The sequence below is a fragment of the Wyeomyia smithii genome, chromosome 2 (assembly GCF_029784165.1).
Source record: "Wyeomyia smithii strain HCP4-BCI-WySm-NY-G18 chromosome 2, ASM2978416v1, whole genome shotgun sequence".
In the NCBI taxonomy this organism is placed as follows: domain Eukaryota; kingdom Metazoa; phylum Arthropoda; class Insecta; order Diptera; family Culicidae; genus Wyeomyia; species Wyeomyia smithii.
This window is the reverse complement of record NC_073695.1, coordinates 81,731,075-82,672,689: the sequence shown is the minus strand read 5'-3', so window position 1 is coordinate 82,672,689 and position 941,615 is coordinate 81,731,075. Positions and strand designations below refer to the sequence as shown.

General features: G+C 38.1%; 7 protein-coding genes and 1 long non-coding RNA gene across 63 annotated transcripts in view; 5 read left to right on the top strand and 3 right to left on the bottom strand.

Annotated features, from left to right (window-relative positions):
- The first annotated feature begins 4,767 nt into the window (after positions 1-4,767).
- LOC129722010 (transmembrane protein 161B) lies at positions 4,768-7,126 on the top strand. Its single transcript, XM_055675181.1, has 6 exons — positions 4,768-4,992; positions 5,156-5,613; positions 5,671-5,886; positions 5,949-6,065; positions 6,124-6,264; positions 6,325-7,126. Exons 1-6 carry the CDS (start codon positions 4,990-4,992, stop codon positions 6,917-6,919), a joined length of 1,530 nt encoding a protein of 509 aa, XP_055531156.1. The 5' UTR covers positions 4,768-4,989; the 3' UTR covers positions 6,920-7,126.
- Positions 7,127-13,150: 6,024 nt separating this feature from the next.
- On the bottom strand, positions 13,151-15,062 carry LOC129724814 (uncharacterized). The gene is made up of 2 exons (XM_055680008.1): positions 14,186-15,062; positions 13,151-14,131 (listed from the first exon to the last, which is right to left on the bottom strand). Exons 1-2 carry the CDS (start codon positions 14,710-14,712, stop codon positions 13,375-13,377), a joined length of 1,284 nt encoding a protein of 427 aa, XP_055535983.1. The 5' UTR covers positions 14,713-15,062; the 3' UTR covers positions 13,151-13,374.
- A 1,833-nt stretch (positions 15,063-16,895) lies between these two features.
- LOC129721958 (NSFL1 cofactor p47) lies at positions 16,896-18,742 on the top strand. The gene is made up of 5 exons (XM_055675097.1): positions 16,896-17,177; positions 17,250-17,416; positions 17,469-18,107; positions 18,165-18,299; positions 18,358-18,742. Exons 1-5 carry the CDS (start codon positions 17,076-17,078, stop codon positions 18,488-18,490), a joined length of 1,176 nt encoding a protein of 391 aa, XP_055531072.1. The 5' UTR covers positions 16,896-17,075; the 3' UTR covers positions 18,491-18,742.
- Positions 18,743-24,275: 5,533 nt separating this feature from the next.
- LOC129724847 (heat shock 70 kDa protein cognate 4-like) lies at positions 24,276-26,766 on the top strand. Its single transcript, XM_055680077.1, has 3 exons — positions 24,276-24,435; positions 24,675-24,891; positions 24,967-26,766. The coding sequence occupies exons 2-3, from the start codon at positions 24,687-24,689 to the stop codon at positions 26,709-26,711; spliced, it is 1,950 nt and encodes a 649-aa protein (XP_055536052.1). The 5' UTR covers positions 24,276-24,435; positions 24,675-24,686; the 3' UTR covers positions 26,712-26,766.
- Positions 26,759-100,931, bottom strand: LOC129724848 (uncharacterized). 11 transcript variants are annotated; one of them, XM_055680087.1, is made up of 8 exons: positions 100,501-100,931; positions 85,146-85,655; positions 61,703-61,846; positions 51,837-51,998; positions 51,378-51,554; positions 50,595-50,741; positions 33,787-34,073; positions 26,759-33,413 (listed from the first exon to the last, which is right to left on the bottom strand). In XM_055680087.1, exons 2-8 carry the CDS (start codon positions 85,495-85,497, stop codon positions 33,324-33,326), a joined length of 1,359 nt encoding a protein of 452 aa, XP_055536062.1. In that variant the 5' UTR covers positions 85,498-85,655; positions 100,501-100,931; the 3' UTR covers positions 26,759-33,323. The 11 variants fall into 11 exon arrangements, with proteins under 11 accessions (XP_055536062.1, XP_055536063.1, XP_055536056.1 ...); XM_055680088.1 differs by lacking the exon at positions 50,595-50,741; XM_055680081.1 differs by lacking the exon at positions 26,759-33,413 and having other exon boundaries at positions 33,789-34,073; positions 50,230-50,741; positions 85,146-85,679.
- Positions 100,932-210,971: 110,040 nt separating this feature from the next.
- LOC129722887 (poly(rC)-binding protein 3) lies at positions 210,972-788,544 on the top strand. 21 transcript variants are annotated; one of them, XR_008727673.1, is made up of 14 exons: positions 210,972-212,403; positions 263,435-263,463; positions 350,797-350,815; positions 500,334-500,791; positions 651,080-651,136; positions 680,736-680,852; positions 680,933-681,029; positions 681,113-681,276; positions 706,050-706,169; positions 706,690-706,824; positions 722,875-722,977; positions 723,222-723,528; positions 761,882-762,629; positions 770,682-770,814. XR_008727673.1 is itself a non-coding variant. In XM_055676707.1 (14 exons), exons 5-14 carry the CDS (start codon positions 500,702-500,704, stop codon positions 735,597-735,599), a joined length of 1,620 nt encoding a protein of 539 aa, XP_055532682.1. In that variant the 5' UTR covers positions 210,972-212,403; positions 263,435-263,463; positions 350,797-350,815; positions 499,810-500,218; positions 500,334-500,701; the 3' UTR covers positions 735,600-745,916. The 21 variants fall into 21 exon arrangements, 20 of the variants coding, with proteins under 20 accessions (XP_055532682.1, XP_055532681.1, XP_055532691.1 ...); XM_055676707.1 differs by lacking the exons at positions 761,882-762,629; positions 770,682-770,814 and adding exons at positions 499,810-500,218; positions 735,170-745,916; XM_055676706.1 differs by lacking the exons at positions 761,882-762,629; positions 770,682-770,814 and adding exons at positions 222,043-222,090; positions 735,170-745,916.
- On the bottom strand, positions 626,102-627,130 carry LOC129722891 (uncharacterized). Its single transcript, XR_008727674.1, has 3 exons — positions 626,998-627,130; positions 626,833-626,940; positions 626,102-626,732 (listed from the first exon to the last, which is right to left on the bottom strand). It is a non-coding gene; the product is annotated as an uncharacterized LOC129722891 (long non-coding RNA).
- A 48,094-nt stretch (positions 788,545-836,638) lies between the features above and the next one.
- Positions 836,639-941,615, top strand: part of LOC129725401 (glutamate-gated chloride channel) — a 289,723-nt gene continuing 184,746 nt past the window's right edge. For 24 of the 26 annotated variants that reach the window (XR_008728084.1, XM_055681201.1, XM_055681192.1 and 21 more), the window contains exons 1-3: positions 836,639-837,730; positions 852,106-852,491; positions 921,127-921,150. The gene's annotated coding sequence lies outside the window, so the exon portion shown is untranslated. Of the gene's footprint in view, positions 837,731-852,105; positions 852,492-921,126; positions 921,151-921,282; positions 921,521-941,615 lie in introns of all 26 variants that reach the window. The other 2 variants (XM_055681189.1, XM_055681190.1) reach the window with 2 other exon arrangements.

Sequence of the window (941,615 nt, the reverse complement as noted above, 5' to 3'; positions counted from 1 at the left end):
TTTTTTTTTTGTATTATGGAATTAAGATTTTCATTACCTTAGTAACGTTTAACAAAAGAGACGCCCCTTCAAACGAAGGCAAAAATATCAAAAGTTCGAAAACAAAAAAAAGCCTGTCATTCGCACACATTTTACTCTAGTACAGGACGTGACAAGTGGCGTCTAGTTTTTTTTCTTCTTTTCGTTCAAAATTGCCCTCATAAAACATATTCTTTCATTTTTCGGCACGACGCTCCAGTGTTTCCAAAAATTTTTGATAAAGAAAATATCAATATCATGGATTTTCCAAGTTCTGGATTTCAATTTTACTTAATTTATTTGATAAAGCTTGCTCATTAAATTTTCAGTTGATTTAAAGATATATGTTAGATTTATTTGCACTAGTCATAATTTCAATTTTGGATTAGTCTTGCTTTTCGAGAAATGAATCCGCTATTGTTCATCATACGTAGTTTCAAAAACATGAATAATATTTCGAATGTTGATTTTTATAGACATTACACAGTCTAGTGTATGAAAAAGTTTCGAAAAATTGTTGAACCAAACGCTGTTCATTCACTAGGTAAGCAAAAACAGTGTAAAAAAATATCGATAGTTTTCGCAGCACGGCCAACCGTACCGACTAATAATAAAATTGAACAGTGCGCTAAATAAAATCGACCAATCATAGAGGGCTTTCACTTTGACAGAACTTTGGTTGATTTTAAGATTCTCTTGTCACGTCCTGTCCTAGATATTACTTGAAACCATTTTGTCTGGCTCTCCACCAATTACAGGCTGAAAGGTATCACGGATCGTGATGATGTTCATGTTGCATTACGTGCGTTATGTCAGTGGTTCCAAGCTTTCTGTCAAAATTCCATTCATGAATTGGTTTCAGAAGTTCAGAAACGTCTTGTAAAATGATCTATATACATTAAAAGGCTGTCAGTACTTTCGAAACAGCTGAATAAGATCCGTTCACGAGATTTCAGGTTTTGCTGCAAGTGGTGTGCAGAAATACAACAAGCGAGGAACTTTTGTTTGGATTTGTGCTTGTGGCAAGACACTTTCGATTTATTGCGAAATATTTCAAATATTCAATATTACGAAATGTTTTTCATTGCATTTTTAGCACCCCTCCATACATATCACAGCTTCTTGACGTCAAATTATTGTTGGAGTGCTATCAATATGACAGATAAAAAATAAATGTTAAAATATATATAGCCGTGTAATGTTATCGAATTATTTTTCATGAAAATAAAGGTGTCTAGTTCCTCGGTTTTATGTTTTTTGGAAAACCAAATAGCGAATTTCTTTATTAAAATGCGTCAGGGCAAATCTACCGAGGCATTGAGGAACGACATCGCGATTTACGACGCAAGTAAGAAAGAGTTGTCAGATAGTAATTGTTTACGAACCAAGCACGTGCGGTGGTTTGGTTGAAACTGACAAATTTTACGGTGCGCTTCGGGCAGCACGTCAAGTCAATACTGGGTCAAAATCGAGCGAATAAGAGGGTTTTGAAGGGTTTTGACCTAGGGGCTAGACAACTTTATTTGTAAGAGAAATATTTTGGTAATATTATACGATATTGGTGGATATATTTTGATATTTTTCATTTATCTGTCGCACTTATATCACTCCCACAGACTCCGACAATAATGTGCTGTCAAGGAGTTGTGATATAGGTAGACTAGTGCCTGAAAATGCAACAATGAATATTTCGTAATATCGGAAATTGGAAATATTTCAGGCAAATACGAGATAACAAGATACCCCAAGAAACATTTTTTGGCTAAATAAGCGCTTTTATAACTAATCTTATTCAGCTGACGGCTGAACATAGGTCGAATAATGTATTTCTAAGTATTTAATCAGCTTTTAATCAGTCGGTTTTGGAGAACTAAATCAGCTACCTGTTACATTCGGCTTCCTAAATAGCCGAACACGGGCTTAATAAGAAATAACTCAGCCATTTGAACAACTTTTATACATGCTGATCGGTTCTGTAGAAGCGATTATTCATACTTTGTAAAGTTTGTAGAAAAACTCTTTAACAGCCAACAGTAGCTGGCTTATAGTCTATATAAGTGCTTTTTCAATTTTATTACAGCTATGATTCAAAATATATAATAGTCTTAATTATAAATAAATTCGAACACATCTAAATCTTTCGATGTTTTGCACTTTTGTGTGTATTTTTCATCGTTTATTTTTATATTATTGTTAGTGAAAATTACCTTTTTAGTATCCAATTAATTTACTGCCAGTCTCGAATCTCGAACTCATGCTCATGAGGTTCCTGTTAGAACGCGGTACCGATTCGTCTATCTTGACATACATGCATACGTATCGATTTAACCCGTATATATATTTCTAGTTTATTTCGTAAACAATTTTACATTGGCTGTACATATACTGAATTGTAGCTGAACAAGCGCTTCAGCATTTGTATCATATCCCTTGAACACGATAGAACACGTTTTGTCAAAGTGACTGTCCTCTGTAGTTGGTCGATTTAATACAAGGCACTGTAGAATTTTAATATTAGTGGGTACGGCTAGCCGTGCTGCATAAACTATCATTATTTTTCGTTTGCACTGTTTGTTTCTGTTTACGAAGTGGATACACGAGCAATGATTTCTACAATTTCTACAATTAGGGATACAAATGCTAAAGCGCTTGTTCAGCTACAATTCAGTATATGTACAGCCAATGTAAAATTGTTCATGAAATAAACTGGAAATATATATACGGGTTAAATCGATACGTATGCATGTATGTCAAGATAGACGAATCGGTACCGCGTTCTAACAGGAACCTCATGAGCATGAGTTCGAGATTCGAATACTTTTTTTTTGGAATTGGAATTGGAGAATTGGATACTAAAAAGGTAATTTTCACTAACAATAATAGACAAATAAGCGATGAAAAATACAAACAGAAGTGCAAAAAATCGAAAGATTTAGATGTGTTCGATTCGCCTATACAATAAAAGAATTGTCTAATTTAAACGAATAAATGTTTTGAATTATATTAATCGTAGCTTTAATAAAGCTGAAAAAGCACTTTTTCAGAAAAACAGAATGTACAATTTTAGCCATGGAATTGTCATATAGGCGCTTATTCATACTATAAGACAGCTGCTGTTGGCTGTAAAAGAGTTTTTCTACAAGCTGTACAAAGAATGAATAATCGCTTCTACCGAATCGATCAGCATGTATAAAAGTTGTTCAAATGGCTGAATTATTTCTTATTAAGCCCGTGTTCGGCTATTTAGGAAGCCGAATGTAACAGGTAGCTGATTTAGTTCTCTAAAACCGACTGATTAAAAGCTGATTAAACACTTAGAAATACATTATTCGACCTATGTTCAGCCGTCTGCTGAATGAGATTAATTATAAAAGCACTTATTTAGTCAAAAAATGTTTCTTCGGAAGTATCAAGAAGCGTTTATTCAACCAGTTCGTTTAGTGTTTGATAAATGTTGTCTAATAGCTATTTTTTAAATCGAAATAGCGCTTAACCAACCAACAATTAAATAATTACGTGGAGTATTTCACAAGTTTTTTTAAACCTGAATTTATTGCTTGTTCAGCTGATAAATCAACCTGAGCGTTGTGGCAATCCGTTTCACCTGTATGCAGACTTTATTCAGCTATTTTAAAATTATTGGCTGTTTTATTCAGCCCAAATTTTTGTTGGGACACAAGTGTCAGACCTTCTCTTATACCTTGCGAACTTCAACTGATGTGGCGCCCCCGAACGACTCCCAGAAACATTATGATGAATGTGTGTGTGTAATGTGCATAAACTATCAAATACGAGCTTGAAAATAACAACTACAGAAATGTCTTGTCAAACGTGCCTAACCGATGACACGCATGCAGACACAGTTGATGTTTCTTGGACGCGTTGAAAGCGTTTAGACTTTGTTTACAGTCACATGCAACGTTGCCAGTATGCCAGATAAATCTGGATTTAGCCAGATTTCTGTTTGCACGCCAGACAAACATACAACCAACATTCAGAATCTGCCGGATATTTGAAAATAAGCCAGATATTTGCCAGATTTCATCCGCGTCGTCTCGCAAAAAGGTCATTACTGCGAGATGGGCCGTGGCTGGCCTTAACCTACCTATACCTGGCGAGAACAAAAAAAAATTCGTCACTTTCTATTCTACCAGGAATTTAATCCAAAAATGAGTGCCAGATTTTTGCCAGACTTTTTATTTTCGTTTTGCCAGATATTATTTAAAACTTAGTGGCAACGCTGGTCACATGCAGGGAACTGTGCGTCTTGTTTTTGCTCGTCTTAGATCCGGGTCAAAACGAGGTGAGCTGGTGGAATGAAGAAACTCGATAATAAATTTAGTATAGAAATAATGATGCAAAAATCCGTGCAGCAACCCATGCTGCACGATGTACAGAGGTTAAGACCATATTTCCAACAATAGCGCTATAATCACCGGCAGTGAATTCAAAAAACAGTTGCTTCAACATGGGTTTGGACAGAACACAGATTTTGCGTCAATTTATTTTCCAACTCAAAGGATTCGTTATGTGCTAAATTAATTATCATTGTTCAGTTTTTCGGCCTTCTGCTCTACACTTAAATATTCCGATGTGTGAGTCAAGTGAAATTTATAAAGGCTTAATACGATACCTTTTTTTATTCACTTTGGAATCGTTCGGTTTGGTTGGTTTTGTAATGCTCTGTTTTACTCCTTTTTCCCCATAGCAATGTGAACGCGACCCATTGTTTTGATTTTTGACAGCAACATCTGTCATCAGTAAAATTAAATATCTCAGCTTATGAAATATATTAATTAGAGCCGAAGTGCTAAGTGCTAAGTTCTCTATGCGTAACTAATCCTGGATCAATAGTGTGTTCTCAATAACTACTTCATAACATTAATTATAGTAGACCTAGAATTCCTATGTAGTTAGCTATTGGTAATGCTGAAATTAGTATTCAAAAAGTTCGGCTGTAATTGAAACAGAATGGTAAGTTACAACCAGGTGCATTTGCCGATTGAGGAAGACCTATTTTTAGTAATTAGTTCTATATTTAGTATCCTTATTAGAGCTTTCTCGATTAGTAATACCGCATGTTGCCCTTAGTGCGCACTTCATACGATAAAATGTAACATGATTTCTCTTGTTGCAGGCGCTTCTGGGGGCGCAAATTGTCATTACACTGGTCATGGTCAGTGTAATCCAGAAAGTGAGTCCACATTTTTCTCTCGCCAAGTGGATTCTTTGCTCGACCGGTTTGCTGCGCTACCTCCACCCAACGGACGATGAACTGCGAAAGTTGTCAGGTGTTCCACGTGAGAAAAGCAAATCAAAGAAAGACAAACGAGGCAACGGACATGTTGAACACAGCGAGAAACCTTCAACCTTTCATGTCCCGCGAAGTTTGGATGTGCAGCTAGAAAGCGTTGGCATATCGCCATATGACATCGTTCATCTTAGATACTACACCGAGTATCAGTGGATGGTGGATTTCAGCCTATATGCCTCTATTGTTTATATTCTCTCGGAGGCTTATCACTTTTTCTTTCCAATGAAAGAAGAGTTCAACCTGAGTATGCTCTGGTGTCTACTAGTAATTTTCTTCGCCTTGTAGGTTTAATGGTGAATTTTGTATGTGCTGTTAATTTTAATTAGCGTTAATTGCAGTAAACTGTTGGCATCTCTTACCATTCAGTATTTCCAAAGCGAAGAATCGATTGGCGAGCGATCAACGTGTATTGTTACTGGATTTGTTTATTTCTTGATTTCGATGATAATCTTGATTGTACCAGAGACCACCCTGGAGGTGGGACTGGATCGGGCCTACAAGAGCTTCAATGAAAGTGCTTCGATTTTCCTTGAATCACAAGGACTACAATCTTCGTGAGTACTGATATGAAAAATGTAGATCTTAGATAACTTTAATTTTAATTCTGTTATTTCAGCGGCCCTGCCTCAAAAATTGTAGTTAAATTCTTCATAGCCGTGAGCTGTGGAATTCTTGGGGCTTTGTTCACATTTCCAGGTCTTCGTATGGCCAGAATGCATTGGGATTCGTTGAAGTAAGTGAATTGTTTTTATTTAACAAAAAGAAGTTTATCTCCTTGTGAAATATTTTAGACTCTGCCAAGATAGGGTATGGCTCAAGTTCGGGCTTAATCTAAGTTTCGCTATGCCTTTTCTGTTGGTTGTTCTGTGGATCAAACCATTGAGCCGAGACTATCTTACTGTACGTGTGTTTTCCGGAATGCCCGCACCACTGTAAGTTTTTTTTATCCTTGGTATTGTTTTTTTCAATATAACATTATTTTTTCTCTTTAGTTTATCATCAGAAGCATTCGAAACAATCCGATTGGCCGCGGTAGTATTCGCAGTTTTACTCCGGTTCATCTTGATGCCAGTATATCTACAAGCATATCTGAATCTAGCATACCATCGAATCGAGGACCAGAAAAAGGAAGCTGGTCGAATCACTAATGTGGATCTTCAGAAGAAAATTACTTCTATTTTCTACTACCTTTGCGTTGTAACACTGCAGTACGTAGCACCTATTCTAATGTGTTTGTACTTTGCGCTAATGTACAAAACATTAGGTGAGTACACTTGGACTGGCTTCCTGAAGGAGGCAATTCCTCTGGACGAATGTTCAGCGGATTTAGAAACCCAGCTTGCCATGGAAGCAGCAACGACGACGACAACCGCGACCACAGAGAGCAATTTTGCAGAAACCGTGGATGAAGCCAGTGTTATGTCCGCTGCGCATTCTTTTCAGTTGTCTCTGAACAGTCTGAAAGGAGTGTTTACCAAAGACGTTTATCGGGGAGTGCTGGGTTTCGCAACCTGGTGGTGCTGCTTTATCTGGTTTGCTGCCACTTCGCTAGGAATGGTTTATCAGTCATACTTTACCAAAACATAAGTATGAAATAAAAACGATTTGTGTGTTTCGTTTGTTCGCCTCTCAGTAACAAGCATTTAGTGTGAAAATGTGCATTTTTACAGTCTACCTAATGAAAACATAAATCCGTTGAGATTTATTCTTGGACGCACACGAGTTTTTTTACTATTACATACAATGTAAGTTAAACATAAATAAATCGAAGCGAAAAGTCCGGATTGTTTTAAATATTATGTACATTCTCATTAATTCGAATTCCTTTATCATTACACACTTATAACCAAGCCCGGATTTGAGGGGGGGGGGCAAATGCCCCGGGCCTCCCGATGCAAGGGCCCCCCCTAGTCTTAGGGCGACCTTTTTTTTGCTCGTCACCTTCCACAACGTTACCTCTAAATGTTTTTAGAAAAGAGGGCCTCACAAACAAATTTGCTCCGGGCCACCCATCATCTAAATCCGGCCCTGCTTATAACTGCATCATGTTTCCTCGGTAAAGTAAAATACCGAACTACTTGAAAACATTTTAGTTTACCGTTGTTCGGTAAAAAAATTACTGAGAAATCGGAAACCGAATGTGTTTACTGGAATACCGTCAATTCGTTGACCGAAAAAGAACCCGTCAAACCGAAAATTTCCGAGTTCAGTAAACTAAAATACCGAATCTTGGAACCTTTAACCGAGATTTCGTCGAATAATAACACCAGTGGTGGGCCCCGCTAACCGAAAATTTAGCGACGCTAATCGCTAAGCCGCTAACCGGAAATTTTTGCTCGATAATCGCTAAACGCTAAACCCTCATTAGCGGAACTTTCGCTAATCGATAATCGCTAACTTTTCAATATGTAAATAGTCATATCGCTATATTTATTGCTCGTGTTTTGTAAGATTTGGACCACTTTGATCTTTTTTGGTAAAACAAACGAAAACAATTACTTTTTGAAGCTATTTACAATAAGAGGTTAACGAAACGGTATTCATACTTGATTTTGTAAAAACAAGAATATCAAAAGTTATTTAGCTTGCATTAAAAAAAGATACTCTTTGGAATGTTTTCATAAAAATTCAATTATTATCTGAATCGAAAAAGTAGAACCAAAGTTGTCTAAATTTCAAGCACATTGCAATTTACAAAAGTTCTTGGTGTGCCGAAAATTCAATCTAGACCTTGAGCTTGTTCTTCAAAATGCTCATGGGGCTTATACGATAACTGGAACTCCATTCTAGGGTAAAAAGACTGACAAAAGTAACTTTTCGCAGTAAAGTATGTTCATCTTTTAATATCACAACTAGGTAAAATAAGGTCAGTGAACTCCAAGGATTTCGGATCAGAGATCAACGAACTGTATCAAGAATCTTCTGCCGCTCGAGCCCAGCTCAGCGGTATTTATTTGCATCGCTTTCGCGCGTGTTGGTAAACACGCTGTACGCTTTACATAATCAAAATTCTGATCGGCCTTAGCCTTTGACTTGGTCTTTTTCCGTACACCACACATCTTTCGAAGCAATTTACGATTAGGGGAGCTCCGTAGCCGCAAGGTTGCAGAGTCCGCTTTGGTAAGCGGGTGGTCGTGGGTTCGAATCTTAGTAGAATCAGGCCATATGGTTGTCAAAGGACTTTAAGCATAGGTTTATTCTCAGGCTCCCCACCACGTACCCTTCCTTCAATCTGGATTCTACAGTACCCCTGTGGACTCTCCTCCTAATAAAAATAAGTCCTTATTATAATAAAACTGGTGTGAGTAACATATGAAAGTTCTCTCCAGGGAATTGTAACTAGGCGATATTGTTAGGATGGACAGAGGCTCGGTATAGTAGAGCAGTTAGCTTGAAACGGAAAGGTAATAGTTACACAAAAACACTGATATGAATGATAAGCGTATCACTTGCTTCAATAGTGTTACTGCTAATAAGGCAATCCACGAGACAGTTGCGAACAGCTGATTTCAGTCTGTTTTCAACTTATGACAGCTTTATGTATGTTAGATCGGTTGCAACTTGGATACAATTTGGATCCAGAAGCGTGAAAAACAAATGTTATCCGATTGGTAGCTCTAGTATCGCGAGTGCCAATCCTAAATACAACAATAAAAAATCACTTTTGATATTATTGTCGATATTAAAAGATTTCGGTTTTGGTCGTGTTTTGGTTTTGCAGCTTGAAAAACAGCAACAATAACAAACGTACAAGCAAAGAAACGTCACCCGTGGATTGCCTTATATGAAGTGCGGAGTACAGAAAACACCTGGGCAATATTACAATAGATCTAAGCTCTGGTCCCAGTGATAAGTCCACACAGGAAAAAAAAAGCAATTTACGTACGCCATCAGCAATTCACAGTTTTTCTAAATATTTCTTTTGTCGCTTCTCTACAAAATTTAGCGAATTAGCGATTAGCGTTTCGAAGGCAAAAATTTTAGCGACGCTAACAGTTTCGCTAACCAGCTCAAAAATTAGCGAAATCGCTAACTGATTTTTAGCGTCGCTAATTAGCGATTAGCGAATTAGCGGAATGGTGCCCACCACTGAATAATACTCTTACCAAGATTCCGGAAAACTGAACCGTCAAAATAACGAGTGCTTCACTAACGGTTTTTACGTGTTTCGGTGTAGAAAGAAAAGTAGCAGGTTTTGTGGCTGATTATTATTATGGAGAAATCTGCATTATTCAGATTAACTAAAATATTGAGTGAGTATACACTATTTTTTCTCAGATCTCGATTAATTCTTTATTCACTCTTTTTCGCTCCCTAAAATTTCCGAGTTCAGTAAGCTGAAATACCGAATCTTGGAACCTTTAACCGAGATTTCGTCGAACAAAAAATCTCTTACCGAGATTCCGAAAAACTGAACTGTTAAAATAACGAGTGCTTCACTAACAGTTTTTTCGTATTTCGGTGTACACTCAAAATATTTTTCACGTTATTGTTACGTGAAATTTCCTGTACTTATTCATTTTCTGTCAGTTTCATGATTTATGTGACATCTACGTGAAAATCACATGCATTCTATGTTTTATCACGTAGTATCTACGTGAACTTGGCAACGTCAAACAGAATGAACTCTCCGTGCGAAAATATACAAGAATCAAAATGGCGAAGCTGTTGTGTAATTCGGTCTCTGAACATAAAATTGATTTCATCGATGGCTTGCCAATGAGTGAGATTTAGGAAAAACCATAATTCGACATGGAATCTTTAGCTTACAGATTTTGTACAGATTCAGTTCAAAGATCCAGGAGTTACCTGAACATAAACAGTAGCAGCTAACAGTAATTATAGACGGTGAATGTCCTAATATTTGTCAGTTTTTATGTCGTTCAATCCATTTTCGAATTGGAAATTTTGCATGCCCGTGCGATTTATCTAGCAACATATTTCAAAAAATTCTGAAATCTAATTTCTCTCTTAAGAATTTGGGAAACCACAATCGAAATTAATACGTTTTATAAAACGTAGTAGCTATCCGTTAATCAATGCTTTTCACTTTGCCGGTAGTTAAATTCTACGTGAAAATCACATGAAACGCATATGTCTACTGAATAATATTCACAGGATAAATCATCTCACCAGATCATGATGAATTCAAATGACAATCACGTAAAATCTACGTGAAGATGACAGTGGAAAATATTCACATAACTTTTCCGGTAATCATAACGTGAAAAATATTTTGAGTGTAGAAAGAAAAGGAGCAGGTTTTGCGGCTGATTGTTATCATGGAAAAATCATACAATGTTCAGCTTCAAATCAACTAAAAAAATATTAAGTGAGTATACACTGTTTTATTCAGATCATGTTTTTTTTTAATGCATATAATGCATAAAATAAAAGCATATTTGAAAAAAGAAAACGAATAATTCTCGACTACCTTGTGATAAGATCGTTTGTCTAAACGTAAACAAAACGAGTGAGAGATGATTTACGCTTGTGAAGTACAAGGGATATAACTCTCACTCGTTTTATTTACGTTTAGACATACGACCTTATCACAAAGTAGTCAAGAATTCTTCATTCTTTATTCACCCAATTGTGTAGGTTATCAACTCACTTCGTAGGATGGAAGTCGCAGAGTGATAAATATTAAATACCGCAATATTACTTTATTTCATGTATGCAATACAATACCGCAGTTTGTACCAATACTGTGTTTAGTTGAATCAGTTGCATAGTAATTAAAAAATAATTTGTAAAATTAATCGTTTTTATCATATTTTGGGTTATCTAAAAAAAATCGCAAAATATGTACCTCAGTAAATTGGGTTGTTTAGATGTATCAGTTTTTTATATCGTTTAAAAAGATCTGCATTTTTCAAATAAAACGTGATTTAAAATTTTTTTCTATCGTTGTCCTTCGCTTTTTAAATCACAATTTAAAACTGCTCGAAATCGCTACAATGACAGTTCGCCCATATACTAACTGTCATTGTAGCGATTTAGAGCGAATTTTTATTCTTCATTTAAAAATCGAAGGATAATGATATAAAGTTTAAAAAAATCACGTTTTACTTAGAAAATTACACTCTTTCAGATGATATATAAAAATCGGAAATCCGTGGATAGCTAAGCAACCCAATTTCACCGAAATTCTCGTAATAAGTTGGCAGTTGAAATTTGCGAGTATTTCGGCAAAACATTACCGAGAACCTCGGTAAAGTTTGGCAGGCTTTTGATTTTTTGCTTTCACAGAATCTCGGTGTTTTGATGTATTGCCGAGATTTTTACCGAGATCACAGCTGTTGAAATCTCGGTAATGTATTCTACCGTGCTCGGTGATAATATCTAAGTGTGTAGACTGACGACAAACTTGGCAATAATAGATTTATTGAGATTTTTTAGGGGACTTTTACCCCAAACACCTTGTATGAGAAAGGGTTACCAAAATAAAATGAGAAACAACAATAAAACCACAGACAAATAGACGTGCCACTCGATGACGATTCCATCGACCAGAAAAATAACGAAGACTTTGAAATTTTGCTTAGTGAGCAATAATGGCGCTGGTGTCGCTAGAAGCAAACGTCCACATTCATTATCAAAGACAAAAACCGTCAGTATTTGCGCTGGTGTTGATTTAAGCATGCATGCACACCCATTAGCAAAGACAAAAACCGTTTTACGAAGATTAGTTAGTAGGCAATAAGCTCACATGATGGCGCATGAGTGTTACACTTTCGAATAAGGACGAAGATTTTTCAGGATTTTTCTTCGAAGAGGCACGTCTGTCTGTCTGTGATAAAACTATGTGATTTGTTATCAGTAATATCGTTTATTTTCTTCACTCAAAATATTTTTCACGTTATTGTTACGTGAAATTTCCTGTACTTATTCATTTTCTGTCAGTTTTCATGATTTATGTGACATCTACGTGAAAATCACATGCATTCTATGTTTTATCACGTAGTATCTACGTGAACTTGGCATCGTCAAACAGAATGAACTCTCCGTGCGAAAATATACAAGAATCAAAATGGCGAAGCTGTTGTGTAATTCGGTCTCTGAACATAAAATTGATTTCATCGATGGCTTGCCAATGAGTGAGATTTAGGAAAAACCATAATTCGACATGGAATCTTTAGCTTACAGATTTTGTACAGATTCAGTTCAAAGATCCAGGAGTTACCTGAACATAAACAGTAGCAACTAACAGTAATTATAGACGGTGAATGTCTTAATATTTGTCAGTTTTTATGTCGTTCAATCCATTTTCGAATTGGAAATTTTGCATGCCCGTGCGATTTAACTAGCAACATATTTCAAAAAATTCTGAAATCTAATTTCTCTCTTAAGAATTTGGGAGACCACAATCGAAATTAATACGTTTTATAAAACGTAGTAGCTATCCGTTAATCAATGCTTTTCACTTTGCCGGTAGTTAAATTCTACGTGAAAATCACATGAAACGCATATGTCTACTGAATAATATTCACAGGATAAATCATCTCACCAGATCATGATGAATTCAAATGACAATCACGTAAAATCTACGTGAAGATGACAGTGGAAAATATTCACATAACTTTTCCGGTAATCATAACGTGAAAAATATTTTGAGTGTTGAATTCTAGTTACTTTTGAAATGTATTGAAGAAATATTTTAGCGAAATTTCAAGAACAATCTGACGAAAGTAATGAGAGTATGGCTTACGTTTGTATCAAAAGTGTATAAAACTAAGACCTACGATCGTTGCTAATTATAATAAGATTTATACCGTTGAAAAAGCTTGAGTTTATCAAGTTATTCGTTCGTGAAGATTTCAAAATTACAATTTGGTTTTTATTGTACGGACTGTTATAGGCCTATCTTACAGAAACTTGTGCGCAAATGGCATTGCGACGTGCGCTGTTTGTGCGAGAAAATTTGCGTACACTAAGGATGGAAACGGGCTAGGCTCTTGAATTTTCACCCTAATATTAGAGAGTAAAACGTTTAATCTCCTGAAAACAAAATTAACGACTTAGAAGTATTAGGGAGATAATTATCTATAGATTAATTTGTTCAGCTCTTTTCCGATCTCGTTGACGTATTGGAGGAATTCACTATCCAGTACAGTGCTCCAGTCGTGCGAATCCGATTTGCTGGCGCATTTTTCCACGTATCGATGGACGAACATTATATTTCGGTCAACATTGAGTGACTTGGTTAATTCCTGAGATCCAGTGCGATTATAGTTCTGTGGTCGATAGATGTAGAAAGGGCGTTCATGACGTGCCTCCACATCATACAGTAAGTTGTCGGAGAAGATCTTTTTCCTGTCGTCGACACAAACGGTACGAGTGGCAACCGTGAACTGAGTAACGTCGCTCGACACTTTGCTGACATACTTAAGGAACTTGTTGTTACTGCGAAGCCGAGAGTTGGGGTAGAGATACTCGTTGATCGAACCGATGAAGGTGTACTTAGCAGCATTGTAGTTTCGCATCAAGCAATCAAGCTCGATGAGGCGTCGATTTTGTACAGTACTGGCCAAGTCGAAGGGGAAATTGTAAGGCAGTAGATTGATTTTGATTCCGTGATTGTACAGAATTGCGGTCGTCATCGAATCTAGTGCATTGCTGTTGTAGACAATAAAGTCGTCTACACCGACGATTTGATGATGCAGGAAGTATTGAAGAATAACGGATGGTTGACGAAAGTTGTTTTCCAATTCCAGATAATTGTTCAAATCCACACAGGCAGTGATTGTCATCTTTTGTGAAACTGATTTGCTCTCTAGTACTCGAAGCGGAATAAACCTGACAACAGTAAATGATTAGATATCTTGAAGCTTACGTTGCTAAACTTTTTACCTCTTGACAGAGTGCGTAGAATCGGTGAAAACAACTTCAGTTGGGTGGCCAAAATCTCGTTTTACTTTACAAAGAAATTTATAGATAGTAAAAACTTCCCCATTCGGAGCCGCCACAGATCCTGTGGGTGTATCAATTCGATCGAAAAAGAACTTCCCTGTAACCACATCTTTTCCACTATGCTGCACCTGACATTTGAAATTCACAATGGCTTGATCTAAACCGACAGCCAAGCTGACCACCGTTCCACCAGCTTCCAGATCATTCTTTTGCCAGTAGGCCGAGTACACGTATACATCATTACCTATTCGTTGCCAAACGGGAAGCGGGCTATCGAAATCGTACGGTGCCGGCCTAGAGCGACTACTGTTGTCGATTCGAATCAACGAAGCGGCATCGTTGCGACCAAAAATGTTGACTACTTCTAGCACATATTTGAGACGATTGTTTTCACTTTTATACACCAGTAAAATTGCCACACAGCTGACAGAGATTAGAACCAGCGCGAGCTGCTGGTACTTTCGCATTACGGAGTTCCTCCAAGGTGCCGCAGATATTAGATAATTTTTGCTTTACCTGAAAACACTGTCACACTGTCTGGCAGACGACTGTATAAAAATACTTCACAAGCGCACTGTTGGATGGCCCAGTCGGCAATCAAGGATGGCACCGGGAAATTTTCACGGCGGGAGCGGAAACACGATCAGGACAACAGAGCGATAATTTGCAGCCGATGTTTATTTCTCGCCAAACATGTGAAAAGGGCCCATGTGCCATATGTAAACAAGCCAAATTTTCTCGTTTTTTGATTAATACAAGCGAAATCTGCCCTTACCAATAAGCTTTATTGATAAAAGAATTTACTCTTGATCAAACAATCTTATTTGTACGGGTAGATTAAGCTTGTATTTATTGAAAAACGTGAAATAGTGGCTTGTTTACATATGGCACATGGGCCCTTTTCACATGTTTGGCGAGATTTTTGTTTTTGCCTGCGCCTGCACGCTGATATAAAACTGAGTTTATTTAGCTAAAGAACTATGTGGAATGAGAACGCGACCCATTTGACTTCTACACGTCAAAAACGTTTAAGGTTGTTTTTAATTATCGTCCTAATTTTACTATATCATATCAATATGTAATTAAATTTCACTTAAATCAGGGTCATGTTTCATGATATACTTCAAAAATTAATAAGCAATGCAGAAAATTAAATTTAAAAAAAAATTATCACCCTTTCACCATAAACTGCACACACAGTTCGAAAAAGCACCGATTCCGGTAAAACATTACCAAATTTGAAACAGCTGAACAATTGGTAAACATTTAAGTGTTGGCCAGATAACTTTCTTGCATGAAGGTCATCTATCTTTGTACCATTTTTCAGAAAACAACTTTATAAGCCATCATAATTTGTTTCACTTTATCTTGGGACAAAATAAATTCGAAAAAATATTACAAAAGAGATCCAATAACATGCAAAACATTCAGAACACTATCTATTTGTTTATCATGTTGATCGTGGTGCAATGACCATATCAACTGTTGAATAAAGTTTTAATTGCTTTTATACTCGCAAACAATCTTCTTCTCTTGCTCCTTAAAGTTTTCATAAACTTTTTATTTAACAACAACTGCAATGTAAAATATTAAAATATAAATTAAATTAATATTAAAATATAAATATCAATTATAGTGTTGTGCAATCAAATAATTCAATTAAATGGTGAATAAAATAAATTCAAAGCCACTGTTGATATATTACAAAATATTTCCAATATTCGATATTACAAAGTATTAATCGTTGCATTTTGAGGCGCCCTTCTACCTATATCACAACTTCTTAACAGCACATTATTGTCGGAGTCTGGTGGAGTGATATGAATGTGACAGATAAACGATAACTATCAAAATATATCCACCAATATTGTATAATATTTCCGAAATGTTTCTCTTAAAAATAAAGTTGTCTAGCCCCTAGTTCAAAACATACCCGAAAAAAAATTTACGATGTATTTTGTGGTGAGAACAGTGAATTGACAATATTTTTTATAGTAACTATAAAAAACATGGTATTTTAACTGTAAGCTTGCGAACATTTTTTGTTACTACCGTGTTTTAACAATGTTTTTTAATGTTGAATCTACCACCGACAATAATTTTACGATGAAAAATATTGTCAGTGACTTTCAAATGTATGGGAAAAGTGCCTGGAAAAATGATGTTAAGATACATAACAACCCCCCTTTTTCATGGTAGAAATGGCAAAAACAATGTTTTTTATTGTTCTGGACAATGATTTTTATTGTAAAAATGATGTATTTACAATGAAAAACATAGTTAAATTATGGTAAAACTAAGTGCAATTACAGCATCTTTTAAGGTTTTTTGATTTTATTTTTTTTCGTGTACCGTTGTTCAACCAAACCAAATAACAGTGAATGACAATGAACTCATGTCCTGGGCTCAAATTAATATGTGCCCACTGTCAGCAGTAAGATAAAGATGGATGAAAAGTGGCGGTGATATGCTATCTCGTTTACACATATGTTGAGATGTTAGCCCTTGAAACATGGCGTGATGCCGAAGGGGTGATTTTGGCCGATAACTTTAGAACCAAATTATTTCTGCCAGTGTTTGTTGTTTTGGAGCCCGTTCTCATGCGTCCATGTTGAACAAGTCTGCGTTCACAGCTGTGATGACAATTCATTTCAGTTTTGCTATCATTTCGCCGTTACCTCAAACTCGACATCAGTTTGTTCCATACACTCCTTTTATCTTTTTAAGAAACAGTTGCAATCTGATTACTAATTGTTTTCAAAGGTTGGTTGTATATTTTGAACGTAATTTAGTAAGAATATCAACCTAGAAATTCTAACTGTGCGATATAATGTCTAACAACGAAGAGTTGGTGAAAAAGTTTGCCGATGTGACAGGAGTTTCGGAAGCCAGAGCCAAGTTTTATTTGGAAGCTGCTAACCAAGAGTTGCAGGTTGGTAATACACTAAAATAATAATGGAAAATCTGAAGTTTGTCAAAAATTTACACATCATTGAATTCACAGGTCGCATTATCTAGCTTCTATGAAGGTGATAATGACAATAACCCGGGTGACGATGCCGCAGTTCCTGTGGATGATGACTCGGACGATAACAATATGCCCAATGATGCAATTCAGTTTTCTCGTTCGGATGCCAAATCTAAAACTAAAAAGCCTCCGCAATCATCTAAGTACGCCCCGTGTTATTTTTTCGACGCATAGCAAAAACATTGTCTGTTTCAGTATTACAACACTGTTCAATATGAACGAATCCTCGTCGGATGATGACGATGAGCAAGGCCAGGCATTCTACGCTGGAGGATCTGAACGTTCCGGACAGCAGGTTCTCGGGCCCCCGAAAAAGAATCCCATCAAGGACTACGTGTCTGAGATATTTCGTTCGGCACAGCAGGGCAATTTGGAAACATTCGATGCGGACACTAGTCCTAGCTCCAGCTCGTCGTTGTATGTTGGCACGGGATACAGACTTGGGCAAACAGACAATGATCATCAGGCGATTCCAGACAGAAATCGGGCCTCAGGAAGTGGAACTGATCATAGCCACGAAGTTGTAACATTGACTCTGTGGCGACAGGGCTTTTCTATCAACGATGGAGAGCTGCGCCGTTACGAGGATCCTGGCAACAAAGAGTTTTTTGAGTCCATAATGCGCGGAGAGATACCCGCCGAGTTACGGTCCAGAGGACCTGCGATGATTAACCTGGATTTGAAGGACAACCGTCACGAGGATTACGAGAAACGTTCCACGCCGTTTAAGGCATTTGCAGGAAGCGGTCAAACACTGGGCAGTCCGGCACCCAATGTGGTACAGACTACTTCAGTCGTTGCTAATTCAGGCAGCAATGAAGAAAACGAGAAGAAGTATGTAGTTTGGCTTTTCTTATTGCAGTTTTGCATTAATTTTCTTTACGATTGTAGCGCTGCATCGGAGCTGGCTACAGATGAAAGTCAACCCATGACTACTTTGCAGATTCGACTGGCAGATGGGTCACGCTTATCGGCACGTTTTAATCAAAGTCACACCGTTGAAAACGTTCGTCGTTATGTTACGAGGTAGTAAACTTTTTATGCTTGTATAGTGTGTATATTAAAGATCATTTTCTTACAACAGGGCACGACCACAATATGCGGCGCAGAATTTTGCTCTGTTGACCACATTTCCCAGCAAGGAACTTTCTGATGGATCCCAAACATTGAAGGACGCGGGATTGTTAAACGCGGCTATAATGCAGCGATTGAAGTAGTGCCCCCAAAGTTAAATAATTGAAAATTGGCCAATGCTGTAGTATATTACTGAAAAGCCAACATTCAGAGGTTCCTCCTCTCTGTGAAACAATATGCGTTTCTTTTTCGTGCAGGCACCTTTGAAATTTTACGTACGATTTGCGTCATTAGCTCGATATGTATAAATTTATTCTTTGGATATTGGAATTCATTGTTTCGGATTTTTTTCTTGAATTCGTGAAGTAGAGAGAAATAAACTTACTTATAATAAATCATTGTTTTGATTATGCTTCGATCCAATTCCATATGTACTTACTTACTTTACTTTGTTCCATATGTATGTACTTACTTTACTTTGTTTCTTTTTTTCTGTCTTGGGCAGCCGTTCTCCAATCACCTCGTACACCAGCAGATCGTGCATCTTCTTCCACCATGCAGATCCACCGAGTGCGAGGCCTATCACAGAGCCAATTTCAAATACCGATGATATCAATGTCGTCCGCAAAACCAAGGAGCATGTGAGATTTCGTAATGATCGTACTCGTTTGCTCTTCGTATTGCACTTTCAAGGGCGATGTTAAACAACAAGTTGAAGAACGTATCCACGTCTAACATTACGAACGCGACTGATGTCTCGCCAACTATCCGCACGCATGATTTCGATCCCTCCAACGACTCAGCTTTCGTCGGGTAACCGTGTCCCGGCATAATATGCCTCAGCTCGTTTCTTTTGACTGAATCGTATGCCGCCCTCAAATCTACAAGCAGAAGGTAAGTCTGCAAGCTATACACCCAGAACTTATCGAGAATCCGTCGTTGAACGCCCCTGTTGAAAGCTAGCCAGGTATTCGACGACGAAGGATTCCGTTAACGATTTCAATCTGAAGAACAAGATACGGGAGAGCACTTCGCATGCGGAATTGAGCAACCTAATGCCTCTATAGTTGCAACAATACAGTCGATTGCTCTTCTTGTAGTTTGGGCATATGAGGTCTTCCAACCAGTCGTTCGACATTTTTTCATCCACCCAAACCCACAGTATGATTTAGTGGGTCGAAATTCTCAAAACCAATGACGAAAACTCTTAAAATACTTCGCTGAATTTCTGAGTTAAAAAAAAATTATCCAAATTTATGACTTATGCCGTTTCCAGAGCGAGTTGAAATATTCTGGAATTCTTCGTGTAGATTTTAAAACATGTTGGAAGTCGATTTTTTGCTAATTATTTATTAACCTTTCACCATGTCACAAAGATAAAATTGATCCTCGAGTAGCGTGTCGCCCAAGTCCGATCAGTTCATCCGATGTCCTTTCGCCATCTTCTTTCACTGAACTAAAGAAAAACAAGATTAATTAATTCTTCAACTCACCAACGTCAAACACTTCCTTCAAGTCTCAACGGTCGACGTTCAAGTCTTACAAGCCTTTTTTACGCGCGCGGACTAAAAATATTGATAACAAGCACCATTTTTTTCATTTTGACAGTATATTGCCGTATATTCAGTAATCGAAGGAAAGATTGCTGAATGTTGGTAAACCAAAACGAATTGCTGAAATTTCAGTACATGGTTTTTATTGTTGAATTTCAGTAAAGATTGCTTAATCTGACTTCGGGAATTTGGTGTGTATTGCATATTGAAGATCGATCTGTTTCCTTAGGTACAGCCGCCCCGAATCGAAAAAAACGACTATATTGATGGCGATTGCAAACTGTTAGGACGATCCATTAATGTTGTCACGCAAAATTTGGAAAAAACTAACTCCCCCCCTCCCCCTTGTCACAAGCTGTTACAACTTCTTTGACCCCCCCCCCCTTAATTACGTCACGTTTTTATAAACCCCCCTCCTCCCCCTTCTGCAAAAAAGGCGTCACTCAGTAGAATGCAGTTCGTGGTGCAATATCAGGCGGGATTCATGGGAGCCCGCACCATCACGGGCCAGATCTATGCGCTGCGGCAAGTACTCCAGAAATGCCACCTGTTCAATGACTTCAGAACAGCGAATGACACAATAGAACGAGATTAGCTATTGCAAATTATGTAGGAACACGGGCTCCCGGACAAAATTACTCGATTGGTCAAAGTAACGTTGGATAGACACCTTCCTGAAGACGATCTTCATGAAGTCTGGCCAGTTACTTGGCTTCGCTGACGACATTGACATTATGGCACGCAACTTTGAGACGTTGACGGAAATGTACAGCAGACTTAAGGCAAAGGTCATTCGGATCGGACACGTCGAAGACAATATACATGAGAAGCAAAAATTCGCGGGAAGCCTCTGTTAGCCTCCCATTACGGATTCTAATTGACTGTGACGAAATCGAGGTGGTAGACGAGTTTGTGTATTTGGGCTCACTAGTGACCGTCGACAATTACACTAGTAGATAAATAAAAAGAAGCATGACTGCGGAAAGGTTCTGGATAACTACCTAATTGGAACGCGGTATCGTGGTGCGTAACGTGCACGGTTTTTCGACCAAGTGGAAGAAGATTTCCGCACCCTACGCAGTTTGCAAGAGTGGCAGACATGGATCAAATACAATGGCATCGGCTCTTAGATACGACTTACTAGAAAAGAAAAGGTTGGATAAATTTTCAAATACACATCGAGTACTAAATGCTGACATGATTATTTGTTAGTATATTTAATTTTTTTTTTGTGACAAAGTCTAGAACTCATGTTGCTATGGGGATAGTTTTTTTTTTATTGCTAACTAACTCAACAATCATAAGTAGTTTAACTATCGAGAGGTGTAAATTGAAGTTAATAATCCTTTGTAGAATAAAGCGTATCCTCCCCAGCTGGTCTCGAGTAAAGATAACCTGAACAAGATACCTAACTTCCATATTTTTCATACATTTTGAACACGACCGATTTCCGACGGTTAGTGCTGCCATCTGATGACCTAAATTCTCATAAAATTGTCACTGTGAGCAAAACCGATTTATCGTGCATAGTCCGTCATCGATCGTTGAGCTGGTAGCTTGCTTTCTAAAGTATCTTAATAACTCATAGCAAATTTTTTATCCTCGCTGCCGACTACGAGCTGAAACTTAATGTAACTTAAAGCTATAATATTTTGCATTAAAAGCACTGGTTTACTGTATGATGGTTTTCATTGCCATAGGTAAGCACATGTTCCGCTGCTGGGCCAAGATATTACGGACTGGCATATTGGGTTGTCTCCCTCGGGCCTTGAGAGTATCGTGCGGGTCTGATTGCTGTTTCCGGATCCGGGGTCTTAACGTGTTCTTGTCGTTAGGCTGGATGCAGGCGGAAGGGGGTAGGACTAAACTGGGGCGTGGATGGATTTCAGGAAAACGTATATGAGGGACATGTAGGATAGGTCACGGCTCGCCAAGACATCACGAACAGGAACAGCCGACTGCCTACCTTCGGCCTGCAGGGAAGCTATTAATTTAGACCTGGCGTCACGGTGTACAGGGCATGACCAAACGTGCTCTATGTCGTGATAACCTTCACCACAGGCACAGATACCACTTTCCCCGAGCCCAACACGACGGGAATGCGCGTCAAATCTATAGTGATTGGACATAAGCCGGGACATCACGCAAATGAAATCCCGACCTACATCCAACCTACATGCAGATTAATGATATTGTCATTTTTTGCGCTTAATGCTATTGCCATATTTTTTGCACTTCAAAGTACGAAAAGAAAAGTGTGAAATTGACTGTCAGAGTGGAGGTTTATATTGAGGAGTTATATTTATTGTCAGGTCCCATTCTACCAAAACTTAAGGTGAAACTTCCTTGAATCCAAAAATGGCCGACTTCGAGTCACCACTTCGAATTTTCAAAAGCACAAGATTCGGAAATACTCATTGCGTTCCCTGTGAAAATTCTTTTTCATGTTTGCTTCACCACAGCAACCATTGGGCATATAGTCAGGTTCACCGGGGCACCCGATTTTTGCTTTATTAACCTCGGTAAGACTGAAAAGCTTGACTGTAGAGCGTGCTCATAGCGGTTATCAGGAATTTCTGATGGTACGCTTGATTTTAAATGATGCGCCGATAATTCTTGATTCTTCCGGAAAGCTTCATGTTTGAGAACTAAACATTCGTACACATTATTATCATTTTTCGGATGGCAGCACCGAACAGTCGTCCACAAAAAATTGTTTCACCTTTCAGCAGTCATGTCTTGGCCTTGTCGTCAGTTGATTTTGACGTTAAGTATACATCATATTAACAGTGTATAAATTAGTTCGACTCTTGCTCACGCGCAGCGACAATCATGTCCGATGAATTCTGTAAAAGTCAGGTATCTTGCTCTAGTCATCTTTGTCTCGAGGTACGATTCTGGCCTAACAAGCCAGTCGTTATAGGTTCGAGTCTTGACTCGGGAGAGACTGTTAGTGTCAGCAGGATCGTAGCGCTAGCCCCGCAATTGTCCTGTACACTTAATGGTTGGCTGCGAAGTCTGTTGTGTATAGTAAACAGAAGGTCAAGTTCCTAATCGGAATGTAGCACCGAGGTTTTGCTTTTTTGAAATAAAGCGTAAGGAAAAACCTGAGAAAAGCTTATGCGTAACTCGCTGGACATTGGAAGGCCTTGTTCTTCAAGGATTCGAACCTACGACTAAGGGCTTGTCAAAGCGGAACCTTGAACCTACAAAGCCTCTTATCACGTTAATTAGTACTACACTGGGGTCTTTTTTTAGGCGGTTTGTTGCTATGAATTTTATTAAACGCGATTTTTTTACAATAATTTTTCACGGATTATTTTCACGCGATTTGGGAGATTGTCTGTACGCGGTTTCAAACAAGATTAGTGTAAGTAAATCTAATCTATTCTTTTAAACGCGGTACAATCAACCGCGTAAAAAAAGACCCCAGTGTACGTCATTATGTAATACTACCTCCAGACCTGTATCCCTTGTAGTATTTAAAGCAGAGCCTCGGTGCTACACTCCTCTAGTGCCCTTTTTATTTTTTACCAAAGCACGCGATATTTACAAGCTGGCCACAATGAGAATAAATGTGTACGCGATTGAACGAACCCACTCACCTGTTGATGAGCATATTAACGTACCAAAAATATCCAATCAATCATAATTTCGCATTACACTAACGTAAAAGACTTTAGTATAATAATTCTCTATAAGTAACAACATTTGTCCAAAATTATGGAAATCATAAAATGGAAGTTCAAAGTTAAACTTTTTGATGAAGTTTTAGTTACTAAACATTGCAGTTAAAAATACAGTGAAATATTGGAGAAAACATAAATCACAGCTTAGTCGAGATTCAGTTCTTTTTCATGGCTACGTACTTTAAGGTGAAACCTCATTGAATCCAAAAATGGCCGAGTTCGAGTCACCACTTCGAATTTTCAAAAGCACAAGACTCGGAAATACTCATTGCGTTCCCTATGAAAATTCTATTTTATGTTTGCTTCACCACAGCAAACATAAAATAGCCTTAACGAACGCATGTGGACGCATGGTCATTGGTATTAATACAAATCACATCAATGACTTGGCATCTAATGACATCAAATTATTGTGAGTGGAATTTTTTAAACATTTTTGGTGTTGTTATGGATTTTCAAATAATAGCAAATAAAAAATAAAATAATATCGAAAAAGCTGCTACTTGAAGAGTCTAGAACATCTTGAGAAACATGTCCGGCTCACAGGGACCATTTGATATGGTTCCGTATTATCTCTTTACTCACTCCTAGCATGATTATCTCAATCCAACGGAGAAAAACATGCGCGTGCTACCGTTGGATGAACATTCTAGACGCGCCGCGAAGATCAAAACAACGCAGTCGCAGTGGGTGTTCGTTTGCAAATTATAAGATCACCCGTTGTCCGCCACTGTCGCTAGTCGGTGAAAAAACTTTGAACAGATCGGAACGCATTTTGTTAAGCGTTTTTCTGCGCTACTTCCGTAAGCCTTTAATTTCTTGCAACAACATAATTTTTATATTGAGGTAAGTTTTATCACCTGTTATTTTAAATTTCGTGAAAACTAGAGTGCCAATTAGAAAAAGACTATCGAATTTTCCATCAACCATTTTTTTTTTGCCTGAGCACGTGATTCGAAAATATGCGACCGGCTCGGTTGCCAAAAATTCCCAACGCCTGGTGCTAAAAATATCCGATTGCTGTGAAGCGTGTGACAGACGTATTTGGTAACCTTTAAAATTTTTCTTTTTTTTTCCTCTTGCAGAAATACACAGCCATGGCAAAGGTTCCAGCCATCGGTATTGATCTCGGAACTACCTACTCCTGTGTGGGTGTGTTTCAACACGGCAAGGTAGATATTATCGCAAACGATCAAGGCAACCGGACAACGCCGTCCTACGTGGCGTTTACCGACTCCGAGCGGTTGATCGGTGATGCAGCAAAAAATCAGGTGGCGATGAATCCAAATAATACTATTTTCGGTGAGTTGTTTGTAAGGAAGCGGAAGTGGGTGACTAACAATTTGACACTAACGCATACTACTTTGCGAATTACAGATGCGAAGCGTTTAATCGGCCGTAAGTTCGATGACCCGACAGTACAATCGGACATGAAGCACTGGCCGTTTGAGGTGATTAGTGATGGTGGTAAACCTAAGCTTAAGGTTGAGTACAAGGGTGAGAAGAAGAGTTTCTTCCCGGAGGAAGTTTCATCGATGGTACTGACTAAGATGAAGGAAACGGCCGAAGCCTACCTGGGTATTAAGATTGCCAATGCCGTGATTACGGTGCCGGCCTACTTCAACGACTCACAACGTCAGGCTACGAAGGACGCCGGAGCGATTGCTGGGTTGAACGTGCTTCGAATCATTAACGAACCAACGGCTGCTGCTATTGCCTATGGATTGGACAAAAAAGGCGCTGGAGAGCGAAATGTTCTTATCTTCGATTTAGGGGGTGGCACCTTCGATGTGTCTGTTTTGACCATCGAAGAAGGTATTTTCGAGGTGAAGTCTACGGCCGGTGACACTCACTTGGGTGGAGAAGATTTTGATAACCGCATGGTTAGTCATTTTGTTGAGGAGTTCAAGAGGAAACACAAGAAAGATATCTCATCCAATAAACGTGCCTTGCGACGTCTGCGCACGGCTTGCGAGCGTGCGAAACGCACCTTGTCAGCTTCCACCCAGGCTAGCATTGAAATTGATTCGTTATTTGAGGGTATAGATTTCTATACTTCGATCACCCGCGCTCGATTTGAAGAGTTGAACTCGGATCTGTTCCGGGATACGATGGAACCGGTAGCGAAGGCCCTTCGCGATGCTAAAATGGATAAAGGAAACATCAACGATATTGTCTTGGTTGGCGGTTCCACGCGTATCCCGAAAGTACAAAAGTTGCTGCAAGACTTTTTCAATGGTAAGGAGTTGAACAAATCAATTAATCCTGATGAAGCTGTTGCCTATGGTGCAGCGGTACAGGCAGCCATTCTACAGGGTGACACCTCTGACGCTGTCCAGGATCTTCTTCTGTTGGATGTTACGCCCCTGTCGTTGGGAATTGAAACGGCCGGAGGTGTTATGACGGTCCTGATAAAGCGCAACACAACCATCCCGACCAAACAGACTCAAACTTTCACCACCTATTCGGATAATCAGCCAGGAGTGTTGATTCAAGTGTTTGAAGGTGAACGTGCCATGACAAGGGATAACAACTTGCTTGGCAAGTTCGAGCTCAGTGGAATTCCCCCCGCTCCGAGGGGAGTTCCACAGATTGAAGTTACTTTTGACATCGATGCAAACGGTATTATGAATGTATCGGCCATCGAAAAATCGACCAACAAGGAAAATCGCATCACCATCACCAACGACAAGGGCCGCTTGAGCAAGGAGGACATCGACAGAATGGTGAATGAAGCGGAAAAGTTCCGCAGCGAGGATGAAAAGCAGCGTGAGAAAATTACCGCCAAGAATGCTCTTGAATCCTACTGCTTTAACATGAAGTCCACTATGGAGGATGCCAACCTCAAGGATAAGATACCGGAGTCGGACAAAACGTTGATCCTGGACAAGTGTAACGCTGCGATTGCGTGGTTGGATGGTAATCAAACTGCAGAAAAGGAAGAGTTCGAACACAAACAAAAAGAGCTGGAGGCCGTCTGCAATCCGATAATTCAGAAGCTGTACCAAGGTGCCGGCGGTATGCCAGGTGGAATGCCTGGCGGAATGCCCGGCGGAGCACCGGGAGCAGGTGGTCCTCCTCCATCGGGGACTGCCGGACCGACCATCGAAGAAGTGGATTAAGCCTTTCTTTTCGCTTTCGAACATGTGAATAAAAGACTAATCCGAAGTAATTTCATTCGGCGTTTTCTTTATTTCTAAAACGATCGCAACTTTTGCCTCGGGTACATTGTTTTTTTTTTTTTGTTTTATTTTGTCTCTGGTTTTGGTTTACATTTCCGTTGTTCACATGACAAGACAAGTTCATTCGTTAGAAACAGAACAATAATTGCAATCAATGAGAACGTAATTCACATATTTTAACACAGTTGCTAGTTAATTTACAGCGTCCAATTTTTGTGTACATTCCGCCTTTTCGAATATACATCTTTTTTGAGATTGATTGTATGCCTAAATACAAATGCACGATTTCGCTTCTGTTTTTTTTTGCTGTTTGTATATAAATTCCTTACGTCTAAACTTATTTTCTTGTAACGCATATACGCTATACCACTCTGCAATATTTTTTGACAGCCACTTTTGTTGTTATTATATACATCAGCCAAATTTTTGTGTTGAAGGACACAATCGTAGTCGAAAGTAATGGATGATTTTTGTAGTGTTGAGAGAAGCTTGTTTTAGAGGGAAGCATAAATATATCATGAATAGTAGCAATCTTTTGTATTATCTATTTAAAAAAAAAAGAACGATTTTTTTTCGTTTCGCATCTCGTTTCTGTGTTTATTGTGCATTTTTGTTTTGAGTTCGAATTAGCCTGCAGGATGATTTTGATGGTCTTACCTTTAATTTCCACGCGCGGACTGTCACCTGTTGCATGTTGATCTAATTTTACTCCATATAATATATCAGTCTATGATTAAAATTACATTTTCTGGTTCTCAGTTAATCATTTTTTTTAATTTGTTCCATATTTGTTAGAAAATTTTCAACAAAAGCAAAAAAGCTGAATCATGGATTATATTTTAGATTGGGTTGTTATATTTGTTATTCGATTAGCCATGATGTCAGCTGAGTGACATCGAAAATATTTCATAATTCTTACAAGGATTTTTTCATACTAAAAGGATATTTGTCTACCTTAATCAAATTGTTATTATTTCATCAATTACAGATCAGTTTAGAAATCAATTTGGTTGAAAAAAAAGTCAATAAACCATATAGGTACTTCATGAGGTTTAAATAAAGTGATTAGTTTGTGCTAACGAGACAACTTCAAAGTTTAAGGTAGGATAAATTATATAAAGTTTCAAAATGAGATAAACCCCGTAGAACGAATGAAACTGCATGGATTGGTCAATAATACAAGATTCTGAACAGGCTTCTGAAACATTAGCATCAGTATCAGAAACATCAGCTGAAGCATCAACAATAGTTCTTAAATATCTTTCGAGAGATGATGCAAATGAAGCACATACAACTCTCGTAAGTTCCGTCATTCTAGCTTCTACGTTTACGCAGCTGGTCGTTTTTTTCGCTAAGACAATGAAAACGACCAGCTTCGTAAACGTAGAAGCGAGAATGACGGAGCTTGCAAAAGTTGTATAGTTGTATGTGCTCCTGATCTACTACACTTGTGAAAGTTCCCTCATTTTCGTTTCTACGTTTACGAAGGGGGACGTTTTTTTTTTCTCTAGGGAAATAAAAACGACCAGCTTGGCTGCATTCTGCCAAGTGTATTCTTGTCATTCATCAAACGGTACGAAAGAAGTAATATCAACCAGCAGCAGCAACCGACCAAGAGTTAAATCGAATTTTCTCTTAAGTCCGGTAGGTATCGGACAGCGCTGATCGGATCGTCTATATGAGCTCTCCGTTAAGTGTATTTTTATGCCTTCGACGGACATCCATTCAAGATGGAGCAACTGCCGTCGGTCGCGACATGGCAGAAGGAAGTTTCCGACTGTAGAATAGACAAAGTGGATGGTGGCTGCTGTGAAGGCAGCAGAAAAAGGGATTATGACGACTAGTCGAAATGACATTTGGGTTTTGTCAAAAAAGTCAAGTTGGAAACTCTTTACAGTTCAAACTCAGATTGAGGTGAAACTGTGTAGAAACAGCCAATAGCCGACTTCGAGTCACCACTTCGAATTTTCAAAGGCACAAGACTCGAAAACAGTTAATGCGTCACCTGCAAAAACGCTTTTTTATGTTTGCTTAGTGCATCAAACATGAAATAACGTTTTCACAGAGAACGAATGGACTATTTCCGAGTCTTGTGCTTCTAGAAATTAGAAATGGTGGCTCGAAGTCGTCCGTTTGTGGTTTCAACACAGTTTCACCCTAAGAAAAGAGTACTCTGGAAGGACAGAAGGGACCAGAATTGAAAAGAAAGTGATTACAAACTTAGCTTAGAATTTCCATAAGCTTTAAAAAAAGTGAATATTAAAATCCAAACTGAACTTAAAATGGTGAAACGCTTGTACAAGCCAAACACAGCCAAATATTGAGTGTGCGACTAAGTTCTCATTATTTGTCAATAGATGGCGCCAGCAGTGAGTGCATGCCGATTTTAACATATCTAAAACGTGTTGAACCGACCTGAGACATATGGTAATCAAGCAGCTTTGATACGTTAGTGATTTCATTGTGGCGTGAAAATACCAGGTTTTGTGCCAGATAATTGTCATTTGCAGGAAGTGTTACTTTCCTCATTTCATTTAAGAAAAACCCTGATTGAAACGCATCGAGAGTTGAAAAAAAGTTTACGGAAATGCTGCTCTAACTGATACAACGTCCGTTCTGTCGCTTTGAAAACGTTAAAACAAGAAACTTGGGTTTCTTATGATTTGAAGCCAAGAAACGTTGAGCTTCGTTTTTTCATCGGCAATCGGCTGCTCAAGCAGCAAAAAAGGAGGAGTTTTCTTCATCGCATTGTGACGGGCGACAAAAAAATGGATTTATTATTATATCCATTAATCCTAAAAAAAAAATACATGGGGATTACCCGGCCATGCTTCTGAGTTTTGGCTCGGCCGAATATCACGCACTTAAAGTTTGGTGGGACCAAGTCGATGTTATTTATTATAAGCTCTTGAAACCTAATGAAACTATCACTAGGGAACTAAAGAGGCCATATTCCTCAGATTTTGACATACTCCTGAGGGTTCGATGGCAAACGGCCTGGCTGATCAACAGTTATTCTCATATGAAGACATCGAAAATTGATAAACACTTTTATCGTAACGGTTTTCAACCTGTAGCGATGGGTAATGATGAATAGGTTAGTGTTTTTTTTTTAATAAAGTTGCATTTTTATTTTAAAAAAACAGGCAAGATCTTAGTTGCGCACCTAATAGCAAAACCAAAAAATTGTTGACAAAAGGCCAAAAAAGAAAACTTATTAAAAATTAACTCAGAATGGCGGAAAAATGCTTTTGAAGGCCGTAAGAGATACAAGGAAATCATCCTAAACTGAGCTCTAAGCCTCACTTTAAATGGCCAGAAAAGATAACAAATTCGAAATGTAGCGCAATAAGTCCAAATACGTACTAATGACTGAGAAGGCAAAAAAAGGAATTTGATCCCTAGTTTAACCGTTATGTGCTCGGGACCCGGGACCCAGGTTTATTTCTTCAAAAAAAAAAAAAAAAACAAGGTTAACCTCAACTCAGCCAGCTAAAACCCATAACTTTTCCAATTTTGCATCTTGGCCCATCCAAAGTTTGGACATTTTTTTTTTGTTTTTAGCATCCGAGACTGCCAGGAACCTGGGATCACATCTGGTTCCTGTGAATCCGGATCTTCGGGACCATGTTCTGATCAGACGAACTATTATCAACATTGGCATCAAAATTCATGAAATTACTCCAGGCAGTGATGTAGCAAAAGGAGTGGGGAGTGGGGGGTGGTCTGTAGGCTTTTAGTTTCAGCTTAGGCCAACAACTTTTTCGCGATTTTTTCCTATCACCTATAGTTATCAGAAAAGAAAACTTTAGCACTATAGAAAATATACTATTTCAGACTATGCAACAGAAAGTAGCCACGAATGTCTGCCTGTGGGAATACAATTTTGTGACTAAACGAGAAGAAGGCTGCTGCACGATGGAGCTGGAATGTTCATGGAGACTTTTTTCTAGAAGACGAAACTTTTGGTACCTGACACTAAACATAATTCGGAAAGTCGATTTCCATTGGTTCCTTACTGTTTATGTCATGCGATAAACAACAATTCTAATGTTGTTCTCGGATTTACCATAAAGTAAACTAAGGATTCTTACATTTGGATTCCTGACGAATCAATAAAGGTTTTCTATATGCGATTCGCACAGATTCTGTCCGATCGTAAAAACGATTCTTTTGGATTCTTGAGGAATCTTTAAGAGATTTCCTATATGCGATTCGCATAGATTCTGTCCGTATCGCAGAATCGATTCCTCTTGCGATTCCGTCACCTAGTTATAGGTATCCTGGGAATTCTCACTCAGGATTCTTCAGCGTGTTAGTTAAAGTACGCTACTATTTCTTCAAACAGCACGTGCGTTGCCCGGTAAGCGGTATCGCTGAAGAAAGCAAGAAAACACTTCATCTTTAACGTTGTTCTTACCTATGCGCTCTTTTCAATACTCTCCCGCACTCATATCTCTACTACAACGCAACCCGCGGCGAGAGTGAGTGATGTGAGCGTGCCGAACCACTGTATTTCTTTTATGTTTTTTTATGTTTTTATGTTTTTATGTTATGATAGTCATTGATTTAGTTTACTCTCTCATCAATGTTTTAGAAATTAACATTTTATATCAAGTGTTATCAAGGTGTAAAAATTGCCGAATACATAACAGCTAACTCGCAATGGCGAAAAAAGGCTTTTGGAAGGTAGAGACGGCATAACAAAAAAAGATTTTTGCTAGAGTGGAGATTGTCTAAATAAAAACTCTTGCAGGATAGAAAATGCTGGCTCCCGAGTTGGGTTGATAGTAGCGAAAACAAAGTTCCTAAGGTAAAGCAGATAGTTTTTATAATTAATCTAAACATAAATTCAATATCAAATATCTGCGCATTATCTGCGCATATTTTGTTGTATTATTCCTAAAATAACGGGTGAGAACTAATATTTTGGATTTTTTTTGTGGCGAAAATCTTCCGGTTTCTACAGTGTATAATTTCCTGCAAAGCTCGACAACGTCTCGTTTTTCTTGTCTATATCATGGTTCAAGTCCAGTGGTTTGGCTGTTAATCAAGATGTGTACCAGAACAAATGTTTGAAGAAAACCTTGATTCTGTTTCTTCAAAAACACCATGCTGATGGAAGGTATATGTTTTGGCCAGATAAAGCATCATCACATTACGACAAAAAAAAATATTCGAAGATTTCTTCAGGATTTTAGGTTCTTCGGGGAGGAACCCAACTGCAAACCCTGATTGATATAATCAAGAGATGCATTCGAAAAGTCGACATGAAAGCCGTACAACGCTTGTGTTCTGGCACCATGAAAAAACTTTGTCGGAAAGGTGGTTACGAATCTTTCTCAAATGTTCATTAATTTTTTTCTTTAGTTACAAAGCAGTAGACAAAAATTCTAATTTTTAGAATAAAAAGAAAAGAAATTGAGCTCCAGTGTGAAAGTGGATTGTAATCGAAATTTGATTGCCTTCTGGTGTGTTTTTTTAAATGATGACCTTTGACTAATTGAATAACAAATATAACATATTCCTGTTAGACTCGATGCGTCAAATCTCAAGCTGTACTTAAGTGCAAAGAATTATTACAAGAAACAATAAAAATAGAGAATGGAGTAATCTTTCGTTCTCATCAAATTTTATCAGTAGAACAAATAAGCTATATGGCTTCCGGTATGTCGTTTTGTTTGAGGTTCGAACACCAGAACGTTTACAGGTAGAAATGCTACGTTTCAACAACGATTTAAACAGAGCTCTAATCATTGCGAATAACTTGTTACAGTGATCAGCATAAATTCTGGTAGCAAATTGTGTTACTGATTCAACGACTCTAGGGACTTGCAATGTGCAGAAATCAATTTTACGCTCCTGCTAAACAACTTGAACACGAATATTAGGTGATGAAAGTTGGATTACACATTTTTCTGCACCTGTAGTGATGTTCTTTTGAACCAATTCCTGTTACCAATTCGATCTGACTAAACTAAGTCGAAGTAGCACGACTGCTGACTATCAACCGATTGAGCTTTTGTGTTGGAATGCTAATGAATATTGCTTATTAAGTGGTTTGATACAATACTGCAGCTTTCGAGCTTCTATTAGGCGCGTCTTGTGTTGTGAATCTGTTTGCGGTTTTTTTTTGTTAGATATACTCTGCTGGAACTTTTTGAAATTAGACTTTACTAGAGTTGCTCTATCAGTCAACAGACTCTACTGTTTGAATTAATTACAGGGAACGAGTGCTAAATCGATTCGATTCACATGCTGTTTTCCTGGTTGCGGTTTTCTTTTTATAGTTTTGATTGGTCTATCGTTAGATTTATTATTCTAACCAGCAGTATCGCTGCAGCTCTTCGTCATTTGCTCCATACTCTATCTTCGTTTTTGTTTTTGTTTTGTTTTCGACTATTCAGTAATTACACTATATAAATGTCGTATTTGTAGGCTTGTAACTTATCTAAAAATTCCATAAAACTTCTATTTAACAATGATGCTAACCCTTCTTGTAGTATCCATCACGGTAATCTAGATTTGTATCGCTTACATCGGGGGTTTTCATTATTTCAATAATTCAGTTGAGCTACACGGGCCATCGTAACCATCGCATGTACTCTCACTAACAGATCTCTGGCTTATGATAGGAGAAAACTATGAAAAAGAGAAAAGTTCATGTTACCTTTTTTTGGCATGATTGAGACAAAGTTCGTTTTCCTTGACCGTAAAAATTTCAAGATTTGCATTAAAATCCAATTTGTAGAGTAAGAGTCCAATGTTGAAGCAGTTGGATAACTTTTGAAGTTATTAATAAACCACGCCTCCCCACGAAATTCCATTATATGGAGGTTCATGTTAGCTGGTAAGTCGTGTCTACTTAAATTACTTAATGCATCAATAATCAAGCCTTACAGACAGAGTTATGTATTCTAAATTTTGTACCAAAGCTTTACCCTGCTAATGTAAGCAAACTCTACTCTAGTGACGCCAATTCAACTGAACTATTCTCACCCTCGAACAGGCTTACCTCCTGTGTTTCGTCGACCGACGGCAGCAGATCATCGATCGAGTTCGGCGTCATAGGGCTGGGGGTTGTCAGAATGGGCTTATTCATTGGGCAGGATATCACATCACCAATGATAATATTGGGTTTAATTTTCTGTAGCTGCTGCTGCTCCTGCAATCGTACCAGGTGCTTCTTCATCTCCTGTCGCAGTTCTTTCTGCTGGATTTCCTGCTCGAACCGTCGCATGCTGTAACTCCGAACCGACGACGTAGTGCTGTGAATCGAAGCTAGACTTGGTCTTCGGGAACCTGCACGTGTTTAGCGTATTTTTCAGAGATACGACAAAAAAGAGAAACACAAAACATGGGAAAAGTCCGTTACTGGTATGTTGTGAGATAACCTACAACCATCAATGAAAGGGAAGGTTAGTAGCATGTGAAAACGAACGTACGAAAAAAATAAACCATCATTCGTGATGCTGTGCGGCAGATTCGTGATACGAACTTTTTCTCAAGTAGCGTAAAAGCCACTAAGCATCTATAAACAGCTTTATATGTAGGATCAGGAATATGTGCGTTTCTATGCAAGCAAATTTTCAGCATAGGTAATCAATGTTGAAAATAAGTTTATAAAATTCCTTATTATTCGTACATGCTTTCAACCAATTATGGTAAAATTTTTGTTACGCTTTTGAGCTGTTTTACAAATTATACCGTTCCACTTGAACAAAGCAGAACCCCATTTCAAAACATTCACATAAGCTACAGCAACGGAGCAAAAATATCAATAAGCGGCTGGCTGCAAATGCAATTAGGCAATAGGTTGCGAAATCCTTTCGGGTTATGTAAATTTTAATAATCGAATCGGATGTGATTGAGTTCAACATTCGAAAAAAGTTAAAAGTGCAAAACTGTTCGACTTTGCAGCGAAGAGTGTTAGTTCATGGGATGTGCAGACCAAAGTCTGGAAACCACACACCGCCGGTTGATGTACAAGATGGACTGTGAAGGACCGTGGATGAGTCGGGGAAAAAATCTTCAATAGCAAGATGTAGTGTTACTTGTGCTGAGAAAGTACGGATACACTCAACGAAAAAGCAAATATGATAGTGTATCTTACAATAAAAAAATTGAAGTACGCCTTACGGAGATAGTTCAATAACAAAGTGTTATTGTTTAACAAAGCAGCGGATAAAAATTTTTCTCTTCATATTTGCAGCCGATTTTTCTGAGTGTCGATTATCATACAACTCTTATGCAGTCTAGAAAGCTTTTATTCTTCAGTTTGGATAGCGAAACGTGTCATTCTGAAAAGGAAACATTAGAGCATATTTGCAGCAGCATGTTCGTTGCTTTGCAGTGGCAAAAACATCGGAAAGTACGGGTGAAATCCTGCACTATATGTGCCATTTGCGCAACGTTTAAAATTGGCAGGTAATAATAACAATAACACTTTTGTTTGAAACAGTGGCGATTTATGACTATTCAGGAGAAGTTGAGAGTGTTAGAACGGGAGGTGCTGTTGGTATGTCATGCTTACGTTAAGCTTACAGTAAATTGAATGTAAACAGAACTGAAAGTAAAGAAGAAAGATTATTCGAAGCGTAGAAAAATAAATGTGAAATAGGAAAACAAGCAGAACAACATAACAGTGGAAATGTTACCAAATTCTTCGTATTCATATTTAACGATTCCTAGTGTTCGCCATATTGCTTATATGCATGAAACATCTCTGGAAAATTAATGATTACAACAAGTACCAGCCCTGCTTTTGGTACACCAATCTACTGTTGCACATATAAATGAAAGAATGCAAGAGTTATGACACATGAGATAATATAAATCACAGCTTTGCACATCAGTTTTTCTTATGCATACACATATTTTAAGTACCGGTGCACGTTTGCTCTTGTTTTGAAGGCAAAGTCTTTTCTGAATATTGCCGAAAAATTTTAGGTGTCCACGTTCATTGAAAAACTAGCTGTTGCGTGTTTTTTCACCAATTAAGTTGATTTTTCATTAATCGGAATCGCCATTACAGATATCAAGTTGGCCCCAAAGATGGGATGTTGGCCTCTAAGCATTATCTCGATTCCAGAAATATTTGAATTGTGTGGTTTTAAGCCATTTCAGGATGTTTATCAGAAATTAGAATTTAAATTGAAGTCGAGTAATGGCCTTTGAGCATCATCCCGGTTCCAGAAATCCCTGTATTAGATGGTATTCGATAATTTTTGGCTGTTTCACAGCTGTTATTCAATCTATTTCGTAGAGAGGTTATGATGGTAATTCATTTTATACGGAGTCCGTCTGCTGGTGCATTCCATGGAAAATGGGTAAAAAATTTTTTTTTCAGCATGTCATTTCCGATTTAGCTGAAACTTTTCACAGTTGTTCCTTTCTGATAAAGAGGTCATTTTATGATATCAGTTCTTCATGTAGACTCGCGACTGCTGTCTCAAAAAAGACTATCCAAAATGGTGACTGATGGATAAAATTTTCGATATTAGAAAAACGGCTTGTTTTATTGAAATGGTGTTTTCAGCAAAGTTGTAGGTAATATAGTTGCGGTTATACACTGTAAATTTTTTTTCTGTGTAAAATTTTTCAAATTGTCACAAAATATTAAATATCTCAAAAAGCACCTTTTTCAAAAATCTATTTGTTTACACATTGAAGATGACAATATGTACTACTATCTGTCAAAATGCCTCAATGCAAACTGCCTCAGGCCCAAGTTTAATAGCAAAATCTGCCTCTGTCAGGTCTCTAAAACTGGATTACCTTGATATAAACACCTACTGTCTAAATTGGTTACCTTGTGTGTTCGTCTTATTTTTACAACCTTCTGATAACAGGGTTCGGCGGTGAGTTACGCATATTCAATTCCAACAGGGCCAGTGTAAAAATTATCGATTGTGGTACTGAAACAGCGCGTTGGATTGGAATAATGCTCTCAGTGATAATTTTTAAATTTTAATGTGTAGCTAGAAAAAACCAATCAAAAAAAAGTTCAGAGTGAAAATGTCAAAAGACTCAAACGTTCATAACTTTTTTGTTTCTCATTTTACCATCACCAAATTTTGAAAGATAGTAGTACATATTGTCATCTTCAATGTGTAAAAAAATAGATTTTTGAAAAAGGTATTTTTTGAGATGTTTGATATTTTGTGACAATTTGGAAAACGTGGCACAGAAAAAGAATTTTTTTTTACAGTGTATAAATTTTTTCTAGGCGGCAATTTTGTTACCTATAACTTTGCTAAAGACACCATTTCAATCAAACAAGCCGTTTTTCTAATATCGAAATTTTTATCCATCAGTCACTATTTTGGATAGGCCTTTTTAAGACAGCAGTCACGAGTCTACATGAAAAACTGATATCATAAAATGACCTCTTTATCAGAAAGGAACAACTGTGAAAGGTTTCAGCGAAATCGGAAATGGTCATCAGGAACGATTGTCGAAGTAGCATGGAATGACTCTTAGTTTTTGCTTGAATATGATCTGGGGTTGTACAAAAATAAATATTATTGACGGATTTCGCGCCAAATAAACCCGCGGTTGGCAGCACCCTCTCCGAATTGGTTGAAACTTTTAAAGTGTGAAGACATCACCTAATTAAGCATCTCTGCATACTTACTTTTTTCAAAATTAGTCTAGACTGTCTTCTGAGAATGTCAACGATCATACCATGTTGAAAACACCGGTTCTCGTCCGATCACCGAAGTTAAGCAACATCGGACGCGATTAGTACTTAGATGGGTGTCTTCTGAGAAGGGTGAAACTTTTTTTGCCGATTTTTTGTAAATCAATATAATTCAAAAACGGTAAATTCTACAAAAAAGTGTTCTATAAGTAACTTTTAGGAAATTGTCTGAATTTTCATAAAAAATATGGAAAAAATTATATATCAAGTCCTACACTGAAAAAAATGCAATTTAAACACAAAACATCGATTAAAAAAAATGGTCATCTCCGATTTGGCTAAAAAATTTTTTGGTGAAAGACAACATTGTTGGCTACATTTCGTTCATACATCGCAACTTGAGCATATTTAAGAAAAAAAAATTATTCTCTAAAATAATAAAAAATCTAAAATGCAAACTAAAACCAAGGTATATTATTTTTTTAGTGTAAAACACCTTGATGAATGAAATACTTGTTATGTTGTGTAAATGTGTGATGTCAATAAATTAGGTAAGGTAGTGTTTGAGTGTTGTTTTTGACTCTGGAAGCAAAATCCTGCGTGAAGCACGTGGCCGCTGTAGAACATAGATAACCCAAACGCGGTAGGTAATTTTCTCCCGAGAGGAGTTCTGCTGCTGGTGTTTTGACTGCTGCAATACATGTTTATTCTACCTACAAAATATATGTTTATTCTACGTACGTATCTTTTACTTATTATATCTGTTGTGATATGTATGCACGTAACGAACCTGTTTAAAAGCTTAATAAAATAACAACGCTACTCAATCAACTTATAGCAATTGTGAATAGAAGTTCGACTAAGTTTTGTTATCATGGATCGAAAGGATATATCACGGCTGAAATATTCGAAATGCTGTTCAGCTGTTGTAAGAAGTGCAGCCGTAAGAGGGATGATAAATTAGAAAATGTAAGTTTCATTGTAATATCAGAAGTTTTGACGCATGCTACTGTGGCTGCCCAGCTATTTAAATCAAAATTATTTGATTTCATGAAACAGAAAATTATTTTCTCAAAATTTATTTTTATGTCAGATGGAGCAGCTGCTCATTATAAAAACAAAAAAAAAAATTGCGAGCCTGTGTAATTTCAAATTAGGGCATAAATTAGAAGTAGAGTGGTACTTTTTCGCAACATCACATGGGAAAGGTCCCTGTGACGTAATCGGAGGTACTCTCAAACGAATGGCAAAGAGAACAAGTTTTGCCAGAGATTATGGAAATACTATTAAAACTCAAAGAGAACTTTACGACTGGGCAGTTCAACAAACAGACAAATGTATAACTAAATTAAATTTCTGCTACATATGCAAAGAACAGTACACAAAAATATCAGAGGAACTAGAAGAACTATTCAGTCAAGTAAAACCTATACCCGGAACACAGAAATTTCATAGTTTTGTACCTTTGAGTAATAATCAAATAGCAGTTAAAAGATATTCTAGTTCAGAAGATGACCCAAAAATATTCACTGTATTTAGTAGTGTTAAGAAATAGATGCAATGTGATTATGTTTAAAAATAAAACATTTGAATTATAAAGTTAAAAAATCGATTTTTTCTTCCACATTAACACCATTTTCATAGGTAAATTTATCAGGTACTAGGAACTATCTTTTTTATATCTTCTATAAAGTTGTGTGTTTCGATGATGTGCAAATATATGCACAAAACAAATTGAATTTTAGAGACTACATAGTCTGATACGAAACGATGTATTTCCAAAACAAAAGAAAAATGTCTTCAACAAACGTCGTCAACAAACGAAACTACGTCTACGTTTTGGTCTATTTTTGTCATGTTTTGGAACAAGAAATAGATCGTTCTAAAACCCTCTGTACGCTACCAATAGGTGGGTAAATGTTATATTTTAATTAAATACCTCATTTTTAGCTATTTCCATACAAGCGTTTTGCGAGTGCTGGGGAATAAACAAAACAAAGATTTTTCATGACAATTTACATTTCGTTTTTGTGGCTTTTCTGAAGAAGAAAATGAACAGGTTTGTCGTTTTTGGCTTCAAGGAAACCGACCAGCAAAAGGGGGGATTCTGGAAGACCATAACCGTCAACTACTTGGTTTGCAACCATCAGCCACCAGGATGAAATATATGTTGGCTATTCGTTAATCGCCCTAATTATAGTGGGACTAGAGGAGACCTCAAGAGGCCAAAAAAATGTTCCTCGAAGACACTGAACTGGAAACGTTCAAAATGCAGGCTTGTTTCAATACCCTCAAAACCGAACCCAAGTTTGAAGAACTGCAAGTTTCTGAAAGATTGATGAGACGAAAACGGAAGATAAACGTCTACGCGATCAAATATTTTTCGCTATCCTCCGAAGCCCTACTTGTAGCAGAAATTTTTCGATCATACCAATCCATCCTGAGAAATGTCACTGACGCTCGGGTCAAACCGTCAAATATAAAAAGTCTTGTGGATATAAAGTATCTTCCCAAAGTAATCGTTTAATGTGCGTAAAAATTATCGAATTTCCTTTTGTTAAATATTGAGTTTCATTATAACAAGTCTCATAAACTGATAGTATGGGGTATTGAATTGTTGACAGTGTGACAGATGTCAGCGCTTTAAAACAACAAGATATACAACACCGGTGCGGATAACGAAAAGTTGGTCTATATTAGCTCATCCCAACATGTTGGACATGAGATCTCGTCCTGTCGATGGGCAATATGTAGCCCGAAACCGGTAGACGAAAGGTAATTATTATATTATCCTTTTATATCTGTAAGAGCAATAAGTGTCTTGTCTGATCACTCGTCGTGTTCCGTCTGTGTTCGCGATTATTAAATTGGGTTGTGACCGAGATTTCAAATGAGTAATCATTTTTGCAGGTTGATTACGTAGACATTCAAATGCTCTTAAAAAGACTTATTTGGAGTCGTATTGAACTGATTATTTAGTATTCTACCATTTCCTTATGGTTAGTTTTGGTCTTTAAAAAACCGTTGAGTGGCCAAATAACGTTTTAATTAAACAACCAAAATTCTTACACGATATCCTACTCTCTTATCAAGGGTGATAATAATTCCAAAAAGGTTTTGAATATTGTTATACTAATGTAAACTAGATTTGCTACGCAGTTTATTTTTTTAAAATAAGGCTGATACAAATTTCGAATTCTTTTTATGTCCAAGGTTATCAAACTTAACAAAGGAGGTGGCAAAAAATAAATAACACCGAGACGAAAAAAAAGGAATATGTTTGATAAAAGTTTGTGTGCAAGTTATGACGTTTGTAACTTGCACTCAAATAAATGTTGAAAAATAACACTTTATTATTATTATTATCTGTTTCGCTTGCCTTTTGACGACACTCTCTCTGTCACTGGACTTGTTCATTGCTAAATTAAGCATTAATGCTGTCGGAAAACAAATAAAATGAATAAAACGGTATGAGCTTTTTTTTCTTCCCCTTCCAGTATTCAAGATTTTTGAAGGGGGGGGGGGGGGTGACACAAAATGAAAATAGAATTTGTAACGGCCTAATTCGCATAGCAAATATACTTGACAAAAATGAGCAAAAGGCTTTGCTTTAACGGTAGAAAGCAAACAGTGTTTTAAGCAAATACTTGCTATAGTTTAATAATATAGCATATATATTAGCCGGAAGAGATATTTGCTCAAAAAATTAAGTATTAAATATAGCAAATATTTGCCTCGTTTAGTGCCTGTCTAACACTCAGCTTACTTTTCAACAAACTGAAAGTATTGGATACTCCAATTTCTAATGAAATGTAGCAAGAGCTGGAATCGGTGATTTAGAAGTATTCTAGAAATCAAACACCAGCGGTGATTCAGCTGACTTAACCAAAGTTTTACAGAAGCAAATTACATTATTTTGGCTTAACGGAAAATTATCAGCGGGTCTGAAGCGATTGTTTGACGACATAAATACCCTGAAACCTACTCTTCTGCAAATATTTGCAACGAAAATGGATCGTGAATTTCTGATGTGAACTTGAATAAGGATTTTTTATTCGTTTTTCATGCGAATTGATAATGAAATTGTAAACGATTTTTTTGTACCTGTTACTAATAAATTTTATGTAAAATCTCATTTTTGTTGAGATATTTTCTTTCCATTGCCGGTTCCTGCGAATATTGTGAACCTTGAATAGAACATAATGTAAGGGAAGGGGTGATAAAATGGACACCCTGAGCCATTTCCCAATTTCCTCCACAGTTTAACACTACAACTATGAGTCGATAGTTGGTTAATACAAAAAGGTTAATACAAAAAATGACTAGAAGTACTCAAATATAGTATTTTTCGTAGTTTTCATGAGCACTTTCGAAAGCAGTTTTTTGGGGGTAGTATGGACACGTGTGGGTAAATTGAACATATGGAGGTGGTAATAAGAACACCTTGGGCATGAACATTAATTATCCCTAAACAGATAGTAACATGTTGTTCCATAGTACGTGGTACAGATATGCATTCACCAACAGTTCAATTTTCACCGTTTGTCGTAGAATTAATAACAATATATGACCTTATCCGTAAGAAACTGAGAAACGGCGGAAGCTTTTTTTACGGACACTCCGCATTCAACGGTACGTTTAGCCGCGGTCATCTGTTCATTGGTCCGAGTTTACCTTTGCGTTTTTCTGATATAAACACGAAGCATCTAGATTTTTCAATAAAAATTAGCACAATTTTTTCCCCATCAGCATGGGTCGTTATTCGTTATAATATAATAAAAAAAAAAACGTTATAATATACTGTTTTACACTAGTAAAAAAAACCTTATTTTTGTAGGCCAAAATTAACATCACCACCAGGAATGTACACGTGTTTTTTGTTTTTGTTCATTATTTTGACTGTATCATGTCGCATACTTTATCTCAAATAACTTCTAGTGCCTCTAAGATAAGGTGCCAAAGAAGTTTGTACTATTTTTCAACGTAATAGTCGAGATTCAAACGGGTGTCCATTTTACCACCCCTGTTCATTTAACCCACAATTCCCCTATGTAATAAAATTGCAAAATATTTACTGCGATGTTGGAAAATCTAGAAAACAGTCATAGAAAATATCCCTAGGATGACGAAAATTTCGATAAAAAATTGGTGCAGGGGTGAACTCGGTCTCTGACGAAATGATTGTAACACTTCCTTTTTTTCTTCCCTAACCTACCCTAAGGACGTAGCCGGTACCGTTATCGATCTATACAAAGCAAAAGCTACTGGATTGTTGTAACTAGAAGCTCAACCCTAAATTTAGTAAACTGAGTAGCGTTTGTTTGTTTGTTTGTAGGCTCAAAAAAAAAAATCGATAATACTCGTCGACAAAAGCGAAAAAAATTTCTCCTAAACTGAAAAAAATGGAAGATTAGCTACCTTGGGAGTACGTAAGTTTTCAGAGACTTCAATGAAATTTTCCCGTACGCAAACGTAGGAGCGATAAATGCAGTGAGCAATTACTCGGGCTTTTCGACGCACCTCTATCTATATTAGGGGCACCAAAATTCACAGCAATGGTTGAAAAGTTATAAGCTATAATCTTACTTTTTTCTAGTTTGAGGTCTTGGACAAACCAGTGTAACTTATCGACAGAGCCGAAGGGGATACATTTTTTCTCAAATATCACTGTATTTGTTTCCAAATACGCTGTGATTATTATTTTTCTGCTAGAAAAGCCATCATTTGCCATGTAAATATATTTCGGATTGAATGTATAGATTTCCTGTGAGATCGATTTCCCTCTGATTTTTCTCTTAGGATCTTGAAAATTTATTGTTTTTGTTTCATAAAGGAAAGTCGTGCAAGTGTCCTTTGATACACACCAGTACACTGAGGTCGCTTTTTACGTGTTTTTTTTAACGGATTCCGGAATTTACGCGGATTTTTTTAACGCGGATGCCGGAATTCACGCGTTTTTTCATGCGTTTTTTTTACGCGGCCGTATCCCCCGCGTAAAAAGCGACTTTGTTGTGTATTAGGCACCTTTTAACCACTCGGTCGAAAGTGACTTTAGTGTACTTATTAATAAATGTTTTTTCGAGAGGAATCAACATGGGAACAGTTTTTTAGAAAACACAGTTGAGTAGTGATCAATTTCATCTCATTCACTAGTATTTTTATTTGAGTGAAACTTTGTATTTGTTTTGTGTGTTCTAACACATGATTTTTCACAAGTTTCAAGACCATTTTGACTCAAGCCATTAGGAGAGTATCAGTTTTAGAAGGTGAAATCATTGGCAAATTGGAGCGCCAAAAATGTAATCTCTACAAAAATGTTATTTGTGAACCGGTCTTGTTATGCTCCTCAAGTAAAAAGAGTAGAGTGAATGTTCACCGTTGATTTTTTACCTAGCATGAGCGTTGCGTATAACAAATTTTTTGCACTAAACTTCCTCATTTTGTTTTGTGCTGTGTTTCCGCCGTTCGCAGAAAAATAATACACTTGCTGTTACATCACAGCTAAGCGAAACAAGAGTGGTGAATCACTCTTGTGAGAATACACAGAAGTACACAGCGGTGATCATTGCTGAGATAAATTCGAAAGCATTCGAAGGGCAACCATGTGTGACAGGTAGCTGGTTGGATTTTCCCCTCATTTGACACAGTAAAAGCACTAAAGTGAGCTCAGTTGTGTAGTTATTGAGCGAATTGTCCTTTCGTATGGAAAAGATTACATCAGTTTATTATCTCTCTGGAGAGATATTTCAGTGGTGTTTTTTTGCAAGCTACTCAAATACACACGATTTGCTAGAGCAGTTGTTTTTGCAGTGAAAGATATTCTACTACACACTAGTGATTCTTTAAGGGGAAATGACAAGCCTGCTGTGAACGATATATAATTTTTCTCTTTTTTGTCAAATTTCGATTTTAATTTTCTTATATGTTTTTAAGTTTTCAAAACTTGCAAATAAAATAGAAATTATTTTTCGATTTTTTGGAGAAGTTTTATAGGGGAACTGCTCCATTATTCATCTTATTATGCCGATATTCACGAAAAATGCACATGTTAAACACCAGATTTTCACGAAATCATTGAACAAATAAACTAAACATGCTTACGTGCTTACGTGCTCTTATGGAATCGTTAAGCATTGTATATTTAGTAAAATTAGCTAGATTTATCCTGAATTTTGTGAAACAATCCATTTTTCACAACGCTTCCATATCCATCTCAAAACTTGAATAAATGCTCAATTATTCATCTCACGACGCCCCCATATTCATCTGTCAATCATGAACTGAATCACACTTTCATGAATGAACGTAGCCGCAGCCCGTCGTAGTAGGTTACCTAGATATCCGCTGCAGTTGTTTACGTGCAAAATTGGTAACCTAGGCAACCACTACAGTGCTGAAGATTTATGTCAATTACGTCGGAATAATTCAACATTTTCAGTATGATTTTTTCGTATTATAAGAAACTGATTTGGCAACTTTTGGTTTACTTCAACGTAGTGAAAACAGATGAAAATAGATACAATTGAAATTTAGGAGCTGTAGAAATCCATCACATATATTTCTGCTAATTCAAGCTTGTTTTTGGAAATTTGAGGTGAACATTTTAGAAATCAAAGTATTCTAGTGTAGTGAGTGATTTCTTTTAGTGATTAAATTAATTTTGTGATTAAAATTAAAATAAAAAGTGGTCCGCTAGTGATGAAAAAAACTTTGGTTGGCTGCTGAACGAGTCTCGTTGTAGCCGTATAGAACAATGCGCGGATTTTATTTTCTGAGGTAGGTGATTGAACAAAATGAGTTTTCGAGTGCAGATGCCCGACTATACTATCAAATTCAGTGCTTTTAAGTGAGTTTTTGAGGATTATACTTTATGGGGAATCTAAAGTGAACTAATAAGAATCCATTCCATGGATTAGCAGATTGGTTTAAGAAGAAAATATGCGTTTTTTCCTGTTTTCAATTGTGTTTTCATGTTGTATGAGATGAATATATGGGCTTAGATGAATAATGGAGCAGTTCCACTACATTCTTGTAGTTTATAAATTTTTATGTTAATTTTACATTTCGACTGCACATAAAAACATAAAGGAAATGAAAAGTTTTCTTGAAAAATCGCGAAAACTACTACGCCTAGAGTGTGTCTATTGATTTAAGTTACATAAAAAATGTTGTCTGTTGTTACAACATATAATTACAAATTTAATTATGTACAAAAATTTGTTCTTCAAAAAAAAACTGAAAACAACTTTTGCTCTTGGAACAAGTTTAAAAAGCTTCTAAAAGACATTAATTTCACGTGGTTAAAAATCTTAAGCAGTCAAAAAAAGGTTTGTTTGCAGATTATGTTTTAATTTATTTTTACTAATTTTAATAATTTTCAAAGAATTCACCTACTCAAACACATACATCGTTATTGAAAGCCCTTAGTCAAAATGGTTTGAATATCTATAGAAAAAAAATGTGTACGCTAAACTAACAGTTCCTGTAAATGCTTCGAAATCACAAATTTACGACCTGAGAATTAGCGTCGCTTAATACCGAAATAACAAATTAATGGGGTGATGCCCACCACTGAAACGTTGTCACCAGAAATTACCAAAATTTGGATATATTTCGCCAAATTTCAATCGAAGGAGTTTTTTTCTTCACTGAATAACAGTTTGACCAGATCTTTACAGTATGAAGCATTTTTAGTCTAAAAATTGGTTTGTAAACTGTTTGGTTGGAGAAAAGAAGCTCTAGGCTTATGAGGAAAAATGATCAATTGAATTTTCGAAGCATTAAGAGAAATTTTCACTTTTGCGTGTGAGAAAGAAAAATGCCTTCGCTTTTCTGCAATTGACTGGATACGAAGACTTTCTTTTACGGAAATGCTCGTGTCATCACAGAACAATGCCGTTGAGCATCCTGTAGGTTACTTAAGAAGATGTGAATATGTTGTACAGAATTGGACCCAGGATTGATCCTTGAGGCACACCTGCTTTGACAGGATTAATTTAAATGAGAATTGTCTCTGGTAGACAACCTGTAGATTTCGCGCGCGGTATTTTGACTGCGCTCAGTGTGACTATCTTAATACAGCGCTCTATCGGTTATTTGAGCTGGTACCAGTAGTTTGCGTAGTTTGCGTTCGGCGTGCGGTTGTTGCGTTTTACGAAATCCATTCGTTTCTAGGTAAATTTGAACTAAGTTCACGGCATTAAACGCGAAGTTTGGTGTGATACAGACTGTTAACGATTGGTAGGTTGCCGAAGATAACTAGATCGTGGCGCGGATCTATTAATATCGTCTCCTGGTGACCGGTTGCCCAGATATCGTGCGCGAATTTGTGTAGAAAAGATCGCACCATCAACCTCGATGGATCCAGATCAATTCCTTTCCACTAACACTAATTTCTTCCTTTGATACTTGTGGATGATGCAGAGGATTCCTCGGTCTCTAGTTGCAACAAGTATTAAACTAACACTCCCGATATCCCTTCCTCTATTGATCTGCATTGGGCGTGGCCAGCTTCGTTATTGACCAGTGAAAAGAAAGATCACCAGGAATTGTACACTGAAAATGGCTTACTACTGTTGCAGGCAACACACGGGCGATCAAATATGCTATGCTATGCTATGTCTCTGGTAGACAACCTATAGATTTCGATCAGATAAATGTTTTTCCAAAATTTTAATTAAATAACAATTAGGAAATGACAAACAACTATTTCGCAATCAAATGTTAAACTTTCGAACGCTTTTTATATCTAGAAGACTAATTCCAGTAGAATAACCTTCACATTTGTTGATACGAGCTATTTTATAAGTAACTCTGAACAATTGATAAATTATTTTATTACAATTCTGAAGCAATTCATGAAAATTTAAACAACAAAAAAATATAGTGTTTTCAGTGAATTGTTTAGTTAAAATATCAAAAATCCTATCATTACCAGGTGCTTTCATGTTTCTGAATCTTCAAATAATCGATCTTATCTCAATTGAGTTCGTTTTAATTACTTCTGTGGGCAAAAAATCATGAGTATAAATCAGGGCCGGCGTCACACTATTATCCCGAGTGGGTAGTGAGAAATAAAAAAGGTTCGGGGTGACAGAGGCGTAGCCATGGAGGAGGGCGACCTACTGATACCTGCAAAAAAATTTTCAAAAAATCGACAACGCATCAACAATAGAGTGCCAATGGAATGTATGATAAAAATTTAATTTTCGAGTTCCGTTCTGTAGTGAGATTTACATTAAAAAAATGGCTTTTTTCAGCAGGGGGACATTGGACGAGTTCGCCAACGTGGGTACCACATCAGCCACAGCCGCATCTTCTTGGGGAAGTTGATGTGTGAAATGAACTTCACCTCGGAGCTGACCTCCTTCGTGGGTATACGAAGTGCCCTGCCAGTCGTTGTCATCCGGGGTGAGATAGGTCTCGACGAATATCACCACCACCATATTGTGATTCGCTGGAAAAATCGACTTAACCATTTTATTCAGCCGCTGCCGTTGCGACATTAACGGCCGTCCGGAATCGGACTTTTTTTCGATGCTTTGATTATTGTCCAGTAGTACCAAGATGTTGTAGATGCCGGAACGGGCATATCCGGTGTCCTTTTGTCGCACCGTTCTTCAAACGCGCTCACTTCTGAACGGAGTAACTTCACTGTTTTCGCCATCACAGTTATAGTTCGAGTCAATTTTTTTCTACTGACTCATGACTCACTATGATTGATGCTAATAAGTGGTTCCTTGTGAAAAAGACGGTCGAAAAACTGAAACATAGACCGCGTTGAGGCTCTACTTGCCGAGCTCAAATTTTGACCGGAAATTATTTCAAGGAGACAGAACTTTAGGAAGTAAAAAAAATTAAAAGTCGATTTTTGTTGGAACCCTAATCAGCAATCAAAATATGTTGAAAATAAAAGTTATTCAGGTTGGTGCAAAATACAAAATAAATTGTGTTAATTTCTTGCGTGGTTGTATGTTATTAAGTTTCGAACATAGAAAATATTAAATTTTTTGGTATTGTTCGTTAATTCCGTGTGGGTAAGTACCCACAGGCATATTTTCCGAGTGGGTACTACTACCCATACTACCCACATCAACCGCCGGTCCTGGTATAAATTCAATTGTATTGGCGAGTGATTTAATCTTCAATTAGACTCATAAAATTTAACTTTCAATCATGAACATTCTCAAACTGCTGACCAAATCTTTGAGGTTTTGTGACAAGGGTTAATTATCCCTTGAATATGTGGCTGTTATTATAATCCTTCTAATAGCGCGAGATGATCAGAATTCAATTGGTATGTAAATAATGATTATAGATTGAAAAAAAGTTTCATTAAGGCAGTCCTGCTGCGTAGTTTATCGATGGAGAAGGGTCAATTTTCTGTGATTCATCGATTCGAGACAGTTCCTGTATTACCTTTATGTTGTTCACTGCTAACTTACTTGATGAAAATACCTTTTACTGATAGCTAAATTATTTCTGTGCATATTAGAGCTCTTCAGCATCACCTTGCTCAGAAGTAACAATCTCAATAATACCAACTGTAAAAAAATTACCCATTGGTTTCTTAGCAACACTAAGTTCTTTAATCAACGCGAGGAAGACAATTTATCAGACTCACGATTGATCCTGTGATGTTCCGGGTGGAAGAACCGGTGTCACTGTTTTCGAGAAAAAGGAAAAAAGCGTACTCCGATAATTTGTACTGGTTCAAAGTAGTTTGAATATCGAACAATGGATTGAGTGTTGAGCAACGTGCACCGGATTTTGTTTTTGCTTTATGACGCTTCTGATACGCTGTCTTGCTTCGGTCGGAATAGGCCAATACGGCCAATGTTGGAGCTGGAGCAGCACAGTATATCAGCGGCGTAGCTGCATAAAAACCAATTTCCCGGCAGTACAGACAATCCGTTCTGAATGTTTACAATGTGAACAAGTGGATACATAATAACAAAAATATAACGTCAATAATACAGAACGAAATCAATTCAACGCAGCACTCCAAAATGGATGATAAAAGAAAGGATGATCTGTATGCTTCGAGAAGAGTCGACAACGAACCACTGTACAGTTACATAAAATGAAAACGACAAGCAAATACAACACACAGTCATAGATGAGTTTAGTAGCAAATATCGAACACATCGAACAACATCATAGTAAACAACTCGCTACACAGTTTACTGTGGGGCAGGAAGGGAACATTCGGTTGGGAGAGGGGTACTAGGAGTAGTAACGGCAGCTGAGCATCCGCCGGCCGGTCGTATACTTTGAGGTGCTCCGTCGATTGGGGTCGAGTCTAAATTCGGTTAGTTAGTTAGGGACTAGTTGTGTATTCCAGAATAGTTCAACAGACTAAAAGATATGTTATCGTTGATTGTACCTGACTTTCGCAATTGGGGTGAGATTTGGCACGAAAAGTGTTTTTTAAGGAATTTTTGTTTGTTTTAGTCTGCTCGTGAATTGATTGCAGAGATTATCACTGCAAAGGATTAAACATATTTTTTTTTGCATTCAAAAGTAAATTAAGTTTGCTGTTCGAAGGTTGTTGGGTGAAGTTTTTTTTTAAGAAAAGAAAGATTAAATTTATCAACTTTAAGATAGAATTGAAAACTAATCAAAATAGAAAAGTGGGCATAACACAGTAGGTAACAACGATTTTTTATCTTTTTGGCACATAACCCCCAAAGACAACCACCCAGAACAATATCATCAGGTAAGTGACGGGGCAGCGGGGTACGAAAGTGTTGGTTTGTGTTTTTTTTTCTCCAGGATAATGGGATAAATGGGTGAGAAGTGAAGGTGTATGTTTACCGCGACATTTGCCACCTCACTAGCGGGCGTTGGCAGCGCTCCCAACTCAATGCTATCGTTTTCATAGCTGTAATGATTAAATCCAGTGTCGTTCTCTTCGTCGTAACTGGAATCGTCATTACTGGACGCGGTTTTGGAGGTTTTGCAAAATTTCGACAACAATTTGTTGTGATTTCTGAGCGCCGGAATGTCCAGATAGAGCAACTGTTTCTGATGCTCCAGCTGGCGCTCGAGATATTTGGTCATATTGTCATCGCTCAGATGGTCGCTCGGATGCTGCGAATGGTTTGGTGTGGTGGATCTACTACTTCTAATCGCAGATATGTGACATGATACAAGCAATATGGCGGCAGATCTAGCCGCACCTGTACGCGAGGTTGACACCAAGACCCCTTTGGAGCCGTGCAAGGGAGCACTCGACGGCCGTCGATTGCCATAGGAACCGATGGAGCCGCTAGATCGTTGGCTGGAACGCGATGATGGTCTTGCCGACTGTATTGTCAATGGAATCCCTGTGGTTAAGTGTTAGTTCGTGGTGGTTTTACGGTTTTTTATGACGTGTTTTGTTATTTGGTATGTTATTTATCGTTAGTATGACGTAGATCCAAGAGGAGAAGATAGAATAGAAAAAAAGATAAGCGTATGTACCGGGTTAGAATAAAAGATTTATTCTGCGTCACTAGTTATTATTGTTAAATAATTGCAGTTATCATATTCAAGAGGAAAGAGATCATGCAAATGATGGAAAGTATGTAGATCTATTTTGTTTGGTCTATGATAGAATAAAACTACTAAAATAAATGACAGAACAACTAAACAAAGGGCTTTCCGCAGTCGTACATTTCAAAACATTTTACGAAATTACGAAGAAATTTATCTGAGTTTGATTTAGATGCCAAATTAATAAATTTTTTTCTACAGAAAATGGTACCATTAAACTACCAAAGCTTTGTATGCATCACCCAAATTGGCTCAGCTGACCCGACGCAAGAAAAAAAATGTACAACTGCTACGTGAGCCCCCGGAAACGAATGTACATGGCAGCTTCCTCTTCTATACAAATCATACAAAAAATGGTTTTTGAAAAGAAGAGATATACAAAGAAAACGAGAACAGTCGGAAGTCGGGTTTGGCCCCATCCCACCTACCTGTATCACTATTGTACAAAATTGGAGGCGCAAGGTTGGCATCGCCGAAATGTCGAGGTCGAGGGTATTTCGTTTTGCTAAATAAATGCAGCACCATGCAAATGAGACCGGCTAGCACGGCAATGCCACTGGTGACACCAAATAGTGTTGGAAGATCCGCAGTTATTACAGCCAAATCTAAAACGAAACCGAACGTCGGAAGAAAAACCGAAAACGGATTAATTCTAGAACCTGGCGATATACAGGGTAGATTGGATAAAGCATGCAATGATTTTACGAACGGAAGGATTAGTAAGGATTTGGCTCGTTGAACCACCGTAAAGTAAATGCAACGGCTTCAACCGTTTTGGTAGTGTTGGGATTTGTTTATTGCATGTTTTTCCTGCATCATCGATTGGATTGAAATCGGTCATGGTTGAACCCGAATCGATACACACCTCTCAGGAGACTATTACTCACCTTGGGTGCAGAAGACACGCTTGGTTGGCTTGGAATAGCTGACGGAGTGGAAACCGGGAGCACACTGGCAGATGGCGTTGTGACTGATTTGCACGCAGAGAGCGTGCTCGTCGTTGTAGATGCAGGTCTGATCGTAGAAACATTGTTCCCCTAACTTTTTGGCTGCAGGCACGATGCCAAACCAAATGGTGATGATTCGGTGCAGATAAAATAGAAGAATAAAAAGCTCGATTAGAGTTACTGTTGCCTTCGATTCCTTTTCTATGTCTAGTAGGATTGATTGATATTCTAAAACTTTGGCGGATATAAGACAACGTACGATAACACTAGCAGCAATAGCATAGCGTAGCATATGGGTTATTTGATAACCGTAAACTGGGGTGACTTTGATCAGCGGGGTGACTTCGATTACTCTACCTGTTTTTTTGAATTTGTGATAAAAAAAACGTTCGTAGAGCTTGAGATTTGTCGTTTAGATATGTCTACTTTGCTACTATTCATGCATTTCCTGCTATTTTTCTTAACGACAACCCAAGACGTCACATAACATGCAACTTTGGACCATTAAATAAGTTATATTCCACGTGGACTAGTTTTTGGTGATTTAGGACACCCTTCCCTCTCAATGGACAATCGTTCATACATATTCATAACATTTTGTATAAATCTTGGACATTCGCCTACATAAACTGTTTACGTAGATTGTGAAAAGCTTCCAAATTGCTTTTCTGAAGTGATTAAAGTCACCTCGGAATGATGATTGATGTAAAAATTTTAAAGTATATGGGTCATTCCATACGAAGTGACCACGGAAAAGAATAAACTTGGACACGACCATCACGGATTTGGCTCAAAGCTGGGGGAATTATTCATTTAGGTTCACTATGAAAAAATCCCAATTTTGGTGTCGATTGGAATACCCCCCGCTCTGTGGGACCCCCCTCTTTGTGTCAGGCAATTTTTGTTCAAAATTCCGTTTTTCTTTTTCTTACAATTCATAGATGTAGGACGTTCGCAAAATACTGATAGATGATTGTTAAAAAAAATAAACCAAGGAATCCAAAATAAATATAATTTTTGACTGGCAACACTTCGCCAGATAGATTATTTTTGTATTTGAAAACTAAATTTACATTTTTCGGTAAATGCAGCCATTTTTATTTTAAATTTGATAATTTCATCGTGTTCCTTGAAAAATTTTACGTAAGAAACAACTATCATCTCGAGGTAATATGAGCCAATCTCGAGATATAACATTTTTACGAAAATAGTTGTAAATTTCGTAATTAATTTATTTTATAGTTTATAGCCGTAAGACACCCAAAAAATAGTGATGAGTGAATTTTGAAGAAAATAAACCAGGGAATCCAGAAAAAATTCAGGTTTCATCGTGTTTCTCGGAAAATTTTACATAAGAAACACTTAACACTCCGTGGTAATATGAGCCAATCTCGAGATATAGCATTTTTACAAAAAAGGTTTGAAATTTCCTAACTAGTTTTTCGTAAAAATGCTATATCTCGAGATTGGCTCATATTACCACGGGGTGATAAGTGTTTTTTACGTAAAATTTTCCGAGAAACACGATGAAACCTTCAAATTTGAAATAAACTCAGCTACATTTGCTGAAAAATGCAAATTTAGTTTTAAAATACAAAAATAATATATCTGGCAACACTCCCGGTCAGAAATAATATTTTTTCTGGATTTCTTGGTTTATTTTCTTCAAAATTCACTCATCACTATTTTTCGGGTGTCTTACGGCTATGAACTATAAAATAAATTAATTACGAAATTTACAACTTTTTTCGTAAAAATGGTATATCTCGAGATTGGCTCATATTACCTCGGGATGATAGTTGTTTCTTACGTGAAATTTTTCAAGGAACACGATGAAATTATCAAATTTTTTAATAAAAATGGCTGCATTTGCCGAAAAATGTAAATCTAGTTTTCAAATACAAAAATAATGTCTCTGGCAACACTTCCAGTCAAAAAATATATTTCTTTGGATTCCTTAGTTTATTTTCATTAAAAATCATCTATCAGTATTTTTGCGGACGTCCTACATCAATGAATTGTAAGAAAAAGAAAAACGGAATTTTGAACAAAAATTGCCTGACTTTGTTACAAAGAGGAGGTTTCCACAGAGCGGGGGGTATTCCAATCGACACCAAAATTGGGATTTTTTCATAGTGAACCTAGATGAATAATTCCCCCAGCTTTGAGCCAAATCCGTGATGGTCGTGTCCAAGTGGCATGTACACTTCGTATGGAATTATCCATATTTAGAAACAGCAGAATTGTTGCTTAACTTCTAAAGTAATGACTGGATCTTGCTCAATGCATGCCAGTACTCATTTTAAAAATATCATACAATTTTGTATTCAGTATATCCTTAAAATATTTAAGATATATTAAAAAAAGTGATCAAAGTCATCCCAGTTTACGGTACCTGTTTGCTTATGCGATCGATCAAAGGCTGCTGAAATTGCTCAAATAAGCGCTAGGTAGCAAATCATTCTTAGTGTGCAACTCTAGAGTCCGGAAACTCCGACCCGAAGTCGGCTTGGAATAGAATTTTGAGATTGCGATGTTTCCGGTACCTCCAGAAAATTTAGTTCAAAATTTCATTCATTTATCAAACAGCAGGTCGTCAACTCGCATGTTTGGAATTCACGCTTAATTTGTGAGATGATAGACTGTCACTGTGAAAAATACTGAATACCCGAATGCTTGTATAAGGTACAATTTTATTTACCTATACATATAAAAATGGAGTTCTGTCTGTTTGAGATACCTCTGTCCTCTTGAAGGGATTATGTTGGATTATGGCGGATTGGAAAAAAAGTTACAATTTTCAAAAAAACTGTTTTTTTAGTTGATGCTGGTTAGAACTTGTAGAAAAACAAAAACTAAAGAAGTTATAATTTTTTGAAAAAAAAAAAAAAACTTTTAATAGCGTGTACTGTGATGTCCTGCACTTTGTACTGATATAAATCAAACTTGGGAGTATCTCCCTAATGGTAAAACATTTCTAGCTTCTTAATGGGTTGATCGATTGGTATAGTGTCTTCGGCAGAGTTGTAAATAATCTTCCAAATAAAAAAAGTTTATTTCCAGAATATTATAACTTTTTTAGTGTTTTTTCTCCAAGTTCGAAAAAGCACCAATGTTTAGCTGTGTAGTTTGTAAAAAAAGTAGATCTTTAAGAAGCGAGTTTTTGAGACATTCAATTTATAATTCCTTCTAGACTTTTTTTCAAGAAGAAATTTTTTTTTCCTTATGGTGTACCTATTTTCTGGAACGACAAAAACACTATCTTCAACTTTGCTGGATACAACACATAAACCAAACAAACCATTTCGGCGCATATAGAAAAATTAGTTTTTTGATTGTGTCTTTTTCTCATTTTACCATGATCAAACAACCATCAATGTTTAGCTAACCTCTTGTATGGTTTTCGATTAATGAAATTTTTGAGATAAGAAGATCTTAAAATTTTTATTTTTTCTTAAAATTTGTTTTTGAAAGACAAAATTATTACCTATAAACTTTGCTAAAAACGTCACCCCGATTCAACAAACCGTTCTGACTCTAAAAATATTTGTAATCTTCGATACGTTTTGCCTTTCTACAAGAAAGGTATAACAATCACTGGCGAAATCAAAGGTATAAAAGTGTTACAAAGTGCCGATTGTCTTACGTCATTCGACTCAGTTTAACAAGTTGAGCCTTTTCTGAATGTGTGTGTGTATGTAACGTGCTCCAGTATTATATCCAAGGGTTTCAAAATAATTGATATCTTGTGCAAAGTTATTAGTCATTCAAAAATACTTTTTTGATGTAGGGCTACGTCTTTGTTTTCTATACTAGATTACATTTTGAGAAATTGAAAATGAAACTGGCAAATGTTACGTCAAATTTCAAACGATGATAGCAAGCGAACGACTTAATGCATCTTAGTCATTTATATGTCGGTGGATAGATAAAATGTGTAACAATTGTTTGATATAATGTACAACATTGTTGCTTCACTGCTTAATGGTAAAAAAAGGTGAAAAGTTCCAAGGTCAAGCTTTCCCATATATTTCCCTCGCTATTGGCTTGCTTCTCGAGCACGGATAACAATAACATGGATGGAATAAGTTCCACTGCCTACATATTTTGACTCAACAAAGTGTTTTGGTTTGTTTGTCTTTCTCAAGCTGCGTGGCCACGCCCTAATGGCAAAAATCTGCACTGAACTCGATACAAAAGACTGCGTATAGAAAATTCAGCTTCAGTCTAGTTTGCCACACAATACAGAGTGGAGTGTAGCTGTTAGAGGTACGCGACCTTGAGAAACGAGGCACTTCGGAGCATGTTACCTTTATTTTGCATACGGCAGCAACAGTTACCATCGTACACTGCAGGATATTTTAATGGCTACTGGAGGGCACAGCGGAGAGCAAATTTTATTATGTGCGGCCAAGCGAAATATTCAAAGCTACCGTTGGTGCGATCATCGGTGTTCTGTAGCACACGTGAAGATTATGGAATCGGTTCGGTTTTATTTTGCATACGGCAGCAACAGGCACCATCGTACGCTGCATGATATTTTGAGGGGAACAGTGGAGAGCAAGTTTTATGCGCGGCCAACAAAATATTCAATTCTACCGGTGGTGGTGCGATCATCAGCGTTCTGTAGCACACATTTCGAGCTGAAGATTATGGAATCATCTCTTTTCAGAACTATAAATGTTTGAAGATAAGAGTTATGAAAATTTTCACAACTGCCACTAGTGTGAAATTTTCATCTATTTCTCAATAATCATTTTTATAATAACGACCAGGGCGTACCAAAGATAAACGGTAGTGTTGCCTATGAATAGTTCATCACAGCAAGATATAAGCCTCATTTCAAGAATTTTCACTGCTAAATTGAGTGATTTTCCGGTTTAATTGTTTGTTTGTGCCAACTCGAACTCCGTTATCAGTCAAATATTAGTAACGAAAATTAGTTAATCTAAATATCAGAGTGATTTTCACATCAGGAAAGCAGAAACTTTGTTTTGATGCTTATAAAAATCACTCAGTAGTATCGAAGGTGTTTTGGTTTGTTTGTCTTTCTCTAAGCTGCGTGGCCACGCCCTAATGGCAAAAATCTACGTTGAACTCGATACAAAAGACTGCGTGTAGAAAATTCAGCTTCAGTCTAGTTTGTCACACAATAGCGAGTGGAGTATAGCTGTTAGTTTCATTTTGTTTAAACAAATCGTAGCTCGGCTTTCAATATGTTTTACGTTGCTTTTCGAATATTTTTTCTGGATATTCTGTATTGGAAATTTTGAGGTGAAACATAGTTTTTTGAAAATTAAATGGTAGCTTTGAAAAGTAAAAGTGAACTGCGTATATTATTTGGTATACAAAAATAGACAGAACCAAAATGTTTGACATCGGTGCTGTTCAGTATGCTTTTATTTCACGAATTTCCTAGCTTTTGACAAATAAAACTATGCATGAACGTTATTGAATTACGCGCTGCAATGTCGGTACGTCATAAGTTCACGACTTAGCTATTTTTATGGTGATTTTGTTGGCAGTTGTTGGCAATTTGCTTACAAATCTAGAACTCCCTTGTGTTTCATATGCATATTTGCATTTTCATTTTTTGGGCTTTGAATGCATGTTACTTTGCCATTTTCATACTAAATAGGGGACATAACATGTTCATTATATGAGCGGGCTCGTTTCAGTTTACTTTCGTAATAATGTATTTCGCGCACGCCTACCTGATTTCGTAAGAGAGAATCGGTACGAAACACAGTACCCGTACGCGTTTGCGTCGGTAGAAAAAACGGTCGTGCATAATTTCCCGGTGTAAACGCGAATGGGACCGAGTAAGCTTTACATATATATGGATTTTCAAAGTGTAGTGACTTCGCGAGGTGTATTTTTCCGTATTTCACAGTCTTATGCAGGTATTAGACGGAGCAAATATTTGCGATTTTTCAATACAGATTTAATTTTGTGCAAATAAAAATCGTACCAAAAATAGCAAATATTTGCTTCGTCTAATACCTGCTTTACATTTACAGACATGTTTATTTGAACTGCTGGTGGCTTTCACCGACATGAATCAAACATTTATTTTTCAGTATTCGCGTGTGTGTTTTATCCCACGATTTCTTGGGCTGATTGTGTGCTGTGCTGAGGCTAGCCGGCGCAAAGCGCAGCGTTTTTATATATTTTCTCATTGTTGATACATATTTATATTTTTTACCTGAGAAAGGACACGTACCGCACAACTTGTTTGTCTGTTTCGCGATATTTTTGAATCGTTAAAATGTTTTGAAATCAAAATTTGTCCGATTACTTTGTTTCGATATTCATTGTTTTTTTCTTTGTTGTTTATGGCTTCTCTGGCTTTTGAATGACTATTTTTAGGTACAAGCTAAATTTTTTCCACAGACTAACAGACATAACACTTCGAACAAATTTTCAATAAAATCATCGTTCGGATGATTTCAGTACTTCATGTTAGTAACACTAACACCATCTGCTGCAATGTTCGCGCTGCGTCATAAATTTCAATATCAGCGCTAGCGTTACTGCGTGTGTCAAATGTGGAACCACAAAATATGTATGAGATTGCATGACAGCGCCCCGGACGGGGTTTTCGCGCGATGAATGTTTTTCGATTTGAAATTCGAAATGATCGTTTTTTGTAGCGATTCCAGTGTTACGTCTGTTAGTCTGTGTTTTTACTATATATTCATAGACGCAACACAATTAATTTAGGACGTTTTGGTTTAGGTGTGTGTGTCTCTTTTTTTCTAAATTTATCTTTTTATCTTTTACCAGGTATTTTTTGCGTTGACGATTGATATCATGGATGCGACCATACCCGCGTTTGAAAATAATTTACATTTCACAGCTCGCATTCGAATATAAGTCACGTGTCAAATGTGATGAAGATAGCTGGCCGCTTCAAACAACGTTATCGCGATATATATTAAATGTTCGCAGTATTGTTTTTTATTATTAAATATATCTACTTTATTGATTCTAAAATAATAAAAAAAGGAAAGATAGGGTTTGTTTTAAGTACAATGATCAATCGTTTAAGTTCGGTTTGCTGTGACTGGTGATCTGGAGATTCGTATCGCGTAGCTTACTCTCACAGGACATAAAATCGGTGCCTACGAATTCGCTCGTTGATTCGCGCTTAGCTTTTGTATCTGACGATTATTATTTGGTTTGAAAAATTATTCTTCGCACGCGTGATTTGAAAATATCTGATCGTATTGCCTACCACGGCGAATTCTGATCATTCCTACCCCATCATACTAACACAAATACCCTTCCTGTGACATCCGTAGAGATGCAGAGGTGAACTCGGTCTCATAATAACGTTTGTCGAACAAACAATTCTCTTCCTATTTTTTTCCCAACGACTGTAAGGACGTGGCCGGCGCCGTTATTGATCTTTTAAAGTGAGAGTTACTGAATTGTTGTACATTGAAGATGGTATAACATCCCAAAAATTATCTATGTGTTTCTCTGTGCAACTTCACTAGCTCAGGTCAATCACGGAGGTGCAACTACGTTATGTACGGTCGTCAATGTCCATGCTCATGCTCATAGCGAGTGGAGTATAGCTGTTAGAGGTACGCGACATTGAGAAACGAGAGCTGCATACGAGTCATCTTCCAGGCACTGCGGAACATGTTACCTTTATTTTGCATATTTGTAGCAACAGTTACCATCGTACGCTGCAGAATATTTAGTTGGCATAGCTTCTGGAGGGCACAGCGGAGAGCAAACTTTATTATACGCGGTCAAGCAAAATGTTCAATGCTACCGATGGTGCGATCATCAGCGTTCTGTAGCACGAATTTCTAACTGAAGGTTATGGACTCGGTTCTTTTCAAAACTATAGATGCTTGAAGATAAGAGTTATGAGAATTTTCGCAACTACTACTAGTGTAAAATGTTCATGTATTCATGCATCGTTATTTTTACAATAACGACCATCAAATATAAACGGTAGTGTTGCCTATGAACAGTTTATCGCAGCATATAATATATACATTTAGTCCTACGTCACCATTTCATACAACCTCTAGGGCCATATACCTTGTAGTATTTAGATGAACATTTTACCTCGTTTTATAGTTCAAAATAAAAAATGTTATTCAACCAGCAAAGCCTTGGTGCTACATCCCGATTCGGAACTTGACCTTCTGTTTACTATACACAGACTTCGCAGCCAACTGTTGAGTGAACAGGACAATTGCGGGGCTAGCGCTACGATCCTACTGACACTAACAGTCTCTCCCGAGCCGAGACTCGAGCCTACGACAACTGGCTTGTTAGGCCACCATCGTACCTCGAGACCAGCTGGGGAGGCTGTTCTTCAACCATTATCGGTTTTTAAGGATAACTTTTGAAGTACCCTTATTTTGAACTCATTCCCGGTGGATGATGTCATATGGTATCATCTGACAATCAAACTTTTATTTGAGTACAATTATTATTTATAAAGTATCGTTAGAAATAGATTGATCTTTTATATGCAATACAGTGTGTGTCAATTGCCCATCCTTTCACGCCTAATATTCCGAGCCTCGCTGCCTCCGACCAATATTATCGCCAATTACAATTCCCTGGAGAGGTTTCAACTGAATGGCTTTGTTGACCAGTGAACCGAAATATGACCACGTAATTTGAGAACGGCCCCAAGCATAAGCAGGAATAATAAAAAAATCGAAACAGTAATATAATGGAAGTGATTGATTTGTGGAGGCCAATGAATTGTGATTTGCTCCAGTATTGATCGTGCACAAAAAACTGTTGATTTTTTTTTTGTTAAAATCATGAATATCCTTGTTACTGTTACAATACTCTTCACTCATTGCACAACTTACTGAACTTCGCTTCGCTGATAATTTCGCTTTCCATATATATATGCGCGAATGTAGAGTTCGCATAAAATTACGTGCATCCCGGTTACCCGTTACAAATTTATGCGAATAATATTGCCATGCTGGGCTGGAAACCTCAATTGTACAATGATGGTATTGCTTTAACCACACGGTTTAATTTCACATGTGTCTAGCAGATAAATTTGCTAGCGGCGACACGTGGTCAAACGCAATTTTCCTGCAGCCTGATACGTTTATTGCCGAGCAGCTTGCGTGAACTTTTGCAGCCCATGCTGCTGGCCGGACTTCCTCTTGCTGTTTCATTTGAACCGCAGTACTTTTCTGGTCCTACAGTTGGACCGATAGCGGTAAAGGTCTGGCACTAAAAATGAATTTTGTCTAGAAACCTTGTGAGTTGGTAAATTTAAATCAATCAAAAGATCACAACCACTAAATTGTGTCCGTTTTGGCAAGCGAGTACCTATTTCACTTATCGACATTTTTCGTATGTAAATTACGAGTTACAGCGTTTTTAAAATCACCACTCAATTCTAGGGACAGCGCCTATCATCAAGAGAAATGGCAGCAGGATATTTCATTTGGCGAACATGCAATTTGAACTGATGCCAAACAAGAAAAAAGAAACCCCGGGAGATGTTGTATGGTTGGTTACACCTGAAACCGAAATGGAATTCACGAAGGCTGAGTTGCACATGTTTCCGATAGCGCTGCTATATTGCTGCTGTTGATTAGTCGCGAGAATGACCGAACTTCGAAAGCCCCACCGGTCTATCAAAGTTTACTAGAACGCTGTTTCGGACAGCTCCTGTCTGTCGCCATGGCTGGAAATGGATTCCGTCGTATCCATTTCAGTGCGTTTATATGGTCGGCGCCTAGTACACGGACGTATATAGAAAGCAAATACGTCGAAATTGGGAGCAAGGTTGGATTACTTACGCTTGGCACATCCTCTTAATATTCCGATCAGTACTAGGTAATCTTTTTCGCAGCTGCACATGTTGGTAGAGGGATCACAGTACACGTGGTGCAGTTTGGCGTGGCACGTGAACTCGCACTGGGCTCCGACGTACATTCCTTTTGCTATGCGGCGGGAAAAATCGAAAAAATAGAGAAAGGAAACATATAGTTACGTTCAGCAAATGATTGTTGGAAAAATGAATCCACCGATTTGAAAGTGTCATTTGGATGTCATCGGTGGCTAGGAAACGCAATGGACCACAAGGCAATAAAACGTAATTGGAGTGTGGATCATTTTTATGAGCCATTTTTATCGTTTTTTTCGGAATAAATCTATAGCAGTTTATTTGCGGGAAGATATTTAGGATAACTATCATCTCTCCGCCCCCATCAGATGCAGATTAAAATGAAGTGACTACTCAAATGATTTATTTGTTTTGATTTACCAACTAAACCGAATATTCGAAATTATTTCATTAAACTATGAAACGAAAATTAAGTAATATTAGTTGATAATCAATTTTCAAAAATATTAGCATTAGTAATTTCGTGCCAAACTTTGAAACTTTTTGAGTTACTTGACGTCGATAATCGGTAACTTTGCCTACTTTTTTTTCTTCATCTATAGTTTATTTGACACGGCACATTTACAATTTAATGTTTAACGGCGCCAATTATATCTGGTAGCTTACTTTCTAAAGTATCTTAATAACTAAAAGCAAATTTTTTATCCTCGCTGCCGACTATGAGCTGAAACTAAATCTAACTTAAAGCTAGAATATTTTGCATTAAAAGCACAGGTTTGCTGTTTGATGGTTTTCATTGCCATAGGTAAGCAGCATATTAAATTTGTTCCGCTGCTGGGCCAAGATATTACGGACTGGCATATTGGGTTGTTTCCATCGGGCCTTGAGGGTATCGTGCGGGTCTGATTGCTGTTTCCGGATCCGGGGTCTTAACGTGTTCTTGTCGTTTGGTTGGATGTAGGCGGAAGGGGATAGGACTAAACTGGGGCGTGGATGGATTTCAGGAAAACGTATATAGGGGCCATGTAGGATAGGTCACGGCTCGCCAAGACATCACGAACAGGAACAGCCGGCTGCCTACCTTCGGCCTGCAGGGAAGCTATTAATCTAGACCTGGCGTCACGGTGTACAGGGTATGACCAAACAACGTGCTCTATGTCGTGATATCCTTCACCACAGGCACAAATACCACTCTCCCCGAGCCCAACACGACGGAGATGCGCGTCAAATCTATAGTGATTGGACATAAGCCGGGACATCACGCAAATGAAATCCCGACCTACATCCAACCCCTTGAACCACGGGTTCGTCGATACCTTGGGGATTATGGAATGTAACCACCTTCCCAGTTCCCCCTTGGTCCAAGAATTTTGCCAACTGATGATCGTATTCTGACGTACAAATGCGAAAAATTCATTAAAGGCAATTGGTCTTTCATAAATATCACCGTTTGTTGCGCCCACCCTAGCCAAAGAGTCCGCTTTCTCACTACCCGGTATCGAGCAGTGAGAAGGGACCCACGCTAAGGTAATCTGAGTAGATTTCTCGGATAAAGCACTCAGATGTTCCCGTATTTTCCCCAGGAAATACGGAGAGTGCTTAACATCTTTCATCGATCGGAGAGCCTCAATGGAACTGAGACTGTCCGTAAAGATGAAATAATGGTCCGTGGGCATTTTTTCGATAATCCCTAGTGTGTACTGAATTGCTGCTAATTCTGCGACGTTAACAGAAGCAGGATTATCGAGGTTATGGGAGACGGTTAAATTGTTATTGAAGATACCGAAGCCAGTGGACCCATCAAGAAGTGATCCGTCAGTGTAGTACATATTGTCGCAGTTGATGTTCCGATATTTATTGGAGAACATTTTAGGGATCTGCTGCACGCGTAAATGATCCGGGATTCCACGAGTTTCTTCTATCATGGATGTATCGAAAAACACAGTAGAATCAGAAGTATTTGATAAGTCGACACGATTTGGAATATTCGAAGAAGGGTTAATATTTTGGGACATGTGATTGAAATACAATGTCATAAAACGGGTTTGAGAATTAAGTTCGATTAACCTTTCAAAATTTTCAATCACGGGACGGTTCAAGACCTCACATTTGATAAGAATACGAGAAGACAGGCTCCAGAAGCGGTTTTTCAATGGTAGTACTCCAGCTAAGATCTCCAAACTCATCGTATGGGTCGATTGCATGCAACCCAAGGCGATACGCAAACAACGATATTGTATTCGCTCCAGTTTGTTTAAATGTGTGTTTGCTGCGGAGCGGAAGCAGAAACACCCGTACTCAATAACAGACTGTATCGTTAATTGGTAAAGCCTTATAAGGTCTCCTGGGTGGGCTCCCCACCATTGTCCGGTTATTGTACGAAGAAAATTCACTCTTTGTTAACATTTTTTCATCAGATACCTCACGTGACAACCCCAGGTGCCTTTAGAGTCGAACCAGACACCAAGATATTTGTGAACCAAAACCTGAGAAATCATTTTACCCATTAATTGTGTTTGAAGCTGAGCAGGTTCATGCTTCCTAGAAAAAACTACTATCTCAGTCTTCTTCGGAGAGAATTCGATACCTAGCTGTAAAGCCCAAGCAGACAAATTGTCCAAGGTATCTTGCAATGGTCCTTGCAAATCGGCAGCTTTGGCTCCTGTAACAGAGATTACACTGTCGTCTGCAAGTTGTCTTATCGTGCATGAATTTGCCAGACATTCGTCGATGTCATTTAAATAAAAGTTGTAAAGAAGGGGTCTTAAACATGAGCCCTGGGGAAGACCCATGTAGCTAATGCGAAAAGTTGCCAAATCGCCGTGCGTAAAATGCATGTGCTTTTCGGACAACAAATTGTGCAAAAAATTGTTCAAAATTGGAGAAAATCCTTGTCGGTGAAGTTTACCCGAAAGAATGTCAATAGAAACGGAATCAAAAGCCCCCTTAATGTCCAAGAACGCAGACGCCATTTGTTCTTTACGAGCATACGCCAGCTGAATATCTGTTGAAAGCAACGCAAGACAATCATTCGTCCCTTTGGCACGGCGGAAGCCAAATTGAGTTTCTGATAGTAGACCATTTGATTCGACCCAGTGGTCTAAACGACGGAGTATCATTTTTTCCATCAATTTCCGGATACAGGATAGCATTGCAATCGGCCTATAAGAGTTGTGATCAGAAGCTGGTTTCCCTGGTTTTTGGATGACGATCACCTTCACTTGCCTCCAATCCTGCGGTACAATGTTTTGCTCCAGGAACTTATTGAACAAGTTCAACAAGCACCTCTTGGCATTGCCGGGTAGATTCTTCAACAAGTTGAATTTGATTCTATCTAACCCAGGCGCGTTATTGTTACAGGACAGGAGGGCAACTGAAAATTCTGCCATCGTAAAAGGTGATTCTATCGCGTCGTGGCCCGGAGACGCATCGCGAACAATGTTTTGCTCAGGAACAGAGTCCGGACATACTTTCCTGGCAAAATCAAATATCCACCGACTTGAAGACTCCTCGCTTTCGTTGACCGTTACGCGATTCCGCATTCTTCGGGCTGTGTTCCAAAGAGTGCTCATCGATGTCTCCCTCGACGTCTCGTTCACGAACCGACGCCAATATCCGCGTTTCTTTGCTTTAGCCAAACTTTTAAGCTTGGTATCAAGCTCCGAATACCGTAAATAGTCGCCAGGTATACCTCCCTTCTGGAAGGCCAAAAACGCGTCGGATCTTTGCGTGTAGACATCGGAGCACTCTTGGTCCCACCACGGTGTGGGAGGCCGTTCTTTGATCGTTACGCCGGGATATTTCTTCGTTTGGGCTTGCAACGCGGCGTCGAGAATCAAGCCCGCGAGGAGGTTGTATTCTTCAAGTGGTGGATGATGTTGAATCGACTCGACCGCTTTTGAAATCATTTCCTCGTATAACTTCCAATCGACATTCCGTGTGAGGTCATACGGAATGTCAATTGGTCGCATGCGAGTTGACCCGTTTGTAATTGAAATAAGAATAGGCAGATGGTCGCTACCGTGAGGATCGAGGATGACCTTCCATGTGCAATCCAACCGTAGCGACGTCGAACATAAGGATAGATCCAAAGCGCTTGGGCGCGCTGGAGGTTTCGGGATACGTGTAATTTCACCATTGTTTAAAAAAGTCATGTCGAAGTCATCGCAAAGGTTATAGATTAAAGAGGAGCGGTTATCATTGTAAGGAGAACCCCAAGCCACACCATGAGAGTTGAAGTCTCCCAAAATCAAACGTGGCGAGGGAAGAAGTTCTATTAAATCAAAGAGCAGCCGTTGCCTTACCTGTGCTCTGGGAGGAATATATATTGAGGCAATACAAAGCTCTTTACCTTGTATTGTCATTTGACATGCGACAACTTCGATGCCTGGAATCGAGGGGAGGTTAATACGATAGAAAGAATAGCACTTTTTAATCCCTAAAAGTACTCCTCCATATGGGGTGTCTCGATCAAGGCGAATAATATTAAAATCATGGAAGTTGAGATCAATATTTGAAGTAAGCCAAGTTTCACAAAGGGAAAATGCATCGCATTTGTTTTTATTTATCAAAACTTTAAACGAATCAATTTTTGGTAAAATACTTCTACAATTCCACTGTAAGACAGAGATAGAATCCTTCATATACGCAGTTGAATTAGGCATCGAAGGATACAATCGCTGCAAGGAGGGGCCATTGGGCAGTCAACTGCTTCAAAAATGATCTAACTGTTGGGAGGAATGCTGTAAAAAAATTTTTAATTGGATCGGGTACATTGAAATTTCCAAAAATCCAGTCCACAATGTCAGAAAATTTCACTAATCCAGAGTTTGTTTCATCAACTGGATGTGCAAAAGGAACAACTGGGGTTTTAGATGTTCCTGGCAGTGCTGGGAACTCCTTCTGGGACTTTAAATTTGCAAGCCCAGGAGGAGTTTGTTTCGGTTTTCCGCTGCACTGTTTGTTTTTTCGTACTTTTCATTACACTTTGGGAAATCTTAGGACCTTTACGGGGAAGTTCAGGAGAAGAAACATTTTTCCTCTTCCTAGACTCCCCAGGATTGGCATAAGATGTTCCCGCTGATGAATCGTCAGAATCGGTTTCTTCAGAGGACAACAGATCAAAGGGGTTCGATGTTATGGTAGAAGTGGTCACGGTCTTCTTCAGCATCTCAGCATATGAACGCTTTGAACGCTCCTTAAGTGACCGCTTTATTTCATCTCTGCGCTGCATGTACACCGGGCATGTGGAGAGCTCATGCTGGTTTTTTCCCACAGTGAATACATTTTTCAGCATTAACACTGCAAGAAACTTCCGCATGAGTCTCCCCACACTTGCTACATCGTGCCTTATTGCAGCAGTAGGCGGCTGTGTGGCCTAAATGCTTGCAATTGGTGCAATTCATAACACGGGGTACATACAATCGCACAGGCAGACGAACCTGGTCGATCGAGACGTGGCTAGGGAGTGCAGATCTGGCAAACGTAACGCGAAACGAGTCTGACGGAGTGTAAACTTTTTTACCGCCGACGAGAGACATGGACCGCAATTGCTTACAATCCAAAATCTTCGCCTGTGTTTCAGTATTTTTGAAGCAACCGGTTGCGCTTTTTAGGATACACTCGACAGACAGACTCGAATCGGTTATGACACCGTCGATCTCCACGTCTCGTGCGGGTATGTAAACGCGATACTCGCGTGTGAAGAGCTCAAGGCAAGCGATAGCATTGGCCTGTGCCAGATCACTGACCACGACACGGAGCTTGTTAGGTCGGACCTTGGAAATTTCGGTCACGGCCTTGTACCCCTTCGTCAGGTCTTTAGAAATTTGCAGTATGTTTAATCGCTTTGAATTCACTCCTGCCTTTGGACGAAAATAAACAGTATAGCTGCCCTGTTGAGATCCGTCCGGGTAAAGCCTGGGGCGAGGGGGGACTGGAGAATGAACAGGGGAGGGGGTAACAGAAGGGTCAGGGTCAGGGGGGTTCGGGGATGGTGGCACGGGAGGCGAGGGATCTATATCCATCGCGCTAAATGTAGCGCACTAGCGCACTAGCGCCGACAAGAACACGTACCTATTTACTTCTTCCTTCCAGCAGTGGTTGGCCGATCGTTCGAAGCTGCACCCAAAGCAGCCAGCAGCACCAGTACAGCAGCACCAATACAGCCACCAGCAGTGAGCCGGGTGTGAGATCACTCAGCACAGCGACACAACTCGACTGTCAACTGATGGCCTTGAACTCGAAAGATCTATTCACTGTGCACAGATCAAAACTGCAGCTGGTATTTTGCACCAATACAGCCAAAGTTGCGAGCCGGAACTTTGCCTACTTGAAACCTCAAAAATGACTATAAATATCTTTTTAAAATGAGTCAAAGATTTTTTCAACATTTTGTTCTTTTGTTCTTCAATTTTTGGCATTCTACAGCTGTTCAAGTGTTACTCTGACAAGCCATACTCCAACGATGTCTGTTAAATCTATACGGTGAGATAGAACTTTTGCAACGTGAAATGTAGCATTGTCGTGGAGCAAAATCATTTTATCGTGTCGATCACAAATTGCAGGCGATTTTCCTTCAATACTCGGCTCAAAAGTACCAATTGATGTCTGTGAAGGCCCAGAGCGATGGTTTCGCCCGATTGGAGCAGTTCATGATAAAATACCCCTAGCTGATCAGTATGCACAAATACCTTCCTTGCTTGGCGTATCTCAAACAGATTGCTAAACGTCATTTACCATCCCTTAGCTTCAACTTATGTGGGACCCACGTATCAAGTTTTGTGACTTTCCAATGACTTTGAGAGGTTTCCTAAGCGTCGATAATTCCACTTTAAGTGGTTTAGACTGCTCTAGAAATGCTAAGGGGAATTTTTCGAACATTCCCCCCAGTGAGGGGGCGCTGCCACCGTTAAGTTATCTAAGAAACTGTTCTCTATGACCGATTTTCACGGAAATATTGAACCCTAAGTAGTCAAAAAGAATTTCAAAATACCGCCGAGCTTTGATTTCCGGTTTTAGGACGTCATTCTGGTTGCGGAAATATCAATATTAAAGGGATTTTGAACAGTTATCCAGCTTCTTTGAAACCGGATGACACAATCTTGCATTTATGTATGGCATTGACATCAATATGTGGTATTTGGACGTCATTACGGTTTGTTTAATTCGAGACCCCTCCCTCTTTTGGAAGGAAGGGGTCCCATACAAATGAAACACAAATTTCTGCACATCTCGAGAACTAACCAGGTAAATGGAAACAAATTTGACAAATGAGTGTTTTTAGGGGTAACAAATCTGTCCATAATGGTTTAACACCCCTCCCTCTTCTATATGGGAGGAGTCCCATACAAATGAAACACAAATTTCAGACAGCGAAAATGCCTTCGTGTTATATGCAGTCGGCTACAAAAAAGTTTAGATATATTTTCTTCATACTTGCAGAAATGGAAGATTTCCCCTAATGCTTCTAAAACACAGTTAATTATTTTTCCTCATAGGCCATGAGTTTCATTTCTCAAACCCACCCAAAACCACGTTATTAAGATGAACGGTGTGGTCTTAAATTGGTCTGATCAAGTTAAATACTTAGGGCTAATTTATGATAAGAATCTTACTTTCAAGGAGCACATTGAATATATCCAGTCAAAGTGCAATGAGTATATCAAATGTTTATATCCTCTTATCAACAGGAATTCTAGACTTTGTCTCAAGAATAAACTGTTAATTTACAAATAAATTTTTAGGCCAGCAATGTTATGTGCAGTTCCCATCTGGACAAGTTGTTGTGTAACCAGGAAAAAGACACTTCAAAGGATTCGTAATAAACTTTTGAAAATAATTTTAAAGCGTCCTCTCTGGTTTAGCACGAGCGAGCTACATAGGCTCACTAATGTAGAAACATTAGAAAATATGTCAAGCCAAATTATCAACAAATTCCGTTGCAATTGAGGATTGCAACGATAAGCTCACTTTATAGGCCGTAAGATAGTTTTAAGTTTATTTTAAGTTTTGTTTTATTCATTTTTTTTCCTTGACAAGTAGGTTTAATTATTTTCATACAATTACATTAACTTAACTCGAACACTAAAAACATTCAATAATATAAAAAAGCGTACAATTATATATAATAGTGTTGATATGTCACCATTTGTGGCAGAACACACAATATTAATTCTGAATAGATATTAGTACATAAATAAATCATTACAAACATTCCCCCTCTATTAAAAAAAATTCAGACAGCGCGAGAACCAATCAATGAATACAACTAAATTTGGCATGTGTTTTAGGGGTAACAAATATGTCCATAACGGTTTGACACCCCTCCCTCTTCTGAAAGGAAGGGGTTCCATACAAATGAAACACAAATTTCTGCACATCTCGAGAACTAACCAAGTGAATGGAACAAAATTCGGCAGGTGAATGTTTTTAGGGGTAACAAATATGTCCATAATGGTTTAATACCCTCCCTCTTCTGGAATGGAGGAGCTTCCTACAAATGAAACATAAAATTTCTCCAGATCTTGAGAAATATTGAAGTAAATGGAACCAAATTTGATATGTTGAGGTTTTTGAGAGCAAGAAAAATTTACATTGTGGTTCGCCACCCCTCCCTCTTCTGGAAGAGAGGGCTCATACAAATGAAACTCGAATCTCTTCACAACTCAAGAACTAATCAATGTGGGGGTTTATGAGAGCAAAAAAATTTTCATGGTGGTTCGATACCCCTCCCACATCTGGATGGGAGAGCTCTTATACAAATCAAACACTAATTTCTATGGTGGTTTTAAACTCCTCCTTACTTTGGGAGGGAAAGAAGTCTCCCATACAAATTTGACAAATATTTCAACCAGGTTTTCCAGAAAACAGCCTAAAATGATCGGATCTATGTACAAGAGCAAAATCTCGACTCCAGGCACCATTTTTAATTTTAAGATGGAAACTTCCGGTTTCTAAAAGTGGGTGTCTCCGGAACCAGAATGACGCGCAGAGGCCAGAAATTGTCTCCAAATGCCAAATACCACCAAATATGAGTATCTCCGAACCGGAATGACGCAAGGAGCTAAAATTAACCTCAGACACCATTTTGAATTGTAAGATGGCAGCCTCTGGGAAACAGCCGAAAATGACCGATTACTACTCAATATAGATAATTTCCAAAATAATACAATATTTAAAGGAACTCTGTAACCTTAGCAATGCACCTCTTGCAGAGCGAATCATAATTGGAGACTGCAGGTAATATCCTCGTGTCCCAAATGGAATATAATGCCATTTGTTGCGCGGGCCAGCAGACGATAAACGAGGTCGCTCGGTGATAAATCGTAAAAGTGCAAGTAAACTACTTTCCGGCAATGAAAAATGCCGCAATGACTTGATGATTGCGACTCTTGATGAACAGAGAACCTCCAAGCTCTACCGGCGGTTTAGCGCAAAACGGAAACTTTTTCTGAGATTACGGCGGTCACCAGGCGGCACAGCTCATTGTGCGCGTTTATTTTTAGTCTGAGTAAATAGGACTGCTCGGTGTGAAGCTGCCGGAAAGGAAAGTTTTTCTTCCCCTCGCAGTCATTTGTCCCTTTGGCTGCAATTGTTGATGCCGAAGCCGGCAGAAATGGCGTGACTGAAAGTTTCATTCCGTAATTTCCCTACTTACAGTGCAGCACTCGCTATATGTGTATGTGTTTCCCCAGCAAAGGGAGCGTGAATTTGTTTTGTTTTTATTTGGTTTGAAAGGCTTTGGATAATCTGCAGATTGCTTGAGTGCAAGTAATAAACCAGATCGGGACTAATTGCAAACTAAATAGAATTTTAAATGAGAAACTGAAAACGCAACCGTGACGATCCGCGGTGCGGATCTGGTCGTTAATATGAATAGCTCATTAAGCAGCAAAATGCCATTTTGAAATATCACTGTCTCGGCAAAGCTGAAATAACTGTGTGATTCTATATCTGTTCTTTTAATGAAGGCTAAAAGATTGCACGCACGGAAATGGATTAAGTATCGACACCATCTTACGAACTCTACGTTGAATTGTAATCAATTGCTACCTCTATCATTTTAGTTATCTTTTGTTTCATTACCGGAGGTTGTCTTTTAGATTTCCATCACGCTAGTCAATACAGGTTTTGCCCTAGAGCTCAAACTAAAAAAAAAGTCAGAAAATTATAGTTTCTCAACCGTTTTTGTGAATTTTGTAGCCCTTAGCGAGCTCAGAAGTGCATCAAAAGGCCGCAAAATAATTGCTCGCCTGGTTCGTCGCTTCTACGTGTACTTACGGGGAGAGTTAATTTAAGTCACTTTACGCACTTCTGAGTTAGTTAAGACCACCGGAATTTATTTAATTTATTTTAATTAAAAAGCTATTACAAATCTTCAGAGAATTGAATGGAGTTTTCACAAAAGCAAACAAAGAAGTGACGAACCAGGCGAGCAATTACTTTGCGGTCCTTTGACGCCGTTCCGAGTTCGCTAGGGGCACAAAATTCACGAGAATTGCATAAAAGTTATTATCTTTTATATTTTCCCAATTTGAGTTCTAGGGCCCATTTTTTTCGCTTTTGTCAGTTATTGTTTTAAATTAATCGAAACGCTGAGCAAATACAACAAAAACAAGATTTGTCAAATTAAATTCTATCATTTCTACAGCAATTAGTTTTCCAACCAAGGTGTCGCTCCTATATTCATCTCATCACTCTTATTCGTCTAATTCACCGGCACATTGAAATGGCAAAATTTAGTGTGAAATTTATAACGCCAGATTTGTACAATGAATACAGTGATATTGATCGAAACCTGAATGTATATCATACACAAAAAGCATGAAAAACTGTTGTTAAACTTTATCGAAAAATCTCAATCTTTAACTTCTGATAAACACTACCAATACTTTATAAGTGTAGCGATTCAGAGCTTAATCGAACTTAATCGAAAGTTGCGCTGATTTCGCACAATATTGATGTGGTTTCACACCATCCAACTTTTGCGTGTATGGTCTAATAGTTTCTAGATAAAGTTACAACCACTGATATCGCTTATGGAATATAACCGAAATTGGTATCTCATAGTGGAAAAAGATAATAAAATATGTGCCTTTAGTTTAAACGATACTTTATCAAGTAAGACACTATACATAACAGGCACCGTTGAATGTTATTTTGTATTGTCCCGTGTCAGCTACATCGTTTGGATGAAGTCTTAAACACAATGCTATCAAAACATAATACGATAAAACGCAACTGACATCGATTGCTTGTACGCAATGCAGTTCCGCACTCCCTTACTACGACTTACGGCAATGCAGCTGTTAAACATATTACTCCCCTGTTACACTCGTTAGAAACAATGTGAATTGTTTTACTATCAATGGCGTTGTACAATTGATATACGAATGTTGATTTGGTTACATTAAAAAAACTATTTTAATAAAAGTTATTTCATTGCCAATATTCAACAAACAAAGACCAAACATTTCTCGCAATGCATTCTATCGAATGTTAGTCGTCACATTCTTTCGTCCCTACTCGTGTGGATACACAAACCTCCATGTGTTAATAGTGTTCAGTTCGAGATCTACCATTTTCGAAATAACATGACATTTCACTCCGAACAGCGCATTTCGTTCAATAAGTGCAGTAAAATAAACAGTAATTATATAATTCCAGGAAATTATCATAGCAGAAACGATATCAAGTTTTTTCGATTTTCAATTTGGCATACCAGCTTATTGAAACCAGTTACTTTCGGTTATGCAAGCGGGTTTCATGAATTTCATGTGGAATTTTCTCCTGCAATTATTTAACATGTTAAACATTTATCGAAGCTTTTCAAAACACACAGTTATCACTTATGATTTAAAAATGTTACCGTGTTCCGGCTTTTAGCAGACTTGCCATATCAAAAACCGATATTTCAAATATATTTCTGCTGTCGGCTTTCTTATACGCGTTCCAGATCTCTGGAAATCCAATCATCTCAAAACAAGTTTAAGTAGGTAATTATTATACGGAAAATCCCCATCACGCGTAGTTTTTTTTACGCGACGTGCAACAACTAAAGGATTACACTGTTGACCAGGTGCACTCCAAAAATGAAAAATTATACTATTCAACCATTCCTGTGAATTTAGTGTCCCAAGCCATTATCGTTTTTTTCAGAGACTTAAATGAGTTTCCTCGTAAACATAACGTTAAAGTGACGAACCCGGCGACTAATTTCTATATGACACTCTCACATAAGTTGCGTGTTTTGGTAACGGCTAGGAGCACTAAAATTCATAGGAATGGTTGAATAGCTATAATATTTCCTTTTTTTTCTGTTTAAGCTTTTGAAATGCACTTTTCTTTCAATTTGTCGACCAGTGACTATTATCTCAGTCTTTGCGAAGCCGGCAATTCTGATTAGTGATTGGTGATTGACATCGGTGCAGATAGAGTTTGGATTGAGAGCCTTCCAGAACGGCAGACGGACCAGGAGATATGATTTCACGAAGCGTTTGATTCAATTTCGCTAGCAACATTGATTAAATAAAAAAAACCCTAGACAGAACATAGATAGAGAAAATCGTCTTATACTTATACTTTTTCAGACTGCTCACAATACCAAAGAATTATTAAATATTTAACCATCACTGTGAATTTTGGTGCCCCTAGCCATTTAAGTTACGCGACAAAAGCTCTCACCCACTCCAACGCGAACGTTAATCGTGCGTCTCCTTTCACTGTTGAATCGGTGGAGATGTTAAGTTAATTATTCGACAGCCTTCTAGGAAACGAGCTTAGCGGGAAATTTGAATCTAGAGCTCGATAGTAATATTGTACAGAGAAACTTCCTTTTATAAAGCTGTTTATATGATGGAGCGCACATTTTTCTGTAATCACAAACTAGGGTGACTCAAATTTTCGATGAAATCTAACATCTAACTTTCTTATACTTGCAGATAGAGTTAAAGAATGTTCTACAATGTTGTAGCCCCGTCAATTTTGCGTAACTTTAGTTCCGGTGCCCCTAGTCATTTTAGTTCAACGATAAAAGCTCGCACCCACTCCAACGCGAACGGTAATCGTGCGCCTCCTTTTATTATTGAATCGGTGGAGACGCCAAGTACATTGTTAAGGCGAACGAGTTTGGGTTTTTTTTTTCCTGTATGGACTTCCTCACTGCGACCAGAATCGTAGATCTATTGTGAGATATGCCCGGGTGTCTGCTGTATCCCGCACTTCTGTTAATAGCAATACCACTATTGAGAAGTGGCATGCTTATTATTATTGTTCATCAGTGCTTGTGTGTAATGTGCTACTTTTTCTTTACACGCTTACTGTTCTACTATACCGATACTCGTTCCTCTTGCCAAATATCACCAATTATAATTCCCTGGAGAAGTTTCGTCGTGCGTCCTTCTGGCCAGTTTTATTGATAAGAGGGTCTTTTTTTTTTTGTTAAGAGGAAGTCACGCAAAGGTATTGTAGATTTCAGCGTAAAGGAAGGGTAACTGGTGGGGAGCCTGAGAATGAACCCATGCTTAAGTCCTTATTTGACATCGGATGGCCTGGTTCTACTAAGATTCGAACCCACGACCATCCGCTTGACCAGGCCGACTCTGTAACCTTGCGGCTACGCAGCTCCCCGAGTTTGGGGGTTAATTTGGATCTAGAGCGCGATAGTAATATTCTACAGAAAAACTTTCTTCTATAAAGTTGTTACATATGATTAGGCGGTTATTTTTAAGTTATCACAAATTAGAAATACCAACATTCTCTGCTAAATCAGATATCTAACTTTCGTATAAGAAGAATATGCTGATATGCCCACCATGTTCATATATTGGACAAAAATTGGATTAGATAGATAATAGTCTCAATTTCTCTTTTTAACATAATTGCACAAAAAGCAGAAAACATTTATTTCAACTAAGCTTAAATATTTTTCTGCTGGATGCACGATTATATTCAACGTTCGGGTTTGCTGCTGTTGAAGAATCGACATAGTCTCCCATAATTGCCTCGTTGCGCTTTTATTTTCCTGGCGAAAACGTTCGTGTTTTTCTGAATATTTTAGAACTTACTAAGATGAGAACAGAATATGAAGTTTCAAAGACATTCTACAATTCATCTTTTGAGAATTGTGTACCAGCGTCTCTACCACATTTGTAATAAACCAATGCCTTATGATTGCAAAGAAAATTTTCGCTTACCGACTTAAAACTTTTCCAAACATGATTTTACGTTTCGTTTAGTATTTAAAAAAAAACTGTATCATTTAGCATTGCACGAATTTGAGGTTCTGTAGAATATACCATCTGTTACCTGTCCTGATGTTGATCTTGGAAACATTTGCTGTAAGTATTGCAAAGCGGGAGATTTAGCTCCTAAAGCTTTCACAAATTGCTTCATTAAACTTAGTTTAGGGTGTAATATATTTTATAAAGCAACTATGACGTGTTTTTGACGTCATGCTGCCCTGAAGACTATTTTTTTAAAAATGATTATTCTCGTATATGCTTTTCCAGCAACAAAAGAAACATGGAAAGTTTGTATTACCGCTTTGCTTTAAAAATGTAATCATCTTAATATCTCCAATGACTTTCCATTTATATTTATTGTATTTTAGTGAACCCACAAATGTTGGTCACCCTAATTTGTGATAACATAAAAATAACCACCGCATGATATGTAACAACTTTGTAGAAAAAAGTTTTTCTCTAGAATATTTCTATCGAGTTCTAAATCCAAATTTGCCCCTAAACTCGTTCCCTTGCACGATGTATTTGGCGTCTCCACCGATTCAATAGTGAAACGAGGCGCACGATTAACGTTCGCGTTCGAGTGGGTGGGAGCTTTTGTCGCGTGACTGAAATAGCTAGAGTCACTAAAAATTACAGGAATGAGTAAACAAGTATGATCTTTCTTTTTTTTTCAGTTTAAGCATCCGTAGTTTTCTTGTTGTGATTTAGAAAAATAGCTCTATATCGTTTATTTTGGAAGATAGAAAAACACTTTTTTCAGTAAAGTTATGCGAAATTGACGGGGCTACAACTTTATAGAACATCGTTTAACTCTATCTGCAGAGATAAGAAATTTACATGCTGGATTTCATCGAAAATTTTCGTCAATCTAAGTTGTGATAACAGAAAAATGTGCGCTCCGTCATATGCAACAACTTTGTAGAAGAAAGTTCTTCTCTACAATATTACTATCGAGTTCTAGATCAAATTCTCTCCCTAAGTTCGTTCCCTAGCAGGCTGTCGAATAATTACCTTGCGTCTCCACCGGTTCAACAGTGAAAGGATGCGCACGATTAATGTTCGCGTTGCACAATATGGAAGGTCTCTGAAATAAAGTCGGATAAAACCTAAAAGTCTTTTTTAAATGATTGAAAATTGCATATTATTACAATTTTGGTGTGATAACTCATTTCTGATGTGATGTAAGAAAATGTTGAAAATAGAAATTTACGCACCTAAAGTGCCGTTAGGCCTATTTCATGATCAGATAAATTTTTCTCTAATCATGCTTAAAATTTTTGTCGCGTAACTGAAATGGCTAAGGGCACTAAATTTCACAGGGATGATTATATAGCTATAATCTTTCATTTTTTCTAGTTTGAGCTTATATTCACATTTTTTTCTCTTCAATTAACCAGTAAAATCATATCCCAATAGCATTTGATATCTCTTATGGTTATATCACATGATATCCATTTTCTAAAATCTTTGGTTGCGAGATATTCCAAATTAAGATTTAGAAAATCTGTAAGTTATTCGTAAATCTCTAGTTAAAACCAAAAGTTTTTAGAAGAAGAAATTTAATCAGTATCATAAAATTAACTCTTTAACTGCGAGAATATTGGAATCTCTGCTAAATGACTCGTCTAGTACCGACCACTTTTATTGGAATGAAATATTACAAACGATTTTTTCTAATAATACGAAAAGTTGAAATTTACTGTAAAAAAAACTACATCCAGAACGTTTTTCATTTTACTAAAACAATTTCTACGAAAAACAAGCGTATACAAACCGCCATTCATTATGACGGTTAGTTTACGGCAGACGATAGATAGGAGAAAGTTTCAAATTATTCATCCAGAGCTAATCCATACCAAAGAATCTGAAAACCATCTGATCATTTTTAATTTGAATCAAACTCTGCATGCAGAAAGTTAATCATCACAAGCTTCCTGATTGTGCATAGGAATACAATTATTCTTCAAAAACGTTAGAATCAAAATAAAACTTGTAAACTTAATCTCGAAAAAAAAAATGTCACATTATTCTATTTTGATTTTTTTACCAAAACTTTTGTTATCGTTTTAAGTTTCTTTGAAAATAAAAATAGAAAAAATAAAATTACAGAGCATCATCATTTCCCTACAATACGACAACAATATCGCATGCTAGCCTGGGGGGCTAATGCGGTCTTGATCAACTAGATTAGTTGAGAGAGTTCATTATCGATATTGTTTTCGACACAATTCGCATGTTGTAGGATAAGTACAACGATAATATGTAAAAAAAATTACAACGATACACCGTGCTCCAGTGCTGAGTCGAGAAAGATTCCAGCTCGAAGATATCCTCGACCTGATCGGGAATAGAACACGATATCACAACCGTGTGGGAGAGCTAGTCGACCGACATCGCTAACCACTGAACCACGGGGACCACATCTCAGCTACGATATTTTGAATGAAGCCTATGACAAAATACATACACTATTTTGGATAATTACTCTTAAGTCTAAATGTACATTTTGACACACACTCCTAAAATTTGGAACATTTCCAGTGTCCGTTGGCCAGTTCTCAAGTAAAACTATCAAACTAGGTTTTCTAGTTAAATGAAACCGGTTTTGTAAAATTTGATTCAATTTGCTTGAAGTTCTAGACTAAAATGAAATTAGACTAAGGATGAGAAAAAAAATATCAGATTACTATATTATATTAGATAAAAAAGATCTCTTTAGGTATATATAAAAATGGAGTTTTGTCTGTCTGTCTGATCCATACAGACTCCAACTATAGACTACTAAACCTATCGACACGAACATTTGTATGTAGGGGTTTCTGGGGCCGAAAAAGGTTTCTTTGATAGTTTGAGACTCCTCCCTCCTCTGGAAGGGAGGGCCCACATATGAATGAAACACAATCTTTTGCATAACTCGACAATTAATCAAGCAAATAAAGTCAAACTTGGCACGTTAATGTATAAGGAAGCAAGAAATATTTCTGTGGTAAATCGACACCCCTCAACAATCATAAACTAATAAAGTGAATGGATCCAAATTCGGCCAAAAGGCACATTTCAGTGTCCTCTCTGCAAGTGGCCTCGGCGTGATTCCCTCCGCCTTTGCTGCAGCGTGCCTTGTTGCAACAGTAGGTGGCTGTATGACTCAACTGCTTGCAGTTTTGGCAGTGCATGACCCGCGGCACAAACAGGCGTACAGGTAGATGAACCCTATCCAAATGGATGTAGTTCGGCAGCGCGGATCTGGCAAATGTCACTCGAAAGGACTCCGAAGGAAAGAATTTATTCTTCTCCTCTTCGATGGATACTGAATGCAATTGCTTGCAATCCAGTACCTTTACACTTTGCATCAGGGGGTTCTTGAAACAGTCAACCCCGCAACGCAAAATGTCTTCGACAGCAAGTTTCCCTTCGATAACCACACCGTCGATTTCTACATCCTTGGCAGGGATGTACACGCGATACTCTCTCGTGAAGAGCTCGTGGCAAGCAATTGCATTTGCTTGCTTCAAGCTATTCACGACAACTCGCAGTTTGTTCGGTCTCACCTTCGTAATTTCAGTGACGTCCGAAAAATCTTTTGCCAGGTCCTTGCCGATTTGCAAAATGTTCAATGGCTTTTGAATGGGGAATAAAAAAGCTGATCTGTTGGCGAGAAATGGATCAATGCAGTTGTTCATAGGGCCAGAACCGTTTGGTGGGATCTCAGAATGTGCCCTCAGAATGGAACTTAAGAAGTGGGAAAAATCAATGATAGAAAACATTTGGAAAAACAATAATTCAGCTCGACAATCGAAAAAATTTATTGCACCCCAAAAAACAGTAACCCAGCGATTGCTCAGTATCTCAAAAACAGACTTATGTACCTTCAGTGGCCTTGTAACGGGACACTGTCCAAGTAAATATTACTTTAAACAGATAGGTAAATTGCAAAATGATGCCCGTCGCTTTTGTAGAAAAAAGATAAAAAAACCTCGGAACATTTATTATGTGACTGTAAAGCACTCTTTCAAAAGAGAAAGCAATTTTTTGATAAACACTTAATACAACCATCAGATATCTGGATGACTTCTCCCAATAAGGCAGTGAACTTTATTCGTTCAATAATACCTTATTGGGACGATGCCTATATTCAACAAGTGGAAACCATTCAACCTAATAGTGGTACGTCACCCCGATGAGACCTCATATCAAATAGGGGCCCGCCACAAAAGATCAAATCTCTGGTCGCAGTGGAAAATGTACCCAACAGGAAAAAAATTGCTTTTTGATGGGCCTGAAAAAAACAACGTAAGGACCGCCAGCGGCATCTGTGTAAGCTTCTACCCGTACCGGGACCTTCGGTACTGGACTAGGTACAGGGGAAGGTAGAGGAGAACTGATGGAGGAGATATCAATCTCTTCCCCATTTGTTCCAACATCCAGAAATAATCCCACCTGCATGTTGTCCATTATTCGCGGGAGCGTTTCGTTGGAACCAAACTCGGCGTGTAGAGGTTTTCGGGGGAAAGAAATGTTTCTATGGTGGTTTGACACCCTTTGCTTCTCTGGAAAGGGTGGCTTCAATATAAATGAACCACAACTTTTTGCATGACTCCAGGATTAATCAAGCAAATGGAACCAAATTTGGCATGTGAAAATTTTTGGTGGCAAAAATATTTTCATGGTTGTTTGACACCCCTTCATCTTCTGGGAGGGCGAGGTCCCATACAAATAAAACACAAATTTCTGCACAACTCAAGTACCAATCAAGCAAATTGAAACAAATTTTGCATGAAAAGATTTTCAAGAGCGAAAAATACTTTCATAATAATTCGACACCCCTCTCTTTTCAGAAAGGGAGTACCATACATATGAAGAACAAATTTCTGCACAACTCTAGAAATAATCGAGCGAATGGCATCAAATTTGACATGTGAAAGTTTATGGGGGTGGAAAGTGTCTCTATTATGGTTTGACACCCCTTCCTACTTTGGAAGAAGGGGGGTAGGAGCTAGAAAACAGCCGAAAGTGACCAAGTGACCAAGTGACCAACCTCAGACACAATTTTGAATTCCAAAATGGTGACTTCCGGTTTCTGAAAACAGCTAAAAGCGACCAAATACTACCTACACAGTATGGCTATTCTCGTAATTGTGACGGTGCAGAGAATTCAAATATCGACCTCAGGCACCATTTTGAATTCTAAGACGGCGACTTCCGGTTTCTGGAAAACAACCAAAATTTATCAATTACCACGCAATACGGAAATTTTCGGAACCAGAATGTTGCACAGAAGCAAGGAATTGTCTCCGGACATCATTTTGAATTCTAAGATGGCGACTTCCACTTTTTAGAAAACAGCCGAAAGTGACCGAGCACCACCCAATAAGCGTATTTCCGTAGCCATGACGATGCATCAACACAAAAAATAAACCTCATATACCATTTTGAATTCTAAGATGGCGGCTCCGGTTTCCGGTGTTTGGAAAATAGCCAACAGTGGTCAACTACTATCAAAAATGGGTGTTTCCGTAATCGTAATGCACAAAGGCCACAAAAATCGACCTCAGACACCATTTTGTATTCTATAATAGTGGCTGGAAAACAGCCCAAGCAGACCGATTACAACCCAAAATGGTTATTTTCGGAACCAGAATGACGCTCAGAGGCCAGAAATAAACTCCACATGCTTTTTTGAAATCCAGGATAGTGACTTCCGGTTTCTGGAAAACAGCCAAAAATGGCTGAATACCACCCAATGTGGGTATATCCGGATGATGCCCAGAGGTCAGATATTAACTTCACATGTCATTTTGAAATTCAAAATGACGGCTTCCTGTGTCCGTAAAACAACCGAAAGTTACCAAATATGGTAAACCCATCTCGGACACCGTTATGAATTGTAGGATGGTGAACTCCGATTACTGGAAAACAGCCAAAAATGACTGAATACCATCCGATATAGTTATTTCCGGTATCAGGTTGATGGCCAGAGGCCAGAAATCCAAGCTCACAACTTTTTTTTTCTGGAAATCAGCTGCGAATGACCGAATGTAAGTATTTTTTTAATCGAGGTGATGTACAAAAGCTGAAAGGCAAGGATGTTTATATTCCAATAAAACCAATCATTTCAAACGATTTCTCTTTTGAGTTCGAACGTATCCAATGGCCGATTCTATGCACTTGCGAACTATAAACCAATCGGAAGGTAATTCTTTGGATGTAGGAGAAATCAATTTAGATTGTTTGAAATCTTTAAAATAAAGAAAAAAATAGGTGGAACGAAGTTCGACAGCTAGTATACCTATGAAAACTAATTAAAGGTCACTATTTTTACGTGGTTTAGTTATCTCAACTTGCTAACTGAATTATAAGTAACCTTAGTGAAGACCGGGTCCCAAGCTCAGTGAGAATCTTGGTCCTATACTAGTTGTGAAGGGCTTCGGTAATCGTCTATTTTCTCATATTGGGAGGCGTATAACTGCTTCTTATTCAGAGCGGACGACTGACCCATGCAATGCGGCGATCGCCAACTACATGTATCCTTGGTGGCGGCCCTAGTATGGCAATATGCTGAAAGTAAACTGCTTCGAATAATTCAAAAGTGAATACGGATCGAAACAATCGGCACCGATCCAAGCGAATCTATATCAGGTCTCTGGAGATAATCCCGATTTTGGAAGTACTCATATGAGGTGGATTTTGGTCAACTTACAATGTTTTTCCGGGAGCCGGAAGTTACTATAATGAATTTACAAAATGGCGTCTGGTGTTGATTTTCGATTTCTTTCCGGAAGGACCATTTTGAGGGCATATCACCAGAGCACCCAAAACCTAGCAAATGGCCTATGAAATTAATTTTATGAACTTAAAAATCGTTAATTGTTAGATTCAGTTCAAATATTCATATAATTGTTCAGTGTCGGAAAGAATCTCCGATAAACTGGATATCTGGACATGAGAGAATTCTTCTAGGGCACCGCTGACACTGATTAGAAAGTAGATAAGATCTGAATCTGAATCTTTCAGTGCTAAAAATATCGAAATAGAATAAAAACTTCAAATTTTACAAGAATTTTAATTTGTAGGCACCTAAGTCAAGCACGAAACGGTTTAACCGTTTTTTATCCGAAAAGTTCACATAACACGAATTCTCATTCAAAAATCCTAGCACAATGAACAGGGCAATCTTGAGGATTTCGTTTTCAGCATTTTCTATAGAGGACGTCCACAATTCTACTGTAAGGAGTTCTAGTAATTCCGATGGGTGCTCACTACGCGATTCTCATTCAAGAATCTTGAGGATTTTTTTTCAAGGTTTTTCAGGGTGTGAATCTATGTGAATCGCAACTGTTTGTCAGTTCTACTCCATCAATGAGTACGAGCAATCCGTACCCTGTGCACAGCAATCGGGACCAGCCACAAAAGACAATCAGTAAGACTGTCGCAGTGGCATTTCAGTACCCAGTGCCCTTCAGGCATACATTGGAAAAAAATGTGTTTGTCCGGGAACTCTGAGCTTCGAACGGAAGTAGAAATGCGATCAGAATGGATGTTCTGTCAGTGAACAGGATCACAAGCGTGTCATGAAAGCGTTCAAGCTGAATCCCAATGCATTGGTCAGCGATGTTACCAAAAAGTTCATTCTATCCAAATCTTTCGTTCAGACGGCCAGAGAGAGACAGTATACGTACAAAGTACAGAGGCTCAAATCGTGACGAACAGCAAAATACAGTGCGAAAGTCACGGGCCCAAAATCTGTACTCCCAGATGCTGACAAAGCCTCATTGTCTCACCGTGCATGATGAGTCTTACGTCAAGGCGGACTCCCGGCGGCATCCGAGGCTACTGTTTTCTACGTCTAGCAGAAGTTTGATGTTCCGGAAAAACTGAGGAAGCAGCAATTTTCGAAGGTTACCAAGAAATACATGATTAAGCAAGTCATCATACGGCTAAGGTAGTGCGCCGGTCGTGACTACCGGGACTGTAAGCGGGAAGATCTGTCTCAATGAGAGTCTACAGAAATGTCTGCTTCCTCTGTTGACGATTTTCTGGCCGGATCTAGTTCCGTGCCACTATTCAAGTTATATACTTGAGTGGTACGAAGCCAACGGGGTCAAATCTGAGGAAGACATGAAAAAAGTGGTCAGCCGTACAGAGGAAGCTGTAGCGAGATGCTGTACAGAAGCTAGTGAGTGGATTTAAGTGTAAGGTGCGAGCGTACGGTTATGGTATTCAAGTTGAATGAAATAAATTTTACCAATTCCCGCAGAGACCAGTTCACTATTCACATGATGGTATTTAAAACGATTAAAGTCATATTTTTTGGAAGCCCGTGTAGAATTAGTAAAGAAAATATTACTTGAACCGTTTTCAATACCATCATGTAAATAGTGGGCCGGTTTCAGCGGGAATTGCTAATATAGCAAAAGCTTACTGATAGGTTATATTTAATTGTCTGAAAGTTTGAAAAGGATCGGTCAACTAGATAATTTTCTACAGCGTTTTCCGTGATGCAATTCGATGTGGGACACCATTTATACTGGTATAATGAATTGATGATCACGAGACAACACAGGTGCACTCCAAAAACTCAAATCGAAAAACAGGAAAGATTTTAGCTATTAAACCATTCCTGTGAATTCTAGTGTCCCTAGCCATTACCGTTTATTCACAGTCTCAAACGATTTATTTTTATTTGTTTATTTGATCGGCCACTAGCACATCTCAGGCTATCGGGCAGTCTCAAATGAGTTTCCTCGTAAACATAATGTTAAAGCGACGAACCCGGCAAGCGATTCCTATACGACACTCTCACGTGAGTTAACGCGTTTTGGTAATAGCTAAAGCCACAAACATTCATACGAACGGTTGAATAGCTATAATCTATCATTTTTTCCGGTTTGCTCATTTGAAATGCATTTTTTCCATTTAATTTATTTTATCGCAAGAATCTCAGTTCGTACTCGCAGATATATAAAGCAACATTTTTGTTCCATATGCCTACTTTTAGTAGCAACATAAGACTACTAATACGGCGAATTTTTGTTAGGTTCTTATCTGAACGAGAATGACAATCCTTGACCAAATAGAGTCCGATCATTATCGTGTGTAATAGCGAAACAATTTTTATACAACAGTTATTGAGTCCCATATTGACACACTCACCTGACTTGTTGTTGACGATGTCGTATTCGTCGATGTCCTCGTCGATGTAGTCGTCGTCGTCTTCCTCCAGATGCGGCGCTACCATTTCCGGCAGCGTGCGTGATCGAACGCTTAGGGCCGTCGCCGATTTGAGGCCGGTGTTGGTTTCGATGGCCAGTGTCATTGGAAGCATTTTGATAAACACGTATGACAGATACAGCAGCGCAAAGGATGACTTCCGCAGCCTTCGGTTCTTGATGTACCTGTCGCTAATGAGGGCGTAGATGATCCGATGGTACAGTTGATTCTTCTGCTGGTGACTTTTTGCTGTACAACCTCCCCATATGTGGTCGGGGAAAAAACTCACTATCATCTTTGATGACTTACAGCTGTACAAACATTGCCGGAACGCAACAGGCTCATTTAATAACCATTAACGTTCGGAGGAAGAGGCTTGTTAGTGGACAGGGAGCCGTGTCAGATTCACTCCTGCAATCGGTCTTTCATCACACTGTAATGGTAACTTTCGATCTACCGTGAAAAAAACAAGTAAAACTTGAGGATGAAAAGCTTTCGGAGTCGATTGTTTAAACATATAAACGTTGTCACTTATTATTTTGCAGAATTTTTGAGAACCTAGTGTACCGAATTTACCGTGCATAAATTCAGAACCTCTGTTAAAATAATAAAAATAGTAAAAAACTATCTCAACTGCCAGGTAAAGCAACCAAACACGAGAAAACTGTACTGCTATGCTTTTAAAACCGCGTTTTTTAAGTAGCACGACAAGAATGCCTGGCTGCATAAGTATTTATTTTACGGATGGCAATCCTGTTAGTGCATTAATTTCACTGGCTGGCTTCCTGACGATGAGAAGCAAAAAAAAAGAAAAAAAAACTTTCTGACGGTACATTATTGACACGAACGCAGGAGATGTTTTAAATGCATGTCACGGAATTTCTGGTGAGAGCACTCTACTGGCGAAGCTTCCGGTTATTTGCGATTGTCAGATAAATACCGGGCAACAATTTTGTAGCGTGTTCTCCATTTTCCTCACTAAGCAATGGTTGCAGTTCCGGGCCAAGAATAATTCTGCTATTTTTAGATCCATTGAACAATCGAACATTTTTCTTTGATAGTTCCGTTAAGGATGGCAGCTTTTATTGGGACACATATATCATGTGTAGTATGTTTTCGGTGAACTGAAAATTCAATCAACTAACGATATGGGCGAATACGGTGAAATGTACGAAAGTTCAAATACCAACGAGCAGAAAAGAGTATTTTAAAAGGCCACCCGATAGCAACAAGATGTTGGAACTGCTCCAAACGGGTTCTGTTTCGGTTCGAGTGTGCTTGGACCCAAAACAGTAGAGGAGGCATACTTTTTTGCTGTTCATTTAGTATAGTTCGAGTTGTTCACCAAAAAGAGGTCACTCGTTGCTCCTGCTGCTAAACCGGCACAGCTCTTTACAACCTATAAATGTCTATTATTATTTTCTTCGATACGGTGCCATCGCGCTTGTCGTGTGCCTAATCGCAATCCAGATAGGATCCAATCGCTACCGTCTGCAAGCACGATGTCATTATTATGGGGTCCGCAAAGACTATTAATTTTAGGGGATGACGCTTTAGCAGCGTGTCCTTCACTAAACTGGTGTATAGCGTTGTGATGATAAGCGTGAACAATTTACAACAATGTGCCTGGTCAAGCGTACAAGGAACTGAATTTGCATGCATAATCTTATCGGGCGCTCGCTACTTCATTAGGCATGATTTATCAATGTGGGCAGCTATTTTTGTTTGCTTATTCGCGACATTACGAAACAACGCACAACAACGTCAGCAGATGTGCTTCCGCAGCTAGTTAGTCTGAAATTATTTAAGTTAAGTATCCTTTACGTTCCACTTGATTTGCTTCGAAATAGTTTTCCAGCAGCACATAGTACTAAAGCGACACACTGCCGCTACAGTTTAAAAAGTAGGAATAACGTGTTCCAATTCCAAAACAAGCCGTCAGTTTGACGTTGAGCAGGAAGAACGTTACACTTTTGTTGAGTTTTTCAGTTCTGTTGGGTTTTGTAAACGTGGACCTTTATTTACCATCAGGAGAAGTAGTAGTAACAACACGATTTAATACAATAGGTACTCAGAAGTAGGTACTTGAGAGTGAAAACTATGGAAATAATTTCTAGCTGCGAGGCAAGTCTTCGTGAAAGATGTTATTGAAAAAGGGCACTTGATGTAGAAAGTGGATATTTGCGACTGCAATTGATAATGAATAATTAGCGAAGGTTAAACCACAATTACCATATTCTCATGCCGCCTTTATCGCTCTTCTCGAGTTTAATTAAGCTAAACAGGATAAACCGCAAAATGATGGCAGTTACGCCAACGATTTAAACTTGATTAACATATATTTTAATACTAATCAATTCAATGGTATGATCAATTGCAAGCACGACATTGTACAGTTGAAAACTGGTGTAAGCTATAACATTTTTCAAGAGTTCATGCGGACATAAGTTTGTGAGCACCTTTTTTTTTGTTAATATTCTCGAAAAGTTTCGTTACACTAGAAACGAAATTATATAAATTTACAGCACGAAGAAAATATGATTTCCAAAAACTGCCGTTGCAAAAAACATGATAACTCATTAGTTACTTTATTGATTATTCAGAAATTTTGAAGTATCGTGTCCAAAATATCACAATTCATTTGTTATCGTCGGATTGCGACTCTAGTTTAATGAGAATTTCCAAAAAAATCGCAATTACTACTCAGCGCATTCTTATCGTTAAAGGGAAGCTCGTAGCCTCAATGGTCATAGACTCGCATATTAGTTCATCAGAACCGCTTAGCGTCAAAGCGACTTTAACGCAACGGTTTATTCTCAGGCTCCCATCGATTTTGCCATTTTGATTCTTCCCTAACGCTATTTTAAATTTATTTTTTATTTGGAAGAAAAAAAACAAGAAAAAAAAGTAAGACTCGACAAACAGTTTCCCACATCTCTCCAGGTAAAGTATAATTGCATAATAGAGGTTTTCCGTCAAAAATTTTCATTCGCTCAAACGATGTTTTTTTAATTTTTAAAACCCATCCTCATCTTAATTTTTTTTTCTTTGGGGCTTAACACTATTAGAAAAAATAAAAAAACCGAGAAATGCATGCCCCATCCATCTCAAGTTAATCAAATGTAGATGTTGTGATTTCAGCTAACCAAGTAATGGAACATCTCTGGCGAGTGCAATTTTCACTGTCGGAACCCCTAAAACGGCAAGCTTCAGCAGTACCTAACAATTGCAGTGGAACCAATGCATTTGGTTAGTCTTTTACTACGGGAACTGGAACTTTAGAGGCAATTAGTGTTTTCCCAATGAAAATATTTCCGCTGGTCGCTTTTGGAAGCGATTCCAACCGTAACAACGGTGGTGGACTCAAAGAATCGCTCCTTGCGTTTTGGCACTTTCGGAAATAGTGGAAATAGTTATAGTGTTCTGCTGCAATAAATCAGCCAGCTTCGGTGATTACGAAGACTTAAATAAAATTTTTAACGAAGATTTTATTTCACTAAACAAAAGTATTTACCTCTGTCTTTTCGAGTAGTGGTTCACATAGTTTTTCTCTATAAAATCAAACGTTCGATTCGTTCTTGGCTGCGGAAAAATAACTTAGCATATCGTAGCGGCCAAAATAACTGGCAAACGAATGTTAGTGATGATTTTGAGCCTTTTATACTTGTTCGTATCCAGTACCGATATACTTACTCTGCAAGTACTCGAATTAGATATTGTATCGGTCATCCATAATTACTCGATTATTCATAAAGACAAAATGCTGTTAATTTTACATAATAGCTAAACAGGCTTGAAATCCAAAAATCCGGCTCGTTTCAGAGATACGAAGCAAGAACTGTGAATGCTTCCCAAGTAACATTTGTAACATCTATTTAAAAACGAAATCAAATGAAAAGTCACACAGTGATCTTATTATAGTTACTATGAAATAAATTAGATCAAATAAAAGCAGAAACGTAACATATCAGTCGCGAGTTGACTATTTATCTCACCAAGATACATAAATGTTACACAGTGGGTAGTGTAACTCCGATGCCGTACAGTAACTTTGATCAATCATTGTTTGTTACAATTTTGTTTACATACAACTGATATGTGGAGATTGCAGAAATCTGATCACATTGTCACTAGTTGACAACTGGTGTGCAATATACGTATTTTGAAAGGTTACATTGCGGATTTGATTTGCTTAGCTGAGCAAAAACATGGACAGCTCTTATTTTCCGGAGCAGCTCGTCATTTTTTACCAAACTGATCGTGTTGTTGTATGGTCGTTAACAATTTTTTCTTCACCCAGTTTGCCTGCACCACCGCATGCTCATAGTTGGTATGGTTTATTAGTTATCCGTATCTGCAATTGTGTTGTGCAGACAAAACGGCATCGCTGCTTTGTTTTCAAACTCTTCACGATAAAAATATTACATCGGTAAACTAGAGCAAGACAGACTATTGCTCATATCTATGTGCAATTATTGATATTTTAATGCAATGTTATATTATGATAATTTCGAACGTTTACATATTCAAGAAATGATTGGAATCAATCCCGCTCATCAGCGCAGCAAACTGATGAAGTTTTCGCTGTGTCAAAAGTTATAATTTTTATGCTATCAGAATGATTTAATTGGTATTATTTTATGGAAAGTATTAGTACATGTCGAATATTATTAATAAATGGATAAAAAATATGACCGTCTTGTCCGTGGTTTCCCTATGCGATCGCTTCGTTACATTATAACAAGATTCATGGGTAGAGTAAGTTACTTCTTAACAAGATTTGTCAAGCTATTGTTACATGATAATACACTGGCAACATTTGAGATGCCGTTGTTTCAGTGAAACAAATTTGGACGATAAACAAGTGGCAAATAAACATGCCGAAGTTAAATAGTAGTTACGGCAGAGAATTGTGACCGAATTGTGATTTCCGAATACAACGTCAAACTCATTCTACTACCGACTGAGAGTTTTTGTACATCTTATCTCAAAATGTCATGTTTATTTTCTATTCGGGAGACCATTGCAAATGTTTGGTGAAAATTTGATCCTATTGCAACAAAAATCAAAACAGGAAAGATCTAAAAGTAACATTGAAATTTTGTTAAAACAAAAAGATTTCCACACAATGTTTTATAGAATATTTCCGTAACAATTTACATTGTAACCGCTTTAAAACGAAAATCCGAGTAAAAACGGTAAAAGTAATTTAAAAAAGGCGCGCTGATTCAAAATTCCGCGCAAAAAAACACGTTAATCCGAAAATCCACGAAAAAAGCATTATTTCGAAAATTCGAGTATAAACCCGCTATAGTTGACAATGCGCGAAAGAAAAACTCATATAAAAACTCGCGTAAAAAAACGTCTGAAAAAACCTGAGAGTAAACTCATTATGCTCGTTGCATTATGACTCGTTTCAACTAGCGCTACTCTCAGATCATTTAATTTTTCTTTAATAAATATGTATGTATGGTTCCAACAAAGATATAGCCACTCTATTGACCGGCAAATTCGAGTGAGATGATAGAAATGGCGATTGTTTTGAGTAAATAAACAAATCATTTCTGCTTCATATAGAAATATCCTGCAACAATGTTTTCCAACAATAAGAGAGGGATAATCGATTATTTTTTGCTGTTAATAAACTACTTTTAGGTATATGATTTGTTCCGGCATTGAAAAATCTTTTTAACGAGTATCCAAAATTATAAATTATTGTAATAAAGTTTTTAAATGCTCCAACATTTTCGAGGCGCGTGCTTTTTACGTGAGCAATATCATCAGTTTCACCATGAATTTTAATTCGCATGTCGAATTTATGTATAAGCACAGAAAACCACTCACATTTATATGACATGAACATGCTGGTTATATTTTAAAATATGTCGCTTTTCATTTTGAGGCATCTGTACTGAGTAAAAGCTAGACAAATTTGTCTGAGAAATTTGTTAAATCAAAACTTAAATTTGACCAAAGAAAAGTTTCATGATATGCACAATGTAACATGAAACAAGTTTTTTATCTGTTTCACTGCGATCGATATGTTACAAATCATGTTACAAATCATGGTCAAACAGCAACATCATTAGTAATAACTGGATAGTTGCATATAAAATTCCAATTTGCGCTTTTCAGGTTACATAGTAGTAATAATGTTTGTTGCAGAGATCGCACATGATTTTTTTTGATTTGTCACATAATGCTTACTGACACTCAGATGTAATAAAATATGTTGCTTGGGATTATGCAACCGGAGAAAACAGTGAGGATGCTTCTGCCGATGAACATTATTTCAGAAGTTCGTTTTTCCACTGAATGGTTTTCTACCGCCCTTACGTTCGTTCAATTTGGCTATTATAGACGTAAAGAGGCACATTAGTGAGTAAAATGTTACTTAACAGAAAGGCAGTGTCCCAGCGAATAAAGGTGATAACCGTTGGTTAATATTTTGTTGAAACCGTGTGACATTTCAAAGGCGTGCGAGAATCTTTCGATAAACGTGGGACATTTCGCGCGTTTTTCTAAGTAGGACATTTTGTTGAGAAGCGGGACTGTCTCGCAAAATGCGGGATGTCTGGTCGTTTAACTTAACAACTCATGCCTCGATTTTGATGATTTAGAGGAATTGGTACAGAAGGATTAACTGGCCCGGGAACAACGAATGAGTACGGGTGATAAAAAGATATGGATGAATGTTAGATAGGATTCTCTGGTTGGTCATCAAAAATCAGCGAGTGATGGACACGGTCATAATTTACTGTTTGTCCGAAAAGGGTTACAATTCAGATTATAGTGCGTTTTCGCAAAAGTTTTGCGAATATGATCGACTAACGGTTGAAGAGCATACATGCATTGAAGCAAGCATTGGGAAGGAATCTTGCCAAACTACTTGCACATTTGATATGCCGAAGGTGGGTTTAGTGTTACCAGTTAAGAAGGTGATAGATATAATGATAGTTGATGAAACGACAAAGTTACGCTTTAATTGGCGAGGCAAATTATATTGGGAATTCTACTGATGGATGACTAGATTAAGTGTCTCGAGGTTTTCATTCAATTTGTCCTAGTTTTAAGCTAGAAGAATTCAAGGATAGTTTGCCACTATACATTTTCTGAAGAGAGGAAAAACAGTCGCACAGCAACGAATAAGTCTTGCTGAACGGATGCTGAATACCCCCGAATCGACTGTTAAGTTTTAATTTCGTTATCGTACGAGTTGCGGAAAGACTTTTTCGGTGCAGTTCGAAAAGAATTTTGTCAGGTAATGTGTTATTTCCGTGCAGAAGTTTTTTCATAGTATATAGAACGATGCTTGGTTTTGTCAATGTTGTCCGAAAGTTAGGGTGAATAATATTTTGCAGTTCTGCAAGAACATAAATTTTCAAACTCAACATTCATGCGAGGTGAAAAAAATATTCAACATTCATGCATTTTCAACTTTTAAGAAAATAATAGTTAATTTAATACTCATGGAAAAATACTACAAGGTATACAGCCCTAGGGGTTGTATGAAATGGTGACGTAGGACTAAATGTATATATTATATGCTGCGATAAACTGTTCATAGGCAACACTACCGTTTATATTTGATGGTTGTTATTGTAAAACTAACGATGCATGAATACATGAAAATTTTACCCTAGTAGTAGTTGTGAAAATTCTCATAACTCTTATCTTCAACATCTATAGTTCTTAAAAGAACCGATTCCATAATCTTCAGTATGGAATTCGTGCTACAGAACGCTGATGATCGCACCACCACCGGTAGTATTAAATATTTTGTTGGCCGCGCATAAAATTTGCTCTCCGCTGTGCCCTCCAGTAGCTGTGCTAGCAAAATATCCTGCAGTGTACGATGGTAACTGTTGCTGCCGTATGAAAAATAAAGGTGAGATGCTCCGCACTGCCTGGAAGTTGACTCGTATGCAGCTCTCGTTTCTCAATGTCGCGTACCTCTAACAGCTATACTCCACTCGCTGTTGTGTGACAAACTAGACTGAAGCTGAATTTTCTACACGCAGTCTTTTGTATCGAGTTCAGCGTAGATTTTTGCCATTAGGGCGTGGCCACACAGCTTAGAGAAAAACAAACAAACCAAAACACTTTGTTGAGTCAAAATATGTAGGCAGTGGAATTTATTTCGTCCATGTTATTGTTATCTGTGCTTGTGAAGCAAGCCATTAACGAGGGAAATGTATGGGAAAGCTTGACCCTGGAACTTTTCACCTTTTTCCACCATTAAGCAGTAAAGCAACAAAATTCTTACGAATGCCCACGAAGGGGGAGAGGGGGACTCAAGAGAATCTTACGTAAGATTGAAAACTTTTAAAAACTGAAAAAAATTGCCAAAACAAAAAAAAAAAATCAAATTAGTTAAATTATTTTTCGCTGTGATTCTGACAGCTGAACCTTGACAAAGCAGTGAATTCACCGTCGCTGAATAATTTTGTACTTTACTTCATTTCTACTTGATTTTAAATTTTATTTACTTTAACATGATATTAACTGAATTAACTTGTTTGGTTTTTATCCTCTACAAATACGCTCTATATAAAACAAATGTTTCATCTTCGAAAAAATTTTTTTCCTTGAAGAAAAAATCTTACGTAAGATTCATGGGGGGAGGGGGGTAATGCAAAATCTTAATAACCCTTATTATGAGGGGAGGAGGGGTCGAAAATTTCAAAAAAAGTGCTTACATAATCAATGAATGACGCCTAACCGACCGTAAGGACGTAGCCGGTGCCTTTATTGATCTACGTTGAAGATGGTAAATTCATCCCAAATAACCATCGTGCAATCTCACTTGCTCACAGATCAATACAACACAAACATTCAATTTTTTGGTTATCGCATGAGGGTGCCAATGGAAATCGGCTTTTTAAATTCGTTCAGCGGTAGGTCTTAAAAGTTCCGTCTTCTTGAAAATGTCAGCTCAGTCGTGCAGTAGCTTCTTCCCAGAGCCAGGTATAGTCTCCGAATTCCGTTTTTACAGCCAGGTAGACATTAGACACAACCTTCCGTTGCATAGTCTGAGAGAGTATTTTTTTCCGAACAATCCTTCGCCTGGTTAAAGTGCTGATACTAGACACCTTGTTTTCCGTGAGAGAAACAACGACGGTGGCATGGCAGTGAAATAAGTAGGCAACAAAACAAAAGAGTGAAATTAAAATTGAATCATATTAAAGAGCTGCAAGAAGAGTGAAATTGAAAAGTTGCACATACACACACACACATACAGAGAATGCTCAGCTCGTCGAACTGAGTCGAGTGACATATGTCATTCGGTCCTTTGGAGCACTTTGATATCTTTGGTTTTGCCAGTAATTGCTATACCTTTCTAGGAGAAAGGCAAAACCCAAATTAATCCACCTAGCGGTGAGACCCAGCCTTTCTCTTTTCTTTTTCCTGGTATAACCGGAACGTCACTGTTCTCATATATAGGTTGGATTCGTATATATACCATTTTAGAAGGAAATTAGTAGGAAAATTTTCCCTGACGCAGTTGGTCTTATTCATATTATTTCCTTTGTTTCTGAGATGTATGACTAAAACCGGGGAGTTAAATCCAGATGACTCCTTCTGGTTGCTTGAATACATTCTTGAATGGTCAATTATTACCTGATCCGGGTATTTCCATGGCGACATTCTGTTTCTGAACAACAGCCCAAAATGGCCAAATATTATCCAATTTGAGAATTTGAGAAATATGATACCCAGAGGCCAAAAATCAACTTCAGACGCCATTTCAAATTTTTGGATAGTAGCTTCCAGTTTCTGGAAACAGCATAAAAAGGACTAACATTACCCAATGTTGGTTTTTTAGGAGCCGGGATAATGCTCAAAGGCCGGGAATCAACTCCATACTTCATTTTGAAATCAGATTTAACGACTAATGATTTCTGGAAAACAATCTTAAATTGCCAAATACAATCCAATAAAGGTTCATTCATTCTCTGGATTGTAGAATATTGATGTTGTATTTAAAATATAAAATGTGAAATATGACGTTATATTTTCGCTATAGAAATAGCGAAATAACAAAAAAAAAATTTCAAACACTCTAATCACGAACAATACCGGGAACGTTCAAATAGTACAGTACATTTAGATCAACCAAATTCGTTTCTTTCCATAACTTTGTTATAAAATTGTTATAAAATTTGTTATTTGTACGTTTGAGAGACAGCCCGTAGTTATGTTCAAAAAGGTCGTGTAATCTTTGAGTTAATGGACTTTCGTTGTTTTTACAATTTATAGCACAACGGTTGAAATAACAGTCCGATTATAATCAAATGAAATGGCAACCAAACCTTTCATTTGACACTAAGATTGTTGAAATTAGTCCAGCCATTTTTGGGAAAACTAGTGAATTTGAAAAGTCATCGGAACATGTTTCTGTTCACAACTTTTGAACCATATGTCTAATCATGAGTGAGTGAAAGTAGTCTTCGGAATATGCTCCTTTTCATAGCTGGATAAGGAATAGTCCAATTCTAAACCAATCAATAGGGTCTCATGGGGCAACTAGACCTTCTATTTGACATTGATTTTATCAAAAACGGTCCAGCCATCTCTGAGAAACATGAGTGAGATTAAACAGTCTCCAGAACACGTTTCTTTCTATGGCTTTTGAACCACATGCTCAATGTTCAATCTATATAAGATTCAAAAGTTAAGGGTTTTTCAAGTAGGCCGTTAATTTAAAACCAAGTATGTCCAAATCGGTTGTGTAGTTTCTGAGATAATGATGTTTTGTGACTTTCTCATTTTGATACATAACTTCTGAACTAACAATCCGATTAAAATGAAATTTAATAGGATCCTATGGGCAATTCGACCATTCAATAAATTTTATGAAAATCGGTCCAACCATCTCTCAGAAAAGTTTGCACATACACACACACATACATACAGAAAATGCTCAGCTTGTCGAATTGAGTTGAGTGATGTATGACATTCGGCCCTTTGGAGCACTTTTATATCTTCGGTTTTGCAAGTGATTGTTATACCTTTTTAGGAGAAAGGCAATGAGTGTCAAAAATAGCCATTTTTAAAATAATATCGCATGCTAGCCTGAAGCTAACAGCGGTCTCGATTAATTAGATTAGTTGAGAGAATTTGTTATCGACTTTGTTTTTGGTACATTTTGCCTGTTGTAGGATAAGTACAACGGTACACCGTGCGCCAATGCTGAGTGGAGAGAATTTCCAGCTCGAAAAGATCATCGACCTGATCAGGAGTCGAACCCGATATCACAACAGTGTGGGAGTGCTAGCCAATCGACATCGCTAACCACATGCCACTGGGACCACACTCGTGGCACCCAGAAGCCGTAAATCGATCCAAGGTAGCATTTTTAAAACCAAGATGACCGAATAGTTAAAAGGTGCTTTATGGGACACTTGAAAAATGATGGCGCTTTTCTAGTGATAGTAAAATTGAAATTTTTCCGACTGTTTTGCTCATTGACCAAGAAAACTGCTCTAAAATGTATTCTATACATCTTATTCTTAATTTCACTGAACGAAGTCTAGTTTTATTAAAACATGTTTTTCCTTCATAACTCCTTGAACCTGTGCTGTAGATTTTGGTAACAGCTCAAAATTATGGCGAGAGACGTGTGGTCGAAAGCGGATGCTAACAATACTCGTTAGGGTGGATCAAGGTAACAAAAGGTAGGATTTCTCATTCAAATCTTTATTAAAATGTGTCTGAAACGGAATCAATATAATTTTACTCTAGCTCTTTGCTATCGAGTTTCAACATTTCCATGTGACGATGAACCACTTTAGTACTCATAGCCAAGCAACGACAGCCAGTGCAGATGTGAATGGAAAATCGATTGTTCCTACAAATCGGGCTCAGACTCTTCTGGGAAAAATGGGAAACTTGATTATTTTATTGTAAAAATACAAAACTCAGCAGATATATGAATGAGGCTCGCAAACAGACTTAACAGAGCATTATCAGCAGAATATGAATTCGACAAAAATTCACCACCCTTAGGTTAAAAGTTCGAATAGAAATTTAAAGTCGCAATAATAAAGAACTTGAATTTTCTTTTTCAAGCTTTAAAATTCATCAGAGTGGCAGTAACCCGAAATTGTAAATAATTTTAAGGCTTTGGCAATGAACTAAAAGTTCAAAAATAAATATCCAAGTGTAAATTTCGTGTGTTGCTGCCGCTGATATATCAATTAAATCGTTGAAGCTAAAGTACGTTTTTGGAAAAATATTTCTGTAAATATTATTGTATTTTGCATTTCCTACTAATATAATCTGAAAACTTCAAAATTCACTCTTGTTCACCATAGTTCATTTACCTAACATGATTTGATACATGGAATAATACCTATGAAAACTTTCATCATTTGCTCAACCTGTTTGAAAAAGTAGCAAAAAAACACAGACATATTTGCACCTCACGGAAACGGGGAGGGGTCCAGAGGGGTGGCACCTTTACCAAAACTTAGAGCTACTATTCCCCTTGAATAATATTCCAAGTTTTCACAAATCGACCGCGCCAGTGCTGAGAACGATCATTTTCAAAAAAAAGTTTTGTCTCGGGTCTTCACGGGTTATAATCACATACCCCGAAATTGCACACTGAAATTGCGAAAATTTAAAAATAGTTAGATATAACGCAAAACGGACAAAGTTTACGCCCCTAGGGATCACAAAATCTCATGATTACCTATATAGGTACACGTTTTGTTGAAAAATTACTTTGGTTTAAATCTGACCTTTAGGCCCTCTGCGCCACCTCTAGGCCATAATAAAATTTAACCAATTTTTTATATGTTGCTTATTGAACCCCAAGGAGGCTTTCCCGCAAACATGTTTGAAAATAAGCCCCACCCTAATTCTCAGTTATGAAGATCTGACAGCTGATAGCGTTGATATTTACTATTTCATACGTTATTCAGCTCTGTTTACAAAACATCTTTTCGTTGCAAATAAAAAAAATTCAATACTAAACTGTTCAAAAAAACTTGTTCAATCTAACCATAGAATAAGTTGAACACTTTTTCTATGTTGGATTGTGGTAGTCATACATTACAAAGTTCATTTGGATATGAAAAGTGCAAAGAGAAAGAATACTTTCGCATGTATTGCGGGGGGTTTAAGTAGGATAAAGTGCCAGAGATCTGCATGCACAGCAAGGACACATTTCCACATAATTCATTGGTAAGCAATCTGCTTTAGTTCCTTCAACCAATCAACTCTCGGCACGGGGAAGCTCTTTACAGTTAATGATTCTTGATTTGCTCAATTCAAACCTGACACCACTATTTTTCCCTGTGTCAAGTTGTGTACTCGAAAACGGAACGCTTTCCTGTTTTATAGAGAATTGATTCTATTATTAGCTTCACTTATAGTGTACCTACTAGTGTAGTGCCGCTACTGCTGTGCGCTTGCCGCTCGAATTTCACCGCATGAGCTTTGTTTTCACCAAGCAATGATAAATTGAGGACGATCAATTTAACTGGCATCAGATTTGGGTTTGACGGCTGGGACCGAGATTTGGACGGCTCTGCTGGGAACCAATAAATTTGAATGATATTGTATCGAATGTAATTGAGATCTATGGCTATTATTGTACACACATGGGTTATGCTATCGATTTTCCTCGTAGACTTTAGAAGAAAGTTTCTGCATCAATCTTTATTGTGGTCATCTGTTCTATGACACTTTACCAGAACAGTAAAATTGAAATTACTTTTATAGTCACTTGGATCGAACATTTAAAGCAAAGGATGGAAACAAATTATAATACTTGATGCTATTATAGACATGTGATAAAGAGATAACAACGATAGATGTCGAAATTTCGATAAATGGTTCGATGTCATTCTCTCCTACAACTCTACGTTTACATAACCAAAACACTGTGCAGTTAAAGGCTATCAAATTACACGCAATCACTGTATGAAACATCTATCCGTTTCTGTAACGTAAAATCAATTCGAAATCCATCAATCCCAGTGACACCTACATGATCCGGACTGGGTATGTGTGTGTATTCAGGCCGGCTTGTTGTTGTTCAACACTATTCGATTTTATTTCGAGGGAAATATGAGAATGCAAAGTTAGCACGTTTTTTCCATTCTGACAATGTGAGCATGGTACCCCGTTGTTGGGAGAAAACTGAGGTAAATTTGCACATGCTCACTGAGGCACGATTGGCTTCTGGGTCGGCATACACTCTGATTGTGTTCTAGCTATACGGTTGCTTTATTCGATTCGTCGCTTTTGCGCCTCGAATGGTAATATAATCTGACATGGACTCAGTTATGTAGTAATACCAACATTTTTTTTCCTAATTTGGTAACAAAGTTTAGTTGTTTAATCTTCATGTTAGATTTTTTTTCGAACGTTAAAAAGTTTTAGCGGGTAGTGGACACTCTTCTCGCTTCTTCTTGTGCTCTCACGTTCGATCCGAAGTCCTTTGTGCAAGTGGTTGACAAGGCACACAAGTTCTCCATTGTAACCATACGCTCTGGAAATGGAGCTATGATCGGCCAATCCCGTTTGCACAAAGAAGGTGGTAAGTGAAACATGCATGTAAATACTTAAAGTGGTTGTTCCAACTCCTCGGAGAACTATACCAGCTCCATTAGTTATGCAATTGTATGGTACCACTAGGGCAGGCGGCCGTGTTTTAAGCGTTTTAAGCACCCGAGATGGGCTGCAGGCATGTGAAGGTTGATAACCTCTTTTCTTTGATTGCTCAGCGGAGGTGACGGCGAAGGCGGTTAAAAGTGACTGTCTTGAGGCCGTCTTTTACCAAATTTGATAGGCTTGTTGTAGTATGTGCACTCTTCGTGCTTCTCATCTAGAATATGTCTTCGCATTCCTTTCTTACACTCCTTGCTTGCTTGGTATCAATATTTTCTATTTAGGAAAAATCGATGGGGATTTCGGTCGGCTGATAAGAGAACAAGATTACGGCTCTTGTAAACGGTGCCTGAATTAATATGCATTTCAACGAATTTTCCTAACAAAATTTGATCCAATTTATCGATTTTGATACTTTTTAGGCGTGTATCCTCGATTGATTGGCATATAAAAGTAGAGATAGCTTACGAAAAAAATTTAGCCAGATATACTGGTAGCGTGCTTCTTAATATTATTCTGAAAGTTTTTCATCCAACAAGCTTTGCTTCCATCAAACGGCATGTTACGGAAAATAAAATTCGCACAATATTCCACTCCAAAAATTCCACATTCCTTCTGATAATTTTCAGCTCAACCGGATCTACTGTTAGTAACATTCAACACTCTGTCGAACTACCTTTTCACTCTTTTTTATTTGATTCAACAGTAATCATGTCACAGTTTTTTCCATTACTTTAAACATTATGCTGCTGACTGGACTACACTTTGGAATGCATCCTTTTCACCATAATCCTTATTCATTTTTTGTCAGACACTATTGAACCGTACTTTGGAACGTTTTCACTGAACTCAATTTTTCTCACGTCAAATCCAATTGAAGAGGATATCTTCACAAACGCACGGGAAAATATTTTATTATACTGTGTCCTGCGATGGGGAGCTGTTTTTCGAGACCAACGCGCTTGTGAGCGTGCGTATGCTCCTGTTAGAATATGTACAATGGTTGAATGTATGCGTAGGTGTGTGTGTGTGTAATGGTAGTGGTGTAACGAGTTTCGAGAGTGCCGTGAAAAACGGTACTTTCGCGGATGGTTGTACGATGTGAACTGCGAGCGCTGAAGCTCCACTGGAATGGCTTGGCCTGCGAATAGAAGCATTCTTTGAGCAAAACACTGGACGCACCAGAGGGAGAGTAAACGTTTTGAACGCTGTGTTGGCTCTGGAGAATCGAAGAGAATGGTGAGAGAGACTGGAAAAGCACGTGAAAAACGAGTTTTTCCTAAGGTCTTGTTATGGTCCCATCACCATTAATGTGTCGAATCGGAAATGAGTAGTTGATTGAGGACATCATTCAGTATGCCTGCTGGCCAATAAAATCGTCTTCTAGAGTACCTGAAAGGCGCTGCAAAGAAAAAATTGCAACTGTTTGTATAATAAATTTAGATTGAAAACCATGACAAAATTGGGGCAAAACATTCCTGGTTTATTCATGTGAAACAAAACTTTTCGTGTCATAGGGGATGATAAAGAGTAGTATCGAAGAAAGAACTAGCAAATATTTGGAGGTGGAAACATCCGGGTCATCCGTCTGCAAGGCGCCATCAAATTGGTTTCACGTTGCATAGCGCGAAAAGTTTATTGTATCGTTTTTGCTTCAATACGCTTGAGAGGAGCTTATTTAAACAGGGTAAAGACTTTATACAAATACAAAACTGTCATGTTGATAATTTTTACTATACCTATATTGTATTTTCCAACAACGAAATAAATAGGACTTCTATGTAGGAGATCAATACTTTAGTAGATTATATTGCGCTCAGACTAAATGAATTGAATGAAGAGACTTAACACAAGAGTTTTGTGACTGGATTAGTTGATCGATATCGGACCGGATGGAGTTCGGAAAGTCCAGTCCGAAGTTCGATCGAAACAGAAATTTGATAGATCGCTTTTTTTCAAACGGAAAACGAAACGAGCCGTTCCGGAACGGGTAATGCTTCCTGTGTTCGGCAAACTTCCAACCAATTTCTACAGTGAAATTGAGCGTTATGAAAATCACAAACTGGAAATCGTCTTAAAACATAATTTATGAGCAGCGCTCGCTAACAATCGTTTAAAACTTTTTCTATTAGATTTTATCAAATTCCTTATGCGTGATGATGATAACTGCCCTCCTAAATACTTTTAGAGCATTTTTAATTTCTTCAGTTACTTCTGTTTGACAGCTGGTTCGAAAAACAAAACTCTGTGATATCTGGAATCATGTGACTGTTGTCTACTCACAGGTTTGGGCACAATATCTGAATTTTTCAACAACAAAAAATGTTGACAGGTCAAGTTTGTTATAAGATTTGTGCAAACTTTTTAATAACTACCTTAATGGAAACAGTTTACCCCCAAAAGAATTCACAGATGGAATCGTAATTCTCATCAAGAAAAAAGGCGACGATCAAATATTGAGTAATTACAGGCCAATCAGCATGTTGAATACAGACTATAAGCTCTTCACTAAGATTTTAGCCAACAGAATTCAAGAACATCTCATGAGTTTAATTGGTCCAGGACAGAGTGCTTGTATCCCAGGAAGATCATGTACTAGTAACCTAGAGGATATCCGTCGTCTGATGACAAAGTCAGTAGAGATCAAACGATGTAAAGGTTTTTTGATGAGTTTTGACTTAGAAAAAGCGTTTGATTCTGTTGACCAAAATTTTTTATGGAAAGTTCTTAGAAAACTAAATTTTCCCGAGCAGTTTATCACTTGTATCCAGCGACTTTATGGTAAGGCAAGCTCCAAGGTGCTTTACAATGGGTTTTTAACACCTGAAATTATGATAGGCCGCTCTGTGCGTCAGGGTTGCCCCCTGAGTATGGTACTATTTGTACTATACATTGAGCCGCTAATTCGGAAAATTGATGGGAATATATTCTAGGGGTACTTGTGTTCGACAAATTTCTTCGAGTAGTTCCTTACGCAGATGACATTAATGTTTTTATTCGCAACTCGGAAGAATTGGATGTTATAATGAACATCATGTTTAACTTAACAATGTTCGCGGGGATACAACTGAATCTGAGGAAATCCTTGCTACTGCAACTATGAGAAACTGATTAATGAAATAAAATACCGGATAAGTTTAAATAGTTTTCGGTCTCTGAGCATTTTAGAAAAAGTGTGGTTTTTAAACACCTTTGTGATGTCCAAGTTTTGGTACATGGCAAAGATATATCCTCCCACAAACAAGCATTTAGCTAAAATAAAGTCAATAGTTGGTATGTTTCTATGGAAACGAATTATATTCCGGGTAGATAGGAGACAATTGTATTTAGATACTGACCGTGGTGGTTTGGGATTAATTGATCCAGAATCTGAATGCAAGGCGCTTTTTATTCAAAATATATTACGGAATAACGATGAACAGTATCTTCTGGATTTTAAACATCTTGAAAGGCTCACCAGAAATGGAAAGGCGTGGATTGAACATGCCAAAACTATGCAAACAACAAATGCAACGGATTCTTCAAAGCAAATTTATCGATTGTTCATTGGACAGCAAATATTCACTCCCCGAGTTGAGGAAACTTCTTGTCAGCTTCTGACAGATCTAACGTATATTTGTTGATGAATGATTTAATATCAAACAAGCAAAAATTGCTTAAGTACGGGATTGGAAACTTACAGAATGATAAATGTGAAGCATGTGAAGAAACAGACAGTAGTTTCATCGACTACGCACATGTCGTTCAGGACAAGAGGTGAGACAGTGGGTAGTACAAGTACTAACAAAGAGATTTTCGATAACTTTCAATAACATAGATGACACACGGTGCGTCCGAAATGGCGGATTATCATACTTTAATGTACCTTGGATTTTCTTTCACCAAAAGTTAGTTTGGGTTCAAACCTTTCAAAATCAACCGGTTTTAAAAAATCCATCGGGGGAAAATTGAATAAAATTGATTAAATTTTTTTATGTATTTTTTTTTTTTAATTATACTAATTTTTATTGTTAAATACACTGATAACGGTCAAAATAAATAACTTCATCACAATCTTAAGCTTAAAATAGCTTTCCTAGTAGATTTTTAGTTTGCATGTTGAGGAAAAAATTAGATATATACACAGGTATTGAAAAAACATTACGAAAAAAACCCGAACACATTTATATTCTAGTGGTTGATATGCATTTGTTATTCACTCACTGCAAAGCAACCTTGGTTGCTATGGTGCATGTGAAAAAATCAGTGATTGCTTTGATTTACAACACATGTGAAACAGTGATATTAACAAACCATTTTGACAATGTTAAAACAAACGACGGCTCGTCTAGTTGTTTTCGATGGATTGTACAAAATGAAGAAAACACATGAACAGAATTGGCCTTTTGTGTTTCAAAAAAGTGAAACAACCAAAATTGATACATAATATGCTGAAAAAAACCATAAACATTGTTTCATTCTCGAATGCGACAAAGATAGTGGAATGTATCCCGAAGTTCTTTGCGGAAGCTGCTATATTGTATACTATAGTATGTTTTAACCACTTAGAAAAAATAAACCACAAATAAAACATATGAGTTTTTATTAACTTTTGTAACAAAAATATGTAATCAGACAGATTATAAACAATTAACAACTTTTGACGTATTTTATCATGTATACACTCTCCCAACAATTATAGATCTCCCACAATTACGGATCACTTTTGTATTTTATGTTATTTGACTCAGTTAAAAAAACTGTTTGAAGGCATGTAGCATTTTTGCAGTAAAACATACCATATTTGCTAGCTTTGAACCCAGAAAACATCGTTTTTATTCCAAGATAGATGCGTCTTTTATAAGCGTATAATATTGTAATCTACAATCTATCAAAGAATTTATCGTTATTCTCAATCAGCGTAAGTAGCACGCTTCTCATTCATAAGGTTTCTATGTGATATAATAGCTAATTCTCGGCCAAAAAATAGCTAATACACAAAAATCAAGGTGAGTTCTTCACGATTTACCAAAATAATGATGGTTGATAGCGATTTTTCTATAAAAATAAGCTATTTTCGAAATGTTTCATGATAAGGACCAAGACAAGGTTTCTCAAAGTTATGAATCACTTCGATTCAAATATGATTTTAGCCAGTTAAAACACCCTATTAACTTCTATTTGGCTCTAAACGGAAGCTTAACATTGTGAGTCTTTGAAAAATACTATTCTCAAAGCACGTGGGACGGGGAAGTTACGTGAAGCGACAAAAAGTTGTGATGTACCATATGGAACGGTTCATCGCCACCTTCGGGAGCGACATACCTCGACTCTCATTCTTACTGCAACCTCGAAAATGACATAAAATGTAACCAGGCCATGTAAGATCTTTAAAACATGGCAATTCTTCATATTACATAATTTGAATGATGCAAATTGTTTCATAATTGGGACCGCTCTGAAAACTGATCCATAATTTTGTATTTGATGAGTTGTAATAAAATAAATATATTTTCTGAGATATATTTATAAAACATGGAAACAAATACTCAATCAAGTGAAAGATTACATATTTCTGTAACTGAAAATATTTAAACATTACTAATATACAATAGAATAGGCCAGAAATGATTTTTTTGAATTCATACATCTTTTAAAGTGATCCATAATTGTGGGGGGACTGTAATAATTATAAATTATTGCAAGCGATTCGGTTAAAAGTAAAAGTTTTTCATTAAAAAAACACATGTAGTTGAAATGGAAATCAATTTCTACATGTTGATGTTACACGATTTGTATAGATCACCAATCAAACCGAAAAATTTAGGTTGAAAAACACTAAAAATTCAAATCAATTTTTTCAAATTTCCCCCAATGGATTTTTTTAAAACCAGCCAATTTTGAAAGGTTAGGACCAAAACTGACTCTTGGTGAAAGAAAATCCGAGGTACATTAAAGTACGATAATCCGGGGTTATCCCCAATCGAATATTTTGTGTTTCAAAGAACAATAAGAGAATTCAGGTGGAACAATAATATAACAGTAAAAAAGTATTTTGATGCTCATCTAAATATTGTCGCATACTAACTCTTTCGTACGGCACCGTAAACTATAAACAAATAAAATTAAATTAAATCATTGACCTGCGCAGGTAAGTTCCGTTACACACTCAGCTGTGTTTAACTAAACGCCTGTTGCTTAAGCGTTACATTACACTCCGCAAGGTAGAGTGAACTGCAACGCTTGGTGCCCGATTCAAACAGCACGCAAAATGCAGCGTTGCAATTCTGATGCTCGTCACTCCAGCTGTTTCCAGTAGGAGCCCAAGCTGGCCATACATGTACACTCATAGAGTTAAGCATTTCGGCAATTGCATTTGCCTATAAAAGCAATAAACTTTCAATAAACAAGCAATTATTATTTAGCATTCCGAAGCGACTGGTCTACTCCAGTTCGGCTCACCGGATTAGCTTAAAGGACGAAAGGGTCTAGTCAATGCGCACGGGTTGGCTTTCGTCAACTCCGTCACCGCTAAATGAGAAACCTCTCGTCCTAGTTCTCTCAAAACCCGCCGGTTGTTTTAATAGTCCAGTGCATCGTTTTTAAATAGTACAATGTATGTTGAAGTATATAGGATGATTTAATTAGTTTATTTGTAATAGTTGTAATTTTTTTTATTTGTAAAAAAGGAGAGAAACCACTAAAATGTAAACAGAAATATGTAAAAATATTGTTATTTAGAATAAAGAAATATATTATTGTTAAAAAAAATCCGTGGTGAAGACAAAAAAAGTTTTCCTGCTCAAAAAAAAAATATTATTGATATATAGTACATCATGGTAATCAAGTTAGTAGATGAGTTTACTGTTTAATTCTCTAACCAATATCCGGATAAAAAGTCCACAGAGATTTCAGGATTATAGGTAAATTTGAAACAGCTTGAAAAATTTCTAGACCATAATACATTGAAAAACTCATGTATAACATTATTTAAGAGGCGAAATTTCCCTGATAAATACTCCACAATTCGAAATAATGTAAAATGTCATTTCCTAAAGCCACAAAATAAGGGTAACGGACATAATTGGTTTCTGGTGTTTTTTTTTATTTTTTGGTTAGTTTGTCAGACGTTATTTGAGAGAAAACAGAAAGTTTATTCTGAAAATTTTACCGCTGGAAGACTGAGAAATTTCTCTAAGATATTGTGTTTTCTGAATCACGAATCCAAAACGATAGCTATTTTACTACTTTAAAAATTGTGTACGGAAAACATACTACCTTCGTGGTTTTGATAAAAGCGCGATAAGCGGTTTATTTCCCGAAAATTAGTCGAGAACAAAATTACAAGTCATCAACAATCATAAACCAGTAGACCCTGATTATTAAAAAAACAAAAAAAAATCGGAGGAATATTCTAAATTAAACAATTTTTCGGAACTGGTTGGTGTTGCCTGGGAAATGTTGTCATCCAACAATAACTAAGTGAGAAGGTGCAACGCGATCATTGGCGCGTAAACCATACTTCGGCGGTAAAGGAAATGCTCCGCCAAGCCGAGTGTCTTTTCATCAAGATGGTGCGGCTCAAAACAGTGTCTGATCTTCATGATAGAAGCGGCTGATCAGCGTCCTGGTGACAGCATGGGTCTCTAAACAGAGCTGACACGATGGTCCTCTGGCGAGACAGGTGGTTGGGGAAAGCCCAACCGGAAACAATATATTACAAACAACGTAAAAGATAATACTAATTGGAACAATCGGCACGGACCTAGGCATTAAAATAAGGACTACGATTGGAAACTTGGGACATGAAACTGCAAATCGTTGTGCTTTCCTGGATGCGATAGGATAATCTACGATAAGCTACATCCACACAACTTCGATGTCTTAGTAGTGCAGGAACTTTGTTGGACAAGGCAGAAGGTATGGAAAAGTGGGCACCGGGCGGTTACTTTCTACCAGAGTTGCGGCACCACCAGCGAACTGGGAACCGGCTTCATAGTTCTGGGCAAGATGCGCCAACGTCTGATAGGGTGACAGCCGATCAACGCAAAGATGAGCAAGTTGAGTACAAAGGGCCAGTTCTGCAACTACAGCATCATCAACGTGCACTGCCCACATGGAGAAAAGACCCGACGACAAGAATGAAGCGTTCTAGGCGCAGCTAGAGCAGGTCTACGATAGCGGCCCGCGACGGCACGTGAAAGTCGTCATGGGGACATGAATGCTCTGATAAGTCGGGATGCAATGTACAGATCGGGCCAAATAGCCTACACACCGTGTCGAATGATAATGGCCATCGGTGCGTGAATTTTGCAGCCTCTCGTGATGAGGTAGTCCGAAGTACATTCTTCCCCCGCAATCCACTTGTAGATCACCCGACCAACAGACAGAGAATCAAATCAACAACGTTCTAATCGACGGCAGGTTTTGTCATGAACGACCGCACCTGCCACAGTGCGAATATAGATTCGGACAAAACATTCGACGGTGTATAGCACCCGTCGAAGTCGAAGACTGCGACTAAATATTGAGCAACTGTGAGACTCCGAAGTTTCACAGGAATACTCGTAGCACCCACGAAAGAGCAGCTTGGCGCAGCTACTCTTGAAGATGGCTGGAGGAGTATCCGATCCGCCATAAGTAGCACTGCTGTAGCGCTACTAGGTACAAAGGCTCCCAATCATAGAAATGACTGGTTTGAAGGCGAATACAAACAACTAGTCCAGGAGAAGAACGAAGCACGGGCGAGATTGCCGCAAAACCGTACAGAAGCGAACGTGGAACAATACCGATGAGTAGAGCGCGAGGACGATATGGCAAGTGATCTTGGTGCAAAGGAAGACGATAACAGAGCTCCAGCCTCCGATTTCCTGGAGGTGGAGAAGGAGATTGGCCGGCTGTAAAACAATGAAGCTTCTGGAGTGGATCAACTTCCCGGCGAGCTGTTGAAATACTGGCAGTCGTGCACTGGGTCATTGTCAAGATTTGGGAGGAAGAACGAGTTTCAGAGTTATCACCGTTTGCGAAGCAGTTCGTGGAGCATTAACAGTTGGGATTCACGAGTGCCCGCGTCACCATGGATCAGATATTCGTGGTTCGACAGATTATAAAGAAATGCCGCGAATGCAACGTTCTTACACACCAACCAACATGGCAAATCATGCACGACCACGGATTTCCGGGTGGCACGATATTCCAGAAGTCGGTTCAACTGTTTGGATTCGCCGACGATATCGACATTGTGGCTCGGACATTTGTGAAGACGAAGTACATGAAAGAGGTTCACGAGATGACAGTGCTAACCTTCCACCTCGAGTTCATGTTGGTGGTGGTGATCGATTACTTCGGGTTCTGGACTGTTTTGTGTAGAGAAAATTGTACCCCGAAAAGTATTTTCCAAGAAAAACATATTTTCGTCATGTGAATCTATTTGTCACTTTTGTCATCATGCCCTTAAGTTCTTATTTAACTAGAGTAATAATCTAAATTTTCAGTAAATCTATCAAGTCTAACCCGCGTTCTTGCAGTTTTGGTGATTTCGACGGCATTTTTCGGAAAAAATTCTTCAAGGAACGCTTCACCCCTAATGGCGTATTTTCTGGTAAAGTAAAGAGTTTTGGCAAGGTAGAGTGACTATCCAAATTTTCAGCAAAATCTATTAAGTCTAGCAGCAAATATAGTGATTTTAGTGATTTTGACAGTTTTTTGAAAATAAAAACATTCTAAGGCCGTTTTACCTCATTTGGCACACTTGGGTTTTACCTGACATTAAAGCCCTTGAGTTGCTCTACAAAACGCTATATTCAGATATTTTTTCAAGCGATGTTGAGAAAACTAGAATGACCCTGAAATTTGACAATTTGCAAAAATGCATTTTTTTCGTCATGTTACCTCTTTGCTATATATTGTGACCATGCGTTTTGAAGTAATCTTAGTATAGAATAATACCACCAGGTGTTATTGCACTTTTTGATATTTCGACGTTTTTGAACATATCATTCCCAAGGGCCGTTTTACCCCATTTAACCTCAATGAATAAAATTGAAATTTTGCAAAACTTCTTACCTTGAATAGACAAACAAACGCTGAAAATTTCAGTCCAATCGGAGAACATCAAAACAACATGCGCTTGCACCTCTCGCGAACTGGCTCTTAAATTCGGTTCATATGGGTTCTAAGTTCTTCGGTAGTTGATGAACTCCAATAATTTCATTCCGCGTCGAACACTCGGCAGAAATGGATGTGCCAAATGGTCGTTCCGTTGTATTGCGATTTGTGTGTACAAATAACCAATTAAAAGGCATTGGTTGTTCCGTACCAGTCTTTCCGAGTGGTGTCTTGTGTAAAGATTATATCCACGTTGAAGGCCAACTGGCTATTGTGTGGCTGTGTCGCAGCGAACTGTTAATTCGCACTCAAGGTCGGCGTGCTACTGTGTGCCTGTGTTGTTGTGATCGGGTGAACGTGCTGTTGAAGGCAACTAGAGTATGGCTCCAAAATGAAAAGAAAATAAATTCTTTTTTTTTATCAGTGCTAGTGCGCAAGCTTAAGTGCAATGGATGTAGATCCCTTAACCCCCGATCCTCGGTCTCCGAACCCTCCTTACCAGGCCCTCTCTTCTGTCTCTGTTCCAGTTATCTCTCGTTGAATATTTCGCAAATTTCTGAAGATCTGACATCACGCGTCAAGGCCGTGACCGAAATTTCGAAGGCCAGTCCAAACAAGCTCCGTGTCGTGGTCATGGACCTGAAACAGACCAACGATGTAGCCTGTCCCGAGCTCGTTCTCGAGAGTACCACGAATATGTACCGTCACGAGACAAGGTGATCGACGGCGTCGTCTGTTATTTAAATGTATTTTGAAAAGGCGGTATCGGTAGCTTAAATAAACAGCGCATGCACCGATGTAAAAATATTAGACTGCAAGTAATTGCGCTCTGTGCCGCTCGTCGGAGGTAAAAAAGTGTACGCTCCGCCAGACTTGTTTCGTGTTACGTTCACCGGATCTGTTGGGCCAAGCAACGTCGTGCTCTACCGGGTTACTTCAGAAACATTCGGAAAACGATATATGTTTTGATATACATTTCAACACCTACATCCATCTCACCACTCTCATTTGTCAAATTGAACATCAAATTTCACCATATTTTCAAATAATATCTCTCTACTGTTGCCTTACAATAGGCAAATTAAAGTGATGAGATGAGTTTAAAATATAAGATATAACAAAAATTCTCATTTTTACATTTTCTTTTTTTTTCTTGACCAACAAAAACGTGTTTACAGTCAAATAAATCCTTGTATAGTTTTCAAGGACTGTAGAACTGTACTGCCCATAAACGCATAAGAGTCACACAGCCAAAATCGTACAACTGAGTAAAACGCAGTAGACGCAAGTAGACCACCACTGCATTTTTTTCCTTTCTATTGATTCAATCAAAAAACAGACATTTAAAACATACATTTATCCGAGGTATTTATATATATATATATATATATATATATATATATATATATATATATATATATATATATATATATATATATATATATATATATATATATATATATATATATATATATATATATATAAGTTAAAGACGTAACATCCTCAACACCAGTTGTCGCTGAGTCTAAGCGACCAGAAACCAAGCCACGCGCAAACAACCAGACAGCACAGTCAGCAGGATTGGAGCCCGGAGCCACCAAAGTATTCAACGTGGAACTCGGATTGACGTCGCCAAGTGCTGCATCGTCGTTAGGTCTTAGGTCAGCAGATTTTAGGACAGTAGGTAGGGCAGTCAGGCCTCTGTAAAATAGTCTTTAATCAGTCTCAAGTAAAGTGTGACCGAGTACGGTCAAATAAATTAAACTAAATGATCTTTTAAGTGGCGCAGTCGGCGTGGATTGTGATTCGATTTAGAAACCGCAGTTAGTGCATGCACGAGGGAATATCGTGCGATTCGCGTTTTTAATCACAATCAAAATCCGCGAACCTAAATAAGTTCCCCGCGAACGAATATCGTGGACCAAACATAGAAAACCGTAAGTACTTTAGTCTATATTAACACTAATAGGACGAATAATAGCTTTCTGGAAAAAAATAAAAGCATTATTTCTATCCGACACAAAACAAACTATACTAATTCAGAGGGATAGCCCGGACCATCCGTAAGCGATTCCCTAATTTAACACAAAAAGCAAGCAAACTAACATGAAAAAATACAAGCAAATAAATAAAAATATAGTGAACCAATAATTTTAAATAACCTAGTGAAGTTTAGTGAAGTTTAGTTTATTAAGAAGTTAATATCAATAATACATTCCCTGCTTCACAGGTGATGTTGTGAAACTAAATAGTTTTATTATAGCAATCGACAATATTATACCGGCGTTCAGACAAGTGGAGAATACACCCACTTATGATGTCTGGATGCAAGCAGTTCGTGGAAAAATAACTGGAGATGCCGATGCAGTTTTCGAACTGTATGGCACCGAAATAAACTGGGAGGAGATTAAAAGCACTCACATCACACATTTTGGCGATAAGAGAGATGAATCGTCTCTCACAAAAGATCTTCCAAAAATAAAACAAGTTGGCACTGCTGAAAAATTATACGGAAAAATATCTTACTATTTATCCTTATTAATTAACCTTCTCAATTTGAACGAGCAAAACCCGGATGTTAGAAAAGCTAAGAAAACGTTCTATCAAGAATAAGGGTTGAAAGAGTTTCTGGGAGAACTGATGGATCCTCCAGGCCACATAATTCGGGCACAATCGCCGAAAAATCTAAAAGACGCATTAAGAATCTGTCTGGATGAAAATAATATTACGTACGGGAGGAATACACACCGTCCATCACCCATACCAATAAAACCCCCTCAAAACAAGTACCCACTTTTACCACCAAAACCATTTGTGCAACCAATGCCATTCCCAAAATTTCCACAACAACCCTATCAACAAAAACCCCCTCACCAATTATATCAGCCGAGATACCAACAACCACCATACCAACAAAAATTCCTACAACAACCAAAATTCCCACAACAAAGGTTTCGAATTTTCAATAAAATTTTCCGCAACAACAAAATCCTTACCAACCGAAACCCTACTTTCAAAACTACCAGTTTAGGCAGCAACCCACAAACACTCAAAATGTTTTCGCCCCAAGGCCGGCTTTCCAGCTAAAACCCGTGCCAATGGAAGTCGATCAATCTATAAGATCGAGAGGAATCAACTACATGAATAGACCCAATTTCCACATAGAACACGAACCATTCGATTATAATAATTATCCACAGTACCCTTCTGATAACAATTACTATTACTACCCCGAACAATATTTCGAAAATGATCTCGCAGTACAGCCAACAGAATACGTTCAAATGGATCAGACAAACGAGACACATGAGTCAACAGCAGAAAACGAGGAACGCGAGACGCAACAAAACGACCAACAAAACGTCGACGACTTAAATTTTCAACTGGCGGACGGATCAGCGGGAACGACATAAATAATTTCATCCCATATATTACATTGAAAACGAACAAAGGCGATTTAAATCTCTTAATCGACTCAGGAAGCAATCGAAATTACCTATCTGAAAAACATGTTAATTTAGAAAATTGTAGACACACCACTCCCACTACGGTGAGAAATGTCAGAGGTCCACACATAATCAATAGGTTTGTAGAATTTAACCCTTTCCCAAAAATACCTAACACCACTAAACAAACATTTCTGATCTTTGACTTCCATCCGTTCTTCGACGGGCTTATAGGGTACGAATCACTTAAGAACCTAAAAGCAGACATAATCACCTCGAGCAACAAATTGAAATTTCCCTACGGTACAATAGAAATGAAGCGCAAGTACGCCGACGTCAAGTCAGTGTACCTAAATGCACATGAGACAAAATTTATAAATCTCCCAACTAATGTAACCGGAGATTTTTACGTCGAGAATAATGTTAGTATCACTTCAGATGTTTTTATTCTCTCCGGACTATACACAGCCGAGAATGGATACGTTAAAGCACTAATTTCAAATTATTCGAACGAATCGTGCAAAATAAATTTAAATTCTGGTATGCTTGAACCAGAAATAAATAATTTCGGAATTGGAACACCTGACATGTCCATGCATGGTTTACCCTTGAATAATAAATTGAGAGAGCAACTCAGAATTGACCATCTGAATGCTGAAGAAAAATCAAAACTTCTAAAAATCATATCACAGCACGAAGAAATATTTTTCATGGAAGGCAATAAACTTTCATTTACCAATGCTATAAAGCATTCAATAAAAACAAAAGATGACTTGCCAATACATACGAAATCATATCGCTACCCTTTCTGCCATAGAGAGGAGGTTAAACGTCAAATTGCCAAACTTTTAGAACAAGGGATTATTCGCCATTCGAGTAGCCCTTGGACATCACCCGTATGGATAGTACCCAAGAAATTGGATGCTTCCGGCAAACGGAAATGGCGGTTAGTAATCGACTACCGCAAACTGAATCAGAAAACGATTGACGATCGTTATCCCATTCCGAATATTACAGACTAGATAAGTTAGGACGCTGTATGTACTTCACCACTCTAGATCTTGCATCTGGATTTCACCAGGTGGAAGTAGACGAAAGAGACATTCAGGAAACAGCCTTTAGTGTGGAAAACAGACACTATGAATTTCTAAGAATGCCTTTCGGTTTAAAAAATGCTCCTTCAACGTTTCATCGTGTGATGGACAACGTTCTTCGGGAGCATATTGGTGTCAGCTGCCTAGTATACATGGATGACATCATTGTTTTTTCAACAAGTTTGACAGAGCACATGGATAATTTGTCAAAAATATTTGCTACATTACAAAAGCACAACCTCAAAGTGCAACTAGATAAAAGCGAATTTTTACAAAGAGAAGTTGCTTTCTTAGGTCATATCGTGACTCAAGCTGGAGTAAAACCCAACCCAGATAAAATCCAAATTATAAAACAATGGCCTCTTCCTTCAAATGAAAAGGAGCTACGCGGTTTTTTAAGAATTCTGGGATACTACCACAAATTTATCAGAGATTTTGCTAAAATTGCAAAACCTCTTACCAATGCGTTGAGAAAAGGCGAAGAGATTTCCCACTCGAAAGAATTCATCGACGCTTTTGAAAGCTGCAAACATATTCTTACTAGTAGCAATATTCTCCAATACCCCGATTTTGATAAAACATTTATTTTAAATACGGACGCTTCCAATTTTGCTATTGGCGCCGTACTCTCTCAAGGGCAGATAGGTAACGATAAACCCTTAGCCTTTGCTTCAAGGACTCTTAACAAATCAGAAGAAAAGTATTCTGCAATAGAGAAAGAGTTACTTGCAGTAGTATGGGCGTGCAAATACTTCCGACCTTACCTTTACAGAAGGAAGTTTATCCTTTATACAGACCATAAACCTCTAACGTATGGTCTTAATTTAAAAGACACTAATAACAGGTTAGTTCATTGGCGTCTTTCATTAAGTGAATTCGATTATGAGATTCGTTACCGACCAGGCAAGCAAAATGTTGTTACTGACAGCCTTTCACGAGTCAGAAACGAACTCAATGTTCATGAAAATTCATCATCCGATGATGCAACTGTGCATTCAGCGGATACAGATGATTCAGAATTTATTAGTTGCACCGAACACCCTTTAAATGTATTCAGCAACCAAATTGTTCTAAAAATTGGACCGGACGAACCGGATAGTTACGAACAGATTTTTCCGAGAGTATACCGAAGAACAATCAACAGACTTGTTTTCGGTGTACCTATAATTATTCGCATTTTCAAAGAATACATGGACCTAAAACGGACCAATCGTATTTTTTGTCCTGAACAGTTAATGGGTATAATTCAAACTACCTATAAAAATCATTTCAATAAAGCGAAAACTTTCAAAATATTTATCACACAAAAAATGTTGATCGATCTCCGAACGCCCGAGGAGCAAAATCTGATTATTGAACAAATGCACGACCGTTCACACAGAGGTGTCTGGGAGAACCACCAGCAAATCTCAAGAAGCTTCTACTTTCCAAAGCTAAAAACAGCGATCCAAAGGTACATAAAATTATGCGCAACATGTCAGCAGAACAAGTACGATAGACACCCGTACAAAATAGCATTAGGTTCAACACCAAACCCAAATAGACCCCTAGACATAGTTCACATAGATATCTTCATTGCCGAAAAGGTAACATTTTTATCAGCCCTAGATAAATTCTCAAGATTCGGTACATTAATACACATCAAATCACGAAACATTTCAGATATAAGAAAAGGTTTCACCAAATTTTTCAAAATCTTTGGAACACCCCGTCATATAGTGTGCGATAATGAACCAGCCCTACGGTCGATAGAAATAAGAGGACTTCTCCGTGACCTAAATGTCGAAATTTTCTTTACGCCTCCAAACCATAGCCAAAGTAACGAAACAGTCGAGAGATTTCACTCTACTGTAGCAGAAATCTTCCGCTGTATCCAAGCAAACTATGAAGGAATGAGCATCAAGGAAATCTTCAACATAGCATGCACACAGTACAATAATAGCATACACTCTATGATAAAAATGAAACCCAGAGAAGTCTTTTTTGGCCTTAAAGACGAAGAAGAGAGACCGCTCGACATTGACCTTATCCTTCAAAATCGAAAGAAAGTTTACGATGAAGTCATTTTGGCTCATGACAAATCGAAAAAACAAAATCTAGAGTACCATAACAAAACCAGAGAACAAGCACCAGATCTCGCAGCAAACCAAATTGTATACAAACAGGTGCAAGGTATCAAGAAGAAACCCAAAGCTAAATACGTACCAGTTACAGTTACAAAAAATAACGGTCGAACATTTATAGATGACTCTGGCAAAGAAACACACAAGGATAATGTCAAGCGTGTCTAACCTCTGTCTGATACTCTATAACTATAATTAAAACAATACTAACACTATTTCTTTTTTAGGAACAAATACAACGTGAAAAAAATGGAACCACCCAAGGACACTTCTTGATTTCTATCATAACATTTTACCATCTCATTCTAGGAACAAATATTAAGCGGAGAAAAATGGAACCATCCTTTCGGACGCTTTTGATTCCCATCATAGCACTCACCATCTCCATCCTACCATCCATTCATACACATCCCACCATCCAAATACACGACATTACTAACAACGCAGGAGCGTTGATTCTTCAAAGGGGGGAAGCAAGAATAATTGACGGACATGATAGACTATTGCATGTGATAGATTTTGCCCAATTCGAAATATCCTTGACAATAATTGAAAACATTGTAAACAAAATTAAAAACACACCAACAGATTTTTCAGAAATTATTCAACTCAAGCTTAAAGAAATCAAATTTATTTTCGATACTCTGATCAGCAAACCAAGTAGAGATAGACGAGCAATAGATTTTTTAGGAAGTCCAATCAAATTTATAACAGGCAACTTAGACTCAAAAGACTTGAAGATAATCAATTCAGACTTAGACGAACTTAGAAAAAACGGCAATGTTTTAGTGAAACAAAATAATAAGCAAATCAAAATCAATTCAAAATTTGAGAATAGATCAAACCTTATAAATAACCAGATCAAAGAGCACCAAAATATTTTGAATAAAATCGCCGAACAGGAAAATGTACTTATATCTGAAAATCAAAAATTCTTACTTGTATTGCAATTAGTCTCATTTTCAGAAAATTTAAAATCAATAGAATATGCCGTTATGCTAGCGAAAGTGAACATTATAAACAATTTGATCTTAACGCCTAGAGAGTTAGGAACTATCATTCAGGAAATCTCAAAGCAGAGCTTAGAAATCAAACACGTGGACGAAGCAAGCAGCTATCTAACGACAACAGTACTCCGCCGAAGATCATCACTCATCATATGCGTCAACATCCCCAGGCTCACCCAAACAGTTTACAGAAGAACTACGATCGAACCCCTGCCACGGTTGAACCACACCGTTCAGATACATAACAAGGAAGTATTCATCAACTCAGAGCGAATCTTTGCCATCACATCACCATGCCGAGAAAACAACAAAGTTACAATTTGCGAAAGAAAACAGTTGATAGAGATCAGCAATAATCCTTGCGAAGCACCACTCTTAAGAGGACAACAAGGACAATGCAAGATGATAGAAAAACCTCCAGCAACCGAAACGAGAATGATAGGACCAGGAACATTGTTGGTGATAGCCGTTCACCAAGACGTAGTCATCAACGGTACCTGCGTCAACACTCGAACTCTTACAGGAATCCACCTAGTAACATTTCAAAATTGCTCACTATACGTAAAACACGAGCTATTTGAAAACTATAAGCTTTGGTTTGATCACCCAACAATATTTCCAATACAACCACCAGAAATCAGAACATTACACACAGAACGACACGTTAACATTTCGGAGTTGCATGAACTCCATTTGAAAAACAGACAGCAGTTGGAAACAATGAAATTCCACTACAAAGCTGGATCAATAATTATCAGCACCATCAGCATGTCAGCACTTTTAGCTTTCGTAACCATAAAATATCGGCTTATAGCGAGGATAAGGAATTGCTCGAGACGACCAATACTTAAGGGGGGACGAGTTAAAGACGGAACATCCTCAACACCAGTTGTCGCTGAATCTAAGCGACCAGAACCGCAAACAACCAGACAGCACAGTCAGCAGGATTGGAGCCCGGAGCCACCAAAGTATTCAACGTGGAACTCGGATTGACGTCGTCAAGTGCTGCATCGTCGTTAGGTCTTAGGTCAGCAGATTTTAGGACAGTAGGTAGGGCAGTCAGGCCTCTGTAAAATAGTCTTTAATCAGTCTCAAGTGAAGTGTGACCGAGTACGGTCAAATAAAAGTTTTTTTGAAAACTAAATTAAACTAAATGATCTTTTAAGTTATATATATATATATATATATATATATATATATATATATATATATATATATATATATATATATATATATATATATATATATATATATATATATATATATATATATATATATATATATATATATATATATATATATATATATATATATATATATATATATATATATATATATATATATATATATATATATATATATATAATTAATGGCAAAATACTTTTATATGCAAATAGGTTATTGTTGCTTAGATTGGTACACTTCAATTGGTCTTTAATAAAAGTTACTGTAATTTTCTACTAATTATTTACAGCTATTTTGCGTTTATTTGTAACATGGGACTGACCGAAATTCATAATTTTTTCATCAGTTTAGCAATAAATAAAACTTTTTCTTGTGATTTATCGAGAGCACACGTAGCGTGGAGAAGTTACTGAGTTTTATCCCAAAAGTGATGAAAATTCACATAGGACTGTAATGAATTCATGGGTAGTGTATTTTTGACAAAATACCATGATTTTTTTTTTCTAAGCACAAAGCATTGTAAACGTGAGTGGTTCTGGTTTTGCTTCAATAATGGAGGTTTTCTTCTAGGTGATTAAACAAATGTGATGTTATTTCAGTAAAAACAAATTTCTAGAGATGACAAAGAGTTAGCAGTCAAGAATGTATGGAAATATTGTGCAAATGATGGGATGATAAAATTTATAACTTGTTTTGACAGAGCGTCTGCCAAACTACTATATATTGCAGTTATAGAATCAATCATGATACATGAATTGATTATGCTATAAATAATTATTTATATTATAGGTGCATTTTTAGAAACATTCATACCTCCTACTGCTTTTGTAATGTCGTATATATGATTAAAATTTTAGGAAGAAATTATATTTGTTATTTTGGGTACAAACCTATTGACCCAGATATTACAATCAATGTCAAAGAACGAAAATCGATGCATAATATTGTATGTATAATATAAATATATTGATGATGTCTAGTTATAAGACAACACTAAGTGTACAGGACATTTGCGGGGCAAGCGCTACGATCCTACTGGCACTAACAGTCTCTCTCGAATCAGGACTCGAATCTACGACGACTGGCTTGTTAAGCCAGCATCGTACCTCGAGACCAGCTGGGGAGGCTATGGGTTCTTCACGAAGTCCTATATTTGACTGGTGCTTTTTTCCAGAGCATTTTTTTTTTTGTAGGATTTGGACCACTGCGACCATTGCCAGAGCATTATATTAATTCTGGGTGAATTAGTTCTCTTGAGCTGTTTTGTATTTCATTCGATCCGGTCGGTGAAGATTTTAGTTGCCTGGTTTAGTTGCCTGGCAGCACTGAAAGTGACAAAAAAAACCATGCGTCTCCATTAGTTTAGCGATGTAATATTGTACAGTCAAATATACTTATACTTATGAATTTGATGAGGTGAAATTATTATCCTTGTCATTATAAAAAATATTGATAATATAATTTAATACTTTTTGTTAGCAAACGTAGAGCTTTAGGTCTAAAAAGCACCATTATGAAAGCTCTTGTTTCGAAATAGGGTTCATTGCGCATGAATATATTTTGGTACCGCTGTATAATTCAATTCAAGCGGCGACGGTGTCCTATAAGTTTACTAATCTGGATAAAAGCTTACAAAAGCTGTTTATATTCAGGATTACTACATTAAAGGAATTTTGAAAGCTTGCTAGCTAGCTTGCTTTTCTATCATGTTAGTCGTAGTTGCTGAACGGATGTTGTTTATTTCAACTGAATAATGGAATTAATTTTACTTTCCTGCGATTTCTGTCAACATCGAAACAGCTAGGTAGGTCAGTGAGATGTCGCAACAAGTATATCGAGGTTAAGTGTGTTACAATTCAAAAAAGTAAAGCCTTGAATTATAATACAGAATACATGACGTTGATGATTCAGATAGTCCACTAATGATTCATTACCCTTTGGTAGCAACACTTTAGCAGCCAAATTTTGTTAATTGAAAACGCAGTATCGATTCTAATTGGTCAGCTAGAAATTATGAATTTCTACAAAAGTCTAACAACCTATAACAGCTATTTGCCATAACACACGCAAAGTCTGTGAACATAGACAGTATAGTTGCATAGTGCGATTCTTGGTTGTTTACGACCGGTGATGGACTGGAATGTTTATTCTGGAGTAGGGCATTTTAATTAGAGTATCAATTATAAATTACATCATAACGCTTTCAAGTACGGTATTTTCGCTTAAACTTTATCTCCATTGCTGGCATATTCATAGTACAAAATATTGTTCCCCTTAACAGAAAAAAAAAATTTAAATTGTTCTGGCATTCCTACTATGTCTCTTAGGAGAAATGCTGCAAATATTGCCATTGATTGTTATCTAATTTTCACACTAAATGCAACTTAAATGACTCGCACCTTGCAGTGGAAACAACCGTCGCTTTGAACAATAAAATGAATAGCTACTATTAGCACTTAAGCATTGAAACGCTTCCACAACTCAGATGGTAACACATCGACTCGAGCTATGTATATGCGGTATGGATGGTTTATTTATAAATAAAATTTATCCAACCGTAAGTAACCGGTAACCATTCATTCGTTTCAAATATACAGCAAACATAGGCTGAGCGAGGTGGCCACGTACCCTGTATCTGGAGCGTTGGATTCGGTTCACAGGTACGACGTTGTCAACGGTGTGGCATGATTATGTGCTGCTTTTCCCTTTTTCCATGCACAGATGAACCGGATTAACGGGCGCTCGACATAGTGCTGATGATGCAGTGAAGCTCTCCAATCTTGCCGCTCCGGCTCGGGATATACCCTGGGAAACCCACTTTGATATCATTATCTGGAGCAGAAAAATGGCGCACTTTGAAATTAAACCTACATGCCTGGAAACATTTCGAGAACGGTTCAGCTGGCCGCAGTGAGGTGGACGGCAGGCAGGTGGGTAACATAATGGCGTGAAGGGTAATTTAGGAGTGGCTTGTGATGGATTTGTTCGTGTTAGAATGGGGATTAGGCCATTGTGTGCTCGAGGAAATTTGAAAAGACTCTGCCTTGTTATTTAGTTTTTCTTCTGCGTTGTGAACTCGGCTGTAATAAATTCGGGTGATTCACCACCATTTGTCAAAACGAAATAACTATGACAATATATATTTTACTTCATTATTATAATGCTGAAGTAAAAAGCAAAAATCTGGTGGTTGAAGATTTAAAGTTGAGTTTCTTTAATATTATGTCAACATGTTACGACTTAATTGCTAATTGCTATTTTTCATTCTTCTTTAAGAAAGCTTCTAAAAACTTGGTTCGTCTGTCAGACAGACAGACAGACAGACAGACAGACAGACAGACAGACAGACAGACAGACAGACAGACAGACAGACAGACAGACAGACAGACAGACAGACAGACAGACAGACAGACAGACAGACAGACAGACAGACAGACAGACAGACAGACAGACAGACAGACAGACAGACAGACAGACAGACAGACAGACAGACAGACAGACAGACAGACAGACAGACAGACAGACAGACAGACAGACAGACAGACAGACAGACAGACAGACAGACAGACAGACAGACAGACAGACAGACAGACAGACAGACAGACAGACAGACAGACAGACAGACAGACAGACAGACAGACAGACAGACAGACAGACAGACAGACAGACAGACAGACAGACAGACAGACAGACAGACAGACAGACAGACAGACAGACAGACAGACAGACAGACAGACAGACAGACAGACAGACAGACAGACAGACAGACAGACAGACAGACAGACAGACAGACAGACAGACAGACAGACAGACAGACAGACAGACAGACAGACAGACAGACAGACAGACAGACAGACAGACAGACAGACAGACAGACAGACAGACAGACAGACAGACAGACAGACAGACAGACAGACAGACAGACAGACAGACAGACAGACAGACAGACAGACAGACAGAGAAATGTTGGTGTTGGGTCTCACAAATACGCAGGTTATTTTTTACACTTGATATTTCCTTTCTTTCTACTACCTTTATTTTCATCTAACATCTTGCATCTTAAGGTAGGGTAGGGAACATATTCTAAGCAGCTTTAGGACCCGCCTGTGTATTCAGACGAAATACTCGAAATATATTGGGTGAAACTCAAACAGTAGTATATCAATCTGTTCGCTATCGTTTTCTCTGTCAGAACTTGTTTTCAGATTGTAAAACTAAGTTAGCAAACTTTAATAATCATCAATCAAAGTTACCAATCGAGGGACACTATTTCAATCACCCCGAACCTATTTTGAGCAGTTGCCATATGTTTTGCAGGCGTTTTTTTCTCAGCACCCGAAGTTGCTCCTGAATGGCTGCAATATAGGTCGATTTGTTTCAATTGCAATTGTTATCAGATTTCTTTGTGATTAACGGTATTTCTTATATTCGTATGTCAGCTAGACAATCAAAGTTTTCGTTTCCATCATTGAAATTGTCGATATTGATCAAAATGCAGGAGTTTGAGGCCTGTTTTCTTCGACTGATTAACCCGTAAAGACCCGGGACGGAACTTGTTTTTTGAAAATGCTCGTTCTCAGCACTGGAACGGCCGATTTGGGAAAAGTTGGATTTTTATTCAAGGGGAATAGTTGCTCTAAGTTTTGGTGAAGGTGCCACCCCTCTGTACCCCTCCCCGTTTTCGTGAGACGCAAATATGTCTGTGGTTTTTTCTAATTTTTCAAACAAATTGTGCAAACACTGGGAATTTTTATACGTATCAATTGCTCCAGGTATCTAATCATGTCAGGTGGATGAAATATGGTATGTAAGAGTGAATTTTAAAGTTTCTAAATTATTTCAGTACAAAATCCCAAATCTACGTGTTTTCATGAAAATTCAAATAAGAAAATCGTTCTTCAAATTTTAAGCTCTACATTTTTGAAATAAGGTCTACTGAATTAATATGCGATGAAATATTTATTTTAGCATGCAAATATTTTGAGAAAAACGAGTTTAAATTTACTAAAGTACGTATTTTCATGGGAACCTGATTTTCTCAGTCTCCCACAGTAGGTTTCAACTTAGCTCTTCAATTTTCAAGTTCTATATTTCTAGAGTAACGTCTTCTGAATCCAAAGATGCTGACAGATTTATTCTAGCATGCACAGATTTAGAAAAAAAACGAGTTTGAATTCACTAAAGTACAAGTTCTTATGAAAATTTGATTTTTTACAAATCTGTGCATGCTAGAAAAAAATTTTCAACATCTTTGGATTTAGAAGACGTCACTCTAAAAATATAGAGCTTGAAAATTGAAGAGCTAAGTTGAAACCTACCGTGAGAGACTGGGAAAATCAGGTTTCCATGAAAATACGTACTTTGGTGAATTCAAACTGGTTTTTCTCAAAATGTTTGCATGCTAAAATAAATTTTCCATTGCGTATGGATTTAGGAGACCGCAAAAATATAGAGCCTGAAATTTGAAGAACGGTTTTGTTGTTTGATTTTTCATCAAAATACGTAGTTTTGTGAATTTGTACTGAAATAATTTGGATACTTCAAAATTTACTCTTACATAACATATTTCAGGTCGCGTGTAGGATACGGCCACTGTGTCACAACACGAAGCTGGATCATCATTGTTTGTTCTGCGGAGACGCTCGATTAATCCTACTATCAGCCGTGAGGTCGTGACTTAGACGTTCGGTGAAGTATTCACTTTAGAATTTTTATCATTATTATTAATAGTATTATTATTATTGTTATTATTATAATTATTATTACTATTATTATTATTATTATCATTATTATTATTATTATTATTATTATTATTATTATTATTATTATTATTATTATTATTATTATTATTATTATTATTATTATTATTATTATTATTATTATTATTATTATTATTATTATTATTATTACTATTGTTATTAGTATTAGTATTACTGCCTTTTTTTTATTTTGATCCATTGTAGTTTGAAAAATTGTTTTTAAAATTTAATAGCAACTACTTGACCCCCCCTCACATTCGAATATTTATCGTTTGTGTGCGGTAGAGCGTAACGCTCCCGCAAAATGGACGACATGCAGGTGCAACTATTCCTGGATGTGGAAACAACTGGGGAAGAGATTGAGATCTCCCCCATCAATTCCCCTCTACCTTCCCCGCTACCTAGCCCCGTACCAAGGGTACCGGCAACACGGGTGAAAGCTTACCCAGATGCTTCGAAAGGTCCGTTCGTAGTTTACTTCAGGCCCATAAAGAAGCCTCTAAATATAATTCAAATCGGCAAGGACCTGGCAAAACAGTTTTCGGACGTAACCGAAATTACAAAGGTTAGACCGAACAAACTGCGAGTTGTTGTGAGTAGCTTGAAGCAAGCAAACGCAATTGCTAGCTACGAGCTCTTCACGAGAGAGTACCGCGTGTACATCTCTGCCAAGGACGTGGAGATCGACGGTGTGGTTACCGAAGGAAGCCTCACGGTCGATGACATTTTGCGTCACGGGGTTGGCTGCTTCAAGAACCCCCTGATTCAAGATGTAAAGATACTGGATGTCAAGCAATTGCATTCAGTATCCATCGAAGAAGGGAAGAAGAAATTCTTCCCTTCGGATTCCTTCCGTGTAACATTCGCCGGATCCGCACTGCCGAACTACATCTCTTTGGACAGGGTTCGTCTGCCTGTACGCCTGTTCGTACCGCGGGTCATGCATTGCCAAAACTGCAAGCAGTTAGGTCATACAGCCACCTACTGCTGCAACAAGGCACGCTGCAGCAAGTGCGGAGGCAATCATGCTGAGACCGCTTGCAGTGAGGATACTGAAAAGTGTCTTTACTGCGAGGGAACTCGGCATGACCTTTCGGCGTGTCCCGCGTACAAACAGCGCGAGGAAAAAATAAAGCGTTCCCTCAAGGAACGATCAAAGCGCTCTTTCGCAGAAATGCTGAAGAGTGCTGAGCCACCCTCGACAGGAAACATCTTTTCCTTTTTGCCAACCGATGAGGGTACATCTGACGATCCCCTCGAAGGGTGTTCTTATGCCATGCCAGAAGGATCTAGGAAGAGGAGAATGATCAACTCTCCTAATCTTTCTCGCAAAGGTCGCAAGATAACCCCTAGCGGAATGACCAATAAGCCAACACAAAAAGGAAGCGGTGAAGAAAAACCGAAGCAAGTACCTCCCGGTTTTAATTTTAAATCAAACCAGGAGTACCCACCGCTTCCTGGGGCACCAAAAACCCCTCGTGCACCCATTTCTCGATCAGAAGATAAAAAAGAAACAGGGTTCATAAAATTTTCTGATATTGTGGACTGGATATTTAAAACATTCAACATACCAGATCTCCTACAAAATATTCTTCTTGCCCTTCTTCCTACAGTGAAAACCTTTTTGATGCAACTAGCAGCAACTTGGCCCCTCATTTCAGCTATCATATCTTTCGATGACTAATACGGCGAAAGAGGTTAGGAATTTTATCACTGTATTACAGTGGAATTGCAGAAGTATCATCCCCAAATTCGATATTGAACAGAAGCATCTCACTGATATAGCAGAGTTGCTTCCCGCGCCTTTTTTGATATTGGGAGATTTTAATTCTCACTGTTCGCTATGGGGGTCGCTGTACGACGACAACCGATCTTCTTTAATCTTTAACTTGATCGACGACTTCAATATGACAGTTTTGAATACTGGGGAAGCGACACGTGTACCTAATCCTCCAGCACGTGAAAGCGTGCTTGACCTATCCCTTTGCTCGACATCACTAGCGTTAGATTGCCGGTGGAAAGTAATCAACGATCCCCACGGTAGTGATCATCTTCCAATCGTTATATCAATTGCTAATGGTTCAACTCCCCCGAACCCAATCAATATTTCCTACGACCTTACACGTAATATTGATTGGAAGTGTTATGAGTCTATTATAGCGCAATCTATCGAGACTCACGAGGAACTTCCTCCGGAGGAAGAATACGCGTTCTTAGCTGGCTTGATAATCGACGCCGCGACTCAAGCTCAGACGAAACCGATACCCGGGGTAACGATTAGACAGCGCCCTCCCAACAAATGGTGGGACAAAGAGTGCTCTGAGCTGTACGCGCGAAGGTCCGCGGCGTATAAGGACTACCGGGAGTACGGCACTGTCAACCTGCTTCGAAAGTACGAGGCACTGGGCAGGCAGATGAAGAGCTTAGTAAAGGCGAAAAAACGCGGGTACTGGCGGCGGTTCGTAAACGCGTTGTCCAGGGAAACAGCGATGAGCACTCTTTGGGATACCGCCAGGCGCATGCGGAACCGTGACGTTTCGAATGAAAGCGAGGAGTATTCAGATCGCTGGATACTCGATTTTGCCAAAAAGGTCTGTCCGGACTCTGTACCGGAACAGAAAACCTTTCGCGACGCGTTATTAGTAACTACGGAAGAGCCTCCATTTTCGATGTTGGAATTTTCAATGGCTCTCCTGTCGTGCAACAATAAGGCTCCAGGGTTAGATAGAATAAAATTCAACCTGTTGAAGAATCTACCCGACTCTGCAAAAAGACGCTTGTTGAATTTGTTCAACAAGTTTCTTGAGCTAAATATTGTTCCGCATGACTGGAGGGAGGTAAAAGTCATTGCTATTCGGAAACCCGGGAAACCTGCCTCTGATCACAATTCATATAGGCCGATTGCGATGCTCTCTTGCCTCCGGAAATTAATGGAGAAAATGATCCTCTTACGGTTAGACAAATGGGTCGAAACAAACGGGTTACTTTCAGATACTCAATTTGGCTTTCGCCGGGGCAAAGGGACGAACGATTGCCTAGCGTTGCTTTCTACTGAAATTCAACTTGCCTTTGCTCGAAAAGAGCAAATGGCTTCTGCGTTCATGGATATTAAGGGGGCTTTTGACTCTGTCTCTGTAGAAGTTTTAAGCGCGAAACTTCATTCGCAGGGACTTTCACCAAATTTGAATAACTTTTTGCTCAATTTGTTGTCAGAAAAGCATATGTATTTCTCACATGGCGATTCGACAACTTCCCGAATTAGTTACATGGGCCTCCCCCAGGGCTCATGTTTAAGTCCTCTCTTATATAATTTTTACGTCAATGACATCGATGAATGTCTTGCAAATTCATGCACGCTAAGGCAACTTGCAGACGATAGCGTTGTATCCATTACTGGTGGCAAGGCTAGCGATCTGCAAGGACCATTGCAAGATACCTTAGACAATTTGTCTGAATGGGCTCTTAAGCTGGGTATCGAATTCTCTCCGGAGAAAACTGAGCTGGTCGTTTTTTCTAGGAAGCATAACCCAGCTCAGCTGCAGCTCCTACTAACGGGTAAAACGATCTCTCAGGTTTTAGTCGCTAAATATCTCGGGGTCTGGTTCGACTCTAAATGCACCTGGGCTTGTCATACTAGGTATCTGACACAAAAATGCCAACAGAGGATTAATTTTCTTCGTACGATTACCGGAACTTGGTGGGGTGCTCACCCAGGAGACCTTCTAAGGTTATACCAAACAACGATATTGTCAGTTCTTAAGTACGGCTGTTTCTGCTTTCGCTCCGCCGCGAACACGCACATTATAAAATTAGAGAGAATACAATATCGTTGTTTGCGTATTGCCTTGGGTTGCATGCAGTCGACCCATACGATGAGTCTTGAAGTGTTAGCGGGTATTCTTCCGTTGAAACATCGTTTTTGGAATCTCTCTTACCGGTTGCTAATTCGATGCACAGTTATGAACCCATTAGTAATTGAAAATTTCGAGAGGTTGGTCGACCTTCAATCTCAATCCAGATTTATGACTTTATATTTTGACTATATGGCTCAAGATATTAATCCTTCTTCATACGATTCCTCCAATGTCGCACTTTTAGCTACTTCTAATAATGCTATATTCTTCGACACCACCATGAAACAAGACATTTCTGGTATCCCGGATCAATTGCGACCCCAAGAGATCCCTAAGATTTTTTCCAATAAGTTTAAACATGTTAGTTATGATAAAAGGTTTTACACTGACGGATCTAATCTAGATGAGTCCACTGGCTTCGGTGTTTTCCACGAAAATTTTACCGCCTCCTACAAACTCGATGCTCCTGCTTCCGTGTACGTCGCAGAACTTGCTGCCATTCAGTACTCTCTTGGAATCATCGAAACCCTACCCATAGACCACTACTTCATCTTCACAGATAGTCTCAGTGCCATTGAGGCTCTGCGATCAATGAAGCCTGTGAAGCACACCCCGTATTTCCTGGGGAAAATACGGCGGTTTTAAGTGCTTTAACAGATAAAAATTACCGGGTTACCTTAGCGTGGGTCCCTTCTCATTGCTCGATTCCGGGTAACGAAAAGGCTGACTCTTTAGCTAAGGTGGGTGCTATTGACGGCGATATTTATGAAAGACCATTTGCTTATGATGAATTTTATAGCATTTTGCGTCAGAGAACACTCAACAGTTGGCAATCATCATGGAACTCAGATGAACTGGGACGGTGGCTACATTCCATTTTTCCTAAGGTATCGACGAAAGCATGGTTCAAGGGGTTGGATGTAGGTCGGGACTTCATTCGCGTGATGTCCAGACTTATGTCCAATCACTATACGTTAAACACGCATCTCTTTCGTATAGGGCTTGTAGACAGTAATCACTGCGTTTGTGGCGATGGCTACCATGACATCGAGCATGTTGTTTGGTCGTGTACCGAATACTGTGGTGTTAGGTCTGAGCTTATAGATTCCCTTCGGGCCCGAGGAAAACAACCGAACGTACCCGTTAGAGACATTCTGGGAAGCGGTGATCTCCAGTACATGACACAACTATACGGGTTTATAAAAAATGCTGGCATTAAAATTTGATTTCTTTTATCTATTTGCTAGAATACAATTTCTGTCACAAACTGAAAGAGAATGATACACCCGGCTGGAGACACTAAAATGAAGACTCGGCATCTCTATGTTTACGCAGACACCTCAGACCAAAACTGCTCAAACAGAACATCACTGGTTAGCCACGTACAAATGAATACATTCTGTAATATAAAATAATTAAAAACAAAATTGTAACACCCCTCCTCTCACCTTAAATCCCCACTAGCTCGTAGTCGGCCGCGAGAATAAAGAAAAGGCCTCCCTCTTTTCCCTGCTAATTTAGAATTTAAAAAAAAATGTACTTGGCTCAGTTAAACATAAATTGTATCGTGCCGTGTCAAATAAACTATTTAAAACACTTAAAAAAAAAATAACATATTTCATCTACCTACCATGATTTGATACATGGAGCAATTGATGCGTATGAAAATTCCCAGTGTTTGCTCAATCTGTTTGAAAAATTAGAAAAAAAACACAGACATATTTGAGTCTCACAAAAACGGGGAGTGGTCCAGAGGGGTGGCACCTTTATCAAAACTTAGAGCAACTATTCCCCTTGAATAAAATTCCAAGTTTTTCCAAATCGGCCGCTCCAGTGCTGAGCACGCGCATTTTCAAAAAACACGTTTCGTCCCGGGTCTTTACGGGTTAAAATAGGCGCTGCTGCTTGAGCCGTTCCCTACCCTAATTAATAACAAGCGGTTTCCAAATGTCAATAACTATAACAACAGTTCACTGTCATTACTATGCTCTTCGAATTCAACTACTTCTATTGTTGGCTTACATTTATTTGCTTTGCCAGAAACCAGCGGCAGTTGTTCTAGGGAAGTTTATTTCCCCTTTTACGTGCACCTCCCCGGGACGTATTTGTTATAGTGCGAAATGCTTGTCTGCTCTTATCAGTGATATGGCTAAATCTGTTTATAGGAGGATATTTATTCCTCTTAGGATGACTCAAAAATTGTTTTTGCCTGCAAAACCATATCTTAATTTTGATATACTAAACTCGTACGACGTTCTTGAACCTTTGTCGCAGTTTTTGAAACTATTTCGATATTCTTTAAAAAGGATTTCCTTGAGCGAGTCAACTTAACTTGATTACCGTAACGCTTTTATTCTTGTTTTCGTGGAAGCGCTGTGAGGTGTCAAATTTAATATCATCATCAAGCAACCATGCATGATCATTAAAAGTTTATATCGATTCACGTTCTCTTCCGTCGTCTTCCGTCGTGGAAAAGTTAATGGGTGATTTTGAACGGCTAAAGGTGTGGCGGTGAGTTTTCATTATTGTGAACTTTCATCAATGGAAGAAAGAATAAAGTGGATGGAAGTCTGGGTCGTTTCCATCATTCCATATCGACTGGTAATGAATAAGGGAGAAATTTTTTTTTCCACAAAAAATCCAGTTGCTAGAAATCATGTTTCTATACTTTATTATTAAACGTTACTAGTTACTTCTATACCCTAATAAAAACATGCCCGGCTACGCCGTAGCCTGTATGGTTTTGTGAAATTTCATCATTTAAAAGTTTGCTCTCGTGCGAAGCAATTATTTTTCAGCGCTCGGGAAAGTGAAAGCGGGTTTGTCAAATGGAACTGCAAAAAAAAAGATCGCAAAGTTGTGTAGAGTTTGAAACTTTTACAAACGTGATTCGATCAGGGTTCAGTAGGATAGTATTCCTGCGTTACCTTTTCACAAAGAAGTGGTACCAATAAATATAGCCGTATTGTTGCAACACTGTCGTTTCTATCTGTCATCTCTGCAATTGCCTCCTAAAATTTTCCTCAATCGTGTTTATTTCGTTCTGCTTACAGATCTTCCAACAACTCGCTGCCAGAAAGAACATTACAAGTAAACTTCTGTTTCGTAGAAAATTCATTGCGGCGTCATTTTAAATTTGCCGCTAGTTGACGGTTTGGACAAGTTGTCATATTTTGTTATGGCTGAAATTCCTCTACTCCAAAGTAAATTTTCCAAATGTTGCCGCCGCACTCCTCGTTTTTTCTTTCAGCAGGATGTTATCTATGTACAAGAACAGAGCAAAATTTCTCGGTAGCGACTAAAAGCGACGAACATTGTACATCTCTCTGCATAGAGTAAAGTGACAAGATGCTTTTACGGCCACATCTTCAATCTTCTTTTTTTTTACTTCCTCGACATCCGGGAATCTTGGAACAAAGAAAACCTCGGCAACCTGAAGTTACTATAATCGAGTGAAGAACGTTATCCATCTTAAAGTGCGACGTGCGGCAAACGGGAGGTTAATGGCGATGAGAAGGTTAATGCGATTTTAGGTTATTGTTTGAGGCGTCTTCAACTAATAAAAATCATTATCATTATTGTTATCCTATTTTGGAAAGAAATATGCGAAATTTAAAATAGTGGATCCCAGTCAACATTTTCATACGTATAATAATGTTTCGATTCTAATATCCGCACTCATATATATCATACATACTCGCATTTGTTGCACAAAAACAGCATATGCGTACTATTTTGGAGGCGATATACGTACTGAGGAATAATAGTATGCAATTCATTAGAATACGTATTAAAATACGATAATTTCCGATTGAAAATGATTTGTTTCACACTGTCTTACAATTCTAAGCCTACAATCGTAAATCAGTTAGACTCCATTATGATATACAATTAAAACTGAGTTTCTGCGCATGATAATAAGCGTGGTATACGATTTCGACTTCGTCAAGATATATTTGCGATAATTTTGGTACATTGATATACGATTTGTGGTTGACTGGGATGCTAAAGTTTGTTCAGTGAACATCAAATGCAGAAAAATATCAAGATGTGGTCAATTTTCTGCCTCGAATGTGTGTGACGCGCAGTAAAGGCCCAAAACACACACGGCGTAATGACGCCTTCTCCATACAAAATAGTAGGCTTGATCGCCTTCACGCCTTCTATTTTGTATGGAGAAGGCGTTATTACGCCGTATGTGTATCTAGGCCTTAAGTAGAATCCTAACGCCATCTGTTTCGTGCTTCAAAGCGAATTAATACTAGTGATGCCATTTTTGTAGATGTGTTAAATGAGCCTTTGTCGAGAATTTGAAACACATTGTTATTAACCGTGTGAGAACAAAAGAGATTGAAACATTTGAGCGATGCGTACAGTGGTTCCATAAAACATGTTTGAAAGGTGAATCTGATTACCACCTCTATTTGATTCATAACGTGATTACTCTGTGTAAAAATATACAAATAGCAATATGCATTAGTTTTTGAAACTCAATAGACATTGAAAAATGGTTTCACATGTTACGGCGCGTTTTGAAATAGAAAAAGTTTCCTTTTGGTTGTTTATTTGTTTTTGGCAACAGAAACACCATGACCATCAATATGCTGTTACAAAGCAAACCGTTATTTTGTTTGGATTTCATTTCATTCTGAGAATCGTAAGTTTTTATAGTTTATGCAGTATTTGCTTCTGCTAATGCATCCGAAATGGGGTTATTCAATGGCATCAATCTATCTTGATTGGAAACTTCAAAATTTACTCTTGATAAATCTTGATGGTTACTCGAAGGTGCGCAAAAACTTATTTTCCTTCACCTATCACAGTATATATAAACCAGTCTTATGCCCCTTTAAGACAATTTTCGTAGACTAACAAAACAAGTGACAAAACATTGAAAAAAAAACAAATGTCAATTTTACCGCATTTTACGGTACTTATTAGTTTCAAAACTCACTAAAAAGATTTATTCGAAACATTATACACCCAAAACAATAATTGTTGCACTTTAATTAGTTACGTTATATCGAGGTAAAAGTTACGTTAAATCGAGGTTGCCTTATATCGGGGTTGCTTTATTTTTTTTTTATCAAACGTATATTTGGTTGCTTTATTTGGGTATGACTGAAGCTGCATTGACTTTAAATAATTTTGTAAATAATGTTTTTTTTTTAAATAATCGATTTTGATTGAAAATACACATTTTTAACTCTTTTTAATTTAATTCAATGCTCAGCTTAAAACAGTAATTAAACGACTTTTAGGGAATTTTGACAGAGACACAGTTTGCAATGCTGACATCGTAAATATCTCAGTTCTACTCAAAGTTATTATTGTTTTCATAAAAAACATGCATTTTTCATTTGTTTCTGATTTTTAATAGGTCAAACATAAAAAAAAATCTCTTGGTCTCAATTTGAAGGGTGCATTTGACTATATATATGGGGAAATTTCTGAAAACATTTTTTTTATATTTGAGCAAATACAATTTGAAAGAATGATCAACAAATGAGAAATGCGTATTTTTTATGAAAAACATTGTGAAAATGAGATATTCACAATGTCAGTATTGCAAATTGTTCCTCTTTTCTTTATACCCCTGAAGGGCATTTAGCAGAAGTGCCACTGCGACAGGAATGATTGTCTGGCTGGCCCCGATTGCTTTACACAGATTACAGGATGCTCGAACTTATTGATGGAGTTGAGCTAGTTGGTTGTAAGCCTGCGCCCCAATTCGGAACTACTTACTTACTTACTTACTTTGTTGGCTAACGTTCACCAGTCTAGGGCCGAACGAATTAGAGATGTCCAGCTTCTTCTGTCTTGGGCAGCCGTTCTCCAGTTTCTTCGTACACCAGCAGATTATGCATCTTCTTCCACCGCGCACATCCACCGTGTGCGAAGCTTACCACGAAGTCGACGGCCTCTTCCTGGTTCTCTATTGAAGATAGTTTTGGCAACTCTCTCGTCAGACATTCTGGCTACATGTCCAGCCCACTGAAGCCTGCCACGCTGTATTACCTTCACTATATCCGCATGTTTGTTTACCTGGTACAACTCGTGATTCATGCGTCTGCGCCACACTCCATATTCCAGTTTACCGCCAAGTATCGATCGCAGAACTTTACGCTCAAACACTTCGAGTATACGTCGATCAGTTTCCTTCAACGTCCATGCTTCATGTTCGTAAAGGGACACCGGAACTATCAGCGTCCTATACAGCGCTAGTATTGTGCGAGTTTGCAAACTCCCGACCTTAGTTGGTTACGTATTCCGTAGAAGGCTCTGTTCGCAGCTGCAACTCTTCGGCTCATATCGTTGTCACATGTCACAAGCGTTAATTAGTTTCGTCGGGAAACCGGGTTCCAGCATGATCTACCACAGCTCGTTTCTTTTCACTGAAACGTATTCCGCCTTCAAATCTACAAACAGATGGTAAGTCTACAGGTTGTACTCCCGCAGGGTGAAAATTTGATCGGTCGGGGAACGCCCCTGTCGAAAACCAGCCTCAACAAAGGATTCCGTTAACGGTCTCAATCTGAAGAACAGGATACTTATTTGCGGAGTTGAGCAACGTAATGCCTCGATAGTTGCAACAATCCACCCAGTCAACCACAAATCGTATATCAATGTGTGAGAATTATCGCAAATATATCCTAACGAAGTCGAAATCGTATACCACGCTTATTATCATGCGCAGAAATTCAGTTTTAATTGTATATCATGGTGGAGTCTAACTGATTTACGATTGTGGGCTTTGAATTGTAAGATAGTGTAAAACAAATCACTTTCAATCGGAAATTGTCGTATATAAATACGTATATCAATAAATTGCATACCATTATTCCTCAGTACATATATCGCCTCCAAAATAGTACGCATATGCTGTTTTTGTGCATCAAATGCGAGTTTGTATGATATATATGAGTGCGGATATTGGAATCGAAACATTTTTATACGTATGAAAATGCTGACTGAGCAATTGCTGAGCATTTTTATAGATAGGGCATATGAGGTCTTTCAACCAGTCGTTCGGCCATTATTCACCCGCCCAGATCCTGCGTATTATCTGGTGGATCGCATAGTACAGCCGCTTGCTTCCTGCTTCTAGAAGTTCAGCCGGGATACCGTCCTTCCCAGCGGCTTTGCCGTATTTCAACTCACTAATCGCCTTTTACACCTCCTCGTGTCTAGGTGGCTGCACAGTTTGTTCGTTTCATAATCGTCATCCTGTTCCTGCTTTGCTCATCCGGCTCCTCACGGTTCAATAGTGCCTAAAAATCCTCCTTCCACCTGGCTGCAACCGTCGGTTTATCAGTAAGCAGCTTGCCGTCCTTGTCATTACACATGACCGACACAGGGAAATTCCTGCTTCCTTTCCTTGACTCTGTTGACAGTTCTATAGAATCCCCGCATGTCGTTTTGAGCATAGCTGTCCTCTGCGCTGACGAGCATCTGCTCCTCGTACACGCGCTTCTTCCCCTGTCGAAAACCAGCCTCAACAAAGGATTCCGTTAACGGTCTCAATCTGAAGAACAGGATACTTATTTGCGGAGTTGAGCAACGTAATGCCTCGATAGTTGCAACAATCCACCCAGTCAACCACAAATCGTATATCAATGTGTGAGAATTATCGCAAATATATCCTAACGAAGTCGAAATCGTATACCACGCTTATTATCATGCGCAGAAATTCAGTTTTAATTGTATATCATGGTGGAGTCTAACTGATTTACGATTGTGGGCTTTGAATTGTAAGATAGTGTAAAACAAATCACTTTCAATCGGAAATTGTCGTATATAAATACGTATATCAATAAATTGCATACCATTATTCCTCAGTACATATATCGCCTCCAAAATAGTACGCATATGCTGTTTTTGTGCATCAAATGCGAGTTTGTATGATATATATGAGTGCGGATATTGGAATCGAAACATTTTTATACGTATGAAAATGCTGACTGAGCAATTGCTGAGCATTTTTATAGATAGGGCATATGAGGTCTTTCAACCAGTCGTTCGGCCATTATTCACCCGCCCAGATCCTGCGTATTATCTGGTGGATCGCATAGTACAGCCGCTTGCTTCCTGCTTCTAGAAGTTCAGCCGGGATACCGTCCTTCCCAGCGGCTTTGCCGTATTTCAACTCACTAATCGCCTTTTACACCTCCTCGTGTCTAGGTGGCTGCACAGTTTGTTCGTTTCATAATCGTCATCCTGTTCCTGCTTTGCTCATCCGGCTCCTCACGGTTCAATAGTGCCTAAAAATCCTCCTTCCACCTGGCTGCAACCGTCGGTTTATCAGTAAGCAGCTTGCCGTCCTTGTCATTACACATGACCGACACAGGGAAATTCCTGCTTCCTTTCCTTGACTCTGTTGACAGTTCTATAGAATCCCCGCATGTCGTTTTGAGCATAGCTGTCCTCTGCGCTGACGAGCATCTGCTCCTCGTACACGCGCTTCTTCCGACGGTGGGTTCTATTTTCGGCAGCTCGTGCCACCCTGTACCTCTCTCTGTTCTGACGCGTAGCCGCAGTGAGCATGCGGCTCCTGGCACCGTTCTTCTCATCTGTCGCTCTCTGGCACTCGGCATCGAACCAGCCATTACGCTGTCTTCCGCGCGTCGTACCTACCACTTCTCTTGCAGGCGTTTCGATGGCGCCGTGGATACTGCTCCACAGCCCATTTATGTCTTCCACTCCTTCCTCCTGCTGTTCTGCGATCCGTTGATCCAGCTCTCTGGCGTATTCTGCTGCCACGCCATCAGCTTTCAATCGCTGAATTTTGAAACGCGTCGTCCTCTCTGTGCGAGATTTCAGCACGTTCGACAACCGTGTGCGGATCTTACAAACGACGAGATAATGGTCAGAGTCAATGTTTGGTCCCCGTCCCTGAAGAAGTTCAACCTCTATAAAGCAAGAGCTCCGCAAAAGCAAAGCAAATGCGCTGAGCTCTCAGGTTCAGCGTTGCAGAAGCGGAAATTGTCGGTTGGGACTTTGTCGATTTTCTTTAAATGATAGAGTGTGGGCCAGTGTCCGATGAGGAGTCCCGTGATGCTGCGTAGTTCACTAGGAGTTAAACTAAGTAGCTTTTTGGTAACCGCAAGCTGGGGGTAGATAAACTGTAGCTTGTCTACAACCCTAAGCTCGTTGCCAAGCTGGGGGTAGATAAACTGTAGCTTGTCTACAACCCTAAGCTCGTTGCCAATGAAATGCTTTTCCTAGCTTTCCCATGTACTTAGTTCGCTTTTAATGGCGAATATGGATGTCGGCATGTTCATTACCCTCGATTTCACAAAGTCCGGATACCCGAAGTAGCATAGTTTTGTAGAGGCGGGAGAGCTCCCAGAGTGTTGCAATGCACTCCCAGACTAGTCTGAAAACACATGTGGCAGACTTTAATTCTAGCAGCGGCCGTTAGGGATTAATGTTCAGCCCTTCTACTAAGCACTACTAGACTAGAAAGAGTCCCAATGCAGCTGTGATCTTCTTGCTCGAAAGCATTGCCGAATCCGGCTTATTGTAGTATTATCGACCCCTTTATTTTGTAGAGCTGAATTGATGCAAATGACGTATTATCGAATGCTAATATCCTAATATCTAATATACCTTAATATCAAGGAAAGCGCAGACTTTTCTTTTTATTTCAGTGTCTTCTCGATCTGTGTCACTAGGCAATGCAAAGCGGTTTCTATGGATTTGCTTTCTTGATAGGCTTATTGATGATTATGCAAGTGCAAATCCTTCAGAAACTCGCTGCGGATGTAGTTATCCGTAATTTTCTCCATCAACTTGAGACTTCAGACTTTTAGGTCTGATAGCCTTTGACAATGTTTTGTTTTTTTTGCCCGGCTCTGGTATATACACCATCTTAACGTTCCGCCACTAGACCGGGATGTGCCCCAAAGTAAAGCTGGCTCGAAAAAGGTCGATGAGTTCGGACATGATGACTACGTCAGGTTTTTGCAGGAAAATTGGTAGAATGCCATCCGATCCCGGTAACTTTATAGGCTCAAAAGAGCTTAGTGACCAGTTGATAGAAGTCTCCGTGAACAGTCGACGGACAAGAACTGTGAAGTCACGTGACGTCATGCGTCTTGTTCCGAGGCTTTGTTGCTTCACAACGTTCGGCCCGGTGATCACTGTTGAGCCAGGAAGGTGAATGTTCACAAGAACATCCAGCGTTTTTTTGGTAGTGACAGTCATACTTCCGTCTCCCCTTTTTAATTACCCAAGACCATTCATGTGATCTTTGGACATCGATTTTTGCAGTCAAATCTGATTTTTTTTTTTTATTTTCGCTTATTTTCCGTCGGCCTAGTTCCGCCACTGTTGTTGTGCCAATCACTGACGCCCGGGAGGCGACTCCTCCCAGGACCCTAATTTACGATCCGTTGATTAACGGACCGGCGTCAACGGCTCTACTTCCTCATACGATGGAAGCCGTGATCCCAGAGATTTTTCGCCTCAGAAAATCTCCCGGTATCGGCTGGGATTGAATCTAGAGCAGTTGGGTTGGTTGTGTGTGGATCAGGTCACCCCACAACCATCGACACCTATTTCGGCGTTGGGATTCGAACCCAGGCGTCGAGCGTGGTTGGCGGAGACGTTACCAACCACGCTAGGCCCCCGCCAAAGGTTAGATACTTGATTCCATCGAAAATATGGGTGCAATTGTAAACAAATGTATGTTTCTCGAGAAAATGGTAGCCAAACATCGCTAACGATGTAGATGTGTTCAGTTGATGATTTTCGGCTGTTCTCCAGAAACCGGATGTCACCATCTTCGAATTCAAAATGGTGTCTGTGGTCGATTCTAGCTCCTGTGTATCATTCTGGTTCCGAAGATACTCATTTTGTATGGAAATCGGCCATTTTTGGTTGTTTTTTAGAAACCAGAAGTTGCCGTCTTACAATTCATAATGGTGTCTGAGGTCAATTTTCAGCTTAATTCTCGTTCCAGAGATACTCATATTGGGTGGCATTTGGTCACTTTAGGCTGTTTTCCGGACACCGGAAATCGCCATCTTGGATTTCAAAACAATTTCGGCCCTCCGTGCGGTCAATCTGGTTAAAGAAACGCTCATATTGAGTGGTATTTGATCATTTTAGGCTGTTTTACAGACACCGGAAGTCACCAACTTACAATTCAAAATGTTGCCTGAGGTCGATTTGTGGCTTCAGTGCATCATAACAATCCCGGAAATACCCATATGGCGTCATACACAAATTACGTAACGCTAAAAACCTAGATTTCAGACCCCCTCCCCCCCTATGTAACGATAAGTAACGTTAGATATGACTCTCCTAAGGTTACGTAACGCTGGACAACCTGTCCCCCCCTCCAAATTTGCAATTTTGAGCAAACAAACGTTACGGGCTCAACTACCCCCTCTCCCCTATGTAACAATAAGTAACGCAGACTTCTCTCCCCTCCCTCCCCCTTCATGCGTTACGTAATTTGTGTACGACGCCTATTGGGTGGTATTTGGTCATTTGCCGCTGTTTTTCAGAAACCGGAAGTCGCCATCTTGGATATCAGAATGGCATTAGGAGACAATTTCTGGCCTCTGAGCGTCATTCTGGTTGAAATGGTCTGGTTCTGGTCTGAGGTCGAATTGTGGCTTCAGTGTATCATAACAATCCCGGAAATATCCATATTGGGTGGTATTTGGTCATTTTCGGCTGTTTTTCCATACACCGGAAATCGCCATCTTACAATTCAAAATGTTGTCTGAGGTCGATTTGTGGCTTCAGTGCGTCATGACAATTCCGGAAATACCCATATTAGGTGGTATTTGGTCATTTGCCGCTGTTTTTCGGAAACCGGAAGGCGCCATCTTGGATTTCAAAATGGCATTTGGGAACAATTTTCACGAGGTCTTTTTTAAAAATAGATGAAAAAATCGTTCTTGCTCTAAAATCATATGTAATCTTCAATACCATTTTTATATTTTTCAAAAAATTTGTCATGATAAAAAAAAGGGTTAGCACACATTTCCACTATGTAAAATTGTTGTCAGTTAGAAAGTTTTAAAACTTATATTAAAAAAAACTCCTAAGCTAAAATATATGGTGTGTTACAGGTGAAAAGGAAGCTCAAAGTTTTGTGCGCCCTTCAAGTTCTTAGTGACGAACCGTAAGCGCAAGATTGTTAGTAAGTCAACAAACAAAAATGTCGATCAACAATTTTTTGATCGACATTTTTTTTCATGATCAAACTTACCTATGAGAAAATGCAACAAGTCATTTCTCTGCAACCCTCTGTCACCTCGAGAAAAATTAGAAAAACCGCCTCTTTTTGAAGCAACTACACGTTACACTTACTACATTCATGATTATTTTCCTTTTTTCTCGATCCACAGCTAGTGAATGGTATCACTCTCAATCGCATCCCGTTTGCATACGCGACTTAAAACCGAGTACCAACGGCAGTAACTGAGCTGCATGCTATCTATTGCACACCCGGTTTGTCGTCACTTCCCACATGCAGGAGGCAGGAAATTGCGACCGAGCATCACAGTCACTTTGAGTAAGACCCAAAGCCCCTTTGAAAACTGCGAACTTTAAATGGATGTGACGGGAAATTCAATTTACTCTCTCGCTCATAATTTAATAAGTAAAATAATTGCATTAGATTCCTTCTCCTGCACGACCGTGTGACGGAGACTGATTTAAGGTGGTTGATCCAATGTTGAGTTGGAGTTTTGTGTTCGAAAAAACAACTAAAGTTGCCCTGAAGAAACTGAATGAGTGTACTATTTAGATCAAGCTGAAATTCAGAAGTGTTTACCTTTAGCAAAATATTGTGTCAACATTTGTGTGGATCACATACGTTAAATATGCATATTTTTGACTTCCTAGTTCTACCGACGATATTTCTCGACTATCCACTACTTCTAAAGAAACAGACAATCTGGGGCAGTACCAGCATTTTAACTCAACTAACGGGATTACAACATATGATAAACATCAAAGATGCAGTTCCAGAGTAAAATATCTAACGTCCCCGTGAGTCTGATTGATTGTTGGTAGCTAAAATGCATTAAGCGGACAATTGTTTTGCTCCTTAGACGGGTATAATGTATTGCTATAATTATACACTATACTAGTGCAGTGACACAGACTGCAGACTTTCACAAAATCAATTAAATAATAGTTAATCCAATTTCGTCTCACCGGCAACCGGAAGGAAGTTTACAGAAGTAAAAGTTTAATCGACACTAGAATAATTGATCGCATAGCACTATCCTTCACCCTCGCGATTCGCGTCGAAAAGTGCAGGATGGCAACTTCACGCTTTCTGGTTGAATCTAATAATAGCTTTTCCTGTGTTTGACACTTTTCTAATATTTACGGCACTTGACACCGGTGAATGCAGCAGTCTGTATATAACAGGAAACCAAGAAGTAGGTACTATTGCTAAAACCTATGTTCATAATAAACAATCGATTACTCGATTTGGTTACAGTGTAACTCTCAGCACAACAAACCCGCCACTGTTTTGTCCCTTCCACTCATGTACAATTACCTGATTCGTGAGTAGAAAACAGTTGGAGATTGAATTTGACGTGCTATCACGAATCTGCACGAAGTTGCCGACCGCACGAAAGCAGTTTGTTATCTCCTGAATGAATTTTCTTTTGTCGGTTACAATCAAATTATGGCCAAGTGAACAAGTTCTCAGTTGAGCGTGCAAGAAAACAGTGTGAGGAAAAATCTGCGACAGTAGGAGGATCATTGAATCCGATGTTTCCAGTCTGTTGGGTTGCTGTACCTACTCATTCGTTGTTCAAAGTGTAAAATTCAAATAAAATTTTTGAATTGCAAACAAGTTAAGAATCGTTAATGTTTGTTACAAAAAACAATGCATTTAGGGTCGATTTATTTTTAAAGAAGTGTATTGTTCAAAATTAAAAGGCACTTGAAGCTTATTTTTCAATCAATAAATTTATTTGACACGGCTTAGCAATTTATAATTTTCACGGAAAGTTTGCGACTTGCGCTGACGATTAGCAAATATGAATCAATAAATTCAGCAAAATTGTTTCATAGAATAAGGCCTTAATTTGCTTTTTTCCCAATTCTCGCGTTTCTTCTAATTTTCGATATACCAGATTGCTTCCTTCAGAAAAGTTGTGGAAAAATCTTGATGAAAAAAAATAGCTGAATACTGCGACCTTCTTTCTGTACGTTGGACACGACGAAATAGAGTTTTATATGGTACACCCCTTCTAAAAATCGGTTTTGTGTCTATAACATTTTCTGTGATTGTCAAAACAATAAATTTCACAAAGTCTTGAGGGAAGCTTTGCTGAATGAATTAAACTATAGACAAAAACTAATTTTACGTGGGGTGATCCACATAAAACTCTATTGTGTAGTGTCCAACGTACACATAGGAGGTCGCAGTATTTAGTATTCCTATTTTTTTTTTGAATTTTTCCAGAACTCTGCTGAAGAAAGCAATCTGGTATATTCAAAATTAGGCAAAATATATTTTTTATTTAACTGTTAGGTGGATTGGTCGACGAACCGAAAACGCCAAAAGTAAGGGTTTGTTCTATGAAACAATTTTGCTGAATATATTGAGTACATGAAATCAATTATTTAAAGTCAAATCTAACCCGATTACGATTTTTAAGCTTAGACCACGGTGCACTGCAGGGTTATCAAATAAATCTTTGGTGTCGTACACAAATAACGTAAAGCATGAAGGGGGGGAGGGGGGTTGAGTCTGCATTACCTATTTTTACATAGGGGGAGGGGGCTAGTAGGGACAGTTACGTAACTACGATTTTGGCTCAAAATTGAAAATTTTGAAGGGGGTCACGTTGTTCAGCGTTACGTAATTACAGGGGGGGGGAGCCATATCGAACGTTACTTATCGTTATATAGGGGGGGGGGTCTGAAATCTAGACTTTTAGCGTTACGTAATTTGTGTACGACGCCTTTCCACTGATTGTTAATGTAATGGAATATAATACAGTGACGTGTCGATTTTATGACGGTTCGTTCTCTTCACGTTTCCTATTTATCGCATTTCGATTTTATCACGTTTCTGAGATATATGAATATGAAAAATATTATAAAAACCTAAATTAATCCACCTAGCGGTCAGACTCAGCCTTACTCATTCAAACTTATTACAGTAATGATTCGCTCGTTGGATGTTCGTTAGTTGGAGGTTCATTAGTTGGGTGTTCGCTAGTTGGGCTGTCACCCAACTAAAAAGCACTCTAATGTCAGAATTCAACGTCATTCAAATGCATTTCAGGGGTCCGAAAAGTGAAAAAAAATATTACTTAAATAAAAGTATATTATTTATTGTTGTAAAAAAATTGTAAACATGTTTAGTTATTACACTTAATCCATTCAGCACTAATAAGTATGTTTCTCAACGCTATTACCTGAACACTTCATGCAGATCATCTCTTGCATAATCAATCGCGTAATTTGAAAAGTACATGTTATAAATTTACAACATTTTGTGTGTATTTTAGAGGTTTACTGTTCGGTTGTTTGTTCTTTTATTTCTTCAACGCCTTCACCGGAAATATCCAGTGTAGCGATCCTCCATTTTTTAGGCAAGTAGCAGAGTGATGTGCTTGCGCTATATCCTTTTGCTTCTCATTGGAATTTTTGTATGAAAAGTATTGAGCAAATACATAAAATATTTACTACAGCAGCAAGACAGATGTGCAAAGTTCATTTTCTTTGACATAGTTTTACCGCAATGAAATAAGGAAATTTTCCAAAGCAGGAAGAAAACAAACAATCGCCGCTCCCCTTTGCAAAATTTGCCCAGTTGTCAGGTCATCCAACTAACGAAAACGATTCGCTAATTGGGTGGCAGTTGTGTTCCAACCAACGAATTTCGGCTGTATATGTAAAAATAGATTAACATTAATGCATAAATCCAATAAAGGTATACTCACTCTTTGGGTTCTAAAATATGTTGTAATTAAAGTGTAAAATATGAAATTTGACGTAATGTTAGTGCTTAAGAAAAAGCGAAATAAAAGAAATGACTCTTAACTTCGAACAATTTGATCACGAGCGATACCGGGAACGTTCAGATAGTACGATACCACATTTAAATCATGTTGAGGCCATATATATTGATCAAAGCAGATATAGTGTTGAATATATATAGTGCATATCAAATTGTTATGGAGTTTGTTATTTGTAAGTTTGAGAGATGACTCGTTTGTATGACACTAGTTATGTTCAAATAAGTCGTGTAACACTTGAGATAATAGACTTTCGTTGTTTTACAAATTAAAACATAACTAGGGATGCAACGGATATAGCCCGTTCATCTGATATCAATATTGATCAAATCGGTTGTGTGGTTTCTAAGAAAATGAAGTTTTGTGATTTTCACATTTCGATACATTACAGACGGAGTTACACTCCGATTACAGCAAAATTCAGTAGAGTCTTATGTGGCAACTAGACCTTTCATTTGACACTAATTCTGTGAAAATCGGTTCAGCCATTACTGAGAAAAATGAGTAAGTTCAAACATTCTCAGGATAACTTTTCTTTACATAACTTTTGAACCATATGTTTATTCATAACGAAATTCAAAAGTTAAAGGTTCTCGGGACAGCCCAATCATTTGAAACCAGTTTTATTGAAATCGGTTGTGTGGTTTCTGAGATATTGATGTTTCGTGATTTTTACATTTTGATACATAACCTCTAAACTAAAAATCCGATAACAATGAAATTCAATAGCAACCTATGAAAATCGGTCCAGCCATCTCTGAGAAAAGTGAGTGAGAAAAAAAGTTGCACATACACACACACACATACACACATACACACATACATACATACAGAAAATGCTCAGTTCGTCGAAAGAAGTCGAGTGGTATATGACATTCGGCCATTGGGACCACTTTTATACCTTCGGTTTTTCCAGTGATTGCTATACCTTTCTAGGAGAAAGGCAAAAACGAATTAATTCACCTAGCTGTGCCATCTAGCAACGAAAAATTGTTAGCAAGTTTTCAGGCAATCGCTACTTTTATGGAAGAGTTCTTCTGCCTGATGAACAATGACTTGATTGCCGATCAAATTTACAACTGGAAAGTCATGGTCTTCAGTAAATTTGTTCAGAGGGTTGAGGGCTTCTGATTGATGAACAGTTTAGTGCAGAATTCTGTCGCTACGTGGCATTAGTATGAACGCAATTCTTCATATTTCGTCCTTAACCTATCCCGTGATTCTTACTCTCTATAAAACTATGATATTGTTAAGAAGGTCAAGGGCTTCTGGATGATCGAAAATTGAGTACAGAATTCCCTCACTATGTGGTGCTAGTGTGTACGCAATTCTTCGATTTACCTTTACTATGATTTTATCCTCCTAGAAAACTGGGGTTTTCGACAAAGTTTTTCACATAACCTTCTAAACAAGTTTACAAAATACCGAAGCAGATAAGTGCTGTTCAAAATTTTCAAAGCTACATACACATAAGCACCGCATTGCGGTCGAATTTAAAAACAAACTGTGTGTCAAATAAAATCTCTTGACCCTCTGAACAACTTTGCTGAAGACGACAACTTTCTAAATGGTCGGATTCACGAGGTAAATAAGGGACGATCCATTAATGATGTCACGCAAAATTTGGAAAAAATTAACTCCCCCTCCCTCCCCCTTGTCTCAAGTTGTTATAACTTAATAACTTAATTACTTAATTACGTCACGTTTTTATATCCCCCTCCCCCTTCTTTGGTGATAATTGATTGAAATCGAGAAATTTGTTAGGAATGTATTTTTTCTTAATAAGAACGATTTTACTGAAAGAAAAACTGAAACTAAAAGGAAAAGAAGATTATGGAAGATAACTAGAAAAGGCGTTTAGTTCTTAGTTCAAGGATGCTGCTGATGGAGTCGCATATCGACGACATAGAAAGCCGAAACATTAACTGCAGCATCATTGCTGATTTTTGAAAAAACCATCAATATTTAGTTCCTCTTCTTCAATCAATTCGCAATCCAAATATTCTCCACATGTTACAATAACCAAGCATTTTTATTTACATTTTGTCACAATTTTTGTATTGATTGAATTGAGAGACACTAAAAATTAATGAAATTGCGCTGTCATTCATAAATGAACATGCACGGTGAAACGGAATTGAAGAACATTATGCTTTTTTAGGGAGAAAAAAATTGTCATTTATTTTATCTAAAGCAAATCTTAAGCAAAAACCTAAATTAATCCACCTGGTGGTGCAGAAACCTTTGTTATACTAACTATAATTGTATACTAATTAGGCTGCCTATAATTGCATATCAGTCCCATCTTCATTTTCATCAAGTTGAGAAAACAGCACGTAACAGTATTTTTCGTGCTAAAGTAATTTCAACTGTTGAGCGTGGTTTATTCTCATATTTTCGACATGATATAATGAGATAGACATTTACCATAACTTCTCTATAAGAACGACAAGAATGCACGTGGGACTGGTATGCGGTTATAGGCAGTAGGCCAGTAAATCACTAATCGTATAGCAACGTAAATCCAATTTCAATTATGAATAAAATGAATTCGAATGATAATCTTTGAATTATAGCTTGACGTGGTTTTCGCAAATATTATGGATGTTATCACTGGAGTATATGAGACTTATTTTTTCAATCGAGAACCAATTTTTAAATTCTGGATAGAAGCAACATATTTTTTTTAAATAAACAGAAACAGTAAACAGTAAATAGTACTAGATAACAAAGATGCTGATTTCATACTAGAACAGGAAATATGTATGTTAGTTCGAGGCAGTTCTAATTTTTTAATTCCCCATAATCCAGGTTTGAATACCACATTCGCATTATTTTTAGAAATCGCAGGACCTAGAGTTATGAATCAGCATCAAGTCTTTTTTACGAATTGAAGCAAACTTCTACTAACCTCAGATCAGCATTACAAAGAAAAAAATATAACCATTGACAAAAATTGTCAATTCGATTCTATTTCAAATGCATAATCTGAAAATGAAGGTTTTCGCGACATTTGAGAGATTTGGATTTTCGGAGTGTAGACGAGAACATTATTCTTTTCGAAGGCCTAGGCTGTACGATAAAATCCGAAATAAAGACTTTATAAAACTTCCTGCGATAACGAGAAATGGAATAACATATTTGCACTTTGTCTTAAATTAGAAACCAATATTTATATCTTATATGAGCGTAGTGTATCATATCATAGGAATTAGTGACTTTCCACCTGCGCACACTAGTAAACGTGTATAGCCATGTAAAGTTGCTTCAGTTTCATCCAAACTACGAATGATCGCATCTCGATGTTCACAATTTTTTAAATTTTAATTTTAAAACGTGGTTTTGCAAACAAAACAGCGATTTTTTTATGTTTTCTGCATCTGCAATATCTGCATCGCTAATTAAGTTACATTTGCACACTGTGGGATCAGGTTTTGCTTCAATGCTCCCCGAAAGCTGTAAAAGCTTCTTATTTTTCGCAAATCTGGCTGCAACGTACAATTGATTATATATTTCAAAGAAAGTGTGGACGGCAGCTTCGCAAGCAAGAAAAGAAGCTAAGTAAGCATTGCAATTTGCTCTAAAATTGATTTATTTACACCAGTTAAGACGCACTACGAAAAGTGTAAAAATTATGCAAAGTTGTCGATGATAGTTGCTTTCTTTTGAGAAATAAATAGCGATACGAAAAAGGAGGGGTAGAGAAGAAAGAAAAGCATGGAGAGAGAGATAAATTATCCAGAAAGTAAAATATCACATGTCTAAAATATACTTTGGTCAAAACTCTACAGTTCAAGCAACCGATAAAAAATCGCATTCAGTATGATTTTCAAAGAGCTCCGGGGCTTTCATTTGAGCATGCGAACATCAAAATCGGAATATGCGTACTTTAAAAAGGGTGTTTTTTGTTATTTTTTTTGTTCGATTTTGATATACTACACATATAAACAACATATTTACACATCTATACATACAGGCACACATTCACATACATACAGAAATTGTTCGTCAGTTCGTCGATTTGAGTTAATTGGTATACAACACGTGGCTCTCCGTGCCATTAATTTTGCCTTAAAAGTGAAATGTCTCATATAAAAAATACTCTTTGATCAATAATTTAAAATCTAAGCACTAATCGAAAATCCACTCGGTAGCATTCTGGGGGAAAACAGGAGCTTTCGTTTGCGTATGAGATCGTCAAAATCGGATATTGCGTTCTGTAAGAAAGGTGCGTTAGTATTTTGCGGCACATACATACAGACAACATACATACACACACACACACACACACACACACACACACACACACACACACATACACACGAACAGACATTGCTCAGTTCGTCAAGCTGAGTCGAATGGTATATACGATTCGGCCCTCCGGATCTGGGATCTATTTTGCGTTTTTGGACCGATTTTATAACCTTTGTTTAGTATAACAAGGGTAATAGTATAACAAAGGTAAAAAGGGAATCGTAGAACTATAAATGAATGATGCAAATATTATAAATAGTTCTGAGTTGATCCCTGTGGTTGGGTATGTGATTTTTTTATTTATTTTTTTTGGTTGAAATGTGATGTCACACTCAAGCTAACCCCCCCTCCCCCATATATCACAAAATGTCACAAAATGTCACAATAATTGAAACCCCCCCCCCTAAACGCGTGACATCATTAATGAATGGTCCCTAAGTTTCAAAATATTGAAAACTACATGCACACTAGCGCCACGTTGCAGTCAAATTTCGAACAAAGTGTACACCAAATAGAAGCCTTCACAAGTTCCCGAGCAACTTTTCTGAAGACCACAACTCTCTAGGTTGTCGGTGTCCGAGATAGAGTTATATAAAGTTGCCCGTATTAGGTGATGATAATCGAAAAGTTTACTGTAATATTCAAACTGGGTATTGCAACACTCAGTGGAACGATTCCAAACTTATGGCAGGTAGTCTATTTATTATTATCGAAATAGCCATGAAAAAGTCACTAAACCAATCTTTAAATATATTCTTGAGTTGTTATATGTTACATTAAACTTCGATTGGTTGTGTTAATAAACAGTTGAGAATATGCATGTTGGATTTAAAATATCGCTTTAATTGTTAATACAGAATAAATCTGCATAAAAAATATGTTTCAAATATATTACGTTTCGGATCACGAGAAAATATTGTTTGAACGTGATATCATCGAAACGTTACTATACTTGGGATGTAAAAAAAACCTTTTGGAAGTTATATCATGAAATGGTAGCTGAAAAACTTGCTTTGCAAAGTGTATTTTGTTGTTTTTAAATCACTTTTTGTACTTTATGACCTTCACAAGGGCATTACTCAAAAATGTAGCGTACGAAAATTTTGAAATTTTGACCAGAGATTCACGACGTCTTAACGAATCGAATGGTATACTTAGATCATTTGGTCCTTTTTTATAATAATGGTCTGTGGGAGCACCGGAGTCACTTACCACGATGACACAACCCTTTCTATTCGTCACAGTCGGGGAGATGCAGAGGGAAACTCGGTCTCCGACAACAAAGACTGTTACATCTCCTTCTTTATAATCACCTTCCTCACCCTAACGACCGTAAGGACGTGGCCGGCGCCGTCATCGATCTATACAAAGCGGAAGCTATCAAATCGTTGTACATTGAAAGTGATAAACTAATCCCAAGTTGCCATAAACGTGGTTCTCTGTGCAACTTCACTAGCTCAGATCCATCACGAAGAAGCAACTACGAAACTTACGGAAGTCAAACTCAAGCTCAAGCTCTTCGGAGATAATCACTATCTGTTCCAGTATGACGGAGCACCAGTGCATACTGCGAACTTGGTTCGAGATTGGGGTAGGACCAATTTGACGAATTTTCTGGATAAAAATTAATGGCCGCCAAGATCCCCAGAACTGAACCCAATGAATTGTTTGTTAGATCCTAAATGAGGTAGAAGCTAGCTGATTACAAGATCTACAACTTTAAACAGTTTGAAGCGCTTATCCAGGAAATCTCGGATTAAATACCCATGGGATCCGTTCGTATTGTATAAAAGTCAAATTAAATACATTTAACAGAATAGCCCATTTTTAAAAACATCTTATCTGCTTAAAACTTATCGAAAACTTTATTCAAGATTCACGTAGACCAGTTTCCTTAAGCCTCTTGTTTTTGTCTATGGTTTAATTGTAAGCATTGATCTTAGTGCATATTTTATTAAAATAACAATAAATGACGCAGAGCTTACATGCTTTAAAACTTATATTAATTATGTCAAAACTCATACTGAGCCTAACCTTAATTCATACTACACTAGAAATTATGCCTTATAAATCTAAAGCTTCACTCATATTAGGAGAGTCTCCTGATCAGTTGGCTTTTAAAAAGGTGTTTCAACCAGGGAAAAACATGTACCGAGCGATGACACTTTTTTGATAACATCCGAGAGCGTCCCTCTATGACATTGTTGGTATTGGCAAAATAAAGACAGCCGACAGATACAATATATTGCGACTATAACGTTCCCGTCTAGTTCCCCATACACAAATGTGTTTCTCTTTGCTGTTCACCTTATTTCCATGTCGACGATAGCATGTATGGCTGCATATAACATTCAGTATGCGATATACACATCCTTCAGTGCACAGCCGCTCTATTGCCGAGTTTGCTTTTCTATGCATAAAGGCTGTCGGCAAGGTGCCGAGCAATCCTTAGACTTCTTCTTTCCACAGTCTTTTTTAACAACCGTCACCTGACATCCATCATACGAAAATAAAAAAAGAGAGGGAAAATGTCTCCGGTGGATTCGGGCTGTTACCGACACGCACTGTTTGTGTAGTGCGGACACGGCCGTCTGTATATAAAACAATTGTTTTCTACATTTGCAATCCCGATGACATCCTTCAAATAATGCCGAATCGAAACACGCAGTACATTTTTTGTTTCCTTTTGTGATGCTCTGTTGCCAATACGTTCTTAATGTAACTGTCGGACTGCCAGCACGATAGATATCACGAACAAACAGCAACAGAGAAGAAAACCTTTAGCAGGCAGTAAAAAAAAGACTGTTCCATTGACATGCCTGGTTTTAACTTAACAGAGAGGAATAATCTTTTGCATTCATCTAAATATATGTATAGACATGAAAAAGTGTTTTTGATAGAAAAGGGAAAATGGCGGTTATTAACAATCTCACACAGCGGTTCATGCTGGATTAGCGGGCATGATTACAAAAAAAAAACTTACTGACGCTATTACATTCTACGATACAAAAATATTTCAGCAAAGTTATTTAACAATTGTTTTCAATTGTTTTTCACGCATTCGTTGCGAAACAAGTACCAATAATAATAGAGCGGAGGCTTAGTGTGGTTGGTAACGTCTCCGCCAACCACGCTCGACGCCTGGGTTCGAATCCCACCGCCGACATAGGTGTCGATGGTTGTGAGGTGGCGTGATCCACTCACAACCAACCCAACTGGTCTAGATTCAATCCTAGCCGACATCGGGAGATTTTCTGAGGCGAAAAATCTCTGGGATCACGCCTTCCATCGCATAAGGAAGTAAAGCCGTTGGCGCCGGTCCGTTAATAAACGGGTCGTGAGTTAGGGTCCTGGGTGTGGAGTCGCCTCCCTGGGCGTCGGTGATTGGCCACAACAGTGGCGGAACTAGACCGACGGAAAATAAGCGAGAATAAAAAAAAGTACCAATAATAGAGCACCGTATTCGACAACTTATTTTATATTCATTTTATATGCGAAAGACCTTTTCGAGTGTGAAAATATTTTTCTTGTGCGTTACAGTAAAAAAGAAAGGCTGAATAATTGAATATTCACGAGGTGAACCTATTGAAGAAATTAAACAAGCGTAGTTTCTACACACCGAAAAATCGTTCGCACACAGCCTTAACTCTGTGTAGCAATAGAACATTGACACACACAGCGCTTTTAAATTTACTACTTCCTTGCTACTCAACGTATCAAGCTTCATCACATCGCTTCCTGACGCGTCGATTCGATAACAAATCGTTCGGTTTTGAAGCGTTCTCTTAAAAATTGTTGTTGAGAGATTTCGATTTCGAAGTGCGAGGAAAACATAACTCTCAGCCGTTTATTCCGTTTTTTGTGCTATTTTCTCCTCTAGTGAAAAGGGCTTGCCTAACAGAAGGGGCAATTTAGGGCAAGTGTCTCCTATAGCGAATGAAGACGTTTTTGGGGTTTCAATGTAGGAATCATGAGTCTTGACTAAAATTAAACTTATAGCAAGGTAAAACAAAACTTAACAAAGCCTAAGTTCAACTTATACCAAACAAAAGCTTAAGTTATCCCAAACTAAAGAAGAATTCATACAAAACTAAAACTGAACTCATGCGAAACTACACTCAAATTTATACCAAGCTATTGCTTAACACAAACTAAGTTGGCGTTGAATATGAACAAAGCTAAAGCAGAACTCATACTAAGCTTTAGATAAATTCCTACCAAGCTTAAGCTAAACTCAAGTAGAGCTCGTGCTGAACTTTGGTTAAACTCATACTAAGCAAGAGCTTGATTCATATTAAGCTAAAACTAAACTCATAGTAAGCTAAAATTAGAATCATGCAAAGCATAAGTTTAATTCATATCAAACTGAAGCCAAACTAAGCTAGCACTAAATTTTGAGTATGCTGCAGCTTAACTCATACTGAGTTTAAAGTAACCTCGTTCAAAACTGAAACTTAACACGTACTAAGCCAAACTAAACTTAACTAAAATCATACTAAACTAAAGCCAAACTGTTACTAAGCTATAGCTCAACTCATACTGAGATGAAGATAAACTCATATGAACCCATTCCCGGTGGGAGAAGCCGTATGGCATCACCTGACATATTAGCAATGATTACAGCTCAACAATTGTGCTAAAATTTCCCAATTCTAAACCTCAATCTTAAACTAAGTCTCTAGCTGAGAATAAATCTCAATTTTAAAACTAAATGCTGAGGCTAAATCATAAGCTGATTGTGATAGACTATATTAAAAATTAAAGCGAAAACTAAGCCCGATCTTGAAATCGAATCATAATTACTTTTTTAAGATTTGGACCACTGGGACCATTATTTTGATCTTTTGTAGCCATAACCTGAAACCAAACCGAAAGCAAATGAGCCTGTTGTTGTGTGAAGTTGGAATCTGAATTGTACTTGACTAAAAGGAGTTTCTGATAAATTTAGTCTTAAGGCATTATTGTATTGTTTTATTTGAAATATATATCTTCTAATTATGGCAAATAAAATGCTTCAATTGTTCATAAAATGCAGTTTTCACACTTAACTCATGATTACCCATCTCTCAAAAAAAAAAAAAATAATAATAATAATAATCATCATCATACTGCAAATTGTATTGTTAAAATCATTTAAAATATGATATTGAAAGCCACCGCGCCAGGCTATCGACGAAAAGTATGCAAAGTTGTTTAGTTTAGTGAGTAACACACCTACAAAGTTTCATGGAATGGAATTGCTGCCAGTGGCACGAAATCCGTCATAGGCCTGTTATAATATATTGGAAAAAAATCCTACAAATAACGCATTGTTAGCACGAGTTGCAAAATGGTGAAATTTCAAGAGTCATAATCGCCAGGTTCACATGTGCGAATTTCATGATAAAGTCCTAGTTTAGTAAGGTAGCTTGCTGTGGACTGGGTAACAAATATTATCTCTGTTTCATGTAATTTTACTATCACTGTATGGATTTCGTGCAGTCATGTCCTTCAACAGAGTTGCCTTGAAAATTGAACAAAATTTATGATTAATTACTACCGGACCTTCAAATTAATCTAGATGTAAGATGCTGGCTTGAATTTTGATTGAGCGAGAGTATTAGGCGTAGAAGTATCGTAGTCTTACATAATTCGGCAAATTCTCCTAACGGTGCGCTCTTTCTATGGAAAGGATTTGAATCCCTAGAACCCCTTTCGTGCGCATTGTACGTTATTTAATAAAAGTTATCTCGTACAGTGATATCATAATCATACAAGTTTTGCTCTCGAAAACTATATCTGGCCACTCAATTCAACATGAATAAATAGGTATCACACGAACTGTGCCAGCACACAATTGTTGGGGTTGGGGGGCAAGTTTCATGAGTCAACACTTCTGGATTTCCATATTCATTAACTTACCTCTGGAGTCAGATGCGAATGAACCGGTGATGACAAAAGCTGTCAACTGCACCATGGAAGCTCTTGTGAGAGAATTTTCTTTGCGAGCAAGAACCATGCCCAGCAGGTGAAAAAGCGTTCTGCATAATATTTGCATAGCATAACAAGCCTCAATCTGTTAACAGCATTTGTCATCGTTTCCGAACCGTAGGATCATTGCTGAAAAACTTTTCCTGTAATTGTGCACCAGAGCTGCGCATAATGTGCAATAAAATGTTTTACAGTGACCCGCACTTGAACCATTAGGCTGATCAGAAGATTCAACCGATTAAGCTTGAAGAAATCCTTCGTTTTTTGGCATTTGTTTATCTGTCATGATTTTTCGGAGTTCCAATAGGTGTTTCCATATAAAAATACTCAGAAAACATTATTGAATCGAAGCTTTTGAAAAGTGTTTCTTGCGATACAATTGAGTACAATACTGAAAAAAAATAACGAGCAGATTGTTATTGAAACAAAATGATTGAGCTCATACAACTTTAATTCTAATTGCTCTATCTTCTACTGAAGGATAAAAGCGCAAAGCGTTACCATTAGATGAAATGTTCATAGCAAAATATAAAACTTTTTATTTAGAATCCAAAACAAACATTTACATTCGAAAAGTTTTTGAAGAGGCGTTTCATTTATGTTTTTCGATGATAACAATTGTACTCTGCACTATATTTAACTTCAATTCCATATTTCTTGCGCTGGATCCCTCTATGGTTCTCTGAATGCTGCTATGTACCATCAGCTACGGAAACCACAAGCCACAGGTTAACATCAATATCCTACATATTTCCATATAGAAATGCTACACCAAGTGCAACACGAAAGCTAATTCGTAGGCTGATTTTCTACAAATAGCACATACAGTACTGTACGAAGGAAGCTAACGGAAGGCTAAACATTGATGTTTTAATCGTTCAATGATTTCAAAACTTGCCGGTTTGTCTAATTTGGTAAAATTGTATGTTCTTCCAATGTTGAGACTTACTACTTTCGAGAAGATGTCATCGCATTGTAAAATAACACAGGGCATCGAATGCTTTACATAAAAAGAGCAGACAATGCTTTCAAACTGTCCGCTGTGTCACTGTCGATTAAATAAATTGAATCTAATCGTGCGTAAAGCTGAGAACTGTAGTTACATTCAAAATTGTGTTGATCGGGGCGAGATTGCATTCGCCGGCTGAACGTCAGCGATAAGGCAATGCTAATTCAAGCGATAGGGCGGCGATGCTCTCGTCCTGAAGAGACACAATAGTTTCACCGCAGTAAAAGCTTAAGCCCAGCCCCTGGCCGAGATTGTTTACAGGTAATAATTGAATTTTGCAAATGGAATGTAATGGAATGTAATCAGATAAAATGTGCTGAAGTAGTTCATGTGAATCATAAGCTAGGAGTCAACAATGTGCATTCTTCAATCAATATGCTTAGTTAATTCCACCAGCTTTGGAAAACTATGCGATTAACTGGTTCCTCAGACAGGTGATTCAATTATCGAAAACTAAAAAAATATTCATTTTGGGGGGAACTGAGCAAAACAAAAGATCCGAGTGTTTCTTGATTGAATATTTTCTATTCGGTTCAGATATCCAACATAATCAATAACCATAAAACGGGCTCAGCACCTAGTTTGGGATATTGTCCCAACTGTATGGGTTATCGTTTAACCATATTGATTACCATCCGTTTATGGTTTATGCAAGATGGCCAATGTTTTTGAAAAACCGGAAAAATCTGTGGAGCTCATGAGACACGACCGCAAGTTAATGTAGAATTATGACAGCCTGTCTTAATAAATTCGATGATCTAAGCAGCAGATTTCTATGAACTGCCCGATAAATTTCAAATATAGTTCTCTTTCAACCCTCTATAACGTTAAGATTGCGGTATCTAAACTGTGGTAACTCCGAAAAGATTTAAAATGGTAACTTGGACGATCTACGGCCTCTTAATATAATTCCGATTACGGAAATACCCATGTTTGGTGGTATTTGGTCGTTCACTCCTGTTTTCGACGAAGGATGCAGCGTGCGCGATCAGACGAACAGAAGGTTAAGATTAAGAGTTAAGAGGGTGCAAGATCGGCGCTAAAGCAAAAGGGCTAGCGTCGATAGGCTATACGCTAGTGCCAGTACGAATCCGTGGGGTGACGCCTGCAGGATCGTAAAGGTCAAAACCGAAGGCGCGCTGGCGCCAGCGATGCTGGAGCATGTCATCGAGGAATTCTTTTAACGCCACGAGCCTAGCTCTTGGCCTCCGGCAGTCGAGTCTTACGTCCGACGACAGCCGTGTCGAGGTCGAGGGTGAGGTAAAACTTACGAATGAATAACTCATCGCAAACTCCCTAAGGGTGAGCAAGGCACCGGGACCGGATGGAGTCCCTAACCTGGCAAACAGGCTGGCGATAAAAATGGCCACCGGGCTGTTCCGGGTGGGTCTCTTCCCGGAGAGGTAGAAGCGGTAGAGATTAGTCTTACTGCCGATGGTTGGGAAACCGTCAGGGGACCTATCTGCAAATAGATCTCTCTGTCTGCTGGACACTGCGGGCAAGGTGCTTGAGTGAATAATCTTCAACAGACTGGTGAAGTACACAGAGGCTGTAAACGGTCTGGCAAGTAACCAGTTCGGTTTTCCGAAGGGTAGGTCTACGCTGGATGCAATCCTCTCCATCACCAAGACGGCGGAGGTAACAATCTAGCGCAGGAAAAGGTCACAATTGACGTGAAGAATGCGTTGGGACTTCATAGCGCTTGCGCTCAGTAGCGTCCATGTTCTGGTGTCGCTGTACAAGCTTCTGGAAAATTACTTCTAGAATCGAGTACTTGTTTATATTAAGGAGCAGGGTAAAAAGTGCGTTCCAATCACCGTACGATTCCCGCAAGATTCTATCAAGGGCCCAATGCACAGTGGTTCGCCCATAGGCCAAAAACAGAAAAAAAAATCTTTTTTTTTTCTGGTTATTATTGATTTAACGGATCGGTCATGAACCTGAGAATGCATAAAAACTTAAACAGACGTGTTTTTTTACATTGTGTACATATCCGCTGTAGAACGAATTCAATTGCTTTATCTGTTTATTTTCATCATGAGCCTTCAGAAAACAGGTTTGTTCTGCTATTGCGGTGTTGTTTGATTAGGTATGGCTAAACTGTAATCATAATTAGTCGTGAGAGGGAATCTACTATATAATCTACTATATAAAAAGACCATTCATTAATGATGTCACGCGTTTGGGGGGGGGGGGGGGGGTTCAATTATTGTGACATTTTGTTTTGAGTGTGACATCACATTTCAACCAAAAAAAAAATAAATAAAAAAGTCACATTACTAACCACAAAGATCAACTCAGAACTATTTATAATATTTGCATCATTCATTCATAGTTCTACGATCACCTTTTTTGCTTAAGATTTGCTTCAGATAAAATAAATGACAATTTTTTTCTCCCTAAAAGAGCATAATGTTCTTTAATTCCGTTTCACCGTGCATGTTCATTTATGAATGACAGCGCAGTTTCATTAATTTTTAGTGTCTCTCAATCCGATCAATACAAAAATTGTGACAAAACGTAAATAAAAATGCTTGGTTATTGTAACATGTTGAGAATATTTGGATTGCGCTTTGATTGAAGAAGAGGAACTAAATATTGATGGTTTTTTCAAAAATCAGCAATGATGCTGCAGTTAATGTTTCGGCTTGCTATGTCGTCGATATGCGACTCTATCAGCAGCATCCTTGAACTAAGAACTAAACGCCTTTTCTAGTTATCTTCTATAATCTTCTTTTCCTTTTAGTTTCAGTTTTTCTTTCAGTAAAATCGTTCTTATTAAGAAAAAATACATTCCTAACAAATTTCTCGATTTCAATCAATTACAGTAATCACCCGATTATATCAGTACCCGATTTTATCTGCCCCCTTTTATCACATTTTTCACCCGATTTTATCATCATAAAACATTTCATTAAAAAAATGTCAGGGTGAACTGATTTTCTATTACGCTTCAATAATTAAGATATTTTCCATAATTCTGTGTATCATTCTGGATGCAGTTTGCATTAAAAATTCAACCGATGCACAATGTTAGATTTTGCTGTTACCGTGCGAATAATTGAATAATGATACAAATGTTTATTATAACCGTATAATATGTTCGGAGAAGTTTCAAAATATTTGAAAACGCATCTTTTGTAGTGGAATGCTGAGTGATCAATCCTCCTAAAAGTGAGATAGAATATTTACTTTTTCATTAGATAAAGATAGACGTTTGGTGTCTTAGGCAAAGTATTAGGTGATCTCAAAACAAGAAACTTTACAGAAGACGTCATGTTTCTATCTCTTACATATTGCAAGCAACATAAAGTTTTCTATGAGAAGGCATTATAAATCGTTATTTACATTTTAAGATTTTACTGGTTGCAATATGTGAGAGATATCAGCATGTTGTCTACGGCAAAGTTTAGTGTTGTGAGAACATCTAATATTTTGCTTATGGTACTGCGCTACAAAAAAGCAAGTAATTCATTTTATCAATTAAAACAAAAACATGAACGAATAAAAAACTTAATTGTAATTTATTTGAATTTTACATCGATTTTTTTAGGTTTTTTAATTCTTTTGGTTTGTTCAGAAAAGTTTTAGGCAACTGAATTATCTATCCAAAACCTAAATTAATTCACCTAGCGGTCAGACCTAGCCTTTCTCATTTAAACTTATTATTTGTAAAAATAGATTTACATGAACGCTTCAATTCAGTAAATGTATATTCACTCTTTAGGTTCTAAAAAATTGATGCTGTAATATATACATATAAAAATATCCATATAGGCTTGAAAACTACCGAACCGATCGACGTGAAAATTTGTATGTAGGGGTTTTTGGTGCCGATAAAGGTTCTTATGATAGTTTGAGACCCCTCCCTCTTCTGGAAGGGAGGAGTCCCATACAAATGAAACATAAATTTCTGCACAACTCAAGAACAAACCAAGCAAGTGAAACCGAATTTGGCATGTGGATGTTTTAAGGGGTAAAAAATATGTCCATAATAGTTGGACGCCCCTCCCTTTTCTGCAAGGGAGGGGTTCCATACAAATGAAACACAAATTTCTGCACATCTCGAGAACTCATCAACTAAATGGAACCAAATTTGGCAGGTAAATTTTTTAAGTGGTTAAAAATATGTCCATAATGTTTTGACACCCCTCCTTCTTTTTGAAGGGCGGGTGCCATACAAGTAAAACACAAATTTCTGCATATCTCGAAAACTAACCGAGAAAATGGAACCAAATTTGGCAGGTAAATGTTTTTAGAAGTAACAAATATGTGCATAATGGTTTGACACCCCTCCCTCTTCTATAAGTGAGGGGTCCCATACAAATGAAACACACATTTCGCACAGCTCAATAACCAATCAAAAAATACTAATCTGTCCATAGTGGTGCACAAATTTCTGCACATCTCGCGAACTAATCAACTAAATGGAACCATATTTGGCTAGTGAATGTTTTAGTGGTACCGTAAACTGGGGTGACTTTGATCACTTGTTTGATTGTATCTCAAATATTTTCAGAATATACTGAAAACAATATTCTTTGATATTTTTAAAATAAGTACTGGCATGCATTGAAAAAGATTTAGTCACGACTTCAAAAGTTCAGTAACAATTTTGCTGTTTTTAAATATGCTCTAAAAATTTTACACCAATCATCATTCCGGGTGACTTTGATCACTTCATTGTTTTGATGAATTTGGAGTAACACTTTGCTACTTTCACTAAATTGAACAGCCTAAAACGACTCAAACGAGTTTATAAATATGGAAAGCAATTTGGGGGCCATTCACATTCTACGTGAACAGTTTATAATGGCGAATGTCCAAGATTCATACAAAATTTTTAGAATATATATGAATGATTATCCACTGAGAGAGAAGGTGGTCTAAAATCGTCAAAAGTCCACGAGGAATATGACTTATGAAATTGACTAAATTTGCATGTTACTTCACGTCTTAGGTTTTTTTTTTTTTTTTTTTTTCTTCACATAACATTTATTTGACACGGCACAAATACAATTTAATGTTTAACGGCGCCAATTATATCTGATGACTTAAAAACTAAAGCAAATTTTTTATCCTCGCTGCCGACTACGAGCTGAAATTAAGTCTAACTTAAAACTAGCATGGGATTTCCAATCAGTGTTTTGTTGTTCAATGGTCGTCTGATAATCGTCGAATGGCATGTATGGATTCGTTCTGCTGAGCCACGATGTCGTGAGTTGGGACAGAGGCTCGTAGTCCTTGGGTCCTGGTTCTGTTGTGCGGGGTCTGGTTGCTGGTTTTGTGCTTAAGGTTCAAACGTGTTCTTGTCGTTTTGTTGGGTGTAGACGGAGGGGAACGGGACTAGACTGGGGCGTGGATGGATTTCAGGAAAACGTATATAAGGGACATGTAGGATAGGTCACGGCTCGCCAAGACATCACGAACAGGAACAGCCGGCTGTCTACCCTCGGCCTGCAGGGAAGCTATTAATTTAGACCTGGCGTCACGGTGTACAGGGCATGACCAAACCACATGCTCTATGTCGTGATAACCTTCACCACAGGCACAGATACCACTTTCCCCGAGCCCAACACGACGGAGGAGCGCGTCAAATCTATAGTGATTGGACATAAGCCGGGACATCACGCAAATGAAATCCCGACCTACATCCAACCCCTTGAACCACGGGTTCGTCGATACTTTGGGGATTATGGAATGTAACCACCTTCCCAATTCCCCTCTGGTCCAAGCATTTTGCCAACTGATGATCGTATTCTGACGTACAAGTGCGAAAAATTCATTAAAGGCAATTGGTCTTTCATAAATATCACCGTTTGTTGCGCCCACCTTAGCCAAAGAGTCCGCTTTCTCATTACCCGGTATCGAGCAGTGAGAAGGGACCCACGCTAAGGTAATCTGAGTAGATTTTTCGGATAAAGCACTCAGATGTTCCCGTATTTTCCCCAGGAAATACGGAGAGTGCTTAACATCTTTCATCGATCGGAGAGCCTCAATGGAACTGAGACTGTCCGTAAAGATGAAATAATGGTCCGTGGGCATTTTTTCGATAATCCCTAGGGTGTACTGAATTGCAGCTAATTCTGCGACGTAAACAGAAGCAGGATTATCGAGCTTATGGGAGACGGTTAAATTGTTATTGAAGATACCGAAGCCAGTGGACCCATCAAGAAGTGATCCGTCAGTGTAGTACATATTGTCGCAGTTGATGTTTCGATATTTATTGGAAAAAATTTTAGGGATCTGCTGCACGCGTAAATGATCCGGGATTCCACGAGTTTCTTCTATCATGGATGTATCGAAAAACACAGTAGAATCAGAAGTATTTGATAAGTCGACACGATTTGGAATATTCGAAGAAGGGTTAATATTTTGGGACATGTGATTGAAATACAATGTCATAAAACGGGTTTGAGAATTAAGTTCGATTAACCTTTCAAAATTTTCAATCACGGGACGGTTCAAGACCTCACATTTGATTAGAATACGAGAAGACAGGCTCCAGAAGCGGTTTTTCAATGGTAGTACTCCAGCTAAAACCTCCAAACTCATTGTATGGGTCGACTGCATGCAACCTAAGGCGATACGCAAACAACGATATTGTATTCGCTCCAGTTTGATCAAATGTGTGTTTGCTGCGGAGCGGAAGCAGAAACACCCGTATTCAATAACAGACAATATCGTTGTTTGGTAAAGCCTTATAAGGTCTCCTGGATGGGCTCCCCACCATTGTCCGGTTATTGTACGAAGAAAATTCACTCTTTGTTGACATTTTTTCATCAGATACCTCACGTGACAACCCCAGGTGCCTTTAGAGTCGAACCAGACACCAAGATATTTGTGTACCAAAACCTGAGAAATCGTTTTACCCATTAATTGTGTTTGAAGCTGAGCAGGTTCATGCTTCCTAGAAAAAACTACTATCTCAGTCTTCTCCGGAGAGAATTCGATACCTAGCTGTAAAGCCCAAGCAGACAAATTGTCCAAGGTATCTTGCAATGGTCCTTGCAAATCGGCAGCTTTGGCTCCTGTAACAGAGATTACACTGTCGTCTGCAAGTTGTCTTATCGTGCATGAATTTGCCAGACATTCGTCGATGTCATTTACATAAAAGTTGTAAAGAAGGGGGCTTAAACATGAGCCCTGGGGAAGACCCATGTAGCTAATGCGAAAAGTTGCCAAATCGCCATGCGTAAAATGCATGTGCTTTTCGGACAACAAGTTGTGCAAAAAATTGTTCAAAATTGGAGAAAATCCTTGTCGGTGAAGTTTACCCGAAAGAATGTCAATAGAAACGGAATCAAAAGCCCCCTTAATGTCCAAGAACGCAGACGCCATTTGTTCTTTACGAGCATACGCCAGCTGAATATCTGTTGAAAGCAACGCAAGACAATCATTCGTCCCTTTGGCACGGCGGAAGCCAAATTGAGTTTCTGATAGTAGACCATTTGATTCGACCCTGTGGTCTAAACGACGGAGTATCATTTTTTCCATCAATTTCCGGATACAGGATAGCATTGCAATCGGCCTATAAGAGTTGTGATTAGAAGCTGGTTTCCCTGGTTTTTGGATGGCGATCACCTTCACTTGCCTCCAATCCTGCGGTACAATGTTTTGCTCCAGGAACTTATTGAACAAGTTCAACAAGCGCCTCTTGGCATTGCCGGGTAGATTCTTCAACAAGTTGAATTTGATTCTATCTAATCCAGGCGCGTTATTGTTACAGGACAGGAGGGCAACTGAAAGTTCTGCCATCGTAAAAGGTGATTCTATCGCGTCGTGGCCCGGAGACGCATCGCGAACAATATTTTGCTCAGGAACAGAGTCCGGACATACTTTCCTGGCAAAATCAAATATCCACCTACTTGAAGACTCCTCGCTTTCGTTGACCGTTACGCGATTCCGCATTCTTCGGGCTGTGTTCCAAAGAGTGCTCATCGATGTCTCCCTCGACGTCTCGTTCACGAACCGACGCCAATATCCACGTTTCTTTGCTTTAGCCAAGCTTTTAAGCTTGGTATCAAGCTCCGAATACCGTAAATAGTCGCCAGGTATACCTCCCGTCTGGTAGGCCTTAAACGCGTCGGATCTTTGCGTGTAGACATCGGAGCACTCTTGGTCCCACCACGGAGTGGGAGGCCGTTCTTTGATCGTTACGCCGGGATATTTCTTCGTTTGGGCTTGCAACGCGGCGTCGAGAATCAAGCCCGCGAGGAGGTTGTATTCTTCAAGTGGTGAATGATGTTGAATCGACTCGACCGCTTTTGAAATCATTTCCTCGTATAACTTCCAATCGACATTTCGTGTGAGGTCATACGGAATGTCAATTGGTCGCATGCGAGTTGACCCGTTAGTAATTGAAATAAGAATAGGCAGATGGTCGCTACCGTGAGGATCGAGGATTACCTTCCATGTGCAATCCAACCGTAGCGACGTCGAACATAAGGATAGATCCAAAGCGCTTGGGCGCGCTGGAGGTTTCGGGATACGTGTCATTTCACCGTTGTTTAAAATAGTCATGTCGAAGTCATCGCAAAGGTTATAGATTAAAGAGGAGCGGTTATCATTGTATGGGGAACCCCAAGCCACGCCATGAGAGTTGAAGTCTCCCAAAATCAAACGTGGCGAGGGAAGAAGTTCTATTAAATCAAAGAGCAGCCGTTGCCCAACCTGTGCTCTGGGGGGAATATATATTGAGGCAATACAAAGCTCTTTACCTTGTATTGTCATTTGACATGCGACAACTTCGATGCCTGGAATCGAGGGGAGGTTAATACGATAGAAAGAATAGCACTTTTTAATCCCTAAAAGTACTCCTCCATATGGGGTGTCTCGATCAAGGCGAATAATATTAAAATCATGGAAGTTGAGATCAATATTTGAAGTAAGCCAAGTTTCACAAAGGGAAAATGCATCGCATTTGTTTTTATTTATCAAAACTTTAAACGAATCAATTTTTGGTAAAATACTTCTACAATTCCACTGTAAGACAGAGATAGAATCCTTCATATACGCAGTTGAATTAGGCATCGAAGGATACAATCGCTGCAAGGAGAGGCCATTGGGCAGTCAACTGCTTCAAAAATGATCTAACTGTTGGGAGGAATGCTGTAAGAAAAATTTTAATTGGATCGGGTACATTGAAAGTTTCAAAAATCCAGTCCACAATGTCAGAAAATTTCACTAATCCAGAGTTTGTTTCATCAACTTGGAGTGTAAAAGGAGCAACTGGGGTTTTAGATGTTCCTGGCAGTGCTGGGAACTCCTTCTGGGACTTTAAATTTGCCAGCCCAGGAGGAGTTTGCTTCGGTTTTTCCGCAGCACTGTTTGGTTTGTTTGTAACCTTCATTTCACTTTGAGAAATCTTAGGACCTTTTCTGGGAAGTTTAGGAGAGGAAACACTTTTCCTCTTTCTAGACTCCCCAGGATTGGCGTAAGATGCTCCCGCTGGTGAATCGTCAGAATCGGTTTCCTCAGAGGGCAACAGATCGAAGGGGTTCGAAGTAACGGGAGAAGTGGTAACGGTCTTCTTCAGCATGTCAGCGTAGGAACGCTTTGAACGCTCTTTGAGAGACCGTTTTATTTTATCCCTGCGCTGCATGTACACCGCACATGTCGAGAGCTCATGCAGATTTTCTCCGCAGTGAATACACTTTTCAGCGTTAACACTGCAAGAATCTTCCGCATGAGACTCCCCACACTTGCCACAACGTGCCTTATTGCAGCAGTAGGCGGCTGTATGGCCTAACTGCTTGCAATTCAGGCAGTTCATGACGCGGGGCACGTAGAGCCTCACAGGGAGACGAACCCGGTGGATCGAGACGTGGCTAGGTAGTGCAGACCCGGCGAACGTAACTCGAAACGAGTCTGACGGAGTGTATACTGTTTTGCCACCGATGATCGATGCTGACCGCAATTGCTTGCAGTCGAGCACCTTTACTTCGGGACACGTTTTGTTCTTAAAGCACCCTTTGGCACTTTGCAGTATACACTCGACGGACAGACTCGAATCGGTTATGACACCGTCGATCTCCACGTCTCGTGCGGGTATGTAAACGCGATACTCGCGTGTGAAGAGCTCAGAGCAAGCTATATCGTTGGCCTCTTTCAGGTTACCGACCACGACACGGAGCTTGTTAGGCCGGACCTTGGAAATTTCGGTCACGCCCTTGTACTCCTTCGTCAGGTCTTTAGAAATCTGCAAGAGGTTCAACTTTTTCGATTTCGGTCCTGCCTTTGGCCGAAAATAAACAGTATAGCTGCCCTGGGCTCCGTCTGGGTAAAGCCTGGGGCGAGGGGGGACTGAAGAATGAACAGGGGAGGGGGTAACAGAAGGGTCAGGGTCTGAGGGGTTCGGGGATGGTGGCGCGGGAGGCGAGGGATCTACATCCATCGCGCTATGTTTAGCGCACTAGCGCTGACAAGAACACGTACCTTTTTATTTCTCCCTTCCAGTAAGGTTGGTTGTCCGATCGTTCGAAGTAGCAGCCGTTACAGCCAGCAGCACCAATACAGCAGCACCAAACAGCCACCAGCAGCGAGCCAGGTGTGAGATCACTCCGCACAGCGATACGACTCGCTGACACTGATGGCTTCTTCTTTTTCCTCGTTTGTGTCTCGTCCACTGCTGTAGCACAATCCAGCCAGCAGCCAAATCGGCTTACGCACCAGCTGGCAGTCACGATGCGAAACAGTTGCACAAAGGAACGACCTTGAACCCGGATTTATTTCACTCGACCAGGCAAACAATGCCAACACTTGTTCACACGTCTTTTGTTTTATACTCTATCGGACCGATCACCAAACACGTCCAGTACTGATGCGTGTTCGGCACAGAATGTCTTAGGTTTTTGTTTAGAAAAAATATGTAATACGCTGTGGAGCATATTGGGACTCAACATTGCTTTCGAGGGAAAACTTGCAAAAATAACTGTAAAATGTATTGTTATAATATTTGTTTATCTTAAGAACTAATCTGGGAACAAAATAAAAAAAACTTTACGTATTGCAACTTGTTGTTTTGAATCTGCTTGAACCGATTGTTTGTCTGCAACAAAAATCGCCAAGAATACACATTATTTTCAATTCATATTTTAGCATGAAAAACACTCTTTAAATAGCAGGAAATGCATGAATAATAGCAATGCGGACATATATCCACACAATAAGTGAATATTGCGACAAATCCCAAGCACTACGAGCGCATTTTCACCACATTTTCAAAAAAGAGGTACAGTGATCAAAGTCACCCCGGTGATCAAAGTCACCCCAGTTTACGGTAACAAATATGTTCCATAATCGACCTCAGGCAACATTTTTTTCTGAAAAACAGCTGAAAATGACCAAATACCACCCAATATGGGTATTTCCGAAATCGGAATGATGCACTGGAACCACAAATCGACTTCAGACAACATTTTGAATTGTAAGATGGCAACTTCCAGTTTCTGAAAAACAGCCTGAAATGGACGATTCCCATTGAATATGAGTATCTGCGGTACCAGAAAGATGCACAGAAGCTGAAAATTGATCACAGACACAATCGTGAATTTTAAGATGGTGGCTTCCGATGTCTGGCAAACATTTGGAAATGACCAAATAGCATTCAATATGAATGTTTTCGGAACCAAAATAACTCCCAGATGATAAAAATTGATTTCACAGGCAATTTTAAAGTCCAAAATCACGACTTTCGGTTTCTGAAAATCAGCTCAAAGTGACCAAATACCACCCAACATGAGTATCTCCGGAGCCAGAATGTTGCAAGAAGCAAAAAATTGACCTCAGACACCATCATGAGTTGCAGGATGGCAACTTCTGGTTTCTGGTTGAAGAAACATTTTCGATCATTTTCCCAGGAACCGGAGGTCGCCAACCTAGAATCCAAAATTGGGTCTGTGGTCGGTTTCAGCTGCTGTGTATCATTCTTGATCCGGAGATACTCATGTTAGACGGAAATCGGCCATTTTTGGCAGAAAAAACAGCCAAAAAGGGCCGAGTTTAAGTAGTCTTCGGAATATGTTCCTTTTCATAGCTGAATTTCACATTTTTAAACATAACAGGCAAAGTAATAGTCCGATTGCAAAACAAATCAATAGGGTCTCATGGGGCTACAAGACCTTCCATTTGATACTGATTTTATGAAGATCGGTCCAGCCATATCTGAGAAACATGAGTGAGATTGAACAGTCTTCAGAACACGTTTCTTTTCATAGCTTTTGAACCATATGTCCAATCTTTATGAAATTCATAAGTTAAGGGTTTATCAGCTAGCCCGTTTATTTAAAACCAATTTTGTTCAAATCGATTGTGTAGATTTTGAGATAACGATGTTTCATGATTTTAACATTTTGATACATAACCTCTAAACTAAAAATCCGATTATAATAAAATTTAATAGGGTCTTATGGCGCTACTAGACCTTTCATTTGCAATTAATTTCATGAAAATTGGTCCAGTCATCTCTGAGAAAAGTGAGTGAGAATAAAAATCTGCACATACACACACACATACATACAGAAAATGCTTAGCTCGTCGAACTGAGTCGAGTGATACATGCCATTCGGCCCTTTGGAGCACTTCTATACCTTCAGTTTTGCAAGTGATTGCTATACCTTTCTAGGAGAAAGGCAAAAAAATTTAAAAAAAAATAGTGATGATCGATTTTTTATAGTAATTTTTTTTTTCAGTACAGGATCTCAAATTGAATTTTTTAAATATTTTTTATAAAAGCTCAGACAGTTTTCTCAAATTCATCCCTTGACAATTTTTCTCTATCTTTTGTCATTATTCAGATATATCGATTCATGAAAAATCAACTGCAGCTTTTTTCATATGTTTGTACAGATAAATTTTCCAAAAAAAAAATTAAATTGCTGATTTTACGTATTTAGTTTTTGATTTTACATCTTCAATAAAAAAAAAAAATTTTAAAAATTTCCCGATTTTATCACTTTCCCTATTTTATCACGCCAAAAATCATCAGGGTGAGATATAATCGGGTGATCACTGTATCACCAAAGAAGGGGGAGAGGGATATAAAAACGTGACGTAATTAAGGGGGGGGGGGTCAAGGAAGTTATAACAACTTGTGACAAGGTGGAGGGGGGAGTTAATTTTTTCCAAATTTTGCGTGACATTATTAATGGATTGCCCTTATTGATGTTATTGCCTCCGTCTCAGTGGTGTACAGTCACCACCATGCTCGTCATTCTCCTCAGTATGTGAAAAGGGAGGAGAAAAAATTCACCGCGCACTTCCCTTCCAGTATGTGCCTGCGTGTAGCAAATGCTTTCACCATACTGCTTCTTTCTCACTCCAAAGTGTCTGCTTACAGAGAGACAAACACACTTCCAGCTCACCCCACATCTGATAGAAACAAGAGGGGTGAATCACTCTACAGAGAAAACGCAGAAGTGCACAACAGTGTCCACTGGCGAGTGGTCCGGAAGGTGAAAAAAAACCTACCAGTAAAAATGTAGTACTCGTGTAGCTACGAACGAATTCCACCAGAGTAAATTCGACCGGCACGAGCGGCACGAGCAACGCAGTCTATTTTTTTTCTCCCAATCTCTTTTCCTCTTCTGCCATGCTCAAGAAACCAACTGTGAAACGCACCGCAGATAGCTCTGCAGTGTAATTATTAAGCGTGAAGTCCACACGTGTGAGAAAGTACACCATAGTTCATTGTCTCGCAAGAGAGAGATTTCAGATTTCACCGCAGTGCGTTCAGGTAGCTCAACAGAAAAAATCGTTTGTCGCTCTCTTCTAGCATGAGCGTATTGATTTGCTCTTTAGTGTGACGGCAGTTGTCTCCGCAGTGCAAGATGTTCTCCTGCACTCTAGAGGTTTACTGAGGAGAAAAGACAAGCATGGTCACCACCACATGTGGGTGTTTTACATGAAAATGTTTGTTAACGTTCAGGAAAGACATTTGGGGAAAAATAAAAAGTATCTGATTACTAAAACATGAGATTTTATTCACGAAACTACGTAAAATATGCAAAATTATGACTTTTTATGCTGAATTTGCCTCTAAATAAAAATTTGAAGCGATGACATGTGATTTTTTTTACATTAAAATGTTTTTTAACGTTCAGGAAAGACATTTGAGGAAAAATAATCAGTATCTGATTACTAAAACTTGAGATATTATTCACAAAACTACGTGAAACAAGCAAATTCATGATTTTTTTTGCTGAATTTGCCTCTAAATCAAAATTTAAAGCAATGACATGTGATTCTTTTTTCATTAAAATGATTTTTATCGTTCAGGAAGAATATTTGAGGAAAAATACAAAGTATCTGATTACTAAAACTTGAGATATTATTCACAAAACTACGAAAAACATGCAAAATTATGACTTTTTATGCTGAACTAGCTGACCCGGCAAACTTCGTCCCGCTTATTCTTGTGTTTAATTTAATAATTTTGAACATTCCAAATCCATTGATTTCTTGAGATTTGTTTATATCGTTTGAAATGATTGGTTTTATCGGAAAGACAACAACCTCGACTTTTGCCTTTAGTACATCACCTCTATTCAGGAAATACTCATATTGGGTGGTATTCAGTTATTTTCGTTGTTTTCCAGAAACTGAAAGTGGTCATCTTCGAATTCAAAATGATGTCCATGGTCAATGCTTGGCTTCTACACATTATTTCGATTACGGAAACATCCATATGTAGTAGTATTCGGTTGTTTCCCAGAAGTTCCCACCTTACAATTCAAAATGGTGTATGAGGTCAATTTTTAGCTCCTTGCATCATTCTGGTTAAAGAAACACTCATATTGGGTGGTATCTGGTCACTTTAGGCTATTTTTCAGAAACCGGAAGTCGCCATCCTGGATTTTAAAATGGCATTTGGAGACAATTTCTGGCCCCTGAGCGTCATTCTGGTTTGATAAACACCCATAATAGGTGTTATCTGGTTTTTTCGGCTGTTTTCCAGAAACTGGAAGTCACCATCTTAGAATTCAAAATGGTGTATGTGGTCGATTCTAGCTCCTGTGTATCATTCTGGTTTCAAAGAATCTCATATTGGATGGAAATTGGTCATTTTTGGCTGTTTTTAAGAAACCGTAACTTGCCATCTTGGATTTCAAAATGGTATTTGGAGACAAATTCTGGTCTCTGAGCGTCATTCCACTCATATTTTTTTTTCCTGTGTGGGCTCATCGACCAGAAACTAGATCAATTGTGATATTGCCCAAGTGTTTTCTGTACTCCGCACTTAATATTATTGGCAGTATCACTATTGATAGTAAGTGATACGCTTATCATTCATATCCGTGCTTGTGTGTAAGTTTTACCTTTCCGTTTCAAGCTTACTACTCTACTATACCGAGCTTCTGTCCCTCCTAACAATATCGCCTAATTACAATTCCCTGGAGAGAACTTTCATACTTTACTCACACCAGTTTTATTATAACAGGGACTTATTTTTGTTAGAAGAAGAGTCAACAGAGGTACTGTAGAATTTAGATTGAAGGAAAGGTACTTGGTGGGAAACCTGAGAATAACCCATGCTAAAGTCTTTTGGCAACCAACTGGCCTGATTCTACTAAGATTCGAACCCACGACCATTCGCTTACCAAAGCAGACTCTGTAACCTTGCGACTACGGAGCTCCCCGTCATTCCACTCATATTGGGTGGTATTTGGTAATTTTCGGCTGTTTTCCATTCACCGGAAATCACCATCTTACAATTCAAAATATTTTCTGAGGTCGATTTGTGGTTTCAGTGCATCATAAAAATTCCGGAAATACCCATATTGGGTGCTATTTGGTCATTTGCCGCTGTTTTTCAGAAACCGGAAGTCGCCATCTTGGATAACAAAATGGCATTTGAAGACAATTTCTGGCCTCTGAGCGTCATTCTGGTTCGATAAACACCCATATTGGGTGGTATTTGATAATTTTCGGCTGTTTTCCAGAAACCGGAACTCACCATCTTGCAATTCGAAATGTTGTCTGAGATCGATTTGCGGTTTCAGTACATCATAACACTTTCGCTAATACCCATATTGGGTGGTATTTGGTCATTTGCCGCTGTTTTTCAGAAACCGGAAGTTGCCACATTAGATTTCCAAATGGCATTTGGAGACAACTTTTGCATCTGAGCGCCATTCTGGTTAAAGAAACACCTTTTTTTATTTTTTTTTGAAATGGGGAATTGTTAGAAGTTTAAGTATTTATGATAAATATTAGTAAATAATGAGTATGTGGGTCCAATCACAAATGGTAACTTCTCAACACTGTTAGAAATTTGTAATTTTAATTGTTAGGATTTGTTTGCTTTCGCAGTTAGGACTTATCATTCGTAGGGATTTAAACCTACTTGTCAGAAAAGGGGAAGTAAACTTACAACTAACTTAATTGCTAACTTATTGGCTATAAAGAGAGCTTATCGTAGCAATTGAGGATTGCAACGATTTTTGTCGAAAATTGTTAATGTTAATAATTTTATTTGACATAGCTTCTAATGGTTCAACACCAGTAAGTCTATGTAATTCGAGTGTACTAAACCAAGGAGGACGCTCCAAAATCATTTTCAGAATTTTATCCTGAATCCTTTGGAGCGTTTTCTTCCTTGTTGAACAGCAACTTGACCAGATCGGTACAGCATAAAGCATTGCTGGTCTAAAAATTTGTTTGTAAATCAAAAGTTTGTTCTTTAAACAAAGTTTAGAATTCCTGTTAATGAGAGGATATAAACATCTCGTATATTTGATGCACATAGCTTGTATACTCTCAATGTGCTCTTTGAAAATAAGTTTTTTATCATAAATTAGTCCCAAGTCCTAAACCTTGTCGGACCAACTTAAAATAACCCCATTCATCTTGACAACGTGATTATTGTTTGGCTTGAGGAAAGAAGCCCTAGGCTTATGCGGAAAAATTATCATCTGAGTTTTAGAAGCATTGGGAGAGATTTTCCACTTTTGCAAGTAGGAAGAAAAAATATCTAAACTTTTCTGCAATCGACTGCATATGACACGAAGACTTTTTCCTTTTACGGAAATGCTTGTGTCATCGCAGAACAATGACTTTGTGCATCCTGGAGGCAAATCAGGAAGATCTGAAGTGAATATGTTGTACAGGACTGAACCTTGAGGTACACCTGCTCTGACAGGAAATCTATCAGATTTTGAATTCTGATAGACAACCTGCAGAGTTCGATCAGTAAGATAATTTTATAAAACTTTGATTAGGAAAATTGGAAAATTAAAAGTTTGCAATTTCGCAATCAAACCTTTATGCCAAATACTGTCGAATGCTTTTTCTATGTCTAAAAGAGCAGCTCCAGTGGAATAACCTTCAGATTTGTCAGCTCGTATCATATTAGTAACTCTGAGCAATTGATGAGTTGTGGAATGCCCATGGCGAAATCCAAACTGTTCATTTGCAAAAATTGAATTTTCGTTGATGTGTGACATCATTCTGTTAAGAATAATTCTCTAAAACAGTTTACTTATTGAGGAAAGCAAACTGATTGGTCGATAACTTGAAACTTCAGCTGGGTTCTTATCCGGTTTTAAAATTGGAGTAATTTTTGCATTTTTCCATAATTTGGGAAAATGTGCAATTTTGAAGCAGCAATTGAAAATTTTCACTAAAAGCTCCATTGTACTCTCAGGTAGATGTTTGATTAGTATATTCGGCGATGAATAACAATTGCAACTCCACCGCCGGAACCCTGAATCCTATCATATCTACGAACCACGTAATTGGGATCATATTTTAATTTTATGTTAGGTTTCAAAAATGTTTCAGTAATAATTGCAATATGCACATTATTTACTGTTAAAAAATTAAAAAGCTCATTCTCATTGGCCTTCAATGAGCGAGCATTCCAATTTAATATTTTAATTGTTTTATTTAAAATCATTGCTAAATTTTAAATTAGAAACAATTTTAATAGTTAAATTTGTTCCTATTTGAATGGCTTCAAACAATGATTTTGCCTGCAACATGGCGTTCTAAGATCGAACATTGCCTGTTGCAAAAAAGAAAGTTTACCTGCCGTAATAGGCCCCAGGCAGTTGACATTAGAAAAAATATTTCCGGCAGCAATATTAGCTGGAGTAATAGGTGTACAATTATTTTCTAGCGTGTTTTGCTTACCCATATTAACGGTCATTTTCGAACTACCAACACTAGGCGGTATAATGTTCGAACTACCTGTAACCTGTGCATAAGTTAAACGGATATGCAAAGGAGTAGGTGAACTATGCGTCACTGGTACGCTTGGAGAATTTTGTTTTGAAGTTTGTTTTGAATTTTGTTTACCTTACCTTGCCTTAACAATTGCTAAACGGGCTGGGCATTGATAAAAATTCGACATATGGTTGCCGTTACAATTCGCACAGCGAAAATTTTTACTCTCTTTCACAGGACATGTGTCCTTTTTGTGAGAAGAGTCTCCACAAATTAGGCATTTTTGGTCCATGTTACAGAACTTTGAACCATGGCCATAACGTGTGCAAACACGGCATTGGGTGATATGCTTTTCACCTCCGCCAAACTTCCTATAAGCTTCCCATTTTACACGCACGTTATATAAAGCATGTGCTTTTTCAAAAAAATTTAAGTTATTAACCTCACTGCGGTTAAAATGAATTAAATAGTTTACAAGGGAAATTCCAGTTCGCTGACTGTTTTCGCCTCGTGATTTTTGTTTCATCTGAATTACTTGGGTAGGGGCTATACCAAGTAATTCTGTCAAAGTAATTTTGATCTAATCAACGGTTTGATCGTTGGTGAGGCCTTTCAATACGACCTTGAACGGCTTGGCGCTCTTCGTATCATATGTAAATAATTTATACATCTTTTCAGTTAAATACTGAATAAGACCAATCAAAGAAATAGTTATCGGTTTCCGTTATACTCTACTAAATTTCCACATCCACTAACTTCGGATAACATTCACCTCCTCCGCCCCGTTAATAATTTATGGAAATTAGACGTAGCTGAAAGTTTAGAAATTTATAAACAACACTCATGCACGCTTCTCAATAAAGATGCAGGTAATCACCCCTCATGGCTATTCAATCTGCTTCCCAAAAACCCCAGACATGGTACGGTAAACAATCGACCGCATAATTCCCTACCTAACTCCAATTAAGGGTGCTAAATTTTCATTTTTACCTACTACAAATAAAAAAAACAGGATTTACGCTTTGCTCTTTACCAGTCCACATAAGCACTGAGGAAGACTGTACGTCACAGTCGAAATAAATATTTGCGGACTGAATTTCAATATTTATTTCCAAAAAATTTAGTAGAGTATAACGGAAACCGATAACTATTGCTTTTATTGATCTCAATCACTCTGCTAAGACGCTCGTTATAGATTTTCTAGAACTGAATAAGACGATTCCAATCTTTTAATGTTTGGGCCAGTAAACGGCATTCACCTCTTCGGCCAATTTGATAAGTAACTTTGACGTTGGAGAGAAACGTAGAAAGTTCTCTTTTAAAAATATTTAATTCTGATGCAATAGTTACCACAATAGGTGAAACTTTCTCCTTTTTTATAGAAATTTCCCTTTGAATAGTTTTACTTTCGAACATTTGAATTTCGCCGACTACTTGCTCAGGCAGAATATCATATAAATATCACTGCATAAGCTAGTTTCAGAAAGAGATGCCTCTCTTTTCCTCCCCGTAGCGATGCGTGGTTTTTTTTTCGTCCTGCCATTTCAGGTGATACGAAAAAAGTTCAAAAATAATATCAAATTGCAAGTATTGAGAAAGAAAGAAATAGGTAGTCTTGAGAAAGACTGATGTAAGTTAGCTTCCAGGTAATCTTTAATAGACACACTGACAAAACACAAACTTTGAAGCTATAGGCAGTCAAAGACCAGTCCACAAGCAACCGAAAATACGTCTGTTAAAGAAACACTCATATTGGGTAGTATTTGGTCATTTTCGGCTGTTCTCCAGACACCGGAAGTTGCCTAGTGTGGTTGGTAACGTCTCAGCCAGCCACGCTCGACGCCTGGGTTCGAATCCCACCGCCGACATAGGTGTCGATGGTTGTGAGGTGGCGTGATCCACTGACAACCAACCCAACTGGTCTAGATTCAATCCTAGCCGACATCGGGAGATTTTCTGAGGCGAAAAATCTCTGGGATCACGCCTTCCATCGCATGAGGAAGTAAAGCCGTTGGCGCCGGTCCGTTAATAAACGGGTCGTGAGTAAGGGTCCTGGGTGTGGAGTCGCCTCCCTGGGCGTCGGTGATTGGCCACAACAGTGGCGGAGCTAAACCGACGGAAAATAAGCGAGAATAAAAAAAAAATCAATATGTTGTCTGAGGTCGATTTATGGCTTCAGTGCATCATAACAATTCCGGAAATACTCATGTTGGGTGGTATTTGGTCATTTTCCGCTGTTTTTCAGAAACCGGAAGTCGCCATCTTGGATTTCAAAACGGTATGTATTTGGTGACATGCCAAAAGAAGGAAGGATGTCGAACCATTATGGACATGTTTGTTACACCTAAAAACATTCACCTACCAAATTTGTTTGTATTTGCTTGGTTGGTTCTCGAGCTGTGCGAAATTTGTGTTTAATTTATATGGGACCCCTCCCTTATAGAAGAGGGAGGGGTATCAAACCATTATGGAAATATTTGTTACCCCTAAAAACATTCACCTGCTAATTTTGGTTCCATTTAGTTGGTTAGTTCTCGAGATGTGCAGAAATTTGTGTTCCATTTGTTTGGAACTCCTCCCTCACATAAGAGCGATGACCCTCCCTTCCAGATGAGGGAGGGGTCTCAAACTATCTTAGTCACCTTTCTCGGCCCCTAAAACCCTTAGATACAAAATTTCACGCCAATCGGTTAAGTAGTTTCAAAGCCTATATGAATCAGACAGACAGACAGACAGATAGACAGACAGAGCTGCATTTTTATATGTTTAGATAGATAGATTTGCCTCTAATTCAAAATTTAAAGCGATGACATGTGATTCTTTTTTCATTGAAATGTTTGTTTATGTTCAAAAAGACATTTGAGGAAAAATAATTAGTATCTGATTACTAAAACTTAAAATATTATTAACAAAACCACGTGAAACATGCAAATTCATGACTTTTTTGCTGAATTTGCCTCTAAATCAAAATTTCAAGCGATGACATGTGATTCTTTTTTCATTAAAATGTTTGTTAACATTCAGGAAAGCCATTTGAGGAAAATTAAAAAGTGTATGATAACTAAAACTTGAGATATTATTCACAAAACTACGTGAAGCATCAAATTTATGACTGTTTATGCTGAATATGCCTCTAAATCAAAATTGAAAGCGATGACATGTGATTTTTCATCAAAATGTTTTTTTTATGTTCAGAAAAGACATTTGAGGAAAAATAAAAAGTATCTGATTACTAAAACTTGAGATATTATTCACAAAACTATGTAAAACATGCGAAATTATGACTTTTTATGCTGAATTTGCCTCTGAATCTAATTTCAAAGCGATGACATGTGATTTTTTTTTTTTCATTAAAATGCTTGTTAACGTTCAGGAAAGACATTTGAGGAAAAATAAAATGTATGTTTTATGATGATTTTCTGTATACAACACAACAATATTGCGCGCTAGCCTTCTCGATCAACCAGATTAGTTGAGAAAATTCGTTATCGATATTGTTTTTAGCACATTTTGCATGTTAAGCGTGGTACGCAGTTGAAAAGAAAAGAGGTTCACGAAATTTTGCCCTTTTTACCAAACGGAATTTTGACAGCTGAGAATGCTTCACAGTAACGATATCTGACGTCAGTGAGCGCATGATGTTTGCTTTTTTTTCTAGAACACGAACACACTAGTTTACCGCGATCTGGTGTGAGAGCAGGGATGCCAGGTTTTTTTTTCAAAAGTCTTCATGATCCACGAAAAAAAATTTTCCTACCCGAAGCCCAAAGGCTGATAAAACTTTCCGGCAAATCGAAAACTGTAGAGCAAAAAAAAAGGTCACCACTAATGCACTAATCCAAAATTTGGGTCGTTCACATATTTTTCAATGTCTTCACATGTTTTCTCCAATGTCTTCACGCTGTCGTCACAAAAATGGATGTCTTCATCAAACACTCAAAATATTTTTCACGTTGACAAACATAACATCTACCTGAAAATCCCATGCATACTATGGTTAATCACGTACCATCTACGTGAACTTGACAACGTCAAACAGGATGTATCGCGTGAATTCTTTGTGCGAAAATAACTAGAAATCCAAATGGCGAAGCTGTTATCTGATTCTGAACACAAAACAGAATTTCTGGATGGCATAAGCGAATGTTCGAAAAATCCTAATAAACTCGAGACTTGAGCTTACAGGTTTCACACAGCTTCTGTTTAAAGGTGGAAGAGTTACCTGAACGAAAACAGTATTAATATTTTGAATGTAGGCTAATGTCTTCCAATCTGGCATCGCTAGGTGTGAAACGAGCAACCAACTGCCTGGCACTTTCAGTACCTGAATAATGTCAATGCGAATTATTCCGTGCAAGACCAAGTGACAGATTGCTTCACAGCAGTGTTCACAGCGAGTGAACTTTGTTTTCCCTTTCGGTTGATGATTTTTTTTAGCTGCGTACTAGCTACCAGAAGAAATTTCATTGCCTGATTCAGTGCCTGAATTTTACATGGGATTGAGATAGGAAAATGAATTCCTTTTTGAACTGCATACTGCGCTTTATAGGATAAGCACAACGATACACCGCATTTGCATCCCTACACGACGATGAATCTCGATTGTTGCACGGTGGTTTACGATCAATACCAAATTTGTATGCCTACAAGGTTACAGAGTTCGCTTTGATAAGCGGGTGGTCGTGGGTTCGAATCTTAGTAGAATCAGGCCATTTGGTTGTCAAAGGACTTTAACATGGGTTTATTCTCAGGCTCTCCACTACATACCCTTCCTTCAAGCTGAATTTTGTAGTATTCTGCTGACTTTCATCCTAACAAAAATAAGTCCCTCTTATAATAAAACTGGTCTGAGTAACTGGTCTTCAGGGAATTGTGATTTGGCACGATCTTGGCTGGAGAAACGAGGTTCGATAAGACTCCTACCTCTTGACAAAAAGTTCTACTTTTAATAAAACTGACCAGAGGTAAAGCACTAAGTGCCTCTTCAGGGAATTGTAATTGTGACGCGGTGTTGGTAGGAGGAACGAGGTTTCGATAAGACTCCTTCTCTTGACAAAATAAGTCCTTCTTATAATAAAACTGATTATAGGAATATCCCAAGTAACAATTTAAGTCGTATTGCATTCTTTTAGCGGTTTTCATGACCAATTTCGCAAAACTGCTGTTAAAACTAGAAATACTATCAGAACCTCCTGATAACCGCTATAAGTTTGCTTTACAGCCAGGTGGCCCATCCTTGCCAAGCTTATTGAAGCAATTATAAGAATCGCAATAAAACTGCTTTAAAACCACATGGAAAGGGTACCGCATACTATAAGCAGCTGGCATTACCTCTTTAAGAGCGCAATAAGTTTGGTTGCATTATTACGCTCTGCTTCTTGCCACAATAAGTCCAATTCAACTTTTCATTGCTTGACAGCAACCGTAATAAGTTGATTTGTTGTGCCGTTCCTGCACACACACCAGAACATCACGCCACTGTTTTGAATAAGGAAATCTCTCGTCGCGGGAGAAATGTTTCACCTGTGTTGGTTATCATCGTGCAATCGATTTTATTTGATGGTGATATTGTAGAAAGATATTCCTTATCTTTCTACAGTATCACCATCAAATAAAATCGATCGCGAAGAGAAGTTTTTGGTAGGTTTTGTAGCTCTCAAGCATATGCGCATGAAATTTTTCGTGCATTTTGAGAACATAGGCGCTTAAAATTTATGCGCCATCAAAATTGTAAGGGCTTACAAAAATGATTTCATTGTTCGCAAAAATGGATTGGATTGTTTCAGCTCAGTTTTTCAGAAAAAAAAATCTTCGGCTACGTGTTCTTTAATACAGAGATAGATCAAAATCAACTTTGGATGTTCAATTTATTTGTTAGTCAGATGACGATTCGATTTTCGTTTTAAGATCATAAAAACTTTCAAAAATATCAATATGGCGCGGTTGGTAATTAGTTGGTATCGATCGTAGCCGCAATAAGCCTAGTTCAATGATATATATATATATATATATATATATATATATATATATATTTTTTTTTTTTTTTTTTTGTTTCAGGTGGAGGGGAAATTTGCATCCAAACCCCTGAGGTGACCAACCTCAGGGAGTGTGGGGTTGGTTTGAATCAGTGACCGGACCCACTAAAACCCCTCCAGTCTCCAGCCCATAATACTCCCCGGGACCACCGCTAGGTATTGCTTCGGGGAGCGGCTTTTGTGCTCTGTGCACCCTCTTGGTTCTATAGATCTCTTTGCTAACTTAGCTAACTAACCTGGAGACTGGCCGTTAGCTAACACTGGCGTGTCGGTGGTCAACCTGTCGCCTGTTTTGCAATTCTAAAACTATTTGAGAGGCGGCTGTACAAACCGCCGCCCAAATGTTTGGGTCTTTACACATCCTCCGAACTAGGTTGTCCGGAGTGGTGTCTGGCCCGCTCACTACCATCATGTCGCTCCGCGCATGCACAAAACGAGGGCACACGAAGAAGACGTGCTCAGCAGTTTCTTCCGCATCCGCACACTCGGGACACATGGGGGACCCCGCATGCCCGAATCTGTGTAGATACTGCCTGAAGCAACCATGACCTGACAGAATCTGTGTCAAGTGGAAGTTAACTTCTCCATGGTGCCTCCCGACCCATCCGGATACGTCCGGAATAAGTCGATGCGTCCATCTACCCTTTGCGGAATTGGACCATTCCTGCTGCCATCTGATCATCGAGAATGACCTTCTGGTGCCTCGTATACCCCTTGTGTCACGTTGATCGAAGCATTCTACGTCCTCCTTAATGGCTATGCTGATAGGCATCATGCCGGACAGGACGCAGATTGCGTCGTATGACACTGTACGGTACGCGCTCACAACCCTCAGGCACATGAGCCTGTAGGTACTTTCCAGTTTTCGACGATGACTGTTGGTACCTAACGCTTTGGACCACGCTGGCCCACCATACCTAAGTATGGACGAAACCACGCTGGCAAGAAGTTTACGCTTGCTGCCATATACCGCTGAGCTATTGGACATCATTCGAGATAGTCCTGCAGCGGCCGTTGAAGCCCTCTTACAGGCATAGTCGACGTGACTCTTAAATGTGAGCTTATCGTCAACCATAACCCCCAAGAGCTTCAAGGAACGCCTTGAGGTAATGGTGCAGTCACCGACTCTGACCACCGCCTGTTGCTCTAATTTGCGGTTGTTCACAACCGTAACCTCCGTTTTATGGTGCGCTAACTCCAGTTTCCTAGAGTGCATCCAGTCTTCGACCTTGCGTATGCAGTGCGCGGCCGTCAACTCGACCTCTTCGATCGACTCGCCGTAGACCTCTAGCGTGATGTCGTCTGCGAAACCGACGATCACAACCCCTACAGGGAACTTTAGTTTCAACACCCCGTCATACATGACATTCCACAACACCGGGCCCAGGATGGAACCTTGCGGTACCCCTGCGGTGATTGGGACGCACTTCTGACCCTCCTCCGTGTTGTAAACTAGTACCCGATTCTGGAAATAATTTTCCAAAATCTTGTACAGCGACACCGGTACGTGGATGCTCCTAAGCGCGAGCGCTATGGAGTCCCAACTGGCGCTATTGAATGCATTCTTCACGTCAAGCGTGATGTATATATATATATATATATATATATATATATATATATATATATATATATATATATATATATATATATATATATATATATATATATCATTATATATATATATATATATATATATATATATATATATATATATATATATATATATATATATATATATATATATATATATATATATATATATATATATATATATATATATATATATATATATATATATATATATATATATTGTAAGGTGCGGCAAAGGTTGGATGCCTGTATTATTGAAAAAAATATGGCATGGCAAATCCCTGGGGACTAGACAACTTTATTTTTATGAAAAATCTGACACCACACCGACGATAATGAGGAATCAACGAGCTTTGATATAAATAGAGAGGTACACGAAAAATGCAATGATACATACTTACTTTAATAGAATATTGAATATATTTCGGAATATATCAATAGTGTTTGGCCCTACCTTATTTTTAAGGACGCATCATTTAACGACACAGGAAATTATTTTCAACCGAAACAAGACAAAACTAATGATAAAATTGAAAAAAACTACCGAACAGTACTAAGTACTAATACTAAGTTTGCCGTGTTACTTTATTAGATTTTTGGAGTTCTACGTTATCAATGTTCACAAATGCGCTGCAAGATGCTCTAAAGCATTTTACACACATCTTACGGAGATAGCGACAGAATTCTGCATCACATTAAACCAACTAAGCCGTTTTGTCTCATCTGTATGTATATCATTGCCTGCATATATTTGTTTACAAGTTTGACAGGTTAAAACTGGGCACTTATTACAATTTTCTTAGATATTTTTCATAGCCAACTAGTAGTTTTTTAGATTTTGAATGACCGCAATAAAACTGATTCCTATATTATATGACAGCTGGAGTGGTTCTACGGGGGAAAAGGATGTAATAATAAAACCAATAATAAAGCAAAATCGCATTGACTCTTGCCGGTTTTAATGTAAGTTTTATTAGAGTTTTATTGACAGCTATCAGTGTTCATTACGACTTGCTGTTTTTGGCAACGGGTTTAACCGCCATAAAACCGTTGGTAATGTTCATTGCTGTGATAAAACCGTTAGAAAGTCAAGTAGCTATAGGATTGATACTTGGGTATTTATCCTCTCCTGAGAATTGTAATTGGCGATATTGGCACGGGGAACGAGGTTTCGATAAGACTCCTTCCTCTTAACTTAATAGGTCCCTCTCAGAATAAACATGGCTCGAGGAACGTTAGGTGAAGTCTCACTCCAGGGAATTATAATTTGGCGATATTGGTAGGGTAGAAAGAGGCTCGGTATTGTAGAGCAGTAAACTTGAAATGTAAGGGTAGAATTTCACACACAAGAACGGATATAAATGAAAAAAGCGTATCATTTACTTCAATAGTGATACTGGCCAATAATATGAAGTGCGGAATACAGAAAACACCTGGGCAATATCACAATAGATCAAATATCTCTGGTCGCAGTGATGAGTCCACCCAGGAAGAAAAAAACACTATAAAATAAATTCAAATTGGCCCAATCATGCAGGGTAAAACGGTTGACATTCAAAACACGCTCCGTACTCTGTTCCATGCCGATTGGAGTCCAACAAAGCTACTAACAATATTAACTCAAATTATAACTATTTCTAATTGCAACTATGGTCTACTTATGGCAGTTATCATTTTATTAGTTTTACCCACTTAGAAATTTCATGTTGATTTTCTGATTTCATCTCGACTTTAATTTTAGTGCAATTTAATCTTAAAAACATTTATTGCTAGTAAACACAGTCATTGTTAAGTGAAGAAGGTACCATTTCCTCGTCTAGATTCACTACAACTCTGTGAATGTACCCTTCGTAACGCAGTTTCTAAAAATGCTTGTTTATGAATTTAAAAACATCGAATTTACTTCAAGTTTGATATCTGTATACTACGCAATTACTATGTGGTATCGGTTATGTCGAATCTGCTGTCGAAGAGTTAGAAATCGTAAAACTATCTGATCTCGAGAGCATTCGAAAAGTTTCCCCCACCGCAGCTTCCCTAGATGCCTACCGCATAAAGTTTTAGGGTTTCTGGGTGTGCAGTTCCACCTATCGTTCCGAGAATTACAAGCCTACCAACAAGCGGAACCAATTAAAACTAGAAAAACTTATTATTCCCTCAACTGCATGCATAACGCAAGTCAGCCACTGCTTGAAAGGGAAACCCCCTCCGACTGCTGGGGCAGTGCATCGAAGAACTGGTTCCGGAAGTGAATTACAATAACAAAGAAGCTGAAATTAGTGAAAGCAATAACTTATTTTCTGACTTTCCCTGCTGACATTGGAGCTGCTGCTGCAGGTACGGTGTGTCAAACGGACGGAAGTTTCAAACGCAACCACCAAAGTTCATGGTTGGATTGACCTAGAGATGGGATGGTCGGCTAAGGGAGGGAGAAGAATGTTAATGAATGGCCCTACACCGACATTGATAAGGGCTAGATTCTGAAGATATTCTATTAGGTTTGAGCATGAAACCAAGTGCGGCGGCTTTTATGCAGTATTCGTATGCGATTCCTTCAGTATCATTCCGAACTGCTTTCCATGAGAAAGGATGCATGTTTGTGCGAGGGAAAAGCTGCTTATGCAGTAATTTTGTGTTTTATTTATGTTATTTAACCGAGTGAATTATTTTTGTGAAAGTTTTGATAAACAGAACCATTAAGTACCGTCAGTATGCAGAGTCTCTTGTGAAAATTATTTTAGGATAGATTTCTAGGTTATCTGAATACATTGAACGACGTTCGATAAGTGCGAACCATCAAAACAGAACGTCCGGCAAAGCGTCGCGTCTGCTTCGTTTTGGGATAAAATCGCTCATCCCTGACATTTTACCCATTTCACGGATTGAAAATAATTTCCGCTTCAATAAATGTCAAACCATGGCGCTATCCCTCCGGTGGTGTTTTAGGTAGAGTTGGTGAATCCCGTTGTTCTCGGCTATCTGTCCAGAACCGTGCCTCGCCCCACCCTCTCTCGCTTTTGTCGATTTATCTAACTTTTTCGTTCCGTTCTTTTGATAAACGTCGCATGCCGAAATTAATTTGATAATGGCCCACATGGCAATACGGTAGAGTGAAAATCGAACCGCACGAGACCAGAGAAAACACCTACATCATCCACGTGGGAGTTTCAGCGGAACGGACGAAACAAAATGAACAATGTGCTGCCGGAATAGAAGTGGGAAACAGATGTAGGAGACTATCTGGATCGGAACCGCCAACTAGCAGCCGATAGTAATGATGTAAAGGCACGTCACGTGCTGTGTCTGAAAATTATCCATCTTACTGATATCAGTGTCAAGTTGGGAAATTCCAGGAAACGGAATCTCGTTATGGCGTGTCTATGAATGTCACGGTTTGCACAAAACGGACCGTCGAGCGGTATTCTCTGAAGTGGGGTCTTATACTGTTACAATTTTCAAATAGCTTCACGCTTAGAAAACTCGCCTCATTTAGCAGGCGTAAATTATTTTAGCAGCTGAGATGGCATTTCAGGGTAGTAATCTGCTATCTCTGCTCTGATCTCTGTCTAGCTCAATTTCTGCTTCAGTATCTATTAACTGATTAAAATTGATTCAATTGACGTATGCCGACTAGATTTTCCACCATGTTACCTATTTCATGATCTTCAGAGACGACAATATTACTAGTTAAGTACGATGCTTCCAGCATTTCCTAAGATTACCCGATGTCAGGCTGGTGGAGTGTTTTGACTTAGAAATACGTCTTACTTTAAGGGTGCAAATTTAAATTTCTCTCAATTAATTAAAACGTTAATAGGGGTTTGGACTTTGATTTATGTCCACAATCTAACGAATTTCCATGCTGTTTGCAACAAACGAGTATTTTTCAGCGTATTTTATGATTTTTATATAGTACTGGTAACAAAACGTTTCCTGTCATAGATCGAAAATTAATGAAAAAATTTTAGTTCCAATTTCCGCAGAACGTTTTTTTGGAAATATTTGTCAGAGATAGTGATGGTGGTCAAAAATTTAACCCATCAGACATCAGGAGCTAGTTCGGTTGTTTAAATTTAAACGATGAAAATCATGTTTTCTGTCAACACTACCAGTGTACTGACGTCAGTCAGATTACTGTCAGAAGTAACTTCTGTAAGATGTTGTAGATTCTACCTGCGCCTAGAATAGTGACCCACATTTGCTCGATCCAGCTGAGCGTATAAACTCCATACGATAGGTTACATTTAATTGATAGTCTACTGACGCCGGTGCACTGGTAGTGCTGACAGAAAAAATAATTTTCAGCATATAATTCGACATATTCAGCTTTGAACAGCTTTAGCTTTTTTGGGGACATCCTGGGTTTTCAGTGTCATTAGTCATTAATGTTGTTTAGCTACTGAAATACTGTATCCTAACGTAATGTAGTGCATTAATAAAACATAAGTGAGCTCTCTAAATAGGGAAATTCAAAAAAGTAGGTTTCATATATTTTAATACACTTTTGAAATGCAAAGCGCCAAGCGGAAACAAAATCAATAGATGACGTCCGGTAAGTTTAGGATTGTTAGGGGCCTCAAAAGGAACCAAACAAACTTGGTCAATCATCTTCCATAGCTCTTTTCGGTTAATAATGGCAAACGCGGCCTTGAAGTCGATGGTGGTGCGTGGGGGTTCTGTATTCACGGCATTCCTGGAGGATCTACCGTATGGTAAAGATTTGGTCCGTCGAAGACCGTCCTTGCACGAAGCCGACCTGATATCATTCTACAAATTTGTTGGTTAGCTGTGAGCATCGGCGGAAAATGATTTGGGAAAGCACTTTGTAGGTGGCACTCAGGACGGTGATAGCACGATAGTTTCCACAGTTCGATTTGTCGCATTTCTTGTAGATAGGGCCGATAGCCCCATCCTTCCACTCCTCCGGTTGCAATCAGGCGGTACAAACAGGTGGCCAGTTTTTCCGGGCCCATCTTTATAAGCTCCGCTCCGAGGCCATCCTTCCCAGCCGATTTATTGTGTTTCAGCTGCTTGATGGCACCCTTAACTTCGTTGAAGCCGGCATATCTTCTACGTTTATCGCATCGACGGAATAGCTTTCTCCGCCGCCATGGTCTTCTGCCTGGGTGCCATTCAGGTGTTCGTCGGAGTGCTACTTCCACCTTTCGTTCACCTCACGATCGTACGTCTAAATACTACCACATTTATCCCTGCACATTTCGGCTAGTGGCACAAAGTCTCTGCGGGATGCGTTGAGGTTCTAGTGGAACTTGCGTGTTTCTTAAGAATGATGCAGCTGTTCCAGCCCTGCATACTCCGCGCTATTTCTCCCGGAAGCTTTGGGTTCGCTGCGTCTTCTTCTGTCCGTGTCGATCTACATTCGCGTTCTCTTCATTCATCACCCTTTTACATCCGTCGTCAAACCACTTCTTTCGTTGGGTTCGTCTGACATGCCCGATAACGTTATACGCTACGCTGTTGATGGTGTTCTAAAGTCCTCCAGAGGAGTTTCTCCCAGCTGGTCCTCTTTCTGCAGAGTAGCTTCGACTGAACGCGCGTAGTTTTCAGTGAGGCGTTGCACGAGATCTAACCGGGTAGGGCGTCGGTACCGAATGTTGTAACAACAGACAGTTTGGGGCGCATCTTAACCATCGGATCGAACCGAACCGAACCGAAGAGTGCAAGGACGCGTAGGTCACCCACAACATGGCCGAAAAGGACTTTTGGTCTGATAAACGTCTTGTAGATGGTAAACTTGGTGTGCAGGTGAATTTTGCTCGATCGGAGCGTCCTCCGGAAACCAAAGTATGCACGATTTCCTGCCATAATTCGCCGATGAATTTTTCCGTTGGTATCGTTGTCGACAATTACCAGTGAGCCCAGGTGGTATGGTAGTGGTCCGAAACTATATTCGCACTGCGGTAGGTGCGAACGTTGATGATGTCGTAGAAGAACCTGCCGTCGATTTGGACGTGGTCGATTTGATTCTCTGTCTGTTGGTCGGGTGATCTCCAGGCGGATTTGTGAATATCTTTGGGAAGAAAGAAGATACTTTGGACTACCATACCACGGGAGGCCGTAAAGTTTGCACACCGATGGTCATTCTCATTAGACACGCTGTGCAGGCTATCTGGCCCGATTACCGGTCTGTGCATTGTCTTCCGCCTACCTTAGCGTTCATGTTCCCAATGACGACTTTAGCGTCCCGTCACGGGCAGCTATCGTAGACCTGTTCAGTTGATTCACTGTGCAATTTTACTGATCAATCACGGGTCAATCAAGGAGTAGCAACCATTGATATGTACAACCAGTCCAGTTAAGCTAAGCAAGCTAAGCTTATACATTGATCAGGCTGTAGTTAAAGAATCTGCCCTTGATTCCCAACACTTGACGAAACCGACGCCTTTGTCGCTGCCATTGTACTAGATGTGGTGTTTGAAAGTCTTTTCCGCTTGAAACTAACGTTCACCCTAAGCGCCGACACTTTCGCGATGACTGCTACTTCATCCACTTTTCGAAGCTGCATGACTAAGATGTTCAAGCGTGCCGATTCGATTAGAGTTCTGATGTTTCAAGAACCGAGTTTCCAATCATTGTCGCTTCTCGTTCTCCTGGGTCGATTAAATTGTTTTGTATCTATTTCTGGATATATTTCATAGTAAGATACTTTTGGTAGGGCAGCGATAGCTAGTGTCGTGACGGGGCCGCCATCTTGGATATAGCTATTATAGCTCAGCCGTCTGCTACTGATCAAATACTGTTAGGTATACACCGCTCAATGCGGGAAAGCTGATGCGTACACTCAAAATAATTTTCACGGCCATGCAAAATCGCCTATTCGTAAATGAATCAAACGACATAAAAACGGACAAATATTACGACATTTGCCGGCGATAGCTATTGTAAGCTGCAACTGTTTGTGTATGGGAAACTCCTCGATCTTTGAGCTAAATTTGTGTGAAACCTGTAAGCTCAAGGCTTGATGTCAAATTCGTACGGTTTTTCGAAAACTCACTTATTGGCAAACCATCGAGAAATTTTATTTTATTGTCAGAGACTGAGTTAGACAACAGCTTCGCCATTTTGATTTCTGTGTGTTTTCACATAGAGAGTTCACGCGATACTTCTTCTATGACATTCTGTTTGACGTTGCCAAGTTCACGTAGATACTACGTGATAAAACATAGTATGTGATAAAACATAGTTTGTGACACATTGCGTGAGAACAAAGAGCTTCAGTTTGAGCAGAGTGAATAGATAAAGTGACGCAGAGTCTGAAACCAGAAAAACCAAACGAACCGTCAAACGCTGTACCTAACGAGCGAAGTAAACAAACATTGCTGTTCGCTAGATTTGTTGGAAAAAGTATTGTAATCATTAAAAAAAAGTTTTTCATAAATTGATTTTTTTTTTCATTTTGTTAATTGATTGAATCGTTTCCTGGTAACAATTAGACAAAAGTACACATAAAGTAAATCAAACCTCTTCCATGCAATCGTCCTGGTTTGTTTCACTGAAATCCGGCATGATTTGGAAAACCGGGAGCACACCCGGCATAGCTCTTAGCCTCCCGCCGGCTGTGGTCACGTACAGGTCTTGCTCGTAATTGAAGTGAAGCTGTTCAGAATGACAAAAAAAAACTATTTATTCATCACTTGTAATTATTTTCTAATTTACTTTCACTGCAAATCGGGAGACAACAAAAATCCATCCACTGTTTCCTCACAATCGGATTCTTCGGGAACCGAAAAAAAAAACTCACGTTCCTTACTGTTTTCTGTTTTTTGATATTACACAAAACGCACTTCATTTTATCTATCTCTATCAAACTTTATCAAACGAACTTGTTTTAAATTTAAATACAATAACTATCTATTCACTCTGACAATAACAACACACCGTTGAAGTCAACTGAAACCAGCGTTGCTAAACGAGCGAGAAGCAAAACATATCCACTCCTTTCTGCTCGAGACTGAGATGTGTGCTACGCTTCTCCAGTCGTTCGCACACACACTTTCGAGAAACTCTTTATTATCCATGCATTTGCCAGAGCAGCAGCCAGCATACAGCCGCTCGCGAATTCTCTTTTGCTTTTTTACTCACGCCAAATACGCGAGTACTCGAATAAGAGTACTTGACTAGGAGTGCTTGAAAAAATGTGCCCGAAAACGAAAATGCTTCGTTCACCGACTCACGCATGCGGCTTGTCCATCGCTGAACTGATGCCAAGCAGTTTTGCATCGTGCACCGACGAGCGAAAGTGGGGTGATAAATCTATATAGAATCGCATGCTTGAACGTGTATGATATTCGACCACCTACTCGCAGTGATGACACAATTTCAACTGTATTTCGAATCTCAGAAAATCACCTTGGTGGTATTTCAATCTGTATAAATATCTGCATATGTACTGGACATATCCCTTAAAATAAAAAACACAATTATGCACACGTTTATGCGTAACATATAAATATAATGAAACCTCCAATACGCTCAATAGCATTTGAGTTCTTTTTCGATTTTCAACTATATCGAAAAGTTTGTTTCGCGATCCACGAAAATCAAAAAAAAAAATTTGTATAGTTCTGTACTATTTCCAGAAAATCTGTAATCTGTACATACAGATATCTGTATAAAAAATACGCAAAAATCTGTATAAGTACTGAAAAATCTGTATATGTGGCATCCCTGCCTACCCATCGAAATATTTTTTCGCCACTCCGCTTTGTCGTACCTTGTCACTCCGTATCGTCATAATGCGTCTTGACGGTTGTGCTCGCGAGAAAGGGAGGTACACGCGAGTGGGAAAGTACGCGAGCGAGAGTGCGTGTCGGTCTATGAGAAAACTCGCAAGCATCAACGCTCGGTAGTGTGAAATGAAAAAAGGAAAAGAGAATGAGAAACAGTACGACAGGAGTATCTCTAGTGTGAGATTTCGGTAGCGGCGAGAACGCCACTTGGAGTATCGCATGCTTTTTGCGAGCGAGTTTAACAACGCTTGAAACTTGCGCAAAAAGGGGCTGCCAGAAAAATATTTTGGTGGATACATAAAAAAACCGTGTTGCTGTTTTGACTGAATTTCTCTCTGCGCCACTCTATCTATTCACTCTGAATTTGAGCAGTTTGCGTTGCGTTGCGGGTAGAAAAAATAGCAGAGAAAAGGAACCAAGAAAGGACCATATACATTTTTGAGAATTCATTTAAACACGATTCTCAACGGCGTGGACGTATTTCTTAGAACATATTACACACGTCCAGACATGTTTCTGTCCCGATATTCATATACAATCACTACATGCATTCACTACTGATGCCGTTTATAAGAGTGGAAATGACTTGTATGAAAAAAAAAATCCTTCGTCGCATTTAGAAGTTCATTCAGTCGAAAAGTGAAACTTTAACCGATCGATATTTTTATTTTTTGTTTTTGCATAACACCAGATCTCGATGTTTCATGCATTTTTAAGACATGCTCCCGAAGTCAGATTAAGCTGAAGTTTAGTATGGGAACTTTTTTCGAAGACGAAACTATTGAGCCCTACTTCTAAACGAAATTCGAAAAGTCGATTTCTATTGCCACCCTACTGTTCATGTACGAGACATATTGCGACTATCTCCGGGAAGAAACCATTATTAGTTTTGAAACAAAACCCATTGAGCTGCACTGAAAAGTAGCTTCTAAATTATATCAGTAGAAGTCAAATGAAGTGCAAAAACCAAAAAAAAAAAATTTAATACTATAATCGTTCGTTTATCAAATCCGATGATCATTGCCCCAAGCAACACACAAAGTAAGACACAATGTGTGGTGTCGTACATTTTGGCAAATGCACAAAGAGTACTCAGTCGCTTTTTTTCGGTGCGAAAAAAATACAAAAGAGCGAATGGGAAAAAGAGAACACAAACGAAATATCGGGAGTGGCACGCACGGTTTGATGGCAAATGTGTTGTGTGCAAACTTGTGTGGTTCTGTCTGCACTGAGGTGAATTCCAGCCCTGAGTACAGGAAATTTCACGTAACAATAATGTGAAAAATATTTTGAGTATACCACAACTCTTGCCAGCAGTGTTGCCACATTTTCATCTGTACTGGAAGGGTAAAAATCTTTTTCATCTGTACTTTTTCTTCCGAAAATCTGTACCAAAATACGTACCTGTATAATTTGTGTTGCATAGAAGGTTTACTTTTGATAACCTTACAAAAGTTTCAAAAGTTGCAAGTTATCTATTTAGTTGATGATGTTAATACATATTTTTATTGGATTTAGAATTTGTTTTCAACTGTTCCGAGAAGGGAAACAAGACAACGGTAACGTTTGCATCAGAACACGGGTTGGTTCGCATCGAGATTTACAGAAATGTTTGGGGTTGTTTTCCGAATGATGCATCTCAAGTAATTTCAAGTGCACCGAAAAAAAATATCAGTTCAATTAACGGACTCTTTGAAAAATCTGTACTCATCTGTACCTTTTGACAAAAATCTAATCTGTATGATACAAAATCTGTACCAGAAAAAACGAAAAAATCTGTAACTTTCCCGAGAGATCTGTACCTGTGGCAACACTGCTTGTCAGTTAGCATACGAGCAAAGCTAGTGTTAGTGTTAGAACAGGGGCTAGAAGTGGCTGTCAGATTACATATAAAGCAAGCGTAACAAGAACCGCCGTCTCACTGAACCAACCAATAGTTCCTTGACGTTTCTTTTCACGCGCAATCACGAGTAGGGGGACTGGTAACCGTGGTTACATTTTCATTCGCTAATTTTGTTGCAATTTTCTATCGAATATACCGTTATTGTACCGCTTATCGTGTGATGTTGTGAAAGATGAAGTGCATTATTCCGTCCTGAGATAGTAACATGCATTTTGGAGTTTCGCCACACAGGTGAATAGTACAGCTTGTGTCACATGTAAGCCTTAAGGCCATTTAAGGTTTCCAACTGATCACACGAGAAATCGTCGAATTCTCTCCATTTCCGGACTGTCAAATCTGCCTGCTGCTGGGAGCAAAACGAGCGCTAGGATTTGTTCTCGCACCTCTGCGAACAAATTTTTTTTTAGTAAACGGCAAGCGTAAATTATTACCGAGTGCAGCTCCGAGTTTGATGGTTGCAGGCCTCACCGAGTTGGATGTGCTCGACGACGAAGACATCACCGGTTCGAATACTGGTAATATTTTTTTTATTATCGTATCCAAATCATAATTTGAAGTTAATTCAATTTAATAATATTCTAGAATTTCCAACATCACAATAGAGGTTCAATCTCCCCTAGTTAATGTAAAAAAACGACGCCATATTGTGTTATGGTAAAAACACTTGTCTTCAGGCCTCTGTGTTAGACAGACGGCATGAAGGGCGACTATTGAAACACCGGAGCCAGTGTCAGTGCTATATTTTCAGCTTGGTGTTACATATTTCGACAAACACCGGAATCGAGAGCTTCAGCTTCGTGTCTTGTTTTAACATATATTTATATATCACTTAGTGCAGAGCGTGATTTGGATATGGCTGCTCGTATCCCAGTCAACACAACGAGGAAGAGTGATCTACAGTAGGTTTTCTGTTTTTTCCTCTGAGTACTTCGTATTGAAAGATTGATAGCGGCAAATTCGGAATTTTTTATATAAGTTATTATTATTTTTCGAAAAAAGAAAAAACTGCAGGAAAGTTCAATTTTTTTAGACGTTTCACAAATATTGAATTTCAAACCAGCGTTATAGCAGCATTTCACACAACATTGTCCTGTATGAAATGTATGCCAGGCATGTCCAAACCCACCACACCACTTGCGGGTGTGTTTTAGGCGATGCCACGGAGGGTATTTTCATTGCCCTTCAGTGCTTATACAAAACGGAAACCCACAGTGTTCTAAATAAAACAGCCCTTCAGAAGCTTCGGCAAACACATGCCCGAGTGTTCCCGAATTCGTGAGCCCTCGGAAGCCCGCTTGCTAACACGTGTTTTCTCAAACGCATCATGTTTACAAAAGTACATATGAAAAAAATATTGCAGGTGGTTGTAGGCGTTGACTACCGTCAAGCTTTCCAATATTATACCATTGTCGATCTCGTCGTGGCGACCAATGCTTGTGTGTTCCCCGAAACTGCGAGTCCTCGGTTGCCTCATGTGCCGAAGTTAAAAAACCCTCGGCTCGCGTGTTCACGAATGGCTCTCCAGTGTTTTGTCTTTAGCTAGCGACGGAGGGTAATACGAAAAGCCCTGCGTGGTGTGTTTGTTAGCATATGGGCCCCACGCGCTTTGGTGTGCTGTGTTTTCCCCATGCCTGATGTATGCTGTCAAAGTGGAAGGAATTGGTGACAATGAAACTCAGTGAGAACCATGAATATGCGGAAGAAGGAAAAGTTCTGACTGAGTTGAAAGAACATCACAGTTTACAGTGACATATATTGATAGCTCTCTTGAAAAAAATTCACCACTGAAAGTTTCTAAATGGGGATGACTCGAGGTAAAAGCCCCAAAGAAAGAAACTGAAATGACGATCAGTTTTAGATAGTAAAATACTTCATTTGGGCGGAGGTTTTTCTTTTTACGGAAAAATTTTTATTGCTCTGTGAATGGGAGTGAATAGGTACAATGTAATTGGAGGTAAAATGAATAATACATTTTAATATTTATATCTCTGCCGAAATAACCTGTTTTGACATTGTTTTTTTCTGTTTGTTTCTGTTTTGACATTTGGCAACACTGTAGTTTTTTTGTTAAATTCAAATTACACACCAAGTGCACTTCAGGCAGATTTTCTCCAATGGAAATTTTAATTCAAATCAAAAACATGATGTAGAAGCAAATTTAACTTGGAGTCAGTAGACATAGTGAACGTCAGTTAGACGTACACTCAAAATATTTTTCTAGTTATAATTATCGGAAAAGTTATGTGAATCATTCCACTGTCGTTTTCAAGTAAATTTTACGTGATTGTCGTTTGAATTCATCATGATCTGGTGAGATGTTTTAACCTTTGAATCCTATACAGTAGACATATGCATTTCATGTGAATTTCACGTAAAATTCGACTACCGGTAAAGTGGAAGGCATTTGATTTTCTGATAGCTACTACGTTTTATACAACGTAAAATTTCCATTTTTTTCCTCAACGGAAGAGAGACGGAAGATAGTTTTTAGAAATTATCGAGATTTGTTGCTTGATGCTCGTACGACATAAAAACTAACAAATATTACGACATTTGCCGGCGATAACTGTTTATGTTCAGGAAACTGCTCGACCTTTGAACTGAATCTGTGTTATACCAGTAAGCTCAAAACTCGATATCAAATTTGTACGGTTTTTCAAAACGTTACTTATTGGCAATCCGTCGAGATATTCTATTTTATTTCCAGAGACTGAATCGGACAACAGCTTCGCCATTTCGATTTCTGTATATTCACATAGAGAGTTCACGCGATACTTCTTCTATAACATTCTGTTTGACGTTGCCAAGTTCACGTAGATGGTACGTGATAAAACATAGTATGCATGTGATTTTCACGTAGATGCTATGTTTGTCACATAAATCATGCAAAATGAAAGAAAATGAATAAGTACAGACAATTTCACGCAAGATTAATGTGAAAAATATTTATAGTGTACAGCGTCCGCCATCAGTGAAATGAAAGTGGATGAAAGAGTTAAAGAAAGAGAGAGAGCCTCTTCTAACAGTAAACGAAACAAGAAGTAAGGATTACATTTTACAAGGAAGTACGTAGGCGCAGCTTCATGGACGAACGAGACTAAGTTTGCACTTTTTGGACAAAAACCGACTTTCAAAAGTATAGAACAATGAAGGTGGAAATGTTCAGGTGTGAATATCATTCGCATAATCGGAAGCTGGCAGTTTGGCACATATCAATGAAATAATGACAGCTGACATGAGGATGGATTGGATCGGTAAAAATGTAGAATTTTTTTTATTTTTCACCTGTTTTAGGGACTAGATAGATATTCTAACAAGACAACATTCCGAAATACACCGCAAAGATGGCAACTGAATTCTTCAAGCTGAACGCGGCAATAGCCTTAGCAATCTCTTGACCAGAATACCCTCAGAAGTCGAAAGTATGCCCCGTTGACTGAAAGGTATAACTGAAGGTGGGAAAGTGGTAACACCAGGTATTGATTATAGACAAAAATTTTGATTGCTTCGAAAAAAATAAGGCGTATAATTTTTGGATCGCTTTATGGGCGGTGTAATACTCAAGTATCATTGAAAGCATAAGGTTTTATTGCTTATTATTGATTGTAAAAATATCAGAGGCGATTGGTTGTAAGGGATATGGCTGTAATGAACGGTTTTATTCAATAATTTTCATTCCACTCAATGAATGAAATATTTTGCGAATAACACCTTTGATCACCGACTACTGAGATATTGTCATGCAAATTTCTGTGCGCGAACGATTCTAAATTCAACATCCGCAAACAGTGTCCGTTGCACTTGATAGCTTTTTTTTCGGGAACGGGTTTCAATCTCAACCATACATACTCTGAAGACATACTTTGATAGTACAGTCATACCTCGATATAAAGTAACTCGATATAACGCAACGAAAAAAATTGCCTTATATCGAGGTATGACTGTATATTATCGCCACGGATGCAAGTACAGGTTGACCTAGAACAATCACCCCGTGCCACACTCGTTGTGTAAACTATCTGAATGACAGCCGTCGTACGAACTGCGAGATGGCTGTCACATCGAAACATGCAACTCAACTTAATTCTTTTGCTCCAACGTCCGTCCGAACGAGCGTGTTGTCGGTTTCAGTTTGCGAATTTACTGACAGTGCTCTTAGTGTAGTGAAGTTGACACGTTCGAGGAAAACCGTACCAGGGAAGAAAACTCAGTAAATCGTCAAAATAATGCATATTTGATGAAGTTTCTATTCGTAGCCACATCCGTAGGCTGTCAGCAGTAAATATCATGATCGACGGCGATGGTTTTAATTTGGGCTACGAAGTGACGTGAGACAGAACTGGATTAACTGAAGGCTAAAAAAATCTTTGGAATGTTATGTCACAATTTTACCTAATGTACATCTCACTACAGTAACGATCCCACCAAAGGTCCCGCAAACCTCTTACCTATAAACATAGGCTCCGTCAGACAACCGACTGCCAGGTTTAATGGAAGGAAAATTCATCCCCAGCGGTTTTCCATCCCTACGATTCAGGAATCATTTGCAACAAAACTCTCTTTTTGCACCACCTATTCGTCTGTAAGTTGGCAGTTTAATTTTTTTTTTTCGCATGTTTTCACACCCATGACAGCTTATGCTACCGTTAAAAGGACCGAGACCAGAGCGCGAAGCATTTTCAATGCATTAAATATCAGTGAAATTGTTTTGCAAATAGCATCGGTACAGCCGTGTCGTTGCCTTGGTGAGGCCCGAACCAGGAGAAGTACTTTTTACTGCGAAATATGTTATTTTCAGCCTGATTGATATTGAATTTTCACTCGTTGAGAATTTATTGGGTAAAAGGATTTGACTTGAAATGTAAAAATGAATAAACCAATTTTAGATTCGGGACGCTTCGTTGACAATTATAGTAAATGTCGTATATTAAATATAATATCGAGGTGATATACAAAAGCGAATGTTTTTTTAATCTTTCTTCCACCAATTTAAAAATAATCTCAATTTTCGTATTCGCCCTTTTTTGGGAAAAGTTTCTACTGGGAATATAGCATATGCAAATTGCTGCACCTAGTGGAGTGTGTTGTTTCTTTTGTCGTCCCTTTTCAATAAAGCTACGATGTTGTAAGCAAGCTTTCCAAGCTGCAAAATTGTAACAAGGAACGAATCACCTGATGAAGCATGCTTTAGTCAGACGAAATTCGTTTTGGGATTTTGGTTCCTTGACTCATGACAAACCAGCAAAGAAGAGTTTTATGTTTTCTAGTTGTGCTCTGACAATGACCGTTGTTTCATTAAACATAGAAGGCACTTTATTGAAGCGTTCTAAAAAAAACTCTTAACGCATTGATTTTTTAAAGATGAAATCAAATAATGCTTTGGTTGACGTGAGTTGCCAATTTATTATCTCAATGTGCCGAAATTTCCTTTTTTTTGGCTTTTTCATTCGTATACAATAATTCTACTCATAATGCTATGAATGAATCCATCAATTTTTTCAACCACCGAAATTTGATTTTTAATTTCCTTTTCGTTTGATTCAATCAGCAATCAAGTACCACCGAGTCAAACAATATATTTAATTCGATCAGTAAACAGTTCGACTGAAAATTCCCGGATCTCTGATCACAGGAAAAAAACTTTATTGACCAAATCAGCAGAACAAGATGGATTGAGAAGCAATTTGAATCACAATTTATATGAGGCCGTTTTTTAAATTTCATTCGATCATTTTGTTCGAGTTGAATAGTTTTCCTTTCCCTATTATCCGTGCTCATCCAAAAATATAGATGTGGTAACATTTCCAACTAATTGTCACATTTTACACGACTCGTTGATAGTTTGTGGTTTTTTCCCACACAACCGACTACTAATTAGACTTCGTACACAGTTTCCAAAAGCGTTTTATCCTAAAAGAACTGATTTTAAAACGGTAGTGTCTTCAGCAAAGTTGTCCCATTAAAGTTAAAGAAGTTGCAATTTTGTGATTAATACACCCAAAACTGAGAACAAACACTTTATTTGGCAAAGTTGTGGCACCTTTTTTAGAAAACTGTGCCGAAGACAGTAGATTTCTTTCTGTCTATTAAATGGATTTATGTGGAGTTTTCTACAGAATGCCCCCTACAATCAGTTTTCTCAATTTAACTTTTCATTGTGATTTTCTACAACTTTTTAACGTTCTACAATACTGTTTGCTATAGTAAACACACAATTTTACCGAAATTTGTATTAAGAAATACCTGTTATGTAAAATTCTTTGAAATTAAACACAGCATTTTTTACGCAGATATAATCAAGTGGGTTTTCAATAAATTATTGAATGACTGTAGTTTCGGGCGCGTCTCTGTGGATTCCTGCCAATATAAAATCAAAAAAAAAATGTACAGACCGTGGACATTTTACAGAACCACACAAGCCGACACAAAAGTATGCAAACGATTTGACCTTCTAACGATTTTTTGTCGTTGTTGTTGTTTTGCTTACTCGAGTACACAACGGCACGCTTATCGGTAAAACTCTGAGTAAGCAAAGCAAAGCAAAGCCTTGGTGCTACATTCCGTATCGGAACTCGACCTTCAGTTTATTTTACACAGACTTCGCAGCCAACTATTTTAGTGTACAGGACATTTGCGGAGCTAGCGCTACGATCCTACTGACACTAACAGTCTCTCCCGAGTCGAGACTCTAACCTACGACGACTGGCTTGTTAGGCCAGCATCTTACCTCAAGACCAGCTGGAAGGGATAACTCTAAGTAGTCACGTATAAACTATATTTTATAACTGATAACTGCAAAAAGAGAAAAAACAGAGAAAACCGGCGGACCGCAGTGCACAGCATTGCTGAACATGTTCCAACATGTTAGGCCAATACGCCCAATATCTTTAACTCCCACCGCTTCGAGCAGTCCGATCTAAATATAAGGTTTATGGGTAAAAGCACCGGTTTTGGGCATTGTATGTTATGTATAAGAGATGCTTCCTTCGAAAAATATGTAATTGATTCTGTTCAACGGGGAAATCGGGTGAATTCGCCTATACTCTGCACTAACACTGAGTTTAAATGATTAAATTAGGTTAAGTTGTTCACATATTTTCCAACCAAAAAACTCCTGTAGACTCTTATTTTGGCCACAGTATTTTTAAATTGGCCACTTGGAGCTCCTAGTTTAGTCAATTCGCGAAAAAGCTGAGGTCACATGAATTTATTTTATAATTTGACTTTACCATCTAGATATATTCTATCCGCAGAAAATCCTCATTAGTGAACTAAATAGAAAGCCAGTATATCTATTATTCAAACTGAATAATAATATGTTATTCACACATTAGAGTTAGAATTTTATTCAAAATGAGTAGGATGATTAATAACACTGACATCACATCATTGATCTATATTAATCTTTCGTCTGTTATTGATCTATATTAATAGGCTTCCGCTTATTGCTTTTTTCACGTAGAAACTTATTCGTATTATTTACTAACATCTACCTCCGCAACTCGAGTGCCACTTTCATTAAATACAACTGAAGTTACAGTTTTGTAGTTAATCTGAACCAATGGAGAACGGATTGTTTTGGAAAAGAGTAAGATAGAATACCGTTCTTATTGCCTTTTACCAAATAGCGGTGCTGTAGTAATACAGTCTTTCTCATGCAAAACCAGTTTTGTGATTTCACCTTTCTCCCGAAAAACTCCGCACAATTCATGTTTTGCATAAACGTCAATACGCTGCCATGGTTTTGTTTACGTATGGCCAATATCAGGATTATGAAACCGCGTAAATTCCGGAATCCGCGTAAAAAACACGCGTAAATTCCGGAATCCGCGTAAAAAAAAAACCAGCGTTGATTCTGCATTTCGAGTGAAGGGAAACCGAAATCCTCGCAAAATAAAAACCGCGTTAATTCCGGAATCCGCGTAAAAAAAACCGCGTAAATTCCGGAATCCGCGTAAAAAAAAAACTACGTAAATTCCGGAATCCGCGTAAAAAACCGCGTAAATTCCGGAATCCGCGTAAAAAAAACCGCGTAAATTCCGGAATCCGCGTGAAAAAAAAACAAGCGTTAATTCTGCATTTCGAGTGAAGGGAAACCGAAATCCTTACAAAAAAACCGCGTAAATTCCGGAATCCGCGTAAAAAAACCGCGTAAGTTTCGGAGTCCGCGTAAAAAAACCGCGTAAATTCCGGAATCCGCGTGAGAAAAAACAAGCGTTAATTCTGCATTTCGAGTTAAGAGAAACCGAAATCCTCGCAAAAAAAAACCACGTAATTTCCGGAATCCGCGTAAAAAACCGCGTAAATTCCGGAATCCTCGTAAAAAAGCCGCGTAAAAAACCCGCGTTAAAAAACCGCGTAAAGAGTGACCTTAGTGTATATCAAAACTAGTACCGGAAAGGGGGGGGGGGGGGGTTACGGGGTATAAATTGAAGTTTGGGAGTGGCCGGCGCAATGCCGTGCGCTGACCTCAATTCAATAGATTTTTGATCTATTTTGAAAATAAAGGTTCAAGAACAAAATTCAACAAGCATTTAACAATGCCGAATCATCTTTCGATACTTTGACTCAACTCTGTATGTACAAAAGAAAATTGTATATATACAAGATAAAAATGCAGTCCTGTCTGTCTGATCCATATAGGTTATATCCATATAAATAACAGCACCGATCGGCGTGAAATTTTGTATGTAGGGGTTTGAGGGACCGGGAAAGGTTACTAAGATAGTTCGAGACCCCTCCCTATTCTGGAAGTGAGGGTCCCATACAAATGAAACACAAATTTAGCACAACTCGAGAATCAATCAAGCAAAATATTTAATGCAACCAATTTTTGTATGTGAATGTTCCTAAGGGTAACAAATATGTCCAAAGGGGTTCGACACCCCTCTCTCTTTTATAAGGGGGGGGGGGGTCCAGTATAACTGAAACACAAATTCCAGCACGAGAACCAATCAAGTACCTAAATGTAAGCAAATTTGGCATGTGGAGGTTTTTGGGAGCAAAAAAATATTTTCGTGGTGGATGGAGAAGCAGGCCATGGCCGGATTCGGATGTCAAAATTTTCGCTCGTGCGATTTTTCCGAAGAAAATTTGTTTAATATCGCGAAGTGAGTTTTTTTAGTAATGTTTGTTATGTTGTGTGTGCTGCGAAACTTTTACTTGATGTGTATCGTAGTGCCGTGATGATTATTCGATGAAATAGCTGATTTAGCATATGGGATTGGCGCCACAGTCGTTTGCAGCAGGTTTTGTCTTCGTTTATTGCGTCCGAAGTTGTCGCGTTTTGTCGTGATTTGTAATACGTCGAGGGTGTAATTTGTGTTGTAGTCATAGTTGAGAAGCTCTCATTCAGAGTCCAGTGTGTTTAAAGGGTATTACGAATGGAAGGATTGATGAATACTGCTTTGAGAAGTGTAGAGTCAATCCTGTGTCGGCTCGTAAAAAAAACTAATTTTAGTGGTGCAGTTGGGACTACCGAATCCCGTGTGATAGAGGAAGTTGACATTAAAACGATGGAGGTAAAGATAAGTATAGTGAACATGCGGGAGGTAGTTAAAAAGTGTTATTTTTGTTACTTTCAAAATTGTTCATGCATAGAAAGTGACAATTGGAACGAGCGTCGCTTACTTCCACATTAAGGCTTGCATGAAAGCTTGTGTGCAGGTCCGAGTGGACAGACAGTGCTGCTGTTTCCACCGTAAATGGAGCAAATGCATTGCAAATAAATGTCTTTTTTGCTTATTTTTTTTTTTAATTTATCATTATTATTTTAAGTTCAATTTTCTTATTGTAGCAATTGCGTAGGCGACCGATTGACACATTATTTATTACAAGTTTAGCAATTTGTCATCAGTTACTTACTTACTTAGATGGCCGTACGTCCTAAGACATGGCCTGCATAACGTGGTTCCGCCAATTCACTCGGTCCATGGCTGCCTGCCTCCAGTTCCGCGGGCACCCGGTACTTGTCATCAGATTTTAGGTAATAATTTGGTACATACATAGGTTATATTTTGGTACGTATATATGGTAAGATTTATTCATTTTACTTTTTGGCAGTCCTCTTGTCAATAAATATAACATGCTATTAAATACGGGTCAATTTTTTTGATATGAATGTATCAAACGAATTGAAAGTCTGAAAATAATAATAAAATCTTGAAGATTCTAGTATTATTTCGAGGCGGGGCTTACCGATTGGAAAATTTCTTCGGAATGTACTGCAAGTACTCAGTCATTCTGTAAAGGGTCTTTGGAAGGTCGGTAGAGCTAACACATTCTAGAACCCGAAACTAAGATAGTTGCAGATATGAAATATAATTGCAACTGTCTTTTTTTCACTATATCACTGACAGACATTGGGATCTAGAAATGTGCCACACACACACACACACAAATATTTTCGTGGTGGTTCGACACCCCTTCCTCTGCTCAAAGGAAGGACTTTCATAAAAATCGAACATGAATTTCTATGGTAGTTAAGCATTTCTCCGTATTCTGAAAGGGGGAGAGGTCTCCCAAATAATTTAAACAAATATTTCAACCAGTTTTTGCTAAATACAACCTGAGGGCATCCTTTGCGGTGGTCTAGTTTTGGAACAACTATATACTAGATTTACACCAGCGAAATCTAAATAGAACCAGCAAATATAGACAAACTTTTCGTTCTCCGCACTGGTGTTGTATATCTTGTTGTTTAAAACCGCTGACATCTGTCGCCCTGTCAACAATTCAATATCCCGTACTATCAGTTTCCCATGAGACTTGTTATAATAAAAAGCACTAAATATTCAACTAATGAAAATTTGATCATTTTTAAGCATGTTAAACGATTACTTTGGCAAGACACTTCATATCCACAAGACTTTATTGAGTTGATGGTTTGACCCGAGCGTCAGTGAAATTTTTCAAGATGGATTGGTATGATCGAAAAATTTCTGCTGCAAGTAGCAAAAAACATTGATCGCGTAGATATTCAGCTTCCGGTTTCTTGTCATTAATCTTTCAGAATCTTGCAGTTTTTTAAACTTGGGTTCAGTTTTGAGGACATTGCAAAGGTGATCAACGAAAAGCCAACGTATTTGGCTTCCTGGTGGCTGCTGGTTGTTATCCAAATAGTTGAACCTGGGCATGAAATGAGGTAATTAATTAAAAAACGAGATTTTACCCACCTATTGGTAGCGTACAAAGGGTTTTAGAACGATCTATTTCTTGTTCCAAATAGTGACAAAAATAGATCAAAACGTATACCAGTTTCAAATTTTTTTCAATTTAGATCTGGTATAAAACAAAATTTACACCACCAGTGCAGCATTGAATTCGAGTTTGATCCAAAAAAAAGGTTGGCAAATGGCTGGACACGTGTTACTTGAGACTCTAATGTGGCCATTCACCTCTGTCCAGCAACTCCTATCCCAACCTCCACGTGGTGCCGTCCGGAATACGAGTAACCTTAGCGGAGATCGGGTAACCAACCCCGGTGGAAACTATGGTCGTATGCTGACTGGGAAGGGGGTCGTACGCGGCTGTATCCCCATAGGGGCGGCGTACAACAACGTCTGACCCGAAGCGGGCGGCTGAATTATGGAATGCTGTATCCCACCAGCTACACCTAAGATGGCAGCCCCATTAGTAGGATGTAGGTATCGCGACCCTGGTAAGGTAGCATACCGAAACCTTTCATCAACCACGAACAACGAATTTAGAAATACGCAACGGATCAATCGGCAAAGACCTAGGCTACGAACACGGAAAAAGATTAAGGTGAACGATTGGAAATTGGGTACTTGGAACGTCCGATCTCTCAATGAACTGGCGCGGGCTGGCTTGCTTGCTCGAGAACTACAGCGGCAGGGAGTCGAAATCGCAGCGATTCAGGAGGCTCGGTGGCCAAATTTCGGAGAAAGAGAATTCCGTGCAGTAGACCCTGTTGCACGCACTTCTTTCAAGTACCACATCTACTACAGTGGCGGCAAAGCAGCGGAACGGGGCGTCGGTTTCGTAGTGCTGGGAAATCAGAAAACAAGAGTCATCCGGTGGAGGCCCGTAGATGACCGTATATGCGTGTTGAGGATTAAGGGCAAATTCTTCAACTACAGTTTAATCAACACCCACGCACCGACAAACGACAAATCCGATGAAGTCAAAGATGTGTTCTATGACAAGCTTGAGCGAATCTATGACGAGTGCCCAAAACACGACGTAAAAGTCGTCATCGGAGACGCAAACGCACAGGTTGGGAGGGAGGAATTCTTCCGTCCGGTCGTTGGAAGGCATAGCCTCCACTCGTCAACCAATGAAAACGGCCTGAGGCTGATAAACTTTGCCGCGGCCAAAGGAATGGCCATAAGTAGCTCCTATTTCCCACGTTTGAATATTCGGAAACACACCTGGAGGCATCCAAATGGAGAAGCCTGCTCCCAGATCGATCACGTACTGATTCGGCACTTTTCAGATGTTACTGATGTTAGGTCTTTTCGGGGACCAAACATTGACTCTGATCATTATCTCGTCGTTTGTAAGATCCGCGCACGGTTGTCGAACGTGCTGAAATCTCGCACAGAGAGGACAACGCGTTTCAACATTCAGCGGTTGAAAACTGATGGCGTGGCAGCAGAATACGCCAGAGAGCTGGATCAACGGATCGCAGAACAGCAGGAGGAAGGAGTGGAAGACATAAATGGGCTGTGGAGCAGTATTCACGGCGCCATCGAAACGACTGCGAGAGAGGTGGTAGGTACGACGCGTGGAAGGCAGCCTAACGGCTGGTTCGATGCCGAGTGCCAGAGAGCGACAGATGAGAAGAACCGTGCCAGGAGCCGTATGCTCACTGCGGCTACGCGTCAGAACAGAGAGAGGTACAGGATGGCAAGAGCTGCTGAAAATAGAACCCACCGTCGGAAGAAGCGCGAGTACGAGGAGCAGGTGCTCGTCAGCGCAGAGGACAGCTATGCTCAAAACGACGTGCGGAGATTCTATAGAACTGTCAACAGAGTCAGAAGCAGGAATTTCCCGGTGCCGGTCATGTGTAATGACAAGGACGGCAACCTGCTTACTGATAAACCGACGGTTGCAGCCAAGTGGAAGGAGCATTTTCAGGCGCTATTGAACGGTGAGGAGCCGGAAAAGCAGAGCAGGAACAGGATGACGATTATGAGTGACGAACAAGCTGTGGAGCCACCAACACAGGAGGAGGTGGAAAGGGCGATTAGTGAGCTGAAAAACGGCAAGGCCGCTGGGAAGGACGGTATCCCGGCCGAACTTCTAAAAGCGGGAAGCGAGCGGCTGTACTATGCGGTCCACCAGATAATATTAAGAATCTGGGCGGACGAACAAATGCCGAACGACTGGTTGGAAGGCCTCATATGCCCTATCTATAAGAAGGGCCATCGATTGGATTGTGGCAACTATCGAGGGATAACGTTGCTCAACTCCGCATATGAAGTGCTCTCCCGTATCCTGTTCTTCAGATTTAGACCGCTAGCGGAATCCTTTGTTGGCGAATACCAGGCTGGTTTTCGACAAGGGCGTTCCACGACGGATCAAATTTTCACCCTGCGACAGATCCTCGATAAGTTCCGGGAGTACAACTTACCGACTCACCATCTGTTTGTGGACATCAGGGCGGCGTACGACTCAGTGAAAAGAAACGAGCTGTGGCAGATCATGCTGGAACACGGTTTCCCTACGAAACTAATAAAGCTGAGTCGTATGACACTGGAGGGATCATCGTGCGTGCGGATGGCTGGCGAGACATCAGCCGCGTTCGTAATGTTGGATGGACTGAAGCAGGGGGATGCGCTCTCCAACCTACTGTTTAACATCGCTCTTGAGGGTGCAGTGCGAAGAGCAAACGTCGAAAGAAACGGTACGATCATCACAAAATCTCACATGCTTCTTGGCTTTGCGGACGACGTCGATATCATCGGTATCAACCGTAATGCCGTGGAGGAGGCCTTCGTACCTTTTAAGAGAGAAGCAGCGAGATTGGGACTTGTCATTAACTCTGCCAAAACGAAGTACATGGTAGCTGGCAGAGAGCGTGGGAGTCCCCGTGGTGTTGGTGCTGAGGTGGAGATAGATGGGGAACGATTTGAAGTGGTTGACGAATTCGTTTATCTTGGTACACTTGTGACATGTGACAACGATATGAGCCGTGAAGTGAAACGACGAGTTGCAGCTGCGAACAGGGCTTTCTACGGACTGCGTAACTAGCTAAGGTCCCGGAGTTTGCAAACTCGCACAAAACTAGCGCTGTATAGGACGCTGATACTCCCGGTGGCCCTTTACGGACATGAAGCATGGACGTTAAAGGAAGTTGATCGACGAGTGCTCGGAGTTTTTGAGCGTAAAGTTCTGCGATCGATACTTGGCGGTAAACTGGAAGATGGAGTGTGGCGCAGACGCATGAATCACGAGTTGTACCAGGTATACAGACATGCTGATATAGTGAAGGTAATACAGCGCGGCAGGCTTCAGTGGGCTGGACATGTAGCCAGTATGCCTAACGAGAGAGCCGCCAAAACTATCTTCAGTAGAGAACCAGGAAGAGGCCGTCGACTCCGTGGTAGGCCTCGCACGCGGTGGATGTGCGCGGTGGAAGAAGATGCACGATCTGCTGGTGTACGGGGAGACTGGAGAACGGCTGCCCAAGACAGAAGAAGATGGACATCTCTAATTCGTTCGGCCCTGGACCGTTGAACCAAAAAACCAAAAACAAACAAACCAAAAAAATAAAAAATAGAACAAAACAACGATTTGGACCACCGCTGAAGATGCCCTAAAATGATTGGAATAATGCACAGGAGCCAAAAATCGACTTCACCATTTGTTAATTTAGGATGAAACTTCTGGTTTCTGGAAAACAGCTGAACATGACCAAATACCATCCAACATAAATATTTCCGGAACCAAAATGCACCCAGAAATTAACTTCACATGCCATTTTGAAATCCAAGATGGCGACTCCCGATTTATGGGAATCAGTTTAAAGTGACCAAATACCACCCAATCTGATGCACAAAACCCTAAAATCGACTCCAATCACCATTTTTAATGCTAAAATAGCGACATCCGGTCTCTGAAAAACAGCCGAAAATGACCGAATACTGCTCAATATGGGTATTTCCAGAAGCGAGGTGGTGTACAGAACCCGATAGAACCAATAATTTCAAAAGATTCAATTTTTGACTTCAACATATCTAATATTCGATTCGCCATGCATTTGCAGACTATAAACTAATCGCAAGGAATCAATCAATTTGAAATGTTCAAAATTTTTAATAAAGAAAAAAATGGGCGGGACGAAGTTTGCCGGGTCAGCTAGTTGTTTAAAAAGCTACCGTGGAATGGGGTGAAATTGATCAGTGGGGTGAATTTGATCACCTGGAAATTCATGATAAAAAATACTAATCAAAAGATACTATGGGTATTCATGTCGAGCTCGTAAACGAATACCCAGCCGTAAAAATACTCACCTCCATTGACGAGTAATAAAGATACACAGTTTACGGCTGGGTATTCGTATACGAGCTTGATGTGAAGACCCCTACTGATTTTACAAAACTAGGCAATGTTTACGAGTCCCAAAATGCAACTTTTGAAAGATTCACATACTTGTCAAAGTTAACCCTTGCATGCCCGGTGCAATTTAACATATTTCGAAAATTCTTCTAACTCAGTCAAAACTCAATCAAATTTGATCGAACAAGTTTCTAAATAACAAAAAACAGTATTGAATTTACTTGAAGTAATCCTAATTAGGGGTTAATTACGTTAAATTTGGAGAAGTGAGTAAAGTTTTATAAAAGCTCAAAAAATATAATTTTCAACAATGATTTTTCCATACCATCAAAGTAGTACTGATAAATTCACAGGTAACCTCAAATATTTCAATTTCAGAGCCAGTTTTTAAGCTTTTGCAACAAACCGAATTAAAATCGATCTATCAATGATCAAATGAGAGCAAATTTAGCAAACTGCAACTCGTGAACTAAAATGAATAAACTTTAACTTGAAATATCGTTATTTTCATTTCCAAACTACCGGTGATTGGTATTTTTCAGTCCGGAAATCATCATTCATCATTAACCCGTAAAAAGACCCGGGACGGAACATGTTTTTTGAAAATGCTCGTTCTCAGCACTGAAACGGCCGATTTGGGAAAACTTGGACTTTCATTCAAGGGGAATAGTTGCTCTAAGTTTTGGTAAAGATGCCACCCCTCTGGACCCCTCCACGTTTTCGTGACAGACAAATATGTCTGTGTTTTTTTCTAATTTTTCAAACAGATTGAGCAAACACTGGGAATTTTCATACGTATCAATTGCTCCATGTATCAAATCATGTCAGGTGGATGAAACATGGTATGCAAGAGTGAATTTTGGAGTTTCTAAATTATTTCAGTACAAAATCACAAAACTACGTATTTTCATAAAATTCATATAAGAAAATCGTTCGCCAAATTTTAAGCTGTACATTTTTGAAGTTAGGCCTCCTGAATCAATATGCGATGAAATATTTATTTTAGCATGCAAATATTTTGAGAAAAACGAGTTTAAATTCACTATAGTACGTATTTTCACGGAAACCTGATTTTCTCAGTCTCTCACAGTAGGTTTCAACTTGGCTCTTCAAGTTCTATACTGCCGGTACCCGGATACCTGTACCATAATGAAAAACAACATGTTGAGAAAACGGCGATTTAATGTTGTCCGTGAATTTTCGGATTTCCAGCTATTTTGAGCAATTACATCCAGAACCAATGACCATACGAATGAAACCATAACAGTTTCATGGCACCACAAGTTTAACGTTCATTAAAAATACCATGGGAAGAATTGGTTTTACGTTATAAAACTTGAAAAAAGGAAAAAATGGGACAAAATTTGCGGGTACATTTCAAAAGTACTCGCATATTTTGTCCCATCACATATAAATTCAACCAGAAACCGGCAGTAAAAGTATCAATTTTAATTTTTTTTCCGGAAATTATGATAACAATTAAGTCGATTCCCGATGATAACTCAAAAGTGACCAAAATCAGTATGGGAAAGTTATGCGGGTACCGGCAGTATATTTCTAGAGTAACGTCTTCTGAATCCAAAGATGCTGAAAAATTTACTCTAGCATGCACAGATTTAGAAAAAAAACAGTTTGAATTCACTAAAGTACGAGTTCTTATGAAAACTTGATTTTCTCCAAATCTGTGAATGCTAGAAAAAATCTTTCACCATCTTTGAATTCAGGAAACGTCACTCTGAAAATATAGAGCTTGAAAATTGAAGAGCTAACTTGAAACCTACCGTGGGAGACTGGGAAAATCAGGTTTCCATGAAAATACGTTCTTTGGTGAATTTGAATTGGTTTTTCTCAAATTGTTTGCATGCTAAAATAGAAATTTCATCGCGTATGGATTCAGGAGACCTTACCGCAAAAATGTAGAGCTCAAAATTTGAAGAACGGTTTTGTTGTTTGAATTTTTATAAAAATACGTAGTTTTGTGATTTTGTACTAAAATAATTTGTAAACTCCAAAATTCATTCTTATGTAGCATATTTTATCCACCTGACATGATTTGATACATGGAGCAATTGATACGTATGAAAATTCCCAGTGTTTGCTCAATCTGTTTGAAAAATTGGAAAAAACACAGACATATTTGCGTTTCACTATAACGAAGAGCGGTCCAGAGGGGTGGCATCTTTACCAAAACTTAGAGCAACTATTCCCCTTGAATAAAATTCCAAGTTTTCCCAAATCGGCCCTTCCAGTGCTGAGAACGAGCATTTTCAAAAAACATGTTCCGCCCCGGGTCTTTGCGGGTTAACATAAAAAAAGCACATTTCTAATAGAACATATGGATTTCAGGGGTGACCAATTTCACCCCGATTTATCTCCTGTTGCCTCATAGAATTCTCGAATTTATTTCATGAAGTAGACGACTGAAAATTTACCAATACCCATAGAGGTTTTCTAGAGCACACGCCAGTACTTGTTTTGAATATATATACTATTTTGGGAAAAATGTACATGAAGCTAGTTAATTGGAAAATTTTATAAAAATGATCAATTTCACCCCGTGAAGTGATTCTAACCCAGATTAACCACCGGATAGCGACCAGATTATTTTAATTTACAATCGCAGCGTCATGCAATCGGAGGTGCAGGGAATAGCAGAAAAATTATTGTATCCTTGTAACTCTTGCAGTGCATGATGAATATCACTGCGCAGCAGTGCAATCTCAGTGCGTGTGGGCCCAGCATGTGGAACAAACTCACTAAGGTTGTAAATTACAACGCTTCTCACAGTCCCGTTTGGTACACCTGTTCGTTGTCACCCCAACATGCTGCGTGTCGGAAAGTTTGCATCCGATTTGATGTAAATCGTGAATCGAATGCAGTGAGAGAAATCTAAACCCATATTCTCTGTTACATTGAAACTTTTACAGGATGCGCGTCTCTTGATGCCGGTTTCAGGTCAGCAGTGGTCTCTTTCATTCGTTCGTCGAATGCAATTTTCCCCCTCTGTGCGTCGGAGCTTTCCTTGAACGATGCTCTCAACTTCGGGTGCGCTCGGGTACGGTATGAGCTTTCCGGATGGAAGCTTCACTCGACATGTGGGTGGTTGGTGATGATTTTTCGCCAATCATTCGGCTCGGTGTCGAGGAGTGTTTGTGCGCCAAACGAAGTTAACAGGCAGAAAAACCGGCATCCTGCGAGACGAACGGCAGCCAACATACAGGTGAGCACAGTGCTGACCTGAGGATGCTGTCGGTGCAACCGGTCGTCTGCCTGTATGGGAGGGTGAGAACGGCACGGAAGAAATGTTCCATTACACGGCTCCTGCTAGCTGAGTTTATGTTGTTCCCACGGCTCGCATCCGATTTGAAGCAGATTTCCTGCCTCAGTCAGTCTTCTGTGCAATTTTGACCTGTACGGCAGCGTGCTCAAACGCTTTTCGACACAAATTTTCTTGTTCCGCCATTCAACTTTCCAAAACACACAAATCGCCCCTCGTTATAGTCCTCGGAACCCCACGGGAAATCCCCACAAAGGAAACGTAAGACGGCTTTCACGTGTGTTTCGAGTGCGGTTTCTTCTATCCGTGTTCGTACCAAGAAAGATTTCATCGGAGAAAACGAAATCTAATTACCTGAACCACCAGCCAACGGCACTCAACTTAGAGTCCTGCTCAACCATAGTCGGAGATTATTGGCGGTAGTAGTAGCTGTGTCATCAGAGGTCCAATTATTATTGGCACATCAAGTAAACCGAATTGGTAATTGATTTTCGTTTGCTATCTCCTCAATCGTCAAACGCTCGCACGTTATCACATCATCGCCGTTGCCGTTCTCTCCAGTCAATGTACCTTGAAGAACCGGCTGGATCGTGCTCGACAATTTGGGGGTTGTGAATTTTTCATCAACCTGCGTTGCCACGGGGTAAAGAAGCTGTTACGTTGTGTGTGTTGAACGCAAAGCAGCGACAGCATCTAAATTGCAGAACTAGCTCTGCGTGTTGTTTTTACGAGATATCTCACATGAATATAATCATTATTTACACAAATAAGTCGGATAGCAGCATCTAGTAGTGAAGTGAACTCGTCTTTAGTGATTCAGAAGCACCTATCTGTGTGTCTTAGTAGTTAAGTGCAATAGTTGACATATTTTCTAGTGAAATTAGATTCTTTCTCGTACGTAGCCGCAGTCAGTGGGTATAAACAGTCGAATTAGTGTTACTTGCGGTTTAACCGAAAGCTAAACAGTTTGAAGCAAAACTCTGAAATTAAATCATTCAAGATTGATAGCAATCGATAAAGACCACCCAGGATTTTATCATCGCAAAGGGAATACTTCGGAAGCAACCATTTCTCTGTGAACCACCCAGCGAACCATTCCTTGACAATCTAGGTTTCATTTCGTCACAGAGTTAAAAGCAAAGAGACAAAAAGAAAGTTTTATAAATAGGCAATAACGGGGAAAGATAATAGAAGTCCCATCGGCCGCATTTGGACAATTTCCAGCTAAGAGAGCATTTATTTTTAACGGGAAAATATAAACTCCTAAAAGGTCCATCGCTGTTTCCGTGTCTTCTGTCCGCCCAGGCAGGTAAAGTAAAAAGCGACAGCAAGCGCTGTGAATTGTGACAACGTGAAGTGTTGTAAGTGGAACGACAGAAGTCGTCTTAGCGGGAGTCTGTCAAGCCGAAGATTCTTTGGGAACGACACAAAAAAGCGGTGCCAAAATTACATCCTGCCGCACACGTGTTGCCTGTACCGCTGGAATCGCTGATCGAGCATAAGGCTTCTCAATAGCAAGACAACGAGGACACGAGTGAGTATGAGCGACGTTGTTTGTAGCGTTGGAAACACGCCATTTGTCAACGTGATTACTCTGATCTAGTAGAAAAGACAAATTTCTCTTATAGTGTGTTTTGTTTGTGTCTCTGGAGGAGAGGTTGGATGATGGGAGATGGGAGCAGTACAAATAACCTAAACAAGTGATGAATTGTGAAAAAGTTTTGATTTATTTTCAAAGGCAGTTCAAGATAAACTTTAACTTTACAGTATAAAAGTTTTCATATTCGAGGTAATCATTTTTTTGATACGCTAGAGCAGTGCAAGCATCAGTTTTATAGTTAACTTTGTCCCATCGGATACATTAGTTTTTATAGTAAACAGAATTCTTGCTTTTAGAATGACAGTTGACGCTCCTGTGGTGCAGAAATTGCCCTTTAATACCGGCGGTTCAGGAGCAATAAAGATAAGAAATTACCAAAATGATCGAAACAAAATCTCCTAGCTCCTACCTAACATAATGAACAGAGCTAGACAGCGTTCAAAAACAATCCATTAGGAGAGGAGTCAACACTGCCTTTTCCATGCAATATGCATGAGATGAGTAAAACAAATACTTGTACTCATACAGCCTAACATCTAATGATTTTCATCAACAATTCGCTCATTTGATTTTCTGTGTTTTTTTTTTCTAGAATAAAATTTAAATTCAAAAATACTTGTAACGCTTAAGTAAAAATATAAGATTTATTGAAAATTTTATTTTTCTGTATTCTGTTTTCTGACTGCTGTTTTCTTCTCTTTGTTTTCTTTTTGTTCTTCCGTATTTGTTTCTATTTTATTTTTGTTTTCATCTTAGAAAAACAGTCTATAATTCCAACAACAAATCACTGGATAACCATGCCAGTTTCGAATAAGATTTAATTTCACCTCATAGCCGGCAGTGAGGATAAAAAAATTGCTTTCAGTCTATAAGATACTTTATAAACACTAGATATAATTGGCTCCGTAGAGCAATAATATGTATTGTGCCGTATCTAATGAACTTAGTTTGAGTAAAAAAAAAACACTATTGTAAATGCACAAAAAAACATAATTAGGATTGTTACGGATTATAAGAATGCACACTTAATGCATGATTATCAAATTTGTCAAAATCAGTTACATCATTATCTGATAAATAGTGGATTTATTTCAGTTTTAAAGTTTTGAGCTTGAGCTTGACAACCGCACATTTCGTAGTTGCTCGTTGCTTCAAGAAGCCCAATAAGATGGTTAATTTGGGATCAATTTACCATCTGCAATGTAGTTTCCGTTTCATATAGATCGATAACGGCGCCGGCTGCGTACTTATGGTCGGTTAGGGAAGAAAAGAAGGAAGTGTTTACCTCTGCATCTCTAACGATTGTTGCGGAAAAGAAGAAAGTCACTTTGCCACAGTGGTAAGTGACGGATATTCATACTCTAGCCGTCCCTCTACTCTGCGAGCGTCGTTTTTAGTCCTGAGCAATTCCACAAAAAATCATCTATCATTTTTTATTTGGTTGAAACTTTGCATATACCGTATAGGCAAAAGATACCATTTTGTGCCATTGGTTTAATTTTTTGGAACACGACTCTTTCTCGAGGAGCTATTGAAAAATACTATTTGGGATATAACCTACAAAAGATTCCCTAAACATTGTAACCCCGGTTAGATCAATGAGAAATCAAGAAAAAATTTTTGAAAATTTTTATTTTTTTTTATTTTGAGGGGCATTTTTTTGGAAGAACAAAACTGTTATCTGCCGAAGACACTACTTTGAGGTCTCTTTGGCAAAGTTGAAATGAAAATTTTGTCCTTCCATAAAAAATATTATTAATTTTTTTTTCAAAAAATCACCTTTTTTTTCTATTTCTTCATGATCGGACCAGTTACATTGTTAAGTTGTTCTTTTGTAGTTTTATATAAAAAATAATTTTTGAAAAAATGACCTTTTTAGATAATAAATTTTAAGGCTTACTTTTAATTTTTTTTCAAAAAATTAATATTTTTTTTAGAGTGTTTTTTTTTTCTTTTTTTGAAAAACAAAACTTATCTACAACTTTGTCGAAGACGTCATACCGATTAAAGAAATCGTTATGGCCCTAAAAATGTTTATAATCATCAATACCTTCCCAAAATAGCATTTTTCAATAGCTTCTCGAAAATGAGTCGTGCTTCAAAAAAATTAACCAATAGCACAAAATGGCATTTTTTGCGCATTGAAACGTCTGTGCAAAGTTTCAGCCAAATTAAAAATGACAATTAAAAAAAATATTAAACTGGGACATTTGTTGTGGAAGAGCTCTCGTGGCAAGTATCGACGATTATAACTGCCTGGAGAGGTATAATTCAACTATACACCAAATGGTATGATTGTCCTAGGATTTGATTTCATGACAAATTGCATGTCAAAGTGGACTTTGTAACCTTGAGGCTATGAGCTCCCATACTAGAACACTTGTACGACCGCTCATTCTGTTTTTGCGCATAAAACCATCTGGAAATGGCTAACTTGCGATCAATTTACCATCTTCAATGTATAACAATTCAGTTGCGGCATTTATAACTGCCTGGTGTGGTATTCATACAACTCTGTGTGACTTTTTTTTTTCTAAGTTTGGCGAGAAGGAAGGGTTAAGTAGGGGATGGGAGGGAGCCCGAGAGTAAATCCATGCGTAAAAACCCCTCTGACACCGAATGGTCTAATTCTTCTCAGATTTAAACTCAAGTCGCTTGTCAACCTTGAGGCTACCCTCCATTTATTTTAGTTTGATAGTGTATTTACTAAAGTCGAAGTTTCCTTAAAATCTGATCATAGTCTAGTAATAATTTTCGATACATTAGTGAAATTTCATAGCATACATCTTTGGTTGCAGAATCTAAACACTTCTCATCGAGCAGGATCTGTTGCAGGACAATCGTTGTTCGTAGGTTTTCCCATTCTATCTTTTGTAGCGACTTGATTGGGGCTTAGCCTCTATAGATTCGGATGGACAGTACCGGACGCGCAGGACTTCAGATTTGGTCAAATCTCGAACAAGGTTATATCTGGTGCGATGTGCTACGCAGCATACTGTTGCAATTTTTATGGTTCTCGTGAGCAAGATCCGGAGATCGTTCTGCCTCGCCAAGACTTTGTATACTTTGACTTTCGCTGGAAGACGCAAGCAGTTCTGCTTTCTAGATGTCGTAACGATCGGTCCATCATTGAGTTTGTATAAAATTCCGGAATCCGATTTCCAGTCCAAGCAATCTCCCACTTCGAAATGTCCTTCTCCTTTTAGCGTCAATGACGAACTGGTGGTACCCTTCAAATATCGCAGCGTACCCAGACGAACACATACGAATCGCATAGATTCTCTAGGATTCCTCACATTGTATTCGTGAGCGTCCTTGAAAAAGATTCCTGAAAAAAGAATCCTCAAGAATGCCCTGTATATGGCTCTAGGATTCTTGAATAAGAATCGTGAGTAGGAATCCTCCGGATCGTGTTTGCGGTTCCTTTCACGATTCCGGCACCGTGTTAATCGGTATCCTGGGGATTCTTACTCAGGATTCTCTGCGTGTTAGTAAGGGTACCCTTCACTTCCGTCCTCTTGGTGTTCGTCGGCTAACTCAGCGCCCGAGAATTGATGCTGTTATCGCAAGTCTGGTCTGGTAAAGACTGTAACGTAGAGCAAAGCACAGACGAGACTTCGGTACTCCTCTTTCGATGGCATTTCCTCCTCTTTTTGCTAGATCTTGATGAAGCCAGGGTCAATTGATATTGGTGAAGATTCCGCCTGCTTCATGCCCAGTCTAGTCAAAAAATCTTCCCCACTCCGGTCCACCTGGACCCCGAGATAGTTGCCCACATCTTTGAAGCCGAAAATCCCCAGGTAGGAGCAAACTCGCTGGTACTCGTCGTTGCCATGGTTTACAATTAATTTTTTTTTCACACAACATTTATTTGACACGGCACAATGCAAATTAATGTTTTAATTGACAATTAATATGTCGTCAACGTAAAAGGTGTTTAATAAATCCGAATACATTTTGAAAATGTGTTAATAAATGAAAATACAAAATACTCTTTTCTGTGGCAATTTCTTTTGGGCCGATGTTATTTGAAAACCTTTACTACATATAAGTTAAGAGCCTTTTGTGCTGTATAACGAACTTGAGTTGTTTCTCAAGAGCATCGCACGAGGAACGCACCTGATCCATCGACATCTCGTCCTAGATCTTGGAAATTAACTTTTAAATTGATCTATGGTGCTCACTTGATGTTCGCTCTGATTGATCAGCATGTACGATCATACATGAAAGTCCAGTGGGTAGCTTGGCGGGCTTAAAGTCTTATCGAGAAAAACAGTCAAATTTCACCGACACCACGCTTGGATGATATTTGCCATGTGGGCCGTTGCGCCGTCCTGTTGAATGACGTAATGCTCTTTCTCCGTAGAGTGCCGGAGCCAGAACCTTCTCCAGAATTTCGGTCTTATAGTACGCGGCTGATTACACGTTCTTCTCGATACACACAAGCGGGAGTTTCCCCCGCCTGGATACGGTCCCCTAAACCGTCACCGACGTAGCCCTCTGGAAGCGCGGGACGGGGAGATGCTGGACAACTTCGGCGTTCCCAGCCGATTATTTTGAATATTGTGCGGCTGTAGCAAGAACTCCTGAGCTGCGTGTCGCGAAGGTATCTGTTTGACTCTGTCCAGCCTTTTCTCCGTTGTAGCCTCCGTTACCCCGTTAACCTTGCGTTTCCTGTACGACTTGTATCCCAGGTCTTTCGTCATGATTGTGTGGGCAGTCTCAATCAACATAGCCATGTCAGCAGCTGTCTTACGGATCGAGCGGTTCATTATTCGACGAACCCGCTCTCATATCACCCGGTTTGCCTATATATGAGACTCAAGTTGACACCAATATCAATATACACAACGATGCAATGTTGTATTCCAATTTATTGAACACCGTGTAGAGCAGAGTAAACGAAAGCTCTCCGCCTGCGTTCCCTACGAAACAGCAGCTGTCAGCTTCGGTCAGTTTGTATCTTCCAAATCCCCATACAAGCTCTTTAAGTTGCAAACTTCGTTACGATTCCTAGTTTCATTTACGGGAGTTGATCTTCTCGCTGATTTCTCAGCGTGTTGATTTTGTCGTAGCAAGAGTTAAACTGCCTCTGCTCTGTACAACGAGGTGCACCTTCTAACTTGCTACATTGCGATGCTCGTCCAGCAGCCCACTGGTTTTTTGGTTACGAGGCTACTGTATTATCCCCAGGTGTTTCTAGTCCATGGCTTCCTTCGACTACTTTCACTCTGGACCATCTAGTGCCATTGTGAAGTTCCGTGGTTCAGCGGCATGTTGAATAACAATAATGGGTTTCCCATGTCCAAATTAAAACGCATCACAGAAAAACGCTATAGAAAATTACCTAGTTGACCGATCATTTTCAAACTTTCAGACAATAAAATATAAACCATTAGTTAGCTTTTGGCATATTTATTCCATTCAACTTCAATGCCATGAACGAACGCTCGTAGCGTATGCCTTAGGTGCTCAACTCATTAAGTTTTGTAAAACATCTGGCTGTAGCTTTTTCTGTACGGAAACCCCCTTTTTCTACATGACATCCTTGAGATGCTTTCGAAGTGTCTGCTTCATAAAAGCCCAATATTTTTCGATAAGCCTTTGTTCCGGTGCGTTATGGGAGTTCATGTCCTTGGGTACTAGAATGACTCCGTTGGCTTCGTTCCACCCCAGGACATGATTTGAATAGTGGCATGAAGCTAATTCCTGCCAGACGATCGTAGGTCCCTCGTGTTGTTTCAGAAGAGAAAACAGACGCCTCTGTAGATAATCCATGAGGTAGATTTTCGTGTTTACAGTCCTACCAGGAACACGAACAGTGCCTTGGTTACGAACAGTGCCTTGGCTACATGAGCAGATCTCTTGCCAAATCAAACATTTCTTTGCAAACTTTGACAGTTTTCTGCTTTCTTACTTTCTTCGAAACATCAAACTTGTGCTTGGCAGTGAAAAACAGTAGCCCCGAAAGCTGCCGGAAGTCCGCTTTGACGTACGTAAGTCTAATCATCCATGATTAGATAATAAGGGCTTCGTCAGCATCTGGGTGTATAGTTTCCAGGCCCGTTACTTTTCCTGAACTTTGTACGTATGCAGTCCCTCCCAGTCATTGGTGTAGTGACACGGCCTAATAGAGCCGATCAAGAGCATAAGATACGGCCTCAGATAAATGAGTGCTGATCGAACAGATTGTAGTTACCTCAAGAATAAATGTTCTCTTCTAGTTGAGACTCGAAACGAGTAACACGCATTTTATTAATTGGCTCTTTGTACGAAAGGCTTGGACAGATTGTTTCACAACACGCTTGTGATCCTGATTACTAATAGAACATCCAGTCCGACCGCATGTTTCCTTCCAATTGATGCTCAGAGTTCTTCAGTAACGTTCAATCACACGACTCACCGTTGACTGCACAATTCCGAGTTGTTTTCCGATGTCCCGAGCGTTGACGATTTTTCAGGTGCGTGCGCAAAGTCAATTCGTAACGTTGCTTTTCGGGTTGCGGGATTATTTCAAATTTTCCAAAAACCGACAGTGAAAAAAATACAGTGTAAACAATACACTCAAAACTACTTCTACCCAAATTTTTAAAAGCCAATGGATCATTTTCACAGCGTTTTCCCGTGATGTAATTTGATTTGGGACACCCTTTATAACCGCATTCACCGTATCTTAAAGAAGATACTCTTTCAGTTGTCCGGCTGGACGGCCTCGTGGCATTGTTTCTTAATCATCGTTGGCTGAGGGGAGACAACTGGGGTATAGATTTGCATCCACTTTGGGAATCACTCGCTGATTGGTTGAAATTGAAAACCCCGAGTGCGTTAAAATTTATCATCAGGCTTGCTGACAGTGTTGCTGAACAACATGTTTCGTTGTTTTGATTGATGTTTTTTTATGATGTCACCTGTTATATTCTAAAATATTTTCAAGTGAACATTTAAAATAAAGTACAAAGCGTACAAATACGGTCGTAGTAAGAGATTCGACTTGGATCATCAGATCAGGTCTAAAAGTGCGCAAGGAGATAATACGGTTTTGCAGCATACCGCTGCTCAATGTCGGAGGTAAATAGTGTAGTGTAAGCTTATATCTATTTTTGAATCCGTTCTGGATTAAGTTTGGAACATACCAGTTGAGGCATATTGCTTGTGCGGAGAGTACAATTCAGATATGTCAATGAATGAATCATAATCATTGATGGATGACATGTTTGATTTTAAGGATATTAAAGATGCAGATTCTCCGGTAACCCTCAGACGGTAAAACTATCGCCTGCAGTTGAAATTGTACATAATGCTGATAAAAAGCATTAAAAACATTCAAGTATTTCCCGAGTAAATGGCTTCATTTACGAAAAATACTACATGGATCATCGAGGTGAGTGAGAAAGAAGAGTAAGAAGCCAGATGTCACCCCTTAGGTCGTTGGTATCGGTGAGCGTAGCATTATAATCGACAAACGAATCAGCCGTCTTATGCTGATCGTCGTCTGTCTTTGTTTCGGAATGGGTACGCCTCCACTGCAGCTCACAGCAACGATAGAATTATTAGTTTCAGTAATAGTATTTGCACCGAATGGGTAATCGAAGATACTTTTATTGTCTGGCTGCTTTTCGTTAGGAATCTTGCATTTTTGCTGCTCACTATGCGACCAGTCTTCAAACAAACTGTCAGTTTGTTATTCCAGAGCGCCATTTTGCCGTCAGCGAGTGCTACGTGTTCGGTGATGGTTTCGTCCAACTGCTTCTCTGGCCACGAAAGTAGTTTCGTTACTCCGATCTTCACAAATCGCCTTTGCCTTGGAAGAAGTTTTCGGATTTTTCTGGTTGTTCCGCTTCTAGTCTTCTCGATCATTGGAGCTCTCGCTGTTTTTCTGGTCCGGCTTTTGGCAGCAATGCCAAGAACCTACCTACCAGATATTATTTTTCGCATCTCATCCATGAGCTTCGTTTCCTCTAGCTCCAACGTGAGTTCGTCATCCGACCTGCTCTCGATGTCCGCCCTAAGAGTGTTGAAAATTTTCGTGAGGCTGCTCAAAACGATTGCTACATGCAGTGTCTCATCCGGTTTGAGGTCCGCCAGGAAAAAACGCTCGACAATATCCTCTACCTCGAACACGTGCTTCTCCATGTTTACGCCTTCACTGTACCGCTTGGAGATAGTGGAAGTTATTCTCAAGTTTCTTCCAGGCGCACAAACCGTTTTCGTCTGCATGATGAGGCCGTCTCCGATATTTAAGCTTTGTAGCGTTGCCTGGTATAATATCCATCGCTGCTCGTTCTGTTGTTCTTGTCCCTATGATAACTCCCACAAGCTCTCCTGGATCAGCAGCAGCTCGGTTCCGAACTTCCAGCTGATGTAGGTAATTATTCTCGTTCATCTTTAAGTTTTGGTTTTCTCCATTTCAGCTTCGCTTCAGAAAATTTTTCGTTAACCGGTTGCTAATGACTACTTGAGGGAGGAGTGAAATAATTACAACCGGTCTAGTCAACGGTCAAACAAGGAGTGATGTTTAGGGTGTTCTATCATGATCGGACCAGTCCGGAAATGTATCATGACCGGAGCAATTTTTTTGCGAGATGGTTCTACTAGTTAACAAAGAGTTATTTTTAATAATGTGAATGCTATCGACTGTGACGTGTATCTATTATTGCCTGGATTTTCGGCTCATCAGTCTTTAAGCTGAACTAAACGAAGAACTGCTTCTTTTCCTTCAACGTTTCGACAATATATTTTGTCTTTATCAAGAAGTCTACAAAAAACAAAGCAGAGATGTGTTTTCCCTATTTTAAAACCTTTCTCGTATGTCTGGTACTTACTAAAGCTTTTTGTTTTGTTTTCATTTGTAACTTATATAATACATAATTAACTGTGGTCTGTTTGCGTTTATCACATAAAATGGTATTATTTTAAATAATTTTTGTCATTGAATAATTAAACAAAACTTGTACTCGGAAAAACCTTATTTATGGTCACAATTGTTAATCTTCTACTAGTGTGTTGTCGAAATTTTATCTAGATCAGATTGTCTGAGTGCGCATGATTGTCAGTTTCATGACGTCTATGAATTTTATGTTGTTTATTATTGTTTTTTACTGTGTTAAACACACCTGCATAAATAGAACTTAACCCGTCTGTATCACTTTTCTTGTTAACTGTATTGTTGTTCGTTGCTATGTGGCATATTTCCAGAATCGGTAGTGCTGTTGTGTTTCTGTGTTGGTCGAGTATTTCAACATTGTTTAGATCAAATGTGTGTTGGGTTCTAATACAGTGGTGCACGAGTGCTGTCTTTTCACTTAGTGTTGCAAATTGTGGATCTTCTATGTCGGTGCCTGTGTTAACAAGTTTCTGCAGTGCATTCAAGTTCGATCTGTGTCCGCTAATTCGTGTTTTTAACTTATTTGTAGTCATGCCAATATATTGTGAACTGCAGTCGTTGCATGAAATACTATAAATAACATTGGTGTGGTCGTCTTTTGCTATTTTATCTTTTGTTTGTGTATAATATTGTTTAGCAATGTTTGTCTTTCGTGTGGCTAACTTAACTGTTTTGTAATCGTTTTTCAGGAACTTACTGATCTTATCGGTGAGACACGGAATGTATGCTATTAACCGGTAAGTGTATTCCAGGTGTTCAGTCGGCGATTGGTTGGAACTATGTTGCTACAGTTTCTCTGGTTAATCAGGCGATGTCGCAGTGTCTTAGGGTAGTCGTTAAGCTTCAAATGTTGGTCCATTATGTTGACTTTTGCAAACTCAGATAAGCCGGTGGACAACCTGTTCACTCTTCTAATAAAATTGATGGCCATATTTATTTTTTGATGAGGTGGATGCGCCGAAAAATAGTTTAGAAAACGGCCACTTGCAATCGGTTTTTGGTACCATTCCGTCGATATATGTTGATCATCGTGTCTGACAAGTAGCATGTCAAGGAAAGGTAACCGGTTGTTTTCCTCTGTTTCACAGGTGAACTGGATGTTAGGGTTGTAGCTATTAAAAGTCTTGGGCACGTAGTCAAGCTGATCGAGTGGAATGGCAGTGACTAAATCGTCGACAAATTTTTAATGAACGGCAATTTGATTTTAAGCTGTTTGAGTACGCAATCTAGCAATACCTCTGTGATAAGCTCCGCTACAATTGGCGATAAAGGGTTGCCCATAGCTGTTCCGTAGACCTGTTGGTGGTACCGTCCATCAAATTTGAAGAAACTAGCGTCGATGCAAAATTCAACTAGCTCCAGAAACAGGTCCAAGCAAATGTTCTTAGCGTTTGTATTTTCCCGTGGATTGAAGAGAACAGTCCATTCATTGATAAGTTATACCGATGCGTGTCGAGGTTTAAGAAAACACTTCTAAATATAGAAATTAAACACACATACTTCAAATCCGCACACTTGAAAACACCATGAAAACTACGTTTGAACAACTTACAGAAGTGGTCCCAGTAGATTTCAGTGAATCTTTTTTCGAAAACCAGAGTTTGTATTACGAGAGAAATTTTCAAAAACAAACAATGGCTACAAAACGAAAGTTTGATCGTCTGCATCAAAGGCTTGTGGACGGCATAGACAAACACCTTCCAAAAGGTAATACAAAAGCTGTCTATAATGGAACGGCGGTCCAAATACCACCTTCATTGAATCCCAAAAAAAACTTACGTTGTTTACCCTGGTGTGTGGTTTTCCACACATATAACTTTTCAATTTATTTTGGACAAGAAACAACTTAATTTTACCCCAAAGATATTTTTTTCAATTAGTGCTTGCATATCTGAAGCTATAGGTACCAAACAATCCTATTTCGAAAATCGGATAGGGTGTGTATTTGTGCGGAAATATGTGTATGTGTGTTTATTTTCATTCTTACGACCAATATATCTCGATTTTCTCAGCATCGGCTAAACCGATTCGATTGTTCTTAGTCGCGTTTGAAAGAGCTTAAAGTCTAGTTATTTAATGGTAAATATCGTTTTGATCCGAAGGTTCATTTAGAAATGACGTAACAAAATGTGGTAAGCTTATATAGGAACTGATAAACCAACCGGTTTTTTTCAGAGGTTTGACTGATTTGAGTCCTTTTGGTGCTCGATGCGTTTGTTGGGATTTGGAAGGTAGATTTTTATTCAAAAAAATACTTAAAATTAAATGATAATTTCGAAAGATATGTTGAAATAAAAAAAAAATTGTGAAAACGCCTAGTACATTGCAGTATCTTGGAGGTAACTAATTGAATGATATTATGCGTAGTGTACAAAAACAATCTTGAAAAATACATTATCTCATCTGTTTAATACATGATTTGATTACATGATATGACCAATGATATCAACTGAACAAAAAAATCCTAACATCGGTTTGACCAAATGAAGCAATTCGGTGCTAGGAATGTTCGTAAGAATATTCTGAAATCCATGCTAAGCAAAGTAAGCAAAGCCTTGGTGCTACATTCCGATTCGGAACACGACGTTTTGTTTATTATACACAGACTTCGCAGTCGACTGTTTAGTGTAAAGGACAATTGCGGAGCTAGCGCTACGATCCTACTAACACTTACAGTTTATCCCGAGCCGAGAGCCATTCTAAATTTATTTCAATATACCTAAAAGTGCGAGTACACTTGTCTTGCAGTAGACATAAAACTGTGTAAATGTTGAACACTGCTCAACCAAGCAGTGCAAACACTAAATAGGTACTTTTTGCATTAGCGTATTCGTAATCCATATGTGTGAAAATTCTCACACTGGGATGAAACAAATAAACACATACTTTTACACATGTCTCACGTAGTCATTTGATTTATATATTCATGTTGCGAATTACAAGAATGCACCTATATACATTCCTAGATTAAGTCAAATCGTTGAAAAAAAATCAATTAGATTATCAGTTCCCTGATCACATTTTGTTACGTCATTTTTGAATGAACCTTCGGATCAAAACGATATTCACCATCATCTAACTAGACTTTAAGCTCTTTCAAACGCGACAAAGAACAATCGAATCGGTTCAGCCGGTGCTGAGAAAATCGAGATATATTGGTCGTAAGAATGAAAATAAACACACACACATACTTCCGCACACATACACAACTTTTTCGATTTTAGAAACAGGATTAATTGGTACCTATAGCTTCAGGTATAAAAGCACTTAATGAAAAAAATATGTTTGAAGCAAAATTAAGTTATTTCTTGTCAAAAATAAATTCGAATGTTGTATGTGTGGAAATCCACACACCAGGGTTAACAACGTAACTTTTTAAATATCTCATCAACCAAAAACATTTTTCCCTTGGAAAATATATATTTTTTGTAAGATGGATGGTTTAGGAATTGTCAAAAAATTTCGTCAAAATCGATCGAGAAGTTTTCGAAAAAAAATCGAAACAAAATTCATTTGTGTGGTTTTCCACACAAGGGTACAATGAAGGTTAAGAGTGTAAATTTCAAAATTTTAAGAATAGTTTTTGGCAATTAAATTGTCTACCCAAAATATTTAAATTTGAAAGGATCTGAAACAAAATGGCTGATACATGTTTTTTTTTCGATCATGATACAAATTGTATGATCAGATAAAACGAATTTTTGAATCAATTCACGTCAGGTTTACTATTAGTTATTTATTCTATAAACCAGACAGTTAAATCGTTTCCATAATCGTAATTGATTGATGATTAAATGCGATATTAATAGTAAAAATGTGACATGAAAATGTCTGTACCATGAAAATAGACAAAATTATTTCGATCATACATGACCTTATTATTTCAAACTGCAGAATGGTGAACTTTTATTGGCATGCCTCTGGGTTTGCTAAATGTTTGAGTTTGTCTTTTCGATAACCAAAAAAATTAAAGCTCGTATCGGAAGCATGTTTTGTTTCGTAACTATATCGGACAGCCCACCCTTGCAGACAGTTTTTATTTTCTTTTGCTGTGTTCTGACCATTTTGATAAAGCCATAAAATTAAAAATTCATTAAATTTCATTTTGCTCGTCCCAGTTTGCCCATACCCAGCGATTTTAGTTTCGTAAATGCTAACAAGGTGACGCTGAAAGTGCTAATGGAAGAACATTATCTGACAGATTATTAAGCTGGGCAGACCGAAAGACACTTTACTTACTGATGGAACAACGACATCTTGTAACGTTGAAATGTGTCACTGTGTTCTTGCGAATGGTTTGTGATCCACGACAGCGGAGGAAAATTTTTGCCAACCAACTGTCAGCGTTCTTTCGGGAGAGGTCTGATGAAGGTGAAGCGTCAAAAGAGTAGACTTTTTCGCAGAAGCAGAAAAGTATACTGCAATAAATTATCATCTCCAGTATGTTTTGTTTTCCCAACTAGGATACATAAATAGATTTTGACATATAGCACAGACTCACTGATGTTTCCTGCGTCAATGTCATGAAGAGTCGGTTTTCGTTTTAGAAAAGTGTGCCAAGTTTGAATTTTTCAATTAATCGGGTGTTGCACAATACATCCTTTCATTCAGACTGTCGATAGCGATATAGCAGATTGAATCAAGTAACAGAAAGTTTACAGCCTCCCGTCAGTCTATTCAGCTCAACTGCACGCTCTTGGAAATTCAATCTCGTAGCACTGAAAATCATTAGAGATTCTGTCCCATTAGACTTTATGAAAGTTTTATGCATCTACGCCAACTTTTCGAAAAGCAACAATCCTTAATAGTTGGCCCGATTTCATTCCCGGGTTTTTGCGATCAAAGAAAAACATTTCATTAGAATCGGAATTCATAAGGAAAGTAACTTTCTCTTCACGTTCCAACTAAAGCTCATTTCGGGAGCAGAATAAACAACGTTCCCGCCAAGCAATTTTCATTCACCAGTTGCTGCTCGATAAACCCTTGCTGGTGAACTTCAGCTTTCCCGGTGCTGTCACAGAGGCGACCCTAAACGCATGATACTGGTTGCAATCGGCACAACCACACTGCTTCCACCATTCACCATCCACTGGGAAAACTAATTTTGTCGAAGACAAAGTTCAATTTGAATTTCATCTTGCACCATTGGGTTATGGTTGGTGTGCAATAGGAGGTGTTTGGTGTCCCTTGAGTAAGCGAAAAGTTTGACTTCCGGTACCGATTGCCCTAGCCAAATGAGCGAACTTAAATACGAAACTAAAATTCGGAAATATGTTACAAGTTGAAACTGAACGGTTTGTTTCGCGAATGGAAGAAATACTTTCCAGTTTTGAAATACGACTGCGGGTATACATGTTAGGCTGGTTCACTTTTTATTCGCCAAACGTAACAATTTATTTCGTTCGATAAACAGGACTTTAAACATCATCTTAAATCAATCGAAAAATGTAAACTAAGTCCAGAACAAAGTGAATATTTGCTTGAAACGATTTAAGAGTGAATACGCTGTCTTACGCTACCTTTATTACGATGATGTTTGATGTTATCAAAGAGACGATTTTCTCCTTTTTACGTGTGCGAAGTTCCCTTATTCGCGGTTTTATTTTGCGTCGCAAGCAATTGGTTTGTACAGCCCTTCAAACCGTCCCTCGCGGCTAGAGTTTGTTGGGGATGGCTAGCCGCGCGACGCGATGCGACGAAACGGACGAAACGTAATAATGTTCATTTGAAGTAAAAATGAAAGTCCCGTAAAAAACTCCAATGGAAAAGAGCAAGCAAATCGAACACTGATTGCTTTACCTTTACCTTTGAATGTGAAGCTGTAGTCAAAAACCGGATGCTGCCGGAAGATTCGGTGCCGGCGGGGCTAGACCTTGCAGCGTAAGCTCAGCCACTGAGAAAACGGTAATTGCGGAGCCGGTTCGATTGAGCTGCACTGCAAGCAAAGCGTCAAGGTACCGAACGAAGTACACCCGCACGGGAAAACAAATCAGAACAGGAGGATGGAAAAACGAAAATCATAAATCTGAGAGAATACCGTAGATTAAAGGAATTTACTGACTGCCTTTCAGCTGGGGATGTTGGGGAAGCTTTCGTCCAATGGTTGACTGCAGAGAGTTGCGGTCATAAATTTCGAATCATTAGAATGATGCTGGACGAATGATTATTGGATTATTTTAGGTTGATGTGAAGTCACGACTGAGATTATTGTTTGATGTTGGTATAGATATTCGAAATTTGATCTGTTTTGGATGCCGTGAATAAAAATCAATGGATAGATATTAGTGCATGTATCTCTGGCATCTCTATAAAAAGTGTACCTGGAACAGGTACAAAAAACTTTTATTTACTCATACATCTGCTACAATTCTACTTTAGAGTGGCTGGGGTTAAAAAATTGTTCTTGAACTAAATTTAATTCAGGGCAAAGTCTTTCTCTGGGCTCTGGAATAATATAATTCATTCTCATTCTTCCCTCATCCATATGAGACTCCTAGTATTAAGTAAAGGTTATCTCAAGAGCTCAACCCTAAAGAAAATGTTCATTTTATGAGTTTTTTGCTCGTAAACAGTTGCAAATTAAAAGAGAGCTGAAAAACTTCTCAAACTTCAAACATCGAACAGTCTCAAATTTCGAACACATCAACAAAAAAAATCGAATTATTATTGCTACTATAATGAAAAGTATGATTATTACCATTTCGTTACCTGGAGTGTTCTTTACTCAGTAATGTATAGCTCTTTACTGTAGGACCACATCCAGGAAATTAAAAGGCGTTGAAAGAAATGACAGTCAGTATTTAGAATGTTTGCCAATCTATCTCTAAGCGGTTAGTGTTGAAATATTAGAAACTTGAATGAAAGCCGAATTCTGAATTTAATGCAGTACAGTACTCACGAAATTGTTCAACAAGAATATTGTAGAATGTATAACCGCATAGCTGAGCAAATGAAAAAAATGCAATTGCAAGTTTTTTTGTATAAAAATCATTGCATATGATGGTACAAGTATATTATTTTGTTATTAATAATTGCTCTAAAAATGCACACACCTTAGTAGAAACAAATGTTTTTTTCTCCTTTCTGTGTTGCACTGAGTGAAATTATTTCGCGCTCAAGGTCAGCACGGTTTTGTGTGACCGTTCGTAGCTAGCCATTGCTACTTACGATTTGGTGTTTGAGCACTGAGACAACTATTCTGCTGGATTGGCATCGCTCGTGTGCTGATTGAGGAGGAGAACGGAGTTTTCTGGTTCTTCTATATTGGTGAATACATTTAGGTTCTGCGCACCTTGCTCGCGCGTTCAGCATGGGGGTAGCCCAACCGGAAAACCCCACATGTCCCCCATCTAATCCTCCAGGATACAAGAGGCTCCGAATCCGCAAAAAACACGCGGGAGACTCCCCTTTAAATGATAATCGCTCCGCTTTAATCTATAATCTTTGCGACTTCTTATAAAAAATGTTTTTACGAGCTGTCGAGTCGATTTAAGATCATCCACCACTTGAAGAACATAACCACTTCGAGAGCTAGATTCTCGACGCCGCAATTCAAGCCAGACGAAACGATATCTAGGCGTGAAGGTTAACAGAAGGGCTCCCACTTCGTGCTGGGACAAAGAGTGCTTCAAAATCAAAAAAAAAATCTGAATCGAGAAGAGATCAGTTGAAATTTTCAAAAATCCAGTCCGCAATATCTGAAAATTTTAGCAATAGCTGTATCTTACAATTTAGAATTTTGACCGGTTGAAGGCTGGAATCCTGTTTCAGTCCGGCAGTTTTTGGATTATCAGATTCGAGTTAGTAGTCATGCCATCTATCTCCACTACGCGAACTGTAAGGTGCATGTGGCAAACTTGTTTGCATGTTTGAGGCTCGGTAAAACACAACCCTTCTGAGAAAACGGCCGCAACGGTCCTGGGTCAGCTCTTGCGGTTTTCCGGCTTTGACGTTTGAAGCTCTGCATCCTGGAGGATTATATGGGGGAAGTGCGGAGTTTCACTCCTGGTTTCGGATGGGCTGTTCTTCCGGCAGCTACATACCCAGCCCACTGAAGCCTACCGTGTTTTATCCGCTCGACTATATCCGCTGATGCATATGTAAACCATGCGTCTGCGCCAAACATCATTTCTCAGTTTGCCACCAAGGATTGAATGGAAGATTCTATAAAATCAAAACCACTAGGTCACCGATCAGCATCTTCCAGTTCCACGCCTCATGGCCATAGAGGGCCACCGGGAGAATCTGCGTGTTATGGAGTGCTAGCTTTGTACGGATTTGTAGGCCGAAATACCTCAGCTGGCTGCGCAATGCGTTGAAGGCCCTGTTTGCGGCCGCTATCCCCTTTATCTTACGGCTACCCTCATTATCGAACGTCACCAAATGTACTCAAGTGAATAAATGCGACGAATACTTCAAAAATTCTATCACTACCGCAGCAGCAATATTCGACGGGCTACCACGCTCTCTATCAGCCACAAAGTACTTCGTTTTGGAGTTATTAATATTAAACAATAAGTTCTTTAGCCTGTCACCCTGCTTCAAACCATTTAACGTCACGAAAGCGTTTGATATCTCATCGGTTGCCCTGGCGCATAATGTGGAATCGTCTAGGGTGGCACGTATTAGACTAATTAGTTTTGTTGCGAAGCCGTCCTTCCCAGCTGCCTTGCAATTCCTCAACTCTTCAACTGCTTTCGTTACCTGGTCCATGGATGGTGGATCCACGGTTTATCCATCATTCTCAATATCCATCCCGCTCCTTTTAACGACTCTGTCTTCCTCGTACACTAAAGTGTTGTTTTCAAAGCCTGGTTACCTCAGATTTACCGGTAATCAGGTTCCCCTCCCTGTCGTTGCCCATGATAGAGGCAGACACCTTTCGGTACTATATTCCGGACGCCTTTTTGTTGACGTTTCGATGGAGTCTCTTTTCAGTGGCTCAGCTGTTCGTTATCTCCCTCCTCTGTGAGGCATTACAGATGTTCCCAACAGGTGAACCTTGACCCGGTTCTCCTCATCCGTTGCTCGCTGGTACTTACCTGCAAATCACTCATTGGACATGGCTGTCGCAGTTGTACCCAACATTTCTCGCGCTGTAGTGCCGTTCGTACTGTGGCAATGTCTACACTGCTCGTTCAGGTCTCGTCCAACTCGCGCATCGATCCGCTTATCAGCTTTCTGCGGGTATTCTTCAGCCACTCCTCCAGTTGATAACCCATAGATGTTCAACCCTATCTTTCTTTCTTTGTTTTGGATGTCAATACGTTGAACAGCCGGGCGTGGATCATGCATACCAAGAAATAAGACCTGTATTCGAAAAAAAAACGCACCATACAAAAGTGTTTGCCAAAAATTTATTTTAAGTCGCCTTTTCTAGAAACTTTCAGGGAATGATCTAGAACATATGAATTATGTTTCGACATAATATTTTTATTCAATTTCCTTTCCATCGCTAGAAGACTTTCCCTTAAGACCCCTCATTACGTTTTATGCAATGGTGGAGCCGACTTTTTTGGTCAATTTCATCCATTTTTCTTCAGCTCCAATTCGTCCTTAAACACCTTGGACGATTTTCGAACTTTGACTTTCATTATGACCCAAAATCTTTCCACCGGATGAATTTATGTTGAATTTGGGAGGTTGGCGATTTTTGGTACAAAAACAACGTTATTGTCGCTGTACAAAACCATTGTCGATTGCGCGTAACGGTATGATGCCAGGTCCGGCCAAAATAATGTCTCGCCTCCATGGGACCACAGGAAGAGTAACAGATGCTTCTGAAGGCCCTCGGTGCGATGGATTTCACTGTTGATGGTACCCGTTGTGATGTACGGTTTACTCAGTTTACCGCAGAGCAAGTTTTTTTTTTGGCGAAATTGTCGGTTTCGTTAATCACTCTCGATACAGCTTCCTTGCGCGAGATTTGGCCGCCGTGTTTTGTTGATCACGTCGGTTTGGTGCCTTCCGGACCCTGAATACACAAAGCCAAGCTCGTTTCACGGTTTGCTAAACAAACCAGGCGGAACACTTTGCCTTCAGAGCCGCGTCGCGAATTGAAAGGTTCGGATTACGCGTGAAATAATCCAACACCTTGCGGGCCTTCACAGGGTCCGCTGTCTTCGATTTTCTTCCACTTTCAGCCCGCCGGTCGTCTGGGTCTCCTTAAACGATTTTTCCACTCAAGACACAGTTGTATGGGTGATTCCCAGTTGTCTTCCGATCCATCTCATGGACGCAGTCGAATTTTCCATGAAGGCGCGCAAAATTCTCTAACGATTTTCTTCTTGTTTCGATGACATCTCTATAACCACTGAACCGAAATTTTACAAATGGACATTACATTTCAAACTAGTTATACCCAGTTTTGATCGAACTCCAAACTAGTTACACCCAGGCTGTAATTGAAGAATTTCCCCTTAATGCTCAACACGTGTAAACGCTTCATCCTGTTTTTATGCCACCACTGTAGTAGTATCTATTGCCTGCAATTCATGTTCTCCCGTTTACGGCTACTGCACCTCCAAATTCCGCATACGATCCCCATTACTAGTCAGCATACGACTGAAAAATTTTCATCGGAAGTTGGTTATCCGATCTCCAATATAGTTACTCGTATTCCGGTCGTGATGGTTGGAATAAGAGTTACTGAATACAGGTAGATGACCACAGAAGGGTGTCAAGTGACGCGTGTCCAGCTATTTACTTATCAACGCAGTTGACGATCGTTTCTCACTGTGTGTAGACGTGTTTTTCGATCTTGTAATTTTGCTTAACCTCAATCGTGCTTTATTTTCGCAGCCACGTGGCTGACGAGTTATTAGTTTCTTTATCTATTCCGGTATCAGGAAGTTATTACCATGGAAAGTAGCCCAGTGACAAACACCCTAGTGTTCATGGTCCCCACAGGAGCACCAGTACCGTCGCTGGTGAAAAGGCCAGGTTCGCCAAAAGCCTTGACGTTGGAAGAAAGATCTGTGTACCTAAAGTTCAAGTCAGAGGGTGCGATGAAAGAAGCTCGAGAACAAAACCCCGGTATTCTACCGTTTCGTTACTCGAATGGTAAAAATGTTGAGGCTAAAATGGACATAGCTGGGAACTACACGAAGTATGTGCGCATCTTCGATCTTCGTCCGGAGGTACCGGACTCAGAGATTACTGCTGTGGTAGCCAAGTACGGTATTGTAAAGCGTCTGGTAAAGGAAAAATTTCCAACCGAGCTTGAATTAAACATGTTCACGGGAGTAAGACCCCGTAATATATACCCCATTGAAGTAAAGAATTAGATTCCCGCATCGCTATTCTTCCTCGGCCAACGTGGAAGAATCTTCTATGATGGTTTGAAGCAGAGATGCTTCATATGCAAACTGGAAGGTCATTTGAAGGCTGACTGTCCCCAGAACAAGAAAAAGAACGTCGAATCAACCGTGTCGCAGCGGCCAAGTCCAAGTGGTAGCAAATTGTCTACCATAAGCCAGCTGAGTTATTCGGATGCAGTGAGTCGAGGAATCTCAAAACGGCTTGAGATCAAAATGGTTCCGCTGGTGTCCGCTAATAAGCAGAACAAGTCTCTGGGAGTTCAGGAGAATGAAGAGAGAAAGGACATTCGAGTGTGCTTCGATGGATATAGACAAAAGTGTCGAAAAAATGGCTGTTAAACGTCAACACTCTGATCCTGGTGATTCGGGTGAGGCAGACGAAGATGCGACCTCGGAATTTGTTCAGGTCGAGAATAAAAGATCATCGCAGCGGTTGAAAGTATCGCCGAGTCCCCTAGATGCTATTGATTTTGTACCAAAGCCAAAAAAAGATGCGGGGAAGAAGAAAGGAAAGCGTAGCAAGAGCAAGTGAAATGGGTGATTTTGAAGGTTATGTGCTGTATCGTTGCGATCCGCGTGTTGCTCATGACAGTTGGTAAAGATGAACCTTTTTTGTTTCGCTACGTTGTCATTTTGCCGGTCGTCATGCTCATGTATCGGGTTCGATCAATGTAGTGTGAAATGAATTATGTTCGAAAGTTTGCTACAATTAACATCAATGTTATAAGTATTGCGGCGAAAAAGAGTTTACTAAAACAATTCCTAATGTCGAATGATATTGATATCGCCTTCCTTCAGGAGGTTCATTTCGATGACTTCTCTTTCATATCAAGCCACAAGGCTTTTGAAAATATTAGTGAAACTAATAAGGGAACTGCGATTCTGATTAGAAAATCGGTGGATTGTGATGGTTTATTAATGGATCCCGGAGGACGTTTAATATCTCTAGCAGCTGATGGAATCAATTTCGTTAACGTATATGGTCACTCAGGAACTCAGTACCGGACCGACAGGGAAGAATTGTTCACAGATGCTGTTGTTGTTCATTTTGATAAAGCTGGAACTGAAAATATTTTAATGGCGGGTGATTTCAATTGTGTAGTGGATGCGCGAGTGGTGGCGACTCTGCCTCGAGGTTGGACAGAGCATATGTTTCAAAGGACTTTGCCTCGAGAATAACGAAGTGTGTAGTTGTTCCAGTATCATTTTCTGACCATCATGCAGTAGTGATTGATTATGAAATAATAGAAAGTCAGTGTTCCCCAGTGTCAGGTCGCGGGTACTGGAAAATGGGAATCTGTTGAACGATCCTCAAGTGCAAGAAGAATTTTGTAAAGAATACAGTGATTTGAAAATAGTTATAGCGAATGGTCTTATGATCTGAAAAATAAGATAAAAAAATTCTATAAAAGGAAAGATTACGAATTCAACGATGGAGTCAGAAGGAAAAAGAACGTGTGGAACAAGAAGTTAAGTGATTTGTGCGAAAAGCAAAAAAATGGAGATAACCTTTCAAATGAAATAAGCATTGCAAAATCAAAGTTGTTAGAAATTAAAATGTCAAGACTAGAAAGTTATGCTAATCGTTTTCAACCCTCGACACTATTAGAAGGAGAGAATTTTGGGCTGTATCATGTCTCGAAGATGATTAAAAGAAAATCGCAACCAGCGTTAACCTCACTTAGAGGACAAAACGGTTTAGTTTCAAATCCAGTGGAACTAAAATCAATGGTCTTTGATTACTATGCAAACCTTTTTACAAAAGATTCTGCAGTTGTTTCTTCCTGTTCAGCTCTAGATTACGTTATCAACTCGTTTGATCGCGAAACTGGCATTCAGCTTACAGAAAAATTCAGTAAAGCTGAATTGCAAAAGGCAAAAAGTGCATCATCCAAGAAAAAGGCTCCCGGGCCGGACGGAATAACGTACGAGTTCTATCTTACACATTTGGACTTGGTGAAAGTTGACCTTCTGAAACTGTTTAACGGATTTATGGACAATTCTTTGTTACCTATGGAGCGTTTCTCCAGCGGTATAATAACACTAATTCCAAAAAGCGGCTCCTCAAAAGACCTTAGTAATTTCAGACCAATTAGTCTGTTGAACTTTGACTACAAGTTATTCATGAAACTTGTAAAGAGTAGAATCTCGGAACACATCGAAAAAGTGGTTGGCGAGGGTCAATCAGCAGTAATTCCTGGTAAGTCGTGCCTCGATAATTTAAACATTTTGAGAATTTTGATGATTAAAGCACAACAGTCAAAACACATGAAATTTGCTCTCTTGAGTTTGGACCTTGAGAAGGCATTCGATGTTGGCGACCATAAACGTTTGTGGGAGATTCTGGAAAGATTCGGAATACCCATACAGCTAATTTCAACTCTTAAAAGTTTGTACTCGGTAGCGACTTCACAAGTGCTGGTGAACGGAAGCCTAACAAATTCTTCCAGAATCAGTAGATCAGTGCGGCAAGGATGCCCAATGTCCATGACTCTATTTATTATGTACATAGAACCTCTGATCAGACAAATATATGCAAATTTGAGAGGAATACTGATAAAAGATAAGTTTATCAAAATTAGAGCTTTCGCTGATGATATAACAATATTAATGAGACATGACGAAGAGTTTGATTTTATTCTAGAATGTGTTAATCAATATCAGAATTCTGGATTTCTAAGGTTCAATAATTGCCCGATTGGCCCACAAGTATTAACAGAAAAACAAGAGTTAAAGATATTAGAATTAACAGTACAGTCAGGTTTTCTTACGCGGTTTTTTACGAGTTTTTTACGCGGATTTTTGAATTAACGCGGTTTTTTACGCGGATTTTTTAATTAACGCGGTTTTTTACGCGGATTTTTTAATTAACGCGGTTTTTTACGCGGATTTTTTAATTAACGCGGTTTTTTTTACGCGATACCGCGCTAATTCAAAAAAAATTTCACGAATTTCCGAATTAACGTGGGTTGGAATCAGAAACGTTTAAGTGTTTATCTAGTAAAAGACTTAGTCCAAAAAATACTCTCCGCCCACCGAAAGATCCGGAATAACCGTCAAAGTGGACAATTTTAAATACTGGTTCTAGAGCGTCTAGGGTTTTTTTTTTTGAAGCCCTTCTTGCTGGACTACTTTACGTGGATTTTAAAAAAACGTGTTTTTTACGCGGATTTTTGAATTAACGCGGTTTTTTTTACGCGGATTTTTGAATTAGCGCGTTTTTTTACGCGGTTTTTTTTACAAGGTACGTATCCCCCGCGTAAAAAAAAACCTGATACAAAATGGAGAGACATTGTGAATATTAATTATAAAACAATTATAGCGAAATTTACATCATCGGTTTTTCTATTTCATTCACGACGGATTGATCTTATCGAAAAAGTGAGAACTCTAAATTCGTTTTTACTCTCGAAATTGTGGTATATAGGTCAGGTTGTTCCACCAAACAATAGTTATATGTCATAGCTGAAATAAAAATGATAGCAGGACAGTTTTTGTGGAAACACCACAAGATGTTCAGGGTCCACAGAGAGCAACTTTACTTAGATGCTGAAAAAGGAGGTCTTAGATTATTGGACCCAGAGACACAATGTCAGGCACTCTTCATTAGAAATTTGTTATTTGAAAATGGGGAAAGAGTAGACCATCCCCTGGTAGGGAATGTTAATCTTGCTAACGTTACGCCAAATACGAAAAAAATGTTAGAATTAGCCAGAGAAATAAGATCGAATGATAAAATAATAACAAATAGAATGATTTACCAAAATCTTTTGTCGAGAAAAAATATTGAAGTTAAGATTGAGCAAAAGTTTCCGACACTTTGTTGTCATAATATATGGGAAAATATGAGCAAGAATTTTATTACAACAAAAGCCAAATCGATATTGATTGAGGTATTTAATGATGCATTTCCAAATAGAATAAAAATGAGTAATCATAATATAGCGGGTATCATCAGTCATTTGTGTGAGGTGTGCGGAAAACCAGATACGAACAGTCATAGAAATGAAAACTGTAATAAAACAAAAATTGTTTGGAACTGGGTATCAGAAGTAATTAAGGATAGATTAAAGTTGAAACTTTCGTCTCCAGATGAAATTTTATATACAGGTATTAATGTGAAAAGCTTTAAAGCCAAGAGTGCTTAATATGGTCAATTATAAAAACGCTTATCTTTTTAGGTTCAAATAGATTATAAGAGATTGTCGTTGGAACAATAGAAACTTAATTTATAAACATTTCAAAAACATTTCTTAACATATAAGAAATATGTGTTAAGTACGAGTAAATGAACTAAACCGTTCCATCTTCTTGTATTATATAATACAACGTTATGTATGCATCCTTAGGTTAAGTTTGTATGAATGTATGAGATAATGAAAAGTTTGTAAATAAACGGTAAATAAAGGAATAAAAACGCACCTCAGTTTGATGGGATTAAGTGTAACTTAATGAAGAATTTACCAGACATTGCCAAGAATTTGTTCAATGAATTCCTGGAGCAAAATATTGTACCGCAGGATTGAAGGCACGTGATCGCCATCAAAAAACCAGGAAAACAGCTTCTCAGCTCCTATAGGCTATAGGGATTGCAATGATAATCCTTCATCCGGAAGTCGATGGAAAAAATATTCTCCGTCGTTTGGACCACTCACAGTGGACCAATAAGACAAAAAGTGGAACTTAATTCCATAGCGCCTTTCACTTTCATCCTAGCTGAATAGTTTCTTCAGAACAACTGTTTGTATGAATGACCCGCATGATTGCAATTTATCAAAATATTTGAAAAGTTTACTATACTAAAAATGAAAAAAACTAACTTTTTGTGTTAAGAGATAGAGGAACGGTTTATTCAGGAAAGTTGTAGAAAATTCAAAAAATATAAAACTTTGTTGAACAAATAAAAATCCTATCTTCCGGTACAAAGTTATAAAGTATAATATATGGAACTAACTTAAAATTTAGTTTTTTGTGCTTACCTTTTGTTAGTTGCATTTTACACGAAAGTGTTGTTCGAAAGAATTATTAGGGCATACACAACACACATTTTTGCCTAAGACCATACATCAGCCATGGTCGAAACACCGAACTGTGCTGCCCGGTTGCCACTTTTGCATCGAAACACGGCACGGCGTGTATTGCAACTGCCACTGAATGTTAGTGTTGAATCGACAACACGCAGAGCGATAGCCGAACCACCGGTGGCAGTGGCTGTTTTTCATTTTCGCCACGGATGTTTCAAACTTCGGCAAACACCGGAATCGAGGGATTTGGCTTCGTAAAAACACCGGCCGCAGCCGAGAGTTTCAACTTCGATAAAGCATCTCGACAACACGCTCGCCTGCTTGTCGGGGTTGATTTGATTAGTGTTGGATAATATGGAGCAAAATCCGTTTGCGAGTTTTGATGTTTTCAATCAAATCTATCTCGCTTTGGCAAGATAGTGCGAGGTCCCAAAAGCACTTGTTTACTTGTTAATTTAATGGTCATTTAGGATGAATCCTATATGGTATTTTGCAAGTGCAAGAAATAATTCGTATTCTTTGTGCCGTCAGCGATAAATCAACAACTATTGTTAGCGCCGAAATTAAACGATATTATCGATAAGAAGCGATCATCCAAATTAACAATAAATATTGATAACTTTTCCATCTGTAGATTTGGCCGTGGAACTTTAATAAATTAGACTTGTTATTGAAAACGCTGAGTGGACTATTTGGAATCAATCCAGGAACAGAATACTTTTTGTTTTGTATGGCGTCTGATGATAGAGAAATGCGGTTGAATTAGTTTACTATAGCGTTTGTCGGCATTTGCGGGTGGTGACACTAAATGATCTTTAGTTTAACTTGCATGCATGCTCTGGTAAGGGTAAAAACAAAGATGAATATGTTAGAAATAAATTTGAATTTTTAAAATATATTTTTTCAGTAATGTAAGCGTGGATGAAAATAGTAGCTTTTTCCATATTCCATTTATTCTTCTTACCCGATTTCAAAAGGGACGTGCAGAGAAAAAGTTTTAATTTCCACTTTTGGTCACTCACGTGCTTCTGTGATAACAGGATCTGACGAAACGAGCAACCAATGCAGCGGGATATCTTACTAGTATGATATTCCCTTTATCTGAAGATTAATATAAGAAAAAACTCATATTTTGGTTAATCTATTTTTAACACTAACGTCACCAAAGTGTGCATGCATAATTAGCTCAAGATCGTTCAGTGCTACCTTCGAAACTCAAAACTGTTTTATTTTTTAATTTTTTAATGTAAAAATCGGCATCAAATAGCTTTGAAAATCAGGCGGAAAGGCTGCTTACATACTCTTACATACCAAAGTTTGTACCTATTATTGTGAGTCTTAAGATAGTTATTTCATCGTATGGATTTGCCACTTGCGTAAAATTGCGTAATTTGGAGATGGTTGAGGTGAAAATATCTCCAAAAATATCGAAATATGTCAAAAAACTTTTTTATTTTGGGAGATAAAAAAACAATGTTCTGCATAAACATGCATTTTTGGATGACTGATAACTTTGTAGAAGGTTTGAAAACTCGAAAAAATCTGAGAAAAAATTTATAATGAAAATTGTAATTTTCAGTACCTCTTAATGAAAAACTTTATGTTGCTCATAATATGTAAACGTCTTCGGCCAAGTTCCTTGTTTTAAGATCACCTAAAATTTTGCCGGAGACATCAAGCATCTATCTCAATCTGATAAAAAAGTAAATTTTCTATCTCACTTTTAGGTGGATTGATCACTCATCTTCCTACATCGAAAGATGCAATTTCGAATATCTTGAAACATCTCCGAACATACATTATGGTTATAATCAACATTTGATTCTCTATTTATCCAATCGCACGAAAACGGCAAAATAAAACACTGTGGAACGGTTTATTCGATCGGTATGGTTTCTTCGACAATATTTTGAACAATAATTTTGTCCATTTGAAAAATTAACCAAGTGAAAAAAAAATTTAAAAAATGTATTCAGAAAAATTTCTACTCTTGTGTATTTTTATGTTCCACAAATTATCAATATTAAACATTACTCTCTTCGGGGCTTCCCGCAAATGCCGACAAACGCTATAGTAAACTAATTCAACCGCATTTCTCTATCATCAGACGCCATACAAAACAAAAAGTATTCTGTTCTAGGATTAATGCCAAATAGTCCAGTCAGCGTCTAATTTGTTAAAATTCCACGGCCAAATCTACAGATGGGAAAGTTATCAATATTTATCGTTAATTTGGATGATCGCTTCTTTTTTTTTCTTCATCTATAGGTTATTTGACACGGCACAAATACAATCCAATGTTAAACGGCGCCAATTATATCTGGTAGCTTACTTTCTAAAGTATCTTAATAACTAAAAGCAAATTTTTTATCCTCGCTGCCGACTACGAGCTGAAACTAAATCTAACTTAAAGCTAGAATATTTTGCATTAAAAGCACAGGTTTGCTGTTTGATGGTTTTCATTGCCATAGGTAAGCAGCATATTAAATTTGTTCCGTTGCTGGGCCAAGATATTACGGACTGGCATATTGGGTTGTTTCCATCGGGCCTTGAGGGTATCGTGCGGGTCTGATTGCTGTTTCCGGATCCGGGGTCTTAACGTGTTCTTGTCGTTTGGTTGGATGTAGGCGGAAGGGGATAGGACTAAACTGGGGCGTGGATGGATTTCAGGAAAACGTATATAAGGGACATGTAGGATAGGTCACGGCTCGCCAAGACATCACGAACAGGAACAGCCGGCTGCCTACCTTCGGCCTGCAGGGAAGCTATTAATCTAGACCTGGCGTCACGGTGTACAGGGCATGACCAAACAACGTGCTCTATGTCGTGATAACCTTCACCACAGGCACAGATACCACTCTCCCCGAGCCCAATACGACGGAGATGCGCGTCAAATCTATAGTGATTGGACATAAGCCGGGACATCACGCAAATGAAATCCCGACCTACATCCAACCCCATGAACCACGGGTTCGTCGATACCTTGGGGATTATGGAATGTAACCACTTTCCCAGTTCCCCTTGGTCCAAGAATTTTGCCAACTGATGATCGTATTCTGACGTACAAATGCGAAAAATTCATTAAAGGCAATTGGTCTTTCATAAATATCACCGTTTGTTGCGCCCACCTTAGCCAAAGAGTCCGCTTTCTCATTACCCGGTATCGAGCAGTGAGAAGGGACCCACGCTAAGGTAATCTGAGTAGATTTTTCGGATAAAGCACTCAGATGTTCCCGTATTTTCCCCAGGAAATACGGAGAGTGCTTAACATCTTTCATCGATCGAAGAGCCTCAATGGAACTGAGACTGTCCGTAAAGATGAAATAATGGTCCGTGGGCATTTTTTCGATAATCCCTAGGGTGTACTGAATTGCAGCTAATTCTGCGACGTAAACAGAAGCAGGATTATCGAGCTTATGGGAGACGGTTAAATTGTTATTGAAGATACCGAAGCCAGTGGACCCATCAAGAAGTTATCCGTCAGTGTAGTACATATTGTCGCAGTTGATGTTTCGATATTTATTGGAGAAAATTTTGGGGATCTGCTGCACGCGTAAATGATCCGGGATTCCACCAGTTTCTTCTATCATGGATGTATCGAAAAACACAGTAGAATCAGAAGTATTTGATAAGTCGACACGATTTGGAATATTCGAAGAAGGGTTAATATTTTGGGACATGTGATGGGAATACAATGTCATAAAACGGGTTTGAGAATTAAGTTCGATTAACCTTTCAAAATTTTCAATCACGGGACGGTTCAAGACCTCACATTTGATTAGAATACAACAAGACAGGCTCCAGAAGCGGTTTTTCAATGGTAGTACTCCAGCTAAGATCTCCAAACTCATCGTATGGGTCGATTGCATGCAACCCAAGGCGATACGCAAACAACGTATGATATTCGCTCCAGTTTGTTTAAATGTGTGTTTGCTGCGGAGCGGAAGCAGAAACACCCGTACTCAATAACAGACTGTATCGTTGTTTGGTAAAGCCTTATAAGGTCTCCTGGGTGGGCTCCCCACCATTGTCCGGTTATTGTACGAAGAAAATTCACTCTTTGTTGACATTTTTTCATCAGATACCTCACGTGACAACCCCAGGTGCCTTTAGAGTCGAACCAGACACCAAGATATTTGTGTACCAAAACCTGAGAAACCGTTTTACCCATTAATTGTGTTTGAAGCTGAGCAGGTTCATGCTTCCTAGAAAAAACTACTATCTCAGTCTTCTCCGGAGAGAATTCGATACCTAGCTGTAAAGCCCAAGCAGACAAATTGTCCAAGGTATCTTGCAATGGTCCTTGCAAATCGGCAGCTTTGGCTCCTGTAACAGAGATTACACTGTCGTCTGCAAGTTGTCTTATCGTGCATGAATTTGCCAGACATTCGTCGATGTCATTTACATAAAAGTTGTAAAGAAGGGGGCTTAAACATGAGCCCTGGGGAAGACCCATGTAGCTAATGCGAAAAGTTGCCGAATCGCCGTGCGTAAAATGCATGTGCTTTTCGGACAACAAATTGTGCAAAAAATTGTTTAAAATTGGAGAAAATCCTTGTCGGTGAAGTTTGCCCGAAAGAATGTCAATAGAAACGGAATCAAAAGCCCCCTTAATGTCCAAGAACGCAGACGCCATTTGTTCTTTGCGAGCATACGCCAGCTGAATATCTGTTGAAAGCAACGCAAGACAATCATTCGTTCCTTTGGCACGGCGGAAGCCAAATTGAGTATCTGATAGCAGACCATTTGATTCGACCCAATGGTCTAAACGACGGAGTATCATTTTTTTCCATCAATTTCCGGATAGAGGATAGCATTGCAATCGGCCTATAAGGGTTGTGATCAGAAGCTGGTTTCCCTGGTTTTTGAATGGCGATCACCTTCACTTGCCTCCAATCCTGCGGTACAATGTTTTGCTCCAGGAACTTATTGAACAAGTTCAACAAGCGCCTCTTGGCATTGCCGGGTAGATTCTTCAACAAGTTGAATTTGATTCTATCTAACCCAGGCGCGTTATTGTTACAGGACAGGAGGGCAACTGAAAATTCTGCCATCGTAAAAGGTGATTCTATCGCGTCGTGGCCCGGAGACGCATCGCGAACAATGTTTTGCTCAGGAACAGAGTCCGGACATACTTTCCTGGCAAAATCAAATATCCACCGACTTGAAGACTCCTCGCTTTCGTTGACCGTTACGCGATTCCGCATTCTTCGGGCTGTGTTCCAAAGAGTGCTCATCGATGTCTCCCTCGACGTCTCGTTCACGAACCGACGCCAATATCCGCGTTTCTTTGCTTTAGCCAAGCTTTTAAGCTTGGTATCAAGCTCCGAATACCGTAAATAGTCGCCAGGTAAACCTCCCTTCTGGAAGGCCAAAAACGCGTCGGATCTTTGCGTGTAGACATCGGAGCACTCTTGGTCCCACCACGGTGTGGGAGGCCGTTCTTTGATCGTTACGCCGGGATATTTCTTCGTTTGGGCTTGCAACGCGGCGTCGAGAATCAAGCCCGCGAGGAGGTTGTATTCTTCAAGTGGTGGATGATGTTGTATCGACTCGACCGCTTTTGAAATCATTTCCTCGTATAACTTCCAATCGACATTCCGTGTGAGGTCATACGGAATGTCAATTGGTCGCATGCGAGTTGACCCGTTAGTAATTGAAATAAGCATAGGCAAATGGTCGCTACCGTGAGGATCGAGGATTACCTTCCATGTGCAATCCAACCGTAGAGACGTCGAACATAAGGATAGATCCAAAGCGCTTGGGCGCGCTGGAGGTTTCGGGATACGTGTCATTTCACCGTTGTTTAAAATAGTCATGTCGAAGTCATCGCAAAGGTTATAGATTAAAGAGGAGCGGTTATCATTGTAAGGAGAACCCCAAGCCACACCATGAGAGTTGAAGTCTCCCAAAATCAAACGTGGCGAGGGAAGAAGTTCTATTAAATCAAAGAGCAGCCGTTGCCCAACCTGTGCTCTGGGAGGAATATATATTGAGGCAATACAAAGCTCTTTACCTGGTATGGTCATTTGACATGCGACAACTTCGATGCCTGGAATCGAGAGGAGGTTAATACGATAGAAAGAATAGCACTTTTTAATCCCTAAAAGTACTCCTCCATATGGGGTGTCTCGATCAAGGCGAATAATATTAAAATCATGGAAGTTGAGATCAATATTTGAAGTAAGCCAAGTTTCACAAAGGGAAAATGCATCGCATTTGTTTTTATTTATCAAAACTTTAAACGAATCAATTTTTGGTAAAATACTTCTACAATTCCACTGTAAGACAGAGATAGAATCCTTCATATACGCAGTTGAATTAGGCATCGAAGGATACAATCGCTGCAAGGAGGGGCCATTGGGCAGTCAACTGCTTCAAAAATGATCTAACTGTTGGGAGGAATGCTGTAAAAAAAAATTTAATTGGATCGGGTACATTGAAATTTTCAAAAATCCAGTCCACAATGTCAGAAAATTTCACTAATCCAGAGTTTGTTTCATCAACTGGATGTGCAAAAGGAACAACTGGGGTTTTAGATGTTCCTGGCAGTGCTGGGAACTCCTTCTGGGACGTTACATTTGCAAGCCCAGGAGGAGTTTGCTTCGGTTTTTCCGCAGCACTGTTTGGTTCGTTCGTACTTTCATTACACTTTGGGAAATCTTAGGACCTTTACAGGGAAGTTTAGGAGAAGAAACATTTTTCCTCTTCCTAGACTCCCCAGAATTGGCATAAGATGTTCCCGCTGATGAATCGTCAGAATCGGTTTCATCAGAGGACAACAGATCAAAGGGGTTCGATGTTATGGTAGAAGTGGTCACGGTCTTCTTCAGCATCTCAGCATAAGAACGCTTTGAGCGCTCCTTAAGTGACCGCTTGATTTTATCTCTGCGCTGCATGTACACCGGGCATGTGGAGAGCTCATGCTGGTTTTCCCCACAGTGAATACATTTTTCAGCATTAACACTGCAAGAATCTTCCGCATGAGTCTCCCCACACTTGCTACATCGTGCCTTATTGCAGCAGTAGGCGGCTGTGTGGCCTAACTGCTTGCAATTGATGCAATTCATAACACGGGGTACATACAATCGCACAGGCAGACGAACCCGGTCGATCGAGACGTGGCTAGGGAGTGCAGATCCGGTAAACGTAACGCGAAACGAGTCTGACGGAGTGTAAACTTTGTTAACGCCGACGAGAGACATGGACCGCAATTGCTTACAATCCAAAATCTTCGCCTGTGTTTCGATATTTTTGAAGCAACCGGTTGCGCTTTTTAGGTTACACTCGACAGACAGACTCGAATCGGTTATGACACCGTCGATCTCCACGTCTCGTGCGGGTATGTAAACGTGATACTCGCGTGTTAAGAGCTCAGAGCAAGCGATAGCATTGGCCTGTGCCAGATCACTGACCACGACACGGAGCTTGTTAGGTCGGACCTTGGAAATTTCGGTCACGGCCTTGTACCCCTTCGTCAGGTCTTTAGAAATTTGCAGTATGTTTAATCGCTTTGAATTTCACTCCTGCCTTTGGACGAAAATAAACAGTATAGCTGCCCTGTTGAGATCCGTCCGGGTAAAGCCTGGGGCGAGGGGGGACTGGAGAATGAACAGGGGAGGGGGTAACAGAAGGGTCAGGGTCAGGGGGGTTCGGGGATGGTGGCATGGGAGGCGAGGGATCTATATCCATCGCGCTAAATGTAGCGCACTAGCGCACTAGCGCCGACAAGAACACGTACCTATTTACTTCTTCCTTCCAGCAGTGGTTGTCTGATCGTTCGAAGCTACACCCAAAGCAGCCAGCAGCACAAGTACAGCAGCACCAATACAGCCAGCAGCAGTGAGCCGGGTGTGAGATCACTTAGCACAACGCACGACTCGACTGTCAACTGATGGCCTTGAATCAGAAAGATCTATTCACTGTGCACAGATCAAAACTGCAGCTGGTATTTTGCACCAATACAGCCAAAGTTGCGAGCCGGGTACAGAACGTAGCGACACAACTCACAATCTAGTTGGCCTTTAGCGCGAATAATACACTCTTTTGTTTGGCTATTCGTACACACGGACCGGATTGTAATAGAACGACCACTTTGCACGTCCGTTTCTGTCGAGTGTTCGACGCGGAATGATGATCGCTTCTTATCGATAATATCGTTTAATTTCGGCGCTAACAATAGTTGTTGATTTATCGCTGACGGCACAAAGCATACGAATTATTTCTTGCACTTGCAAAATACCATATAGGATTCATCCTACATGACCATTAAATTAACAAGTAAATCGCGACCTCGCACTCTCTTGCCAAAGCGAGATAGGTTTGATTGAAAACATCAAAACTCGCACACGGATTTTGCTCGATATTTTCCAACACTAATCAAATCAACCCGCGCTAGGACAAGCAGGCGAGCGTGTTGTCGAGATGCTTTCTCGAAGTTGAAACTCTCGGCTGTGGCCGGTGTTTTTACGAAGCCAAATCCCTCGATTCCGGTGTTTGCCGAAGTTTGAAACACCCGTGGCGAAAATGAAAAACAGCCACTGCCACCGGTGGTTCGGCTATCGCTCTGCGTGTTGTCGATTCAACACTAACACTCAGTTGCAGTTGCAATACACGTCGTGCCGTGTTTCAGATATGCCACTCAGTGTAGAGCGTGGTTTGGACATGGCTGCCATACATCTTCAGGACTTTTCCTTACTAAGTTATATAATATTTTAGCTTATTTTTTTGATAACTTCAAGAACGTATAGGTTAAAAATGGGCAAGTGGAATCATGATGTCAATACTTTTCTTTGAACCTAAGCTAAAGTACTGTAAACTCTCGTAGGTTCCATTTGTCCCAATCCACCCATATTGGACTACGGCGAGCATATGTTAATTAGGATTTCATATATTAAAATTACTAAGTTTTTCGTGTGAGAAGATGTTTATGTGGAAAAGTATTCGTTTATGTGGAAAAGTTTTAGAACGTGCAAGAACACGAAACTTTGCTGAACAAACAAATATCCTATCTTCATTGGGTACAGAGTTAGAGAGTATTTTAAATAAAAAGGTAATCAAAAGTTAGTTATTTGTACTTAACTTTTATTAGTTAAATTTTACAAGAAAACATTGTTCTATAAAAGCTTTTTGGCATACGAAAACTTATAAAGTCTTGGCAGTTTTAGCTTATTTTGATATATTGACGAAATTCATGCGAAATGAGATAACTTGCAGATGACAGTGTTCTTTTATGACAGGAGCCAGAGCTGCCGATTTACAAGGACCGTTGCAGAGTACTTTACACAATTTGTCTGCTTGAACTTGACTACTAGATATCAAAAAGAAAAAGAAAACTGAGCGAGAAGTTTTTTCTAGAAAGCGTGAGTTAGTGTTATAGTTAATAAGTTAAAAACAGTTTCTAAGAGTTTTGTAAATAAATATCTTGGTGTCTGGTTCGACTGGAAAGGCACATGGTGAAGTCACTAGATATGATAATAAAACGCCTCAAATTGAAGTTTGTGATGATGTTAATACTTTTCTATTAAAAATTGGGAAAATTGATATCGCAATGGATTTTTTTTCCATTCCAACAAATCAAAGATAGGTTAACTTCTCCCGTCGCACACTAAATGGTGCAATGTTAGCACATAAACTTTAACCCAGACTTATCGAGATCAAACATAGTTCAATCACTCTGTACTCTCGTTCTCCGTTTATGTAACATGCACATATGCAGTCACCATCGTGCTGATGGCTGGTGATAAACGTACCTCAATGCAAACTTTCATCGTCCAATGCAATCGACACAAGGTTGAGAGCATGTTATGTACTGACTGGCTATTCACTATTATGACTGGATAAAAAAATTAAATTTTGTTTTTACTAAATTGTGTAGAAGTTTTTACAATAATTACTGTTTTAATTTCTAACCCTAAATGCTTACTGCTATTGTTTTGCTCAAAACCCCCTATGCACGATCTGTACTAGTTTGATTATGGTGACCTTTTATAATAATAACCCCTCCGCACGCGCATGAACCCTTCCATACTGACTCGGTAGGATGCCATGCCGAGCACCTCTGTCAGACCGGCTGCTCCGACGAGATACACTTGAAAATATTCTTCCGCTTCACTGCGCTTAATCCTAATGCTGTGTGAATAGGGATGCGTTGCAGCATCTGATGTAGAATGCAGCAAACCCCCTATCCATACCACAGCTGCTGTAACCGCTGCCGCCATCGCTTCCATCCGGATACCATTATGGATTGAGCGAATCCTGTCGAAGGGTAGTTCTCTTCTATGCATCCGTCGGCAGCATGGGGAGGAAAAACATGCGACCCATAGATTTTAGTAGCTGGTGCTAGTGCAATGCTCGTCATCATCAGCGCTATCATTAGCCAGTAGACTACAGTCAGCACAGCCGTCATTGTTATTTCGAGCTCAAGTGAGCATCGCCTATTTATATGATCGTTATTATCCTATAAAATAATGTTATTTTCCTCTTCCTTGTTTCCTTTGGCTATTGCATAACTTGCAATATGACGAGAACGATAGAAGATTTTTTATTGAGATGATCAGTGTTCGAATAACCAGACCGCTTCTTACGGTTGGGACTCGAAGGCTCGGTACATGTGTGCAATAAACATTCGCCTATTAATTGGGTTCGATGTAGCATGCAATTCTTGGAGCATCAAAAGAGGTGCACAGAAATGGTTATAAATAATGTTTCTGCTTGTTGAGCCACCGCAGCTAATCGAGTGTGGAAAATACAAACTGCTATGTTATAGCTGAAGCCATTGTAGATTGCTTGGCAGAAAGCAAACATTGCCTGTGAATTTCGAATCCCGATGAGGATATTTTACAAAAAAAAAACATTCTCATTTGATATCTACGGGTTGAACTTTTGCTCTGAAACTGAAAGTAAAATTAAACATTTCACGGTGAGTTTGATATTGTGATGAAAAAGAAGCTTTTCATCATCAGAGCGGAAAACAGGCTGCACTTGGAGCTTTTCTTCGCAAGACACGAGTCTGGTTTGTGTACGAAATGGATCATCGCGCTATTGTGCGTTGCCATAATACGGAAAAGTTACACCAAACCGCGCGTAAAGTAGGCGCCCATCAACCTGTCAACAAAGCCGACTGAGCGAAGGCCAGTATATTGAAAGCCCGTCACTTTTGTGATGCTGATGAGAGCAGATGATGGGTATAATGGCATAGTTCGTTTTGAGAACCTCCTCCCACGTGCCGGTTTGCGCAAACAGGTATGGATCGGAAAGATTGGGCGGATGGATGGGCATAAACGTGACGCGCTTCATGTTTCCACTCCTTTTAGCGGAAGCACTACCTATGGCAGGATAACGACCAGTGGCACAGAGCTTCTGCAGGAAGTTACTCACTTGATTACATTGGACTACATAATAAAACAGATATTTAGAGGGAGAAAAAGATTACTAGAAGCCTGTAAACATCATTCGTATTGGGAGTTGATGCGGACACATGGTTGTTGTTGAGTTGTTGAGGCTTAGGAGGAAAGAACATTGAAAAAAATTCAAATTGGCAAACACTTTAAAGGACAAGTTAATTTGCAAAGAAAAATGGTATAATTTACATTACGTGCAAGCATTCTGTTAACACGTTATTATGATGAAAACCGCCAATCCCAGCCCAGGTCGGAATTGCTAATTTTAATAGGTTTGCAATTTATATGTACATTCCCAGCCGAACACTCCAACCAAATGCCGTAAATATTAGACGCATTATCAGTAGCTGCAATTTAAATAAAGCGATTATTCACTCGCACCCGCATCCGTTGCCGTGTGTGGCAAGTGAAAAAGGACTTAATCATTCGTTCGGCTTCGGCAGTGAATTCGGTCGGCAGCATCCGCCAGTTCCGACACCCAAATTTATTATCGCAAATTATAGTGTAAATTGTATCCGAAGTTGCGTATAATTTACAATCCCTTTAGGGTTTTCTCGTTCCATTCCGTTGCTCGGCCTCGCCTTGCCGAAAGCTATATTATTCCACATTTGCCCATGCCAGCGTCCTTCGGAAGCCCATACGATGCTCCAGAAGCTCCAGGAGCAGCGGACGATAGAACGGTGAAAAAGGGGTTCTTTTACTTTTCTATCTAAGCTTTCCTGCGACGTTCAATCTGTACAGAATAGTTCAAGCCACCGTTGGAAGGCGTAAATCTGGTCCCTTGAAAAGTTTACATTATAAACCTTTAAGCTCGGAAAAAATATGTCTATTAAATGCGTGAAATAAAGTATGAAATGCGAGATCACAATGATCGCGATTGTGTTCATTAATTAAATTAAATTATAATTAAATTTCGTTTCAATTATGTTTGGATCCATCTTCTTGTGAATGAAGCAGCGTTCCCAAGTCTATACGAATGTTCGGACGTATCCATCTCATTTAATCAACTTTGGAATCATTGTACCAAAATTTATCCGACTTATCAATTGTAGCATGAGAATATATGAGTAAGCGTAACATTCCGAGCATACTCTGGGCATCTAATCAAAGTTGTAAAACTGAATAACACGAAGCAACAACAGAACGAAGACTATTCAGACTACGTTTCCAGCGGTTACGTGTCTGCTTCGTGCAGTTTCAACGAATTGCCACACTTTCTTCTCGTTCTCGGTTGTAACCAGCGTTGCCAGGTCATTCTTTTAAAAATCTGGAAAAGGCAAAAAAAAATCTGGAAAAAATCTGGAAGTCATTTCGTGGGGTGAAAGGTAAATTCTTCGGATAAAAGTCTTTGGGTACGTAAAATTTGAGGTGACAAAATTGCAAAATTTCGCGTCAAATTTGAAGTGATGACCTTTTTGCGGAACAGAGAAAATAAAATCTGGATAAAATCTGGATCATTCATGAAAAATCTGGATAATTGGACATCAAATCTGTCTACTAGGTCATTCTTTTAAAAATCTGGAAAAGGCAAAAAAACAAATCTGGAAAAAATCTGGAAGTCATTTCGTGGGGTGAAAGGTGTATTCTTCGGATCAAAGTCTTGGGGTACGTAAAATTTGAGGTGAAAAAATTGCAAAATTTCGCGCCAAATTTGAAGTGATGACCTTTTTGCGGAACAGAGAAAATAAAATCATCATTCATAAAAAATCTGGATAATTGGACATCAAATCTGTCTACCTGGGTACATGTTCAAAAATCTGGATAATCCAGCTAAATCTGGATACCTGGCAACGCTGGTTGTAACGAATGTTACTTCAAGCTTCATGCTTTTTTACTATTTCATTTTCACCTTCTTCGTTAATATTAACGCGAGGTTGAAAAACGTCATCGATTGAGGCAAAACCGACGGTTGCTTTTTTCGAGCAGTATGCCGTCAAACGAATGCCTCACGAAAGGTAATCAAAACAAAGTCAATGAAAGGCCATCGCCTCAGTCAATCAGCTCGGCTCCAAGTTGCAGGACTATTCAGCGTCCAATCCATGGATCTGATACCGAGTTCAACAAATAACTGAAATTCAGTCGGTAGTAAAGCTGTACATGATGATGTCAAGCTCAAAAACTTTCAGACAAAATAAACACGAATAAAGTAATTGACTGTAGTATTGCGTTCTAGAGATTAAATATCTGATGATAACCTCAATTTCAACGCTCATATTGACAACGTCACCAATGAAATTGCCAAACAAGTATGAAAACTCTACCCTTTAAAAAAACAAATCAACCTGTATAAAATAGTTATACAATCAAATCATTTTTCCACATTCGGATCTTCGGTATTGGGCCAGTAGTTGAGGCGACAATATTCGCAGTATATAATAATTAAATAATTGGAAATTGTGTTAAATCAACATCCTGAGTTTCTACGATGGACCCTTTAGGATAGAAAAAATAATTTTTCATTTGTCCATGATGTTGATTCTTAAAATAGTTAACGATATACTCGATATTTCTAAGATCGAATTGATGAAGGAGAAGATTTTGACTGATGAAAAATTACAATTGCACGTTGAGCTGGGTTGTGTTCAGAGACATAATAATTATAAGGCGAAATTTCGATCTTCTCTGTGACAAATTCCACTACACTGTTCGTTCGCTAACTGGGCTGAGGGCCTAGCCCAGTTAACGAATGTCGCTCGCTAACTGGGCTGACATTTCAAATGTCGTGTAATAGGCAAAACTACACGCAAAACTTTTCCTTATTACTTTAGAATCAATAGCGCAAAATTACTTTTTAGGTAACAAATCCATTACTTAAAAAGCAACAAAATTCTTCCCCAGTCAAGTAACAACACATACTGTCATATATTTAGCACGTGTTATGAGAGTACGACTATCTAATAATGGTCGTTTCAACCACATGCAACGTTTTTTCTGTCGAAAAATGCTCCCTTTCCACCTCAAGTCAAAAAAAATCACACACCGTCGCATAAGTTGCACATGTTACAAGTTTTTCCAATCTCCAATTCATCCGGTGGGCGTGTATTAGTTCGCTTGTTGTATGCATACGGAGTAGCGAAAAAATATGACAAGAGCTGCCAAGCAACATTTTCCCCGTCATAGAGTATGCAAACGTTGATGATTTCAAAGACTTGAAATGCGCCTTAAAATGACATCACGATCTGTGAACTGCGTTAGAGAAAAATAAAAACATTCGCTTTCTTGCAAGCTATTTACAGCACATAATCATTGGTTCATGGAAACTCATTTGGACCTGTTTGAATATACAAAACTCGTGCCCATCCAGAACAATATTCGCAACTTCGGCAACTCTGGTCAGACAGTATTACATACTTCCATTTCAAGTAAACACTGGGGGACGAAACGAAAGTGTTTCTAATTGGACATTTGAGGTTGACGGTTGAGATTCTGATTATGTGTGGATGAAGGGAGACAAAAATGAACCAGATCGTTGCATCAATACAAATGCAGCGAGTGAAGACTTGCCAACACATGCATTGCGGTGCTTGGCTGTATGTTCTCCTGCAGAAACACATAGAAGCGTGTGGCCGTCATAATTTTTATTACTTTTTGTTTGTTACTTTTTGTGTATAATGCGCAGTCATAAGACACAAAAAGTAATAAAAAATTGCCCAAAAGTAATAAAATATTCCCCGTTTGCGTTGGGTGTATATCAGCGAAAATTTGAAAATGTTTTAAACAAATACACTAAAAATTCTGATTGATGAACAGAAAATGGGAAAAAATAAATTGTTGGCCTTGCGTGTGCTTTATTCGCACTAAACGTTGCCTGGAAACAGTTCTTTTCATTAAATATTTATTCGACCTGGAAACCAGTAGATGGATATCTAGTGGATCGCATATGTGATGACAACCAAAATCCATTGAACTGAAAAAATCAATCTCAATTTACTATTCATGTGCCCCTAGCTCGTTTTGACAGCAATATGAAAAACGCTGATTTTTGACGTTCATCTGCTTTTTAACTGGGCTATAGATTATTGCACACGAAAAATAACCTCACTTTTCTGACATTTCCCACAGGTTTGTTTACAAGGCATTCCATCCACTTTTTAAGTGATAGGAGTGAAAATGAATGATACGAACGCCCAGTTAAAAAGCAGCCCAGTTAAACAGCACCCAGTTAGCGAACAGTTACTGTACTATATTCCTTTCTGACCGTGCCCACATAATTGCGTAGGGTTCATTGCCACACAAAACAAAAACTTCTCTTTCACTGTTTGGACGTCCTATTCATTGTTTTATTGCTCACAACACTAGTGTCAATACCGCTGCTGCTGAAAACCGTAGCAAGCAAGTTTTTTAAGGAAGATCTTTGATTTAGGTTTTGTAATCCGTCATTTTTTCCTACACAATTGTGTGGGCTCGGTCGGAAAGGAATATAGACTGTTCCGGAAAGCATAAATACACTTTCATTCTCAAATGAAATAATATATATAGGCATTTTTATCACTGTATTTCTCAAGTATGCTTGACAATGATGTTTTCTTTGTAATTTGAATTTAATTTGCATTTTTTGTGGTATTTTATGGTATGGTAAGCGAGTTCTCTAACTTGTTTCTTAACATCACTCAGCTTCTGCAGTGTATTTTTCTGACGATTGGACAATTTTCTTGAATTTTTATCAACAAAGTCCACTGATTTCATTTAGTTTCCTCAGCTTCGCCTTTGTCAAAGACCAGAAAGTTTCGATAGGGTTAACTTCAGGGCAGTTTGGTGGATTCATCTCCTTCAGTACACATGTGACAGCCCATCCTCAGACTAATGACTGGAAGTAAAATCGGGCTCAATGATTGTAGGATTGTTATGCTTTGAAATCACGGGTAACCACCTTTTGTGCAAACACTCTTTCATGAATTTTTTGATATTCATTGTGTCAGTCGTAATGAATGGACGAGACTTTTTCCCACATTTGCAAAAAGTCTCTTAAACCATAATCTATATGCCGAATTTTTCGGTGTCATTGGCTTCCACTGATTAAAGGGCCTCCATTTCCTTCGGTGCAATTTTAAATTTCGGTCCTTGTCCTTGGTCCTTATAGTCTAAATTTATATAAGTTTTTGCATCCATTATCATACATCCCGATTTCTTGGTCAAAGTTTTGCCATTAAGCTTCCTAGCCTTCACAGATTAAGTCTGTTTGGTGCTTAGTTTTGGCTGCTTCTACTTCCGACGAGTCTGCATACCCTGCATACTTTTCTTGGCACCAGGACTGGAATTCACCTCAGTGCAGACAGAGCCACTCAAATTTGTACACAACACATTTGCCATCAAACCGTGTGTGCCACTCCCGATATTTCTTTTGTGTTCTCTTCTCCCCACTCACTCTTTTGCATTTCTTTCGCACCAAAAAATACGACTGAGTACTCTTTGTGCATTTGCCAAAATGTGCGACACCACACGTTGTGCCTTTCTTTGTGTGTTGCTTGGGGCAATGATTAACGGATTTGACTAACGTGTGCAATTATCTGTGACATTTATATGTATGCTAATGTTGGTTTATGTTGTTCATTCACTCGGCTCTCTTAATGTTGGATGTATTGATGTGGTGTAATTATTCACTTTTCTACTCGGTATGTTAATTTTGGTATAACGATTATTGTATTAAATTTGTTTTTGGGTTTGGCACTTCTTTTGACTCCTGTCCTGAAATAATTTTGGAACTAATTTTTAGTGCCGCTCGATGGGTTTTATTTCAAATTTAAAAATGGTTTCTTCTCGGAGATAGCCGCAATATGTCTCGTACATGAACAGTAGGGTGGCAATAGAAATCGACTTTCCGAATTTCGTTCAGAAGTAGGGCTCAAAAGTTTTGTCTTCGAAAAAAGTCCCCATACTAAACTTCAGCTAAACTAAACTTCGGGAACACGTAAGCATTATTTTTTGACCGATGAAAAAAATGCACAGGTAGTTCATAAATTTGTCAATAGCAAAAAGTGTTTGATGCCAAATGTCTTAAAAATGAATGAAACGTCGAGATTTGGTTTTATCCAAAAACAAAAATTCAAGAAATCGACTTTCTTGGAATTTAAAATTCTTGAACTGCGGCCAGTGGAATATATGGGAAAATTAGACCTTCAAGTTTCGTTTGGCAATAAGGCTCAACAGTGTCGTCTACTCAAAAAATGTTTTCAATTTTAGCTCAATCGGACTCCGGGAAGAGATGCCTTAAAGCGGTCAAAGTTTCACTTTCACCGTTACTTCATTCTAAATGCGACGAAGGACATTTTTTTGCCATACAAGTCATTACCACCCTAATGAACAGTATCAGAAGGGAATGCATGTAGCGCTTTTATATGAATACCGGGACAGTAACATGTCTGGACGTGCATAATATGTCCTAACAAACACGTCCACGCCATTAAGAATCATGTTTAAATGAATTCTCAAAAATGTATATGGCCTTTGTACACTAGTCTACTTCCCTCTCCTTCTCAACTTCTTCTTCTGTTTTCTGAAATCCATTTTTTTCGACTGAAAAATTTCGACAAATCAATTTCTTGGTTCCTGTTCTCTGCTATTTTTTCTACCCGCAACGCAACGCAAACTGCTCAAATTGAACCTCTTTATTCTCACACAATGTGTCACAAAAAGCTGCACAAAGTGTTGTTTACGTTCTTTCTCTCTTGAAATATTTCTCACTTGGTGATATCTTTCATAGTCATTTCGTTTTCGCTCTTTCAACATAGTGCCTGTTGGTTGCCAAAATGTGTAGGTACCGTTCTTATTGTGCCTCGACGTAAAATTAACACACTGAGCGCAATAAGCGTGCGAATGACAGCTCGCTTGGCACACATAGTGTTGGTCGATGAGGTACCATGGAACGGGATGAAATTGATCAATTTTTATAACAATTAACTAGCTTCATGTACATTTTTCCTGAAAAAGTATAATTTTAAAACAAGTACTGGTATGTGCTCGAGTAAACCTCTATGGCTATTGGTGAAATTTCTATCGTCTACTTCATGAAATAAATTCGATAATTCTATGAGGTACTATGAGGTAAATTGGGGTGAAATTGATCACCATTGAAATCCATCCATTATTTTGGCAATGTGCTTTTTTCGATATGGTAAAGATAAATGATGATTTCTGTACTGAAAAATATCATTTACAGCTAGTTTGGAAACGAAAATAACGATATTTCAGGTTAAAATTTGTTTATTTTGGTTCACGATCTGCTTGTTGCCAAATTCGCGCTTATTTGATCGTCGTTAGACAGATTTCAATTCGGTTTGTTGCAAAAGCTCAAAAACTAGCTCTGAAATTAAAATCTTTGTGGTTTCCTGCGAATTTGTCAGTATTCCTTTAATGGTATGGAATGATCATTGTTGAAAATTAAAATTTTTGAGCTTTTATCAAACTTTACTCACTTCTCCAAATTTAACGTAATTAACCCTCAACTAAGATTACTTCAAGAAAATTCAATACTTTTTTCGTTATTTGGAAACTTGATTTATCAAATTCGATTGCAAGGGTTAACTTTGACAGGTATGTGAATCATGCAAAAGTTGCGTTTATGGACACGTCAACATTACCTAGTGTTGTAAGAGCAATATCTTTTGATTAGTATTTTTTATCACGAATTTTCAGGTGATCAAATTCACCCCACTGATCAATTTCACCCCATTCCACGGTACCTAGATTTCTCGTAAAGTCTCGTACTGACGCTGAAGGATGCCGCTTGTAGTGATCTCTTATCCTCTTGCCCACTGTGAGGTCAGCAGGCCCGGGTTTTCTACCACATTATGGGGCGTCTGTTAACGTATACTCTTCACTATACTTCCATCCGTTTGAACTGCTCCGGTATTCACATCTTCTTCTTTGGCTAATGTTCTGATCAAAATACCACTCACGGTCATTTTTGCACGATTCGTTTTCTTTGGTCGTAAGACAAGCCACGTTTTTTTTTTCAAACTTCTGCGCAAAATGTTAAAAATATGACAACATCAGTTTAATTTGGATGTAAACAACAGTACGCAGCCAAATTTCAGCTGAATACTGCACGTTATTTGGAATGGTGGTTAATCGTTAGTGTATTTATAATTATTGGATCAATCTCCATTTTATTTGATCATCATCTAAGTATCTCCTATACAGAATGAAGCAGGTTCATCAAATCAATCATTGCTTTAATTAATAAAAGTTTTCAGAATTCTTTCTTCCCAATGGGTCCCCCCATGGGTTTTTAAACCCATTTGTCCCAATCTCCTTCCGTGAAAATCTGGTCAACCTTATACATAAACCATTGAGTGAATGTTTCGAGGAACACAATAATTGCAACACTCGAAAAGTAAACTGTTTTTAATATTTTTTTAACAAAACTACACTAAATCAATGCGAGGAAAGTTTAAAAACACATGCCCAAACGTTTATAGAAAAACATGTACCACTTCTATTCTATGCGAAAAATCTAAACTTAAATTTGCTTGTTCTGAGGCTTTCCAGTTTTTTTCCAAGTCACGTCTCGACGGTCAATTGAAAATAAGATAACTTCCTGGGAATTTCGAAATTACCGTTAATCATCCCGGTTTTTTTCTAACCCAGCGTTACATAACGTCAAAGCATTAAGTAAAGGCATTGCGTTATGGAACGTCACAGCGTTACAGAATGTCACAGCGTTTTGTAGCGTCACAGGAGTCTTTTACGGTAGTCCCGGATCTTTTGGAGGAGCTGAACATGGGCCCAGTGTGTAGTCATATACCAATAACTTTCCCAAACACACCAGATCCGGCCAGAACACTGCGTCTTTGCCCTTACAGTATTTCTTGATGAACGACGCAACTTCCGGCTGGCCATTCGTATTATAAATTTTCCCGTTTTCGGCCAGTACGGATCGAAAGAAGAGCTGATTGTCAGCCACCAGTGCACCTTGAATCTCACCTCGGAGCTTACTTTCTTCGTGGGGGAAGTATAATACGAAATGCCCTGCCAGTCGTTGCCGTCCAGGGTGAGATATGTTTCGTTGTACAACACCACCGCCACGTCGCGGTTCGCCGGGCAAATCGACTTGATCATCTTATTCAGCCGCTGCCTCTGCGTCATTGCTCGCAGATTCGAGACCAGTGGACGGGACTGCCGCTTCCTGAGATGTTTGTCCATGTTCGCCAAATGCTTTTTCATTATTTGGGCGGTTACATTGACTTTCCGGCCAAGCGCACGCAGCGATTTAGTCACTTTTCCCTCGGTCTTCCTCCTCAGCATCCTTTGGAGCTTCTTGTCGCTCAGGGTCGTCGACCGACGGAACCGGGCTTTTCTTCGATGCTCTGATTGTTGTCCAATAGTTCCAATAATCTGTAGATGCCGGAACGGGCGTATCGGGCGTCCAAAAAGTGCCGCACGATGATCGTTTTCGAAGCGGCGGGTACAGTATTTTTGTCCAATTTTTTATTGCAAACATTAGTTGTTTGCCAAGGAAATTAAGTTTGATTCTGGAGCAGATATAGGTTTTTCCTGGGTGATTCCTTCGATTTCATATACTAACTGATATTTTCGTTTTCATAAACGAGAAAACCGATAAAAAAAACTTTATTTGTATTTATTTTTTTAAACAAATGATGTTTATTGGATAAAACAGTCGTGAAAAATTACTGTTTCTTATTAGTCACCCAAAAGCAGAGGATTGTATAAGCAATATTTCCAACAGAGAATATTATCTCAGGATCAAGTGAAATTGGACGAACTGTTTCTAGAACAACAATAGAGATCAGAATAGAGAAAGAGAAAATTCATTTCTGCTTGTATTCTACTTTATTCTTTTACTGTTCTAAATACTTTCGTATAATGTTCCTTTGAGCATTTGTTATTCTCTAATTTGAATTTAAGTTTCGCGATGTGAATGAAAATTGGGGTAAAAATTGTGCATGGTTTTTTTAATTTGATATATTCTAAATGTTTATCACTCGATTAGTTTTTTTACGGATCTCCTCAGTTCTTGGAACAATCGATTGGAAAATTAACTACGCTTTCGCCCGAATGCAGACAATTATAATTTGACTATGTGAACTATTGTACTATTGAAAAATGTCAAACATTTTGAAATACAGGCTTCGACCAACCAGAGCTGAGCTGCAATTCATTAAAGTTTTCTCTGGCACGGCCGACAGAATTTTATACCTAATACACCGGAGGTACACAATTTGGGCTATATAAAAGTATACTTAAATTGCAAGCAAACTCATATCCGATATAAATATGCAAAACGCAACACCGTTGCGCAGCTAAGAGTGTGGCTCTTCCTGCTATCTGTATCTTTTGCCATCTGCTCCCATCCGACACGAGAAGAATTTGTTTGGCTTCTTCCCGAGCCGTAATAAAATACAACGTATTTTTTCTTGTTTTCTTAGCGTCTTACAAAACTGGGGAATTGACTTAACATGAAAAAGCGGAGCCAATTACAACATTAATCTTACATAAACATCGCGAACAGAAAGTGAGCTTGTGAATGGTTAGTCGCTGCTTGTTTAGTTGATTTTAGATTATTTGTCACTGATATACAATAAAAAAAAATCTTCATCATGCCGAAAGTTCGAGGAAAACTTTACATATTTATTAGGACATTTGTGCTCAAGATCAGTTTAGTGAAAGTTACAACGCGTGCATTCAAAACTAGGGCTCAACATTTTCGAAACATAACAGTGAAACTGAAATATTTTCCTCAGTCATTTCGATTCAAAAAGTTTCATTTTCAGTTAATTTCTTTTGGCTACTGCTCGAAAATGATACAAATACCTTTCAATTGACTGTGACGGGTTCGAGCGTCACTGTTACCTGATAGTTGTCAATTAAAAATGACTTTGCAGGCTTTGCTGGTGATTGGCTGAATGCTGTGAAACTAAACCAAAAATGATGGATTTTAAACGCAACTTTTCATTCATTTACTATAGAAAAGGTGTGTCGATTATTAAACCACATGTTTTGGGGCAACCTGTACCTTTTTATTAATTTACATAAAAGGCATTTGAAGAGTGCATATTTTCGTCACACTTTGCCACCCTACTAAAGTAAGACGGAGTTCTACTTCAAAAATAAATTTGCTTCGAAATTATCACTTGCGATTGTTCTCGAATGCAACAATGCAAGTAATCTAACAAACAGTTCTACGTTGTTCTGCATCCACCTTGAGGTTGTGGCTTTGCACACAACCCTTTGTAATACTGGTATTTTGTGATTTTATTCATTAATTATAGATAAATTGTCAAGCACAATCATTGTAGGTGTATGTGCGGAACCATCATTATCTTCATCATCACCATACATTTTTGGAGATACAATGTTGCAAAGATTTCACATACCTTCTTAAACTGATACGCCCTTTTGAAAAATGACGCTTCAGTTAAAATGATCTAAATGTCTGGGTAAAAGTCATATATATTCTAATCGAGAGCAAATACAAAGCTTCATTCAAATTCATAATACCTTCTCATGTTATGCTATTTCATGAGAAATAAAAGCAAACTTTTATTTGAGAAACTTCCTCTTGATAATTTTAATCATTAATTTCTAATATTTCTAAAATAATTTTACATCGGTTACTTGATTTTCTTAGCAAAATTGGAAAAAAAAGTTTTTTTTCTCGTTTGTTTTAACTTGTCTACAGTTATTAAAATCACCCCCTCTGACGGTACTCCATAGTAGCTACGACGTTCCGCCATTCTCCCAAGATCACCAAAAACGGACCCAGATTGGCAACCAACTGTGGAACTGACTGCGTATCTCGTTCGGTTCACATGATGCTTGACAGCAGGGCTGCAAGAAGGTACATCTGCCTGCCAACTTTGGGATATTAAATATTCAATATGCGTAAATAACCTTTTTCACTGGAAAATATGATTCTGGAAACAGTAGTGCGTGGTAGAGCGGCACCAGCTTCTCCTCACAATCTTACAACCCACACGACAACGCAAAGTGGAATCGGAACTTCTTGTAGTTTTCCCCCTTTTTTTCACTTAACTGGGGGTGCTTGCAGCAAGAACTGGAAAACAAATAAAGTCAGTCGAGTTGGGTAATAGGAAAAAATATGCAACCAAACTGTGGAGCGAATAAGCAAACTTATGTGTGCAGGTAAGCGGCTCGTAATTTGCAGTTGGGGAAACGTGTCAACAGGTTTATTTAATGGGGTTGTTGCAGATCTTTCTGCGGTACGGGTTTCTTCTACGCTTTTTATTCGTGCAATGTGATATTAAACTAGTAATACCTATGAGAGCCAGCTTCAGGTATGGTTTTTGCATGCTAATGTCGGTTTACGTACATTGAAGCGGCCATGGAACTGAAAAATACAGTTTGATAGTTTTTCGTGTTCGTTTTTCCCCTTGGTATGTTTCATGTTGAATTATTACGGTAATATCATCGCCATTGATTTTAAAGACACGCTGGTAAAGTTTCAAATTTGACAAATTACAATGCACTAAACCCCAAGAAAACTCCAAAGTACCTTTAAACTTTAATTTGAGCAAACCCGTTCCACTCAATTAACACTATCAATTCGTTAGCCTTTGTGCCTCTTTCGACTCGAACCGCCACAAAAAAGGACTTCCCTTATCTTTGATATTTAAATAAAAATTATCACACAATTAAGCGCACCGCATAAGCCGCTGCCACGAAGAAAATCAGCAAGGAATCAGAAGGAAAACTTTTCCGCTCCGTCGACGTCGGTCGCGCCACGGCACGGAATGCAGTTTATGCAGCAGGCAAAGTCAAATGTTTCACCGGTATTATAAGCCTGGGACCGCCCAGCAGGTTTGCCTTGCGTGCAGTTCGCGCCAGCTCTACGGAGGGCAGAACTTCTCCGCTTCGCCTTCATTTATTTTATTTTATTTTATAGCTTCTATAATGGTTCGAATTTACAGTCGGGTTACATTTTATTGCCGTTAATGGGGAAGATTTAGTAAGCTCTATAATCACCGAACATGCCTTTTGCAAGATTAAATCTGGTTTAAAAATCATAAGGCCATTCAGTGGCTCCAGAAGTGCAAAGTTATGTAGTTTGTGAGTGTTTTTATTTTTACTTTTACTTAATTAGTAAGCTTTTCTAGACGGCATTGATTCGCAATTGGAAAGTTACAGGAAATAGTCGACTCCGCTAGGATGTTTAACAAGTGAAGCTAACAAAAATGTTAAAATATAATTAGTTTTTCAGAAGCTGGCACTTTACGATCGAATTCGAACATTTTGGATTTTAATGAAACTGCACACGAGTTTGGTTTAGCGAAGTAAATATTTTCCGCGAGTGATAAAGTTTTTTCGAACTTCAGAGCAGAGCTGCGAAATTTCAACAAAAACAAACAACAAAAACAAAATGAATATCACACAACATTGCTGTTGCTCATTCTCTCAGATTGAGTCTTATATTGAGTGCCACCCGTGTCAATTCTCATTGAAAATCATGTCAATGAAAAAAATGGTATTGTCTAGAAACATGTTGAATATATTTGATCTGAGCCAATCCAATGCATTAAGCCGATAAAGTAAATAAGCATCTACATTCTCAAGCACATACACATCGCTAGAACAACACAGCGTAGGCGAAAACGCAGGAAATTTCATTTCCAGCTCGCTCGTGCTGAAACCGATATTCACAGCCTTCAATTTCAACTGATATTCTGTTGCTGACAATGAAATTTCGCAGCTCTGCTTCAGAGTAATTTTGAAAAAGACGTAGGTATCTGAGTAACACTTTATTTAAAGCATTGTACCTTCAGAAATCTGTAGTTCTAATACTGTCTTGTATATGGAAGTTCAAGTAATGCTTTTTAATTGAATCAGTTGTTACCGATTGAAAGGTAGATAAATTCTGAATTAGTTCGTAAAAGATTGTTAATTTAAGTTAATTTAATTGTTAATTCAATTTAATCATTGGTGCTGAGAATAAGCTGGTGTTAATAGTAAAAAAATGCTTACAACAGTCTGCTGAGGAAAAATCCTGAGTTCCAGTAAAATAGTAATGACATTAGATAACATTTTTCTTTGAAGTTACTTCTTGCTGCAACTAACACACCCCATTCTAGTATAGGTACCGATATACTCTAATAGACCAGCCCTTTATAAATACCTGTTTCTTCGCGCAATCACAGATCCTTTCATCGTGTGGTTTAAAACCAAAGATTTAAAACCAAAGTTATATCCGATTGAGCGTTGTAGGGAAGAGACAATTCAAAGGTATTTTATGTTCAGCATACACAGACGTGCACAGTTGTGGTGAGGATTTGTTGATCACTTGTTCGTTCGTCATTTGCATATACATACATATAAGCTTCTTGCAGCAGAACTTTTCAATCCGCCTTTTTCTATCTCTTGCAGAGGCAGAATTTTCGAGTACTGAAAAACAGGTAAGTATTCAGCTAGATATTATTTTGTGATGATAAATGGCTTCAACCGAAATGCAATGCAGAATGCAGCCCACTAGAATGATACACGTATGAAAAACAAAAATATTTTTATATCGCAAGCCTGAAACAGCCCACAGCCGCATCAAGTGTTTTCAAATTGCTGTTTTGGAGTACTTCTGATTTATTGCTAGATGGGAGTCAAAGTTTTGACCCTTTTGATAATGATTTTGTGAATTTTCGATGACTAGCAAAAAGAGATTAAACAAACAATAGTTTGGCGTGCTCACGTCACTCGCTTTCGATACGGACTGCGTTGTAATAGGGATGTGAGTGCGGGAGATTACTGAAGAGAGAGAATAGGAGAGATAACAACAACGTAAAAAATGAAGTGTTTTCCCTTTACTATTAGCGATACCGCTTACCGTGCAACGTTTAAAAAAATTCGTTGCGAAGTTCAGTCAATGGACAAATCAAGAACAATACTCGAATTATTATTCATCACCATAAACATAATCAGAAGAGTTCCAATGGAAATCGACTTGTCGAAGTTTGCTCAGTGGCTAGTCTCAAAATTTTCCTCTTCTCGATAAAAGTTCGCATGTCCCCAGTTCCAGCTCAATCATGCCGTAGCTTCTTTTCAAGAACCAGGTTGAGTCAAAAAATGATGTGTAGAACATCATGATTTGTAGTACCTACTATGTTTTATTACGACGTTCTCAAGCGAGCCGCGGTATTTGGGTAGTCAAAAGTTTTAATATTGCTTTTTCATTTGTTTCTGATACAAGGCTGCATGCAAAACAAGGCGTGATAGGTTAACCAATGAAACAATATTTGTACAAGAAAATATATTTAAATGCTATATATGAACTGTATAACTGCAGTTCATCTGTTCTCTATAGTTGAGGCCGTTGGATTGGCTCAAATTTTTTTCTTCTGTCATACTGTCATTATGAACTGGTAAAATGATTTCAAATTATAATTTAAATTCAGCTTTCAGCCAATTTAGCCAATTTGCAGAACAAAAGGAAACTCCATGCTCAATATTTAGAAATTGAAAAGAGTTCATTCTTAGATTCCAATATATCTGACATTAAAATAGTCAATCAGACTTTACATTATGCTTTTAAAATAATGACAAATTGTCTTCTTATACTAATGATATGAGGCAATAACATAAAATCGTTCGCGACAAATATCGCGACGATAATCCATCGTCTCCTATGGAAGACAGCGAGATATTTTAAATCACCACCTGCAACAGGTCTGCTAGCTGCTTGTCGATCTAGTTCCCAGTAAGTCATTTTCTTGCAACGATGATCGGATACACCGCTTCCGCTACTGTTCCCGATATTGGTATCCACTGCTATTCAATTGGGACCGTTTTTCCCACCATCCATCAGTAAAATGAATGGTTTGAGCGAAATCGGGCATTTTTATGGCCCAATGCATTACTGGTTAACTAGGTATGAAAATCTGTCGACTTTTTTAGGAAAAGTAAGCATAAAGCAATCAATTAGAACAATCCAAATTGGCGTTTCAACAAGGTTTGACAATTTTTAATAGTACAATAATTCGAATAAGCAAATCACAATTTTCTGCATTTGGGCGGGTGATAGATGATTTTTCGATCGATTGCTGTAAAAATAAAGGAAATCGGTTGAATAGTGACTAAGTTTTATACATTGCAGTAATGCAAAACCTTAATATCAAAAAAATCAAGATCAGCAGCTCGGGGGTAAGGAGGTTCTAAGTGAATTAAAAGCAGTAAAGCTCGAAAAACTTTGGTAATTTTTCGAAGTTTTTTTTTCATGGGAACTCAACCTATTACTTTCTGAAACCATAGTGTTCAGTCCTAAAACCCTAGATTGTTAACTGTTAATTGTAATATCTGTAATGTACTTCGAAAAAATCTGGCGGTAGGGAATTTTTCAATTTTTGTATGTTCCTTTTTGACGTAGGACTACGTCTAACCGCACTATATTGAGATACATTCTGTGGAAACTAAAACCAAGGTGTAACGTTGGAATGACACAGGATGGATCACAATAATCAATATGTCGTTGGATTGATAAAATGATGGACAATTTTGTGATTCTGCAGTTATCGTTATCACCTAATTGTTAAACAGTGAAAATTTCATAAAAGTTTCAAGGTCGAATTTTCACGAACAATGTACCAAGCATATGCAAGCACACCTGGCACGGATTTCATGACTAGACACCAACTGCCTGCTGTGATATCCTGTATAGCAGTGGCAAAAAAAATTGACAGAATCTCCCCGTCCCAATAGGTCAACTAATGTTTGCTTCTATGAGCCTAGACTATTTTGATGTCTTGAAGGTGAAGCTTTTTCGGGAAGTTCGTAACCACCTCCATTACACTGTGCAACAATTTTTTTGCCTTGGCTCCTATGTATGATTTTTTGATGAAGTTTGATGCAAAATAAATTTCCCTGAGTTTGAACATATTTCAACTTAAGGGGCAACAATGGCGCCATTTTGAATTTTTGAGAAACTGGAAATTTTTGAGGTTTTTTCGACGCCATTTTGTTTTAAAACCAAATACCAAAATTCTTAGAGTTTGTCCACGTATTAGCATCCTTTTACCCATCTTTTGAAAAAAAAAACAGATCTGAAATCGGACAAAAACTGAGCTCAAAACGGTGATTCTACGAAACCGGTTTTGGCATAGTTTTAGTATATTTCACAAAGCAAAATAATATCGATTATTTCTGAGTATTAATGGTAATTCGCAAATATCTTAAAGTGGTAGTCAAATTATATCTTATTTTGAGTAAAAATAGTCTCAAAAATCGAATGGTAGGTGTCTGATCAACGTAAAATGTCAGCAAAATGTCGATTTTGCCCCAATTACCCTACAATACTAAAATAGGTTTATCTGCTGACATTTTACGTAGATCAGACACCTACCATTCGATTTCTGAGACTTTTTTACTTAAAATAAGATATAATTTGACTACCACTTCAAGATATTAGCGTATTACCATTAATGCTAAAAAATAATCGCTTTATGAAAAATATACTAAAACTATGCCAAACCCGGTTTCGTAGAATCACCGTTTTGAGCTCAGTTTTTGTCCGATTTAAGATCTGTTCTTTTCAAAAGATGGGTAAAAAGATGCTAATATGTGGACAAACTCTTAGAATTTTGATATTTGGCCTCAAAACAAAATGGCGTCGAAAAAACCACAAAAATTACCGGTTTCTCGAAAATTCAAAATGGCGCCATTGTTGCCCCTTTAGTTGAAATATGTTCAAACTCGGGGAAATTCAGTTTTGCATAAAAATACACAAAAAAGTTATACATAAAAGCCAAGGCAAAAAAAAGTCAATTTTTGTTACATTGTGTTATCAACGTTTCCTTACTGTATGACGGAGAAAAAAAAATGACTTCTGGCAGCTCTCGTTATATTTTTTCTCTACTCCGTGAACTTATGACGAATATACTAATATACACGCTCCGGATGAATTCAAGATGTAAGAAACTAGTAACATGTGCAAAATATGCAATAGTATGTGTTTTTTGCTGACTGGCGGTGAATGTTATCACCTTTTAAGTAATAAATTAAATAGAAAGAGAAACATTTTTCGTTATTGCTTACGAAGAAACAAGTGACAATTTTGCATGTGGTTGTAACGGCCATAGTCAAGATCCCGTACCATGTGCAGCACACATGACAATGTGTGGTTTTACTTGATGGGAGAAGTATGTTATTACTTTTCAAGTAACAAATCTATTACAAAACGGAGAATTTTTGGTTATTGCTTTTAAAGTAACAAGTAAAAATTCTGGGTGTATAAACACTACCTCTACGTTTCGTCAGTAGTCCGGAATATGTAAACCTAGCTCGAAAAAGGCTGATGAGTTCAGTAATGAAGACCTCGTTCAATTTTTGCAGGGAGATTGGTAGAATGCCTTCTGGTTCTGCTGACCTGATGGGCTCAAAACAGCTCAGTTTATATAAGTTTCCGAGAACAGTCGACGATCCGAGCTCTTCAACGTTAAATCCGGAGGTCTCTGTCGAACCCGTTTTACAATTGACTCAGAACATTCTTATGATCTTTCGACATTGCTTTTTGCAGCTGCGTTGCTTCGGAGTCCAAAAGTTCTCACAGCATCAAAGTCTGGATATCCTTTTAGATTTTCGTAACCCAGCGTTGTATTTAGAGAGGGGTGCTCTACAGGCATTTCAATTGGGCGTGATTTTAGCTATGTTAAACAAACGTCTAACTTTCCGACAAAGTTTGCTGAGTGTTTCGTTCCAAGGCACATCACGGCAGCCTGTCCGTTTCGTTCAGTAGTGGAGTTTCGATTGGCGGACGGTTTCCAACAGTCTTTCGTCTGCGTCTACGGATCGAGAAGTTAGTCTCCCCTTTCTCCCGCAAGGTGTACCAAGGATTAGTGATGTAACCGAAGGTCCTCAGTTCCTCGGTGGATCAAAATTCATTTTTGATTCCACGATTTGCCACGAAAGAAGGGTCCGCTGTGTGACACAAATAGCTTAACGCAATAAGGCTGAAGTACTGCGGAAGGTGCCAGGTGTTCTACAGGTTTCGTTAACGGCTGGAAATTTGTTGAGCCCCTTCCACCATTCATCTCTATATACGGCTTGCATCTTAGCTTAACGGTTTAACCATAAGGGTTTTACGTCATAGTCATGGTTAGGAACTATTACAAACATCCTGCATTCCAGGGGCTTTGGACCCTATGCTCCAATTCTCAATATATTTTAATTTCAAACAGACTCAACTAAAACTGAAGAGCACCGTCACAGGCGGAGTTAATAGATGATAAATCCATGAATGAAAGGAAGAAATTCGAAACCAGGATCCTTAGTTAAAACAAATTTTGTCGATACACCCTCTAACTTATCTAAAAATTGTAGTACACATAAGAATCGTAGTTTTTCGAGCATTACTCGACAACAAAACGAACATTGATACTGGAAATTTTATGCCCGAAACGCCAAAAATGTATGAATAGTATTGGGAGCTTAAAAGTTCTACATAATTTTTGGTTTTTTCTTCTTGTGGCATTCTTTTCCGGATTACTTTTTTTCAAATTGTTGAAAATATTTCACAGAGACAGAGTATACAACTAGGTATACCTATACATGCTTAATATATCACAATGACTGCACCTAGTACTTAATGGGCCTCCGTGGTCAGTGTGAATATAAGACAAGACTAATGCAAAAAAAAAAAAATCGGGTATACATAAATTTGTCTAAAATAATCGAGACGTGCAATTAGATAAAATGAGATCCAATTGGGACGAGCCATTTCTATGGAAGAACGTTGGCTCACAGCCCATACTGAATAGGTTATAAAGATTATGAAACCCTCTCTTCAAGGAGAGAAATGAAAATAAAAACCGGTTTCTTGTTCAACCGCTCCTAAGAGTTATGTAGCCAATATTTTTGTACGATTACTAAAATGGAATCTTAGTTGAGCTGTCCCGGGAAATGGATAAACAGCATAAATAGGCGATAAACTCCAAAAAATAGCATGTCAGAAATATAATAATCGTTCCCAGATAGTTCCAAGTGCAGCACTCTGTTTTTCTGAACTTGACCAACACAGGTGCTAGCCAAAAAGCGAACGACGTTAATTATTTAATGTTTGACGGGTTGACTGGTGTCGGTCGCTTCATAATTAGGGTTTCGTGCAATTACCAAATACAGTGCAGCCATTAACTATACAGATACGCGGTGTACCTTTTGAGTGCTCGAAACCAAAAATTCTGGAGCGCGGTTTAACCTATTGGATTATAGTCATAAATACGCGCGGTGGCTGTGAGCTCTTTCGGTAACCCCGTCGCATTCGAAATTGACTAAAAAAACAAAAACCTCGTTAGTTTCGTTACTCAGCTGGGGGAGACTGCTAGAAATAACCTCAGTGGAATTGTAACAGTTGGTTGCGAAAACTACACAAGAGCTTTCGTCGGCAGAAGTTTCATTTTCAGGAAATAATGAACACGAAAGAAATAGGTTGCTAATATACAGAACACAAAAAAGACCCAATGTGCAAAATAAACTTTCTCGAATGAGAAAAAAAAACCGCTTCGATGTACTTCACTTATCTATCAAGCGTTTTCGGTGAAATAAACAAAAGTGAGTAAATAGGAACAGCGGCTCCAGTACGCAGTGTAATTTGATATTTTTTACTCGAACCGACGACCTATTACGATATCTACGATTATGGTCCTTTTTTGTAATATGAATACTTGTTGTTTCTCCATGTCAAATATGGCCATTTATTAATTTCTGTGGAGTAAGCTTTCGCTCGGCTTGGCGGCTTTAAACTTTTCCAAACAAATAAACCTAAAGTCTAGACTCGTATTTGAGCAGAGATCGCACGCAGCATCCTCAGCATAATGTTCGTCTGCTCACGAGGCTGCTGACAGACGAACTTCAACTTATGATGGCTTGTTTATCTGCAACTTTGTGCCATTGAGCTTCTCTCTCTCTCTCTCTCGTTCCTGCTCTATTTGGTCGTTTGTATGAACGGTGACCCATCCTCCTATACATGCGATTGTACAACACTGCTGAACATGTACCAGTCCCAGGTATATTGGATTGGGATGCAGCCTGTTTGACACTGCAAATATGTACCCATTGCTCCCGGTCCTCAGCTCAGCACATAAATATGTACTCTAGGCCGGTGCCTATACATGGTGCTTCCATTGACTGAAGTGTACCACTTGGTCGATGCAACCTATGGACAATATTCTATGCACTGTGAACCGTTGTGCGAAGAGACGCTAGTTCAGGGTGGGGTACTTGGGAAAGGCACCCGAAGGCATAAACAACCAGCATATTCAGGATGACGACAACGACAACAGCTCAATGTAGTGCTGCTTTCGGAGCTACTACCAGCACCCCTGATCTTCCCACCGATACCCCACCCATACATACCCCAGTTGATGATGACGATGTTGACGGTGATGGATTCTTGCCATAGGAGCTGTACTGAACTGCATATACACCCTGGAACCCTTACCCCTGGCAAAGGATACTCCAACCGGCCGGCCGGTTGGTTTGATGACGGGAAGAATATTGCACGGATGAATGGGTGGTCGTGTGTGCTTAGTAGATTTCAATCTTTTTCATATCACTTCGGGCCCCGGCTCCGTTTACCTCACTGGTGTGGGGAAGTAGCGAGAGTGTGTGCACCCTCCACACTCGGTTCTTTTCTAGAGATGATAAAGTGAGCAAATTAAAAATGCATTTCTATTAGCACAGTCTCAATAACGGGGTGTTTTGGTTTTATGTTCAGTCTCGAGTATAACCGTACGATACTTTCAACCTACAAGCACACCCACGATAGAACCATTCAGAAGATGTATATACTGACGACGTGGCAATTGGTGGAAAAACACGCTTTCATGTGGTTGTGGGTCAGGCAGGTTTTCAAAATTTTACAGTTTTCTCATAGTCGTGCGCAGAATTTTAGTTTGGGGAGCGAGAATGTTTAGCCATCTAAAGTTCACCATGAGAAAAAAAATGAAATTTTTTTTGACGTGGGACACGTCTTTGTTTACTATACTGGGATGCATTCTGTAAAATTGGAAATGAAACGGGCAAATGTTGCGTCAGATTTCAAACGCTAATAACAGCATAACCACATGATGGATAACAATAACCAATATGTTGTTGGATAGATAAAATGTATAACAATTTTGTAATGTGTTAATTATCACTCTAATTTCATTGCTAAGCAGTAAAATTGATAATAATTTCAATAACAAATTTACGCGAATAATGAACCAATTACATGCGAGCATTCCTAGCACAGACGACGTGAATGGACACCATCCGTTCCCTGTGATATTCCCTGTATCAATTTCGAAATAAAAATTGACAGAGTCTCCCCGTCCCAATAGGTCAATTTATTTTTGCTTCCCTGAGCTTAGACTAATATGATGTCTCGAAGGTAAAAGTTTTCCTAAAAGTTTGAAACAATACCCATCCTTGAACAATCTCTAAACCTGCGTGTTAGGTACTGTAGAACCTAATAAAAACTGATTTTTTTTACAATTCAATGTTTAACGGCGCCAATTATATCTGGTAGCTTACTTTCTAAAGTATCTTAATAACTAAAAGTAAATTTTTTATCCTCGCTGCCGACTACGAGCTGAAAATAAATCTAACTTAAAGCTAGAATATTTTGCATTAAAAGCACAGGTTTGCTGTTTGATGGTTTTCATTGCCATAGGTAAGCAGCATATTAAATTTGTTCCGCTGCTGGGCCAAGATATTACGGACTGGCATATTGGGTTGTTTCCATCGGGCCTTGAGAGTATCGTGCGGGTCTGATTGCTGTTTCCGGATCCGGGGTCTTAACGTGTTCTTGTCGTTTGGTTGGATGTAGGCGGAAGGGGATAGGACTAAACTGGGGCGTGGATGGATTTCAGGAAAACGTATATAAGGGACATGTAGGATAGGTCACGGCTCGCCAAGACATCACGAACAGGAACAGCCGGCTGCCTACCTTCGGCCTGCAGGGAAGCTATTAATCTAGACCTGGCGTCACGGTGTACAGGGCATGACCAAACAACGTGCTCTATGTCGTGATAACCTTCACCACAGGCACAGATACCACTCTCCCCGAGCCCAACACGACGGAGATGCGCGTCAAATCTATAGTGATTGGACATAAGCCGGGACATCACGCAAATGAAATCCCGACCTACATCCAACCCCTTGAACCACGGGTTCGTCGACACCTTGGGGATTATGGAATGTAACCACCTTCCCAGTTCCCCCTTGGTCCAAGAATTTTGCCAACTGATGATCGTATTCTGACGTACAAATGCGAAAAATTCATTAAAGGCAATTGGTCTTTCATAAATATCACCGTTTGTTGCGCCCACCTTAGCCAAAGAGTCCGCTTTCTCATTACCCGGTATCGAGCAGTGAGAAGGGACCCACGCTAAGGTAATCTGAGTAGATTTTTCGGATAAAGCACTCAGATGTTCCAGTATTTTCCCCAGGAAATACGGAGAGTGCTTAACATCTTTCATCGATCGGAGAGCCTCAATGGAACTGAGACTGTCCGTAAAGATGAAATAATGGTCCGTGGGCATTTTTTCGATAATCCCTAGGGTGTACTGAATTGCAGCCAATTCTGCGACGTAAACAGAAGCAGGATTATCGAGCTTATGGGAGACGGTTAAATTGTTATTGAAGATACCGAAGCCAGTGGACCCATCAAGAAGTGATCCGTCAGTGTAGTACATATTGTCGCAGTTGATGTTTCGATATTTATTGGAAAAAATTTTAGGGATCTGCTGCACGCGTAAATGATCCGGGATTCCACGAGTTTCTTCTATCATGGATGTATCGAAAAACACAGTAGAATCAGAAGTATTTGATAAGTCGACACGATTTGGAATATTCGAAGAAGGGTTAATATTTTGGGACATGTGATTGAAATACAATGTCATAAAACGGGTTTGAGAATTAAGTTCGATTAACCTTTCAAAATTTTCAATCACAGGACGGTTCAAGACCTCACATTTGATTAGAATACGAGAAGACAGGCTCCAGAAGCGGTTTTCAATGGTAGTACTCCAGCTAAGATCTCCAAACTCATCGTATGGGTCGATTGCATGCAACCCAAGGCGATACGCAAACAACGTATGATATTCGCTCCAGTTTGTTTAAATGTGTGTTTGCTGCGGAGCGGAAGCAGAAACACCCGTACTCAATAACAGACTGTATCGTTGTTTGGTAAAGCCTTATAAGGTCTCCTGGGTGGGCTCCCCACCATTGTCCGGTTATTGTACGAAGAAAATTCACTCTTTGTTGACATTTTTTCATCAGATACCTCACGTGACAACCCCAGGTGCCTTTAGAGTCGAACCAGACACCAAGATATTTGTGTACCAAAACCTGAGAAATCGTTTTACCCATTAATTGTGTTTGAAGCTGAGCAGGTTCATGCTTCCTAGAAAAAACTACTATCTCAGTCTTCTCCGGAGAGAATTCGATACCTAGCTGTAAAGCCCAAGCAGACAAATTGTCCAAGGTATCTTGCAATGGTCCTTGCAAATCGGCAGCTTTGGCTCCTGTAACAGAGATTACACTGTCGTCTGCAAGTTGTCTTATCGTGCATGAATTTGCCAGACATTCGTCGATGTCATTTACATAAAAGTTGTAAAGAAGGGGGCTTAAACATGAGCCCTGGGGAAGACCCATGTAGCTAATGCGAAAAGTTGCCAAATCGCCGTGCGTAAAATGCATGTGCTTTTCGGACAACAAATTGTGCAAAAAATTGTTCAAAATTGGAGAAAACCCTTGTCGGTGAAGTTTACCCGAAAGAATGTCAATAGAAACGGAATCAAAAGCCCCCTTAATGTCCAAGAACGCAGACGCCATTTGTTCTTTGCGAGCATACGCCAGCTGAATATCTGTTGAAAGCAACGCAAGACAATCATTCGTCCCTTTGGCACGGCGGAAGCCAAATTGAGTATCTGATAGTAGACCATTTGATTCGACCCAATGGTCTAAACGACGGAGTATCATTTTTTCCATCAATTTCCGGATACAGGATAGCATTGCAATCGGCCTATAAGAGTTGTGATCAGAAGCTGGTTTCCCTGGTTTTTGGATGGCGATCACCTTCACTTGCCTCCAATCCTGCGGTACAATGTTTTGCTCCAGGAACTTATTGAACAAGTTCAACAAGCGCCTCTTGGCATTGCCGGGTAGATTCTTCAACAAGTTGAATTTGATTCTATCTAACCCAGGCGCGTTATTGTTACAGGACAGGAGGGCAACTGAAAATTCTGCCATCGTAAAAGGTGATTCTATCGCGTCGTGGCCCGGAGACGCATCGCGAACAATGTTTTGCTCAGGAACAGAGTCCGGACATACTTTCCTGGCAAAATCAAATATCCACCGACTTGAAGACTCCTCGCTTTCGTTGACCGTTACGCGATTCCGCATTCTTCGGGCTGTGTTCCAAAGAGTGCTCATCGATGTCTCCCTCGACGTCTCGTTCACGAACCGACGCCAATATCCGCGTTTCTTTGCTTTAGCCAAACTTTTAAGCTTGGTATTAAGCTCCAAATACCGTAAATAGTCGCCAGGTATACCTCCCTTCCTTATGTTCGACGTCGCTACGGTTGGATTGCACATGGAAGGTAATCCTTGATCCTCCCGGTAGCGACCATTTGCCTATTCTTATTTCAATTAATAACGGGTCAACTCGCATGCGACCAATTGACATTCCGTATGACCTCACACGGAATGTCGATTGGAAGTTATACGAGGAAATGATTTCAAAAGCGGTCGAGTCGATTCAACATCATCCACCACTTGAAGAATACAACTTCCTCGCGGGCTTGATTCTCGACGCCGCGTTGCAAGCCCAAACGAAGAAATATCCCGGCGTAACGATCAAAGAACGGCCTCCCACTCCGTGGTGGGACCAAGAGTGCTCCGATGTCTACACCCAAAGATCCGACGCGTTTAAGGCCTATCAGAAGGGAGGTATACCTGGCGACTATTTACGAAATAAGAATAGGCAAATGGTCGCTACCGGGAGGATCGAGGATTACCTTCCATGTGCAATCCAACCGTAGCGACGTCGAACATAAGGATAGATCCAAAGCGCTCGGGCGCGCTGGAGGTTTCGGGATACGTGTCATTTCACCGTTGTTCAAAATAGTCATGTCGAAGTCATCGCAAAGGTTATAGATTAAAGAGGAGCGGTTATCATTGTATGGGGAACCCCAAGCCACGCCATGAGAGTTGAAGTCTCCCAAAATCAAACGTGGCGAGGGAAGAAGTTCTATTAAATCAAAGAGCAGCCGTTGCCCAACCTGTGCTCTGGGAGGAATATATATTGAGGCAATACAAAGCTCTTTACCTTGTATTGTCATTTGAGATGCGACAACTTCGATGCCTGGAATCGAGGGGAGGTTAATACGATAGAAAGAATAGCACTTTTTAATCCCTAAAAGTACTCCTCCATATGGGGTGTCTCGATCAAGGCGAATAATATTAAAATCATGGAAGTTGAGATCAATATTTGAAGTAAGCCAAGTTTCACAAAGGGAAAATGCATCGCATTTGTTTTTATTTATCAAAACTTTAAACGAATCAATTTTTGGTAAAATACTTCTACAATTCCACTGTAAGACAGAGATAGAATCCTTCATATACGCAGTTGAATTAGGCATCGAAGGATACAATCGCTGCAAGGAGGGGCCATTGGGCAGTCAACTGCTTCAAAAATGATCTAATTGTTGGGAGGAATGCTGTAGGAAAAATTTTAATTGGATCGGGTACATTGAAATTTTCAAAAATCCAGTCCACAATGTCAGAAAATTTCACTAATCCAGAGTTTGTTTCATCAACTGGATGTGCAAAAGGAACAACTGGGGTTTTAGATGTTCCTGGCAGTGCTGGGAACTCCTTCTGGGACTTTAAATTTGCAAGCCCAGGAGGAGTTTGCTTCGGTTTTTCCGCAGCACTGTTTGGTTTGTTCGTACTTTTCATTACACTTTGGGAAATCTTAGGACCTTTTCGGGGAAGTTTAGGAGAAGAAACATTTTTCCTCTTCCTAGACTCCCCAGGATTGGCATAAGATGTTCCCGCTGATGAATCGTCAGAATCGGTTTCATCAGAGGGCAACAGATCAAAGGGGTTCGATGTTATGGTAGAAGTGGTCACGGTCTTCTTAAGCATCTCAGCGTAAGAACGCTTTGAACGCTCCTTAAGTGACCGCTTGATTTTATCTCTGCGCTGCATGTACACCGGGCATGTGGAGAGCTCATGCTGGTTTTCCCCACAGTGAATACATTTTTCAGCATTAACACTGCAAGAATCTTCTGCATGAGTCTCCCCACACTTGCTACATCGTGCCTTATTGCAGCAGTAGGCGGCTGTGTGGCCTAACTGCTTGCAATTGGTGCAATTCATAACACGGGGTACATACAATCGCACAGGCAGACGAACCCGGTCGATCGAGACGTGGCTAGGGAGTGCAGATCCGGCAAACGTAACGCGAAACGAGTTTGACGGAGTGTAAACTTTTTTACCGCCGACGAGAGACATGGACCGCAATTGCTTACAATCCAAAATCTTCGCCTGTGTTTCGGTATTTTTAAAGCAACCGGTTGCGCTTTTTAGGATACACTCGACAGACAGACTCGAATCGGTTATGACACCGTCGATCTCCACGTCTCGTGCGGGTATGTAAACGCGATACTCGCGTGTGAAGAGCTCAGAGCAAGCGATAGCATTGGCCTGTGTCAGATCACTGACCACGACACGGAGCTTGTTAGGTCGGACCTTGGAAATTTCGGTCACGGCCTTGTACCCCTTCGTCAGGTCTTTTGAAATTTGCAGTATGTTTAATCGCTTTGAATTCACTCCTGCCTTTGGACGAAAATAAACAGTATAGTTGCCCTGTTGAGATCCGTCCGGGTAAAGCCTGGGGCGAGGGGGGACTGGAGAATGAACAGGGGAGGGTGTAACAGAAGGGTCAGGGGGGTTCGGGGATGGTGGCACGGGAGGCGAGGGATCTATATCCATCGCGCTAAATGTAGCGCACGAGCGCACTAGCGCCGGCAAGAACACGTACCTCTTTACTTCTTCCTTCCAGCAGTGGTTGTCCGATCGTTCGAAGCTGCACCCAAAGCAGCCAGCGGCACCAGTACAGCAGCACCAATACAGCCACCAGCAGTGAGCCGGGTGTGAGATCACTCAGCACAGCGACACGGACTCGACTGTCAACTGATGGCCTTGAATAAAACACTCTTTTGTTTGGCTATTCGTACACACGGACCGGATTGTAATTAAACGACCACTTTGCACGTCCGTTTCTGTCGAGTGTTCGACGCGGAATGTAATAAAAACTGATGTCTTGAAAGAAAACATGCCAGTAAAAGCAACAGTACCAGTGGAGTATAGAACCGCAGGTCTCTCGTCGTCTATGATTGCATTGGTACTCTTCTATTCGTACTGCAGCAGTACTATTCGTATTGCAGTGGTACACTTTTGTTCGTACATTTCTATTCGTATGCAATTGAGGAAAAACTACAATGCTGCTGTTGATGGTGATTGAAAGTTTATTTCATAAATATGATTGCCATGAATTACTCAACAAGAATTGTAAATTTTTGCAACGGATATTTTTTTTAATTTTATCTTCGATATTCACTAAATAATCGTGACCGGATAGTATCGAAAGAGTAAATTCCTAAATATATACATTTATAGAAGAGTAAGAACCTGCGAATGCTTGTGATTTTTTAGTTTATTTAGTAAGATTCGTACAGAATCTCTTTTTATATTTCAAAATTGTTAGATGATATATTATTATTCTAAGCTTTACCATAATAAACGTATATTTCCTGTCTTCGTAATACAGCGAATGTAGTTGCAGGCAAATGAAAAAATTGTCAAGCAAAAAATAAAAATGTAATTGTGGATTTCTACGATTTTTTGCTGGAACTTGTTAGGAATTTTGTTCAAAATATTTTCTTACGTTTTCCAATTGATGAACCTTTGTAAGGGCTTCCATATTATTTTGAAAGTAATATCCATACTATAGATTTGATTTAGTTAGAGTTAAATAAGACAAAACCATTCATTATGATTACGTAAGCATTATTGGATCTGGTTTTTGAGGATATAGAGATAATTCTGACTTTGACGCATTATGAGAAATTTTTGGTGCTTCTTCAACAAGCACGATATGCTTGTGCCTTGTTAAATACATATTTTTTTGCACAAAAAAAAAATACTAAAGGCATAATATCGCCAAATATAAATGATATTTCTTCGAGTGTTGTTGAATATATTCCAAAAATTGATTTCCAGGGGAGGCTGAAAATAAACACATTGATTCTGTCTGCAGACTCTGTATATTTTGTAACAAAAAATCCCCTAATTACAGTGTTTAGTCCCACGTCACCATTTCATACAACCCTAGGGCTGTATACCTTGTAGTATTTTCATAGAAATAGCCGATTCAGCGAGCATCGTACTCCAAATTTCGGCTGAAAACTGCTAACGAGGAATGTACTGAAGATATGTTTCAGCTTTGATTTTTTCCTATGTTTTCTAGGGTATCAAACTATTTCAGCTATTTAACTATTTCACTAGTTAAGACCAAAGGCATCTCAAAGGAATGCGTTGGTCATATCATTCATGAATGTTTACACATGAAGAAACTGTGCGCGCAATTGTGGGTGCCGTGTTTCTTAACAATTAATCAAAAAGACCGGATTCGTGGCGATTCGTAGCAAAAACTGAAACATGAATTCATCACTACACTCCAGAGTCCAATCTACAGGCGGCATAGTGTCTTTTTTTTTTTTTTATTCTCGCTTATTTTCCGTCGGTCTATTTCCGCCACTGTTGTGGCCAATTACCGACGCCCAGGGAGGCGACTCCACACCCAGGTCCCTAACTCACGACCCGTTTATTAACGGACCGGCGCCAACGGCTTTACTTCCTCATGCGATGGAAGGCGTGATCCCAGAGATTTTTCGGCTCAGAAAATCTCCCGGTGTCGGCTAGGATTGAATCTAGACCAGTTGGGTTGGTTGTGAGTGGATCACGCCACCTCACAACCATCGACACCTATGTCGGCGATGGGATTCGAACCCAGGCGTCGAGCGTGGTTGGCGGAGACGTTACCAACCACACTAGGCCCCCGCTCTATGGCATAGTGTCTTTTAATTTATTAACTTCTGATCGAGCGTCTTGATAGGATATTTACACTACACATTACACTTTTTCCACTTTTACTATTTAATTCTGGAAAGTGATGAAATTTAATAGTGAAAGTGGATAGAAAGTGTAATGTATAGTTGTATAGTTGTATGTAATATTTGTCTTTTGCCTGGCGGGAGTCGTCTGAAGCGTCCGAAAATGCGGCAATCAGCCGGTGTAGGTGTAGGTACGTGCTTTTCATTAGACATAATATTCAAGTTAGAGTACATTATCAGGTCGACTGGACGGTAAAATGATTTTCCACCAAGACCAAGTCCCGCTCATTCTGCTTGCAATACGATCGGTAAATTACTGGATATCTGATTCTAAAATATCAAAGGGGCCAAATACTAATACTAATTTGATTTTTGAAAAATAAAAGGGGCCACACAACTTTTCGTTGTCCTTTGGGTTTATTTAAATCGGTCCAGTGTCCTGAAGACGTACTTGAAACAAACTTGAATGAAATACGAACTATTATCAACAACTTTAGAAACATGAAAGCACCAGGAGATTATGGGATTTTTTATATCCTCCTTGAAAGACTTCCCGAAAGCTCTTCAAATTTCTTGGTGGGAATTTTTAACAGATGCTTTGAATTAGCATATTTTTCCTCAAAATGGAAAAATGCCAAAGTCACTCCAATTTTAAAACCTGAAAAAAATCCAGCTGAAGCATCAAGTTGTCGTCCAATTAGTTTACACTAAAGTCGCCTTTTACGCGGGGGATACGTGCCGCGTAAATTCCGGAATCCGCGTAAAAAAGCCGCGTGAGAAAAACCCGCGTAAAAACGCGTAAAAAGCGACCTTAGTGTACTCTCTTCTATAAGCAAACTTTTTGAAAAAATGATTCTTAATAGAATGATGACTCATGTCAATTAAAATTCAATTTTTGCAAATTAGCAGTTTGGATTTCGCCATGGGCATTCGACTACTTATCAGTTACTTAGAGTAACTAATATGATTCGTACAAATAAATCTGAAAGTTATTCCACTGGAGCTGCTCTTCTAGATAGAGAAAAAGCATTAGACAGTGTTTGGCATAAAGGTTTGATAGCTAAAATGTCCAATTTTCGTTTTCCTCTTTACATCACAAAAATGATACAAAGTTACTTGGCAGGCCGCACTCTTCAGGTTAACTATTTGAATAGTAAATCTGAAACATTGCCTGTTAGAGCTGGTGTACCTCAAGGAAGTATCTTTGGCCCAGTCTTATATAATATTTTAACTTCTGATCCTCCTGATTTACCACCAGGATGTGAGAAATCTCTGTTTTGTGACGATACAAGCATTTCCGTAAAAGGAAAAAGCCTTCGTGTCATATGCAGTAGGCTGCAGAAAAGTCTAGACATATTTTCATCATATTTGCAGAAATGGAAGATTTCTCCTAATGCATCAAAAACACAATAAATTATTTTTCCACATAAACCAAGAGTTTTTTTTCTCAAACCCACCAATAATTATGTTAAGATGAACGGTGCAATCTTAAATTGGTCTGACCAAGTTAAATATTTAGGGCTAATTTTTGATAAAAATCTTACCTTCAAGGAGCACATTGAGAATATCCAAACAAAGTGCAATAAATATATAAAATGTTTGTATCCTCTTATCAACAGAAATTCTAGACTTTGTCTCAAGAATAAACTGTCAATTTACAAACAAATATTTAGACCAGCAATGTTATATGCAGTCCCCATCTAGACAAGCTGTTGTACAACCAAAGAAGATGCTTCAAAGGATTCAGAACAAACTTCTGAAAATGATATTGAAGCGTCCTCGCTGGTTTAGCACGAATGAACTACACAGGCTTACTAATGTGGAAACATAAGAAAATATGTCAAACCAAATTATCAATAAGTTTCGACAAAAATCGTTGCAATCCTCAATTACAACGAATAGCTCACTTTATAGTCAGTAAGATAGGTGTAAGATTAGATTACGGTTTAATTTTATTTAATGATCTTAGTGTTTGCAATAACTTCTTCTGAAAGAAGTACGAAAATCAGCTGTGCAAAAATCAGCTGTGCAATTCAGTGCAATTCATTCAGATGAAATGCGTGTAGACTCATTCGTTAGAAAGCATTTCCACAGACAGCAGAAATTCGTTGAAACTTGACAGCTGAAATTCGTTGAACTTGAAAATATCCCAACCAAAGCAGAAAATAAGCTAAACAAGCTAAATCTAACGTAGACAGTCACAGACACTGATTAAAAGCAGCATGGAAATCACTGAGAAATAGTGTAAACAACATTTATACTTAATCGAAGCTTCCTTTATAAACACTTCTTTGCTCACTTGACAACCGTTTGACAACGACGCTGCTTCAGCTTAAATATGTTTTCTATCACATGTGTTCAAATATCTTGGTAAGCTGATGGGGTTATAGGGTAATCGCTCCATTATTCATCTCAACAACTTGGTGCACCTATATTTATCTTATTTCTCTCATTTGTCCAATTTACCGTCAAATTTCTACAAATTTTTGAAAGTAAATCTATTTGCTTCTCGATTTTTATAGGTGCCTGGAAGTTTTACGCTGGAAATATGGTAAAATTTGACGATAAATTGATCAAAAAAGCGTGATGAGATAAATATAGGAGCGGTTACTTTATTTTGAGATTTTTTTACTTGTCCAGTTGATTTTCGTAACTTAACTAGCTTATAAACTTGACGCAGAACAAAACAAAACAAACAAGTAACGTATTTAACGGATTCATTAGATCGTACTGCTATTATCTACTGCTTTTTATTCACTATGAAAATCAATAATTGTCTTCAAGGTGCTCCCACAGATCGTTATTATGGAAAAATGCACCAAGGGATCTAAATAGGGGAACTGCTCCATTATTCATCTCATCAAACCGATATTCACGAAGAATGCACGGATTGAACACCAAATTTTCACGAAATCATTGAACAAATAAATTAAATATGCTTACATGCTCTTAAGGAATCGTTCAGCATTGCATGTTTAGTAAAATTAGCTAGATTTATACAAACCATTTTTCACAACGCTTCCATATTCATCTCAAAAGTTGAATCACTGCTCAATTATTCATCTCACGACGCCCCCATATTCATCACACTGTTAATCATGAATGAATCACATCATCATGAATGAACGTAGCCGCAGCCCGTCGTAGTAGGTTACCTAGATATCCGCTGCAGTTGTTTACGTGCAAAATTGATAACCTAGGTAACCACTGCAGTGCTGTCGATTTATGTGAATTAGGTCGGAATAATTCTACATTTTCAGTATGATTTTTTCGTATTAACAGAAATTGATTTGGCAACTTTTGACTGCGTTGAAGCAGTGAAAACAGATGAAAAAACAAACAGTTGAAATTTAGGAATTGTAGATATTCATCTCAAATTTTTCTGCTAATTCAAGCTTGTTTTGGAAAATTCGAGGACATTTTAAAGATTAAAGTATTCGTAGTGTAGTGAGTGATTTTGTTTAGTGATTAAAATAAAAAGTGGTCCGCTAGTGATGAAAAAACTTTGGTTGGCTGCTGAACGAGTCTTGTTGTAGCCATTCCCGAATAAAGTAAGATAACAGCTCTCAGAGCATCTGAATAACAAATCATGGCATTTTTGGATTCATTTTGTTTTTCTCTGTTATCTAAATATAGAATATCATGTGATAGGATTTGGCTTATTTGATAACAAGGCATCACATCGTTTTGCTGTTCAACTTTACTCGGGTATAGACCAATGCGCGGATTATGTTTTCTGAGGTAGGCGATTGAATTAAATGAGTTTTCGTTTGCAGATGCCCGACTTTAATATCAAATTTAGAGCTTTTAAGTTAGTTTTTGAGGATTAAAATTCAGGCCGTTACAAATTTATTTTTCATTTTATGTCACCCCCCTTCAAAAATCTTGGAAATTGGAAGGGGGAGAAAAAAAAAGCTCAAACCGTTTTGTTAATTTCATTGGTTTTCCGACAGCATGAATACTTAATTTAGCAACAAACAAGTCAGGTGACAGCGAGAGTGTCGTCGGAAGGCAAGCGAAATAAATAATAAAAATAATAAAGTGTTATTTTTCAATATTTATTTGAGTGCAAGTTACAAACGTCATAACTTGCACACAAACTTTGATCAAAGCTATTTCTTTTTTTTCGTCTCGGTGTTATTTATTTTTTGCCACCCTCTTTGCTAACTTTGATAACCCTGGACATAAAAAGAATTCGAAATTTGTATCAGCCCTTATGAGGAATCTAAAGTGAACTAAGAAGAATCCATTCCATGGATTGGCAGATTGGTTTAAGAAGTAAATATACGTTTTTTCCTGTTTTCAATTGTGTTTTCATGTTTTATGAGATGAATATATGGGCTGAGATGAATAATGGAGTAGTTCCCCTGAGATAAACTTTCAATCACTAGCAGTAGCAGCATTGCTGTTTTGATTGCATGCGAATAGAAGTCGTGCCCGCTGCTATGATAGACGACGAAAAAATACCGGCACTTTGCTCCACATATACTCTACGGTACTGTTGCTTTTACCAGCATGTTTTTTTTAAGACGTCAGTTTCTATTAAGCTCTAACAGCAGGTTTAGAAATTGTTCAAGGAAAGGGGTTGTTTTAAACTTTCCGAAAAACCTTTACCTTCGAGACATCAAATTAGTCTAGGTTCTTTAAAGCAAACATGAATTGACCAACTGGGACGGGAGACTGTTATTTTTATTTTTATTTTTTTTTGAATATTGATAAAGAGAATATCACAGGGAATTGTTGGTATTTATTCATGTCGTCTGTGCTAGGAATGCTCGCATATGATTGGTTCATTGTTCGCATTAATTTGTCCTTGATACTTTTTATCGATTTTTACCACTCCGCAATGAAAAAATAATTATAACTAGTGTATTACAAAATTGTTCAACATTTTATCTATCCGCCAACATATTGGATATTGTTATCCATCATGGGGTTATGCTGTTATTATCGTTTGAAATCTGACGCAACATTTGCAAGTTTAATTGCCAATTCTACAGAACACATACCAGTATAGAAAACAAAGACGTAGTCCCACGTAAAAAATCTTGCTTCAGCTATGAGACAAAATCATCGCGTCTTCTATAAAGTGAAATACGACCCCCTCCCCGCAAAAGAGGGAGAATCATGGGAAGACAAACTATTATTGTATCTTTGAGTATCGCTTACACTCTTGATATTATACTGAGCAGATCTCAAGTTAGTTAATTTAACGATAAATCTATTTTAGTATTGAAGGGGAATTTGGGCAAAATAGCAACTATTTTACTTAGACTTTTTCACTCAATATAAGACAGATTTCTACTACCAGTTTTAGATAATAGCGCGTTACCATTAAGGCTCATATATAGGTACTCGATATTATTTCGCTTTGTGAAATACACTAAAATCATGGCAAAACCCTTTTTCGTAGAATCACCGTTTTGAGCTCAGTTTTCATCCGATTAAGGATCTGTTTCTTTAAGAAGATGGGTAAGAAAATGCTAATATGTGGACAAACCCTTAGAAATTTAAAATTTGGCTTCAAAAGAAAATGGCGTCGAAAAAAAATAGAAAATTTCCTATTTCTCAAAAAATTCAAAATGGCGCCCTCAATGTGAAATGTGTTCAAACTCAGGGAAATTTTTTTTTGCGTCAAAATACATCAAAAAATCATACATAGATGCCAAGGCAGAAGGAAAAGTCAAATTTTGTCGCACTGTGTAATAATAAATAATAAATGTGCTACTCAGCTTTAAGTACCGTGACCAGGATTCGCACCAATTTGCGATCACGCACTTGGCTATCGTGAGTCAGATTTTGCTCCCAGTGATTTTGTCTTTCGTGCCCTTCGAAATTCTGCTTTTGAGCAGAATCGCGCCAAATGATCTGGAAATACGCGAAAATTTAATCGACCATTTTGGATTTGAATAAAAATTTGCACAAGTATTTGGTTTAGCAAACTTTCACAGCATTTTTCACAGATGGAGAGTTAAAGTTGCGTATACACTTCAAGTTTCTTTAAAAACACGGTTTCTGGGTTTCGAATAAAACCTATGCCAAGAGGCATACGCCCTTTTAAAATATAACTCATGGATGTAAAAAATCTCTCCATCTGTGGAAAATGCTCAGTTTGCTAAGCCAAATACGTGTGCAAAGTTTCATTCAAATCAAAAATGGTCGATATTCGACCATAAATCATTTGGCGCGATTGGTCTCTTTTCATATTTCCGTCTTTTAATATATTCTGCCTTGTGTGTACGGTCATAGAATTCTGTCTTCCGTGCTTCTGCCTTTTGTGATTCTGCCTTTTGTGGCGAACCCTCTTTATGCGTGAAGGATTACGATTGTATCATGCCAGCAAACATACCAACAGGACGCTGAAACAGAACCTGGTTGCCAAAACCCGAACAAGAAAGCTATAGGGGAAGGGGTGATAAAATGGACACCCTAAGCCATTCATCAATTTCCTCTACAGTTTAACACTACAACTATGAGTCGATAGCGCACATTAACTGAGCCCCTAATGGTTGATACAAAAAATAAGAAGAAGCACTCAAATATAGTATTTTTCGTAGTTTTCATGAGCATTTTCGAAAGCAGTTTTTTGGGGGTAAAATGAACACGTGTTGGTAAAATGAACATAGGGAGGTGGTAATATGAACACCTTGGGCGTGAACATCAATTATCCCTTTTACAGATAATAAAATGTTGTTCCATAGCACGTGACATACTTATGCATTCACCAACAGATCAATTTGCACCGTTTGTCGTAGAATTAATAACAATATATCCTTATACCTTATCCGCAAGAAGCTGAGAAATGGCTAAAGCTTTTTTTACGGACATTCCACATTCAACGGTACGTTTAGCCGCGGTCATCTGTTCATCGGTCCAAGTTTACCTTAGCGTTTTTCTGATATGAAAACGAAGCATCTAGATTTTTCAATGGAAATTAACACAATTTTGACGTAGAATACGTCTTACGGCAACAATTACAGGGACCCAATTTCAATACAGGGATCCAATTTCAAAACCGAAAACATCGAGAGCGTCACAAAAATTGTCCAATTTCAAACGTTTTAAACCCAGTCAGTTTCCAACCGATTTCTGTCATTTTTGCAGCAATTGATTGGAAAATCATTTAAACACCCGTCCAAATGCAGAAAATTGTAATCTGATTGTTCAAACTATTGTAATATTGAAAATTGTTAAACATTGTCGAAATGCAAATGTCGACTTTTGATTGGTCGCTTGCTGCCTTTCCCTAAAACGAACGACAGAATGGAGTACCTAGTTAGCCGGGAATGCACTGTTTGGGCTATATAAGAAACTGTTTCTCCTCAAGCAAATCGGTTTACTAGCAGCAGGCAGCAGCAGCGGACATCAACACCGATGGCAGCAGGCGAAGGCAGTGTGGATCAGCATCGGGCAACAGCGGCGGTGGTAGCGGTTAGCTGCAGTTCTTACCTCTTTCAGTTCGGCTTCCCTTTGATCCGAGTTGGACCCCACCAGCGGTAATCCGATTCAGATATCGTTGGGTGAATACAACCCGAAACTGAAAGAGACTCGCACCGCCAGGTGGTTTGAAAAGCCACCATCATCCAGCGTATGTATATATATATAGGGTATGTGCACATAACGTGTGTGAACATTTGTAGCGTGTATTCCTAATATATAGCGTGTGCACGTCTAGCGTGTCTGTGCATGTCTATAGCTTATGTGCCTTGCTATTTAGCGTGCGTGGCTTGCTATAATTCATGTGTGGCTTTCTATAGAGCGTGTGGCTAGAATGCGTGGCTTGCTATATAGCGTGCGTGGCTTGCTATATAACGTGCGGCTAGCATGCGTGGCTTGCTATATATGCTATATAGTTTATTGCATGTGTGGCTTGCTATATAGCGTGTGTGGCTAGCAGTGTAGCGATTGAAATTTTCATATATACATAATTGCTAATAAATCACCTCATGTAGAATTTAATTATCACTGTAAATCATCCAAAACTGAATAAAAAAATTGCCATGTTGAAAAAAATCACAGGAGGGTTGTGTGCAAAGCCACGACCGCAAGGTTGAAGTAGAATACTTTTACAAGAAAGATAACCCGGCTGCTTGCGTGTCAGTCATTTTGAAATCGGATTTGTTTCGTATATACCGCTAGTTTTGCACAGTATCAACAAATCGTAATAAACATCACACTGCTGTGCATTTACAGCAGCATCAAACCTCAGTTGCAGTTTATTGGTAACCATTCATTATGCTCTTCCAAATATATTTAGTAGCCTTAAAAAAGGCCGATTGCTGCAATTGCAATTTTCATTCAATTATTGCATAATTGCTTCATGGTCAGATAGCGTGCGATATCCGCTGACATAATAAATTTTTCGAACGTTGTGGAATGATATAACTGGAAAAATAGGTGTGGCTAAATTATTTCCAGTTATACCATTCTACAACGTTCGAAAAATTTTATTTCGTATGTCGTAATACTCATGTACGAAAAATACATCTCATTCATTCTGGACCCGCCTTTATTTTCAGTTCCTACAGATTCTCTCAGTTTCGTAACATGGATGTACAAAAACGACTTCTTGTGGATATTCGGTCGAGCCGGACCGATAAAGCTCTCATCAAGGCAACAAAATAATATGTATTGTGTCGTGTTGTGCAGCTTGGAAGAAAAAAATGTTCCCGTCCCCGTGTCGCATGGAAGCAAGTTGTTGCGTGTTTGATATTACCGATGGTAGACATGAGTATAAAGGTCGAAATCCCGCAGTGATGTCTAACCATAACCGTCTTCTTCAAGGCGTTACATCCTTCTTAATGAAGTGTTGTGAATTTTCTAAAACAGACTCAGCATCGTGAGCAGAACGTGCCGAACTTTTCTGTTTGAAATCGGATTTGTTTCGTATATACCGCTTGTTATGCACAGTATCGACAAATCGTAATAAACATCACACTGCTATGCATTTGCAGCAGCACCAAACCTCAGTTGCAGTTTATTAATGACCATTCATTATGCTCTTCCAAAAATATTTAGTAACCTTGAAAGAGGCCGATGGCTGCAATTGCATTTTTCATTCAATTATTGCATAAATGCTTCATGGTCAGATATACCCGCTGCAATTGCTACGCTATTCGTAGCCATGCCACAGACCACTATACGCTACCATTGGTATCCACTGCCCTGGCATCAGCTGGCCCAGCTGCTATCGATGCTAAGAACCGTTGCAACTAGTGCGCTATCCATTGCTACGCCACAACTGTGGTCGCTATCCGCCATCGCTGGTATCCACTGCACTGCTACTGCTGCTGCTAAGGGATGACTGCTGTTGTCGCTGTCTCGAACTATTATGAGCGGCTCCGGCTAAAACAGGCTTTTATATAGGCAAAATAGCATATATTCAATTGCAAGGTATATGATTCTGTCGACCGTGCTTGGGAAGCAATTATATAACGACCAATCAGAGGTCGAATTTTTCGTTTTGATATGGCTTGACTATTTTCAATAGTACAATAGTTTGAATAATAAAATTGCAATTATCGACATTTGGGAAGAATCTTAGAAGATTTTCCAATCTATTGCTGCCAGAACGCAGGAAATCCATCGAATGCTAACCGATATATTAGCATTTGAAATTGGACATATATTTCACTTTTTTCGGTTTTAGATTTTCATTTCACATCCCTATGTAGCCGAATTTCCTGAGAGAAGTATTCTACTTCAAAATATTCACTTGTCAATAAATGGCATTGACAAACACAATTAACCTCAAAGTTTCTCTGAAGAGTTTTTGAGCTAGTGAGCCTGGATCACATAATTTTCGCGCAAGTCTCATTAATTGCAGCAATCAGTTGTAAAATTATCTACGCTATCGTAAAATGCAGAAAATTGTTATTTGAACTGTTATATCATAGATGGAGATTGCACTATTTGCCCTTGTCTATAGCCTCTTCGTAGCCACTGCCTAAATTTAAATATCTTAGTGCAACTTGATACAAACGACAGCCACAAAACAATTAAATTTCATTCTTGTTTTGGATACGGCAGCAAGTGAAATCGCGGAGCCGGCTACAGAGGTAAACGTCATCTGGAGCAAAGAGACTATTAAATTAACTAACCCCAATTGAGTGTATTCCCAAACCTATTCCAAGAAAGACATTGACATAAGACAGGCTGTCGTATTCTACGCTACCTCTGCGGTCGTGTCTTATAAACAACCTCTTCCACTTTTTTGATCATCACCATGGGCTGTCCATTTTACCCGCACATACAAATAATTGAAAATACCTAAATATATCAAGAAAATTATTTAAACAATTACTAACCTTTGATGATTTCTGCTGGTTAGTAGTCTGAGTACAGATATATGCAGAAAAATCGCTATAAAATACTGTTTTACACAAGAAAAAACCATATTTTTCGTAGGTCGAAAATAACATCACCACCACGAATCTACACGTGTTTTTTGTTTTTGTTTATTATTTTGACTGTTTGACTGTTTCATGTCGCATACTTTGTCTCAAATAGCTTCTACACGCAAAAGTTCAAGCTTTAATCATCCAATGTGTCTCTTCAATTCGCACAGAATTTGCTCTGATTTCGCACAACCAATGCGTGATACGCATAACGCAAAAGTTGTACAAGTAATACATTGATGGAGATCTAAATCAGAATATGTATCATATACACAAAAATCGTAATGTCCCGGTAAACTTCGGCTTCGGGCGAACGATCAGTTTCGAGGCCGGTGCGTATCAACGGCTTGTGCATCACTAAAAATCGTCAGCAACCGAAACAGCCAATGGCGAGCCTTGTTGCCGCGGAAGTTAGTGACGCTGGTGTCAGTAACGCAGAACCGAATTTCTGCGCTGATTCATGAAAGTGAATCGATCAGAAAATAATTTCTTCAATGGAGTCAGTACCCAACTTATCAGTATTGATTGCTGGTTGCACTGTTTTAACGATGCCAACCTTCTGAACACCGGCTGATGCTTTATAAGTGTAGTGGTTTGGAGCTGCGCAATACATTCAAAATACGCTAGAGCATCAAATGCGTTATGCCCAACGCACATGCGTTGTACTGGTTCCTATTTTAATCAGTAAATGCGCTAATTTCGCTCATTAATGATCTGGTTACGCACACTCCAACTAGTGCCTCTAAGATAAGGTGCCAAAGAAGTTTGTACTACTATGTTTCAACGTAATAGTCGAGATTTAAACGGGTGTCCATTTTACCACCCCTGTTCATTTAACCCACAATTCCCCTACGAGCAAGTCCTGACAGAGTACAACGGCTGCATTTTGATGGACGATTAAACATACGTCAAAATGGACTTTGGACAAATCCCGGGTTGGAAATATTACCTTGCTTACCGTAAGGGGAATGCTCCAGATGATTTCGCAAGCCATCTGTAGCTGTGGAAAGAATGGAATGAATGGACATGTTTATAAGTAGAAGTGTCTTCAGGAGATAATTTTGCCGTTCATCCAGTCACATGAAGGCTCCGTGAAGTGCTGACCCGATCTAGCTAGCTGCCACTACGCCTAGGATGTATTGGAATGGTACCAGCGTAAATTGAAAATACACGCGTAATGGTACAAGAATGGTTTACAAGCGTAAATTGAAGAAGTATGGCAAATCAACCAAAACATCATCTGATATGGCGAAGTGTTCGAACAACTTGTAGAGTAGACTTCAATGTTTCATTCAGTTAACCACAAAACCCATATTTATCACACATTTCAGAGAGAAAATTGCATTTTAGTTCTCAAAAAACATTTGATTTCACATTTGTTTCTTTCTAAGTGCTTCTTATTCTCTCTAATTTGTCGTTTTAAAGACACTATTGATTACGAAATTTTCTCAGCTTTCCAACGGAATCAACAAAATTGAGATAGCTATCATACTTCTTGTGCTAGATCTCGCTAAAGGCAAACATAACCGACAACTTAAAAAAAGTAAATAACTCTGCAGTAGTTAAATTTTGGCCATTTGCGTATAGGATTTTTCTCGTTAATTAGGATACTCTATCACCCCTTAAAGGATTTTAAGACAGCTTCCTAACATTCTGTATTATATACTGATAATAATAAGCTTCATCTTTAATACATTTATCTGGCCAATCGCTGATGCTCTGAGAACATTTAAAAGAACTGTGAGTTTCACTTTCACATATACCTTTAGCCTTTAGCACTTTTTACGTGCAAATGATACGGCTTCACTACGCGATCCGTAGCTTCAGTGCACAATTGTTAGTTTGAGAGAATTATCCTTAAAAGGTTGCTGTCACACATCAACGTAAATTTAGTTTTGCAAATGAATAGCTTAGATTTCGCAATGGGCATTTCACTACTCCTCAATTACTCAGAGTTACTGACATGGTACGAGCTAACAAATGTGAAGGTTATTCTACTAGAGCTGCTCTTCTAGACAGAGATTAACCGTCACTTGATGATTGACAGTTAACAATAACTTTATCAGGCTCTGCAAGCTTGTGTGTTTTTTATCTTCCTTCGTAATTTTCGAAATCATTAATCACCACAGCCAACAAAATCTGATACAAACAATAATCCGAACGCATAAACGATTGATTTACCGTTGAACATTATCGAAATTACTACATGTAAAATAATACATTTGCCAATTATAACAGCGGGAAAAGATTGTTTAAATTCTATCTGCAGAAAATGTTGTGCAATTAAAAAACCGTATTGATATTCAAAAACCAATTAAAAACCGTATTGATGGTTCATCATTGTCATGAGTAGCGAACAGATTACAATGATAAATCATCCAGTTTCACGGAAGCTTCGCTTCATCTATAATTAATAATAATCCTATGAGCGACATTGTTTCAATTATACGCCATTAAACAGCTTGTGTTGGTATCTGCCAGCGAAATCACACCAATATGTATTATTAATAATTTCTTCATGCAAACCAACCGCCTCGTGACGTGTCTAATCATCAGCGAATCATGAACTCGAATATGGAATGTTCATCGCGCGAAGCTTCGCATCCCGCAGGGTAGCACACATTGAGGACGTGCAACGCGGTAGAATCAATATCCCTTCTCACACCCCTTATCATGCTCATCTCGGTCATCCAGTGAGTGAAAGTTCTCCAATTACTCTTCGCCACTCATCTTATTAGAAATTCCAATTATTGGTACTATTAACATAATGAATCCCCTCACCCTCGACGTTCTACCGCGTTGCAGACGCGTCCCTGCCATTGAACAATTATTCCTTCGTGCTGACGGTGCTAGAAATAGTAAGTGAAGCGGCAAGAGGTAACAAGCAAAAAGCATTGCCGAAGAACCAGAGGAAACATCTCAAGTTGTTCTACCCCGCATGGATAACCTCACTGATTCCCGAGCTGTCTAGTTCCACCGCGGAATTTTCCGGTTCTGTTGTACGTCAGCACAAAACGTACATTAATTTCCAATGTTCGTCAAACTGGTCACGAATGGCAAGCGGTACAAGCAGGGTCCCCCTTCACCCATGTGCTCTACCAGCTGAAAGCTACCATCGAAGCTGGAGGAATGTTCCACGTGAAGCATCCTTCTTCCACCGATGTCCTATTTTTACAGCCCCCAGCGAAGTGTAGGCTCAAAATGTTCCGCGAGGCAGAATAAGAGCAAGTGTAAACCACGCGATTAAGTAGCTGTACGGGGAATCTCAATTAGTCGTGCACCAAGTCAAGAGCTTCTACATCGCTCTCGAGCATTCCGCTGTGCTTGCGAAACTGGATCGAACATCTTTCCTTCAGCATAAGCTGATTATTGCTGGCGAACGTTTCCTGCGAGAGGCTGGCTTCCGTGACGACTGGCGGCTGTTGTCAATGGAACCGGTGCAAAATGGATAATGGTTCCGTCAATGTGAGGTCTGCACATCATTATTGGCAGTTTGCTGCTAAACGTAAATGATCTTGCCGCGTGCGTTCATGTATCAAATGGTATCCAGTATTCAGATAACATCAGCAGTACGTCAACTGTAATTTAGATTCCATGTTTACCCAAAATCACTTCATATTATATTATGATGAAAAGGTACAGCAGCTTCGGAACGTGATTTTATGTTTGTTGGACACTAATTTTATGATAATGTTCAGAATAAGTGCAAGGTTGAAATTTCGATACGACTGCCTACTCTTTCTCACCTGCGATTCGAACATACGAGCGTAATGAAACAAGTATGTTAAAATTATCTAACCAAGGCGCGTTATTGCTGAAGGACAGAAAATCAACCAAAAATTCTACCGTTACAAAATAGCGACGTGTCCCGAAGAGTCGTCGCGGACAGTTTTTTTTTTCATAGAACCAGCGTCCGGACCTGGATACTTCCCTGACAAAATTATATTCAGTAGCACAATCTTGGACGAAAAAGAAAAAAACAGTTAGGCTTTTTAATATTTTAGAAACTGCCCGGAAATCCTTCTGAGAAATTAATTTATCCAATTCCGAAGAAGTTCGCTTCGAGCATTCGAAAGTACTTTTTTGTCATTGATCGTGTCTGCTAAAAACTTAAAAAAATAAAAATAAAAGAAAAATATTAGATAATGCTAATTGCACCTGACGATGAAGATGAAAGTCAGAAAAAACGGGCAGGTAAAATCAGTTATTTTTACTCATTTCATTGAAAGAAAACGGCGACTAAAGCGTATCTAAGCGGATCGCATTTGGTGCGAACAGGTCGATGTTTTTTAACTATGAGCTGTTGAAACCGAACAAACCATCATTGAGGAACGGTATGGACTTCAAATGATGCGATTAAGCCGAGCACTGCGCGGAAAACGGCCATATTGCGAGCAGAGGCACGAAAAAATGATTCCACTGCATGACAACGCTCGATCTCATACTACCAAATTCTGAAACTCCGACGAACTTCAATTTTATCAAATCCTTGTCACTTTGTCAACTTTGATTTTAATCATTTCGTTGCAGCTCCGATAAATATTTTGTATTTCCACTTAACCTCAATTTTTTTGGTGTTCTGTTCACTTTGCATGTTTTTTTTTTAACTGTCCGATAATTCGGTCGGTTGGTAAACGGCTGGGCAGTGCGTACCATAGGTACTTCGGGTACTTGCAGGTATAAAATAGACCCAGTTGCAGGCAGTAGCATCCTGCTCAGCATCTCCTATTCCCGCGGTGAGACCTCGGTCGTAAGCTGACAGGTATGGGGAAAGGCGATCTGACCTCTTCGAAGGAAAACCTAACCTTTCTGAGCCTCTGTTTCCCAGGTTAGGGAAGGCTCACGACAGCATCAGACCCGGAGCGTGCGGCTGAATTAGGAAACGTGTTTTTTCGAACGCTATTGCCAAAATAGCAGCCCCATCACGCAACTCGGTAAGGAAACCTACCTGAAGGAATACACTACGAACAATTAGGAAAATTTACTCGGAGCAATCGGCACGGGCCTAAGAAACGACAAACGAACCACTTTTGTGTGAATGAAGGATCGTGTGATCAACCGGAAGGCGATCAATGAGAATGTTGATGATTATAGGTCATTTCTTCAACTACAGCATTATCAACGTGCAGAGCCCGCACGATGGCAGGCCTGATGACGAGAAGGAATCGTTCTACGTGCAGTTGGAGGCAACATACGAAAGGTGCTCGTCACGGGACATCAACATCATTATCGACGATATGAACGCCCAGACCGGTAGGGAAGTGATTATAGACCGGTAATAGGGCCTCACAGCCCATACACCGATGCGAGCAACAACGATGCATCAACTTTGCAGCTTTCTGAGGCCTGGTGAGAATAGACGCACCTTTTTTCCACGTAAAAGATATCCACATCAAGTTGATCGCGTTCTCATTGATGGCCGGTTTATCTCGAACATCACAAACACACTCCCCCTTTGGAGTGCGAATATAGACTCAGACCACCACCTAGTACCAATACATGTCAGCTAAAAGCTGTCTATGGTATTTCACATACGACAAAACCGTCTTCCTCGGTCAAGCATCCTAATACTATGAGCTTCGGGATAAGCAACTCTCGTCCATCGGAGAAGCCGCAACCGCTGCACTAGGTGAGGTAACGTACAACCGAAAAATGACTGAGAACAACATGACTGGGTCAAGCCGACGGTTTGACGGGGAATGCTAATGAGTGATGGAGAGGAAAAAACTTGCTTGGAAAAGCTATCGAAGCATCGCCACATGAGAGAAGGCGACAAGATATCGACAAGCTCAACTTGAGTTGACCACGATTCTGAAAAGGAAGAAGCGCCCGCAGAAGGACGGAGATCGTGAAAAGTAGGAGCAGCTGTTTTGGGCCAATGACACGTGCAAGTTTTATGAGAAGGTTGATCGATCCCGTGAAAGCTACACAGGGAAGGAAAACTTGATCACAAGCGAGCGCGAGGTGGTCGACAGGAAGCAATTTTTCGATGAGGAAGCGAAGGGGAAGTTAATCTTGGAGTGCCTACGAATGATAACAGTGTCCTTGTTCCCGATATCCTGAAGATTGAACGGTAAATTGGGTCACTAAGGAACAATCGTAAGGACAGACTACCGGCAGAGCTCTATTAATACGGTAAAGAGCTACTCGCAATGGCATTCCACTGTGTAATTTCCAAGATTCGCGAGGAAGATAGTTTAACGGAAAAATAGATGGAAAGAGTTGTATCTATAGAAAGGGCGATCGGACACAATGCAGCAACTACCGTGGCAAAACGTTGATCAACACCGCCAACAAAAACTTCTCTCAGATTCTGCTCCGCCGTCTTTCTTCTCTAGCAAAAGAATTCGTACTACGGATCAAATCATTAACTCAAATTCACTCTCCGGCAGATCCTTCAGATATGCTGGGAGTACAAAGTGCCCACAAATTACGTCTTCAAGTACTTCAAGGCAGCGTATGATTTTTTTTTTTGTATGCCAGGAGGGCATTGGGCAGAAGTGCCAATCCGGCAGGAATGGTTGTCTTTTGTGACTGGCCCCGATTGCTTTACACAGATTTCAGGATCGTCGAACTGATTGATGAAATTGAGCTAGTTGGAAGTAAGCCTGTGCCCAATTAGAAACAACATGGTTGATGAAACCAATGACCGTTTTGGGGTTGGTGCTCCATACCTGGTAAAGAGTTGAGAGCTACTTCCGAAGAAGTTGAACCTCCATGAAGCAAGAGCTCCGCAAAAGCAGAGCAAATGCACTGAGCTCTCAGGTTCGCAAGGTTTGGGTAGAAAAACTGTTTGGCTTATCTACAACCCTGCGCATGTTGCCAATGAGATGCTATTACTGCCTTTTCCCATGTACTTAGTTCGCTTTTAATGGCGGATATGGAGGTTCCCAGACACGGTTTCGGTCCAATGAATTGCTGATCCTTGTCCCGCTAGCCTATCGACATGTTCATAACCCTCGATTCCGGGTACCCAAAGTGGCGTAACTTTGTTGAGGCAGGAAAGTTCCCTGAGTGCTGCAATGCATTCCCAGACTAGTATAGAAACACATGTGGCAGACTTTAATGCCAGCAGTGCGGCCTGACTGTCTGAAAAGTTTCAAATTTTCGCAAGTACATAGTTGCGCTTCAGATATATCGTAGCACAGATATATATTGCGTACATCTCTGCTTGAAACGGTTGGCCACTTTCCCAAAGATATAGTAGACGTAGACTTTATACCTGGTCCATAGATCCCTGATCCAGTCTAGAGCCATCCGTATTGAATCGGGTGATGCCCGATGGAAGACTCGGACCTCCATTGTTCGACACTGAACGATCTATGCCAATCACTCTATACGGAACATCCATGTTAGGTACTGCTTAATTCCAATCTGAGACTGTTGTTACTTAAGGTGGTAGTTTGGACTTCTTCAGGATGTTTAGGTTACCCGTTAGGTCACCTTCGGGCATCGTTGTGTTTTTTCGTAGGCTCAGAGCACCTCGCTCTGCCTCCTTCTTCACATGCAGATATAGAGGCAGTAAGCAGAGCATGGCTTCCATGGCTGTAGTCGGCGTTGTGCGCAGGGCACTGGTAACTGAAAGACAGGCCAGTTGATGAACTTCGTTAGGTTTGGCCTGAGCATTCATTTCATTCACCTTAGGCCATCATACTAGGGCTGCGTAGGTTATACGTGGCCAAGCAATGGTGATGTAAGACCTGAGTGCTAATTGTGGTTTTAACCCCCAGGTCTTGCCGAACAGTGTACTGCAAGCCAAGATCACTGAAGTTGCCTTCTTGATATCATAACCTAGTTGTGCAGTGCAATTCAGCTTTTTATCCAGAATGATTCCAAGATATTTGGTCTCATTGCTAAAACTCAGTCATACCCCATTCAGTAGTGGAGGAGTGATTGAATGCACCCTTCGCTTGGTAAAGGGTATAATGACTGTTTTAGTAGGGTTAATGTTCAGCCCTTCTTCTAAACACCACTGGAAGGTGGTGTTAAGAGCCGTTTGTATTCGACTAGAAAGAGCTGCATTACATTTTCCCCTAACAATAAGGACTACGTCAACGGCATAACCAATGACTTCGTAGCCTAGCTGCGATATCTTAGTGAGAAGAGCGTCTACCACCAGTGACCAAAGCAGTGGAGAGACTGCGGTGCTGAGAATATTCACTTGATTTTCAAAAGCACCGATTTTCAGCCTTCTTCATAATGATAATCATACTACCCATGCGAACGTCAATATCCATGATACCAAACAACCGATGAACACCGACAGGATAAACCGTAACACTCGTGTTAATAGTTTGATCATCAAAAATAAAAGTCATTTCAAAATAGTGACCGCTATTTATTTATATTTCAATGTTCTCTCGATCTTAGGTAATGCAAAGCGTTTTCTGTAGATTTGCCCTGTTGATAGGCATATTGCGTGTGATACCAACGAGACCAGCTGTGGCAAATAATGCACGACTACGGTTTTCGGGATAAACTGACACGACTTATTGAAGCTACCTTGGATCGAGCGATGTGTTACGTGCGCGTATCGGGAACACTCTAGAATCCCTTCGAAGCGCGCAGATGGTTGAGACAAAGGGATGGACTATCCCGCACGTTGTTCAACATTGTTCTTAAGGTATTATCCGACGACCGGGCATCGAAACGGGAGGCACAATTTTCAGTAAAGATAGGCAACTTATAGGTATCGTAGACGAATTCCACGTTATTACGAAAAGCTTTGCGACGGTGGAAGCAATTGACTTCAGACTAAAAGTGAAGGCTAGCAGAGTTGGACTAGAGATAAATGCGTCGAAAATCGAGTATATGAAAGGGAGAGGGTCCAGAGAAACCAACCTTCGCCTCCAGCGGACCGTGATCATGGACGGCGATGAACTCCAAATGAAAGATGAGCTCGGATACTTGAGATCTCTGGTAACCGCCGACAATAACACAACGAAGAAGATCTAACAACGTACTCAAACTGAAAATCGGGCCTACTTTGGCACGAAATTGACGATGTACAAAGCTCTAAATAGACCAATACTGCCGGTAACCGCAAGTCAGTCCCATCTGTAAAAATATGAAAACGAGAAAACAGCTTCGAAAGATATTTTATTCACGCTCAGTTATTACTTATTTAACATGAAATATTTGACAATAGTCATGCTAAAATATAGTTTGCATACTAGCCTGCACTTATTACGTTGTAAAAACCACTGAAATCATGAATTAATGATAAAAACCTTGAGTGTGACTGACTTGCCGTTACATTCTACATCGTAGAGCAAAGTAACCACAAGTCAGTCACATTGCCATGTTGATGCTATAGTGCTTGTCGACGTGTTGTTATTCGTTGTCGTGGAAATCCGTCAATCCTTCGCAGTTCGAAAGTGTATATTCATGTGAACAGTTTCGAAAATGTCGATGTTGGAAAATCTCATGATGTACCTACGTTACCGATGAAAGCTCATCCGGTGAGGATTCGGATGAAGAAACTGCAGTCGGGACTGCAGTTGGTTTATTCGACAACAAATGTCAAGATGATCGAAATCCGTTTGAAGTTCGAGTATCACCTTTGGCGATATTTTGGAACGATTTCCTGGATTCTGATTAAAGCTTTTTCGATACTGAAGATTTTCCGGGTAGATCTATGAAGAAGCGAACCAAGAAAAAAAGTTGGACTTGAACTCATATTAGCAGGAAATTGCTGCACGTAAATTCATCACCATTTCAAACTTTAAAATAATCCCGATAATTGATTATTGTTACTAGATAACTTATTTTCATATAAACGGTCATATGGAACTTCTCTTCTCCACTCCCCCATCCTTTTTTTTTTAATTGGGACTGACTTTCGGTTATTTTGCCTCTGGGACTGACTTGCGGTTACTTTTCATAATGGGACAATTCGACTTGGTATTGTTTTCCACTTTTGTTGAACAAACCACTATTTTTTATCGGTACATCTGAAAATACACTCAATGATTAGGCCAAAATCCAATGCTAACTCAAAATTGACAAAATTACAGATGGGACTGACTTGCGGTTGCCGGCAGAATAGTTCTCTATGGACTTGGCACCGTGACGCTGTCTACGGAGGAAATACGCGCCGTATTTGAAAGGAAAGTGTTGAGGACAGTATTTGGTGGAGTGCAAAACTAAAGCGGAGAGTGTTGCATGCTTATAAACCACGAGCTGCTGGCACTACTTGCAGAGATTCTCATTGTGCAGCTGACGAAGGTCAGGGGACTGCGATGGGCCGGACATATCGCGAGAATGCCGGACGGCATTGCAGTAAAATCGGTTTTTTTTTTCAAGGGACCCTTCGGCACCGGAAATAAAGGGGTCCAACTTGCTAGGTGGCTTGACCAAGTCGAAGCGGATCTGCGAACGTCGATACGCCCAGGAAGTTGCAGGACCGAAGAGAGTTGAAATATTTCCCATTTCTCTGTAACACTCTTTATTTATTCTGTTACTACCTATGAGTCATGAAAAATAAAACAATACTTTAGATACCCTGTTGATTCGAGCTAAGACCCGATCAGAAAGACAAAACAAAAATGTAACAAAAGCTGTTAGTTTGTTATAAGAAAAACCTTTCAAGTTGTGTTCATAATTTGATTCCGTTAGATGTTAAAATAACAGATATTATAACAAAAATGATTCCACTAGTATTAAATCCATATCAAACTTTCTTACGAACGGATCAGCTTTCTAACAGAATAAGATAGCATATAGAACAGTATAATAACAACCATTGTCAGAATCAACAGCCTTTGATAGAGAAAAAAAAATGTTGGGATGAGTCAAAAAAAATATTTGTATTGAAAAAAAAAATAAAAATATACTAAATTTTTAATTAAAAAAATAACTGTATTTATCTTTTTTTCTGAAACTTGAAGTTGTTATAAAACTTTTGGTAAAATGTCCTGAACAAACTGAGAGAAATATTTGATTGAAAGGTAAGTTTGAGACCTTTTTTTAAACCAACGTTTTAAGAATAATTATATTTCAGTGATGTTAAATAATTTTTGCGATTTTTTACAATTAAATAGTTTATAATAAATATGTTTCTCGAAGCATGCGTTAGTAAGTTATTTCGAATTTAAATTTAGAGAATTTTACTTTCGAAGTAAATGGATATAATTCTAAGCTTTCTACATGCATACGTTTTGGAAACATTTCAAAGTTAAATAGAGAAAATTTCAATAATTGGTAAAAATACACATTTACCGTAATTTCCCCAGTCACAATCAGATTGATTGAAATGTATGATCAATATCACAAACCGTAAAAAGATTGGTTGAATTAAAATAGTGTTTTTTTTCAGATTATTCTTGTTGTCGTTCACAGTAGGTATATGTTTTACACACAATGCGACGAAAAACCCAGTATTTGTGGTTTTGAATATATCTATCTTCAGGGTGTTTATGGGAGTACAAACAAATGAGCCGTTGAGAGCAAAAGTGGTACATGTGCCATTTTTACACTTTTTGGGTTTTTTGCATAAATTTATGCAGAACGCAATAACGTACTAGGAAATCCAAGAAAAACCGAGATCTGATAACCTAAACCAAAGTTTCAGCCTAAACAATTTTTGGTAACTAGCATAATCACCATTCGTTGAGAGAAAAGGTGGTACATGTCCAGTCTGTGCATGTTAGCTTAATTGTAAGTCGAGGATCTTAGGATATAAAACAACCATGTCTCCAGCAAAGTCGGTCGAGTGATTGAGCACTTTCAGATGAAGATCTGTCTGCTGGGGAATTTTCTCACTACGTGGCGCTAGTGTACCCGTGACTATTTCGTAACAGAAAGCGGTTTACCTATTTCAGTATCAACTCGTATGCTGTTACCAGATACATATACACTAGCGCCACGAAGAAACAGAATTCCTTAACAAACAGATCATCATTCTATAGTACTCGATCCCTTGGACAACTCTACTGAAGACATGAATGTTCTATGTCCCAAGATTAGCGAGCTATAATGCATCCTTCATGCTCAGACTGGACATGTACCACTTTTGCTCTCAACGTTTTCTGGTTGTCATTTTTTTTTCCCATATAACAAAAGTGATACATGTTTTTCCATTGAAGTTTGTGTAAGATTCTCAACCAGAACTCGTTATGCTTTCATGTGCCGTCTTTTGGAACCTTTCTAGCAATGATTCAGTTTTTGTGATTCTGCTCTCAACGGCTCAAACGTTGGTGAAAGTGAACAAGCAAAGTTTCCATGAAATTTGTTTTTGATGGAATAAGAGAAATTAATTTTGGTTTGTGAACAATAGCAGTTTATTTATAAAAAAATAATAATGTAGTTACATATATTTAAATTCTGGACCGAAAAAAACGATATAATGTTCGCATCGAAAGCCATTCTAATCCACAATTCATGCAACTAGGATAAATGTGAACAAAGAGATTTGAAGCTGTTTTTTTTTTAGGTAAACACCTCATGACCAGCGTTTACTGAGTGGTACTTGTGCCAGTATACGCTGGGAATACATAATACAAAAAAAACTTAATGCTCCCGGCAGCCGACAGGACAGGTCGATAGGCTGTAAACGGGCGGATGTATGGTATGGACTTTTCAATTGCTCTTAACTAACTTTATTCCCCGCTTTCCATAACCAGCGCTCCGAGCAGCCTCCGGAGCCAACCAGGCTTGATCTCGTTCGACTGACTGATCAACCGGTTGACTAACGGACTGACCTGTTCTCGACATTGGTGATCCACAATGGCAGTCGGGTGGCCGGATAATGGGTTTCTATGGTCAGAGTGTGGAACCAACCATCGATGATAGAGATTGTTTTGCATTTCCGATGCGAAGAAATGAGTTGTATTTCGTTATCTTACCACGTGGTTACAGGAATCCAAAAAATAAATTCATCACCATCTGATAATCGAATGAAATTTGATTGATTTTCAAAAAATATTTTGTTCACTGAAAGTGGATCAAAATTATTTACTACACAGAATGTTAGAAAATAACTACCGTTCCACTGGATGGATGGCCCCGGCAGGTGAGTACCAACAATGCATCGGGGTTCATCCGGCAGTTGAATGGTTTTCCCATCGTTGCTGCTGTACTCAATTTTTTCCGTTCCGAAGAGGGTCGAATTCAATTTGCCGATAATTTGATGGAGTGGTTTTTCGCGATGATGAAACACAATGACCGTCAATCCATGACGGACCGGAAGTCAATGTTTTTTTTTTTTTGCAGAAAGAAAAACAATTTTTATGTGTGTGTGTGTTACAAACATTTTGTGTTTCAAATAATGCCAGAACCACGGATTAATAAAACTTTCGTTTGGGACTGACAAGCGTTGTTGCAGTAGAAAAAAACTGCCAATTTTCTATAGCGCTCATTCAGCAATGGGATAACCTTTTAGTGCTTAACACAAACTCTATGTTTTTAGTTGGACTGTATTCATGGTACAGCTATGAAACTAATAATATCACTGCTCCACTCATTACGTTTGTGTTGCTCTTGTGTATGAAACGATTAATTTATTTAAGGGCAATAATGAAGAGTTTGAATGGGGCAATAAGTGCAGGACTTGTCCTGACCATTAATAATCTGCGCATGTACTTGTAATCTATACTTCCGAAACATTCGTTCGTATTCGATTGCAACATATTTTATGATATTGTTACCTAAAAATAGGTCACACCGGTTGAACAGAGTAAGGATTACGTATCGATTTGAGGCAAAGTTTCCAGCCATTCATTCAATCCTGTTTTGCTGTCTTTCAACCAACTAAGGCAACCGACAAAATAATAACCACGGATACCTAAGAGCATCCGGATGTCATCTGCTTTTTTATTAATTTCTAGCTTTTATATTTTTTCCGATTTTGACCCGCTTGACAGACCGTGCCAGCCCAATGTTTTACGAGCCCGTGTAATGATGGTGTTTTATGGTTTTTATGGTTCCTCATTTGCGGTGCCCATTCTCGGTCGGTTGCGATCTTTCCACGGGTCAAATACGTTGACGTAACATCTAATGGACTCCATTCCTGCTGTGCCCCCTGGAAGCGGGAGGTGAGACGAAGTACCCTTATTAAGCTACGCTGCAGTGAAATTGAATTTCTACGTTGCGAGCTTCCAGAATTGTTTGTCACACCGTGATAAAAATGGCCTCGCCTGTGGGATAAAGTTACTTGCAATCGACATCTTCCGGGTAAATATTTGATTGACAGGGTAGGATAGGATTCGATTCAGTGGAAAACCTTCCCACGTTTAACTGAATATCCCTGGAGGCATCTTGTGTCGAATAGAAAAACACGTATCATGTTACCAATGTGTTATTCTTCTGAACAAAATTTGAACAGTTCTATCTGAACTACGTGCGTACATTGTGGTCTTTTTTATGCGGGTTATTTTTATGCGGTTTTTATACGCGATTTTTTACAATAACGTGGATTATTTTTACGCGTTTTTTTAAATAACGCGGATTATTTTTATGCGATTTGAAAGATCATTTTACGCGGTATCAAATAAGTTTAGTATAAGTAAATCTAATAAAGTAAAAAATCAATCGTATGGTTCATGACAATAAGATTTTCTGTTTAATCAATCTAAATAATGCATATTATCAATATGTATACTGTTCTTTCCAAATAATAGGTCCAAATTCCAGTTTATTCGGAAAAAAGAAACAAAAATACAATTATAATTGTACAACGATACGAGTCAGGGTCGTTGTGATTAACTTCCGATTAAGGAACGAAAGCTTAAAAATATGGCAAAATCATTTAAAAAAAGCTATTATTTTGTCTTTCAATGAATTTTCATTTTGAAGCACTATAAACTCATTTTGAGTGTTTCGTTACCATTTGTATATCATTTTTCAAATTTTTATTTACTCACGTGTTATTATTTTTAGTTGGATCTTTTTATTAAATGGACTTTTTACGCGATTTTTTTTCAAATTACTTCAAAAATTAATTCAAATTTCAAATATAGACAATAATTTTGTCCTTCCAGAAATAACCCACTTTTCAGAAATCTGCATTTTTTTACGGAGAAGAAAACCAAGTTTAACACTCACATTAGTGTTTTTCGTTGAATCAATAAAGAGACATGCAAAGGTAGCATCGAAACAATTGCATCGCATGAAGAAACACACAACTTTACGTTCGAATTGTTTGATGTGTGGTAACATGTATAAATATATTAAATATCCTTCAGATCCTGGTTAAACCAGTTTAAGCATGAATTTGTTCTGCCCGGTAGAATCCTTACCCTCCGATAGCATCCGCCTCGTATAAGCTATGCATATGTCCGTCCCAGTGGCGGTCAGTTGTTACCACTGACAGCACCTTTGTGCTTCTATCGGAATGCAACCGGAAAAGGAACACCCGGCCCGTTTCCGCAAGCTCCCGTTTGCCGGTTGCCACCAACCGAACGGCAGCTAGCACATGCTCTCGCAGCAGCATCTCCGAGCCAATTCCCCAGCACTGAAAAGACCATCGGACGAACATTGGCACGTTCACTTCGGTGTGTGGTGATCCATTAACTCTCCCAATGGGATACACAACATTGTTTCCAACCATTGGGCCGGTTACAGTGCGCACAAGAATCGACCGTAATCGTATACATGCCGCCATCGTGTGAGCTGCATGCCCAATAACAACATCGGATACCGTGGCCACGGAAATTCAACGTCATCACTTATTTAAAGGACTCTACATTAAGCGGTTCCGCTAAACTAGCACTTTGCTGTGCGGTGGACTGAAAGTCAGTGTTGCCCGCTAGTGGAACCATTCTCATGGAATGAACAGCGAGAACAATTATCGAATGTTGATTATCACAGTATTTTTTATTGGAATTCAAATGAGATTTTATAGAACATCACGCCATGAAACAAGAATATCATGAGCTCAGCTCAGTTCGAAAGCACCCTTTGCCATGTTTGTCCAATAAAATTACTGGAATTTACAGAAAATTACAGTTGTTCTGTAACAAGTTGACTGGAAATTGAATATGGCAACCGTTCTGAACAGCAACGAGATCGATTCAACTTCACAGACCAACCAGTTCGAACTGCAAGAAGCAATTGTTCCGGCTGTCCAGTGTGGGCTATTTTGCCTAGGACGATAGAGCAAAGCTGAGCCCTTGATGTGGCCGAATAGGAACTGACAGCCTAAAGTAGTTAGTAGCGGTGGAATAAATGGCAAAAGCCCACAGGACACCCGGCAACTGGACGGTGCAAGGCAACCGTCAGCCTCATTTGACTGTTACACAAGGCTGCGAGTATGAGTTTGCAAATATTGCCGTTCGATTTCAGACCTCTAGTCATCAGGAAAGTAGCAATTCGAACTTGTCATTTCCATTCACGCATTTCACTACACATAGTTCTGCATATTCATGCTTACTTCACATATTTAATAGATTGAAATAATTTAGTTCACAGACCTATTTGCTCCGCTAATGTGCTTCATTATGGAAACCCTAATATCAAGCTGAGGTTTAACGGCAGAAATCCTGAAGATAGATCTTTGCATGATCTTGAAAAATTTCCACTTTATTCACAGTGATGTTTACCACTTCGGAAGTACTCACTCGAAAGACACCGCAGCAAAGCTTAACACACAGGTACTGTGGTGTGGCTGTGGCTGAGTCTCCGAACAATGGCATTCGACTCGACAGTGCTATTATCGAAATTGAATTTATGCTTCTCCTCTGTGCTACGGCACACATTCGGATTTGTTTTGCTTGTGTGGAAGAATTGCTCAGCTTCGGAGAACCAACCTATAAATTTGTGCAGATAATATCTTCCTACATCAGTGTTTTTAGCCTAGGGTAAATTGATATCTTGGGAAACGATTATCTTGTTTATGGAAAATGCTAAAAGTATTTCCCCTACAATTATGGACCACTTAAAAAGATGTATGAATTCAAAAATATCATTTTTAGCACATCCTATTGTTTAAGAGTAAACTTATAATGTGTTCAGTTACATAGATATTTAATCTTACAGATGATTCAGTTATTGTTTTTCAGCTAGTATTTCTTAGAATTTATGACTCATACAATACACGTTCATGGATCACTTTTGAGAGCGCTTCACCAGTTAGGAAACATTTCTAGAAGTTCCAGGATTATGGAAAACTACCTAGTAGATTTATTACATGTTATATTTATTACAACTGTACGAAATGTATTATTCAGTGTGTCGTTAGGTAACCGAAATAAATCACATTGTGCCAATTTTTGTCAGTTAACGTCTTACAGTAAACCCATATGCTGTTCAAAACACAAAATACAAAATGGCGGCTGTGCAGCGATTGCCGTGAACCGCTTTTTTTAAGTTCTTCCGCGGCGAGCAGTAGAAGTCGTGCCCAACTCCACCTACAACTAAAACAAAAATTTGTTTATTATCTACATAAGTGTCGGTAGTGAAGTACACATGATTATATTCTTAGTAGTTTTTTTTTTCGCAAAATAGCAACGGCTTGGAAAAAAAACCTTTTTCGATAAAAAAAAATCAACTTTATTTGTTTATAACTTTTGTCGTTGTAAATCAATCACTAAAATCGTGTGTACTTCACTGGATAATCTAATGAAGAAGCTACAATTAAAATTTCAAGTCAATCGGATGTAAACTTTTACAGTTCTCCTGCTCGCCGATTTGGGAAACATGGTTTTGAGAAAAACGCGTTTGAAGTTTCAAAATGCAATAAATCTTAAGAATCGCAATGATAAAGGCCCTAATAATTTTTCTACCTTCAGACAGCTATCCCTGCGCCGTAAAGTTGTCCTTCTTGGGTTTCATTCTCCTTTTCTTCCTTTTTTTATCTTATGTAAGACTGCGCCTAGCCTCTTTCGCGATATCAAACATGCGATGCTCAGCGACTTTGGCGTCCGATCCCACGCAAAACTCAAACTTGTCACTCATATTTATATTACTTTTGAAAATTATTCATAGTTAAAAAGTATAGAAAAACTCAAACAAAGAACGTACACAACGAAAACGGCTGATAGACTAAACAAAGGGAAATTGTGAGTAAACACATGCTGTAGAGACGCTGTAACGATCGAAATTTGATACAGCAACCTCTATACTTCAAATATGAATTATGATAACGGTCATAGGTAACTTCTGTTAGTTTACAAAGCCTCGAAATAAAGAGAAAAACGAGTATCGCCAAAATAAACGAAAAATGTTATTTTGGAGCATAGAAGTTGTTCGGTAACATTTTTTGGTGGATATTACCCCTTAACCTACCTTACATATTAGAACTTTACAACTAACATTAAATTTTACAAAAACCCACACCAAAACGTCTCATATTCGGTACCGTTCCATTTAACCCTTAAATGCGCAATGTTGTTTTAAAACATAACTATAGTTTAAAACGTTTTAAAATATACGTATTTCAGTATTTTTTAGAAATATAATTCATTAGAACAGCTCTCTAGACTCTAACGAAGAAAACTCAACAGCCTGAAGTACTGTATTTGAATGGTTTGTTCTGATTTTTGCTGTCAAAATCTCGGAAATGAAAAAAAAAATGGCGAGATTTCCGACTGGGGCTGACTGTCTTTGAAAATAAATTTTAAAATAAGGTTGGTAGTTAATGAAAATATCTGAATTATAAGTAATTGTACTAACAAAAGGTCAATTTTAAAGATACTGTTAACAATAATAATTGTTTAGGAGCAAGATCGCGCGAAATGACCTATGGTCGAATAACGACCATTCATTATTTGAATGAAACTTTGCACACGTATTTGGCTTAGCAAACTGAGCATTTTTCATAGATGGAGAGATTTTTTACACCCATGAGTTACATTCTAAAAGGGCGTATGCGTTTTGGCATAGGGTTTATTCGAAGCATTGTAGCCCAGAAACCGTTGGTTGTATATAAAAACTGTCTGAGAATGAGTTGTAGGGAATTGAAAATGCATCATGCTAGAAAAAAATATACACTGTACAAAAAAAATTTTTTTTTGACCAAAAAAACTTAAAATAAACATTAAATTTCAATTTAAAAAAAAAGTTGATTTTTTTTTATTTTTTTTTCAAAGAAACTTGACGTTAATACGCAACTTTTAAAAAAAAGTCCAGGATGGAGAAATGGAAAATAATTTTTTTATGGTAGATTAATTTTTTTATGAAAATTCTAATTTAAACATTTTTCAAAATATTTGTATTCTGATGATTTTAAAAGATGCAGAGAGTCATTTTGAATCAAAATGTTCTTGGTAGTGAACATTCTAATGGCATCGGTTTTCGAGTTATTTTGAATTTAAGCTCGAAAAAATATTAATATTTCGGAAAATACACGTTTTTCTTAATTTGTCCATGGTTCTCCAGCAAAAACCATACGTTCATTGGAATGCTTGATCGAAAATATACAATTCATTCTAAATGTTTTCTAAAAAAATATGTTTGTCGTGCAACACTACCTACTTGTTTACTAATGATAACTGTTTGTAAAGTACGCCACCAATAACTACTGGGTTACCTATAATATCTGTTTTCGTATATAAATACGATTGCACTAATCCAGTGCTAGTAACAGTTTGCATTTCGTGAAGATGAATAAAGTGAAAATAGAATACACCAAGCCCAAACGCTGTAAACCCTTTCCTGATCATCGGTGCTCATTAGGCTTACGCAAATTTAACGAAAACTTTATTGCAAAATTAGAAATATTGAACAGTCAAGCTCATTTTAATACGTCTCTATCGATTTGTGATTCGTGTAGTTATTGGAATAATAGTCAAGCCACCATTCATCCCTTCGTTGTTTACTATTCGGAATCTGGAACACTTAAGAATATCAGCTTCATTATAATATCGGAAGTACTCCATCATGATACTGTTGCGGTTCAGGTGTTCATTGCCAAATTAATGAGTTTTTTGAAAACAACAATACAGTTGAAAAAAGCGATATTTATGTCCGATGGAGCTGCCTCACAATATTAAAATAGAAAAAACTTTGCAAGTTCAAAACAAAATATAACGTCGATGCAGAGTGGCATTTTTTGCGACTTCTCATGGTAAAGGCCCATGCGATGCAATTGGTGGCATATTAAAACGAATGGCAAGAAATGCGATTTTAGCTAAGGAACATGAACATCCCATTACAAGCGCAAAAGAATTGTATGATTGGTCTAATCAGAAAAGTAATAAAAATTCATCAAAAATGTCATTTAGTTGGGTATCATATGAAGAATATGAACAAGGAGTAACAGAATGGAGCAATATTTTCAAAAAATCTATAATAATAGCTGCCACACAAAAGTATTACTCTTTTGTTCCGATTTCAGAAAATAAGATACAAACGAAGCTATTTTCAAAAGATGACGAATCATTTACTTATGATGTGTATAAAATATAAGGTGAAACTAGTTCTGTAAAGTATCTATGTCATAAAAAAATATGTTCCTAAGATAATAAAACTCGAAAATAAATATTTGATTCTTATATATATTTATATCACTTAGAACATTTTACTCTTTTCTTGAGAATCGTTCGCCCAATCGTTTTGTTGTCAAATAATGAATTGTATATTTTTGATCAAGCATTCCAATGAACGTATGGTTTTTGCTGGAGAACCATGGACAAATTAAGAAAAACGTGTATTTTCCTAAATAATTATAATTTTTCGAGCTTAAATTAGAAATAACTCGAAAACCAATGCCTTTAGAATGTTTACTACCAAGAGCTTTTTGATTCAAAATGACTCTCTGCATCTTTGAAAATCATCAGAATACAAATATTTTGAAACATGTTTGAATTAGAATTTTCATAAAAAAATTAATCTACCATAAAAAAATTATTTTCCATTTCTCCATCCTGGACTTTTTTCAAGGGTGCGTATTAACGTCAAGTTTCTTTAAAAAAATAACCTAAATTAATCCACTTAGCGGTCAGACTCAGCCTTTCTCATTCAAACTTATTATTTATAAAAATAGATTTACATGAATGCTTAAATCCAATGAAGGTATATTCACTCTTTGGGTTCTAAAATATTGATGTTGTAATTGAAGTATAAAATATGAAATTTGACGTAATGTTAGTGCTTAAGAAATAGCGAAATAAAAGAAATGACTGTCAATTTTGAACAATTTAATTACGAGCGATACCGGGAACGTTCAGATAGTACGATACCACATTTAAATTATGTTGAAGCCACATATATCGATCGAAGCAGGTATAGTTTTGAATAGTCTTTGAATTTCTTTTCTTTCCAAAACTTTTGAACAGCATATCAAATTGTTATGAAGCTGTTATTTGTAAGTTTGAGAGATGACTCGTTTGTATGACACTAGTTATGTTCAAATAAGTCGTGTAATACTTGAGATAATAGACTTTCGTTGTTTTACAAATTAAAACATAACGGTTGCTTAAGTTTGATTACAATCAAATGAGAAGGTAACGTATAGGGCAGCCAAACTTTGAAACCACGTGTTCAATCATAATTCATCAGTTAACCCTTAACTAGCCCGCTCATTCGATATCAATATTGTTCAAATCGGTTGTGTAGTTTCTAAGATAATGAAGTTTCGTGATTTTCACATTTCGATACATTACAGACGAAGTTACAGCCCGATTACAGCAAAAATCAATAGGGTGTTATGAGGCAGTTAAACCTTTCATTTGATACTAATTCTGTGGAAATCGGGTCAGCCATCTCTGAGAAAAGTGAGTAAGTCCAAGTAGTCTTCGAAATATGTTTCGTTTCATAGCTGGATTTCACATTTTTAAACATAACAGGCAAAGTAATAATCCGATTGCAAAATACATAAATAGGGTCCTCTGGGGCAACAAGACCTTCCATTTTACCATTGATTTTGTGGAAATCGGTCCAGCCATCTCTGAGAAACATGAGTGAGATTAAATAGTCTCCAGAACACGTTTCTCTCCATAACTTCTGAACCACATGTTCAATCTCCATTAAATGCAAAAGTTAAGGGTTGTTTAGGTAGCCCGCTCATTTGAAACTAATTTTGTACAAATCGGTTGTGTAGTTTCTGAGATATTGATGTTTCGTGATTTTTACATTTTGATACATAACCTCATAACTAGGAATCAAATCACAATGAAATTCAATAGGGTCTTATAGGGCAACTAGACCTTTCATTTGCAATTAATTTCATTGAAATCGATTCAGCCATCTCTGAGAAAATCGAATGGGATTGGGAGAGCGTTACACACACACTAATGCAGAAAATGCTCAGTCCGTCGAACTGAGTCGAGTGATTAACGACATTCGGCCCTTTAAGCACTTTTATACCTTTAGTTTTTGCAGTGATTGCTATACCTTTCTAGGAGAAAGGCAAAAAGTGAAATGATAGCAATGACTTTTAATTTCAACTTCAATCCCGAGCAAGGCCGCAAACGTTTAAATAGTACAATATCGAATTTAAATGATGTTGAGGCCACATATTTTGATCGTAGCTATAGTCTTACACAGTCTGCGGGTTACAATTCTTTCTATTTATAACTTTCAAACCACATGTTTAAAGTTTATGAAATTCATTGTTTAAGGGTTTAAAAGCCCATTAATTTGAATACAACTATGTTCATAGCTTCTGAGATATAAGAGCGTTTTTCACACTCTGACGCAACGCCAAAACTAAAAGTTTGATTACAATGAAATTCAATAGCAACCTTAGCGGCAAATAGACCCTTCATTTGACACCAAGATAGAAAGAATCGGTCAGACCATCTCCGAGAAAAGTGAATGCGAAAGAAAGGTGCACATATAAACGCACACACCCACACACAAACATATACACCTATACATGCATATATGCAGAAAATGCTCGATTCGTCGAACGGATTCGAGTAGTTTATGACATTCGGCCATTTGGATCACTTTTCTACCTTTTAATTAGCCAGTGATCGTTAGGAGAAAGTCAATATGTTTACTTTCATTAAATGATTTCACATTTTTATGAACAACAGACAAAGTTACAATCCGATTGCAATGAAATTCAATTGCAACCTATGAGACAACTAGACCTTTCATTTGACACTAATTTTGTGAAAATCGGTTCAGCCATCTTTGAGAAAAATGAGTGAGTTTAAACAACCTCAGGATAACTTTTCTTCCCATAACTTTTGAACCATAAGTTCAATCATAACAAAATTTAAAAATTAAGGGTTCTGGGGACAGCCCGATCATTTGAAACCAGTTTTATTGAAATCGGTTGTGTGGTTTCTGAGGTTTCTGGTTTCTGATTGATGTTTCGTGATTTTTACATTTTGATACATAACCTCTAAACAAAAATCCGATTACAATGAAATTCAATAGCAACCTATGGCGCAACTAGACCTTTCACTTGAAATTATTTTTTTAAAATCGGTGCAGCCATCTTTGAGAAAAGTGAGTGAGAAAAAAAAGTTGCACATACACACACACACACACACACACACACACACACACACACATACACACATACATACATACATACAGAAAATGCTCAGTTCGTCGAAAGGGGTCGAGGTATATGACATTCGGCCATTGGGACCACTTTTATACCTTTGGTTTTTCCAGTGATTGCTATAGGTTGCTATTGAATTTCATTGTAATCGGATTTTTAGTTTAGAGGTTATGTATCAAAATGTAAAAATCACGAAACATCAATATCTCAGAAACCACACAACCGATTTCAATAAAACTGGTTTCAAAATATTGGGCTGTCCCCAGAACCCTCAACTTTTGAATTTCGTTATGATTGAACATATGGTTCAAAAGTTATGTAAAAAAAAGTTATCCTGAGGTTGTTTAAACTCACTCATTATTCTCAGTGATGGCTGAACCGATTTTCCCAAAATTAGTGTCAAATGAAAGGTCTAGTTGCCCCATAGGTTGCTATTGAATTTCATTGCAATCGGATTGTAACTTTAGTTGAATTTAAATAAATGGGCTTTCAAACCCTTAAACAATGAATTTCATAATGTTTAAACATGTGGTTTGAAAGTTATAGAGAGAAACAAAACCCGCAGACTGTTTAAAACTATAGCTACGATCAAAATATGTGGCCTCAACATCATTTGAATTTAATATTGTACTATTTCAATGTTTGCGCCCTTGCTCGGGATTGAAGTTGAAATTAAAAGTCATTTCCATCATTTCACTTTTTGCCTTTCTCCTAGAAAGGTATAGCAATCACTGCAAAAACTAAAAGTATAAAAGTGCTCAAAAGGTCCGAATGTCGTATACCACTCGACTCAGTTCGACGAGCTGAGCATTTTCTGCATGAGTTTGTGTGTAACGCTCTCCCAATCTCACTCGATTTTCTCAGAGATGGCTGACCCGATTTCAATGAAATCAATTGCAAATGAAAGGTCTAGATGCCTCATAAGACCCTATTCAATTTTATTGTAATCTGATTTCTAGTTTAGAGGTTATGTATCAAAATGCAAAAATCACGAAACATCAATATCTCAGAAACTACACAACCGATTTGAACAAAATTGGTTTCAAATGAACGGGCTACCTAAAAACCCTCAACTTTTAAATTTTATGAAGATTGAATATATGATTCAGAAGTTACAGAAAGAAACGTCTTCTGAAGACTGTTTAATCTCACTCATGTTTCTCAGAGATGACTGGACCGACTTCATAAAATCAGTGTCATATGGAAAGCCTTGATGCCCCATAAGACCCTAATGATTTTTTTTGCGAACGGATTATTACTTTTCCTGTTATGTTTAAAAATGTGAAATCCAGCTATGGAACGAAACATATTCTGATGACTACTTGGGCTCACTCACTTTTCTCAGAGATGGTTGTCCCGATTTCCACAGAATTAGTATCAAATGATAGGTCTAGCTACCTCATAACACCCTGTTGAATTTTGCTGTAATCGGAATGTAACTTCGTCTGTAATGTATCTAAATGTGAAAATCACTTAACTTCATTATCTTAGAAACTACACAACCGATTTGAACAATATTGATATCGAATGAGCGGGCTAGTTAAGGGTTAACTGATGAATTATGATTGAATACTTGGTTTCAAAGTTTGGCTCCCCCATACGTTCCCTTTTCGTTTGATTGTAATCAAACTTAAGCAACCGTTATGTTTTAATTTGTAAAACAACGAAAGTCTATTATCTCAAGTATTACACGACTTATTTGACATAACTAGTGTCATACAAACGAGTCATCTCTCAAACTTACAAATAACAAACTTCATAACAATTTGATATGCTGTTCAAAAGTTTTGGAAAGAAAAGAAATTCAAAGACTATTCAACATTATACCTGCTTTGATCAAAATATATGGCCTCAACATGATTTAAATGTGGTATCGTACTATCTGAACGTTCCCGGTATCGCTCGTGATTAAATTGTTCGAAATTAAGAGTCATTTTTTATATTTCGCTATTTCTGAAGCACTAACATTACGTCAAATTTCATATTTTATACTTTAATTACAACTTCAATATTTTAGAACCCAAAGAGTGAATATACCTTTTTGGATTTAAGCATTCATGTAAATCTATTTTTACAAATAATAAGTTTGAATGAGAAAGGCTGAGTCTGACCGCTAGGTGGATTAATTTAGGTTTTATCTATTTCTTTTATCTTTTTTATCAACCTTATTCTAACCCGTCTTACAAGTTACCTGGAAGTACTATGTGCTCTGGTCGAAGGAATTTTCGATGGTTAAGAACAGAGTATTTCAAATTTGAGCGAAGCCATGCGGCACTAAGCTTCTTATACCTTGAATCGATTTAAGATATTTGACCGATATGTCTGTAACAAGTGTAAAAAGTTTGGTATCGTTTTGACTGTTCCAATGAATGTAAGTCAATAATGTTTTCCAGTTATTCAGGTCGAAAATCGAATCACTCTAAGCTTTTACTTGATGTATTTAAGCGTAGGTCTTTTCATTCTTCAAGAATTGCTGCATGTATTGTATACCAAGTATAAGTGTTTTTCTCGCTTTTTTGGCATTGTATCCTAAACAAACAGTTGCAGGACTTTCAACATCATTATTACCAGCTAGCGTAACTCTCCACTGTCTATAGCTTCGACCTGTACCAGTGATACATACACTTTCTGCGGAGGCATCTTTTTTCCTCCCGAATCAGAACGATAAACACTCAAACGTTGTGAAAAATCTCGGCAACTTGTCTTCACCCCGGTGAACGTGATACCAGCGATGCTTAAATATTTGCCAAACCAGAGCACGCCATTCTCGAAAGACCAATCCGCCAGACTTGTACCGCAAAGCCCCTGACAAAAATTACTACACCATTATATTAAATCCCTTTTCCGTACTTTTATTTTTTCTTCCTTTCTCAGCGACGATCGAAGCGGCAAAAGCTTTATGGGCGGAACAAGCCGAACCTCAACAAACCGTTCCTAGACTGAAGCGTCCATTTCACCCCGCACGCGGAACAGAGTCAGGGACACGCGCGCGAATACATAGATTTTCCACTCTGTTTCCTTCCTAGCGAACCGAAAAATCCACTCGACGGTTTTAATTGACAGACTGAAATTTAGCTGAGGGTATTTTTGAATTATTCATTGCCACAGCGTGAAACCGGTTGACTGGATGTATTCGCTCATTCTCCATTGCTTGTATTGGAATATATAATGTAGAGGCTGTGATAAGGGCAAAAAGCTTCCACCACCAATAACAATACAGCCCTCTAGTTCCCGTTCCACTAATAACCATCGCTCCGGGATGGTTTCATTTTCCTATCATTACCTTTCGCTACGTAACAACTGTGAAGGGTTTTATGTTGGGGGAAAGGCAGTGGCGCTGATTCTTAGAGCATCTGAGAACCTTCATTCTCGGAACTCCTGTAACCTCCCATCATCCGTCTTCGTTTTTAAGCTCACAGAACCCAACGCAAACGATACATCCTGTTCACTGTATGCGAATGATGTATCTAAAAGCTGTAAAGCGTAACCGAAAAATCTACTCCAAGTCACTCTTTCTCCATCCTGTGGAAAGGCAGTGACGGTGACACTCGACGGAAATATCCCTTCGCTACAGAACAGAATTTAGTTGGCACTCCGGTTGGGTGACGTGTCTGTGCAGTCGCTTACCTTTCCGCCAAACTCCTAAAGTTAATTTAAAATTTATGCTGCATTAAAAGATGAAAATGACAGTTATAGTGGAAATTTGTGCAACAAAATTCATACCGCGCGAGGTGCTTCTACCGGTGCTTTCAGCAGAGCATTTCATCTTTCCCACAGTTACAACTCGGAGCAATATATATGTATTTTCTCGTATGCCATGCCGTGAAGTCGGCAAGCAGAGTTGCACTAAGGAGCGAAAACATCTTCATTTGTTTAGAATCGTCACCCAGTTGGCATATATTCAACGATTAGGATACTGCTGAGCCAGAATTGAAAAAAAAAACAATAACAAATAAACAATCGTGAAAGAGCGGGGGCCTAGTGTGGTTGGTAACGTCTCCGCCAACCACGCTCGACGCCTGGGTTCGAATCCCACCGCCGACATCGATGGTTGTGAGGTGGCGTGATCCACTCACAACCAACCCAACTGGTCTAGATTCAATCCTAGCCGACACCGGGAGATTTTCTGAGGCGAAAAATCTCTGGGATCACGCCTTCCATCGCATGAGGAAGTAAAGCCGTTGGCGCCGGTCCGTTAATAAACGGGTCGTGAGTTAGGGTCCTGGGTGTGGAATCGCCTCCCTGGGCGTCGGTGATTGGCCACAACAGTGGCGCAACTAGACCGACGGAAAATAAGCGAGAGTAAAAAAAAAAAAACAATCGTGAAAATGAAAAACATTAACAAATTACTAAATAAAACTACCTGGAGTAATATTTTGGAGAATGTGTTACTTCTCTTTTTTATTGGCTATCCGTAGCCGCAAGGACACAGAGTTTGCTTTAAAAAGCGGGTAGTCGTGGGCTAGAATCTTAGTAGAATTGAGAGTCAAAGGTTTTCAGCAATGGTTGTCAAAGGAATTTAATAATTATCAGGCACCTCACCACAAAGTCTTTCTCCACACTAAATTGTCCATTCGCGGCCGTTTCGTCTTGATTTCAACGATCTAATATGGACACCAGCACAAAAATACAAACAGTTTTCTTGGGGTTAAAGATTTCCAAATTGAAATAAAAACTAACTGGTATCTTGTTATGGTCAATATGAAACAGAATAACAAATTAAACTATGTATTGCGTTTACTGTCAAGCAATGAAAAGTTTAACTGGATATTGGTAGATCAGAGCGTAATAAGCCATTGAAAATTAAAGCTAACTACTTTAAGGGTAATGAGAAGTGCTTACGAGTATGAGTATACTTCCAACGGTTTCGTTATTATTCTTCAAATTGCTATAATAATTTTACTAAGAATTTCCCAGTGATGTTAACTGGCTTAGATATCGTGTTCATAGCGTCAAGCTGGTCGAAATTACTTCTCACGAAAGGTCATCTCTCCATTGTTGGTAAATCTATTGCCATTGAGTCATTTTTTCAGGTTTAAGAACAGTAAACTATATCGAATAGGGCTGTACGCGATAAAATAGGATGGTGAAGAAACTACATCATTTGGTAAAAATCCACAGTTACAAAAAATCTCATAATTATTTTTTGACAGTCGGGTATAGTCAACGTTTTGAACTGTGCACTATGAGAGATACTTATATTTACCTATTATATCATTGTAATTAAGGTCAATCATTATATTAAAGTTGTTTGTAACTATATAATTTCAAATATTTTTAATTTGTTTTTTTTCCGCTATGTGAAATAGTTTAGCATACACTCAGAGTTTCTTATGTTGCGAGTTTTGTAAACAAATTTCCTAATTTCATCTAGTTACAGTTTGTGTTAAATTTGGTGTGTTGAAAAACCATTCACAAAAATATTTGAACAAACAAACAACTTTTGACAAAAAACAATTTGTTAAAACTTGTGATTCAGCACTTTTGAGCAATCTTTTGCAAAATTTTCCAGAAATATAAGTGATTAACAGAAACAAGCGGCTTCACAATAACAGATTTTTTTTCATTGCTAAGCATTATTAAATATTTCATAAATAGCATCTGAATTATCTACACGTAATTTAGTTTGGACAAAACGTAGTGATTTGTTCAACAACTAGCAGCTTCGACAATGTTTTAGCGAGTATCTTCCTCAGTGATTTGTAAGCCGAATCAAATGAGGTGATGCAGAAATTTATTCAACCATCTTTGATTTGAATACTTTGCACACGGATCTTACTCAGCAAACTAAAAATTTTCACGGGTTGAACATTTTTTCAGACTTAAGAGTAGTTTTCTAAGAGGGCGTATGCATTTAGGCATAAAACTTACTTAAAACATTGTAGATTACATTTGATTACATAGAAGAACTGCCTGAAAAACTTCAAATGAGCACTAAAGCTGCATCCATAAATTACGTAACGCTCTAAGGGGGGGGGGGGGGGGTATTATTTAGCACTACTTTTTGTTACATAGGGTAGGGGGGGGTAAGATCAGTATTACGTAACAATAAAACTCTTAAGAGACTTTCCAAAAGCGAGCATTTTCATTAAGCAAATTCTTCTACAGCGTTAAGTATTTTTATGAGGGGTTGGCGTTGGCGTTACGTTTCGTTACATATGAGAGGGTGGGGGTCCAAAAATTGTTTTTTTGCGTTACGTAATTTATGGATGTCGCCCAAGCTTTAGGGCTAAGTTTTGAATATTTTTTGCATTTCCAACATTTTTGAAAATAATCCTATTTCAATGATGTTAAATGATTTGAACAATTATTTTAAATCAAAAAGCGCATGATGATTAACTTCGAAAATGTATCCATTTTCAAGTTATTATCAATTTAATTAATGAAAACTGGAAAATAAACACTAAACTATACATGAAATCAAAAAAAGGGCTGATTTTTTTTTCAAATTTTTTTTTCATGAAACTTTATTATGTTCTAAAACGTTTGCTAAACAGTTCTAGATGGAGAAATGTTAGAAAAATTTAAACTTAACAGTTAAATTCACCCCATTTTTCAAATTTCATGAGTGACTAATCTAAAACATGTCATTCGTTTTACAATAGTGGTATTGGTTCTCGAGACCTTCATTAGCATCATCCACTATCAACTTGTGTTCGCTTGTCCCAATCAAATAGTGCAGTGCTTGGTTTCCGTCCAATCTGCTACCTTTGGGATACTTACCTGACGATCCAAGATTATCAACAAGACTTTGGTATTGTTTCTTGCTTGGCATCGGTTCTCTCTCTCTTTTCGATTCTTGATGTGACCTGGATCCAATGGAATGCAGGCTTTCGAATACACCGACTCTGCTATCATTTTCCCCTGATAAATTAATATGCCAGAGCGATCAAGTTACCTGATGAAAATATCGCGATCCTTCGTTGGGGAATCCTGTTTTGTACTCAATGTCCTTCTGTGCTGTTTCGCACCATTATTCCTAGGTTTGCTATTATATATATGCTCTTTTTGACCGGAGGAAGAAAGAACCGATCAGAGTAACATCTGATTAACAATTCGTGCCGATCGGGTGGATTTACTCTGCTCACAAATGTGTAGTGTCATTCCTTGCTCTGCAAGCTACTGTGCTAGCCATGAGGCAATGTAATGTAACTGTTTTTTTTAATATTCGCGTTGACGGCGTTGCTGTCATTTGCTTAGTTTTTGTAGGCGAACAAGAAAGAAGGAAATACTTTTGCTTTTATCATTTCGCACAATTTGATAATTACATATGAAAGTGGTCCCCGTGGCTCTGTGGTTAGCGATGTCGGTCGGCTACCTCTCCCACACGGTTGTGATATCTTGTTCGATTCTCGATCGAGTCAAGGAACTTTTCGAGCTGGAAATTTTCTCGACTCAGCACTGGGGCACGGTGTATCGTTGTACTTATCCTACACATGCAAAATGTGCCAAAAACAATATCGATAACGAATTCTCTCAACTAACCTAGTTGATCGAGACCACTATTAGCCCCAAGGCTAAGCGTGCGATATTGTTGTTATATGAAAGTTGGCGTAGATGCGAACAGCCATTGAATTTTTTTTTAACAACGTCAACGCAGAATGCTTTAATATCAATTTTTAGTAACCTAACTATGTAAGCTGCATTATTTGATAAGAGCAAAGGAAATCCTACAACACCCGAGAGCAAATTGATCCTATGAAGAATTCGTTTGGAACCACAATTAGATTTTAAATTTTTACTCCGTCGAGAACTGTGCTGCTGAATTCAGTGCTCACTCAATCGGAGATGTGTAATTGATTGTTTTTTCTTTGCACCGTGAATCACAGTGCTCTTCATTGAATTGCGTTTATAAAAGTTCGTGGTTCTGAAAATGGGTACCTTTGATGTTTTTTTCGTAAGAGCTTAATCAAATCAAGTAAAACTATGAGTTGACTGAAACACGTGCTGCATGCTGCCTACTGGTATAAAAGGCAATATTTTACATCCACACAATTCAACGAAGAGGAGTATTCAGAAGCCTGATGGAATGTTTAGTTTGTGGCGTTATTCAATCCGAAATGATTTCTATTCCAGCTTCTGGTTCCATACTCTGCTAGCCTGTTTAGGCCGTACAGAACATTCTGCAGCCTGCACACCTTCGTTGATGCTACATCGTCACGGAATCCTTCTGGCTGTTCCATAAAGATTTCTTCTTCCTCCAGATCGCCCTGCAGAAACGCAGTAACAGCGTCCATCTGGTGCACAACAAGGTTCAGCTTCGCCGCCAACGCCAGAAGATAACGCACGGTTGCGTATCTCACAACAGGAGAATAGGTTTCTTGAAAATCCACACCTTTTATTTGCGAATAGCCCTTGATTACGAGCCGTGCCTTATACCGATCGGTAGAACCGTCCGTGTTTGTCTTTACCTTGAAGACCCATTTATTTTTCAATGCCTTTCGTCCAGGAGGTAGGTCGACCAAATGCCACGTCTTATTGTCGGTTAGCGCACGAAACTCGTCCTTCATTGCTTCGATCCACTCATTGCGATCAGGTCTCTCCAATGCTTCTTGGACAGTCTCCGGTGGCTCGTTTTGACCCTGTGAAGAATACGCCTGCGGCAGGTTGCTATCTATTACAGATGCTGTTTCAAACTTGCCTGTGACTGAGCGCCCCCAGTCACTGTGCTCAGAGTTCAACGTCTTCTTGTTTAATTTGTGACGGGAGCGCAATATTTGCTGTGACACGCTGGCCTTGTCCCGTCAGGTTGCCTGGATTATGCGAAGAGACAAGTTTCTGAGGAAGGATACTGTATGTGACCAAATAATCAGAATACTTGCCTGGGGAATGGCGCTCTCTCTCGCTGCGCCTCGTTGTAGGATGTACATTCGTTCGAGCTGAGTGCGGAGAGAGCGCAGACGGTTGTGGTGTCCCCAAATCGTCCTCAGAATGTTCAACAAAATGCGGTTCCGCCTCTTTTTCTCGAGTCTCATTTCCTTGAACCGGTTGAACTTCATCGTCCAGATCCTGACCGTCGTTGTAGTATGTTTCATTTTCTTCGCATAAAAGCACAGTCATTGGTTTTCGAACGATCTTCGTTGTCTTCGGCTAGTACGATGACGTCTATAGTGACGAAAACTTTTTGTTTTGCTGCATTAAATACTCTATATCCTTTGGAGCATTCCGCGTACTCAACCAAAACAAATGGAACGGATTTTGCGTCCCACTTCTTCCTTTTAGCCTTGGGAACATACGCCATCACCTTGGATCCAAACACTCGAAGATGGGATAGGTTCGGCCTCTTTCCGTAAAACATCTCCAAGGGTGTTGCAGGTTTTCCCTTGGTTGGTGTTCGATTAATTAGATACACCGCTGTGGATGCCGCTTACGCCCAGAAACGTTTATCGAGTCCTGCATCACATAACAAACTTCGCGCCTTCTCTTCAATTGTACGATTCATTCTTTCCGAGGTCCCATTTTGCTGTGGATTGTACGGTACTGTCCTTTCGTGCCGTATTCCACTCTTCTTCAGGAAAGATTGAAACTTCTCGGAAACGTACTCCGTTCCGTTGTCAGTTCTCAGTTACTTGATTCTTTTTCCTGTTTGATTTTCCACGTAGACCTTGAATTCTTCGAACACACTGAATGCATTCGACTTAGACTTTAAGAAATACGCAAACGTCATATTTGTCGCATCATCGATGAAGGTGATCCAGTATCTGCTGCCACCCAACGACGTCTTTTCCATTGGCCCGCACAGATCCGAATGAATCAATTCTAGAACTTCTTCAGGTCGTACTCCGCTCGGCCTGGACGGAAGTTTTCGATGTTCGCCTTTTGCACATGGAACACAATTTGGTATAGAAGATCCACGAACTTCAATACCGGTCGCCATCGTAGTCAATCGCTTGATGCTGTCGATGTTGAGATGCCCCAATCGCCGATGCCATAATTGGATGTCACTACATGACTTCGCAACACATGCCACGTTCCGTGAGCTGAGGTCCAATTTGTACAGTCCATCCTTCACTCGTCCTGTGACAATTATGTCCCCCGTGAAACTGTTCACCACCTGACACGATTTGTCAGTGAATGTGACTTGGTATCCTCTTCTGCATATTTCGCTCACAGACAAGAGATTGATCGCGAGGTCTGGAACACATAGTACGTTGGCAATATTAAGATCAGTGAACGTACCTTTCACATCAGCGACAAGTTTCATGCTGCCAACAGCTTCCACTGGAATTTCCATAGCATTGGCCACATATATCGATTCGAATGTCGTCTTAGACTCTTCTAGAGCTTTTCTTGATCGACACATATGCCGTCCTGCTCCCGAATCCAGAATTCATTCTTCTGATTGATGTACAGGTTTGTGCCATGCCAGCAATGCCGCCTGTTTATGCCGACCAGAAACTCCAACCGCCTTTGTCTTTTGTTGACAATCCGATGCGTAATGTCCAGGTTTATCACACTTGAAACACCGGATGTTTTATTTGTCCTTTTTGGTTGATTGCTTCTTCTTGCTGCGCGTTAGCAGCGCTCCAGCGGAACTGCCGGATCCTGCCCCTCGTTCAAACGTCACGTCCTGTAGTATTTTTGATTTGACTATACTGCCGCGCATAGCATGTCAGTCCCACCTGCATTTTCAGCAAGCCGAGAAAAACGCGTTTTTATATGATTTTATAACATTGCTTCTTACGAGATAGGACAATATGTTTGGATGTTTTCCAGCAGTTTTCCAGAACAAAGTTGTTGAGCTTTTTCATTGTCACGAAACTATGCATTGTTAGCTACCATTTACGCGTAACAACTCAATTTTACTGAAAATGCAAATGGGACTGACTTGCTATGCGCGGCAGTATATAGGCCGTTAAATTAACTCCGGACGCATCTAGACCCATAATCATGGGTTCATAACGACGTGGCAAGCCCATCATCAAAATCAGCGAAAGCCACTCATCGTCCAACTCAAATCCGATTTCATCAAGCTTGTGGCTGGTGGACATTATCTAGTCCACATACTCCTCCACTGATGAGCAATCTTCAAGCTCTAAACGAGTCAACTTTCGTAAAAGTCCAATTTTATGATACCTGCCGCATTCCTGGAACGCCGTCTTCAAGCTCTTCCAGGCTTCAGTCGCCGTTTTTGCCTTCTGTACCAAACTGTAATTGTACGGCTCGATACTGAGGCAAATCGTTGCCAGGGCTCGCTCTGAAAGATCCGCATTTACTTCGGTGTCTTCCGGAGGATTTACAGCACGCCATGTGCCTTCACGAATCATCACCATTCGCATGGCAAATGCCCATGATTCATAGTTTTCACGGCCTTTTAACTTATCCATCGGTAACATGGACAAACTACCGCCTGGAAGCCTCGAAACGGTACTTGTATGCCCGCTTCCGGGTTGATGTCCACCACCTGATTGAGTTCCGCCGCCGTTTCCACTGTCGCTTACAGCTCGATTTCCACTTCCGTCTATTGTTCCAATCTCAGCGTTTCCGTTTCCTGCTGAACTCCTTTCTCCGTTAAATACTTGGGAATATCTGGTCTGGTTATCGTTTCCACCTTCGGAACGCCTACCGTTTCCGTCTTCGGAACGCCTGAATTGATTCCGGAACATTACTTCTTCCAAGTTCGAAAATATCTTGAAGTGAAAAAAAAAATTTTCTTCTATCTTGTTGATCAGCCGTTACTATGGATGTCTTTTACTTCTGGGCCTATAACCTGATAGCAGAGTAAAAGTCGACTGATCAGATTGAAGGACAAACGTAGAGGGAAGTTTTTATTTAATCTAACATTGTTCATGGCATACTTTCATAGAGCAACGCTTACTTCTATCAGGTACGCTATATTTGATTTTTTCTCTTCTATTCTGTCGTCTACGATGCTCCTCCTTCTCTAATAGCGAATTTCTTTATTCCACTGTGTGCGGGCAAAACTGCCGAGGAATAATAAAACGTCATCGCCATTTAAGACGCAAGTAAAAAAGAAATGCCAGATAATTGTTTACGAACTTAGCACGTGCGGTGGTGGGTTGAAGCTGACAAATTTTACAGTGCGCTTCGGGCAGCACGGCAGGTCAAAACTGGGTCAAAATCGAGCGAATAAAAAAGGATTTTGACAGCAGTTAGTGCACTTCCAGGTCAAAACGAGGTGACCTGGTGGAATAAAGAAATTCGCTATAAGAGTTTCTCTCTAAAGCCTAAAATTTCTGTTTGCTGACATTTATACCAGAAAGATAGCAAACAGAACTTTAACTTCATTTCTATTTCTAAGACAGTACGCACGGTAAAGTCTGGTCGTGACAGAAAATAGAAAGGCAAAATTCCGTTCACCTCTTACCAGTACCCGGTAGGCCGAATTCATCGTCTGCAGTACGAATAACATTGCTTTAATGCTGGAGTGCCCGTTCATTTACTAGATGTTATAGAATATTTAGTAAGTGATAAAGTTGTGAAAAAGAAAAGGCTGTCGAGATTACAATAGAACAAGAATCATCCCACGTCATATGCAATAGACAATCTGAAAGGACGAGAAATTAAACCAAATTGCAGGGTATCACTATTGCGACACACAGAGCCGGCGGTTCATGTGGGTAGTATGGGTAGTAGTACCTACTCGTAGTAGTACCTACATCCATGTGGGTCCCAAGTAACACACGTTGGTATAGAATAGTTGACGTTACCTATTCCATGACATCAATATCATCAGAAAAGCGCAAAACAAGAAGGCTAGTTTAACAAGTACCGATAACTGCATGGAAGCAAGCCAACTTGATATAATTAAGTGGCAAAATACATCTCGAGTACTAATACGGCAATGCGCAAATCTGTTGCTACAACAACTGTTAACAAGCGCATGCGAAAATGTGTTGTGTCTGCGCAGTGCAACTAGATCGACAATTGCTTCTATCAGTGGCAGTTTTAATTGATTATAAAATGATGACAAAAATAATATTCAACTTTTCAAAAAGAGTTGTTTCTTTCCCTTAAATATTGAAATTGTTTTCGCTTAGTTTCTAAGTATTCTGGATATAAAATCTAACAAAACTAGAAAACGTTGTTAGATATACAATAACAAAAAAAACTGAAGTGATATTGGTTACACTGCAAGCGTTGTGTTTATCTTTGGATGGCGCGTTTCGACCAGCTTCGAATAAATATAGAAATCGTTCATATAATTTAAATTTTAATTTGATCAAGTAATTTTGAGTTGGGTGTTGAATGCTACGACTATTGTACTAAGGAAAAGCATTTAACAGGTACGTAGTGTTGTTATTAGATGGTGTAACGTCTTACGAAAAGACCAAGTGATAGTGATTGTCATTCTTGCACTCATGTTATTAAAAACATCTCCAAAACCAGAAAAAACGAGCTTGTTTTCGAAATGCGGTTGTATTACTGATGAAAAGCAACTTCAAACACAATATAATATCACAAGTTTTCAATTGCGCTTGTAGTACATTTACATGACTACTTTCGTTGTTACTTATTTTCTAACATGTTTTGTGTGTTACTTGGGTACTTACCCACACGGAACTATCTGGCAATACCGAAAAAAATGTAATTTTGCGAGCGACAGATTTTTTTGATGAGTATCGTTGAGCGAGAGGTTATGAATCTACAGATATATGAACAGTTGTAAAGTTTCTCAGGGAAAAGGATTTTTTTTAATTGTATCATTCACGATAGAGAATTTTATTTACGATAGAGTTCTAAAGTTTTGTTTTCTCGTATAAATTTCCCGTGCCAAATTTGAGTTCAATCGGACTTTGGGAATTAGAGCCTCAAAGCGGTCAATCTTACAGTTCTATGGTCGATGAAGGAAATGTTCAAGCTGGGAGTGTCTCTTGTGTGTTCTGGTGTAGCTCGAATCTCCCAGCCATAAAGTTTCCATGTTCCTGAAAGTATTTTTTTTAACATTTTTCCATGAAATAACATCAGAACTTGACATTTCATGCATTTCTAAGATATTTGCTATTAAAAAAATCTATTTCGGAAACTTCAAAAACTACTATTGTGCATTTTTAGGCTGGTTAAAAATGTAAGACTTGCACGACTGTAAGTGAAACCTTATCAGAAGTCCGATTAAGCTCGAATTTTGGATGGAGACTTTTTTCGAGAAGACAAAATTGCTTAGCTCTAACGTTAATTAGAAAAATGCTCAAAAAATGCCGATTTTTCATGGGTTTACCTTTACACGCACCGACGAATCTTCCCATGCAGCATCAATCATAGTAACATCACAACATCACTGTTGGACTACAATCACAGCATCGAAAGAAAGACCGGTTCCGGACGGCCGACGACCCTGAGCCTCAAGAAGCTCTAAAGAATGCTGAAGAGGAAGACCGATGGAAAAGTGGCTACATCGCTGCGCACGCTTGATCGGAAGGTCGGCGCAACCGGCCAAACAGTGGAAAAGTACCTGGCAAATATGGACATCAGAAAGCAACAGTCCCGTCCATTGGTCTCGGAGCTGCAGGCAATGACGCAGTGGCAGCGGCTGAATAATATGGTCGAGTTGATTTTTTTGGCGAATTGCGACGTGATGGTGGTGGTCGACGTCGAGACCCATCTGGCAACGACTGGCAGGGCACTCCGTATTTTACTTCCCCCACGAAGGATGTAAGCTCTGAGGTGAAATTCATTTCACACACCAAGTTCCCAAAGAAGGTGCTGCTGTGGCTGACAATCAGCGAGAAGCTCCGTACTGGCCGTGGAAGGCGAAATTTATAGTCCGGAGTGCCTGCCGGAAGTTGAGTCGTTCATCAAGAAATACCATAGGGGCGAAGAAGCTATGCTCTGGCCGGATCTGGTGCCGGCCCACTAAGTAGTGAAGCAATCGTTGGAGGAGTTGAAGCGGCTGAAAATCAATGCAGTACCTAGGGTGCGTCCCATCCAAATTTCTGAGCTAGAACTAAAACCTACTTCAACTATTTTGTCGCAAATAATGAGGAGGAATTGATAAATAAAACGAAGAAAGAACTCAAAAACATGCCCTCACGCATGTTTTCGTCCACCATGGCGAATGTTCCGGTAAACTCCCGGAAGGCCACTCGCAAGGGCGTGGAATTTCTTTCGCCAAACGTCCAAAGACAATCAAAAGTGTCATAAATTTTCCTAGTAATCCGACGTATGTCCAGAACTACTTAAAAATTTGTGTCACAAAAACTCAATTTTCATAACATACATCAGCATAATACATCTGTATATATGTATTTGTTTATATGACGACTGAAACGGTTAGTTTGATGGGTTTATCGGCTTAATCAGTCCGTGTATACTAGCAAAAACGATTTGTTTTTTTTCCTTATTCCGACAGTTTCGGTGACTTTATTTCACCTTTTTCAAGGAGTCTGAAAATATACATTGTGTGTTGTTTTCCTCTTTCGTTACTGGTTTATGTTTTATGTCTGTGTTAGCTTACTTACAGAAAGGATAATCGTTCTATTGTTAAGTGTGTTGGTGTCCAACATCGGTTGTCTGGTGTGTATTACAAATGGCGTCCCACTTTGGCTATATGTAAAAGGTATTGTTCGCTTAAAACAGATTTGTAACTTTCCTCTATAAACTGTACTTACTGCATGTGTGCCTATTTTTGTGTGCTACACTGTATAAGCTTCTAAAGATTTTTCTAGCACTTACTTTTTTCAAGCACTTTTATGGCTATTTCACTTTAATCGGGTAATAAATATTCTAAGCTGTTGGTTTTGCGTCTTCCTCTGTAGTCTACTAATTCTTGACGGCTTGCTAAGGGTGTGTTTGAGAGATTGTACAGCTTTGAGTTGTGGTGGTAGTGGATTGGCTGTCATGGTTGTCTGTTTTGTTTTGGTTGATGTTCTTTATCGAGTGTATAATACCAGCGTATATGATGTTCAGTCCCTCAGTGTCTGTGCGTTTGTTTATGCTATTTTCTGTGTTTGCAATATGGCAAATTTCTAAAAACGGGAGTGCTTGTGGTTTGTTGTGTCTGTCTATAATTTTTGTTTGTTGAAAATCAAACCGGTGATTCTGTGTGATACTGTGATGCATTAGTGCTGTTTTTTCCTTAAGTGCACTAATTTGGGTATCTGTTTCGTTGTAACCTTGTTGCAGTAGTTTGTCCCAGGTGTTATAGTGCGTCCGGTGTCCACTAATTCTAGTTTTAAGCATGTTTGTTGTCATTCCCACGTAGCAGGCGCTGCAGTCTTTGCACGGTATGTTGTAGATGACGTTGCTCTGGTGTTCATGTGGAATGGGGTCTTTAACATTTGTGAACAACTGTTTAACTGTTTTTATGTTGCGGTGTGCAAGTCGTATGTGTTTGTAATCGTTTTTTAGGTGCTTGTCGATTCGGTTCGACAGGTGTGGTATGTATGGTATCGAACGGTAAGTTTATTCCAGGTTTTCACTAGGTGTTTCTTGCGGTGCCGTGATGTTTTCCTGCATTCGGCTTATTAATCTGTTTATTAGTGCTTTCGGGTAGTTGTTTAGTCTCAATTGTTTGTGAATGATGCGAGCCTTATCATCGTTCTGTAGATTAGTGGATAGCTTGTCAACTCGTCTGATGAAATTTTTAGCCATGTTAATTTTGTGATGGAGCGGGTGGAACGAAAAGTAGTCTAAAAATCTGCCACTGGCGATTGGTTTCATATACCATTCTGTTTTAATGCTTTGATTTTCTTGTCTTATCAGTGTCATGTCTAGAAACGGTAGTCGTCTATTGTTTTCCATTTCGTAGGTGAATTGAATATGTTCGTTGTAACTGTTGAAAGTCTCTAATACATGGTTTAGTTGATTCGCGGGCAGTGCTAGTAGAAGATCATCTACATATTTTTTCAGGATTGGGGGCTTGAATGTTAGTAATGGTATAACTGTGTCCAAAAGTGTTTCCATTACTAAATCTGCTAGTGTGGGCGAGATGGGATTCCCCATTGCAGTGCCAGAGATCTGTTGGAAATGTTGTCCGTTGTATTTACAGTAGCTTGATTCTATGCAGAATTCAACTATTTCGATAAACAAATCTAGGTTTATGTTCGTATAAACTTTGATTTTCTCCCATTGTTTTATTATGTTGTGTGTAACTAATGTTTTGGGAATCGATGTGAATAGCGATGTAACGTCGAGGGAAATTAGGATGTAATCAGGTGGCAATGTAACTGTGTTAATAAAATCGCAAAATGTAAATGAATCCTTTATGTTGTATCGGCTCTCGATGGAGTTTTGTATGATTTTTCCTATATATTTCGAAAGGTTGTAAGCGGGAGCAGTCATGTTTGGCATATATGTAAATAAAAAAAAAACCTTTATTTTTCGAAATAACATATATCAATTTAAGAAAGGTGGTCAATTATATTTGTGTTACGCGCGCGATTCTCAAACCTTTGTAGACTTCTCATTTTTATTACTACTACATTAAATACAAAATCCATCATTATCATCGGGACGAACATAACAGTTTTTACAGTGCTTAAATAAATACTAAAAAGCTATTACAGCAAAAGTCCACATGAAATCATCCATTAGGAAAACTTCGCCAATTTAGTGCGTGAATTGTAAAACATTTCTGTTTAGCTGCCTAAAAACAGCTTTGACGTGTGAAATACATTGTCTCTTGAGCTCAAGTAGCGTTGCTGCACGTTTGACCTGTGTAGGCATCGAATTGAACACTTTAATTCCTTTAAAAAATAATGAATTCTGCGAAGCGTCAAAAAGAAAATTTTGTGTTCGAATTTCTGTCGCGTTTCTAGTATTGTATCTATGAATATCACTTCCTCTCACAGTTCGATCACACAAATATCGAGGCAGCAGTCCGTTAACTATTTCAAAAATGGACACCATCGTCGTGAACACAATTTGCTGCTTCACAGATAGCCATTTCAAGGCATCCAACATCAATGCCGAGGCGGTGAATCTACTACATCTCAAAATTAACCGCATAACTTTATTCTGCAAACACTGTAACCTCGATATTTGAGTTTCATTTGCCAAAAATAAAATGGAAGAGCAAAAGCCCATGTGGGGAGAGATGATTGATTTATAGAGATGAATCTTGCTAAAAGTACTCAACTCTTTATTCAAACGACAGAGAATTCCATATTTTTTGGCAATTTTCTTGATGACATTGTCAATATGAATATTGAACTTAAGTTTGTCATCAATAGTCACGCCACGATATTTCATCTCACGTACGCGTTCAAGTGTCTCGCTGTCAATTTCAACAGAGACATTATCAGTAACACGGTTGCGCGAAATAACCATAAATTTAGTTTTACTTATATACAGTTTTAGTTGTTTGAACTTCAACCATCTACTCAGCGAACACAAGTCCTCGTTCAAGCGAATAATAGCAAAATCGAGATTTTTAGCTGCAATGAACAGTACAGTATCATCAGCAAAAAGGTTAATATCACAGAATCGTAAAACTTGTCTCATATCATTAATGTACATTATGAATAAAATGGGCCCTAATACATTTCCTTGAGGTACTCCAAGAATGTTCCCAATGGGAAAAGATGTAAATTCATTGAAAATAGTCCGTTGAGTTCTGTCACACAAGTAGCTCTCAAACCACTTGTAAGCAGTACCTGTAATACCAAAGCGCTTTATTGTTCGTAACAATAAGGGCCTAGAAATTGTTTCGAAAGCGCGTTTTTAAATCGGAAAGCAGTGGCCTTGTTGTTGATACAAGTTGATCACGTTTAATCGCAGCTGGAAGTGCTCTGTACGACGCATTTTGTTTTAACGGTTTGACGCAAAAAAATCCAGTCAAAAACGCTCGTGCTAGAACTCTCGACCTAGTGCTGGTGAACGAGCCAGCGCTTCAAAACCTTTCTGTGATGGAGGCCGACGATCCTATGGTGAGAATTGATCCGGATCATCCCGCTCTGGTTGTGACTGTGACGAAAGTAGTGCCTATTGCACTTGAATTGGCTCCACAACATCGGGCATTAAATTTTAAGCATGTTGATTACGATGTGTTGAACGAAGCGTTATCAGCAATTGACTGGCAATTCATCGATTCGCAAAAGGATCTGACGGACATTGTCGACATGTTTACCGCAACGATTCGAACAGTAATTGAGGCTCATGTTCCACTGCAACGACCGCCGATGAAACCTGCTTGGGCCAATCGACATCTCCGTGAGCTGAAGCGCCGTAGACGAGCTGCTCAACGAAACTATCAAACAAATCGCACGTTTCTAGCAAAGCAACGGTTTAAACTCGCAAGCAACACATACAAATTTTACAATCAATTCCTGTACTCTCGTTACATTGAGCGAACTCAAAGAAGCTTACGTCGACATCCAAAAAAGTTCTGGTCTTTTGTTCGTTCTAAACGAAAGGAAAATGGATTACCAGCTTCCATGTTCCTCGGTGATTTGTCTGCTAGCACAGCTTCTTCTAAATGCGAATTATTTGCTGAGCATTTTAAAGCCGCTTTTTCGTCTTCAGTTGCTACGCCAGAATAGATTGAAACTGCAATACGCGATACTACGCAGGAGAGTTTCGATTGTGGAGTTTTCCAAGTGACAGAAGCGCATGTTTTGAGTGCAATTCGAAAGCTGAAACATTCCACTTGTCCCGCCATCATTGTTGAAAAACTGCTCGAACAAACTGGTGGCGCCTCTTGTAAAGATGTATAATCTTTCTCTGCAGCAAGGATTGTTTACTACTAGTTGGAAAAATTCATTGCTCACACCGATACACAAAAAAGGGGACAAGTGCAACATAGCTAATTACCGAAGAATTACATCATTGTGTGCGTGTTCCAAAGTTTTCGAAATAGTCGTCAGATCAGTGCTGTTTTCATCGTGCAAAAACTATATTTCTAGTGACAAACATGGTTTTTATCCTAAGAGATCCGTCACAGCCAATCTGTCACAGTTCTCTTCGTTGTGTTCTCGCTCAATGGACGCGGGAATGCAAGTGGATGCTGTGTACACGGACTTCAAGGCTGCGTTCGATCGTGTTAATCATGACATCCTTCTACGAAAGCTGGATAAACTGAGGCTCTCCGCTATGCTCGTGAAATGGTTTCGTTCGTACCTGACCGGCAGAGTTGTATGTGTCAGTCTTGGGTCGTCACATTCCGAGCCATTTACAACGTCTTCTGGAGTGCCGCAAGGGAGCAACCTGGGTTCACTTTTGTTCTCACTGTTTATAAACGACGTTGCTACAATTTCACCGCAAGGTACACGACTCCTTTTCGCAGACGATGTAAAAATCTTTCGGATTATAGCCTGTCTTGGAGACTGTTTGGAACTACAAAAGTTGCTTGATGCCTTCAGTGATTGGAGCAACCGTAATCTTCTTACCCTGTGTGTAGAAAAATGTCATGTGATTACCTTCAGCAGAAAGCTTCAATCAATTGGGTTTCCATACAGCTTGTCTGAGCATGCTCTTCAGCGGGTAAGCCAAGTTAAAGATCTTGGCGTAATTTTGGATAGTCAGCTTACATTCCGGGCACACTACGAAGATGTCATTTCAAGAGCCAACAAGCAACTAGGATTTATTTTTAGAATTGCCGATGGATTCCGCGACCCACTGTGCATGAAAGCTTTGTACTGCGCCCTGGTAAGATCGATGCTCGAATCAGCGGTTATCGCTTGGTGTCCGTTCAACAATTGATCGCATGGAAACTGTTCAGAAAAAATTCGTGCGTATGGCGCTAAGGCATCTTCCTTGGCATGACGCTACGAGGCTGCCCCCCTATGAGCACCGCTGCATGTTATTGGGGATTGAGACGTTGGAGAGAAGGAGATCTAAATTATTTTTATTGCGAAGGTCCTGAAAAATGAAATCGATTCACCCGCTATTCTCGCAGAATTGAATCTCTACGCTCCAGAAAGGAATCTGCGGAGACGTCAGCTTTTGAACTTGTAGGCAAGGTATAGTCGGTACGGCCAGCATGATGCAATTAGGTTTATGTCTACGAGGTTCAACGAGGTTGCAGAACTGTTCGACTTCAACAACCCCTTAACACGTTTTTACGTCGCCTGCGGATTCGCTAATTATTTATTGTTAATCGTCTCTAGTTGTTAATTTTAATCATTAAGACAAAAATTGTCAGATGTAATTTTTAATTATAACATAACAACATAATAAGAACACTGCAACAATAGTTTCTTTACGCTCAATATTTTCTTTCCATTTTGCTAACACCAAATTCAACGCAGTTTCACAAGAATGACCTTCTCGATAGCCTGATTGTTCTGGTATTAACAAACTGTTCATATTAAGATAATTTAAAAGTTGGCCTTTGATAACAAGTTCTAAAATTTTTTCTAATGTGTGCAACATGTTGATGGGCGAAACTCTTCGGCTTTACTCGTACTAGCAACCTTTTGAATAGTAACCACCAAAGATTCCTTCCAAACAACGTGGCACGTGCCCAGTTTGTAACAATTAATGATTAGGCCAAGGAGGTCGTGTCCGATGACATGAAAGCAATCTTGAATCACTTTTGCATTAACGTTATCGATTCCAGCCGTTTTTTGCATTGAAAAACAAATGTTTTTCAGTTCTATGTATGAAATAGGGTGAAAACCGGTCAAAGTACAGTTAACATTGATTGGCTGTTTTATTTCATCAGGTTCATCCACCAAGATTATATCTCGATTGATATCTGAAACACTATCGATAAAATAAGTATTGAACTTAGAAGCGATTGCTTGTTCTGATCGTTCTTCTGTGCCATTAAATGTTATGGACCGCGATTTGCAAACGCCAGGTTTCAACAATGACTTTAATATTTTCCATAACTTTTCGCTGTTATTTTTATGATGTTCAATATTCGCTCCGTGTTTTGATCAGAGTTTGAGAATATATATATTAATTATGTTCAGGCATCATTAGGTCGCCCCCCCCCCCCTCCCCCGCGTTCACCGGTCTAGGGCCGAACGAATTAGAGATGTACAGCTTCTTCTGTCTTGGGCAGCCGTTCTCCAGTCTCCTCGTACATTGGCAGATCGTGCATCTTCTTCCACCGCGCATGCCTCGCTGTATTACCTTCACTATATCAGCATGTTTGTATACCTGGTACAACTCGTGATTCATGCGTCTGTGCCACACTCCATCTTCCAGTTTACCACCAAGTATCGATCGCAGAACTTTACGCTCAAAAACTCCGAGCACTCGTCGATCAACTTCCTTCAAAGGGCCACCGGGAGTATCAGCGTCTTATACAGCGCTAGTTTTGTGTGAGTTTGCAAACTACGGGACCTTTGCTGGTTACGTAGTCCGTAGAAGGCCCTGTTCGCAGCTGCAACTCGTCGTTTCACTTCACGGCTCATATCGTTGTCACATGTCACAAGCGTACCAAGATAAACGACTTCGTCAACCACTTCAAATCGTTCCCCATCTATCTCCACCTCAGCACCAACACCACGGGGACTCCCACGCTCTCTGCCAGCTACCATGTACTTCGTTTTGGCAGAGTTAATGACAAGTCCCAATCTGGCTGCTTCCCTCTTAAAAGGCACGAAGGCCTCCTCCACGGCCTTACGGTTGATACCGATGATCCGATGATAACGATGTCGTCCGCAAAACGGAGAAGCATGTGAGATTTCGTGATGATCGTACCGTTTCTTTCCACGTTTGCTCTTCGTACTGCACCTTCAAGAGCGATGTTGGATTGTAAGTTAGAGAGCGCATCCCCCTGCTTTAGTCCATCCAACGTTACGAACGCAGCTGATGTCTCGCCAGCTATCTGCACGCATGATTTCGATCCCTCCAGCGTCATACGACTCAGCTTAATTAGTTTCGTTGGGAAACCGTGTTCCAGCATGATCTGCCACAGCTCGTTTCTTTTCACTGAGTCTTATGCCGCCCTGAAATCCACAAACAGACGGTGAGTCGGTAAGGTCACTATGAATCATTATAAACACTTTTTAAGTATTTATTGAAGCTTTTTAGAGAGTTGACTGAAGCCCGCCAAATGGCGGCATTGGGCGCTAGGGGGTTAAATTAAGAATTGTGCTAGTGTTGAATGAAAACGACGGAATGCCAATTTTCATGATTCGTATTGTAATGAAACCAAGAACTGTTCACGAGCACTATATTTTCCCACTATGACACTAACAGTTTCTGATACTAAATAGCACCCCGTTTCTTGCTAGTAAACTCACAAGTACTGTAGTACTGAGATGTGGAAAATTGATTTTCACTACTTCAATTGGAAACATGTAGGTGATCGTCGTCCTTAAAAGGATGGTTGGTTTAAGTTTTCACAAAGCCTGAAACATGCCTGTAATACAGTTAGGGTGGCAGCGAAAATGGTCTTGTCAAATTTCTAAAGCCGACCATGTTCATTTTATTTATTAACCTAAAAATATGATCTGTGCAAAATTTAAGCTTAATCGGACATGATTAAGAGGAGCCTCAAAGAGTTCAAACTTCTGATGTTTTGACCCTCAAAAATGGACTTTCTTAATGAAAAATCTGGTTCAAGACGCCTAGTAAACATTGAAATGATTCACCAAATCACATGTAAATCAATTTGAACATATCTTAGGCTCTTTAAACATATTCTCTTATTAGGGATGGTAATTTTCGAGGATTCAAACACCAACATTTTAAGCGCTTCGAGGCACCCCCAAATCATGTCTGATTAAGCTGAAAACTCACACAGGTTATTATATTGAGCAAATAAACAAAATGTACATGTTCGGTTCTCCAAATGCGATGATGATGTTTTTTCTATATACTCCATTGCCAAGCTAACGACAATGCTTCCCACACAGACAGGAGAACCAAAATCTCGAAATCACCGTTGGCCCGTTCGCTATGAAAGGCTGCGTGATATATGAAAACGCCACCTGCCGCATTGCGAGTTATCACAGCTCTGCTTGCTACTTATTGATCCAGTCCCCAGTAAATCATTTTCTTGCAACAGTGATCGGATAGACAATAAAAACTGAATTTCTTGCTAGTTTTTATACTTGACTACTGAGAGCTACAATTCTGCTGGGTGTGCCGTTGTGCACTTGAGCGAGCAAAAAAACAACACGAGAAAGTTCAATCGTTTGTGTACTATTGTGTCGGCTGTGTTAGGGGAGAAAGGGTGACACTGGGCGTTTCGCCTTACAGTTAAATTTCCAATCAATTGCTGCTTCTCGATGATTTCGGTTTTTTTAATTGGCACCCATTGGCACGTAATTCTACGTTAGAAATCAGTTTTGGCTGCAAAAGAGCGGACACCTCTAACGAGTTGGAAGTACTCCTTATATTTATTCGTCATGAACTTTGAACGTTTTGCTGATTTTCATCGATTCCCCCGCTCTCAGAGGCTGTGGCGCTTTCATATTTACGACTTTCAGACTTCTCCAAAATGTTATCATTGATAATCTCGTTCTCTAGTTCTGGTGCTTTTGTTGCAGTTTCTTGACTCAACGGATGCTCTGCCAAGTTGTTTTTTTTTGTAGCTCACGAGCGTCTCGAGCTATAACCATCTTGTTGGTTTCCAGATTCACGTAAAGATATCCTTTGTACTGCGACGAATATACTATGGACGTCATCTTTACTGCCTTCTTCTCAAACTTGTCACGTTTCTCTTTGAAAATGAACACTTCAGTTTGTCATCCGAACACATGCAGAATGGTGACACTAGGCTTGGTTCCCTTCCTGATTTCAAGCAGGGCCTTCACGATTGGCCCACTTCGTGGAATATTTTGGATATAGTTGACCATGTTGTTTGCTTCTGAACAATATCGTTTGTACATACCAGCATCCAGTAACAACGTTTTTTTGGGAACCTGAACCGTCTCGATGCAAAACCGCTTCAGTTGCTCGCCGCTATTGCTCCATCCTGAATGGATCGTATGATCTTCGTCTCCATGAAACGAAATTCTTGATAAACTCCAAGGTCTGTAATTTCTTCTGCGGCATGTCTTCCCATGTGTAGTGATTATGGTCATCAATGAGGGTTATAAAGCGTCTAGCACCGTCGGGAGTAACGGTCTACATTGGACCACGTACATCTGTATTGATGAGATCCAATGCGCCCGATCGTTGATTCGGGCCATTTTATTGCATCCATAATCCAGAGAGATGATAATTTCAGCTTGAACGGACTACAGCAGTTGGAGGTAGTCACGATTGACACTCATATGGAAACTGTTACCAGAGCCAATGGTTGAATGATTTCTCGTCACTCGACGAAGCTGTAAACAGGTATGCATCCGAAATTTCAACCTCCGCTCTTTCAGTTTGCTTCAGCCCAAATCTTCCGCTTACATCCGCTTTTAGTTTCTGGACTAGTTTACAGAACTTATTACCCGGTTTCTGACAGACAAACAATAATTCGCTTTGGCTTTGCATTGGTCTTCTAAACATCCTTGCTTGGAAACCCCGCCGATTATTTTTCCTTCCACTAGTTCTAGTTCTACATCCTCCTAGCACTCCAGAGCTGTTGTAACTTTATGATATAATGATGGAAGACTCCGCAATACAAGAATCACCTGCAGTAGTCCATCCAGGTTCACGCCGTACAGTGTCAGCTTGTCCACCATATCCTCCATTTTGAAGAGATGTTTCTCGATATCGTCACCTACTTTAAAACTTATATCGATCGCTCCTGTGAGCAAGATTACTTGAGACTCCAACGTAGATTTAGAATTATTCCTGGTGGTTTCCCAGCAACTTTCAGGTTTATTTGGTGATGGTCACTTGACAACTCATCTGTGGCCACTCTTTCAGACAATCCTGAGAATCCTGAGATTCTCAGTCCAGGTCTATCTTAACGAATTTATCCATTTTAAGGTTGAATGATTGATATTAGTGTTTTATTGAACAAACTGTTTCTTGTGCTTATTCGATGGCTACTAAACTAACATAAAATGTTATTACACTCCTTCACAAACTTCCAAGACATCATTTATCTAACATGTAGAATGTGCCACTTGAAACGAAGATCTGATACCAACCTCAAGTCATTGGTTTCTGAACCTTACGAACAAGTTATTTTACCTAAATAAATCACTACGTGTCAAAGCTATCCAACTCGGACAGCCGACCCTGTCTTGCGGCCGATCCTACCCGACACGTTTCCATCCTTTCTCGGTTAGTGTTCTCCGCAAAGTCATTCGCAAATTTCCACAGAAGTGAAACATAAATTGATTTTACTTGTTTCGAGCGACAGTCTCGTTATTATTCAATTACTTAGACTCGGAAATATTCGAGCTTTTAGCTTTCGCGCCACTATTGCTGCTACATATTTAGCCTGCAATGTTGGTTGCCTGGAGGCTCGAGTGATGCACATGCTGGATGCTAGCTACTTGGACTAGCATTTCAAGTTAGCATCAGGCCGAAGCGAGTGGTATAGTAGAACCAGTAGAACCGACAGCAAGTATTGTGCGCTTCAGGCATCAACACCGGGCGGACGGATGCGAAGCGGGTCCATACTGGAAGGATGTAATGTATACCCGCCGTCAGCCTTTTGAATAAGTCAGTGGGACGAATAACGTAGCTTCAACTTTGACATCGTGCAATGAAATTTTGAATAGTGCTTTCGGTTGCTGCCACCATTTTTTTCCTCCACTGCGATAATAACGAAAGTTGTTAGCTGGATATGAGTTTGAATGCTGATTCCCGACTGTATTGTGTTACAATGCTCATATTCAAGCACAAATGGAATTTTCCTGTCAGTGTTGCTGTGAAAATTTAATTGGACAAACCGGAATTCCCCACTGAATTCTACGTTCGCTGATTTAGAGGATGCTACCTGGGCTCTCGTGTTTGGGCCCTCGTCCAAGAATAATAAAAAGCAACTGCGATTATAATGATGCACAGTGATACACATGGTATGCAGAGTTATGATTTGTGGCGTGCTAACATCTGGCCGGCAGCAGGATTTTTGCTAGTAGAGCGCTGTGAATTATATTTCCAAAAAGTGCGGTTAGAAACTCAGACCAAACTTCTCGTTAGTAAAATACCTACTCAAATTAACGAAAAGAATAAACTTTATTTTATGTTGCGCTATTTTGCTTCTCAAGGAGCTTAGCAACATTTTTTCATGATTCCTCATAAATCCATTCCACATTCGTGAAGGAATTTGTTTACACAGAATTCAATTGCTCCACTAAAGCTGCGGTTTTTCCTATGAATGATATTTTCCGTGCGTTGGTTAGCATTCGGAATTTAAATTATTAATAACATATTTCTACCACGTCTTTGCTTTTCTGTACGAAGAAGTTTCTTGCGTAATGAAAGCGCGGGGTACATATTTTGTAGTGAACAACATTGCTTTTTTTTTCAAGCGATGTTTTTAATGTTTTTTCCTCAATCTAATAATGCCATCAAATGTCTTAAGAGCTATTATCCTAAAAGGGTCGCAATTCTACTTGCAGTAACGCATATGATTTCAATTATCTGATATAAAGCTACCTGCTGTTAGCTAAACTGTGAGGAACAAAAGGAACTCCATCTGAACGTACCGTATAAACACCGGTAGTATCTTACTTCCGCATTCATTACGCTTCTAAGAAAATTTCAAGTAGCAAAGGATCCTGTGCCGGATCGTCTTTGTATTCTCGCACATCATAACAAAATGTTCCAGCAGAACAGACGATGATGGACTATTTCGTACGTAAGCGAAACGACCATGAAATGGGACACTCAAGTGACACTCCTCTACCAGATCGTGACTATGACTAAGAATATGCACTAATAAATGTTTCATGTTTCGTTATTCTATGATATTTCGAGCATCGGTGGGTCCACCACAGAGGGACTGGAAATTCTTCGTGCTAAGATATGCAGGTGCGATTTAATAAAAATCAGAGCAAATTTTTTTCTAGCAACACTAAACAACTTTTTGCAAGTGTAAAAATAGTTTTGCAAACAGAACTCAAAGCTCCAAAAGTTTTCCGATTGCATCGTTTTTCCATAAATCTGACGCGAAAAACGATACTAAATCACAGGCTAAAGGATTTCTCAAATAATTTCAAGCAAGCATAACCCAATCGATCTTCTCCAGACCGATAAATGACATTGGATGAGGTAACGGAAAAAAAGGCTCAAAGACAGACATCTGCTACTGCTGCTGAAGCAGCCATCGGGACGACGCAAGTTGTCATTATTCATGGTTCGTAATTAAGATTGAATGATAAATTTCTCCGGGCATAACACACTCAATCCTATTGCGCCATAACTCTTCCCGGTTATAGCCGAGCAACAGTGCAGCTTCTTCACTCGCTTTCGCCGCAAACCCGCACGAGGGGATGGATGCGTAACTGAGCCGTGTATCCTTTCTTGCCGGGGGAATTGCGAGTGGGTGGAAGCTTCCCCCACCTACCACGCGCCAACAACTGTAACGAATAATTGTCCAAAACGAAGGCAGAATGAAACGGGAACCCCTCTGTATGACTGGCGGAAAGCACGAAACGTCCCTTCGAGCGAGCGCCCGTTCTGTCTCACCAGGTGCCTGAATTTAACGGGATCCTACAACGAATCGGAGCGAGGCTGGCTCGTGCTTCTTGCCGTGTGCCATACGATATAGTAATGTGGGAAAATGTAGACATTAAACGATCGTGATAAGAAATAATTATTATTCTTTTAATACTCCGTTCAGCTTCGAAGAGCATGACAGAGGTACAGCCTCTTGTTTCACGGGCTCTTGCTTTACGACTCGTGAGATGCGTGCAGTAAAACCTAAGTGATATTTTTCCCCAAAGTGCAGAAATATGACGTAAATTTTAGGTTTGTTTTATGGTTCACAAAGCGTTATTTGTTTGATTATGCATTGCAGGAGGATTTACTACTTTATTTACATAACTAGTTTTTCAGGTTTTTGTGAAAATTCCCGGAATAGTTGAGAGAGGAGCCTACGGGTCATGTTTTAAGCTAAAATTACCTTCCAGCACCATTAAAAAATGCGAAATAAAAAATGGTATTTGCTCGTTGAGCGAGATCTACGTCACAACCCAAAAGCAGTTTTTTTTTTGCCTATTTTTGCTCTTCAAATAGACAAATGTCTTTTTCTTCCTCACCTGTCTATACCTCATTGATTCTAAGCGTGATTCATTACAATGTTCATTTTGATGTCACACGAGTCGCCCACATCGAAATGACACATTAGGTGTTTAGTGAGCAAGCAAAATAATTGCTTGAAACGCCATCTGCTAGCGAATGGACAAGCAAGGAAATAAAGCTACCTAAAAAAAGACGATTTTATTATTTTTGAAATTGAATGTTTTGTTGAATCGATTGATTGGTTTAAGCGTTGATTATCCAATGTCATCTACCGTAAATTTTGCGCTCCCTATTTTGATTGTCCCCAGTACGACTATTTAAAGACAATATCATCAATATTATATGATCTCGCTGTTACGTAATTTTTTTCCCTTGTAGAATACTGAACCACTGCGACCATTTTTTGATCCATTGTGGCTGTTACGTAATAACTGATTTCCTAATTCCTAGTTCCAAGAATCGAAATAAATATTTTGTACTGAAAATACCCTTCGGAAGGAACAGATTTCGCATGAATTTTTCTATAGTCCATCGCACGGTCACGCATTCTAATTTGACAGCTACTGGTAACATTTTTGTACCTTTGGGCGATGCAAAACTGTCAATTTAACAAATTATTTCAATTGTTACCAAAACGCCCTTTAAATATTTGTGTGAGGTGCCAGTTCATTAAGAACAATTTTAAATTGAGCAGCATTTTCACTGAGCACACGATTGCTCCATCAGAAAAACAAGTGGAAGAGGCTGTTTATAAGACACGATCGCAGCGTTAACGTAGAACACGACAGCCTGTTTTGTGTCAATGTATTTCTTGGAATAGGTTTGGGAATACACTCAATTGGGGTTAATTAATTTAATGGTCTCTCTGCTCCAGATGACGTTTACCTCTATAGCCGGCCCCGGTAACGACAATGATCAACAACAGAAGCTATGTGCAGCTATGCGGTTTCACTTGTTGCCGTATCCAAAACAAGAAAAAAATTGAATTGTTTTGAGGCTGTCTTTTGTATCAAGTTGCACAAAGATATGTTAACTTAGGCAGTGGCTACGTAGAGGCTATAGACGAGAGCAAATAATGCATTCCCCATCTATAGTATAACAGTTCAAATAACAATTTTCTGCATTTTACGATAGCATAGATAATTTTACAACTGATTGCTGAATTTTCATCGCTATTCTACTAGCCACACACGCTATATAGCAAGCCACGCACGCTAGCCACACACCTTATTTAGCTAGCGACACACGCTATAGATATTCACACACGTTATGTGCACACACCCTATATATACATACTCTGGATGATGGTGACTTCTCAAACCACCTGGTGGTGCGAGTCTCTTTCAGTTTCAGTTTCGGGTTGTATTTACCCAACGATATCTGAATTGAATTACCGCTGGTGGGGTCCAACTCAGATAGAAGGAAAGCCGAACTGAAAGAGGTAGGAACTGCAGCTAACTACTACCACCGTCGCTGTTGCCCACTGCTGATCCACGCTGCCTTCGCCTACAGCCATCGGTGTTGATGTCCGCTGCTGCTGCCTGCTGCTAGTAAACTGATTTACTTGAGGAGAAAGATTCTCTTATAGAGCCTAAAGAGTGCACGGTTAACTAGGTACTCCAAAGTTACTACTAACTGTCAGAAAAGTGAGGTTAAAGATATTCAGTGAGATGGTGTATTGTATGAATATAAGCTTTAATGTTTTCTTTTCTTTTCCCCTGGAGACGAGACGAAATAGTTTTTTTTTTCTCTTTGGGCGCAGATTCAAACTCATGCTACACATGTTATGTAAGACTTCAAGTATTCATAACTGAACCTAATTTGATAAGTATTACAGATTACTGTAACAATCAGTTTACGTTTTCAATACCAGTTGTTATTGGCATCAATATCATAAATTAACACGAAATGAAAATGGGAGAGACAAACTTCATGTGAGGCAGTATTTAAACGGGTATTTTCAGAAGTGATATTAATTTTGAGTATATGTTAATTTGAGTGAAATTAGCAACACCAACTGCATCTCTAAGAGGCTCTCAACCTGAAGACAACACTAAAAAACCGGACATTATGAATCTAAATAATTATAAATCCTAGTTACTATCTATAATTGTACCCATTATAAGTTATGGATCGCTTCACTGAGTGTTTCAATATCCAGTTTGAATAGGCAATATCTCATGTTTCTAGCGACCAAGAAAATGGCGGTCTTCAGCAAAGTTGTTCAGGACGGCTACGGCTCCTGGATGGTAGAGAGTTCAGTGCAAAAGTCCACCGCTACGAGGTGGTAGTGAGCATGAAAATCGTCGTATTTCGAACTTAATGTATCTCACAATTTTGACCTCCTGAAACGATACAGTCTTCAGCAAAGTTGTTCAGAAGACCGAGGGCTTCTGATTGGTAAATAGTTTAGAGCAGAATTTCTCCGCTATGTAGCACTTATCTATAGATTTAGATTGCCCAGAAAATTGCATTCTTCAAAACTTTATTGTGGATACTTAGACGATCTCGGAGAGAAAAGCTAAATGATAAACAGCTGAGTCTCCAGACTTGAATCCAGTCAAGTTGCTTTGGGATGAGCTGAACAGGTGAAGAAATACGACTCCAAAAACTTTACCATGTGGGGCAGTTCTTGCAACAGACTTGGGGAAACATCGTAGAGGAACCGATTGAAAAACTTTTTCAGCGTGTGTCCACGGTTCGCAGAGTAAGAACTTTGCAAATTTACAGTATTCTGATGGATCAGATATTAATTTGATCATACAACCAAAATCAACACTTGTTTTAAACAATTTTTAAAGAATTTTTAAACAAAACATATGCCTATAGAAGTAAAAACGTGATTTAGTGAGATCCTTCTGCGCCACCTCTAGAACATAATAAAATTTAACCAAATAACACGGTTATTTTTGAATAAGTGTAAATAACTGATTTATGACTTATTAATAACTCAAAAAGCGCACGGGACGGAGCCAATATAAAACATATAAAGCAAAGCCTTGGTGCTACATTCCGATTCGGAATTTGACCTTCTGTTTATTTATACACAGACTTCGCAGCCGACTGTTACAGGACAATTGCGGGGCTAGCGCTACGATCCTACTAACACTAACAGTCTCTCCCGAGCCGAGACTCGAACCAACGACGACTGGCTTGTTAGGCCAGCATCGTATCTCGAGACCATCTGGGAGATCATATATTTTACTTCAAATAAATTGTTCACACAACTAATATAAAAGAACTATATATCGATAATAGTATTTTTGATCTGCACTGTACTTGATGAAAAATAAATAGTTCACACCACCAAACACATTTACAACTAATTTCATCATATTTGCTTCCGTTGTCCGTCTAAAGTAATATTTACTCAAGGAAAAAATTGGTTATAGTCTTGTTATAAATCAGTTTTAACAACAATTTGTAACGTAAGTACAACTTCAAGCTATAATTCTGATATGTAACATTAATAATGTTTTTCTTGCAATTTGTTTATAACTTGTTTTTAACTTGATTTTGTAGGGGTTACTAGGGTTATTGAACCCCAAGGAGGTTTTTCTGCCTAGAAAAAAATAATTGGAAATAAGCCCCACCCTATTATTTCATGTTAACTTGTTATCATGTCATCAGCCATTGTTAAAATAACTAAAACAAAAAAATATAAATCAATCTTTAAAAAGAAATAGAGAACAAAATTATTGAAATTGTGAAAAAAGGCTGTTGAGAATTGCGATAAACTTAGTTCGTAACATTCAAAACTAGTGGCCTTATACCCAACCAATCTCTCTATAAACCAAAAGCCCTGGTCATACTTAACAACTTTATTGAAGACCGCATCAATTTAACCGTTTTCACGAGATTGAGGAAGTAAAAAAAATGCACCCTACCATGACGTGGTGGCAGAATTCCAAACTGAACTATTAATCAACCAGACGTCCCGACCTCCAGAACAACTTTCCTGAAGACCGCAACTTTCCAAGTGGTTGTATTCACGAGATAAAATATAATCAAATGACTCAAAGCAACATGCTCATTAGCGCCGAGTGTCGAGATCGAGGGAGAGGTGTTACCCTTACCTAAAAGTCATCGTGATCGCCAACTCCCTAAAGGATAGCAAGGCACCAGCACCGGATGGAATCCCTAACCTGGCAATCAGGCTGGCGATGAAACGCAGGCTGTTCCGGGCAGTCATGCAGAGGTGCCTAAATAACTGCCTCTGACCGGAAAGGTGGAAGATTAGTCTTACTATTGAAGGCTGGGGAACCGACATACGGCTGGGGAATCGACATACAGGCCTATCTGCCTGCTGGACACTGCGGGCAAGGGGCTTGGGAGGATTATCCTCAACAGACTGGTAAGGTACATGGAGGGTGTAAACGGTCTGGCAAGTAACCAGTTCGGTTTCCGGAAGGACAGGTCCACGCTGAATGCTGTCCTTTCCGTCACCAAGACGGTGGAGGTTGCACTCCAGCGCAAGAGAAGAGGCATATGCTATTGCGCAATCGTCACGCTTGACGTGAAGAATGTGTTCAATAACGCCAGTTGGGACTCCATAGCGCCTGCACGCAGGAGCATCCATGTACCGGTGTCGCTGAACAAGATTCTGGGAAATTGCCACCAGAATTGAATACTTGTTCACAACACGGAGGAGAACAGAAGTGAGTCCAATTACTGCAAGGTTCTATCCTGGGCCCGGTGTTGTGGAAGGTCATGTATGACGGGGTGTTGAAATTCAACACCCCGTCATACATGTAGGAGTTGTGATCGTCGGCTTTACAGACGACATAACGCTAGAGGTCTACGGCATCGATGTGGCCGAGTTGACGGCCGCGACTGTATACGCAAGGTCGAAGACAGGATGCACTCCAAGAAACTGGAGTTAGCGCACCATAAGACGGAGGTCACGATTGTAAATAACCGCAAATCAGAGCAACAGGCGATGGTCAGCGTCGGAGACTGCACCATTACCTCAAAGCTCTTGGGGGTACTGGTTGACGATAAGCTCACATTTAAGAGTCATGTCAACTATGCATGCAAGTTGGTTCCAACGGCTATTGCAGCGCTATCTCGAATGATCTCGAATAGCTCAGCGGTGTAGGACAGCACGCGTAAACGTCTTGCCAGCGTAGCTTCGTCCATACTTAGGTATGGGGACCCAGTGTGGTCAAAAGCGCTAGGTACTAGCAGTTATCGTGGTCAACAGGAAAGTACCTACAGACTCATGTGCTTGAGGGTTGCGAGTGCGTTTCGTACAGTGTCATACGATGCAACCTGCGTTCTGTCCGGCATGATGTCTATCAGCAAAGCCATTATGAAGGACGAGAAATGCTTCGACGAACGTGACACAAGGGGCATACGAGGTACCAAAAGATCATTCTCGATGATCAGATGGCAGCAGGAATGGTCCACTCCCGCAAAGGGTAGATGAATGCGTCGACTTATTCTGGTACGGAAACGGTTTCGTCGGATTGTCTACGGGTATTTGGATGGGTCGGAAGGCGCTATGGAGAAGTTAACTTCCATCTGACACAGATCCTGTTAGGTCATGGTTGCTTCTGGCAATACCTACACAGGTTCTGGCATACGGGGTCAATGTGCCCCGATGTCCTGAATGCGGAAGAGACTGCTTAGCATGTCTTCTTCGTGTGTCCTCGTTTTGCGCTTGCGCTGAGCAACATGATGGTAGCGAGCGGGCCAGACACTACTCAGGACAACCTAGTTCAGAGGATGTGTGAAGACCCTTACGGTTTGTGCAGCCGCCTCTTAAATAGTCCTACAGTTGCAAAGCAGGCGACAGGTCGACACGCCAGTATTAGCTAACTGCCAGTCTCCATGCTTAGTAACTTATTAGCCAGGAGACTTGATAGAGCCAGGAGGTTGCACAAAGCATAAAAGCCGCTCCCCGAAGTAATACCTAGTTTTATGGGCTGGAGACTGAAGTGTTTTTAGTGGGTCAAACCCCACACTACCTGAGGTTGGTCTCGACATTTGGCATCAAAATGACATCAAAATGACCGCCCCGAATCGATTCTAAAAAATTCTACCTATACCTAACCTACTAGAGCCCCGGTACTTCCTGCTCTTCTCTAGCTTTTCAATTCTTGGCTCTGTCAATATCACCTATGATTAGCAACAAAGGAAAATTTTATCGTTACTCTTTTATTGTTGCCTACTTACTTCGCCATTATGCTAGAGTATGCAACAGAAAGTTGCATCGAATGTTTGTTTTTCTGTGGGAATGAAAATTCGTAAATATACCTAATTCCAGAAAAAAGGCAAGGGCACGATCGAGTTAAAATTTCCCATGGACCCTTTTTTCGAGTCGACTGTTTATGTCATGCGGTAAATAGATATTAGAATATTGCTCTCGGATTGCTCATTCGATGAACTACAAAACGGCTTATTTAAAGAGCACGTGCGTTGCACGGTAAGCAGTATCGCTAATAATAGCAGAAAAACACTTAATCTCGTACTGTTGCTCTTTCCTATTCTCTTTCTCCTCAATATTCTTCCCACTCATATCCCTACTACAACACTTCCCTTATTAGAAAAAAGTAACGTGAGCGCCCCGAATCACTGGTTTTCTAATCCCGTTTTGCTGCATGATAATCATCAATTTAGGTTACACTCTCTTAACTCGCTTCTCTCTTCAATATTCTCCAAATCACATGTGGCCACTCCTGCACTGCCCATAATCGCATAATTGTAACATTTGCAAAATTGGTTGTTCGAGAAAATGACACTATTAAAATTGGTTGTATTGGTGTATTGAATTGATGAGTTGCAGAACAGGGTTGTAATGATAAAAATAACTCCTTTCACTTTCAAAATAGCGAAACTCCCAATGCTACAATCATCTCAACCCAAGCTCAATTTTTCCCACAAGAAAGCAAACCGCTGTGAAGACGCATAATTGAGTAGTTCAATAATATTATAAAATGTAATGTGTACGTGAATAATTGAGCTTCCAAGTGCTTCATAGCGTGGTTTCGCGTTGCAATATACTGTAGGGGTGAATGATTTTTTCCCCATTATGGTAGAAGTGTTGGGGGAGCATTATTGTTTTCCCCCTGCTGGTACCACCCATCTCCCATGGTAACACTCAATCGAAAATCAGTATAGCGAATCGCGGGCATCAGTATTGATGAAGGATCACAGCAACCCGCAGTGCATTGCATGTGATCCGGTGGGAACAATGAGCAACGATGATATTTCCAGTGGAAACTGCTGGTTCGAACGGTATTTCCCACTGCCTATGCACGCTCAGCCATTCCGCAGCAGGGTTGCAAAAATCCAAGTGGGGAGGAGCTGTGAAATTAGATTGAATTCTACGCTGATTGTCATTCCAGCCACGAAATTCAATTCGTTTAATTTCGTGTCGCTTTCTACGCCGGCAGTTGAAATAATGTTATCTTGTCAGATATTATCATTCATATTTATCAACATCAATTTAAATTTTAAAACCCCCTGTCAGCTTTCATTACATAATTTAATTCGACTCGCTGCTTCCTACTATTCTCGAGAGTAAGCTTATGCGCATTTCAAAAATTTGCCTAGAGAATTGAAAGAATTTGAACAGAACATGCTGAAAATCACTGGGCCCTTAGCGTGATACAATATGGTTGTCCTACGTCATGCTATCATCAACAAGCAGTCCTCCATCAACATCCGGTAAACATCTGTGATCTTTTCACATCAATGGAACAGTTTTTTTTTTGATTCCTTTAGACATCATTTCAAAACCGTGTCACAATGAACGTACGAAAAGTTCGAGCATCAAATCGGGAAAAAGGTGACGAACCATCGGAAAACTGGACGAACCGTCTCGCGGCGTGATTTACCGGGAGCGTTGTGTCACTGAACCATTCGGCATGCGCTGAATATAAATTAGTAGCAAGCGGGCTTGAAGATTTGGCTTTCTGTCTACGATGATGTATCGTTTCATTCACGAAAAAAAGCATCCAGAGTAAACGGTGGCTGCTTTAGACCCAACAGTCCAGTGCCAGTTCGTGACCGGAACCGACAATGAACCACCAACCAACGAATGATACTCCGCTGTGAGAGTACAGGCAGAACAACGACGATACTCGCTGCCATGACATGTATAAACATGCCTTGTTTACGTTTGTTGGGGAGAGAGACATCGGTTAGTTGAGATCTCAAAAGTCAAACTCTCGTAGTAAAATACAGCGACGAAGGAATAAAATATCCCAAGTCGCCAAACAAGAGTCAGGTCGGAACAACGCTTGCATTGATCGAAGCGAATATTTGTTCAAAGCTCTACAAGTGTGTGTCTTTCGTGCAAAAACAAACGACGATTGTTCGTGGATTTCCGGAAGAAATTGATCTAGGATGACAAATGTATGATACGCAACGTTAACTAACCAGGGACAGTTGAACGTGGTTTGTTGATATAGCAAATTTCGTAAATGGTTAATTTTTGTTCTGTAATAGCAAACTTTGACCTGTGTTTTTCATTTCAAAATTAACATTTTTCCCCATTAGGAAATCAGACTACTATCAACTTTTTTGAACGAACCTTTTTACCTCTCTTCTAAGAAGGTGCTGCAACTACTGTGTAACTCGCAGTTCTAACTTCTAAATATAGTCTAAGAGATAAAATATCAAATGCAATTAGACTATGTCCGATAAGTGTGTATGCATGTATTTGAGTGGGTATATTGCTCACATATCTCAACTATTCTCATAGATAAAATAGTGGAGATATGGTATTGAGGTAAAATTTTGCTCTATTTTATTCATTCGTTTCCATTTCAAATATAAACAACCTTAACATCAGAGTAAAACAAATTTTCGCGTGTATCATAACGATTTTTTTTCTCTCTGTTTCAGCATCCCATCGTTAAGAAAGGTAAGTGGGAGCACACTCTTCGCCAGTTGTGTAACCATGGGTCGGATGGGAATTTATTGTCTCTTTGAACAGCGTACTTACCTTAAAATGATTACCGGTTACTTATCGGTCCGTGAAAAGAAATTAACTGTCTATCAAGCAACCTAATAAAAGTGTTTTCAGTTGTCACTCTACTAATTGCACACTACCAAACCAACCATTCTCTCTTCGATTATCGTTGGACGCAAAACTGGGCCACTCTCAGTGTCACTCTTCATTGCCAGTTAATGGTGTTCGCGACAAAAGTGCTTGTCAGAAATAAAATAAATTCTAACGATGGGAAGTGAAAATAATTCCACAACGGTGTGTTTTATTTGCGTTCTTTTTATTATTTGGCGAACAAAATATTCAAAAAATTGCATTCAACTTCCGAAGGAAATACTTTCAATTGATTTTATTTTAATACAAATGGAACTTACAATATTCGTGATTATTATATATGAATTTTTAACAATCGGCATAAATATTCGTACAATCGCAGCAGAAAACAAAAAGTTTCAGTTAGCCACATTTTACCGTGCAAGCTTTTCCGGTCCAATAATGCTTATCATCGTGACATAAAAGTAAATCGTTTTACGGTGAATTATAACAGCAAATTCAATTAGGCATGCTTTTATCGCCGCTATTGCGCACGAGAAGCAGCTCCGAGCACTCGATTGGTCTTCCGCTTCCTTTGCCAGCCACACTGTCTCTCTTGCTATTCAACCTAACCTGGCGAAGAACAACCGGACGGGAGAATCTATAAAATTCCACATTAAATCTCCCTGTGGTTTTAGTTGACTTTTCAACCGAGCAAGTTTATGTTTTTCAATTTTGAATGGTTAACACCAAAAAAACGAAAAACTGTTGCATCGTAAAGCTTGTGAAAGTTTATTTTAAATGAATCTTTCTACTACCAGGTAAATTTGTATAACTTGGAAAAAGATTTCTTAAAATCCGGTGTATTTTCTCTATTTCTAAGTTGAATTGGTGGCTGTTTATAGGAAACCAGCAAAATACGTTTCTTTTATTCACACCTTACATCTTTTCAGAGCTTTATATCTCTTATCTTTAATGCTTCCACTCATCCTAGGATGAAACGCTCACCATAAACTGCATCAGCGTGGTGTTTTTTTAGTTTTGAAAATTGTTTCACGACCCGTCTTGTTCCGAATGGACATCCCTAGTAGTTGAGACGCTTGATGATCGATTTATTCTGCAGTAGTCTATTCATTGCACCGAGCATCTCGGATTTTATAGCAGTCTTGTGTTGAGTACATCTCTTTCATTCAGACACCAACTTGATATAAATTGAAATAAATAAATAGATTTGTGCACTTTGGAAATCTACTTGAATGGTTTTACAACAAATGCTATAAAAAGAAACAAAAAATGCTACTTGCTTTTGTAAAAAATAGACATCGCGATTTTTAGTGATACTTTACCTTACCAAACAGTCCTAAGCCGTGGTGTGGCCTTTGCTGTACGTAAGAGTCGTCTCCATTCCACTCGGTCCATGGCTGCAGTTCGCCAGCTCTTCAGTCTGCGTAGGGCCCGCAGGTCGTCTTCCACCTGATCGATCCACCTTGCCCGCTGTGCACCTCTCCGTCTCGTCCCTGACGGATTGGTTTCAAGAACCATCTTTACCGGGCTGTCGTCTGACATCCTTACAACATGCCCAGCCCACCGCAGCCTGCCTATCTTAGCGGAGTGGACGATAGATGGCTCCCCAAGCAGCTCCTGCAGTTCGTGGTTCATTCGCCTTCTCCACACTCCGTTTTCCATCTGCAGTCCACCGAAAATGGTACGCAGTACCTTCCGCTCGAACACCGCAAGGGCGCGTTGGTCCTCCACAAGCATAGTCCATGTCTCATGCCCGTAGAGGACTACCGGTCTGATCAGCGTCTTGTAGATGGTTAACTTGGTGCGGCGGCAAATTCTACTCGATCGAAGCGTCCTCCGGAGACCAAAGTATGCACGATTTCCTGCCATAATGCGCCGTTGAATTTCTCTGCTGGTATCGTTGTCGGCAGTTACCAGTGAGCCCAGGTACACGAACTCATCGACCACCTCGATTTCATCACCACCAATTTGAACTCGAGGTGGGAGGTTACTGATACTGTTACTGTCTTCACGTGAACCCCTTCCTTTCATGTACTTCGTTTTCGATGCATTGATGACCAGTCCAATCCGTTTGGCTTCAGCCTTTAGTCCGATGTACGTATCCGCCATCTTTACAAAGGTCCGAGCCACAATGTCAATATCGTCGGCGAAACCAAACAGTTGAACCGACTTTTGGAAAATCGTGCCACTCGTGTTAATCCCCGCTCTTCTAATGACACCTTCCAGGGCAATGTTGAACAGTAGGCACGAGAGACCATCACCTTGTTTCAGCCCTTTTCAGGTTTCGAAGGGGCTCGAGAGTGCCCCCGAAACACGAACTACACACATCACTCGATCCATCGTCGCTTTGACCAACCGCGTCAGTTTGTCCGGAAAACCGTAGTCGTGCATAATTTGCCATAGCTTGTCCCGATCGATTGTGTCGATTTTGACGCCGATTTGAAATCGATGAACAAATGATGTGTGGGCACGTTATATTCGCGGCATTTCTGCATAACCTGCCGAACCGCGAATATCTGATCCGTGGTGGCGCGGGCACCCATAAATCCCGCATGGTAATGCCCCACGAACTGCTTCGCAAATGGCGATAGTCGAGAGCAAAGTATTTGGGAGAGTACCTTGTAGGCGGCGTTTAACAGAGTGATTGCCCGGTAATTGCAGCACTCCAGTTTATCGCCCTTTTTGTAGATGGGACACACAATACCCTCCATTCACTCCTACGTACGTTCCTCGGTACGTTCTTCCTCCCAAACCTTGACAATGACCCAGTGCACGGCTCTAGCCAGTGTTTCTCCACCGTATTTCAATAGCTCGCTGGGAAGTTGGTCCACTCCAGCAGCTTTGTTGTTTTTCAGCCGACCAATCTCCTCCTCCACCTCCAGAAGATCGGGGGCTGGAATTCTGATGTCTTCTGCTCGTGCACCAAGATCAGTTGCCATACCGTCCTCGCGCTCTACTGAATCGCCGTTTAGATGCTCGTTGAAGTGCTGCCTCCACCTTTCGATCACCTCACACTCGTCAGTAAGGAGGTTGCCGTCCAAGCTCCTGCACATATCGGCTTGCGGCACGAAGCCTTTACGGGAGCTGTTCAGCTTCTCGTAGAACTTCCGAGTGTCGTTAGCTTGGTACAGCTCTTCCATCGCTACGCGATCTCGGTCCTCTTGCTGGCGCATCTTCCTTCGGAGGACTGAGTTTTGGCTGTTCCGTGCCTGTCGGTATCGTTCCACGTTCGCTCTCGTGCGGTGTTGCAGCATTCTCGCCCGTGCTGCATTCTTCTCCTCGACTAACCGTTTGCATTCGCCGTCAAACCAGTCATTTCTATGATTCGGGGCCCTTGTACCTAGTAGCGCTACAGCAGTGCTACCTATGGCGGATCGGATGCTCCTCCAGCCATCTTCAAGGGTGGCTGCGCCAAGCTGCTCTTCCGTGGGTAGCACTGCCTCCAGCTGCTGCGCGTATTCCTGTGCAGCCTCGGCGTCCCGCAGTTGCTCAATATTTGGTCGCGGCGTTCGACTTCAGCGGGTGTTATACACCGTCGATAGTTTTGAACGCATGCACACAGCTACTAGGTAGTGGTCCGAATCTATATTCGCACTGCGGTAGGTGCGAACGTTGATGATGTCGGAGAAGAACCTGCCGTCGATTAGAACGTGGTCGATTTGGTTCTCTGTCTGTTGGTCGGGTGATCTCCAGGTGGATTTGTGGATATCTTTGCGGGGGAAGAAGGTACTTCGGACTACCATACCACGGGAGGCCGCAAAGTTTACGCACCGATGGCCGTTATCATTAGACACGGCATGCAGGCTCTCTGGTTCGATTACCGGTCTGTACATTGCCTCCCGGCCCACCTTAGCATTTATGTCCCCAATAACGATATTCACGTCCCGTCGCGGGCAGCTATCGTAGACCTGCTCCAGCTGCGCGTAGAACGCTTCCTTCTCGTCGTCGGGTCTTTCTTCATGTGGGCAGTGCACGTTGATGATGCTGTAATTGAAGAACCGGCCCTCTATCCTCAACTTGCACATCCTTGCGTTGATCGGCTGCCACCCCATCACGCGTTGGCGCATCTTACCCAGTACTATGAAGCCGGTTCCCAGCTCGCTGGTTGTGCCACAGCTCTGGTAGAAAGTAGCCGCCCGGTGCCCGCTTCTCCATACCTTCTGTCCTGTCCAACAAAGTTCCTGCAGCGCAACGACTTCGAAGTTGCGTGGATGTAGCTCGTCATAGATTATCCTGTCGCATCCTGGAAAACAGAGCGATTTGCAGTTTCATGTCCCAAGTTTCCAATCGTAGTCCTTATTTCGTTGCCTAGGTCTATGCCGATTGTTCCGATCCGTATTATCTCTTACGTTGTCTGTAACATGTTGTTTTCCGGGGCGGCTTGTTGGGGCTTCCCCAACCCCCTGTCTCGCCGGGGGACCATCGTGTCAGCTCTGTTTAGAGTCTCACGCTGCCACCAGGACGTTGATCAGCCGCTCCTAACATGAAGATCAGACGCTGTTTTGAGCCGCACCATCTTGGTGAACAGACGCTCAGGTTGGCGAAGCATTTCCTCTACCGCCGGAATATGGTTTACGCGCCAATGATCGCGTCGCACCTTCTCACTTAGCTAGTGTCGGATGACAACATTGCCCAGGCAACACCAACCAGTTGTATCCATGTTCCAACCGGCAGTCTAGTGTAATCATATGACTCGCGGAGGTGTGAGATAGGAACTTGTGAGGGCCGAAGCTATGTTTGACGCTCCTTCCAGGTTGTCAACTCACCATTTGTTGCCCAATTTTTAGTGATCCGTTTCACGAATTCTGACCCAGCTTCAAATTATGAAGCAATTTTTAAAAATTTTGGCTGAAAATTCCGCTATGCTCTCAGGAAAATGTTTAATTGAAATAATAAAAATGACATTGCCATCTGATGTTTTGATATGTTCGCAAATTTAAAAAATTGTTTTAATTTTATTCAAATTTGTTTCAATTAAAAACCCTACTGGGGATCCTAAAAATCTTCGACAGCTTCCAAAAGGGTTTTGAATATTTATTTCAACTTTGATTTCTCTGAAGAGTGAATCTATGTTTAATCTCTTTCAGTAAATCTTGATAAATAGGTTTAATACCAGTTCCACGAGAACGTCACGGTCATGTATTGACGTCTGCGAACATTTTTCCAATGTTCTTCAAAGTTGAAGAGATATGTCTATTATTGGTGAATCGAGTTTCATTTGAGACCTTGGAATAGTATAATTTCCAGAATAAATAAAAATTGCATATTTCAATGCTTCCACAGTGAAATCAATATTTCAATCAAAAATTTTGCAAATCTAACTCATTACTAAAATTGTTCTCAATATAAGTTTTATATCTTTCCCAATTAGCCTTGTGATAATTGAACACAGTGCTCAGAAAGTTGAAACCTGACTTATGTGGTATGGAAAAAGTGATTAGAAGGCGATCAGAATCAAAATTAGCAAGTATGGTCGATTCACTACATAAATAGTGTCAGACATCAAATTGCATCACCGATCCTTTTTAAACCTTCAGACAATAAAATATAACCCATTAAGCTTTTGGCATATTTATTTCATTCAACTTCAAGTAACCCAGGAACTGCCGGAAGTCCGCCTTGACGTAAGTCTCATCATTCACGATAAGACAATGAAGATTCGTCAGCATCTGAGTGTACAGTTTCCGGGCCAGTGACTTTCCCACCGTATTTTGCCGTTCGTCACTATTTGAAGCTCTCTGCACTTTGTACGTATGCAGTTTTCCGGTCCGTGGCTCTCTAAACGAAAAACTCGGACAGATTCAACTTTTTGGCCACATCTCTAACCGAAACATTGGGATTCTGCGTAAATACTTTCACAACACGCTTGTGATCCTGATCACTAAGGGACCATCCATTAATGATGTCACGCAAAATTTGTAAAAAATAACTCGCCCCTCTCCCCTTGTCACAAACTGTCACAACTTCCTTGACATTGACATTGACACAAAATGAATATAGAAGATTCCATGCATTTAAACCAAAAAACTTAAAAAAATGATATGGCTCATCTTTAACACGACTTAAAAATTAATTTAAAAAATAAATGGATTGATCTGCTGACTTCTTTTTTTTTCTGTATGGACTGATCACTTCGACCAGAAACATAGATCTTTTGTGATATCGCCCGGGTGTTCGTTGTATTCCGCACTTATATTATTAATAATATCACTATAAAAAAGTAAGTGTTATGTCTCTTATAATTCGTGTTTGTGTGTATGCACTCTTCACGCTTACCACACCGAGCCTAGCTGCCCTCGGTCAACATTATCGCCAATTACAATTCCCTAGAGAGGTTTCAACTGAAATGACCAGTTTAAAGTATTGTGAGGGACTTTTTTTTTTGTCAAGAGGTATTTGTCGAGGTTTTGTAGAATTCAACTTCACGGAAGGGTTAGTGGGGAGCCTGAGAATAAACCCATGCCTAAAGTCAGCTGACATCGAATGGATCTGATTTTACTAAGATTCGAACCCACGACCACCCGCTTGGAAAAGTGGATTTTGTAACCTTGCGGCTGCGAAGCTCCCTATTTTTATTGCTCTTTTGCTTTTTAAACAAATGATGTTATGGATAAACAATATTTAAATAATTATGTTGAGGTCTTGCAAGCCAACGTAACACGGATTCGTGAGGGCCACATTATAATTATGATTGGCATTGAGAATCGTCAAAAACTAATCTTGGGACCAATTACCGGGATCATGATACCACCTATCACATTTGCACGATATTGAATGAACAACCTTGAATCCATCCTGATCAAACATTTGTCATGAGATAATATGCAGCATGACGCATTTTCGTACGTTAGCCCATAGTTCTTTAAATGAAGATTAAATCAAAATATTTCTAACCAAACATCCAATAAATAAATTGCAGTTACATAACAAAAATTTGCTCAAAATAAACTTTTAAAAACCGTTTACGAAAAGGTTAAACGAGTTAATGCATTTTGTGCGGTTTGAGCTGTCTGACAGTTCGGTCGTGTTTTTCCCAAGTAACACACATTGTTACTATAATCTAAATACAACCTTCAGTTATAGTTACAGTTACAGTTACTATACCACAGAGCTCTACTCGGAATTATTTATGATACTTGCATCATTCATTCATAGTTCTACGATCCCCTTCTTGTTTATGATTTGCTAAAGATCAAATAAATGACAAAAAAAAATTTTCGTTCAAAAAGCATAATGTTCTTGAGTTCTGTTTTACCGTGATGTTTGTTTATGAATGACAATAGCTTATTTATCATATCAACAGACTCGTTCTAGTTTATTTTCATACAAGGTAATTCAGACGGTACTTTTATATAAATAGATTGTGATTGTTATGACTATTTCAATTCAATAACTATAACCAGAGCCGGATTTACGATTGTGAAAGCCCGGGGCCCAGTTTTAGGTGGGGGCCCCAAAATAAAAAAAAACGGTTTTTATCGTACGAGTACGAGATTTGGACCAGAATTTGAAAAAATTGCGATCCACAGGTAAAAATGTGCACACAATCTGAGAAAGACTGCGCAAATATGAGGCGAACCTGACGATAATCTTTAGAAACTAGGAAAAAACTGCAGACATCTGCTACTGCCGATAACCGCAAGTCAGTCCCATCTGTAAAAATATGAAATCGAGAAAACAGCTTCAAAAGTTATTTCATTCACGCTCAGTTATCACTTATTTAACATGAAATATTTTGACAATATTCATGCTAAAATATAGTTTGCATATTAGCCTACACTTATTACGTTGTAAAAACCACTGAAATCATTGATATAATGATAAAAACCTCAAGTGTGATTGACTTGCCGTTACATTCTACATCGAAGAGAAAAGTTACCGCAAGTCAGTCACATTGCCATGTTGATGCTATACTGCTTGTCGACGTGTTGTTATTCGTTGCCGTGGAAATCCGTCAATCCTTCGCAGTTCGGAAGTGTATGTTCATGTGAACAGTTCCAAAACTGTCGATGTTAGATAATCTTATGATGTACGGAACCGATAAAAGCTCATCCGGTGAGGATTTGGATGAAGAAACTGCAGCCGGGACTGCAGTTGGTTAATCCGACAACAAATGTCAAGATGATCAAAATCCGTTTAAGGTTCGAGCATCACCTTTGGCGATATCTTGGAACAATTTCCTGGATTCTGATGGAAGCTTTTTTGATACTGAAAATTTTCGGATAGATCCATGAAGAAGCGAACCAAGAAAAAAAATGTACTTGAACTCATATCAGCAGGAAATTGCTGTACATAAATTCATCACCATTTCAAAAATAATCCCAATAATTGATAATTGTTACTAGATAACTTATTTTCATATAAACGGGCATAACGAACTTCTCTTCTTCACTCCCCATCCACTTAATTTTTTTAAATTGGGACTGACTTTCGGTTCTTTTTCCTCTGGGACTGACTTGCGGTTACTTTCCATAATGGGACAATTCGACTTGGTATTGATTTCCACTTTTGTTGAACAAACCACTATTTTTTATCGGTACATCTGAAAATACATTCAATGATAGGCCAAAATCCAATACTAACTCAAAATTGACAAAATTACAGATGCGACTGACTTGCGGTTACCAGCAGGTTGCAGGTCAATAAAATCTGCACACGGACTCTGAAAATCTGATTGGGACAAGTAAGCAACAGCAATTCGCGTTGACGGTGTTGTTGATATTTGTTTGGTTTATGCATGCGAAAAAGAAGGAAGGAAATATTTTTGCTTTTGTCATCACGCACATTTTAACAATTACATATGAGAGTTCACGTAGGTGCGAACAGCCTTCAAAATATCTTTCAACGCGAATAACCCGAATGCGTTAAAAAAAACGTGTGGGCTATTTTCATTTTCTGCTTTACCTCCCATGCGCGCTGGTTCGATTCAAATGTAGTTGTGATGTTGGCGCTCGCGAAAAAATAACACCGAAGGATAAATTCAGATTGAAATGGTCTGTTCAAATTTTCTTGCTGTAAATCAAACTTTCGATTAAATTTCATTTTTGATAGAGAAAATAAAATTCTCGATTTGTGGGGGCCCTAAAAATGTGGGGGCCCGGGCCCCCTGGGTCCCCCCTTAAACCCGGTTCTGACTATAACATTCAATAACCACGTGATGTAATCGTGAGTTGTTCAAATGTGTCTATTGGTGGCCTCAGGCTTAAAGACTTCATCCGCTTTATTTTCGCTTCACAAGCTCAAAGACTGAAGAACACTCCTACCAAGTGCGGATTTGTAAAATAAAGATCGCACCGTCAACCTCGGTGAATCCTGATCAGTATATTCTAAGTAATGTTTACTCCTCCTTATGATACTGGTGGAGGAAACTGGCAACAAGGCCGATTGTTTGTGCGCGTTTTATCTCCACGTAATTTCTTTATTACAAGTGTGTTTTGCGCGAAAATAAATGGTGAAATCAACTAAAATTACTAGTGTTGGTGTTCCAAAAAACAAAACTATCGGAATATGCAGTCTTAGGAGGATTTCGTGCGAGATAAGTGATATTATTTATTTAGATTTTTTTTCTGTTCGAGTTGTTTGCGTTGGTATACTATATGCACAACTGCAATTGTTTTTTGACATGTGGGTGGCGTTGTAGAGATAGATTCATACAGATCTGTTTCATATGTATTTTTGGTTCAAGGTAGAGGAAAAATAAACTAAATATTTACCAAAATGTTTGTAAATAAACAGAGGATGTCTTGTTCATACGAATGCGTCACTTAGCACATATGTTTAGAGTTTCGGGTTTATGTTTAGGAGAACATTGGACTTTCTTCGCGTAGGTCTTATTTGACAAAGTTCAACTAAGTGGTGAAGCCTACGTATTCACTCACCCATAACCACAAAACATAAAACAGTAAAATTGCTATATAAATTATCTAAAAATTCAACTGATAAAATACAAATTAAACTAAAAAGTCGGTAAATCACAATAGCCTCAGCTCCTTGTAGCTCTAAAAATTCATACCTATAATATAATCAATTATCGACCCGCTACATCTAACAGTTGTATCCCAGGGTCTCTCTTTCCTACTAAAATTTCCTATCTCACGTAACATTTTTGAGGGCACGTAGAGTTCTCTGCGGTTCTTTTAAGTAAATGTCGGACTAACATTCCTTTTCCGTTCCCCAACAGTTGCAAGGACGTGGCCAGCGGGGCAACAATTCTCTGGAGACATCTGACCTTTGTTTAGCATTATTTGATTAGATCCCAAATTTCATGTTGCTGCTCACAAACGAGGGTAATTTGTTCTCGTAAACGGTGTATTGTTGCTGACACCACCTACGAATTTATGCAGCTGTTTATGCTATGCTCGCTGTATCAAGTAATTCTAAGCGCACAATGTTAGAATATTCTTAACATAATTATTTCTAAAAAATGTAAAAAGTCTGGATATTCTAGGGATATCGTCATGCGTGCTTTTACCTTTACCAACAAAAAAATGTAGAGCTAGCATAAATGTCAAAAAATAATCACAATGCAAAATCTTTTTAAAGCAGCCAGGAGCGCACCTATGTTCCTGTAATTAGGGTAGATCTGCTTAATATAGACCACTTCCTTTAGTGGACCACCTGAACACCTTTTATCAAATGACACATGACAAATATACTTATTTTGATAGGTTCTTTGACAATGTCAATAATGTTCTTCACCAGAAATGTTGCAACAGACGTTTACTGTTATTTTTTTAATTAAAGCTGTAAAAAATATCTTTTAACCTGATGCTACCTGATTTGCTATGGTTCGTTAACGTTTTCATAAGAAACGGCTTTACCAAAAACTGAACTGACATCACATTTTTCGAGCGAAAATTACCAGATTTTTGATGAACGGGTTGAATAATAGTGTCTTTGAAAGATAAGCAATCCATTTCACTAGAAAAATACTAAAAATTTGAAAAACAAAATTAGTGGTCCAATTTATGCTAAAAAAGGGACTGTTTTCCTTATTTTGACATGCTTCATTTCGAACGAGAGCGATCAGCACGCTGTCTCGCTGAGTACCTGACCTTTTATTTACATCGAAGTAACACGCAACGAATCATAGTTACTATAGATGTGTTATGATTGTGTTATTGTAACAAGTTGCAGCTAAAATGCGAAAAACACCAAAAATTGGTGAAAAATATACTGAACCAGCTGTTACTGAGTGTATCCAAGCAATAAAAAGTGGTGTTTCGATTAGAGAAGCTTCCACGTCCACCGTAATGTTCCGTGCAAGCAGGAAGTCGTCATGAAAACCACGAAAAGGAAAACCAGCTGCATTGTAAGGGATTCTATTTCGGAAGTGCGGCAGCGGCAGTCTACAGTTGCAAGACTCATCTCAGAAAATCCTCGTCTTTCAAGGTTCGTACGAAATATTCAGAATTATTTGGAGGATTGACTAAGAAGCGAGTAAAAAACGGCCACATGGTCTATGGATGTCCTTTATAATTCAAAGCAATCTGCGGCATGGTGCAATTGTTCACAACTACCTGTTATACAGTGGATTAGAAAATTTTTCAAGTAGACCTGGCCCAAATTAGGAAATTGTTGTAGTCCAAATTAGGAAACGGTGGCCTATAAAAGGAAACTGCAATGATGATTTTTTTCTTTTATTATAAAGAATTATAGGTATTACCTTGTTGTTTTTCGTGCAGAAAAGATAGAAAACATATTACTTCATGTTTATACATAATGAAATACTTAATTCAGTTGAGATATTTACACTTATTCTTTGCAAAATATGCAGCTACACTACTAAGTGGTCCACTAAAGGCCGTTACACCCTAATTAGAGAACTTGGCATGCATTAACGGTCTAAGGGGACCAGGAAGTTATATTTTTATATCCGTAATTCATGATTTGATAAGCAGAAATCAGTATCGCTCTCGGCCCTTTCCGGCTTCACAACATGGACATTGATCGAAATTCAATTTCGATTGCACAAATAACCATGGCAATAACTCCGGTTTGGCTATCCTTTGTTTGTAAGAACAAAAAAAAACTTCCATCCTTCTATTATTTTACCCACTGATTCAGCCAAGAAATCCATAATACCACTCCAGCACCCTTGAGTGCGTTGACGAAGCAGCTTTCTTATGCTCTCGATCCGAGAGTGATTTCTTTTTCTCGATTCATGCTCAATCAGATTTCACCCATTTTTCGATGTTTCCCGCCTTTCAAGCAGTGACCGGCGAAGCGGCTGCACTCCGAATCAAATCTACAAAGAATACACTCAAAACTTACCCAACTGATTTTGTGAGTTAAGGGCGCTTTAGTCACAAAACCGGTTAAGCGTCATCCACTCTAAGAAACCGGGGATGATGCTCGTTTACTTCACGCAAAATTATGTGAATACGAGTACCGTTTATTCTGGACGAACTCGACGGAGTGTGTAATCGGGAGCAACGACGTCACTTGGTTGGAAAACAATTCACTGCATCATGTACTTCACCTTTGCACACTCCACATTCCATTTCCGTCGTCGTCCGATTTCGATCGCTCTTCTTGGTTCCCCTTGGATGCTGAGCGGAACTGACAGCCATGCGAGATAAGACGGAATGCTGGAAATGGATTATTATAGGATTTTTTTTACTGGCAAAAACTGCAAAGAATCACATAATAAGATGAGAGTGATGTTATTTCAAGTGCTCTATTCGAGTGTTACGAATGCAAGCATCAAATATCGAAATTGGGCAGGCGGGACCATGTGGATTATTCCTGGTGGGATGTGGGTGTAGAGGATGGAAGGATTTTGGCAGACAGACCTCACTATGACAAGTGCAAGATACGAGTTTCGCTATGTCGACAGTTTCATACCGGTGAAAGGATTTCTATCTATAGAAAATATTTTGTCAACGGCATCTACTCTGCAATTTTGATTGCAATGGTTCGGTACAGTAACACTTACATTGTATTTTTTTTCTACGTTCCATCACCGTTTCGCTGGAATCTCTGACCTTCCTCAATGAATTCAATATATTGTATAGCTTTAAAACATAGCCACATATTTATTTATTGCTAACATAACTTTTATCGCATCATGGAAGGTGATAGTGACGGCTTGATGGACGTGTCAATCCTGAAAAACTGAAACAAAAACTTGTATCACGTGCACAGTTGTTTTAGTTTGATGAGACTGAATCTCGTTATCGATTCGCATGTCTGACCTCGTTGCCTCATAACACCATAGACTAGAATAAAAAGGTTAATCTATTGAAAAGAGTTATTTCCAGAAAAAACTTTTATTGACTGCCAACAATAAAAAATAATGAAACCAATGAATTTATATGAAACAGTGGTAAGTTGGCCGCCTTTAAAAAACTGTAAAAGGAAGCCATTAAATACCTTCCCTCGAATTAAACACGTTCGGGTAAATTTTATCCTTCGCACAGCACAGACTTTGTGAACAGTGAGAGGAAAAAAATTTTAGCTATGAGATTTGAATAATTGCTAATCTTTTCTACCCATGTGATCAATCAAAACGTTTTAATCAGCAGTGGAATTCAGTTTTGTTCACAGCTCATTTGGCGCTACTAATTAGTTTAATTCCTGTCGAAAAATTGCGTGTGGAATTCTGGGAGTTATTCAAAAATGTTTAACATAGTTTGAATCTATAACTCATGTTGCCATAGGAATTGCTAGTTTCACAGAGCGTCAGTCTAAAATCAATCTGAATTATGTGAGTTATACGCTCATGAATTATTAATTATAATGACATCGGTTGACATCGTGTACATACTAATTTGATACACCTAATTCAGCAAAGACATTGAATATATAGAATAACAAATTAAAAATCTTATAGAGCGATAATCAGCAGCCAGCAGGGAGAACTACAAACCACTATGCGCTTGCATCTTTATTTATAACAAATAATATTAATGAAAGACATGGTGTTTAGTTAGTTTGATTATTTACTGGGGAATTCTGGACGCCAAAAATCGAACACGTGTTAACGACCCCGACAGGGTTTTATTTAATTAAAACTTAGTACATTCGTCTGTCGGTTACCAATAACATCGCATGCCGCTCTACAAGCTATCTTCCTCTGAATAAAATGAACATACGAACGCAGCAACAAAATGATTTTTCTTTTCGGGTTTCAATTGATTTTTTTCGGTGAGATTTATTAAAACAAAACAACTAAATAGTTTACGTTTCAGCTTACTAATTTTTCAGCCATTTGTATTTTTTTTTTTCGTATAATTAAAGTTCTGAGGATGGCTGAAAAATTAGTAAGCTGAAACGTAAACTATTTAGTTGTTTTGTTTTAATAAATCTCACCGAAAAAAATCAATTGAAACCCGAAAAGATTAAAGTTACGGTGATTCGAACCCGGAGAACAAAATGATTTTTGAATCATGATCTTCGCTTTGGAATCTATCTAATTTAACGCACAGTCTCGACAACAAGCCGCTATCTGATGTCGATTTTTCATGTTAGATGCGAACAACAGCTATGGAAACGGTAAAGTTCTTAATCGTCACCCTGACAGCTCCCGCTTTAAATGAGGTCGCTGAAAAATAGTTGATTGTTATTGACACAAACCACAGTGGGGCGACTCCATACAAAGGCTGGCCAAGCAAAAAAAGTGTCGATAAATGCGACAAAAACTTGGTATTTACATAATTTTGGGGCGCTGAACACAATTTGGTATTAATTTTTTGTTTAAGGCCGTCCATAAAGCACGAAATTCAATTTTTAATATTTTTCGGCACTTTTATCTTTTTTATAGAATTATATGATCTTTGACCACTAGTAGTGCCATCGGGCGTCCTCCCCATTGAAAAAATATGTAATTTATGGACGACCCCTTGAACTAAACAAATTTTGCCTAAATATATATATATATATATATATATATATATATATATATATATATATATATATATATATATATATATATATATATATATATATATATATATATATATATATATATATATATATATATATATATATATATATATATATATATATATATATATATATATATATATATATATATATATATATAAATATATATATATATATATATATATATATATATATATATATATATATATATATATATATATATATATATATATATATATATATATAGATATATATATATATATATATTTTCTTTTTTTTTTAACTAAAACATAGTAATACAAGCTAATTACAAATTGAAAAAATCATCATCATAATCTTTCGCTGTAATCGCTAAAATCTCGTGTTGAATGGTTTCCAGAAAATTTGAAGTTCATTATACTTATCAGCAGGCGAAATGTCTTTCGCTGCAATTTTCATTTCTTCTAGTAATGTTCAAAGTTTCATTGTTTCATACATATGTTATCTTCCTAATCCGGTTTCTATGGTTGCAAGAGGACATTTAAATACATGTATAACACCATGAATTGACAACTTACTAGACATTGAATTAGGTGGTGCCGCTGAAGTTGAAGGCTCCATAATAAAATTCAACGAATTTTTGAATTTGAAAACCAAGACACTGGAATGACACAACGTTCTAAATAAATACGAAAGATGCGGAGGGCGACGACTGTTTTTTGTTTTTTTCTCATAAAGCAAAATGTGTGCTAATGCAAACAAGTGTGAAGCAAAAGCAATCTTCAAACGGGCTATTGTTAGCCGGAGTTTGATGGTATGAATTTGCTGATAGTATTTGACACTTCAATCAGTTTAGCGAGTTTCATGATCATATATTGAAAAGGTCTGAATGTTTTTAATATTGTTTCAAATTTGCAGAAAGTGATAAAGTTTGACATGATTAAAATTTCATAAAGATTTGTTTTCTATTTTCTTATTTAACACTTATTTTAAAACTTTTTATTGATAAATTTTGTAATTTTTACCCAAATATTTATTTTATTCTTACGAATTGAGTTCTATATCATAAATTTCCATTAATGGGGTATCATGGTTATGATTAAAATTAATCCTGGATGAAATGCTGCTATCGCTTTTTTCACTAAAGTGACAATTTACGAAGTTCTGCGCAGTAGCGGACAGTATGCATTTGAAAGCTTACGTTTTTACCTAAATTTTGAATGTAGTCACAACCGTGGCAAACTGCGGCAACTAAACTTTTAAGCTACTTTTCTACAAAAAATTACGTTTTTTTTTTTAATTTTTTCTAGTGTCAGGCCTATTATGACCAAATTTTACAATATCTAATGAAGAGGGTTTGTTTTGCACAATATTTACAACTTTTTCTTTGACGTCAAAAAAATCCAAGCTATCATAAAAACTACAGAGCGTTTCAAAGTAATGTACTTTTTTTCAAAAAAATGACAAAAAACGTCAGTTCGCCAAGCTTTGAAAAGTCATGAAAAATTAAGATTTCATGATATTGCGCCCAAATTTTGGATTTAGACACTTGAATGTTATAGCAATAAAGGAAAAATATTATGAAACAGCTAACGAAAAAAAAAAATTTTGGCTGATGGCCAGCGATTCCCCACTGTGCAAACTGGCGCTAGTGGAAGTGAACCAGTGTTGCATAATAATGAGCTAACGATCGTTACTTAGATGTATAATTACGCGGAAGCTGGAACAAGCCACATTTATGTCAATTAACACCTGATGATTGCCACTAACTGCCTCAGATTAAATTAAATGTTTTTGTTTTTCTTCTAATTATAGCATTTCCAGGGATTTCTTTTATTACGAAACTGAGAGAATAGGAGAAATAGTATATGTGGCAGCCATAACATTGCTCAGTTAGTCTTTTTATAGCCTGGATCTTTTTGTTTGCGTTCATGAAAGCAAGAATAGAAACAAACTCGGACCTCTGATTTTAATAATTTCATTGCAAAACCTTTCTGAAGTATGTAAAGGTTGCATCGATATCGTGATCGATCATTGACTCCTGATTCTCTTGAAAGAAAAAACAAAATAAAAACAAAAACAAACATCCATCGAGCACAGTCCTTCCAGTTGCTCGTAAAGACTGAATTCCGTCATCGATCCGAATGCCTGACCTCGTTGCGTCGTAACATCAAAGGCTAGAATTTAAAAGCGAATCTCTCAGAACAGAAACATTCCATCTTCTCTACAGCCATAGCTAAAGAAAAACGAAACGAATCAATATGGAACAGAAAAAAGTCGGCTGCTATCAAACAACTGTAAACGAAGGCCATAAAATACCGGTCCCTGAATTAGGCACGTTCGTGCAACTTTTTTTTTACCGTGCGGCAGTCTATATGATTAGTGAGTGGGAAAAGATTCCACCTATGACGCTTGAAATACTCGCAATTATTTTCCACCCATATATAGTGTGATCATACAGGCAGTTTTAATCAGCAATGGAATGCAGATTCGTTAACAGCTCAGTTGGTGTTACGAATTTATTTATGCTGTGTCGAGAAATGCTTTTGAAATTCATGGTTTTAGTTGAATATTTTCGAAATAACTTGATTCTGCGAATTTTTAATTTCATAACGCATCAGTAGTGATAATCGAATAGTCGGATATACGGATATACTATCCGGATATCAGGATTTTTTTTTCTAGCCTTTAGGCCCGTTCGAATGCAATGTAACGCGAAAAATGGCTTTTCCACAATTCCCCAACCCCTCGTAAGTATTTATTTCCATATTCCTCATTAAACTATGTTCGGATACAATATCCGGATATCCGGATATCCGACTATCCGAGAATCCGGATATCCTGTCGGATAATATCCGGATATCGGATTGATCCGGATTTTTGATATTTGTCCGATATCCGAGGTCGGATATCCGGATATTTTAATCCGGATAGTCCCAGCACTACGCATCAGGTTGATTTGCAAGTTGAAAATCAAACTTAATTATATGAATTATTTATTGCAAACCGGTTTGATCAGCATACCAGTTTGATACGCATATTATTTTACCTGTAAACACGTAGAGGATTATTATTTTGAATATGGGTCAAGAGCCACACACTGTATGGTAGCATCCACATTCGTAGCAAATAATATTATGAAGACGCATGGTGTTTAATAAATTTAATCATATTCCAGGGAAAGCAAGACGGCAAATATCGATTCGGTGTAAACAACCCCGACAGAATTTTATTTAATTAAAAGCTGGTGAACCGCCACACGCGCTATCTGACTATATGGAAATGAACGAAGAAAGGAGACGCATCATGACGATTTTTGTTCCCGAATCGAAATTAACACGACACAATTCCGACAACGATGTGCTAGCTGACCCGTAATTGAGGTCCGTAATTATCTGCGTTTTTAATCGGCTGATTGTTAGACCTGGGTAAATTGCAAACTTGCTTGCGAAACAGGAGTAACGATGCCCAAATAGACGCAGTATACACTAATTTGAAAGCGGCGTTCAATTGAGTAGATAACAGAATACATCTAGCGAAGCTCGAGCAACTTGAAGTTTTACCTGCTCTTGTGCAATCATTTGGATGCTATTTGATGAATTGAATTCTGTGTAAAGATATAAATTCAATTTTTTTCACAGTTTAAAAATGTCTCTGAAGTCCCGCAAGACAGCAATCTTGGATCGTTACTCTTCTTGTTTTTTTTATCAATAAAAAAATCAGAATAATAATCGTCACATACATTATGTTCTTATTTAAATTTCAGTCACGAAAAACAACGATCTTGTTTGAAATCTTATATGCAATATTATTTCAATTTGCGTGGAAATCGTGAGCGATTTTTTATATGCGATTCGACAGACATGTTGGCACTTTATTCTAACTGTATATATCTCTACTACTCCCGGATGGTTGCCATAAATTGTACACCGATGACGGTAAACCTTTCAAAATTGTGAGAAGAACTGCGGGTTGAATTGATGCAGTTGGTGTTTCGGAAACATTCTTTCTGTAAGCATTCAGAAACGTAGTATCAACTCGTTCTATCGGACAAATAAGCCAATCTTATTTGAATATTCTATGATAGATCAGCTTCTATCTAGAGTGATACAAATTCGAGGTCTGGGAGATATTTTGGATACTCTCTTTCAAACTGCATTACAACGAAATTATCATCTAGCTAATCGACAACTCAAATTTATCTTCAAGAAAGCCAACAAGTTCCACGATCCATTTTATCTTAGATCGCTGTGTTTTTCTCTAGCGCGGTCCATACTAGAATTCTGCTCCGTTTATGGTGTCCATTTCACAATTTCTGCATCGCTAGAATTTTATTCGTACAATCTGCTTATAATATATACTTAGTTTATACAAATAAGTTGAATAAGTATGTTATGTCCTATAAAAACCTAAATTAATCCACCTAGCGGTGAGACCCAGCCTTTCTCATTCGAACTTATTATTTGTTAAAATAGACTTACTCCAACACTTAGAAAACACACCTTGATAATTTCTGTTGGATTTGTTATTCATTCTAAACAACAAATTTTTGGTAGCCAACAGCACAATTATACCGAACATTTAAAATATAACATTCTTACACATATGAACATATATTAACTGCAAATAACATTCAATTCTTTCAAATATATGATGCGATTTTGCTTTGATTGTGGTATAATCGATTTGTACTCATATACTGCGTATAAATATTTAGATTGTTTATGTCAACTTTAGTCAGTAGATTTCAAATAATGTATAATTAAATGTTGTTCCTTATACATTAATTTGAATGATCTTATCAGTGAAAGTAATATTCTTTAACGCAGTTGATATTACTGATCGTTTCTGAGGGGCATCCAATGAATGGGCGGGAGCCTATCGTGGTTGGTAACGTCTCCGCTAACTACGCTCGTCGCCTGGGTTCGAATCCCACCGCCGACATAGGTGTCGATGGTTGTGAGGTGGCGTGATCCACTCACAACCAACCCCAACTGGTCTAGATTCAATCCTCACCGGGAGATTTTCTGGGGCGAAAAATCTCTGGGATCACGCCTTCCATCGCATGAGGAAGCAAAGCCGTTGACGCCGGTCCGTTAATCAACGGGTCGTGAGTTAGGGTCCTGGGTGGACTCGCCTCCCAGGGCGTCGGTGATTGGCACAACAACAGTGGTGGAACTAGACCGACGGTAAATAAGCGAGAATAAAAAAAAATAAATGGGCAAATACCAATCAATATGGGTTCTTGAAACCTGGATTGTACCCAATGGCCAGAATCTGACCTCAAACCCCATTTTTGTTCCAGATGACCAATAATAAAGTCATAAAATTCATCATAAAATTGCTGGGTATTTCTATGGCGAAGATGGCGACAGTTTCCGATCAACAGCCTAGAGTGACAAATGTTATCCAATACGATTTGGAGTAGCGGTATAATACCCGGAGGCCAGAAATCATCTTCAGGCAAATCTTTGAGAGAACAGACTTTCAATATTTTTACAACTTAACACATAATTGTTAAAATAAAAGTCCGATTACACTGATAAACACAAGTGTGGCTCCTCAAACTAAGAAAAAATGAAAAAGTCAAGTTTTCTGAACACGTTTCTTTTCATACCCTTCAAACTAAAATCATAAAATTGGTTATTTGGAGGTTTTAATGACAGTCCCATTTTGTTCAAATTGTGTAGTTCCTGAGATAATGGAGTTTCATATCTTTTGCATTTTGATACATAACAGACAAAGTTACAGTCCGATTATAACAAAATTCAATAGGATCTTATCAAGCAACTACACCTTTCTATTGCAACTTATTTCGTGAAAATCGATCCATACATCTCTGAGAAAAGTGGGTGAGTTCAAGCAGCCTTAGAAACATGTTTTTTGTCATAGCCTGATTTCCCATTATTATACATAACGGACAGAGCTAAAGTCCAATAACAATAAAGTTCAATAGGGTCTTATGGGGCAACAAGACCTTCCATATGACACTAATTTTGTCAAAATTGATCCGGCCGATCTTCTCGATCTCTGAGAAAAGTGAGTGAGTTTAAACAGTCTTTAAAACACGTTTTTTTTACATAACTTTTGAACTACATATCCAATCATTATAAAATTATTTTACAAATGGTTCAAAAAACAAGCCTGTTCTTTTGATACCAATTTTGTTCAAATCGGTTGTGAAGTTTCTGAGATAATGAAGTTTTGTCATTTTCACATTTTGATACATAACCTCGAAACTAAAAATCCGATTACAATAAAATTCAATAGGGTCTTATAGGGCAACTAGACCTTTCATTTGCAATTAGTTTCATGAAAATCGGTCCAGCCATCTCTGAGAAAATCGAGTGAGATTGGGAGACCGTTACATACATACACACACACATACAGAAAATGCTTAGCTCGTCGAACTAAGTCGATTGATATACGAGATCCGACCCTTTGGAGCACTTTTATACCTTTGGGTTTTTCAGTGATTGCTATACCTTTCTAGGAGAAAGGCAAAAAAATTATGTCAAATTGCATATGATGAATTGCCTCCATCGCTTAAGATAGAAAATTCTATAATATTCCACCCAAATTCAAATGATATTGCACATAATTTTCAAACAAAATCATTGTTTATGTCAGAAGCAACTGAAATTTAAATTAGAAAATATTGTACGTTATAATTTTCTACTGAGTAAAATTGTTGAGGAAAGCAGGCTGTTAACAGCGCAGACCAAACTAAAAGGACATCCTCAAAACGAACAAATTAACTAGGCTGTCATGTCCGAACGAACAAAATACATGCGCAAGAACGAGCTTTAGGATACCGTTACAATGAAAAAAGAACCCAGTCATCAATATAGTGTGGCACCGCAGTACTTTCCTGAAGCCTGCTCATGACACTAAGAATTTCGAGCCACACCAGAGTTGTTCCAAAAAAAATGTCCCAGTTTCAATATTTTTTTTAAATTGTCATTTCTGATCTAGCCCAAACTTTGCATGGACGTTTTTATAGGCAAAAGATGCCATTTTTGCTATTGGTTGAATTGTTTGGAACACGACTCGTTTTTGAGAAGCTATTGAAAAATGCTATTTTGGAAAGGTGTTGATGATTACAAATATTTTTAGGGCCAAAACGGTTTGTTAAACGGGGTGACATCTTCGGCAAAGTTTTGAATAAAAAAATTTATCTTTCCAAAAACAAGGACAATTTAAAAAAAATATTTTTTTTTGAAAAAAGTTCATAAAAAAATTAATAATTAATTTTCTAAAAAGCTCATTTTTAAAATTTTTTTTTTTATAAAAACTACAAAAGATTACCTAAACAATGCAACCGGTCTGATCATGAAGAAATCAGGAAAAAAAAGTTATAATATTTTGAACAAATTTTTTTTTCCCTGGGTACATTTATTTATGGAAGGACAAAATTATTATCTACAACTTTGCCAAAGAGACTATGCCAATCGAAGAAGCCATTTTGACTATAAAAATATTCTTGTTTCCCCATAGAGTGCTCTATTGGAAATAAAAAATATTTTTACAGTCAAAACGATTTGAATGATTGGCACAATGTCTTTGGCTAAGTTGTAGATATCAATTTTGTCTTTCAAAAAAAAATATGTCCTCAAAACAAAAATTCGAAATATTACAGCTTTTTTTTCTTGATTTCTCAATGATCGGACCGATTGCATTGTTTAGGTAATCTTTTGTAGTTTTAATAAAAAAAAATTAGATTTTTAAAAAATAAGCTTTTTTAGATAATTAATTTTTAATTTTTCTTTCAACTTTTTTTCAAAAATTAAATAATTTTTTTTGAGTGTACATTTTTTCGAAGAGATTAAATTATTATTATTATATTAGATTATTATTAATTATTATAAATTATTATTACATAGTTGTACTATGCCGAAGTTGTCAGCCCGATCAAACAAACCGTTTTGGCCATAAAAATATTTGTAATCTTCAATACATTCCCAAAATAGCATTTTTCAATAGCTTCTCAAAAATAAGTCGTGTTCCAAAAAACAAACCAATAGCACAAAATGGCATCTTTTGCCTATGGAAACGTCTATGCAAAGTTTCAGCCAAATCAAAAATGGTCGGTTGCCCAGTAGTCATGTATAAAAGCTAGCATGCAGCTAGCTTTCAGCTAGTCTCTGGTACAATGCTGGCCTAATAAGCCAGTCGTCGTGGGTTCGAGTCTCGACTCGCGAGAGACTGTCAGTGTTAGTAGGATCGTAGCGCTAGCCACGCAATTGTCCTTTACCTTTAACAGTTGGCTGCGGAGTCTGAGCATAATAAACAGAAGATCGAGTTCCGAACCGAAATGTAGCACCAAGGCCTTGCTTTTTTTCCGTGTTTTAGAAACATTCTTTTGTAAGTTATGTAAAAATGTTAGATTGCAGCCTTTGCTTTTTAAAGACCGAATATACCTCTTCAAAGGCCACGGAAGGGAGTTTTTGATAGTAGGGTGGGTTTTTGGCCAGGATTCACTTTTATAGGTAATCGGAAAAAAAAAAATTTAAAAAAACGAACGATGTAAAGAAAATCTTGGTTGACTACCTTCTAAAGCTGAAATTTACATTTTCAACGTAGAACATACAGAAAATAATACGGTCATTACAATATGATTTTTTTTTCCCCCTTTATGCCCTTCCTCCCTTTGCCAAAGAAATGTTGAAAATTGGAAGCGGAAGAAAAAAAAAACAAGTCGTTTTGTTATTACTATTGGTTTTTCGAGTGCTTAATTTAACAACCAAAAATTGCAATGACAGTGTCGTGAAAAGGCAGGTCAAATGATTAAACATAATAATAATGTGTTGTTTTTCAACATTCATTCGAAAAAGTTACAAACGTCGTAAGCTGCATACACCCCAAGTAACCGTAAGCATTAGAAAATAGCATTTTATTGACACTAACTCAGTTTTTCTATTACCAAATTGCTCTGTATCAGCTAGCCTGATGCGTATTAACTTTATATGAACATTACTAATGTTTAACAATATCATGGAAAACTAGTATTACGAAGATAGTTCGCATATAGAGCAGCCGTGAACGCTAAAATGTAGTGCTTGAATGCATTCGGAAAAAGCTTTTAAATAGATGATTTTCTTGTTTTTTCAACGCAAAAATAAAAAAATCAGAAGTGACATCTCGAGAGTGCTCCAAATAAGCAATTATGATGCATACCGAGGGATGACACCTGCAGTAATCAGATATATGCAAGCATTTAGGTCATAATATGGACTCACTCAAATCAAATATAGTATTGTTATAGGGCAATGATTTAGTGCTTGCTGGTTACTTGGGACATTTTAATTGAAAATATTCCTTTTTTTCTTCTTAGCGTTATATTTTTTTCTGACCTGCATCACCCACCCTTGGTTAACTTTGATAACCTTGGACATAAAAATAGTTGAAAATTTTTATTTATTTATGTTGCTCGCATCAGCCGAAAACATAAGCTGAAAAAAACAACGCACTACTACGAAGCCTACTTGTCGTTTACTGACGCGCTGCGCTTGAGACACCAAAGCTACTCGATGCTAATGCGAAACAACATTACAGCGCTTGTTCAGACGTAGTCATTTCCTTCGACAACCATCCACTGCGTAGTCATCCAAACAGATAATCCACAATTCTACTCGTTTACTAAATCCAAAAACTCGCGGACGACAACAAACGTTATGAGCAAACGCATAAAAAATATATAAAGATATGTGAAACAATACTGAATCCCGACATTGCAATTCACACTGCGACCTTTACTCCAACACTATCCATGCAGCAGTAAGGTAGGGCGTCAAATATTTTCAAAATGTAATATTTCAACTTTTCAGTATTTATACCAAAAATTGTGATTTATTTTTGAAAACGGATATATGATTACTTTTAGCCGTTACATATTTCGAGCGCGTTCACAGGCAGCACTAAGTATTCACACGAAACACACTAGTTTTATGGAAAAAAACTAGCGCAAAAGCCCTGAGAAGCTTGCAATAAAACACCGTGGAATATCAATCCTGAGAAATAGCAAAATGAGTTGAGCTTTCTCATACGAAACGACACTAGACACAATAACTATACAACACAGCTCACTTTCCTTGCTTTCACTGTGAGTCTCTTGAGCATATATAAAATGAGGGAAGCATCTAAGCAGGAAAGTAGATTGCCTGTTTGTCTCAAAGTTTGATACAATCTTTCAGGGTGAAACGAAAATGCTACGATTAACTGATGAAAATAGGTACAATTTATCATATTAAGTAAACCTTGCAACTATATTATCAAGTTCCATGAAAAAATTTAATACTTAATAATAATTAGGTGTAGAAAAACTTGCAAATTGGGTTTTAATATTATTCATTGATTCAAGAATCATTTACTTAAATGAAATCATATCACTTTCACGTGTACTGAAAACTATAAGAACTGCTCCCATCATTTAAAATCAAAACATTTGAGGTGAAAAGACAAATTCAACTTCATTTGCTGCAGTTTGCTCATACCCAATTTCTGTGAACAAAGAAAAAATTCAGGCAAATATTCAGTCAGTTGTGATCTCGCTAGCAAAGAACGACGAATCAAATATTTGCCTATTTTTTTGCTCAGCAAATACGGCGGGTAATATATTTTTCTACCATTTATTTAGGAAAATGTTTTGATCATACGGGCAAACCAGTTTTGACCATCATTTTAGGCAAATATTTGCTTCGTGTAATACCCGCTTTACCCACAATGACCCGGGACGGAACTTTTATTTTTTTAAATGGTCCTTCTAAATACTGCCACGGCCGATTTGTAAAAACTTGGAATATCATTGTAGGGAAATAGATGCTCTATGCTTTGGTGAAGGTACCACACCGCTGAACCCCTCCCCGTTTTCGTGCTCTGTTCTGCATTTTTAGGATAAGGTCACCTGATCCCATACGCGTTGGAATGCACTGGGGTCACCTTTTACGCGGTTGGTTGTACCGCATTTAAAAGATTAGATTAGATATATTTATACTTGACTTATTTGATGCCGCCTACAAATAATCTTCTGGATCGAGTAAAAACATCCCGTTTAAAAAAAAATCATAAAATCAACCCGCGTAAAAAGCGACCCCATTGTTTTATTATTTAAGCATGCACATATTTTGAGAAAACCGAGTTTAAATTTATTAAAGTTCGTATTTTCAGGAAAATCAAATTTTCTTAGTCTCTCTAGATTTCACCTAGCTCTTCGATTTTCAGGCTCTACAGAGTAAAGTCTTCTGAATCCAAAGATGGCGAATGATTTATTCTAGTATGCAGAGATGTTGAGTATTTAGCAGAAATGATTGAAAACCTTTAGAAAATGAAGTTTTTTTAAGTGGATTTAAGAGTTCAGGCGGATTTCGATTTTCAAGCATTTTCACGCGGACTTTACGCGCTACGTATCCCTAGCGTAAAAGACTTTAGTGTAATTTCGTCAACGTAGTTTCCTGCGAGACACATTTGCTGTGTTTACTGAGTAAGCGACCAACTTGACTGTCCTTACGATAATATTTTTTAAATATTACCGTTTGGATATTGATTTGTAAATTTGACAAATTATTGCTATTTTTAGGGCACAATTGCTTCGTCAGTCTCTATGATATCATGTAACCATAGAATTCAATACACTTTTGATAATTACTACAGAAGCCACACATTTGTGCGTGGCCCCAAAAACCATTTCAAGATACGTTGCTGTTAGTCGGATCCACATCGTGTAGTTTATTATCGTGCATTTCACTAAGATGCAATGTTGTGCTCTATTTGTGCTCTAATGAAATAAGTCACACACACACACACTTGTGCGCCGTTTTAACAGTATCCTTAAGAGAGCTTCGTAGCCGCAAGGTTACAGAGTCCGCTTTGATAAGCGAGTGATCGTGGGTTCGAATCTTAGTAGAATCAGGCCATTTGGTTGTCAAAGGACTTTAACATGGGTTCATTCTCAGGCTCTCTACTACATACCCTTCCTTCAAGCTGAATTCTATAGTACCCTTGCCGACTTTCATCCTAACAAATAAGTCCCTCTTATAATAAAACTGTTCTGAGTAACGTATAATAGTTCTCTTCAGGGAATTGTAATTATGACGCGGTCTTGGCTGGAGGAACGAGGTTTCGATACGACTCCTTCCTCTTGACAAAAATATAAGTCCTACTTATAATAAACCTGACCAGAGGTGAAGCATTGAGTGCCTCTTCAGGGAATTGTGATTGTGACGCGGTGTTGGTAGGAGGAACGAGGTTCGATAAGACTCCTCCCCTTGACAAAATATGTCCTTCTTATAATAAAACTGATTTCAGAAATATTTACCCTCTACAGGGAATTGTAATTGGCGATATTGGCACGAGGAACGAGGTTTCGATAAGACTCCTTCCTCTTGACATAATAAGTCCCTCTTAGAATAAACCTGGCCAGAGAGAAACGTTAGGTGTAGCCTCAGTTCAGGCAATTGTAACTTGGCGATATTGGTAGGATAGAAAAGAGGCTCGGTATAGTAGAGCAGTAAGCTTGAAATGTAAGGGTAAACTCTCAAACAAGCACGGATATAAATAAAAAAGCGTATCATTCACTTCAATAGTGATACTGCCAATAATATGAAGTGCAGAGTACAGAAAACACCTGGGCAATATCACAATAGATCAAAATGTCTCTGGTCGCAGTGATGAGTCCACACAGAGAAAAAAAAAAACAGTATCCTTATTATTTGTTGGTGTAAACCGGTACAAAACGTAAATACAGTTTGACCCGCTAGTGCCCAATGCCGCCTTTAGACGGTCTTCAGTTGAAGCTCTGTAATACTTCAATCAATACTTAAAAAATATTTGTATAAATTCATAGTGGTTTTTTCGAAGTCTGTCTGAAAATTAATTTGAACATTAGAGGGTTAATGTGCTTCTCTAATCAACCGGCTGAACAGAAAATAAACCGGAAAAAAAAACAAATAGAGACTGTCTGCCGGTTGTAGGCGCAAGTTTTCATGCTCTCAATAAAAACTATCGTCAACACATTTTTCGTTGACTAAAAATGTTACCAAAACAAATTAACAACATTTAATAATTCAAACCCCAGAGATTTCAATAGTTCCGGGTGTTTTTGCCTTCTTTTTGCTTTAAAACCAAAGTGTCACAGAAAAAATTACTATTTTACATCTCCAACTAGATTTCTCTCCAAGCTACAAATAGCTATTGACGCGAAATACAGAAACCTACACTTGTGCAAACCTCTGTCAATACAGTAAAGAGCAAAGAAAAAAAACGCCTTTGGGAAAATGCTGCACCGTGCGAAATCCCATTCTTTATTAGTTTTTCTGCTCAGCATGCGATTTTCACTTGCATTCATCGAAAAATTCTTATGAACCCGACAGCCTCGATACATAGTCTCTCTGCATACAGCTCACCGTACTCCTACAGCCGAGTGCCTTCGCGCTGAGCCTGTTAGACGGGAGGCGTGTATGTGTTGATATCCTTATTCAAACGCGCGACTGGAGGCGAAAAGCGGGCGACAGTTTTATGCATTCCTGCTGCTTTTTCATCATAATGACGTCCTTTCCTTTCAATCCCACCAACCACTTGGGCGTTCGTCCATCTCGGAGAAAATGTGGGCAGCTGGCTGCGCCTAACAGTGCACTGATGGAATGCACTTTGTGATGCACTTATTTGCAGAGTTGCTGCCCCGCGCGCCTTGCCGTGCCTAGTTTTAATTCATAAGTCCGGATTTGTATAGGAGAAACTGCTGAGTAAAGTGTGACTACAAATGCATGCGTTGACTGCTGGAAAAAGCGAATTGAATCCTCTTTGGTCCTATTGAGTGTGACTCGTTCCGTGGGCGTCGAATGCAGCACAGGAAAGTGAATCAGTCCGCGCTTTTTTAAGTTTTTTTAGAATGAAAATGTGAAATAGCTTCAGTTAAGGAGGAAGTCAATTCTCCGAAAGTGGTGAGCAAAGTCTGAGGGGATAATGTATGATTTTGTGTGTCTGTATGTAGATTGACATGTCTAAGGGAGTAAAATCTCCCTTTTAATGTTACTGCGAGTAGCAACATTAGACTATTAGCGGAGCTAATCCCATGTGAATTGCAACGCTTAATTAAATGTTAAAGGTTTAATTACCGTTGTGCTTGACAATAACAATTTTCTCATTCATAGTATCTCTCGTATATTTTTATATTAGTATTCGCTTTCAGTTTGAAACTACCATGCGTCACCTCCCATTCATGCGGAAACGAGTGCTGTAGTGTGTGCTGAAATTCTACTAACTTTGGTTGGTGCTCTTTGGGTTTTCCAGCATGGGAATGCAGTCAATGAGTTCGAATTTATATATTCAATTGACTACGTATTTAGGCACGATTTATGTGATAAATATCAATAGATTTGAAAGGACAAAAAAATGACTTCTACACGTTAAGTCGCCCGAATTTATGCAGTCATATCAAACATGATAACTCTGCATTCTGCAGTATGAATATAAAATTTAACATATCAACAGCTAATGAAAACAAGCAAACAGCCAACCAGACTTGTTAAAATAAAACCAGTGCCTATCGTTGGGTGACATTTTGCAAAGCGTCTTCACTGGAGGATGCTCACCCTATTCATCTCCAGTTGTAAAGGTTAGATAAACCTGAAGAAAGGTTCCGTCTGTCGTATATGAAAGGTATGATTTATTCAGTCCCCTGCTAAAGAAAAGCAAAGCAAAGCCTTGGTGCTACATTCCGATTCGGAACTTGACCTTCTGTTTATTTATACACAGACTTCGCAGCCGACTATTTAGTGTTACGCTACGATCCTACTGACACTAACAGTCTCTCCTGAGCCAAGACTCGAACCTACGACGACTGGCTTGTTAGGCCAGCATCGTACCTTGAGACCATCTGGGAGTCTCTGTACCCTGCTACAGTAGCTTATATTTTGTTGAGCTCGTGTTATTATACCATACAGTGCGACATCGTGTAACGAAATACTGGTTTGCCTCCGCATTTTTTGTATCGTTTATTTTTCGTGCTCATTGCGATGTTGTTTTTCCAGTTGCTTTGCAACGGAGAGGAATGCAAGAAATTTTTGGCATTTTCAGAATTTTTGACAATGTTGACATCATTGACATTTTTGATTTTTTTGACATTTTTGGCTTGTTGGTCACTTTTGGTACTTTCGCGTCGTACACAAACTACGTAACGTATGTGGGGACCGGTTGAGTCTGCGTTATTTATTGGCGGGGGGTATAGTTGAGACAGTTACAGACTGTGTTGTTTGCTCAAAATTGAACGCCTTCGACATTATTATGGAACCATTCAAATGTTACATAACGCGGAATTTGGCAAATTTCAATACCCACCCACCCCTACGTAACGCAATCTCACATGTTTGCCACACGCAGTGTAACGCTTTGCTGAATATCCCTCCACCCCTGAGTGCGTTATGTATTTTATGAATGATCCCCATGCACACCTATGCCAATTTTAGCATTTTAAGCGATAGGTAAGCTCTCCCTATTTGTTAATAAATGGCGCCAGCAGTAAGTGCTGGTCGATTTTGACATATCTAAAATGTGATGAACCCAGCTAAGATATATGCAAACTGCATCGATACGTTAGTGAAATAGCGTACCATGATTGATTGCATCGCTTCAAAGACAGTATTTCGATGTCAACGACTGTTCGCGTGAAGTGTGGCCAGAAACCTTTAAAGTGACTGAATTGGAGAAATTCATTACAGCAACTCGAAGAAAAGAAAATCATGGGGTCATGCACGTGCGTCATCGGCTCAGCCAAAAATACGAGCTGCGAAAGTTATGCCGTGTATTCGGTGATGTTTCTAATGAGCTCTTGAAACCGAAGCTGTACACCGTGACGAAAGACCAACTATGCGTTAGTTTTGCAGCTTCCTGAGGACTTGTAGTCTGAAGTAACATCTTTCTCTGTAAAGACATCCAAAAAACCACTTGGAGATCACCTGACCAACGTACAGCAAACCAAATTGACCATCGACGACCGGTTCTTCTCAGGCATCACCAACGTACGTACCGATGCGGATGATAACTCGGACCACTACCTAACTGCGATATGCTTGCGCTTGAAACTGTAGACCGTGTATCACACACAACATAGCCGAACTCCTCTGCGGAGAAATACGGGCAACAGCTCGAAGCGGTACTCTCCACAGTGGAGGGGCTTGGCGCACCGCCTCTCGAAGACGACGACGGAGAATGCGAGGCAGTTGGTCCTCTACGAGCATGGTTCAGGTTTCGCGGCCGTAGAGGACTACCGGTCTGATCAGTGTTTCACAAATGGTTCTTGGTGCGGCGGAGGATTTTATTCGAGCGGAGCGTCCTCCGGAGTCCAAAGTAGGCACGATTTCCTTCCATCAGGCGTCGACGAAAATCTCTGCTGGTGTCGTTGTCAGCAGTCACCAATGAGCCCAGGTACACGAACTCGTCTACCACCTCGATTTCATCACCGCTAATATAAATTCATGCAGGGAGGTTGATTGCTATTTTCTCTGGAACCTCTTTCTCTCATGTACCTGTTCTTCGATGCGTTAATGGTTAGTCCAATTCGTCCGGCTTCAGCCTTCAGTCTGATGTACGTTTCCGTCATCTTCTCAAGGGTTCGTGTTACAATATGAATGAGCCCTCCTAAATATCGTGCCACTTGTGTCGATATCAGTCCTACGAATCACACCTTGCAAAGCGATGTTGAATAGCAAACACGATAATCCATCACCTTGTCGTAACCTTCTTCGAAATTCGAAGTGACTCGAACTACACACATCACCCGATCCATCGTCGACTTGACCAACCGTGTCAGTTTATCCGGGAAACCGTAATCGTGCATAATCTGGCTTAGCTGATCTCGATCGATTGTGTCGTACGCCTATTTTAAATCGATAAACAAATGATGTGTGGACACATTATATTCACGGAATTTCTGTAAGACCTGCCGTACCGTGAAGTACTTCGAGACTTTCAATTCAACTTTCCGTGGGCCACCTTGGACAAATAGACAGGACGAGCTCAAATCCATCACAATCATCCTTTCATGAAAGCTGATGGAGTGTCCCGATACAGAACAAGTGATTCGTCATAAACCACGACTGGTGCTCAAGGGATTTTTTCAACGCCCTAGACGCCCTGACAATACGTTAGCTCATTGAGGATCCCGTATACATCAGATGGATGTCAAGATGTCGTTTCTCCATGGAGTGCCGAAGTTGCAGACGCTGCTGATACTTAGATTCCGCAGATCCAACTATGGCATCGGTGTCTATGCGTACACCTTCGAAGGCGTTGAAATTTAACTGTTGCTCTACGTGGACGACCTTTTGCTAGTCAACCGGAACATAAGAAGCTGAAGCATCGTCTTTCGACCTGCTTAGAAACTAGACCATGACACCCTGAAGCTCTCCACAGATGCTGTCATCACCAAAATCCTGAAGTATGTACGTTTCAAATATCTTAAATACCAATATAGTTCACTTACGTGAAATTATGAAGACAAATTGAAAAAGACAGAAGCGTTAGTCACCTTTTCGACCGCTAGGTGCGCCACTTCTGATTTTGTTCTACACGACATGTGAAAAAGAGTAACTTTTGACAATAATATTACCCTAATGGGTACACTGAAAAAAATGAACATATTATTGTGAAGTGGACTCGGCCGATTATTTTATAATAAAACCTTAATTAATCCACCTAGTGGTGCAGAAACCTTTGTTATACTAACTATTACTTTATACATATTTGGCCAGTCACTTACAAATCGTATACCATCATAAGTCCAATTTCAATAATGAATGAAATGAATTTGAAAGATCCAAACCAAAAACGATCATTGAATTAAAGCTTGACGTGGTTTTTGCAAATAATATGAATGTTATCACTGGAGTACATGAGTCTTATTTTTTCGATCACATACCAATTTTTAAATGCTAGCTAGAAGTAATTGATTTTTTTTTTTTTTTTTTTTGAAATAATCGAACGTAGGGAAACAGTAATAGGTAACAATGATGCTGATTTCACACTAGAATAGTAAACATGTATGTTAGTTTAATACGGTTCTACTTATTCGCTTTATTTTCAGAAATTGCAGAACCTAGATTTATAAATCAGCATCAAGTTTTTTTAACGAATTGAAGCAAACTTCTACAAACCTGCTCTCGAAATATAGTTTAGGATTATACAGGAAAAATATATAGCTATTGATGAAAGTTGTCGATTTAATTCTATCTCCAATGCGTTATCTGAAAATGGAGGTTCTCCATGATCTTTGAGAATTTTGGATTTTTGGAGTGTAGGCGAGAACATTATTGTTTTTGAAGGCCTAGGCTGTATGAAAAAATCCGAAATAAAGATTTATATCTTACATGAGCATAATATATCATTCATAGAGAATAGTGACTTTTCACCTGCCTAGTGTACGTGTATAGCCATGTAGAGTTGCTTCAACACTTTTTCCGAATTTTGCCGATAACGTTCACCAGCTACTTTAGATTTCTGGTCACAAATTTAATACATAAAATAAGTATTCAACTGAAAAATTTTCCAGCTGTTCAAAACGTAGCATTGCAATCAAATTCAATTTCTCAACGGGTGGCACTAACACATTCGTACGTACATCTTTGGTAAAGCTTTTCAACATATCTGTATCGCTAATTGTGTTACATGTGCAAACTGTGGGATCAGATTCTGCTACAACGCTCCCGAAAGCTGTAAATGTTTGTTACTCTTCGCAAATCTAGGTTCAACGTACAATTTAGTATATATTTTATAAGAAGTGAGGACGGGAGCTTCGGAAGACAAGGAGCTAAGTAAGCATTGCAGTTTCTTCTAAAATCTGGTTCAAATTTCCAAGAAAAAGCTAAAGGGTAATTTATTTACACCAGTTAAGACGCACTACGAAAAGTCTAAAGATTATGAAAAGTTGTCCATGATTGTTGATTTCCTTTGAGAAATAAATAGCGATACGAAAAAAAGGGATAGAGAAGAGGAAAGAGCAGTGAGAGAGAAAAATTATCCAGAAAGTAAAATACCCCATGTCTAAAATATACTTTGGTCAAAACTCTACAGTTCAAGCAACCAATAAAAGATCGCACTCAGTATGATTTTCAAAGATCTCTGGGGCTTTCATTTGAGCATGCGAACTTCAAAATCGGAATAAGCGTTCTGTAAAGAGGGTTTTTTTTTTGTTATTTTTCTTTTTTTGGTCGATTTTGATATACTACACATATAAACAACATATTTACACATACATACGTACAGGCACACATACACAAACATACATAAATTGTTCAATTCGTCGATCTGAGTAAATTAGTATACAACACATGGCTCTCCGTGCCATTAATTTTGCCTTAAAAGTTAAATGTCTCATATAAAAAATACTCTTTGATCAATATTTCAAAATCTAAGCCACTAATCAAAAATCCACTCGGTAGCATTCTGGGGGAGCACAGTAGCTTTCGTTTGCGTATAAGATCATTAAAATCGGATATTGCGTTCTGTAAGAAAGGTGCGTTAGTATTTTGCGGCACATACATACAGACAACATACATACATACATACACACACACACACACACACACACACACACACACACACATACACACGAACAGACATTGCTCAGTTCGTCGAGCTGAGTCGAATGGTATATACGATTTGGCCATCCGGATCATGGATCTATTTTGCGTTTTTCGACCGATTTTATAACCTTTGTTTAGTATAACAAAGGTAATAGTATAACAAAGGTAATAAAGTTCGCCTATGTATGAGGCAATCTATGGGTGGCAGAGTAGGCAGTGTGACTTTGCAGTCGTATCCAAGTGAGTTTTAAAACTTGCTTGCACATTTATTTTCGGTTTGCACGTAAGCCCTACTAACAGTGCACTACACTTGAGTTGGATTTGAGTTTGAATCCTGCATAACAACAATTGCATAAAAATCGAATTGCGATGAAATTCGCGCCGCGTCTGCTGCAACAGTTTGTTGCATTGTCCTTTGAAAGCATAAATTCGATCTAAAAACAAAACTCATCGCGTTACATTATCGCCTGCATCGCTGGATACATCGTGCACTGCATGCATTGCACGCATTTAAACTTAATCGATCAGAGTGTGCGGTGCAAAAAAACTCAAACTATCGAGAGGAAGCAGATTCAAGTTGGATTCAAATCTGGAAAAGTGTTACTCAGTTCAACTTTGCACGAGTTCATGCCATCACTGATGGGTGGTGTTCCACGGTTTGTACGTTTGTCGATCTCCGACAACATTTTGAGTTGTAAAATGGCGACTTCCGGTGACTGGAAAACTGCTGAAAATGACCAAATACCATCTAATATGGGTATTTCCGTAATCGTGATGATGCACTGAAACCACAAATCGACCTCAGACAATATTTTGAGTTGTAAAAAGGCGACTTTTGGTGACTGGCAACTGCTCAAAATGACCCGAAAACAACCAAATATGGGTGTTTCTTTAACCAAAATGATGCTCAGAGGCCAGAAATTGTCTCCAAATGCCATTTTGAAATCCAATATGGCGACTTCCGGTTCCTAAACAACAGTGGCTAAAAAAAAAGACCAAATAACACTCATTATGGGTATTTCCGGGATTGTTATGATGCACTTAGCTACAAATCGACCTCAGACAACATTATGAATTGTAAGATGACGACTTCCGGTGAATGGGAAACTGCCAAAAATGACCAAATACCCAATATAGGTTTTTTTCAAACCGGCCGATTTCCATCCAATATGAGATGTTTCAAAACCAGAATGATGCACAGGAGCTACAATCGGCCACAGACACCATTTTGAATTGTAAGATGGTGACTTCCGGTTTCTGGAAAACAGCCGAAAATGACTAAATAACACCTATTATGGGTGTTTCTTAAACCATAATGACGCTCAGGGGCCAGAAATTGTCTCCAAATGCCATTTTAAAATCTAGGGTGGTGACTTCCGGTTTCTGGAATAGCCTAAAGTGACCAAATTCCACCCAATATGAGTGTTTTTTTAACCAGAATGATGCATGGAGCTAAAAATTGACCTCAGACACCATTTTTAATTGTAAGATGACAACTTCTGGGAAACAGCCGAATACTACTGCATATTCCGGTAATCGAAATAATGTATAGAAGCTAAGCATCGACCCTGGACATGATCTTGAATTTGAAGATGACCACTTTCAGTTTCTGGAAAACAACGAAAATAACTGAATACCTCCCAATATGAGTGTTTCCGGAATGAAGGTGATGTACTAAAGGCAAAAGTCGACGATGTTGTCATTCCGATAAAACCAATAATTTCAAACGATATAAACAAATCGCAAGAAATCAAGGAATTTGGAATCTTGAAAATTATTTAATTAAACACAAAAATAGGCGGGACGAAGTTTGCCGGGTCAGCTAGTAAATACATAAATATGCTGGTTAAAGCAAAGCTGCATGTGATGAATTAGAAGATTAGAACTCGAGAGCAAAAAATTCGGATGGATACAAAAAAAACTAAAAAATACTTTCAGAACGAAGAAAACTAAACATTAAATAATAGTTTTTGCATAACAGTTGTTATCCATCACTAATTATGTTTGTTTTGTTGAATATCTTTTATATATATAATATAATAAAGCTTTTAAACCAATTACAACATTATATGTATCCATACTTAAATTGTTAAATTGATAGAACATTCTAAGCTAAAAGAGTTATCTAAGCTAAAAGCTGCACAACAACCACATACGACTATTGACCACCATTGTGCGGTTTCTTTTATCTTTTCCACGAGGTAATTGAAACAGTCATTTAATTGTACACTTCGTGGCCTGATTATTGAGCTTGAGCTTGACGGCCGCTCGTTCCGTAGTTGCTTCCCGTGATGGATCTGAGCTAGTGACGTTACACAGGGAACCACGTTTATAGCAACTTGGGATTAGTTTACCATTTACACGTCGTGGCCTGGTTATTTGAATATTTCTTCTTCGTGCCTCGATAAGCTACATCTATTATATTATCAATATTTAACTCCCGGAATGGCGTTAGTTTTACATACAAACAATATACGCACGAAATCTGCAACATATTTTTTACATACAAACAATATTCGTACGAAATCTGCAACAAGTAATTTTTTTCACGTGATTTGAGTTATTTTCTGTTAAAGTATGAAATTGAGTCAACTAAATCTAAAATTGAGTAAATTCAGTTTCGTGTGTGAGACTGTCGGTCACCCGCCCACAAAAGTTCAACAACAATGCACAGTGGTACAGTAAGGCAATGTAGGCGGACCTGAGTTTTTCGATGCGATTTTGGTGTTTTAAAGTAAAAGTTTCAAAATTGAAATAGTGAAAACTTTTTAAAATAGAAATAGTGAAAACTCTTTATCTGTACAATATATCGACAATGTTTTTTCGTCAAAATTGGCGTATTTTTGATTAAAGTTACCGAAGAAAACTTTGTTTTTGAATTTGAATTGAAAAAATAGATCGAAAGACTGTTTTTGGAAACCAAATTTGATGTCTACAAAAAAGTTTTTTTACAAAGTTACTTAGAATCAGTTGATCTACAAGTTTGCCAAAGAATGTTTACAATTATTTATGCAATTAAAAACAAGTCAGTTTGTTTTTATTTCGTTGATTTTAGGACCACCCTAATTTTCATTTGCACATAAGTAGAGGGCTATGTATAAGAAACAACTTTTTACAAAAACTATGGCTCTAAACCGCAAACCAAAATCGCAACGAAAAGCTCATGTCCGCCTAAATTGCCTTACTGTACTACTGTGCAATGAGTTTAGTTACTTTTTTCACCACAAGAAGGGGTGTTCCCTGTCTGCCTTCACGGAAAAATATGTGAAATTCGAGAGTGATATTATATATTGTTATTTTAAGATATTTGTACGTTTGCAACTCTTTCAAGAGCCCGGTGGAGAAAGTACTTCGATTGAGCCCCGAAAGAACCACCATATCAAGTGCTGCTGGGCAGCGTTTCGTATCTGATGTTATCCGTCAGCTCTGATTGTTTACTATCCTGCATGTTACATGGAAAGGTTCCAGTAAAATCGTCATTAAATCAGCATTATTTGCCACAGCTCGTTGCGTTTCACTGTGTCGTACGCCGCTTTTAAGTCAATAAACAGATGATGCGTCTGCAAGTTGTGTTCTCGAAACTTGTCAAGAATCTTCCTCGAGGTAAACATCAGGTCCGTTGTAGATCGCCCCACTCGAAAACCGCATTGATATTCTCAAACAAAGGCTTCCTGCAACGGCCTCAGTTGCTAGAACAGAATACGGGAAAGAATTTTGAAGGCGATAATTACTACAGCCGAGTCTATGTCCCTTCTTGTAGATAGGGCATATGAGTCCTTTCAACCAGTCCGTAGGTAGTTGTTCCTCAGATCATACCCTTAGGATAATCTGGTGAATTGCACTATACAGCCGCTCGTTCCCGATTTTGAAAGGTTCGGCTGGTAAGCCGTCATTCCCAGCGGCTTTGTGATTCTTTAACTCTTTGCAAGCATTCTTCATCTCGTCCAATTTTGATGGGTCTACAGCTTGTCTGTTCTCCCCAATTCCTATCCTGTTCCCCAAGATGACTCTCCTACCTTCCTCACGGTTCAACACCACTTCAAAATGTTGCTTCCAACGCCTGGCCACCTGCGATTTTTCGGTAATTAGGTTCCCCTCCCTGTCATTGCACATGTCAGGTACTTGCACGGTCCGGTTCCAGATTCGTTCAATAGAAGCTCCTCGTGTCGTGCCTGGCGGAGCAATTCTCCGCCTCCGCGAGGATGCGATCGTAGTGCTCACGTTTCTTACGGCGGTGAAGCCTCTTTTCGGCAGCTCTTGCCTCCCGGTATTTCTCCCGCATGTGATGCGTCCCACGATTAGCTGCTACTAACGTGTTGGCGTAGGCTCGGTTCTTCTCTACCGTCACCTCTAGACACTCAGAATCGAACCACCAACTACGCGTGGTTCCCGTTGTCATGCCTATCACTTCTCGCGCTGTTTCGCTGACCGTATCATGGATGCGCTTCCACTGCTAGTTCAGGTCCACTCCAGCTGGTTCAACGATCCGTCTATTAACTTCTCGAGTATACTCTGCAGCAACTCCTTCTGCTGACCTCTGGATGTCCGACGTATCTTCCTCGCCTATCTCGATTAAAATACGTTGGACAACCGGGCGCGAATCTTGCCTACGACGAGATAGTGATCCGAGGCGATGTTCGGCCCTCGGAAGGACCGCACATCTATGACGTCTGAAAGGTGCCGGCCGTCGATCAGCATGTGGTCGATCTGGGAGCAAGTCTCTTTATTGTGGTGTCTCCAGGTGTGCTTCTGAATGTTCAGACGTGCAAAATGGGTACTGCAGATGGCCATTCTCCTGGCCGCGGCGAAGTTCACTAACCTCAAGCCGTTGTCGTTGGTGGAACTCCTCTCGTCCGATTTGAACGTTTGTATCTCCGATGACGATCTTTATATCGTCTTGTCAGCATTCTCCATACGCTTTCTCAAGGAGCTCATACAACTCCTCCTTTACGTCGTCGGTTTTATCGTTTGTCGGCGCATACACGTTGATAAGGCTGTACTTGAAGAATCTGTCCTTGATCCCCTATACGCATAGACGGTCATCTATCGGCCTCCACCAAATGACACGCTTCATTTGGTTTCCGCTCTGTTGCCGCCACTGTAGTGGATGTGGTACTTGAAAGAAGTGCCCGCGGTCGAATCAACCGCCCGGAATTCACGTTCTCCGGTTTTAGGCCAACGCACCTCTTGTATGGCTGCTACCTCCACTTTTGCTCTGGCCAAGTTGCTCGTGCGTACCGGTTTGAAAAGAGTCCTAACATTCCAAATGCCAAGTTTCCAATCGATGCCTTTTTTCGTTTGCCTAGGTCTATTCCGATTGTTCCGATTCGTATCATTCTCTGGATTGTTCGTAGTATGTTTATTTCAGCATGCTGCCCTACTAGGGCTCGGACGCCTAGTCTCGCGACGGGGCTGCCGTCTTGGGTGTAGCTGGAGAGACACCGCATTTTATAGTTTAGCTGTCCGCTCCGGATCAGTCGCTGTTTGAGCCGCCCCTAACCTGGGGAACAGACGCTCAGGTAAGCTGCTCTCCAAGGAGAACAGCTTCCCCTTCCCTGTCAACATACGACCAAGTTCCCACCGGTTCGCCGATCTTCCCTTGGTAGCTCGTATCCCAGTTGGTACCTCGTGGAGGTGGGGATAGGAGTTGCTGGGCATTATGCTATGGACCACACTGGGGTCTTTTTTATGCCAACTAATACTGCTGGTACGCATTGCCCAGCCGTTTTGCGTAGCCGGCTTAGGTCCCGTAGCCTACAGATCCGTACGAAATTAGCGCTCTATGGTACTCTGATCCTCCCGGTGGCACTCTACGGACATGAATCGTGGACGTGGAAGTAGACCGATCAACGAGCGCTTGGGATCTTCGAGTGTAGAATCCTGCGATCAATACTCGAAGGCAAACTAGAGAACGGGGTGTGGCACAGGCGCATGAATCACGAACTGTACGAAGTATACAAACACGCTGATATTGTCAAGCTGATGAAACACGGCAGGTTACAGTGGACTGGCCACGTAGCACGGATTGGTGATGAGCGATCGGCAAAGATAATATTTAACAGAGAACCGGATAGAGGCCGACGACTTCGAGGCAGATGTGTGCTGCCGACGAGGATGCCAGAGCAGCGGGTGTAAGGGGAGACTAGAGAGTAATAGCCCAAGACCGAGTTTTGTGGAGACGTATCTGGATTCGGCATAGGATCTCAACGATCTATCTCTATCAAAGTAGAGCAACTAAAGTATTATGTTGTACGCATGCTGATACATCACAATTCACGCGATACTGATGAATGATACTACAGAAGAAACAGAATCGTTGAAAAAAGTCTTAGTCATCTTAGTGAGAGAATAAATTAACATACCTAAATATAAATTAAAATAAAAAATCAGAAAAAAGGTTAAACATTCTAAAGGTGTGCAGTAGTGAACGCGTGGTTGTACCTTTACCAAACTGTGTTCCCTCTTACGGCTCCTAACTATGCTGTACAAAGTCTTAGTAGTGCTCTCGAGCCATAATCAGAACGATGTTTTCATTTCACTTTGGTACCAGTGAAAATTAGTTTACTCTCCGCAACAGTCGTCTCAATTTCACCGAACATTGTACGCCAGAGAAAACAAACGTGGACGCTGTTAAAGCGGACCACCGACAACGTGCAGTTCATACGGTATTAGTAATCAGCTTTACTTCCGTTCTCAGTGCGGTAGCGATATGGTAGCTCCAATGGGGCGGCAGTAGAATTAAAAGCACAAGCTCATAGTTTCCTCATTATCTTTGCATTTCGGAAAACCCATTTCTGGCAGTCCATTAACAGGCAAAATGCTGACTCCCTTTTGCAATTACATTGCGTGATGTATGCACGTGAGTGTTTGTGCCTTTCGGAAAAAGTTTCTTTCCGCACCAGCAGTAGACGAGCGAGCGACGAAAACTTATGTTCTGAAGCAGCAAAAAAACTCTTTCTCTTGACGCGAGGGAAGCTGCTTTAGTGCGGACTCTCATCCGGCGTCTACATGGATTCCCTTGTGTCAGTGATGAGGGCTGCGTTGCGCTTGAGTCGCTATTTGAAAAAAAAAACTCGGAGCAACAGCCAAAACGAGTGACAGACGGAAGTTAACATGTAAAGACGACAAACAGTTTACAGCAATAATCAAAACACGGTCGCCGAAAGGCCACAAATGGAACTAGCAATCAACCAGACACTGTAGTGCAGCACGTGGAAGATTTTGGCCAAAATTTGATGGTTTGCAAAAAGCCGTTGCAGGTTTTTCGTGCTTCGAGGTCTCATATAGCACCCAAACTTTGCCAGGACTTTTTAGCTTAGCACGCATCAGGATAGTGCACTCACGCACTGTTTCTTAGCAACACCAAGCACAGAGCAGAACTTACTCTCGGTAACATGGTTTTCCATGCTGCTTATAATTGAAAACCGCTGTTTTCTGGTGGCATGACTAAACACGGAATATGGGAAATGTCGCAAGCGGAGCTTCGCGTGGAAGAGTTTGACCTTTTAGCAAAAGTTATTTGCTATTGTTTTCGGGTAAGTTGTTTCTCCCATGACTAAAACTAAATTAAACTTTCATGTGGGGGGTTGAGTTTTTTGGTTTTGTCTTTTTTAACTTAAATTCTAGTGATTCTCATTTCATTAGTAGAGTGGAAAATATGGTTGTTTTGGTGATAATCAGAGTTCATTACGATGATTTGATTATAAGTGCTTCAGGCTTGTCACTTCTAAAATTTCTATAACGATAAGCAAGATACTGACCTCGTCAACTCCAAAAATGATGGAGCAGATAATGAAAAGTATGTGCTGATTTCGGCCAGACTTTCTATTTTTAAATGAGCCAAACAATGTCCTACCAGGCAACAGTTTAGTGAATAAAGATAACAGAATCTACATTGATATACAACTTCCATGAATTGAAGAAGTGAAAAATTTGCTGAACTGTAGCAAAACAGTAATTCGCTGTAATTTACAATGGCACAAACGGCGTTCACGGGAGCGGTAACCAGATTACACGAATCACATTTGTAAAGGTGGGTTTAAGACAAAAACTTCGTATCGTCACGGAGAAAGAATTACAACACCGTCTGTATAAACGAAACGCTCATTTCCGTCCCCACTCTTGGCGAACGAAACTAATAAAGATTTATTGCCTTCCGGTGCCGAATAATGGCCTGAGCGGTGCGAATCCTGTACCCAAATATATACATCCCTACGGTCGGCAGGAACGATTCTACTGCTCTAGATTTTGCTCCAAACCCGCCGTCTTCCTGTTGCTTTGTGTTTGTTTGGTCTGTTAACGTGGATGTTTGTGCTTTGTGGTTGTACGTGAAACCTGTCCACGGGGGAGAAAATTTATTGAGTTTTGTTTCTATTTTCGTTACGATAAGTCAATGATGTTGGTCAAATTAGTTTCGTAGGTCAATAAGTCGTGTTTCCTCGTTGAATTGCATTTTGCCATATAAATTATCCATTAATTGATTTGCTTAAAGTGCTCAATTACTAACAATAGCACTATAGTGTCAAATTATTTACTCAAATGAGAGTGTAAATTCAAATTACCTAATCATTTTAGCTTCGGACGGCCCCAGTCTAATGTAACGGACGTGAACGGTATCACAGCCTGCATGCAACTCATCATTGCGTTGTGGTGTGAAAAATTAAGACAAATGTGGCCTCTGGGTCAGAGGCTCTTTTGATCCCGTTTATAATCCATATGGCACCACAGATGGAGCAGAGAAAAAAAATTTTCTTCCCTCAATCTAAAACATAGGCTGAGTCCTTTTATAAAAAATATGCTGCAAAAATTATTTTGTTTGGTAATATCTGGAAGTTCATTTTAAATTCATACTTTTATAATTTGTTTTGTTACGCATTTCACTAAGGTCGGCGAAAGTTGACATCCTTACGGACTGCGTATCTTTTACTAAGAATAAGCTATTTCATTTTCTATGAATGAATCTGCACATCATCTGTGACATGTATTGCATGTGTATTGTACATTGTGTATCTATCCTTAATCTAATATAAAAATTTTTAAAAAAGATAGACAGAAAATTGAAAAAAATATAATATGACAATAAAATACAAATACAAAACCAATTTGAAAACATGATAACATAGAAGATGCAAATGCCATTAGACTCGAAAACAAAATTTTATATTGTTTAAAAAAACTCAAGACAGAATGTAAAATTGAGGAAAAGGGCAATACTAATAAGCAGACAAAATGGCAATAGTTTAAATATGACAATGAATGGGCAAAGGCCTTTAAAGACACACAAAAAATAAAACAAAAGATGACAAGTTGAAAAGGAGGAGCGGCTGTTCCCAAGGTTGGGGCGTCTGACTCGGAGCGGTCCCATCACGAGACTTGGTAGCGTGGCTCTAGTAAGGCAACTTATTCAAATAATTGCACTGCGAAAAATCAAGAAAATATTACTCGGAGCATTCGGCATCGACCTATACAACGAGGAAAGAACCACGAATGCAAACTCGTTATCTGTAACTTCAGATCGCTCAATTTTACAGGCGGAGACAGGGTGCTATTGAAGCAACTAGAACCCCACAAGTCAGCACCGTGGCATTTGGAGGAGGTAAGAATGTGTGTAAAGTTAGTGTCGACAAGACCCAGTTTACCATAGCGGTGGAACAACTAACGAGCCCCGGATGCTTGTGCGATGGAAGAATGTCGCTTCTCAAGCCACAGCATTATCAACGTGCACTGGCCGCACGACAATACTCGCGTAATTTTTCAAAAGGACCTAAGTAACAATGAGAGATTCCCTCCTCTATCACTTTGTTTCGTTAATTACGTCGTCATTATAAATATTCTCCAAGCTTTCTTCCCCTTAATCGAGAGATTGTAATACTGTCTTGCTTACTATGCATTGAGTGTTATGAAATATGGAAAATATAACATAGTTATTGATCAAAGAGAAAGTAAACAAAGAGAGTCTCTCAATGTTAGATAGGTCCTTTTGAAGAATTACGCGAGAATAGACTGGACGACGAGGACGAATCACTCTTTGCGCAGCTGGAGGCGACATCCGACAGTTGCTCTCCACGAGACATCAAGATCGGGAGGATATGAAGGCCCAGGTCGATAGGGATAAGATATGTGGTCGACAGATGGGAGCAGATCTTCGAGAGCGTCTCAAAAGCGAAACAACGGAGCAAACCGGAAAGAAAGTTAGCGTAGGAGTGCCTACAAACGATAGCAGTGGATGGAAATACTGCCGGAAGAACTCTATAAACATGTTAAAGGGGCAATTTACTGGGTAAACTCTGAGCATTGAGAGAAAGAGAGATGATCGTCAATCTTTCTTAGTAAACGTTTCAGCCGCATTCAGAGGTAGCGTATGATACAGTCGATCGAGACTAGATATGGCATAATGGGATAAACTGAAACAACTTAATGAAGGATGTTGTACGTGTGCGTGTCTGAGACACTCTAGAATCCCGCTTTTGTGCTTCGCGGAGGACTTCAAGGTTATTGTAAGAAACCTTGAGATGGCGGAAGTAATCTACAAAAGGAGGACTATAGACTTGAAACCGTGACGCTACTCACGGCCTTATTCTAACGAAAAGTGTTGGGACAATATTTGGTGAAGTACGGACCGAAAGCGGGAAGTGGCGCAAGCGTAAAAAATAGGAGCTGCGGTCACTACTTGGAGAGTTTCCAATTGTTGAAATTGGACGCCACGGGCCCCACCGGTTCCACGACCAGAGGACTTTCTACGAACAAGTTGTAAGAGTAAAGAGAAGAGAGAAGAGAGAAGAGAGAAGAGAGAAGAGAGAAGAGAGAAGAGAGAAGAGAGAAGAGAGAAGAGAGAAGAGAGAAAAGAGAGAAGAGAGAAGAGAGAAGAGAGAAGAGAGAAGAGATAAGAGAGAAGAGAGAAGAGAGAAGAGATAAGAGATAAGAAAGAAGAGAGAAGAGAGAAGAAAAAAGAGAGAAGAAAAAAGAAAAAGAAAAGAGAGGAAAGAAGAGAAAGGATAGAAGAGAGAAGAGAAAATGTACCCATTCACCTTCTTGCGCCATTCGAAAGTTACTTTTTTACATGATTTATGTTGAAGTCAGAGATGTAGGTCGTCTAAACAAGAATTATATTGCAATTGAAAAAAAAAACATGTTCGATTGGATTGTTTGTTTTTGTTAAATCATAAAAATTCTCTAATACTCCATCAGCTGGGCTGAGATTGCGCCAGTAGAGGTGAGATTGAGCCGTCCAACCCGTGACTTGTCAGCCATCTCTTCCGGGGCAAAAGACTAGTCTTTCTTGGTTAAGTATTCGAGGAAACTTATTTAAGAAAGATTGGTCTTGTGATCGCCATGGGATGACTGACAAACAATGAGTTTATATGATACAATCTCACCCCGGCTTACAGTACGCTGAAAAAGTATATTTTCAGAAAAAAAATAAAAGTAAATACAAATTTTGAATAAAAAACAAGATATAAATTTTTCTATTATTTTTCGTAAAACCTTGAAGTTATTAGCAACCATACACTAAAACAAAAAGGGGTTGAGTTTTCCTATGATTTTTATATGTTTCGTTCAAACTTGAAGTTAAGCTTTGTATTTACTTCAAGTTATAACTTAAAGAACAACAAGGAGAAAATCAGTTTTTTTTTTTGTTTTTATTTGACATTTTTTATTTATTTTCCAATTTTTGATATTTATATTTAAACTAACTTCTAAATTGTTGCATTTTAAAACTTAATCACTACAAGCTTAATAAATGTACATAAAACTTTTAAAATCATTTAACATCATTTGACATTTGATCATTGACGTATTTAAAATATTTTTAAACTTAACCCCAAAAATATATGCCTAATATTTCCAACCTAAGTTTGTTACCAATAGTTCAGTAGTAACTTCAGATAATTACTAAACTTCACCAAAATACAAAATATTCAAATGAGTTTCCAACCGCCTAAGCATATGCGACAATCAGCGGCGAGCACTTGCACTAGTATGACAACGTATCCAATGAGCATAAAAGAGAGGTGAGGAGGAGAGTGCAGTTTTCTAGTATTAGTAAATGCTTCAAATGTAAACAACTAGAGGAACTCAATGATTAATCCAAATAGCTACGTCTCTATTTGGCATCAACTCTGGGCAGAGGGGGGCGAGCAGAGGGGCGCGTGCAAGTGCTAGTAAGTTTCCTCCTCACCTCTCTTTTATACTCATTTAACGTATCGCACGTAAAATGGTAAAACAAAACAAAAGACCATGGAATTTCTGGGGCGATCGAAAAACAATTTCATGATCAAAAAAAAAGGAAACGATAGACGAAGATGATACTCGAATCAAAAGTGTTTCTAAAAATGATCCGTTCAAGCCTGCAGCTTCACTTGTCTGCAAAATCCCGAACAATGTAGAGTAGACCCGTGGAGCGTAGTCTCGGTGTCGAGAGCCCCAAGAAGGTTCCTATAGTTACACAAAAGCATCTTCTAGCGAGGTTAAAGTTTGCCAAAGGATAATTTTGCTTGGGTAGGCCCAGAAAACAGTACGAAATGGTGAATTGAGCTGTGGTCTAATGAAACGGAGGTCAGCTTGATCGGTTCTGGTGAAAAAACTGGGTACATCATCCGATTGGCTGCGCCTTCAAGCCATGGAATATACGACGAAAACGTTCAAACACGGAGAAAGCACATTGAGCACCGACGATCAGGAAAGGGTTTACAGCACTTGGGCTTGGTGTATTCCATTTTCACTTCATTCATCTTCACAAAATGCAAACTGTTACCAACACTTCTGGAGAAGTGCAATCGTATTTATATACTAAAACAGATATAAAAGGTAACCCAGTAGTTATTGGTAGCGTACTTTACAAACAGTTATTATTAGTAAACAAGTAGGTAGTGTTGCACGACAAACATATTTTTTTATAAAACATTCGGCAAGGGGGAACGTGTAGGCAGGCTGAGGTACAGCGCCTGAATTATTTATCCAATCGTTTTGTTGTCAAAAAATGAATTGTATATTTTTGATCAAGCATTCCAATGAACCATGGTTTTTGCTGGAGAACCACGGACAAATTAAGAAAAACGTGTATTTTCCTAAATATTAATAATTTTTCGAGCTTAAATTCAAAATAACTCGAAAACCGATGCCCTTAGAATGTCAACTACCAAGAGCTTTTTGATTCAAAATGACACTCTGCATCTTTTAAAATCATCAGAATACAAATATTTTGAAATATGTTTAAATTAGAATTTTTATAAAAAATTAATCTTCCATAAAAAAAAACTATTTTTCATTTCTCCGTCCTGCGTATTAACGTCAAGTTTCTTTAAAAAAAATTAAAAAAAAATTCAACTCGTTTTTTTTCTAATTTTTTTTTCTTCATCTATAGTTTATTTGACACAGCACAAATACAATTCAATGTTTAACGGCGCCAATTATATCTGGTAGCTTACTTTCTAAAGTATCTTAATAACTAAATGCAAATTTTTTATCCTCGCTGCCGACTACGAGCTGAAACTAAATCTAACTTAAAGCTAGAATATTTTGCATTAAAAGCACAGGGGTGTTTTTTTTTTCAAATTGAAATTTAATGTTTATTTTTATTTTTTTTGGCCAAATATTTTTTTTTTGTACATTGTATAGTTTTTTAATGCCTTCTTGATTCCCTACAACTCATTCTCAGACAGTTTTTCTATACAACCAAAGGTTTCTAGGCTACAATATTTCAAATAAAACCTATGCCAAAAGACAATCGCCCTTCTAGAATATAACTAAAAAATCTCTCCATCTATGAAAAATGCTCAGTTTGCTTAGCCAAATACGTGTGCAAAGTTTGATTTAAATCAAAAATGGTCGATCAAATTTTCGCGTATTTCCAGATCATTTGGCGCGATTCTGCTCATCAAGGACTGAGGGTGCTACCCCTGGTACGGATAATTTTGTCATTTCGAAAAAAACGAACTTGAAGTTTGTTACTCCGTGAATTTTAATATTTCTATATTGGACAGAAAAATTTAAAACTTCAAACTTCCTAGAGTAGTAGGTGAAAGTCAAATTCGTGGTCTTTCGTGGTCTTTTGGCTAACTACCTCCCCACCCCCCTTGCGATTTTAACCACGTGGTCTTTTCATTTCTTAAGTGCCAAAAATTCACTTAAATTTTTACATTTTTATTATTAAACTTTAAGTACATTCTATATTTCTAAAATGCAAAAGCTTCATTCTTGAATAAATTATAAGCCAAAAAAAAAAGACCACGTGGTCATTTCGTTAATCCCCCCACTCCCGTGCGTGGTCTTTCGTGGTCTTTTGACAACCCCCCCCCCTTCCCCCTACTTGTGACCACGTGGTTTAGGAACGGCCCCTTTTGTGGTACGATTGCAAACGAGTTAAACAAATTTAATTAACTTCTCGTGCAGTCTATCGCAAAAATTCTGTTTTGGAATGAATCTTACGCATGCATACCATAGCACATGCGAACAAACTGCCATTCCGGTTCCGGCAGTAACTCGTCAAACAATTTCCACCCCGAATCTGTATCGAAGACTTCCCCATATACTGAACAGACGAAGTTCACCACCGATGGAACGGAAATTATTATATGTTGCGCTTTCCGACGCTTCCCTCTCGAAGTATATCTTTTGGGCTTATCGGCTCTAGAGCAGACGGCCGTGGTATGCCAGCGCAGCGGGTGGTCTGGCCCATAGCAGTGTGTGCGTGAACAGGTTTGTTCCCACGGACCGGTAAACGCCATCCTTTTTGGCAATAGTGTTTTGTTTAGAAAGCAATTTGATTAATAATTGAAATGTGATGGAAGCGGAAGAACATTTGTTATCCTTTATAAAATATCCACAAAAAGGTACAATGTGTGGCAAAGTGGAAAAAGAGACTGCCGGTTGGAGCGGGTGTATCTGGGGGCATTGCATGCGGTTGCCAAGAACGTTTTCGTTTGTAACAGGAGAATAAATTTCGGAAAGATGTCCAGCTGGAGGGCAGGGAAACCAGAAAGTTGGTAGACGCTCATTTCTATAAGAGGAATGAAATTGAAACAGCTCTTTGGGATATCGGATTAATGTTTCAAAGCGGATAAACTTATGATGCATAATGGATACTTCAAGTTTCGTGGCTGCGGAATCGGGGGGAGAAACCGGATCTGAGAGTTGTATGAAAGAAGAAGCTTATAACAAACAATGGATCACAAAAATGGTCAGCGGCTCCATTCTTATGAAGCTGAGCTTTGCGGTATTATTGAACGACAAGCCATTAGCTAATGAACTTTTGGTGATATATTCACATCATTTTGGGGGACTGTTCATGCTTTTTCAGAAGCCAGAGTACAGATGCTTTACTTTTTAATGTTTTTTTGCACTGAGCGACTCCAAAATTCAATCTCTAGACGACTGCATTTGAGTTTTTCGGCTTGAGCGGTTTAGACAGAATCACGTGTTCAACATACCAGATTCTTATTCTGTGCTTTCACCGAGAAAACAGAGGAAAAAGATACCACTGCAATCACTAACTGTTTTTCTGAAACAAATTTGGCCTAAGGCAGTTGGTGAAATATTAATTTCAGTTAGACACTATCCAGACATTTATCCTTGCCGGCAAAGTTGTTTTCATCGCACATGCTAAACACCTGCCCTGATCACGGTAAGGATATTCTACTCCTTTTATGCTACGCGATCTTCCGCTGTCTCACGGTAAAAAACAAGTCAGGCTTCTGGCTTCTGGCTGTCGCTGCGGTCGCTATATAGTTTCTCACTAATCCGAAAAGCTTTTTAGCAGAGATTCTCTTTCTACCTAGCTACCTTTTGCATCAGCACTGCCAATGGAGGAGAACACACAATCTTGCTTTACGGGATAGGCACTCGGGGAAAAAGCAGATATACCACGTACCCACTCTGTGTGTGTGCTAGGGGGCAAGATTTTGCAACCAAATTAATCCTATTAGTAACTATTAGTGAATTTCCATGTCGATGGTAACAATATATGTGCCTGAGGGGCAATAATATTTGTTGAGTGAACGATAAAAGTGTACTTGAAGTTATATGGAGTTGGCATAAATTGAGGAAATATCGATAGCAAGAATATTAACATTAGAGGTTTTATAAATTCCAATTGGCAATTCATTGGCTGGTACATCAATTTAAACAAACATTAATATATATTTTTTGTCTTAGGCAACATCAAAATAAATACATTTGAACATCGAAGGTCTGTGATCTGAAGAATCATTTGGTCGACATCACCAATCAGTGCCTTTGAGCAATCAGAAATTTAAATCTGGAAATCAAACATCACTTTTTATTTATTTTATGGCTGAAATAGAAGTGGAAACATCTCTAGCGACTGTAGAAGAGATCTATTCCAATTTTTTAAAAACTGATGGCGTAGCTGTATCTATAGACATTTTAACTACTGATGTTGTTTTAAATTTATCTCACGGAAATTATCAATTTTATACAATACGAATACTCAAAACTGTGAGTGATTTTAGCAAGAATCGTTTATTCAAAAGAACAAATTAAAAATAGAACAAAAACAAATATAAATCTAGCGCTGATCCAAAACAAATACTTTGGAATCAGTCTCGTAATATACGCCTTCGTTCATACAGTGGCGAAACATAACGTTGAACAACGATTCCTTTAAGCGAGGAATTCATAAATCAACCATCCTGTAGCTGCTCGTAATACGTCTTAGCAGTGCCAGGCGGAAGTAAATGCATACCCGCACTGCAATCCACATCCAGAGGAAATCTCTTAATCGCTTCAAACATCTTACTCGTAAAAGTACCAAACGAAACGGGAAGCTTGATGAAACTCTCTCCTTATTGCCTGGTGGGTGTGTTTGCTCCACGACCACCCCCCTCCACATCCAGCAACCGAATGATGACGATAAGCACACAGTTGTAGGTTTCCACAAGTTAAACATTTTCCCCTGGATTCCTGCCGAGAGGGTTCACTGCTGTTTTGCACATATAATAATTAGATTCAAGCAGCAGGAGGTTCATAAAACTTGCCGGATTTTCAGCTGTGACTGTGCAACAGTATACGCAATGCCATCCAGTTTCAAAGTTTAATCGCTCACCTACGAGGCAGAGCTATTCGGAGTGCGTCTTGCACGGGTGAAAGCGAAGCGGTGTAGAAACCAGCAATTATCCTAGCTCAAGTGGAGCTCGTCGTCGGCGTCGTATCCTGTATTGTCCTCAGTGCTCATATGTGTGCACATGCATACGTTGATGGTTCCTCTTGAACTCCTGTGGCACATGTCCGCCCACACGAAAACGTTACTTGTCGGGAGGACCGCGCACGGTTAGCGATAGTGTCGTCGCCTGTCATAATTTATCTCTTCATACCGGCGGCAATGACAGCGCCGGTGACACAGGACTGTGAGTTCGCACTCGAAAAACTATGTGTGCCGGCTGAGAGCATGTCTAACAAGAAGTGATGCACGTAATATCCAACTCAGCGATTCAAGTGGGGACCAGATTTAATATGTCATGAGATTATTTTCGTATTTATGCACATTCGAAACATAAAATTGAATAGTTTTGCTGCAAAATATTACCGCTGTCACTCAAATGTGGAAGTTTAAATGTGGACGCTGTAGCTGTGATTATTGCTGAAAAAGTGTTACCATCCTAAATATTGATTAAATTGGCATATATAGTTTCCGTGTAACTTCTGACGGAAATACTCGTGACGCAGTGAAAAACTAAGATGCGTTTTTAGTTAAACAACAAACCACCATTGGTTCCGATTACAGCAGCCAGATTTATCGTCAGAATAATTTGTCTTACCTTCCGTAGTCCTTCATCGCGTTTGCGCTCTTAGGCACATAATTTTGTATTTTTTACTCTACGTAAAATTATGTTTTACGGCAAAATAGGGCAGTAAGTTGACAACCCGAAAACATCGGGAGCGTCTCGAAATCGTCCACCTTCAAATGCCTAAAAGCCAGTCAGTTTCCAACGAGTTTCCTTAATTCCTATAGAAATGGTATAGGTTGGTCCAGCCATTACAAAATTATACAAATACAGAAATCGCGAGTATTGAGAAAAAAAATCGCTAGTAGAATTAAATGAAAACCAGAACTATTCTCAAAATTTATTTCCATTCTACTGGAAAACGCTCAACAAGAAATCTATTTGACAGAAATTGTAATTTTGCAACGCTAACAAACGATTTGTTATTCTTGTTGTTATTTTGCTCGCTCGAGCGCATAACAACACGCCCTCTGGAAGTATAACTCTCAGTAGTCACGTAAAAAGCTAGCTTGCTAAAATTTAATCTTCATTGACTGTATGATCACTGTTGCAAGAGGATGATCTACTGGAAAAAGGATCGACCAGCAGCAAGCAGAGCTGCGGCAAGTCGCAGCGCAACGACGGCAGTATCAAATGTAATAGATTTGTACAGTTTATGCTGCAACACTCGCTCCTTCAATTGAAGCGCTCTAAAGTGACGGACCAGCAATGGAAACCGGTGAACCGCACTGATGAGTGAAGTTCACCTTCTACGGCGCTAGACTTTAGATCTCCCATCTGTGTGTAAAGCACCGTTATACAGGCTTCCTGTAACACTGCTAAACATGTCAGGACATGTTGGTGATTCTGCCAGAATCTGGCGCGTACGCTTTCAGCCGTTAGGGCACTGCTAATAGTTGTGCATGTGTTCACTTGTAATATGTGTTGTTTGTTTGCTTGCAGTATGTGAAGAAATAATAAGAGAACTAGAATCATCCCGTGTTAGGGATCATTCAAATAATACATAACGCTCTAGGGGGTGGGGGGGTATTCAGCGGAGCGTTATATTGCATGTGGCAAACATGTAAAATTGCGTTACATGGGGGTGGGTGGGTATTGAAAATTGCCAAATTCCGCGTTATGTAATATTTGAATGGTTCCTTATCGGCAGATGACAATCCACAATGATGATAGAACAAACTTACCGGTGTCACTATTGTGACACACCAATGGCACTTTTTAGCGTCTCGAAATTGCCTCAAATGAAGCTGTTTTTATTTTCTGCCACTCGCTAAAACGTTGGTAACAGTGACAAGAGTTATTTTTTTAACAATTTCCTCTTCGAAAGCAGAATTCAGTTCAATTCACGCTGTTTTACAACTTTAAATGAATGATTTCGGGGCGCTTAGAACTGCCATTGGTGTCATAGTAATAGTGGCACCCGGCAAACCTGGTCATAACGAATTACCATCTTCATATGACGCGGAGTGATTCTCGTTTTCCTATTTATTCTGACAGGATTTCGTTTAAGCAAATTTTCAAAAGATTTTCCCAAGTTGTGTCGTTGCATGGTTCAATCTGTATTACATATTATTGAATGGCTCAAGCACCGGTTTCTTATGTTAGTTAGTTAAAATATGATCGCATTAATTGATACTACGAGGTATACAGCTCTTGGGTTGTATGAAATGGTGACGTGGGACTAAACAGCGACTATACGTATTTTTATTGTCAGCCTCCCCTGGAAATTAATTTTTGAAATATATTCAACAACACTCAGAGAATATCGTTTATATTTGGCGATATTATGCCTGTAATATTTTTTTGTGTAAACAACATGTATTTCATAAGGCACAAGCATATCGTGCTTGTCGAAGAAACACCAAGAATTTCTCGTAATGCGTCAAAGTCAGAATTAACTCTATATCCTCAAAAACCAAATCCAATAATAATCAAAGTGAATGGTTTTGTCTTATTTAACTCTGATAGAATCAAATTTATAATATGGATCTTAGTTTCAAAATAATATGGAAACCCTTACATAGTTTCATTAATTGGCAAACATAAAATGATATGTTAAACAAAATTATTAACAAATTCCTGCAAAAAATCGTAGCAATCAACAATTCCACTTTTGTTTTTTGCTTGACAATTTTTTTCATTTGCCTACAACTACATTCTTTGCATTACAAAGACAGCTAATATACGTTTATGATAAATGATAAAGCATAGAATCTCATATATGAAATAAAGTTACATATGTGCGACCGCCCATAACTTTACAACGGAGCGTCTGATTTGAGCGGTTTTATGGGCCGAAAAAGGTGACTAAGATATGTCGAGACCCCTCCCTTTTCTTGAATGGAAGGGTCCCATACAAATGAAACACAAATTTCTGCACATCTCGAGAACTGACCAAGTAAATGGAACCAAATTCGAAAGGTGAATATTTTTAGCGATAACAAATATGCCCATAATGGTTTAACACCCCTCCCTATTCTATAAGGAAGAAGTCCCATACAAATTAAACACAAATTTCGCACAGCTCGAGAACCAATCAAGCAAATACTTTTAGAGGTAACAATTATACAAATAATAGTTGGACACCCCTCCTTCTTCTGGGAGGGTGGGGTTTCCTACAAATTAAACTAAAAATTTTTCACAACTTCAGAACTAATCGAGTAAATGTAACCAAATTTAGCATGTGGAGGTTTTCGGAGGCAAAAATTATACAAATAAAACATAAATTTCTATGGTTCGATACTCCTCCTTACTCTGAAAGGGGAGGCAGGTCTCTCATGCAAATTAAACAGATATTTCAACCAGGTTTTCCGGAAAACAGCCTACAATGATCGGGTCGATGCACAGGAGCCAAAACTCAACTCCAGGCGTCATTTTTAAATTTGAGATGGAAACGTCCGGTTTTTAATATGGGTATTTCCGGAATCACAATGATGCACTGAAGCCACAAGTCGACCTCAGACAACATTTTAAATTTTAAAAAGAAAATTTCCGGTTCTGGAAAATGACCGATTTCCATCCAATATGAGTACCTCCGGAACCAGAATGATGCACAGAAGCTAAAAATCGATCAGACACCATTTTGAATTCTAAGATGACGACATCCGGTGTCTGGAAAACAGCCGAAAATGAACAAATACCACCCACTATGAGTATCTCCAGAATCAGAAGCTAAAAATTTACCACAGACAACATTGTGAATTGTAAGATGGCGACTTTTGGTTTCTGGAAAACAGCCGAGAATGACCAAATAACACCCGTTAAACCGACGCTCAGGGGCCAGAAATCGTCTGCAAATGTCATTTTGATATCCAATAATATCCGGTTTTTGATATCCAAGAATATCCGCCGAAAAAGACCGAATATTACTTAATGTGGATATTTACGTAATCGAAATGATGAATAGAAGCCAAGCATTGACCCTGGACACTATTCTGAATTCAAAGATGACAACTTTCAGTTTCTGGAAAACAACAAAATCACTGAATACCACCCAATATGGGTATTTCTGGAATCAGATTGATGCCAGAAAAACAATTGAAAATGATCGAATGCCACTTAATATGGATATTTTTAGAATAGAGGTGATGTACAGAAGCCAAAAGTCGACTGTTGTTATTCCGATAAAACCAATCATTTCAAACCACTTGCCTTTTGAAATCGCAAGGAATCAATGAATTTGGAATGCTTAAAATTATTAAATTAAACATAAAAATGGGCGAGACGAAGTTTGCCGGGTCAGCTAGTAATAATATATAATCTAACAACTTTGAAACGTAAAATGAGTTTCTGAATGAATCTTAGTAAATAAACTAAAAATTCACAAGCATTCACAAAATTCACAAGCATTCACAAAATTCAAAGCATTCACAAAATTCACAAGCATACTCAGAGCCGGATTTTAGGGGGGGGGCCGGGCGAGCGCTAATATCACAACTACATCCGTAAGAGCTCACCTTCGATTCTTTTGGAATGACACACATTAACACACCGTTTGAATCGAAACAGCGCGCATGGGAGATCAAGCAGGAAAGAAAATAATCCACATGTTTTTTAATGCATTGCTGTTGATTCCAAAAATAAGTTTACTTGTCCGAATCAGGGATCCCAGATTTGCGTTGCAAAATGCAGATTTTCAGAGTCCGTGTGCAGATTGTATTGACCTGCAGATGTGTGTAGATTTTTCCTAGTTTCTGTCGATTTGCTTACTCGAATTGTGTGCAAATTTTTGCCTGTGGATCGCATTTTTTTTCAGAATGCGGTAGGTTTTTTTCAGATATCAAGAAAAAATTTCCGGATTTCGAGCATTTACAGACATCTTTCGAAAACATCTGGCACCTCTGGTCCAAATCATTCGACTGTTAGATCTGGCTGTAAACAGTGAGCAAGAACCGACTTTATTATTACATTTATTCAAAATGAGCGATCGCCACAAAACCCCGCATATATCAAAGTGGAGCTCAAAAAAGAAGATTACATGAAGAAAAAAATCAAAAACTCGTTAGTGCCAATGATCTCGAACGCAACTGGAGAAAGGTCTTTTTCGAAGATGAAACTGATTGAAAATAGGTTGCGTACGACTATGAAGAATGAAAGGCTGTCAAACTTAGCATTGTTAAGTTGAGAGTACAATATTCTGAAATAGTTGAATGTTGATTATTCAATCAATAAATTCTCTGCAAAAAAAAACTCGTAAGGAAAAATTCTAGCAAATTTCTGATAACTTTCCAATAACAAATAAATGTTTTTAACTCGTACGATAAAAAAAGGTTTGTTATATTTTGGGGCCCCCACTGTAAACTGGGCCCCGGGCCCCCACAATCGTAAATCCGGCTCTGCTCTTACTCTTCTATGAATGTGTATATTTGGGAATTTACTCTTTCGATACTATCCGGTCACAATTATTTAGTGAATATCGAAGATAAAATTAAATAAATATCCGTTGCAAAAATTTACAATTCTTGTTAAGTAATTTATGGTACCATATATTTATAACTTATGGTAATCATATTTATGAGATAGATAAACTATCAATCACCATCAGCAGCAGCATTGCAGTTTTTCCTCGATTGCACACGAATAGAAATGTACGAACAAAAGTGTACCACTGCAATACGAATAGTTCCGCTGCAGTACGTATAGTACCGCTGCAGTACGAATAGAAGTGTACTGCTGCAATCATAGACGACGAGAGACCTGCGGCTCTTTACTCCACTGGTACTGTACTGCTTTTACCGGCATATTTTCTTTGAAGACATCAGTTTTTATTAGGTTCTGAAAGCAGGTTTAGAAATTGTTCAAGAATAGGGATTGTTTCAAACTTTTTGGAAAACTTTTACCTTCGAGACATCATATTAGTCTAAGCTCATGGAAGTAAAAACAAATTGACCTATTGGGACGGGGAGACTCTGTCAATTTTTATTTCGATATTGATACAGAGAATATCACAGGGAACGGATGGTGTCCATTCACGTCGTCTGTGTTAGGAAAGCTCGCATGTAATTGGTTCATTATTCGCGTAAATGTGTCATTGAAACTTTTTATCAATTTTACCGCTTGGCAATGAAATTAGAGTGATAACTAGCATATTAAAAAATTGTTATACGTTTTATCTATCCAAAAACATATTGGTTATTGTTATCCATCATGTGGTTATGCTGTTATTAACGTTTGAAATCTGACGCAACATTTGCCAGTTTCATTTCCAATTTTACAGAATGCATCCCAGTATAGTAAACAAAGACGTAGTCCCACGTCAAACAACAATTCTAGTTTTCAAGGACTTTATGCGCCACTTTTTATCACTTGGAACAAATGTAGATTTTCGGTCACAAATTTCATAATTTGCAAGGTAAGAGAATTCAATATAACTTCAAAACCGTGTTTGAGGTCCTAGGAAGAGCTAGCTATAATTTGTACTTCACAGCAGGAATGAAACAGTTAACTTCGGGCTAGAGTATTTCGTAACAGCTTCACAGCGTACTTGACTAGCACTCCTGGTAACAACAAACGTACGAAGTTCTGAGCTTGGCTGCTTTGTCGCTTGCTGTCGGTGTCGGTCTTACAGTTAACGAAAAACTAACTAAACTTCACGCACAACGTTCGTCTGTATACCTACAATCACTGTGCAGCGTATTCCGTCCTCTTTTTCGAATTCTCTCATTCTATCATCTACGCCGCGTCGCCACACTTTGGTTTTAATCGTGAAATTTTACGACAAAAATCTGTAAGTCGGAAACCATAGATGCTAGCAATTCCTTGTCTTCTGAAAGGTTTCTCTACTAAGAGGAAGCTATCTTTTGGTATGACTGGTTACTAGGGTGGTCCAATTGTACTCAAAATAAAAATTGTAACTTTTTTATCTTACGACTTAGAGCAATATTGTCTTCCACAAAATTATAGATAATTTAATTACATGAAACTTTGTTAAGAAAAATATTGCTCTATCTTGCTTTTTTTCAGTGTTCTAGGGTAATTTTTCTAAATTCAATCGGGGTGGGTAAAAAAAACACTTTTATTGCTCTAGTTTTTTCAGCTTTATTCGGATTTGAAAGCGGTGTTCGAGTGACTATTAGGGCGTGAAAAACTGCATGTTTTGACACTGATAGATAATTGCTAACTTTTCAGAGAAAGTTACAGTATTTTTTTCATTAAGCAGACAGTAAATGCAGTAGGGAAAGCGAAAAATAAGCGAACTGGAAATATGATACAGATTTGGAAAAATATACCGCATCACGACGGGACTTGAACCCGCAATCTCCCTGTCTCCGGCATGGTGTTTTGACCAGTTCGCTTATTTTTCGCTTTCCCTACTGCACATACTGTCTGCTTAAAGAACTTGTGGAATAACCTCCCCAAAGATAAAGTGAGGAGTGTACGCAGCCCAGCATAAACTTTACCGCACTGGTGGGAAACTGTTTTGTCCCAGTGAAGATAACTTTGGAAAAAAATGTCCAAATTATTCGGATGATCGGTAAACTGGATTTGATTGCCTTCTAAATAGATCTGCAATTCCGCTGTAACTAAACGACGCGTCATAGGGGTATTTGAGGGCAAAAGTTGGAATAAATTACAAAAATCAAAATTATTATTAAACCCCCATAGTCAACACTACTAGACTCATAGATAGTGGGGGTATCACATGGCAACTGTTTTGCTTTAATTTGTTTTGTTTTTGGTCCACGATAGCTGTGAAACTGCAAGCCAAAATAGAGAGACATTTTCGATGCGTATTTTTTGATTTTTCCGATGTAATTTTCAAATATTGGTGGTTATAGTCTATCTGGTACGAATATGTATAGAAAAATGAAAGGTTTTCAATAAGTTTTGAACATTTTATATGCATGGTTTGGTGTCTTATTACTAGATATATAGCGTTAACCATTTTTGATATTTTGCCTCCTGACTTGTTTTTTTTTTCAATGTTCTGGACGTTTCTGTGCACAAACAACGTCATTTGCAAGTAGATATGAGTTTCCTGAAACACGTCCAGAAAAAAAAGTTGCGCATGTTTGCGCATTTCTGATATATCATGACTTTATTCTTGTCAGTATATGAATCATTCCATACGAAGTGACAAAAAACAGCACAAAATTGGTCTATGCCGTTACAGATTTTGCTTAAAGTTGTGGGTATTTTTCATCTGGAATAATTTTGAAAAAATCCCTATTTTGGTGTCGATTGGAATACTTCCCGCTCTGTGGAACCCCTTCTTTGTTTATAAAATAACGCATTTTGCGTTCAAAACCATTTTTTTCTTTTTCTTACAATTTGTAAACGTAAGAAATCCGAAAAAAAACTGATAGGTAATTTTCAATTGAAATAAAAAAGGAATCCACCAAAAATAAATTTTTGACCAGAAGTGTTGCTAGATAGATCATTTTTCTATTTTAAAACTAAATTTGCATATTTCGGAAATAGCAGCCAATGTACCTCGGAAAATTAAAAAAATCTCATATCATGAATATAGTATTTTTACGAAAACAGTTTTGAAGTTCTCAATTTTCATCAAACAGTCATATTTATTTGAAATTGTCTGCTGTCATTTCACCCTAATTTCTCTACTAAACAAGCTTTATCAATACGGCAAATTCTCAAAAATTAAAGCAGACAGAGAGTTGGTATTGAACAACAAACTGCAGAGCAGTCTTTAAGGTTCAATTTGATTAAACCTAATGATTTGATTTAAAACAATTGTGTTGATCATATTTTATTGTGTGAAAAAAAGAACATCCTAATACGATTGAAACAGCACACCCTTCGACATGTTTGCTTCCAAAATGTTTTTTTAAACAAATACTTGGATATGTGAAAATTGTGTCTAGTAGAAAATTGCTCTATATGGTATACATTTAGAGTAAGAGCTAATCTATTGAAAAGTATTCGAGAAATTTAACAGTGGAATAATTTTGAGTAGATTACGCTAGGTCATATGCCTAGAGAGCAGTTTTTTCATCAAATGTTGCTCCATCAGTCGCTGAAATATTCCCAACAAGGAATCTACCACTTCCTGCATGTATAAGAGAAGTCATATATCACTGCTACGTAGATATAGTTTATGCTTTAATTATTTTATTCATTTAAGACACAAAATAACTGCTGTATATAAATATTTCATATTTTTTTCCTGTATGGACTTCCTCACTGCGACCAGAATCGTAGATCTATTGTGAGATATGCCCGGGTGTCTGCTGTATCCCGTACTTCTGTTAATAGCAATACCGCTATTGAGCAGTGGCATGCTAATTATTATTGTTCATCAGTGCTTGTGTGTAATGTGATACTCTTTCTTACACGCTTACTGTTCTAATATACCGATACTCGTTCCTCTTGCCAAATATCACCAATTATAATCCCCTGGAGAAGTTTCGTCGTGCGTCCTTCTGGCCAGTTTTATTGATAAGAGGGACTTATTTTTTGTTAAGAGGACGTTACGCAAAGGTATTGTAGATTTCAGCGTAAAGGAAGGGTAACTGGTGGGGAGCCTGAGAATAAACCCATGCTTAAGTCCTTTTTGACATCGGATGGCCTGGTTCTACTATGATATGAACCCAGGACCATCCGCTTGACAAAGCGGACTCTGTAACCTTGCGGCTACGCAGCTCCCTTAAATATTTCATTTAATTTTGGATCAAAATAATTCTTTCCAACTTTTCACCTCAAATACCCCTATGTGCGACGGTTGGTTCCAAACAACATTGCTTTCGTCTTCGTGTGATTCAAACTAAGTGAATTTCTTGAAGCCCACCATGCAACACGTTGTAGATCTTCATTGAGCAATGCCGCAGCTGCAGTGGAATCAGGATGGATAGAATACAGTTGAACATCATCGGCAAACATCTGGATAAGACAATATCTAAACACACCTGGAAGATCATCAATGTAGAGTGAGAAGAACAGGGGGCCGAGTACAGATCCTTGTGGGACTCCAGGAGTAATAGCTATAGCGTCTGACAAAATATCATTGCAAAAACAAGTCTGCTCTCTACCAGTAAGGTATGACTGAACCAGGGAAACAGCTGGTGAATCGAAGAAAAATCGCGTTCTAAGTTTCTGACATAAACGTTGATGAGATATTGTAATGAAAGCTTTGCTAAAATCTAACAGCAACATTACAGCTACACTTATTCTGTCCACTGCAGCAGAAATGTCATCGAACACTCTCAATAATGCTGACTTAACTCCTTGTCCTTGTCAAAAACCTGCTTGATGATCGGAAATAAGGTGCCCAGAAGATATAAATGCGTTGATATGCCTTTTTAATATTTTTTCAAATACTTTTGATAGGACACAAAGTAAGCTTATTGGACGAAGATTTTCAATCGATTTAATATGTTTCTTCTTACGTACCGGCAGAGTTGCCAATAAAATTTTCGATTTAACTGGAAAAAGGCAGAGGAAAAAACTGGAAAAATTGAATTCCAAAAAAGTTTAAAAAAAGCAAAAAAATTATTGTGAGAGTGCTTTTCTGTTATGGGGACTGAATCCAGTGACAGTTTTTTATACAGCAACTAAAGAGATAACTCTTCGCAAAAAATAACTCATTTTAATCAGAACTGTTTTGTGTCGGGCTTACATTTCGTTACAATTATGGACTGAAGAATTTCCTCTAACAGCAGCAAAATTTAAAATTACGCAATCAATCTATCTCAAAATTAAGAAAATAGAGCAACATTTTCTTCCGTTACATCAGTGAAGTTTACATTTCAATTATTTCTGACTTCGCAATATGTTGGTATCTAATTCTTTTAACAATTTTTTAACTGCTACGCAACAGAAAATAAATAAAAAAATTTTTCATGGTCTGGTAAAATCAATTTGTTTTGGTTTTATCTCAATCATGTCATGCAATCTTCAATTTGACCGTGTTTCGTGCGAGAAGATGAAATACTGAAAATGCTGTCAAGAGTTGTCAAAATAATTTATCAATCTACAAAATTTACGATTTAAAAATATATCCGAAAATCAATCGGAGCTTCAGTGAATAAAATACTGGATAAAACTGGCAATTATCTGAAAAAACGGGAAGATTTTGGGAATAAACTGTTTGACTGGATCACTTGAAAAAAACTGGAGGTATCCAGTTTAAACTGGAACATTGGCAACTCTGCGTACCGGAATGATTTTCTCGCATTTCCAACATGCCTGGCGAACATCGCATAAATATTTGAAATAACTCACTAATTTTGATTTATGAAGTCGCATTGAGTAATAAAAGAATCCGTAGTGTGTATTCCTATTCATATATCGCTTAAAGTTTCGTTTCAAATCGCAAATATAAAGTTGTGGAGTCGCATTAAATAATGAATCAACTCGTATAAGCAAACAAGCTTTAACAGACTTTATTGCATATATTTACTTTTTTCATCGTAAAAGTTTTTTGGTATTTTGGAAATGCACGCATATCGCCTCCATTTTTGTGCATATAAGCAACATTCGCAGCATCTTGTGCGAAGTAACTGTCACGTATAAATACACGTACGATGCCACGACTGTTTGCATTATACGCGTAAATTGGTTGTCTGGGAGGACAATTGCAGAGCTAGCGCTACGATCTTATAGACACTAACATTCTTTCCCGAGTCAAGACTCGAACCTCAAGACCAACTGAAAGGTTTATTGTTGAAATATATTAACTTACAAAAAGGTTTGAAGACTACAAAAAAAAAAGATTTTAAAAACTTCAAATGTTAGTGTAGATTATTTAGAAAAAAAAGTACGCAAAGTTGCTCACTCATAAAGTTCCATCGAATTTTGAAAATGTATTTCCAACCCCAGAGTTGGAGCGAAAATATTACCTGAAAGGAAACTTAAGGATGTCAAGTTAAGCTGTTTACAATAAATCGTCTCCAACGAAATTTAGACTTTTTATGCATGTGTTGAAATTGATTCCACACCATGTATTAAAGTTACAGTCACCCTTGGACAAATGATCCGTCGCTCTGTGTTTTTTTTTTTTTTTTAAACGAACACAATTCAGTTATCTAATTTGGTTGATTTAAATTGATTTCAGTTCACAATGAATCATTTCCAACGAAATTTGGATTTATGAACACATATTTTGGTTTGCTGAAAATTGAATCCAATGTTAATAACACAGAACAGCCCCATGTAGCCGATATTGTCGTCACCTGAAGCGTCAATTAGTAATATTAATGACCGATCATTAGTGCACTTGACTACTCACTCAGCTGGTCTGGAAAAATCCTTCTGTCATTCGCTGCATATGGCTGCATCATACGCTCTTCACAATGCGTTTATTAGATGGCAGTAAAAATCACTGGAAACGCTTTGGTTTGATTTTAATATAGCGCCTAGTATTAGTTTCAGCTTTTTGCATACCAAATGTTGAACCAAAATCTTTGAAAATTTGTATTTAATACATTACATTCAAACTATACGTTTTAAAGAACAAAGAAGAAATAATAACCTTTAAAAATTGCCGAACTGACTCAATTGATGGCTTCGGTGAACGGTAAACGGTGCCGAAATTGCCGATAATCCTTTTAAACAGGGGATTTCGGCGTTCAGTTATTTACGAAGATTAACCTACATTTTCTCCACACTCACACCCCTACAGCTTCACATCATGTCTCATTAAACAACAAGAACAAAAATAAACTCAGATACCTTTCAATTAACAGCTCCGTTCATACTCACTTTAGCAGCAGCAGCAACAGTATCGTGGTAAGCACACACGCAGCCTACGAAGTCTGAAAACAGTGCGAAAATATTCTGCACGATTCACACCGAGGGTAGACCGGGTCGCATTTTTGGACCCCTTGTTGAAATTTGCCCTACAATCTGGGCGTCGATCCATTATGTCACCACCTCGTAAAGGGAGAATGTATGCATGAATACATGTACGTGGGTAAGCTGTTGACGACGGCGGCAGATTTTCCACTTCATCCACTTTTCCCATTGTTGGGTTTAGGGATCTAATATTATTGTTCAGAGGTTCTTCAGATATACCTAATCAAATTAAATGTGTGTTTGTGTGTGTGGGAATATTTCGTTTCCATTTCTCACAGCCTAATTTAGAATGTAGATTGTAGTTAAATAGACATATTTAGGTTGATTGACGTTACTGTCATGAAAATGAAAATGACATGTGCCACTAACTTCGTATTAAACCCGTTGTGACTAGAGATACTCAGAGAGAGAGATAAGCGAAGAAAAAAACCGCTAATTTGGCAACTAGGTTTCACATGTCAGAGGTACCAGATCTTTTTTCAAAGCGCAATATGGACTAACTTTTTCATTTGACTCGTATAACGAATGGTGACGGTGGAAGTCCTGAGAAATAATAAAATGTATCACAAAAACCGTGGAGGTGATAAATTTTATGTTTACCATAATTGATCATTATTTTGTTGACCACACAGTAGGTTTGTGAGCCACCAGTTGAAAATCACTATGATACAGCAATTCTTACAGCATTCTCAATTCATTGTTTAGCAATAGAACATGAAAAACCTGTAAAGAAAAGTATAAACTTTATTGTACCTATTTGCAATACCTTTCAATGTATTACCTTTCTTGTTCGTTTGGCTCAGCTTTTGACATGTTCGTTTGGCTCACAACATCCTCTTCGCATATCTCTCCCTCTGACAGGGCTGGCGTCACACTATTTTTCCGAGTGGGTAGTAAGGAATGGGGAAGGTTAATGGGTGGCTTTCCAGTAGGTAACCGGAACAATCGCCATGGCGGACGAGAACATGCGTTTAGGCATGTTTTAAGTTCTTTCTTCGTTTTGTTTTTCAATTTTCGCGACAAAATTGTTGGAGTAATTCTTATTCTTCAGTTTTACCAAGAAACTCTCGATGCGGCCAGCTAGGGGGCACTCCATCTCGTCCAACGATTGCTTTGAGTAGTGGGTCGACGGCAGATCCAACCAGTACACCGCGTTTTCGCCCTAATGGTATTTCTTGATGAACGACGCAACTTCCGGCAGGCACTTCTTACTATTAATTTCCCCGTTCACGGCCAGTCCGGAGCGAAAAGAGAGCAACTTTGACATCCCCTTCTCGCTAATTGTCAGCCACAGCAGCACCTTCTTGGGAAACTTAGTGTGTAAAAAGGAATTCCCCTCTGAGCTCACTCCTTCGTGAGGGAAATAAAATACGAAGCGCCCTGCCAGTTGTTGCCATCCATGTTCGCCAGGCAATTTTCACAGTTTGGCCGGTGGCACCTACCGTGCGACCAAGCGCACGCAGCGAAGTAGCCACTTTTCCCTCGGTCTTCCTCTTCAGCTTCCTTTGGAGCTTCTTATCGCTCAGGGTCGTCGTCCGTTCGGAACTGGGTTTTCGTTCGATGCTTTGATTTCAATAGTGCCAAGATGATAAAGATGTCGAAACGGGTGTATCCGGTGTCCGCGATGTGTCGGACTTCTGGTAAGGCTTTACTTACAGCAGTGAAAGTCTCACTTTTCTGACCAATGAAAAAATGCACAAGAGTAGCTCTTAAAGATTTTCTGAATCGAAATTTTGTTTGTTTGATAGCAAATCGCTTATAAATGCATGAAATCTGTAGATATCCATTGAAAAGTGGTCGCTCACACATGTGCACGGCAATTTTAAGTTTCGAACAAGAAAACATTACATTTTTTTGGTTTTGTCTGATAATTCCGTGTGGATAAGTATTCACAGGGATATTTTCCGAGTGGGTACTACTACCCGTACTACGCATCAAACGCCGGCCCTGCCCCTGAGTATTGCTAGTTGTGACTAATTACGTACCAAACCAGCATTTTAGCAAGCTTATTTCTAAATAAAAATTTCAAGACTTCTTCATTTGTGCTAACGCACATTGTAACCCCAATTGAATGTTTTACACGAATAAAAGTTTTGCATCTAACTTTTTTCTCATTTTCTCTCAAAAGTACCATTTTTTAGTAATCACTGTTTTAAAACATAAGTTTTTTAATATCAAATGAATTACTTATTAGACGTCCATGAATGTTGAATTCAATTCTATGGCAATATGGATGTTAAGTTAGCAAATTTACCTTTCGGCAACACTGTTATGTTCTGTTTGCGCTGGCAGCATGATTCTGCATTACATTTCTCGGCTGCTCTCGCTTGAGTGAAATGATAGCTAACATTGTAGAAGCAACCCATTGCGTTTTTTCTGGGGTTGAATAGAAAGCTCTCGTTGTAACAAACAGTAAAAAAATATCGGTAAGGTAAATGAAAAAGAGAGGAAAGGTTGTGGGACCACAAAAATTTGCTTGTAGAGCGGTGAGGTGAAATATTGTTTTTTATTTATTTCTATAGTTAACAGATTTTTGCTCCAAAATCGTATCCTGAGACCAAAAAGAAGATTAATTTTCGATTCAAAATCTGCACTCAACAAAAAATATAACGCCAATATTCATAATCTTTGTCACAATCGAAGTTTTACAGACAGACTTCATTAAAATTCACAGCGCTTTCTCCAGGCTGAACTTTTCTGCTGACCGCTTCCAGTATTTTTGCTCATATTATATATTGATGGGATAAGCTTATTTTTACGCAAAATTGGAAATTACGTTACTCGGAAAAATATCTGGCGAGGCACCTTGGCATATATCAAACGCAGCATATGCTTCTGAATATACCGGCGCTAATAATTCTACCAATTTTCCATTTCATAAAACCCGACATACATTACCCTAAATAACCCATTTCTATCGCTGCTGTGAGCCAACCCTCCATTCCACACCCATCAACCACCCCCCGTAGGCTACGGCTACCCGGGCTGCGGCGGGTCGTGAACCGTCAGTTTACTATTTGCCTTGTCAGTTGGTAGCCAGCTTAGCAGCAGTAGTTCCGTAGCCACTCTTGCCAGGCCACCATCGCGACGGGCTGCCACCACAACCCGCCGTGTTGAGCTGTTATTCCCTTGAGCAGAAACCTCAATCATCGACCGGTTTGTGTGTTGGAATGTTGAACCGCACGCTCCGGTAGATAAGCATCGTCGTCCGACCTTCCGGAGGTAGGATATCTACTACACGGCAGACGACGACGATAGTTGTTTAAAATTTAAAATATGCCAATTTTCATCTGTCTCCGTTTTTATATAATTTATTGCTCTGTTCTCACTGGTCCGTATCCAGTGGCAGAAGACGATACGAGCGAAGGACTCACCGCAGACTAGCGAACCTATACATTAGAGAAATGACAAGACACTCACCGTTAAGGCAACTGTTAACATCAAAACGGGCGAGTTGTATCATTTTGCATTGCCGTTATCCGTTTTGATGTTGACAGTTGCCTTAACGGTGAGTGTCTTGTCATTTCTCTAATGTATAGGTTCGCTACCGCAGACAGAACACTGATGACGACGCTTCCTAGGGGGGGAAATGTATCAGATCCGGAGATGTGTTAATTTAGGTAAATGAAAGCAAATAACACTTCAGCTTTCGAGATTTCGTTCCATGTTCAAGTGAGACAACCGGAAGATGTAGATCAGAAGAAAGGAATACCTGGACGAGAGAGGACGGGGAATGCTAGGGAATTGGCTGACAACAAACAACTCAGCACAGGATTATGTCATTACGGGTTTCTTTCACTACTTTCACCATAGTGTTGTGTTCGTATTCACTAGAACATTTCTCTGTCGATGTGAAAGGAGTTTATTAACAACTGAATTCTTGCATGTTTACTTGCAGGTGAGTGCTGGTTTTCAATTTCAATTGTAAGTGACAGATGGCAGGCAAAGATTTGTGGTAAGTGTCAAATGCGTGCTAGACAGCTAAAATGATGCTCGTAAGGTAAGCTGTAACTGTATTTAGTGTATTCTGCATCCTCGTAAGTAGTAAGATAAAGTAATGATTGATAAAACTGCAGTTAGCATCACGGTTTAAAGCTTCGAACTTTGACAGCTATCTTGACAGTAAACCAACAAATAGCTCGATGTGTTTTGTTTTGCTTTGTAACAATCCAGACGTTCTTCGGAACCAGAAAAAAAATTACATCCGGCGAATGTTTTTATCCGCTTGCAGCATACTACAGCGCAGGCCATTTTTCGATTTTCAAAACTTTTCTACCAACAAAGTTGGCTGGGCTAACGTAAACACAAACAATTTTGCCAACATAAATATAAACAAAAGCGGACAAAAACAACGATGGTTCTTTCCATTATCAGCGTTGTCTTGGTTTGCCTTCGAACAATTCTATAGTTTCACTGTGCAATTTTTCCAGAAAAGATAGAAATTGGGCGATTTTATCTTGCTCAGGACAGCCTGTTTTCTTCATTTTCGAGACCCTAGGGTAAAACTCCAGCCAAAACCTCATTAACCGATTGACTAACGGACTGCTGCCAGATGCTCTGCTTTCCCGTGCGATGAAAGATTTTTCACATCAGAGAATATCTTAATGACGGAAAGCTACGATCACAAAGGTGTTACGCTAGTCCGACGCCTTCCTTTTTTCAATATAACAATATATCAAAACACTTAAAACAAGATAAAATTTCTAAAGCTGGATTAGGAGTTCACTAAGGGAACTGTGCCATTATTTATCTCAGCCCATATATTCATCTTATACAACATTAAAACACAATTGAAAACGAGAAAAACGCATATTTTCTAACTTAACCAATCTACTAATCCTTGGTATGGATTCTTCTTAGTTCACTTTAGATTTCTCATAAAGTAGAATCCTTAAAAACTCACTGAAAAGCTCTAAAATTGATATTATAGTCGGGCATCTGCACTCGAAAACTCATTTATTTTAATCACCTACCTCAGAAAACAAAATCCGCGTTTTGCTTTATACGGCTACGGCTTTACGGCTTTATTTTCTCATCGTCAACGGCTTTATTTTCTCATCGTCATTTTTATCGCTGAACAAAATCACTCACTACACTACGAATACTTTAATCTTCAAAATGTTCACCTCAAATATCCTAAAAACAAACTTTAATTAGGAGAAATACATGAGATGAATTTTGTCAAATCCTGAATGTCAACTGTATGTATTTTCATCTGTTTTCACTGCGTTGAAGATAGTCAAAAGTTACCAAATCAGTTTCTGTTAATACGAAAAAATCATACTGACAATGTTAAATTATTCCGACAGAATTGACACAAATCGACAGCACTGCAGTGGTTACTTAGGTTACCGATTTTGCACGTAAATAATTACAGCGAAAACCTAGGTAATCTACTACGACAGTTTGCGGCTATGTTCATTCATGCACGTGTGATTCATTCATAATTTATAGTGTGATGAATATGGGGGCGTCGTGAGATGAATGATTAAGAAGTGATATAAGTTTTGAGTTGAATATGGAAGCGTTGTGCAAAATGTTTTTTTTTTACAAAATTCAGGATAAATCTAGCTAAGTTTATTAAACTTCCAATGGTGGTCGATTCCATAAAAGCAAGTAAGCGTATTTTGGTCATTTTTTCAATGATTTCGTGAAAATTTGGTGTTTAAATCGTGCATTTTTCCTGAATATCGGCTGAATGAGATGAACAGTGGAGCAAATATCCTACCAGTTTGAAGCAAAAATAATTTCAAGTTTGGGTTGACTAACAAAGGAAAAAGGGAAGACTTAATCCACTTAGCGAGAAACGGGCCTTTGTTTTACCATCACATCATTCTAATTTTCAGTTAGCATGAGCATGAGCATGAGCATGATTGAAAAAATTACATTATCATTTTTCCATTACGGGGTTCGAACCTCTTTGTTTTCTTAGCTTCTAACTCATTTCAGTGCTTTTCATCATTCTAATTTTCAGTTAGTGCCAAAAACTTATTCGTTGCTAAAACCTAACTCATTATTAATAAGAACTTCTCAACTCATCTATCATTCCTAAAATCATCATACACTGGAAACTACACACTGCCTTAATTTCTTTTAAGTTTATGTAACTGTGTATAGCTGGAAAGCGATTTTTCCTTGTTTTTTTTTTTGTATGCCCAAGAAATAGTCGTTTATATTACGTGCATCGAGGTTGCCTCCTGCTTTTACAGTTTATTCGTTACTTTCAAAGAAAATTTATTTACATCCACCAGTGCCGATTTCCGAATATACCATTATGCTACTCGGTCTTTTCTGGCGTTCCTACTAAATAGAGCCTCCCCTGGGTTTTCTTCCAGTATTCTAGCTGAAGGGTGTCCCACATTTAATTGTGTCACGAAAGAAACTCTGTAGAAAATTACCCATTGGGTATTTTCTCTTGTTAATGTGGATGAAGGTTGTTTAGAGTGTATTGTTCACACTGTATTTTTATTGCCGTCATCCGAAAAACAACGTCGCGAATTGATTTTACGCAAGCACCCGGAAAATCCTCAACTTTCTCATCGGGACATGCGAAAACAACTCGGAATCGTGCAGTCAACGTTTTCGGATGGTGATAAAACCAACTAAGACAGATAATTGAGTTTGATAAATTACCAAATGGAAGGTAATAATATTAATAATATTAGCTTTAGCAGTCAACCGGAACATGCATGTGGGCATGTTTTTCAGTTCTTCGTTCATTTATCAACTAGTTGAACGTTCCCGGCGATGCTCGGGATCAAAGGTTTTAAATTTAAGAATCATTTTTTTATAATTCATTACTGCTTTAGCACAACTTACTTGAAAAATATTTTACATCTTATACGTTCATCATCACTTTAAATACTTCAATATTTTGAGAACAGAACACACATAAACTGGAAGTCGCCATATCGGATTTCTAAACGACGTATGGAGTTCCACTTTCAGAGTTATTGAAATGGTTGGCCAAATACCACTTTAGGTTATTTTTCTGAAGCCGGAAGCCGCCGTTTTGGAAAATGTTGTGTGGAGTCATCCCAGTTTCGATTATACCTATACTGGGTGATATTCGGGCTATTAGCAAACGTTAACAGTAAAACCTCTTTTTAGGAAATTAAAGTAAGTAAGAAGAATTGAGCATGACCATTCATGCTTATTTCTCCTCTATAATGAAATCTATAGAGATGCTTGTGATTTTTTTCAAAACGAAAATGTTTGTTGGTGTCAAAGGAACACGTCTGAGAAGAAGTGAAGGTTTTCTGATAACTAACAATTGTGCTTTAATCCACAAAACTATGTAGAAAATAAAAACGGACTTTCAATGCTTAAGTCGCCTCTTAATCTATGCTCAAACCAATGAAATGGGACCTTTCCTCCAGCTAAATGTTCCAAGTCTAGTTTGTGTTACTAATCTCAAATCTACGAATACATCAGAAATGTAGTTTTTTTATGCTCGGCTCGCACTGATTCAAAACATGGATTTTTCTACAAAAAAATATTTGAAAATGTTAAAGAAACAACGACCATTTTATTGAAATCACATGTCATCGTTTTGAATTTTGATTTAGATACGATTTGAGCTTTTGCTTAAAAAGTCAAAGTTTTGCATGTATTATATGTTTTTCAAAAAAAATCAAAGAGAGTATTTTAAGGTGTTTATTTGCATGCAGAAAGTCATCTTCAAAAATGCTTCGAACATATGTAGTTTTTTGAGTAATATGTCAACTTTAGCAATGAGATACGTGTTATTTTTTCTCAAATGTCTTTCCTGAACATTTTAACATTTTAATGAAAAAAGGATCTCATGTCATCGCTTTGAATTTTGGCTTAGAAATAAATTTAGCACAAAAAGTCACAATTTTGCATGTTTTACGTAGTTCTGTGAATAATATCTCAAATTTTAGTAATCAGCAATTAATTATTCTTCCTCAAATGTCTTTTCTGAACATTAACAAACATTTTAATGAAAAAAGAATCTCATGTCATCGCTTCGATTTCGAATTTTGATTTAGAGGTAAATTCAGTATAAAAATTCACAATTTTGCATGTTTTACGTAGTTTTGTGAATAATATCTCAAGTTTTAGTAATCAGATACTAATTATTTTTTCTCGAATGTCTTTCCTGAACGTAACAAACATTTCAATGAAAAAAAAAAATAACATGTCATCGCTTTGAATTTCGATTTAGAGGCAAATTCAGCTTGAAAAGTCATAATTTTGCATGTTTCACGAAGTTTTGTGAATAATATCAATCAGCCATAATATCAATCAGATAGTAATCAGATACTAATTATTTTTCTCCAAATGTCTTTCCTGAACATCAGCGAACATTTTCCGGTTAAAAAACCTTTATTTTTTTTTTTTTTTTTCTTCACATAACATTTATTTGACACGGCACAAATACAATTTAATGTTTAACGGCGCCAATTATATCTGATGACTTAAAAACTAAAGCAAATTTTTTATCCTCGCTGCCGACTACGAGCTGAAATTAAGTCTAACTTAAAACTAGCATGGGATTTCCAATCAGTGTTTTGTTGTTCAATGGTCGTCTGATAATCGTCGAATGGCATGTATGGATTCGTTCTGCTGAGCCACGATGTCGTGAGTTGGGACAGAGGCTCGTAGTCCTTGGGTCCTGGTTCTATTGTGCGGGGTCTGGTTGCTGGTTTTGTGCTTAAGGTTCAAACGTGTTCTTGTCGTTTTGTTGGGTGTAGACGGAGGGGAACGGGACTAGACTGGGGCGTGGATGGATTTCAGGAAAACGTATATAAGGGACATGTAGGATAGGTCACGGCTCGCCAAGACATCACGAACAGGAACAGCCGGCTGTCTACCCTCGGCCTGCAGGGAAGCTATTAATTTAGACCTGGCGTCACGGTGTACAGGGCATGACCAAACCACATGCTCTATGTCGTGATAACCTTCACCACAGGCACAGATACCACTTTCCCCGAGCCCAACACGACGGAGGAGCGCGTCAAATCTATAGTGATTGGACATAAGCCGGGACATCACGCAAATGAAATCCCGACCTACATCCAACCCCTTGAACCACGGGTTCGTCGATACTTTGGGGATTATGGAATGTAACCACCTTCCCAATTCCCCTCTGGTCCAAGCATTTTGCCAACTGATGATCGTATTCTGACGTACAAGTGCGAAAAATTCATTAAAGGCAATTGGTCTTTCATAAATATCACCGTTTGTTGCGCCCACCTTAGCCAAAGAGTCCGCTTTCTCATTACCCGGTATCGAGCAGTGAGAAGGGACCCACGCTAAGGTAATCTGAGTAGATTTTTCGGATAAAGCACTCAGATGTTCCCGTATTTTCCCCAGGAAATACGGAGAGTGCTTAACATCTTTCATCGATCGGAGAGCCTCAATGGAACTGAGACTGTCCGTAAAGATGAAATAATGGTCCGTGGGCATTTTTTCGATAATCCCTAGGGTGTACTGAATTGCAGCTAATTCTGCGACGTAAACAGAAGCAGGATTATCGAGCTTATGGGAGACGGTTAAATTGTTATTGAAGATACCGAAGCCAGTGGACCCATCAAGAAGTGATCCGTCAGTGTAGTACATATTGTCGCAGTTGATGTTTCGATATTTATTGGAAAAAATTTTAGGGATCTGCTGCACGCGTAAATGATCCGGGATTCCACGAGTTTCTTCTATCATGGATGTATCGAAAAACACAGTAGAATCAGAAGTATTTGATAAGTCGACACGATTTGGAATATTCGAAGAAGGGTTAATATTTTGGGACATGTGATTGAAATACAATGTCATAAAACGGGTTTGAGAATGAAGTTCGATTAACCTTTCAAAATTTTCAATCACGGGACGGTTCAAGACCTCACATTTGATTAGAATACGAGAAGACAGGCTCCAGAAGCGGTTTTTCAATGGTAGTACTCCAGCTAAAACCTCCAAACTCATCGTATGGGTCGACTGCATGCAACCTAAGGCGATACGCAAACAACGATATTGTATTCGCTCCAGTTTGATCAAATGTGTGTTTGCTGCGGAGCGGAAGCAGAAACACCCGTATTCAATAACAGACAATATCGTTGTTTGGTAAAGCCTTATAAGGTCTCCTGGATGGGCTCCCCACCATTGTCCGGTTATTGTACGAAGAAAATTCACTCTTTGTTGACATTTTTTCATCAGATACCTCACGTGACAACCCCAGGTGCCTTTAGAGTCGAACCAGACACCAAGATATTTGTGTACCAAAACCTGAGAAATCGTTTTACCCATTAATTGTGTTTGAAGCTGAGCAGGTTCATGCTTCCTAGAAAAAACTACTATCTCAGTCTTCTCCGGAGAGAATTCGATACCTAGCTGTAAAGCCCAAGCAGACAAATTGTCCAAGGTATCTTGCAATGGTCCTTGCAAATCGGCAGCTTTGGCTCCTGTAACAGAGATTACACTGTCGTCTGCAAGTTGTCTTATCGTGCATGAATTTGCCAGACATTCGTCGATGTCATTTACATAAAAGTTGTAAAGAAGGGGGCTTAAACATGAGCCCTGGGGAAGACCCATGTAGCTAATGCGAAAAGTTGCCAAATCGCCATGCGTAAAATGCATGTGCTTTTCGGACAACAAATTGTGCAAAAAATTGTTCAAAATTGGAGAAAATCCTTGTCGGTGAAGTTTACCCGAAAGAATGTCAATAGAAACGGAATCAAAAGCCCCCTTAATGTCCAAGAACGCAGACGCCATTTGTTCTTTACGAGCATACGCCAGCTGAATATCTGTTGAAAGCAACGCAAGACAATCATTCGTCCCTTTGGCACGGCGGAAGCCAAATTGAGTTTCTGATAGTAGACCATTTGATTCGACCCAGTGTTCTAAACGACGGAGTATCATTTTTTCCATCAATTTCCGGATACAGGATAGCATTGCAATCGGCCTATAAGAGTTGTGATTAGAAGCTGGTTTCCCTGGTTTTTGGATGGCGATCACCTTCACTTGCCTCCAATCCTGCGGTACAATGTTTTGCTCCAGGAACTTATTGAACAAGTTCAACAAGCGCCTCTTGGCATTGCCGGGTAGATTCTTCAACAAGTTGAATTTGATTCTATCTAATCCAGGCGCGTTATTGTTACAGGACAGGAGGGCAACTGAAAATTCTGCCATCGTAAAAGGTGATTCTATCGCGTCGTGGCCCGGAGACGCATCGCGAACAATATTTTGCTCAGGAACAGAGTCCGGACATACTTTCCTGGCAAAATCAAATATCCACCTACTTGAAGACTCCTCGCTTTCGTTGACCGTTACGCGATTCCGCATTCTTCGGGCTGTGTTCCAAAGAGTGCTCATCGATGTCTCCCTCGACGTCTCGTTCACGAACCGACGCCAATATCCACGTTTCTTTGCTTTAGCCAAGCTTTTAAGCTTGGTATCAAGCTCCGAATACCGTAAATAGTCGCCAGGTATACCTCCCGTCTGGTAGGCCTTAAACGCGTCGGATCTTTGCGTGCAGACATCGGAGCACTCTTGGTCCCACCACGGAGTGGGAGGCCGTTCTTTGATCGTTACGCCGGGATATTTCTTCGTTTGGGCTTGCAACGCGGCGTCGAGAATCAAGCCCGCGAGGAGGTTGTATTCTTCAAGTGGTGAATGATGTTGAATCGACTCGACCGCTTTTGAAATCATTTCCTCGTATAACTTCCAATCGACATTTCGTGTGAGGTCATACGGAATGTCAATTGGTCGCATGCGAGTTGACCCGTTAGTAATTGAAATAAGAATAGGCAGATGGTCGCTACCGTGAGGATCGAGGATTACCTTCCATGTGCAATCCAACCGTAGCGACGTCGAACATAAGGATAGATCCAAAGCGCTTGGGCGCGCTGGAGGTTTCGGGATACGTGTCATTTCACCGTTGTTTAAAATAGTCATGTCGAAGTCATCGCAAAGGTTATAGATTAAAGAGGAGCGGTTATCATTGTATGGGGAACCCCAAGCCACGCCATGAGAGTTGAAGTCTCCCAAAATCAAACGTGGCGAGGGAAGAAGTTCTATTAAATCAAAGAGCAGCCGTTGCCCAACCTGTGCTCTGGGGGGAATATATATTGAGGCAATACAAAGCTCTTTACCTTGTATTGTCATTTGACATGCGACAACTTCGATGCCTGGAATCGAGGGGAGGTTAATACGATAGAAAGAATAGCACTTTTTAATCCCTAAAAGTACTCCTCCATATGGGGTGTCTCGATCAAGGCGAATAATATTAAAATCATGGAAGTTGAGATCAATATTTGAAGTAAGCCAAGTTTCACAAAGGGAAAATGCATCGCATTTGTTTTTATTTATCAAAACTTTAAACGAATCAATTTTTGGTAAAATACTTCTACAATTCCACTGTAAGACAGAGATAGAATCCTTCATATACGCAGTTGAATTAGGCATCGAAGGATACAATCGCTGCAAGGAGAGGCCATTGGGCAGTCAACTGCTTCAAAAATGATCTAACTGTTGGGAGGAATGCTGTAAGAAAAATTTTAATTGGATCGGGTACATTGAAAGTTTCAAAAATCCAGTCCACAATGTCGGAAAATTTCACTAATCCAGAGTTTGTTTCATCAACTGGGAGTGTAAAAGGAGCAACTGGGGTTTTAGATGTTCCTGGCAGTGCTGGGAACTCCTTCTGGGACTTTAAATTTGCCAGCCCAGGAGGAGTTTGCTTCGGTTTTTCCGCAGCACTGTTTGGTTTGTTTGTAACTTTCATTTCACTTTGAGAAATCTTAGGACCTTTTCTGGGAAGTTTAGGAGAGGAAATATTTTTCCTCTTTCTAGACTCCCCAGGATTGGCGTAAGATGCTCCCGCTGGTGAATCGTCAGAATCGGTTTCATCAGAGGACAACAGATCGAAGGGGTTCGAAGTAACGGGAGAAGTGGTAACGGTCTTCTTCAGCATGTCAGCGTAGGAACGCTTTGAACGCTCTTTGAGAGACCGTTTTATTTTATCCCTGCGCTGCATGTACACCGCACATGTCGAGAGCTCATGCAGATTTTCTCCGCAGTGAATACACTTTTCAGCGTTAACACTGCAAGAATCTTCCGCATGAGACTCCCCACACTTGCCACAACGTGCCTTATTGCAGCAGTAGGCGGCTGTATGGCCTAACTGCTTGCAATTCAGGCAGTTCATGACGCGGGGCACGTAGAGCCTCACAGGGAGACGAACCCGGTGGATCGAGACGTGGCTTGGTAGTGCAGACCCGGCGAACGTAACTCGAAACGAGTCTGACGGAGTGTATACTGTTTTGCCACCGATGATCGATGCTGACCGCAATTGCTTGCAGTCGAGCACCTTTACTTCGGGACACGTTTTGTTCTTAAAGCACCCTTTGGCACTTTGCAGTATACACTCGACGGACAGACTCGAATCGGTTATGACACCGTCGATCTCCACGTCTCGTGCGGGTATGTAAACGCGATACTCGCGTGTGAAGAGCTCAGAGCAAGCTATATCGTTGGCCTCTTTCAGGTTACCGACCACGACACGGAGCTTGTTAGGCCGGACCTTGGAAATTTCGGTCACGCCCTTGTACTCCTTCGTCAGGTCTTTAGAAATCTGCAAGAGGTTCAACTTTTTCGATTTCGGTCCTGCCTTTGGCCGAAAATAAACAGTATAGCTGCCCTGGGCTCCGTCTGGGTAAAGCCTGGGGCGAGGGGGGACTGAAGAATGAACAGGGGAGGGGGTAACAGAAGGGTCAGGGTCAGAGGGGTTCGGGGATGGTGGCGCGGGAGGCGAGGGATCTACATCCATCGCGCTAAGTCTAGCGCACTAGCGCTGACAAGAACACGTACCTTTTTATTTCTCCCTTCCAGTAAGGTTGGTTGTCCGATCGTTCGAAGTAGCAGCCGTTACAGCCAGCAGCACCAATACAGCAGCACCAAACAGCCACCAGCAGCGAGCCAGGTGTGAGATCACTCCACACAGCGATACAACTCGCTGACACTGATGGCTTCTTCTTTTTCCTCGTTTGTGTCTCGTCCACTGCTGTAGCACAATCCAGCCAGCAGCCAAATCGGCTTACGCACCAGCTGGCAGTCACGATGCGAAACAGTTGCACAAAGGCACGACCTTGAACCCGGATTTATTTCACTTGACCAGGCAAACAATGCCAACACTTGTTCACACGTCTTTTGTTTTATACTCTATCGGACCGATCACCAAACACGTCCAGTACTGATGCGTGTTCGGCACAGAATGGAAAAAAAAAAAAAACAAAAAACCTTTATGTCACCGCTTATTTTTCTAATTTAGAACGATTTTAAATGATGATGATTACTGTACACCACAGAGACGGAGGGAATAATATCAATAAGATCAAGCGTTACGGAATTCCATTTTTATATACAGTCATACCTCGATATAAGGCAACCTCGATATTAGGCAACCTCGATATAACGTAACTCGATATAACGTAACTTTTACCTCGATATAACGTAACTTTTCAAAATGTATTGAAAATGAAAATAAATTATACAGAAACTGTTTTTGAGCTATAAAATGCTTCAAAAAAAATGTTTGTAGTGAGTTTTGAAACCAATGAAATCAATGCAAAAATGGTCCAAAATGGGCATAAGGAAAGTTTCAAAATACTAATAAGTGATGGGAAATAAGTTTTCACGCATCCTTCAGTAACAAATCACAGTCTTGCATCTATTTAAAAAAACTTTTTTTTGCGTGTTGAAATTTTCTCTAAATAGGCATATGAAAGGTTTAAAAATACTGATAGGTGATGGGAAATAGGTTTTCACGCATCTGTGAGTAACCACCAACAGTCTTGCATCAATTAAAAAAAATTTTTTTGCTTGTTGAAAATTGTCCTAAATGGGCATAAGAATGGTTTATAAATACTGATAGGTTATGGAAAATAGGTTTTCGCGCATCTTAGAGTGACCATTAACATTCTTGCATAAATTAAAAATTTTTTTTGCTTCGATATAACGTAGCTCGATATAACGTAACGAAAATAAAAATAAAGTTGCCTTATATCGTGGTATGACTGTAGTAGATTTGGTAGACCTCTACTTCAATTTTGTCCAGAAATTCTTGATGGGATGCATTTTTAAGAGGCCTTCAGAATCAACATTGAAACAGTTTGGTCCATTGTTGGCTTAAGTGAGGTCATTGATAAAATTGCCAATTTCTTTACAATTGCGCGCTGCAATCATGGCTAATGAGTGGAAAAAGATTAAAAATAGTGGTAACTTCGAACGGAAAACCAAGAGAAATTCTCTTCCTCAAATTCTAAATTCTCCTTCTGCCATTTGTCATGACATGACAACATCATAAGTGCCATTGAAGATGCTTCTGAGATGAGCCCGCTTTCGACAGTCTACACAATCTTGTACCTTATCTAAAAAGTATTCTAATGAAACATTGAAAATACCGAATAAATTCACACTCTTCACTAATCACCTTTGATTATCTCACTTAGAAAGTACAACCAGCACTTTAAGTTGCATACCGAACGATTTTGTTTACGTTTTTGACAATAGCATCAGGTAAAAGAGCTGTAGAGTGCGTTTGACCGAGTACCGTGCTACCAGAAAACTTCTTGGTTTTTCAAAACACATAAAGCGCAGATCAAGAGTAGTATTTCTGGTTTCAGTTTTGTTAAGGTATCGTGATGAAGAAAGTATTCTAGAGAGGCCGTACATTTTTGAGCTCAAATAGATTAAGAGAGACCTAGAGAACTTACCACAGCAGTATCCATTATCATCAGAAAATGTGTAAGTCGCTGAGATACTGCTCGGTACGCCATGTTATATTCTAGAATCGAAATTTCACGTAAAATTCCCCTAAAATCCAGAAATTCGTAATGTAAGAGACGTAGTGCTAATTGTGATAGATGATGTTCAAAAGTATCACTATCATTTTATTTTTGTAAAAATTTTAATATAATTCCACCATATTATCAAGGCGCTTGTTTTATTTAGTACTTTTATAGTAAAATTCACTCAAGAATTATCTTTGCATGCTCATTTGAGCTCAATATTATTATAAAAATGATATTCATTCATGGTAGTGAGAGAATATTATATGTACATTAGGGTGGGGAATCGTTATATGGAAAAAACGAAATTTGATAGCAGGAAACCAGAACCAAGTTTTTTTTGTTCTGTTTGGGGCCCCAAACAATCCTGAATTCATTGCAAGTCGATTGGTTTTGTCTCCGCTTGGCGCATTGCATTTTAAATTTATATGGAGATTTGTATAGAAAAACCAACTTTTTTGCATTTTCCATTCTAAAGAGCTCAAAATGGCTCAAACCATAGGTTTCATGACTTTAAACGGTAGGATTTTTGATGCCTAACAACTTGGTCGAAGACACTAAAGAGCTAGGGTGAGCCAAAAAAATACTAGAGCTGTTCAAAGTTGAGTATGTCGAAATTTATGTTGCAAACCATTTTGTCTGCCAACACTGCCAGTGTACCGGCGTCAGTCAGGTTTTCATCAGAAGTTACCTCTGAAACACGTTGTAGGTTCTATCTACGCCTAGAATATTGATCTGAATTTGTTTACTTGATCCAGCTGAGTGTATAAACTCGTTACGACAGGTTACTTTTGATGGGAATCCTACTGACGCCGGTACATTGGCAATGTTGGCAGAAAAGAAGATTTTCTGCATTTAAATCGACATACTCAACTTTGAACAGCTATAGCTCTTCTTAGGGACATTCTAGCTCTGTTGTGTCTTCTACAAAGTTGTTAGGCATCTAAAATACTATATTTTAACATAATGTGCATTATTAGAGCGTTATTGAGCTCTCTAGAAAGGTAAATGCAAAAAAGTAGGTTTGCCCATACAAAATTTCATACAAATTTGAAATGCAATGCGCCAAGCGGAGACAAGACCAATCGACTTCAGGTTAGTTTAGGGTTATTTGGGATCCCAAAAGGAACCAAAAAAACTTGGTTCTGGAAAATCGATCATTTTCCCCACCCTAATGTACATGAATTGTACTCAAATGGTTTGATGATGGTTTTAAGTTGTACCAAAGATTGAATTCATACAATTTATATTCACATTTTTTATGTAGGGACTACCTACGAACGCAGGTTTTTTCTAACCTCAAGCGATCCTTTGAATGACGTCTTAAGTTTTCTTGCATGTCATTAAAATTCTCATTTAAACTGTAGGTACATGCACTCATAAAGCCAAACGTATATTCGACCAAAACGTATATTCATATATTTGGTTTTAAAATATATATACTCTTGTAGTGTGGGCCCTTGTAGATGTGATAAAGTTATTTCATAGTTTTATTATAGGCATTAATCATCTCCTACTTAAAAGTAGATTTAAGAACATAGCCATTACAACGATGTCGAGAGTATAAAAAAACTTTTAATGTTACTTGGAAATGTACTCAGCAGCAGCAGTAACTCCATCAGCTGACAAACTCCGATTGTCCAGCCGTAATTTTCTCCAAGAGATCAATCGGTACTTCCAAGGTTATCTGAGTCGAGGTTTGTGCCTTGAAAGAACTGCACATCGATAAGGTCTGAGAAATGCCGTCCGTTCACCAGAATATGGTCCGTCTGAGAGCAGGTTTTGCTATTGGGGTGTGTTGCCATACGTGTTTTCGGAAATCTCTTCGTGCGACATATGTGCTACAGATTGCCATAACTTTGGCTGCGGTGAAGTTCACCAACCTCTTGCTTATTGTTGATAGCATGAAGGCTGAGGCTATCAATAATTGGACGGAAAAACTATTTTTGTACTCGCCATTGACTGTCGTAAATGTGCTATTTGAAAGTTATTCCCGTGATAGAATCTACCGCTCGGAACTCTCGTTCGCCCGTTTTCGACAACCGCACTTTCTGAATTGCTGCGACTTCCACCTTCACATTTTGCATTTCTTCGGCTCAGATGCCAACGCATGGCGGTTCGAGTATAGTTCTGATGTTCCGAGTACCGAGTTTTCAATCATTGACCTTTTTCGTGCGATATCGATTGATTCGATTCATATTTACTTCTGAATTGTTCGTTACAGGGTACTTTCGGTATACTGCCTTACTAGAGCCGCAATGCCTGATCTCATGACGGACCCGCCGTCTTGGATATACCTGGTGCGACACTGCATTTCATAGCTCAGCCGTCCGTTCCGCAGCATACGGTCTTCAGTAGGGTTACTCGTATCTCATTTGAAACCCTGAGAAGGTTAAACATTATCGAAATTTATCAAAAATATTAGTTCATAATTCTTAAGTTTTATCAGGACACAGGAAACAGTTACCAATTCCTTACAACTTGCTCTTAGAAAGGATTTCCATATAACTGCAGGTTTCTAAACTACAATGTTAAAGCACATTTCTCGACATGACATCAAAAATCATAACCGCTTTTCATTGTTAATTTGCCAATACTAGAAGAAAATCTAGTTTGCACCAAATTTATATTTTTTAGTTGAAAAAAATCATTGCCACTTAGTCTCAGGAATGTCATCGTAAATTTTTAGTAGCTCACTATAGAACCGCTGCGCTGCTCCGATCAACGGAAAACAGGACTTATTTGATTTTTTCTGTGACTACATCGTCTATCCTGTACAATAGTCATACGAATATCATTATCTTTATTTTCGTCTTCCTGAGCGAAATGCCGCTCCTCGCTGATAAAAGTTCCGTGAAATTTCACTCAACATCCCGCGGCCTGCCGAACCGTCTGTGGCGAACGGTAAAGACCGGCGAAGCTTGAACCTCACTCGGATTTCCCTTGGTCTCCGTAGCACCTCATCACATTTAGCCAACAATACAAATAGTAACATGGTCGTAAAACATAATCTGGATAAAAATTTCCCTTCCCGCTGTTTCGCTGACGTTGAGCACGTTTTTGAGCTCATAATTTTCCGCGAACGGTGAGCCCCCAGTGGGATGATGGAAAATTTTCCCACTGAAAGTGAGCGGGAAACTGCGCAGCAAACCGCACACTTCCATTATCCTACGGTTAGCTGATTTGCTTTTTTTCCTTTTCTCAGAAAAAAAAACGTGAAGAAACAAAACACAATATTATGATGTTATAGCAAAATTATTCTGATTACCGCACCTGTCTGTTCTTGTTCAGCAACCGGTTTTCGATGGAGAAAAAATTTAACAAGAGCAATTCTTGAATGATTCCGATTCCGATAACGCTAAAAAGAAATTCCGGCTCAGCAGCTTCTTTTCAATTTGCCAATTGATGTTATCGTTTACCAAGCGGATGTGATTTCAATTGTTTGCAGAATACTCTTCAATGCTTTTGAAACAAAATTTTCTTCAATCACCGGCCGAGAAGAGGTTAAAGTGAATGCGAACGACTTCTTCGCCGTAGGAAAAACACTATGTCAATATTAAGACATTCATTGGGCCCCTAACCATAAATGCTCTGTAGACGAAAGAATAAAGTGAAAACCCGTTGGGTGAGTGAATGATGTTATGAGCGAATACCCATCTAGGAATTTTATTACAGCAAATAAATCATTGCCTATCCGGGTATGGGTGTGTCACAAGCAACTTTTCTCCCGCACCGTGTGGCTCAGGTTTTCCGTGGGAGCCATTTTCCGCCCTTCGCACAGCACAGCACAGGAAACGCGTGAGCCGTAGCCGTGGTCGATTTTTCTGCCTTGCGAAAATTGTTTGAATAATAAATTTGCAAAATTTTCCTGTTTTGTCACAAGTTTCTCATCTGACCCACGCTACTAGGAAGGAAAATAACACAGTCGACAGGACCCAAAGAATAAATAAATAACTGAGAAAGAGAAACAGCAGTTCAATGTAGGTTGTGGTGTTAGGAAGTAGCAAAGCTGGCTGCTGTTTGGTTAAATGTTAACTGCTGTAATAAATGTCAGCTGACGTCATAGCATGTTGAACTTGAGATTGAGCTATGAGGAAAGCGTGCGAAACGGAAAGTTTTTTGTTGTGTCATACTTTGCTTCATTAATCACACCAGTTTACCAATTATGCTCTTCATTGTGTGAACTGGCGAAACACGTGTAAATGGTTGTGTCTGAGATGAGACCGTATTTACTGAAGGTGGAAAACTAGAGAAGATGTCGGGGCAAATGGCATGCTACAGGTAATATTTGGTATAATTTTGCTCTCTTACCAAGGTAATCCAGATTTTTAGTTATTATAGTTATGAGAACTTGTAATATCATTGCAGCTATCACAGAAAAGCGTTACGCATGCTTCACGTTTAGGACATCAAGTATCGTTTTTGTACTCAAGCAGAACAATTAACAGGTCTACAAAGTGGGTTTAATATCTTTGATTTTAGCATAGTGCAATTTCACAAAAAATGTCCCAGTTTCAATGATTTTTTCAATTGTCATTTTCGATTTGGCTGAAACTATGCACAGAAATGGGAAAAAGGTGCCATTTTGTGCTATTGGTTATTTTTTGGAATCGCGACCCGTTTTTGAGAAGCCATGCAAAAATGTTATGTAGAAAAAGTATTGATGATAAATATTTTGTATTGATGATTAAAATATTTTGTGAAATTATCGGTAAAGTTATAGATTATAATTTTGATTTTCTGAAAAAAACATGCACTCTGAAAAAAATTTCTTAAGGAAAAGTCAAGAAAAATATAAAAATATTTTTTTAAAAAAGCTCATATTTGAAATATCTGTATTTTTTATGAAAACTGTAAAAGATTAATTGAACATTGCTGAGTGTCAGATCATATAGAAATGAAAACAAAAGTTTAAATTTTCCAGAAAAAGAAAAAAATAAAGCTAGAACGTTTTGTTTGATAGGTACGCAAAGTTGTAGACAGTAATTTTGTCTTCCCAGAAAAAGTAAACACCGTGAGACAAAAAGATTTTTTTCCGAAAACAACACAGAAACATAACTATAAATTCAATATTTAAAAAAAATCTTTTTATCGATCTGGACTTTTTCTATAAAAACTACACATTATAAGCTAACAAAAATAGTTAACCGAACTGGAAGAAATAAAAAAACTAAATTTATTTTTCCAAAATTTTTTTTTGCATTGTTATTTTTTTTTGGAAGGACAAAATTTTTATCTACAACTTTGACGACCAAACCATTTAGATACTAAAATTTTTTTTTATCATAGTCCCGCCGTTTGATTTATGTCAGCACAAAATCCGGGATTATTTCCCGCGCCGAGTGCCTCTTAATGATGCAAAACTTTTTTGTCATGTTAACAGTTTGTTTTATGGGTGTAGTGTCTTCGACAAAGTTGTTCTGATCCCTCTACAAAAGTTTTTATGTATATGTACATATAACTCGAGTATAATAGGAATTTAATGGCAAAAGTACTTAAAATTTATAGTTTAAAAAGAGCCTGAAAGAACTGAATACAGAAGAATCTTAATAAGCATTGAAACTAATTATGGTAAATTGGCAGCCTCAAAATAATTTAACTTTATGAACCTCAGGCAGTTTCCAACATTTGTTCTCCTTGGATAGATAGAAATTGAGGTTGTTAACTTGTTAACTGGAAAGCAGATGAATAATAATGAAAACTACAATCTCCTCTCCAATTCCTTGCTTTGAAGCCTAAATTTTTACTCTAGTATTCGATTAATAACAGTTTGGAAAACCTTCCTCTTCCCAACCCTCCATCCGAATACTTTAATTCATCTCAATTCCGAGGCTAAATTTATTCCAACTTGATTATTTATTCAGTGTTCTCTTATGCCGCCTCCTTTCACAAGGTCGGCCAGAAAACCCGCCGTATCACTTTAACAATGTGTAAGAACATTTCCGAGCGTCAATGTCACTAGGATTACCATACACTACGCACTTCTCATTTCCGTTTGGGCCCGGGCATTTGAGTGAATCGGAAATCATACGACACTTCGGGCCCGGTCTTTGAAGCCGGTGAACTGAGCCTGCCTTAAGAATCGACATCAGTTTCCGCCATAAATGAAAAAATGCGTACCCCCCGTGCGGACGGAGCATGACTGCCTTTTTTATGAAGTTCCGATCAAAACCAGCTGAACCGAAGTGTGAGAACCGTCTGAGCCATATGTTATGGAAAATTTCTCCATATAAGATTCATTATTACCCAGCTACTATATACTGACTTGAGGTTCTCAGTTCAGGATTTTTTCTTTCGGTTCTCTCTACACAGATCGCAGAGATATCTTGGCAACCAGCTTGACTCCGTCAAACACCGCCCCACCCAACTCCCACGTGTCGTACACCCTGCTGTTTGCTGTTCGACAGCTATATAGAGGGTGTTAATTTACGATTTCACATTGCCGCCAACGTCGTTATGCTCCTCCACCAGTGATTGTCCTCCTGCCTGGGGGCTGCTGGTGACTGACGAGGGGCTGGCTGCGTGCCGGAGATTTGCTGATTGTGTCGTCTTGGTTGGATAGGAAGCGTTTTTCCATCCTGTCGGCCCGGTCAACCGGCTTCCGACTGGTATGGTGTGGCGTGCCGTGGCGAAACGGTGGGCTTGTGTTGGCTTTTCAATTTCTGCTCTGATCAATTGTTGGGATTTACTGCGCATTCAGTCGGATTTGTATTTGATGATCTGTCTTTTGACTGAAGTTGGTTTCACCCAAAGTAATTCGTCTTTCTAGCCGCCGTCGCGTGGTCGTTCCGTGGAAACGGTATCTCGATTTGCTCTGGTACGGATGTTCGCGAAGGTTTCCCTTGTGGCGGATTACGTTGTTGAAAATTTGTACTGGAGGTGAATATCCGTAGTGTTGAGTAATAAAAGTAGAACATTAACAATTTGTTCATATATTTACCCAAAACGGTAATTATTAAATTAGAAAAGAGTTAAATTTAATAGTTTGTTTAATTTATCGTTTTAGTAGAATCCAGGTTATTCAATGTCGACGGACTTAATATGTCCAACTTCAAGTATTTACAAGTCGGGCAGTTTTCTATGGATTTCCTTTATTTTTACAGCAATCGATTGGAAAACCTTCTACGCATCAGCCCAAATGCAACAATTGTCATTTGATCATGCAAAATATTGTACTATTGAAAATTGTTAAACCTTGTTAAAGCGCAGATTCCGATTGGTCGCCTGATGCTTGCTTATTCCAACACAGTCGATACCCAAGTATTCCCAAACTTTTTGAAGCTATCGTAAACCAAAAAATATTTAATCAGGTAAAGAATCGCATAACGTGAAACCAGCATGGTTTTTACAAAGGGAGGTCTACGGCTACCAACTTACTTGAATTTGTTGATTTCTCTCTTGCGTCTATGGACAGAGGCAACTTCGTGGAAACTTTATACACGGATTTTAGTAAAGCTTTTGACAGAGTAGATATTTCCATGATTATGTTCAAATTGAAAAAACTGGGAATTTGAGTCAGGCCTACTAAGATGGATTGAATCTTATCTGACAAATAGGACACAAATGGTTAGGTTTAAGGGACACGTTTCTGTACGAGTAAAAGTGACATCTGGAGTTTCACAAGGCTTCCATTTAGGTCCTTTGCTCTTCATTTTATTTGTTGATGACGTTACCCTTGTGTTGAATCATCTCAAAGTACAGGCAAACTTCGATATAAGGTACCCTCGTTATAAGGTACCTTCGATATAGCGTCACTCGATATAAGGTACATTTTACCTCGATATAAGGTACATATTTATATTATGTTACACATAACTCCGAAATTGGTATGGAAACTTCTATAAACAACATACTGGTTATCTTGTCAACTTTTCTGCTTACAATTGATTATTCAGGGAGTGTTCATAAATTACGTTACACTCAGTGGAAGTTTGAAAAAACGTACAAAAATTTAATTTTGCCGAGAAAACATGATATAGTGTGAATGAGAACGGGGGAGCTAATAAAAAAAATAACTGAATGTTTGACCCGTGAACGATCTGTGTAAAATTTGAAATACAATGTTAAAAAAAATGTTCCAAACCCAGTTTTTCTTTCATAAACCGCACTTGGGCACTCTCTCAGCTGAAACAAGTTTTGATTTAATGCATTTGATCAGTCTAGCATTCCGGGTTACAAAGTTGCTTTTTGCCTTTCACATTCCAGACATACTGGTGGGGTTGCTATTAACGCCAAGGAATCAATCAAATTCAGTATTCGATTAAACGAATCTTTTGAAAATAATTGGTTCCTAGGAATATCAGTTGAAAGAGGCATGACGGTAGGAAATTTTGGAATTGTGTACCACTCCCCCAGAACAAGTAACCAGCGTTTTTTAGAAACTTTAGAAAAGTGGTGGGATAATTTTATTGACTTGAGTAAATTAAATGTTATTGCTGGCGATTTTAATATCGATTGGCTTAATATACCAAATTCGAACCAATTGAGGCAATTAGCAGATTTTTTCAATTTACAACAAACGGTTTTTCAAGTTACAAGAATTTCCAGACACTCTCGTACATTAATTGATCACGTGTTTTCGAATTTTGATAATGTTCATTCTTTCACTGAGGCCGATTATAAAATCACAGATCATGAGACAATTTGTGTTGTACTTGAGAATGATCAAAACCGTGATAATATAGTAAAAATTAAGTGTTGGAATAGATACTCGAAGCAAGCAATGTCTCAGCTTGTTTCGAGAAGCCTGAATTTTCAGCCAATAACAGGGAATTTCGACAATAAAGCAGCTGTTCTAACTAACACGCTAAAAGAGTGTACCAATAGCCTAGTTTCCGAAAAGTGTGTTGAATTGCATAATTCGAACAGCTGGTACTCTTTAGAACTTTTGCGTTTAAAACGTAAAAGAGATAAAAAGTACAAAAAATTTTGCAGAAGTAATGATAGCAATGATTGGAATAGGTACACCGCTGCGCGGAATATATACTCACGCACCTTGAAAAAGGCACGATGTGAATATATACAACGGAAGATTGATCAACATCAAAATAATAGCAAAGAGTTATTGAAAATTTTAAAATCATTGATATAAAGTAAAGATAGTTGCCCGCAAACCATAACTTTTAATGGCTTAGAAGAACATTCGGCGCGAGTGATTGCAAGTAAATTCAACAGTTATTTCGTTGATAGTGTTCAATCGATCAATCAGAGTATTGATTTGGTCAACGAACCTCTCGAAATAATACAGCCGGTCCATAATAACTGTAATTTTTCTGGTTTTCATCCTATTACTTTTGCACAGTTGAAAGATATTTGTTTTTTTATCTTGAGAGATCGGCTGGTATCGACAATGTCAACGCAAAAGTAATACAAGATTGCTTCCATGTCATTGGACACGATCTGCTGGACCTTATCAATGAATCACTGCAAACAGGGCACGTGCCTCAGGTTTGGAAGGAATCACTTGTGGTTCCTATCCCCAAGATTAATGGGACGGATAAAGCCGAAGAGTTCCGCCCCATTAATATGTTGCACACATTAGAGAAAATTTTAGAACTAGTTGTGAAAGGCCAGCTGATGGATTATTTAAATAGTAATGATTTGCTAATCCCAGAGCAACCAGGTTATCGAGAGGGTCATTCTTGTGAGTCTGCTTTAAATCTGGTGTTAGCAAAATGGAAAGAAAAAATCGAGGCTAAAGAAACTATTTTTGCGGTGTTTTTAGATCTAAAACGCGCTTTTGAAACAATTTCTAGGCCCTTATTGTTACAAACATTGGAGCGCTTTGGTATCGTAGGGACAGCATACAAATGGTTTGAGAGCTATTTGTGTGCTAGAACTCAGAAGACTCGTTTTAATGATTCTGAATCGGATTCCATTGCTAATACACTTGGTGTACCGCAAGGAGGTGTTTTAGGGCCCATTTTGTTCATTATTTATATTAATGACATGAAGCGAGTTTTACGGTTTTGCGATATCAACTTATTTGCTGATGATACTGTTCTGTTCATTGCGGCTAAGGATCCTAATGACGTTGTGGCACTTTTAAATCAAGATTTACATTATCTGGCGAATTGGTTGAAATTTAAACAGCTTAAATTAAATATTAGCAAAACAAAGTACTTAATCATTTCTTCTGCCAACTCCAGATCAGACGTATATATTGCAATTGATGGTGAGACGATTGATCGCGTAAACGAAATAAAGTATCTTGGAGTGATTATTGATGACAAATTAACTTTTAAGTCTCACATTGACGATGTCATCAAGAAAATGGCAAAAAATACGGATTTCTGTGCCGTTTGAAAAATGAATTGACTGTTAGTAGTAAAATTAGTCTTTATAAGTCAATCATTTCACCACATATAGATTTTTGCCCATCCATATTGTTTCTTGCAAACAATACACAAATATTGAGACTGCAGCGTTTACAAAATAAAGTTATGCGATTAATATTAAGATGTAATAGATACACTTCCTCGAGTTTTATGCTGGACGCATTGCAATGGCTTTCTGTGAAGCAAAGAATATATTTTCTGACAATGGTGTTTCTATATAAAATTTTTAATAATATGCTGCCTCGATATTTGTGTAATCGAATTGATAGGGTAAGTGATTTTCATAGGTACAACACTAGAAACGCGGATGATGTTAGAACACCAAATTTTCTTTTTGGAAGATCACAGAACTCTCTGTTGTACAAAGGAATAAATTTTTTCAATTCGATGCCAAGACAGGTAAAACGTGCAGCAACAATGGCGGAGTTTAAAAGGCTTTGTATTTCACACATAAAGTTTGTTTTGTAGACAGATTATATAGACATTTTTGTAAATTAATGACGAAGATTGTAAAATTTATGTGTTTTTTTTTTTTTAATTTATTGGGTAAACTAAGCTATTATGTTCACTGATGATGATGGATTTTTGTTTGAATTAGTTGTATAATATTTAATAGTAGAGTTTAAAAAAGAGTCGACTACACATGTTTGAGCCACGCGCGCGTAGACTGACATAGACAATCTGGATATTGAGTACATCAGGATTAAACCCCTGAAATTGAAACAAAAAGCATATCGGGTTGGAAAGTTGCTTTTTGGTATGAAATAGCATATATGCTGTTATTCTGATTTTTGATATTTATCTGTTTTTACGATTTTGAACTAGGGTTGGGAGAAAAAACTGAAAAGGCTTGGGTTCGCCTGTGGACTGTAAAGCTCGTTATCGAGAACTATAGTATCACAGGATCTCTCTCGTAGTTTTGGATCGTTATCCAGAATCAATTCTGATTAGTTAACACTCCTAAATGTTAGGTTCAATTACTAACCAAGTCCAGATAATTTTCGGGTTGGAAACGTTCTGGATGAGCCTTGGATCCATGATGGTATTGAAAAATCGTTTTTTTATACTCATTGTTAAATTATTGGTATTCTTTTGAAGGGTTACTATGTCTGTATTAATAACCAGCCCGTTATTTGTTTGCCAACTGGTTACATTGTATGACTCTATATAATATCTTACATAGATAAATCGACCAGCTCAAACCGATGTAGGGGTATGAGGTGGGACCATCATCATCATCATCATTTAAAAAAGAGCATTTTTATCAAAAACGTCATGGAACCCAGGAAAAAGTTGAAAATATGATTGGAGTATGTTCGGCAGAATAATGTATTTTTCAAATATGAAAAAATGTCTAGGACATAGTAGGCCTCTTATATCGCACCCCAAAAAGTTTATTGGTATTTGTTTCTTTTTAGACATTTCGAGAATGTGCGTTTATGAAACTACCTATATGTGGTCTATTTTCATGAGATAGAACCAAAGTGTCTTCAGCAAAAATTTTTTTACATAAAATTACCTATAACTTTGCTACAGATTTCACTTTGATTTGATAAGTATTATAATAAATACAATTATCATCTCACTTTTAGGCAGATTAATCAAGAATCTATTTGCATCAAAAGCTTCTCCTTAAGATACAAACAAAATTTGTCAAATACACTATAGCAAATGGCATTTTGACACTCAAAAGGTTGACGATCACGTATTTCACGTTTTAAACCACTTTGCAATGTGCATTTCTGGGCCACTTTTATGTGTAATGAAAAGTTAGTTCAAACGGTAATTTTAAAATTCAACAAGGAAAATGCAAGTTTCGAAATCCTAAGGAACGGAGAAATAACTGAAAAAGATCTCAATCCGTAAGCAGATATTCATGGTTCTTATTCATTGAACCAAAAATTAAAAAACAACATGAAGAAAAAAAAGAAGTTTTTTTGATACAGAAATGTGTATGTTTGTAAATAAATGGTAAATAAAAACTAGTAATAATAAAATAACGGCTTGAATTCTTTTCAATTTTTAATGCTCTAAACTACCTTTTTTTTGGACGCGGCTGAAAGTCTCCAATAAAGCAAAAAAAATGTGATTTGAATTGTATTTAAAACAAGTCGGTTCACACTTATAGTTGGATACTATTTCCAAAATAAACTATACGTGGACAAAAGACAACAAAATAAAGTGTTTGAAGCCCTATTTTTGAAAATGTTTCATGATTCGATATAAGGTACAATTCGATATAGAGTACAAATCAAAATTGGAAATGTACCTTATATCGAAGTTTGCCTGTATTGATATATGCCGATGACATGAAATTGTACATGGAAATAAGAAACAAATCAGACATCCAACCATTCCAACAAGAGGTTGTCTCCATTTCTACATTTGGTGTGAAACACACACATTTTCTACATTTGGTGTAAAAAGTCTTCTTGATCTCAACGTAAAAAAATGCAATATTATATCCTACACAAGGAGAAGAAATCCTGAACATTCCAGTTGCACTCTTGGACATCAAATTGTAGAACAGTGTTATCAAATTAGAGATTTAGGAGTGATTATGGATTCTAAGTTAACATTCATTGATCACTACAATACGATTATCAATAGAGCCAACAGTATGCTAAGTTTTATAAAAAGGTTCAGTTATCATTTCGTAGACCCGTACACTTTAAAAACTCTTTTTGTTACATATTTTAGATCTATTTTAGAATATTGTAGTGTAGTGTTATCAAGACGTTCATTCCAATAGAATCGAATCCGTACAAAAACAGTTTTTCCTATATGCACTAAGAAAACTAGATTGGAATTCTTTTCCTCTCCCTTGTTATGAATCGCGTTGCATGCTTATCAATATAGAAACGCTTGAAAAAAGAGGAGAATTTGCTTCGGTAACTCTTGTCAACGATTTAGTCTCACAACGCGTATGTTCGGAAAATTTGCTAGGAAAACTCAACTTTTATGCTCCAACACGCTCGTTAAGAACGCGAAAAATTTCTGTATTAAATTCTTATAGAACAGAATGTGCCATGGCCGGGCCAGTTAATAGTATGATGAGTCTTTTTGATAGACATTGTGATGTTATTGATTTAACGATGTCGCGAAATGCTCTTAGAAAAACATTGAACACTAGAATTACATAACTATATTTGTGATGTTAGCAATAGTTTGTTAAGATGTAGTCTACTATGATTGACGCAAATAAACTAAACACACAAAACATGTTAAAAAAGAATTCACAATGAGGGTAGTCATATAAGAGTACTATAAGCGCAATTGAAAACTTGCGTTGTTATATTCTTATTCTCGAGATGTTCTTTTATAGCATAACTGTATTATATAGATTATTGAATATAAACTGCCGCTGCTCGTCTGTAACTTGTGTTTATGATGTTATCAAAACTGCACAGAAAACAACTTAAAATACATCATTTGCGAGAAGTTATATTTAATTAGTGATTCAACCACATTTCGAAAACAAGCTCGGTTTTTCCTGGTTTTGGAGATGTTTTTCAATAGCATGGGTTAAGCGAACAATAACTATTACATGAATGGCACTTGTTTTCAAGTTGTCTTCCAGATGTTTACACTATTAGAAAAACTGTGTATGAAATGCCCAGCCGGGGCAGCCGCACCAGTTCAAAATTACACGCCTAATAACAATACTACGTACATACCTGCAAAGTGCTTTCCTTATGATTGGTCTTAGTATTCAGCAGCCAACGCTAGATTACTTGATCCAATTGTTATTAAAACTATTTGAACGATTTCAATAAAACTATTCGAGGTGGGTCGAAATGTGCCATGAAAAGATAAACAAAAAGCTTGCAGTGCAACCAATATCATTTCATTTTATGTTACCGTATATCTAACAATGTTTTCTAGCTTTGTTATATTTTAAGTCTAGATAACGTTGAAACCATGCGAAAACAACTTTAATATTCAAGCTATACAAACAATCCATCTTGAAAGGTTGTACATTGCTTTTTATAATCAATTTATAATTAATTGAAAGTGCCACTGGCGAGACGATTGTCGATCTAGTTGCGCACTGCGCGTAACAATACATTTGCGCATGCCCTGGGTAAATGTTATCATAGCAACGCATTTGCGCATGCGCTTTGTTATGGCGAATTCTGACCCACGAATGCGCGAATTTCTTTATTGCACTGGGTCAGTGCAGATATACTCAAGAAAAAATAGTAGGAGGGTGGTATCCAAGACACGACCGCATAGTTGGCGTAAGACCACAATAATTTTATATTTTTATTTTGAAGCTATGTTTGATTTTAGCTCGTTTTACTTTGGTAGTTTGCTTGATTTATTTTAACCAGCTCAACATCTTCCAAAAGGAAGGTATTTTGGTTCGGGTGGTAATATCAAGTATCTAGGTCGTCAGCCCAAATTCATCAAGCGACACCTCAAACGACTTGGAACTAAAACTAGTTCATTGGTGGCCATTTCTACTGTTAAGGTCGTCTTTGACCATTTAAAAAGTCATGAAATAAGAACCGTTCATTATTGGCATGGTTCTATTTTGGCAACAGAAAAAACTCTAGCGTGTTTCCAAAATCGAACGGGGTCTGTATTTTGATTATTTCTTTGCAGCACTCTATCTTAGAAGAAAAAATATTCTCTTTGATATTCACAATGGTCCAGAAACCAAAATTAGGGGGAAATTTGGGTCTAGAGCTCTATAGCAATGTTTTAGAGAAAAACTTTTTTTTACAAAGCTTCTTAAAATTATTGGAGCTATAAAATTGTAGAACAAGGTTTTCTATCTACAAAAATAAAAAAGTTAGATACCATCGAAAATTTTGGTCACCCTAATTTTTGATACTTTTTCAATAAGCGCTTTATCATATGTAAAAACTTCGTAGAGGAAAGTTTTTCTCTAAAATATTGCTATAGAGCTCTAGACCCAAATTTTACCCTAAATTTGGTTTCTGTACCATTGATGAATACCTTTCATTCTAATACAGCGAATTTTTTTTAATACGCAAAAGGCAACCTTCTATAAAATATTTAATTGAGTACGATTTAGTAGAAATTAAACTTCCTTCTATATCTATTTGTCTTGTTGAAGTTGGCTCACTCACCGATCACAAAGCGGCAAAGATGTCACATAATTTTTTGACGCAGGACTACCTCTAACCGCACTATATCGAGATACATTCTGCGGAAACTAAAACCCAGGTGTAACGTCTGAATGAAAGATTTCAAACGGTTATACTGGAACCACATGATGGATCACAATAATCAATATGTCGTTGGATTGATAAAATGATGCACATTTTTATGATTCTTCAGTTATCATTATCATTTCATTGTTAAACAGTGAAAATTTCATAAAAGTTTTAAGATCGAATTTTCACGAACAATGTACCAATCACATACGAGCACGCCTGGCACAGACTTCATGAGTAGACACCAACTGCCTGCTGTGATATCCTGTATAGCAGTGGCAAAAAAAAATGACATAACCTCCCCGTCCCAACAGGTCAACTAACGTTTGCTTCTATGAGCCTAGACTATTTTGATGTCTTGAAGGTGAAGCTTTTTCGGAAAGTTCGTAACCACCTCCACTATCAGACAGTTTTACGTTCTGCTGTTAGAATGTTAGGAAGAAAAAAAAGCTGGCACAGACAACAGTACTGAACCGAGCAATGTATGAATAGAGCGTTGGTCACTCGTCGTCTATCTGTGCAGTAAAACTCGACATTATTGCTCAAACTCTCAGGGTCCTTTTTAAGTAGAGCGTATGCCTCTACTTTTAAAATTTCGAAAAACTGGAGCGACTGGGCAATGATAAAATCTTCTAACTGAAATTCTGGTTTGAAGTTTTTCACTCTAAACGTATTCTTACCATCACTCGGTTTAGATAAATTTACGAGCATTTTTCGCTTTATATCGTTACTGACCGCGTTGTCAAAAAATGCCAGGCAAATATTAATCTCCGACAAATACCATAGGTGGTTTGTGATCTTATTATATGCAACAATATCAGTACTCTCAGAAACTGATTGTTTTTACCCTCACGATTAAACCGGTAGAAGCTTAATACTTCTTGTTCAGAATGAAGATGTCTCTTGGACAATTTCTTTCGGGAATCGCCTGTTAAAATGTCTTTTTACCTTTGTTTTACCTTTATACTAAACAAAGGTTATAAAATCGGTCGAAAAACTCAAAATAGATCCAAGGTCCGGAGAGCCGAACCGTATATACCATTCGACTCAGCTCGACTAACCGAGCAATGTCTGTTCGTGTGTATGTGTGTGTATGTGTGTATGTGTGTGTGTATGTATGTTGTCTGTATGTATTTGCCGCAAAATACTAACGCACCTTTCTTACCGAACGCAATATCCGATTTTAATGATCTTATACACAAACGAAAGCTACTGTGCTCCCCCAGAATGCTACCGAGTGGATTTTTGATTAGTGGCGTAGATTTTCAAATATTGATCAAAGAGTATTTTTTATATAAGAAATTTAACTTTTAAGGCAAAATTAATGGCACGGAGAGCCATGTGTTGTATACCAATTTACTCAGATCGACGAATTGAACAATTTATGTATGTTTGTGTATGTGTGCCTGTACGTATGTATGTGTAAATATGTTGTTTATATGTGTAGTATATCAAAATCGACTCAAAAAAGAAAAACAGCAAAAAAAAACTCCTTTACAGAACGCTTATTCCGATTTTGATGTTCGCATGCTCAAATGAAAGCCCCAGAGATCTTTGAAAATCATACTGAGTGCGATCTTTTATTGGTTGCTTGAACTGTAGAGTTTTGACCAAAGTATATTTTAGACATGGGATATTTTACTTTCTGGATAATTTTTCTCTCTCACTGCTCTTTTCTCTTCTCTATCTTTCTTTTTTCGTATCGCTATTTATTTCTCGAAGGAAATCAACAATCATGGACAACTTCTCATAATCTTTACGCTCTTCGTAGTGCGTCTTAACTGGTGTAAATAAATTACCCTTAAGCTTTTTCTCGGAAATTTGAACTTTGATTTTAGAAGAAACTGCAGCTTTACCAAAGATGTATAGCTTTACCAAAGATGTATAGACCTATTTACGTACGAATGTGTTAGTGCCACCCGTTGAGAAAAACACAAATAAATCGCTGTTTTGTTTGCAATGCTACGTTTTGAACAGCTGGAAATTTTTTCAGTTGAATACTTATTTTATGTTTGAAATTTGTGACCAGGAATCTAAAGTAGCTGGTGAACGTAATCGGCAAAATTAGGAAAAAGTGTTGAGGCAACTCTACATGGCTATACACGTTTACAAGTGTGCGCAGGTGAAAAATTCACTTATCTCTATGAATGATACAATATGCTCATGTAAGATATAAATATTGCTTTCTAATTTAAGACTAAGTGCAAACAGAGTATCCATGTTATTTCACTTCTCGTTATCGCAGCAAGATTTAAAAAAGGCTTTATTTCGGATTTTTTCATACAGCCTAGGCCTTCGAAAACAATTATGTTCTCGCCTATACTCTGAAAATCCAAAATTCTCAAAGATCGTGGAGAACCTTTATTTTCAGATTAGGGTCAGAATTTGTGAAACGGATCTCTAAAAATCGCGCTGTCAATTTTTTTCAAATAAGTATTAAAAACTTCAAGAGTTTCACTCGGGAAGTTCATTTTCCAATTTTTATTGAATTTGAGTAAATTTACAAGTTGTTATTGTCATTTGAAATTTAGGTCAAAATTGTTTTCAAATAGACATAGCTTTAAAAATATTGCATCGAATTTGATGAAACTTTCACAGCAGATGCATCCTGAGTAGGCTGTCCCAAAAAAAATCGATGTTCAAAAAGTCAAGGTGCTCAGCCCTAAATTGAAAGATAATGTTATTTATAGCATTTTTGTAGAACATTTCAACTTTCTAAAAAATCGTTTTCAGGTTGCCCAAACGTGATTTATGAAAAAATGACTTTTTCAAGCCACAAAACCACTCTTCTGCTCTTTTTTCAAATCTGTTCGATTCCTAATTTTTTCCATATATTTTTTTTTTTGTGGGGTTGTTTTTGAATATTTTGCATGGTTTGGTTCAGCATCGCATTCAGTTATTTGACTCGCAGAGCCCATTGAACATCACAAAAAAGTGAATTTTTCTCATAATTTGCAGATAAAACCCTTCAATACACATATAAAACATTTTTTTGACCAAGAACTTTTTACTGCAAAGCGGGATTCAAGACGAAAATTTACATGAAAAAAGATCCTTGATATCTTATCGGGGGGCTGAGATATTGGCGTTTTTACATGTGATGAAAAACTTAGCATTTTGTCAAAAATGCCTCTAAAGCTCAATATCTCAATATGGCACAGTGTTTTATTTTGCCGTTTGTGCGTATAATTTCCCAAATAGCGATTCAAATATTGATTATAGCCATAAAGTATGTTCGGAGGAGTTTCAGGATATTCAAAAACGCATCTTTTAATGTAGAAAGAAAGGTGACCAATCCACCTATGAGTGAGATAAAAATTTACTTTTTAATCAGAATTAGATAGACGCAAGGTGTCTTCGACAAAGTTTTAGGTTATATTAAAAAAAGAAACTTTACCGAAGACATCATGTTTCTATCTCTTATATATTACGAGCAACATTGAGTTTTCTAATAGAAGGCACTAAAAATCACAATTTCCGTTCTAACTTTTTTCGCAAATTTTTCCGAATTTTTAAACCTTCTACTAAGTTATCAGCCATCCAAAAATGCATTTGTTTTCTGTACATTGTTATTTTTTATCTCTTAAAATAAAACAGTTATTTAGCACATCGAAAAATGCCAATATCTCAGCTCCCCGATAAGATATCAAGTATCTTTTTGCATGTAAACTTTCGTCGTTAATCCCGCTTTGCAATGAAAATTTCAGTTCCTGATAAAAAAATTTTTTATTTGTGTATTGTAAGGTTTTATCTAAAAGTTATTAGAAAAATATTTTTTTTTGAGATGTTTAATGGGCTCTGGGAGTCAAAAATCTGAATGCAATGCTGAACTGAACCATGCAAAATATTCAAATACAGCCCCAAAAAAATAAAAAAAAAAGGAAAAATTTAGGAATCGAACGGAATTGAAAAAAGTGCAAAAGAGTGGGTTTTTAGCTTAAAAAAGTCATTTTTTCCTAAATCACGTTTGGGCAACCTGAAAACAATTTTTTAGAAAGTCGAAATGTTTTACAAAAATGCTATAATTAACATTATCTTTCAATTTAGGGCTGAGCACCTTGACTTTTTCAACATCGATTTTTTTTTGGGACCCCCTAATCCTGAGTTGTAGTTTACGATATTTTTTTTTGAAGAAAAATGGGCCTTCAAAGTTGGTGCCGCAACGCATTTTTCAAGCGAGAAATGCTTCTAAACCAAGTTTTCTTCAGTTCTCATACCAAAAAGTGCACCATAATGGCTAAAAGTAATAGCACGGGCGATCTTAACCCGCTGATGCGTTCTGTACGGTTGTCCCCTAACTAAATTTTGCATTATTTTTTTAGTAAAATGTGTGGGTAGGCTTGCGAGTTGTCAGGGGCATAAAATATACTGTCTTCATCATTAAGTTGGGTAACAGACTAAGCATATTTTGACTATTCTGCGACTAAAAATCATTACCATTAAACTAATTTTACATACCTTTCAGAATTTTTGCATATAACTGAAACTGGGATAGTCAATAGTAGTACTGCTCACTCGCTCCTCGCTTGAAAATGCGCTTGGCACCAACTTTGAAGGCCCATATCTTTTGATCAAAAAATATCACCACCGCGAAATTTTCAGGGCAGTTTCGAAATTTTGTCAAAAATACTTGTGATTTTTTTCAGATTTTTCAGTGCCCCAGAACATAGATTTTTAACATATTGTTTAAATAGTTACTATTGAAAAAATATTTTTTTCTCGAAAAAATATATTTTCGTAAACTACAACTCAGGATGCATCTGCTGTGAAAATTTCATCAAATTCGATGCAATATTTTTAAAGCTATGTCTATTTAAAAACAATTTTGACCTAAATTTTAAATGACAATAACAACTTGTAAATTTACTCAAATTCAATAAAAATTGGAAAATGAACTTCCCGAGTGAAACTCTTGAAGTTTTTAATACTTATTTGAAAAAAAATAGACATCGCGATTTTTAGTGATCCGTTTGACGAATTCTGACCCATAATGCATTTGAGATAGAATTAAATTGACAACTTTTTGCTATATTTTTTTCCTGTATAATTCTAAACTATATTTCGAGAGCAGGTTTGTAAAAGTTTCAATTCGTAAAAAAACTTGATGCTGATTCATAAATCTAGGTCCTGCGATTTCTAAAATAAAGCGAATGAGTAGAACCGCATTAAACTTTGCATACATGTTTGCTGTTCTAGTATGAAATCAGCATCATTGTTATCTATTACTGTTTCCCCACGTTTGATTATCTCAAAAAAAAATTCAATTACTTCTAGCCAGCATTTAAAAATTGGTTTGTGATCGAATATATAAGGGGCCATCCACATACCACGTGGACAGCTTTGGGGGGGGGGGGGGGGTGTTGGCTAATGTCCACGGTCCATACATTTTTTTTAGAATTTATATGGGGCAGTTGTCCACGGAGGGGGAGGGGGGGGGGGGTCAGAATCGTTAAATATCTGTCCACGTGGTATGTGGATGGCCCCTAAGACTCATGTACTCCAGTGACAACATTCATATTATTTGCAAAAACCACATCAAGCTTTAATTCAATGATCGTCTTTGGTTAACTCTCTGAAAACTATCTTTTAAATTCATTTCGATACGATTATATCGATATACGATTTGTAAGTGACTGGCCAAATATGTATAAGGTAATAGTGAGTATAACAAAGGTTTCTGCACCACTAGGTGGGTTAATTTAGGTTTTTAACTTTAAGTTTGGGTGACATCGTTCAGGCTTCAAGGAACGATAAATACTAGTTAATCTGCAGCGCCTACTATGTATATTGATACAGATTCAAATAAACTTATATCGCTAAGCAGTCGTAGTCAAGAATGATTGACTCGATGTTGCATACACTGAAGGTTCTTCTATTTTACGATATTCTTTCCATAGTGAAACTCGAATAGCTTAACAACGATTAAAGATAGGATTTTTGTGTCTTCTAAAACTTTTACCTCATAAAATTTCCCATCTTTTTATGGTATAGTATGGAGGCTAGCGTAAAGTTTGGTCCGCTTTTTAGAGGTTTAATTTCAGAAAACACCAAAATTAAGAATTTTCAGGAGAGTAAAAATATTTGTAACAATAAAATTTGAGCTAGAACAAGCCGAAATATTTTTTTTTTCTTTTAGTTTGGACTCCGTAGAATGCGCAAAAAATATATTTGGGTTCAGTTTTACAGGATTTTTACGTGATAAAATTAATTTAAAATAAAAAAAAACATGAAAAATTGATTTTTTTCATAAAACTCAAATTAGCACAAAGAGTAAACATTATCCAGAGTTGTCGTCATACAAAAGTTTTTTTGCTACACCATAACCAATCATTTTCCGGTTGAGCCCCCAGACTTTTTGACAAAACGTTATTGAGCATTATTGCCCACTAAGCGAAATTTCAAAATAATCGTTATTTTTCTGGTCGATGAGATCGTCATCGAGTGGCACGTCTGTGGTGAAATTTTATTTTAATTTGCATACACTTTCACTGTTGAAACTTTATTGCGCTGTGTAGTTTTTGTTACATGACTCAGTATTTTCACTACCCGTCATATGTTTGGAATAGCTTCATTGAATAATGCAACGCTTAGTTTGAATATTGTAGCATCCTACAAAAAGATTAGCAGTTATCTCGTGTTTCCCACAGCCTAGAAAGTTACGGTCTTCGGCTACCTTATTGAGAAGTTCAAGGGCTTCTGTTTAGTAGACAGTTTAATGCAGAATTTTACCGATACGTGTTATTAGTGTGAACGCAATCATTTCTTATTTGAGATTAAAGAAAGTTGTACTCTTCGGTCAAGGCCACCAGTGGGGGTAACGTCAAATAAAGAGCCATCCACATTTCACTTGGACAAATTTTTGACAGTTTTAACCCCCTCTTAACAACAGCCTACAAAAAAGTCTAAAATTTTTGTATGAACCGTGTTTTTTGTATAAACATGGAATGTAAATGGCCCCTAACAAATACTGTAACTTGGGCATGGCCACAAAATCTATGAGTCACTTCGAATCAGCCTAAACACTAATACAGTGCCATGCTACATGTAGTATGCATTTGAGTAGAACTTTTCTAGAATGATTGTGAATCAATCATTAAAAAGAAATCGAAAAATTAATAGGCTAAGGAACGACTTAAGCAGTAACAACAATATCGCACGCTTAGCCTTGAGGCTAATAGCGGTCTCGATCAACTAGATTAGTTGAGAGAATTCGTTATCGATATTGTTTTTTGGCACATTTTGCATGTGTAGAATATTTCCAGCTCGAAAAATTTCCAGCTCGAAAAGATCCTCGACTCGACCGGGAATCGAACCCGATATCACAACCGTGTGGGAGAGCTAGACGACCGACATCGCTAACCACAGAGCCACAGGGACCACGGCTTAAGCAGTGGTGCCTATTTTAATCAATCGAAAAAACGGCCCTCAAACTCCTGAATTTTGATCAATATCGACAATTTCAATGACTTCAATTGATTATTGTTACAGTTGCTGAAAATGATTCTGAACAAATATATATATTCATGTTTGTATTTCACCTTACACATTTCGAGTATTTCGTCTCAATACACAGGCGGCTCCTAAAGCTGCTTGAAATATGTTCGCTACCCTAATTGCATAATTTCTCCTGATAATAATTTCTATCCCCTTTTTGATGAGATGGATATTCGAAATGAGCCTAGTTCATACCTAGTTCAACGCACATTAGTGTCAATTAGTGGTCTTATTTTCAACCAAACCATTCATTAACCCAAAGTTCATGACCTTTTGAATGAACTTCCTGGAGACCGCACCGACCGAACGAACTTCCTGGAGATTTTTTAGGTGGTTGGATTTGTGGATTAAACTTAGTTAAATATTAGTTGGCCCGGCAAACTTCGTCCCACCCATTTTTGTGTTAAATTAAATAATTTTGAACATTCCAGTTCCATTGATTCCTTGCGATTTGTTTATAGTCCGCAAATGCATGACGAATCGGATCGGATATGATCAAAGTCAAAAGACGAATCATTTGAAATGATTGCTTTTATCGGAATGACAACATCCTCGACTTTTGGCTTCTGTACATCACCTCTATTCTGAAAATATCCATTTTGGGTGATATTCGGTTATTTTGGTTGTTTTCCAGAAACTCAAAGCGGTCATCTTTGAATTCAAAATGGTGTCCAGGGCCAACGCTTGGCTTCTTTGCATCATTTCGATTACGAAAATATTCATATTGATTAATATTCGGTCATTTCCGGCTGTTTCCCAGAAGTTGCCATCTTACAATTTAAAATGGTGTCTGAGGTCAATTTTTAGCTCCTTGCATCATTCTGATTCCGGAGATACTCATATTGGGTGGTATTTGGTCGCTTCAGACTGTTTTTCAGAAACCGGAAGACGCCATCTTGGATTTCAAAATGGCATTTGGAGACAATTTCTGGCCTCTGAGCGTCATTATGGTTAAAGAAACACCCATATTGGGTGGTATTCCGTCATTTTCGGCTGTTTTTTCAAAGCCGGAAGTTGCCATCTTAGAATTCAAAATGGTGTTTGTGGTCGATTCTAGCTCCTGTGTATCATTCTGGTTCCGGATATAATCATATTGGGTGGAAATCGGCCATTTTCGGCTGTTTTCTAGAAACCGGAAGTTGCCATCTTACAATTCTGAGTTGTCTGAGATCGATTTGTGGCTTCAGTGGATCATTACGATTCCGGAGATACCCATATTGGGTGGTATTTGGTCATTATCCGTTGTTTTTCAAAAACCGGCAGTCACCATCTTGAATTTCAAAATTGCATTTCGAGACATTTTCTGGCCTCTGGACGTCATTTTGGTTCAGGAAACACCCATATTAGAAACCGGAAGTTTCCATCTTATATTTGAAAATGGCGTCTGCAGTCGAGTTTTTGCTCCTGTGCATCGACCCGACCATTTTAGGCTGTTTTCCGGAAAACCTGGTTAAAATATCTGTTTAATTTGAATGGCAGCCCTCCCTTCTCTTCCAGAGTAAGGAGGAGTGTCAAACCACCATAGAAATTTGTTGGTTGCATTTACTTGATTAGTTCTTGAAATGTGAATAAATTTCAGTTTCATTTGTATGAGCTCTGTCTTCCAGAAGAGGGTGTCGAACCACCATGAAAATCTCAAATTTGGTTCCATTTACTTTATTATTTTTCGAGATGTGCAGAAATTTGTGTTTCTTTTGTATCGGACCCCTCCCTTCCAAAAGAGGGAGGGGTCGCGAACTATCTTAGTCACCTTTCTCGGCCTCTAAAACCCCTATATACAAAATTCCACGCCCATCGGTTCAGTAGTTTCCAAGCCTATATGGACCAGACAGACAGCCAGAGCTGCATTGTCATATGTTTAGAAGATACTCAGAACTACACGCATACTAGCACCACGAGGCGAACGATTTTCAAACCTAACTGAACAACAACCAGAAGTCCTTATACCTCTGTACAACTTTGAACTGGTCACAAGATAAATTATGTTCAATACACTCAAAATTATATGCGGACAAATTTCGAATCAAAATTTACACCAACTAAAAGCCCTTGACCCCCCTAGAGTTACAAAAACCTACCCATTTCATATGATACTAATTTTTTGGGTGTTGCTAGGCTCAGTGAAGCGATTCCAAACTTATGGCGGGTAGTGTGTACGTGAAAATCAATATTCGGTAATACTTTCCACTGGTTCGGCCCTTTTCTGCCTTCTGCCCCTTATTTGGAATATCCTTCAAACTTTGGAAGCGATTGCCATTGCTCAAATTTGCTCTTTCATCCGGAATTCGCGTTGTCGAATGATACCTCTAGAATCAAGAGTGAGTAATTTATTGTACATCTGTTTCTTATTTTCATATATAACACGTTATTTATGAGTGAAACACATAAAAGATTCCTGGAATAATGATGTCTACAGTAAAACGTATGTAAACATAATTAAAAGGGAGTTAAATAAAAATAATAATAAAAACTAATTGTTATGGCGTTTAGGTCACTTTTTCATTGCCTAGAAATTATTTAAATATGCTTTTCAAGCCTTTATCTCGAAATAGATACTAGTCTTGGAAAATTATCATTTTATGCTTCTGTACAAATATATAACGTTTGAGACATACTTGCGATTACGTATTTGACATTCGTCAATTATGCAAAAAGCAGCTCTCATCGGAACTAAATATTTTTCGTGTCACACCAATTGAAAAAAAAAATGCTAGAATGGCTGTTTTGATTTTTGTCCTGCGTTTCCATACATTCAACGCACTGCGCGACGCGTCTACGTAAATACAGTGGAGTAGAAAATTGTGATTCCTACAATACTAAATGAAGGCGCAGCTTATTACTTTTAAAGTGAAGTAGCGGCTAAACTATAAGAATTAGATGCTTCGTGTCAAAGAACTAGACATCAGTGTTTAATTCAGCTAGCAACAAAACCCATGTTTATCACACATTTTAAAGAGATAATTGCAGTTTAGTTCTTGAAAAACATTTGATTTCACATTTGTTCCCTTTTAAGTGCTTCTTATTCTCTCTAATTTGACATTTTTAAGACACGATTGATTACGAAATTTTCTCAGCTTTTCAACGAAATCAAAAAAATTGATCTGGCTGTCACACTTCTTGTGCTAAACCTTGTTTGAGGCAAACATAACCGAAAACTGAAAATAGTGAATAACTCTGTAGTAGTTAAATTTTGGCCATATGCATGCAAGAGTTTTTTTCATCAAATATAGTCCTCTATCATCCCTGAAAGGATTTTAAAGGGGCTCCGTAACACCCTGTATATATCAGCGAATTAAACTGAACACTGCGACTGTACATGAACCTTGTGCCCATCTAGCATCAAGCCGATGATGCTTTAACTGCTTAGAATGCGAACAGGAGCTCTGTGGACATGGAAACAAAATTATAAATTTCAATAACTGATACTAGCGAGGACTAGTTATCCGACATGGCTGTCAAACCGGTTAAAATAAACAAATTCATATATATGTACATAGCTCTCTCGACTTTGATAATGATTCGGTGAGGTTTCACAAGCGCAAAAGATGCTAGAAAGTTTTGCTTCACGAGTACCTTTTAGCACTCCTTATCAAGGACGCCCACGATTCCAATGTGGAAAACCCTAGAGAATCAATGCGAAACTTATGTCTGGGTGCTTCCAATTCTGAGAACCCTTGAAAGCGAAAGGTTTTGAATCCGGTGGATTCTCATTACACGATTGTCTTTCATGACTCCTAGTTCTGTAGACAGGGCAGTCTTGAGGTTTCTTTTTTCAGGATTTTTTATCAGAGACGCCCACTCCTCCAACCTGAGGAATCCTAGAGAATCCATGCGAAACATATGTGTGCGTTTTATAGTGGGCGAATCAATAAAAACTTTCTGTGAGCTATTATGATTGTGCCCAGTAAAACTACTTAAATACAATAACTTTAACATTTATTGTCCAAGCAATGTAATTGTGAGATGTTTGAGTGTGTCATATGGTGGCCTTGCTCTGAAAATCTTCGTCTGAGTCAATACTTCACCAGTTCCAAGAACGCATAATCCATCATATCATGAAAAAAAATTGCGTTTTAAATGTTATTTTCGATAGAATTCCCAATTTCCCGCGTTTGGTGTGTGTGTATAATTGTTGCATGTGGTTCAATTTACGAAATTAAGCTATTCTTTATTTCGTGAATAAGTTAATGAAACTGTGCACGAAACAACACGCGTACTTTTATATGATACGAATAACTAATAATTATTATATGTGAACTACCAACCGAAATTAATAAGCTATTTCGATTAGATTGTGATATAGTTAAAATATTTTTTTTTCTAGAGGCAGTTACACTATCGATTTAAAAAAAGAAAAATCAAGAATACCTTGAACGGATAAAGTTCAAAATAACATTAAATTTAAAATGTTTTCAAATCAAATTTTCCATTTTTGTAATTCAAATCAAAGCGTTATTATTTTTATTTGCTATAATGTATTGTTTGTTTGGAAAATTTAAGCAACATAATTCTATAAAAAAAATTAGGATAAGATGCTACAAATTCAACTTTTCCAAAAATGCTTCATCTGTTGACGGCCAAAGGGTCTATCAATTTAAACATAAAATAACTTTGTTCATATTTTTACTATTTCTCGTTAATTAGATTTGGTTTCAAGCTGGTATTGATTATACTTTTGGAATCGAACCAATGTACGTTCAGTAATTTTCTCCAACTGACATTATTTCGCGAAATCTAGGACACAAAGTTCAGCGTTTTCGATTTAATTTTCCAATACTTTAAATCCAGCAATATGCGTCTAGCCTGGCCCCCCAGCATCAGAACCATTTTCCGTCAGTGGTTAATTTTTAATCGGCGCTATGCAGCCGGGCAACAGCGCCACGGTCTGGTTCCTCTCTCGGATGTGCCAACCACTTTACATTTCACTTTTCATATTCATCATCATCCCCCCCCCTTCTCCTATAACCAGCAAGCAGACTCTAGGACAAAACGGAACGTGAATGTTTGTAAAAGTGTCGACGTCGTCCTCGTTCCCGTTCTCTCGTCGTTATCATTTTGCAACTTGACGTGCTTATTCAAAAAGTGCCATAAGTCCAAACCCAACAACATTCCCCCCTCTTCGCCCTAGATCTGTAGGTTTCGCGCTCGAAACCGTGCCTGCCAACGACGTAGACGACCAGCAGGAATCGTATAAGGATGAAGGGTCCTTACCTTTTTTTTTGCTGGTGCTGCTGACATTTCTGAAGTATTCCTCTCTGCGCATGACATCCTATTTGACGGCACAGAGACAGCCCGGCATTGCATTTTTCCGGCAAGTACCTGTACCGTTGATGATGAGACGGATCCGTTGCGTTCATATTCCTCTGCTTCCGCACAGGTCCACAATCCCAAACTGCTTCAGGTAGTTGGAATGCATCATATATCCTTTCTCCTTTTGCATACTTAAAGCCAAACAAACATGTACCTAGTTATTTTAACGAATATTTCTCAAAACGTGTAACAATTTCTATTTCATTTTGAATCAAAATAACAACCTAGCGTTCGTGTGCTCAAGCTCCCCGTCTGTCGTAACACTGTCCAATAAAAGTCATCTATTAGTTCTTGTTTCAACCACCATAAAAACGTGTAGTACATATTGGCAATAATAGAAAATGACAATAATATCAATAACTATTCCCTGCCGGCCCGACAGCTCACGTGCGGTTATTGTGGAGAAGGTCCTGGCCTTCCCATGAAGGCACCAGTTCCGGAGTGGCATTCTCACTGGAAACAATTGGCGCGATACTAAATCTGGCCCAAGTGTGCGACTGTCTGTGTGCCGAGTGCTGAGAGGCGCAGTGTTGAAGCTGTAAGTAATAACGATTGGTGCGGACACTTTTGGCTAGCATCTTTACACCTTCAACCACTCGGATCACGCTGGTATACTGCAGGTCGGTCCGATCCGTGGACGTTGATTTTATTGGCTGCGATTTATACGGTTGGCTTTACTTTTATGACCCACAATATTTTCACAACGCAAGAGCATAAGATATTATTGGATTCGCTGTTGTTGCCACTAATGTTCGATTGCTTCTTTGAAATTGTAATAAAAGATGTATGTCGTTATTGATTCTTGACTTTACTTCAAAGTATAGGTTAATCATTCTGAGTAATTCATTTAGTAGTGTGATTTGGTCTTTCTCAAAGCGCGACTACTGATGAGAGGTAAACATAAGATGATACGACGAAAACCAAACGGGCTTGAAATCAAATGAACACGAGACCAAATTAAACCAATGATAGTTTCTAAATTAAAACACAAATTAATCCACCTATCGGTGTGGTCAGGCCTTTTCACAAGAACTCTACTATTTGATGAAATGGATTAAGACATACTTTTGAAACTTTAGAAATGTGCAATTATTGATGCCAGAAATTATTCTGTTCCAAAGGCTCAACTGAAATTTGATTCATCAATAATTGACGAAAGTCTTCAACTTCTAATCCGTTTGAAAAATGTCCGCAGACGTCAATATCAACGTTCTCGTGACCCTGTTTTTAAAAATATTCATAAAGATTTACAGAAAGAAATTAAACATAGATTTGCTCTTCTGAGAAGTCAAAATTTTGAGACTAAAGTTGAAAAATTGAAACCATATTCAGAACCCTTTTGGAAGCTGTCGAAGATTACTAAGAAACCTTCAAAGCCTATTTAAGTTTTAAAAGATGGTGAACGTTTTCTTGTATCCAATGAACAAAAAGCTCAAAGACTTGCTTAGCAGTTTGAGAGTGTTCATAATTCAATTTTGAATGTTGTGAGTCCAATTGAAAATGAAGTCACACGTCAATTTGATTTGACTTCTTCCCAGAATGTATTACCTGCAGAAATAATTGAAACTAACTTGAATGAGATTAAATCAATTATTAAAAATTTCAAAAATATGAAAGCATCTGGTGACGATGGAATCTTTAATATACTAATCAAACATCTCCCTGAGAGCACAATGGAATTTTTAGTGAAAATTTTCAATTGCTGCTTCAAAATTGCATATTTTCCCAAATTATGGAAAAATGCAAAAATTACTCCCATTTTAAAACCGGATAAGAACCCAGCTGAAGTTTCAAGTTATCGACCAATCAGTTTGCTTTCTTCAATAAGTTAACTATTTGAGAGAATTATTTTTAACAAAATGATGTCATACATCAACGAAAATTCAATTTTTGCAGATGAACAGTTTGGATTTCGCCATGGGCATTCCACTACTCATCAATTGCTCAGAATTACTAGTATGATACGAGCTAACAAATCTGAAGGTTCTTCCACTGGAGCTGCTCTTTTAGACATAGAAAAAGCATTCGACAGTGTTTGGCATAAAGGTTTGATTGCGAAATTGCAAACTTTTAATTTTCCAATTTTCCTAATCAAAATTTTAAAATAATATCGAACTAATCGAACTCTGCAGGTTGTCTATCATAATTCAAAAACTGATAGATTTTCTGCCAGAGCAGGTAAGCCTCAAGGTTCAGTCTTGGGTCCAGTCCTGTACAACATATTCACTTCAGGTCTTCCTGATTTGCCTCCAGGATACAACAAAGTCATTGTTCTGCGATGACACAAGCATTTCCGTAAAAGGAAAAAATCTTCGTGTCATATGCAGTCGATTGCAGTAAAGTTTAGATATTTTTTCTTCCTACTTGCAAAAATGGAAAATCTCTCCCAACGCTTCTAAAACTCAAATGATAATTTTTCCGCATAAGACTAGGTCTTCTTTCTAGGGACATTGCGATGCCATTAGACAACAATACTTAGAAACGATACTTGTATCAAGAGCAGGTACTGATATTCCGATAATATCGAGGCTAATGTATCGATACTAGCATGTATCGTTGTGCGATACCAGTTCATTCAAAATAAAAATCATAATTCATTTTTATTTTTTATTACTCAAGATAAAAACGTTTAATTCAGTTAACTCGTTTATTTTCATTTACTGAACCAGTTGAAACCAGCTTCTGCAGATACCGAAAGCCAATTACGCTTTTCCTTTATAATAGAGCGTCTCGCATGGCTCTGTAGATTCTACCTTCGGATCAAATTCGGTAGAAGAGGATCGTTTCCGTAGGTTAATCTACTGAAATTTCTTTTGACTTGGCATCGTTGATGAAATGGCATGCATAATGATAAGTTTTAATTGCGAAAGCAAACAAATCCTAACAATTAAAATTACAAATTTCTAACAGTGTTGAGAAGTCACCATTTGTGATTGGACACACATACTCATTATTTAGTAATATTTATCATAAATACTTAAGCTACTAACAAATCTCCCTTTAAAAAAAAATTCGTCTAGCACATCTAGCAATCTGCACATCTGGCATCCCTGGTTGAAAAAATAAGCGCTGACAGGGGGTTTCCATACAGTACTTTACGCCTGGGTAAGAGAAGCGTGTAAGAAAACTATCATCGATTGACATGATGCGGTACTAATTTCAAATGACACACTAGAATATAGGAAAGTGTCATAATATGCATCAGTGTCTCCTTCTCCTCACTCTAGCAATACTCAGAGGGAGAGATATGCGGAGAGAATGTTGTGACCCAAACGGACATGTCAAAATCCAAGCCAAACGAACAAGAAAGGTAACTCATTGAGAGGTATTGCAATCAGGTACAATAAAGGATATATATTTATTTTTATACGTTTTTCATGTTCTATTGCTAAACAATGAAATGAGAATGCTCAATAAATGCTTTATCACAATGATTTTTAACTAATCAACAAAATAATGATCAATTATGGTGAAAGTACAGTCCCTCTAAAATTATGGGTCAGTCAAGTCAGAATGTTCAAAAATGGATATAAAATTGTAAAAATTATCAACTACGAATGTTTTACTATATATCTCTGTGTTCTGATGTGTACTTTCGATCAACAATTAGTTTCACTGCAGTGGATGCGTGTGAATCGGTTGGGGAGAAAATTATCACTTACATAGCAAAAGACACAATTATGGGTCACTTTTGGCATTCAAAATCATTTAGTCTAAAAAATCGTCAAAATACATAACGTTAGTTATTTTATTACTGTAAAAACTTGATTATAAGTTGTTTTATACAGTCCTGATGCATTATCATGTAAAAGTAATAAAAATAGCTAAAATATGGACTGACCCACAATTGTGCACCGTACAATGTAACATTACTGCAATTATAAGTCACTTAACTTATTGCACTGAGCAGAATTATAGTTTTTAGTGACATTTTCAACTATAAATTATTTTAATCGTATAAATGAGGTTACAAGTGAGTTACAAAAAATACCACTGCTAATGAAAATTGTTCAGTTTCATGAGAATAGACGTTATTGCGTAAAAGTGATCCATAATTGTAGCTGACCCATAACTGTGGAGGCACTGTATATAAAATTGAACATAAACATAAAATTTAACACCTTCACGGTTTTTGTGATGCACTCTATTATTAGGACTTCCACCGTCATTTTCAGTAATACGAGTCGAATGAAAAAGTTAGTCAACAGTGCGCTTTGAGAAGAGATCTGGCACCTCTGACATGTGAAACTTAGTTGCCAAATTGGCGGTGTTTTTCATCGCTTATCTCTCTCTCTCTCTCTCGCTCTCTGATACAGTCATCAGTCTCTTTTAAGATGACCCGATGAACACCAGATGGGATAGAAATCCATAATCAAATCTGTTTGACAGTGAAAAAGATCATCGTTATCCGGTTACAGTAGCCGAAAGAAATCGAATGAAAATGAAACAATTCAAATCGAAATGACTGCGCGAAATATTTAGTTGCATTGTTACGTTTCGAAAAAGGAGAGTCCTGGTTGAAAAGAGTTTTCTATTAACGATAAATGAAATGACAAATGGAACGGTTGAGAAAAGACACAATAGAGTGTTTCTTTTGCACGACAACGCATGAGCACATATTGTTAACGTCATCAAAACGCACCTAGAAAAGCGAAAATAGGACATCTCAACTCCCCCGCTATACCGCTTTGGTTCTTTCGACCAAAAATTGGGTGTATTTAAAGAATTTGGCCTTTGCTGCTCCTAAGAGTCGTCTCAACTCCCCTCGGTCCATGGCAGCAGCCAATCTTAGCGGTCCCCAATCTTGGCGATCTCCCCAAGCAGCATCTGCAGTTCGTGGTTCATTCGCCTTCTCCACGTACCGTTCTCCATCTACAGTCCACCGAAGATGGTACGCGACACCTTTCGCTGGAAGACCGCAAGTGCGCGCCCCAAGTAACATTTGAAACATAATAAAAAAATAAGTTATGAGCATTTGTTGCACCTGACTTTCTTTCGGTGATCTGATTGTTGTCCAATAGTGTCCATATATTGTAACTGCCAGACCGGGGGTATCCACAAAGAGCCGTACGATTTCCTCTCTGACGTAGCGGAGTAACTTCACTGTTTTTGTCATCACGTTTATGTCTTGTTCAGACTACGCCGCATATCACCTGATATCGCCAGAAGATATCGGATATAGAGGTGGGAAAAATGGTTCACTATAGTGAGCGGATCAGAGCGGTTCTGCTCACTAAGATGAACTAGTTCTTTTTAACAGCTCAATCGCTCTTTTCGTTCCTACATAATTTTTGGTTTTATCAGTGTAGCTGATTATAAGACACCGCAAGCGAGAGCCAGGTGAAAGCTTTACACCCGATTCGCCAAGCGCAAGGTCGCGCGCAAAATTACAATGGAACTCCCAGAAACAAGCTGCCACCAAACGTCTGCCCTGATATGCATGACTTGCATTTCTCATCACCCAGCCACCAGCCAGCCGCAAGAGCATGCAAAAAAACAACTTGCAACAGTCCATGCACAGGTACACGGGTTGGCTAACGCCGAGTACGCACACGAATGGATGTGGAACGAAAAGAACGAAAGAACTGATTCACTGATCTGGCAATCCGCTCGCAGGCTGATCAAAAGATTCAGTTCTTTGAAAGAGCGAAATCTGTCGCTCTCAGAAGAACTGGTTCTTCCGATGGCTCTTTTGTTCAGCTCGCAGGCAATCCGCTCGCGATCAGAAGATTTCGATCTTTTAAAGAACTGATTTTCTGATCAGTTCGCGAGCGGATTGTCTGCATAGATTCAAAAGATCAGTGAACCAGTTCTTTCGCTCTTTTCGTTCCACTTTTCGTTTGCGTCCCGGCGTTAGCCAGCCCGTGTGCTGTGTGTGAACTGTGGCAAGTAGATTTTATTTTTTATTCCCGCGGCTGGTGGATGGTTATGCATACGAGAGCAGGCAGCCGGCGGCAGCTATTTTCCGGGAGTTCTATTGCAGTGTCGCACGCCGCTTTGCGCTTGGGGTGTAAAACATTCATATGGCTCTCGCTTGCGGTGTCTGATCAACAAAATCAGCTTCAGCTTTTTGCTTGAAGTAAGGGGTGAGTTACCGCTCTTTAAAAAAGAGCGATAGATCACTCACTCACTTTGAAGAACCAGCTCTTTAGATCAGTTCGTGAGCGGATTGCCCACCTCTAATCGGTTGCCTTATTGGACCACTGTTAACTGGCACTGTGTTGTCTGAATAACTATAGGCTTTTAATTAAGTAAAAAGATACAACGCAGTGTATAACGTTGGACAAAAAATTACGATTTTTCATGGAGTTACCGTTACACGTTCTGACGAAACTTCCTATGCAGCCCATCAATTCATATTCAGCATCATATCAACATCTATATCACCTTAAATCCCATACAATCGAGCTGTCATCACACATCACCTCGGCTACATGATGTCACGGATATCATATTCGAAAACCAATACAAACCTTATTTGTAGCAGTTGGCAACACGGCTAACCTAAACAAATGACTGTTGACGCAACCCTACAAATTTTGAAATTCGTGCTACTTGCGAAAAAGCTGGAAGGAAATATTTTTGCTTTTGTTATCCCGCACAGTTTGATAACTACATATGAGAATTCGCGTAGATGCTAGCAGCCTTAAAAACTTCTTTCAGCGTCGTCAACGAAAATTCCAATCAGCTGTCATGAAGGTGTGTTTTGGTTTTGCTTTGACCTGTTTTTGGTTTTCAACTTTTTTCAATTACCAAAAGCAAATGTCAAACTAAATCATCAAACTGTAGTGTGAACACCCAAAGTGATATCCGAATCGGATATCCGAATCGGAGTATTTTCTGAGCCCCTTTTCAACCTATACGTTCTTGAAGTTATCGAAAAAATAAGCTAAAATATGATAAAACTTTGTAAGGAAAAGTCCTAGAGATGTATGACCTTTAGCAAAAATGTGTGTTTTGTGTGCCCTAACAATTCCTCCTAACAATGCTTTCGTGTAAAATGCAACTAACAAAAGTTAAGTACAAAAAACTAACTTTTAAGTAATATATTTTATAACTTTGTACCGAAAGAAGATAGAATTTTCATTTGTTCAACAAAGTTTCATATTTTTGAATTTTCTACAGCTTTGCTGAACAAACTATTCTTCTATCTCTTAACACAAAAAAGTTAATTTTTTTATTTTTAGTATAGTAAACTTTTCATACTTTTTGATAATTTGCGATTATGCGAGTCATTCATACCAACAATTGTTCCGAAGACACTTTCAAGCTAGGATGAAGGTAAAAGGCGCTATGGAATTAAGTTCCACTTTTTGCCTTATTGGACCACTGTGCAGTGCCACAGCCATGTTTCAAGGGCTAACATCTCAACATATGTGTAAACGAGATAGCGTATCATTGCCACTTTTCATACACCTTTGGGCACAAATGAGTTTGAGCCCAGGACATGAGTTGATTTTCATTCTCTGTGATTCGGTTTAGGGATGTCAATAGCTCGTATTTAACATTGATGTTTGCTTGAACATGGTAGAATAAAAACTAAAAATGTTACGATGTTTTGGGAAAGATACAAATTTTTTTTTGAAGGGTGTTTTTTTTAGAACGACAATATACACTGTCAATACCTTTTAAAGTAATTTTAATACGACGTGCTTTTCAGCAATTTTATTCACGCGGTATATGATGTTACTGAATACCGATACATAATTGGGTAGTTTAGCAATTCCAGTTTTTTGCATCATCTGAAAGAGCTGCATTTTCTAAGCAAAACGTGATTTCAAAAATTTTATATCGCTGTCCATCGGTTTTTAAATCACAAATAAAATTGCTCAAAATCTACTCGAAATCGCTACAATGACAGTTCTCTCATATACCAACTGTCATTGTAGCGTCTTAGACCGATTTTTATCCTACATTTAGAAATCGAAGGACAACAATATAACATTTAAAAAGTCACGTTTTCCCAGAAAATAGCACTCTTTCAGCTAAAAATAATATAAATCATAAATAATATAATTATATTAATAAGAAACCCGTAATAGTTAAACAACCCAATTAATATCGATTTCGTTTTTGCACAAGCGCATCGTACTGCGCTTTGTAACCGGGTAACGAATATTTTTAATGTTGTTCATTTGTGTGTGTGTGTGTTTTTTTTTTTTTTTGTTATGTCATTTGACAACATCTGTATTTGTTGTTGGTGTTTTCAAACTACATTTTGTTTTAATTGTGGTGTAGAAAATTTAAGTTCTGATGTAGCTTGAAAACCAAAAACGAACAACATATTTTTGAATGCTAGTAGGTATGAACAACAGTGGTGCATGAATATTCAAAAATGTTTTTTTAAAATTTATAATAATTTGTTCATTTCACTACATCAGTACTAATAGACACAATATTGCAGAAATCTCGATGCAAAAAGTCGGCTACGAAACGTAGGTACATTCCGTGTCAGTGTGCCTTGCATCATAAGCTGAATTCCTTGCTACAGTACGGCGCTCGCTTGATGTCGATTTATACTACGAAATTTTCTTTAACCTAGCGCTGCCCGTCTACTCGCAACACCGTAAGCTCGTCTAAAGATTCATTCATGCGGGCTTTTAGACGAGATTGACGATGGCATTTTCCGTTCTTTTCACTCGTTTTGCTTATGGTGCGTTGCTGCTATATTCCCACCCGTAGTGATAACTGTCAAAGTTGTTTGCAGTCCAGCACGCTTCTACATGCTTTAGAAGCCTTTACAAGCAGCCGGTGGGTGTGTTGGTTCTAGCGGTACCGTTTGTATTCGTAATGTGATGGTAGCTGTAAACCGTCGGTGCTGACAATTGTGTATACAGACAAGAGCAACGTGCGTGTATTGTGTGATCAGAGCCGCGTTCGCTGTTGGCAAGCTAGCCTAGGACAGACGGTATAGAATCAGAATTCGCGAACCCTTCTGCCAGCAGGCGTTCTCGGTGTTGGTGTCGGCTCCATTTGAATCCACCAGAACTGCTAAACTGGTCGAAATATCTCCGTCGCTTCTTTGTTGCGTTTGTGTTCGTGTCAGTGCTGAACAGAAACAGTCTTTTTCGCCATCGCCATCGCGTTTGCTGCGGTTGCTGTCTTTCCTGCTTGGCTAGTTTTGTATTATCTTTGTTTTGAGCTACACGCTTTCCCACGAATTTTCTCTCATTCTCAGTCGGTCCCACAGAATACAGAACAGTTAGTGTAAGAAATAGTGTGTGATTTTTCGATTTAAATACGTCATTTAGAAGTGTTGTCGGGCTGTACAGCCAGAGTGCATATATTTCTTTTCGCAAATCCGATTTGCTTTCCAGAGGAAAGTGCTATTCCTGTTGACAGATCCGGATAGTGAGTTGGGCATTCGTCGCTGTTTTGAGTTAGTGTTTTACGATTGAACATCTCAGAAGAGGAATGTAATTTCCTTCCTGCTACTAGTGTGTACCACGGAAAAAGTTCTCGTTCGTGAACGTTATGAAGTGGTATTCCCGGATGTTACGTGAGATTATCTGTAAAATTTAGACCCCAGCAAAATGAGCGCAGCAGGAAAAGTTTTCGCATACTCATAGGGATAACGGAGACAGAACACTACCTAATTGCTTTGCCGATTGTTCTGAATTGGTAAGTTTTGACTGATTGTCACTGTTAGCTGTGTTTCGTGAGATCAATCGAAGAAAGCCGGCTTTCGATTCGTTGCTCTATCGTCATCAAATCCCTGTTTTATTACCGCTTACTCGTAATGGCCGTCGCATTTTTACGTGTACCTCCCGACCTTTCACGGATCCCGTCGTCGCCACCAGAAGAAAGCTCCTGCTCTGTCTCACTACTCTTTCGGCGTTCTTTCGACAGCGAAAAACGTTGCTTTTTGACGAACGACGTTGGGCAGGGCAGGGGATGGATGTGCACGAAATGTATGCACCCAGTGCTGAGGCCAGGGAAGAAGGAAGAATGAAATGTCGCAGGATTTTATTGATTTTAGAAGCCATGAGGCTGTCGTTACGTTGCACCGGTCAGCTAACCGTGTAGTGTTAAGTCTGCGGGAAAGGTGCACATGCCTGCCTACCTAGCGAACCAAAGCGCCTTCCTGGCTATCCGGAATTTTGTGTGGTATCTTTTTTTTTATCAACTTCCATTGATATACGGCTTCCCGGAGGCTTAAAGTCTTGGGGCTTTCGGTTCATTGCTGTTGGGTGTTGCCGTTGCCTTCGTTTTATTGTTATTTTTTTGCGGAGAACGGTAGAGTCCAGTGTTCGACGACGATAAGAAAGTTGACGCGAGATAGCAAGCTCTTCCAGCCACAGCTAAATAAACGTGGTCAAGGTTGCCAGGTTTTTTTTTCTTTGACATGGGATTTGTACATTCTTTCTGCTGTTTTTTTCGGAACATAACCGAGAAACTACAATGGTAAAAAAATTATTTTAAAAGTTACGAGAAAAGATTTTTGCAATAATCGATCATTTGTTGGGATGAATTTTCGGTTGACTTTTGGATATTACTAATAACTTGACGGTCAATGTCACTTTAATTTTTATTTTCATCAAATATGATTTTCCAATGAAAAACTGCAGAAAATCGAACAAAAAGTCGAACTATATTTATCTAAGAAGACAGGAGTTCCAACTATTACTGCAACATTTTTCACACCGGAGAACCGTGATGGTTTGTCTATTGAAGTTGTCCTTTTATGATATGATTTTAGAGGTGTTTTTCATTAATATTTGCTTGTAAACCCATTGAACTTTCGTGTTCCAGTTTACATTGATAAGTGGTTTACAATTATTGGGTTGATTGTTTGTTTTTATTCCTTACTCATTTTAAAATACTCCTGTGTTATATACTTCACAGTTACGCGTCACCTTTAAGAAAAAAAAACTATTTTAGTAAGAAATTGAACATTTTTTTGCATTTTTTATAACTCACTTGTACTCTTATTCTAAGGAGTGACAGGATTGTAATATTGTAAAACCATTAAAAACAAGCAAAACCATAATGTTATTGTTTGGTGATTTGAATAAAGTGATCCGTAGGTAATTGACTAGGATACATTTTGTGCACAATTGTGTGTCAGTCAAGAAACAATTGTGTGACAGTACAAGAAACAAAAAAGCATTTAAACCGAACAGAATAACTTATTTTCATGCACAACATTAGAGTAACGTGGGATGATTTTTGACGATTTTACAGACAAAGCGATTTTCACCATCTTGGATGCCAAAAGTGACCAATAACTGTGTACTCTCCTATGCTAATATTTTACACTTCAATCGATTTATATCTACACATGAGATCAAGAAAAGCGCAGTGATGATTGAGGGTACTCATCAGAACAAAGAAATAGATTTAGACATATTGGTATAGGTCGGACTCGATTATCCGGAATTCGATTATTCGTTCCCTTCTGAAATATTTGTTACCATTTCTGTCACTTCCGGCATGTTTAGGACATGTTCGAATTAAGTGAAAACAATCAATGTCCAATTTATTTTTTATGCTTCTTAATATTTTACCCCTTTTCGCCCCAAAAATAATTTCTGGTAACGCCACTGCATCATACAAGTAAAATAAAAACAGGAGCTAGTGACTGTGATTCGATTTTCCGAAAAATTCGATCACACTGGGGTCGCTTTTAACGCGGTTGGTTGTACCGCATTTAAAATATTAGATTAGACATATTTATACTAAGCTTATTTGATTTTGCGTACAAATGATCTTCCGAATCGAGTAAAAATAATCCGCGTTGTTGTAGAAATGTAGAAATGTCGTTTAAGAAAATGCATAAAAACAACCCGTGTATAAAGCGACCCCAGTGTATCCGGAATGAATTTTTTTTGATGTTCCGAATATACAAGTCCGACCTGTAGTAGAATGTTCTAGATTTTTTATTTATTTTTAAACGCTTACACTTCGGGTTGACTGCTCTATAAATGTAGAAAAGCTTATTTTTTTCCTTTATTTACTACAATATAAATTCGTTTTATTTTAATTGCTTGCTAAACTCAATCATTTCTTCCACAAAAGCTTAGCAAACACAACAATATTACCATTTTTGAATTGGTTTGCTTTTTTTGATTGCTCTGACAAGTCTAAATGTCTGGAATTTTTTCTGTGATCCAACTGTTGTATACTTTCTAAACTGTACCATATCCTATTATTTTTTTTTGTTAGGGAATTAGAGTAACGTTGTCCATTCATGTGAACTTTTGTAATATATATCCCAGTCAATTGCTATACGTGTCCCCTTGCAAAATACAATGACCACTATTGTTGAGTGATCAGGTACCTGCACCGACACGCTCCCAGTCAGGTGAAATATGGTTTATGAAGCCAATCACCTTCCCAGGATTCAAAGACCAAATCTCTTTGGGCTGTTAACAGCCACTGCCAAGAAACCTTGATCTGCATTTAAATAATGCACCACAACTGCACAGCAGATGTTCCGATGTCTCGCTTTCCATATTACAAAAGCGAAAGATATCATCCTGAACCCGGCCTATGTTCTTTAAATGATATCTACTCGAACAGTGCCCCGTTACTAGGCCGACGTATGTACAAAGAGCTCTTTTGTTGAGATCTAGGAGCTTTTTCGAATGATTCTCGTTTGGTGTGATAAATCTTTTAGATTGGGAACACTTTTTGACATCAAACCAATTGGTTATCACCTTTTGTTCCTCCCAGCGTTTAAGCTCCATTTTCACTGTACAGTTTGATATACCGCAGAAAGGTTTTGGGCCGATAAACTGTGAGTTAGATCCTTGTTTTGCAAGTTCGTCTGCCTTTTCATTCCCATCAATGCCACAATGTCCTGGAACCCAATACAAATTTACTGAGTTTGTTTGACATAGCTGTCGCAATGTGAGAATACATTCCCAGACAACCTTGGATGTACATTTATAAGCATCAAGTGCTTCCAGTGCTGCTTGACTGTCAGAGAAAATACAAATATTTGCATGTATGTATTTCCTAGTCAGACATACATTCGTACATTCAAGGATTGCAAAAATCTCTGCTTGAAACACTGTTGGCCAGTGTCCCATTGCCACTGAAATATTAATTCCAGGGCCAAAGATTCCTGCACCAGTTTTGGTACCTTTTTTTGAGCCATTTGTGAAAAATATCGTTGAACCGGGACGGACATCAGGAACTCCGACTTCCCAGTCTGCACGCGACGTTTCGCATACCTTGTAGGGAATATCATGGTTATCCTGAGGTGCCATCCAGTCTCCATTCATACTCATCACTCGCCCTCTTTTGAAAAAGTCCAGTTTTGTCAGGTGACCCACAAGATCACCTGACAAGATAGTTTTTGTTCTTTTTAGCTTCAAGGCACTCTTTTCTGCTTCTAGTTGCACGTATTCGTACAACGGCAGCAGATGAAGAATTGCATCAAGAGCTTTTGACGGGGTGCTTTTCATTGCTCCTGTTATAGCAATGCACGCAAGTCGTTGAACTTTATCTAGCTTTGTTCTAGCGGTGGACTCTTTGGTTTTTGGCCACCACACTAACGCAGCGTAGGTCAGTTTTGGACGTATAATAGATGTGAATATCCACATCACCATTTTTGGTCTCAAGCCCCACTTTCTCCCAACGGTTTTGGAGCACAACCATAATGCACTGACCGCCCTGTTGATTGCATAGTCAAGATGTGCATTCCAGTTTAGCTTGGCATCAAGGATAACTCCTAAGTATTTAACCTGTTCACTGAATGGAATTTCTACTCCTCCAAGCTTGAGAGTTTTTAGATTGAATTTCCTCTTTCTAGTGAAAGGTACGATTACAGCTTTTGTCGGATTAATGCTGAGACCCTCCTTTATACACCAAGACTGGGTATACTCCAGAGCCTCCTGCATTCTTTCCGAAACTATGTTGTCGAACTTTCCTCTTACCAAGATGACTATGTCATCTGCAAAGCCCACAACTTCGAAACCTTTTGCTTCTAAGCTTTTGAGAAGATCGTCCACCACCAAAGACCACATAAGTGGCGAAAGAACACCTCCTTGCGGACATCCTTTCGTTTCCCTTACCGTAACAGACGAACCTCCCAACTCAGAAGTGATTTCTCTTTTTGTAAGCATGGTATGAATCCAGTTAACAATGCTCGTGTGAAATCCTTTGTTCTTCATTGCACTAGACATTGAAGAATAGGACGCATTATCAAAAGCACCTTCAATATCCAAGAAAGAGCACAGAGCAATTTCTTTAGCTGAAAGTGACTTTTCAATTTTCATGACCAGCGTATGAAGCGCTGTTATAGTGGATTTTCCAGTTTGATGGGCAAACTGGAACTTTGAAAGCGGTTTTGTTTGCATGTAAGATGTATGAATGAAATCATTCAGCACTTTTTCCATTGTCTTCAACAAAACCGAAGAAAGACTAATGGGTCTGAATGATTTAGGATGCGTCTTATCACGCTTTCCAGTTTTAGGTATAAAGAGTACTCTTACTACCCTCCATTTTGATGGAATATGATTCAACCTTAAACTGGCCTTGAAAATCTCAATGAGAGAAGGAATTAGTATTGCTTCACCTTTTTGAAGCAATGCTGAAAATATTCCATCTACACTTGCAGACTTAAAAGGCTCAAAGGATCTCATAGCACTTTCCACCCTGGTTCTCGTAGAAATTTCATCCGCCACATCTGATACAGTATTTTCCGTTCTAGCAGACCAAGAGCTAGTCTGCGTATAACAAATTTCAACTAACCATATCCTAACTAGGTTTGAAGAATAAACAAATAACAGATGCAACCAGCAATGAACAGCTTCCAACAAATCTTCTTTCTCAATTGCTCGAATAATACGTAGTTTCTGCTCCGAAGTCAATGACGTTTTAAGGTACATTTTTTTATAAAATTTCAACACGAACAAATTGTAACAGGTATAACACATTTGCCCTTGCTAGAAAAAATAAGCAATCAAATTGAGTTTATAAAACCATACATATGCAATAAGGACACAAGGCACTAATGAGAATTATATACTTTAATTTCCACTGAAAGTAGATTATCCTGAAATTAGAAAACTTCTGAAGAAACGTGATTCCAAAAAAAAAATTGAAACATCAGAGAAAGATTGAAAAACTTTCGCAAACAAACTGATAATAATTTTCAAAGCCAAAAAATGAAAGCGAATAGTCATTCAGGAACAAAATTCCGTTTTCTCGAAAAACGCCCCCAGGCAAAATAAAAAAAGCAGGCACGATTTAATTAAAATTACAAAATCAAAATTGTTTTTTGATGTCAAACATCACAGAAATGCATGAAACATGATGAAGATACATGGTGTTATCTGAGAAAGTGTTTTTTTTTTTTTGAAAAAAATACCTGGAACTAGTGACTGAGAGACTGTCCTGGTAGATCATCCACCAGATCTGAACGGTTCATACATTTCTAAGACATTTCAAATAAAAAGTTGAAGAAAATCAGTTTAGTAGCTTCACCGCAAAACCATTTTTTGAGAAACACCATTCCGAGATAAACGCCTGTGAAGTTTCAAGTTTAGCTTATGCGACCGTGGTGAGGCGCGCTGTGAATCGCTCTAACTGTTTCCCTATTGCTCAGATCTTTATGAAAATTTGTTAAAATGTTCTCAAAATGTTGTACTCTAAGATAATGCAATAAAAAAATTCTCGATTTTTTGAAAACTAAAAAGGTATATAACCCCTTAAGGAGCATATTCATTAGTCCCAAAAAAATCAAGGTTGTAAAAACCAGCCCAAAATTGGAAGATAATGTTATTTATGTATTTTTTTAAAACATTTCGACTTTCTGAAAAATTATTTACAGGTTGCCCGAACGTGATTGATAAAAAATGACTTTTTTAAGCTAAAAACCACTTTTGTTTCCACATTTTTCCGTATATATTTTTTTATTTCTGTAGGGTTATTTTGAATATTTTGCATGATGTAGTTCAGCATTGCATTCAGTTATTTGACTCACATAGCCTATGAATATCGGAAATAAGTAAATTTCTTCTATAATTTTTAGATAATCTTTAGAAAGGCGACGGTTTTTCTCCATTTACGAAAGCCTACTGTGACGCACGCTGGGCAAGCGAAATCAAATGAAACTTTTGACCGTTTACAAGCCTGCTCCTGACCAGGGTTGCAAATTTTCACTGTCAGTGATAGATTTTCAGTTGACACTGAGAGCTACGAATATCAGTATCAACACGAACGAGCTGAAAGTGATAATTGCTTTCAGCTTCAATCAGTTGACAGTGGTAATGCTGACTGGCAGCATTTCGTGATTTCGCACACGTTGCTCTAGCGATGTTTATGCGGTGTAGGATGAAGGTGCCTATCTGCTTTAGGGAATTCAAGCAATGGATTGGCTCAGATCAAATAATTTCGATATTAATTAAGATATATCATTTATATCACTGACATGATTATTGACTGATAATTGACACGGGTGACACTCAATATCAGTTTGGAGAGAGTGAGAGTGAAACAGCTGTTGTACCATTTTCATTTTTCTGTCGAAATTTTTCACGTCGAAATTTCGCAACACTGCTACTGACTTGAATAATTAAAAATGCAAGTGTTTCTTCATAAATTATCGCTTAATGGTCATTACGGCGTTAACGCATATGAATAACAAAACCTAGAATTTAAGTTTGAATATTTTTTTTATTGATTAGCGAAAAACGAGAAAAAAACCGCAGCATGGTTAGGAAATCTTTCCAGGGTTAATAAAATGCTATAATATTCAAGTTTGCCCTACCTAACCGCATGTCTGAATATTCATATTAGGGAAAAATGATACTGTGTAGTGGATTGCAGTGATCAAACTGTTCAACCTAAAAAGTATGCCTGCAACAGAGTCCCAAGTGTGGGTTGAGGTGTCAGTATCATTTTATGATACTTTTATTTTTCCTTGTAGGAGACTGAACCACTGCTACCATTTTTGATCTATTGTGGTATGCCTCCACTTACTATAAGTGCGTACGAGTAGGTTCATTACTATTTGACGAGTTGATGTCCTTGCTACATGGTACATTTATCCCAGTTAGGTAACGCACTTTTTATGAAGTTAATTACATCACCGGAACATCCCCTTTAAATTTGGCAGGTTCTATATGTCCCTTACCGAAGATACGCAATCTGCGTTGTATTAACATTCGGCCTTCGCAGAGAAGGTGTTCCGATGTTTCACTTTCAATGCCACAAAGGTGACATTTAATATCATCCGGTTTGTCTATCATTTTAAGATGATACCTGCTCGGATAATGCCCTGTGATTAGACATGTGAACATTTTCAGCAGCGGCGACTCGTGGCTTTTGAATCCGCCTGTTTAACTACAAATTCTGGAAATCGCAGTTTGAGGAAGTAATCACAATCATGTCCGCGTAATCACGCAATTTGTTATCATTTGAAAGTTAAACTAAAAACCAATAAAATATAAATATAAATTTGCGTTCGAAATATATTTCTTGCCTGGCGTCCCCGTGTGTAATGCACAGATTGCACCTATGGACGAGTCGCCCCTGGTCCTCAGGTGTTTCTTATTGTGTCTAAGAAGAACGGAGCTCTTCTCATGATTTGGCTCTATGAATTTTTCCGATTTTCGAAACCCGCTTGTTATATTGCAGTTTGATTCGATGGGTACTGCATGGCATTTACCGAGTTCAGCTGTTAAAACACTCGGTTCTTACCGAGTTCCATTGAAAGGTTATGGACCAACAAAGTTAGTGGATGACCAGGAATACAGAATAAATCAACCTGATTTTTTAGCGGTAAGATGCATTCCCACACCAGTTTAAAGTGACGAAAATGAGAATTCAGAGCGTTATCTATCCTTCTTATTTCCTTTGTTTACGTCAAATATTATCGGTCATCCCAAATATTTTTTTAGTAATAGAATTCAATAATTGACTGCTTACTAAAGCAGGTATTAGACGAAGCAAATGTTTGCTATTTTTTAATACAGATTTAATTTTGTGCAAATAAAAATCGTACCAAAAATAGCAAATATTTGCTTCATCTAATACCTGCTTAAGCCTCACCAGCTAGAACCAACAAAGGTTACATTATTTACTAAAGAAGCGTTTCAAAGGAAGTGCATTACGTTCTATTATTTAGCAACGAAATCCATCCTTATGATAAACCACCATTTTTTCTTGACCTAAATATTCGCCGAATTTGTGAGAATGGCCATGTGTCACATGTCAACAAGCTATGATTTGACGTTTTCTGATTAATACAAGTCTCATCGAACCGCACAAATAAGATTTCTCGATTAAAATAAATTATATCAGGCTTGTATCAATAAAAAAAACGTAAAATCGTGGCTTGTTTACATATGGCACATGGATTTACGTTTATTAGAAAATATGTGTTTGGCTACTCGTGTATATTAAGGACAAGTTGGTATTAGGGGAGATACTTATTACTGTCCAATTTTTGAATTTGTACCCCACCTTCTCCTTCCACCGCGTATTTACCGATACTTCATATATGATCTGTCGCAAATTCCAAAATCCTCACCCCTAAACTCAACTGGTTCAAAAGTTATGATTTTTTTTTTAAATAAAATACATCGAATATAGCCGTTTTATATGGTCACCCTATTTCGGAGCTGGTCCCCTTAACATCCCAACGAAACAATACGGGTTTGATTATTTTTAACATAGATGCATCCCTGCGGTTTTGAGCACAATTGAAGCACTTTGCGTGACCAACTTCGAAATAGGGTGACCATAAAAAACGACTGTGTTCGATGTATTTAATTTTAAAAAAAATTCATAACTTTCGAACCAGTTGATCGATTTTCGATCTTTTTGGGTCAAATTAAAGGTAATTACATCTAGTTATAAGAAAAAATACCAAAAAATAAATCTGGGTGCTTTTATATGCATAATGTTTAAAATTATTGAAATTTTCGGCTTGTTTTTAAATTGAATTTACTCAAATTTAAAAAAAACAACATATTCCTAAAAGTTCCTTCATTTATAGAGTCAAGTATGCTCTTCAAAATGAGACCAAGAGATATTTTTTATGTTTGCCCCAAAAAGAATGACATACAAATGAAAAACGCATATTTTTTGATGAAAAATATTAATAACTTTGAGTAAAATTTAGATATTTACGATGTCAGCATTGCAAATTGTTTCTCTTTTTGAATTGTTCAAAAATAATTTTAGTAACGAAATCGACTATCTGAAAAGTTTAAATTTTAAGAAATCTGGGATAAGCTGTTTGTAGGTATGTAAGATATCAAATTCAATTTTCCAATATTTTCAAATAAAAATTCATGCAATTCTCCAAAAGTTATTTCTTAAAAACTCTTGTCATTTTTCAACTCTTGTCATTATTCAGATATATCGATTCATGATAAAAACTTAAGCCCTTTTCAAATGTTGGTCCACCACCACAAACCCTCATTGAATTCTGTGGGGGTGCTGCTAACATCTGACCAAGTTGGCGCAAAATCCAACTCTTAGTTAACTTCGTGCATCTTTCTATTTACTTGTAAATCGCTTCATCAACTTATTAAAAACAACGTGATAACTACTAAAACAAGTTAAAATCACTTTAAGCGAGATAAATACCTCTTTTTAACCCAGCAAACACGAATGTTTTATATACCGCCACTATGAGAACACCCATTCGCAACTATAGGAACTCTACCGTAACTATTGGAACAAAAGCGTGCACCATATTTTTGTTAATTTCAAGTCTCAAAGAGTAGTCAGATCATCAAGTAGATCCCATTTCGACAGAAAATAGTGAAACGTACCAGCTAGACTGGTTACAATCAATTACAATCAATTTTTATTTATTATAAAAAGGGCAAACACTCTTGGACATCAACCAAAAAAACTCTTGTGTTAGTGACGGCAATCGTTAGTTTAACTTCATTTTATTCGGACAGAACAATCGAATGTTGATTGTATTCATATACAGTATTTCTAATGATTTTAGGATTGTGTGAAGTAAATTGTGAGAGTAGTTTTCTGATGAACCATTTCCTTGTTTTTTGCCAAGTACCTATATGTTGTTTGTTTCGAATCGGAAACAGCTCCCCACAACTTGGCAACCATTATGCGCTGGTTTTGTTTGCCGTGTGAACCGTTTATCGACGTACGATTTGTTTCTGTATGTATTGCTCGACCCAACCGTGTGTGTGTATGTGTCAGTGTGGGTGATGCTAGCGCACTAGTTTTGGTACGCGCTTCCTTTTATCAATCGTCGTAAGTGGCGCTTGAAACACGAGTGCCTTATATCAGTGCTTCTGACAGCTATCGCTTGACTTGTTTGTTGTTGTTGTTGTTGTTGTTGTTGCTGTAGTACATCAAATTTTTGGCAGCTGGATTGGGCGGCACGTTTTACATTCTCTCATACATGGGAGATGTAGAAAGATTAGATCCGCTGATCAAATGTCACCCACAATCGATTTATGCTTTGGTGTGCTGTGGGTGGTCGGCTTTGTTGGTTTCGCCTGACGGGGGCACATTTGTTTTCGCTTGTTAATTAAATTTCTGTTAGGTTGGCTGTTTCTAGAGCATCCCAGGTGCGATAGAGGAAAAAAAAGAACACCGATGGCAGAGGGAGAGAGAGCGATACGAAACGAAATGAAACACGAGCCAAATCGGCAATTTGTAATCATACGTAACTCTTGCCTCTCCGATTAGCTTTTCTCACACAAAACACGGAACACGGGCTGCAGCCGGGCACAGAGTATCGATTAATTGCGTATCATAAAAGCAATCACACACTGAGTGGAAATGAAAGGCCACGATGAGATGGTGTGAGAAACATAAAAATAGTAAACAAAAGATTCGGCTGCGATGCCGGTATCGTCATCATGGTGGAATGGGCAGATGCTCGGGCAGCGGACTTTGCTTTTTTGATTGCTACGAGAAACGGCTTCGGCTTCGGCAAAAGCCAATCAATAGCACTGGGCCGAAATGTAAACTAATCTGTTTGTGGCCTTGGCGCTCGACTTCTGGGTTTCCCACTCGGACTGTTTTTGCCTTTCTCCTAGAAAGGTATAGCAATCACTTGCAAAACCGAAGATATAAAAGTGCTCCAAAGGGCCGAATGGCATATATCACTCGACTCAGCTCGACGAGCTGAGCATTTTCTGTATGTGTGTGTGTATGTGTGTGTGTGTGTGTGTATGTGTGTGTGTGTGTGCAGATTTTTATTCTCACTCACTTTTCTCAGAGATGGCTGGACCGATTTTCATGAAATCAATTGCAAATGAAAGGTCTTGTTGTCCCATAAGACCCTATTAAATTTTATTGTAATCGGATTTTTAGTTTAGAGGTTATGTATCAAAATGTAAAAATCATGAAACATCATTATCTCGCAAACTACACAACCGATTTGAACAAAATTGGTTTCAAATGAACGGGCTACCTGAAAAACCCTTAACTTTTGAATTTTATAAAGATTGAGCCAGTGGTTCAAAAGTTACGAAAAGAAAAGTGTTCTAAAGACAGTTTAATCTCACTCATGTTTCTCAAAGATGGCTGGACCGATTTTCATAAAATCAGTGTCAAATGGAAGGTCTAGTTGCCCCATAAGACCCTATTGATTTGTTTTGCAATCGGACTATTACTTTGACTGTTATGTTTAAAAATGTGAAATCCAGCTTTGAAACGGAACATATGCCGAAGACTACTTGGACTCACTCACTTTTCTCAGAGATGACTGAACCGATTTCCACAAAATTAGTGTCAATTGATAAGTCTAGCTGCCTCATAACACCCTATTGAATTTTACTGTAATCGAACTGTAACTTCGTCTGTAATGTACCGAAATGTGAAAATCACGAAACTTCATTATCTCAGAAACTACACAATCAACATTATTATCAGACGAGCGGACTAGTTAAGCGTTGACTGATGAATTATGATTGAACACGTGGTTTAAAAGTTTTTCTGCCCTATACGTTCCCATTTCATTTGATTATAATCGAACTTAAGTAATCGTTATTAAATTGTTAATAAAACAACGAAAGTCTATTATTTCAAAGATTACATGACTTATTTGAACATAACTAGTGTCATACGAACGAGTCATCTCTCAAACTTACAAATAACAAATTTCATAACAATTTGATATGTAGCTCAAAAGTTATGGAAAGAAAAGAAATTCAAAGACTATTTAAAACGATACCTGCTTTGATCGATATTTGTGACCTCAACATAATTTAAATGCGGTATCGTACTATTTGAACGTTCCAAATTCGTTGATTCCTTGCGATGTGATTAAAGTCTGCAAATGCACGGAGAATCGGCCGTAGGATATGATCAAAGTCAAATAACAAATCGTTTGAAATGATTGGTTTTATCGAAATGACAACATCCTCGACTTTTGGCTTCTGTACATCGCCTTAATTCTGAATATATTCATATTGGGTGGTGTTCGGTCATTTTTAGCAGATTTTCTGGCATCAATCTGACACAGGTATTTAGTTATTTTGGTTGTTTTCCAGAAACTGAAAGTGGTCGTCTTCAAATTCAAAATAGTGTCCAGGGTCAATGTTTGGTTTCTATGCATCATCTCGAAATCCGTATTAAGTATTATTCGGTTATTTTCGACTGTTTCCTAAACGACTGTTATTTTCGATTATTTTCGGTTATTTTCGACTGTTGCCACTAAACAATTCAAAATGGTGCCTGATTGGTTATTTTAGGCTGTTTTTCACAAACCGGAAGTCGCCGTCTTGGATTTCAAAATGGCATTTAAGATAATTTCTGGCCTCATAGCGTCATTCTGATTGAAGAAACACCCATAATGGGTGTTATTCGATCATTTTCGGCTGTTTCCCAGGAACCGGAAGTCGCCAACCTAGAATCCAAACTGGGTTCTGTGGTCGATTTCAGCTGCTGTGTATCATTCTAGTTCCGGAGATACTCATGTTAGGCGGAAATCGGCCATTTTTGGCTGTTTTCCAGAAACCAGAAGTTGCCATCCTACAATTCATAGTGGTGTCTGAAGTCAATTTTCAGCTTCTTGCAATATTCTGGCTCCGGAGATACTCATATTGGGTGGTATTTGGTCATTTTCATCTGTTTTTCAGAAACCTGAAAGTCGCCATCTTAGAATTCAAAATGGTATCTGTGGTCGATTTTAGCTCCTGTGTATCATTCTAGATCCGGATATTATTACATTGGGTGGAAATCGGCCATTTTTGTCTGTTTTCCAGAAACCGTATGTTGCCATCTTACAATCGAAAATGTTACCTGAGGTCAATTATGGAACATATTGGTTACCACTGAAAACTTCCAATCACCAAATATGGTTCCATTTAGTTGAATAGTTCGCGAGATGTGCAGAAATTTGTGCAGAAACATGTGATTCCAGAAGATGGAGGGGCGTCGAACCATTATGGACATATTTGTTACCTCTCAAAACATTCTCATACCAAATTTGGTTGTATTTTCTTGATTGGTTCTTAATCTGTGCGAAAATTGTGTTTCATTTGTATGGGACCTCTCCCTCATAGAAAAGGGAGGGGTGTCAAACCATTGTGCACATATTTGTTACCTTTAAAAATATTCACCTGCCAAATTTGGTTCCATTCAGTTGGTTAGTTCTCAGAATGTGCAGAAATCTTTGTTTCATTTGTATGGCAGTCCTCCCTTCCAAAAGAAGGAGGGGTGTCAAAACATTATGAACATATTTTTTACCACTAAAAACATTTACCTGCCAAATTTTTTAGAACCTTAAGGGCATCTTCAGCGGTGGTCCAAATCGTTGTTTTGTTCTATTTTTTTGGAACAAACTCAAATTCACTGCTGCACCGGTGGTGTAAATTTTGTTTTATACCAGATCTAAATTGAAAAAAATTGAAACTGGTATACGTTTTGGTCTATTTTTGTCACTTTTTGGAACAAGAAATAGATCGTTCTAAAACCTTTTGTACGCTGCCAATAGGTGGGTAAAATGTCATATTTTAATTGAATACCTTATTTTTATCTATTTCCATATAAGCGTTTTGCTAGTTTTGGGGAATAAACAAAACAAAGATTTTTCATGACAATTCACAATTCATTTTTGTAGCTTTTCTGAAGAAGAATATGAACAGGTTTGTCGTTTTTGGCTTCAAGGGAACCGACCAGAAAAAGGGGGAATTCTGAAAAACCATAACCATAGGTTCAACTACTTGGTTTGCAACCATCTGCCACCAGGATGACAAATATGTTGGCTATTTGTTAATCGCCTTAATTATAGTGGGACTAGAGGAGACCTTGAGAGGCCAGAAAAATGTTCCTCGAAGACACTGAACTGAAAACGTTCAAAATGCTGGGATGACATTGCGCATTTCGTTTCGAGCAACTCGAACAAAACTAAGTGATCGCTGGGGGGCGTTATGTTTCGTTTTTCGTATTTTTTCGCGTTTGCGGGTTAGATAAGCTGCAGGACAAATGACAATGACAGCTCCTTTTAAGCTTGAAGCATAACTGGCAGTATGTGACCTACTCGAAAATAGCGAAAATCGTTCGAATCGAGCTGCGCAATGCCACCCAATATCCTCAAAACCCAACCCGAGTTTGAAGAACTGCAAGATTTTGAAGGATTGATGAGACGAAAACGGAAGATGAACATCTACGCGACCAAATATTTTTCGCTATCCTCCGAAGCCCTACTTGTAGCAGAAATTTTTCGATCATACCAATCCATCCTGAGAAATGTCACTGACGCTCGGGTCAAACCGTCAAATCCATAAAGACTTGTGGATATGAAGTGTCTTACCAAAGTAATCGTTTAATGTGCGAAAAAATTAGCGAATTGCCGTTTGTTAAATATTAAGTGCTTTTTATTATGACAAGTCTCATTAACTGATAGCATGGGGTATTGAACTGTTGACAGTGTGACAGATGTCAGCGGTTTAAAACAACAAGATATACAACACCGGTGCGGAGAACGAAAAGTTGGTCTATATTAGCTGGTTTTATTCAGGTTTCGCTGGTGTAAATCTAGGATAAAGTTGTTTCAAAAATAGACCACCGCTGAAGATGCCCTAAGAGTGAATATACATTTATTGGATTGAAGCGTTCTTGTAAATCTATTTTCATAAATAATAAGTTTGAATGAGAAAGGCTGGGTCTGACCGCTAGGTGGATTAATTTAGGTTTTTTTGTTTGGCTTCATTATGCCCCACTCGCTGTATGTCTTTATTCAATTTTTCTAATTAGAGGCCTTTTCCTTTCGAAGTGATTGCTGTTGCAGAATGGATATTTCCGTTGCAAGAATGCAATTAACCATTCAACGGTTATGGTTAACACGTTGAACGTTACTTTGAAGGGAAAATAATTTGTTTTCGTTTTAACTATCGTGTAGCATTACTTGCGAGAATTCTAGGTTTTGTTTAAAAGATCTTCTTCACAAAATTAGCCTGCTACCCATTCAAATCGCAGCGCAAATGCTCAACCAACGTTCGCACATATATGTTTACACGTTTTCTTCTATGTTTACACGTTTCCTACCTGTATGAAGTAATATAAGGAATATTTGATCTTGGGAAAAAGTCGGAAATTCGTTTACGTTTAATTCTTGTTCATGACTTTTGCCACAAATACTGCTTGTTGAATTTCTCTGCGCATTTGCAAAGTTCCAACCCGTACGAATCTTTTCTTCACTCGTTCAGAATGAAATTCTAGAGCAAATTAAGCTAGTATTTGTAGGGAAATGGTAGGACAAAGGTTCATTTGCCCTGTAATAAAATTTCAAGGTCACTACGTGGTCAACTCTAACATTAAATTGATAGTTGATAGTTGCCTGATTATCTTATATACGGACTTTAGTTATTTAAATACTGTGAAAAACAGCATGAATTGATGTGACCTTCACTATCATATATAAATTAAGCTAACCATCAAATATTTGGAATGCACTAAGCCGTCAGATTTTCGACAGCCTGACCAAACGCTACCTTCAAATCAGTTAGTTCAATAAAGGCGATTTGAATTCTTCGATCGTTGTGCTTGCAGTGAAAGACAAGCAGATTAGTACTTAATCACTAGAGATATATAAAAAAAAAAATAACAATAGTAGCAACATCGGTTTTGGCCGGCCCTCGGCCACTGTGCGTCAGATACATCACCTGCTCGATCGAAGTTCACTTCCAGCCGTAAGTAAGACGGCAGCTCGACCGGATGCCACCTGTACAAGGAACGCGCTTTCGCGCCCCTTGTAGTAATGGGAATGACCACAATTAATGACCAATTCCGCTGAAAACTCTCAACCAACGGGCAGCGAAATCGTCACATTTGCTCATCGCGGAGAAGCTGGTTAATACCGTTACATGAACTTGCGTTCGACGCATTAAACATGTTCTCTTTTTTTCTTACTCTCCACGAATTGTGTGAATGTGCAAAAGACCAAGCCCTCGCTGCTGGCCTGAAAGAGAGAAGCAATGCGCTTCTGTGCCGATTGCGGCCAGACCAGAAACATACCAGGAATGGGATCCAACTGTGATGCTGCAAATCTAGGTCCTCTCTGACTAGTCTGTAAATGGTGATTCCTGCCAGTGAGCTACGCCATAGCAAAGCAGGTTTTGCATGATAGTACAACTGTAACAGTGTGTTGTATCCATTGCATTGCTCGCTGCCTCTGTGTGGGGAATAAGCTTAACGATAAGCTTCTGCTATCAGTGTTCCTTTGGTTATGCATTCTCCAAGTTCCAGTTGCGCTACAAACATCGGCAGCACACAAAAGATGCGGCTCCAATTCCTGTTTCTATGAGTGTACCAACCCTCAGAGGTATACAGTTGAACGGATGTGACACATTTATCACTCGGAGGAAACGGTCTGTGGGGCTGGCAAGTGTGTAAGATCGATACCTTTCATTCATAGGGTAAGCCAAACTGGGAGCTTGCCAGCTATCAGCAGCATCAGATGGTTCCGGACAGGTGCTTTGCCAATATGTCAGCCGTTAACCAATCGTTGTGGTTCCGAGTGCTGGAAATGTGACTTTGGATAAGGTGGCGCACGACCGGCGATGTATTCAACCGTTGGTTGTCGGGTTTCAAATGTAATTGAAACTTATTCAAAGAAAAAAATCCTCTTGGAGAAAAAAATTAAAGAACTGCGCTCCTTCACGCAACAACGGCGCTTGAAGGGCGTTAAAGCCGTAGTTATGTAAGCCTATATAGATTAGAGCTGAATGGTTTCGCTTACCGGTCCAGTTCTAACTGAAATAACAGCATCTCGAATACCAGTAATAGACTGGACTCTTCTTTTACGCAGATCGTAACAAATACTTCGAGGTGTCTTTAAAACATTAATACAACTAATAACCCAAGTTAAAGCCAATGCGTATTTGCTTCAATTATAGTCATTAATGTCTCTTGGTCTAAACCGGTCCCAAATAAAAATAAGCTAATCAAGCTTCTCTAGTCAGCCGGCTGAATATAGAATAAACCGAAAATAGCTAGCTTATTTAGGGTAGGAGTTATATGACACATTCTACCGTGACGTTACAACGTTTTGACTATTCTGTTGGCATCATTTTAATTCTAACTTATATTTTGACGTTGACTAACGTCTATATCGAAGTTAGGCACCTGAATTTGAAAATCTAGTAATTCAACCAGGGAAAAGTGGTCAGGTTTTGAGCGCTTATTTTGCAGTCATCTATAATCAGGTTTTCGAGGTTTTGGCATCAATCGATCAGAAATTCTTTTACGGTTAAATTTATGTAACAAAAATAAACTATTGTTTGAGATACACTATTGAAAAATTGGTAATAATTATCGATTGTCTAAATCATACCGCGCAGCCAATCACTACCTCTCTTCCCTAGTACAGTCGACACTAACGGATACAATCGATCTGACTTTGTTGTTATTGTTGTTGTTACTTTCTGTTTCCGATGTTTATTTGCGTTCCTTGTCAATCCATTCTCTACTTTGCCCCTTCTTCTTTCTAACTAACTGACGAAGCCTTGGTATAAAACGTACCGTTCGAACATGTCACCCCATCAGTTTCATTACTAAACCGTACCGATTACATACGGACGCTAGGTGTTAGCAGCTGAAAGGGGGAAAGACATCTCGTGCCGGTTTCACCCGTAATGCTGGTGGCTGTTAGTAGTAAATGGCTACTGCAAAATACTAAAGTGACTGGCATTCTGGACGGACTAACCAGTAAACGAGAATAATCTGGCAACTGGTACCTTTTGGTGCCTCGAAGTTTTGTAAAAGAAGCGTTGCAATTCCCTCTACTATTTGTTTTAATGGAACATAAGAATACGGTAGTCAACGTCATGCGGTCGTGTCTTGAATACCACCCTCCTACTATTTTCCATGAAACCCTTTGATATTATTATAGATTCGGAAAGTATACAAAATTTCTTTTGAGAATGATGTATAAGATATTTGTTTACTTTGTTTATATTACCTTGGCGAGTAAAAATGTAGCGTGACGTTACAACGCGCGAGAAATTAAGGTGTCGGGACTTTTCTTACAAAAGTCAAAAACTCTGCTCTGTTTGGAATTTTATAACAATTTCTTCTTCCACGATTTGATAACAAATAATAATCGAACATTTTGCCATGTTTAGAGTGCCTATAACTGGTAACATCTATATTTGAGAAGCTTTTATATTTCGTGACGTTACACCGCTCATTTTTCAGCAAGGGGTATTCTCACTCCGTTGTAACGTCACGAAAATATGAATCAGTCGGTATCCATTATTTAGGGGAACTGCTCCATTATTCAACTCAGCCCGTATATTCATCTCATTCAACATGTGAACACAATTGAAAACAGGAAAAAACGCATATTTTCTCCTTAAACCAAACTACTAATCCATGGAATGGATTCTTCTTAGTTCACTTTAGATTCCTCATGAAGTATAATCCTCAAAAACTCACTTAAAAACACTAAATTTGATATTATAGTCGGGCATCTGCACTCGAAAACTCTTTCAATTCAATCACCTACCTCAGAAAACAAAATCCGCGCATTGGTATATACGGCTTCAACGGGACTCGTTCAGCAGCCAACCAAAGTTTTTCTCACCACTAGCGGACCACTTTTTATTTTAACCACTAAACTAAATCTCTCACTACACTAAGAATACTTCAATCTTTGAAATGTTCACCTCAAATTTCCAAAAACAAGCTTGAATTAGTAGAAATATATGAGATGAATTTCTACAATTCCTAAATTTCAACTGTATGTATTCTCATCTGTTTTCACTGCGTTGAAGAAAATCAAGAGTTGCCAAATCAATTTCTGTTAATACGAAAAATTCATACAGAAAATGTTGAATTATTACGACATAATTGACATAAACCTACAGCACTGTAGTGGTTACCAAGGTTACCTATTTTTCACGTAAACAACTGCAGCAGATATCTAGGTAACTACTACGATGGGCTGCGGCTACGTTCATTCATGATAATGTGATTCATTCATGATTAACAGTGAGATGAGTATAGGGGCATCGTGAGATTAATTATTGAGCAGTGATTCAAGTTTTGAGATGGATATGGAAGCGTTGTGAAAAATGGTTTGTTTTACAAAATTCAGTATAAATCTAGCTAATTTTACTAAATATACAATGCTTAACGATTCCATAAGAGTACGTAAGCATATTTAGCTTATTTGTTCAATGATTTCGTGAAAATTTGGTGTTTAATCTGTGCATTCTTCGTGAATATCGGCTTAATGAGATGAATAATGGAGCAGTTCCCCTATCACATATTTCTTAGACATTTTCATATGAAATAGTTCAATGTCTGATTTTATATATTTCTACTTCTACTTTAAGCACTTGGTTTGTGGGGTTATCAATAAACTACGTAACAAATTTGCTTTGTCGTTTAATGTTTGGGAATGCAGAACCAAACTTAAACTTGGAGATTTTCAGTGAAGGAATGTGAGTTATGATCAAATCAATTCTTTTCATAAGTGACATATGTATCATAAATATTCTCAAAAGTGTCTTATATGACATTATGTGTAAAACATATTAAATTTATTTTATTGTAGTTTTTTTCACAATGTCTGAGTACGTTAGCAGTTTATTCAGCATTTATATTAAAAACAAGTTTACAAATGTGTCCTTAATTCCAATAAATACAAGGAACCTTTAAAAAATTATAATAATAACACAAAAATGCCGCTTTTTAGCTTTTTTCGCTCCCGTAATATTGCCTTGATTTTTTCAAACTCACATTACTTATTCAAGAAAATTCAAGTGCATTTTTGCCGCTGAAAATTTTGACGTGGGACTACGTCTTTGTTTTCTATACTAGATTACACTTTGTGAAATTAAAAATTAAACTGGCAAATGTTGCGTCAGATTTCAAACGATTATAGCAAGCGGACGACTTAATGCATCTTAGTCATTTATATGTCGGTGGATAGATAAAGTGTGTAACAATTTTTTGATATAATGTTCAACATTGTTGCTTTACTGCTTAATGGTGGAAAAAGGTGAAAAGTTCCAAGGTCAAGCTTTCCCATACATTTCCCTCGTTATTGGCTTGCTTCCCGAGCACAGATAACAATAACATGGACGAAATAAGTTCCACTGCCTACATATTTTGACTCAACAAAGTGTTTTGGTTTGTTTATTTTTCTCTAAGCTGTGTGGCCATGCCCTAATGGCAAAAATCTACTCTGAACTCGATAAATGCGTGTAGGAAATTCAGCTTCAGTTTAGTTTGTTACACAATAGCGAGTGAAGTATAGCTGTTAGAGGTACGCGACATTGAGAAACGAGAGCTGCATACGAGTCAATTCCAGGCAGTGCGGAGCATGTTACCTTTATTTTGCATACGGCAGCAACAGTTACCATCGTACACTGCAGAATATTTTGCTGACACAGCTACTGGAAGGCACAGCGGAGAGCAAATTTCATGCGCGGCCAACAAAATATTCAATACTACCGGTGGTGGTGCGATCATCAGCGTTCTGTAGCACAAATTTCATACTGAAGATTATGGAATCGGTTCTTATCAGAACTATAGATGCTTCAAGATAAGAGTTATGAAAATTTCCACAACTACTACTAGGGTAAAATTTTCATGTATTCATGCATCGTCGTTAGTTTTACAATAACGACCATCAAATATAAACGGTAGTGTTGCCTATTAACAGTTTATCGCAGCAGTATATACGTTTAGTCCTACGTCACCATTTCATACAACCCCTAGGGCTGTATACCTTGTAGTATTTTCATCTAGACTTGCCCCAAAAAAAAATAGCTGGCTTATTCCACGATATGGTGTTGGTCGTTCAAAAATGTTCTTCTCATCGTTAAATGTGGTGATGTCAAAACAATATCGCACGCTTAGCCTTGGGGCTAATAGCGGTCTCGATCAACTAGATTAGTTGAGAGAATTCGTTATCGATATTGTTTTTGGCACATTTTGCATGTGTAGGATAAGTACAACGATACACCATGCCCCAGTGCTGAGTCAAGAAAATTTCCAGCTCGAAAAGATCTTCGACTCGATCGGGAATCGAACCCGATATCACAACCGTGTGGGAGAGCTCGCCGACCGACATCGCTAACCACAGAACCACGGGGATTACAATGTGGTGATGTCACGTCCCGTAATTGCGATAACCATCACATTCGGAAGATTGGCTTGAGCGATGCGGACGAAGTATTCATTTCATTAATACGGTTCAGGGTTTATATTTGTTGACACTCTTGAGTGAAAGTGAAAAAAAGCATCCATGAACGTTATTTTTTTACAATCCTTTCAGAGTTCTCCCTTCCCGCTTTTTGCATGGAAGTGAACTGTCAAAATACCTCATTATATTTCATGCGATGGAAGCAAGACAAAAAAATCAGTTTATCGAAGTTAACGAAGATTGTCAAGGCATCGGTCAGTGTCAGTGAAAAAGTGTTTCGGTGAGGTTCATTTTGGTTTTGTGGACTGTTTGTTTTTCTTTTTCGCTTTGAAGTGAAGATCATTTGGTTGGATATTTCGTCAAATTTTATTCCGTAATCGTGAACGATGAGCGCGATCTATTTCATCTGAGTATAACAGTACGTTACTAGGACGGAAATCTAGTGTATCTGAAAGAGTGCTGCGATCATTGGAAGTGAAAATTGAAAATGATTGGCTATAATATTCGAAGAATTTTGCTGGGGAAAATGACTTTTATCAGCACTGATACGGTTACCTTGCGTCAATTGTTTTTCTCTTAGGGAACATTCGCATGTTACGTAACGCGGAAGTTGACAATTTTCCTTCCCCCCTCACGCAATGCATTGTAATATAATATAATAGAATAATATTAGAATTTTTTAGAATGTAACATTACTCATGGTTGACCCACAGTTTAATAATTAAAAACATTAATCCATTTTATAAAATTTATTCTCTGTTATATGAAAGATGTAACGTGAACTAATTTAGACGCATCAAGTGAGTTTTTAAACATAGACGAATATTGTATAAGGGGAGAAAAAAAATTTCGTGACGTTACTACGCAAACTAAACCCGGTTGTAACTCAAGTTGTATTCAACCTAGCTGCGATCTTCTAGTATCAAATTAAAGGTATTTTTGAGTATAAAGGGAAAACAAAATATTACTTTGATTAAATGTAAGGAGTTCCCATGAAGTAAAAAACTGTACTTTTTCCGTGACGTTACAACGCTGAATTACCCCTGTTTTAATTTTGGCCTAAGATCAACATATTTGAAATTTCACTTCAAAACCCTTTTGGCATCGAATAAAGCACTTATTTCACCGTCATATAACAAAAAATGTATTATAAATACATACTCCTGATCATTTGTAACCATTTAAAGAATATATAACCAAAAACGCTTGTTTTTTGTTAATTTTACTTGAACTTTGCAATTAGTTTTCTACAGTTTCTTAAACACTATAAATTTGACATTTACGTTTTTGGAAGGTTCAATCACTATAGAATCTAGGAAAAATATTTACATTGCTGAAATTCACTGTGCAATTTTACTGATTCGGATCTATCACGGAGTGCAACCATTGATATGTGTAGTCAGTCAAGCTAAGCTAAGCTAAGCTAAGCAGTACAGCAGTAACAGGAGAGTTGTGTGCAAAACCACGACCGCAAGGTTGAAGTAGAATACTTTTACAATAAAGATAACTCGGCTGCTTGCGTGTCAGTCATTTTTTCTAGTAAATAAACGTTGACTAATCAGATCAATCGAATTTTACGCTTCAACAAGGATTGACCATTTTCAATAATATAGTAAATTGCTTGTTATGGTTGGGGCTTGACAATTTTTAAATTTTGATATGAAATTTTTTCGGATGTCGTGCTCATGACTGAAGGAAAAGATAATTCAGTACGTTCTGAGACACGGAAATAAATTAAAATTTATAACTTTCACAAATTCAAACATGTAAATTACCTCAAGAGAAAACATTAACGCTTTAATCATCAGGTTTTTATTTCATCCTGAAAAGGACAATTTGTTGTTCAATTTAGTATCGGATAAGCTGCCGATTACATCTTTGCGTTATCACTGACAGTGCGAACAAAGTATTCGTTGTGATAAAGTAAACAGTGAAATGCTGATATAATACTCAAAACTAGACGGCTCACGTGTTGTCAAAATGAGTCAACTTTTCATTAAATGCATTTACTAGTGCCCACTATTGCACAGAGACTGCATTTCACTAAAGTGCCTCACTGCATCAGCCGCTATCGATGCTGAGATCCGCTGCAACTAGTTCGCTATCCATAGCCATACAACAGTTGTGGCCACTATACGCTGCCATTGGTATCCACTGTTCCTGCATCAGCTGACGCAGCTGCTATCGTTGCTGGAATCCGCTGCAACTAGTGCGCTATCCATTGCTACGCCACAGGTGTGGCCGCTTTCCGCCATCGCTGGTATCCATTGCACTGCTAGTGCTGCTGCTAGAGGAGGACGACTGCTGTTGTCGCTGTCTAGAACTATTATGAGCAGCTTCGGCTGAAACAGGCTCTTATTTGGACTAAATAGCATGTTTTTAATTGCAAGATATATGATTCTGTCGACCGTGCTTGGGAAGCAATCATATAACGACCAATCAGTGTCGAATTTTTCGTTTTGACAAGGCTTGATTATTTTCAATTGTACAATAGTGTGAAAAATAAAATTACAATTATCTTCTTTTAGGAAGAATCTTAGAAGATTTTCCAATCTATTGCTGCAAGAACGAAGGAAATCCATCGAATAATCAAGTAAATCCTGTTAGAAATCATAACAATTGTTATCTAGATTTGCTATTTACAAACATGACTGATGATTTCTGCGTTACTGAGGCACCAGCTCCCCTTTGGAAAAATGAAGCGTTTCACACTGTCATTGAATATTCCATATTTATACATTGTAACACCACACTGCTAGACAGCGAAATGTCGGAATCATACTTTGACTTCAAACAAGCCAACTATGAGCTCATCAAAAGCAAACTGAACTGCATCGATTGGCAAACCAAGATTTATAATTTGAATATAGAACAAGCAGTGGATAAGTTTTACGAAATCATATACGACACATTAGAAAAGACAGTCCCAAAGCGAAAACGAAAACATACAAGCACATCAAAAAACCCAGTGTGGTTCAACAGAAAAATAATCAATCTCAAAAACAGAAAACAAACAGCCCATAAAATTTACAAAAGAGACGACAGTGATATAAACCTTTCATTCTATCTCTCAGTATGTGACGAATTTAACATGGAAATCAAAAGTGCCTATGATGGTTACAACACTAAGCTAGAAAACAATATAAAGTCTGATCCTAAGTCATTTTTTAATTTTGCCAGAGATAAACAAAAGTCGAGCAACTTTCCACCAAAAATGCATCTAGAAAATAATAATGGTCAAACTAATAGTGAAATCAGTAATTTATTTGCTGAGTTTTTCCAGGATGTTTACACCTCTCATGACGACAAGGATCGTGATTATCAGTTTTTCTCATACCTACCAAAGCCATTGAGAGATGTCACAGTTGATCATATAGCGCTTGACGAAGTTTTAGCTTCCTTAAATATGCTGAATGTATCAAAAGGTGCAGGACCAGATGGGCTACCGCCAGTATTTTTAAAATCAGTTTCGAAGGAACTTGCACAGCCTCTGTAGTGGTTGTTCAATTCTTCCCTAGAACGCAGCGCAATACCACCAATTTGGAAAGATTCAGTCATACTTGACCGACAGAACACAAAAAGTAAGGTTCAAAAGTAGCTTATCATCAGTGGTGAATGTGACATCCGGTGTGCCACAAGGTTCTCATCTAGGTCCGCTACTATTTATTTTATTTGTAAACGATGTAGAACATGTCTTAAAGGTGCTGAATGTTTTGATATACGCAGACGACATGAAACTTTTTCTTGAAATACGTAAAGATTCTGATCTCGAACTATTTCAACGTGAAGTTGATAGTTTTCACACATGGTGCATGAAAAGTCTGTTGAAACTTAACGTGAAAAAATGTAATTCCATTTCGTTTACCAGGAAACATAGCATAAGACAAAGAACAATTACTATAGACATGAAAACAGTTGAAAGGAGCAGTCTTGTAAGAGATCTAGTTGGAGATCTAGGAATCACGCTCGACTCCAGATTAACCTTTGTTGACCATTAGAATAACATTATATATATATATATATATATATATATATATATATATATATATATATATATATATATATATATATATATATATATATATATATATATATATATATATATATATATATATATGTATATATATATATATATATATATATATATATATATATATATATATATATATATATATATATATATATATATATATATATATATCTGTATATATATATATATATATATATATATATATATATATATATATATATATATATATATATATATATATATATATATATATATATATATAGATATATATATATATATGTATATATATATATATATATATATATATATATATATATATATATATATATATATATATATATATATATATATATATATATAATGTATATATAACGCACTCTATTCATTCATCATTTCATCCTCGCGCGAAGACGCAAGAAGTAGGCGAATTCCTTGCTCAATTAAAAGATGGCCATTGTATCACCACGCGAGGACGAGACTGGGAAAAATAGGATCAGCGCATATAAAAGGACGTACACAAGTGATTGTAGTTTATAAGTTTGATTGCAGCAGACGAAGTACACAAACAAGGGAACAAACAGAACTTCTAATTAGAGATTCCGCACGTGAATGAAAACAGTTATTAGTTTGTCACCGCCGTAAACAACAAGTCGAGAATAATCATATTGAAAAAAGTTTGTCTGTCATCCAGCAGCAGTTTCGAATCTATTATTACAGTTAACTATACTTTATTGCAGAAATGGCAGGAGTCTGGCAATATTTCAAGAAGGTGCCCGGCGATAACGAAGCGCAATCTTTGAAATGTCCACAGCAACTCTCGTGCAAGGGTTCATCTACCAGTGGCCTTTTACAACACTTGCAGAACAAACACACAAAATCACCGTCGACCATCCTCTGAGGAAGCGGTAACTAAAAACCCAAGTCCTCGTAAAGTGTCGAAGCTATGTAGTCCTCCTACAGGATCTTCGTTGTTGCAGTTTGTGAAACAAAAATTACCAGCCAAACTAATGAACTTTATTAAATTTTTCGAGAAATGATCATCTTTTTATATTGTTTTAGGAATTCGATTCCTTCTCTCATTTTATGTGACAAAATTAAATTCCAAATTAAATAAATCGCAGTTATTTTACGTTTCTTTCAAAATTTCTTTTACATCCCGGGAAATCATATTTATATTTCCCGAATCCCGGGAAGCTAAAAACAGTCGAGAAATGGATGCTCTACATACACCATCAAAACATTGTATGTTGCACACGTCAGGCCCCTGGTGGAATATTGTAGCATAGTTGGTCGCCATATCATGATACACATATAAACCGTATAGAATCAGTACAAAAGCAATTTTTGTTGTATGCTCTACGAAAGCTAGGTTGGACCACTTTACCTTTACCTTCCTATGAGTCACGTTGTATGTTAATAAATCTTGATGGACTTAAAAAGCGACGAGAGTTCGCAATGGTAGCTTTTATAAACGATGTAATTACACAAAGAATAAACAGCCCAGAAATCTTGGCGAATTTGAACTTATATGCTCCTACTCGTTCTCTAACAAATAGAAACTTGTTTTATATCAGTAATCAACGAACGAACTATGGAAAAAACGAACCTCTTAATAGAATGATGTCATGTTATAACCAATATTGTGAATCAATCGATGTAACAATGAACAAAACTACACTTATGAAAATATTTTTTTTTGAGGTTAGTAAGATAAGAATGAAATGTAATTAATATAGTCTACTTATGATTGACGACAAATAAATAAATAAAATACTAACCGATTTATTACCATTTTAAATTGGACATATTTTTCACTTTTTTCGGTTTTAAATTTTCATTTCACATCCCTATGTAGCCGAACTTCCTGAGAGAAGTATTCTACTACAAAAAATCCAAAATTTTGGTTGATTTTTCAGTCCATTTCTATGCATGTCCACAGTATCTGTTGACATTCAAATACTTCAAGGTATACAGCCCTAGGGTTGTATGAAATGGTGACGTGGAACTAAACACTGTAATTAGAAGGATTTTTAGTTACAAAGGTTACAGCAACAGCAGTTATTTTACTGTACGGTGTTGTTGCTTTTACCAGCATGTTTTCTTTCAAGACATCAGTTTTTATTATGCTTTGACAGCAGGTTTAGAAATTGTTCAAGTAAAAGGTTTGTTTCAAAATTTTTCGAAAGATCTTTACCTTCGAGACTTCGAATTAATCTAAGCTCATGGAAGCAAACTTTAATTGACCTGTTGGGACGGGGAAACTCTGTCCATTTTTTTTATATTGAAACAGAAAATATCACAGGGAATGGTTGTGTCCATTTACATCGTCTGTGCTAGGAATGCTCGCGTGTGGTTGGTTCATTGTTCGCGTAAATTTTCTCGTAATTGTTTATCAATTTTCACCGTTAAGTAGTGAAATAACAATGATGACTAGCGTATTATGAAATTGTTACACGTTTTATCTATCCAACAATATATTGGTTATTGTTATCCATCATGTGGTCATGCTGTTTTTATCGTTTGAAATCTGACGTAACATTTGCCAGTTTCGTTTCCTATTTTACAGAATGCATCCTTGTATAGAAAACAAAGACGTAGTCCCACGTCAAAACAAAACCTGTAACATGTTTGCTAAAAACTATGTGAAATAACTAATACCTTTCTCCATAATTGCATTCATAATCTCGACTACCTTTGTAACATTATTCAAAGGTCACCGATTAATACTCTTCAAACGTGGCAAATATCTATTTCGTTTTTCCTACTAAAAAAGCGGTTCAACAATCGATTCTGTTACTGTCTCCTTTCTACACCGGTTGCCACCAGACCGTTTGCCATGACACCAACAATCAAGCGAGTTGCCGACAGGCTTTTTTTGAAGAAAGTGCAGCTCTCGTTCTTGTGTCTTTTTGTTAGGTGAAGAGTCCTTGTACAACTGACAACTACACGAGAAAAAGACAAACCTCTGAAGCTATCCGTAATTGCCGTGCCCAGTGCACAGTGAAAACTATCATCCAAAAGAATTCTGTTTTAGAGTGAAATTTACGCAGCACTTGCTTCTACTCGTAAAAGCTTGACTTCGGGAGAAAAAAGTAGCTTTTCTTAACGGTAACGAGTGAGTATATAGCGAGGTCATAAAAAAGGATGACAAATGCATACGCCGAGCTATAAAAGAAAGTGTTCAAATTTACTGAGCATAATTCTAAACTCCTCCTGGTAAATTTACTACCGAAAGAATAAAAGAGCCGAGTTAAGCAGATTTGAAAATTTATAAAATCACTGTCGAACATTCCGAGGGCACTGGTTTAGATGTTGAGGAATGAAATCTTGCGGATCAATGTATATATTTAGAAATAATTTTATGAATGTCACCGCCAAGTGACAGTAATCCTCGAGAACATTGCCTTTCATAATTTCCATTCCTGAAGCCGTGTCAAAAACCGCAAATCAGCCGGATTCAATCATACTCTGTGTTGAGGAATAAAAAGAACCATTTAGTATTGGCCCTGCTAATCTGCACACTCCAACTAACCGGCTGAGTGGTACAAAAAAAGCTAAATACCCATCAACCCGTGTTGGGTGCGTGCAAACGTTTTGGTGTGGTTGCTTATCACACTCGATATGCGGTCGTACGCCCTCGGCCGATTCAGTTAAGGGTAAAGATATTCACCGCTAGGTGGACTAATTACCACAATCAATCATTCGGTGGAAGCCGCCGATACCAACAGTTCGATAAAAACAAAACGCTTACGATAACACGATTTGTCCCGGTATCCAGCGATGTGAGAAGGGCCAATAGTAGTAAGCAAAGTGACACGATGGCACTGACAGTCAGTTCGGTGTGCTGTAATGCGGTTTTGTACGACATACTGCAAACAAGATTTTTTTTGAACCAACGGGTGTAATTCATGTTTGGTTTTGACGATTGAGTGAGTTCACGTCACCGTGTGTCAGCAATGGCGGGGATTACTGATACCAATTGTTGATACCGGGTTCGATAACGGTACAAAAAATTTCACACGTTAATGACATTGTGTAGAAGGGAATGCAAATTAAAAATAGAATGTAAATCCATGCTTTGTAATGCTGTGTATTTGAAACAGTTTGATAACGAAAAACACATTATTTATGCTAAGCCTAAAAGTGTAATGTTTTTGTTTGCCGATCCCGATATTTTTTCAAAGGCATCTATTCAAATCATATACCAGAATATTGTGCCAGCCTTCGATATGAAAGGTTAGACCATCGAGCTTTCAACTTATGGAAGGCTTGGAGGGCACAAATAATTTGGTCGATTGAACTTCGAACAAAACATTTTTTGAGTACGGTTTCCATTTTGGGGTTTCCAAACCCGTCAGCTAGCTCCTAAACTCACCCTACACATGATAAAAAAATCTCACGTGGAAACTTAGGCCTCTTCCATCGTATGCGCTCCATTCGACCTTTCCTCGGAATTCCATTACAGAACTGCTCACTTTAATCCCAAATTAGATTACCACTCGTAATAATCTTTCTGATCAAACGGCAAATATCACTTTACCTCATCAAATAAAATCATTTTCGCTCGTACCATCGTCAAATTGCCGACCCCCGCCAGGCCTTCGGTTGGCGCGGCATACATACTCACCCACATGTACCCACTGTGCACACATACAAAGCAACACGCTTGCGAACAACTCCTCTAACTGTTTGTTTTTCTTCTCCACTTTCAGGCAATTGATACTCGGGTCCCGGTTGTGCGATAGAAGAAGTGCTCTTCTGGAAGCATACTACTAACTGGAAAGGAACACTAGCACTAGGATATCAAGATCCGAGATTTTGTTATTCATCTCACATCGACCTAATTGATTCTCCTACTCTAACCTTTGCTCCCTCACACTTAACCATACGGGAAAGAGAAGAATAACCCGAAAAGTGTGCACTCGGGTGTAGCAAATAACTATTTACTGTTGTGCACCATTTCGCTGCGAATTAGGATTCTTTTTCAACTCCCCGCGGGTCACTAAATCCGGAACAGGAATAGCTCATTTCGCGATTGGATCTTGCTTTCTATTGTTTGTGCAGTTCGCAGCCAGACCAGTTTGGTAGATTACTAGAATTGAGCGCACATTGCTGTAAAACGTTAGTGATTCTGCAAACCGTTCTTGTTGCGAATTGTCTTAATCGATCCATTGTCGTCTAAAAACTTCCCCGCTTCTCTGCCTCACCTTTCAATTTCTCTCTCTCTCTCCAATAGGTCCTTTTTGAAAAGGTTCAATTCTTTCCTTGGCGTTTCGTAAAAGCGTTTTAATTTACTTAAACCTCCGGCGAGAGATAACCGGTTAACATTCACACACACACATACAACCCTTAGTGAGAAAGAGTACAACAGTGCAAAAGTGAAAGAAGAGAAGAAGCTACAAGAGTGCAACGGTGTGTGCTAAAAAGAGAAGAAATAATAAGTAAGAAAATTTACGTCTCGCTCCGTGAATCAGCGAGCAAAAGTTTCGACGAAATTTTAAATTAATCAAGTTTTTCGCGCGCGAGGAGCAATCCAGTGAAAAGATTCTCGATCCAACAGTAGCAGCAGCAGCAACAGCAGTAACGGCAACAGCAATAGCAACAATGGAGGAAGCCAAGGCAAAGCTTACCGAAATCAACCTGTCCGAAGACCCGGCGGTGACGCTGACTATCCGACTCATCATGCAGGGCAAGGTAAGCTGAGTTTTCGTATCTGGGGAAGGGCCAAAACGTTACGCTGACGGACCCGGTGGGTTGAGCGTTAATATTTCAAATGATCTTATTTACTGAGGCACGGGATGTGCCGCCCGTTTGAACGGCAATTGAAAGTAAGGATAATTGGAAAGGGAATTTCCATTAATCCTGTGGATTTCCGGGCGGGTGTACGAAAATGCTGTTCCGGTGGCGCGCTTCGTCGTTGAACGGTTGAGCCGGGTCGTGGCGGGGACTATATTGTTACCGGTCCAAAGGCTAAGCTTCCTGCGTGAATTGACGGCTTTTTGGTGCTAAACTGAAGCGAAGACAAATCGTTCGAAAAGGTCGACTGTTATTAGATTTGACTGCTGTTGTGGATGGACGATTCGTTGCGTATTTCTCAATACATTTTAAATTAATTTCTGGATAGTTAGTATTCGCTTTGCAGACATGCAATCAGCGTGAAATTAAATTCGTTTACTTTCCGACCATTTTACGGGTGGTAGGTTATTTAAGTACCAATAACTAACCAACAGTGAGCAAAAAATTAATACAATTCGATTGTATTTCGTTTTTTTTTTTGTTGGTGTATTATCATAGCGGAAAAAACAGTTTGGGAACTGTACGCAATTCAATATTATCTCGCAAGATAAGTTTATCATATTTTAAATGCTTATATCACTATCTACGGGTCATATTAAAAAGTGTTAAGTACACCGATGCATTAGAGTTTCTATAAACAATTCTACAGTAACACAAATTTTGTCACCCCCCTGATGGGTGGGATGATAAATAGACAAAGTGATAGAATCAGATTTTTTTATTGAAGACCACCAGTAATTTACTTAACAATGAACTCGAACAATCAGAATTAAACCTTGCAGAAACTGCACCGGATAAATTCCGAAAGCGTGGCGACAAGTACGGGTTATTTTCATCCCCAAGGTCAATAAAAGGAACAAAACATCACCAAAATCCTTTAGGCCTATAAGCTTATCGTCAGTCCTTCTCGAAACAATGGAAAAAATGATCGGTGAACACATCAAGTCATCATATTTTTCTAAATCTCCTCTCAGCAGATATCGATTTGCATATCAGGAGGGTAAATCGTCGGTAACAGCACTTCATACTATTGTTACAAAACTTGAGAAATCTTTTGCAGCGAGAGAAATTTCACTTTCGGCGTTGCTTGATATAGAAGGAGCATTTGATAATTCATCCCATGACTCAATGACGGCTGCAATGAAGAAACGTGGTTTCGACAATTGCATTATTCATTGGATCACCGAGATGTTATCAAAAAAAGAAATATCAGCAAACCTTGGAAGCTCGTACATAAGTGTAAAAACAAAAAAGGATGCCCGCAAGGAGGAGTGATATCTCCTCTATTGTGGTCGTTAACAGTTGATGATCTTCTTAAAAAACCTAAATTAATCCACCTAGCGGCCAGACCCAGCCTTTCTCATTCAAAATTTTATTTGTAAAAATAGATTTACATGAACGCTTCAATCCAATAAATGTATATTCACTCTTTAGGTTCTAAAGTATTGATGTTGTAATCTATACATATGAAAATGTAGTCCGGTCTGTCAGTCTGTTTGATCCATATAGGCTCGAAAACTACCGAACCGATCGACGTGAAAATTTGTATGTAGGGGTTTTTGGTCCCGATAAAGGTTCCTATGATAGTTTGAGACCCCTCCCTCTTCTGGAAGGGAGGGGTCCCATACAAATGAAACATAAATTTCTGCACAACTCAAGAACAAACCAAGCAAATGAAACCGAATTTGGCATGTGGATGTTTGGAGGGGTAACTAATATGTCCATAATAGTTGGATGAAACACAAATTTGTGCGCATCTCGAGAACTAATCAACCAAATGGAACAAAATTTGGCAGGTAAATGTTTTTAGTGGTAACAAATATGTACATAATGGTTTGAAATCCGACTCCCTCTTCTATAAGGTAGGGATCTCATGAAAATGAAACACAAATTTCGCACAGCTCAAGAACCAATCAAGAAAATACAACCAAATTTGGTATGTGAATGTTTTCAGAGGTTACAAATATGGCCATAATGGTTTGACGCTCCTCCCTCTTCTGGAAGTACATGTTGCTTCACAAATTTCTGCACATCTCGCGAACTAATCAACTAAATGGAACCATATTGGCAGGTGAATGTTTTTAGTGGTAACAAATATGTTCCATAATCGACCTCAGACAACATTTTGGATTGTAAGATGGCAACTTCCGGTTTCTGGAAAACAGCCAAAAATGGCCGATTTCCACCCAACATAATAATATCCGGATCTAGAATGATACACAGAAGCTAAAATCGACCACAGATAGCATTTTAAATTCTAAGATGGCGACTTCCGGTTTCTGAAAACAGCAGAAAATGACCAAATACCACCCAATATGAGTTTTCTTTAACCAGTATGCCGTTCAAAATCAGAAATTGTCTCCAAATGCCATTATTAAATCCAAAATGGTGACTTCCGGTGTCGGAAAAACAGCGGAAAATGACCAAATACCACCCAATATGGGTATTTCCGGAACCGTAAAGATGCACTGGAGCCACAAATCGACTTCAGACAACATTTTGAATTGTAAGATGGCAACTTCCGGTTTCTGGAAAACAGCCTGAAATGGACGATTCCCATTAAATATTAGTATTTATGGGACCAGAAAGATGCACAGAAGCTAAAAATTGATCACAGACACAATCTTGAATTTTAAGATGGTGACTTCCGGTGTCTGGCAAACAGCCGGAAATGACCAAATACCATTCAATATGAATGTTTTCGGAACCAGAATTACGCCCAGATGACAGAAATTGATTTCACAGGCAATTTTAAAGTCCAAAATGACGACTTTCGGCCAGTCCAAAGTGACCAAATATCACCCAATATGAGTTTTTGTTTAACCAGTATCCTAAATACCATTTTGCAATCCAAGATGGCGACTACCGGTTTGTGAAAACCAGCCTAAAATAAACTAATACTATCCAATATAAGTATCTCTGGAACCAGAATGATGCAAGGAGCTAACAATTGACCTCAGGCACCATTTTGAATTGCTAAATGGCAACTTACAGGCAACAGTCGGAAATGACCGAATAATACTCAATATGGATATTTTCGTAAACGTGATGATGCATAGAAACCAAACATTGACCCTGGACACTATTTTGAATTCGAAGACGACCACTTTTAGTTTCTGGAAAACAACCAAAAATACCTCCCAATATGGGTATTTCCGGTGTCAGATTGATGCCAGAAAGTCTGCTGGTAATGACAGAATACCACCCAATATGAATATATTCAGAATTAAGGCGATGTACAGAAGCCAAAAGCCGAAGATGTTGTCATTTCGATAAAACCAATCATTTCAAACGATTTGTTATTTGACTTTGATCATATCCTATGGCCGATTCGTCGTGCATTTGCAGATTTCAAACAAACCACAAGGAATCAATGTATGTTGAGGCCACATATATCGATCAAAGTAGGTATAGTTTTAAATAGTCTTTGACTTTCTCTTCTTTCCATAACTTTTGAGCCACATATCAAATTGTTATGAAGTTTGTTATTTGTAAGTTTGAGAGATGACTCGTTCGTATGACACTAGTTATGTTCAAATAAGTCATGTAATCTTTGAGATAATAGACTTTCGTTGTTTTATTAACAATTTAATACATAACGGTTGCTTAAGTTCGATTATAATCAAATGAAATGGGAGCGTGTAGGGCAACCAAACTTTGAAACCCCGTGTTCAATCATAATTCATCAGTTAACCCTTAACTAGCCCGCTCATCTGATAATAATAATCAAATCGGTTGTGTAGTTTCTGAGATAATGAAGTTTCGTGATTTTCACAAGTCGGCACATCACAAATGAAGTTACAGTTCGATTACAGTAAAATTCAATAGGGTCTTCTGAGGCAGCTAGACCATTCATTTGACACTAATTTTGTGGAAATCGGGTCGGCCATCTCTGAGAAAAGTGAGTGAGTCCAAGTAGTCTTCGGAATATGTTCCTTTGCCTAGCTGGATTTCACATTTTTAAACATAACAGGCAAAGTAATAGTCCGATTGCAAAAAAAATCAATAGGGTCTTATGGGGCAACTGGACCTTCCATTTGACACTGATTTCATGAAAATCGGTACAGCCATCTCTGAGAAACATGAGTGAGATTAAACTGTCTTCAGAACACGTTTCTTTTCATAACTTTTGAACCACGAGTTCAATCTTTATGAAATTCAAAACTTAAGGGTTTTCTAGGGTCTTTTGAGACCAATTTTGTTCAAATCGGTTGTGTAGTTTCTGAGATATTGATGTTTCATGATTTTCACATTTTTAAACATAACCTGTAAACTAAAAAGCCGATTACAATAAAATTCAATAGGGTCTTATGGGGCAACAGGACCTTTCATTTGCAATTGATTTCATGAAAATCGGTCCAGCCATCTCTGAGAAAAGTGAGTGAGAATAAAAATCTGCACATACACACACACACACACACACACACACATACAGAAAATGCTCAGCTCGTCGAGCTGAGTCGAGTGATATATGCCATTCGGCCCTTCGGAGCACTTTTATACTTTCGGTTTTGCAAGTGATTGCTATACCTTTCTAGGAGAAAGGCAAAAATGATAGATGAAGGGTTTGAAATAGTTGGGTTCGCTGATGATATAGTCATAATTGTTCGTGGCAAGTATGACGATATCATCGCTAACCGAATGCAAACTGCCCTAAACATTGTTTCCTCGTGGTTCGATAGGGAAGGTCTAAATGTAAATCCTTCAAAAACTACTATCGTTCCATTTACACGAAGGAGAAAAGTTATGCTTAATAATATAAGCTTGAAAGGTGAGTTCTTGAAACTCTCAGACAACGTCAAATATCTCGGGGTACTCCTTGACAAAAAACTTAACTGGAATACACATCTAGAGCAAGTTATAGGCAAAGCCACAAATACTCTATGGATATGTAATAAAACTTTTGGTAAACAATGGGGACTAAAACCGAAAATGATCCATTGGATTTATTCGGCTATTGTGAGACCCAGAATTACCTACGCTTCACTGGTCTGGTGGCCAAAAACAAAAGAAAGAGGTGCTCAAGATAAGTTGGAAAAACTTCAACGGCTAGCTACTCTCTCTATAACGGGTGCAATGAGAAGTACACCAACCAAGGCATTGGAAGCTTTACTCTTTATGCTTCCACTGCATCAGTTTATACAATTAGAAGCAGAGAAGAGTGCTTCAAGGATTAAAAGACTTTTAAAACTCTTTGAAGGTAACCTAACAGGTCATCTAAATATTCTAAAAACTATTCGTATCAATCCCCTAGTAACCTACAATGAAGACTGGATGGAGAAAAGATACAATTTTGAAAGAAGATATCAAATAGTTAAACCTGTGCGCGATGTTTGGGAACGCGGGGGTCCCGATCTCCGTCCGGGATCAATTGTTTTTTACACAGATGGTTCAAAAAATGAACGATCGGGTGGGAGCAGGAGTAACAGGCCCAGGAGTAGATCTATCAATTCCGATGGGTCGATGGCCAACCGTTTTCCAAGCCGAAGTCCAAGCTATACTAGAATGTTCTGTTATATGCCTACGCAGGAAATACAGACACTCAAACATTTGCATCATGTCCGACAGTCAAGCAGCTTTAAATGCTCTGAAGTCTGCAACATGCACATCAAAACTTGTTTGGGAGTGTTTTCAATCACTTCAAACACTGGGTTGCAATAATCAAGTAAATTTATATTGGGTTCCTGGTTACTGTGGAATCGATGGGAACTTGCAAGACTTGGATCGTCTCATCAGTACATAGGACCAGAACCTTTCTGTGGCTTATCCGCTTCTTCACTTAAAATGGTGCTGAAAGCATGGGAAATTTCGAAGGTGGAGTCCAACTGGACAAATACTTCCATTGGTAGGCAGTCAAAGAGGTTTATAACACCGAACGGTCTCATGACTCGCAAAATACTGGAGCTTTCAAAAAAAGATCTAAGCACATATACTGGTCTAATAACAGGGCATTGTCCGAGCCGTTATCACTTGAAGCTTATGAAAAAACTTCAAGATGATACGTGTCGCTTATGTGGCATGGAAAAAGAAGACTCGGAACACCTGTTATGCCGATGTCCGGCAAATATCAATAAAAGACATAAGTTCCTCAATAGGGGGCTGTTAGAACCCTCTGAAATCTGGAGAACAACTCCCGGTTATTCGCTTCATGCGAAGTGTAATACCAGACTAGACTAATGCTATTGGTCATATCATGACGGCCACTTCCAATAGTGGTACGTTATCCTGATTTAGCAAAATTAAAAAAGCCATATGTCACAATAGATCAAAAAATTGGTCGCAGTGATAAAATACCCAACACGGAAAAAAAACTGCACCGGATTCAGAATCAAAACTCATCGGCCGTGTGAATTACCAAAATTTATCAACGATATTGTGACAGTACGAATGTTGGACAAGATAGTTGCTTGGGATGTTCGATAAACAGATAAAAGTTTGTATTTTCAATATGAAAGTCTACAGACTTGCGAAAAATTGAGAGATTATGAAATGGTTAAGGGTAGGTATACTAGCTGTACCAATGAAACATTAGAGCTAATGATGAACACATTTCCCCGGCTCGGTTATTGACTCAAGTGAAGACCAAAGTACATCTGCTTCAAGGACTGGAATTCTTGAAACCAGGACGGAAGCGTGACGACCAGTACGGGTTATCTTTATTCCTTTTGATAATTCATCTCATGACTCAATGACTACGGCTATGAAAAAACTTGGCTTCGACAATTGCATCATTCATTTGATCAACTAGATGTTATCAAAAAGAGAAATATCAGCAAACCTTGGAAGCTCCTACATAAGTGTAAAAGCAGTAAAAGGATACCCGCAAGGAGGCGTGATATCACCTCAAAAAATGATAGACAATAGTTTTGAAATAGCTGGATTCGCTGCTGATATAGTCATAATTGTTCATGGCAAGTATGATGCTATCATCTCTAATCGGTTGCAAACCGCCTTAAACATTGTTTAAACATAAATCCTTCAAAAACTACTATTGTTCCATTCACCCAGAGGAAAAAATATGCTTAATTATATAAGATTAAAAGGTGAGCTCTTGGAACTCCCAGACATCGTCAAATACCTAGGAGTACACCTTGACAAAAAACTTAACTGGAATACACAATAAGTCAATAATAAGCAAAGCTACAAATCCTCTATGGATATGTAATAAAACTTTTGGTAAACAGTGGGGATTAAAACCGAAAATGATCCATTGGATTTATTCGGCTATTGTAAGACACAGAATTACCTACGCTCCACTGGTCTGGTGGCTAAAACCAAAAGAGAAGACGCCCAAAATAGGCTAGAAAAACTTCAGGTGCTAGCCACTCTTTCAATAACGGGTGCTATGAGGAGCACACCAAAGCATCGGAAGCTTAACTTTCCATGCTTCCACTGCATCAATTCATACAATTAGAAGCCGAAAAAGGCGCTTTAAGGATCAAAAGATCTTCAATCAACAATGAAGCCTGGATGGTGAAAAGATACAATTTTTTAGACGATTTTTAGACGAGATTTTAGACGATTTCGAATGTTTGAACCTGAGCGTGATGTTCGGGAACGCGGTGGTCCCGATCTTTGTCCAGCTCCCCTAGCATGATCCTGCTAACTTACCTCCGTATACAAATCGCTTCCACTTGATCGGAATTGATACACTTGACCGCCGTCGCCGATTGCATCAAGCTGTGTTTATAGATAAATTACTCCATGGAGAAATCGACTAACCGAAGCTTTTGTCTCTCGCGAACTTTCGTGCATCACAATGCGCTCTGTTTTCAACTGGATTTCTGCAGACCCCTTTTTATTGCACGGCTATAATTAGTCCGTCACCGCCTGTATCAAAGATTTTGCTTTTGTTGAACACTTGATTAACTTCAACGAATCGTTAGAATAATTCGTGGTTTGGTTTGGTTTGGTTTGTTGGCTAACGGACCGTTCACCGGTCTAGGGCCGAAGGAATTAGTGATGTCCAGCTTCTTCTGTCTTGGGCAGCCGTTCCCCAGTCTCCTCGTACACCAGCAGATCGTGCACCTTCTTCCATCTCGCACATCCACCGCGTGCGAGGCCTCTTCCTGGTTCCCTACTGAAGATAGTTTTGGCGGCTCTTCTCAGGCATTCTGGCTACATGTCCAGTCCACTGAAGCCTGCACCGCTGTATTACCTTCATTATATCAGCATGTTTGTATACCTGGTACAACTCGTGATTCATGCGCCTGCATCACACTCCATCTTCCAACGAACTTTCTATGAGCTTGACATTCAAATATTGTTATATTTATTGAGACCTTGGTCACATAAATTGCTTGAATAAATAGTAATAATAAAAATGAACAATCGAGTAGGAGCAGGAGTATCTGGCCCAGGTATAAACCTGTTAATTACAATGGGCCAAAGCTGACTGTCTTCCAAGCTTAAGTCCAAGCAATTCTAGAATGTTCTGTTGCATGCCTACGCAGAAAATACAGACACTCAAACATTTGCATCATGTCCGACAGTCAAGTAGCTTCAAATGCTTTGAAGTCTGCGACATGCACATCAAAGCACTTCAAATGTATATTGGGTTCCTGGTCACTGTGGGATCGATGGAAACGAAAAAGCCGATGAACTTGAAAGACCAGAACCCTTTTGTGGCTTTTTCGCTTCTGCACTCAGAATGGAGCTGAAAGCATGGAAGTTTCTAAAGGTGGAGTCGCGTCGAAGGGGGGGGGGGCAGTCGAAGCGGTTTATCGCACCGAATGTTTCGATAACCCGCAAAATACTGGAGCCTGCAAAGAAAGATCTAAGCACATATACAGGTTTAGTAATAGAGCATTGTCCGAACCGTTATCAGGTAAAGGTTATGAATAAACTTCAAGATGAGACATGTCGCCTACGTGATATGGAAAGAAAATACTCGCAACATCTGTTATGGCTATTAGAACTACCGGAAATCTGGAGAACAACCCCCAGTACGGTTGTGCGCTTCATGCGAAGTGTAATACCAGACTGGACTTATGCTATTGGTTATATCATGACGGCCACTTCCAATAGTGATACGTCATCCTGACATAGCAAAATTAAAAAGGGGCATATGTCACAAAAGATAAAGAACACACACAAAACATAATAAAATCGGTTGCAGTGACAAAAATACTGAACACGGAGAAAAAAGAGTAGGTTTAGTTTTTAGTCTAGCAAAATCGGCTGAAGATGACTGAAAAACAATAAAAGAGTAAGTCGAAACGTCCGGAAATTTGTGGCTTTTAATTTATTTCTCACCGATAAACGTCGATTATTTAACAAAAATAGTTCTATTTTACCGTGCATGTTTGTTTATGAATGACAGCGCTATTTCATTCATGTTTTAGGCTCTCTCTGAATCCTAAAAAACTTGTGACAAAACGTGAACAAGAATGCTTTGCTATTGTAACATGTGAAGAAGATTTGGATTGCGAATTGATTGAAGAAGAGGAACTAAATATGGATGGTCTTTCAAAAATCAGCAAGTATGCTGCAGTTACTGATTCGGCTTTCTATGTCGTCGATATGCGAGTCCATCAACAGAATCCTTGGACTAAGGATTAAACGCCTTTTCTAGTTTTGTTTCATAATCTTCTTTACCTTTCAGTTTCAGTTTTTCTTCCTGGGAAATCGTTTTAATTTAAAGAAAATGCGTTTTATACAATTTTTTTAATTTTAAGTCAATTATAACCAGAGAAGGGGGAGAGGTATGTGAAAACGTGACGTAATTGAGCGGGAAGGGGGTCAGGGAAGTTGTAGTTTGCGTCAAGGGTGACATCTTTAATGGATGATTCCTTGAAGTTTTTGTAATGTGCATAGGGCGTTAACTAGATTGAAAACGTGTAAGAATTTTTTTTGGTAACATATGCAAATATTTGATTCTTTAACAATCTTTCAAACGCTTTAGAGATAACGCACAATATGCTTTTCGGACGCAAATTTTCTAAGGTGTTAATTGAAGCTTTTTTCCGGATTGGCAACACCTTTGACAGAGGGATATTTACCTGAAACAATAACTTGGTTAAACAAATACGTTACGTTAACCCTCTAGTGCCCAGTGTCGCCTTTAGACAGTCTTCAGTTGAACCTCTCTTTCTGTATGGACTTCCTCACTGCGACCAGAATTGTTGATCTATTGTGAGACATGCCCGGGTGTCTGCTGTATCTCGCACTTTTATTATTAGCAATACCACTATTGTGAAGTGGCATGCTTATTATTATTGTTTATCAGTGCTTGTGTGTAATACCCTTCCTTTTACGCGCTTACTGTTCTACTATACCGAGGCTCGTTCCTCCTGCCAATTATCACCAATTACAATTCCCTGGAGAAGTTTCGTCGTGCGTCCTTCTGGCCAATTTTATTGATAAGTGGGACTTATTTTTGTTAAGAGGACGCAAAGGTATTGTAGATTTCAACGTAAAGGAAGGGTAACTGGTGGGGAGCCTGAGAATAAACCCATGATTAAGTCCATTTTTACATCGAATGGCCTAGTTCTCCTAAGATTCGAAGCCACGACCATTTGCTTGACAAAGTGGACTTTGTTACCTTGCGGCTACGCAGCCCACCTTTGTACGGTTGGGCTCATGAATGTCAAAAAATTATTCAATTCAAACAATAAATGTTGCAGAAAATTCGTATTCGTGCTTTAAGTTGCAATTGTTTTCGAAATGATTCCGGCCCTTTCAAAAAAAAAAAAAAAAAAAAAAAAAACATTCATATCTGCAGCAAAACCATTCAAAACACTAGACGAGGAAGGATGAAAACCCATTCTCCCACAGGTGGAATTGTGAAAGCCAGTCAGATCATCCCGTAATTGAAGGCGTGTTTGAAAGCCGAACCAAGAGTGGCTACATTACGTGTCAAAGCACACCACGTATAGGAACTAATCCCGTCCGTTCTCAGTTGATGGTATAGTTTAGACGAAACAACTGACTGTCAGAGAAAAAAAAACGAGAAACAAAATAACTAAAAGATCCACTTCCTACCGAACGTACACTCACTTGGGGTATGACTAGAACTACAAACCAACACTGCTGGTGTCCAGGAGGGTACACTGCTTCTGAACGAAAGCCTAAGCGTTCTACGAAAAAAGCCCCTTTTTAGGGCGAAATAACTCCTACCCTACAGAAAAAGGAAAAGTTCCTATTTTATGCTGCGAAAAAATCGTTCGCTGTTTTTTCCCCTTTGGGAAGTAAGTAGTCCGCCGTTCTGCAAACACTCGAAGTTTATCCACGTTTTCATTCCATCCCTTCACCCCGTCCCTATCATGCTTCGATTCCCATCACAGGGACCGCTTTTTCTGTCTTTTTGAACTTATGTAAGTCCCACCCGTCCGGCGTCCAGCGTGATGGCGATGATGACGGTGATGATGATGATGGTGATAAGGGGCTGAGGTTTCGTTACTAGAACTAGTAGTTGCAGATGGAAAAGTATGCTTTCCGTTGCCCCTTGGCAGAGACAACAACGACGACTGATGCTGCTACTGCTGGTGCTATTGAATATGTATAAACTTTGAAGTTTTGCCTACTTTGACTTGTCATCCGAGTGGGTGCTATATCAGTTTTCCACACAGCAGCAGAATCACTTTAAAGAGGCTATATAAAGTAAAAGAGAGATTTTTCGCTTGAGCGACGATAGAAAACCAATCGCTTCTCGCAAGTGTTGCTGTACATTTCGCGCTATTTTCGGAAGAGAACTTCCGGGAACGGATGTTTAATGTCACAGGCAAGTGACGAATGTTGATAACTGAGGATGAAATTGAAAACGATTTACAATAGTGAATTATAGTGTTATAGAGTTATAGAGTTAATTATAGTGTTATAGAGTTATAGAGTTAATAGTGAATATCTCTTCAGAGACGATAACCTGCTTTTACTGCTAATGAGGTGAAAGTTTCTTTCGAAGTGCGATAAGCAGGAGTTGACGTAAAATTCCTTCGTTCGTTTGATGTCATGATTGAAAAATCAGAACCTTTCTGACAATATTTGTAAAATCAACACATTTTTCATCAGCAAGTACCATTTATAACCTGTATGAAGAAATGCTTCCCAATCTTAGCATCCATTCACGAAATCAAGTGGCATCTCTTTTAATTAAACTAATAAGTATCAAACAACAATCTGAAGCTCTTATTTGCGAAGTAATTAAAATGCACACATACAAACACAGGCTTGGATGTGAACGATGGACGAAAGACAACCGGAACGTAGCGTAGAAATGTGGCATTGCCTTTTGTCGTCCCATCCTAGACGAGGATGTCACACATATGTGTTTGTGGGTCTGCCAATACAGAGGACCGCTCGCCGCCACTTGTAGTAGGGATAGCGCGCACAGCAGCAGCAGTCTGTCTCGACTGTTATGAACAGATGTGACGGTATAATTGCTCGCTGTTTGGAAATGATTAAAAAGTTTTATCACATATTTCCCTCATCCCGGGAGGGTGTTTCCTGTCGAAATCTTCCGGAAAGATGATTTCCTCTGGAATATTTTCATTAGAAGTATAGTTGGAAAACTTGCTGGTGTGGTGATATGTCAGAACGACGCAATTAAAGCACGATACCGCAGTGTTATGACTTCATGTTGTTTTTTTTTGTTTCTGTACAAAAACGGGTAACTTCTATGATTATTATTATTTGTTTTGTAATTACTTAACTGCAAAAGGATCGTTATGTTTTGAGAGAAAAACTAGCAACGATTTCCTCTCTTCGATAAGAAAATGAAGAGAAAACCATAATTCTTTCACAAAATGACTTTTTTGGAGCAAGCTAATTGCAAGGTCTCATTTCAGAGATTTGGTATCTATTTTAAAGCTAGTCTCCAAAAAGTCTTAGTTATCACCTGAAAAGCTCTCTTTTTCACCTTAAAGTCACTTTTTCCATTTATCGTTCTAGTTATCGTTTGGAATTTATTCTGATTAATAAAACATTAAAACAATTTGAGAATACAGTAGTTATCAAGCTGCAAAAGTTATACGTTTATATTGCCTTCTTAATACAATCCTTTTTGGTCTTTTTCTTAGGCATTTGGTCTCTAAAGTTCCTATTTTCGAGTCACTCAGTCGCTGCCAGCTCTGTAATTGGGTTTCGTGTGATGGCGAAGGAACTATAGCACTGAAGGTCTTTATCCAGGTTTGAAGATGGTTCAAACCGCATCTGTGTTGGAACGAGCGGCCAATATTTTAAAATTTACGTTTGATCACGTAATTTACCTAGCGAAAAAAATGTCAGTTGATATTCAAGCAATCGATGCTTCCAAGGAAGAGTTATTTTCCAGCTATTTGTTGGATCATGGCTTTACTGCCTATCAAAATTAAAATTGTGACGAATTTGGCTTGTTTTTAAATGATTCACCGAGAAACATTAACTCATTCGGGAGGGAAGAACGCTTTACGGATTGAAATTGACATTAATCAGATAACCTTCAAGCCATGTTTGAACATACCTTCGACTCGTAAATTGCCGTTAATGCTTGGATGCCCGAGCAGGAAAAAATATCATGATAATATCATGTGGTTTTGCTATTTTATCCTGCCCGGACGAATCGGGAACTTTTCAGAGAATTGTACCAAGGCGACGTACACAAATTACGTAACACTAAATATATAAATTTTAGACCCATTATCCCCCCCCCCCTTATGTAACAATGAGTAACGTTTAATATGACCCCCAAAATTACGTAACGCGGAACAACTTAACCCTCCTCCAAATTTTAAATTTAGAGCAAACATCAAACTTACGTAACTGTTTCAACAACTCCCTCCCTCTCGTATATAACTATAAGTAACGCAGAGTCAACCCCTTTCCCTCCTCCCCCTTCATGCGTTACGCATTTTGTGTACGACGCCCAAGTACAGTTTGTTCCACAAGTCCGTGAGCTTCTTGCTCAAAAAAAATATATGTTTATTGATGAGTAACTGCAACGCATATCACTGTGGCAATTTTTTTCCATCACCGATTCACAGTGGTCCAAAAAGGTAAAAAATAGAACTTCATTCCATAGCGCCTTATACCTTCATCTTAGCTCTTTGCCTTTTTGTACCGCTGTTGCTCCGGAACCCGAACCACTTATATTTATATCGGAACTGGAGAAAGAACGAATTAGCACACATCTTTCGGACTGTCGAATTCTCTATATTGTCCATGCACAATCAGAAAGTTGTGATTAACCCGTAAAGACCCGGAAAGCAGCTTGAACTTAAAAATGGACGTTCTCAGCACTGCCTCTGCCGATTTGGGAAAAATGAGAATATTTTTCAAGGGGAATAGTTGCTCTAAGTTTTGGTAAAGGCACCGCTCGTCTGAACCCCTCCCCTTTTTCTTGAGACGCAAATATGTATGTGTTTTTTTTTTTTTTTTTCAAACACATTGAAGGAACACTGCGAATTTTCATACGTATCAATTGTTCCATGTATCAAATCATGTCATGTAGATGAAATATGGTGAAATATTGTGGTCCCCGTGGCTCTGTAGTTAGCGATGTCGGTCGACTAGCTCTCCCACGCGGTTGTGATATAGGGTTCGATTCCCGACGATGACAGAATCTACCCACTTTTACACTACACTTTTATTTCACTTCACTTATCAATTCTGTCACTTTTCACTTTTCACTTATCACTTGCAAATGCGCATTGCAACGCTTACATGCGCCTTCTTTAATGCTAAGATGCACTGCTGAGGAAATAGCGAACCCTTTAAATTTTATAACTAAGTAGGTAGAGGAATGGGACAAATTTTGGGTCAGAGAATGTAAACAACTTGAAACAATACTGACGAGATAATAGTTTCTTTTGATGTCACAGCACTCTTCCCAAGTGTTCCAGTGAAAGAAACTTTGATTCTTTTGGAAGATTGGCTCCTCTTCCAACGAGGTGATAACCTTTGGAAAACTAAAGTATGTACGCAGTTACTTGAAGTTAACTCGACTTTGCATGGAAGATAATTTTTTTACATTTCGTGGGAAATTTCAAAAACAAACAAAAGGAGCACCGATGAGGAATCCGATTTCACCTTTCGTATGTGAACTTCTTATGGCACATTTGGAAAATAAACTCAAAGAAAAAGACTCCTTACCAGATCGTTGGTGGAGGTACGTGGATGATATTTTTTGCATTTCAAAACAGGGTGACTTAAAAAGTTTTGTAGAAATTTTGAATGGAATTCATAAAAACATCCGGTTTACTTTGAAAATTGAACAAAACAACAGGCTTCCTTTTTTGGATGTAGTTGTTGTGAAAAACTCCAACCACTTTGAATTCGAAATCTTTAGGAAGCCAACGCATACAAAACGGGTAATACTTAGCATTTCAAACCATTCCTTACAGCATAGAATGGCTGCTTTTTACCATATACCATTTGAATCAGGGAATATCAGCGATTTAATTTTTCGATCAGGGAATATCAGAAAATTTGAAAAGTCATCAGGGAAAATTTCAGAGGCTTAGCATTTTTTTACAAAGTATGTTCTAAATTGAATTTATTTCAGAGCATTCGATGTGGACGCTCACCAGCAACCCTACAACAACACTCAATAATAATTAGGTTACTTAATTTGCTTTTACCGACGCGAAAACGAAAGTACCAATCAATGCCAAATGAGTTCGAAATATGCAAAAAATTATCGAACATTTTTTAATTGACTGAAACTATGTATTCGTACTTGGTTCAGCAAACTAAGTATTTGTTCTTGGTAGAAGAATTTTCCTGAAAATTAAATTTCAAGAAGAACGTATCCATTTTAGCATAGGCTTTATTTAACCCTATTCCCGCGGAATGATAGGATTTTGCCTCGATAAATGACCTTCAAACTCTTCTTACTAAGCAATCACATGCACAATTTGCACAAACTTATAGATCTGATCTGGGTTCCAAAAATTTCAAGTATATTTGTTTAACTGCAATGACAATTCAAATTTCAGTTTAATTCCCGCGGGGAATGCACAGGAACTTTTTGTTGTACAGTAAAACTTTCTGAGAATGAATTGCAAGGAACTGATGATACCTTGTACAGGGCTCGTACCGGTTAGGCTAATGACATACTGAGGCGTCAAATGAAGCGTATCAAAAAGCGTCGCAAAAGCGTCAGAGCTACTTCCTCGAACGTCGAACGTATATGAAACGCTCAAACCGGTCCTACTGGAGCGGCAAAGACGCGTCGATAGAGGCGGCGAAACCGAACGAGTAGTGTTTTGACGCGCGAATACGTACGCGGTACTACCATATTCAGACTAAATTTTTCATCGCCAGGTGCTTTATATTTGCTTTGTTTTGGTTTGGTAATTGAAAAAAAGCAAATAAAATACATTTTCGTTTAGAAAATGTCAAAATGTTTAGAAAATGTTAGTGTAGTAATACCATGTTCAGACTAAACCTGATATCGCCAGGTGCTTTATTTTGGTATTAAATCTTAAAAAAGAAAAAAAGTAGGATAGAAAATACTATCGGGAAAAATTTTCAGGTCGTCGAGAAAACAGCACTGATATTATTGATTGATATTGCTGAGTTTTGATTTGAATGGCCAGAAATCTAGCATGCTGAACTTCTTTGGTCGCGAAAATGCAAGCCGCTGAGTAACTAGCTGTGCTCACATGGGTTATTCAAATCCTAACGGGTCAACGGGTTTAAAATTTAGAATAATTTCTTATATTTTTTACTACGTCTGTAGCGCAACTCACTTCAGTAATATTATTTTATTTCATAAAAAAATCTCTATGTTTACTAAAAACGTAATTTACCGTGCTTGAAGAAGCAAAAAAATCTTCATTGGACGAATTCATATTTCTTTCAAACAAAACCGCTACTGGAATCTAGGAATATGACAATACAACGCATTTGCGACGCTCGCTCCAGTATGTCATAGGAAGATTCACCCAACGCTTCTGTTTATTCCGCTTCTCAAACGCTCAACGCTTCGCTTCATTTGACGCCTCAGTATGTCAGCAGCCTTAGACAATGCAACAGTAGTGACCAAAATATCAAGAAAATGCTACTTTAAATTTTTCGAAAAGTATCCAAATAGGTACTAACAAGTCATTTAGTAGTGCGCGCATTTTATGCTAATTACCATATTTTTTTCGTAAAAACAAGTGGTTAGACGACGATTTTTTCCAGTTTCTTGCACTTCATCATCATCTCGTTTACAATTCCTTCAGAACTTTTGACATACCTTCTAACATCGCCTGAGCAAGCTTGCCTATCGCCATTGTTATGTTCCAGTAATCAAAAATGGTGATTACTTTCTTGCAACCAATTGACAGAAGACTCAAAGATTTGCTCAATAGTTTTAATGTGTTCATAACTCTCGGAATATAGTGAGCCCAATTGAAGACGAAGTCACACGTTGATCTTTCGAACTAAATTTCTATTTTCAACAACGGCTTTTACCCGTTAACACATAAGTTCATTAAGCAGACAGTGTGTGCAGTAGGGAAAGCGAAAAATAAGCGAACTGGAAATATGATCACACGTTGATGTTATCAAATTTCTATTAATTGGATTTAGTTGGAACTAGCCTAAATGAGATTAAATCTATCATTAAAATTTTCAAAAATACAAAAGCACCTGGTGACATTTTAATTGAAGTTCTTCTTGAGAAACTCTCAGAAATTGTTTTATTATGAATATTTAGCCAAATTATGGAAAAATGCCAAAAATACTCCAATTTTAAAGCCGGATAAGGATCCAGCTGAGGTTTCAAGTTGTCGACCAATCAATTTATGATGATACGAGTTAATGAGTTCGGAGGTTATTTCATGGGGCTGCTCTTCTATACTTAGCATTCAACAGGGTTCAGAATAAAGGTTTGATTGCGAAATTGTTAATTTCTTATTTTCTAATTTTTACAGTCAAGATTTTGAAATAATTATTCAACTGATCCAACCAGAATTTATTTTGTTCAAGATTCAAGTTAGCAAAAGCGAAGCTAAACTGCTTTAATTACTGATGCGATTTTTGGCAGGAACCAATTTAAGGCTGATCCGTTTTAGCTTAGTGATTTAGGTGAAAGAACCTATGATAGTCTTAGCTTAAAGCAGTTTGAAATAAATTTTAATAGTCAGGGAAAAAAATTTGGAACATCAAGGAGAATCTGGGAATATCAGGGTATTTAATTTTGGAAATTGAGTCGCCACCCTGTGGAATTTTTACCTCTCAGTAATGAAGGAAAGAAAAATGAAATGGAATATATTTTTGATATTGGTGAGCAGAATAGATATAATAGAAGAACCATCCAAGCTATTTTTAAAGAAACGAATCCAACACGGGAAATCTTACACAACACTCACACCGCTAACAGAAGATCGGAAGAGGGTAGTTGTTGAATATGATGTTTATTTTACTCATCAACTTCGTAAAAATTTTAGGAAATTTGGGATGGATATTATCTACAGTAGTAGAAATAACCAACCTAGAACAAGATTGGGTTCTACTAAAGACACTATTAACAAATTACATTGGGCAGGTGTTTATGAAGCAGTCCATCTAAGCACTGAAGAAGGCGCTATGTAAGCGTTGAAATGTGAGAAAATCAGCCTTCCACTAAAATACGTACTTTGATGAATTTTAACTTAGTTTCTCAAAAGCTGAGCATGCTTAAATAAGTATTTCATCATGTATGGATTCAAAAACCCATTTCCGGGGTTTGGTGCCATACGGCATCACCTGACATTCGAACTTTGATTTAAGTTCAACAATTACACTTGAAAATTTGCACGATGGAACTATTGAGTATCGTTAGAGAACAGATTGATCTTCAATAATACAGTTTGTATCAATTGTGCGTATAGTTGATTGATAAAGAGTTTAAAGTTCATTTTTTTAGGTAAATACTGATTTCTCTCCGCATTGGATGGATTAATTTTATTCAAATCGGTTTTAAAACCTCTGAGATAATAGTGTTTTATTATTTTCACATTTATCTATATAAGAATGATTTGCTTTACTTCAACTGCTTTTTCTCCGCGGTTGGGGAAATGATGTGAGTGCGTTGGTCCCTATTAATGAAACAAAAATTTCTGCATAACTTGAGAACTAATCAAGCAAATAGATCTCAACTTGGTTTTTGGGTACTAGAAATGTTTTTATGATTGACTCTTTTGGAAGAGAGAGGCCTGAAGATGGAGGTATCATAAAACAGAAACACTTGTTTCAACTATTTTTTTCGGACAACCGGGAGAATCAGCGAATATCAAGTATTATATTTTTGATCAGGGAAATGAGGGAATATCAGAAACCCCTCAATAACACTCCTTATTGGCAAGAGTGCCAAAATTCACAAGAATGATTGAAAAGTCATAATATCTTCAGTACTATCTTTATTCTCAATTTTATTAAACTGGATGTGTTTCTCAATAAAAAGAATTGTTGTTCATAATTCAATTTAGCAGAAGCAAAGCTTAACTGTTTTAATTGCATGTGGGATTTTTGGCAGGAACTAGTTTAAGTCTGATCCTTTTTAGTTTTGTGATTTAGGTGCCAGAACCTATAATAGTGGTAAATTTACTTACTTTACTTTTTAAGTAAAGACCGGTTATCGATCCAGTGCCGAACCTAGAATACGTCTCCATATCACTCAGTCTTGGACTCCGATCCTCAATTCGCTTTTAACACCTATTTCGCGGGCATTCTCATATCGGGATTCCAACTAGATATATTTTTTGCGGATCTTTCCTCCGGCATTCTAGCTACATACCCAGCCCACTGTAGCCTGCCATGTTTCATCCGCTTGACTGTATCCGCCGATTTGTATGCCTGGTACACTTCATGGTTCAAAAATCAATTTTTTTTGAGTAAAAAGTAATTAGTGTGAATAAGTGCATTATTTAGGTAGAAATCTTCAATTACTAAAAAAAAATATGTGTGATAAAAATAAACTTCCTTCGAAGAAATCGTTTGTTTTATTATAGCAAACAACATTGTAGAACATTGAAAAATTGTAGAAAATCACTACTAAAAGTTATGTTAAAAAAACTGATTTTTAGTGGAAATTTGTAAAAAAAACTCTACATAAGGCCATTTAAATAGATAGATAGAAGTATGGTGTCTTTGACAAAGTTCTTTCTTATGAAATGTGCTACAACTTTGTCGAACACGATGAATTTTTATATGCAAAAATGAGAAAACTAATATTCGCTTTTCACTGTTAAGTGGATTAATCACAAAACTGTAACTTCTACAACATGAAGAATAATTAATGAAACAACTTTACTGAAGGCACTGTGGCTCTAAAATCAAGTTTTTGGGTCAAAATTATTTCGATCACGTTTTTGCAGCTTTGGAAACAGTGTGCACCGGGAGAATCAGTGTTTTATAAAGTGTGGCTGCGGGATGTGAATTGGTTACGCAATCCGTAGAACGCCCTGTTTGTGGTCGCTATCCGCCTTGCTATCTCACGACTAACCTCTTTGTCGCACGTCACCAATGTACCCAGGTAAGTAAATTCGTCGACTTCTTCAGATAAATCCCCATCTATCACCTCCGCCGCGCCTGCATTCGATAGGCTACCACGCTCTCTACCAGCAACCATGTACTTCGTTTTGGCAACCCAAATCGCAGCTTCCCTCTTGAGAGATTCAAAGGCATTTTCCGCCGTCCTACGTTTAATGCGAATGATGCCCATATCGTCATGTGAGACTTCATCTTGATGGTGCCGCTTCTATGCAAGCTAGCCCTCTGTATAGCAACTTCCAATGCGATGTTGAACAATAATTTTGACAGCCCGTCACCAGACTTCGAACCATCTAACATCCCGAAAGCGTCCTATATCTCATCGGCTACCCTGACGCTTGATGTGGAACCATCAAGGGAGGCTCGAGTCAGTCCAATTAGTCTTGTTGGATGCTCGCGTATTATCTGGTGTAACTTATTTTTCTTAACTGAATCGTACGCTGCCTTGAAGTCTATGAACAGATGGCGAATCTGCGAGTTGAATTCTCGGAATTTGGTTTGCCGCAGGGTAAACATTTGGTCCGTGGTTGAGCGTCCTCCTCGTAAACCACATTCCTGCAATGGTTTCAGTCGTAAACTAAATCAGTCTAAAACAAATTTAAATAGTCAGGGAAAAAAAATTGAAACATTAGGGAAAATCAAGGAGTATCAGGTAATTTATTTTTGAAAAATGAACCGCCACTCTGATGTACTTTCGGAACCAGAATGATGCTCAAAAGCCGAAAATTGACTTCAAACGCCGTTCTGAAAACCGGCACAAAAAAAGCTAATCTAGGATCAACGCTGCGAAACAGCAAAGTAGGACATTGAGCACAAAACAGAATTTCCCAACGAACGATTACGATATTTTCATCAGCTAACATGATCACTCTGGCATAATATTTTATCAGGGGAAACTGACGGAAGAGTCGGTGTATTCGAAAGCCTGTCTAGCACTAAGAGGCTTAATCCGTATCACTTTCCCTTTGCCAGTACAGCATGCGTTCTCAATTGTATCATTTCGCGGAAATACTAACACGCATAAATGTTTTTGTTTTCGGTACAGTAGTCAACTATTCCAGCTAGTCTTGCTGTGGTTGGATACCCAGCAATTTTTAATCTCCGGTTTCACGAAATCGTGCAGTTGAATAAAACTTAAACTATTCATCTGTGCAACTTCACTAGTGCAAATCAATCATGGAAGTGCACCTACGGGTGTGTGCGGTCTTCATTTCGCTGGCTCTATAAAAACCCTATAAAAAGTGAATAAAAAAATATGTCCATAAAAACCGCGTTTAATGAATTCCCGCCCAGCATTTAGCCCAGCTTCCAATTTGATTGAGTGCGACACTGTACGGTAATAATTTGTACGCAACATAAACACAAAAGAAACCCTGATTCAGATCTAAAATATTTGCCATTAAACCGGAGCGAAATAAACTTTCATCACACAGCTAACGCCAGCCAGTAGGCAAATACATCATCAACCGACCTGCCGAGTGAGAGCAGCCAGCCGTTTTCATTTTTTCAACCCATTTTTTCTGCAGAGCTCTCAGTTTTTGCAAATAAAAAAAAAACAATAATCAATGCATCCATAGTACTGCTCTGCACTGGTGTGTGCTGCATCAAATCTGAATATGTGCGATCAACGGCAATGTGGAAGCCAGAGAATGGTAGCCTCATTGAAAGTTCGGAAGGGTTGAAGAACGGATAAAATTACGGGCATTTTTTTCGGGCCAGTTCCTATCGAAACACGTCTCGGGTGTGGCATATGTTCCGAAGTGTGCTGAGCACACGGTCCGAGTGCAAACTATGGAAAATAAAAATCTTCTAACTCTTGCTGCTTCTGTTGATGCTCCTGGGTTTGGTTCCAAAATCGTTTCCGGCACGTTGAAAGCACTGCTAGGTTAGTTGTATATGGTTTGGCACATGCCAGAACGGAGGAAAAAAGTTTCGGAAATGGCAAAAACATGTTTCCATCCATTTCAATAAATTTGTACCTAGATTTTCCCGTTAATGGGATATCCCTTAATTGATAATATTATCTAACAGGAGGGAGTGTTTTAAACAAGGACCTTTCTGCTCGTGGGTGGGAAGGGGCGTGCGTGTGATCGCATGTGGGCTTGCTGTATTGCAGTTTAGTTGTGTTGGAGATAGAACTGGGTCGTTTGTACCGATGTTACACTGGAGATATTTTGTCGGAAGTGGAATAACATATAAAAGTGAAAATTAACCCTTTCGGGGAGGGTTGATGGAAAATGTTTCAGCATTTGGTGCTGCTAATTACGCCAACGCACGCTGCGAAGTGGGATAGTAGGGCTAGCAGTTATCGTCGTCATTACGACTAATCCGGTAACAAGGTTATTGCGTCTCACAGGTTTTCAGTTTAACCATGAAACATTCTTGTTCGGCTCTGTTTCATTGGAGCATAAGTGGATGCGGGTTTGGAACTGCCATCGGTAGATTGGATAAGCCTGTTTGGAGGCACAGCTGTCTGAAATCATGACAGCAGTGTTCGGAAACAAATTATAGAAATGAGAAAGTTTTAGAAGTGGTTCATCCCAGCATCTTTTCACATCCATGTAATTTTGCTAATATGGAAGAAATAAAATGAAGATCGAATTTTATATTTTGTTATACAGTCATACCCCGATATAAGGCATCCTCGATATAAGGCAACCCCGATATAAGGCAACCTCGATATAACGAAACTCGATATAAGGTAACTTTTTAAGATGTATTGAAATTGAAAATAAATGATACAGCAACTGTTTTTGAGATATAAATTGCTTCGAAAAATTTTTTGTATTAAGTTTTGGAACCAATAAAAATCAATGCCAAAATTGTCCTAAATGAGCATAAGAAAGGTTTGAAAACATTAACAGGTTTTTTCAGGCAAATTTCTCTGAATGGGCATAAGAAAGGTTTAAAAATACTGATATGTGATGGGAGATAGGTTTTCGCGTATCTTTTAGTAGCCATCAACAGTCTTGCATCAATTAATTAAAAAAAAAATTTGCTTACTTCATGAATTAATTACATTTTTAATCCTATGACTTACATTTTTTTAAGTTACAAAGTATGCAATGTATGTGATTTTTCCGAGGATGCTAATAATGAACACGGGTTGAGGATGTGATATAGACTTAAAAATAATTAAAAATTTCCCTCGTCCCGTCTGGACTGGTCTACAAAATCTCGAAATCGTCCTAAATGGGCATAAGAATGGTTAAAAATACTGATAGGTGATGGGAAATAGGTTCTCACGCATCTCCAACCATCCACAATCTTGTATCAATAAAAAAAAAAAATTATGCATGTTGAATTTTTTTTCAAATGGGCATAACAAAGGTTTAAAAATACTGATAGGCTATGGGAAATATTAAAAAAAAATTCTTTTTGCTTCGATATAACGTAACTCGATATAACGTAACGAAAATAAAAATGAAGTTGCCTTATATCAAGGTATGACTGTATCACGATTATATATGATCCGCTAACATTGTCTAAAAGGTTTTTTTCATACATTTTTCTAATGAGTCTCAAAATTTTGTATTATTTTGTTACTAACACTAGTAACTAGTAGTTCAAACCCAAAATAAAAATAAAGGTCCTATCGAGAAGGGTGCTCTTTCGACTCTCGAGAAATGAATTTTCCCCTCATCGTCCATAGGCAACATTCTAGTAGAAATCGAATCTTTTGAAATGCAGTTTTTCAAAAATTGCACCTACTAAAAAATATACGCCGTTTATTCAAATTAGCCTTGAATTTATTTTAATTGAGCCTTCACCTTTATGTGTTTATGTGTTTTGTGTTTTTGAAAGCATACACAAAATTTATTTATTTATCATCGAACCAACATAGGTCTCCATGAATGTTGGGCGAGGAAAAGCTCACTTGAGGTGGTCCAGGTGCGCACAAAAACCTTACCATCTTTAGACTAAAACATACATAGAAATTTAGAACATAACAATACATTGAATTGATTATAATAAATTACTGGAAACTAATCTACAGCGATACATAACTGAAGATTTGTCGAAGTATAACATATCGCTGGAATCGTTAATTTGGCAAATGAGAGCATTTGCTGCGTACTGTATTAGCTGGAATTCCAATTGTAACATAGCTCTGGCTCGAAACGATCTCAATGGCGCATAGAACCCGATTTCTGCTGGAGGGTCAGAAGAATCAAATTTAGCAGTTATTCATTTACAAATGAAAACGGCTTGTGACACTCGAAGGCGTTGATCTAGCGTTTTTTGTCTACAGATAGTAGCGGTCTTCGTATAGAGGCAAATTCAGTGGGCCATCCCAGGCAAGATTCCGCAAAGCATACCGGACGAATTTATGTTGGACACTCTCTAGTCTATTTATCCAAACTGCTTGATAAGGCTGGCGAATTCTAACGTCAAATGCACAGTACAGTGCTTAACCCTCTAGTGCCTATGTTAATTTCTGGACGAGCTTCGGTAAAATCACTATGAATCATTATAAACACTTTTTAAGTATTTATTGAAACTTTTTAGAGGTTCAACTGAAGCCCGCCAAATGGCGGCATTGGGCACTAGAGGGTTAAAGGCATTTGTCGGTTAAGAATATTCTTAAATCGTCAGCAAAAAACATTTTTCATCCCGAATTTAGTAGCAGTGCCGCATCATCAACAAAGATAGAGAATACCAGTGGCCCAAAGTAACTGCCTTGCGGTGCTTCTGAAAATTAAAAAAAAAGGACAGAATTAAAAAATAGGGCGGAATGGTCTCCAATACAAATGAACCGTTTCCTCTGTACAATAAATAACAATTACAAAAATTTCATCAGAACCAAACATGTTCGTTTCAGTTTTCTGCATTCTCAGGACCATTTCGTTTGGAAATGCTGATTTCCAACCTTGTTCTTTAGTCCTCCTTTTCAAATTAAAAAAATTGTGATACAATATTTTTTCATGAGTATTTTTTCAAATGGTGTGTGCAAAAAATGATAGATTCTTGTTGGTAAATGACCTTTTAATAAAATTCTAGCTACATAAATTTACTTCTTTAATTCACTGTAGATAAAACATTATGAAAATATGCAGTCAAAATTGTTATTTTTTTTAGAAAAGTTCAAAATTTATTCTAATTTAAAAAAAAAAATTGTAAAAATCTGTGTATTTTTCAGACAAATTCTACAAAACACATTAAAACAACTTTCTTTACAAGATACGTCAAGATTCGTAGTCGATCTCAAGTTTTTCAATTCGGAATTTATCGACTTGTTATTTCTGACATAATTTGGCTAAGAACATGTCAATTTGTTCATGCTCAAAAATTCAAATTATTGGCATAGAAATTTACTGATAGTGTTCATAGCAAACTTTTTATTATTTCATAGTAAACGTTGTTTTTTTTGAAGAAAAACGGAAGGTTTTAAAAAAGGCGACTTATTATTATTTTAATATATATTTTTTTTTAGTTTAAATATTTGCTATAGCTGTGGAAAATTGTAGTGAAAAACTTTAAATATTTGCATATTTTTGCATATACGCAAAATATATTTTTGTTTCAATTTGCCAAAAATGATGATATAGGGTGCTTGAACAATTCAGATGAACTAATAAATTCAATAACAAAATTTTTATCGAACGTTCCACCAAAGTAAATGTTTTCCTTTTTGTTTTAAAAGCAGAGCAGAATCGCGCCAAATGATCTGGAAATACGCGAAAATTTAATCGACCCTTTTTTGATTTGAAAGGAAATTTTCCACACGTATTTGGCTTAGCAAACTGAGCATTTTTCACAGATGGAGAGATTTTTTACAACCATGAGTTATGGGTTCGCCACAGAAGGCAGAATCACGAAAGGCAGAATCACGAAAGGCAGAATCACGAAAGGCAGAAGCACGAAAGGCAGAAACATGAAAGGCAGAACTCTATAAACGTACACACAAGGCAGAATATTTCAAAAGGCAGAATTTCGAAGGGCTCGAAAGGCAAAATCACTGATAGCAGAACCTGACTCACGATAGCCAAGTGCGTGATGGCAAATTCGTGCGAATCGTGGTCACGGTATCAAAGCTGCTACTCTACATTTATTATTTGATATTATTTGGTAACCAGACATAATAACTGGTCACACAGCAATGACCAGTTTTGATGGGAGGTGCAATTCAAGCCTAATTATTAGATCCGAAACGCGCAAACTGGTTTGGCTCAGGTCCTCAAGACTCTCATGGCATCGCGGAGAGTAATCTTTCGATGTTAGGTATAACTTACACTAGTCTCAACGGCTTGTTGGTTATAATTAACATAAAACAATTCATGCGGCGAAGACGCATAATTGAGGGCAAGGAACCGAGGCGGCACAAAGCCGCCGTGGTTTCCGCGGTCGTCAGAGCCGGCCGCCGACCCGCCGTCGGAAGCGGCGGCCTCTCGCATACAAACAACTGATCCATTGATTTTCTAGGATTATTCAAACAGGTTTTCTTTTCCTTAGTTAAGTCCGAACGAGCGGTAGCGAGTAAGGACAGCATACACTTGGGCAATAGAGTTGGCCTAAGGCCGCGAGTGTGTGTGTTGTTTAAAAGAAAATAGACAATTTTTTGATTCTGCCATTCGTGCTCTTTGTGATTCTGCCATCCGTTATTCTGTCTTATGAAATATTCTGCCTTTCGTAATTCTGCTTTTCGTGATTCTGCCTTTCGTGATTCTGCCTTTCGATTTTCTGCCTTTCGTAGGAGACCCCAGAACTTGTACACTTTGTTTCTTGATAAAAAAAATTTACCTTTGGCATTATTTTGGTTCGAAGTTTTAAGTTGCGATTTTTTCAACAATAGAAAAGTTAATTGTGATATGCTTTGTTTTAAGGAAACTCTTGAAGCCCTATTCCACCGTGATTCTTCTACTTTGCATAAAAAATAAAGAAAATCGAAGGATAAATATATAAATTCGAAATTTAGTAACGCAATTGTAGAGCACCCTTTTACCTACGGTTTTCGTTCCACGGGAAACGGGAAACGAAAATTCCCGGATTCCCGGAATTAAGAAAAATTGCAAAGAAAAGTAAAAACGCGGTGGTTTATTTAGTGTGAATTTTATTGTTGTCATATAGGAGAAAAGACCGAAAAAATGAAAGGTAGAAAAGCGGCGATTCATTTGATTTGGATTTTATTTATTGTCGTGTAGGTTAAAAGACTGAGACCATTAAGGTTCAAATTCATTAAAAAGCCATCAAAAAGTCAAAAGTCTCCATGCAAAATTAGAAAAAAGAATGAAGCAGGCACAGGATCATGAATCAATTAAAATTCGGATTTTTTTATACCAGATGTCTTGGGAAGCATACATCCTGCTGTTATCTTGGAAAAAAAAATTGTTTTGAAAAAAAAAATCCGGGGACGTGAGGTTCTCTCAGCTCGAATTTTTCCAGTCTTAGAAATCTCTCGAACTAAATTTCTACTTCTAACAACGGCGTTTACCCGTTAACATTCAAGTTCATTAAGCAGACAATGTGTGCAGTAAGGAAAGCGAAAAATAAGCGAACTGGAGATATGATACAGATTTGGAAAAATATACCGCATCCCGACGCAATCTCCCTGTCTCCGACATGGTGTTTTGACCAATTAAACTCCGGGGGACGGTGGTACTGTTCCACAATCTATATGCGTATCACATTCCACTCGGAAAAGTGAAACTCTACCGCTTCAAGGTTCCACTTCCCGAAGTCCGATTGAGCTTAAACTTTGCGTAGGGCTTTTCTGGCGAGAAGACCAAACTCTTTAGCTCTACCTTTAAACGAAGTTCAAATGAATTTTTTTTACTATACATTCCATTAGCTCACTAAGGAGCATATTCATAGGCAAAGAAATGTTACTTATTATTGGGTATTTGGGTATTTGGGTATTTATTTAACAGAATAATCCGAAATGGCCAAATACCAGAAGCCGGAAATCAACTCCAGTTGCCATTTTTTTTTCAGCCTCCTTTCCAAAACAATCGAAGACAAACATTCGAAGCAACCTTCTGTTGCGTGCGTAGTCTGCGAAAGGATATTTTTTCGATATTCCTAGTAGCTATTAAATTTCAATTTCTTGTTAAACCTCCTCCTCCCCCTCTCCTTTGCTGCGCCATTGCATCACACGGATCTTTACCGTGTGATGTGAGTAAAAAAATTGGAATCTGTTTCGTGATGACACATTTCTGAAATTAAGCTTTGTCATGTTTTAAATTAATTACAATGAATTTTGAAACTGTACTGGGGATCCCATTCAATTTAAAACTAGCTGGCCCGGCAAACTTCTTCCCGCTAATTTTTGTGTTTGAATAAGTAATTTTAAAAGTTCCAAATTGATTCCTTGCGATTTCTTTTTAGTGTTGAGGAAATTTTAAGCTAGAATTGTAAATTTTTGCAATCACCTGAACATATCTAAAGTCGAACAGAGATAGTTACCTTGTACCGCTCTGATGTTGGTTTTTTTTTATTCATGCAAGAATAATATTATCTTCTGCCAACCATTACTTGGAATAAACATTCTTGTTAGTCGTATTCCTGTTGAATCCTCTCCAGCTAAAGGTAGCCCCGCCAGTCCGAAAAAAAGGTCCGCCATCGCCAACGGATGAATACTCGGGATATTGAATATTTAAATTAGGTGAATTTTGCATAATTCAGGCTCGCGTTAGTTTGAATTATGGCATTCTATCCTTCCGAGCTATAAACGCGGAGTTTAATGCGCTATTGTCTTTAACACTGGCTCGGGGTTAGGGGGCACACACGTTATGGTCTTGGAAGCAATGAACTAAGAGTTTTGATGGATGAATACGAGTTACGAAACTAACAGCGAGAGCGTTTTATCGGAACTAGCGAATGTGAGTAGCAGCGTGTCGTACTTCTGTCGGGTGGAATGTGTGTTCTCTTTTTCGCCTTCCGGCCAAATTGTTTCTGTGTATGTTTTGTTTGAACTTCTTGGCGATGGCTTTTGTTTCCCTAAAACGAACTTCAGGTCGAAGAAGGCAACATCGGTTTCTGTAAATGTGTAGGTGTGTGTATGTGTGTGCGCGCGCGTCTTGTGTATTGGAGCTTCTTTCGAAACATGGAATCTGCAACCGGGAGCCATTTACAGTTTCAACATTGTAATGCATCTTTTATGTCTGGACTATTGTCAAATTTGTACTTGGAAAAAGCCTTAGGGCGATTTGCTTCTCCGAATAAAACTACAATCGCTAGGTCGAGATCCGGTGGGCGGTTGCTTTACATGTAAACGATGTCTTGTTTGAGAAATGACTTCCTTTTTGTGCTGGATATAGAATGATTGTTGTGTTATTGTTGTATTGTCCTGTTACAAATATTTCTTTTTTTTAACATTGGTCGTTATTACCCTGATGATTTTTTTATTTTTACTATTGTTGTGGATGAAGTTCTTATCATGACTCTGGTGAATTGAGAAACTTTACTGCTTGAAAAAGAATGGAAAGCTTATTTGCAACTGTGCGAAACTCTACTTCAATCATTGTGTTATGTTTCTCGTAAATTTTTTGAGCGAAATCCGATCGAAACTAGTGCGAATTTGAAGAACGCAATTATTGATTAAGGCTCGAACTTTTGCGTGTAGTTGTCGAACGCTGTGGGAACTCACATGCTGCTAGTCGTAAGTAAATTGAAGCATGAAAAATTTAATTTATCCGTCACTCCAATTCGCATACCGATTTATCTGACTATCAATATTTGTTCACTTAATGATCCTTTTCCCTGTTCGGCTTCCATCGGAGCGGATTTTCAGCATCACTGTCTGTCCAAATTATATCGCGTTTCGTTTTTTCTGTAGTCCACTGTATCTGCCAGAAACTTACTTATACCGCTTTGCATCAATCCGGAACTGATTTCGAGCATGAAAACTTTGCGCTATATGCGAAAAAGAGAGCCCAAACTGTGCATCACTACCAGAACATATATTATTCCCGCCCGTCATGCACTGCCAACGTGTTCTGTTTGTTAGATGTAATTGAATTTCGCGACAGCAGATTTCCTGACGAAGCGCTTCGAAATTAGCGTGAACCGAAGTTGGAAATCGAGAAGATAAAAAAAGTGTATTTGATAAATCAATTACCCACGGCCGTCGTTGTAGGTCGCCGCTTCGGTTCGCTGGCGGGGGCACTACCAAACGTCATTAGTTTTTCTCCTGAATAATTTTGCTTCAAAGTTGCTCCTGCTGCAACTGAGTATTAACTTTCCCTCATTCCTCCTTTTTTGCATTCGAACCATTCGAGGACCAATCCCGTCGAAAGCCTGCAGTGCTTTTTTTGCGTGAGGAAGTGAAATAAATGGAACTTGGAAACGTACGGAAAATTTAAGCCGACTGACTGGGGTTCCAATGTGGTCCCCGTGGTTCTGTGGTTAGCGATATCGGTCAGCTAGCTCTCCCACACGGTTGTGATATCGGGTTCGATTCCCGATCAGGTCGAGGATCTTTTCGAGCTGGAAATTTTCTCAACTCAGCACTGGGGCACGGTGTATCGTTGTACTTATCCTACAACATGCAAAATGTGCCGAAAACAATATCGATAACGAATTCTCTCCACTAATCTAGTTGATCGAGACCGCATTAGCCACCCAAGCTAGCGTGCGATATTGGATTGACTGGGGTTCCGGTCATTGAACGTGGTGCAACTTTTGGGGAAGTTTTCAATCCGCACTGTATCAAACACGGGCGAACGAAATAGCGGAAGCGCCGACGACGGTGGCAGCGGAAAACTGTGACTGTGCATATATGCAAATATATTTTTGATATTGCACTGTTCAGATTTGTGTTCTGTGGCATCCGAGGATTCGTACTCCTGAAAACAAAATTAGAGAGAAATGCGCTTGAATTGCTATGACACTCTGATGAAGTTACTGGTAGCGTAGATTGCTTTAAAAACTCGAAATATTTCAAATAAAAAATCAAATCAATAATAAAAAGAGAGTTAAAATAACAATTACAATAAACCTGGAAAGATAATCCTATTATGATGTGCATGAAAGGAAAAACGCGACAAATTGACTCCCGACTTTTGAATAATTGAAAATGAAAGTTTTTCTTCATAAATTATCAATTAACGATCATGGCGGTGTTACAACATCGATAATTAAAAAAACACCAGGATTCAGGTTTCAATATTTCTTTTTTGAATTAGAACAAACAAGAAAAGACCAACGGCTGTCTGCAAGAACACTGGCAATATTGCTGAAAACGAGGAGTCAAAATGACGCAAAGCACAGCAGAACTTATGAGCTGGGTTATTGTTGTAATAAAATAATAACTTTATTTTGACAAAAAAAAAACTTTTTTATAAATCATCGCTAGCTACAACAGCTCGAACACCGTTACGATTAAAGTGTTCGTCTTTTGAGGCTATCCACGAGTCAAGCCATTTTCGATGTCACCATATGACCAGAACGATATGATCAGATCGTGTGCTATTGAACGGAACAAGTAATAATCAGACGGCTTTGGCAACATGAGGCCGGCGTTGTCATGCAGTAAAATCACTTTTCCATGCCTCTGCTGTTGTGGTTGTCATTCGCGCAGCGCCTCGGCCTTGTCACATCAATTAAAGACAACGACGTAGAAGACTTTCTTTGTTTTGGGTTACTGTAATAAACCTATTATTCACCTAGCAACCTTTCTAGACATAGAAGGCGCTTCTGATATTGCATCCTACAATTCTGAAACTTAGTTTCTACATATGTATCGTTATATAGATGAGTGAAATGCTTTCAAAACATGACATGTATATCAATAAAAGCTGTCAAAGGGGGGAAACTTTTTTCTGAAATCAAATACTTGGGAATTACGATTGATCGTAAGCTCAGCTGGAACTGCCATTCAAATCTAGTCATAGGCAAGGCAATAAATGCACTATGTATAAGTGAGATAACTTTTGGTATGAAATGGAGATAGAGGCCAGCAATGATCCATTGGACACATAAGGCTAAAATACGTCTCAGGGACCACCACAGGGCATCTGAGTACTATAAATGAAATTCGTATCAACCCATAAGTAACTGTCATCGATGACTGCATGGAAACAAAATTCATTTTTTACCGCAAATTCAACGTAGCAGAACCAGGCCGGTCTCTTCGCCAACCGTATGTCAGGTCGCAATTCAAGCGATTATAGGATGTATCACTTCTAGCCTTAAAAAGAAATACAAACATACAAATATGTGTATCTTCTCTGACAGCCAAGCTTTAAATGCATTAAAATCGTTTACATGTGCTTCAAAACTGATATGAGAATGTATTCAGCTGCTTTAACAGTTGTCTAATAAAAACACAGCAAATCTTTACTGGGCCCGGGACACTGTGGAATAGAAGGTAACGAAAAGGCTAATGCAAGACTAGGATCTGAAGAATGAATCTGAAGATGAAGATGTCCGAAAAATACTGATAGATGATTTTTGAAGAGGAATCCAGAAAAAATATAAGTTTTGACCGGAATTATTGCCAGATGAACTATTTGTGTATTTGAAAACTAAATTTACATTTTTCGGCAAATGCAGCCATTTTAATTTTAAATTTGATAATTTCATCGTGTTTCTTGGAAAATTTCACATAAGAAACAACTATCATCCCGAGGTAATATGAGCCAATCTCGAGATATAACATTTTTACGAAAAAAGTTGTAAACTTCGTAATTAATTTTTTTCACAATTTATGGACGTAAGACACCCGGCAAATAGTGATAGGTGAATTTTGAAGAAAATAAACCAAGGAATCCAGAAAAAATAATATTTTTAACCGGAAGTGTTGCCAGATAAATTATTTTTGTATTTTAAAATTAAATTTGCATTTTTCGGCAAATGCAGCTAATTTTATTTCAAATTTGATGGTTTCATCGTATTTCTTGGAAAATTTTACGTAAGAAACACTTATCACCTCGTGGTAATATGAGCCAATCTCGAGATATAGCATTTTTACGAAAATAGTTCTGAATTTCGTGATTAATTTTTCGTAAGCTCCGGTAACATTGTTGTTTAATCGATCGCTGGATGAACGAACTTTCCTGACTTTATGGAAGACGGCCAAAATGATACCCGTTCACAAATCAAGGAGCACACGAAAAGTTGAAAACTACCGCGGAATATCAATTCTCTGCTGTCTAGGGAAGCTTCTGGAATCTCTGATGCATGAGGTCATGCTGTCCGCAGTTAAATCGATAATATCGAACAATCAGCACGGTTTCGTCCCGCGTCGCTCTACAACAACTAACATGCTATGCTACATCAGCGTATTATTTCGGGAAATTGAATGTCGAAATCAAGTGGACTCGGTATACATCGACTTCTCAAAAGCATTCGATATCGTTCCGCACACCTTCGCAATTGAGAAGCTGAGGCATATGGGCTTCCCCGATTGGATATCCGACTGGTTAATGTCGTACTTGACGGGTAGAAGCGCATTCGTCCAGGTGTACTCTGCACGCTCTAGAAAGTTCGACATCCCGTCTGGAGTTCCACAGGGAAGTGTACTGGGACCGCTGATTTTCGTGCTTTTCATTAACGACGTGTCAACGAATTTCTTCTGCAAAGCTGTTTTTCGCCGATGATCTGAAAATTTTCCGAATAATTAAGTCCATGTTGGATTGTATTTGCTTACAAAAAGACATCGTTATCCTTTCACGTTGGTGCAAAGAGAACGGGATGCGTGTGAACATCAATAAATGCAAGGTGATCACTTTCAGTCGCTGTCATAATTTGATTAGTCATCAGTACAACATCGACACAACTCCACTGGACCGTGTGCAGTCTATCCGTGACTTGGGTGTCATTATCGATTCTAAGCTCCGCTTCAACCAACACATCTCCGCCATTACCGCTAAAGCTTTTTTGATCCTCGGATTCATTCGCCGCAATGCTTCACAGTTTACTGACGTGTACGCGCTTAAGGCACTATACTGTGCTTTAGTACGCAGTGTTCTGGAGTACGCTGCTCCCATATGGGCCCCGTACCATACCTCTCAAGTTATTCGCATTGAGCGATTCCAAAAATGATTTTTACGTTCTGCTCTTCGTCACCTACCATGGAATGACCCTGTACATCTGCCCGACTACTCGCAACGATGTCGTTTGATTGACCTGGAATTGCTGTCGACAAGACGAATGAAACTTCAACGATTGTTTGTTTTCGACGTCCTAACGAACAATATTGACTGCTCAGACCTTCTCTTGCTAATTCAAATGAGTGTTCCTCTGCGCCAGTTGCGATACTGGACAATGATCTCCATACCCAGGCACAGGACAAGCTATAGTTATAACAATCCGCTCAGTTCCTGCCTAAGAGGATTCAATGACGTCTGTGATTTATTTGACTTTAACTTGACCAAAAATAGTTTTGAAAATATAATTGAAAATATAGCATAAGACAAACCAGTCTGTACGATGTGATCGAAGACTTTGAACAAACAAACAAACAAGTAAAAATGTTATATCTCAAGATTGGCTCATATTACCACGGAGTGGTAAGTGCTTCTTACGTTAAATTTCTCAAGAAACACGATGAAACCATCAAATTCAAAATAAAATTAGCTGCATTGGCCGAAAAATGCAAATTTAATTTTAAAATACAAAAATAATCTATCTGGCAACACTTCCGGGCAAAAATAATATTTTTTTCTGCATTCCTTGGTTTATTTTCCTCAAAATTCACTCATCACTATTTTTCGGGTGTCTTACGTCTATAAATTATAAAATAAAATAATTACGAAATTTACAACTTTTTCGTAAAAATGTTACAGTACTGGACAAAAAAAAAGTACGCACCTGTGATATGTTCAAACTTTCTTGATTTAGGTAGAATTTAAGGCAGATGGATAATCAAAGTGTTCTAACAAAGGACAGTACTGGAGGTGTACTTTCGAAAAATGTTAGATAAAGCGACATGAGAACGACATATAAACATAAAAAGAGCCTATATTTGGAAATTGTCATTTTTCTTGTGGACAAAATAAAGTACGCATTATAGGGATTCAACGTTCAAACTGATTTTTCTTTATTTTACACAGTAAAAAAAATTTACATTTCTTTGAATGCACATAAATCGAGCATTGAAAACCATGTAATATTTCGTGTGGCATTATATTCACATGCAATGTAAATGAATATATTGTCAATTTGCATGCATATTTATATTCAAAGCATTAAGTTTATATCACGAACGCAAACGCACAAATTTACATGGTTTAAAACGATTCTGTATTGTGCATTATTAACGGTGTGAAGTTATAATTGTTTTTCACTTTATGTGCTAGAAACCGTTATGTGCTTTCATTTGTATTAGTTATAAATTTCATTTTTTGGTACTGTGTAGTCTTTAGTTTGGCCACCTTTAGCTTCAATCACAGATTGCAGGCGTCGAGGCATACTTTCAACGAGGTTTTTAATATGTTGGGAGTCGATATTTGTCCGAGCTTTTTCCAAAGCTTCAAACAGTTTGTCGCGGTTGGTGACATCTCCCTTGTCGACATTTTGATCCAAAATCGACCACAAATTTTCTATCGGATTTAAGTCCGGGCTTTGTGATGGCCATTCCAATAGCTTGATACGTGAAGCACGGAAATACGCAGTGGTTTTGTGGGCGGTATGCTTAGGATCATTGTCTTGTTGAAAAGTGAACTTCTTCTCTAAGCCAACCTTTCGCGCCGACTCTGTTAGATTTCTCTTTAAAATGCTGATGTAATAGTCTGCCGTCATTATGCCATCAATTTTACCAACACCCGACCAAGCAAAGCACCCCCACACCATGATACTGCCACCTCCGTGCTTGACCGTCTTCTGAATATTTTTATCGGCAAGTTTCTCACCAGGTTTCGTCCAAACTCGTGCTCGTTGTTTGTGGCCAAAGAGTTCAAATTTACTTTCATCGCTCCAGATAACCTGTTTCCAGAACTCTATCGGCTTATCGATGTATTTTTGAGTGAATTTGAGGCGTTTGATCCTGCAGAAATAAACCTCAGCCAAAAATGTATGCTGAATACGAAGTAAACAAACCTGTTAACCTTTCGAATCAAAGGTCGTCGTTGGGCAAATCCACTCTTATAACCCATTTCCTGTAGTCTTCTGCGCACAGTTCGTTCAGAGATATTCAAATCAGCATTTTCACGAATCACTCGGCTGGTAGCGAAAGGATTTTTTGCCACTTCTCGAGAAATTCGGCGATCATCGCTAGTTGTAGTTTTCCGCTTCCTTCCTCTACCGGTCCGATCGGCTACGCTTCCCAGTTCTCCATGCTTTTTGCATATTTTTCGTGCTCCTGCTTCACTTAAATCGAAGTTTCGAGCAATTTCTCTATAAGAAAGACCTTCCTGACGGTTGTTAACTATAAGTTTACGAATATCTACGGAAATTTGCTTTTTCTCCATCTTATCCGATTGTACCGCGCACTAATAATGATAAACAAATCAAACACATTGTTTCGACGTTTCTCTGCAGCAATAGGAATCTTATTGGACTTACGAGGAGTAGGACACAAAAAATAAATTATCTGAGCTGAGAAATAGAAAACTGATGATGATATAAAGAATGCGTACTTTATTTTGACCAAGCGATAATAGAGCTTAATTACAATTATGCTGAAGTGTGAATTTAATATGCAATTCTTTGACAAAATTATTATACCAATCGTTAGTATATTAGAAATACTACAACTTATCCGAATTCCTCGAGTTCATATACCTTATATTGAAAAAGATACAGGGAGTTCAACATTAGGATAGTGGGTGCGTACTTCTTTTTGTCCAGTACTGTATATCTCGAGATTGGCTCATATTACCTCGGGATGATAGTTGTTTCTTATGTGAAATTTTCCAAGGAACTCGATGAAATTATCAAGTTTGAAATAAAAATGGCTGCATTTGCCGAAAAATGTAAATTTAGATTTTCAAATACAAAAATAATTCATCTGGCAACACTTCCAATCAAAACTTATATTTTTTCTGGATTCCTTGGTTTATTTTCTTCAAAAATCATCTATCAGTATTTTTCGGACATCTTACGTCTATGAATTGTAAGAAAAAAAAGAGATTTTTGACAAAAATTGCAAGACTTTGCAATAAAGAGGGGGCTCCTGGAGCGCGAGGGGTATTCCAATCGACATCATAATTGGGATTTTTCCAACAAAACAGTAGATGAATCATTCCCCAAACTTTGAACAAAATCTGTGATGGTCGTGTCCAAGTGGCATGTACACTTCGTATGGAATGACCCATATGAAATTGAAGCTCAGAAACTATTAGTTGTATAGCAAAACTTTCGGCGAGAGCGAGAAAGCTTTCGGCTGTTAAAATATATGTTGGTTGTACCCACGGCTGAGCAGTCACAACAAAGTAGTAGACTTCGTTACTGATATATTAAATCCTGAAGATGTTACTGATCAGTGACGAAACGTCGAACAGTATAAAGTTGTAATAATAAGTAAAAGTCGTTCAAATTTTCTATGAAAATTTTTCTTGTAGGAAATTAATAAAGCTTTTCAAAAAATACACTGTGGAAAGGAAATATTTTCATTGAACAAAATATAAAATAAACACATAAATTTAAATATCTCAGGAAATAATTTTATTTTATTGAAAAAATACTCATTAAGTCTAAAATTTGTCATCACCAGTGAAAAATACTTAGTCTGCTTAGCCAAATAGTAAGGACTGAATAATCCTTCAGGGTAAAAGCTTTTTTATATATTGAAAAAGAGGGATTAAAATGTTGCGTGATTTTAGATCATTTGCTGAATAATTCAGAGAACCATTTTAATCAGTTTTCAAAATGATTTCGATTGGAAAAAAAATGACCTGCAATGCAAATAAACAAAAAAACCTGAATTAATCCACCTAACGGTCAGACCCAGCCTTTCTCATTTAATCTTATTATTCGTGAAAATAGATTTACATGAACGCTTCAATCCAATAAATGTATATTCACTCTTTAGGTTCTAAAACATGGATGTTGTAATCTATACATATAAAAATGCAGTCCGGTCTGTCTGTCTGATCCAAATAGGCTCAAAAACTACCGAACCGATCGACGTGAAAATTTGAATGTAGGGGTTTTTAATGCCGATAAAGGTTCCTATGATAGTTTGAGACCCTCCCACTCCTAGAAGGGAGGGGTCCCATACAAATGAAAAATAAATTTCAGCTTAATTTAACGGGTTTATCGGCTCAATAACCGTTTCAGTCGTTATATAAACAAATTCATAAATTTCAGCACAACTCAAGAACAAACCAAGCAAATGAAACCGAATTTGGCATGTAACAAATGTAACAAATATGTCCATAATTGTTGGACGCCCCTCCTTTTTCTGGAAGTGGAAATGAAACACAAATTTCTGCACATCTCGAGAGCTAACCAACTAAATGGACCCATATTTGGCAGGTGAATGTTTTTAGTGGTAATTAATTTGTACCATAATCGACCTCAGGCAACATTTTGGATTGTAAGATGGCGACTTCCGGTTTTAGGGAAACAGCCAAAAATGGCCTATTTCCACCCAATATAATAATAAATCGATCGAAATTGTCTTCAAATGCCATCATGAAATCCAAAATGGAGTCAAAATCATGAAATCCAAACTTACGGTTTCTTCAAAACAGCGGCAAACGACCAAATACTACCCAATGTGGGTATTTCCGGAACCGCTCCGGAATGATGCACTGGAGCCACAAATCGACTTCAGATAACATTTTGAATTGTAAGATGGCAACTTCCGGTTTGTGGAAAACGGCCTGAAATGGATGATTCCCATTAAAGATGGACAGAAGCTAAAAATTGATCACAGACACAATCTTGAATTTTAAGATGGTGACTCCCGGTGTCTGGCAAACAGCCGGAAATGACCAAATACCATTCAATATGTATGTTTTTGGAACCAGAATCACGCCCAGATGACAGAAATTGATTTCACAGGCAATTTTAAAGTCCAAAATGACAATTTTCGGTTTCTGAAAAACAGCCCAAAGTGACCAAACACCACCCAATATGAGTATCTCCGGAGCCAGAATGTTGCAAGAAGCTAAAAATTGACCTCAGACACCATTATGAATTGCAGGATGGCAACTTCTGGTTTCTGGAATACAGCAAAAAATGGCCGATTTCCGTCTAACATGAGTGTCTCCCTCCGGATCTAGAATGATACACAGCAGCTGAAATCGACCATAGACCCCATTTTGGATTATAGGTTGGCGACTTCAGGTTTCTGGGAAACAGCCGAAAATAATCGAATAACACCCAAAATGGGTGTTTCTTCAACACGAATGACGCTTAGAGGCCAGAAATTATCTTAAATACCATTTTGAAATCCAAGATGGCGACTACCGGTTTGTGAAAAACAGCCTAAAACAAACAAATACTATCCAATATGAGTATCTCTGGAACAAGAATGATGCAAGGAGCTAACAATTGACCTCAGGCGCCATTTTAAATTGCTAAATGGCAACTTCCAGGAAACAGTTGATAATAACCGAATAATACTCAATATGGATATTTACGTAATCGAGATGATGCATAGAAACCAAACATTGACCCTGGACACTATTTTGAACTTAAAGACGACCATACAACACTGATAGAACGGACACGTAAACGGGACCAGACAACAACACTTATTGCTCTTACTTACTAGTGTAAAGACGGCCACTTTTAGTTTCTGGAAAACAACCAAAATAACTAAATACCTCCCAATATGGGTATTTCCGGTGTTAGATTGATGCCAGAAAATCTGCAGAAAATGACCGAATACCACCCAATATGAATATATTCAGAATTAAGGCGATGTACAGAAGCCAAAAGTCGGGGATGTTGTCATTTTGATAGAACCAATCATTTTAAACGATTTGTTATTTGTCTTTGATCATATCCTATGGCCGATTCGTCGTGCATTTGCAGATTTTAAACACGCAAAGAATCAATGAATTTGGAACGTTCAAATAGTATGATACCACATTTAAATTATGTTGAGACCTCTATATCGATCAAAGCAGGTGTAGTTTTCAATAGTCTTTGAATTTCTTTTCTTTCCATAACTTTTGAGCCACATAACAAATTGTTATGAAGTTTGTTATTTGTAAGGTTGAGAGATGACTCGTTCGTATGACACTAGTTATGTTCAAATAAATCATGTAATCTTTGAGATAATAGACTTTCGTTGTTTTATAAATAATTTAATACATAACGGTTGCTTAACTTCGATTATAATCAAATGAAATAGGAACGTACAGGGCAGCCAAAATTTTTTGAAACCACTTGTTCAATCATAATTCATCAGGTAACTCTTAACTAGCCCGCTCATCTGATAATAATATTCGGTTGTGTAGTTTCAGAGATAATGAAGTTTCGTGATTTTCACATTTCGGTACATTACAGACGAAATTACAGTTCGATTACAGTAAAATTCAATAGGGTGTTATTAGGCAGCTAGACTTATTATTTGACACTAATTTTGTGGAAATCGGGTCAGCCATCTCTGAGAAAAGTGAGTGAGTCCAAGTAGTCTTCGGAATATGTTCCTTTCCATAGCTGGATTTCACATTTTAAACATAACAGGCAAAGTAATGATCTAATTGCAAAACAAATCAATAGGGTCTTATGGGGCAACTAGACCTTCCATTTGACACTGATTTTATGAAAATCGGTCCAGCCATCTCTGAGAAACATGAGTGAGATTAAACAGTCCTAAAAACACGTTTCTTTTCATAACTTTTAAACCACATGTCCAATCTTTATAAAATTCAAAAGTTAAGGGTTTTTCAGGTAGCCCGTTCATTTGAAACCAATTCAATCAAATCGGTTATGTGGTTTTAGAGATAATGATGTTTCATGATTTTTACATTTTGATACATAACCTCTAAACTAAAAATCCGATTACAATAAAATTGAATAGGGTCTTATGGGACAACAAGACCTTCCATTTGCAATTAATTTCATGAAAATCGGTCCAGCCACCTCTGAGAAAAGTGAGTGAGAATAAAAATCTGCACATACACACACACACACACATACAGAAAATGCTCAGCTCGTCGAGCTGAGTCAAGTGATATATGCCATTCGGCCCTTTGGAGCACTTTTATATCTTCGGTTTTGCAAGTGATTGCTATACCTTTCTAGGAGAAAGGCAAAACGTTTGATTTGGAAAACTGGAAACTAAACTGTGCTCGATAATATACCTTATGAATGCCTGAAACAAATGTTGAAAGTATGTAGAATGATTTAATTAAACGAATAACAATATACAGGAATAATAGAGATGAGGTTTTCACACTATTTATGAAAATAGGACACCTCTTACCTAACTATTGATACTAATTCCAATTTTAATGTTCAATATTCTTTATTTATTTACTTTTGGTTATAAAAGCAGATAGCATGGAATCGTGTTTCGCGCTAATATTTCTGAATATATAACGAACGGTACGCTGTGCAAGTATTTTTTTTGTTCAAATCGACAGAAAAAAAAAACAAACATATCGCCAAATATTAACTCTGTCAGCAGTTTCCATATAACAACATAGCAACGGTGCTTCGGTATTTCGCTTTTCCGGCTTTCCCAATGATGATATGATGGAAGCATCGAGAATGGGTTTCGTTTGCGACGGTGACACGGGGGTGCCAGGTGCCTCCGTTAATCGAATTGGGCACATTTATGCAGTGAAGCGTAAAAGGAACCGATAGGCTTGCCGTCATCGTACTCGGCTTCTGCCAACAGCAGCGAGTTTGTATCTATTTTCCCATGCCGCCTTCCAACCCTTCTAGCAGACTTGTCCCAGGGTTGGTAGAAGGGGAGCGATATAATCAATGAACTTCGATTCTATGTTTAATTGAATCAGATTTTTCCCATAATTGAAAATAAATACTCACTCGCTTGGGACTAGCTGCTGCAACGCTGGCACTCTCGGTTGCACCTGTCCGGAGCAGGTAACAGGAAGGAATACAGTGGAGGATAAACTCAGATGGGAAGCTCTGTACCGTGTATTTCCACCGTATTGTTGAAATGTGAATCGGACATTTTCGATAACCACAACCTGCAGTTTTATAGTCGTTCTATTTCGCTAGGGTGGTCGTTGTATGGGACAAAAATTTACCTAGCAGCTTAGTGAGAATTTAGTTGACCTCTCTGCTGCACCCAGACACTACACAAAGACAGCAAAGAAAAGCATGAAATAGCATATGTAGCTTCTTTTTGGTTGCCATAGCTTCGCTTTGTACCTTTCCCGTTCCCGCTCCGTCTGCTGCTGCTGGTTCATTGCCAATGAGGACGAGCGATCTCTGCAGGAGAAATTCATTTATTTGTTGGAATTCATTTGAACCAACGAAACATGAGTGCTGGTCTAGTGCGCTCGAATCATGGACCGTAAAGCAGCAAATGCAACTGCAACATCCCGAAATAGGGATTGTGTGCGATAGCGTACATCATTTCTATTTGGGTCTAATAATTGTGGTTTAAACTTTAAATTGCAGTAACAGCGGTTAATGTAGAAACGATTTTTTTGGGCATTATTAGAACCTTCGAAGTCAACTTTTTGAATATTTTTTATTACAATTTTATTCTTTTTTATTTATTTTCAGGTAAGAATTCAGCGAAGATCGAGGAGACAATCTTACGCAATGGTCATCATTTTGTATACTAATATCATCATTCATTTTACCGGTCGATGAACTGTTGCTAAAAGAATTTTTCAACAATAGTTCATCATGGTTGTTTATTTTTACTCATAGTTAAATAAATAGGTACGTACATCTTTATTTAAAAATTTATTGAAACGTCCATTTCCGTCAATTTCCCAAATAACAATCGCAATTTTACTGTCATTCACATAAATTATAATAATCTCAAAATAATTGCTCCCAATTTCTGCCCCTTTGAGATGTAAAAAAGAAGTCTATCAACCTTGATGAAAAACTTGAACCGCAGCTGCACCGCAAACAAAAATCTTTCACCCGAACATTAATTCAGCTGATAAAAGGGCATAGTCACGGAAAGTGAAAATCCTTTTTCCGCCATTAGTTGCTGCCTTGAATTGACTGCACCAAACAAATTTATTCGACAGGCTACCAAACTCCATAAAAATGGCCCCTCCCGAATACGCGTTCCACGGGAACGAGCCTAATAATTCCCATTTTGCCGGCTGGTTTTGGCAGAGCTGGTGACATTTCAGCTGACCGTCATCAACGTTTACTGTTTGATGAGCTTGTGGAACCTTTTAATTGAGTGTGCGGTTTCTTTTTCGTTTACTTTACGTGAACGGTGTGGAGCACTGGAGTATGGAAGAATTGAATGTAAATGGGGTTTCGTTCCTTTCGTTCCTTTTCTTCTTTGAAAATGATTGTATTCTGAATATATCTTAATTTTGGTAAAATTTACGGCAATCTTGTTCGGGTGTAATATTTAACTTTTGTATTCAAGTATTTTTAATAGGTTTGTAATATGGCAATTTAAATTAAGTAGGGTAAAATTTCTCATCATTATATCTTGTGATACCTGGAGCCCAGTGTGGCATTCACGTAACGAACCTGGAACAGATACAAAAACGATAAGATGCTAATGGCACTCTTGGGAAACTCAGTTGAAATCTAAACCACAACGGGTATCAACCAAATTAACTTTGTGTTTTTGCTGTGCGCGACTGCTAACTTAATGTGGCTTGAAGCGATTTCGGAGACAAACGGCATTTATACCACAAACTCTTAGGAAACACTGAATATAATGATATAAAAACAATTTTTCATGATCAATTCAATTAAGGTGAAATGGTGTTGAATTTACAAGAGCAGACTCGGAAATAGGTAATGAGTTTCCTGTGAAAACTTTATTCTGTATTTGTTTCTGTCACCACAGCAAACATAAAATAGCACTTTCACAGGTGACGTCTTGTGCCTTTGAAAATTCGAAGTGGTGGCTCGAAGTCGGCCGTTTGTGGATTCAACGCCATTTCACCTTGATGATGCTGACTGAATCTCAGGAACTTGCCTGCATATTTAGTAAATCGAATGGGCAATAGACTCTTTTTTTTATCGCACGCTAGCCTGGAGAGCTGATAGCGGTCTCAATCGACTCAATCAGTTGAGACAATTCATGAGTTTATATTGGATTAGAATTCAATTCAGTTTATATTGAAGCCATCAGGTAAACTTCCATTTACGCATTACACATTTCAGTAGGAAAAATCGAAAAACCATTAAGGCCAAAGAAAACTTCCTGGCAGTTATATTTGATATTGAGAGAGCATTTGGAACACAATGAAGTGAACCCACGGCAGGCTGATTAGTAGGGAAACAACTGCTCAATTCGGTGGCACATTTTTGTCAAGAAAAAACACTACAGGACGTTCTCGAGGTGGAATTGTATCATCCTTGCTGTGATCATTAGTTGTTGAAGCCTTGAATTTGAAATTGTTTAAACCTAATGATACCTTGACACCTGTATCTGGTGGAGCTCAGGATTTATAAGACAAGACGATGGTCAACTAAAGCCTATCTTAAAGTTTGGTAAATCTTCACGCTTTTCAGGGTTGAATGGGTATTGCGCTCTTTTCAGCCTTTCAAATCTGCTAGAAAGATGAAAATTTTCAAGCATTACTTCAGCAGGGAAAAGAAGTGCTCATTCTCCTGTTGGCCGAATTACTCAAAGCTAGTGTTATTTTGCGTTACGTACCAAAAGCTTGGGGGAACCTTCGAGCTGTTTTTGGTATGGGACCACGTCTTTATCTTCTATACTGGGATACATTCTGTAAAAAATGAAACATGAATGAAAAAGGAAATGAACCTGGCAAATGTTGCGCCAGATTTCAAACGATAATAACAGCATAACCACATGAAGGATATCAATAACCAATATGTTGTTGGATAGATAAAATGTTGGCCAATTTTGTAATATGCCAGTTGTTACTATTATTTCATTGTTCAGCTCTGAAAATTGAGAAAAAGTTTTAAGGATAAATTTATGCGAACAAGAACAAATCACATGCGAGCATTTCTAACACAGACAACATGAATAGACACCAACCAATCCCTCTGATATTCTATTTATCAATATCAAAAAATAAATTGATAGAGTCTCCCTGTTCCAATAGGCCAATTTATGTTTGCTTTTATGAACTTAGACTTATTTGATGTCTTGAAAGTAAAGATTTTTCGAAATACAACCCTTTTTCTTGAACAACTTCTAAATCTGCTGTTAGAACGTAATAAAACATGTGGTGAAAGCAACAGTACCGTACAGTCTCTCGTCGTCTATTATTGCAGCGGTACACCTCTATTCGTACTGCAGTGGTACTATTCGTAGTGCAGCGGTACACTTCTATCCGTACATTTCTATACGTGTGCAATCGAGGAAAAACTACATTGCTGATGGTGATGGTGATTAAAAGTTAATCTCATGAATATGATTACCATGAATTACCCAACAAGAACTGTACATCTTTGCAACGGTTATAAGTTATAAGCTTTATATATATCTTATTTCAGTTTCGATATTCTCTCAATAATCGTGACTGGATAATATCGAAAGATTAAATTTCTAAACATACAAATTATTGAAGAGTAAGCATTCACCGGATCGAATGCTTGTGAATTTTTTGTCTATTGACTAAAATTTATTTAAAATCTTTTTCAAAAGTTGAGCATTGTTTGATTATTTTTTTTTCTTTTGCAACTTGACAAATAATATACATATATCAGCTGTCCTCGTAATACAGTGAATGTAGTTCTTAGCAAAAGAAAAACATTTGGCGAGAAAAAGAACGAAAATGAATCTTTTTGAACTTTAAATTCGTTGTAACTGTTGATTGCTATGATTTTTTGCTGGAACTTAATGATAATTTTGTTTAACATATTTTCTTATGTTTGCCTATTAGTGAACCTATACAACACTAAATGGAGGCGCAGCTTATTGCTTTTAAAGTGAATTAGCAGCTAAACTAGAATTAGTTGCTTGGTGTCAAAGAACAACTTGTAGAGTAGAATTCAATGTTTAAATAAGTTAACAACAAAACTCATGTTTACCACACACTTCAGAGAGAAAATTGCAGTTTAGTTCTCAAAAATCACTTGATTTCACTTTTGTTTCTTTCGCAGTGCTTCTTATTCTCTCTAATTCGACGTTTTTAGGACACTATTGATTACAAAATTTTCTCAGCTTTCATCAACATCAACTTGAACTCGAGGTGGGAGGTTAGCACTGTTTTCTCCTGAACCCCTTCCTCTCATGACCAGTCTAATTCGTTTGGCTTTGGCCTTTAGTCCGATGTACGTATCCGCCATCTTCACGAAGGTCCGAGCCACAATGTCGATATCATCGGCTAAACCAAACAGTTGAACCGAATTTTGGAATATCTTACCACTCGTGTTAATCCCCGCTCTTCTAATGACACCTTCCAGGGCAATGTTGAACAGTAGGCACGAGAGACAATCATCCTGCCTTAAACGTTTTACCCCACTTGTAACAACAATATCGCACGGTAGCCTGGAGGGCTAATAGCGGTCTCGATCAACTAGATTAGTTGAGAGAAATCGTTATAGATATTGTTTTTGGCACATTTTGCATGTTGTAGGATAACTACAACGATACACCGTGCCCCAATGCTTAGTCGAGAAAATCTCCAGCTCAAGAAGATCCTCGACTTGATCGGGAATCAAACCCGAAGTAGCACCCGTGTTGGAGAGCTAACCAATCGACATTGCTAACCACAGAGTCATGGGGACTCGACCTTAATGAAAAAAAATATGAAATTTTGCAAAACTTCTTACCTTGAATAGACAAACAAACGCTGAAAATTTTAGCCCAATTGGAGAACATCAAAACAACATGCGGTTGCGCCTCTCGCGAACTGGCACTTTTTTGATTGGTAGCCTTGAAGAGAAGCGTTGATTTCAAATTGCCATTTGCCGATGACACGGATTGATTCTAGTTCTCTAATTATTCTCCACTCCGCAAACACTGCAAGCAAGCAAACAAGACATAACGATAATAACACACGCTTTCGGCACATTCACAGCTTTTACAAGTGACCAGAAAAGCTGAGAGTAAACGCGATGCGACAAAACCGGACACAATTAGGGTAAGTGTTTCATTATTAATCTCATTAAGCCGATATTCACGAAGAATGCACGGATTAAACACCGAATTTTTACGAAATCATTGAACAAATAAACAAAATACGCTTACGTGCTGTTATGGAATCGTTCAGCATTGTATATTTAGTAAACTTAGCTGGATTCATTCTGAATTTTTAAAACAAACCATTTTTCACAACGCTTCCATATCCATCTCAAAACTTGAATCACTGCTCAATTATTCATCTCACGAAGCCCCCATAATCATCACACTGTCTATCATTAATTAATCACATTATCATGAACGTACGTAGCCACAGACCGTCGTAGTAGATTACCTAGATATCCGTTGTAGTTGTTTACGTGCAAAATTGGTAACCTAGGTAACCACTGCAGTGCTGTCGATTTATGTCATTTATTTCGGAATAATTCAACATTTTCAATATGATATTTTCGTATAAACAGAAACTGATTGGGCAACTTTTGATTTTCTTCAACGCAGTGAAAACAGATGAAAATACATACAGTTGAAATTTAGGATTTGTAGAAATTTATCTCATATCATCATCATCATCTCATCTCATATTTTCACTAATTCAAGCTTGTTTTTGGAAAATTGAGGTGAACATTTCAAAGATTAAAGTATTCTTAGTGTAGTGAGTGATTTTGTTGAGTGATTAAAATAAAAAGTGGTCCGCTAGTGACGAAAAAAAACTTTGGCTGCTAAACGAGTCCCGTTGTAGCCGTATAGAGCAATGCGCGGATTTTGTTTTCTGAGGCAGGTGATTGAAATAAATGAGTTTTTGAGTGTAAATGCCCGACTATAGTATCAAATTTAGAGCTCTCAAGTGAGTTTTTGAAAATCCTACTTTATGAGAAATCAAAAGTGAACTAAGAAGAATCCATAAAGGAACAGTTCCCCTACCAACATATCCGGACATGTTCAGTATTGCTATGCATTGCTGCGGTCCACCGGTTGCTACGTGTGGAATGTTGCGATCGAATGCGTCGCCTGCTTAGCCTTGCTCCACCAAAATCAGCAGCTGCTTTACCGGTTACCAGTAAGAGTCAACCGTCCTCTTGCCGCAGTAATCCGTTATACAATGTAGACTAAATTTCTGCATGCTAGCTCTTATACGTGACTACCGAGAGTTATACTTCCGTTAGGCGTTTCTCTTTGGACTAAAGCGAGTTAAATAACAACGAATCTATTATGAAATCATAACGTCGGCTGTGCTGGAGAAGAAGCCTTGTTTCAGCTCTGATTATTTGAAATATGGGCTCAACAAGTCTCTACATTTTTCAATAATGCAATAGTTAGCATCACAAAACCAAATAATAATAACTTTTAAGTTCGGAACACCGCCGTAAGTGGCACTACAAAATATAACTTTTCAGTCTCGCACTTTAGAGATGTAGGTAATGTAAAATGTAAGAGCTCTTCTGTTTTTGGAGTTATAACGTTTTGTACGATATTGATTCAAACGTTCTAATAAAAAACAAGAGCAGTTAGAAGCAAAGTTTTCTGTGACAACATTTCCTATAACTTTGATGAAGATACCATTTCTTCAAAGTGTAAGACTGAAGAGTTAGATTGCGCAGTGCCACTAGTGATAGTGATGGGTGTGCGATGGGTCGAAAACGGGTGGAAATACTGAAGCAGGGGTATTTGGCCCTGCAATCAGTTAGATATACCGATGGGACATAGTCCAACATATATGCAAAAATCTGCATACTTTCCGATAGTCAAGCAGTTCCCAATGCACTTTAATCTTTTCCATGTAAAGCGGAGCATGTGTGGGAATGTGTTCGTTCGCTGAGACAATTCACTAGCAGGAACGAAGTAACTTTATCCTGGGTGTCTGGCCATCGTGGTTTCGAAAAAAATGAAAGTGCCGACAGTCTACAAGAGAAGGTTCGGGATCATATTATATCGGTCCGAAAATATTTTGTGGATCTTGGAGTGTGGTCTAAAAACTGAAATAAAAACTTATATGTCCATGGTAGTGTCAAACTGGAATTCCAAGGGTATATCCAGACAAGCCAAAAAAAATTTAAGACAAAATTGTGTGTTTGGCTTTACTACAATTACTACAGAAGAGTGAATTTGTAGATACAAATTCATTGTAAGTAATGGATAGAATCAATATTTTGTTTCATTTGACTAGTGAATTGGTTATTTGAGATTGTTTGAGAAAAGAATACAAATTTAAATTCGAAAACAGTTTTACAACAATTTTTCTCTTTTTATCAGGATCAGGAAATTATGTTGCTAAAAAAAAATTAACAATTTTGAAACAGATTTAAAACAGATAATGAAAAAAAAAACAAGCTCTTAGTCTTAAAATGTACCGAAAAAAAGATTCTTAAAGGAAGGCTTGTTACTGCACGAAATTACATAATTGTGCTACACTTTTTTAAATTAAATTATTCAATTTTTCATTTAAATGGAAACATTTTACAGCTTTGAATGCGAAGGCGATTTTAAATTAAATAACGACAGCCATCCATCACAATGCATTAGGATAAGGATTTCACCTGGTTCTATGCAAATAAAAATTACTTGAGTGACACAATTATTATGATCATTATGAAAATGGACGCCAAAATCTAAAAATCCTCTACGAAAACAGCATTTCTTTCCCCTTCTAAATGTCAAATATGTAAATTGAGGTTCCTTTTATTCGCTGCCATGCGTTCTCAAGTATCTCTCATATTGCGAAACCTGAATACCGTCATTTACGACATTTTCTGTGTGTTTCTTTCCCTACGAACTGCTAAGCGTGATAATTGAATTAAGCTTCTCCTATGTATCGCAATGTCACATTTGCAGCTATGTGTCTTCTCCCTTGGCAGCAGGAACCCATTTGTTGGTAGCAAAATCACATCGCTTTGCGTCGCCCACCGCCGCGCTCACCCCTGCTGCTCATCTGCTTGGTCCGCTTCAATGAATGCCGCCATGTCAGCTCCTAGTAGCAGCAACATGTGAATAGTACGTTGCCACCATTTTACATTTAAATTTAGTTTTTAGATACTTTTGCGTTAATTAGCCGCATAGTTGAATTTTGAATTTGTTTTGTATTCTGCCAAAAAAAAAACTACTTCTAAATTGCACCGTAGGTTGCGTTTACGTTGTTGAAATACTAGCTAGAACCGGATATTGATCAGCTATCTCGCAAACATAGTTGCCAGTATATTTGTTCGTGTATACACTGAACTGATTTAGGCAATTCGCCACGAGATTGCAAACAGTGTAACATTGTTGTAAGTGGCCTGTCCCGACCATCTACAGTTGGTTTAGTTAGAATAAATTATTGTTTTTTATGTAAGCTATCAAATGTGACCGTAATTAATGTGATATTTAAAACGATTTATCGCTTTGCTGAACCTTTTCAATAGTGCAGCTACTACTGTTTTAGTGAATTCGTTAATTTGCAGTTTGCTATTCAGCTTGGCACTAATTGTGTTGATTCTGTTACCTAGCTCGTTACCCTTTACTACGGAATTTCGTGACATTTTCAAATTATATTATAACGTTTCAACATTCTTCTGCACGAGTTAGCTGGCAACAGGGTTAGCTAAACCTCGGCGAATAATCCGTTTATGAGGACTGACAACCTCGTAGCGACGGACGCACATCACGCGAGCATAATATTTGAATGTTTTCCTGGTAGGTGCGTGTGACAGAACATGCGAAAATCGCACTAGAATCTTATTGTTGACGATTACGTGTAACCGTTGCTAGTTAGTTAACCAGTATGCATACGCACACACACATAAACACGAACGCATACACATGTTTAGATCCTAGATCGTCGCACACGGATTTAACTTTTCCCCGGGAGAGTTTGCCTGCTAATTGAATCAAGTTTGCGTCCGCTGATTGTACGACTGACAACGAGGAAAGTGAACAGATTTGACATTCTAGCGATGCGTTGGTTCAGCACAAAAGGGACTAAAAGCGTAAATTTTGTCGTCAACTCGACGACTTCTCTGAGAGTCTATGCGCACTAACTCTGAGGTTCGCCATGCTCGCTGTTACAAGTCTAATTAGTTCCGTGAAAACAAATTTCGCAATTTCACTAGATGACGATGTTGTCCTCTGAACTGGTGTTTGCTGTGTGGTATCTCTGGTACCTTCTGATACGACATCCATGTGGTTTCGTGCTTTTCCGCGCTCGGCTCTCGAAAATGTCACCCAGTTTCTAGGGCAGTTTTAATGATATGCGCTATGGTCACTGGCATGATAGAGGAGCATTTGTCAGAGTGTTGTCACCGTGCACCTGTTTTGCGAATGTACTCTCGAAGGTGTACAGAGAAGTTTCTGTTCTTAATGTTTCGGGTGGAAATGAAATCAGTGGGGGAGCATGCACTTTCAGTTTGTTGAAGATGCGCTCGAAAGTAGCTGCACAGAAAAATGTTGCACTGTTGGGAACCGCGTCGCCCATTTGGGATAAGAATTGGCTCATTTCTTGTCACCTCGTAGTGTGCTATTCCGGGTTGGTTCCATTTTACGTAAAAGATACATTTTTTGTATCTTGCTTGAACAAGGCGGACCAAGAGATTTTTCACAAAAGGTCATTATTTGAATTGTGAAAAAAAAAAAATAATGAAAATTCTACTACAGTAACAACTGTTACATTGAAGTAGACAGTCTTACTAGCAGCGGCGAAATAACTGCAAGCTATAATTTTAATGAGCAAGCTTGCTCGGTTTTTCTTGTGGGTCTGCCATAACATACATGTTATAGATGGGGATAGGAGTCCATATTTTTACAGGTTTTGGTTCTTCTGTTCTACAGTTTTATACAAAAGCGTTTCAAATTTTTAGAGGTATGCGTGGCTATCTTTTGGTATAAAAATTTTATTTTTGAAAAACAGGTTGTTTTTTGCTAACTTCTTATTTCGAAGCTATGTTGAAAGCTCCTTTTTCAATACAAATGGTCGAATTGAGTCGTTTGTTCATTTGGCAGAAAATTGCAGCAGTGCAATGTACGAAAGAGAGCAAATAAATTGTGTGCCTTGTACCGAAAAAGATGGCTCCAATCACATCAAAGAACATTCATCTGAAAACCCTATTGGTTTCAATCCACACACACACACACACACACACACACACACACACACACACACACACACACACACACTTACACAATAAGATATCTTTCATCGTTTCATGAGCAGAAAACCGCTGTGGCAAGTGAAATGCTGAAAAAGATGGAGTGAACTTTAGCGTTTTATCTTTACCAACTCGCTTTTATATTTCGATTCGTTTTATGTCTCGTCTGTGATTTATCCATGTTTCCCGAGTTAAAAACTCTGAGTTTCTTAAATTGTGAAAATTTGTTGCGCGTTCAAAATATGAAAACAAACGGGATGTTGAATTTAAAAGAAACTTATGCAAGAATCGAAAATACTCCTTACGGGTTCCAGCATTTCCAGGACAATTTTGCTTGGAATTGCTGTAATAAGTTTAAAGCGAAGTGGACCGCAAAGATTACTTACTATTGCGGCGACAGACCGATTCTTGCTTCGTTGATCACTCCTCCGACATTTCTTCATCAATCACCACCGCAGCACCAACATCCAACGGGTACGCTCTCTACAAGCCACAATATACCTATTTCGTTTGGACAGAGTATATGATAAGCCCTATTCTCGGAGCTTCTCTCTTCAGAGCTCCCAAGTCCTCTTCCACCGTTCTAGACTCTCTACGTTCTAGACATCTAGAAACTCTAGATGGATGGGAGACTTCGTAATGATAGTGCCACTTCTCTGCACGCCAGCTCTCCGGATAGCACGTTCCAATAGGATATTGAACAATAAGTTCGACAGCCCCGTCACCCTGCGTCAAACGATATAACGTCACGAAAGCGCTTGATATTTCACTGACTGGCGCACTACCCTGACCCCTGACTATCACACTACTTAGTTTTGTTGGGAAACCATGCCTGAGCATAATCGGCCATAAGTCATTTCTCTTAACGGAATCGTACGCTGCCCTGAAGTGTATGAACAGATGGCGATTTAGGATATGTCGCAAGGTGATCATTTGGTCCGAAGTGGTGCGTCTCCCTCGAAAACCACATTGGTATACGGCAACAACGGTTTCCTGCAACGGTCTTAGTCTGTGGAGTAGGATGCGGGAGAGGATTTTGTATACGGTATGCCTCGATAATTTCTACAGACGAGGCGGTGGCTTTTTTGTTGAACGGGCATATGAGTCAGAGAGTAATTCTTTATCAGACCACACCTTCAGTATGATCTAATGTATGGCACGATACAGCTTTTCAACTCAGACTTTGCAGTTCGGCGGAAATGCCGTCCTCCTTGGTGGATGGTGGATCCATAGCTTGCCCATCCTTCTCAATTTGGATCCTACCTCTTTCGACTCCTCTGTTTTCTTCAACGTTCAATAGTTGTTTATTGTCGTTTTCCTTCGGTTCAAATGCGTAAAAAACCCATATCATTTCACACAATTTTACATAATTACTGTTACAAACTCACATAACACAATATTTATTCGATTACAGAAACAGTTTTGTCGGGTGAATGAAATTGCGCTCGTAACCATTGGGTTGTTGTCTGGGAGCTACGTAGTTAGGTGAAGGTTTCGGTTATATTACAGTGTGTACCGGAAAAAGAAAGGAGGAAGCAAACATTTTTACGAGATAAAGCAATGGACAGAAACTCACCTAGAGAAGAGGAAGCAAATATTTCTACGAGCTAAAGCAATCGCAGAAACTCACCTATTCTTGGCAACAGACTCCTACTGGCGTCGTTCCGGTTTGTTTTTGAACACCGGTACTGGAATACTATGATCGAATAGCTCCTGGACTTCGTTGAATTGCCGACATATCGAGATTACCGATTCATTGCGTCCGTGATTTGTTCTTCGAAACTCAAGTCTCCGCGGATCTCTCCGGTGTAAGGGAATTAATGGCCCATAGTTATTGAATTGATGTAGTATTCTAGGTGCGTCAACAACACCTAACAACAATTTTCCAGCGAATATTGTTCTGATGAAGTCACGCCTGCTGCATAGTATTTCCATACTAAGCAATCTGCACTGGATGTTGTATTGCGGTATGTTGGCTGCGGTTTTTTTTTTTTTAAAGGGGGGATTTGTTAGTAGCTTAAGTATTTATGATAAATATTAGTAAATAATGAGTATGTGTGTCCAATCACAAATGGTGACTTCTCAACACTGTTAGAAATTTGTAATTTTAATTGTTAGGATTTGTTTGCTTTCGCAATTAGGACTTATCATTCGTAGGGATTTAAACCTACTTGTCAGAAAAGGGGAAGTAAACTTACAACTAACTTAATTGCTAACTTACATAGCTTCTAATGGTTCAACACCAGTAAGTCTATGTAATTCGAGTGTACCAAACCAAGGAGGACGCTTCAAAATCATTTTCAGAATTTTATTCTGAATCCTTTGAAGCGTTTTCTTCCTTGTTGAACAGCAACTTGACCAGATCGGTACAGCATAAAGCATTGCTGGTCTAAAAATTTGTTTGTAAATCAAAAGTTTGTTCTTTAAACAAAGTTTAGAATTCCTGTTAATGAGAGGATATAAACATCTCGTATATTTGATGCACTTGGCTTGTATACTCTCAATGTGCTCTTTGAAAATAAGTTTTTTATCATAAATTAGTCCCAAGTACTTAACCTTGTCGGACCAACATAAAATAACCCCATTCATCTTGACAACGTGATTATTGTTTGGCTTGAGGAAAGAAGCCCGAGGCTTATGCGGAAAGATTATCATTTGAGTTTTAGAAGCATTGGGAGAGATTTTCCACTTTTGCAAGTAGGAAAAAAATATATCTAAACTTTTCTGCAATCGACTGCATATGACACGAAGACTTTTTCCTTTTACGGAAATGCTTGTGTCATCGCAGAACAATGACTTTGTGCATCCTGGAGGCAAATCAGGAAGATCTGAAGTGAATATGTTGTACAGGACTGGACCCAAGACTGAACCTTGAGGTACACCTGCTCTGACAAGAAATCTATCAGATTTTGAATTCTGATAGACAACCTGCAGAGTTCGATCAGTAAGATAATTTTTTAAAATTTTGATTAGGAAAATTGGAAAATTAAAAGTTTGCAATTTCGCAATCAAACCTTTATGCCAAACACTGTCGAATGCTTTTTCTATGTCTAAAAGAGCAGCTCCAGTGGAATAACCTTCAGATTTGTTAGCTCGTATCATATTAGTAACTCTGAGCAATTGATGAGTTGTGGAATGCCCATGGCGAAATCCAAACTGTTCATTTGCAAAAATTGAATTTTCGTTGATGTGTGACATCATTCTGTTAAGAATAATTCTCTCAAACAGTTTACTTATTGAAGAAAGCAAACTGATTGGTCGATAACTTGAAACTTCAGCTGGGTTCTTATCCGGTTTTAAAATGGGAGTAATTTTTGCATTTTTCCATAATTTGGGAAAATATGCAATTTTGAAGCAGCAATTGAAAATTTTTACTAAAAATTCCATTGTGCTCTCAGGGAGATGTTTGATTAGTATATTAATTATTATTTGATAATTATTATTTGATTAGTATATTAGTCACCAGGTGCTTTCATATTTTTGAAATTTTTAATAATTGATTTAATCTCATTCAAGTTAGTTTCAATTATTTCTGCAGGTAAAAAATTCTGGGAAGAAATTAAATCAAATTGACGTGTGACTTCATTTTCAATTGGACTCACAAAATTCAAATTTGAGTTATGAACACTCTCAAACTGCTGAGCAAGTCTTTGAGCCTTTTGTTCATTGGATACAAGAAAACGTTCACCATCTTTTAAAACTGGAATAGGCTTTGAAGGTTTCTTAAGAATCTTCGACAGCTTCCAAAATGGTTTTGAATATGGTTTCAATTTTTCAACTTTAGTCACAAAATTTTGATTTCTCAGAAGAGTAAATCTATGTTTAATCTCTTTCTGTAAATCTTCATAAATAGTTTTAAAAACAGGGTCACGAGAACGTTGATATGGACGTCTGCGGACATTTTTCAAACGAATTAGAAGTTGAAGATTTTCGTCAATTATTGGTGAATCAAATTTCACTTGAGCCTTTGGAACAGAATAATTCCTGGCATCAACAATTGCACATTTTAATGCGTCCAAAGCGGAATCAATATTCACTTCGTTTTGCAAATCAAGCTCATTATTGAAATTTCTCTCAATATGAGTTTTGTATCTTTCCCAATTAGCCTTGTTATAATTAAAAACAGAGCTCATAGGGTTTAAAACTGATTCATGTGATAAAGAAAAAGTTATTGGAAGATGATCAGAATCAAAGTCAGCATGTGTGATCAAATCACTACATACATGATATTGATCTGTAAGCACCAAATCAATTGTTGAAGGGTTTCTTACAGAAGAAAAGCATGTAGGACTATTCGGAGACAAAATAGAATAGTATCCTGAAGAACAATCGTTGAATAAAATTTTGCCATTGGAATTACTTTGAGAATTATTCCATGAACGATGTTTAGCGTTAAAATCGCCGATTATGAAAAATTTCGAACGATTTCTGGTGAGTTTTTGTAAATCACCTTTAAAATAATTTTTGAGCTCGCGTGTGCATTGAAATGGTAAATATGCTGCGGCAATAAATAAAATCCCAAGTTCAGTTTGAACTTCAATTCCCAAAGTTTCAATAACTTTCGTCTCAAGATGGGGAAGAGCACGATGTTTGATTCGGCGATGAATAACAATTGCAAATCCACCGCCGGAACCCTGAATCCTATCATATCTATGAACCACGTAATTGGGATCATATTTTAATTTTATGTTAGGTTTCAAAAATGTTTCAGTAATAATTGCAATATGCACATTATTTACTGTTAAAAAGTTAAAAAGCTCATTCTCATTGGCCTTCAATGAGCGAGCATTCCAATTTAATATTTTAATTGTTTTATTTAAAATCATTGCTAAATTTTAAATTAGAAACAATTTTAATAGTAAAATTTGTGCCTATTTGAATGGCTTCAAACATTGATTTTTCCTGCAACATGGCGTTCATAAGATCGAACATTGCTTGTTGCAAAAAAGAAAGTTTACCTGCCGTAATAGGCCCCAGGCAGTTGACATTAGAAAAAATATTTTCGGCAGCAATATTAGCTGGAGTGATAGGTGTACAATTATTTTCTAGCCTGTTTTGCTTACCCATATTAACGGTCATTTTCGAACTACCAACACTAGGCGGTATAATGTTCGAACTACCTGTAACCTGTGCATAAGTTAAACGGGTATGCAAAGGAGTAGGTAAACAATGCGTCACTGGTACGCTTGGAGAATTTTGTTTTGAAGTTGGTTTTAATTGAGAAATTGAATTTTGTTTACCTTGCCTTGCCTTAACAATTGCTAAACGGACTGGGCATTGATAAAAAATTGACATATGGTTGCCGTTACAATTCGCACAGCGAAAATTGTTACTCTCTTTCACAGGACATGTGTCCTTTTTGTGAGAAGAGTCTCCACAATTAAGACATTTTTGGTCCATGTTACAGAATTTGGAACCATGGCCATAACGTTGGCAAGTACGGCATTGGGTGATATGCTTTTCACCTCCGCCATACTTCCTATAAATTTCCCACTTTACACGCACATTATACAAAGCATGTGCTTTTTCAAAAAATTTTAAGTTGTTAACCTCATTGCGGTTAAAGTGAATTAAATAATTAACAAGGGAAATTCCAGTTCTCTGACTGTTTTCGCCTCGTGATTTTTGTTTCATTAGAATTACTTGGGTAGGGGCTATGCCAAGTAATTCTGTTAAAGTAAGTTTGATCTCATCAACGGTTTGATCGTTGGTGAGACCTTTCAAGACAACCTTGAACGGCTTGGTGTTCTTGGTGTCATATGTAAAAAATTTGTACATCTTGTCAGTTAAATACTGAACAAGACGATCACGACCCTTTACTGAGTCGGCTAATAAGCGGCATTCACCTCTACGGCCAATTTGATAGGTAACTTTAACGTCAGAAACAAACGTTAAAAGTTCCTTTTTGAATATATTAAATTCAGAAGAAATAGTTACCACAATAGGTGGAACTTTCTCCTTTTTTAAAGATTTTATATTTTGTATAGTTTCATTATTAATAACTTCCATTTCACCAGCTTCTTGCTCAGGCAAAATATCAAAAGGATTGTCACTACAGACACTCGATGTGTCAGAAAGAGATGCCACTCTTTTCCTCCCCGCAGCGATGCGAGGTTTCTTTTTCCGTCCAGCCATTTCAGGTGATACGAAAAAAGTTAAAACAAATGTTAAATTCAAAAGTAGGTAGTCTTGAGAAAGACTGATGGGAAATAACTTTCAGGTTATCTTTAAAAGACACACTGACAAAACACAAACTTTGAAGCTATAGGCAGTCAAAGACCAGTCCACAAGCAACCGAAAAAACGTCTGATCTGTAGGACAGTTCAAGACGCACTGATGTTGGCTGCGGTGTTCCACGGAAGCAGTCTGATGGCAAATCTTATGAATTTCCTTTGGACAGCTTCGAACTGAACAATCCAAAGATCCGTACAAGGACTCCAGACTACACATGCAGTCTCGAGGTATGACCGTACAAGCGAATAGTATAGTGATCGCAAGCTGTGTGGGTTGGTGAAATCTCGAATCCCAGATTGTAATTTTCTTTTGCAATTACGTTAGAATAATGGTCGCGAAAAGTGAGACTTGTGTCCAAGATGACCAACAGATTCTTCACTGGATCTTCACGCTCAAGTTGAGTGCCAGAGATTCAGTAATTCCATATTATTGGTGCGGTTTCACAGGTAAACGTTAGAAAACAGCACCAATCTTGAAAGCGATAGATCATCCACTGAAGTTCCTTGCTGTCTTCAATGTTTCGTATGATGAAATATATTTTCAAGTCGTCAGCATACACTAATCTAACTCCATATGAAAGCAAGCAGGATATGTCGTTTAAAAATACTTACTTTACCTAGGCCGAACGAAATAGAGGTGTCCAGCTTCTTCTGTCTTGGGCAGTCGTTTTCCAGTCTTCTCGTACACCAGCAGATCGTGCATCTTCTTCCATCGTGCACATCCACCGCGTGCGAGGCCTACCACGGAGTCGACGGCCTCTTCCTGGTTCTCTACTGAAGATAGTTTTGGCGGCTCTCTCGTCAGGCATTCTGGCTATATGTCCAGCCCACTGAAGCCTGCCCGCTGTATTACCTTCACTATATCAGCATGTTTGTATACTTGGTACAACTCGTGATTCATGCGCCTGCGCCACCAAGCTTCTGAAAAAGACTACATATCCGTGACAGCAAGTTTCAACTAATTCGGCTGTCATTGCATTGCACTCGTCTCCCTGTTCCCCGCACATTCGGTACATAACCCGACAGTAACTGACGACAGCACACACATGCAATGCCAAACGGGTTGTTATTTTTCATCTCCTTATGTCTGTTTCATCTCCTGATGTCAGGTGATTATGATTTACAACAGTAAGGCCGATGAAAGAATGTAAGTGAGATGGTGCGAAGCACGTTTTTTCTTACGTGGGGTAAAATATCAACAATAGAAACACATATGAAACGGTTTGCTTTGTATTCAATATGCCGCCAGCCTATGAAAAAGGAGAAACGAAAAAGTGCGAGTCGATGACAGCCGTAGCCGATCAGCAGACTGTCAACAGTGCAAGCCAAGCCAACAGGACATCATCAAAATGAGCAAACTAGGTAGTCATGTCGGAACGAACGAATGTATTATGCGCAAGAATGATCTGTCGTGTGTAACACAAGACAGTTTCGTTGCCTTGTGTAAACTGTAGCTGTATGTGAGCTCTCATGAATAGCTTATTCATGAGGCTGTTAGAGTGGAAAGAGTTAAAATCGTCAGTATAGTGTCGTTCTACAGTATTTTTACTAAGCCTGTGCGTCACACTCCATCCTTCAGTTTACCGCCAAGTATCGACCGCAAAACTTTACGTTCAAAAACTCCGAGCATTCGTCGATCAGCTTCCTTCAGCGTCCATTCTTCATATCGGTGAAGGGCCACCAAGAGTATAGCGTCCTATACAGCGCTAATTTTGTGGGAGTTTGCAAACCACGGGACCTTAACTGGTTACGTAGTCTGTTGGAGGCCCTGTTCGCAGCGCAACTCGTCGTTTCACTGCACGGCTCTTATCGTTGTCACATGTCACAAGCGTACCAAGATAAACGAATTCATCAACCACTTCAAATCGTTCTCCATCTATCTCCACCTCAGCACCAACACCACGGGAACTCCCACACTCCCTGCCAGCTACCATGTACTTCGTTTTGGCAGAGTTAATGACAAGTCCCAATCTCGCTGCTTCTTAAAAGGTACGAATGCCTCCTCCACGGCCCTACGGTCGATACCGATGATATCGATGTCGGCCGCAAAACCCAGAAGCATGTGAGATTTCGTGATGATCATACCGTTTCTTTGCACGTTTGCTCTTCGTTGGAAAATATCGAGAATAACAGTGGACCAAGGTTGCTACCTTGGGGAACACCAGAGCTGTTTGTAAAATAATCGTCGAAATATGATATTTCCTACCAGAATCTCAAGTAGTTTGGAACCTGCACAAAGCGATGTAATTCCGCGGTAATTAGCCACATTACGTTTGTCTCTTTGGTGGACAAGTAAACACACTGAAGATTGTCACATTTTACAATATTCTTTCCATAATAAAACTCGACTAGTTCAACAACGATCAATGAGAGGATTTTTGTGTCCTACAGGAATTTTTTCTTCGTAAAATTTCCATCTTTCCATTTCCATTTCAGAAAACACCAAGATTAGGAATTTTCAGAAAAGTTAACAAAATTATAGCACGAAATTTGAGCTACAAGCCGTAACATTTTTTTTTTGTTTTCTTAGTTTGAACTCCGGGAGATGCGCAAAATATATTTGGGTTCGGTTTTACAGGATTCTTAAGTGATAAAAAAATTAAAATGAGAAAACCTGAAAAATTGAATATTTCCATGAAACTCAAATAAGCACGTTGATTTAACATTTTCCAGAGTTGTCGCCATACAAAAGTTTATTGTCATACCATAACCAATCATTTTATGGTAGAGCCTTCAGAGTATCTGACAAAACGTTATGTTGGGATACCCTAATAAACATACAGGTTTTCACGCGGGAGATACGTACCTCGTAAAAAAACCGGGGTAATCCGAAAATCCGTGTTAGAAAACATGTTAATTCATTTTTTGGACGTTTTTAGTTGCGAAACCACGTTAACTCGAAAATGCGCGTGAGATTTTTTCAATTAACGCGGTATCGCGTGAAAAACCCCCGTGTCAACGGGAAAATCCGCGTAAAAAAACCTCGTGAAAAACTGCGGAAAAAACCGCGTTGAAAAAAAGAGGGTTTTTCAAACTTTTCGAAAAACCTTTACTGTTGCGACATCAAATTGTTTTATCTTATGAAAACAAACACTAGTTGACCTATTCGGACGTTGAGATTCTATAATTTTTTTCAAACTGATTTATAGAATATCACAGTAAATGGTTGGTGTTTACTCATGTCGTCTGTGCTAGATATGCTCGCACGTGGTTGGTTCATTGCTCGCGGAAATTTGTACTTGAGACTTTTCATCAATTCTCACCGTTAAGCGATAAAACAATAATGTTATCTGGTTATATTGGTTATTGCTATCCATGTGGATGTGCTGTTATTACGGCTTGAACTCTTATCAAACATTTTTTAATATAACAGAATGTATCCTAGTATAGGAAACAAAGACGTAGTCCTATGCCAAAACACATTTTGCTTTCGATCCTCTGTTATTTGAATATTTGATAATACTATCTTATGGTAATGATTGAAAAAATTTAGTATCAACCAAATAACGTATTTGAATAACCGAAAACTTTTCCTCGCTCTGGTGTGTCAAAACACTACAGTTAATCAAACTCGGTTCAAATTCTCCACCCGGAACTGGCTACTCCATTCCAACACAAAATTCCAAATCAAAACAGGAATTTCAATGAATCTAATTTGTCACATGTCACTGGCAGTGATCTTCGAGGATTTTCAACTCTTCATCTTGTTCCACTTAAAACCGCAGATTTTCAGTTCTGGCCATTGGTGACGACGAATTTCCATCGCTCGTACACATGCTAGCTCCAGCAGCTTTCGTTACTATCTGCGGGGAATACCCAGCCAGCTTTCACTGCCCTTCGAGAACAAAGAGCGGGAAAATTAAAGTGGAAGCAAAACTTTTGGTCCAAATTTGTCCTCGACCGCATATTAATCCTGAATAATTGGTTTTCTTTTGTTGTTGCGTTTGGCCTATACCGCACCGAAGCAGGGTACCTTCCAATGTTCACTTACCCTGCAGGATGGCGCCTGGCAGGTCGACGGTCAGAGAGAATGAAACGAGACAAATCTGTCGAGAACAATTAAAATTACTCCAAAGGCTGCTTGACATGAGAATGTCTTGGAATGCCAAATACTAAGCTATTGTTGCCATATGACCCAACGAAGTTGAACATTGGTGATCTAGCGGGAAAAGCGGGGGCGATGTAAGGTGACGCAGCAGGGGATAGGTAGTTGTTTCCTATTATATCAGACTGCTTGGCTGCAGCTTGTGAATCACCGACCTGTTGTGGTGTTTTTTGCGGCAAAGTTGTAGGTACATGTTCTAAAAAGTGAAATGGAAAAAAATAAACCCTCATCATTGTCGGATGACAAGCAACATGCGTGCTCGTACATCCACTTTATAGCTCAAAGCGAATTTGAAGAACTCGAACAAGTTTTCGGTTATATAACCTTGACATCTGTTAAAATTTTTAATTATCATTTCTAGCACAAAAAAAGAAATAAATTTTAGCAAAATATACGAGCCACAACATAACTTTCTAGTTAAGTTGACAGAGAAAATTAATAACGATTAAATTTTCCCCACCGATATGAAATCATATTTATAACCACAGTGATTCGGTCCCAGCTGCGGTAACCACGTACGACACTCTTCGGCGACTTCACGACATTCTCCCTTCCTCCGGGTGGCGGCTTGCTGCTGCGACTTCTACGTCCCCAGTGGGGACCGGTCTGCAACGACATAAGCCGAAAAGCGAGTCCGGAAACATAATCATTATCGCAACAACCCCTTTCTTCTAGACAATCCGGTTGGCCAATCTCGGGAGTCTGGTTGGTAGCCCGCACCTGCGGAAACGTTTTTGTCCCATTCGAACCGCAACCGTGGGTGTATATGGCCGGAAGGTCACTCCGAAGAACGAGAAACCACTGGAAACAGGGACAATATCGACAGCGATGGAGATGATGAGGGCGGTCGGTGATTGTGCACAACTCGATTGTCAGTAGAAGAGGAAGTATAAGAAAGAGGCAAAACGGAAACCGACCGTGGCGCTTCTGTGGAGAAGAGGCAACGTATCAGTCACCCTATCAGGCAATGGTGATCAGGATGCGACAGATGGTGAAAGGCAAAAAAAAAAACGACTTGCATCCCACATATCGTGTCTATGTAAATGTTGTTCGATCGGAAGATTGCTAGCTATCGTCTGGTTTGATGGTCGGACGGTCGGTCGGTCGGTCGATATGTTGGCCGGTAACTGACTGGACGAGAACAAACAATCACGGTGCTGTTATCGTTCAGTTGGGTCAAAAAAAGGATAGATAAAAATACCTTTACTACCCGATAGTAGTTTATAATGAAGATGTCTCTTGGTGATATTAGCCGAATGGTTTATAAGAGCTCTTTCATTTCCGGTCCTTCCGAACGATTGCGGTGTGGTAGGCGGAAAGGTGAACCGTTATTGCTTCATTGGCTTTATCCCACGCTGCTGGTAGGTTGGAATATGATTGAAGGACAACACATTTATTGAATAGTGTTTGGGGAGCTGATGATTAGTCCAGATGGGGTTTCCCCAGTGGCTAGCTGAAATCGATTTGGTGTTTTTCTTTTGTGATTAGTGGAGTTTGTTGTGTGGAATGATATGGAAATGGCATTGGCAAGTAAAAAAGAAGAAAACAGAATGAGAAGTCGTTTGAGTAAGTAGCTTTCATTTTCAGTCAAGTTGAATATAAATTTATGGTGTAAACAATTGGCAATGAACCTAATGTTTCGAACGAAAAACGTATTGTAATTTGTTCTATTGAGTATGAGACAACCTTCAATTAATAGAATAATTTTAGTTTAACACGCAAAGTAAACAACGTGTTTGTCTTGTTAGTCTAGAGTTTGAATGAAGCTTTCATGATAAGTTGATTATGGCACTTATATTTGCAGCTCAAATAAATTGTAATTTTTATCACCAAATGTAATTTACTGAAAGGAAGTATTTGAAAACTGATGCATTAATTATTAATCTAATAAAATTATAAAATGCTAATAACAATTTGCTTTGTTTACCCAAAACCAATCTAAAACAATAATTTGAATGCTATGGACTTTCATTTTTATGTAAAAAATGAAACGATATGAGATGCTGATGAAAAATTGTAAAAAATTGACTGCATTTTCATAAAATATATTTGAAAATCTTGATTTTGTACCGGAAGAGTATAAGAGTCAGTGGATATAAGAACAAACTCTTATATTTCATTCTCTTATATTTCATTGGCGCCAGCTCCAAAATTTGGTATGTCCCGGCATGTTTTAAAAAAAAAAGGTTCTGAGATAACAACATATCTCGACGTTTTATGCATTTTTGGAAAAAAATTCGACATTTCATGTGACATTGGTCAGAAAAGTGAAATTTTGATCACTTTGAGCCTCTGCTTTCCGAAATCCGTTTAAGATCAAATTTTGCATGAAGATTTATTTCGAGAATTTCTAAGCTCGTGGCAAAGCGAAGTTCGATGATCCTGCTATCCTCCGGCCACAGACTCAGTATGCAACAGCCTGGTATACAACTGTGTGGATGAGAGTGCTGCACTCCTGTTAACTGCTTCCATTCAACACGAGTTGAACTAAATTGTTCTCCTCTCAAGTGGCAACCCAAAAAGCAACTCGTTATAGCATGTTATTTTAGTTGCTTAGCACAAGGCTCCATCAGCTCTAATCCATTGATTGTCAACATGAAATGGAATTCATTTTTGTTCATTCTTGTTATATACGGAACAAATTGACTGCGTCTCGCGCAATTGAGAGAATGATGTAACATATAAAAATGGCGGGGCTGCTTCCGCGAAGTGAGGTGATAGTATTCATTTTTCATACATTCTCAATATAAACATATAAAAAGGCAGTTCTGTCTGTCTGATTCGTATAGACGTGGATACTTTAGAACCTCTCCCTATTCTTGAAGGGAGGGCTCTCAACAAATGAAACAAAAGCTTCTGCATAACTCGGGAAGTATTCAAGCGAATGGAACCAAATTTGGCATGTTTTTCTGGGGCAAGAAATGTTTCTATGATAGATTAACACCTCTACCTCTCCGGAACCAGAATATTGTCTAATACCCAATATAAGTATTTCCGAAATCGTAATGATGTACAGAAACCGAAAAATTGATTCCGGACACCATTTCCGAATTCTATAATGCCGACTTCTGGTTTCTAAAAAAAGCCCAAAATTGTCGAACCCCCAATATGGATATTTCCTGAACCAAAATTTTGCCCAGAGGCTAGAAAATTTCACATGTTTTCTTAAATCCAAGATAACCGCTTCCGACTTAGAATGCAATTTTGATTCTATTCAGAGACACAACAGTATTTTTTGAGAGTTTTTTTCATTAGTTTCTGAGAATACGGTTGTTAGCGATTGGCAATGGAGAAGTTCCAGTTGATATTTTCGTTTTGGATTGATTTCATTCTCGCAATGTATCTGCCGCTCAATATCGACGAAATAGAAACTCATTGTAAATGTATTTTCATATAAAAACCCACGAGTCCCTGATACTTTAAGGGCAAATCTAGTGCGAGGATGTTCTCAGTCCGATAAAACCAATCAATTCAAACGATTCGTCTTTTGAGTTTGCCGGGTCAGCTTCACGAAACTGAGATAATGATGTAACTTGAAAAAAGGCGCGGCCACTTGTACCATAGGCATGAATGGAACATCGTGAAGCGAGATGATTACACTGGTTAACAAAAGCGAATAAACAGTGCTGCCCTGAAGCTCGAAATAGCTGCCCTAGAAAGATAACAGTTTTTTAACCATTCTTTTGAATTCGGAGCCATTACCAAAACGCGTCAAATTACATGAGAGTTCCCATAGTAATTAGAGGGCCATCCACATACCACGTGGACGGATTTTTAACGGTTTTAAAACTAGTCAGTACCCAAATTATCAGTATTGATTGCTGGTTGCACTGTTTTAACGAGTGCAACCTTCTGAAAAACATTTTCAACTCCAGTAAAAATCATCATGACGATACTAACACAAGTTGAAACTTTTAAAGTGTAGTAATTTGGAGCTGCCAAATACATTGAAAAATTGCTAGAGCATGATTTGCGTTATGCCCAACACGCAATCATTGTACTTGTTGCAAAATACATCAACAATTGCGCTAAAAACGCACAATTTTGCACTGGTATCGCACCATCCAACTTTTACGTGAAAGGTCCCTTAAGTATCTGTTTTCACCTGAAACGATCGGTTTTTCCCCCAAAGGTCTTTTTTTTCTTTTTCCGTCGCTGTTTTCAGCTTTTGTTGTCTTTTTTGATAGAATTTTTCTAAATCCTGATCTTCAGAAGTCTTTTTTACAAATCATTAACTTATTTTTGCTTCTTTTTGTTATTTATTTTGGTATCTTATTGATTTCTATTTCTAAGAATTTGATTTATGGTTCTTATTTTCAAGACCCTCAGTCGCTACCAGCTCTGAAATACAAACTGTAATAGAAATCCATTGCAGGTGCGCTTGTAGTGTGATGTTTATCACAACTCGATAATACTGTGCACAATACAATACTTGATTTGTCAATCAAAACATCGGTGCAGTGGAAGCAAGATAAGCATATCACATACAAAAGATATAACATCTGTTACCACTCCAGTTTGCGAACAGAAAGTGAGCTTGTGATGATTATCCGCTGCTTTTTAACTGAATTTTCATCACTTAAAAGTTTATTTTTTATCATTTAGTTTGCATGCATACACTCAAAAACGGCACATTACAAGTATGATTTTACAACATACCTTTCTGTTCTCAATTGTAGAAGGAAGCTCGTGATTGGTTGAATGTTGCGAAACTACCATCACGCTCGATCAAGTTATTGACGTTCAAGATCCGTTCCAGACGCCTTTACACTGCATGCCTTTCTATTAAAGTAGGACGTAATCCTACGTCAAATAAAAAAAACATAGATATAATATTTTTTTTGTCTCAAGAAATCTATTGGAGAATGCAATATATTTTTTACAAGAACGATAATTATCGTCAAAGTGTTGAATAACTATATCTGAGGTTTTCAATTGCGGGAACGATTACACAGGAATTATCTTTCTCCGGTATTCCCGGATTCCGGGAATTGATATATTGAATTTCAATTTTCTTACGCTATCTTACAGGGTCTGGTCTGGTCGAAAACTGGTCGATAAAATAAAAAAAGTGCATTTCGACCATTCCCATGACTTTTGGTGCCCCTAGACATAACCAAACGCGTCAACTTACCACAATTAGTCGAACAAGTATAATCATTGATGAGAAAATTTTCTCGTTTAAAGTTTTTTTTTAATAATGCTCATAAATTATCACGTGATATCTAAACTGTAATAAATACAAAATATTATATATACAAAACGATTTTTTTTTATTTTTCTGAACTTTTTTACACAATAGAATATTCTATGAAATTACTCTTTTTTTAGACTTGAACAGTTTTACATAACGGAGTAACTTATTATTAGTTGGTTGTCACCACAGAATCCTTTATGTAAAAGTACTGTAACTGATTGAAATTGAAAGCCAAGCATGAAATGAAATGAAAAAACATTCCAACACAGAAGTCCGGTTTGGAATCTTGCATATTCCATTCAATTACTCTTTTTAAATGTTTATGTTCACTCGAAAGGTATCGAAGAAACCTTTATTAATTATATGGGGACAATCAGGGGATGCCTATCATGCTGAGATTTACAACAAGAGGCTCAGTTGCTATCCGGTTGAAGTGAAGAACAGGCATCCGGTACCTTCATCATTCAGATCCCGATACTGTCTTACCGTTTTTCGACTTCCAGCTTCCGTCTTCGTTTTCAATTCCGATTTGCATTTACGCTAACGGTCACTAACCCAATCACCATGGAGTGGATGGAAGCTTGCTACGGCTCACTCTACCAATAGAATCAATCATGGTACTTTGTCCTTTCTTTGGATTGAAACATCCATGACCAGCTGCTCCCGAGACTAGTCAATCTTAATTAGTTAAGTGTTTTTGATGTTGTGTTTCATCTGGAACCCCTAATTCCATCCTTGGAAAAAAATGCAAAACAATCATCTAACTGCTACCGAACTTAGGGTCGGAAAACTAACCATAGGTCAAGGGAAATTTGACTTCTCACCCATGCCCGAAGAAATTAATTTCAACTGAGTCGAAGCGAAAATCGCTATTCAATGAAGTATGCGACATCGGATTCTCCGTTGCCATTGATGCAGAACGACAGGCTTCCTATCGCAAACAAGTCTGTTGGCCTGTTGAACTAGAAAAGTGGTGTGAGTGTATCCGGTCCAGTGGAAGAAAAGAGGGTCACACGGCGAGAGGTGATATCCATTACAAGTATCCGTCTGAACAAATGTCATCCCTAGCGTCCGCTGTGGCACACCGTTGTCGCATGTCTGATTACACTAGGCCTGCTCGTGTTGTCATTAGCCGAATGAGGACCCATGTTCTCTTTCGGGTTCGCTGGATGTTTTTTTTCCTTCTTCAAGTCAAATGATTGCAGCACCACACACAATCGGACGTGTGACAGCAGCTTTGCGCAACGGTTACAACCATCTATTGCGAGTTATCAAATCTAGTATGCCTGGCGGATTGCTCTGTGACGGAGCGCTACCAACGATCGTTGACATGGAGGGTACAATCCCAGTGACGGATCGAATGATAAATAATTGATGCCACGCAGCATCTGTCAACGGGTTTTTCGTTTCTTTTTTCCGCATCACTGCAACATAAGAGCAATCTCCGTCCGTGTGCGCAAATTCCTTTTGTGGACTTTTCAATAGATTCCTTGGAGAGGCAACAAGACGGTGCGCGCTGCTTGGGTATGATGGCGATGCCGTAACCAGGCTACCGTACCACCTTTTTCCCGGTAAGGGCAAAACTTGGCAGTTGAGAAATTGATGCTTCGTCGTAGTTGCCCCTCGGGCAGCGACGATATAGCAAAGCAAAAAATCGTAAATGTCACAAATAGGCAAATTGATTAGTGGAACGCGTTGAGAGGAAAAGTTGTATACTCGTTTCAGTGCTTGAATATGCACATGCTAAAACGGATTGGTGGGTATAATTCTCAGAAGTTTCTTTTGTCCCGAACACGTGGTAGATGAGAATTACTTCGTGGCTCTAATCCTAAAGGTTGCCGCTTGGTTGGGGTAATCTATTTTATATTTTCTCATGCTATACAAGGTATGATCCAAAAAAATTGTATCTTAGCAAATCGCTTATGTGACGGCTGAGAGAAGGGAAATAAAGGAATAGTTCACTGGAAAAGTGTTAGATTTGTTGGACCATGAGTTCTATGAATTACCCATAGATTTAGCGAATACCTATCAATGTACTTTTGCAGAATTTTTTTCGTAAGCCCAAACCGTTTATAATTTGCTGCATGTGCATTAATTTTCAATGATATTGATTTTCAATGTTCACAGTAACTTGATCGAACTTAGCTGGAAAGATATATGCACAAATTTGTTAGTTACACTTCGAAGAGTTCATTTTTATTAATAGTTCAAAAAGATATATGCGCAAGCAACGTTATCATTATTAGCTATTGATCAAATGATATTCTTTATCGTATTTTCAGTCTATAATTTTGTCTGTAATGGTCAAAACAGTTCAAAATGCTCTGAGATTTTTTTTATTCAACTAAGCTTTTCTCACGACTTAGTAAAATTTATCGTTTAGATAATCACAGAAAAGTTATTGGCGAAAAATTGATTTTGAGGCGGATTGTTCCACAAAAAACTCTATTTTGTCGTGTCCAACGTACAGATAGGACATCGCAGTATTCAGCAATTGTTTTTTTTTTTAATTTTTTCACAGCTTTGCTAGAGAAAGCAATTTGTTATATTTGAAAATCAGGATTTTTTTTTCTAACTGTTAGGTGGATTGATCGATCTCGCTTATTTTCCGTCGGTCTATTTCCGCCACTGTTGTGGCCAATTCCGACGCCCAGGGAGGCGACTGCACACCCAGGTCCCTAACTCACGACCCGTTTATTAACGGACCGGCGCCAACGGCTTTACTTCCTCATGCGATGGAAGGCGTGATCCCAGAGATTTTTCGCCTCAGAAAATCTCCCGGTGTCGGCTAGGATTGAATCTAGACCAGTTGGGTTGGTTGTGAGTGGATCACGCCACCCCACAACCATCGACACCTATGTCGGCGGTGGGATTCGAACCCAGGCGTCGAGCGTGGTTGGCGGAGACGTTACCAACCACACTAGGCCCCCGCTAAAAAAGTAAGTCCTTGTTCTGTGAAACAATTTTGCTGAAGACATTGAGTACATAAAATATATTTTTCCGAGTCAAATCTAAACGATTACGATTTTTCGAGTTCAGACCACTGTGAACTGTAGGATTTTCAAATAAATCTCTCCACCAATTGTGAATGTCATGAAATATAATACTTGAAATATAATATGTATTTATTATATAAATATTTCGGAACGTATTACATGAAATGGTGGTTGAAAAACGTGCTTTACAATAAGTATTTCGTTGTTTTTTATCACTTTTTTGTGCTTCACGACCTTCAAAAGGGCATTACTCAAAAATGTACCGTACGACGATTTTGAAATTTTGACCAGAGATTCTGGACGTCATGACGAATCGAATGGTGTACTCAGATCGTTTGGTGCATTTTTTTTTTCTTCATAATAACGGTTTGTGGGAGCACCGTGATTCGTCATTTGCAGGAAGTGCTACTTTTCTCTTGTCATTCAAAGAAAACGAAAACTGAAGCGCATCGAGGGTTAAAATGGTGAAGAACCATGCCAAGCGCAGGAACAGCTTGCTGCAGTATTGGGAGTTATCTGCCAAGCCACTTCCAAGCGATTGCATCCTTTTTCAAAATTAAGCAGCATTTTTTAAAAACAGCGAAAAATTAGTTGCGCACGTAACGCAAGGAATAAATCTTGGCCCTCTGTTATTCTCAATGTTAATCGCTTTCAATTATCATTATTGATCTTATCAACTAATCAGTGTTCCACCTAATCGTTCCTCAGAAAAAAATTCCAAAAAAATCAAATAGTGAATACGTGAAATTTAAAAGAAATACACACTGACATCGAACAATTTTGGACGATTTTCATGGCACTTTATAAGAAAGACCGATCAGTAAAATTATGAAGCACATATACAATTCATTCTTGGAGGATCTTTCACCAGGTTTGACTTATGTTATAAAAGTCGGAGCATTTTTTTAAAATAACCACTGCAAATGTATTTGTAATAACAGGTGACTCTGTCCTTATAGTTGTATTACAGTGACGTTTCGATTATATTACGTTAAAAAAATATTTTCGCGTGATATATTCGAAACATATTTTTATGATGCTGGTTTATTCTGTATAAGCGATTGTAACGATGTCTTAAGTTCAACATGCATATACTCAACTGTTTATTAACTCAACATAATCAATCGAAGTTTGATGTAACATATAACAACTCAAGAATATATTTAAAGAACTATTGGTTTGGTGACTTTTTCATGGCTATTTGAGGTATTTTTCGATAATAATTTATACTTTACCATAAGTTTGGAATCGTTTCACTGAGTGTTGCAAAACTCTGTTTGAATATTGTAGCACCCCGAAAAGTTTATCATCGCCTAGTATGGGCAAATTCATATAACTCTATCTCGGAAACCTACAAACTAGAGGCTTGTGGTTTTCAGAAAAGCTGTTAAGGAACTTGTGAAGGTCTCTATTTGGTGCACAGTTTGTTCGAAATATGACCGCAATGTGGCGCAAGTGTGTAAGTAGTTCTGTGTATTTCCAACTTTATTCGCCTCGTGAATCCGACCACTTATAAAGTGGTCGTCTTTATCAAAGTTATTCAGAGGGTCAAGAGATTTATTTGACACACAGTTTGTTTTTCAAATTCAACCGCAACGCGGCACTGATGTGCTTGTAGCTTTGAATAATTTGAACATTTCTTATCTGCTGTGTACTTTAGAAAAACTGTTCAGAAGGTCATGTGGAAACTTTGCTGAAGACCACAGCAGGTAAATCAGGATCAAAATACGAAGAATTGCGTGCTTATTACCACCACATAGTGATGGAATTCCGCACTTAACCTTCCACCATCCAAAAGCCTTTGACCTTTTGAACAACTTCGCCGAAAACCGCAGTTTTCTGGAAAGTAAGAATCACGGGGTAAGTTAGGGTCAAAATGTGAAGAATTGCGTTACACTAATGCCACGTAGCGACAGAATTCTGCACTGAAGTGTTCATCAACCAGGAGCATTTGACCTTCTGAACAAATTTGCTGAAGACCGTAACTTTCCAGGTTGTCGGAAACACAAGATATCTAATTGAGCCGTTGAGAGCAAAAGTGGTACATGTGCCATTTTTACACTTTTTGGGTTTTCGCATAAATTGATGCAAAACGCAATAATTTTCAAGAAAAACCGAGATCTGATAACTTAAACCAAAGTTAAAGCTCACACAAATTTTGGTAATTAACATAATCACCATTTCGTTGAGAGCAAAAGTGGTACATATCCAGTCTGTGTATGTTAGATGAATTGTAAGTCGAGGATCTTAAGATATAAAACAATCATGTCTTCAGCAAAGTTGTTCAAGCGATTGAGTAGTTTCAGATGAAGACCTGTCAGCTTTGGATTTTTCTCACTACGTGGCGCTAGTGTAACTGTGACTATTTTGTAACAGAAAGCAGTTTACCCATTTTAATATCAACTCGTATGCTGTTACCAAATACATATACACTAGCGCCACGAAGAGATAGAATTCCTCAACAAACAGATCATCATTCTATAGTACTCAATCACTTGGACAACTCTGCTGAAGACATGTCCTAATGTTCTGTGTCCTAAGATTAGAGAGCATCCTTAATGCTCGCACTGGGCATGTACCACTTTTGCTCTCAACGTTTTCTGGTTGTCATTATTTTTCCCATAGAACAAAAGTGGTACATGTTTTTCCCTTGAAGTTTGTGTAAGTTTCTCAACCAGAACTCGTTATGCTTTCATGTACCGTCTTTTGAAACCTTTCCAGCAATTATTTGGTTCAGTTATGTTGAAAAAAATGTTGAAAATGATTTACTATTTGAGTGTTATCGTTTATCGCGTCTCCTAAAAAATGGTATATGTTCCACTTTTGCTCTCAACGGCTCAATTATTTCAGGTGAAACAAGTTTTTTTTTGACAACATGGAAATTTTGACCACCCTCCCAGCTGGACTCGAGGTACGAAGCTGGCCTAACAAGCAAGTTGTCGTAGGTTCGAGACGCGGCTCGGGAGAAAATTGTAGTGTTAGTAGGATCGTAACACTGGCCCCGCAATTGTCCTGTACACTTAACAGTTGGCTGCGAAGTCTGTGTATAATAAACTGAAGGTCGAGTTCCGAATTGGAATGTAGCACCAAGGCTTTGCTTTGCTTTGGACATTTTGATTGTAGAAAAGTTGTATATGGCTAATTCGTTTTTCCTCCAGCTCGGGTATATTTCCGGAAAACTCAACAGTGTGGCCAAAGGAGTTTATTTTCGTAGATAAGATGATTGTTTTGAACCACACATATTCGCTTGCGAAACTTTGTGATTGTGGTAGAGGCCATCCACATTCCATGAAAAGTTCCCGATTCATCCAAGCATTAGCCTGGGTAATGCAACGTTGTATGTTTCATGCATATAGGCATTTTAAATCTTCCAATAAGCAATAACGGAGATTTTTGAATCTCAAATACGTTCGAGCGTGATAAATTCGAGAGTGATAAAAACGAAACGGGAAAAAAACGAACCGCGATAAAATCGACACGTCACTGTAATGCTGTTTCGAATTTTCCCCAGAAGTAATTTCGATTCGCTACGAGAGGTTCTTGAACCTTTTCGGGTACACAATTATATTTAGATAGTGTACTCAGCGGAGAACTACTGCAAATTGTTTGCTTTTATTATTTTATTTGCTGTTTTTAACTGCAATCGTAACAGCGAGTTACTCGTTTTTTGTAATTAAGAAAATTTATAATCATCAGAATGTTACTTTCTAGTGATGGTATAAAAATTTATCAGAAGTCAGAATCCGACCTCACATCTTATTCTCAAATCTGAGTTGACGATTTCCACACATTCTGAAACGGCCAAATGCCATACAGTTTGGATGTTTTCATATTTGACATGGTGCTCAGCGGCTGGAACTTACCTTCAGACAATATTGGTGACTTGCGTATAACCAGACGAAGATGGTGACTTGCGTAAAACCAACACAAAGCAAACACCAACTAGTCAATTTTGAACCGAATACAACTCAATATGAGTATTCTCGACACCCAGAGATCGGAAGTCGACCTAAGACGTGATTTTGAAATTCAAAATGGCGACTTCCGGCTTTAGAAAATCAGTGTAAAAGTATTTTAAAAATCATTCAAGTATGAGTGTTTTCAGAATAAGGATGTACGAAAGTTGAAAATTAGTACAACACGTCATTTTCAAATCCAAGATGACGTCTTTTGGTTTTTGTGAAAACAGATTGAGCTGAGCAAGTATCACTCAATATAAATAATTTCGGAACCGGGATAAAGCTTTGTAAATACAGACACTATTTTGAAATACGAGATGGCGACTGTGTCTGGAAAAAAACTTAAATGGCCAAAACTGTTTCCAAAGCTGCAAAAACGTGATCGAAATTATTTCAGCCCTAAAAATTAATTTGGAGTCGTAGTGCCTTAGCAAAGTTGATCCATAAACTATTCTCTTTTTTAAAGAAGTTGCAATTCTGTGATTAATTTAAAAAAAAAACGAATTTTACCTTTTTCATTCTTGCGTACCAAAATTCACTCTGTTCGAAAAAGCTGTAGTATATTCTATAAGAAACAACTTTGTTGAAGACATCATACTTCTATTTACCTATTAAAATGACCTTTTGTGAAGTTTGCTCTAGATTACTCTTAAAAAAATTTTTTCTGCAATATAAAATTTAATAGTGATTTATTACATTTTTTTTCAATATTCTACAAGATTGTTTGCTATAACAAAACAAAAATAAAGTCAAAGGGAGTTTATTTTTGTCATTTATATTTCTTTGCTTTTTGACGAATTTCATTGAAACAATAATTTACTGGTAGATATACGCAACCATTCCTTTGTTAAAAATATAAGTAAAACATCATCCAATCCAGATAAAGGCATTTGTCTCTTGTATTCTTGTTGTGTAGATATCTTTATGTAAATCAGTGCATTATTTAAATAAAAACTTTCGGAACTAAATAAAATACAACAGATAAAAAAAGTTATATTTGAATGTATTTGAAAAGTTACATTGAAAAAAAAAATGATTTAAAGGGACATACTAAAGAAAACTCCACAACAGTTAGTTTAAACCTGGCAGGTAGAAATATGGTGTTTCTTATAACATGTGCTAAAGCTTAACTCAACTTTACTCACAGCTTTACTCAGAAAAGTGGATTTTTATATGAGCTATTCCCGCTGAGACAGACTATTTACATGATAATGTTGGAAACGATTCAAGTTATGATTTGTTGGAAGCTTATGTTGAACAAGTAAAAAAGCTCCATTTGGTTGATCAAATTGATGGACCCCCCGTTAACTGGATATCAACACTTTTAAAAAAGTTTTCATTTTTCTTCAAAATGCAGGTCACCAAAATTGCTCTAGCTCTTGAATTTCTCTATGAAATTACCTAAACCAACATATCAATAGGAAACGGAAAAGATAGGGCCTTCTTTTGCAAATATTGTAGTCGGTAGTCGCCATATTCGATTTGGCCGCCGTATAGTTTTTCTCAGAAAAATTGATTTTTGAATAGATGCCTACCCACCTACCTTAAATTTTATTATTCCATTCGAAAGATCATTCTTTTTTACATATAATATGTTAAAATTAAAGATGTATGTTGTATAGAACAAAAATAATATTAAAATTACCAAAACATGTTTGATTCGACCGTTTGGTTTTTCGTTAAATCCTGAAAATGCGAGCGGTGGAAAAGATATTCGATTGAAAATCGTCAGGCGATTGTGACGCTGTTAACAGTGTGCATTGTTTCAGTAAAAATCGTCAATAACTCAAGAAATGTGTGAGATAAAAATAAACTTGCTTCGAATAATTTGTTTGTTTCATTATAGCAAACAATTTTTGTAGTACAGTGAAAAATTGTAGAAAACCACCATAGAAACAGAAACAGTTGGTTTTTGGGGGTAATCTATAGAAAACTCCAAAAAATTGGGTCAGTTGCGTCGGTTCCACCTGTGCAACATGTGCACTGCACAGGTACTCTGTTCCCTAATATCTAAACATATGCAATCAGGGTAGATGATCCAATAGTTGTGGTAGCACCAATAGTTGCGGCATCGCTTTTAAATTCATCGTTTAAACTAATTAGAACCGAATCGCTTATGCTACATGTTGAAGAAATAATAGATTAAACATAAGTACATATGTTACTACAACAATATATACTAAAAATATCCAAATTACTGAAGAATACTGTATTTTTCAGAAACATACCCGGAAGGCACCACTCACTACCCATTTTCTTATTTTGTCCACGAAGGTTTTAAGATATGTGTGTGGTTTTAGTACGATTATTACTCATATAATTATTTTCCCAGATAATAGTTTATTATGGAAACTATTTCACAGGTGAAGTTCGTTAATAGATGATCATATTATTTATAAATTACTTCCTCCACTATTGGATCACAGGATACACTGTGCTCTTATAGTTGCGGTATGTTTCGCAATTCTGATTAACGTTTATCAGAACATATGTATGTGGGACTACTTGTGTATATTAGGGACAAGCAGGTACTAGGGGGCATACCTAAATTATGTAACATATTACTGTTCAATTTTTGAACCCCACCTTCCCCTGCCACCGTGTATTTACCGATACTTCATACATGATCGGTCAAAAAAGCTATCGCTCTCACTCCTAAAATGCTATATTATTTATGTATGACCTCTTAATCGATGCTTACCCACTGCTTTTGGTCGTGTAATTCTTTTAATGAGCCTTTCACAGCTTCAGTCGCTTTTTTAGTAAACACTAACGTCGAAAATGTAGACGCAAACATGGTACGAAGCGGAGGTAATAGACTCTAACTTCCAGTGTTGAGAAGTCACCATTTGTGAAAAAAAAAATTCTTCTGAATATTCCAAATGAGCGCCATTGGTCTTTCTCTTCAGCCAACTTCAGCCCTTTTCGAATGTTAGTCTAAAGACATTTTATAAAAAGTATGCAAAATTTGTTTTATTTTAATAAAACCTACATACCCTCACTGAATATTGCCAACATCTGACCAAATTGGCGCAAAATCCGTCTCTCAGTTAACTTCGTGCATTTTTGTATTTACTTGCAAACCGACTTGTCAACCTATTAAAAACAATATGATAAATAGTAAAACAATCAAAAACCACTTCAAGCGAGGCAAATACCTTTATTTAACCAAGCAAACTCGAATGTTTTATATACCGCAACTACAGGAACACCCATTCACAACTATAGGAACTCTACCACAACTATTGGAACAAAAGCGTGCAACATATTTTAGTTAATTTCAAACCTCAAAGTGGGTTCAAAGTCAATTTTAAGGTGTAAAATTATCAAATAAAACCCATTTCAACAGAAAATAGTGAAACGTACCAGCTAGATTCGTTTTTCTTAGCCAAAACATGGCTAAACATGCATAACTCGTGCTTAGCTCCTCCACTATTGGGTCATTTACCCTATCGAAATATAATAAAATATAAAAAATGTAGGCATGCTAGCTAGCGTCAGTTCAAAGCTTGAAACGCTTTGGAAAAGTAAAATCCGTTTCTCACTGTTGAGTTATATATTATATAATCAATGGTAAAACTTTATTAGAGACACTACGATTCTTAACTCATTTTATTGGGGTGAAAATAATTTCGATCGCGTCTTTGCAGCTTTGGAAATAGTGTGCAATGGCTGACTTGTAAGACCAGCACGATCATAAAATCGGAGTAAACGGGGAGGCTGAGAAATCAAAACAACAGTTTCCGAAAAAATGGTTGTGTAGTACATTCCAAAATCACTCAGAAGCATTCACTTGATTTCGGATTCAGTCATTCCATTGTTTACACGGATTTATCGCTAACGGGGATTTACATTGGACATAAGACCCAAACCAATTTCAATATGCACTGGAATTTCGTGCAAACGGCTTAGGCTTGCCGCTTTTCAAACAATGCGATAGGAGTGGTTAACCTCTAATCTTTATCCTGATTCGAAACACATCGCTTTGGGGCACTGCTATCGAATACAAATTAAATTCGCGGTTCCGGGCAGTCTGAATATTATTTCTCGCACTGAGCGAAATATCCCCTCTAGAAATTGCGGTAATGCCAACCGCAAACTATCCATCACGCGAGTTTTGTTCTTATGTGTGCGTGTCGGAACCTATGTGTGGATGTACGATGAACTAACTGCCTTCGTAAAAAAGGTCATATTTTGACCATCAACGTGAAACGGTTGAAACGGAACGAAAAGTTATACTCAGCACTGAGGGAAAAGTTTTTTTCAATTCATAATTTTTCCCACACTAGAACTCCACATTAAATGGAACGTAAAATTTCTAAAGGTGCATCCATAAAACTACATACATACCTAAATAAAAATTTATGATCGTAATTTATGACCGGTAATACATATTAAGAAAAAAACAAGTTAATACTTAAGTATGAGAAAAAAAATTCTAATCGTGCAACGTTTTTGGTATGAGAGGGGCTACCACAACAAATGCTTTCTGACTTCTACCCGGATAGCAAAGTTTTGTAAAACCGCAGACATGATAACGGTTGTAGGTTCGGTTTCCTATTGCTTAAAAATATGCGAATGAACAAAATAACATCCGCTCTCCTGGTGAGTAAAACAACATTTGCAACACCGGTAAACTATTTCAATATAAGGATAGAAATTGCATATTACAAGATTACCCATTGCAGTACTGACACCAAGTTATTCGAAGTATTCCACGGCGCTCTCAAATAGAAATTTAAACTAAATCTTTATCATAGCTGTTATCTCAGAAATGAAACCAAAAATTGTTAACTCTCAAAAGCAATCGGAATCGTGTCGTAAGAGCAGAAAAGAAAAACGAACCATGATCAAAGCTCTCATAGCGGCAATCTCTGACCTTTACCGTTTCCAGGATTGCTTGGTTCGATACTACCTCCGGCTTCCAACTTGTAATGCAATTTTTGGTATTACCCTAAAGGCTTTTCAGTTCATCTGTAAAAAAAAAAATTCTGTCGTTTTTTTCCCTCTACCTTTACCATTTTTTTCCACTTCACGCGCGACTTCCCTCCTGCCAACCTTAATTATGTGAAATAGAGCAGCTTACGTAAACACGACTTCCTAATGCGCCTCACGGCAATTGAATCCGGACAAGTTTCCATGCGTCCTGCTCAAATTTCCATTTGTCGGACTGTGCAGCCTTCTCGCTTTAGGGTATCGGTCATTTTTTAACTTTCGTTTCATCCAACAATCTGAGTTAGGTTCGCTTCGGAAGTCGAACTTATCAAACACTCCCTGTCCTACTCCAACGCTTTTTTTTCCTTCATTTTTTTTTTAAATCCGCCAACCTTTTTTTCCTTCACGTTACTGGATACGCGATAGAACGAAACGTAATCCGTGCTCTGATTCTCGCACACACGCAGCCTTAGCAACCGAAGCGGCATCATCCTCCGCAAGCCCTACGCACACACAAACACCGACACGGTAGGCTTTTTGCGAATGAATTTCGGTTGCGATTTCGTTCCGACGTTGATACCTAGCCTTAGGAGCGGAAATAGCATCAGAACGGCGCGGCAACGGGTAAAGTTACAAAACAAGGAACGAGGACGAAAACGAATTTTCCTTTTGATTTCCAGTCCGGCTTTTTCCATTGCTCCAGAGCAGGCTACGAGTAGACGAGTGGAAACAGCCTACGTACAGCAGAGGAGCACAAATTGAAAAAGCGCACACCAAAGAAACTTTCGGCTATGTACCCAGACACGGACACGGATACACACACCCTCTGCTTTGTGACGGCTGTCAAAACTTGCAGCATGTAAACCTGTCTATTTTCCCTTTGATTGTTTCTAGCAAAAATCTCCGGAAGCAAATATAAATTCTGCGAGCGACGGAAATGAAAGGGAAGAGCCAAACATGTAATTCTCCCTTCTTTCATTTTGTTTTGACAAGTATTTGATGTATTTCAGTTTCAGCCAACGAACGTCTGATTCACGCGTAGGGAAAACTAAAGGCTCGACTAGGTTGGAGAGTTAAAAATGCAACTGTACTTTAATGCGCTGTCGGTGTCGTAATATCCAGATTTGAGCCTTGGAACCTAAATGGTGGAAGGCCGAGTAGTACCTTTCATGGTATCTTCAATGACTGTCTGGAATTTTCCAACATTTTATTTCAGGAGTATCTATTGCCCTTTTTTGATGCATTACTTCACTTTTTAACATTAAAAATGTCAGGTGATGTCGCAGTTTTATTATTTCGGTTAAAATTTTTAAAAAGATGTTCAAGAAGGAACTCTGTTTTCTTAAATGGTGGGTCAGTACAGTTTGAAGTATGTTGAACCTATATAGTATTTTACTAACTAACATGCAGTCTTTTTTAAATTTGATATTACCTTTAAATTCTATTGAGCATCAAAATTTTTGTACATTATTGTTCACGGATCACTAACTTTAATTTTTTTTCTATTGTTTTTTTACCAGGTAAGAAAAGCCACCGTCCTTCTCACCAACAGAAGTTAAATGTTCGTCATGAACTCGTGTAAGTAACCCAACTTTGAAAACTCCAGAGTTAATTGTTTAATATCTGCAATATTGAATACGAAACTAGTACTTTCAACCAAGTAAGGCCTTCTCCAGGTTCGCATGTAGCCTATGGCAAGGTAGCGGAAACCTGAAAAATCAGGGATCACTTTTTGATCAGGGAAAACTGAAAAATATTCAGGAAAAGTTTTTTAACCGAGACGTCATTCTTCTGAATGGCTTTCTAGCGCAAAAACTGATTTTTCCAGCACAAAAGACTGATTCGGGACATCTACTGTTCGGTTTCATATCGATTGAATACTTCATTCACTGGGATTTCAGACTTGCGTTAATCCACGTTGTACTTATTTGTGCCGAATGCTGAAAAATATCAGGGAAACCAATGATGGGAAAATCAGGAAATTTGACTTTGAGAACATTTTCTTCACCCTGCTATGGCGACCGAGACACTTGATATGGTCACCGAAGTAATTGAAGGCATGCTCATGCACAATGTTTTATTTTGCTGTTTTTCGAGCCCTTTATTTGATTATAGTCATATACTTTATTTGGGAACTTTTCTATGTATTTTGTTGCGCTTCTTTGAAAATTGACGATTTTGTAATTAATTTACCTAGAAGTTAGGACAGTCAGACAGTCGGACAGTATTTTCGAAAAAGTTTTAGCAGATGTTTTCACTAGCAGCTTTGTCGAAGATGTCGAGTTTCTATCTCTTGTATTTAGTTTCAAATGAAAAGTTCACTCAAATCATCATTGTCAACGTAACTTTTTTTTCAAGATTTTCTTCATATTTTTTGTCTTCTACAAAGTTATGAGTCATACAGAAATACGTACATCTGCCAAACATTTCATCTCGCTGTAGATCAAAATAAAAAAGTTATTCAACAATTATCGTTTTTTCGAGGGTTTTTTTTTTCTTGTGGGAGACTGAACCACTTCGATTATTATTTGATCTATTGTGGTATGCTCTATTTCCACCAAATACCAAAAAATCCAAAAAATAGGTTCTATGTGTCCCTTACCGAAGATACGCAATTGGCGTTGTATTAATACTCGGCATTCGCTTAGTAGATGTCCTGATGTTTCACTTGCGATGCCACAAAGGCGACATTTATCAACATTAAGTTTGTCTACACCCAACGCAAACGGGGAACATTTTATTACTTTAGGGCAATTTTTTATTACTTATTGTGTCTTATGACTGCGCATTATACACAAAGAGTAATAACCAAAAAGTAATAAAAATTATGACGGCCACACGCTTGTATGTGTTTCTGCAGGAGAACATACAGCCAAGCACCGCAATGCATGTGTTAGCAAGACTTCACTCGCTGCATTTGTATTGATGCAACGATCAGGCTCATTTTTGTCCCCTTCATCCACACATAATTAGAATCTCAACCGTCAACCTCAAATGTCTAATTAGTAACACTTTCGTTTCGTCCCCCAGTGTTTACTTGAAATGGAAATATGTAATACTCTCTGACCAGAGTTGCCGAAGTCGCGAATATTGTTCTGGATGGGCACGAGTTTTGTATTTTCAAACAGGTGCAAAAGAGTTTGCATGACACAATGAGAATCTGTTTTAGATATCTTGCAGGAAAGCGAATGTTTTTGTTTTTCTCTAACGCAGTTTACAGATCGTGATGTCATTTCAAGAGGCATTTCAAGTCTTTGAAATCATCAACGTTTGCATACTCTATGGCGGGGAAAATGCTGCTTGGCAGCTCTTGTCAGATTTTTCTCTACTCCGTATGCATGCAACGAGCGAACTAATACACGCACACCGGATGAATTGGAGATTGATGAAACTTGTAACATGTGCAACATATACGACGGTGTGTGATTTTTTTTTTTTGACTTGAGATGGAAAGGGAGCAGTTTTCGACAGAAAAAAATCCTGCATGTGGTTGAAACGACCATTATTAGATAGCCGTACTCCCGTAACACGTGCTATATATATGACAGTATGTGTTGTTGCTTGAATGGGGAAGAATTTTATTGCCTTTTAAGTAATAGGTTTGTTACCTAGAAGGCAATTTTGCGCTATTGCTTCTTAAGTAATAAGGAAAAGTTTTGCGTGTAGCTTCTTGAAGTGATGCTTACACGGGCAGCTTAGCTTTTCTCTAAAATAGCGTCCTACAATCTTCAGCAAAAATATAAGCCCATAAAGAGTGCATAATTTTTTGATAAGAAAAAGTTATAATGGAAAATGTGAATTTCTGGTCAAAGTTTAACACATGACGTCATCTAAACTGAGACAACAATAGGTTAATTATTTTTACCTTTTATTTATTTCTTTATTGTTTGTTCCAAGTTTCGTTAGCAGAGCTTATGGATTTTCTGGAATTTTTATGTGCGGTTGTCGTAATGAAAATATAAATATACATAACAATTGATAATTATGAAAAACTATTTCAGTTAAATCGCATGAGAAATAAGTCGAACAAAGTTGAAATAACCGTCCCTCAGAAACTGGTAGTCGTCTTCTTGAAATTTAAATATCCGGGGTAAACGAAACTTCTGTTCATCTTTCCGATTACGAAATTGCCCGTTGTTGGTAGAATTCGGTCATTTTGGGCTGCTTTCCAGGGAGCGGATGTCGCCATCCTGGAAATCAATATGGAATGTGGGTATCATTCTGGTTCCGGAAATATCCAATTCGGTTATTTTGGTTTGTTTTTAGAGTTAGAATTTAATAGGGGTGTCCGGGGTCGATTTTGGACTTCTGTGCATCATCCCGATAATTTAAAGCTGTTTTCCTGAAAAGACCTCTTGTGTTTCATTTGTGTGGGACCACTCTCCCCAGACTCTCTTCAGTCGGGAAGAGTTTCAAACCAGCATAGAAACGTTTCTTGTCCTCTGAAATCCTCACTTATCAAATTTGGTTCCATATGCTTAGTTCTTGAGTTCTTGATTTGTAAAGGAACCTTCCTATGGATAGGAGGGAGTGGTAGCGAAACACCATAGAAAAGTTAATGCTCTCAAAACTTCCAGTTGCCTAATTGGATTCCATTCGCTTGGTTAGTTCCTGGGTTATGAAGAAATTTGTATGGACCCCCTCCCTCTTTTCAGAGTAGAGAGAGGTGTCAAACCGCCATAAAAGCATTTCTTGCCCTTTAGGAACCCTTCATTCTAGCGGATTAAGGGGTGTCGAACAATCATAGAAATATTCCTTGCTCCCAAAAACCTCTTCATGCCAGAATAGATTCCACTTGTTCGATTAGTTTTCGAGTTATGCAGAAATTATGCAGAAATGCATAAGAGCAAATTTGCTTTATTAAATCTCCAGCTATACAGTAGAGATGGTCGGGTATGGAAAACTTTTCACCCGTACCCGACCCGTACCCGACTCATCGAAAATTTCCAAACCCGTACCCGACCCGAACCCGAAGTCTGGTTTGTTTAAAAAACCCGTACCCGACCCGAACCCGAAAAATATCTATTCTAACTACCCGTACCCGACCCGTACCCGATAGAAAAAAACGTCGAAATTGCCGGTACCCGACCCGTACCCGACCCGCCCTGGTTTTTTTTTTTATTTTTTTTTTGTTCAACATGCCTGGGTACCTCGTACATTTTATGCACTGATTGTCATATGTGGTTTCTCGAGATGATGGCCGGAGCCAGGCTAGAACCGAGTGTGCGTGTGAACGAATGATAATGAACCCAGAGTTTCAGGCGGGTGGTCCACTATAAGGAATCGGTCCACTATGAAAAGTGCATGTCTGGTAAAGTTTAAAATAAACGACGAGTTTTATAAACACATTAAAGGGTCAAACGAATTTTAAAAGGTCAAAATTAATATAGTTCATAATTTGAGAAAAATTTTATAATTCACTTCATTTGCCAAAAACCTGTAATTTTGAGTATAGATTCAGTGTCATTGATAAATTCTGAAAATCAGTAAAAAACAGATATTAAATAAATAAATAAATAAATAAATATTTAAGTGCTTAAGTCCAATATATGGGTGCAATATCATGAAATTTGATTTTTTATAACTTTTCAAAACTCGGCATACTGACGTTTTTTGACATATTTAAAAAAAATATATCTTACTTTGAAACGCTCTGCAGCTTCAATGATAGCTTGATTTTTTTTTGGCCTCGAAGAAAAAGTTGATTTGTAGTTAGTTTTTATTACCTATTATAATATATAATATTGTTTTAATTTTTATAAAAACAATTTTTTTTTTTTGCGAAATTTGTTTGATTTGAGAAGTTGTGCAAAAACTACGTAAGCTGTTTTTGTAAAGAGGACGCCCTGTGGCGTTGCTTGTGGTTGAAGATCATATAATTCTGTTTAATAAAAAGTTAGGGGAGATGTGCTAAAAAATCATGAAAAATTAAGTCACGTGCTTTATGAACGTCTCCAAATAAAAAGTGGAATGGAGATTCGTGTTCAGCACCCCACAATTAAGTATATACCATATTTTTGTCGTATTTATCGACACTTTATTTTTACTTGGCAAGCATTTGTATTAAGTCGCCTCACTGTGCAATGCTCCGCGGTTTTCCTGACAGTTATGAAAAAAGCCCGACAAAAACTCCATTTAAATCAAAACCGTTGCAGGAAGAACTATTCAATCTAACATTAGAAAGCGATAGCATGATGTCATTCCCTTGGTGCATAGACTGCCGACAACTGTCAGAATAGGTATTGGGCGATCTCTCGTTGAGTGATGATGGGCGATTTTCTCTCCGATCTTACCGATTATCGACATTAAGAAAACACCCAGGCTTGAAATGATAAAAATTGAGTTCTCACAATTCACGAAAATTGAATTACCCGTACCCGACCCGTACCCGACCAATTGAGAATTTTTCAAACCCGTACCCGACCCGAACCCGAAGCCTTGGTTTTTTAATTACCCGTACCCTACCCGAACCCGTAGAATATTTTTTGGCGTTACCCGAAACCCGACCCGAACCCGTCGGGTACGGGTCGGGTACGGGTTTCGGGTAAAAATACCCGTACCCGACCATCTCTACTATACAGATCTTTGTGCTTCATTTGTATGGGAGCCCTCACTTCCAAAGCAGGGTGGAGTGTCACACTACCATTGAAATATTCCTTGCTTTCTGAAACATCAACATGCCAAATTTAATTCTATTTACTTGATTAGTTCTCGAGTTATGCTGAATTTGTATTTCATTTGTATGAGAGCCCTCCCTTCCAGAGTTAGGAGAGGTGTCAAACTACCATAGAAATATTTTTTTTTGCCACCAAAAATCTCCACATGCCAAATTTGTTTCGATTTGCTTGATTAGTTTTCGAGTTATGCAGAAATTTGTGTTTCATTTGTATGGAAGTCCTCTAGAGGAGGGAGGGTTCTCAAATTATCATAAAATCCTTCCGTAGTTTCAAAAAACCTTACATAAAAATTCTCACGTCGATCGGTTTAATCATTTCCTATTTAATTTGGAAAACCATTTTTATATGCATAAATTTCAGAAAAAGAATACTGTCGAATCGCTTTTTAGCGACATCGCAAGGCACCGTCGTTGTAGAGAAATGTCGCAATGAAACAAATAACACAGTGCAACTAAAATTGACTTTTTTTCTGCCTTGGCTTCTATATATAACTTTTTTGTGTATTTTTATGCAAAACTGAGTTTGAACATATTTCAACTTAAGGGGCAACAATGGCGCCATTTTGAATTTTTGAGAAACCGGTAATTTTTGTGGTTTTCTCGACGCCATTTTGTTTTGAGGCCAAATATCAAAATTCTAAGAGTTTGTCCACATATTAGCATCTTTTTACCCATCTTTTGAAAAAAAAAAACAGATCTTAAATCGGACAAAAACTGAGCTCAAAACGGTGATTCTACGAAACCGGGTTTGGCATAGTTTTAGTATATTTTTCACAAAGCAAAATAATGTCGATTATTTTTGAGCATTAATGGTAATTCGCTATTATCTTAGAAAGGTAGTCAAATTATATCTTATTTTGAGTGAAAAAGTCTCAGAAATCGAATTATAGGTGTCTGATCTACGTAAAATGTCAGCAGATAAACCTATTTTAGTATTGTAGGGGAATTGGGGCAAAATCGACATTTTGCTGACATTTTACGTTGATCAGACACCTACCATTCGATTTCTGAGACTTTTTTACTCAAATTAAGATATAATTTGACTACCACTTTAAGATATTAGCGAATTACCATTAATACTCAGAAATAATCGATATTATTTTGCTTTGTGAAATATAGGGTAGAGCGGGGCTAGTTGGTCATTTTTGGCAACATTGTACTGTAACTTTTTGTAGGTAATATTATGACAAAAACTAATTGCATGAGAATGTTGTGTCAACCCTATAGCTTCTATAAAAAATCTTAACTACTCAAAATAGTTTGCAGTTTTGCGATTATTTTGTGTTTTTTGAGTGGATGTCGAATTGGCCAACTAGCCCATCAGGTGGGGTAAGTTGGTCAGGGTGTGGGGTAAATTGATAATTTTTATTTCGGAAGAACAATTCAGTTATTTTTTCAAATCAAGAACATTTAACACATTTTTAATCAGTCTTTATTTAAAACAGTTAGTTTTATAACAGTAAGAGTTCAAAAGGTATGCAAGTATTTAGATGAAAATATCATCACTACCCAATGTTCGTACAACGTGTGCAGATGAAGATGGGCTTATCAGTTAAAACACATTTCAGGTGAGCCCATTGATCGCATATGTTGCATTTAATCCGCTTTTTTGCAGGCTGACCTTGTAGAAAAGGCTCAAACACATCTTATTATGAGACTTCCCGCTGATCAGCTTTCGTTGTACTTTGCGATTATTGTTGGTATCTGTTTTGGTTGTAGTATGTGGTTGATGTCTAATAGATTGCTCAATTTCTAGTGCGTTTTTCTCTGGAGTATCGGTCAAAATAGCTGCCTTCCTCTTCCGCCTTCCTCCTACCGTGAGTTTCCTTGGTCCGGCCTTGGGATACGGCTTCACTGTCTCAGGTGAGAATTCATCACTTTTCTGCTGAACCTTCTGCTCGGGTGATATCATCTGGGTTGATGCTGTGTCACATGTGGCGATATCCACTAATTCCTGTTTAGGAAATGGTCTGTCAGTCACATATGATGGTCCGAAATCTTCCGCCGTAAAGATACTTGGATTCAATGGGAAAATACCACATTTTTGAAATCCGCTCATGATATTTGATGGCGTAGCAGCCAGTGGCCAGCCACTTGTAACCATTCTCGGAATATCATAAATTGATATTGTTTTCGCAGGATTATTCCTCATCCACGAGCTCTGAGCAGATGTCAGGTACTTTTTGAACGGACCGAACACTGAAACATCTAACGGTTGCATGCGGTGGCTACAATGCGGAGGAAATGTTAACATTATAATACCGCTCCGTTTGGCCAATTCCAATGCTTTAATACTTAGATGCGATGAATGTTTGTCCAAAACGAGTAATACGGGTTGGTCACAAGTTGGTTTCACGTGCTTCACGAAGTGTTCCAGGAATATGTAAAATTCCGATCTGTCACCCAACCACTAGCATTACCTGCTCCAATGCAATCGGGAGGTCCGCCATTCAGAAAATAATCCTTGAAACGCTTCCGTGGAAAAACAAACATGGGGGGGGGTCGAATTTATTACGGATTGCGTAGCACGTTCAGCCGAAGTAATAGCACCAACGCTCCGCTATTTTTTGCGGTTTCAGTACGGTTGGAACCCTCGTTTCGTCGACATTCCAGATACGCGATGCCGTGAAGTTGTGTTTTTCCATCACAGTAGACAATTTTTCGAAGTATCCTTCAGCATTCTCCAAGTTGAACGACGTTGCTCGACCAAGACTGGTTGCTTCCTCTTTAAGAAATTAGTGAACCAATCTTTCCCGGCCATTTGATCTCTCTCCCACGCAATAGGCATTTTGATTCCGAACTTCGATTCGTATGCGAACCGACGGACATCTTTAGGAGAGCATCCGTAGAAGATTGCAGCCGTCTGTAACAAATAATCTCGCAAAGCACTTTCTTGGAGACTGGAGAACACCTTTCTAGGCATTTTATAGCCAACATCCCGAAGCTCACTCGAAGTTCCATCTTTGTGCAACTCTAATCGTTTGATGTATCTTAACAAGGTCGTTCGCTTGACGTTGTGTTCTTTTACAACCAAGGAAACACTTTTACCATCCACCAACACTGCATCTGCGGCATCCTGTACGGTCTCAACGGAAGTCAAACCTCTACCGGTTTTTCGTTTATACGTTCGCATTCCGAATTTCTGAAACATGAGAAAAGTTACTCAAAACTGCATGAAAAAACCGTAACACTCTCCCTTACCTGACGAGACCTCATGTTGAGACCACAATGATGGCTTGGTTGGACACTAAATTAATGCAAACACGGAATAAATTAAGAACCTGAACCGAATTCACACAACACTATAGCTTGTTTATCTTTGTTGACAGCTCGCGATCGCTCCAAAGTATGTCGAAATTTTCGATAGGTAAGAGGTGTTTGCCGATGTGCGTTATAATTATTTTAAGCAATGATTCGGCATTTTTAGTGTGGAAATTTAGTAACACATTCATAGAAATGAAAATGGTGACTGCTGCAAGTTCAAGCTCATTGATGATGTGCATATGACCAACCAGCCCCGCTATTATGTGACCAACTAGCCCCTCATGCATTAAATATGAAAATTACTTAAAATATGTGAAAATAAAATTTTGGCGAAAGTTTGCTCTACACAGCTTAAAACTAACCAAAAGGGCTTTTATTATGCGTTGAACCGGATTTATTTCAATGTGGCTAGCTATGTTAAGACGAAAAGTTTCAACTTGGAAACCGAGTAGAATTGATAGCCAATTTGGCACCAAGCTGTATTTATCATACGTCTTAATAAAAACTGCACTTCATTTTGTTATTTAGTTTCTTTGGTTATCTGCTGCATATCACACAAATAACTCGATTTTTTGGTGCATAGATTTGAAGATATCCACATTGACCAACTTACCATGTAACCAACTAGCCCCGCTCTACCCTACTAAAACTATGCCAAAACCGGTTTCGTAGAATCACCGTTTTGAGCTCAGTTTTTGTCCGATTTAAGATCTGTTTTTTTTCAAAATCCATCAAAAAATCATACATAGGAGCCAAGGCAAAAAAATTGTTGCACTGTGTAATTTTTATGTTATAAGCAGAAGGCACCATTGAGAATGTCGCTATAGAGAAATTTGTCGCTATATAAATTGTCGTAATAGAGGGATTTGACTGTAATCAGTATTACATAGATTTGCAGTTAAAAATCTAGAGTAAAAATTCCTACAATAGTAAACCCGGAACCATTTGGAGAGTGTCAGTTCTCCAGAGATGACCAGGTGCAGTGCAGTTTTTTTCAAGCAGTCGACCTTTTATAATTCAGCATACAGGTGTACTTCGATTTTACGCACATTCTCGTTTTCGAAATGTGCATAAAATCGAAGCAATTGATACTTATTACAACCCAAAATCAATTCCCGTAATCGGATATTCGTAAAAAACATTTAAGGGGACATCCAATTATTACACAACGCTCGCAAGGGAGGTTGAAAAATTTGACAACACATGCAAAATGTTTTGAAGGTCTTAAGAAAAGAGTAACATAAGAGAAAAGGGGGGTCGAAAAAGGTAATCTGTATATGTGTGTATGTATGTATGTGTGTAGGTGTGTATGCGCGTACATGTATATGTATGTATGTGTATTCAAAGGTTGGTCTGTTTTTTGGCTTTCTCAGTCTTTATGAAGAAAATACACGACAATCTAGCAAAATTGCCCGACGTTTCGGCCGTTTTGGTGGTCTTTTTCAAGGGAAAACTGTATTCAACGTAAAAAGTTACTAAAAGTTACTAATAGAGTATAAAAACATAGATAGTCATTCACTTTAGTTGTGTCGTATTTGTCTTAAAAGTTGGTTTCCAACGGTCGGAAGTCTTGTATTTTGGTGGCTTGGTTTTTGCTTCGGCTGCGATGAACTTTTGCTCGGTTTATTCATCGGAAAACTGCGAACTTTGGTCACTTGGAAATTGGCTGTATAGTACATTAACGATCGATTTGAAATGGTGCTTAGATTAGGCGGGTATTGATCATTGCGGTGAGCTACTAGGGGTGGTTTGTTGGTGTTGAGTATTGCTTCTGCGGCGGGTGTAGTTTTTGATAGTGTGTAGTATTCCAGCGTAAGCAGTGTTGATGCCATCGATATCAGTTCGGTGGTTAACTGTGTTGTCTGTATTGGCAATATGACACATTTCTAGCATTAGAAGTGCCCATGTGTGCCTGCTTCTATCTATTATTTCTACCTTGGTGAGGTCGAACATGTGTTGGTGCTTGATGATGTGCTCCATCATGGCTGTTTTGCCCCCGAGGTTAACCATCGAATTATCACGGCTGTTAGCACCATCCTCTATCAACCGTTTGTATTGGTTGATGTTGGATTTATGTCCGTACAGTCGGGTTTTCAGTTGGTTGCGTGTCATGCCAATATATCGCATATGGCAGTCATTGCAAGGCAAACTATAAACAACATTTGGTTGCAGCAGCGGTTCGATGGGGTCTTTCGTGGTTTTGACTAAGTTAGATATTGTTTTAATTGGTTTTTGTGCAATTTTAGGAAAATCGGCTTGCAGGTGTTTCACTATGGCTGTGGTCAATTTCGGGACGAATGGCAGTGATCGATAGAAAGTTTGTGTGTTCACCGGAGTGCAATGATTCGATGCGTTTGGAGTTGCAGTGTTAGATAGCGTTTTTGCTTCTATTGCGTTGGAGCAGCGGTTGATCAGTCTGTTGATTAGCGAAGGTGGGTAGTTATTCCGTCTCAGGTGTTCGAAGATCGTGTTGCGTTGCCATTGTGTATTGTAAACCATTTGTATTTGTAATATCCACCAAATGCTTAAAAAACAAGGGTTTTTTCATGATTTTTTTTAAGTACATTTGAGATGTAAGGTATTTAAATAATATGGATTAAGCAACTGTTTGAGAATAGAGAAAAAATTTATTACTATTTTTTTTTTTCAAAATAGCGGCTGTGCAGCGATTGCCGTGAACCACTTTTTTCGAAAGTTCTTCCGCGGCGAGCAGTAGTAGCAGTAGCGGCGTGCGCAACGCCACCTATAACCAAAACAATTTTTTTTTCATCATCTACATAAGTGTCGCTATTGTACACATGATTATATTTTTAGAATTTTTCTTCGCGAAATGGCAATGGTTTAGAAAAAAAATGTTTTTCGATAAAAAAATCGACTCTCATTGTTTATAACTTTTGTTTTTGTTAATCAATCGCCAAAATCGTGTGTACTTCACTAGATAATCTAATGAAGGAGCTAAGTGTCGCTATTGTACACATGATTATATTTTTAGAATTTTTCTTCGCGAAATGGCAACGGTTTAGAAAAAAAAAATGTTTTTCGATAAAAAAATCGACTTTCATTGTTTATAACTTTTGGTTTTGTTAATCAATCGCCAAAATCGTGTGTACTTCACTTGATAATCTAATGAAGGAGCTACAGTTAAAATTTCAAGTAAATCTGATGTAAACTTTTTCCGTTCTACTGCTCGTCGATTTTGAAAACATGGTTTTGAGAAAAACGCCTTCAAAGTCTCAAATTGCTATAAATCTTGAGAGTCGTAACAATAAAGCCTCTAATACTTTTTTTACCTTCAGTCAGCTATCCCTGCGCCGTAAAGTTGTCCTTCCTGGGATTTATTTTCCTCTTCTTCCTTTTTATTATCTGATGTATGGCTGTTCCTAGTCTTCTTCGCTATATCAGACATGCGATGCTCAGTGACTTGGTGTCCGATCCCACACAAAAATCAAACTTGTCACTTTTGAATATAACTCACAGTTAAAAAGTGTACAAAAAACTCAATCAAAGAACGTACACAACGAAAACGACTGATCGGCTAAACAAAGGGAAATTGTGAGACGCTATAACGGTCGAAACTTGATGCAGCGACCTCTATACTTCAAATTTGAAACACGATGACGATCAAAGGTAACTTCTGCTAGTTTACAAAGCCTCGAAATAAAAAGAAAAACGAGCATCGCCAAAATGAACGAAAAATGTTATTTTGGAGCATAAAAGTTGTTCGGTAAAAATTGATTTAAACAAATTTTGAGTTTAGATCAGTACTTGGGCGATGTATATTTTGATTCTAGGATAGTTTTAGCATGATTGAAGCAAATAAAGAAAAATTGACAAGAAAAAAAATTGTTGGTGGATATTACCCCTTAACACAAATAATTTTGCATTTTTGATATATTAAAACATGCTGTAACATATGCTCGCCGTACTCCAATATGGGTGGATTGGGACAAATGGAACCTATAAGAGTTTATAGTACTTTAGCTTAACTTCAAGGAAAAGTATTGACATCATGATTCCACCTACCCCTTTTTAAGCTATACGTTCTTTAAGTAATCGGAAAAATAAGCTAAAATATGATATAATTTTGTGAGGAGAAGTCCTGGAGATGTATAGTCTTTGGCAAAAATGTGTGTTTTGTGTGCCCCAACAATTCCTCTAAGCAACACTTGTAACTAAGAAAAATTCCATTCCATTTAATATACTCTATAACTTTGTACCGAATGAAGATAGGATTTTCATTTGTTCAACAAAATTTCATAGTTTTGAGTATTCTACAACTTTCCTGAATAAACCAAAACCATCCCTCTATCTCTTAACACAAAAAAGTTAGTTCTTTTCATCATAGAGAAATTTTCATAATTTTTGGCAATTTGCGATCACGCGGGCCATACATACAAACAACTGTTTCGAAGACACTATTGAGCTAGGATGAAGGTGAAACGCGCTATGGAATTAGGTTCCACGTTTTGCCTTATTGGATCACTGTGCATTGGTGTTTGATAATTTGTTCTGTTGTAGTAAGATTTATGCATTTGAAAACGGCACTCTTTTGTGACACTGAGGTTCATGTCAAAAAATAATTGAAAATGATTATGTGGAATTTTTCATGTATGCATTCAATACTATTACACTGGGGTCCTTTTTTACGCGGTTGATTGAACCGCTTTTTAAAGAATAAATTAGATTTACTCCTACTAAACTTATTTGATATCGCGTACAAATAATCTTTCAAAATCGCGTTGAAAAAAAACATATGCAATCACTCGCGTAAAAAAAGACCCCAGTGTAAATCAATGTTTGAATTGAGACGCGTGGTAGTTGAACAGCGAAACTTCAGAACGTTATTACATGTACAAGTGTGTACTTGTAGAAATAACTTTTGTTCTTCAACCAATGCTGTAAACCTTAGACGATCGTCTAGTTTCGGTCCATTGAAAGCTATTTAAAATGTTTCAGAAAAAAAAAATCGGAAGTGAATTGCTTGTGCATTGTCCTGGTTGCATTTCACCCAAGACTTCACGGAAGCAACCGGAAAGTACAAAACGGTAGTGTATCTAATTCGCAATTCGGTCCTGATTATCTTGTGCAGCAACTGCACATCGGAGTGCAGTGTGGCTGTCGGTATCTTGAACGTGTCGTCGTCGTCGTCTGCTGTGGTTTCGTGGTAGTTGCTTTACCACCCGCTATTCGATGAGAAGCCCACTGTGCACTCGAGAAGATGTCCTGAATACGGTGGTTCTGCGGAATCAACTTTTGGGAGTGTGGTGTGGTTGCTGAACTGGCAAGTCTGTGTGCAGTGGCGCTTGGGTGCGCGTTTGTCGCTCTGGGTACTGTAAACTCATCTGTAGTCAAGCGTCGTCGTGTTGACGCTGTTAGTGGATAATTAGATCTAATAATTACATGTAGCTTGCAATCGCTTCATACTTTTCGTTCTGGCATTTCCACAGTGATGAATCAGTCCGGCTGGTTATATGTCGGGTTAGTTTAGGTTTGCCTGTTTTGGCAAGCAGTTTGACCAAGTTTTGGTTAACCATTCGAGTACCATTGTTTTAAACCCGAGTTGTTCTGTGCCGTAGAACATCCGCTCATTATAACGACTTTTTAAAGGAGCGAAATGTCTTATGAGAGAAAGAGATTTTATCGCTCAGAAAACAGTAATCACAGCGCAATTAGACGCCAGCTGTGACAAAAGTACACGCCACAGTTCGTGACACCGCACCACTAAAGGTCTCGCAAAACATTGAAAGGGCCCATTTCTGTCCCGTTTAGAAACGCAAGCGAGCATGAAATATGTTTGAATGTTAAGCTTTGTAACATTTTACGCTACAGGGTTGGAAACAACGTTCAATCACGCACTTGAATTTCTATCACGTGGATTTCCTAAATCTTGGACTTTACCTGGGCTTTTTATTTCTTTCTGCGCATACGAATACCGGCGATTGTTCGTCCGCACGAGAGATGATAGTAAGCGACAACCATAAATAATAAATTATTCTCGTTCTTCCAGTGAACTTGTGTGATGCTAAGGAGAAGCATTGCGGTATTCCGAAAGGCATACGCCAACGGAGCGACATTCACACACCATAAAACAAAATTTCAATTCGTCTTGGCGCAACCGTTTTCCGTCGTTAACCGGTGAAACTGATCTGAACGTTGACGGTGTTGTGGTCGTTTGAGTGACATTTCAACCATCTAAAAATTGTATCCCGAAACGTGAATTGTGCCACACATGGTGACAATATAAAGATCGTATATTATCTGTGGAGCACCTTCGAAACTGCTAAAAAAGATTGAAATAAAAGGGAAAATTTAAAATTTTTCGTTTACAAATACTAAGGGCCATAAAAGCCGCGCCTCATACGTGTGTGCTCCTGACCTGATTGTTACTTAGATTGCTCGATCCCATTAAAGATCATCGCCGTAAGCAGTCGCCTGAACTCCATGCTCTATACATGTACACAGCTTTATGGGGAGAGTATATGCCGCGACGGTTCTAAATATACCTTTTTGACGAAGGTGTGTTTAATAGAAAACACTGCTTGCCGCCGTGTTTCAAATTTACTGCTACTTGGTAAAGATTCACTGTGAAAATTTAGGATGACAGTTGGTAAAACATGATAAATGAATGATCGTAGAATAGGGCAACCAATCTTCTGTTTCCATGGGGATGAAATGCTGGTTGAATCAGTTGAATTTATTTATTTATGTATTCGACCCAAACTTGCAGTTGAGTTTCCTGTTACAGGTACATCAGCTGTCATCCGGTTCAAAGATCACTTTTGGGCAAGTAGCAAAGAAACTGTCTAAACTTCAAAACAAACGGTGTGAGAATCACACTCCGCTTACACCTTAACCTGTTGCGCACACAGGCTTTCGGATATCGGCTAAACTAGAAACATATGTGCTGTGCATGCTCTGCTGCTTACTTAGGTCGACTCGAGGAAAAACAGCCTCTCACCGAACAGGGTACCATCGTGGAGTACCACGATGCTGCTCGGCTCGGATACAATAACAACAAACTTTGCTGACCGACAGATTGTTGGGTGGCAGAAATTAATCTCCTACTTCCCATTCTGCTTAACACCTGCTGCAGGGGGGTCGCTGATTGCTGAAGTAGAGTTAGATGATACCACGACGGGGTGACCCCAGCTGCCAAGCAGCTCTTCCGTGCGGCTAGCTGCGTGGTCTGTGTGATTTCTGTTGCCCGGTGATAGGCCACGGCTAGAAGTGGCCAGTGAGAGGGATTGCGAAACAATTGATATATTTACGTTCACGACAGTGAGAGGAGGACGTGCTCTGTAAACTGATTGCTTTGGTTCAAAAATAACCGTCAAAATGGTGAACTTTCTTCAGTAGTTTCTTTGTCAGTAGTTTCTTCTTCATATGATTGTCCTGTGTGATAACGTTGACGCTAATGGAAGGAATATGAACACCTTAGCCAATTTTTGTCTTTTGACTGTTCTCGATTTTAATTGGCGCCAGTCGGGAACTTTCGATAAATCGATAAAGTTTAGTATTAACTGCTGACTGTTTGATTTAATGTACGATAACCATGAAGAAGGTTGCAACAATTTCTCATTAATATGTTGCTTGTACAGTGCTTCTGTATACAAAGCGAAACACATATTACTAATTTGGGAGCGTAGGGTAGATCGCTACTTGATGATAATGGTCAGTTTCCATTCTGGGGATGAGTCTCAAGAAATAATCTTGTCCCACCAGCTCAAAATTTGAGTTGCTTATTATTCTCTGAAAACTCCAGATGAATTTTGTGCATTTTCTCGGAAATCACCTCAAAATGAAATAAATCATTAAACATTGCGCATTACTTGACCGGACAAATTTAAAAATCTAACTTTAACATCGCGTAACCGATAAAATACAAAACAAAAAAGTTCGAGTTGTCATACTGGGTACAATTATAACAGCGCACATAGGAGTACGTAAAACAAAAACCTGGCCAAAATTATTCTAATGAGTTTTCAGATAGCAAATGTGTCTTAAAGTAATTTAATCACTATAAGACTTTATAGTCTTATTTAGACATGAAAACCTATTATTAACAAGATTTCATCAATTTAGATCACCTAGCAGTGATATATAGACTTTCCTCTGCTATTACTTCGAAATTTAAAAGAAAAGCTTCAACAATCATAACTAGAGCTCGTTCTGCTGAATAATCTTTTGCCAATGATAGATTCTGCTGCTTGCAAAGAGTCTTTTAAATCGTTCGCTTCAAACGGATCGTCCGATATATTCTTAACAACGTTGAAAGTAGCAGTGGTCCCAGCAGGTCTTTGAGTCATGGGTGCTGCTTAACACAATTCATCCAATGGTACATTTTCTCTTAGCATTCACGTTTTGCGTCTTTTGCTTCGATCACTGCAATAAGTGAATACTTTACTTGGACGACCTCCCAAGTAACAAAACTGGTTTTATTAAAGTTTTATAGGACTGTTTCGGCTGTATTGAGCGCTATGAAACTTTGATAAAACCATTATTGTTACTAGAGCTGAATGCGAAGCTTCCAAAGTAGCGACACTTTCGTTTTTCCAGTGCTTGCAGACTGATGAGCTGAAAGTCCCTAATACATTAGTCATAGTCGAGAGCAGTTTCCAAAACTTCCGACCGACTTCATAATTTTATGGCTAAGCTGAAGCAGTTTTGTCGTTTTTCGAAGTTGTCCATTTCTGCTGAAACTGACTTTTAACCCTTTAACGGGCTGAGGCTAAAAAATGTGATTAAATTTTATTGTTTATTTCTGATCACTGATCATAGCTCGTAATTATCAAGCAGAAAAAAACGAAAGTTGTTGGTGGCAATATAGTTGCCACTGCCTTATAAAGGGTTAAAGCGACTCGGTTAACATCTTAAAGATCGAATGTTTCTTGGAGAACATTTTAGAGCTTCTTCAAATTTTTCCTCCAGAAACAGCAACTTTTCATGAATCTAATGTTCAGAACATTGGTCAAAAAATTTCTGAATAAAGCTCTGCAAGTTATATCTCAATCTGGAAGAACGAAACAAATTTTTACAATAAATCTATGACAAAAGCATGACAAATGCACTCATTCATAAAAAACCCGAATTAATTCACCTAGCGGTCAGACCCCCATTTTTTTTATCCTGGTATAATCGAAACGTCACCCTATTCATATTTAGGTTGGACTTGATTATGTACAGTCTTTATTATATATCATTCGAATAAATATCATTTTAGACTCGATTATTTATAGTAGTTTTTTTCTATTTCAAATATGACTTTCTTTTTACATCTTTTGAACCACGTGTTCAATTATTATAATACATTAGTTAACCCTCAACCAGCCCTCTCATCTGATACCAGTTTTGTTCAAATCGGTTGTGTAGTTTCTGAGTTTATGAAGTTTCGTGATTTTCGCATTTCGATACATTAAAAATGAAGTTACAGTAAAATTCAATAAGTTATTATGAGGCAACTAGACTTTCCATTTGACACTAATTTCGTGGAAATCGGTTCAGCCATCTCTGAGAAAAATGAGTGAGTTTAATTAGTCTTCGCACTGTTCGAAGTTTTTTTTTTTATAAAATCTTTATTCTCATCTATGCTACTGTTCTACAAATCATTCCTTACGAACTAATTTTATTTTACGCTAGTTACAATTGTTTATTTCTAAAAAGAATTTAAAGCTAGATAAGGAGATCATGTGTCGTTCTGTGTTGACAATGTATTGAATAAACTGTGAAAGTTTTTTAAGAATCAAAATTTTCCAATTTCTGCTGAATTTTTCTAAACTAGGAGATATCAATCTGGAATAGGTTAAATATCGCGTTAAACGAGAGTCAAAATTACTTCGCAAATTGCTAATGAAAAAGTTCCATACTTGGTTTATTGTGGAGCATTTACACACTACATGTTCAAGATCTTCTAAGAAACCACATGAAAGACAGTTAGGATTATCTGTAATACCAATACGATACATGTGAGCTCTATGCTCTATTTTTCTGTTAGCAAGTAAAAAGAGAAAAGATTTTTCATTTGAATTCAAGTTTTTAATCGAAATATTGCTCCAGATACGAGACCAGCTCATTTGTTCTTTGTTTTCGATAGCAGGTCTGGGTAATGATTTTATTTTTTCAGAATACATTTTTCTCATAGAAAAAGGGGCTTCAAGATTGTGTTCGTAAGTTAAGTTCATCAAGGAAGGATAAATATGCGGTAATTTGCTAACTGGTTTATTATTAGGCGGACTCGTAATGTTAGGCAAAATATAACTAACAAATAAGTTCGAGTCTGTCGAATATTTCAAACAATTTTTAATGAGGAGCGTACAGCACCTATGTTCAGGCGAGTGTAGGTTTAATCCACCTGATTTCTTTTCTAAAAACAGTTGATTCAAAGGAACTCTGAGTTTTCTCCTTTTCCATATAAACCATCCTATACTAGTCTTTATTTTTGCAAGTTGATTATTCGGTAGCGATATTATTGATCCTACGTACCAAATTTTAGACAAAGCAAACTGATTTAGCGTTTGCGCTGATATAGATTTAAAGAACGATGCGAGTTCGAAAGTAAGCTTAAATTTAAGTTTTCTATCTTTTTGATTAATTCCGTCTAGTTGGATACCTAGTGATATGTATTCAGTCTTTGTTAAGTTTAATTTCGCACCCGAAACTAACTCAAATTTAACATTGAAATTTTCTGGTTTCGTCTATTATACTTGTTATATCATCGCAATAAACAGTTAGAACATCATTTGAACCATTACAGATTGAGGCTAGTTTTTGAATTAAAGGTTCCAATTGCAGGACGAATAGAATCATCGACAAAGGATCTCCTTGTCGTGCCGATCTCGTAATTTTTATTTCTTTTGATAAGCGGCCATTAATTAATAATCTAGAATAGGTATTTTCTGTGATTGCCTTATACAGAGTTATGAAATTTGAGTTGATGCCCATCTTGGTCAGAATATCCATTACATATTTTGGCTCAACTTTGTCGAAAGCTTGACTTAGATCAAATGTTATCAAAGCAGCGTGTTTGTTATTCAAAACAACTTCTGTAAATTTTTCTCTAATTTCACATAATCCATCATAAATTGACTTATCATCATTCGCACATTTCTGGTGCTTCGATAAAAGAAAAGGGGTAAGTTTGTTAAGCCTGTTTTTCAATACTTTAGTAAAACATTTGTAATCAAAGTTCGCTAACGATATAGGTCTATAACCATCTAAGCTATCGTTAGAGTTTTTTTTCTTTACAAGAATAATAATGCCATCTAAAAACTTTTTGGGTGTATTTCCTCTAAGCGCTTCGTTAAAAATCAAACAAATTTCAGTTTTTATTGTTTGCCATGTTTTAATATAAAACTCTCGAATTAGACCATCTGAACAAGGTGACTTCTTAGATTGGCTTTGTTTAATTGCATCAAATATCTCATCTTCAGTTATATCGTTCATCAATGTTCTGTTTTCTGGTAGATTGTTTTCTATTATTTTTTGTGGAAAGAAATCTGTGTTATCGGTAATGTCTTCCGAAGCAGTGTATAGTTTTTCATAATGATTAACAATCAAATTATTTATTATATCATCTCCCTCAAAATCAACCCCTTCGACCACTAGTTTTTCAATTTTAGTTTTCTTTTTTCTTGATTCGCGAACTACTAAATGAGCTGTACTAATCGATTCAAATTCACAAAAAAGCGGATTATTTTTATAATAAAATCTTGAAAACTCTCTCTGCCGATGTAGCATTTTTCCTTTGATCCTATTGATTTCCATTAGCGCATCTGGATTCGTTATATACTCATCATAAGCAGATTTCAACCTACTGTATAAAAACTCCATATTTAGCTTAAAGGAATCATAAATAAGCTTAGTTTTGTATTTAAAAAAAGATGTTAATTTTAATTTGGCGTAACCTAACCACCAATCCATCCACGAATTATAAAATCTTTTCTGTCTGATCCAGTATTGCCATTTATGTGAAAATTCATTGATATTCTCATTTGAGAGTGTGATAGATTTAAGTGACCACAGGCCTTGGCAGTATTTAATCTCAGTTTTCGGTAATCGAATTCTAGTGATGTAGGCTTTGTGATCTGACACTGCACAGACTTGGAATTGAACAGGTGAAATTTTATCTTTTAGTGACTGGTTCACGTAGATTCTATCTATTCGCGAAAAGGCACCGTTACGTATGCTATATTCGTTCACTAATCTATTCGAAACAATCCAAGTGTCTTTAAGTTGTAATGATTCGGTCAATCTTTTCAAAGAAGGACTAAAATTGCTGTTACCTGATGAGTCTTCTGCTCGCTCTACCGAGTTTATAGTTCGCAATATGTTTCTTTTCATAGGTGAATTCCACATTTTTAAACATAATCGGCAAAGCAAAAGTCCAATTGCAAAAAAAATCAATAGGGTCTTATGGGACAGCTAGACCTTCCATATGACACTGATTTTATGAAAATCGGTCCAGCCATCACTGAGAAACATGAGTGAGATTAAATAGTCTCCAGAACACGTTTCTTTCCACAACTTTTGAACCACATGCTGAATCTTCATAAAATTTGAAAGTTAAGGGTTTTCTAAGTAGCCCGTTCATTTAAAACCAGTTTTGTTAAAATCGGTTGTGCAGTTTCTGAGATAATGATGTCTCGTGATTTTCACATTTTGATAAATAACAAACTAACTAAAAATCGGATTACAATAAAATTCAATAGGGTTTTATGGGGCGACTAGAACTTTCATTTGAGAATAATTTTATGAAAATCGGTCCAGCCATCTCTGAGAAAATCGAGTGAGATTGAAAAGTTGCACATACACGCACACACTCACACACATACAGAAAATGCTCAGCTCGTCGAACTGAGTCGAGTGATATATGCCATTCGGCCCTTTGGAGCACTTTTATACCTTCGGTTTTGCAGGTGATTGCTATACCTTTCTTGGCGAAAGGCAAAAATATTTAACAAATCTGAACGTCCCAACTTCACATTGATCGCAATTACGAAGGGGTGAGGATGGGGCAGATTTTCTTTGTGGTACTGATCAGAAACACATAACCTTTCAAACGGTATGTGAATTAATTAACAACTATGCCGAAGACACTAAAGAGCAAGGATGTCTGTAACAGTTCATTAGAATACCTGCAGGTGGCATAAAATTTTGTGGGTTTTGGTAAGCTATGCTCTTTTTGTGTATTTTATCGCGTCGTGGATTAATATACAAAACGAATAATAAAATGAGTTAGGAAATAAAAAAAACGGGACATCCAGTATCATTCACTCATGAGTTACCTTTAGTAAGGCTGATACAAATTTTGAATAGTTTTTATGGTTACGGTTATCGAAGTTAGCTGAGGGGAGGGCAAAAAATAAATAACACTGAGAATAAAAAAAGGAATAGCTTTCATAAAAATTGTGTGCAAGTTACGACGTTTGTAACTTGCATGCAAAAGTGTGTTGAGAAATATTATCATTATTAATCATTTGGCTTGCCTTTTGATGACACTTCCACTGTCACTGGACTTGTTTTTTTTGGGGGGGGGGGGTGACATAAATTGAAAGTGTAGTTTGTATCGGCCTAATTGATCTTAAATAACAAAACTGTAAATTTTAAGAATACTGATGAGAGCGGCACGTTCAAAGAGTGTAAGGCAGCATCCATGAACTACGTAACGATTCTAGGGGAGAGGGAGGGGGTATCCTTGAGCGTTACGATTTGTTACATAAGGGAGAGAGGGATGTAAGATCAGCGTTACGTAACAAAAAATCTCTGGAGAGACTCTCCAAAAACTAGCATTTTTATTAACCCGTAAAGACCCGGGACGGAACTTGTTTTTTTGAAAACGCTCGTTCTCAGCACTGGAACGGCCGATTTGGGAGTTTCTTTATTCAAGGGGAATAGTTGCTCTAAGTTTTAGTAAAGGTAAAACCCCTCTGGACCCCTCCCCGTTTTTATGAGACGCAAATTCGCTTCTTGAAACATACAGTTACGTACATTTTGCCTCAAAAAAATTTTTAATGCAAATTTTAGCGCCTCAAACGTGCATTTTTTGCGAAAAACGTTCCCGTTTGCACTGACAAACACGACACACTTCTAAACTAATAAAATAATATTAGTTTTTTGGTTAAAGTTGACCCGCTGAGTCTCTATCAGGATCACCGCAAGTCTTTGCAAAATAAAGCGTTTCGGGGGAACGGCTATTTCTCCGGTAATTATTGGTATATCTCAAAATATAACAATTTTTTTTTATTGTTGACAAGCTGTACTTTCAGAAAAATACCACTTTGATGCAATGAAAATGGTGCTATGCACTTAAAAATAAAATCAAACTTCCCTCATTTTTCTCGACCAGAAAGGTATATAACCCCTTAAGCTGCTTTTCTATAAAAAATCATTTTTTTTATTATTCTTTCTAGTGTTAGGTCTACTATGACCAAATTTTACAATATCTAATGAATGAGATTTATTTTAAACGGTATTTTGAACAACTTTTGCTTTGACGTCAAAAAAATCCAAGCTACCATTAAAGTTGCAGAGCGTTTCGAAGTAATGTACTTTTTTTAAAAAAACATGTCAGAAAACGTCAGTTTGCCAAGTTTTGAAAGATCATAAAAAAAAATCAGATTTCATGATATTGCGCCCAAGTTTTGATTTGAGCACTTGAATGTTTCAGCAATAAAAGAAACATATTATGACAGACGCAAAAAAAAATTTGGGCTGATCTTCACTGTGGGGGGTTAACCAAAGCAAAGCAAAAATTATATTGATTTATCATTGAGTTATCATTAAGAAAATTTTGATATTCTTTGCGCGGTGCCCATTTATATCATGACAAAAAAATCAATCACTTTTTATACTGTCTTAGGTTAGTATATGTCAAGGTCGATTAGATGGTAACTGGATTTTATGCAGTAAACAATAATCGATCCCGTTTTCGATACTAATTTGAAACTATCTTTTTGAAATAAATTTGCCTTTTTGCATTATTTCAGCTATTATTTTGGTAAATACGAGCTTCTTATCACGGAGTGAATAAAATTTTCACCTATTTCAACTTTTCTTGAAGGCACTGAAAAGCACAGTTTGTATTTTGCCACCAAATGTATGTAACATTTAGGGTTTCGATTACTTAGACAGCAATCTGCTATGTGCACGTCCAAATGCTCTAAAGTAAAAGAATGTAAATAAATTTTGCTTAACACTTGAACGCAGCTCCACAGAAACGCGTTCTCCACCAACCGGTAGCGGGATGAAGCATGCAGCAAACAATACTGCTGCCTGCCACCTGCTCAGACATGCCTTCGCTTTTGACGCCTATTACAAGATGTTTTCCTTGTTGTTAGTTACAGAGTACTATGAAACTCGTCAATCTGACGGGAATAGTTCTAAGCACTTAACTCAAATCTTAATATAAGACGTATATTACTTGATAACACTCCGGACCGGATTCTCATTACGGTACTTTATGTTTTGACTCACCGCGTACCTCCTATCTCAGCAGATCTAATATGATTTGGTCCGATGGAGACGCTAGATAGAGATTCAGGGTTGTATACTGGTCAGTCCTTCTAGGCATTCATGTTCGATAAGCTCATGTTTAATATGGAATCAATATCTGTTTCGCTGGAACGTAGACATTCTATGCAGAAAAGTTAATACACTGCCTCAGGAAATTTATTTCCTTTTTATATGTTGCTGATAAATAATCTCCTTATTGCGCAATACCATCATCTGATAACATAACAACTAATGTACCACTGACACAATTATTAGTTTCATATGTATAAATCGATGCTCAATTCGCAGCTTCCATTCAGATTGCCAAGTCGATTACCCGAACCGTCACAAATGTGCTTCTTGAAACGAAGAAGTGACTGAATAAATGTGGCAAAACGGCACCCGAATCTGGTTGGTGTTACAAACGACGAAGAAACGACGACGATGACAAGGACGACAAAGCGAAATTCAATTTTAAACTCGATTTCCGATTTGAGGTAGACTTGGAATCTGTGCTCAGCCATCGGTATGGCAATAGAATTGTAGTTGGTTTTCTGTAGAAATTGCATTCAATTTTGCGGGCTTGCTTGCTGTTTCCGCCGTCGTTACGATGATGGCGAACGCGTGTTTTGCTAGGGTGGTAATGAAAAAGTGTGGAGGCACGCCTTTACCTTTTTTTATGCTGCTGGAAATTTCACATAAATTACTAAAATTTCACATTCCAATTAGTATTTGGTTGCTCAAAAACTACGAACTGCGAAACAATTCCCACAAAGTTCGACCATAAATTTTGAACATCTAAACATAACAGTAATGTTATGGGTGTACTATCCCTTTGTGAAGTTTCTATCTGAGCTGGTGAAATAAATGTTTGTTTAACTATCAACCTAGGAATCTTAGTTTCCATCCCAACAAGTGCACCACACCTGGAGATGTTGGTTTCTCATTGGCTATTCCAACGTAAACCGCATACCTACTGACTACTGCACGAGCATCACCGGCTGTTGTTGGCTAAGTAGCTTCAGGGATTTATCTGGAGTTTCGTGAGTGGTTGCGGTAAGAAATTTGTCCTCCACTGGATGACCACCTGACCAACCGATCGTCCGGTGCATTAATGATGTAATAAATTGATGCTTGGAAAGCACAGCGCTATCCCACCCACATATGCTTCTGTCACCTCATGCGGAAAATCATGTTCATTAATTTGGACTTCTATTTGTCGGGTACGCTTGTATTGTGGATAACCGCACCAGAAGATGGATGGTCTTTCGATTTGACACGCCATTGCTCGATATCTGCCGTCCTGGATGAGCAAATATTTACGCCTGGTGTCGTAAGCATTTGAAGTTGTCTGTTTGTATCTTTGATTAAATTATTACTGAACGATGTGACAAGCGCTTTGGGTTAGCTGGTTGAGTTGTAAAAGTTAATGTTTCAATCATTAGGCTTACAAGGCTCTAGGCTTAAGCATTCTAAATATTTTACCACGTTTTTGAATCATCTCCGATCGTACTGTTAATTATTCAGAAAACCGTTCTATCCTTGGTAATCAGTATTACCAACCTATTTTATCAGCGGACTGCATGCACAAACCCGGAGCGAAATGCGAATATTCCTCCACTTCACCAGCTGTCAGCTATGGTGTTCACAGACCCAGAAAACAATGAGACTAAATTTGCTTTCATTGCTACCAGCACTTTCGTTGCCTTTATCAGAACCCTAACCGAACACAAAAACTGAAGTGGAGAACAGCCAGCGCAAAAAAGAGTCGCAAAAATTGAAAAATTTTATGAAACAAAAAAAATGTAATTCACCGTGCGTTGCTGTACGATAAGGCTTGGCATATTCTGCACTTCTACGCTTCCTCAAGTTTTTTTTTGTGTGTGTTAGTCACACGAAAACAATGTCTCGCGTTTACTCCTTCAGCAGGGAGATGCAACCTTTCTGGTTATGATTTTTTTTTTTGTTCCTAAGATTACCATACCGGAACGATTATATGCCGGCTTGCGTTGGAAAATAAACCCTAAAACAAGACATACAGTTTGGTGGTTCATTCAAAGTCTGGTATCATGGTAGAGTTCGGTTGCATCGCATATGCGCTATGTTTCTGCCCAACATACCACGAGAATGAAATATGCTGCCGAAGCAGCGAGAATTGATAGCGCTTGTGTGCGACGTCCTTACTCTCGTATGTGCAGCGGGATCTCCTTTCAGACCCGTCCTGGTGCAAATCCTTTTGTGTCAGTCTGTCACCGGAGAAAATAAGGACCACTCATGAAGGCAATGTAGCGTGCATGTGAAAGGTGGTTGGCTTTATCTTGCATCCTACTGGCGGAGGGGTCCGCCTTGTGGCTGGTCGAGATTACTTCAGATCATTAAAATCTTTTTTTTTCTTGTTGTTATGTATTAGTAATGTTCATTATTTTCTCTGTCTCTTTTCAGGTACGCAATTTATTCTCATTCTAATGTATATTTGGGATGGCGGTAAAGATGAAGAAATATTATACTCTACCTTCAAGTTTGTGAAAAAGGATGGACGAAATCGAAAAATAAAGATTAATTTCACTCCACTGTTGGCCATTAAGATGCACCATAAAAAGCACCTATCGAAGAAATATGGAAACATTACTGGCGTACCGTCTGCCGGGGTGAGATTAGCCACGGAGGTGAGATTGAGCCAAAACGGGAAATGTTTGTATGTTAAATTACTTGGGATTTCTAGAACCTAATACCTCAAATTCAATACTTTATGAAACGTGACATATTTATTCACAACTTCAAATAAAATATAGATAATATCAGTGAACTGTTTCACTAAAATAATGTTTCAAAGTGCAGGGTGAAAAACATGCGCAAATAACGTTATCCAAAAATGTCCAAGGCAAACCAACCCGTTCAAGAAGTCTCATCAACTTACTGCTCAGTTGCTACGTTAGGATGTCGTCTTGAATGTGTTGAGGAAATATTATGCATTAAATCTGTATTGGCTCAGAAAATAATGTTTTTCCAAACTGTACACTTTTCGAGGCCTTTTGGGATGAGATTGTGCCAAGCTATAATGAACGGTACAATGTACGGAATTCATATTTACGACAAAATTATATCAGTATACACCAAAACACTTGCATTGTTTACATAGGGTGTGTTGTCTAACCAAGGTATTATTTTGAAATAATGACTGAAAGCTTGAGAACAGTAAGCTAACAACTGTTAGATGGAAATTTATACTGACTGATATTACTTATGGAATGTAACAAAATTTTGTACACCGATTCTATATTAACTGATGACTTTTTCAGCGAGGAAGGAGGGTTGTGGGTACGTTTCCAGCAGTTTTGAGATCTCCAATGGAATATACAGTGGTCAATGACATTTAATAATTGAAACGAAAAGTCTTCTCAGGCCTTATGTCCAAACGTTTTCTCTTTCTAAGCTACCTGGAAACGCCACTATGTGTATAGAGACTGTCTATAAGCCACGTTCTCATAACTGGTTATTCCAGATATCGATTTTATCCAGTCATACATTTTTCTACAATTCATATGAAACGTTGCTTATGGTCGACCCTATATTTACTGTTTTATCATGTTATTCATGCGAATTATTCGTAGATACACTACTGTTCATTTTTCAGGCATTAAAGTCAACTTTTTGTTTTTGGCACAATCTCACCCCATAGAAGGAGTGAGATTAAGCCAAAGTTCATTTAATTTTAGCAAAATTATAGTTTATTGTAACTTAACCATATTTGCGGCAGTCATTAACTAAACATTTAAGTGTGCATTGACGTGATTTGGATCAAACTCATTGCCTAAATGTGTACATTACAAGCTAAGGAACAAAAATGTATCCTTTTTGGGCACAATCTCACCCCGGCAGACGGTACTAATAAATTACCAATAATTAAATTTATCGTAAATTGTTCAAATCATTCATTTTGTCGAACAAAAACAGGTAACGATTGGATATAGATATATTACCCCGTTTTCAAACTTTCTCTCGGTATTTGTTAGAAACCAACTATTGTCTTGTGAAAACTGAGACGTGTTGAAATGTATATTTCAATTTCATTTCTAATAGATTAATTCGGCACTTTTTTCAACTAAGCCCGGATTACTTTTGGAAAGAGCTAAACTTTTTGCTTAACACATCATATTAAAATTAATCCTAAACATGAGATTACTAAAAACGGACATTTCAGATCACTTTGAACTCAAGTTTTTCAGATAGACAACTATTCTGAACATTGAACAATGTTGATCATGAAATAGTTTTCTTAGAGGAACTTTAACCTTTTACAGCACATTTACAGCTACCAAGTACTCCTTAATAACCACCAGATAGACGATTGCTCTAGCATCAACGCGCCTGCTTGGAATTGAAACCCGGCACGAGATAAATGGTACTTTGCCTTTTATCGCTTTGCGATTAAAATGTAGCGTCCGTATGGCACCAGTACGGCCCTGGAATGAAAATGAAGAAAAAAAATTCTTCATGCTACTTTTTATATCCGGATTTCGAGCGAAACTTCGAGTGGAGAAGGCATTCGAAAGACCAGGAACTGCCAAGGAAAGTAAAACATTTTTGATAACTATGGTGCCAGCTGTGTTCGGAAAATGTACACTAAAAATAAAAACGAGAATTTAATTATATGCTTATCGCATAGTTTTTACCACTATCTGTAACGTTTTGGCGAGTGGTAGAAAAAAAAAAACAAACTACTTCGATTATAAATTTTGGAGCGCTAAAAAGTGCCACTGGTGTTTCATAATAGTTACACCGAAAAAAAATCCCCGGTTTCTTCGGTTGGTTTGTCTGCCATGGAAGGCTGCGATTGAATGAGCGGGTGTTGCAGCAAGAACCATACAAAATATATTCACTATCGCCGCCTGCTGAACTGTGATTTGCTGCTACTCTGCTTGCTGCTGCTGGTCGATCCAGATTTATCCTCTTGCTGAAGTGATCGGATAAACAATGGAGACTAAACTTCTGCATGCCTTTTATTCGTACTTTTATACATGACTATTGAGTGTTTTGAACTATTCCATAAAAAACGGCTAACCAATTTAATCGACCGTTCTGAATTTGGCTGAAACTTTGCATAGATGTGTAAATGGGGAAAAGAAAATGCCATTTTGTGCTATTGCTGTTTTGGGAAGGTATTGATGATTACAAACATCTTAAAGCCAAAACGATTCATTTGATCGGTTTGACGTCTTCGGCAAAGTTGTAGATAGTAATTTCGTCACTTTTAAAAACAAATATACACTCTTAAAAATATTTTTTTTTTAACGTTAATAGAAAAATTGAAAATATTTATCTTTAAATTTCAAAATCTATTTTTTTTATATAAAAACTATAAAAGATTGCCAAAACACTGGAGACAATCCGATCATGGAGAAATTAGGAAAAATAGCTATGATATTTTGAAAAAAAAAATTTTTTTTACGAAGGGCAAATTTTTTTTAGGAAGGAAAAAATTATTATCTACAAATGTGCCAATGGCACTATGCCAGTCAAACAAGCCATTTTGGCTGAAAAAATGTTTTAATGTCCAAAAGAAATAAAAAAAAAAATTAATTATATTTATACAGTCAAAACGGTTTGTTTGTTTGGCATAAGAGGCCATCCACATTACACGTGGACAGATTTTTAACGATTTTGACCCACACCCCTCCCCTCCGTGGACAACTGTCCATATAAATTCTAAAAAATTTGTATGGCCCGTAAACATTCCACATACCCCCCCCCTACCCCTCCCCCCCCCAAAAGCTGTCCGCGTAGAATGTTGATGGCCCCTAAGGTCTTTATTAAAGTTGTAGATAATAATTTTTTTCTTCCAAAAACACATACCCTGAGGAAAAAAATTAAAAAATGTTCATTTGTCAAACCTCTAGAAATTGAGGTTTCAGAGCTACAAGACGTTTTCTAAAAAGGCTTCTTAAAGCAGTTTTTCATCCATATGTTCAACTCTAAGGCCTTAAACCTGACTGTATATAATTGAGAGTGACGTGTTAATCAAGATGAACAATTTCTAGTGATATATTGGTTATTATATACAGTATTCATGAACAAAAACTGGAAAAATGTTTTTAAAGGCATTTTTTATTTATGTTGAAACTCGAAAAGGCGCGAACGAATCCTAGCTTCTATGAAGCCATCCGACAGAGTACATTTCTGACTAACATAAAAACACAAAACTACAGTGGGTTATTTGTAGTTTTGAATATATGGCCAACTGAAGTTACCAATTTTTACATGAATTTGTGCGTTCTTCATAGTACGAAGCCCGGCGCGTACACTACGTTTCCGTTTCTATGCCCAACGAACAGACACCACAATGGGGCTAAATCTAGAAACGGACGGAAATAGGAAATTTTGAAGTCCAATGTTATCAGTATCTTCTAGAAAGTTCGTACACTGTTGTCCTTTATATGTTTCAATGCAACCCGCTACAATTATTACCATATAGAGGGCGTCACACCTAACTTTTGAACGTGACTTGTTAGACGAATAGTTCCTTCTGCAAAGTTGTGCAAAATTTTATTGCAAAACTGTTTGCTGAATACCTTGAACTTCTAAATATTGAGATTTGTTTTTAAATTATTATTTTTTTGTAAAAGGTGCTGTATCTCTAAAATCCCAATTCCTATAGGTTCGAGTTACTCGGTAAACAGTTTTGTAATAAAATTCTGCACAACTTTTCAGAAGAAACTTAGACGAATAGTTTCACAAGTCACGTTTAAAAGTTAGGTGTGGCGCCCTCTATATGGTGAAAATTGAAGCGGGGGAAGCATATAAAGGACAACAGTAAACGAAACAACTTTCTAGAAGATACTGATAACATTGGACTTCAAAATTTTCTATTTCCGTCTGTTTCTAGATTTAGCCCCATTGTGGTGTCTGTTCGTTGGGCATAGAAACGGAAACGTAGTGTACGCGCCGGGCTTTGTGCTATCGACACAAATGCATGTAAAAATCGGTAACTTCAGTTGGCCATATATTCAAAACTACAAATAACCCACTGTAGTTTTGTCTTTTTCTGTTAGTCAGAAAGGTACTCTATCGGATGGCTTCATAGAAGCTTGGATTCGGTTGCGCCTTTTCGAGTTTCAACTTAAATAAAAAATGCCTTTAAAAACATTTTTCCAGTTTTTGTTCATGAATACTGTATATAATAACCAATATATCACTAGAAAATGTTCATCTTGATTTACCACGTCACTCTCAATTATATAGAGTCATGTTTTAGGCCTTAGAGTTGAACATATGAAGAGAATAACTGCTCTTAAAAAGCCTTTTTAGAAAACGTCTTGTAGCTCTGAAACCTCAATTTCTAGGGGTTTGAGATATTCAGCAAACGATTTTGTAATCAAATTTTACACAACTTTGCAGAAGAAACTATTCATCTAGCAAGTCACGCTTAAAAGTTAGGTATGGCGCCCTCTATACGGCGAAATTTGTAACTAATTCCATTAAAGGACAGCAGTAAACGAAGCAACTTTCTAGAAGATATGAATAACATAGGACTTGAAAAAATAGTTTCGTCGTCCGTTTCTCGATTTGGACACACTGTGCGGCGTCGAGTTGACATTTCACGGTCTTCCACTACACTGGCTGATACGGCAGCAATATTTTCTTCTGTACGCACTCTATGTAAACTTGTTGGTGGGTTTATGTCCAACAGAGTAAAACTGGTTTGAAGTTTCGTCACAAGAGCTTGAATAGCTTGCTCAGTAGGTCGATTATGACGACTCTAAAATGATCGTAATGCGCGAAAAACATTTTTCACAGAAGACGAATTTTGGTAATAATATTCGATTATTTGTAAGCGTTGTTCATGGTGAAATGGCAAACCAAACTGAGTACATTAGACTTTGACAGCTGTCAGAATTCCCGCGTGAACTGTCAAATCTGAATACACGAGAAACCAACTAGCATAAAAATCACTCTTTATTAGCGCTGAACCCTGACTACTTCCTCCAAAGTTGTGCCCCTAATTTCCAGATTGACGCAGTCCTACACCAAAATATAATCGACTCTTGAAAACAAGAATTCTTGAAAAAGTTATCTCAAAATCCGATCATTCGGGTTGTGAAACTACCTTTCGTCATACTTAGGCAAGCTGCTTCTTTAGTGTCCAAAGTGGTTACCTTGATACGAGAAATTGGAATGTTTTTATTAAATGCTCTAAAATTTACTTTCATTTCGATCAATACCATATGATTCATTAAAAAAATAACTAATCTTCACATTTTCTAAGAATTTCTTCACTACCCATTTCTGTTATTTACGTCACAGTGGTTCAAATTTGAACCTTATAGAAAAGTATCTACAATACTGCATCAAATTTCGAACACTTAAGCTATGATGTAACTTTTTACACTAAAAAATCAACGAAAAATGAACTTTCTCGTCGATCTTGAAGGTTTAGCATGTTGGTTATTTTATTGTTGTTGTAATTAAGTGCTATTAATATAAATTAAAACACGTTTTGTTTATGAAATTTACGAGAGTTCAGAACTCGGCTTTGATTCAAACTCCGAACACTTCTATGTCATCGCTGAGAAATAGATAGACAAACCGTCTGAATACTGACTGTCACTTTTTCCAACGCCAGCTGATTCCCTGGAGGTGGCCGTACTTTATAAAGCTATACAGCACAGGGTACAGGACATTCCAAGGGACGAAATGGTATATAATAATCATACTTTCTGTTACACTAGCTATAATAATTCGATTTTCAATGTTAAGTGTTCGAAGTTTGAGTCAAAACGGAACGTTCGCATTAACACCTAGCAATGTGAACGAAATAAGCGTAGTTGTATTAGTAGACGACCAAAGATTGGTGAATCATGTGTGCTCTATGAAATTATGCAATTGCGAATTGAATAGATTGCGAGAGCAGTATTGTTTTTCGATGTGTATATTAAAATTTTCTTCTTTACACAGTCCTAAATTATAATGTCATTATTTGTGTCGCTCAAAATCATACAGAAGTCTTGATAATCCTGATGATCTACAAAACTGCACGAGCCTTCGTGTGCTTTCAAATCTTCGGCCTTCTGATGAAAAAAACATTATTGTATGAGAAAATGGAATTTAATCTTCAACGTAATTCCCATCTCCAGCTATTCAAATAATGTTCAATGTTAATAATTTCTTGAATAAAATCCTCGAAATCAGATTCTTTTGAAAAAAGACGCAAACCAAGCGTCGAAACGTTGGGACGGACCAAAATAGAGTCGTTCTAAATAGGTTTTTTAGACTGCTAAGCCGTAATCACGACATACTAAGATCTACAGTCGACCTCTGAACGAATAGTAATCTCCATCTTTAAGCAATATACTCTAGGGTACCAATGAAAACCGACCTTTAAAATTTCGCTTAGAAGTAGTGCTCAAAAGTCGCGCCTTTTCGAGGAAAACCTCCATGAAAAATTTAAGCCATTGTAGCGATCCTTTATTTCAGTAATCGCTGCCTATTTTTCAGTAATCGGGACTTAATCTTACGACTACCGAGGGCAGGGAACAAGTTCATATCGCAATTTCTTAAATTCATCGGTTGTGTTACGAGTAGAATGAGCGGGAGCGTTGTCTTGGGGGAGGAGCACTAATTTTATCGCCATCCAATAGCGTACAATAATACTGCTTATTAATTTTTTTACCATGTTCAGGGTAGTCGATTTAATGCCTTGCGAATCCGAAAATGAATAATGATTGATGTACTAATAAGATGACTGCACTCCAAGGTAGTTTTTTAGACTTTTTGGAACTGTGGTTTCAAAGAGAGCTGCTAATCTTTAATGGACCAAGTAAATCGTCAAGCTCATAACTTTCGGTAGGTATGGAAAATACCATTAGTTTAGCAATTTTTAAGCTCTGAATATACAAAGATACAAACTAGCTCCAAGGAACTCTACGAATACCAGATTTAGCCAAGGCATCTTAAGTTAGGGACCATACTTAAATGACGTAGCATTTATGAGGGGAGGGGGGATATCATCATTTTGTGACAAGCTGTGACAAGGGGGGAGGGGGGGTTCTAGTAAAATAGACGTAGCATTTTTTTAATGACTGATTTTTTACAGGATAAATTTATACTAAAAATACACTAAAATATTGCACAAAGTATTGCAGCGAGATCTGTCGAAATGTTTTTATCTGTGGCATTCTGAGATCTTCTAAAAGCTCTGCTACATAAACAATCACTTGGATTTCCAAACACACAATCTGTTTTGAATACAAAAATCGCTTTTTTGTGGCTTATAATAGTGAAAATTATAAGATACTCGTTTTGTTTCCGAAATAGTTTCTGTGTTTTCTGCAGACATGGATCATACTAAGTTGTTTAAACACCTTTACTTTAAAACACAAGCCCTTCGAAGCGAAAGATGCAGTCACGAGAGTCACGAGTTGTTAATAAATTTAATTAGACACGATTTTTTTCTCAAGTATTTTTTGTATGTATGTCACTACAGTCAGGTTTTTATTACGCGGGGGATGCTACCTCGTAAAAAAACCGCGTTAATTCGAAAATCCGCGTAAAAACAAGGTACTAACTCAAAAATCCGCGTTAAAAAAATCGCGTTAAGCGAACCAGCAAGAAGGGCTTGAAAAAAACCCAAGACGCTCTATAACCAGTATTTAAAATTGTCCTCTGGAATGACCGTCAAATTCCGGATCTTTCGGAGGGCGTTGGGTATTTTTTGGACTAAGTCTTCTACTAGATGAGCATGAGCATGAGCATGATGAGCATGATTGACCGCCCGCGGTTGCTACTCCGTTATTGCCAGATCAGCTGTAATTACACAGAGAACCAATAGATGATGCTTGGGATTAACATTCATCCTCAATGTGTAAAAACTGGTGACCTTAATCTTTATATTAGGCAATACCAGCGCCGGCCGCATCCGAATGCAGGTCAAAGAAGGAGTGTGTATAGGAATATGTTGACGTGATACTCGCTTTTTTTGGAAGCCGAGAACACCTCTGCACTTCCACGAGAAATCACTGGGATGTTGGAGAAAAGGGTAAGGTTTGCAGCAGGTTTCGATTTGGTAAACGATGCGCTGAGTTCTAATACCGGGTTCATAATACCAAATATCGCGCGTACGAGTTCATTATATCTTTTACGGAAATCATAACGCGATCCGAACTCATTCCGGTTGATGATGTAACACCGCAAAAATAAAGCGCACGCAAGGATACCGGACCTATAACCTAATCAAGACAGACTCAAATATTCGAAAATCTGTTTATGAAGTCATTATGCAACTACCGAAACGTATCTCTCATTGATTTATCTCAGCTGACTACACAATGTTACGAAGCAACCATATATGCATTAACCAAAAACAAGAAAAAAGTAAATATATAGGCCCTCAACACATACTGCAAGCGGTCAGCAAGAGAACTTCAAAAACGGCCTATTTGCTTGGCCATCGCCGTTTGAAACGAACGAAAAAAGAAAGAAAAAGAAAAAAAAGGATGTGTGCGTTGACAGACGTGTCGCGTATAATCCTAATAATAATTGCAAATAATTGCGATATTTGGTGGCGATTAATTACGATGTTTTGTCGCGATTAATTATTTACGATATTTATCGAACGAACGGCACCTACTCCGAATCACTGCGTGCTGGAATAGAACCTACGGGTGGACAGTCTGCGAATAAATGGTTTGGTACACCTCGGAAGTCACAACACACCGAAAATCCATATTCGAGCAAAGCTCACCTGGGCCGAAAACACGTTTACCCCGGAAAGTTATGCGCGACCGCTCTATTCCCTCTTACCGACGCATACGCGGAGACACGGTATTTCGCGTTGATTACCACTTACTTCTTGAATAATGAAGCGAAGATACCTACTGAGTATGAAAAACTGGTAAAGTTTCATGCATTCATAGCTAGAAAATTTTAAAAAATGCAAATATGCATATCTAACAAGACCGAGTACTAATTAGATTAACAAAATGCCAAAATAATCGCAATCAAAATTTATTTGCCATGCTAACCTACAAGATTTCTACTTAATTAAATTAAAAATTGTCTATGTGTTTCAGTATTTACTCAAAAGCTAGAAAAATCATAAAACAAGGGCATAAAACTGCTCAAAATGAAAGCAGAGAAAAAAAACAAAAAAAAAACATTGGTTCCCTTTTGCCATGCAAATCAAACAAAAAACACAGGCAAAACGTCACCAACACCAACCCGGTGGCATCGGTCTTGTTACAAGATGTGCACAGATAGCTTGGTTCATCTGTATATTATTAAGAAGGCTTCTTTTAGATGGTTTTATGGTTTATATGATATGGGCCATCATTACTTTTCGCGAATAAACCCTAAGAAACAAAACCGAAACCGTTCTTAATTATTTTCTTTGAAATTAACAAAATAACCACACCGAAATACGACATTACCACATCAAAAAGGAGCACAACCCACACCATCGTGCGGAACTACAACAAGAAAGCTGCAAACCTGACTGCCATTAGATAACGCACAACTGCAAAACTGCAGCAGCAGCATTCACAAGAAAAGCTGTGCTCCGTTCATTGGCTGCATTCGAATGATAGCAACTCAGTACAAAAGCAATACTGGAAAGGGCTTAGCGCGACCTAGCCGAAGCTTGCTTGAAAACCAGCGAAGCACCATTTTGTTGTAAACTGTGGAGCCGCTTTAGCACGACGTGATGCACCGTTACCCAAAGCGGCATTCACAGGTTTGGCGTGTTTTTCTCGATTTTGCGCGGCTCCCCGCGTCCTAGACGAGTTGTGTGTCGCGAATTCCTTTGGCCACTATCAGCATATGTGTACCCGTCTGAGCATTTTCCAGTTGCTGCTGCTGTGGGAGATGGTGCAATTCTGGTTTTGCCATAAGCAGAATCTATTTATGTACACTCCTTGTATCTCTAGGGCCCTAACCCTTTCCGTACCGAAGGCCAGCTGTTTTAGTCTTTTTAGTAATTTGTTATTAAAAAAAAAAATATTTACGGATCTAGCCGTGCAAGCTCAGAATTTATAACCCTCCCCAACATTAAATGTAAATCCCGTTAAAAAACCAGAAGTAGCAACTCTACGCAGGGGTTCAACAGAATGAGCTTCCGCAGAAACGACTGCCCGTTACACTGAAATATTCCTTTGAAAAGGTTATCAATTAGCTTGAGAAATTATCACGGTTTTGAGATAAACATAAATTTACGATGACACTGATCGCGGAGTACATTTCTACGTTTATCATTTATCGTAGTAGTGTTTGCGACGAAGTTGAAAACATCCAGTATTCTGCACAGCGTTTTTGCTAGGGATGAACAGTGAAACAACTGGTTTATCGACCAATATAGGTCACCTGTACTCATTGGTAGATTCTTCAATCGATAATGAGCTGCAAATGGACATTTATACAGTTATGGTTCAATTGCCACTTCACTGGACGGGTTTAGTGTGGTACGGTTATGCGATACTTGGAATGCTTGCAGAACATAAACATTGAAACGCTTTTTAAAGCAAATTTACGGTGTTGTAGTTGAAATTTACAGCGAACAATCAGGTTTTGATAAGCCGTAAACATAAAACAGCATTTTATATTAAATTTGCTTAAGCGTATATTATTTTATTCACTTTGACAATCTTTAATATCGTTGAAGAAAACATGCTGACACCTTTTTTTATTACGCAAAGTGCCATTTTGCCCGCGAACTACGCTCCCACGAACAGTCCATAACGACGGCTACGTTCCCACCGTAAGCGTTGGATTGAGATCGCACATTCCGTCAGTATATGATCGGATAGAAATTCCTAAACCGCGTGAATACGGGCAGCAACAAAACATGGCTGTGACGAAAGAGGTGACAAAAACTCCCCAGTCTCGCCAATCCGCGGTACCCTTCAGATGATTCTCAACCGCCGCAGTTTATCCTCATCCGCGAAAGATCATCACCATCATCATCGATGTCGCCGCTGACAGAGCATGGCTTTCGGATACTATGTTGTGAGAATACCCCATCAGACGACCAGCGAGAAAGAGAGAGCGTAAGCGAGAGTGGTATGCAAATACTGTCAGAAAGAGTGAAGAAGATACGATAGGAGATAGATTTCGCAGATGTTCACTCGCAACAAGGAAACAGACAGAAAAACGTGCCTTCATCGTCAGTCACCCAGTCGACTAGTCAGACAAGGTCCGAAAATGAAATAAGAAAGAGGACGCGTTTTTTGTTGTTGTTGGAGAACGGGTCGCACAGTGGCGTTGGGGTGTCAAGTTGTGGTCAAATTGTTTACTAATGCATCATCGCTTCCTCATTGATAAGCTTAGTGAAGTAGTTTAGTTTTATGTCAAAAGCTACTATCAGTTCATGGTCTAAAAGTTAATGTGTGTATCAAGGAACTATGTTATTTACGATAATTACATCCAAAGGCTGAGTTTATGTTGAGAAAAAATTTATCACAGGAAAATATTAACAAAATATGAAAAAAATGCACCGAAGAACTACATTAACTCTTCATTATAAGCCGGCTGACCAACACCGTGAAAATCAACAACCTAATTCAAAAGGTTTTGTAAATTAAAAAAGTTTTATAATCTCAAATTTTAATTCTAATGAGAACAGTTCATTCAACATTTCAACAATTCATAAGGAACCAAATTCCACAATCGTTGCGATTTAAATATATTCAATAAGGCTAGAGAGTCTTAGCCATTCATTTTTCGGATACAGCAATTAAACTAGCAGCATTTCAAACATTCGAAATGTTTTTTTTATAGTTGATAAGAATTGTATAAAAACAGAAGAGAATACAGTTAGTTTTTTTACGCCGATTTAAATGAGGTTTGTCACGCGGATTTTTGACTAACCGCGATTTTTTTTACGCGGATTTTCGAATTCACGCGGTTTTTTGCGGTTATTACCGCATAATTCAAAAAAATTTTCGCTTATTTTCGAATTCACGCGAGTTACAGGCGAGAGCCTGGTTTTTTTTTCAGTTTCGAGACGCAAAGCAAACGCAATCTACTTTCCAACCGAGATGCTCCCCTCATTTGGTATTTGCTCAAGAGATTCACTGTAAAAAACACTGTAGTGAGCTCTGTTGTGTAGGTATTGTTATTTCGTATGAGAAAACTCACCTCAATCTATTGTCTTTAAGGAGAGATGTTTTAGATTCCACCACGGTGTTTTTTACAAGCTCCTCAGATATACACGATTCGTTGCTCTCTTCAAGCTTTTGCGTCGGGTTGCTCACCAGTATGAGAGTAGTTAGTTGTTTCCGCAGTGAATGATATTCTCCTACATGCTAGTGATTATCTTAGGAGTAATGACAAGCCTGCCCACAGCTGGTATCGTAGACGATTTTTTTGTCCTAATCTCGCAGCGTTTCTATCGTATTCAGGATTCGAACCATTCCGTGCTCTTTCTGCGTCGAGTATAATTAGTCTCTCCCTCTCTCTCTCCCTCTCTATCTCTCTCCCGTCTCTCTCTTCCCCCTCTCTATCTCTCTCCCGTCTCTCTATTCCCTTCCTCTATCTTTCTCCCGTCTCTCTCTTCCCCCTCTCTATCTCTCTCCCGTCTCTCTCCCTTCTTCTCTATCTCTCTCTTCCCTCTCTCTCCCCTCTCTCTCCCCTCTCTCTCCCCCTCTCTTTCTCTCCTCCGTCTCTCTCTCCTCTCTTCCCACTCTCTATCTCTCTCCCGTCTCTCTCCCTCCCTCTCTATCTCTCTCTTCTTTCTCTCTCCTCTCACTCGCCCCCCTCTCTCTCTCGCCTCATCCGCCCCTCTCTCTCTCTCTCTCCCTTTACTCGCCCCTCTCTCTCTCTCTCCCTTTACTCGCCCCTCTCTCTCTCTCCCCTCACTCGCCCCTCTCTCTCTCCCCTCACTCGCCCCACTCTCTCCCCTCACTTGTCCCTTTCTCTCTCTCTCTCCCCTTACTCGCCCCTCTCTCTCACTCTCCTTACTCGCCCCTCTCTCTCTCTCTCCCCTTACTCGTCCCTCTCTCTCTCTCTCCCCCCTTACTCGCCCCTCTCCCTTTCTCCTCTCTCTCTCCCCTTACTCGCCCCTCTCTCTTTCTCCTCTCTCTCTCCTCTCTCTCTCTCCTCTCTCTCTCCTCTCTCTCTCTCCTCTCACCCCTCTCTCTCTCTTCCCTCACTCTCCCGTCTCTCTCTCCCGTCTCTCTCTCTCTCCCCTCACTCTCCCCTCTCTCTCTCCTCTCTCACCCCTCTCTCTCTCCTCTCTGTCTACTCTCTATCTTCTTTCTTTCGCCAATGTTTTTTGTTGTGTTTATACATGCGCAGTTCTGTTCAACATGGCGTCGAAATTCATTTTACATTTCCAATAAAACTACATAAAAATTTTGGATAAAAGTTGACGATAAATTATTTAAAAAGAGAAAATCTTCCTGTTTCACTATGTATAATTTCCTGCAAACCTTAACAACATTGCATCAGAGAGATAGTAGAAGACCGGCCGAAGTAATGATGCCGGATTAAAAGCGGTGTACGGCCTTCACGTCAACTTGTCGAATGCATCTCTAGATTTTACCAATCAACTGTTTGCAGTTCGTTGCCCTACAGTTATTTTGTGCACAAAGGAACAAAATTTTCTTCAAACACTTGTTCTGGTAATACAACTCGATTGATAGTCGAAACACGAGGCAGGAACCATGATTTAGAAAAAAAACGAAATTCTTTCTTGTCTTTTATTTTGGCCGATTTGTTACTACCTTCCTGGTGAATTATTGTTAAAGTTTGCTGGATATTATGCACGGTCGAAACCGGAACTGTTTCGCTTTAAGAATGGTTTACCGTGAACTTCTTGGCAAGATTTCAGTGCAGTTTATTTATAACTGTTCAAAGCACTTGTTCTTGTTTCGACGCCATTTTGAACAGTACTAAGCTCTTAGTTCTAACTGAGCGTGCTTGTTGTTGAGTTAGAGTACCTAAAAAAAATCCAAAATTTTATTTATCGCTCGTTATACTCCTAATTTATTGTGATTTAAATTCAAATACATCAAAACCATCCAAAAACTCATTCAACGCACTTGACGTGAATATATTAAAATATTAACAATCAGTCATCTGTCTGAAGAGTGGGTAAAGATCTACTCGGGATATTAATTGTTCGTAATATTTATTTGCGAAATTTCGCATTTGAAATTGAATTTGAATTTCAACACTGAATGAACGTACAACGTGTTTCATGTGATGGAAAGGGGAATTTTGGCAGAACCGCTAAGTAAAATCTAAAAACCCGCATATGGCTCTGCAAAAATTAGCTTGATTCTAAGATTACTCGCAAGTCTGTGACAATCTTGCTTTTTCTCGTATAGTTTGGTGTCTTAGAGATATTACAATATGACATATTTGGCATTTTATTTTGCATGCTATTTCCATAAAATCTTCACACTGAGTTGGAGAAGATTTTTATCGCACGAAATTTAAAAAGTCAATTTCTTCCCAGAAATCTGCGACCAGTATTGTTGATGTCAATCGAAAGTTTCATGTCATCTACGTAAATTAGTATTTTTATTGAATATGAAAATAAAGGTAATGTTTGAATACAAAATAAAACAGAAGTGGACCCAAATGTAAACCTTGAGGAACTCCAGTAGTAGGGGTTTTTTTTTTCAACGTGCTGATCGTATACTATTCGTTAAATATTTTTAATTTCCATATTTGGTAGATTAAAGAGTAATGATGGTATGTCGATTCTGTGAAATTGCTGAAAAAAACCAAAAGAATTTGAAATCTCGCAATAATTTAATTAAGTTTTTTTTTCTTATATTTCGTGTATTAGCAAACTGGGTAGACTTTAGAGTGATTTTGTCAAAGGGCGTAGTTCTATTTATGACCGGTAGTTCTGGGGGATAGGGTACACTAAGGGTTTTTATAGGTGGGTTTCGGGATTTATAAGTTTTTTTACGCGGATTTAGTTATTTACGCGGTTTATCATGCGAATTTCGCAATATGCGCGTTTTTCACGCGGATTTTTCAGATGGTTATTTTTAAATGTTTTTTTTTTATTTCCAAATCGCTTATTTAGAATATCCGATGAGTTTACTCAACCAAATTACTGAATGTTTACTGATTTGGCCTTTTGGAATTTGGCCCTTTTCATATTTTGTCTCAATATTCAGCTGATATTAGGCTCGATTCGCAGGTGGAAATAACACTGCTATTGCTTTTTTTCGGAAGTTTTAAGCAAAAATGACTGAACCGCTTTAGTAACTAAGTTTTTGTTTCGCGGAATCCGTAATATACGTTTTTTACGCGCTACGTATTCTTCGCATATATCAAGACTATGGTGTATTGTATTTCATTGCCCTGTTGTACACTAAAGTCGCTTTTTATGTAGGGGATACGTACCGCGTAAAAAACGCGTAAATTCCGAAACCCGCGTAAAACAAAAACGCGTAAATTTTAGAATCCGCTTAAAAAACCGCGTAAATTCGGGAATCTGCGTAAAAAAATCGCGTAAATTCCGGAATCCGCGTAAATTCTGCCATCCGAGTGAAGAGAAACCGAAATCCGCGCAATAAAAATACCGTGTGAATTCCGGAATCCGCGTAAAAAAAACGAGTGAATTCTGGAATCCGCGTAAAAAACCGCGCAAAAAGCGACCTTTGTGTATATGAAACTATAGTGAATCATAAGAAACCTTCCCAGAAATTTAGGAATCACGGGACTCCGGGAGTTAATAATTCGGTTCCTGAACTCCAGAAAAAAGCATTTCCCTGGAAATCGTCCCCGGAATTGCAATACCCTAATTAGAAGGTATTACAATAGATTTGAGAGAGTATCATTGAGTAGAGGAATATTTTTTAGTTTCTTATTCATCTATCTTAATTAACTACATCGGTTACCACAGGTGCACTACAAAAGTTCAAACCGGAGAAAATGAAAGATTATAGCTATTCAACCATTCCTGCGAATTTTGGCGTCCCTAGTCATTACCGTTTTTTCAGAGACTTGAATGAGTTTCCTCGCAAACATAACTTCAAAACGACGAAACCGGCGAGCAATTTCTATACGGCAAAACCCATAGGAATGGTTGAATAGCTATAATCTTTCTTTTTTTCCCCGGTTCGAGCTTCTGGAATGCACCTATTTTTCATTTTGTCAACCAGTGTTATATTCACCACTAAAAATTGATTTTTACCACTAAAAGAGATGAACAAATCCGAACTTCTCTGGAACGCCGTGAATCCTGCCCACTGCCAAGCCCATTGTGCGAATGCAGCGACGACTGCAGAATGATGATCGTGGCAATATGCCAATAAACTGCACACCGCTGTGACATTATTCGTTTCGGATTAAAGAGCACTGTGAACACACCCGGTCCGGTTTCCAAGTTTGACTTTCGGTTAGTAGCCAAACAGAAACACGTACACATACACATATTCACCTATGAAGTTCACATATATACGCGTTCGGGAATAAACTGGCAATTGGCCGGGGTTGAAATGTTTGTTGTTCATCTACCAAGCACAGCTGACAAGTGTGCAATTTTTACTGGAGTGTCTCAAATTTTATCGCGTTGAATTTGTTGCACTCGTTTAAAACTTTTTAAGATAACTCGTCTCTATGCAATTCGTTCAACTGATAGCAAACATATTTATCCCATGCAATGACGGAGTTTATCAAACAATTTTTTATGCTATGAAATACTTGAGGGTTTTCTCTGGTTTAAAGAACTAAACATTTTTTGACCAGAAAAGAACGCCTTTATTGTTTTTATCTATGGCCGTGTAAACTAACACATGCACACAACAAGAGGATAGCGGAGTCAAAGAGCGAAACGATTCGTTTCCCGTAATTTGCATGTACGAACTTTTGGAAGAGCAGGAAAACATGGGTTACAGTTTTTATTACTGGATGACATTTGAGATTGTTTCTGAGCGGCGCATATTTTGAAGTGATAAAACGAAGGGTCTCCGAAGTGCAAAACAGTATGTGGATATAAGCACTATAAAATTGGGAGTAACTTTTACGAGCTCTGTTTTGGTCGTATACTTGAGGGCCCAGATCATATCGAGGAATGTTTCTCTCTTATTACGGTATTCCATTTAGTTTACAAAAGGCTTTTATGGAGCGAAAAGTAGATGCTACCATAAACATTATTAGAATAAGATATATGTGAAAATAACAACTCAAAAAAGGATTATTGCTATAATCACTGCAATAAAACTCACATTCATCCGAAATAAACCATTTGTCTGGTAGCGTAATAATATGTAGGAGCCTGTTATTCTTCAACCAGTTGAGATCGTGAAAAATACTGTTCAAGATGCCATCTGATTGAAAATACTTACAACTACCTAGGCTACGAATACAATCGAGATACTGCAATCCTTTTGTCAAAATGTTTTCTTAAGTCCTGGAAGTTTTATGAGATGTTAGGCAAGGAAAGGCAAGATCGGAGCTGTGAAAGAGAAAAAAAAACATCAATGATCTACCTAGTGGTGTTCTATTACAGTTTTAGATGCATTCTTTCAAATAGGTATTTTATTTAAAAATCATACCTTCCGAATTCTCGACAGTTGGGTGGCTGACTGTTGTCTCGCAATAAGTTCAATTCAACCTTTTATTGTGGGAGGATTATACATAGAGCAAAGTTCCCATCTTCAGAGCTAAATTAAAGATTCATTTGAGTTTTGTGCCATTCATGATTTTTTTCGCGGATATACCTCGAGAAATATCTATATCTGATTTCTATCTCATATGTGCTGAGATTTACTGCGAAATTATAACTTTTCCTTACTATGAAAGGCAAAACACAAACGAAACGATGACGAAAACGTCGTCGTCTGATGGAACTTGGCAGCCGTGGGTGGAACATCAGTTCCGTTCTCGCAATCGCGAGCACACACACACATCACATCGTGAATGTCTGTTTGAATACTTCAATTCATAATGTGTTTTGACACATAAAACGACACAAAACATTACACGAAATGAAATAAAAAAACATCGTCAACCGTCGGTTTTTTTTCTGCAAGCTTCCGTATTTGCCACCCACTCAATACACTTTCGCAGATAAAAGAACGCGTGCTCGGAGGGAACCAAGGCAGGGGAAAATAATAAAGAAAACAGCATCACTCAAACTGTGAATTGAGAGAAAGAGAGATGACGGGCGGCAGGTTGTCAAGTGTACAATATTAGACATTTTTTGTGATTGCTACCCGTTCCCGCCGCATTCGTCGAGGTTTATTACGGGGGATGATTCATGATCGCAGAAGCGTCGCTAGGACTACGCTACCCAGTTGAAATATTGGGTAATAAGCTTACCGATATGAGTGCATTCCTTATACAAATTAGGAAGAATATCTGACAAATGTTTCTCATCTCGAAACGAGCCCCTTCCGGTAGTGTACCCTTGAGACACCGTTACATCTCATCATCCTTCCAGCGTACCGCACGCTTAGGAACCACATATCAAAGGCGGCAGAACGTCAAAATGAGAAGTAACAACTTGTTTGGCGAAAAAAACTGCCTTCCATTTCGTATAATAGAGGGTGTGTCAGGTGGCCCATTGGATTCCGCTACCGGTGCGGGTGTGACGTCGTCTACGGGCATTTTTTTTTTGGTTGATGATTACTCTTATCCCAGCTGGTTGGTTTTGTTATGGCAGGGATGGAAGAGTTTTGCGGCGCGAATTGTAGCGTTCTTTTTTCTCTTTCTCACTCGTCAAAACGAAGCTCGTAACGTTGCCAGAAATGCAGCACCGCAATGAAACAGGTTTTATTTCACTCAAATGCACCAGAAAATTGGAAAATGTACTTCGTTGCAGATTTGTGCACTCATTGCTCAGTACCGACTGGACCGAGCGTTCTCCGGCACAAATCACACACAATCTTATGCTCTGTATACTGCATACGTGCCCGGTTGATGGAGAATCGTTGGATGGAATGATGTGGTTATTTATAAACCTTTTACATGGATATAAAAGACACATTTGCCATCTAAGAGATACGGAATGGGTGACAAATGGGACTGCTTTACCCGGCGCACTATTTTTCCTTCAGTTAGAGCACTAGAAAAGCCAATGCCATTGCGGGAATCTGTTTCTACCAAGTCATCACCAATGTGGTGGAAATCCTCCGGTCTGGCTGTGGATGTTTGGCAAGCAATTTGCGGATTTCAATGATTGCGGTTGACGGTGCTGTCATTGTGATTTCTTTTTTCAGGGGCTTTGAAAAGTGAAAAATGGGGTTTTTGTCGCTTTTGAGTTTCAGTGTTGTCTGCTGAGTGTTGTTGCTTGAGAGGCTTACATTCTGAAGATCTCCAGCAGCAGCAATGACGGTTCGGCGGTTCTGCGATTAGCAGCATCGTTCAGCTCTTCTAGCTCTGATGTGGTTCAGACTTAATGCTCGAGCAATTGCTTTAGCGAGAGATACTTGGATATCTTTGTCTCTTATTTTTTCTAAATTTTATTGCCCACGCTTCCGTAACTTTTTTTTTTTTATTTATTTATTTATATATATCATCAGACGTAAAATCTTAATGAAAGTTAAGAGAGCCATCGAAAGTTTCTACAATTAGCTCTCCTATGTTTAAAAATATAACTAGGCTCACCAAACTCAAATAGATGCTCGACGCTCGTGAAGGTTCTCACACTAAACGCAGCAGGTTCATAATAACCTAAGCTTTAGAGATGGTCGGGTTTGATGTTTTTCAAACCCGTACCCGACCCGAACCCGATTTTTTTTTCGGTCAAAACCCGAACCCGACCCGAACCCGAAACTTTTTTATTCGTTCAAACCCGAACCCGACCCGAACCCGAAAATTTTATTCCATTGAAACCCGAACCCGACCCGAACCCGAAATTGTGAAACCCGAACCCGAGATTTCATAGATTTTATAATCGGGTTTCGGGTTTTAATACCCAAACCCGACACTTTTCAAAATTTTCAAACCCGAACCCGACCCGAACCCGTCGGGTACGGGTCGGGTTCGGGTTTCGGGTTTAAAAACCCGAAACCCGACCATCTCTACTAAGCTTGTTCGATGGTATTGGTTTACAAGCATAGAAAAGGGCTTCAGCATCATTGATAAGCACGAAAATTCATCATAGTCCAGTTCAGTATTCAAAATCTCGGTGACACATAGCCTACTATAACTCGAGGCGGCGTTCTAGAGTGTCAAGTCCAAGTAGGCGGCAACGGTCTGGATAGGATGGTAGGTTGGATCACGCCAAGGTAAATCTTTCAAGGCCTGTCGAAGGAATCGTTTATACACGTTCAAGGTGCAGGTTCCATAAAAGCTGATGCGGAGTCGAGACCACACTAACGTTTTCAAGCAGGGGGCGTACTAGTGAACAATACAGTTCTTTCATGCATTGAGGATCCTTGAAGTCACGCGCAATTTTAGCGATGAATCCCAATTGCCTACTTGCTTTATAAATAACTGCAGCGCGGTGTTTATCAAAAGTCAGCTTTCGGTCAAGAATAACTGCAAGATCATTTACGCAATCGACTCTACACAGCACCGTCGATGGTATAGTTGAAAATGACTGGCTTGGATTGAGTGCGATGAAATGTTATCATTTCCCATTTTGCAGTACTTAGTAACAAATGTATTTATAAGTGATTGTAAATGATAACAATCTTCGATGTTGCAAATCGCCAAGTATACTTTCAAATCATCGGCGTAAACTAATCTGGAACCAATCCCAAGAACATCAGAGACATCGTTGAAGAAAATAATAAAGAGAAGCGGCCCAAGGTTACTACCTTGTGGTTCACCAGACTTGTTCGTGAATGCAGACGATACATCGGATCCCAGCTTTACTTGCAAAACTCAAATTTGAAATTGATTCCGAACTTGCTGATGCGATTATAGATTTGTTCCAGAACTGGCATTGGAATAAAATATGCCTACTACAGCGAACAAAATAAGTCTGACCATAAATTGAAAAACAATAAAAATCTGTGTAAAATATGGATAAAGTTCTATCGGGGGTTAATTTCAACATGTGAAATTGCAAAACTGAAACCAGTAGCCATCATTTTAACATCATCAATGAAGCAATATATGAAACAACTAGGGTTCCTGAGGTAAAACGCACCAGCTAACGAAGGCAGAGTACATTCTTGTTTAACCTGAGAGATACAACCACTGTCATATACCTACTGTGCAAAATATAAAAACCCTTATTTATTCGTTCAAACTCGCATCTGAAGCTAACGCATCATATAAAATGCATAAAACACATTTTTTAAGTGAGTGTAATAATTCATAAAAGTCGTCAATCGAGGCATTTGACCCCTTGCTGGGGTAACATGCACCGCAACAAAAGGATAAGAAGCTTCATGCAAATGAGGTAAACTGCATTCCGTCCACACGTCCACGGACAGAATGCACCACAGTATTTGTTATTTGTTATTTACTGTTGTTAAATCATCTGACACATTGGTGGTCGGTTGTCGGTTCGCCTTTGCTATGATCTCATTATAGTGTGGCCTGAAGGACAGGGCTGAATCCAACGTAACACCCAAATCTCGGACCTGGTTAACCCTTGTCAGAGTTTGACCAAGCATAGTATAGCTGAACATTTCCGAAACATTTTTCCTATGGAACGAAATCACACAGCATTTCAGGATACTAACTGTCAACAGGTTAATGGAGCACCACTTTAAAGAAACGTCGACTAGTCACTGAAGTTCGAGACAGTCTGAAGTATTTCTTATTGTCTTGAATAACTTGACATCGTCTGCAAAAAACATTCGGCAATTTTCTGGCAACACTAACGATACATCATTTATGTACAAGACAAAGAGCAGTGGTCCTAAATTACTGCCCTGCGGAACGCCTGATACATTTGAAAAATAAATTGTTAGAACAACGATAGTCAATTATCTCAAAAATTACACGACTGATTTGAATATAACTAGTGCCTGACGAACAAGTTATCTCTCGAATTACAAATAACAAAATCCATAACAATTTTTATGTGGTTCAGAAGTTACAGAAAGAAAATAAAGACTATATAAAACTGTACCTGCTTTGATAAATATATGTGGGCTCAACATGATATAAATTTGATATCGCACTATTTAAACGCTCCCGGTATCGCTCGTGAATAAATTATTCGAAATTAAGAGTCATTTCTTTTATTTCGCTATTTCTTAAGCACTAACATTACGTCAAATTTCATATTTGATACTTCAAATACAACATCAAAATTTTAGAACCCAAAGAGTGAATATTCCTTTATTGAAATGAAGCGTTTATGTGAATCTATTTTCACAAGTCATAAGTGCGAATGAGAAAGGCTGGGTCCGGCCGCTCGGTGGATTAATTATGTTTTTGGAGCACGACTGACTTTTGAGAATCTATTTAAAAATTTTGGGAAAGTATTGATGATTACAAATATTATTAGGGCCAAAACGGTTTATTTGTTCGGTTTGACGTTGTAGATAGTAGAAACTTGTAGATAGTATATTTGTCTTTCCAAATTTTTTTGTTGAAAAAAGAAGTCGAAAAAAAATTAAAAATTAATTTTTTAAAAAAGCTTGTTTTTCATAGCCGTTTTTGAATATTTTAAACTTAAGTTTTAAAATTTTCAGTTTCCTAAAAAAATATGGTTTTTTGCAAATTGTTTGTGGTTCTCCAGCAGCAAGCAGAAGTTTATTAAAAACTACAGTAAATATACCACAATGCATTCTTTGACAGCGAAGAGAATGGATAGTCGATTGAAGTTTTGCGAATTTCCCGATCATTTGGCGTGGAAACGCTCTTTCAAAGGAACAATCGAAAATTTTGCATATGGGTTTAACGACCTAAATTACACAGTTGTGATCTCGTAACATGTACAAAATATATGACAGTATGTGTTGTTACTTGACTGATGAAGAATGTTATTGCTTTTTAAGTAACAAATTTGTTACACGAGGTAGAATTTTTCGTTATTGCTTTTAAAGCAATGAGGAAAAATTCTGGGTGCAGCAGATGGGCACTCTATTCATGATCTTTACTCTGTTCCCGTATACTAAGGTCGCTTTTTACGTGGTTTTTTTACGTGGGTTTTTTTTTCACGCGTTTTTGTTACGCGGATTCCGGAATTTAGGCTTTTTTTACGCGGATTCCGGAATTTACGCAGTTTTTTACGCGGATTTCGGAATTTACGCTTTTTTAACGCTGCACGTATCTTCCGCGTAAAAAGCGACTTTGGTGTATAGTATTAATTCACTTCAAATACGATGTTTCAAGAAAATACATTTTTGTAATCGGCGTGCAGAATTACTTTTGCTCAGCGCTGCAAACTTTCACTGTCATGATAGGATTTTCAGTTGAAATTGAAATCTTTGAATTTCAATTTTCAACGAACGAACTGACAATGAAAGTGACATTCAGCTCTAATCAGTTGACAGTGATTGCTGGCTAGCAGCGTTTCTGTAATTTCGCACACACTGTGTTGTTTTAGCGATGTTCATACGGTTGAGAATAAAGATGCTTATATAGTTAATCGACTTCATGCAATGAATTGGCTCAATCAAATAATTTCGATATTAAATCAGACATCAGACATTTCTTTCAATGACCAGACTTTCATTGTAAATTGACACCGGTGACACTGAAGGTCGTTTCAACTTGAGACAGGGAAAAGGCTGTTTTTGTCATTTACGTTTGCAGTGTCGAAAATTTGCAGCCCTGCTCTTTTTTATTTATTTTTGTATAATTTTTTGTACAAAAATAGATTTTCGTTGTTACATACTGGAAACACACACGTAATATATTGTTTTTTTTTGCCTTTCTCCTAGAAAGGTATAGCAATCACTGGAAAACCCAAAGGTATAAAAGTGCTCCAAAGGGTCGAATTTCGTATATCAATCGACTTAGTTTGACGAGCTGAGCATTTTATGTATGTGTGTGTGTGTGTGTATGTGTGTGTATGTAACGCTCAACCAATCTCACTCGATTTTCTCAGAGATGGCTGGACCGATCTTCATGAAATTATATGCAAATGAGAGGTCTAGTTGCCCCATAAGACCCTATTGAATTTCATTGCAATCGGATTTTTAGTTTAGAGGTTATGTTTTAAAATGTGAAAATCACGAAACATCATTATCTCAGAAACTACTCAACCGATTTTAACAAAATTGGTTTTAAATGAACGGTCTACCTAAAAACCCTTAACTTTTGAGTTTCATGAAGATTGAACGTGTGGTTCAGAAGTTATATAAAGGAACGTGTTCTGGAAAGTGTTTAATCTCACTCATGTTTCTCAGAGATGGCTGAACCGATTTCCACAAAATCAGTGTCATTTGGAAGGTCTAATTACCCCATAAGACCCTATTGATTTTTTTTTGCAATCGGACTGTTACTTTGCCTGTTATGTTTAAAAATGTGAAATCCAGCTTTGAAAAGAAACATATTCCGAAGACTACCTAAACTCACTCACTTTTCTCAGAGATGGCTGAACCGATTTCCACGAAATTAGTGTCAAATGAAAGGTCTAGCTGACTCATAACACCCTAGTGAATTTTACTGTAATTGAACTGTAACTTCGTCTGTAATGTACACGTGGTTTCAAAGTTTGGCTGCCCTATACGTTCCCATTTCATTTGATTATAATCGAACTAAGCGACCGTTATGTATTAAATTGTTAATAAAACAACGAAATTCTATTATCTCAAAGATTACACGACTTATTTGAACATAACTAATGTCCTACGAACGAGTCATCTCTCAAACTTACAAATAACAAACTTCATAACAATTTGATACGTGGTTCAAAAGTTATGGAAAGAAAAGAAATTCAAAGGCTATTTAAAACTGTACCTGCTTTGATCAATATATGTGGCCACAATATAATTTAAATGTGGTATCGTACCATTTGAATGTTGCCGGTATCGCTTGTGATTGAATTGTTCGAAATTTAGAGTCATTTCTTTTATTTCGCTATTTCTTGAGCATTTACATTACGTCAAATTTCATATTTTATACTTCTATTACAACATCATTATTTTAGAACGCAGAAAGTGAATACACATTTATTTGATTGAAGCGTTCATGTAAATCTATTTTTACAAATAATAAGTTTGAATGAGAAAGGCTGGGTCTGACCGCTAGGTGGATTAATTTAGGTTTTTTTCTATTTGCGGCTATTTTGAAATAAAATGAAATATTACTGATATTTTCGTCAACACTCACTTTTGAAATAAGTGCATTAAAAATGGAATTTTTCTGCTCAAACTTGAAATCTAACATACTTCGGATTGAAAAAAACTTGAAGGGATTTGTCAACAATTGAATGTATTCTTGGATGAACATTTTTATTGAAAAAAGGCAAATAATTTTTAAAGTCATAAAGTGTAATTTTTCTGAAACAATGTCGTCTTTGGCATGTTTCATTATTTCAAGAAAACGTCTAAAATATTCGCTGGAACCATGGAAAATTTTGTCTTTGATACTAAAAGTTGAATAATACAAAAATTTTACTTTTTACAAGCTCAACTTTCGAAAATTTTACCTTGTTATTATATTTTATATCTTCTACAGAGTTAACTAATACCTCAGTCAGTAAAAAATAATATGTAGTCACAATAATTAACAATAATTAACCAGCCCCAAGTGCTAGTAGCAAATAAGTTGAAATGGCCTTGTAACAGATTCTTTTTCACAAGTACAATATAGGGTAGGGAACATATTCTAAGCAGCCTTAGGAACCGCCTGTGTATTGAGACGAAATACTCGAAATGTGTTGGGTGAAATTCAAACAGAACCATGGAATCAATCAATCTGTTCTCTATCTTTTTCTTTGTCAGAACTTGTTTTCAGATTGTAAAACTAAGTTAGCCAACTTTAACAATAATCAATTGAAGTTACCAATCGAGGGACACTATTCCAATCACCCCGAACCTATTTCAAGCAGTTTCCATCTGTTTTGTAGGCATTTTTTCAGCACCCGAAGTGGCTCCTGAATGGCTGCAATATAGGTCGATTTGTTTTAAACGATGTTTGTTCACAGAGTTTTTTTTTTGTGATTAACGGTATTTCTTATATTCGTAAGACAGCTAGACAATCAAAGTTTTCGTTTCCATCATTGGAATTGTCGATATTGAATCGATATTGAAAAATCAGGAGTTTAAGGCCTGTTTTCTTCGACTGATTAAAATAGGCTCCATTGCTTAAGTCGTTTCTTACCCTAGTAACTTGTTCTTGTAGAGTTCCTATAAAAATACTTTCCAACAAAGATTTATAAATTACAAATAAGCAAAACATTCAATTTCGTAAAACGACTTAAAGACCTGCCCAAGATTATGTTTAAGTAAAAATATTTTTCCATCCTCGTAAAATTGCTTTGTCTATTAAATCGAAACCGAGAAAAAAATCTTGGTTTTCCAGGGCAAAGAAGATCGATTAAGAATCTGCCTTTTCTCAGCCTCTCGTGGGTTACGTTATTCTAACACTTTGTTAACAACAGTTTATAAGCCTAATCGTAAACCCAGCCCCATCGCAAATCGTTTAATTGTTTGGAACGAACGCAGAACGATGCAACTAATTATCTAAGCTGCTTTAAAGCTTACCGTAAGCCCATTAAATTACTGTCTGTCTGATTTGCATTAAGAGGAATTAGGAAATGACTTTCATGGCGCAGTTGACCAGCCTCTTGTAGCCGTGATACAATCAGTGTTTGATGATTTTTATTAAATTCTAAAAAGTTGAGAAACATGAATATCCCCTGTAATTTTTTTAGTTGCGGAAATTCAGAATCCTGCAATTTTTTAAAGTTTTCTATGAAATAAACCTTACGTCCTGAAGATCAATTAAATGTTGTGGTTAGGTCAAAAATTTTCGCCCACATTAAAAAAAGAAAAAATATTTTGATTACACATGCTGTACCCCGGGCTGCCGGGGTTTTGTCGTTAGGTCAGCAAAAAAGGGTGCATCCTAGCGTGCATGCTACAAAACAAAACCACGACGGAGAAAAGCATCCACGTGCCTCGAGACCGGACAATATCACTGAGATGAACACGATGATAAAAAGCCGCTGAGTAGAAGGCGGTAAACGCAGAACAGTGTGAAATAGGGTGTCTTATGCTCGGATGGAGAGGCAAAAAAAACATTAAATATACATGAGCGTTTGCATAAATGAAAATTAAATACCCAGCTTTGCTTTTTTGCTGGCGAGAGGTGTTCGGCTCGTCGCTTTACCTTTTTGCACTGCCGGTGGATTTTTTATCCGTTCGTTTCGGATTTGTTTACGGTCATTTAATTGTATCCGTGTATCGTATAATTTGAGACGTTTTTAAAACCTGCTAAATTGATTGTGTTTTTTACGGAATCGACAAAAACTTTCATTTCCAGAAAGAATTTTCGGTTTCGATTCTTCTTTGAAATAGTTGAACACTCATAGCAAAACAAGCAGTTCTCTCTGAAGGACTTTAGTTTTCCAGTACGGTCATATAAACATATCAGCTGCGGACAGATTCACCACATGGACAGCCTTCCGTCGGTAACCTAACGACGTCAGTGGTGTCCCAGGTTAATTAAAAGAACTTCCTTCGGGAAACCCCGTCAGCAAGCAATGTCACTGTTGTTGTTTGCACTAGTTTTCCAGTCGGTTTTTTAGGATACTCTCTCGTTCAGCTCTCCGCCTCCAATTACCCGAAAGAAACTTTTATTTGTATGCTACCGGTTTAACAGCCCGAGGGTGTATTTTTTGTTATATTTACGTTTGCCACATCATGTTTTCATCCCACAGGGTTGCACAGGGAGCTGTGAAGTGGGTTGCAGAACTAAAATTTGGCAGGAACCACGTCAACAGTATAGCTATACAGCATAATTGCATTGTTGCTTGATTCAAAATTAAACAGGTTTACTGAACCGCTGCATGTTACACATGGCATCTACAATTCACGTCTATTTATTCGCATCGCCTTTTCTCTGTTTAAACTGTGTGTATGACTATAATAGCAGTCGTGTAATTGCTTCCAGCGATTCTAGTTGCATTTGAATTATGAATGAAATTATGATTTTTGCCGTTTTCTAAAGTAGCAAATATTTAAAGGCTAACTTATATAAAAATCCAGCAAAGCAGAATACAGTAGGTTTCCGTTTTTGGCATGTTCCATTTTTTGCATGCTCCGTTTTTGGCACACTCCGATTTTGGCAACAAAAGGTTCCGATTCTGGCAACATTTTATAGCTCATAGTTTACAATAATTTATACAACAAACTGAGCTGATTTTGGAACCCGTTCTAGGTTGAAATTGATTGAACTGAAACTGAAAACATCCTACGCCTGATGTTTTTTAACAAGCTCAACTACCAACACTATTGATGTAACGATGGAATTCTTCCGCGAGGTCTTCTTGACTTCTTTTTTTATATGTTTTTCATTATGTATTTCAAATGAAGCAAGCGTGAATAAATGCAGTTCCCCTAAAATGATGATCACAAAGCGCAAAATTCATGTTTTGAAAATCAATTAAAAATTTATCAAAAGACAAATTGGTAGCTGTTACTTATCAAATGGATAGAAAATTAACTCAATGAAAATTCGTGCAACTCTTTTAAAAATGGGTGAAATTTCTCTCACTAATGAGTAACTTAAATTTAACATATATTTGACTCCAACTGTAAACAACGCACTGTCGTATATAACTGGTCTGACATATAAAACCAGCCGTCGTTTAAACTCGCTTGCTTTTAAATGAAACAGATAGTTTGACGTCACAAACGCTGTTGTCCAAGCTCGAGAGAATAAAAATATTGACAAATATGAAATTTGTTATTACTGCATGATGTACGACGGACTTTGTTAAAAACCTATTGAATCATGTAAATAAATAAATTTTCATAATAATTTTGAAGTCTCAAATGGAATATATTAATGACAAAAAAGGTTTCCTTTTTTGGCACGGTCCCAGTTTTGGCAACTGAAATTTAAAATGTTGTTGCCAAAAACGGAAACTTACTGTACCTTGATGTCCGTACTGAAATCAACATTTTTATACGATTTTTCAATTAAAAGCAATGATGAGATAAAATGCCAACAACTCGTGTCCCGATCCTTTTAATTGTATCCTACTTCAACATAATCCGACCTATGAATTGTCTCTCCTTATATCACTTTGTTGTGTTATAGTTATATCGCAACCGGCGCACAATACCGCAGTGTAAACATACAAGCGATAAATTTATGCGGCGCGTGAACCGGAGTGTTATTCCTGGAGGATACTGTATAACCCCAGGTGCGGCTATGATATACGCCAGTGATATTAGTGATTACTGTTGCAAATGATGTCATTCGAAATGAACGCTTCCATTCGCTACAATCCGACGGTTACTACCATCAGTCCAGGTTCGATGTTACGGTAGCAAAATTAGAAATAAAATAATAAAAATTATTCTTCACTGAATCTTACTGAGATTTTTCCTTCGGCATATATCCTTTTTTGCTAACAAATATTCATATGCCTGAAACATTATTTTAGGCGTTATTTCGAGCGGGTTAATAATTGTTTAGCAAGGATTTGTTTCGACAATAAATTATTAAGTTTCTCGAACGGACAGTTTTCGCCAAAAAGTTTCTCTTGAAGAAATAATAATGATTTACGCAAAATGAAACTTTAACAGTAGTAACAGTATTTCAAAAGTTTTGTAAAAACATACGAGAGCAAACTCGAAAAAAATTCTTTGATAAAATTTAGTTATTATCGAAAAAGAAATGTAACGTTTCGTTAGTTCTTGATGGATCTTTTCCATGGGTATTTCAAGCATTATTGTCCCAGCGTACATAAGATTTGGATAGAACATGTGACAACTATGCTTGAAACGGCATCATAGTTCTATACAATTGTTTGTGGTAAATTTCAACCAAAAGTTGCCAAGTTTACAGGATTTTAACAGAATATGAAAAAAAAAAATTTTTGGTGTGTATGTTTCTTAACAAAACATTCAATTTTCCACTTATAGTACCTTTCTGCGTTTTTCTAATAAAATGCAGTAATTTTATCATTGATGGGGTAAAGTAGTTTTTAGCTAATTGTAAATTAGTATGTCAAATAGCCTCACACTGTTGCCAAAGCTGCAAAAACGTGTTCGGAATTATTTTATATTCATTTTATCTATTTATTTTATAGAATGGAGAATAAACCATGAAACAACTTCACTACAGATTTTATAGCTCTAAGATCAATTTTTGACGTAGAACTTCGTTTTACTTTAGCAAACCACACAGGGATGCAAACTGAAAAACTGGGACGAAATTTGTCCCTTTTCAAATGCTTATAGGTCGGTTGGTTTTCAACCGATTTTCTTAATTCTTGCAGCAATCGATTGGAAAATTATATACGCATCTGCCCAAATGCAGAAAAATGTTGTTTGAATCTACGAACTATTGCACTATTGAAAATTGTCAAGCCTTGTTGAAATAAAAATAACGTCCTCTGATTGGTCGCTTGCTTGCTGTGTATGATATGGAATGATGTATGTAGAATATGGTGTGATGTGTGTATGTGTGTATAATATGGTATGATGTGTGTATGGTATGATGATATGGTATGATGTGTGTGTGTATGATATGGTATAATGTGTGTTGGTGTGTGTGTCTCTATGATGTCGTCGGCTTCGTGCAACATTGGCACAACTCAAAATTTTGCATTTTTGAGTTTTTGATGGCAAACGATGCGAATTCTAGTTAAGTTTCATCACACGAAACCTCGTTTCAAAATTCCCAAAAAAATCCAGAGTTATGAGTAAAAGTGCCTGCACAAATCGAAATTTCTCCATAAAGTTAGTAAAAATAAGGTTTTTACTTGAACAACGTGCTCATAATATGTGTATAATAGACCTAGAAGTGTTAAATGAGGATTAATAATCTTAAACTTCAAAGTTTTCTTTAAAATCGAAAAATAAATTTTCGACGCAAATTTTTCTCGCGTTTTTCTCGAAACTATGATTTTTGAGTTGTGCTAGTGTTGCACGAAACCGACGATATGGTATGATGTGTGTGTGTCTATGATATGGTATGATTTGTGTGTGTGTGCTGTGTAGGGTTTTTAACTCGGCACGTTCTGCTAACTGCTGAATCCGGTTCACGAAATTCACAACCCTTCATAAGTAGACATTATAACTCATTACCCAAGTAAAAATATTGGTTTTGTCAAAGTTTTATAGCGCTCAATACTGCCAAAAAAGCGCTATGAAATCTTGATAAAACCAGTTGTGTTACTAAGGTAATGAAACACTCAATGCATTTGTTAATAGTGTACGTAGCTCTACGTCATTTATGCGGTCGTGTCATGGATACAACCTCCTACTTTTTTGAGTCAATATTTTCGATCACGTTTTAGCAGTGTGGTCTGTTCAGTTTCATTAAAAAAAAAGAATTTTTAAAATATCCAGAGAAACGAGTCTATCGAAACCTCGTTCTTCCTGCCAATAGTGCACCATAATTACAATTCCCTGAAGATAACTATTATTCGTTACTCCGGCTACATTAAAGGAGGGTCTTATTTTAATTTTAGCGTGAGCATGAGAATAAATCCACGTTGAAATCCGTTGACAACAACCTCATAGCCTGATTCTACTAAGATTCGAACCATTGACCAGCCGCTTGTAAAGGTGGACTCTGTAACTTTACTGCTACGGAGCTCCCCAAGCTTTTTGTATTTTTTTATATAAACAGAAATTTAGGTCGCAAACTCGAAAAAAATGAAACTTTAACAGTAGTCACAGTATTTCAAAAATTTTGTAAAAACATACGAGAGCAAACTCGAAAAAAATTCTTTGATAAAATTTAGTTTTTATCGAAAAAGAAATGTAACGTTTCATTAGTTCTTGATGGATCTTTTCCATGGGTAAAATAAAACATTTTTTTCCATGAAATTTCAACTGTTTAAAAAGATCTCAACGATGAAAACGGCGTATAAGAATCACACAATCAAAGCACACAGATAGCAGGAATAAACCTTTTATTGTATAGGTTGGTGAAAACGTTTCAATTCCAACATTGTTTTATCATTCCAGTTATCTTTCGATTTAAACGTGTAAAATTACATAAAATAAAACAAATAAGTTTTTCAATGGCGCATCACTTAGCTTTTCAATATACGCTTCTACGTCGCCTGAAAAGTGTAAAATAGGTTGAACCATACAGCGTCCGAGTTACTTTGTAAGTGAGTGCTAACAGCACATCAGGGATGGCAGAAGGAGACAAAATGAACTTACTCACACATTCCGCTCCGAAAGTCACCGCCCAACACTTGATAATAGCCAACGGTTGGAAGCCAAATAATATCTGAACCAGAAATCTGTTTGGGGACCGCCTTTCACATAGCGAAGCAAAAAATCTAGACAATTCAATTAGGCTTTCATTCTTGCGGTCTACAGAGTATCTCTACCGTGCGACACCTACGCAGTAAATAGGCGGGTGTTTATTCTTTACCTTTCTAGTTAGGAAGGATTGGAATTACATTTTTGAGAAAAATGCTACTGTGTCCTATCCTTTTCGCAGCATTAAATTAATTGTCAGTATTTTTCAGTAAACATTCATTAAAAAAAAAGTTTCCTTCTGGAAAATAAGTCATATTAATCTCTATAGGACAAAAAATTTGCTCTAAAAATGTGTTCATTTACATTCATTTTAACGAATTGAATTTCGATGTCCCTAAAGGGTCTTAAAATATTTTTTTAATCATGTGCTTTGTGCTGTCTTCGGGATAGGCGGGACCATCATCGCCATCATTGTCAACACTTTAAACCCCTCAGCTGCAACCAAAACGACATAAAGCTGTACAACAAACTGCACAGAAACCAAATTCATGAAAACGCAAATAGTAAACCGTCGACTGCATTCTTAGTTCTGTCCAACTTTCTCCTTTACTAAATGCATAACACGACTCATTTAACGTTAAGCCTCATTTAATTTTCGCCTCATGAATTCCGCAAAACCGCTCGTCACGAGCGAAACAATTGCGACAGCAAAAACTATTTCGACTACTCTAACTGCTTCCCGATTTTCTTTGACCGAATGTCATGTTTTCACGCGAGAATCTGCTGCCAGCTGCGAGCTGAAATAAAGCTAAGAAACATTTTCATTCTAGATTGCAGGTTGGCAACCCTGATTGGCCTCTGGTGGATCGCGTGAAACCAAACCGCCTTTCCTCGACAACAGCAATTAAAATAATAGACTCATGAAGCCAGTTGTTGATTCATTTATAAAGCTTCACAATGATACGACTCTCACTCGAGCCCGCTCTGTTCGTAGAGGTCCTTTCCCTTCGTACGGGTGGGTAACCCCGCTACAAATCTAGGTACAAAGAGTTGCTGGTACCAGTGCGGAATGATTTACGCTGTCTAATATTAATGGCACATTACCGACCGACACCGTCTAGCTGATTTTAGTTTATATTGGACCTAGCAACTTAATGTTGACTGAGTTTAAGTTCTATCTAACGGCTTCGCAGTTCGTGTTTTTATAGGACAACTACTGTAGCAGCACAATTCCTGTGCACGTTATGAATGACTCTGTTCGAGCTCGTGTTAACAACTTAAGTGATGAATCGTTCCTCTAAACGTTAGACCAAAGTTTTCAGCGATCCTTCACAAGTATTTTCTGACAGTAGCTAATCCCCGTTTAGCACACGGCACCGCACCACGTTACTTATTCTATGCCTAGCCAGTGAGCGTTGCCACGACACGCCCCGCAGGGCCTAGGCATCATTTTTGCACTTTGTCACAATGTAGCTTACACTAAGCACACGAAAAAACAACGGTGTCATACAAGTAGGAAATCTGACAACCTTTTTGTATGGGTAAATCTCTCAAGCACCTGTTTTCGACGGCGGCACTCGAAATCCGTTGCATCGTCACCAGCGTCGATTGTACGTGCAATCGTTGAAGGGTTGGATCTCATGTGTCGACAGGCTTCTCTCAATCGACCTCCATGCTAGGCGCTAAGGGTTGCTCACTAGTACCTATACCGGTACAGGGAGGGAAAAAAAATCGATAATTCCAACAACAATGTCATCACTGAACATTCGCTAGGCATCAAATCACGTGAGACTCTGACGTCTACATAATTAAAATAATTAATTTTCTAGTGCAGGATCACACCGCTTGGCACAAGCTGATGCTCGGAATCTGCGTTAGGGACGAGACGAAACAGTAAACAGGGAGGTCCTGCCAGCAGCACTTGCCACGTTCGGGGCTCAACTCAATTTTGGAAACGAGCATCCGTCCTCCCTAGTGCTGAAGTTTGCGATAGGGAGATATGATGCTTCGAACCTCCTTGCAGCAGTACTGCAGCTTTGGGGTAGAAATTGCTTCCGGACAAAGGGTTTTTTTCCTCTTGAATGTCCTTGAACCATTCGTTCTAGAGAAATGTGTGCCCTTCAGAAAGTAGTCCAGAAATATGTCACAATTTTTAGCAATTAAAACCTTTGTAAAACTTTTTAATAACAAGATTTTTTACTTTTACTTTTTACGCGTCATACATTTTAGATATTTAGTATTCGCATCCAAAATTTTTTTGGTATTAATTTTGCTATGAGCATTTCTATTACAACAAGCTCAATTGGACCGATTTTCCACAAGCTTTTTTGCTCTCTTCGTGATTTCCATATAGTCTAAAATGTAAAGATTGTGCCGTGTCAAATAAATGTTGTGAACAAAGAAATGCAAAGTTGTTTTCGAAAGGATTAATTTCCGATGGAAGCTAGCTATCATCCATCTTCACGTACGTTTCACATCCTTTGTACTGCGTAAGAAACTTGTTCACTGGATTTTGTTTCAGTGTCCTGATGGGTTTCTTCTGACGGTGCTTTGGCTGGCTTCGAATTTCTTAGCTATATCAAAATTCGACATCCCTGAGTTCGCCCTAATTGTTCTCAACGTTTTTGAATGCCGCTTCCGCTCCTTAATTCCACCACGACGCCTGCTCATGAAAATGTTTGGAACGTTAATCACAGTCGATTTGACCATTGTCAATGAATTTGTGATTTGTGAAAATTTTAAAACAAATTGCTGTCAAAACATTTCCGAATCGACCTCTAGAAGCGCTGCAATAAAATAAAGAGCCCCTTCCCCCCCCCAATGTAACGATAGGTAACGTTCAATATGACTCCCCCCTCTAAAATACATTATGAATCGTTTGTATGACAATAATGGCAATTGTTATTTGCTTCTAACTATTCCCTGCTGATGGTAATTTCTTGTTTGGATCGCTGGTACATCAGGTTTTTGCAATAGCTCCTTCACAGCCTCTTTTCCAAGAATATATCCAATCCATGAGAAAAGTGGCAGAATTTTGACGTCATTCGCATCCATATTAAGCTAGTGCAAATAATGTAATAACTGGTTTGGATTTCGAATCTCTATAAGACAACAATATGCTCTCACCAGAAAGACGGTATTAATGAATTTCAACCTTCCCCAAACGAAAGCTTGATACGCCTGAATATTTTTTACCATGGTAATTTTCGTAAAAAAAAACAATAATACAATATTGTTAGCATTAGACCTGTAACTCTCTTCGGTAGTTCTGTATTTGTCTAACTTTTTGATGTCTGTGCTAGAAAAATGATATTTAGCATTGAAACTATTCTCAAATTGAATTTGAAATGAGGAACGAGCATTGGGTAGAAATGAAACCAAACTACAAAACTCCATACTGAATAACACGCCTGAACACAGGTTTCGCTCTTGAACTCAAACTGGGAAAAAATGAGAGATTAAAGTTCTTCAACTATTCCTGTAAATTTTGGTGCCCCTAGTGAAGGAAACTTTTTCAGAAAATTAAATAAGTTTTCTATAAGCCAATGTAGGCGAGCAATTACTCTGTCGCACGTTGAAGCACTTCTGCATAGACTACGGGTACTAAAATTAACAAGAATTTTTATTTCGACTGGAGTACTAGAGACTGAACGAAAAATTTGGATTTTTGTTTGTTTATTTTGCATAAATATTTTGTTATTTTTGAATAAATAAGAAGAATTTTATTATTGAATATCCCACTCAAATTCGCTTAATTATTTTATTTATTTTTATTTTTTGAATTCTTTTTTTTTTTTAATTTGTTTTATTGCTTTTTATATTGTTTTGAATTTTGTTTATTTAATGAATCAATTGGGGACCGTCTCTTAAATACGCAGCCCAAAAATAACTATTTTCGACATCGTCTACTCAAAATCCTCAACGTTTTTCGCATAGATTGCAACGCTTTGTCAGATATCCCCTCACCTCCGCCCTCTCTTTCCTTCAAGTGTTACGTATTTTATAAATGTTCTTCTATGGCATTTTACTGCCGGTAACCGCAAGTCAGTCCCATCTGTAATTTTGTCAATTTTGAGTTGGCATCGTATTTTGGCCTAGCTTTGAGTATATTTTCAGATGTACCGATAAAAAATAGTGGTTTGTTCAACAAAAGTGGAAATCAATACCAAGTCGAATTGTCACATTAGGCAAAGTAACCGCAAGTCAGTCCCAGATGAAAAATAACCGAAAGTCAGTCCCGATTTACAAAAAAAAACATGCATAATACAACAGTAAAATGAATGGGGAGTAAAAAAGAGTTCGATACGATCGTTTAGATGAAAATAAGTTATCTAGTAACAATTATCAATTATTGGGATATTTTTTTAGTTTGAATTGGTGATAAATTTATGTGGAGCAATTTTCTGCTAAGGGACCGTTCCTAAACCACGTGGTCATAAAGGGGGGACGGGGGGGTTTGTCAAAAGACCACGAAAGACCACGCATGGGGGTGGGGGGGTTAACAAAATGACCACATGGTCTTTTTTTCTAACTTATGATTTATTGTTGCCACCAAGTCAAGAGCAAAAGCTTTTGCATTTTAGAAATATAGAATGTATTGAATGTTTAAAAATAAAAATTTAAAATATTTAAGTGAATTTTTGGCACTAGACAAATGAAAAAACCTCGTGGTTAAAGTCGCAAGGGGGGGATTGGCCAAAAGACCACGAAAGACCACGGGGAGGTACGGGGGGTATAAAAAGGGATCAAAATATGACCACGTGGTTTAGGAACAGCCCCTAATTCGAATTCAAGTAAATTTTTTTTCTTGGTTCGCTTTTTCGTAGATCTATCCGCATAATCTTGAGTATCGAAAAAACTTGCATCAGAATCGTTCCAAGAAATTTCCAAAGGTGATGCTCGAACCTCAAATGGATTTGGATCATCTTGACATTTGTTGTCGGATGAACCAACTGCAGTCCCGGCTTCAGTTTCTTCATCCGAGTCCTCACCGGATAAGCTATCATCGGTTCCGTACATCATGAGATTTTCCAACGTCGACATTTCTTAAAAGGTTCTCATGGACATACACTTCCTAACAGCGGAGGATTGACAGTTTTCCACGGCAACGAATAACAACACGTCAACACGCACTATAGTTTCAACATGGCAATGTGACTTGCGGTTACTTTTCTCTTCGGTGTAGAATGTAACGGCAAGTCAGTCACACTCAAGGTTTTTATCATAAAATCAATTATATCAATGGTTTTTACAACGTAATTAGTGCGGGCTAGTATGCAAACTATATTTTAGCATGAATATTGTCAAAATAATTCATCTTATATGAGTGATAACTGAGCGTGAATGAAATGTCTTTCGAAGCTGTTTTCTCGTTTTAACATTTTTACAGATGGGACTGACTTGCGGTTACCGGCAGTTTAGCTTTATATAAATCATATTTGAAATAGAAAAAACTATGTATAAAAATTTCTCACCATATCTAAAAGTATAGAAAATCGGACTCGAATTCTAGACTCGACTATCTATAGGAGTACCTTTATTTTTAAAGCAAGAATGACTTTTCTAAGGCTGATATGTCGTAAGGAACATCTATAAAATACGTAACGGATGTCTGACAAAGCGTTGCGATTCTTACGGGAAATTTTGAAGATCTATAGATACTTTCGTTACTTTCGTTACATTCGTGTTGTTATTCGTTGCCGTGGAAAACTGTCAATCCTCCGCTGTTAGGAAGTGTATGTCCATGAGAACCTTTTAAGAAATGTCGACGTTGGAAAATCTCATGATGTACGGAACCGATGATAGCTTATCCGGTGAGGACTCGGATGAAGAAACTGAAGCCGGGACTGCAGTTGGTTCACTGACAACAAATTCAAACAATAATAAAAAATACAAATATAAGAAATTAATTTAAAAAAACTTCTAAAGAAATTGAAAACAATTTAAACAAATTAAAATAAATAAAAGTAAAATTCTGATTCAATTATAATTGGAATTCGATTACCAATTAGGTATATAGTGAAAAAAAATCGGAGACTATATATAATCGAGTCCGACCTATATCAAAAACAAACTTATATGCTAGAATAAAATACGCGGAATGTGTCTGAAAAGAAATTACAACCGGCCTTCGATTATTTTCTGCCATAGGTAAGTCACATTTAAAGTCCTGAAACCTTTTTCTAGCATCTCTAATGTGGGAATGCTTCTTTTCGCTTCGACAGCTGGTAAAAAACAGGTAAATTTTTGCTTTGTGAAATCGAAAAAAAAATAATAGAAAAGTTGACTTACTATCTGTACACTAAATTTAATGGTCCACAACGTTTTTGCGTATTCTATCAGAACGCTATAAAACTGAACTCGGTAAACGGGATAGAATGACGATTGAAGAGTTTACGGCAAAAAAGATTTACACAGCCAAATCACGAGAAAATATTCATGCAAAAAGAGTTCGGCATAATATGAAAAATCTGAAGACATTCACAGATCCACTCACAGAGCATTTCCGAGTAAGTATCATCTCAAGAAGCTAGACAAAAGTCGATCTTCGGAACACTTGGATGAATGTGCAATCTAGCAAGGACATCAATTCCCTAAATAGTGATGAGCTAATCCGTACGCACTTACAGTAAGTTAAGGATTACCACAACACCAGAAATGATCACAATGGTTCAGTCTTCTTCTCCGAAAAAAAAAACAAGACAATAGTTATTACATATATTTCAGTGGTATTGAAGCTTTCACCCTCTAAACGCTGTAATCTCATTTCGGTTTTCACAGAATGCACCCCAGTATATTAAAAAAAGACATAGGGGAAAGTAGGTAAAGACGGACACCCTAAGGTTTAATCTAAATAATTACTTAGGTATTGCTATTTAGATCGCAGTAGTCATACAAATTGAAACTTAAAGTCATTTGTTTTCATAATCATTTTTGGTATTAGTGAACTTCTTCCAAGTTTTATGTGTTTTGGGTCTTCAAAAATAAGACTACAAATTGCTGTTTTTTGACATGGTTGGGAAAGACGGACACTTGGGGTGGGTAAGATGGACACTACGAAGGTAAAGGTGGACACTCACAAAAAAGATGTAGTACGTTAAGTATTCTTTTGATTTATGTGTTAAGTGATGGCCATACATTACTCTACGTTATTAGAGTCCATCTATACATCACGTGAACAGTTTGAGAGGATGGGTTTCGATGAAGGCGAAAATTCTCCGCCTATATGGCCTGTTCTAACTGCTAAGTGATTAATATCTGCTGGTTTCTCTCGCAGGTGTACTTTGTGAACATCTGTAGTACACAACAGATGCTACATGTGAAAATTCTTGGAAAATCCGTGTGTCCATCTTTCCCTACCTTAGTGTGTCCGTCTTGCCCGACCTGGTTGTAAATTTTTCAATCGATCGTAGTTCTTCATCGGAACATCGAAAATCTGCTGGATTTTCACTAGAAAACCGAGGAAAGACTAATTAATCACTTTACTATTGTGAACAAATGTAAACACGTAAGTTTCACGAGTTTTTCACTATTTTCCGTGGAATAAAAATTACATCAAATTGCGCTTTCACGAAAATATTCTTTGTTTTACTTACAAATTCGACAGTTTGCTTGCTGAAAACCGATAATGCAACTCAAAAGCATTAACACACTATAAAGAAGGTATTCGCATCACTCAACTATCATAATACATTCTAGTTTGTGAAATATTAAAAGTGTTCATCTTACCCGCAGTGTCCGTCTTTACCTACTTTCCCCTATTAAAGAATGAAGAGTACTAAGTATAAAGGATAACATACGATACGGAGCTACGAGTTTTTTATCAGAGTAATACGAGGTGAACCTAAACGCTACAATCCACTAGAAAAATATGTGAAATAGAAAAACAGCTGTCGGTTTTTTTGAAAAAAAAATATATATATCCTTTTTATACTGGACAATTTGTGATACCAGAAAAAATCAAAGTTACTATAATTTTTTTCTACACTGTTGGTGGATTTTTTTTAAAGATTTTAAACGATTGTCGGTCGTTCAACTCTGACTCGATGATTATTAGTTTTGAATAAACCAGTTATCACGGTTTGTGCAGGTGCTACTAACTACTCGCATACTGCGAGTACTTTCTTGAGCAAAAGTTACATTTGGACGAATCTGTTGCAGAAACTATGTTTTTATCAATGAGACATTTTTAAGCTTCGTAAAGTTCTCATTCTCACCCAAAAACGCAATGACACTGTATAGAGGTGCTTGTACGATTGATCTCTCATCAAAAGATTGAAGATTTATTATCATGTTGCTGATGACTGTTTGACTGTTTGACCTCATCCCTCGTCCACGCCTAGTCACTAAATGATTTATATCAATATTCGAACATTGATAAAGGGTGCGCTCTGTCGCTCGTATTTGTTTGCTCGATGAAAGTAACTTCTCGCAACGATGCTCCATCCTTTGGTAGAGCAAATAAACAGGCCTGAACAAATATCATTCCCTTCTTCCATTCCTGCCATGCGTGCATACGAATGTATGTGTTTAGCGACGTCTGATTACCGTCTATTTCTGAATGGCAATTTCAACTTGCAGGTTTATTAAATAGTTCCAATATTTGAATAAGTATGTTTGGACCGGGTCCGGACGACCGGTGGTAACGGTGCCAATTTAGCTTGGTCCAACGTACCTAGCGCAGTTTGCAGTTTCCTACGCTGTCTGATTGAATCCCTGCGTTGATTGGAGGGTTGTGAATACAAGAGGTCACCGTGGACAGTGTCCGTGCTCGTGAATCATTTACTAATCGAATTAAAATTAAATAAACTCGATGATTTATATCGTCGATGGAGCGAGTAGCGTACGGTGAGAGAAAGTGGGAGGATTATGATCCAGTGCAGGAGATGCCAATATGCTGCCAATTTACGGACGGGTTTATATTTTAGCATTGAGTGGAAGAAAACATTCGTCAACTGGCAAGATTAGCGAACCGGGCAGATGTTGCAGTCTGTGTACTACTAGGACAGATTGATTTGGTCACTCGATTAATTTGGGCGTTACCTGCATTTCAATTATTTGTGGCAGCGTTTACCATCTGAATGCCACAGGTCTTTGGATACAAGTTTCGACCGGATAGTTTGAAAGTTGATGCAATGTTATGCTTTTAGTTTATTTTGTAACTGAATATTTAATTGAAACGCTTATAAATTGCAATGTTTCAAAAAAGAGCTTCCGTATGAATATGTATCTAATTAAAGTTTAACTAATCATACCTTTTTCTAATATCGTCATTATTTGAAACCGTCTGTTTTCAAAGCAATTGAAATAAGTAATCATTTATTATAACATCTTTTTTATATACATTTTTAATCGTGTTAACCCTAACTCAAAGTTATCAATTAAAAAAACAACACGGTGTCAATATAATTCAACCAGCGAGGCGATTTGTCACGGTCGCCATCTGTTTGTTTTTGCATCATCTATTTCATCCAATTTTTCCCGTTACAGCTCAATCGACAAACAAACTTCTATTATTTCTTCTTTTCGTTTCATCTATTTGCAGGAAGTCGGCAGCATAATTGGCAAAAAAGGCGAAATTGTCAAACGTTTCAGAGAAGAGGTAAGTGGGAGCACCAGTGTGTATCCATATGTCCGTGCCATTGGCTGCAGACACGTTCCTGGGCTCGTGCAACCATCCTTTCCCGTCACATCGTTTCACTTTATCAACCGTTGCCTAAACACATAGCCAGGCGCGACACGAACCGTCACTTCCTGCTACTTGCCGACATTCGCAATCATGTTCGGGGTTTAGTTAGACAACTTCCTACTTAAAAATTTGTTTCTTCCACCCAGCCGACCGCCGACCAGCGACGAAGTTTTTCCTACTCAGACGGAAGACGGAGACGGAACAGATGCCTGGGTATTTCCCGACGAAATCTCTTTTTTTCTCTCTCTCTCTATTGTTGTTAAAATTGTGCATTGAAGGTTGTTCTCTGTAGAGACAAACTACATCCTGAAGGCACAAACAAGAGATAACAAGGAACGAACTACACGTATCGTTTCGATTATCACGTTCTGCAAATTGTTGTGAGCTCACTTTTCGGTGCCAAGCTTGAAAAGCTGCCGTTTGTTGAATTGTTTGTATATGGGTTCGACTGTCATCTTTTTTTTTCGGAAGTGTTTTCGATTCAATCCGACAGGATATGGAATAGCGATATTGTTGTGTAGCGGTAGGCAACCCTCTGCGCTCTACCGCTTTGAAAGTTGAAGTTGTTTGACGAGAGAAGTATATCATACCTACTTGTAACGTATTTACGGATGATATTGCGTGTTATGTTCATTCTTCTTCACGACTTGGCACGTACACGCTTCTGGTGGTGCCTCTCAAATGGAATATGCCTTGTGCAGGAAGACAGTGATTGATGATTGGTGGAAACGATAGGTCTCCGTTTGAAGGGCGATGTGCAGGAAATGTGTTTATGTAAAATGAAAACAAGAAAGATTGCACTTTAAAGGGTTTATTATAGATGCGTAGTAGTTTAGGCGTCAATTAGTGTCAGAAATAATCGTTTAATGTATAAATATGAACATACTTGAATTATAACCGAAGATGTGAAGCTGTACTTTAGAGTCTACGAATTTTATTAAACTCTTGATCGCTCTTGGTGAAAAAAGTTACAAATTTAAAAAAGTAATCAATACTGGGCTAATTTAAGAGTATAAATGAAACAAGTTTTTTGATAACTATTTCTAGGTCGAAAATCTAACTTTTGCATTTTTGAAAACTAACAGAAAAAATAACTATATTTCTAAACCTGTTTTTTTCGACAAATTTGATTTCATGTACAGGTCTAGAACTGGTTCAATTTTTATAAATCTTCATTCACGGGCAGTTTACATCTTTAGCAATTGTTTTATTTTTGTTTTTCAATTTGAACTCATTCCTCAATTGTCCAGAACAGTGGCGTAGCCAGATTTTTTTCGGTTGGAAGGTAGGGGTAAGTTTTTTATCGTATGACACTTGTATTTTTTGCCGACATTCCTTCGCCGAAATTAAGTACTGATAATGGACACCTTGTCTCCCGTAAGAAAATAACGACGACCACAACACAAAAAGAATAGCGATAATGTTTTCACTTCTTGGCAACTAGTTAAAGCTACAGACAGAGGCAAAGCCTACAATTGAAAAGCAAGAAAAGGACAGAGAGAAAAATCGGAAAACAGATTTGTATATCTAAGCGGTTTCATCAGGTTAGGTTAGGTTTAACCAAAATCAATTTAGCAACAAGAACAACGCGTAGCGGGATCAAAGTAAAAATTCCAATATCGATTTTTTCATGCTAAATATCTCAAAAATGCATGAATCCTCAAAACTCCGTTGTGTTTCTGCATTTGTAGAGTCGAATATGCAGTTTTTTTATTATGCACTTCAGAGAGATATGTTTTTACTTTCGCTTTAAAAATAACGACGAATAAAGAAAATGTGCTCATTTTTTATGTGGAACATCAATAACTTTGAATAGAACTGAGGTATTTACGATTTCAGCATTGCAAAGTTAGCGTTTTTAAGGCTCTAAAAGTCGTCCTGTGACAGTTTTGGTGTGCAAATTTAAACATACAAGTTAGAAAAGACAGGGTTTTTTTAAATTTAAATTGGTTATTTTCAAACATAGAACATGTTACCATGAAAATGAGTGCTTCATCATATGTAACAATAACAATCTGTCCTCTGTGCGTTCTTGAAAACTTCATAACTCAAAGTGTCAAATACGATTGATTTGTGATCAATGAATAGTTGTTCAATATGACCTGTTCACAACACTTTTCAATTGTAACTTAGATTTTATTCTATCATAGGAAATCTGGTAGATCATCATAAATCAATTAATTTTTCCGAGGCATTTTATTTGCTTCAAAACGAAGATAAATTTGAATTTGATATTATTTTAATAACATTTCGTTTCTAGTTGCTAGTGCACAGAGTTTATTGTTCACTAATTGATTACCCAATCTTACCCACAACGCTGCATATAGCGATATTTATCGTTAGATGAGACAGCAGCCATCGATAGAAACAACGGTAATTAATTTTGTACACAGAATACCGGAAAGGGTTTACTCACTTGAAGTAAAAACCTTTTCTTGGAAAAGTATTAGGTACAAATAATTGTGGGACAGTCTCTTAGGCTCCATTTTCCACTCTCTCGGCGTCACCCTGCGTAAGAAAATACCTATAATTGAGGGTTTTTAGCTTTCCAGAAATTTGATGTCGCCATCTCGGGATAAAAATGGCGTCGAATACTAATTTCCCGTTTCAAAGTGTCATACCCTGGTTCTGGAACATAAAATAATAGTAAAGTATTTGAATACTTGCTTCTCACAGCTTTCCGGAAACTGGAAGTCGCCATTTGGGATTTTTAAATGACATCAAAACATTTGTTTTCGGTTTCTTGGTGTCATATCTGCTACGAAGATACGAACATTAGAAGATATGAAGCATTTTTCTTGACTTCACCCAACTTATTAGAAAACTCAAGTAAGGATTTGAAAATGGTGTAGGATATCGATTTTTAGTCATTGTATTCATACAGATAGGATAGAGGAACCATATTTCGTCCCGGCACCACATTTCGCGCTCCTGTGGATCCTCAGGTGAGTCAGGATATTCATGCTTTCGAATATTCAAAAGCAAATAATTTATATTCGCTAATCTCAAGCTTGAAATCTCATGATATCTTTAACGCTGGTTCGTGATTCTTGGGTATAATAGCGTCTGCTAGTTAGAATGATTTTTTGACGTGGGACTACGTCTTTGTTTACTATACTGAGATGCATTCTGTAAAATTGGAAATGAAACTGGCAAATGTTGCGTCAGATTTCAAATGTTAATAACAACATAACCACATGATGGACAACAATAACCATGGATAGATAAAATGTAGAACAATTTTGTAATATGCTAGTTATCACTCTAATTTCATTGCTAAGCGGTAAAATTGATACAGAGTTTCAATGACAAATTTACGCGAATAATGAACCAATTACATGCGAGCATTCCTAGCACAGACGACGTGAATGGACACCATCCGTTCCCTGTGACATTCTCTGTATCAATATCGAAATAATAATTGACATTGTCTCCCCGTCCCAATAGGTCAATTTGTTTTTGTTTCCATGAGCTTAGACTAATATGCTGTCTCGAAAGTAAAAGTTCTTCAAAAAGTTTGAAACAATCCCCATTCTTGAACAATTTATAAACCACCTTTCAGAACTTTATAAAAACTGATGTCTAGAAAGAAAACATGCCGGTAAAAGCAACAGTACCAGTGAAGTAAAGAACCGCAGGTATTTCGTCGTCTATGATTGCAGCGGTACTCTTCTATTCGTACATTTCAGCTGTACACTTCTATTCGTATTGCAAAATTAGCAAGTGGTACACTTTTGTTCGTACCTTTCTATTCGTGTGCAATCGAGGAAAAACTGCAATGCTGCTGTTGATGGTGATTAAAAGTTTATCTCATAAATATCATTACCATTACTTTCAAAATAATATGGCTTCCATATTATTTTGAAAGTAAGATCCATATTATAGATTTGATTTAATCAGAGTTAAATAAGACAAAACCATTCAATATGATAACGTAAGTACTATTGGATTTGGTTTTTGAGGATATAGAGTTAATTCTGACTTTGACGCATTACGAGAAATTCTTGGTGCTTCTTCAACAAGCACGATATGGTTGTGCCTTGTCAAATACATGTTGTTTGCACAAAAAATACTACAGGCATAATATCGCCGAATATAAACGATATTCTTTCGAGTGTTGTTGAATATATTTCAAAAATTGATTTCCAGGGGAGGCTGAAAATGTAAATACGTACAGTCGCTGAGCAAACACATTGATTTTGTCTGCAGACTCTGTATATTTTGTAAGAAAAATCCCCTAATTACAGTGTTTAGTCCCACGTCACCATTTCATACAACCCTAGGGCTGTATACCTTGTAGTATTTTGGTTTTTAGAAACGAGGGCTAAATATTTCTAACCGGAAATGTACTTCAAACTATGATCATATTGTATATTTTATAGGCATTCGAAATTTCCTGAATGTGATTTTAATGATTTCATGTTAGTTATAACAAAATTCTCGTTTTTTTCTGAAGATTTTTCATAATTATTAAGAGGCGAAAAACAGGTCACATTACTTGCCTCGGTTCCATATTTCGCCCTGGGTGAATCTCTATACACTGTTTTGGGAATGTGTTGTGTGCCTAATTTTCGCCCTGTGTGTCAATAACAATTAAGTGAAAAATAATAACAACGTTTTCGCCTTGCTCGATTGTTTGTTTTCACCTCCCACTTCTTGCTACAATAATAATGATTTGATAGCGGAGAGTACAGAATACGGTAAAAAAGTGGCGCTGGTGTATTATCAAATTGCAGATTTTTCAAAAACATCGATTGAAACAAATAAGAGCTTTTAAAATCTTTTTCCGGGGTGGGCGAAAAATGGATCCTTATGTGGGCGAAATTAGGATTTTCGGGGTCGAATTTAGGGGTTCGGACACCCCTCAGGAAATTTCTATTTAACTCGATTAGATAAGTTATTTTGGCTGTAATGCAAACCGAATGCACAACACAATCTTTTTTGTGCATTATACAGTAAATACTGCACATCGTCGAAGTAACACATCAGAATGTATAACGTTTAACTGGTTAGTCATGAATGAAGTGGGCGACTTATGGGTCCGTTACCTTACTGAAAATACTCACATTAGAGAATCTACGATCGGATTTTCATTCACCTTGGAAATCTTTAACTTCAAAATTCCGATCCATCCGGTAATGTTATCGATGGGAGGCACACATTCAAATTCTAAAAACGACTTTAACGTGAGATTTTTTTCTAGAGAAATACGGCTTATCAGTCTTGACTCTAATATGTTTTATGTCAGACGTTTCGGCCTTTGAATTTGGCCTACCTCAAGGGATAGCTACAAATTTATTCAAACAATCATTTTAGATACATGAGACATTTTTAAACTCTTACATTTTTTCGTCAAATCATTCACATAAAGTAGTACTGTTTCTTATTTAGTTACGTTTGTAGGGTATATCCTACCAGGGACTTCTTCTTCTAGGTATCCCTGTACGCGCAGTCAGCGCGGAATTAAAATACCAGATTAGAGCTGATAATAATTAACTTTTATTTTGTACATCACTGCTTAAATATACCCTGCAGGTAACTCAGAGCGAAAGGCTTTTCCCCTTCGATCCGGTCACCACATACCTAGCTGTTTTGTACTGGACTATGGCATTTCTTGGCCTGTCTCTTTCTTGTGCTTAACTTTTAGTACAGATAATTAACTACTTGAGAGCGCTATAACATGTGCTCCAAAACACGTGCGCCAGCGTGAGCGCTAAGAACCCGCGCGTGAGCATGGGCGACGCTGAGCGACGTTACCGTTTGTCGAGTTCTTTTTGTTTATTCAATGCCTCGGTGGCTTTAGTGACTATTCATCGCGGAAGGGAAAGTGTTTTCGCCAACGTTTGCATAGCAGAACCGTTCGCTGTCTTCAAGATTTCCTGTTTTCTTTTACAAAAATGGTCTTGTTTTTAGTGGGCAATGGCAGACGGCCATGTCCCGGTTTTACACTCTACCTGTTTTAATTTCATACAACAGAAGGCTTACTTTCTTTTGGACTAAGCAAAAATGTACCGTATGACAAAATTTTGCGTGACGGAACATAAGGTATTTTCTGCGCGGGGTGTGACGTCACACGTTAGAAAAACATTTTACACAATTAATAAACAACACAAATATTGTTGGGAGGTACATTTCGCCTAATGTTACCTAGCTTTCCCAGAACCGAAAACGCCATTTTGCCATTCTTTTAAACTCTAACCTATTAATTCCGTCGCCTTCCAGAAAATACCAATATTGGTAGCTTATATACACTTTCCACAATTTTCTACAGTTAACACAAATCGGTGGTCTTGTATTTACGTCCACCTTCTTTCTATTAAGAACACGTATGCCACGTTTGGTGAGAATCGATTGAAAGTGATGGTGAAACACCTTCTATATAATACATTAAGGACACAAATTTCTACATAACACAAAAAATAATCAAACAAATCGAACCAAATTTGGCAAATGGTGGTTTTTGAAAGCCAAAAATAATATTGTTACGATTGTTTGACCTTTCCTTCTTGCCTTGCCTCGAGGAGGTGCTACATTCCGATGCGGAACTTGACCTTCTGTTTATTTATATACAGACTTCGCACCCGACTGCTTAGTGTACACTTACAGGACAACTGCGAGGCTAGCGCTGAGATCCTACTGACACTAACAGTCTCTCCCGAGCCGAGACTCGAACCTACGACGACTGGCTTGTTAAGCCAGCATCGTACCTCGAGACCATATGGGAGATACAACGGTTGTTTGACACCCCTCCCTTTTCTGGAAGGGAGTGGTTCTATACAAATAAAACATATATTTCTGCATAACTCGAGAAATAAGTAAGGGGCCATCCACATACCACGTGGAAAGCTTTGGGGGAGGGGGCTGGCTAATGTCCACGGTCCATAAATTTTTTTTTAGAATTTATATGGGCAGTTGTCCACGGAGGGGAAGGTGGGGGGTCAAAATTGTTAAAAATCTGTCCACGTGGTATGTGGATGGCCCCTAAGTAAATGAAACCAAATTTGGCAAATGGAGGTTTTTTGAAGCAAAAAATATTTCTATGTAAGGGTTCTAACAACTAAAACATGAATTTCTGCATATGAGTGCGTCTTGAACTGTCCTACAGGTCAGACGTGTTTTCGGTTGCTTGTGGATTTTGACTGCCTATAGCTTGTGTTCTGTCAGTGTGTCTTTTAAAGACTACCTGAAAGTTATTTCACATCAGTCTTTCTCAAGACTACCTACTTTTGAATTTAACATTTGTTTTAACTTTTTTCGTATCACCTGAAACGGCAGGACGAAAAAAGAAACCACGCATCGCTGCGGGGAGGAAAAGAGAGGCATCTCTTTCTGACACTTCGAGTGTCTGTTGTGACAATCCTTTTGGTATTTTGCCTGAGCAAGAAGCTGGTGAAACGGAAGTAATTTGTTATGAAACTATACAAAATGTTAAATATTTAAAAAAGGAGAAAGTTCCACTTATTGTGGTAACTATTTCTTCTGAATTTAATATTTTCAAAAAGGAACTTTCAACGTTTGTTTCTGACGTTAAAGTTACGTATCAAATTGATCGTAGAGGAGAATGCCGCTTATTGGCCGACTCTATAAAGGGTCGTAATCGCCTTATTCAGTATTTAACTGAAAAGATGTATAAATTTTTTATTTATTGCCGCAGCATATTTTCCATTTCAATGCACACGCGAGCACAAAAATTATTTTAAAGGTGATTTACAAAAACTCACCAGAAATCGTTCAAAATTTTTTATAATCGGCGATTTTAACGCTAAACTTCGTTCATGGAATAATAATATTCAACGATTGTTCTTCAGGATACTATTCTATTTTGTCTCCGAATAGTCCTATATGCTTTTCTTCTGTAAGAAACCCATCAACAATTGATTTGGTGCTAACAGATCAAAGTCATGTATGTAGTGATTTGATCACACATGCTGACTTTGATTATGACCATCTTCCAATAACTTTTTCTTTATCACATGAATCAGTTTTAAACCCTATGAGCTCTGTTTTTAATTATTACAAGGCTAATTGGGGAAGATACAAAACTCATATTGAGAGAAATTTCAATAATGAGCTTGATTTGCAAAACGAAGTGAATATTGATTCCGCTTTGGAAGCATTAAAATGTGCAATTGTTGATGCCAGGAATTATTCTGTTCCAAAGGCTCAAGTGAAATTTGATTCACCAATAATTGACGAAAATCTTGAACTTCTAATTCGTTTGAAAAATATCCGCAGACGTCAATATCAACGTTCTCGTGACCCTGTTTTTGAAACTATTTATGAAGATTTACAGAAAGAGATTAAACATAGATTTACTCTTCTGAGAAATCAAAATTTTGTGCAAATAAAAATCGTACCAAAAAGAGCAAATATTTGCGTCGTCTAATACCTGCTTAAAGTTGAAAAATTGAAACCATATTCAAAACCTTTTTGGAAGCTGTCGAAGATTCTTTTGAAACCTTCAAAGCCTATTCCAGTTCTGAAAGATGGCGAATGTTTTCTTGTATCCAATGAACAAAAGGCTCAAAGACTTGCTCAGCAGTTTGAGAGTGTTCATAACTCGAATTTGAATTTTGTGAGTCCAATTGAAAATGAAGTCACACGTCAATTTGATTTAATTTCTTCCCAGAATTTTCTACCTGCAGAAATAATTGAAACTAACTTGAATGAGATTAAATCAATTATCAAAAATATGAAAGCACCTGGTGACGATGGAATCTTTAATATACTAATCAAACATCTCCCTGAGAGCACAGTGGAATTTTTAGTGAAAATTTTCAATTGCTGCTTCAAACTTGCATATTTTCCCAAATTATGGAAAAATGCAAAAATTACTCCAATTTCAAAACCGGATAAGAACCCAGCTGAAGTTTCAAGTTATCGGCCAATCAGTTTGCTTTCTTCAAAAAGTAAACTGTTTGAGAGAATTATTCTTAACAGAATGATGTCACACATCAACGAAAATTCAATTTTTGCAAATGAACAGTTTGGATTTCGCCATGGGCATTCCACAACTCATCAATTGCTCAGGGTTACTAATATGATACGAGCTTACAAATCTGAAGGTTATTCCACTGGAGCTGCTCTTTTAGACATAGAGAAAGCATTCGACAGTGTTTGGCATAAAGGTTTGATTGCGAAATTGCAAACGTTTAATTTTCCAATTTTCCTAATCAAAATTTTAAAAAATTATCTTACTGATCGAACTCTGCAGGTTGTCTATCAGAATTCAAAATTTGATAGATTTCCTGTCAGAGCAGGTGTACCTCAAGGTTCAGTCTTGGGTCCAGTCCTGTACAACATATTCACCTCAGATCTTCCTGATTTGCCTCCAGGATGCACAAAGTCATTGTTCTGGGATGACACAAGCATTTCCGTAAAAGGAAAAAGTCTTCGTGTCATATGCAGTCGATTGCAGAAAAGTTTAGATATTTTTTCTTCCTACTTGCAAAAGTGGAAAATCTCTCCCAATGCTTCTAAAACTCAAATGATAATTTTTCCGCATAATCCTAGGGCTTCTTTCCTCAAGCCAAACAATAATCACAAACAATGAATGGGGTTATTTTAAGTTGGTCTGACAAGGTTAAGTATTTGGGATTAATTTATGATAAACAACTTATTTTCAAAGAGCACATTGAGAGTATACAAGCCAAGTGCATCAAATATACGAGATGTTTATATCCTGTTTATATCCATTAACAGGAATTCTAAACTTTGTTTAAAGAACAAACTTTTGATTTACAAACAAATTTTTAGACCAGCAATGCTTTATGCTGTACCGATCTGGTCAAGTGGCTGTTCAACAAGGAAGAAAACGCTCCAAAGGGTTCAGAATAAAATTCCGAAAATGATTTTGAAGCGTCCTCCTTGGTTTGCTACACTTAAATTACATAGACTTACTGGTGTTGAACCATTAGAAGCTATGTCGACAAAAATCGTTGCAATCCTTAATTGCTACGATTAGCTCTCTTTATAGCAAATAAGTTAGCAATTAAGTTAGTTGTAAGTTGACTTCCCCTTTTCTGACAAGTAGGTTTGAATCCCTACGAATGATAAGTCCTAATTGCGAAAAACCTTTTGAGAAGTCACCATTTGTGATTGGACACACATACTCATTATTCACTAATTTTTATCATAAATACTTAAGCTACTAACAAATCCCCCCCTTAAAAAAATGAATTTCTGCATAAGTCAAGATTTCATTGAGCAAATGAAAACGAATTTGACATAAGGAGGTTTAAAGGCGCAAGACATATCTTTGATAGTTTGATACCCTTCCTCTTCTGAAAGGGAGGGCCCCCTACGAATCAAATATAATTTTCTACATAATTTTGAAACTAGTCAAGCAAATGGAACCAAATCTGGAATGTGAGGATTTAAGAATACAAGAAATGTTTTGCTGATTTGATACCCCTCGTTACTTTTGAAGGGAGGAGGGTCCAACACAAATTTCTCAACCTTTTTTCCGGAAAACAACTTCAAACGATCGAGGTGATAACCAGAGGCCAGAAATTAGCTCTACATGCCATTTTGAGATCCAAGATGGCGGCTTCTACTCTGGAAAACAGCTCAGGAATGCTTAGTACCACCCAATATGGGTATTTTTGTATTCGAGAAGATGCGCGGGAGCCAAAAATTGACCACAAATGTCATTTTGAATCATTTCACGAACACCATAGGGGCCAGCCTTGGGGGGGGGGGGGCTATGTAATGTCCACGGTCCATACAAAATTTCTAGAATTTATATGAGCAGTTGAAAATGCTTATGTGTGGACCAAGTCTTAGACCTTGGATATTTGGTTTTGAAACAAAATGGCGTCTAAAAACATCGAAAATTACCGATTTATCAAATAACATGGGTGCAAACTCGGGGAAATTTATTTTTGCATCAAACTATATCTATACATGGAAGCCAAGAGAAAAAATGTAGCACACGATTTTGGTGGAGCATAGATCAAAAAATCTCAAAAAAACTCTTCGTTTTTCACAGTTCGATAACGGGTTTTCCAAATAGATAGAACAAACACACAAATTTGCGAGGGAAATTTAAATTGATTTGTCGACAATCGGAATGCGCTCTTGCAGCTCTTATTGGCGCGTGTGCACTTTGCTGCAGTGGTGATGTACTACTGACTGCCAGCCAATTTGATGATACAACCCAATTTGGCACTCAATGCTCCCCATCATTTTGAACCGTCCGTTGATTGTGAAGGGAGGAAGCATTGTCACCGTTACGTAATTTGAGCCTCATTCATTAATGTGGACACATGTTGCCATTCTCTCGTGTGCGTGCGTGTGTCCGAGCGCAGCAATCGGCACGAATCAGTAAGCCTGAAGCGACAGAGGATGAGGCGGACTTTGTTGAAAGCTTAGTCCGGTGACGTTGTTGGACTAATTGATCGAATGAAATCGAACGGATTTGCCTTCTGGTTGGTGTTGTGAGTAACGAAATTAATGTGTAATTATGAATGTCGAGCTGAAGCACTTAAGCTAGCTTATTGCAGGTGTAATGATTTCTGTCCTGTATAAAGTAACATTTTACTTTTTAAAGTAAACTAGCTTGAATTAGAACAGTCACAGACATTTTTTTTTGTTGGTGATAGGAAAGTTCGTTTCTGAGTCTGTAAAGAACAGACAGATAGACTTTTTTTCTCTTTTGGGATAATTGCATCTTCAATTGTTGTAAACTCCTCCTACAGTCCAATGTTTTGCCCTATCCTTCCACTACTCGAATGCAAATCACACGCGCCCGCAGTATCACTAGTATCAAATCCGATTTATAATATTTCATGCATCCTCCCAGCGAAGTAGCACAGACTGAAGTTAGCAAAAACGATCTTGTAATTTAATAGTCTAGCCCGGCTGTGGCGTTTACCGTCCGTTCGTCCATCCGCCCGCTTGAGTTCAACGGCAATCGTCGGCGTGCTTTCCTATGGGCGCGCTAGCCTACGACGAAGTTGTAAAACAGTAGTCACAAACTTTATTATACCGTCATTAATCATATCATTTGTAGCGAAGCGTGCTCCCGCTCTGCTTCAGGCCCCACAGTAATGCATAGTGCTGCTGTACGGCCGACTGAGGTTGCGTTCTGCCTGGGGGAGATGCTCACAGAAGATTCACACGCATTCGGAGCCGTTCAGGTTTATTTGGGTGGCTCTAGTAGACTGACTGCCACTGTGTACCAGTTGTGCAGAATAGCATACGAAAAGTTTTCTCTACTACCGGTAGATACCGATCGATGATGGTTGGCTGCGTTTGGATGGTAGTAAAAAAAAAGTTGGTGTTTTTGTTTTGTTATGCTTTTCGATAGCTTCATATGCTACAACGTTTCAGACCGGAATTGGGATGTAAAGGTTTTTTAAAGTTTGAGAGAACTGTTCTTTAGCTGACTGGTTTTTGAAAACAAAAATTTCGTATTCTCAAATAGTACGCATGCGATATGAGATCGCAGTTGTCTCAGGGCACGCAGACATCGAGTTGCAAAATGTAAAAAGTCAAAAATCTAATTCTCAATCCTCATGCCTTAATGTCAACTTGCTCGCTTGTAAATTTTTATACTAATATAAGGCGTAGCCCTACACGAACAATTGGTGTGTAAGTAATAATTGCAAATATTCAATCTGAACTTAAAGTGGAAGAGAGCTAAAAGAAAAAAAAAACTTCTTAAAGTAAGCTCCAACAGTTTGAAGATGAATATTTCCAAACAATATTTCATATTATAAGCAGTGAAACCAAAAAACACCCCTTGCATGTGCCTGCAACTCGCCCCGACTACGATGATACACTTTTACATATTTTTTTTTCTAAATATTCAACTGCAAATAAGCTCCTCAGTTTTTCGCAATACTCGCAATTAATATGCTGTTCCGTTGATGTTTATGCCCCGCTGGTGGTTGAACGGGATAGTTTGATACAAAATGAAGTGCAACCGAGGGAAATACGATCATAAAGTTGTTCGAAAGGCTTCCTCTGCACGGCTTTGGGACGCGCAAACCTTGACAGTTTGGTTGACCAGGAAGCCGGAAATGTTGGCAGGGCTGTCGTTGGGCGGAAATTGAGTGCCGCGTATGTACACTGCACACTGTTGTGCATTTAGATGCTGCTTCGCAGATTTTCTAGGCACTGTAGTAACTGGTAGGTCCTGAAGGGAATCGACAGATAGAGAGCCGTGTTGTTCTATTGATGAAAACTTTTAGGCTCATTCCGGTGTTGAATTCCACTGCGGCCTCTGCCGGTAATTTTGGAATCCATACAAAAACTTTAGCATGTTTTTCGTATGGTGTGGTATGCTGCCTGTTCCGGTGCCAGCTACGAAAACATGGCATTAAAATGAACTTCCACGTCGCTCCTATGGTTTCAGTTTGAGTGGTTGGAAATTATTGAATAACAACCGTTCTGTCTGTTCTAATGTTATTATAAAGTTTTTTGGCTTCATTCCACTTGATTCCACAGACAATAATCAGCAAAATAAACACATGCGCGGCAATCAATAGCATTTAGAACTCCCACAACATCGAGAGCTGCAATAATCACTTAAGTCCAGTTTGTGATTGTGAATTTCATATCAACCAGTAATTATCTCTTCAATCTGAGCCAAATCTGCTACAGCCACAAAAAGTGTCACTCACATTCCCGTCGGTAGCCACGCAATCGTCCCGTTTCCGATACATGTTCAAGAATGCGTAAACATAGTCCAGAGCATCGTCATCGTGACCATCACCACCACCGCCATCATCATCGTTTAATACCAGTCAAGCAAACAAATATGTATCACTATATCGCGCATCCCCGGAGTTAATGGTTATCGTCCGCCTTCGCCATATCTCCTCTCCGCGCTTGTTTTCCGAGAGCCACGGCAACTGCGAGCGAACAGCTTTAGGATTAATTTCGACACAGGATACACTGAGCATCGAAAATTAATTCAAACGTGTAGTGTTTATCCGGGAAGCGGCGAATATGGCAACGGTTTTCGCGAAAGCTGAGTGTTAATTGTAGGATCATCAAACTGTTTACCAGCTGTAGTCATTTAGCCAACCTTTGATGCTTCGGAACCAAGCTTTGCAAAGTGTGTTCTTTGGAATTCCCTTTTTTTTTTGTAATTCCATGGATTTTTCCGGAGCCGGGATGATGCTTAAAAGCTTATCAGCTCTGTAGGTAATTTTGACATTCATGATGATGGCTTCCGGTTTCTGGAAAACAATCTAAAATTGTCTAATATCATCTATTACGGGTATTACCGGAAACAAAATGATGCCGTTCTCAATCGTCTTTTTCTTTGTTACGAACTGTCCATGAGAGATAAAGGTTAATTTGCAAGGACTGAGTGGCTTCGACTACAAAGCCCTGGAATAAAATGATGCCCAAAGGCTGGAAATCTGAGATGACGACTCCTGGAATCTGTGAAACAACCTAAAATTGCCAAATACCAAATAAGAATATCGATTAATTTAGTTAAAGTGATAATTGAATTGTAAGATGTGATATATGGCCTATTAGTTGCGCAACTAAGTTCTCACTATTTGTCAATAGACAACGCCAGCAGTAAACAAACCGCTTTGACACGTTAGTGATTCTGTTGTGGCGTCAAATAAATTAAGTTTTGCGAAAATGTCTGGTTTCGTGCCAGAAAAAAGGTGTACGGAAACAAATTAGGGGCCATCCACATACCACGTGGACAGATTTTTGACGATTTAGGTGAAGGTTTCAATGTGTATTGTTGACACTTTATAAGTTGCACTTAGCCTGCTATTGCACTAGCAGTTGCACTAGTCTATTGCACTAGCGTTGCGACGATGGAGTTGGAAGAACAGAAGAGACGTAAAGAAATTTCGCGCACATACCTCAAAAATCCAAATCTTTCTCATCGTGCAATCAGCAGCTTAGAATTATTGTATTAACGCGTTTCAAATCGATACAACGAGTGTTTTTTATCATCGACCGGAAAAAAGAGTGGCCAAAATGGATCTCCGTATAGTGCAAAGAATCCCAAGCAGGTAGTGTAAGCTTTTAAGAGGAATCCGAACAGTTCAGGAAGAGATGTGGCTAAAAAACTATATTTGAGAGAAACATTCATTAAAGGTGCGAAAAAAACGTGACGGATTACATACATGCAAAGTTCAGAAGGCGCCGAATCGCAATAAACGGTAGATTACGGTGGCGAAAACACGTGCACGGAAGCCCAGACATAGACAAAACCACATTGCCTCGTTATGGATGACAAGACATAGGTAAAAGTAGACTACCGGCAGCTTTCGAGGCTTCGGTACTCTACCGCTCATCATGAATTCGAAGTTCCTGGGGACGTTAGTAAGCAGGTGTCAAAGTTTGCCAAAAAAGTACATGGTTTGGCAAGCAATTTGCTCGTGTCGAAAGCGGAGCACCTCATTCGTGACAACCGGGACGGTCAATGGGCAGGTATGCTTGAAGGAATGCCATCGCACATCGACAGTTAAAATAAAGTTTATCGAAATGTTGCCACACTAAACACACTAAATTGGAAGTATTGCTCGATAAGAATCCATGCCAAACGCAGGGACAGGTTGCTTTGGTAATCAAAGTTGTTTTAATAAGCCATATCCAAGCGATGACTTACATTGTTTTTTCATTTGTGAACAACTGCTCCAGCATGCTTTTTTCATCGCTTCGTGACGGGTGGTGAAAAATGGAATCATTAAAGCAACCCAAAAAAATAAAAATATTTGTGAAGTGAATTGTGTTGAAAAGGCAATGAAATATAACAAATTATTCATAGTTTTGAATCCCCCTTTAGCTAGTATTGCATATTGTTCAATGATTTTTCTCGTAGGAATTCTGCATTTTCAATACAAAAAGCCAATCTCGACTGAAATTTCGTATAGTTACAACTTTAGATGTACATCTTCTAAATATATTTGAATAATGGCGTTGGAAAAAGTTTATTAAAGCGGGCAATGTATGCAGTTTGCGAGGATGCGGGTTCGAGTCCTGTCTGGACGAGGGAAAATTTGTTCTAAGCCTAAAAGTCACACCTTCTATTCCCGTTAATTTTCGCATCCTCGCAAACTGCATACATTGCCCGCTTTACTAAAACTTAAAATGTAAGTCATATGACAAAAATGAAATTAGTTCGTAAAGTAAAAGTTTATTATTGAAATTTGTAGCATATATCAAGATGGCATGACAAATAATTTTTTTTAATTCTTTTATCACTAATATTTAGAAGTTATTTTGTGAGTTCGAAATCCAATTTGTGGTAATTTGTGGTTTAGTGGTTTCCGAAAAATTTTCAAAAAACTGAGTCAAGTCATCTTGAAACATGATTTTGCTTCAAATAAATCGGACAAGTAGTCTAATAGACTAGCACGTATACTCTATATTGTTGTGCTTGTGCTAGCTTGTTATTGACTCATGAACCGAAAGCTTTCATTAGATTTTGTAAGAAAAAATTACATAAAATACCATATGAATTCGTATTTTGATATTTCATGTTAGTGTAACATTAAGTATTTTTTCGGAAGTAAATGTAATAAAAACAATAGATATGCTTTGCAGCACTACTACTGAAAAATAATCACTCGAATTTGGATTGTTCACCTTTGAAAGCATCGTAATAGAAATTGACAAGTTGCGGGCGCACATAACATCTTCGTTTCCGGTATCCTTTTGACCAATAAATTTACACACATCCATTTTGCGCCTGGTTCACTACCTGAAAAAGCAAGTGTGTTGGCTTAGTTCCCCGAATTCAGATATTTGCCATATTCCTACACGCACGCTCAGTATAGCAGTGACGAACTCCGCTAACAGCCAACGCCACTAGTGGCCAGCAGCGTCAACAACAAACAAACAAAACGTAGAACTTCCTGAACAATAAAACACAAATTTCTGTACAAATGCTAGTAATTATGACGTTAAAATTACATTTTCGTGAACCACAAATTAAGAGCTTTCGATTGATGTATATATCATCGTTGTCCGATTCATTTGAAGCAAAATCATGTTTCAAGATGGCTCAGTTTTTTGAAAATTTCTCGGAAACCACTTAACCACAAATTACCACAAATTGGATTTCGAACTCACAAATTAACCACTAAAAATTGGTGATAAAAGAATTAAAAACAATTATTTTGTCAAGCCATCTTGATATATGCAAATTTGTAGTATTTTATTACACTTATAAACGCGTACCCGGCATTCGAACCAAAGTATTATATCGCAACGCGATGTTAGCGCTACGAGGTCGTGTTCATGTTTTTTAAGTTCTATCGATGTTTATGAGAGGTTTAGGTTAGTAAAGCACGCTCATAAACTATTCAACCTCTTACGATTAAGTGCACCCAACACAAACGGGGAACATTTTGTTACTTTGGTGCAACTTTTTGTTACTTATTGTGTATTAGACCGCGCTTTATACACAAAGAGTATTAACCAAAAAGTAACAAAAATGATGACGGCCACACGCTTGTATGTGTTTCCGCAGGAGAACATACAGCCAAGAACCGCAATGCATGTGTTAGCAAAACTTCACACGTTGCATTTGTATTGATGCAACGATCAGGTTCATTTCTGTCCCCTTATTCACACATAATGAGAATCTCATCCGTCAACCTCAAATGTCTAATTAGAAACACCACTTTTTCGTTCCCCAGTGTTTACTTGAAATGAAAATATGCAATACCGTGAGCCCAGAGTTGCGAATGTCGTTCGGGATGGGTACGAGTTTTGTATCTTCAAACAGGTCCAAATGAGTTTCTATTAAGTACACTCATTGCGTGTTTTAGATAGCTTGCATAAAGGCAAATGTTTGTGTTTTTCTCTGACGCAGTTTAAAAATCATGATGTGATCCCAGGACGCATTTGAAGTCTTTGAAATCATCAACGTTTGCATACTGTATGACGGGAAAAAATGCTGCTTGGCAACTCTTGTCATATTATTTCTTTATTCCGTATGCGTACAACAAACTAATACACGCACACCGGATAAATTGCGATGACGGTTTGTCTTGCCGTAAGTTAATGTACAGCTCTAAGTAGTGCTGTACATTAACCTGCGGCAGGAGAAGTCGCCCTCGGAGCGCATGTACAACATATGCGACGGTGTTGTTTCTTGACTGGAGATGGAAAGGGAGCATTTTTCGACAGAGAAAATTTTGCATGTGGTTGAAACGTCCATTATTAAATAGTCGTACTCCCGTAACACGTGCTAAATATGTGACAGTATGTGTTGTTACTTGATTGGAGATGAACTTTATTGCTTTTTAAGTGACAGATTTGTTACCTAAAGAGTCAATTCACGTTATTGCTAATTAAGTAATATGGAAAAATTTTGCGTGTGGTTTAATAACGTGTATCAATATCTCACAACTACCAGTAATTAAGTATGGAAGATAGCGGAGCCGTCAACAAGCAACTAGTATAAAATATTTTGTGAAAATCCATGTAATAATTGAACGAGCGATTTTGAGCAATTAAGGAAGTTTTGGATTCCTACTATGTTCTGTTTAATGATAATTTAATAATAAAATTTAATGCCGTCATTATTACTTTTTTCACCATTTTTTGTTGTTCACATAAACAACAAAAACAGTCCTTATCAGAATCACCACAAATATGACTGAAGAGTTTAATCAATAACGTTCTACTTAGTCTTTTGCCGTAAAGTTTTCGTATTTCAGATACAATCATCCACTTTTTCTTTTACTCATCTTTTTACTAACTAAATTTCGTACTTTTTCACTTTCATTCCCAGTGACGAATTTGCACATTCACCCACCCATACTAAATCATACAGTCATGTATTTATTTACGCATTCACCCACTAACTAACACATTCACTCTCTCATTTACTCGTTCATTTGCTTACTAATTCACTCCGGGCGACGAAGAAAAGAGATGTTCAAAAATTCTAGTCGATTTGTGACGTAGGGGTAAGGAGGATAGGAAGCTTCGTGAAGTCACATGATGAACGTTTGAAAATTAAAAAAAAAATGATTCGGAAGAACGTTATCCTTTTTTTATCCACAACTTCTTGTTTTATAATCGAACTGGAAAATATATTACAGGTCTTTTTTTCATTTCTTTACTCATTGCCCAAAAACAATACAAGATATCGACCTCATATCATTCACATTTTCCGTTTTGGACCCAAAGTAATCACATATTCATTTTCAATTTCCGGTGCAAATACTGAAAATTTAAAATATTGATTTTGGTCCCCAGATTGACGGTTTTCTTCGTTATATATTTACTTCAAAAAAGTCCTCACGCGGTCTTATACATACCTGGAACACATCCTTCGCGTAAAAAGAAGACCTTAATGTAATCTGCTGTTTTCGATTTAAGGTATTTATTATTTATGTTGGTTGTTATTTCGACTGAGCAGTCACAAAAAAGCAGAGCGACTCATTTTATACTGCCCGACGTTTCGTCACTGATTAGTGCCTTCTTCAGGGGACACTGTGGCCTTTTATTAAATTTTTTGTTAAAAGTATTTGGCAAAAATGATTAAAAATCTTTAGCAAATGATTTTTTTCATGCGGACTTCAGAATTTACGCGGATTTGTTTCGCGGATATCGGAGTTTACGCGCTACGTATCCGCCACGTAAGAAAGGCTTTAGTTGATCTCCGCAACGGCACATATTGCATTTTGTGGATAGGTGATTCTTATGTAAAATTTCTCGCTGATCACGTTGGTGATATCAAATTTAGAAACAAAAAGGGGGTGTCTTAGAAAAAAACGCAATTTTAGTTTTCAAACGCGAAAATATCAATACTGGCAACACTGTACGCAAAATCTGATAATGCCATTTGATGGAAAATTTCGAATCCTTTAAAAATAATGTGTATCATTGTCTCTAGTTCTGACGGTCTCTGAGATATGATGTTTTCCTCTTGAACATGGAAGATGATGTTTTGTTAGGCGGGTGCCTAGCGTGGTTGGTAACGTTTCCGCCAACCACGCTCGACGCCTGGGTTCGAATCCCAACGCCGACATAGGTGTTGATGGTTGTGGGGTGGCGTGATCCATTCTCAACCAACTCAACTGGTCTAGAATCAATCCTAGCCGACACCGGGAAATTTTCTGAGGCGAAAAATCTCTGGGATCACGCCTTCCATCGCATGAGGAAGTAAAGCCGTTGGCGCCGATCCGTTAATCAACGGGTCGTAAGTTAGGGTCCTGGGTGGAGTCGCCACGCAGGCGTCGGTGATTGGCACAACAACAGTGGTGGAACTAGACCGACGGAAAATAAGTGAGAATGAAATAATGATGTTTTGTCAAAATAAAAAAAAGTAGGAGGTTGTATCCAAGACACGACCGCATAAATGACGTAGAACTACGTACACTATTAACAAATGCATTGAGTGTTTCCATACCCTAGTAGCACAACTGTTTTTATCAAAGTTTTATAGCGCTTTTTTGGCTGTATTGAGCGCTATTAAACTTTGATAAAACCAATATTTTTACTTGGGTAATGAGTTATAATGTCTACTAATGATGGGTTATGAATTTCGTGAACCGGTTTCAGCAGTTAGCAGATCGTGCCGAGTAACCATACACAGCACACACACACAAATCATACCATATCATAGACACACACACATCATACCATATCATTATACCATACACACATCATACCATATCATACACACATACACACATACACACATGATACCATATCATATACACACACCAAGCAAGCGACCAATCAGAGGACGTTATTTCTATTTCAACAAGGCTTGACAATTTTCAATAGTGCAATAGTTTGTAGATTCAAACAACATTTTCCTGCATTTGGGCAGATGCGTGTATAATTTTCCAATCGATTGCTGCAAGAATGAAGAAAATCGGTTGAAAACCAACCGACCTATAAGCATTTGAAAAGGGACAAATTTCGTCCCAGTTTTTCAGTTTGCATCCCTGTGTGGTATGCTAAAGTAAAACATAGTTCTATGCCAAAAGGCATTTTGTTGTTCAAAATCGGTTGCTGATCGCAACCTTTGTGCTGCCCCAACAGTGGGGGAGTTAAGATACACGGACAACATGCACTGTGGAATTCACCTTCTGTAAATTAGACGGCCGCGACAGATGTAACTGCTAGAATCCGCACAGAATGCTTGCTTACGTTGTCAAAAATTATTAACTTTCAATGACTTGTTTATTTGCCTTGAAAAAAGGCATTTTGCTGTTCAAAATTGGATTTGGTGATGACGATCTTTATGCTGCCCCAACAGTGGGGGAATAATGGCAGTTTGGCGAGGCACGCTGAGAAGAACCGCGCTGCTACTGAGACGTGATGACCAACCACAACGCTAGTGATTTATTTAATTTGAAGGCAAACACAGGCGCAACCCGCTGTTACTTCTGACTGCTGTATCTGCTTCTACTGCCGTCAACGTTGTGGACGGTCCATCCAGCTCACCTTTCGACTAATGAATGTAGCTAGTTTTCCCAGAAACACTCTTTTATAGCCGAAGGGTGCTACGTAATAGGCCACGCCTTTCTGTTCAGTTGTCTAATTCTCTAACATTCTTAAGACGAATTATTTCACAATTCGCATTCGATATTTGTTTCCAGCGAATAAACACCGATGGTGCTCTCACACACGCAACGGTTTCAACCCGTATTTTATTGCGGTTTGTAACATCAAGCGATTTCGTTTGCTCGTTGTTGCGTGTTGCATCATGTTGCAACTTGGCAGTTGGGAGACGACGAAATTCTGTGAATGCTGATTGATTAAATCGACTTCATATTAGCTCTGCCTATTCGAATTCGTTCGAATTGCGTTCTAACAGGGCAGTTTGTTATTCAAAATCGGTTATATTGATCGCAGCCTTTGTGCTGTCCCAACAGTGGGGGTAAACTAAAACTAAATAAACTACAACAGAATTTGATTGCTAGGATCCCGCGAAAAAGTTTGCTTGTGTTGATGCTAGGAAATTTTCACCCTTCAATTACTTGTTTATTTGCCTTGAAAAAAGGCATTTTACTGCTCAAAATCGGTTGCTGATCGCAACCTTTGTGCCTCAACAGTGGGGGAGTTAAGATACACGGACAACATGCACTGTGGAAGCTATTTCATCTTCTGTAAATTAGACGGCCGCGACAGGTGTAACTGCTAGAATCCGCACAGAATACTTGCTTACGTTGTCGAAAATTATTAACTTTCAATGACTTGTTTATTTGCTTTGAAAAAAGGCATTTTGCTGTTCAAAATTGGATTTGGTGATGACGATCTTTATGCTGCCCCAACAGTGGGGGAATGATGGCAGTCTGGCGAGGCACGCTGAGAAGAACCGCGCTGCAACTGAGACATGGTGACCAACCACAGCGCAAGTGGTTTATTCAATTCGAAGGCAGCCACAGGCGCAACCCGCTGTTACTTCTGAGTGCTGTATCTGCTTCTACTGCCGTCAACGTTGTGGACGGTCCGGTCCATCCAGCTCACCTTCCGACTAATGAATGTAGCTAGTTTTTTCAGAAACACTCTTTTATAGCCGAAGGGTGCTACGTAATAGGCCACGCCCTTCTTTTCAGTTGTTTAATTCTTTAATATTCTTTAGACGAATTATTCCACAATTCGCATTCGAATTTTGTTTCCAGCGAATAAACACCGATGGTGCTCTCACACACGCAACGGTTTCAACCCGTATTTTATTGCGGTTTGTAACATCAAGCGATTTCGTTTGCTCGTTGTTGCGTGTTGCATCATGTTGCAACTTGGCAGCTGGGAGACGACGAAATTCTGTTAATGCTGATTGATAGAATCGACTTTATATCAGTACTGCATATTCGAATTAACTGCCTTTGTAAAGGCGCTCTAACAGGGCAGTTTGTTATTCAAAGTTGGTTATGCTGATCGCAGCCTTTGCGCTGCTCCTACAGTGGGGGGTTTAATAAATAAAGTAAAAGTAAAAATTAGACAACTACAACAGAACTTGATTGAATCCCGCACAGAAGGTCTGCTTGTGTTGATGCCAGAAAATTATTAACCTTCAATTATTTTTTTATTTGCCTTGAAAAAAGCATGTTGCGGTTCAAAATCGGTTGCTAATTACAACCTTTGAGCTGCCCTAACATTGGGGGAATTAAGATACACGGTCAACATGCACTGTGGAAGCTATTTCACATTCAGTAAATAAGACGGGTGCGACAAATTTAAATTGCTAGGATGCAACACAGAATGCTTGTTTGCGTTGACAAAAATTATTAACTTCCAATGACTTGTTTATTTGCCTTGAAAAAGGCATTTTGATGTTCAAAATTGGATTTCCTGATGGCAATCTTCATGCTGCCCCAACACGGGGAGAATAATGGCTGTCTGGCGACACACGCTGTGAAAAACCGCGCTGCTCCTGAGACGTGGTGACCAACCACAGGGCTAGTGCTGCTGCTAAGGAAGGACGACTGCTGTTGTCGCTGTCTAGAACTATTATGAGCGGCTCCGGCAGAAACAGGCTCTTATATAGGCCAAATAGCATGTTTTCAATTGCAAGGTATATGATTCTGTCGACCGTGCTTGGGAAGCAATCATATAACGACCAATCAGAGGACGTAATTTTTGTTTAAACAAGGCTTGACAATTATCAATAGTACAATAGTTTGCATAATCAATCAACAATTTTCTACATTTGGGTGGATGCGTGTATAATTTTCCAAACAATTGCTGCAAAAATGAAGGAAATCGATTGAAAACAAACCGATTTATAAGCATTTAAAAAGGGACATATTTCGTCCCTTTTTCGTTAATAGTTTTCCTATTCACATCCCTATGTGGTAGGCTAAAGAAAAACGTAGTTCTACGTCAAAAGATAAACTGGAGGGCCTGCAATTGGCGGGGGTTGACAACAAATCATTTAATTTATTTTGGAGCGAATCGGAGAAGGTCGTTGCATTTGCCTGATCACTTGGTATTGAATGACTCCACTTCCACTTCCAAAGTGATCAAAATATGACGACATGGTTCAGGACCGGCCCCTAAAATAGAAAAATATCAATTTTTATGTATACATTTAAAATAGCTTTGATACCGTTAAACCATGGAGACGCATGGTAGTTAAGAAGCCAAAGGGCCAAATACTCTGTTGGATCGTTTATCTAAACAACTGGAGTTCATTGAAATCTTAAAAAAAAAATTCTGTTAAATGAATTCATGTTTTAAAAAATCTTTGCAAAAATGCTACAGGCCTACACACCCACTAAGTTTCATTTAATTCTAAGAGTGTATTGCCAGTCCATTGATGATTTAATGTGGAAGCTGCATAAGTTGCATCAAGTTTGAAATGGTGCTTCTCGGTTCTAGAAAGGGCGTGTAATAAGTGATAAATAAAAAAGTTGTTCTGCACCGCACATATTATTAAAAAAAGCAAGTTAAAGTGTAAGTCATTTTGTATCACACTAAATCAGACACCTTCTCGGTAGTGTTGAAGGAGCAAAAATTCATAATTCAATGAACATCACTTTCCGTAACCGTCATCGTTGCTTCACTTTCCATGTCATCATGCTTACTAGCATTCTGCTGCTGAAATAAAGACGTTATTAGGTGAAGAAAAATGATGCTGGCGTGCAACACCGGGGCGAAAACTGACGCGATAGAGGATAAATGAGCTGCGCTTCCTGTCTGGAAAGAGCAAGTTTTCCGTCTTCTAATTAGTAATTTCGTCATATTCGCTCCCCTCCTCTTGCCGCTCCGTTTTCAGAAAAGTGTACTTCCCCGAAAAAGTCGTCGAGAAACGACAGCTGTGTAACTCTGCTCATCAAATAATCTCGACGAAACTTTCGCTTGATGAGATGTCGAGATTGAATCGTTATCCTCCGATTTCACGTTGGGATATTTGATTCGGGATATGGGTAATAGCTCGTCACATGAATTTCGTTTCACGAACCTTGGAGTAAGGGAAGAACTGATTTTTGAAAATTGGGTCTGCATGCCACTCGTTGTTGGTTTTATCCTTCCAACCTCAAAATGTATATTTATTTTACATCATCAACAGATTTCAATCTCTCTAGTTCTATGACTGTTGAATTTTTCTTGTGGTCGCTTGCCTTTGCGAGTTTCTAGCGCAACTTCATAGAAACCATACCGCACACAAAAAAGAATCACTTGAACTAAAGTGCATCCTAATAGATTCCATTATACTTCCCTGTTCACTGATGCTTTTCTTTAGTAACTTCTTTCAGTCACTGTACTGCTCTCGAAACACTCGAACAAAATACCACTCTTTTATTGTGTTTTAAACCATGAACTTATCAGTACAAGCAAACAAAGGTTCACTAAGCCCCCGGCTCCTTCGGGCCCGTTATGTGAGCTGCTGTCCGTCAAGTTTTGGATAAATCACGCAAAAAAGAGCATTGAAGTAACACAAAAAATGCCATTAAATTATGCGTTGAAAAAGCTCGTTCTAAAACTTCCTATCGCACGAGAGTTACAGCGTTGGTTGGTTCCACCTTAACACTGGCTGCTTGTCCAACTGGATAAACACGTCCAGCAGTTGTGGGACGAGACTTGGCGGTGAACCCAGTTTCTGGGAGGAGAATCGCCACGATAAAACTTTTTGCTTGAACAAGTGATTGTTGTTTGACTTTTGGGGAAGTTTTCCGTCGAAAGTATGATGTGTACTTCTTTCCACTTTGTAAGGGAACCGTCGTTTTCGCTGTGTAGCGAAAGCTGTGGTTTCCTCAGATTTATATTAGGTTTGCAGGTTCTACCGTTGATCTACTTTTTTTTTCGAACGATATGTAGATTTCAACGGAATCTTCATCGTCAATTAACCGACGGACACTCAAATCTAGGTAGCTCGAAAATTGATCGATAGGTTATTTAGCCTGAAAGTTCTTTAATCACAAATGCAAGTTTAACATGTTTAGTATTCTCCTATACAGTGTTTGGTGAACTTTATAATGACTCGATTTGGCGTCAACAACTTTTTCGAAGGAAAATAAAAGATAAAATTATTCTTTCCATCGAATTGCGATCCTACACATACGTAATGGATGATCTACGACAGTGGCGTGTCATATTATTTTTCTTGCAGTCCGATTTGGAGTTTGTAACCAACCGTTAGTGTACAAAACGATTGCGAGGCTAACGCCGCGTTGCTATTGCCTTTATTGCGTGGTCTTCATCAAGCCGAGAATCGAACATATGACGACTGGGTTATCAGACTAGCATCGTGCCTCAAAGTCATCTGTGATCGCCTAATTATTTTTATTCGATCTTTCTTTTCGTTTTAAATTTATACTTCTTCTTATATATGGTTCAGGGTGACGCAAACCTGGAAAATCAGGGAATCTCAGAGAATTAATTTTTCAACCAGGGAAATCAGGGAATATCAGAAAAAAATAAAAAATATTCAGGGATTTTTATTAACTCTCGCGTTTAATAACTTTTCAACGCTGTACCAATCCTGACGAAATTTTCACAACTAAGTAAACAAACCTTCGCTGTCATTAGTTTCTCGGTGCGACAACTAAAGGCGCTACAATAAATAATATGAAACGGCCAAATACAAAGTGGAACAAACCTTAGGCTAGCTAAACAGCTGAAATTGCCCAGAAAAACAGTATGACGCGTTATCAAACGGTACAAGGAAACATTGACGACGATTCGGAAGCCTCAAGAATTTGAAGATCATCAAGAGGAATCCCAATCTGTCGGACCGTGATTTGGTCAAAAAATTCGGTGCTTCTCATAGTACCGTGAGAAGAATTCAACTCCGGGAAGGATTCAAGTCGCATCGAGCTAGCAAAGCTAAGAATAGCGTGGCCAAAATCCGTGCTTGGAAGCTATACGACGTTCGACGGATGTCTTTTAATGGACGATAAAACCTATATCAAGGCTGATTTTGGCTAGGTTATAGGTAAAAAATTTTACTTGGCAACGGCTCGGGGGATGTTTTAGCCAGATTTAACCAAAACCAATTTTGCCCGTTTATTCGATCCCACAATCATCGCGACCATATTTTGGCCAGATTTGGCAAGCTGTCATTACAGCTAAATCGTTAAAGAATGGTATGCAGAGAAAGGAGTTTAGTTTGTTCCGAAAGAACTTAACCCACTCAATTGCCCTTAGTTTCGCCCTATTGAGAAATACTGGGTAATCATGAAGAGGAGACTCAAGGTAAGGAAAAAGTGGTCAGAGACGTCGATAAGATGAAGGTCTGAGGAATGACCTGGTGTGCGCCGCCCAATGAGCTGTATTATAGGAAAAGCTCGAGGACTCCTTCGAAACCGTGACGAATAATTTTATTCGTATTTTTTCTTAAAATTATAAACAAAATGCTACGTTTGTGTGAGAAAAGATTTTTAATTCCATAATAAATAACTGAAACACACGCAAATGTTTTGTTCCAATACTATCTGAAGCAAGCTTTACCCTTTTTACATAAACTCTTTTTACAAACTAGTCGTCGCTCATATCACTCACCCTCAATACGGACTACGTTGTAGTAGAAATATGAGTACGGGAGAATATTGAAGAAAAACAATAGGAGAGAACTACATAAAAGATTGTCTTTTCTTGCTATCTTCAGCGACACCACTTACCGTGCAACGCACGTATTATTTAAATAAACCGTTGCGTAACACAGTCAATGGTCGATTCGAGAACAACATTCGAATTATTGTTTATCGCATGGCATGAACAGTAGAATGCCAATCCAAATCGGTTTTTCGAATTTCGTTAAGTGGTAGGTATCAAAGTTTTGTCTTCTCAAAAAATGTCCCCATTAAACTTCCTGCTCAATCGTACAGCAGTTTCTTTCCCAGAATAGTCACAAAGTTCCATTTTCATAGACAGACAGACATTCGAAGCATCCTTCCGTTGCGTATTCCGAAGAAGGATATTTTCTCGATATTTCTTCTCCGGCATAAACTACTGATTATTTCGTAATTTTGAATTTCAAGATGGCTACTTTCAGTAACTGCAAAACAGCGTAAAATGGTCAAATATCATAACATACGTGTGTTTTTACAAACCAAAAATGATAACCAAAGGCCGTGAATCAACTTCATATGCCGTTTAAAAATCTAAAACGGCGTGTTTTAGTTTAAGGAATATACCACCCGAGGCACTGTGGTCCAAAAAGGCAAAAAGTTGAACCTAATTCTTTAGCGCCTTCTAGCTTCATCCTAGGTTAATGATGGCTTCGGAACAATTGTTCGTTTGAACGAACCGCATCTTGATGCATCCAAAAGTAGTTGGGTGGTATCCATAAATTACGTAGCGTCATGAAAACAACATTTTGACCACCACATCAACCGAATGTAACAAAAAGGTAACCCCTCTACAAAAAGTGCGTAACGTTATAGAAGAACATTGCATTTGTCGCAGTGATTCACAAAATATTATTGAATATTATTTTTTGTCATCAATTTATAATCAATTAAAACTGCCACTGATAAAGGCTTTTGTCGATCTAGTTGCACTGCGCAGACACAACACATTTTTTCGCATGCGCTGGTTAACAGTTGTCATAGCAACAGATTTGCGCATTGCCGTATTAGTACTCGAGATGTATTTTGCCACTTAATTCTATCAAGTTGGCTCGCTTTCATGCAGTTATCGGTACTTGTTCTATTAGCCTTCATGTTTTGCGCTTTTCTGGTGATAGAGATGTCATGGAATAGGTAACGTCAACTATTCTATACCAACGTGTGTTACTTGGGATGCAATATGGCTATTTCCATACTAAATAAGCTGTGAAATATTTAAAATCATTTCAAATTTTGGAACGTTGTATTCCAAGCAACAACAAATGCAATCCTTTTTTAAATAAAAAAAATCGTTTGCTAATGTTCATGTTGATTAAAAAGCGAAACCTGGTACCAACACATTTTTCGGATATTCAAATTATATTTAACTGTTTCATATCTTCCATAGCCAAACGTAAAATACGTTCCGTTGATAAAACCCAAGGAACCTCAATATCCCCAAGATATCCGTGTTCCATAGATTGTTTCATCGCATCTAGAAAAATTTTAATTTATCAGAAATTTCATAACCAAAAAAATTGGGGATTCTTTTATATAAATCAAGTAAAAAATATCATGATACTATGTAACGAAAGTTTGAAGTGATATTTTAAGTAGTTCAGTAAGAAAAAACAATAGAATGACATAATACAACAGAAAGACAAAAAAAGATCCATTCGTTACGTATTGCTCGCTGTATACTTTTTCGTATTGTTAGAACACGAAGCTACTTATTTTAGCAGGAAGATCAAACACTTTTACCCCGCGAAATAAATTCTAGAGAAAACACACTTTTCGCTAACTCTCTTTCGACTAAACCCTGGACTATTTAACGCCTGCAGCCATAAATCAACTCTCCACAACTCCCGCTTCTCCCAGCTGGAAACTTTACACGCTAGTTTTCCCCCATCTATCGGACACAACCTTCTACCGACAGATTGTTTCGCCCTGGCCCTACCCCAAGAGCAAAAACTTTCCTCTTTGAAAGTTTTATGTGATGAAGATTGTTTTCTAACGTGTTTTTCTTTCTGGTTGCCTTTTCTTTTGTTGCTCTATCGTTCCAGTCCGGTGCAAAAATCAACATATCAGACGGATCCTGTCCGGAGCGGATCGTTACGGTATCCGGTTCCAGAAGTGCTATCTACAAAGCCTTTACGCTGATCACAAAGAAGTTCGAGGAGGTAAGTTTCGTTAGTTTTTAAAGCATGAAATTCTTGACCGGGTGAGATTTTCGTTTCACTATCATTTTTTACACTTCCAGTGGTGTTCACAGTTCCAAGACAATACTAATGCACAGGGTAAAACACAGATTCCAATCCGCTTAATAGTACCAGCTAGTCAGTGTGGTTCTTTGATTGGTGAGTTTCGCTGATTTTCCAAACGTTTGTCGTCACAGCTAAATGGTTTTTATTTTCTTTTTACCACACACGCTCACGAACAGGAAAGGGTGGCTCCAAAATCAAGGAGATTCGTGAAATTACAGGGTGCTCCATCCAGGTCGCTAGTGAAATGTTGCCAAATTCGACGGAACGGGCCGTGACGCTTAGTGGTTCGGCGGACTCGATCACACAATGCATCTACCACATTTGCTGCGTTATGCTGGAGGTAAGTGCCAAATACTCATCGGGATTTTCACTTTGGATAAAACTCAATAAATTTTAATCACATTTATATTGGTTCCATAACCGAATCAAGATTTTTGCCAGACGGTAATTTTTTTTTTTGTTCAAGTTCAAAGTTTATTGTTACCTACGACCGGCTCGTACTACTCCCAGTCAAAACTTCATAAACCGTCTAGCATTCTTCCATTGCATCCCGGTTAAGTAAATTACCATTTTGTTGGCAGTTGCAAGCTCTAAAAACTTGCTCTCTTCTCCAGATTTGCAATCCTTCCAATTGGAATGCAAATCTTGAACCATTGCTTCTACTTTTCCCCCCAGAGAACACTACTTTGTTCTTCTGCAATTTGAATTTCAATTCCATCAGGTACTTGCGCAACTATTAATCCCACCCACCGTCCTTTTAGCGAGTTGGAATAAAAAAATCGTTTTACGATTTTTTTCCCATCTCGCCCTTCCGCTTTACTTTTACATTGTGTTACATGAAAAAAAAAACCTCATTTCTAACTCGGATATTGAGAAAACAAAAGCAGCAGCAGCATCAGAAATCATAGTATGACCTAGTATCGTTCGATTCAAGTGAGCCTAGCGCGGTCTCTACGCATAGAGAAAGACGTCCCCAGATGGCAGAATGTTCGGTTTACCGACCGTTATTCCCGGTCCGACGTAATTGCGGTTATAGCCCCAATCCCTAAACACACAAAGTACGAATAAGTGAACAAGTCGGGAAATTATCTTCTCTTTTTCCTCCGCTTGCCGGTTTCTTTTTTCGGCAGTTCACTGCACTTTCAGCGAAACGCCTCCTGCAAAACGTTGGACAAGCAACGCATAATCCGCTTAGCGTTAATTCTTAATTTATATAATGAAGTAATTTAAGAAAAAAAAAGGACGAGGAAGTGAAAAAAGTTTCCGAACGGACGGTATAAAAATGAAAGTCGGCTGTGGAAAAGATAATTAATAGGGTATAGTAGTTTTTTCTTGCCTTCTGGGGTAGAAGGGAAAACCGATTGTTGGGTTGGAAATTTTTGCGGTTATTGAGTTTCCCACAAAAGTGGTTTAATCGGCATCTGCTACCTAGGAGAAAATTTTTTTCGACCCCCAGTTCTCCCAGAAGAATTGTTGGTAATGATAAAATAACGAACTGTAGAAGCGTGAAATGGCGTCTATCGGCAAAGTTTAATGACTTTTGGGATACCTGAGAAAACATTTCTAATATAAACGTTATGTGAGCTCCGATATTCGGTAATTTGCACCGTACTCCAGAGTGACTTTCAACCACGAAATAACCATTCGACTACCGAAAAAGGTTAGCAACTGATGCAGCTAATCTCATTTATTTTTATTTATGCGGAAGCTGCATAGGTTATTTCCGAGGTTTTCCAAGGACCTATGCTGATGCTTGTTCGATTGCCGCTTATGGTTTTGGTTTTTATATGCGTGAAGTACAAGCACTTTCAAGCAGCGCAAATGATATCCGAAGCAAACTCGGTTATCTAAAAACTAAAATGATTCAATTTGAAATAAATCTGAGTATATATCACAGTTTTTTTAACATTAGTGAGAAAACTAAAATGTTCCAATGCAGGCACCAAATTTCCATTTTTTCCTGCGTTTCTCCTTTAGCATTTTTGAAGTAGAATACTTCTCTCAGGAAGTTCGGCTACATAGGGATGTGAAATGAAAATCTAAAACCGAAAAAAGTGAAAAATATGTCCAATTTCAAATGCTAATAAATCGGTTAGTATTCGATGGATTTCCTTCGTTCTTGCAGCAATAGATTGGAAAATCTTCTAAGATTCTTCCCAAAATAAGATAATTGTAATTTTATTATTCACACTATTGTACTATTGAAAATAGTCAAGCCTTGTCAAAACGAAAAATTCGACCTCTGATTGGTCGTTATATGCTTGCTTCCCAAGCACGGTCGACAGGATCATATACCTTGCAATTGAAAACATGCTATTTGGCCTATATTAGAGTCTGTTTCAGCCGGAGCCGCTCATAATAGTTCTAGACAGCGACAACAGCAGTCGTCCTTCCTTAGCAGCAGCACTAACCCTGTGGTTGGTCACCACGTCTCAGGAGCAGCGCGGTTTTTCTCAGCGTGTGTTGGGGCAGCATGAAGATTGCCATCAGGAAATCCAATTTTGGAAATCAAAATGCCTTTTTGAAGGCAAATACACAAGTCATTGAAAGTTAATAATTTTTGTCAACGCAAGCAAGCATTCTGTGTTGCATCCTAACAATTTAAATTTGTCGCACCCGTCTAATTTACTGAATGTGAAATAGCTTCCACAGTGCATGTTGTCCGTGTATCTTAATTCCCCCAATGTTAGGGCAGCTCAAAGGTTGTAATTAGCAACCGATTTTGAACCGCAACATGCTTTTTTCAAGGCAAATAAACAAATAATTGAAGGTTAATAATTTTCTGGCATCAACACAAGCAGACATTCTGTGCGGGATGCAATCAAATTCTGTTGTAGTTGTCTAATTTTCACTTTATTTAGTAAACCCCCCACTGTAGGGGCAGCGCAAAGGCTGCGATCAGCATAACCGACATTGAATAATGAACTGCCCTGTTAGTACGCATTCACAAAAGCAGTTAGTTCTACTATGCAGAGCTAATATGAAGTCGATTCAATCAATCAGCATAAACAGAATTTCGTCGTCTCCCAGCTGCCAAGTTGCAACATGATGCAACACGCAACAGCGAGCAAACGAAATCGCTTGATGTTACAAACCGCAATAAGATACGGGTTAAAACCGTTGCGTGTGTGAGAGCACCATCGGTGTTCATTCGCTGGATACACTATCTACTGTCTACTGAACGCAATAATCTGCTTACATGCGACATGGGGACGGGAACATTTTCTTCAACCAAGCTGCACAACACGACACAAAACATGGTATTTTGTTGCTTCAATGAGAGTGCTATCGGTCCGGCTCGACAGAATGTTCACAAGAAATCATTTTTGTGCATCCTTGCTACGAAACTGAGGAAAAACTTTAGAAACTGAAAAAAGAGGTGGAGCTTATCAAATGATCGCTCTGAACCAGAATGAAATCACACATATTTTTCAAGTTATATCATTCCACCACGTACGTAAAATAATTCATTCCTATTTTCATCCCTATATAAGAGCCTGTTTTAGTCGAAGCCGCTCATAGTAGTTTAGTGATGGGAAATATCGCCCAAAACGGACATCGATAACAATCGATAATTCCGGGGCTTCTATCGATATTATCGATAGGTATCGATAATTCGCGGTAAAAAAAAAGTTTTCAGATGGTGATGAAAAAAAAACTATGACAGATAGTTGAGTTGGATAAATTTCCCATGGAAGGTTACCATGTTAGCTTCCTCACAAAAAAATATTACGTCCTTGCGTGCAGTCTTCCGGCAGTTAACCGGAACATTCGCCATGGCGGACGAAAACATGCGTGTAGCCATGTTTTTAAGCTCTTTCTTCGTTTTTTTTTTTATTAATTCCTCCTCCGTTTTGGGGCCAAATTTTTGGAATAGATCTTGCGCTTCAAGTTTGCCCAGAAATTCTCGATGCGAAGCAGGTGGGGGACAATGGGCAGATTCGCCGACTTCGGTACCACATCCTCCAACGATCGCTTCGAGTAGCTGATCGACGTCAAATCTGGCCAGGACACCGTATCTTCGCGCTTATGGTATTTCTTGATGAACGACGCAACTTCTGTCAGGCACTTCGTACTATAAATTTCCCCGTTCACGGCCAGCCCGGAGCGAAAGAAGAGCAACTTTGACATCCCTTTCTCGCTGATTGTCAGCCACAACCGCACCTTCTTGGGGAACTTGGTCTGTGAAATAAACTTTACCTCGGTGCTCACTTCCTTCGTGGGGGAGGTAAAATACGAAGAGCCCTGCTAGTCGTTGCCATCCAGGGTGAGATAGGTCTAGCCGTCCAATACCACTGCCGCGTCGCGATTCGCCGGGAAAATCGATTTGACCATCTTATCCAACCGCTGTCGCTGCGTCATTGCCTGCAGCTCCGAGACCAGTGGACGGGACTGCCGCTTCCTGCATGTATGTCCATGTTCTCCAGATACTTTTTCACTGTTTTAGAGCATGCACCAATCTCTCGGCCAAGGGCACGCAGCAATTTAGCCACTTTTCCCTCGGTATTCCTCTTCAGCATCCTTTGAAGCTTCTTGTCGCTCAGGGTCGTTGGCCGTCCGAAACCGGGCTTTCTTTCGATGCTCTGATCGTTGTCCAATAGTGTCAAGATGTTGTAGATGCCAGAACCGGCATACCCGGCGTCCACAAAGTGCCGCACGATGTCCGTTATTGACGCGGCGGGGTACCATTCTATGAACGCGCACACTTCTGAACGGAGTAGCTTCACTTTTTTCGCCATCACAGTTAGAGTTTGACTGATAGAGCTGTCAATTTATTTTCGCTAACTCATGGGTTACTATAATTGATGATGCATGAGTAGTTTCGTCAGTGCCATTAAAGGTAAACCCATGAAAAATTGGCAATTTTTGCCTATTTTTTTACCGCAAACGTTATTCGACAAATGCAATTTTGCTATATAAATTTGTTAAAAACAGAAACAGTGAGGGCCCAAACAGAATGGATACGTTTGCGTTGCGTTGACGTCAATGTGACAGTGAATGTATGAGCTAACTGTCAAATTGCCGCAAACGCATCCGCAACGTATCCATTGTGTTAAGGCCTTGAATGACAAATCTTACGATACTACAAATGAAAATTCAAACAACCGGACGAGTTAAACAGTTTGTTTTGGAAAGTCTTCGGGTTTTACGCCGGGAGTGCTTTCTACGGAGTAGTTTCAAGCCGAAGTTCACTTTGAAGGTTGTATAACAAGGGAAATAATTGAAGCAGGCAAAATTCTGTCAATTTTTAAACGTCTAAAACTTCACGGAAAATGAATCAATTCTGACAAAACAGGTTTCATTTTACTGGAAAACTGCCCTAGTTTCCCATTATTACTAGAGAACTGGACGTGACCAAGGGTCACTGGAAATGTTTCGGATTTCCGGAGTGTGTGCCAAAGTGTACATTTTTGCAACACGTAGAACTTTTTTCTGACATTCTGTTTCACTTAGGTTTATATGTTGTCAATAAATCAGAATTTGTTTCGGGTTCATTGGTAGCCAAAGATTGAAAATTCGCCAAGGAATCATTGAGGTATGAATTTATTAAGTATGGGTGTTGATTTTGGCGGTTTTTTCCCTGTTGGGTACTAGTTTTCTTTGAGCTTGCAGCACTCTAGCAGAATTCAATCGAACATTGTGGGTGTGTAGGTCTTATTAAACCAAGCAACTTTGCAAATTTGCGTTTGAAAATTTATCTGGATTAACATTTAAAAAGGTCAGATTATTTTCACGCGGATTTTCTCTGAAAGGTTATTTATGCAGATTTTCAAATTAACGTGGTTTTTAACGCGAATTTTTGAATTAAAGCGGCTTATCAAGAATAACATGGTTTTTTTCACGAGGCATGTATCCCCCGCGTAAGAAAACCTAACTGTATTTGAACCTTTTTCTTATGAATCAATATATCTTTGTAAAAATTATCTGAACTTTCCTTCAAAAATATAAAAAAATGAGTTAAAGATCCTACTCTGAAAAAAATATTATTTTAAAAACAAAAAATGATTTTAGAAAATATCGGTGATCTCAGATTTTTTTAAATGAAGTATTTTAGATAGACAATTTAGTTGCCTAAAACGTTCTATGCGTTGCAAAAATGTACACTTTGACACACACTCTTGAAATCCGAAACACTGTAGGTTAGTCACACCAAGTTTCCAAGTAATACTAATATAATACTGTTTTCCAGTGAAATGAAACCGGTTATCAAAATTGATTCATTTTTCGTAAAGTTCTGGCCATTTAAACTTAGAGAGAATTTTATTTATCCCAATTATTTTGTCTATCCCATGTATAAATCAAGATACTTTTTTGGCGCAACAATTTCGTTGATTTGGATTTTTAGTGGAACTAAAAATTGTTTGTTGGGTAACAGATACTTTAAACTTAAACAATTCCAAGTTAAACTAAACAATTACTAGAGAATTGCCAATAGACTGCCGCTATGCATGTCCATCATATTATAAGAGTTGGCAAGCCGAAGAAAATGCATTTTATTACGATTTCGTATCATTGCTTTTGATGAGATGGTGCAAAAAGTTTGGATATTTTTTTTAAAGTTCTCCAGTGCTGAGTTGTTGAATTCACCTGTTCTTAGGAAACTAAAAACTATAAATACCTTTTTAGTCACCATTATTTCTCAGAAACTCAGTGACACCCGGGGCGAACCTTTACACCACCCCCAACAATGCTAAATCTTGTCGAATAGCAGCACCCAACAAATACCTAGCGGCAAAAGCAACTCCTGGGGTAGGGTAGGTTCTTTTGGGTCTCCTCCAGTAACCAGCCGCACTGACTTGTGCTCACCCTTATAATATCGATAATTATCGTTAACGTCAAAAAATTAACGATAATATCGATGACCAGCATTTATCGATATTATCGATAAGTATCGATAAGTTTCCCATCACTATAGTAGTTCTGAACAGCGACGACAGCAGTCCTCCCTTAGCAGCAGCGGGAGCGAGCAGTGGGTACCATCGATAGCGGATAGCGGCCACAACTGTGGCATGGCTGCGAATAAGCGTAGCAGTTTCAGCGGATCTCACCATCGATAGCAGCAGGGCCAGCAGATGCAGGTACAGCGGATACCAATGGCGGCCACAACTGTGGCATGGCTACGGATAGCGTTGCAGGTGCTCAGCTGTTGGGCCAGCGTTTAGCGGCCACAACTGTGGCATGGCTATGCATAGCGTAGCTGTTGCAGCGGGTATATCAGCATCGATAGTAGCAGGGTCAGCTGATGCAACGACACTCCCTCCACTAAAATGCTGTTTCAGTGTGGTAGCGGGAAGCATCAGCAGCAGGCTTGCATGAAGTGAATACATCAGCCAGCAACTTTCTCTAAGGCCTCTGCCATAGTAGACGCGAAAAGCGGCGCGAACCGATTCGCTCGGCCGTAGGTTGATGTACAGCTCTACTGATGGCTGTACATTAACCTACAGCTGAGCGAATCGGTTCGCGTCTATTATGGCAGAGGCCTAATGGGAAAGTTGCATCAGTTTGTTCAGAAGAATATTATTGTCGGTAATATTACAGAGATGCGATTGCGTAAATCAGATTTTGAATTGAACAATTGTTCTTTTGAGAACAAATAACACACTTATTTGAAGAGTTAATAGCTTTTGGTACCAATAGCAGTATAGTGACAGCCTCAGCGGTAGATGCAGATGCAGCCGGTACTTCCCTGAGGCCGATGTAAAGGTAAATGGGAGCAGCACGGCGAAACAGTTCGGGTTATGCTTAGACGCGCGTCATTTTTCGTTGTTGATATTCCCCACATGAAACGACGCGCTTTCGTATGATAGCGGTGGTATAAGCGGTAGATGCATTTGCCAACACTTCCTCCAGTAAAGCTGTGTCTAGTTTTCAATGTGAAAACACCTTTCTCATCGTGTTGACCGTGCGCCTTAGTCCTCACTATCAAGGTAACACAGAGATGTAAGATAAACACTACATCCTATGATAAATTGAACAATTGTCCTTATAAGGACAACAAATGAATTAATGAAGATTTAATTTTGAATTGGAATACTTCTCTCAGGAAGTTCGGCTACACAGGGATGTAAAATGAAAATCTAACACTGAAAAAAGTGAGAAAAATTTCAAATGCTAATAAATCGGTTAGTTTTCGATGGATTTCCTTTGTTTTTGCAGCAATCGATTAGAAGATCTTCTAAGATTCCTACCAAATGCATGAAATTGCAATTTTATCATTCGAACTATTGTACTATTGAAAACTCTTAAGCCTTGTCAAAACACAAAATTCGACCTCTGATTGGTCGTTATACCGCGCTTTCCCAAGCACGGTCGGCAGAGTTATGGACCTAGTAAATTGGGAATGCATCATTTGGCCTATATAAGCGCTTCATCAGATAATAAACAAACATTTCATCGGATATTAAATTGAACAACTGAAATTTGAAGAACACAAATGATTATTTGAAGAGTTAATATTTTCTCGTTTTGCGCTATAATCCAAAGTTAATTATCTTCATCTACATGCATACTCTGACTATTATTACGTGTTTGCGTCGCTTAGTGTTTGGCTACGGTCATGCAGAACGCAAATAACGGCGCGATGCGATTCGGCAAGACGAAATCTGTTGAAATGTATAACTCTACTTCGCCTTAAAAAGAGCTGTACATTTCACCACGGTAAGGCGAATCGCATCGCGCCGGCATTCGCGTTCTGCATAAACGTAGCCTTTGCTCCGTTCCCGTTTAATGATGTCGTATTAAATGTGCATATTACAATTCGGCAGCACTTCAACTTCTCATTTGCACAAAATTTAAAAATATCCAATGAACTTCATTCAAAATATCAGACAAAAAGAAATTACAATACTGCCAATGAACGGTCAACGTTTATTTACTAGAAAAAATGACTGACACGCAAACAGCCAGGTTATCTTTCTTGTAAAAGTATTCTACTTCAACCTTGCGGTCGTGGCTTTGCATACAACCTTCTTGTGATTTTTTTTTCTAAAACCATCAAACCGCGTTGCTTCGTGAATTTATTGGCAGTAATTCAGCACCGGCGTCAGATATGGGTAAAAGTTATTCCTCTTGAGGCAGCACCGATCGAACCAAACGACTAGCGTCAGTTCGATGGTATGTTATGCTAGCTGAAATAGTGGATAGTGCAGCAGCTGCACTACAGGGTGTTACAACTTAATCCATTTCAAAACTTTTCAGGGGCTCCCCCTCCGCGATCTGCTGTCACTTCGCACCACATTTCTGTTCAATCGTTTCCTCAATTGGAGGCAATCCTCGTGCCGTGCAGTTTTGCCAATACCCACGATTCCGGTCGAACGTTGTAAATTTTCTCCACAAAAACGATGGAAAAGTTTTGAGCAGGATATTTGTTTCCTAGCAACTCAGCTTAGAGGTAGTAATTTAATTGTACGCTTTGGCGTGCATTGAATTATTATCCGGAACGGCTTCAATATGTCCTTATTATTTGTACCACCCACATTCAAACTTTTATGGTGATCATAAAGAGAAAAAAGTCGTGATAATAAAGACTTTGTCAACAAAAGCAATCGGTTAGTGGATATACTTTTCAGTGACAAAAATCCACAATTAATTGCCTGCTATCAATTTGTACATATTTTTAATAATTACCTGACGAAGCGTGAATAATTCTCGACCGGATACTGTCCTCATTTGTATTGAATTGTGAAACGGGTGTTTTATGTTTATTTTTTTTCGATTTTCTGCTCTTTGGGTTTTAATTATATACGTCTTATCTATCCATCACATTAAATGTTACCATTCACACCGCTCGCAAACCGAAAACCATTTATGCTTCCAATGCTAAAAAAAGTTATTCTCGGCAAAAAAATGATTAATAATTTTGCTTTCTTTGGTTGCAGCACAAATAGAAAATGTTGGTTTTCAATTTTATTGTTATAAATTTGTTTAAAAATTTGAATATCGTTTCATTATATAAACTTACATACTTCAATCAGCTGAGAGCCGGTGTGACTCACGACGTTTCATGAAGCAATCTCTATTCTACTCGGGTTTAAGTTGTTCGTTGCTGTGATCCTAAGCCTACTAACCGGGTTGTCGTTCGACATCCTTGTGACGTATCCAGCCCACCGCAATCTATTGATTTCAGTCAGATGCGCAATGGGGCTCTCTCGAAGCAACACGTGTAGTTCGTGGTTCATGTGTCTACGCCATTCTCCGTTTTCCGTAGTATCTTCCTTTCGAAAACTCCAAGGGCGTTCAGGACCTCTGAGAGCAGTGTAGTCACCTCAAGCCCATAGAGGACAACCGATCTAATTGAGGTTTTGTACAATCTCAACTTCGCTCGGCTGTGCACCCTACTCTATCTCAGGCACCTCCGAAGTGAAAAGTAGGCGCGGTTCCTACATTGCATTGGATGTATTTTTAGATCACTTTGCTGGTATTATTGTTGGCAGTAACCAATGATTCCAAATATACGAACTTTTCAACTACCTCATGCTCGGCTCCGTTCACGATTACTTGCTGTAGGAAGCTATTGGTGGTCTTTGTGGAGCTTCTTTCCCGTCGATGTTAAACAATAAGCACGGAAGGCCATCACCATGTCTCAAACCTCGGCGTGGCTCAAAGAAACTCGAAAGTGTCCTCGAGACACATTAGAGTGGCAATGAGATGTATGGAAAAAAGGTCATTGAATCATTCAATTCAAAGAACCGACAATGCGAACATTTGGTTTATTTGCCCAAATAAATAACCTGCGCGAAATTTCAGCTCAAACGGACATGATCTCAGGGTGCCTCAAAGGTTCAATGTTTTGTTGTTTTGGCCCTCGAAAATTAACATCCTTAGTAAAAAAAATAAGTTTATTATTTACATTAAAATGATTTACATGTGGTTTGGTGAATCATTTTATTGTTTGTTAGGCGTCTAGAACTTTTGTTTTTCTCAGGTATCGAAAATAAACGAGGGTTAAAACATCAAAACTTAGAACACTTTGAGGCACCCCCGAATCATGTCCGATTGAGCTGAAATTTTGCACAGATCATCTTAATAGATCATTAAAAAAAATGGCTTTAGAAATTTGACATGATCATTTTCGCTGCCACCCTAACGCACATAACACATCTCTCGATCCATGGCAGCCTTGATCAGCCTCGTTAGTTTATCCATAAAAATTTCTCCCAGCATGATCTGATGTAGCGATCCACTGAAATTGGGCCAGGATTGGAATCTAGCAGAACGAAATTATTAGCGCTCTCGGGGTTTGACCAATCGGTTTGCGGATCTTCTACAAAATTTCTTGGCATAGTAAGGGCTTCAATTTGGATGTTTGCATTAGTTTCGAATTTAGCTGTGAAGGTGGCGTTGCGATGCCAACATTTTTCTCTTACATGCTAGAGCTTTGCGGGTTTCGACAAAGTTGTACATCGCTTAATTCTATGAAACTTCACAGAGTATACAAGTTTTCTAACTCTCCAGGTTTCGGAGATATACGAATTTTTATGAAATTTGTCTGAATTTCACGTTTTATTGTGATAGTTGCATGAGTTCGCTTGAATTGATTTTTTACAAATTTGGAATACAGGTCGGACTCGATTATCCGGAGACTCGATTATCCGGAGACTCGATTGTCCGGAAACTCGATTATCCGGAATTTTACTTTTTTGGTGTCCGTTTTCAATTTTTATTCCGAAATTTTATCTTTATCATCCCTTCTGGCATATTAGTTACCATTTAAGTCACTTCCGGCATGTTTCGGACATGTCCAAATTAAGTGAAAATAATCCAGTTTGTTAATTAAGTGAAAATAATCCAATTTATTTTTTTGCTTTTCAAGATTTTACCCCTTTTTGCCTCAGAAATAACTTCTGGTTACGCCACTGCAGCATACAAGAAAAAAAAAGAAATATTTATTTTATGTTCGTTAATCGCAAAATTTCAGTATTTTTTGTGTGATTCGATTATCCGGAAAACTCGATTCTCCGGAATGAAAATTTTTTTGATGTTCCGGAAAATCGAGTCCGACCTGTAATTACGTCATTTTCTTCTGAGTACAGAAGTTTTTTAAGCACTTAAGTGAAAATATGACACAAAATTTGAAAAAAATATACAATTTTGTGAATTAGATATCTCATCGGTATGCGTTGATCAAAGTTACCCCAGTTTACGGTACAATAGTTCGCATAATCAAACAACAATTTTGTGCATTTGGGCGAATGCGTCTATAATTTTCCAATCAATTGCTACAAGAATGAATAAAATCGATTGAAAACAAACCGACTTATAAGCATTTCAAAAAAAGACAAATTTTTTCCTCTTAAATTTTCTTTTTACACCCCCATGGGTGATTTTTTTTGCTATTTGGTTTTTCGTGTATTCAGATTCGACAGTTCACGCGGGAATTCTGACAGCTGTCAAAGTCTAATGTACTCAGTTTGGTTTGCCATTTCACCATGAACAGACATACGCCTGAACAACGCCTACAAGTAATCGAATTTTATTACCATAATTCGTCCTCTGTGAAAAATGTTTTTCGCGCAAAATTGTGTTCAGTGACGAAGCTCATTTCTGGTTAAATGGGTATGTTAATAAGCAAAATTGCCGCATTTGGATCGAAGAGCAACTAGAGGCAATACAAGAATCGCCAATGCACCCAGAAAAATGCACGGTTTTGGGCGGTTTACACGCTGGAGGCATCATTAGTCCGTACTTCTTCAAAGATGATCAACATCGCAACGTTACGGTCAATGGCGCTAGCTATCGCGCGATGATTTCTGAAGAGCTGAGTCTTGTTGACATGTAGTTTCAACAAGACGGAGCAGCGTGCCACACATCGCGCGAATCAATTGACATATTGCGAAATGAGTTCGGTGAGCATTTCATCTCACGAAATGGACCGGTGAATTGGACGCCTAGATCATGCGATTTAACACCGCTAGATTATTTTTTGTGGGGCTACGTTAAGTCTCTCGTCTATGTGGATAAGCCAACAACAATTCCAGCCTTGGAAGACAACATTATACGCGTTATTCGCGAGATACCAGCCGAAATGCTCGAAAAAATGACCCAAAATTGGACTTTTCGTATAGACCATTTAAAACGTAGCCGTGGCCAACATTTGAGTGAAATTATCTTTAAAAAGTAAACGGCATAAACCAATTTATCGGTTCAAATAAAGATTTCATACAGTTTTGTATTTTTTGACCGTTTTTTTATTTTAAAGAAAAACGAAATTCTTAAAAAATCACCCTTCAGTAGGCTAAAGAAAGACGTAGTTCTGCGTCAAAAGTAGTTACCTATAAATCAAAACGAATACAGCCCATCGCTAGCTACAACTTCGTCCCATCTTTCAGTTAGAGGTTTAAAACCGTTACGAATAAAATATTCGTATTATGAGGCTATCAACGATTTTTTCGACATTTTTTTTGTCTTTATGTGAGCCGAACTGCTAATCAATTAGACCATGTGTTATCGAACGAAACAAGTATCGATCAGACGGTTCAATATCTGGGGAATATAGCGGATAAGGTGGTAAAACCCATTGTAGCGTTTCGATGTAAGTTTCAACGATTTTCGCAGTATGAGGCCGAGCGTTGTCATGCAGTAGAATCACTTGTTTGTGCCTTAGCCCGTATTGTGATTGATTGCATCAACTGAAAGCTTTGCCGTTATGCTTTGCTAAACCAGGATTTTAAAAATTGTCCGTCAAAAAATATATATTTTCTGAATTTTTGAGAGATGTGTTTTTTGTGATATTTGAATTTGAGTATAACCACAAATTTCATGTAAAAATACAATTGCTATGTAATAAGTGCATGGAATACACAGTCCAGTGGTCTCCGCGGAAACCACTGCATCTCAACGAATGTCACAGGATGGAAGTTGTATTAATATGAAAGTAAACAGCTCTTGTTACTTTTTAGTAAATGATGCAATATATAACACGGAACTAAAACTTGAATATCACGAAGCTTATTGCGCGAACAAAACTTTTAACTTACACACAATACACAAAATATTTCGGTTTCAATCTGTATTTTAAGACGCACATGTTCCATGTCGATTATATGAAAGTATTTCCGTAAATGCTATTTATGAGAAATGTCTTAACATCGGAATCGTTTTCTGAAAATTTGTTTATCTCGCGAGCTAGATCGTCGTGCTCATAGTAAACAAAATTATGATTTTTACTGTTACTGTTTTTTTTATACTTTGATGAATTAGCTTAGACTTCTATTAAATATGAAATCTGGCAAAGTCCATGCATGCAAAGCTCAAAAACTTCGAAAAACAAACGCAAATATAACCTAACAGAATTTTAAAATTATTTACAATATACCAAACTTTCACAATTAGAATATGTTCATTAGAATACATTCAATTTCAACACGATTAATTTGAAAAACAATCGTATATGGGATGTGTGCCAATATCTCGGAAAATTTAAAAAATAAAAATTTAATAAATTACTGCGCAAAACTGAACAAAATTTCCGTAATCGTCCGATCAGATAAATAGCGAATTCAATTCTTCACAGTAAAGCTATCGCTTCAAAAGCTATGCAGAATGTTAAACTAATATAAAGCAAAGCAAAGCCTTGGTGCTACATTCCGTATCGGAACTCGACCTCCTGTTTATTATACACAGCCTTCGCAGCCAACTGTTAAGTGTACAGGACAATTGCGGGGCTAGCGCTACGATCCTACTGACACTAACAGTCTCTCCCGAGCCGAGACTCGAACCTACGACGACTGGCTTGTTAGGCCAGCATCGTACCTCGGGCCAGCTGGGAGAGTCTAATTATCTGTCTCGTGCGCGTCAACATGTTCGATTTTTTTTTCTTCACAAATAACATGTTCGATGATTTATTGCAAAACTCGGCATCACTGATATAGCACAAGTCAATTAAGATTCTGTTGAGTTGGAATATTTTCATATTGGGATGAGAAATGACAAGACGAATATGAGTATGAGTAAGCCACATTGAATGGAAAAAAGAAACACTTAGCTTTTAGTTTTCAGATGTTCAGCTGGGGAAATTATTTCTCTCTCTTTAATATCTTTAATATTAAACGGTAATTTTTGCCAAAATGTTTCACTGCTAGTTTCCTACTCTCGCTTTCGCACCAACACCTCACACAAACCGTCACCAAGGTAACGAGAAAAAGAGTAGAAACCTTTCCGGCAAGCCGAAAGAAACACATCTTTGAATACAATTTTCGCTTGTAAGACAGCTTGTTTTGGATGAACTTTACACATTTCACGATTGAAAAGCACGTTGCAGCCGACTAGTACTGTGCTGCCAAAAATCAATGAAACGTGAAATTAAGACAATATCTATAAAAAAAACTCGTAGATCTCTGGAACCTGAAGAGCTGGAAATTCTGTAGTTTCATAAAATTAAGAGATCTACAACTTTTTCGAAACCCGTAAAGCTCTAGCATGTGAGTAAGAGAAGTTGACATCACAACGCCACCTTCGCGGCTAGATTCCGAACTAATGCAAACATCCAATTTGGAGCCCTAACTATACCAAGAAACTTTGTAAAAGATCGCAATCCGATTGGTCAAACCCTGAGAGCGCTAATAATTTTGTTCTACTAGATTCCAACGCTGGCCCGGTGTTCACTGTATCGTACACTCCCATGGGCTCCCATGGAACCCTATGGCAATTTTGTTTCTCATCCTTCAAATCCCCAGCTGGATTTCTTGGATCCGCTCGTTTACTGCTGGCTCACCTAGGTCATTTTCCTTTCCTGCTTCATGTGTCACTCATTGAGGTATTGTTTCCATCTGTCCACTACCTCGCTTTCATTGGAGATCAGGTTTCCGTACACAACCTGTGCGGGATTGGTAAACCTTCTCGTAAAACTTCTGTGTCTCATTTGCACGAAACATCTCTTCATGCTCTTCATTATCACGATCCTGCTGCTGGGGCTTTGTTACGTAGGTCTGGGCCCATTTTAACTGGGCCAAGTTCTCGGTCTATCACTTTGGTAGTTTACCCACAGACTTGAGCAATTAGGGGTTTTCGTAGCTGCTCGATATGAGGGCGTGGCGTTCGGATCTTGTCTCGAGAAGCTGTCATAGATATTCTCCACGCATCGAAAGCCTCTTTTTTGACATAGCATCTTCCTTCATGCGGGTGGTGCACGCTGATGCTGGAATAATTGTAGAACTGGTATTTTATCCTAAATTACCCAGCACGATGAAATCGTAAGCCAGGTCGTTTGTTGCGCTCTTTCCGCTCTGGTTCTTGCTGCACAGCGATACTAAAGTTACGGGGTTCGAATTTGTCCAAAAATATCCTGTCGCCACCTAGGATGTTCAGCGATCTACAGTTTCATGTACCGAGTTCGTCGTCGTCCTTTTGACGTAGAATTACCTACGTCTTACGGTAACATTCTGGGATAGGGGTGGAGATTGAAATACCGAAAACATCGACAGCGCCGCGAAAATTGTTCATTTTCAAATACCAATAACTCAGTCAGTTTTCAACAGATTTCCTTCGTCCTTACAGTAGACGATCGTAAATTTAGCTAAGCGAACAACAAAATGAGGAAATCTGACGAAGTTTTGGACCACTCAGGAGCTGAAAACAAAACCAAACAACATCCAATATGAATATTGTTAGAACCAAGATGATATCCTGAGACAAGAAGTCGACCCAATATGCTATTTTGAAGTTCAAGATGGTAATTTTTAGTTTTTCGAAAACGGTCTAAAATGGACGAATTTCATCCAATATGGGTAATTCTAGATACGAAATGATGCCCTAAAATCGTAAATCTACTGCAGACGCCTTTTTGAAATTCATGATGGTGACTTCCGGTTTCCGGCGAGCACCAAAAAATGAACAAAATTGGAAAAGATTCTTACAACTGATTATACATTTAGCAAAGTTAAGTAACGGCTTTTCAGTCATTCGATAATTGAAATGAAATTTGTTTTCTATTTTCGACGTTTAGATTTTTTTAAATTTTACCCAAAACCCTTAAATCAAACAGCATGAGATGGCCAAATAATAAATGTGACGTTGGTGCGCCTGAATAGTCTAGTTTGCCCTGCGTACTGGTCTTTAATCAGCAGTAAGGACATAATCAAAACACGTGAATCGACCTCATGGCCACTTCGCATCGCTATACAAAACGCGGGCAAGAAGTTGGCGCAAAAAATGCATCGCAGCACTCCACAAGCCTATCCATTTTTTTCCTCTGTGTGGACTCATCACTGCGACCAGAGACATTTTGATCTATTGTGATATTGCCCAGGTGTTTTCTGTACTCCGCACTTCATATTATTGGCAGTATCAAGTAAATCATACGCTTTTCATTTGTATCCGTGCTTGTGTGTGAGAGTTTTACCCTATTCGTTTCAAGCTTACTGCTCTACTATACCGAGCTTCTTTCTATCCTACCAATATCGCCAAGTTACAATTCCCTGAACTGAGACTACACCTGACGTTCCTTTCTGGTCAGTTCAATTCTTAGAGAGACTTATTATGTCAAGAGGAAGGAGTTTTATCGAAACCTCGTTACTCCAGGGTGGCCAGCGAACCGGGAAAACCTGGAAAACCGGGAAAAAAAACCGGGAATTCGAAAATGAACCGGGATAACCGGGAAAAACCCGGGAATTACAATACTAAACCGGGAAATTCATCATGTTTATTTTGAACATTATTTTTCATTTACTACATGTGTGGGATTTGTTGTATTAGTTTAACGCGCTATACATTTTCTGCCATCTCACAAACATTGGAAGACACAAGGAACTATTTAGTTGGTCTCAGGGTAAGATGCTGGAGTAACAAACCAGTCGTCATATGTTAGATTCTCGGCTAAAAAAGACGACCGTTATAGTCAATAGGATCCTAGCGCTAGCCCCGCAATTGTTTTGTACACTAACAGTTGACTGCCATTCTTTTTTTTCTAAGTTGTCTTCCTCCTCATTCACACTGATTAGAACTTCATTAGTAAGTGCCGATCAAACATCAAAATAATCACCACTTTACAGCATCAGCGTCTGATGTTATTTATGTCTGAGTATGTTTCAAAGTTATGTACCAAATTATTCATAATTTTTGTTAAAATTGATAATAATCATAATAACTTATTTGATGAAACAAAATTTGAATTTTGGGTTACAAATCGCCAACAAAAACTTACAAAGCCCAGGGAAGGTTGAAACTTCAAATTACTAAAAAATATTTTGAAGGCCAGAGAAGTCAAGAATGATTCCAAACAGGCTTCAGGCAAAAACTATACTATGATAAAAAATATCTAAAGCCTAAAACAATTAACTCCTCCACCAACCACGCTGGATCTGGGTTCGAATCCCAACACCATAAGTGTCGATGGTTGTGTGATGACGTGATCCACTCACGATCAACCAAAACTGATCTAGATTCAATTCTCCGGAGATTTTCTGAGGAGAAAAATCTCTGGGTTCTTATACCGCATGGGAAAGTGAAGTCGTTGGCGCCGGTCCGTTAACCAACGGGTCGTTAGTTAGGATCCTAGTTGAAGTCACATACCCGGGTGTTGGCGATTGACACAATAGCGGCGGGAATAGACCGACAGAAAATAAGCAAAAATTTGCACGACGAAGCTATTCAGCATCGTTAGAGAATACATTGATGTTTAATATGCAATACATTTAGTGTGAATAGTAATAAGAGTTTGAAGTTCGTTGTTTTTGATGTAAAAACTGATTTTTCTCCACTGGGAATGGGTTAAGCTTAAATTCACTTGAAAAATGTCTTGAGGCCAGAAATTTCAGAAATTGATATTAGAGAATTTGCGTTTTTAAAGAACAGAAGCAACGAAATTAATTCAAAATTTATAAAATAGTATTCTAGAGGCTTAAAAATGCAAAGACTGTCTTCATTTTTTTTCAAATTGCTTGCATACTCCTCCAAAATCAGAAAGACATATTTTTCAAATAAAAAGGTCAAAACTATAAAGGCCATAGTGAAAATTATTCGCCTAAAATAAACCTGGAACAATACTACGTAAGGATAACAATGTTATCAAATTCGACCTTTCTATAGTATCGAGGCAATAACTGAGCCTCAAGGGATCCTTAAGAAAACGAAAAAAATATTTTGAACGACAGAAATAAACACAATTGTTCAGCTCTCAATTGCCATGAAACGTTTACAGACACTAGAAAAAGATAAAAAATATGTTCAAATGTTTCTAAAGTTCTTCTATAAAAGTCAGCAATCAGATTTCATTTTATGTCAGAAATGCACCAAAAACATAAAAAAAATTAATGTTATAAAAGTAAAAAAATTCAATTTTTGATAAAGATTTTTGTTGAAAATTCTGAAATTTAGAAGGCGGATTCAGAAAACACAAAACAAGCTTTTTATTTAGCTCAAAAAGGCAAATATTGTTTCTAAGCAGCAATAAAATTGTATTGAAGCCAGAATGAATCAAACAACACAAATATAAATCAATTTTAAAACTGAATCTAGCAGTGAACACCAGAAAATGGGTAATAATAAGGTTAACAAAATGAGAAAATTGGTTCTCAAACAAATTTTAAATTTCCAAAAAACGGCTATTATTGCAGATTCAGGCAAGGCGAAAAACTATCTCGGTTCAGGGTCAAAAAATGTGCTCTAGTTATTTTGAAATCTCTGAAAAATAACTACAATGTTTCCTCTCATTCACTAAAAATGACTATGAAAAAGTTATTAAGAAACAAGAAAAAAATATTTTGAAGTAAAATTTTTTCAAGTCAAAAAGGGGTATTCAGTTGAAAAGTTGCTTAATTTTAGTCTGACCAGAAATTAGAAAAACAAACCCTAGAATAGATTCCAAATTGAATTCAATAAAATCCACAATTATATTTAAAATTCAATTTAGAATTAGTGGAAAATGAATTATTAAATTTTATTTTTAAATAAGCACTTTGAATAAGGCCAAAATCCGTAATAAAGCTTGAAACAATTGATGAAGTTTCTCAAGGCCTGAAATAATAGAAAATTATTGCAAAGATTTGTCGTTTCCGAAGCTCAGCAGCAGCCAAAACAATTTTGAATTTAAATTCCAAATTTGTGAAAATGTATGTATTAAAGTTTTGAAAAAGCAAAAACCAGCTCTACAAAACGTCAAAAAACTCAACCAGAGAGTGCAGAAAGTTTCAAATATCGCTTTCGTTGAACAGTTTAATTAAACCAGTTATTAATTTATGCAAGTCCAAATGACAGAAAATTGAACGGTTCAAAATAAAATTAAATCTCTTGTGAAAATATTCTGAAGCATGAAGCTCACATTGAATTTAAATTATATCTTGGGGCTGGGTGAACTAATAAAAAATTTTGAGAGAATGATATTTTCTGCATGCTACACGTTTCGAAAAGCCCCAAGTGTGCCCTTCGTACTAGACCTCGTTCAGGATTTACTCAATGGGCCGAGTTGCATTCCTCAGCCATGAAAATTCGAAAAATCAACAGCATATAGATGAGGGTCGAAGTAGTTAGCCCTTTTCAAGTTTTGAAATGAAATAATGATATTCAAATCAAAATTCTTTCACAAATTTATTTTGTCAATGAATATACGTGGTTGAACTTGTATATTTATGCTTTTCAAAACCGGGAAAAATATCAATTTCTAACCGGGAAAACCGGGAATTTGAAATTGGAAATCTGCTGGCCACCCTGCCTGAGGAGGCACTGAATGCTCCACCTCTGGTCAGTTTTATTATAAGTAGGACTTATATTTTGTCAAGAGGGAGAAGTCTTATCGAAACCTCGTTCCTCCAGCCAAGACCGCACCATAATTACAATTCCCTGAAGAGAACTTTTATTATAAGAGGGACTTTTTTGTCAGGATGAAAGTCAGAAGGGGTACCATAGAATTCAGCTTGAAGAGAGGGTATGTAGTGGAGAGCCTTAGAATAAACCCATGTTAAAGTCCTTTTGACAACCAAATGGCCTAATTCTACTAAGATTTGAACCCACGACCAATCTTCGACAATATGATTGGAAAATACGATTCATTTAGAGTCTTTTTCTGTGTTGCTTATGAACAAAATAGCAGAATATTCACATTTTTCTGGTTGTGAGAAATGAAATCAGAGATATTTTCAATGCTTTCTCTTTCGTATGATAAGAATTGGCAATTACGACCAAGTAGTAATTTACTTTATACATCAACCCGGAAATCAAAGGTGGTCAAAGAAAATTCAGCAAACAAACTACTTAATCATCGTATTTTAAACCACCTGCTATACAATGTCACATTGCCATTCAGATGATACTTAACGCAAAAAGGAACGCGGTAGCGGCCCTGGTTACTGTACAGTGTAAATCTTAAAAACAAGAAAAGAGCGAGAGTTGGTTTATCATTTAATCTCATCTCTATTCTTGAAAACACACAACACTTGTAATTGTTGTGTGACTTTTTAATTTGGCAGCAGGTTCAAGCGTGTGTGTATTTTTGTACCCAAAATTGGCACGTTAATCGGTCGCTCAGTTTAGTTAAAAATTATTCACAGTACACCACACTCATCTGGTTCTGATTTTCCGCTGTCAGAAAGCGCCCCGCTGATTCTACGCGATAATCACAGCACAGACTGACAAAGCTGAAAGCACACAAAATTATTTCTTCCATTCAATTTAATTATGATGAATTTTACGCATTCAATTTGCAAAATTCACCACCTGCTTTTCAGCTGCCGGAAAAATAGGTCCCATTTTCGAGTTCGGAGCAAACTGCGGAGGCCGGACAGAGGACCACATTAAAGTCTGCCGGTGCATCATTAATCAGGTTGGAACACGTGGATGTCGACACCGCAGCAGTCCACAAGTGTCGGAGACGGATAGATGGGTCGACAGGTGAATCTGCGGGTGACCTCAACGTCCGGAAGCTGTGCGATTTTATTAAAACGTAGGGATTATTATTAATTTAGACAATTAGCGGTTTGATGGAGGAGCAAGGGAAAGGACGGTGGGAGGTGGTGGTACGCTACAAGTTACTAACGAGAAATTATTAGAGTGGCCTCACGTCCGGACAAACGGACGACAAATTTCGTTCATTAGCCACTGCAAATTATGTACGTACTTACAGGATGGGATAATTATCATTCGTGTGATTATGAAGTCTTTCAATTACACATATTCATAGGGTTCGACCTATGGACTCGATAAATGAATTATTTGCTGACCGTGTAACAGATTTACGCGAAATCTATTTGATTCTAACTGCGTGAAAATATCCTAGAAATTTCGACTGGTTCGTGCGTTACTTTTCCATAATTATTTAGGCATTTAGTTTGTACCTGATAACCTAAGAGTTAGTAAGCGTAGTAACATTGGAAGTCGATGTGAAATTGAGTGACATATCTTGCAGCAGTTGCCGCAGCCGGGAAACTGCACCACAGCCGGCCTACAGAAGAACAGTGCCGGTATATATATATACATATTCATAATCATATTATTCTCGCTATCGCACATTTCCAGGGTTCTGAACTTTCTCGGCTATAGTAATAGCATTCAGGCATTCAGCATGTATAGCAAACCGACTTTTATTCAACCGTCAGTCACTATTCAAGCTTTTGAAAAGAAAAACGGATCTCATATAACTACCTGCCGTTCCCTTTCGGTTCCCGATTCATTCGTTCATCAGCTATTCAGGCTCTATTCCAATGTGCATCAATGTTTCACAGGGTGATAGAGAACCGCTATAGACTGCGCTACCGGTGGTTATATAGCCCAGCTGCCTGGCAGGGGGATGATAAACTCAAAAATCCTGAAACCCCATCGAGAATTGCTGTACGCGTTCTCTGTCTATTATTGTCTCGTTCGCTCTTCCGCTAGCCTAACGCTCACGCTCCATGATTTGACTATACACAGAACAAAAATTGAAAATGGCGTATGACGCCTAGCGTGCTTTGGGCTATTTTTGATAGTGCAGAATAAGAGAGGCTAGAAAAATTCTCTATTATGTCGCTACCGAATGTTGCACGCGAAATCCTTGTCCTGGGCCGCAATTGGTTGCAGATGTTGTAGTTTTCATGTAGCCGAGTTTACTCGTAGTTTTGTACCTGGTTTTCCAGCGAATGATCATTCGAAATCATCGAAACAAATGGTAGTCTGTGTTGAGTTTCAGTTCCATTGTGATACTAGAACTTTCCACTGATCGAGGTTTCAACATACGACGGTTGATTGCATATGAAGGTACCATAATCAACAAAACAAGCATTTAACATGGTTATGAAATTCGTTTACAGTTAGATGTGTGCGATAGAAGTCAATAAATGTTTTTGTAAATTTTATTCTCCTGAGTGTTTTAACTCATGTCTCCGAGCATGTTTTACCGTTTTAGTTTTGCAATCCCAGTTGAAACTGAGCTACTGTAACGCAGAGGATATCACAAAAGGATGTGTGCTGCGGTAACACAAAGTTTAGCCGCAAGTTTGTCAACTAACCGCCGAACTGATGTTTGTTTTTCATCTGTACTGCTGCGTGCGGATGAGGTAGAAAATTCCCCATCCAAGAAGCTGCCATATTGCAGTATGATTGCTTCTGCACTGAACTTTTACCCCATGCATATGCGGTGTGCGTTTGTAGTACGGAAAAAGAGATTGCGAGAATGACGACGATGCGGGGAAAAATGGCAGTTTGCAGAGTTCCGTGTATGGTTAGAACGTTGCTCCACTCGGTGTACCTGTTTATCTTACGAAATGTATTGAAATTGATGCTGTATTTTTGTTATAAATAGTATACCTTACAATGTAGCATGTTGGTGAATTTGGAAACCTCAGAACGCCTAATTTTCATTGCCAAAACTCGAATTAACTGTTGAAATACGGTTTCGTAGTATTTCGTGTGGCCAAACTGTCAAAACAATCTTTCCTGAAATTTCAGCAGATGTGTTTTTCATGTTGCAAAGCGCATAACGTGTTAAATCTAATCAGAGGTTTGAAATTCTTCAAAAGAACTCGCAGCTTTTGTGTACAGAAAAAGAAAAAAATCCCGCAACAAAAACAGGACTCTGCTTCTTTGCTTAGTAGTTAAATTGCTGATATTCACGAGTGCACTGCCAAATGTCTAATTATGTCATTCTCAGGTCCCTCCAGAAATATCTGAATATTTCTCGTTAAGCAACAGCACCTATATTTTCCTATGGTATCCCGATCAATAAAAAATATCAAGATTATAACAAATCTTAATATTTTGTTACGAACTTTTTGTATCGACTTGTGTTCTAAACTTGGTCTCGTTAATAGTTAAAATATCAAAATTCCTATCAAAATTACTTACTGATTATAACAAATTATAGCAAGTTTTGTAAGGTTTTTGGCAGAAAAAGATCAGAATCAGTTAGAATGTACAATATATTGTAATATATTTTGTCATATTTTGTCAATTGAATAACAAATTTTGTTATATATATGCTTTAGAAAAACACACTTTTGAACATTCAAGTGTATGATAACATAATTTGATATAATTCTGTACTTATTATTATTCTGGTATATCAAGAATATTGCAGGCTTTGTTATTTCTATCAAGTTCAGATATATTTGTGATACCCGTTTGTTATAATCGTTTGATCGGGATACGTTTATGTATTATTCAAATATTAAATTTGGCGTAACAAATTTAATAATAATGGACGCTGTAGATTTTAAAGTATTTCAAAACGAAGCTAAAATCCTTAATTCAACTCGAAATGATCAGCTTCATATAAAATCCATAGTCTTCTTTGTCTGCTTTGTTTTTATCGACGGCGAAACAAAGATTGTTTGACTTATCGGTTTTTTCTACGACATTGACTCCTGAGGGCAAACATCAAAGAACTAAATGTAATATTGTTCTCGTCGGTGGTCTTTCGATAAATATTACATCAAAGTAACGGTAAATCAGTTATTCAACTTTCCAGCCGCAGTCCGTTTACACCGATAATTTAATTGCTGCACATCCGTTGCACACGGTGACATCCCGGTATCAGCATGCTCACTAAGGGCCGGTAATTTTTCCCGGCAACTCAAATAAGTGCCGAAACCTCAGCCCCGGCTCCCGCTTCCAAATGTAATTAATCATAAATTAAACGAAATTTTATTTCATTACACTCACACATGATCAATTGCCGGTTTCACGCTACTTTTTCCTTTTCTCTCATTTCAGTCGCCACCGAAAGGGGCCACCATCCCGTACCGGCCAAAGCCACAGATGAATGGACCCGTTATAGTAGCAAACGGTCAGGCGTACACCATCCAGGGCAATTACGCCGTACCAGCACAGGAGGTAAGTCGACCACACTCTAGAGCTTCCCTTTGAATCTTAGATTTTCCACCACGCCAGTCTCTATCTCTCTTTCTTCCTTTCTATCTCTCTACGCCATCTATCTTTTTCATTCAATCCTCCGTATCATATGCGCTTCGAACGAGAGTGAAGATACTACAGCCCTTTCCCTGTATTAATTACTTTCGACAGTGTTAGAGTACCCCTAATTGAACGGTTCCAACGCTTACGTTCCCCGTAATCTCGATTCTTTTGTTCTTCTGATCGGCCTTTGGCTCTTCTACCCATCCAGTTTTTCCCCCCTAATCCCAGCTGCTGCTTTGTTTTAAATGAATAAGTAATGCTATTTCCGATTTTCTCTCTCTTTCTCTCTTTCACAAACACCACCCTTCACTACCGTAACGGCTCGATTTTGCGAATCTAATACCATTTTTTCTCTCCAAACATTTGTATTTCCGCCACCATCAAAACAAATCTGTCTCATTCTACTGTACTCTTGAAACATCTTGAATCTCGTGTGTAGACCTGCACAGTATTTCCACTAGCCATAGCCGGTGGCTTGCATGCGGCAGGCATCTCGGGTTTAGCCGATCCATTACTAAAAGGAACACATCTACAAGGAGCGATTCCTCCACATCATCTACAACCGATACCTGATGTGAGTCTAATCGTGTTTTGATTGGTGCCGATTTACCAGAGAAAAAAAAACAGAACCCAAAATACAAGGACGCCCAACCTCCTGAAACGTCCGTTCCCGACGATAACAGAAAGCCCCGGCCCGATTGTCCAACCCCCCCAAAAATCCTCTGTTCGAACATTATCTATTAGTGTAACTGTTGTTCTGGTTTTCTGAATGGAATGCAAACCTTCCTCGTCCGTCCGTTCTTTTTGTGTTCCACAGGACTGTTTAGGGCTGTAAACTGTGTACATATTGTCCTGGTTTTCATATCTGTACAAATCACACAATCTCCCCATTCAACCCGCATTCTCGTCTGGTAGCTAGATCATCCCCATGTCCACCGCAATCGAGCATCTGTTGACCTCTAGAGGAACCATAGTTCGTTCGTTCCGTAGAAGACCCTCACGAAGTCCTCGTATTTTATCCAACCCTTCTCAGAAATTTCCGAAACTCTTTTATTCTAAGTAGCCCCTCCGGCTCTCAGTATCCGCTCCTATGTACATAGTGTCCCTTGTAGTAAATGCAGACGGCGTCGCGTGCTTAACCTTTTTCCAGGCTTGCTGTCACATTGTTTGAACTTCCGGAAAAACAGTTGTTTGTGTGTGTTTCCCCTTTCCTTTTTAACCTCTACTATTGTGCCTTGTAGTGCTTAGTGTAGAGTAATGCAGCGTCGTCGGCCGAGGCCATTCACTGTACAAACAAATCAATAAGCAATTTTGTCATGTTTGAACATATTTCTATTTTGAACTAAATTTAATGTGATTCTCATACACATCTTGATCATTTGATCTGGATCAGCAAAAAAAAAAATCAGCAATATACCTTGTTTGAAAATCTCACTTCGCAGCTCTATCCGCTAAATTTTAGTTTTAGTAACTAGTTGCTACTAAGCTATTGAACGGAATATTCCTATTTATTGTAAAAATGATTGATGTGGAGTTTGAATTTAAAATTTTGATTCTCTTGAACTCAAGAACTTATTCAACTTCAGACGTTAAGCAGTCCCGGATTGTTTGGGGGGTACAAATGCCCCTGGCTTCTCGACTCAGAGGCCCCACTAACTCTAGGTCAAATATCTTCCACATAATCAAAGATTGATACGACTTTAAGAGGTCTCCCCAATTCATGTTGAAATTGAGATTTTATTGTTTGATGATGAAAACTTGGAGAAAAAAAAACTGAGGGTTGTGTGCAAAGCCACGACCGCAAGGTTGAAGTAGAATACTTTTACAAGAAATATTACCCGGATGCTTGCGTGTCAGTCATTTTTTCTAGTAAATAAACGTTGACTAATCAGATTAATCGAATTTTGCGCTTCAACAAGGATTGACCATTTTCAATAATATAATAAGTTGCTTGTCATGGTTGGGGCTTGACAATTTTTAAATTTCAAAATGAATTTTTTTCGGATGTCGTGCTCATGACTGAAGGAAAAGATAATTCAGTTCGTTTTGCTACACGGAGATAAAGTAAAATTTATAACTTTAACAAATTTAAAAATGTGAATTTACTCATTAGAAAATATTACCTCTTCAATCAAGTTTTTATTTCATCCTGAAAAGGACAATTTGTTGTTCATTTTAGTATCGGATAAAATGCCGATCACATCTTTGCGTTAAACAGTGAAAAGCTGATTTAACACTCAAAACTAGACGGCTTACGTGTTGTCAAAATGAGTCAACTTTTCATTGAATGCATTTACTAGTGCCCACTATCGCACAGAGACTGCATTTCACTAAAGTGCCTCACTGCATCAGCCACTATCGATGCTGAGATCCACTACAACTATTGCGCTAACCATAGCCATGCCACAGTTGTGGCCGCTATACGCTGCCATTGGTATCCACTGTCCCTGCATCAGCTGGCCCAGCTGCTACCGTTGCTGGAATCCGCTGCAACTAGTGCGCTATCCATTGCTACGCCACAGCTGTGCCCGCTTTCCGCCATCGCTGGTATCCACTGCACTGCTAGTGCTGCTGCTAAGGAAGGACGACTGCTGTTGTCGCTGTCTAGAACTATTATGAGCGGCTACGGCTAAAACAGGCTCCTATATAGGCCAAATAGCATGTTTTCAATTGCAAGGTATATTATTCTGTCGACCGTGCTTGGGAAGCAATCATATAACGACCAATCAGAGGTCGAATTTTTCGTTTTGACAAGGCTTGACTATTTTCAATAGTACAATAGTGTGAATAATAAAATTACAATTATCTTCTTTTGTGAAGAATCTTAGGAGATTTTCCAATGTATTGCTGAAAAACGAAGAAAATCCATCAAATTCTAACCCATTTATTAGCATTTGAAATTGGACATATTTGTCACTTTTTTCGGTTTTAGATTTTCATTTCACATCCCTATGTAGCCGAACTTCCTGAGAGAAGTATTCTACTTCAAAAAACTAAAATGGCCTGACGAAAGTTGAAAATTTTCAGCAATTCTATTCAGGAAACTCACCGACACTCTGAATAATCTATTCAAAAATGAAGAGCTTAAAAAAATGCCGCGTAAAAACCGATTTCGCACGGAACACAGTGTAAATTCCGAAATCCGTCTAAAACCTCCTTTGATTCCAAGATCTACGTTACTACTATTGTTCCACGATATGTGTTACGTATAGTTTTACAAGAACCCTTACTAACACGCAGAGAATTCTGAGTAAGAATCCTCAGGATACCTTTAACTCGGTGACGGAATCGTGAAAGGAATCGCAAACACGATCCGAAGGATTCCCACTCAGGATTCTTATTCAAGAATCCTATAGCCATATACAGGGCATTCCTGAGGATTCTTTTTTCAGGAATCCTTTTTAAGGACGCTCACGAATCCAATGTTAGGAATCCTAGAAAATCTATGCGAATCGTATGTGTTCGTCCGGAAAGAATGTCTGAAAAAATCGAGAACTCACATATAAGTTTTCCCGTGGCATTTTATTTTCGTTCATGGAGAAAATAAATGTCGTCGTAGAGAAAAATCTAAGACTAATTATTTTTTTACGAAAATAATAAAAAGTTCAAACCTTTGATCCTCTTTTATTTTTCAATATTGGGATTCTGCATTACTGTTCATTAAAAAAATTTCAGCTCGATTGACTCCAGGAAGTCGTGCAATCACTAATAACCGAAGAAAAAAAATAGTTGAAGAAGTTGTGTATGCGACACGACCGCAAGTTTAACGAAGAATTACGAAAGCCTATCGTATTTTTTACAGTAGGTTAAGAAATAAATTCGATTGGGGTTAATCAATTTGATGGTGTGAAGCGGTAAATTTCATTACATACAGTCACCTGTTTTTGTGCGACTTTTTTTATGCGATTATTTTTTTTGTGCGATTTTTTTGTGCGGTAGGGGAACTGCTCCATTATTCATCTCAGCCCATATATTCATCTCATACAACATGAAACACCATTGAAAACAGAAAAAACGCATATTTTCTAACTAAACCAATTTGCTTATCCATGGAATGGATTCTTCTTAGTTCACTTTAGATTTCTCATAAAGTAGAATCCTCGAAAACTCACTTAAAAGCTCTAAATTTGATATTATAGTCGAGCATCTGCACTCGAAAACTCATTCAATTCAATCACCTACCTCAGAAAACAAAATCCGCGCATTGTTCTATATGGCACAACGAGACTCGTTCAGCAGCCAATTTTTTCACCACTAGCGGACCACTTTTTATATTAATCACTAAACAAAATCACTCACTACGCTAAGAATACTTTAAACTTTGAAATGTTCGCCTCAAATTTCCTAAAACAAGCTTGAATTAGCAGAAATATATGAGATGAATTTCTACAATTCCTAAATTTCAACTGTATGTATTTTCATCTGTTTTCACGGCGTTGAAGAAAATCAAAAGTTGCTCAATCAGTTTCTGTTAATACGAAAAAATCATACTAAAAATGTTGAATTATTCCGACATAATTGACACAATCCTACAGCACTGTAGTGGTTACCTAGGTTACCAATTTTGCACGTAAACAACTACAGCGGATATCTAGGTAACGTACCACGACGGGCAGCGGCTACGTTCATTCATGATGATGTGATTCATTCATGATTACCAGTGTGATGAATATGGGGACGTCGTGAGATGAATAATTGAGCAGTGATTTAAGTTTTGAGATGAATATGCAAGCGTTGTGAAAAATGGTTTGTTTTACAAAATTCAGGATAAATCCAGCTAAGTTTACTAAATATACAATACTGGGCGATTCTATATAAGCACGTGAGCCTATTTTGTTAATTTGTTCAATGATTTCGTTAAAAATTGGTGTTTAATCCGTGCACTCTTCGTGAATATCGGCTTAATGAGATGAAAAATGGAGCTGTTCCCCTATATGAAAATGGACCATTTCCGACAACATTTTCAGCCATTTATTTTTTCCGATTCTTGAAATAAATTCCAACGCAATACATAAGTGTTGCGTCAAAAAAATTGCTATTTGAGCCAGTTTTACGTGGGAAGAGTCACGAAGGGCTAGCCTACGAAGGAAAGCGGTTGAAAGGATTAGTATGTTTAAAAAAGTTACGTTCATCAATCCGATGTTTTAAAATTGAGGTGAATACTTTAAAGATTAAAGTATTCTTAGTGTAGTGAGTGATTTTGTTTAGTGATTAAAAGTGGTCCACTAGTGATGAAAAAAACTTTGGTTGGCTGCTGAACGAGTCCCGTTGTAGCCGTATAGAACAATGCGCGGATTTTGTTTTCTGAGGTAGGTTATTGAATTAAATGAGTTTTCGAGTGCAGATGCCCGACAATAATGTAAATTTAGAGCTTTTAAGTGAGTTTTTAAGGATTCTACTTTATGAGAAACCTAAAGAGAACTAAGAAGAATCCATTCCATGGATTAGCAGATTGGTTCAGTTAGATAATATGCGTCTTTTCCTATTTTCAATTGCGTTTTCATGTGGTATGAGATGAATATATGGGCTGAGATGAATAATGGAGCAGTTCCCCTAGTTGGAATACTTTACTGTCGGTTGTGTTGAAGAAGAAGTTCCATTTTTGGCAACGCGCTCCTCTATTTTCAGTTGCCAAATATGGAACAGTGCCAAAAACGGAATATTGTTTTCTGAGAACTTGTCAATATGGATATTGGAAAACAACATTTAAATAATTATTGATCACTTAAGGCGCAACAAAAATTTGTCCCTTATTGTTTTCTTGTTATTGTACTATTGCTGAAAAGTCATTGGGTATCATTGAGTGGAGTGTTCTGCTCCGGTTTATCGTTTGGAAAAAGATAGCTTTGTGAGAAAAAGTATGGTTATTTAATAAATAGTTGTAAATATTCTCTTCAAGCAATTTATATTTATTATAATCATTTATTATTAACATATAACCGAATGCATTTATTTATAAAAACGTAGAAAAACATTGCTTTCTTGTCTTGAAATTTTGGGTAAAGCAAGTCGATTATCTCTTTCTTAATAAATATTATTCATTCAATAGAATGTGAAGAAAACAATTTTTTGTGTTTTCGTAAAGATACGCTCAATTTCGAGTAAAGCGTACATGATTTCGTTCAAAGCACGAGTGAAGAGAAAACAAGCAACAGCTGATGAAGGATGCTGGCAGAATCCTGGAACGCATTCATGTTGTTTTTCGGAGCTCTGTAATTCATTCAAAATTGCGGAAATTTTGGTTGTGACCAATATTTCATAGCTTACTTTTTCACCGAAAAATATTTCAAAGATCACTGTATTACTTTCTTTGTTCTGTTGAGTGAATAATGTTTCTAAAATTTTGGGAAAAATTTCCGGTATTCATATAACGGATGACAACTACAATTTTGGAATTTTTTGAGGCTCTCTTATTTCACAACAAACACGCTCAGAGAGGAATAAGAGTATGTACATGTAAGCTCTCTCTCCTCTTTATGCCAGAATTGTTTGTTATGCTTATGCATGCTCAGTTCTGTTCAAAAAGGCGTCGAAACAAGAAGCATTGTGCAAGCGCATTGTACAGTTCAAAATCTGCTGTTGTCTCAAATGGTTTTGTTTAGAAAAATCGACTTTTTTGGAGAGTCTTTCCGCTCAAGAACTTTTGACATCCAGAAATTCGATTTTTTACGAAAAAAAATTGATATCGAAAATTTCATGCTTATTTCGCATCGGTCAAAAAAAGTGATGGTTTGATCGCTCAAAGATACGACTGCCGTAAGTCAGGTTGCAAAGGCTAAATTAATCTTTTGGGCCTCCACCAGGGACTTTTCAACCGCCCGGAATCAAATCTGTTTTATTCAACAAATTTTACTTAAACCTCTTCTTTAATTTTCTCCCTGTTTCTACTAGCTTTTCAATTCTTGACTTTGTGAAATGAAAATTTTATCGCTACGCTTTTTTATGTTGCCTGCTTATTTCGCTACTATGCAACCTTCGCTCTTTCTCCCACGGGAAACAAGGTGTCTAGTATCAGAACTTTATTCCGGCGAGGGAATGCCGGAAAAATACGCTATTCCAGATGATTCAACGGAAGCCTGCATCGAATATCTTTACGTCTGTGGGAATAGAATTTCGTGTCTCGAGCTTTGCCAGAAACATGCGACAAAGTTTCATTGCGATGGGTGATAAAATGAATGATTTATTGATAATTTTTTTTGTTAGAGTTGCATTTTGCTTACTCGAATTGATTATAAACACTATGTTGCTAAAACCGATACACAGTCTATTAGTGCTTTGCGAAACTAAACATTGAATATGACAGGGCAAAGTTTTCGAAAACAGTTTCTTCGAGGACAATAATTCAGGACATCTCTGATGATCTTACATATTTCGCGATACTTAACATCAAGTTACAAGAAAATGTTATGAAAACAAACTTTGTTACATAGCATGGTCTGAAGTCTAGAGATACAAATAAATAAATTCAATTGAAATGACAAATTGTTTAGTCAAATCTGGATATTTTTTTAAAGTTTAAATGCTGATGTTTGTATTCATCATACAGAGTACAAGTGTTCGTTGAGTTTCATAAAAAAGCACGCAACCACTGAAATGATGATGGCTTATCAGTACACTCAATTGACTAACAATATTTTCATTGGATGCTATGGGATCATTGGTTCTAGTCGATGTAGCTTGTCGAAATACCAACCTCTTCCAACAACTGTTACTGATTCAGTCAGTCTAGAAAGCAGTTTCCAATTACGATTACATTGTTCGTGGATCTATTCGTTGAACGTATTAGCAATTAACACTTATGAAAATTGGAAACATACATTCGCTACAAACACATCATAAAATTCCAGGAGCCACTGATGGATTGAGTGCGAGAGTTAATTTAGCAGAACTTTCCACAATAGAAGCTAGTTTCATTTTTCATCGAATTTTAATCGAATTTTATTCAATTTTCCTCGTAAAAGCAGCCCATTTTGCAAGCACTGTACAGCAACACTAGATAAATCGACCCACGCAATCCACCTGCTCTCACTCTGTGCCAGTAGTAATAACACACAGCATAGATGTCAGCACTGTCTGTTGAAAGCAACATCATCGGTGCCGGGAAAACAAACCCGTTTGTATTTCCGGCCCGCGATTATTGTTTTCTTCATCCCCCCTTTTTATGGTTTAATATCAACCCCCGTACTTCGCTTTCCCGCATGCTGAAAAAGCGAATATGGAAATTGCATTTATGTCAATAGCCTGTCGAATTGAGAGCTTTCCGTACCTCCCGGGCGCATACCCGTGGGATAGATGTCAAATCATTTTCTCCGCAAAACGTACCCAGCACTTGATGACGCTGCCAGCCCGAGTGCTTTGTTATTACAACCGCGAATGCTGTTTATTTATTTGCTTTGCGGAGCTAATTTACTCCAACGGAATTGGATCCGTGGATTGGTGTTGTTTGATGTCGAGCCAAGGTGGTTTACCTTTAACAACAGTTCTGTCTCCCTGGTTTACCTTTAACCTGTAGAACGTTCTTCTGAACGTGATGGGCACGAAAAAGAAGCATTTCGGTAGTTCGGAGTGGATAAATCAATTCAAATGCAAAACGTTTATGGAATATTAAACTCAATTTTATCGTCAATTGATTTCACTTTGTTCACATATGTTCTGTAGCTTCAATTGACTGGCAAACTTTTATTTCCTTTCAACTGGAGAAGATGCCTCTTCGATGTAGATGAAGCGAAACTTATCACAGAAAGGATGTACTACTCGATTCTAAATGAGTGCTGTAGGATCGATATATCAAAGGATTTACTTGTTTACGCTTGTATTACTAGCAATTCAGCTTCAAAAATATGTTCATTGAAGCGAAGTATAACATGATACTTTTGGTGATTTAAAAAATGAGCAGCCCTACACAAATTAGTTTCAGCTGCTCGCTTAATCGGTCATATTTTTAAACATCAAATGATGCAATGTAGAACTTTGATGTGGTTCACTGTAAATGCGCAAACGCAATGATGTTCATCAAAAGTCGATTTTGTATTTTGCTGGATTAATTTCATTAAAATCACAAAACTTCACTTAGTAATTAATCGTCTTGATAAAGACGGTTTATTTATTTGTCGAATTCTGGTTTCAAGTCCTTAATTTGTTGGTGATTTGGACACAAAACATGACGCTGCTGTTCTCATGTTTTAAAAAAGACAGTTTTTTGTTTAATTTAATATCGCATAAGATGCTGATCTCATTTCTAAGGCAGTCTGCTGGCAACGCAGTTGAAAGCTGGTTGCATACTGGAAACTTGCCAGTATCTTTAAACATTTATGTTTTGTCAAAATACGGAAGCTTTTCATTGACTTCCTCCAATTTCCTTTCCTGCCGCCGATGTACTACTGACGCTGGCCCTGTTGCAGAAAGGCAACTGTTTAATAGAGAAAGTACCGCTGTACCTACCGCTACCACTATCACTGCTACTCAGTTTGGACCACCCAATCGCTATCCACTAGTAACATGATTGGTTTATGCAGAAGCAGGCTCTTATATAGCCCGAATAATATATTTCCAATTAACTAGGTGTATAATTTTGTCGACCGTGCATGGGAAAACAAGAATTAAGCGACTAATCGGAAATCGAAATCTATATTATAGACTAAATGATGTTGAATGCCAGAAGTGATCCATAATTGGGTCTTTTGCTATGTAAGTGAAATTTTTCCTCCCAACCGGTTTACACGCATCAACTGCAGTAAAACTAATTGTTGATCGAAAGCACACAAATTAGAACACAGAGATAGATAGTAAAACATTCGTAGTTGATAATATTTGCAATTTTATATCCATTTTTGAACATTCAGACAACACGTTGACTGACCCATGATTGTAGAGGGACTGTACTTATGTGTGTCTTTCACCTTACATATTTCGAGTATTTCGTCTCAATACACAGGCGGCTCCTTACCCTATAATGACATTTGTACTTCTTTCAAGTAGAACACACATTATTGTGCGTGGCCCCAGCAGCTTTCCTTCGGTATGCTGATTTAAATCCTTACTGTCTCTTGGTCTAAATCAATAGCAAATGTGAACAAGCATTAAAAAATAGTGCATCTCTAATCAACCGACTGAAGAGACAATAAACCGAAAATAGCTTAATAGGGACGGGTATAAATTACATTGCGATCATACATTACTTATCAAAGCGAATCCTGATTCAACGTACCCTTTCGTATGAACAATCCTTCCTGTGATTCTTGTGGTCCTGGTTCTCGGACCGATGTGCATTCTATTCTATCTGAAAACCTTTTGACATGGTCCAGAATTGGAATATACCTTAACTGTCGCTGTTCGTATATCAGTCTTACGTTCGTTATACGAGTATCAACTATTGCAACATTCAAATTTAATTTGATGCTCGTTTCACATAGAAGTAGCTTGTTATTACTCACTAGGAAATGTTGTTCTGTTTAAATGTCAAACTACATTGGGCAACAACCAATAATAGCTTGCATTTTATTCGAAAAGTTTTAACCCCTTGGTCGTCTATTAGCGTTGCGTGAATCACACTGGTCGAAAAAAACGAAAAAATGCTGCCCTAGAGCTCGAAATAGTTGCACTGGAAAGATTATAGCTTTTGGCCCATTACTGTGAAATTTGGTGCCTCTAGCCAGTGTAGAAATGCGTAAACTTACGTGAGAGTGTCGCATAGTATTTCCCCTCCGGGTTCTTCGCTTCAACGTTATGTTTACGACTGAATTCATTCAAGTCTTTAAAAAATGTTGGTGGCTGGGGGCACCAAAATTCACAGCAATGGCTAAAAACCTATACTTTTTCATTTTTTTCTAGTTTGAGCTTCATTGTGTTTATCAGTGTTATGGACGTATTTTTTAATCATGGTGACTGAAACGTGGAATATCAGGAAATGCCAGAAAATTTAGTTTTGGTCGGGGAAATCTGTAAAATAATCAGGGAAAATTGTTTTACCGAGACACGATTCTTTTCTAAACGGTTCTCTAGCACTCGAACATGAGTCTCCACTAATACAGACTTGACAGTAAAGCGGTAGTAAACAGAATACGGTGGATTGGGTAACACTGCATGTCTATTATTTTAGGAATATATTGACCATCATTGCAGCATGTAGTCAAGCTTTGTCATGCTGCAAGATCAATTTATCTTTAGTTATTAGAGTACTGACATCATCACGACACGAGTCTCAACTAGTACAGACTTGGTGTTTTTTTACAACACTAGAGCAATAAACCTCTCACGAAACAACTTGGTTTACATTATTTAATAAATTAAATAATGAGTGTACACCCCACGCCTTATACTCTTCATCAACGTACTTTTGACGTAGAACTACATCTTTGTTTTCTATACTGTGGTCCATTCTGTGAAAATAAAAAGGAAACCGGCCAAATGTTGGGTTGAATTTCAAACGGTAATTACTGTAAACCACATTATGGATGTTATTAATCCATATGTCAAAACGATGGTTAATTTTGTGACAGGCCATTTATTATTATTACTCTATTACTAAGCAGCGAAAATTTGTGAAAAATTTCAAGGTCGAACTTCCGCGAGCAGTGAACCAATGAAGTGTGATCACTCCTAGCACGGGAGCCACAAGCAGAAATAAACCGTTTGCTATAATATCATCTATTTCACAGGGTGACGAAAACCTGGACAAACCTGGAAAATCAGGAAATGACAGGGAATTCGTTTTTCGATCATGGAAATCAGGGAATATCAGGGAAAACTAAAAAACAATCAGGGCAAATGTTTAAGCGTGACGCGATTTTTCATTTAAACGTGTTTAAAAGTCAGGGAATTCCATTTTCGATCATGAAAATCAGGGAAAATTTGGGAAAACTGAAAAACAATCAGAGAATCTCTTTTACCGAAACACGACTCTTCTCTAAACGGCTTTTTAGCGCTAAAACGGTTTTTTTTTCCAGCATACAAGCCCACGCTTTCGCATTGATTTTACAGTGTATCGTTCGAACAGTTCACTCTAATAGCTTGAACATGCAACAAAAATCTTTTCTTTTTCTGCTCAAATAATTAAAAATGTATTTATTTTTTTTTTTCATAAATTATCGATAAACGGTCATTACATTGTTACACATCTATAAATAACACACTCACGAGCATTTAGATTTAAAAATTTCTTTATTGATTAAGAAATACCGAGGAAAAACAAACGCACGGTCAGGGATGTTATCTGCTCACTTCAAGTGCACAAAGAGTCAACTTTCCGTTTTTCACATTGAGAGGAACGCCTGCAGCCGTTGAGAAACTCACCAGCACAAAGAGAAATGACGCGAACGAAAAAAGAGAAATGATAGTGCACAATTTCACTCTTTGTTTCTCTTTGTACTGAGAAATTGGTTACTTCGCTTGCCGCAAGCGCTAGAGCATGAAACAAAAATACAAGCTACTCTAATCTCTATAATCTTTCATAGCAATGTGGTAATTACCACTGTCAAAGGCAATGTGTTTAAGACCGGGAATTACTGTGTCTAAAATTCTCGTGTGTTTTGGGTTTGTCATTATTACATCAATATTATATTTTTGTTTTGTTACAATATTATTAAAAAACAGTATAGGTAACTTTCATTGCCTATTAAGAGATATTGTTTTTTTAATTGAAATGTTTGTTGGTTTTGTGATGAGAACGTATCAGAGCTTGGAAATTTGATGATGTGCTATAGCTTGGCGCTTGCTTTTTACCCTTCCCGCGGGGGCATTTTCCAACCTCACCAATTGATTTACACGTTGTACTCAGTGATGCCATATTTGCATCTGTATTTTGAGGATCAAAAAACCTTGTCACTTTGATAAAATTTCGAAAAGCTTGTTCAACATATATCATGATTCGTTCATTCACACGCTCACGCGAAGCATATAAATATAATATACAGGTTTCGAAATGGTCAAGGTAGAAACACTTTTCACTGCGATAGTCGTTTTTTCCTCTAACGGTGGCTAAATACATTCATGAACAAACATGTCAAACGAGTACTCGCCATCACGACGTTTTTTTTACCTCGAACGTATTTTGACATTCACGAGCAAAAGCCTACTATGACGCACGCTAAGGAAGCGAAATCAAATGAAAGTGTTGACTGTTTACAAGCCTGATAATAAAACAAGCCTTGCAACATTTAAGTTCTTTTTTTTACTGTATCAAGAAGTTTAATATGCGATCAGGAAAACCAAAAAAATCTGTACAAATCTGTATTATTTCCAGAAATCTGTAATCTGTATATGAAGATATCTGTATGGAAAATACGTAAGAAATCTGTATAAATACAGATAAAATTGCACATGTGGCATCACTGGTTGAACTAAGTACACCAGCGCTAGTGGAAGAACGTGAGATTGATTTTACACTCGAAAAATACCAATACCAATAACCAGCACATTACACAAACCAAAGCGAGCTTCACAAAGTTTCGCAAAGAGCAACTTTGTGTAGAGGAACAATTTACTTTATTTACTTCTTTGTGTAGGTTTATTTACTTCTTTGTGTAGGTTTCTCAATCTCCTGTGCACTCAGCGCAAGAAAGAAGTCAAAGCAACAAAGAGAAGAGCACACGACTTGAAAACAGAGCAGCGAGTTTGAATTTCACTTTCCTCCTTTTTCCTCTGAGGAAAAACCATCATCATCGGTTAAAAAAATGGAAAATATTGCAGCAAGCGAGGACTCGAATTGACGCAGGCTATTTTCCCAGGGATAAATCTATCAGAATCAGGTTGGAACAGAACAGGATTCAAAAGGTATTTTAAGTGGAAATTAAATAACAATTCACAATCAATTTGAATAGAAAAAATTAAACTACAAATCTATCAACTATTCAAACAATGCTTAAAAAGTGTTCTAAGATCGTACACCCCACGACTGTTTAAACCATTTTAACCAGTTAGTTGAATAACTTAAATATTTTCGTTGGAGTTCGCGACTAACGACAATATTTTTTTTTCTCGTACCGTTTATTATACCTACCATTGCGAGTAATGACATCAGACGCGCTATACACAGCACTGCTTGCGACACTAGGTACAATGTAGAAAAACGATTGTCGTTAGCGAAGATATTCGGTTTTTGAATCGGGCAACAATGAAATTCTTCAAAAAAAAAAAATGTACATAAAAATGTTGCACGTATGCGGGTGGTACTGTAAGATTATAATGAAAAGGCATTCTCGCTATACCAGTACCGAAGAGAAAAGACTTCTCTCTCGACGAAAGAGCGGTGAGAGGTCGCACAGTGTTATTGCTTTTTAGATTTGTAAAGAAATTTGGTCTCGTTTTTGGTTCTTCAGTTGCATATGCATGCCTACGAGACTTTACTGTTTGGTTTCCCATCCGATCGAATACCTTTTTTATTTGGATATCAGAGTTCCGTTCATCTACATTGCATTTTTTTGTTCTGAATGCTGATAACTATCAGGGAAATTAATCTTATATTTTAGGGAACATCAGGAAAAATCAGGGAATTCAGTTTTAAAAACTTTTCCGTCACCCCGTATATTAGTATCATATTTTTTTGGCTGAATCTCTTTGTCCCAATAGGTAATGTTTGCTATCATAAGCCTAGACTATTTGAATGCATCAAGGCTAAAGTTTTTTTAACAGAGTTTGTCACAACTTTCTTCATCAGACAATATAATGATTTGCTGTGAAAATGTTATTTAAACTGAAGTCTTGAAGGAAAACATACTGATAAAGGCAACAGCAAACTTGGTGAAGTACGCAAAGCCATGAGAGCGTTCCAAGATTCACCAAGCAGTCGGTGTTCGGTGCTTGTTTTGGGCTCGGCACGCAACGAATGTAGAACAGTACCACACAGCGAATAGCTCTTTCATGCTAACATCTATTCTCGTTATCTATTCTACGGTTACATGGCGTGTGGCTCTGAGTCATTGTTAGATTTTGTGTTTGAGTTGTGTTTCGTTCGCACGTTGTAACTCGATGTTAACCACACGGGTAGTCATTTCGCAACAAAAGCGTTGACAACGTATACCGGCAACCAGTGGCGTTGCTAGGTTAATTTTATTAAATAAATGTCACACCGAAGGAACGAACCGTTCTGGCTCTTAAAATATTTGTAATCTTCAATACCATTTCTACACTAATCTTTTTCAAAAATTAAAAAAAAAAACTAATAACACAAAACGACACCTTTAACCAATGAAAGCATCTGTGAGAAGTTTCAGCGAAATAAAAAATTACAATTGAAAAAATATCAAAATTGAGCCCTTTTTTCAATTGCTCAACTTTGTTACTAAAAAAACACTCATGTTACACTGTTTGTAACCGTTAAGGCTGTATAACTCAGTATTTTCGTAGTGTTTTGGATATTGGAACATGTAAAAACATTTAGGAATATCAAAATAGATCATGCGTTAAGAGAATAAATTAAACCCAAGCCTTGGTATTGTTTTTTATAGATTCAAGGGGATTTAAACATTTTCGAGGTTCACTACTCTAGCTTTAAACTTCTTTATATTGCAAATCGCATACAGAATCCCGATTTTACGCCACAACGTTGAGTACCTCAACACTCATTTATTATAAAACAACTCCCACCAAACCGTTTTGGGTTTTCAACCCCCTGAACTCAGCCACCGAAAACTTTGGCACTTCCGTGCAATTTACAAAACCACATGCGTTAAAATGCTAAAGGCCCAATGTGTTACTGCAGAACAGATGTCCCCGAATGCCGTCGGAATTCAGTCGATCGAACAGCTTTTGATTTATCCCAACGGAGTAGTACACAGGACAGAGCGCCGTATGCTGATACGTTGACCGACGCTGTGTCTATTTCAATATAGCGGTGGAATTCGCGGTTCAACTGGGGCGCTTTATTGGGATTTGATTATCCTCGGGTCCCGGAAGGTCGAATATTTTACTACATTGTTTGCCCGGCTCGTGGTTCGACCGCAGACAGCAACGACACTTTGGAAATATTCGCATTCCCCACATGATGCAATGTCAATAAGGTTCGTTTTATTACTAGCTAAGACAATGCCTACAGGAGTCGGTGGTGAAAAGTATCGAGAATGGCGATTCCAAAAAAAAAACATGAACGATGAGTGTATCCGCTCTTGTCGAATCAATTTCCTATTCATCCTTTTCGAGGCGCCTTTGCTTGCATACCAATTAACACTGAAATTAGCATTCTTTTGATGATGCTTTGACCTCGTTTCACGTCTCATCTGTTAAACGCAAACATTGAATTTAATCACTATGCAAATGACTGAGAGACCTTGTTTCACAGTTCGACATACAGTCGGTCGGCCGGTCGCCTGATAAAACGATAAACAATTTGCGAATAATTGATGCTTCGACTAAGACGTAAGTCACTTTTTTTCTCCCACTAAACCAAGTAGACATGCCCCCAGATCCTTGTTGTCGAAATAGGTTGTAGTTAATTGTTCGCTCGTACTAATTATATTTACATCCGGTGTTAGATCCGTCTGGAATGCTGTTTTTTTGTACCATAAATTAAACGAATACGACGATGGTGGCGTTTCAATGCTATCGCGCAATCCGCCATTAGATTGGGGCCTGAGGCTAAACTAATTACGTCTTGTTTTGCTTGTTTCCTTTTCCGCGTTCTGTCTTACAGGTTGCTGGACTCGCCAAAAACCCGCTGGCAGGACTGGCTGCGCTCGGACTCGCCGGTACTATTCCGACCAACACGGGTGGACTGAACCCAACAGGTGAGTTGGGTGTGTAACTTTTTTTTTTCCTTATTAATCATTCATCTTCGCTAATGTACGGCTAGAACCGAAATCGGTGAGTTTTTGGGAGCGAAAGTCGACAGTTACAATTACAATGTAAACTCAAACTGAATTTTTATCGACCAATGGCGTTTGGCAAATCAAAGCTGCCTGAAAGCTCTCCGCTCGGTTAGCGATTAACCCCCCACCACTCACGATAGCACTAATAAAAACTCACCACCATCATAAATAGTTTCTCCTCCATCTGTCGCATCACCCATAGCACTTGCCGCCTTGGCTGGATCACAGCTGCGGACCAACAACAACCGTAACGTGACTCAGCTTCAGTCCCAGTCCCACGAGATGACAGTGCCAAATGATCTGATCGGATGCATCATCGGCAAGGGTGGCACCAAGATTGCCGAAATCCGTCAGATCTCCGGTGCGATGATTCGCATCTCCAACTGTGAGGAGCGCGACAGTGGCAACACTGACCGGACCATCACCATTACCGGCAACCCGGACTCGGTGGCTCTGGCGCAATATCTGATCAACATGAGGTAAGTACCACAAAACCGAAACTGATTTTATAGCATTTTTTTTTTGTGAAGACCGTCATCCAGTGTGTATTGTTCTGCGAACTAAAAAAGGCAGGACCTTGAACTCAGTTGTGGTGTTGTTTGAATACTAGAACTACTAATACTGGTGTTAGACCTACTACCAACTGTCCTTTTTGTAGAGACAGCATACGTACTGTGTTATTTTCTGTCTTTCGCTGGCTGTGAGGTTTCTTCTGCGGAAATGTATATATCCTTCCGTTTTTACAACAATTAGCCGTATTTCCCTTTCGTACACCCGTTGATTCCCGCGTCAAAAAACTCATCCGTTGCACTCGAATTCCCAGTTCTCCTGCATTGCCAATCCCGCTGCATCTAACTAAACTCGAGCAACTTTAGTGCGTCATCGCTAAAAATAAGTTATATCACCCACATCTCTTTCCTCCTGCATTATGCATCGATCTTTTCCGTCACTATTCACCCTGTGTGCCTACACCTGCCTTTATATCGCGTCATTTGCTATTATCAATAAAAAAGGGAAATTTCCATCCTCTTCCCGTGCCACAGAGTTCCAGTTCCACATTATACACACTCACACACAATGACTCATCCGCCGTTATAAAGGATTATTTGAAATCCCTGCGTTCGAGTAAAAATCTTCCGCTCCAAAACGTTACGGTGAATTTATTTTCCGAAGCCTTTCTGCCCAAATAAATCCTTTTTCGCTCGAAGGTTTTTTGTTCCCAATCTGTTAATACTATTTTGCCGTTCCCAAAGAGATCGAAACAGATATATACTGAATAAAAACAAAAAGACAAACAAACTGACATCGACGACAGACAGTCCCCACTTTCTCCTGCCAGCCAGCAGCTCGTGCGTATCGCGGAATTCTTTTGCACGGTCGGAATCTACGAATTGTTTGGCTTTAACAGCGACTTTATACAGCGCGTAGGAAACCGTCAGCTCTGTCCCCCTTCGACTAACGGAAACCTATAGCAATCACACTGACCGTATTGGTCTGGGAAAAGTGCGTGGGTCGTCTAATTATAATAATCTTATTGTATAAATAAGTGTTTTGCAATATGTAAACCGAATGCAACAGCTTTTTTTTTGTTTCAAGGGTTCTACCAAACAACCTTGCAATTCGATTAATATTGTGGGAATAAAAACAACATCAATGAAAGTTCACACATTTTCTTTTTAACACCGATTCAACGACTCAATGTAATTTATCTTTCTAAACATTGATCAGAAGATTTGAAAGTTATGACAAACGCTCTTGTTTAATACGTCCTGTTCTGAGAACCTACCATTTCGGATTTACTACACGTTATTAAAGAAATTTTATGAACTTTCTTCACTCCTCATGAGATTTTTATTACACACAGTACAGGGCACGTATATTACTGATCTAATATTAAGAAATTCATAGCTGTTGATAAATTTTCTTTACTTCTGACCGAACTTGCGAGTTTGACATCTGGTATAGTATATCCACAGCCCAAAGCGAAAACAATCCAACCGGTGTTGTTGCCCGGAAGAAAAAAAACTTTCTCCCAACAAAAGCTTCTATCGCTGGCTGTTGTTTTTTGTTCCGTGCACGATTGTCCAGTCGAATCGTTGGGAAATGCTTTGACTTTTCTGATTACTCTCAATTACGGTTCCTGCTTGAAACTATTTACGGGGTAAAGTCGCACTAACCGACAATCGTCCGCATCTCGAGTGGACAAAGCCAGTGGATAACGACAATTAAAAGTCATTCGGGTTAGCCTTAAGTGCTCCTGTTGATGACAATTAATAAAAAGTTTTTAATGCAAACCTTACTATCTGTTATCTGTTAATTTTAGACAGTACAAATTTATTATGAGTGATAAAGCTCAAGGCGGTTCCGAGAGTCCTGCCGGCGGCGCTCTAATGGGAAAGCAATTCCGGTTCGATTGCTTATTTAAAATTCATGAAATGCACAACGAATTCATTGCCAACCAAAAATAATATCCCGAGCAACCTGAACCCCCGTGCCGTGTTTGCGTTGCGCTCTCCATTTTCCGCACCAGTTCCGCTCTTTCGCAGGTTGATCGCGTGATTAATTTGCCATTTATATTAATAATAATTTCACTCCGAAATGGGAGGGCGCACTCGATGAGTTACCTATAATAGAGGGGAAAACCCAAACAGGGCGGGTAGCGTCGGTTGTTTGTACAGCCGTGGGAGTAAACACGGTCAGGGATGATCGGTTGGATGATACGTAAATTTATAATGGGAAGCCATGATTTCCTTGAGTACGCCCGCAAATGTAGCATGCCACTGTCCACGCCACCGGTGCTGATGGTTGAAAGCGATCATCCGATTTTGTTTTACTGTAGCTCAGGCTCTTGCACGATGAGGGTGAATAGTTTATGCCACATAAAAATATAAGTATTGAATATCAATCGAATACAGAAATATGAATAATACAGTTTTTTGAGGCCAGTAGGTGATTCCGATTGACTGGCTCGAGACCGATAGGAATGATGTTGTTTGTTTAGAGTGAAAATGTTTTATGGTACACGCGTCATATTCTGCTACGCTTTGAAATATAGCAGTAAAAAATCTCACCTGTAGGCAAAACCGCTCTTTGGCTTGTTTTATTCAACATAAGCGGATATTGTTTTCTTCAGGTGAATTTAACAATTTTTTTCTTGTATCGTCTTTTTAATCTTCACCATTGGTGTTGGAGGATGGTTTAAAATTTATCTTCAAAAAGGTTCATACTGTTTCGATTGTTTGATGGTTAAGAAAAAACGTTAATGACGATGATAAATTTAAAGCCTGTAAAATGAATTAACATTAAGCAAGCACAAATGACTAGAACACTTCCTTTTGACTATTTGTTTAGCTTTATCGAAAAATATGTACAGTAATTTAACAAAATAAAAAAAATTAAGCCATGAAAACCTTACTGTTTTGATAGAAAATGAGCAGATTGAAACTAATTTTATTCGATTTTAAGTAATATCGTGTCTCCAATAGTTTTTTTTATATATACAAGTACACAAGTAGCTCTTTCAAATGCAACCAGAAGTTATTTGTTTTATTTGCTCCATTCAAAAATGTCAGTATTTGAAAAGGGCGTTTTTCGAGAATTTAAACGTTGATAGCTTTTACCCAAAAAGATATCTTAAAAGTTCAACTACCAAAAGTTGCGTCTTTTAAAGTTCTAAAAGTCATCTGAACAGAAATTTGAATGAAAAAATAAAGCAAAAAACAGATTTTTGAAGCCACCCCAAGCTAAATTGCTTTAATTCAGCCAGTTCAAGATCTACATGAAGTAGTCTTTTACAAAGTTGCTCAAAATAATGTGATCTACAAATTCACTGAAAATAATATACTATTTGACATTAAACAAAAATTTAAGTTATTTTATTTCGCTGATTTGAGGACCTCCTCAGTTTTAATTTCAATTTTAAAGTAGGCCTACATATACGAAACAACTTCTCTATAGAAAGTATGGCTCTAAAACCGCAACAACAAAATCGAAAACTCCATTTGCGCCTACATTGTCCTTCTGTACCACTGTGTATTGTATGCTTTAATTTTTTTTTTTATTTCGACTAATGTTTGAAAATTATAAATATTTTTAAGGCAAAGTTTGTTTGATCGTCATACGTCTTCGGTAAAGTTTTAGATTATTTTTTTTCTTTTCGAAAAAAAAACACGGCAGAAAAAAAAATATTCTCGAAATAAACTACAAAATTGAATTGAATTTTCTTTTGTTTTATTTTTTTTTAATAAAAACTACAAAAGGTTAGCTAAAGATTGATGGTTGTCTGATCATAGAGAAATTAGAAAAAAAGTTTGAATTTTCCAAAAAAAAAGCTGAAACCAGAACGGTTTCTTTGATTGGTATAATGTTGTTGTGTGCGTTCGACAAAAACAGATTCATTAAAAATTAAAAACCAAAACTATAACTATCAATTGAATATCTTAAAAAACTCACGCTAACTAATAATAGTTTCCTTATTTTAAGAGAAATGAAGAAGAAAAAAATTGAATTCATGAGGAACAAACTTTTTTTTCTAATATTTTGTTCAATACTGTTTTATTTTGGAATGACAAAATTATCTGCAATTTTGCCGTAGACAGTATACCGTTTTGGTTCTAAAAATATTATCATCATTAATAAATACTTTGCTCAAGAAAAACTTCTAAAGTTAGATTTACTTGTAGTACAAAACAGCTTTTTATCTCCCAGATTGTCTCGAGGTACGATGCTGGCCTAACAGGTTCGAGTCTCGGCTCGGGAGAGACTGTAAGTGTCGGATCGTAGCGCTAGCCTCGCAATTGTCCTGTACACTAAACAGTTGGCTCCGAAGTCTGTGTATAAATAAACAGAAGGTCAAGTTCCGGATCAGAATTTAGCACCAAAGCTTTGCTTACAAAAAACTTTTAAATCAAAATGACTGAGCCGAGTGCCAAAACGGTTTGTTTGATCGGTATAGTGTCTTCACCAAAACTGTACACAACAGTTTCGTCCCCCCAACAAAATAATGTCCAATGTAAAAAGTTCGAAAAAAAAATAATTTTGACAATTTATTTTACTGTTTTATTTCTCAATCAACTATTAATCAGTAACTAACATTGTGAAGTTTTCGCAAAGAAAAAAATCAGATATATTAAAATCAAGTTAGTCTGATACAAATTTCGAATTCTTCTTATGTCCAAAGTTATCAAAGTTAGCAAAGGGGGTGGCAAAAAATAAATAACAACGAGACGAAAAAAAATATCTTTGATCAAAGTTTGTGTACAAGTTATTACGTTTGTAACTTGCACTCAGATAAATGTTGAAAAATAACACTTCATTATTATTAGTATTTATTTCGCTTGCCTTTCGACGACACTCTCGCTGTCACCTGACTTGTTTGTTGCTAAATTAAGCATTTATGCTGTCGGAAAACCAATGAAATGAGCAAAACGGTTTGAGCTTTTTTTTTCTTCCCCTTCCAATATTCAAAATTTTTGAAGGGGGAGGGGGGCATAAAACGAAAATTAAATTTGTAACAGCCTTATTTGAGATATTTAATTTATAATTATATTTTTGTGTTTTTACTTAATTTTTTCGTTTTGCGGTGTATTTTTTTTTTAAATAACAAAACTACTGTCTTCAACTTTACCGAAACAAACCGCTCTGGTTTAATCCTTTTCACTTTTTTTTTGGAAAATTTCAACTTTTCAACTTCGATTTTCAATGTTTTGCTACCTTTTGTTGTTTTTAGAAGAAAAATATAATTTCCATAGGAAACAGTTTTTTCGATATAATTAATTTTATTTTGTTAGAAAAAAAACAAATTTTTTTTCACGTTATTTTTTTTTTTGAAAAGACAAAATTCTAATTTACAACTTAGCCGAAGGCAGGGTAGCGAAAACCTGGAAAATCAGGGAATGTCAGTGAATTCATTTTTCGATCAGGGAATATCAGGGAAAACGGAAAAACAATCAGGGGAAAATTCTAGGCGATACGAGATTCTTTTTTAAACGCTTTTTAGCGCTACAGAGGATATTTTTCAAAACAAAAGGCTAATGCGGGACCACTACTATCTGGTTTCATATTCGGTCGAACACATTTTATCAGGGATTTCAGAGTTGTGTTCATCTACGTTGCACTTTTTGGTACTGAATGCTGAAAAATATCAAGGAAATTAATGTTATATTTCAGAGAAAATCAGGGAATTTAGTTTCAAAACCTTTTTCACCACCCTGGAAGATGTCACACCGATCAATCAAACCGTTCTGGCTCTAAGAATATTAGTAATAATCAATTCTCGTTCTGCAGAAACCATTTTATAAAAAAATTAAATGAACGGATTTTTTCAAAAAAAAAAAACAATCAAAAATGTACTGAATACATGAACTTAATAAAACAAAACCAATACAAAGAAATGCTAAGGATTAGAATGTATTGATTTGGCATGCTACACCTCCCCCCTTATTGGAGAATGGTGTAACCATTGGAGAAAAGAAGAAACAGCTATAATCTTTAAACGTCTAAAAAAAGAAAGATTGAACAACTAAACAGTCGAAAAAATAAGCAAAACTAAGTTAAAATACCTGTCAACATTTGGAACAGGCTGAATATGATATGGCATCTTGGACATCAAAATGGCGTCTAGAGTCGATTTGGCCATCATTCTGGTTTCGAAAATATCCATGTTGAGTGGTATTTGGCCATTTTTGGCTGTTTTCCAGAAACCGGAAGTCGCTGCTTGGAATTATAAATGATGTATGGAGTTGATTTCCGGTTTCTTGGCATTAGCTCAATTCCGGAAATTTCCATATTGGATGATATTTGGTCGTTTTAGACTGTTTCTTGAAAACTGGATCTTGCGTTTAAATATGACGTCTGGAGGAATTCTGGTCTCTGAGCATCATCTCGATTTCTTGAATATCTATGTTGGGTGGTATTTGAACATATTAGGCTGTTTTTCAGAAACCGAAAGTAGCTGATATTCAAAATAGCATCTGGGGTTGATTTTAGATATCATCCCGGTTTCGAAGATACCCATATTTGATGGTATTTTATTTGAACTTTTTTGCAGCTCTAGATGATAGAAATCTACGTTCAAAACAAGGCTCGACATTTTTCAACAGTAGAATATTATTCTAGTAAACGTGTAACTAATATTCCAATCGATTGCCTCGAAAACTAACAAAATCCGTTGAAAACTAATTGAGGTATAATAATTTGAAATGGACAAAAATAATAACATGTTCAAAATTTCATTTCAAACCCTGCTTTTGAAGCTCGCAGAAAAACGTAATTCTACGTCAAAACTTGGCTTGAAAGACTCACCCAACAGTTAATTCATGATTCAACATAACGATAAGTTCGATTAGATTTCATTGGTAGAGAATCATGTTGAAAATGAATAAAAATGTAATACAAATAATGCTAATAAGCTGGAAGTCGAAAAACAATGGCTAATTGAAAAAACAAAATAAATAATTTGATAAAAAGACCGTACACAACCATATGTGTCAACAGGTAGACATCAAATATAGAGCAGTTCCACAAATAATGTTCCAGTTTGAATATGTTTTAATTTGCCTTTTTTAATTTAGCTGAAACTTTGCATAGACGTTTATTTAGGCGAAAGATGCTATTTTGTGCTGTTGGTTTATTTTTTTGGGAACACGACTCATGTTTGAGAAGCTGATGATTACAAATATATTTAAGGCCAAAACGGTTTATTCGATCTGTGTGACGTCTTCGGCAAAATTGTAGATAAGTATTTCGTTGAAAAAAAATGTACACTCTGAATTTTTTTTTTTAATTAAAGAAAAATTAAAAATAATTATCCAAAAAGTTTATTTTTAAAAAAATCTATTTTTTTTTATAAAAACTACAAAAGATTACCTAGACAATGAAACTGGTCTGATCATGGAGAAATCGGGAAAAATAAGTACGTACCGAGCAAATCGTCGTAAAAAACCGTGTAACTTGAAACCGTATAAAAAGACCTTACTGTAATTGTACTTCAAAAGTGCTTATATGATTTCACTGCAAGGCTGTTCCAACTTCATTCTGTTGTAATGAAATTGTTCGTTACCTTCTGCACAGGTGTGCTAGTTCTTCGCTGCACCACCAATACCAAATGGCTTGCATCACTAGTCAATAATCAAACGCGCTTGCAAGCATAAAAAAAATGTTCCGATGGTAATGGCTCAGCAATCAAAAACGATTTTTTTCGCTTTTGATAGAGAAGTATGGAAGTGGTGAAGAAGAGCTGCGTAGCCACAAGGTTACAGAGTTCGCTTTCATAAGCGGATAGTCATGGGTTCGGATCTTAGTAAAACCAAGCCCTTCGATGTCAAACGATTTACACATGGGCTTATTCTCAGGCTTCTCACTTGATAAAATATTTTTTTCTTTTGAAAAAACATGCCAGAACGACACAAAGGAGATGAGTTTCTCATCGAAGCTTCTGCAATACGGCCCTATGATTGACGATAATCGTAAAACGAAGGGTAAAAGCATACACAAGCACGGATAAATAATTGGCAAGTCACTCACTCTCGAAAGTGATATAACTGATAATGAACGTCAAACTTAAACGTTTTTGATGTAGGCAAAAAGATTCACCACAACCGTACTCTACCCGTATTTTCAAAAAACGTACGTTCCGGAAAATTAAGAGCGCCATCTTGCTTCCTAACATCCTGATTTGATGGCAAGATCGGGGTTAGCTATATCAAAATGCTTTGATCCACGACAACTCAGTAAAAAAATCCTCCGTTTCATAGTTGACCTCCTCATTAATTAAAACTATTTCAAGGGTATGAAATAATTTAACCAAAAACGCTTGTAGCCTCTATTTATTTCACCTACCTTTTTGATGTCGGTGTTAGGCAATTTTGATGTCGGATATTTGACCTCTTAAATTCTACTTTTGATCACGTGATAATAACATTTATAATGATAATTGATTATTACATTGCACAGTGGTCCAGGAATGCAATCTAGCGGAATAAAATAAATAACTCTTGATCGTGTTGGTTTTTTGAGATAGTGTTTTCGGCAATGTTCATGAGAATCATCAAGAAATATTTTTGTATAAAAATATTTGTGCTAAACGTGTACTAAATTTGTACTAAATTTTTTTTTCCTAATTTTTTCAATATAGAAGGATGGTTTCTTTTACAAAATTGTTTATTAGCCAATAATATGAAACTCTTCCAAAGTCACAACTATTCAAGAAGCTAAAGTTTATGAGATATTGATTTTTTTGGACAAAAAACTTTTATTTTATTTTATTTTTTTTATTTTTCTTTGTGTACTAACAAACTCTATGGGTTTCTAATTATAAATTTTTGGAACGTTGAACTTTGAATCAATTCATAAGACTTAAATAGTTCATTATAAATAATAAACTAAAAATTTTTAGACTAAAAGAGTTCATATTTAATTCTCTTTAACATCTCCGTAGACATTTGGCATAATATTGGATAAAAAATATCCCATTTTTTTCCTAATTTTGTAGAATTTTACAAAATTACAGAGTAAAAGCTCCATGAGTTCCGGGCTGAAATTGTGTCTTTTGTGACCTAGTTTAATATTCTTTCAGCCTTGAGAGTTTCAGGTTGCGCTTTTGTGCGCTAATAGAGATATGAGATTTTGAAAAATAATCGAAATTTTCGATTTTTCAAATATCTCATAAGCTACAGGCCATAGTCATCCTATTTCTGCGGCAAAGCTCAAAGTTTAAAAGATTTATAATTAGACACTCATAGAGTTTGTTAGTACACAAAAAAAAATAAAAAAATAAAAGTTTTTTGTCCATTTTGTCCATAAACTTTAGCTTCTTGAATAGCTGTGACTCTGGAAGAGTTTTATATTATTGGCTAATAAACAATTTTGCAAAAGAAGCCATCCTTCTAAATTGAAAAAATTAGGAAAAAAATTTTTAGTACTGATTTAGTACACGTTTAGCACAAATATTTTTATACAAAAATATTTCTTGATGATTCTCATGAACATTGCCGAAAACACTATCTCAAAAAACCAACACGATCAAGAGTTATTTATTTTATTCCGCTAGATTGCGTTCCTGGACCACTGTGCATTGCACAGTGGTCCAGGAACCAAATTTAGGGGGAAATTTGGATCTAGAGCTCTATAGCAACATTTTAGAGAAAAACTTTCTTCGACAAAGTTGTTACATATGATAAAGCGCTCATTGAAAAATTATCAAAAATTAGGGTGACCAACATTTTCAATGCAATCAAGTATCTAACTTTTTTATCTTTGTAGATAGAAGAAAAAATTGTTCTACAATGTTATAGCTCCATTGATTTTAAGTAACTTTGTAAAAAAAAACAATTTTTCTCTATCTTTGAAAACAACCTTTGGGTGACCATAAAAAACGACTGTGTTCGATGTATTCAATTTTAAAAAATTCATAACTTTTGAACCAGTTTATCGATTTTCGATCTTTTTGGGTCAAATTAAAGGTAATTACGTCTAGTTATAAGAAAAGATACCAAAAAATAAATCTGGGTGCATTTATATGCTTAATGTATAGAATTATTGAAATTTTCGTCTTGTTTTTAAATTGAATTTACTCAAATTTGAAAAATAACATATTTTCAAAACTTCCTCCATTTACAGAGTCAAGTATGCCCTTCAAAATGAGACCAACAGATATTTTTTATGTTTGCCCCAAAAAGAATGACATACAAATAAAAAACGCATATTTTTTGATGAAAAATATTGATAACTCTGAGTAAAATTGAGATATTTACGATGTCAGCGCTGCAAATTGTTTCTCTTAAAAAGTTCTAAAAGTCGTTCAAAGACAGTTTTGAGATGAAACTTGAAATAAAAAAGTTAGAGCGTAAAATATGTTTTTTCAATATAAATCGGTTGTTTTCAAAGATAGAGGAAAACCTTCATTTACAAAGTTACTTAAAATTAATGGAGCTATAACATTGTAGAACAAATTTTTCTTCTATCTACAAAGATAAAAAAGTTAGATACTTGATTGCATCGAAAATGTTGGTCACCCTAATTTTTGATAATTTTTCAATGAGCGCTCTATCATATGTAACAACTTTGTAGAAGAAAGTTTTTCTCTAAAATGTTGCTATAGAGCTCTAGACCCAAATTTCCCCCCAAATTTGGTTTCTGGGCCATTATGCATTGTCTGAAAGCTTCTACCCATGAAACGTTACATATTCATTTTGTTTTCTACAGAATGTACCACAGTATAGTGAATATACAAAAATATTTAGCACCAGTGTCGCTACTGGTAAAAACTGATTAAGATCCAAGCTAAAAAATTCTCGAGTATTTTTTAAACTCACGGAATCTAACAGTAAGAGCAAAATTAGTGGATTTGTTGCTCGTTTTTATATCGTTGGACGAAAAATAGCATAGAGCCGTTTTCGGTTAACTGTGTCTTTGTGGTAAATTGAATTTAAACCTATATTCTTGATTATAAAAATTTGGTCTTCAACAGCCTTTTCTAATCTGACAAAAAGCAATTAGAACCTAAAGAAATAAGGGACAATTTAAAAAAAGTCAAGTTGCATTTCGTTGAGAGTATCAAGATAATGTCTGTGCTTGGGAAATTGGCAAAAAGAATCAATGACATTTTTTTAACTTCACCGAAGTTTAATTTGTGAGATGTATTCAAAAACCATCGACCGTACGTCAGTGTGATTGTCTTGTGCGCCAAAACCGGTAGGAATAAACCACGTTTTTTAGAAACAATTAGCTATGCTCGAACGACGATAACTGTTAAATCGAACTGATAAACGATTTAGACAGTGACTCCACGAATTACGGAATTAATCCTCCGACGTTTTCCCCTCAGGCTTCCCGTTCTCTTGGCCCCACTGCGTTTCACTTTCATCAATGTCACTTCTCATCCAGCATTACCAACTCCGCCACCACAGTGTCACTACCAATCATCAAAACACACACCGACTCTCTCTCTCTCTTTCTCTATAAATATATTTCTTTCTCGACCACCCCCTCGTCATGTTACGTCCACCCAAGACCCATGGTACTGCCCAAGGCCTGTATCCCTTCACCCTTGCCCCGCAGAACCGCAAATCCTTCTTCTCTTTACCTAACCGGACAACTTCCTCCTTTCTCCTTTCCCAACAGCGTCGAACTGCAGAAGGCGAATCTAGGCGATGATAATACTGGCAGCGGAGGTTCCAGCGCCGGCGGTAACCCACTGCTGCAGAACAGTTCCGGTAGCGGTGGCGGCGGAGGCAGCAGCAATGCCGGCAGCGGTGCTTCGGGATCAGCCAGTGCCCTCGGAAGCAATCCACTTGCGTCGGCCATCCCGTTAGCCCAGTTACTCTCGAAGCCCGGTGCCCTGAACGCCCTGACCAGCCTGTCGGCCCTCGGCGGACTTACCGATTTGCTCGGTAATCTGTCCAGCGGCAGCACCGGCACCGGTCTGGGCGCCATTCAGACCACCGGCATCAATCGACCGAAGACGACAAGGATGCGCTCGCCAAACAGCAACAGCAGTATGAATGGCGACAGCCAGAAGAAGAGTGAGCGCAATAAGTTTAATCCCTACTAAAGCTAAAATAGCGGTGCTTGGGGAGTAGGCCGCCGCACGCGGTGGCATAGAAGCTTAAGTAACTTCCGGTTAGTACAGGAAAAAAATACGCCGCGTGTGCTAAAGCGAAAGATAGTAAGCGTAGAATGTGAGTAGGAAAAGTTTAATTGCGACGACACTTTGGAATGACATTGGGTTGGGAACTTGGAAGAAGCAAACCGTGGGAGGGTCAAACATGGATTTATTACAGCACCGACTGACTGACTGACTGACTGACGATTGGGAGGGAAACTTTTGCCGGAATTTTAGTTTTTCATCGAATGAGCTTCTTCCTCTCAACCCTTCATGCTAGTAGAGGATGACGATAGAAAAAAAAATCCTTAGGACTGACAAACACAAAGCGAACTGGTCGAAAAGGCAACAGTAGCTCCCAAGGGAAGAGACAGACAGAAAGAGAGATTAGTTGCAGGAGCGCGGTGTAGCGAAGCAAGCATGCTGAAGCGGTGAAGATAAAAATTTTATTTATAGAGTTTAATTCAATTAAGATTTAAAACAGGATCACGATCAGCAGCCGGCGTCGAGAGCAATCATTGGCGAACGACAGACAGAAACAGCCACAGACATATTAAGAAGCGTTGAACATCAACGCTGACCGCAACCCATCCCAAAAACTCCAATTGTGTACTTACTTCGTGTGCTAGGAGTCGACGATGGCGGCATTGCCTCTGTTATGCTATAATTAGTGTCTGGGCCGCGTGGCGGCCGCGCGAAACTTGATTTGATTTGTTTTCGGATACCATTGCTAAAAATATTCGCAATTTTGTTCGCGGGGTCTCTTGCGATTTGTAGCGGTTTGAGTTAAAGTTTGCCAATTTATTTTACGCCTTTTTTGGGGACTGGCGACAAGTTAGTTTAATTTTAGTCTAGCCGCGTGGCTAGGTTCGCATTTTTCTACGGCATTTCTAGTTTGTTTTTCTATGACGGCTGACGGTAGGATTAGTTTTCTGTAGGTTATTTTAGAACAGTTTTGGAGACATGTTTAGTGCGTCTGGCACTCATTTATAGCTTAAACTGTTGAACTCCTAATTTAATCGTACAAGAGAAAAGAAATCATGACTCACAGACAAGAAAGTGTGTTTTTATGGATTGTTTCGGGATTGTGTCCAACCGTTATTCTCCCACACCAAACCCGTTGGTTAAATATTGTCCCACGAGCAGATTGTTGCCCTGAAAGCATCCATAATTTAGCCCTAAGCACCCTAATCTAAGTTAGTCGTCCGTGTAAACCGTTGTACGATTCAGTTTCGTTTCGTAAACAAAGCGAGCGAACTTTTATCGCAAGGATTTCCCTCCCAAGAAAACATAACTTCCTTTATGGCCAAAAAAAATCTTTCGCCGTTTGCATCATTCCCTCATTAAGTTGATTAACTGTTTTAATTATCCGTCGCCTGTGTCACTCCTTTCATTCCGTTGAGCGGCAGCGAAAAGAAAAAAACCTCGACCTCCGATCGAGCAGTAGAGTAATGAAGCGACGCGGCGGTAAAGTGTCTTTACAGAGAAAGCAAACTTCGGAATCGATATTTATCCGTCCCGAATCTTATCGGCTAAGCTGTCGTCGAGAAGGGCGACAAAGTTTTCCACGTCGTCGTTGAGGATTGTTGGGAAAGGCAAACCCGTGATTTAATTTTTGGTTCACTCATACGGACGATTACTGGATAAAAGTAGCAGCGGAGTCGATTTTTCTTAAATATTTGAAAGTAATTTAAAGTTGGTAAACAAGTTTGAAGAGTAGATGTGCCATTCAAAATAAATTTAAACATTTCAAAATTGATGGAATAGTATTAATAGAACTGTTCTTTTAATGTTCGTCATGTTTTCATCAGCTTGTAATCTTGTTCATGACACGCTAGCGTGTCATTAAATCAGCATTTTGGAAAAAATGTGCCATATTAGTAATCATAGAAAATCACGTTGAAATTCAATTTTCTGTTTTGTCCAGAAAAACGACACTTAAATCAGTTTTAAAATTCCCCTTCCATTCGCGTAGCAAACTTATCCGCGAAAGCATTTTTCCTAATCTACAACAAATTATGATGGCAAAAATATGAGCTTAGTTGAAAATAATAGACAACAGTCCATTTAGCTGCGTATCCTGTCATCCAGCAAGCCAGCCACCATCCGCTCTTTCTTTCTCTCTCTTTCTCTTTCCCTCTCCTGTGTTTGCCCAGCAGTCAGACAGACCGCCGACCGGTAGGCAACAAATTGAGTCATTAAACTGTCATTAAATTTACCGTTTACACAATTTTAATTTCCTCCCGCACGCGCGCCGACGCTGGGGGCCGGTTCCAGCCGAAAGGAAGACGCTCCTTTGCGCCCACAATCCGAAAATTCAAACCATACTGGCTTGTGGTGCGGTTGGTTGGCGAAATGCTTTTTCCCCATCTTCCTCTCATTAAAATCTGATTTACCCACACGCGCGAAACGAGGTAATCTTCCAATTTAGGGACATAGTTTCCCGTCGCCGTCGTCATCGTCATCATTCCTGGTTTGTGTACGGCGTCACATAATCCCTCTAGGTTAGATAATGATTCTAGTACTTTCGGTCCCCTGCTAGAGTCTGTACTGTAGCAGGGATTTCACGTGCCAGGGCAGCAGAAGTTTTTGGGAAGAGTGTTGCCAGTAGCGTGATGTTATGAATTTTTAAGCGTTACGCGGAGAAAGGAAATTAAATGATTTTCCGTTCCCGCTGGCAGTAACACTCGACGGCACACTCGTAATTATTTCCCGATTCGATGTATTTTCCCTTTTTTTACTCATGCAATTTTTCGTAAGGAGCGGTTTGAGAAATATTATTTTTCAATTTCAATTTTCTTCGTTCTGAGGAGAGGGATGGGATACAGAAAATTCGTCCGTGTGAAATTGAATTTTTGGTAAAAAAGAGACTGACGATTTCGACCGAAATTCTCTAGATACTTTTCAGCTTACCCAGTTCTACTATTTCCACATTATTATCAACTCTTTTTTTTCGGTGCGACCAAAAGCAATAGGTTAACTTTTTGTCATTTCTTCTAAAGTGTGCACATTTCATGTCAAAAATCTTCTCAGGTATGACTCCAAGTTTGAGGAATTGTTCATATAAGGTCACTATGATATAATCCCAACTTTGGGACCCCTATTTTTTGCATTTGAGGAATTAAATTGTAGTTTATGCCGAATGAATGTATTTTGTTTCCAAATTTTATAATTTCATCGTGGTGCTGAGAATTTTTTTACAAGAAAAAGATATCATAAGCAAAAATCGAATTACAGTAATTTTAGGAAATAAAGTCAAATTTCTGAAGTTCTGATTTGTTTATAATTTCTATTCTTAGATTGCTAATGTCTCTGAAATCGTAATGATAACGGTCATTCTGAATGATGCAATTTGAAGGAAATAGAAGTGTTGCCAGTTGCTTGAATATCGATGAAATAAGATTTTTTATTATTTAGAATTTTTAAGCTTTAGCTTGAAGATTGCAAAAAAAAATTTTTTTGTTAAAATTTATTCTAGAAATTGATTATCGAACCTCAAAGCTATTGATCTCCCAATTAACTCCAATTTATTTAAAACTTAATTATTTTTGGAGATAACTCCAAAAGTCAACTAGGAAATTTCACCGGAACTGAAACATTCGAAACTGTTAGCTGACAATGCTCTGGTGTACAAATAACACTGAGCAGCACAGGTTTTGTCATACAGCTCAAACTAAAGAAAAAAAGAGCTTTTTAATTGCTCTCCGGGATCGTCGCTTCTACGCTTGCTGGCGAGAAAACTTCATTTAGATCTCTGAACACTTCAAGCGCTTCCGAACTGGCTGATGGCAGCACAATTTAGAGGAACGGTTAAAAAGCTATAATTTTTCATGTTTTTGCTGTTTAAATTCTAGGGCAAACCTGCGATGAAAACTGATCAACAAAAATTGTCCCAAAACTCAAACTAAAAAATCGAAAGATTATAGCTTTTTAATCATTTCTGGAAATTTTTTGTGCTCCTAAACAAGTCGAAAATGCGTAAAGTCTTCAGAGATTTGAACGAAATTTTCTCGTAAGTAAACAGAGAAGTGACAAACCCGACGAGCAACTACTTTGCGGCTTTTCGATGCTTTGCTAGGGGCGCCAAAATTTACAGGAATGGATAAAAAGCTATAATCTTTCGTTTTTTTTTCTCCAGTGATTGTGAGATTAATAACTTTGAAGTTTAGGAATCTATTCTTAAGAAAAATGTCATTAAAAAAACCTCTCTAGAACAAAAAATTTCCAAAATAATTAATAAAATACATTTTTTGCTACATTCAAGTAACTGGCCACACTTCCGGTCATAATTTATTCATTTCCCTAGTTCCTAGGCTGATTTCCTTCAAATTGCATCATTTAGAATATACATAATCATAACAATTCCAGAGATATTAGCAAACTAAGAATAGAGGTTATAAGCAAATCAGAAGGAAGTTTTACTGTATTTAAAGTGATGCTTTTGTATTTTTTTTTTCGACAAAATCAATCTATCAATTTAGAAATCAAGATATATTCATTTTCCGGAAAACGTAATTTAACTTTTGATTTGCAAGCATCTGGCAACACTGCCACTCAAAATTGATATCTTTTGGATTCCTTAACTAATGTTTTTTTAAAAATACAAAATAGAATGCCCATTGCACAATGGTTCTTTAACCAAATTTTGGGAGAGATTTGGATCTAAAGCTCGATAGCAATATTCTAGAGAAAATCTTTCTTCTACAGGGTGCGGCAAAAAAAATGCGAAAATTTATGGTGTTTCTTTGAAATATTATTTGAAAAATTTTTAGACAATGAGAACGAAGTGAAAAAATCTCACGGTGAAAAAAGACGCTTGAAAATCAAATGGGAATCACTTTCACCGTGCCTATTACGGTTGTCATCTCACCGTGAAGTAACTCCCGTAATACGCCCCAATATCAACATTTTCGAATCTAGTTATCTTTATAAGGTCCTATTCAACAAATTTGCTCGATGTGTCCTCCATCTTTAGCAGCTTTTTTGGCTTTGCTTTTTAATAATTAAAACATTGATGCTTAACAGCTTTTCGACAGAGAACAGGATCCTTTTTCAGCAAAAAGCAACTCTTTGAACGAGTCACTCGTAGTTCTATTATCCGCTCCGTGATATTGGCATCATCACGCTGCTTAGGGCTATCCTGTGGAGACTTTTTGATGCGATAAACTGTGGCCAAATGAAATCCAAGAGCCTCGGCAATATCTTTCGACGTCTTTTGGGCGTACAGTAAACTCATAATCATTTATTTAGCGTACGTTTTCGTTTATTTGCGATCAACCGATTTCATTTTTTTCTGCCGCATACTTCAGAAGGTTGTTATATATGATGCGGCGCCTATTAAAAAAAATAGAGTGATATAAGTTTTCGATTAAATCAAGTAGGGTATCCAACGTCTTCGGTAGTGGTTTTCTTCGGCAGGTTTTTTTTTCATGAGACTGCGGCAGAAAACAAGCCGAAAAAAAATCACAGCCAAAGAGGTTCGACACCTTATTCAACTATTTTTTCTTCTTTATGTTGAAGCCTCTTCAATTGTAAGCAACTTTGTAGATAAAAGTTTTTTCCTATCTTTAAAAATAACCGATTAAGCTTGAAATAAAATACTTTTTTCGGTCTAACATTTCTAATTTCAATGTTTTCTCTAAATCTGTCCCTGAGGGCTTTTTAAGACAGACATTTTTCAATGCTGACATGAATATCTCAATTCTATTCCGTGTTATTGATGATTTTCATTGAAAAATATGTCCTTTTTCAGTTCTTCATGGGGCAAGAAAAAAGATCTGCTGGTCTCAATTTAAACGGCACATTTGACTCTAAATATGGAGAATTTTATTTTTAAATTTGTTATTTTTCGTATTTGAGTTAATTCAATTTGAAAATTTGACAAAAAATTATATATTTTTTGCATTTAAAAGCACACAGATTTGATTTCTTGGTATTTTTATTTTTATCCTAAAACTAAAAAGAATCACCTATAATTGCATCTAAAAGACCGAAACTCGTCTTTATCTGGTTCAAAAATTCAACTCATTAAAAATTATGAATTTTAGAAAATAAAATATATCGAAAAAACCGTTATTAATGGTAACCATAGAAAACGGTGCTTCGATTGTGCTTAAAATTGTAGGATTTGAGCTTCGTCGGAATTTGTCAAACCTGTATTTTTTGTTGAGTCGTTTGTGGGTGACCATAAGAAACGGCTATTTTCTAGTTTGTAGGAAAAAGTACCGGAAATCAACTCTGTTTGTTTTAAAATGCAAAACATATACAATTCTTATAATGTTTGGCTTGTTTTTAAATTGAATTTACTTGAATATAAAAGAAACATATTTTTAAAATTTTTCCATATCTAGGGTCTAATGTGACCTTCAAATTGAGATCAAGAGATATTTTTTATGTTTGTCCCAAATAAAAACCAAAGATCAATAATAAAGGCATATTTTTTAAGAAAAACACCGATAACTTTAGGTAGTATTGAGATATTTATGATGTCTGCATCGCAAATTGTTTGTCTTAAAAAGTCTTAAAAGTCGTTCAGAGACAGTTTTGATGTGAAAATAGAAATATAAAATTTAAGCAAAAAAAAATGTTTTAGTTTTTCAGTCTGAATCGGGTATATTTGAAGAAGAAGTTATCCTTTTTTGCACACAGATGCTCAAAATTCACCGAGCCAACATATTTTAGTACAAATGTTTGTCTATTCACACGAATAAAAAAGTAGATAATTGATTTCATCAAAAATTTGGGTCATCCTAATTTTTGATAATTATCAAACAAGGGCTTCATCACATTTAACAACTTTGTAAAAGAAAGTTTATCTCTAGAATATTGCTATCGAGCTCTAGATCCAATTTTTCCCCTAAATTGTGCCGTGATATAGAATGTCAAAAGATATAAGAAACCAAAATAAAAAGATTGCCTAAAACCAGAGAAAATTTCGACTTTATTCGTTGAAAATGCTATAACTCGAATTTTGCTCATAATATCTTTGAGTGAAAATGTTTTTCGTGTAAAATTTTCTCGGCAATACGATGAGATTGTCAAACTTGAGTTAAAATATACTTGCTGGCCGTTTATCTGGCAACACTGTCACTCAGTCCCGTCGGGATGCGGTATATTTTTCCAAATCTGTATCATATTTCCAGTTCGCTTATTTTTCGCTTTCCTTACTGCACACATTGTCTGCTTAATAAACTGTCACTCAAAGTTGTTTTTTGTGATTCCTTGGCCAATTTTTCTCAAAAAAAAATGCATCATTTTATTTCTAAACATCATGCATTTGTAGTCATAATTAAAAGAAAATAAGAGTTTTGGTCACAAAATGGCCTTTTAACAAAAAAGGTAAGATTCGGCGGAGCGAGGGGTTGCCTAACGGGTACCAAAATTGTTTTTTTTTTTATAGCGACCTTATATGAACAATTCCTCAAACTTTGAGCAAATACTGAGAATATCGTTGACACGTTTGTCCATTTTTGCACTGTTGAATTGGAATGACTCATATTCAATTTTTTAGGCGAAAACTGCGCGAGCAGCGTTGCAATTTTTCCTCCAAAGTTATATATTTAATCAAGCTGCTATTGCAAGATGAAAACAGTCTAGTATGATAATGTTACGGACCTACTATCGTTATGCTCTCTAAACCTGAGGAGAGAAGCTGAGAAAATAAAGCAAAAAAATATTAGTATTTTTTTAGCTTAAAAACTTTTGGACTATAACTTTATGTTTGACAAGAAAGATCATGTTGTACAGCCGAAAAAATAATTCAATTTCAATTCAATTCTGTTGTTTTAATTTTTAATTCGAAATGCTTACTAATGTTAGTCGTTAGTCGAATTTAAAAGTGGCCAATAAAAATTTTTCAACGGTTTTTTATTTAAATTATTTTTATAATATTATTATATTTAAATTCTTTATTTGCTGGAAAAAAGTTTCGTACCAGAGATTCAGATTTTTTTGAATTGAGTTTTCATTGTATAATAAAATAATACAATTCATATATACAACAAAACGACCTCAACTGACTTCCTTGAGGGCTTCTCTACTGAAAATTTGTGTATATGTATATTTGTCTTCAATTTCAAATGAAGAATGGCATTGGTAAAGTTTCTTGAAATAATATTTCCAACAACTTGCTGACAATACCATAAATGTGCGACTTTAGTGAAAAAAAAAATCTTTTTCCGTCATTTCATCACTTTTCTACGCTTGGCTGCACCTGATAGAAAGTTTTTATTCACAGCAGCATCTAGCCATGCATGCATTGAAAAACAAAACAAAAGCCATCAAGTGCTAAAAACACATTTGTCAAACGTCGCACTGCACCGGCAATTTACGGTTATTACGGTTTTGTGCATTCGTGTGTTTCGCTCAGTGTTTTCAAATAAAAAACCGGTAGCAAAAAAGTGTTCTAAAATCTGTAAAACCTCTCGTGACCCAATGTGACTAATGGTAATCGAGTTTTTTTCGGTGATTTATGTTGATGATTTCCAGAAAACAATTTTTAAAGTTCTCGCCATATGATTCTTTTCAACGCTCATATATCAGATGCATTTTCAAGACCGGCAGAATGGAACTGAATTCACAACCATCTCTCAGGAAGGCGAAAGTGGAGCTTAAAATCGATAGCGTAATTAAATACCCCACGAAAAAATCCGAACATTGAAAAAAAGATCTTAGCACGACACGCTTGGCATGCTCTGGAACTGCTTATGCAAATGTACAAATTTGGAAATCACCATTTTTCTGCTCTAGCTTTTCCTCTAGCTGAAATCATCGAAAGCAGCTATGCTCTGTTACACCTTCTCCCTTCTTCTTTTTTTTTCGTCTGCTCCACGAAAGGCAATGCTTCGTCATGATTATTATTATTTTCAGCGAAGCGAAAAGTTTTGGTAGGGTATCAGAAATTGCGATTTTTTGTGCATCGAAAAAAAAAATGCTGAAGGGTAGAATTCATCAATTTCCATTTCATCACTTTTCGCGAATCAAACAGAGTTGAATATACGCACACACAGAAGTCTGTTTGTGTCTGTCTGACTGTCTGTCTGGCTGTCTGTTGGATGGGCTATCAATAAGCTGAAGTTATCAGTTTTTTTTTTGCCTTTCGAGTTCGTGGTCCACACTACTCGCAATATTGATATTTGCTTTTTCATTTCCACCGCATTTTCGATACTGATTGGAGTTTTATCTGAATGTTAGCTTTCCCGGCATGATTGCGAGTCTGGCACGTACAATTAACAACAGTACGAGCTGAAAGTGATTCCTAATTGGTTACGTATTTTAATATGTGCGAAAATATTAATGGGATAAATAGTCCGTAGAGGTTCAAACGTTGCTTTGACGTGAGCCGTACCCTTTAGACTATTATGGCTTACAGCCGAAATTTTATGTTTTAATTTTAATCCTGAAAAGCGGTAGTACAAATCATCGACGTGCTTCTGATCGACATATAAAATATACGAAACAAAAAGTTATCCCGCCAATCGGCAAGCAACCAATCCGGATTTTGGTTTTTAATCAGTGTAACATTACCTTTTCATTTCAATGTCTTTTAAAGATTAGCCAGTAAGGGTTTTTGTGCTTTAGGTTTAGTTCATAAACAGCGGTAGTGTCGCTCAGAGGCGAGAAAAGCTCTCCAGCAGTGCAGGAACCGATCTTGAATAGCCTTGCAAGGCAATATATAAAAGAGTGAAAATCACAAGGAAAACAAAAAATTAAATAAAATGAAACAATGAAATGTAATTCTTCAAAACTTACTTAGAGTAAGACAATTTTGTCGAGACTATTTGCGCATATGCTTAAGCTGTCAAATCTTGATGAAATTTTGTAGTTTTTAGAGCAAAACATACAAACGTTACTATGTAAGAACAAGTACATGTAAGTTGCATACAAATAAATCACGTAATTACTTTCTTAGATGGTTCACGTTAGCGTATGGGATTCACTTCCGCATACTGGAAAGCCAATTTTAATCCAATCCAAGTCTATGTATTTAATCACCCAATACACTCTATCGAGGCGAGCAAACAATTTTCACATGAATATGTTATAACCCCTAAAAGAAAGCCAACAAATGATAACCAACCGAATTAAATGTTTATAATCCACGTTTATTGACTGTTCAAACAACTCTCCAGGCTACAGGCATAGGAAATCGACATGAAAGTAATAGTAGAAGAAAACATCAACAAGCAAAACTTATTTCATGGTCAAATTGTAATCAGAACCACGCAAAATGAGTCAATAAAGGAAAACTCTGAGATAAATTGGAAATAGCTAGCCAACTTTTCACTCGTTTTTATTGTACTGTTCGCAAATACTTGGCATAGTTTGTAAGTGTATTTACAGATGCCGGCGTCGCCTTTCGAAGGACCTTCGCTCGACTTTCCCTCTCCGAAACAACCAACTCTACAACAAAACAAAAAATAACGCCAATCTCCACCACCAAGATAAAAAAAAGGTTCGACCTACTTTTCATACTCAGTTTTCTTTATTCTCGAATCCATAATCCGTGTCCTTAATTATGCGTGGTACAGCAAAAAAAAATAAGCACTTTATCCATCCCAACAGCACACATACCGGCCAGCGCTGTTGTCCGGCGTAATTGGACGATCGAAACCTTAAAATCTTAATTTCTTTTCCAGCTTCCTGGTTCCAGCAATTCCAGCAACAGACTTTTTATCCCACAATCGTACTCAACTGTTGAACATAACCAACAACCAAAAAAAATATAATAAAATCAGTTTTAACATTCGCTTTTCACCCTTGCAGGCGTTCTGTCTTTCTGACACTCACTAACTCCACATCAAATCGTAACACTCCGTCACTATCACAGCCCTGAAAACGCAAACCCTCCGCGAGACGAACCTTTTTTTTCTGTTTGCAGCACGAACCATCATAATCATCTCATCAGCCTCTCGCATTGTTGTGTCCATCGGAATCCATACCCACACCGGCTAGCCGGCCGGGATCTTTCGGAATGGACAAATTCCCGCATCCGAAATCCCATTATCACCTCTGTCTACACACAAACACACCCACACACTCGCATTTACACGAGTTGCTTCCGACGAAGATCAAATCTCGGTTACGGTTATGACAGACAACCCGCCGTTTACTAACCCAACCGGGGAATAAAATAAACAGCCATAATTTGGTCAATTTATATAAATTATAATAAATAGCAATAAGGTGCAGTTACGTTTCAATTTTATCGCAATTTGATTTCGTTTGTTTACGAAGTGGTTACAGCATTACTTGTGAGGTCACAAACTATTTATATTATTTATAACTACTAATGTTGTTATTGTAAATAGGAAATGGAAATTTTATCTTACTGATTACTGGTTACTGATGAACACCTGAAAATATATTCACCAACTTTTCATCTTTTGTGTTTTTTTGTTCCGTTGTTTGTAAGAAGTCTTAAAAATACATTATAAAACATCTTTAAAAACATTGTTTTTTTAGTTTGACAATTGCGGACTATTTCGTGATAAGGGCGAATTGGTGCCCTGTTTCCCTATCTAGTTTCGCCCTAATCACGAAGTAGTCCGGAATTGTATATAGGTGATAGGTAATTTATAGGCAGAACTAATTTGCTCATTAAGCGTTTTCACAGGTGACGCATTGACTATTACCGAGTCTTGTACGAAAATTCAAAGTGGTTGCTTGGAGTCGGCCATTTTTGGCTTCAACACCATTTCACCTTTAAAACAATGAGCTGATGTATAAATTTTGCAAAAATTTTATGACATTTATTTGTACATAGGTTCAGATTTTATTATAGTAATTACAGTCAAAATCTTGACTGCCAATTTTTCCGATTTACTGTAATATCGCATTCTTCAGAAAATCAAACCCCACAAAAAAGCAAACAAAAAATTATGGTGCGAAAATATTGATTAAAACAGCCGGAAAAATTGTGCTCAGAAATATGAAAAAATTTAAAAACTATTTTTTTTTATACATTTTCATGATATCTAAGTGATAAAATTTTCGGAACGGCTGTTTTTGTTCTCGAGTATCAAGGTGAAACGATGTTAGCAATAAATGGCCGACTCCGAGCTCGAATTTTAGAAGGCACAAGACTCGGTAATAGTTAATGCGACACCTGTAGAAACGCTATTGTATGTTTGCTGTGGTAAAGCAAACATAAAATAGCGTTTTCACAAGGAATGCATTATCTATTTCCAAGTCTTGTGTCTTCTGAAAATTCAAAGTGGTAGGGGTAAACAGGGTAAGACCGCCCAGCGGGTTAAGACCGCCCCCGTAGTTTTACCACCAAGTTATATAATAATTGAAAAATTTCTTTAACATGTCTATTACAGTATAATTACATAACATTTTGCACCCCTTTCTTTTTTGATAGTGCGCGAACAGTCACAGGAATAATCAAAAACAGCCTTTCAGCTGGCAACCAGTCAATGCGCTATTGTTTTGCGGCAACGGGACTTAAGGTTTTTCTGTCTAAAAATTTATTGTTTTATTCGTGAATAAACGTTTAACCGCTTGCCTGAATCTGTCTTCTTTCGGAAATGTCGAAGGCCGTGAGTGATCTTGTAATTTTGACTTAATTTTGGATGGAATATGAAAATGTTCCACTGGGGGTAACGTCGCCCACTATACATGGGGTAAAACCGCCACGTGTACAACTGCTTGTTATTTTGCTTCAAAACCCAAATGCCTCGACACTACAAAGGGAATATATGCAGGATCAGTAAAGCAATTTTAGGCCACATAAGACATCGATGTTAATCGACCACTTTCGATTTGGTTGAAGCTTTTCTAGTAATATTTTTTTAACGCGACTAATTTTTGAAAAAAGTAAACTTGTGTAAAAATGGTATTAATGAACAAAAATAATTTCAGAGCCAGGACGCTTTGTTTGATCGATATGACGTCTCCAGCAGAGTTGAAAATAGCAGTTTTTTTACTTCCCAAAAAAGTATACACTGTAAAAAAAATTCAAAGAAGAGATATAAAAATAGAATGAATTTTTTTTTTAAATTTATTTTAAAAAAAAATCATGTTTTTGCCTGCAAAATCTGCAAAAGGTAAGCTAAAATTTGATGGTTGTTATATCATGGAGTAATAGAAATATTAACAGCTCAAATTTTGCAAAGAATTTTTTGGGCGGTTTGTTTAATGTATAGAATCGTTGGTAATTTTGTTCCTCAAAATAAAAAAAAAAAACAATAAAAAATAGAAAATAGAAAATATGAATAAAAAATTTATAATTATTAGTATTACTCCATACATAATAAGTCATCAAAAAAAAATCATACAGACAGGATTACTGAGTTTCTATTTTTAGCTTAAAGACAGGTTTATTATAAATTGAATAATTTGAAAAACCCCAATTCTGGAAAATCTATTTATTTTGAAAACCACAAAAAGAAACCACAATAATCAAAAGAACAAAAAAAGTTAAAACTTAGAAAAAAACTTATTTTTTTCAGATTTTTCACAGTGTATATTTTATTAAAATAGAAAAAAAAAATACCATCTACAACTTTGTCAAAGACATTATACCGCGAAAATCAACCGCTTTGGCCCTAAAAATATTTGTTATCCTCAAAAAATAGTGGGCGATCTTACCCCGCTGGTGAGCGGGTTTACCCAGCATGAAAAAGATCTGCACATTTTCAATGAATTTTTAAAATTTAAAAAAAAGGCTGGAAAACAAACAAAAATATTTCAGTTCTTATTTTTTAAATGCGGGTATTGAATAGAAGAACCTCTTAGCGAAGAAAAAATGAAATTGGAGCCGCAACTTTTTTTTCTATAAACAGCAATGCTTAAGGGGGCGGTCTTACCCCGCTTACCCCTACCTGTAAGTCGGCCATTTTTGGTTTGGTTCAGTTTAAAACTTAGGTGTCTTGACTCTCGAAAATTAACATTCCCAATTAAAAATTATGTTTGAGATGCGTAATAAACATCAAAATGATTTGCATGTGGTTTGGTGAATCATTTTAATGTTTCTCAGGCATCTCGTACTAGATTTTTTTAGGTTAATAAACAAATATTATACCGTAGGTTGCGTGTAGAAAATTCAACTTCTTTCTTGTTCGTCACACGGTAGCGAGTGGGGTATAGCTGTTAGAGGTACGCGACATCAGGAAACAAGAGCTGCATACGAGTCAATTTTCAGGACTGCGGAAAACCTTACCATTATTCTGCATACGGCAGCAAAAGACAAAATCGTACGCTGCAGGATATTTTGCTGGAACAGCTACCGAAAGGCAGAGCAGCGAGCAAATTTATCATGTGGGGCGGTGCGTCTTGAGCTGCTCGACAGATCAGACGTGTTTTCGGTTGCTTGTGGACTGGTCTTTGACTGCCTATAGCTTCAAAGTTTGTGTTTTGTCAGTGTGTATTTTAAAGATTACCTGGAAGTTAACTTACATCAGTCTTTCTCAAGACTACTTCTTTCTTTCTCAATACTTGCAATTTGATATTAGTTTTGAACTTTTTTCGTATTACCTGAAATGGCAGGACGAAAAAAGAAACCACGCATCGCTACGGGGAGGAAAAGAGAGGCATCTCTTTTATATTTGTATAAATTTATATGATATTCTGCCTGAGCAAGAAACCGGCGAAATTGAAATGTTCGAAAATAAAACTATTCAAAGTGAAATTTCTGTAAAAAAGGAGAAAGTTCCACCTATTGTGGTAACTATTGCATCTGAATTTAATATTTTGTAAAAGAGAACTTTCTACGTTTCTCTCCGACGTCAAAGTTACTTATCAAATTGGCCGAAGAGGTGAATGCCGTTTACTGGCCGAAACATTGAAAGATTGGAATCGTCTTATTCAGTATTTAACTGAAAAGATGTATAATTCTTTTACATATGACACTAAGAGCGCCAAGTCGTTGAAGGTCGTATTAAAAGGCCTCACCAAACCGTTGATGAGATCAAACTTACTTTAACAGAATTACTTGGCATAGCCCCTACCCAAGTAATTCTAATGAAACAAAAATCACGAGGCGAAAACAGTCAGCGCACTGGAATTTCCCTTGTTAATTATTTAATTCATTTTAACCGCAGTGAGGTTAATAACTTAAAATTTTTTGAGAAAGCACATGCTTTATATAACGTGCGTGTAAAGTGGGAAGTTTATAGGGAGTTTGGCGGAGGTGAAAAGCATATCACCCAATGCCGTATTTGCCAACGTTATGGCCATGGTTCAAAGTTCTGCAACATGGACCAAAAATGCCTCATTTGTGGAGACTCTTCTCACATAAAGGACACATGTCCTGTAAAAGAGAGTAAAAATTTTCGCTGTGCGAATTGTAACGGCAACCATATGTCAAATTTTTTTCAATGCCCAGCCCGCTTAGCAATTGTTAAGGCAAGGCAAGGTAAACAAAATTCAAAACAAAATTCTCCAAGCGTACCAGTACCACCCACTTTCTCAACTCTTTTGCATACTCGTTTAACATATGCACAGGTTACAGGTAGTTCGAACATTCTACCGCCTAATGTTGGTAGTTCGAAAATGACCGTTAATATGGGAGGAAAGCAAAACACGGTGGAAAATAAATGTACACCTATTACCCCAGCTAATATTACTACCGAAAATATTTTTTCTAATGTCAACTGCTTGGGGCCTATTACGGCAATGTTCGATCTCATGAACGCCATGTTGCAGGCAAAATCAATGTTTGAAGCCATCCAAATAGGTACAAATTTTACAATTTGTTTCTAATTTAAAATCTAGCAATGATTTCAAATAAACCAATCAAAATTTTAAATTGGAATGCTCGCTCATTGAAGGCTTTTTAATTGAGCTTTTTAATTTTTTAACAGTGAATAATGTGCATATTGCAATTATTACTGAAACATTTTTGAAACCTTACATCAAATTGAAATATGATCCCAATTACGTGGTTTATAGATATGATAGGATTCAGGGTTCCGGCGGTGGTAATTGTTATACATCGCCGAATCAAACATCGTGCTCTTCAGCATCTTGAGACGAAAGTTATTGAAACTTTGAGAATTGAAGTTCAAACTGAACTTGGAATTTTATTTATTGCCGCAGCATATTTACCTTTTCAATGCACACGCGAGCACAAAAATTATTTTAAAGGTGATTTACTAAAACTCACCAGAAATCGTTCGAAATTTTTTATAATCGGCGATTTTAATGCTAAACATCGATCATGGAATAAATCTCAAAGCAATTCCAATGGCAAAACTTTATTCAATGATTGTTCCTCAGGATACTGGTGCTTATTACGAGAGTCACTTCACGGTGAAATATATTTCACTCTCACGCTCACTTTACTTCTTTGGACCTTTTGCCGATTCCACCTCAAGTGAGGTGACAAAAATCACCTCCGCGGAGTGAGATTGACGGTGAAGTGAAATTGAGAATAGGACAAGTGAAATGAGATTGTTTTTTTAGATAACACAAGATCTTGACGTGCTCTGCTTTTCTAAGACATTCGGCATCAAAAAAAAATGTTTTTTTCGGTATCGAAAATTTCCTGAGTTAGTTGCATTTTTTTCATCGGGCAAAAAAATTAAAATTTGACCACTTTAAGGCTGATTAAATTCTGATTCGTTTCGTTACTGAAGAAAAAATCCAATTTTTACCATTAGATCACAAATCAATCAACTTTAAGACTTATGGAATCTTCGTGGAATCATTTCACCGTTCAAAATGGTCGTGAAATAATTCCACGCGAAACGTTGCTTTTCCCGTTCTCACTTCACTTTTATGACACTCATAATAACCCAGATTCCGCGGCAGATGTCACTTAGCGACGTTTTTCTCACTTACGTGAGTCCCGTAATAGGACTTTATTTACTTCACTCTGATTTCACCGTGAAGTGACTCCCGTAATAAGCACCACTATTCTATTTTGTCTCCGAATAGTTCTACATGTTTTTCTTCTGTAAGAAATCCATCAACAATTGATTTGGGGCTAACAGATCAAAGTCATGTATGTAGTGAATTGATCACACATACTGACTTTGATTCTGACCATCTTCCAATAACTTTTTCTATACCACATGATTCAGTTTTAAACCCTATGAGCTCTGTTTTCAATTATAACGAGCATAATAAAGATAATAATTGGGAAAGATACAAAACTTATATTGAGAATAATTTCAATAATGAGCTTGATTTGAAAAACGAAGTTCCGCTTTAGAATCATTGAAGTGTGCAATTATTGATGCCAATTTTATTCTGTTACAAAGTTACAAATTATTCTGTTACAAAGGCTCAAGTGAAATTTGATTCACCAATAATTGACGAAAATCTTCAACTTCTAATTCGTTTGAAAAATGTTCGCAGACGTCAATATCAACGTTCTCGTGACCCTGTTTTTAAAACTATTTATATAGATTTACAGAAAGATATTAAACATAGATTTACTCTTCTGAGAAATCAAAATTTTGAGACTAAAGTTAAAAAATTGAAACCATATTCAAAACCCTTTTGAAAGCTGTCGAAGATTCTTAAGAAACCTTCAAAGCCTATTCCAGTTTTAAAAGATGGTGAACGTTTTCTTGCATCGAATAAACAAAAGGCTCAAAAACTTGCTCAGCAGTTTGAGAGTGTTCATAACTTAAATTTGAATTTTGTGAGTCCAATTGAAAATGAAGTCACACGTCAATTTGATTTAATTTTTTTCCAGAATTTTTTACCTGCAGAAATAATTGAAACTAACTTGAATGAGATTAAATCAATTATTAAAAATTTCAAAAATATGAAAGAACCTGGTGACGATGGAATCTTTGAAATACTAATCAAATATCTCCCTGAGAGCACAATAGAATTTTTAGTGAAAATTTTCAATTGCTGCTTCAAAATTGCATGTTTTCTCAAATTGTGGAAAAATGCAAAAATTACTCCAATTTAAAAACCGGATAAGAATCCAGCTGAAGTTCAAGTTATCGACCAATCAGATTGCTTTCTTCAATAAGTAAACTGTTTAGCGGGGGCCTAGTGTGGTTGGTAACGTCTCCGCCAACCACGCTCGACGCCTGGGTTCGAATCCCACCGCCGACATAGGTGTCGATGGTTGTGAGGTGGCGTGATCCACTCACAACCAACCCAACTGGTCTAGATTCAATCCTAGCCGACACCGGGAGATTTTCTGAGGCGAAAAATCTCTGGGATCACGCCTTCCATCGCATGAGGAAGTAAAGCCGTTGGCGCCGGTCCGTTAATAAACGGGTCGTGAGTTAGGGTCCTGGGTGTGGAGTCGCCTCCCTGGGCGTCGGTGATTGGCCACAACAGTGGCGGAACTAGACCGACGGAAAATAAGCGAGAATTAAATAAAAATAAGTAAACTGTTTGAGAGAATTATTCTTAACAGGATGATGTCACACATCAACGGAAATTTGCAGATGAACAGTTTGGATTTCGCCATGCGCATTCCACAACTCATCAATTGCTCAGAGTTACTAATATGATACGAGCAAACAAATCTGAAGGTTATTCCACTGGAGCTGCTCTTTTAGACATAGAAAAAGCATTCGACAGTGTCTGATAGATTTTCTGTCAGAGCAGGTGTGCCTCAAGGTTCTGTCTTGGGCCCAGTCCTGTACAACATATTCACTTCAGATCTTCTGATTTGCCTCCAGGATACACAGTCATTGTTCTGCGATGACACAAGAATTTCCGTAAAAGTAAGAAGCCTTCGTGTCATATGCAGTCGATTGCAGAAAAGTTTAGATATTTTTTCTTCCTACTTGCAAAAGTGGAAAATCTCTCCCAATGCTTCTAAAACTCAAATGATATTTTTTCCCCATAAGACTAGGGCTTCCTTCCTCTGGCCAAACAAATATCACGTTGTCAAGATGAATGAGGTTATTTTAAGTTGGTCTGACAAGATTAAGTACTTGGGACTAATTTACGATAAAAAACTTATTTTCAAAGAGCACATTGAAAGTATACAAGCCAAGTGCATCAAATATACGAGATGTTTATATTCTCTCATTAATAGGAAATCTAAACTTTGTTTGAAGAACAAACTTTTGATTTACAAGCAAATTTTTAGACCAGCAATGCTGGTCAAGTTGCTGTTCAACAAGGAAGAAAACGCTCCGAAGGATTCAGAATAAAATTCTGAAAATGTTTTTGAAGCGTCCTCCTTGGTTTGGTACACTCGAATTACATAGACTTACTGGTGTTGAACCATTAGAAGCTATGACAAATAAAACTACTAACAATTTTCGACAAAAATCGTTGCAATCCTTAATTGCTACGATAAGCTCTCTTCATAGCCAATAAGTTAGCAATTAAGTTAGTTGTAAGTTTACTTCCCCTTTTCTGACAAGTAGGTTTGAATCCCTACGAATGATAAGTCCTAATAGCGAAAGCAAACAAATCCCAACAATTAAAATTACTAATTACTAACAGTGTTGAGAAGTCACCATTTGTGATTGGACTCATTATTTACTAATATTTATCATAAATACTTAAGCTACTAACAAATCCCCCCCCCCTTAAAAAAATTATCTTCTTGGCGTAATGGGAAGACACCTTGTCTGGCCAGAAGACGTACTTCCCATCCGCGTGATGCTCGTTCAGGAACGGCAGCAGGATTTTATCGAGGCACTCTTCTTGATAGATTTGTTGGTTGATTGCCAGACCGCTCGGCTTGAAATGCCCCGGTCGGAAATGGCGATGTACAACATAACCTTTTTTTCAAACTTGTGCTTAAACTTGTATTTCACTTCAGGCGGTGCGGATGACTTGTCGCTGGAGTAATAATTATCATTTCCTGGAAAATGCGTTTTGGACAGCGGAAAATAGCTTTCGTCGTCCAGAACGAAAGATGTCCCGCGGTATTTTTTGGTCATCCACCGACACTGTGTTTTAACCGTCTCAATCTGCTCCTCCGTGTACTCCGGCGACCTCGTCTTCTTCCTGAGGACGATTCCTTCCATATTGAGGGTCCGTTGGAGCAATACGTGAGAGCAGCCATATTTCCGACCGGCGTCACGCAGGCTGGTTGCGTCCTTGTTGTCAAACAGCTTCTTTAACGATGTCTTCCTCTGCTTCGTCATCATCGTCACCGGACGACCACTTCCGACCTTCCGCTCTACGTTCAGGGAACCCAGGATACGATATACCGTACTGACAGGTACATTTTCTTCCTTGAAATGTGTCACCGTGAACTTTTTTCCTTGCTGGAAATGCGTTTCGTAGAACCGTACAAAGCGTTCGCGGAGCACGTGCTGTTTCAACGCCATCTTTGCTTTGACTAAATTCAAACTAGCAAAACCAAACAAGCCTACTGTTTCTAGGGAGCCCAAAGAGCAATTTTCTTGGAGAAAGAAAATTTTACGCTCTGTATTTGAGTTACTAAAAGGTATTGAAAAAATTCTCATTTTTTTTAACACCCGTTACTAATGTGAAATTTTCATGAATTTCTCAACAATCATTTTTACAAAAGTTTTTCGCAGCAAGACATAACCTTCATTTTAAGAATTTCCACTGCAAAATTGAGTGATTTTCGAACGAACACAGACTACTGTAAATACGTGAATCTAAGAACCAGGGTGATTATCGCACCAGGAAAGCACAAATTTTCTTCTAATGCTGATGACAATCACTTAGAAGTACCGAAGGTGTTTTGTTTCGTTTCTCATTTTCGAGTCTGCGCCGCCCCTCCTACGTTACAAAAACCTACGCTCAACTCGATGCAAAAGAGTGCGTATAGAATATTCAACCTCATTCTTGTTCTGAACACGTTAGCAAATGGAGCTCTTATAACTGTTATACTGCCGTTCTACGCATATTCGTTCCATGTTCCAAATCATGCAAACGGGAAAAACGTTGTTAAAGTTTTACAATACTTTCACGCATTGCGTCAATGTGTCAAATGCAATTATGGGTTTCTAACCAATTTTACCTTGCAATAGACTGTTTTCAATTGATCTAGTTGAAGGTTTTTTGATTCTACATTCTTTTCCATAAAAACACCCACTGGGACAATAATGCCGAGAAATTTGCCTTCCAATAGGTAATTTCTACGCATATTAGTCCCACCACGTGCATTCGATATTTCCCAATACAAAGTTCGTACTGGGGATACAAGGCCGTTTAATTTTTCACGAAAATGACGAAATGGTTCACGCTAATGTGATGAAAGTTTAGTTAATTGAATAAGTATCAGATGACTTAGCATTACAAAGAGAAATTGTTTTTTAGATTGTCCATTCCTATCATATTTGAACGTTGTTGGGCTTTTACCATTTTAGCTACCCACAAAAGACAGTTCTTACAACTTTCAATAAGTATGAATCTCAAGCGTTTATCTTCTTATATGCTCGAAAAGGAAAAGCTTTCAGATAACAAACCAGCAAACAAGGTTTAGGTATCCCTAACAAAGATATGAACGTATCGCATTTGAATAATTTAGTAAAGTGATTTTCGGTACCGACTTTCTGAAACCCGTAATGTAGCCAAACATTTTTAGGATGTCTTTAGTGCTCTGCAGCACTTCCCAAGTTGTAAATATGGGAATTAGTGGTTAGTGGGATGAATTAGAATAGAAAAAATCTAATGGGACGTATATGTGTAGAAAATCATCGATGGGACAAACAGACTTGGTATGGGTTTTCAAGGTTTTCGGAACAAACGAAGTTATTTTTAAAAGTTTTTCAAAAATATACATGAAAATAGACTCATTGGTGATAAGAAACGAAAATCGATCAGAAGTAACATGGGACAACTATGCGTAGAACGGCAGTATAACAGGCGAAGTGAAATATGTTAAACAAGAATTAATATCAATATAGGTCACTCTATCTCAGGTGTGCACACCTCATGTACGCGACCTTCTCGCATTTGGCTCAAATTTCGTGGAATGGTTGATTTAAGGGCCGATCGGTCCACCCGTCGCCTCGTAAGACCCTCCCCGTTTAGGAAAAAGGTGCAATTTTTCGTCAAAAAGTCTTGTTTTCGTTCAATTATAGCTTCAAAAGTATTATGTCTAGATATAAATTAGTACATGGATTTTGAAGAATACCAGTGTATTATTCCAAAAAATATCAATTTTGAGTTACTTCACGAACTAATTTAATATTTTGTCATAAGACTTACATTTTTTTAAGTTTAGTAAAGCGGACAATGTATGCAGTTTACGAGGATGCGAAAATAAACGGAAATAGAAGGTGTTTGAGTTACAGTGTTGCCAAATATATTGTTTTTGCATTTGAAAAATGAATTTGCATTTTTCCGCAAATGAGTATACACTAAGGTCGCTTTTTACGCGGTTTATTTTACGCGGATTCCGGAATTTACGCGGTTTTTTTTACGCAGCACGTATCCCCCGCGTAAAAAGCGACTTTAGTGTATTTTGATTTCAAATTACATAGAAAAGACATCACCCCGGGGTATAATAAGCAAAACTCGAGTTATAACATTTCTTGTTATTATTTCGCTAAAATCTCTGAAACTGGCTTGATTATTGAAACTCTAAATAATGGGGCTTATTACGGGAGTCACTTCACGGTGAGATCACAACCGTGATAGGCACGGTAAAAGTGATTCCCATTTGGTTTGCACGCGTCTATTTTCACCGTGAGATTTTTTCACTTCGTTCTCACCGTGAAGTGACATCCGTAATAAGCCCCAATGTAATTTGAAGAAAATTATTCAAAATTTTCAAAAAAAAATTACAATATTGATCTGCAGTGTTGCCAGATATGTTATTTTTGCAGTTGAAAAATTAAATAGCATTTTTCGGATAATCAGTATATTTTGATTGTGCATTCGACAATTGCATTGTGTTGCTGAAAAAATTTTCTCCGTAAAAAATCTATTACGTAGACGTATTATGAGAAAAACTCGAGTTACAGCATCCTTAAGAAACTTTAAAATTTTTAATTTGAATTCTTATTTTTGAAGTTAACATAAAAAAAAGAAAAGCAAATTTATTTGTTGGCGCTGCGAGACTTGCGTGATGGTTTCTCAATAGACTGTTTTTTTTTTCTTTTGTGTACGCTGCCTCGATAACACTTCGTAGATGAACTTCTCTGATGCACTGGAAACTGTTCTCATAACTATAGAGTCGATACCAGAAGAAATAATTAATCGCTCAGATGGTCTCGAGGTATGATGCTGGCCTATCAAACCAGTCGTCGTAGGTTCGCGTCTCTGCTCGAGAGAAGACTGTTAGTGTCAGTAGGATCGTAGCGCTAGCCCCGCTATTATCCTGTACACTGAACAGTCGGCTGCCAAGTCTGTGTATAAATAAACAGAAGATCAAGTTCCGAATCGGAATGTAGCACCAAGGCTTTGCTTTGCTTTACTTACCAGAAGAAATTGCAGCATGCATAGATAAGGTGCCTGGGATCGATGCTATTTCGTGTCACTGTTTTAATATGAACTTTGAAAATTAGAATTTAAATTAAAAATTTAAAAGTTTCTTAAGAATGTTGTAAGTCCAACGCTGGTTAAAAACAACAATAATAATTTTAGTCGAGCTTCTGAAGACTTACTCTTTGTCTTTGAGCTACACAATACAATTCACGATCGAGAAGATTTGGATGGAAGAAGAAAGGCTTTCAGACTGGATGGATGGTCTTGGGCAAACAAAAGAACCATCGACTAAGAACCAAATGTTTAGCAACATTGCGACCAAACCAAACTCCAAAAAGCCAACTTGAAGACATCATCCATTTAAATATAGATTTTCGAATTCTTCCTTTAGAGTGAATGGACTATAGATATTAAATAAGGTGAATGCTCTATTATTCATCTCAACAGCTAGGTGCACCTATATTCATTTTATTTCTTTCATTTGTCCAAATTATCGTCAAATTTCTACAATTTTTTAGGGTAAATCTATTTGCTTCTCGATTTAGTCAAGTGGTTGAAAATTTTAGATTGAAAATATGGTAACATTTGACAATAAATTGATCAAAAAGGCGTGATGATATTTTTATTTTACCCTATACAGGGGAAAATTGAACCTAATTCAGCTTAGGCACCAGTCGAAAATTTTATACAGTTACCATAGAGACAGATTTATTGTACGGTCCAAAAAAGGCAAATATTTATGTGCATATTTTCTACACACTCATCGTATACTTGTAGCATCGTTGATATTACTGGCACTGCCATGCGTTCGATTCAGAACGGGGAATTCTACTGCGTCCTACATTGGAAATTTAGAATAATCAGCATTCAGGACGAAATAGCAAAACTGACCGATTATGTAGTGTAATGTTGGAACGGAGCAGCACCGTTTCATCACAGCCATCCAAACAATCATAATCGTTCTCCAAGCCTGAACATTAATCCTGGGGACTTAGCCGTGCTTGGATGAGGCAACCATACGGTTCGAGTTTCAATTAATTATCAACCACATGATAATACCTGGTGGTGACTAAGCGCACGGTGAGGCACCCGCAGGCGAAGTAGAACACCGCATTGTGGCCCCATTAGAATTAGGTTAATTCTGTTCTGATCATTGCTGCCGAACCACAGCTGACGCGTGCAGCTGTGTGAAGCAGCGAAGGCCAGAACTTGTACGCGTGCAAGTCTGAAATTATTATGGTACCTAATCCTTCTTTTGACATGGAAAATTAAATGCACCACTGGAATGTTTTACCCGCAATTTGGTGGTTTTTCGTTTGTTCGAAATTTGAATAATAGCCGTAGCAAGGTGATGCTCCTAATCAATTCAGTTCAGTCAAAACTAGAAAGCCAAACACAGCAAGTATGAGTTACAAGTGTCACGAGCAGACAGTCGGCCGCTGAGATCAGATTAACCAAATCGTAACATTTTAATTGGATGCACCGGGAGGCTATGCGCCCCGCCAGGTGTCTACTTCTGTTTTGCCAACGGATGCGGATGTGGATAGAATCTGTTTCCTGCCTTCCGTCTATGGCTTTCGCGGCTCCCTTCACTGCAAACTGTTGAGTGTAACAATTCGCAATGAAGCAGCAAAATCCAGTACGATGGTGGCCCAGCGGAAGTGTACCGCAAAATAAAGTAATTTTCCGCGTGTCGGAAGCAGCAGCGAAAAGGGATAGAGAAGTAGAGGCCGGTGGCTACGTCAATGCCTTTAAAATCGACAGGGAGAAAGCGAATTTTGATGGGTTCATCCCAGCAGATACTTTTTTCGAATACACCGCAATATCAGCGTTTGGAGTTGAACTGTCTATTTTCGTCAGCAAAGTGAGACGGCTGCTGAGAGCAAGTCGCTGAATGAAATGAACCAAAAAAAAAACCACTTTTCGAACTTCCGATTAACGCTGCTAGGTTAGGTTGATTATTTATAGCATGAAGCATTCTACTTAAGTTGGTACAGCAGATCTCGGAAAAGCAGATTTCAAATCAGTGACAAAAATACAATCGAAACCGGTTGAACGATTTTATTATTTGAAATAGAGAATGGCGTTTCTAGGTCGATTTTTTACGTTTAGAGCACCAGAACTGATTACCGGACACTTGTTTCCGGTGTGTTCTCTACCATATATAGACTCTGTTTGCCACCAACAATGGATGGGTGATCGTACGTGGAACAAATAATTCAAAAAGCAGAATGCTTAGGCTAACTTCCAAATTACAGGACTTAATTTGGAAAAAAGAAAATTCAATTTAAGAAATTTAACGCCAAAAACACACATTTTCATGGATAAGCGTCCCAAAATCACCTAAGAATCTCATTTTTTTTTAACGGTACTCATTTGCTTCGGTAAGCAAATAGCTGGATACTATTATCTCAGATACTGTTCGATCTACAATTTTAAATCACTAGTGATTCTCTTGCGAACAATTTGACGATTTTATTGAATACAAGTGAACTTGGATGCAATAGATATTATTGTGTTCAACTCACTCAGTCTCCATTGCGGTTTTTCAGAACAATCACTGGTAAAAGCAAAAAAAAAAAAACAAAAACAATTTTCCAAGTGAAATTCTGAATTTTAACCCAGGTTTGGATATAAAACCTATTTTATACGGAATTCGGAGTTTTATTTATACATAACTTAAAAACAATTATCTTCAATTTTAGTATAATTTTAATGTTTGACTTTCACAGAAGCAACTCGTGTGGCGTGTTATTAATTATCATGAGCAAACCAAACAAAACAGTATCTCATAATTATAATTTTTGCCTCCTGCCAAATATCAACCAACAGTTCATTTCCAGCTGCACTCCCACCGCCCGGCGATTCATCAAGTAGCACCAATTATAGAACAATAAATAAATATCCCAAACAATAACAATGATCCTGCTATACCTTTCCAGCACGGCAACAAGCTACTCTACTCACTATGTACATAGCCAATGCAACAATCCGTAGGTGAGATACCCTGTGTTAAACCAAGCACGACCAGAGACAGACATGTATAAAAATAAATCTGCTGCCAATCACCATGACCAATATCCTGAAATTTGCACCAACCATCAATTTTCCCTCCGATCGCCGCTCATCCGCCAAACCATGTGTGCGTGTGTGTGGCATTGCCGAAAACCGATGTGCGGCCACCAAACCGGAATCCCGGAAATCACCCCCTCCAGCCCGGATTCGAATGACGAATGACCACCCAGTGATGGAGCAACTAACACACTCCCAAACCTGTATACACAGTAACATACACACACATGCACACAAACACACGCACCTGATCATACACCCCCAGCTCAAAACCCATTCGCTTTTGAACAGTAGAAAGAAGAAAAGTACGAACATCCTTCTTCCGTTCAACAGTGAATGCAGCTCGGGTTAAAGCCAGACACAAAGCGTAATCATTCCAGTGGCCAACATATCCCTTTATCATTAAAAAGCTGGTCCATCACAGTTTCTCAGGCTGGCAAAAGAGCCACAACGTACGGCAACCGAACATCCGGGATATACTCAAACGGCGAATAATTCCATCGAACTGATTACCTTCTCTTCCTTTATACATAATTCAAAGAAACATAATCCCAACATCAACCACCACTACCAAAAAAAAAACACCCATCTGTACAAAAAAAGCAAAAAATCATCCCGGTAAGAAAAGTTTTCACTTTATGTTTCGTTTTTTTTATTGTTTATATTTATATGTATCGCTCGATTTTCGCTCTTTATTTTATTCTCTATATAAGTCTGTACCTTTGCTTCGATATCGTGTTTGATTCTGTTACATCCCCCGTGCGCGTCACTTCCGGCGGAGCAATATGAGTGCTAGCGTTTTCCCTTTATACACACACCTTCTATTTCACCTCTCTCTCTATCTCTCTATCAAGTGTTTCCACCAATTTATTTCAGTTCCAACATAAAACTTTCTGCAAGCAATCAGTTTTTGGATCAATTCAATATTTATAGTACTTATTGTCTTTCTATATTGTGCGAGTTTGCACTCGGACTATTTATCATCAGTCACTCACTGGCAGGATTCTCCTCGCAAAGTGATTCGAGTTTTTCCCTAGCAAGAAGAAAGTTTAAGTGAAATGATTGCCTGGGGTGGTTTAAAGGGGTTGCACTTTCTGAGAACGACTCCAGAAACCAAATTTTTGTAATAAAATTTTTATTAGCTCAGAATAATAAGACGCAATGGGAGCCGATTTTGTTGATTTGTTAACTGGTGAAATTCTGTCTATAAAAAAATTGTCGAATTATTATAGAAGGCAAAAATTTAGAAGTGGTTTTTGTAACTATCGGTAAATCAAAACTACGCAACAGTTTACCGGGCGCCATGCGCCTCCATCTTCACGTAGCGATGGGAACGCATGGTATTTTTATTTTAATATTGCATGTAATGCTCAACTGGAAATGAGGGTTCCAATAAAAAAAAAATGTTTGTGCGTCATATGAGATTCTCGTAATCAAAGAAAATTTTACATGTCTTTATTGTCGTCTTTCTGACTCTTCATTTGTTCTCCGCAGCATCGAGAAAATAAATGTATGCGATTACAATGGGGATCTGGCAGCACGGCTAATTCTTCGCTCAAACAAAAATTTACAGTTGAAATGTTTTTTCACCAACTTTTTCACTGAATCTGGTGTATTTTGTTGGGAGTTCCGAGTTGAAGCACTTAAATATAAAATTGCTTCCGTGAATTCAGTATGAAAAGTAAACATTATTTTTTCAAATTTATGATGTGTTGAAAAACACATACACATACCCAGCATGAACTTTTACGGCCTACGTTACCAGAACGTAACCAGAAGTGAACCAAATGTTAGAGTTTTTTTCTTAAGCAGACATTAGACGAGGCAAATATTTGTAATATTTGGTATGTAGTTTATTTGCGAAAAATTTTTCTTCGGGTGAATATATTCGTTAGGCTATTATACTATAACAAATATTTGTTCAAAATTCTGTTTGCTCGAATGACATCAAAATCTCTTCGCTCTTTTTTTTGCTAATATCTTTGCTGTGCTACTACACGATGCGAATTATTTCCGGAAAATAAACTTCGTAGAAAATATAACAAATCTAGTTTCCCTTGCCCAACGATATTTTATCTGCCACTAGAAAAAAAAATTTTTTTTTTTGGTTCAAAAAAGGCTACCGTTGCAATTTAATATATTTTGTTCCGAGTGACAGTTGCCCATCGCAAATAAAAGGAAGTGTTTTTAGTTTGCCCTTCTGGTCATGCTTGCCAATTTACTATGGGAAATGACGAGAATCAAAAGGCTGTTTGAATGCGTGCTGGTGCGAGATTGGGTCAAACTTTCAGGGTGAAACGAAAATGCTACGGTTGAAGTTGCAAGTTGCACATGAACAGTTAATTTTCTCACCGTTTTGGAGTTTGTATCTCCACTGATTAAAAAGCAGCGTTTTGTATGGGGATTTTAGTTAAGAACCATAAAGGTTTCTCCATCATTCAACGATTTTCATCGAAGAACTATATAATTGCGCTTGCCATAATCCGTATTGTTGCTGGGGAAGAAGGAAACCTTTGACTTTGAGTTTAATCAAAATATTTATGTTAAGTCGCATTTTCGAAAAATCGAATCAATTTGCAATGTATTAACATCGATTATAGGTTAAATTTACCGTATTACTTGACCCTGCAATTATATTATCAAGTTCGATTAAGAAATTAAATAATAATTAAATGAAGCATGACTTGTAAATTTGGTTTTAATATTTTTTAACGATTCAAGAAACCTTTACTTAAGTAAAATTATATCAGTTTCACGTGTACTGATAACTACAAAGACTACTCTCATCAAGTAGAATTAAAACATTTCAGGTGAAGTGACACATTCAGATCCATTTGCTGCAGTTTGCCCATACCAAATTTCGGTATGAACAAAGAAAAAAATCAAGCAAATATTCGCTCGGTTGTGACCTCACTAGCAAAGAACGACATTAGAGGAATCAAATATTTGCCTAATTTTTTGTTCAGCAAATACGATGGCAAATATTTTTCAACAAATAATTTAGTCAAATACTTTGATACACGGGCAAACAATTGTTGACCGTCATTTTAGGCAAATATTTGCTTAGTGTAAGGTCCACTTTAGACACGATACTATGAATTGTGAATTTTATTGAAGCGTTGATAAAGAAATACCTGTTATTTGTAGACTCTAAAGCGGCATCATTGCGAACTCTCCCCTCTGACTAACCGCAACTCACGGCTGAACGGGATGAAGTGTTAGACCTCACATCTTGCAATTTTGAACTTGCATGTCTTAGATGAGGGACTTTTAACGGACCTCAAACACATAGTTTTTGATTATAATTCTGGTGATCCAGTAAAAGCAACATACAGACATTTTAAAACTTGTAATTTTTTTCAGCCCCAGAACATAGATTTTCAACATATTGTTTTAAATAGTTACTATTGAAAAAATATTTTTCTCTTCAAAAAATATTTTCTATGTAGTTTAAACTATAACTTAGAATGCATCTGCTGTGAAAATTTCATCAAATTCGATGCAATATTTTTTAAGCTATGTCTATTTAAAAACAATTTTGACCTAAATTTCAAATGACAATAACAACTTGAAAACTTACTCAAATTCAATAATAATTGTAAAATCAATTTCCGAGTGAAACTATCAAAGTTTTTAATACTTATTTGAAAAAATTAGCCATCGCGATTTTTAGTGATCCGTTTCACGAATTCTGATTTAGTTAGTATTTTTAGAATGTCTGTAAGTTGCATTTACTGGATCACCAGATCACCGAATTCTGACCTGACTGCCATAGGCGTAGCCAGAGGGGGGCAGGGGGGGGGGGGCGTTGCAATCACACAGGCTCGCAAATATTTTTTGTTTTTATAATGAGCAGCTGCTCCATTTGACATAAAAATAATTTTTGAGAAAATAATTTCCTGTTTCATGAAATCAATTAATTTTGATATGAATAACTGGGCAGCCACAGTATCATGCGTCAAAACTTCTGATATTACAATGAAACTTACATTTTCTAATTTACCATCCCTCTTATAATAAATTTCAAATGGATGAATTGTTGCTTGCGAATTATTCCAATGATAACTCTGAGCTGCATTTTGGATAACAAATGAGTAATTTTCCGAAAAGTCGAAAATCACAAGAATTTTACCTTCAGCTAACGAATTTTTTCTGTCCTTAGGAAATGAAGACTGTTTTTTGTAAATGAAGTCATGAGTTATAAGCTTATCAATTTTTTCAACGAAACGAAACGAGTCAAAAACAACACTCAAACACTGGTTCTACTATTACCTAATTTATTGACATTACACATTTACACAACATAACAAGAATTTCATTCTATCAAGGTGTTTTACACTAAAAAAAATAATATTCCTTGATTTTAGTTTGCATTTTCATTTTTTATTTTAAAGAATAACTTTTTTCCTTAAATATGCTCAAGTTGCGATTTATGAACGAAATGTAGCCAACAATGTTGTCTTTCATCAAAAAATTTTTTAGCCAATTCGGTGATGACCATTTTTTTAAATCGATAAACAAAGTTTCCCCTTTCAGAAGACAATCTAGACTAATTTTGGAAAAAGTAAGTATGCTGAGATGCTTGATTAGGTGATGTCTTCACACCCCAAAAAGTTTCAACCAATTCGGAGAGGGTGCTGCCAACCGCGGGTTCACTTTGCGCGAAATCCATCAAAAGCGTTCAGACAAATTAGTTTCACATCAACTATGCTGAAGTATATGTAAAAAATAATTGAAAAATCTGTACATATAAAAATGAAGTTCTGTCTGTCTGTCTGTCTGATCCATATAGACATAGAAACTACTGAACCAATCAACATGCAAATTTGTATGTAGGGTTTTTTGGGGCCGGGGAGGATAGCTTAAGACCTCTCCCTTTTTTTGAAAGGAGGGCCCACAAACAAATGAAACACAAATTTTTGCCTAACTTGAGATCTATCGAGCAAATGAAGCCAAACATAGCACGTCAATGTATTAAGAGGCAAGCAATATTTCTGTAGTAGTTTGACACCCTTCTCTGCTCTGGAAGAAAGAGCTCCCATACAAACAAAACAAAAATATCAGTATAACTCGAGATTTATTCAAGCAAACAGAACCAAATTTGGCGTGTGGTGGTTCACGAGAGCAAGAAATATCTCTTCCATTCCTAGAAGGGGAGGCTCCCATACAAAGCAACACAAATTTCTGCCTAACTCATAAAATAACCAAGTATATGGAACCAAATTTGACATGTGAAGGTTTTTTGGGGTACGAAATGTTTTTATCGTGGTTCGACACCCCTACCTTCTCTGGCACGGGGACTTCTATACGAATGAAACACAAATATTTGCATGACTCCAGAATTAATAGGGTGGGGAAAAATGATCGATTTTCCAGAACCAAGTTTTTTTGGTTCCTTTTGGGGTCCCAAACAACCCTAAACTTACCTGAGGTCGATTGGTTTTGTCTCCGTTTGGCGCATTGCATTTCAAATTTGTATGAAAATTCATATGGGAAAACCTACTTTTTTGCTTTTACCTTTCTCAAGAGCTCAATAATGATCTAATAATGCACTACATTATGTTAAAGTATAGTATTTCAGATGCTTAACAAAAGCAGAAGATACTGAAGAGCTAAGATGTCCCTGAGAAGAGCTATAGCTGTTCAAAGTTGAGAATATCGATTTAAATGCAGAAAATCTTGTTTCCTGCCAACATTACCAATGTACCGGCGCCAGTAGGATTCCTACAGAAGTAATCTGTCGTAACGTGTTTATACACTCGGCTGGACCAAGCAAACAAATTTAGGTCAATATTATAGGCGTAAATAGAATCTACAACGTGTTTCAGAGGATACTTCTGATGGAAATCTGACTGACGCCGGTACACTGGCAGTGTTGGCAGAAAAAATGATTTGCAACATAAATTTCGACATACTCAACTTTGAACAGCTCTAGTATTTTTTTGGCACACCCTAGCTCTTTAGTGTCTTCGGCCAAGTTGTTGGGCATCAAAAAACCTACCATTTGAAGTCATGAAAAAGTTGATTTTTCCATACAAATCTCCATATAAATTTGAAATGCAATGCGCCAAGCGGAGATAAAACCAATCGACTTCCGATAAATTCAGGATTGTTAGGGGCCCGAAAAAGAACAAAAAAAAAACTTGGTTCTGGTCTTCTGCTATCAAGTTTCGTTTTTTTCCATATAACGATTCCCCACCCTAAGAATTAATCAAGCAAATGAAACCAAACTTGGCATGTGAAATTTTTTGGGAGCATAAAATATTTTCCTGGTGGTTCGACACCCCTCCATTTTTTCATACGAATAAAACACAAATTTGTGCTCAACTCATGAACTAATCAAGCAAACAAAACCATGAGACATGAGAAGATTTTTAGGGGTGAAAAATGTTTGGGTGCCTGCTTTGGAAAGAGAGGGGGGCTGTAAAACAGCCGAAAGTGATTAAATGCCACCGAATATGGGTATTTCTGCAATAATCATGATGCAAAGAAGCCAAAAATCGACCACAGATACAGTTTTGAATTCCAAAATGGCGACTTCCGGTTTCTGAAAAACAGCTAAAAGCGACCAAATACAACACAATATGGCTATTCCAGTGTGTTTCTGGAGAACAACCCAAAATTACCAATTACCACGCAATATGGATACTTTCGGAACCAGAATGGTGCACAGAAGTAAAAATTCGACCCCAGACATCATTTTTAATTTTAAGATGGCGACTTTCGCTTTTTAGAAATCAGCCGATAGTGACCACCCAATAAGCGTGTTTCTGTAATCGTGACGATGCATAGGCACCAAAGATCAACCTCATATACCATTTTTAATTCTGAGATGGTGACTTCCGATGTCCGGAAAATAGCCGAAACTGGTCTAATACCATCAAAAATAGGTGTTTCCGTAATCGTGATGTTGCCAAAAATCGACCTCAGACACCATTTTGAATGAAGATGAGTGCTTACGGTTTCTGGAAAACAGCCCAAAAAGACCGATTTCAACCCAAAATGGTTATTTTCGGTACCAGAATGACGCTCTGAGGCCACAAATGAACTTCACATGCTCTTTTGAAACCCAAGATAGCGTCTTCCGGTTCTCTGAAGAACATCATAAAATGGCCGAATGCCACCCAGTATGGGTCTATCCAAGAAACCAGAAATCAATTTCACATGTCATGTTGAAATTCAAAATGGCGACTTCCGGTGTCTGGAAAAGAGCCGAAAGTGACCGAATATGGTATTTCCGTAATCATGACGATGCACAGATACTAAAAATTGATCTCAGATACCATTTCTCATTCTGGTTTCTCGAAAAACAGCCAAAAATGAATGAATACCACCTAATATGGGTATTTCCGTTTTAAAACAGATGGACAGAGGCCAGAAATTGATTCCACACGCCATTTCGAAATCCAACTTGTCACGATGAAATTGAACAAATCAATATTTTACGGTTGAATTAGCTGACACCGATGTTTGGTAATATGTACTTATCAAGTGCTTTGCTTGAACAGTATTATTTCCCATCTGGAAGCATTTATTCATTAAAACATGAAATTAATTTTTTCTATTACAACCAAAAGAATAAAAGTAGCGTCACTTCGAAAGCGACAACTTGAAAACAAATTATTAGTTAGTTAATAATTTTTATTGCCTAGTTCTAGTTAGGGTGATAACATCCGGCCTGAAGATTTTTCATTTGCAACGCCAGCTTCAGACTTCTCATTCCATATTGTAACTGATTTTGACGTTTTCAAAAATTCTGAAAAACTTTCAAGAATAAATCAGTCTATTAAAATGCTTACCTCTCAGAGGCAATATTTATTGTTCCACGCTACTTCTTTCACTGCGTGGTTGAAAAATAACTGTTCGGGAGAAAAATTGAAATCATAATGTTCATATTCTTCATAATACTTCTAACAACTTATATCACCTGTCAAAATTTAGCGATGATAAAATTAAAAATTAGAATAGTTAGTGTCTTTATATGTTGAGGTAGATACGGTAATGTTGTACAGTTTGGCTGAAGACAGCATATCAGTATAACAAGCAGTTCTTATAATATAATAAAATTTAAAATCCAATAATGCTTCTATTTGAATAACCTTAATCACACACGTACACAATCATATCCTACACTACGTAAATTGAATCGTGCCAGCCGCGTAATCTTTTTTCTCTAAATCGATTTCGATTTATTTTACCAAATTGATATAATTTATCTTCAATCACCTTCTTGAAACGGCAAATCGAACTAAATAAACAATGATTGCTTGCATCGGTTGTTGGTTTTGCGTGAATTTGACTAGTGATTTCAATCCTCTAATTTCTAACTCAAATTAGTTTTTTCTTTATCATTCAGTAGTTTGTCATTCTGCATCCAAACTAATCAACTCACTTACGAATTTTAGACGCAGATTTTCCTAGCATTTTCTTATTCCACCCAAACGCTTCCCTTCAGTCATTAGACAATCCTTAATCTTCTTTCTGATTCTATCCAATAAACAGTGTTCGTCAGTTTTGTCTACTTCTAGTGCGGAACATTCAGCTACAGATAATAACTCATCGTATTTTTGTTTCCGTTCCGTTTCGATTTTTCGTAGTTTTCTCAACAACCACACCAGCGGCCAGGTTCTAGCGCAGCCACTAATTGTCACCTGTTTACTTTTCTTGCAGAATTTCGATGGAAACTGCCGGCCTGCCGATCCCAGGCTATCACTACATCGCCCCGAACCACATCGTGAAAGCGCCCATCCATTAGGTGGCTTCCAGCTGCGCAGTGCTTCCATCTGCCGCCATCCATCTCTGCTAATTTCTTAGCCGGAAGATCTCAGCCAAGTGGAAACCGCTGACGGGATCCACAGCAAACTAGGTTTAGATTGTCTGCTGCGACTGCTGCTGGTTCGCGATGGAGAGGACGCCACTGCGCCAAAGAACAGAATTTCCGGAAAAAAAACAAGAAACAGAAATGCCCCACCTCCGGAGTCCGGACTTGAGACTGCTTCTCTGTGTGCGCGTTTAATTTTTTTAGTTGTGTAAAGGACGCGAAAGACAGCCAAACATGAATGCAATGTTTCGTTTTTATTACGTTTAGATTTTAATTACTAACCGATACGCTAGGTTCTATCGCTAGATTTTAATGCGTTTGTTGACATGTTTCTGCGTATACTCTTTTCTAAGGCTCTATAAACATAAACGGTGAACGAGTGAACAGATGAACGGCGAGCGATTTTTAATTTTTAACACAGCTATTGCAGCAGCCAAAGGTGACAAAAATGTGATGGAAAGACGTATTATGAAGCAGATCGAGAAAACTTTGTGGGAAATCCAGCGAAAGTGAACCTGTATTGAGTTACGGAAAATAATCAATGACAATGACGGTAGTGCACCGGGCTAGACAATGACCCGCGAACACAATCGCGGCGAACGAGATACACAGTGTAACAAAGCTGGAGTAGCTGGAGCTTTTGTAGACCGAAAAACAAACCGCAATTTCGATGCAGAATCATGTCATTTTGGCGAAGCTATTGAAAATTAAAATAATACTGTTCACAGTACAGAGTAAAAGTCGTTACAAAATAATAACAGCGGGGACTTGAAGCAGGTAGAACAAAAATAAAAGTTCTGCTTGTAGTGGAAAATCCGGCAAACGTTGAATCACGCGAAGTAGCGGAGGAAACAGTAAAATCGTCAAAGAGCTTAACATTCAACTATAGAGATTGAATACTCCCATATTTATCCATCAGTGGCTGGTCCTACTCCGAAGCCCGGTAATGGTCAGGGTGGACGATGCGAAACAGCTGTGCGCCGTCAGCAGCATCGAAATATAGCAAAAAATAAAAATGATAGATGCTTCAAAAGCGAACCTTTTATCCGTTCGTACGTTTGTTTGCGCGTTTTTATCTCGATTCTGGCTTCGCCAATTATTGCGTTTTATGATAATTTATTGTTTTGTTCGATTTAATGCTTGAAGAGTAGATCGAATGGAAAGTGAAAAAAAAAATCTCGCCTCGTTAGTTTACTGGCTTTCAAAAAGCGACACGTACTACTAGGCTATTATTGCTGTTATCATTATCAACTACTACAGGGAGGCGATCCTGCACGGAAGAAAGGAAGCTTTGTGAAAGTTTAGTTTGCAATCAAAATTATTCACTATTGTAGAAGCGCTTGACAGTCGGCTTAAGTTTAGTAGTGTTTAGTAGTTCATTGAAAGTATTCAAGACAAAGTATACGATCAATTCGAGATGCGCGTTTTCAGCGAGGAAGTAATACACAAGTAGGGAATCGTGAAATTTACATATTTATCGTACATATCGTTATTTCAGACAAAGAAAAAAAGGGGAAACAAGTATCAATTGATCGTTCGCCTTGATGCGGTGTACGTTCAGCAGGCAGTGAGCGCACCAAATCGAGCAGCGATGTTAGGCAAAAGTTCTGTAATATGCAAAAAGAAAACATATCGTTGCATTCTATCAACACACATCTCTATAGGTTAATCGGAGGGAAAGAAAGGAACAGGATTGGTCACTCAACCGCTTGGACCCGTCATCGTAATAATATCAGTAAGCGTAGAGCATAAAGTATTCTGCGTGTGGGTTAGTAATTTGGGGCGAAATTTGCAGATTGCGACGTGTTGCTTCGGTAAAGGGTAAACTAAATGGAGTTATCAAGTTTGGCGCTTAAGTTTTTGGTGCAAAGCGCGTATTTTGATCAAGAGCGAATCCTTCAGACTCCGTTGTTTTCAAATGATTATTAAAGCTATTGAAGACAGTTCTCTTAAAAGGGTACTAACATGAAAGATAAAATTTTGCTTCTAGGAATGAACAGGCTGGCATTCGCAAATGCTATACCCCGTTTTTGCAACTTAGAAATAATAGAAAACATCTGGAAATTCAACGATAAAAAGGTGATAAATTTTTCTACTTTGACATTATAGGTTGACTTTGTCATTTGAAAAAAAAAAAACCATAGAAACAAAGACAAATTTGCTCATCGGTTTTCGCAGAAGAGTTTGAGCTTTGAAAACATTGAACAGTACATACACGGAAACATAGAACAACCTCGATGGTGTTTTCCCATAATCAGTATTGTCTTGGCTTGCTTTCGACCAATACGCTAGTTTCTTTGTGCAATGTTGTCGTGAAAGTGCGTTGATTTTTTGTGATATTTAAAAACAGAAAAACATAAAGCTAAACTAATGCCCTATTCACAATCCATGCTTTGATTAAGATCAAAACCATGAAAGAGTTTTAGTACCCTATTACATTCGAGGGAATGATCTGATGAATAAATTATCCTGGGATACCAGATGTGGCTATATCTCTGCAAAAACACAGTTTTTTCGAGTCCGTGCGCAGATTTTTATTGATTTGCAGACATTTGCTGTTTGCTGTTGAGTTACAAACAAGCTTCGTTTCGCTCATTTTGATCTTAAAGAGAATACAAATTTCTCCACTCCTAACTGTGAGCCAACATTCAATGTGCATCATACCATCTGCTGCTGAGAGAATGAAGAGTAATAGTTTCTCTGACGCATAAACGCTCTTAATTCGACAGAGCATAGGTCCAATGAACCTCTTGTAAAAAGCTCACTCGCACACGCAGTGAAATGATTCGCTCAGTTAACATCTGAGAATTACGTTACTGTTCTCATCGCCCTGTAATGCGTCAAAAACAGTGTAAAATCGAATGTTCTGCAGAATACGTACCCATGGTGAATTCTAAATTTTTCTATAATATCAAATTCAAAATTTGTTAGGATGTGGCCTCGATGTAAACTTACATATTTTGTTCTTTGGTCAACTCCTCACTTAGTAACTGAGAAGCTAATGAAAACTGTTCCCTTTTAAACTGAGAGAGAAAACATTCGTTTACCCCTCGCACATGATGATTTTAAGCGAAATTGAACTCTGCGACTGCATTGCTCTACGACTAAGACAATCTGTGTGAGAGAAAGTCTAATTCTCCCAGACGGTTGACAAGTACAGGAGATAATGTGGACAAAAATCAAGAGAATGGATGAAACCTGGTTATAAAGTAATTACTTCTTATTACTAGAGTTATACAGCATATAACTTTATTAATATCAGTTGATATTTTGCTGAAGGGGATGCAAATGAAATAAATATATCATCAGGCTGCAAATATAAAACAATTGGTTTGTAATATAATGCAGCTCGTTACCTTTGCGAAATATACTTTGTCAAGTGACTGAATTGCATCTAGGAATATGAGATTTGTCTGCAAAACACAAACCTTTGATGTTCGTGTGCGGATAATGCCCAGTATGCAGTTTTTTTTGGTCCACAGGCGTTCTTGGGTTTTGAAGCAGCTGGAAACAAAGTTTGTTAGTCATTTTCAATTGAAAATCGTCATGCGTTAGTTATTGATCAAAGTGCCAGATGTTTTTGAAAGATGTCTGCAACTGCTCGAAAAATCGGAGAAATCTGCTAGAATTCAAGAAAATAACACTCCTTGATTCGAAAAAGAAATAATGAGACTGTTTCTGAGACACGACCGCAAGATCAACGTAGAGTTACGACAGCCTGTTTTATGTCAATGTATTTTTTGCAATAGTTTAGTTTTCCGAATAGCAGGAGTAACAATCTTGTGTTTCAAAATGGCGTCTGGAGTTCGATTTCCGGCCTTACTGCATCATCTCGAATCCAAATATACTCATATTGGTATTCGCTGTTAGACTCTTTCCCAGGAACCGGAAAATACTATCTTGAATTTCAAAATGACACCTACTGTTTTCCGTAAAGCCGGAAGTCAAAATCTTTTATTCCAAAAACCATCTAGGGTTCATATTTGATTTCAGGGAATCATCTCGAATACGAAAACACCTACGCTGGGTTTTTCCGGGCATTCTAGACCATTTTCCAGAAACCGGAAGTCATCATCTGGAACTTCGAAATGGCGGCTGGAGCTGGTTTTCGGACTCTGGGCACCTTTACGATTACATAAATACCAACATTGCACACTGGGAAAAAATGAACCCAAATTCCCACTAATTAGAAACGGCTGACAACCTGAAATATAGCATTTCTTATGTAAAATTGGTCAAAAAACGATTGGTGATATTTTCATTCTGTGCAGGACACGGAAAAAGATCTATATTTCCAAAAATACGCAAAAATAGGGTGAAAAGGGGCGAAAAAGATCATTTCCTTACCCTGCACAGGATGAAACTAGCATCAATCGATTTATTAACCAATTTTACATAATAAATGCTATATTTCAGGTTGCCAGCCCAGCGGCTTCTAATTAGTGGGAATTTGGGTTCATTTTTTCCCAGTGTGCAAAGATTCACTTATGCTGTTTTCTAGGAACTGGATGTTGCAACCATGAAATAAAAAATTGCGTCTGAGGTCGATTTGAGGGTTATGGTCATCATTCTGATTCTGGAAGTCTCATATTAGGTGGTTTTTGGTCACTTTTGATTGTTTACAGAAACCGTAATTTACCATCTTCGAGTTCGGAACGGCATCTGAAGTTATTACCTGATTTCTGAGTATCATTCTAGCTCCGGAAGTATCCTTATAAAGTGGTTTTTGTTTTTTTCCTGGAAACCGAAATACTCATATTAGGTGGTGTTCGACTGTTTTAGCTGTTCTCCAGAAACCGGAAGTCACCATTCTATATTCGAAAATGACATCTGGAATTGATTTCAGGTTTCTGGGTATCATTCCAGTTCCAGAAATATCCATGTTGGGTCATATTGGCCACTATTTTCCGGAAACCGGAAGTCACAATGCTGCATTTCAAAATAGCATATAAAGTTGATTTTCGGCCTCAGGGCATCATTTCGAACCCGCAAAAAACATATTAAATGGTATTCGGCAATTTTATCTAATTTTCCAAAAACCGGAAATTACCGTGTTTAATTTCAAAATGACATCTTAAGTTGATTTCCGGGTTCTTATCATTCTTATTCCAGAAATATCCAAATGAGTTGATATTTAGCCATTTTAGCCCGTTTTAGAGAAACCGGAAGTAACTATCCTAAATTTCAAAATGATGTCTAGTACCGATTTCTGAACTCAGAGTATCATCGCGGTTCCGAAAATACTCATATTGACCTTGTTTTCAGCTGTGATTGATCAAAATTTTTGAATAGTACAATTTTTCGCATGTTGATGGTCGCTCAACTTATTTTCCAATCCATTGCTGCAACAATGAGGAAAATTCCGTGAAACCTGAGCTATTATCATTTGAAATTGGACAGTTTTCGTGGCACCCTATCCCAATGTGTTACCGTAAGACGTAATTCTACGTCAAAAACTGCAAACAAAATTGAAACACATTTTAGGAAAGTCTGCATAAATATAGGGAGACTCTGACAAAAGTTTGTACACGGAAACTCTGCGTTTTCAGACAAATCTGTACATCTGGTATCCCTGCTAATATTGCTTATTGCTTTGACTACTGGATTTTCAGCTCACTTCTTCAAGCACAGCTTGAATCTGTGCATTGTTGTTGCCAGAAAAAAATTAAGTAACACTAATATACTTCCTTCGGAATCCGATTGATTCAAACTCTAACTAATTTTTCTTAAATGCTCAATCAAGAGTGGAATTAATTGCACGTATTGCGTTACACTTATTAGATGTCCGTTCATGAATACATTATTACAACCACAAACAATTTTTTTTAAATTTCCAACAATTTCATAATTTGTTTTTTTTTTCTAATAATGTGTTTTGGCAGCACTGCCGCACACGAATGAAAGCAAGCTGTCAAAAAGTATGGTGGGTGATGGTAAATTCGTTTTTGCAGTGTAGCCACACTCGTGTTACACTTTTTACCTTGTAAGGCGTCGTACACAAATTACGTAACGCTAGAAATCTAGATTTCAGACCCCCTCCCTCCCCTATGTAACGATAAGTAACGTTCGATATGACTCCCCCCCTAAAATTACGTAACGCTGAACAGTCTGGCCCCCTTCCGAAACTTTCAATTTCGAGCAAACATTACAGTTACGTAACTGTCTCTATTACCCCCTCTCCCCCCTACGTAACAATAAGTAACGCAGACGCAACCCCCCTCCCCCCCTTCATGCGTTACGTAATTTGTGTACGACGCCTAACTCCGGGAACGGTGTAGTACCGTCGCGAAAACGAATTCATAAGTGTCAATGAGCACTTTGATGTGCATCACTTCTATGTTGTTGCACTTTTAAACTCTGCAGTCCATTTTGGTGGCATCTTGCATTGATTTTTGACAGTTGAAGTGCTTGAAAAGGGAACGAATGACTTTCAGCAAAAATGTTCAGCGTCTTTTTTATGCAAGCAGCAAGCTTGCAAGCAGACAAATATAATAAACGATGTAAATTTAATAATACAAAACGAAAAGTAGTAATTTGAACCAAGTAGCTATTCTATTTTCAAAATTATTTATTAAATTCACCAATTACCTGCGGAAATTTGGAAATTTAGAACTCGTGAGGTTTAAAAATATTTAATGAAACTATCAAGAGTACGGAAATTTGTGGCGATGGGAATAGAGGGGCCAACCTTATAGAAATATTGAAGGAGCAAAATGATACTTTACCCCTCGGAAACATTATTGACGGGATGGGTGCCTGAATTGTTTTGTCCCCTCAAAATTGTTGCTGTGTCAACCTATTTGAATCGTGTGAAATGCAGCAACAAAAGCATCACTAGACGACTCTGTCAATAAATCATTGCATGGAGCAACTTAATCTCACTTTTATGGCCGTTTAGGAAGCAAGGAGTTAGAATTTGGAGCGGAAAATCGAGATTTTTTTGTTTTTACTAAGATTGTTAGAACTTCATTAAAAACTACACGAAAAATCAGTAGTAGTCAACACATTTTGACTGCAGTAGCGCAATCCCCAAAAGTATTAGAAAATAAACAAAAGGTTCGACTCTTTTGGAACAGCTGAGTTCGAACAGCGAGCTCCCTGAGCTGTTAAAATCCCATTGATGACGTCGTCCTAAGGTAATCTATAACAGTCATGGAAAATTAAATAAAAACATGTTGACTTGAATTTTAAACGCAAACTTCTTGCTAAATATATTAGTGTAAAGCAAAATTTTCTTCTATAAGCAATAACTTTTATCGGGAATTGTTATTGACTGAGCAATTCTCGCTGAAACCATCCCACTGTGACACGAATTCTTTTAAAAAGGATATTTTCGTGTCTAAATAACACATGGGTAAATGACTGAAAGTACTTAAAAATTGAGAAACCATTCTTTAGTTGGGTTGTATTCATGGACCCCTCGGGCACCAAGTTGTCAGAGGGTTTTTAAAAAAAGCTGTATTTTGAGCAATTCTTGATCTTTTACAGCACGTCGTTCGTAGTCGGAATGCTGGAGTTTTCACTTGAAGTACAAAAAAATGGCTGCCATCTTGAATAAAAAGCAAGTTCACAACCACCAATTTTAAATTTGACACCGCCATTGACATGCTGAGAAAAAATGTACTTTACATTCATAAAATTTGGTGAGCAGCGAGTTCACCTTGTCATTCAAATCATTTTTCGAAATCGAGTTTTGAGCAGCTCAACGCGCGGCCAATATCAAAGCAACGCAATATACTGAGCCTGTCGTGTGTGTATGATGTGGACAGTCAGTATCCACAGTTTATGAGTTTAAAGTTGAATAATTATAGTATACCCTTACCGGTCAGGATTTAGGAACGACCTGTACATAATGGGGCTTATTACGGATGTCACCTCACGGTGAGAACGAAGTGAAAAAATCTCACGGTGAAAAAAGACGCGTGCAAATCAAACGGGAATCACTTCCACCGTGCCTATTACGGTTGTCATTTCACCGTGAAGTGACTCCCGTAATAAGCCCCAATTTCTTGTATATGTCAAATATTTCAATACCTTGTCGTATCATACTCATTTTAGTGTACCTAAAATTGAAGTCTTTTAAGAAAAGATATTATTTCGATATAATTTTTTCTATTGAGAGCGACCTAATTAATTGAAACAACGATGATTATCATTTGAAGTCACTATTATGACTCAAAGGTAAAAGAGTCAAAAGGTTTTCATGAAAGCTTTAAAATCAAATTTTACCCAGTTGTGAGCGTTCAGCAATCTTCAAAAAACAGCCCCTGCAAAATACTAAACCTTCACTCACACCATGTTAGATATTTGCCAAATTAGCTACGATCAATCATCAGCCGTGAAAAAAACAGCAGAACAGAAATAGAAAACAAAACAAAAATAGTATGTTTTAGTGAAATATTAACACCGCAAGTCGCAAGTGCCAAGTTGATGTAGAATAATGGGCATAACTAGCACCCTGCAAACAATGTGTGCGTATGTGCGTACCACCCATGGCCCGATAAATCACCGAGTAGAGCAACAACAGCAAAGAGCCAAACACTGTACAGAGCCATTAGTATCTTCCCAGCGGTAGCGCCACGAGCAGTTTGCACCGGTATACATACACAATCACACCCATACACAGTATTACACCGGGCCGGGAAAATAATGACGCAACCGTAAAATAACAAGAACAGCAAAGAAAAAATGCTTCAAACTTGCAGCAAGGGGGAACGTGTATCATCATGGCAAAAACGATAATTAATATACATAGCTAGCAGGAAGGTAATAAAACACTTTGTGCTCCAACCCGCTTGGCTGAGTTCACGCAAAACCGCAATGTTTGGGGCCGTTCAGAGAAAACATTAGCGCATCACCGTAGGAGTCAGAGGCTCGCCTCCTTAGAGGAGCATTTAAGCGAGCTGAAGAAAGGACTTAGAATGAAAAAAGCGTTATATATTTTGTATAACTTATTTAAGATTCTAAACGAAGCGAATGAGAATTAAATGATAGAAAAGTCTTTTGTGAAAGCTTATTAGCGCATCATGGTAAGAAATAAATTAAAACAAAAGCTAACAAACACAAACAGGGTGAACAAGTGAAAAAAAGGAAACAATTCATTCGCCAGTCGCAAAATAATTGATTACTCGATTAGAGAGAAAGTTCTCTTCTCTCAGTAGACGCTGCCCCAAGAGAAAGTACATATAATAACAAATATTAGTAAAAAGCTCAAGTAGATCGAATTTATTTAACCCTAAAGACTATCAAGTTTTACCTTTAATCATACCCTTTAATGAAAGTATAGAAATACAAAAATACACACCTACACACAATGACGCAGTCCCGCATTCACTGCTACTGTATATCAACTAGTGTTTAATAAGGAGGAGGAGGAGGAAAACAATACATATTACAAGCAACAGGTTGGCTAGAGCGATTTTTCTATCATATTCCCACATATCATAATAAGAGTCTATGTGTGTCCCTTTTTCCCGAAACTACTTTCACCACACCCACACGCACTCGATGCATCACACTGTACAGACAGCCGAAAAACTGAGAAGAAAAAAAAGGAAACAAAAACAAAACATAAAAGTAAAGCAAAACCAGAGCAAACTGACGTAAAGCAGGAGAACAATACTCATCTTACCTGATGACGTAGAAGAAAAATGACAAAGACGACGACAGAGAAGAATAATTCCATTTGGTTTCGTAAGAACAAATAATAGATCGTAATAATAAAATTTAAAGTAATGATATAATAAAAATGTTGTACAAAGTAAGCAAATGAACAAAACAAAAAAAGGCTAACAAAATTTCGCGTATAGCAAAAAAAGAACAATACAGAAAAGTACGGCATCACAGAGCCATAGTAGACTAGCGAAATTATCTGAAAAATCAACACGCAGAATATTGGTCACACAATTGTGTAGCCGCTGCATGTCAGCGAAACAAAATGTCAAAATTTTAATCCTCGAACCCGCAAGCATTCTGCTAGCCCGTGATACTGCATCTCATTCGGCTCGGGAGTCAGTCGAGAAGCCGATTTGGAATCTTCTTTTTTTCCGCAGCATGTTAATAAAGTTTTGTTGAGACCGCGTTTTCCACCGCAAGGTGAATTCAAAAATATTATGGATGGAAAGTTCGGTTTCGCTCACGGGAAGAAAACGTTTGCTGGTGAATGAAGCTCAAATTCGTTTTTTTTTGTGAATAATATACTGAAGCTGTTTCAATCAATCGGTGTATTGTAGCAAACAGTAACTATCTGGATGGATTATGGAAAAAGCTAAAATGTAGTCAACAAGCTGGTAATTAGATTTAATTAAAACATGCGCACCTTTGGTGTGCCATTATCAGTACGAGCGCAGACAGAACGTCACTCGGAATGGGGCGTAGGTTGGATGTTTTTATCAATTAGTGCGGGAAATATGTGCCTGGTAATGAAGTTATACCCATTACCGTGATATAGTGCTCTCCGGGTGGCTAAGTGCGTGGGTGGTTGCGTTTTTCGCTTGTCCAGGCTTTTCAGCCACGGCGCAGTACGCACCGGCCCAGGAGGTCTGTGCGAAGCTGTAATGATTGTTGACGTTAGATGGAAAGGTGGCGAAAAAGAAAGTTAATGCAAATGGGTACCTGAAACTTCGTGGGCGGCTGCTGAAGTTGAAGTCAGTGTTACAGTTGATGGAATATTACGTCGGTTTCATTACTGGACGTAGTTTTGGTGTTCGAAAGTTATTAAATAAACTTGTGAAAAAATTCCTCTTCATTCTCTACAAAGTGGGTTTTTAACCGAGATGAATATTTCTAACAAACTGCTTATTCACAACATTTTTTCTTCATCCTTAGCAAAACAACTTTTGATCGCTAGATGAAAAAAGTTTACCATTCGCCTTCTAGTGTAGAAAATAAAAACTTCTAGAAAGAAAAACTGCAAATGTTACATTGCTTTAATCGGCATCGCCGAAATTTCACCTTTTCTGATGATGTTTTAGAAAAGTTGGCTAGCGATTTTGGTTGTAAAAACCAAACGTTCCCGCTAGGTGCGCATGAAGGCTATGAATATGGGAAAAAACCCAATAAATCATCCATTAACTTTACCCGCTTTCAATTATCGGCAGCACTCTCAGCTCAACCACTGGCCCACTAAACCAGTCTTCAGAAGAGACCTCTAGGCTAAAAAATACACGAACTTGAGAGAAGCTTCTTCATTGTAATTTCAATTTCAAAACAAAATTCACCAGAGTAGACACCGTCAAAATATAAGAAAAAACAGCTGCTTTTAGTTGGCAAGCACAAAAAAAAAAACAACCAGCAACGTTTACTTACTGTAGCGAAACAGAATCGAAGCAATCGGAAATAAATTTACGTCGCAAATTGTCACCGCAGTTCGATGCCAGCTGATGCACCGTGCAATCTGTCAAACGAGCGTTACATTGTCACCCGCGTGCAAGCTGTGCTTTCAGTTTGCTTCGTACGAAACCGTTACGAGCGATATCAATCACTTGCACACTCTCTCGCCCTTCACACCCACAACTGTTGTACTGTCTCTGTTCGCGTTCGGCTCATCGCGAAATCCGAGGAATGAGGGGCAACGGGAAAGTAAACACAGCTTATGTGTGTTAAGTTACGTTATCGTAATAGGAAGAAAATCTCATAGATGATAAGATTGCTATATGCGCATTAAAGATACAATCGAGGATTAATAGGACAAAAATGACTTAAGAGTTAAGACACGAAAAAACGGAAAAAGGGATCAACAACCAAAGAAATAATCTTTACTATATTAAACAAGCGAGAAAACACACACACACATATGTAGACAAGTGTATCGAAGGGTGAAAACAAAAGAACAGGGGTATCACATGGATATTTCTGGTGAAGACATAAAACATTGAAGATAAAATAAATGTATAATTTTTAGAACTTTATATTTAAAAATCTTATATACAGCACTTGCAAGAAAAAAACGGAAAAAGCAGTAAAATGTAAAACTCACATTGCGACTGCCAATTTGCAGCGTGAAATCCTTACATTTAAACAAAAAAAAATTAATTCAACGTTTTATGTTCGTATTACAGTTATAAAACAAAATGGTTAAGGGATAAGCTTCGTTCAATGGTATAGGCAAAGTAGACAGTGACAAAAACCAATTACAGTTTTCATTAACAAGCAACGTAAGCAGTTTTGAATTTTTCATAGTTAGGGAAGTGATTTCTTCGGTTAACGTTCAACTCTTTCAGTTTTCTTTTAACTTATTGATAGATGCGTCGTTTTCATTGTTGCCACTAGTTTGTACGGGTTTTTCCCTCTAATTTGTTGAACAGCGATTCGTACGACGGCAGAAACAGGGCAGCATACTCTCGACAAGACGGGAGCAAAGGGGAAGAAATAAACTGAATGGAAAAGCTAAGGGTAAAGAATTCAAGGGTGCAAAAAAATTGGAAACAAAACTGCTGAGAGAGATATAATTAAGTGAGTAGACAGAAAGACATGTGATGAATTTTTATTGTAAAAGTCATTCATTTCGTTTTTCGCTAGAACGCATAAAGGGCTGTGATTTTAGTGGTAGAAAATTTGTTGTTTAAAGATGGAGTAAATTTTGTTTATGACTCGAATTATAGAAGAAAGAAAAACAAGCAAAACGTGGAACAACTAACGCTAACAAAAAAGAGAAATATTAAGAAATTATTTTTAAAGAAAGAGGAATAAAAGACAAAAACGGGCCCGGCCTGTCTTCGGCAATGGGACAGGGAATTTGGGCCGCGTTTAGAACTAAGGTGCTCTTATGACTAAAAAAAAACTGAACTACTTAAAAGTGCAAATATTTCTTCACCAAAAAAACAACCACACACTTCTTCTGCAGCGTGTTACAGCCAAAAATTCCACAATCGAATATCCAGGCCACGCCGACACTGTCCGAGAACTATTAAAACAATCAAAGCCGCCGCCGCCGCCGTTGCCCGCGCCGCCAAGCCAAGCAATATCTTTAGAGAAAAAAAAAACAAAATTTTAAGCAAAATGGCAATCAAAGAGTCAAAAAACATTGTTTGTTAACACACATCTAAACCACGTCCCTTTATGTGTATTTTCAAATGCTTTTACTATTTTTGAGTTTTTTGCTTACTGTTTTGTGTTTTGCGAAAAGTTTGTTATTATTCGTTACATTCTCTAAAAAAAAAGAAAAAAAAACTCAGTTCTCTAGTTTCGTTTCTAAACCCTAGCGTTCGTAACAAAACTTTTCGACACAACTAAGGTAGCAAGTAATCACTTCGTAAATAAGACGACGGGAAAACAGCCCTAAGAAGAAAAAAAAGAAAGTAACAAAAACAAAACACACGACAAACGTGTTTCGAATCAATCTGAAGCAAATAATATGCGAAACAATAATTTAGAGGTCTTCCCAGTTTCTGACCGCTTTGGAAAATTTCCGGTTTGTCAGTGTGCCGAACTCAAGCCAAATTTTCTCGAACGAAGCGAAAATACGCATACAACGTAATGTTTATAGTTTGTCATGTACTCACGTTAATTAGATTTTGAGAATACACTCACACCAGCAAAATAGCAAATACAATCACTCACATTTTGAATATTCACACAACAGACAAGCCCAGCACTTGGCGTAGTATAATCGTATGTGTTTGTTTACCACCCGTTTCCCCTTCCCAGTTAGAAAGCGAAAGCCCGGCTATCGTTTACACTGCGATGTAGAATAACCTTTGAAACAAGCAAACAAAAAAAATATCATCTTTACATATAATCTTTCCCTCTTGTAATGCAAATGGAAAAGAAACAAAATGTAATATTAACAAGAAAGATAAACAAAACATAAAAAACCGTGTGCCAAATTTAAGTGAAATAATAAAACTATAATCATCTCTTAGAACTGCTTATTGTTTACAAGCAAACATAAAAACAAAACAAAATGTAAACTGAAAAAAAATCTAGTTTGTTAATGTTTAGTGAAACTTGAGATTGAAGTTAGTTCTTTTTATATGAAATAAAACAATTATTATTAACTAGTAATTAAACATGAAAAAAAAAAACAGAACATGAAAGGGACTAATATCAAGCCCCATAGCGATGGAAAGAGGGTAGAAGAAACGTATGAAAAACAGAGAAAATTATTGCTCATTTTTTGCTTATTTATAATCGCCGTAGGATGCCGAAATCTGTTTCCGCGAAAACATTTACACACCTGCGGTTACACGCGCATATTGAGACGTTCGCATAGCAACCAGAGTCATACACAAAATACACTCTCACTCACACACAACACACACACACACAAAAACACAAACATATATATATATATACACATGTACTCAAGTGTAGTAATTTAGAAACAAAATTGCATGCAAACTGCTAGAGAAAACTAAACTAACACTATCTAGAGGAAGGCAAAATTGAGTAGAAAATCAATTCGAAGAAGAAACGTACTAAACGTGGTTCATATGATTTAAAACAATTGAGACTGATTTGATTTCGAAATTATCCTAATCTTACGTTTTTTGGTAAGTTATAATTATTCAATTGATCAATTAAAAATTGACGGCATTCATCATTCGTACTGAGTTATTAATTGGTTTGTTTGTTTGTTTATTTTTCTTTCGCGGTAAAACAAAGTTTTAAACATTATTTTACATTTGTAATCAAACTAGTTTAAGTGTCTTGATAATTTAGCAAGCATTAATTATACTATATACACATTTTTAAGCAATTTATGGATAGAGAATATAAACTTTTTAATTTTTTAAAACACACGAGCGTTATTTTTCTTTCTTATGTCTGTAGCCCACCCTAAGTTGTACTCAGTTGACACCGTTTGATCGTTTTGTCTCGTTTTGGGTTTGTTTCTTGGCTAGGCCGAAGACCGCAACCAAAGATTCGTTTCTACCACCTTATTTTAGGATGTGATGTGCGCAGGCGCACCTTTCGCTTGCCAAGTTATGGCGCGTCGATAAAGTTCTGTTAGTTGCTTCGTTTAGTAGATTTTTTTGTGGTTCCAATGTCTCACCGAAACAAATTGTAGAATACTAGGATAAAAGCTTTTCTCACACACTTCTTAATAACGATAATAAATAGGGACAATCCGTATAGTTTTCTGATGAGCTACAATGTTTAGAGCGAAGATAAATCGGTAACATGAACTTGACCTTTAAGGTATAAAGACGCAAATCCAAATAGAAACGTATAGATGTGTTACAAGTTATTTTTCACAAAACTAGTACTTTCGATAGGATAGCCAAACACAAGTTCTAGATATTTGTCAGTCTTTATAATGAAACGTAAACCTAACAAACGGTCAAAGCTATTTTATTCAGTGTACCAGTAGATGTCATTTTTGCAATACATCGCAAACACAAAACATCAGACTTACACATCGCAATCGTACATTACACAAATACACAAACACATACACTTACACATATAAACATCATACATACGTACAGTAGATTTAGGTAGTTTTGAATCACATATAATTCTCTTGCTATCCGTTGCGAAGTAAAAAAGCATACAAGTAACATGGAATAATTTGTCACATTTATTACCTTGAGAAATACGCTGGATTACATTGTCAGAAACGGACAGAACTTGCAGTTAATAAGCAGAAACGTTGTTCAAGTGAGTCGCATTATGGAAAATATACAAGTGAATGAATGATGAAACAGTATATATATATACATATAAAATCTAATGAAACAAATGTCATAATTTACAAATGAAGCTTTACATTTAATTGTAATTTTTTATATTTATTATACATATATACATATATTAGGTGATGAGTCAGTAATGAACAAAAACACAAGTAAATTAGTTACATAGAAAGTATATAAATAAACAATACTTAGACCTGAAGTAGCTGCTCAGCAGGAATATCGATTCGATCAGTATTAAAATCACTCACACGTACACTCAGATACACAAACACAGACATACGGACAGACGCATACGCAAGGGAAGAATGCGAGGCAGCAAGCGTTAAATGATTAATAATGAAAGGCCCTCAGACAGAATAGATTTGTATTTAGAGTTGACATAAAATCTGATATAGTGTTAGACTTGAAAGTTTTATATAGCAAAGTATCATCATTTAGGACAAAATAAAACTGACGGTCAAGTGCAGCAAGCGCATAACTTGCCCCAATGAATTACTTACAAATATTAGTAAATTTGCGAACGTCGTTTGAGACTTGAACAACTTCGACGCGAAGTTGCCGACATAAAATAAGCGTTTTGGAAACATTTTGTGACACAAAAAAAATCAAACCTACATGTGTTGTCCTGGACGAAAAGAAAACAAATAATAAGCTACTACTGAACAATTAGAAAATGAAAGCGCCAACTACCGTTGCTGTAGCTAAGCAACAACAGTAAATAACGTCAACATCACGAGAAATAATACAGGAATTTTTCTAAGCAGGCCGACAGCTTTTCGTATTACAAAAAAAAAAACCCAAAAGCATGCTAGATTGTAAGTAAAATGCAATTTACAACATTTTTTTTTATACTTGTTCATTATTCGATTCCACGATCGTCTGCTTTTAGTCAAGCTGCGATTTTGATCAGTACACTTTCTCTGTCTTTCTTGCGCCGTGAAAATGTTTTTCTCTATGTCTGCAAAACACGTTGATAAGGTAATTTTGCACCCACATCCAGTTAAAAGAAAAATCTTACGACACGCTTGTCCACAAATATGTACACACATACAACCATTCGAGTTTTGATAATAATCCAGGTTCGAAGTTAGTGTTTTATCACGCTCTCACACTTTCTCTTTCTCTTTTTCTATTTCGAAATACCACATGAATGGATGTCGAGTTTAATTAAAAAAAAAACTTTAAAATACCGCTAAAGGCACAAAAAATTAAAACCCATTATCGTTAAATAAATGTGATTGATTCTTAATATCGGTAACAGAGAACAACACCTCAACAACACACCTTCATACATGTATGCACTTACACGGTTGACTCCTATGTCATGAAAAAAATAACAAAAATGTCTGAACCTATCAAAACCAAATGTTATCGAGAAATCCACAGATCCTTCCTGCAACCCGCTTTCTACAGGGCCTGCCGAGTTGTGCCCCAGGCCGATCGTATCGCTCATTCGGAGCAACCTGGTTGGAGAGTTTTACAATACTCAATTATCAACAACAGTAAACGGGGTTGACAAATTAACCAATAAATACTACATTTGTAATGAAAAGCAAGGCAATCATTGAACAAGAGCTTCTTTTTAGGGAAAACTAAATATATCATTATCTACGTTTGATTGAGGCTGACTGCAGATGATGATCCTCCGGACCAATCGGAAGAGAGAACGTACTACGAAAAAAAAAACGGTTGATCGGGTGGTTAACAAATAAAACATCTACTTTTTCTCTCTCTCTCTCACTCACTTACACATCCACAAACACCTACTCACAGAAGCACTTGCAAAAATTTACATGCTAACACTGCAATGGATGAATATGCTCAGTTACAGAACGAGAAACACAACCATAAGATCCGAAGAAAGAAAAAAAAACATACAAACAAACAAAAAGAAACAACCGAAGGGTAATCACGGAGTGGAAGAACAATTTATATGATGTATATTTATATTTTGTAAACAATGGGTACATAATTACCGCAAAACAGATCTAAACGGAAGCAAATCTATTGTGTATTGTTGAATGGACAAAAGAAAAAAAATGATATCAGTAATAAAGGAAGGAGAAAAATGGTTATGTGTTTGACTTCTAGGATGACCAACCATTGCAACTTTGCGTCTTAAGTTCCGAGGTGAACCATGTATTTTTGTAGATAAATTAATATGTACATCGGTTAAATTTGTGAGGACGCATGGTATTTTATTTTAGAAATTATTACGAGGCGCATGCACCTAATCCGAAAAGCTAACTTTGTAAAAAAATGCAAAATTTTTTTTACATGCACCCACAAAAGCATTGAGAACTCGCTATCATTCAAAAAAATATTAAGAAAACGGCATTAATTATTACTGTGTATAGGTTTGAGTTGGTGAGTCTGGGTGGTCAATTTTCTGAAAGAACCAAAATGAGTATTTTCGATTTGTTACCAACGGAAGAACATAGTGAAACCACTTGGGGAAGCTAGTACTAATCTCCATCTTTCGAGTGTAGATTGTTGTTTCCGCACTTTTAAAGGCTTGCCAATATTTTAGTTTGAAAGGTGCAATTTTTTATCAAAAACGTTGTAAACCATATGAAAAAGTTGAAAGTTTGTCCAAGGTTCGTTCTGCAGAATGATATATTTTTATATATGAAAATATGTCTAGAACATAAAAGGCCTCTAAAACCAAATCAAAAAAGTTATTTGGTATTTTTTGGTTTTTGGAAATTTGAGGAATGTCTGTGTATAAAACTACTTGTATGCGGTCGATTTTCAATAGATAGAATCTAAGTGTCTTCAGCAAAGTTTTTCTGCCTAAGATTTCCTACAACTTTGCTGCAGACTTCACTTTGATTCGACAAGTAATTAAAAAATAAAACCTATCTCACTTTCAGGCGAATTAGTCAAAAATTTATTTGCATCAAAAGTTGCCCTTTGAGATATACAAAAACTTTGTCGAATACATTATAGCCTTCAAGGCTGACGATCACGTTTTTCACGTTTTAAACCACTGTGCAATAGTTAGCGTTTTCGCTGAACCGCACACTTTGATTGATTGAGTTTAAATGCATGCAGGTAATGATGTATTTAACGATGTAGGCGATTAAATTCATGCGATAAGTTTTGGTTTTAGATTGAAATCATGCTTTCAAAGGACAATGCAACAAACTATTTCAGCAGACACGTCGCGAATTTCAACGCAATTCGATGTGCAAGCAAGTTTCAAAACTCACTTTGATGCGAGTAAAAAGTCACGATATAGCATTGCATAGCATAAACAGCTGCACAAATTCGTAGTTGGTGCTAGCAACAATACTCCGTTTACGAGAACAAATTAACTAAGTTCCTGAGCACTAACATGAAATTAAGGATCTAATTAAATGTTGCTAAACAAAGGTCAGATGTCTCCAGAGAACTGTAACCGCCCTGACCACGTCCTTGCAACTGTTGAAGAACGGAAAAGGAATGTTAGTCCAACATTTACTTAAGAGATCCGCAGAGGACTCTACGTGCTCTCATAAATGTTACATGAGATGGGAAATTTTAGTAGAACCCTGGGATACATCTATTAGATGTTGCAGGTCGATAATTGAATATATTTATTATAGGTATGAATTTTGAGGGCTAATAAGAGCTGAGGCTGTTGTGATTTACCGACTTTTTAGTTTAAATTGTATTTTATCAGTTGGGGTGAAAATGTTTCTCGTCGGAATTTTTCATCGTTTTTTCAAGTTTTTATAAGATATATTTTCTATCCGGAAAAGGGCTGTGTCTACGTTTATTGAATAAAGGCCGCTGTTGTTTCGGTGTGAATTCCAAGTGTTTGATTTGAATCGCGATGAAGTGTTCCGAGGGTTGTCGTGTACGGTTGGGGATAGTGCAATAATGTCGACGTATTTTATTTAGCCTTCCCGTCGCGTAATCGTTATATTTGAAGTGCAAAGGGTGGAGTAAAAGGTAATACGAAATGTGGCAGTTTCGTATTATCGGTGAGAGTGACGTCAATGTTGAAATCCGTGAAAGATTCGTGCAATTTTGTGGCTAATTTGTGGGAGCTGCATTTCTTTTTCGGTGGCGGAGCACGTTTCCCGCTAGCCCTTGCCTTGCCATAAGTGTGTGTGAGTAAGTGCAAGGCTGCTCTTGCGTGCGGCACGTTCTCGCACCAGCATGATGGTTCAGAGAGGACGCGAGAATTAAAGGATAAGTATTAGTGTTGGTGACGTTTTTCCTGTGTTTTTTTTTTGTTTGATTTGCATGCAAAAGGGAACCAATGTTTTTTTTCTGCTTTTCACAATTCCTTTTGTGGGGATCCTACATTTCTGTATACTGAACATCGATATACAGATTTCCAGTATAAAAGTCTGTATAAAAATTTGTAAATTTCTTAGAAAATCGTAGGAATCTATATGGCTTTACAAATCTGTAAACTGTAAACTGTATGGATGAGAAATTTATAATTCACAAAAAAATTTAAATTTACATATGTGGCATCTCTGATTGTTATCGCGGTTTTTTAGATGCCGGTTTTGGAATTTTCTCACTCAATCGTTTACAGTAGGTACGGTGCGTACTGGGACCGATGCTGTTCGAATGACTGCGTCGAAACAGTTCTGGATGTGTTTTAACGCGCGTCAGTTTTCATTGTTGTTTTTTTTCTCCTTGCGTGAGAAAGACGCAAAGACGAAAGACGCGTCCTTTGCAGTGTGGCGTCGGCCTAAAATCGGCCTGTATTTTGAAGGGCGCGCTTGCAGTTCTGTATGTACATATACTTGTGTGGGAATTTTGTTTTGCACAGATTGGTCTGTGTTTGTGGCATCCCTGCTTGTGACCGCGGCTTCGTGGAAGCCGGTTTTGAATATTTTTAATCTACCGATTGGGCCGAAACTCTGTCGAAACAGTTGCGCGTCAGTCTTCATTGTTGATATTATTTCCTTAGGTGAACGGAGACGCTGTTACGAACATTTTGAGCAGTTTTATGCCCTTGTTTCATGATTTTTCTAGCTTTTGAGTAAATACTGAAACACATAGACAATTTTAAATTTAATTAAGTAGAAATCTTGTCGGTCAGCATGGCAAATAAATTTTGATTGCGATTGTTTTGGCATTTTGTTAAATCTAATTAGTACTCGGTCTTGTTAGATATGCATATTTGCATTTTTTTAAATTTTCTAGCTATGAATGCATGAAACTTTGCCAGTTTTCCATACTCAGTAGGTATCTTCGCTTCATTATTCAAGAAGTAAGTGGTAATCAATGCGAAATACCGTGTCTCCGCGCGTATGCGTCGGTAACAGGGAATAGAGCGGTCGCGCATAACTTTCCGAGGTAAACGTGTTTTCGGCCCAGGTGAGCTTTGCTCAAATATAGATTTTCGGTGTGTTGTGACTTCCGAGGTGTACCAAACCATTTATTCGCAGACGGGTGGACAGTAGGTTCTATTCCAGCATGCAGTGATTCTGAGTAGGTTCCGTTCGTTCGATAAATATCGTAAATAATTAATCGCGACAAAACATTGTAATTAATCGCCACCAAATATCGCAATTATTTGCACTTAATATCAGGATTATACGCATTCGCCTGTCAACGCACACGTCCTTTTTTTTCTTTTTCTTTCTTTTTTCGTTCGTTTCAAACGGCGATGGCCAAGCAAATAGGCCGTTTTTGAAGTTCTCTTGCTGACCGCTTGCAGTATGTGTTATGATTTCCGTAGAAGATATAATGAACTCGTACGCGCGATATTTGTTATTATGAACCCGGTATTAGAGCTCAGCGCATCGTTTACCAAAACGAAACCTGCTGCAAACCTTACCCTTTTCTCCAACATCCCAGTGATTTCTCGTGGAAGTGCAGAGGTGTTCTCGGCTTCCAATAAAGCGAATATCACGTCAACATATTCCCATACACACTCCTTCTTTGACCTGCATTCGGATGCGGCCGGCGCTGGTATTGCCTAATATAAAGATTAAGGTCACCAGTTTTTACACATTGAGGATGAATGTTAATCCCACACAGTACCAAAAAATGAAATTTACAACTAATACAAATGAAAGCACATAACGATTTCTAGCACATAAAGTGAAAAACATATACAATTTCACACCGTTAATAATGCACAATACAGAATCGTTTTAAGCCATGTAAATTTGTACGTTAATTGATATAAACTTAAAACTTCGAACATATATATGCATGCAAATTCACAATATATTCATTTACTTTGCATGTGAATATAATGCCACACGGAATATTACATGGTTTCCAATGCTCCATTTATGTGCATTTAAAGTAATGTAAATTTTTTTTACTGTGCAAGCATCATCCATTGGTTCTCTGTGTAATTGCAGCTGATCTGGCAATAACGGAGTAGCAACCGCGGGCGGTCAATCATGCTCATCATGCTCATCATGCTCATGCTCATGCCAAATTGTATTTTATCAGTTGAATTTTTAGATTTTTTATATAGCAATTTTGAATGATGGTGAATGTATACATAGATAGTTTAGTTATAGGCTTATCATTATCCACCGATTTGACATAATTGTCATTAGTAGCAAATTAATCTTCAGCCAGCCAGTCTAAAGGGGTTTTACCACATCATATATTTCCACTACATCTTAACTAATAGTCGAATATTGTCAAATAAGACCCACGCGAACAAAACCCAATGTTCCCCGAAACATAAACCCGAACCTCTAAAAATTTTTGTTAGGTGACACACTCTTATGAACAAGAAATCCTTTGTATATTTACAAACATTCTAGTAAAAAATTAAATTAATTTCCCTCTACACTCAACCGAAAATACATATAAAACAGATCTGTATGAATCTACCTCTACACGTAGATGATCAAAGCAAAAAAAAATGCAGCGCCGCCTACATGTTGAAAAACAATTGATTGAGTATAAAGTATGTCAACACAAACAACTCAAACAGAAAAAAATTCTAAAAAATAGCTCTGTTGTTTGGAACACCAACACTAGTAATTTTAGTAAATTTTACTATTTATTTTCTCGCAAAACACATTTTAAAAGAAGAAACTACGTTGAAATAAAAGCGCGCACAAACAATCGGCCTTGTTCGGATGCGAGTACAAAGTCACGATATGGTAGAAAACCCGAGTCTGTTGACCACAAAAGATACAGGAAAATAGAGGATTACTACAAACGGCATGCTTTACCATCAGTACGAGATGTAAGGTAAGGAACGGCTTAAGCAGTAGCGCCTATCTTAATCAGTAGAAGAAAACAGGCCTCAAACTCCTGAATTTTGATCAATATCGACAATTTCAATTATGGAAACGAAAACTTTGATTGCCTAGCTGTCTTACGAATATAAGAAATACCGTTAATCACAAAGCAATCCGTGAACAATCACCAATTGAAACGAATCGACCTATATTGCAGCCATTTAGGAGCCACTTCAGGTGCTGGAATAAAACGCCTGCAACACATATGGAAACTGCTTAAAATAGGTACGAGGTGATTGGAATAGTGTCCCTCGATTGGTAACTTTAATTGTATATTGTTAAAGTTTGCTAACTTAGTTTTACAATCTGAAAACAAGTTTTAACAGAGAAAAAGATAGAGAACAGATTGATATACTTCTGTTCGAAATTCACCCGACACATTTCGAGTATTTCGTCTCTATACACAGGCGGTTCTTAAAGCTGCATAGAATATGTTCCCTACCCTAGTTAAAAAATAGGCACCTCATCGACTAAGCCCAAAAAAGACGTGCTAAGGAAAGGATGAGTCTACTGACTCGCCGGAAGCTGAAGCAGCCAAAACAAAATAACAAACAGGCTGAATTCGCAAAACTGTGGGCTAAGAAGCTTTTTGACAAACTTCTGAACAAAAAATCGGGATGTGTTATTATGGATGACGAAACCTACATAAAATTGAAGTATAAGACATTCAGTTAAAGCCATTCTCGCCGGAAAATTCGCCAAAAGGTTATGGTGTGGTGAGCCATTAGCAAATGTGACAAAATCTATTGTCCATTCGTTACGACTAACACAATCAGTGGTAGAATCTAGTTACGTAAAAGAGATTTGCAAAAAAGTTTGTTACCCTTGATTAAAAAGCATAACAATCCTCCATTTTTTGCCCGATCTTGCTTCCTGACATTCCTCTAAGGATGCGCTAGAGTTGTATAACTCCAACAATATCCCATATGGAACAAGATGAATTCACTAAACTGCTCTGAAGTAAAACCGAAAAATTGAAGAAAGATTAGCCAGAAGTGGTGAAAATGGTCGAAAAAAGTCCACAAACAAAAACAAATTTTTGACTGAACTGTAGTTATTGTTCGAACACATACGATTCGCATAGATTCTCTAGGATTCCTCACATTGGATTCGTGAGCGTCCTTGAAAAGGATTCCTGAAAAAAGAATGCCCTGGATATGGCTCTAGGATTCTTGAATAAGAATCGTAAGTGGGAATCCTCCGGATCGTGTTTGCGATTCCTTTCACGATTCCGTCACCGAGTTTTAGGTATCCTGAGGATGGATTCTCTGCGTGTTAGTAAGGGAAGTCGTCGCTGAAAATTGACTATTTTGAAGAAAAAAATTTATACTATGTGCGAAACATGGAAAACCTCAATGGCTTTGATTTCATAGTTATCATAGCTGCGTACATCGACAATTGGGAACCAAACTTCGAAACTGCTTAAGCTATGCTAGAATTTAACAGTTTTTTCCTGTTTTAATTGTTAAGATGCTGGCTGAAATTAAAATCCAATATTTGGAAAACTATAGAATCAGCCTTGTGGGTCACTTCGTACCCTCAGTAGACTTAATCGAAGGAAACACGAAATTTTAAATTAATAACAATTAGTGATACTTGTGAAATTTTACAGCAAAACTTATTTTGCATTGTTCTGATATGATTAAACCGTGAACATGTGTAGAAGCTTTACGATTGATTGTTTCACAAGAAAACCATTCTCGAAAAAACCGGCAACTTTTTTCCCGTACTCCGGACTAGACTTTGGACCGGAACCGAAACGGAGTCAATCTGACCGGAACGAGCTCGTTCCGATTTTCAACCAAACAAGATCCGGATCCAACTTTTCGTTCCGAAGTTGAATACTGGTTTGAACTGAGTGAAAAGATAAGATAAAAAGTGATTGTTTGAGCTTTTATCAAACTTTTCTGAGTTCTCTAACATCAACGCAATTTTTCCTAAATACAGTTTACCTCAAACAAATTCAATAAATTTTTAGTATGTCGAAACTTATCTCATCAAATTCGATGAAGTTATGATGAAGTCAGAGAAATGTTACGAAAATATACAAAATCATCGCAGTCATTCAAGAATTGGGTTGTTTAGCTATATCAGTTTTTTATATCATCTGATGGAGCTGCATTTTCTAAGCAAAACGTGATTTTCAAAAAAAATCTGTCGTCCTTTAATTTTTGAATCTTGAATTAAAACTACTCGAAATCGTTTCAATGACAGTCCGCCCATATACCTACTGTCATTGTAGTGATTTAGAGCGATTCTTTAATTAAAAATTGAAGAACAATGATATAAAATTTAAAAAAATCACAGGAGGGTTGTGTGCAAAGCCACTACCGCAAGGTTGAAGTAGAATACTTTTACACAGCTCTACTTAAGGCTGTACATTAACCTACGGCCGGGCGAATCGATTCGCGCCGCTTTTCGCGTTTAGCCTGGCAGAGGCCTAATGCGCACGGCCAACACAATAGAAAGGTGTTTTCACATTCAAAATTAGACACGGCTTTACTGGAGTAAGTGTTGGCAAATACATCTACCGCTAATACCGCCGCTATCGTACGAAAGCGCGTCGTTTCATGTGGGGAATTATATCAACAGCGAAAAATGATGAGCGTCTAAGCACACCCGAACTGTTTCGCCGTGCCGCTTCCATTTACTTTCTTACACTCAAAATATTTTCCACATTATTTTACGTGAAATTTCCTGTACTTATTCATTTTCTGTCATTTTGCATGATTTATGTGGCAAACATAACATCTACGTGAAAATCACACGCATATTATGTTTTATCACGTAGCATCTACGTGAACTTGGCAACGTCAAACAGAATGTTATAGAAGATGTATCGCGTGAACTCTTGTCTAACTCAGTCTCTGAAATGAAAATAAAACTTCTCGACGGCTTGCCAATAAGTGAGCTTCCGAAAAACCGTACGAATTTGACATCGAGTCTTGAGCTTACAGGTTTCACACAGATTCATTCAGTTCAAAGGTCGAGGAGTTTCCTTTACATAAACAGTTGCAGCTTACAGTAGTTATCGCCGGCAAATGTCGTAATATTTGTCAGTTTTTATGCCGTGATTCATTTACGAATCGGCAATTTGGCATGATCATGCGATTTATCAAGCAATATATTTGGATAATTTCTAAAAACTATTTCCCGTCTCTTAAGAATTGGCAAAACAAAATTTGGAAATTTTACGTTATATAAAACGTAGCAGCTAGCAGACAAACGAATGCTTTCCACTTTACCGGCAGTTGAATTCTACGTGAAATTCACATAAAATGCATATGTCTACTATATAAGATTCACAGGATAAATCATCTCACCAGTTCATGATGAGCTCAAATGACAATCACGTAAAATCTACGTGAAAATGACAGTGGAAAATATTCACATAACTTTTCCGGTAATTATAACGTGCAAAATATTTTGAGTGTATAACATCGACCTCAGGGAAGTACCGGCTGCACCTACCGCTGAGGCTGTTACCAAACTGCTACTGGTACCCAAAGATATTAACCCTTCAAATTAAGTGTTTTATTTGCCCCCAAACGAACAATTGTTCAATTCCATATAGGATATAATGCAATCGCATCCCTGTAATATTACCGACAGTAATATTCTTCTGAACAAAATGATCCAACTTTTTCATTAGAGGAAGTGCCGGCTGATGTACGACAAAAATCTCGCCCGATCGCTCGCGTTGGCGTTCGTTCTCAGGCAGAGGCCTGAGACGTGGTGACCAACCACAGGGCAAGTGATTTGTTTAATTTGAAGGCAGCCATAGGCGCAACCCGCTGATATATTCTGTTACCGCTGAGTGTTGATATCTGCTGCTGCTGCGGTCAACGATGTGGACGGTCCATCCAGCTCACCTTCCGACTAATGAATGTAGCTAGTTTTCCTAGAAACACTCTTTTATAGCCGAAGGGTGCGACGATATAGGCCACGCCTTTCTGTTCAGTTTTACCATTTTCTAGTGTTCTTTAGACGAATTATTCCAAAATTTGCATTTGATTTTTGTATCCAGCGAATAAACACCGATGGTGCTCTCACACACGCAACGATTCTAACCCGTATGTTATTGCGGTTTGTAACATCAAGCGATTTCGTTTGCTCGCTGCTGCGTGTTGCATCATGTTGCAACTTGGCAGCTGGGAGACGACGAAATTCTGTTCATGCTGATTGATTGAATCGACTTCATATTAGCTCTACATAGTCGAACTAACTGTCTCTGTGAATGGGTTCTAACAGGGCAGTTTGTTTGGCCTTTGCGCTGCCCTACAGTGGTAAATAAGATAAAATTAGACAACTACAACAGAATTTGATTGCATCCCGCACAGAATGTCTGCTTGCGTTGATGCCAGAAAATTATAAACCTTCAATTATTTGTTTATTTGCCTTGAAAAAGGCATTTTGCGGTTCAAAAGGAGCTGCCCTAACAGTGGGGGAATTAAGATACACGGACAACATGCACTGTGGAAGCTATTTCACATTCAGTGAATTAGACGGGTGCGACAGATTTTAATTGCTAGGATCCAACACAGAATGCTTGCTTGCGTTGTCAAAAATTATTAACTTTCAATGACTTGTTTATTTGCCTTGAAAAAGGCATTTCCTGATGGCAATCTTCATGCTGCCCCAACACGGGGGGAATAATGGCACTCTGGCGACACACGCTGAGAAGAACCGCGCTGCTCCTGAGACGTGGTGACCAACCAAGGGCTTGTGATGCTGCTAAGAAAGGACGACTGCTCTTGTCGCTGTCTAGAACTATTATGAGCGGCTTCGGCTGAAACAGGCTCTTATATAGGCCAAATAGCATGTTTTCAATTGCAAGGTATATGATTCTGTCGACCGTGCTTGGGAAGCAATCATATAACGACCAATCAGAGGTCGAATTTTTCGTTTTGACAAGGCTTGACTATTTTCAATAGTACAATTGTGTGAATATTAAAATTACAATTATCTTCTTTTGGGAAGAATCTTAGAAGATTTTCCAATCTATTGCTACAAGAACGAAGGAAATCCATCGAATACTAACCGATTTATTAGCATTTGAAATTGGACATATTTTTCTTTTTTTTCGGTTTTAGATTTTCATTTCACATCCCTATGTAGCCGTACTTCCTGAGAGAAGTATTCTACTTCAAAAAAAATCACGTTTTGTTCAGAAAATTACACTCTCTTAGCTGATATATAAATCCGTGAATAGCTGAACCACTCAATTAACTTTGACAGGTCTGTAAATCAGGCTGGGGCTAAGTAATCGATTTTCCAGAAACAAGTTTTTTGTTGGTTATTTTTGGGGCCCCAAACAATTCTGAACTTACTGGAAGTCGATTGGTATGGGCTCGATTGACGCATTGCATTTCGAATTTGTATGAAAATTAAAATGGGAAAACCTACTTTTTTCATTTCTCTTTCTAGAAAGCTTAGTAATGTTTTATTAATGCATTACATTACGTTAGAGTAAAGTATTTGAGCTTTATAACAACTTTGCTGAAGGCACTGAAGAGCTAGGATATCTCTAAGATAAGTTGGTTTTTAAATAGTTTATTTGACACGGCACGATACAATTTATGTTTAACTGAGCCAAGTACATTTTTTTTTTAATTCTAAATTAGCAGGGAAAAGAGGGAGGCCTTTTCTTTATTCTCGCGGCCGACTACGAGCTAGTGGGGATTTAAGGTGAGAGGAGGGGAGTTACAATTTTGATTTTAACTATATTGAGTTATACGATTTATTTATTTGTACATGGCAAAGCAGTGATGTTCTATTTGAGCAGTTTGGACTGAGGTGTCTGCGTGAACATAAAGATGCCAAGTCTTCATTTGAGTGTCTCCAGCTTAGTGTATCATCTTCTTTCAGCGTGTAGCGGGAATGGTAATCTAATAAATAGATAGAAGAGTTTCATATTTTAATACCAGCGTGTTTTATGAACACGTATAGCTGTGTCATGTACTGGAGATCACCGCTTCCCAGAATGTCTCTAACGGGTACGTTCGGTTGTTTTCCTCGGGCCCGAAGGGAATCTATAAGCTCAGACCTAACACCACAGTATTCGGTACACGACCAAACAACATGCTCGATGTCATGGTAGTCATCGCCACAAACGCAGTGATTACTGTCTATAAGCCCTATACGAAAGAGATGCGTGTTTAACGTATAGTGATTGGACATAATAAGTCTGGACATCACGCGAATGAAGTCCCGACCTACATCCAACCCCTTGAACCATGCTTTCGTCGATACCTTAGGAAAAATGGAATGTAGCCACCGTCCCAGTTCATCTGAGTTCCATGATGATTGCCAACTGTTGAGTGTTCTCTGACGCAAAATGCTATAAAATTCATCATAAGCAATTGGTGTTTCATAAATATCGCCGTCAATAGCACCCACCTTAGCTAAAGAGTCAGCCTTTTCATTACCCGGAATCGAGCAATGAGAAGGGACCCACGCTAAGGTAACCCGGTAATTTTTATCTGTTAAAGCACTTAAAAACCGCCGTATTTTCCCCAGGAAATACGGGGTGTGCTTCACAGGCTTCATTGATCGCAGAGCCTCAATGGCACTGAGACTATCTGTGAAGATGAAGTAGTGGTCTATGGGCAGGGTTCCGATGATTCCAAGAGAGTACTGAATAGCAGCAAGTTCTGCGACGTACACGGAAGCAGGAGCATCGAGTTTGTAGGAGGCGGTAAAATTTTCGTGGAAAACACCGAAGCCAGTGGACTCATCTAGATTTGATCCGTCAGTGTAAAACCTTTTATCATAACTAACATGTTTAAACTTATTGGAAAAAATCTTAGGGATCTCTTGGGGTCGCAATTGATCCGGGATACCAGAAATGTCTTGTTTCATGGTGGTGTCGAAGAATATAGCATTATTAGAAGTAGCTGAAAGTGCGACATTGGAGGAATCGTATGAAGAAGGATTAATATCTTGAGCCATATAGTCAAAATATAAAGTCATTAATCTGGATTGAGATTGAAGGTCGACCAACCTCTCGAAATTTTCAATTACTAATGGGTTCATAACTGTGCATCGAATTAGCAACCGGTAAGAGAGATTCCAAAAACGATGTTTCAACGGAAGAATACCCGCTAACACTTCAAGACTCATCGTATGGGTCGACTGCATGCAACCCAAGGCAATACGCAAACAACGATATTGTATTCTCTCTAATTTTATAATGTGCGTGTTCGCGGCGGAGCGAAAGCAGAAACAGCCGTACTCAAGAACTGACAATATCGTTGTTTGGTAAAGCCTTAGAAGGTCTCCTGAGTGGGCTCCCCACCAGGTTCCGGTAATCGTACGAAGAAAATTAATCCTCTGTTGGCATTTTTGTGTCAGATACCTAATATGACAAGCCCAGGTGCATTTGGAGTCGAACCAGACCCCGAGATATTTAGCGACTAAAACCTGAGAGATCGTTTTACCCGTTAGTAGGAGCTGCAGCTGAGCTGGGTTATGCTTCCTAGAAAAAACGACCAGCTCAGTTTTCTCCGGAGAGAATTCGATACCCAGCTTAAGAGCCCATTCAGACAAATTGTCTAAGGTATCTTGCAATGGTCCTTGCAGATCGCTAGCCTTGCCACCAGTAATGGATACAACGCTATCGTCTGCAAGTTGCCTTAGCGTGCATGAATTTGCAAGACATTCATCGATGTCATTGACGTAAAAATTATATAAGAGAGGACTTAAACATGAGCCCTGGGGAAGGCCCATGTAACTAATTCGGGAAGTTGTCGAATCGCCATGTGAGAAATACATATGCTTTTCTGACAACAAATTGAGCAAAAAGTTATTCAAATTTGGTGAAAGTCCCTGCGAATGAAGTTTCGCGCTTAAAACTTCTACAGAGACAGAGTCAAAAGCCCCCTTAATATCCATGAACGCAGAAGCCATTTGCTCTTTTCGAGCAAAGGCTAGTTGAATTTCAGTAGAAAGCAACGCTAGGCAATCGTTCGTCCAATTGTCTAACCGTAAGAGGATCATTTTCTCCATTAATTTCCGGAGGCAAGAGAGCATCGCAATCGGCCTATATGAATTGTGATCAGAGGCAGGTTTCCCGGGTTTCCGAATAGCAATGACTTTAACCTCCCTCCAGTCATGCGGAACAATATTTAGCTCAAGAAACTTGTTGAACAAATTCAACAAGCGTCTTTTTGCAGAGTCGGGTAGATTCTTCAACAGGTTGAATTTTATTCTATCTAACCCTGGAGCCTTATTGTTGCACGACAGGAGAGCCATTGAAAATTCCAACATCGAAAATGGAGGCTCTTCCGTAGTTACTAATAACGCGTCGCGAAAGGTTTTCTGTTCCGGTACAGAGTCTGGACAGACCTTTTTGGCAAAATCGAGTATCCAGCGATCTGAATACTCCTCGCTTTCATTCGAAACGTCACGGTTCCGTATGCGCCTGGCGGTATCCCAAAGAGTGCTCATCGCTGTTTCCCTGGACAACGCGTTCACGAACCGCCGCCAGTACCCGCGTTTTTTCGCCTTTACTAAGCTCTTCATCTGCCTGCCCAGTGCCTCGTACTTTCGAAGCAGGTTGACAGTGCCGTACTCCCGGTAGTCCTTATACGCCGCGGACCTTCGCGCGTACAGCTCAGAGCACTCTTTGTCCCACCATTTGTTGGGAGGGCGCTGTCTAATCGTTACCCCGGGTATCGGTTTCGTCTGAGCTTGAGTCGGGGCGTCGATTATCAAGCCAGCTAAGAACGCGTATTCTTCCTCCGGAGGAAGTTCCTCGTGAGTCTCGATAGATTGCGCTATAATAGACTCATAACACTTCCAATCAATATTACGTGTAAGGTCGTAGAAAATATTGATTGGGTTCGGGGGAGTTGAACCATTAGCAATTGATATAACGATTGGAAGATGATCACTACCGTGGGGATCGTTGATTACTTTCCACCGGCAATCTAACGCTAGTGATGTCGAGCAGAGGGATAGGTCAAGCACGCTTTCACGTGCTGGAGGATTAGGTACACGTGTCGCTTCCTCAGTATTCAAAAGTGTCATATTGAAGTCGTCGATCAAGATACAAATTAAAATAGATCGGTTGTCGTCGTACAGCGACCCTCATAGCGAACAGTGAGAGTTAAATTCTCCCAAAATCAAAAAAGGTGCGGGAAGAAATTCTGCTATATCAAGGAGTTGCTTCTGTTCAATCCGCGCGGATGGGGGAATATATAACGAAACAAGGCAAAGGTCTTTTCCATTCATATTCGTTTGAATAGCAACGACTTCAATATTCGAGATCGAGGGGAGGTCGATTCGGAAGAAGGAATAGCACTTTTTAATCCCTAAAAGTACCCCTCCACCGTGTGAGTCTCGATCTCGACGAATAATGTTAAAATCGTGGAAATTGAGTTGATCGTTTGAATTGAGAAAGGTTTCACAGAGCGCAAATGCGTCACAATTGTATGTATTTATTAAATGAGAAAATAGATCGAATTTGGGGATGATACTTCTGCAATTCCACTGTAATACAGTGATAAAATTCCTAACCTCTTTCGCCGTATTAGTCATCGAAAGATATGATAGCTGAAATGAGGGGCCAAGTTACTGCTAGTTGCATCAAAAAGGTTTTCACTGTAGGAAGAAGGGCAAGAAGAATATTTTGTAGGGGATCTGGTATGTTGAATGTTTTAAATATCCAGTCCACAATATCAGAAAATTTTATGAACCCTGTTTCTTTTTTATCTTCTGATCGAGAAATGGGTGCACGAGGGGTTTTTGGTGCCCCAGGAAGCGGTGGGTACTCCTGGTTTGATTTAAAATTAAAACCGGGAGGTACTTGCTTCGGTTTTTCTTCACCGCTTCCTTTTTGTGTTGGCTTATTAGTCATTCCGCTAGGGGTTATCTTGCGACCTTTGCGAGAAAGATTAGGAGAGTTGATCATTATCCTCTTCCTAGATCCTTCTGGCATGGCATAAGAACACCCTTCAACGGGATCGTCAGATGTACCCTCATCGGTTGGCAAAAAGGAAAAGATGTTTCCTGTCGAGGGTGGCTCAGCACTCTTCAGCATTTCTGCGAAAGAGCGCTTTGATCGTTCCTTGAGGGAACGCTTTATTTTTTCCTCGCGCTGTTTGTACGCGGGACACGCCGAAAGGTCATGCCGAGTTCCCTCGCAGTAAAGACACTTTTCAGTATCCTCACTGCAAGCGGTCTCAGCATGATTGCCTCCGCACTTGCTGCAGCGTGCCTTGTTGCAGCAGTAGGTGGCTGTATGACCTAACTGCTTGCAGTTTTGGCAATGCATGACCCGCGGTACGAACAGGCGTACAGGCAGACGAACCCTGTCCAAAGAGATGTAGTTCGGTAGTGCGGATCCGGCGAATGTTACACGGAAGGAATCCGAAGGGAAGAATTTTTTCTTCCCTTCTTCGATGGATACTGAATGCAATTGCTTGACATCCAGTATCTTTACATCTTGAATCAGGGGGTTCTTGAAGCAGCCAACCCCGTGACGCAAAATGTCATCGACCGTGAGGCTTCCTTCGGTAACCACACCGTCGATCTCCACGTCCTTGGCAGGGATGTACACGCGGTACTCTCTCGTGAAGAGCTCGTAGCTAGCAATTGCGTTTGCTTGCTTCAAGCTACTCACAACAACTCGCAGTTTGTTCGGTCTAACCTTTGTAACTTCGGTTACGTCCGAAAACTGTTTTGCCAGGTCCTTGCCGATTTGAATTATATTTAGAGGCTTCTTTATGGGCCTAAAGTAAACTACGAACGGACCTTTCGAAGCATCTGGGTAAGCTTTCACCCGTGTTGCCGGTACCCTTGGTACGGGGCTAGGTAGCGGGGAAGGTAGAGGGAAATTGATGGGGGAGATCTCAATCTCTTCCCCATTTGTTTCCACATCCAGGAATAGTTGCACCTGCATGTCGTCCATTTTGCGGGAGCGTTACGCTCTACCGCACACAAACGATAAATATTCGAATGTGGGGGGGGGTCAAGTAGTTGCTATTAAATTTTAAAAACAATTTTTCAAACTAAAATGGATCAAAATAAAAAAAAGGCAGTAATACTAATACTAATAACAATAGTAATAATAATAATAATAATAATAATAATAATAATAATAGTAATAATAATTATAATAATAACAATAATAATAATACTATTAATAATAATGATAAAAATTCTAAAGTGAATACTTCACCGAACGTCTAAGTCACGACCTCACGGCTGATAGTAGGATTAATCGAGCGTCTCCGCAGAACAAACAATGACGATCCAGCTTCGTGTTGCGACACAGTGGCCGTATCCTACACGCGACCTTGTAGATGCCACTTGTAGTTGACTTCCACTCGCTCGATCGTATGGTGGTCCGTGCTGCTAGCGGGGTAACAGCGGTGCGGGAGAATTATTCTTGCTGATATATCAGCTGCGTATCGGATCACTGGCAGGGTAGCCTGCCCCTACAAGTGTGCAGAAGATGTTTCTGCCGATAAACTACCGGCTATTGTTATCGTGCAGCACAAGAACTAATCGACAAAAAAAAAACACCCGTACGATAACTCGTGTATTGTTATTTTGCAAACTCAAACGGAGATGAACAATTTGCGTCTAATCGAGACGAAAGCAAAACAACGATCTAAGATAAGTTACAGCTGTTCAAATTTGAGAATGTCGAATTGAATGCTGAAAATTATTTTTTCTGCCAACACTGTAAGCGTACCGGTGTTAGTAGGATTCTCATCAGAAGTAACCTGACGTATCGAGTATATACACTCAGCAGGATAGGCGTAGGTAGGATCTTCAACGCGCTGCAGAGATGACTTCTGATGGAAATCCTACTGACGGCGGTACATTGCTAGTGTCTGCAGAATAAATGATTCTCAACATTTAATTCGACACACTCAACTTTTAAAAGTTATAACAAATTTTAAGGAACATCCTAGCTCTTTAATGTCTTTGACAAAGTTGTTCAGCATAGAAAAAAACCTGCCTTTTGAAGTCATGAAACGTATGATTAAAGCCATTTTGATCTCTCTAGAATAAAAAATGCAAACAAGTAGGTTTTTCCATACAAATCTTCATACAAATTTGAAATGCAATACGCCAAGCGAAGACACCAATCGACTTCCGATAGATTTAGGATTATTTGGGTCTCAGATAGAACAAAAAAAACATGGTACTGACTTTGTGCTATCAAGTTTCATTTCTTCCATATAACGGCTCTCCACTCAATCTCGTAAAAGTTGTATTTGAGGACACGTAAACATAATTTAGTTTTTTATACCACTAAAGATATACCACAATTTCACATCAGACTTTCAAAAAAATATATTTTTTCTCAGAAAACCTTATATATTCCAGCTGCAGAAAATAGATTTGTATCAGTTGGATGTTATCAATAGACATGTCTATTCGTGATAGTAGTGCATAATCTGAATGAATTAACGATTTCTGAGCATGAATCATGCCTGATGAATTAACTCATTTCTTCCCATCCCAACGCCGACATAGGTGTCGATGGTTGTGGGGTGGCGTGATCCACTCACAACCAACCCAACTGTCAATCCTAGCCGACACCGGGAGATTTTCTGAGGCGAAAAATCTCTGGGATCACGCCTTCCATCGCATGAGAAAGTAAAGTCGTTGGCGCCGGTCCGTTAATTAACGGGTCGTGAGTTAGGGTCCTGGGTGGAGTCGCCTCCCTGGGCGTCGGTGATTGGCACAACAACAGTGGCGGAACTAGACCGACGGAAAATTAGCGAGAATAAAAAAAAAAACTCTACCTTAGTACCTTTCAAATCGATCCAACTTTGTGCAAGGAAAATGAAGTGAAAAATAATATCGCTGTCATTGCTAATCACCTAATAAGCTAGCGCCAGCCCAGCACATTCCATTTTATTTTTCTGTTATCATTATCCAAGATAAGAACCTTCTTAGACAATTACTGCATTTTTACCGATGCGAGCGACGCTATCATATGTGACTCCAATCACTCCAGGCTTTGGTTGCATTTATTAGGCCGATACAAATTTTATTTTCGTTCTATGTTTAACATTTTTGGAGGTAGCTCTTCCAGAAATGTTGAACATTGAAAGGGGAAGAAAACAAGTTAAGCCGTTTTGTTAATATTACTGCTGTTTTTGACTGCGTTTATGCTAAATTTAGCAACAAACAAGTTCAGTGCCAGTGAGAGTGTCGTCAAAATGTAAACCAAATAACTGATAGAGGTATTGGGGGTGAGCTCGGCCCCCTAAGGAGAATGATTCTTTTATAGGACATGATGGCAAATATTGTTCTCTTTTCTCCACAGAATCATTTCCCGGATTGTTTTCAACAAGATATGAAGACTGTAAGCATTTTCAAACTGTTATTTCACAAAGAATAGTGAAGTTTTGAACTTAACATAAAAAAAGGTGTTAAGCAATTAGTACGGGTGAAACCAGCACTCCTTGGGGGTAGCACCAGCACCTAAGTTTGTCTATTAATTTACTCGAATTAACTGAACAAGTTTGAATTAGGAAACCGGCAAATGAGGGATATTAGATTTCCTCAGATAGAATTCCTGTGATTGCTAACTATAAAGAAGTGTTATTTTTCAACATTCATTTGAATACAAGTTACAAACGTCGTAACTTGCATACAAATTTTTATTCAAGACTAGCTGACCCGGCAAACTTCGTCCTGCCCATTTTTGCGTTTAATTAAATAATTTTAAACATTCCAAATTCATTGATTCCTTGCGATTTGTTTATAGTCTACAAATGCACGACCAATCGGCCATAGGATAAGACCAAAGTCAAAAGATAAATCGTTTGAAATGATTAGTTTTATTAGTTTTATTTAGTTTTTATTAGTTTTAGTAGTATTCGATCATTTTCGGCCGTTTCTCAGAAGTTGCTATCTTACAATTCAAAATGGTGTCTGAGGTCAATTTTTCACTCCTTGCATCATTTTGGCTCCGGAGATAGTCATATTGGGTGGTATTTGGTCACTTTAGGCTGTTTTCCAGAAACCGGAAGTTGCTATCCTACAATTCAAAATGTTGTTTGAGGTCGACCTGTGGCTTCAGTTCATCATTACGATTTTGGCAATACCCATATGAGGTGGTATTTGGTCACTTTCCGCTGTTTTCAGAAACCGAAAATCGCCATTTTGGATTTCCAAATGGTATTTGGAGATATTTCCAGGCCTATGGGGGTCATTCTGGTTCCGGAAACACCAATATTGAAAACCGGAAGTTTCCATCTTTATTGAAAAAGGCGCCTGGAGGCGAGTCCTTGGCTCTTTTCCGGAAAACTTGGTTGAAATATCTGTCTAATTGTATGGGAGGCCTCCCTCCCCTTCCAGAGAACGGAGTGTCAAACTACCATAGAAATTTGTGTTTGATTTGTATTAAAGCCCTCTCATCCAGAGGTGGAAGGGGTGTTGAACCGTCATGATATTAGTTTTTGCTATTAAAAACCTCCACATGCCAAATTTGGTTCCGTTTCTTTGATTAGTTCTTGAAATTTGAGTTTCATTTGTATGAGCCCCCTTCTCCAAAAGAGGGTGGGGTGTCGAACCACCATGAAAATTTTTCTTGATCACAAAAACCTCAACATATAAAATGTAGTGCCATTTACTTGATTATTTCTCGAGATGTGCAGAAATTTGTGTTTCATTTGTATGGAACCCCTCCCTTCCGGAATGGGGAGGAGTTTCGAATCAGTATGGCCATGTTTCTTACCCCTAAAAACATCCTCATGCCAAATTTGGTTAGTTTTTGACGTGTGGAAAAAATTTTTGTTTCATTTGTATGGGACCCGTACCTTCCAGAAGAGGGAGGGGTCTCGAACTATCTTAGTAACCTTTCCCGGTCCCTAAAACTCCTATGTACAAAATTTCACGCCGATTGGTTCTTTAGTTCCAGAACCTATATGGGTCAGACAGACAGACAGGATTGCATTTTTATATGTTTAGATCAAAATATTGCCCAATTCATGTGCGCATGCAAGGTAAATTCTAAACATTTCTAAACAATTTTCCCTAACTTGAACACATTAAGACAAATGAAAAAATTGCTATGAAGAAACCGTGTTTACTTTAAAAAAGCAAACCCAGCGATATGTATATTGTAAAACTCTGTCAGGTTAGTCATAAGTTATTCCCCACTAGAAAAACAATGCGCGGAAGGGTGGGTTCAAGCGGAACGTATGCAGCCGTACGCCGAACGAAGACAACGCTACCAATGCACTTGGCAGTGCCATGAAAAACTCTATAAAACAATGCGGCATCTTGGTCGCCGTCACGGTTCGACCCAGGTGCTGATTTCTTGGTCGGTCCGGCAGGCTGTTGCGATGCACCGGCTATAAATATCAACTAGGTTAACGGTGAAATTAAAGTCGCCTTCCTAGTATCACGACACGAAGTGAAGCACGGGGGCTCCGTCGGATCCGGACTTAGGCAAAAAATACCTTTAGTTCAAGGTCGCTTTCGCTCGAAACAGCTGCGTAATTTGCCTCTATATTGAGCCACTGTATGCTCTACCATTGCTGGAGTTACTCCGGCCGCTCGTTTATGGTAATGTCATGCATTTAATGGCTGGTTCGAAGGAACAACAAGAAATGGATTTATGGGACACGTGAAAATTGTTTGACGTGTTGCTTGACGAAAAACTGTGGTCGTTGATATAATGTTGGTATTGTTTTCACGTAATTATATCATAACGGCAGAAAATAATGCTTTCATAAGGATTCGTTAGAAAGAAAATGTTTTGCTTCGTGCCTCTAATGACGTAGATAGTGAAGGTTATATCTCAGTGTCAAACTGTTTAGCACGGCTTTGAGCGAAATTACAGAAGTTCCAAATTATCACAGCAATTGTTTGAAAAACGGCATGTAGCTTTCGTGTCACACATAAATGATGGTTGATTTTTTTAAGCACCAGTAATTGATCGGTATTCGTGACTCCAGAGGCTGTGGTGCACAGTGCAGTTGAGGCTAAAATACAGCATTCATGTTTAATTTAAGATATTGCCTACTGGAAATTGCTGGTGTGAAAAATTTAAACCTCTTGTGTTGTTGTTGTGAACCTTCATCTATTGCCTTGAGCTACTACCTCTCAGCCTTAAAAACAAGAATATCGTATGGATCGATCGTATAGTAATAAGCACAAATGATGATGTAGTCAGTCGCAACGCAAGAGTTGTTAACACTATTTTGAAAAAATAATCAGGGAAAGAACACTACATCGTTGATGACACGTTAGTACAGTGAATCTAACATAACTTGAAACAACCAATTGTTTTTTCCAAAAAAGACTACCTTGGGAATATGCCTGCTATTTATATCTGAATCAAAAATAATATTCAAATCTAAAAGTATTTAGATGTATTCGTAAATTGCTAACCAAACAATTGACTACTTAGTCAACCAAACAATTGACTACTTAGTCAACCAAACAATTGACTACTTAGTCAATTGTTTGGTTAGCAATTTAATATGTAATATGTATTCGTAAATTGCTAACCAAACAATTGACTACTTAGTCAACCAAACAATTGACTACTTAGTCAACCAAACAATTGACTACTTAGTCAATTGTTTGGTTAGCAATTAACGAATACATATTACTACTTAAAACGAGGTTTGTTTCAAATTCATGTTACACTGATATCCATACATAATAAAAGACTTTCGACTTTTTCCTGCGTTAACTGACCGTTAGGAATGGATAACGAGATAGGGATTTTTACTTGTGTTTTGAGTAATTATTGATCGTCATACTTCATGCTTTTGCTTATTGTATTAAAAAAATGTTCGAGATGCACTTCAATTCACAGTTTTCTCAAGAGTATCACAATACATCACTCACTTAATATATAAAATGTAAGGTACTAAAGCATGTTACTGAAAGTCGTTGAAATAAACTCATTCAAATATCGCTTGGAAATAAGACAAAAACTGCTATGAAACAAAAACCAAAATTTAAAAAACTGCACTTTTTACTTTGCACAATGAGGTTTTGTAATATTTGTCATGTTCGTGTTAAAAATTTAATGAACGAAGTAAAGCGAGAAAAACAATATGCTCCCTTGCTTTGAAGCTCAATAACTTTCTTTCTTCTAGAGATTTTTTTTACCAAAATTCATCAAATGACCTGGTATTTTTAAATTTTCTTAACTTCTACATTAATCCAATATATAAGACCGCAGTATTAAAATACTCAAAAATCCATGGAGCGAAGATACTAGTTTCAAATATCCAACAGTTTCTTCGTTAAAAAGTTATCAATTTTTTGCATTCGTCCAATTGTGCGACATGACGCCCACCGCTGGTTTTTAACCCTTTCCCGCTCATGGTAACTCTAGAGCACCAAGAATTACAATCATCATATCTTGACATAAAATAGTTTGTTGTGCTTACGATTGTTCCATAAACTTTTATATGCTGCCTCAGAGCATCACTGGGCATTTACTTCAAAATTCTACAGTTGACAGTAATTTTATTCAGTCTACAAAGTGTTCAGCTGGAATTTTCTCGTGAAGCTATAAATTTTTATTATAAACCTTGTGAGCGGGAGAGGGTTAAGGTGAAACAGGATTGTGGCTTTTTTCATGCCATTGGGCGTCTTTTTTCTTAGCGATTTTGAGCGTAGAAATCTCAGTTTCCACTTCCAAAATATTGCAAAATTAGTTTTTTCAAACATTAGATTTTCTTTATTGGATAGAGGCAGTCCTCTAAGAAAATAGCCAGAAAAAATGAATTAATCTTGCAATTACAAAGAAAATTGAACTAAAAACAATTAGGAAACAAAAAAAACATCGATATTCAGTGGCCAATTTTCTATTAAAAAAAATCGATATTCATTTCCGTTGCATTTGCACCTTTTACGGTGGAAGCAGCAGCGCTGTTTGTTCACTCAGCTATACATACAAGGTTTCATGCAAGCCTTTATGTGGGAGCTTTTGTCGCTCTCCATGAACCTCGTTATTTACCACTTGATGTTGTGACATGTGCATTCCACATGTCATTTTGCATGCCTCCCTACATTACATACTCTGCAGACCACACCAGTGGAAACATTCTGAGAAATTTATTACCGACCGCCGTCGAACCTTCAGTTCACTGCCTGCACAAAATTGTCAGCGTTTGCTACGACAATAGAAAATGACACATTTCAACGACCGAACCTCGCAATTACAATGTGTACAGTCACAGCTCTTCGAGGTTCCTATCCTTGTCTCTTTCGCATGCAGATCGATCACGGATTGGTGATCGACGTACATAGCAAGTACTTAGATCGGTGCTTCAGGCGTCTTCTGTAGGAAACCTGTAATAGTTTACGAAAGCAAAATAAACGCAGGGCCGGCGTTTCATGTGGGTAGTATGGGTAGTAGTACCCACTCGGAAAATATCCATGTGGGTACTTACCCACATGGAACTATCGGTAAAAGCAAAAAAAAAAGTAATGTTGCGAGCGACAGATTTTTCGATGGGTATTGTTGAGCGAGAGGTTATAAATCTACAGATTTATGTACAGTTGTTAAGTTTCTCAGGAAAAAGGATTATTTTTTCAATTGTTTCATTTACGATAGAGAATTTTATTTACGATAGAGTTCTAAATTTCATTTACGTCTATCGTAAGTCGTTCTGAAGATTAACAATGTTTTCTCGTTAAAATTTCCCATGCCGAATTTGAGCTCAATCGGACTTCGGGAAGTAGAGACTCAGAGCGGTCAAAGCTACAGCTTTTTATCTCTTTTGTGTTCTGACGTAGCTCGAGTCTCCCAAAGCAAAAGTTTCCATGTCCCTGATTTTTTTTATTTTCAAACAATTTTTTATGAAATAACTTCAGATCGCGATATTTCCTGCATTTCTTATAGATTTGCTATAAAAAAAATTGATTCCGGAAACTTCAAGAGCTACTCTTGTGCATTTTTAGGTTGGTTAAAAATGTAATACTTTCGCGACTGTAAGTGTCTCCTCATCAGAAGTCCAATTAAGCTCAAATTTTGGATGAAGACTTTTTCGAGAAGACAAAATTGTTTAGCCTTAACGTTTGCATTAGAAAAATGCTCCAAAAATGCCAATTTTTCATGGGTTTACCTTTACACGCACTGATGAAACTACCCATGCAGCATCCATCATAGTAACCCATGAGTCAGCAGAAAAAAATTAACCCGAACTCTAACCGTAATGGTGAAAACAGTGAAGCTACTCCGTTGAGAAGTGGGCGCGATCAAAGAACCCGCTGCGTCGAAAACGGACATCGTACGGAAAATATACACCGGTTATGCTTGTTCCGGTATCTACAACATCTTGGCACTGTTGGACTACACTCAGAGCATCGAAAGAAAGACCGGTTCCGTACGGCCGACGACCCTGAGCGACAAGAAACTCCAAAAAAATGCTGAAGAGGAAGACCGAGGGAAAAGTGGCTACATCAAGCGGGAGGTCGGTGCAACCGGCCAAACAGTGGAAAAGTACCTGGCGAACATGGACATCAGAAGGCGGGAGTCCCGTCCATTGGTCTCGGGGCTGCAGACAATGACGCAGTGTCAGCGGCTGAGTAAGATGGTCGAGTCGATTTCTCCGGCGAATCGCGACGTGATGGTGGTGGTGGACACCGAGACCTATCTCACACTAGATGGCAACAACTGGCAGGGCACTCCGTATTTTCCTTCGCCCACGAAGGAAGTGAGCTCTGAGATGAAATTCATTTCCCATCCAGAGTTTCTGAGCATCCAGAGTTTCTGAGCAAACCAGAAGCGTAAGACTTACTCCAACAACCTTCCCTATTCCTTACTACCCACTCGGGAAAATAAGGTGACGCCGGCCCTGAGTAACGGCATTCGAGTTTGTACCACCAAGCAGCAATGTTCGATGATTTCGGGTTTAGGATTTAGGACGTGATACACCTAGCAATCAGAAGACTTATGAATAATGTTATTTTATAAAACGACGTTTCTTTTGTTTGTTACTTCAAATGTAGGAAGTACAATTTTGGAAGTAACAAAAAGATCACTTTTGAAATGCCTCCTGCTTGTGTACCATACTTGTCTCCAGAAGCAGCGGGTTTCTGGTCAATTCCACTATAACACGTGTGATTCCGTAGTCCTGTTCTACATCACTGAAATTAATTTTATTTACAAACTGGAGAACGATTTATTGTGCACTTCACTCGAGATTACTAGAACCTATTACCTCAAATTCAATTGTTGTTTGTTGCACAGCAGATGTTCCGATGTCTCGCTTTCCATATTACAAAAGCGACAGATATCATCCTGAACCTGGCCAATGTTCTTTAAATGATATCTACTCGGACAGTGCCCCGTTACTAGGCCGACGTATGTACAAAGAGCTCTTTTGTTGAGCTCTAGGAGCTTTTTCGAATGATTCTCGTTTGGTGTGATAAATCTTTTAGATTGGGAACAGCTAAAGCAGAAGATATTACAGCTTTGTAGCTGCTATGTAAGAAACTAAAAAGAAACTGTTTGTTTTGACTTCGGGAACAGTTATGTTATGTTATGTTATGTAATGTTATATAATGTTATGTAATGTTATGTGATGTTATGTAATGTTATGTAATGTAATGTAATGCAATGCAATGTAATGTAACGTAATGTAATGTAATGTAATGTTATGTTATGTTATGTTATGTTATGTTATGTTATGTTACGTTATATTATGTTATGTTATGTTATGTTATGTTACGTTATGTTATGTTATGTTATGTTACGTCATGTTATGTTATGTTATGTTATGTTATGTTATGTTATGTTATGTTATGTTATGTTATGTTATGTTATGTTATGTTATGTTATGTTATGTTATGTTATGTTATGTTATGTTATGTTATGTTATGTTATGTTATGTTATGTTATGTTATGTTATGTTATGTTATGTTATGTTATGTTATGTTATGTTATGTTATGTCATGTTATGTTATGTTATGTTATGTTATGTTATGTTATGTTATGTTATATTATGTTATGTTATGTTATGTTATGTTATGTTATGTTATGTTATGTTATTTTATGTTATGTTATATCATCATATTATGTAATGTTATGTTTTGTTATGTTATGTTTTGTTATATTAATTAATGTTATGTTACGTATGTTATGTTATATTATGTAATGTTATTTTATGTTATGTGCGGTTTATTTGAGTTTTGTTGAATAAACACAGCAACAACAGCAGAATCTAGCGTCGAGCGCACCAAGACATAGCATGTACAATTGTGCGAATAAGGGAGTAGGATACCTCCGAAAATTGTCGTTTTAGAACAAATAAAAAACAAGCCCTGAAAGTCATTCAAAGACCACTGCGGATTCAAATTATTCTAAAAAAACCAGGACAAAAAAAAATTTTTTTTCGAATCCACCCTAATTTAATATGGAAAAATCGGTCTAGAACAGTGCAGGAACAAAGCTAATTAAATTTCATAAAATCTAGCAAAATTTCATAAAATGAAACTATCTATAACTTTGTAGAAGGAATTAGTGCTTTATTTCCTCATTTTTTTTTTAATTATTTAAGACACTTTACATTATAAATGCATTCGTGTCTACAAATCATTTATTTCCTCAGATTACAAAGTAAAAAAGTTCTAAAAAAGTTCTATTTCATGTATAATTGGAACACCCTAGTAACAACCTATACCAAAAGATAGGGATCTATTAGCGTAAAATCCATGTTGATTACAAATACTACAAGGTATACAGCCCTAAAGTTGTATGAAATGGTGACGTGGGACTAAACACTGTAATTAGGGGATTTTTTGTTACAAAATATACAGAGTCTGCAGACAGAATCAATGTGTTTGCTCAGCGACTGTACGTATTTTTATTTTCAGCCTCCCTGGAAATCAATTTTTGGAATATATTTAACAACACTCGAAAGAATTTCATTTATATTTGGCGATATTATGCCTGTTGTATTTTTTTGTGCAAAAAATATGTATTTGACAAGGCTCAAGCATATCGTGCTTGTTGAAGAAGCACAAAAAAATTTCTCGTAATGCGTCAAAGTCAGAATTAACTCTATATCCTCAAAAACCAAATCCAATAATACTTACGTTATCATAATGAATGGTTTTGTCTTATTTAACTCTAATTGAATCAAATCTATAGTATGGATCTTACTTTCAAAATAATATGGAAGCCCTTACAAAGGTTTATCAATTGGCAAACAGAAGAAAAAATTTTAAACAAAATTATTAACAAGTTCCAGCAAAAAATCGAAGCAATCCACAATTACTTTATTTTTGCTTGACAATTTTTCTCATTTGCCTACAACTACATTCGCTGTATTACGAAGACAGGAAATATACGTTTATTATGGTAAAGCTTAGAATAATCATATATCATCAAACAATTTTGAAATGTAAAAGAGATTCTGGACGAATCTTACTAAATAAACAAAAAAAATCACAAGCATTCGCAGGCTCTTACTCTTCTATAAATGTATATATTTAGGAATTTACTCTTTCGATACTATCCGGTCACGATTATTTAGTGAATATCAAAGTTAAAATTAAATAAATATCCGTTGCAAAAATTTACAATTCTTGTTGAGTAATTTATGGCAATCACATTTATGAGATAAACTTTCAATCACCATCAACAGCAGCATTGCAGTTTTTCCTCAATTGCATACGAATAGAAATGGATTGGAGACGTTTTGATTCGACGAAGCTGCGACCGCGAGTGAATGTAAAAAGATTTCGCTTGTGATTTTTACTGTCAATTCGCAATTTTTTTGCGGTTTCTCGTGCTTAAGTGCCTAAGAACTTGAAGAGAATTACAATCCCCATTTTATTCGTTGTTGTGCGTGGATCTTTTTCGTTTATCACTGTTCGGTCCGAAGTCCATCTGCAGAGAAAAAGCGTAGTTATGAATATTGTTATGCAGTTTGAAATAAAAGCTGCAATCATAAATGTGTGAAAATTAGTGTACATTGTGCCAGACATGATCCAGTAAAATTATATGATGATTTCTGGTAGCAGCCATTTCATCCGGTGGCGGAGCGCTTCCTCGAAAATGCTCACAATCACCAAGGAAACGGTGTGATTGTTTATGTGCGAGTGGTGAAAAAAAAAGTAACGGAATGCTTTGTGCGCTGAATGCTGACTCGATGTATAAGATAAGTGCATTGTGTTTATATTTACAAAAAATATTTATTTAATAATTTCGCTCAGTGGTTGAGTGATTCTTTTTCGAAACTTGAGTAGATTATTTATATCTTCCGGGAAATAGCAAATATAAGCTAGTTTTATAGAATCTTTTCTAATAATTTTGTTGGTATTTCATCAAGCTTCATTTCAGGATTTTCCTAGCTTTTGAACAGTTATTGATTTTTGAGTGACTATTTCAAATATTTGTAAATAGGGATTACATGAATGCACGACTGTATAACTAAGTGTATGTTTCACTTTTTCGATTTTTCATGCTTCTGGGCGTATTGCCAATTTTGACTAGTTCGGCATTTTGATAATAAACTCAATATACTGGCCAATTTAGATATCTGCGTTTTTGAATAATTAAGGCTTTGTATGCATGAAACTTTGCCAATTTTTCTATTTAATAGGTAGCATTCGCATCGAAATGTCGTGTCCCCGAGCGTCTGCGTCGGCAGAAGGGAAATTAGCGGTCGTGCGTAATGCTTCGGTTTAAACCGCGTTTCTGGCTCGAGAGAGTTTTGCTCATATGAACGTTTTCGAAATGAAGCGGGGTATACCCAGATACTTGTTCATGTCTCACAGTGACCATTTAGCCGAAAATTTCGTTCGGTCGATAAATATCGTGACTAACGAAAACGCGATGTGTAGCTTCCAAAGAATCACGTCAGCCGACGTGTACTTGGGATTGACAAATAGCTGGTTGCTACAAGTGGCAAAGGCTACTTAACGCGCGTCGTACGCAGAGGATCGCAGTGTTTGGCAAAAAAGATACTCATGGTTCGTTTCCGTAATAAGCGCGCAACATTTTTATATTCCGTTTTTCAGGTGTGTTTTTCGCGGGATGGTTTTCTTTTTAGAGCAGACGAAGTGAATACGAGAGACGTCGTTAGTCGATCTGTTAGATAGAAAATATCCGGTTGACCGAACCCCTAGAAACTCCGCGTTTATACCTTTCATGAGGCCGTTTTATTTTCAGATAGATCACCAACGCGCAATAGCTTTCGGCATAAAGAGGATCACCTTACGAGGAGAAATTCAATCATTTGAAGTTGTCTCAATTCGGTCAAAGATCCAGTATCCTTGCGTTCGATTTATTATTGTGGTGTTACATTGTCAAACTGAATCAGTTCGAATCGCATTATGATTATCGTGGCGGATGTAATGGCGCGACACTTGTTCTAAAGAATCCGACGCTCGAAATCAGTGCATCGTTTACCAAAACGAACCCTGCTGTATACCTTGCCCTTTCTCCAACTTCCCAGTGATTTCTCGTGGAAGTGCAGAGGTGTTCTCGGCTTCCATAAAGCGAGTATCACGTCAACATTTTCCTATACAAACTCCTTCTTTGACCTGCATTCGGATGCGGCCGGCGCTGGTATTGCCTAATAAACAGATTAAGGTTACCAGTTTTTACACATTGAGGATGCATGTTGGTCCCAAGCATCATCTATTGGTTCTCTGTGTAATTACTGCTGATCTGGCAATAACAGAGTAGCAACCGCGGGCGGTCAATCATGCTCATGCTCATGCTCAATTGCATATGAATAGAAATGTACGAACAAAAGTGTACCACTGCAATACGAATAGTACCGCTGCAGTACGAATAGAAGTGTACCGCTGAAATGTACGAATAGAAGAGTACTACTGCAATCATAGACGACGAGAGACCTGCGGTTCTTTACTCCACTGGTACTGTTGCTTTTACCGGCATGTTTTCTTCCAAGACATCAGTTTTTATTAATTCTTCAGAACCTAACACGCAGGTTTAGAAATTGTTCAAGGATGGGTATTGTTTCAAACTTTTAGGAAAACTTTTACCTTCGAGACATCATATTAGTCTAAGCTCATGGAAGCAAAAATGAATTGACCTATTGGGACGGGGACACTCTGTCAATTTTTATTTCGAAATTGATAAAGGGAATATCACAGGGAACGGATGGTGTACATTCACGTCGTCTGTGCTAGGAATGCTCGCATGTAATTGGTTCATTATGCGCGTAAATTTGTTATTGAATTTTTTCATCAATTTTACCGCTTAGCAATGAAATTAGAGTGTTAATTAGCATATTACAAAATTGTTATACATTTTATCTATCCAACAACATATTGGTTATTATAATCCATCATGTGGTTATGCTGTTATTAACGTTTGAAATCTGACGCAACATTTGCCCGTTTCATTTCCAATTTTACAGAATGCATCCCAGTATAGTAAACAAAGACGTGTCCCACGTCAAAAATATAATTGTTACTACAAAATGATAACTAATCATTGATAGTTGACTGAACTTGGAGAAATAAAAAATTAAAATGTTTTACTTTTCCAAAAAAGCGCTGTTACTATTTTTTTACAGTATAGGTATATGAAAAGATAAAATTATTATGTGCAACTTTACCGAAGACACCTACCAATCAAATAAACCTTTTAAGCTCTAAAAAAATTTTATCAATAATGGGCGCTCGGTTTTGGATAAACATTTAAATTAGATTTCCCGTTAGCACAAAGGGTTTATAAATCGAGTCGACTGAGCAGAAGGCCTATTCATGATTAAAATATGTTGCTTTTTCTTTTATATGAAAATTTACTCCCTTTTTCAAATCTCCATGAACAGACAACCATCAACGTTTAACTAAGCTTTCGAAATTTTTATATTTTTTTTTTATTTACTTCACTTGGTGTAAGGAACCATTCAAATATTACATAACGCGGAATTTGGCAATTTTCAATACCCACCCACCCCCACGTAACGCAATTTTACATGTTTGCCACACGCAATGTAACGCTTCGCTGAATACCCCCCCACCCCTGAGCGCGTTATGTATTATTTGAATGAGCCCTAACGTCACTAATATATAGCGCGGGCATCCAATGCTTATCAAGCTTTGCTTTACTAACCACCTTGCTCGCGGCTCTCCAATTCGTCGTGTATCAACCGGACATATCCAACCCAGCGTATCCGTCCGGCTTTGACTATCTTCGAGATACCATTAAGTATGCCAACGAGTAACTCTAGCTCGTGATCATTTTCCATCAATGGACATTGAGCAATTCTCGCTGAAACTAGGCCACTAGGTGCACAAGGTCTTTCAAATTTGATATACATGCACATAGTTATTAGAAATAGAGAAAAACTGATAATGCCATTTTTGTTTGATCGAATTTGTTGACCCCTTGGTCACCAAGGGGCGAAACAGTTTTCAGAAAAGTTGAAATTTTAGCAATTCTTGATGTATTATTTGAGCTATACCTCTAAAATTCGTAATGTAAAGTACTACAAGTAGCACTTTTCTGTAAAGAGGAATGATAGGACTTTCATTTGAAGTGATCAGAATTTAGGCCGCCATCTTGAATTTTGCCGGCATCTTGGATTACATCAGAAAAATGCAATTTTGACCGTGTTCTGAGACACGCATTGGAAAGCTGAGAAAAAATTCTATAAGATGCAAGAAAAAAATTTGGTGAGCATCAGTGTTAACCCATCAATGGCGTGATCCACTCACAACCAACCAAACTGATCTAGATTCAATCCTGGCCGATACCGGGAGATTTTCTGAGGCGAAAAATCTCCGGGATCACGTCTTCCATCGCATGAGGAAGTAAAGCCGTTGGCGCCGGTCCGGTAATCAACGGGTCGTGAGTTAGGGTCCTGGTGGAGTCGCCTCCCGGGCGTCGGTGACTGGCACAGCAACAGTGGCGGAACTAGACCGACGGAAAACAAGCGAGAATGAAAAAAATTAAAAAAACCGTTTTCTATAAGTACATTATTTATAATTCTTCAATATGAAAGTAAATTACTCCATTTCCGTCGTTTCGTGTGTTTCACTACACTATGTTATAATTTCAAACTGTTTGGTAATAAATATTTTCACACTTCAAGGGTGGATCTTTTTTGTGACTGTCACTATAGTAAAGCGGCCTTTCAAAAAGTCATAGTATAGCCCGTTCCGAAAAATATAAATACACTTACGATCAACCGTCATTTCAAATAACGTGCAGTATTCAACCAAACGTTGGCTGCGTCCTGTTGTTTACATCCAAAAGAAACAGATGCTGTCATTTTTTCTAACATTTAGTGCGAAATTTTGAAAATGCGTGGCCTTTCTCCCGAGCGAAGAAAGCGAATTGTGCACAAATGGGGCACCGTGAGTGGTCTTTCTATAAGAAAATTAGCCAGAGAAGAAGGTATAAGTGTCGGAGCAGTTCAAACCGCATTGTGGAAGTATTGTAAAGAGTGCACATTTACTGATGCCCCAAGACGTGGTAGAAAACCCGGGCCTGTTGATTCCACAATCGACTAAAAGGTTAAGGAATACTACAAGCGGCATTCTTCAGTGTCAGTACGAGATGTGGCGAGAAAGCTTGGAACCTCGGCGAGTAACGTTGTGCGTGCCAAGGGAAGAATGGGTCTGCAGACCCGTCGGAAGCAGAAGCAGCAAAAACGAAATCCAAAACGCTGAAGCTGAATCTGTAAAACCGAGAGCTTGGAAGCTTTATGACAAACTTCTGACCAAAAAAATGGGGTGTGTTATCATGGATGACGAAACCTACATAAAACTGGACTATAAGACTCTGCCAGGACCGCAATTTTATACATAACCGAAGGGAAAGGATGTCCCTGGACCAGTGAAAGCCATTTACATCGAAAAATTCGGCAAGAAGGTAATGGTTTGGCAGGCCATTTGTGAATGTGGGAAAATATCTCGTCCATTCATTACGAATGACAAAATGAATGGTGAAATTTAGGTGAAAGAGTGTTTGCAGAAAAGGTTGTTACCCATGGTTAAGCAGCATTACAATCCTCCAATCTTCTGGCCCAATCTTGCTTCCTGCCATTACTCTAAGGATGCACTAGGGTGGTATAAAACAAATAATGTCACATGTGTCCCAAAGGAGATGAATCCTCCAAACTGCCCTGAAATCCCTATTGAAACTTTTTGGGCTTTGACCAAGGCAAAGCTAAGGAAATATGTCAAACCAGCGGACAATGTTGAAAAATTTAAAAAAGATTGGCTTAAAGTGGTAAAATTGGTCGGAGAACACACTGTGCAAAAGCTTATGAGTAGTGTTAAGAGAAAAGTTAGAGAACTCGCGTATCCTACGAAAAATAATCCCAACTTGAATTGAAACTGGAAAGAAAACACTTTTTATCTATATTTCAGAATAAAATGACCCGAAAAATCTTATATTTTTTGTTTTATTCAAGAAAGAAGATGTATTTATAATTTTCGGAACAGTCTATATCTTCTTGTTATGTTTAACCTGCTGAACTCCATTTTTAAATTTATTTGAATAATTTAGAAAGACATGAAATAATCGTAATCTGACATATTGCGTCAATCGAGGTTCTTATGGCGTGGGAAATTATTTTTTTCCAGTAGCAAATTATTGTACATAAATATCTTTCAATTTTACCAAGTCAAGATCGTTAGTAGAAGTTAAAATTGAAAGCAAAAATTATGGGTTGTCTGTCAAGCTGGAAAAAATTTCTTCCGCAGTACACTTGGTTATGGCTGCAATTCAATCATCAACCAAACTCGCGTGCCTGAAAATTCAATTTATTGTTTTGACACGCTTTAAATAAACTATACGAAAAAGCAACACAGCCTCGACACTACAGTCTGCTTTCGGAATTTGGCCTTGGAATTGCACAAGTCGATGGTGGAAACAATAGTTTCTCTCTAATAGCCAAAATTTGAACATACAACTACTGGTGTTTATACTGGCCTTATACATTGAGGCCAACTGGAAAGCTGCACCATACAATATCACGCAAATTGCCACAAATTTATTTCGTGCGAATCAATTTAAACCACTGGATGGCATATGATGTCGAAAATGTCAAGAGCAATTTAGTAATTTGATGAGCACAGGCAAACTATTTAGTAGCTGGTTTTGGAGGTGTTCAAGGAACTCCAATAAATCGGATTATCGGTCTGTTGTAGTTGAACAATAAATATTTCCGAACAGTTCATGACTTAGGTGCATTATTATCGCTCCAGCTAGGATTTCGAATTTTGCACCACTAACCTCAAGCCGTTAGTCCGACAGTTCAAGCGCTCCGATCCGGGGCAAAACAATCCAATGTAAATTTGATTCCGAGTCATCAAGTCACCGGTACCACTCGTACATAGAGAAAGGTCAAATTTATGAATAATTGATGAGTGATATTCGTCTATGCTTATCGGAGGGAGATACAGTGCATAGCTTTTTGCCCCAACCAATTGACCCCTGACTGTTATAGCCCCATTTGGATTTGATTGTTCGAAGCAACCCTGAATTTACGCTTTTGCGTCGACAACTGATGGTAAATGAAGTATGCTTCTCTAAAAATCGTCTTTCCTTCAACTTCATTGTGAACGGTGGCCCAAAATATATGTTTTATTTCCCATTGAACGACAATTTACTGCAAGCAATCGCAAACGGAAGGCTTGAATTTTTTCACAAAACAATCGATAGTTTCGCTATTCGGTCGATCAATTCGAGTTCTCTCGGGAAAGCATGTATATATAAATTTTCTGCTCCACCAAGTAGCACCGATCCGATGAATTATTCATACACTCAAGCATTTGTTCGGTGCTATTGAGTGCTAGCTCTTTGAATAGAGCTATTGAAAAGTTCAATGAACAAACAGCAACATGAAGGTGTACTCGCGTTCGATTGACTATTTAGGATTTTAATCATTGATAATGCGAAATACAATTTTTCTAGCCATGCGCGAAGCGGTAGGTTAGAAGTTTCTTCCCAAGAATAGAGCGTCGAAAAATTGCTTTGTAATAAGCTTTGCGACAAGAGAAAATTGAATTATTCGTAGTGAGTTGACATAAATTTCTCTTCCACTGGAATGCTTCGTAATGATCAGCAGTTTCACAAACAGTGAGAAGCATAATTCGGTTCGAGTTACGACTTTTGCATTCTTTTGTTTGTAATTATTCTTCTATTTACTTATTTTTGGTATGAGAGATATGAATGCTCGAATGGAATTGTTGAAATTGCTAGCTCGGGTGTTTCTGTTCTACTCTGTATAGTGAGTCTCTGTCGATGGTGGTTTTTTAAACAGGCTATTTAGTACAAATATCATTACTGTTAAGTCACTACAATCGTAGACTTTTTCTGGAAAATATTCTTAAACTTGATAATACATATGAAGTAGTTTCACCGCAAATATAGTCGGATAGTTGACTAGTATTGGGTTGTAGAACGGCGAACTGGATATAAACAAGTGGAAAACGGAGCGATTTTGGTTCCATGCAAACGAACATGCAAACAAAATCAAGGTAACCAAGCACATGAAGGTAAGGTAAACAATTATTCTATGTAATAAATTTGATGCCGATTACAGGGACTGGATTCGTGGGTAGAGCCAAAAGTGCTCAGCGATTTATCACGACAGCACCGCGACTCGGCGTGACTCGGTTGCAACCACAAACAGCGAAGTCATACATAGATTTTTTTTTCAGTATATACTCTCCTGTGCCACAAAATCCATTTTATTCTCAACCTTCATTGATGTGCCATTTATTCGGTCAAGGTAAAGGAAAGCCATGCTATAATTTCCACATGACGACGCCACAAGTCTACGCGGAGGTTTCGCTGAACCGTCTTCCTGCCGGTCGGGTGCCTGTGCGTATTGATTGGAATAATGCACATTGCGAAAAGGCCATAATGCGGCATTTATCGCAGCTCAGCGGGTAATATTTCATTCGTGATGATTAGTAATTCTTTCTTTGTGGAAAGTTGTGGCAGAGTTGATAAAACAGTTACCAGGCTGATTAGCCGCTTGTCCTCGGGGTTGTAATACCTACATTTAATTGAAAATTCCAAAAAAAAAAAAACTAGCGTAAACAAAAATGAATTGTTGTGAAAAACAAAACAAAAATCTCTTAGAAAATTTTTCTTCACAAATCTTATTTTTGTTACAAACATACTCCCATTTAAATGCAATCGTATTTTGAAAACTGTAACTGAGAAGGAACTGGTGGGATGTAAAAGGAACTTGCAGAGTTGGACCAAAATATAAAAATAATTTTGCGCAACTGATAGAGCAGTGGATAAGAAGAAGAAGAAAACAAGGCAGATAAAGTAGTAGAATATGGCAAAAAGTATATAATGGAGCTATGGGGATTCCCATTGGGGAATTTTACTACACAAAGGTTTTTTTTTACTCGGGAAATACATTTCAAAGTTGTATTTGTATGACAGTTGTCAATTTTAGAGCCGAAATGCAGTACTTTAAATTCTCAGTATTTGCATTTGGGGCCATCCACATACCACGTGGACAGCCTTGGGGGGAGGGGGGGGTCGGATAATGTACACGGTCCATAAAATTTTTTAGAATTCATATGGGCAGTTGTCCACGGGGGGGAAGGGGGGGGGGGTTCAAAATCGTTAAAAATCTGTCCACGTGGTATGTGAATGGTCCCTTTAGTATTTAGTGTTTAGCCAAAAACGGAAGACGTGATTGAAATTTATATTTAATGTACTGTGAATAATGAAGAAGAGCAACCCACATGATAAACCGCGTAAAAAAGACCTTATTTAGGTCAAAATAATCATATTCGTTCAATAAAAAAATCACAATTTTTGGTAAGAATACAGAAAACATATTGCATATTAGTCTTTAGATTGACTAATATCTCATTCAAACGAGGTTCAAACATTTTTAAAAGGTTTTCTGTGTTACATTTTAAACTCAAAAAAAAAATTTACGCGGTCCCATACAAATTTGAAAAAAAACTTTAGTGTAACTGAGTAAATAAATTGAAAACTACACATCCAACCAAATATTCTTTATAATGTTCAATTACACAGGTCGATAAAAACGAAGGGAAAAATGTCCTAAAGCTCAAACTGGAAAAGAGCAAGATTATAGCTTTTCAACCATTCGGGCTCGAAAGAGTAATTGCTCGCCGGGTTCATCGCTTCTTATTTACTTACATTTATTTACTTAAAGTCTCAAAAGACTTTACGCACTTCCAACTTGGATAAGATATTTATTTTCGACAGTTTTTTTTTGCGAAACTTTGACGTAAGTTGGCGCTGTGGGAGCTCAAAAACGTGAACTTAAATCATTTGCTGTACAAATAATGGTTCCATTGACATACTATCTTCCGAAGATATTAAGTATAAAAAAAGGCTCAAATTATGACAAAAAGTTTTAGTTCGAAACTCAACCGCTAGTGGTGCTTCAATATCTAACTTTTTAGCCTTACGTTTCAGAGAAATGGTGTCTTCAGCAAAGTTATAGATAACGTTATTACAAAAACTTTGTGGAAGACACTTTTCTTTTTACTCTTCTTGTTTTGGATATATAACGTTTCTTATTAGACTTGTTTAAAAAATTAGTTTTTCTCGAATATACAAAAAACTGTAACATTTAGAAGGTAACAATGTTCGGCATATATTTGTATATCATTAAAACACACAACTTTGTAGAAGACACAAAATAGATAGCTTCCACACAACCCAAGTTATTGCCAAAAAATGTTAAAACGATCAAAGTGATTTCGTAGAGAGATTATGATAATATTTCATTCTATGCAGGTTTCGTCTGCTAGTTTTTGCTATTTTGTGCTCTTGGTGTGTACAAAAAATGATGCTAGTTTAACATTTTTCTACATTTCTTCTACAAAGTTGTGCGTTTCAATGAATGTTGAACATTATTACCTTCTAAATGTTACAGTTTTTTGTATATTCGAGAAAAACTAATTTTAAAAATAAGTCTAATAAGAGACGTTATATATCCAAAACAAGAAGAGTTAGAAGAAAAGTGTCTTCGACAAAGTTTTTTGCAATAAAACTTTGTCTATAACTTTGCTGAAGACACCATTTCTCTAAAAACGTAAGGCTATAAAGTTAGATTTTGCAGCGCCACTAGCGGTTGAGCTTCGAACTAAATTTTTTTGTCATGATTTGAGCCTTTTTATATACTAGATATCTTCGGAAGACAGTATGTCAATAAAACCATTATTTGGAGAGCAAATGAATTAAGTTCATGTTTTTGAGCTCTCGTACCCTTGTGCATTTCTGTGAATTGTGGTGCCCTGAAGTGCGTAATGTTTTCAGAGACTTAAATGAGGTTTTCTCGTAAGCCAAGATTCAAGCGACGAACCCGGGAGCAATTACTCTGCGGCCTTTCAGCACACTTTATCTTTGCTGGGAGCACCAAAATTCACGCAGGTTCTACGGATTTCTGCTAATCTAGGACTCGAGGATTATAACTTTTTAACCATTCCTGTGAAATTTGATACCTTTAACCGGTTTAAAAATGCGCCAACTTACGTCAAATTTTCACATGGTAATTGTTAGCCAGGTTCGTTGCTTCAGGGTTATGTATACGATAAAACTTATTGAAATCCATGCAAAAATGTTGGTGGCTAGGGGCACCAAAACTAAAAGGAATGGTTAAAAAGCCTTAATCTTTCATTTTTTTCAGTTTAAGCTTCAGGGCTACCCCTGTGCTGACCAGTGTTATTTTCAAAAATATTGAAGTTGAAACAATTCCTTGAAACGTAGCTTTTAAGTAAAAGTTCGTCTTACATTTCTCCTTCTAGAACTTTTCATCAATAGTTTAAGAATAGTGTCAAGATTCAATAAAAAATTAATTTGACAAGACGTAATGACGCAATGAATATGTTTTGATTTGAGGTATAATTTTCAGCTTTTTTTCTGTTTATCTTCAAAAAAACTCGGATGCATTCATGAACTTAATTATTATAATTTCTTCCATTTGAAATGATTATTTCAATTGCTTAAAATTATTGGATTACAAATAATTTGAAAAATGTCGGAAATAAATGTTTTTCAAAAATCTTAACCTTCTATATAAAAATACTTTTCATTGCTTCATTCTGGACTTTGTATCATTAGCTGCACTGTAACTTAAAGTTTCTTTAAAATAAACTAAAAAAATTCAATCCTTGTTTTGTAAATTTGAATTCAGTGTTTATTAAGATTTTTTACTGGTCAAACTAATTTATTTTCAGTATTCATTAGCTATTAGTAGGCTACAGATCGTTCTCAATCAGATTTTATGTACAACCAATGGCTTCTGAGCTGAAATGCTTTGTACATAACCTGTGCCATGAAGGAGATTAGTCTGGGGTCTGTCAACCCAAGTAACAAAACTGGCTGTACCAAAGTTTTATAGCGCTTTTATGGCTGTATTAAGCGCAATACGACTTTGATAAAACCAATATTGTTACTTGGGAACTTTTTCCATCTGTGGAAAATACTCAGTTTACTTAGCTAAACACGTATGCAAAGTTTCATTCAAATCGAAAATGGTTGAATAAATTTTGGCGGTTTTTTTACAAAATAAATATGGGTCATTGCATCTCGAGTGTGCAAAAAAAGGAGACAAACGTATCAACGACCTGCTCAGACTTGGTTCGAATTTGAGCTTTAGCTTGAGCTTGACAACCGCCCCTCCGTGATTGATCTGAGTTAGTGAAGGTGCACCGAGAACCACGTATATAGCAACTTTCAATTATTTTCCATCTTCAATGTAAAACAATTCCTTCAATTCAGTAGCTTCCTCTATGTATAGATCGATATCGGCGCCGGCCACGTCCTCACAGTAGCTAGGGTGAGGAAGAAGATCATAAGGAATGAAGCCCAGTCGTTGTTGTCGAAGACCGAGTTTGCCTCTGCATGTCCACTGCTGCGACGGAGAGGAAGGGTTGTGTCACCGTGGTAAGTAATCGAACGATTGTGCGCACCACGTTTTCAGATTTGATTCAAATTTTGGGGAATTATTCATATAAGGTCACTGTGCAAAAATATCAACTTCAGCTCCGATTGTCTCCTTGGAACCCTCCCTTGTTAGGATATAAGTGACATTCTTCGTCAAAAATCGTTATTATCTTTTAATTATGGCTCTAAACGTATAGCGTTTAGAACTAAAATGATTCATTTTTTTGAGAGAATTAGTCAAGTAATATGAAAGCAATATCAATTTTAATGGGCAGAGTTGCCAAATATGTTATTTTTGCATAGGAAAAATTTAATTGCATTTTTCTGCGAATGAGTGTGTTTTGAAATCAAATTTGGTAACTTCATCGTATTTTTAGAGTATTTTACACGAAAAACACATCCCTAGTAACAATATTAATTTTATCAAAGTTTTCTAGCGCTCAATACAGCCAAAACAGCGCTATAAAACTTTGATAAAACTAATTTTGTTACTTGGGATATCACCCCGAGATATTAGAAGCAAAACTCGAGTTACAGCATTTTCAGAAATAAAACTCTATATTGTTCAAAATTTCTCTTCTTATTTTGTTAATAGCTCTGTTTTGGTTTTGGACATTCTGGATGCAATTTGGAGGAAATTCGGAAATATATAAATTTTAATCGGAAGTGTTGCCATCTGCTTTGATATCCATAATATTTTAATTACTTTGCAAATTTCAAGTTCTAATTTCAATATCGCAAGGAACGATTTCTCTGGATGAAATTTTCTCAAGGAATAGATTCTCAAAACTCAAAGTCACTAATTTCGCAATGTAGCAAAACAATCACCTCGTATTTTTTTTTTATTTGTTTTGATTTAATTTGGTTTATTTAATTCATCCAACCTTTTGTGGTTCTAATAAATATAGGGAGGGGAAAAAACCCAGATGAGTTTGAACAGCACGTCCATTCTCAAACAAGCCTAAAAAAACTTCTCAAAAATAAATTACAAATTATTCATACATATAAGACAATTATTTCAATTACATATAACACAATTATTAACTATAAACAAAACGAAAAAAACAAGTCACAGTTGGACACACTAAAAATTAAACATTTTAGGATGTCTGTTTTCTTCTTCAGCCATAGACCTAATGGGCTCATTCATTCCGTAGTTGGTTCGTTGGAAATTCAGACGACTCCTCGGACGAGCTGGGCAGTGAAGTTGTAGCTGAGCTAGCAATGCCGTGTGTCATAAATTGATTTTAAAAATTTTAATAGCGGTAGTTGCTTTCAAGCACTTTCGTAACTGTTCACGGGTTTGCAGAGCTATCAGAGCAAAACAATTCTCGTACGGTGGAAAGTTATCCGGATCTCTCCAAGGTGAATTCCGAAGCGCACAACGAACAAACAATTTCTGGATACGTTCGATACGATCAGTACACCCGTCGTAATGCGGGTCCCGAAAAACGCGGGCAGCTTCCAAAATCGGCCGAACTAATGAACAGTGGAGTGAGCGCAGTGAACGCTAATTTTTTAAAAATATATATTTTTTTTTATAAAAACTACAAAAGATTACCTAAACAATGAAACCGGTATGATTAAAAAACCATTTTTTTTGAGGGGCATATTTCTTTTGGAAGGACAAAAACAATTTTGCCGAAGACACTATGTCAATCAAACAAACCGTTTTGGCTGTAGAAATATTTTTAATTTTCCATAGAGTACTCTATGGTGAGATAAAAGAATTTTTACAGTCAAAACGGTTTGTTTGATTGGCATAGTGTCTTTGTCCTTCCATAAAAAACCCTGTGAAAAAAATTTTTTTTTCAAAATATTAAAATTTTTTTCCTGATTTCTCCATGATCGGACAGGTTTCATTGTTTAGGTAATCTTTTGTAGCTTTTATAAAAGATAGATTTTAAAAAAATGAGCTTTTTTAGATAATTAATTTTTAATTCTATTTTAACTTTGTTTCACAAAAAGAATATTATGTGATTTTACAGTGCATATTTTTTTCTGAAAGACATAATTGTTATCTACAACTTTGCCGAAGACATCATACCGATCAAACAAATTGTTTTGACCCTTAAAATATTTGTTATCATCAATACCTTCCCAAAATAGCATTTTTCAATAACTTCTCAAAAATGAGTCGTGTTCCAAAAAAATAAACAAATAGAACAAAATGGCACTTTTTGCCTATAGAAACGTCTGTGCAAAGTTACAACCAAATCAAAAATGACAATTTAAAAAAAAATATTAAAACTGGGACATTTTTTGTGGAACTGCTCCTCAGCTTCTCCAATATAATATGATGGTCGACACGATCTAATGCTGCCTTCAGGTCAGTGTACACCGCATCAATTTGAAGGCTTTGATCTAATGTGTGCAGGCAATGTGAAGAGAATTCCAGTAAATTAGTCGATACCTATCTAAGAGGTGCTAATATGAATCTTCACCCGAAAGAAGAGATAATAGTTCATGATGGACTACAAAACCTTCGAGCATGCACACAGAAAGGTAATACCCCTGTAGTTTTTTACGTTTAGTTTGTCACTTTTTCTGAAGATAGGAAACATGTAAAAAGACTTCCAGATGCTTGGGAAAGTGGAGGATGCCAATGCACAGTTGGGAATCGCTGGCCATCAGCCGTTAGCTGTTTCATAATATTTTTCCTTAATTGCTATAACATTCAAGTGTCTAAATCCAAAATTTGGGCGCAATATCATGAAATCTGAATTTTAAAAGCGATAGCAGATTTTTTTTTAAAGTTGAAATTTCATCCAGGATTAGTTTTAATCATAACCATGATACCCCATTAATGAATATTTATGATATCGAACTCAACCCGTAAGAATAAAATATAAATTCGGGCAAAAATCACAAAATTTAGCAATAAAAAGTTATAAAAATGCGTGTTAAAAAAAAAAAACATTAAAAAAATATTTATGAAATCTTAAGTATATCAAACTAATTCTCACTTTCTGCATATGTAAAACAATATTGAAAACATTCAGCCCTTTTCAATTTATGATCATGAAATTCGCTAAACTGATTGAAGTGTCAAATCCTAGCAGCAAATTCATACCATCAAACTCCGGCTAACAATAGCCTGTTTGCAAATTGCTTGTGCTTCGCATTCGTTTGCATACAAACAGTTTGCTGTATGAGAAAAAAAAAACAAAGAACATTCGTCGCCTTCCACATCTTTTCGTATTCATTAAGAACGTTATGTGATTACAGTGTCCTGGTTTTCAAATCCATAAATTTGCTAAATTTTATTATGGAGTCTTCAACTTCAGCGGCACCACCTAATCCAATGTCTGGTAAGTTGTCAATTCATGGTTTTAAACATGTATTTAAATGTCCTCTTTCAACCACACAAACCGGACAAAAAAGACTACACATATATGGAACAATTAAACATCAAAAATCACTAGAAGAAATGAAAATAGCGGCGAAAGAAATTTTTCCTGCTGATAAGTATAATGAATTTCAAATTTTCTGGAAGCATTTCAACAGGCATTAACAGCGGAAGATGATGATGATGATTTTTTCAATTTGTAATTAGTTTGTATTACTTATGTTGTTTTAATTTAATAAAAAATATACATATAGATTTAGTCAAAAAACTTTCAATTCGAGGAGGTCGTCCATAAATTACGTATTGTTTTCAATGGTGAGGACATCCAGTGGGACTACTCTAAAAAACCTGAAAAAAAAGTACCAAAAAACACATTAAAAATTGGATTTCGTGCTTTATTGACGGCCCCATACAAAAAATGGATGCCAGATTCGTTTTTAGCACCCTAAATTTATGTAAATACCAACTTTTTGTCGCATTTATCGACACTTTTTTTGCTTGGCCAGCCTTTGTATGAAGGCAAGAGAAGCTTTCAGAAATTCGCAGCAACTTTTGAACATTTTTACACTAGCTACAGCGTTGTCACAAATAAGTTCGGTTCCCTCAATTTCGGTTAAATTTCGAAGTTTTCCTTTGTTTATATTTCCAAATATGCTCAATTTTTTTTAATAGTATTATGTTTCCAAAAGTTATATTATTTTATGTTTCATAGACAGGGTTTTTGATTATGGTACCTGTCCACATAAGCGAAAAAATGTTGGCCTGAAAAAATTATAACTTTTTAACTATTCCTGTGAATTTTAGTGCCCCTAGTGTATACAAAAGTACGTCAAAAGACAACAGAGTAATCGCTTCTACTTTGGCGTATTGTATTTTGAGCTCTAGAACAAAACCTGTGTTAACCAGTGTTTTATACTTGATAACACTGGTCAACACAATGAAAAAAAAAGCATTCCGAAAGCTCAAACTGGAAAAAACGAAAAATTATAGTTTATTTCCTGCATGGACTTCCTCACTGCGACCGAATCGTTGATCTATTGTGAGATATGCCCGGGTGTGTGCTGTATCCCGCACTTCTATTATTAGCAATACCGCTATTGAAAAGTGGCATTGCTTATTATTATTTTTTTATCAGTGCTTGTGTGTAATGTGCTACCCTTCCTTTTTACCCGCTTACTATACCGAGCCTCGTTCCTCCTGTCAAATATCACCAATTAAAATTCCCTGGAGAAGTTTCGTTGTGCGTCCTTCTGGCCAGTTTTATTGATAAAAGGGACTTATATTTGTTAAGAGGAAGTCACGCAAAGGTATTTGTAGATTTCAGCGTAAAGGAAGGATAACTGGTGAGGAGCCTTAGAATAAACCTATGCTTGAAGTCCTTTTTGTCATCGAATGGCCTGATTTTATACTAAGATTCGAACCCACGACCATCCGCTTGACAAAGCGGACTCTGTAACCTTGCGGCTACGCAGCTCCCCAAGATTATAGTTATTCAAGCAATCTTATGAATGTTGGTGCCCCTAGCCATTACTATAACGCGTCAACTTACGTGAGAGTGTCGTATAAAATGTTTTGACGTTGTGTTTACGAGGAAACTCATTAAAGTCTCTGGAAATAGTTCGGACATCAAAATTCACAGGAATGGTTGAATAGTTTTCGGAGTCCAACTGTGTTGACCAGTGTAATGTTCTATCTATTCTCAATGCAATATTTTGTTACAATCTGTGGTAAAACAAAGTAAAAAAAAAACACTATGTAATTGTCTAATCTGAAATGAAAGCATATTCATTTGACGGAAAACGCAACTTTATTTTTCAAATGCAAAATATAACATAACTGGCAACACAGTCACTTCAAATTGACATTTTTTGGGTTCCTCATCTAATTTGGAATGTACATTGACATAACTTATCCGGAGAAAAAAATAAACATTTAGAAAAAAGTTGTGATTGGTGTTTTTCGTGTGAAATTTTCTCAGGAACACGAGCTAATTTTCAAATTTCAAATCATAATACACTGCAATTTAAATTTTCCAATGCAAGAATAGCACATTTGGCAACACGACAGCTTAAAATCGATATCATTTTTAGATTCTGTGACTAATTTTCTCAAAAAAATAACACTGGTGTGGCCCTAATGCTCAAACTGGAAATTTGGTGCCCCTATTGTATGCACGAGTGTGTCAAAAGTTTCCACCAAGTCCCCATTCGCTTACCACGAAAGTGGACCATGCGCTCCCTTTCATTGTAGGATCAATGGAGACGCCTAGTTAACCTGATTTAGAGGGAAATTTGGATCTAGAGCTCGATAGCAGTATTCTGGAGAAAAGCTTTAATCTACAAAGTTGTTATATATGAGGAGGTGTTCAATTTTATTTGGTCACATATCAGGGTCAGATATCAAACTCTCGTATCTTTGTAGATAGAATTAGATTAGTCTGCAATGTTGTGGCTTCGTTAATTTTGAGCAACTTTGAAAAAAAATTTCTCCTATCTTTCAAAATTGCTGATTTAGAGCTATCTTACTAAATTTCTAAATAAACTACTGAATCGATTGTCGTGAAAATGTATACACAGGGGTTTTCGAGTACGGGGTGTGTCACAGAAATATTATTTTTGCTCTGTCTTATAAGGGTTTGTTGAGGGGAGAGAAATTTATCTTCATAATCTTAGCAATTCGTATTCGTATTCGTAAGTATTTGAATGTGAAACGGAGTTTTGCGACGTTACGTTACGTTACGTGTAATCTCAAACTTCGCTATATCTTTGTGGTGTAGTCAAGAGGGGGGGGGGGAATTCAAGAGGTGGAGGAGTTTAATGGTAATAACCACTTACCATTTGATTAGGTACGTAAAGGTTCTATAGTAGTAGATATTTTTTAGAAGATAGAAAACAATTTTTTTCTCAAAGTAGCTTATAATTAACGAGGCATTGATACAAAGATACGAAAGTTAGTTATGTGATTCCATTCAAAATTTTGGGTCACCCTAATATGTGACAACATAAAAATAAGCGGTTTGTCATACGAAACAACTTTGTAGAAGGAACTTTTTCTCTAGAATACTGCGTCTCCATTGATTTAACAATGAAAGGGAGCGCATGGTTCACTTTAAGGGTAAATTGGTGGGGGCTTGGTGGCAACTTTTGACGCACTTGTGCATTCAATAAGAGCACCAAAATTCACAGAGACGGTTTAACAGCTATAATATTTCCTTTTTTTTCCAGTTTGAGCATTAGGGTCGCATATTTTTTCTCTTCTGTTGGCCAATCTAACGTAACAGTTAAGTTCAAGACACTAAGTATTTGTAGACATAATTAGAAGAAAATAAGGGTTTCTGACAAAAAATGTCACTTTCATCCAAAAAGCAAGGGGGACGATTCAATCGGTACTAAAGTTGTGATTTTTGCGTAGTGATTTAATATGAACTTGTACCAATCTGAGAAGTTCGTTAACAAGAGATGTGCACACTTGGGATGGATTGACCCATGTATAAAAAATAAATAAAGAATAAAACATAGACGAGGCTGTATGTATGCACGTGATTGAGCTATTTGTTATTTACAGAAACTCACTTTAAAATAGGGAGACGGCATTGTTTTTGGGAAAATTTTAGTTCATAATCATAACATAATGATTTTTCTCAACATATTTTTTTAACTGTAAATACGATTAATTTCAAACAAATTTCACTTTGAAAATATTAAGATCGGATGGGTAGATTTCAAGTTGCAATTTAAAAATATATTTAATGGAAGATAAAATCTTGGTATCCAGTATATCAACAAACTTTCATTCCAATAAAACATAATCGAGACTAAAATAGCATATGCTTCGTTTACAGTGATTTCTATTAAATTTAACATTAAATTAAAATAAAATACCAAAAAGGAGATATACAGCATAACAAGCGTAGTTGGCTGAAATGTAATAAACATTCGAACCTGAAGTAGATGCTGATTGTTTCTAAAGCTAACCAATAACTGAGATTTCGCAGTTTAAGCTTATTTAAGTTATATTCAAATACAATCAGTTCTCGTTGCATAACTTCGTCGTCAAACTCAAACAAACAAATGGTGTCATATTTTTCATTTTCCTGCATAGTTTCCACAGACAGTTTTGCTCCTATATATTTTTTTTTCTACTTAAACCCTTGTTCGAATAACTGTTCAAATAATCTATTTTAAAATTCCTGTACTGATATTCTTATACATCATTGGAATTTGATACCAATCGAACACTGCCGCCAGCCTGGCTCGCTGTGTTACATCAGCAGTTCGATGAAAAGCTTCATTCGGAAGTTCCTTAACCGGCCGTAATGATAAAAGGAAAAAAAAACATAAGCACAAAGAACTACGGCAAATCGGCAGCAAAGAGAGAGAGAGGCCATGCGGTTTTTCCGCCATCTGCGAAAGAGAGCGGAGCGTTCGCTCTTGTTTCAAAATGAAAACAATCAACAAACCGAATATAGTATTTTTCAGCAGCAACAGCAGCAACTCGTGCAGAGTGATATGCGGCATAACCGTCATCGCGGAAACCGTCATCATCATTCGCACCGAGAGACGACAGTGAGTGAGAGGAGGTGAGTAAACGCATGCATTTTCCTAAGCGCATGTCCACACACGGTAAGTTTCTTCTCGCTGATCGGGGCGCCTGGTGACGGTGGGTCCCGGAAACCTCGCCGCACTTTCGAAATTCGTGAACCTCTCTTTGGACCAACCGTCACGACGGATGAAAATTTAGTTCGCTGCGGATTTTCATGAGAAAAACATTTCACTTTACTAGTGGTCCGTGTCTCGTCCGTGCGGTTTGTCCGTTTCTTGATTCTTAATGCCATAGGAATGTCATTTTGTTCGGCTCGGCCGTAAAAGTGCTTTTGCGGGGTGCCGTAAAGTGTAGATTACGTGTCCTTTTTGTAAAATACATAGATCCTGGTAGCTGCAAAGTGAGAATTTCTGTTCCGTAGGAGTCGCGGTTCAACTGTCCTATCAGAACAAAGAAAGTGTGAATCGAATTTGATTACGACACTCTCGAAAATTTTACCGAAGTGACCGCGTATGTGTGCGAAATTTTAATTTAATCCTCATTACCCACAGGAATCGGAAACCCGAAGAGCAGTAGTGCAGTTCGGTCGGCAAAAGTGAAAAGGTTCAGCAGCAGCTTTTTGGTGCTGCAGCCTAAATACAGAGAGGCTAAAAAAACAGGAAAAGTTTCTGGCTGTATTTCGTTTCCTTTGGGTGAAATTTCATACCATAAAGGAAGGAAGGTGGTGTCGGTGTGCGATGAAGAACTAACGACCCGAAAGAAAAGTTTGAATTCTGGCAGTGAATGGTTCCCAGGTGCTAGAAATATAGGAAGAAAAGCCGAAACTAATAGCCACTGATCGCTGGTGGTATAAGTTTGAAAGGCAACAGAGGAAATTTAAATTTGTTGAAAAAATTTCGCGATAGACGGTGTGTACCCAAGCAAGGCGGCGAGGAGGCAATTTTTTTATCTTTCACATTCAACAGTGTGAAAAGTGAATAGAGAAAAAAGCAACAAAAGAGTGCTTCCGATCGTATAATTCTCAGCAAGGAGCATGAACGCGTGCAAGGCAGTGAATTGTAGATGAGCCTGTGATTGTGCAACACCAGTCGAAACAATTGAATATTTTGGCACAAGTACAATGTTACAAAGTGATATTTTGCAAGTTGTTTTATTCTCGATTAGCTGCTCATGCTTTACGTAGCGGCTGTTAGAAGAAAATCTGATAGAAGAGAAGACTTGCATACTAACGAAAGCTACAATTACATATAAGTGATTTGAACGGTTTGGTAAAAAGTGTAAATCACGCCAATACTCGTTTGAGGTAGGTGTCTAAATTAAAACAATCAAAAAGTTATTTGAAACTATGGTTTCTCAATACCGAAGTTACTTTGACAACAGCGCAACTTGTTTCATTTACGACATATAGATTGATTGTTATCACCAATGTTAAATTTTTTTTATATTTTCCTAAGACCAGAATAACGTTAGTTTTTGAAGAGAAAAAAAACCTGTTGCAGGTTTGCAAGAAATGAACTCTGGTTAGGCCAACTAACATCAGTTACATAACAGCATAAAATTGTTTTTGCAATTGTTGAAGGCAAAATCTATCGGCCGATGAAAAGTTAGATGATTGTAAGAAAACTACGAAGAGCAAATTTCATAAAATTTAATGTTTAATCACATCACAATTTATTAGAAGCTAGTTATTTGTTTTAGATTTTAATTTACCGGTAATGTTAGTTATAAACTACCATGCGTTGCTCTCTTTTTATAATCGATATGATGGAGTCGCATGGTTATTTTCGCTTTAATCAATGGGAGCGTGAACACATTTTTGTTGAAATATAACACATCATAACAAAACACGGTAACCACTACAGTACAGATGTATGTATCTCCTATTTCGTAGAAAGGTTTTCTGGTTTATCGCTGCAATATATTGTATTTCTTTTGTAAGGTAGAGTACCACCTGCTCCGGTTAAGTAGTTCAAACTATTGCGTCTAACCGAATTCAACTACACTGGTTTATGTCAATGTATGGACAGCAATTTGGTTCACAAAAATATAGCACGTAGGGATTTTGAAACTATGGAACAAATGAAATCTTATCTTCTTTTTTCGAATTGCAGAGTTTGTTCAACTTATTTTGAAATTGTTGAAGAAAGTCTCTAATCTGAGTGGGTGCCTCAATTTTTTTTTTATTTAATATTTATGATACGATAAGGAATTCCCTGTGTAGCATGAAAGATGATTGAAAAGCACGCTCTGTGCTGTAGGGGTTTCGACTCAAGAGTGTGGTTCCCAGGCAGCAAACTTTTTTTTTTGTTGAGATACATGCGCGTCCAGGGACTGGTTGTTAATTTAATTTCAAGTCACTGCCAAACTGCTGTCCAAATTACAATTATAGAAGTGCAAAAGATGGAGACAAATATAACATCAGTGTTGTCTCACCACTTTTCTATGAATGAAAAGAAACATGTTATAATGAGTCTATACCAATTTCGATTTGATATTTTTGGATGCAACATCGAGTCTAGCATAACGCTGTTATAAATAAGATAACAAGAAAATGGATACAGTAATCGAATTTTCGCTTGCAAATCAATATACCTAGGTATAAACAATTGTTTAGAAATTAGTTTTTGTCAAAATTTATCGATTTAAACCAAATTTGGTAATGGAAATCCGCAAAATTTGATATGATTTCGTACGAAAAATTTGCGCAAAAACAACTCAATGATTTCCTAGTAAATTTATTAAACTAGTTCGAATCAGATTGGATAGCTTTCGAAATCGTTCACTATTATAAGTAAATAGACGTAAAACGATAGTACTACTGAATTTTTTCACTGTATATGTTTGACGGAAACTGCGTCACAACTGAGAGGCATTCCAGGTTTCAAACCTAATCAAAAATTGCTAAAATTTCGCACAATGTATCATGGTTTCTCTTCTTCCTATTTTTGCGTGTAGTATAAACCAACTCTTGATCGTGACAATTTTTTGCGTTTCAAATAACTATTATAGAGACCAAAATTGCTTCATTGATGTTATTAAAATTGTCTTACAAATACATTTATTTACATGCGAAAGCAATTAAAATCTATTCCTATAACTATTTTTCAGTTTGAATAACAGTGTTGATATGTTACTATTTGTGACAAAAAAACACAATATAAATTCTAAATAAATATAAGTACACTAAGGTCGCTTATTAAGCGGTTTTTTACGCGGCACGTATCACCCGCGTAAAAAGCGACTTTAGTGTATATAAATGACCCGCTACAAATGAGGTAAATCCTATTAAAATAAGCATTCAATTTACCTCAATTTAATGTGGCATAGAAATAAAATAATTCATTTCATCTTTAGTTATTGATTATGAAATATCTGAATAGAATGTATTTTTGAAGATTATTGCTTTGTCACATATCACAACAAAAACAACCAGACAAACAACAAACCAGAAAACGTTTATATGCAGGTTTTTTTTTTTTAAATTGCATCGAAATACTTTTTTCTGTAAATGCAACCGAAATTATTTTCTTTTCAAGTGTCCACAAAAATAGAACAAATGTATCAAAGACCTCCAAGATATGGTACTTATTTTGAGGAATTGTTCATCTATGTAATGTCATCATGGAAAAAATCCAACTTCGTTGCCGATTGGACTGCTCCTGGCTCCATTTGATAAAAGTTTTATTTTTCCCCAAAAACCTTATTTTCGGTTAATTATAGTTACAAAACAATAAGATCTAGAGATAAACTGATAGAGATAGAGATAAACCGTGGTCCCCGTGGCTCTGTTGATAGCGATGTCGGTCGGCTAGCTCTCCCACACGGTTATGATATCGGGTTCGATTCCCGATCGAGTCGAGGATCTTTTCGAGCTGGAATTTTCTTGACTCAGCACTGGGGCACGGTGTATCGTTGTTACTCATCCTACACATACAAAATGTGCCAAAAACAATATCGATAACAAATTTTCTCAACTAATCTAGTTGATCGAGACCGCTATTAGCCCCAAGGCTAAGCATGCGATATTGTTGTATGAGCTGATACATGTTTTTTGTATAAATTGATACATGTTTTTTGAAAAAAATTGGTCTTGCCATAAAAACATTAATTTTGAGCAGCAGTGCAGATAAGGATTGCTTGCATTTAAAAATTAAATTGTGTTTTTCGGAAAGTATATTTTGATATCATGTCAATTGAAAATTTACATAGTGTTTCTAGGAAAATTTCAGACCAAAATACTCAGTGGTATTAGTAATTTCTTTAAAATTCCGAATAATTTTTGAAAACAGCTTGTCCCCGTAGTTCTGTGGTTAGCGATGTCGGTCGGCTGGCTCTCCCACACAGTTGTGATATCGGGTTCGTTTCCCGATCATGTTGAGGATCTTCTGGAGCTGGAAATTTTCTCGACTCAGCACTGGGGCACGGTGTACCGTTGTACTTACCTTACAACATGCAAAATGTGCCGAAAACAATATCGATAACAAATTTTCTCAACTAATCTAGTTGATCGAGACCGCATTAGCCCCCCAGGCTAGCGTGCGATATTGTTATTGTTGTATAAAAATGCTATTGATGATTGAAAATATTTTTTGAATTCAAAACAATTTGTGTGATGTGTGTGTCTACGGAAAAGTTTTCGAGAGTAATTTTGTCCACCCAAAAAATATACACTAAAAAAATCTAAACAAAGATTTTATTTTTAAATTTTATTTCATTTTTACTTTTTATTTTTCTAAATTCTAACAAACATCAATGTTTAGATAGTATTGTGTAGTTTTCATAAAAAAAAATTAAATTTTTAAGTGGGTTTTTTAATGAATGCAAGTTGTATTCATATTAATTTTTTTGTTGTTGACTTATTTATTTGACACGGCAAAATACCGCTAGGTTTATGGTGCAAATACAAAATATAATATAAATGAAATATACTCCTTTATTGATTATTTTTCGCTTCGTTTTTATTATAATTGTGGGAACATTTTGGCTGGTACTACGCGTTGTGCTCTTCTTCCGGGGAGGGGAACAAACACTCCTTCCTGCCGCCAGATCAGGCTCAATAGTATCGTTTTCGCTGGCTAAGGTCTCGCTGTCTCTTCCGATCGAGGTATTGTTCATTCGGAGTCTTCGTACTGTCTCCCGTTCCACGGTTTTAAAGTCGTTACTATCGGTATCGGGTGAGGTGTCCTCAGCTGGCGCTTCGGTATCTTGTGCTTATGTTTTTTTTCCGTTGCTGTTTTGGCTGTTGGCTGCTTTTCATTTAGATTAATGTAGTTGTCTTTGTTGTTTCCGATGATGATGACGGCTTTGTTGATGGTTGTTTATTTATTTTTTCGTCGTTGGGTTTCGAGGATGACGAACTTTGTTTTACTGCTTCATTGCAGGGTTTCCCAGCTGGACGTTGATTCTTGTAGGTAACCAAGCTTTGTTCGGAGTAGGTTCGGTCAGCAAACGTGGCGAAACTTGGTATTGGTTTGGATAAACGCATACGCACGATACGTACGCCGTTGTAAACTTCCGGGAAAAAAAATCCAAGTATCGTGTCTAATAGACAAAGCTTCTCCATACTCGCCTATTATACGTTCTATTGACCTCGGACTAAACGATCTTGGATGGTCATGGATGCGTACATCAATGGCATTGTCTTCCATGTACACCGTAATAATTTGATTGCTCATTCCGAATACGATGTTTCATGTTGTTTTCGATAATAAATTTTTCAACTGCATCGAGTAACTAGAATGTAATCAATACACCATTACGAACTTGATGCATTTGAATACTATCGACTTAATCGATATTGATTTTCATCTCGCTTTTCACACAGGATGCAAAATCAATTACGGCAGTGATAGCTCGCAACACACAAAGACCACCTTCCGAGTTTGCCTTTCGCAGCTGTGCTACAATAGTATTGCCTTCCATTTCTTCCATCAAGTGGAAATATTACCAATATTGTTTTCGAACGGTAGCAAATTTAGCAGAACTGCATTTAAACAAGTGTAATTTTTTTACTGTGTACGACAAATAAATAACCGGAGCACATAATTGTATTTATAAAGAAATTACTTCGATCATCTAGAGTTGATTTCCGGCCTCAGGGATTCATGACGGTCCTGAAAATACGCATTTTGGCTGTTTCAGTTTCTAGAGCGCTTAGTAATGCTTTATTAATTCATTACATTAAGTTAAAAAATTTTGTTTGGTCATTTTTTTTTATTGGCTTGAATCTTGCTAAAACTATCTTAGAATCAAAATCTACATCGCCCAAGTACTGATCTCAACTCAAAATTCGTTTAAATCAATTTTTACCGAACAACTTTTTGTTCCAAAATCACAATTTTCGTTTATTTTGGCAATGCTTTTTTTTTACTTTCGAGGCTTTGTAAACTAGTACCAGTTACCTATGAGCGATATCGTGTTTCAAATTTAAAGTATAGAGATCACTGCATCAAGTTTCGACCGTTACAGCGTCTCTACAGCACGTGATTACTCACAATTTCCCTTTGTTTAGTCGATCAGCCGTTCTCGTTGTATACGTTCTTTGTTTTCGTTTTCCTGTACTTTTAAACTGTGAGTTATATTCAAAAACACGTAAATATGATTGACAATGTGTACAGTGACCACATAGGCAGTAAAAGAAGAAGTACCAGAACAACCCGGAGTGAAATTAGTAACCGACACCGGCCTAACCGCCATGCGTTCAAAGGCGATTCGATGTACGTTAGTACCTCGGCGAAAAAATTAAAAACTTCTGATTTAAACCGTAATCACGATGTTGATAGGAATTTCGGCTACTGTTTCGCTGTGTTTACTGCTCCTTCTGAATTAATGGTCAATTGCTTCAAAAACGATTTCTAGCGGTAAGACTATAGTTGATACTAGTTGACCCGGCAAACTTCGTCCCGCCTATTTTAGAGTTTAATTTAATAATTTTTAACATTTCAAATTCATTGATTCCTTGCGATTTGTTTATATCGTTTGAAATGATTGGTTTTATCGGAATGACAACATCCTCGATTTTTGGCTTTTGTACATCACCTCTATTCCGGAAATATATTGAATGCATTTCAGTTATTTTCGTTGTTTTCCAGAAACTGAAATTGGTCATCTTCGAATTAAAAATGGTGTCCAGGGTCAATGCTTGGCTTCTATACATCATTTCGATTACGGACATATTCATATGTATTATTCGGTTATTTTTGGTTATTTCCCAGAAGTTGCCATTTTCCAATTAAAACTGTTGTCTAAGGCCAATTTATAGCCCCTTGCATCATTCTGGATCCGGTGATACACATATTGGATGGTATTTGGTCACTTCAGGCTATTTTTTAGAAACCGTAAGTCTCCATCTTGGATTCTAAAATGGCATTTGGAGACAATTTCTGACCCATGTGCGTCATTCTGGTTGAAAACACTCATATTGGTTAGTATTTTGTCATTTTTGGCTGTTTTCCGGATACCGCCATCTTACAATTCAAAATGTTGTCTGAGGTCGATTTGTGGCTTCAGTGCATCATAACAATCCCGGAAATACCCATATTGGGTGGAATCTGGTCATTTGCCGCTGTTTTTCGGAAATCGGAAGTCGCCATCTTGGATTTCAATGGTATTTGAAGTCATGCCAGAAGAAGAAAGGGTGTCGAAACATTATGGACATATTTGTTACCTCTAAAAACATTCACATACCAAATTTGGTTGTATTTGCTTGATTGGCTCTCGAGCTGTGCGAAATTCGTGTTTCATTTGTATGGGACTCCTCCCTTCCAGAAGAGAGAGGGGTGTCAAACCATTATGGATATATTTGTTACCCCTTAAAACATCCACCTACCAAATTTGGTTCCATTTACTTGGTTAGTTCTCGCGATGTGCAGAAATTTGTGTTTCATTTGTATGGAACCCCTCCCTTCCAGAAGAGAGAGGGGTGTCGAAACAATATGGACATATTTGTTACTCCTAAAAACATCCACATGCCAAATTTGGTTCCATTTTCTTGGTTAGTTTTTAAGATTTGCAGAAATTTGTGTTTCGTTGATATGGGACCTTTCCCTTCCAGAAGAAGGAGGGGCTCAAACCATCAGAGAAACCTTTCTCGGCCGCTAAAACTCCTACATACAAATTTTCACGTCGATCGGTTCGGTAGTTTCCGAGCCTTTATGGATCAGACAGACAGACAGACAGACCGGACTGCATTTTTATAGGTATATATTGAGGCTGATGTATTCGTTATTACCTTAATCGAAGGCTTGTCGGGTCTGTTTGCCGTTTACGGTGCTCTTGGGTTAACCGTTGGACCGAACATGTACGAGTTTTGCGTGGGATCGGACGTCAACCGCGCTGAAATCGCTAAGCATCGCATGTCCGATATCGCGAAAGAGGCTGGGCGCAGCCTTACATCAGACAAAAAAATAGGAAGAAGATGAAAATTTAGCCCAGGAAGGACAACTTTACGGCGCAGGGATAGCTGACTGAGGCTAAACAAAATATTAGGGGTTTTATTATTACAATTCTTTAGATTTATAGCATTTTGAAACTCTAAACGCGTTTTCTCAAAACCATGTTTTCAAAATCGGCGAGCAGTAGAACTGAAACAGTTTACATCCGATTGACCTGGAATTTAAACTGTAGCTTCTTCATTAGATTATCTAGTAAAGTACACACGATTTTAGCGATTAATTAACAACAACAAAAGTTATAAACGATTTAAGTTGATTTTTTTTTTGTCGAAAGAGAATTTTTATTTCCGAACCGTTGCCATTTTGCGAAAAAAAGTTCTAAAAATATAACCATGTGTTCTTCACTAGCGACATTATGTAGATAACGAAAAAAAAATTGTTTTGGTTATAAGTGGAGTTGGGAACGACTTCTACTGCTCGCCGCGGAAGAAGTTTTGAATAAAGGTTTACGGCAATCGCTGCACTGCCGCCATTTTGTAAAAAAAATACAATATTTTTTTGTATATTCTCCAAGAGTTGCTTAATCCAATGATATATTATTTATATACCTAACATCTCAAATGTCCTTTCAAAAAAATTATGAAAAAGCCTTGTTATTATGAGCATTTGGTGGATATTACCCCTTAAAATAAGGAGAGGTTAGCAGCACGGTCAACAATCACTATGCGGTTCCTGTTTGCTGTAGTTTTATTTTTCAAATTATCAGTGTTATTCACAAAAGAAATAGCAGAAATAGTACGTTATAGTAGAACTGTGTGTGCCGTGTACGAATGTGATGAACGGACCTCGTCTAAGTGGACTATATTGTTGAATTTTATCAAACAAACAATCAAACTTAGGGCCTATTTATGTGCGGTTTGAAACTATAGGTATGAAAAAGATAGCACAAGTGTGTTTTGCGGAAAGACGGGTGAAAAACGCTATAGCTTGCATAGATACAGGCAACATGACCAAGCGAGTGATAAAAGAGGGAGAGCGAGACAGACAAAACTAACTAAGTATTTATTTGCATTTTCTACATTTTTTGGTGGATTGATTGCTATGGATCATTGCACGGTGACGTCACAATAAAAAAAAAAGGTTTGACAGTGCTCGCAGGTTTGTTTACATGGACTTTGACTCGAGTGAAAATGCGGAAGCGTGTTGTTAAAAATTGCTTTACTGTCTGGTAATAACGAATTCGCATAGGTGGATAATCTCGATCTTTTTCGTACTCGTATCATTCATTTTCACTCCTATCACTGGACGGTGAAAAAAAAATCTAACACCTAGTAAACAAACCCGTGGGAAATATCATAAAAGTGAGGTTATTTTTTGTATGCAATGATCTATGATGGTGTTTTGGTAGTGGTGTTCATGTTCGCTACGCCACTAGTTATTACTGCGTTGGAACTCGTGTGTGGGATGACGAATAGTTTTATATGTTCATTTTGATGTTTTATTGACGTGAAGCTTATTTTTTATCTTAGAAACCCATTATCGCTGTATAGGGAATGGGCAAAATTTTATTGTGCGCGACACTGTTCGTGTTTTGTGAATTCTCTAGCTTTTGAAATTCTTACTCATCGGTTAATTTTCAATAATTATGCTAAATTTTCATCACGAAACACGTCCGAAACGATAAAAAGAATAATGATTGCTTTAGCATTTTGCAAATAGATTACGAAAGTTGTATTGTATTGTTATGCTCATACGCATTTTATCTAACTATCGGGCTTTGAATGCATGCATATTGCCAAATTTTTAATTTAATAGGAATATTTTCTCTTGCGCCAAAGAAAACGACGTCAAGTCGTCTACTCACCAATCTCCGCGAAAAAAACGGATTTATAAATACTTCGGCCGTGACTCGTGTCTATGACGCGCATAGCATTTACGATAATACTATGATTTCGTCGAGCTTTTTTACAGATAACATTCAGTAAATTAATGAAACAGAACCAATTGAGCCATAGGTCAGATAACTGAAAAATAAGTTAAGACCAGAGCGATTTATATTTGTCGAGTGTGTATATCCGTGGGATCGCATAGCGTTTCATACTTTACACTTTACGCGGAGGTAATGTGAGTGGCAAGGCGTCAGCATGGATAGAATTTTTGTAAGATTGTGTAGTCGACTGAAATGAATAAAAAATATTTCTCGGAAGTGGTATAATGATTTCGCGCGCAGATGTCCGAATATTTAGTTTGTTCCAAATTGGTAATATGTCCCGTCACCTCGCGTGCGCTTTATTTTTGCTGTGATACATTAGCAAACAGAATAAATTAGGATCGCATTACGACTTTCGGGGCCGATATAATGAACTCATAGGCGCGATATATGTTATTATGAACCCGGCACCCTGCTGCAAACCTTTCCCGTATCCTTAACATCCCAGTAATTTTTCGTGGAAGTGCAGAAGTGTTCTCGGCTTCCAATTAAGCAAATATCATGTCAACATATTCCCATTCACAATCCTTCATTGATCTGCATTCGGATGCGGTCGGCGCTGGTATTGCCCAATATAGAGATTGAGATAATCAGTTTTTACACATTGAGGCATGTTTGTCCCAAGCATCATCTGTTGGTTCTCTGAGTAATTACAGCTGATCAGGCAATAACGGAGAAGCAGCCGCGGGCGGTCAATCATGTTCAAGCTCAGCTGGATCAGTCTTAAAACAAAGTGACTATATGTTTGATTTTGTGTATTTCCCATAGGGACCAAAAATTTTCAAAACGTTCAAAACTTCTTGGTCTCAAGTGATCGCAACAAAACTCTTTAGAACTTTTAAGTAGAACCTATGCAAAGCAAAGCCTTGGTGCTACATTCCGTATCGGAACTCGATCTTCTGTTTATTATACACAGACTTCGCAGCCAACTGTTAAGTGTACAGGACAATTGCGGGGCTAGCGCTACGATCCTACTGACACTAACAGTCTCTCCCGAGCCGAGACTCGAACCTGCGACGACTGGCTTGTGAGGCCAGCATCGTACCTCGAGACCAGCTGAGAGTAGAACCTAAAACCTTGAAAATAAACAAGGACTCAGCTAGGGAGCTAATGGAACTATTAAGATACCGTGCAAAAAATTTGAAAAAAATGTTTTTTCTTTCTATTTTTTCTTACGTTTTATTTATTTGTTTCCACCTGTAAAGCCACGTATTAACCTTTTAACCACACTTTTTTTCTGAAAGCTCGTCAATAAAGTTTCTTTCAATGTTTTTTATTCTTATTTTCTTCTATCTGTCATGCTTTATCATTTTTGTACTCCCACAAAACCACACAATTAAACGTTTTTCTTGAAGCCTAATCAGTAACGTTTATAAAAATATAATACATTTGATAATTATTCTGTTATCATAATAAAAAATAACAGATTTAAAATTTTTCTTGAAAAAAGTGCGTTTTTTGGCCATTTTTAATGATATATCCCAATATCTCAAGTATAGTACCTGCTACAGCCCTGAAATTTCAATTTTTTCTTCGTTAAAATGTCTACTTTCTAAAAAACCTAAATTAATCCACCTAGCGGTCAGACCCCCAGCCTTACTCATTCAAACTTATTATTTGTAAAAATAGATTCACATGAACGCTTCAATCCAATAAATGTGTATTCACTTTTTGGGTTCTAAAATAATGATGTTGTAATAGAAGCATAAAATATGAAATTTGACGTAATGTTAGTGCTTAAGGAATAGCGAAATAAAAGAAATGACTCTTAATTTCGAACTATTCAATCACGAGCGATACCGAACATTCAAATGGTACGATACCACATTTAAATTATATTGTGGCCACATATATTGATCAAAGCAGGTATAGTTTTAAATAGCCTTTGAATTTCTTTTCTTTCCATAACTTTTGAACCACATATCAAATTGTTATGAAGTTTGTTATTTGTAAGTTTGAGAGATGACTCGTTCGTATGACACTAGTTATGTTCAAATAAGTCATGTAATTTTCGAGGTAATAGAATTTCGTTGTTTTATTAACAATTTAATACATAACGGTTGCTTAGTTCGGTTATAATCAAATGAAATGGGAACGTGTAGGGCAGCCAAACTTTGAAACAACGTGTTAAATCACACACACACACACACACACACACACACACACACACACACACACATACACACATACATACAGAAAATGCTCAGCTCGTCGAACTGAGTCGAGTGATATATGCCATTCGGCCCTTTGGAGCACTTTTATACTTCCGGTTTTGCGGTGATTGCTATAGCTTTCTAAGAGAATGGCAAAAAGTTAAAAAAATTATTAATTAGGAGTAAAATATTCGTGCTGAAGAAATAGCGAAATAAAAGAAATGACTTTGAATTTCGTACACTTCAATCACGAGCAATACCGGGAACGTACGAATAGTACAATACCAAATTTAAATTTTGTTTTGTTGATGACATATGTTTTGATCAAAGCAGTTACAGTTTAAAATAGTCTTTGAATTTCGTTTCTTTTCATAACTTTTGAACCACATATCAAATTGCTATGAAGTGAGTATGAGTGTTTAATCACTATAAAATTCATCAATTAACCTTTAACTAGCCCGTTCATTTGATACCAACATTGTTCAAATCGGTTGTGTACTTTCTGAGATAATGAAGTTTCGTGATTTTCATACTTTGATTCATTACAGACAAAGTAACAGACCGATTACATTGAAATTCAATAGGGTGTTATGAGGCAGCTAGACCTTTCATTTGACACTAATTTCGTGGAAATCGGTTCAGCCATCTATGAGAAAAGTGAGTTAGTTTAAGTAGTCTTCGGAACATATTTCTTTTCAAAGCTGGATTTCACATTTTTAAACATAACAGGCAAAGTAATAGTCCGATTGCAAAAAACAATCAATAGAGTCTTATGGGGTAACTAGACCTTCCAAATGACACGGTTCAGCCATCTCTGAGAAACATGAGTGAGATTAAACACTCTCCAAAACACGTTTCTTTAAATAACTTCTGAATCACACGTTCAATCCTCATGAAACTCAATATTTAAGGGTTTTTAAGTAGCCCGTTCATTTGAAATCAATTTTGTTAAAATCGGTTTAGTAGTTTCTGAGATAATGATGTTTCGTGATTTTCACATTTTTAAACATAACCTCTAAACTAAAAATCCGATTGCAATGAAATTCAATAAGGTCTTATGGGGCAACTAGACCTCTCATTTGCATATAATTTCATGATGATTGGTCCAGCCATCTCTGGAAAATCGAGTGAGATTGGGAGAGCGTTACACACACACGCACACATACACACACACATACACACACACATATACACACACATACGCACACACACACATACAGAAAACGCTCAGCTCGTCAAACTAAGTCGATTGATATACGAGATTCGACCCTTTGGAGCACTTTTATACCTTTGGTTTTTCCAGTGATTGCTATACCTTTCTAGGAGAAAGGCAAAAATATGAGGAGATGGCTCGACGACAGTAACATTTCCGATTTTTATCCGCCTGAAATCCTGTAGGGCTCTACTAATTATTCCGGTTCCGAATGTAGCCGAAATAAGTATCATTCTACAGTCGAATTCACCTTAGAAGTGAAAAAAAAAAACAACTTATATAAGATTAACAGTGTTACGAAATTGATAAAAATCCATACATTAGGCACGCAATACAGTAATGCTGTTGATTGCCAAAATATTATTATTTTGAGCAAAGAAATGGCGTAAAAATCTTCAGGTTGTATTTTTTTGCTGACAGTAAAAGCCTTTGTACTAATTCGTTTCAGCAGATATCATTTGGAAAAGACCACATTTCACTTCTAGGTGGATCCATTCGTGTTTATTTTCATTTCACCATGGTCAAACAATCATCATTATTTAACAAAGCTTTTTGTATATTTTATAGAAAAAATTAGGATATTTTCAAAATGAATTCTTTGAGAAATTTAATTTCTACATTATTTTTTTATTTATGTTTGTCAATAATCATCGATACCATTTTACATATTTTCAATCATCAATACCATCTTTTTTTTAATATTCCTTTTATTAGAATGCTTTGAAAGTCTTTTTCCAAAGCTTGGCAATGAAAATTGCGCTCTTGTATTTGTGTAAAGTTTCTTTTATTTCATGATTCTGGTCTGTTTAAATTCAATTAATCTTTTGCATTATTTTAATTCGCTAATAACTGTCCTATTAGCTTTTCCAGTTTCCTTTTTTAGCACTTCAACTTTCGTTCACATGGTCTTTCAAGAGACAAAAAGATTCCAGATGTATGAAAGTGCGTAGAAAATTTTCTCTTTAGTTTTCTTCAACTCTGCATGGCCTGAACCTGAGATCCAGTAAAGTGATTTTTCACTGAGGGAGTGGAAGAACGCATTCCTGTGCTGTCTTAAATTTGCAAATAGAAGCTTGACGTGAGTATAGTGCTAGCACAGACTAACAGACGTAACACTGAAACCAAGCTTCATCGCCACAAAAAACGATCATTTCAAATTTTCATTCAAACAACAGTCGTCGCGCGACAACGCCGTCTGAGGCGCTGTCATGTTATCTCATACATTTTTCTTAGTTCCCAATTTAACACATGCACGTACGCTAGCGCTGTTGTCGAAATGTAGGACGCAGCGCGAACACGGCAGTAGGTGGTGCTAGTGCTACTTACATAAACTACTGTTATCATGGATGGAACGACGGATTGATCGTTAATTTGTTCAAAGCGTTATATCTGCTAGTCTGTGGTGCTAGCCTCACTATCACAGAAAATGCAAATATTCCTTTGAAGATTCACTTGGGGAGAATATAGGAATTCCTTAGTTCAGAATGCTGTGAGTCGGTATCCCATGAGGCAAAATGTATTAATACCTAAACCGGTGATTCAAGATCAAGCTCGAAAGTCCGTATAAAAACCGGTCAATATCTTTCTCATGGTGTATAAAAAGACCTTTCAATCCAGGAATTATCTTCGAAAACAGTTCGATAACAAGTATGAATTTCATTGGTTGAGGGATTGAAAGGTGGATAATGTTCTGTAGTTAATTTTTTAAAAAACCTCAACGAGAGTAGTTCCCATAATCCACAATCAAGATCAGCAGTCTTTAGCAGGTTTTGTATAATACTGCTGCAGATAACTGCTGATAAGGTAGTCATACAGTATATAAATACGAACAGAAAAAGCGTGCAGAGAAACGTGAATTATCTCATTATCATTCAACGATCATGAAAAAAATGCCAAACTGTTTTATTTTTAATTCTTCTTCACTTGCAGAGCATGTCACAGCTACAGTCAATCTTGTTGCCTGGTGTTGAGTAGAAAAGCAATCGACCTAGCCACAAACAACTAGGTTCAGTTCCTTACTTGTTGTGCAGTGTGAGTGTGAGTGAGCAGACAAGTCAAAAAGCAAAAAATAACTTTTGAATTATGCTGTTCTGCATGTGAGCGAATCTCGACTATGTGAATGCTAGACATAGCGAAACAATTGCGATAAATCTGGTGCAAGGTTTACACGGCACGCTAGCCGTAACGAATCGCTCTCAAATCAGAAGCGGCTCCGGTTAATCAGAGACACGCTCTCGATCCTGAATTGACCAGGAGGGGAAACCAGAACCAACAGCGGACGTTTCAAGCGATTCGATTCGATTTGCCTGATAACCGTAAGTACAAATCGTTTCCGTTGATAATCCATTTAGATTACATGGTTCAACTAACAGCATTATTGCAACCCATATCGATATATGGAATCGTGTCCCGTCCCGCGGAGGACAGCATTCAGATCGGAAATCATCCCTGTGCCTTCGGAAATGGTTGGAAATTGGAATTGTTTAAAATTTTCACGTATCACACATTCAGCGCTGCTCAGTCGAACCAGCAGCTGTCTGATTGAATTCCAGATCAATTATTCAAATCTAAATTATTGAATTTCGGGCAATTTTCGCATACACAAAAAACGTATTTTTTGTGTACTTTTTGTTATAGCGTACCAAAAGTTACTTCTATATTCGAATTTATTTTTCCGAATGCTACTATTCTTTATCAACAGTGAAAAATATATCTACAATAGCCCAGATGAACCAAACAAAAAAATAACAAAAATAAAATATTGCTTAAGATGAAACTCTTTCAAATCATTTGTTTTGCTTCGCATTACCCAGAAACAGAGCGAGGGAAGCAACATGAAAGAAAAACAGGGATTCATTAGAGAATAACATAATACTTTGCAATGGAAGGGAAGTATCTTGTTTGGGCGTGGGCCATCCTGCCGCAGAAATATCAGCGAAAGTAGGTTACGTTGACTAATTTAATATTTATAATATTATTAAGCCGCAACGTCTGAGAAAGTATTCGCTTCAGTATTTCAGTTGGCTGCTTGCCATGCTGGTCTTATATATACAGCAAACAATGATTGCGGTCGGTACCTGAGGCGCTGTGTTTATTTTGATCGCAGGCTTTAGAATGTGTGTTTTTTGTTTGTTCTGCCCTTGGAATCTATTGTTGTTTCGAGCAAAATGCGAACGTGAATAGATGACTTATGTTCAATTCGATTCTAAATTAATATTATTTGAGCATTGTAGTTTTCATTTCTAATGTCAGATCCCTTAAATTGGCCATTACTTCGGGAATAACTTTGTAATGTTAGTATATAAATTCATTGTAATAAATTCTCGTAAAATTGGTCAAGATAAACGGAAATGAAAGTATGGAAAATATTTAAAAAATATCATTCTCATTCATTCAACCAACCTCTTTCAGTGGTAAAATTTCCTGAATGGATTTTTTCGGAGCCGGGTAATAAGACGACAATTTATTTTTGAATATTTTTCCACAAAAACAATATTTTTTTAATTTTTATAGTTTCAGAGTTATGTTTTTTTTCCTTTTTTTCGTGCTCGCATGACGCACACATTATAAGTTAATTTTTAAAGCAAGTCATGTGAAGGAATCAGTTCAATTTGAGTTTTCCAGAAATAATTGATTATTACACTGTCGGGTTAGATCATTGCATTTGCACACACAAGAGATAGATAGAATAGGTGCTCTGATAACCCTAAAATTGCTATCCCACGTACTTATAATTAGAAATCCGCCAGGCGTATCGTCGAGATGTGTTCGTAACATTCAACTTCCAAATATTTACTTGTTCATAGTCAAAGGCCAGAAGCAGACACCAGATAGCAATACAGAAAAACGATTGAGTCGAGAAATTTATATCCTCTTCCAGAGTGAAATATCATTATATCTCATTTTTCCGCGCACGTACGTCGATTAAAAAAGAAATACGGCTTTGTTTTTGCTGCAGTGACAGAGGGCAATTTATTACCACACGTGATTTGATGGAATTGAAACATCAAACACAGACAAGCGATGTGTTTTGTGACTTCATAGTAGCATTATTTGTCACTGGGAAGAATGGCGTATAGCGAGCAATGGTACCTTATTGAGTTGCAATCCTGAACATTAAGAATCCAATTTAAAAATGTTTTTTTATCAGCTGCTGCCAAAAAAGTTGTTTTATCTTAATGCTTTTTTTTTCGAGGTCTAAAAAGCGACACAGAGAAAATATCTTATGCATTTATTCAAAGGTAAGTTTGATTTAAAAAAAAAATATTTTCAATAAAAGATGCAATGACAACAAGCAATGACATGTAACACATAATAAAAATATTTTCATAGTTGGAAGTCCTCAAAAAATTATTTTAAAAATTTTGATTTTATAATACCTTATTCTGTTCCTTTTTTCTCTGTTCAAACGTAGAAGATTGTGTCTCTGTTCGCTTTTTTCACCATGATAAACAATTAAGAAATACAACCTCTAACTGATGAGGAGCAAATGTTATCGAAAAGTTGTTTTCTAGTATAGTATAAAAGTTGATTTAAGAAAAACAGCTTATGAAGGTTGCTGGTAAAAAGAATTACTGATTGTACCTATAGCAACGATCAAGTAAAAACTTATTAACTATTAATGGCAGTTTTACCCGTTTTTTTTCCATTCGCATGAACGAAGGTTACCCGTCCAAAATCAGAAAAACCTGAGACAGATAGTTTTCCCAACCGAAAACATAATCCACAATTACGTATGCAAATCAAGAGAAATAAATAAGACTCGTTATAGCGGATTAGGGTTATTAAAATTTCATGACCAAGGACTTTCACTCTTCGCTCGGTGCCGGTGCTTGTAATTTGCTCGCACCACGCCACAACATGGAATCAGCACCGATGGCGTACATCAACGCTATCCGAATGTCTATTGGGTTTTCCTTTTTCAACTCTAGCCGTCAACTTGTTGTATGATCCAATTTTGCACTGATTACAATATTCAACCAAAAAAATGAACTACCTCAATATAATCAGCTTATATGTTTGACAGACATTCATTGCTATGTCTTTCGTCTGTGTGCGACTGTCCTGCACCAAGCGAAGTTTACGGTCGGGCCGGCGGACTTTTGTTCTCGTACTTAAGCTGTGTAATTCCTACCGAGTGCATTAACCAATGAAGTGGCCGCACCAGTTGCAGTTCAATTATAGGCGACTTGTGTCATCCACATTTGAGGGAACCAGCTTACTGACACTACAATGAGTGACAATATTGCATTTGCCTTATGTTTTTTTTTTTCGGTTTTCAGCAGCAAATATTTTGACGGTTCGATTAAAGTTTTTATTACTAACTAGCTGAATTTACCCGGCCTTGCTCGTGTAAAAATTTCTGCTTTTTCTATAATTTTCTATATTTCCATATATTTTTTCCAACCCATCATTTCAAATAATATTTCTATTTTAGTTGTAAACTTGCTTATATACCACCTTTTTTGTTGATTAATAATCGATGCGGAAGTAGTCCAGCTGGGTCGAGTGAGTTCGAAAATTCCCTTGGAAAATGGATTGCCTCATCAGCATCTTCGACGGTATCGATTTTATCGATCAGACATCATATTCCGGTCCCTAGACATCAAGAGGTACCTTCATGCCCTCGGTCATGACCGACCGAGGGCATGAAAGTACCTCTTCAAAAAGTTTCCATAGGGCACTAAAAGACCCGACTTTCTTATAAATTAAAACCCCTTCCCTCTTTGATAGCTGCCTTTCTCTTTTCGACATCATGTTCCGGTCTCTGGAAAAGAATTTTCGGTCTCCAGACATGACTAAAAACTATCGTGATCATTCAGAAAGCTCCTATAATGCATGAAAAAAACTTCATTTTCTGACCAGTTAAGACCCCCTTCTCCTGTGGGGGTTGCTCCTTCCTCTTCCCAATATTTCTATGACCCCTTTCTCTGTACAAAGAATACGTATGCCAAGTTAGGTTGAAATCGGTACAGTCATTCGAGAGTTATGCTGGAACATACATACATAAATACAAAACATTATTTAAATAAATAGCTGGATTCTAGGAGCTCTTATCTTATTTGATCGAATCTCTTAACCAAATTTTAATTCGGTAATAGTTGAGCTTCAGCAACTTTTCGAAACATATTTTTTATCCAAACCGCTAGATTGGACTCTCCGTTATCAAATTATGCAAGAAATTTGTCAAGAAATCGTTCCAAAAACGGATCAAAGCAGGTTGGATGTTTTAAAACACTTCTCTAGAAACATTTGCACGAAAGGCGTTTTCGGCTGCAAACAGACGTCACTACGTTTCAAAAAAGGCCGATATTTGGAAATATATGATCAGTTTTCGTAAGACGAGGTCATTCCGATTCCAAAAATACCCATATTGCCAAGGATATAATTCAATTATTAATTTGCGCAGATTTCTAGAAACCGGAAGACGGCTACACAAGTTTCAAAGTATCGTCAGACACCGATAACCGGTTCTCAAGAGTTATTTTTGCTCCGAAAATACCATTATTGGCGGTTTGTAAGCGTTTGCCACAGTTTTAAATGGCTTCCTAGAAACCGGAAGTCGCCATCTTGGATTGAAAATGGCATCTAACATCATGTTTCGGTCTCTGGACATCAACTTTCGGCCTCCAAATATGACCAAGAACCCGAAAATCATCAAATTTCATTGAAAGGTTTCCATTATGTATGAAACTTTATTACTTTTGATCCCATCCTTCTTTAAGGGTGACCCTTCCCCCTATCCAATATTTCTATGACCACTTCCTTTGTACAAAGAACACGTATGCCATGTTTGGTTGAAATCGGTTCAGGCCTTCGACAGTTATACTGGAATATACATACATACATACATACAAAACTTCTCTTTTATATAAATAGAAGAAGAAGATTATCAACCACAGATCAAAGCTCAAGCAAATTGTAGCTGAAAGATCGAAAAAACATTGGTTTCGGGTGTTTCCAGATTTGAGAACTTTCAAGTTGGATTTTATGAGTTTTTTTCTGATTAAAAAATGATTCTATCTTAAAAATGCCCGGGTCAGATAATATCTGTACGCAGTCGAACTTTGGATGTTTCGACTGAAATGTACGTCACGGTTCGTTTTCTTTCAAAGAAGTTATACAATAGCATTATAACATTTGCCAGTAAGATACCACACATTCGTACGGGTCAGCAGGTAAACGGAAATGTTCAAAACACGCATTCACGCGACAGAGGTGTCGCAAATTAAAACTATAGTACACTCGATAGCAATTGAAGTTTGCTACGAAGATCGTACACATCCGTATGGGTAGCCAGGAAACGTTAGCTAGTAAAATTTGTTCAATACTATTGTTGATTTACCGCATACTGAAACGGCATGATAGTTATACGATGCACCATTGATATATTTTGGCTAATAATTTTGCACGAACGCGATTGATAATATAAAATAATTCGTTAACCTTTTTGATGTTTTCGTTGAGGAAATGAGCATGTAGTTTGGTAAATGTATAGCCATTAAATTTATTAAAATTTATTGGTCCAACTGATGTTAAAATCAAAGACGTGCCAGCGTGTAGTTTTGTAGCTGCCTTCGAGGAACGGGTATATCTACAGAGCCTAACAGAGAGCTGCAAACGATTTGTAATTTGAGTAATCCAAACACAAAAAGCCGTTGAAGTAGTTTTCAACGGCAGGTCACGTAGAGCGTATTTTATTAAGTTCTTTTGTATAGCAAACGCCTTTAGAGTGATCATGAAGATATACCCGTTAAATCTGACTTTAAAGTCAATGATAACACCCATTGTTTACTCGAGGAAGACTACTGGGACCTATTGTACAGTAAAAAATGTAAAGGATTGTGTAAGGTTGATGATTATATCACGGTATTTTATGGTATCAACTTGCACGCCACTCAATGTGCTTCAGCGCATGAGTGCGTCAATATCCTCCTGAGAGTACAGCAGTCAATTTTGAATTTAATTACACATTATAACATGAGTTTTGTGGAACGTTGACGGGTACACAGAACTTCCAGACGGTCTCGAGGTACGATCCCAAGAAACACACAAAACATGTTAGAAAAGAATTCACAATAACAGTAGACCTATAAGAGTACTATAAGCGCAATTGAAAACTTGTGTTGTTATATTCTTATTCTCAAGATGTTCTTTCATAGCATAATTGTATTACATAGATTATTGAATATAAACTGATGCTGCTCGTCTGTAATTTGTGTTTATGATGTTATCAAAACTGCACAGAAAACAACTTATAATACATCATTTGCGAGAAGTTGTTTTTCATCAGTGATTCAACCACATTTCGAAAACAAGCTCGGTTTTTCCTGGTTTCGAAGATGTTTTTCAATAGCATGGGTGAAGCGAACAATAACTATCACATGAATGGCACTTGTTTTCCAGTTGTCTTCCAGATGTTTACACTAATAGAAAAACTGTGTATGAAATGCCCAGCCGAGGCAGCCGCACCAGTTCAATATTACACGCCTAATAACAATACTACGTACCTGCAAAGTGCTTTCCTTATGGTTGGTCTTAGTATTCAGCAGCCAACGCTAAATTGCTTGATCAAATTGTTATTAAAATTATTTGAACGATTTCAATAAAACTATTCGAGGTGGGTCAAGATGTGCCATGAAAAGATAAACAAAACGCTTGCATTGCAACCAATATCATTTCATTTTATGTTACCGTATATCTAACAATGTTTTCTAGCTTTATTATATTTTATGACTAGATAACGTTGAAACTATGCGAAAACAACTTTAATATTCAAGCTATACAAACAATCCATCTTGAAAGGTTGTACATTGCTTTTTATAATCAATTTATAATTAATTGAAAGTGCCACTGACGTGACGATTGTCGATCTAGTTGCACTGCGCATAACAATACATTTGCGCATGCGCTGAGTGAATGTTGTCATAGCAACGCAATTGCGCATGCGCTTTGTTATGGCGAATTCTGACCCACGAATGCGCGAATTTCTTTATTGCACTGGGTCAGTGCAGATCTACTCAAAAAAAAAACGACATTGCGATTTACTACGCATGTTACTACGCATGCGGTGGTGGGGTAAATTGACTCTTCGCAATGAAATAAATCAGCGAGCATTCTGTAATGCATAATCTGTTTCCCACTTATTGACAAATGGAAAACGGTATCCAATGAATGGCGCATGATTTTTTCAGAAGTAAAACACAATATTTCACCATGAAATTTGACGCGCACGTAGAACTTTGTATTACAAGCATCGAAAGGTTGATCTAATATTGTTTTTTTTTTTTTTTAATTTTCGCTATGGAAACGAATATTTATTCGAAACGCCATAATCACTATTTTTATTGCCTTTCTCCTAGAAAGGTATAGCAATCACTGCAAAAACTGAAGGTATAAAAGTGCTCAAAAGGGCCGAATGTCGTATATCACTCCACTCAGTTCGACGAACTGAGCATTTTCTGTATGTGTGTGTGTGTATGTGTGTGTGTATGTGTGTGTGTATGTGTGTGTGTATGTGTGTAAGTGTGTAACGCTCTCCCAATCTCACTCGATTTCCTCAGAGATGGCTGAACCGATTTCAATGCAATTAATTGCAAATGAAAGGTCTTGTTGCCCCATAAGACCGCTTTGAATTTTATTGTAATCGGATTTCTAGTTTAGAGGTTATGTATCAAAATGTAAAAATCACGAAACTTCAATATCTCAGAAACTACACAACCGATTTGAACCTACTTAACCGATTTAAACAAAATTAGGAGATAACCTTTGTTCCACATCAAAACTAATAGAGAATTTTAGCACAAGAAGAATCAACTGCAAGAAGCAACTTATCTACTTTGAAATCAGCGTTAACAGTGCTCGAAAATTTTTTTCACTCCCGGAAATCCGGTTTTCCGGAAATATGTTTCGAAATCAAAGATTTGTTGTAAAACATATTTGAGCAGAATTTAACGATTATTAGTGCAGAGTTCATCAAATTTCTTTCATTGGCTATATTTATGGTTTTGAGGGATTACACTGCACAGTGGTCCAATAAGGCAAAATGTGGAACTTAATTCCATAGTACCATTTTTGTACCTTACATTTGTTAGTTGCATTTAACACGGAGGTGTTGTTCGGAGGAGTTCTTAGGGCACACAAAACATACCTTTTTGCCAATGACCATACATCTCCAGGACTATTCCCTACAAAGTTATATCATATTTTAGCTTATTTTTTAGATAACATTAAGAACTTATAGGAGCTAGTGGAATCATGATGTCAATTCTTCTGGTTGAAGTGAAGCTAAAGTACTATAAGCTCTTGTAGATTCCATTAGAGTACGGCGGGCATATGTTACAGTAGGTTTTCTTCAATCGCATATTAGGCTTATTTCTACGATAACTTCAATAATGTAAAAAATGAGGAGTGGGTGGATTGGGACAAATGGGACTTATAACAGAGAACTCGAGCTAAACTTTGAGAAAAAGTATTGACATCATGATTCCATTAGCCCCTTGCTACATTATACGTTCTTGAAATTATCGAAAAAAATATGCTAAAATATGTTTAACTTTGTAAGAGGCCTTTAACAAAAACGTGTGTTTTAAATGTCGAAATGCTTCTTTGGAATAACGTTTTTTTGTAAAATGTATCTAACAAAAGTTAAGTACAAGAAACTTACTTTAAGGAACTTTTATATGCATAAAATACTCTGTAACTCTGTATCCAATGTAGATAGGGATATTATTTGTTCAGCACAGTTTCATATTTTTGCACGTTCTGAAACTTTGCCAAATAAACTATTCCTCTATATCTCAACACAAAAAAGTTAGTATTTTTAATATATGAAAACCTATTGTAACATATGCATATGCTATGGGTGGATTGGGACAAATGGAACCTACAAGAGTTTATAACACTTCAGCTTCACTTCAAGAAAAAGAATTGACATCACGATTTCACTTGTCCCTTTTAACCTATTGTTCTCGAAGTAAGGCCGATACAAATTTCATTTTTATTTTATGTCATCCCCCCCCCTTTAAAAATGTTGCAAATTGGAAGGGGAAGAAAAAAAAATTCAAGCCGTTTCGTTAATAGCGTATACCTATGTTTAACTTAGTAACAAACAAGTCCAGTGACAGTGAAAGTGTCATCAAAAGGCAAGCCAAATGATTAATTATGATAATAATATGATATTTTTCAACACACTTTTGCATGCAAGTTACAAACGTCGTAACTTGCACACAATTTTTTATGAAAGCTATTCTTTTTTTTCTTCTCAGTGTTATTAATTATTTGCCCTCCCCTTAGCTAACTTGAATAACCGTGGACATAAAAACTATTCAAAATTTGTATCAGCCTTATCGAAAAAATAAAATAAGCTAAAATATGATATGACTTTATGGTCTTCGGCAAAAATATGTGTTTTTTGTGCCCTAACAATTTCTCCGAACATCACTTTCGTGGTTTATGTGAAGAAAAAAAAAAAAAATCACTTTCGTGTTAAATGCAACTTACAACAATTTAGTGCAGAAAAACTAAATTTTAAGTAAGTTCCATATAATATATTTCATAACTTTGTACCGAACGAAGATAGGATTTAAAGTCATTCAACAAAGTTTCATATTTTTGAATCATCTTCAACTTTATTGAATAAACCATTCCTCTATCTCTTAACACAATTTTTTTTTTCATTTTTAGTATGGTAAACTTTTCATAATTTTTGACAATTTGCGATTATGCGGATCATTCATACAAACAATTGTTCCGAAGACATTATTAAGCTAGAATGAAGGTGAAAGGCGCTATGGAATCGGATTTTACTTTTTGCCTTACTGGACCACTGTGTACTGGGGTTTCTAGTAGCCATAGAAACAATTGAATAAAACAAAACCAAATAGGTACCATTCAATATGGATATTTTCAGAACCGGGATGATATTCAGAGTCTGAAAATCGATCCCAGTCGCCATTTCGAACTCCGGAATTCAGAATGGCGACTTATGGTTTCTAGAAAAGAACCAAAAATGGAATACCATCCAATATGGGTATTTCCGAAATGTCATCGTCGAGGATGCCCAGTTTATATCTCCTATATTTAAAATAGCATAAACACTAATTATAAACATGAAAAAAAAAACGAGAAAAAAATTCGAAAAATAAAACGATTATTGATTCACTTAACGATTCTCGACGTCATGTGTTAAATTTTTACAAAAAAATATTTTTTTTATTATAATTTTTTGCATTTTTCTATCCTTCTATAAAGTTGTATGATTTTTAGGGGCTCATACGTTTGCTCAAGATTATAAACGCTAGCTTCAGCTATAACAAAACTTTCATACAAAAGAATTTTCTTCATTGAAACAATCAATAGAGTTTTTTCAAATGAACAAATGATTTTATATGCATTTGGAGGTAGAATACATTTGCTTATAAAACATCAAATATTTATCTGCTTAGTTCAGCGCACTAACTAGTTATTTAAGCTTAAATAACTTTGGATAAACCATCAATTTTTGAATAATCTTTTTATATTGAACTATAGCGAGTTGAAATGTTGAGAAAAATGTGTGTTTCTGTATGGCCATACACCATTTTTTCCTGTATGGATTCATCACTGCGACCAGAAACATTCATCTCTCGTAATATCGCTCGGGTGTTTCCTGTATTCGAACTTCTTTTAGTAGCAATATCTCTATCGAGAGAGCAAGTGACATGATTATTATAATTTGTGCAAAAAAAAAAAAAAACATATACAAAATGTTCATTAGCCCGGAAAACACCTTAAACAAAATTTCAGCTCAATCAAACTAAGAATGGGGTGGCGCAAAGCGATTGAAGATTAGATATTTTGAAGTTTGAAAAATCACACAAAAATCTGGGTTGGCTACGTGAAATTTATAGGTTTTCGAAAAATTTCTTTTTCTGTCAGATGGCTTAAAAATGCATAAAACCTCGAGATCTGGTGTCATATACACCATAAATATCACAAAATACATTATATTTCATTAGAGTGACTCATTCGTTCGTCATAGGGTGGTGGAAAATAAAATGAAAAGATCACTTTTTCACTACGAAAATTCCTGGAAACATGATAAATAAGCATATTACCTACCAAAATTAAATGTATGGATGCCATTGTTTTAGAGCACGAAACTCCGTGCAGCGGCGCTTTAATACGTGATGAGATGAATTCTCACAAATCAAACTGCCTGCAACAGAAGTGTCAATGACATTTTAACTTCCAACCTCAATGTCGACGAAACTTAATGATGTCGGATCCAAACTGATTTTGGTAAAGCTAATTGAGCTTGCATGAATAAAATGTTAATTTGAGTCAACACAAACATATTTCCGCAGTCTCAGAACTTCGTTAACTATTTTGCCTTATACTAGGTATAGGTATTAAAGCAAATTAAAACGTTAAAGAGCTTTTTATAGAGGCATAAATTGTCACTACATTACTTAATTTAAAGTGATATTTTTTTTCCCTGGCATCTGTCAATGAAGCCAATGGTTAAGGTAATCATTGAAGCACAGAAAAACTCATGAATACAACAATATGGCCGTTGAAATCAGTCCAGTGGAAATTTATTTTCAACACTGAACCCTTCCATGCTCATTCTAACCTGTGACCTCTCTCACAATATCCTTTTGAATGCCAAAACGGCGCTGGCGGCGCTTGCAAAAGGAGCTGCCTTTATTTGCATTTATTTTACGAGTACATAACAGCGTTCGATTGTTTTCGACAATGGAAACTTTTCTTCCAGGAGGAAAAAACAAACTTTGGTTGACGCAGCAAATGGTGGTGTGGTGAGCTCAAAATCGAAAGAAAGCTTGTGTGCTCTGTTTCTGGGCGTTCCGGAGGATCGGTGTTTCTGGCCCCAGCGAAGCCGTCGAACGCAAGACACGCCAATGTTTGACATTCTTTGATAAAGTATATTTTGGTGCTGTTTACTTGGTTTAATTAATTACGGTTATTTATTGTTGTATGAAATCGAGTGAGAAGTGCTACTGACACGCTCAAAGCCCCGGACTATTGTCTATTGGATCAAGAAGCTATTAATTTTGAAATAGTAGTTTGAAGATAGTTAGAATATTGTAAAAAACGGAAATAAAATCTTTCAAATTGCTCTCATCCGATATGGACCAAAGTTTACGTATCTATTTTCAATGATAAACATTATTTTCTTATGATTTCTTATGACGTCATTTCGAGTAGATATAAAACATCTCAAGGTTCAACCTTTCTGATATTTATTTGACCAAAAGCCAAAAAAAAAACTTTTGACCAAAGAGGGGTATAGTGAGATACATTAAATACAAACTAAGTAAAATGAAGCCAAACTGACTGATTATGATAAGTCATCAATTCAAATAATTTTTATCAACAAATAGAAAACATTCTATTCTGCTCTCAGCGGAACAAATATCTCTCGACCGCACAGCAGCCTTGTTTACGAGAACTTGGCATATTTTTAATGACTCCATTCTGAAAATCCGCATTAATGGTTTTGACACTGCTTCAACTGTCGACAACTTTTCTGGCAGCAATCAGAACATCATTCGGCAGTTAAAACGTCCGGACATTCCATTCGCACCATGCATTTACGTCATCAAAGCGATATGCGTTTTTAGATTGCGTCTAGAAAACCATTTCGAGATTAAATCATAAATAATAAATTTACGTACAGTGCGGCTTGACAGCTCAACTTCGCGTTTTCGGTTGCTTGTGAATTGGTCTGCCTATGTGCGATTCCATAAAGAATCTAGCTGAAATTTTGACAGGTGTTTTTGTGGACTAGGGATGTAATTTTTAGCCCATAGGAACATCTGTGCAACGCTCCAGCTATATCTACAAATTGTTGTACAAATTGTTGAAAATTACTGATGAATTGCTCCTACTACTTTAAAGTTTGTGTTATTTGACGATACGGCTTTTGGAGACTACGTGCAGATGAGTGCCATTTTCACACCAGCTTTTTTCAAGATTTTAAAAATGTTTTTAGGGTTTGACCGTCTAGACAACATGCATGGCAGCGAGAAGAACGAGAGAAATGTTTCCCTCTGATGATCCAAGCGCTTACTATAGAAAATTGAAAAGATGCATAACTTTTCAAACTCAAAAAGAGTAAAACTCCAAAAGAACACCACACCAATCAAGATTGTTTTGAAAGGTCTCACTAACGATTGAAGATCAAATTAACATTGAAACAACTACTTGTCATCATTTTCACAAATTAAAAATCACGAGGTCAGAGTAATGAATTTTTTTGGAAATATTTTGTACATTTTACCCGCTATGTTGATTATGTTTTTGAGGGATTTTACCCGCGGTGGTCATTCGTCCATCCGCTATGTTGTTGATAACTTAATATTTTTAGATATACGGAAAATATCTGCAACGAATAGCTCTACTGAAAAACCCTTCAAATGCAACTTGACATGTTTGAATGAGATAGTTTTTCATATATAAATTATTTTACATGAATAATACCACATTTTTTCAATTTCCTTTCTTTCTGTTGAAGAAATATTTAAAAAGCTTTGAAGGCAACATTACAGAACCTTCTGCATTAGAATGCTATTTTTATCATTTGAAGCCCCAAATTTTGATTCTATTACAGACCTTTTGCAGCACATTCTGCAAGCAACTTGACACTCTGTAGCTACAAAGCTAGTGTGCTACTTGCAAACCAATCTCAAAGCTTCCGGAAGGAGGTTCTACGATGTGTACGTACTTCTAAAAGTCTCATCACGTGGTAGGCAAAGCATAATAAATTCGGAAAAAATCGATACACAGTGAGCTTGTGCGACAAAGCAACATATTACATAACCTTTCGGTTAGGAAAAACCGGTGCCCGCTATATCGGCTTTCAATTTCAAGAGCCCCCATTCGAGAACAAAGGGCTGTTAATCCTTACTTTTTATGGCGATTGACAACAAAAGCGTGACGTAGCGAGCGCAAACGAAGTGAAACTGCTTTGATCGTTTCAATAGGTACCGGGTTGGAAATGGACAGTTTTCCGCAGAGAACCTAATATTTTGTGCTAATATTATGCCACTCTGCTCTGAACACAAGTGTCAACTGTCGTTATCGCATTCGCTATCCAATCTGTGTCGATAGCTTCCTGCAAACTTTGATGACACTCAACAGACATTACCAACCCAATTGCGATAATCCTTTCTGCAGCAAACAGAAGTGAAAGATGTGCCCTGTGTACAAAAACCATCAAACACACGGTCCTTGAAACCCAATCGTTGCACCATCGCTTTTTACTTCGGGTGCACTTCACAAATACCTAGGTACTTGGGCACATTGGCCGTCATACAAGCGGGAAATACATTTTAGTTTAATCGCTATTCTTAACTATTGTTTACGGGCAATGCGTTGTTGGGTAATAGAAAGCTTTCAGTGAGGTCAATGTTAGCAGATACATAGCTAGAAGCAAAAACTAAGTACGAGTATGAGGAAAAACTTTTTTCGATTGAATATTAAAAGATTGACCAATAATTTCTGTTGTGATTGAACAACTATAAAATGGATAATTTATTGTACTCCTAATGTAGATTTTTTACATCTAAAGAAGAGAATCACTTGTAATTTTTAAGTAAGAAGTATTAAATTTAAATGAATACCAATTCTATTTTTTATGTAAACCTCTTAAGAATAAATGACAAGTTTATACAGAACAGGAGTTTCTGCTCATTCGAATGTGTTTTATCGTTTGGTGGATCGTATGTTTTCATTGCTATTCAACACAATTGGTATTAGTAAAGAATATTATTTAAAAGTGCGATATGGAGAACCAAGCTGTCGAAAGCAATTTTGTTCTACGTTCAAATCAGTTTTCTATTCAAACTTTACTCAGTTTTCTATTCAAACTTTTCTTGAATTTAACACAGCTAAAAAGTCATCAATCATATTTTTATCCATGATTCAACCGGAAAAAGTTGAATCAACAAGATTAAATTTGGATGCAAAGGTTTGGTATCTTTACTCTTCCAAAAGACTGGAAAAGAGAATGTTCGACAGAAACTCTCCACAGTGTATTCGACTACAAACCGATAGTCTATCGAAAAATCAGCCACCCATGCAACACGTGAATACAGATGTAACATATAATATACACTAAACCGCGAACCACTTGATAAAGAAAACGGTTTGATACCTACGGAAGGCTTGGAAAGCTCCCTTATATTTGTGATACAACCCTCTTGAATGCTACGTAGCACTTCAATATGCATGAAGTTTATGGGGTTAACGGTGGGTACAACAGTGAATTAAAACGTATGTAAAGCTAGTGAAAAGAAGTAACGATTGAAAACGCTAGTGCGCAGAGTAATGATGAAAAAGTTTCTGTTACGTACCACAACAACAGTAGTCCAGAAGAACTTTTTACATCGTTTAAAAACGAAATAATTACAGAATAATCTCAAGTTTTTTGAGTTACACACAATTTACCAAATGAAAGTTCCGTGAATAAATTTTAACTTTTCTAAAAGCTCTGTTTGTTTTATTAGAAGAATTATTTAATATTTTTCTATTTCATATTTATTAGCATTTGGAACTGGACATATTTTTCACTTTTTCCGATTTTAGATTTTCATTTTACATTCCTATGTAGTGGAGTTTGTAGCCGAACTGAGAGACGTAGTTCTACGTCAAAAAAAACGTATTAGTTTAAATAATTGATCGAAATTCGTAATCCTTCAAGTCAATTTGCTTGTCCGTACAAACTAGAAGGAATTAGTATGTCAAACCCAAACTTGTTTTTAAATCTTGTCAGTGATATCTTCCAGCAGCTTAACAATTGAGTACACCGGATTAATTTTTCACGGTTGCATTTTGTCTTATTCTATCTTCAAATTAAGTTCACATTGAACGAAACTAATTTCAAAGGATTAGAATCGACGGAAATATTAATTTAACATCAATAGAAATTTTTTACGTTCACTACAGGCCGAGAAAATTGAAAATTTCTAGCCGTGCAAAAAGGAATCTATACACATATTATTCACAAAATATACATTCTTAGAGTTTTCGTTCTACGTTCGAAAAAATTGCCATTTTAATAGAAATACGAAATGATGGCCTTCGGAGGTAAAAACATTTCATGAATTTCTTATTGAGCATTGCAAACTATTGTATGCACCAACTTTATTCGTTTTGTGCTTCCCAGTTACGCATTTATTCAATCGAACAACTAGTAGGTCAATATAGGTACAACAGAAAATGAAACTAATCACAAGAAAACAACCTAAATTAATCCACCTAGCGGTCAGACCCAGCCTTTCTCATACAAACTTATATTTGTAAAAAGATTTACATGAATGCTTCAATCCAATAAATGTATATTCACTCTTTAGGTTCTAAAATAATGATGTTGTATACATATCTATACATATAAAAATGCAGTCCGGCCTGTCTGTCTGTTTGATCCATATAGGCTCAAAAACTACCGAACCGATCGGCGTGATAGTTTGAGACCCCTCCCTCTTCTGGAAAGGAGGGGTCCAATACAAATGAAACATACATTTCTGCACAACTCAAGAACAAACCAAGCAAATGAAACCGAATTTGGCATGTGGATGTTTTAAAAAATAATAAATATGTCCATAATGATTCGACGCCCCTCCCTCTTGTGGAAGCACATGTTTCTGCACAAATTTCTGCACATCTCGCGAACTAATCAATTAAATGAAACCATATTTGGCAGGTAAATGTTTTTAGTGGTAACAAATATGTTCCATAATCGACCTCAGGCAACATTTTGGATTGTAAGATAGCAACTTCCGGTTTCTGGAAAACAGCCAAAAATGGACGATTTCCACCCAATATAATAATATCCGGATAAAGAAAGATACACAGGAGCTAAATTCGACCACAGATACCATTTTGAATTCTAAGATGGCGACTTCCGGTTTCGGAAAAACAGCGGCAAACGACCAAATACCACCCAAAAAGGGGGGTATTTTCCGAATCGTAGTGATGCACTGGAGCCACAAATCGACTTCAGACACCGTTATGAATTGTAGGATGGCAACTTGTGGTTTCTGGAAAACAGCCAGAAATGGCCGAAATCCGTCTAACATGAGTATCTCCGGATCTAGAATGATACACAGCAGCTGAAATAGTTCAAAGACCCCATTTTGGATTCTAGGTTGGCGACTTCCGGTTCCTGGGAAACAGCGGAAAATGATCGAATTACACCCAATGTGGGTGTTTCTCCTACCAGAATGACGCTCAGAGGCCAGAAATTATCTCAAATATCATTTCGAAATCCAAGATGGCGACTTCCGGTTTGTGAAAAACAGCCTAAAATAACCAAATACCATCCAATATGAGTATCTCTGGAACCAGAATGATGCAATGAGCTAACAATTGACCTCAGGCACCATTTTGAATCGCTAAATGGCAACTTATAGGAAACAGCCGAAAATGACCAAATAATACTCAACATGAATATTTCCGTAATCGAGATGATGCATAGAAACCAAACATTGACCCTTGACACCATTTTGAATTTAAAGACGTTAGTTTCTGGAAAACAACCAAAATAACTAAATACCTCCCAATATGAGTATTTCCGGTGTCAGATTGATGCCAGAAAATTTGCTGAAAATGACCGAATACCACCCAATATGAATATATTCAGAATTAGGGCGATGTATAGAAGCCAAAAGTCGAGGATGTTGTCATTTCGATAAAACCAATCATTTCAAACGATTTGTCTTTTGACTTTGATCATATCCTATGGCCGATTCGTCGTGCATTTGCAGACTTTAAACACATCGCAAGGAATCAATGAATTTGTAACGTTCAAATAGTACAAAACCACATTTAAATTATGTCCACGTCCACGTCCAAGACCACATATATCAATCTAAGCAGGTATAGTTTTAAATAGCCTTTGAATTCCTTTTCTTTACATAACTTTTAAGCCACATATCAAATTGTTATGAAGTTTGTTATTTGTAAATTTGAGAAATGACTCGTTCGTATGACACTAGTTATGTTCAAATAAGTCATGTAATCTTTGAAATAATAGACATTCGTTGTTTTATTAAAAATTTAATACATAACGGTGGCTCAAGTTCAATTATAATCAAATGAAATGGGAACGTTAAGGGCAGCCAAACTTTGAAACCACGAGTTCAATAATAATTCATTAGTTAACCCTTAACTAGCCCGCTCATCTGATAATAATATTGATCAAATCGATTGTGTAGTTTCTGAGATAATGGAGTTTCATGATTTTCACATTTTGGTACTTTACAGACGAAGTTACAGTCCAATTACAGTAAAATTCAATAGGGTGTTACGAGGTAGCTAGACTTATTAGTTGACACTAATTTTGTGGAAATCCGGTCAGTCATATCTGAGAAAAGTGAGTGAGTTCAGGTAGTCTTCGAAATATGTTCCTTTTCAAAGCTGGATTTCACATTTTTTAAACATAACAGGCAAAGTAATAGTCTGATTGCAAAACACATCAATGGAGTCTTATGGGGCAACTAGACCTTCCATTTGACACTAATTTTATGAAAATCGGTTCAGTCATCTCTGAGAAACATGAGTGAGATTAAGTAGTCTTCAAAACACGTGTCTTGTTATAACTTTTGAACCACAAGTTCAATCTTTATGAAATTCAAAAGTTAAGAGTATTTTAGGTAGCTCGTTCATTTGAAATCAATTTTGTTCAAATCGGTTGTGTAGTTTTCAAGATAATGATGTTTCATGGTATTTACATTTTGATACATAACCTCTAAACTAAAAATCCGATTACAATGAAATTTAACAGAGTCTTATGGGACAATGAGACCTTTCATTTGCAATTAATTTCATGAAAATCGGTCCAGCCATCTCTGAGAAAAGTGAGTGAGAATAAAAATCTGCACATACACACACATACACACACACATACATACAGAAAATGCTCAGCTCGTCGAGCTGAGTCGAGTGATATATGCCATTCGGCTCTTTGGGGCACTTTTATACTTTCGGTTTTGTGATTGCTATACCCTTCTAGGAGAAAGGCAAAACATTTGTCTGCTGTCTTAGATGCACAGAATTTTGAAACTGCCAAACTTCATAATATAATGTCCCGTTCACATATTCTCGTTGGTTACAGTGCCATGCATCAAACCAAACCATTCGAGCGATGCATTCGCGGTGAGTTTTAAATTGTTGGTTTAGTGAATCGAATCGGCTTCGAAGCCTGGAGTCTGGTAAACACATTGATGCGAACACCAATGAGTCGTGTGTGTAATTACTTACTAATCTTACTTCGTCCTTTCGCATGATGAGGAAAACGCTTGGTTCATGCAGCAGACAGTCAGTACTAAATGATGTGAATGGCGATTTCAGATTCTTTAAACATTTTTTAAACCTTTTGTGCCATGTGCAAACAACAAATAACGAATGAGTCTGATGCAAGTGAACTAAATTGTTAAAAAAAAACTAACAAAAACCAATAATAAAATTTTGGAATATTTATCGAACAAACCGCTCGCTGAAAATTATCCTAGGGGAGCTCGTAGCCTCAATACTACAGAGTCCGCTTCGACATGCAGTTGGGCGTCGTACACAAATTTCGTTACGCCGAAAATCTAGATTTTAGACCCCCTACTCCTCTATGTAACAATAGGTAACGTTCGATAAGACTCTCAAATTATGTAACGCTGAACAACCTGACCCCCCTCCAAATTTCCAATTTCGAGCAAACATCACAGTTACGTAACTGTCACAACTACCCCCAACCTCCGTTTGTAACTACAGGCAAACTTCGATATAAGGTACATTTCGATTTTCAAGTTGTACTTTATATCGAATTGTACTGCCGGTAACCGCAAGTCAGTCCCATCTGTAATTTTGTCAATTTTGGGTTAGCATCGTATTTTGGCCTAGCTTTGAGTATATTTTCAGATGTACCGATAAAAAATAGTGGTTTGTTCAACAAAAGTGGAAATCAATACCAAGTCGAACTATCACATTAGGCAAAGTAACCGCAAGTCAGTCCCAGAAGAAAAATAACTTAAAGTCAGTCTCGATTTACAAAAAAAAAAAAAACATGCATAATACAACAGTAAAATAGTAACAGTAAACAGTAAACGGGGAGTAAAAAAGAGTTCGATACGACCGTTTAGATGAAAATAAGTTATCTAGTAATATTTTTCAAATATTGGGATTATTTTTTAGTTTGAATTGGTGATGAATTTATGTGGAGCAATTTTCTCCTAATACGAATTCAAGTCAATTTTTTTTCTTGGTTCGCTTCTTCGTACATCTTGAGTATCGAAATAACTTCCATCAGAATCCAGGGAATCGTTCCAAGAAATCTCCAAAGGTGATGCTCGAACCTCAAATGGATTTGGATCATCTTGACATTTGTTGTCAGATGAACCAACTGCAGTCCCGGCTTCAGTTTCTTTATCCGAGTCCTCACCGGATAAGCTATCATCGGTTCCGTACATCATGAGATTTTCCAACGTCGACATTTCTTTAAAGGTTCTCATGGACATACACTTCCTAACAGCGGAGGATTGACAGTTTTCCACGGCAACGAATAACAACACGTCAACACGCACTATAGTTTCAACATGGCAATGTGACTGACTTGCGGTTACTTTTCTCTTCGGTGTAGAATGTAACGGCAAGTCAGTCACATTCAAGGTTTTTATCATAAAATCAATTATATCAATGGTTTTTACAACGTAATTAGTGCGGGCTAGTATGCAAACTATATTTTAGCATGAATATTGTCAAAATAATTCATCTTATATAAGTGATAACTGAGCGTGAATGAAATATCTTTCGAAGCTGTTTTCTCGTTTTAACATTTTTACAGATGGGACTGACTTGCGGTTACCGGCAGTGTACCTTATATCGAATCATGAAGCATTTTCAACAATAGGGCTTCAAATAATTCATTTTGTTGTCATTTGTCTACGTATGGTTTATTTTGGAAATAAAGTCCAACTATAAGTGTGAACCAACTTGTTTCAAGTTCAATTTGAAACACAGTTTTTTTGGCTTTCTAGGAGACCTTTAGTCCCGTGTGATAGTATGTTTCCAAAACGTATGTCATCCAGAAAAAAAGAAAAAAATCGAGCCGTTACGTTATTATCGCTAATTTTTTTTCAACATTAATTTACATTCATACAGACTTTTTATTTAAACTGCTTTTTTTCCTTCTCGTTGTTATATATTTTTTGGTCCGATGTATAAAAACCAAGAATGTCAATTTGACCGTGAAAATGCTTTGGAAATGCTATAGTGTATTCGACAAAGTTTCTGTTTATCTTAAGGGGAAACTTTTAATGCAAATAGATTTTTGATTATTCCGCGTAAAAGTGAAATGATTTTTTTTAATTACTTATCAAATCGAAGTGAAGTTTTTAGCAAAGTTCTAGGTAATCTTATGCAGAAAAAAATTTAAAAAATACCAATCAACTTTTTTGGGTGTGATTTCAAAGGCCTACTATATTGTGAACATTTTTTCATATTGGAGAAATACACCATTCTGCCGAACATACCTTGAGGCGTCGTACACAAATTACGTAACGCTAAAAATCTAGATTTCAGACACCTTCCCTCCCCCATATGTAACGATAGGTAACGTTCGGCATGACTCCCCCCCCCCCTAAAATAACGTAACGCTGATCAGCGTAAGTTACTTTACGTAATTTGTGTACGACGCCTAAGCTTATTTCCAACTTTTTCATGGGTTTTATAATGTTTTTGATGAAAAAATGCACTTTTTTTTTAACATTTCTAGCAATTCGAGTTTTAATAAAATTTTTTTTTTTAAAATTTCAAACAAATCTTCAGGGATCAAACTTTAAGTTAATTTTTTCATCAGCTTCTCCGTTCCCATCCATGTTAAACCACGCTATGTCATGTTTTTTCAGCAATAATAAATTTTTCTGACGGGTTTCCAAACTTCCGCTGAGTGTGGAATATTTTATGGACACTCTCCAAATGATCATTAGTAACTAGAGACGTTGACAAGATAACCAATATATTATTTATAGAAGTTTCCATACCAATTTCGGAGATATTTGCAACATAATAAAAATATTAAGGTACATATCGAGGTTAAATGTACCTTATATCGAGTGACGCTATATCGAAGGTACTTTATATCGAGGGTTCCTTACATCGAAGTTCCCCTGTATAAGTAACGCAGACTCAACCTACCTCCCCACCCTCCTTCACGCGTTACGTGATTTGTGTATGACGCCTTGGTCATGAGTTCGAATTTTAGTAGAATCAAGACCGTTCGATGTCAAAGGAACTTTTACGCATGGGTTTATTCTCAGGCTCCCTCATATCCCCCTACTTGATCCTTTCCTGACGCTAAATTCCAGAAAAAAATGTTACACAAAGTTTTTTTTTATTCTCGCTTATTAACCGCCGGTCTAGTTCTGCCACTGTTGTTGTGTCAATCACCGACGCCCGAAGAGGCGACTTAACCCAGGACCCAACTCACAACCCGTTGGCCCTTCTGTAGAAGGTCGAAAAATTGAATTTTCGTGATTTTTTCGAATGTTTAAAGTATAGTGAGATGTTCGGGTGTTTTAGCTATTCATTGAGGTATATTCGAAGATGTATTTTGCATATTGTGGATGCATATATAGTGGGTAATAGGCTGTCGGCACCTGGGAACGTGGATGCTCTCTCCAAATTAGTACCTTACTGGTGGTCAGTTCCATCAGCATCTACTGAACCGATTTAGCTGAAAGTTTATTTGAGTATGTAAAAATGGATTATAAAACTTGTTACATAGCATTTTTTAAAAATTCCGAAAATTGTCGAAATGGCGGCCACTTTAGAAAAAAAATCTAGGTATTTAAAAAATTATAAAAAATTGTTATATTCAGATTTAAAAAAACGACTATGTAACAAGTTACATAATCCATTTTTACATGCTAAAACAAAATTTCAGCCCAATCGGTTCAGCAGATGCTAAGAAAAACTTACCACCATTTGAGAAAACATGGTTTCGAAAAAACGATGCCAACAGCCTAATACTTACTAGCAGAGCCTGACAAAGTCATTTTCAATTGACAATTATCAGGTTTGGCTTTGGCCCGTCGCTTTCAATTGAAAAGCTTTTGTATCATATTCGAGTACTTCGTGAGTCACATGAAACCCAGTCGAAAGCACTTGCTTTGATTTTGACAACTGAAGGACTTGAAATTGATACAAACGCTTTTCAATTGAAAGCGGAAATTATCATTATCACTCTCACATGGCGATTCTCAATTGAAAATTACAATGAGCGCTGACAGAGACAGTAGGATTTCATACAGTACTTCACGCCTATATAGGAAAAAGGGAGGAAATATTGACCGGAAATTGCGTGACGTGATCATTGGATGCCATTGCCGTTCTGACTACGGCTTGCGGTAATAGAAAACTATCATCAACCGACGCGATGGGGTGCGAATTTCAATTGAGACGCTGAAGGAAAGGAAATAGTCTCTCTCTCCGTCACTCTCTCCGTCAATTGCAATTGTCATCAGTTTTATTTGAAATGATTCGATGAACAACAGATATTTTATGCCGAAATTTCAGTTAGGTTGAACCGAAATTTACGAAAAATTGTGACAGCCGTCATTATTTTTTTTTTAACCGAGCACTCAGTGGTGCCGTTCTCGACAAATATTACCGAGACCTGGCAATGAATTTCAAGTGTGTATATTTCTGAAAAATGAAGGGGAAGCTGGATATTAAATCACGTAAATCGCTGAACAAATGAATTTATTGTGTGTAATTACAGTAATTACAGTGTTTAGTCCCACGTCACCATTTCATACAACCCTAGGGCTGTATACCTTGCAGTATTTTTCATTAAAATTGATTTATTAGTCAAGTCTGTTATGTACATATAACATTTTTTTATCATTAGTAGGGAATTAATGAACTAATGAAATCAAGATGAAAGTCTAATGCTAATGTCTAAACTCTATCATTGCACTGGTTTAGAAAGGATATGTATTCTGTAAAAGTTTTAAGTATTTTCACTCTCTGCCTCTCGCTTATCCCTGTTAGAGCAGGTTTCTATAAAACTAAGGTGTCTCCAACCACCCAAGATTGCTGTTATTCTTTGTCGTAAGTTAGTCCATGCCGGCCGGTTGGACGCGATCGCATTCACTAAATTTATGCATCAATGTTTCCACAATGTGTACAGTTTTCATCGTTCATTCGTTTGATCACGAATAGCAGTTTGCGATGTTCGATTTTCTCGTTGATTATCAGGCAAAATTGTGTTCGCTGTGCTGATGTTAGGTTTCTCGTTGCTATATTTCGCCAGACGCGGGGCCATATATTGTCTGGATATTTTTGTTCCACCCGAGCACTCTCATTTCCCTCTGGGCGTGTTTGTTGTTGAGTAAGAAAGCCTCGAAAAAATTCTAGTAAATTTCATTTGTCACCCGTTAATAAGGCTCGGTAAAGAAAATCACCACTGACCACGGTGACAAAAGTAACCCCTTCCATTTTGTTATAGTCGTTAGAGATGCAGAGGTGAGCTAGGTCCCTGGCAACAACGATTGTAACATTTACATCTTCCCTTCCCTAACCGGCCGTAAGGAAGTAGCCGGCGCCGCAATCCAGCTTTACAAAGCGGAAACTACTGAATTGTTATTGTTGTACATTGAAGATGGTGAATTATTCCAAATTAGCCATCTATGTGCGGTTCTTTGTGCAACTTCACTAGCTCAGATCAATCACGAAGGAGCAATTACGAAATGTGCGGTAGCTCAAGCTCAAGCTCAAGCTCAAACTGATCGCTAAAAATTGTCCCATAATTTTAGAAAATCCAAAAAAAATTGTATGTTAAGTTTTATGCAGCAAAATTTCATTCGATGGTGAGTTAAGTTTATCTCTATTCTACTCTGATTTTTGAATTAGAAAATTTTAAAAATCCGCGTCCAAATTCAAAGTCAAGTTTTTAATAGTTCGCAAAAAATACATGTTTTACCTAAACATGTTCTTATATATTTCCCGGTTTGTTAATCTAAATACAATCCACGACCCGTGTGATGCCGAAATTCAAAAAAAGTGCTGTTGTGGATTTTTTATCGGAAGAGAAGATTGCGTTAAAAAATATAAGGAAAAAAATTAAGATTTCGTACTTCAGAAAAGAACATTCGAAAAAGCTGTTCAATTGGAGTCTTACAAAAGAACCGTTTAGGTTTGAAATCTCAAGCTGTTCTAACTAGTGCCCCATGCACTTTTAATAATTCTATATTTCTTTTAATTTATCTTCACAAAAATGTTATCAATCTTGGAAAACGAGCGATTCTGATTGACTATTTTTCACCTTGAAAAGCTGATTGCAATATAATAAAGGCGTTTTATGTTCTAGAAACACTCGCAACGCGTGCAGATGATTGTTTCCCGTGCCGTTCTGTATTAAAAGGCGTTTTTAGGTTCCATAATAATTTTTATTGCCGAGATCGTGCGCGGCCAGGGGTTGTTCTTCAAAACGTTAACATGCAAGACCGTATTTGATTCCTATTCATCCAGAAAGAAAAATATTTTCTTACAAATTTTATCTATTTTAAAGCATTTTTTAGTTTTTTCTTATCCATCAATTACCTGAAATCGATCTATTTTAACAAAAGCTGAATCATTTAATGTTCTTCATCTTCAAAACGCTTACATTCTAGAATATAACCACCCTGACGAAAATAAAATTTTCATATACTTGGTTCAAGGTCTCGTCTCTGGTAAAAAATACACTCATCAAACATTCCATCAAATTGTATTATACACTTGCGCTGTACAGGGTAAACATATACACCATCCTCAAAGTTAATAGCGAATATTATCATAGAAATGAACCGTTCTATATTAGAAGCGAGTTTTCCCTTTTTCCCCTGAAGATATGATGCGTTAGATTTTCTTAAAATGCCAGCAAAACCCGTTTAGAGCTTCTGAATTCAATAATTTGACGGATCCAGGTTAAGCTTTTGCACGCACTTTCCGGGCCGCCGGGCCAGAGCTGATGAAAATGTACGATGAATAAAACACATGGCCATTATTTCTTGTGAAGGAACGAGCAAACGTTGGAAGTTAACGCTCGAAAGGGATTCACCGCGCGAAACACCTGGTAGACTACGCGCGCAAACATCCCCTCGCCGTAGAATCCAACCGCCGCTAGTGACGCCAGAGAGCCTAACCAAATGAAAGCCAACGATGAGAAAGACTATATTCAGCTGACTCAAACCCCCAGATAGCAAATGGGCTTTTGTACGGAAGAATGTTTACAGTTCTGTGCCTTTTGGGATGTTTCAACATCGGGATACCGGTGCAGTGTCGGCCGGTAACGGGGAAGAATGTTGTTGTTGCCCTGCACGCTGAGAATACTCATGGATGGAAATATTTCTGCAGCGATAGTCTTCTGAATGGCTACCGGTAGAGTAGCACAGCAAAGGGGCAAGGTGACACTCGGTTGAGCTTTGCACTTAGCCTGCTTTACAGGAAGTGTACAAAACAGGATAACGAGCACGAAGAATGCCGTCATAATTCGTGGAATTATAGTGAATCATGCATCAGTACGGTATGCATCTGCCAGAACAGTGGAATTTCCATAGGATTTAGACAACCTGCGAGTATAAGTAGAAACATGGTTTTGTGACGCCGCCCGTTGCATAAGAAATTATTGGCTCAACCCGATGTGTTGTGTTTTCTAATGGTCGGAATTCTTTTTAGAAGGCGTGATTCGCTTTGTTCTCGATGAGTGAATCTGCTTGGGATTGCACAACTTCTCAGCGGTGTAGCGATCAATTATGCAACCTTTCCAAATTAGTGAGTACACCGATGGCGCGGTTCCAGAAATCTAGGTTTCTAGCATGACTAGCAGAAGAGTAGACGACAACTTTTTGGGGACTCTATAAAATAACTTGTTTTAACCGTATGGTTCAATTTGGGCACATTCATGCCTTTTACTTGGCTGATAACAAAAGACTAACGAATCACTTCAGAAGTCAACTTTTTGCCTAGGGCGTGGAAGGCTGAGTTTGTTAACATCACAATCTGCCTAAGTGGGTGTATATACATGTAATAACTTTGTCACGACCCATTCCTATCAGCGGTGGAACGTGTTTCACTACACTGTATTCCAAAATAGCAAAAAGGGGAGTTTTCTCCGGAGAATTGTTCGCTTCTATTTAAAATTTCCACGTTTGTTGAAGAACCCAGAGACTGCATTTGGTAATAATTGGGATTATGGTTTAAGTTTCCTCTACTGTCATAAGAAAGCAGGCTCTTTAGATTTGTTAGTTTCAAACGTTATCATTACTAGACCTGCATTGCATTGTTCTTTTTACAGCCATCTCTCATTCAATAAATCTTTCAGTTTTCACTTTTTGTGTTACGTTTCCAGCCGCAATGCAGAGTGCACTACCTATACTATGTGTGGAAACATCGCTACATCAACATGTCAATAGTCATAACATAGCAAATAGCGTTCATCGAACAGACAGCAGATGCTTCTCCAATATCCGTTCTGGAAATGGTTGGATTGGAAAATTACCGGTGATAGCAGAGCCCGTAACGACGTTAGCTGCATCATGTAATGTCTACATATCATTTCGAAATGCGACTGCGGTGACATCATCGCGCTATTTCTGCCTCGAAATGGCAATTTCCAGAGGGATGTAACCTGGTGATACGAGCTGGCACATAATCCATCGCTCAGTCACTGCGGTGTTAAGGATAATAATTGTTTGAAACATCCAACGACAGTGCGTATTACGCTCATAGATACCTCAGAATATGTCACAGTCGTTTCTAATCAGGTCCTTCTTCGGTTCGATTAAAATTTAGTGTTGACGCGATACTTCACAATCTCTACTTGTTATTTCGAATCGCAGTTCAGGCTATTAAAAAATTAGACTTAAAGAATTGCAGACAGGCTTTACAAACTAAGTTAACACCCGATTATAATAATCTCTCTGAGAGAACTTCGGATGACAGAAGAAAGCTTATAAAATATGTTGTTCCCTAATTAAGCTAAACTGATGGCAGTATAATTCCCTACAAATAAACGCAAGAATGTACTCTCCTCAAATTAATCGTCCGAAAGCGTTGCGTCTGGCTAGCGGGCTGAAAGAGCCTTTTTTCATTTATTTGTCCCGCCGCTCGGTCGCAATTGTTATTATCGCCGACGATCTTCAGTTTGCAATTCCAGCTCATGGACTGGCGCGGGCAGTCCGAGCCGTTGTCATTCCGAAAGCATTCGTATTCGCCCGTTGAAAGTTAACAAGCTGGAAAATAATTTTCATTTTAATGACATCTCATGAATGGTAAAAACAGAAAAACAAAAGGCGCATAATTGAGCGAAAAGGAAACGGAAATGAATCCATCCGTGCGCTACACACCGGCTGCATGGAGCAAGCAACATCGTTTTGCTGTCAACAAAATTTCCATAGCAGCTAACGATGACATAGTAATATAAAAGAATGTTTCAACAGCTTAGCTAAGTAGACGGCTGATATCATTGCCGGACGGGGACCATTTCCGATCTCGTAAAATTTATGTTCGATTCATGAAATGCGGATTCTATTTCCTCGTGAAATATCCACTGTTCCAACCACCATTTTCTGCTTCACGAATTGACCACGACGCAAGCAAAAATTACTAAATTTAGAAACTATATTTGCTAGATTTAATTAAGATTCGAAATAACTTTATTGGAGTGATTTCCTCCAATTAGAGAACCAATCATTCAATACACTGTTGAACGATACCCTTGAAGTAACAAACCTGTTAATAATACATAAAATGGATATATTGGTAGTGCTATTTGTGCCACATTCGTGTTCAACACGTTCCGAGCTTGGCGTGAGAAAAACACCCGCTGTACTGGGACCTGCACCATAAATCGACTGCAAAATGACTCCCAGCTGCTTTGAAATGGTAACGAACAGAGCTAATCAAGCAGAATGTGGGACCCTTAGTAGTGCAGGAATATTTCCTGTCGATCGATAGAGCGATAGTAAAAACACACCGTGTTCCCGTTAAGTATACTGGAAATACACGAGAGTTCGGAGCGGTATTGATTTTTTCATAAAATACACTATTATTAAATAATGCCAGCAAAAGGCTGAATGCACTCAACTTGTGGGTGGCTTACACTAATCATAGTCATGATGTAAATAGTGGTGCTGAAACGTCTCGTGATCCACTTAAGCGTTGAGGGACACAAATTTATCTCAGTGAGTTATCGTCAACAATCAAAACAGCACTGCTGATGAAAGTTTGCTATCGAGTTGATTATTTCGGAATATACAAACACATTAATTTCACAAAATCATTATTTTAGTAACAGCTTTTTTTTTCAATAACCCACTACCTTATCTTAAGCAACAGCAGGCTGAGCCGTATAATTCATTCATTTCGGTCAAATAGAAAGCGTTTGAAATTTAGTTTCTATTCCTAGAGCTGGTATAAAACATATCCCGTTTATAAGAAATCATTTCAACTTATCATTTTACCAAAGAAGGAATTTGCATTAAATAGAATATAGTGCGCCTCCATTTCATTTGCACTCGTGGAGGCGCATGGTGTATGGTAACAATCAATTACCAAGTTCGCTATAAGAATGGTCAAGCCAGTTTAGAACATGTCAACGGTTAATCTTGACAAACATCAAAATATTGTTGATCGCGAAGCAAAAAAAAAAAAAAAGAACACCAAGCGATTCATGTCACAAAGACATTGAACTGTTCAAAATCATTTCTCCTCGTTGGTTTCCAATCTCACATTTCATTGTGGAGCCAAATTGTCTACATGCTAAAAGCCATTTAGCATCGTTTCGCGTTCCACTGCTGGTGCGTGTAAATAACACAAGCAGATGCGGCTTGCACCGTATATTCCGATTCTATTCCTTCTATGTAATACACGGTCAACAAGGACGCTAGCACACAGGCAGTGATTGTTCCTCATATGATATTTAGAATGATAACCATGAACAGAATACATAAACCAACCGGAAACACAGACAATAGTTTTTGTGCCAGCTGGTGCGCCAGCCAAGCTGATGAAAGCTTACTATATTTTCCATTCATCACGTTCTCTCTACGATGTAATCATTACTATTTAACGAAACCAGCAGGCAATTATAGACTAGCTTTCTTAGGTGCGAATCATACTCACGAGAAATATGCACTGATAAACGCTACTTTCAGTCCATTTCTATGAGTCGAATAATACTGAATCGATGAACCTTCGCACGAACATCCACCATGCACTTGGGCATTATTCTTTCTGTAAGTAAATACTCTACATAGTGTGGCAGGGTGGTATAAATTTCGTCTTCGCGACTGCACTGGGGATAATTTATTTTAGTGCTGCTCACGCGCTGAACAAAAATTACCTAACAATTGCCACAGGCTTTGGCATTGACTTTTGCCGTATGGCCGTGATTTGTTTTGCCGATGACGACGACGACGACGACGGTGACGAGAGATGAGGTTCGAAATAAACGCCCTTTACTCATGTGCATCAAACATTCGCTAGGCAATCGTGACTAGCGAAAGCGGCATGTGTCATTTTAATGCAAACAGAAATAAACCCAGAGCTGTGTGTTTCGAATCCGCCGTTGTTGGGCACTCCTACTAGTCGTTGCCCGAGGTACTCAATCAGATTACAAATTCATTCATAGCAAACTGACAACGTGGCCAATTGTTTGTTCGATTTATTTCCCACGAACGGAACGTTACTTAACTATTTTATTTCCTATTCTCTCTGTGTTTATTCCAGAATTCTGCATATTGCGAATATTCAATGCATATCCACTAGTTTATTCTTCTCGGGCTGTCCCGAAAAACGATATCAGAAATTTATTTCTCGTCAGAAACTATCAATTTCTGGAGTCAATGTTATACAAAATTTCATGACGCCATATGACATTCCAGTATTAACACTGATCTAGTAATTCTATAACGAAGGTGCACCTGTAATTCAGTGGTTCGGCTATTATTCATAAGCCAAAATTTGCATAAAATACTAATCAACATATAAATAACTACACGCAAATGTTCGAGCTCACTAATTATAGCGTGCTTCCAATTCGTAAAAGTTTAAACCTGATTTCGCATGAACATTATGCAAAAAGTGTAACACAATGGTTATTCAGCGAAACTAGCTTGAAGCAGATTGGACAGTTTAGGATGTCTTTCACCAATACATGTGCAAACACGAAATGTGATATCACACACTGGTAAAAACTTTCCTGTTGTAGTGATTTTTGTCGAGCGAAATACAGATATTTTTGTATGACTTTGGAGAGAGAAACTATGAAAACTTAGAAATACACCTTTTTTTTTTCCTCATCTATAGTTTATTTGACACGGCACAAATACAATTCAATGTTTAACGGCGCCAATTATATCTGGTAGCTTACTTTCTAAAGTATCTTAATAACTAAAAGCAAATTTTTTATCCTCGCTGCCGACTACGAGCTGAAACTAAATCTAACTTAAGCTAGAATGTTTTGCATGAAAAGCACTGATTTGTTGTTTGATGGTTTTCCATCGCCATAGGTAAGCAGCATATTGAATATGTTCCGCTGCTGGGCCAAGATATTACGGACTGGCATATTGGGTTGTCTCCCTCGGGACCTGAGAGTATCGTGCGGGTCTAGTTGCTGTTTCCGGATCCGGGGTCTTAACGTGTTCTTGTCGTTTGGTTGGATGTAGGCGGAAGGGGATAGGACTAAACTGGGGCGTGGATGGATTTCAGGAAAACGTATATAAGGGACATGTAGGATAGGTCACGGCTCGCCAAGACATCACGAACAGGAACAGCCGGCTGCCTACCTTCGGCCTGCAGGGAAGCTACTAATCTAGACCTGGCGTCACGGTGTACAGGGCATGACCAAACAACGTGCTCTATGTCGTGATAACCTTCACCACAGGCACAGATACCACTCTCCCCGAGCCCAACACGACGGAGATGCGCGTCAAATCTATAGTGATTGGACATAAGCCGGGACATCACGCAAATGAAATCCCGACCTACATCCAACCCCTTGAACCACGGGTTCGTCGATACCTTGGGGATTATGGAATGTAACCACCTTCCCAGTTCCCCCTTGGTCCAAGAATTTTGCCAACTGATGATCGTATTCTGGCGTACAAATGCGAAAAATTCATTAAAGGCAATTGGTCTTTCATAAATATCACCGTTTGTTGCGCCCACCTTAGCCAAAAAGTCCGCTTTCTCATTACCCGGTATCGAGCAGTGAGAAGGGACCCACGCTAAGGTAATCTGAGTAGATTTTTCGGATAAAGCACTCAGATGTTCCCGTATTTTCCCCAGGAAATACGGAGAGTGCTTAACATCTTTCATCGATCGGAGAGCCTCAATGGAACTGAGACTGTCCGTAAAGATGAAATAATGGTCCGTGGGCATTTTTTCGATAATCCCTAGGGTGTACTGAATTGCAGCTAATTCTGCGACGTAAACAGAAGCAGGATTATCGAGCTTATGGGAGACGGTTAAATTGTTATTGAAGATACCGAAGCCAGTGGACCCATCAAGAAGTGATCCGTCAGTGTAGAACATATTGTCGCAGTTGATGTTTCGATATTTATTGGAAAAAATTTTGGGGATCTGCTGCACGCGTAAATGATCCGGGATTCCACGAGTTTCTTCTATCATGGATGTATCGAAAAACACAGTAGAATCAGAAGTATACACGATTTGGAATATTCGAAGAAGGGTTAATATTTTGGGACATGTGATTGAAATACAATGTCATAAAACGGGTTTGAGAATTAAGTTCGATTAACCTTTCAAAATTTTCAATCACGGGACGGTTCAAGACCTCACATTTGATAAGAATACGAGAAGACAGGCTCCAGAAGCGGTTTTTCAATGGTAGTACTCCAGCTAAGACCTCCAAACTCATCGTATGGGTCGACTGCATGCAACCTAAGGCGATACGCAAACAACGATATTGTATTCGCTCCAGTTTGATCAAATGTGTGTTTGCTGCGGAGCGGAAGCAGAAACACCCGTATTCAATAACAGACAATATCGCTGTTTGGTAAAGCCTTATAAGGTCTCCTGGGTGGGCTCCCCACCATTGTCCGGTTATTGTACGAAGAAAATTCACTCTTTGTTGACATTTTTTCATCAGATACCTCACGTGACAACCTCAGGTGCCTTTAGAGTCGAACCAGACACCAAGATATTTGTGTACCAAAACCTGAGAAATCGTTTTACCCATTAATTGTGGTTGAAGCTGAGCAGGTTCATGCTTCCTAGAAAAAACTACTATCTCAGTCTTCTCCGGAGAGAATTCGATACCTAGCTGTAAATCCCAAGCAGACAAATTGTCCAAGGTATCTTGCAATGGTCCTTGCAAATCGGCAGCTTTGGCTCCTGTAACAGAGATTACACTGTCGTCTGCAAGTTGTCTTATCGTGCATGAGTTTGCCAGACATTCGTCGATGTCATTTACATAAAAGTTGTAAAGAAGGGGGCTTAAACATGAGCCCTGGGGAAGACCCATGTAGCTAATGCGAAAAGTTGCCAAATCGCCGTGCGTAAAATGCATGTGCTTTTCGGACAACAAATTGTGCAAAAAATTGTTCAAAATTGGAGAAAATCCTTGTCGGTGAAGTTTACCCGAAAGAATGTCAATAGAAACGGAATCAAAAGCCCCCTTAATGTCCAAGAACGCAGACGCCATTTGTTCTTTGCGAGCATACGCCAGCTGAATATCTGTTGAAAGCAACGCAAGACAATCATTCGTCCCTTTGGCACGGCGGAAGCCAAATTGAGTATCTGATAGTAGACCATTTGATTCGACCCAATGGTCTAAACGACGGAGTATCATTTTTTCCATCAATTTCCGGATACAGGATAGCATTGCAATCGGCCTATAAGAGTTGTGATCAGAAGCTGGTTTCCCTGGTTTTTGGATGGCGATCACCTTCACTTGCCTCCAATCCTGCGGTACAATATTTTGCTCCAGGAACTTATTGAACAAGTTCAACAAGCGCCTCTTGGCATTGCCGGGTAGATTCTTCAACAAGTTGAATTTGATTCTATCTAACTCAGGCGCGTTATTGTTACAGGACAGGAGGGCAACTGAAAATTCTGCCATCGTAAAAGGTGATTCAATCGCGTCGTGGCCCGGAGACGCATCGCGAACAATGTTTTGCTCAGGAACAGAGTCCGGACATACTTTCCTGGCAAAATCAAATATCCACCTACTTGAAGACTCCTCGCTTTCGTTGACCGTTACGCGATTCCGCATTCTTCGGGCTGTGTTCCAAAGAGTGCTCATTGATGTCTCCCTCGACGTCTCGTTTACGAACCGACGCCAATATCCGCGTTTCTTTGCCTTAGTCAAGCTTTTAAACTTGGTATCAAGCTCCGAATAACGTTTAAAGTCGTCGGCATCGTCTGTATCCCGGAAGGTCAGATACGCGTCGGATCTTTGCGTGTAGACATCGGAGCACTCTTGGTCCCACCACGGAGTGGGAGGCCGTTCTTTGATCGTTACGCCGGGATATTTCTTCGTTTGGGCTTGCAACGCGGCGTCGAGAATCAAGCCCGCGAGGAGGTTGTATTCTTCAAGTGGTGGATGATGTTGAATCGACTCGACCGCTTTTGAAATCATTTCCTCGTATAACTTCCAATCGACATTCCGTGTGAGGTCATACGGAATGTCAATTGGTCGCATGCGAGTTGACCCGTTAATAATTGAAATAAGAATAGGCAAATGGTCGCTACCGTGAGGATCAAGGATTACCTTCCATGTGCAATCCAACCGTAGCGACGTCGAACATAAGTATAGATCCAAAGCGCTTGGGCGCGCTGGAGGTTTCGGGATACGTGTCATTTCACCGTTGTTTAAAATAGTCATGTCGAAGTCATCGCAAAGGTTATAGATTAAAGAGGAGCGGTTATCATTGTATGGGGAACCCCAAGCCACGCCATGAGAGTTGAAGTCTCCCAAAATCAAACGTGGCGAGGGAAGAAGTTCTATTAAATCAAAGAGCAGCCGTTGCCCAACCTGTGCTCTGGGAGGAATATATATATTGAGGCAATACAAAGCTCTTTACCTTGTATTGTCATTTGACATGCGACAACTTCGATGCCTGGAATCGAGGGGAGGTTAATACGATAGAAAGAATAGCACTTTTTAATCCCTAAAAGTACTCCTCCATATGGGGTGTCTCGATCAAGGCGAATAATATTAAAATCATGGAATTTGAGATCAATATTTGAAGTAAGCCAAGTTTCACAAAGGGAAAATGCATCGCATTTGTTTTTATTTATCAAAACTTTAAACGAATCAATTTTTGGTAAAATACTTCTACAATTCCACTGTAAGACAGAGATAGAATCCTTCATATACGCAGTTGAATTAGGCATCGAAGGATACAATCGCTGCAAGGAGGGGCCATTGGGCAGTCAACTGCTTCAAAAATGATCTAACTGTTGGGAGGAATGCTGTAAGAAAAATTTTAATTGGATCGGGTACATTGAAATTTTCAAAAATCCAGTCCACAATGTCAGAAAATTTCACTAATCCAGAGTTTGTTTCATCAACTGGATGTGCAAAAGGAACAACTGGGGTTTTAGATGTTCCTGGCAGTGCTGGGAACTCCTTCTGGGACTTTAAATTTGCAAGCCCAGGAGGAGTTTGCTTCGGTTTTTCCGCAGCACTGTTTGGTTTGTTCGTACTTTTCATTACACTTTGGGAAATCTTAGGACCTTTACGGGGAAGTTTGGGAGAAGAAACATTTTTCCTCTTCCTAGACTCCCCAGGATTGGCATAAGATGTTCCCGCTGATGAATCGTCAGAATCGGTTTCATCAGAGGGCAACAGATCAAAGGGGTTCGATGTTATGGTAGAAGTGGTCACGGTCTTCTTCAGCATCTCAGCGTAAGAACGCTTTGAACGCTCCTTAAGTGACCGCTTGATTTTATCTCTGCGCTGCATGTACACCGGGCATGTGGAGAGCTCATGCTGGTTTTCCCCACAGTGAATACATTTTTCAGCATTAACACTGCAAGAATCTTCCGCATGAGTCTCCCCACACTTGCTACATCGTGCCTTATTGCAGCAGTAGGCGACTGTGTGGCCTAACTGCTTGCAATTGGTGCAATTCATAACACGGGGTACATACAATCGCACAGGCAGACGAACCCGGTCGATCGAGACGTGGCTAGGGAGTGCAGATCCGGCAAACGTAACGCGAAACGAGTCTGACGGAGTGTAAACTTTTTTACCGCCGACGAGAGACATGGACCGCAATTGCTTACAATCCAAAATCTTCGCCTGTGTTTCGGTATTATTGAAGCAACCGGTTGCGCTTTTTAGGATACACTCGACAGACAGACTCGAATCGGTTATGACACCGTCGATCTCCACGTCTCGTGCGGGTATGTAGACGCGATACTCGCGTGTGAAGAGCTCAGAGCAAGCGATAGCATTGGCCTGTGCCAGATCACTGACCACGACACGGAGCTTGTTAGGTCGGACCTTGGAAATTTCGGTCACGGCCTTGTACCCCTTCGTCAGGTCTTTAGCAATTTGCAGTATGTTTAAACGCTTTGAATTCACTCCTGCCTTTGGACGAAAATAAACAGTATAGCTGCCCTGTTGAGATCCGTCCGGGTAAAGCCTGGGGCGAGGGGGGACTGGAGAATGAACAGGGGAGGGGGTAACAGAAGGGTCAGAGTCAGGGGGGTTCGGGGATGGTGGCACGGGAGGCGAGGGATCTATATCCATTGCGCTAAATGTAGCGCACTAGCGCACTAGCGCCGACAAGAACACGTACCTCTTTACTTCTTCCTTCCAGCAGTGGTTGTCCGATCGTTCGAAGCTGCACCCAAAGCAGCCAGCAGCACCAGTACAGCAGCACCAATACAGCCACCAGCAGTGTGCCGGGTGTGAGATCACTCAGCACAGCGACACGGACTCGACTGTCAACTGATGGGCTTGGATTAAAAAGATCTATTCACGGTGCACAGATCAAAACTGCAGCTGGTATTTTGCACCAATACAGCCAAAGTTGTGAGCCGGGTACAGAACGTATCGACACAACTCACAATCTAGTTGGCCTTTAGCGCGAATAATACACTCTTTTGTTTGGCTATTCGTACACACGGACCGGGTTGTAATAGAACGACCACTTTGCACGTCCGTTTCTATCGAGTGTTCGACGCGGAATGAAATACACCTTTGATACTTATGCTTTTGATACTTATGTGTCCAAACGACTTGGCGATTAAGGGGAAACCTTACTCTGGAAGGTTTGAGATTGATGATTTTTTGTGATTTTATTTCGGGTGTTCGGAGCAAGGTGAAGTCTTCGGGTATTTTGGGTATATTTGAAGATGTATTTTACATGTTGTGGATGCAAATATAGTGAGTATTACGCTGTTGGTAGCCTTTCTCTCGGAACCATGTTTTAAACTGGTGGTGAGTTTTTCTCGGCATCTGCTGAACCGAATTGGCTCAATTTTTAAGCCTGTAAAAATGGATGATTATCTAATTTGTTACATGGCCGTTTTTCGATATCTGAATTTTTCAATTATTTATGATTTTTTAGATAGTAATTTTTATGAAAAAAAATTTGCAAAATTTCAACCAAACCGGTTCAGCAGATTCTGAAAAAAACTTACCACCAGTTAGGTACGGTTTTAGAGAGAGTATCTACCTTCCCAGCTGCCAACAACGGAATACTCTCTATATTTGCATCCACGCCATGTAAAATACATTTTCAAATATACCTTAATGAACAGCCATAATACTCGAATAATTCACTTTACTCCAAACATCCGAAGAAAAAATCACGAAAATTCATTATGTTTGACCTCCCAGAATAGGGTCACCCCTTACCAACCTGCAAAGAGAATCCTGTGCATTTTCGAGCAGCAACAAGTGGCACTCCACTGGAGTTGTTACAGTGAAGATTTTGTTACAGATGTTCTTTAACGAGAAATTTGTGTAGCTTTAAAATTCATGACTGAATTGAACATTTACAGTTCGTGTCGAATAAACAGAATAACGCGAGCTATCTCGGCTCCAGTTCTGTATAGAAATAAGAACTAGAAATCAATCATGCACCACCTTGATACAATTTAGTACTCAGTTGTCAATTTATTGCATTGAAAAACACAACTGAAACTTTCAATTAACATTAGACAAGCTTGAAAGTTTGATGAGATGAGCCAGTTTTAGCATTTACCTGGTTGGCAAGAAGTACTACGGATCGATTGTTTTTGAAATATTAAGCATTAATCCGAGCTAACTTTAGCATTCAACGTTTCAATGCAAAAACAGGCTTGATGTGGTGCAACTGCACAAAGAACCGGCAGACATTTCAATCGATCATTTTTGATCTGGCTGAAACTTTGCACAGATGTTCCTATGGGCTATGACACCTTTCAATAGGTAATTAAGCATTTCGACATAATGCACAGAGAGAAATAACAATATGTGTATTTCTAATTTTTTGGGCTATGAATGCATGAAACTGTGCCAGTTTTTATACACTGAAAATATATTTTAGTTTATTCCACGAAAACGTATGTTTTATGTACAAAACCTTTTGTTGTTTTCTGCAACGAAACCAATACGTAATAAAAATGAAGGTACTTTCGTCAGAACTGTCAAAACTGTTACAGATTTCAATTCGTGTACGTAACGAAAGGTTTTAAAAATAAACGCAATCAATCGTACAAACAAAGGCTGCATAATGTAAATAGTACGAAAAATTAGTAAGCTCACGAAAATAATTCGTACAAAGAACACTTCATCATGTAAATAGTACGAAAAATTAATAAGTTTACGCAAATTATTCGTACAAAGGACGCTGCATAATGTAAATAGTACAAAAAATTAGTAAGCTTACGCAATAATGTATACATTATACGAAATCAAAAATAAAAGAGAACTTGAGAGCTTGATTGATCATCACCGGTTTGCCACAACGCGATTCTAGTTCTATCGATTGCGAGAGAGCGACGACGCGCGCCTTCCAACTTAACCCCAGGGACGTACAAATGTTCACGAAAGTTATTTCAATACGAAAACCTGAGCGAAGGGTGTATGTGTCGCGGCGGTTCTATCGATGCGAGAGTGATGTTGTTCCAGATGCGTACAAATGTTCTCTACCTCATATCATGCAACGGATTCGGACCAAGTGAAGGAGTGGAACTCACGGCGATCTGATTATCAAAGCGGTCTCTGTAACCTTGTGGCTACCAGCTCTGTTTATACAAAATCAAAAATAACAGAACACATTCAAGTAATTACTGATTGTTATCCACGTTCATACGAAAGTACATTCGTGAGTTGGACAAATTATGCGTAAGTTGCAGTTCTATTCGGTAACTTGCAATACGAATGTTCTATAAAATCAACAAAAGTGCTGTACACTCTACGAAATCCATGTTAACGAAATGTGCGTGAGTGGAACAACGAAAAAATATTTGCAGTGTGGTATATCTTTAATGGATATTAAATATGAAGGTACTTTCGTCAGAACTGTCAAAATGGTTACAAATCTCTATTCGTATACGTAACGAAAGGTTCAATAAATGCACGCAATCAATCATACAAACAAACGCTGCATAATGTAAATAGTACGAAAAAAATAAGCTTACGTAAATAATTCGTACAAAGAACGCTGCATAATGTGAATAGTACGAAAAATTAATAAGCTTACGTAAATAGTTTGTACAAAGAACGCTGCATACTGAAAATAGTACGAAAAATTAGTAAGCTCACGCAAATAATTCGTACAAAGAACGCTTCATAATGTAAATAGTACGAAAAATAATAAGTTTACGCAAAAAATTCGTACAAAGGACGCTGCATAATGTAAATAGTGCGAAAAATGAGTAAGCTTACGCAATAACATATACATTATACGAAATCAAAAATAACAGAACACAAAAATTTCGTTCAAGTAAATACTCGTGCTCCCTTTTTTTTTGTTCGTTGTTATCCACGTTCGTGAATTGTACAAATTATGCGTAAAGCTGCAAATCTATTCGATAACTTGCAGTACGAATGTTCTATATATCCAGCAAAAGTGCTGTACAATCTACGAATTCCATGTTTACGAAATGTGCGTGCAGAGAATAGCGAAAAAATATTTTCAGTGTACACTATCAGTATCTTTGTCTATTCATTTAACAAGCCAGAGAGGATCGGTGCGAAAAGCTGTCTCCCTGCGCGTCTTCGTCGGTAGGAGAAAAATAGAACGGTTGTGTTCCGAACCAGTGTACACCATGGTCTTCGGTTCGGATGAATTCTGCTCATCTAAGGGTCTTCGGATTATAGTGACTTCGCACTGTGTATTCAGTTATGATTAATCTAATAACTACGGGATGCCAAAGTGCTTTTTCGAAGGTACTCGGGATTGGTATAACAGAAAAATATTAGAAACACTTGGATGCTTCGAATCGCGGATGATTTTAGCGCGCGTCGTTCGCATAGGATCGAGTTTGACAAAAAAGATATTAGTAATGTGCTCTTAACATGCCATCGCTCTTATTAAACTAGGTTGAATCATAGCAATCATCTGCTAGTCTTCAAACTTATTGAGACGTAGGCTAAAGAGTTAAGAAAAAAGCCAAAGTTTTTCATAAGTAATACAGAAAAGTTTTGCTGTAATTAACGAAGTTAGTCACTGTACCGAATTGTGATATTTATTTATGGATGCGTCCGAGAACCGCGTTGCGAGTAATAGTGCTGTGTAGATGGACCGGGAAACAACGAGGCCATGTGCCATCTGAAGACTTAGACCTGCGACTTCCAGTGGGACATTTGAAGGAGTGTTAAGGTACGCCCAATCAGGAACAGATACTCATCGTTCACAATGAGCGATATTCGCGCAGCATTTTTCGATTCCGTCGCCTACCATGGTGACATAATAATTCAAACCTTCCCTACCGCCATAGTCGGAGAAATGCAGAGTCTATTGACCCCGAAATGTATGCTTTTCAAGGAAATGCGTCTACTGAAATGCGTTTGCATTCTAGCGGGTACTCGAGATTGGTAATATTGAAATATTCAAAGATCCGGATGCTTCGGATGCTGGATGATTTTCGCTCGTGCCTCTCACTCAGTTTCACGGTGTTTGACAAAAAAGATCCGTCAGTTACCACGGTGACACGGTGAGAACTTGGGTTTCGACAACAGCGACAACCGATCAATCACGGAGCAGCAACTACGAAATATAAGATCGTCAAAGTCAAGAAAGAAAGAAATCGAAAAACACCACCAGTATTGAAAATGTTAGGAAAACGATTAGTAGCATGACACCATTTTCTAGTTGGCCGCCAAGGATTGAACGCAAAATCCTACGCTCAAAAACAACGAAATCGCTGATCGGCCTCTTTCATCGTCCATGCTTCATGCCCGTAGAGGACAGGGGAACGATTAGTGTTTTGTAGAGTGCACATTCTGCTTCGATAGGCTATGTGCGAGTGCCAATACATATCCGTGGGGTGACGCCTACAGGATCGTTATGACCAAGATTAAAGGCGCGCTGGCGCCTGCAGAGCGATCACCAGCGATGCTGGAGCGTATCATCGAGGGACTCTTTCCGCGCCACGAGCCAATTCCTTGGCCTCCGGCGGTCGAGTCTCACGTCCGACGGTCCAGTATCTCAAACATAGACCAGGGCCAACCTGCCGAGCATCCAATCCATGAGCGACGACAGCCGTGTCGCGGCAAGGGAGGAGGCAAGGGTTACGATTGAGGAACTCATCGTGATCGCCAAATCCCTAAAGGTGAGCAAGGCACCGGGACCGGATGGTATCCCTATCCTGCCGATCAGGCTGGCGATAAAAACGGCCCCCGGGCTGTTCAGGGCAGTCATGCAGAGGTGCCTGGATGACTGTCTCTTTCCGGATAGGTGGAAGCGGCAGAGACTAGTCTTATTGCCGAAGGCTGGGAAACCGTCAGGGGACCCATCGGCATATAGGCCTATCTGCCTGCTGGACACCGCGGGCAAGGTGCTTGAGAGGATCATCCTCAACAGACTGGTGAGGTACACGGAGGGTGTACACGGTCTGGCAAGTAACCAGTTCGGCTTCCGGAAGGGAAGGTCCACGCTGGATGCAATCTCTTCCGTCATCAAGACGGCGGAGGTAGCAATCCAGCGCAAGAGAAGGAGAATACGCTACTGCGCAATCATCACGATCGACGTGAAGAATGCGTTCAATAGTGCCAGTTGGGACTCCATAGCGCTCGCGCTCAGAAGCATCCATGTACCGGTGTCGCTGCACAAGATTCTGGAAAATTATTTCCAGAATCGAGTACTTGTTTACGACACGAAGGAGGGACAGAAGTGCGTTCCAATTACCGCAGAAGTTCCGCAAGGTTCTATCCTAGGTCCGGTGTTGTGGAACGTCATGTATGACGGAGTGTTGAAACTAAAGTTCCCTGTAGGGGTTGTGATCGTCGGCTTTGCAGACGATATAACGCTGGAGGTTTACGACGAGTCTATCGAGGAGGTCGAGTTGACGGTCGCGCACTGTATACGCAAGGTCGAGGACTGGATGCACTCCAGGAAACTGGAGCTCGCGCATCATAAGACGGAGGTCACGGTTGTGAACAACCGTAAATCGGAACAACAGGCGGTGGTCAGAGTCGGAGACTGCACCATCACCTCGAAGCGATCCCTGAAGCTCTTGGGGGTTATGGTGGACGACAAGCTCAAGTTCGGGAGCCACGACGACTATTCCTGTAAGAGGGCCTCATCGGCTATTACAGCACTATCTCGTATGATGTCTAATAGCTCAGCGGTTTATGGGAGCAAGCGAAGACTTCTTGCCAGCGTGGTTTCGTCCATACTTAGGTATGGTGGGCCAGTGTGGTCCAGAGCGTTAGGTACTAACAGTTACCGTGGTAAACTGGAAAGTACCTACAGGCTCATGTGCCTGAGAGTTGCGAGTGCGTATCGATGCCTATCAGCATCGCCATCAAGGAGGACAGAGAGTGTTTCGACCAACGTGACACAAGGGGCATACGAGGTACCAGAAAGTCATTCTCGATGCTCCGCTGGCAGCGGAAATGATCCAACTCCACAAAGGGCAGATGGACGCACCGACTCATCCTGGAGATATCCGGCTGGGTCGGGAGACGACATGGTGAAGTGAACTTCCACCTGACACAAATCCTGTCAGGCCATGGATGCCTGAAACAATATCAGCATATCGGCACAGGTTCGGAAACGCGGGGTCCCCCATGTGTCCCGAGTGCGTGGAGGAGGAGGAGACTACTGAGCATGTCTTCTTCATATGTCCCCGCTTCGTAAGAGCGAGGAGCGACATGATGGCTGTGAGCGGGCCTGGCACTACTCTGGACTGGATCTCTCTGGATCTCTGCCCTAGTCTCATCCCCACACCCTGATTTCTCTTCTCAGGTGTCTGTTCGCAGATTTCCCCGCCACCTAAAAAAAAAAGAGTGCACATTTAGTACGGGTTTGCAGACTGCGGGATCAATTTCTACAGTCCAGGCGGTGGCCTTTCTTTTAGATCGAACATATGAGACTCTCCAACCAGTCCGAGGGTAATTCTTCGGACCACGCTCTCAGCATGGTGTAAAGCATGATACAGCTGTTCGTTCCCGACTTTTAAAAGTTCGGCTGGAATGCCGTCCTTACCAGCTGCCTCGCAGTTCTTCAGCTCTTTCACTGCTTTCTCGACCTCGTCCATGGATGGTGGGTCCACAGCTTTCCCATCATCCTTAATTTCAATCCTGCTCCCTTCGGCTACTTAGTTTTCTTCACCATTCAACAGCAATCAGGTAATCAGGTTCCTCTCTCTTTCGTTGCACATGACAGAAACTGACACGTTTCGGATCCCAGTTCCGTTAATCTTCATGTAGAAGCTTCTCGCATCGTGCCCTGAGAAGTAACCTTTCGCCTCTGCAAGTATACGTGGTGCTGATTGTACTGTGGATATGCCTCCATTGTTCATTCAAATTACTTCCAACTTGATCCTCGAGCCGCTCATCAACCTTCCGCAGGTACTCTGTAGCCACTTTTCCTGTTGATAGTCGCAGGATGTTCAACTGTATCCTTCTTGTCGTCCTGGATTTTACCACGTTGGACAACCTGGCGCGAATCTTGGATAGCACGAGATAATGATCCGAGTCAATGTTTGGTCCTTTAAACGACCTCAGGTCTGTAACGTCTGAAAAGTGCCGACCATCATTCAGAACATGGTCGATATGAGAGTAGGCCTGTCTATTCGGGTGCATCCAGGTATGCTTGCGTATATTCCAGCGTGCAAAATGAGTGCTACAGGCTACAGATAGCCGTACCTGTGCTGCAGCGAAATTGACAAGCCTCATGCCGTTGTCGTTCGTAGTAGAATGGAAGCTTTCTCTGCCAGTCACGAAGCAAAAGAAGTTCCCCTGCCCATCATGCGCATTTGCATCTCCGATGACGATCTTGATGTCGTGTCCTGGCACTCACTGTACGTCTTTTCCAGGAGCTCATAGAACTCCTCTTTCTCTTCATCGAGTTTATCGTTGGTCGGTGCGTATTCATTTATCAGGCTCTAGTTGAAAAATGTGCCCTTTATTCTCAACACGCATATACGGTCACTGATCGGCCTCCATCTTATGACACGCTTCATCTGCTTTCCTATGAGCACGAAACCGACTCACCTTTCTGCCTTCACGCCGTCACTGTAGTAGATGTGGTACTTAAATGGAGTGCCCGCAATAGGATTTACCCGGAATTCACGTTCTCCCGTGTTAGGCCACCTCACCTCCTGTACGACAACAACCTCCACATTCACATTCTGCAGCTCTCTAGCCAGGATCTCGGCACGTGCCGGTTCAAGTAGAGTCCTTACATTCCAAGTAACGAGTTTCCAATAATCGAAATTCTTTTTCGTTCGCCTGGGTCCATGTCGATTATTCCGTTCCGCATTTATATCTGGATTGTTCGTAGTATTTTATGTTCGGTTTGCGCCTACTAGGGCTGCGATGCCTAGTCTCGCGACGGAGCTGCCGTCTCAGATATAGCTGACGAGGCACCGCGTTTCGTGATTCAGCCGCCCGCTCCGAGTCAGACGCTGCTGTACGCCACCCCTAACATGGAGATGCAGCCCTTGCCAGTTAGCATTCGACCATAGTATCCTTCGGGGGTTGGTTACCCGATCTCCGCTAAGGTTATTCGTATCCCGGTCGGCACCTTGTGGAGGTTGGGATAGGAGTTGCTGTACAGAGTGGGATGACCACAATACGGCCTCAGGTGACACGTGCTCAGCCATTCACCAACCACGAATCCAAGTATTTGAAAGATTATGATAAAGATTCAACAAAAAGAGGGAGGATATTTAAATGAAGGGTGAAATGTTAAAAATGGAGTAATCTTTCGATACAAGTGGGGAGGGAGCAGTTCTTAAGCTAGAACATTACCAAATAATGGAGAGGGGGAAACCACACCTACTATATCAGATCAAGACAAGAAATCATCATCCGAAGGTGGAACATTATCCAACCGCAATTGTAATTTAAGCATGTTCAGCCCAGGCTAAAAGGATGCCTACGACGAAATTAAGTAGAAAGAGGAGATAAGAGTTTTGGTGCATAAATCCATGAAGCACCGGTACAAGCACGACAAGGAAGTAACTAAATGCCGGCTTCTCGAGATGGTGGATACTCTGAGTGTTAGGGAAACCTTTGTAAATAATTAAATTAAAGAACAGATTTTTCCGTCCCAACCAGTTTGAAAGACATCTCTACAAGATACTTTCGTTACATTAGGTAATGCAGCGCCACATGCACAGTTGATTTCAAGCCGGCCTTTGACTTTCAATGGTCTAACATAAATAGGTAAGGTAAGAAATAACTACAAGTAAGTTAGTAAGCAGTTGACGCTGGTGTCTTCGTCTTGGAATCGATGTCAACTTGTTTTATTCTTTTTTAATGGAGGGAGTCGTCAGTAAGCACTTGTACGGAACAGGCGCCGTTTATTTTGATAGTTGTTCGGCTCCCGTTGTATCCGTTGAAAATTTTCTTGATCCGAGTTTATGCTTAGAATTAAAAAAACTTTCCATTGAAAGAATTTGTATTTTAGAAATAGCTGGTAGCCGCATGATTACAGAGTCCATTTTGATAAGCAAATGGTCGAGAGTTCAAATCTTAGTTATAAGCAGGCCATTTTTGGTTCTCAAAAAACTTAATCATGGGTTATTTCTCAGGCTCCTTAAAAACTCGCTTGGTCTCAAGAACAAATAAAAAATTGAAGATATTTGTTTTTTTTTTTTGACAAATTTAAATGTTTTTTAATTCTTATTTCATCTAGTATAGTCAACTTTCTCTGTTTAGCTAATATCGGATTTCCAAAAATAGATCTTACTTCCTTTTTTTCATAAAAAATTTCAACGGATTTGTAACTTGTTTTTTCATGCTAAGACAACTAACACAGTTAATAATAAAGCAAATTTGTTAGTAATAGCACAAAGTGCCATTGGCTCATAGGAGCTTATGTGCAAAGTTTCAGCCAAAACAAAAATGACACTCAAAAAAATATAGAAATTTGGACATTTTATGGAGTTGCTACATCAACCATGCGGTCGTGTTTTAAAATAAGCTTTGTAAAAAAAAAAAAAATGATTACTTTCTACTGCATTTCTGTATAACAGTTCAGAGTGTACCAAAAGTTTACTGAATTGTTTAAAAAAAGGGGTAAAAACGTTTTACGCAATATTGAACAGGAACGAAACGAAATTATCTGGATTATTTGTATCATTATTAAAATTATCGGCTGATTAATAAATAATATTACATTGCAGCAGAAAGAATAACCTTCAAAAAAAAAAACTTAAAGACTTCAAAGTTTATGTCAGATTGTCATGCTCAATTTCAGTTTGTGGTTATGAGAATCCTGCCTCATAGTCTAGCCCATTATACACCCAAACCTAGAATAACCCTACTGTGCTGTGCTCAAAATATGCTTTTTCTTTTCTTTCTCTTAGGTAAACTGTAGTGTAAGCAAATTCTAAAATAGACACGCAACCGCAATATTTATACGACTTAGCTCCCACTTGCTGCTGCCACTTAGTTAATATATGATGATCTAGCCCGCACCAAACCGATGTGTGTATTCCACGCAAACAAAACAGAGAAACGCAAAACGTTGAACTGTTGGACTAACAAAACACCAATTAAAGGCACGCCAAAGTGCGAACAAATCGATAAATACGTACTCACCAGCAACAGTCCAAGCCGAAAATCCACCAACTGGCCACAAGTAATCACGTGCCACATTCGTTACACATTCTTAGGCACAAATTTTGTCTGACTAGAAGCCGGCATGCTCGGTACCAGTTTTTTGTACGTCTGGCAAGTAACACCGTTTGACCCGAATTTTTCATAAGTCACCCAGTTGGAATTTCGCCAACATTTGCCGCAGCTGTCGCGCAGCAGTCAATGCTGTCGGCAGGGCTGTCACGGAATTTATCGCACATGGGGAATCATGGACAAGCAGGTGGGTAATCTCGGCTGAGATGCGTCTGTTAAGGGCGGGAAAGGTTTTCGCCGAGACTCGAAGGAAGCATAAATCTCGTGACTAATAAGCATCAATTCTCCCCCCGTGTAAATTTTGCTGTTGCCACTGGTATTGGTATGGATGTTTTTCCCCCACACTCTGCAATATCCAGCCCAGCGCCAATGGCGCCAATAATGTCGTCTTCGTTCCACAATGACGTTTTCATCGTCCGGAATACCGCGTGGGAATTAAGTTGTGGATATTTGTGGTGATGTTTTCATATATATGTAAATACGAGGGCAAGCAGTGGTTATAGAAATGATTGTTGTTTATTGAGTTATAGTTTATTTTTATCTTTTCCTTTGTCACAATGAGATTGATAATAGGATAATCCCTTATGGTTTGTTAGTAGACGTGCCAATAGTAATGCTTTTTGACGCCATGCAGACCATATATTACAGAGTATGTTGAACTTAGCAAATCCAATAGATTATCTGCTATAATTTTGCGTATTTCAACTTTCAATTCTTGACATTAACTCAATGATGTATAATGATAAAATTATCAGTGCAACATATGGTTCGTATTATTTGCAGCCAGCTACAAACAATCCTACCAACAGCACACTATTAATCAGTACTAAGGTTCTATTTGCACGAGACACGATTGCCAGTTTAATTCAATGTTAATTTTTTCAAATGGTACTAATTCTCTCAACATATTGATAATCACAATTTGAAAAATTATCACATTTAGAAGATTAATGAAGTTGATTTGGGATTGCCTGGTAGGGGTATCATCTGCAAATCATCTGCTTTTAAGGTTAGCGCCGAAAATATGAAGGCATGAGTTATGACTTATTTGTTTCGTCTCAATAATAATAATTCTAGAACTTTCTTCAAGCACCAAACTTAATCAATTGATGAAGTTATACAACTATGGTTATTTTTTTTTATGTTTAAGAATTGGTTGACTTTTTCCTGCATTACTGTCATTGTTCAAAATATATGAACATTCAACATTGATAAGTGGTCCTTTAGTATACAAATATGTGAATAAATTTCCATTTCAAACTGCAGTTGAAATGAATTATATTTTAATTGACAAGGAATACAAACAAAACATTCCGCGTCGAACACTCGACAGGAACGGACGTGCAAAGTGGTCGTTCTATTACAATCCGGTCCGTGTGTACGAATAGCCAAACAAAAGAGTGTATTATTCGCGCTAAAGGCCAACTAGATTGTGAGTTGTGTCGCTACGTTCTGTACTCGACTCGCAACTTTGGCTGTATTGGTGCAAAATACCAGCTGCAGTTTTGATCTGTGCACAGTGAATAGATCTTTCTAATTCAAGGCCATCATTTGACAGTCGAGTCGTGTCGCTGTGCTGAGTGATCTCACACCCGGCTCACTGCTGGTGGCTGTATTGGTGCTGCTGTACTGGTGCTGCTGGCTGCTTTGGGTGCAGCTTCGAACGAGCGGACAACCACTGCTGGAAGGAAGAAGTAAATAGGTACGTGTTCTTGTCGGCGCTAGTGCGTTAGTGCGCTACATTTAGCGCGATGGATAAAGATCCCTCGCCTCCCGTGCCACCATCCCCGAACCCCCTTGACCCTGACCCTTCTGTTACCCCCTCCCCTGTTCATTATCCAGTCCTCCCTCGCCCCAGGCTTTACCCGGACGGATCTCAACAGGGCAGCTATACTGTTTATTTTCGTCCAAAGGCAGGAGTGAATTCAAAGCGATTAAACATACTGCAAATTTCTAAAGACCTGACGAAGGGGTACAAGGCCGTGACCGAAATTTCCAAGGTCCGACCTAACAAGCTCCGTGTCGTGGTCAGTGATCTGGCACAGGCCAATGCTATTGCTTGCTCTGAGCTCTTCACACGCGAGTATCGCGTTTACATACCCGCACGAGACGTGGAGATCGACGGTGTCATAACCGATTCGAGTCTGTCTGTCGAGTGTATCCTAAAAAGCGCAACCGGTTGCTTCAAAAATACTGAAACACAGGCGAAGATTTTGGATTGTAAGCAATTGCGGTCAATGTCTCTCGTCGGCGGTAAAAAAGTTTACACTCCGTCAGACTCGTTTCGCGTTACGTTTGCCGGATCTGCACTCCCTAGCCACGTCTCGATCGACCGGGTTCGTCTGCCTGTGCGATTGTATGTACCCCGTGTTATGAATTGCACCAATTGCAAGCAGTTAGGCTACACAGCCGCCTACTGCTGCAATAAGGCACGATGTAGCAAGTGTGGGGAGACTCATGCGGAAGATTCTTGCAGTGTTAATGCTGAAAAATGTATTCACTGTGGGGAAAACCAGCATGAGCTCTCCACATGCCCGGTGTACATGCAGCGCAGAGATAAAATCAAGCGGTCACTCAAGGAGCGTTCAAAGCGTTCTTATGCTGAGATGCTGAAGAAGACCGTGACCACTTCTACCATAACATCGAACCCCTTTGATCTGTTGTCCTCTGATGAAACCGATTCTGACGATTCATCAGCGGGAACAACTTATGCCAATCCTGGGGAGTCTAGGAAGAGGAAAAATGTTTTTTCTCCTAAACTTCCCCGTAAAGGTCCTAAGATTTCCAAAAGTGTAATGAAAAGTACGAACAAACCAAACAGTGCTGCGGAACAACCGAAGCAAACTCCTCATGGGCTTGCAAATTTAAAGTCCCAGAAGGAGTTCCCAGCACTGCCAGGAACATCTAAAACCCCAGTTGTTCCTTTTGCACATCCAGTTGATGAAACAAACTCTGGATAAGTGAAATTTTCTGACATTGTGGACTGGATTTTTGAAAATTTCAATGTACCCGATCCAATTAAAATTTTTCTTACAGCATTCCTCCCAACAGTTAGATCATTTTTGAAGCAATTGACTGCCCAATGGCCCCACATTGCAGCGATTGTATCCTTCGATGCCTAATTCAACTGCGTATATGAAGGATTCTATCTCTGTCTTACAGTGGAATTGTAGAAGTATTTTACCAAAAATTGATTCGTTTAAAGTTTTGATAAATAAAAAAAAAAGCGAAGCATTTTCCCTTTGTGAAACTTGGCTTACTTCAAATATTGATCGAGACACCCCATATGGAGGAGTACTTTTAGGGATTAAAAAGTGCTATTCTTTCTATCGTATTAACCTCCCCTCGATTCCAGGCATCGAAGTTGTCGCATGTCAAATGACAATACAAGGTAAAGAGCTTTGTATTGCCTCAATATATATTCCTCCCAGAGCACAGGTTGGGCAACGGCTGCTCTTTGATTTAATAGAACTTCTTCCCTCGCCACGTTTGATTTTGGGAGACTTCAACTCTCATGGTGTGGCTTGGGATTCCCCTTACAATGATAACCGCTCCTCTTTAATCTATAACCTTTGCGATGACTTCGACATGACTATTTTAAACAACGGTGAAATGACACGTATCCCGAAACCTCCAGCGCGCCCAAGCGCTCTGGATCTATCCTTATGTTCGACGTCGCTACGGTTGGATTGCACATGGAAGGTAATCCTCGATCCTCACGGTAGCGACCATCTGCCTATTCTTATGTCAATTACAAACGGGTCAACTCGCATGCGACCAATTGACATTCCGTATGACCTCACACGGAATGTCGATTGGAAGTTATACGAGGAAATGATTTCAAAAGCGGTCGAGTCGATTCAACATCACCCACCACTTGAAGAATACAACCTCCTCGCGGGCTTAATCCTCGACGCCGCGTTGCAAGCCCAAACGAAGAAATATCCCGGCGTAACGATCAAAGAGCGGCCTCCAACTCCGTGGTGGGACAAAGAGTGCTCCGATGTCTACACGCAAAGATCCGACGCGTTTTTGGCCTTCCAGATAGGGAGGTATACCCGACGACTATATACGGTATTCGGAGCTTAATACCAAGCTTAAAAGCCTGGCTAAAGCAAAGAAACGCGGATATTGGCGTCGGTTCGTGAACGAGACGTCGAGGGAGACATCGATGAGCACTCTTTGGAACACAGCCCGAAGAATGCGGAATCGCGTAACGGTCAACGAAAGCGAGGAGTCTTCAAGTCGGTGGATATTTGATTTTGCCAGGAAAGTATGTCCGGACTCTGTTCCTGAGCAAAACATTGTTCGCGATGCGTCTCCGGGCCACGACGCTATAGAATCACCTTTTACGATGGCAGAATTTTCAGTTGCCCTTCTGTCCTGTAACAATAACGCACCTGGGTTAGATAGAATCAAATTCAACTTGTTGAAGAATCTACCCGGCAATGCCAAGAGGCGCTTGTTGAACTTGTTCAATAAGTTCCTGGAGCAAAATATTGTACCGCAGGATTGGAGGCAAGTGAAGGTGATCGCCATCCAAAAACCAGGGAAACCAGCTTCTGATCACAACTCTTATAGGCCGATTGCAATGCTATCCTGTATCCGGAAATTGATGGAAAAAATGATACTCCGTCGTTTAGACCATTGGGTCGAATCAAATGGTCTACTATCAGATACTCAATTTGGCTTCCGCCGTGCCAAAGGTACGAATGATTGTCTTGCGTTGCTTTCAACAGATATTCAGCTGGCGTATGCTCGCAAAGAACAAATGGCGTCTGCGTTCTTGGACATTAAGGGGGCTTTTGATTCCGTTTCTATTGACATTCTTTCGGGTAAACTTCACCGACAAGGATTTTCTCCAATTTTGAACAATTTTTTGCACAATTTGTTGTCCGAAAAGCACATGCATTTTACGCACGGCGATTTGGCAACTTTTCGCATTAGCTACATGGGTCTTCCCCAGGGCTCATGTTTAAGCCCCCTTCTTTACAACTTTTATGTAAATGACATCGACGAATTTCTGGCAAATTCATGCACGATAAGACAACTTGCAGACGACAGTGTAATCTCTGTTACAGGAGCCAAAGCTGCCGATTTGCAAGGACCATTGCAAGATACCTTGGACAATTTGTCTGCTTGGGCTTTACAGCTAGGTATCGAATTCTCTCCGGAGAAGACTGAGATAGTAGTTTTTTCTAGGAAGCATGAACCTGCTCAGCTTCAAACACAATTAATGGGTAAAACGATTTCTCAGGTTTTGGTACACAAATATCTTGGTGTCTGGTTTGACTCTAAAGGCACCTGGGGTTGTCACGTGAGGTATCTGATGAAAAAATGTCAACAAAGAGTGAATTTTCTTCGTACAATAACCGGACAATGGTGGGGTGCCCACCCAGGAGACCTTATAAGGCTTTACCAAACAACGATACTGTCTGTTATTGAGTACGGGTGTTTCTGCTTCCGCTCCGCAGCAAACACACATTTGATCAAACTGGAGCGAATACAATATCGTTGTTTGCGTATCGCCTTGGGTTGCATGCAATCGACCCATACGATGAATTTGGAGATCTTAGCTGGAGTACTACCATTGAAAAACCGCTTCTGGAGCCTGTCTTCTCGTATTCTTATCAAATGTGAGGTCTTGAACCGTCCCGTGATTGAAAATTTTGAAAGGTTAATCGAACTTAATTCTCAAACCCGTTTTATGACATTGTATTTCAATCACATGTCCCAAAATATTAACCCTTCTTCGAATATTCCAAATCGTGTCGACTTATCAAATACTTCTGATTCTACTGTGTTTTTCGATACATCCATGATAGAAGAAACTCGTGGAATCCCGGATCATTTACGCGTGCAGCAGATCCCTAAAATTTTTTCCAATAAATATCGAAACATCAACTGCGACAATATGTACTACACTGACGGATCACTTCTTGATGGGTCCACTGGCTTCGGTATCTTCAATAACAATTTAACCGTCTCCCATAAGCTCGATAATCTTGCTTCTGTTTACGTCGCAGAATTAGCTGCAATTCAGTACACCCTAGGGATTATCGAAAAAATGCCCACGGACCATTATTTCATCTTTACGGACAGTCTCAGTTCCATTGAGGCTCTCCGATCGATGAAAGATGTTAAGCACTCTCCGTATTTCCTGGGGAAAATACGGGAACATCTGAGTGCTTTATCCGAAAAATCTACTCAGATTACTTTAGCGTGGGTCCCTTCTCACTGCTCGGTACCGGGTAGTGAGAAAGCGGACTCTTTGGCTAAGGTGGGCGCAACAAACGGTGATATTTATGAAAGACCAATTGCCTTTAATGAATTTTTTGCATTTGTACGTCAGAATACGATCATCAGTTGGCAAAATTCTTGGACCAAGGGGGAACTGGGAAGGTGGTTACATTCCATAATCCCCAAGGTATCGACGAACCCGTGGTTCAAGGGGTTGGATGTAAGTCGGGATTTCATTTGCGTGATGTCCCGGCTTATGTCCAATCACTATAGATTTGACGCGCATCACCGTCGTGTTGGGCTCGGGGAGAGTGGTATCTGTGCCTGTGGTGAAGGTTATCACGACATAAAGCACGTTGTTTGGTCATGACCTGTACACCGTGACGCCAGGTCTAGATTAATAGCTTCCCTGCAGGCCGAAGGTAGGCAGCCGGCTGTTCCTGTTCGTGATGTCTTGGCGAGCCGTGACCTATCCTACATGTCCCCAGGAATACAAACAAGCACTTTTTTATGCCTGAAGGGCATTAGGTAAAAGTGCAACTGCGACAGGAATGTCTGTCTTTTGAGACTGGCCCCGATTGTTTTACACAGATTACAAGATGGTCGAACTCATTGAACAAATTGAAGCTGAGCTAGTCTTTTGTTAGCCTGTGCCCCAATTCGGAACTACATGGTTGATGAAACCAGTGCAGTGACCCTTTTTGGGATAGGCACTTCATACTTGCTATGGAGTTGACAGGTAATTACCGAAAAAGTTGAATCTCGATAAAGCAAGAGCCTTGCAAAAGCAAAGCAGATGCGCTAAGCTCTCAGGTTCAGCGTTACAAAAGAAGCAATTGTTGAACACTCACCAGTGCTATTGAAACATTTACTTCCTTGTTTTATGTTAATTAGAAAAAATTCAATTTTCTGCTGCTTAGTACAAAACTAGTGTGTGCAAAAAGCATTTATCTTTGTCAAACTTCTGTCAAAACTTTTACAATCTTTACTAACCTCCTGTAGTATACGGCTGACGGTTTCGTTCGAGCGGTAATAGAAACAAATTGAATGGTTGACATGTAACATGCCAACACGATTGCGGCAAACTGTTTTCTGAACTACAACGTGCACGATTTTTGTAATAAATGTTTTCATGGTTTTCATTTTCTGTGTGACCAAGAGCCAGTTTATTTGTGTTTCGCAACGAGTGTGGCGTGAAAATTGTGCATTTTCAAGATCGATCTGTTCTCTGAACGTATTTTACAGTTTCTTTGTCAAAAGTTTTGAGTATAATCGTTGGGCTGTAATCCAAATAAAAATGTCAGGTTATGTCATATGGCATTACTCGTGGGGAATGAGTTTATACAGCAAAGAATTGAATTTTCCCTTCAATTTTTTTACTTGAAACTTGGCATTATCTGGAAACTGTCGATGGAAAAATCATCACAGTAAAGTGTAAGACAAAATTTTACCTGAAAGCTAAGTCTCAAAATATTTTTCGAATGCTAAAAAAAGAATAATTAAATTCCATTGATGCAATATGATTTATTAATTTCAAACTATAAAGCTATTAGCGACTAACTTTGTGAATGCATCCGTTTTTGAGATGAATTTGAGATAAATTCTAAAATTTTATCCGAAAAATTATGATTTTTATAAAAATACACCTTTTTTGTAAGTTATTAATGGTACTCTGGCAACAAACCTTTTTTTCAAGTTGGCGGGGAAATCTGCTTACAGATACCTGAGAAGATAGCACAGGTATTACTTCGGGAAGTGTTTTTTTTGTGCTTCACGTCCCCTTTTTACTCTTTTACCACATAGCTAACCACCTGGAGACTGGCTGTTGGCTACCATGGGCGTGTTGGTGGTTGACCCACCACACACGTTGTAGCTCCAGGATCAACTGAGAGGGGGCTGTACAAACCGGGCCCCAGATGTCCGGGTCTGCGCACATCTTTCGCACTAAGTTGTCCAGAGTAGTGTCTGGATGGCATCTCATCGAGAATAACCTTCTGGTACCTCTTATACCCCTTCTGTCACGTTGATCGAAGTAATCTTCAACCTTCTTAATGGCTATCAGCTGATAAGCATCATACTGGACAAGATGCAGATTGCGTCGTACGACACTGTACGATACGCACTCGCAACCCTCAGACACATGCGCCTGTAAGTACTCTCTAGTCTACCACGATAACTATTTGTACCTAGAGCTTCGGGCCACCAAACCTAAGTATGGACGAACCCACACCGGCAAGGAGTTCGAGATAGTGCTGCAATGACCGTTGAGGCCCTCTTACAGATTTAGTGGGTGTGGCTCTTTAACGTAAGCTTGTCGCCAACCATGACTCCCAAAACTTTCCGCAAAGCCGACAACCATAACCCTTACACCCCCGCAAATCACAACCCTTACAGGGAACTTTAGCTTCAACACTCCGTCGTACATGACATTCCACAACACCGGACCCAGCATGGAACTTTGCGGTACTCTTGAAGTGATTGGCACACACTTCTGACCCTCCTCGGTATTGTAAACTGGTACACGATTACGGAAGTAATTTTCCAAAATCTTGTACAACGACACCGGAACATGGATGCTTCTAAGAGGGAGTGCAATGGAGTTCCAGCTGACGCTTTTGGACACATTTTTCCCGTTAAACGTGATAATTGCGCAATAGCGAATGACTTTTCTTTTACACTGGACTGCCACCTCCGCCGTCTAGGTATCAGAGAGGATACCATCCAGCGTGGAGATACCTCTCCGGAAGCCGAACAGGTTACTTGACAGACCGTTTACACCCTCTGTGTACTTCTCCAGTCTGTTGAGGATAATCTTCTCAAGCACCTTGCCGACAGTGTTCAGCAGGCAGATGGGTCTGTATGTCGGTAGGTCCCCTGGCGGTGTTCCAGCCTTCGGAAATAGTACCAGTTTCTATCGCTCCACCATCGAAAGGGAAGTCATCTAGGCACTTCTATATGACCATCCGGAGCAGTCTGGAGGCCAATATCCATCTTGATGGCCAGATTCGAGTCCTGTCCTGGTGCTTTGCCCACTTGGCGATCACAATGAGTTCCTCATTCGTTATCTTTACCTCCTCCTCACCCTCGATACGGCTGTCGTCGCTCACGGATTGTTTTGAAGTAGAATACTTTTCTCAGGAAGTTCGGCTACATAGGGATGTGAAATGAAAATCTAAAACCGAAAAAAGTGAAAAATATGTCCAATTTCAAATGCAAATACATCGGTTAGTATTTGATGGATTTCCTTCGTTCTTGCAGCAATAGATTGGAAAATCTTCTAAGATTCTTTCCAAATGAAGATAATTGTAATTTTATTATTCAAACTATTGTACTATTAAAAATTGTCAAGCCTTGTCAAAACGAAAAATTCGACCTCTGATTGGTCGGTATATGATTGCTTCCCAAGCACGGTCGACAGGATCATATACCTTGCAATTGAAAATATGCTATTTGGCCTATATAAAAGCTTGTTTCAGCCGAAGCCGGTCATAACAGTTTTAGACAGCGACAACAGTAGTCATCCCTTAGCAGTAGCAGCGCAGTGGATACCAGCGATAGCGGATAGCGGCCACAACTGTGGCATGGCTACGGTTAGCGTAGCAGTTGCAGCGAGAGTGTCAGCATCGAAAGCAGCTGGGACAGCTGATGCAGGGGCAGCGTTACCAATGGCAGCGTATAGCGGCTACAGCTGTGGAATGGCTACGAATAGCGTAGCAGTTGCAGAGGGTATATCTGACCATGAAGCATTTATGCAATAATTGAATGAAAATTGCAATTGCAGCAATCGGCCTTTTTCGAGGCTACTAAATGTTTTTGGAAGAGCATAATGAATGGTTATTACTAAACTGTAACTGAGGTTTGATGCTGCTGCAAATGCTGTGCATAACAAGCGGTAAATACAAAACAAATCCGATTTCAAACAGAAAAGATTGGCACGTTCTGCTCACGATGCTGAGTCTGTTTTAAAAAATTCACAACACTTCCAGGGCTGTTACAGTCGGCGCGGATTTCGCGTTTTTTGCGGATTTTGCGTTTTTTGCGGATTTGGCGCGTTTTTACTACTCCATGGCGCGGATTTTGCGGAAAGCCTTGCAACCTTGCTTTCAATTACCTAAAAATCAGGATATCGACTGATGGGCTGGCAGCAGCCTTTCAGAGTTCTATGAAATATGGTGGGTGTGTAGTAGGGTGCCAATCACTTGTTTGAGAAAAAAGTAATCAAAAAATTTAGGCAAAAAACCCTATACAAAATGTTTACTTGCCCGAAAAACACCCTGTGTGAAATTTCAGGTCAGTTGGATTCAAAATGGGGTGGCACAAAACGAAGTTAGACCTTGAGAAATCCGAAAAATCATAAAAATCATGATTATTTTCAGATAATTCCAGATCTCGACGTTTCATGCATTTATAAGCTATCTGACACCAAAAATTTTTCGAAAACTGAAATTTCATGCAGCCAACCCCTCTTGGGTTCTGATTTTTCACTAGGTGTTTTTTCGGGCAGGTGAAAATTTTGTATATGGTTTCTTAAAATTGCCATTTTGGTTGGCATCCTATTTTTAAATACTATTTTTTAAAAATCTAGATAAGACTTACATTCAAAGAGGACTGGAGATTTTTTGTAAATCGATATATCTGATTAATGACAAGAGAAAAAAGTCGTCAAAGAATGACTTTGAGAAAGATGTCTGAATTTCCATTTAAAAATATTGAGAAAAATAAATAATTGAGATACTACAAAAACAAAATTTTATCGTAACCGTTATGTGCTCGACAATAAAACATCCTAACGTGCCCCCAGAATGGTCCTCCTCAAAAAAATTCTACTGGGGCTTCACTAATAACATAACTCTTTGGATGTTATGTGGTGGTCCTGAATAGATTGAAAATGGCAACTGTGGTCGATTTACGGCCTATGAATGTCATCCTGGCTCCGAAAATACTCATATTGGGTGGTATTTGGCCATTTTTGGCTGATTTTCATGAACCGGAAGTTGCTACCTTGGATTTCAAAACGACTTCTAGGGTCGATTTCAGGTCATTTTGATTTCGGAAATATCCATAACCGTATATATTACTTGTTAACAAGTTCTGAAATCACATGCGTCTCATCGACGTCAGTAATGACAAGAATTAGAGAAAAGTTGTCAAGGGCTGGCGTATAGAAAACCGTCTGAAATTTATTGATTATTCATTAAAATTATTCTAAACATTTCAACATGGGCACTAGACTGGGACACGGTTATATGCACCCAACGCAAACGGGGAACATTTTATTACCTTAGGGCAATTTTTTATTACTTTTTGTGTCTTATGACTGCGCATTATACACAAAAAGTAACAAACAAAAAGTAATAAAAATTATGACGGCCACACGCTTGTATGTGTTTCTGCAGGAGAACATACAGCCAAGCACCGCAATGCATGTGTTAGCAAGACTTCACTCGCTGCATTTGTATTGATGCAACGATCTGGTTCATTTTTGTCCGCTCCAACCGCACATAATCAGAATCTCAAATGTCTAATTAGAAACACTTTCGTTTCGTCCCCCAGTGTTTACTTGAAATGGAAATATATAATACTGTATGACCAGAGTTGCCAAAGTTGCGAATATTGTTCTGGAAGGGCACAAGTTTTGTATTTTCAAACAGGTCCAAATGAGTTTCCATGAACCAATGATTATGTGCTGTAGATAGCTTGCAAGAAAGTGGATGATTTTGTTTTTCACTAACGTAGTTTACAGATCGTGATGTCATTTTAAGGCGCATTTCAAGTCATTGAAATCATCAACGTTTGCATACTCTATGACGGGGAAAATGCTGCTTGGCAGCCCTTGTCATATTTTTTCGCTACTCTGTATGCACACAACGAGCAAACTAATACACGCACACCGGATGAATTGGAGATTGAAGAAACTTGTAAGGCCTCTGCCAGGCTGAACGCCAACACAAGCGATGGGGTAAGATTCTTGTCGTAGGTAAATAAACAGCTATATTCACGGCTGTTTATTTACCTACGGCAAGAATCTCGCCCCATCGCTCGTGTTGGCGTTCAGCCTAGCAGAGGCCTAACATGTGCAACATATGCGACTGTGTGTGATTTTTTTTTTTACTTGAGACGGAAAGGGAGCATTTTTCGACAGAAAAAATTTTGCATGTGGTTGAAACGACCATTATTAGATAGTCGTACTCCCGTAACACGTGCTAAATATATGACAGTATGTGTTGCTACTTGACTGGGGAAGAATTTTATTGCCTTTTAAGTAATGGATTTGTCACCTAAAAGGCAATTTTGCTCTATTGCTTTTAAAGTAATAAGGAAAAGTTTTGCGCGTGGAAAAAAAAAGGTGGTGTTTTTTTTTCTCGCTCCCATGCATTTTTCGTGTTCCTTATGGGTTCTATAACAACTGTGTAACTTTTCAGATCGATCGGTGAAATGCCCGATTTTTAAAGCTTCCATACGATTTTATATGGGAAAAACCACTTTTTCAAAACTTTTTCTATAGAGATGTCCAATTGGCTCTTAAAAATATACCAATACATGATATTTATAGGAAATTTTCCTGGGAAAAACTCTTCTGAAGACCGCAAGGCGCTATCTTGCTTGTGAAAAAAGATATTCACCCCAGACTGATTGAATATCTGACGAAGGGCTCACCATTGAATTTTGCTAGCAATACTGCTGCATCATGTTGCTATTGCAAACTTGCTTAAGTATGAGGCCTCCCGAGCTGGTCTCGAGGTACGATGCTGGCCTAACAAGTCAGTCGTCGTAGGTTCGAGTCTTGACTCGGGAGAGACTGTTAGGGTCAGTAGGATCGTAGCGCTAGCCCCGCAATTGTCCTGTACACTAAACGGTTGGCTGCGAAGTCTGTGTATAGTAAACAGAAGATCAAGTTCCGAATCGGAATGTAGCACCAAGGTTTTGCTTTGCTATTCAGAGTGTCGGTTGAATTTATTTTACGGATTTTAGAAAATTTCTCAAACATTCAATTGGTCCCAAGATCGAAACTTTTCAAAAAAAAAAAAAAGTTTCGAGATGACAGATCTCAACGTTTTATGAATTTCAAACACATTTACCATGGAAAAATAATTTTAACAGTTCCATGTGAATTTTTTCATTGGTCGCTTTGAGGCTTTTCTTTCCGATCGATGTTCGCTTGAGAACAAATTTTGCATGAGAAGACAAAATTTCTAAGCTATAATTTAAAACGATCGATGCCTAAAAAGCAGAAGGAAGATTGTCAACGATTTTCAGATAAAAGGGCGCAAATTGTGTAGGTTTCTATGAAGGTACTCGTTAAAGTCGATAAACAGTTAAAGTAAGAAAAATTTTTGAAGGAGAAATATTTTTCATAGTTTTAATAACACTATTCTCGCAAGGATATATATAAACATGTAAAATTGATGTTTTTCACATATTTTTTTAAAAATAAAGCACCGAGAAAATTTAAAACCTATCATCAGGAAAACCGGGAAAAAAACGGGAAATCGAAAATTGATTTTGAGTGGCCAACCTGCATTAAAAAACTTTTACTTGAGACTATTCCATGTTTCTACAAAGGATGTTGTTCAGACTTTCCGAAAACATTTTTAATGACATTCAACTTATGTTTGAATGTTAGACCTGAATTCGAGTTGAAGGATTTTTCTACTTTTTCGATTGTTTCCACTTTTTCGAGTTTGGCGCTATACGTGAGTTACTTATACTTAGTCGTAGTAATAACCTTTTTTTCTAGCTAAAACCTATCTCGTCCTTTTGAATTATTTTCAACAAGATTCTTTGCAAATTTTAGTAAAACTTGCTATCGTTTGCAGCTCACGAAGATTATTAATTACTTATTGAATGTTCCGACAATATACGGGTTTAAATGGTTATCCATCACTTTCCAAATCTCGTCATTCAATTCTCACTATTTATGTCTAACTTATGTCTCACAGGAATTTTACTCGTCATAATCAAGGTTGTTAATACGATAGAATATCGTCGACAATCGTCATCGCCGTTACCGATAACGTATGGTATCGTTATTGACGATGACGATAGCGTCTTCAAACATTAACGTTATCGGCGATGACGATAGTCACTAAACGTTATCAGCTCACTAACGTCTTATGTCAATTTTGTTTGCTGTTGTAGCGAGTGATGTAACGATTCGACCAAAAAGCAGACACGGCGTGAGGAAACGTTTTTCACTTCGGAGGGTTGGAGACGAAGCATCACTAGGCAACAGAAAGAAACTTTTCCTTATTTGTTTATGTTTCGCTTCTCATCAGGAAAATAAATGTCCGAGTTTTGATTGTTCTAGCTATTAAGGCACTTTTTGTTGCACAAAATGGCAAGGCATTGAATAGCAAGGTATGTGGCATTGTCATATTTGCGTTTGAAATGCATCTAAATGATATGTTTAATGATGCAAAAATTGGTCTTGCAGTGGTTGTTAATAAACAAACGTTATCGATTCGATACCATCCAGTAGTTATCGCCTTTGACAATGACGATAATGTTTGAAGACGTAAGCGTCATCGTCGATAACGATAACAGACGGTATCGTTATCGGCGTTTTCGATAGGTTATCGATTAACAACCTTGGTCATAATCATACTCTTTCCAACGAGAGAAAATCGCGAGAGAAAAAATCAGTGCTACTGGCATTTTACATTTGTATATAAGAATTTCCAAACAACATTTTTGGTCAGCATTATTCCTAAACTTGGCCGCAGTAAGTCAACTGTCCTGCGTTTGAAGCTAAATACAAACAAGTTATACATATCAGCATGACATTTTAAAGATGGTATTACTTTTACCAAGTTGAATCATAAGTTTTTATTAGTTTTTTTTTCGGCGCGGATTTAGTTTTCACGGCGCGGATCCAAAAACTCGTGGCGCGGATTTTGCGGATTCAAAATTAAGGTTTCTGTAACAACCCTGCACTTCATTAACAAGGATGTAACGTCTTGAAAACAGACGGTTAAATTTTGACATCCCAGCAGAATTTCGACCTTCATACTCATGTCTACCATTGGCAATATCAAACACGCAACAATTTGCTTCCATGCGACACGGAGACGGGAACATTTTTTTCATCCAAGCCGCACAACACGACACAATACATATTATTTTGTTGCCTTAATGAAAGCTCTATCGATCCGGCTCGGCAGACTGTCCAGAAGAAATCGTTTTTGTACATCCGTGTTACGAAACTGAGTAAATCTGAAGGAACTGAAAAAAATGGCGGGTCCAGAATGAATAAGGTGTATTTTCCGTACATGAGTATTACGACATACGAAATAAAATTTTTCGAATGTGTAGAATGGTATGACTGGAAATAATTTAGCCACACCAATTTTTCCAGTTATATCATTCCACAACGTTCGAAAAATTTATTATGTCAGAGCGGATATCGCACGCTATCTGACCATGAAGCATTTATGCAATAATTGAATGAAAATTGCAATTGAAGCAATCGGCCTTTTTCAAGGCTACAAAATGTATTTGGAAGAGCATAATAAACGGTTATTAATAATTGCAACTGAGGTTTGGTGCTGCTGCAAATGCACAGCAGTGTGATGTTTATTGCGATTTGTTGACCTTCCATTTGACACTGATTTAATGAAAATCGGTCAAGCCATCTCTGAGAAACATAAGTGAGATAAAACAGTCTCCTAAACACGTTTCTGTTCATAACTTTTGAACCATAATTTCAATCTTTATAATATTCAAAAGTTATGGAAAGCCCGTTCATTTAAAACCAATTCGGTGCAAATCAGTTGTGAAGTTTGTGAAATAATGATGTTTCGTGATATTTACATTTTGAGACACAACCTCTAAACTAAAAATCCGATTACAATGAAATTTGATAGGGTCTTATGGGGCAACTAGACCTTTCATTTGCAATAAATTTCATGAGAATCGGTCCAGCCATCTCTGAGAAAAGTGAGTGAAAATTAAAATTTGCACATACACACACACATACAGAAAATGCTAAGCTCGTCGAACTGAGTCGGGTGATATATGACATTCGGCAAAAATGTGATGAACCAAGCTGAGACGTATGGTAAGCAAACCGCTTTGAAACTTCAGTGATTTTTATTGGGGTAAAAATATCTGTTTTTGTGCCGAACGATCGCCAATTGTGGGAAGTGTTGCTTTTTTCTTTTTAATCAAAAGTGTCTAGAGTAAAAAAAAGTTTTTTCGATGTTGACGACTGTCCGCGTGAAGGAAGACCCGATACCTTCGACGACGGTGGATTGGAGGAATTGTTCGATGAGGACCCATGCCCAACGCAGGAACAGCTTGCTTTGGTATTGGGAGTTACTCGCCAAGCCATTTTCAAGCGATTACATGGTTTGGGAATGATTCAACAAGGTATTTTAGTATCTCATGTTTTGATGTCAAATGACGTTGAGCGTGATTTTTGTCTATGAAAAATTGCTCCAGCGACAACCAAGGAAGGGTTTTCTTGCTTGTACGGGAAGGGTGATGAACTACACAGTGCAACAATTTTTTTGCCTTGGCTCCTATGTATGATTTTTTGATGAAGTTTGATGCGAAAATAAATTTTCCTAAGTTTGAACATATTTTAACTTAAGGGGCAACAATGGCGCCATTTTGAATTTTCGAGAAACCGGTAATTTTTGTGGTTTTTTCGACGCCATTTTGTTTTGAGGCCAAATATCAAAATTCTAAGAGTTTGTCCACATATTAGCATCCTTTTATCCATCTTTTGAAAAAAAAAACAGATCTTAAATCGGACAAAAACTGAGCTCAAAAGGTGATTTTACGAAACCGGTTTTAGCATAGTTTTAGTATATTTCACAAAGCAAAATAATATCGATTATTTCTGAGTATTAATGGTAATTCGTTAATATCTTAAAGTGGTATTCAAATATATCTTATTTTGAGTAAAAAAAGTCTCATAAATCGAATTGTAGGTATCTGGTCTACGTAAAATGTCAGCAAAATGTCGATTTTGCCCCAATTTTCTTACATTACTAAAAAAGGGTTAATTTGCTGACATTTTACGTATTAGAATTACCATTATTGCTCAAAAATAATCGATATTATTTTGCTTTGTGAAAAATATACTGAAACTATGCAAAACCCGGTTTCGTAGAATCACCGTTTTGAGCTCAGTTTTTGTCCGATTTAAGATCTGTTTTTTTTTTTCAAAAGATGGGTAAAAAGATGCTTATATGTGGACAAACTCTTAGAATTTTGATATTTGGCCTCAAAACAAAATGGCGTCGAAAAAACCACAAAAATTACCGGTTTCTCAAAAATTCAAAATGGCGCCATTGTTGCCCCTTAAGTTGAAATATGTTCAAACTCGGGGAAATTCAGTTTTGCATAAAAATACACAAAAAAATTATATATAGAATCCAAGGCAGAAAAAAAGTCAATTTTGTTGCACTGTGTTATTTATTCATAACTGCAACATAAAGAGAAAAAAAGTCGTAGGGACTACCCAGTCATGCTACTACGTCGTCAGTTCGGCCGAACATACACGCTGCGAAGGTTATATGTTGTATTTAATGGAACCAGGTCGGTGTAACTTATCATGAGCTGCTGAAAACGGCCACATCTCGATCAGAGGCACGAAAAAGAGATTCTACTGCATGACAACGCTCCGCGTCATTACTGTCAAGGTTGTTAAAACTTACATAGAAATTAATAATAATAATTATTTTGACAAAGTTTCAAACTCGAAAGCGTTCAATTGGATTCTGAGAAAGTCCTATCAATTTCATACTCTGACCTTCTACGTAGGTACGAATAGCAATTGGAATTGAAATTTTGTTAAATTGATCAAGTCCAACGACCACAGAACTATCTAAACGAGCAGGTATATGTACAGATTAGCAAGAAGGGGTCATCAGAGTTACGCATCGGACAGCTTATCAGTGATTCCAAACGGTATTCGCAAATTTCTTGAGCAATTTTGGCGTACCAGTGGATGTGGACGTTAGCAACCAGTGCATCTTTAGCACGCGATCTAAATTTAGCCAAAAACCAGCATTCAAGTAGGTTTAAAAAATATTTTATTGCTCTGTGTTATTATCTTATTGTGCATGGTTTTATTGCCGGCTAAATTTTTAGCACGTTTATTCGAATCTCACACTTCTCGTTAACGATGACATAAAGTTAAACAGAACACTTTAATTATGAGGATTAGCGACAACTACTTGTGAGGTGCTAACAGGTTTTTGTAATTCATGTCTTGTGGTACGCACTATGATGTGTAATTATATACACGCAAAACTTTTCCTTATTACTTTAGAAGCAATAGCGCAAAATTGCATTTTAGGTAACAAATCCATTACTTAAAAAGCAATAAAATCCTTCCCCAGTCAAGTAACAACACATACTGTCATATATTTAGCACGTGTTACGAGAGTACGACTATCTAATAATGGTCGTTTCAACCACATGCAACGTTTTTTCCGTCGGAAAATGCTCCCTTTCCATCTCAAGTCAAAAAAAAAATCACACACCGTCGCATAAGTTGCACGTGTTACTAGTTTTTTCAATCTCCAATTCATCCGGTGGGCGTGTATTAGTTCGCTCGTTGTATGCATACGGAGTAGCGAAAAAGTATGACAAGAGCTGCCAAGCAACATTTTCCCCGTCATAGAGTATGCAAACGTTGATGATTTCAAAGATTTGAAATGCGCCTTAAAATGACATCACGATCTGTAAACTGCGTTAGAGAAAAATAAAAACATTCGCTTTCTTGCAAGCTATCTACAGCACATAATCATTGGTTTATGGAAACTCATTTGGACCTGTTTGAATATAAAAAACTCGTGCCCATCCAGAACAATATTCGCAACTTCGGCAACTCTGGTCAGACAGTATTACATATTTCCAGTTCAAATAAACACTGGGGGACCAAACGAAAGTGTTTCTAATTGGACATTTGAGGTTGACGGTTGAGATTCTGATTATGTGTGGATGAAGGGAAAAAAAATGAACCAGATCGTTGCATCAATACAAATGCAGCGAGTGAAGTCTTGCCAACACATGCATTGCGGTGCTTTGCTGTATGTTCTCCTGCAAAAACACATACAAACGTGTGGCCGTCATAATTTTTATTACTTTTTGTTTGTTACTTTTTGTGTATAATGAGCAGTCATAAGACACAAAAAGTAATAAAAAATTGCCCAAAAGTAATAAAATATTCCCCGTTTGCGTTGGGTGTACCTATGCTATTTTTGCTATTATTGAAACATCAGACGGTCTAGACTAACGGTCAATCGCTTGCTTTTAAAAGCGTTGATTAAATATAGGTGCCAACATTCGTGAACAAACTAAATCTTACATGTGACTTTAATTATACAATCGAAAGGAAGAAGTGTCTGTTGAGAATATATATCATTTTATTTATATACAAACTGCACCGAATCGAGGAATGAAGGTGACATGAAATAAATCTTCCTCACGTAAAGTAGGTCAAGTCTTTCGATGCTGATTTATACGCTGTGCACAATCCAAGCGCACATAAAATGTTATCGAATGCTTTGTCTAGCAGTAGAATGTATAATTGAATACACCTTCGACACCGTAGAAGCCCGGATGCTGGCCTTATCATTTGCCATTTGCTGTGGCGACAAATGGCAGTGTAAAGCTAACCGTAAATCTTAACTAAGTTTTCCCTTGTAGCGATATGTATCTAATCAGGGTACATTTATTTAAATTACTAATTAGTGTAGCATTTTAATGTCACACTTACTACTTTTACTATATTGTGCTGTAGCATGCTTTTATCATATATATTTATACTAAAAAGAACAAGTCACATTTTTGTTTTAAGAAAGCTGCTAAAGTTATACTTAAATTTTGCACAACAATAAAACTGGTGTTAGTTTTTTTTTGTTGAGGCTCATCTTTCTTTTAATCCCACCGGTTTTATGAGGTGGACAACATTTCAAAAGCTTTAAGCAGTGTTGCTACTATTTTCTCGGAAAGTTCTTTATTGCATTAGCTGCACAGCTCGTCCCATAAATCGTCGGAAGCGTAAAGCACAGCAGCATGAAAAAATGGTGCAGTATAACAGGACTGCGCAGCAGAAGAAAGCGGAATGTTTGAATTATGATGACTTGCCATGGGGGAAGTGACACAGTACCACCCGAGTGACATGGAGTACGGTGCCGAGGTGGCAAATATTTAGAACATAATGCAATTTCTCTGCGCAACATGTTTTCCCAGTAGATACATTTCACACCCGAAGAACAGAGCAGATACTTTGTAGCCCGTGCAAAATATATGAATAAGGAAGCTGCCAGCGATTGCGATGTTCATACCGAATCGGAGGAAGTGACAATTATGTTCGTTAGGGGAATCTAAAATGTTTCATGGTTCATTAACTTGGGGAATCCGTTCATATATCAAAAGCTTCAACAGCTTCAAATTAGTAAGCACTGCAAAAACTTAAACAGCAAAATTCAGAGGAGTATGATCAACTGGTAAGGCTTGTTTAGTTTTCAAGCGTTTTGTTTTTCATTGCTATCGTATCTACAGGTAACCACTAGAACACGTCCAAAATCTTCACACGCGCTCCAAAAACACGCAATGTTTTCTCCGGAAGTTTCTTCCATCGAAGCACGTACGTGCATACAACACACAGGCCTTCAATTCTGCGGTTCGACGCTGAAGGGATAGCGGATCGACCGAGTGTAATAAAAATATAATGGAAAACTTCACGATAGCCAGAATCCTGCCAACCCCACACGGCCTCGGGTCTCGCTACGGTCGTTACCATACATCCATTTTCTTGCTCAATCAAATGGTTCCAACACTGCGTAGGAGTGTCATTATGTCTGTCTGTAACTGACAGAGTGGAACTCCCAGAGGGAAGCCACTCGCCGAACTAATAAATGTCACCACCGGAATATGGGATCATCGCCACCGACTATATAGGTACCTACATAAGCGTAAGCAAGCAGGGAGCTATGTCAGGACTCGGGCAGGCTGAGGAAATTTAACATACTCTGTTTTAGCTGCTAATGAGATTGAATGTCTTTGGGACATGGATTCAATGCAAAGTGCAAACACAGCAGGAAGATTAAACTTTCTGTCTTAATTAAACTAAATTGTAAACAGCTGAGTGAAATTGTAACTACTACGGTATGATTAATTTTATAAGCAAACTGAAATTCGAAAATACTCACAGGATGTTTTACAGAATAGGAATTTTGTATTTTGGTTCTACGTTTATGAAATTAGAGCATATAGGGTGGAGGTAATAATCAATTGCGTTGGGAATAGAAATAAAATCGATCTTTGTTGATAGTTAGCCAATGAAATAATTATTTTATAAACTGTAACTGATCCAGATACAATGGTAATTAGAAAAATAGATCAGCATCTAAAACAATCTTCTGTTTCTCTTTTGTTTCCAGATCACACATGGTTTAAATGCTTTGGTAAGTATATTCGGCAGCTTGTTACTATTCGTTCCTCTACACTAAAGGATATCGGAACATCCGTCCTTTCCAATATATATTTGTGCAATTGATTTTTAGCTGTATCTATAAATGATTTATTGACATTTGCAGCAAAGACTTAACATCCCAAACAATAAACATTGTCAATCAGGAAACGTGGAGAATACAACAGCATTAAAAATGTTGGGGTTAGCAACTGGAAATAATTCTATACAGGGTAAACCCAAGCAGATGTTGGCACAATAAAGTTATCGAGCCTGATTTATGCTTGAAGGCATAGAGAACTATTCAGTTGAACGAACGTCATTATTGCAGTCGGTATAAATGTGAAACTGGAGGCATCCTAGCGGTATGTATGGCGGAGCAATGAAATGTTATGTCCTGATTTTAAACTATAACAAAAATCGCATTGTTGTGCGCTATTATTAGTTGTTATGGATTGCAGAATATGGTCAAGTCGATTTATTGTTTCGAATTTCAGTTCCGATTCGCCGGCATACAGCAATTGTGATGGTTATTTATTAAAGCGGTTCCCTACCAAATGACCGATAATGTTTGGTTCTTTTTGTATACCAAAACCAGCCATTTCAAGCTTGCTGTTCTTTTGAGAGGCTTCCTGATTTTTCAGTGCTAGCCCATTGTAGAAATTTTGAGTTCTTCTCACCAATGAGCTATTTTAATATGGTAAACTCGCTCCCCTGTGGCATGGCAAAACGACCCAGTAATTTTTTTTCTGAAAAAAGTTATACTTACTTTTTCTCCCGGCGAAACAACCCTCAAAATTTATTCTGCGTCACAATGTTACGCCAACTAACTTGGTCCATGGCAGCTTGTCTCCAGTTTCTTGAGCGTCCTTCGCTTCCAAGATCTTACTCCACTTGGTCAAGCCATGTAATTCGTTGCGTGCCTCTACGTCCTGTACCGGCCGGCTTCGACGCGAACACCATTTTTGCGGGATTGTTGTCCAGCATTCTTGCCCATCGTACCCTTCGGCCTTGGCGACTTTCTGCATATTGGGTTAGGAATGGGTTCATCCTTCGCCTCCATACGCTATTTTCACATACTCTGCCCGACGGTGGTCCTATAAGTCGTTCAAAAACGGCCAGTGCTTGCAGGTCCCCCTCGAGCATTGTCCATGTTTCGGGCCCGTAGAGATTACCGTCGTCCCGTACCCAGGACGAAGCTTACCAGATTTTAAGGTCCTATATAGTCCGTAGTAGGTACGACTTCCAGCTGCAATACGTTTGTGGATTTCTCTGCTGCAGTTGTTGCCTGACGTTACCAATGATCCAAGGTACACAAATTCGTTTACCAGTTCGAACTCATCGACTGCCTATGCGAGCCCTATCGCGCTCGGTTTCCTTCGCTAGCAGATACTTGGTCTTTGACGTATTCACCTTCAATCCAATCTTTTTTGCTTTACGTCTTTTGCCTGAACAATATAGGCTGGATTTATTGAAGATCGTGTCCCGCATGTTAAAGGCCGCACGTTTAATACCACCTTCAAGCGCAAAGTTAAACAGGAGGCAAGAAAGATCATCGCCTTGTCAAAATACCTTGCGTGTTTCAAACGGGCTCGATAAAGCACCCGGAATCTTCACACAGCACTGTACAGTACACCATCCATCGTGGCCTTGATCAGTCTTGTTAGTTTCGCAGGGAAACCGTTTTCGTTCATAATCTTTCATAGCTCCACACGGTTGATAGGTGAAGATTTGATCCGTTGTCGATCGTCATCCACGAAACCGGCTTGATAACTTCCCATGATCTAGGATTGCACTTTGAAGGCTTTGAGAATCGTGATCGCTTAGTTGTTCTCACATTCCAACTTGTCACCCTTCTTGTATATTGGGCATATCACTCTCTCCTCCCACTCTCAGATACAGTACTCGAGATCAGTTGGTGCAGACAGAAAGCCAACCTACTAAGCCCAGCTTAATGGGCTTCGCTGCGATGCCATCCTTCCCAGCTGATTTGTTGTTCTCGAGCTGCTGGATAGCTTCCTTAACTTCACTTATCGTGAGAGGGCGGTATGTCTCCCTCATTCGCCGTGCCGACGAAGTCGTTCTTTCTGCCTACGTGGTCCCCCGTCTCTGCGCCATTCAGGTATACATTGTTACACTGCTTCCACTTGTCGATAATCTCATGTTCATCCGTCAAGATTTCTTTATCCTTATCCCGATATATTTCGGTTTGTGAGGGCCTGCGCGAGATGGGTTCAGTTTCTTGTAGAATTTGCGTCTTTCCTGAGAACGAACAGCTGCTCATTTACATAAACTTCAGCTCTTCCAGTGGCACCCTTTTTGCCCGAAAATAAGGGTCTGCTGTCTTCGTTTCTGTTTATATTGCATCACGTTTTGACGGGTCCTTTACTGAAGGCTTCGGAGAGTTAACGTCACTCCAGATTATTCCGTTGCAAGCGACGGCGGGGGATGTTGCTGACAATCGAAAATCTTTGGCGCATTTTGACCATCAGGACATACCCAAGTAACACACGTTGATATAGAGCAGTTGAGATAACTCCTCTAATACAATCTGCAGTTATAGATTTCAGTTGACATTATCTTTTCCATGACATCTCTATCATCGGAAAAGCGCAAAAATTAAAGGCTACTAGAACAAGTACTGGTACTTTATGAAGTATTATATAACTTCATGAAAGCAAGCCAACTTGTTAGACCGAAGCTGTAAAATACTACTCAAAACATCGTTGACGCGTAAAACTTTAAAATAAAAATGTCGCAGAACGATAATGATTTATATCAGGAACAATAATGGATTAGTAATTATGGCGTTTCGAATAATCAAATAAGAAACAATAATAAATCAACCATTTGATGCTTTTAATACAAAGTTTTACGTGCGCGTCAAATTTCATGGTGAAACATTACGTTTTACTTCTGAAAAAATTATGCGCCATTCATTGGATATTGTTTTCTATTCGTCAATCTGTGGAAAATAGATTATGCATTACAGAATGTTCACTGATTTTTTTTCATTGCGAAGAGTCAATTTACCCCACCACCGCATGGGCTAAGTTCGTAAACAACTATCTGGCATCTCTTTCTTACATGCGTAGTAAATCGCAATGTTCTTTGTTTTTGCCTTGGGTAGATCTGCACTGACCCAGTGCAATGAAGAAATTTGCGCCATAACAAAGCGCATGCGCAATTGCGTTGCTATGACAACATTTACCCAGCGCATGCGCAAATGTATTGTTACGCGCAGTGCAACCAGTTCGATGATCGTTTTTGTCAGTGGCACTTTTAATCCATTATAAATTGATGATGAAAATCAATATTCAACCTTTCAAAATTAATTGTTTCTGTCGCTCGAATATTGAAATTGTTTTCGCATTGTTTCAACGTTATCTAGGGATACAATAATACAAAACTAGAAAACTTTGTTAGATATATGGTAACAAAAATTAGAGTGATATTGGTTGCACTGTAAGCGTTTTGTTTACCTTTTCATGGCGTATTTTGACCCACCTCGAATAGGTTTATTAAAATCGTTTAAATAATTTCATTAACAATTTGATCAAGTAGTTTTACGTTGGTTTTCGAACACCAATAATAGGAAAAGTACTTTACAGGTACGTAGTATTGTTATTAGACGTATAATATTGAACGCGCGTGGCTGCCCCGGCTGGGCATTTCATACACAGGTTTTCTAATACATAGTGAAAACATCTGGAGGACAACTTTAAGACAAGTGTCGTTTGTGTCATAGTTGTTGTTTGTTTAGTTCATGTTATTGAAAAACATCTCCAAAACCAGGAAAAAATGAGTTTGTGTTCGAAATGTGGTTGAATTACTGATAAAAAACATCTTCTCACAAATGTTGTATTTTAAGTTGCTTCCTGTACTGTTTTGATAACATCATTAACACAAATTACAGATAAGCAGCAGCAGTTTATATTCGATAATATATTAAATACACTTATGCTATGAAATAACATCTTGAGAACAAGAATATAACAACACAAGTTTTGAATTGCGCTTATAGTATTCTTATATGACTATGACTACTGTCATTGTGAATTACACAGTGCAACAATTTTTTTGCCTTGGCTTCTATGTATGATTTTTTGATGAAGTTTGATGCGAAAATAAATTTCCCGGAATTTAAACATATTTCAACTTAAGGGGCAACCATGGCGCCATTTTGAATTTTTGAGAAACCGGTATTTTTTTATGTTTTTTCGACGTCATTTTGTTTTAAGACCAAATATCAAAATTCCAAGAGTTTGTCCACATATAAGAATCTTTCTACCCATCTTTAAAAAAAAAGATCTTAAATCGGACAAAAACTGAACTCAAAACGGTGATTCTACGAAACCGGTTTTGGCAAGGTTTTAGTATATTACACAAAGCAAAATAATATCGATTATTTCTGAGCATTAATTGTAATTCGCTAATATCTTGAAGTGGTAGTCAAATCATATCTTATTTTTAGTGAAAAAGTCTCAGAAATCGAATGGTAGGTGTCTGATCTAAGTAAAATGTCAGCAGATAAACCTATTTTTGTGATGTAGGGGAATTGGGGCAAAATCGACATTTTTCTGACATTTTACGCAGATCAGACACCTACCATTCGATTTCTGAGACTTTGTTGCACATTAATGCTCAGAAATAATCGATATTATTTTGCTTTGTGAAATATACTAAAACTATGCCAAACCCGGTTTCGTAGAATCACCGTTTTGAGTTCAGTTTTTGTCCGATTTAAGATCTGTTTTTTTTTAAACAAAATGGCGTCGAAAAAACATCAAAAACTACCGGTTTCTCAAAAATTCAAAATGGCGCCATTGTTGCCCCTTAAGTTGAAATATGTTCAAACTCGGGGAAATTTAGTTTTGCATAAAAATACACAAAAAAATATATATATATAGAAGCCAAGGCAGAAAAAAAGTCAATTTTTGTTGCACTGTGTTATTTTCTAACATGTTTTGTGTGTTACTTGGGAGTGGTCAGAATCAACGTACGCGCCACGATAGATTCGAACGTTAGTCATATCCAAACGGTTCCTTCCGTCAATCAATCTCCAGGTGCAACGATCTTGGAGGGGCGATATGGGCTAAAAATTAGCCATGGTCTTGGAGGCGGTGAAGTCAATGAATCGGAAACTGTATTTGTTCGTGAGCCGGTGTATACTGAACTTTCCATTCCCAATATCCGCTCTAAATTCCTACAAACTTTTCATTGAAGGTTAAGTTTCAAAACGTTTTTGCGATTCCAAAAGTAATTGTATACTAATGATGTAAAATGATTTTAGTAATTAGGCATCGTATACAAATTACGTAACGCATGAAGGGTTTAGTTGAGTTTGCGCTACTTGTTGTTGATATTTTTCCAATATCTACAATGTTGGAGGGTTTCAGCGTTACGTTTCAGAGGAAAGTCATATTAAACGTTACCTATTGTTAAATAGGAGGGGAGGAGGTCTGAAATCTAGATTTTTAAGGTTACTTAATTTGGGTACGACGACTTATTTGGAATCAAAAAGCTTATAATGATTAGCTTCCGAACTACATCCGTTTTCTAGTTATTTTACACATACATTCAACAAATACGATTGTTCCTCAAACTGTTTATTACTGGATTGCAATATTAATAATAAAACAGTCTTAGTATCTTAGTAGCAGTATTTTACTGCATAATCAAATAGATTAGACTAGTTAAATTTTATTGCATTGTAGAAAAAACATTAATAACAATCACTAAGCATGCTTACCATTTATTCGTGCTTGTGTGTATGCCTTCTACCATTCCTTCTGCGCTTAGTGCTCTATTCGTTTCTTTTGCCTGTATCGTTAATTAATTTTGAGATGGCAACTACTGCTCGGTTTGCCCCTTCTGATTTACGACACTGCGTAGAGTACGAACGTATCCATTTTGCGTTTTCTCTCTTTCATTCGAAACGTGTACCTCAATTTAAATACAGCGTGTTCTTCTAACTTTTAACCTAAATTAAAGTTAGTCCGTTTTTATTCTCCTGGTGATCCGAATCTCATTACTGTATAGTATCTCTATTATAAGAGTGATGAGCTTAATTAAATATTAAGTAATATATAGCTGACCGGGTAAACTGCGTTCCGCCCTTTTTTCTTTTTATTTAATCAATTTTAAATTGACTTCGCATACTTCCAAAAATTGACTATGTCGTTCATTTATAGTCTGCAAATGCATGACGATTCGGATTCTGGATGCGCTCAAGCTCGAAAGACAAAACGTGTGAAATAATTGGTTTAATCGTCATGAGATTTGTCTTAAAGTTTCGTTGCTTGTAATAGATTGGTTTTTAGATGCTTTTGGTTAAATCTTGTCTCATTACATACTTTTGGTTGGTTCAGGTTTCGCGGCATGATCCGTTGGATAGTTTGATACTTCTTCGTGATTACTTTTACGATCCACTGATTAATTCATACAATTTCATATTTGGTGGTATTGGGCCATTTCAACTGTTTTACTGAAACCGAAAGTCGCCATGTTAGAGTTCAAAATAGTGTCCGGGTCAATTTTAGGCTTCTGTGCATCATCCAGACTACGGAAAAACCTTTATTTGGTGGTATTCGGACGGTTGTGCTGTGCAGAAGTCGCCATCTTGGAATTCAAAATTGCTATTTTGTGGAGTCAGTTTCTGGTTTCCAGGCATAACTACCCAGCATTTTAGGCTGTTTCCAGAAACCAAAAATCGCCATCTATCATTTCGAAATGGCATGTGGGGTAAATTTCTCACTTCTGGGTATCATTCTGGTTCCAGAAATACCCAATTCGGCCATTTCGGGATGTTTTCCAGAAACCAGAATTTAAAATCACCCGGTGTTGATTTTTGGCTTCTGTACATCATGCCGATCATTTCAAACTGTTTCCCGGAAATATTGGGTAAACTATGTATTTCGTTTGTGTGAGATCACCCATGGTTGTAAAACCATTATTAAAACGTATCCTGTACTCTTGAATTCTTACTTACCGAATTCAATTCCATTTGATCGATTAGTTTTTGAGTTTTGTAGAAATTTGTGTTTCATTTGTATTGGAGTCCTCCCTTCCAGGGGAACGAGGGTTGTCAAACCACCATTAAAACATTTCATTTGCTTGATTAGTTCTCGAGTTATAAAAAAAGTGTTTCATTTGTGTGGAAATCCTTCCTTCCAGAAAAGAGAGGGGTGTCGAAATACTATAGAAATATTTCTTGCTTCTAAAAACCTCCGCATGCCAAATTTGATCCCATTTGCTTGATTAGTTTTCGAGTTATGCAGAAATTTGTATGGACCCTCCCTCACATCCATATCATCATAGATACGTTTTTTTGCCCCCAAAAACTTCCACTTGCCAAATTTAGTCCCATTGGTGCTCGAGTTGTGCAGAAATTAATGTTTTATAAGGGTATCAAACTACTATAACAACATTTCTTGCCTTTTAAAACATCCACATGCCAAATTTTGTTCCGTTTGTTTGATTAGTTTTCGAGTTATGCAGAAATTTGTGTTTCATTTGTATGGGAGCCCTCTCTTACACAGAAGGGAAGGGTCTCAAACTATCATATGAACCTTCACCTTCATCGATATTTCCAAGCCGAACGGTTCAGTTATTTCCAAGCCTATAAGACAAACAGATAGACAGACAGAACTCCACTTCTATTTGTATATATTGGTTTTGATGTTCGTAATAACGTTTATATCAACGGGTGCCTTATTTTTAAGAAACAATGAGACCGTTAGTATCTTATGCATTATCTTAACGTTCAATTTGCCTTTTCGACAACAATCAATAAAAGTTATCCCACGCTCATCACATAAAACCGATGCCATGACCTAGTCAGCGGATGGGACTATTTCGCTTCCTTTGAAGGCGGTTGTCCTCAATCTGTCCATTGCTTTCATTGCATCATCAAAGGCTATGACTCGACGCAAAATTTCGGCTGTTGTTGTGACGCATGGTCAAACAGTCGCTATAGTTAAACAACAGTCCAAATGTTGTTTTGTTTACTAAAGTGCGCGAGCTTTTCATTAATGATCATGCGATATCATTTCGTGAATTTGACCTATATTTTCCACGTTTCAAAATGCACTCATGCGGGGCAAAGGTATCGACGTCTGATGTTTTCTAACGAACTTTTTTTTCTTGAAAATATTCGACTTTCTGTGACTTTCGAGCTGAGACTGAGATTTGAAAAAAAAAAATTGGATAACGCCAGTTTTCAATGTGTCATGTTTTTCGCACCAGCATTTTTTTTTTTTGGATTACGAAAATTGTATGTACAAGTTTTTCTCGTCGATTCAAGAATGCAGGTGCTCCGCCAATTTTGGTTTGAAAAAGTGTTCGCCGAGCATAAGTTCTGGGACAACGCGGAGCACCATTTGGGAACCCCTGATTCATTTCATTTGGAGACCAGATGCTCATATACCACTTGGTATCAAAACGAAACTTTATCGGTTTTTCATAATTATGCTGTCAAAACAATTAAGTGTGAATTTTTGCGTCTTATTCTATTGTGAATCTATGAATAATAATTGTTATTAGTAATATAACTGGGAAGACTCCAACGTACAACAAATAAACATAATTTATGTATTCCCAGTAAACAGTAAATTCTTTTAAGCACAACATGACAAGCTATTAAAACAAAAGACCATACAGAACCAACAAGAAAAAAGATGATTCAACTCGCTCCAATTCCCTGTACCGGCGCTCGTAAGTTTACGGAAAAGGTCAGTCCATGAAGTCAAAACCACAGAAAATCGCTCTCACCGTAAACGAGAGTAGGAAGAAGCACAAAGGAACGAGCGCATACTTGCATCACTTATTGGCTTGACCAGATCTGAATGGCCATCCAGTTGGAAAACATTGGCAAAACTGTTGTTTGTGTGTGTGTGAGTGTTTATGTGTATACCTTAGAGTACGGTGAAGTCCAACTGTAACTGTATGGACTTGACGCTCCTGCCAGACCACAATAATGTGTGCCAGATAGTGCACAAGCTGACCTTTTCCCGAGGAGAAGTTGCACATGCTAGCTGAACTCTGGTGTTTTCGATCCCAACTTACGTGGCTGGTGAATAATAATATGTGTTTATATGTTACAAGCGGTCGATTTCGTTGCCGTCATCGACCGTCGCGTACGGTGCTGAAGAGTCACTTCTCGAGCCGTACCCACAGACGACTGTGCATAGTTGCTAGGACTTAATCCTGACAATAGCCAGCCACGTACTCCGGCAGAAGCATCCTTAATCGGATACTTGCCGCTCGAAACTATTTGCGTATGGTTTTATGGTGATGATCGGTGTTGGGAAAACCTATTCTTCAATCTATACAATGTTGTTCCAGGTTTATTTTCGTTCTGCATAACTGGTGGAAGGATGTTGAAGGCACACACCTGTGAAACAAGATCACAACCTATTCTTAACAGTGATTCCATGCTGTTGAATCGATTGCTCAAGATAAGATATGTTTTTCTGACATTATTCTTATTTATAGCAAATCATCTAGAATTAATAATAATAAATAAACTGTCGAGTTTTCATAATGGAATAAGAAATAACAGGAAACATTATTTAGGACATCTCTGCGAGAACAGCAGGGAAAGTAAAAACAAATATATTTGGTAAAGGAACAAACATCAAGAGGAAACGCAATGCAAGCAGTGAAATTTTTTTTTTTGCATCAATAATGACAACACGTATTTTTCGCCCCAGCAAAGTTTTTCGACCGGAAGGAACAAAATCAATCATCGAATTATTACTCAGTCGATGTTGATTTATTGGTTGTTTGGTTGTGGTTTCAATGTATTTTTTTAGGTTACGATTGTGTCAGCAAAAATAAAACGCGGTTATTGGTACGATGATTGTGAAATTAACGTGTGATGAATCCGAGGGATGTAAAACAAATTATTTACAGCACGAGTTTGCCTAGCGACAGAGTACATGCAATTAAAAATAATTGAAAATTTTACTTGACTTTCAAAATGAGTGAATTTTTTTAATCAATGTGTACTTGTGAAAACTTTTCTAGCCGTCTAGCTTATTATACCGCAGCTGATTTCATTCTCTGTTTTTTAATCCTGTCTCAAGTGATTACAGCATAGAATGCTCAAATATAGTTGAGGTGTTGAATCATCAGTCGTTAAGACAATTTTTTTTTTTGTATATATCAAACACTTTTAGTATTTAAAAATTCAGAAAAAAACAGTTGAATAAAATAATTTCAATGAGCAGCAATACTCGCATGCATATCAAAACATTCGGCCGATTTTTAATCACCATACAAATTAAATCGATGTAGATTATATCTCAATCAGGCGATGCAATGTTGCGAGAAATCCCAAAGCCGTACCAGAAAGAAGGGAGCAAATTTTTTTGACGAGGACGATCCGATATTTGTGGAACAGGCCCTATTTATCTTCGTATTGCGAGAAGCGCTGAGCATTGATTGTTAAACCCAGTGACGCTTGATACGCCCCGAGACAGGAACGAACGAGAATAGGAAAACCATAATTGGAGACATTTCATAGCGCATTCGAAATGATGACTTTGGTTCCTATCGTGGTTCTGTTGAACCTTCGTCAACATCTCCGGGGTCAAGCTAGCTTGTTTTGTTGAAACAATTAGCAAACGAATTAATTGATTGGACGATGTTCGATGATTTTATGATGGATTTCGCTCGATCTTCTTTTGTTGTAGAAGGAAAGGGCAAACACTCTTATATTAATTTTCTCGTGAATATTGCTAGTTGCAAGATTAAATCATCAAAACGATTGATTATATGATTGAATGTCGTTTTGCCTTTTGTGATTGGGCCTTCTTTTCATTATTATCATAAGATTTGAAAAACCTGCATTTGAAACCCGTAAGGTTATGGTCGTGATTATTGGAATACAGTGCAGTTCTGATTTTATCACAAAATATTCCGTTAATTTGGCGAAATGAGAAAAAAAATGTTGAAAGCAATTGAAGTTTTTGACGTCTTTGTTCACTATACTGGGATGCATTCTGTAAAATTGGAAATGAAACTGGCAAGTGTTGCGCCAAAATTCAAACGTGAATTACAGCACAACCACATGATGGATAACAATAACCAATAAGTCCTTAAAGATGGTGATTGCATTTTTCTAACGAATGAACAAAAATCTCAAAAACTTGCTCAGCAGTTTGAGAGCGTTCATAACTCGAATTTGAACGTAGTAAGTCCTATTGAAAATGAAGTAAACCAAAAGTATGATCAGATCACCACCCAAGAATTTCTTTCTGAAGAGGTATTGGAAACAAACTTGAATGAGGTGCGAACTATTCTCAAAAAATTCAAAAACATGAAAGCACCAGGAGATGATGGGATTTTCTATATCCTTATTAAAAGACTTCCCGAAAACTCTTTAAATTTCTTGGTAAAAATTTTTAACAGATGCTTCGCACTAGCACATTTTACTACGAAATGGAAAAATGCCAAAGTCACTCAAATTTTAAAACCCGAGAAGAATCCAGCTGAGGCATCAAGCTACCGACCAATTAGTTTACTTTCCTCTATTAGCAAACTTTTTGAAAGAATAATACTCAATAGAATGATAACACATATTAATGAGGACTTAATTTTTGCAAATGAGCAGTTTGGTTTTCGCCATGGGCATTCCACTACTCATCAGTTACTTAGAGTAACAAATATGATTCGAACTAATAAATCTGAAGGCTATTCGACTGGAGCAGCTCTACTAGATATAGAAAAGGCATTCGACAGTGTTTGGCATAAAGGTTTAATAGCTAAAATGTCAAATTACAGTTTTCCGCTTTACCTTACAAAAATGATACAAAGTTATTTAACCGACCGCACTCTTCAGGTTAACTATCTAAATGGTAAATCTAATAGATTGCCTGTTAGAGCTGGTGTGCCTCAGGGGAGTATCTTGGGCCCAATCTTATATAACATTTTTACTTCTGATCTTCCTAATTTATCACCAGGTTGTGAGAAATCTCTGTTTTGTGACGATACAAGCATTTCCGCAAAAGGAAAAAGCCTTCGTGTTATATGCAGTCGGCTACAAAAAGTTTAGATATATTTTCTTTATACTTGCAGAAATGGAAGATTTCCCCTAATGCTTCTAAAACACAGTTAATTATTTTTCCCCATAAGCCAAGAGTTTCATTTCTCAAACCCAACCATAACCACGTTATTAAGATGAACGGTGTGGTCTTAAATTGGTCTGATCAAGTTAAATACTTAGGGCTAATTTATGATAAGAATCTTACTTTTAAGGAGCACATTGAAAATACCCAGTCAAAGTGCAATAAGTATATCAAATGTTTATATCCTCTTATCAACAGGAATTCTTGACTTTGTCTCAAGAATAAACTGTTAATTTACAAACAAATTTTTAGGCCAGCAATGTTATATGCAGTTCCCATCTGGACAAGTTGTTGTGCAACCAGGAAGAAGACACTTCAAAGGATTCAGAATAAACTTTTGAAAATGATTTTGAAGCGTTCTCCCTGGTTTAGCACGAACGAGCTACATAGGCTCACTAATGTAGAAACATTAGAAAATATGTCAAGCCAAATTATCAACAAATTCCGACAAAAATCGTTGCAATCCTCAATTGCAACGATTAGCTCACTTTATAGTCAATCAGATAGTTTTAAGTTTGTTTTAAGTTTTTCTTTTTTCCTCATCTATAGTTTATTTGACACGGCACAAATACAATTCAATGTTTAACGGCGCCAATTATATCTGGTAGCTTACTTTCTAAAGTATCTTAATAACTAAGAGCAAATTTTTTATCCTCGCTGCCGACTACGAGCTGAAACTAAATCTAACTTAAGCTAGAATGTTTTGCATGAAAAGCACTGATTTGTTGTTTGATGGTTTTCCATCGCCATAGGTAAGCAGCATATTGAATATGTTCCGCTGCTGGGCCAAGATATTACGGACTGGCATATTGGGTTGTCTCCCTCGGGGCCTGAGAGTATCGTGCGGGTCTAGTTGCTGATTCCGGATCCGGGGTCTTAACGTGCTCTTGTCGTTTGGTTGGATGTAGGCGGAAGGGGATAGGACTAAACTGGGGCGTGGATGGATTTCAGGAAAACGTATATAAGGGACATGTAGGATAGGTCACGGCTTGCCAAGACATCACGAACAGGAACAGCCGACTGCCTACCTTCGGCCTGCAGGGAAGCTATTAATCTAGACCTGGCGTCACGGTATACAGGGCATTACCAAACAACGTGCTCTATGTCGTGATAACCTTCACGACAGGCACAGATACCACTCTCCCCGAGCCCAACACGACGGAGATGCGCGTCAAATCTATAGTGATTGGACATAAGCCGGGACATCACGCAAATGAAATCCCGACCTACATCCAACCCCTTGAACCACAGGTTCGTCGATACCTTGGGGATTATGGAATGTAACCACCTTCCCAGTTCCCCCTTGGTCCAAGAATTTTGCCAACTGATGATCGTATTCTGACGTACAAATGCGAAAAATTCATTAAAGGCAATTGGTCTTTCATAAATATCACCGTTTGTTGCGCCCACCTTAGCCAAAAAGTCCGCTTTCTCATTACCCAGTATCGAGCAGTGAGAAGGGACCCACGCTAAGGTAATCTGAGTAGATTTTTCGGATAAAGAACTCAGATGTTCCCGTATTTTCCCCAGGAAATACGGAGAGTGCTTAACATCTTTCATCGATCGGAGAGCCTCAATGGAACTGAGACTGTCCGTGAAGATGAAATAATGGTCCGTGGGCATTTTTTCGATAATCCCTAGGGTGTACTGAATTGCAGCTAATTCTGCGACGTAAACAGAAGCAGGATTATCGAGCTTATGGGAGACGGTTAATGTTTTAAGTTTTGTTTTATTCCTTTTTTTCCTTGACAAGTAGGTTTAATAATTTTCCTACAATTACATTAACTTAACTGCGAAAGCTAATAACATTCATTAACATAAATAAGCGTATATATATATATATATATATATATATATATATATATATATATATATATATATATATATATATATATATATATATATATATATATATATATATATAATAGTGTTGATATGTCACTATTTGTGGCAGAACACACAATATTAATTCTGAATAGATATTAGTACATAAATAAATCATTACAAACATTCCCCCCCCCCCTTTTAAAAAAAAATAAAAAAAAAACAATATGTTATTGGATAGATAAGATGTATAACAGTTTTGTAATATGCTAGTTATCACTTTAATTTCATTGCTAAGCGGTAAAAAAGATAAAAAGTTTCAATGACAAATTTACGTGAACAATGAACCAATTACATGCGAGCATTCCTAGCACAGACGACGTGAATGGACACCATCCGTTCCCTGTGATATTCTCTGTATCAATATCGAAATAAAAATAAAAATCCCCGTCCCAATAGGTCAATTTATTTTTGTTTCAATGAGTTTAGAATAATATGATGTCTCGATGGTAAAAGTTGTCCGAAAAGTTTGAAACAATCCTCATTCTTGACCAATTTCTAAACCTGCTTTCAGAACCTAATAAAAATTGATGTCTTGAAAGAAAACATGCCGGTAAAAGCAACCGTACCAGTGGAGTAAAGAACCGCAAGTCTCTCATCGTCTATGATTGCAGCGGTACTCTTCTATTCGTACATTTCAGCGGTACACTTCTATTCGTACTGCAGCGGTACTGTTCGTACTGCAGCGGTACTATTCGTATTGCAGTGGTACACTTTTGTTCGTATATTTCTATTCGTGTGCAATCGAGGAAAAACTGCAATGCTGCTGTTGATGGTGATTGAAAGTTTATCTCATAAATGTGATTGCCATAAATTACTCAACAAGAATTGTAAATTTTTGCAACGGATATTTATTGAATTTTATCTTCGATATTCACTAAATAATCGTGACCGGATAGTATCGAAAGAATAAATTCCTAAATATACACATTTATAGAAGAGTAAGAGCCTGCGAAAGCTTGAGAATTTTTTGTTTATTTACTAAGATTTTTTCAGAATCTCTTTTTACATTTCAAAAATGGAATTTTTGATTGCTACGATTTTTACTGGAACTTGTTAATTATTTTGTTTAAAATATCTTTATATGTTTGCCAATTAATGGACCTTTGTAAGGGCTTCCATATCATTTTGAATGCAAGACCCATATTATAGACTTGATTTAATCAGAGGTAAATAAGACAAAACCATTCATTATGATATCATGAGTATTATTGGATTTGGTTTTTGAGGATATAGAGTTAATTCTGACTTTGACGCATTACGAGAAATTCTTGATGCTTTTTCAACAAACAGGACATACTTGTGCCTTGTCAAATACATGTTTGCACGAAAAAATACTACAGGCATAATATCGTCAGATATAAACGATATTCTTTCGAGTGTTGTTGAATATATTTCAAAAATTGATTTCCAGGGGAGGCTGAAAATGAAAATACGTACAGTCGCTCAGCAAACACATTGATTCTGTCTGCAGACTCTGTATATTTTGTAACAAAAAATCCCCTAATTACAGTGTTTAGTCCCACGCCACCATTTCATACAACCCTAGGGCTGTATACCTTGTAGTATTTATATTTTCAGTAGAGTAATACCCTTAATAGTTCAATGGAATATAAATTCAAGGTAAAAAACTCAAATTAACTCCACCTAGTTGTGAGACCCAGCATTTCTCATTCGAAGGTATTATTGTTAAAATTAGGGTGGTCGGTATTACCGACTTTTTGAAAAACCTGTATATCGGTATTCATAAAAATAAAAACCGGTAAAACCGGTAAAAAACCGGTATTTTTATTTTTTCGGATTAATACAAACCAGGGGTGATTCGTGGATTTAGAACCTACTTTTCCAACTACAAAATTCTTAAAATCATAGTTTAGAGAAGTAATGATGATTGTCCGCGAAAAACGCAAGTCATCCTCTTTGTACTATTTAAACATAAAACTGAAAAATAATTAAAGATATAGGGTGTCGAACGTCTCTGGCAGTGGTTTAAATTTGGATTTGGAATTTATTTTTTGCTTAGCGCCTCAGGTTACATCTATGTATAGCCGTGTCGCTGCATAATCATGATTTTGCATTCATGAGTACCTATGCTTCATTGCGGTCCAGTTTTTTTTGTAAGGACTGTTTGTATTTGGACCTCTGTGACCATTGTTTTGATCTCTTGTGGTATAGGCTCCACATACAACACTGGATAAATTTAACAGTGTTTGAAAAAATTTCAATGAGTGAATCTAGTTATGTGATTACGAAGAACATAATTTCAAAACTCATGTTAACAAAAAAAAAACATGCAGATTTTAATTTTGACTTTCATTCACATCGCAAAACTTAGTTTCAAATTAGTGAATAACTTTAAAATTCTTAGAAAAACAATATTTGAAACTATTGAGAATTTTTAGCATGAAATTCTTTATTGGTTGATCATTTCATCCTGTAAACACTTTGTATCAACAAAAACTAAATTCCTAATTCAAATTTATATTTATTTATTATTTTTTTAGTTGTACTTTTAAAAGACACAAAATGGATAATGACTTGAGTTTTTTCGCTGACATGATTTTGATTACTGCCTAGTTTGAATTTTATAATTTGTAGGTAAACTGGTAGGTTCAAAACCCACAAGTTGCCTCTGTGAGTATGAGTGTGTAAATAGATTAGCTGTTCTCCTTAAAAAATAAATGTTTTGCTTTATTGATGTGAAGTTTCTTGACATATTATCGATACACATAAACACATCGTCTGAATTCATGCAGAACAAGCAAAAAGATAACAAAAATTGATAAATAGGTAAGGGTAAATTAATATTCAATGTTGCTTCTGTCTAAATGTATTTAATATATACATCGTCATGTGATTTGTAACGCCTACCTGAGTGGGTAGCATTCGTTAGCCTTACAATAATTTCTGAATATTGTGACAAGTTTTTTTTTAATTTAAAGAAAAATACCGGAAATACCGATATTTCGGTATGGAAAAATATCGGTTTTACCGGTTTTTTGTTTTACCGGTAAACCACCCTAGTTAAAATAGATATACACGAGCACTTCAATTTTCAGAAAAACAAATACACCTTGATAATATTTGCTGGATTTATTTTTCACTCTCAATAACAAATTTTTGGTATCCAACAGCAAAACTATACCAAACATTTAAAACATAACATTCAAACTTCCAAATTTCCTATTTAAAATATGACTTTCTTTTCACAACTTTTGAACCACGTGTTCAGTCATTAAATTCATCAGTTAACCCTTAACTAGCCCGTTCATCTGATATCAATATTGTTCAAATCAGTTCTGTAGTTTCTGAGATAATGAAGTTTCGTGATTTTCACATTTTAATAAATAACATGCAAACTGAAAATCCGATTACAATAAAATTTAACAGAGTTTTATGTGGTAACTATACCTTTCATTTGAAAATAATTTTGTGAAAATCGGACCAGCCATATTTGTGGTATAAGTGGTATAAGACATTCAGCCCTCTGGACCACTTTTATACCGTCGGTTTTGCCAGTGATTGCTGTAGCTTTCTAGGAGAAAGGCAAGAAGAATATAAGAAAAAAAATTTAAAAAAAGGAAAAAAACGCACGGGAAACAATAAAAAAAGGATAGGAATTGATGTAAGAGAGAGATGGAAACTAGGCTTCGTTTCGCTCATCTTCGTCTTAAAGAGAAAACTGCTTTCTACCTCTTAACCTCTTTTACTCTTAAGCGGTAATATTTATCAAATGCTCCAAAAAACAAGGCTGTTTTTTATAAAAGGACATTTGAGATGTAAGGTATATAAATAATATAAAAAATTTTTCATTATCTACATAAATGTCACTAGTGAAGTACACATGATTATATTTTTAGATTTTTTTTTTGCAAAATGGCCACGGTTTGAAAAAAAAAGTTCTGTTTCGACAAAAAAAATTTTTCCTCTGTGTGGACTCATCACTGCGACCAGAAACATTTTGATCTATTGTGATATTGCCCAGGTGTTTTCTGTACTCCGCACTTCATATTATTGGCAATATCACTATTGCAGTGAATGATACACTTTCCATTTATATCCGTGCTTGTGTGTGAGAATTTACCCTTTTGTTTTCTCAAGCTTACTGCTCTACTATACCGAGCCTCTTTCTATCCTACCAACAGGCCCGGATTTGAGGGGGGGCAAAGGGGGCAAATGCCCCGGGCCTCCCAATTCAAGGGGCCCCCCTAGTCCCGGGGCGTCCTCTTTTTTTTGCTCGTCACCTTCCAGAACGTTACCTCGAAATGTTTTAAGAAAAGAGGGCCTCACAAACAAATTTGCCCCGGGTCCCCCACCGTCTAAATCCGGCCCTGCCTGCCAATATTGCCAAATTACAATTCCCTGAACTGAGGCTACAGCTAACGTTCCTCTCTGGCCAGGTTGATTCTAAGAGGGATTTATTATGTCAAGAGGAAGGAGTCTTATCGAAACCTCGTTCCTCGTGCCTATATCGCCAATTACAATTCCCTGTAGAGAATAAATATTCCTGAGATCAGTTTTATTACAAGAAGGACTTATTTTGTCAAGAGGAAGAAGTCTTATCGAAACCTTGTTCCTCCAGCCAAGACCGCGCCATAATTACAATTCCCTGAAGAGAACTATTATACGTTACTCAGAAAAGTTTTATTATAAGAGGGACTTTTTTGTTAGAATGAAAGTTAGCAGGGGTACTTTGAATTTAGCTTGAAGGAAGGGTATGTTGTGGAGAGCCTGAGAATTAACCCATGTTAAAGTCCTTTTGACAACCCAATGGCCTGATTCTACTAAGATTCGAGCCCACGACCACTCGCTCATCAAAGCGGACTCTGTGACCTTGCGGCTACGAAGCTTCCTAGAAAAAATCGACTTCGATTGTTTATAACCTTAGTTGTTGTTAATCAATCGCTAAAATCGTGTGTACTTCACTTGATAATCTAATGAAGAAGCTACAGTTTAAATTTCAAGTAAATTGGATGTAAACTTTTTCAGTTCTACTGCCATGGTGGCGAACCAGCCAGTTGCTGAAAGCCACCTTAATAGAGTAAAAACAAAAGTTCTACTGCTCGCCGATTTTGAAAACATGGTTTTGAGAAAAATGCGTTTAAAGTTTCAAATTGCTATAAATCTTAAGAATCGCAACAGTACACCCCTCAATATTTTTATTTACCCTCAGTCAGCTATCCCTGTACCGTACAGTTGTCCTTCCTGGGCCTTATTTTCCTCTTCTACTTTTTTTTTTGTCTAATGTAAGGCTGCGCCGAACTTCTTTCGCGACATCGGACATGCGATGCTCAGCGACTTTGACGCGGTTGATGTCCGATCTAGAGATGATCGGGTACGGGTATTTTTACCCGAAACCCGTACCCGACCCGTACCCGACGGGTTCGGGTCAGGTTTCGGGTAAAGCCAAAAAATATTTTACGGGTTCGGGTCGGGTACGGGTAAATAAAAAACCAAGGCTTCGGGTTCGGGTCGCCCAAGTAACACACGTTGGTATAGAATAGTTGACGTTACATATTCCATGACATCAATATCACCAGAAAAGCGCAAAACATCAAGGCTAGTAGAACAAGTACCGATTACTGCATGAAAGCAAGCCAACTTGATATAATTAAGTGGCAAAATACATCTCGAGTACTAATACAGCAATGCGCAAATCTGTTGCTATGACAACTGTTAACCAGCGCATTCGCAAATGTGTTGTGTCTGCGCAGTGCAACTAGATCGACAATTGCTTTTATCAGTGGCAGTTTTAATTGATTATAAAATGATGACAAAAAATGATGTTCAACCTTTCAAAAAAAGTTGTTTCTTTCGCTACAATATTGAAATTGTTTTCGCATAGTTTCAACGTTATCTGTATATAAAATCTAACAAAACTAGAAAACGCTGTTAGATATACAATAACAAAAAACTGAAGTGATATTGGTTACACTGCAAGCGTTTTGTTTATCTTTCGATGGCGCGTTTTGACGCGCTTCGAATAAATATAGAAATCGTACATATAATTTAAATATAATTTTGATCAAGTAATTTTAAGTTTGGTGTTAAATGCTACGACTATTGTACTAAGGAAAAGCATTTTACAGGTACGTAGTGTTGTTATTAGAAGGTGTAATGTCTTACGAAAATACCAAGTGATAGTGATTGTCATTCTTGAACTCATGTTATTAAAAACATCTCCAAAACCAGAAAAAACGAGCTTGTTTTCGAAATGCGGTTGTATTACTGATGAAAAACAACTTCAAACACAATACAGTAACACAAGTTTTCAATTGCGCTTGTAGTACACTTATAGGATTACTTTCGTTGTTACTTATTTTCTAACATGTTTTGTGTGTTACTTGGGCGGGTACGGGTTTGAAAAATTCTCAATTGGTCGGGTACGGGTAATTCAATTTTCGTGCATTATGAAAATTTAATTTTTATTATTTCAAGCCAGGGT

What these genes read in the sequence shown, in the direction of transcription:
- LOC129722010 (XM_055675181.1), top strand. An exon ending in CTAGTAATTTTCTTCGCCTT is followed by an intron (nt 5,614 to 5,670) that starts GTAGGTTTAATG and finishes CGTTAATTGCAG; the next exon opens with TAAACTGTTGGCATCTCTTA. An exon ending in ATGCATTGGGATTCGTTGAA is followed by an intron (nt 6,066 to 6,123) that starts GTAAGTGAATTG and finishes GAAATATTTTAG; the next exon opens with ACTCTGCCAAGATAGGGTAT.
- LOC129724814 (XM_055680008.1), bottom strand. Translation starts at nt 14,712, where the DNA reads ATGCGAAAGTACCAGCAGCTCGCGCTGGTTCTAATCTCTGTCAGCTGT. An exon ending in TCTACGCACTCTGTCAAGAG is followed by an intron (nt 14,132 to 14,185) that starts GTAAAAAGTTTA and finishes TACTGTTGTCAG; the next exon opens with GTTTATTCCGCTTCGAGTAC.
- LOC129721958 (XM_055675097.1), top strand. Translation starts at nt 17,076, where the DNA reads ATGTCTAACAACGAAGAGTTGGTGAAAAAGTTTGCCGATGTGACAGGA. An exon ending in AAGCCTCCGCAATCATCTAA is followed by an intron (nt 17,417 to 17,468) that starts GTACGCCCCGTG and finishes TGTCTGTTTCAG; the next exon opens with TATTACAACACTGTTCAATA. An exon ending in GTTCGTCGTTATGTTACGAG is followed by an intron (nt 18,300 to 18,357) that starts GTAGTAAACTTT and finishes TTCTTACAACAG; the next exon opens with GGCACGACCACAATATGCGG.
- LOC129724847 (XM_055680077.1), top strand. Translation starts at nt 24,687, where the DNA reads ATGGCAAAGGTTCCAGCCATCGGTATTGATCTCGGAACTACCTACTCC. An exon ending in TCCAAATAATACTATTTTCG is followed by an intron (nt 24,892 to 24,966) that starts GTGAGTTGTTTG and finishes TGCGAATTACAG; the next exon opens with ATGCGAAGCGTTTAATCGGC.
- LOC129724848 (XM_055680081.1), bottom strand. Translation starts at nt 85,497, where the DNA reads ATGATAGTGAGTTTTTTCCCCGACCACATATGGGGAGGTTGTACAGCA. An exon ending in ATTAAGAGGATGTGCCAAGC is followed by an intron (nt 51,999 to 61,702) that starts GTAAGTAATCCA and finishes TCGTGCCTGCAG; the next exon opens with CCAAAAAGTTAGGGGAACAA. An exon ending in TTTGTACAATAGTGATACAG is followed by an intron (nt 50,742 to 51,377) that starts GTAGGTGGGATG and finishes ACTTAACCACAG; the next exon opens with GGATTCCATTGACAATACAG.
- LOC129722887 (XM_055676710.1), top strand. Translation starts at nt 500,702, where the DNA reads ATGGAGGAAGCCAAGGCAAAGCTTACCGAAATCAACCTGTCCGAAGAC. An exon ending in GAACCCAACAGGTGAGTTGG is followed by an intron (nt 722,978 to 723,221) that starts GTGTGTAACTTT and finishes CATCATAAATAG; the next exon opens with TTTCTCCTCCATCTGTCGCA. An exon ending in CAATATCTGATCAACATGAG is followed by an intron (nt 723,529 to 735,169) that starts GTAAGTACCACA and finishes CTTTCCCAACAG; the next exon opens with CGTCGAACTGCAGAAGGCGA.